Raw genomic sequence first — 1,149,079 nt, 5'->3', positions numbered from 1 at the left:
ATTATTACAATATCACATTGCTTGTGTTTAAGTAACCCTTATTTCTAACCCATATACTTTGGTGACATTTTCCAACCATAGCAATGTACTTATGCCCTTTTGCAAGTTTTAAGCATGAGAAGGTGACTTGGGGCCAGATGTGGAAATGGAAACAACTTTATTAAAGATTAGTCTAATCTCAAACTCCATAGGACACTGAATTGTGAGAATTCATTGACCTCTTTTTTCCTTTTTTGCCAGTGCCATTTAATCTTTTTTAAAAAATTGGTTCTTTTTAGTTATACATGAAAATATAATCTATTTTGATATATTTATACAAGCACGGACTATATTTTATTCTAATTAGGATTCCAGTCTTATGGATGTACGTGATGGTGAGACTCACGGTGGTGTATTCATATATGTACATAGGAGAGTTATTTTAGATTGGACTCTCTGACTTCTGATTTGCACTTTGGGGCAGCATTTGGTTTGCATCTGGACATATCTTTGTTGCACTGTCTCTTATATTCACTGATGATGAAGATGGTGGAGGCTGGTACACTGAAAGCAGAAGCAAACTGAGGTCAGCTGAACTTGGCTCTTGATTCACCCCCCACCGCACCTCCCAGATTTCCTCACTCTCCCCAGAAGACTTTTGTTCCCTCTGGTAATATTAGCTATAGATGGTGAGAAACTCAGACTTATGTGACATAGTTCCTTTCAAAGAGTATCTGAAAACACTGCAGCAGAACTCTTCAGTGGTGGTGGGCAAGTGTGCACCTAAGCACCATTTTTTTTTTTTTTTTTTTTTTTTGGTATCTCAGAAAGGACTAAAATTTTCCTTCTATTTTTGTTGTTAAAATGAAATCATCCTGAACTTTCCCTGCTTCTAGGACAGTTTTTCTCAGGTCAACTGATATTACCTGATGGTCTCTGAGTTCTCTGGACAGGAGGTATCAAGCCCCAGTTCTCTGGCAGATGTAGTAAATGAGCTTCTATTATGTAGTCCTCACCTCCTTTCACATACCTTCAGCTTCAAATTTAAGTATGGGCCTAGGGGGAAAGAGTGCAATGAATGTACAAGGGCAAGGCACAGATAACAAAATCCCACTTTCTATGGTTAGGGGGAAATTTAATATTCTGATTAAGAATAAGATGTCAAAATAACTTTTCTCACCAAATCAGTTACTTAAGTAGGTATGGAAAGCAGCAGTAAAGTAATGACAGAATATATTAAGGCCTCTTTGGAAGGTGGAAGTCCATTTAAGAAATGAGTAAATTTGAATGACTTAATGACAAGAAAGAGATGAACTTTGCAAACTTTTTTCCTTCATGAAAATAACTAGTTATTTTATGTTCAAAGTAAAAAGGTAATACCAGTGAAGATCATGTCCATAGAGAAGTTAGAACTGGCAATCTAAGGCTACATAATTAACTGAACTCAAATTATTCTGTTTCTGTGCTTCAAATGAGAGATTCTCAGATAAGAAATAGGAACTTAGTGGATCTGGAGTTAGCAAAAATTGAACAAACTTGTGTGTTGGAAGCATTGGTAAATTCAAGGTGAACAGGACCAAAGGGGCTGGTAATCCCTCTAAGTCACACTTTTTTGGAAAGAATTTATCACATGACTCTTACAAATGGAAAGAGATATGTCATTGACAATGTCTTCAAATAGATCCCTATAACAAATGTAGCATCTAATTTCATATCCCCCTATGAAAGACCTGTTCTAAAACTTATACAGAGAAAAGACATAAATTGCTAAAGGAATTTGTCAAACAACTCTGATAGAGAGATAAAAGAGGGGAAAAGTAGGAAAAGTCTTTCCACACTCATAAAAACAGCTGTTATGCTCCCAAGGACTTCTGTTGCCCAACTCCTCCTGGCTGGGGCACTAATATCCCATCTACAGTATTATCCCCAGCAAAGCAAGACTGCATTCATAATCTCAGTCCTAATTCATCTCATCAGGGTGAACTTTGACCACTCCCATGTTGCTTTCCACTTGACCACCCCTGCCAGGCCCTGGGAGCGTGTAGTCATGCTCCATCCCTTTCAGGTCAGTCTAGCCCATTAGCCAGGTGCCTTTTTGTTCCCAGGTCAAGACTCTAAGCAGATTACAGGTCCAGGAGCCAGGTTAGGAGGCTCATTGTGAACTTCAAATAGGTAAAAATATCCTGCTACCCACAGACTAATATCCTAGGTCCGACACATGACAGAATAATCCCCAGTGATGAACTTCTTCCTCCCCCTCAGCTTTCCCCACTGCCCAGAAAGACCAATTGTGAACCATGCTCAGATCATGCTTGTGTCTGCCATGTTCTTTCCATGGCTCACACACTGAAGAGAACTTCCAGGGTCCTCTTTGGGTGGTCTTCTTATATTAAGAATTTACCCACTCTTCTAATTACCACCCTGACCTATTCTGCAGGTTAGACAAAGAATTCCTCAAAGACTATAGAGAAGTCAGACCTGTTACAGATTCCACCTACATTACATTTAGTTACAGTGGCTTACCACCTGCACCAAAAGGTGGTGCAACCCTTTGCTATGTTTGTAAAATGGACTAAAAAGTACACCTGCCCATGTCATTTCTGATTCATCCAAACAGTGTATCCACTGGTATTCATTAAAACAAGGATTCCCTACTTGAGGATTGCTATTCTGTTTGGTTTCTTCATATTAAGAGAATCTGTTCACCCTTCCTCTCCTCTTCATCCATAACAAGAATATTCAGAATGGAAATGGAATGAAAAATAAGAAAATAATTCAATAGAAGTTGTTAAATTTGAAGATCCAATTTCCAAATATGTTTCCAAAGGTGAGGGGTGGGGAAGCATACAGAAGAATCAAAATTAGTTCTCTGAGAAAACATATTATTTTGGAATAAAATTAATGAGAACACTACCAAAGTCTCAGGGAAAATCAATAGTAAAAGCAACACCATGACACAGTTTCATAAAAATTCAAAACCATATGAAAGGAAAAAAATAATTCTTCAAGTTTTCAAGCAGAAAAAAAGTAGGTCATTTTCATGGAACGAAATAGCAAACTAGCTTGGGTTTTTCCATAGCAATGAGCAGTGCTGGATGAAATGTGAAGGCCTCTTCCAAGGAAAGGAGGAACTGCAAGTCAGTCAGGAAAAATGGACCACATCAAGCCATTGGCACAGGGAGGCAACAGAGAGGCAGTCTCAGACATGCCTAATCCTAAAAAATGTAGCAGGGTCCTCTTGAAAAGATGGCTCAAAGCTGCAATATGTAGAAGTGAAGGCTAAAATTAGAGAAAGAAATTTGAATAAATAATGGCTTTAAAATTAACCTGTGATAATTAGTGATACTAACTATTGTTAATGAAGGAAGGATAACTGTGGAAGGGTTATTTCTGATCCTGGAGTGATTATTTAAAATAAGACACAGAAGGCATAAAATAAATATGAAAGAGGAGAAAGTGAGAAATTCCAAGCTTAATTTTTAATGGGAAATTAAATGCAGGGATTAAGAGGTACAGAATAAAAGCATGGTATCCTTTATCTTTCATAAAGGGGAGAGCACCATGCTTTGATGAGGGAGAGAGAGAACTGAAATGTATATAGAATGTTTTAAAATATTTATGTGAGACTTTAAAAATATGTATTGTCTTCCAAAACACTTAAAAATATGAAGGGGAAAATAGTACCTTTAACCAAAGACAATAAAAATGCCTGCTATGTATTGAAATGATTAATAGCAAATGTACCAAACACTAGATTTAATATAATATACCTCTATTGTTAAAATGTAGTTTCTGCCTAAGTCAACAAACAAAATTAATATTCCAAAAGGTTGCAGTTAGAAAGGTTGACCCAACATAGGTCATGTAGAAATAGTAAATAAATAAATGCATAATAACAGGAAAAAAAATTAAAGTTGATACAAATTAATATCAAATAGAACCGGAATAGAAATTAATTAAGCATGATATAAAGGTTTAATAATGAAAATTACCAACAGTCAGCTTAAAGAGAATTGTAAAACATATTGGCTTAAAAATACAAGGAATTTTCCATTGCTGTATGATCTTTCATCTTACAAAGAACTGAACCAAGCACAGTTAAACATTCTTTTTTACACTTGTTGACATCTCAAACCTTCATGTGTATGATTCCAGGACAGGAAATGATTGTGTATAATGATGTATACACTTGGCTATTACTACTCCTGCAAACTTGCATTCTACATCAATACTATCCCAAGCATCAGGAGGCAGACATACATAGATCCTGCAGTAGGTAGTATTGACCATGGCTGGTTAATTCTGATAGTAGTAAACCATCATTGGAGTTCATTTGTCATGTATTCATAAACAAACATAGAAAAGTTATGTCCAATTCATTCTTTCCTAATCCCATTCCCCCTTCCTTCCCATCATTCCCCCTTGTCTAAAAATAACAAATAACAAATAATAATAAAAAAAACAACAACAAAAAAAAGGTCATTGAATAATGTTCACAGGCCTTTGGGGAACTCCGTATTTCCCTAAACGCTGGTATAGTTTTGGTGTGATGACAAAAGTGAACATTAAAGCTGAAAATAGATCTTTCTTATGGATAATTATATAAGTACTAATTTTCTCATTTGCATTAACATTAAAGTAATTGGAAAAACAATATCACGTTTTCACAGTTTTGTTTTTGACAGATGTGTAATATATACACATAGGACCATCTCCTTTTCATATACAGAAATTGTCAGGGAATTAGAGACTGGAAAAGAATTTGGCTCTTCTCCTTAAATAAAGAAAAGCCACTTTTAAAGAGTGGATAGCCCTGAAAGTCATTGTTTATGAAGCCCTGTGGCATGTTCTGAATGAAGGAGTGTGAAGAAAGGCCACTCTCCAAGGTTCTGTCCTGGAAAGGGTCTGTGTGAGAGCTGATGCTCCATTCAGGAAAATGTTTCTGCTCACGAATATTAACTTAGTAACTAAAGTCTCTGAAAATTAAAGTCTGTCCTTGGGCAGGGTCTATGGGGTCTATATTATGCAATGGATAATTAGGATTGAAGAGACATATGGGCCTGATAATGAGAGGATTCCCCAAGAAAAAGGAACTAGGTGAACACTCACCCTGACATTGCTACTAGACTTCTGGTTGAGGCCCTTGTGATTATTTATGTGGGCTAATCCTGCCTTTGGAAAGTGGGCTGTGGAATTAATACTGCATCTCACTGATATGGGGAAGAAGAGAGTTAAACCTTAACGTCAGTTTCTAAGACCATTCTCACTAAAATCCAGAGGCAGTAAAAGAGATCAAGAAAACAAAGTAGGGTCCTAGTATAAATGGTTGGTTCCAGTATTGGGGTAAGGGAAAATACCAAATGACCCCGAAATGACATTTGGGACCAGAAAATGGGAAAGTGCTCAAAAAGTGGAGGAAGGTAAGTTGAAAGGACACAGAAGCCACCTGGAAGGAACTCCAGTGGCCAAATTGCCATAACTTGAACAAGCATGTAAATGATGATATTAATGGATTATAATGCACGGAAATATAAATGTCCATGAGAACATAATGATATGAATAATAGAGTTAATAAATGGAGGAAAATAAAATAATGAAAGTGATAAATACAGAAAATTGTCATTAGGCAAAAACCACAGTTAAAGTTGTAGGTGATACCCTGGAGTCTGAAGAGAAACAGGACATTTCCATCAGTCTCCCTATACAAGGCATTTCTGAATTACAAAGGGAAGCATATTCTTCAGTACTGTGGGAAAATCAGGCAGACACCTCCTTAACCAAGTGATCAAGGTTAACATCACCAATAATAAGACTCACTGACACCATATCCTTTCTGCTGAGATGCACTAGTAAGGACAGACACTCTTCTGTGGTATTCTTGCTAAAATGCTTTTAACCTTAGTTAAATCATTAAAAAAACTTCAGACAAACCCAGATTGATAGATGTTCTACAAAATAACTGAATAGTGTTCTTCATAAGTATCAAGAACCAAGGAAAACTGATGAACTATTGTAAATTGGAGGATACTAAGAAGACAGGTCAGCTAAAGGTCACATGGGGTCCTGGAGCAGATCATGGTCAGAAAAAGGACTGTATTAGTCAGGGTTCTCTAGAGGAACAGAATCAACAGGAAGTATGATTATAAAAAGGGGATTTATTAGATTGATTTATACAACCAGAAGCTGGATAGCCCACAATGGCTGTCTGTAGGCTGGAGAATTGCATAGTCCAAGAGGTGAAGCCCCAGAATGAGAGGGATCAACAGTGTTACCCTCATCCGGGAGACCAAGGCATCTGGAAACTCCCAGGAGAATCACTGGCTGAGTCTGCTTTGGAAGAGTGAAGAAGCAAGAGTCCGATATCTTCAGACAATCCGAAGCATCAATCAAGAACCCGTTCAAAAAATGTCAAGCTTGCATCTGCATCTGCTTCCTTGTTCTTCCAACTTTTATTCCATCCAAACCACCATCCTCTTGGGCAGTGCTGCCCACACTTAGGGAGGGTCTCCCCTTCAGTTCACTATCCCACATTCCAATCATTCTTAACCACGCCCTCATTGACACACCCAGAGGCCTCTTAATCATAGGCATCTCTTAATCCAAGCAAGTTGACAATTCAAATTAACCATTACAAGGACATTAGTGAAAAACTGATAATATTTGAATAAGGTGTGTAATTTAGTGAACAATATTGCATCACTGTCAATTTCTTGGTCTTGATACATGTGTATGGTTTTGTAAGATGCTAAACATCAGGGAAAGTTACATGAAGGGCATATGTAAACTCTCTGCACTATTTTTATAATTTTTATAAAATATTCAAATAATTTCAAAATAAAAAATTGAAGAAATCTAAAGGAATAAACCTTCCTCTGATTGACTTTCTAAAATAATATTATTATTAATATTTAAAGGTCTTATATAAATAGGAAGAACAAGAAATTCAAAATTTTCTAAAATTCTTTTTCTACTTCTTACACTTTAAATGTGTAGTCTGTAACAATTTTGTCTTGGTCAAACAGAAATTTAAAAAAAAAGAATTTTAACTATGAATTTAATTGCCCTGGTTATTATAAGAATAAAATAGATTATAAGTAATATTTATTTCTAATATATGCTATATATTGGTACAAAAGGAAAGATCATATAATATTCCTAATCAAGGTGTCTTTTGGAGAAATTTGATTGATTTAATATTTTTTTAAGTTAAAAAAAAATTTTTAGTTGTAGATGGACACCATACCTTTATTTTATTTATTTATTTTTTATGTGGTACTGAGGATTGAATCCAGTGCCTCACACATGCTAGGCAAGCACTCTGTGACTGAGTTACAACTATAGCCCAGGATTTAATAATTTTGTCTTAAAAACAACTCTGCTTTTACCCTAACTTTTTATCATGTATAAATAACGTTAGCACATTATGAAACCCTTGATTTGTGAAATGATTGATTTATTTTATCAAGAAAAGTCTGATTTGATTTTCCTAAAATTCTTTACTAGTTTTATTGTTCAAGTACTCTGAAATCTTTTTTTTTTTTTTCCTTCACTTTTGTGTGTGTATGTGTGTGTGGTGCTTTGGATTGAACCAAGGACCTTGCACATGTTAGACAAATACTCTACCACTGATCTGCATCCCCAGCCCAAAATTATTTTAAGTTTATAAAATTGTAAAGTTACATGTTGCTTGATAATATGTAATGAATTTATAAAAAGGGAATTTTATAATTCTAAAAAGGTTTAATATTTCATTTTATGTTGTTTTTTTTTTTATTGTAAACAAATGGGATACATGTTGTTTCTCTATTTGTACACGGAGTCAAGGCATACCATTTGTGTAATCATAAATTTACATAGAGTAATGTTGTTTGATTCATTCTGTTATATTTTCCCTTCCCCCCACCCCTCCCACCCCTCTTTTCCCTCTATACAGTCCTTCCTTCCTCCATTCTTACCACCCTCCTTAACCCTAATCCTGAACCTAACCCTAACCCTAATGCTAACCCTTCCCACCCCCCATTATATGTCCTCATCCGCTTATCAGCAAGATCATTTGTCCTTTAGTTTTTTGAGATTGGCTTATCTCACTTAGCATGATATTCTCCGATTTCATCCATTTGCCTACAAATGCCATAATTTTATCATTCTTTATGGTGGAGTAATATTCCATTCTATATAGATACCACAGTTTCTTTATCCATTCATCAACTGAAGGACATCTAGGTTGGTTCCACAGTCTGGCTATTGTGAATTGAGCAGCTATGAACATTGATGTGGCTGTATCTCTGTAGTATGCTGATTTTAAGTCCTTTGGGTATAGGCCAAGGAGTGGGATAGCTGGGTCAAATGGTGGTTCCATTCCAAGCTTTCTGAGGAATCTCCACACTGCTTTCCAGAGTGGCTGCACTAATTTGCAACCCCACCAGGAATGTATGAGTGTACCTTTTTCCCCACATCCTCACCAACACCTATTGTTGCTTGTGTTCTTGATAATCGCCATTCTAATTGGGGTGAGATGAAATCTTAGGATAGTTTTGATTTGCATTTATCTTATTACTAAAGATGGTGAACATTTTTTCATATATCTGTTGATTGCTTGTAGATCTTCTTCTGTGAAGCATCTGTTCATATCCTTAGCCCACTTGTTGATTGGATTATCTGTATTCTTGGTGTAGAGTTTTTTGAATTCTTTATATATTCTGGAAATTAGCGCTCTATCTGAAGTATGAGTGGCAAAGATATTCTCCCACTCTGTAGGCTCTCTCTTCACGTTACTGATAGTTTTCTTTGCTGAGAGAAAGCTTTTTAGTTTGAATCTATCCCAGTTGTTGATTCTTGCTTTTATTTCTTGTGCTATAGGAATCCTGTTAAGGAAGTCTGATCCTAAGCCAACAAGTTGAAGATTTGGACTTACTTTTTCTTCTATAAGATGCAGGGTCTCTGGTCTGATTCCGAGGTTCTTGATCCATTTTGAGTTGAGTTTTGTGCAGGGTGAGAGATAGGGGTTTAATTTCATTCTGTTGCATATGGTTTTCCAGTTTTCCCAGCACCATTTGTTGAACAGGCTATCTTTTCTCCATTGCATATTTTTGGCACCTTTGTCTAGTATGAGAAAATTGTATTTATTTGGATTTGTGTCCATGTCCTCTATTCTGTACCATTGATCTACCTGTCTATTTTGGTACCAATACCATGCCGTTTTTGTTACTATTGCTTTGTAATAGAGTTGAAGATCTGGTATTGCGATTCACCCTGCTTCGCTCTTTCTACCGAGGATTGCCTTAGCTATTCTGGGTTTTTTATTCCTCCAGATGAATTTCGTAGTTGCTTGCTCTATTTCTGTAAGGTACATCATTGGGATTTTAATTGGAATTGCATTGAATCTGTATAGCACTTTAGGTAGTATGGCCATTTTGACAATATTAATTCTGCCTATCCAAGAACATGGAAGATCTTTCCATCTTCTGAGGTTTTCTTTAATTTCTTTCTTTAGTGTTCTGTAATTCTCATTGTAGAGGTCTTTCACCTCTTTTGTGAGACTGATTCCCAAGTATTTTATTTTTTCGATGCTATTGTGAATGGGGTAGTTTTCCTAATTTCTCTTTCTGAAGATTCACCACTGTATAAAAATGCATTGGATTTATGAGCATTGATCTTGTAACCTGCTACTTTACTGAATTCACTTATGAGTTCTAAAAGTTTTCTCGTGGAATTTCCAGGTTCCTCTAAATATATAATCATGTCATCAGCGAACAGGGATAGTTTGAGTTCTTCTTTTCCAATTTGTATCCCTTTAATTTCTTTGGTTTGTCTAATTGCTCTGGCTAGCGTTTCAAGGACGATGTTGAATAGAAGTGGTGAAAGAGGGCATCCCTGCCTTGTTCCAGTTTTTAGGGGGAATGATTTCAGTTTTTCACCATTTAGAATGATATTAGACATGGGCTTAGCGTAGATGGCCTTTACAATATTAAGGAATGTTCCCACTATCCCTACTTTTTCTAGTGTTTTGAGCATGAAGGGATGCTGTATTTTATCAAATGCTTTTTCTGCATCTATTGAAATAATCATGTGATTCTTAACTTTTAGTCTGTTGATATGGTGAATGACATTTATTGATTTCCGGATGTTGAACCAACCTTGCATCCCTGGGATGAAACCCACTTGATCGTGGTACACTATCTTTTTAATATATTTTTGTATGCAATTTGCTAAAATTTTGTTGAGAATTTTTGCGTCAATGTTCATTAAGGATATTGGTCTGAAATTTTCTTTCCTCGAAGTGTCTCTGTCTGGTTTAGGTATCAGGGTGATATTGGCTTCATAGAATGAGTTTGGGAGGGTTCCCTCCTCTTCTATTTCATGGAATACTTTGAGGAGTATTGGAATGAGCTCTTCTTTAAAGGTTTTGTAGAACTCAGCTGAGAGCCCATCTGGTCCCGGACTTTTCTTTGTTGGTAGGCTTTTGATGACCTCTTCTATTTCATTGCTTGAAATTGATTTATTTAAGTTGTGTATATCCTCCTCATTCAGTTTAGGTAATTCATATGTCTCTAGAAACTTGTTGACGTCTTTGAGGTTTTCTGTTTTGTTGGAGTATAGATTTTCAAAATAGCTTCTAATTATGTTTTGTATTTCAATCGTGTCTGTTGTGATATTTCCTTGTTCATTCCAAATTTTAGTAATTTGAGTTTTCTCCTTCTTTCTCTTTGTTAGTGTGGCTAAGGGTTTATCAATTTTATTTATTTTTTCAAAGAACCAACTATTTATTTTGTTAATTTTTCCAATTGTTTCTTTTGTTTCAATTTCGTTGATTTCAGTTCTGATTTTAACTATTTCCTGTCTTCTACTACTTTTGGTGTTGGTCTGCTCTTCTTTTTCTAGGGCTTTGAGTTATAGTGTTAAGTCGTTTATTTGTTGATTTCTACTTCTTTTGTTGAATGCACCCCATGAAATAAATCTTCCTCTAAGTACTGCTTTCATAGTGTCCCAGAGATTTTGATATGCTGTGTCTTTGTTCTCGTTTACTTCTAAGAATTTTTTTATTTCCCTCCTGATGTCTTCTATTATCCATTCATCATATAATAGTGTATTATTTAATCTCCAGGTATTGGAGAAGTTTCTGTTTTCTATTCTGTCATTTATTTCTAATTACAATCCATTATGATCTGATAGAATACAAGGTAGTATCTGTATCTTCTTGTATTTGCTAACAGTAGCTTTGTGGCATAAAATATGGTCTATTTTAGAGAAGGATCCATGTGCTGCTGAGAAGAAAGTGTATTCGCTCTTGGTTGGATGGTATATTCTATATATGTCCGTTAAGTCTAAATTGTTGATTGTGTTATTGAGATCTATGGTTTCTTTATTCAATTTGTGTTTGGAGGATCTATCCAGTGGTGAGAGAGTGTGTTAAAATTGCCTAGTATTATTGTGTTATGGTCTGTTTGGTTTCTGGAATTGAAAAGGATTTGTTTGACGTACATGGATGAGCCAATGTTCAGGGCATAGATATTTATGATTGTTATGTCTTGCTGATTTATGCTTCTCTTAAGCAGTATATAATGTCCTTCTTTGTCCCTTCTGACTAGTTTTGGCTTGAAGTCCACATTATCTGAAATGAAGATGGATACTCCAGCTTTTTTGCTGTGTCCGTGTGCATGGTATGTTTTTTCCCATCCTTTCACCTTTAGTCTATGGGTATCTCTTTCTATGAGATGAGTCTCTTGCAGGGAGCATATTGTTGGATTTTTCTTTTTAATCCAATCTGCCAGTCTGTGTCTTTTGATTGATGAGTTCAGGCCATTAACATTCAGGGTTATTGTTGTGATATGATTTGTATTCCCAGTCATTTGACTCATTTTTGTTTTTTGACATGATTTGGTTTCTCCTTTATTTGGCTATTCCTTTAGGCTAGTACCTCCCGTTGCTGATTTGCATCGTTGTTTTTCATCTCTTCCTCATAGAATATTTTGCTGAGAATGTTCTGTAATGCTGGCTTTCTTTATGTAAATTCCTTTATCTTTTGTTTATAATGGAAGGATCTTATTTCATCATCAAATCTGAAAGTAAGTTTTGCTGGGTATAAGATTCTTGGTTGTCATCCGTTTTCTTTCAGGGCTTGGTAAATGTTGTTCCAGGCCCTTCTAGCTTTTAGGGTCTGGATTGAAAAATCTTCTGATATTCTTATTGGTTTCCCCCTGAATGGAATTTGATTCTTTTCTCTCGTGGCCTTTAAAGTTCTGTCTTTATTTTGTATGGTTGGGTATTTTCATAATAATGTGCCTTGGTGTGGGTCTGTTGTAATTTTGTATATTTGGAGTCCTAGAAGCCTCTTGTACTTGGTTTTCCATTTCATTCTTCAGATTTGGGAAATTTTCTGATATTATTTCATTGAATAGATTGTTCATTCCTTTGGTTTGTTTTTCTAAGCCTTCCTCAATCCCAGTAATTCTTAAATTTGGCCTTTTCATGATATCCCATAATTCTTATAGATTCTGTTCATGATTTCTTATCATCTTTTCTGTTTGGTCAACTTTGTTTTCAAGATTAAATATTTTGTCTTCAATGTCTGAGGTTCTGTCTTCCCGGTGTTCTATCCTATTGGTTATGCTTTCTATGGAGTTTTTAACTTGGTTTATTGTTACCTTCATTTCAAGGATTTCTGGTTTTTTGTTTTTTTTTTCAGTATCTCTAACTCTTTATTGAAATGATATCTTGCTTCCTGTATTTGCTCTTTTAACTGTTGATTGGTGCGATCATTTAATGCCTGCATTTGCTCTTTCATCTCCTCGTTTGCTTCCCTGATTGTTTTAATTATGTACATTCTGAACTCCCTTTCTGATATTTCTTCTGCTGTGCTGTCATTGGGTTTTATTGATATAGTATCTAGGTTTGTTTGGGACATTTTCTTCCCTTGTTTTCTCATATTGGTCAGATGTCAGTGGGACTCTGAGATATTGCAGATTTCCTCTATTGGCTTATAATGTCCCTGTAGATTTCCAGTATATCACCTCCCAGCCTTCCGTAGCCTGAAGTCTTGGAGGAACTTGATAATGCAGTGCTTCTAAAGAAAGCTGTCCCTAGCCCACTACTGGTTCCAGGGCTTGAGCTGGCTCTGTGCGGAAAGGCTCTCACTGGGCGGTCTGCTCCGAGAAGCTGTCCGTGAAAGGAGCCTGCTGCCGGAGGGAGCAGGGCTGCTTGGGGAAGTCCCTGGCTGCCCTGTCCTGGTCCCTGAAGCTGCCTGCAGTCTGGAGCTCACCGCTGGCTCTGGGACACAGAGCTGGTTCTGTGCAGAAAGGCTCTCACTGGGGGGCCTGCTGAGAAGCTGGCCGTGTGGGAGGAGCCCACCGCCGGAGGGAGCTGAGCTACCTGGGGAAGACTCTAGCTGCCCTGCCCTTCTCTGAGAAGCCGCCCCTATCTGGGCCTGCCACCCGGGCTGAGCTTCACCCGGTGGGGGAGACTCACCCCATGGCTCTATTTTAGTCTGAGCCTCTCGATGCCTCCCCTTCTTGAATTCTGTGTTCTGGAGTGACAGGAGATGCAGTCACCCTCTAGTCCACCATCTTGGATCGCCCCGTAGAAAGAGCCATGTTGTATTTTCTAAATTCTTAGTTTTAGGTCTTTAAGACAATAAATTTGAGTTAATTTATAAATAAATATTGGACCATGTAATTTTAACATATTCATGTTTTTGCTGTTATTTTTGCTTTTTTATTTTGCAGTTCTGGAGACTGAACTCAGAAACTTGTAAATGCTAGGCAAATGCTCTACCACTATGCATATAACATACCCATGTTCTTATTTAATTCTTCACAGTTGCGTCAATGACCAGATTTCAAAGAATGTATATTTCTTTTAGGTTTTCTAATTTATCAGTGTATAGTTGTTTTTAAGTCTCTTGTGATAGCTAGAATGGAGAATTTTGAATGTTCTCCTCAAACAGAAATGAAAAGTGTTTTAGATGATGGGTAACCTAAATATCCTAGTTGATCACTATAAATGTATAAATGTACCAAGACATTACATGTACCCTATAAAGATACACAATTGTTATCTGTCAATTAAATAAAAGTATGTACTAATGCCTTTGGACTAAAAAGAGTTATTTTTCAAACAGGTATTTGTCACCCTGATAATCTTAAAAGCATATCTTCCCCTATGTCCTGCATTTATATTCCCTTCTAGAATATAAAAGTCTATGTACTTAAGATTTGATGTGTGGGGGGTGGACTTTAGAAGGACAAAGTCATGTTTAAAATAGTGCATGATGTCAGGAAATTTGTATTAATTGATTGGAGATATTCCAGAATGCAATTAGTTTGCCTGTATTTAGCTTCATAGAATGTCAGAGAAGAAATAAGGGCCCTGACATATGAACACCAGATACCTCTGCTGAACACTGGTGAGGCACACCTTGGTGGTGAGGAGGAACTAGTGAAGCATCTGTGGGGGCCACTTGGCAATATCATTCTAACTGACCTATTAAATGGGCTGGTTTTAGTGGAGTGCAAGTAGCAGGGAAAAATCCATCATTCATAACACTGCCCTTCTTTCATGCCATCTTGAATCCCTGTTTCTTACACTTTCGTGAAACCTTGGATAGATCTGTTTCAGGTCACTTTCAATTATTGATGAATAGTCATAATTTCTGGGTATTAACAAGTTGGGTCCAGTTTCATAGCAAAGTTTTAACCTCATCCAGTTTCAAGCTTCTCTTCAATCCCCTAGCTCAGTCATGACTCAGGCTCAGAAACCTGAATCCCAAAAAAGATGTCCTGCTGGTTTTTTCATTATTTCACCCTTATTCTTTTCCTCTGTTGCTGCTGTTATTTAAAAGTGTCCCTTCCAAAATTCATTTTGGAACATAAACCCCTTGTGGTGGCATTATGAGGTAGGAACTTCTCTCCCTCAGGAATGAATAGAAGGACTGGAAGAATAGAAGTGGCTGGGGCGACTTTCTGTTTTATTGTCTGTTCTGATTTGCGTATGAGATATTCCTGTATTAAAGCAAGAAAGTCCAGAGTTGAAATTATTGGATTGTGAGAGCTGTAACTTAATCAGTCCACTTAGTTTGAATGGACTGGAGGTAATCATAGGCAGGTGGGGCATGGCTGAAGGAGGCGGGCCAATTGGACTTCCTGGCAGTGTTCATCACTAAGGCTTCCCCCTTCTCTTTGCTTCCTGGCTGCCATGAATGGAGCAGTGCTTCTCCATCATTCCCCTCTGCCATGATGTACTCCCTCACCTTGGGCCCAGAGCAATGAAGTTGGCCAATCATGGACAAAACCTCTGAAATGTGAGCCAGTTGCTCTTGTCAGGCATTTTAGTCACAGTAACACAAAGCTGACTAAAACACTGTCTCTTTAACCATGTGAGAACATAGCATCTGTCCCCTCCTGAGAACACAGCAACAAGGCACCATTTTGGAAACAGAGAGCAACCCCCACCAGACATCAAACCTGCTGGGGTGCCTTGATCTTGGACTTTTCAGATTCCAGAACTGGAAGACATACATGTTGTTTATAAATTACTCAGTCTGTGGTATTTTGTTATAGTAGCAGAAACAGGCTGAGACTATTTCTTTCTTACTCACTCTGAACCTTGGAGAGGAAAAGGCTGGAAAGATCTGTGACTAGAACAACTGAAATCTGGCTTTGGTGCCCTCTAAGTAATTGTCTTTTTATGAAGTGGTTTTAGAGTTTGCTGGAGATCTCTACCTGCACTTTCCTGACCTGGCTAACACACTCTCCTGCCAACTACTTAGGACTCCCACACTCTGGCATTGACACCCCATACCTTCAGCCTGTTCTTTCAATTCTCTTCCACATGGCCCATATCAGATGCAGGAATCACACACCTGTGCTTCCTCTTTGGAGTGGTGAGCTGTATCATGTGTCTTAAAATTATGCCTGTGGGACTTTAATTGTGGCAGTGACTAAGTGCTGACATGGAAAGAGGGCAATGCCATTGAAAGAGAATTTACTACTTTCATTTCCCAAGAGAAGTAGACATGCCACACCATGTAGGACCACAGGGAAGATACTGGGTGTGGCTAGGCAGGAGCAGGAGGGGAAGGTCTTGTCCAAAGACATTTTTGGGGTTTCCAGTCGGCAGAGTAAACAGTATAGGACTGGCTAGATTGAATAATTTCAAAGGCTCTGGGAGTATAGGGACTCTCCTAGTTCTTTGGTACCTGAGATGAACTGGGTGCCCTGGGATGACATAGGACCCAGGAATCACTGGATTAGTATGTGAGTTAGAACAGAAGGTAGTTGGGGGCTAAAAACTCAGGATTGATTGATTTGCATATGAAAGATGTACTTATAGGCAAATTGTTATTTCTTTAGTAATTAGTTATCCCTGAGAAGGGGTCTGTAGGGCCCTCAAATGTTGGAGCATTGAAAACACAGAAAATAAGAAAACGGAATGAATACAACTAGTGTAATGCCAAAAAGATAAATAAGAACCCAGGAAATCACAGCACAAACATCATGCTCCTGCAGATGGAGCTTCGCCGGGCAGTGGCCTTACATGACTTTCCTAGCAGTGACATGGGTTCTAATTCTTAGAGTTCCCAAACTCTAAGGAAACAGGACAAGCTATCCAAGTGGCTATTATGAACCCCCTCACTTGTTTATGGTAAAAGAGAAGTCCTGAGAAGGGGAAATATCAATGACTGACAATTCTTGCTGGACTGGCATTAGCAAAGCACTCGCATACAAAACTGTGTGCAATCAACAGCTTGTGCCTTTGCGTGTCCATTAGTAAATGCACAGAATATCTTTGAAAAGATAAACTAGGATTAGTGCCAGCGTTTGTCATTGACAGAGGAAGCCAGGGAGTGAGTGAAAGAGATATATTCTTCACTGTACATACTTTATGTTTTGAATTTTTAACCACATACATCTATTACTCTTCCAACATATAAATTAATAGCTTTCCCCCATCCCTATGCCCTGCTTATCTGTTCCTTGTAAGGCCATGCACTATTTAGGAACCAACCTTTTTGATTACAGTCTCTGCCCTTTTTCCTACTCTGGTGTCCTGGACAGGATAAATGTAGAAGGAAACTCCAAAGTCCTCTTCTTCCTTCTGCCAAGAAGCCCAGGTTTAGGACAACTAGAATTACTCAGCTGGTGAGTCCCAGTGGCTTCTGTAGTTCTGTAAAGCTTATGTGCCTCTACATTGTCTCCCACAAGCCTTATCACTCCAGAAGGCAAAGAAAAGGAAAGAAAGTGGAGAAGGTCCTTATATTCCCTTACTCTAAGGATTTCCAACCCTCCTTTTTCCAGGTCTAGGTCATTGGCCCTTGGCGACTTGACTATGGGTTCTTGCTGCAAGGATGCTGTTCTCCTCCACCCCTCAGGAAGGGAGCTGGAGGACTGGGGGACAGAAGGCAAAACCAGCCTTTGGTTCTTGCCCTGCCTGTGCTCTGACTTAGTGGTGATACTTAATAGCAGTAGTAATAATACCACATTGGCACTGAAACTCAACGCAGGCCAGGTTACATGCCAGATGTCCTAAGTTCATGACTCATTTGACCCTCACAGGGACCCCTGAAGATTGTTACCACTATTAATACTGACTTGCCCAAAAGTAACACAGCAGAGCTATGACCCTAAATCTGACTGCCTGCATCAGGGCACTCTACCTCACTCATGTTCCCTTCCTTACTTGTGAGACTCAACAATGGAGCAAGGCCTCCCATGGTCTTTCCCAGCTCTGCTTACGCCAAGACTTCATGTTCGGACTGCGTTGAGCCCGAACTGTGCCTCCCTCCGTCATCAGGCACCTCCTAAATATTAGATCTGGGCTTCATCCTGGAAACCCCAATGGTCCAGCCAGAGACTCTGTGGCTTTGCAATTCCCTCTGTACGTCTAACTCTGTAGCCTTGACATCTCAACTCACCTTGTCAACATTGATCAGCAGTCCCCTCAAGGTCCTGGTAAGCATCTCCCCTCCTTCCCTGCGTAAACTGTGACACAAATCTATACTCTCCACAGTCCTCTATTCACCCCAGGTTGGAGGAGATACTTGAGGCAGTCCCGTGTGATCTTCATCAAGATCCTTTTCTCTTTGAACTTCTCTGTGAATTTCCTTCATTCCCAAGGCAGAATCAGGTGCTCCTTTCCTTACAACGCATATTTTGTTAAAAGTAACTTAGAGGCCATTCCTCACGTAACAATGAGTTATGACCATTTGTCTTTGTCTTCATAAGATTATGAGATAATCGATGGCACAGACAGGATCCTGTTTATCTTTCCATCACCAGAAAATTAGTGTAGAACCTGCAGCAGCAGAGTCTCCAAAGGTGTGACATTTGCAAGTTGCTGGGATGAATGTTTGCATCAGCAAGGGTTATCTTGATTCTGATGTAGGATAACTCAGAGATTATTTGTTTTAGACTACAATCGACTATCAAAGAAAATGCCCATGACCTACAGACATTTTCTTGCATGTGTAGGCAAAGATTTGTGAATTTCCAGATCTGAAAATAAGGGCATAGAATAGTCTTGGACAAACAGCCAGGTACATGATCACTTTCATTTTTACATCTATACCTATTTATCTTCCCATCCTCAACAAATGTAAGTTGGCAACTAAAAGGTAAGGATTCTGATAAGCTAAAAATTCTGGTAAAACTGTGAAATTTTGAAGAATGAAGAAATGATGAGATTATGAACTCTTTGTCATGAATCATAGATTAGCTGGCTAAAAATCAAATCACCTCTTGGAATTGTTTGTAAAAAGTTGGGAACAAAAACTAAGGAGCTTAAGCAGACAGTTTGTATGATTTACTTTCATTACTGCAGTGTCAGTAGACAAAGCAGCCATACTTGGGAGAATTCGATAAATCAGGAGATGATGACGGAGGAAAGTGAATGTAACAAATGGATATTGTTAAATTACTATGAGAGGAAATTTCACTAATGGTTCTGAACAGAATAAACAATACCTTGAAAGAGGCAAACATGGTGCTTTGGACAAATGCTCAAATTTCATTCCAAGAAATAAAGAGCCCCTGGGTTAAATCTCCAGTACTGAAAAAATATAAATAAATAAAAAAGAAAATTTTAAAAAAGGAAAAGAAATAAATTATTTTCAGTAATTAAGGTATATAATCATGTGGTAAAGTTGAAAATGCCTCTACTTTTATTTACAAAGAGATGACTTTTCTAAATTATCCCCAAAAGGAGATTCTGAAAAAATCATGTGAGCTGGTAGGTATGTAATGTTGCAAAGTGTAAAAACATTCAATTGCTTAAATTAATCTTTTTTGTAAGTAAAAGATCTGTAAAATCAAGTTATTTCACATACTAATTTTAATAATTAAGATAGAAGGGTTAAACTTTGTTAGAAGTCACATAGTAAAAGTTGAGTTTTTAAAATATTTAAAACTTTTGTTTGTCAAGAAAACATAAATAATAAAATAGTCTGCTATTGGTAGGGGAATAGAGAAGTAGAACCTTCAGAACAGATGAGAGTCAAAAAAACGGACCCACTGTATATGGGCATCTAATAAATGATTAAGGTGGGCATTTAAAACCAGGGAGGAAGAATGGATTATTTATTTGGGGAAACTGACCACCAAATGCAAAATCAGTAAAATTAGATCTCACATCATATACAAAAAGTCCAAATAGATTAAATATTTAAATTTTTAAAAAACCCAGAAAAATAAAATAGAGGTGTTAGGTCAAAACAGGAAAATTTTTCTATAATCTTAAAAACAAGCAAGGAATTTCTGGGTATAATTTGAATTCCCAGAACCACAAAAGAAAAAAAATCTGCACACTGGACTATAAAATTAAAAACTTCTGCATAGCAGACTATACACAAAGAAAAAAGACAACCAACTTGCAATGATGCATTAGTGACTACCACATAGGGAGGACAGAATATGCTCAGTAGAAGTGCTCACAGCAAGTTAAAAGGAACATGCAACAATCTTGTTCCAGTTTCCATGCCACACTATCCACAGGATGTGTGTGAGGTGCCAGCCTTGCTCCAAGGTGCTGATGATTCACACCTTGTTAGGAGTTGGACTTTATGTTGAGAGCAGCAGGACATCATCCAAAAGGATTCAGGGAAGATCATGCTCAGGTTGGAATGTTAGAACAGTTATGTTGGCTGCAAGTTAGAGAATCAGTTGGAGGAGTGGTTGGGTAAGCAGACTTGGAAAACCAGCTGGGAGACTGTGGCAATAATCCAGGTGGAGATAATGATGGTGTGATCTAACTATGGGATGTAGGACTGATGAGAAACCTAGTGAGAAGGTAAATTAAATAAGACCTGTGGATTCCATGTGGGAATGAAGTAGATGCAGGGATAAAATATGATGCACAATTTTCTGGTTTGAGAAACTAGAAGAAAGTGGAGCTGTTTCACTAAGATATGGAAGTGAGGTGGAGGAAAGGGGTATGGAAGAAGGATAATGAGTTCAGGTGTTGGCATGTTGAATTTTTGGTACTGCAGAACATCCAAGTGGAGAAGTCAAGAGCACAACTAGAGGTAGAGTGTAGAGAAGTCTGCACTAAAGAACTTTGTCTCCCAAATGTCTCAGACCTCAGCAGCCAGAGAAAATAGACATAGTCTCATTATTATTATTTTCCAAGTTTCATGTCTTCAGATTTACCACTTAAATAATTATAGGAATCCTAGAATCCTATACCAGCTCTCTCTTCAAGAATTCCCGGGCGCGGAGCAGGGCCAGGCTCTGTTCAACGGGGACATGGAGTCGGAGGCTGACGCTGTGGCCTCTTCAACTGCAGATCTGGCCATCCCCGAGGAGGGCCTATGTATTCTAGACAAGTACTCTATCACCAAGTTGTACCCCTGACTCTTTCATTGTTGTTTCTTAACTAATGGCCATTAGGAGAAACCTTACTCTTTCAATATTGATCACAAATATCTAAAAATGGGATCAGATGTTGAGAGTGACCAATCTTCTGGAAGTCATCTGATGAAGTCCAGTCACCAACAGGTGTTTGTCTCAGAAATCATAAACATAGATGGATCTCAATGGTGTCAGAAATGGGGCTTGGGAAATCAGACACCTACATCAAATTAGAAAAACTTGGAAAGGGTACATATGCAATAGTTTATAAAGGAAAAAGTAAACTGACAGAGAATTTGGTGAAAATTCTGTTTGGAACACAAAGAAGGCACACCCAGTACAGCTAAAAGAGAAGTTTCACTCTTAAAGGATTTAAAACATGCAAACATAGTAACCTTACAAGACGTCATTTACACAGATAAATCTTTGACTCTGGTCCTTGAGTATCTGATGTTTCTATACCAAATTCTCCATGGATTAACTTATTGCCACAGAGGAATGGTGTCACATTGAGACTTGAAACCACAGAACCTTCTCATTAATAAAAAAGAGAAGTCTGATCCTGGGCCGACATGTTGAAGATTTGGACCTACATTTTCTTCTATAAGATGAAGGGTCTCTGGTCTGATTCTGAGGTCCTTGATCCATTTTGAGTTGATTTTTGTTCAGGGTGAGATAGGGATTTAGGTTCATTCTGCTGCATATGGATTTCCAGTTTTCCCAGTACCATTTGTTGAAGAGGCTATCTTTTCTCCATTGCATATTTTTGGCACCTTTGTCTAGTATGAGAAAATTGTATTTACTTGGGTTTGTGTCCATGTCCTCTATTCTGTACCATTGATCTACCTGTCTATTTTGGTGCCAATACCATGCTGTTTTTGTTACTATTGTTTGTAGTATAGTTGAAGGTCTGGTATTGCGATATCCCCTGCTTCGCTGTTCCTGCTAAGGATTGCTTTATCTATTCTGGGTTTCTTATTCTTCCTGTTGAATTTCATGATTGCTTGCTCTAGTTCTGTGAGGCATGTCAATTGGGATTTTAATTGGAATTGCATTGAATCTGTATAGCACTTTTGGTAGTATGGCCATAGACTTCCTTAACAGGACTCTCATAGCACAAGAAATAAAAGCAAGAATCAATAACTGGGATAGACTCAACTAAAAAGCTTTCTCTCAGTGAAGGAAACTATCACAATGTGAAGAGAGAGCCTACAGAGTGGGAGAAAATCTTTGCCACTCATACTTCAGATAGAGCACTGACTCCAGAATCTATAAAGAACTCAAAAAACTCTACACCAAGAATACAAATAATCCAATCAACAAATGGACTAAGGAACAGACACTTCACAGAAGATCTACAAGCAATCAACAGCTATATGAAATAAATGTTCAACATCTCTAGTAATAAGAGAAATGCAAATCAAAACCACCCCAAGATTCCATCTTACCCCAATTAGAATGGTGATTATCAAGAATACAAGCAACAATAGGTGTTGGAGAGGATGTGGGGAAAAAGGTACACTCATACATTCCTGGTGGGGCTGCAAATTAGTGCAGCCACTCTGGAAAGCAGTGTGGAGATTCCTTAGAAAACTTGGAATGGAACCACCATTTGACCCAGCTATCCCACTCCTTGGCCTATACCCAAAGGACTTAAAATCAGCATACTACAGAGATACAGCCACATCAATGTTCATAGCTGCTTAATTCACAATAGCCAGATTGTGGAACCAACCTAGATGTCCTTCAATTGATGAATGGATAAAGAAACTGTGGTATCTATATAGAATGGAATATTACTCCACCATAAAGAATGATAAAATTATGGCATTTGTAGGCAAATGGACGAAATTGGAGAATATCATGCTAAGTGAGATAAACCAATCTCAAAAAACCAAAGGAAGAATGATCTCACTGATAAGTAGATGATGACCCATTATGGGGAGTGGGAGGGGGCAAGAATGGAGAAAGGAGGGACTGTATAGAGGGAAAAGAGGGGTGGGAGAGGTAAGGGAAGGGAAAAATAACAGAATGAATCAAACAACATTACCCTATGTAAATGTATGGTTACACAAATTGCATGCCTTTACTCCATGTGCAAACAGAGAAACAACATGTATTCCATTTTGTTTACAATAAAAACAAATTTTAAAAAATAAATAAAAATAAAAAAGGGGGGAAAAAAAAAGGAATTCCCAAGGATCCTCAAAGGATGCTTGTGAGCCACCAGGAATCGAGTGCATCCTTGCTTTCCAGGGTTAGAACTGTTCCCATCACTCTTGCCACATGATTGTTTAAGCTGGTCTGGGAATCTATGACATATCATGCTGGTGAAACCAGGAATAACAAGGCTGGAGTGAGTATGTAAGCATGTCTGTTTCAGCCTCCACAGCTTCTCTTCCGTGTATACATACCCTGGAAAGGTGATCAGATTCAGTGTCACCTGCTGCTCCTCACAATCCCATCCCTGCCCTCTGATCTTAGGCACTGATGCTGTTCCTGGTTCTCTTTGCTCCATACCTTACCATCAATTCTTTTCTCTCTCCTCAATGTCTGTCCCTGCAACCTGCCTCCTTCAAGGCTTCCCCAGCTAACCATTTTTCTACAGGACTGTTTTAGTCCATAGAAGCCTAGCTCCATTCCTCAGGGCTTAAGGTGAGGCAGAACTTCATGGCAGAAGAGTGTGGCAGAGGGAAGCAACTTGCATCATCAGGAAGCAGAAAGAGTCTCTGCTCTCCAGATACAAAATATATACCCCAAAACCACGCCCCAATTCCAATCTCCTCCAACCACACCCTACCACTTCAATTAATCCCATCTGCATTGTCTCACATGTGAACCTTCCTGCATTGTCTCACATGTGAACCTTCCTGCATTGTCTCACATGTGAGCTTTTGAGGGACACCTCACATCCAAACCATAACAAGAACCTTTCAGCCTTTATGGAAATAAGCTGCTAAAAATATGTAGGGGGAGATGTGTCATTCATTCTCCCTCACCTGAGCTCCAGTTGATGCCAGGATAGGATTTTCTTATATATCCAGAACTACAATGCCTCTTATCCAAGTCAAAGCCCTGCTTTAAAAGTTATGAACCTCCAAAAGTTTCATTCAAGACCCTATTCACTCTAGCAGAGGTCCAACTTTACAAACTTCCATCAATTTCTCACCCACCTGCCTCATGTTCTTTTGATGGGTCTTTGGGTATGGACAGCATCTGACTCCCATATCTGATCCTCCAAGTCTCACCTGCCTCTCAGGCACCATCTGAGATGCTACAGCAGACAACTCTATATAGGATCAAATGCTTTCATTCTAAAGACCCATAACACTTTGCTTGAATTTTTGGTATAACCCTCATTTATTATGACCACAAATATTCACTGAATAGAATTATTAAAAGGCAATATAGTATAATGGTGAAAGACACTGAAGTAACATTTTCTGGGTCCATATTCTGTATCTGTCACTTATTTTTTGTATAACTGCAAGTTACTTCATCTTTCTCTGTGCCTCAGTTTCCTGATATGCAAAAATGAGGTTAATGACAGCACCTCCCTCTTAGGATTATAATGAGAATTAATTCAATTCATTCATGCAAAGCACTTAAGGGTGCCTGCACAAGTAAGTGTGCAATAAGATTTTTTTATTGGCATATATTTTATTTTTACAATAGAGCATAGCAATTAAATTGCCTTCTGATTGCTTTCTCTAATTCACTACATAGGACAAATACAAGAGCTTAACATCTGCTTCTGATCCTACTGAATTTGACATGCTTTCTGAATGAATGCTTTGCCACCTTCATTTTTTTTCCACACTTTTTACTGGTGCATTATAGTTCTACATATTGGTGGAATTTGTGTTACATATTTGTATATCTGCACAATATAACATTATAATTTGACCTATATCACTCCACAGCACTTCCCCTTCCCTCCCTCCCTCCCTGCCCTCCACCCTTTCCCTCCACCCCTTGGTCTCTTTCCTCTGTTGATCTCTCTTTGATTTTTAGATCCACCCCACCCTCTTTTCCTTTTTCCTCTCTAGCTTCTACATATGAGATAAAACATCTGACCCTTGACCTTCTGAGTTCGACTTATTTTGGTTAACATGATGGCCTCTAGCTCCATCTTTTATCCTATAAATGTCATAATTTTATTTTTCTTTATGACTGAATAAAATTCCATTGTGTCTATATACCACATTTTCTTTAGCCATTCATCCACTGAGAGACACCTAGGCTGATCCCACAATTTGCTTATTGTGAATTGTTCTTCTATAAAGATGGGTATGCAAGTATCACTTCAGAGTTGACTTTAATTCTTCAGGATAAATACTGAGAAGTGCCATAGTTAGGACGGACACACACACACACACACACACACACACACACACACATACACACGAAGATCATGCCCAGTCTTTTGAGGAATCTCCACACTTTCCATAGTGGTTGTACTAATTTACAGTCCCACCAACAGTGTAAGAGTGTTTCTTTTTCTCCACATCTCATCCAGCATTTATTATTATTTGTATTCTTGAAGTCTGCTATTCCAGGGGTACTTAACCACTGAGTCACATCCCTAGGGTCTCACTAAGTTGCTTAGGACCTTGCTAAATCACTGTGAACTTGCCATCCTCCTGCCTCAGCCTCCAGAACCACTGAGATCACTGCAGCCCTCTCCATTTCCATTTTTAACAATTTCTGTCCAGTAGAGATTTGTCCCAGAATATAGTTGCTGAATACTTTTTTTGTTGTTGTTGTTGTTATGACTGAATCAAATTTTGCAGGCTTAATTCTCATTGTGTGATTATTAAATACCTGCTATTTGCCAGGGCTGTGCTAGGACTAGATATACCATCATAAGCAAAGCACATGTGATTGTGTACCAAATGAAACTAAAAGGGACACAGCCATTAAACAGATACAGAAATAAATGTACAAATAAATATGAAGTTATGAAACTGTGGTAAGTGCTGTGAAGAAACAGAGCAGAAAGGAAGCAAAATAAGAACCTAATTTACACTGGGAATCATTGAAGGGTCATTCAAAATAGTGATATTAGATCATAGACCTGAGGTTAGCAAGAATAACTAGATAAAGAGTGGAAGAGCTCAGGTGTGTGAAGGGTCCAGAAAGGCAGAATTTGTTGAGATCAAGGAGCTCAAAGAAGAGCAGTGTGACTCAGCCCAGGAAGGAAGAGGAAACTGAAGAGGGAGCCTGGGCCAGGTCACCTGGGGGCTCGCAGTACACACTAGTGATCTGCAACTCCATTCTAATAGTATTGGAGGGCCACTGAAGGGTTTTATGCAGTGAAGTGACAAATAATTGGATTTGTAGCTTTAAGAGATTGACTTGGCTGCAGTGTGAAGTACAGATTGGAAAGCAGTGAAAAGGGATGAATTACAGCTCTCTACAGCATGAGAGATGACTCCCAAAAGATATCACTAAGCAAAAAACAAGAACCAGGAGAATGCATTCAGATTGATTCCATTTGTATATAGGTCAACAACTGGAGACATACACACACACACACACACACACACACACACACCCACCACATACACAAAGAGAAAGAGACTGCATAGAAATGTAATGAAACAGTGATCTCAAAAATGAAGAAGAGGGGTTAATTCTCTGGGGTTACAGCAGAATTTCTGATTTGGAAAGGGACACATGGGAGACTTTAAAGACATTTGGAAACATTTTATTTCTTGAGTGGTGTGTGTATGAATATTTGATCTTTAAAGTGTTCATTTACATTATATATGCTATTGTCTATGTGTGTTATGTTCCATAATAAACATTTAAGCTACTGTTTTAGTCAGCTTTTTCATTTCTGTAACCAAAAGACCTGACAAGAACAATGTAGGCAGGAAAAGTTCATTTGGTGCTCATGGTTTTGGAGGTCTCAGTACATAGCTGGCCTTCCATCGCTCTAGGCCTAAGGTGAGGCCGAACTTCATGGTAGAACGGTGCAGAGGAGGAAAGCAGCTCAGGACATGACAACTAGGAGTGGGGGGGGGGGGGTGGAGAGAAAGAAAGAGAGAGAGAGGGAGAGAGAGAACACCCTTGAGTGCTCTGCTCACCAAGGACAAAACATAAACCCCAAAGTCACACCTCCAGTAACATTCCTCCTGCAGTCACACCCCACCTGACTATAGTTACCACCCAGTTAATCCATATTACTGGATTAACCCACTGATGGGATTAAGGCTCTCATAACCAAATCATCTCACTTCTGAAAACTCTTGCATTGTCTAACACATAAACTTTTGGGGAACACCTCATATATAAGCCATAATAATTACCTAGCTCCACAAACATTTTTTTTAAATGTTACAGTATTGAAAAGTTGGGTCATGGGGGTATATGTTATATCACTTTTTACACTTTTTCATGTACACAAATTTTCCAGAAATAATAATAAATAAAAAGGGGAAATGGATCTCAGGAGGGAGAACAGGAGGGCCTCTGGGCTGACTGGCCCTGAGGGTTCTTGTAACCTAGTGCAGGTGTATGTGGCAAGGTGTTCCAGGGCAGATTCACCTAGGCTACAGTGGAAATGTTGCCTCAGGGGGCTCTGCAACACTGTGGCCCTGCCCTCAGTAGGGAAGCGCTGCAGAAGTCTGGACTATAAATAACAATAACCTGGACTAGGATAGTGGCAGTGGGGTTGGAAGAAAATAGACACATTCAAGTTATATTTAGGAGTAGTAGAAGGGAAGACTTGCTAACAGATTGGATGTCTCACTGTATCAAAGGACTGAGAGACACAGCTGCCCTGTGTCATTTGACTTTTCACAAAATGCTATTCCAAGAGCTGGGTGTTTGCTAAGTCACAGACACATCACAGACATCAATAATGCCTCACTTAGAGATTTCCAAACTTCAGTATAATTCTCTCAGATTTGGTTGTTTTTCCAAAGTCACCCCAAAGACTTTCACATTCTGTTTTCATGCCAAGATTCCCAACAGCAACTGCCAAAAAGCTACAGAACATACATGCAGCAGAGACTCCTGTGGAGCCCCAGAATCTACACTGATTTCAGATACCTTTAGAACTGGATTGCACATCCATCCCAGTAACACTACAGATATCCTCACATACGTAAGCTCTTAAATGATGGTTTCACGCAGGGCAATAGCTGCTTATATTTACCATAATGTCCAGGTCCTAGAATGTGCACCCCATAGTCACTATGACTTGGTCCTGCTTCTCAACCTGAGCTGGCCAGCCTTCCTGATGTACCCAAGTCAGCAGGCACCACAGACAAGGTCATGCAGCCTTGCTGGCCCTCCCTGCAGGGGAGTTGCCCGTTCTGCCTCCTTCTGGAGGAGCCTGGTCCTCTTCTCACCAGTACAGTCTCCCCTTGAGGTATAGACATCATGTGCTGATTGAAAAGTGGCTTATTTGGCATTGTATTAAGCTCACTGCCTCAGGGTGGGACCATGCAGTTCTCAGTTATGTTCCTCGACCTCCAAGGCCCTGTGATTGGTTCATGAGAACTCAGGACATATTGTGTCATCCGGCAGGCCAACAGAGTATGTGAAAGTGTCCCAAACAAACACCTCTCCCTCGTCCATTCAAGAAGTACTTATTGAAGACTTCTCTGGTATAGGGCACTGGGTCAGACTTGGTTTAGAAAAATGAACAAGGCAGTCAAAATGCAAGACTTGAGGGGCTTATATCTAGTTGTACTTTATGAATATGTTTTGGATGTTCTGAGAGCTAATTTGAATAGTCATTGTCTTTCCTACTCATGTACTAAACTTTTCTACCTTGCTTAAAGGTTTTACTTGTACCAGTCTTTTATCCAATACTGAGAGATTTTTACATTCAAATTGTCTTTATTTTTAGCAATGGGCTATTATTAAGTAGATATTAATGGGATATTTTTTTATCCAGCATATATTTCTATCAGCATTTTAAAGTCTGTGATCTTTAGCTGATGCTAATGATCTAATGGTATTTCCTTTGTCTTGTCTTACCCACGGGCAAAGGAATATTAATGATGTGTGTTCTTGGGGTTCTGTAGGCAAGTGATGAACACAGTACTACATGTGAAACACCACAGCAGCAAGAATTAATCCCATGCACTGAGCAATCCATGGTGAGAAATGTCAACGTTTATATTGAGACTTTTGATACTGAGACCTGACAAAGAAAGCAAATAAAAAGAATATTAAGCTGGGCACAGTGGCACACTCTTGTAATCCCAGTGGCTTGGGAGGCTGAGGCAGAAGGATTGTGAGTTCAAAGTCAGCCTCAGCTAAGCTCAGTGTGACCCTGTCTCTAAATAAAATACAAAATAGGGCTGGGGATGTAGCTCAGTGGTTGAGTGCCCCTGAGTTCAATCCCTGGTACCAAAAAAAAAAAAAAAAAGAATATTATAGACTGAGTTTTCTTGTGAATATAGCTGGAAAAAATTAAAATGTCAGTAAGACCAGATTCAACAATATGTTGAAAGACATGACCAAGGAGTTTTTATTTCTAAACTGAAAATATAATTTACTATAAGGAAATTTATGATATTCATAAATTATGAGAAAAAGGTGAAATAATTTCCAAAGATGCCAAAAAGAAACTTAATATTTAAGTTTAATTTAATAGGTATTTCTAACTCAATAAAAGCTATTAGTGTATCAGGACAGGAAGAATATCACAAAATTCAAAGGAACTTTGAACTAATAGTGAAATACCAGAGATTATTCCATAAAAGTCAAGAACAAGGTAGTGATATGTACCATCACTGCTATGTAATAGTGTGCTGGAAATCAAGTTAATAAGGCAAGTCTAAAAGAATAAAACCCTCCAAAATATTAGAAGAGATACTTTCCAATTTTTCAAATGTTATTATCTTCTTAAAAATCCATGAAAATGAACAATAAATTATTAGAAACATAAAATATCATACAGTAACAAATTACAAAGTAAATCTTGTGAAATAAAGTAGTTTTTTCTATGTACCAGCAATGGTCAGTTAGAAATATGACAGAAGAATCTATTCACAAAGGGAACAACAAAATAGTAATATAACCTAGGAGTAACAGTACATTAAAAAGAATTACATATAATCTATATGAAGGAAGCTGTTCAATGTTATAGAAAGACAAAGAGAAAATCCTGAATGGGTAGAATGGTATACCATGTTCTTTGATGAGAAAACTCAAAGTTGTCCAGATGTCAATTTTCTTCCAACTAAATTTTTTTATTAAAATTTAAGGCCATTCCATTTAAAATATTCTACATTTGAAATTGTAAAAATTAGCTGGAGATGTAGTTCAGTAGCAGAACACTTGCCTAATGCCTTGTATACACAAAGCCCTGGATTTGATTCCTAGCATTGCAAAAAAAAAAAAAAAAAGAAAGAAGAGAAAAAAAGTTATAGAAATTTAAACTCTGCATAAAAGATAAAACATCAGTGCATAAAACATTTGTGCACCCTTCACTTCAACTTATCAATTGTTAACATCCTGCCAGTTTTACTTCATCTCACACATTTTTGTTTTCTGAATTGTTTAAATGTAACTTGTGGATATTGATGGAATTTTGCACCTAAGTACTTCAACCTACTTCTCCTAAGAATTAATGTATTTGGACACAATCATAGTGTCAGTTTCATACTTGGGACAGTTAGCAAGAGTTATATAATGCCACTGAAAACAGTGCTTGTCAGATTTCACTGCATCAAGTCACCTGGGAATCCTATTAAAACACAAGTTAGGATTCAGCAGACCTGGGATAGGAGCTGAGGTTCTACATTCTAACAAGTTCCTAGATGATGGTTATTCTACTGGTCCATAGACTATACTTTGAGTTGAAGGGTCTGCTAAATAGTTTATATGCAGTTTTCTTCAACAAGCCCCCTAAATGTCTTTTTGTAGCCATGTTTTCTGTTTTGTTTTTGTTTTCAGTTTAGGATTCCTCAAGTTTTCCATGTTGTAGTTGATTCCCATGTATCACCCATCTTTTCAAATGGTCACCCCATTTTTTTCTATTTTGAGTGGTAGCTTTGTCACAATCAACCAACATTAATACATTTTTCTTAACTGAAGTTCATAGTTTGGTTAATCAGATTTCTTTAGCTTTAATCTAATAACCTTTTTCTGCTCCAGAATTCCACCCAGGATGCCACATTACCTTTAGTCATCACTTCTCAGACTCCTTTTGGCCATGCCAATTTCTTAAATTCTCCTTGATTCTGATGGTGTTGGTAGTTCTCATGAGTACTTGTCAGGTATTTTGTGAAATGCTCTCAATTGGGATTTGTTTGACTTTTCAGACTGAGGTTATAAGGGTTTATATGGAAGACCACAGAGGAAAAGTCCCATTTTCATTACATCATAACAAGGTACATATTATCGACTTTTTTTCTTAGCAACTGTGAAGTTACTAGTTTCCCCCTTTCCATACTGTGCTGTGTGAGAAGTCACTATGCACAGCCCACACTTAACCACTGGCGAGTTCTATTCCATACTATATGCATAAATTATTTTAAATGCTTCTACATGGGAGATTTGTCTATTTTCCCCCATTAATTTACTTATTTGATCTTTTATTTATATCAATATGCAGTCTTGTATATTTATTTTATATTGTGGGTCATAATCTAATACTCTTCAAATTGACCCAGGTTTGACCAGGTGCTTATTTTTTTATGGAAAATGAAAAATATATTCCAAATTTTACATAGAATTGTAAATTGCAAGGACAGCAAACAGCAACAGCATTAAAGGAGTTACAGAAATCAAGACATTTCTACAAAGTTACAATAGTTAAACCGGTGTGGTATTGCTGCAACTATGGAAAAATATGCCAGTAGAAAAGAAGAGTCTGGAAAGAGACCCATACATGTTTTATCGCCTGATTTATAACAAAAGGTTCACAGCAAAGTGGAGTGTTTTAGTTAGCTTTTGCTGCTGCAACTGAAAGACCCAACCAACACAATAATAGAGGAGAAAAGGGTTTATTCAGGGGCTCATGGTTTCAGGGGTCTTAGTCCGTAGAAGGCTGGCTACATTCCTTGGGGCTCAAGGGACTTGAGGTGAGGCAGAACATCATGGCAGAAGAGTACAGCGGAGGGAAGCAGCTTTTGTATTGATCAAGAAGCAGAGAGGATCTCCACTCTCCAAATACAAAATAAATATACCCCAAAGCCACAACCCAAATTCCCTCCTCCAAACACACCCTACCACTTCAGTTATTACTCAGTTAATCCCTATCAGGGGATAAATCACTGATGAAGTTAAGACTCTTACAACCTAATCTTCTCTCCTCTGAACCTTCTTGCACTGTCTCACATGTGAGATTTTGGGGGACAACTCACATCCAAACCATAACACGAAGGAAGAATGGTCCTTCCAATAAATGGTCCTAGATCAACTGGATATTCAAATGAACCCATTTCAAACTATAGTCATGCATTGCTTAAGGACAGGGATACATTCTGAGAAATTCAATATTAGGCTATTTCATTGTTGGTGTTACAGTTTGGGATGTGAGGTGCCCCCCAAAAGCTCACATGTGAAACAATGCAGGAAGGTTCAGAGGAGAAATAATTGGGTTGTAAGAATCTTAACCCAATCAATGAATTAATCCCAGATGGGATTAATTGAAGTGGTAGAGTGTGGTTAGAGGAGATTGGAATTGGGGCATGGCTTTGGGGTACATATTTTGTATCTGGAGAGTGGAGACTCTCTCTCTCTCTCTGCTTCCTAATGATGCAAGCTGCTTCCCTCTGCCACGCTCTTCTGCCATGATGTTCTGCATCACCTTGAGCCCTGAGGAATGGAGCCGGGCTTCTATGGACTAAGACTTCTGAAACCGTGAGCCCTCAAATAAACTTTTCCTTCTCTATGATCTGTCTGGTCAGATCATTTAGTCACAGCAGGGAAAAGGCTGACTAAAACAGTTGGTGACCATCATAGAATGTACTTATACCTAACTAGGATGGTTACATTACTAGGCAATATAATCTTTTGGGACCATGACTGTGTGTGCTATCTGTCTTGAACTGAAGGATTGCTATACAGCACATGATTGTATATACAAAATTTAATTCCAAATGAATCAGATTAAGTGTGGAAGGTGAAACAAATAAAGCTTATTGAAGATAAAATAGAATTTTCTTGCAGCCAAGCATTCCTAAAAAGGACACCAAAAATGCAACTCCAAATGAAAATATTGATAAACAGGACTTCATTAAAATTAGAACACTATTAAAAGTGAAAAGGCAAGCTACAGAATGGGAAAAATATTTATGATACTATTATCTAAGAATGGACTTGTATTTAGAACATATGCAGAACTACACATTGAAATACTGTGTTTTGCTAACATATGTGTAAAATCAGAATATGGTTAGGAGAAAAAGCTAGAAGTATATTTGCCAAGCTAAACCACTAGTCTTGGGTCTTTCTGGGGGTTATAATTATAAACATTATCACATTTTTGTTGTTGTTTCTACAATGAAAATAGTTTTATTTTTTCTGATTATATAAATAATTCATAGTCACTCACTACAAAACAATTTGTTGAACAATATATTCAAGTATGAGGAGGAAATGAAAAAGTGCTTGAAATCCTGTTACTCCCCCACTCCTCACACTTTATCACTTCTGAACACATACACTTACATATAATTTTCATTTATGTGTGTACATGTACAGTTATTTGTTAATCGATTTCTTCTCCTTTCCTTTATTCTTATTCTTTGTTTTATTAGATCACAGTTTGTATCAGCATGTACAATTTATGAATTCTTTCATATCTACAAATAACCTTCTTTACCTTATGAAATAGTTCAAACATAAAGTATAGAAAAAAACATAATGAACATCCAGGAACAATGTATCCCAGCTTAAGAAATAAAAGCTTACACATAGAGTTGATTCCTTCTACACTTTCTTCTAGCCTCTCCCATCTGTTCCTCTAAAGAAAAAACCATTATTCTAAATTCATTGCAGATTATTCCCATGCACACCTTCATATACATATTACATACATGTATCCTTTAACTATATATAGTATGTTTTCTGCATATATAAACTTTATATATGGTATCACATTGAACATATTTTTGGGTGATGTATTGTCTTCATTCAACATTTGATATTTATCCATGTTGATATACACAGTCATCATCCTTTCATTTTAGTTTCAATAAACCTAAAAGAGAAAAAAAGGAGAGATAGTTGGGAAAAAAGAATCAATGCCCATGAAGTTGTTAGGAACTTAATATTTCAATGGGCTATGTTTGAGTTTAAATATTAATTCTTTTATTTAATGTATATTTATTGAGGGCCAGATATTGTGAAAGGCTCTGAAGACAAAATGATGAGCAAAACAGACCAAGTCCTTACAGTCTGCTTGTGAAATAAGGGTCAGACATTAATGTAGTGATAATACTCATTAGGTCTCTCTGAGTCAAGGAGACAGACCTAAAAGTTTGAGGGGACCAGGGCTGCTAGAATTTGCAAGACAGGATTGGAAAGGAGAGAGCTGCAGAAAGAGAACTTCATAGATCTGTAAAAGGTCCCTCTTATTTAAAAATACAAACCGAACTCTTAGAAATAAAAACTACAATGCTTGAGATAAAAAATACACTTAATGTGACTGACAACAGATTAAACATTGCATAAGACAAAAAATAATGACTGAAGACATAACAATAGAAATTATCTAAATGAACACAGAAAAAAGAAACATTTTTTTTTTTCCCTAGTACTGGGGACCTGAACCTAGGGCACTTCATCTTGGCCCTTAAAAAAAATTGATTTTGAGACAGAGTCTTGTTAAATTTCCAAGGCTGACCTTGAACTTGCAATCTTTCTGCCTCCGTCTCCTGAGTAGCTGGGATTACAAGTGTCTTTCACTGTGCCCAATAAGAAAAAATAATTTTTAAAAATGGACAAATCATTAGTGAACTGTGGAATAACTTCTAGTAACATAATCTACACACAATTGGAGTTTTCCAAAAGAGGAGGTGGAGGGATAAATAGGAAAAAAATACTTAAAGGAAGAGTCAAAAGATTTTCAAATTTGGTGAAAAATATACACCTTGTATCCAAGTAGCTCAAAGAACCCCAAACACATGGAACATGAAAAAAGAAAAAAAAAAAAAACAAAAAAAAACTTAAAGCACATTATAGTCAAATTTTTCAAAATCAGTGTTAAAGAAAACTTCTTAAGAGAAGCTAAGAAACAAGGACATGTTGTATACAGAACAACAAACATAAAAATGATAGCACATTTCTTACCAAACACAATGCAATCAAAAAGGCAATGGGGCAACATCTTTAAGTAACTGTGGGTATCAGCCTAGAATCACATGAACAATCAAAGTAACCTTCAAAAGCAAAAGTCTTTACTATTTCAGACAGGGCAATGATATCTCCTCCCACTACTTCTATTTAACATTGTACTTAGGGCTCTAAGCAGTACAAAAAGGTAAGAAAAAGAAGCAAAGGGAGGAAGAAATAATCTAGATTTAAAATAAAGCAGTAAAATGGTTTTATTCACTGACAACATGATTGCCTACATATAAAATACAATGAAATCTAGTATAGCTACTAGAAGCATTAAGTCAGTTTACTAAGATTTTAAGATACAAGATTGATACACAAAAGTCAACTACACTTTCACACATTAGCAATGAACAATGAGAAATAGGATTTTCAAATTTTAATTCAATCAATCAATTTTAATTAGATTTTGTGGTATTGGTGATTGAATTCAGGGGTGTACTATCATTGAGTTACACTCCTAACCCTTTTTATTTTATTTTGAGATAGGATCTCTTTAAGTTACCCAGGCTGGCCTTGAACTTGTGATCCTCCTGCCTCAGCCTCCTCGGCAGCTAGGATTACTGGTGTGCCCCACCATGTGTGGCTCAGAAACTGAAATGTAAAAAAATAAAAATAAAAAATAAAGAAAGAAAGAAAAAATGATTTAAAATAGCAATTAAATGTGAAATATGAAACAGGGATAAATCTGAAAAATTTGTATGATATCTATACATATTAATGAAATTTGTATGGGACCTATACACCCCAAATTCTAAAACTTTGCTGAGATTGAAAAATAAAGAAGATCTAAATAAATGAAAAGATACCATACTCATGGGATGGAAGATGCAATATTCTTAAAATGTCATTTTTCCACAAAGTGATTTACCAATTGAACGCAATCCAATAAAAAAAAATCTCAATTACCTTTTTTGTAGAAACTATCAAGCTGACTAATCTATATGGAAACACAAAGGAACTACAATAGCTGAAACAGCGTTATAAAAGCTCAAAGTTAGAGGAGTAATAATTGATTTTAAGACTTACATAAAGTTATAGTAATTAATCAGTGGTATTGTTATAAAGATAGACAAACAGATCACTGGTATGGAAGAGAAAGTCCAGAAAAAGACTGATGACCTGATGACTATATATATATATATATATATCATGACCATCATCTCCATATATGGAGAGAGAGACTGATTTTTGACAAAGTTATAATAGCAATACAGAAAGGCAAGGAACTGACTTTTCAAATAATGGTCTTGGGAATCAGGTAAAAAAAATAGTCTTGGAAAAATTGGATATCTTTATTAGAGAGTGAGAGAGAGAAAGAGAAGAAAGAACTTAGATCTATACTTTATACTATATACAAATATTAATTCAAAATGGATCATAGGCCTAAATGTAAAACCTAAGACTATGTAATTACAGAAGAAAATAGAAGAGAAAATCTCTAATCTTGGGCTAGGAAAAGATTTCTTAGATACAGGTTCCAAGAACCAATAATAATCATCTCTTCTGGAAACCCCAACTTTTGCTCATGAATAGTTATTTTGTGCATGCATTCTTCTTGAATACTTTATACATGATGTAAATCAAATTACACTATATCTGTTTATATTTCTCTCCTCCATTGAGCTTCCCTTAAGTACAGATCACATCCTAATCATTTTAATGTCCCAAAGTCCAATAAATGTTAATTACATAATGTCTCCAACTTAAATCAGAGAGAAAATCTTCCCTTCCAGCCTCCCACCATATTTCCCTCACCTTTCCTCGGCCAGCACTGGGCGGCAGGGTCATCCCTGAGCAAATCACTAGCAAAAGTCATGGACTCACCATGATTCACTTTGTCCAGCCCTGCTCTAGGGACAGGCCTGCCTCTCCCAAGGAGCCATGGCTGTTGTGCCATGGAGCCCACCACAGAGAACCTGAGGGAAACGTGATGGCAGAGTTGGTGACACTGATCAGGCTGTTTCATTTTCCATTGTGAAGGTATAATTTCCAAATAGCTTTATCTTATGTTTAGATTTTAGGACGAAAAACTGTTAGATAGCACTTTATTTGAAAATACAAAGACTAACACAGCCCTGCTACAATAAGGAGAGTGAAATCATTCCTCTTGAACAAGAAGACCTCACACTGAGCTTTTTATAGCTGTGTAGACAATGCGACCATAGAAAGAAATGTAGAAAGCTTTTTCTGCTGAATCATTTAGATCAATTCATACAATTTTGAATATTCATTAATTTCCACAATAGCCATTGTTTTAGAACTCATGTTATTATATCAACATCCTTCACTAGTCCTAAAACTAAATCAAACATAAGTATCTTTATTGTAAATGTCAGAAGAAAAAGAAAATCTAGCCAGTGCTGTGGGTAACCGGGAGTTTGTATTTTCTCTGTGGATATAGGAGCTTAGGGAAAATACAGTGCAAGAAAGAAATGTGTAAATGTTGAGCTTAACAAATCTGGTCAGCAAGCATTTGTCTGAGAAACTTAGTTTCTTTTCTTAAAGGAGAAATTTGTATTTCAGATTTTATGTGTTTTTGTTGACTGGTTTGTTTTATTTTATTTTATTTCATATCACTAAACATAGTCTTGTATTTTTCTTCCTCACTTTGAATATCAGGCACTACCTTGATGACTTTGGGAAATGAAGGCAGGGGAAGTAGCCCCTCAGTCCAGAGTACCTGAAAGGACAATTCAGTTCTCAGGTCTAGAGACAAGCAAATGGGGAGAAAAGGAGAATCGAGAGCTCCATTTTCACACCCTCCTCCAAACCCTAACAATACTTATGCCTTTCGAGCCCCCAAGAAACACTGCAGGTCAGCTGGACTCAGTTGCTCTTCCTCTACTCTGTATGTCAAAGGGAGCTCTCCCAAATCTACCACAACTATTTGACTACCTATTTTACCTCAGACCAGTCTAGAAACTTCCTGATGGGTCAAAACTGCCCTCACTGATCCATCAGGTTCAATTGACCGACCCCCCCCCCCCCCACTGTTTTGACCTGAGCAGGGACAATAACCAGTAGAGTTGACATCACAGTGGGGTCTGCAAGTAGCCCCAATCCTAGGGTCCTGTTCCCTTGGAGCCTAAGGGTCATCAGTAGGTAGACTTTGCAGCTTCATTTGTCTCTGGAGTTGAAGAAGGTGCAACCTAAAGAAGAGACTGCATAAGAACCTTTCCAGACTAGTGGTCATTTCTTCTGCTAAAGTTCAGAGTAGTGCCAATTGCGGTTGGAGATTGGAGTTAAAAGCTGTCTTCTGAGCCTCACACTCTTCCTTGAGTCCCAGTGTCTTGAGATTGGCAGACTATGTGCTGGACCTTTCATCTGCAGCAGTAGATCAGGAGGCAGAGTTTATCAGTTAACCAGTTCTTTTCACCAATCATCCAGGATTATGCAGTAGTAAACTGATAGTATCATATTCTCCAAGTAACTATGTTATTTCACAAAAAGCTGAGGCTTGAGTATGTAGTACTGTAGGCTCCTGAGTGGCAGAGGGAATATGAGCTGGACTATGAATCTGCAAGATCTTCAACAATGATATAAGGACAAATATAGTTGGTTATAAGTGTCATCTTTCATGTAGATGTTAACAACTGTCCCAAATCCCCTTTGGTACTCAAAGGCTTATGAAAATAATTTATAATATTTGCATAATCAAGATGTAGGATGAAATAACTACTATTTCAGAGGAAAGCAAAATTCTATTGAGGGTCATAGGTAGCATTCTGTGGAAAATCCCGTGTTTATGCCCGATCTCAGCTCCAAAAATCCCTCCTGTCTTGGGCTCACTGACACTTGGGAGGCTCTGAACTGCTGCTCCTACTCTGCTCTTGGCTTCAATCATGAGTCTTCTGAGGATGGATCTTTCTTTTTTTCTGTTTAAATGTCTTTCTTGTCCAACACCATTACCAGCTAAATACAAATGTTTCTTGCAGACTGTCTGCTGATCATGCAGAAGTCGAGGGAAAAAGTCCTGAGGAGAATTCTGAGAGTTCACCCACCAGCCCAAGGGAACTACATGAGGCAAAGATGTGCCTTTACTTTTTCGATCTCCCTCAATGCACCTCCACTTCTTCCCTCCTCATAGGAGTTCCAGTGGGTGTGGGTGTGGATCTCCTCTGTAGGTGATGAGGAAGACCACAGGTGACAACTTGGCATTCATCAGTTATTTTGAGCCAACAGTCCTTTCTCCTCTAGTTCAGGAACTTATAAAACATTTTTAAATAGTCACCAATAGCAAAAAATCTCACTTTAGAAGTGTATTGATTTTTTTCTCCCTTATTCATGGACCAACATTTTTGAAATGTTTGTTACTTTTGTCTTTTGTTTTGGGGGTGGGGCCTCACTTCTTTTTTTTTTTTTGGTAGTTGAAAATGGACAGAATGCCTTTATTTTGTTTGTTTATTTTTATGCAGCGCTGAGGGTGGAACTCAGTGCCTCACATGTGCTAGGAAAGCACTCTGCCACCGAGCTTCAGCCTCAGCCTGGGGCCTCACTTCTGGTTATACAAGTTAAGGAGAAGAAAAGAGGGGATGAGATTTCTGGGATCTCCCAGTGATTTAACTACTATTAGCACAAACCCAATTCTTAGTCTTCTCTTCAAAAAGTCAGAATCTATAATCTTCTACAATGTTATCTATAATGTAGATGTGTTATTTAGCTTTTTCCTGCTGTGAACAAAATACCTGACATGACCACACAAACATTTATTTTTAAATAAAGGTTTACTTGGCTCATGGTTTCAGAGGTTTCCACCCACTGTCAGCTCTGTTGCTTTGGGCCTGAAGCGAGGTAGAAGATCACAGCATGGCAGAAGAAAGTTGCTTAGCTCATGATAACCAGAAAGGAAAGCACACATGAGAGAGAGAGAGAGAGAGAGAGAGAGAGAGAGAGAGAGAGAGAGAGAGAGAGAGAGAGAAAGAGAGAGAGAGAGAGAGAGAGAGAGGAGAACACAAGAGATAACCTTCCAGGGTACACTCCCAGCACTCTCGGTGACCTGCTTCCTCCAAACATGTCCCACCATCTACTCCATCACTTTCCAGTAGTCCACTCAGCTACCAATGGATTAATTTACTGATGAGATCAGAGTCCCCATAATCCAATAACAATCCATTAAGTTCCTCAAAGCCCCATCTGTGACCATTGCTCCACTGGGGACCAAACTTCAATTACTAAACCTGTATTAGGGTTCTCTAGAGGAACAGAATCAACAGGAACTATGATTATAAAAGGAGGATTTATTAGACTGGCTTACACAACCAGAAGCAGCATAGTCCACAATGGCAGTCTGCAGCCGGAGAGCTGGAAGAAACAGCAGCTGCTCAGTCCAAGAGGCAGAAGCCCCAGAACAAGAAAGATCAACAGTGCTACCCTAATCCAAGACCAAGGCTTCTGGAAACTCCCTGAAGAATCACTGGCAGAGTCCGCTTTGGAAGAATGAAGAAGCAAGAGACTGAGATCCTCAGACTATGGAAGCAGTAATCAAGAACCCATTCAAGAAATGTCGAGCTTGCATCTGCTACTGCTTCCTTGTTCTTTCAGCTTTTATTCCAACCAAGCCACCATCCTATTGGGTGGTGCTTCCCATGCTTAGGGAGGGTCTCCAGTTCACTATCCCACATTCCAATCATTCCTAGACAGGCCCTCATTGACACACCCAGAAGCCTCTTAATCATCAGCATCTCTTAATACAATCAAGTTGACAATTCAAATTAACTTTTACAGAGCCTTTGGGGGATATTCCAGATACAAAACATATCAGCAGGATATATAGTAAAAAAATTACCAGATGTGTGAAGAAGCAGGAAAATGTGACCCATAATAAAAAGAAAATGTGATCATTAAAAAGAGACACACAGACAATCCAGATGATTGAGTTAGCAGAAGAGAATTTTTAAATTCTTATGAAAAATATGCTAAAGAATTTATAGTTGGGGGGGAATATAGCTCAGTCTGTAGAGTGCTTGCCTTGCATGCACAAAGCCCCAGGTTCAATTCCCAGCACCCAAAAAAAAAAAAAAAGATGAATATAATGGTGAAAACAATGGAACTCTAAAAAAGCACCTAACCAAATATTTAGAACCGAGAAAGTAAATAAAATTCATATTCTTATAAACACTGATATTACAAGGTACAGGGAAAGGAGAAAGGGAGGAAGAAACAAAATCCTCTACAAACCCTGTTAATACTGTCTCACTCAACAAGACCATAATGCTTTGTCCCATATTCAATCGCTTATATAATAAACTACAAATAAAATCTTTTCTGAAAGATACACTGCTCCTCTTTGATATGGCAGGGAAAAAGAAATGGAAGTTGGGGTAGGTGTTATTCTTTTGGCAGATCCTCTCAGTCATTGTGGATATTCCTGCGCTGTTAATAAAAACTATATATTATATATACTGTATTATATATATTATATAATGTATATGTATATCTGTATACACACACATATGTGTATATATATATATACACTTTCTCTCTAAAGAATTTTTTAAAAATTCCAGGGACAAGATGGCTGAAATCTCAAATCAAATACCACCAAATACATTGTTGTCTATTGCCTGACCTTTCCATGTGTTATTTCTTGGTTGTTTTCTGGATCAATGCCATTTTCTGTTTATGAGCTTCTGTGGTACAAGCTTTATTTGTAGGGTCATATTTCTTCAGAGCCAAATCCTAGGATCCACATGTTCCACTGGCATTTCTAGTTGTAGTTGGACATTTTTCACATCCAGAATGCTGGATTTGCGATGCCGATCAAGCTGGCAGGCTACTGTGATCACACTCTCAATTAAAATCATCAGCAATCTGCAGCAGCATCTTCTCTACATCTTCACCCAACTGCTCATTTGGATTCACTTTTCTTATTAAATTCTGTAATTTCTTCTTGGTCAATACCTGATTGTTTTGAGGGATAAAACTACCTCCTGTCTCAAGGGTGCCTGAAATTTTTATCACTATAGTGCTATTGGCCATGGAGCATTGTGGAGGGTGCTGGCTGGTTCTGGTTTTACGGATGAGAAATTGAATAGGCTGATTAAAACTGAGGAGCCAAATTGGTTCATAATCTGCTGAGCTTTGCACTTTAACTCATAGAGCTTATCAAGATCCTGTTTCTTTTTGGAGCTATGAGGGCCAAGGTCAATCAAAGGCAGCAAGCAGTATCTATCTCCCCATGATATGGAGACTGCCCCAGCAAAGCTTTCACCACCACAATAATGAATTTTTAAGAAGTCTATCAGAAGGAATTAACCGAAGATTTAAATATGTAAAGGAAGATATCAGTGATCTTGAAGACAGATCAATAGAAACCATCCCAATTGAAGTACACAAAGAAAACGATTGGGGAAAAAATGAACTGAGTCTCAATGATCTGTTGGATAGCTCCAAGTAATCTCTTAACTAGAGTTCCAGAAGAAGAAAGAATGGGGCAGAAAGTACATTTGAAGAAATAATGAACAAAAGCTTTCCAGATTTGATTTAAAACATCTACTTAAAAACCCAAGAATCACATTGAACCCCAAACAGGATAAATACGCTTAGGTAGATTATGATTCTGAAAATCAAAGATCATAAGAACATCTTAAAAGCAGCCAGAGGAAGCAGGAACATTGTGCACCGAAGAGCAATGATAAGAATGATAGCGACTTCACACAAGAAGAAAATCAAATAACCTTTTCAGAGTGCGGAAGAGAAAAACAGCAACAAAAGCATTTACTGAGAGTTCTATACTCAGCAAAATAGCCTTTAAAGTTAATTTTAAAATGAAGACATTTTGTATAATTAAAAGCTGAGTAAGTTCATCACTAGCAAATTTGTGGTACCAAAAATACAAAGGAAATTCTGCCGGAAGGCAAACAATACCAGAAGGAAACTTTGAACTTCAGAAAGAAATGAAGTGTGCTGAAAACTGTAGATATATGTACATATATATTTATCAATTTAAAGACTATTTTTTCTTACTTTTATCCAACTGTTCATAAAATAGTTGACTACTTAAAGCAAAAATAGCAATGTACTGTTGGATTTATAATTAATATACAAGTTAAAATATATGATGACAATTACACAAAGGATAGGAGTATTAGTTCAAGAGAATTATATAGTTGAAATGTTCTAATATTGCAGGAGAAGTGTTGTATTAAACAATATTGTAGACAATAGTAAACTAACAGTGCCTATGGTAATCTCTATAGCAACCAATAAAAACATAATACCAAAAGAGAGACAATCAAAAATAGTCTTAAAAAATACTTAAAGAAAAGCATTTTTTTTCCAGTATGAGGGATTGAACCCAGGGGAACTTTACTACTGAACTACATTCCCCTTATTTTTTATTTTGAGTTGGGCCTGAACTTGTGATCCTCCTGCCTCAGTCTCCCAAATAGCTGAGATTACAGCCACCATGACTGACTGATTTAAAGAAAATTTACTTAGTGTCCTTAAAAAAGTATTAATAATTTAAGAAATGAATCATAATTTCTATTAAAAGGTAATGTTATTTCTTGCCATTTTCCATCCGGATGTGACTCCAACTATAGGTTGACAATGCATTTACCTGTCAACTAAGGCCATGTAACAGACAATCCTGCAACTTGGTTGCTTAAAACAATAGGCATTTATTATTTCTTGGAAGTTGCAGCATGGACAGTTCGTTCTAGTTTGGGCTGGGCTTGGCTAATCTCAGCTAGGCTCACTCATGTATGCTGTCATTTGACAGGTCATTTGTGAACCATCCTAGGCCATTCAGCCCAGCCACATCAACACAGACCAGAGTTGCCAAGCCATCCAGCATATACAATTGTGAGATAATAAATGTTGCTGTTTGAAGACAACAAGTTTGAAATGGTTTGCTATATAGCAAAAGTTAAGAATGCACCTATTAGAAAAAAAAGCTTTCTGACTACTCCCAAGATGTATAATGAACAAGATGATCCACACATGACAGAAAATAAGCATGTCCACCCCTTAAAGAATCTTATAATCTTGTAGCAAAAATAGAAGTAAATACATAATGAGCCGTGATGTTTTACTATAGTCATTATAAAAATGCATTTGGGAAGAGAGGTGAACCAGAAATTCTCTTTGTTATTTGGAGTGTGAGTTAGATTTATAGAATCATCTATAGCCTTCCATTATATTTCATACTGGATTTCTTTGCCTTCTAATCTGAAGCTTTGTAAACTTTCTTTTAGAACAGAAAGAGCTAACCAAACTCAGGGGAGACTTAAAATCATCCATTAGAATGCAGGGAAAACTGTAACTTCTTTATATTTATTTTTATTGTATCTTCTAAAGATTTATGTTTTCCTTAAATTTTATTATAAACAAAATATATTAGTATAGTACTATAAATATAAATTTTTAAAATTTATAAATGCCCAAAATAACTTTTACTGATAGCATGATAGACACCTGGAGACTCCTCATGTAAACACACCTCTATATCTCTGTGTCAGACATCACAGCACACAGAATATGCGTCTCATTCTAACTCATCTTCAAGGAAATTTTCCTCAGTTACCACGATCATCAGGTCCTACCCTTCTCTGCTCCTTCCCAGAATGCTTTTTTGTCATGGGCCGTAGAGGTCACCCTGCAATCAGTAGCTGATTGAGCACTAACCCTGTTTCCGTGCTAGGCTCTGTGTGTATGTAAGGAATGAACAGGTCACAGCTCCTACCCTAATGGAATTTACAAGCTCTCTCTTGTCACACAACCTCATGTGACTTCCTGGGAAAAGATGACAAGTCTACCCTCATGACACAGAGGCCCATCTCCTGAACCTGAAGCTTTGATGAATCAGCAAACAGGATGTGGAAAGGGAAAAGGGAGAACCTGCTGGGTTGTTTCATGAAAAAGGAGGGCAAATGAAAACATTTCTCACTGCCTGACCCTGCATCACTCCACAGCCGGGCCCAGCCTTTCCCTGGTCATCACTGCTGAAGACAGCAGGGGAGGGAGTGCTTGGGGAGACAGAGGGACCAGAAAAGATGCCACCTTCCCCACTTTCATCCTTTTCTTCCCTCAGAGGAAGATGAAGACAGGGGTGCTCACTGCTGGTAGAGAGAGAGCTCTCCTGCCCACCATCAGGACCAAGGAAGGCAAGAAAGGAAGTAGGTCCTTTAGGAAAGGTGAAGAATAAGCAGGAGGGATGTGCCTGCTGTTTAGATGGCACCAGTTTCTCTCTGTGTCTCTTTCTAAAGGTTGCAAATCATTTCTGAACCACTATACCACTTTCTTCCTGTCTTCCATGCCTTCCCCCCATTTCTTTTCTTCTTTTTTGTTTCCCCTGAAGTCCCAAGTTGTGCCAGAGATGAAAGAAAACATCTTCTTATATCATCCTTTTACAGGATGCCTTTGGTGAGAGGTGGTAGAAAAGGGAAAAATGACTTGATTTCATTTTCTTCCTGTATTCCAAGAGTGGGGAAACAGAGCAGAGGGCCTGTGTACATTAGTTTGAAGTACTGCTAACTACATGGTATGTAATTTGGAGGATAGCGTGGAGAAGAGTGAACATCACCTGAGGACCCTGCCTTTTCTCCTGGGGATAGGGTCAGTGCATTTGCAGGGTTCCATGCAGGTATCATGTCAGGTGGAACATGCCTTGCTGTTCATGATTTAAGGAGATGTGTATGGCTGTCAGGGAATGGACAGGTCATGGGATGGACACAGGGTTAACTTGTGTTGGTTAATTTTATGTGTCAACTTGGCTTTGCCAAACAGGTGGTTTTGGGATGTGGTTAGCATTTAAATTGTTGGATTTTTCAGTAAAACAGATTACTCTCCATAATAAAACTGAACCTCATCCAATCAGCCAAAGGTCTTAACAGAACAAGTAACCTTCCCTGAGCAAAATGGAACTCTGCCAGCAGACTGCATTTGGACTCAGGCTGTAACTTTTTTGTGGCTTCCAGCCTATCAGTCTGCCTCATCAAATCCACAACAACAAAGTCAGTTCCTTAAAACGAATCTCCCTCCCTTTTGCTCTCTCATTCTCTCCCTCTCTTTCTCTCCCACTTCTGTCTCCTCTTCCTGCTACACGTAGCAAGTTTACCAAAAAACCCCACAAGAACAAAAGGGGCAGAATTTGAGGATGGGTTGAGGAGTTGGGGAAGGGAAAGAAGAAGGAGAAACTACAGAATTAAAAAAAAGAAAAAAAGGTCATAGATTGAAAATCATATCAACGAAGTGTCCAGAAAAGTTAACATCAAAATAAACTCCATGACATAACTTCTTCAACATTTTAAACTCCAGGGAAAATAAAGTGGCACATACACAAGCAGAAAAATGTAAGTCATGTTCAAAGGAGCAAGTCCTCAAATGTAGCTCTGAATTTCTCACCTCTCAGTAGCAATGCAGAAGGGGTGTGTAATATCTTCCACTGACGACTGAATGGAATTTGTGACTTAAAAGTGATCTAGCCATATCTAGTTTTCTAGTTTTCATTTAGGCAGGAAGGCAACAGAATTTTTCATACTTCCTAAACTTAGAACCTTGGTCAGCCAACTTCTTTACGCCAAACATGTTCAAAGAAGCAACTTAAGATAGTAAAGGTTGTAATTAGATAAAAATACTTTGGTAAGGTCAGTTTTATTGAAAATAATGTATAATAATTTCTAAATGCTTTCAAAAAAGTAATTGATTTTTCTATAAATTTTGAAATCAGTGAGTCCTAAAAGCAAATAATGCAATAGAGCAATCTAAAAGGGGAAAAGATGAGAAAGCAGGGAGATATTCAGGTTATTACATTACTAATGGTAAAAGTTTAATAAAAGTGGCAAGCAGTATAGACCCAAGGGACAATGTTGGTTGTCTTCTAAAAAGAGTTACCCCTAAATTGCTATTAACTCAGTAGCAATAAAATTAAGAATGATCATAAAATATTTTAAGTTATTAAACAGAATTTTTAAGAGTTTTTTTTCTTCAAATGTGTTAAAAGACTAAAGGGCAAAGAAAGCCAGTGTCCTGCCTCTAAGTTCAGTGTGTGAGGGAGACGGTGGCCTTACAGCCACTGCCATGGTTTCACTTAAGTAGAGAAGAGATGTGACCAGATTTGCATTATGAAATGTCAAAAGTGGACATGATCCTACCTATTTCTTTGTTTACACCCCTGGCCCTCACTTGAGCTAATATTGAGATTAGCCTGCAGGTTGGTGGCACGTCTCAGAGGTGCCTTCAGCCAGGACCATCAACATCCAGGCTGCGGGTCAATGGAGATCAGTTTCTTTGAGGGACAGTGGTATTCTTATTGTCACAAAAGACGCAGGTGGTTATCACCTTTAACAATGGTAGCTATTAAGGTCTGATTCCACCATCACCAAACAACCTCTAGCTCCCCACATTGATTTCTCTCTAGCAAGATGTTAAGCTGATCCAGGTCATACTTTCCATTATAAATTAAGAATTTCCCATTGTGTTTTCATTTTTAAGTGGATATTTCTATAAATCTGCAATTGGTTATCTTTTTAAAAATGTTTTGATACAAGCTGATAATCCCTTATACACTACTGTGAAACCCAAAAAGGAAGTGTGTGTGTGTGTGTGTGTGTGTGTGTGTGTGTGTGTGCGTGTGTTTTTCTCATTTGGCAGAAACACTTGACATGAACAGATGCAAGGTTATTTATAGTCTCTATCCTATTCCATGAGAATACTCGTATGTTTTGCTGCAGAAGTAAATGTGTTTGATTGTGAAGTATCCTTTATTATACCTATTGAGATATGGCTTTTGTCCTTTTCTGCATCTATTGAGATAGTGTTTTTCCTTTATTATGTTTTATAGTGGATTATACTGATTTATTTCTTCATGTAAACTGAATTTGCTTGTAATATATTATTTTTTAACATATTGCTGAACTTAGTTTCCTGATTTTTAAAAAGAATTTTACATCTACATTTATGAGAGTTAATCTAAATTTTACTTTGTAATGACCTTGTCAAATTTTGAAATAAAAGTTATCCTGGCCTCATGAGATAGGTTGGAAAGTGTTTAGTCCCTAAACAGTCTGTATAAGACTGGCATCATTTCTTTCATAAATGTTTGGTAAAATTCACATGCCTGATGTTTCCTTTATGGGATTTTATCTGTAAAAAATAGTATGGTGAGCCAGGCACACACCATATGGTATGGTGAGATACTCAGGAGTCTAAAGCAGTTCCAGGCCAGCTTGGGCAATTTAATGAGACCCTGCCTCAAAATAAAAGTAGTAAAAGGGCTGGGCATATAGTTCACTGGTAGAGCATCCTGGATTCAATCCCTAAAGCCATGAAAAAAATGTATACAGAGAATTATTTTTTAATTTAATTCTTTTAAAAATTCTTCTTATATAAATTTTGGTGGGTTGTAGTTTGCTTAGAAACTTCATCTAAAATTTTCACTTTATTGGCATAAATTAATTAAAATATTCTTTTATTATCTGCAGGATCTGTAGACATGCTTGTTTGCATCCCAAATGTTGGTTATTTGCATCTTCTCTTTTGTCTTTATCAGTAGTGACAGTCATTTAATTGTCTTAATAGCCTTTTCAGAGAGCCAGTCTGGCTTTTTTGTTCCTCTCATTATGCTCATTTTTTATTTCATAAATCTTTTTTATTTATTCTTTTCTTTCATCTACTTTCTTTGAGTTTATTTTTCTGTTGTTTTTCTAATTTCTTAAAATGGATGCTTAGTTCATTGATTTTTCAGCTGTGCTTCTTTATGAATAATTCATTCAAGACTAATAAGTGTCTTTAAGAAGCTTCATCCTTCAGGTTTTGATAAAAGTACTATTTTATTATCACTCAATTTCAAATATTTAAAAATTCCCATTATGATTTGTACTTTGACATGAGTTATTTAGAAATGTATGCCCTAATTTCTGAACATATGGACCTTCTAGTTGTTCTTGTTATTGAGTTTGGAAATAATTCTGCTACGACAGAGTGTGTGCTATATAATTTCAATCTTTTTGAGGCTTGGTTCAAGCCCCTTCATTCCAGAAATGTATTTTTCTAGGTTGGAAGTTATTTTCTTTTGCCTCCTTGAAAATACCTTTTCACTGTCTTCTGACTTCTTTTATTTCTCTTGAGAAAACCAACCAGCCATTTGGCAGCAAACTGATTACATTAGACCATTTCCATTAGGAATTCTTTCTGATGGTGATTGACATGTGTTCTGGGTATGTTTCTCTTTTCTGCTCATGGTGTCCAAGCCCACAACATTAATCAAGGCGTTCTGGAGAATCTGATTTGCCAATATGGAGTCCCCCTCCCACATATGTCCCAAAAGAAGACTTTTATGTCAACAATGTGGTGACAAGGTGACAATGTGCTCATGATCATAAGATCTACTGGTTTTACCATAGGTCATGTCACTCAGAAGCTGCTCATCCAAAAGAACACTGGGGTGGCTTTTTTGAAGGCATTGTAATGTTGCTCCCTGTCGAGCAACAAGGTCCAATGTATCTCCTCAGGGCCCGCCTGAGGAGAATATGGGGCCGAGCAGGATGATGAGTGTTGGCAGCAATGGAAACCCACCAGAGCCGGGAGGTCTGTCAGCGCAGGAAGCACAGCAGGAACTCGTTTATTGAGGAAGTTACACAGCTTTTATGTAGGGTGGGGGCTAGGCGGCAACCAATTAGCTTAAAGGTCAGCAAGTCACAGGGGAATCACACAGGGGAGAGTCCCATAGGACTAAATGGCAGGCACACGTTCACGGAATGCTGCTAACCAATCCCTGGCAGTAGGGGGTGGAGATGAGCAGGCCAATCAGGGAGTTGCTGGGTAAGAACACATTTGTTAGTTTCCGGGGGAGAGTGGCAGTACAAAGATGTCCAGGTAAACTGTTGGTGGATCAGGCAGTGCCACGTATGAGGAGGAGGTTGCCACGAGGGTGCAGCCGCCATTAGGGTGCATCCCCTACATTGTAAGGCAAAGAGATAATATGTTGCCCTTCAGGGTGCATTATCTACCTTAAACTGATGATGTTGTGTCCTGGCAGATGGAACAAATGTATACAAGAACAAAGTGGGAGTAGTTTCTCTATCATCATTCCCAAGGACCCATTAAACAAATGTGTCTTTCCTATCCCCATGACTTTAGTGTCTGCAAGTCTGGAGGTCCCAGTTCCCAGAATGGAGACTCTTCCAGCAGGAGATACAACAAATTCCAATAAAACCTAAAACCTTGGCTGTTGCCTGGTCATTTTGTTCTCCACATGCCTATAGACCAGCAGCAAGAAAAGGAACTAGAAAACTTGAAGAAAATTGACTGACCATCTTGAGGATATCAGCTGCTGTTATATAATGGGGTCAAGAGAAATATGTCTGCAATTCAGAGAATCCACTGAGCACTTGGTGCTCCCATGACCAGTTTTAACTAAGACTGGTCAATTATTATCAACCATGGCCCCATAAAGTCATGATAAGCTACCTAGGCCTTCAGAAATTTTATCTAAAAATGAAGGGGCTGTAGCATGAATTGTAGATAAACATCAGAACTAATTGCAATTGTGTACACATAAATTGTCCTGCTAACTCTCCTCATTCAGGTTTTCCACAGGGACTACCCACCATCTTGAAAAATCTGTGTTGAAATGGAGTGACATAATGTGAGGCAAGAGTGAATGTGAGAAACACAGGGGTGGACTGTTAATATCATGTTATTTGTTGCTCAAATCCCTTTGGATTTATTTTTTGTAATTTCTCTGTATGCTATTGGACTAAGTGTATTTTCATTTTCAGTAGTCAACATTTATGATTTTTCTTTTAAGGACTGCCCTTTTAACCTCAGAAAAAGCCAGAAGTATCTGAGTTTATATCCTCCCCCATCTGCTTCCCAAAGAAAACCCTAATCAAAGACTATCAGAGTCAGGATTATGAGAGCTCAACTCCATTTCCTTAGGTGGGAACAATTCTGAGGTGCAACCTTGTGGGAAAATCCTGAAGCCCACCCTCCACAGAAGTTTTGCCTAAATCATCCTTGCTTCTCTCCCCTGTCTTGCTTTTCCTTCTCAATTTATGGTCTCTTCTTGGGGCATTTCCTTGAGAGTTTGCTTGCATGTAAATCCTCATCTCAGGAATTTCTGGGTACCCTAAGCTTCAACACCTTTTTACATGTTTCCTTCTCCAATGCACATATTAGTAAATGTTTGGAGCTAATGAGGGAGGTTCATTGATGCAACCAAAACATCTTTAAATTGGATAATAAATAAGTTTGTTCTTAAAGTTCACTCAACAGGTGTAGCCCTCTTCTTCCACAGGTCACATTTCATTCATGTTACTTGACCCTTTTCTCCATCAACGTTCTCCTCACTTCTCCTTTTTCTCTGGTTTCCAGACACTCTCTTCTTAAATTCTTTCTACTTTCTGAAACCAAATCCTCTCACTTTGTTACATGGTGATTTAGGCTTCCTCTGCCTCCCCCAATCAGTTCAAATCCTACTGAAGACTCCTAAGTATGCTCTCCTCAACAGAAGTCACTATGCTCTGGTCTAGCCTTTACCAGCAAAGGAAAAACAATTGGCCAGTTGTCCTTCTCTTCACACACTTCCCTATACTTTATAATCTTCTTATAGAAGGGAATAACATAAAGCTTTACTTAGAATGCAGAAACATTTGGTTGGTTTGAATTTTAAGAAATCCTCCCTCTCATATACATCTGTATATTGCAGGATGGATTGTAATTGAAAATTACACCAACAGGTTCCAGATGGGAGTGTCTTTATAATACTTCACAGATAAAACTGTTGCCTTCTTTCCATTTTTTTTCTCTCTCTAGTTCTTATTAGTTTCCTTACCCTTTGCCCCCAAATCTGCACATAATTCTTCAGACTTTCAGCACTTTTAGCACCTTTAAATCTTTTGTCTTCTCCTCTTCTCTCTTTATCTCCCTCTCTCTTCTTCCCTTCCCTCCTGTGGGGTGTGTGTGTGTGTGTGTGTGTGTGTGTGTGTGTGTGTGTGTGTAAGCAAATGTTAAAGCTTGAAGGAAATTTGATTTTCTTTGGAACTGTGAGAATGACATATACTTGAAATAAACTTGAGCTTAGAGAGTCCAAATCATTCAGATTGGAAAACACAAGGTCACAAGCCAATTTCTTTAGAGACATCATTGCTGAACTGAACTCTTTCTTTCAACCGTCCCTACATCCATAATGACTTCCCTCTCAGTGACCAATATAATGGAGACCAGGTCACTGGTCGTAAAACTAAAGGAAATATGACATTTTAGGGTCCTGCCATGATGGTATTACACCAGCCCACACTAGTCCTAGCAATTGTTTTCAGTCATTTGACAACAGATAGCAGTCCTTGAGGAGGAGAAACTCATAAGGCAAGCCTCGGGATTACTCCGTCTTTCTGCCTGGGAACAGTGTCCCAATTCTCATGGAGTAAGCCACAGTCCAAGGAGAGCACAATCTCACTGTACTGAGAAAATGAAATCAGAATTTAAAGTTGGTTAAGTGAGCAGAATCTATTTTAAAAATACATCAAAGAGGAGAGAGAGCTGTGCAGAAGGAGGGGTTCTAGAAGAGTCTGTAGAGATTCCCCATGAGTCCTTGGCATGGGTGGGTATGTACATGGTGAGCCTGCACAAGGATTAGAAGATGGGTTGAGAGAAGAGCAGAGATACTACAGGTCAAGAAATGTTAGGAAGCTCTGGCATTGCAGCCCATCTGAAGTGGAGAGTCTTCACTATAACCCTGGACAATCTGCAGATAAACCAGAAATGCCACAGTTTAAGGAAAAGGACCATGCTTCAGTGAGGCCTACTCTAGTTCTGCCCCATGCAAGGTCTAAAATGAAACCTTAACAATGTCTCAGGGAAGTTAGTCTCTGAAGTTGGGGTCCTGCCTTGTACAGGTGGTTGGGGAATGCTTCAGGTTTTCCACAGAAGTATACTAACAAAGTAAAAAACAAATCTGCACAAGTTCAAGGTAACTAGCCAGTAATTGAACTTCCTGTTGAGACAAAGTGAAGATTCTTCCAAGGAAAATAATAAAATCCAGAGTCTTTATATGTTCATCTGCAAGATCCAATATAGAATAAAAAAACACTAGACATGCAAAGAAACAGGAACACGTGACCCATAGATGACAAAAAGAAAGCCCATCCTCCAAATAATAGAGTTAGCATCAAAGATTTTAAGGTATGTTTTGGTTATTGCTGCATGAAAAATTACCCCAAAACTTAGGGGCTTAAAAATATAACAAACATGGATAGCCTCACAGTTTCTGTTGGTCAGGAATTTGGGAGGGACTTACATGGGTAGTTCTGATTCACAGCCTTATCCTGAGGTCACAGTTAGGATCTTGACTTTTACCAGGCCTGGAGAATCAGCTTCCAAGGTGGCTTAGTACATGGCCGTTAAACAGATGCTGCTGTGAGCAGAAAATCCCAGTTCCTTGCCACACAAACTCCTACACATGGCTGCTCAAGTGTCCTCATGCCATGGCATCTGGTTTCTCCAAGAGCAAGTGATCCAAGAGCAAGCAAGATAGAAGACCTAAAGTCTAGACAAGGGTGAAGGCTGAGCTTAAAATCATTTTGCATGATAAATTTTGTTTATTCCCTGGGAAGTAAAGGAGACAGGAATTGGAGCTGGGACCTTAAGGAAAGTGATCTCTCATTTCATTTTTGCTTGTTGCCTGATCTGATCTGAGCACTCTTCCCTTTGTATGTATCCCAATCTTCATGAAAATTTCCTACATGTAAAGTTTTATGTTATTGTTAATCTGGGGAATTTAAAAGTTAGGCAATGGCCACTTGCCCTTTCGTCCTTAAAATAATCCATCTTAATTTTGAGCCTCTGAAATTCCCTATTCCCTCCCCACTCCCCACCCTATTTACCATTCTTAAGGGCATTGTTAAGAGATGTTTCACATGTATGCTGCTAATTTGAGATGGTATTCTTGGCCTCTCTCCCATAAAAAGAATCCTAGACTCTTTTCTAGAAGCATCAGTTCCTCTTCATTTATTATTTAGCTGCAACAACTTCGGGAGCTTAGCTTGCCCAACTACTGAGAGGTGATATATAAGTCTGTAAAAATCAAATAACCTTTTACTGATGCACTGAGATTTTGTTACCCCTGAAACCAAAACATTCACGTCACGTGTGTGATATGGCTTACTGTCTGCAACACTGACATTACTGAAGTCTAGCTAGCCCATATTATTGATGTTGAGAGTTATCCAAGAAAGTAGAATTTAGGTATACATTGTAAAAGGCCTATCTACGTCTGAATCTGGTGCATCATAAATTAATTTTCTGCTGTTATCTTCCATTCTTATGTTGGTTTTCTTCTTATCAATGTAATTCTTTCTTCGAAATTATTAATGATTGATGGCACCCCCCTCTTTCCTCTTCTTTATCCCTATAGTCCTACAATTGCAGGCAATCTTCCTGAATTAAAAGTACAAATGTTTCAGTCCCTGAATAAAATGTCTTTTTTGTCCAAACACAATCTTCTTCCAATGGGAGTTGAATCATCAATAAATAGGCTGTGGTTGTGATTCAGGAAGTCTAGGAAGGGTCCGGAGCATCTCACTATTCATGGTCTTGACTGGCTCCTCTAGTTGAGAGCCCTACACAAGAGAATTCCATATCTGCTTTTCCCATGGCTCTGCTCTGTTGCTCTCCTGTTACCAAATGAACACTCCCACCATGAAGGAGAGGATTGTGCAGCTGTGAAAGTGGCAACGGACTCACTGTTCCTGAGAACTGCCTTGTTCTGGGGTAAGTTCCAAACCTGATGAGAGTGTCCTTTGCAATCAAAAAGGCACAGAGAACTGGGGTTGTAGCTCAGTGGTGGAGCACCTGCCTCTCACATGTGAGGCACTGGGTTTGATCCTTAGTATCACTCAAAAATAAATAAATTAAATAATTAAAGGTGTTGTGTCCATCTACAACTAAAAATATTTTTTTAAAAATCACATACACAACACTTTAGGGTCCTGCCATGGTGATATCAAACTAGCCTATAGAAATGTACAAAATATATGAGCAATTGTTTTCAGGTGAATTATGTGCGTCAAGGTACCCGGGCATCTGGTCAAACACAAGCCTGGATATTACTGTGAAGGTATTTTTCAGATGAGATTAACATTTAAATCAGTAGATTCTCAGTAAAGCAGATAATCCTTCATAGTGGGTAAGACCCACCCAACCAAGAGAAAACAGACTAAGATGCCCCAAGAAAGAGGGAATTCTGAGAGCAAGCTGTCTTTAGACTGAACTACAACATCAACTCTTCCTTGGGTCTCCAACTTGCTGGGCTCTTACCAGCCTCCACAATTGTGTGAGTCAAGTCTTTAAATAAATCTGGTCCTCTGCCGTCGTGATAGATAGATAGATGATGATTGATGGATGATAGATCAATAGATAGATGACAAAATTTTAAAAATTTCTTTTTTTTTTCTTTCTTTTAATTGGTTCTGTTTCTCTGGAGAACTCTGACTAATCCATATGCATTTCTTGGCTTCCCACCCATGGTCATTTTAAAGTTGTTAGGCTTATCTCTGTGTTGCTGTTGACTTTTCCCTTTTGGTATAACCCAGTAGAGAAGACATTGCAGATCACTTTCCTGCACAAGATTAGATTTGGATTCTAGAGTTAACCAAGCCTGCTTTGACTCTGAAAGAGGTCAAAGTTTCTAGAGATTACAACACAGACTCAATGGAACATGACTATTATCATCTGAATGTAACCCCCACTAATTCTTCCTTTAGAAAAATAATCTCCAGTGCAACAGTGTTGGGAGGTGGGTCCAGGTGTTTTGGTACGGAGGTCTCTGCCCTCACAAATGGATTAGTGTCACTATAAGAATGTCTGGCAGGAATGGGTTTGCCCCTTTCCACTTACGTCATGTGAGGACCCAGCACTTCTCTCTGGGCCTCTCGTTGTAGCACCAAGATGCTATCTTGGAACCACAGAACAAGCCTACAAGTACCTTGATCTTAAGACTTCCCAGTCATAACTATAAAAATAAATTTCTGTTCTTGATAAATAACTCTATCTATAGTATTCTGTGGTACCAGCACAAAATGGACTAAGAACAGGGACCCGCAGGCTGGACCAGATGTTGGTGCTGACATGATGGGATAGGTTTAACACAGTGCAATGAATAACTTTGAACAGGTGTGCATAAATTTTAAAAGGCATATTATCAGTATAAGCAGTTGTTCTTGTTTTGTCTGCCTGTTTCCTTCATTCTCCCTGGGGCTTCTGGGACTCAAAGTTCTCCTGACATTTAGGTTCATGACTCTCAATAACAAATTTCTAATACAATTAGTTTTTTCCCAACTAACTTGCTCTGGAGTTCACATGAGCAAAAATTCTCATGTCTCCTGGAGTATGAGAACAAGAAACATTCCCTTTCTTATTTTTTCCTTAAGTTTTCTTGAGTATTTCTGCAGGCTCTTTTACTTATGTGGCACAGAAATGTTTCTGAACATTTGACAACCTGTGAATCAAAATGAGAAACTACTCACTTTCAATCCACTTAGTTATCCTGGGTCCTTTTCTAAAATGTACCCATCACTTCTGTGGATCCATGTTTCCACTCATTTCTCTTTATGCCTCTTTCCACCCATCAGTGCCTTAAATTCCCTACCCTGTCCACACTCAACCAAATATAAGGGAATAAGACCAAACTGATCATTTCTTTTCTTTTTTTTTCTTTTTTTTTTTTTTTTTGGTACCTGAGATTGAATTCAGGAGCACTTGTGACCACTGAGCCACATCCCCAGTCATATTTTGTATTTTATTTAGAATGAGGTTTAGTGCCTCACTATTGCTGAGGCTAGCTTTGAACTCTCAATCCTCATGTCTCAGCCTCCCAAACTGCTGGGATTACAGGCATTCGCCACCTCGCCCAGCCAAACTGATCATTTCTGATGGATTCTTGGATAAGTCATCAGTTATGCCACACAAATAAACAAGAGTCAAATGACTAATTAACTGAGAAGTGGAATGTTTGATTCATTAGCAGCTCATCTGTTTCTTTCCCTTTTTTTCTTCTTCACATCTTCCTTCACTTATCCATAACCTTAAGGAAAGCAGAAATCATTCCATTTGCTCTCATACTTTGCAGGTTCTAATGTAACCTCAAGGTTCCAGAGTGTGTGGGATTTCCTGACTCCAATATTCAGAGACTGTCTCAGGCTTCTCAGCCCAGTGAGGAGACTTGAGGGAAAAGCTGTTTAGAGGGAAGGAAGGAACCGGGACTGTCTCTGTGCTGTTTCTCACAGATCTCCCTATTGCTCCTGTGGCAGGCAATAACCCTTACCCTCAACCCTAGACTTTATTTGTCAAAGGTGCACGGAAGACAAATACTCTGCACTTTTTGATTCTGCCTGAGCAGGATCATAAATGTTTCCACTTCTAGCATTCCTAGCTGAGTACAGGAAGTTGGTGTTCTGATGATCTGGTCAGAGGCCCCTGTGGACCTAAACCAAGTCAATGATTTGATTCAAGCATCTATACCATCATACTTTTACAAGGAGAAACTGACATTTCTATGCATTCAACCATCTTGACATAGTAGTGAGGAAATTAGGACTCAGACTAAAACAACAAAAATGTTTACCTATGGGCTAGGGGTGTAGTTTAGTGGTAGGGCGCTTGCCTACATGTGCAAGGCCCTGGGTTCTGTCCTGCAAAGAAAAAGAAGAATAAGAAAATGTTTACCTTCTCTCCATTCCTGATCCCAAAATGAAACTTTAGAAGTTGATCTGTGGTCCTATGATGTCCTTTACATAGATTACTTGGAAATTCTTTTAAAAGTTCTTTGAGGAGGGGATGTGATGGGAGGTTTGAAAATCTGGGACTTCAGTATAAGGTAATAATTTTTTAAATTAAAGAAAACTGAAATGCCCAACTCCTTCACTTTCCCAAGTTTCATGGTGGGGCAGGTATTAACAGCAAGGGACCATCTCTTTCCACAGAAACCTCTTCAAAATGGAATGTGTTGCTCTTTGTACCCTGGTTTCTTTTTTTTTTTTTTTTTTTTTTAATGTTGCTTGTTCTTTACTTTCTAAATCATACTCATTTACACATTGACTCCTGAAATATACATAAACATTACTTTATGACAAGACAGAGTATCTACAGTATCTCAACTACACAAAAAGAAAACAAGTCCAAAATAATATTATGGGACTTCCTTAGTTAAAACTACAAAACTAAGGATATATATGTAAATATATATTTAAATTCCTGCATTCCCATTCCTTTTATTTTTTTCAGCTAAATTTTATACAAATAATATCTGCTCTTATAATTTCCACTCAGATTAAAGGCATCATACCCTGTCACTCAAGCCAAACCTCCTTCTCCTTTACCAGCCCCCACCTCTAATAATCAAGTGTTAACAAGACATTGTCCTAAATTTCTCTGGAACAGATCTCTTCATTAGTTTCCTTTTGCAAGTCCATTTCTTCATAAGTCTGTTATGTGAGATTTTAATTGCTCTATCACAGTTTTCTCCTCTTCAGTCAGTGGTGACAGCTCCAGGTCTGTTTGCTTTTGTAGTTCTTGTATCATGGTCATAGTCTTATTCAAAGTAGCATAAATGTGGCTCTTAGTCTCTTTCTGCTCAACAGCAACTGGTTTAAAACGTGCATATAAAGTTTGATAGCGAGATTTTATCGCAGACAAATCCTTTAAGACTGTAACTGGATTTTTCTGGCCTGCTGAATCGGGTTGATTTGTCTTGAGTTCGTATTCCAGTCTATACTGAATGTAATCCAGATCAGAGTCAGCTTTCTGGAACCCAAAACTTGTATACTTCAATGCTCACAGCCATTTCATTCATAACAGGCAAAACATGGAGACCCAAAGTCCATAATCATCAGTTTGAGCTTATCGACCTCCGCCTCCATGTTGACTAGTTGACCCCCTGGTTTCTTTTTTATATCCTTAAACTGGGTGAGAGATTTTTTTAAATCATTGAATAGATTCCTAAACATTTGCTTAGATATTTTCATATGATGATCTGCCTTTAGAATTTCCCATTCATATATTGTTTTAATGTTTTCATCAAAATTTCAATTTTGACATCCTCTTATATATGAATAAAATGTTATACAGAACTACAGGAAAATAAATGCAAATTCATAAATATAGGAAGAGATTTGAACATAACCTTTATGGCATCCAATAGACAACATCTGTAAACATATATAAAATATATATAAAATATAAAAACATAAAATATTTAGAATAAACAGCAAAATACGTGTATAGGAAAAAGTAAAATACTTTTTTGAAAGATACAGAACAAAAGGTGAATGTAAGCAAGTATTTATGTATCTGGAGGAGAAAATGCAGCCTTGTAAAGACATCAACTTCCTCTACATCCGTCTGTAAACTCAATGCAATTGAAGCCCTAACAGTATCTTCAAGAAGTTCAATTAAATTGTTCTAAAATGGCAATGGAACAATAAAGGTATGCTAACAGTTTAGATGATTTTAAGAGAACACAGGTGTGTGTGTGAGAGGAGAGGGAGATCCTTGTCCTATGAGACAAAATACATCCAAGGCTCTAGAACTTAGAACACTGTAACTGAAATTGGATAGACTCAACAGCAGAATAGTAATGACTGAAGAAAGACTGAATTTGAAGATATTTTCAGAAAGAAATGAGAAAGTTGATGGGGGTTTGGGGGAAGCCTAAATCACATTTTAACCAAATAGTGGCTAAAATTTCCCAAGTTTCACCAAGGACATAAACCTACAGATTCAGGAAGGTGAGAGAATGTGCAGTAAGAAAACAAAGAACACAAGCTACACCTGGGCACATCAAAATCCAGCTGCTACACGCTAAAGATAACGAAAGCCGTCAGAAGAAAAGAGAACATACCTACAGGGCCCCACTTGAGTGCATAGATTTCTCATCAGAAACTGTGGAGCCCGAGAAACTGACACAGCGTTTTTAAAGTGCTGAAAGAAAAGACCTGTCAACCCAGAAGTCTATATTCAGCAAAAAATATTCTTCAGGAACAAAGGTGAAATAAAGAGATCCTCTTTTAAGAAAACTGAGACTTCTGAGCCAAATGATCTGCACTAAGAAAACTGCAAAATGAAGTCCTTCCAACAGAAGAAAAATGATACAAGAAGACTCAGAACAAGAACACAGTGAGGACAGCTGAAATGATAAACACCGGGTAATTACCATAGTCTATTCTTCTCTGTTCTTTAAAATATGTTTGATGGTTGGAAGCATAAATCACAACACTGATGGGGTCTTCAAGTATATACAAGTAATGGATGACAACTATGTATGAAGTGGAGAAGATAAGGGGTGCTAGAAGGTGGGAATCTTTCTGTATTTCAACTAAGATGCTAAAATAATGATTTTAAGTAGAGAGTGCAGTTATTTTTTTTTAATCCCTAGAGCAACCACTAAAAAATTATACATGGAGTTATAATCAAAAATCACAATAAATTAAAATGCAAATTTTAAAATTATTTAAATAACTCTAAAGAAGGCATAAAAAGAGAAATATGAGCAAAATACAGAGGGAGTATATAAGAACAAACTTATAAAGTGGTATACCTAATTCTAAATATACCAATGATTACATTAGAAAAAATAGATGCATTTATATGTACTAAAGCAGAAAATTTTCTGTGGCATATTATTATGTAAAAAGTAAGTTGCAGAACAAAACTCCCATTATATATGATACCAGTTACATTTTTAAAGACATTTCTACGTGTTTGTGGACATTTGCATTTCCAATTGTGTGTGTATGCGTTGGGGAAGGTCTGGAAGTATGCTCACAGTCAAGAGTTCTTAAAAGGTCATGGGGATTAGAGAGGAGAAACAGTGTCAAGATCTTTCTTTTAATGTTTATGACAAAATTGTATTTATGTATTACTTAGTCATTAAAATTAAATAACACAAAATAATTTTTAAAAGATTATGTTGTTTGCATTGTGCTGGTGACACTACCATCTCAGAGTTAATATACAACAAGGTCCCCTGACTCAGTAGTGTAGTGTACCCAATTGTTCTTCAGCAGAATTTGTCAGAAGATGTTATTAGCATTTTGATCTATTTCCTGTACTGTTTATCTTCTACTTATACTTCTCTTTCTGAAATTTAAATCCTTAGGTCTGGAGCCCTTGAACTCTAAAGCTTGTGGATATGATTTCCTTTTCTTTCACTCACCCCTGCATCATACCACTTTTACGTTTTATGTTTTAACGTTTTCAAAACTTTTAAATGTCCCCAGTATGCCTTATATACTAAATATTTTAAGCAGTTTCTCCACTGCCACTTTAAAAGTAGCTTTGGAGTAGTGTTTTCAAATTGTAGGTGCTGGTCATTAATGGGTCATAAAACTTACGTAATAGATCTCAATTCACTTTAAAAAATATGTTCCATGCATTTGTTAAAAATAAAGTTTTTTTCTTCTAAAGAGCAGTTTTAGGTTCATAACAAAATTGAGAGGAAGATACAGTGATTTCCCATATGCCCTGACCCCCACACAAGTGCAGCTACCCACATTATCAAAATCCCTACCAGGGCAGTATAATTCCACATCATGATCAGTGGAAGCCCAGAGTTTACATTAGAGTCACTCTTTTTAAAATATATTCTTAGTTGTTGATGGACTTTTATTTATTTATATGCAATGCTGTGTATCGAACTCAGTGCCTCGCACATGCTAGGCAAGCACTCTACCACTGAGCTATAGCCCCAGTGCTAGAATCACTCTTGTTGTTACACACTTTGTGGTTTTCAAAAATGGAAATCATTTTAGTATTATACAGAGTGTTTTCATCACCCTAAAAACCCTCTGTGCTCTTCCTGTTCATCCCTCCATCCACTGTAACATCCAGCAGCCACTGATCCTTTTTTACTCTCTACATAGTTTTGCCTTTTCCAGGATCTCATACAGTTAGAATTACGGTAGGTATCATTTTCAGACTGACTTCTTTCCCTTAGTTATATGCATGTTAGTTTTCTCCATGTATTCTCATGGCTTAATACCTTACTTCTTTTTAACACTGGATAATGGTCCATTGATTGAATGTTCCCGCTTATTTATACACTCACCAACTAAAAGACATCTGGTTGCTGCCATATCTTGGCAATTATAAATAAGCATCCATGTGTAGGTGTATTAGTGGACACACATTTTTAACTCCTTTGGATGCATAACAATGACTGTTACTGCTGGATTATGTGGTAAGAGTATATTTAGTTTTGGAGGAAATAACCAAACTGTCGTTCAGAGATCTGTGTGTTTCATTTTCCTGTTAGCAGTGGCTGAGTTTCCTGCTGCCCCACAGCCTTGCCAGCATTTGGTGTTGTCAGTCCTCTTCGTTTTGACCACCATTCTACTAAGTGTGTTATGATATTTCATTGCTGGTTTAACTCGCATTTCCCCAATGATGCATAATGTGGTCCATCTTTTTGTATGCTTATTTGCCATCTGTATCTCTTTGGTGAGATATCTGTTTTGGCCCATTTTTAATTAGATTGTTTGTTTTCTTACTGTCAAGTTTTAAGAATTCTTTGTATACTTTTTTGCAAATCCTTTACCAAATGTCTGTATTGCAAATATTTTTCCCAGTTTCCGGTTTGTCTTCTACTCTTGCCACATTTGTTTTTAAAGAAATGGAATAGAATAGAAAATATTCATTATTAATCTGAAATTCAAATTTTACTGGGTTTCCTATTTTTTGTCTGCTAAATCTGATAACCCTAGCTTCCATGTCCCCTGAGTACCTCTCATCAGTAGTGGAACATGCCCTAGAGTTGTTCCCAATGATGGGTGAAGACTAGTCTAACTACCTCACATAAAGGGAGTCATACAGCATTCGCTGTTTTGTGACTGGCATAGTTCACTTAACATCAAGTCCTCAAATTCATCCATGTGGATCTATATTGAACAATGTCCTTTCTCTTTAAGAATAAATAATATCCCATTGTATGTATATAGCATATTTTGCTGACCTATCCATTAATAGACACTTGGGTTGCTTCCATATTTTAGCTATTGTGAATAATGCTGCTATGAACATGGGTGTATGAATATCTCTTTGAGACTCTTCTTTTAATTCTTTGGGGTATATAACCAGAACTGTAATTGCTGGATCATATGGTAATCTTATTTTTAATTTTTTTGGACTCACCATACTATTTTCTACATGGGGATATTTATACACCCACTCCTATCGATCACTGATTGAGGACTCCCTTGGCATTACTGGGAGAATGTCCCCTGACCAGTCAAAGTCTTTGGGCACAGTCACAAGTGCTTGCCTTTAGCATCTGTCTGTGGGAATGCTGGGTGCTAAAGGAAAGTGAATGGGACACCAGCAGAGTGGGTTACAATGATCCCCATCATATAACAAGGTTGGCATGCCCTGAGACATCCACATCCCCGTATTATCCTTAGTTTCCTTTGGTTTTGACAGTCAACTTCCCTAAGGGCTTATTAGCTCAATGTTGTGCTAAAAGCACAGGAAATGTTAGTTCATGATAACGGACAAGAGTTCCTTGTGTGACATATATACTCTAATCTGTTTTCTTGAGGAAGTAGACTCCATATGGCCCAGAGACTAAGAGGGGACATCTGTCTCTTTCATTCAGTGTCTCTCATTGCAATAATCTTAGACTACAGTTCCACCATGCATCAGCCACCTACCTTCTCTTAAGTAAAGTGCTTCAATCATTCCAAGCTCTGGAAAACAAGGTCATGAGAGGAGAGGGAATAAAAAATAACCTTATTTGAACACTCCATCAGGAATAACTATTATTGTACAGTAAAGGTCTCTGGTTACAGAGCTGGAGGACTTATCTGGAAGCTGCCTGGTCCACTATAGTAATAAAGTTGCTAGGTCTTCTCAGTCCTAGTGGTTGACCCTCACTACAAGAGAGGAGAGAAGAGGCTGCAGCAGTGTAACATCAGTCATGGTTCTCTCAGGAAAAGTGATGCATTCCTGCATTCCAAGGGGAGAGGGTTTTAATACTTGGACTCAGAAGCTTACACGGTGATTAGGAGGGTTGGGGGAAGCAACATGGGAATAAGCTACTGCTTATGTCATAAAGTCAGGAAGGACTAAATTCCAGAGAACTGCTGACTATCCCAGATGCCTATAATACCAAAGCTGGTGATTCTCAGGAAGTTGCCCAGAAGATGGGGCAAATCATATGCATCTCATATGTCCAAACAGCTGCCCAAAGGGATGCTGACGCTTCTGCCTTCTGAACATCCTATGGATGCCTTTAATTGGCAGATTCCAACCAAGTGCCATATAAGAAAGTGACACTGGGAAATGAAGTTCCAGACTTCCTTATACTGCAGAGGAGAGATGGGCAGGGATGACACCTAGGTGACAAAGACATTCTGGTACAAGAGAATTAAACCAATTACCTGTATCAAGTGTGGAAGGCACACGGGATGCCAGAGCCCTGTGACTCCTTCTGTGTTAGGGAAGAATCTTATGAACATTATTGGAATCCTTAGGGTAAATTAAATCCAAGCAGATGTCATGGCTCAATAACCCAGTTAGCTTCTTTTCCCTTCTCAAATGTCAAACTGCTTAGAAGTCTCAAATATAAATCTGACACACACATAATCCCATGTGGCAGCAACTATTTTTCCCATACAACCCAGTAGTGCCCTCAAGCATAACTACACTCTTCAAAGCTCAGACCCAAGAGAGAAAGGTCCAGAAGGGGGCAGGAGCTTCCTCTTTCTGGCATCTAAGTGCCCCTTGGGGCAGCCCTTTGCAGGGCTCAGAGCTTCCCTGATGGCTGACACAAATATCTACTGCCATCTGCTTTTGCTGACATCAGAGGGCTATGACCTGAACCTAAGGCCCCACGGGACAGTCATGTCATTGTGCAAACAAAATAAAAAATGACACTTAGTTCACCATCCAAGATATAAATACATATTAGCATCAAGAAACCATTTGTTACACTTACAGCTATCTAACTGGGGAGACTGGGGAGATGTTGGTATAACAAGTGCAGGAGGGAAAGGAGACTAAGAGGAGGAAGGTGAATACAACTGGACAAGTTATTCAAGCACTTTGTAGGACAGCCAGGCAGAAGAAGCCACAAGGCCCTGAGCCAGGATTCTGTCTGTGGGAATGCTGGGTGCTAAGGTAAAGTGGACGGGGCACCAGCAGAGTGGGCTACCATGGTCCTCATCATATAACAAGGCTGGCATGCCCTGAGACATCCGCATCCCCACACTGTTCTTAGTTTCCTTTTGTCTACAATACACAACAAAGTCAGCATGCTTAGCCCTTCTCAGATTCACTCTTGTTCCTTCATGAGCTTCCTGCCCTAAGAGCAACACAATTACAGCCACCTTCCGAATCCCCTGTAGGTCTGTTCCCTTTCCACCCACTCTCCCTTATCCCCTGCCCACCATCAACCAAAACTGTTTACAAATGTACTGTGCATGTTCTGGCCAGGGTGTAGTGACTGGGTCACCACAGAAGAATCACTTGATTAATATTTGTTGAGTTGAACTTAATTAGACTGATAGGAAAGGCTGAGAATGTTCAAATTATTACATATTCGGCTACTTACAGATTCAGATTTAAGGAGAAGCCAATCAGAGTCCAGGCTGAGCCAAAGCTAGAAGAGACCAGTTATGCCTGAGGTCCTGGCCTGGTATCTTCAAAATTCCCCTTTAATTATGCTGTCACATTCTAACCTGCCTGCTAACAAATCCTAATCCACCAGCTAACTGCTGTGATGCAGAGAGAAGAATCTAGGTAACAGGCAGACACATCAGGCAAATGTGAAGGCCTGAAGTTCTGGCTTAGAGGGAAGCAAATAACTCCATCCACTCCCCAGCCTTGCACACTGGCCTGGTTGTGCTCTCTCCAGGTCTGAGACAATATGTGCTTAAATACTGTGGTTTCCAACTTCTCTTTAATTTTCCTGCCTGATTCAGGTGTCATAACCCTCCAGTAGGGTGTGCTTTGAATGGTGAGTTGCACATATGGATTCACGCTTAAAAGAAAATGGTGCGGACAAGTGTTCTAATTAGGGGTGTTGACCAAGCACATTGGACATTCACTATTTACCTCCCAAAGACTCCAGGTTCTTGCCCTGAGACTAGCTCTAGGATATTTGGCAACTAAGTATCGTTATTATCTAATATAAATGTAAATATTTGATGTTAAGAACATAATTCATGCCATCAGTTCCAAGTACCATTGCAGTAAAAAACAAATATTCATACCCTTTTGAGCACAGGACTGTAAAAGGGACTTAGAGAAGCTGCATTTACTAAAAATCAGTTGTCATGAGAGAGGCGATAACTCTGGAAGAGAATATCAGGAAATTTCCAGAGATGGGGGGAATTTAGCTCATGACCAGCAGAATCCTTGACTTACATGATGGAAAGAACTTAAAGGACATAAGAGGAACAGAGTTTTATTTAGAAAAGAAAGGAATACACATTCAAGGGTGAATGTGGGCCATCTTGCAAGTGAGACATGTTTTGGGGGTTCCTGGCTCTTCTTTCAAAGGAAACTTGGGGAGGGGTAGGTATGCGATGGAATCTAGGACTGACATGAGTCTGGTAATCTCAACATGGTTTGTGGTGGTCTGGACATTCTTAAGATCCTTACACTGATGTGGTCTCTATTTTCTCATCAATAGATAATACAGGAAAGTCCTCTAAATTATAGGTTTCTCAAGATATTGTATCTCTCTGTGGTAGAATAGAAGAAATGAGATGTGGGTAGAAAGGTGACATGAAGGAAGGAGAAGGAAATAGAATTCTAAAGTTCCATGTGTTTTCAGGCCTGTCACTCCCAAATTCCTTGTAAATCTACTTGTGCACTGTCCCAGACAGTGGGGACTTGAAGTTCTGATGTAACCCTGCTGTCAGTCAAAAGTCAAGAGGTAGACCTGAGTAGGACTCTCTGGAAACTTCTCTGGGATCCCCAATAAAACTGGAGTGCAGAAGATGCACATGGTCACTCTCCTCTCCGAGAGGACCCACTCTCTCCCTTGAGAGCGTTCTCTTTACCTTTCCTATCCTTTCAATAAACCCATTCCTATCACTCTAAGTGACATGTCTGAAATCTTTCTGACTTGGTCACAGAATCAGGACTTGAAGGTGGAAAGTCTTCATGGTGCCTCAGTTTCTCAGAAAGCCTCAGCTCTGTAACAAAGTGATAAAGACTTCTCTAGAGCCACTTTACACAACCAGAACTGGCTGATTCACCAGACCACAGTTCAACCCAAACTGCTTAATTATGCAGATCTCTTGTCCTTAGGTTTGAACCTAAAGCTCCCATTGGTTACTCGTTCAGTGAGTTCTTGTGCTCTCCATCAGAAGAATCAGATAAAAGCACCATTGACGGAACAAGACTCTACTGAGACTTCTTGCTGGAGCAGAAGGGAAGCAGCATGGACCAAGAAAGAGTCAGGTTGGCTCTCCAGACAAACCAGAGAGCAAGTTTTATTCATGTGAAAGGGTGGCAGAGGGGGGCTGGAGTTTAGGAATGTTAAGCGGCTTTAGGTAGTTTTCACAAGTATGTTTTTTCTTTTCCTGGGTGAGTGCTTTAACCTTGAGAGAAGGGTGGTCAGCAGTTCACACTAGTGCCAAATATTCTTTCTCTCTTATCATTCCTGCATCCTGTTTAAACATCTCTGCCCTGTGGTAAGGGTGAGAGCTGTTAAGAGAACACATGGAAGAGAATGAATCATGGCAAGTAACAAGTGAAGGGCCTGATGGTTTGCTGTCTTGATGGCTTCTCAACAGATTTTATCCTTTATGCTGTTTGTCCTTGAAGAGTCACAGCGAGAGCCTCCCGTCCCTAGTGATGCTCCTGGTCTCTAAAGCTGATAAAGTTGCTTGAGGGGGATGGGAACAATACGTACCAAGCTTTTAGTAGCTAACATGCCCTGAGTTAAGGGCCAGGAATGCCTTTGCCCCTTGTTCCCTAGGTGGTCCCTGTCTCTCTGCCAGCTCCCCAAAACAGGGCTAAGAGACTGAACCTAAATTGCCTCCCCTAATGTGGCCATAATAATTAAAGTTCTTTTCCTGATTTTCTTCATTACTTTTTCTACTTGGATTTGGGGAAGAGTGTCCAGGCCTGTTTAATTGGGACCCCTGGAGTCAGACTCTGACCTAAGAGTCTGGAGACAAGACAATGAAAGACTATCTTTCAATCCTATTTATTTACCATTGTGACAGAAGAACAGAGACTCTTATTTTCTTTGAAACTAAATCTCTGTGTCTTACTCTAAGACACTTCCCTAGAAAAACTAGTACCCAGACTGGTACTGTGTCAGCCAGATGTGTTTTGTAGACCCAAAGTGTTGTTTTAAAATATGAATTAGTGGGGCTGGGGCTGTGGCTCAGTGGTAGCCTGCTCACCTAGCACACATGAGGCCCTGGGTTCGATCCTCAACACCACGTAAAAATAAAATAAAGGTATTGTGTCCACCTACAACTAAAACAAAACAACAAAAAAAAGAATTAGCCAGGTGTAGTAGCACACACCTGTAGTACCAGCTACTCAAGAGGCTGAGGTAAGAGGAGGGCTGAAGTCCAGGAGTTCAAGGCCAGTGTGGGCCACTCTGTAGACCCTCTCTTCGCATTGCTGATAGTTTCCTTTGCTGAGAGAAAGCTATTTAGTTTGAATCTATCCCAGTTATTGATTCTTGCTTTTATTTCTTGTGCTATGGGAGCCCTGTTAAGGAAGTCTGATCCTAAGCCAACAAGGTGAAGATATGGACCTACTTTTTCTTCTATAAGATGCAGGGTCTCTGGTCTGATTTCAAGGTCCTTGATCCATTTTGAGTTTAGTTTTGTGCATGGTGAGAGATAGGGGTTTAGTTTCATTCTGTTGCATATGGATTTCCAGTTTTCCCAGCACCATTTGTTGAAGAGGCTATCTTTTCTCCATTGCATATTTTTGGCACCTTTGTCTAGTATTAGAAAATTGTATTTAACAAATGCGTTTTAAAAAGAAATGAGATGTTCCTCAAGGAGAGTCAGCAGTACAACTCTTGACAGGAAATCACTGTGATCATGGGTACCGTACTGGATGATTGCCATTGCTGTAGATCCACGGGTGACAATGAACTGGGGTTGAGTTATGATTTAGGTATAAGAGTTTCCCAAAAAAACTTCATGTGTGAGACCTGCAAGAATTTTCAGAGGTGAAATGATTAATTAGATTATAAGAGGTGAAACCTAATCAGCGGATCAGTCCACTGGTATAGATTAACTGGGCGGTAACTGTAGGCAGGTAGGGTGTGGCTAGAGACAGTGGGTCATTAGAAACCACTTTGGAGTTCTATTTTGTCTCTGGTGAGCTAAGCATTCTCTCTAGATGCCATGTTCTAAGTGCTTTTCTCCACCATGCCCTTCCACCATAATGTTCTGCCTCACCTCAGGCCTACAGTGAAGGAGTTGGCCAACCATGGACTGAACCTCTGAAATTGAAAGCCAAAATAAACTTTTCCTCTAAGTTGTTCTGTTGGGTCTTTTGGTCACTGCGACACAAAACTGACTAAAACAGGCTGTTTGCTTCATCCCCTTACTCACTCCAGTACTACTAGTCCTCAAACTATCCATATAAGGAGAAAGAGCTTAGTTGCTCTGTGCTATGGAGATAATCTAAATGGCAGAGAGTGGGGGACAGGAAAACAAGGGAACGGCTGAGCCCAAGACTGAATTATTCTCTCTGCTCCACATGGCCACAGACTCAGATTCACCATCACCTGGTGTCTAGCCCACGTTGAGACCTATGTAGTCATCAGCAGTTGAAGGCAGCAGAAAGTTGACCATGCCACAGCCATGCTGCAGGGGGTGGCACTGGGCATCATTTCAGATGCTGTGTACCATGTGGAGAAGGTTGAGGACCAGGAGGGTTTGGTAGCCACAGGGGGTGTGTGGAGGGGGCCAGGGAGTTGAAGGAGGAACAAAGGTTATTTTAAACTCATAACCTGATAGAGTTCACCAGCACATGACTGAGATAAACTGTGTGTTCCACACTGATCACTCCAGAGGCCATAATTTACCTGAACAGGGTCACCGCCTAGGCAGAGAAATGTTTTGACTTTGATTCAGAAGATGGTTCTCCATCTTCACGTGGTGTCATTCTCTTCCTCTGCTCTGAATTTGACCCAGGCATGACCCCAAGGATTCCCACTTCACCCTGACCCTGGCCCTCAATGTCCCTGAATCACTGTGGGGGATGGGCTCTTCTGGGCACTTCTGTCTTTAATAGAGGGTTTCTCTGACCTCATCCAAGATATTTTGGGTATTTCAACTTTCAGGGATGTTTTGTATACATCAGTCATAGTGACAATCTCCGTTAGTGCCCAATAGCAAGTTAGTTTCATCATGTCTTAAATCTTATATATCTTACCACACTATCCAGGAATGTTCTGGTATGAAATACCAGTACTCACAGGCTTTCACAATAGCGTCAATATATATAAATAAATGTTGCACCTCCAAAATCATGCATGAGTGGGAATTCGGTGAACAAAAAGTATCAGCAGAGACACTACTTTTTGTAATTCCAACATGACCTGATTTAATTCAGGGCCTCCATTGAAATATGGTGTTCTTTTGGGTAGTTTTATGGAAAAAAGGCATCAATATTCCCAGATGTGATATGCATCTTCTGAAACCCACATAGACCAATGAAACATTGGGCTTCTTTATTTAGTTCAAGGGGTGGGTTATGAGATCAGTTTATATTTAATCATCTCCAGATGTCATGGATGGCTCGCACCCTGGTTATTCCTAAGAATTTCACCATTTGGGCCAGCTCTTGGACATTTTCTGGATTTGTCAACCAGTTTCTGTTGGTCATTTGTGTCACTCCTGCATTTAGGTCAGTTATCACATGGCCTTCATTGTCAGATATTATGATATCATTCAATATAGTGTGCCTTACATTAAGAACTTGAATCAGTCCAACTTTCTTGTACCAAATTATGACAGTAGCTGGTGAATTCAAATGATCCTACAGCAATTCAGTAAATGTAAATTGGATTCCTTCCAAAATGAAGGCAAACTGCAATTGACTATTTTCCAAGATCAAAACAGAAAAAGAAAAAAACATTGGCAACATCAATCACTGAGCACCACTCTCATTTAGCCTGCTATACTTGGCGTACTGTTGAACTACATCAGGAACTGCTAATGCAACGGGTGTTACTGTATTCAAGCCTAAATTCTCTGCTGCTGCTCTATATGAGCTCTCCCCATTTTCCACAGGTCATATAGGACTACTGTAAAAAGAACTCATTACCATCTCTTCAGCTTCTAACTTGTCATTGGTTTCTTCTTGTGCACCAGATATTCTGTACTGTTTCAGTTTAACACCTCTGTGGGCTCAAGCAACTCTAGTGGTTCTGTTTAGTGTGTCCAATAAAGACTGGTCTGAGGGCAGACTTAGATGCTTTCTGGTTTATAATACTGGAAGGGGAAGTGTTCCCCAGTTAGACCAGTGCCCATCCTAATAATCCATGCAGATGGAGGAGACATATAAAGTTCCTTCAGACATTCCAATTCTCGTCCCATTTCCACCTTAATCCCATGAACTACTGCCAATATCACTGTGGCCCCATTAGGACTTCACCAACAGATCACAGTGCATTAAATCCCTTGTCAAGGATTCCCAGAAAAGTCTCTGGGAGTTCCTAGCCATTTCATCCACACATGTGCATAATGCCTTGAGTCTTCATTTGGGACATAAACAAGAAGGCCCAGATCAGTCAACATCTTGATTAATCTGGCAGAACATTGCCACAGGTGATTTGAGTTCAGGTTCGTCATCATCTTTGCCATCCAAGTTTCTAAGTGCTTCCAGACAGGGGTAAATAAAGCAGAGTTGTATTCAACCCTTTAATAATGAGGGCTGGCAGGGTTTCCCATGGGTTCACCCATCTTCCAATATTGTTGCATTAAGACTTTTGTTTCAATATATTGAATGTCTCCTTTATTCATCCACTCCAGCAACTTTATTCATCATACAGCTGGTCTTCATAGAATATACACCAGCTGCTTGTTCTGGGGAGTTAGAGTTGGCATTTGTCTAGTTTATTCGGTTTTGCTATAGCATAACTGAAGCTGGGAACTTTGAAAAAACAAAAAGGAGGTTTATTTGGTTTGTAATCTGGTAACTGGAAAGTCCAAATAGCAAGGCATCTGGTGAGGGCCTCCTTGGCTGCAACAAAACGTGGAGAAGTAGAAAAGGAAACAGCTACATGCAGAAGGAGCATGTTTGAGAAGAATCTAGAGAGAGTGAGTGCAGAAAGGTAAATTTGCTTTGTAACAACCTATTCTGAAAGGTACTGATCTAATCCCAGGAGACCTGACATGCTCCCAAGAGGCAGAATTAACCCTTTCATAAAGGAAGCACCCCCCATAATCTAATTTCCTTCCACTAAGCCCTACACCTTAAAATTTCTACCACTTCAGCACTGTTACTCAGGGGATCAGGCTTCTAGCACATGAAACTTTGGGGGACAAACCACACACAAACCAGAGCAGCATTTATGGAGGATACCAAGAAGTTTGGGAATCACAGAACCCTTTCTGGACATGTACGGAATTCATAACACTTTTTTCCATGTTCCAAGCTAGCTGTACCCAGGGAGCAACTGCTGTGTCTGACCATGAGTGACAATCTAGAGTTGTTCAATTATGAGATGTGAATACTACAGTGACCCAAATTTGTGCTCCCATTCTGCAGTTTCAAAACCAAGGATGCTGCTCAGTAATTACTCAGGCACAATCATCTCATAAAGGCTTTACAAGAAGCTGATAATAATGATCCACAAAACAAGACAGCTCTCACACTGTACCCCTTGTTTCAGTACTTCTTGGGTTCATCCTCTCCCAGCAGAGACAAACTTCCTGCTGACCACAGGAGTTTGCTAACAGGCTGTCTCTTTTTCCACCATAATTATTCCCTTCAGTAGTGATCCCAATGCTGGAGCCATAGTTCACACTGACTGAAATCAGAGTGGCCTGGTATCAGGATCCACCTCAAGCTTTTTTCCCTTTCACTTTAGCTATCACAGATAACAAAAACCAAGGGATTGTATATTTGACTTATTCTTATTATTTTGTATTTCCTGTACATCCAGTCAGTTCAACCCTGTGGGAGTTGAGTTCAACACTTCTAAATTCCATGGTAACTCTTACCTTAAGTGACTGATTTTGTAAGGAAGCCCACTTGAATTAAAAACCCCAAATTGTGTATGTGTGTGTGTGTGTATGTGTGTGTGCGTGCATGTGCGTGTGTTTCCTTTTATGTCCTGGTAACCTGTATTTCCCCATCTTAGATTCCTCAAACCAATAATGGAAACTGAGAAGCTGCCCCTGTGAAAGCAGAATTATAATATATCTCTGGCTAGCACAGTTTGGTTAAATCTACATATGTATATATTATGGATTTTGTTTCTATAAATTGTAACATTACTATAGATTAGGTGGAGGCAGATTAGCTGCCTTTCCTGTTTCAGCAAACCTGCAATCAAATTCATTTTTCCTTTTTATATCATTTTTTTTCTTATTTCTCATGCAAGTGGGCAATCAAATCCAGTCCACTGAAATACCAGCAGGACCTCTAGCCTGAGGTGCCAGTGACAATCACAGTGCAAATACAGTCCCATAGTATAAGTGGCCAGGCAGATGCCCAGGAGTTGAAGATTCACCAATCCCTGCTTTCTCCTTCTTTCTCTTTCCAAACCACACGTTTCTGTGAATAAGTGTTGATCTACTGAATCCCACTCCCAATGTCAACTGCATAAGTTACCTAATTGTGAAGTTGGGGGAATAATTCAAAAGAACACCCTCACTTCTGACACCAACTGCAAGCTCAGAGATCCCCAAACCACCCTCACTTGACATCATTCATCAGGAGGACTCACAGAACTCAGTGAAAGCTATTATCCTCACAGCTATCATTTCTTACCTTCTTGCAAGGTCACAGATTGAGATCAGCCATGGGAAGAGATACCCAGTGCAGAGTCTAGGAAAAGAACCAGACACAGAGCTTCCCCTTGTCCTTACCCCATGGATTCAGGACAGCATTACTTTCCTGGAATAGATTCATGACAATACACACGGAGTATTGCCACCCAGGGAAGCTTACCCAATTTTTAATGTCAAGAGTCTGTATTGGGACTCCATCATACAGCATGGTTAAGATCCACAAGGCAGACCTCAGTTCCCAGTCCCTCTGGAGATTGAGCTGACACCAGGTGAGGCAGAGGCAAACCCCCCACCCTAAATCACATTGTTGGTATGGCTCACACTGGCTGTCCCCACCATAAAGCACAGTGTTACCATCTGGCTGGCACCAGGCACAAGGCACACAAAGGCGCTCCTATCAGGCAGGGCTCAGGGCAAAGCCAGGCCTCCTTGGGGACAGGTTAACTTCCTTATTATACGGAAGCCTCCAGTCTTGTTGAAAACCATCAGGAAATCTCAGATCAAAATTTAACAGTATTTTCCTTCCTTTCCACACAGCATATGGCTGGGCAAAGCATCCTGCCTTTGAATCTGGTGATCCCAAAAACTTGACTATGAGAGAAGAATTTTGTGAGTTGGAGTAAATCACATGAGATTCATTCATCTGCCCTAGAAAAGTTCTGGATTTCTGTGAATAAAAGCATCCTGTCACCCACAGGAAAACATGAACTCTCTGCTCACATTTTCAACTTTTCATATGTGTAAACACACTTTCTCTTGTTTAACAACCATCCATAACTGGTCAGGTAATGTCTCATTTCAGGTGAAAATGAATTGCATTGTGTGCTTATCACAAGTTTGACCCAGAATTTAGTATTCGTGCATTGAAATCAAGCACTAGTTTTAGATAAAAGACATGAATTTCATTTTAAATTTTTGCTTCAAAAAGAACACTTTGTATGTATATGTAGGCCAATAAAATTGATCAAGAAAGTAATAGAACGAAACAGACAGTATTACCCTATGTATATGTATGATTACATGAATGGTGTGAATCTACATTGTGTACAACCATAGAAATGAAAAGTCGTACCCCATTTGTGACAATGAATCAAAAAGTAATCTGTAAAAATAAAAAGATTTTAATAAAAATAAATAAATGAATAAATAAAAGTAATAGATATGCACAATAAATTTGTACCTGCTAGTTCTTTATTTTAGCCTGTTAAATTAAAAGCACAGGGGCTGAGATTGTGGCTCAGTGGTAGACCACTCACCTAGAAGGTGTGAGGCACTAGGTTCGACCCTCAGCACCACAAAAGAATAAAATAAAGGTATTGTGCTCACCTACAGCTAAAAATAAAATAAAGCACAGGAAGCTATTGTTTTGGACTAAGTTCCTGAACTGGGCTACTACAGAGCAGACTAAAAGTGTAACTGAAGGCACTTGTACTATAGTTCCACATCATTGCATTGAAATTAAGTTGTTATTCAATCTTCTAAGAAATCACAATGGATAATAGCCAAATTACCTAATTGGCCAGTTTCAGGGAGATGACAATAAAGTTCCCTCTGTTTTGACTTTATAGAAAAGTAACCTGCTGGGAGTGGTGGCACATGCTTGGAATCCCAGCTACTGAGGGCGCTGAGGCAAGAGGATTGAGAGTTCAAAACCAGCCTCAGCAACTTAGTAAGGTCCTAAGCAACTCAGTGAGACCCTGTCTCAAAATAAAATATGAAAAAGGGCTGGGGATGTGGCTTAGTGGTTAAGTACCCCCGGGTCAATCCCTGGTACCAAAAAAGAAAAGAAAAGAAAAGTAAGCTGCAGTAATGTGATGTTGACAAATCAATGATTCTTCTACTGTCTCCTTGTCCTCACCTTATAAGGAAGTAACTGAATGATCAATCCACCCTTTGTTGTTTGTTTCTGCTTTCTTCAGCCCTTTTCTGTCTAAAATGAACCTCTTCTGCTCAGCTAATTGGAACATTTATTGTATTTTATGAAATTCAGTATTGTCCAATGCTTAAAGCATAAATAAAGTCAATTAAGATCTTAAAATTGTAATTTTTTTCTTTTTTCATTTTGTCAGGACTAGGGTTTGAACCCAGGGATGCTTTACCACTGAGATACATCCCCAGCCTTTTCTGTTTTTTATTTTAAGAGAGGGTTTTACTAAGTTTCCAAAGCTGGCCTTGAACTTGTGATCCTCCTGTCTCAGCCTCACCAAATTGCTTGGATTACAGGTGTGTGCCACTCTGCCTGACTCTAATTTTACCTTATAATAAGCCTGATCATGCCACTCAATGAATATTTTTTCAAAGTCATTTTAATAAAATAGTGTCTTAGATTGTTTATTCATATTGCTTTCACATGTGATTAATTGCTTTACTTTCAATACTGTCAAAAATTTTCATATAGTAAATGACATTAATTAAAATAAATTTATAACCCTATTTAAATAAATCTACAAAGCTGACCTTTCAAAATTTCAATCCCTTTTTGGCTTAGCCAGGCATTTAAGGGAAATGTGTTATGCTTGACTTAAGAGTTTTTAAAATTTATGAAAAGGAAAGAAAGATTAATTTCAAGAAAGGTTACCTAATCTTTAGCTACCTGATTCTATTCAAGATAGAGTGGCTGGAACAATCCTGTCAGCTCTCAGCAGAAGGAGCTGCTCTTGCATATAGTGTGGACGCTGGGCCACGCCTCATTAGCATTTCTTAATTCATGAACGTGTGATAAAACTTTTAGGCCTACTTAGATAAGATGCTTGAAAATCAAGTAGGATATTTTTCAAGGAAAACTAAAGTCTTCTCATCCACGCTACTGACTTGAAGAAGAGATTTCCCTCATGGGGAGGGGAAGCCACACAAAAAGAGTAGACTAATAAATCAGCCACAGATCCACAGAAATATATCGTCTCTAGCCAAAAATGCCCCCACCTACTGTCATTTCTTGAACCACGGCTTTAGGTGTAATGGTGTATGTGCAGGGATTCCTTGAGAACTACTAATTACTTCAAATCTTCCTTCAAGATAGAGACTGGCAATGGCCTCCCTTGAACCTACTGCCACTGTGTCAGTGTGTCATGGCTGTCTGTGCTCTCTTGTCTGCTCACTTTCTAATTCCTGAGGACCCTGAAGGGCAAAGTTCTACGGACCACCCATTCCAGGTCCCTTAAATGGCAGAACCCTCTAAGAAATCATTTGTACAACTTGAGCACCACAGCTGCCTTGGGCACCAGCTTGATTGCAGGGTTAAAGGCTTTTGTGAATCTTCCTATGTCTCTTGAACACCCTCAGTCAAAATAGTACAGAATTGCTATAAGTAATGTAAATGTACTATATGCACTTACAGAAAGTTCTGAGACACAACTTGAAAGAAACAAGTTACAAAATGGAGCATAGCATCTGAACACCATACCTGTAGAAGTGAAGTTAAGGTTGTAGTGTTGTGATATTGTGATGTAATGAGAACATTTGGTCTTCCCAGTTTCTGGACAGAGCTCCTAAAAGTTTTGTAATTTGCTAAGCAATAAAGGTACAAGAAGGACTTTGTTTTTTTCTAATGAGGCCCTTTTGCTGGGATTCTTGATGGACCTGCTCACCAGGAAATCCCACCCACCCTTGTCAGGGAGGAGAAGGTGCCAGAGATTGAGTTGATGATTGATTATGCCTATGTATTGAAGCCTCCACTAAAATTCCTAAAAGCAAGATTCCCGGTTGGTGAACATATCCATGTGCCACAAATATGCCCAATTTCAAGGAGTCAGAGCTCCTGCATTCAGGACCCTCCTGGATCTCACTGTATATAAACTCTCTTTCCTGCTGTTCATCTGTGTCCTTGATCTCTACTTAACAGTAACATGGTAAAAGTATTTCTTCAGGCCATGACAGCAAAATTGTCAATCATGAGGAAGGATTCATGGAATCTCTCAATTTTTAGCCAATACAAACAGAAGCATTGGTAACTTGGGATACTCACTCCGAGCAACTAGCATCTAAAGTTGGAAGTAGTTTGTGAGACTGAACTTTTAATCTTCAGGGTCTGCACTGAATCCAGGTAGTTAGTGTCTGAATTGAAGTATAAGATATTCAGCTGTTTTCCAGAGTAGGAAAATTTGTTGGTGTGGGGAAAATGCCCACACATTTGGTCACAGGAATTTTGGAAGTGTTGTGTGTAGTAGAGAAAACCGTTTGTTTTTCTCTTAAGGTCATTAAGGGGCAGAGAGAGAATAGAAAAAAAAAAATGTCTCATTAAAAGTCATTGAAAGGGAAGGAATTTTAAGGAAACTTAAACTGCTAAATATAGCAACTGGAATGAAAGCATCTATATATAAAATGACAAAATTAACAAAGTAATATACCCAGCATCTGTATAGCAATTTAAAGTCATCAAAACATTTTCATATTTATGTATGTGTATGTATATGTATGTGTAGATGATATAGATGTATATGTGTATGTAAGTTTTCTACCTGAAGATAAAACAAGCTTGTTCTTTTCTAGGGCAGGAAAAATGAGTTTTAAACTGAGTCACAGTACTATTTGTTCTGAACATAATAATCAAAAAGACAAATACTTGCACTACTAGTTTCCAGTGCCAGGTACCTTGGCAGGGATGCAAATCACTCTTCCAAAGGGTAAAGATGGAATACCAAGTTCCATCTGTGGACTTATAGCTGTGAATGCTAGTTAAGAGTAGGCAAACTTCAGAAAGGAACTGCCTGGTATAGAAAAATCAATTGTTTTCATACATTGAAGTCTGACTCCAAAATGGGCAATGGAAACTTGCATCTTGCTAACAAGTCTTAGTAATGTAATATTTGAAAAGGAGTCAGTTTATCCCATACCAAGATCTCTGAAATAGAGACCAGTAAAATAGTAACCAAGGTAAACTTTACAGAGATGAAGGAAGCAATCCTGGAGGCAGAACCAGGCCAGCAGCTCTGGGGTGAACTTGATGTTTCATATTCAGCCTGCATGTAGACAACCCCCTAACTTCTATAGGCATGGTGGGTCACAGTGCAAAATTACCTGACTTCAAGTTCACAACATTTTATTCATGTCATAACTCAGTCCTACAAAATAAGGCTTAGAAGTAAAGGGGCTAGGGGCTGGGGAGATAGCTCAGTCGGTAGAGTGCTTGCTTTGTAAGCACAAGGCCCTGGGTTCGATCCCCAGCACCCAAAAAAAAAAAAAAAAAAAAAATAAAGGGGCTCAAAGACAAATCTCATTATGCTCCCTGGAACCTGCTGAATCTCAACTTGAACTCCCCAGTTCCCAACCCACAAAGCTCATGAATTCAGAAGATGCACAAGGCATCTAAAGACGACAGATATTAAGATAGAAATGTGATTTTTAAAGAGAGAACCAACAAACTCTAGATAAGAAATGATTGTCCATCATGTGTAAACTTGACTGTGGAGAAGTATAAAATATTGGCTTTGTGCTTAAGCTCTTCTCAGCATGGCTAGGAGTGGGAAAAAGGGCAGGGGAGAGACTTAGGTAAATCAAATAGGTGCATCCAATGAAACTTCCGGCAGAAGTGATTATTTCCAGAGGAGGTGATGCCTTCCCTGAGCCTTGAGGGGACAGAAGGAACAATCCAGAGGATGAAGAGATTCAGCATGAAATGCAAGACAATTCTTATGTTTTCAGTAAAAGGAGCTTGTGAAGGCAGAGGGAGATGAGGTGGGAGATGGCCAGGGACAGATCAACAAAATCCAGTGTGAGGAACCAAGGAATCAATACTTTATCCTAAAAGTCTATGAGATGAACTTGATCAGCTTTTCACCTTGGGAAGAGCACTGCAGATGACTCAGTTCAGAAGGATGAGCAGAAAAGAAGCTATAGTTACACTGCACTCGCCCACTCCAACAAACACAGCAACAGTAAGATGAGGGGTAGGATCAATGAAAAGATAGCAGATATACTGTTGACAGGAATGGTGACAACTGGCTACGGAATGTGTGAGAAGGATCTTGGCTGACTGAGGTTTCTGGCTTGAACAGATAGTGGTCCCATGTGTTAGCATAAAAAAAAATGCAAGAAAGGGAGCAGGAGTCCTGGAAACTGATCAGCTCAGTGTGTTGGTGCCATCTCATGCACCCATCTTTCCGCTGCCACTTGGCCACATAAGAATGGGTCCTGGGTTGGAACAAACACCCCCTTACCAAGAGATAAAGAGCTCCTTTTAGCATGTGAATGACATGGCACCAGGCCAACCCCCACTGCTCTATTTTCTCTCCATATTTTCCCTCTCCCTCTATGGAAGATGACAAGGTCCTTCTACTGCAGCATGAGAGGAGTGCAATAGCCAGTTGCTTTGTGCTAGCTGCCAAGTGGACCAACTGCTTACAGGGGACCAGTGCACACTATTGAGGCTGATCTGGCTCTGCCTCTTCTCTATGTAAGCAAAGTCTTGTTCTATCTGGTTACGAGGTTGTTTTCCCTAGTGACTGTGGTAAAAGGGGTAGAAGAATTTAGAGTTCTCCCTGGGAATCGGTAACAGATGCATGATATTCTGCTTCCCTGGGATTGATACTGACATATAGGATTCTGATCAACAGTTCTACTTCACACCGTCTATAGAAATTCAGAGAGATCACTGTGCACTGTGGAAATAAGCACAGTGAGATAATAAAAAGTAAAATAAGATGTTTCAAATAAGATGTAAAAGAGGTCCTATGTAATGGACAGAATGTGATTTGGATTTTGGAAGTTTTCTTTCAGTTTTGATTTGACATATAATAGTTGTACAAATGTATGGGAAACAGCATGATGTTTCAATACATGAATATATAGTATAATGATCAAATTAGGATAATCCATATATCCATCACCTTAAACATTTATCATTTCTTTGTGTTAGGCACATTCAAAATCCTCTCTTCTAACTATTTGGAAATATATAATACTTTATTTTTAACTATTGTCACCCCACTATGCAATAAAATCCAGAACCTTACTCTTCTTAATTGTAACATTATATCCATTGAAAAATCTCTCCTCTCCCTCTACTTTCCTCCCCATGTTCTGATAGTCTCAGTTTCTATGTTCTCAACTTTTTTTTGATTATATATAAGTGAGACCCTGCAGTATTTGTATTTGTGTGCCTGATTTAATTCACTTAGCATAATGTCCTCTAGGCTCATCCATTTGTGTTGTCACAAATGACATTTCATCCTTTTCATGGCTGAATATTATTCCTCTGCATGTGTGTTTGTATAAAACACATTCTTTATCCATTCATCTGTTGATGGACACCTAGGTTGATCCCATGTCTTTGTTATTGTGAATAGTTCTGCAATAAACATGGGAGTGCTGATGCTATCTTCAACAGACCGATTTCATTTCCTTTGGATATATACCCAGTAATACACAGTAGTGGGATTGCAGAATCATACGGTGGTCCTATTTTTAATTTTTGTGAGGAAACTCCATACTTTTTTCCATAATGACTATACTAATTTTTATTCCCACCAACAGTATACAATAAAGTACTCCCTTTTCTCTATGTCTTCACCAGCACTTGTTATGCTTTTTTTTTTAATACTAGTCATTCTAACTGGAGTGAGGTGGTAACTCATGCAGAAGAATGAAATTTGACCCCTATGTCCAATCATATATCAAATTTAATGGATTAAAGACTTAAATGGAAGCCTGAAACTATGCAACTACTAGAAGAAAACTAGGGGAATAGTTTCATGACATTAATCTGGGTAAATATTGTTTTTTTTTTTTTTTTTTTTTTTTAGATAAGACCTCAAAAGCACAAGTAACAAAAGCAAAAATAAACAAACAAGGTTTACATCAAATTAAAGACTTTTTCACAACAAGGGAAACAATCAACATGGCAAAGAGCCAACCTCCAGAATGTGAGAAGACATTTGCAAAGTATACATCTAGTAAAGGGTTAATATATAAAATAGATAAGGAATACCAACAACTCAATAGCAAAATAAATAATTAACTTAATTCTTAAAAAGTGGGCGATAGATCTGAAGAGACAGTTCTCAAAAGATTCACAAATAGCCAACAGGTATATTTAAAAAAAAAAATGATCAGTGTTACTAGTTATCAGGTAAATGCAAATCAAAATCACAGAATATTATTTCTTATCTTACAATAGGAACCTCAGTCCTTGATGACTCAACAACATGAAGGCTGGAAAGGGGACAGGGAATCTCATGGGTGTGTCCTGGAAGGAGGAGAAAGGGGTGACTTCCTGATTTAAGGAGCAGAGAGGAGGGGCAGCTGTCCAGACACTCAAGGACTGGCCTAATCTTGAGAACTGGTCTTATCACATGAATTCCCTCTTGACCTCAGAGGAAGTGTCTGGCGCCCTCCACCAAGGTAAGAAGGATATTCATAAATTCTTCCCAAAACCTCATATGCCTGAGATAGGTGTCCCATACCTTGGGCAAGAGAATGCTATAGAACTCTCTATATAGAATTCTACATGTATATATAGAACACGTATGTATATATGTTTGTACGAAAATTTTCCAAGAGGTAAGCAGGCATGTAGAATTTTAAGAAATCAGTTTCCTCATATATATGAAAAGCAGGAAAAATCAAATTTATGAAATTTGTAGAGACAGAAAATGAATCATGTTTCTTTGAGCAGCAGCTAGGAACAGGGATTAACTGTCAAGGGCATGAAGGATCATACTGGAGCAATGGAATGCCCTAAGGCTAACTTAATGTGTTGATTGTAGTACTTGGCGAAGTTACTAAAAAAAAAAAAATCATTGAAATCTACACTTACATTTTATGATATATAAAACAGACTAAGATAAAGTTTTCTCTTTAAAAAAGAAATCAACTTTCAGATCTTCAATGTCCACGTATGGTCTTTCCTAAAGATGATCTGCTTGAAAAAGCACCTATGTCCATTGTTATATAAATTTCCTGTCCCATCTCCCCCTTTTCTTAGGCAAGTTCAAAAAGCAAGAAGGTCACTGTCTTCTCCTGCCCTTGTTTTTGTGATTTTGTGTGTTGGCTCAGTGAAGAAAGCCCAGGTGCAAAAAAAAAGACTCTTCTAAATACCAGTGTGGGATGACTCCGTTAGTGATGGATGCCTTAGAGCTGCCTTCCTTGAACTGGCACTTAATTTGGTTAAGAGTGGAACCTGGTATTAGAAATCAAGTATTTTAGCCTGTGTTGACATGTCCTGAGTTCTGATACATTGTGAATGGAGCAGGGACGTGTTGACAGTTTTCTTTTGAGCACCTCACCTTTCCACACCTCAGCTCTTATCGAGGAACACACATGGGCTGGTGCTACAAGAGCCCAGCAACAGCAGCACTGACACAAAACATTCAGTGCTGAAACTAGCCTTCCCAGGTGTTTAGATGTATGTGATTCTTTCCAGCTCTTTCTAACACTCCTCCATAGGTTGTTATTAGCCAGAGAAAAATCATCTTTGAACAGTTGAAGCTGAACTGTTCAGTGACACTGCCTGACTTATCCAGATACACTGGATAAAAGCCATGAATAAAATTTTCACTTGATGTTGTCAAATTCAATACAGGTTCTTCAGGAAGGCAGTAAAAGTGTATTTTATCAAGTCACATCATGAAATATATAATCCAGCTCCAGGATGACCACCAAAGACACCAGGTCCATTCAGAGTCAGGTCCATTTTGAAATCTGTTATACATTTTCCCTAAACTTTCTGATGACATTTTCCAAATATTAAAAAAAAAATTACAATAAACATGTATCCTTTTTTTATAAGCATGAATATTTAAAAGAAAGAGAAAGAGAAAGAAAACCCCCACAATATTAAAAGCTCCTTTTTCCTGAGTCAACATAAACATCACCTTCCCTGAGATATTTTATCTACCCACCCTACCCCAAGGTTAAGTTAGGTGTCCTTCCCTCCCCTGTTCTCTCGAAATCCTGTGTTAATCATATTTTGCTCCTACCACATGTACTATAATCATTTATTTTTTTCTACAGGCATAACTTAGATTGAGTGCCTTAAAAACCAAAATTTGATAGAATCATCTTTGTTTTCTGAGCACTCAGAATAGTCCAGAGTAGATTCCCAATAATGTCCATTGAATGTATGAAAATATGGATGCATTCCTTGGCATTCCTAGGCTTTGTGTCTTTTTCCAAAATAAAAAAGGGAGACATGATTGGAGAAAGAGAGAGAGAGAGAGAGAGGGACTGACTGAGCTTTTGCTTCTTCCAAGCAAAATTTTTCCTTGCCAAAAAGAGAATAAGCTTTTGGAAAGGAGACAATGATTCTGTCCTTGGATAAGTTTGAAGCCCCCAGAGATTTAAGAATAAACATCCTGGAGAGAAACTGACAAAAAGTTAAGTAGGGGGAGAAGAAAACCCTGCACTCTTTTGAATCTTTGGTTACAAGGGAGGTAGGGAACCATAATGAGTGAGTAGAATTGAAGGAGTTGAATTTCTGAGAAAAAATGATTATGAATTTGTCTTTAAAAGTTTGCTTCAAAAGCACTTACCTGCTCTGATATTTGCTTAAGATTTACTGAAGTCGAAGTGCTTAAATAAGAGAATTGGTTTTATGTAAATATGATACATTCATAGCTATAGATCTGTGGAGATTGGAGCAGAAAGTCAGTAACTTAAATACCAGGAAAACACAAGTTTCCCCTGTGCCCAAAACCTGATGCCACCCAGTGCCTGAGCGCTTAAGTCACAATAAATGTCTTGAGACCAAAGCTGGATTGACACAACTGACAGCCTAGGAGAACTATCTGACCTGCCCTAAGGAGTTTCACCCAGTTCCAGTGAGGTCCCTAAGAAGCTATTGTGTCACTGCAGGCAAATCTCCTTTCATTTATTTAATCATTCATTCAACAAATGCCAAAAAGCAATTACTAGGCACTGGGCATCCTGCTGGAAGTGTTAAGCACAACACAGTCACTTAGGGTTAGTGAGATAAAAGTCAGAAGAGAAGTAAGCGCAGGGATCACAAGGTCACATGGAGAAGACAATACATCAGCATGGGGGTGGTGGTTTGAAAAGACACCCCTGTGTGCTGAAAACATGGGATGAAAAGCAGCCAGAGCAGAACCCTGCAGGCAGGAAGTGAGGTGAATCCCAAGACTTCATAAGCTCATCCCTGGAAGAAGCTGTGAGCTATTGGATATTAGCACCCTACAATTCAGAGTCCTTTCACATCTGAATCTTAACTTACTTAGTCACTTCCATAACCAACGGGTAAATTGGCTGTCCTAGGGAATCTTGATGAATAAATATTTATTGAACCTCTGTGTGTATGTTAGGATTTGATTCCAGACAACAGAAACCATTCAGTTAAAGAGATTCAAAGTCAAAAATTCTGTGTGCATAAAACCATCGGAAGGGCTAGAGACGCAGGCTCTAGGATGAACTTTTAGTGGTGATTCCTGGACCATCCCAGCTCGAGACCAACAAGCAGGATGATACTTCACTCTTTTGAATCTATTTACAGGAACCACTTATTGGAACTGTTATTGCCCTTCTAGAGGCCTCCCTCCCTGGACCAAGCTTACTAACGGAAAGACAAACAGAAATACCTATGTTTAGGCACCAGCCCCGGGGTTGGAAGAGCTTCCTGCCCACTGCAGCTCTGCTCTCCAAGAGAAGCACCAGCAGTGCAGCCAATAGTAGGCTCAAACTGGCCAACAAAGTTGCAGTGGTCACAGGATCCACAAATGGGTGAGAGCAACTCTGGGAACTCAAGAGGTATTGGGTGTCTCTGGATTTCATTCACCTCGTTGTTTTAACCTCATCCCCACAAAGCAAAGCCTACTAAGTAGGCTTAAGTGCTTGTAGGGGAGCATGGAGACAATGTGATCCTAAAGAGAAAATGACGGGAGTTAAAAAAATCTAGAAAGGAGACAAAAATCAGTGTAGGCTTTAGTACCAAGATGGCCTGCTACAGGTCAGTGGGTGATGGGTCCACAGAAAACATGAAATGTATCTCAGAGGCCCCCATCAGGGAAAGGCAGAGGTAATCCAGTCATTGCTTCTGACCCCCACCAGTCAAGAATTGTGCCACATAGGTTAGTAATCCTGTCCTTCCAAGCTGCATGACTGTGAACCCTGTGGATTCACAGGTCTGAGGTTAGGAGCTCTAGGTCGTAGCTACAAAGCAAACTAAAACCTTGAAGTACTAGGAATGGATTGTCAAAATACTAATTCCTGGAAAGGTAAGGCCAAAGTCTGATGTGGTACATAGGAGGTCCAATACACCCAGGACAGATGCAACCCCTCTTTATCTCTTTGGGTTCTCTTACTGACCACAAGAAGGCATGAAGTTAGCTTTTCTAAGTTAGTGGAGAGGATTCATTTGGAATCTGAGGATAAGAATTCAGCAAGCAAGAAAGGGCTCAGTGCCAGGGTGAATTGTCACATCCTTTCCATCTCTGCCCATAGGATTGGCTTCACTATTGCGAGGCGTCTGGCCCAGGATGGGGCCCATGTGGTCATCAGCAGCCGGAAGCAGCAAAATGTGGACCAGGCTGTGAACACACTACAAGGGGAGGGACTGAGCGTGACGGGCACTATGTGTCATGTGGGGAAGGCGGAAGACCGGGAGCGACTGGTATCCACGGTGAGGGGCATAGAAGAATTACAGTCAGGGATGCAGGGGCTGCGCTTCTCTGATCCACACTAGGAGACCAGCTACTTATTGAGGATCAGCCAGGTCCTTCTAAGAATCTGAGGGGAATAGAGAAGTTGTTGATAAGAAAGCCCTGGTTTTAAGTCAGAGATAGAGTGATTAGGAAAACAGAGGGGTGACAGAGACATTTCAGGAAATGGTGAGGATGACAGATGTGCTGGGAAATTGACAGCCCAGTGTGCCTGGCAGTAGGAGAACATAAAAGGTTATGGGGTACATGGCAGGGTAAATCTCCACCCTTTCTTTTTTTTTTTTTTTTTTTTGTTTGGTTTTGGTTTTTTATTTTTTTGTCCAGAAGTTCAGTGCCTGGTTCCTAAAAGAAAGGAAATGGTCTTCCATCCTCAGGGTTGTTCCTTTCCTGGATTTGAACCAGACACAACTCCAGAGACATTAAACAGAAAAAAGTCCCATTGTAGCAAAAGCCTTTACCCCCTGACCCTGGTCCTCAATGTTCCCGTCTCACTTGTAGGCCCTGGAACATTGTGGGGGTGTGGACTTCCTGGTGTGCACAGCAGGGGTCAATCCCTTTGTGGGAAGTACCTTGGGAAGCAGTGAACAGGTCTGGGACAAGGTGAGGTCTGGGGCAGCCAGGAAGGGTGGGTGGGACGTCATCCTCACCTTCTGAGTGAGCCTCCCTCCATCTCAGCTCACATACCCAGGGCTGGTTCTCAGTTCCCACTCATCCACCCTCCCATCGCAGGCTCACCGGCACAGAGCAAGGCCAGGTACCCAGACTCCATGAGCCTCCATTTTTTCATTTGTGACATGGAAGGAAACGTGTCTAAATTGCAGGTGCTTACCCACTCTGTTCAGGAGCTCCCAACCTTCGGGGAGTGCCCAACAAAAAACCAAATAGTCACCAAACAATGTAGGGTACAAAGAAGGGACTGACTCCCTTCCTCGCCTAGAGATGATTAGTCCTTAACACTGGCACATCTGGGCTGTAACCCTGAAATCCAGCCTTCCTGGGATTTACCTGCCGGTATCTCTCTGCTTCTGATGAAAGCTGTGCTCTTGGAGACAGGAGAGACCTGAAGACTCCAGGGTCCCCACCCTCAGAGTCCTCAGCCTGATCTCTTTACTCCTGCATCCTCAGGATGTCCCCCACTTCCATGCATGCCAGGAAGCCCAGTCCTCTGGCTGCTTCCCCTTGTCAAAGGCATCACGCCCACATTCTAACATGGTGTATTTTTCTGGTGCGGTGACATCATTAAACTGACTGTGTCTCTCCTCCCCCACCCCTAATTTGCTTTGATTTCAGATCCTGAGTGTGAATGTGAAGGCCCCAGCCCTGCTGCTGAGCCAGCTGCTGCCCCACATGGAGAACAGGGGGTGAGGGTGGGGAAGGGGAATAGAGAGGGTTTTACTTGACATCAAACAGGGATCAGGGAAGCAAGAGTGAGATTGGCCAGATTTGACTTACACCTTCCAACTTGGAAACAGGATTGGCTGAACCAATAATACAGGGACAGTGAGAGCTTGTCTTCAGATTTCTGGGTCTGAAACAAAAGAAAGCAAAGCATTCTGTGCATTACTGTGCATGGGGAATATATCTTGAGCAACCAGAGAGCTCGGCAAGGGCTCTTCTACAAGGGGGTCAAGGGATCCACAGATAGAAGGACCAGAGTCCCCTCATCTGTCCTGGAGTCAGAGAAATGGAGGTGACCTCTCTTGGGCTATAGAAGCTCAGACCATAAGTGTCCAGGTTGATAAGCCTGAGCCTCCCCAGGGCCTTCCTGAAATCAGATCAGTCATGTTTCTCAGTTCCATTCAACTCTTTCCTCTCAGACTTCTTCATTCTTGGACCAGTGATGTCCTCCCTCTCTCCCTGAAGTCCCAGCTGGTCAATTTCCAAACTACAAAGTCTTCCTCTCCACTTCTCTCCACAACCCAGGACAGCTCCAACTTCACCTGTGAGGTGGGCCTGGGGCTGTCTCTTAATGCTCTGATTTTCCACTGATCTCAGTGACATGGGATGTTTCCAGATATTTTTTCAGGAGCTCAGCATTTGTCCTGAGGCAGGAACAAGCTGACTGTTCTCCTGGGAGCTACTTTTTACCTACTGCATTGCAAACCCAACCATTGGAAGCCTCCCATTCTCTGCCTTGCCTTTCATCACATCTTCTCCTGAAGGTGCTATAGCCATTCCCAATCTGATCATCCAGCTTGGGCCACTCTTGTTCTTGTTCCAAAATAGGTCCCTCAGCCCTCTGCCCCTGCTTAGCCTTGCATCCTCTGAAAATCAAAGCTACCAGTTGTGGCTCTACCAGCATAGCCTTCACTCCCTTCTTAAAATGTCAGAGGAGGTTTTCTTAATCTGGGTAAAGTGCTCTGCAGATGTAGCTTTAACACCCCTCTTCCCAATTAGACTGCTTCCTTCCCCTACTGGCATCTTGGAGCAGTCACTGAATTCAGCAACTACATACTGAGCTCCTAGTATGAGCTGGGCTGCTTCTCTGTAAAATACAGCCAGGACTTTGAATGATGACTACCAAGGCTCCTTCCAGTTCCAACACAAGTGTGGTGTGCTATTAGACTGAACCATATTTTTAATGACACCACGTTTGTAGATTAAAAATGACTAAATAACAGTAATTAATGTAGTTCTACCTAATGCAATGGTTTTCATACTGTTTTTTACAGCACAACAGTATTCTCTACAGAAGCCCAATATTTAAAACAGACAAAAGCAGAGACAGATGCCCAGGTTGAAAGGTGGATTTGGGTCCTGGAGCTTAACCATCTTCTTTGCAACTTAATCCCCTGGTTTCTGGTCCTGGGTACCTCTGTAGAATCTGACTTCACCAACTTGTTATAAACCACTAATGCAATGAAGATAGCATGGACTTTAGAGTCACAAGGACCTACCTTTAGACCCTTGTTCTGTCAGTAGCTACATATTCTTGGCATTTAATCTCTGTGAGCCTTCATTTCCTTACTTATTAAGGGAGAATAAGGATGCTTAGAAGATATGTTTTGAATATTAGTTGACATGATAAATACCTAAATTACCAAGCAAAGTGCACAGAGTATATGTATGAATATTTACTACAATAAACACATTATTTTAAAACAAGCATTATATACAATATGGATTATTCTATAAATAGTATAATCATTTTTAATACTTAAAATAAACTATTATTACAACTATTTTTATTAATTATGGCATCTGAGCAATTGAAAGATTGTTTTCTTTAAACTTTTGGACAAAAATTCATGAAGGAAGCTCCATTTGAACTGTTTCCATTCATTCTTAATCTACTTGCTAAAATCCTGATTATCCTTCCTCATGACCCAATTTAAATGGAGCTTCCCATATGCTGGAACAAAAAAAAAAAAAAAGAACTATCACCCTAGAATTGATAGTTGCTATACCTACCAAATGCATCTTTCAAAAATTAGGGCAAAGTTATAACATTTTCAGACGACCAAAAACAGAGTTTCGACCAGAAGACATTAACTAAAGGATGTTCTAGATGATATTCTTCAGGCAGAAGGAACTAAATGATCCCATATGGAGAGTCTGAGATAAAAATAAAAAAGAAAGGCACAGAAAACAGTAACATATGAACAAACTTAACCACCTATTATAAAAAGCAATAATGATTTTCATAGGGTTGAAATAATTAAAATATGCAAAAAATAATATTCAAGTCAGGAAGGTAGAAATGGAGTTAAACTGTTGTAAGATTTTCATGTTGTTTGAGACAGGGTAAGAATATTAATTTCAAACTTTGATTAGCTAAACAAACCTGTTTGACTTTCTCAGGTAACAGTTACAAGAATGGCAACTGAATATGAAATATATTTTAAAACTATTTTTAGAGGGGGAAGTAGAAATAGAAAAAATAGTTCAAGTGAGAGAATGGACAAGAAATAAAACACAGAACTAGGGGAACTAAAAAAAATCACAAAATCAAATGTTAGATTTAATCCTGGATATTAGCAATTGCAGTTAAAATAAAAAGATTGTTCAGTTAGAAATTTAAACTAAATCAAAATTTAAAAATTGAATTAGACAACAATAGCAGGTTTTACCAAGTTTCTCATTTGGTTTTTTTAATTTTTTATTTATTTATTTTTATTTTTACAGACTGCATTTTAATTCATTGTATACAAATGTGGTACATCATTTCATTTCTATGGTTGTGCATGATGTAGATTCATACCATTCGTGTAATCATACATGTACATAGGGTAATGATGTCTGTCTCATTTCTGTTAACTGAGTTTATATTGCTAGGAAGGAATAGTTCTAGTATAGTTATAGTTCTGGGAGAAAGTAAAAATTAAGAAATCAAAATAGGACAGAAAAACCACAGCACTCTATACAAAGGTCCTCAACTCAACTGATGCATTTAAAGTACACATTTAAAATCCTGCTTTACAAAGAAGTAAAAGTATACACTTTTGGATTATAAAGAACAGTGGTTAGCAGAGTATTATGTTGTCTATGTTAAATAAAAGCCAAAACTAAAATGTGCAGGGGAGAAAGCAAAAAGGAAACAATACAGAGCAGAAATCAATGGAAAAGACAAAATTAATATATGAACCAAGGAAACAAAAAAAATTTTTTTTTAACGAATGCCTTTGACAAATTTCTGGGGGAGCTGATCAAGAAAAAAGAAGAAAATCAAATAACCAGTATCAGAACAAATAGCAGCAATAAAGACTTAAAGCACCTCTTAGAGATCTTGAGACTGTAAAAAGGAACTAAGAGAACGACAATGCCAAAGAGAAATCACTGGGCCAAAGATAAACTGAAGTTTAATAAAATTGAGAGACTTTTTTAAGTTATATGTTGTCTTACCAAAACTTACTCAAAAGAGAGAAAAAATTTGACCAGTTCTATTACCATTCAATAATTGTAATCTATAATCAAAAATGTTCCTTCAAAAACAAAATTCAAACACGGATGGCTTCCCTGAAAATATAGTTTGAGGAACATAATCAAAGACCTGCAGGAAAATGGAGGTCAGTTCCTCTACCTAGCCCAGGCTATTCTCCTCACTCACAGTCCTCTACCCTCCTCCGTTCTTGGTCACACACAAGATAACTGTCTTCAACTCACATTCTACCCTCTCTACCTTCCCAGACAAGGTTCTGTGGTCCTGGTCTCCTCAGCTGCAGCTTATGTTCCATATGCTGTAAGTATGACCATCTGTGGATCCCACTTGGGTAAGAGGAAACTCACCCCCTTTACATCTGGAAAATCAGGTGCATTGAAGTAGCCAATGTTTGACTGCTGTTCCCTCAGGACTGCTCACATGTAAACATGATCACTGTATATCACTGATCTCACCTTTTATATAAACGCCCTTAGTGGGAACATCTTGCACATCCTTCAGGCACTGTCTCCCAGACTTGGTAATCAGGAGGTGTTACTGGGGTGAATTTCCTAGGCAGAACTCAGGACACCCAAGTGACTATCCTTAGCCTCAGTTCTAGCCTATTAATCTATATCCCTTTCTGACCACAGAGACTGGGGGCCTACAATGTCAGTAAAACAGCCCTGCTGGGCCTCACCAAGACTCTGGCAGTGGAGCTTGCACCAAAGAACATTCGGGTGAACTGCCTAGTACCAGGATTCATCAAAACAGACTTCAGTCAGGTGGTGAGTACTGAGTCCCCACTGGGGGACACTAGGGTGCCTTCCACTTGCAGGCCATGCCCCACAGAGACCTAGACTCTCAGACTTTTACCTTTGTCTCTTGCTCTGTTGCTCTGGTCCACAGGCTTTGGGGTTCTTCATGAAAGTCAGAATCAGTCCTCTGTAGAGGATCAACTCAGAGTGTCCCCAGAAGTCCTTCCACAACCCATGTGACTCCATATATATGACCAACACTAACTATTTGACCTTTCCCTTAGCTCACTGAAGACCCAGACTTGGAGGAATATTTGAAGAAATTATTTGGAATTCAGAGGTAGGTGTGTTGATGCAGTGTCCCTTGTAGATCTGAATTAGCAACACCTCAGAATCTTCTCAAAGGCTAAAAGATCATAGACCATCCCTCTCCAGGTTAGACCTATTCCATTTTGGGGGATCTGACAATTTCCCTAGACCTGTCAATTCCCAACACAGTACCTGCATATCTCCCTGGGTAGCTCTTGATTTCAGTGTTGCACATGAGTCCAGGACTCCCACGAAGGTGTCACCAGCTTCAGCCCCACCTCCTCTCTCCATGCAGAGTGGGGAAGCCTGAGGATTGTGCAGGACTTGTGTCCTTCCTGTGTTCCCCAGATGCCAGCTACATCACCGGTGAGAACATCGTGGTGGCCGGTTGTTCCCCCCACCTATGAGGGGTCTAAGTTCAGAGCTTGAATTCACCTCTCCAGGCTGAAATCTCATGTGTCCCTGGGGTCAGGTGCAGCAACACTTTATTAAGGATAAGCCTGTGGTCCAAACGTGAAAACTTTGGTTCAAAAACTTCATGAACAGAAATAATAAAGGACATCAGAAAAGGGCTTGTAGTATGAAACTATCATCAAAAGAACAGCTAAAACAATGTCAGCCTTGCCAGAAAACAAAACGTATGCTTGTGAGTCTTGTCTTCAAAAAGGGAGCTAAAGTCATGTAGAGAGAGAGCTGGAAGCAAAGAAAGCGGTTTCGGCACACACTGAATGCTCTCACATGCATTTTCCCCTAACCATTCCTGTGAACCTGATGTTTTAATCTCTAATTCTACATATGAGGGAGCCAAGCCAGGGCTATTTAAGGACAATGCTCTGAGGACACACATATAATCCATGAGCAGAAACTGAACTCCAGTCCATCTGTACAACAGAGAGGGATTAGCATGGAACCCACATCTGAGGGGAAAAACCAGCCCTGGGGGTCCTCTTCTCCCTGAAGCTCCTTATCCTACTAGCCTAGTTCTGGTCCACCTGCATTCACACAACTCATCCTTCCACAGATGTGTGCCAGAACAAGAAGGATTATGACTCACAAATGAATTTCGATCCTTCTAGTCTGAAATTCAAGGAGAGTAGCAAATCCTGCGTGGGTTCCATCTAAATTCCCTTGACCCACCTTGGGGTCACAAGCATCTTCGGTGGACAGTGCTTATGCACATCAAAGGCTTCCTCCCTCAAATTCCTAGGGGCCTTCTCAGTGCAGAATGCTCCGTGCATGGGGGGAGTTAGTGCCTGCACAACACACACAATCAATGAGGGGTGGGAGATGGGAGAGTCAACACTGCAGCACTCACTCCTTGATGGGACAGTGCCAGGGTGTGCTCTGTACAACTTCTCAGAGTGCCCAGCAGTGGGCACTCACCCACAGCAATCATCTGCTTCTACACCCTTGGTTGACTTTCTTCCCTTCCCTATCTCCCTCATTGTTCTCCCTTGGTTCACCTCCCTAGGAAACATTTGCATCTGGATTTTGGTCTCAAGGTCTGATTTGAGACCAAACTAAGATAGTAACGAAACTTTTCCTATCTTTTGCTAGAAAAGACAAAAAACACAAAGTCTCACTGAGGCAACACAATGTCTAAAATTTATTCAGTCTAGAGAATAATCACTCAATTATTTGTAATAAACGCATATAGCTAGAATTGGGTCTAAAGAATGAGAAATCAGAGTGGTTGTTGCTTAAAGTTGAAGTAACTGAGCATTGTGTTTAAAAAGGAGTGAAGGAAAATGAAAATGTAGGTAAATAATCAACATCAGAGCCTATCCGAGGTTTTTTTGCTTTTTAGGCAAAAATGTGCCAAATACTTAAAAGCCATGGAAGAGGTAACCCTAGAGTACAGACCAGTAGCCTGTGGATGTGCACCATTGAGTACTACTGAGCAAGTCAGTTCTCTCTTCCTGATGACGAACCTTTAAATAGGTCATGTTTGTCTCTACCTATCCTGGTTGGCCTGGCCTTCTCTCTACTAAACATTCTCAGTTCCTTCTCAATCACTTTTGGTCATCAGACAAGTAATATTTTCCAGAGTCACTGTTTTTATTTTTCCAATTTTACATCAAGTGCCTTACAAATAGAGTGCCACACTCCTCCACCACTACCCACCCACACCAAAGCACTGTGCAGCTCCCCACCCACTCCTGAATACGAAGGACAGATCAGCCAGACTTTTCCTAGATTTTTCATACAATTATTAGAGGTAAGTTTATTGAATAAATAAACTTATACTGTGCCAGACACAGTATGACGTTGAATCTTCACTTTTACAGACAAGAAAAAAAACTGAGACTTTAACCTTTCCAAAGTCACTCACACAGCAAGCAACTAGGAGAAGATTTGAACTCAGTTCTAGTGGTCATCGCGGTCACGCTTTTGAAAAGGCTAATGGAACCCCAGGCCCTTCTACTCCCTCTTTTTAGCTTTGTGGCAGTTTGAGCAGTTTTGCTCCACCACACACTCCACTATGATGTACTCTCATACCACCAATTATGGACTAGAACCTCCAAAACTGTGAGCCAAAATAAATCCTTTCTCTTTATAATTTTATTATCTCAGGTAATTGTTACAGTGATGGAAAGCTGTCTAACACAGAATGACAGAGTCAATGCTTTCTTTGTCAAAACCCAATTTGAGAGTTCACCCTACTCCGACCACTCTCAAATGCAGAAGAATAACACCCCTACTTGTCAGAAGAAGAATGTACTGATACTTAATATACACAAAGAAAATGTAAGCTGAGGATTTTATATCTGATGATACTGACTTTTAAGCACAAAGGTTCACAAAATGACATACCCTGAAGGAATTGGGGGCTATCACTCTGATAAGCCCTTCCTGAGAAATCCCCTAGAGAGCACGCTTCGGACAATTGAAATAACCAGGACACTAATGGCAAACACTAAATTGGCTCCTTGTAGAGCTAAAGCTTAATGAGATCATCAGGAAGGCAATATTGTGATATGGTATGTAATGGCTTCTGTTCTGATGGTGCAGGTATGGCACAACTGTAAAAACCCCTTGCAATTATAGTTACTTATAAAACTAAAACTAAACGGGGATTATAAGGAGATGGAGTATGGCATGCAGTGGTTATAGGATATGATAATGTACATATTGTCCAAGTATAAAAAGATTGGAGATGGCATTTGAAAAAAATTTTAAGCTGTTTTTAAAACATTTGTGATAGAATAGTATTGCATTCCTCGGTCATTGTGGGATTCTAAATTTGACTTGGAGGTACCATTGAACCTATCACACACACAAACATACACACACACACATACACACACACACACACACACACACACACACACATACACACACAAACACACACAGAGTTTATTTGCTCTGTCCATTTAAAAAACCTAGAAACAACAACCAAACTGAATGGGTTGCATCCCTAACATCCAGATTTGCATTCAAAGGAGTACATTCTTCTTCTGACAAGTAGGGGTGTTATTCTTCTGCATATATGTTTTTGAATAATCATTTCAGATAGGATTTGGCTTTGATCTTTTCCTGTACTCTTTTGGATGCAAATTTTGTTTTCCTGAATTTTCAGAAGAAAACACATGATTCATAATAGACTTTGTAAATTCAGAATGCTCCCTATTCCATGGCTTTATGTGTTGCTTAAAAGTATGGTACTTTACCAAAATCTCCTGGTTCCATCTATATTGCCCCACTCCTACCTGGACCTCCCTTTCTTCGTTCCTGTTACCCCTGCCTGCTCCACTCCCAGCAGTTTCTCTGGATCCCTGCCTGAGAAAGAGGCCCTGGCAGATCTTTTCAAGAGCTTACAGGGACTGAATCACTGCAGCCCCTTCAGACCCTACTGAGGACCCCATGCAGTCACCCAATATTGAAGCAGACTAGATCTCTCCCAGTTTTAGCAGTTACTATTTCCAAGGTGACTCACTGTGCTTGCTAGAGAATTCTTTTCAGCTGTTTGGAGACTCCTGTTTTCTTAGATCCTTCGGATCCTATCCTGCTGCTTCCATTTTCTTCCTCCCACAAAGATGTTGATACCATGCAGATCCTGTAGCTGTTGGTCATTTGTTACCACTCTTATTTTGGGGTTTGTGGCTATACCTTGTCATGGAGATTTGTAAATGTTTTCTGTGGGGTTAAGATTTTGATATCTAGTTCCTCTGTCTGTTATAAGACAGAATTTGGGGAGTTCAAAAACTATGCTGTTGGCATTATACCTTCTTCCCATCCCTGAAAATTTTGGAGAAAGAATATTCCAGGAAAAAGGACATGACCAGAAAACACACTATTCTGGGAATGTTGGGACACATTAGTGGAGATAGCATTGTTTATGAAACTGGGCATGACATTTCTATAAGCATGTAAGTGCTGCTTGTCAAAATAAAAATGTACCTAGGGCCCCTATGCTTCCTTTATAAGCCCTGGGCACCCCCACAAAGTTACTGACAGTGAAGCCCATGCCCCTAACATGACAAAACTATAACAATAGCTTATTTGCATCAACTTCATGATTCCCTTGAGCTCAAAATTCCTACTTCAGCATCTCACCTGGAAACAGAGTGGAAAGAGGGCACTACTTGGAATTGATATTAGTGAGTTACTTATAGGCCTACTGAAGTAGACATTTCTCAAAGTTTTATTGAAATATTACAGAAAACAAATAGAAAAGTGATACAAAGAGTACGACCTCACAAAATATTAAATACGAATCATATTCATAAATTCACATAGGAATTTAAATCTGTAAATAAACAAAAATGTAAGAGAAGATACACCCCAAATAAAATGGCATGTATTCAAAGGAGACTAGTATTGATTAATAGGAGGTGGGAGGAGTGCAAAAGGAAGCTCTGAGACTTCTGAATTTTTTACACTTTTCATAATAGGAATGCATCTTTGCATTATGTATAAGATGAAAAAATTTTAATGATATTGAAAATATGGCAACCAACAAAACTATATGAGAGAAGCCAAGATTGGCCTAAAGTGCTAAGGAACTTCCATCAATTCTGCTGTCTCATCACTTTTCCCCCACACCCTTGATTTCTCCTGACTGTCCTCACTCTACCAAATGATGCCAATGGGAACTTAATACCTTACTAGGTGAGTCATTGTTTCCCTAGCACATAAGCAAATTATCAAATGATGGCATACTATCAATAAGTGAAAGGTTCAGGAAAGAATTATAGGAATTGTTAGCAGATCAAATGTTCTTTCCCCTGTCACCTTACCTGTGTCTCTGTTGTGCCTGTAGCTAACTCTGGGTGTCATGATAACAGGCCTTATGCCAATAGCAATGAATACCCTACAGACCCCAATGTTCCTTTCTAATATGATCTCATATTACTTCCCTCGCAGTTCCTGAAGCTCTGCCCCGCTAACCTGCTCACTTCCTGTGGAAGCATCCATAGTATATATCCACAACTCCATGTACCCATGTGCGTGGTTCTTTCTGCTTCCTCTTCCCTCCAGTCACCTCACTTCCAGTTCTACCCATTTTCCTCTCATCACCTTCTCCACTTTTTAGAGAGAAGCTTTATCTTTAGGCTAAAGAAACGCATTTAAGCTGGAGAGGTATCACTTGAGTGATTGAAGTTAACATGAATTTATACACCAGAAGTGCAACCAACTCCCAGGAAAAAACTCTTCCAGGGTTACTCCTGCCTCCGGTCTAGTTTGAGGATGCCTCACCAAGGAGGTTACAAGAGAGACTCTATCACAAAGACACAGCCAAATTTAGTGTAATCCTAAAAACTCATCCATAAACTTGAGGAACTTCAATGTGCAAGGAAGTTCTTTTGAAATGGATGTGGTTGAAGTTGCAATAAAAATGCAAACAGAAGCACATCCTCTGAAGTCTAGAAATAGGAAGATTAAAGCACAGGATGTGTCACTTTGTGTCAAGCAAACTACAGAGAAAGAGAACAGAAAAGCTTGATCCACTTTAAATATTCCTTAGTGAGATGGGTGACAAATAGCCAAGATATTGAATCAACCAAGGTGTTCATCACAAATCAATGGGTAAAGATAATTTGGCATGCTGTGTGTGTGTGTGTGTGTGTGTGTGTGTGCGCGCGCGTGTGTGTGTGTGTACAGTGTTATATGACCATTAAAAGTAATGAAATCTGTCATTTGCAGCAACATAGTGGAATGGAAAACATTATATTAAGTGAAATAAGCCAAGCACAGAAACACAAATACTTGATATTCTCTTTCACATGTGGAAGCTAAAAACAGCAATCTCATAGAAAAAAAGAAGGCAGAATAGTGGATTCTAGATGCTGGGAAGAGTAGGGGAGCAATGATAGTGAAGTTAAATAATAATACCAAAATACTGTTAGACAGGAGGAATTTTTTCCAGTGTTCTCTAACACAATAGGGTAATTATAGTCTATGACAATGTATTATATATTTCAAAAACTAGAAAACTCTAAAGTCCCCCAACACGTAGAAATGATAAATACCTGAGTAGATGGAAGTACTAATAACCCTGATTTGATCATTAAAGATACTAGACATGTATGGAATTATCAAACTAAACCAAATAATATGTATAGATAATATGTCTCTTAAAATTTTTAAATTATTTTAAAAGTGAATTTGAAGAAAATTTTAACATCCATCTAATATTATTATCTAACTCACGGTCCATATTCAAATCCTACTTGAATGTTTAAGTATTTGAAATATCCATTTCAATAATATTAAAATAATAATGTTTTATTACTAATCCACAATCCAACTTTACATGTGAATGGCCTGAGCACCTCAATTAATAGTTGAAGGCCATTAGATTGTATTTTCAAAAAACCAATACCCAGCTATGTGCTGCCTACAGGAAATGGATTTTAAATATAAAAGGATAAATACATTGAACAAAAAAGGATGGACAAAATGCACCACGTTATCTAATTGAAAGAGAGCTGGGACAATATTAATATCAGACAAGGAAGATTTCATAGTAAAAAATATGATAGGATAAAGAAGGTAGGTCATTTTGTGATGATAAGGGCGTCAGTTCATTAAAAGTATATAGCAATCCTAAATGTTCATGCATGTAATAACAGTGCTTCCAAACAGATGAAGTAAAATCTGATAGAAGTGCAAAGAAAAATAGACCCACAAGTTCACTCAGTGACTTAAATATCTCCACAAAAGATGCAAAAGACTTGTGCACTGAACACTTCAAAACTTTACTGAAGAAAATTAAAGATTGAGAGATACACCTTGTTCATGAGTTGTAAAACCTAGTATTGTTAAGATATCAGTCCCCGCCCCCAAATTGATTTATAAATTCAATTCAATCCCAACCAAAATCCCAAATGGCTTTTCTAGAATTAACAAACTGATTCTAAAATTCATATGGAAATATAGATGGTCTAAAATTGCCAAAAACAAATTTGAAGAACAAAGTGGATAATCAGAACTACCTGGTTTTAAAACTTGTTACAAAACAAAAAGAACCAAGACACTGTGATTTTTGTCCAAGTCTTAGAAATTTAAACATATACTTAGGATATGATCCAACCATTCATCCTGGAGACATTTACCTAGGATATTCCTGAGGTCATCTTGTAGGAAGCCAGCTCAGAACTGGACTCTTTCCAAAAGCAACACATGTGCTGTGTTCTACAGTAGTATATCTTTTCTGATTCTCAAATACTCTAAATCTCTGTTATTCTTTATTGGGACTCAAAGACATGGAAAACAGATAGGGGTATCTCTAATTTGTATGACGTCACACTTGCAGAAATGTTTATCCTCTTAAGCTTTTAAAGGGACATCTCAGTATTATAAATATATTCCTTTCTACTTTGACTAGTTTGATTCTAACAACAGTTTATTCTCAGAAGACTCATTTAGTGAGTTATCATTACACTTAAATTCAACTGAAGAGCAAACTATTTGTTTTCAGCAAAGCATATTGCCATAAATAAGCTGGTTAGAAAAATGGATGGAACTGGAGACCATTATCTTAAGTAAAATAAGCCAGACTTGGAAAGACAAGTATCATATGTTTTCTCTCATGTGTTGAAGCTAGAGAGAAAAAAGGGGAGAAAAGGAGATCTCATGAAAATAGAGAGCACACCAATCAGAAGGCCAAGCAAGGGGATTAGTGTGAGGGAGGAGGTACTGAAGATTGAAATGGGTCAAATTATGTTATGTTGTGTGTTCTCTGTGAATATGCCACAATGAAACCCACTCTTCTATATGATTATTGTGCACCAATTTACAAAAGAGAGAGGGAGAGAAGAGAATGGGGATCAGGCAGAGGATTGAGGGGAGGGTAAAGGAGAAAAGCAGGGGATAAGATATGATCCACGGATGTCATACGCATGTATGAATATGCCACAATGAATTTCATAATTTTGCGTAACTAATATGCATTAATAAAAATTTTAATTAAAAATAAAGCTGGTGAGGAATGTACGAGTCCATGTTCTTCTAATATGACTTGGCTTAGAAGCGGTGATTATTCTCATCACCAAGCATTTCACCATCCAGCCTGATCCTGGAGAGTTCTCTTGGTTTTCCTGCAAGTTCACCTTTATTTTCATCAAGACAAGAACATCATATTTTGGGGTTGGAAATATCTTCTTCTTCAATTGGCATTCAGTATTTTAATTCCCTCCACAACCTTACAGAGGTGACTTTCCATCCTATCTAAATAGTTCTAGTGCTAGGAATGTCACAGTTACTTCTGGCAGTATATTTTGTCTGTGAGTATCTCCAGGTAGCTGAAATTTTCTTCTTAAATTGAGCTGAAAAATGTCTCCCTATAGTTTCACCCTATTGATTTTATAGAAGGAACACTATCGAGTAAGTCAGTGCTCTCTTGCCCATTACAGTTTTTCAAATGATAGCAGCCCTGTTAACCCCACCCATCCCATTTCTGCATTCCGTTTTCCCTGCTAAACACCCCCAGCTCTCTTTCTAAGCATCTTTGATCATCAGCTAAATAACATTTCTAGCAACCCTCTTCTCACCAGGAGATATTGATTGTACTGTACCTAGAAGCACAAGAATATGAAACACATGAACATTATCAAAATCTTCATTCAGTCCACACATTTTTTTTCTGAGCTGCTAGTTTACATTTTATTTGTAGGACAAAACTGTTTCCAGATCTATCTAGATCACCATTTGTTCTGAAAAGCACTCAAGCATCAACAGCAAGCCTCAGTTAATGCAAAATGAAACTCAGACAGAAGAGTCAAAAGATTCATGGGTCTCAGATTTTCTTGGCATTGGGCAAAGAGGCATTCCTGAATACATTTGCATTTGGATGTAATTTGGAGCTGTACTCCAGAAAAAAAGAACGCTTGGGTCCTAAGGATGAGGAAGAAGAAGAGGAAGAGATATGCCTCCCCAGCGGGCAGACATCATAATCATGCCATCCTCTACTGTTCACCTAAAGCTGTCCTCCAAATGATAATGTCAAGCCCCCTAAAGCATTAAGCCAAAGGTCTCTTCTGTGGGATGGTGATTAATATGGCACTCTTGCCTGGTTCCCTTCCCTTCCTAGACTTACTTTCTATTAACCCTTGCAGACCCTCCCATGGAAGCACTTTCTAATAAATCATTTTCACACTGATCCTTGTCTCAAGATCAGCTTTGGAGAATCCAATTTACTCACCATTTCACCCTCACTGAGGGTCTTGATATCTGCCAGTGTCATAGAATCCCATTCTGAACTTTGGATTGCTAAGGCAACTCCTAATACTATGTATTTGGTTTGGGTTTCTTGGAAGCAGATCCTGAGATGAAGACCTGGGTACAGAGGATGTAGCTTAGTGGTAGAGTGCTTGCCTAGCATGATCAAGACCCTGGGTTTATCCCCAGCACAGAAATGAAAAATAAGGGGGTTTCAAGATGGCAGACTAGAGGGTGGCTGCATTTCATGTTGCTCCAGGACTCAGGATTCAAAAGAGGAGATATTGAGAGACTTGGGACCAATTCAAAGCAGCCGGATGAGTCTCTCCCATTGGGGAGGTGTCCCGGATGAGGCGGTAGTCCTGGAATGCAGGGAACTTTGTGAAGTAGAGCTGCCCAATGAGACACCCCTCCCCCCGCTGGAGCAGTGAACTTGGACAACTGGGAGCAGCGTAGAGGAGGCCGCTCGGCACAGCGCTTGGACTCGGAGCAACCACCCCTGAACACTGGGGCCTGCTCGGAGGAGGAGGAGGAGGAGTGTGGCGGGTCGCTTGGACTCGGAGTGACTGCACCAGAGCTACAGGCGGTTGCCAGAGGAGGAGCTGCGCGGCGAGCTGCTTGGACTCAGAGCAACCGCTCCTGAACACTGGGGCCTGCTCGGAGGAGGAGGAGGAGGAGTGTGGCGGGTCGCTTGGACTCGGAGTGACTGCACCAGAGCTACAGGCGGTTGCCAGAGGAGGAGCTGTGCAGCGAGCTGTTTGGACTCAGAGAGACTGCTTCTGAACACCGGGGGACTGCCGGAGGAGGAGGAGGAGCACGGCGGGTCACTTGGACTTGGAGTGACTGCATCAGAGCTCCAGGTGGCTGCTCAGAGGAGGAGGCAAGTGGTGAGTTGTTTGGACTCAAAGCGACCGCTCCTGAACACCAGGGGGCTGCCCGGAGGAGAAGCGTGGTGGGTTGCTTGGTCTTGGAGCGCCGCACCAGAGCTCCGGGCAGCTGCCTGGAAGAGGCGTACGGTGGGTCGCTTGGACTCAGAGCAACCGCTCCTGAACACCAGGGGGACTACTGGGAGTAGGAGGAAGAATGGGGCCAGTCACTTGGACTTGGAGAAACTGCCCAGGGCTACAGGTGGTTGGCGGGAGGAGGAGGCGCGCAGTGAGTTGCTTGGACTCCTAGTGACCGCACCGGAACACCGGGCGGCTGTCTGGAGGAAGAGGTGTGCAGCGGGTCGCTGGGACTCGGAGCGACTGTACAGGGCTCCAGGTGGCTGCTCAGAGGAGGGGCCACATAGCCAGGTGATTAGGTGCAGAGCAGGGTCCCAGGACCTAGGAGGCTTCGTGATGGAAGAGCTGCACAGAGACACGCTTAGGGGCGGAGCAAAGGTTCCAGGACTGCAGGCAGATTATCTGAGGAGAGGCAGCCTAAGGAGACTCGTCTGCAAAGGGTGAGGCTCCCAGGCCCAGGACATAGGTCCGGGTCCCTGGGAACGTTGCAGAAGAAGGCTGCCCAGCCCAGGCAGTAGTTGTAGATTGAGGGGAACCTCTAGGAGGGGAACTGACCAGCGAGACCTCCCCACCGGGTGAGTCTTCCCTGCCGGGTGAGGTTTTCCCACAAGGATGGTAAAACCAGAGACACAGGCCCAAACAGGCCTTGCCTCAGCCTGCAGCCTAGTTCCCCTTTGGATGACCATTGGTCAACAAGTGGAGGCACCTCTGCCCACTAGTAGGGAATATACCCCACCTGGAGGCCACCACCCCTAGAGAGGCAGCTTCCTTGTGGAGCACCGCATTATCAACTTCCTCCAAGACTTCAGCCTACTGAAGGCTAAGAGGGGATATACTAGAAATCTTCAGGGACATTGTAAGTCAATAGAGGAAATCTGCAATATCTTAGCAGTCCACTGATATCTGAACAATATGAGAAAACAAGGGAAGAAAATGCCCCAAACAAATCTAGATGTTACATCAATAAAATCCAATGACAGCATGGCAGAAGAAATGACAAAAAGGGAGTTCAGAATGTACATAATTAAAATGATCAGGGAAGCAAACGATGAGATGAAAGAGCAAATGCAGGCATTGAATGATGAGATGAAAGAGCAAATGCAGGCATTGAATGATCACACCAATCGACAGTTAAAACAGCAAATACAGGAAGCAAAAGATCATTTCAATAAAGAGTTAGAGATACTGAAAAAAAAACAAACAGAAATCCTTGACATGAAGGAAATAATAAACCAAATTAAGAACTCCATAGAAAGCATATCCAATAGGATAGAACACCTGGAAGACAGAACCTCAGACATTGAAGACAAAATTTTTAACCTTGAAAAAAAAGTTGACCAAGCAGAGAAGATGGTAAGAAATCATGAACAGAATCTACAAGAACTATGGGATATCATGAAAAGGCCAAATTTAAGAATTATTGGGATTGAGGAAGGCTTAGAGAAGCAAACCAAAGGAATGAACAATCGATTCAATGAAATAATATCAGAAAATTTCCCAAATCTGAAGAATGAAATGGAAAATCAAGTTCAAGAGGCTTATAGGACTCCAAATACACAAAATTACAACAGATCCACACCAAGGCACATTATAATGAAAATACCTAACATACAAAATAAAGACAGAATTTTAAAGGCTGTGAGAGAAAAGAACCAAATTACATTCAGGGGGAACCAATACGAATATCAGCAGATTTTTCAGTCCAGACCCTAAAAGCTGGAAGGACCTGGAACAACATTTTTCAAGCCCTGAAAGAAAATGGATGCCAACCAAGAATCTTGTACCCAGCAAAACTTACCTTCAAATTTGACGACGAAATAAAATCCTTCCATGATAAACAAAAGCTGAAAGAATTTACAAAAAGAAAGACAGCATTACAGAACATTCTCAGCAAAATATTCCATGAGGAAGAGATGAAAAACAAAGAAGCAAATCAGCAAAGGGAGGAATTATCCTAAAGGAATTGTCAAATAAAAGAGGAACCAAGTCGTGTCAAAAAAATAAATAAATAAATAAAATTTAAAAAATGAACCAAATGACCGGGAAACCAAATCATATCTCAATAACAACCCTGAATGTTAATGGCCTGAATTCATCAATCAAAAGACATAGACTGGCAGATTGGATTAAAAAGAAAGATCCAACAATATGTTGCCTCCAAGAGACTCACCTCATAGAAAAAGATACCCATAGACTAAAGGTGAAAGGATGGGGAAAAACATACCATGCACATGGACTCAGCAAAAAAGCTGGAGTATCCATCCTCATTTCAGATAATGTGGACTTCAAGCCAAAGTTAGTCAGAAGGGATAAAGAAGGACATTTCATACTGCTTAAGGGAAGCATAAATCAGCAAGATATAACAATCATAAACATCTGTGCCCCAAACAGTGGCTCATCCATGTATGTCAAACAAATCCTTCTCAATTTCAGAAACCAAATAGACCACAACACAATAATACTAGGTGATTTTAACACGCCGCTCTCACCACTGGACAGATCTTCCAGACAAAAATTGAACAAAGAAACTATAGATCTCAATAACACAATCAATAATTTAGACTTAACAGACATTTATAGAATACCATCCAACTAAGAGCGAATACACTTTCTTCTCAGCAGCACATGGATCCCTCTCTAAAATAGAACATATATTATGCCACAAAGCTAATGTTAGCAAATACAAGAAGATAGAAACACTACCTTGTATTCTATCCGATCATAATGGATTGAAGATAGAAATAAATGAAAGAGTAAAAATCAGAAACTACTCCAACACCTGGAGATTAAACAATATGCTATTATATGATGAATGGATAACAGAAGATATTAGGAAGGAAATTAAAAAATTCTTAGAGGTAAATGAGAACAAAGAAACATCATATCAAAATCTCTGGGACACTATGAAAGCAGTACTTAGAGGGAAATTTATTTCATGGAGCGCATTTAATAAAAGAAGTAAAACTCAACAAATAAACGACTTAACACTACAGCTCAAAGCCCTAGAAAAAGAAGAACAGACCAGCACCAAAAGCAGTAGAAGACAGGAAATAGTTAAACTCAGAGCTGAAATCAACGAAATTGAAACAAAAGAAACAATACAAAAAATTGACAAAATAAATAGTTGGTTCTTTGAAAAAATAAACAAAATTGGTAAACCTTTAGCCACACTAACAAAGAGAAGACGAGAGAAAACCCAAATCACTAAAATTCGGAATGAACAAGGAAATATCACAACAGACAGGATTGAAATACAAAACATAATTAGAAGCTATTTTGAAAATCTATACTCCAACAAAATAGAAAATTTCGAAGACATCAACAGGTTTCTAGAGACATATGAATTGCCTAATCTGAACGAGGAGGACATACACAATTTAAATAGACCAATTTGAAGTACTGAAATAGAAGAAGTCATCAAAAGCCTACCAACAAAGAAAAGTCCAGGACCAGATGGGCTCTCAGCTGAGTTCTACAAAACCTTTAAAGAAGAGCTCACTCCAACACTTCTCAAAGTATTCCATAAAATAGAAGAGGAGGGAACCCTCCCAAACTCATTCTATGAAGCCAATATTACCTGATACCTAAACCAGACAGAGAAACATCGAGGAAAGAAAAATTCAGACCAATATCCTTAATGAACATCAACACAAAAATTCTCAACAAAATTTTAGCAAATCGCATAAAAAAACATATTAAAAAGATAGTGCACCATGATCAAGTGGGTTTCATCCCAGGGATGCAAGGTTGGTTCAACATCCGGAAATCAACAAATGTCATTCACCATATCAATAGACTTAAAGTCAAGAATCACATGATTATTTCAATAGATGCAGAAAAAGCATTTGATAAAATACAGCATCCCTTCATGCTCAAAACACTAGAAAAAATAGGGATAGTGGGAACATTCCTTAACATTGTAAAGGCCATCTACGCTAAGCCCATGGCTAATATCATTCTAAATGGTGAAAAACTGAAAGCATTCCCCCTAAAAAACTGGAACAAGGCAGGGATGCCCTCTTTCACCACTTCTATTCAATATCGTCCTTGAAACTCTTGCCAGAGCAATTAGACAGACCAAAGAAATTAAAGGGATACGAATTGGAAAAGAAGAACTCAAACTATCCCTATTTGCTGATGATATGATTATATACTTAGAGAAACCAGGAAATTCCACCAGAAAACTTTTAGAACTCATAAGTGAATTCAGTAAAGTAGCGGGATATAAGATCAATGCACATAAATCTAATGCATTTTTATACATAAGTGATGAATCTATGGAAAGAATAATTAGGAAAACTACCCCATTCACAATAGCCTCGAAAGAAATAAAATACTTAGGAATCAATCTCACAAAAGAGGTGAAAGACCTCTACAATGAGAACTACAGAACACTAAAGAAAGAAATTAAAGAAAACCTTAGAAGATGGAAAGATCTCCCATGTTCTTGGATAGGCAGAATTAATATTGTCAAAATGGCCATATACCAAAAGTGCTATACAGATTCAATGCAATTCCAATTAAAATCCCAATGACGGACCTTACAGAAATAGAGCTAGCAATTATGAAATTCATCTGGAAGAATAAGAAACCCAGAATAGCTAAAGCAATCCTTAGCAGAAAGAGTGAAGCAGGGGGTATCGCAATTCCAGATCTTCAACTCTACTACAAAGCAATAGTAACAAAAACGGCATGGTATTGGTACCAAAATAGAAAGGTAGGTCAATGGTACAGAATACAGGACATGGACACAAACCCAAATAAATACAATTTTCTCATACTAGACAAAGGTGCCAAAAATATGCAATGGAGAAAAGATAGCCTCTTCAACAAATGGTGCTGGGAGAATTGGAAATCCATATGCAACAGAATGAAATTAAACCCATATCTCTGGTGAGATATGGACGAAACTAAACTCAAAATGGACCTCGGAATCAGACCAGAGACCCTGCAGATTATAGAAGAAAAAGTAGGTCCAGATCTTCAACATGTCGGCTTAGGACCAGACTTCCTCAACAGGACTCCCATAGCACAAGAAATAAAAGCAAGAATCAATAACTGGGATAGATTCAAACTAAAAAGCTTTCTCTCAGCAAAGGAAACTATCAGCAATGCGAAGAAAGAGCTTACAAAGTGGGAGAATATCTTTGCCACTCATACTTCACATAGAGCACTGATCTCCAGAATCTATAAAGAACTCAAAAAACTCTACACCAAGAATACAAATAATCCAATCGACAAATGGGCTAAGGAAATGAATAGACACTTCACAGAAGATTTACAAGCAATCAACAAACATATAGAAAAATGTTCAACATCTCTAGTAAAAAGAGAAATGCAAATCAAAACCACCCTAAGATTCCATCTCACCCAATTAGAATGGCGATTATCAAGAATACAAGCAACAATAGGTGTTGGAGAGGATGTGGGGAGAAAGATACACTCATACATTGCTGGTGGGGCTGCAAATTAGTGCAGCCACTCTGGAAAGCAGTGTGGAGATTCCTTAGAAAACTTGGAATGGAACCACCATTTGACCCAGCTATCCCACTCCTTGGCCTATACCCAAAGGACTTAAAATCAGCATACTACAGAGATACAGCCACATCAATGTTCATAGCTGCTCAATTCACAATAGCCAGACTGTGGAACCAACCTAGATGTCCTTCAGTAGATGAATGGATAAAGAAACTGTGAACACACAATGGAATATTACTCCGCCATAAAGAATGATAAAATTATGGCATTTGCAGGCAAATAGATGAAATTGGAGAATATTATGCTAAGTGAGATAAGCCAATCTCAGAAAAACCAAAGGACGAATGATATCACTAATAAGTGGATGATGACACATAATGGGGGTGGGAGGGGTTAGTGTTAGGGTTAGAGTTAGGGTTAGGGAGGGAGGCAAAAATGGAGGAAGGAAGGACTATATAGAGGGAAAATATGGGTGGGAAGGGTTGGGGGAAGGGAAAAAATAACAGAATGAATCAAACAACATTATTCTATGTAAATTTATGATTACACAAATGGTATGCCTTTACGCCATGTACAAACAGAGAAACAACATGTATCCCATTTGTTTACAATTAAAAAAAAGAAATGAAAAATAAAAAATACCTGATGCAGATAGTTTATTTGATATATGATCCCAGGAAGTAGAAAAGAAGGAATGGGAAAGGTAATATATCTTTAGTGGAATTCTTGTAGTATCCTTGGTAAAAGCATTCAACTGACTCAAAAATCAAGTTCACCAAAGATAAGAGAATAGGAAATAAAAATTCCTTAGTCAGTCATTGGGAGTGATAGTAAGGTCACTTCAAGTTTCATCCCTTGGTTTTCAGTTCTGTGTGCTATACCTATCAAGGTTCAATGCTATATGATGGCCCTTGGTTCAAAGTACATTGATTATCTTGAAGGATAACATTCCAACCATGAAAAGTGTTGTCCCTAAATTGGTCCATTATTCCAATGATTTATTAGGTTGGAAACTTGTGGTTGATGAGATTTATGATAAGACCAGTGAAGCTCATGATCATGTGCTCTTGCCATACGCTTTCATGGTGAAGTTCAATGCTTAACCCAAAGAAACATTATGTGGATCCCTTGACAGTACTTCTGAAATTCTTGAATAGTGATGCTGGTCAAGTACTGTAGGCTAGAAAGACACCCATACCCAAAACATACCTTCATCCTAGGAAGGATGAATTGCTATCCCCTTTTAAAGTACAAGAGTTTCAGTACAATAACTTGCCATTACCAAGTTAGTATCATTTTAAAGGCTCATATCAGTCTTTACTACTGAAAAATCAATATACCAATAGCTAGATCAGCCTTGTTGTAAGAATGAGCACCAGACTATTGATCACAAAGGGACTATGGGACCAGGACTGCCCATCTTAAACTGAGTACAATCAGACCCATTAAATCATTATGGCTCCGCTGTGATCTGAGTGTGGTTTATGTTGAAATTTGTTTGCTATTGCGGTGGTACTGCAAGATAGGGAACTAAGGTGATTGGGTCATTAAGGGGGATTAATGCCTTTCTCAAGAGAGTAGGTCCCTTCTTGTGAGAGTTTGTTTTAGTCAGCTCTGTATCTTTGTGACCAATACTAAACAAGAAGAGTTTAGAGGAGGAAAAGTTTATTTTGGCTCAGTTTCAGAGCTGCAGTCCATAATCAGCCAACTCCATCTCTTTGGGCTCAAGGTGAGGCAGAACATCGTGGCAGAAAGTTGTAGGAGATGAAGGCAGTCAGAACATGTTATCCAGGAACAGAGAGAGAGCTCCAATTGTCAGGCACAAAATGCAAATCACAAAGGCACACCCCGCTAACCTACTTCCTCCAGCCACACCCTGCCTACCTATAATCACTACCCAGCATAACAGTCATTTCACATTATTAATCCATCAAAGTAGATTAATCTATTCATTAGGTTACAGTTCATCTAAATTATAGCAGAACTGTTATCATAAAGTCAGTTTACCTATTGTGTTATGACCATTCCACCTTCCACATGTACCCCCTTACATTCTTTTTTTTAATATTTTTTTTAGTTGTCAATGGACATTTTATGTGTTTATTTATATGTGGTGCTGAGAATCAAACCCAGTGCCTCACACATGCTAGGCAAGGGCTTTACCACTGAGCCACAATCCCAGCCCCACTCCTTACATTCTTGCCTTCTATCCCAAGTCAAAGCAACAGGAGGCCCTAGCTTCCCAGCCTCCAGAACCATGAGCTAAAACAAACTTTATTCCTTTATAAATTACCCAGTCTCAGGTATATTGTTATAGCAACAGAAAATAGACTAAAATAGGCTTTTTCTCACCAAGGATTCCCTAATGTAAGATAACTCCAAATTCTAAAAGTTTTACTAACTGTTTTTTTTTTTTTTCCCTCTCTTTCTCAGTGGTAGGAAATTGAAGATGCAATAACTTTCCCTCTGAAGGAATATTTGACTATACCTCAGACCACTGTATACTTTAAAACTTTCCCAATTTTTTTAGCCCCCTTATTACTAGTGTTCACCCTCTGACAAGCTTGCAAATGTCACACTTAACATTTCCTGATCCACCCAGTCCAAATAACATAATATCATCAATATAGCAGACCAGTGTGATTTTCTGTGAAATGTCACAACAATTAAGTCTGTTGTAGACTCTGTTTTGACAGACAGCAGGAGAGTTACTTTAGAGCATCCTGTAAACAGAACTTTGCCTCTGTGAACGTAGAATAGGCAGATACTTCTGAGTCAGGTTTCTGGTTATCAGTTTTTTTTTTTACTTTACCTTATGGTAATTTTGCCTACCTTCGCCTCTCATAATAAAGCGTCACCAACTGTGTTCTCCTATTGTGGAATCCTATAATCCGTATTGGTTTTTTTTTTTTTTATATTGAATCCAGAGGCACATAACCACTAGGTCACTTCCCCTGTTCTTTTTATTTTTGTATTTTGTGACAGGGTTTTGCTGAGTTGCTAAGGCTGCAACTTAAACTTGAGATCCTCCTGCCTCAGCTGCTGAGGTTGCAGACTGTACCACTGCTTCTGGCCCCGGCCCAATTTCTCTACTCAGTGAAAACATTTCTGTCTAAGACTAACAAAAACCAAGTTTCAATTTCATTCAAGACCAGGTTGCTACAAAATCTATTTTTGGTTTCATAGGCAGGTCCCACCTATGGCGTTCAGTTTATCTAACTGCAGTTTTATCTTGGCTTAGGCATTTTTAGATCTTCAGAAGATAGACAACCAAGTAGACAGCATTTCCAGGCTTTTCAAATGTGTCAAAGGGGGAAAGAACCCCTAAAATGTGTCATCCCAACAATGGGGGTAGCAAGAACCAGAATGGTGACACGTGTTCCCCAGGTGCCCCATTGACCCTCGACTTACAGAACAGCACCTTGTCTGTACCAGTGCCTTCTTGGAATAGCAATGGTCATTTGGAATCCTCACCATCTGCCTATTTTATGTTTAATTTTTGTATTTGTTCTAATTGGTTATACATGATAGTAGAATGCATTTTGACACATTGTACACAAATGGAGCACAACTTCTCATTCCTCTGACTGTACATGGTGCTGAGTCACACTGGTAGTGTAATCATACATGTATATAGGGTAATAATGTCTGTCTCATCCTATCAACCTTCCCATTCCCTACTGCCCCACCCCTCCCCTCGCTCCCCTCTGCACAATCCAAAGTTCCTTCATTCTTTCCTACCCATCCCCCACTATGGATCAGCATCTGCTTATCAGAGAAAACATTTGGCCTTTGGTTTTTGGGGATTAGCTTATTTCACTTAGCATGATATTCTACAGCTCCATCCATTTACCTGCAAATGCCATAATTTCATTCTTCTATAAGGCTCAGTAATATTCCATTGTGTATATGAACCACATCTAGGTTGTTTCCATAGTTTAGGTATGGTGAATTGAGCTGTTATAAACATTGATGTGGATACATCACTGTAGTATGCTGTTTAAGGTCTTTGGGTATAAACCAAGGAGTGGGATAGCTGGGTCAAATGGTGGTTCCATCCAAGTTTTCTAAGAAATCTCAATGCTTTCCATAGTGGTTGCACTAATCTGCAATCCCACCAGCAATGTATGAGTGTATCTTTTCCCTTACATCCTCGCCAACACTTATTATTGCTTGTATTCTTGATAATTGCCATTCTGACTGGAGTGAGATGAACTCTTAGAGTAGTTTTGATTTGCATATCTCTAATTGCTAGAGATGATGAACATTTTTTCATGTTTCTGAGCGATTGTATATCTTCTTCTGTGAAGTGTCTGCTCAGTTCCTTAGCCCATTTATTGATTGGGTTATTTGTTTTTTTGGTGTTAAGTGTTTTGAGTTCTTTATATATCCTGGAGATTAGTGCTCTATCTGAGATGCATGTGGTAAAGATTTTTTTCCCATTCTGTAGGCTCTCTCTTCACATTATTGATTGTTTCCTTTGCTAAGAAGAAGTTTTTTGGTTGGTTTCATCCCATTTATTGATTCCTAATTTTATTTCTTGCGCTTTAGGAGTCTTGTTAAGGAAGTCAGGTCCTAAGACAACATGAAGATTTTGGCCTACTTTTTCTTCTATTAGGTGCAGAGTCTCTGTTCTAGTGCCTAGAACAGAGTTTTTGATTCACTTTAAGTTGATTTTTGTGCAGGGTGAGAGATAAAGGTTTAATTTCATTTTGTTACATATGGATTTCATTCCCCAGCACCTTTTGTTGAATAGGCTATCTTTTCTCCAATGCATATTTTTGGTACCTTTGTGTATTATGAGATAACCATATTTATGTGGGTTTTCTCTGTGTCTTCTGTTTTGTACCATTGGTCTATATGTCCATTTTGGTGCCAATACCATTCCATTTTTGTTACTATTGCTGTATATTATAGTTTAAGGTCTGGTATTATGATGCCTCCTGCTTCATTCTTCTTGTAAGAATTGCCTTAACTCTTCTGGGTCTCTTATTTTTCCAAATGAATTTCATGATTGCTTTTTTGTCATTGGAATTGCATTGAACCCGTATAACACTGTTGGTAGTATGACCATTTTGACAATATTAATTCTGCCTATCCAAGAGCAAGGGAGATCTTTCCATCTTCTAAGGTCTTCTTCAATTTCTTTCTTTAGTGTTCTGTAATTCTCACTGTAGAGGTCTTTGACCTCGTTAGTTAGATTGATTCCCAAGTTTTTTTTGTTTTGTTTTGTTTTGTTTTGTTTTAGGCTATTGTGAATGGGGTAGTTTTCCTCTTGCAGGGGATTCATTGCTTATGTATACAGATGCACTTGATTTATGGGTATTGATTATCCTGCTACTTTGCTGAATTTACAAGTTCTAGAAGTTTTCTGGTGGAATTTTTTGGATCTTCTAAATATAGTATCATGTCATTGGCAAGTAGTGGTATTTTGAGTTCTTCTTTTCCTATTCATATACATTTAATTCCTTTCATCTTTCTGATTGCTCTGGCTAGAGCTTCAAGGACAATGTTAAATAGAAGTAGTGAAAGAGGGCATCCCTTTCTTGTTCCAGTTTTTAGAGGGAATGCTTTAAATTTTTCTCCATTTAGAATGATACTGGCCTTGGACTTAGCATAGATGGCTTTAACAATGTTGAGGTGTGTTCCTGTTATCCCTAGTTTTTCTAGTGTTTTGAACATGAAGAGGTGCTGTATTTTGTCAAATGCCCTTTCTGCGTCTATTGAGACAATTATATGATTCTTATCATTAAACCTATTGATGAAATGTATTGCACTTATTGATTTCCATGTGTTGAACCAATCTTGCATCCCTGGGATGAACCTCACTTGATCATGGTGCATTATCTTTTTAATATGTTTTTGTATTCAATTTGCCAAACTTTATTGAGAATTTTTGTGTCTATATTCATCAGGGATATTGGTCTGAAATTTTCTTTCCTTGATGTATCTTTTTCTGGTTTTGGTATCAGGGTGATATTACCCTCACAGAGTTTGAAAGGGTTCCCTCCTTTTCTATTTCATGGAATAATTTGAGGAGTATTAGTGTTAATTCTTCTTTGGAGATCTTGTAGAACCCCACTGAGAATCCATTTGGTCCTAGGCTTTTCTTGGTTGGTAGGTTTTTGATGGCTTCTTCTATTTCATTGCTTGAAATTGATCTGTTTAAATTGTGTATGTCCTCCTACTTCAGTTTAGGAGATCATATGTCTCTAGAAATTTGTTGATATCTTTGAGTTTTTCTATTTTATTTGAGCATAAATTTTCAAAATAGTTTCTAATTATCTTCTGTATTTCAGTAGTTTCCATTGTGGTATTTCCTTTTTCATCACGAATTTTAGTAATTTGAGTTTTCTTTCTCTTTCTCTTTGTTAGTGTGGCTAAGGGTTTATCAATTTTATTTATTTTTCAAAGAACCAACTTTTTGTTTTGTCAATTTTTAAGTTTTTTCTTTTGCTTCAATTTCATTGATTTCAGCTCTTATTTCATTTTATTTCCTGTCTTCTACAGCTTTTGGTGTTGATTTGTTCTTCTTTTTCTAGGGCTTTGAGATGTAATGTTAGGTTGTTTATTTGTTGACTTTTTATTCTTTTAATTTATAAGCTCAATGCAATGAACTTTCCTCTTAGCACTGCCTTCATAGTGTCCCAGAGATTTTGATATGTTGTATGTGTTATCATTTACCTCTAAGTATGTTTTAATTACCTCCCTGATTTCTTCTGCTATCCATTCATCATCCAATAGCATGCTATTTAGTCTCCAGGTGTTAGAATAGCTTCTAATTTTTATTTTATTCCATTATGATCTGATAGAATGCAGGGTAGTATTTCTATCTTTTTTTTTTTTTTGTATTCACTGAGAGTTGGCTTATGGCATAACATATGGTCTATTTTAGAGAAGGATCCATGTGCTGCTGAGAAGAAAGTGTATTTGCTTGATGATGGAAGAAATACTCTAAATATGTCTGTTAAGTCTAAATCATTGATTGTATCATTTAATTCTATAGTTTCTTTGTTTAGTTTTTGTTTGGAAGATCTATCCACTGGTGAGAGAGGTGTGTTAAAGTCACCCAGTATGATTGTGTTTTGGTTTATTTGTTTGATGTATGTAGATGCTCCATAGTTTGGAGCATATATATTTAAGTTTATTATGTCTTCTTGGTGTATGATTCCCTTAAGCAGTATGAAATGTCCTTTTTTATCCCTTCTGACAAACTGGTTTGAAGTCCACTTTGTCTGATATGAGAATGGAAACACCTGCTTGTTTCCATGTGAGTGATATGTTTTTTCCCAGCCTTTTACCTTCAGTCTGTGGATGTCTTTTCCTAGAAGGTGAATCTCTTGAAGACAGCATATTGTTGGGTCTTTTTTTTTTTTTTTTTTTAATCCAATCTGCCAGTCTATGTCTTTTGATTGATGGTTTAAGCCATTAACATTCAGGGTTATTATTGAGATATAAGTTGCATTCCTGGTCATCTTGGTTTATTTTTGGTTTTTAATTTGACTTAATTTCTCCTTTGAATGACCTTTCCTTTAGTGTAGTTCCTCCCTTTTCTGGTTTTCACTGACTTTTTTAATTTCCTCTTCATGGAATATTTTGCTGAGATTGTTCTGTGGTGCAGGTTTTCTGGTTGTCAATTCTTTTAACTTTTGTTTATCGTGGAAGGTTTTTATTTCATCTTTATAGCTGAAGCTTAATTTGTTTCTGGATATAAAATTCTCAGTTGGCATTCATTTTCTTTCAGAACTTGATATGTTATTCCAAGACTGCCTGGCGTTGAAGGTCTGGGTTGAGAAATCAGCAGAGATCTGAATTGGTTTCCACCTATAGGTAATTTGATTTTTTTTTCTCTCATAGTCTTTAAAATTCTATCTTTACTCTATATGTTAGTAATTCTCATAATGTACCTTGGTGTGGTATGCTTTTGTACAATTTTGTACATTTGGGGTCCTATAAGTCTCTCATAGTTGATTTTCCATTTCATTCTTTAGATTTGGGAAGTTTTCTGATATTGTGTCATTGAAAAGATTGTGCATTCCTTTGGTTTGTATCTCCATGCCTTCATCTAGTCTGATAAATCTTAAATTTGGTCTTTTCATGTTATCCCATATTTCTTGAAGTTCTGTTCATGGTTTCTTATCGTCTTCTCTGTGCAGTGAACTTTATTTTCAAGAGCATATATTTTGTCTTCAATGATTGAGGTTCTGTCTTCCAAGTAGTCTAGTCTGTTAGTGAGACTTTCCATTGAATTTTTAATTTGGTTTATTGTTTCCTTAATTTTGAGAATTTCTGCTTGATTCCTTTATATAATCTCTGGCTCTTTATTGAAGTGATCTTTCATTTCCCGTATTTTCTCTCTGATACCATCCTTCATTTCAAAGATCAATCTAACTATGTATTTTCTAAACTCCATCTCTGACATTTCTTCTACTATGTTGTCTATGGGTTCTGTTGTTTGAACACCTTGGTTTGTTTGAGACACTTTGTTCCCTTGTTTTTTCATGTTGTCTGAGTGTCTTCTCATCTAGTGACATAGAGCTGGGGCAGTACATATTCTACCCTGTAGTCTTATAGTGTCCCTGAAGGCTTCCAGTACCTCACCTTTAAGGGGGAGACCAAAATTAAGAGCACCCAATACAAGTGATATACCACCTTAAACCAAATGGCTCCTATTCAGGCATTTACAGTTTTGTCACAATAAACAGAAATGAACTGTTCAATTATTGTCTACAGTATAAATATTAAGTTTGCTAAAAGGGTTTACAGTTTCAAATGATGGACAATGCGGGAACGGAAGCAGTGTGACATGTGATGATTATGAGGGAGAACAAGAGAAGATAGAAGTAAATTTATAGTAAGAGTGAGGGAAGAATTCATACAGGTTGGCTATTAGTATGAGAGAAGTAAGAAAGAGAATCCAGGGAGCCTGGTGAGAGAGAAAAATATATATAGTTTTTTTAAGTAAAAATATAAGAATACACAACAAAAACTGTAATATTCTATCTAGACATCCCATTCCTCAATAAATTGATGCATGAAAAAATTTTGATTCAAAGATGGTAGAGGTGTGAGAGAGAGAGGGTGAGAAGAAAAAAAAAAAAAAAAAAAAAAGGAAAGCCTCAGTGGAATATTGAACAATTGCTTCTGTTGGCTTTCAAAATTTTTCTCAGCTTCCCTTCTCCACCAATTGGTGGGGTTGCCTGAAGTTTGATGTTAGCTCCAGTCCAGTAGGTGCCGGACCAGGTGGGTGGGTGAGTTCATAGCAAGATACCCTCACACCCTCTTGCAGTCTTCCCACCAGTTGTAGCTGGCCCCTTCTGTCCCTGCACACTTCAGGACTCACTGAGCTAGAGAGAGCAGTTTTCTCCAATTTCTTCAACCTGCGCTGCTTCCAGGGAACTGCCCCTAATCTGTAGCTTTCCACAGGCTTGCCAGACCCAGATTGGCCCTTGCAAACCCAGCTGCAATCTGTTGGACCTGGGCTTCAACTTCCCCAGACTCTGCCTTGCTGCAGTTCCAAGATCTCAATGCCCCTTGCAGAGAGACCACCAGGGACGCACTCACCCAAAGGAGTGACCCTGCAAAGTCAGCCAGATGGCGGCCACTAGAACACCTCAGCAGAAAGACCTCAGGTGCAACCAGACCTGCAGGTACCCCAACATATCTCCAGGTCCTGACCTGTGACCCCAGACCAATGTGACTACACCCCAAAATGGAAGCAGTGGTGGTGGCAAACCTGCAGGACCTGGCCTGTATCCCAAGATGGTGGCAGCTGTGTGTAACTAAATCCGTGGGTACTGTGACAATGGACTTCCAGGCAACACCTGACAGCAGATGATCCATTAGTGGTCTGCGGGCAGGCTAATGGTGGATGATTGGTGAGTAGAAGTCCAGCAGTGGGTGATGGGCAGCGGTTGGCAGGCAAGAGGTGGGCAAACAGGCAAATGGTGGATGATAGGTAGTGGTTAGTAAGTGATCTGCACTCAAAAGGCAGGCAATATGCTGGCAAATGGCGTGTGATCCCAGCCGACAAATGAGAGGTAAGCAGCAGGAGATATGTGGGCAGTGATGACTGCCTCACCTAGATCCAGATACTCAGGCCCAAGCCTGAAGCTGGACCAGAAGCCAAGCACAAAATAACAAACTGTAATAGTCTTATACTCAGGAAGGGGAAAGAGCATTGAAAGAAAAAAAAAAAAAACAAAACACCCTGGTTTGCATAGGCAAATAGCAATGGCTAAATTCTGACGGAAATTCTCTGGTCCCATCCCTGACCTTAAGCAGATGGTAATGGTAACACAGTATTAAAGGAACTAAACTTTGTGGTACACAGAAAATAAAGAAAGCTGCAATAAAACTCAAGTCAGTTTCTAACTATAGTGACACAACTTCCCTTATCAATTGCCTAAAAAAAGAAGTATACCCATTTATATGTATGAATACTACTTACCTCAGTGTGTACTGTTATACCCTTGTTCACCATTTATTTAATCAAAATTATTAGACATAAAAATGTCAAATAAAACAACTTTTGCAAGGAGATAAAGCAATCAACAGAACAAGACTCAGAGATGACCTCGTAGTTAGAAATATTAGGTGAGGAATAACCCAAATTTCTATCAATAACAGAATGGATAAATTGTTGTGCAGACATAAAATGAAATAAATATGTATTAGTTTTCTACTGTGTACAATAAATCATCCCAACACATAGTGACTTAAAATTAACAACTTTTATTTAGCTCACAATTCTGTGGATCCAAAATTCAGGCTGAGCTCAGCTGAGAAGTTCTGGTCTCCACTGAGTTGTTTTGCACATTTGTGATCAGCTGTGAGTCAGCCACTAGTCTTGGCTAAACTCCTTCACATCCCTGAGTCCTCAGTTCAGACAACGAAGCTAACTCAGCTCTGATCCACATGCATCACTTTCCAGCAGTCTAGTCCAGGCTTGTTCACATGGCAGACAGAGGGCACAGAGGCCACTGGAGACCTAAACTCAGAACTGGCACATGCTCACTTTTGTTACATTCTATTGATCAATGCAAGCCACAATGCCAGTCCAGATTCAAGAAAAGGAGCTAGACCATATCTCTTGGTGGAAGGAGGACTAATGTTCCATTGCACAAAACTAAGTAATAGGGAGGAATAAAGGATTTTAGGCATTTATTTTATTTACCACTGGAAATTATTCTAGAACTGGAAATCAGTAACTTTCTACTACATGCACGAACATAGAATCTCATAATAATGCTGAGTGAAGTAAGTCAGGCACTAGGAATGGAACCACCATATGACCCATCTATACCACTCCTCAGTATTTATCTGGAAGAACTAAGTCAGTACACTATAGATATATGTGCACACCCATGTTTATAGTACAGCAATTTACAATAGTTCAGGTATGGTGCCAGCCTGGGTGCCTCTCAACAGATGAGTGCCTGTCAACAGTAAAGACAATGTGGTATATATACAATGGAGTTTTATGCAGCATAAAGAAAAATGAAACTGTGCCATTTGAAAGAAAACGGAACTAGATAAGATCATGTTAAGTGAAATAAGCCAGACTCAGAAAGTCAAGGATCAAATGTTTTCTCTCATATGTGGAAACTAGAGGGAAAAAATGCATTTTTTTTTATTGTAAACAAATGGGATACATGTTGTTTCTCTGTTTGTACATGGCGTAAAGGCATACCATTTGTGTAATCATAAATTTACATAGAGCAATGTTGTTTGATTCATTCTGTTATTTTTTCCCTTCCCCCCACCCCTCCCACCCCTTTTTACCCTCTATACAGTACTTCCTTCCTCCATACTTGCCCCCCTCCCTAACCCTAACTCTAACCCTAACACTAACCCTTCCCTCCCCCCCATTATGTGTCATCCTCCACTTATTAGCGATATCATTCGTCCTTTCGCTTTTTGAGATTGGCTTATCTCACTTAGCATGATATTCTCCAATTTCATCCATTTGCCTGCAAATGCCATAATTTTATCATTCTTTATGGCTGAGTAATATTCCATTGTATATATATACCACAGTTTCTTTATCCATTCATCAATTGAAGGGCATCTAGGTTGGTTCCACAGTCTGGCTATTGTGAATTGAGCAGCTATGAACATTGATGTGGCTGTATCTCTGTAGTATGCTGATTTTAAGTCCTTTGAGTATAGGCCAAGGAGTGGGATAGCTGGGTCAAATGGAGGGTCCATTCCAAGTTTTCTAAGGAATCTCCACACTGCTTTCCAGAGTGGCTGCACTAATTTGCAGCCCCACCAGCAATGTATGAGTGTACCTTTCTCCCCACATCCTCGCCAACACCTGTTGTTGCTCGTATTCTTGATAATCGCCATTCTAATTGGGGTGAGATGGAATCTTAGGGTGGTTTTGATTTGCATTTCTCTTATTACTAGAGATGTTGAACATTTTTCCATATGTTTGTTGATTACTTGTAGATCTTCTTCTGTGAAGTGTCTATTCATTTCCTTAGCCCATTTGTCGACTGGATTATTTGAATTCTTGGAGTAGAGTTTTTTGAGTTCTTTATAGATTCTGGAGATTAGTGCTCTATCTGAAGTATGATTGGCAAAGATATTCTCCCACTCTGTAGGCTCTTTCTTCGCATTGCTGATAGTTTCCTTTGCTGAGAGAAAGCTTTTTAGTTTGAATCTATCCCAGTGGTTGATTCTAGCTTTTATTTCTTGTGGTATGGGAGTCCTGTTAAGGAAGTCTGATCCTAGACCAACAAGGTGAAGATTTGGACCTACTTTTTCTTCTATAATCTGCAGGGTCTCTGGTCTGATTCTGAGGTCCTTAATCCATTTTGAGTTTAGTTTCGTGCATGGTGAGAGATATGGGTTTAGTTTCATTCTGTTGCATATGGATTTCCAATTCTCCCAGCACCATTTGTTGAAGAGGCTATCTTTTCTCCATTGCATATTTTTGGCACCTTTGTCTAGTATGAGAAAATTGTATTTATTTGGGTTTGTGTCCGTGTCCTCTATTCTGTACCATTGACCTACCTTTCTATTTTGGTACCAATACCATGCCGTTTTTGTTACTATTGCTTTGTAGTAGAGTTGAAGATCTGGTATTGCAATACCCCCTGTTTCACTCTTCCTGCTAAGGATTGCTTTAGCTATTCTGGGTTTCTTATTCTTCCAGATGAATTTCATAATTGCTAGCTCTATTTCTGTAAGGTCCGTCATTGGGATTTTAATTGGAACTGCATTGAATTTGTATAGCACTTTGGTAGTATGGCCATTTTGACAATATTAATTCTTCCTATCCAAGAACATGGAAGATCTTTCCATCTTCTAAGGTGTTCTTTAATTTCTTTCTTTAGTGTTGTATAGTTCTCATTGTAGAGATCTTTCACCTCTTTTGTGAGATTGATTCCCAAGTATTTTAGTTTTTTCGAGGCTATTGTGAATGGGGTATTTTTCCTAATTTCTCTTTCTGAAGATTCATCACTTATGTATAAAAATGTGTTGGATTTATGGGCATTGATCTTGTAACCTGCTACTTTACTGAATTCACTTATGAGTTCTAAGAGTTTTCTGGTGGAATTTCCAGGTTCCTCTAAATATATAATCATGTCATCAGCGAACAGGGATAGTTTGAGTTCTTCTTTTCCAATTTGTATCCCTTTAATTTCTTTGGTTTGTCTAATTGCTCTGGCCAGAGTCTCAAGAACGATGTTGAATAGAAGTGGTGAAAGAGGGCATCCCTGCCTTGTTCCAGTTTTTAGGGGGAATGCTTTCAGTTTTTCACCATTTAGAATGATATTAGCCATGGGCTTAGCATAAATGGCCTTTACAATGTTAAGGAATGTTCCCAATATCCCTATTTTTTCTAGTGTTTTGAGCATGAAGGGGTGCTGTATTTTATCAAATGCTTTTTCTGCATCTATTGAAATAATCATGTGATTCTTGACTTTAAGTCTATTGATATGGTGAATTACGTTTATTGATTTCCTGATGTTGAACCAATCTTGCATCCCTGGGATGAAACCCACTTGATCATGGTGCACTATCTTTTTAATATTTTTTTTATGCGATTTGCTAAAATTTTGTTGAGAATTTTTGCGTCGATGTTCATTAAGGATATTGGTCTGAAATTTTCTTTCCTTGATGAGTCTCTGTCTGGTTTAGGTATCAGTGTGATATTGGCTTCATAGAATGAGTTTGGGAGGGTTCCCTCCTCTTCTATTTTATGGAATACTTTGAGGAGTATTGGAATGAGCTCTTCTTTAAAGGTTTTGTAGAACTCGGCTGAGAACCCATCTGGTCCCGGACTTTTCTTTGTTGGTAGGCTTTTGATGACTTCTTCTATTTCAGTACTTCAAATTGGTCTATTTAAATTGTTTATGTCCTCCTCGTTCAGTTTAGGCAATTCATATGTCTCTAGAAACCTGTTGATGTCTTCGAAATTTTCTATTTTGTTGGAGTATAGATTTTCAAAATAGCTTCTAATTATGTTTTGTATTTCAATCCTGTCTGTTGTGATATTTCCTTGTTCATTCCGAATTTTAGTGATTTGGGTTTTCTCTCGTCTTCTCTTTGTTAGTGTGGCTAAAGGTTTATCAATTTTGTTTATTTTTTCGAAGAACCAACTATTTATTTTGTCAATTTTTTGTATTGTTTCTTTTGTTTCAATTTCGTTGATTTCAGCTCTGAGTTTAACTATTTCCTGTCTTCTACTGCTTTTGGTGCTGGTCTGTTCTTCTTTTTCTAGGGCTTTGAGCTGTAGTGTTAGGTCGTTTATTTGTTGAGTTTTACTTCTTTTATTAAATGCGCTCCATGAAATAAATTTTCCTCTAAGTACTGCTTTCATAGTGTCCCAGAGATTTTGATATGATGTTTCTTTGTTCTCATTTACCTCTAAGAATTTTTTAATTTCCTTCCTAATATCTTCTGTTATCCATTCATCATATAATAGCATATTGTTTAATCTCCAGATGTTGGAATAGTTTCTGTGTTTTACTCTTTCATTTATTTCTAACTTCAATCCATTATGATCTGATAGAATACATGGTAGTGTCTCTATCTTCTTGTATTTGCTACATTAGCTTTGTGGCATAATATATGGTCTATTTTAGAGAAGGATCCATGTGCTGCTGAGAAGAAAGTGTATTCGCTCTTGGTTGGATGGTATATTCTATAAATGTCCGTTAAGTCTAAATTATTGATTGTGTTATTGAGATCTATGGTTTCTTTGTTCAATTTTTGTCTGGAAGATCTGTCCAGTGGTGAGAGAGGCGTGTTAAAATCACCTAGTATTATTGTGTTATGGTCTATTTGGTTTCTGAAATTGAGAAGGATTTGTTTGACATACATGGATGAGCCACTGTTTGGGGCATAGATGTTTATGATTGTTATATCTTGCTGATTTATGCTTCCCTTAAGCAGTATGAAATGACCTTCTTTATCCCTTCTGACTAACTTTGGCTTGAAGTCCACATTATCGGAAATGAGGATGGATACTCCAGCTTTTTTGCTGAGTCCATGTGCATGGTATGCTTTTCCCCATCCTTTCACCTATAGTCTATGGGTATCTTTTTCTATGAGGTGAGTCTCTTGGAGGCAACATATTGTTGGATCTTTCTTTTTAATCCAATCTGCCAGTCTATGTCTTTTGATTGATGAATTCAGGCCATTAACATTCAGGGTTGTTATTGAGATATGATTTGGTTTCCCGGTCATTTGGTTCATTTTTTATTTATTTGTTTGACACAACTTGTTTCCTCCTTTATTTGACAATTCCTTTAGGATAATTCCTCCCTTTGCTGATTTGCTTCTTTGTTTTTCATCTCTTCCTCATGGAATATTTTGTTGAGAATGTTCTGTAATGCTGGCTTTCTTTTTGTAAATTCTTTTAGCTTTTGTTTATCATGGAAGGATTTTATTTCATCGTCAAATTTGAAGGTAAGTTTTGCTGGGTATAAGATTCTTGGTTGGCATCCATTTTCTTTCAGGGCTTGAAAAATGTTGTTCCAGGCCCTTCTAGCTTTTAGGGTCTGGATTGAAAAATCTGCTGATATGCGTATTGGTTTCCCCCTGAATGTAATTTGGTTCTTTTCTCTCACAGCCTTTAAAATTCTGTCTTTATTTTGTATGTTAGGTATTTTCATTATAATGTGCCTTGGTGTGGGTCTGTTGTAATTTTGTGTATTTGGAGTCCTATAAGCCTCTTGAACTTGATTTTCCATTTCATTCTTCAGATTTGGGAAATTTTCTGATATTATTTCATTGAATAAATTGTTCATTCCTTTGGCTTGTTTCTCTAGGCCTTCCTCAATCCCAATAATTCTTAAATTTGGCCTTTTCATGATATCCCATAGTTCTTGTAGATTCTGTTCATGATTTCTTACCATCTTCTCTGTTTGTTCAACTTTGTTTTCAAGGTTAAATATTTTGTCTTCAATGTCTGAGGTTCTGTCTTCCAGGTGTTCTATCCTATTGGATATGCTTTCTATGGAGTTCTTAATTTGGTTTATTGTTTCCTTCATGTCAAGGATTTCTGTTTGGTTTTTTTTCAATATCTCTAACTCTTTATTGAAATGATCTTTTGCTTCCTGTATTTGCTCTTTTAGCTGTCGATTGGTGCGATCATTCAATGCTTGCATTTGCTCTTTCATCTCATCGTTTGCTTCTCCGATCATTTTAATTATGAACATTCTGAACTCCTTTTCTGTCATTTCTTCTGCCATGCTGTCATTGGGTTTTATTGATGTAACATCTAGATTTGTTTGCAGCATTTTCTTTCCTTGTTTTCTCATATTGTTCAGGTATCAGTGGACCGCTGAGATATTGCAGATTTCCTCCATTGACTTACAATATCCCTGAAGATTTCTATATATATCCCCTCTTAGCCTTCAGTAGGCTGAAATCTTGGAGGAAGTTGATAATGCGGTGCTCCACAAGGAAGCTGCCTCTCTAGGAGTGGTGGCCTTCAGGTGGGGTATAATCCCTGCTAGTGGGCAGAGGTGCCTCCACTTGTTGACCAATGGTCATCCAAAGGGGACCTAGGCTGCGGGCTGAGGCAAGGCCTGTTTGGGCCTGAGTCTCTGGTTTTACCGTCCTTGTGGGGAAACCTCACCCAGCAGGGAAGACTCACCCAGTAGGGAGGTCTTGCTGGCCAGTTCCCTCCTAGAGGTTCCCCTCAATTTACAGCTACCGCCTGGGCTGGGCTGCCTTCCTCTGCAAAGTTCCCAGGGGCCCGGGAGCCTCACCCTTCGCAGATAAATCTCCTTAGGCTGCCCCTCCTCAGAGAATCTGCCCGCAGGCCTGGAACCTTCGCTCCGCCCTAAGCCTGTCTCTGTGCGGCTCTTCCACCAAGAAGCCTCCTAGATCCTGGGACCCTGCTCTGCACCTAATCGCCTGGCTATGTGGCCCCTCCTCTGAGCAGCCACCTGGGGCCCCGTACAATCGCTCTGAGTCCCAGAGACCCGCCACACGCCTCTTCCTCCAGATAGCCACCCAGTATTCCGGTGCGGTCACTAGGAGTCCAAGAAACTCACTTCGTGCCTCCATCTCCCACCAACCACCCGTAGCCCTGGGCAATCAATCACTCCGAGTCGAAGTGACCCTCCCCGTTCCTCCTCCTTCTCCAGATAACCCCCCCGGGTGTTCAGGAGCGGTCGCTCTGACTGGCTCTGAATCCACATGACCCGCTGCATGGGTCCTCTGGGCAACCGCCCGGAGCTCTGGTGCGGCCACTCAAGACCAGGCGACCCACCACACTTCTCCTCCAGGCAGCCCCCCTGTGTTCAGGAGCTGTCACTTTAAGTCCAAACAACTCACCACTCGCCTTCTCCTCTGAGCAGCCGCCTGGAGTGCTCATGCAGTCACTGCGAGTCCAAACGACCCGCCGCGCTCCTCCTCCTCCTCCTCCTAGTCCTCCGGGCAGGCCCCGGGGTTCAGAAGTGGTCTGAGTCCAAACAGCTCGCCACGCAGCCCCTCCTCTGGCAACCGCCTGAAGCTCTGGTGTAGTCACCCCGAATCCAAGCGGCCGCGTTCCTCTTCCTCCTCCTCGTCCTCAGGGCAGGCCCCGGTGTTCAGAAGCAGTCGTTCTGAGTCCAAACAGCTCGCCACGTGGCTTCTCCTCTGGCAACCGCCTATAGCTCTGGTGCAGTCACTCCGAATCCACGCGGCCACGCTCCTCCTCCTCCTCCTCAGGGCAGGCCCCGGTGTTCTGAGTCCACACAGCTCACCTCGCCACTCCTCTCCTGGGCAGCCGCCGGAGCCCCAGTGGCTGCTCCGAGTCCCAGCGCTGTGCCGAGCGGCCTCCCTCACGGCGCTCCCAGCTGTCCGAGTTCACTCCTCCAGTGGGGGGAGGGGCGTCTCGCCGGCAGCTCTACTCCACAAAGTTTTCCACGCTCCGGGACCACCGTCCCATCCAGGACGCCTTCCCAACTGGTGAGAGTCACCCGGCTGCTTTGAGTTGGTCCCAAGTGTCTCAATATCTCCTCTTTTGAATCCTGAGTCCTGGAGCAAAATGAAATGCAGCCACCCTCTAGGCCGCCATCTTGAAACTCCAAGAATAAAACTGTCATCCCAGGGGCTCAGATGGCTGAGGCAGGAGGATTGCAAGTTCAAAGCTGGCCTCAGCAACTTAGTGAGGCCCTAAGCAACCCCTTTTCCCTTTTTACTTTTGAGAACAAAGAACAATTCACTTTTCCATAAGTTATTATGACTGCAGTTGATACCGCCATTGCCCACTGACAAATTCTGCTTCCTCTAATGTTGAAGATTGAACACTAGAGAAGCACTCCAAGGCAAGCATATTAAGCAGGCTTTATTAAAAAGTAGTAATATTACCAACTTCTCCCAGGAGGGAGAAGGGGGCCATGCTGATGATGTTCTAGAATCCCCGAAAAAATGCATTTAAAAGGAAATTTCATGAAAATACAAAGGAGACCTGTACAGGAGACGGGTGGAGGAGAAGGGAAGAAAAAGGGGAGGTAGTAATCAATGAAACCAACCAAATTATATGTATGACTATATCACACTGAATCCCACTATTTTATGTAATTATAATGCAAAAAAATGTTAAATAAGTCAGGCAAAAAAAGAACGCATACCATAAAATTCTCTTATATAAAGTTCAAAATCAGGCAGAACTAAAATGTAAGATTTATAGATACATGCTTATTAAAGTTTTCTTAAGTAGGGAATTAATTATCTTAAATGTCAAGATGTAGTTGTTTGGGGAGGATGGAAAGACATTATGGTTGGGAAGCCACACATAGGCTTCTGGATGCATGCTATTTCTTAACCTGAGTGGTAGTGATGAGGTGTCATTTTAAATCATTAAGTGGTAGTTTTATATTTTATGCATTTTTGTATTATATGTAATGATAAAATTAAATGTTGTATGATATTGGCACAAGGAAAAAAATGGACAGATGGAACAGAATAAAGAACTAAGAAACAGTTCATACCCATATATGAGAATTTGGTATACAGTAAATGTTGTATCACATAATTTAATGACAAAAAAACACATGGTTTAGAACATGTGCTGGGAAAACTGTCTCATTAGAGGTAAAAATATTTTTAAACTGGATCCCTACTATCAGAGTATACAAGGAGAACTCCCGAAAGTTTTAAAAACTTACAGTAAGAGGTTATAAGTTAATACCATTTGACCCAGCTATCCCACTTCCCAGTATGTGTCCAAAGGATTTAAAATCAGCATACTAATTACATACTACAGTGATGCAGACACATCAATGTTTATAGCAGCTCAATTCACAATAGCTAAGCTATGGAACCAACCTACATGCTCACCAACAAATGACTGGATAAATAAAATGTAGTACATATACACAATGGAATATTTCTCAGCCATTAAGAAGAATGACTTTATAAAATTTGCCAGTAAATGGATGGATCTGTAGACTATTATGCTAAGTAAAATAAGCCAATCCCAAAAAACCAAATCTCACTGACATGTGAAAGCTAACCTCCATGAGGTGGGGGAGGGGAAGAATAGAAATTCAGTAGATTAGACAAAGGGGAATGAAGGGAGTAGAGGGGAATGAGAAAAAGAAAGACAGTGGAATGAAGCTGACATAATTTTCCCATGTACATATATGAATACACCATGGTGAATCCCACCGTTGTATACATCCACAAGACTGGGGTTCTAATTGGAATAAGATATATTCCATGCTTGTGCAATTATATCAAAATGGGTATGACTGTTGTGCATAACTAAGAAGAACCAATAAAAAATAAGTTAATGGCAAATATTGTAATATCTTCCTGACATATGAGGCAGGGAAAGAATTGTAAAGAACAACAAGAGAACAAATTATAAGGTCAAAGATCATTAAGTTAATTGCATAAAATTAAGGAAATCTATTCAATGAAGGACATCATTATCAAAATTTTTAAAAAATCAGAAAACAAACTGTTGTGATGAGGAAGAACTGAAGGTGACCCAGACATCTATCCAAGAAGTAGACAGGAAAAAATGTGGAATATCGTGTAGCAGTTAAAAGAAATAGTATGTGTTACTCTGAGTGAAAAGAGGAAGAAAAGGGTAAGATGGACAGTATTTGTCACTTCTGTAAATTAATACAACGTTCCCAGCAGAATTTCCTAAGAACACATGCGACTAAAAACACATACATTCAACAGAATGATTTCCTATAAGGGAAAAGGAGGGTTAAGGGGATTGCCCAAATCAATGATGGGGAGTGCCATAAACTGTACGATCCCCAGTGTCCAAAAGTCCCTGAGAAGAAAGGGAAAAAATGTAAAGAGAAGAGGAAGGTTTGAAATGGAAAAATAAAATCATCCTTTCATGGGATTTCTCTCCATGGCAACTCTGTGTGTGTGTGTGTGTGTGTGTGTGTGTGTGTGTGTGTGTGTGTTATACATTTCCTGGAAAAATGCTGAATGCATTTACCAGCATTGTTTTATGAACATAAAATATTTATTTATATCCAATTGTTCTGTACATTGTTCTCTTTGCTTCATAATATACTCTGGACATGTTTCCTTTTCAGCACTTAAAAATCTACCTCATTTTTTATCAGATATATTATTTTTATGTACTCCAACTTAATTTTCCTACCAATAAATATGTGCTTGCTTTTCAAGTTGTTTGCTATTAGACAAATTTGCTTTTTGAATTGTTTACTATTAAGCAATGTCCCTGAAAATATTCTCATATATACATTTATGGGAAGTTTTGTCAAGTATATTCACAATGTAAATCCCAAGTGCTAAAATTTCTCAGTTGAAACAGTCAAAATATGCATTCATTTAAAAATGTGATAGATACTGTCAAATTATCTTCCCAAAGATTGCAACAACATAAAATCTCATCAAAAACATCCTAAAGTATCTATTTCTCCATACTTTTGCCAGTTTGGGATATTACAAAGCTTTATTTTATTTTTTATCCATCAAGTTGAAAGATTGTATCTTACTGGTGTTTTGATCTCCATGTTTTTAAATATGAGTGAAATTGAGTATATTTCCATAATTTTCCAGTGAACTGTATGTTCTTATAACTTGCCTATTTTCTTCTGAGTTGTTTTACTTCCTCATTCATCTGTACAAGGGTTATTTTTGCAAATTAAGGCAATTAGCCATTTTATCATATGTTCTGCAATTACATTTTCACAGTCTGTCTTGTCTTTTGCCAAACAGAAGTTTTAAATTTTTACACAGTCAATTTTATCAATCTGTTCCTTTATGGCTTCTGGGGAATAGATATTTTAAATTTTATTTTGTGGGTTGAAAGTTTAAGTGCTTTTCTGAGACGAGTGATTAAAATGTCTGGGGTGAAGAGGGGAGAGGAGTAATTGAGACAACTGCCACTTACAGGCAGAACAAAGAATTTAAATGAAGAGGTGGAAAAAGTGCTGGTGCAATAGCCCAGCTAGGCCAGCGTCTGGGGTAGCAGCATCCTGGCAGGGCCTGTTATATCTTTCTACTTCAAGGGAGTTCTTAGCTACACCATTGCACAGCCCAGACTGGTCCTGAGACAGGAGGTACCATGCCTACTGCCTTCTGGACTGGCACAGAAGGGAGCTCTCCAAGGTAAGTGGACAAGGCAATTATCTGAGCTTTTGAGGATATTTCAGAATAGGATGTCTATGTTATGAAGTTGATAGAAATGAGCATACTTGTCGTATTGAATCCCACAGTCTGGTTTCCTCCACTGGGGTTCTAAAGGAGATTAAGGGTGAAAGAAATTTTTCGATTACTATTTTTATTTCTTGGTTAGTCTAAATAAGGGTTTGTCAACTCTATCTTTTCAGAGAGAAAAAAAAACCAAAACCTCACAGTTGCACTAGTCTTTTCTATAGTTTTTATATTTTTGCTTCATGCATTTCTGTTTCAATCATTTTGACTCCCTTCTGCTAACTTTGGGCTAAGTTTGCTTTTCTTTTTTCTAGTTCCTTGACATGTAAGGTTAAGTTGCTAACATGACATCTTTCCTTCATGTAGGCATTTATAGCTACAAATTTCTTTGTAGACCTGCTTTTACTGCACCCTGTAAGTTTTGGTATGTTTTGCTTTTCATTTTTGTTTCTCAAGATTTTTTTATTTCATTTTTTATTTCTTCTTTTACCCATTGGTTGTTCAGGTGTGTGTTGATTGGTCTCCATGTATTTGTGAATTTTCCTCGTTGGATAGCCTAGAAAAAAATAGACACATTCCTAGAATTATACAATATTCTAAGAGTGAATTATAAAGGAATAAAAAACCTGAACAGACCAATTACAAGTAAGCTAAATAAATCAGTAGTCTAAAACCTCCCAAGAAAGACAAGTTCAGGATCAAATGGCTTCATGGCTTCACAAGTGAATGCTAACAGGCATTTAAAGAAGAATGAATGCCAATCCTACTCAAACACTTTCAAAAAATTGAAGAGGTGGGAACACTTCCAAACTCATTTTATAAGGCCGGAATTACCTTGATACCAAAGCCAGATAAAGACACTATAAGAAAATAAAATTACAGACCAATATCCCTAGTAAAGAGATTATAAGATGCTTAAGAAAAAACTAGCAAACAAAGTTGAACAGCACACTAAAAGGACCATTCACCATGATCAAGGGAAATTTATCCTCAAATGCAAGGATGTTTTAACACATGCAAATCAATAAATGTGATACACCATATTAACAAGAATGAAGGATAAAATTCAAAGGATCACTTCAATAAATGCAGAAAAAGCATTTGACAAAATGCAACATTCTTTCGTGATAATAAAAAAAAGAACTTCTGGTAAATTAAATATAGAAGGAATGTACCTCAGCATAACAAAGGTCACACTAGCATTATAATCAACAGTAGAAAAAATTCAAGCTTTTCCTTCAAGATCAGGAAAAAAGACAAAGATGCCCACTCTTGTCATTTCATTCAACTTAGTACTAAAATTCTAGCCAGAGCAAATAGACAAAATAAATAAATAAATAGCATTGAAATAGAAAAGGAAGAAGTAAAATTATCTCTTTCGTAAACAACATAGTCTTACTTATAGAAAATCCTGAAGACTCCACCAAAAACTGTTATAACTAATCAACAAATTCAGTGAAGCTGAAGGATACAAAAATCAATGTACAAAAATTAGTTGTGGGCCGGGCTTGTGGTTCAGTGGCAGAGCACTTGCCTAGCATGTGAGAAGCACTGGGTTCGATTCTCAGCACTGCATATAAATAAATAAAAATAAAGGTCCATTGACAACTAAAAAATTTTTTAAAGAAATAAAGGCAAATAAAACAAAAATTAGAATAAAGGACACTGTGGCATAAGAACATACATTAATAAAATTTAAAACAACTTTTTTTTAAAAAGTCAGTTGCATCTCTACATACTAACAATGAACTATCTGAAAAAGAAATTTTTAAAAATTCCATTTAAATAGCACCAAATACACACATTTTTTAAATGGTCAACAACTACATGAAAATGTTCTGAATGTCACTAAACATCAGAAAAATGCAAATCAAAACCACAAAGAGGGCCAGGCACTGTGGCACACACCCATAATCCCAGGGACTCAGGAGGCTGAGGCAAGAGTATTGCAAGTTCAAGGCCAGCCTGGGCAACTTAAGGAGACCCTGACCAAAATAAAATACAAAGGGCTGGGGATGTAGCTCAATGGTAGAGCATTCATGGGTTACATCCCCAGTACCAGAAGAAAAAAAAAAGAAAGAAAGAAATGTCTACTCACACATGTCAGGATGGCTATTAGCAAAAAGACAAAAGTTAAATATTGGTTAAATATTGGTGGGAATGTAAATAGATACATCAACTATGCAAAGCAGTGTGGAGGTTCCTCAAAACATCAAAAATAGGATTACCATGTGATGCGGCAATTCAATGAAATTGGTAGCTCAAAGTGGGCACAGTGGCACACACCTGTAATCCCAGCAATTTGGGAAGCTGAAGCAGGGAGACCACTATTTAGCAAGGCCCAAGCAACTTAGCAAGACCTATCTCAAAATAAAATAAAATAAAAAAGAATAGCGGTGTAGCTCAGTGGTCAAACACCCCTGGGTTCAATCCCCAGTGATGGAGGAGGAGAAGGGACAGGGAGGGGAGAGGGAAGGAGAAAGGGAGGAGAGGGAAAAGGAAAAGGAGAAGAGGAAGAAGAAATCAGTAGCTCATGAGAGATACACTCCCATGTTCTTTGCAGCCGAGACCTGAAAACTACCTAAATGCCCATCAATGGATGAATGCATAAAGAAATTGATTTGTGGGAGTGTATTGGTAAAACATGGACAATAAAAACTTATTTTAAAGAAAAAAGGAAACCCTGCCATTTGCAACAACATGAATCTGGAGGATATTTTGCTAAGCAAATTAAACTAGACACAAAAAGCAAATACTATATAATCTCACTTATAATAGAGAACCTAAAAGATCTGAACTCATAGAGGGAATAGAATGGTGTTTGGTAGGGTGGAGAGGATGGTAGGAGAAATAGGAAGATGCTGATCAAAGAGAACAAACTTCCACTTATAAGGTAAACAAGTTCTGGGGCTGTGTTAATTAACTCAATTGTGATACGTCATAATCATTACATAGACATACCTATAGCAAATTCTCATGTTGTACACTTCAAACACATACAATCTAAGTTATCAATTAAATATTTTAAAATAGAAAGAAAGAAAAGTTGAAAAAGTCAACAGGTTTTGTTTTTGTTTTTGTTTTTGTTTTTTAACTTCACTGGTTGAGTGATGTTGAAGTTTGCCAGAAATGGGTGGTGACACAGCAACCCCATTAGTGGTTCCATTAGAGACCTTCGGCCCCGGTGTGGCAGGAGGTATAGAACTGTGTCACTGGGTTGAACCCAGCCTTGGTTTTTAATGCAAGGCAGGGGAGGACTTTGATAGCTGGTGAGCACTGCAGCGCACAGAGGGAGGGAACGCAGGCGGACAGTATCTCCATCTCCCTCCACCTTACCTCCCTGACCCTCCCTGACTGCCTGACAGGAGTGAGCACGCTCAATAAGTTTAACAGAAAACCAGAAGCAAACGTTCATGCTCCACACATAGTTGCCTCCCAGGAGCTCTGCTGTTGTAAATGTTACAGAACTTGAACTATGTAGGCTAGAAGTGAATTGCATTGTAAACTTTTTCTACTTCTTGCAATTTTCTCATTGAGTCACTGTGCCTTTCTCTTTTGTATTTTATAGGCATATGTATTTCACAGACAAACCCAATATGACAATATTTCAAGCTAAGGCGATATGGAAGAGGAGACTCCTAGGCCCACGGACAATACCAATCAGGTCATAAAGCCATGTGGACATTTTACTTTATTGTACTAATTTGGTTACCTCCCCTCTCCTTGATTCATCACTATTTGTACCTTCTAATACACTTGTGCAAAACTATTTAACATAGAAATCAACTTATGATTAGCTAAAGTCAGCCCTTCCTACCTCAAGCCAGTCATTTCCTATCAGCATCACATCTTCAGGAGTTTTGAACCAATTTCCCCGTATATTTGAACACAAATGTCAGTATTATAATCTTACCAACAGCGCCAGCATTACACGGTTCTACAGGATGGTAGTATATGTAACTCCAAAAAATAAGAGTCAAAAGATCCTCACACATTACTAGAGTTCCACTCAGTCACTAGCCATCGCTCTACTCTACCATCATTTCACATGACCAAACTGTCTCCCTGAGCAGGGCCATCCAGGTTTGCAGACTTCTATCCAAACTTATCAGGTCTCACAGGAAGGAAAGGGGGTTTTTTTGGTATTAGTTTTGTTTTGGTTTTAAGGTTTGGTTTGGTTTCGTCTTGGGTTTTTGTTTTTTGGTTTTTTTTTTGTTTTGTTTTTGTTTTTTTGGTACCAGGGATTGTACTCAGGAGCACTTAACCACTGAGCCACATCCCCAACACATTTTGTATTTTATTAAGAGATAGGGTCTCAATTAGATGTTCAGAGCCTCCCTAAATTGCTGAGACTGGCTTTGAACTTGCAATCCTCCTGCCTCAACCTCCCAAACTGCTGGGATTACAGATGTGTGCCACCCAGCCCTGCAGAAAGTTCTTGACTACATGTGGTCTCACTCTCTCAGGTATGATTGACGCAAGAGACAAGAACAACTCTTGCTTGCTTCAAGTCTCTTTTGAAGCATGAGCTTGATATTGGATTTCTTTCACTGCATAACTCACTTATTCATTCAATTAGCCTCTGCTACTATTCTTCCATCTTCTAAATTAATATTGTACCCAAACTTTTCCACCTTTAGAAGAAACATGAGGTTTGGCCACTTTTCTGGCCCAAGCTGCCAGCATCAAGACTGGCCTAGCAAGTGTCCCTACCTCAATTCACTCTCATTCATAAAAGATAGTGTTACATAGGTACCACTAGAAAATAGAGCGGCAACCCTAAATTTGCCAGCTAAGGAGAGGCATGACTTACCCCATCAGGACCCAGGAACTCTGACCTAAAGGTTTAAAAGTATGGTTCAACTTTCTTCTGTAGCGCTTCTCCCTGCCTCCAGAACCTGCAGTTGCAATGGTGGTCCTGGGATCACTGCATCAAGTAGGAAAAGAAGAAAGTTGAGGTGATTTGGCAAAAATAGAACAAAACTGAGGTGATGAAGGAAAGAACTGTAATCAACTTGTCAAGGTCCTATGTGAAGGTCCCTGGGAATCTGTTACCTGACTATGTGCAGTTTCTATTTCCTTTATAGGCAGACAGAATAGTTCCTGTTGGCATTTCATGCAAGAGGAATGTGTCTAGACTTAGTGCTCTGCATTGATCCTCAGGTCCACTCATTTCATGAACTCACATGGACATATCAGAACGCACACCAGGATATGCTCTTGCCAATTCCAATTACCTTCTGACTCTAGAAAAGAGCTCTCATGAGCATCAATATGCCTTACATTAATGCTTTCATTAGGTTCTCATAGTGATGTCCATAAAATTGTGCCCCCTTTAGTTGGAATCTCTTCAAGTCAGCCAGTGTTCCATTGGCCACCTGACCATAGAGCAAGGCCTTGGTCACTGCCTACAATTCATTTAAAACCCACACAAGGGGCTTTCATTATTATTCAACTCTCTTATCATTGCAAGTAAACAGCATACAATTCCACCCACTGAGCAGATTAATAACCTTCTTCAATCAGAGGCTTTCCATTTGTCCATTAGTGTAGTGGCCTTACAAATGAGAGACTATCCATCCACCTTAGAACTGCCATCCATAAATTAAGCACCTCTTTGTTGGTTAATATGGGTCTGTTAACAGAGCACAGTGCAGGTGGCAATAGGATCTATAAGCTCTTCAGGTGGTTCCAATGTCAGTCTTACAAGAAGAGGCTACCTACTTGTGGAAACCCCCAGTAGCATGTTCTGGTACCAATACTTCCATTTTATTCTGGAACTCTTCAGGGCACTATCATCCTTTTTAGAGTGTTTCTCTGACATGATCCAAGTCATTATGGGCTCAGGTTTAAGGAGTATTTTATGTCTTCCAGTCAGAGGGGCCATCTCTATGAATGCCAGGAGCAAGCTAGTAGTTGTCTCTCAAATGGTGTGTTTCTTACTTTACTATCCAGGAATGTTCTGGTACAAAATCCCATTGGTCACCTCTGGGTGGCACTCATAAGCTTTTGCAATAACCTCTAATCTACATACCTATGTGTACTATACAGACACTTTCAAAATAATGTATGAGTTGAATCATAAAGGCCAAAAAAATCAGGAAGGAAACTACTCTTTGCAATTTCAACATGGCTGATTTGGGGGGGAGTCCAATTCAAATACAGCCAAATTGGGGGTAGTTTTATAGATAAGAGTTAGCACTGTTCCCAGTGTGAAATATGCCTCCTTCAAAACCCAAATAGACCAACAAAACACAGGGCTTCTTGTTTAAATCTAGGGATAGGTATTGACAGCAGTTTTTTGTTGCCTGTATAATATCATCTTGTCTTTGTATTCCTATGAATTCCACCATTGGGGCCAGCCCCTGGACCTATACTGGATTTATCAGCCAGCATCTATGGGTTATATATGTCACCCATACATTTAGGTTAGTTCTCATTTGGTCTTCAGTTTCAGATATTAGCATGGTATAATCAATATAATGTCATCAATCAAAGAATCTGAATCAATCCAAATCTCCTCTAACCAAATTTTGACACCAGTTAGTGAATTCAAATAACTCCATATAGTATAAGCTAGAGCCCTTCCCATATGAAGGCAAACTGCCATTGGCTATTTTTCAAGATCAGGATAGAAAAAATATAGCCTTGGCCACATCAATCACTGAGTACTACTCTCATTTAACCTCCTGTACTTCGTGTACTATTGATCTACATCAGGGACTGATAATGCTATGGTTGGCACTACTTTATTCAAGCCTTGTTTTCTGCTACTACTCTACCTGAGCAAGCCCTGCTTTTCACAGGTCATATGGGACAATTGTACAAAAAATTCATTGATAACATCCCTTCAGCTTCTAACATATCATTGATTTCTTCTTGTGTGCCAGATATCCTGTACTGTTTCAGTTTTTTAAATTTGTTCTTGCCTTCATATTTTTATTTGTGCATTACAGTTATACACAGTGGTGGGATTCATGGTTACACATTCATACATGCACTCAATATAACAATATAATTTAGCCAATACCATTCCCCAGTATTTCCCCTATAATGTTTCAGATAAACAAATGTGTGAGCTTCAACAGCTTTAAGTGATTCTGTTTAGCGTGTCCAATCAAGACTGGCCTGAGGGCAGACTTAGATTCTTTCTGGTTTACAATTCTAGGAGGGAAAGTGTTCCCCAGTTAGACTAGTGCCCACCCCAATAATCCATTCAGGTGGAGGAGACTCATAAAGTCCCTTCAGACATTCCAATTCTCCTCCCATTTCCACCTTAATCCCATGAACCACTGCACGTCCACACCCTCCCAATCTCACTGTGGCCCCATTTGGACTTCACCAACAGATCACAGTGCATTGGATCCCTTGCCAAGGATTTCCAGAAAAACCTCTACATTCATAGCCATTTCATCCACCCAGGGATAACACCTTGGGCTAGGGGAATAGGCTGGAAGACCTAGTGTCTAGTCAGGCATTATTAATCAGGCCAGACCATTGCCAGAACTGATTCAAGTTTAGGTGTCTCATCATCTTTACCCTCCAAGTTTCTAAACAGGGGTAAATAGAGCAGAGTTGGATAAGGTCCCCAGGGCTTCCATTGGTACACCACCTCTGATATTGTTATATTAAGACTTTTGCATCAACCCACTCATGTCATGTCCCATGACTTTCCCCTTTGTCTTTCCTCACTTTCATTGAATCACTCTAATTTTCTTTGCCTCTGTAAAGATCATCAGGACAAGCTAAGATAACAAATATGATAGGGCTTCTCTTACCAATGTTCTATTTTGCAGCAGTTAGATTACAAGCAGTGCCCATGAAAAGGGGTCCCCTTAATCTCACTCTTTACCATAATAAGAACAATGGATATATTCAGTGGATAAACATATACAGCCTCTCTAGCATGGCCTACATAGAATGCACACCAGCCCCTTTACCTGGAGAGTTCCATTTGGCATTTGTCTAGTTCATTTTGCATTACTATAACAAAATAACTGAAGTTGGCTATTCTATAAAGAAATGAGATTTGTTTTGCCCACAATCTGGTGATTGGAAAGTCCAAACAACCTGGCATATGGTGAGGAAAGGGAGAGTGCAGTGTGTAGAAAAAGCACATGTTTAAGAGGAATCGAGAGACAGCAAGCTGAAAAAGCCAAACTCACTTTAAAACAAACCATTCTCAAGGGAACTACTCCAGTCCCAGGAAACCTGACACACTTCCAAGATGCAGCATTAATTCATTTGGGTAGGTGGAGCCCCCATGACCTAATTTCCTTGCACTAAGCCCTGCACCTTAAAGCTTCCATCACTTCAGTACTGTCACCAGGGGATCAAGTTTCTGGCACAGGAACCTATGGGGGGACAAGCCACACACAAACCAGAGCAGCATTTATGGAGGATACCAAGAGGTTTGGGAACAACAACACCCCTTCTGGACATAAACAGAATCCACAGCACTTTTTTCCATGTTCCGAGATTGCTGTACCTAGGGAGCAACTGCTATGTGTCTAGACCATGAGTGACAATCTACAGGTCAGTTGTGAGATGTGAATTCTACAGTGACCCAAATGTGTGCTCCCGTTCTGCAGTTTCAAAACCAAGGATGCTGCTCAGTAGTTACTCAGGCACAATCATGTCATAAAGGTTTTACAAGAAGCTGATGATAATGATCCACAAAACAAGACAGCTCTCACACTGTACCCCTGGTTTCAGTACTTTCTTGGGTTCATCCTCCCCAACATTGACAAACTTCCTACTGACCATAGGAGTTTGCACACAGGCTGTCTCTTGTTCCATCATAATTATTCTGCTTAGTAGTGGTCCCAATGTTGGGAGCAATAGTTTAGACTGGCTCAAATCAGAGTTTGGCCTAGCATCAGGATCCACCTCAACTCTCTTTCCCTTTCACTTTAGCTTTATCACAGATAACAAAAACCAAAAAAATGTATATTCATATTACTTTGCATTTCTTGTGCATCCAGTCATCAACTATGTGGGAGTTGAGTTCAACACTTCTAAATTCTATAGTAAATTTAACCTCTAGTAAGGGATTATTGAGCAAATACAGTACCAAAGCACAAGTGACCAGGCAGGCATCCAGGAGTTAAAAGTTCACCAATTCCTGCTCTTTCCTCCTTTCTCTTCCTAAATCACATATTTCTGTGAGTCAGAGTTGATCTGGTGGATCCCACTCCCAATGCCAACTGCATAAGTTACCCAAGTGTGAAGTTAGGGGAAAAATTCATAAGAACACCCTCACTTGACATCATTCATCGGGAGGACTCACAGAACTCAGTGAAAGCTATTATCCTCACAGCTATCATTTCTTACCTTCTTACAAGGTCACAGATTGAGATCAGCCATGGGAAGAGATACCCAGTGCAGAGCCTAGGAAAAGAACCAGACACAGAGCTTCCCCTTGTCCTTACTCCATGGATTCAGGACAGCATTACTTTCCTGGAATAGATTCATGACAATACACATGGAGTACTGCCACCCAGGGAGGCTCAGTCAATCTTTGGTGTATAGAGTCTGTATTGGGACCTCATCACATGCTATGATTAAGATCCTTTTGGCAGCTTAGTCAGGGTTATACACATTTGTAATTCCAGGGACTAGGGAAACTGAGGCAGGAGGATCCCAAGTTCAAATGCAGCAACTTAGTGAGATCCTGTCTCAACATTTTAAAAACTTTTTTAAAAAATTGGTCAGGGGATGTAGCTCAGTGGTTAAGCACCCACTGGGTTCAGTTCCCAGTTCAAAAACAAACATGTGGCAGACCTCAGTTCCCAGCCCCTAAAGAGGTTGAGCTGACACCAGGTGAGGCAGAGGCAAACCCCCCACCCTAAATCACATTGTTGGTGTGGCTCACACCGGCTCTCCCCACCATAAAGCACAGCGTTACCATCGGGCTGGCACCAGGCACAAGGCACACAAAGGCGCTCCTACCAGGCAGGGCTCAGGGCAAAGCCAGGCCTCCTTGGGGACAGGTTAACTTCCTTATTATACGGAAGCCTCCAGTCTTGTTGAAAACCATCAGGAAAGCTCAGATCAAAATTTAACAGTATTTTCCTTCCTTTCCACACAGCATATGGCTGGGCGAAGCATCCTGCCTCTGAATCTGGTGATCCCAAAAACTTGAAAAGTTCTGGATTTCTGCGAAAAAAGAGCATCCTGACACTCACAGGAAAACATGAACTCGCCACTCACATTTTCTTCTTTTAATATGCTAGCTTTCTCTTGTTTAACAACTATCCAGAATGGGGCAGATACTGTCCCGTTTCAAGTAAAAGCATAATCCATGTGTGCTTATCGCAAGTTTGACCCAGAATTTAGTATTTATGCATTAAAAGCAAGCACTAGTTTTAGATGAAAGACATGAATTTCATTTTAAGTTGTTTGCTTCAAAAAGAACACTTTGTATGCACATGTAGGCCAGTAAAATTGATCAAGAAATTAATATGGGCTAGGAGTATAGCTTGGTGGTAGAGCACCTGCCTTGTGTGCTTGGTGTGCTGAGTTAGATCCCCAGTCCTGCAAAAGAAGAAGAAGGAGAAGGAGAAGGAGAAGGAGAAGAAGAAGAAGAAGAAAAAGAGAGAGAGAGAGAGAGAGAAACTAATACATGTTCCTAATAATTTTGTACCTGCTAGACCTTTATTTGAGCCTCATCATGTCAAATAAATTTTTTTCAAATTTTAATAAATAATGTCTCATGAGTATACTCTTACTCATATTGCTTTAGCTTATGATTAATTATTTACTATTCAATACTGTCAACATTTTTACATAGAAAATAACATTAATTAAAATAAATGTGTAACTCTTATTGGAATAATTCTATCAGGCTGACCTTTCAAAAATTCAATTTCATTTTGGTTTAAGCAAATTATTTAAGGGAAATATATGATGCTTGACTTAAGAGTTTTTAAAATTTATGAAAAGGAAAGAAAGATTAATTTCAAGAAAGGTTACCTAATCTTTAGCTACCTGATTCTATTCAAGATAGAGTAGCTGGAACAATCCTGTCAGCTCTCAGCAGAAGGAGCTGCTCTTGCATATAGTGTGGATGCTGGGCCACGCCTCATTAGCATTTCTTAATTCATGAATGTGTGATAAAACTTTTAGGCCTACTTAGATAAGATGCTTGAAAATCAAGTAGGGTAGTTTTCAAGGAAAACTAAAGTCTTCTCATCCACACTACTGACTTGAAGAAGAGATTTCCCTCATGGGGAGGGGAAGCCACACAAAAAGAGTAGACTAATAAATCAGCCACAGATCCACAGAAATATATCGTCTCTAGCCAAAAATGCCCCCACCAACTGTCATGGCTTGAACCACGGCTTTAGGTGTAGTGGTGTATGTGCAGGGATTCCTTGAGAACTACTAATTACTTCAAGTCTTCCTTCAAGATAGAGACTGGCAATGGCCTCCCTTGAACCTACTGCCACTGTGTCAGTGTGTCATGGCTGTCTGTGCCCTCTTATCTGCTCACTTTCTAATCCCTAAGGACCCTGAAGGGCAAAGTTCTACGGACCACCCATTCCAGGTCCCTCAAATGGCAGAACCCACTATGAAATCATTTGTACAACTTGAGCACCACAGCCTCTATGGGCATTCACTGGACTGCAGGGTTGAAATATAGTTGTTGTAGTGAGCTTTCCATCACTGTGACTAAACCTGACACAGGCATCTTGAAGGAGGAAAAGTTTATCTTGGCTTATAGTTTCAGAGGGTTTAAAAGCCATTGGTCCATTGCCTCCATTGCTTTGGACCTGAGGTAAGGCTGAACATCATGGCAGAAGGACATGACAGAAGACAACTACTTACCTCTTGGCAGTGAGAAAGAAGAAAGAGAAAGGGGCCAGGGACAAAATATAGTCACCAAGGGCATGTAGCCACTGTAGGAGGTACTACCTCCTACAGTTTCTACCACCTCCCAGTGGTCCTCTCAGCTAAGAATCCATCCGTAGTTTAATCCATTGATTAGGTTAGAGCCCACAGGATCAAATCACTTCCCCAAAGTCCCATCTCTGAACATTGGGGACCAGCCTTCAACTCATGAACTTTTGTGGGACATTCCAGATTCAAACTACTATAGTGGTTACAAGTCTTCCTATATTCTCATGAGTTCCTTCAGTCAAAAGTACATAATTGCTAATATGTGCTGACTCACAAAGATCCCTAAAACATAAAATGAAAAAAACCAAGTTACAAAATAATCCAGTGTGTAGATACATTTGTATAGAATCCTAATCATATAATTATATTCAGAGATATACAGGCAAAAGTATAGTAATGATGTAATAAGAAATACATACTTTTGTCTTCTTTCCCAGGACCTGGCCATAGCTCCTAAAATCTTTTTTAATTTCCTAAGTAATAAAAATGATAGGGCCTCTTTTGTTCTGATGTTTGGTCTTTGACCAAGTACCTGGCAAAATGATCTATTGGAGGCTTTATTTATTTATTTATTTATTTATTTATTATTTAGATACTAGGAATTGAACCCAGGGGTGCTTTACCAATGAGCTACATCCACAATCCTTTTTATTTTTAATTTTGAGATGTGGTTTCACTAAGTTGCTTAGCACCTCACTAAATTGTTAAGACTTGCCTCCAACTTGCAATCCTCCTGCCTCAGACTCCTGAGTCATTGAGATTACAGATATGCACCAACATGCCTGGCTTAGAAAGATTATTTTAACAAAAAATAAACATCTGTGCATCACACACTCTTTCTCTAGTTGAATCTCAGTTTTGACTCCCCGTCTCAACCCACAATACTCATGAACACACAAGACTCAAGGCATCTACAGGGGACGGATATTAAAATAGAGGTGTGATTTCTGAGAGAAAAACAAGAAATTCTAAAGAAGAAATGACTGAATACAATGTGTAATTAGAGAAGTATAAAATGCTGAGTCTTCCCTTAAGGTGCTATCAGCCTAGTTAAGGGGAAGAGGGGGAAAGAGTGAGAGTTAGAGTTTGGCTGAAGAGAAAGGCATAAAACCAAACAGGTGCATCTAATGAAACTTCCTTAGAGTGATTATTTCCAGAGGAAATAATCTTCTCTGAATCTTGAGGGGACAGAAGGAACAATTCAGAGGATGAGGAGATGCAACATGAGATGCAAGATGATTCTTATGTGTATAGTAAAAGGAGCTTGTGAGGGCAGAGGGAGATGAGGCAGGAGATAGCCAGGGAAAAATCAACAAATCTAGGTGAGGAACCAAGAAATCAATACTTCATCATAAAAGCCAATGAGATGGATTTGATCAGCTTTTTGCCTTGGGAAGAGCATGGCAGATAGCTTAGTTCAGAAGAAAGAGGAAAAAGAAATTATAGCTACCTTCCAGGGAAAACACATGCCAACTTCATGTGTTAACATAGAAAATACATGAAAGGGATCAGGGGTCCTGGTAATTGATGAGTACAGTCAGAGGTTCAGAGAGGTTGCTGTGCACCACAATGATAATTAAAGATCTTACAAAGGCCCTAATTTGCAGGTAAATGGATGGAACCAGAGAATACCATGCTAAGTGAAATAAGCCAGTACCCCCCAAAAAAAGGCTGAATGTTCTCACCGACGTGTGGAGGCTAACCTATAACAAGGGAGGGTGGGAGGGGAAGTGTAGATGTTCTTTTGGATTAGACAAAAGGGAATGAAGGGAAGGGAGGGCAATGGGAATAGGAAAGACAGTAGGATGAATCAGACATGACTTTCCTATGCTCATATATGAACACATGACCAGTGTAACCCCACATGTTCAACTACAAGAATGGGATCAAAATTGTAATGGGTTGTAATCCATGTATGCATAATATGTCAAAATACACCCTACTGTCATGTGTATCTAAAAACAACAAATAAAAATAGATAAATAAAAGAAAAACAATAAAGAAAATGAACAAAAATAAATAAATAAACAAACAAAGGCTCTGCCTAGTGGACAGATAAGACTTGGTGACTTGCAGTAGGAACGTTTGATGACTCAACAATGTAAAAGCTGGAAAGAGGGCAGGGAGATCTCATGGGTGGGTCCTTGAGGGAGAAGAAAGGGATGCATGTCCTAATTTAAGGAGCAGAGAGGAAGAGGAGCTGCCCAGACACCTGAGGACCTGACCAATCTTGAGAACTACTCCTGTCTCTGGGATTCCCTCTTGGTCTCAGATGAGGTAACTGGGACCCTCCACCAAAGAAGGAAGAACTTACATAGAATATCTTGAAAGATATATACATATCTGTTCTTCCAAAACCCCATGTTCCTGAAAAAAGATGTACCATCCCTTGGACAAAAGAATGCTGTAGAACTGTATATATACGAAGGCTTTCCAAAAGGTAAGTAGACACCTATATTTTTAAGAAATTAATTTTCTCATTCATTCAAAATGTTCATAAAAGGGAAATTTATAAAATATATAGAGACAGATAATAGATCAAAGTTACCTGGGACTGGGAACAGGAACAGGGCTAACTGTAAAGGGAATGCAATGGAAATGTTCTAAGACTGATTATTAGTCCATTTTCTGTCCTTGATAACACAATACTGTGGACTGGGTACATTTTTAACAAAAAGGGGTTTATTTTGTCCACTGGTTCTGGAGGTCCAAGGTCAATCACAAACCTCTAGTGATGGTCTTCTTGTGGCAATCTTGAGGAAATGCAGCGCACCATGTCTGTGCATCTCTGCTGGTCTCTCTGTTCTCTAAAGCCACGAGGGCCTAATCATGGGGTATCCACTTGAGTGACCTTATCTAATGTTAATCACCTCCTGTGACCCCACCTCTAAACACCATATGATCAAGTTTCCATCCTTTTAATACTCAAAATGGAGATTAAATTTTAATACATACACTTTCAACCCCTATCCAAAACATAGCACCAACTGAATGTGCTTGTCACACCACTTGGTAAAGTTACTTAAAAAAAATTACTGAATTTTAGGCTGTGGTTGTAGCTCAGTGGTAGAGCACTTGCCTTGCACATGTGAGGCCCTGGGTTTGAACCTCAGCACCACATAAAAATAAATAAAGTAAAGGTATTGTGTTCGTCTACAATTTAAAAAAATATTATTTTTTTTAAAAATCATTGAATTTTACACTTAAATTTTATGTGTTAAATAGACTGACAATGTTTTTCTTTTAAAAAGAAAAAAAAGGAAGAAGCAGCAGCAGCAGCAGCAGCACCTGGTTTTTGTTTTGTTTTGTTTTTTCCTGAAAAAGCACCTATGTCCATTGTTATATAAATTTCCTGTCCCATCTCCCCCTTTTCTTAAGCAAGTTCAAAAAGCAAGAAGGTCACTGTCTTCTCCTGCCCTTGTTTTTGTGATTTTGTGTGTTGGCTCAGTGAAGAAAGCCCAGGTGCAAAAAAAAAAAAAAAAAAAAAGACTCTTCTAAGTACCAGTGTGGGATGACTCCGTTAGTGATGGATGGCTTAGAGCTGTTTGCCTTCCTTGAACTGGCACTTAATTTGGTTAAAAGTGGAACCTGGTATTAGAAATCAAGTATTTTAGCCTGTGTTGACATGTCCTGAGTTCTGATACATTGTGAATGGAGCAGGGACGTGTTGACCATTTTCTTTTGAGCACCTCACCTTTCCACACCTCAGCTCTTATCGAGGAAAACACATGGGCTGGTGCTACAAGAGCCCAGCAACAGCAGCACTGACACAAAACATTCAGTGCTGAAACTAGCCTTCCCAGGTGTTTAGATGTATGTGATTCTTTCCAGCTCTAACACTCCTCCATAGGTTGTGTTATTAGCCAGAGAAAAATCATCTTTGAACAGTTGAAGCTGAACTGTTCAGTGACACTGCCTGACTTATCCAGATACACTGGATAAAAGTCATGAATAAAATTTTCCCTTGATGTTGTCAGATTAGGTACAGGTTCTTCAGGAAGGTGGTGAAAGTGAATTTTATTAAGTCACATCATGAGATACATAATCCGAGATCACTGATCTTAAGTGGGCCCTTGAGGCTGCCCCTGTTGGTACCCTCTGGAAGATGGAAGCATCCCATGTCTCTGAGTTTTTGCTAGAAGAAAAGTTGCCTAGCAGTGTACTGGACTATGACATTGGACTATGACTATAATATTTGAATATTTATGAAAAATAAATTCTTATGGAGTTAAATCACTGAGATTTTGGGACTGTTTATCTCCCAGCACAGCTAGCCTGCCCTGTACCATGAGTTAGAGTAGAACCTGAAGGGTCAGGTTGCCACTGCCTTCCAGCACTTGCACCTCAATCACAAATGGATTCATCAAAGCCCAGAAAAAGGAAGACTTGGACTCCCTTAGTGGGTCTTGATCAGGAGGCAGAACCCTTCATGGCCTACAGCTTTCCTGTTGATTGTCTCTGGAATGGCCATGGCATCTATAGACATAAATACCAGCTCCATTTTAAAGGAAATAAGAAAACAACTTATTCTGAGCCAAGTATGAGTGACTATGGCCTGGGAACATAGATTTGAGTTACCATGAATGACGTGTTGCACTGTGGAAAAAGTAACATGAACTTTTACAGTCACAGAACAAAAGAAACTCAGGAATCAGTGTTTTCACAAAACATATAGGTGGGGGTCATCGAGTAGAACTACAACAAGGTGGGGAAGTCCCTTCTGTGGGATTCAGATGTCATCTTTATCAAGGCAAGGAAATCTCCTCTACAGGATTTTTGTGGCACTGGGCATGAAACCCAGGGCCTCATACATACTAGGCAACTGTTCTACCACTGAGCTATATCCCCAACATGTCTCTTGTGAGCTTTTTCATGTTTTCTTTATTGTAGTCTTAGCTTTAGGGTTGGCAGAGACTAGAAGTAAGTCAAGCTTAGCAATACATTACAAGAGTTGTATTCAGAAGTCAAGAGATGTTAGCTCAGATACAAAGGTTGATATTAAGGAGAGACGCAACATGGCGGACTAGAGGGAGGCTGCGTTCCTTGTCGTTCAGTAACTCGGGCTTCAAGCAGAGGAAATTTGTTTCTCTGTGAGGCGGTCTTTGCTGCTTACCAATCTTCTGCTGTTTACCCCATTTGCCCACCTTGGTCACACGCAGTCTGCCAGCATATCGACTACTTTTTGGTGCAGATTGCTCACTGACTGCGGCCTATCATCTGCCTTTTGCCATTTGCCTGCCTCTTGCCTGCCCATCATCTGCCTTTCACCTACCCAAAGGTTGATATAAAATGTCCAGTAAAGGGGACTAAAGACAGCCCAAGACAACTTTGGCTTTTGATCTACAACATTCTGTTTCTCCAAGAGTGTTTTAGTCATCCAAGATCAAAGTGCCCATGGTATCTTTAATATAGATGTAGCTTCTTCAACTTCAAGTCACACTTTTCCTTCAGACAAATGCTACCCTACTCAAGGGCTGGAACCTCACCTGGTTAGCATAACCAACTTCAGGAGAACAGCTTTAGGAATAAGCACATGAAGAGACTCAGATGCCTATTATGCTGTAAAGGACAGCTATCCACCTGGGCATTGCAGGTATAAATCTACTTCCAGAGGTCATGTGGGAAGTAGATTAGCTTATTTCTTCTTTTTTTTTTTTTTTTTTTACCTGTTTGTTTGGTTTTGGTACTAGGGATTGAACCCAGGAGCTCTTACCACTGAGCTACATCCCCAACCCTAATTTATTTTTTATTTTGAGAAAGGGTCTAAGTTTCTGAGGCCCTCACTAATTTGTAGAAGCTAGTCTCCAACTTGTGATGCTCCTGCATTAGCCTCCTGAGTCACTGGGATTACAGATGTGCTCTTATTCTTTTTGTTTAGAACTTTTCGTGGTCCCTTGCAGCTTCATTCTATCTGTTCTGTGGCTTCATACCTTCTAACACTGTAGCGATAAAAAGATTCTTGGATGACCCTCCCATCCCTGAACACCTTTCTGATTTTTTCCACTGCAAGAGTGTTGTTTGCCAACGGAATATATACTTTCTAAGCCTAAAGCAGTGTTGGATAATTTGGTCACTTGATAAATGTCTGTCAAATTGAATTAATATAAGAATGTTCCATAGTGCATGGATTAGAGACGTAATCTTTTTTTTTGTTGGGGGGCGGGCAGGCAGGGTACCAAGGATTGAACTCAGGGGCACTCAGTCACTAAGCCATATCCCCATCCCTGTTTTGTATTTTCATTAGGGACAGGATCTCACTGAGTTGCTTAGCGCCTCGCTTCTGCTGAGTCTGAATTTGAATTCACTATCCTTCTATCTCAGACTCCTGAGCCGCTGGAATTACAGGCCTGCGCTACCACACCTGGCTTAGAGGCATAATCTTAGCATCTTCAAAATCAAATTTGAAGAGAAGATAGTGATTTTAGTAATCTGAATACAGAGACTAGCCTGATCCCACCATGGACCAGGAGAATCACAATCACCAACTGCGAAGTCAAGAAGTTCCAGTTTAGAAGGAAGAACTCTTCAGTTCTCCAGCCCCATACACTATCCAGTTTTGTTTCCCTGAATCTGAGCCAAAATGCTGGAGATGCAGAATTATTAACCTTCCCCTGTGCCCTGAGGATTTGGCACTCCCTGGGAAGAGCTGACATTCCAGGAAAACGGAGAAACAGAGCCTGGGGGCAGCACCCAAATCCGGTAATGCTGTGGCAAACCAGTCCTGCTTACTGTGATGCCACAGGATTTAGCAGCAGAGATTCATGCCTTTGTGAATTACTTCAACAAGAGTGAAAGGATATTAAACTGATTGTGGACCTGGATGCAAATTCTGCAGGCAAACATGTCACATCCCAACTCCCCTGATGTGCCCACTGGAATATGAATTACATTTCTTGATACTACCAGGCATTCAGACACACCCAGAAATATTTCTTTCTCTTACACACTTAGATAGAAACCAAAGAACTTCTGAGAAGAAGGAATCTGAGTTGTTTGGACATATGGGGTTACTATAGCTCACCCGAGGGGCTGAACAATCCCTGAGACCAGATGGCAGAACTACTGCTGAGGCCCTGAGAGGGACTCCACAGAGAGAAAGAAAAGGAGGAGGGACCCGACAACCACATACAGGGCAGTGTGGATAGAGCTCAGACCATATGTGATATTCCGGAGGGAAACTTCCCTAACCAGCCCCAGGCTTATGTCCCACCACAAGGGCTCAGCACGGCTCTGAAGAGCAGTAAAACTGGAAGAGTGTGTCAATTTGTATGTGGTGCCCCTGAACTGAGTGTGGCCAGGGCAAGGTTGTTATTCCTCTATACCATTACAATGCACACATGTGTACACAAGCACACACATGCACACACACGTTTTGTAACTCACATAACCCTTTAAGATACAGCTCCTTCTCTTGGGAAGGTTGAGATGATGGGGTGAAGGACTGAGAAGGGGCAGGGTGATTATACTCAAATGGATTCTTCACCAGGATGCTTTGTCTTAGAATTTAATTCACGAGTGATTCAAAGCCCAAAAGCAGGGAGTAGAATATTAACCTACCCACATTTCATGTCCTGGTTTCTATAGCATTCATTCATTCTTTTCAAGCAAAAATGTTAAAGAATAAAGTTAAAATGGCTTATAAGACCCCTTCCCAAGTACTTGCTATTAACTATTTATAAATGAAAACAACATAATACATGGATATGGTTAGAAAAGTCAAATATTATGTAAAATATAAAATTTTTTCTGAAATTTAAAATCTGCCAACTTCACTCCCCAAAGGCCATCACTGCTTAAAAAATAAAAATGTATATATCCCTCAGAAAAATGCAGTCTCTGTGCACATCAACATGTATTTTTTAATGTATGTAAAGGGATATAATTTTTGCACTTACTAATGCATCTTAGAGACCAGAACATACAGCTCTACTTTATTCTTTTAATAGATGCATAGAGGTCTGTGATAAGGATAGATATGCCATACAGTTAGCCAATTCCTTATTAAAAAGTAAATATTAAGTAGTTTCCAGGTAGGCATTTTGCTTTGTTTTGTTTTTAGTTTTATAATACAAAAGATTCCAAAAACAGACTCATTTTTACATTTTGGCATATTTTTGCAAGTATATTCACAAAGTAGATGTCTACATCAAAGGCTTATATCCATTTTTATTTGAAGATAGTTCCCATATTGCCTTCTCCGTGTGTTACAGCAGTTCTTCCTGCTTAATAAGTGTCGTTCAGACCTGCCAAGAGGGTAAATAAGTAGTACACACCTGTAATCCCAGGAACTTAGGAGACTGAGACAGGAGGATCACATGTTCAAGGACAATCTCAGCAATTTAGAAAGACTGTCTCAAAATATAAATAAATAAATAATAGAACTGGGAATGTAGTTCAGTGGTAAAGTGTCCCTGGGTTCAATCCCTAGTACCAAAAAACAATTGGTGAATCTTCTATTTCTATTCTTCTATTTCTTTGTGACAAAGAATAGCAGGGAAATAGAACCCAAAATATCCAATTTGAAGCTTGTAGTTCAATAGAATCCTTGCCTATTCCCAAATGAAAGCATTTCCCCCTTTGAGATCCAAGACATCTAACTTCCTACAACCCCCCAAAGATATGAGGATGAGGGGGAAATCTCCCCTTTTGGCCACTGGGAACAATGGTTAACAGGGCCACTCCTGTTTCCTGCCCTTGATTCCTATGGCACAATGTGGGGGTGTTAAGATTCTGAGGGCATCAACTCTGATATGTTTTTTCCCACCCAGGTTCCTGACAGGCACAGCAGATCTGCCTTAGTTGGATTGACCCTTCTGTGGAACTCCCCTGCTCTTATGGTTAAGCCCTGAGCCTGATTCTCAACTGTCTCTGTCTTCTGGCTGCAGGAGGGAGGCAAGAGCTTCTTTATATGCCTCCCAGGAGGTCCTCCAGCATTGACAGCATTTACAATAAATGATTTCTTGGCTGTGTTATCCTTTTCTGAGCATTAATATAATAACTATATCCTCCATGTTTCTCAAATGCCTGCAACTTTGCACCAGTTAGTGCATTCCCTTCCACAAGAACACCATCACAGCTATAACCAGTGAGCAGTTGCACAGTCACCTTCTTCAGGTTATGGGTATCCACCTACCATCAGTGATGCCAGCTGGGTGGCTGATAATCCAGCTCTAAGACCTATCTCACCATCTCCCTTCTAAGAATGCTCCTGGCACCCATAATCCTTGCTTGGGTTTCTCAGGAAGCAAACTCTGAGGTGGAGACCAGCATGCGGGAGTGCTCTGGTATCAACAGCTGTGAAAGGGAAGGTGTTGGTGCAGGATGAAGTATAGCTGCAATGCAGCCCAGGGATGCCTCAGCCAATCCTTCAGGAAGCTCTGAAGATGCGATGGCCCTTCAGAGCCTCCTGAGTTGGGGAAGAAGGGCCAAGTTCTGTGTCATCATGAATCAATCACTGAATGGGGGCTGCTGGGAAGGGGGCATGACCATGGGCAAGACAACTCTTCAGTTTAGGAAATTTCTGGGGGTGTAATTGTTGAGGGCTTCTGCCAGCAGCACTCCAGCAAAGCTGGGGTAATAACTTTTCTAGGGCTGAAGGGCAATCTAATGCCAGCGACCACCAAATAACCCAAGCTACTGAAACAGTCAGACCTGTTATTTAAACCCTTAACTACTGCTGGGCATGGTGGCACACGCCTATAATCCCAGTGGCTCTGGAGGCTGAGGCAGAAGGATCGCAAGTTCGAAGCCAGCCTAAACAACTTAGCAAAGCCTAAGGACTTAGTGAGACCCTGTCTCAAAATAAAAAATAAAAAGCAGTGGGGATGTGGCTCAGTGGTTAGCATACCTGGGTTCAATCCCCTGGAACACACACAAAAAAAGCTTAGCTACTCTTTGTCAATATAAAAATGTGCATGGGGATTCTGTGCCTGAAAATCCTGTGTTCCTGTCATCTGGGAGCTTATACCTTCACAGGGGGCAGAACCCAGTCCAATCATTTCTTTACAGCTCACTCATGGCTGCTGGCAGGAGGCCTCCGTTCCTCAACACACAGGCCTCCCCTTAGGTCCACTTGAGTGTCCTCACAACATGGCAGCTGATTCTCCCTGAGCAGGTCCTCTGAGACAGTGGGAAAGAGGAAGAAGCCTCCACCCCATTTCTGTCCTAATTTCAGACATCATAAATCATCACTCCTGCCACTTTCTAAGTCTTAAGTAAGTGGTTAAGTACTTTCCACCCTTAAGGTGAGAGAAATTAGGTTTTGCCTTTTGAAATAAGTGTTGTCCAATAATTATTGACAAGTTTTCAAACCACTACACATAGAGAGAAAGATATTCCCCTAAATGAACAGCAGTAGGCACTTCTGAGGAAGGGGAGAAGGACAAGTGGAGTAAAGCATAAGGAGCTTTTGTTTTCCCTGTTTTTTTTAATAATAAGAATATATTTTAATATTTTGTATTGAAAATAGAAATATTATTGACAATAAATAGAATACAATTGAAAGTGTAGCAACCAAAGAAACTGGGTAAGAAGTGAGATGCTCATCCAAGGGGCACACTATGACTTGCTGCCCTTCTCCACAATTCCTTCTGCCTGACCCCACCCAACTAGACACAGCAAATGAGGAACACCATGATCATTGCTCACAACTTCTCAGAGGAGTCATCATTTTCCTAGAACATAAACAAGGAGTCAGATGACTGCACTTTATTGAGAAGTGAAAGGTTGGAAAAAAACATTAGAACCATTAGTCTGTTTCCTGCATCCCCATCCTTCATCCACAATTTCATTTAATGCAGAAATCATCTTATTAGCTTTGATGGCTTGATTGCAGGCTTTGACTGGAACACAGACATCCCAGGAATGCCCAAGAGGACAGAGCTGGAGAATTCTATACACTTGTGGCCCCTTCAATCCAGACCTGAGGGGATCCATTCCCTTCCCTGTGTCCCATGTAGACTCCCATTTTCAACAATCACCCCCCCCCACACACACACACACACACTATCTCCAGCCAAGTAGAGAACCCTTTGGGAAGAGCTGTCAATGTTCAGGCAGAGAAATCAGAAGCAGCTAGGCAGGAGCTATGCCCTGGGACCAGATGGGCTCTTGGGAATGCTTTCTCTCCTGGAGTCAAGATGTCTCCACCCTACCTGGGCTGACCCCTTCAGGCAAGGGAAGAAACTTCAGCTGTGTCCACACCTGACCTTGCTCCTATTTCCCCAAGCTCTCACACCTCCCTCTTCTGACCCTTATACTAGAGAGACAGCAGAGTCCCCAGACTCTACATTATGTTGGAGGAAATCCAGTCCATCAGGGAAGCAAGTATGAACAAATAGGATCTTCTCCCCTGCCTTTAGGAAATGCTTTGTAAATGTGGGCTATCCTCCTCAATTTACCATCTAAGAACCTTCCCATGGGTCCCAAAGCCACGGCTAGAGGCACCCAAGACTCAAGCACCAGCTCCCCAATCTACATTCAAATCTTGAGCCTCTCATTTGTTTTTGACTTCCTCTTTCGGAAGAGATCATGCACTGGAGACTACCCAATCTGGAGACAGTTTTGGATGGGACAGGGCTACATTCACAAATGGAGCCTTCTACCAGGAGGAGCCAGTCTAGACACAAGGCAGCCACCCCAGAGGGTGTGGGCAACAACAGCATCACTCTGATCCCATCTGCTGCCTCTATAGGGCTTCTTAAGAAGCAAAGTCTCCCTTCAACCTCATTCCCCAGAGTAATAAATCTTATCTCTAGCCTCCCCACTACTCTGAGAAAGATTTCCAAGGCCAGGGTCTGGGGTCAACAAAACCCAAGGGTCTATCCTCATTTTAGGAGTTAGAGACCTATCTCCAGGCTTCCCTAGAAGTGGCTCTACATGTGGCCCTGATGCTTGGGTGGTGAGAATTTCCCCAACACTGGTCAGACCAGGTTTGTGATTAATGATGAACTAATGAAGGGGGAAATTTCCAGGGAGTGATACTGGCCAAATTATATTGTTATTTTGTGTATTGTGTGCATATATAGAAATGTAACAACAAATCCCATCAGTACGTACATCTATAACACACCAATAAAAAATGTGGGGAAAAAGACATTAACACTATAATGGGGGGCTGGTGATATAACTAAGTTGGTAGAGCGCTTGCCTTGCATGCACGAGACCCTGGGTTCAATCACCAGTACCACAAAAAATAAAATTGAAAAAAAAAACTGCATTGGGTATTATGGGGGAAAAAAGATGAGCTACTGAAAGGCAGATTGAATCCTGGAAGATAAGGATTAGCTTTAGAACGAATGGCCATTCTTCCCCCTGCCCTTTCTTAAAGAAAAAGCACCATCCCTGTGAGAGTAGGCTTGAAACATTTAGGCTGCTATACTGAGTTTATTTTATAATTCTATACAAGAAGGGGCACAGCTAATGAGTTCTGCACAGTGAGTTTTTTCAGATAGTATCCAACCTGGAAGTTGTTCCCGTCTCTCCAAGAGCCAACGCTACTTACAAATACTTCAGTTCAAAGCAGAAAAAGAAATAAGCCATTCCCAGATTCTAAGCAATATGCATTTTCAGAGTGAACAATGTACCATCTGTGGTAAGCTGGCTAATGACCCCAAAGATAACCACATTAATCCCTTGAGACTGAATATTTTTTATGTGACAAAAAGGACTTTGTAGATGTGATTAAGTTAAAGATCTTGAGATGGGGAGGTTATCCCAAGTTCTCTGGGTGGGCCCTAAATGTAATCCCAAGTCTATTTATGAGAAGGAAAGGAGAGGAGGAGGTGATTTTACTAGAAGAGGAGAAAGTGATGTGCCACTGAGACTGGAACTGATGCACTTTGAAGATGAGGAAGGGGCCACAGGGCAGAAATACAGGGGGACACTAGGTGCCAACGCGGCAAGAAAATGGATTATCCCCTAAGACTCTTCCAAAGAAATCAGCCCTGTCAACACTTTGACTTTATGCCCACAAGGCTAATCCCAGACCTCTGACCTTCAGAACTGTAGGAGAACAAATTCATATTGCTCTAAGTCACTAAATGTGTGGTAGATTGTAACAGCAGCAATGAGAAACTACTATACTATCTTTAAGCCCCTCATTGAGTGTGTGTTTTTGTTTTTGTTTCTGTTTGGGGGGTACCAGGGATTGAACTCAGGGGCACTCGACCACTGAACCACATCCCCAGTCCTATTTTGTATTTTATTTAGAGACAGGGTCTCACTGAGTTGCTTAGCACCTCACTTTTGCTAAGACTGGCTTTGAACTTGTGATTCTCCTGCCTCAGCCTCCTGAGCCTCTGGGATACAGGCATGTACCACCGTGCCCAGCTTCATGTGTTATTTCTTAATGGCTTTTTTGAAGTATAACTGACATACAATAAATTATACATATTAAAAGTGAACAATTAAGTGTGCACAATTTGATTTTGGTTTGGGTTTTCCTTTTTGGTTTTGTTTGCTTGTTTGTTTGTGGTATAGGGGTTGAACCCAAGGGTACTATGAACCTTCATGTTAAGTCCTTATAGGTCAGTTTTTTTAAGTAAATACCTACAAGTGGAATGCCTGGATCTTGTAGTAGAAGTGGAGTGTGTGTGTGTGTGTGTGTGTGTGTGTGTGTGTGTTAGTTACTGTTACTGGGGATTGAAAACCAGGGTGCTTTTCCCCAGCCCTTTTTATTTATTTTCTTTATTTTTATTTTTTATTTTTTTGAGACAGTCCCACTAAGTTGCCAAGGCTGACCTTGAACTTGTGATTCTCATGCCTCAGCCTCCCAAGTAGATGGGACTATAGGTGTGCACCACCATACCCCACCTATCTATATATTTTACTTTTTAATAAATTGTCTAACTGCTTTCCAATGTGGTTGTGCCATTTTACACTCCAAGCTGCAACAATATCTTGCTTTTACATTTTTCAAAGTATTTAAGTTTTCCACTAATTGAAGCTCTTCATCATCCCTAAATATAGTAAGTAAATGCAATATTACTTTGATAAAAACATAGATATTCAGGCATGGTGGCACACACCTGTAATCCCAGCAACTCAGGAGGCTAAGACTGGAGGATCACAAGTTCAAGGCCAGCCTCAGCAATTTAGCAAGGCCCTTAGAAACTTAGTGAGACCCTGTCTCAAAATGAAAAAAAAAGGGACGTAACTCAGTGGTTAAATGCCCCAGTATCAAACAAACAAAAAAGGATATAAATGACAGAAAGGAACCAAAGCAGAGAAACACAAAAAAGTACTATTGATCAGTCCCAGCAAGAAACTGGTAGCAAGCAAACTAGGTTAGTTTAGGAGATTTCAATAAATGAACTTTTGCAAAGATGTAGGCAGGTCTTAAGAAATCAACAACAGAGAGTGCAGTCCCTTGGTTGCCCTCTCTAGGAGCCTTAAGGGACTCAGGGAAGGAAGATCTGGGCCTCAAAAACAGCAATTATAAGGAAAAGGCTACCCATTAGAAGTGGGATGCAGACCACCGTTGCTTGCTTGCTTGGTTTCTCATACTAGAAATTGAACCCAGGACCTCACACATGCTAGGCAAACACTCTGTCACTGAGCTACATCACAGCCAGCCTTTTTTAAATCGTATTTTCAGACAGGGTTTCACTAAATTGTCCAAGCTGACCTTGAACTTGCAATCCTCCAGCTTTCTTCTGCTTTTCTAGTAACTGGGATTACACACCCCAGCATCCAGTTCAGACACCCATCTTAAACTGGAAGGAACTGAGCTGTACTGATAAATACCTACTAATACCACTAATGCCTCCACCTCACTTTGCACCTTGCCCCCATCTCCCACTGTTGATTTCCTTTAGCCAAACCTAACCAGAAGCCAGAAAGCATGAGTCTGTCCATGTCTGTTCAGGCTAGCCTCACTGGCCTCTGATGGATGCATAGAAAGAGCTCTGGAGGGGCAAAGAAAAAACCCCCAGGACAGGAGCCAACAGAGGAAAGGGACACAGAGCCAAACTTCCTTATTATTTACCTCCACTCATGACATGAAAAGATTGAGAAAACACTGTATAAAGACATAGGAGCTGGTTGATGCCCCACACCCAGTAATCCCCCCTGCTCAGGAGGTTGAAGCAGGTGGATCACAAGTTCAAGGATAGCCTCCACAACTTAGTGAGATTCTGTCTCAAAATAAAAAACAAAAAGGGTTGGAGATGTAGCTCAGTAGCAAAGTGTCACTGGGTTGGATCCCCAGTACCAAAAAAAAAAAAAAAAAAAAAGACTTGAAAACATGCACAGAGAAGGTGGTGCCCAGTGGCGTACAGAGCTGTTTATTCTGTGCCCCAGAATTCAGACTCCATGTATCAGTGTGATTTCCTCAGGTTTGAGATCTGTTTTGAAGGGCTAAACCATGAAACTTGGCATAGTGGCTTTGTGCGAAGTGTGGACTAAGGAAACCTGGGTCCTTGGCAGGAAAACCTGAGACACAACACAGGATATGTTGGAAACAAAGACATGAAATGTCTTTAACCCTTGAAGGACTGCAGAAGGTTTAGCAGGACAGGTCCTCTTGGCAGATTACTGTTCTTCTTCATGGATGATCTGTTTTGGGGTTAAGCATCTCCATTTTCTTCAACTTTCAGACTGCTGAAAAAAACATGATCAAGAGAAGAACTCAGGCATCTGTCAGGTCTATTGAGGAGTTGGAAATTCTTCTGTATCCTTTCTTTTGTTTTTTTAATCTCATAAAACCCTAAAATATCTCCCTTGGCTTATACTTACTATTTTTTATGGAATCTTTGTGATGTCCACAAACAGGCCGTTCATAAGATATTTTTAGAACACCTAATCTCAGGTGGGGATAATGAGACCTTTTCTCATCCATTTTAATAAAAATGCCTGATATGGATGAATGTACCAGTCACTTTTTACAAAACAGACACTGAAGGGAAACCTTTGGAAGATTGATAGGAATTTGAACAACTGGATATGCAGTCGAGTTCCCTTTAATTGGAACTTTTGAGTGATCTGGATTCCTTGCTCTCTTTGTTCAGAACTTCTGAAGGGGAAATATAGAAAAGTCTGGCTTACTGCTGTCAATTGTTTCTTCCAGTTTCTGCAGTCCAAGAATCAAAGTGATACTAATAAGACAAGTAGTTGCTATAATTCCATACACTTTCACAGGCAGGAAAACAGTCAAGAAAATTTTCTACTCCTTTGCTCACAAATGTGATCCAATCCAAGAGAGTAGGAAGAAGAATTAGATATGAGGTATGAAGTTTTGGATTCAAATTCCAGTTATTTTACTAAGTAACTGTATGATCTAAGGTAAAATTCACTTAGGTTCTCTGTGTCTGTTTACTTTCACAGAATGATTAGACTCACCAAGATAATGTTCTCTATCGTGGAGTAGAAGGAAGAAAGCATATGCCATGTAGGATGCATACAGAGACAATGTACACACATTTTATAGTTTATGCATTTTGGCTATGTTTTGTTTCCGTGTGATTTTCAATGCTGTACTTTCTCACATAACTATCTACTTTTTTCCAAAACAACGCAAACAATGTTCAGAGATACAGGTAGCAGTTATCAGTATCCGGTGTACCCAAACTAATTAATTACAAAGTCAAAGTACTTTAACAAGCATTTAGCGTTTTCATCTATAATAAATGTTGTGTTAAATGTAACTGGTCCTAACAATTATATAAATGTAGTTATACTCAACTAGTAATGTCATTAATGAAATTTCTTGTTATTATTTGATCCCCAGTAATTGGGCCACTACAAAGCCAACCAGGATTTCTAAGTGATATTTTCATTCCCCAAAAATAGAAATGTTGAAAAAAACCCAAGATGAAACCTTCTTGGTTACAGTGAAAACCCAGAGGACTATTCTACCTGTCTCTTTGCATGAATTTCACCTCAAACATACACATACAAAAACCTACTTCAAACAAACCACTATCATTAACTCAAACCTGATCAATAAAGCCAGCAGAAGGCGGTCTCTCTCCATGCCATTACAGGGAAAAATACACCACCATTATTTAGGCAACCTGGGGAGAGAGAGAACTAATTTTTTTCCTTCAAAAATAATAAGAAAAGAAAATAGCAGTCTTTTAGATTCTGTGAATTGGACACTATGGCTGGAATTTATTATCCAAGATTTTCATAAAATCCTTGTGCTACTTTAAAATTAATATTAGAGCTTTGCTAATCTGATGGTCAAAATAATTAAAGCCCATGCATTATGAGACAAAACGGTAGATCTCCCTCTGCTAACTGAGATAGACTTCAGTGCTGCAGCCATAGGACCAAGTTTGTCGTCTCATCTTCAGAAATCAGTTGTTATTTCCCCAGCATCTAGAATAAGACTGCACAATTGTTCGTGTAAAGGGCTCAGGGCAGACACCAACAAGCATCATTTGGTACACCTAGGACTCTTGGAGACAAGGTCAACAGGGCCAAGCCCCTGCCCTCCTGGATTCCTGTTGAAACCTGTGGTGGGGGGGGCCAAAGGAGTCAAATATGCCATGGGGAACATACAGCAGAGAGACCCCATCCCTTGGTCTTCTTCCATTTGATGAGATGTGCATTGAGGTGGCCTCTCAGAAGGGAATAGATGTCTTAGACATACACACCAAGCAATCCCAACCTTAGGCATCTACTGTTTAGGGGAATTCTCTTTCAGATGTTACAGCTTCTAGAACTCGGAGACTTTGGGAGTCTTGGTCCCAGGGACACTGAATCTGAGAGTGGTCTCGTTGCCAGGCCACTTAGCAAGAGGCCTCAGGGTGGTGGCCATCACCACATACAGCAGTACACAGTTGTGTTTTTAACATTCAAATTAATCAAATTTGCTTTATACACCTTTTTAGACATGTCCCATAATAATATATACAACCTAAATATGTAAGTGAAAACTGTTACATGGCTTTTAAAAAATCCAATCTTGAAACTGTAAACATTGGTCCCCTCAAAGATTCAAGAGCACAAATCAGAAGGGTTAATGATGACAGTCTGGCTTGCCAGCAAGATTATAAAGAGGAAAACCTCATTTATACCAACTGGGTACTGCATGTTGCATTATTTTTTTTTTATTTTTTTAGATGTTGATAGACCTTTATTTTATTCATTTATTTATATGTGATGCTGAGAATCAAACCCAGTGCCTCACACATGCTAGGCAAAGTGCTCTACCACTAAGCCACAACCAGCCCTCATATTACATTATTGTCCAAGACTTGGGCACATTAGTCTTCCTCCTATTTTTTTTTTTTTTTAATTTTGAGACAGGGTCTCACTAAGTTGCTTATGGCCTCACTAAGTTGCTGAGTGGCCTTGAACTTGCCATCCTCCTGTCTTAGCCTCTCAAGATTACAGGCATGGCACCACCACACCAGCTCCCTTTAATTTTTAAGAGCTTTGCCACCATCTAGAAATCATAAAGTCATCTTTGCTTTATCTTGTTTTGTCTTCCTTCGTCTCCCATCAGTCATCAAATGCTGTGATTCTGCTCATGGAGTCTCCAGTGTCACCTCCTCTCTCACCCCTGTTGCTCCGTTCACACCCTCATTGCCCCCATTTGGGCTACTGTAACAACCCTGTGGGAGTCTCCCTAGGACCATCTGTTCTCCATGGTCACCAGCATTATCTTTCATTCCCCGACCAAATGCTTATGGATTTTTTATTAAAAGTAAAATGAGCTGGGCATAGTGGTTCATGCCTGTAATCGTATCTGCTGGCTGAGGCAGAAGGATCACAAGTTCAAGACCAGTCTCAGCAACTTAGCAAGACCCTGTCTCAAAATAAAAAAAAAAAAAAGACCAAGGATGTGGCTCGTGGTTAAGCACCTCTGGGTTCAATCCCTGGTACCAAATAAATAAATAAAAATAATGAGTAAAATGATAGATTACTTACTGAAGACACAGGATGAATAAGACAGCTCCCTGCTCTCAAGGATCTCACAATCTAAAATGCATTTTTTTAATTTTGTCCCTCACCTACCTGAAGGTTCTCAGAGGATGCTCATAGCCCATAGTTTGAAATCAAAACTTATTAACATCATAGTTTGCTGTTGCTCACACTCATGGGATATGGCCCCAATTGAATTGCTCTGTCTGATTCCTACCATTCTGCCACATACACCCAGGTTATAACCTCCCCAGCTACCTGCAGCCTGTCTCCCTTCCAAAACTCATGCAAACCATGTCTTCCATCTAAAATGCCCTCCCTCTAATAAACACCTAGGTGGCAGCTCACAGAGTCGAAGGAGGAGAAGCCAAAATGACAGGTCAGAAATTTCATGTAAGTACCACAAATATGTGTACACTACCTACCATGTGCCAGTGCTGAGGACTCTTACATGATTTAACTCATTATTCCTCACAAGTATAAGGCAGGTACTGTTAGTCATCCCCATTTTCCAGATGAGCAAACTAAGGCACGGGAAATTCAAGTAACTTGCTCAAGGTCACCACCTTGGAAGTGGCTAGCCAGAATTTGAATCTAGTTCCAAAGTTGGTACTTTTAACTATTTTAAACAATGAGAAATGATTTCTGGAAGACAGTGTGATGGTTAATCTTGTCAACCTGCATGAATTGAGAGATGCTTTTGATACCAGTAAATTACACTTCTGGGTTTATCTGTGAGTGTGTTTCCAGAAACAAATGGCATGTGTGACAGCAAACTGAGGAGGAAGAACTGCCCTGAATGTAGGGGCCCTGTCTGATAGGTTGAGGGTGGGGCAGATGGCAAAACAAACAGAAGGAGGAGTAGGCCTGCCAGCTTATGCAAGCTCAATTCTTCTCCAGCAGGTACGTCTTTTGCTGTTGCCATCACTTATAGATATCAGACTCCATCTTCTTCAGCCCTTCTGTATGGACCCTCACCAATGACCCTCCAGGGATCTTCCAGACATTCAGCTTGGACAGATGCTTCATTAGCCCCTCTTGTTCTGAGGTTCCAACTTCTTAGACTGAGCAGCTACTGGCTTCTCTGGCTCTCTAGCCTGTAGACAGTCATTGTGGGACTATTCAGCCTCTGATTGTGTAAACCAACCTAATAAATTCCCTTTTATAACACATATATATCCCATTGGTTCTATTATTCTAGAGAATGCTGTTTAAAACAGACAGCAAATTTTATCCTAAGGGGCAGACTCAGTGGGAAGCCAAATGATGCCATGAAAGGTTACATGGTAAGCATCCACTCAGAAAAGTACTATCATGACTCAAGTGTTTGGTGGGGTCATAGTAGCCTAATACATCCCTATTTTTAGTATTTAGTATTTTTAGTGGTATAAATACTACCACTGTCCCTGGACCCAGAGACACCAAGGGCTCAGGCCAGGCACCCTCACCTGAGCAGCATGGACACCTGACTCTCCTTCGGGGCCTGTGATTCCTCAGTCCTGGTTCTGATGAACAAGTTAATGTCTCGATCCAGGCTCAGGCAGATTGAAGTGGCCTAAGAGTCATTCTGCCTCTCTAAAGGAGCCAGACGCTTCTCTGCTTTGATCCTTTATGTTGGTTTTACTGTATATAGCTCAGACAGCACTATCTTCCTATTTCAAAGTTATTGCAGGTGGCCTCACTGTGGCTTTCTCATTCTTCCTCCAGAAGGCAGCTAATATTACCCATATTTGAGAATGACAAAATAGTGATGAAGGTCATAGATCTGGTCCTCAAAGAAAAACCTAGGCCTTCTGATTGCTACTTCTGTTTTTCCACCTTATCCATTATTTAAGAGAAGATCCGCAGCTACCGCAGCACTCTGGACCCAGAACGATAGGCCCACCCTAGTGAGTCTGCTTCTTCCCTAGTTCACACTGGCCTCAGCAACCCGTCCCCGTAGGATCTTCAGCTCCAAGCTTCCCTAGTGTCCCCCACCTTGTGTACCTCAAAGGTCTGGCCAGAGTGACCATCCACTGCATGAACTACATTTTGGTTTCCATCCACTTTACACCATATCAAGTGGTCTTGGTCTCCATTGACTCCACCCCATGCCTCCCTCTCCTTGCCACACTTCTCTTTCCCCACCTCCTCTGAAGTTTTTGCCACTGTCTCTGATCATCTTTTGCATCATAGCCTTCTGCTTCCTTGGTCCCCAGCTCCAAGATTCTACCTGGTCCTGCTGCTTCAGTGGGACTCCTGGAAGACCCTCTCCCTACTGTTCTTCTGTCCATGGTGTTGTCTCCACTCTCCCATCCTTCCATCTTGTGGCACAGTGACCAAATGTCCTGGATTTTCCAATACCACACTGATTCCAACTATTCTGTCTCATCATAAGACAATTTGGCCCAATTCTCAGATCAGAAATATAGTCAATGGGGCTGGGGAGATAGCTCAGTCGGTAGAGTGCTTGCCTTGCAAGCACAAGGCCCTGGGTTCAATCCCCAGCACCGCAAAAAAAAAAAAAAAAAAAGGAAAAGAAAAGAAATATAGTCAATGTAGATTTATTGCACTTAAATGTCATTCTGAAGTTGGTGCCACTTGCAGAGGATACCAAATTCAAAAGGCATCAAAGGGTATAGAGTATAAAGTGAAAATTAAGTCCCTTAATTTAACAGTCTCAGACCTGTTTCCCGGGCCCACAAGCCCAGTTCCCCTTCTCAGCAGCAGAGGCTGCAAGCAGTTTCTTACACTTCACTTCTAGAAGTAGTGCAGGAATCTCTGACCCAAGTAGGATTGCCCAAGTGTCAGCAGCAATGTTAGCAATTTCTTAACCACTTATAAATTTTACAATATTTAAAGAACTTTTTTACATTCAAGTTCAATCCCACTACCTTAAATTAATCATGTCACTTCTCTAAGTGACATTCCAATTTTTACTCCAGACACACATTTCTCATTGTTCACTCACAGGATTGCTAAAAGTTTGGTTCTATTTCTATTGCTAATTTCATATAGATATTTATTTTTTGTTATTTTTGATAGCTGCATAATAATATTAATGAGGACTAACATCCAATCCTTGGGTTTTTATTTCAAGTTTTCACGATTATAAATAACATCAGTAACACCATCTATAACTTTTTCTTCTTTGAATTATTGCTTTAGGATAAGTTCCCAGAGTGATAGTGCTGTAGTTTGGATCTTAAATGTCCCACAAAGGCCCATATGTAAAAGGCTTAGTCCCAGCTTGGTGCTATTGGAAGATGATGGAAACTTTACAAGGTGGGGTCTAGGAGGAGGTCTTCCAGACATTAGAGGCATGACCATGAAGGGAATATTGGGAATATTTGCTTCCTAGGTATGAGGTGAGCAGTTTTGTTCTGTCAGGTGCTCCCTACCATAATGTGCTGTTCCACCATAGGCCCAAAGCCACAAGGTCAACCAACCATGAACTGAAACCTCAACAACTGTGAGGCAAAATAAGCCTTTTCTCTGTGTAAACTGATTTATCTCAGGTATTTGTTATAGTATCAGAAAACTGATTAACACAGGTAGTATCAAGTCTAAGAAGTGGTTTGCGCCATATTTACCCAAATAACTCTTAGGCAAAAACAGTTTGCCATACCTCATACAGATGTGATGACATGCCTTATTTTTATTTCATCAAATACAACAATAAAACTTATTAACAAAAAATGCTTCTTTACAATGTTTTCGTCTATACACTCCTGTAATAGATAACAGGTCAACATCTTCTGCCTCAGTTAGTGTTTAATGCTAACTCATTAGAAGTCAACTTCAGGGACAGTTGGAATAAAATGAGTGCCTGATTGGATTTCTAGGACTCTGAAGTTCCTAGAGGTGCTGCATTCCACCTGAAAGGCAGTTTGTCAAGGTCAAGATTGAGGTTGTCACATCCGCCCCTTCCACGTTGTTCCATATCCACTGAGGTTTTTTTGTTACTAGAAAAGGCAATAGTCTTTCCAATTAGTCTTCCCTTACAAATCATCTTCTATTTGCATCTTATTGCAGATGCGTTTTCCTTATTATCAAAAATGTGTATAAAACTCCCCCTCCCCATACCTGGACTTGAACTTGGGCTCTTTACTTACTGGATGTATTCCTTGAACAAATCACTTAGCTTCTAGGAGTTTAAATTATCAGTGAAATGGGAGAATAGTGCTTGTCCACCTCACACCAAGGGAAAGGATGTACGAGTGTCAGAACTGTCCTGTAAATACAAAGTTGCTCCTCAGATGTTCATAATTGCTTAGAGTATATGACTCTTTATTTCAAGGTCTAACTCTTAATGGTTCTTGAAAAATGTGTTATTGCTTCTTTAATTATTGATTTAGACTCTTTTATTTGTTCAGTTCATTCAGGATATCTAACTATTTGGAAATTTCAATGCTAAACTCTCCTCCCAGATCTGCCCTCCTGAAATGTTTCATTTCTTAATTTAGTTTCTTTAAAGTCTGGATATAGTGCTCATGTCTTTTTTAACTGATTTAAGTGCCACTTCTGCTTTTTGAAGCTTAAATAATATTTTCAGTGTGTCTTTTGTACCAGTCACTACCTTCATTCTTTCTATTCTGATTTTCTCAGAATAAAACAATAAGGAATTATTATTCTTCTGTTTAAATAAAATTATTATTATTAAGATTATATAGTGTCTACTTTGTTTCTTCGAAAAGAAGTTCAAAACATTTTCTGTCTGTGTGTTGTTCCCTGGGGATTAGTTTTTTTAAAGTTTTCAGTGGGTTCACTGTTCTTTCTTGAGTCTTTCTGGGGGGCCCCCTTATTGATATTTCCATTTTAATGCATTTTCCCCTAAATTGCCTTAGTGACTGATTCTACTATGCTCCTGGAAATTCTTTAGTAATTTTTAAAATTAGCCAGGCACATGTCTACAATCTCAGCTACTCAATAAACTGAGGCAGGAGGATCTCAAGTTTGAGACCAGGCTGAGCAACTTATTGATTTAGCAGACACTGTCTCAAAATGAAAAATAAAGGCCTGAGGGACTGGAGTTGTGGCTCAGTGATGGAGCACTTGCCTAGCATGTGTGAGGCACTGGGTTCAATTCTCAGCACCACGTATAAGTAAATGAGTAAAATAAAGGTCAATAAACAATTAAAAAATATATATATATATAAATAAATAATTTAAAATAGGGGCTGGGGAGATAGCTCAGTCAGAAGAGTGCTTGCCTTGTAAGCACAAGGCCATGGGTTCGATCCCCAGCACCAAAGAAAAAATTTAAAATAAATAAAGGACTGAGGTGGTGGCTCAGTGGTAGAGCACTTGCCTAGCACATATAAGGCACTGGATCGATCCTCAGCACCACATATAAATAAATAAAATAAAGGTAATGTGCCCACCTTTAACTAAAACAAAATTTTTAAATAAAAAATAAACAGAGCTGGGGATGTAGCTTAGTGGGTTCAATCCCCAGAAATGAGAAAATAATTTTAATAGAATTTGGAATTGGGAGTTTGAGTGGGCTTCTACTCACACCAACATCTTTCTGGATAATATTCCTAACATGTCAGGTCTTTCTATCCTCTTGTTCAATAGATTTGGAAATAATTCAAAGACTACAGGTGGGATTAGAACCAGAGAGCTAAACATTTTTATAGAAAACTTATGCTGGGGATAAGTAACTCAGTGGTAGAGCATTTGTCTAGAATCACAAAACCCTGGGTTCAATTCCCACCACTGCAAAGAAAAAGAAAACTAAGGAATACCTTTTTGTGCTTTGTTACTGCTGTTCAAGTCTCAGGCGCAAGAAGAGAGAAGCAAGCTCAGAATACTGAAATAAAATCTTATCACAGACCCTTTAATCACCACTTCTTAGCTGTGTTCCTAAAGTTTCTGAACCTCAAAGGCATCTTGCAAGCACCAGAGTTTACATCAGTCTCCTAAGCTATAAATGAGAAGAATTCTAAATTATCTCCAAGGTCATTTTTCCAGCTCTGAATTTCTATAACATTAAATAACATTTAAGCTGAAGGTTTGGGCATTAATTGATGTGACCAGAATTATCCCCACTTTCTGTTACCCTACCTAAAAAACGCACATGTATGTGTTTGTGCATGAGTGTGTCCATGCACACACATAACCCTACTCTGATTTCCCCAATTTAAAATTTTTCAAACCAGCTATTATTAAGCATAAAATGAAGCAGTGAGAGAGAAAATAAGGGAATTGAATAGAAAATTCCTCCCTCATGGAATCAGGACAGTCTCTCCTCCCCCAGATCTGCTCCAACACATAAGATAACTAAGAGAGGACCCCACAAGGCAGCACTGTGAAAAGGTGTGGCTGAGGCACCAAATCTCAGCTCCGTCTGGACTGTGAGGGGAGGCCCTGTGGCCCTCTGGTGGACAGACATTGGAATTACCACCTTCTTTGCATCCAGAAAGGCACTAAGCCCATTTGGGATGGATGGAAACCTCCAGAGGCTCTAGAGTGACCTGAAACTCCCCAAGGACCAACCCACAAGGGGCAGACTGTGCCTACAGAGTGGTGCTTTTGTTACTTTGAGTAACATTATCCCTGCAAATTTAAAATGTGTGGCTTAATAAAATTGGGTTGAATCCCAAACAGAATAATGTTAAATGGTCTACATTTTTACTAGAATATTGATCACTCCTAGCAGGGGAATAATTTTTTAATTTCACACAATTCAGAATGAAGTTGATCAGAATGAAGTTGCCATCCCCGGGGCTTTGTTGCCTCCTTTGAACTTTATGTACTCCATTTACACTCAAAACACACATCTCAAAAAACCACAGTGGCAACTAGTGACAGAGAAGTTAGGGATAGAATTGTTTTGACAGATTGTAAATGGGAGGGTTGCAGCTACTTCAAATTATTGATCAGTCAAGAAAGAAAGAAAGAAAGAAAGAAAGAAAGAAAGAAAGAAAGAAAGAAAGAAAGAAAGAAAGAAAGAAAGAACGAACGAACGAACAGGATCTGGCGAAGTTGCTGAGGCTGTGATGCTCCTGCCTCAGCCTCTCAAGTAGATGGGATTACAGAAGTGCACCTCTGCACCTGATTTTAGCAGCCAATTTTTCAATGCACATCTATATACCTATTCATTCATGCAAGCAACAAATATTTACTAACTCATACTGTGTCAATCATTGCCTATTTACTCAGATCTCTTCCCCAGCCTTCTGAAAACTATTCCCCACTTATTCCTGCCAACTATCATCCAGCTAGAGTGGCGGTGGAGCGGGGAACAGGGAGGAGGGAGGCATAAGCAAGAGATTGAAGATCTAGCTGTAGGAAGTAGCCAGATAATTTTTTTTTTCCCCCCCCCCCCCCCCGTTTTCATCATCATTTTTCTGTAGTGGTTCCAGCTCCCCGTCCAATGGCTCCTCTTTCCAGAATCCTTGGCAACTCCAACCCTACACTGCAAAGGAAAACTAGTCCTCAAATGTATGGCCAATTCAAGAACCACCTGCCTTGTGGAGGGCAAAGTTTATGAGTCTTATCATTCCTCTAAGTTCATTGCCTATTTAATGTTGAGTCTCTCTCTACTTCTTGATTGTTGAGTCCTGAGCTGCTTTCCTCTGTCAAGCCCTTTTGCCTCACATTGGACCCAGAACAATGGAGTCTGACATCTTGGACTAAAATCTCTGAAACTGAGCCCCAAAATAAAATTTTCCTCTAAAAAAATAAATAAATATTAATCCTTAGTATATCTAATAACATTATAACTCATCACACTGCCCCCCACAGAGCTCTGGTCTCTCCATTAAACTCTGGTTACACTCGTCTACACTGTCAAACTCAACTCAAGAAGTCCTTATGGGGGCTGGGGAGAGAGCTCAGTTGGTAGAGTGCTTGCCTGCGTTCAATTCCCAGCACCAGGGGGAAAAAAAAGAAGAAGTCCTTGTGAGTCAGTTGTGGCAACTGAGACAGGCCAAGAAAAGGAGGCGTTGGTCAAGACTCTGGAACAAAGACCTGGAACAGCCATGCTGGATCTGTTTCCATGAGAAAATGAGGCTTACTGCCCAAAGACATTGATTGAACTAATGATTTAATTGACGTCTCTTCTGTATGTAGGCCAGTGCTAGCTATGTTAACATCTTTGGATGAACTGAGGAAATAGTCACTCAGTTAATATTGTGTAGACATTAATTCTTTTCTGTTAAGAAAGCCTAAAGCGGACTGGGATTGTGGCTCGGTGGTAGGGTGCTTGCCTAGCATATGTGAGGCACTGGGTTCGAACCTCAGCACCACATAAAAATAAATAAGTAAGTAAGAAAGTCTGACCCTATAGCAGAAGCTAGTTTCTGTAATACTTTTGTCACTCTCACAAATGATTACATTCACGTACAAATGAGGCACATTAGCAAAAGCAGAGGGGAAAATTTCTTTGAAGGATGTAGGTATAAAGATAGAGCAAGAGAACATAGAAAAGCCACTAGGCAACCAGAGGAGCCCCAAGACACCCAGGTCTCCTGATGGCCTCCCATCTTCCTTCTGCATGATGCTTACTGATTTAACAAGGCACATCTGACCCATTCAACTAGCCAGGCCCATTTCACTTAACCAAAGGTGGCCGACAAAATCAAACCAATTTCATTTAAACAGACTGCTGTGCAGGGTCCATCTTTCTGAACATATCTCTACACAAAAACAGCCCCTCCCCCTACCACCCTCACTGTCCCCTTACCCCAGCCCATTGAGCCCGGCAAGAAGGGAAAGGATTAAAGAGTGCAGAGAAACTATTTATCCACAGTGGCTAAGTTCCATGGGATAAAGAATGAGTGGGACCCTAGGGAAAGATTCATATCATCGCCTAGTGACCCCAGAATTCTGCCAACGCAGCAGAGTTGAGCCTCCCTGTGGGAGAAAAGCAATGGAAGGGTGGGAAAGAAGTGTGGATAAATCTCACTTAGTTTCACACTTTTTGGGGGGGAAGCCATTGTTTTCTAAGTGTTTCATCAATGTCTCCTATTTCCTTGGCTGGATTATAAATTCCTTGAGTGCAAGGGTGAGTTTATGCTATAAATCTTTAATCTCCGACAGTGTTAAGCACAAGGCTCCTCCTGCAAATGCCTCATCATCATATTGTCGATTAATCAGAACAAACTTTGGGTGAAGAAATGGTGTGTGCTTGCAACAAATACACTGCAAGGTTTATATGAAAGTGTAGTGTGAGGTTTTGGGGGTGGTTCGCTCTTTGGTTTTGCTGTTTGTTTTGGCAGTACTGGAGACTGAATCCAGAGCCTCCCACATGCCCGGCAAGTGCTCCACCACCGAGCTATATCCTCATCCTCCCGTATGAGTAGTAAATGGTTTTAAAAAGAATCCGGTACACCTACACCGGGAGACAAGCACCTCCCCCACACCCCTCCTCACTGCACCACATGGGAGGGAGTCATCGGTCCTGAGAGCTGGTGGCCATAGATCCTGAGCCAGAGAGCCCTCCTGGCTGCTGGAATGGAGCAGCGCTTCTCCTGGAGGTACAGATCCCAGTCTCTTTTTCACCTAACTCTTCAGGAACAGCAGCCAAGTCAGAAACGGTGGATAATACTGGTGCCCCATCACCCTCCCACCCTTTCTGCTCCCCAAAGTCAAAGTTTCTCTCATCCCTTCCCCCACCTCATACCCACTTTATTGGTTAACTCTAGACTTCACTGACATTCACTATTCCCAATCATTGGTTTGTACTGCCTGTCTCCAAGTTTCAGCTCATTTTTGGCAAGATCTACACACTCACACTCCTTGTTGGTCTTGGAGCCTGTGAGATTTGACTGCCTGTTTCAGACTGAGACTTACACAGTCCTAAATCCCTGGTATGGCTCTCAGAACTATCAGCCAGGAGCTTAGACAGACAACTCCTCGGAGAGAGTTTGGTACTGAAAACTGGCTCCCACAACCTAAATTCACAGGAAGATGACTTAGTCCCAAAAGCCAATGAGTTATCCAGGCACCATGGCACACACTGTAATCCCAGCAACTCAGGAGGCTAAGGCAGGAGTATCACAAGTTCAAGAGCAGCCTCAACAATTTAGCAAGGCCCTGTCTCAAAATGAAAAATAAAAAAGGGATGGGGATGGAGGTCAGTGATAGAGCACCCCTGGGTTTAATCACCAGTACCCAAAAAAAAAACCAATGAGTTAAGTTTCAGTGGGAAATGTGTCATTCCAGTAATGAGAAAAGGTGTTTCCATGATTCATATTGACCTAGAGTAATGATCAGAAAGTACACAGTGAACATGTACTTTTAGGAGAGAGGGTGTTGTCTTGTGTTGAAAGATCCTCAACTAAACAAAAAGATGAGTCCCCAAGAGGACTTAGCCAACTCTCTCTTGCTTGCAGTTCTCAGGCAGACTATATGAAGAATATAGCATCCTAAGATGATAAGGAAATAACCAGAACATCCTGGGCTTTGTTCTTTTCCCTCCCATACCAGGATATCTTTTGATGCTTGCCTTAGCCATCTTAAGTGTCCCCTAGAGCATAAAACCCAGAGCAGAGTGCATAGAGCTGAACTATAGTGCAAAGTGGGATTCCAAATCCACCTTTATCAGCCTTGGAAGACTGGCTCACTATGGATCCTAGGCTTCTGTTGATTCTTGCTGCCTGTAATAAAATTGCTTTACTTGACATGTGTCATTGTCTTACTGAACATACTCCGGCAGATAGGTTTGTGTAAAACCTTCTAGAACCCTACCAGCTATAGAAACTTCTGAACCCAAGAACAGCACTTTGCTTAATAGAGACTTAGCAGGTGCTGATGAACACCTGGTCCCTATACTGCATCACACAGTGTCCAGAAAGTCGTGTCTGTCAGAAAGTGTGGCTTTTCTTTAGGACAATAACAGAGACCCTATAGATTCTTAACTCATAGCCCTCTTCATCTTAACTTGTGAGCTTAGATCCCTTTCCTTTTTTCTTGATCATTCCATTAGATTTTCAACATATTTTCACTCTTTTCTAAGTACGAAGTCAATGTTATATCATGTACTGATAAATAAGGATCTTCCACTGACACCAAGACCCCCATGATTCCCTGGTGTACTAGTCAGCTATTTCACAGCTGTGACCAAAAGACCTGACTAGAACAATTAGAGGAGGAAAAATTTATTTGGGGGCTCACAGTTTCAAAGGTCTTAGTCCATAGATGGCTAACTCCATTTCTCAGGGCCAAAGTGAGGTAAAACAACATGGTGGAAGAGTGTGGTGGAGGAAGGCAGCTCAAGACATCACACCAGGAAGCAGAGAGAGAGACTTCATTGACCACATCCAAAATGCATTACCCAAAGGCACGCCCCCCAATGCCCACCTCCTCCAGTCACAACCTACCAGTCTGCATTACCACTCAGTTAACCCCTACCAGGAGATTAATTCACTGATTGGGTTAAGGCTCTCATCACCCAACTATTTCACCTGTATACCTTCTTGGGTGTCCTGGCCTTTCCTTTGCACTGCCCCCAGATTTCATCTATCCTGTACTTTTGGAGCTAATTCTCTTGGCTTTCCAGTCATGGGCCTCCTAGTAGATTCTGGCAGCCAGATCTGCTCCAGGACCCCCACAGATCTATGACAGGGACCTGCCCAACCTCTGTTAAATTGTTGTAGTGCTATCTTCCCTTCTTTTAATTGCATTGTCTTTAGGAGTGAATGCAGAGCAATTCTGAATACTGTACCTCTCTCCATGCAAGCCAAGCCAAGGGCAACAGCTCTGGGATGACTATCCTGTCCTGTGGTCAGTCATGCCTCTGGCTCTGCTGTGAAATCACCCTAGTCTTCCTTTTTTTTGGAGGTTTGCAAAAAAAAAAAAAAAAAAGGCAAACAAATCAACAATCAACTATGGTAACCTTTATAACACATTTATTAACTTTGGAAAAGGGAAACCTGAACTTTGAAAGCTATTTGGCAGGGTTGACTGACCAAAGAAGTTTAAAGACCAGCCTATTCAATTGTATCAGAGTTGATGGTGTTCCTTAGACCCACAACTAATATATTTTTATTCAGTAGATTTTAAGTTGCTGTGCTCAAATAGGCATGACCTGGAATCTGATCTGTAGTTCTTTCCCTGGGGCATCCAGAAAACTTTCCAGCTCAGTGAACTACACACAAATAGAAAGACAGTTTAACGTGGTCTAGGTATTGAAATTCCATTCTAACATTTGAAAACAGCTTTCAAACATTTTGACTCTCAATAAGAAATACAGGTTCAAGTACAAACACACACACACACACACACACACACACACACACACACGCCTACATAACTGAAACAAAATATCCTAAGAAAATGCATGTGAACATAATTTATTAGTAAATATTTCCAGGACAAATAAGTGGGTGAGTAGGATTACCAAGGGGCCAATTAAGTGTACATTATCAAGCCGAGTTCCAAAATTGAGGACAATTTTGACTCATTCTAACAGAGGGCTTGGAAGTCCTTGGAAGTCACACCTCAAGTCAATCCAATGAGAAGACAAAAGAGGTGAAGTATGTATACCCTCACTGCCATCCATCACCAGTTAAGGGTTGTGGGGTAGAAAAGGGACATCAATTCTCAAGCCCTTTTGGCTCTCTATACCTTCTATCAACATGCTGGCTTTGGGGAGGTAAGGGCACCCTAGGATTCAGCTGATATGCACAGAGATGGCAAAGGAATCCCAGGTGATGTACAGCAGGCACAGCTCCTGCTACAAACACCCCAACCATACATGGTAGACTATCATATTTTCTATTCTGTTTTTTTTTTTAATTGCTGACCGTGGACTTTAATCTCAGTCCAGCTACTTATAGCTATTTTTTAACCTGCTTGAGGTTCTTCCTTCGTTCCAAAAATGGAATTAACAGTATCAACTTTGTTCATTGTGATGAAATCAGAAATAACAGATATTCCTAGAAAATAAGACTAATAAATGTGTCCTCGAAATGCCACACAAGAGTAAGACAGAAACATGTTTCCTCTTAACGACATTCAAGACCCATGTGCATACAAACACACATGCTGCTGTGTGGGTTCCCTGGCAGAGGCACGGTGGATGCACCTCTCTCCTTGCCTTTGCTCTTTATCCCCTGCGTCTAATGTTGCTCATTGTTCGAGCTTCATCTTAAATGTGCCTCTTTCATGATGCTTTTGCAGACCACCCCAGCCAAAAATACTCTTTCTCACCTCTGAATTGCCATGCCATTTTATTTATTTTATGGCAATTTTACCACTTTCTTCTCTCCTTTTTGCAATCTCTATTAAAATATGGACTTGGAAATAGACAGACAAATCAATGGCATGAAATGGAGTCCAGAAATAGGCTCAAATAATACAGGAATGATAAAGAAATCAGGGCAACAGAAATAGAAGATTGACCATCTTTTTTTGATACTAGGGATTGAACCCAGGGACACTTTACCACTGAACTACATCCCCAGTCCTCTTTATTTTTTTCATTTGAGACAGTCTCACTAAATTGCTCAGGTTGGCCTTGAACTCGTGACTCTCCTTCCACAGCCTCCCAAGTTACTGGGATTACAGGCGTATACCATCACACCCAGTTACTTGATCATCTTTATAAAGAATTATAAATTTTCTTTCACCCAGATTGTTAATAATTAAAATGTTTGGTGAAACTAGGTGCTATGATTCCATGACTCTGAATTAAACTTCAGGAAATTTAACTGGACCTGAGGAAGCTAATACCTTCCATCAACATGTTGGCTTTGGGGAGGTAAGCTATTTTGGATGGCAATTGGAAGTTTCTAACAAATTGTCAAAGACACACACCTCTTGCCCTTGCCCCTGGGACTAGTACAAAGTTCTCTTAGCTATGTATACAAGAATGTTATTGCAACATCCTAACACCTATTGCAATAAACCTATCAAAGGTATTAAGGGGAAACTGAACAACTGAAGTATATGTAAGTTATAGTTTATCCAGATAATAAACAAAAGAATAAGAATGATAAGGTGTATAGACACCTAATCAGAAGTGACCAAGTTATACTAAGAAGCACATACGTGTGATCACACACAGACACATGCATTGACACAAGTGCTTGTAAAAATGATGAAAATTGATTAAGGTCTGTAGTCCGATGAACAGTATTATACCAACATTTATTTCCTGGTCTTGACATTACACTACAAATCTCACCACTAAAAGTTGTCACTAGAGGAGGTTGGGGGAGGTGAGGATTCTATGTTCTACTTTTGCCACTAACTGTGAGTCTATGACTACTCCAAAACAGTTTTTTTCATTCAAGGAGCAGAAAGTGTATATCAAAGTATCAAAAAGTAAGAATAACCTCTGTGTCATTAAACTGAAATGAGTAGACAGAGCATACGTAACCAGAAGGACAAATCCACCCATCCCCTTCTCTCCTCAAGGATTTTCCCTTTGCAGAGAATAAAGAGAGTGTACAGTTCTGTTCAAGAATTTGATTTGGAAAAAAAAAAAAAAAGAATTTGATTTGGCCCAACAAAGAGAGAGTCCAGAAGCAGACTTCTTTGTCCTTTGGCAAAAGGCTTATTTACTTGTACCATAGACTTCTTACACTGTTCTAAAAGCAGGAGATGGGAGCTTTGCATAATCAGTTCAAAGTTATCTCCAAGAAGGACAGGCTGGCCACCTCCAGGGCATTAGTTCTCTTTCTTAAAGTGAATTTAGATAGCACTGTCCCTGAGGATTACTGTTGGTTCTTGGAAAAGGTGTGTGTGTTCAGTTTGCCCAGAAATTTCTGGCAAGAAAATGGAATACCTCAGCAGGAGCGATGGGACGTTTCCTTGTCTCATACTGGCAGAGAGCTCTGCATGAAAACGCAAATGCAGTTCCAGAAATGGACTCAACATACTGTGCCCACCTTAGACGGCCAAAGCCCACCCTGCCATTTTCTACTAAAGCCCCTCATTGAATAACTCAAACTGGCAGGAACTATAGTGATAGGGTATTATTGCTCAGACAAACCTGAAGTTCTGAAAGAAAAGTTTGGGGGAAAAGATGTGCTGAATACCCCATGTATTAGGAGTGAGGTTTTACATTGTGAAACTCCTGAAATAAGGAGATGGAGCCTGTGAGTCCCCAGCAAAGATGACACATGTTTGGAAGCAGAAGTCCAAGAGTCTATTTGGGATAATACCTGTGAAAGGAAAAGGGAGGAATAGGATTTTTTATTAATTTTTTTTTATTTTTACAGACTGCATTTTTATTGATTGTACACAATGGGGTACAACTTTTCACGTCTGTGGTTGTACACAATGTAGATTCACACCATTCATGTAATCATACATATATATAGGGTAATACTGTCTGTTTCATTCTACTGTTTTTCCATCCCCACCCCCTCCCATCCCTTTTTCCTCTACACCATCCAAAGTTCCTTCATTCTTCTCTTCCCGTCCCCGCCACCCCTCCTTGTTATATAGCATCATCCACTTATCAGAGAAAACATTCAACCTTTGATTTTTTGGGCTTGGCCTATTTCAATTAGCATGATATTTTCCAACTTCATCCATTTACCGGCAATGCCATAATTTTATTCTTCTTTATGGCTAAGTAATATTTCATTGTGTATATATATCACAGTTTCGTTATCCATTCATCAATTGAAGGGCATCTCAGTTGGTTCCACAATCTAGCTACCGTGAATTGAGCTGCTATGAACATTGGTGTGGCTGCATCACTGTAGTATGCTGATTTTAAGTCCTTTGGGTATAGGCCAAGGAGTAGGATAGCTGGGTCAAATGATGGGTCCCTTCCAAGCTTTCTGAGGAATCTCCATACTGCTTTCCAGAGTGGCTGCACCAATGTGCAACTCCACCAGCAATGTATGAGTGTGCCTTTTCCCCCACATCCTCACCAACACTTATTATTGCTTGTTTTCTTAATAATAGCCATTCTAATTGGAGTGAGATGAAATCTTAGGGTGGTTTTAATTTGCATTTCTCTAATTACTAGGGATGATGAGCACTTTTTCATACATTTGTTAATCACCTGTATATCTTCTTCTGTGAAGTGTCTGCCCATTTCCTTAGCCCATTTATTGATTGGGTTCTTTGTATTTGGGTTGTAAAGTTTTTTAAGTTCTTTATAAACTTTGGAGATGAGTGTGTGGAAAAGATTTTCTCCCACTCTGTAGGCTCTCTTTTCACATTATTGATTATTTCCTGTGCTGAGAAAAAGCTTTTTAGTTTGGAACTATCCCATTTATTGATTCTTGCTTTTATTTTTTGCACTATGGGGATCTTGTTAAGGAAGTCTGGTCCTAAGCCAACATGATGGAGATTCAGGTCTACTTTTTCTGCTATTTGGTGAAGGGTCTCAGGTCTAATTCCTAGATCCCTGATTCATTTTGAGTTGAGTTTTGGATAGGGTGAGAGATGGGGGTTTAATTTCATTTTACTGCATATGGATTTCCAGTTTTGCCAGCACCATTTGTTGAAGAGGATATCTTTTCTCCATGGTAAGTTTTTGGCACCTTTGTCTATTATGAGATAACTGTACTTATGTGGGTATGTCTCTGTGTCTTCTATCCTGTACCATTGGTCTACCTGTCTATTTTGGTGCCAATACCACACCGTTTTTGTTACTACTGCTCTATAGTAGAGTTTAAGGTCTGGTATTGTGATACCCTGCATCACTCTTCCTGCCCAGGATTGCTTTGGCTATTTTGGGTCTTTTGTTCTTCCAGGTGAATTTCATGATTGCTTTCTCTATTTCCATGAGAAATTCATTGGGATTTTAATTGAAATTGCATTAAATCTGTATAGCATCTTTGGAAGTATGGCCATTTTGATTAATATTAATTCTGCCTACCCAATAGGATTTAAAAGAGAAGTGTTAGATGCACTAAGCACTTCTGGCAAACACCAGTCCAGCCAGGACCTCCAAAGCAAAGGAGCCCTGGTAAGCAGAAATGGCAAGGTCCCTGTAACTATTCAACTCAGTGACTTGCTGGGGCCACCCTGAGAAAAGTATGACTTCGCTTCAAAAACTGAAGTAGAGCTAGGCATGGTGGCACAAGCCTGTAAACCAAACAACTCCAGAATCTGAAACAGGAGGATCACAAGTTCGAGGCCAGTCTCAGCAACTTAATGAGACCCTGAGACCCTGTCTGAAAATTAAAAATAAAAAGGGTTGGGTATGTAGCTCAGTGATAAAGCATCCCTGGCTTCAATTCCTAGTAGAAAACAAAACAAAACAAAACAAAACAAAACCACAGACCTGAAGGAATTAACAGCTGACTGGTTCTGCTCTAATCAGACCTGTAATCTCCATGTCTGCCACAGGGACTACCTCTGAGGGCAGTTTCACAACTTAAAAAAAATAAAATAAAATAAAAGAGGAATTTGGTTGTGCCCACAGGAGACCTAGTAGGAAGTTATATTAGGCATCCTGTTGAGATGGAGGGATATTTCCCTCTAATTATAATTTATTCTACCCTAAAATCTTCAGTGAATTTCTGGTATGGTGAGGAATAAAGAAGACAGCTGGGCGGGTATGGCTGTCCCATCTCATCCCCATCCTCAAGCCTGTGGAAACCACTCAAGGACCATAATCCAGGAGTTCTCCGAAGTGGCCAGCATTAGAGAGCACTGAGGCCCAAAATAGAGCAACCTGCCTCATGAAAATAGACTGGAAAACTGCAAGAGACCACACCATTCCTCACCCACCTGGCAAAATAAGGCAACAAAAGCAATCTACAGCACAAGAGGAAAAAGAAGCCCATGACTGTTTTATAAGAACCTTCTACCTGCTGCTGCTTGCAGATCCTGAAGAGGACCTGTATGAAGACTGGATGAATGGTTTCTAAACAGTGTTCATTAACAACTGCCCGAATACAGGAAAATTGAAAATTGAAAACCCGGACATTGAATAAGCTATGCAATAGAGCTACAAAATTCTCAATAGAGCAATATCTCACAAAATTAATAACCCATCACATTTAAACAGGCAGAGACTTTGTCAGTCTCTGGAACCTACAGATTCATTCAATTTTGTTTTTTGCTTTTTGTTTTTTTAAGTAAATTACCAACATTTAAAAAACCAAATATTTCCTATTAACCTCCATATTTCTTGCTTCTGTTTCAAAATCCCAAGATCTGGCAATGTTGGGCGAGCATTCTCATGACAAACATTGTTTGAAACAATTAGGGTGAAGCAATTAGGCCTCAATCCTGCCTGTACACAGCAGTTCTGTAGGGACCACCAATCCCTGTGAGTTCCCAGCCACTGAGACTGGGGTGTATTACCTTTTATTGCTAAACTTAAGCCATCAACCAAAGTTTAAACCATAAGATATACTATGTGTAAGTGGGTAAGGTACCAGGTAAATTCACTTTAGAAAAACAAATCCATAAACTGGATAATCCTTTTGAAGGTAATTTGACCATAGCTATGGATTTAAAACATTTGACCCAGGCTGGTTGCTGTAGCACACGCTTATAATCCCTGAGATTTGGGAGCCTGATACAAGAGGATCCTAAGTTCAAGGCCAGTCTCAGCAATTTAATGAGACCCTACCCCAAAATAAAAAAAAAATAAAAGGACTGGGGACTTAGATCAGTAGTGAAGCATCCTGGGCTCAATCCCCAGTACCTAAAAACATTTGACCCAGGGTACAAATGTATTTACAACAAACACAAAATGTATATCTATTCAAAGTTGCTCATTGTAGCATTGTTTGAAATAGTACTACTGGAAGCCACTGAAATTTTCATCAGTAGGATACTGGCTCTCGCACATAATGGACACTGTACAACTATTTTTAAAGGAGAGAAAGAATGAAGTGAATCTCTTATGTACCACTCAAACATTCCCAAGAATATATTTTAAGATGTGAAAGAAAGGAAGGGGGAAAAAAGGAAGAAAGAAAAGAAGGATAACATATTATGTACATATTTTTCTCTTAAAAATCATTCATGAGAAAGAGTTTTAAGAGAAAAAATGCATATAGATGTATAAGAAACGTCTAGAAGATTACACAAGACCAAAAACTATGTGGGGAGCAGGTAAAGAAGCATAGGAAAGAGTTAATTTTTACTTTCACATAACTTTTTTCCCCTTTTTAAAATGATAAGCATGTGTCATATTTATAATGTAAAGAATATATATTTTGATGATTAGAATATAAACACACTAGTCCTAAAAGCAAAATTGTAATTCAGATAAAATTAATTTCTATGAAAACTCCAATGCTAGAAAAATCAAATGCTGCTATACAACATTGATGGTGGGTCAGATTTTCAAAACTGACTCTGATTTCATACATGAAAATAAAAATGAAAAAGAAATATATTCACTTCATTTGGTTAGAAATATTCAGTAAAATGCGTTTAAAGCACCCAACACTTGCCTGCACTTCAGAAGTCCTAAAGTAAGTAGTGCTGCTAGCATTCCTGTTATCTTCCCTGCTTGGCAGTTGTCCTGTTCCCACACCAGCCCTCCCACATTGCCCACTCTGAGTGGTATCAATCAAGCATGACTCAATGACTCATCTAGGATGGCTCCTGAAAAACACAATACTTCAATTTCATCCCAGGGGAATTCCCCTCTGGCCCCTAGTCAACCCTTAAAGAAGATGGGGGTATATTCCTCAATTACAGAGGCATTTCCTCAAGATAGGCAGAAGGTGCCCAACAAGAACACTCTCGTGGCCTATTAAAGTCCCTATCTGCCAGGTTTGCCAGTAATCCCAGAGGCTCTGGAGGCAGAGGCAGGAAGATGGTGAGTTCAAAGCCAGCCTCAGCAACTTAGTGAGGCCCTAAGCCACTCAGCGAGACCCTGTCTTTAAACAAAATATTTAAAAGGGCTGGGGATGTGGCTCAGTGGTTAAGCACCCCTGGGTTCAATCCTTGGTACCAAAAAATTTAAAAATAAAAAATAAAGTTCCCATTGCAAAGAGATACTCCTACACAGGTCTTTCTCCAACAACCAGCTTGTTGAGCAGAATTTAGAGACCCCCATATGTCTTGCCTTCTTTCTATCCTTCTCGGTTCACTACTCCTCTCCCTAATGTCCCCTGTGCTCTTCCAACAGAAATGGTACTAGAAGCTGAATATCAATGCTGCCCAGATGAAGAGTGGCCAGGTGATGATGCTCATGGAGCAAACAGGCCAGAATTCTCTTTTCCCAGAATCCTTTGCTCTTTGAAATGTGGTCTCCCTCCCACACCCCAGCCCCCAACCTCACCTGCAGGTCAGACCATCCACCTCTAGGGAGGAGGTAAAAAGAGATCACACGTGCCTACAGGCCTGTTGCTTTGAGCCAAGCCCTGAGAACTGCTGCAGTCCTTCTGTGCATCTTCCAGCAACCCCACATCAGGTACAGAGCTGGGAAGGGTTCCCACAGTACATTAGCTCCTAAGAGTGAAGGGGGAAAGGAGTGTGGCACTATTCAGCCACTGTCAATAATTCATGAGGCTCAGACTGAGGGGCGCCAGTCGGAGAGTCAGTTTTCCCCCCAACATAGAAAAAATTAGACTTAAGCTCTCCTATCTCATTGTGGTACTCATGTGCTGAGTACCACAATTTTAACTTCTTGATTGAGAAATATACCATGAATCCAGTGCATACCTGTTAAATCACTTGCTATCCATATGCCCCCTTTAGAATGCTGCAGTCCTTTCTTTAGACAATCAGCTGGTCTCCAAATGTACTAAATGAGCCTTTAGCAAGTAGGAATTCTATCAAAAAGAGAGCCCCATAAACTGGACTTCACAAATCGGGATTTTCTTCCCTCTAATTGAAGGGACTGACATAAGGTTGACAAACTGTTGATTGCACAAACTAACAACACTTTACTAAACCTATCCATCTGTTTTCATCATCTTTTCAGAAAGAAAAGACTAACTGAAAAGAAAAGGAAAAAAGAAAGAGCAAAACATATTCCAGAATAAAGGACTATCTGTTAAGTTAAATACATTTAGTTTTATGTAGCTCACTATGTTATCTCTATTTTTCTCATTTTGACTCAAACTAGGGGAAATATGGCCATGGATCAGTACTGCTTCTCAGCCTGGCATTTCGAAGTCACTGGGTTAAACTGATTCACACACTTTGGGGTCTGTTGGGGCCTTGCTGTAGTGTACCATAAGCCATCCAGATTTATTAATTCTCCCAGAAACCCAGGAGGGAGATCATTTCAAACCACTTGGCAGAAATGGAGGCTGAAGTCTTGGACCCAGAATTTATAGCTGGTGAGGAGTTTATTCATCATCTACTCCACATTCTCGTTCACAGATGAAGAGTTTGGCCTGTGGCAGCAATAATAATTACTGTGTGGTGGCAATAATTACTATGTGCTTAGCAGTTTACAGTTCAAAAGAGCCTTTACATTCAGCAAATATTTATTGAACTAGGATGAAGGCTAAGACCTGGGGACATAGTGACCAGGGAGATCTTGAGCACTCTTGAGCTCTCTGTACTCCCACCACTGGTTGTTACCACTTATTCTCTGCAAAATGGAAAATCCTCTTGGACAGAGTCAAGACTCCTACCACGTTTATCTCCTGGGCTCCTCTACCTCACGTGGTGGACTCCGTGGGGGACCACAGGCATCATCTCCACAGCCAATCTCAAAGAATTTGCCCTTCTGTAGGCTGTCACCTACGTAAACCCAGACTTTCTTGAAGGAGGAATTCCATTTTGAGGCTTTGGGGAAGAAAAAGAAATCAACCCAAAGCCTCCTCTCCCTCTTACCTTCCCACTCCCCTCAAAATATTTTTAAAAGACGTGAAAGGACGGGTGGGAGCGTGGGGAAGCCGACGGGTTTCTGCAGCTGGGTGAGCCCTAAAGCAAACCGACCGAGAGCACTTTCCTGCCCGGCCTGGGGAGTCAAGAGGGCAGAGAGTGGTAGATCGCTGACGCGGCGGCCCTGCGCCGGCAGGGGGCGTCCGCGGCCATGGCCGCTCCTGGGTTCCCAGAGTCTTCACAGAGCAGGCTCTGGCAGGAGGGAGGTGGGAGGAGACGAGGGGGAGGCGGCGCGTCCAGCGACGTGCCTCTTGCCCTACTGAGAAGTCACTTCCCGGAGCAGAGTGAAACCAGCCCCGCCGATCTGGGACATGCAGAAAGCAGGACTGCTGCTAGGCGGCTGTGCTCGAGTTTGGAAGTCTGTGAGGATGGCTAGCTCCGGTGTGACCCGCCGGAACCCGCTTGAGAATAAGGTGGCCCTCGTAACGGCTTCCACCGACGGGTGAGTGCCGAGGCAAGAGTCTCTGAGGCCCTAGCTGCCTGACGCAGCTCTTGGCCTCTTAACATTTTCCTGCTGGGTCCCCTGCCCTCAGGCCTCCCAGCCTGAAGGCTGACCCTCCACTGGCAGCCCTCGTGTCACTGCTGCCTCTGGCACAAGCGTGACAGCCCACTGTCACCCCATCGATCCAGACCCCCAGTGCTCTGGGCTGCCCCAATCAACAGCTCCACCTAGAATATGGGAAGACCAGAAACCCAAGAGTTCAGATTTCAAAACTATTTTACTGTTTCCATACACTATGGAAATGTTCTAGACACCCATTTGGGCACCAGTCTCCCAGAGTACCCCCGACCCCTTTCCTAGATAGGACACAAGACCCATGTACCCAGATTTTTGTTTAGGTCAGTACATTTTGGCCCACCCTACTTATAGCCTGTGTCTTACCCTCCTCTCTTATCCATCCGTTGCTCTTTCCCACGGGACTTTGCTAGATGCCAGCTCCTCACAAATCTGAAACACAGATGTATGTGAAACACTAATGGCTGGCAACTGTAAAATGTGTAACCCTTGCTCCCAGGGGAATATTTACATTTTTAGCCATCATTTCTCATGCACCCCAAAACATAACTAAGGATAGAATGTTTAAGAATGATGTAGTCAGCTGGGTGTGTCTCATGTGCCTGTAATCCTGCCTGTAATCCCAGTGGCTCAGGAGGCTGAGGCAGGAGATCCAAAGTTCAAAGCCAGCCTCAGCAAAAGGGAGGCACTAAGCAACTCAGTGAGACCCTGTCTCTAAATAAAATACAAAACACGGTTGGGGATGTGGTTCAGTGGCCGAGTGCCCCTGAGTTCAATCCCCAGTACACCCCCCGCCACCACCAAAGAAAAAAAAGAAAGAAACAACAAGGTTGTACAAAGAAAGACCTGGAATTCAAACCCAGGCTGTCTGACTTCAGAGCCCATCCTTTCAGCTTCCTCACCTATACAGGACTTGACAGTCTTTGTCTCTTTCTGCCCACAGGATTGGCTTTGCCATTGCCCGGCGTCTGGCCCAGGATGGGGCCCACGTGGTCATTAGCAGCCGGAAGCAGCAGAATGTGGACAAGGCTGTGAACATACTGCAGGGGGAGGGACTGAGTGTGACAGGCACCGTGTGCCATGTGGGGAAGGCCGAGGACCGGGAGCGACTGGTGGCCATGGTGAGCAGCAGGGATATGGGCACCAAGCCAGGAGATGGCAGAAGGAAGCCAGCCTGAACCTCCATTCCTGTTTTCCTAGATAGTATTGGTGAGATCCAACATAGTGCTATTAACATAACATGCATTTCATATGCCTATCCTGGTCCCCCAACACATTTTATTGTGTGCCTTTCTGTTATGTCTTATATCCTAAAGTCTGAGAACCATCCCATCCCAGTCAGAGAATCCAAAAACCACTCTAATGCTTCAACTCTACCTCATATTTGGGTAACCCCCCCCCCAAAAAAAAAATACATTGGGCCTGATTATCTAGTAGTTTCCAGTGTAATGGTACAGATGAGAAGGGTCAGTACAAATACAATCACAAAATAAATATTCCCACCCATGAGCTAATAAACAATCCCCTATTGTCCAGAGCCCCTGTAAATGTATTGGAGGCAGCCCACCATGTTTCAGCTGTCTACTGTGTACCATTTACTGTATTCAAAACCTTACAACTAACAACCTAGGCAAGGGAAGGACTATTCTTCCTGTTTACAGAGACAGATTCAGATAGCTAGAGCCGCTTCCCAAGATTCCACAGCTAGTAGGGAAAGAGCTGTGATTCAACCCTGACCTCCTTTTTTGACTGCCTATGAATTATCAGGCACTTCCTCATTGGCATAGGGCCAGGCTTTAGGTATCCATGTGGACTTTAGTCTCAAAAGAAAGTGTTAAGCCCGTGTCAGAGTTGATACTTGATGCCAACCTTCCAACTGCACAAGAAAATATGGACCATCAGGCTCCTCTCCCCTCAAGCCTCAGGGCACATGCTTTATTTCACTGAGTGAATGGGAGAACCTACCCACAAAGGGAAAGTATAGGATTGTGCTAACAGATTGGAAAGTTGACAGACATAATTTGGATAATTTTAGAAAGGGAGAATCTTAAACAAGAGTAGACAGTAGTATACACAGAACAAGGTAATTCTATTTTTAAGGAACAATCTGGCAAATGTTCAGAGGCATTACGAAGGGCCAAATGTGAATCTAAAAAGGTCACCTTGCCTGGCATAGACTACTGGACAGAGCCTGAGACTGGGACCTTGATTCTTGAAGGTAGAGGAGACTAGGTCATTAATGACCAGCCATTTGAAATATATATAGTTGTGGTATGTTAATTTGTTTGGTTTGGTTTTGAAGGACCAGGGTTCAAACCCAGGGCTTCACATGATTTCATATATTTTTTTGGTTTTTTGTTTTTACAATTTAATATTTTAATGTCAAAATCCTGTTGTGAAAACAGCCTCTGGCATCCATGAGGTCCACTTAGCAGGTCCTTCAGCCCTGACCCAGAAGTGGGGCTTAAGCTTGACCTTGATGAATGAGTGGGAATGGACAGACAGAGTAGGGGTGGGGTGTCAGATGACCCTGCAAAATGAGCAGACAGCCAAGGAGGGAATGGGGAATGCTGTCAGTACACAGCAGAGAGCACAGGCTCAGGTACCATGATAAATGGGAAGGATGGGGACAGGGGCCTCAGATGCCCAGAGGAGTTTAGATTCTGTGTAGGAAATAAGAAGCCATGTGAGACTTTGAGCAAGATGAAAATGATTATTGAGGAAGGATAATCCAATAGAGGTGGGAGGGATAAATAGAGAAGACCCTGAGCCAAGGACATTAGTGGAGGTGGGACCAGAGTGGATCATCCAAGATACACTTAGTAGGAATCAAATAAGATTTTTCTCAAACAGGTGTCAAGAAATAAGAAAAATAGGAGAGATAAATCAAAACAAACTTTCAGGGAGTTTGCATGAATATTGTCAGGATGGAGAATGATAGGATAATTGTCAGCAATTTGATACTTGTTCTGCCTGTTGCCAGCTGTTACCATGCAATGAGAAAAGCTGCTGCCCTAAGGATGGTTACTACTGGTGGCCTCCTAATTACACCACAAAGCTTTTCAATGGCGTGGTGGTAAGCAGAAACCAGATTAGTAGCTTCTCTGCTTGATTATCCTTTTTCTAAAAAAAAAAAAAAAAAAAAACCTGTCAAAATACAGACAACTCCTAACCACTTTAGAATAGTGATCACTAATGTAGAGCAGACTTAGAAGACAACCCAAGGTCATAGGTAACTTTCTCATTCATCTCATTCGTCTTCCATGTTTCTGTCTCTGTTCAATCAAAGCCCAGCCTTTTCCCTCTCTCTGTGTTGACAGGCCTAGAAGGGGAGAAAGACAGGATGCACAGTAGAGTGATTCTAGTGCAATCTACAATCCTCCCCCACCCTAGACACACACACACACACACACACACACTCTCAGACACACACACACATCACATTCCAACTTCTGTACTTTCCTTCTCACAAGTCCATCAGCAAGGCTTACACAGAGTTGAGACAGGTACTGAGGCTTTGAGCCACACCACCAAAATTTAGAGAGCACAGGAAATTGTTGGGTTTTAAAATATTATGTGACTTTAAATTTTGTTAAATCTTCATGTTAACAGCCCAGGCACTCCTTTAGCAGTGAAGAAACAACTGAGCTTAGCACCTAGTTAGCAAGAATAATTAGTTAAAAGGAGAAACTAGCAGATGGTGTACATTGTTAATAACACCCCTCGTGTGCCAAATCTGAGGCACAAAGTTGATTGAGGTCCCATTTAGTGCTACTTGCCCAAGGCATTACAATTGCCAGTACTAGGCAAATGCAAAGTCTGACTTCAGGATAGCTTAATATCAAAAACCCTTATTGGCAGGTTCTCCTTGGCCATTTGTTACTCTAGCACATGCCCCTCCACCTACTTACCACCTATTAAGAAGTGAGATTTCTCCTTTCTTGGCTTTCCCAGATTAAATCTCAATTTCTGCCTTGAATATCCCATGCCTCCAGTCCAAAAAGATGAGAAAGAAATGGCATCAAAGCTGAGCGAGGAACTCCTTTAAACCCAGGCTAGTGTCATCACCATCCTGATCCTCCTGGGCAACCAGTTTCATGATCTCGATTCACTTTCAGAGGGCTCCTATGAACAAGCTCTGTACTATAAAGTATGAGACCGGTCTTGGTTCTACCACCAAGTAGTTTTATCCCCTGAGCAAATCCTTTTACCTCTCCCAAACATGGAATGATCTGGCCTCTTGTTCTTAGCTGACCCTAATGTGTCATTACTGAGTTATATAGTCACTTGAAGAAATCTCCAGAGATCCCAGAGAGGGGGCCTCAACTCTGGGCAAATAGGGTTCTTGACAAAAGTTGCCGATGCAAATTTAAGGTCATGTCAGTTAGAAGCACAGAGATTTATTTAGTAAAGTGATGAATGCACATTCCAGGGAGAATTGCAGGCATTTTGGGAGTGAGAGATGCTTTTAGGGTTCTTGGGCTTTTCTTTTAAAGGAATTGTGTGACAGGTGGGCATGTGAGGATGGTATCAGTCTAGCGATCACAACGTAGTTTATGGTGGTCTGGCAATTTCAGAGTCCTTAGGCTGATGTGGTCTCCATTTTCTGATCAGTAGAGAACGTTGTAAAGTACCCTAGGTTATAGGTTTCTTAAAATATCCTATCTCTCTTTGCTTAATCTGTTTATTATGAAGGCTAATTAACAGTGCATAAGGTAATTTTCATAAGTGGATAAATTTATAGTAAGTCTAATACTTACAGATTTCCCAGAAATTTGGGAGTGACAGCACTGGAGAGGGAACTAAAGTGGAGAGTGACAGATCTAGGAGGAAAAGTATGGCTTTCAGATTAAAGTTATATTTTTCTTGTCCTTCCTTTGGTCTCCTTTCTACCTTTCTTTTCTAGTTCTTCTATCCTATCTTAATATGATATTAAAAATTAACTTCCCTGAATCTCAGTTACATGTGAGTTACACCTCCACACAAGGACCCTGGGCTAGATGATCAAAGCCCCTTGTAGTGATAATTTTCCACATGTCTATTTAAACAGTTTCTCCATTCAGGTAAGTACAGACAACTTAACTCTGAGATTGTGGCAGCCCATTCAAGGAGAATGGACAGCAAGCACTTGGGGAAAAGGAACTAGGACTCACTGTGAAGTGGAGAGGTCTAGAAACAGATTTTGAGGTGAGGCTTGAAGGCTCCCAAAGAGAAAGTATAAAGGATAGAGCAAAGGGTTAGGGACACTTTTAGGAGAGGACAGACAGGCTGAAAACACTGCAAAAGAAATAAGACCACCTTAACTGGTTAACAGCAGAGCGTAGGGTAACTTGGGAGAGAAAAATGTTTTGAGGAAAAGAGATCATTCTGACAAATGTCATAAGAAGAAATTTCTTATCAACATTGGTAAATTCACCTCTCTTACTAACCTGCAGCCCTGACCAGACCTTTCTCCTCTCCCTAGGCTGTGAAACTTCATGGGGGTATTGATATTCTGGTCTCCAATGCTGCTGTCAACCCTTTCTTTGGACACCTGCTGGATGCCACCGAGGAAGTATGGGACAAGGTAAGAGAGCATTAAAGCAGCAGGGGTCAGTCAAAAAACATTCAACACAAACTCGGTCTGTTTTCAGACGCCTTTATCAAGTGTCACATAAATGTGATGTGCCACACATCTAGTGTGCACCTGGTAAAGGGCAAGTAAGGGGGTGGCTTCCTCTCTCCTGCTCTTCTCTTTTATTTCTGCTTTGAGGCTTTTTGGTTGTTGTTGTTTTGTTTTTCAGTGCTGGGGATTGAACCTTGTTGCAGGGGAGGGCTCTACTCCTGAGCCACACCCCCAGCTCATCTCAGTTATCTTCTTCCATTTGCTCTGCGCTGGCTACCTTCTGTTTCCCTTCCCCAGCTCTTTCCCCACACTCTTTTTCCTGGTTTATTTCCAGCAGAGACATGGCAGCTAAAAGGCCAACAGCTAAACTTACACACCCACCCATCCCTTTTCAGCTGCCAAAAAAGAATGCTTTCTCATTAGTTGAGAAACATTAATGTTGTTAGTTAAATGAAAATACCAGTTCTGGTTAAATGACCAGACTTGCTGCTTTATAACATACAACCTTTGAGAAAGACCTGAGTTTTGCTTTTTGGGTTTTTTTTTTTTTTTTTCCCCCTTCTTAACTGCAGTATTAATAAAATCTGAGATCCAGATGTCTAAATTCAAGTGCTAGAATATTGGTTTTTATGTGAATGTGTACGACTGCAGCATGCTCATATTTGACACACCTACATCCTTTAATTATGAAACTTTAATTAAAATATTTGTTTTAGTTTACTAAGACAAATATTCCCATATGATTTGGAAATGCTAAATTTCTTGCAATCACCCCTTTTTTGCTTTTTACTCAAATGTCAATAATTTCTCAATAGTAAAGTATAAGATACTAAAATAATATAATTTATCAGCACTGGACACACAAATGCTAAAATGTTCTTCAGTGAGCCAGTTCCTGATGTTGATATTCTTTAAAGAAATATCTTTCATGAAGTCTAAATAGAAACCACATGAAAATCAGCTTTTAATCACATAATCTTTCTTTTTAGTTTATATATACTTTTTTAATATCATGGCATATCAAACCTAAATGCAATGGTGGTGAGGGTGGATCCTTGATTATTCTCTGAAATTTTTTAAGAATGAAATTTGAGGGACATTTGGGAAAACTTCATTATGGACAATGTAGTAGGTGAAATAATATTAATTATCATTGTTAAATTTCTCAAGTATGATAATAAATTGTGGTTGTGCAAAAGAGTGTTCTTATTCTTTGGAAATGTGTGTTAAAGTATTTAGGGATAGAGCATTGTCATGTCTGTACCTTACCTTCAGTGGTTTTTTGAAAACTATGGATACATAAAAAAGGAAAAACGAAGTCAAGTGTGAACAATGGGTGAATTCAGGTGAGAGACAGCTGGATATTCACTGCACTTCTATTTCAACTTTTTATAAGATTGAAAACTTTCAGAATAAGAAGTTGGCTTAGGGACATGGGAAGGAAATATCCCAAGAGTGTTTAGAACAATGTAAACAAGGTCATACATTGGTTTTTTTAAATTTGGGATGTAGGGTTTTGATTGTAGCCTATGCTTCCCCCAAAAGTGCTTCCTTGTGATCCCACTTTCTGATAAATGTCCAGCCAGACATTTCATCCTGGAGGGCCAAGAGCATTCCACTCCCTGTGCTCAGAACCCATAAGAGTGCTGGAACAACCCAAGGTGGCCCAGGTCAGGTGATGGCCCACTCTAAGGCAGATACAGGAGGTGACCCAGTTCTGCATTCTCCCTACTTGGAAGAAACATAGAAAACCCAGCTCAAATTCAAAGCAACCTTGAGAGCTTCCAGTCATTCTGAGCCAAATTACACCTGGCTAGTTAGAAAGGATTAACTCTCCATTCTTCCACATCTGAACCTAGCTGAATGAGCTGATAAGAGCTACCTTCCCCTAAACCCAAGGCCCTTCCCTTGTTTGGTCCAGATAAATGATCCCTAAGGTGTCAGCCAGCTCTAACCCACAGATCCAGATGCCCACTGTGCCTGCGCCTCCACGTCCTTCTCATGCTGTTTCCCCTTCTCTCCACTTCAGGTTCTGAATGTTAACGTGAAGGCTGCAGCCCTGTTGATAAAGACAGTGGTGCCAGAGATGGAGAAGCGAGGGTACCATGAGTGAGAGGGAGCCTGGGTGAGATGGGGCCCCGCACAACTTAAGGCAGTGGTTTCTGCCAGGAAGATGGACAGCTTTTTTTTTTTTTTTCTTCCCAGAGGTGGCTCAGTGGTGATTGTGTCTTCCATAGGAGCCTTCTGTCCATTTCCTGTAAGAACCCCTTTGTCTGCCACCTTCCTCCCACTCTCCATTCCAGTTCTTTCCACCTCTCCAGTTGCCCAAAGTATGTGTCCCCTTTCAGAATCACACCACCACACCCCTTCCCACAAAATAGCTGCCTTGCCTCCTCAAACTCTAACCTAGAGGAGGAAAAGATGGTTTCTTGCTCCCCTCCTTTACAACAGATGCCCCATTGACTGCTGCCCTTGATGTCAAATAAGAACCAAGAATGACCTGGAAACTGAGAGATCAACCTTTTCTCTTCTTTCCCCAGGGCCTGGGCCCTTACTGTGTTAGTAAAATAGCCTTGTTGGGCCTTTCCAAGAACCTGGCCATAGAGCTTGCCCCAAAGAACATTAGAGTGAACTGCCTGGCACCTGGACTCATCAGGACTAATTTCAGCAGAGCGGTGAGGAAGGGGACCCCTGCATCTCCCTGGGACCCCTTGAAGGGCATTCATCCTTTCAAATAGGGAAGCCCAGTACCTGAACCATGAGCCTACTTCCATCCCTCCTCCCTAGGCTTTTCCATATTCCCTCCTCATACCAGCCACCCTCCCCAGACCAGAGTCCCATACACTCCTTTCCTGAGTTGTAGTAATTCAGATTCTACTCACACTGTTTCATGTCTCCTGAAATTGATGAGAACTGGTGAGACCCAGCAAGATGCCTCCCTAACAACTGAAAAGAATGAAACAGAGAAGGGCAGTGGGGATTGGGAGCCAAGAAGCAACTGGAAGTGAAAGGGGCATCTCTCCATCCTTCCTGTCCACTGACATGGGAACAGTTTCTTCCCCTCACTGCCCCTCAGTTTTCTCTTCTTATACATAAAGAAAGTTCCCTTCTTCCTGCAGTTGTGGAAAGACAAGGCAACAGAGGACAGCATGAAAGAATCTATGCATATCAGAAGGTAAGTTATCAGAGAGGACTAGAATGGAAAAAGATGAAAAGGTCTGTCTCAATCACAGCCCATAGCTTACCACCTCACCCACACTGAGCATGCCTTCCTCTGCCTCCAAAACTTCACAAGTTCATAAGCACTATTTTGGCAGTGGTCTAGCCAAGGAAGCAGCTGCTTCCATTGCAAAAAATAGAGGCAGTAGGGTTTCAGCAGAGTGGAGCTCTAGGAGAGGCCCTGACCCCTCTCTTCTTTACTGTCTACTTCTACCCCTGGGCATCCATGGAGACTAGAAACCAAAACCAAAACTGTGATTATTTTAGTTCTTCTTGAATAAAGAGTCACGTTTCCAAAGCTCAGGTTGGTAATCCTACAATCCAAATAAAAGAAATGAAGAGTTTTACTAAGCCTCAAACTCCTTTTGCCTAAGGAAATTACTCTGTTCCCCAGTGGGCTGGCTAAAGTGTTCAGACACCTTGCTGGACTCCCTTTCTTCTTAAGTAACTGCCTCCCTCCACCTTTTGCGTTCTGGGCACTCTTGTCTTTAGCATCTCCAGCTTGACCCCTCAAGGACAAATGCCAGCAATATCTAATTCTTTTGGATTATTTTGGTGCTGGGGATTGAACCCAGGGCCTTGTGCATGAGAGGCAGGCACTCTACCAACCCAGCTATATCGCCAGCCCAATACCTACTTCTTTACTGGCCCAAACATTGCAGAATTCCTCAAGTCCTCCCAAAGCCATTCTGATGTCAGCCAAGAGCTGCAGACCTAGTTCACAACCCATTAATAAGCCAGTCTTATCAGGGATTTATATTATATATAAGTTTTTTCAATACTGGGAATTGAATCCAGGGGCACTTTATCACTGAGCTACACCCCCAGCCCTTTTTATTTTTATATTTTGAGAGAGGGTCTCACTACATCACCCAAGCTGGTCTCCAACTTGTGATCTTCCCACTTCAGCTTCCCAAGTTGCTGAGATTATAGGCAGACCTGGCTTACGGAGCTTTTAAAACTTCAGTGGCTCAAGCCCATTGCCCATAGATTCTTTAATTGGTCCATTCTGGAGCCTACACATCTTTTTCTTTCTTTCTTTCTTTTTTTCTTCCTTTCTTTGTTGTTACCATTGTTTTGTTGTGTTTTGTTTTGCTTTGCTTTGTCCTCCCAAATGATTATAATGTACAGGTAGCTCAGAGAACCACAATCCAAGCCTTCTAGATTTGAGTTACTTACTCTCCCCACCTCAAGAGTATTCTATGGCAGCTTAAGTGCTTCCTAACTATGGACTCACTAATAAGAACAATGAGAATTAGCACATTCTTAAAAAACAAACTGGACTTTAAGGGACAAAAATAGATTCCTGAAAAAGTCTGTACATTGAATGCATACAAATGGAATCATTTTAAATCACTGTTTACTGTCACACAGAATAGTATGTCTGTATGTGAAAAAAAATATTTTTAAGTATGAATTAATAATTCACCATTTAATCAATATAACTTTGGATTTTGGTGTCCTGAATTCTCTAAAAACCAGAATGTCATTTAAATATGTGTAATGGTTTTTTCAGAGTGTAGTTTTTATGCTTAGACTAAATCATAATGGTAATTACAATTTTATGAATTCTTATAAGTATAATATTATAATTATGAAATGGTAACCCTATTTAATAAGCAGAAAACTTGTACACTGTTCCTGAAAAATCAACTGGTAATTCTTCTTTAACCAAATTTAATTTCCCATGGACCAGGTGAGGGGGCCTGTTTGATTTTTACTTCCTTCCTTGTTTCTTCTGTTCCCCAGATTAGGCGAGCCAGAGGAGTGTGCAGGCATTGTGGCTTTCATGTGTTCTGAGGACGCTAGCTACATCACTGGGGAGACAGTGGTGGTTGGAGGAGGAACCCCATCCCGCCTCTGAGGAACATAAGACAGCCCACTAGGGCAGAGGTTAGCTCCAGTTCCTGGGGACCATTCCAGCATACTTCTGCTGACCTTTCCCACCTCTGCCCATCTTATTGCTCATTGCGCATAATCTCTTCAGTTCAGCCTTGCCTGCAATCAAGATGTGGTCTGATGAGGATTCCCACTCCTGCTGAGGCCTCGGATAAATGTTTGCCCTGAAAACACTGTGAAGCTGAGAAGGCTGTGTCTACCTTGGCAAAGACCAACAAGTATTCCCCACCCCCAACCCCACCGCGGGTCTCTAGGGAATTTGAAGGTAGATGAGGGGGAAGGAACCTGGAGTGGAAGGAGCAGGGTTGGAAATTAACAACTTGCAAATGAGGTGCAAATAAAATGCATATGATCGTGTTGCTCTGAATCAGCGTGTTCATTTCTGCGCCGGATGCTTAAGTATGGGAGCTGAGCACAAAGCAGAGGTCCAGGCAGGCTGGATCTCTGCATCCCCTCAGCCCTCCTGGTCTCCGGGACTTGAGCGTGACGCTTAAGGGTGTAGGTGTCTGCAGAGCTGCCAGCTGGGAGGAGGTGGTTTGGAACTCCCAGTTGCTACTCTGAGCCTCACACCCCAAGAGATGTGCCAAGGGCGGTACGGGGATCCCCGAGGCTGGGCGGGCAAGCAGGGAATAGGGACCAACTCCCCCAGATCCGGCCAGGTTCTCTCCCAGTATCGCCCTTGGTTTAGAGTTCCCTCCAGGGTCAGCAAGGACGAGCTGAACGGGTCCTGAGCCGCCGGGAAAAGGGAGGGGCTATGCAAGTATGGCCCGAGGAGGTGTACCCAGGCCCGTGAACAAAGAAATTGGGGGTTCTGCCCTCGGTGCCCTGTAAGTAGGTGGCACGTAGAACGGGAACGCAGCCCGGGGCCCCAGAGATACCCAAAACACCAGAAGACGTGTTTGGGGCCTCTCACGAGGTAGCCCGGAGGAGGGGTCGGCGCGAGCGCGCGCGGGGTCTCACGCGGCTCAGCAGCGCAGCGCGCATGCTCAGTCCACATCTCTCCGGGCGGGGCGGGAGACCCGGCGCTCCGAAGCGGGGGGGAGGAGCGCTCGCGCAGCCGCCCCTGACGGGAGCGGGCTCGGTCGCTGCTGCAGCGCTCAGCGCCCGGGCCCTGCCGGAGCCGGGACTAGCATGTGTCGTGGCTCCCCGGCGGCGGCGGCGGCGGCGGCGGCGGCTCCTCTGCAGCAGCAACAGCAGCAGCAGCAGCGACCGCCATGGCCAAGGCCAGCGTGGAGCTCACCCGCGAGCTGCAAGGTAGGAGGCTGCCTTGGTCTCCGGGACGCCCCGTCCGGGAGCATCCCAGACCAGTGCTTTCCTACCCGCGGTAGACCCAAGCCCGGCGCCTCCTGCCCCCTCATGCATCCTCGCTCCAAGGCAGTCCCCTACTCCTGCATCCCAGCTCTGGCATCGCTGTCCCCGGAGCATCCTCCTCTGCCCCCCTCGCCTCACCCTACCAAGGACCTTCCTGTCCTGGAGCCTCCCGTCCCGCTCTTCGGTGACAGGTGCAGTTCCCTTGCGCTTCCTGGGGCTGACGCTTAGCGTTCCCGACCCTCCCCTTGGTGAGGTGTCCAGTGTCCCCTCCTTAGAGTCCTTGCTTTCCCCCACCCCCGCCGGGCGGGGCCAGGCCCGCCCCGCCAAGCTGTGGGAGCTGCCCCTGGTCCTGACCGCGGCTCGTCTCAACGCCCTCCCTCTTCTCGGCCCCGCCCCGGAACCGGCCCTGGAGAGAGCCCCCTAGATGCCCGGCAGCGCCCAGGCTAGCCCGGCAAAGAAGGGAGTCAGGAAAGAGGCTCTGGACTGAATGAAGCTAAAATCAAAAGCAGTGTCTCTTCAGCTCACCTCCCACAGCCCCCTTCTCAGCGTGCCCTCTTCTCACTACCCACAACCGACTCTTCAAAGTCCCTTCTGCTTTCATGGTTCTCAGACTCAGCCCAAACCAAGGCCTGCCCCCACCCCCAGTACTGCCACAACCCTGACCCCCAGAGGTAGGAGCACAGGCTAGCCCAGGCAGAGAGCAGGAACTCAAGGGTGCTAAGAGCCATGATGCACTGTGGCGATTTCCCACAGATACTCTCACACACTGGAGCACAGTCATGAAATGTGTATATATACATCTTTACAGAAACTCTACCCCCACCATATACATGTACCCCCACCACATACGTAGACAAATGGGATATCTGAATGATTCTGCCAGCAGATGGGTATGTGGGTATGGGGCTCATTTAAACATTAAATCCTTCCCCCTACCACCACCACCACTACCACACACACACACACACGAACTGTCTGGCACTGTGCCCCTTTCACAGCAGCAAGCCAGCAGACTCATTCACACTTCTCTGTCCCTGCCAATGCCACACTCAGGCTCCCTGGCATTGTCAGAAGGCATACACACACTAGTAGTAAAGTCAGACTCCCACAGCCAGACCACCTAGGATACAGTCGGGGGACACCCCCACACCCCCACACACTGACTCACTGTATATGTGTTGATGGGCTGGAGAAATCCTTCACACCCTCAGAAGTGTAAGACACACTCTCCCACAGACAGTGCCACTCAGCTACTGTCCCCTGACTCAGGAATACCAGGAGCCTGAGTTTTCTCCACACCACACTCCCTGTCCAATAGGAAAAGTCACCCAAGAAGGAAGTCTCAGGCTGGGGATATAGCTCAGTTGGTAGAGTATTTGCCTCGCAAGCACAAGGCCCTGGGTTCAATCCCCAGTACCACCAAAAAAAAAAAAAAAGGAAGTCTCTGTCCCATACTTCTTTGTCCCTGTTTCTCTCCTCTCATCTGCTCCTGCCTCTATCTGAACAGCCCTGGGGGGTTGGGGGTGGCCAGGGTGAGGAGAGCTCTGAACAGGCCCCCCACCCACCTGCAGACAGCATCCGGAGGTGCCTGAGCCAAGGGGCTGTGCTCCAACAACATCGTGTGAAGCTAGAGACAAAACCCAAGAAGTTTGAGGACCGAGTGCTGGTGAGGGCATTTGTCTTGGTGGGGTGAAGGGAGTTGGTGAGAGCAACTGAGCTGTATGGAGCTAATCAGGAGAAATAGATGGGAGAAGGCTGAGGAGACAAAGCCTGGGGGAGGGACAGGACTGAGCTGGACTGATGTCTAGGAACCTAAGGTAGGGCAGGAAAAAGAAGGGAACTCCAAGTTGAGGGGGCTAAAGGAAGGCAGGGTCGCCAGGGTCCAGGCAGCTGCCATGAGCTGTTGATACTCTACTCTGCAGGCCCTGACCTCCTGGCGCCTCCATCTATTCCCTCTTAAAGTCCCTGCCAAGGTGAGTTGAGCAGAGAAGACTGGCATGCTCCCTTCTAAGCCTGGCAACCAGGTCCTTATCAGGAACTGAGCATCCCCATCCCTCCAGGTGGAGAGCTCCTTCAATGTCCTGGAGATCCGTGCCTTCAACACGCTCAGTCAGAACCAGGTGAGCACCAGGGTTCTGGGCCTCACTATTGGGCCAACTGGAGGAGGGAGTCAATATCTAAGACTCTGCCACTCCCTCGCCCCAGATCCTGGTGGAGACGGAGCGCGGCATGGTGAGCATGCGACTGCCATCAGCTGAGAGCGTGGACCAGGTGACACGACATGTGAGCTCTGCCCTCTCCAAGGTCTGCCCTGGCCCTGGGTGAGTGGCAAACAAGGGGTCTCTCATGGGATTAGACAACAATGAGACTTCTCCTTTCCCTGGACCTAGTCTCCTGGGACACAAGGAAAAGAGTTCTCATGTTCCCCTCCTGCTTTTTCCTGGGGACCCAGAAGCTATAATAGGGGAAATAATCGAGAGCCTTTTTCCACCCTTCTCTGGGATGATTCGTTCATCTTCCAGGTGTTTGATCCGACGTGGAAATGCAGACACACCAGAGGGGCCCCGAGACACATCCCCCAACTCTGAGACTTCAACATCTACCACCCATAGTGTGTGTGGTGAGCAGGGGCAAACATGAGGAATGTGGGACCCAGGTCACTCTGTCCCATGTCCAGAGTCCTTTGTGCATAGGGTTTTGCCTTGAGGAGTATTTGATGTTCCCAGACCTCAGGAGGTTCATGATGAAGCAGAAACCTAGGACACTAGCACATATGATGACCTTGAATCCCAAGCTGTTCCCCATCCCCTTGCCCTTCATGGAACCAGTCCATCTCCTCCTCACAGGTGGCTTCTCCGAGACCTATGCTGCCCTGTGTGACTACAATGGGCTGCACTGCCGTGAGGAGGTGCAATGGGTGCGTTGGGCAGGGATCTAGGAGGGAGCAGGTGGGGCCTGGAGGGAGGGGCAGATGAGGGGTGGGGAGCAGGTGTGAGCCAGTTCCACCTCTCCAAGGATGTGGATACTATCTACCATGCTGAGGATAACCGCGAGTTCAATCTTCTGGATTTCAGCCACTTAGAGAGCCGGTAAGTAGATGGGGCAGAGACTCAACACCCAAATTCCCCATCTCTGTCCTTTCCCATATTCTCACTTCTGGTCCCACCCAGTCCCTGCTCTGTCTTCCCAGCTCCACACTTCCAAATCTACTGCCATCTATCTTATCTATCTTTCCCCAATCCAATTACCCCCATCATTGGTCTCTTTTTTCCTACCCAAGCCACCTACTCACCACTTCCTGCCCTCTTCAATATCCCCACAGAGACTTGGCCCTAATGGTGGCAGCCTTGGCCTACAACCAGTGGTTTACCAAACTCTACTGCAAAGACCTGCGGCTGGTAGGATCCAGGAGCGAGGGGAGGGCCGAGGAGTGTCCTCCTTGGTTCCCAATCTTAGAAGCTTTCTGTTCTCAGGGCTCAGAAGTTCTAGAACAGGTGCTACATACCCTGAGCAAGTCCGGGAGCCTGGAAGAACTGGTGCTGGACAATGCCGGACTTAAGACGTGAGGTCAACCTCCTCTGTGGGCAGTGGTGGCCCCCTTCATGTAGTCTTAGAGTTCTAGAACCTCAGATCATGGAGTCCCTGAACCATATCATCTAGCACCTAACTTTGCAGAGAGGAAGCTGAGACTCAAAGAGGGTACAAAGCAAATTAGTGGTCAAGCTGGGACTCAGACCTCAGCCTCCCAATGCCCAAATTCCCTGGCCTTTCCCTAGTCCTTGCCATACCCTATCACATCAAATGCCAAGCAGGGTGGCAGTCTTGAGGACTCAAAACTGAGCTTTGTCCCAGCACAACTTCCTAAGGTGTGGCATGCCCTCCGGTACTCCAGAGAGGTAACAAGGTCCCTGCTGCTTCCATATTCTGGGGGCCTCAACCATTGCAGTCCCAGCCAGACAGGCAGGTAGAGGAGGAGGGGAAGCCCACGGGCTGGGACCTGGGGCTCAGCTCAGGACAAATCCTTCCTCCCCTTCCCTGAAGGGACTTTGTCCAGAAGCTGGCCGGGGTGTTTGGGGAGAACGGGAGCTGTGTGCTGCATGCCCTCACTCTGTCCCACAACCCCATCGAGGACAAGGGTGAGCCCCAACCCTGAATCCTATCCCCACCACAATGCAGACCCCTGTCCTAGCCCAGAGCCCAACCCGGGTCTGAACAGGGGCTCTTCAACCTCATGGTAGCCCCTGCCCCAGCAGTTCTATCCTTGACCCCAGGCCTGCACCTATCGAACCCTATCTGATTCTACCCCATCTGCACCTACTGCCCAGGTCTTACTGGTCCCATTCTCTCCACTCCTCAGGTTTCCTCAGTCTGAGCCAGCAGCTACTCTGCTTCCCTACTGGCCTCACCAAGCTGTGCTTGGCCAAGACTGCCATTTCCCCCCGAGGTACTCACACCAGGACCCTTGACCTCTGATCGCTGACCCTCCCCCAGTGTTCCCTGTGATGCTGAGCCCCAGAGGTGCACCCACACATTCACATACCATCCCAGGGATTGAGGGTGGAAAAGAGCCACACTTAGGAATGGGGAAGAGTCATGTATTGAGGGGAAGAGGTGGGGATGAGGGCCAACCCAGCCCAGTGCTGGCTGTGCTCAGGGCTCCAGGCATTGGGCCAGACATTTGGGGCCAACCCAGCCTTCGCCAGCTCCCTTCGATACCTGGACCTGAGCAAGAACCCTGGGCTGCTTGCCACCGACGAAGCCAATGTGAGTCCACCGAATATTAGCCTCACCTTTTGCAGAAGCATGCTCGGGATTCAGGGCCAGGGAGTTTTCACCCTGTTGCCCCTGGAGGGTAGAGAGATTCTGTCACCTCTTCTCCTGCAGCCTGTCTGTCCTTTCTTCCTAAGGCTCTCTACAGTTTCCTGGCCCAACCCAATGCCCTGGTGCACCTGGACCTGTCAGGAACTGACTGCGCTGTTGACTTGGTGAGGGGCTGGTGATGGGGAGAGCCAGGCTGAGGGGATTTGAGGAGGCTATGGTCGGTCTCCATCTCACCCCCACCCCTTCCCTGAGTACAGAGGTGGGCAGGCTACCAGGATGAGTTCAGCAGTAGCTCATACCTATGTGCACTATATCCAGATCACAAGGTTGTGCCGGCTGTGCCAAAAGTCAGCCCTCACTCCACTCCCCAGCTGTGCACCCTAGCCTAGGGCTGCATCCACTGTGGGAAAGGACATTTCCCCTAACCCAAGTAAAGACACCCTAGGAACAGTGGTGGCCCTGCTTTACACATCCACTGCTTGTGAGCCTCTCCATAGCCCAGGGAACAAGGCGGGGACCCACTTTCTACAGAGGACAAAACTGAGGCTTTAAGAAGCTGAGTGGGCATCCACGGTGGGCCCTCTCAGAAAAGGAACCTCCCTGACCTTGATAGGGAGGGAGGAGGGATCCACCACACTCCTCACCCTCCTGGCCCCTCTGAGGCTCCCCATGTCTCTCACCACAGCTTCTGGGTGCCCTGCTCCATGGCTGCTGCTCCCACCTCACCTACCTCAACCTGGCTCGCAACAGCTGTTCCCACAGGTGGGGGCAGGAGGGGCAGGGAGGGACAGGGCAAACTGTGGCCATCCCCCTCCCTGGCTGACCTTAGGGGTCTCTGCAGGAAAGGCCGGGAGGCCCCACCAGCCTTCAAGCAGTTCTTCAGCAGCACCTACACACTGAGCCACGTCAACCTGTCCGCAACAAGGCTGCCCCTGGAGGCCCTCAGGTCTGGTGGGTGCAGGGTTGGGGAGTGTCCAAGGGGATCGAAGGGATCTAGAGGAAGTTTAAAGGTGGGCCTACTGACCTTCCTCCCACAGGGCACTGCTTCAGGGCCTCTCCCTCAACAGTCACCTCAGTGATTTGCACCTGGACCTCAGCAGCTGTGAGGTGAATCCTCACCCCTCTGCAGCCCCTTACCCTCTACTTCCCCTCTCAGACTGTGGTCTGGGCCCTCTTTCCAGAGACCATTCCTGTTGTCCCCACCTAAAGCTTTGGGCGGGAGATACCAGGCTTTTCCAGCAGAGGGCAGGAGCAAGCTGTCTTAGGAATAGCCACCTTTCTGACCAGGAGGGAGAACCCTGAAAAAGGATGGGATATGGATAAAGGACCTCCCTGGTTTTATACCCACAACCTGGTGTGACCTTGGATCCCTGGCATGATTGCTTTGGTCTCTGAGGATTAAAGGGTTTCTATTCCCCCACCCCATCTCTCACCCCAACACCGGCCTTCCCTATTCTATCCTGTCCCCACAGCTCCGCTCAGCAGGAGCCCAGGCCTTGCAGGAACAGCTGGGGTCTGTCACCTGTGTGGGGAGCCTAGATCTGTCAGACAATGGTGAGTTGGGGCACCTCTTTGAACAAGGGGAAGAAACCCTAGGGAGACCCCAGTAAGCCTCAGGTCTCAAGGCCAGGCCTGCCCCATCTACTGACCAGGGTTTGACTCGGATCTCCTGACCCTGGTGCCTGCACTTGGCAAGAACAAGTCCCTCAAGCACCTGTTCCTGGGCAAGAACTTCAATGTCAAAGCCAAGTGAGGCCCCCCACCCCTACCACGCCCAGAGATCCTCATCCCATCATTCACACATCCTCTTGGCTCACTGTATTACCTCTGGCCACCTCTCTCCTCCTCCAGTAGTATGGTCCCAGCCCCTTCCCCTCCTACTCTGAGCCCCAACTCCCCACAGGACCCTGGAGGAGATCCTCCACAAGCTGGTGCAACTGATCCAGGAAGAGGACTGTGTGAGTGACTGGGCCTAGGAGGGGACTGCAGTGGCAAGGGAATGTGGGGACTGGACCCAACTCCTGCTTGCCCATTCAGTCCCTGCAGTCACTGTCAGTGGCAGACTCCCGACTGAAGCTTCGTACTAGCATCCTCATCAATGCCCTGGGCAGTAACACCTGCCTGGCCAAGGTGGATCTAAGCGGCAATGGCATGGAGGACATTGGGGCCAAGATGCTATCTAAGGCCCTGCAGATAAACTCCTCCCTCAGGTGAGATCCATACCAAAACACACACATTTGTACACATTGTTGTCTCAATGCCTTCCACCCCAACTTTTGGAAGACCCCCCATCCCAGAACCATCACTAAGTCAGAAAAGGAGGGATGACTTTAGAGGAAGGGGTGACAAACCAGTGTTCCCCTCCCCTCAGAACAATCCTATGGGATCGGAACAATACATCTGCCCTGGGCTTCCTGGATATTGCAAGGGCCCTGGAGAGGTAAGTGGACCAAGACCCCGCCCTGATCTAAGCCCCCAACCTCCCCTTGCAAGGACCAGGCCTAAACTTCCCCAGCCCCAATTAGTCTCTTCCACCAAAGTGTAAGGATCATGTAAGAGGGGAAATGTAGGCTTTGGGGATCAGGGGCCTGCCCCATCCAGCTATTCTACTATGTCCCACAGTAACCACACACTGCGCTTCATGTCCTTCCCGGTGAGTGACATCTCCCAAGCCTACCGCAGTGCCCCTGAGCGCACAGAGGATGTCTGGCAGAAGGTGAAGGATGCTATTCTAAGCAGGGTGAGAAAGCAAGGGGCAGAGGACAGCCCACATCCTTAACCCTGACCCTACCCACTTCACGGTCTCCAGATCCAATGGTGCCTGGTGAGGAACAACCACTCTCAGACATGCCCTCAGGAGCAGGCCTTCAGGCTGCAGCAGGGCCTGGTGACCAGCAGCGCCGAGCAAGTAAACGTTTCCCTCTGGGACACGTGGGGCATGCAGGGCACAGGTGGTGAAGTGCACGGGGTAGGGGGCATGAAGAGGCATCATGTAATCACATTGTACCCATAGCTGGATTGAGCATGTAGGAATGCAAAAAGATAGGAAATTCAGAATGTGGGCCCCAACAACAGGTAGCCCCAGACAAGAGATGTACAGGATTCTGGGAACTCAACTGGGCATTCAAGAAGTACATTCTAAAGAGAAAGACAGGGCTACCTAAAGACATCACTACCACCACTGCCAACGTCAGCACCAGTGCATGGAGCAAGGGTTCTGACCTGGGACCCCTGACACTCCTGCCAATGTGCTCCAGATGCTGCAGCGGCTGTGTGGACGAGTTCAGGAGGAGGTGCGGGCACTGAGGCTGTGCCCTTTGGAACCTGTGCAAGATGAGCTGCTCTACGCTCGGGATCTCATCAAGGATGCCAAAAACTCCCGGGCGGTGAGCCCTTTGCAGCCCCACCCTTCCCTGACAGTCTGGAGAACCCAAGAAGGCCAACCATGCTAACCCAGGAGTGTCCAGGCATCTGTCCACCTACTCCAGAACTCCCAGGGACTTATTAGGCCCTGATTCTAGCCTCTGAACCTAACCCCTTCCTTCCCCAGCTGTTTCCCAGCCTCTATGAGCTGGGCCACGTGCTGGCCAATGACGGGCCTGTGCGGCAGAGGCTAGAGTCAGTAGCCAGTGAGGTGTCCAAGGCTGTGGACAAGGAGCTGCAGGTAAGTCCTGGGGAAGGGAGGAGGCCACAATGGGAACCCAATGTTCACCAATGTCTAAAGCCAAGAACTGAAGTCAGAGCAGAGGGCAAGAAGAAAATGCACAGTTGAGACTACCCACAGTCCCCCTGTGCCAAAGCATTACAACAATATGGAGCTTGGATTTTCCTGCTAGCTTTGATCTGGGACTCTAAACTGTAACCTCCCCCTTTCTGAATTCTGATCCTGGGACTGTTTCCCCTGCTGTCTATGTGTGGTAGGGTAGGAGAAGCACTGACTCAGGTGGGAAAGCCTGAGCGTCCAAGGCTCTAACAGACCTGTGACCGTTGGCAGATCCCTCAGTGAAACCACGTGTGGACTAGAATAGACAGGCTAACATTTCTTCCACTGTAGTGCCAGCCCTGACTGCTCCCCTTGGGGCTCTGTCCTCCCTTTCCCCATACTAGGTGATCCTGGAATCCATGGTCAGCCTAACGCAGGAGTTATGCCCTGTAGCCATGCGGGTGGCTGAGGGGCACAATAAGATGCTGAGCAATGTAGCAGAGCGCGTCACTGTGCCCCGGAACTTCATCCGAGGGGCTCTGCTGGAGCAGGCTGGACAGGACATTCAGAACAAGCTGGAGTGAGAAAGAGCATGGGGTTGGGGGTAGGACTGGACTTGGCCCAGAGTACTTAGGGACTTGGAAACTATCAGCAATGAATAACAAATGGCATAATCTCTATTGTAAGGGATACATCTTTAACCAAATGCAACCTTGCTATTTAGGGTCTGACTGGTCTTTGCCCAGTAATCTAAGTGCTGAGCTGGAGTTTAGAACCCCCAGTGGTACACAAACAGGTGTACACAGCATGTACTCACATACACATACCAGGAATTGTTTCCTAGAAACAAAACCCAACCTCCTCAAAGATGTGAACAAAAAAAGGCACATAGATGCCATGTTCTCTTCCTCCCTGGCTTCAATTCCCCTAAAGTGCTTTCATTCTGGGTCTGGGTGCCATCACCAAAACAAAGGAAAATAAGTAAATGAACCTGTGAAACAGCCAGGCTCAAGAAATACTGGTTTCTACAATTTCAAGGTTTACTCAGCACCCCAATTCACCTACCTCTGTTCCACTGAGGCTCCTGACCTAGAGCCTTCTTGCTCCTCCTTGTCCACATACACCAGGGCTGGAACCAAACATGTGTTTGTGCAGATATAACTGGTGGACATAAGGTGACTTCTACAACAGCTATGTTCTCCATGGGCAGCCAGGCTCACTGACCCATTCTCTCAAGCATCTGGGGTAGGGAGGGACATGAAGCCAGGCAAGGGGTGACTGAGCAGCCTCACCTATGCCCACAGTGAGGTGAAGCTCTCAGTTGTCACCTACTTGACCAACTCCATAGTGGACGAGATCCTGCAGGAGCTGTACCACTCCCACAAGAGCCTGGTAAGTCCTCTGAACCTGGCCAGGCTGGGGCATGCCCTCCACCCTGTATCACCCCATCCCAACTCCCTACAGCCCTGGGAGGTGAGCAGCTTCCTTAGGATCCTATTCACACCTATCCTTTCCCAGGCCCGGCACCTGACCCAGCTAAGGACACTGTCAGATCCACCAGGAGGGTTGGGTCAAGGGCAGGATCTGTCCTCCAGAAGCCGAGGCCGAAACCATGATCAAGAGGAGACCACAGATGATGAACTTGGGACCAACATCGTGAGCCCCCACTCCTTAACCTGGGTCCTTCCTTTGAACCTGCACTACTCTTCCCCCTCCCACTTCTTTTAGACTCCACTCTCCACCTCTCTGTGCCTGGCCTCCCCTGAGCCTCAATTCAGCCCAAGAGCCTCTTCTCTGGTCCCAAAGCCTCAGCCACCTGAGCAGCAGGAGGGAGGATAAACTCTAAAGAAAAGGATTTAATGAGGAGTGAGAGGCTCCAGATGAGGGTTTGGGACTTGAACCCTGGCCCCACCCTGTGTCCATTTCTGCAGGATACCATGGCCATCAAAAAGCAGAAACGCTGCCGCAAGATCCGGCCGGTGTCTGCCTTCATCAGTGAGTCCCCAGCCTCAGATCTCATATCCTCTGGGCTCCCACACCTTCTCTAGGCCCTCTTTTCCTTTCTTCTCTGTCTCTGCAACCTCTGTTCTCCCTATCCCACCTGCTAGTTTCTCTAATACTGCTGTGCCCACAGGTGGGAGCCCTCAGGACATGGAAAGCCAACTGGGGAGCCTGGGAATCCCCCCTGGCTGGTTCTCAGGACTTGGGGGCAGCCAACCCACGGCTAGTGGCTCCTGGGAAGGTCTATCTGAGCTGCCTACTCATGGCTATAAACTAAGGCATCAAACACAAGGGAGGCCCCGGCCCCCCAGGACTACCCCACCAGGACCAGGTCGGCCCACTGTGAGTCCCAAAGACCTTGCAAAGGACTGACTTTCCTTAGCAATGCTAGAGCTAAGTATTCCAGCTTTAGGACCTCGATGCCAGGGATACTAGCTTTGGGGAACTGGGCAGGAGCCCAAGCAAACCATAAAACACTTGAGGGATTATCCGGTTTAGATGGGAGCTAGACCTTATTGCAGATAAGAAATCATCTAGCTGGGGATGGTGGCACCCACCTATTCAAGAGGCTGAGGCAGGAAGATCTCTTGAGCTCATGAGTTCAAGTCCAGCCTGACAACACAGCAAGACCCCTTATCAAAAAAGAAAGAAACAAGGAAAGAAACCTCAGTCTACCAGACCGTGACATTCTCATTTTTGTGAAGGATAAAACCAAGAGGCACCAAACTTAGGAAATGCCTAGGTGAATCAAAGTCTAAATTTCCATGGGTCCAAGTCCAAAGGGAAGGCTCTGAGAGGTTGGGAGGTGGGACTTCCAACCCAGATGAGATATCCCACAGGACTCTCCTCTCAGCAGGTACCAGTACCTGGGACTCGTCAGGAAAATGGGATGGCCAGCCGCCTAGATGAGGGGCTTGAGGACTTTTTCAGCCGAAGGGTCATGGATGAAAGTTCCAGGTATGATGCCTAGATATACTCCCATTTTCACTTCCTGTCCTCCCAACTGCCCTGAAGTCTCTCCAACAACATTGGCCCCAAGCCAATCTCTCCGGGACATTTCCCCACATTCTTATCCTTCCCCTACATCGTTTCACTCCCATGCCTCTAAGTCTCTTCATGACAGCCAGAAAGGATGGAGCCAGCATGAATTACCATAATAGGATGGTGGGGACAGAGCAGGGGTGACAGGCCCTGGGATGGGTGACCCATTGGTAGTATGAGGCCCTGAAGCCAGTGGTCTCCATTGAGGTCTTACTCAGACTCCCCAGGATCTGTCCAGGAGAAGCTAGATCACTTGGAGGAGCTTAGAAAAGTTGTTCCCAAGGCGATCGGGTAGGCAGTCTGGGAGGATAGTCTATTTAGGGGGAAAAGACTACTGGAAGTTTATGACAGGAAGACAAGGACACAGTCTCCTCTGAGAACTAAGTGGAAAGGAGCACAGGGCAGCAAGAGAGACCAGATGAGAGAGAGAAATAGGATGTTTCTTAGACTCAGGATGAACCAACACCAGCGCTACTCTGGGCTCTGCATTTGGCATTTGTCACTAACTCACCCCAACTCTGCCCAGCTATCCCCGGACTCTGAGGACTGTTCGGCCAGGCCTCTCAGAGACACCACTGCCTCCACTCCAGAAGAAGAGACGCCGAGGCCTGTTTCATTTTCGGAGGCCCCGGAGCTTCAAGGGGGACAGGGGGCCAGGGTCCCCCACTGCTGGACTCCTCCTCCCTCCACCCCCACCCCCACCCCCAACTCAGGAGAGCCCTCCCAGCCCAGATCCCCCAAGCCTCGGCAATAACTCTTCTCCCTGCTGGAGCCCAGAGGAGGAAACCAGCCTCCTCCCTGGATTTGGTGGGGGAAGAGGGCCTTCCTTCCGTAGGAAGATGGTAAGAGAAGCAGGGGGTGCTGCATCCTCCCTTTCTCCTGTCCCCCACTAGCCCATTCCCTAACCTCACCCCAACATTAATGGGAGAATGCTAGGACTCAATGTACTGAGGAACACTGGTCATTCCAATTCTCCTTTCCTTGACAATAGAATATACCTGATGACCCAAAGCATGCTGGGAGTCCTGTATGCAAATGAGGCATTGGGAAGACTCCTCCCATGGTTGAAGCAGGGCCTCCTCAGGGCCAGTGGGGCTGCTCCCCTCTGCTTCCCTACTGCCTGTGGAAACCCTTCTCTATCAGGAACTGCTTATAAACAGGACACCTTGTTCCAGGGCACCGAGGGGTCAGAGCCAGGGGAGGGGGACCCAGCCCCTGGGACAGCACAGCAGCCAAGGGCCCATGGTGTTGCCCTTCCTGGGTTGGGAAGAGCCAAGGGTTGGAGCTTCGACGGGAAACGAGAGGTGAGGGGAGCCTGGTACTACAAGCTGAGTGTTCTGTGGGTCCCTGTCCACCATCCCCCTTCCTGCTCCCTCATTGCTGGTGATTCCTTGGAGAATGCAGGTGCTTTGGAGTTGGAAGTTGTTGGCTGCCATTCTCTGCCCTCTCCACACTTGCTGTGAAATCTGGGACTAGCTACTTAACCTCTTGGAGATTGAAAAAGGGACGTGGTTGGAGGAGTCATAAAACTACTCACCTCTAGTGCTTTGCTTCCCAAACTTTGGTGACTTGATTACAGCCCATTATGAATAATTTTCACCTTATCCATGTGCCACGTGAATTACTAGTTATATAATATTTTATTTAAATCAATTCACCTTTTTTTAAACTTAGTCTGGACCTAGGCATTGTCATCTTTAAAATCACAGGTACTTTGTATAAATCATTTTTTTTCTACCATACATAGAATAAACATGTCTATGAAGATAGAAGTATGTTCATTTGTGTAAACCATTTCTTGTGCCCCCAGGATGGTATGGGTGCCACTCTGGGAAACATGGTCCAAGAATCTAGGAAGTAGTGGCATGAAAATGACACGGAATTTCAGAGCAGAAACCATTTGTCAACTGCAATCCCCCATGGAGGGGACTTTTCCCATGACCTGACCTGACTTAGTCATTCTTTCAGGGCACAGGCCCAGACCTGGATGACAGCACCCAGGCTTGGCAGAAGAGGCGCTCTTCAGATGATGCAGGTGAGATTGTTCACCCTTGCTCCCCTCCTTTGACCCTTCTGTCAGGGTCCTCTCCTAATTTGCCCTTTCTCTTTCTCCCTCTCCCTTTCACATCTCCCTCCTCTCTAGGACCTGGAGCCTGGAAGCCACCCCCACCACCCCAAAGCACCAAGCCAAGCTTCAGTGCCATGCGACGAGCAGAGGCCACATGGCACATAGGTATGGAGAGCCCCTTCCCAGGAAGCAGCACCAAAAGTCCAGGGTGTGTCCAAAGAAACAGAAGCTGTGGCCCCCATGTGGGGGAATTTCCCACCAACATGAGGCAGTGAGAAGTCAACACAATGAAAATGTTTAAGGGCATTTACAAAGCTGCATTCAAAAGAGACAAACATTTCTGTCCAAAGAAATATTCTCCAGATCAAAAGTGGCTTTACTACAGTTAACAGACAGAAACAATGCTTTTTAGATGGTTCCAGCAAATCCTCTAGGACAGGTGCCACCTTAGGCCATCATTAGCACAGCAGTGCCCTCTATAGAAAAGTTATCATTCTGCTTCTTAGCTGGGAAGAAGGTGGCAAGTCAAGCTGCTAGGGAGTGCCAGCTATGCCAGGCCTATTTCAAACACTTCAGCCTCCTATATAAAAATACCTCATTGACCCCTCCTCGGATTATTCAGAAAGATGCCCCAAAGGAGGGGCAAGAGCACTGCTTTTGAGGTCAGAAGCCCTGGGTATTGGTCCTGCTCTGCCATGTGTGACATTAAATAGGTTATTTATTTTCTGGTCTCATGACTGGAGAAATAAAAAAGAAGAGGACTATTCCATGTATGATGCTTCACTCCTGCTGGGTTCAGAGTACCTTCAGTGTAAGGAACAACTAAAGAAAAGCTGATCAGCTTGGCATCAACTTGAATTCCCAATTCCCAAGGAATATGACCTCTGACAAAATGGACATGGACAGAATCTTCCTGTAGACACAGACACCTCCTTGCCCTCCTCTACTCCTACTAGTATATATTGGACTGGAAGGAGCTAAGAGATGGGCAGGCAGCTCTGGCTTGGGCTGCCTGCTCCCCATTGTTCCATTCTGTCCCATTCGGCCCTTGCCCCTCCCTCCCCTGTAGTGCAGAGCCAAGCTGACCTGGGCTTGGCAGTGCCTGTGTGCCTTCCCCATCCTCCAAGACCAACCGTGCATTGGGGTGTCTGTGCTGATATCTCATCCTTCAGACTAGGTCATATATCCAAACCAGGACTGCATTCTCCATTTAGGAAACCACATAGTCAGAATAGACAGATGCTCCACCGCACATCCTCACAGAGACACACATAAACTCCACCTGCCACGTGTTTACCTGCAGGCTCATGCTGCTTAAAGTCAGGGTGGGGAGGCAGCAGGAGGGCAGCAATGTGCCAGTGTGCTCTCCTTGAGGCTCTCACTGTCTAAATCAGACTGGCAAACAGTTCTGGGAATGCCAGACTGCAGCATTGGCAGAGCCCTGGGGCACTGCAGCCCTTGATGGGCAGCCATGCCTGTGGGTCCAGCAGGCCCCATGTCTTGGCTGTGCCCTGGCAGGAAAGGGCCTGGGTTCTGCAGTGCAAGAGAGGCAACCAGACCAGAGCCCCCTCGAGAGGTGATGACCTCAGGGTGATCCTGGGTACCAAGAGCTAAGGAAAGGTGACCACAGAAGGGTAGAAGGGGACATCAGAGGCAGAGGTGGAACAAATGGAACTGAAGGGGGAAAGTCCTAGCTGTGGGGCTTCTCCAGAAGAGGACACAAGGGAGGACTCTTCAAGCATACCTTTTTCTGTAGCTACTCTGTTTGCCATCCCCCAGCTGAGGAGAGTGCCCCCAACCACAGCTGCCAGAGCCCCAGCCCAGCCTCCCAAGATGGAGAGGAAGAAAAGGAAGGAGCCTTATTCCCAGAGAGAATGGTTCCAGCCAGGAACGCCAAGGTGAGGGCCAGCAAGGTGAGTGGAGAGGGTGCCTGGATGGAGCAAAGAGACTGACACAGCACCTTCCTACCTCTGCCAGCTGCAGGATCCCCCTTTAGCTCCTCGGCCTCCCAAGCCAGTAGCTGTGCCCAGAGGTCGCAGGCCCCCACAGGTGCCAGGGGGCAGGGAGGAGACCGAGATTGGGAATACAGCCCCAGGAGTCAACAAGTCCCGGCTGAGGCTGGGCTCACAGCAAGACCAAGAGGAGCCTGAAGTCCAAGGTTGGCTACCCTGGCTAAGTGGGGGGCTCAGGGAACCCTCAGGGACCTTGCTGCCCACATCAGTTCCCCTCAAAAGGCATAGAATAAGCACCAACCAGGAGTCACACCCTGGATAAGCACCTCAGCCTGTGAGTCCCCATCATGTGCGAAGCTTTCTGTGAATGTCATTTCAGGACCCCCTGATCCAGGCCGCCGGACCGCCCCCCTGAAGCCCAAGAGGACACGGCGGGCACAATCCTGTGATAAACTGGAGCCTGATAGAAGACGGCCCCCTGACCCCTCAGGTGCCAGTGGTGAGAGGGGTGGACCCCTTCCCACCTATCTGCCAATCTATTCAACACAGGGTGCTGACTCCCTGCCCAGGAAACAGAGTTCCCTGAATTTATCTCCAGCAGGAACCAGTGAGCCAGGAACAGACTGATAGCTGCCACAACACCTTCCTCTCCAGCCTTCCTCTCAATATGTGCCTCATAAGGACTCAGACCCCTATCCATCCCTGTTCCCCCAGACCCCTTGCCAGCTCTGTCCTACAGGGGCAGGACTGCAGGACCAGGCATAGGGGAGCTGGAGGCCGGGGACTGGAAGGGAGGGAGCAACCTGGAGAGACGGAGGCCCTCAGTGCCTGCCTTGATGCCTCGCTCTGCAGAGCTTCAGGGTGGGGCCTGTCTCCTCCCCTGGGAGGGTAGATCTCTGTCCCTCTATCCCCAGGGGCTTCTCCCCACTTGTATAGAATAAAAAAGAAAAAAATTGTCTGCCTCCAGTCTCTGCTGTTTTCCCCATTCACTGCTCATACCCCCACCATCTGCTCCCTTCCCACAAGACTCCAGGTCTTTGCCTCAGTGGAGGAAAATGAGGAGCACCCCACAGGTATGGAGCTGAGGCTCTGAAAGGAGAAGGGGAATAACAAAGCTTCTCAGAACAGGATAGATAAGTTCCCATGCTAGGGTAGACTATTATGTGCAGAGTAAGGGCTGCAAAAAGGGACCTGCACAGCTTGTGTCCAGCTTTGGAGGATGCGATGGGATTGAAAGACCCCAGCATACCAGGGGGAGATTGGGGAACAGTGGGTGTGCATGTGTACATGCGATCACACACATGCTCACTAACAGTATCACATGTGTCATCCTATGAGCACCCTCAGTAGTCAAAAGTCTGAACAGTAGAGTGGCTTATAGGTGAACAAAGTCTATGACATGAGAAGATCAATAAATAAATTAATCCTTTCCCTTGGTATCCTTGACATTTAGAGCCTCTTAACAGCCTCTTCCTCTTTGAGATCCTCTCCATACCCTCGCATCACCTGCATCCAGCCCTTCCTCACAAGACCCCACTGCTGCCTCAGCAGGTCCGTGTTGCACCTGTCATACTCCATTGCCTTTTGTATTGGCCTGTCATCTCTGCATGTGTATCTTTGTTCCATATACTTCTGCCTCCCCAAGGGGCAGAGGTTACATCTGTATCACCTGGTTAGCCCCAACCTAGCCCCAGTGCCTAGTATAATGCCTGGCACCCAGAAAATGGTTAATATATAGTTGCTACCTTAATAAATGAGCAGCTTAAAGGAAGATGTCCTGGTGAATGCTCTTGTGTTCTTATCCCAGATCACCATGTGTCCACATGACTTCACATGAGACTTGTAGCTCCCCAGACAATTAATTGCTCACTTCCCCTGGTATCACTAAGAATGACTAATGGCTTGTTTCCTTAAGATCTGCACATGGCACGGTCACTCCCACAAGGATGTGGCCCTGCATGTGCAGTGGGGGAGAGGGGTGGTTGGGTACATTGCAGCACCAAGAAGACACCCTGGGAGTCAATCCTTTAGCACATGCCCCAACTGTGCAGCCCCATTCTCTAGGGCTTCATGCCCAGGATGTGAATCTGTGTCCTAAGCAATCATGTCCATTTCCTGTTTCTCCCTAAAAAAAAAAAAAGGTGGCTGGGGAATTGGGGAATTGGTCATCATTCTCAAAGCCATGAGGTTCTGCTTGGTACATGGTGGTTTTTAAGGAGCACATGAAGATCAACATCCTGTTGTATTCCCAGTTGATACGAGTAAACCTATATGTCTGAGTGACAAGTAAAGCCCAGTGTTCTTTTATATGTGACTGCAAATATCCTTAACAAGTGTAATACTGTTGAAAGTACTGAGACTGGGTGTGTTTCCCACTGTGTATGGGTGGGGCTGTAACTGTCATGGTGTCACAGTGAGTTTACGTACTGGCGCCTGTGTGTGTCAAGATATGTGTGAGCCGTGGGTGCACGTGTCACCATTCTTTCCGTGTGGATGTGTGTGGATATGTGTGCATGCACCACTGCGGCATGTGCATCTGTGTGATGCTGGGTGTGGGTGTGGTATGAAGGGGAAGACGGGTGTCACTGTGTCTGCAGGGGTCCTGCCTCTGAGCCACCCCCGGCCCGCCCTCCTTCCTCAGTTCTGTGGCTCCCTCTCAGGCAATGGCCCTGCCTCTCCCCTCTTCTCCCTCCCAATCGGTCTGTGCGGGGGGAGCTGGTGCTGCGGCCCCCCCATCCCTCCCCATCCAGGCCCCATAAATAGCAGCAGAGCTGGAGCCGGAGCCGGCGCCAGCGGCTGGAGCAGCAAGGGAGTCAGGGCCAAGGCTGGAGAGGAGAGCCGGAGAGAAGAGCCCCCGACTGAGAGCCCAGGTGAGCCCACCCTTTTTCCCTAGAGCAGCCCCGGCCCTGCACAACCTTGCCCCATCTCCATAACAACATCTCCTCTAGCCCCCAGAGAGGTTCCTCAACCTGCCTGATCCCTTTACCACCACATGCCCCCTACCTATCTCAGGAGACCCACAAGAGTCGGAGACTCATAACTAGAAGGCAGAAATCCCCAGCCCAGACCCTCCCTCACATACCCAGAAGGACACATTGTGAGGAGGTGGGTACCAACCAGGGAAGGGTCTCAGTTCTGAGGGAGATACAGAAACTGTCACACCCTCCTGGAGACAGACACACGACAGAAGGGGGCAGACACGGAGGGTGGGGCACTCAGACACACCAACATGCACTCGCTTGGGAAAGCACGGCATGAGATCCAACAGCCTCACCCTTGAGATCTGGACAGACACAGGTGGATGGACTGACCAGCCTTGAACTCGGGCCGGCATACCCCTGCCTGCTGCTGCCTGAGGCTTTGTAGCAGCACTGGGGGAGGATGGTGCGCATGCATCCCACGGGCAGCACGGAGGGGGCCGCGGCTCCCCCAAAATCCTGTCGCTAAGAGACAGTGCTAGTGTTGCCAAGAAGTATGAGACCAGAGGAAGGGGGAGGGCTGTGATTCTTGTCATAGTGGGATCCACTGCCAGGAGCCTGGGGGAGTCTTCAGCAGAGCTCTGGTCTTGACTCTAATTCCCAAGTCCACTGCCCCTCCTTTCCGATCAGGCAGCCAGAAGGTGAGTGGGGGTAGGGAGAAGACAGGGACGGCCCAGCAGGGCACCTTCCAACCTGTCTCCTCCTGCCTACTGCAAACTCCATTCTTTCTCTTCAGACCTCCAGGGGCCTCTCCAGCCCCTGCCCCATCCCCTTGCCCCAGTTCAGCTCACTCAGGCCAAGGATGAGTGCAGTGCTGGCTCAAACGCCAGTCAGGGAATAGCAGAAGCTGCTGAGCCAGCAGACAGCATGGATCAATCGATGGCCTAGGAGCCAAGACTGCCAGGAACCCTGCCGCGTACCCCAACACTCCAGCCTTTCCAGCCCCATCCACACATACCTAGGCTGGTAGGGCCAACAGAAGCACAGGAGTAAGAGGTCCTCTGTCCTCCCCTGCTCAGAGTTCTGGGAAAGTCAGGCAGAAGGCAGGGGAAGCAGGAAGTCCATGAGACCCCAGGCCCTCAGTAAGGAAGGCAAGGTGGCAGGGTCCAGGGTCCCCAGAGAACAGTTCTCCTCTCTTGTTTCTCCTTCCAGTGTTCAAGCCATCTGCTCATCCCCACTGAGACATGTCAGACCCTGAGATGGGATGGGTGCCTGAGCCCCCAGCCATGACACTAGGAGCCTCTCGTGTGGAGCTACGGGTGTCCTGCCATGGACTCTTGGACCGAGACACACTCACCAAGCCCCACCCCTGTGTGCTGCTCAAGCTCTACTCTGATGAGCAGTGGGTGGAGGTGAGAGTGCTTGGGTTTTTCCTTAACTAACCTCCTGGGTTAAGCTGGGAAGGAGGTAGGGTGGTTGTGGGCAATGAAAGCTTAGTAGGGAAATGCAGGGCTCGTGGGACCTTTTCTAGGCCATGTGGGTAACCTTGGAGACAAGTATGCCATCATGACAAACCCAAGCCATTTTACAGTCGAAAGCTCACAGAGTCCCAGAGGTTCTTGATATTCCCCAGAAGCAGTGGGAGAGATCACCCTTGAGAGCCCCAGGGTGCTGAGGGTTCAGCAGCACCCTGAGCTTAGAGGTCAACCTAGGAAAAGAAGAGCTTGTTGTTGGGGATGTGGTCGCTCAAGGAGAGCTGGCATGACCTGAGTAGTCCAGGGCAGGGAAAAGAAGCCTCCATTCCCAGAAAGCCCTAACCCCTCCTGCTGCAGGTGGAGCGTACAGAGGTGCTTCGCTCCTGCTCCAGTCCTGTATTCTCCCGGGTCCTGGCTCTCGAGTACTTTTTTGAAGAGAAGCAGCCCCTGCAATTCCATGTGTTTGATGCTGAAGATGGAGCCACCAGCCCCCGCAATGACACCTTCCTCGGCTCTATGGAGTGCACCTTGGGCCAGGTCTGCATTTCCTGTTCACCCCACCCGACACTTATCAGCTTCTATCTCTGGAAGTCAATTTAAGAGACAGCATAAGCTTTGGAGTTAGTTTGGTCTGGGCCTGGATCTCATCTCTGCCATTCACTGGCTGTGCAGTCTAAGGCAAGATACTTAACCTCTCTGAATCTAAATTTCCTCATCTAAGCATTCTCCCCATAGAGGAGACTATTGGAGTGCTTCCCTCTCTTTTGTTTTTTTATTTGTTTTGGTGCTGAGGATTAAATCTTTGACCTCATGCATACCAAGCAGGCACTAAAACACTGAACTATACCCCAGTCCTCTGTGTCTCTTTCCTCTTCTTTTTAGGCAGGGAAAGGGGTATTGGAGTTGAACCCTAGGGTGCTTTACCACTGAGCTACATCCCCAACCCTTTTTATTTTTATTTTAAGTAGGGTCTCACTGGGTGAGTTGCTGAGGATTTTGCTAAATTGCTAAAGCTGGCCTCAGACCTGCAATCCTCCTGCCTCCTCCTCCCAAGTCTTAAGCCTGTACCTCCCTCTAAAGGTTGCTATAGAAATTGAGTTTACCATTAACTTAGTCAAAGAGCCAACCCTTGTGGACACATAGAGAATACTAATTCTTCCACCCCTCGTACCTTGGCCAAGGCAAGTGAAGGCATTACAGCTATGTCTCCCTCCACCTCCATTCCCAGATTGTGTCACAAACCAAGGTCACTAAGCCATTACTGCTGAAGAATGGGAAGACAGCAGGCAAGTCCACTATCACGGTAGGCAAGATCACCTGTGCTCACCCTTGGGCCAAGTAGTCAATGCCCCTGCATGAACATCCATGAGGATATCATGTCCAGGAACACCTTTGCCATTAGGGAGGGTGTGGGGTGGCCCTGGTGGTGGGGGCAGAGGAGTCCCACCACTTGTGCCCCCCTTGCAGATTGTGGCAGAGGAGGTATCTGGTACCAACGACTATGTGCAACTTACCTTCAGAGCCCACAAACTGGACAACAAGGTTAGAACCCCAGAGTCCAGTCCCCCTATGTCCCCTGTTAGAGAGCCCTAGGCCTCCCACTGCAGACAAATCCCAGGGTCCCAGGCCTGTTTCCTTTTCAGTGTTAGCATCCTCCCCATCCCTCCTTGTAGACTTCACCAGCTCATGGGCCTTTCCCCTGCATCCCCAGGACCTGTTCAGCAAGTCTGACCCTTTCATGGAGATCTATAAGACCAATGGGGACCAGAGTGACCAGCTGGTCTGGAGAACTGAGGTTGGTGCCTAGAGCTGTGGAGATGGGAGGAACAGAGTAGAGGAAGGGAACCTATATGGGAGGTAACTAGCTCCCCTCCCTGGTATCTCTCCAAGGTGGTGAAAAACAACCTGAACCCCAACTGGGAGCCCTTCCGCCTGTCCCTGCACTCTCTATGCAGTTGTGATGTCCACCGGCCCCTCAAGGTGAAGCCCCAGCCAAGCAAGCACAGCCTGCTTGGAACGTCCAGCCTGCTGTCTGAGACCTTCCTCCCTGAGTGTGGAAAGCCTCCTCCCTCTCCCCCATGTGATAAGCACTTCTCACTGTGGGATAAATAACAGTTCACAGCTCAATGTTAAGCTTCCCACATGTGTGATTTTTATCAGAGGCCAAATTCCCTGCCAGATTGAGTCAAAGAACCAAGTTCAGCAGGTGGCCAGCCTCTCTGGGGAGGTCAACATCTGTATGGGCCTAGAGACTATGCAGCTCCTACCACCCTGAATCCCCCAGCCAACCTAGAGAGCACTCCAAAGCATCCTTAACCCAGATCCCACCTCTCCCCTCCCTTCTCAGTTCCTGGTGTATGACTATGACTCCAGCGGCAAGCACGACTTCATTGGCGAGTTCACCAGCACTTTCCAGGAGATGCAGGAAGGGACGGCAAACCCTGGCCAGGAGGTGCCACAGAGACCCCACCCCACCCCCAGAATCCCACCCAGATTCCTGGGAAAAACCTGAGGGTGACTGAAGAGACCACCATAGGTGACTGGAGGTGGAGATGGTGGAAAGTCCCCAGGTTCAGACGAAGGATAAAGTCACGGGTGTCTTGCTCTAGGAGGCTCTGCTGGAAGCGGGCAAGAAGGGCCACCTGACGGACTTATGACCCTGTGTTTGTGGGGTGTGTGGGGTCTAGATGCAGTGGGACTGTATCAATCCCAAGTATCGGGACAAGAAGAAGAACTACAAGAGCTCAGGGACAGTAGTGCTGGCCCAGTGTACGGTAAATCTCAGTCTTATTTCAAGCGTTGCCTCTGCCCCTTCCCCCCACACAGTCTGATTGAAGCCTTCCCTCCTTTCAAAGACTAACCATTTCTCTGCTCCTGGGAACTGGCCCTGCCCCCTGCCCCAAATGCAATGTCAAAAACTCTGGCCCCTCCACCTTCCCCACAGAAGCCCTATCCAAGCTTCTTCCTAAAAGGAACCCCCAATTTCTCTCCTCCTCCTGCCAGGTGGAGAAGGTGCACACCTTCCTGGATTACATTATGGGTGGCTGCCAGATCAGCTTCACGGTAAAGGCCCAGGGGATGGGGGCACAAACACAAAGAGGGGGGTCTAAGTCCATGGTGAACTGAAGGAGCCCATAATCCCACTACCCCTACTCAGGTTTCTCATGAGTCTTAGAAACATCAGCTTATACCCCATTGCCCACCACACAATGAGGCTACCTGTAGCTCCCCCAGACTCATCTCAGTCCTCCCTACAGTCCTACACCAGCTCTGACCTAGCATCTGTGGCAGCTCTCATAGCTGCAGCATGATCCTTTCCTCACCTTCACCAGGTGGCCATTGACTTCACTGCCTCCAATGGGGACCCCAGGAGCAGCCAGTCTCTACACTGCCTCAGTCCCCGCCAGCCCAACCACTACCTGCAGGCCCTGCGTGCAGTGGGAGGCATCTGCCAGGACTATGATAGGTAAGAGGGAGGTGGGGGAGGAACAGGAAGACCAGCCTTGCCCCATGAGCCCCACAGACTTCCTTTCTCTCCAGTGATAAGCGGTTCCCAGCTTTTGGCTTTGGAGCCCGGATCCCCCCCAACTTTGAGGTAGGCTGGGTACAGGGGAAGGGAGGAGAGGGTGAGAGTCAGACAGGAAGGACAGTCATCCCCTTATTGTGCTCACCTTATCTGCCCAGGTGTCCCATGACTTTGCCATCAACTTTGACCCGGAAAATCCTGAATGTGAAGGTAAGCTAGGAAAGTCCCACCAGCCCAACCTCCCACCTGCCACACATGCTTGCTGCACATGTCTGTACATCTCGTACAGGAGCGCAGACTCCATTCCCCCATGGGTTCAGCACCCTGTCCCTCCACCCATCCAAGACCTGTCTTCACTGGGTAAGACTCCTTCCCACATCCCAGAGTCTACCCCCACAACTCTTCCAGCCCAGGAAACTATCCAACTTTCCTCCTGCTTTAGTGAGGAAATTTGGGTGACAGGTCCCAAGATCAGATGCACCTCCAGGCCTTAGGAGTGTCAAGAAGGGTTCCTGCTGATCTCTGCTAGTTTCACCTCTTCTCTTTGCCCACAGAGATCTCAGGGGTCATTGCTTCCTACCGTCGTTGCTTGCCGCAGATCCAGCTCTATGGCCCCACCAACGTGGCCCCCATCATCAACCGCGTGGCTGGGCCTGCGCAGCGGGAGCAGAGCACCGGCCAAGCCACGGTGAGGAGACAAACCAGACAACCAGGTGCTACCCTGTGTGTCCTCAGGTGGTGCCAGGGACAGGGCCTGGACTGGGGATAGGTGTCAATGTCCTTGTGCACAGAGGCGACCCTTCTTCCCCCTCTAACTCCCCTCAGAAGTACTCGGTGCTGCTGGTTCTCACTGACGGAGTGGTGAGCGACATGGCTGAGACCCGCGCGGCGATTGTGCACGCCTCCCGCCTGCCCATGTCCATTATCATCGTTGGTGTGGGCAATGCCGACTTCTCTGACATGCGGTTACTGGACGGCGACGATGGTCCTTTGCGCTGCCCCCGAGGCATGCCCGCAGCCCGTGACATCGTCCAATTCGTGCCCTTCCGGGACTTCAAGGATGTGAGTGCTCTGTGCCCCTACCAGCGGAAGGACTCCTCAGTTCCTCTTGCCCCCAGATCTGACATCTATGTCTCACTTGATGTCCCGCGAAGTATGCTGGAGCCCGCTGACCACTCCACCGCCCGGTTCTTCACTCATCTGAGCCCGCCCCTAACCATGTCTCCGTCCCCATCCCAGGCTGCTCCGTCTGCTCTGGCTAAGTGCGTCCTGGCTGAGGTGCCCCGGCAGGTGGTGGAGTACTACGCCAGCCAGGGCATCAGTCCTGGGGCTCCCAGGCCCTGCACGCCAGCCACGACTCCCAGCCCTAGCCCATGACTGCCTCCCATCGGACCAACACACCCACCCTCCGCCTCTCAGTGAGTCCTGGGGCCCCAGAAGGGTGCACACAAAGGATGTGCAAGTGGGGTCTCTGAGGAACCTACTTTGGCTTATGACTATTCCACACCTTCCCAGGTGCCTGTCCTGACCCTTGTGACTCAAGTGACTAGTGCCTCTGCCTCCTGAACCAGCTGTACCCCCTGAGTTCTGGAAGTGAATGGTGGGCCCTGCCGCCATCTCTTCAAGCCCCATAACCCTCTAGTTTGTGGCCCTCCCTCAGTGACTTCCTTCAGTAATCCTGACTTTCCTGCCATTAATAAAGGGAACTACTCCTAGCACTTCTGTCTCTACCCATCATGTATCAAATGTCCACTGGGCAGTCCGCAGCACACACAGGGACCATAGGAATGCAGGCTAGCACCTTTCAAAATCTGAGCCAAAGCTCCCCAGGCTGGCATGGTCTCTGCAGTCTTACCCCAACCATATGCCAGTGGGCTCTATGGAGCCCCCACTCTTACCTCCCAAGTACAGGGGTCCAAATTCTGTGGGGGTTAATTATAGGAGATGGGGAGGTAATAAGAGGGTGTCAAGAAGGGGCAGGCTGATACTTTCTTACATCTGTCGACAGAAAGCAATGCTGAGTCCCTGAGGGTTGAACCCCTGCCTCCACACAGCTGTGGGGTGGGTTAAGAAAGATTGTTAGGGAGGTGACTGAAGAAGGGCAGCAGGTCCGTTAGTGAAGTAGGAGCATCTAGGTTAGTGAAGTAGAGAGGGCATCTAGGATCTGCACAACCTGACTTTCCTGGGTGTGTAAATGTATGTGTTTTCACACACCACATGTCCCTGACCCTCCATGAGTGTGGCTTCAGTGGTTCAAGAAGCCCAGCTGTGCACTATTGATGATAACTAACAATAGCAGCAAAGCTTGTTCTTTAGCATGTGTCAAACTTTGCTTCTTTAAATGTGTCATTCTCACTAGATAGTTAGCATCATTTCCCCCATTTTTCTGGCAAGCAAGTGAGATTTGATTTAAACTCACCCATGGTCAGAGAAGAACTAGTAGAACTGGAACTTGAGTCCAGGCCCATTTGACTAAAACACCCACTCTTCATCACAACAATGTGCAAACTTTGTTTGAGGTCTAGCCATCTGACCCAGCTTTATCACCTTGAGACTCGAGTGTATATATGTATGACCTAGTTGTGTGCACAGGTATCTGTGGATGGGTATCTCTGCCCTGGTGTTCCATGAAGGTAAAAAAGGTTTGCAAGAGAAGCAGAGGGTCTGGATTTAAGTTCTGAGAAGCAGACAAGGACACAGGTGAAATTCAGAGTAAGGAAGAAGAGCTGAGCTTCTGAGGGATCTTCTCCACCTAAGCTCCTCCTTTCAACAATAAGTGTGGAAGAGGATGGAGAAGAGGCTAAAGATGCCATGAACCCTCAGAGGGGTACAAGAGCAAGAGAGAATAGCCATTGGCCAAAGGTAGGGAAGGGAGAAAAGAGAAATTCTAAGGGGAATGGAGGAGAGGACTCCTGTTGCAGGCTCCTGAGTGGAGGAGGGATGAGCTGGGCTAGAGGAGGGGGAGGAGGGAACAAGAACTGTGAGGGGAAGAGAAAGACAGCTGGGGAGGGGGTGGATATAGGGGACAGAAAGGAAGAGAGACATATGGGAGCCGCTTCCCCCACACCCAACCACTTCTCCCATTTATTATATTCCTTAGAGGACAGACAACCGGCCGATGAGGTGTGATCCCAGCTCAACACCTCTGCTCTGCCCAGAGGCCCCACTGACCCTCCCCAAATGCAGCTGAACTGGAGGGCTGGATTACCATGGAAACTGTGAGACCTTGAGGATAGCCACAGGCAAGCCTAGCTAGGCCATTGCTGCTCCTGGGCTTTTGTGGTGGCAGTGGTGGAAGGGAGAGGCTCCATCTGGACCCATACCCACCCCTTTACCCCATTTTCATTAGTCCTTCAGTACTGAGATGTGCCGCTCAGTTCCAGGTGGTTCCCCCCCACCCTCTTTCTGATATACATGAATCAGGGATACAGAATGAACATTTCTTAAATTGCAAGAACATTTTAGCCAATAACATCAGAATTCCACCTGGGCTTCAAGTTTAATTCACAAAAGCTGCACTCTCTCAGCTCCTGGTCATCCTGGGAAGTCTCACCTCAGTCCTCAGAGGCAAGAGGTAGCAGGGGCACCCTTGGTAAGTCTGGAGACTGAGGCAGTTTGGAGGGAGCAGGAGAGGCCCAGTGCCTGTTTCCTGAGAAGCCATGCTTCCCCTCCTGGGTTGCTCTCCCACAGTTTAGGCTGCAATCAGGAAGCTGGGGCAGGACAAAAGGGCCTTCTGGTAAACTTGGGGGCCTCTTAGGGACACCATTGGGAGTCCCTTACTGGTGAGGTACCAATCTAAATGAGAATTAGATGAAGTGACTGAGGTCCAGGGAACAATTGATTAGCTCAAGGTGACAGCAGGATCCTATGGCAGAGCTGTGATTAGCAGCAAGGGCTCTTTCCCAGTTGACACCAAACCAGTCCCAGGGCTCACTTCTCAGACCTCTGATGCTCTGGACCCTGCAGGCCACTGAGTTGGTCAGGGAAACATATCTTGAGTACAGTTCCTAGTCTGTCTTGCTGTTGAGAATTGAAATCTTGAAAATGCAGTAGTCCTAAAATGGGGAGGTTACAGTCCTTCAAGAGAAAAAACAGCCTCATTGCTAATTACAACCTTAATGCACTGCAAGTTGAAAACCTTGAATTAATAACTACACTGAGGGGAGGACTATACCACTCCCTCTCCTTCCATTCACTGTGCCACCCAACCATCCTCCACACCTGCACTCTCAGTGCCTGGCATTGGCCAGAGTTCAGTATGCTACTCATGAGGGCTGAGGTTTCTGTTTATGGCCTGCATGAGCAGAGGAGTTATCTCTCCCAGAAAATGACCAGACTCTAACTTCGGGCATGCCTTGAGGGTCCAGAATGTTTGGGGATATTTGCGTGGCCATAAAGGGAGTGGATGAGACCAGAAGCTGCCCGGTAGCCTGGGTGCTAAACCCCCAACTCTACCACCGCCACGGCCCACGGCCCCTGCCCCAACTGCTCAGAGGAGGAGGTGGGTGTGGTCCCCTGGCCCCGGGCCAATAGAGGTTAATCGGTCACAGCGAGCCTTGTAGAGGTCGCGCTCCCGAGACAGGCGAGCTACCTCCGCCCGCAGCGCGTCCAACTGAGCAGCCAGGCGGGCGCGCTCCGCCTCCAGCCCGCGCCGCTGCTGCAGCCGCTTGGAGCGACAGGCTTGCGCGTAACCGCGGTTCTTCAGCGTGCGGCGCCTCTGCTTCAGTCGAAGTGCCTCGTCGCGCCCGCAGCCCCGCAGCTGCCGGTTTAGCTCCCGCACCGACATCGATACCAGCGCTGCATCCGAAAACCGCTCGGCCAGCTGAGGGGGAACAGTGCAGGGACCGGGTCGTGTCTGAGTCCCACCCTGCTCCATCCGCTGGTGGGAACGCCGGACTAGCCCCGCTGTAGAGAAGGCTTCGCCCCGGGTCCCCGCCTTTACCTGAATGCCCAGTCTTCTAACAGAACCCACCTCAGTCCAGATCCCACCGGTCCTAGCCACCAGACTCGCACCCCTTGGCTTACCCTGCAGTGCAGGTCCCGCCTCCCACTGTCAGGCGAGCCAATCGCTCACCTACATGCTGCGCCCCTCGCAGCATCCCGCTCCAGGTCCGGTTGTGTGCCCGAGACCTGCGCCCAGGCTGTCCCCTCCCCTCCAACAAGCCATGTTTCCCGTGTCCTGAAGGCCGCAACCCGGTGACCCTCAAAGGATTTGGATTACATCCTAATGCCCTCAACACCCCCATCTGTGTCTATAATTAATAGGATGATTTCCAATCCTTCCTGAGAAGGTTGGGCACTGGGAAAGCACGAAGCCTCGAAATGCCAACCTCAACCACGGTCTTAACCCCGCTCCATTCCACACCGGGCATCTATTTACTCCCCTGTAATCTCTTGCTGGGGTCCTCTTCTAATTTATCTTCTCCCTATTCCTCATTCTTCAGTCTAATCGTTTCCCTACCTTTTGAAAAAAAAATTTGGTTTTCTCTATTTGATTTCTTTCAGGAGTCCTTCTTCCCTTTTCCTGCCCTCTTTCCCAAGTTCAAAACCCTCTCCAGGAACTCTCCCTCTCTTGGATTGCCTCCCTCAGCCTGCCTCCCCTAAGACCAGCCTTCTGGTCACTCACCTGGGCATGTTGGGCTCCTGTTTCCTCTAGGCTCCCTGGGTAGTAGCCATGAGGCCCCTCAGCAGGGGCTGAGCCCTGACCCTGAAGCAACTCCACTGCCTCATCAGGACTCAGCCCCAGTGCCTCCCCAGAACCCAGCTGCTGCTGCAGGGTAGCCAGCCAGTACAGCTCCTCCAGGCCTGCCCGGGGGCCCTCAGTAGCCCCCACCATGCCTGGCTCACTGAAGGTCGGTGAAGGAGGCACTGAGCTGTAAGGTGTGGAGCCCAGCGAGGCTGTTGAGGCCACCGATCGCCCCTCAAGGGGCTCCCGCTTTACTTCAAACTTCATCAAGTCAAAGTCATTGACATATTCCATGGCCAGGGGACTGGGGGGCAGTGCCATTCTGGGTCTGGGCTGGGAGATGTGCACCTGCAAGAAAGAGAGGTCTGGAGTACGTGGAGGCTGCCTGTCATCCTCTTTCACCAAACCTTTTTCCTCCAAAGTCCAAATGCCCTGGAGCCACAGTTCTGGAAAACCAAATTAATGGTGCAGTCCTGTTCCTCCAGACTGGGAGGCAACATTTCAGTTGTCATGGGCTCCTAACAGTGGGCAAGCAGCTGAAGACCTGATGGAGGAAGAGGACTCTCACCCCACTGGTGCCTCTGGAATCTACGAAAAACAAGAGTAATATGCAGTTCTCCCATCCCTAGTGCAGATACATGCTGAGAGGCCCTGTCATCTCAAAAGGCACTATTCCATTTCCAAGCAATTAAAAAATTGTGCTTAATTAACTATCACTGAGTATGTGTATATTTTAGGACTGTGGGAAGTCATGTATGCGTGAATCTTAAGATATAAGGATACTGTGCTGTTACATCTCTATCTTATCTATCTCTCAAAGCACTCAGGGCAGTCTGAGGAAGACTCTTAGTGCTCATTTATTCTATAGATTAGTCAATGATTCCCTGTTATAGAATTAAGTGACTTTCTAAAAGAAAAACAAAGGTTCTAGAAAAATCTGAACTGAGTGGCCACCTTCTTTCCTCAAGGACAATCTCTCCAAGGGAGAACCCACCAAGACTGAATTTCCCCCATTTGATTCAGAATCTGCTATATTGAGCAGATTGCCTTTGCCTTTCTGACCCACTTCCTTTTTTTTTTTTTTTTCCCCAGTGGGGGCAGTTAGACTTTATAACATCTCCCAAAGAGTGTTCTGTTGAACACCAACTCTGAGAAGTACCCAAGAAGAGGTCTGTGCTCAAATAATTTTAGAATGGCTGCTTCCTATCCCTACCTCTTGCAAAATCACAAAACAGAAGAGCAATTAATCTGAGAAGTCCTTCAGCAAATCATCTGTTCAACTTCCACACAGTGTCCCAAACTTATGACACCAAAGAACTCTTTCCTGCTACCAACCGCCAAGCACATGTGCACCTGAGGAACCTCTGCCTCAATGACCTCAGAGATCCTTCCCAGCCTGAAAGTCCCAGCTCTAGCCCAGCTCCCAATTCCAACAGCTCCACCCCCACCCTTGGAAGGGGCATGGTGAGGAGTGTTCACCACTTAGACTTTGGCTCGCTCTTGATGCCCCAAGCCTCCTAGCTCCTAGATAGTCCTCTTCTCAGTCCCATCTCAGACCAGACCATGCCCAGAGAGATGGAAGGAAGGAAGGACAAGGGGACAAGGTCTTTTTTTTTTTTTTTTTTTTTTTTTTTTTGGTCTAAGGAAAGGTTTCTGTATTCTCTGTGGAGTTCTTTGCTCTTGAGAGCACAGAGAGTTTGGAAACAAAGACACAATTGAAGGAACTGGTCTTTGACTAAAAGGAGATGGTGAGAAAGTGAAGTGGTTTCCAGAGAGAACTGGATGTGCAGAGAAGAGCTAAGTGGGGAAGGTTGATTCTTTCTGATATGTTGGCAGCCAGAGCAGGGGTGGGGTATGGTGCAGAAATGTAAGGATTCTCAAAAACAGACAACAGGGATAGCAGGTGTCTGAGGAAGGGGCTACAGGTGAGAAGCTTGACACCCAAGTAGGCCCAGGCATACTTACTTTAGGGATGGCAGAGACGATGTAGTCAGTATCAGGGCCAGACAGGCACAGCTTCCCCAGAGACTGGAGGCCCCATGGAGCAGGGCTTGGTACCTCTGTGCTTAGAACTAGGGGGCTGTAGCCACAGAACCCAAAGGGCACTCTTAAAAGGTCAGCTCTCTGAGATCATCTGTGGTCCTTAGGCCTCAGCCAATGAGATAAGGGAATCATTTGCATATCTCATTGGCATGGGGTGGGGGACTGGAGAGGAGAGAAACAGAGGAGAGGACAGGCATGCCTATTCTCAAAGGAGAAGGGACCATCTACCCCTACAAAGCTGCTCACTGATGGTCCAACTCATGTGTGCTTGGTTCCCACAATGGCCCCAACCACTATCCCTCTATCTGGACACAACTCTCAGCCCTCTACCCTCAAAGCCTGGAAATGGGAAGGAGGGCCAGACAAGCTCCCAGCAGCCCAACTTCCAAGGCTCTGAGCTCCTCATCAGTGTCTGTGGGAAGGAGATTCTCCCAAGCCCATTTTCACTTGACCTGTTGGGTCTGCTTCCCCTTTTCAAGTATTCTCACATTTCTGCTCCTTGCCCTACCTTGACCCTAAATGACCTTATGCCCCTCATAGCCATTGCAACTTTCCCCATGAGGACTTGGCCTTTCCCACTCTTAATAAGCCAGCCCCAGACAGGCAGCCCAGCTTGGAAAAAGATGCAGAAGAGCGAACAGGAAACTCTGCTTTTCCTTCCAGGCCACCAAAGGACACTGAAATCTAATCACCAGCCTGTCAGCTGCACAACTGCCCTGACAAGCCCTCAGCTTCCTCTCACCTTTTCGCTGTGTGTGTCTCTGCCCCTCTCCTTCTCTCCCACTCATCATGGTTCCCAGATGGCTGGTGAGTGACCTATATTTTCAGTCTAATCCCCTAACACCTCTTAGAGCTATCATCCCCCAGTAGGAGTTGGAATAGAGATACTAGGAATTAGCAAAGGAGATGTTTAAACCTGTCCGAAGCTGTTTAAATGGGGTCCTTACTAGAATAGAACTCCAGGAGTTTAAAAGATATTCCCTGCCTTCTGAGGATGCCAAGATTTCTCTCAGCCCCAAGGGTCCTCAGTTTTGAAAATTAACTGGCCCCAGCCTTAGGTGTTAGGAAAGAGCTGGTAGATGCAGATTATTAAGACAATATTTCTCAAAGTATTGTCCCCAGGTCATCAGCACCAGCATTTCCTAGGAACTTGTTAGAGACAGTAATTCAAGTCCAGTGCAGTGGTACTTGCCTAGAGTCCTAGCACTCAGAATACTGAGATAGGAGAATCACTTAAGTCCAGGAGTTCAAGGCTAGGAAATATAGGCAAACCCAGTCTCAAATCTCCCACTTCACCTACTGAATCAGAAACTCTGGGGGTGGAACTCAGAAATCTGTTTTAACAGCCTCTGGCAATTCTGACACACACTAAAGTTTGAGAACAACTGCTTTATAGGTTTCTGCATTCAAGCCAGCTTCTCTCAGTATACACTTGCTTGTGAGCGTGTGTGTGTATATGGTCTCTCCTATCTTGCTGTGTTAGTCAGCTTTCTGTTACTACACCAAATATCTGAGGTAATAAATTTATTAAGCAAAGAAGGTTTATTTTGGCTCACAGTTTTGGAGGTTCTAGTCCATGATCAATTGGTCTTGTTGCTTTGGGTTCGTGATGAGTTAGAGCATGGTGGAATAAAGCTTCTCACCTCATGACTGGGACAAGAAAAAGAGAGGAAAGGAAAGGGGCTGGGTTCCAATCATCTCTTTCAAGAGCACATCTCCAGTGATCAGAAGACCTCCCATTAGTCCATACCTCTTAGTTTCCACCACTTCCCAAAAGCACCAAGCTGGGGACTAGGCCTTTAACACATGGGCCTTTTGCAGACATTTAAGATCCACACTACAGAGTGTACTTTCCACACGCTTATTAGAAGACCTAGATCAGATGACTTCAGTCTCTTCCCCGACCTGGGCCTCCATTTTATGAAGCAGAGTCCATCATTATCATTCAAGTTGAAAGCCTTCTCTATGATTACCTGCATCTAGAGCCATTTTCTCAGAAGAAGCAAAAAAACTCAAGGCCTAGAAACCAGTCACAAAATGGGAATAGGGATCATGGAGACAAGAAGTCCATATTCTAAGGTAGACATCCAGGAAAGAGGCTCTAGAATTTCCCTGAAGAAAGAAGGAATAGGAAGTGTTGAGTGCAGCCTCCTTTTCATGTCTGCTGTAGGCCGGCCGGACACTTGCCCCCACCTGGCAGCTGTTAGGTCTTCCCTGATCCTCTTGTTTACTGGAGGGCTCACAGGAGAGGTGGGAGAGCTAAGCTGCTCAGGGGCTAAGGGAGTTAGACTAAACAAGCTCAGGCGAGTTGAGCCACTTGGGGCTCAGACCAGGAACCACAAACCAGGGAAAGGAGTTGGGGAAATGAGGGCTGGGCCCTGGCTGGGCCCTGGCTGGGCCAGAGGAATGGACAAAGGGCACAGAAAGGAGAGGCTGTGCCAGCCAGTGGGAACCAAGGAGGCAGAGCCCATCCCAACAGGGAGCAGGGACATGGAGGCTGGGAGAGAGATACTGAGAATGAAAGGACATCTGGGGACAGGAAAATAGGGACGAAAAAGATGAAGCCAGGGTGGACACCAGGAATGACAGAACAGAGGAAGGGAAGGAGACTAGCTAAAGTGCCAGTAGGGGTAATGCTGGGATAGAAGGCAGAATAAGTCAGGGCTCCACAGGGATTTAGATTAAAGGAGACAGAAGGATGCGGGCAGATGGAAGAGATGAACAAGGGGCCATGGGGGAACTAAAAGAAAAGGGGGACAGTTTCTGGGAGAGGACTAGAAGGGAGTGAGAGAGAGAGAGATAGGAATGAGGACCCAGAAGTGGTGGGAAAAAAAAGAACACAGACAGACAGATTGTCAGGTTGCAGAGGAAGAATGGCAGCCAAAAAAACAACAAACAAAAACTAGAAAGATTATCAACAGGAAGATGCTGGACCATGGGGTAAGACAGGCAGGCAAAGGACCTGGAGAGGTCGAATAGGAAAGGAAAAGGAAGGAGAGGAAATGACACAGAGTCAGAATTCCAGGATGCCGTCCCCACCTCCTCTGCTCTGCATACACATTTTGGAACCCTGGAAGGCCAGTTTCACTCCTACTTCTGGCCCTTGCTATCTAGATCTTTAGTAATGGATCCAAGTCCTCAAATCTATTCCTGGTGTACCTCCCACATTTATTTGACAAATATTTATCAAACACCTATTCTGCTCCAGGAACTGTTAGGCACAAGGGATACCTCAAGGACTTAGACGGTCATCCCATTATCCTGGTCTACACAGAGCTTCTAGACTGATGGAGCATCAAATTACTGCCCTTAAGACCAGGCAAGAGCAGATCTGCCCTGACTCCGTGCTTTAGAAGGATCCATGCTGGCAGTCCTCTGATACAGCCCCTTCCATAGCGTGAGAAGTCCAACACTCCTTCACCTATATTCCAGCCTTCTTAGAACCATACTCCAGATAGCTAGGAATTTCCTGTTCAAAGAGCCCAAGCTCACATCTAGGACCCACGTGGATTTCTTTCCATAGCTAGACACAACTGGTACACATATCTCTAAGTCAGTCAAGGGGAGACTGCTTGCAGGAGACTGTGGACAGAGCTAGGATGGGAAGATAGGAGGTTCACATGTTTATACACAGAGTTAGGCACAGTCCACATGGTATCAGGGGCGGGTGGAAAGAGAAGTGGTTCCAGCTGAGGGCTAGTGGCTAAAAGCTCCCTCTCCCCCAAATTTTCATGCAGAACCCTGAGGATTCCAAACAAAATACAAATATGAACCTGGTCTTCCAGAACCTTATGAAGTATACATTTGTTGAGGTATAAAAATAAAACATATTTTAGCTAGGTGTGGTGGCACACACCTGTAATCCCAGTAACCTGGGATGTTGAGGCAGGAGAATCCCAAGTTTGAGGTCGAACTTGGCAAATTAGTGAGACCCTGTCTCAAAAATAAAAAGTAAAAAGGGATGGGGAAGTGACTTAGTGGTAGAGCCCCCTTGTTTCAGTCCCCAGTACCACAAAAATAAAGAGAACTCTTTTCTTCTTTTTAATATATATATATATTCGTAAATATATATGTATATATATTTAATATATATATTAGTTGTCAATGGACCTGTATTTTATTTATTTATATGTGGTGCTGAGAATCAAACTCAGTGCCTCACACATGCTAGGCAAGTGTTCTGCCACTGAGCCACAACCCCAGCTCTGAATAAAAAGAGTTTTTTTTAACAAAGTTCTTAGAGGTTTTTTTTTTTAAAAATAAACCATTTTATTTAACAGTTTGTTACCTTGCATTATACATTTTAAACATCTATTTTTAAAAAATATTTTTATCACCCTGCACAAAAATCAACTCACAATGGATCCAGTACCTTGAAATCAGACCAGAGACCCTGCATCTTATAGAAGAAAAAGTAGGTCCAAACTTTAACTTGTTGGCTTAGGATCAGATTTCCTTAACAGGACTCCCATAGCACAAGAAATAAAAGCAAGAATCAATAACTGGGATAGATTCAAACTAAATAGCTTTCTCTCAGCAAAGGAAACTATCAGCAATGCGAAGAGAGAGCTTACAGAGTGGGAGAATATCTTTGCCACTCATACTTCAGATAGAGCACTAATTTCCAGGATATAAAGAACTCAAAAAACTCTACACCAAGAATACAAATAACCCAATCAACAAATGGGCTAAGGATATGAACAGGTGCTTCACAGAAGAAGATCTACAAGCAATCAACAAACATATGAAAAAATGTTCACCATCTTTAGTAATAAGAGAAATGCAAATCAAAACTACACTAAGATTCCATCTCACCCCAATTAGAATGGCTATTATCAAGAATACAAGCAACAATAGGTGTTGGAGAGAACGTGGAGAAAAAGGTACACTCATACATTGCTGGTGGGGCTGCAAATTAGTGCAGCCATTCTGGAAAGCAGTGTGGAGATTCCTTAGAAAACTTGGAATGGACCCTCCATTTGACCCAGCTATCCCACTCCTTGGCCTATACCCACAGGACTTAAAATCAGCATACTACAGAGATACAGCCACATCAATGTTCACAGCTGCTCAATTCACAATAGCCAGACTGTGGAACCAACCTAGATGTCCTTCAATTGATGAATGGATAAAGAAACTGTGGTATATATATACAATGGAATATTACTCAGCCATAAAGAATAATAAAATTATGGCATTTGCAGGCAAATGGATGAAACTGGAGAATATCATGCTAAGTGAGATAAGCCAATCTCAAAAATCCAAAGGACGAATGATCTCACTGATAAGCAGATGATGACACATAATGGGGGGTGGGAGGGGGGCAAGAATGGAAGAAAGAGGGACTGTATAGAGGGAAAAGAGGGGTGGGAGGGGTGGGGGGGAAGGAAAAAATAACGGAATGAATCAAACCTCATTACCCTATGTGAATATATGATTACGCAAATGGTATGCTGTTACTCCATGTACAAACAGAAACAACATGTATCCCATTTGTTTACAATAAAAATAAATTTTAAAAAATATTTTTAGTTTTAGATGGACACAACATCCTTATTTTATTTATTTTTTTATGTGGTGCTGAGAATTGAAACCAGTGCCTCACACATTCTAGGTGAGTGCTCTACCACTGAGCCACAACCCCAGCCCCCATTTTAAACATTTAAACACAAGCTTCTGAGCCTTGATTTATACTCTTGCCTCAGGCCCTACATATGTTAGGAGTGTGTCTACATAAAAAAAAACTACCCCCATTTTATTTTTAGAAAAGGGGTGTCACTTTGGTACCCCAGCTGGCCTGGAATTTCTGTATTCAAGTAGTCCTCCCACCTCAGCCTCCCAAGGAGCTGGGACTGCAGGTGCAAACACACTTTAAAAGGAGATGAGTACCATGAGGGAGCAGAGCAGGCTGCTATGAGTTTTTATCTCATAATGGCCTACTCTTCTAGGACACAGTCAGAGAGGGTTGAGGGCTGTGGCAGGGACAAGTTGCCTGAGGAAGGTCACATTAACCCGAGACTTAGTCAAGTGAATAAAAGTGACCATGCCTGGAAATGTGGAAAGATGAGGATTCCTTTGTAGAAACAGCACATGCAAAAACGCTGAGTCAGGAAGGAGGTAGACATGTTCAGGAAACTATATGTCCAGTGTAGCCAGAGAGCAGAAAGTAAGGAAAGTGAAGAATGGTGGTAAATGAAATTCGAGCACTCTGCAGGGGTCAGACCAAGGATTTGGGTCTAATTAAAAGCACCAAGAAACTACTAAAGGTTTGTAAGTGAGATGTGATCAGATCTGTATTTGAAAAGATCACTTTGGCATTTCATGGAGACAGGCAAAATGGAATCAGAGAAGCTGGACATGGTGGAGCACACCTGTAATACCAGCAACTCGGGAGCTGAAGCAGGAGGATTGCAAGTTCAAACTCAGCCTTAACAACTTAGTGAGGCCCTAAGCAACTCAGCAAGACCCTATCTCTAATAAAATACAAAATATAAAAAAGAGTTGGGGATGTGACTCAGTGACTAAGTGCCCCTGGGTTCAATTGCTGGTACCAAAAAATAAAAAAAATTAAAGTCCAATTGGAGGAGACTGCGTCCAAGTTGAGTTTGGGGACATTTTATACAAGTATCTATATCAGAATGTGGTAGTGTGAGAAGAGGCAGCTTATGACCACTGATCTGCAACTGGGACCACTTCTCTTTCTAACCCTGACACCATCTTGCACTTCAAGGGGCTGTGTCTGCAAACATGTGGTCAGTCCATCTGCCCATTCCAACCTGTGTACAAGTGGCTTATTGAGGAGACTTTCAAGGGGAGTGAGAGAAGCAGGACTGGAGAGAGAAGTGTAGGACTGCACTGCAATTGCAATCAACTGATCCCATAGGAGCTCTGGAGCTGCAATAGACCTTCTTTCTTAAAAATAGTTGTATATGGACATAATACCTTTACTTATTTTTATTTTATTTAATTTACTTATTTATTTATTTATTTATTTTGTGGTGCTGGGGATTGAAACCAGGGCCTTGTGCTTGCAAGTCCAGCACTCTACCAACTGAGCTATATCCCTAGCCCCACCTTTATTTATTTTTATGTGGTGCTGAGGATCAAACCCAGTGCCTCACACATGCTAGTAGAGCGTTCTACCACTGAGCTACAATCCCAGGCCCACAGTGAACCTTCTGAGTTGTCACAAATTGAGGCAAGGGAGTAGACCTTTGTACTGCTATAACAAGCAGTCATTAGACACACACTGCCCCTGGGAAGGGGACATTGCATTTGGCAAGACAGATCTCTTTAGCCACAGGAAGTGCTCAAGGAAGTACAGTAGGTCCTCCTTATCTGCAGTTTTATTTTCCACAGCTTTGGCTACCTATGATTTACCATGGTCCAAAAATATTAAATGGCAAGCTCCTAAAATAAATAATTCATAAGTTTTAAAGTGCACACCATTCTGAGTAACATAATGAAATCTCACACCACCTGGCTCTGCTCCACCCAGGAGATGAATCATCCCCAGTCAGTGTATCCACACTGTATATGTACCTGCCCATTAGTCACTTAGTAGCCATCTCATGTATCAGATCGACTATTGTGGCATCAGAGTACATGTGCAAGAGTGCCACATAGAAGTGATGCTGGCAGATGATCCTCCTGACATATTATCAGAAGGTCAGCAGGACCCTAACACTAGGTTACAATACCTCACTTCATCTCATCACATAGGTATTGTAATATCTCACATCTTCACAAGAAGGATAAGTACAATACAATGTGATATTTTGAGAAAGACCCCATTCACATAACTTTTATTATAGTATATTATTATAATTATTCTGTTGTTATTATTATTAATCTCTTACCATGCCTAATAAATAAATTAAACTTTATCATAAGTATACATGCGTAGGAAAAACATGGTATATATAGGATTCAATACTATCTATGGCTTCAGGCATCCAGTGGTGATCTTGGAATGTATGCCCCTCAGTAAGTGGGGGTTGTGCTCAGCTGGAACTTACAGTCAATATTCAGCTGCTGTGATGTGCACCACAATCCTAAAAGGGGGTCGGTCAGTGCACCACAGTGTCCAGTACAGGGAATCTGTGAGATAGCAAAGGGATGGACCTAGATGGTATCTATCTAGGAAGCAGGAAACACCAACCAGGGCAAGTCTGGTCACACCCTGCCCTCTGGTGGTAATCCTTGGACGCTGGGCCAGCTGGTGGGCCAGGCCAGGGGTGAAGAAGGAAATAAACAAGAGTGTGGCAGATCAGGGGGCATCAGCAATACAAGGAAAGCCTCACATGAGCCCCTTGCTTGTTCTGCCCAAAACTAAAGAAGGAAGTAATGGTGGGGAAGGAGGATTTAGAAACGTGCGGCTCATTCATTCTTTTCATTCAACTAACATGAATTTTAGGCCAGATACAGCTAGAAGACAGGACACAAACAAGACTAAGATTTGGGTCTATCTCTTTATGTAGGAGAAAAGAAGGCAAGTAGGGAGGTGAAGATAATAAAAGGGTTGTTAAGCCTAAGAGATATAAACTAATTTTTATTAAATAATAAATTAAGGAGACAGTTAAGGATTATAATAGGAAGAAAGGAACCTTGATAATTAGAACCAGAAACTTGGGTTTAGATTCCATCTTTCCTGCTGATGAGATATGTGATTTTGAGAAACCCTCTCTAAGCCTCAGTGTCCATATCTGTAAAATTGATTTGTTGTTAAGTTGAATGACACAGAGTCTAGCACCTGTTGTCCACACCATAAACATTATTCCTCTCAACTTTTCAAAGTGAACTTATATGTACAGTGGGGTGGGGTAACTTAGTGTAGGGAGAGGGGAGGTGTTTGAGGGGCTGGAGGCCAAGAGATGTGTTGGAAGACATCACCTGCAACTAGGTGAGAGATAAGCCCTGGACTAAATGACTATAGGGATAGAAACAGATTTGAGAGCTAATTGTGAAAAACAAATCCAAAGGTCTCTAGTATCTGATTAGTTATAGAGGATAAAAAAAAGAAGTCTAGACTAATTTAGGTTTCTTCTGGGGCAACTGGCTAGATAGTGGTGCCATTTGCTGAGATAAGGAAAAATGGGATCAGGCACATTATGAACAAGATGATGACCTTCAGAAGGTCAACAATGCTACCACCAACATGCATAAGTTTAGACCCAATGGGTGGCTAAGAGGCCGCTGTTTGCAGCAGGGTGAGTGTGGACAGACTTTGGATTCAGGGACTAGCAGGGAGAAGTCCAAATATATACATGAGTTTGAGTGGAAGCTGGAGCCTGAGTGGGATGTGGGGACCAGCTGCAAGCCCACAGTTGGAAGCCAGCTCTTCTTATGTCACTACGTTCCAGCATAGAACTCAGAAATATGAGAATCAAGATTTTTTTCTATGGAAAGAGTCATAAATTCACTTAATATTAGTTTGAGCAAGAGAATAAATTTATTAATTCCTATAAATCAGGAATTCTTTGATCTCCATCCCTGTACTCTGCTTTCTCTACGCTGGTTTCTGTCTCAAGCAGTCTCCTGCTTTGCGATGCCAAGCTGTCTGTCATCCAGCAGATTCAGGCTTATAATTCTACCAGCTCAACAGGCACAACAGAAGGAAAGCTCGGGCTGGGGATATGGCTCAGTTGGTAAAGTGCCTGCTTTGCAAGCACAAGGCCCTGGGTTCAATCCTCAGCACCGCAAAAAAAAAAAAAAAAAAAAAAAAAAAAAAAAAAAAAAAAAAAAAGGAAGGAAAGCTCATTTCCAAAGTTTACAGAAAAAGTCCCAGAGAGGGATGTCCCAGAGAGGGATGTCATGCCAACACTTAAACATCCCTAATTACTAAGGCCTAAGGCCAGATCAAGGAATATGTAAATTGACCAAGCTGAAAGCCTACCCTTAAGAGGAGTGAGGTCATACCCACATCACCAAGCAGACTGAGGAGATTGCTCCCCAAAGGAAAATCAGGGTGCTAATATCATAAAGGGGAAAGAATACCAAGATATCTACCATGCACGTGTTGAGTTTGAAGTGTTGCTGCCTCTGCAGTGGTAGATATCCAGTGGTCTCAGGTTAAAGAGAGATGTCTGCATGGAGACATGGCTTGAGAAATCACCCAAGGATTTTATGGAAGGCTGGGTGGGAGCAAATGAGTTTTGCGGGGGAGTGTGAAAAGAATGATCCCATCAGGGAGTGTGAAAAGAAGACCAAGGAAGAGCTCCTGGGGTGAACAGGCACCACCATTTTGTAGTAAGGCAGAAAGGAACATTGACCATGAGGAAAAGAAACCGGATTTTAGGAGTTGAGGACTATAGGGACCTTCGCATTGGGGTCTTGGAAATCAGAAAAGCCTGGGGCTGGAAGTACAGGAAGGGCAATGCCCAACCCGCGAGCTTCTCCACGTCCAGTCCCCCGCCCACACACACATACGTGGGCTCCTACCTGTGGCCTCACCCCTCATCCCTAGCTTGTTTGCCAAGCTGTCATTTAGTGACCGAGTCTCTCCGTTGGTCGGTAACTCCCAGGAGCAAGAGTCCTCAGAGTTACATCATGTGCAGAGCAACGTGGCTGATCAGGGGGCGGGGCCTCGACGTAGGCGAGGCCCAGGAGCAAACCCAGTCCTCCAATGGGAGAGATGGGCTTAGGGGCTTGGATGCAAGATTGGAACCACCGCGTCGAGGACTTGGGGTCCCCAGCCCCGGAGCCCGGGACCCAGGGAATGGGCCTGCGGTAGGGGCGGAGAGAACCTGTTTGGTTCCGCCCCTGCGCCTGCCCGCCTCCTTTTTAAGCGCCTCCTGCGCAGCCTGGACTCCCGCTCGCTCCAACGCGCTCCCTCCTTCCCCGCCTTCCTTATCTCCCCGACTCGCAAGGTTCCTGTGGCCATCCCGCAGCCTCCGCCCAGGTGCCATGGCTGCTGTGTACCGCCCCGGCCTGCGGTGAGTGACCCCCAGCCCGGGGCCCACTCGCACTTCCCGCTGCTCTCACCCCCTCAGATTGCCGTCTCCTAGTTCCTCATCCTAGGAAGGAAGGCAGGGCGACTGTTTCTCGATTCAGGTCTCACGCGCAGCGCGTGCCTCCCGGAGTCAGCCGCACTGGGTCTGCTGGTTCTAGTGCGCTCCTCCCTCTCCTTGCCTCGCTTGTCTGCCCGCGCCATCTCTGTCTGACAGTCTTAGAACTTCCTCCGGCTTCTAGCTCGCCCCTGCGGAGCTCACTCTCCGCGAATCTGCCTTTCCTTCCCAGATGTAACTTTCAGACCCCTATCGGGATCCATTCCGCGCCCCAGGGTGTGGTGGAAAGCAGTAGCGCCCAGGGAACAAGGGGCATGAGCGCCATGGGGCCTGAGCTCAAAGCTCCCTAAAGAAGGTGGAAGGTAAACATCCATTACGACCTCCCTGGGATTGGAACTTGGCGGGAAGCCCAGCACTGCCAGAGGGACCCTGGACCTGGGGAGGGAGGGACGCCAGACGGGAGTATGGGGCCAAGTTGCCTTCCTTTCTTACATGGCTGGCTTCTTCCTCAGTGCAGGCCTGGAGCTCCAGGCTTGTCCTGTCTGTCCTCCCCTTACACAGCCTCCTCTCTTCTCTATGGACTCAGCTTTTGTCTGAATTGATCCCATATTTCCCCCACAGCCGTTCTACTTGACCAGCCCATGTGGGTGGTCTACGGAGGATAGGAAAAAGGTCCCTCCTTAGGGGACTGGAGGAGGATGTAGGGGGATCTCACAAGAGATAACCTGAGTCAGGCTCCAAACAAGAAAAGGTCTCTTAAAGACTGTGCCTTTAAAATCAATGTGCAGGGAAAACTCTCCCAGGCAGGAACAGACCCAGGTCCCAGGAGCCCTTCTTCCCTGCCCTTAGGCCACACTGGGCATTCATCCTGCTCTGACCCCTGGAAATCACCCCAGCTCCCACATCCATAGTCTGAGATTTTCCCTTCCCCAGGCTTATAGTCTCTGATTCTGAGCTTCCTGCCATCTGAAGTTGCACTCTATCACCAAACCCCAAAGTTCTCTAGGCATGTGGTTTCTAGGAAAGCAAGCCAGGGGTGGCACAGCCTCAGGCCATCCTAGAATGTGGTGGGTTTCTGGTGGGCTAGGTCTTGGAATATAAGAAAACAATAACTAACCCCTCTTAGCCTTTGCTCTCTGGATCACTTCACCCTAGATCCCAGGCAATCAGAACAGACCCTGCTCCTCTCTCTCCCAGGTGCATGACAGTACAGACAGTACAAGTACAGTGACCCTGCTCTCCTGTGGCAAGAACCCCAGCCAGTAACACTCATGCCCCAGTGTTTAGCCTTTCACATAGTTCAGAAATACCTACCTAGTGGGAACATTTTATGCACTTTGTTGACATAGATAGGCAGCAGCATATCTGGTTCCTAGAACCCCAACAAGCAGTCCCTGTCTCTGTATAAGACCCCCAATCTGAGAACATGGCACTAGAAAAGGCCTGTACCACCTCACAGACCAGGGCCTTTTGCTTGAGGTTTTCACAGCCTTACAGCATTCACCCAGAAGAAAAAAATTAAAACAGCTACCACTTTAACTTATAAAAACTACACTTGAGAATGGGAAGAACATACATGAGGATTCAAACACTAGTCACAGGAAACTTGTCTGGCACAATTTCTTGACACTTGGGCTAAAGGGTACCTCCTCATTTATAAACATAGATCAGACATAGTGAAATATGGGTAAGGGCTATGTATGCAACAATATCAGCATGCCTACACATATACTTCCACAGCCAAGTGTGTGCCTTTATGCTCATTTGGTCATATTTGTCATTTGCTGACTAGGAGACACCCTCTTTAAACCTCATAAAGGTCACACAGGATGCATATGGCCTGAACACATCCCACACACCAAATACAACTTGCTTTTCATGGCGCCTGCACCAAGACATGCTTTAGCACACTCCCCAGAAGCCCAAGCTTCTGCCACCCCCCAAGCATTTGTCTACCCTCTGTGAAAGCAGCTGGCTTATTGTCTCCCTGTTTCTTCCTTTGCAGGCTTAGCTGGCATGGGCTGAGCCCTTGGTGTTGGTCATCATGCCGCACCATCCAGACCTTGCATGTGCTCAGTGGAGATATGGGCCAGCTGCCTGCTAGAGTTCGAGACTTTGTGGAGCACAGTGCCCGCCTGTGCCAACCAGAGAGCATCCACATCTGTGATGGGACTGAGGCTGAGAATACTGCTACCCTAAACCTGCTGGCACAGCAGGGCCTCATCCGAAAGCTTTCCAAGTACAGTAACTGGTAAGCCCTGAGCTCAGCAACCTGCAGGATGGGGCAGCTGCTTGGATTGAGGTCACTTTTGGGTTTACCAAGACAAAATCAAATTGAACGATACCATCCTAATGGAAGGAGCAGAATGGGAACTGGGAATGATTGATGTTTTCATATTAAAGGCAGAAGTTGATACAAATAAAAGTCTTTGGGTTCCTGCCCCCCCACACCAATTCATTGGCCAGGGATAAAGGCTACCAGAGGGCTAAGGCCTTGGGAATCTCCTCTTGGATGGACAAACCTTGGAGGAAGGGATTGAGATGTGATTGGATAGTATCCGGAAAAAATAAAGTCAATAGAAGAACTGTAGACAAAATTGGACTTGAAAAAGTGGTTCTAGGAATGAAGGAGATCTGCTGGCCACCATCTTCCTAACAATCCCCTCTCCCCCAGCTGGCTGGCCCGCACAGATCCCAAGGATGTGGCACGAGTAGAGAGCAAGACGGTGATTGTAACTCCTTCTCAGCGGGACACGGTGCCCCTCCCAACTGGTGGGGCCCGTGGGCAGCTGGGCAACTGGATGTCCCCAGCTGAGTTCCAGCAAGCTGTGGATGAGAGGTTTCCGGGCTGCATGCAGGGTAACCAGGGCAGGGACACAGGCAGGGGCACTGAACGTATGACCACGTTTGGAGCCCTTTACCCAGGTGATACTTTCCTCCACAGGCCGCACCATGTACGTGCTTCCATTCAGCATGGGTCCCGTGGGTTCCCCACTGTCCCGCATTGGGGTGCAGCTCACTGACTCAGCCTATGTAGTGGCAAGCATGCGTATTATGACCCGGCTGGGGACACCCGTGCTTCAGGCCCTAGGAGATGGAGACTTTGTCAAGTGTCTGCACTCTGTGGGTCAGCCCCTGACTGCACAAGGTGAGCACCTGCCCTGCCCAGGGAGGACACAGAGGCCCTCTTGAACTCAGAACCCCAAACCCCACTCATCCACAGACCCTTAGAACCTGTCCCTCTGCAATCCAGGTAGCGTTCTTGGCAGGCAGCGAGGCTGTGTTTGGAGAGCAGTTTGCACAAAGTTGAGAAAAGTCAGTCTTCTTGTCTAGTAAAGACACAAGAGCTGATAGTATTATGAGGCAGGGGGCTTGAACCACTTGGGGCACCACCACTGCTCCCAAGTGTTTCTCCTGCCAATCCTTGATCCCTCCAGCCCCTGACTCCCCAGTTTTTGATGCCATTGCCAGCAGCCCTATGACCCCATTGTCCCCAGGGGAGCCGGTGAGCCAGTGGCCATGCAACCCAGAGAAAACCCTGATTGGTCATGTGCCTGACCAGCGGGAGATCGTCTCCTTCGGCAGCGGCTATGGTGGCAACTCCTTGCTGGGCAAGAAGTGCTTTGCCCTGCGCATCGCCTCTCGCCTGGCCAGGGACGAGGGCTGGCTGGCGGAGCACATGCTGGTGAGGGCCTGGTGAGGAACTGGGCAGTCATGGGGGGTCAGGACAGGGGCAGGGCTTGGCTAGTCTGCCTCAGCCTTGCCTCCTTCCTGCCAGGTATCAGGCTGGTGGGCAGAGACTCTACCCAAATGCTTGAAGCTTTGGCCCCAGGCTGCTGAACACTGCTACCCAAGCCTGGTGGCAGGGCAGTACACCTGTTCATGAATAAACATTGGTTCCCCCCTTTCAGCCCCTAGCTATGTTTCCCCTTGTAAACCATGCCCTAATCTTTGGTGACCTCCTGTTCCTTCTGTCCCAATGCACAGATCCTAGGCATCACCAACCCTGCAGGGAAGAAGCGATACGTGGCAGCTGCCTTCCCCAGTGCCTGTGGCAAGACAAATCTGGCCATGATGCGGCCCTCACTGCCAGGCTGGAAAGTAGAGTGTGTGGGAGATGACATTGCCTGGATGAGATTTGACAGTGAAGGTGAGGGGCACTCAGATCACACTCTCAGTTCTGGCTTTTACTGGAGGCCTCCAGTGTGAGCTTTGTCACTGAGAACCTGTTCCTGAACAGCTGACTCTGTCCCATACCTGAGGCAGACCAACCACTGACAGACACAAAACCTTTCCACACTGGATCTAGTCCAGTTCTGGGTAGAGATGGGTACAGCAGGATCTTCTTCAGCCTTGCATCTCAATTTTTCCTGGTTGGTCCTTCCTTTCTTTCACTTCTCCTCCTGACAGGTCGACTCCGGGCCATCAACCCTGAGAATGGTTTCTTCGGGGTGGCCCCTGGCACCTCTGCCACCACCAATCCCAATGCCATGGCCACAATCCAGAGTAACACTCTTTTCACCAATGTGGCTGAGACCAGTGATGGCGGTGTGTACTGGGAGGGCATTGACCAGCCTCTTCCACCTGGTGTCTCCGTGACCTCCTGGCTTGGCAAACCCTGGAAACCTGGTATGTGGGGTAGGAAGTCATGACATAGTCCAATCCCTTAATGATGCAAATCCGCCTCCACCATCCCCCATCTATCTTCTGGTCCTTTGGGAGGAAATTATGAATACTTGCAGTTTCTAATTTCAGGTAAAAATCTCAGGTCATGTCCCAACTCCACCAATCCTTGGTTTGGAATTTGGCTAAATTTACTCCCTGAAGTTTCCCCACCAGTTGAATGAGAATGTTTATTATAATACTCATCTCAAGATTGTTGGAGGATTGAATAACACACAAAAAGAGTTTATATACTGCTGAATACATAGTAAGTTTTTGATAATAAATATAAGCTGGATTTAAAAACAAAAAAAGAGGAGGAAGGAATGACTTGAAAATTGTTACAGAAAGAATTGGAGCACAATCCACAAAGTTTGACCCTTTAGGAAATTTGGAAGCCTGCCCCTTCTTCTGCCCAGCTCTCCTCCTGCCACTTAGCTCCCACTGTCCCCCTGCATAATGGCCATTGATCTTACTCTCTAAATACCAGTGTTGTTAGTCTCACCCTTCCCCTGTACTCTAACCTTTCTTCCACACTAACTCGGCCTACCACTTTGGTGTTTCCCAGAAGCTAGTTTCTCAACCCTGTTATTTCCCAGGTGCCTCCCCCAACCCTGCACTCTGGACCTTCTGCAGCTTTCTGACCTTCTGCAGTCAGAGCCCAGAGACCAAAAGGTCGAATCAGAGAAGCGTATGGCAGGAAAGGTGGCCTTGTGGTTGCTAAAACCTGTATTCAAGTTTGGCAAGCTGGTCTAGCAGGCACCCTCCTCATCTAATGGCCCTTCATTTTCCTTAACACCATCATTAAGCCCCGCTCGGCCTTCACAACCAATTGAGAAATCCAAGAAACTTTAATCTTTCCCCACAGGCTTCTTCCCCAACCCTTTCATCATCTCTGAATTTGGGGGTGTAAATATGGTATCTTGTTACCCAGCTTCAATTCTCAGAATAAATACCCTGTGCTAGGGTCCTATGCTGGCAGCTAATGAAGGATGGCTCTTATCTGAGAAAGTAGGCAGAAGCTGGGGAGAGGCAGTGGGTAGGACTGTTGGCCTTTTGGCTCTCTTGCTCCTCAGGTCTGATCAGCAACCTCCAGTAGAGAAGGCACTTTGCCCATTCAAGGTCCCCATGATGGTGCTTCACACATGTCCCTGATATGGTCCAAAGAACCTCTCCAGTGCACCTGAAGGTGCCAGGTGATCAGGGCTTCTCAGGTTATACTGCCTAGGCTATGTCTCTCTCTGAGTTACTCTAGTCCTGTGATTCTGTGAGGCTCTAAGCAGGCCCAGGGAAATCAACAAAATTATTCTGTGAGCTTTAAAATCAATTCCTGTATGCATTTTGATAGCTCAGGAAGTTCTGTCATCCCTAGTTTGCTGACAGAAAATCAATTGTCTGAAACACAGAACTGACATTTTTCCCCTGGTAAATGTAGGTTTTGCTTTAGGTCTGGGAAATAATAATTCTATAAATAAAAACTTCATAGGGGAAAAATTATTATAATCTCACATCAGTATCTAACTCCATTCCCATGAGCCCTGGTCAATGCCAAGTACCTTTAGCTTGGTATAAACATTAGTGCCCTGCAGAACCCCAATTCCTCTTCCACTCTTTTCTCTGGCAGCACCATTATGAGAAATAACCAGACCTTTTTGGGCACAAGGATGCACACCTGTAATTCCAGCAATTCAGGAAGCCAAAGCAAGATAATAGAAATTTATAGGCCAGCTTTAGCAACTTATCAAGATCCTGGCTCAAATTAAAAAAATACAAAGTTCTGGTAATGAAGCTCAGTAGTAGAGTGAGTGCTTGCCTAGCATGTGCAAGGCTCTGGGTTCAATCTCTAGTGCCAGGTGGAAAAAATATCTGCTTTTTTGGGGGAGATATCCTGGCTCCCTTCACCCTGTTTTTTACCACATAAGGCTGCAGATTACTTATGAGGCAAAAATAAATTGTGCAAGAGTGTATGCACATGTGTGTGTGTGTTGGGGGTGGACATGACTTGGAAGTGACAGTATTTGTATTTCCTCTGCCAGGTGACAAGGAACCCTGTGCACATCCCAACTCTCGCTTTTGTGCCCCAGCTCGCCAGTGCCCTATCATGGATCCAGCCTGGGAGGCCCCAGAGGGCGTTCCCATTGATGCCATCATCTTTGGAGGCCGCAGACCCAAAGGTAATACATAGGCTCTGTGCCTTCTTGGTAAAAGGCCTAGCTCTAAATTAGGGCTCACTGTCCTACACTTAAAGCTCAGGGAGCCTCAGCCTGGATCTCCACCTGTAACTGTCTGTCTCCAGAGTTTTTCCCTGGTGAATACAGACTTTGGAGGAAACACAGGGTCTGAAAATGGGATAGCTGAGGTCTTAGAAGAATGAGATTATCATTACCAGAAGGGATAGAGTGAGAATCCAAAGAAAAGGGCTGCCTGTGACCCTGTTCTTTGTTGTTCTAGGGGTACCCCTGGTATATGAGGCCTTCAACTGGCGTCATGGGGTATTCGTGGGTAGCGCCATGCGCTCTGAATCCACTGCAGCAGCTGAACACAAAGGTAAGCACATTGCTCATCGCTTCCTTTCGTGTGTGCCCACATCATCTTGTCTTTCTTTTTTTTCTGTCTCCCTTTCTGAGTCAGACCTTCTTGCCCATCCCTGAAGAAGTGACTCCACCTCTTCCCCCTTCTACCTTTCCCCCAATTCTTCCTCTTGACTTTCTCTGAGGATATTCCATAGCTGTGAACCTTTTAAACTTCCTCCAACTGGATGCAGTGTGCTCTACCCTTCCTTCCTTAAGAAAGGAAAATACTTTACCCATCCTTCTTTTGCCCTAGGGAAGATCATCATGCATGATCCATTTGCCATGCGGCCCTTTTTTGGCTACAACTTTGGGCGCTACCTGGAACACTGGCTGAGTATGGAGGAGCACAAGGGGGCCAGGCTACCCCGCATCTTCCACGTCAACTGGTTCCGACGTGATGAGTCAGGTCACTTCCTATGGCCAGGCTTTGGTGAGAATGCTCGGGTTCTAGACTGGATCTGCCGGCGATTAGAAGGGGAGGACAGTGCCCAAGAGACACCCATCGGGCTGGTGCCAAAAGAAGGAGCTCTGGATCTCAGAGGCCTTGGAGCCATAGACACCACTCAGCTGTTCTCACTCCCCAAGGACTTCTGGGAACAGGAGGTTCGAGACATTCGGAACTATCTGACAGAGCAAGTCAACGAGGATCTGCCCAAGGAGGTGTTGGCTGAGCTGGAAGCCCTGGAGGGACGTGTGCGTAGAATGTGACCTGAGGCCCCAGACTGGCAAGACAGCCCAGCACCAACATCTGGGAATAGGGAGCCCCAGGCTTGTAGAAAATATGAGTAGTTTGGTGTTAACCAACACCTGAGACCAGGCCACAGACCTTCCCCATACACTGTCCAATAATGAGAAATGCTCATTTATTTTATACAACATTTGTACTGTTTTCATTTCCCACTTATCTTCACAGGTTTCCCTCTAACACCAATCTCATCTCCAGTCACTTAAGTGGGACGGGAACTCCTGGGAAAAGGCATTGCCCTCATGTATCCTGAGGTCTTAAAAAGTTGGAGGCCTGAGTTAATTCTTCAAGGTAGTCTCCAGAACTAAAATTCTTCATCTCCCACTCAGACATGCAGAAGCTTCTGTAGCCCCATTCTCCAGTGAACGTGGTTCTGGTGTTAGTTCTCAAACCTATACTTACTGGGTATGATGCAGAGGCCTGTAATCCAGCAACTCAGGAGACTAAAGCAGAAGGATCCCAAATTCAAAGCTAGACTCAGCAACTTAGTGAGACCCTGTCTCAAAATGAAAAATTAAAAGGACTGGGAGCCAGGCATGATAGTGCATGCCTGTACTCCCAGCAGCTCAGGTGGCTAAGGCAGGAGGATTGCGAGTTCAAAGCCAGTCTCAGCAACTTAGTGAGGCCCTAGAGGGCCTAAGCAACTCAGCAAGACCCTGTCTCTAATAAAATACAAAAAGGGGCTGGAGATATGGCTCAATGGTTAAGTGTTCCTGAGTTCAATCCCTAGTACAAAAATAGTAAAAATAATTATTTTAAAATAAAAAATAATGCTGGAGATGTATCTCAGTGGCATAGCACCCCTGGATTCAATCCCTGGTACCTAAAAAAAAGAGAAAGAAAAAAAAAAAGATTTAGTTTTCTACTACCTTTCAAAAAGGTGACCAACTAGTTATAAACATATGCATACCATTATGTAATCATGAATTTAAACACATTTAATGTTTATTAAATTATTCTTATTAAAGCTTGAATCATCCTACCTTTGGCCATGTGAGGCCCCTGAGTCTTTTTGACATATCTATCCTTATAGTTCCTACCATCTAGTATGGTTAACTGTTCCACACTCGACTTGCATATTTCCTGCCCCAGACCTGGAATCACCTACTTCTCCAAGAAGCTCTGGTTTCTTTCAGTTGGGAATGGTATTTTAAGATTATAGTCTATGTGCTAAGAGTGTTTATTGCTCTTGGATTGGTGATTTTTTTCTAGACCTTTTTGGTGGCTTGAGATAGGAAAACAAAACATTCCATGAAGTCATACTGATATCTCTACTTCCTCTTCAAAATTAGGGTTAAAGAGTTTTTCTGTATTATACCTGCAGCTCCTATGCTACACACACACACAAATCTGGTCCTTAAGGACCTAAGACATGAGAGTCTTGGCATATCTCATAATTACTCAATTGCTTTCTAGCTTTCTAATCACATTTTAAGTTCCTGGGTAAATTAGCACACTTTTCCATCTACACAGAAAGTGAAACAAGAAGACAAGGTATAAATACATATTTGGGCATCAGTCACTTCAGAAGATATAACTTTGCCTTCAATTTGCCTAGATAAACTGGGAATGATGGAACACCTATAACCGTAGCTACTCAAGAGGCTGAGCCAAGACCCTGTATCAAAAACACGAAAAAAGCTTGGGATGTAGATAAGAGTGATAAAGCGCCCATGGGTACAATCCCTAGTCTTCCAGACCTGTGTGTGGTCACCAAGCTGAGGGCTGGAGTCCCAGCAGGTCAGAAAGTCCGGTCAAGCCAGGCTTCTCAGGAAGCCAAGAAAGGAGAATTGCGAGTTCAAAGCTAGCCTCAGCAATGGTGGGGTGCTAAGTAACTCAGTGAGACCCTGTCTCTAAATAAAAAATACAAAATCGGTCTAGGAATGTGGCTCAATGGTAAAGGGCCCGAGTTCAATCCCCGGTACCAAAAAAAAAAAAAAAAAAAAGTCAGGTCAGTCAGGGATTGAAAACTGCTTTCCTTCTGTCCTCTCTAGCGCAGCCCGCCCTCTAGTGGAGATGCTCAAGAGTAACTCAGACCAACAGGCCAAAGAAGCTCAGACAGGAAGTCAACTAGCAGACTGTTACTTAGTATTTACTAGAAATGATCCTAAAATGGGTGCTGAAGGTAAAAACCTTTCCGTGGTTATGACCCTAAGCCTAGCTGGGGAGAGTAGAGGCTTCTCAAATGAGAAGCACCAAGCAACAAGCCAAACATCAAAATAAAGAAAGGGAAGGTCAGTAGAGTGCACAAAAATGACTTAACTATAATTATTTTTAAAGATGTCTTTTTATTTCTTTCAACAGAACACATAGTATACCCCCAAAATATAAATGCTTTCACACATTTCAAAAATCAATTAGGACACAGGAAAATAATCAAATTCATAGGTTAAAAAATCTTTTACCATCAAAAATGAATCAATAGGGCTGGGGTATAGCTCAGTAGAGCACTTGCCCAGCATGCATGAGGCTCTGTGTTCATCCCCAGGAAAACACACACACACAAATTAAACTCAAAGGATCAGGCTGGGAATATAGCTCAGCTGGTAGAGTGCTTGCCTCACATGTACAAGGCCCTGGGTTCAATTCCCAGTACCACCAAAAAAAGAAAAAAAAAAAAAAATGGATACTTTGTTTTGATTTTTGTTTTTAGTTTTGAGACAGAGTCTAAATTGCTTAGGGCCTCACTAAGTTGCTGAGGCTGGCTTCAAACTTCCAATCCTCCTGTCTCAACATCCCAAACCAATGGAATTAGAGACATGTGCCACTGCATTGGGCAAATACTGCTTTCTTTATCATTTGCTTTGATAGTCAGAAGGATTCACTTTGGTCCTAAAACCTGATTTTTAAAAAAATATTTACTATGAATTTTAATGTTTTATTCAATAATGTACAAGTTCCACATTACAAAGGATTGTAATAAGATGCTATTCAGGTGTAAGCTACATTTGCAAATGGTAGAGAAGAAAAGGAAGGAGATCATCAAAAAATAAACCGAGACTGAGGCAAGAGAATCCCAAGTTTAAGACAAGGCTAGGCAACTTCAGGAGACCCTGTCTCAAAATAAAATAAAAAAAAAAAAAGGGGGGGGAGGGAGATTCGGGAGTGTACCTCAGTAGTGGAGCACTGCCTAGAATGTGCAAAGCCCTCTGTTCAACCCCCAACACTTACATACATACATACATACACACACACAGTTTAACAGAAATTTTGCTGTTTTCTGGGCCTCAGGTACTAGAATCATATTAATCATAAGCCTTTGTTCATAGTACACCTTTGTCACTGTTTCATGAAAAGCCTTCTCCCTTTCATTATTTGCTTAATTTATACAATTAGAAGGGTATTGATATACTTTCTAATACAAAAATAAAACCATATTGGTTTTGTAGAACCCACAATGTGACACCAGAAGGACTGAATACCACCTTTTCTTGAGTGCTGGAAACAAATCAGGGCCTGAATGTATGCACTTGACCACTGAGCTAGCTACACCCCTGGGCCCTGCCACCGTTTCAAAAACTTAATGTTGTTTGCACAATTTTCCAAGGAATAAAAATAGATTGTGACATTCCTTTTTTCTTTATTGTTTTTGCCAGATTGAGACTCAAACCCAGGACCTAGTGCATGCTAGGCAAGCACTCTTAACACTGAGTTCCATTCTCTGCTACTACATCATCATTTCAATGGTTACCTGGCACTTCTTTGTACCACGTGGCCACTATTTAATTAACCAATCCCATATTGTGAGATATTTGGGTCTTTTGTTTCCAGTGTTCCACTATTATCAATGATTGCTATGCAAAACATAAATCTTTATGCAGGTTCAAGCTAGATAAATAAGAGTGGTAACAGTCAAAATGCAAAGCTGCAAGAAAGAGAACTTGACTGGTAGAGACAAAGTTTCCCTTAGATAAGGCATTCCAGGAGGGTGCAGAAGTGGAAATAAGCAAGGATTTTATGCCTGGCAGAAATATTTCAAAAGAAAAAAACAGATTACAAAAACATAATACAACTAGGTTGGGAAAAGTTTATACTTGAAAAAAAAATTAACAACAGTGGACCACTTATGGGTTCTTAGGAACTAAATGCTGCTGGAAGAGGATTACTTCAGAGAATCAACGAGGTGGGGAGGCATGAAAAAAAATTTTTGTGGTGACTGGAAAAATAACTTCAGGTGAAATATCTACAGGACTTAAAAGAAATGAACTTAAGGGGTAAGGAAAAGATCAAAATAAGTCCAGACTTTCCCGGCTGGATAATTCAAAAACATGTTATTCTAAAGGAGCAGAACCGCCTACATAATTATGGAGCCCAGAGCACCATAAAAATGCGGGCCGCTTAAGTTATTAAGAATTTCAAAACGGTGACACCAGAACATTAGACTAACTAAGTATGGGACTTTTATAAGCGCAGAGCTCTGTTCCACCATAAAGTCGCACGCCCACAATGCAGGCGCCCGCGACTCCCTCCGGTCTATCCGTCTGGAGACCGGCGGACATCGCTCCAAGGTCTCCCAGCAAGAAAGCGCCAGCCAGAGGAACTGAAGACCCGCGATCCACTCTCCGCCTTTAAGGGGCTAGGTACGAGGAAAGCTGGCAGCACTCCGAAGGGTCTCGAACTGGTGGGGCCTAATGGCGCTCCGACTCCGGACGTTTGCACCCGCACGGCGAGGTCACGCCTCCCAAAACTCAGCCAGGGCAAGGATCCCCAAACGTGGCAGGTCCCGGCCTTGGACTCAGCCCTGTTATTCATAAACCCGCAGGAGGGTAGGCGGCGACGCGCAAGCACACCCTGGACTCGTGGCCCGGTACTGAGCCGCTCGGCGAAAACAAGAGTGTAGGGAACATTTGCAAATCCCTAGGCCAAGGGAGCGTCTGGGGGAAATGACGGAACCGGAAAGGCTGGAAGAAACCAAAGGGTGTATTAGGGAGCGTCTGCAAAGACCGCGGAGGGAAACCAGGGATCGTCTACAAAGGCTAAGAGGAAACGGGAGATCTAGTAAGCTGTCCCTACAAGAACGAGGTTTCCACAAGCAAAACTCAGAAGGAGGGTGTGGACCTGAGTCCCTCATCTGTGACGTAAAGGCACCTGACTCTCATTGGGACAGAGTCGATGGAGCTTAGGCCGGCGAAAAGAAAACGAAAGAGAACGCTGGGGAATGGGATAAAGTGGATGTTCCGGGGCAGTGTCCAAGAAGTTCAAGGCCAAAAGATCTTTAGGGACCGACAGTAAATTGCATCCCTTGCTAAAATACCTCTCAGTAGCTAACCACCAACCGATTCTTTTGTGAGCTCCGCCTCTCGGTCTTTACGTCTAGTTCCACTGTCTCCTATCCAGGAAAGCTACCAGTTTCCTTGTAGTCCTCCCCACCAAGAGTGAAGGCCCCGCCTCTATAACGCACTTTCTCCCGCCCACCTATCAATCATGGTACTCCGCTGACCAGTTAGCGGGCCAAGAGGGCGGGGCCATCAGGAACGTCGCTTGACGTAGACAGCAAGCCGGCGGGGAAGCCGGGAGATGCATGACGAAGGAGGCGCGTGACGGAGAAGCGGTTGACCGAAGCTGCGGCAGCAGTCGGTGTAAACAAGATCTTGCGCCTCTGCGGGTCCTGCGACCGCTCCTGGCTGGTGGGTGGTCCCGCGCGGGGCGGTAACCGCCGGCTTCAGTGGGAGGTGCTTCTCGGCTTCCTCTCCCCTTGGCGTACACACCCCCGGTACACCACGTGGGCGTGAGGCAAAGAAGGAGGGGGTGTTAGGCCGAATTCTAATCTCATTGGCTGTCGTTGCTGCCGGCTCCTGAAAGAAAGCGCTCTGATTGGTCGGTAAGGGGGGTTGTCGGGGGTCTCTTGAGTCCTAAGGCTTTTGATTGGTTGGACGAGATAAGCTAGTGAGGCGCTTTCTTCCGCGAGGGGTTTTGATTGGTTAACCAGAGAGGTTACCTGGGAATCCACCCCCCCAGGGGACTTTGATAGGTGAGTTTGGGGTGGGAAACTGAGAAATTCCTCCTTAAAAGATTCTTATTTGTGAGCTAGGGTTGCACCCTGGGCTTCGCTCCGCGTTCTTTGCTCACAGGATTGGGGAAGGTTTGTGTTCCCGAAGCCTTGGGAGTTGTCATAGGCTAAAGAGTCGGATCTCAGTCACTAAGAAAGGTCTCCCTCCTAGAGATAGCTATCACCATCAACTCAGGAGACCCTGGTCTTTCTAGAGCAGACTTTGCTTCACCAAACCCAAGGAGGTGACCAGAGGAGCCCCTGTACAGGACCTAAGGATGCTGTGACCAGAAGATGGGATCTCGGAACAGCAGCAGCGCAGGATCCGGGTCCGGAGACCCCTCTGAGGGCTTGTCCCGAAGAGGGGCTGGCCTGCGTCGGAGTGAGGAAGAGGAAGAGGAGGATGAAGATGTGGATCTGGCCCAGGTACTGGCCTATCTCCTTCGCAGGTAACTTACTCTCTGGTGTGGCCCCAAAGATGCCACCACAGTCCCTTGATCCCAACTCCAGGCAGGAAAATTACAGAGCATAGGGAATGAGCTTAGTCCAAGAAAGCTGTTCTGTTTAAACAGAACGGCCTTTCCCTACTCCACACCCATGGCACTCAGCTCCAAGCCCAGTAAGAGTGGTTCTTACCTGAGGCCAGTCAACAGAGGACCCACTCTTGTGTTGAAGGGACTGCTTGGGGGAACTTCTCTGGCTATAACTACAGAATGTGATGTATCTTCCAAGTAAGTAAAAGGAAAGAAAAAAGGAATAAATGGGAAAGGAGTGATATGAGAGGTAAAGAGTTGGGGAGGGGGATGTTGAAGCAATTGACATATGATATGAGGCCATGTGGATTTACTTGAAAAACAAGTTTAAATTGGCCTAACTCTAACACTGTTCTTGAGGAAAGAATGCCTTGAAGGGAGTGACCACCAGGAATTGACTAGAAAAGGGTGCAGCTGGCTTTGTTTCTTTGCTTATGGCTCCTTAGAAGATAAGTTTTAAAATGCCTCAAGAATATTGTGTTCCATGCTGGATTCCTCTGATAGAGGCTCAGAAGGAAATGTTCTCAGAATGTTTAGCTCTTGGAGAAGTCAGCTTAGTAGGTCAGCCTCCACATGTTGGGGTTCTCTGCTCTTGGTCTAAAAGTACAAATCAGTTTTCTGCTGTGTCTTATGGGAGACTGAAAATAACAGCCAAGGACTAGTAAGCCTCAACTTCAAAATGAGTACCAAATGGTTTAAGAGCTAGATAGCCATTGACTCTGAATTTAGTTGGTTTGGAGAAAGGGGTCCCCTCCTTTATAATGGGGGGGGTCTCTCCACAGAGGCCAAGTGAGGTTGGTGCAGGGAGGAGGTGCAGCAAATTTACAACTCATCCAGGCCCTCTCGGACTCGGAGGAAGAGCATGACAGTGCCTGGGATGGTCGTCTTGGAGATCGATACAATCCACCTGGTAAGAGGAAAGACAGACCAAAAACTCAATGTTAAAAGATTTTCACTAGGAATCTTTTTTTTTTAATTTTTTTATTTTTTTATTCTGGTGAAGAATAATAAGTTAAATTGAAAAAAAGAGGATAGGATAATTGAGGAAATGAGGGAGTCCTTATAGCCCCTGTATATTCAGCCATATTGGGTGGGCTTGGTCACAGTTATTCTGTCCTTGGGCTGGAAGACCTAAGATGAAACTTCTTTTTGGTACTCACAGTGGATGCAACCCCTGACACTCGGGAACTGGAATGCAACGAGATCAAGACACAGGTGGAACTGGCCACAGGGCGGCTGGGACTTAGGCAGGCAGCCCAGGAGCACAGTTTTCCTCGAATGTTACACCAGGTAGGCCTCTTCACCTCCAGCCAGCCTGGCAGCAGACCTGCTGAGTCAACCAGAAGCTGTGATAGCACTAGAGAGAAAAAGGAACCAACTTTGCAAGGAAGCCTCAAGTGCTGGGGTTGGAGAGTTAGCCAGCCCATATTGGAGTGCTGCAGGACAGACTGCTGTGTGTTGTGTCCGTTTTTGTAGCAAAAGTAATATCCTTGGAGGAGGGGGCTTGGTGTGACTGAAGTGGCCCTCTGTTTCTGCTAGCAATATTCCCCAATCCCTTCCATTTAGAGAGAACGGGGCCTCTGCCACCGGGGAAGCTTCTCCCTTGGAGAACGGTCTCGAATGATGTCTCAGTGAGTATGGGGTTTGGTGGAGAGACTCTAAGGGCCAGATAGGTCTTTTCTTCTAAACATTGAAAGGGTAGGTGCTAAAGGATCCTCAGAGATATTAAGGTTAGCTTAAAAGGGGTTGAAGCTTTGAGAGTAAACAAAATGGAAAACTACAGAAATGTAGAGGATGGTGGAATGGATGAAAGTGTCATACGTAAAGGCAAAAGGGAAGAATGTCCTTGTACTGGCGTTCCATCCTGCTAATTGAAATTCTATTCTGAGCTCCATTTACCCTTTACTTTGCTTCCCCAGCTTCTTGCCCAATGATCTGGGCTTCACTGATACCTACTCACAGAAGGCTTTCTGTGGCATCTACAGCAAAGATGGTCAAATCTTCATGTCTGCTTGCCAAGGTACCAGACCCTGCTCCTATAAACTGCCTTTCTCTGGAACAAGGAGTGAGTTGACTGAGGATAGAAAGTCATAGACCATGGAACTCAGAACCTGATTTAGTGATGCTTAGCTAGCACCTGCTTCCAAAGGGAAGAGTCTACAGACACTGAGAGAGAGGTATGATCTAGGAAGGATACAAAAAAGGTGTTCCATAATTCTGCCTGATCCTTACTTATGCAGACCAGACTATCCGACTGTATGACTGCCGATATGGCCGCTTCCATAAATTCAAGAGTATCAAGGCCCGGGACGTAGGCTGGAGTGTCCTAGATGTGGCCTTCACCCCTGATGGGAACCACTTCCTCTACTCCAGCTGGTCTGATTACAGTGAGTATACACCAGACTTCCACTGCCTCCAGCCTGGAACATGAGGGGTCTCCATGCATCCTTCTCCTCTGAGATAAGACTCCATGTCCTGTCTTGAGAAAATCACTCTCAAGGTGCTCTGATGACCTTGCCTTTTTCCCTGTGACTTCCATAGCTTCATTTCCCCACTCTCTCCACAGCCCTGAAAGATTCTTGTTTCTCTTGCTTCTCTTAGTTCATATCTGCAACATTTATGGGGAAGGAGACACACACACTGCCCTGGATCTAAGGTACTGACTTCCTTTCTCATCATATTCTCCAGAAACTTCTCAAGGAAGGCTCTCCAGGAGCAAACCTCTTGAACCGAAACTCCTACTTAGAGGGAAAAGTATACTGGTTGAAAGTTTTTCTGTGTGGATTCCTGGGAGGGAATTGCCTGTCTTTGTCACCCAGAGGACCAAGGTGAAATAGATGGTTACAGGATTTTTTCTAGGTTCTCAGTAAAGTAGTCTGCATTCTAGCATGGGTTGGCAGGCTTTCTTGTTCTTTTCTTTATAATCCTTGTCAGATTCTCTATAGATTAACAAAAACTGAAGGGACATCTACCCAACACAACTTCTTTGCTCTCTTCAGGCCAGATGAGCGTCGTTTTGCTGTCTTCTCCATTGCCGTCTCCTCAGATGGACGAGAAATACTTGGGGGGTGAGTGTTTGTGGGGGATGTCTCCCTCAATTAATGAGATAGGAGTTCTGCTAGAGATCACTTCTACTGTCACTAAGGCTGACCTCGCAGCTATGGAAAACAATCAGCCTTCTCTAAAGTCAGGGTTTATGGGCTGTTTCACTTCTTGTTCACCATTTTCCCAACGTGAGGAAATGGTTCTCAAGCCTTCTTGAAAACAAAGCTAACTCTTATAAGAACAGACAAGGGCTTGATCCTCAGTAGGACTTTTCAGCAGGACTCTCCAGAACATCCATAGAAGTTGTCCACTCAGTTGTGGCTCCAGCACCCTCCTTATCCCTTCCCTTTCAGGGCCAATGATGGTTGTCTGTATGTCTTTGACCGAGAACAAAACCGGCGCACCCTTCAGGTATGGTTCCTGAGACTTAAAACCTCTGCCTTCTGGTCTTTGACCTATTTAAGGAATCTTAAGTGTGTTAGTCTTTTCCGCTCCTAGATTGAGTCTCATGAAGATGATGTGAATGCAGTGGCCTTTGCTGATATAAGCTCCCAGATTCTGTTTTCTGGGGGAGATGATGCCATCTGCAAAGTGTGGGATCGACGCACCATGCGGGAGGATGACCCCAAGCCCGTGGGTGCACTGGCTGGACACCAGGACGGCATCACGTTCATTGACAGCAAGGTGGGCAGAGAGGCAGGGCTGCACAGCCAGGCTACTAAGGTTCTGGTTACCCAGGAGGGTGTGAAGGGTACTGGTGTGAGTACTTGACAAGTTCCTCATTAGCTGGGTTGTGCAAGAGCTGGAGTTTAGAGAAAGGGCTTAAGCCAGGAAACATGAACTCCCTCATATCTTCCAGACCTTAAGGAGGAGGCAGGGCTTTCTTTATAAGAAAAGTAAAAGACATCTAATCTAGGATAAAATAGGACATTCAATCAGTACCCTGGGCAAAGAAAGGAAAACCTAACTAGGGGGTGAGATCTGAAATAGAGCATCAAAGGTGAGCTTACCTCGATGAGGAAAGAGACAAGCAGTATCAGAAAAGGAAAGGTTCTTACCCCTCAACTAGAGCAGGGGAGCTAGAATAACAGGTAGTAACATGGCAAACTCTAATCTCTTTGGATTCATAGGGTGATGCCCGGTATCTCATCTCCAACTCCAAAGACCAGACCATCAAGCTCTGGGATATCCGACGCTTTTCCAGCCGGGAAGGCATGGAAGCCTCACGCCAGGCTGCCACCCAGCAAAACTGGGACTACCGTTGGCAGCAAGTCCCCAAAAAAGGTGAAAATGGAAGTAGAACTGAGATTTAGAATTAAAAATTGGGGTGGAAATGAAAATAGTTAATCAGTGGTAGGGTCTGGCATGGGCTCAATGGATTCATCTGTAGCCTGGGAGTCCTGGAGCCCTACCACAACCCCATTTTCTAGACATTAACCTTTAATTTACTGACTTATGAGGATATCCAGAGATTCCCAGGATTGAGGGCTAGGGATCACTTAGAGCCAACCAGTAGAAAAGTATTTTAGTATCATGACAGTCAATAGGACCATATTGGTCATTGTTGACTGCTGGGTGGGGAGTTAATATTTGATGGCTGGGGATATAGCTAAATGGTAGAGCACTTGCCTAGCATGTGTGAGGCACTGGGTTCAATCCCCACTGTTGCCAAAAAAAGTTAACAGTTGAAAACTAGAAAGACCATTGTCTCTGAATCTTTGCTAAGGACTGGTGGTATACTGGACAGTCCAGAAGCAGACTCCCTAATCTAGAGTTCTCCATGCATCTTTACCCAGCCTGGCGGAAGCTGAAGCTCCCAGGGGACAGCTCCTTGATGACCTACCGAGGCCATGGGGTGCTGCACACCCTCATCCGCTGCCGCTTCTCCCCAACTCATAGCACGGGCCAGCAGTTCATCTATAGTGGCTGCTCCACTGGCAAAGTGGTTGGTAAGGATTGTGTAAGAACAGGGGGCTTGGGAAGAGCAGGAATGTTTCTCTGGCATCCCACCTATAACCACAGCGACCACCTTGAAAAGCCAAATGACAACTCAAAGTGAAATTAAATTTGGCCTGGAGCAGGGGAGGCTTAAACAGAGAAATAGCAAACATTCTGTTTGTGAGCATTTTAAATTAAGAAAAGGAACATGGAATTCTAGTCAGTAAATATGATAGATTACCAAAAATATAGTTTGTTATGTTTTCTTAGCCAGTCAACGAAAGGGGTTACAGATGAAAGGTAGGAGGAAGCAAGCAAAAAGAATGACACAAAAAGAGAGCATCGAGTAGCAAAGGACATGCAGTCACTGAAACAGGAGGAATGCACAAAAAGAAACAAAAGCAGGGCTATAGATAGAAAAAGCTTGACAACATGCTGCACCTAGGTAGGTACTCAGAGACCCATGCAGAAATGAGGGATGCACCCTGTCCAGACAAGGACAAGTGGGTACAGGATTCATTTTTGCCACCTTCTATATCTTGCTAAGAGCATTAAGGCAACTGTGCTTTCTTAACTGTAGGGCTTTGAATTTTAGCTAAGGATCAGGGATACTCACACACCATAGCCTCAACCCAAGGTGGGGAAGGAATCCAAAATAATCTCATTCCCATGAGAAAGTGGGAAGTTCCCCAAGAGGCAGGTCATTGGTGTCTTTTGGGAAGCCAGTGAGTTCCATGAAGGTCTGTGGCAGCTCCTCTCCACTCTGGTTTTCCTGGACAGTATACGATCTCCTCAGCGGCCACATCGTGAAGAAACTGACCAACCATAAGGCCTGTGTGCGGGATGTCAGTTGGCACCCCTTTGAAGAGAAGATTGTCAGCAGTTCGGTGAGGTTGCAAGTTTTGGGGACCAGCACATGTCTGGGGCTTAGACTGGGAAGGGGCAGCACCCCCTGACTACTTGGCACCTTCTGCCCTGCAGTGGGACGGGAACCTGCGTCTGTGGCAGTATCGCCAGGCTGAGTACTTCCAGGATGACATGCCAGAGTCAGAGGAACGCTCCGGTGCCCCTACCCCGGTGTCCCGCTCCTCTACGGCCTTTTCCTCACCCCAGTAGATCTGATGTCCAGCCCCTTACTGGGTGAACCTCTCAACAGATTCTCTGCCTCTTTCTCCTCCTCTTTCCCTTCTGGGGAATGTCTGGAGGAATCTCTGGAATTGGGTGGCAAGAAACAGAAGCCCAGGCTCTGGATCCCAGCCTAGCCCTGGAAGATCCACCCCACAGGGCCAGGTGGTCTTCTCATGTATGCATACCCAGTAGGCTTGGGTTCCTATCTCTGGCCAGGGTCTGGTGGGACTACCGTTATCTGTGGTATGACTTCTTCCAGCAAGAAAACTGTCCTGAGTGTTTTTAATCATGTTTGGATGTTAGGTGTTGGCTCCTAGAGTAGATGCCTGAGAACAGGTTTAAATGGACCTGTCAGCCAATCCCATTGCCCAGGTCTTCACATTGAGGATTAGATTGGCCAGTCAGAGAGCCAGGTGTCCTGGCCTTTCTTCCTGAGGTCTAAAGGGGTGGGGAGGGCAGGATGGATAAAGGTGTCTCCTTAGCACTCTCCTGGGGTGAGGATTATGTCTTCTCTCTCATGCCTGGTTATTTGGGTTTGGACAGGCTGTGATGTGAGAGGCAGGGGTCTCCAAAAGTTCCACGTGGCCCCACATGGCATAGACCCTACCTTTCCGAGGGTCCTGTCATGTTGGCGTCAGCAGCTTCAAGGAAGGAGGTTGAAGTAGGGCTCCTCTCTCCTCTCACTGGCTTTGGCTCCCTCAATAAACCCTCTGTGGGAACCTGGCTCAGTGTCTCTGCTCACTGTCTCTTTCATATCTAGTTCTTTTGTCCTCTCACTTCAACAAAGTCTTCAGATATGCTCCTCTGTAGAAGAAAAAAATCCTTTTGACACCCTATGAGAAAAGAAAATATTAAAATTGTTTATTAACTGAGCCTTGCAACAGGCCCTTCCTACCACTCTCAGAAACTTCCCAGGAGATAGCAAAAGATAAGTACATTTTCTGTTACAGACCAGGAATACCTGTGAACAGCTCTGTTCTGGAGCTGCTCCAGTCTTCAGAAGAGGTGGTAAGTGAACACAGAGCCAGAGAACCCCATCCGGATGCCTCCCACTCAGAACCTCAGACCTCAGAGGAGGGCTAAGTGAGATTGTTTCACATCTGGCTCTGACTAGATCTTTCCTGACAGCATGTCTTGCTCTCTAAGGCAACTTTCAAACCAAGGTGCACACTTTCAAGGGTGTTCATAGCAAAGGGTGAAAGGGGTACCTATTTAAGAGCCAGATAGGTAAGGTGTTTTTGTTGTAAGGTGAGGTCTTACTACATTCCCCAAACTGATCTCAAACTCCTGGACCGAAGTAATTGTCCTACCTCAGCTTGCCCAATAGCTGGGACTATAGGAGTATGGCATCATGCCTAACCCCAAATAGGTACTATTAAAGGATAACTGTCCAGCTCCTCAGCCTCTGTATGTTCTTGTTCCTCATATTAATCTACCTAGTGTGAAGCTGTCATGATAGATCTTCTTTCCTATCTGCCCTTTTAGTCCCCCTCCATCACTTCACCCCCAGGATGCCACCCAGCTCACCTAGAATCTGTATTATTTACAGGATGCCAAATTAAGAGGCAAAATAAAATCAATATCCCCAAAGCCTCATCTGATCCAAGTCTCAGCGACCATCCATCCTCTCAGGCATTTTCAATATAATTTAATGTTATTGAAGTGTGTAAACTGTTTTTATACTAATCATATATTTTTGTAGTATTAACAATTATAATGAAAATTCAATCCAGAAAAAGTTTTAGGACTTCATGATCACAGGAAAATTTTTTTTTAAATTTTAAAGTACATACTTTTTGCAAAAAAAATGTGGCAAGTGACCAATAAAAGACTTTCCAGCATAAAAACATTAGGACAAATTCTGTGGGGGAATTTCTATAGAATAGAAATATGATCTCTAATTGAATATCTTCTCATATTTTTTACAGTGGATAATAATGAGATATTTCATCACTGTAGTGTTTAGATTACACTGGACACATTTAAAAGAGTGATATAGGGCTGGAGATGTAGCCCCAGATGTAGAGCATTTGCCTAGCATACATGAAGCCCTGGGTTCCATCCCCAGCATTGCAAGGAAAAAAAAAAGTGACAGCTTTATTTTCAAATGTCAGCAGATAAAATGCACTAAAAGATACGTCCTTTTCAACTATTCAGAATCACAATGGAACGTTTAATGTCCAACTTAAAAAATGTCTGAGAAGGTCTGTAGGTCTTCAAAACTCATAGGGTCTGAGCAAGGAGACTTGAAGGCCACTCTTTTGAGGTGTGGGATTTTAGGATTTGGAAGGTACCTGACTGATTATGTAATCTTGATCGATTTACAGATGAAGGTCCTAAGTACAGAGGAGGATTAGTAGATTTTTCCAAAGTCAAGGTCACTGTGAGGTCCACAACCTAAGGATTCTTTCTTGCTCATTTCTTTTGATGCTTCAAAGGCCTTTGCTGTGTTCTGATACCCTACCACCAGTTTGAGGAATAAGGAAGGAATACAAAAAGTGATCTTGAAATAGTTACTAAGGAACAGGAACTTCTTGGATCAGTTGCTCTCCCCGCTTGCTCCAGCCTAGTGGTGGGTTTAGGAGGCCTAGACTTGCATGAGGCAACCCTGAGGCCCAGGGTAATTGGTTGAGAACAGAACCTAAAGTTTTTATTTGTTTGTTTGATTTTGGTACTGGGGATTGAATCTAGGGGTACTCTACCACCATGCTAGATCCCCAACCCTTTTTGTTTTTAAGTTGCTGAGGGTAACCTCTAATTTAGAATCCTTCTGCCTCAATCTCCCAAATAGCTGGGATTACAGGCTAGTACTATCACATCCTATTGAACCTACAGGTTTCTTTTGTTTGTTTTGTTTGGGGCATCAGGGATTTAACCCAGGGGTGCTTTACCCCACTGAACCACATCCCCAACCCTTTTTTATTTTTGAATAAAAATACTGAATTGTTTAGGGCCTTGCTAAATTGCTGAAGCTAGCCTTGAATTGGCCATCTTCCTGCCTCAGCCTCCCGAGTCAGTTCTAGATTTATAGGTATGCACCACCATGCCTGGCTGAAACTAATGTTTTGATGGACTGTCCAGACTTGGGATTTCTTTTTTTCTAGGGTCACCTTGACTCCTGTGTCCTGAGAGTAAACCTGATCTTTGGGGCTCTGAGGGTCCAACCTGGGTCATCTCACACAAGATGCCTTTCTCAGAACATTTGAATGTCTTCTATTGGTCATCATCATAAACACAAATGGTGCCCCATCAGATGTGCTACCTTGTGCATTCATTGCACAACCACTGGTTTGCACAACAGCCTTGGGCCAAACTAGCCCTTTAGAGTCCCCCCCAGTCCAGACAGGAGCTAGAGTTTAGTCAAGCCACTGGGGTCACAGTTCACTGAAATGGACACCCCAGTTGATAGGCTTTCTTGGCCTGAAAGGGACACTGTTGTGCATATCCACCTTGCTTCTCAGAACCCCAGAAGGACCAGACCACACATTGGTGATAAGACAAACAGATTTGTTTGAATGACTTTCAAGATTTGGTTAGTTTTAACTTCATGACCTCTGATTTCCCTGTGGAGTTAGGTTGGGGGTATAGGGATTTGGGATGACCAAACAGGGTGGCACACTCAAGCAGGCTGTGGATAAGGACAGCCCTGAACAGTAGGCCTGGTCCTGAGACATGAACTAGAATGTGGTTGGAGCTAAGGACACAGGGCTCACAGGAAAGGACACAGGCTGCTGTCAGGACACACACTACCACATACCCAAGGCCAGGACCTGCTGACGTGACAGCCCTTTACCCTGGCCCCTACTGCCCCCCGCCCCTCTCCCCCGCCTGCCAGCTGCCAACAGGGCTCTGCTCTGTGTCTGCCACACCTGTCACTGCCTGTCCTTGCCCCGGGGGGAGGGGGGCCCATCAGCCCCTCCTCAGCTGCCCAGCAGAGCAGGCAGTTAGTGGGGAGGGGAGGGAACATGGAGCGGGGGCCGGTGGTGGGGGCAGGGCCGGGGGCTGGGGCCCGAATCCGGGCACTGCTGGGTTGCCTGGTGAAGGTGCTGCTCTGGGTGGCCTCTGCCTTGCTGTATTTTGGAAGTGAACAGGCCGCCCGCCTTCTGGGTAGCCCCTGCTTACGGCGCCTCTACCATGCTTGGTTGGCAGCGGTGGTCATCTTTGGGCCCCTTTTGCAGTTCCATGTCAACTCTCGGACTATCTTCGCCAGTCACGGCAACTTCTTCAACATGTGAGTCCACTTAAGGCCATGGGACCCGGCCCCCTGCACTCTGGGATCCCAGCTCCTTTCTCCAGGTTTCTGTTCTGCTGCCAGTTGGAACACTAAAAATAGTATAGAGGTTGAGGAGAAGGTCAGAGGGAGGGGGAGGGGGACAGAGTGTGGGGGTATGGGGTGGGGGCAGGAGTAGGACTGAAGAGGAAATGTGGACCCTAGAATACTCAATGGTCCTCTAAGGAGATGTGAAGTTTAAATAGCTGGGGTCTGTAAAGGACTTGGGTAAGACAACCAGTGATGATGTGTAGGACAAGGGACAGCAGTGATGGGAACATAGACCAGGATGGGGAGGTGGCGTTGGGGGTCTCAGTAGCCTTCCCTCTTTTCTACCCACAGCAAGTTTGTGAATTCAGCCTGGGGCTGGACATGCACCTTCCTGGGGGGCTTTGTGCTGCTGGTGGTATTCCTGGCTACCCGGCGCGTGGCAGTGACTGCCAGGCACCTGAGCAGACTGGTGGTAGGGGCAGCCGTGTGGAGGGGGGCCGGCCGGGCCTTCCTGCTCATTGAGGACCTGACTGGTTCCTGCTTCGAGCCTCTGCCCCAGGGCCTGCTGCTCCACGAGCTACCTGACCGCCGCAGCTGCCTAGCTGCAGGCCACCAGTGGCGAGGCTACACCGTCTCCTCCCACACCTTCTTGCTCACCTTCTGCTGCCTGCTCATGGCTGAGGAAGCAGCAGTGTTTGCCAAGTACCTGGCCCACGGTCTGCCTGCTGGCGCCCCCCTGCGCCTGGTCTTCCTGCTCAACGTGCTGCTGCTGGGCCTCTGGAACTTCTTGCTGCTCTGTACCGTCATTTATTTCCACCAGTACACTCACAAAGTGGTGGGTGCTGCTGTAGGCACCTTTGCCTGGTACCTTACCTATGGTAGCTGGTATCATCAGCCCTGGTCTCCAGGGAGCCCGGGCCATGGGCTTTTCCCCCGCCCCCGCTCCAGCCGAAAGCATAACTGAAAGAAATAAAGGCACATCAGGCTTGGCTCTGTCTCCTTTCATTGTTCCTTTGAGTCCTGGGAAGGGTAAGAAAGGGTTCTGAGAGTCACTGGGGCTCCTCAGCCATTCCTTGCTGTCATCAACCTTGAATATCCTTCTTTGTACATGACCTCCATCCCTCCTACTGTCCTTTTAGTCTGCTGATCTGCAGATTTCTGGCTCTCTGGGGCTGTGACATCAAGGAATGGTGCTCCCAAGGCAGGTGAGTGTCCTTGGGTGTGTATATCACCCTCCCTGAGCAGGTGCTCCTCTCCAGCCTAATTAATTTATTTTTCCTAACTTCTCTATTGAATTTCCTCTTGACTTTCTTCAAGAGTCTGCCTCTCCGGAGATCCCATGAAGGAACACTTCCTATCTCTCTATTCCTCACAGGGCATCTCGCTGTGTTCATTTATTTGTTTACTGAGCCAATCACAATTCTGTGTAATGTGAATAAGACAAGGTTTCTGGTGTCTTGGGGCTTATGAATTAACAGGAGGAGGCAGATAATAAAAATAATAGCAAGTCTGTTCACTGTGCTTACCTTATACCACTGTTCTAAGTGTCTACAAGTTTTTATATAAATTAATGCATTTAGTCCTCACAACAACACTATGAGGCAAGTTTAGTAGTGTTTCTTTTTTTTTTAATTTTTATTATAAAAAAATGGGGTACATCTTGTTTCTCTGTTAGCAGTGTTTCTTTTTAACAGTTGTGAAAAACCAGGCACAGAGAGGCTATATTACCTGTTCACAACTGCTAAGGAGACAGGAATAGAAACCGAGGCAATGGAGGTGCCCTAAACAAGGGATTAACCAACTGCTGCCCTCCTGTGGCCAGTTGTTATATAGCGATCAAAGAATGGTTTACTACCACACCTCCCTGAGAATTGGATTGAACCCAGGGGCCAGCTCTACCACTGAGCCACACACCCCCTTTCACTTTTTAAGACAGTCTTGCTAAGTTGCTGAGTCTATCCTCAAATTTATGATCCTCCTGCCTCATCCTAGTGGCTGAGATTGCAGAAGTGCATTAGCTGCATCTGACTGGTTATTCTATTTTTAAGTAGCTAAAAAAAAAAAAAAATCAATAACAGTTCATGTCATGTGAAAACTACATAAATTTCTAATTCCAGTGTCCATAAATCTTTATTGGAACCTAGCCACACTAATTCACTTATATAGTCTGCTTTCCTGTTACAATGGCAGAATTGAGTAAAGCAAAGCCTAGAAAGCCCAAAATATTTACCATTTGATTTCTTTTTTATTAATTTTTTAAATTATAGATGGACAAATATCCTTATTTATTTATTTGTATGTGATGCTGAAGATTGAACCCATTGCCTCACATGTGTGAGGCAAGCTCTCTATAACTCAGTGACAACCCCAGTCTCCCATTTGACTTCTTACAGAAAAGATTACTTAACCCTTTAAATTACTACATTACCTTCTTTTAAACACACCACACACAACAACAACAACAACAACAACAAACCCTGGCTAATGCCAGAGATAAGTGCTATGAAGGCATTAAAACACTGATATATAACAAATTTGGAGGGAAGTACTTTATAAGGAATGATGAGAAAGATCTCTCTTAAGAGGTAACAGCTTATCTGAGAACTGAATGTCAACACCCAGGGGAAAGGTGTTTCAGGCAAAGGGTTTCTCAAGGGCAAATTGTCTGAGGCAGAAATGAACATGAGGCCTTTGACAGACGAATGAAAAACCCAAGTATTTGTAAGTGTAATGAATGAGAAGGACAGAAAGTCCACTTGAAGGGGAGAGAAGTGTCAAGTAGGGCATAAAGGAAAGGCCTTTGGATTTCATATGAGACACGAACCCGTTGCTCTGCAAGAGTGGGTTATACAGGAATGAACCCTACAGAAGTGGTCTCGAGGGGAGCAGACAGGGGCTTGGGTAGGCATGGTGCCAATGTCTGAGTATGGATTGGTGGGACAGAGGGTGCCCATGTAGCCAGGGGACCATGCTGGAGAGGCTAGGGAAGAGATGCCAGGTTTTAGTCCATTTTAGAAAAGATGCAAGAGCACCAAATAAGGTTTATTGTTCCAGGCCAAACAGGGGAAGAAAAGAGCCGGGGAGGAAGGGAGGTGCAAGGCCCGGGCCGGGGAGAGGCGGGCGGGGCGGAGGCAGAAGGCTGGCAGTGAGGCAGGCGGATATGCGAGATTGGAAGACCGGCCTTGGGAGGCGGGAACCAGCGCAGAACGGAGAGGCAGGGCAGCGGGATGAAGCGCTCTTCTTGGGCTCTAGGGGGAGCCCGGCCTCGGCTGCCGTCTTGCGCGGCCCGCTTCCCTCCCCTGCGGGTAGTCCCCGCCTCCTCCAGTCCCTCCACTCCCCAGTACCCAGGAAGGCCGTGCGGGTTGCAAGCGAGTGGTGCTTTCGCTTTCCCTTCCCTGTGCCCACTCCCGGCTCCTCGTGCGGCGCGAGGCCCCTCGCTCGGCCATGGCCACGCTCAGGGTCCAGCCTGAAGCCCAAGCCAAGGTGAGCGCCGCGGGTTGGAGCACCGGCCACGGGGGAGGCGTGGCTCCGAGAGACTGAGGGTTCCCCTGACCCGCCCCCGGCCCCTGGCCCGCCGCCCAGCCGCTACCTGTGTGCGGGCTTCGCGCCCCAAGCACCTGAGCTCCGGGAGAGGCGAGGAGGCCATACTTCAGAAGGGTGAGGTGAAGCGGAGAACAGGACAGGAGGGGAAGTCCGCTGGCCCAGAGCCCCGGGCCACACACAGAGTGCCAGACCTGCCCTTGCCACCGTGGTCTTTCCCTTAGGAAGGGCTTCAGAGCCCACTCCGCAGGACAATCCGTCCCTGCCCACTGGCAAAGGGCTCTCTTCACACTCCTTCTTACACAGCCCAGGCGATCCCAGGGATGTTCTAACATGAACCACTCACCATTCACTGCCAGCAATGTTCTCATCCCCCAAATCCAGCTTCACGGGGATCCACTCCACCCTTCCCAGATCCAGAGATCCCTTCCTCCACTACTCCAGTTCACTCTCATAGGGACCCCTTCCACCATCTTCGGGTGTGACCTTAGAGGGATCCACCCCATCTCTCACACAACCCTAAGTAAACCCTAAGTGTCCCCAAATACACTGGCCTTAAGCCACCTTTCTGAAGTGTTGCCTGTGCCCCACAGGTGGATGTGTTTCGTGAAGACCTGTGTACCAAGGTAAGACCTGCCCCATCAGCAGCCCAACTCCTACTGCTCAGCCATCCCTTGCTGGGCAATGTCAGCCCAGCCTCATGGCCTTGGAAGGACATTTGATTCTGAACCCCATCTTCCTCCACCCCCACAGACAGAGAACCTGCTTGGGAGCTATTTTCCCAAGAAGATTTCTGAGTTGGATGCATTTTTAAAGGTACCAAGGCAGGAAACTAGAGTGGGGGCCAAGAAGAGAGTCTGGTGGGCCATGAGAGGAGGTGAGAGGGACACTCTATCTCCAGTCTTCCTCCCACCCTATATCCAGGAACCAGCTCTCAATGAAGCCAACCTGAGCAATTTGAAGGCCCCCTTAGACATCCCAGTACCTGATCCAGTCAAGGACAAAGAGAAGGAGGAGCGGAAGAAACAGCAGGAGGCAAGCTGTGATACCTGGGATGAGGGTCCTAACCATGGGGAAAATCATCAGCTTTAGTCCTAACTCCAATGAGCCCCTCTCCCCCTACAGAAGGAAGACAAGGATGAGAAGAAGAAAGGGGAAGATGAAGACAAAGGTACTTGAAATTTATGTGGTGAAGAGTTGGGTCCCACGCTGCAGAGCTCCTCCCTAAGGATTCCTTTCCACACAAGCTGTCATGTAACTGACCCCTTGCTCTTTCTAGGTCCTCCCTGTGGCCCAGTGAACTGCAATGAGAAGATTGTGGTTCTCCTGCAACGCCTGAAGCCTGAGATCAAGGATGTCATTGAGCAACTCAACCTGGTGAGCCCTCCCACTTCTACCCCCAGACTTCATGTAAAACCCTGTCCTCTCGGTCCTTGTCAGTGAGGGCCTGGCACTTGCCAGGTCTCAGCAGGAGAGGGCACAGCAAGTGAAGGAAGCAAGGAAAGATAGGAACCTGGGATTGGGTGGGGGCTGATGTGGTTTTGATGACAATCCCTCCTTCTAGGTCACTACATGGTTGCAGCTACAGATACCTCGGATTGAGGATGGGAATAATTTTGGAGTGGCTGTCCAGGTAAGAGCACCACCCCACCCCCAATCTTCCTGTGTAACCTATATTTCTTTCCACCACCACCCACACATACACACCCACACCATGCTTTCTTTCCCTAGGAGAAGGTATTTGAGCTGATGACCAGCCTTCACACCAAGCTGGAAGGCTTCCACACTCAAATCTCTAAGTAAGTAACTAGCCACCTGCACCCCTGTGCACACTTTGCCTTTGTTTTGGGACAGAGGCCTGGGCCTTCTCCTTCTTCCACTCCATATACACTACTTCTATCCACAGGTATTTCTCTGAGCGTGGTGATGCAGTTACCAAAGCAGCCAAGCAGCCCCATGTGGTAGGTGATGTCCAGGTCAGGGTGCATGGGGGAAGGACACATTTCAAATCAGGTCTGACCCTGAGTTTCCACAGGGTGATTATCGACAGCTGGTTCATGAATTGGATGAAGCAGAATACAGGGACATTCGGCTAATGGTCATGGAGATCCGCAATGCTTATGTGAGTAAGCAAGGGCTGGGCAGGGGTGGGCAGACACCTTTCCAAGGTCATCTACTCCCTGACCTTACAGGCTGAGTGTGAAGAATGACAAAAGTTCAGCCTCTCCACAAGGCTAGAAGTGGGGTGCAGAACCACTGAGGGCCTGTGACTGACACCCACTCCTTCCTGGCTCTATAGGCTGTGTTATATGACATCATCCTGAAGAATTTTGAGAAGCTCAAGAAGCCCCGAGGAGAAACAAAGGGAATGATCTATTGAGAGCCTTCTCTCTCATTCTGTGATGCGTACAGCAGAGACCTTCCTGCTTTTTACCAGGGATTCCAGACTTTCCCTTACCTACCTACTGTTGAGGTTTCTTCCTCATTTTGCCTCCCAGGCACAATAAATATAGTCATACTGTTGCCCACCAACCCAAGTCTCTTTATTGGATCCTGAATCCCCTAGTCCTAGCTCAGGCATTTCCATTTGTGGGACCAACCCACTGGGTAATTTGGGTGTTCAGCTGCTGGTTGGTCCAATCCTGCCGGATGTCATCAAGGTGGCAGTCAAAGTCCACAAGGTGCTGGTGGGCCCGGCCCTCCAGTAGTGCTCCCACCATTTGCCGTGACTCTTCCCAGTCCCTCCACATCACTCTGAAATAGAAAACCCCACTGAGGTCAAATAGCGGGGCAGTGGGGCCAGACACTGACTTAATAGAAGTTGGGTCTAGAGAAGAAGGCTTAGGGAAAGACCAAGGACAGAGGAGGTCCAGGAACCTTGGGTTTCTAAGATGAGCTGGAGGGAGTGGGGCACTCACAAGTTTTTGTCCTTGGGGACCCAGCGGAGACTTTGGTTCTCCAGGACGATGACTGGAGGCACTCGAGGCTGAGGAACCAGTTTCTGATTATCCAACTGGGTGGACAAAGAACAGCAGGTAAGAGTTTCAAAGATCCCCCTCTTGACTTTCTCTCCACCTCCCCACCTTGAAACCCAAGCCTCACCATAATGAGTACTGTATCAGGAAAGAATTCTGCAATTCGCCCAGCAATTTTCAAGGCCAGGGGCCCAGGGCTGTGTAGAGGGAAGATCAGAGTGAGGAGCCAACTGTGGGCAGACCCCATCCATTTGAGCTGGGCTTCCCAGGTCTCATAGATGTGGGCATAGTTGTGGACTTTCCCTGTAGCTGGCCTGGGGGGCTTGGGCCTGCTTGATGCTTGATGCACGACTGCTTGATGCTTGAGTGCTGTGGGAAACAGGTGCTCAGACACTGCTGGTGAGAGCAGAAATCAAGGGTGACATAACCCATCCAAATGGAAAGTGTAATATTTAGCATATGCTAACCAAGAGATTCCATTTATAAAGAATTAACTGTAGTAATAGAACAGTCTAAAAATGGAGACAACCTCAAAGTTTAATGTAAGGCATTAAATAAATTATATTCACATAATATAGCTGTTGGGTTAAAATAGGTCTTGGTGTAGAGAACAAAAGATATCAAATATTTATTAAGTGAGGGAGAAAACAGTATTTCTAACTTTATATGTGATGTATATACAGTCATATATATATATATATATATATACATACACACACACACACACACACACACACACACATATATATTTACATATATCAAGGGATTTTTTCCTTAGTTGCTGGTTAGGGTTCCTTTGTGTTCTTGCAGCACTTGGGGGGCACCTCAGTTAAAGCAAGATCAGCTCTATCTTGTTGAAACACAGTTGTCCTTCCCACCCAGCCCCTCCAGGGTAGGTCCTATTTTTTTTTTTTTTTTTTTTTGTTCTCCTCACTCTACTACCCAGCATAGTGCCTGATGTACAGACCCTGCTTCTGAGCGTTTGATAAAGATGGAAGGAATGACCTTAGTTCATTTGCATCCCACCCACAATCTCCATAATCCTTCGCCTTCTGCCTCTGACTACCCCACTCACCTCTGGTCGTCCAGAGCTGCATTGGCATGGTAGTACCCAGCCACCACGAGACCGGCCTGTGTGCCCCACACGTCCACCTGTCGTGGGAAAGGAGCCATCAGTAATTAAACCGTGCTGCTGGCTCTGTGGGTGCGCATTGCTGCCAACGGGCTGGGCATGGACTTGAGCTAAGGGTGTTAGGAGAGCAGCCTTCGGGTCGGGGGTTGGGAGTATGTATGTCCAGTGGTGGCACCTGGTTGAGGGCGACCTCCAGCATGACGGACAAGGCCAGGTGGCTGTGGAAAAGGGGCACACAATCGGTGAGGCACAGACATTCTCCAGCCCGCGGCGTTGGCGCCAGCAACAGTCCATTGACCGCAGCGTGAGGGTACCGGGCCGCATGCAGGCACATCTTCACGTAGGCCCGGGCCGAGATTTCCACCTCTCCCATGGCAAGCGGGACCTGCTGATACACAGTAAGCCGGATTAGTGCGGATTCTCCACCCGGCGCAGGCGAGGTTGGCCCTTCCCGGTGCCGGGTTAGATTTGACCGTGATGCTGACACCTCAGGAAGGCAGCGGGTTGATTCCAAGAGACCTAGGTTCAGAGCCCGCCCCCAGCGTGCGGCAGAAGGCGGTGGTGATTGCATCCCGCCACACCAAGCTCCGCCTCTCTGGACCCCTAGCGGCCGACTTAGTTCTGCGCCGGCTACTGGCTGTACTTGCTTCTGGAGTCCCACCCAAATGCAGCTCTTTGATAGGTCTAGAGGGCCTCATTTTGTCCAATCAGCGACCGCGCTCAAGTCTTGCCCCGCCTTTGCCTCCAGCGAAGCGGAAATAATTGAAAGAAAACTACGTGCTTTGTGGTTAGGCTACCCGACTTTTGCTCTTGATTGCTGGTTGACTTTTCGGATTATCTGTTCTCTCCCCAATGATCCCTTCAGAACCAGATGGATGGAGCGCTCGCCCGCAATCAGGCAACAGTGGATCTTTGAAGGTGGGGAGAAAGCGGACTGCCTTGCTCCTATTATAAATTATATGTGTGTGTGTGTGTGTGTGTGTGAGAGAGAGCGAGCGCGCGATTGATTATATACAGGTAGACTTCGATTTTATATATATATATATATATATATATATATATATATATATATGAGAGAGATTATATACAGTAGACTGTTGAATGCTATGGAGCATTCTTAATCCGTATTTTAAGACAGGACAAAGTCCTAGGTTAAAACACGATCCCGTGGAGTTTATAGCAAAGATCACAGCAGAGGATTCTTGCCTCTACCACCTTTTCAGAGCTGAAGGCAAATACAAAGACGGCAAATGGCTGAAAGGGAGCAAAAAGGACCAAAAAAAAAAAAAAAAAAAAAAACATTTTACAAATCATTCTTTCCCTAATGTTCTGTAATACATTTCCTTTACCACAACGACTATGAAGGACTTTCCCCCTCTCCCAGCCCTTAAGGAGTTCAGCTATTCGCCCTGAACCTTCCCAGGGAAACCTCATTCTCTTTTCAGGCTTGCTCTAAGCTGAGGATTGTTTTTGTCATTCCTGGACCTCAGCCACACAGCTTTCGGGTCTATCCAAAACTTGATTATTTCTATAAGGGCTCTATTCAGATGTCATCTTTACTGTGAAACACTCATAAGACCACCGGATGGAAATAACCTCGTGATATTCCAAAATGTGGAATATCTGCATGGCATATAACAATTTCCATCCGGTTCTTTAAGAAGACCTCTTCAGAAGATGAGCATCTAAGTCATTTTTGTCTTTTTGGCGCCTTTTCCCATTCCCAACACATTCACCTTCAGCACTCAATAAATGCACACCACAGGTAATCACACAGTTTAGGTCATTTATTTTCCTTCTAATCTTGGGCTTAGTACATAGATGGTTTCTCTTCACCCTTTGGGTTGACAATTTTCTCTAGGTTGCTGCTGATGATATGATAAAGCTCAGCCTGGAGGAACAGCAGAAGAGGCAGGAGTGAGGTTCTAGCCTCCAGCACCACCCCATCCATCCACCTCCCTTAGGAGTCTTTATTCCACACTCACATAGAAGGCCCTGAGGTCCAGAACCATGGCCCTGAGCTCCCCATAGGCTGCCTCATCTCGTTCATGCACTAAAGCCCGGTAGTCCATCTGGGATGTGGGAGGCAAAGCTGAGTCAGTCCCATGGGAGGCTGGATTCCTCATATAGGGAACAGGTAACTTAAACTCCTACTCAGCACCAAGGAAGGGTATCCCACAGGATAAAAGGGAAAAATGTCAAAGTTGTTGAAGCCCAAATCAGTTACTGTAGGCTTTTTCTTTTTTTCTGTATTTTTTTCCTTAAATTTTTTAGGGGCAGGGTTTTTTTCTGTTACTTTTTGTTATTACTTTTTTCTTTTTTTAAAGCAATGTTTTTTGGCTTAATATTCTCCACATTGGGCAAGTCATGAAGAAGACCTGGAGTATCTCTTCCCACCCACCTCTAGTCCCACACATAGTCAGCTAAAAGACTGGTGGATTGCACACTCACTACATGGGTCTCCTTGGAGGCCTTGGCCACAGCATCCCCACGTTCTGAGAAGTACCTGTCAGAAGCAAAGGATATAACACAGCAATCTGTGTTCAGAGAGATACATTCAGATCCACTTGCCCTTCCCAGAGTCTCCCATCACCCTGATAGGTCTGCCTAGTTTTGGCAGTGCTAAAGGGATATCCCTGCAGTCATTCATGCCGCAGCCCTCACTTGGAAATGGATGTCTGAAAGGCTTCCACTTTGGTCTTCACAGCATTCACTCTTTCCAACACCTTTTCCTGTGGTGAGTGACACAAGAGGCAAAGAAAACACTTCATCTTCTCCCTTCTTCATTATCTCCCTCTCCACCTAGTTCATTCATAGCTTCTATGTCTCATTCCCAAGTTTCCTTTCTCTCTGTGTCTCCAGTCACCCTTTTCTTACCTGGATTGCCACCCCAAAATCATTTCCATCCTCAATCTTAGGGATCAGGTGTTGGATCCAAGTGATCACCTATGTTAAGAGGAAGAATCATTCAACAAACCTACTAGGTTCTTCCTATTATGCCACTTTCTAATAATAGCTTTATTTAATTGAGCACCGATTATATGTCAGGCACTATGCTATAAATTATTTATCTCATTTAACTTTTAATTGTCACAAGTGTGTATGGTGGTGGTTGTTGCTTTCAATATTGTGGATAATACCCAAGGGCACTCTATTGCTGAGGTCTATCCCCAGCCCTTTTTACTTTTTACTTTGAGAGAGAATTTTGTTAAGTGGCCAAGGCCAGCCTCTAACTTGTGATCATCCTGCCTCAACCTCCCTAGGAGCCACTATGTGCAATCAACTTATATATTCTTATTGTACTCATTTAACACATAAAACACTGAAGTCACAGAACATCTTTTTTCTTTTTTTTTCTTCCCTGAGATACAGAACGTCTAAGTGACTTACTTAGGGTTATCAACGAGGTAACTGAGAAAATCAGGATTTGAATACAGATTCCCTCTAGGATCCATGCCTTTAAACCAATTCACTATATCCTATCATCTCCACTGTGTACCTGACACAGCAGTAGAACCTGGAGGTTTTAGAGGTAGATATAGCAGAGTCTCAGATTTCAAGGGTGACACCATAATAGCAATGAGATCAAAGGGTATCTAAACCCAAAGCACAGAAGGAAGTTTCTTTGTTTGGGACTAGGTCTCTGAATGAAGGACTTGCATCTATGAAGGAAATCAGGGTCTGACCCTGTTTATTTTCTCTTCCCACTCTCCTAATTCGCAGGCTTACCAGAATGCATTTCTCTTTGAGAGTCCAAACTTCTGGCTTAACTAGAGCAAGCAGGGCCAGGACCTTCTCATTCCCAGGGAGAAAGCCACACTTGGGAACTGCGAGAAAGAAGAGATTTGGGCCCTTTCTCCTCTAGTAGTCAGTGTCCATTTTCCCTTCCCTGGTCACCCCTTCTTCCATTACCTTCTTTCTTCTCCTGCTTATCTGTTTCCATCTAAGGCAAGAAGGGGGTAAAGAAGCTTTCTTTAGAAAAGTCACGGAGGTCAAAAAGCTATTACCTCAATTGGGTTTATAGTCTGATCCTGTACCCTGGGTACCTCACCTCATCATCCTTGGGTGGGGGGTCTGGGATGGGAATGTCCAGGGGAGCCCGGAGGGAAGTCAGGTCAGCCACATTGAGAGAGTCCTCCTACACAGAATTCAGTGTCAGTGGCTGCCCAGCCTCTTCCCTTCACCCTGAGTCACAGCCTTCCCTCTACACTTTCCATCTGCCCTTTGCTTTGCAATCTAGGTTCAGGCCTTACACCATTCTGATACTCTCAATCCACTACTCACAATTGCTCTCTGTGTGCTGAGCCCAGTTGCTAGCTAAAGAGGGTGAAGAGAAAGGAGAGGCCATAGGATGGGGCAGAAGGGACCCATACTACTCACGTGCAAAAGCTGACTCAGGTATATGATTTTCTGTGGCAAGAATCTGTAGAGGAATTCCTCAGCCTGTGGGTTGCATTGCAAGGGTGGGGAACCATAGAAAATCATCAATGAGATGTGTGAAAAGTGAGATTGGACAGGCCCTTGGAAATTATTGAGTCTGAGACTTACGAATGAGGAAACTGAAGTCTTGGAAATGAAGGGACTTGCCCATGCTTCTAAGTGGCAGAACCAAGTTTAGACTGAGGTGTTCCTGCTTTGAGGATCATACCTTTACCTCCCCATCAAAAGAGGGGAGGGAAGTGGGGGAAGAGTTCTTAGAGGGTCAGATTAAAGGTAGAAATCAATAATTAGGAGTTCATCTTGGGTGAAGACTTGGTAAGGGAAGTAGGGACTAAGACTAGGGTGGACTTGGGGGTCACTGAGATGTTGTAACCCTCAAGTATTGCTCTAAGATTCTGGATCAAATCACTTGAATTCACTTACCTCCTGGAAAAGATTTTGTCTGAAGACATCCACCTGAAGAGAGCAGTACCGGAGGTTGGTTTAAGGGTTTTCAGTTGCTAAGAGTAAGATCCCAAACCCAAAGGGGTGCCCTCCACTGTGGCTGAGGCCTTTTTCACAAGCCGGTTTTCTCTGGAAGTCCCTGCTCAGTACAAAGTGGTGAGAGGGCAGAAATCCGGGAATCCCCGTGCAGAAGTGAAAGCACTATAGAGAGGTTGGGGGAGTTCACTAGCTCGGCCTTGGTCCCCTGGAGCACCCAGCTTGGCCTCCATTAGAAGGGATCCCCGTCCCCTTCCTGGTTTCCGGCACCCCGTTACCTGTTTTCGGGCCTCCCCACTCAGGCGCACCCCACAAGGCTTGGCCATCCTGCTCCAGTTGCTAGATCTCGGTTCGCTAGCCCCAGCTTTCGCTTTCACTCCCCAGGTCCAGGCCCGCCCCCCTCAGACCCGCCCCCTTTAGGCTCCCTCCCCCTCGCCCCCGGCGGGCCGCGAACAGTAGGTAGTTCCTCAGCCATTCCCAGCCAGTTGCCACCAGGAGGGGCGGTGCTGGCTGGGTCGCAAGCCCAGGGGCTGTCCAAGGGAGGGACTAGAGTGGGAACGCGGAGACTGGAACAGGGGATGTCCCTCGGAGAGGGGCGGGGCTATGGCAAGGGCAGTCCAGGCGAGTCAGAGTTGGAGAGAGAGGGGTGGGAGGAGGGAAAGTAGGTATCCGGTGTCCGGGATCCCCCGAGAGGGTTCGACTCTGAGGGAAGAACGGAGAGGGATCCGAGCGAGTGAGCGGGATAGTTAGAGAGAGGGTCTGGGGCGGAGGCGGGCTAGCAATATATGGAAGAGAGCAGGCGCGGAGAGGACGCCTTGCCTTGAGGACAAATAGCAGAGGAGACGGGATTCGCTTGAGTGGGGGTAGGCCCGATCAGAATCGGGTCCTCGGCAGGGTGGAACTTCCCCGGTGGGAACCGTAGCATAGCAGGATGCTTGGGATAGAAGGCGGCTTTAAGCAAACAGGTTAACCCCACGCCTGGGGCTACCCGGAAGGGGCGGAGTCAGCCTGGGGAAGGCGGGGGAGGACTCTAGAATTAGAGAAAAGTGCTGGGAGGTGCTGAGGGAGGAGCCGGGCGATTTACCTCCTCATTGGTTGGGACTCTGTTGCCCTGTTGACCACGCCTCCTCGTTTCCTGACGTCACTCTTCCTCATTAAACCCCTCCTCTTCCTCTGTACCGGGTGGGAATCCCGCCCTCTTCCCTAGTACTTCCTGTTCCCGGCTAACCCTGGCGCTGGGCCGGAGACCCAAGAGTGACCGTGGCTTGAGTGATACCCGAGGCTGCGGGGAGCTAGTCAGGCCTCAAAGTCCAACGTCAGGCGGGAGGGGTGGCTCTCCGGCCGCGCGCAGACTGCGATCCTGGCGGGAGGCGAGGCTGGGGCTGATTCCTGTCTGGGGATGCCGGGGGAGGAGGAGCAAGCCTTCCTGGCTGCCCGCAAGAAGCTGGTGAGCGCCCTGAGGAGGGATTCTGGACAGACGTTTTCCCTGGAGCAGCTCCGGCCACTGCTGGCAACCTCCCTGCCGCCAGCCGCCCGCTACCTGCAGCTGGACGCCACACGCCTGGTCCGCTGCAACGCCCGTGGGGAGGTGAGACCAGGCTCTCCCAGTCTAGCTCTGGAGGAGGACGTAGGTCCTGGGACCAACTAAGTTCACAGGTCTGCTCTCTGCTCCCAGCCGCGAAAGTACCTCAACACTTTGTCCACGGCCCTGAATATCCTGGAGAAATATGGCCGCAACCTCCTCAGCCCTCAGCGGCCACGGTACTGGCGTGGGGTCAAGTTTAATAACCCTGTCTTTCGCAGCACGGTAGACGCTGTGCAGGTGAGACCCTTGGGCCTTAAGGGAGAAGGGGACTAGACCTGGACTGGGGTTGTCTAGAAAGGGCCTGAGTCTTAATGGGGAGTGGTCCAGTCCTCTTGACAACAAGGCCTGCTGGGCCGTGACTGGTTGTGAATGTGTGGCAGGGGGGCCGGGATGTGCTGCGATTGTATGGCTATACAGAGGAACGGCCAGATGGATTGAGCTTCCCAGAAGGTCAAGAGGAGCCTGATGAACACCAGGTTGCTACAGTCACACTGGAAGTACTGCTGCTTCGGACAGAACTCAACTTGCTGTTGCAGGTGAGATGTTCCTTTAGTCCTGAGATCTTAAGTACCAGGCTGGTAAGTCCAGCCTAACTGAAGTCAGTTTGAGGAACCCCATGCCGTCGAACCATGGACCTTGTGCCCACAACAGTCTCAGGGCTCCTGGTACTGTTCTTCCTGTGAATGTTAGGAAACCAGGTCTTGGAGAGTCTTGTTCTATCTAGAACTCTAGGTGGGAACCCTTTTTATCTTGTTTACAGAATACCCATCCAAGACAGAAGGCCCTGGAGCAGCTGCTAAAAGACAAAATTGAAGATGATGTAAGGAAGGCAGGAAGGGTGCTGTTGAACAAAGGGAACAGGAATTGTGGGACTCTGTATCCCCAAACCCTTGCTCATTCTGTGCTCATTCTTCTTCAGATGTTGCAACTTTCAGAATTTGACCCCCTACAGAGAGAGATTGCTCCTAGCCACCTTACTATACCCTCTGCCCCAGGTATTATTGACCCTTTGGAGGGATAGTAACTATATTGATGGAAATTTGGGTACACCTCCCCCTGTCTTTTTTGTTATCTTTGTTGTCGTTCTTGTTTTTTTAAAGAGATTAAAATTATTTCATTGGGTCCAGATGTGCTGAAAAATACTCTTATGATTTGCCTTCATCTATAACAGAATCAGATATATCCTGATCTTTTTAAAAATGACATTCTGTTCTTTGGCTCCCATTTTCCAGACTCCACTCCTGGTTCCTGCTTTCTCTGTGGTTCTGTCCCAGGCACACTGCACTGTCCAACCTGTAAGCAGGCCTCATGCCCGGCCTGTGACCGCCTGTTCCATGGACACCCATCCCGTGCTCATCACCTCCGCCAGACCCTGCCTGGGACCCTCCAGGCCACCCATCTGAGCCCTAGGTGAGAGGCTTTCTCTTCTTGGTGGAAGTGAAATTAAGAGAACTTAAGATTATTTAAATATCTATTGTGTGCAGTGTTCTGTGTTAAAGACTGTTAATAAAGGATAAGCAGCTAATTACAGCCCTCAGGGAGATTACGGACATATATATATATATCAAGCAAGTGGCAGTCATAGTAAGATAAATTATTATACTATACAGATCTAAAGGATAAGCTCAATCAGTTGGCAGTATTTTAATCACTTAGTATAGGTCAAGCCTTATGTTAAGGTATTTACCTGGGAGAAATGAGCTATAATCTGTCATTTAAATGTTGAAGAGACTATGGGTATGGGAGTGTTCAGACAGAACAGCATGTGCAAAGACCAGAGCCATTTGTCATTACCTAAGAAGTGGGAGATAACCCAGGGGTGAAGGACCCAGGTACCAGGTTCCACCTCAGCAGGTTGTAACTGCTTTTCTATTACAGTTTATCTGCCTCAGCCCAACCACAGCCCCACTCGACCTCCCTGTTAGCCCTAGGAGACAGCTCTCTTTCTTCACCTGATCCTGCAAGTGCCCATCTTCCCTGGCACTGTGTTGCTTGTGCCATGCTAAATGAGCCTTGGACAGTGCTCTGTGTAGCCTGTGATTGGCCCAGAGGCTGTAAGGTGTTGGGGTTAGGGATTGAGGATCCCCAAGGAACTGGAGGCCTAGAACCTGAGCTTTCAAGGGGTCAGTGGGCCTGCCAGAGCTGTACCTTTGAGAACGAAGCAGCAGCTGTGCTATGTGCCATATGTGAGCGACCTCGGCTGGCCCAGCCTCCCAGCTTGGTGGTAGATTCCCCTGATGCTGGAATTTGCCTGCAGCCCCTTCAGGTAACCTCTTCCTGGTCTTCTTTATTTGTACTTCCACCTCAGACCATTCTCGACTTTCCCATTCCCTGTTTCCTTCAATTCCCCTAGCTCCCTCTAGTTCCATCTTGAACCTCAGCCACCTAGTCAATAGAACAATTTTCTCTACCTTCCCAGCAGAGGGATTCTTTGCTGTCTTCTGTCCAGACTCAAGTCTGGTACTGTATTCACTGTACCTTCTGCAACTCGGGCCCTGGCTGGGTATGTGCTATGTGCAACCGGACCAGCAGCCCCATCCCTGTACAACATGCCCCCGAGCCCCATGCCAGCTCTTTGAAAACAGAACTTCCAAAGTCTGGGTCTCCACGACACCTCAGTGCCCCTCTGCCCAGTTCCTGTGGAAACCCTGAGAAACAGCGCCAAGACAAGATGCGAGAGGAAGGTCTCCAGCTGATGATCATGATCCGGGTGAGGACTGGGCCTGGAATGAAGTGGGACTGAACTGGAAGGGCAAAGAAGATGCTGTAGCTTCTTAATAGGAGTCCTTATAAAACTTCTCATTGTTAGCAGCATCTGTCTCTTATTGAACATTTCACTATACTATGCAGTAGTCACGTGACCAGTATGTCTGAGCCACTGTCAGCATCTTTGGTGAGGGTGAGGATGCTCCTGCTGATGGACCTTCTGTCTGGGTGTTACTATTCCTTAGGAAGGAGAAGCTGCAGGGGCTTGTCCAGAGGAGATCTTCTCAGCTTTGCAGTATTCAGGCACTGAGGTACCCCTACAGTGGTTGCACTCAGAGCTGCCCTATGTGCTGGAGATGGTGGCTGAGATGGCTGGACAGCAGGACGTGGGATTGGGTGCCTTTTCCTGCCAGGAAGCCCGGAAAGCCTGGCTGGATCGTCATGGCAATCTTGATGAAGCTGTGGAAGAGTGTGTGAGAACCCGAAGGAGAAAGGTACCAGCTGTGTTGGGGGTGAGATAGGGTTGAGGGTCCCAGTCTCTCTCACCTTCTCCCTTGTTTTTCCCTTTTTACTTCCTTTCTCTCCTCCTGATTTATAGGTGCAAGAGCTCCAGTCCCTGGGCTTTGGGCCTGAGGAGGGGTCTCTTCAGGCATTGTTCCAGCATGGGGGTGATGTGGCACGGGCCCTGACTGAGCTACAACGCCAGCGCCTAGAGCCCTTCCACCAGCGCCTCTGGGACAGTGGCCCTGAGGTCACCCCATCCTGGGATGGGCCAGACAAGCAGGTGCTGGAATAGATGAGGAGCCCAAGAACCCACCTAGAGGGAAGACTGAGGGAGAGGATCCCCTGCAGTCTGACTACCACTTCTCTCTTCTCCTTCTGAATCACATTACAGAGGCTGGTCAGACGGCTTTTGGCAGTCTACACACTCCCCAGCTGGGGCCGGGCAGAGCTGGCACTTTCACTGCTGCAAGAGACACCCAGGAACTATGAATTGCTGGATGTGGTAGAGGCTGTGAGACAAAGCCAGGACCGGGCCTTCCTGCGGCGCTTGCTTGCCCAGGAATGTGCTGTGTGTGGTTGGACTTTGCCCCGCAACCGAGTAAGCCACTCCCCATTATACCTGGCCTTGAAATTACTCTGTTGCCTTTGGGACCCTCACCTCATTTTTATCTGGCCTTGTCTTATTTTCTGTAGTTGCACAGATACCTCTGAAGGCTTCTGAGAAGGGGCACACAGGAAGAGGCTGCCTTCTCGCTTTCTTTAAATATTCTATTATGGCAATTTTCAGATGTAATATTAGTCAGCTTTCCATTACTATAACAAAAGCCTAAGATAATCACCTTATAAAAAGGTTTATTTTGGCTCACAGTTTTAGAGGTTTCAGCCTGTGATTGGTTGGCCTGTTGCTTTTGCCTATGTTGGCACAACATGGAGGGAGCATGTGGTTGAGCAAAAACACTCACCTCATGACAGGAAAGTCAAAAAAGAAGAGACCAGGGTCCCTACAATTGTCTTCAAGGGCAGCCCGCCCCCATGACCTTCCCATTAGACCCCACCTCCTAAACACATCACCATCTATCTCCTACTATTGCCCACCTGGAGAGCAAGTCTTTACCACATGGACCTTTGCAGGGTACTTAGGATCCAAACTTTAGCAAACATACAACTTAAAAAAAGAAAAAAGCAGAGGGACAAGGGCTATAACTCAGTGGTAGAGCACCCCTGAGTACCAAAAAAAAGCAGCAACAAAAAAGGGAAACCACCATAAAATAGTAGAGGAAACTAGAAAATTATTAATGAATTCCCTGTCCCCACAACCGCTCCACCCTCAGTGTACTCATCACCAAGCTTTTGCAATTACCAGTGTATGCTCAGTTTGTATTTCATCTATGTACACATGATTATTTTTGAAGCAAATCTCAGATGTCATATAGTTTATCTGTAAATATTTCAGTGTATGCATCTAAAAGGTAGAAATCTGGAAAACATCTACAATATCATGCCACACCTAAAAAGAGCTAACAGTAATACAATAGTTGTTTTGGTCTTGTTTTGTTTTAATTTCGAGACAAGGTCTAAGTTGCCTTGGCTCTCCTTGAACCTGAGATCCTCCTGCCTCAGCCACCAAAGAAACTGGGGTAACAGGTATGCACCATTGCGCCAAGCATTCTGTAATGTCATCAAATATCCAGTTGGTGCCAGGCATGGTATTGCATACCTATAATCCGAGTGACTTAGGAGACTGAAGCAGAAGGATTATAAGTTTAAGACCAGCTTAGCAACATGTTGAGATCTTGTCTCAAAATTTAAGAAAAGGGCTCGGGGGCTGGGGTTGTGGCTCAGTAGTAGGGCACTTGCCTAGCGTGTGTGAGGCCCTAGGTTCAGTCCTCAACACCACGTAAAAATAAAATAAAGGTATTATGTCCACCTAAAACTAAAAAATATGTGTGTGTGTGTGTGTGTGTGTGTGTGTGTGTGTGTGTGTGTAATTTTTTTTTTTTTTTAAAGGGCTGGGGTGCTGGGGATATAACTCTGTTGGTAGAGTGCTTGCCTCAAAAGCATGAGGCCCTGGGTTAATCCCCAGCACCGCAACAAAAAAAAAGGGCTGGGGATGTGGTTCAGTGATTACATGTCCTTGGGTTCAACCCCTGATACCAAAACAATAAAAACAAAAAAATATCCAGTTGGCATTGGGCCTGGTGATAGATACCTGTAATCCCAGCAACTTGGAAGGCCGAGGCAGGAAGATGACAAGTTTTGAGGCTAGGCTCAGCAATTTAGTAGGGCTCTAAGCAATTTAGCAAGATCCTATCATAAAAAAATAAAAAGCACTCCTGGGTACAATCTCCAGTATCCAAAAAAAAAAAAAAAAAAAATCCAGTTGGTAAAAACAAGCCCTTTTTATCCCCTAAGCCACTTCTTAAACTAGGTCAGAAGTGGCAGTTCTTGGGTCAGTATGATCTAATTTAGTCTTGCTCTGTGTTTTTCTTTTATTTTTTATTTGAAAATAGTTGTAGATTCATAGAAAGTTGCAAAAATAGTACTCGTCACCTACCTTCTCCTAAGGTGACATATAATTATAGTGCAATATCAAGACCAAGAAATAAGCCAGGTGTTCCAGGCTCAGTGGCACACTCCTGTAATCCCAGTGACTTGGGAGGCTGAGGCAGAGGATTGTGAGTTCAAAGCCAGCCTCAGCAATTGTGAGGTGCTAAAGCAACTCAGACCCTATCTCTAAATAAAATACAGAAAAAAAAGAAGTCATGTGTGGTGCTCACCTGTAATCTTACTTGGGAAGCAGGAGGATCCCAAGTTCAAGGCTAGCCACAGCAATTTTGTGAGATCCTCTCTCAAAAATTAAAAAGACTGGAGATGGAGCTTAGTGGAAGAGTACCCCTGGGTTTATCCTCAGTACTGAAAAAAGAGAAATATACATTGATAACATTCTTCTTGTTCATTATTTGCTTGATGTGTGTAGTTCTTTGCAGTTTTATCCCATGTATAAATTCATATAACCACCACTGTAATCAAAATACAATTGTTGAGCCAGAACAGTGGTGCATATCTATAATCCCAGCTAGTCAGGAGGTTGAGGCAGGAAGATTGCAAGTTTGAGGCCCACCCGTGCAATTCAGCAAGACCCTGTATCAAAATTAAGAAGGACTGGGGATATCGCTCAGAGGTAGACCACTCCTAGGTTCACTCCCCAGTGCTACAAAAAATTAAAAAGTAAATAAGTAAATGAAGATACTGATTGATCAATTGACTCCAAGGAACTGTCTTGTTATCCCCTATAGTCAGCCTCCAGTCTCCCAGCAACCATTAATCTGTTCTTCAGCTCTGTAGTGTTGTCATTTTAAGTTTGCTATTTGTATGTTTGCTTTTAATTGAATGAATGCCATCAGAGAAATTCCATTTACTTTAGATGTTGCCATTGCCTGTTTGCCTGCACTCAGCTGTCTTCAGACATTTGGGTTATTGAGTTGCCTACCTGGCACATGTTGGCATTTGAGGTTTCTACCCCTGCCCAGTTAATTAGACCCTAGTTTCTCAGTGAACACCTGGCAACTATCCCTTCCTTGGCCTGGCACCTGTGGCTTCTTACTCCTTCCCTTTCTTCTCCCCACTCTCCTTCTAGATGCAGGCTCTGATTTCCTGTGAGTGCACCATCTGTCCTGACTGCTTCCGCCAACACTTCACCATCGCCTTGAAGGAAAAGCATATCACAGACATGGTGTGTCCTGCCTGTGGCCGCCCCGACCTCACCGATGACACACAGTTACTCAGCTACTTCTCCACCCTTGACATCCAGGTAATGCAGCCCCTAGGGTTCAGGTGCCTATGCATCAAATAGGAATCCTCCCTACCCACTGCCTCTGCATCCTGTCCTCAGCTTCGGGATAGCTTAGAGCCAGATGCCTATGCATTGTTCCATAAGAAGCTAACTGAAGGTGTGCTGATGCGAGACCCCAAGTTCTTGTGGTGTGCCCAGGTAAGTGCCCTGCCCAGAACAACTGACTGTGGAGGGACAGGGCATAATGCCAGGTCAGTTCTCAAATAACTTTATGCTCTTGCACTCACAGTGTTCCTTTGGTTTCATATACGAGCGTGAACAGTTGGAGGCAACATGTCCCCAGTGTCACCAGACCTTCTGTGTGCGCTGCAAGCGCCAGGTGAGTTATGTGCATCCTTTCATAAATATTTACTAAGCTACTGCTAGGTACTGCGTTAGATTCAAGGAGTGTATTGGAAAGCAGAATAGACATAAGCTCTGAGCTGAAAGATGTAGGAAGCCAGGCACAAGGAGAAAAGGAAAAAGGTAGGGGTGGGAAGAAAAAAGGGAGGAAGAAGGAAAAAGCAGGAGAAAAGGAAGAAGGAAAGGAGGAAGTAAGGAAGGAAATCAAGGAAGTGAGGAATAATTGTACAAAGGGCATAAGTGCTATGAAGAAAACAAGTGGGAATCTGTGACAGGAAAAAGAGCATGGACCTATTGAAGTCAGGGAACTCAGAGAAGTCTTCTCTAAAATGGTTTGGTTTAGTTTAAGCTCAGACCTGAAAGTTAAGAAGCTAGCCACACAGAAAGTATTTGGGGAGAAAGAACAACTCAGGGAAAGGTCAGAGTTAGAAAAGTGTGTGCAGCTGGAACCTTGAGAGCAAGGGTGAGACTGGGAGGTAGGTAGAGAAGAGATAGCTGCCAGATCAGGACAGCCCTTGAGGCCAGGTGAGGCAGATATTTGCCTCTAATTCTGAGACTGAGCAAGGGGTGATACTCTTATTTATCTTTTAAGAAGTTCAGTGTTTGAGCCCAGTGTGGTGGTGCACACCTGTAATCTCACCTACATGGGAGGCTGAGACAGGAGGATTGCAAGTTCAAGGACAGCCCGGGCAACTTAGTAAGACCTATCTCAACATAAAAAATTAAAAGGGCTGGAAGTGTAGCTCAGTGGTAAAGCACCCCTGGGTTCAATCCTCAGTACCATGAAAAAAATAAAAGTTCAATGTCTGATACCTAAAAACTTGCATCTCTGTTATGAAATGTGACAATAAAATGAATACCCAAGACCCTACTTCCAGACCTCAGAACTAGCACACTACTAATACGCTTCCTGACTTACCCTTTGAAAGGTCTTTTGGCTACACTGGAGAGTGGGCTATTGGGGAGCAGAAGTAGTCACCAAGAGACTAGTAATTCAAGCAAATAATTGAGGCCAGTATCTGATGATGGCTTGGAGTAAGATGGTAGCAGTAGGGATGAAGAAAAGGGACAGGGTTGAGATAGGTTTGGATGATGAAAACAATAAGAATTATGAATGAATATGAGGTGGTGTGAGGAAATGAGGAAACCAAGATGGCTCCTCAATTTTAGGATTTGAGCAAATGGTAGATGGCAGCAACATAGACTAAGCTAGGTACCACTGGATGGATATAAGTGAAGGAGCCAGCAAGAAAGGGCAGGGATAGAGCTTCCATGCCAAGTCTACTTTCCTTCTGCCAGTGGGAAGAGCAGCACCGAGGGCGGAGCTGTGAGGATTTCCAGAACTGGAAACGCACCAATGACCCAGAATACCAGGCCCAGGGCCTTGCAATGTATCTTCAGGAAAATGGCATTGGTAAGGTTGCTTCTCTTGATTTGTCTACTGAATCGTCTGTCATTGGCAGTACTCTCTTCTTGAAGGCCTTGAGTTGCAGTGGCAGCTCCAGCCCTGATCTAGTGTCCCTTACAGACTGCCCCAAATGCAAGTTCTCATACGCACTGGCCCGAGGAGGTTGCATGCACTTTCACTGTACCCAGTGCCGCCACCAGTTCTGCAGTGGCTGCTACAATACCTTTTATGCCAAGAATGTGAGTTCAGAGAGTGGGGAAGGAAGAGAAGGGTGAAGGGTGGGTGGCTGCCATTGATTTGAGGGGCAGAGGCCATTAAGAAGTGGTCCAGGGGAAGAGGAGTTCAGTGAGATGTAAAGCACTTCTCTCTGTCCTCTTTCCCCTTTGCTTGCTCCAGACCCTCCAGTGTCTCCATCTCCCCTCACCCCTGTACCTCTCACATAGGGGTTCTTGAGAGTCAGGACCCCAACAGTCTCCAACTTCCCCTCTCCCATCTGGGTTTCCACCAGAAATGTCCAGACCCTAACTGTAGGGTGAAAAAGTCCCTGCATGGCCACCACCCACGAGACTGTCTCTTCTACCTTCGGGATTGGACTGCTGTCCGGCTTCAGAAACTGCTTCAGGTCAGAGGTCACCAGCCTTGCTGAGTTTGCAAATTACCCAGGAAGAGGAGATAGGGTCCAGGGTGGGAAAAATGGAAAGGCTCTATGCTAGGAGAGTCTACAGTAACTGGCATCAGGGGACATAATGCCATTTGTCTTTGCCCCTCCTCAGGACAATAACATCATGTTTAATACAGAGCCTCCAGCAGGAGCCCGGACAGTCCCTGGAGGTGAGTGTCAGTACAGGTCTCCGAGAAGAGAAGGTAGTGTGTTGGGTGCTGCTGTGTGATAGATAAAGGGGAGTCTTGTGTCTGGAATCACTTGTGTGTCTTTCACCAAATTAAACTCCTTATGTCTTGTTTCTTCCTCTGTAAAATGAGAGTAATAATATCCTCTATGCAACTAAGCTGTTTTACATAAGATATCATTAAAGCAGTGATCCTTAATGCTGAGTTTCTCCTCACATTCTCAAATGATAATGATTCATTAATTAACTCCATGAGTATTTAATGAGACCTGCTAGCTGCAGGGTACTGTTTTGGGTTCCATGGGGGCAACAGGAAAATGTTATATAAGATTCTAACCTACCTTACTTCTCATCATCTAAATAGAGGTAAGACCTCCACAGAATACGTTAACTAGCTATGCTGGAGCTAAATAACGACCAAGAGAGCTGTCTCAAGGGAGTATGTGATCATGGGTCAAGAGTCAGCTTGAATAGAAGAACAGCAAGGTCCCTGCTTCTGTATCAGAGTTTGCTGCTAATAGTGTCTCTGAGTATCTCCCACACCAGGGGAACAGGAGTTCCTGTTTTCAGTCCTCTCTCTGGAAGCTGCCTCCCCAGTTCTCCAGGGGCTTTGTGGTCAATGGCTTTCTCCCAACAAAAGATCCCTTCTCTTACCCTTAGGTGGCTGCCGAGTGATGGAGCAGAAAGAGGTTCCGAATGGGCTCAGGGATGAAGCTTGTGGCAAGGAAACTCCACCTGGCTATGCTGGACTCTGCCAGTGAGTGCCAGGCAGGGCACGGAGCATGGTATTGGGAATGGGGAGAGAAATGGTGAGGGTACACCCACACCGTATAATGGGAGCAGTAGATCCTGTGAAGATTGGACAAAGGCCTGGATGGATAGTAGCAGGCAGCATACACTGGTTAGCACAGCCTACTAGTAAACAGACAGTCTAATTTGCCTGAGCATTCAAGTGCCCACCAAGGTGCTAGGCACACTCAGTTAATATTAGCCAGAAGAACAAATAGTCTGCTCTTTCATCCCCCAGGGCACACTACAAAGAATATCTTGTGAGCCTCATCAATGCCCACTCATTGGACCCAGCCACCCTATATGAGGTTGGGGAGCTGGAGACAGCCACTGAGCGCTACCTGCATGTGCACCCCCAACCACTGGCTGGAGAAGATCCCCTTGCCTACCAAGCCCGCTTGTTACAGGTAAGGCCTTCACTCAACCTTATCTCTGATAACACCCTCTGGAAGTCTCCTGTCCCAACCTGTTTATATCTCCAGGCTTCTGATATCATTATCCTCTTTCTCCTGCAGAAACTGATGGAAGAAGTGCCCTTGGGAGAGAGTATTCCCCGCAGGAGGAAGTAGCCGAGGGCAAAGGTCCTGATGAGGATCCTGTGGCCCAGCTCCCTCAGGAACAGCTCCAGCACCAATAAAGAGGCATCTTATTGCCCCGGCTTCTTGGTGGTCCTTCTTCCTGGCCCCACCATCTGGGGGCACCAGGGAAAGGGGGGTGAACAGAGTTTGCTGAAAGGGCCCTCTGCAGCCTACCATCTGATTCATTGTGGACCTAGGGCCAGGAAGAAATTGACACTATGGATGGGCAAGTGAGGCCCTCCCCATCCAGCCACCCAGTCTAGGTTTCTTTCTCCCTTCATCCTTCCATCAAATTCAGCTGGTATTTGAGGTCACCAAGAGGGCACTGTGGGGGAACACAGATACAGCAACACACATCAATCCAGAGGCTCCAATCCAGACTTCAGGAAATAGCCTCACTGGCGAAGCAGCAACATCACACAGAGAAGGTTAGATATAAGCAAGGAATTTATGAGAGAAGAGGAGAGGAAGGAGCCAAACAGGAGTTGATCCGAAAAAGAGGTCCTCCTGGGCTGACAGTGAAATTCTAACAGTGAAACTCTCAGATGCTGCTTCCCCCTAGTGGTAGCCAGTTGCCCTGCAACTCAGACCATGTGATTTCTGGGAAAAGGACCTCCCAGGAGGAAACTGAAACTTAGAGGGTGGGGACTGTAGAAAGGGGTGGAGAGATAAGGAAGCTGCCTAGGCTGGAGCAGAGCTTAGGTTCCCGGATCCCTGAGACAGCCTGCACAGCAACTCAGGTAACATTAGGCAAGATGGGGATTTTACCTGGGATCTGGAGCTGGAAGAGCCAGCCATTTGGAGGAGGGGTTGGTGGCTCCTGGGATCCTTCTGCTAGACAGAGATATAGAAAGCCGGAGAGTCAGGAAGCAGGAGGTTTGGCATGAGAGTGGGAGACTGATAAGGGCCAATGTCCTAGGCCCTATAGGCAAAGGGCATAGAAGGACTATTATTTGTCTATGGAGGAAGGTTCTTGTCCCAGCTTCAGATGACCCTGTTTATTTTCTTGTCTTTTGGCCCTGCCCACCTAATGCTGAAGCTCCACCCCTGTCCCCCGTCCTCTGTCTTACATGTAGGACATAGGTGTGGAAGGATAAATTGTGGGAGTGGCAGTTACAGAGGGTTGATGGACATCTTGAGCAGATAGAGCCTCTGCAGATACTTAGGAATCTAGACAGAGCCTCTGACCAGAACATCAAGGGAATTCTCTCTGAAATAATACCTATCTGAAAAGTCTTGAAATTAAGACTAAATATCAACTTCATATGTTAAGAGGTTTGTCGGTTTTTGTGGGGTTTTTTTTTGGGGGGGTGCCAGGGCTTGAACCCAGGGGTGCTTAACTGTTGAGCCACATACCCAGCCCCTTTTTTATATTTTTAGTTTTCATTTTGAGACAGTATCTAGCCAAGTTGCTTAAGTACTCTCTTAAGTTACTGAGGCTAGTTTTGAATTTGTGATCCTCCTGCTTCAGCCTCTCAATTTGCTGGGATTATAGGCATGTGCCACCATGTCCAGTGAATTTTTAAAAAGTAATAATTGTTAGTGATGGTAGAAACAAAATAGTTCTGCCTCAGAGAATATTGAGGTATGTCTAGAGCCAAAAGAAGATGAATGGCTCTGAAGTGTTGCTAGAAGCTGACCTCAGTGGTCAGAATCTCAGTAGATGTTCTCACAGAGCGTTAGTTCTGATGCTTCTTGCTCCTCTTATCTCTCAGGATGGCAACAGGCAGGGCACGCTCTACCCGAAAGCTCCGGAAATGGGTTGTGGAGCAAGTGGAGAGTGGGAAGTTCCCAGGAGTGTGCTGGGACGACACAGCTAAGACCATGTTCCGGATTCCCTGGAAGCACGCAGGCAAACAGGACTTCCGGGAGGACCAGGATGCTGCCTTCTTCAAGGTGAAGAGCCTGGAAGTCACCATCCCCTCCAAGCAAGGGTTGGCATACTTCCCCTTGAGCACTTTTGTCTGCCTGTGTTTCAGACAAAGGGCAGAGTGGAGAGTAAAACCAACTGTGTTATTTGCAGAGTTCACATTAAACACTTATTAAGGATTTCAAGATGTCAACAGCAGAACACAAACCCATTGCAAGCCCATTTGAGTTAAGGACCTATGCAAGTGCTCAGGCTGCAAACCTGTGAAGCCAGTCCTGTTGGAGGGACAGCTGGTCTGTGTGACAAGTTGCCTCTTTGCTTCCTCTCTTTACTAGGCCTGGGCTATATTTAAGGGGAAGGACAAGGAGGGCGACATAGGAGGCCCTGCTACTTGGAAGACTCGCCTGCGTTGTGCCCTCAACAAGAGTCCTGAATTTGAAGAGGTTCCTGAGAGAGGCCGTATGGATGTTGCTGAACCCTACAAGGTATATCGGCTGCTGCCACCTGGTACCCTCCCTGGTAAGTATTCCCTTGTTGAACCCCTTCTAGAATCAACAGATTGGAGCAGAAGGATGGAGATAGGAACCTCTTGGGAAGGTGGTGGGTCTCCCCCAGGCCTCTCAGAGTCTACCCTGGGAAGCTGCTATCCAGGTTCCATTCCCAGTCCTGCCCATCCTTTCACTGCTTCAGTCCTCTCCCCTACCCACTTTCCCTTCCTTAACCTTTCTTTCCTCTCAACAATTCCACAGCCCAGCCAGAGACCCAGAAATCACCATCAAAGCGACACCACAGTTCCATGTCCTCTGAGAGGGAGGAGGATGAGGGTACCATGAACAACTGTACACTCAGTCCTACCTACCTTCAGGACCCCCTTGATAATGTGAGAGCTGAGAGTCAGGTAGTAAAGAGTGGGCCTAAGGGCAGGGCAGGAACTAGAGAGATGAGCTCATGATAGACACTGTGTCTGCAGGAGGTAAGGATCAATGGGGAAGCAATCCACTCAGACCGTAGGAGCAGCAGTAGCAGCAGCAGCAGCAGCAGCAGCAGCAGCAGCAGCAGCAGCCCTGAGCCACAGGAAGGTACCACCTCCCCAGCCTCTTGTATTGTCTCCCCGGCCACACCCTTTAGCCCTTGGATTCCCCAGTCCCACTCTGAATGACCAGTGCCTTTGCTTGCCTTCCAGGTGCAGATACCACTGAGGCTACTTTTCAAGAGGATCAGGTATCCATGGAGCATCTTCTCCCTCTGGACTCAGGTACTTGACATTTCTGACTCTTTCCTGCTCCCTTCCCCTCAGGTCTGCTTCCTTTGACCTTGCATGCATTGTCTAGTCTGCCAGTTACAGCATACTGAGCCCACCTTACTTAGAGGCATTGGTTTCTAGGCAGTGAGAATTCCACGCACTTGGCCAGACTCCACAAAACTTTTTTTCTCAAAAATGACACCATACATACTCTGCTCCCTGGCCATCCATGTTAAGACATTGATTTCTTTGTGTTCAGCAGGCCCAATTTCCAGGGACCTTCTCATAAAATGCAAGACCTTCTTATAAGCTGCATTAAGCACTGATATGGATGAACCCATATGCTAGCTATTTTTCTGAGTAACAGGAAAATCTAACAGGAAGCCCCTAATTGGCCAGTGAGGGAAAGTAGGAAGAGTGAGGATGAGGAAGGCAAGGGACCCTTTCTAACCTGAGACGTACAGTTGCTACCCCAGCCCCATAGCCTTCTTTGTCTCTCCCAGCACTTGTTGGTTTCCCTTTCTGGGTCTCATTAGCAAAATGAGGCCATAGGATGGCAAGAAGCTGCACTTCATTTTCCTAAAGCCTGTGTTGATCAGGTGTACCCCTGCGGGGAGGGACTGCTATAACCTGCATGCTCCTCCAGCACCTGGTGCAGCTGGGCTGTTCTGTCCCCAGACTACTCGCTGCTGCTCACCTTCATCTACAGTGGGCGAGTGGTAGGCAAAGCCCAGGTTCACAGCCTGGACTGCCGCCTTGTGGCTGAGCCCTCAGACTCTAGGAGCAGCATGGAACAGGTTGTATTTCCCAAGCCTGACCCATCAGAGCCCATCCAGCGCCTCCTGAGCCAGATCGAGAGAGGCATCCTGGTGGCCAGTAACTCCAGAGGTCTCTTCGTACAACGCCTTTGCCCCATCCCCATCTCCTGGAATGCACCCCATGCCCCACCTGGGCCAGGTCCGCATCTGCTGCCTAGCAATGTGTGTGTGGAGCTCTTCCGAACCACCTATTTCTGCAGAGGTAAGGCTGCTCCAGCTGGGTACTTAAGCCCTGCCCCCTGCCTCTTGGGTATTCCCTGGGTCTGATTGATGGGTCCTGTCATCAGCCTGTCCACTAGCACATCCTCACTGTAACCTGTGCATTGCACCCTGCACTTGTGTGGTGCACATCCAGTGTAGTCATACACTCTGATCCCTGGCAACTCTCCTTCCCTAGACAAGGTCATGGAAGATTAGGTTCAGGTGGAGCCTAGCATGGGGAGCATTGTCACATTGAAGTACACTGTAATTATATGAAGTTGAGGAGACAAGTCAGCCCAGAGATTTTGAACCTCGTGGCCTTCTCCTACATACACACTGGCACATACAACTCTCTGCATGTGTGGGAAAGCCAGTGCATCTTAGATGCCCTGGCCCCACTGCCCCGTCTCTACCATACTCCCATTTATTCCCTAAAGCTGTCTCTCTCTCCCATCTAGTCTTGTAATTCCAGTCTAGCCTCCACTCAACTCTAAATCTGACCTTAAGAGTGGGGCTAGGAGCACAGGAAATACAGAGTATGGGTGTTCCCATATCTGTGGGTACCCTAGTGCTAGAAGGGTGTGAGCAAGCAACAAAGGTGTTAGCAACCAGGGTTGCTGCCCTCTAGGATGCTAAACCCTCAGTGGGTAACTTTTCAGATTGAGCTGCTACCTCTAAACACTTTTTGAGGAAGGGGCTCCCTTTCCTATTTGCACATGGGTGAGTAGCAGCTTAGTTTCTGGAATTCCTCCTGACCCACAGCTCCTTCTCTGACCTTGGCCTCCATGTAGCCCTACTCCCACCTTTTATTTCTACAACATGGATTCCTTGATATTCCCTCTTTGTCTGAGGGCCCTCTTTCTCCCTGCCCCCTTTCAGTACTGGGGATTGACCCAGGGATACTCTACCATTGAGCCACATTCTCAGCCCTTTTTATTTTATTTTGAGACAGGGTCTCACTAAGTTACCAAGGCTAGCCTTGAACTTGAGATTTTCCTGCCTCAGCCTCCCAAGTCACTGGGGTTACAGGTGTGTGCCACCACACTCGGCTTTCTTTTTCCTTTTTTCTAACCTTTGCCCCTTTTTCTTTTAGACTTGGACAGGTACTTCCGGGGCCTGGGTCCCCTACCCAAGTTCCAGGTAGCACTGCATTTCTGGGAGGAGAGCCCTGACCCCACCCATACCTCACAGAATCTTATCACAGTGCAAGTGAGTTCAGAGCAGGGGCAGAATGGCCTGTCTGCTGGGGAGGGGGGGAGAAGTGTTAGAGGAGAAGGAGTCTTCTTTGTGGAGAGGGGAGCTCCTGGGGGTAGTGTCTGTTCTGCTGTGCTCCCTGAGCCCTGTTATTCATCTCTTCCCATACAGATGGAGCAGGCCTTTGCCCGACATTTACTGGAGACTCCAGAGGAGCATGCAGCCACTTTATTCCTGGTGTAGAATGGGGGACCCACCTGCTGCCTCACCTCTCTATTCCCCGTCTTCTTTGAAATACACTCATTCTTCACTCTGTTTTTCTGCTTCCCTTTGTGATGACTGCCATGGCTGCAAATTATGTCCTTGAACTTCTTGCCCACCCTGGCTCATGAAAAACTCAAGGACTGTTTTCATCCTTTTAAAAAACTTTTTGTGACATACCCTCTTTTTTCCTCTAAGGAACTGGGAAATTCCAAGTGGTGAAAACTCAGAGGGGCCTCTCCCTCTTCACCCAACCTCCAACTCAAAAGCCAAGCACTTTATATTTTCTTCTTAAGTCTACTAAGGATTTAAAATTAAAAAAAAATATTGAAAGATGAATCAGTGTCTGATTTGCTGGGAGAAGAAGTTGGAACTTGGGTTCTATTCCTCGTGACATATCTAGGCCTCTTTGCTCTAGTCTCTCCATACATCCTAGCTGGGACAGTGTCTTGAATCTGTGGTTTCTGGACCTGGCACTCTTCAGAAAGGTACCCACTGGATAACCAAGGTCAGGGAGAGGTTGGAATCAGCCACCAAGAGGGTCTGGGCCTATAAGCAAACAGCTGGACACTACAGCCACCATCTTCACATTGGTAGATCTGGACTCGTTTTTTGCTAGACATCTCTGCTTCAGGCCTGGGGTTGGGTTGAGGTCTAAGCAAGGAGGAGATACTTGAGGTTGACCTGAAACTATGGTCTAGAAGCCCTGGGACCTGGGGGTAGAGGAAGGAGAGAGAAGAGCTGCTGCACGCCCTGCGCTTGCTGCTCCTGTCTCTGAGGCCATATCAGACCCTGATGCCTTTTCCTCCAGCACAGTGTACTGTCACCCAACAGAAGGGTAGTCCCAAGCTGGAAGAGGTGGTAGATGCCTATAGTCCCAGCAACTCAGGAGGCTAAGGCAGTAGGATCAGAAGGTCAAGGCCAGCCTAGGCAATTTAATGAGACCCTGCCTCAAAAAAATTAAAAAGGGCTGGGGATGTGGCTCAGTGGTAAACTATTTGTCTAGCATGGATGGGGCCCTGGATTGCATTCCCAATACCTCCCTCCCACAAAAAAAGGTACTCCCATACTGGATTCCTTGTTCCACCTGAGACCCATAAAAGACCACCTGGCCTAGAATGTCTTGTTTCCAACACCCTCTTTGCTGAAGATTGTGGACTCTGAATTGGCTGACGCTCCTCTCCCTTATCTAATGTTCATTTTGCCACCAGACTGGAAGTTCTTCCTTTACATGGCCCCTTTTCTGTATATTCTCCTCCACTAGACTAGTTCCAATCCAGGTCACTGCTCACCTGACTTGCCACAGTCTCTAGCTCTCTCTTTCCTGCACATGATTCCAGATTGGTGTTTCAGACTTCTTTCTGCCATATTCTTATAAACCCTTAGTGGCTCACCTTCATGATCAAATCTAGATGCCTAAACGCTCTTAGGATTTCACTACCCCACTTGACCAGCTGCAGTGCTGCCTTGGTACCTCTCTGCCTCCTTGACCTCCCTCTTCCCTTCAGTCTATGCATTCTCTTCCTGGGAGGCCAAGAGGCTAAACAGACATCTGCACTAGCAGCAGAGAAAGGTACTGAGTACACAGTGCAACAAACCTTTTTGTGCCCTCAATTTGCTGAAATTACTTCCTTTACTTCCATTTTCTCTCATACACACATCCAATCCATCAGCAAATATTGTTATTCTTTGAAAATATAACCAGAATCTGACCACTTCTCTCTGCTTTCACTACCACTTTGAATCAAACCACCATGATCTCTTAAATCTCTTCTTTTTGCTTTCTTCCACATCTCTTTTTCTACTCTTGTCTGCCTTCAGCCTATTCTTGAGGCAGCAGAGATCCTCACTGGCCTATAAATCTGCTCATAACTTTCCATTGGCTCCCAGCTCCCTCAGGGTAAAAGTCCTACAACATCCTGTTTTGTGGCCTTCTGCCTTCTATTTCTCTATCTCCCTCTCCATCCACCCACTCTCTCTCATACTTGGGACTAAACACTAGGCCTTGCACATGCTATGTGCTAGCAAGTACTCCATTATTGAACTACTTTCCCACACAATTTTATTTCAGAACAGCACCTAGGTTGCTGAGGCTGGCTAGAACTTGTGATCTTCCTGCCCAGCTGGGATTATACATGTGCACCACCACACCTAGTTCCAGTTCTCCTCTCTTACCTCACCCCTTGCCATCCTTTCCCTCCATTGCTTTGCTCTAGGCAGGCTTCTTGAATCCACCAAACGCACTTCTACCTTAGGATCTTGACACTTGCTTTTTTTTTTTGTCTAAAACACTCTTCCTTTAAGCAGTCATATGACTTGCTCCCTCTTCACATATCCCTGAGGACCCTGTCCAAATAGCCATCATCCTCCTGTGTCACTTTATTTTTCCTTGTAGCACTGATCACTGGTTCATATATTTCTATTTGCCTACTGTTTATCCTCTCCTTCCCTTTCCCCTGAAAACAACGATTTGTTTGTTTCTTGCTGTATCTCCAATGACTTGAGGAATACTTGGCACATAGTAGGCATGGAATAGGCACATCGTAAATAACTGTCAAATTGAATGACTGGCTGAGTGAATGAACACATTACTCTATGTTCCTTGCTTATCTCCTAAACTAGGTTCTAAGCACCTTAAGGGTAGGTGCCCCACTTCATCTTTGAACCACAAAGTACTTATAAACATTAACAACTTGAGTACAGTAATTGAAAGAATTTGTAAATATTATGTGGAAACCAGGTTAGCCAAGTATAGTGGAATAGGGCTTAGGAACACTGGAATTCAAGAGAGCAGGATTCCCAACCAAGCTTTCACTAGGGAGCTATACAGTCTGGGAGAAATAATCAGAGTGGACTTCTGCTTTCTCATGTGTAAAGGTAGGGCTTGGACTAGATAGCTAAGGCAAGTGGTTTTTGTTGTTTTTGTTTTGTTTTGGGGGTGTGAAGATAGAAACCAGAGCCTCGTACATGCTAGACATGGACTAGTTATATAAATTCCTTTCAGCATTGACATTCTGTGATTGTAAATTCCTAAGTGCAGACATGGGATTACAGACACGTGCCAATACATTCCACTTAATGTTGCATGAATAATTGAGACAAATAACTTCTATATGCCGAAAAAATGCACTGCATTAAACAAAGCTCTGATGTCTATTTCGGCGAAGAGAACTGTTTACAGCTCAAAAAGGCCAGATGAGACATGCCCCCAACCCTTAGGTTCAACTTTAGGAAATGACTCTTGTTATTTCCTGTAAGATTGACTTCTTCCTCTTCCACCTGTAACACCTCTAAGGCCACCTCACACAGTTCCTACCTCCCTAGCATAGCATAGGCCCTAGCTGGACACAAAGTTGGACTTGGAATTTGGAGGGAAGGGCAGGGTCTATGCGTGGGTCAGGCACCTTACACCTCGGTATCCCAAGCAGAGGTAGTTGCCCCCGAAGTGACCCCACCTCGCCTACCAATCGAGACACTTTGTTACCAGGCCCGCCGCCAGCGAAAGGCTGGGTTTGCTTCCCGCTCATTGGCCAGGGAAGCGTCTTGGAGAAGCCCTTGTTACTACAGGCGAGAATGAGAGCCCATTGGCCAGGACACTTCACAATGCCCAAACGGCCTGCAGAGTTCTTCTGATTGGCTCGCTGTCGCTCTCGACGATCCTGTGGCCTGGAACCCAGGCAGGCTGCTTGGCGCCAGGAACTAGGGCTCCCCTCAGACGCCGCCTCCCCATTGGCTGTCCTGGCACCGCCCTCCCAACCAGGAGCTAGGAGCAAAACCTCAGAGCGCTCTCTGCGGCCAGACCTAGTACCGCGGGAGGGCGGCCGACCGAGTGTGAGACCCGGGAGCTCGGCCTCTCTCTCTGGGCTCGAGGGTGAAGGCCTGCCATAGAGGACGCTGTGCTCTCTGGGGACCTGCTCTGCCTCCCAGCGCCGGGCCTTCCCTCGGAGCTCCGCATCTCCAACCTGGAAGCCAACCCCGAAGGCTTCAGTAAGTTCGACTAACCAACGCCGGGTGCGAACCCACCAGGGTTCCGCGGAGTGGGGCGTCCCAACTCCTGCGTGTCTGTTGTTACCCCCTCAATAGTTTAACCAGCAGCTATTGATTGGTGGTCCAGCCCACGGTGCCACCTGTCTAAATCCTTACTTTTCTCCGACGGTGCTGGAAACTTGTGCTCTAAAGAATCCCGGTTGAGATCCTAACTGGGAAGTAGTGGAATCAGTGGAATCGAGGGTGAAACCCCAAAGGGAAGATGTTCTACTATCCCAACGTACTTCAGCGCCACACCGGCTGCTTTGCCACTATCTGGTGAGGAGACTGTTGGGCACGCCTGGAGAGGTGCCCGGGGATCCCAGACTAACGGCTTCCTCTCATACTCACCTTCCCATCGCTTCAGGCTGGCAGCTACGCGCGGCAGCCGGTTGGTGAAGCGCGAGTACCTGAAGGTGAACGTAGTGAAGACATGGTAAGGCCTAGAAAAAGGAGGAAGGATGGCCTGGTGCTGAGGCGGGAAAGATTGCGGGGCTGGTGCTGGGTGCATCGATGATTAGGGCACGTTGTTCCTCCAGCGAGGAAATCCTCAATTACGTGCTGGTACGAGTACAACCCCCGATTCCGGGCCTGCCGCGGCCGCGTTTCTCCCTTTATCTGTCCGCGCAGCTCCAGATAGGTGTGATTCGGGTCTACTCTCAACAATGCCAGTACCTCATTGGTAAGGCTGGGAATCCTAGAGATGGGGCAGAGCTGAGTGGCCCTCTGCTAAGCTGGCTCTTTATTTTGCCTTCCCTGCCCACAGAGGACATCCAGCACATCCTGGAGCGCCTGCACCGTGCCCAGCTGCAGATCCGCATTGATATGGTGGAGGCTGACCTGTGAGTGTCCCCCTGGGACTAGGATCACTGCAGCCTTCAGTGAAACAACTATTTCTGAGGTAGGCTCAGATGTTGAGCCTACCTCATCATCTATCCTTGACAGCCCACATTCTCTCTCAGACCCAGTCTGCTGCTTCCCAACCGCCTGGCCTTGATGGAGACCCTAGAAGATGCTCCAGATCCCTTTTTTGGGATGATGTCTGTGGACCCCAGACTTCCCAGCCCTTTCGATATCCCTCAGGTAGGGGATATTCTCCTGGAACACCTCAAAGTCATGAGTTTGACAGAGCAGAAGTGGAGCTGTCCCTGTGTTAGTCTAAAACTGGGTTTCAGGAAAGAGAGCCTGCCATAGCTCTCCTGCAGAGATGGGGCAGGTTCTCTTTGATGGTAGGCCCATATAGGCAAAGCCCCCTGTATTTGCCTACTCAAGGCCAACTTGCTAGGATGGTTTCCCTGTTGGACATAGCTCTGTCCCCACTCATTTCCATATTGTTCTCACTGCCAAGGCCCTAATCCAGTTCCTCGCCATCTGTGTGCACTGGTATTCCTTACCCAAATCTTCCTTCATCCATTCCCAACACTCCCACAGCTTAGATAATGTCATCCTGATCCCTGGTTCCAGTTCTCTGGTTCCAGGCTTCAAACAGTATCAGCATTTGGAATTCTCCACACCCAGTTCTGAGATAGCTATCTTCAACTTTTCTCTGAGCCACCCCTGAAGTATCCCCGACTCCAAAACATCACTTTAACCTCTGTCCCAAAGATGCCAAGTTCGCTTCTTTGCTTATGTAAAAGAAATGTTGTTAGCTCATAATGATCACTCTTCATTCTCTATTAGTTAGGTCCTACATATCCTTACAGACCCAGCTCAAATGCTACTCTTTTTTTTTTTAACCAGGGATTGAACCCATTAATGCTTAACCACTGAGCAGTACCCCAGCCTTTTGTTGTTGTTGTTTTGAGATAGGGTCTTGCTAAGTTGCTTAGGGCCTCGCTAAGTTGTTGAGGCTGGCTTTGAACTTGTGATCCTTCTGGCCCAGCCTTCTGAGCCACTGGGATTACAGGCATGTGCACCACTGCACCCAGCTTGCTTTATCCTTTGCATTGACTCTTTTTGGGCTCATATGCAAACTTGTCTCCACACCAGACCATCTGCTCAAAACCAAGAATCTTTTCTGCTCACCTCTGTCTCCCATAGCAATTGATATAAGGATGCAGTGCTTCTTGCACAACTTGACAAAGACCTGATAATCTTGGGGGTGAGGGCAGGTAGGAAAGGAAAGGAGAGCAGGTGGTGAGTGTGTTGCAAACTAATGTCAATGCCACAAATTAGGGTTGCAGCTCAGTATTTGAGCACTTGCTTAGCATGGAGGAGGCTCTGGATTCCATCTCTGGGACATGCTGCTAACTAACTCAGTATAACGGGAGATTATCAATCGCTGTCCATTGAATATTCGAGAGTGGGAAAGCACAGGGCTGAGGCTGAACTGTATCTTTTGTTCTACTCCCTCCCTAAAGATTCGACATCTCTTAGAGGCTGCAACTCCAGAGAGAGTTGGTGAGGAGACTCCTCCTGAAGTCCCTACAGAGCCCAGGAAGCCAGGTCAGCAGAGAATCTTCTTCCTGTTGAGAGGCTGAAGAAATAACCACCTTTGAGCTTTTTTTTTTTTTTTTTTTAATTTATTTTTATTGTAATCAAATGGGATACATATTGTTTCTCTGTACATGGAGTAAAGGCATAAGAGCCAAGCCCTGTGAGGAGCACTTTATGTGTGAAACCTCATCACTGTCACAAGAGTTTTATGGGGTCAGAATTCTTATCTCCATTTTAGGGATGAGGACAGTGAGGCTCACAGTGGTGAAGCAGTGTAGTCAGGGTCAGGTGAGTTGACCGACTGGCCTGGCTCTGACTAAAATCCAACTTAACTCAGCTCTGGAGTCCATTCTTTGATCACCACTGAACTTGGAAGTAGTGTGGGAACTTGAAAATAGGCAGAGGGGCTGGTGTGACTCCCCTGCCCCTCCAGACAGGATCTTGGTCACTGTGCTATCTCCTGAGGCTATCACCCTCCAGGAAGCGGAGCCCATACGTATGCTGCAGATTGAGGTGAGTCATCCCCCAGCACACAGGGCCTCAGCCTCTTGCACCTATTTCTCTCTGCTCCACAGTCCTGCCTTCTTCATCTCCATTTTTCCACTCCCCATTCTTGGAACTTGAGCATCCAGTGGGCTTCCTTGGGCCTAGGCCTGTGGCATGCTTCTTAGATCTACTCTTCTGCATCTACTCGCCTTTTTCAGAATTGGGATTGTTCCTTCCCCCTTCCCTAGCTCTTCCTCTCTTGACAGGGTGAACAGGATCTACCAGAGGTCAGCCGCCGAGACTTGGACCTGCTTATTGCAGAGGAGGATGAAGCTATCTTGTTAGATGTATCCCGGGAAGGCAGGCCTCGGAAGCGGAGGGCCCGCCTGGCTCTGGATGGTCAGACCCCTAGCACAGGCAGTCTGGGGCTTGGCACTGCTCCCACTTCTTTCCTGCCCTCTGAATTCTGATCTCCCTACAGAATCTAAGGAAGAACCCCGTGCCCTGGAGGGGGACACTGTAGTCCCCTCGCTTTCGCCTCCAGCTCCTGCACAGTAAGGGCAGGAATACCTGTGCCAGGTAAGGGGTCAGTGCTGGGAAGGATGTCCTAAATCCACCTGCCTATTTCCCTTAAGGGTAGAAGGGATAGAAGAGCCACTTCCAGGCCAGGTCCTGGGGCCTGAGGAACTGAAGCTGACAGGCTGGGAGCCTGGGCCCCTGGTCACTGGTGAGTATCCACTATTCCCATGGGCTTTTCTGGGAAGACTTCCACGGGTGTTGTAAATAAAGGCCCTGTTTCCCAACCCGATGATGGGCTGTAGCTTCTTGTCTTGGTGACGATGAAAGTGAAAGGGCTTGTGGGACAGAGCCAAGATCTTGGGTGTTGTTGCAGAGGTGACCCCTCCACAGGAGTTGCGCCTGCCGGCCCCACCCAGCCCAGAGGTGAGCAGTGTCCTTTCTAAGCCTCCTTCCTGTCTTTGGGCTTCTCCCAGAGCTGATTCCCTAAGCCCCGGGCCACTGTTAGCTTACATAGGACTTTTGTGATTAGTAAAAGATGACCCTTCCCATACCCCATTGTGTGGCTTTACTTCCCAAATGGGTACCCTCATGTAAGGTATGTGCTGCACAAGTGTATGCAAGCCTTGCCCAGGCCCCTGCCCCAGGCAGAGTATGAAGCCATCAGCAGCCCTTCAAGATGACAAGAAAAGGAGTGCTGTGTAGCAGGTTATCCATCTCCCCTCCCACTCAGCAGAGGAGGGCCCCAGCTCCTGGGAGTCCACCTGCTCGCAGACGTCGACGCCAGTTACTGTTCTGGGACAAGGAGACTCAGATTTCACGGGAGAAATTTCAGGAACAACTGCAAACCAGGGCCCACTGCTGGGAATGTGTGAGTGCAGCCCACGGAAAGGGAGGGACACAGGCCAGGTTGGGCCTTTTAAACTCCTTGGGGGAGCTCTGGGAATCCGAAGAAAACCTGCTCCGTTCCTTAGAAAGTGCATGTGGATTTGCACAAGTTTCTATGCACTTCTCGGTAAAAAGTCCTTTTAGCAATAAGGATAGGCAAGATCGTGAACCTGAAAGTAAAGGAAGTCAAGGGGCCGTGGCACAGTAGATAGAAGAGGTGAAGCGGCACTGAAGAGTGGCTCCCTCACAAGGGGCTTCTGGCCTTCCCCCACATACAGCCAATGGTGCAGCCTCCAGAGAGGACCATCGCAAGCCCAGCAGAGTTGTTCCGAACCCCAACTCTCTGTAAGAATGGCAGGAGTTGGGCACATGGGAATTTTAGAAGTAATATTCTTCATTCTTGGTGTTTCTTATGACTCAAACCCTGTCCCCTTGTCCTCAGCTGGCTGGCTACCCCCAGAACTACTAGCTTTCTGGACCCACTGTGCCCAGGTACCCCCAAGAGTGCTCAGACGAAGGCCACCCCTGGAGGCTGAAGAGGCTGAAAGGGAGGCAGCAGCAGAGGAGGAAAGAAGAAGGGCTGAAACACTGAGTGAGATCGAGGTAAGTGCACCCACACTGCTTCCTCTAAAGTCCCAAAGCTCTGCTTTGCCTAAGCCCCTATAGGCTGTCTTCTGCTGTGAGCCAACAGTGCAGGTGCACTGGACTGGTGCCTTCTATCAAAAGCCTGAACCCAGATGCTTGCGATGCTTGTGTCTCAGTTCTCATTGTTCCACCTGTAGGTCCTAAGGGAGGCCCAGGAACCCAGTGGTCCCCTCATGCTGTCTTCAGGTAAGTACCTGGAGAAGAGGGGATGGCAGAGTCCATACCCTAACCACTGTTTCAGGAGACTAGTGCCCCAAATGCTGAAGCTGTTTCCATTAGGCAAAAGAGTATGTCACACAAGAAAGCACAGATTTTCTTTAGTTTTCCTGCCTAGGTGCTTTTCACAAATCCATACATGGCTCTGGTGTCTATTCATAGAGTAGACATTTTTTGGTGGTGCTGAGGCTCAGACCCAGGACCTTACACATTTAAGCACTCTAGCACCTTTCCTTCCCACAACAGAGCTCTCCCTAGAAGCAGCAGAAGAGGAGAAGTCCCGCACCAGCCTTGCCTTGCCAGAAGAACGGTGGTAAGCAACCAGCCTTTGTGTGAGCCTGGGTTAGAGGGAGTCAGCTAGCATGGCTGTGCTGTCATCATTGTCATGGTCACCACCTTCTCTGCTCTGGCTCTGTTTTCCTAGGGCCTGGGCTGAAGCAGAGCAGCCAGAGCCCCCTGCATTGCCAGTGGTGCCTGAGCTCCCTGAGGTGCCCATGGAGATATCTTTGGAACTGCCCCCAGAGCCTGAGCTGCTCTCACTGGAGGCAGTGCACAGGTACCAGGGATAGGGTGCCTCAGTGAGCTGGACCTGGGCTGGGGTCTCAGCTAACAATTCTTGATCCCTATAGGGCAGTGGCACTGGAGCTACAGGCCAACAGGGAGCCAGACTTCAATAGCCTGGTGTCACCTCTCAGCCCCCGCCGAGTGGCTGCCCGGGTTTTCTACCTGCTCCTAGGTGAGTGCAAGTATAAGCAGAGACAGGCCAGAGGCCACTACAGACAGTCCTTGTGATATGCCATCTTCTCCTCTCTTGACCAGTGCTCTCAGCACAGCGGATCCTTCTTGTGGAACAAGAGAAGCCATATGGGCGCCTCCTGATTCATCCAGGACCCAGATTCCACTGAGGGTAGAGCCCATTTACAAGGCTTCATTAAACCATGCCCTGCTTCACTGGGCCTTGCCTACCTCATTTCTGTATATACATCTCAAGTCTTCTAGCCCTCAGAGCTATTGTCCAAGCAGAAAACAAACTGCCTTTATTATTGTATGATGTTATGGCTCAACCTGTAACAGATGCAGCCCCAGGGACACCCCTGTAAGGCAGCAAGCAGGGTTGACTCCAATGGATGAGGCCCCAAATCTTTGGTAAGGCGTGAGCAGGAACTGGGCTGAGAGGTGGTGGGCAGGCTCTACTCTCTGGCCCAGCTGCAGCCTGCAGTCTAGGTGAGGCCCAACACAGCCTGGAGCTCCTGAGCCTTGTCAGCAGGCAGCGAGCCCAGTGCCGTGTGGAAGCTGTCCGTGTGCTGTTTGGCCAGGAATGTCAGGAGCAGCAGCAGTGCAGCCTTGGTGTCTGGGTGGAGTGCAGATGGGAGAGATCCTGATGGGGGACTGTACTCCTAAATCTTAACTGTCCCACACCCGTTGAACCCTGCTACTCTGTTCTTCCCCAATCCCTGTCCAAGACTGCCACCCTCACCTGGTGGGATGTTGTTGTCAGCCAGAATGAGGCTGCAGATGCGCAAGAGTTCAGGAGCCACATCTACAACCTGTGGAAAAAGAATGGCTGACTCAGGGGCAGTAGCTGCCCTGGGCCCCAGGACTAAGTGGGTGGGTGGTTGGGACACAGGCAGTCTCCTGTCAGGGCTATTTGAGGTCGATATTGATTCATAGGCATCCAAAAGAACAGTGAACAAGGAGAAGTAAGAGTGTGGTAATAACTCTTTTTTGGAAGGGATGGGAGACGTGTGATCAAGGATAATTAAAGTCATAGCCTCAAGACTAAAAGCCAGGACACCCACAAGCTCTCCAAAAAAATAGACTCAAATTCTTTTAGACAAAGGTAACACAAGAACACTGGACACAGCCAAGCGTGGTGGTGCACGCCTGTAATCCTAGTGGCTCGGGAGGCCAGCCTCAGCAACTTAGCAAGGCCCTAAGCAACTCAGTGAGGTGAGACCCTGTCTCTATATAAAATACTTGAAAAAAGGCTGGGGATGTGGTTCAGTACCTCTGGGTTCAATTCCCAGTGACAACAAAACAAAACACTGGAACATGAATCTACACAGCTTCTTGGTACAGACAAAATGTCATTCAGAAAGCAGAGCTGCTCTGATTGAAATGACAGTGAGGTGGCCCAGAGGTACCCATGGCTCCACAGAGAGCAGTTTCCTAGCCCTGATCTAGGAAATCAGTCTAGGAAAGTTTTAACTACTGGCTCAGCCCAGAGCGTAGAAATGGAGCTAAGGAAAAATGCTACATGAATAGAGGAAACTCCTCTCCTATTGTAGGATGGCTGTCAATCCTTGTGGACAATTAAGAAAATGGGAGAGTGGCGCATAAGGACAGCTGGAACTCACCCCACACTGGATACACCTATCACTGAGACTGGAGCATCATGCTCCTGCATGGATGCTGCCTGCATCAAGGTTACCTGGTCAGGACTGTTCTGGTACAGGAAGCTGAAGAGATGCCCTATGGTGACCCACTCCTCCAAGTCTTCCCTCAGTGGCAGGGCGTGTAACAGGGCAGCCAACACCTGGACACAAAGATGCCTTAGGCCCATTTGTCTTACCCTCTGCCTGCCACCCTTGGCTTCCATGCCCTGTTTGATGTCCTCCTCCCTCACCTGGGGCTCTGGTTTCCTTGTAGGACTGGCCATTAACAGACGGGCAAGGGCCCCACAGATGTTGTCACGGACACGATCATGTCGCTCTCGTGCCAGGAGAGGCAAAAGGACGCCCAGCAGCTTGGGAAAGTGGCTGATCCATAGTCAAGGAACAGGTGCATGCACACAGGCAGGCCTTGCCCCTCCCTGAACCCTGGGGACATTCTCCCAACCCCACCCTTCTAGCCACCTACAAGCTGAGGATACTCCTGAGCAGGGCGGCCCCCATGCTCTGCCAATACTCCCAGTCCAAAGATGGCATTGCTCCGTACCTCAGGGTCTGCTTCCCGGGCAGTGCTCAATAGCACAGGGAGCAGCCGAGACACAAACTGAGCTGAGGCAGCACCCAGACCCTGAATGGATTCTGCCAGTGTCCCCACTGCAAAGGACTTTTCTGCCACTGTGCAGCCCTGCTTCTGTGGGGGAGGACAGAGGAATATAAATCAGCCTGAGACTAGGACACAGTTGGGGGAGCAGGCACTGGGTACATGGGTTGGACCAGGGTTTGAAACCAGAAGATGAAGTACTCACCGTCTTACATAGCAATAATGGCAAGAAGCCGGCAAAGAAAGGAGCAAAGTTGTCTCCCCCAGCTGCAGCAGCCAGGGCAGGGATGGCCTCTCCAGCATGCTCTAGCAACATGGCGTCGTATTCAGCCTATGGAGTCAGGTTAGAGGCTGGAGCACTAGGGCCAGCTCTGTGGCCGTTCATACCTTTCCACTCTGCCACTAGCAGCAGGTGGTTCCAGGCGTGGACTTGGTTGATGGGATCCCCCCAAACTTCCAGGCTAGCTTTTGTACAACTCTGCATCCTTCTGCCCCCATCTATTACTCCAGGTAGTCACACTGTTCTCCTCTGAACTTCACTACCTTAGTAAGATCAGGGTTAAATCATTCTGGCCATTACCAATCTCTTGGTGACCCTGGCCAAAATGAGTACACTGTATTCCTGGCCCTGTGGAGACTACTTGGACTGCCTAGCCTGTTTTCATTTGTAGCTCTCACCTGGTCATCCTCCTCTTCCTCTTCTTCATCAGTGTCTTGACAGGCTGTCTGTTGGGAGAAGTAGCTCAGCTGAGTCTGGGTTCTTCTGCACCTTCTTTTCACAGGGGTGCACGGAATTGAACTTGTAATCTCTCATTATCTACTCTTCTGGGGCCTGGCACCTCCTCTTCCCACAGCCCCACTGCCCTACTCACCTTCCTCTGTAGCACAGCCCTGAGCATGCTACAGAGCTCAGCAAGGCGCCCAGGAGGTTGCAGTGTGAGGGTTCCACAGCTGCGCAGCACCCCTGTCAGGGCCTCCAGCACAGCCATCACCACCTGACGCTCCCTTTCCCCATTCGCTGCCTGAATGTAGGATGGCACGACCCGGGCCAGGGCGGCCTGCAGAGCTGGGAACATTATTGGCTGAAACCTCAATCAGGCCCCGACCCCCATCCAGAGCCCCCAGTCCGGCCTGGTCTCCTCTTCTCACCAGCATTGTTGGGTTCTGAGGGGCAGCTTTGACAGGCTTTATGCAGTGCACAACAGAACTGACCCAGAGCCTCATGAGCTGCCTTCCGCACATTCAGATGAGGACACTGTGGAGTGAAGAGGGAGGGTCCATGCATCCCCTGTGTGTGGGTGTGTGCAGGGGGTATGCTGGGGGGTAGCACAGTCCAGCCCAAGGACCTCACCCATTCCATTCAATCGCCAACTCACCTCCAGCAGTTTGAATACTTCTTCAAAGGCACTCTCCATATATGGAAGGAAGGCCACGCTATAGACAGACACATGATTGAGGGGAAAAGGCTCCCAGAAGGTGTTCCCAGTACCAGGCAAGGACTGATGCTTACCTGGTGTTCACAGAAATCTCCCCCAGGGCAGCACAGGTGTCCTCCTTCTCATCAAAGAAGGCATTCTCCACACTGTACCTAGATGAAGGTGGGAAGGCAGGGGTGGTCAGACACTGGTAGGAGCAGGTCTGGCACTGGCCTTTGTCCAAAATCAAAATCTGGATTCCTCTGAGCAGAAAAACACCTCTCCGTACCCTGAGATCTCTGAGTCATCCTCCTCCTCCACATCCTCATCCATGAGCTCCTCCTCTTCTTCACCATCACTCTCATCATCAAACAGAAGGAAAGGGCTGCTTCCATCACACTGAGGCTGGATGGAGGAAGCACAACAGGAACTTCGGCTCACCTGGGCTTAAATCACATCATAGGGCTAGCCTTGCCTAACTGGCCCAGCCCACCTATGCTCTGCTTACCACAATGCCCTCAGTGGAACGCAGTGACAACAGCATGAGAGTGGTGATTTTCGGCAAGTGGGGTGCCAGGCCTTCACCCATTAGCCCTGATAAGGCTGCAAATAAGCTGTACCTGGTAGAGACAGACAGAAGCTGTGTGGTGCTGCTGCTGTAGCCAGGTAGGATGGGAGAGCCTAGGGAAACCTGCCTGTGGTCCAAAACCAGAGGACTGGAGTCTGGGGTGCTCTCTGTGGTTCCAGTGGGTGGGCAGGAGGGAAAGGACAGGATGAGGGGTCACTCACGTGCAGCGGCGCAAGTCAGGGTCGTCTACCTGCTCACATAGGCCCAGCCCCAGCTGACAGCATTCCTCAGCCAGGGGCCTCATGGGCTCCCCTACTGCTCGTGCCAGCACTGCCAGTGTCTCTGTGGGGAAAGGGTTTAGTTAGCACTAGGATGTGCAGCTGGGAGGAATTCAGAAATTCTACCCTACTCCTAGGTACAGAGTGGAGAATGCCTTTGAGAAACAAGATATCTTCACTACCCTGAGGGAGATGTCTGTGAACGTGGTGAGGTGACCACTGGCCCTTCCCTGGCACTAGGAATCCTGCCTAGGGGTCCCTTATTCACCTAGGCTCTGGATCTGCACAGGCTGAAGGTCTTCATGGCCCATCAACAGAAATTCCCGAAGATGTTCCATGATGGTAGGGAAGTAGGGCAGCAAGGAGGCCTGAGCAGCTGTGGCTGTAGAATGAAGGTCAAAATCAAAAATGGAACAAGGCTGGGGACCTCCTGCTATAATGTCTTTGGGTGAACCCTATGTATGCCCTTGCCTCCTGCCTTTCTCCTCACCAATGGCCCCCATAGCGCTCACAGCCAGCTCCTTGGCCCGGGGGCTGCTGGGGTTCCTCAGAGGCTGCAGCATACACTCCATAAGTTCCGGGAGGTAGGGCTGAACTTTGGGCCCTGTAAGAAAGGGCACAGGGCCTTTCTCCAAACTTCTGCAAATCCACCTCCCTCTGGGCTGACCTTTCTTGTGGCCCTTCCCTGTCCTACCCCTTTCCCCACTAGAGCAGGGATCAGGAAGATGTACATCCTGCCCCTCTAACCAAAGCTGCAGCTTCATCTCCCTCTCCTGCAAACCCCACTGCCATCACTACCTAGGTTCTCCACGAAGTTCTCTAAAGCGTAGCAGGCCTTGGCAAGGTGGTGCATGTGCCCTGGAGGCACAGACTTCAGGTAGGCAAGGAGCAGTGGCATCACCTCCCCTGAATAGCTGCTGATATGAGGCTGAGGGAAGGAGCAAGCAGGTCCAAGTCAGGTTCACCTGTAGAGCATACCCTTCAGGGCCAATGGCAGCAAGGATGTTTGAAGAGATAAAAGTTGAGGGGAAGGTGATCCCTGACCCAGGTAGGGAGCTCTCAAGTGGCTGCTGTCCACATTTAGCCTTGCTGACCTGTAGGTTCTCTGAGAACTGGCCCAGGGCAAACAGTGCAGCATTACGCACAACCTGCGAGGAGTCCTCCAGGCCCTTGCACACAATCTGCAGCAGTGGGGGCAGCAGTCTGGATGGGGTGAGATGAGAGGACAAAGACATGGTCTGAGCGTGGGAAATGCTAGGCTGGCCTGTTCTCTTCATTTACCCTACAAAAACTAAAGCTTCCTCTGTCATCTGATGGTTGTCAACATCCCCTGGTCCCTAGCTAGAAGACCAAACCAGAATACCTTTGAGATTGGGGGGAACTGCTATGGCTAATTAATGCTTTTAATAATTACATTCAAGCCAAGCATAGGGCACATGCCTATAATCTCAGTGACTTGGGAGGCTAAAGCAGAAGGATCACAAGTTCAAGCCCAGCCTCAGAAACTTAGTGAGACCTTGTCTCAAAATTAAAAAAAAAAAAAAAAAAAAAAAAAGAAAGAAAGAAAGAAAAGAAATGTGGACACAGCTCAGTGGTAAAGCGCTCCTGGATTAAATCCCTAGCACCAAATTATTTTTCTAAAAAATAAGCTCAAACAAGTATTCAAGAACTACCACGGGATGTGCAATGTTCCTCCCCATGACCCACACTCATCCTGGGACAGGAACTGAATGGATACCTCTGCCTGATGTAGTCACCGGCTCCGTCAGACAGCACAGCCAATACCAGGAGACCAGCCTTACGCTGGTAAGGGCTCTCACTCCGCAAGGCCTCTTCCAGCATGGGCATCTAAGGGAGCACATGATACTCTACTGAAACCCTGGGAAGAGCCTGCCTACCTACTCCTGTGGCAACAGGCCCATGACACCTATCAGGGCCCAAACATCCTTGACTTTAGGAGATGAGGCATATCTGGGGATAGGGACATCAGAAGGTTAGAACTACACTTACCAACTGGGGACAGAGCTTCTCAGGGGGAAGGTGTAGGGCCAGCATGTCCACAACCTGTAAAAGGTCAAGGAGGCTTTGGCTGACTTCATCTCTGCCTGCTCAACCTCCCACAGCCACTTAACACCTTGTCCCTGCCCTTGTCCCACATCCCACCTGTACAGCAAAATGCTTGGGAGTCTCCCCAACTAGCCCAGTCTCCAACTCTTCCTCTTCAGAATCCTGGTCCTCAGGATCCAATTGGCCCGGAGGGGGCTCAGCAGCCATAATGGGGAAAAGGGTGTGCAGTAAGGGAGGCAGGAGACGATTCTTCAGTAAGGCCTTGAGAGGAAGAAGGGCATAGTGTCCCTAAGAATCAGCTCCCAGGATAGACTCACATTAAAAATTCCAGTCTTCCAGGTTACAAGGGGCCCAGCAGGAGATTCCCAATCTCTCAGGCAGGAGCTGGGGTAAGGCTGGACCAAGTTTGAACTAGGGTACTTTAGATGCTCTGAGATGAACACAAAGCCCCAGCAGTGAGAATAAAGGTAGAAGTGGAGGTGGGGAGATAGACATCAGAGGGCACTCACCTTGCTCTTAACTTTGACCAAAAAAGTGAGGCAGCAGAGAATACGTACACGTATTGCATCACCCAGGGCCATATTTCTAGCCACCTGCCCAGAGATTAACAAAAATCAGAGACAAGCAAGGATACTGCCAGCAAATCAAGCAGAAGGGGTCAACACCACCCCAGGCTCACCTCCAGGCAGAATGTGAGGACCTCAGAGAGGTGGGGAGTGATGATGGGTACCTCTGATTCCAGTAGTTCATCCAGAGCCTCTAGGGCCTCACAGGCCTTAACCTGTCAGACAGACCAGACATAGGATTTCCATGCTTCTCTTCTTCAGGAGAACAGGCTGAATGTTCCCACACTTTCTTCCAAAAGAAGGAGCTCCCTCCCACCTATCCTTACCTCATCTATAGGGATCAGAGTCTTCACAGCCATGATGAGCTTGGGCACCAATGATCTTGCAAGAGGCTGGGGGACACAGGATGAGCTAAATCACAGAGAGCATGATGCAGCATAATCTCAGGTCCCAGCTTCCTCATAACCTGTACTCTGAGAAGGGGCCCAGGCACACCAGCCAGGCCCAGCAACCCCCATGACCCCTATAGCTATTAGGAAGAACGGAGACAGGATAAGAAGCTGAAACATCTTTGAGACCCACAAGGGTGAGGATCTGAAGGCCCCAAGATACGGAGTTGAGTCAGGTGAGGGCCCACATCTCACCACATCATCAGTGCGGAGGTAGGGGGCCATGGTGGTCAAAGTGCGCAGGGAGTAGAAGAGTAGCCCTGGAGAGCCCACCTCACCAAGAGTCTCATTCAGAAGTCGGAGAAGCTCCCGGTGGTGGGGTTGGAAAGCTTCTGGCTGAGAGGTCACCACCACACTCAGCAGCAAAAGCCCCATCTGTCCAGGATTAGGGAACGGGAGGGAAAAGCTTACATGGTTTATCCAGTCTTTTGGTCTCTTCCCTCCTGCCAAAAGTATGATGATACCTCTCTCTCAGGACTGTGGGGGCTCTGAGTACTGTGCTGAAGAAGCTGCATGAGCTGAGGCCAGGCCTCCAGGCCTTCTTTTCGAAAAATGGTGGCTGAGAGCTGGGCCAGGCTGAGGCTCACACAGTGTCTGCAAATAGGAGATTCCCCCCAGCAATTACCCTCCAATACCATCTCCTGTGCACGGTGGACCAGCCTCAATGGGGTGGCCAGGAAACTTTTAGGTGTGGGCACCTGCCAAGTTGGGATTCATGAGGGATCAGAAGTTCAGCAGTACTGGGAGAAGGGGGTGATCTGGGGACGTCAGCTTCAATGAGCCTGAATTTCAGTCTCAATTTTCTGACTCTAGTTTGGCAGATCATCATCGCCCATTCTCAAGACCATGTCTTTAACACAACTTTATGTGGTGCTGAGGATTGAACCTGGTGCCTCACACATGTTAGGCAAGTGTTCTACCACTGAGCCACAACCCCAGCCCCTAAAACAACTTTAGAATCCCTACTCTACCCGCGATGTGGGATTTAAGGCCCTGCCCCTCAAGTCTCATCCCGGAGCTGAAAGAGAAGGCAGAAAGCTAGAGAGGGTCTCAGCCTGAAGTCAACAGGGATCCAAAGAGAAGGTGGTAGGCACTTACTCTGTCTCTCTCTGCAGGGCCGTCAGGATCTGGGACTTGAGGCTGGAACACAAGTGGCAGGTGTTTCCTACTCATCCTGCCCAAGAACCGCCTCAGCCTAGCCTGGCTCCGCCCAACCCCGCCCCAGATCCAGCCCACCTCTCGCGTTGCTCTGTGGCCAAGCGTCGCCAGCGGGTGCTTAGTCGTCTGCGGGTCAGCACGGCCGCGAACTGGCGGATCTAAAACAAGGAGGCAGGCATGTGAGGGTTGGGGCAGGAAGATGCTGAGTGGACCGCAGGGGGTGGGAGCTAGGGCTTGACCAGGGGAAAACTGAGCATGGAGGGGCAGGGGCCCTACCTGAGGGTCGGTCGCCGAGGCCAGCAGATTGCAGAGTGCGGGCAAGGCGGCGGGGTCCCGAAGAGCGATCTGGAGCTGCTCGGTGGCCTAGAGGGAGACTGGGGGGGTCACAGTTGGGTCTTTCCCACAGCCTCCCCCTGGCCCTGGCCCTGCCCCGCCTGCGATGTACCCGGCGGATGCGCTCGGTGTCGGGCAGCAGCAGCTCTCTCAGGATCTGCTCCAGGCCGGCGGGCTCCATGGTAGCAGCCGAGCCGCCGCTACGCGGCCGGGATGGGGGAGGGACGGCACGTGGAGGCTCTGACACACACTTCCGGCGGAAAGGGCGTTGCTCCGCCTCTTCGGTCGCCTGGGTGATTCAACTTTTTTTTTTTTTTCCCCCTATGGAGAGCTCCCACTCCGCGGCTTCCGTTAGGCGGAGTGTGGGCTGGGCCGCGGAAACAGGACCCTGACTACGTAGGTTCCTCCAGCCGAGAGTTCCCACGCTGGGTTGAAGAGTTTCTCGTGCATTCAGTGGCGGACTTGGCTTTCCCAGGGACCACGCCCCTAATGGAAGGACTCGAGTTTACATAGCCAGACCAAAATCTCCAACTACAGGTTCCTTTTTCTTAATAAATTTTATTTTGATAATTGTAAAAAGAAAAATCGGGATCAAAACTAAAGGCAACTTAAAAAATTCAAATATATACTCCTTATATAATAGAGATTTATAATTTCCAGGCTCTCTCTGGGAAAGAGAGGCCCAAAGAACAAAGGGGAAGGCAACAATGCCATCACACTCACTCACGCAGAAGAGAAGCTGGCAGGAGAGATCAGTGGGGCATGAAGAAAGGAAGAGAAGATTAATAGTTCTGCTACTCAGAACTCAGTCCATCTTGAGGTTAATATATATATAACGGATGAACTTTAGGGAGGAAAAAAAGGAGATGGTGCCCAGCATGAGGAAGAAGACATAACCAGTGAGTAAGGAGTAGCCAAAGAACTCTACTGTCTGTACTGCTCCTGACATATTGGAACGGCGAGCATAGTAGAAAACTGAGTAGAGGAAGATGAAGAGGCCAGTGGAGCCAACACTCAACACAGATCGCCACCACCAGCGGTAGTCCTCCCCAGACAACTGGAAGTAGGTGAGTGCAATGGAGATGCAAGCCCCCACACTCAACAGGATGGCGAAGACGAAGAAGAGGATGCCATATAGGGTATACTGTTCTCGACCCCATACTGTGGCAAAGATGTAGTACAGCTCCACAGAGATGGCACTGTGAAGAGAAGAGACCATATACATCATTTAAGGCTATGCAGGGCACCATGGCTAAGCCAAAATTCAGCTCAAACCCTCCTATGTTGCTGGATCACTGAAAAGTGAGTCAGCTCCACTCTGCCCAGGATTTCCTGGTTTTGTGGGGATTTTGTTTTTTTGTACTGGGTAACGAACCCAGGGGTGCTTTACCACTGAGCTACATCATACCCAGCCCTTTCTGTTTTTTATTGAGACCAGATCTTGCTACGTTACTTAGGGTCTCACTAAGTTGCTGAGGCTGGCCTAAAACTTGTGACCCACCTGCCTTGGCCTCTAGAGTTGCTGTGATTACAGGCATGTGTCAACATACTTTTTAAAATTTTTATTAATTGTTGATGAAACTTTATTTGTATGTGGTGCTGAGAATCGAATCCAGTGCCTCACACATGCTAGGCAAGTGCTGTACCACTGAGCCACAATCCCAGCCCCATGTCATCATACATGGTTGTGGGGATTCTTTTGCTTAGGATTAGCTGCTCTTAAGAACATCTCTGACAGAGTGAAAGCAGGGACCTTGTCTGTTTTATTTTTCCACTGCATCATCTGCCTGGAACAAAGAGATACCCAGCAAACTGAATGAATAATCAAATGAGCTTTAAGCCCCACATGATACCTATACTAGCAACATGTGGGGTTTAAAGGCCATTTGATTACTCATTCAGTTTATAAGTAAGAGAACATTACAAATGAGACACTCATATCTGAACTGACTGAAGTTCAGTTGTGCTTGGGGATAGGAGGAACTATTTAATGAGCTCTTAGTAGTGTGGCCAAACCAGGGATTATCATTGAGTTATGATGGGGAGTATGTAGGGAAAAGCTGAAGTCAAGATCAGAGTGATGGCCATGATGAGAGAGAATACCTGAAGGGCAGGAAGCCTCCAACAGTCATGTGGATGAGAGTAGATTTGTACCAGGGCTGGGGTGGGATCTCTCGGGCGATGTTCTTGGTACGACAAGGCGCATCAAAGGAGTTAGCATTGTTCTTCCCAAAGATGCCTCCGATGACAGTGAGAGGAAAGCCTACCAGCAGCCAGACTGTCAGAAGCAGCAGGATGGTAGTGGCTGGCAGGGCCTGTGTTGAGCCATTGGCCCAATGTACTGAGTTCACCACACTCCAGGTCAGGAAGAAAGGCACTGCAGGGATGGGCCCCCGGAGGGAGGATCAGCACTAGGAGATACGTCCCTAGGGGCACCCACACAAATTGCACCTGAAGGGGAGAAGAATGGACCAGCCTGCCACTCTTAATAGCCCACCTATTTTCCTGGATGTCTGCATAGAGTTGACCGCCTTCACCTCTACCTTTTCATGTCCTGTTGTTTCACTTTTGTTTTTGCAGTGCTGGGGTTCAAACCCAGGGCTTAGTGTGTACTGGGCAAGTACTCTACCACTGAGCCACATCCCCAGCCCTCAGTGTTCTTTGTTCTTTATGTTGCCAACATTCCCTCCCCTACCCAATGTCATCAAGGATCAAGGTAATTACTACATCAAGATCTGAGACTGACAAATCCACCTGCCTTCAGGGGCCTGTCTTGCTGTGACACTGGTAATTCCTCACATGAGAAATTCCTTTGGATTAAGGCCCTGCTTTCAGAAAGCCCTACTTCAAATAAAAATGTGATGGGATATAAGTCAGACACAAAATTGGGAAGATGTAGGGATCATATTACAGACTTCTATTGCCTTTGAAAGAGCAATCTGGTTTGAAAGGTTATGATGACCATACCTTCAAAATAAAAGGAAGTATCAAAAAGTAAATTCAACAGTGTTTTATGTAAGTATAATAGTTGAGAATACAAGCTTGAGATTCAGATGCCTGCATCTGAAACCTGGCTTACTACTTTCAGGAGTATAATCTTGGCTAAATTAAGTAACTAGCTGAGGTTCAATTTAATCGTCTAAAATGGGGACAACATTACCTACTTCACACACATTATTAAGATTAAATGAGATGAAGATATATCAAATGCTCACTAAATTACTTATGACTTTTTAAAGACTTAACTTTTAACTATTCAAAAGAAATAGATTCTGGTCTTTTTGATGGTTTCCTAATTCTCTGCACCCCTATACCCCATATTCTTTCTCTTAAGGTTTCACTCTGAACTTCCCAGGTTCCATGATATGTTCTTAGTTCCCAAGTCCAAGCAGACCCACTGGGGAAGGGGAAGTCCTCACCAGAGAAGAGACTGGTGGTGAGAATGATGTTCCACACCCAGCGCTCGCCTCCAATCTGTCGGTAGAAGTGGCTGGACACATAACCAGAGATGCAGCAGGTCAGGGCATACAACAAGATGGCTGCTGAGTTAATGGCTCCATGACGGTGCACGTTGAACATGCCCAGAAGTGCCATGACAATAATGCCTACAAGGTGGTAGTGGAAAGCCTGTGTTAGGGCTCACCTATTCAGTGCCTCTTACAGTTTCAAAGGAATCAGACCCCTGCTCCCAGACCCAGGACTGCCAGCAAAACTATCTCCCCCAATTCAGTTGTCCAGAAAGTCAGCAATAGAACACACATCCTCACTACAGCCACCTTAACCCTTAGGTCTGCCCTTCACCTTGGACAGAAGAAAAGATCTACAGACCCTATTCCAATAAGCTACCTACCCCTTGAGATAAATCCCCAATTAATTCTTATCATCTCACCAGTGCCAAGGGCCAGGAACTGGGCACCCACACCAAGCACTGCACAGAGCAGACCACGGTATGGAGGGAAGCGGAAGACATCTGTATGGATAATTTTCCAGCCATTGTCACCCTGGTCAAAGTCATCACCAGAACCTCCAGAGGTGGTCTCCTCATCCAGGTTGTATCGAGCCAGGTCATTCCGAAGCACACGCATTAGAATGACAGCCACAAAACCCACCAGTAAAAACACAAGCACCATGGAGTTGATGATGGACAACCAATGGATTTCCAATGTTCGGGGAAAGAAACCACCATCATCACCACGGCGCCTGTCACTCCGTCGTTCCACTGAAGTCTCAGACCAGCGCACACTGTAAGTGTGAGTAAGACCTAGGAACTCATCAGATCGTAACCCGTCCAAGCTGTGGGGCTTCACATCCCGCACTGAAACATTGGCAAATATAATTCGATCACCATGGAATTCTAGGTGGAAGTCCAAATGGGTCCAGAGTCCTATCTTGTGGCTGTGTGGCAGGAAGCCACTCTCTTCCATGTAGCCCACAAAACCACGGATTGGCAAGTCATCTACCACAAATTCAAAGTAATACAGTTCCTCAATGGCCTGGCGCAGCTGCTCCACCTATAAAGAGCAAGTTAGGAGACAATCACACAAGGCCTTCCCAGGCATGGGGTTACAGCAGGGTTTCTTAACCTCAGCACTGCAGATATTTTGTACTGGGTAGTTCTTTGTCCGGGGTGGGGAGGGAGTGGCGGGCAGCATCCCTGGCCTCTATTCACAAAATGCTAGTAGTACCTCCCAGTTGTAACAAAAATGTCTATACAGATTTGCCAAATGTCCCTTGGGGGTCAAAACCCTGTTGAGACTCACTGTTGTTCCCCTGCTCCCTCCACAGCAGATACTACTTTGACAGGGTTAGGCTTAAAAAAAAAGAGAGGCAAGGTGTAAGAAAGACTGGAGTAGACTAAGAAGTGCCAGAATTTGCTGAAGAAATAAGGAAAAGTGGGCTGTGGTTGTGGCTCAGTGGTAGAGTGCTTGCCTAGCATGTGCGAGGCATGGGGTTCAATCCTCAGCATCACATAAAACTAAATAATTTCAATTACTTATATATAAAAAAAAGAAATACAGAAAAGTGCCAGCATTTGCTAAAGAAAAACCATGACTGGAAGGTTAGGTAGAGAGTAAAGAAGGGAATCAAGAAAGAGCTAAGAGGTAGGTATGGAAGGAAAGAGAACCACTCAGGAGTAATAATTGGGACCATATTATCAACAGAGAAGGTTGGAGCAAGGAGCTCTGGGCTCTAATAATAACAGCTTTGCAATTCACTAGCCAATCTTTAAGAAGTCACTTCTGAGCAAACAAGTCACTTCTCGGTCAATTGAATTAGAACACTATCACCTGCCCTGTCTGCCACACAGGGCTGTAGTTAGAATCGAGTCAGATAATGTTCATAAAGGTACCCTTGAAACCATAAATGCTAGGCACTATTGGTCCCTGGGAACAACTCCTGGGCTAAGTAATGACCAACGTGGAGAGGCTGACCTGTGCAGAACTGAGCTGCATGTGGCAAAGAATTCTTTTCTCCACATTCTCCCGAAAGCGGATCTCATACAAAGACTCGGCCATTCGGTCCCCATCCAGCACTTCACCCAGGCTAAGGCTTTTGTGACGAATCTTCTCAGGGCAGCAGACTGGAAGCTGATAGTAGTGGTAAGTTTCCTGAGGATTATGGTAAGGTCCCACTTTGTTGACATATAGAATGACAGGGTCTCCAGCCTTGTAGTGTGTCACACCTTCTACTCCTGGCCCACCTCCGGTGCCCAGTAGCAGTATCAGGATTGGCAACCAATGGCAGCTGCAACTTCGAGGTTGCCCCAGAACTGTCATCCTTGAAGCAGCAGAACCTGTTTGGGGGAATCATGCGGTTACAGAAACCAGGGGTCAGCTCATGACGCCCCAGGTTAGGTCCCTCGAATGGACGCCCATTGGCCTCCCAGCCCCCACACCACACTATCTCTTTTTAATCCGAAGACCCGGCTCCGCTTCTGCTCTCTAGTCCTCCTCACTAGGGGTTCATCCCTCCCGCCGCCCGCCGGGGGCCTCTATTGCGCGAGCTAGCCCGTTCCCATGGCAACGCCTCGCGGCCTCGCAGCTCGGATCCCTTCCCGCCACAGCTCTGGGGTCCTCACCACGCGGGAAGGGCTGGCCAAGGCGGCGCCAGCGGGCTTTGCGGCCCCGTAGCTGCCCTTGGGCTCCAGCCAGGGTCTCCCCCTGGGCGGCGCGGGAGCAGCAGGGTTGGAGAGGACCTGACGACCGACCTCCACGGGGTTGTCCGACGCTGCGCCTGATCATGGAGGATGCGGCCGCACCACACTGAATACCGCGCTTGGCTCTGTCAAGTGCTTCCAAATGAGTTGTGTTGTTCCCAGGGGCGTGTTCCAGCTCCGGGGATCCTAGGAAGCTCGGGTGGCCGGTGCCTGCCGGGGGGTCCTCCCGGCGTTCAGGAGAGCAGCCCAGGACACGTCAGTCTTACCACTTCCGTCCTCACGGGTGGGGACCTCAACCCGCCGGAAGGCTCCTTTCTGGAACCTAGCTGGTTCTCCGCTGCCGGGGCGGTGCGTTTGGTTAGCGAACAGCTTTCGACCGAGGCCTGGTAGCTAGCACGATAACACCCTTTCGGGACAAGAGTCGCCACCCGCCTGTCCGCAGGAAGGTTTGGCACATAATGCCCACCTTTGGCTCGAGCGGGCGGAGATGGAGCACTGGCGGCGACTGAGTCCGCGCCCAGTGGACTCCCCGAAGCGTTTGCGGGCTGAGCCAATGGGACTTGCCACCAACTGCTGAGCCCTGAGAGGCGGTTGGTGGCCCCCAACTCCAGCTGGGTGAGGCTTTGCAGGTCGCTCCCATGCAAGGGTCCTACGCCTGAATTTCCTCATTCCTTTCACTTGTCGAGAATGGCTCCGCGTAAGAAGGATAAATATTTGAAGTGCCTTCCCAAGGCTGCTGGAGGCTTCCCTTGCAGTTGACAGTTCACTGCAGATCAGAGCCGGGTCGGGTTGCAGAGGCACGCGGAAATAGGTTGTCTGCACTTCGAATCGGCGAGTTGGGCTGCTTGATAGGGTTATTAATTGGAGGTAAAGAATCTTGTTGACCTTTCGCCTCTAGATACTTTTGTGCTTATCTCTGGGTGCCTTTATTTGGAATTCTTTTAATTTTGTATTGCTTATTATCTTGAAAAACTTTGTTCTTGTGTCTCACAGCTTTTTTTCTTAGTACTGGGGATGGATCCCCCAGGGATCCATTTTATTTTGAGACAGGGTCTCGCTAGGTTGCCCATATTGGCCTAGAAATTGTGATGCTTCTGCCTCAGTCCCCGAACCGGAATTACAGGCCTGTACCATTAGGACCTGCTTGTCTCCGCTATTTTTAAAGGGGCTCTGCCGTCGGGGAGTTCTTTCTGGAAGTCAGACTTCTAGGCAGTGACTTCTGCTGGGCTACCTGGAGTCACTTGTATAGAGGTGAATTAAAGCTCTCACTCCTCGGGGAAAGAAGTACTGTGAAAAAACCTAAGTGGCGTCAGGCCTCAGAATTCCCTTGTTTACCTACTTCTGTCATTGCCCTCTCTGACCCAGCCTTTCTCCCTGTGGTCAGGTGAGATTTTAGGAAGTTGGGGGTTTGAGTTTATTAGACAATGATTTTCTTGTCATTATTATTACTATTATTTTTTCCTGAAAAGGGTCTTGCTATGTTTCCCATTCTGACCTGGAATTTGGGCTCAAGTGATCCTCTTGCCTCAGCCGCCTGAGTAACTGGGACTACAGATGTGCACCACTGGAACAGGCTTAACAATGGATGGTTTTTGTAACTACAAAAGTAATTTATAAGCTGGACCCAAACTTGAGGCCAGCCTCAGAAACTTAGCAAGACCCTGTCTCATATTAAGAAATAAAAATAAAAAGGGCTGGGTAGTGTAGCTCAGTGGAAAAGCACCAGTACACAATTTCAGTAATTTTTAAATAATTTTTTAAAAAATATTTTATTTTGCTACCGTGTCTCCGTGATTTGCTTTTAAGGCCTTGATAAATTGCTGAGGCTGGTTTTGAACCTGTGGTGCTCCTGCCTCAGCCTCCTGACCACTGAGATTATGGGTGTGCACCATGGTGCCCAGCTGAAATAATCTTTAACTGACTACTACCTGGTCTCTAAAACCAGAAATAGGACCTTGATCTCAGTTTTCCCAAATATCAGTAGAAGTTCCTTCTACTTATTGCCTATATATCTTCTAATACTCGCCTTCCACCATTTCCTTGGAAAGGGCTCCATCCTTTCTCACTTCAATTACTGTAACAGCCATCTTGCCAGTGTGGTCACCTTCCCTTGGATCATTTTTCACACTGCTACTGGAAGGATTTTTAAAAATCTGTATCTCAGGGGAGGAGATGCTATGTATCAGTTTTGTTTTGGTTTGTTTGTTTTTAAATCTTGATGCACAACAAGATTTGACCCTGAGTATATGAGATAAAGTATAAATAGCTTGACATGTGAACCCTCTCAGACCTGTATCCTAAGTTTGAGATAGATAGACAGATATATAGATTAGATAGAAAAACGAAAGTAATTTATCACAGTATATTCCCTTTCTGGAATTCTCTCTTGCAGTTGAGTCCGAATATTGCATGGGATGTTCTTTCAAGCCTGCAAGCCTCATATTGTCCTTCCTGCCTAGACTGCCCAAGCTATCATTTCCTATATACCGGCCTGGAGAATTTTTTTTTTTTTTTTTTTTTTTTTGGCCAGGGGCAGGCAGTGCAAATAACACCTTCTATAAAACCTCCTTTTCCCTCTCCTTCCAGGTTTGAACATAGCAATTCATCTCTCTGTACTGTCATTTTATTTATATATCTGTCTCCCTTGTTAATTGCTAACTCCTTACAAAGAGACTGATTTATACATTTTTGTATCTTCATGATCCAGCAATGTTTTCTTATATATTAGGCAGCTTAATACATGCTCCTTAAACAAACTGTTTTACTCCCTGTACATGTGAGAGACTACAGCTGTCACCAAGGTACCTATATATCCAGGGGCCAGTTTTGTGGGAGCAGAAGATGCACCCTGTGGTGCACCCTGTGGTCTGTTTCTGGCTTGTCTTCCTTACCTATATAGTTTAGATTCCACATTCCACCATTGCAGCCACATTCTTACCTGTGCTCTTCATGCCTCACTACCATTATTTCATTGTAGCTTCCAAAAAAACCTGTAATCTTGGGTTAAATTATCCACCAGTATTTAAGCACCTGTAGCTAAGATGCTAAAAGAATCTCAACACTATATGTTTCTGTAAGTTGTATTTTCCAACCTCACTGAACTTTCAGTTCTGACCAGTGACTCTACTCATTTTCCAAACCAGGTCCTTTCCATTCTCTACAATTCATTCTTTTCAAACCTCTGACTTCAACTTTCTTCTCATCATTGGACCTCCCTGCATAGCCTTGTAGAGATATGAACAAGAAAATCAATTTTGCATACTATATTAGGTGCTGTGGGGAAGTTGGGTACCCAGAGCTAAATTAGACTTGAGCTGTCAATAAAGGCTTCCTAAAAACAGCTCCACACTAATAGTCACAGTTACTGAGGAGGCTGAGACAGGAGTTTGAGACCCACCTGGGCAACTTAATGAAATTTTATCTCAAACATTAAGAAAGGTTGGGGGGGGTGGTCCTGCCTAGCATGCACAAGGCCCTGGATTCAACCCCCAGTATCACTAAGCAAGACAAAAAACAAATCCTAAACTAAATGAAGGAAGAATAGGATTTTCCAGGTGAATAGGGAGAACAAAGATGGAAAGCCAGTTCTGTTTGGTTGGAGTATTATGTGTGTGTTAAAAGATGAAAATTGGAGCACCAAGTGAGGTGTGCATGCCTTTAATGGAGTGACTTGGGAGACTAAGGAACGGAGATCTTAAGTTTGAGGCCAGTGCCAGCAACTTAGTGAAGCCCTAAGCAACTTAGACCCTGCCTCAGAAATAAAAAGGACTAAGAATATAACTTAGTAGTAAAGCATCCTTAGGTTTATCACCAGTACCCAGTACCAAAATTAAAAAAATAAAAGTTGGAGAGGTGGGCATGTCTATCTTAAAGCCAAATTGGGGGTCGGGGGGAGTAACAATCCTGAAGTGAATAGAAAGACACTGAATTGTTTTAAATGGGAAGAAAATCAGATTTATCCCTTGGACTTCAGTGACTAGACTGGAGAGAAGCAGAAGCTTGCTAGGACAATCAGTTAAGTGATTGAGGCTTTAAGTAAGGAAGAAATGGTGGACTTGGAGAACCTTGAGTACATTATTGATATATTTAGGGAGGTCTAAGGGACAGGATTTGGTGATGGATTGGATGTAGGGACCAAGGTAGCAGGCAAGTGGAGGACAGTCTGGGATGTGTCTAAAGACAACTAGTGTAGAATTTACAGCAAGGAAAAGTCTGAGAGAAGAAAATAAGGAATTCAATTTTGGACATGGCAAGTTTGGGGTACCCGATATCTGTGATGTCTAGTGGGGAGGTGGACACGGTATCCAAAACTGCAGAGATATCTGAGGTGCAGATGAGATTAGGAGCAGTCAGCATAAATGTGGTAATTGAAGCCTTGGGATGGGATGAGATCCTTAAGAAAAGATGTGAAGGTCTGAGATTATAAGGCTTGTGATAGAGCCCTTAGGTTATGATCAAGGGATAGATGCAAGATCTGTAGCTCAGTGGTAGATTGTTTGCCTGACATGCACAAGGCCCTGGGTGCAACTCTCAGCACTATGGGGGGCAGAAATAGATAGACGAGGCTCCAATGGAAGGAATGACCAGAAGCATGGGGAGAAAACTAGAAAATTCAGGGTTGTGAAAAGCACGAATGTGTTTCAATATTAAATTCCTGGAATGTACCAGAGGGGGTGGTGCATGCCTGTAATCCTGGCAGCTCAGGAGGCTGAGGCAGGAAGATAGGTGTTCAAAGCCAGCCTCAGCAACTAGGGAGACTTTGACTCTAAAAAAATTTAAAAAGGGGGGCTGGGGATACAGCTCAGTGGGTAAGCTACCCTGGGTACAATTCCTGATACCCCCAAAAATTTAAAAAAAAAATTTTTTTTAAATCCTGGAATGAGCTTTGACACCTTGTAGTTCTTCATAATACACTCATGTATTTCTCACTAAATTATAAAATCTAGGTACATAGAGTTGCTGTTGGCCTTATTGGCTAATATATCCTAGTGTTCAGCACGTTAGCATGTAGAAGGTGCTTAATAAAACTGAAGAAAGGGCCAGATACATGGGGGAGTCTCACCAGATTGCAGAACATACCTTTGTGAATGAATATGTTCCAAACCACACATTCTCAAGCTTTGTGGCTAGTGATCATGGATAGAAAGTGGATTGTGATGTGTTCAGAACTTGGGACCTTGGGGAGTTCCGTAACTAAGAGGAGGAAGAAGTAACAACAGCCAGTGGAGACAAAAAGAACTGCTTCTCTGTTCTTTCGCCTCTAAGTTCTTAGTGGAGGGCTGAGTCCAGCATCCCAGACTTGTGTGACTACATAGGTAAGCATTCAAAGTCTAAACTTGACTTTGGTCCCTTAGCCTTCAGTGTTGGCCTCTGAGTAGACAGAGGCATCTTAAGTAGTAAAAGTCCTTATTTTCAGCAAGCCCAACATCATGAAGGGAGATGCCATGGAGTCAGCACCAACCACCACAGCCTATCGTTCTGTCATGGAAGAGTATGGTTATGAGGTGGGCAAGGTCATTGGCAATGGCTCCTATGGGACTGTGTATGAGGCTTACTACACAAAGCAGAAGGTCATGGTGGCTGTCAAGATCATCTCAAAGAAGAAAGCCTCTGAAGACTATCTTAACAAGTTCCTGCCCCGTGAAATACAGGTCAGAAAGGGCTGGAAGCTCATATCTTAAAGTTTCTTAGAAGGGGTGGGTATGACTAGGAGCAGGTAGAGCCCCAAACCACCAATCAGAGTTGAACAATCTAAGCAGCTAGAAAAATTCCTTAATGTATATTCAGCCTCTTTCCCATCTGCCCACTTGCCTCCAGCCCCCCAATAAGTAAAAGTGAAAACCAGGATTTACCCACAGGCTACCAGTGCTCTGGAGTTGAGAGGTTGATTCTGTTAGGGAGTTCTAAGTAAGTTGCAGCAGGAGGGTAGGAGAGGGTTGGGAGTACAGGCAGGGTTCTCTTTCCCAGGTTTGATGGTTCCTCTTCTGGGGTCAGGTAATGAAAGTCTTGCGGCACAAGTACCTCATCAACTTCTATCAGGCCATTGAGACAACATCCCGAGTATACATCATTTTGGAGCTGGCTCAGGGTGGTGACGTCCTTGAATGGATCCAGCGCTTTGGGGCCTGCTCTGAACCCCTTGCTGGCAAGTGGTTCTCCCAGCTGACCCTGGGCATTGCCTATCTGCACAGCAAAGGCATTGTGCACCGGTGAGAGCACAGCCACCCAGACTGGGGCCTTTGGGATCTCAAGGGGGTTTTATGCATATCACCCATCTTCTGCTCATTTTTTTTCTTCCCTTGACCTCTGCCCTCAATATCTAGGCCCACTGAACCATTCTTATTTTAACCACTGGTCAAGGACATTTGTAAAGTACCCACCGTGTACAGATTCCCAGTGGTCCTGAGGTACCATCCTCTCTCCCCCTTTAGGCTCTGCTCACAGCTCCATGGCCTTCCTCACTACCTGTGCTCCCATAAGGGCCTCTGCCTCCCACTTTGCCTGTCCTCATCTCTAGCCTCTGACCCCTGGCCCTTCAGCTCCCGGTCTAATACTAAGCCCTCTCCCCAGCCTGACCCCCAGCCTTTCTGCTGCTGGTAGGGACTTAAAGTTGGAGAACCTGTTGCTGGACAAGCGGGAGAATGTGAAGATATCAGACTTCGGCTTCTCCAAGATGGTGCCTTCTAGCCAGCCTGTGCGTAGTAGCTCTTCTTATCGCCAAGTGAACTTATTTTCCCACCTCAGCCAGACCTACTGTGGCAGCTTTGCTTATGCCTGCCCGGAGATCTTGCTAGGCTTGCCCTACAATCCTTTCCTGTCTGACACCTGGAGCATGGGCGTCATCCTCTACACTCTAGTGGTCGCCCATCTGCCCTTTGATGACACCAATCTCAAGAAGCTGCTGAAAGAGACTCAGAAGGAGGTCACTTTCCCACCTAACTGCACCGTCTCCCAGGAGTGCAAGGTGCTGGCTCCCCCAGGAGGGCTGAGGCCTTAGGGATAACCCACAGGGAAGAGTGAACCTAGGCGTTCCAATCCCGGGGAAGGCTCTTCCAGCCGGGTTATGTCACACTCTAACTTCACCCTGTAATAGTGGGGAGGGCTTAAAGGGTCTACCACTGGGCTCCAAACAGATATGGTTGATAAAGTGGTTCCAGCTTCTATCCATTTAGGTCAGAAGGGGATTATGCAAGAGATACCCCACCCCACTCCAATTCTTCCCTTCTTAGCAGGGAATGCTTGGCATTCTAGCATAAAAGCAGGGCCACATCCCCTTTTACTGGAGTGGTGTGATGGGCTGTCCTGCTTCTTTCCTAGGTCCAGCTGCTCATTGCTTGTATGGCACAATGGGGGGTAAGCTCAGCCAAGACCTCTCTCCCTTGCCCTAGAACCTGGTCCTCCGGATACTACGCCAAGCTACCAAGCGTGCCACCATCCTGGACATCCTCAAGGATCCCTGGGTGCATAAGTTCCAGCCTGAGCAACCCACCTATGAGATGAGGCTGCTCGAGGCTATGTGTCAGTCCCCCAGCAACAGTAATCGTCACCAGTCTTTGGAAGTCACAACCTGAAAATATCTGAGGCAGGGGGCTGAGAGGAACAAAGTAGGAGGGTTTGGGGTGAAAAAAACTTTTATACCAAAAATAAATCTAATTCTGATTTAGTTTCATCAGCTAGGGTCAAAGACGGATTTTCTGGCCAGAGTCTGTAACCAGTAAATCTTTCTTTTTTTTTTTTTTTCTTGTTTTATTTTAGTTGTAGAAGGATACAATGCCTTTATTTTATTTTTATGTGGTGCTTAAGATCGAACCCAGTGCCTCAGGAACGCTAGGCAAGCACTCTACCACCAAGCCACAACCCCAGCCCTGTAACCAGTAATCTTAACATCTGTGTAAATCAAAAGTAATTCAGTGCAGTCCATGGGGAGTGGGGTGGGGCAGATACCCAGATTAACACCCAAGTAAGTATGTACTCATTATTGCACTATTTTGCATCTCAATGTTCAAGCAATGGTTGGAACAAAAGTCCTGGATATTGTACTTTGTAGTTCTGCCTATCTACAGTCCAAAGTGATAGCATTGTATATTCTTTCACAAATGAATATTAGGCTGTGTTTAGTACTTTGGCTCTTCCCTCCTTCAACTCCACATTAACTGCTATTGAAAACAATACCAGGGAGTCAGAACTCCTTGTACTGTTACTCCCAGACACAGAAGTGACAGAGTTCACACCAAGTCTTCTAGGTATGAAAGCTAAGCACTCGGAGTTCTGGATAAAGGAAAGCTACTTGTATTCTCCCTCCCTGTCCTTGAAAATGTGCTTTAAAGGAAAATGGGGAGGAGTTATGACTGACAAAAGAAATGAGTTTAAGACTAGAGATAGTTGCACATACTTCTAAGATAACACTGGAAGTTTGCTTAACCTCAACACTAAGCACCTTTAGGATATGGAGTTGTTTCCCTAGAATACAGGTGAAGATATTAAAAACACCCATTTGTTCTATGTTCCAACCCCTGCTCATGACTCAGTGTTAACTTTGTTCACTGCTTAAAATAGAGCTCCAAGAACCAGGGAAGAGTTTCAGGTATAGGCAGAACAGTATAGACACTGGGGATCCATCCACCCAATTTTATTGAGAACATGGGCACTGTAACTGCTATCAAAGAGAAGGGAGCCCAGGGCTCCTGCAGCAAGATCCTTTAGCGTTCAGCCAGGGATGGGAGGGCAACAGGTCCCTTTCTCAGACAGGCATACTACCACCTCAGCAAGACCTCCCAAAACAGCTGTGCTCCTTTAGCTCAGCATTTGGCACTTAAGGAAAAGGGACTAATGAAGGCAGCAGGAGGAGGACAAGCCCAAGACTCATCAGGATACCCATTCAGCCAACTGTTTTAATGCTTCTTCATCTTCATCCTCTTTGGGAGCTTTGAGGACAAGGATACCCAGAAAAAGAAAAGAAATATTAAATAAAGCCTCAGTAACTTCCAGCTATGCCCTGCTGCGAATCTTGGAGCCTGCTATAGTGTGTCTCCCCAGCAAAGACCTTAAAGGTGCTGTCCTGCTTACTACACTGCTGCTCATTCCCACAGCAGCTTAGCACAAATTAGAAAAAGATGCCTCTTGTCCTAGTATTTGCATCCCTAAAGCAGGGTACACAGCTTGCTGAGTGGAGCACAGGCTGCATTCTGAATTTCATCTACACTCCCTTTTAGTTAAATGCTATTACATAGTCAACAACCTGCACACATTCAATAGCAGCCCTCTGCCTGGATCCTTTTGGCAGAATGGATGGGGAATAATCTTAACCCATCTCTCTCCCCACCCTCAAGTCCTCGAGAAAACAAATAGCCCTGGGTACCTGGCCCTGCAGGCAGATGTGTAGAAGGTACACTAGGCAATTTGACTGCCGGTTCTTCCTCCTTGCTGCCCACATTTAACAACTCCTGGTCCAATTCCTCCTGCTGTAGCTCCTCTAGTTCTTCCAGTAATTCATCCTGGATATAGGATGACAAAACAAAGACCAAGAAAGGAAATTTTGACTTCCAAACTTGCCCCAAGAGCCTCTCTTGGGTATTTCTTCTGGCCAGTCTCATAGCTCCTCTAATAGTCCCTGACCTCTCACCCCCAGTTACCTCATCCACATCATCTCCAAAGCCCACAGGCCGAGAAATGGCATCTGAGATCTGCTGGGCCAATTCCTGTTGTTCTGTGATGTCAGCCATCAATTCATCCACCTTGTCAATGTCCCTGAGAACAAGATATACAGTGAAGGAATCAGGCAACACCCCTACCCCCAGACTTCCTCATCTCACATGAATGAAAAACCCTTCCTGCCTTGTGCCCTCATACTAATAAACTTATGGCAGGAAAAAGGTAGAATCAAGTCTGGGTCAAGAAGCAGCAAACAAACAAATAAAAAAAACCACATTGGAAAGTACAGGCTATTCTTCCTTCCTCTAATGATCATTAAAAACTAAAGAAATCAGCTTTCCTCCCTAGAATGCCCCAGTTAGCAAGAGGATCTGTCTTGCAGGAATCAAGGAGGCAGACAAGTCTACCTATCACAAACATACAAGTTCACATTCTGAAAGGCTTTAAAGCTGAAAGTATAGGCTGGGGATGTAGCTCAGTGGTAGAGTGCTTGTCTAGCATGTGGAAGGTCCTGAGTTCAACCCCCAGTGCCACCAAAAAAAAAAAAAAAAAAAAAAAAGTGGAAAATATAATCCCAAATCATCCTCCCCAGTGTGTGGATACTCTCCTCCTCTGCCCCGTACCCACATGTCCTGGTAGGCTTTCTTCATGCCTTGGGCAGCCAGCTCCATGGTACGAAGCACTTCTGCATTGGTGGTGGCATTCTCAATTGCCTCACGCTGAAACTCCAGGGTGGATAACGTCCCATCGGTTTGTGCCAGCTGCTGTTCCAATCTTTTCTTTCTCCGCAAAGCCTGCAGGGCGGCTGACCCAGCCCAAACCCTGAACATCATAATTAGAAACACCCAATTCCCACAGTGCCCTCCCCAGTGGCTCCTTTCTCTTACTACCTCTTTTGTTTTTGGTCCCATGCTTCTTGGCTGTTTGCAGCTCCTGTTGAATCTTCTGTTCCAGAAACTCCTGTTTCTTAATCAGTATCTTCTCAGTCTCCTTCAGTTTCTGTATTGCTTCTTCAGGGGTTGGCCCCTTCTCCTTCTTCCCTGAAGAGTCCAGTGCAACAGACCCATGTTGTGCAAAGGAAAAATATTACCCACCAGTCATTGAGTGCACAGTATGTGCCAGACACTTGACTGTGTTACAGATAATCTCTAAATGATTCTCGACAATAAGTGTACTATCTTCACTTTACAAATCTGAAAATGGGCACAAAGTGTTTTTTTTTGGGGGGGGGGATTCCAAAATTACAAGAGATTGAGCAGGATTCAAAATGTGGCACTATGACTTTCAAAGCCAATACTCTTTTTGCTCTTTCATTGTCATTTCCAGTCACCACCACCCTGTCCCCATTTTGATGGTACTGGGTGCTCTACCACTGAGCTATATCCCCAGCCCTTTTTACTTTTTATTTTTAGACAGGATTTAAGTTGTCAAAGCTAGTCTGGAACTTGCAATCTTCCTGCTTCAGCCTCTGGAGTAGCTGGGATTACTAGCCTATACCATTGTATTCGACTGACTCCAGTCACTTTTTATAACCACTATTTTCATTTGTTGTCCCAGGAGATACCAAAGGTCCTAAACGCCACAATATCAAACCAAATGAAGTACAAGAGGCTAGAGGAAAAAATCATTTCAATTTCTCTTTTCACCTTCTTTACACATTTTCCCAAACAGAAACCTGATACCTTTGCCTGTGCAAAATCCTTCCATACTCTCCATTACCTTCAGGACAAAACCCGAAACTTTCTTGATTTAGTGGTCGTTTACCTCTCCATTCATACTTCCCTTTACTTTTCTTTCCTCTTTTAATATCCCCCCCCCCTCACTCACACACACACACACACACACACGACATCCAAAACTCTTTTTTCCGTAGATATATCTCTCCTGCTTGTTTTGTGAAGGCTGTTACCACTTCTGGAGTATCTCAGTACTCCACAAGGCAAACTGCTAGCCTGTTGGAACATCAGCGACGCCTATTTCTGTTCTTCCCTAATCTTTTAGGAATATCTCTATCACTGAGTTGTTATACTACACAAATGTTTGTGTTCCCCTTAACGTGAGCTTCGAGAAGGCAGACTTCTTTCATCTTAGATCTCGGCTGCCCAGCACTAAGCATTAATGTTTTAGAAAGGACTGGATGGAGGCTGCTGGAAAAGTCTCCCCCTCCCCCCCACGCCCCCAGCCTTTACAGTGGGAACCAGCTCAGTCGCCAAGTCCTCCACTCGCTTCCCCTCTCGGATCACGAGCTCTAGGCTTTGGGAGTCAGGAAAGCAAGCTGGCGGGAGCTAGGCGCCCAGACAAGGCGGGGCCTATTGGCACCAGAGATGAGCTTGGCTCCGCCATGGGCCAGGGTTTTCGGGTCCGACGGCCCCCCGGGTCTCTTCGCCGGCCGGGCTCTACGGTCGCCCCACCCCCATTCCGGCCAGCACCTCCTGGCGGCCCAATCTCACCCCTCCCGAAGAGTCTGCCGAGCCCACTCATTGCGTCTTCGCCTCTCCAGCCTCCGCCCCTCGGCGTGCCCCGCACTTCCGCCTTGCTCTTGGAGGGTGGGTCTCAGCACACAGACCCGCCTTGGCCAATCCTTCCTTAAGGCGCTGCGGCGACATCATCAACAGGCGCAAAGGAGACCGCCGCTGTCATGTGACCAGGGCCACCAGCCCCAGGTTGACGCGCTCCTCTTAAAGCGGCCGCTTGTTTTTCTACTATCGAAAACGGCCATCCCCATTCCACAAACTGGTTTTGTTCCCCGGAAGGAAATGTACAGCGTAATAGCACCCACCATTGAGGCAGTGGGAAAATTCTAAAGGCCCCTCAGTAAATGGCGTGGGTATGGGTTCCAGAATGAAGGGTCACAGGCTGGCACAACCTATATGGCAGAACCTTCGGTCTGGCCACCTCAGGACGACAACTACACCAGAAAAATAAAAAACAACCCACACACAGATACACTTTAATAAATTGTAAATGCACCTGAAAAAATGCCTTCTCCGTTTCCTTTCCATTTTAGGCCTCAAACGAGGCTCATCCACAGGGCTGGACCTCAGCGCCCAGCTTGGGAGTTTGCAAATGTTTCTAACCCTTGGGTTAGGGTTTGAAGACTCATTCCATTCTGGATGTGAATGCAAATAACACCTATAAGAAAAAGAAGTCACATTTCATCATCTTTTCAAGACTCCCCATTATTATTCACCTTTTGTGGATGTCACCTGTCATGCAGACCATCCACCTAATCCCCTTCTAGGAACCCTTTCTCCTCGTTCCCCAAATGGCTATCCTCATTGCTCATACCCAGTTTGCCAACGTCTACAATATTTCGCTTCTCATCATCAAAGAAGATCATCTGGGAGAAAGGAACCCCAGTCTTCTGCTGCAACCTGTGCAAGAAAGAGCAGGGGTAACCAAGATGGTATCTTGGCTGACCCGGCCTCTCTAGTACTCTCCCTGCTGGCTCCTACCCTTATCTCCACCTACCTCTCAAAGTGTGTGACCTTGCTGCCCGGATAAATTTCCTGATGAGCAAAATATCTAACAAGGTCAAAGAGCTCCAGTAGTTGGTTGGCCCCTTCTATCTCACCTGTCCTGCAAAAAGGTGTAATAGATGAGATAGGCAAGTGAAAGGCCATGTGAAGGACTGCAAGCAAAGTTAAAAATAACCAGGGGGAAACCACTTTGCTGTTTTTTTCAGGAAGGATAGGCTTCCTCTGCCTTCATTCAACTCCACAGACTTCTGTCTGACCACAGCTGGCGCTTAGACCATATTTAGTAACCAAAAGTTACAGAAAGATGTATCATTAGGAAAAAAATGCAAATAATCTCAAATTTGGACTTCCTAAATTTTATTACAGGGGGTTACACGAAGTTTCCCTGTGCATGCATCTTTCAGCATTTATAGGGATTTTTGTCAGACACTCTTCTTACCGGGAAGCGGCTGCCACAGGCACCCCAAGGTTCTGTAATCGTTCTAGGACCGCTGGCACCTCTGGGTACAATCGGACGTTCTGGCCCCGACTATCCCGGACAGTTCCATCACTAGAGAGGACGAGAGAACACTCAGCTCTGGCAGCGTCGCGACTGGACCCAGTCCTCTGATACCCTGCCTCACCTGCTCTTGTGGAATGGGGGGTCGACGTGCGTATCGACCCAGAAAGGCCATAGCGTGTAATCTGCGAGAGGAAGAGCGAGGGAGGTTCAGCCTTGGGGGGTGCAGAGACTTGGCTTGCCCCTGACGAGTGGAAAAGGAGCACGCCCTATGAAACTATCCCTGCCCATTCCTCACCCAGATCAAAGACTGCGAGCTTAGGGAGCCGTGCCATGCCCTGGCCCCAGAGTCTTCGTGGCCAGTTGGAGTTTTCTCCCCGACGCCGCAGAGGCCGACGAAGCGCCGGGGTGCCACAGAGAAGGGCGACTAGAGCGTCGCCACGTTCCCGCAACCAGTCTGGTGATCGCGCAAGAGCGCCTTCTGCTGCTGCACGGGGGAAAGGCCTGCAGCCCCGCACCAAAGTGAATGGAGCTGCAGGGGTGGGATCCGTCTAAGTCTCTGGTCACAGGTCTCTGGTCCCCTTACTTCTCCACTCCACTCAGCTTCACCAGTTTTCACTAGAGAAGCCAAGGAAGGGAAACCCTTTCTTCTAGCTTCAGCCATTTTAACTTACCGAGAAATGATCCCATCCCAGCTTATCACTCCTTCCTCAACATTTCTCTACATCAGCCTCTAGATAGCGTATAACCCAGACTCTTCAGAAATATTACATGCTATAAATAATGCAGTGTCTGTAGCCAGGTGTAGTGGTGTACGCCTGTAGTTCTAGCTATTCAGGTGGCAAGGGCAAGAGGCCATCTCGGAAAAAAAAGAATGTTGGGTGTGGGGTCTGCAAAGCCCTTGAGGTTTTCTCCAGCCAGATACAAATGTCCAGCCAGAGTCACAGTGGCTTCTACCATATCAGTATGCTGACAGACGAGCAACAACCCGTTTGTGGAAAGGAACTAACTTGCCAATTTCCACCAACACCAACACAAAATCACTTAAGGTGGAGTTGGAAAGAGGTGGCAAAAGTGGTTCTCATTCATGAAGACAGGAAGAGCTGACTGCGGCACCCACGTGAGTGAGCTTTCCTAGAGTGTGATAATCCCTCTAAAAGCACAAGCTCTTCCATGGTCCTGCTCCTTAAGCCTGATGTAAATGGTTATCACTGGATCTGTTTTTATTTCAGTCACATTTGTGCAACAGAAAAAGATTACAGGAGGCCAGGAAATATTTTATTGACAACTAGGGACATAGCCATAAGAGAGGGAAGCACACAGGACTGCATATTAAAACCCAATAGCCAGCAGGGGCCCTTTGGGCCAGGAACATTGCATCCTGGGATCCTCACATTCTCCCACCACACACAAGACTGGGCATCCAGGGGAGGGGGGAGTGGCTCTGGTGTCCCAGAGAGTGAAGGATATATGATGCCTCATTATGAGCAACAGCGTAAGGAGGTGAACTGGAAGAAAGGTCTGTCACTGCCTGAGACTACCTCCTCCTCTCAGAGCCAACACCAGGTGGAGAACTGAACCACCTAGAATCTTGTAATCAGCTGCTGTCTTCTCATCATTCCTACAGAGGGAGAAAAAAAGCATTAGAAATACCATCTGGAATAGGGGTTTTCTCTTTTTCTCTTTGGGTCATGCTGGAGATCAAATCCAAGGCTTCAAGCATGCTAATCAAGTGTTTCACTGCTAAGTTACATCCTCAACATCCACAGTCTTAAAAGTGTTTTTTTGTTTGTTTGTTTTTGTTTTTATACTGGGATTGAATCCGGGGGCACTATACCACTGAGTTATATCCTCAGGCCTTTTATTTTGAGACAGGGTCTCACTGAGTTGCTTAGGGCCTCATTCAATTGCTGAGGCTAATCTCAAATTTGTGATCCTCCTGCTGCAGCCTTCTGAGTTGCTAGGATTACAGGTGTGAGCCAGTAATCACACCTGGCTGGGTGATGTATGCCCAACTAGAACAAGGATTCTTAATCTGGGTTTCATGGTTCTCTTTGGGAAGACTGTGAACTTGGATGAGAAAAAAATTCAACCTTTATTTTTACTAACCTCTAACTATGATATTTCTTTTAATTTTGAAAATAGGGGAAAAAGCACAAAAATTCACAGTAGCATTGGCAACGTAAGTAACTTGTTAACAACAGAAATTAGATATTTTCATATCATATTACAACTGTTTGCAGGTATCTTGAAAATATTTCAAAATTATAGCAGTTATTAGACCCACTAGTAGATCTTATTTATTACTAAAGAAGCACATATATTATTATACCATGTTTATTTTCATAGTTTGATAACTGTATTTCAATATAATTAGTTTCCTTTGTTATCCTATATATTTTATTCTATACTAAAAAAATACCCATGTCCTGAGAAGTACTCTATAGGTTTTACCAAATTGCCAAATGGTTCAATGTACCAAAAAAAAAAAAAAAAGAGAGACAGAGCAAGAAAGAGGCAGGCCTGATCTGATCCACCTTGAGCACTTGTCCCCTCTTCACATAACATCACTCTACCCTCACTCTCTCTCCAAACTCACATCTGTTTGCCACTGTAGATGAGCCGTTGCTGTTGTGGGGGGATTCCCTCTTTCTCCTCCACACGTTCCTTGATTCGCTCCACCTTTAGAGGGCAAGTAGTCAGAGGCTGCTTGAGGATAGAACCATGGAAATGGGAAAAACAAAAGCTATGCAGACAGCATGACAGCAAATGGACTGAGTTCGTAAGCCCACCCAAATAAAGACACAAGGCAAGGAGAAGGGTGTTGGGCATACATCACCTTGTCTGTGGGTTCAATGTCAATCTCAATTTCCTTTCCAGTTAGCGTCTGAAACAGGAAAATGTTTTATAAGTCCTACAATTCAAAATATAATTTATCTTCTAGGTAAAACAGGCTGTCCTATTCTCTAGGAATCTGGTGACTTCTGAGAGATGGACATTCTCAGCAAGTTTACTTTGGAGAATCAGAAGACTTTGACCATAACTGTATTCATCAGTTTTAGGCTGTGGATGATTTTGGTAGGGCAAGATTCTATGAACCATTTGATTCTCCTATTCCTACAAGTCATCTCTCTCTGTTCACTCCACCATCCAAATCAGTAAAAATATTGTTTTGATTTTTATGGATGATACAGCAATGAGAGGTATTCTAAGAATTCCTTCAAGTCAGAGACTGCACCAGAATAAATACCAACACTAGATATCAACTTTCAGATAATTCAAAGACTTCTCCAGGATACCAGAAAATCCTCTGACCAGTTTCTTTTTTCTTTCTTTTCTTTTCTCTCCCCCCTTCCCTCCCTCTTTTTTTTTTTTTTTTTTTTTTTTTTGTGGGTACTGGCAATTTAACCCAGGGGCAACTACCACTGAGCCACATCTCCCCCCCCCTTTTTAATTTTGAAACCAAATTACATTTTTTGATACTGGGGATTGAATTCAAGGGTGCTTTACCAACAAGCTACATTCCCAGTCCTTCTTATTTTTATTTTGAGACAGGATCTTGCTAAGTTGCTGAGGCTGATCTCAAACTTGACCCTCCTGCCTCAGCCTCCCAAGTTCATAGGATCACAGCCATGTGTCATGCATTTGGCTATGCAAAGACTCTTGAACTAAACAATTACATTTGTAGGTAACCAACTTGGAGAAAAACTTGGGCATATATCCAGAGGCATACGAAAGGTTTACTGCAGTACCATTTGTGAAAGCATACCACTAGAAATAGCCTAATAATACCCGTTAATAAGAAAACTATCAGGGAAAGGGGAAGTACTAGGGATTGAAATGGAGCAAATTATGTTTACCAATGTGTCAAACCCCACCATTATGTATAATGATAATGCACTAATAAAAACATTAAAAATTAAATGATGGTACAGCTATATCATGATATATATCAAGGAATGATCTAAAGAATGTATAATTCTTTAAAGAATGTATAATTACATATCATTTTCATTTTCTATATGCAGACACATGTATATGCACAGAAAAAAGAATTAGAAATATACACACCACTTTTAATAGTGATTATTTTTGAAAAGGGCGGTGGATTTGAGAGGGGTCTTTATCAAGGGTAACTCTTTTATCTGTTTAAATTTTTTATAAAAATATATTTTTATCACATAAATATTAGTAAATATTTGATTTACTAAAAAATTAAATAAAAAAGACTGTGTGGGAGGGGTACTAGGGATTGAACCCAGGGACACTATCACTAAGCTATATCCCTACCCCTTTTATTTATTTATTATTTTTCTGGTAATAGGGATTAAACCCAGAGGAACTTTATTACTGAGCCATACCGCCAGTCCTTTTAATTTTTTATTTTGAGACATGCTCTTGCCAAATTGTTTAGGTCCTAAGTTGGTGAGGCTGGTCTCAAACTGGCAATCCTCCTGCCTCCAACTCCCAAGTCACTGGGATTCAAGGCATGCAGCACCACACCCAGCTGTGATCCAAGTTTTTTAAAGTGAAGATTTACAGCCAAGAAACAATGAGACACAAGACAGAACAAACCAGTATACAAAGAAGTGCCATATTAAATACTATTGTCCAAATACAAGGGACAATGACAAAATGCTATGGTGAGTGAAAATTAATGATTGAAAATTAATGATCAGTGTAAACCTGAATGAGGTAACATGCCCACAAGAATGGCTAAGGAATGAATCAGTGAAAATTGGCAAGGGTACAGAGCAAGTGAAATGTTCAGATATTGCAGGCAGGAAGGCAAAATAGTGCAACCCTTTGGAGAACTGTTTGGCAGTTTCTTTTTAAAGTTTTATATACCTATCACATGGTCTAGTAATTCTATTCCAAGGTATGTATCCAAAGGAAATGAAAATGCTTGTCCACAAAAAGACTTGTATAACAATGTTTATACAAGTTATTCACAAACAATAAAAAAATGAAATAAGAAAAACAAAAACAAAAACAGAAGTCTTACTCATAATAGCCAAAAACTGGAAACAACCCAAATTACTATCAACAGAAGAATGAATAAACAAACTATGATATAATTATCTAATGGAATACTACTCTGTATTTAAAAGGAAAAAATTATAGATATACATTACAACAGATATTATGCTGAAAGAATCTAGAGACAAGAATTATATATTGGCCAGGCATGGTGATGTACACCTGTAATCCCAGCTACTTGGGAGGATGGCAGGATTGAGAGTTCCAGTCTGGCCTGGGCAATACAGTGAAACCCTGACTTGAAAAAAAAGAATTATATATTTTATTATTCTATTTATATGAAGCTCTAAAACAAGCAAAACTAAATTACAGAACTTCTGGGTTGGGGGAAGGGACGAAAATGTTTTAAAGCTTGTAGTCACATGGGTTTATATTATTATTAAAAATTCAACGAACTGAACCCTTAAAAATTGTACATTTTATTATGTTACAACAAAATGGATGAGAAATGAATGAGAAAACAGGTTCAGATAGTAAAGACAGCTGCCACAGTAATCTACAACAAGGGAATCAATGACAGTTCTGGGGTCAGGGAACAGTATGATGGAAAGAAGCTTAAAGAATACCTCTGTACACTATGGTTTTGTACACCATGCCTTGGTTTAGACTATACACTTTAAAGAAGGAATGGCAGTAGGAAAATAGAGGTTTCACAGAGAAGGACATAAGGCTTTTTTTTTTTTTTTCCTTGTATCTGAGGACTGAACCCAGGGGTACTCTACAACTGAGCTATATCCCCATCTCTTTTTAAAATTTTATTTTGAGATAGGGACTCATTAAGTTGCTGAGGTTGGCCTCAATCTTGCAATCCTTCTGTCTCAGCCTCCCAAGTAGCTGGGAGTACAAGGTTTGGACCACCATACCCACCTAAGGATATACGTTGGTGAGACCCCAGACCAGCAGGAAAGTAATGTGGATGGGAAAGAAAAATAATGCAGAAATTGGTTTCATGTGAAAAATGAGATGCTATAAAAAGGCAAACTAGTGTTGAACTGCGTTGATTATCAGGGTTTTTGTCTCTAGCTAAAGGTACAAAAGAGGAAATAAAAGGACTAACAAGGGTTAAAGACTGGTGAAGAACTACCAGAGGAGTTTTGAGTGATGGAAATGAGAGACAGCTAGTACGAAGAACTAAGGCACCGTTAATTACTTGCCTCGGTCAAGAAAGCGGTGACCGGTTCAGAAAGGCAAGAGACGACTGAACGTACTCTCAGCTCCTTACGAACAGCTTAGATTCCACATCTCAGCAACCACCAGCAAAGGCCTATAGTCTAGCCTTTGGGAGACTCCCAGTTTTCCCAAGCTAATCTTTCAGCTCTGTGCTTGGAGACAGTCTACGTTAGGGGTTGCGAGAAGATAACCAGGGCATGAAGAATGGAGGGCAGAGCTTTCCCCAAGAATCCGGGGGTAGGGGTGGCAAGCTGCTTCTAGGCCTTCTCTAGACAGCGGGGGTTCGAATGCGGCGAGACCCCAGGGTCGCCAGGCGGGGCCAGCCTCCAGCTCTCAAAGCCCACCGGGGTCCCCCTATTTCCCATCACCACTCGCGCTGAGCCCCGAGGCTGTCAGCACTCTCCAGGAGAAGGAAAGGCGTGGTTTTCCTTCCCCGCTTTTTCCGTAAGGCGCAGCGGCCAGCCCAGTACCACTGAGTCCGGCAAACGTGGAAATGCTCCCACCTTCACTTTAATTAGCATCTTCTTCCGAGATTGTAGCCGCAACCAGATAAATTGCTGCTTCTCCCGCTGCGGTCGCTTCTGTCGCTTCCCAGCACTCCGCTTGTGGGAGTCACTTCTGCTTCCGGGTCAGCCTCTGGCCACACCCCCAACCTTTCCACAGGGTTCCCGAAAGGCTCACGAATGCTCCCGCGTTTCGTTTAGTTGGGTTATAAATAAGATAACGTAGCCAGACTAGGTACAGCAGAAATGACGCCTTCCTAATTTTGAGAATCCCTAAGGAGTCAGAATTAGTGGAAAGCTGGGGCGGAATGAACTACTTCTCCCATCATGCGAGAAAGGAGCTCCGCTCTTTGCACCCTGGGAATTGTAGTCTCCTGCCTCTAGCATCCAACGGCAACCTCAGTATGTGAACTCTGTTACCCAGAAGGCCTCGCCACGGCCTCCCCCGAAGGTGGAATTCTTCGGTTAGTTGTTCTCACCCGCAGTTAGCGGAACCTGTTAGCGTGACCCGACAAGGCTCAGCTGGGCTGCATGAGGCTAGTTGCTAAGCAAGGGGAGCTTCGGTCAACTGCCACCTAGGCCAAGACAACAGGAAGTGAGTACCCCTGTGCCGGAAGTTGATTGATACCTCCTCATTCCTTCTCCCCAACTCAGTTTCTGACTCCTCTTTGCAGGGGTGGGGAAGGCAAAGTAGTTGGGTAAAGTGGACGCTAGGTTCACCCACACCCCCTTCCCAGTTCTACCTAACAGTCTGTACTTAGGATGGAAGCATCGAGGCCAGGACGAATGCTGGTGACTGGCTTCGGGGCCCACACCTTGCCCTATAACCCGACCTTCCACGATTTCCAAGGAGAGATACAACCTGTCCCAGCCCCATCTGGACATTAAGGCCCAAGGGAATATTGATTCAAATTCCTCCTGACTTCCTACCCTCCAGCACTCAGATTGGAGGCTATCCCCAGACCCCCGCCATGCCTCATATAGACAATGACGTGAAACTGGACTTCAAGGATGTACTTTTGAGGCCAAAACGCAGCACCCTTAAGTCTCGAAGTGAGGTGAGCCAATTTTTCTACTTGCACTTTTTTGACCCTAAGCTCCTTGGTCAGAAGCAGGAGCAAGAAAATTGCAAGGTCCTTGTTCTAATGTGTTTTCGGAATGAATAAAATAAATGTTTTCTATTAATCTGTGCAGGTGAATCTCACAAGATCCTTTTCATTTCGGAATTCAAAGCAGATGTACACTGGTGTCCCTATCATTGCTGCTAATATGGATACTGTGGGTACCTTTGAAATGGCCAAGGTTCTTTGTAAGGTAGGTGTCTAGTTGATTGAGCTGGCTAGAGGCGTTTGCGTCCCTATCCTCATTCCCACTTAGTTCTGGCTAGGATGCTCCATTTAGTGTTTTCTCCAGTACTAAGACCCCTTATCTGATTAGTTAAAAGGGCTATCTGAATTGGTGAGATTCAGAGTTAAATTTTGTCCCTGTTTTTCCTTTTTTTTTTTTTTTTGGTACCAGGGATTGAACCCAGGGACACATTATCACTAAGCCAGCCTTTTTTTTCATTTTGAGACAGGTCTCTCTAAATTGTTTAGGGCCTTGCTAAATTACTGAGGATGGAATCAAACTTGTAATCCTCCTGTCTCAGCCACCTGTTTCTGGGATTACAGGTGGGCACCAATGCACCTGGAAATTGTGCCCCATTATTCTGATGTATGAACAAAACTTTTTTTTTCTTGTCTAATAGTTTATACACCTTACCAACTTTCCCTACCACCCAGCTTATCCCCCCTCAATCCCTTCAGACACACCATTATTCATTAACACTCAGCATTGTTTTAGTTTAGAAACTAAATACAGTTTTAATTAAACTAAATTCCTAACTAGAATATTCCAGAAAGAAGCAGCTTATTATGTCTATTATTATTTTTTTTTTTTCTTTTCTTAAATCTTCCTTTTCTTTAAGTCCTAGGTTACTAGGAGTTTCTGGGATATTCCCCAAATGGAGTATTTTTTTTTTTTATTAAAATCTTATTTATTTTTACACATTTTGATTCATTGTACACAAATGGGGTACAACTTTTCATTTCTATAGTTGTACACAATGTAGATTCACACCATTCATGTAATCATACAAATATATAGGGTAACACTGTCTGTTTCATTCTTTCCATCCCCCACCCCCTCCCACCCCATTTTCCTCTACACCATCCAAAGTTCCTTCATTCTTCTCTTCTCCCCATTACACCCCCCCCATTATATACTGTCATGCACTTATCAGAGAAAACATTCGGCCTTTGGTTTTTTGGGCTTGTCCTATTTCACTTAGCATGATATTTTCCAACTTCATCCATTTACCAGAAAATGCCATAATTTTAATCTTCTTTATGGCTGAGTAATATTCCACTGTGTATATATACCAGTTTCTTTATCCATTCATCAATTGAAGGGCATCTCAGTTGGTTCCACAATCTAGCTATTGTGAATTGAGTTGCTATGAACATTGATGTGGCTGCATCACTGTAGTATGCTGACCTTAAGTCCTTTGGGTATAAACCAAGGAGTGGGATAGCTGGGTCAAATGGTAGGTCCATTCCAAGCTTTCTGAGGAATCTTCATACTGCTTTCCAGAGTGTCTGCACCAATTTGCAACCCCACCAGCAATGTATGAATCTTCCTTTTTCCCCACATCCACACCAACACTTATTATTGCTTGTGTTCTTGATAATAGCCATTCTAGTTGGAGTGAGATGAAATCTTAAGGTGGTTTTAATTTGCATTTCTCTAATTACTAGGGATGATGAGCACTTTTTCATATATTTGTTGATCACCTGTATATCTTCTTCTGTGAAGCATCTTCCCATTTCCTTAGCCCATTTATTGATTGGGTTCTTTGTATTTTGGTTGTAAAGTTTTTTAAGTTCTTTATAAACTTTGGAGATGGGTGCTGTGTCTGAAGTGTGTGTGGAAAAGATTTTCTCCCACTCTGTAGGCTTTCTTTTCACATTATTGATTGTTTCCTGTGCTGAGAAAAAACTTTTTAGTTTAAATCCATCCCGTTTATTGATTCTTGCTTTTATTTTTTGCACTATGGGGGTCTTGTTAAGGAATTCTGGTCCTAAGGAAACGTGAGGAGATTCGGGCTTACTTTTTCTTCTATTTGGTGAAGGGTCTCAGGTCTAATTCCTAGATACTTGATCCATTTCAAGTTGAGTTTTGTACAGGGTGAAAGATAGGGGTTTAATTTCATTTTACTGGATATGGATTTCCAGTTTTCCAAGCATCATTTGTTGAACAGACTATCTTTTCTCCATTGTAAGTATTTGCACCTATGTCTAGTATGAGGTTACTGTACTTATGTGGGTATGTCTCCGTGTCTTCTATCCTGTACCATTGATCTACCTGTCTATTTTGGTGCCAATACCATGCCATTTTTGTTACTATTGCTCTGTAGTAGAGTTTAAGGTCTGGTATAGTGATACCTCCTACATCATTCTTCCTGCCCAGTATTGCTTTGACTATTCTGGGTCTTTTGTTCTTCCAGATGGATTTCATGATTGCTTTTTCTGTTTCTATGAGAAATGTCATAGGGATTTTAATTGGAATTGCATTAAATCTGTATAGCGCCTTTGGAAGTATGGCCATTTTGATAATATTAATTCTGCCTATCCAAGAACATGGGAGATCTTTCCATCTTCTAAGGTCTTCCTCAATTTCTTTCTTCAATGTTTTGTAGCTTTCATTGTAGAGATCTTTCACCTCTTTGGTTAGATTGATTCCCAAGTATTATTTTTTTTTTCGAGGATATTGCAAATGGAGTTGTTTTTCTCATTTCCCTTTCAGATGTTTTATCGCTTATGTATAAAAGTGCTTTAGATTTATGTGTCTTGATTTTATAACCTGCTCTTTTTTTTTTTTTTTTTTTTTTTTGCAGTGCTGGGGATTGAACCCAGGGCAAGGCAAGCACTGTACCAAGTGAGCTATATCCCCAGCCCTAACCTGCTCTTTTGCTGAATTCATTTATGAGGTCTAGAAGATTTCTGGAAGAGTTTTTTGGATACTCTAAATAGAGAATTATGTCATCAGCAAATAGTGACAGCTTGAGTTCCTCTTTTCCTATTCATATCCCTTTAATTTATTTAGTCTGTCTGATTGCTCTGGCAGATATTTCAAGGATGATGTTGAACAGAACTGGTGAAAGAGGGCATCACTGTCTTGTTCCAGTTTCTAAATGGAATGCTTTCAGTTTTTCTCCATTATGAATGAGATGGGACTGATACCTAAACCAGACAGAGACAAATCCAGGAAAGAAATTTCAGACCAATATCCTTAATGAACATCGACGCAAAAATTCTCAACAAAATTTTAGCAAATCGCATACAAAAACATATTAAAAAGATAGTGCACCATGATCAAGTGAGTTTCATCCCAGGGATGCAAGGTTGGTTCAACATCAGGAAATCAATAAATGTAATTCACCATATCAATAGACTTAAAGTCAAGAATCACATGATTATTTCAATAGATGCAGAAAAAGCATTTGATAAAATACAGCACCCCTTCATGCTCAAAACACTAGAAAAAATAGGGATAGTGGGAACATTCCTTAACATTGTAAAGGCCATCTATGCTAAGCCCTTGGCTAATATCATTCTAAATGGTGAAAAACTGAAAGCATTCCCCCTAAAAACTGGAACAAGGCAGGGATGCCCTCTTTCACCACTTCTATTCAATATCATCCTTGAAACTCTAGCCAGAGCAATTAGACAAACCAAAGAAATTAAAGGGATACAAAAAGGAAAAGAAGAACTCAACCTATCCCTATTTGCTGATGATATGATTATATACTTAGAGGAACCAGGAAATTCCACCAGAAAACTTTTAGAACTCATAATTGAATTCAGTACAGTAGCAGGATATAAGATCAATGCACATAAATCTAATGCATTTTTATACATAAGTGATGAATCTTTGGAAAGAATAATTAGGAAAACTACTCCATTCACAATAGCCTCGAAAAAAATAAAATACTTAGGAATCAATCTCACAAAAGAGGTGAAAGACCTCTACAATGAGAACTACAGAACACTAAAGAAAGAAATTAAAGAACAACTTAGAAGATGGAAAGATCTCCCATGTTCTTGGATAGGAAGAATTAATATTGTCAAAATGGCCATACTACCTAAAGTGCTATATAGATTCAATGCAATTCCAATTAAAATCCCAATGACGTATCTTACAGAAATAGAGCAAGCAATTATGAAATTCATCTGGAAGAATAAGAAACCCAGAATAGCTAAAGCGATCCTTAGCAGAAAGAGTGAAGCAGGGGGTATCACAATACCAGATCTTCAACTCTACTACAAAGCAATAGTAACAAAAACAGCATGGTATTGGTACCAAAATAGAAAGGTAGATCAATGGTACAGAATAGAGGACACAGACACAAACCCAAATAAATACAATTTTCTCATACGAGACAAAGGGGCCAAAAATATGCAATGGAGAAAAGATAGCTTCTTCAACAAATGGTGCTGGGAGAATTGGAAATCCATATGCAACAGAATGAAACTAAACCCATAGCTCTCACCATGCACGAAACTAAACTCAAAATGGATTAAGGACCTTGGAATCAGACCAGAGACCCTGCAGATTATAGAAGAAAAAGTAGGTCCAGATCTTCAACATGTAGGCTTAGGACCAGACTTCCTTAACAGGACTCCCATAGCACAAGAAATAAAAGCAAGAATCAATAACTGGGATAGATTCAAACTAAAAAGCTTTCTCTCAGCAAAGGAAACTATCAGCAATACGAAGAAAGAGCCTACAGAGTGGAAGAAAATCTTTGCCAATCATACTTCAGATAGAGCACTAATCTCCAGAATCTATAAAGAACTCAAAAAACTCTACACCAAGAATACAAATAATCCAATCAACAAATGGGCTAAGGAAATGAATAGATACTTCACAGAAGAAGATCTACAAGCAATCAACAAACATGTGGAAAAATGTTTGACATCTCTAGTAATAAGAGAAATGCAAATCCAAACCACCCTAAGATTCCATCTCACCCCAATTAGAATGGTGATTATCAAGAATACAAGCAACAACAGGTGTTGGCGAGGATGTGGGGAGAAAGGTACACTCATACATTGCTGGTGGGGCTGCAAATTAGTGCAGCCACTCTGGAAAGCAGTGTGGAGATTCCTTAGAAAACTTGGAATGGAACCACCATTTGGCCCAGCTATCCCACTCCTTGGCCTATACCCAAAGGATTTAAAATCAGCATACTACAGAGATACAGCCACATCAATGTTCATAGCTGCTCAATTCACAATAGCCAGATTGTGGAACCAACCTAGATGTCCTTCAATTGATGAATGGATAAAGAAACTGTGGTATATATATACAATGGAATATTAGTCAGCCATAAAGGATGATAAAATTATGGCATTTGCAGGCAAATGGATGAAATTGGAGAATATCATGCTAAGTGAGATAAGCCAATCTCGAAAAACCAAAGAACGAATGATATCGCTAATAAGTGGATGATGACTCATAATGGGGGGAGGGAGGGGTTAGTGTTAGGGTTAGAGTTAGGGTTAGGGAGGGGGCGCAAGAAAGGAGGAAGGAAGGACTGTATAGAGGGAAAAGAGGGGTGGGAGGGATGGGGAAGGGAAAAAATAACTGAATGAATCAAACAACATTACCCTATGTAAATTTATGATTACACAAATGGTATGCCTTTACGCCATGTACAAACAGAAACAACATGTATCCCATTTTTTTACAATTAAAAAAAAAAAAAAGAATGAGATGGGATTAGTATAAATAGCCTTTACAATGTTGAGGTATGTTCCTACTATCCATATTTTTTCTAGTGTTTTGAGCATGAAGGGGTGTTGTATTTTGGCAAACGCTTTCTCTGCGTCGATTGAAATAACCATATGATTCTTATCCTTAAGTTTATTGACATGATGGATTACTTTATTGATTTATGGATGTTGAACCAACCTTGCATTCCTGGGATGAGCCACACTTGATCATGGTGCACTATCTTCTTAATATGTTTTTGGATTCAGTTTGCCAGGATTTTGTTAAGGATCTTTGCATCTATATTCATCAAGGATATTGGTCTAAAATTTTCTTTCCTTGATGTGTCTTTGTCTGGTTTTGGTATGAGGGTGATATTAGCTTCATAGAATGAGTTTGGTAGGGGTCCCTCCTTTTCTCTTTCCTGGAATACTTTGAGAAGTATTGGAATTAGTTCTTTGAAGGTCTTGCAGAACTGGGCTGAGAATTCGTCTGGTCCTGGGCTTTTCTTGGTTGGTAGGCTTTTGATGGGTTCTTCTATTTCATTGCTTGATGTTGATTTGTTTAAATTGTGTATGTCCTCCTGGTTCAGTTTGGGAGGATCATATGTCTCTAGAAATTTGTTGATGTCTTTGGTATTTTCTATTTTGTTGGAATATAGATTTTCAAAGTAACTTCTCATTATGTATTTTGGTGGTGTCTGTCGTGATATTTCCTTTTTCATCACAAATTTTAGTAGTCTGAGTTTTCTCTCTCCTCTTTGTTAGTGTGGCTAAGGGTTTGTCTATTTTGTTTACTTTTTCAAAGAACCAACTTTTCGTTTTGTCAATTTTTTGAATTGTTTCTTTTGTTTCAATTTCATTGATTTCGGCTCTGATTTTAATTATTTCTTGTCTTCTAGTACTTTTGGTGTTGTTCTGTTCTTCTTTTTCTAGGGCTTTGAGCTGTAATGTTAGGTCATTTAGTTGTTGACTTTTCTTCTCTTGAATGTGCTCCATGCAATGAATTTTCCTCTTACTACTGCTTTCATGGTGTCCCAGAGATTTTGATATGTTGTATCATCATTCTCATTTACCTCTAAGAATTTTTTTTATTTCCTCCCTGGTGTTTTCTGTTATCCATGCTTCATTCAATAGCATATTAGTCTCCAGGTGTTGGAGTAATTTCTGTTTTTTATTTTGTCATTGATTTCTCATTTCATTCCATTATGATCTAATAGAACACAAGGCAATATCTATTTTTTTGTATTTACTAAGGGCTGCTTTGTGGCATAACATATGGTCTGTTTTTGAGAAGGTTCCATGTGCTGCTGATAAGAAAGTGAATTCACTTGATGGATGGAATATTTTATATATGTCTGTTAATTTTGTTATTGATTTGTGTTATTGAGTTTTATGGTTTCTTTGTTTAGTTTTTGTTTGGAAGATCTATCCAATGGTACAGTGGTGTGGTAAAGTCACCCAGAATTATTGTGTTGTGGTCTGTTTGATTCCTAGAATTGAGAAGGATTTGTGTGATGTACATGGATGCACCATTGTTTGGAGCATAAACATTTACGATCATTATGTCTTCCCAATTTCTGGTTCCCTTAAGCAGTATGAAATGTCGTGCTTTATCCCTTCTGACTAACTTTGGCTTGAAGTCCACTTTATCTGAAATAAGGATGGAAACCCCTGCTTTTTTACTGAGTCCGTGTGCATGGTAGGTTTTTTCCCATCCTTTTACCTTTAGTCTGTGGATGTCTTTTTCTATGAGATGAGTCTCTTGAAGGCAGCATATTGTTGGGTCTTTCTTTTTAATCCATTCTGCCACTCTGTGTCTTTTGATTGATGAGTTTAGGCCATTAACGTTCAGGGATATGATTTGTATTCCCAGTCATTTGTGCTTATTTTTGGTTTTTAACTTGACTTGGTTTCTCCTTTGAATGGTTTTTCCTTTAAGGTAGTTCCTCCCTTTGCTGACCTTTACATTGTTGTTTTTCATTTCCTCCTCATGGAATATTTCTTGAGAATATTCTGTAGTGCAGGCTTTCTATTTGTAAATTCTTTTAATTTTTGTTTTTCATGGAAGGATTTTATTTCATCTTCAAATTTGAAGGTTAGTTTTGCTATGTTTAGGATTCTTGATTGGCAACCGTATTCTTTCAGAGCTTGAAATATGTTGTTCCAGGCCCTTCTAGCTTTTAGAGTCTGGGCTGAGAAATCTGCTGATATCTGTATTGGTTTCCCTCTATATGTAATCTGATGCTTTTCTCTCACAGCCTTCAAAATCCTATCATTATTTTATATCTTAGGCATTTTCATTATAATGTGCCTTGGTGTGGATCTGCTCTGATTTTGTCCATTTGGTGTTCTGTAAGCCTCTTGTATTTGATTTTCCATATCATTTTTCAGGCTTGGGAAATTTTCTATTATTTCATTGAATAGGTTGTTCATTCCTTTGGTTTGTATCTCTGTGCCTTCCTCAGTCCCAATAATTCTTCAATTTGGTCATTTCATGATGTCCACAGTTCTTGGAGGTTCTGTTCATGATTTCTTACCATCTTCTCTGTTTGGGCAACTTTATTTTCAAGATTAAATATTTTGTCTTCATTGTCTGAAGTTCTGCCTTCCAGTTGGTCTATTCTGTTGCTGATGCTTTCCATTGAGTTTTTTATTTGGTTTATTGTTTCCTTCATTTCAAGGATTTCTGTTTTTTTGTTTTTGTTTTTGAGAATCTGTCTCTTTGTTGAAATGATCTTTTGCTTCCTGCAGTTGCTCTTTCAACTGCTTATTGGTATGATCATTCATTGCCTGCATTTGCTCTCTTATCTCATCCTTTGCTTCACAAATCATTTTAATTATGTATAATTAAAGTCCTATTCTGACATTTCTTCTACCATATTGTCACTGGATTCTATTAATATGGAATCTAGGTTTGTTGGATCATTTTCTTCTCTTGTTTTTTCATGTTGTTCATGTATCTTTCCCGCTAGCAGTGCAGATCTGGGGTATTGCAGTGTCCCCCCCTATAGGCTTATAGTGATCCTATAGGTTTCCAAAACTTTTTTTTAAGTGGGAGATCAATATTTGCAGTGACCAGTTCAGATAGTATGCAACCTGAAACCAAAAAGCCCCTATGAGGACGTTAACAATATTGTCATAATAAATAGAATGAGTTCAATTATTATCTTCAGTATAACAAACAGATTTGCTATAAGGTCTGCAGTTTCTAATGGAGGACAAAGAGGATGCAGAGGGATGTAGGATGTACCTGTTAATGGGATATGAAAAGAAATATATAGAAGTTCTAGATCATAGCAAGAGTGAGAGTGTAATTAAAGGAAGTTGGTTGTTAGCATGCAAAAAGGGAGAAAGAGACTCTGAGGGAACAGATAAACAAAGTGAGAAAAGTAAAGAAATAAAAACTTAAAATTTTTCAATAAGGAAAAAAAAAAATCCACACTATAACAGTCATATAGTATTCAAACCTCCCAGTCTTCAAGTAGCCTGATGTATGAGAGGTACCTGACAATGAGCGTCAAGTGTCCAGCAGGAGTCTCAGGATGGGATTTGCCCCACCTAAAGATCGGAGATAGGGCTTCCAGGATTATCCAAGATGGCCACTCTGGCTTCCAAATGTGTTGGCAAATAGGGAACTGTGGCTGGGAGTGTGGGCGTGGTCAGCTAGAGATCCTGGAGGTGGGGTATTGTGGGTCTGGTTGTGGGATCCTGGAGGCGGGGTGCAATCAGTCAGTCTGGGGGTCCTGGTGGTAGGGCGCTGTCAGTCTGGGGGTCCTGGTGGCAGGGAGCATTCAGTTGATGTGAGGGCCCTGGAGGCAGGGAGTGATCAGTCGGGCTGAGGGATCCTGGAGACGGGACTCAGTCAGTCAGGCCAGGGGTCCTACAAGTCCTGGCTGTTGTCTCAAAATGGCTGCAGCCACATGTAACCAAACCTGCAGGTACCATGACTGAACTTCTAGGCAACAGCAGGCATCTGGTGCTCCACTGGCGGTCTGCAGTCAGTCTGCTGACTGCTGTCAGACAATTGGGAAGTGAACCTCGGGCAGTGGGTGATGGGTAGGTGAAAGGCAGGCGATGGACAGGCAAAAGGCAGGCAAATGGCAGATGATAGGCGCCAGACAGTGAGCAATCTGCACTCAAAAAGTAGTCGATATGCTGGCAGACTGCAGGTGATTGCAGTAGACAAATGGGGTAAACAGCAGGGGATCGATAAGCTGCAAAAACTGCTTCACCAAGAAACAGATATCCTCTGCTTGAAACCCGAGTTATGGAGCGACAAGGAATGCAGCCTCCCTCTAGTCCGTCATCTTCGCGTATTGTTTTCTTATATGCAGGTTGTTCACTTCAAAAACAATGGAAGACACCGCTCCTGTCAGTAATGTTACCTGCCTCTGTACTTGTTAGCTGAGATGGTAGTTACCTAGGCACTCTGAGAACGTAAGAACTCTACTTGTCAATCCATGTTACCATAGTTGATGGATTTTGTTGCTGTTTGTGGCTCTATTAGACTTTAGGAATCCATATCCATTTTTAACTACTGTGTCTTTGTGGAATGCCTTTTGCTATTTCTCTGAGGTTGATAGTTATGCAGTTTCATTACTTTATTTCTGTTTCCTTTCTAACTTAACTGCTTAGGAATCCTGCTGTTGCCAATAGTCTGCTTGCCCTGACCAGTAAATTTGGGGAATGGTAAATCTGACTGGAAATTTAACCAGCATGCTGTAATACATGAACCTTATTGGGAAATGGCTTAATACTCTATATAGAGACTGGTTTTTCAGTATTATGGATGAGTACTGAAGAAATCAGATTTGGACTCGGGAGATAGCTCAGTCAGTAGAGTGCTTGCCCTGCAAGCATGAGGCCCTGGGTTCAATCTCCGGCACCGCCAAAAAAAAAAAAAAAAAAATCAGATTTTAGAGACAGAGCCAAGAGTCCTAATTATAAAAAGGTTGCATACAAACAAACATCTTTTCTTTGGTTTGGTATATATTAGATGTTTTCATGCCACACTATGCCAGTGCACCTCCAAGACATGTTGACCTCCTAGAGCAACTTTTATTAACATATTGAAAGTGTTACTGAGAAGGCAGAATTTAATATCAACTTTTAGCTAGATAGTATTGATAATGATCTCTGAATTAGGTATAGCACGTTCTGCTACTGGCTGATATGACTTCCTTGCGTTTCTTGTCCATTGCAAGATTTGTGCTCTCATGTCTGTTTGCATGTGTGCACTTTTAAAGCACAAACACTCTTTACAGTGGCTTTGTTTTGTTTTGTTTTTCCCAGTACCTGGGATGAACCCAAGGATCATGCTCTACTACTGAAGTACATGCCCAGCCCTTTTAAAATTTTTGAGACAGGGTTTCACCAAGTTGCCTAGGCTGACCTTGCACTTGTGGTCCTCCTGCCTCAGCCTCTATAAGTAGCTGGGATTACAGGCATGAGCCTGGCCAGTGGCTTTTGAATGCCTTTCTCAAAGATTGGGATATTATCTGTAATTTGTTGAGCTAGAGAATATGAATGTGGTGAGTCATTATGTCTTACAACTTGGTTGACTCAAATAGACTTTTCATGTCTATGTCCCCATTAAAAATATTTGTCCTTACTCCTGTAGAAATAAAGGATGGGATGGCACCTTAACAGCTCCACTAACCTTAAGATCTTACCTTTTGTGGGCATCTGAACTCACTGCTGAATTATTGCTGGCAAGTGAATGAGACAATACTAAAGACAGACTTAGTACTAGATTACTTAGGAGGAGGATTTGAGTACGTGCAGACCATATCTGGCTCCATCTAGCCTCTTCATGGTTCCTGCATGTCTGCTTGTCCCCCTGCACCAAGAGCTTGTCCTTTTCATCCTTTAGGTCAGAAGCAATGTTTGTGCTGGCTGGTGAAATCCAGATGACTCAATACTTTAGTGGGAATACTAGTTCATGTTAAAAAAGCTCTATTGGGGTTTGTAGGAATAGTAATGGTTGAACTCAAATCCCAGCTCAGCCAAGAACTTCTTTAACTTGTTTTCCTTCCAAACTCCAATTGTTTCTCTCTCTCAGGAGAGTGTAAAGATGTATTTCTAGAGAAAGAGATCCTGATAATGTTTTATTTTTGAATGCTCTCTTTCTTCTTCCTAGTTCTCCCTCTTCACTGCTGTCCATAAACATTACAGCCTTCATCAGTGGCAAGAGTTTGCGGACCAGAATCCTGATTGTCTTGAGGTAACATTGGGCCTGTCTTGCTCCCTTCCTTATCCATTTTCCAGGGACATTTTTGACTGCCTGGGAACCCTCACCCTTAGCCCCTTTGGTCACTAGATCATCTCTGATACAATGCCACAGGCAGGTCTAATGCTTCTCATATCAGTGACCCTTTTTCTTCTACAGTATCTGGCTGCCAGCTCAGGGACAGGCTCTTCTGACTCTGAGCAACTGGAACAGATCCTGGAAGCTATTCCCCAGGTGAAATATATATGCCTAGATGTGGCAAATGGCTACTCTGAACACTTTGTTGAATTTGTAAAGGATGTACGGAAGCGCTTCCCTCGACACACCATCATGGTATGTTTTTATTATCCTGTAGTTGGTACCTTCCTCTCCCACTTTTTCCTAACATTTTATTTTGTTACATCAGTTCATTTTTCTGTTATATTATGCTATTCCTAGTCCATATATATTACTGGGTGATTATACCATGATTCCAAGCCTAAAATGTTTATTGTCAGTGCATTATCTCTGACCCTTGATTTAGTCTTTGTAAATCCACAGTCGTTGATATCACTCACAAAACCATAATGGAACATATATGCATTGTACATATTTGTGGTACAAATACATCTGCCCACTGAAATGAACAATCACATAAAATGCATCACATGAAATAATGTTTAATTTTTTCACAAGCTAGGGGGAGGTGACAAAAACTCATTTTTTTCACAGCATTGAAGGTCTCTGCTGTCCATCAAAAGCAAATATTAAGCCTACACTACCATGTCTTCCCCTTTCCCTGAAGCCAGAGAGTTTCTATGAAAGAATAGGGTATGTTGGAGAAAAATCTATTAAGTCAGATCTGAGTTTGGTCTAGTAGTTTCTTTTGCTTCATTAAACGCTCCTCCCCTGTGGGTCATACCACCTTGCTGCCTGAGATATTAAAGTGCATCCTGAACCTTGGCTTTGCTGTCATTTCAGTGGTGACACTGGATTCTGCTCATTGCTCCCTATCTAACTAGCTTGGTGTGGGAATCAGGGTCCTTTGAAGTAGCTAGTGTAGAAGCCCTCAGAGGTTCCAGTACAGGGGATCTAGGTATCCCTTCTTTGTAACAATGCTGGAAGGTCATGGTCCAGGCTTGCCATCTAAGAGCAAATAAGCTTGTGTCCATTTCTGACCTTAAGGATGCTCTTATTTTTATTGCTCTGTCTCAGGCAGGGAATGTGGTCACAGGAGAGATGGTGGAAGAGTTGATCCTCTCTGGAGCTGATATCATCAAAGTGGGAATTGGGCCAGGTAAGCTGGTTCATTGAGGCCATTAGCTACCCCTTCAGGGGTAAACTCATGGAGTACTTCACTCTCACCCTTGGCATGTTCTTCCTAGGCTCTGTGTGTACAACTCGGAAGAAAACTGGAGTGGGGTATCCACAGCTCAGTGCAGTGATGGAGTGTGCAGATGCTGCTCATGGCCTCAAAGGCCACATCATTTCAGTAAGGCTCAATGTCTTAGGGTATGAGGCTGCCAACAGATTTTCTGCAGGGTTTGGAGGCTCTGGTAGAGATGGGTCAGGACTCTGAATGCCTTTCAGTTTTGAAGTAGACTGTTGTGACACTGCTGAGAGAACTTGGAAAATCCATGCTGTCTCCTCACTGTGCTCTTTATTTTACAGGATGGAGGTTGCAGCTGTCCTGGGGATGTGGCCAAAGCTTTTGGTAAGGAGTTTGGGAGGGCACAGAAGGATGATCCTGTAGAAGAGGCTGTATCACCTCTCAGGATCTAGGGTCAGGGTAGGAGAAACTCAAGAAGCCATTCAAACTCTCATAATATGAAGCAGTGACCCTGAAGCCTGTGGTGTCCCTGGGACAAGATAGCAGGGGAAATCCTGAACCCCACTGACCCTGAAGAATGGGACTACAAATGTGCATTTTCAGTTTCCCAGGGGACACTTATTCACATTAAATTGAGAGACTGCTGTTCTTGGAACATACAATGTTTTACTCAGATGGGAGCAACAAAACAAAATATTCAGAAGACAATGAAAGCAGAAGGAAAGAGCAGAAGTTGGGCAGGGAATCTCCAAAGGTTATTTTAAAAGTCGTGAGGAAATCAGGCCCACAGAGGAGTAAACCAGGTCAAAGCAGGCCTTTGTGGATTGTGGGTCAGAAAGAACAATGCAGAAGATGCTGGAGACACTGTCAGGACTGAGAATTCGGCAGGAGTTGCTTTTGAAGGGGAAGTATTTGGGCATCTGGGCCAGAAGCATCTCTTTCCTACCTCCTTGATTTTGGCAGGGGCAGGGGCTGACTTTGTGATGCTGGGTGGCATGCTGGCTGGGCACAGTGAGTCAGGTGGTGAGCTCATCGAGAGGGATGGCAAGAAGTACAAACTCTTCTATGGAATGAGTTCTGAAATGGCCATGAAGAAGTATGCTGGTGGTGTGGCAGAGTACAGGTATGTGTGGAGGACCAGCCCCTGAGGGTTCTTGAAGAATGTGACTGTATAGTATGGTGACAGAGCTCATGGCTGCTGGAAATGGATGATATAATTCTCAGGAGAAAAATGGTGACATAGGATTAAATGTTAGAGACAGAAGAATCATTGGGCTTAAGGAATCTAGAATGAAAAGGTAATTTTCCCCCCCTATTTCAAGGGCCTCAGAGGGAAAGACAGTGGAAGTCCCCTTTAAAGGGGATGTGGAACATACCATCCGTGACATCCTAGGAGGGATCCGATCTACATGCACCTATGTGGGAGCAGCTAAGCTGAAGGAGTTGAGCCGGAGAACTACCTTCATCCGAGTCACCCAGCAGGTGAATCCAATCTTCAGTGATACACGCTAGACCTGAGTAGTTCTGCCCTCTTAAGGCACCAATACTTCACCACAGGGTCTCCCACATGGACTTCTCACCCATTCTAGCTACTGTGGCTGTGCATTTGCCAGTTCCTATCGCCTCCCTCCTGAGGGCTCCTGTAATAACTCTATACTTCTCTGTTTGTACATACAAGATGCCCAGAGCACTCACTGGAAAGGAAGTGAGGAAGAATACAGTCTGAATATGAAGTAAGATAATCGAATGGGTATCTGGGGACCCAGCATCCTGAAGATTAAAAGATACTGATTGATTCAGAAATGTTTTACATGGCATTGATCTGGAAGAGGCAGGCTTTTGGAATTATGTCTTATCAGCTTCATTAAATGAGATCTTCAAATATCTAAAAAGCTCAGAAGTGTTTATATATTTGAGATAACTCAATAAAAAGAGGTCTCACTGACTGTAAAGAGATGCTGGGGCTTCTGCACAAGGCTGGAATCTGGGTGCTGCTCCAAAGTAGGGAGGTAGGGTTAGCAGTGACCCAATGGGACCAAGGACAATAAGCATTATTCCCATGAAGTATTTCCATTCTAGTGCCACCATCCCCAGATAACTTGGCAGCATGAGAGATTATAAAGTATGTTCTAGCATTAGGACATGTACTTTCAGAACAATAAAAAGACATTTCTAGGCTCTCAAATTCTGGGCACATCTGAATAACACTTTCCAAGGGAAGTAAAAAGGCAAGGGGATTCTTCCAGCTGTGGAGAAGCTGGTTCTGTTTCTAAGAAATTACCTCCACTGACCTACAGAAGTCCTTCCTCACATCAAGACAGTGTTGTAACAAATCCAAGGTTTAATTACCAAGCATCACAAAGTTTTAGCAATGTAGTCAGATAATCCAAGCCTGGTCTTCCTCTTCATTCCCACTAAACTGCCTATAGAACTGAGGAGGAAGAAGGCATTCCAGTGCTATCATAGGGGTCTAGAACTGTCTAGGCAGTCACAGGAAGGGGCAGGCACCATACTGGGGCCAGAAGTGGGGAGGTATTCACAGAAGGTGGGGATCAGGGTGTCAAACTTTGTCTTCTGATAGTTTTCCAGAGACTCCTGTAGAGAAGGGAGCAGGGAGATCCTATTGTCGGAAACCATTCCCCTAGTCCTCCCTATCCTGAAGCATGTGGATTTCTCAGGCTTGTTCTGCCCATCCTTTTTCCCAGCTTTCTGTTCCTTCCTACTCACCTTTCCTTCCCTCTGGCTATTTTCTTCCTCATCAGAGTCCAAAACCAAGTCTCCTATGGTAATGACGGAGCTGCACAGAGATGGAGAACACACTGGAGGAAGGAAACCAGAATCAAAATACTCCTTCTAGGTGAACAAAGTCTCTGAAAAGTCCCCAAGAAAATAGGCTGTCTGAGCCAATCCTGACTCAAGGCTACCTACCTGGATTCTTGGCCCTAGGAGGCGATAATGATAGTCTCAGGGGATCTACATAGCAATCCAAGCAATTCCTGAGGTGGAAGCAAGCAAAGGATAGTGTGAAAGGAAAGCAAGCAAAGAATGTGCTACTATTAGGAAGAAGCAACTCTTTACCACTCACTCTTTTTGCTCTGAGGCAGACAAGTCAGCAGGGTGCTCCTTTAGAGCCCTTTCCCCCAGAATCTGGGATGGACTCTTAGACTTCTCAGTGATGGCTGTTCTTGTGCCCACAGCATCTGATGTGTCTTCTGTGTGAATTCCGTGCTCTTCTCGGCTCTCAGGTTTAGATATGACCTGGGCTGGTGTGCCCAAATTCCTGAAGGGGAACAACATGACCATGGGGCGCTCCTTATGGCCTCCCCTTGCAGATGTCCATTGGGACCGGATTTTTCGTCGACCCAGAGGGGCCAGATTGAAGTGGTGGCCAGCCAAAGGTTCTGGGTGCTTCCTTGAAGCTGGTCTCTGAAGGTCAAGCTTGGCTTTTGGTGGACTATGGAGTGCTAGTGCTGGCTGCAGAGGAGGATTTTGTTCTGTGAGATCTGTCAGGTTCACTGAATCAGAAACAGAGCACTCTGAAAAAGAAAACGAGGCTCCTTATAAAGAAAATAGGTAGCTGGGCATAGTGGCACACACCTGTAATCCCAGGAACTTGGGAGGCTGAGGCAGGAAGATCACAAGTTCAAGGTCAGCCTCAGCAACTTGGTGATGCCCTAAGCAACTTAGTGAAATCCTGTCTCAAAATTTAAAAAAGGGCTGGAGATGTGGTTCAGTGATTAAGCAACCCTGGGTTCACTCCCAGTACCAAAAAAAAAAAAAAAAAAAAAAAGAATAGGTAGTAACAGATTAATTCAGTCAGGTGTCTTATGCATCAGGCCCACCTAACTTCCAGTTGACTGACTCAAAAGGTGTCATGCTAGACACTACATCCACAAATTGCTAGTTATCCCAAGTGGTCCTAGTACCTGGAAGTGGCCACCCCATGTCCACACCGTATTGACTCAAGGCAACAGAAGAGGTGATAGAAACTCCAGGCTGAATCCAACTCAGCACATCCTGAAGCTGTGGGCAAGAAATGAGGCATAAAAACCAGTCCTGATACAACCACCCCACCCCACACTTTGCCCTTTAATGTTTTGCTTCAACAAAACCTGCTGTGTCTGTACTGTAGGCAGTGCTTTTTCCAGCTGACACATGTATTCAAAAAACAGCTTTTCCATGGCATCCAGAAAGGGTTCCCCATACTCTTGTTTAAGTTCCTATAGTGGAGAAAGACAAGCAGGTCAGAAAAGCATTTGAGAAAATAGAAACCACCACCAAACAGCCTCCAAAATACTCAGTCTCACCTGCAGCTTTGAAGCCAAATCTACAGAGGCCTCTGACAGTTGCTTCACCTGCTGGCAAAAAGTCTCCTGTGCCTCCAAAATCTTCCTCAGATCCTGCTTTGTCTGTTGATATGAAAGGCAGAGAAGTTGGGGGCACCAGGATCCAGTCGCAGGGGCAACTTTGTTAACCGAGTGCAACTGGAGTTAGGGCTTGTCCAAAGGATTTACTCACGGCTTTAGGGTCCCGCACAACAGGTCCAGACTCAGGGAAGTTTTGATTCAGGACATTCAAGACCTGGGCCCAAGGCCGGCCCTGCAGAATCAGCTCCACCACCACCTGCACGACAGTGAGCTCAGAATCCCGACTCGGGGCAAACTACCCTTTTCCAACTGGTTTTACCCCCTACCCCCAACCTTAGGCCCTCCTCAGGCTTCGCATTTCCGCCCCTTTCCAGATCCTACTCGCTCCAATACCTTGGCTTTTAGGCCCATACACAGGCGTTCGTGGTGCCGATAGCGAACCAAGCCGGGGGCAGCAGCGCGCAGGGATCGCAAAAACTCTAGTACTCTCGGAAAGTGCTCCACGCTGCGTCGGCGCAAGACTTGCCAGCAGGCTGCCGCAGCAAAGCGCAAAGTGGCGGGACCGGCCCCCGGAGGCGTGGTCATGGCCAGCGTCTCCGCCCCAGGGCGGTTCCTTCAGGCTTCTTCCACCTAAGAGAGGCTACCCGACCCTTCCTAAGGGCGGGGTTTCCGGAGGCCCTCAATGATTCGGCTCTTTCGTGGTGTGCCGGGTACGTTGCGATCTGACTCAATTCTCTTCTATAGGCTGCCAGAACTCTGGGGGCTTCTCCTAGCTCGGGATGGAGTCTGAATGGAGGAGCAGGACGTCTCCATTGGTACCAGGATCACTCAGCTTTAAACGCCACTGCAGCCTGCAACTCGAAGGTACCTCACTTCCGGCTCTGAGACTAGTTTCCCTTGCCCCGGAAAATGGTGGTAAAAGAGAACCAATGAGCGGCCAGGCAGAGGGAAGTGTGACGGCGCGTCATAAGGCCACGCCCCCTCTAAGGTCCCGGCCCCTGTGCTACCTGGTACTTGTCTGCTGAGGTAGCTGTGACCGCCCCTCGGAGTCTTCTTATCTGGTTTTCATCGCGGAACCTACTGAGAAGTCGTGTCACTTTTTGAGGCCTGACTTCCTAATCTGTAAACGGAGATCATGCTATCTCCTCTGTCCATCGTTTTCATTCATTGAAATGACAGGTCCTTAAATCGCAGTCCCCAGCCAGCGCCTGCCATACCTTCCACGGCGAACACGCTGCTTCCAGTAAGAATTTAGCCAAACAGAAGAGGGCGCTGGCCTTTAAAAAATAAAATATGAACTGGCGCGGTGGCGCTCTTCTGTAATCCCGCGACTCCACGAGGCTGCGCAGGAGAATCGCAAAATCGTGGCCAGCTTCGGCAATTTAGAGAGACCCTGTCTCAAAATAAAAGATAAAAGGGGATAGGAACGTGGCTCAGTTGTTTAGCATCCCCTAGTTCAATTCCTGGTGCCAAAAAAATAAAAAACTGAGCCGTGATTGGTGGCATGCGAGGGTAATCTCAGCTACTCTGGAGGCCAAGACCGGAGGATCGAAAGTTGGAAGCCAGCGAACATGGGCAACTTAATTAGCAAGACCTTGTCTCAAAATAAAAAGGGCTGGGCGTGTAGCACAGTAGTGGAGCACTCCTGGGTTTAATTCCTAATTCTGCAAAAGTTAAAGAGGCATTAGATTGTTAACCTGCTTTTCTCTGCATGGTAGGGCTATCTATGTAATATTTTGTGCTTTTCTGTTTTTTCTGTATCCAGTCATAAAGTTTAAAAATAATTTCCTTTCAGATATCTGTTGACCACTTAACTTGAGTCAGTCCATTAATGAATTGACTGTTTTTTTAGTCTATCATCCTTCCTGGTACCTCTCTTCATTTTCATCACCAAGCACTGAACTGGGGATACACTGTATACACTCGGTTGAATGAATTAACTACCTGCCTTGACCACTCTACCAAGATTTACTAAAACCATCCATTCTTTGACCTCTGTCTTCCTTTCCCAGATTTAATGGGTCACACATTCTTGTCTCCACCTCCTGGTAAGTCTTCTGAGCTGAGTCACACATTTAACTGTGCAGGGGACATCTAGTTCCAAAGAACTGCACATTGGACACGTGAAATTCTAGTCATCTCCCATTTTCCTTCACTTATTCCTTCTCTAAAGTTCCTTTATATTGAATTGAATTTATGACCTATAGAGTTTTCATTCTTGGGACTGGAGATATAGCTCCGTGGGTACAGTGTTTACCTTTCATGCACAGGGCCCTGGGTTCTAATACCCAGCACCACAAAAAAAAAAAAAAAAAAAGAATTTGCATTCTTTCTAATGAGTTTATTCTAACATATCTTGTAAGACAGGTCTAATGGTAATAAATTTCCTCAACTTTCTTTTTTTAAGTATTTCTTCCCTTTTAAAGGATAATGCTTTGGTTACAGAAATTGAGAGTAGTGAAGGTTTTTTTTTTCTTTTTCCCCTTCAACACTGCAATTATTTCGCTCCTTTTTTGCTTTCATGGTTTCTGAATGAAAAGTCAATGTAATTCTTATCCTTGTTCTTCTGTAGGTAAGTTTCCCCAGCCTATTCCCGTCCCTTACTCCCTACTTCTTTCCTTTTTTGTCTTTTTCTTTTTTTTCTTTTTCATCTTTGATTTTCTGCAGTTTGGATATGATATGCCTAGATGATGTTATTGGTGCTGTTTTATGTTTGTTTATTTGTTTGTTTGTTTGGTATTTATCCGGGTTGCTGTTCTGTGAGCCTCCTGAATCTGTTTTTGGTATCTATCATTAATTTTGGGAAATTCTAGTCATATTGCTTCAAACACTTTTTTTCTGTTCTTCTGTATCTGCTATTCTCATTATGTGTATGCCACACCTTTTGTAATTATCCCACAATGCATGAATATTTTGTTCTTTTTAAATTCTTTTCCCTCTGCATTTCAGCTTTGGCAATTCTGTTGACATTTTTTCAAGCTCACTGATTCTTTCCTCAGTTGTGTCCAGTCTAATAAAGAACTCATCAAAGGCATTTTTCATTTCTGTTATGGTATTTTTTATTTTTAGCATTTCCTTTTGGTTCTTTTCTAGAATTTCTGTCTCTCTGTTTACCTTTCCCAACTGTTCTTGCATGTTGTCCACTTTTTCCATGAGAGCCATGGCATATTGACCATAGTTTTAATTCTTGGTGTGATAATTCCAGTATCTCTGCTATATCTGAGTCTGATTCTGATGTTTGCTATGACTCTTCTTCAAACTGGTGTTGCTGTTGTTGTTGTTTATCTTTTAGTCTGCCATGTCATTTTTTGTTTCTTTGTTTTTGTGGAAAGTCTAGTGTTTTATGTTTATCTGCCTAAGGGTTAGGCTGTATTTGTTGTTAGTTGTAGATGTTAGGAGCTAAAATTTCCTCTGGCATCCTTGTTATTGCCTCCCCTATTGTCTTTGGTAGTCCCAAGAGACTTCCTAAATAAGGTCCAAGATATGCAGTTCTTTTGCATTCCCCTGTTATTATATACAAAAGCTCTATTGGTGTTAAAGTACTGGGGGGAACATTCTAGAATCCTACAATTAGGTTTCAGTTTCTTAGAACCTGTACCTGGAGCTTGACTTTCACAAATGCTTCTCAGTCCCTGACATCTCCCACCTCTCACTGCCATGCACAGGTCAAATAGGAAAGCTAGAGCAGGCTGAAATTGCGTGTTTCCCTTCCCCATGTGAAATGCTGGGAGGCTAGAGTAAGGATTTCCCTTTTCCCAGATCACCTGGGCTCTCTCAATGTCCTGAGTTAGAAAGACTTAGTTTCTTTGGAGGACAGGCCTTGTTAAAAACAAGTAGTTAATGCACTTTAAAATGGCCATTTTTGGCCAGGCATGGTGGCTCATGCCTACAATCCCAGCAATTTTCGAGGCTGAGGAAGGAGAATTGAAAGTTCAAGACCAGCCTCTGCAACTTAGCAAATCCTGTCTAAAAAAATAAATAAATAAAAAATAATTTTTAAAAGGCCACTTTCTCTTTCCCACTGCCAGAAGTCCAATGGGAGTTTTCTCTAGTCTTTACTGTGAGAACCTGGTAAACTTCTTGAGGCAAGACTCATAGATGCCTGGGGACCCCCTTCTTAAGAGAGTTTTTAACTCTCAAATTTGTCTGTACTAACCTCTAGTTATTTGTCAATTACAGTTTAATTTTTCCAACATGGGTACTGGTTTCCATAGAAGTTTCTGCTCCTAGGCTTTTGCTGGTAAATAGTGATTCTCTGTGTCTACCTGTTTGTCTCTATTTTAGGGGCAGTAATTTGCCTTTTGCTTGCAGTTCTCTGATAGATCCAGGAAGAATTGTGGATTTTCAGTTTGTTCAGCTTTTTCCTTCTTGTGAGAATGGGAGTGAGGACTTCCGGGTTTCTTATGTCACAGACAAAGCACTAGAAGTCATTAACTTTCCTTTTATGATCTGTTCTTTTGGGTTCTGTAATGCTGTGCAGGACAATTCCCTTCATAGCACCATGAATGAGAAACCCATCTTAACTTTGTCCTTCCTCCTCTTCAAATTGAATCCATCATCAGATCTAATCAGTTCTATTTCCTATATAACCATCAAACCACCCTCTTTTTTCATTTTTACTTCCTCTGTTCTAGTTCACTTTCTCCTGTCTTTTTCTCTGAGAGGACTCTACTCACTTCACTTCTATACCAATCCTTCCAATTTCTTTTTTTTTTTCTACCAATTTTTTCCATGTTGCTTTCACCACAATTCTGGGGAAATGCAAAACTGACTATATCGCCCCTAACTGTCATCCCCCACACTTTCAGAAGAAAGTCTAAACCCTTAAAATATGACAAAATTGTGTGTGTGTGTGTGTGTGTGTGTGGGTGGGTGGGTGGGTGGTGCTGGCAATCAAACTCCAGGTCTCAGAGGTGGTAGGCAAGATCTTTACCACTGAGCCATACCCGCAACCTGGCAAATGCGCTTTTAATGACCTGGCCCAAGCTTAATTCTTCAAGCATATCCCTTGCCCTTTGCTCTAACCATACTCTTTGCATTTTCCAAATATACTGTGTTGTTGCACCTTTCTGTGCTTGGCTCATACTGTCTGATTCCTTTGTGTTCTATCTCATGAACTTGACATCTCCTGGTTCATCTGATAATCACCTTCATGGAGCCCTTCTGGATCAGCTCAGGTAGAATTCACTATTCTCTGAGTCCCTCAACATCTCTACGTCCCTCTACCTCTAGGTTGGTTCTTATCATGCAGAACTTATTTCATAAGGTTGTCATAAGGATTAAATGAATTAATAAATATAGAATTTGGAATCTCAGAGCCAGCCTCCTAGTAAGTGCCATGTATACATTTACTGTTATCATTCTTCGATTTCTATAGGAGATTGATTCCAAGACCCCCTTGGAGCATCTGTGGATGCTCAAGTCCCTTATAAAAAAAAATCTCATAGTATTTGCATATTACCATACATTCTCCTGCATACTTTAAATTATTTCTAGATTACTTATAACATCAAACACAATTTAAATGCTATGTAAGCTGTTGTTATGCTGTATTGTTTAGGGAATAATGACAAGAAATAAAGTCTATATGTGTTCAGTGCAAACATTTTTTCCCCAAAATTTTTTGTCTTTGGTCATTTAAGTCTATGGATATAGGGCCTGCAGATGTAGAATGGTATTGACTGTAATTAGAATGTTTGTAATCTGTTGCCCCACTGGGCAGGAGCACTCCAAGGGAGGGGTTTTCTTCTTTCTTTTACATGTTGTGTAACTGGTGCCTCTTGTGACATCTTGTTTATATGTTTACTTCTAGTAGAAGCAGCTTCACTCTAGTAGATTTCTTAACTCAAAGATTCAAGAAGATTTGCAACTGGAAGTGAGACTATCAGGTACATGGTCCCATAGCTCCTGCTAACCCTAGAAGAGTGTAGGAAGGGGCAACACAGGAAATAAAACCAGCTGAGCCAGGCTTGGTGGTGCACACCTGTAATCCCAGCAACTTGATAGGCTGAGGCAGAATTGCAAGTTCAAGACCAGCCTCAGCAACTTAGCAAGACCCTGTCTCAAAACTAAGATAAAAAGGACTGGGGGATATAGCTCAGTGGTAGAGTGCCCCTGGGTTCAATCCTCAGTGCCAAAAAAAAGAAAGAAGAAAGGAAGGGAGTGAGGAAGGGAGGCAGGCAGGAAGGAAAGGGCAAGAAAAGAAAAGAAAAAAAGAAGAGCTGAGGAGAAAAATAGGAGGTTATTAGTTTCAGTCCTTAGTCAAACCCTTAGTGTTTTGGGCCTCTGCAACTGGGATTCTGATAACATGAAATCTATTTTGGGGGCCAAACAACAGAATTTTTAACTAATAATAATTTTAGATGATTGTAATTTTAGATGATTATAATGGAAGATGTTTAGAGATTACCCTGACATAAGGGAACAGTTTAAAACCAAAGCCAAAATTCTCCAAAAGTCACTGGTTTTACTTTTTTTTTTTTTTTTTTTTTTTTTTTTCTTTTTGCTGTGACAAACTGAAAAAATTAACTTAAAGTAAGAAAGATTTATTTGGGCTTATGGTTTCAGAGCTTTCAGTTCTTGATCACTTTGTCTCCTCACTTTTTGCCCTGGGCGAGGCAGAACATCAAGGTGGGGAGCATGTGTTAGAACAGAGCTGCTCACCTTATGGCAATCAAGAACCAAGGAGAGAAAGGACAGAGCCAGGAACAAGATACACCCTTCCAGGGCATGCCTCCAATGACCTACTTCCTCCAACTAGGCTTATCTCCTACAGTTTCCACTACCTTCCAATAGTCCATTTGTTTATGACCCCACCAATGGAATATCAGTTAATGAGATCAGAGCCCTCACGATTTAATCGCTTCCCCTAAAACCCCACTTCTGAACATCCTCTGCATTTAGGACCAAGCTTTCAACACGTGAACATTTGGGGACATTCCAGATTCAAACTACAACATAACCCAAAGGAAAATCTCCAGTTAGAAGAGAGCCTCACAAAGGAGTACTGGTTCTGAGACTCTGGGCTTCACCATCCCTTGCAGTTTCCTCTGGTAAGTAGTCCCTGTATTCAGTGGATGACATGATCAATCAGTCCTGCTTCACAAGACAGAATCCTGGGGGCTTGTCTTTACTATTCCCCTCTACCTTCCACCCAGCCACATCCCATCCTTCCCCAAGCCCTGTCAATTTCGCCTCCTGGGTTTTCTCCAGGCTGTCTTTCCCTGGCTTCAGCACTACCACTTTAGCCTAAACTCTAGCCCTACCTTATTCCATTCTTGACACTACAGGAAGAGTAATCTATCCAAACCACACAATCTGGTCGTGTCACTTCCAATCCCTTAAACCCTTAAAAGCCTTGCCACAGCTCTTGGGCAGACCAAATCCTTAATGTGGCCACTGCGACCCCATAGGGCTTGGACCTGCATCCCTCAGCTTCATTGCCTCCACTCTACCCTGTACTCTCTTCATTTTAGCTATGCTATCCCTTTAGCCTTGCTTAATCTTCTAGGCTCCCTTCCATCTCAGGTTCTTTGCACAAGCTATTCTGTTTGCCTGGAGTAATTTCCCTTCTTTCTGTCTATCTAATGCCCTCTTGTCCTTCGGGTTCACCTGTTAGGTAAAACTTTCCTAACTGCCACCACCACGCTAGGTCACGTGCCTTTACTGTAAACTTCAGAGCCCTACTCTCCCTGGTCTTGTGCAGTTTTTTTGTTTTTTTCTTTCTCAAACTATACACTTCATAGGAAAGGAACCAGGTTTGTCCTGTGTTCCAGCACTTAGTTCACTGCTTGGTATGTGTTACCAAATATTTGTTAAACCAGTGGAGGATGGGCCCATTATCCACCTTTATGACTGGACTTTGGCCTTTAGGGTCTCCTGCAAAACTCTGGTCTGACTGTGGACAAAAATTCCTTTCCAAGGTGGACCTTAGAACAATTAAATTAGCCATTATTTTAAAAGAAATTTTAAAAACAAAATGTAACCACTCTAGTCTAGTTTGAATCACATCTTATGAATTTATACATTTATAAATTTTTGCTTTTAAATTTATAACTAGTTCAACCTGGCTTCTTATTAGGAAGATAAAAATCTTTCTTTTGATTTTTTCATCTCTCCCAGAATTTCTTAAGAACTCCAGCCAAAGGGGTGGGCCTTTCAGCTTCCACTACACCAGGAGAGTCCTGCTGTCCACACTGTGGCTTCCATCGACTCAGAATACTCATAGAAAATCAACCTCCAGGGCCAATGTTTGAGCTCTCTGGATTCCACACCTACGATCAGACATTGGTCCTTGGGTCAAGGAGCTATAGCAGCTCCAGTATCAGTCACAGACTTTCCCAAATCAAACCCACCCACAAGAATCCCCTCTGAAGATTAAACCCAGGGAAACTTTACCACTGAGTTATATCCCCACCCCTTTTTATTTTAATTAATTGATTTATCAATTGATTATTTTTCTTTTTCTTGTTACTGGTGATTTAACCCAAGGGCATTTTACCAGAGAGCCACATCCCAGTCCTCTTTATCTTTTTTATTTTGAGACAGGGTCTCACTGAGTTGCTTAGGGCCTTGCTAAGTTGCTGATGGTAACCTGAAACTTGCAATCCTCCTGTCTCAGCCTCCAAAGTTGCTTGGATTACAGGTGTATGCCCCCATGCCTGACTGAATTGTTGCTTTTAAGTTGTAAGTAATAAATACACATTGTGCACCTGTATGTAGGTCCTGTTCTAGGTAATGGGACATGGATGTGAATAAGACAAATAAGATCTCAGTTCTTTAAAGCTCACGTTTTAGAGAAAGGGAGAGAGAATCTAATACATAACCAAATAAACAAATCAATGTTAAACAATAAGTGCTGTTTAGAGCACAAAAGAACATAGGATGATATGCTAAAGACATTGGGAAGCAGGAAAATTAATCAGATTGGATGGTCGGGGACCTCCCAAAGGAGACAAAATTTAAACTGAGATCTGAACAATAGGAAGGGATTGGTCATAGGTCTGAGGGAAGAGAGCTCCTTCAGAAGGAAGAGCAGGGACCTAGTCTTAGGCTCAAGGTTGGAGAATTTGTGAAGTTCAAGGACCACATAGCTAGAGCAGAGGGAGCCAGGAATGCATGTTGCAGGCAAGGTTGTAGAGTTCTGCCGGAGCCCAGCAAGTCAGGGCAGGACTTCAAATTATTCCAAGAGTAATGGAAAGGCATTGGGAGGCTTTTAAACAGGAAAGACTCAGGTTTTTTACTGTTTAGAAAGATCACTGACTATGTAGAAATTAGATAATATTCAGGAAAAAGGCAGAAACCCACTAGGCATGGCAATTCCATAGGGAAAGAGCTTGAAACAGTATAACTGGAGAAAATGAAGATTCAGTTATATTTTGAAGGTGGAATTAATAAGGTTTGCCAATGGATTGAAGATCAGAGGGGCAAAAGGGGTTGACTTGTAGATTTGGGATTTACACAACTGGGTCATTAGAGCAACATTGATATAGGGGAAAACTAGGGGAAGAACAATTTGAGGTGGAATTAAGTGTTATGTGGACCACTTTCAGTTTAACATAGAATATAAGCCGTGACTCCAGTCCTATTCTAGACTGCTAAATGATTTTGGACAAATCATCTAACTTTTTTGCCTCAGTTTCTTCATCTATAGAGAGTGAATAATAATACAGCTTACTTGATGAGGTTATTTTAAAGATCACATGACATATAGATTAATACCTACCTTCTTATTACTCAGCAGGTATTTAATGAGCATATCTATTACCAATGACCATAGATATAAGAGAACAAATCAGACAAAAATCACTGCTCCTGTGTAATTTACATTTAATTGGGGAATGGGAGATGAAATAAACATGCATAGTTAAAATATTTATTGTGTTGGATGGAGATAAATGCTTTGGGGGCATGGTAGTGAGGAGGGGAGGGGGTTGCATTCTAAAATGGGATGGCTAGAAAAGGCCTTACTAAGATAGCAATTTTAAAGGAAAAACCTTAGAGAGGGGAGGGCACTGGCCATACTTATATATGGGGAAGGGTGTCCGGGTAGGGGAAATGCCATGGGGTGGGAGGAGGCTTACAGGGCTCCACAAACACCAGGAGAGGTGGAGCAAGTGACAGGGATGAGATGAGATCAGAAGAGGAGTAGGGCCATCCTTGCAGGACCCTGAGGGTCACAGGGAAGTTTCTGGCTGTTATTCTGCACAAAGTGAGGAATGACTGAGGGAGGTGAGTGAATCAATGACATGACCTCCCTGATATTTAAAAGCACCCCTCTGACTGCCAAGCTGAGAATAGACAGGATAGAGGAAGGCCATGAGCAGGCTGGTGTGTTGTTCCAAGTGAGGGATGATGAAGGCTTGGAGTATGATGGGTAGATCCAGGAAAGAGAATTTGATGGACCAATAATGCAAAGAATTAAACATATAGAATGTCAATGTTAATATGAGCTATGGGGGAAGATAAAGCATGAAGATAGAGTGTGTGGAGGATGTTGCAGTTTAAAAATAGGATGTAAGGAAGACATAACCAAGATGGTGACCCTTAAGACTTAAAGGAGACGAGGAGGCAAGCCATAGACATCTGGGGAAGAACTTCTCAGGCAGAGGATATGACTACATAGGGGCCCTGAAGCAGACCTGGCACTGTAGGGAAACAAAGAGGCCAGGGGCCTGGGGTAAACTGAGCCTAGGGGAGAGAATGAGGAAACAGATTATTGTGAGGACTCTGGCTTTAAGTGAAGCCAGTAGAAGGTTTTGAACAGAGGATTGACATGATCAGACTCATCTGTTCTTTCTGGTGACTGTGTGATAAGTAGAGTATGAAAGGGCAAGTGTGGAAGCCAGAAGAATAATTGAGAAGCTGGTGCAGTGATCCATGTGAGAGATGAAGGCAGCTCTGGCAGGGTGGGTTTTGTAGGGGTGAATGGAGCAGTCAGATTCTGGGCTCATGAATGGAAGGCAGGACCATCAAGATTTGCTGACAGAATGGATGTGGGATGTAAGAGAAAGAAAGGAATCAAGAATAACTCCAAGAACTTGAGCCTGAGAAATTTTAGAAAATTGGAACTGCAGTCGCTGCAGTTCCTCCAGACATGCTGGAGGGAGGCCAGGAGTTTGATTTTGGACATGTTACACCTGGAGCGTCTATCCAGCATCCAGTAGAGATGTTGTTAAGGTAGTAGATGTATAGGTTTCAGGGGGTTTGAAGAAAAGAGTAGGGCTGGTGATACAATGGTCTTTAAAATCACTAGATGAGTCGGGCATTATGGCACATGCCTTTCATCCTGGCTGAGGCAGGAGGATTATAAATTCAAGGTCAGCCTCAGGAAATTAGTGAGACCCTATCTCAAAGTAAAAAATATAAAAAGGGCTGGAAATGTAGCTCAGTGATAAAGTGTTCCTATATTCAATTCCTGGTACCAAAAATAAAAATTCTAAAAACCTTAAGTCTGGCTGAGATCATGTAGGCAGGTGTAATTGAATAAGAGAAAGCACTGGGGGAAATGCTAAGTCACTCCAGCACCCCAAGGCTGATCAGAGGAGGAGGTAGCAGCTAAGGAGACTGAGAAAGGTTGCCATTGAGACTCAGAAGGACCAGGTGGGTGGCCTGGGAGCAAGACATTGTCCAGTCTTTAAAAATGATGTTTTCAAAGAATACTTAATACTGTGAGAAAATGCTCAATATGGGTTATGTAGGGGAAGTGATATATGAAGCAATGATGCTAAAAGTTCTCAGCAATGATTGAGGAGTATTATTATTTGTTCTTCATCTTTTTTTTTTTTTTTTTTTTTTTTTTTTTTTTTTTTTGGTGGTGGTACTGGGGATTGAACCTGGGGACACTCTACCATTGAGTTATGTTCCCAGACTTTTTTTTGTTTGTTTGTTTTTTGGGGTGCTGGGGATCGAACCTAGGGCCCTATGCTTACAAGGCAAGCACTCTACCGACTGAGCTATCTCCCCAGCCCTCTGATTTATTTTTATTTTAAATGTTGTTGGGGGGTTACCAGGTATTGAACTCAGGGGCACTCAGCCACTGAGCCACATCCCCAGTCATTTTTTGTATTTATTTAGACAGGGTCTCGCTGAGTTGCTTAGCTCCTCGCTTTTGCTGAGTCTGGCTCTGAACTTGTGGTCGTCCTGCCTCAGCCACGGGTGTCCCAGGCATGCACCACTGTGCCCAGCTTATTTTTTATTTTGAGACAGGGTCTTATTAAGTTTCTAAGGCTGGCTTCAAACTTGTGATTCTCCTGCCTCAGCCTCCAGAGAAGTTGGAATTACAAGTGAGTGCTATAATGCCCAACTATTATTATTTTCTTTATAATTTTTCTTTCTATTTTCTTTTCTTTCTTTCTTTTTTTCTCCCTCTGCCCCAGTACTGGGGATTGAACCCAGGGTCTCACACATGTTAGGCAAGTACTGTACTTCTGAGCTACATTCCAACCCTTAAAAAGAAAAAAAAAAATTTAAATTTTGAGAACGGATCTTACTAAGTTGCCAAGACTGGCTCTGAACTTAAGATCCTTCTGCTACAGCCTCCCAGGTAACTGGGATTACAGGTGTGAGCCACTGCACTCCAGCTCTATATTTTCTTAACATTCAACACTGAACATGTCTCACTTTTGCAAAAATCCTTATTTTTGAAAATAAGTGTTAGAAGGTGTATTTTGCTGCTCAGAGAGTACTCTACCCTATGTCTATCTCCAATATGTGCCTATAAAAGAGAACGCAGGTTCTTCTCTCCCACAGTGGGTACTGTGGTCAGCATCAGCCCCTTGGTGGGAGACTCAGGGAGGGTGCTTAACCCTAGGCAGGCTCTAGTCAAGGGTGGCTGAGCCAGCACTATCACCTGCCAGCCACGAGTCTCAGGACTAGGGCACATGCATCCCTTGCACACACTGTGACACCACACTCCTTGACCTGGTATGGACTGACAGATGGACAGAACAGCAGCTTCATTAAAAAAGTTTATTATCATCTGTGCCACCCAATAAAGGTGAAGACTGGCTATCTCCCCAGGTGCCCCAGCCTTCCCACCTGAGCTCCTGGGGAGCTATTTCGTGGTGGGCCCCCATCTTGGGGCAGTGTCCTTGCTCATCTCCAGTCCCATTGTTCCCGGTCCAGGGCTAAGCTCCACCTCGAGATGCCATAGGAATGGTCTCCCCTGAGCGACTGTCACCTCCAGTGTCTGAGAAATTCATGCCCCCAGAGGCTGGAGCCACATCCACCTGGATGACACCGTGCACCTGGGATAGCTGTGGGCTGTCCAAACTGGCAATGAGCTGGCGGGGGCCTGGTCGCACAGGCACAAACGTCTGGCGCAGTGTCACTGTCTCATTGCCCCCGATGTCCCTGTGGGTAGAGACAAGGTCATGGGTCTAGAGTAATTGAGGGAAGATTGGGAGATAAGGATTGATTGAAGATAGTCAGGAAGGAAGGAGTAACAGGTGGAGCCACACAGGCATTTCTGGGTTCAGCTGGAATCTCCACACCCACAACCAAGACAAAGACCAAGCCCCAGGACCGCCTCCACATAGCCAGAACAGCAGCCTCACACCCTGCTGCCTGAACTGAAAATCTCCCCATCATTGAAGACTCCTCCCTGACTGCTCCCACATCCACCTACCTGGACAAAGACTGCCAATGCCACCTCAGAGGTAGCTCCTGTCCATCCCCACACCTTCTGCCCTAACCACACCATCCCCATCTCACTAGTTTTTTTCAAACACCAAAAAAACTTCAAAATAAGACTTTGAGGTCCAACACAGTATTGCCAAATGCTTTAGGTTTTGCCAGAAAAGTATGTTAAAGAAAATTAATTGCTGGGTGTGGTAGTGCAGACCTGTAATCCCAGCTTCTTGGGAGGCTGAGGCAAGACAATAGCAAGTTGGAGGCCAGCCTGGGCTACTATTTTAAGATTGTCTCAAAATAAAAAGGGCTGGAATTTAGCTCAGTAGTGGAGTGTTTGCCTAGCATGCACAAGGCTCTGCGTTCAATACCCAGTACTGGGGGAAAAAAACGAAGAAAATTAAGGATTCTTTACCTCAATCATCTTTCCAAAGAAGAATGTTGTCTTAGAACAAAAGGAAAAGGCTATCCAAGGAGAGATAATTTGGCATCTTTAAATTGACATACTCCATCATGTCTCTGAGTTTGTGTTACCTGTGTGTGCGTGGGGGTGCATACACGCGCACACACACACACACACACATACACAATGTCTTCCCTTCTTCATGGACCTCTGAAAATCTATTACCAGACCACCTCTCTGGGAATCATGATTTCACCAATCTTCTAATGGCCTCTTGTCTCCTGTATTGCTTTTCCTTTATATTCTGCTAACACTCAGGTGTTCTAAATCCTTCAAGGCCTTGGCTTCCTTAAAGAATGAGATCCCAGTTCCTCAACCTGACACACAGCTCAGTGATTCAGCCCCTATGACCTGAACAGCCACACCATCTTGCAACATTGCTCCTGTGGCCTAGTCCAGCTGAATCTTCCCCTTCCCAGCTCACCTTCACTGCCCTGCTCTGCAGCATTGGCCTTGCCTGGCATGAGCTCCTAGCATTGGCTCCCCACTCCTGTTCTTCCTCCAAGATTCAGCTCACCCCACCTCCTCAGTGAGACTCCCCTGAGTACCTCCAGCTCCTAGGAAAGAGAACTTCACTCCTCTCTGAGCTTCTCCAGCAGTTTGCATTTTGCATTTTATACACTGAACATGTTTGCATTTATATGGCATCTGCATGTGCCTCCTAGAATTTGTCCTTCCTGCCTCTGCCTAAACCCTTACTTCTGGCCTCCTTTTAACCCAAGTCTACCTTGGGCTCCCTCTTTGGAGTCAGACCCTGTGCAGTCATCACAGTCCTCTAAGGGAATAAGCCAATATCCCTAACCCCAAAGGTGAGCTCTCTATAGGGCAAAGCTTTTTGCTTGGAGCCTGCTTCTGAGAGGTTTCCTGGGCTGGTCTGCTCCTACTACTTATTAGCTGTGTGGTTTATGATAAGTTACTTAATTTCTCTGATCTTCACTTTCTAGTCCATAAAATGGAAATGAATGTAAAATGAGGTGATGGGACCAAATGACTTTGAAGATGCCTCTGAGCTCCATGAAGGAGAAAAGCCAGAGTGTATAATATAATATAGTACAATATAATAATAGGAAGCCTAACAAATCTATAAACTAACAGATTGGTTATGTTTTGGCTAGGCATAAATTCACATTCTTAATTTTTGCTCACTTCTCCCTTGATACAAAGTTGAAGATAAATTAGGCTCAAACCAGCCTTCAAAAGTCTAACTGTGGGGCTGGGATTGTGGCTCAGTGATGGAGCGCTTGCCTAGCATACATGAAGCTGTGGATTTGATCCTCAGCATCACATACAAAACTAAATAAAGTTAAAAAAAAAAGAAGTCTAACCATGCTAGGTGTGGTGGTGCATGCCTGTAATCCCAGCAACTCGGGAGGCTGAGGCAGGAGGATCATGATTTCAAAGCCAGCTTCAGCAACTTAGCAAGGCCCTAAACAACTCAGTGAGACCCTGTTTCTAGTAAAATATAAAAAAGAGCTGGGGATGTGGGTCAGTGATTGAGCACCCCTGGGTTCAATTCCCAGTGTGATATCTATAGTCACAGCTACTTGGGAAGCTGAGGTAGAATCACTTGAGCCCAGGAGTCCCAGACCAGAATGGGCAACATACTGAGCAACATACTGAGACCCTGTCTTAAATTTTTTTTTTTCTTAAAAAAGGTCTATTTAACTATAGTTGAATTGCAATATTTCAGGAATTAACTTTTATATTCCAATAACCAACATTATTTCCAAAAGAAACTGCCTTCCAGCTTACAGCTGGGAATGTCAAAGTCCCTTCCTGCCCTGATCTTGGTGTCAGGTGAGGCCTCTGCCACACCCCTGTTTTTGAGTTTAAGCTGAGAACAAGTCAGATGCTAAAGCTGGAATGTGCTCGTAACTGCATTGAGGTAATGAGACCTAATGAGACTGACTCCCAAACAAGAGCACCAGAACTTAGAGATCCCGGAGAGAGATGTCCTTCAGCGTGAATCTGGGAAACTATGTTGCCAGGGCATTTAAACACTTTTAAAAACTCTCCTTGGACTTTTCTTTAGAGCCATTTAAAACATGCACGTGCGCATGCACACACAGCCTGTCCCTCCTTTTCTGAGTGCCTCATTTTGGAATGAAAGGGCATCATTACCCACCTTTTTTGTTTACCTTATTAGTTTTAGCTCTAAGTGACTTCAGGCTTTTCCCCAAAGTCAAATCCACCCCCCAAGAAGGGAAATTGGCCACTCTTAAGGATGTGCTATAGAGTGTTATTCAGGCTCTGGGGGGAAATTCCCAAGAAGGGCTCGGAAGAGACTTCCAGCCTCCCTGCGACTGTTTTGATGATGACAACAGTCATCTGGAGGAGGAAGTCCTGGAATGTTTATTAAGTGGCCAGTCACCACTCTGGGTGGCACACCTTCTGGTATAATGGGGTTCCATACCACAGCCTTTGATGTGTAAATGAGAGGCAAAATAACACTCATCATGGAATCTAATGTATCTGAACCAACAGCTCAGGGATGTTCCCCTCAAGGCTACCAAGTGTCCTAGTCTGGGTTCACAGCAGCCAAGGACCCATAGAAAATCCAAGGAGGGCCTGCCTTGAGAAGCCATCATCTAACTTTCTCTTTGACTGTGGGCAGGCTGGGCCCTCAAATGGCAGGGAGACACACACAAGCCCCACAGCTGAGGATGGGTGATGCTCTGCACAGTGGTGCTTTCCTTACTTGCAGGCATGGGTCAAAGGTCTGGTGGGGCTGCTGAGGGCTATCTGCCTCTGGGGACTCTCAGGACAGGGGGAACTCCCTCCATGGCTGTGTGAATGTGGGTGAGAGATGTCTCAGGGAGGACTAGCAAGGTAGGTATCAAACTTCACTGTCTGGCCTGCTAGGGACCCTTGCAGGGTAGCAAGAGGACAACACTATTTTGTGATGTATCACAGCATTCCTAAGAGACTGGCTGAGGCGAAGATCGGGAGAGTGGCCTTTCTGTTGTTGGCCTGATGGTGAAAGCAGGGGAGGAGCACAGGGGGAAAGGTGGGCAGAGTGGGCAGGGGTCCTCTGCTTCACTCCCGGCCCTCTCTCAGCACTCAGGAGCCCTCTTTCTGAAGAGGAGAATGCCTGTTCCTGTCCCCAGAAAGCCAGTCTAAAAGGTCAACCTCTGGCCTTCTCTGCTTTCCCTCTGTGGTTTTCCTGGGGAGGGACAGGGCAGCATGTATCTGTGTCAAAATGATAAACACAGAGGTCAAAGAACACATGTACTGTGTGTACTCTCCCTGGGCCCAGAGCCTCATTCAACCAGGATCAGTCTCAGCCCGGGTGAGGGCCCAAGGCATGGGGCTCTGTCCCTTGGAGCTGCTACTCCTCTCTTATGGCGCAAACCAGGCAGCAAGCTCAAGAGTTGGGGTGGTTAGCACAGGAAACAATCAATAATGTGAAAAGAAAGCCTACAGAGTGGTAGAAAATCTTTTCCACACACACTTCAGACAGAGCACTCATCTCCAAAGTTTATAAAGAACTTAAAAAACTTTACAACCAAAATACAAAGAACCCAATCAATAAATGGGCTAAGGAAATGGGCAGACACTTCACAGAAAAAGATATACAGGTGATCAACAAATGTATGAAAAAGTGCTCATCATCCCTAGTAATTAGAGAAATGCAAATTAAAACCACCCTAAGATTTCATCTCACTCCAATTAGAATGGCTATTACCAAGAACACAAGCAATAATAAGTGTTGGTGTGGATGTGGGGAAAAAGGCACACTCATACATTGCTAGTGGAGTTGCAAATTGGTGCAGCCACTCTGGAAAGCAGTATGGAGATTCCTCAGAAAGCTTGGAATGGACCCACCATTTGACCCAGCTATCCCACTCCTTGGGTTTATACCCAGAGGACTTAAAATCAGAATACTACAGTGATGCAGCCACATAAATGTTCATAGCAACTCAATTCACAATAGCTAGATTGTGGAACCAACTGAGATGCCCTTCAATTAATGAATGGATATGTGGTATATACATGCAATGAAATATTACTCAGCCATAAAGAAGATTAAAATTATGGCATTTTCTGGTAAATGGATGAAGTTGGAAAATATCATGCTAAGTGAAATAGGCCAAGCCCAAAAAACCAAAGGTTGAATGTTTTCTCTGATAAGTGCATGACAATATATAATGAGGGAGGGGTTATGGAGGGAAGAGAAGAATGAAGGAACTTTGGATGGTGTAGAGGAAAAAGGGGTGGGAGGGGATGGGGATGGAAAAACAGTAGAATGAAATAGACAGTATTACCCTATATATATGTATGATTACATGAATGGTGTGAATCTACATTGTGTACAACCACAGACATGAAAAGTTGTACCCCATTTGTGTACAATGAATCAAAATGTGTCTGTAAAGCTAAAAAATATTTTAATTAAAAAAAAAAAAAAAAGAGTTGGGGTGGTTTAGTGTTCCAAAGGAGAGAGCAGAGTCTGTCCCTTGTGAGCCTTGGCCACCCTATAAAGCAGGGTGAAGATGGCAATAATAGAAATGACTAGATGCTGAGCAGTAAGTTTGTGCCATATGTGAGTCTACACAACCCAAGGACAAAGTGCTACTGCCAGCCCATTAGATAGGCAAGAATGCTGAGGCTTAGAAGATCTGTCACCTGCCTGAGGGCATCTGGTCAGAAGTGATGGAGCTGGGACTTGAACCCAAGTGTTCAGATTTCCACAGCTTTGCTTGTAATCATGTGACAATCTCTCTTTTAAAGAGCTTCCCTAATCTCCAAATGAGATAATATCCCTACAAGTTCCTGGTCAACTTTTCAGTGCTGGGCAAACGTTAGCCATGGCTTACTAATGATTCCCACATGGAGTTTTAGCTCCCTGAGGAGATGGACAGGCCCCTGGAGTGCTGCACAAAGCACCCAGCAGATCTCCTTAAGCACTGGTTGGACTGGGCTGAACTAGAGTTGGGAGGGATTGCTGGCTAACCCCAGGGGGCCTTGTGAGGTCCTGAGAGGAAGCAAAGCTGGGGCCCAGGGTAGCCTGGGGGAAATGGAGGGCAGCAGGGGCAAGAGGAGAGGCCAGACTTACCCAACATTGAGGACCTTGGGTCTCTGTAACCCAGAGCCCTCTAGCCGGAAGACAACATTGGTGAGGGTGACAGGCAGGGGGTTCTTGAAGACAATCTGTACTTCACACTCCTGGCCAACTACTGCTGCTCCCAGTAACTGAGAAAAACAGAGGCCCATATCATATCAGAGATCCTGGCCAAATACACAGGGTCTGTATGCTACCCCACAGGGAGAAGACCCCTTAGAATCAAAACCTCCCTGTGAGTCCTTTGTTTCTGTTCCTGAGAGAAGGATCCCCAAAAGTCAGAGAGGAAACTTCCAACCCACTCCACAGCCAAGGCTACCACAGAATCAGGGATATGAGTTCCCTTTTACAGATGAGGAAACTGAGGGAGGTCCAGGAGCCCAGGGCTGGTCCTTAACCTTTTTCTCCTAGACTGACTAATTAGGTCAGCCTGCTCCTAGCTCAGCATTCTCCCCTCTTCTCCTCCAATTTCTTTTAACCCCATAGCCATCACTCCCAGACCACCCTCATGACCCCCCAAGCTGCACTCACTGTGAGGGAGAGGTCTGGGGTACGCAAACGGAAGGTGTGCTGCTTGGCCAGAACCTGCCCGCTCTCCTTGACATGGCCAGAGACATTAAGCAGCATGGCCCCTTGGTCCACAAGGTGGGGCCGGTACTCCTTGTAGGCCACGGGCATGGTCACAGAGTCCGCTGGGGAGAGAGAGTATGCATGGTGTCACTAAGGTGCGTCTCCCCAGATGTGGCCTTCCCAGGGGTGCTCCCCTTTGCTCTGGGTCTCTATGTCTACAGCCCCTGCTGTTTGGCTGTCTAGCAGGCGGGGCTGGGTAAGGAGCACTTACAGGCTCCTGGTGCCAGTGTCACTTCCTTCTTGGCCTCCTTGAAGGTGGACCCGGTGACACCGGTGTAGAAGGTGACAGAGAGGTAGAGGTGCAGCTTCACAGTGCGACTGCTGCTGCCACGATTGGTCAGCACCACGGAGACTGTCAGATCCTGCCCCATCACTGCATCCTGTGCTTCCACTTGCATGGCCACATCCTCAGCAGAGTCCCGGGTGGCATACACATTGGGTTTGCTGCCATGGGCAGCTGCTGTCTCTACTGCCTTCCGCTCTGCTGCTGATCCTGGGGGTTGAGGGTCAAGGGTGAGTTCCAGCTCTAGCTGGGGTAGTGAGCACTCAGTAGAACACTCGGCATATAGCTGACCATCTGTGGGAAACAGTACCTTCTGGGTGCTTATAGATGTGGGTGATGTCCTCCCGCATATTGGAGTTGATGGCCTTTGTGACAATGAGTGTGCCAATGGCTTTTTCTTCCACATACACAATCTTGAAGCTGCCATCGTCCTGCCGCTGCCAGTATACCTTGTCACTGTTCACCTGTTGCAGAGTGAGGGTCTGAGCAGGACTGAGTGAGCTGGAATGTCTGAGGGGAGGCCTGACCCCCAGTGCCTTCCATCAGTCCCAGGGTCTGCAGGGCGGGGTTAAGTCCAAAGAATGGGAGCTTCCTGGCAAGGCCCAACTGGGAGACTTCCCAAGCAGAGCCAGAAAAGGCCAGAGAGCAGGGAAGAAGCTGGTCTGGGAGGCTCCTTGCAGTACATTTGGACATTAATAACAGTAATCCCTTGGGCTCGTTCACTGGCTTTACAACTTAGCAAGCAGTTTCATACTTATTATCTCTTTTGATCCTAAGCACAGGAAGCAAGGCAGCCATTATTATCCCCTTTTTACAGCTAAGGAAACTAAGACTCTAGAATGAGTGACTTGCCCAAGGTCACATAGCCAGTCAGCAGTGAAATCAGAACCAGAGAACCCAGGACTGAAGCCAGTGCTCTGATCACTCTGGACTACCTGAGGAGGCACCTGGAGCCTCACCCTCACCTCTGCAAAAATGAAGGGTGTGTCATACTTCATGTAGACTAAGCCATTCTTGATGGACTCCACGGAGCAGGGGCCACAGCAGAAGATGCCTAGGAAATGAGGCAGGACAGAGTTGAGGGATCCAAGGAGGCCAAGAAGGACCTCAGACCCTGGGCAGAGGCCACACAGGGCCCCAGCCCCACCTGACAAAGCCCAGTATCCTCTGGCTGGCAACCTCTGGAAGGGGCTAGAAGTCTTCACCAAATACTTAGGGCCAGTGGATACCCAGTCAAACTGAGGGAGGGACAAAAAAGAGAGTGGCCCATCAGCTTTCCTCAACCCAGCTGCTCCACAGGAAGATAGAGGTGGGGGGCAAGCCTGAGGACAGCCTGACTTCACAACCAGGTAATCAGTATGTTCTCTGGGCTGGCCAAAACAATGCCCACTGTCTGTAATGCCCTGAGGACAGGACAATCTTCCTATCCTCCATCAAGATCCATCCAGAACCATGGTGGCTCTGCTGGGAAAGCAATGACACCACCACCACCACCATTTCAGAAGATCTAGAACAACTCCTCAGCTCTGCAGCCCACTCTGTGCTCTTTTCTGGGGAGTGGTGTGGTGGGGACCTCATGGGAAAAAAACAATCTGTCCTTATCATACTTAGGAGGGTTTCCCAGAGGATGTGGGCTGGTAGCAGAAGGCCCAGTAGGAGAAGGCCAACAGGAAGTGAGGGCCATCTAACAGGAAAGAATCTTAACAACACCTATCACTGTGGCCTCCTTTTACAGATGGGGAAACAGGCTCAGCAAGGTAGAGTAGATGCCAGGATCTCATAAGACAACTGGAAGGAGCTAACAATTTTCTGAGTGGCTACTATGTTCTAGGCATTCTGCTAGTCCTCTTGGATTCATGATTTCTCACTGAATCTTCTCAACTACCCTCTATGATATATATTATCTCCATATTACATACAGGAACATGGAAGTCCAAAGTTGAAAAGTGCTCACTCACTTACCCAAGATCACTTATCTAAGATGTGATCAAGGAAGAATCAAGCCCTGGCCTGGCTGGCCCCAGAGTCCCCACCACTTCTCAGAAGCAGGGCGGGAACTCAGGTCTTCTAGTGCCTGAGTTCTGGCTCCAGCACTGCAGGCACCAGTGGATTGTTAAACGTTGGGGGCACCATTTAAGTAGATGATTGAGAGGGAGGGATCTTGGAAAGAACCAGAAGAAAACAGCAAGGGAGAGTCTGGAAGGAAGAAGCTGGAGGGGCAGACCAGGTTCCCTGGGCTGGAATGTCAAGGTTGGAAGTGGGTGGGGATCTGTTTGGGCAATAGGTCTCATTTTTGCAGAAAATATTTGGTCCCTGGCTATATCTTAGGGCTGGGTATGAGGGCTGTTTTCTTCTTGGAAGCTATCTGAGCCCTGATTTGCTCATACTGTACATGAAGCTTATAGTGAACAATGGAGCAAACAGAGAAGAACTTGGAGAAAGTTAGAGTGTGTAATAAGAGAGAGTCAGGGACTAGATGTGTTCTCCTGGTGACCTAGTGCCCTGTGCCCCAGATAAAGTCCTTCACCTCTGGGCGCCACTGTTTTCTATGTGTTTCACAGGGCTTGGAGTGAGTTATAAACCTGGGCAATCTTCAGAATAATCAAGGAAATTTTCAAAAATATCTATTTATGGGGCTGGGGTTGCAGGTCAGTAGAGCACTTGCCTAGCATATGTGAGGCACTGGGTTCAATCCTCAGCACCACATAAAAATAAATAAAGAACCAGGAGGATGTTTTAAAATATGTATTTATATAAAATGTATACATTTATAGATTTTTTTCAAAAATTACATATAAAAGGGTCTTTTAATTATCTCCCAGATGTGTAAGTAAAAAAGCAAGCAAGAATAGTGGATTTGCCTGGGGAGGGAACCTCTCACTGACTACCTTTGAATCTTTTGGCTTTTGAGCCGTCTGAGTATATTAACCATTATAAATAAATAAAATTAGCCATTATAAATAAAACTAAAGCAAATAGTTACATAAAAGGTATAAATAAACCAACAGCTGCATGGCGATTCAGTTGATAAGAACTGATTTAAAGAACTTTGGGGCTGAAGATCTTGGCTTTCTGGCCCAGTCCTGGGCTGACACTTGAGTTTGTCACTCAGGTGGAGGAGATGGGGAGGGAACCAGGACCAGGCCTGAGAGCCAGGGAAGGCCTGCCTTACCGCTGCTGGTCTCCTGGGGTGTGGCATCCACAACCTGCCATCCATCAAATCCTGAGGGTAGATCCGGCCTCTTCATCCAGCAGTCATTCCACACATGGAAGTTCCTGGATAGATGTAGAGGGAGGGCTGGGTCTAAGACTCCAATCTAGAGCCTCCCCAACCCAGGCCCTGCCTGCCTTCCCGCATCCCATCCTCAGGTCACCATTCCTCAGCAGATATGGGCAGTCAAGTCCCAGCCCCAGTCTCACCAAACAGAATCATGGTTCAGATGCTCAAGTGGCTTCATGTTCTCATCAAAGTAGATGTCCATAGTGAGGGACGTGTCTGTGTCATGTGCAGAGTTGAAGTTGGTGACAGTACGGGTGGCTAGACCCAGGCATCGCAACACTGTGGAGGAACCAGGGTTGAGGTTCAGGGCGGAGGTGGGGGGCAGGTGAGGCATCAGGTCAGCAATATCAGGGGGAAAAGGACAACTGAGGTTGCCAAGCTGCAATTTACCACCATGGTCAGGGGTCACAGGGCCCAGGAACCTTTGGGCTATAGAGCATTTGGGGTTAAGGAAAGACAGGGCACCTGCCTGGCTCAAGCCTTGCCTATAGCTTCTTCCTTCTCTGCCTTAGGCCTCTCTCTGTTGTTAACATAATTAATGATAATTAAGGCATCTTATCATCCACCCTTGCCTGCACCCTATGCTGTAGCTATGGCTGGGCTGGGCTGGATGAAGATGGAGACTGGCTTCCCTCCCTCCTCCTGTGGGACCCAGGTCTTTCCTGTCCTGGTCCCTTCACTACCTGTGGTGGTCACACCAGCAAAGACCCAGCACTGGCCATAGGGGACAGAATAGCCAGTGCGTAGGTAGCTAAGCAGGATCTCCACGCTGCCCACCCACGCTGAGGGGTTGGTGCCTCGAGAGTAATCGCCAGACCAGTTCCCAATCAGGACTCCATTGTCATCCAGGGAGTTCACCTGCCCAAGACAAGATGGGGTGGGGCTGAGTTGGGGGAGGTGTTCAGGACCTGGCTGGGTCCCCAGCCCAGCCCCTGACCCTGCAACCACCCTTCACCCCTAAATACCTCAAGACCTAAACATTAGCCTGAACCCCACCTACCCCTTCCCTGAACTATCTGTCCCCTCCTATCCCTGTTCTGACACAGGAATGTGAATCCTGGGTGTGCCAAATTGTGGGTTTGGCCCTACATTACACAGGAGTTGGGACAGGAGCCAGGAAGGGTGTAGTTGGGGGCAGGCAAGGAGAGAAGAGGAGTGAGACCCCCTTCCTGCAATACCCTTTGCAAGGACAGGGACGGTCCTGAGGATACTAAACGAATCCAGAAAGGGCAGGACCTGGGGCAGGGTGAAGAGGAGGCAGTAGGAAGACACACAGTAAGACTCAGAGATATGAGGGTGCTCACCATGGCAGAGATGACCCGGGAGACACTGACTGGGTCCCCACGACCTCCATATGGCATTCCCCGCCGGTCCAGGATGTACAGGCAGGCATCCAGCACTCCATGGTCAAACTGGAAGGAGGGAAGGCAGAGCTGGCTACAGACCACTCTGGAGGAGTTTGGACACTGGGCCAGGCCCCTTCTCCACCCACCTCCCCTGAATGCAGGTGACTCTAACCAGTCATACCTGACCATAGTTCCAGGTCCTCTCACCGATCTGTGCTTCAGTTCCATAGTAAATTCTTCCAGACTCATTAAGCACATACTCCTGCCGCCAGTCCTCATGGTCCACATATACAATGTCCTCTGTGTTCCCAGAAAACACACCTTATTCCCTATACTCTCTCCCTGGGCCCTACCTGCCCCTAGGCCAGGTCTGCAAAACTCATGTCCACAGAAGAAAAGAGGATAACTCTAGCCTGAGAGGACTACTCTCAGGAAGGCCAGAGGGACTACGACACAGATGGTGGAAGATGGTTGGTCCTAACCAGGGTTTTCCTCAGTAGAGGTGAGACAGGTCATGTTTTTACACTGGGACCAGTTCCCCTCCACAGGACAATGGAGACTGACTTCTCCTGTGGCTAGGTACCCAGGCATCCAATCAGATCCTAGAAAAGGAAACCCTGGAATGCCCTTCCCTCCTGCCCACCTCTGCTTCTGACCCCAGTTGGCTCACCTGGGCACCAGGGGTTGAAGAGGATGTAGATCTCGTTGTGGGGGTCAAAGGGCAACTGGAACTCCCCAGCATCTGAGCGTGTGCGGACAGTGAATTGAAACTTGCCAATGATGGCATTGGGGGAGGTATGGACTCGAAGGTTCAGATTCTGCCCACTGGCCTTCGTCACCTGGGCTTTCCAGCCCCCACTGCCCCCCTTACCCACTGGGATGATCACGTGGGTGCCTTTGCCCACCTCAGGGTTGTTACCTAGAGTGGGGGGGAAATCAATAATTAGCTGGTGAGGCTTTGCTTGGATGAGGGGATGGAACCTTAGACTTCTCCCAGCCCCACCCAAATGTCTGTGAGCCAGTGTGTGTGTGCATGTTTGTGTCCCGGAGTTGGGTCATTCTGTGACAATCTCCCTCAGAGCAGCGTCCACCCAATGACTGCCCATGAGTTAGGGCAGAGCCCCAGGCCAACATCCCAAACCTGTTCCCCTGACACTGAACTGAGAGATGGGGAGGGGAGACCAGGGCTATTGTTACCCTCTGCCTGCCTGACTATCCTAGTGCCTGGGCTGGAGAAGCATAGCCACATTGACTGATGCAAATCCCCCTGTCCTGTAGGAAAGGGCAGTCCAGATACTAAAGGCCAGGCCTGACTGCTCCCCAGGGCTGCGGTTTCCAGAGCCCAGGGCATCCCTGTTGGAGGTGGTGGGGGTATCTGGGAAATTAGAGGCTGGGGTGGGCAAGGTTAGGCTCTAATCAAAGGGTAAGAAGAGTCGCCCGCCCCCGGTAGCTGCATAATCACCAGCCTAGGCAGTCAACGGTCACCAAGCAACGCGGTGAGAGAGGCACCTGCCCTGGGCCATGGGACAGAGATACAGAGAGAGTCAGAGTTGGACAGAGAGATTGAGAGATGTAGATGTAGATATAGATAGATAGAGCAAGGTGGGGGAAGAGAACCAACCACACCCTATAGAGAGAGCAGACCCAGAAAGAAGGGCACACTGAGGCTGATTCCAGAGAAGAAGTACTGTGAAACAGATAACCTAGAGGCCTGAGGAGAGAAAGCTTGGGAAAACTGCAACACCAAGACCCTCCCCAAGAAGCAGCCATGGGTACATCACCTAGACATTTGCACCTGCTTTATCTTGTAGATGTTAGGGGTGATGGGCAGGAGTCTAAAGATCTCTCTAATTCAATACCAGCCCTTCCTCCAACAAATCTATGGCCTTCACCCTTCCATCCAGGTCCCACTCACCAATAAGCAGCTCAAGGGCAATGCGATCAGAGGACTCATAGCTCCGGTTCAGGAAGAGGACCACATGGAAAGGCTGCCCACGGCGCACAATCAGCTCATCATACTCAAACTCATCTGTGTGATGCTCTCTGCGGTTCTGGTCTGAGCGTGAGCTCAGCAAATCCACACCGGTCACCACCAGCATACCCTCTGCAAGGCCATATCTCTGGGTCAGTGAAGCCCCCACAAGGAACCTAGATCTCCCTTATTAGTTTCTCAAGCCCCTAGTGATGCTGAGTCTCAGGTCTCATTAAGGCCTTTCAGCTCTCAGTCAAGGTGAATAGCTGGTCTCACCTCGGATAGTGCCATCTCCAGCTGCATTTATACCACTGCCGCGGGAGTCAGGTCTTCGGCCCCGAGAGCTGGACCCTCGACTTCTGGAGCCAGAGGGCTCAGGCCCCCAGTCATCATCTGCCCTATTCCGGCAAGAACAGCAACCACAGCAGCGAGCCCAGAAGGAACGGGCTCCTCCTCTGCGAGAGCGTCTGTCTGGCTCTGGTTCTGGCTCTGGAGAAGGTGTGGTAGGGGGCTGCAAGGGGTTCCCGCCCCAACGGCCCACGTCTGAGCGAGGACCATCCATCATGCCTGTGAAGAAGAGCCAGGGGATGCTCTCTCTGATCACCCACTCAGAGCTCCTGTACCCAGCTAGTCCACTCAGAAATCCTTCATCCAGTGAGTTGATTTAGTCATCCCAACCAGATGACTGAAACAATCTGACTTTGACCCAGAAATTCCCCTAGACCCATCTGAGACCCTCCCTAATGACTCCATTCAGACACCCAAAGAAAGCTTCCCACAATTCAGAGAAAAAAGTTTTCTCCCATCTCCTTATAGACACCCACCAAAAGACAGATGCCCAAACAGAAAACCCACTCAAGAACCCATCTGAAGAAATACACACAATTCCTTGGGTGAACACCTGTCACAGCCTCAAGATTCAGCCCCGCAGACCAGTGCACCTCAGCGTCCCTCGGCCTGGTCCCTCCACCTGCTGGCTTCTCAGTCTAGAGGTCCATGACGCTGACAGCCTTTAGAACCCATTCTTAGCAGAGATCTCCCCCCTCCAGTCTCCCGACAAGACCGGCGGGTGGCATGGGGGGAGTCTGGGGTCTTTGGCAGTCCTCATGTCGGGGCAAACCCTACAAGGGCCTGCCGGGAGGGCTGGGGCGCGGGAGGTGCTAGGAGACCCCACGGGGTCCAGCAAGAGCGGCTTCTCCCAGCCCAGCCGACAGGTACCCGCTGGCCCGCACTCCTCCTTTCTGGGGCTGGACTTCTGCGCGTGTGGCCCCCAGACAGCGCAGACCCCTGAGGCTCAGCACTTCGGTGACTGTCAGAGCCCCTCACCTGGGCAGCGGTGTTGGCGACGGCAGTACTGAGTCCCAGGGCCGGGGCGGGAACCGGTCGGGACTGATGGGACGGGATGCACGGGCTGGACGCCGCCGCGCGAATGGAAGGTGTGGGGCGGGCGGGGTAAGTGGTTTATGAGGGGAGGGAGGGCGGGGCCGAGCTGCTGGGAATCAGAGGAAGAGTGGTTGCCCCATCCCCGAGGGGAAGAGGCCTGGCCTCTGGGGGCTGTCTCAGGGTGGTAGGGCGGGAAATGGGTACGGTCACAACCCTTTCCCCTTTCTAGGAACTGAGATGTGCTAGGGAGGGAGCAGGGTCCGGTCCTTCCGGGCTGAAACTGAGGTGAAAAAGGCAAGGCTTTGGTGAGACAACAGGTTTATTCTCTTATCCTTTTTTTTTTTTTTTTTTTTTTTTTGTGGGGCTCGGGGGTTGAACCCTGGGCCTTAGTGCTGGCAAGGCAAGCACTCTACCTACTGAGCTTTATCCTCAGCCCTAACAGGCTTATTCTTTCCAGACTAGGTGTGTATAGAGCCGTGGGGCAGGGGGACTCTTCCACCCACAGCCCTGTCCGGCTGACCTTATGTTCCCAAGCTGAGGATGCCTACCTCTGCTCATGCAGGCCCCTACTGCCAAGTTCCCTTGCAGCCTAGACCAGGCTCAGCTCTGTGAAACTGCCCATGGGCCTGGTCCTGGAATTCATCCTGCTTTAGGGAGGTCCCAGCATCCTGGGCCACGGACTGGTGACATCAACAGCCAGGCCCTCAGACTGGCTCCACCAGCCAGCCCCTGACCTGCCGGCTTTACCAGATCTTCTGACACCCACCCCTCCACCCATATGTCTCTCCTTCCTCCAGCTGCTCCATAGCCCCCAGCATGAGTGAGCTGCCTCTCAGCTTCTTGTGTCACCTGTTTGCGACTGGGGTTGGGGTCAGTGTAGGAGCAACCTCTTATTTTCTCCACTGAGCCTGGGGCTCCCCAGGCTACAGAGTATTCCCTTTTCTCACTGAGAAGAGTGTCTGGTCAGCTGGAGTGGAGAATTTTGCCTCTTCTCCGTCCTGGAATTCTTCCTGGGAATCCAGACCAACCGGCTCCAGGCATCTACACTATGTGCTTCCTAGCTCCACCCCTGGCTCTGACAGAAACACCTGAGATGCCATGGAGACAACCCCAAGGCAGAGGCACTAGGTGTCTTCAGGGAGGCTCTCCTTGGGCCCTAATCGCATGCCCAGCAGCCAGGAGTCCCTTCTCTTCAACCCACTGGTGTTCCAGCTCTGCCTATGGGCCAATGAACTGAAGATAATGAAAACAGGATTGCCAAAAAAGACAAGGAAACCGACTCAAGGAGAGGCTGTTGATGTACCAGGAAAGGAGGACTGGGGACAGAGAGGCTCCAGCTGGCAGGGAGTCCTCTATATCCACACTGACTTTCTTGTCCAACAGCAAGCTCCAGCACCTGGCAGGGATCTGTAGCACCTTCCAATACTCAGCACACACACTGGTGGAAATAAAATTTCCAGGCAGTGTGAGGCAGGTCAGCCAAAGGGCTTCATTGTGGGGCTGTTTGAATACCACTTAGGGTATAGGAAGGGGTGCGGCCCTGTGTGGCTTGATGTGTGTGAGCACATGTGGGCCCAGGTAGATCCAGAGAACCAGGAAAATGCCTTTGTCACACTCTCCCTTGTTTCAATCAATCTTTCTCTTTCCCCACCCAGCCAGGTTTGACTGGGTGCCCTAACCCAGAGCCGCTCCCCTTCTCCTCCCTCCTGGAGGCCTGGTGCCTCAGGGCTTTCAAAGTCTGGACAAGGTGTGGGGGACAGGAAGAGGAAAACCACAGGAGCAACCCAACCATTTCGTGTACTTTTTTTCATTTAAAACTGATAAAGAAAACCAGGTTAGTAGATGACTTTGGCTCTAGCACCTCAGAGCTCAGCAACTTTGGGCAAGTCTTAACAGCAGTTTCCTCATTAGTACAAATGGGCATAATCACCTCATCCCTGAGAATTTGTGAGGGATCAAATGGGATCAAGTATTTCTGAAGGTTTTTCTACTATGGAACACTGTTCATGGGGACTTGAAACTATTGCTACAATAGGGTGGAGAAAGGGAATGCTGACTTGCTCCTCCTGAAACATGGAACACTGGAGACTTCTCAGTTGAGGTGAATGAGAACCACGGTAGAGAAGGCATCTGAAAGGGACAGGTGTTGTGGGAGAAACTTTTATGATCTCTTCCAGACAGAGACTTTTTTTTTTGGTAGCAGGGACTGGATTCAGGGGTGCTTACCACTGAGCCACATCCCCATCCCTTTTTAAAATATTTTATTTAGAGACAGAGTCTCTCCAAGTTGCTTATGGACTCACTAAGTTGTTGAGACTGGCTTTGAACTTGTGATCCTCCTGCCTCAGCCTCCCAAGCTACCGAGAATACAGGCCTGTGCCACTATGCCTAGCCAGTTAGAGAGATTTACAGCTGTTTTGTAGTTCTCCCAGTCCCTATCCTAGTCTGGAACCTAGGCCCTGCCTAGCCTCCAAACCAGAAGACAAGCATAAATCCAGCCCTGTTTTCTGTGCCAGACACTGGTTTTGTTCTCTGTGACAGGGAATAGCAGGGTGTAGAGCATTAAATGAAGGCAGACACACCCCAAGTCTCTTCCTTTTCTTTTCCCAAAATATGTGGCAGTGGTAATGCTGGTAGTGGCACAGAGGCAGCAGTGACAGCAGCTTGGCAGCCTGAGGGGGCCTCTCCATTCTTTATTCAGTCCCAATAAGTTAAAGGTCAAGGGTGTAGGGCAGGGCCTCTTAGGTGAGGATGCTGCTAACTGAAGGCAGCAGTTCAGCCAGGTGCTCCAAGATGTTCCCTTCTTGGCACAGTGGGTTGCCCTGCAGGTTGAGGAGGACCAGCCTAGGGCAGGAGGCAAGAGATTGGAGTGCTGCAGGCTGCTGGAGGCCTTGGGTAGAGAGTCAAGGAAAGTTCGGCAGGTTTCCCCAGATCTGTCTACTACTGGGCACCCTTGAGAGCCAGTGACTGCTGCCTGGAAGTCTGTTTCATGGGCATCTCTGATGCTTCCCTGGAGGGAGTAAGGCTCAATGCAGGGACTGCAAACACCTGCCCACAGTGGCTGGGCAGGAAGCATATGAAGCAGGCTTGGGGTGGTACCAAAGCAGTGGTAGAGACTGGCAAAGTAGAAAACTAACCTGATGCAAAGAGGCATTCACTATTCAGCAATGACCAAGGGCTGCCAAGTGGAAATATTGGTCAAATGTTGCTCTAACTTCCAATTTTTAAAAGAGGAATCAGTTTTAGATTTTTAAAAATATGCAATTTCCTGATTTTTATACTATATGGTCCCCGGGAACCACCTTCAGGTTGCCCGTTTGTGAACTCTGGCTTGAGGAAGTCACTTACCCACCGCAACACTTCACTGGTGCAAGTTAATGATAGCTCCAGACAGCCCCAGGCTATTGTCTCCCTTCAGCTCATACCGCCAGAGCCCCTATCTCCCGCCCTGTCTCAGGATGGTACCTGTCTATGTCTGCGGTCTATCCTGCCACAGTGTGCCCCTCAAGGGAGCCAAAAGAAGGATACGGTTGTTGCACAGTAATAGTTCCTGTAGCCGGGGCAGGTTGGTGATGCCATCCAGGGACTCTATGGCGTTATCGTTTGCCTGCAGCACCTGGGGAGCAGGAAGGCACAAGACTGAGTGGGCAGCTGTCAGCCTGGGGCTGGAACAAGCAACACAAGAGCCAGGGTGATCAGCTTACAGTACATGGAAGGATTCATAGGGTCAGGCTGGGTGATGGATGGGGGAGGGCAACTGGTCACCTGTAGGGATTAGGAGGTCCTGGACATCTCTGTAGGATGGGCAGACTTCTGAGTTGGAGTAATGGAAAAAGGACTGCCCAGGATAGCAAGGGAAGAATGAATGTTTTACCTCAAGGCAGCGCAGAGCAGCCAGGGCAGGGGGCAGGGCTCGGAGACGATTATGTGATAGGTCAAGATGGGTGACCAAGAGCAGCTGTTCCAGATGGCAGAGAACTGTCAGATCCTAGGGGTATGAGGGGGATGAGATACCCAGCTTGTTCCAGATGGCAAAGAACCGTCAGATTCTAGGGGTATGTGGGGGATGAGATACCCAGCAAGATTTGGGGGAGGGTCCTCAGCTCCTTGCCCTGTGTGCCTTACACAGGTCTCTGGGGAAGTTGCTGAAGAGAGGATGGTAGCAGGTGGGAAGCTTGCCTTGTAGCCTGTGGCAGCACATGCTACGTGTCAGGGACATGGAATGGACCGTGAACACTAAGGGTGGGGTGGCCAGTGGGAATGAATGGAGGAGGCAGTCTAAAGTATGGAAGGTGGGGCTGTTGGCTGTGGCTCAGGGGTACAGTGCAAGCCTAGCATGTGTGAGGCACTGGGTTTGATCCTCAGCACTGCATTAAAATAAATAAATAAAAGTATTGTGTCTGTCTATAACTAAAAATAAAGTATGGAAGGGAAAGAGGATAGTGGGGAGGTGCCAGGGTGACTGCTAAGTCAGCAGAGGCACTTGCCAAGAGGGGAGATGGATTTCTGGGTATGATAGGAAGACTAATTGGTAAGGACTAGAAACAGGAAAAGTGGAGCCTGGAAATCTCTACTAACTATTTGAACTTTTATCTTCTGGGGTTTGCTTCAGGGTGAGAAGCATGGGATACATGGCAGGGTGGGTCAAGGGTCACTCTGGAGGCAGAATGATATGACCAGACTGGTGGAAGGAGCAGCATGAGGCCCTGGTAACTCAGGATTTGAAACTGGGGGACATGAAGAAAATGGGCCAAGTGACAGAAAGCACAGCCTTGAGGAACAGATTAGAAGGATGATGGACTCAGTCTGGGTAGGGAAGATATATCCAGGAAGGCACCTGAGACTAAAGGCAAAACCAGGATATGGTGAGGCCAGCGGGAAAGGGCCTAGCAAAAAGCGCACACAGCAGCCCATACCTTGTGAGCCAGGTGCAGCACACGCACCTCAGCATACTCCATCTTGAGCACACTATTCTCCAGCAAGAACTTGCTGCGTAGGTCGTCCAGGTAGGCTGCCCGCATAGGGTCTACGGCCTGGCAGAGATAGGGCAGGCAGGTATGTAATTCAGCTGCTTTCCTCCTGCCTACTGGGCTTCCCTGGCCAGTTCCCACAGGCCCAACTTGCCTTTAGGGTCTGAAAGTACTGCAGCGTCTCCTTCTCATATAAGAGGGGGTCCAGTGCCCGCATCAACAGAATGATGGTAAGCAGGCACCCTGAGGAGAGGTCAGAGAAATGGAGGAGTTCTTCTGGATCCTCCTCTGTTCCCATTCTCTTGAGACCTTTCCTGCTTTCCCTGGGCTTCCTTAGATGGGTTCTGGGGAATAGGCTCTCAGGGAATGTGCCTCACATTTATTCTCAGGCTCCAGCTCCTGCAGCTCCTTACAGGATTCCAGCTCAGATTGTAGCACCGTGGACTTCTCCACCGACAGCTCACACCTGAGGGTGGGCAGGGTGGGGAAGGGATGATACCCATAGTCCTGGGATACTGGTCATCCCCAGCATTGAGTCTGACATCTCCCTCAGGCCTAAGACTTCTGCCCCAACTTCCAGATACCCAGAGCCCAGAGCCCCTCTCCTGTCTGTGTTCAAGTCATCACCTGAACAGTTGCTCATCAGTGGCTGAGTCCCGGCACCAGCCTTCCTGGTGGCCTGCGGGAAAGGGGAGTTAGTAGGAGAGGACACCCATGAGAGTAGAGGAGGGATGAAGGCTGCTGAAAAGGTCAGGGCTGCAGGCTGCATTACCTTTTAAAAGCACACACTCCTTCTGAGCATCGCCTGCTGTCCAAATAACACGAAATGTATGTTGGGGCAACTGATCATTGAGGGAGGCAGTGGGCAGGTCACAGAGCTGGGAGCACTGGGTCAAGGAAATGCCCTAGCCTCACCACTTTTCAGACTATCCCACCCATCCATCTCCAAGCCCTCATTCTTCCCCACCAATCCTGGGATACCCAGACATGGCTGGGTCGGTTCCTGCCATCTGGGGTCCTCCACTCCACAATCAGGGGTGACTCATCAACCATGAGTAGTAAGGTCTCTGTACTGGCGCCCACCTGGCACAAGGGACAAAAAAAGACCCATCAGCCCCAATGGCATCAGGCTCATAATCCCATGATACTCTCTAGCAATAGTCACAGAACTCACTAGGAGGGGCCTAGAGAAGGACACAGTCAGGCAGGCCTCGTCTCGGCTTACATGCAGGCAGTGTACAGCATCCTGGGGGTCAGCTGGAGAGAGAAAGCCTCAGGTCTCTGTAAATTTTCTTCTATTCCTTCCAAGTCCCAAACACCCAGTCTCTTCCCCCATTGCTCACCTCGGCCCAGAAGCCAGCGGTGGTAGAACCAAGCACTCTGGTCATTGGGGTCAGTGAAGAAGGCATTCTGTACCAGCTCCAGCTCTGTGGGGTCAGGGAGGCATGGGGCTGTGCTGGGTATGCTGGTGGGCTCCTGGCCACTCCTCAACCAACAGTCATCTTGAAGCACCTCCAGCCCTCAGTCTCACATATGCCCTGGCCATGCAAGGCATGTTAGTTTTATTTTCCCCATTGGACACCTGAACTCTTTGCAGCCAGGGATTGTGTCTTATGTACCCCCAAAGACAGGTATGAAGTAGGTGCTCAATAAAACCAAGTTTATTGAGGTTCAGGAAAGGGCCAGACAGGCATCAGGTCTGGAAGGGTAGTACTGCAGAATACTCACCAGAATCCCCAGGTCTTGCTTACCTTTGAGCAACACATCTTCAGGGAGGCGTCCCTGTGGGCCAGAGTCTGGCTGGGGGTGCAGCTGGGGCAAGAGGCAAGAGCGGTAATGCCAGGAGGAGTAATTGGAGAAATTTCGGGTGATGAGGCTGTCAGTGAAGGCGAGCTCCTCTGCAGGAGGCACAGCGGCCTGTGCAGCCACAAATCGCCGATAATCCCAGCAGTGAACTGGAGCAGGGAGGAGGTGACAGCATATCTCAGAAGCAGGGTAAAGAGGACTTATCTCACTGATACCCCCAGGGTTCCCTCAGAGACTCCTAGAAACACCTTGATGGATTCCATAGAGGATGCATTTGATTCCATCATCCTTTTCACCATCGGCAAAATCCCAACCCACTAAGGGCCTTACTGAGGCCCTAATACCAGGATATGAGATTGTGGGAACATAATCTTTAGAACGTACAGTTCCGTTCATCAACTTCAAGAAAGCGGGCACATAATTCCAGTTCACGAGCCCAGTTGGGCTCAGGCAGGCGGCCCAGCAGCCAGCAGCGGTGGTGCCAGGTGCCATAGGATTTAGGGTTCACACGCAGGCAGCTCTCCAGGAAGCCAAGTTCTGCCTTCACCAGAGCTGCCAACTCCTCAGGAGACCTGCATGCAGAGCGAAAGGGGAATCAGGGTCTTCCAACACCCAACCTCAGTTCAACGCTCACTTTCTGCATCCAGTCCCCTCTCCCCATCTCTAAACCCACCACTGTCCCGTTCCTCCTCCACCCTTGGACTCCGGCAGGGCAGGGGCAGGATTGGGGAAATCTTCCTGGGACCCTGAGCCCTGACGCACTTCTGGGTCTCCAGTTGTTGGAACACTTCTCGTCGACAGTTCCAGAGGGTGGCAAAATCAGGGTTGGCTCCCAGAATCTGGCTTGTCAGTTCCAGCACTGACTCATCTAGCTCTCCAGCCTGGCGCTGAGAAGACACGTTTTGGGGTCAGAGATTCTCCAATCACAGGGCTAAATGAGATAAACTTAGAACTACAAAATATTCTGTACTATACAACAGGTACTATGCAAAAGGCTTTCCAGGTATCCTGTCATTTAATCTACACACTTATTCTTATGCAGTGGGTGCAATTATTAGCTCCACTTTGCAGATGAGCAAACTGTGGCCCAAAGAGATTCAGCAAACTTGCCCAAGGTCACACAGTAAGTGATAGAACCTAGATTTGGATCCAAGAAGTTTGGCTCTACTCAAGGCCCAGATCTTGGCCTCTGTGATATGCTAAGGGGCGTCCTGGACTCGGGGCTATCTCTGAGAACCCCACCTTCTGGAAGACAGCTTGGGTAGCTGACTGGTAGAGTTTCAGCTTCTGCTCCCTCTCTAGCCTTTTGGCCTCCGCCTGCTCTTCTGACGTCTTCACCTTCAGGCGCCCGTGCTACAGGGATGGGAGGGTTGGAAGAATGCAGGTTGCCTTGCAGGGGCAGACCTACAGAACCCCCTAATATAGAGTCCAAAGTCCCTATGGGGCAAAGGAGGCAGAGCCATACGGGGCGAGGGTGTGGGCATGAGGAGCTGAGGGGCTGGGCTCAGGGTTCTCTCACCATGGTGCCGGCTCAGCGTTCAGGACAGGGAAGGGGTCCAGTGGTAGCACCGAAGTCTGGGGAAAGAGGTGTCAATCACGGGGCCCCGCCCCTAATAGCTCCGCCCTCAGGTGTCCGCCGGAAGCGGCACGCGGGATTGGGTAGTGACCCTCGCAGTGGAAAGGGGTCCTGGACAAGCACTGTGCATCCAGGAGGATCTCGCTAGGACTAGGGTCTCCACCCGCGCAGCCCTACCCGCAGCCCGATCTGCCGAGGCCGCAGCCCAAGTCGCGGCACCTAAGCAGTAGGGACGACTACGCGCCGGGGAAACTACTGCTGCCCGCCCGCCCCACGGCTCCCAGGCACCCCCGCCCGCCGCGGGCGGACCCACCTGCGCTGGGAGGAGACGCTGGAGACCAGGACCTGCAGCGCCCGCCACCGAGCCGGTACTCTGGCTAGAGCGGCGTCACTCCCCAGCTCACTGAGGCGCAGCGCCCTCTACAGGCCCGGGTGGGTAGCCAGGGCAGAGACAGCCAGATCGTGAGGCGCGTGCGCGGGGCTCGGCGTGGGAGGTCAAAAAACGCCAACTTCCTTTGAGCACCCTACTGTGTAAGAGTGCGCACGCGCGGCCATAGCGTACGTGTAAAATGAGCTAGGGCGGCTGTTCCAGTTGGCAACTCAAAATTAAATCTAGTTGAAGAGGTTTCTCCAACAACCTGAAACCCACACCCTTACAGCTCCACTGACCATAATTATTCTGGCCACACCGGCCACCTCCCTGTTGTCAAATCTAACGGATGGATTTCTTGCCCTTATCTTCCCTGACCTTTGACTGACACCACTCACTGCCTTCTTTATGCCTGACGCCCCTTTCCTGGCTTCTCCTGCACTTTTGCCTCTCTTCATTAGTTCACTTTTCCTAAATATTGGCGATATCCGTGTCCTATTGCTTACTGTTTTCACTGCACACGTTCCAGCGTTAACACATTCAAGTCTTGTTCAACGAGGGATAAAGTTTCAAATTCCCAGAGCTCTGTCCTTGGCCCACAGATCTTCTGATCCTACACTTTCCCTGGGTGACTTCATTAACTCTCATGGTTTTAATTACTGCTTGTTAGGTGATGACATCCAAATTTTTATAGTCAGCACAGATGTCTTCTGAACTTTAATAATTAAACATATGTATACATTATACATATTTATGTATACATAAATATTCAAAAGCCTATTGCATATCACCTGGGTGCCACAGAGGTATCTTAAACTCCAAAAGTCAAAAGGTACCATCTATCCTGTCAAAATATTGGCCTCATGTTTCCTATTGTAAACAATAATACTATTTCCTCTCCACTCGTTAATCTCTCTTAAATACTTTTTCCATTCCTGCTGGCAGTAGAACTGTTGGAAGTCTTTATTGTTCACCATCTCCACCCTGTACCCTCTATCATCAGTTCATCCTCTGTGCTACTGGAACATTCTTTTTAAAATGAATATTCAATGTCACATTTCTGTTTAAAAGCCTTCAGTGGCTCTTGACAGAATTTTCTTTTTTCTTTCTTTTTTTTTTTTTTTTTGTACCAGAGATTGAACTGAGGGGCACTTAATTACTGAGCCACATCCCCAGCCCTTTTTAATATTTTATTTAGAGACAGGGTCTCACTGAGTTGCTTAAGGCCTCGCTAAGTTGCTGAGGTTGACTTTGAACTCACATTCCTCCTGCCTCAGTGCTGGTTCTGGACAGAATTTGAATCTTCCAGCACATGGGACCTTTTGGCACTTAGTCCCCTACCCTTCCACCCCATGTCCTACCTGTTTTAGTGAACTTTTGCATTCCTGACTAAACCTGACTATTCCTGACAAGAACAACTTAGAGAAGGTAAAGTTTATTTGGGGCACATGGTTTCAGAGGTCTCAGTCCATAGATGATTGACTTCATTGCTCAGGGCCCAAGATGAGGCAGCACATCATGGGGGAAAGGCCCAGAGGAGGAAAGCTGCTCAGCTCATGGAGGGGCCAGGAAGCAGAGGGAGGGTGGGAGCCACAGGGAAGATGCACCCTTCCAGGGCACATCCCCACTGACCCAACTCCTGGAGCCATTCCTCACCTGCCTACAGTTACCTCTTAGTCAGTCCATTCAAACCAGTGTGGACTGATTAGGTTACAAGCTTTCATAATCCAATCATTTCACCTCTGAACATTCCTTTATTAACACAGCTTTTGGTGGACACCTCATATCCAAACCATAACACTCTCCCTGTTAAAATCATTTATCTTAGCTTATCGAACCTCTTGCAGTTTTCCAAATATGTTAATCTGTTTCCTCTTCTTCCCTGTCACTACTCCTTGCCCTGGTATTGGGGTTGGAACCTGGGTGCTCTACCCCTGAGCTACACCCCAGCCTTTTAACTTTTCTTTTGAGATAGGGTCTTGCTAAGTTGCTGAGTCTGGCCTCAAACTTGTGATCCTTTTGCTTCAGCTTCCCAGATCTCTGAGATTACAGGCAGAGGCCACTGTTCCCTGGGGTTCCCCACAAGACTCTTCTTCCATACCCTTCTTTTGTCAAGCAACTACTGTTCATCTTTAAAAACAAGTGTGACCTCAGGAAATTTGAAATACCCCAGTCTTATTTCATCATTATTATTTTATTCATAGTACATAAATAGGGTACAGCTTTCATTTCTCTGGTTGTACATGAATGAAGTAGAGTCATACTATTTGTGTGATCATACATATATATAGGGTAATGATGTTTGTCTCACTCCATTATCTTTCCCACACCCTCCCCAACCCTCATTTCCCTCTACACAATCCATCCTTCCTTCATTCTTCCCTTACCTCTCCCCCCCGCCAGTCTGATTTGATAGACTTTTATGTGCTGTCAAAATGCTTCTTTCCTTTTCCTAGTACAGGTTTTGGATTATGCACCAGTATCTCTAATCAGATTGATAGTTCATGGAGAACAAGAACGATACTTTTTGGTCTAGTCTCTCTCATATCTGGCCTCAGTTCTTTTTTTTTTTTTTTTTTTTTTTTTTAATACCAGGGATTAAACCCAGGGGCACTTAACCATTGAGCCACATCCCCAGCCCTTTTTATTTTTTATTTTGAGACAGAGTGTCACTAAGTGGCTGAGGTTGGCCTTGAATTTACAATCCTCCTGCTCAGCCTTCCAAGTCTCTGAGATTACAGGCATACATCACTCGGCCCAGCAATCGTGTCATACCTATAAGACAGTTTGCTCATTTATTATTAAAAATGAAGTGCAATGACTGGAAATTTGCTCCATAAATTCAAGAAACAATAATAAGTCATATACTGTGAATTGTTGCTTTTTTTTTTTTTTTAACTGGAGATTAAACCCAGGGGCACTTTACCATTGAGTTACATCCCCAGCCCTTCTTGTTTTATTTATTTATTTATTTATTTTATTTTGAGGCTGGTCTCACTAAGTTGCCTAGGGCCTTGCAAAGTTACTGAGGCTGTCTTTGAACTTGTGATCCTCCTGCCTCACACTCCTGAGCTGCTGAGATTACCTCACCAAGTCTGGCTGACCTCAGTTCTTAATTGTTTCTTGGTATTTATTTAGATGAACAAAATACCACATCGTGAAGGCTAGCTTGGCTGGGCCTAACAATGTGTGTGTTTGGCATTTAAGGATCAGGAGGACATCCATGTGGCCTCAATCAATGCAGCAGGGTTTCCTGATGGAATCTTCATGAGGTTTAAAAGGGCAGTGAGTGTGTGTGTGTGTGAATTTTTTTTTCAAACAGGGTCTTGCTATGTTGTCCAGGGTGGCCATGAACTCCTGGGCTTGTTATCCTCCTGCCTCAGTCTTCTAAGTAGTTTGGACTATGGGCATGCACCACAGCATTCAACTGTGGGATGTTTTTGTGAAAAGTGTGTGACCATGTGGTGGGTGTTTATTTCTAATTTAATCTGAATAGAAGTTTAGCTTTAAATCTTTATATATCTTACATACCTCTCTCAGGCCCTGGAAATATATGTAAAGTGTCCAGTGTAAATTTTGTCCTTTCCTAAAACCTGTAACAAGTTAAAGAGGAAAAGAGACAATTTCCCTGGCTTGATGTACTTACAGTCCTAGTGAGGAAGGACTTACTCAACTTAGATATCCTTGTGCCAGGCACCATGACGGGAGCTTTGTGATGGGAGCTGGGTGTGTTCACACATATGGGACGCATGCAGGAGGCAGCAGCAGAGTGATTAAGAACGTGGACCCTAGAGCTTACTGCCTGGTTGTAAATCCTAGCTTGTGAGTACTAGCTGTGTGACTTGGGTGGCAAGTATTCAACCTGTCTTGAGTTTTCTCTGTCTCAATTTCTTCAGCAGTGTCAAGGGAAGATATTACTTAGCTGCTTGAGTTGAAATTAAGATTAAATAAACAATCTTTAGAAAGTACTTAGAATAATAACTGTATTGAGTAACAGGCTCAGTAAATAGTAATAGTAACTACTATTATTATTTCTAATCTTCATAACAAACATGCAAGGAAACTGAGGTTCAGAAAGATTAAGTAACTTGCAGAGGGCCACCCATGTATTAAGCAGCCAAATGGGACCTGTGCCTTGTCTAGTTCAGTCCTCCCACTTCATCACCTGTTTTGAATTTTATCTACCACCTGTTCTTACTTCCTGCTGTATATACACTCATAGGTACAATGTGCATGGAACACAGATACGCACAGGTGCAGGTTTGCCAGGTACAGTGTTACATCATAGTCACTAAGGGAGGAGAAAAGGGGGTGGACAAAGACTGAGGTAAGCATGAAATGTTTCTCGGTGATTAGCAATCTTGAAACTGGAGAGGCTGAGTCAGGTAGGCTTAAGAGAGGAAGTGAGTCTCATGAAAAAAATTTGAATTCAAAAGGTAGGGCCTGGGTTTGGAAAGAGGGCAGGAAAGGCTTTCAGGCATGTAATATGAAGTGAAGGTGGGGGAGAGAAATCCAAACAGACTTAACTGGCTGGCAGAGAGATGCTGAGCCAGGTGCCTTTGGAGATAAGAACAGTGGAATTAATGACAAGACTCTTGCTTGAAGGCAAAAGGAGCTGCCAGGAGTTATATTTGGCCTCTTCTGTGAGATAAGTGGGAATCACACAGGTATCTGAGGGCCACAATCTGAATTATTTGGAGGAAGGCATTTTATTGTACTCTGTGTAGAGACAGGAACAAACTATGATTTTCAACAAGCCCCAGACTGCTTGTTTAATGCATTCACTATGAATGTGAAGCAGCTATCACTTTCCATATCCCACAGTGAGGAAACAATGCATGCAATAGTTTCACAGAGGTTACATAGCTTGCCCAAAGTCACATGGCTGGGAGGAAACAGCCAGAATTCAAACCAAAGCCTGGGTATTCACTGCATAGGTGGGAGCAGCCATTGCCAAAGGCCCAAACTTGAGCTTTTTGAGCCCTGGAACCCTGGTGTTTCTTCACATCTGCCATTCTTTTCTCTCCTTCTGCCTCCAACATGCACACACACACACACACACCACCTCTGACCCTGAGCCGTCAGAGGCCAGAGATGATTGGTAGGGAGGAAAGGGACAATGAGCCCTAGGTCAAATCCCAGTCAAAGTGGGCTAGCAGGCATGGCATGTAGGCAGCAGGAATAAGTAGGAGGCGGATACTGATGCTACCACTAGGCCCTGTGATGCTGTGGCATTATGTGTATTCATTCAGTCACTTGATTTTTAGCATCATAGTTAGGTGTCACAGTGTGCTGGGTGCCATAGATCCACTAGCAGACCAAAAAATACCATCTCCTTCCTGGAGCTTATGGTTTACTGCAGCATTGTCCTATTTTTTCTTTTTTCTTTTATGTTATACATGACAGTAGAGTGTATTTTAACATATATACATGGAGTATGACTTTCCATTCTTGTGGTTGTACATGATGTGGAGTTACATTGGTCATGTATTTATATATGAACATAGGAAAGTTATATTTGATTCATTCTACCTCTTTCCTATTCCCGTCCCCACTTCTTCATTCCTCTTTGTCTAATCCAATGTACTTCTGTTCTTCCCTCCCCCACTTATTGTGTACTAGCATCTGCATATCAGAGAGAACATTTAGCCTTTAGTCTTCTGGGATTGGCTTATTTCACTTAACATGATAGTCTCCATTTCTATTCATTTAACAGCAAATGCCATAATTTCATTCTTCTTTATAACTGAGTAATATTCTATTGTGTATATGGACCACATTTTCTTTATCTATTTATCTGTTGAAGGGCTCCTAGGTTGGTTCCATAGCTTAGCTTTTGTGAATTGTGCTGCTATGAACATTGGTGGCTGCATCACTGTAGTATGCCAATTTTAAGTCCTTTGGGTATATACAGAGAAGTGGGATAACTGGATCAAATGGTGGTTCCATTCCAAGTTTTCTGAGGAATCTCCACACTGCTTTCCAGGGTTGTTTTACCAATTTGCAGTCCCACCAGCAATGTACGAATGAACCTTTTCCCCACATGCTTGCCAACATTTGTTGTTACTTGTATTCTTGATAATCGCCATTCTGACTGGGGTGAGATGGAATCTCCATGTAGTTTTGATTTGCATTTCTCTAATTGCTAGAAATGTTGAACATTTTTATCATTTGTTGACCGATCCTATTCAATAGAACTTTTTCTGACAATTGAAAAAAATGTTCATATCTGTATGATTCAATATAATTGCCAGTAGCTTCATGTAGCTTTGAGATCATGAAAAGTGGCTCATGCAACTGAGGAATTGAATTTTTAATTTTGTTTAATTTTAATTAATTTAAATTCAAAGATCCACCTGGGGCTCATGGCAGGAATTGGACAGGTCTTATTGGTGAGTTATTCCGTCTGGAATAGGATGGAAGGAGCCCCTTGCCTGAACTCAGGTTGAATTATAAGGCCCTTGTTCTAGATCTAGTGATATGTATTGGTTTACAGTTTTCTTTTAAACTTCTCAGATGCTTATTTTATTCTTCCCATAAAGCTTATCAATGAAGAATAACACACATATATACTAAAAATGCACAAATCATAAACATACAGTTCCGATCCTCCTATTTTAAAATTCTCCTAATGACAGGGGTGGGTAAGAGGTTAGTGGGGAACTGAAAACAGTGTGGAGGTGAATGTGGGGAAGGGGCTAGAAAACCATGTCCTCATGGATATTTAGGACTTGGAATCAGAGCCAAGTCCTTGTGACCTGGAGGGGTGGGTGTGCATTGAGGACAGGGAGAGATTAGGACTATTCCTGTTTTTTTTTTTTTTTTTGTTTTTGGTACTGAGGATTGAATCCAGGGGCCCTTTACCACTGAGGTACATCCCCAGCCCCTGTTTATTTATTTAGTGGTGCTGGGAATCAAACCCAAGGCCTTCCACATACTAGGCAAGTGTTCTACTGCTGAGACATATCCCCAACCACTTATTTTTTTATTTTGAAGCAGGGTCTTGCTACATTGCTTAGGGCCTAACTAAATTGCTGAGAGTAGCTTGGATTTGAATCCTCTTGCCTCAGGCTTCCAAGTTGCTGGGATTACAGGCGTGTGCACCACACCTGGCAAAAAGGACTATTTCTGAGAACTCAGGCAGGATTGGGTAGCAGGTGGGACCAAGATGTGGGGACAAAAGCATCTCTGAGTTTGGTTGGAAAGCCGAAAGACTTGAGGATCTGTGGTTTCCACAGAAGTCTTAGAATGTGGTAGGGGGAGAAAGGGTTGTGTGAGAAGAGAAGAACCTACTTTTAACATGTTCAGTTTGATGTGTCGATGTCCTGAGGCAGCAAGAAATACTTGCCTGTAGAGAGAAGCTGAGAGGTCAGGGCAGAAGAGGTTGGCGTGGGTGTTAGGCATGCACAGGTAGTAATTACCCACCCCCCAGGCAGGGAATGGGCAGGGGGCGGGGGAAGCTTTGGTAGAGTCATTGCAAGGGCAGGGCTGAGGGTGCAGGCAGAGCAGTCTCAATGGGGGAGCAAAGGGAGAAGTGCACAGTAAAGTGAGGAAGACAGTTGCTATGTTCCCAAAGCCATTATTAAAGAGAAAGAGTAATGACTACCTGCTCCACAGCCATTATTACAGGAAACTGACACTGCCCAAGACCACGTGCTCAGAGGTAGTAATGCCTGGCGCCCAGGCTGTCAGATTCCAGAACACACCGTCTTTTCTTTTTTTTTTTTTTTTTTTTCAGTACCAGGGATTGAACTCAGGGGCACCACTGAGCCACATCTCCAGCCTTATTTTGTATTTTATTTAGAGACAGGGTCTCACTGAGTTGCTTAGCACCTCACTTTGCTGTGCTGGCTTTGAATTCACAATCCTCCTGCCTCAGCCTCCTGAGCCGCTGGAATTACAGGCGTGCGCCACCACGCCCAACCAGAACACACCGTCTTCCTCACATTCCTCACATTCTTAACAGTCTGGCCTTGCACACTGCACTCTGCCAGAGCTGGCCAAGGCAGGGAGTGTAGGAGGAAGTGAGGATGGAAGCTCAGGAGGGTGACGTGCTGGAGGACCACATCCCACCTCCCACCTCCTAGGAGAAGGACTCAACAAGGGGAGGGAAGTCTGGCCTGATGTAGCTCAGCAGGTTTCAAGGGTTTGGAGTTTAGACAAGACATTTGGATGAAGGGGAACCCTGGGGACTTGATAATCAAATGTTGTGAAGTCTGACACTTAGCACAAATCATGTTAATGGAAATGAGAGGGGAATATCTGCTGGGCAATGCTCACCTATAATTCCAGCTACTCTACAGGCTGAGACAGAAGGATCATGAATTCAAGGCCAGCCTTGGCAACTTAGCAAGATTCTTTCTCAAAATAAAAAGATAAATGCATCTGGGAAGGTAGCTAAGTGGTAGAGAACCCTGGGTCCAATTCTCAGTACTGAAAAGAAAAAAAGGTGTGTGGGATAGATCTGAGCAAGGCACTTACACATAGAAATGAGGGCAGAGTTGAAGCTTGCCCCCAGCACAGGGGAGGAAGTGCCCACTTCTTATCTCTTGCAACGGGGATCCTCCTCTAGCCCTAGCTTCCTGATTCTTCCTCTGTAACCCTGACCACCACAGAGCAGGACATCAGAGGGGAGGGCTTAATGAATCTCTAGCAGCCCAGTACTCAGTGACATAAAGCCACATACACATTGGCAGTGGAGACAGGGTTAGAAATCAGTTTTCTGAATGATAATCCCAGTGCTTTTCTAACCCATCAGCTTTATTGGGATGTGTTTAGCAGCAGGTTGGTGAACTGTTGGGGGGATGATAGTTATAACTGGTAGGAGGTCTATCCCCAAATAATATTAATCAATGTGTCTTTGTCAACCTGGAGGGAGGTCCCTGGTTGTAGTATTTTTCCAGCAACACATTGAATGACAGGTGCCATTCTTATAATTGAAGATCGTCAGTGTGTGGTGGGAGAAATACAGGTTTATGGGATCTGGCCAGATTTTTGGGACAGATTTGACCAGATGGTATTGAACAGGAATAGAATCAGATTCTTTGCTCCCCATCACCTGCACAAGAGTAAGTGTTTTGGGAGGTGGAATAACACCAATGTGTAAAGAAAGAGAGATCGTGGCTGGCACAGGGTTGGTAAGAGTAGACCCTATTATTTGCTTGCCAAAAGCACTAACTTGGTTGAGCTGCACAGAGACTTTTTAGAACCGAGAATGTTGGGGCTCTTAGGTTCCAAACTCAGTGACAGTCAGACCCTGTTGGGAGTGTGTGGCCCATTTTGAGAGGGCCAGGAAGGAGAAATCAGGATGGTGAGGAGAGCCCAAAGGGAAGACAGGGAGATGCTGAACTGGAAGAGAAGACTCAAGGGTCAGGTGATAATAGTCTTCAAACTCCTGTAACAGAAAATATACTGATTCTGTATATCTTGAAAGAAAATAACAAAGACAAGTAAATGGATATAGACTCATTATGGAGGACTTTCTAATAATTAAGGCCACCCAAATGTGGAATGGGCCTTAATGAGTGGTAGTGAGCTCACCATCAGGGGAAGCAATCATGCAAGTGTCAATCACTTTGTGAGAATGTAGTAGAGGACATTCAAGGATCAGTCTTCCTACCTTGAAGTTCTACAAGATTCTTGATCTCTGGGATGTACCAGGGAACTAGAGTGCCTCAGAGTCCAAGAAAATGCTCCATACTGTCTATTTCCCTAGGGTCCTGGGGTTCCTTGGGCACTTGGAGTATTTATGTCCTCCCTGTACCCAAATTCCTTCTGAATCAGGCTGGGAAAATTCCTCACTAGCCAGTGGTACTACTATGCACACTTCCTGACTGAGGAACGGGAGGGAAAAGGCTGGCCAGTGAGAGGGGAGGGGAGGGCCCCAGAGCTGGACCTAAAAAACAGGAGGGCCACAGAGGGAAAGTCCCCATGATAGGACATTCTATTTCACCCAGGGTGCAGTGGGTGCTGACTCAGACTGGTAACTCTGGGGAAAGAGATGAAGGAAGAGCAACGAGGAAATGGGACTGAAAAGCTGGAAAAACTTCTTGAACCAGAACTAGAGCCTCTGTTGCAGGAGCCAGGCACTGCATGGTGGTTGGTGAAGATGAGATATTGGCTTAAAATTGCCCAGAGCACTGGTGGGACTGGGACTGTGGCCAAGAAGCCTGCTACTTAGGCCACTGCACAATTCAAGAGGGTGCCATAACACTCAGTTTAGGGTGTCTGCAATGTTAATGCCAGGAAGCAGAAGCTCTGAAGTTCTGTGCCCAGTGAGAAACAGGACGGAGAATCTAATCCTTGAGGGAGTCCCATTCACCCATTCCACGATAATGAGTGAGTGCCCCTTCCTTGGACCTGCAGTAGGCACAGAGGCTATGGCAGTGAGCCAAACACAGACTCAGTACTTGGCCTCACAGAGCTTCCGGCCCAGAGCAGGGCTGTCCAATAGAAATTTCTGGATGACAGAAATAATCAGATAAGCAAATGTGATCTCAGAGAGGTGTTTTGTGCTAGGTGAGCATCTAACTGGGAGGTAGGACAGGCTTCCTAGAGGAAGTAAGCCCAGAGCCGTGCTACAGGTGAGGAGCCCTGGATTGGGGCTCTGTGGCAATTCTCTTCTGTGCCTCTCAGCACCAGTCCTGTGGTACCTGTATTCTAGCTCTACTTGGGGTACAGTATTATCCACTTTCACCCCTGCTATGAACCACCCAGGGAGCCTCACTTGACTGCATTTACCTTCACTAGAAAGGTGCCTGTGCCATGTTTGCTGCTCCATATAAACATTTATGTAATTTAGTCAGTTAATCATCAAATGACAATGGCTGGGCACCAGCACAGCTCCATGTACAGCAGTGACCAAGATAGATAAGCTTCCTGCTCTCAGAGAACTTATATTCTAGTTGGGGAGACAAACCCTGTAGACGTCAACACGGTTGATGATAATTTCATAAGCACTCTAGGGAAAATTAAGCCATGTATTGAGACAGAACTGGTGGCAGTGGTGGGAGCTGAGAAAGAATGAATGAAGGAATGATGAGCCATGGAGGCCAGAGCAAGACAGGCTGCACCCCACTGGACTGGGGTGAGGAATTAGGAGTAGGAGGTGGGGATCTCAGATCCCAGGGCAGGAAGCATGGGTTAGGTGAATCAGGCAGGGGTGGACATACTCTGATCCTCAGAGCCAGGCCTGGGGCACAGAAGGGAGTGGGTAGGGAGTGGTGCAGATGCTCAGAATTTGGTGTAAAGGAGATTGCCTGGAATTGCTGACAGGAGCAACGCTGTGCTCCCAATCATGACTCAGGCTTGACCTCTGCTTCTGGCAAATGACACGGGTGGAGGAGGATAGGAAGGATCTGCTTGTTCAAAGAGGAATCATGACTCCCATAACTGACAACCCTGTAAGGAGGTTCTCTCCAAGCCCCAAGCCCCTCAGCAAGGGGTATTAAGGTTGAGGTGTAGCATGTGGGACCCAGGCCAAAGACTAATGGATACTAGAAGTTACTGAATCTTCAGAGGATTAGTCGTCAGGCAAAGATGCTTCCACAGGCTGCCCAGCGCACCAGCCCTCAGGGAGGGAAGGTAGAGCCCTCACCAGTGGGTCCCACTGGGCCTATGAGCTCAACCACAGTCTGGTGGCTTGGCACTATTCAGTTCTATGCTACAGGGGTCAAAGGTTCTGTGTGTGGGGAAGGTGGTCACAGCATAGTGGGGGATAAAGGGTCCAAGACCAAGACCTGGCCTGGGATGGGGGTTCTTATTCTTATCTAGGGAATAGAGGACACATAGCTCTAATACTAGTCAAGGCTTAAGTGAATGTCATAGAAAGAGGTTCCCCAGAAAAGGGTAAAAGCAAGGGTACAAGGAATCAGGAGAAGCTTCTAGAAGCTTGAGATGGGCCCTGTGGGATGAATCTGGCAGATAGAAATGGGGAGGGGCCTGGGAAGGAGGAATGAGTGGCACTGCAGAGATCAAAACAACTCAAGCAAATGTGCAGAGGAAAGGAAGTGTGGTTGGATTCAGGCAATGGCAGGGCTGAATTGGCTGGCAAATCCTCAGGCTAAGTAAACTTTGGAAACTTTCACCAATTCTGCCCTTCCCCAACACTCCCTTTGCAGAAAATAAAAGGTCCTCCAAAGCCACAACCAAACTAGAGTCAAAACAGCAGAGCCAGCTGGCACAAGGGGGAAGTGTTTGTGCATATTTAGTTGAATCCAGACTCTTCTGTTGTAAGGCCCTGCAATTCTGGACATATTTCCCAACTTTTCTTAATTTACCCAAAGTTGGGACAAGTTCCTTTACTTTTCTTTAATAGATGAGCCTCAGTTTCCTTATGTATTTAAAACTACTTAATTCTGCCGGGCACAGTGGCATACACCTATAATCCCAGCGGCTCAGGAGGCTGAGGTAGGGGGATGGCAAATTCAAAGCCAGCCTCAGCAATGGCGAGGCACTGAGCAACTTAGTGAGACCCTGTCTCTAAATAAAATACAAAATAAGGCCAGGGATGTGCCAATGATTGAGTGCCTAAGTTTAATCCCCAGCAATCGTCCCCCTTCCCCCCCCCCCCCCAAAAAAAAGTACTTACTTCATAGGGTAGATGGAAAGATTAAGATCTAGGTGAGTGTTTTGGTCATTGCAGGCACTTAATAAACATAAGTTCTCTCAGCCCCTACAATATCAGGCACCTCTGGCTGCTCTGCCGTGTTAAAGTCACAGTGAGGTCAACTCCATGTTGCTGGTGCTCCCTCTTGAACAAGCCCCTCTAGGAATGCTCAGGATGTTTAGGCCATGTCTGTTCTGGCTAGGGAGTGGGGAGCCAAGACCTTCTCACTTGATGGAGCATGCATCTTGTTTTGGTACTTGCTAACAGAAATTGCACAAAGCTGCCCTCACTTCTTCTTTCGCAGCGTTCCTCACAGACTTCTCCAAGGATCTAAGGAAGAGTCTTCTTTCTAGTGATTCCCATTATCGAGTTAAGCACAGGCTACTTCCAGTTCCTCTCCACTCCTCGCCCTCAGGTACAGGCAGTCCTGTGATCGGATCCCTCTACTACATTCCAAACTAAGCCTGTTCCTGGGCCCTGACTGGAACAACTCTTCATCCCCCAGAGGATAGTGGAGAGTGGCATCACACTGAAAACTGAAGACCTCTTGGTACAAGACAGCTCTGTCCAAACACTGCACTAAGAGACTTGACCAGACTCTAGCATGGCTTCTAGCAGCATAAGGCCATGTCCCTAGGATGTCAGTACCCTCTTAGGCCACCAAAAGTGCTTGCTTGAGAAAGCTCAATGCTGCCAGGGAAATTTCCTGTGTGTTCTGCACCTGATGCTTGACCCCTAACCTTTCTTCCTTAGATCATCTGCCAAAATGGGCTTACCGTTTCTTCTCTCTCTCTCTCTCTCTCTCTCTCTCTCTCTCTTTTTTCCCTAGCAGCAATGGGGTTAAACCCAGGGATGCTCTATCACTGGGCTTTATCCTCAACCCTTTTTATAGAGTCTCACTAAATTGCTGAGGCTGGCCTTGAACTGTGATCTTTCTGCCTCAGCCTCCTGATTGACTGGGTGCCATGGAGTCAGGTATATAGTTGCAAATAAGTATCTCTTGCAAGCAGAAGCATCTCTCAAGGAGTCCTTCCTTTGAAATGTTATCATCAAAAAGGAAAAGTCCTGTTTCCCAGCCTCTGTGAGGAGAGAATCCTAATTTAGATAACTACTAACAAACACCGTTTGCCTAATCACATTGAATGACTCTACTGAGCCTCCGCTCACTTCCCACCCCAACTATCCTTTTAAATCACCCAACTCACCTCTGCACTAATCAGAATAGGGCTCAACTCTTCCTCCTACTGTCAGCAGACACTGAATCATATCTGTTTTCACTCTTTAAAACTAATATCCGACTGTTTTTATCTTTGATACCACCTGGCAGAAAATCTAGACTGGCCCTCTCCTTAACCCCTGCCCCATCCTGGGTTGAATCTTGCCTCCTCTGCAGCTCAATGTGACTCTGGGGATGACCTGTGGGTGACAGCACCCACAGGTGTGTTTGTAGGGGGCAGTCTAAGGGGGTGTCAGGCAGGGAATCAGGACAGACTGAGATGGATGAGGACACTCTTGGCTGCCTGGTTTGACAGAAAAAGGCAAGGATAAAAGCCAGGCTCAGTGGCTCACTCCTGTAATTCCAGTGACTTGGGAGGCTGAGGCAGGAGGATCATGAATTCAAAGTCAGCCTCAGCAACTTAGGAAGGCCCTAAGCAACTTGGAGAGAATCTGTCTCTAAATAAAATATTTTAAAAAGGGATGGAGATGTGGCTCAGTGGTTAAGTGCCTCCGGGTTCAATCCCCAGTACTCCCCGACCCCACCCTGCCGGGGGCCGGGGGTAAAGGCAGGGATAAGAATGTCATAACTCCATGCAGAAGGTGAATCTGATAGGAAAGGGTTGTATTCAGCCTAGGGTGGAGTCTGGGGGTGGTGATCCCTCCTGCTCCTGAGTCCCTACCCTGGATCTTGCTATGTTTGTCGTTTCCTGATGGTAACTGAAAGTTCTTGAGAACTGACATTTGTTTTACAGGCTTGCTTATACATGTCCACTCTTCTGTGCCCAGGGTTGGGCACTGGAGAGCAGCAACAAATACCAGTTGACTAAGAGATGGAAGTTTAGAGAAAAGATTCCAATGGAGGTGCCAGTTGAGAATGTTAGGTAGTAGCTAGCAATGAGCAGTGAAATTCATGGCAAGGTCAAACGTTTTCTTTAAATTACATTAGAATCTTCTTGAACTACTTTCAAAGTAGATGAGAAAGTAGAGAGTGGTAGTTAATTTGTAGAAAATAAGCAGAAGCAAAGGATCTAATGGGAAAATACATCAAAATAAAAGGATTAATGGGACTAACTCTTGACAAGTTCCATTGATGTTGATGTGAAGCTAGGAATTATGGCTATAGGTATCTCCATTTTTCTGGGAAGGAAGTGTCCTGTGGTAGTGCAGGTGCACTAAGGTACCTTCTGACCAGCTATTGACCCCAGTGCCCACATTAGCATGGGATTGACTTGTAGATGAAGTCCCCCCCTAAATAGTATGGCCACCATGACAGTTCCAGAGAGGACCAATTAAGGTAAAAAACTCCACTGCCTGATGTGAAGGAGTTGAACACCTGATTAGCAAAGAGTACAGCAAGTGGTCCCCAGTTCTCCTGATAAACTTCAAACAGTAATAAATTTGGAGACAGCATTGTCTCCTCTGTCATACTCTGCTCAGAGGTAGCTCGCTCTCTCTGTCTCTCTCTCTCTCTCTCTCTTTCTCATACTCAGCTTAAGCCTCACTTTGCTTTTTCTTCAGTTTCACTTCGCTTTCTCTTTACTTTCACTTACAATAAAGTTCTTTTGCCTGGCTTTTGGTGTCTGACTTTAAATTTTCTTTCATCAGAACACAGAGGTTTGGAGTTTCAGCTCCCTGCTTTCCTGTGACAGGAAGAGCAGGTGAGAGTCAGGAGGTACAGGAGAAGGATGGGAAACCTGAGGGCACAGGCAGAAAGTCCCAGGGAGGAGTTTTGTGGAGGAGATGGACCATCCTAGCATGAGGACCAGAGGTGATGGAGGCACCATGGCAAAGTGAGTTCTAAAGTCATGGAGGGGGTTCTCCCCAGGGATGGAAGGTTAAACAGCTGAAGGGACCAGATGCCTCATCTGTTACTCAAAAATAACTTGGAGGCCACTGGAGATTGAGGATGAGGAAGAGGAAAAAGGGCAACTCCAGCTATCAGCTATCTTGGCTTGATTTGTCTTTTGGACTCAGGCTCTGGTGGGCCCCTTATGCATGTCCCTCATCCCCTGTGCCTGAACCCTCTCTACTATGACTCACTTTACCACTTTCCTTGTTTGCCTGGGATCTTCCCTCCCATCATGGGCCAAACGGACCTTAAACAGTTGATGGAAACTCCTCCTCATCAACTTGTTCCCAAAACTAGAATCTTATATCCCTCAGTTCAGCTCTGCCTCCATCACCTTCCTGTAAGTGTAGGGAAGTTGGTCAGAGCTCATATCCATGGGGACATCCTTGGGCATAGGCTCCAGTCTGTCTCATTTGACACCCCTAACACATGGGTGGTTACTCTAGAAAAAGAATTTCACTTCAGGAGTGACCTGGTCTGCTTCAGTTGGGGAGACGAGGGCTGGGCTGAGCCCTGACTGGCCTCTTCCAGGCTTTCACAGTACCTCTCCACAGCCTGCATTCTCTCCTCCTTCAGTCATCACACACGCAAATATACAGACACATACTTTCTCGCTCACCCTCCCTGCTGGTGGAGCAGGGAAGTTTCAGGTATGGGAACAGCTGCATAGGACTGGAAGGGATGCTGTCTTTGGACCTAGGGCAGCTGCCTAGCTTAGAAGGGTGGGACACAAGGTCAGAACAGGCCTCAGAGACTACAAAACAGAACCCCTCAGCAAGAGAAAGAGAGGTCAGTTTGCATACAGTTAACTCTCTTCTCTGAATAAGTTTATAATTTGTGTGTATAGGCATGTGCTCTCTCGTTGGCTACCTGACAATGTGCTAGTACTGTCCACCTCTAGGTTGGGGACTGGGCACTAGTGGGCAGGGGATGGGAGACTTTTTATTGTACACCCTTCTAAACCTTTTGTATCTTGGGCCATGTTCATATGTTACCTCTGGAAAATGTAAATTAAAAATACAAAACAAAAATCTCTTCTTCATTCCTCATTGTCTACTTTGTGGGAGTGGTTAATCATCTTCCAGGGACCTGTGAGACACCTTAATTTGCTTGGGTAGGTTGGGCTGCATCTCAGCCAGTCCCTCAGTGTCCCAGCCTCAGGCAAGCTGTCTTCTCCTTCCTGTGCCTGCTGCAGGTCTCATGGTCTCCCATGCCAGGAATAATACTGCTGCAGTCCTGCCCTGACTCAAGACCCCAGTCTGCAGATGTTGCCTCCTACAACCTTTCCTCAGACCACATCTTCACTGATCACATCCATGGCAATATGGATATTGGGCCAACCTCCTGCTATTGCTCCTCTCGGCCTGCCTCTCTGCCCTCTGTTCCATCTACCCATACCTCAGCCCAGTGAGTTTCATCAAATACAAGTCTGATCATGCCAGTCTTCTGCTTAAATCCTCCTATAGCTGACAATGATAGTGCCTGTCCAGATCCCCCTGAAACCTCCTTTTTTCATTTTTGTGCCTGGTGTCCCCATCAGTGTGCCATCACCTGAGGTTCTTGGGGAACTGCCCTTGGCCTCCTGTGGCCTTTTTGTGTTAAACTCTTGCTAAGTTTAACTTAGCAAGAAAGATGACCCTGAAGGGTTTGTTCAATCAGTTCTGTGGGAAGCAATTCAGGTGATACTACTCCAATGAGAGTGTGTCAGTGCCTCTTTCTCTCACATGGGTTTGGGCAGTAACTTCTTCCTCATTACAGGAAATCAAGAACACCAAGAAATCTGGCCTGGTTGAATGGGACCTCACCTAGAGATCAGGCCCAGCTAGAAAGCAGCAGACATCCCTTTGGAGAGTGGAATGAAGTAATAAAAGTGGTGGGGGACTAGGTGCTTCTGAGAAGGGACCCTGTTTCCCTCCCAGCTGGGACACAGGAAATAGGCTTTGCAGGGAAGAGCAGAAATGGGTCTGGAGGAAAGGGGCCTTATCCTAGCCCTTTGAGAACTCACACATTTGTGCATCTTTGAGTCATTCTCCTAAGTCCTTGTCACTTTCTGAGCATAATCCATAGTGACAGACACATGGGTGGGGAAATGGAACTTTTATTAGCTTCCAGAGCATTTTCCAATATTGATACAAAAAGTAAAATTTAGGGATAAAGAAAACAAAGGCACAGAGTAGGATATATCAGGGCACTCAGAATTGACCATGGATGCCAAGGAGAGGCCTTCTCTTCATAACAAGGGCATGGTAGGCAAGAAAGCCCAATTATTCCACTGAGTTGGGCCCAATCACCTGAGCCCAAAAGGGAAGAGAAGCAGAGCTGTGATGTCAGGACAGGAGAGTTAGAACTTGCTGGTGTAGAGGGTGATAATCCACTTGGGCATGCGGAGGAAGCTGGGCAAGTAGGAGGCCAGCCAGCCCAGTCTGGAGACATGTGAGAAAATAGAGCTCAAAGAAAAATAGTCTTGGATGGGGCGACCTGGGGACAAAAAGAAGAATCTGACCCTGTTTCCTATTTCTCAGGCACCCCAACCCTGGCTAAAGAGACTGAGAGAAAGGAATAAGCAGGGAAACAAAAGGAATGGCAGTCAAGTCTGGCTGTTGTGTCTGGCTCTTACCATCCACATCTTGAAGGCCATAGCGTCGAGCAAGGTCACAGGATGGTAGCACCTTCCCACTCAGACTCAGGATATTGGGGTCTGTGGGCAAATGCACAGTTGGAGATACCAGGCATGGGAGTGGTGTACAGTGACAAGGTGCCCACTACAACAAGGCACTGCTGAGACAGGTTCAGGAGCCCTGGAGAACTATTTCTCTCTGTTCCTAGGAAGGCCACACCTTCCAGGAGCCAGTTGCTGAGGCTTGCAAAGCTCTTACCAGGAATTCTGACCCTTGAGCTTCCAAAAGACAGAGAAAAGATGGGCATATTCCTCAATAGCCTCCCAAACCAAAACTGGATACTGGCTGCCACTGCCCTGCAGTTCCTCCATGCTCTTTGTTGTTACCAGGTACTTCCAGTGTCTTTACCTGTTGCCAAAGCCACCACACATTTGCCACTCATTTCTGTGCTTTCTGCTGACGAGAAAACTGGTCTGAACTGAAAAATGGGTTGAAAATAAAGGGTTAATTTCCAAGAGCACTCCCCAAATCTTTCCTCCTTGAGGGCTGGAGGTGTAGCTCAGGGATAGAGAGCTTGCCAAATCTTTCCCCTTTTAACTTCTGTTCTAGGAGAAAGAGGGGTCAAAGATCTCGTGCTGGACCTACAGGACCCAGTGTCTTAGAAGGAACCAGAACCATTTCTCCCCATGTTCTGGTAAGCCCTGCATCCAGTACCACAACATGCTGCCTTTCCTGAGTAGAAGGATCTAATGGTGTCTGGACCTTCTAGGCTGGTTTAATGTAGGGGTCAAGCACATAGGCTTTGGAGCTAGACAGTCTCACTTATGACATGTATGACCTTGGAACAAGCTTTTTTTCCTTCTCTTTCTTCCTTTTCTTTTTTCGTGCTGCATACTGAACCCAGGGCTTGCACATGATAAGCACATGCTCTGTCCACTGAGCTATATATCCAGTCATGGAACAAGTTTCTTAACTCCTCTGGGTCTCAGTTTTTCCATATGTAAAATGGAGATTGTATTTTCTTTACAAGATTAAAAGAAATAATGTGTGTACAATGCTCAGCCCTATGTCTGCTCCAGTAAATACCTAGTTAGTGTGAATATTTACTCTTGTTATTATCTTGTCATTGAGGATGGAAAGGATGACTCCCCAACATTCTCCACTTCCTTTCCCCTCCCCTTACTAACCTGCTTAAAGAGGGAATCTTCAGGGCGTGCTTCCTTTGCCATATAATCCTTTAGCAATTCCGTCTGTACCAACCCTGGCCATAGAGATACATAACTGACCCCGTGGCGCCGCAGCTCCTGGGCACAGTCAGCTGCCAGTCTGTCACACTTTGGAGGGAGAGAAGGCAGAATGACAGTCAAGTACCTGATCATGTCACTTTCCTCTCCTGCCCTTCCTGCTTCTAATGGGGATGCCCCAGGTCCTTGCCCTTACCATAAGCCTACTTTCCCCCATGCAATGCCTACTCTGGCAGACCAAGGGGAGTCAAAAGGAATCATCCATGGAGCAAAGGGAGAGATGAAGGACAGCCAGAATTATCATTCTGACTCTTGGTATTGAATTTCCCAAGCTGTAAATACCATAACTGTCCTACATCTCCCCAATCCCTGTGCCACTGTTTCCTTACCGCAGCTTTGCCCACACCGTAGGGGACATTGAACATATACTGAAGACCTCCAGGCGAGGAGATAACCACGATGAGCCCCCGGCCAGCTGGTACCATCAGCCTTGCACCATATACTGAGCACAAGTAGTGGCCTCTAGAAGGTGGAGCAGGTAAGGGGAAGGAATGAATGGTGTTGATGCTGGCCTTGATACTGCAGCCCCTGGCTACCTCCTGCGCCCTCTGGTGGCTGCAGTCAGCCAGGGAGGCTGCATAGGGCTGGAGGCTACATTCTGGGAGGAAAATTGGTAAAATTAACCACTGACTGATGAGAAATGGCAATCTTTAGAAGAAAAAAAGAGAGAGAGAGAGAGAGAGAGAGAGAGAGAGAGAGAGAGAGAGAGAGAGAGAGAGAGAGAGAGAGAGAGAACCATGTTACAATGACAATTATAAACATAAAATATTTCATGTGAAATAAACTTAAGAAATATATAGGGTCTACATGAAAAAACTCTAATACTATAAAAGAACAAGTACAGACAAAATAGTGAAGAATTGACATGTAAAGCATCTATTCTATGTAAATTAATTCACAGACTTAGTCAATTTGAGTTTTATCTCAGTAAGACTTTTTTTTGGAAGAATTGACAAAAATAAGGTAAAGATCAACAGGAAGAATAAATGTGCAAGGACAGACAGGAAAATTCTGAAAAACAATAATATTATCTTGCAGGTGAAGGGGAATTGCTACCAGCGCCATCACCATATTATAATGTACAATGACATAATAATTAAAAGGATGCAGTATTGGTATAAGGTAGACAAGTAAGTCAATGAAATAAAAATAGTCAATAGTTAGATTCAGGTGTAAGTAAGAATACTACACAGTATTATGGGAACATTTCAAATTAATGGAGAAAAGATGTACAAGTGACCATTTGGGTTGGAAAGGACTGATCCTCTACCACTTTCATTTTTTCAAAATGAATTCCAAAAGGATCAAATATTAAAAAATAAAAAAATGAAAGCATGAAAGTATTGAAAGAAAACAGGATTGAAATTATAAACTTGAGGTGGGGAAGGCTTTTCTTAGCATCACACCAAGACAGAAATTATAAAACAAGATTTATACATTTGGCTGGGCACAGTGGTGCAGGCCTGTAACCCTAGCTACTCAGGAGACTGAGGCAGGAGGATCATAAGTTTGAGGCCAACCTTGGCAACTCAGTGAGACCCTGTTTCAAAATAAAAAAAATAAAATAAAAAAGGCCTGAGGGTGTAGTTCAGTGGTAGAGCAACCCTGGGTTAAACTCCTGGCACAAAACAAACAAACAAAGAAAAAACCCCAAACAACACAAAGATTTAACTTCTTAACAGGGGAGACACACACACACACACACACACACACACACACACACACACACACGCATACATTTCTGTATATGTAGAGACTAGAGAAGGATATGCATGCAAAAAATGAGTAATAAATTGGAGAATATATTAGTACATTATATGCCAAAGGCATCTGTTACAGATCTCTTGTAAATCATTGTGAAAAGTATAACTTAATAACACAAATGACAATTCACAAAAGTATAAAGAGCCAATAAACAATGGGACAAAAGGTCAACCTCAAAAACAGATAAGGGGGGCTGGGGAGATAGCTTAGTCGGTAAAGTGCTTGCCTTGCAATCACAAGGCCGTGGGTTCAATTCCCAGCACCACAAAAAAAAAAAAAAAAAAAAAAAACAACAAAAAAAAAACCAGATAAAGTAGTATCAATTAAAATCACCTTTATGACCAGACACATTGTCACAAGCCTGTAATTCCACCTATTTGGAATGGTAGAGCAGGAAGATCACAAGTTTGAGGCTAGCCGAGGCAATTTAGGGAGAACTTGTCTCAAAAAAGGGCTGGAGATGTAATATAGTGGTAGTGTGTTTCCCTAACATGTACAAGGCCCTCAATTTGAGTACTGTGCAAAAATGAAACCAAAGCAAATCTCTAATATAACTTTGGCTTATCAGAGTAGCAAAGCTGGCTTGAGTAGCCTGATATTGTCTAGTATGGCTGAGGACGTGTCAGAACAAATTATTCTACTTCAGTGTTTTGAGATTAAAAATTGGGGGAATGCCAGGTGCCATGGCTCAAGCCTGTAATTTCAGCAGCTTGGGAGTAGGATCTCAAGTTCGAAGTTAGCCTCAGTAAAAGCAAGGCTCTAAGCCAACTCAGAGAGAACCCTGCCTCTAAATAAAATACAAAATAGGGCTCAGTGGTTGAGTGCCCAAGTTCAATACCAGGTACCAAAAAAAAAAAAAAAGAAAAAAAAAAGTACATATTTATTATGGTTTGGATTTGTGATGTCTCCAAAGGCTCATGTGTTGAAGGCTTAGTTCCCAGCAGGTGGCACTATTGGGAGGTGGTGGCAACTTTGGGAGGTGGGGCCTAGTTGGAAGAAGTGGGTCACTGGGGGCATCTCCTTGAAGGTGTCTTTTTCCCCAGGCTTCCTTTCTCTCTCAGCTTCCTGGGTACCATGAAGTGAGTAGCTTTACTCCATCTCACCCTTTTGCCATGATATGCTGTCTTATCACAGGCTCAGAAATAATGGAGCCAGCTGACTATGAACTGAAACCTCTGAAACTGTGAACCAAAATAAATCTTCCTCTAAGTTGATTTTGTATCACAGTGACAGAAAGCTAACACAATTTCTTTGATTCAAAAATTCTGTTTTGGAGCTGGGATTGTGGCTCAGTGGTACAGCGCTTGCCTCTCATGTTGTGAGGCATTGGGTTCGATCTCTAGCACCATGTAAAAATAAATAAACAAAATAAAGATATTGTGTCCATCTACAACTAAAAAAAAATTTAAAAACAAAGAATTCTGGGCTGGGATTGTGTCTCAGTGGGGGAGTGCTTGTCTAGCATGTGTGAGGCAATAGGTCTGATTCTTAGCACCACATATAAATAAATGAATAAAATAAAGGTCCATCAACAACTAAAAAATATATTTAAAAACCAATTCTATTGCTGAAACAAATAATGGATTAGATAAATTATTGTACCTCTTTCCAGCATAATATTGAAAAATTTGAGACTAGCTTCAGAAAAAAAAAAATAGAAAGCTCAGTGGGAGGGTGCTTTGCTAACATGTGTGAAGCCCTGTGTTCAATTCCTGGTACTGTGGGGGTAGGGGAAGAAGTGGGAGAGAAAAAGAGAGAGAGGGGAGGGGGAGAGGGTGAGGGAGAGGAAGAGGTAGGGAGGGAATGAGAGGGGGAGGGGTGGGAGGGAGGGGGAAAGAGGGAGAGAAGGAGAGAGAGACACTTGTGTGAAAAATCTGAATATACTAGGTTATTAATAGTAGTTGTTTCAGGCAAAGGAGGAAGGGATGGTGGTTAGGGAAATGACTACTGGTTTTCAGCCTGGTGTAGTGGTGCACGCCTATAATTTCAGTAACTCAGAAGGCTGAGGCAGGAGGACCATTGGCTAATTTTAAGTTCTTTGGGTTTCGTTTTCTTGCTTCTGTCCTGACCACCTGCCCTGTCCTCACAATTTTTCTTCCATTATGGAACTCACAATCGTATTCTAATTTTGCTTCCCTGGGATTGCCACCAGAGTACCAAAATTGAAGCAGAGTGTGTTCTTAAATGCTTTAGTCACAGATTTCCAGATAATCTCTTGGTTACTCTACTGGTATCAAGTGTTACTCTATCAAGTATAGTTTAATTATCTGAGAGGGTAACACTGTTTCAATAGTAACCAACAGAGGAAATATAACTGCTTTTTGTGCTGGATTAATTCTAAATGCTGTACTTCATCTCTCTTCTATGCCAGATGTGTGTGTGACCCCATGACACACACACAACTCTGATTTGGGAATGCACTTGTCTGTGGGTCTGGAATGAAGATGTGGAAGCTAAGGATGGCTGGTGTCCCCTCTTTCTTACTAATATTCTCTTGATTAATTAATCTAACTATTTTTGAAAATACAGACTACAGGTTGTGTGCATTAATGACAGGAAGAGGCTCCCTCTGGGTCTTACATTTGGATGGGCAGAGAGTGAGGCAGAGGTGGGGACAAGGGCTTATTCAGATGAAAATGATGGATAGAAAAAAGCAAAAGTTGACATTCCCAGGTACACACTCACCTGTATGGAACTTTTCCAGACATAAGAAGGGCAACAGGAACACAGGGAGAAAAAAGAGACTGGGGGAGACCAGAGGAAAAAGGAAAGGGCATATAGGGAAAGACCTGGGCCCCTAGGCTAAGTGAGTGAGGGGAGCCCAGTCACTGCAATGGGGCATGGGAAGTACACACCTGAGACCGACATTGTTCATATCATCCCAAATGGAGGCTGGGGCTTCCCAGAATGCTTTGTTGGTACTCAGGATTGTCTAGAAGGCATAGGGAAGGTGATTGGTTGGATGATCTGAAGCCAGGAAGGTATAAAAGGCTGGGTAATGGAAGGGACAGTGGGGATGAGGACTCAGGGGTCACAGGGGGAGACCAGGAGTGTGGAGCTGGATCAAATTCAAAGGGTACCTGAACTCCAGCATAGGCATTGTTGACCAGCACATCCAGGCGTCCATGCTGCTCCCGGTCTACTTGTTCAAACAGGCTTTGCACTTCACTCTCTTGACTTGAATCACACACCACAGGCACACACCGGCCTCCAAGGGATTGTGCCTAGAGAGGAACAGGGGATATGAGCTCATAGTTGCACAGTAGTGCAAGATATAACACAATTTCCCAGACTAAAGTGGGTGTAGGAAGTGCAAAAATCAGTTCAGGCAGGCAATATTGCCCTCTGGTGTCTTTCTGAAGAGCTTTCAGTAAGGGTAGATTGGGATCTCAGATTTAAAATTTACTACTATCATGCACAAGGTGTTATATTTTGCGAACCAAGGCAAAGACAAGGCATGGAGCCCACTTCTAAAAACAAGTACCTATCCTTTCCTTGTCCTTAGTCATTTCCAACTCTCATGCCCTTAGCTCCCACCCTTCAATCTCAGCCCTCCTTCCCTCTCTCCACCGGTGCTCCTGCTTGGTCAACATAAAAACTAAAGCTATTTGGGAATTAACTATTTCCACTTCTGTTCTGCTTCACTCTCTACAATGGGTCCCCTTTCTTCAACCTCAGAGGAAGAATACCTTATTCAAGAACAACCCTCTGTTCTCCAGACCCAAGTTCCAGGACCCACACTATTACTCCCTGACGTGAACTACTTTAGTGCTTTTTTTTTTTTTTTTTTTTTTTGTGGTGCTGGGGATTGAACCCAGGGTCTTGTGCTTGCAAGGCAAGCATTCTACCAACTAAGCTATATCCCCAGCCCTACCTTAGTGCTTTCTAACTGCTCACTTGAACTTCAGTCTTTTTGCCTTAATTTTTTAGTAGGGTGTGGTGGTGCATGCCTGTAATCCCAGTGACTCAGGAGGCTGAGGCAGGAGTATCACAGGTTCAAGGCCATCTTCAACAACTTAGTGAGACTGTCTCAAAATAAATAAAATAAAATAAATAAATAAAAAGTCTGTGAATGTAGCTCAGTGGTGTAAGCCCCTGTATTCAATCTCCAGTTCTTAAAAAAAAGTAATGTATCACAATCAAGCCAGTATGAACTATCTAAAACACAGATATGTTTGAAATATTCTAACTGGATCATCTCTTAGAGAATAAAGCCTAAGTTCTTCACCAGTTTTCTTTTGCCCAGTGCTGGGGATCAAACCCAGGGTCTTGCACCTGCTAGGCAACTGCTCTACCACTGGATATCTGCAACCCTTTACCAGGGTCTTCTAAGATCCAGTGTTTTCCCAGCTTCTCACCTGCTACTCTTGACTTGCTTTACCTTACAACGTTTATAGTCTTTCACCATTTCCCCTCTGCTCACACACAGTTCCCTCTCTTGTAATGCTTTTTCTAACATTCCTTATCTAATTCTTACTTTTCAAGGTCCAGTTCAAAGATCCCCTCCTCCCAAAATTGTTTGTGTGTGATGCTAGAGATTGAACTTGGGGTCCTGCACAAAGCAGGCAAGTGCTTTACTACTAAACCAAATTCCCAATCCCTTAAATTTTTTTTTTTTTTTTGAGACAGTCTTGCTAAACTGCCCAGGTAAGCCTAGAATTTGGGATCCTCCTACTTCGGGAGTAACAGGAATTACAGACCTGTGCCACCACACCCAACTCAGAATGCTTTTCCTAACCACTCCCTAGGATCCCTTCATGCCCTTAAACATTCTGTGCATCTCTCTGTCTTAGCATTTACCATAATCACTTTACATTGAAATGCCTGATTTCTGTATTTGACTTCCTGTTGGACTCAAACTACATTTAATTAATCTTGGTAACTCCTGTGGTTTTCTCAGTGCTTAGTAAATGACAGATATTCAAATATTTACTGAAATCCAGTAGAAAATGTAAGTGAAAATGTACAGTTCAGTAACAACTTGCCTTAGAGGAAGGCACAGGTCCAAAATCCTTTAGTTCCAATTCCCAAACCCCTGCAACTCTCAAACACAAAGTTTTTCCATAAAACTTATTTGGTGGCAAAATTCAGTCTTACCTGGAGTTACTTATGTGGTTTATCTATTCTACTCTGAGTAAATATTCATGTTTTCTGAGGAATGTTACAGTGTCATACCACAAAGCTATACCTTCAGCCCTTTACCAGGGTCTTCTAAGATCAGGTAAGGGATCAAGAAGTGTGGTTAACTGGAAGGACTCCCTCAAGTGATCACTCACCTTCTGCGCAGTGGCCCGAAGGGTGTCCATATGCCGGCCAGTAATGTAAACCGTGGCACCTGCTTGGCAGAGCTGCAAGGCAATGCCACGGCCTATACCCCTGGAGGCACCAGTCACCACACACACTTGGCCCTTCATGGGAGTTACCATAACTCACAGGCAAAGGGGGATATCTGTGGAAACAAAGAGTTGCCTTGAGGGAAGCCTGCAGATTGTGGAGCGGGGATCCTGCTAGGGATGGGATGAAGAGCCAACGTTGGAATCCTCTGACGCCGAGAAAAGCTTCTGCAGAGGACAAGTAGGTGCGGGCCCCAGGCCAGGCTCACTGTCCCTTTTGAGGGACTCAGGAATTTCTTGAGAAAGAAGAGGCCGGATAGGACCCTCCAGGGGTGGGAAATTTCCAGAGGCGTTCCCTGGGGGAATGTCCACGCAGAGTCCTGGGCAACCTGGAGCGGTGGCCAACGGCGTGGACGGTGCAGCCAGCAGTGAACGGAGAGGCCCGGAGATCTTGAGACCTACGTGGGAAGAGCTTGTGAGCTTTACCTGCAGCGGGTGTTGCCTCTGGAATCCTCGCTCAGTCCAGTTCTCCAGACCTTTAACATATATAGTTCTAGAACGTTGATTCTGAACACAGGGCGGGACAAGCTTACTTCTTCGGGGTCAGAGTGAGGGAGCAGGGTCAAGTCCTGGTGCTGACTGGAGTTGAGCAGCCCTGGAGAGCGGTTCAAGGGTCGCTCCTTCGCTTTCGGGCCGATTCTGGGGTAGGAACGAGGGGGCGGGGTCCTGCGCTGGAGTTAGGATCAGCGGGTGGAGGGCCGGCGACTTGGGGCACACCCACCGCGCCCAACGAGGGCCGTCGCGGAACTATGACGCAGCACGCTGCGCCAGGAGCGCGCCGGCGCTCCTCAGCTCGGTCAGGACGGGGCCTTCACCTGGCTGCCTGAGATTCCTTCTACAGTTAAGAAAGACTTCCCAGACCAGGAGGCCCCGAAGCACACATGGGGCTGGGTCCGCGCTCCCCCAACAAGGCGGGGCGCCAGTTCCCAGCTGGTGGTAAAAGGGGGCGCGGGGCAAAAGGGTCGGGGCGGTTCCTACGAGGCCGCGAGCAGCATCCCCGGCCGCCTGCAGATAGGGGATCTGAGCGGACTCCAGATGGTCACCCACACCTGAGCCCCGAAGCTCTGGGGTACTTCCGTCGGGCTCTGTCAGCGCTGAAAGAGGCCCCTGAAGCCGGGGAAGAACGAGGTAAGGAGCAACTAAACCAAGAGCTCAAGATCCAGGACAAGCATGGAAACTTCCTGGGGTCCTCAAGGCGTGGGCACTTAGTTTTCTCTCTCATGACCTCTTCTATCCCCATTCTCCCCTTCTTGGTTAAGTGATGGACCTTATGCTTTTCTCATTGTCTTTAAAGTATTCCTGTCCTCATTTTTTTTTAGCGCTTATGGTGCACAATGTTTTGAAAGAGGTGGAGACTCAGGCTCTGGCCTTGGCTACGAACAGGACTGGCAGTGAAATGCTGCAGGAACTCTTGAGGTTCAGTCCTTTGAAACCGTTGTGTCGAGTATGGGCTGCCCTGCGCTCCAACTTGCGCTTTGTGGCTTGTCATCGGTGCGGGGTCCATGTATTGCAAAGTACTTTGCTGCAACTGCCTCGATTGCTGGGGAGTCCTGCAGAGGAGGAGAAGGAGGAGGAGGAAGAGGAAAATGGGAAGGATGGTTCCTTGGAGACCCTGGAAGAGTTGGTCCTGGGACTAGCCTCTGAGGTGTGTGATGATTTTCTTTTCTACTGCGGAGACACACATGGCAGCTTCTTGGTCAGAACTCTGCTGCAAGTGTTAGGAGGGACTCTTCTGGAGTCTGAGAGGGCCAGACCTGGTGGCTCCAAATCATCCGGTAAGTATTAGAAGAAAGGGAAGAGGACCTGGTGGGAAGGAGAGTTTAGGAAGTTCAGAAGAAGAGAGTAAGCAGAAGAGTAAGTCTTCTTGGAGGAGACTTGATCTTGAAGACTTAGCAGAGCAGTTGGGGCACAGCTTAGAAGGCCAGAGATTAGTGTGTATATTAATAGACTGTGGAACCAGCCTAGATGTCCATGAGTAGATGAAGGAATATATATATATATATATATATATATATATATATATATATGCAATGAAGTTTTTATTCAGCCATAAAGAAAAATGAAATTATGTCATTTGCAGGAAAGTGGATAGAACTAGAGACCATAATGTTAAGTGAAATAAGTCAAACTCAAAAAGTCCAGGGTCATATGTTTTCTCCCATATGTGGAAGCTAGAGAGGAAAAGGAAAAAGAAAGGTGGGGGCAGATCTCATGAAAGGCAAAGGGAAATCAGTAGAGAAAAGAAACCAAGGGGTGGGGTGGGGGAAGTGCTGGGGACTGATTGGTCAAATTATATTGTTATATTGTGTGCAGATATGAGTATGTAACAATAACATTTAACTATAATGTACCAATTAAAAATGTGGAAATATAGGCCTAGCGAAAATAATGTGCAGATATGATTAAGGGAACAGCTATTGCCATGGGGGCAGGAGAGGGATGTGATTTATATAGAGCAAAGGATTTCATACTTTGTTTTCTTTTTACCATAACCCACAAAAGTATTTTTGTAAGGATGACTTCAGCTTATATGTGTGTATACACATATTGGAATCAAGCAAATTTCAGGAAATAATACCCTTGCTATATGCAACCCACTCTGATATTTTCTTTCCTTTTTAATTTTATTCTGCTCTTATTTCATTAAAAAATATTAGTTGAGACAATTTGATTTCATGGTACAATTACAGGCTGTGACTTACATTTTGAAAAAATCTGGGAAATAAGGTTATTAAAGAGCTTAAATAAGGCCTGGATTTGGAATACCTGACTGAGGAGTTTGAACTGTCTCTTATGGATAGGGGAGCTGGTTGAAGTTTCTTAGAAAAATTAAAACAAATGTCATTTCAGTTCCGTTATCCAGAAGAGACATTTAGTTGTATGACATCTGTTCTGCATTTCCAAATTGAATTCTTGTTCATTTGTGGATTTTTTTCTCCCTCCTGGATGGCAGTTTATAATGTCACCACTGCACATGTTCTTGATCTTCATTCAGAAACCCAAAGGGTCACAACTCGGGAATCTAAGCCAACTGATTTTGAGGTCCCTGAAGTCTTCTTGAATTGCCTTCAGAACCTGAGCTCCTGCTTTCTGAAGGACATTGCTGGTAAGGAGCAAAGTAGGAAGAGAGTCTAAGATCTAATTTTATGGGGGTGATTACAGGCAAGCAAGCCCTTAGGTCAAGTCATTCTTCCTTTTTCCTTTTCTTTCCCTTTCTCCTCCCTCATTTCTTCCTTCCTTCGTTTTTTGCTTTTTTTTTTTTTTTTTTTTTTTAATTTTGTTCCACCTCTTTTAAAGCTTAAATCTAGTTTGATGTTACAAAGCATTCTGTACAGATACTTTGTGTCCATAGTCCCCTTATCTTGTTGCTTAAGTTTTGAGGTTGTACAAGTGGTCTGGGTTTTGGAAACGCTGTGTAATCATTTCTGACCTCTCACCACAGTGTTTATCACTGACAAGATCTCCAGCTTCTGCCTTCAAGTGGCCTTACAGATCTTACACCGCAAACTGCCCCAGTTTTGTGCCTATCTTTGCAATGCTGTGATTGGCTACCTGAGTACTCGTAGTTCCTCAGGAGCTGGCAGGTACGATCAAAGTTCATGGGACCATGTGAAATGAATGAGGTGATGTGCTCCAACTGCATTTTGGGTGAAGTGGAGTTAAGATTGCCTGATTCCCTTCTCATTATCCCTAGCCCCCTATTGCTGTTTCTTCGGGATCAGACGAGCTCCAGACTCCTGGAACAGGTGCTACTGGTATTGGAGCCCCTGCGGCTCCAGAGCCTCTTTGAGGATCACTTCCAGGGACATTTGCAGACCTTGGCTGCACATCCCATTGCTAACTTCCCTTTGCAGCGCTTACTGGATGCAATCAGCACCCCTGAGCTGGTGAGTTGGAAGCCTGGGCTGGGTATTTTTCTGCTATTCTTGTTCATTGGGCCTTATTTTATTATACACCTGCCTCTGTATCTCTCTGACAACGTGTTGCCCATTGTCCTTGTAAAGTTATTCCTCAGGGTTTTCCAGGATGGAGGTACCCTCCTCTCAGAGAGGATTTTTTTTAGCTTTTCAGGTGTAAGTACCAGCAGGAAACTGACTTAATTTAAGTTTGCAGCTTGAAGTTCCATTGCCCTTTCATACTCTTGAGTATGTGGCTACAAATCCCATAAGCATTGGGGTCTTTGCCTTACTTCTCTTTTCTTTTTAAATATTTTTTTAGTTGTAGATGGACACAACATCTTTATTTTATTTTTATGTGGTGCTGGAGATTGAACCCAGTGCCTCACGTGTGCTAGGCAAATGCTTTACCGCTGAGCCACAACCACAATTCTCTTCTTTTGATGCTTAGCACCAGGCTGGGCTTCTCTGTGGTCTCATGGTTTAGGAGGTGGTATGAAAGGGCAAGTTTAATTCTAGTTTTCCCTTAGCCCTAGTTCTTCCTTACACATAGGGGCCATTTAAAGCCCCTTCCTGGGGCTGGGGAGATAGCTCAGTCGGTAAAGTGCTTGCCTTATAAGCACAAGGCCCTGGGTTCGATCCCCAGCACCCCAAAAATTAAATAAAGTCCCTTCTCTATGTGAGGTGGTACCTCTAAGACTGTCCACTTGTTCTGTCTTTACTTAACCAAACCAAAGTCCTGACATTGGCAGTGCTTTTTATGTTTTATTTAGCTTTTTAGTTGTTTTCAGCAGGAAAATTTCTCTGAATAATGTAGCCCACCATTAGCAGAATGCCAAGGAATTCATCTCCCATGTTTTCCCTCAGCTATCCCCTGTGTTTGAGGAGCTGAGTCCTGCCCTGGAAGCTGTATTGGCCCAGGGCCACACAGGGGTAGTCATTGCCCTGGTTGGGGCCTGCCGCCGAGTTGGAGCTTATCAAGCCCAGGTCTTGCAACTGTTGTTGGAGGTGAGTGAGTGTTACTTGCAAACCATTATTGTCATTGGTCTAAATTCTACCAGTCAGGACTTCAGGCATTAGACCTTTGGACCAAGAGGTCTCATGCCAAGCCCTGGAGTGAAAATTCTCTCCCAGGACTGAAAGAGAAGCTTATTTAAGGGACAAGTGTTTATTCAACCCCTGTTACATGTGTGGAAGTTGGGCATACTTCAAGGCAGATAGGATCCTGCCCTCATGGAGCTCACTTAGGCCTTCTCAACTTTTCTGAATGTCTTTTCTGTCTAGAAAGTCAAGGTTAAGGATGGAGTAGTTCTCAGAGTCATCATATTTTGTCTTCTCCTCTAGGCATTCCACTGTGCAGAGCCCTCCTCCCGGCAAGTGGCCTGTGTGCCTCTCTTTGCCACTTTGATGGCTTATGAGGTGTACTATGAACTCATGGAGGAGGAGGGGGCAATGCCTGCAGAGCACCAGGTGAGGTAGGGGAGAGGCCTTGTCCCTGACTAAGTGTGCACCAGTCCTCCAGGGCTTGGGAAGCCCCTTGGGTGAGGATAGTGAGCCTTCTGATCTCATCCAAGTGAAGGTGGCAGTACCTGGGGATGAGCTCATCCACTTGGTTTTGTGGCTGCCTCCTAATTGCCTATCTCTGTGCTCTCAGGTAGAAATGGCCACAGCTAGGACCCTGGGAGAAGTGACAGTACTTGGGTCTCTACTGCTTCAGCATCTGTTGCACTTCTCCACTCCTGGTCTTATACTACGAAGTTTGGGTTCCCTGACGGGACCTCAACTTTTGGCTCTGGCCCAAAGCCCTGCTGGCTCTCATGTACTTGATGCCATTCTGACCAGCCCTTCTGTGACACGCAAACAACGCCGCCGTGTGCTGCAGGCCCTCAAGGTGAGACTTCTGGCTTTTGCTTGATTGCCCTCCATTATCCATTTAGAGGAAATGAGCTTTCTCCAGGATTCTACCTTCAGAGTCAAAGACTAGTCCTAGACTGTTTTGACTCAGCCTCTCAACTGTTCTGAAGCTTTATATCCACCCACCACTGACACAGGACATTTTGTGCACTTCTCTAGTAGGACTTGTGCTTGTCTCATTGTAGGGACAATACGTGTCTCTGGCCTGTAGTCGTCATGGCAGCCGTGTGCTAGATGCCATCTGGAATGGAGCAGCTTTGGGGACCCGAAAGGAAATTGCTTCTGAGCTGGGTGAGTTACCAGTGCTTGTCTTCAATGTTTCTAAACTTTCCCTTCTCTTATGGCAGAATGCTGGGTGACTGGAGAGTGGACTTAAATTCAGTAGAGATTTCAGTTCTCTTGGTCACAGATTCTTAGCAGTCTACTCTCACCTTCTCCTCTGTTGACAGATTGTGCAGTCCTCTGCTCCCACCCTTCCTTCTTGCTTCGGTTCTTTGGAGAGGCATTCACTCTGTCCCAGGGGCAGGCCCATTGTTGGGGAAAATATGGAGGGAACTTTACCCCAAGAAGAACCTGTCTTTGTGCATGAATGGTACTAAACATGAGTGGTTCCCTTTGCAGGTGAGCAGAACCAGGAACTGATAAGAGACCCTTTTGGCCACCATGTGGCTCGAAATGTGGCCTTGACTACCTTCCTGAAGCGGCGAGAGGCTTGGGAACAGCAGCAGAGTGCAGTGGCCAAGCGAAGGCGGGCATTGAATTCAGTACTTGAAGACTGAGGATTTGGAGTCTGGAACTGGTTGTTGATGGGGAGGGTGAAAGGAGTACCTACTATCTCCCTCTCCTGGTTTAAATTGAAGTCAAAAGTCTTTTTGGTATACATTTTTATATTTTTACTGGAAACATTTTTATTTTTTTTAGAGGAAAGATATGAAGAATTAGAGATTTCAAAGTAAAATGAGAGAGGGTTGTCATCAGTGTACTAGAGCTTAGGGAGAGAAGTCAGTAAGTATCTCAATGTAGCAGCAGTCAGGTTGAGATCAAGATGCCTGGGAACAGGATTGTGGCCTTTTAGGATAAGTGGGAGACTGGAAATGTGGGTAGGAGAGGGCAGCAATTCTTCAAGAAAGGATATAGGCTAGGGGAATAAGGTGTTATGCTCATGAATTTTGTCATGATAGGGGTGGAGGACAGTGGGGAAAGCAGGAGAGTTGTCTAGGGTACACCGTCCACAGGGCCCAAAACCTGATGCTGTCACAGTCTTCACAGCATGTCTCATGAAACAAGTGTGGGGGCAGAAGTGCTAAGTCCCTTCTTAATAATGGAGGTGACTCTGCCGCTGCCACTGCTCTGCCCCCTCCACTACATGGCGAAGGGTGGAGGAAATTCCCAGGAGCATGTGTCCCAGACCTTGCAGCAGTGAGGAAATCAAACGAAGGAACTCCCTGAAGGGCAGAGATGAGAAAATCCAGATGATTACAGGAGACTGAGAGTTGGCTCTTGAGCTGGGAGCTGGGTTTTTTTTTTTTCACAAGGGGTAGCTAACTGGGGATAAGAGCATATAGGAGATGGAATTAGGGGGACTGTCTGATGCTAGGAGATGGGCTCGTATGACATATTGGTCTCTCACCTGAGTACTTTTTTGGGACCAACTCCTTGAAAGTCACAGCTCATGGAGTAGAGTCCATAGAATGTGGCTTTGATGTTCAGGCTGCCAAAGAGGTCTCGAGGACTTTGCTTGTATACATCAAAGGTAATGCGGGCAATGTCTTTGCTGTGCTTCGGCTTCTCCCGGCCCAGGCCATATGACAGCACCCCACTCTGTAGGGTATCCTTGTTAGTGCAGTGGACACTGAATACCCCTGTCAGCACTGGGTCAGACCCACCCTCTCTTGGGCTTCTGTCCACCATGTCCTGGACAATGCCATAGTTCACCCTGCGCCTCTATACCTAAAATCAGGGTTAGCCTAGAGAAGGAGCTTAGGAAAACTATAAAGGATTGGTGGCCTGAACAGTGCAAGTAGGAAACTCTTACCCTGGTGGGACTCCAGCTCTGTCCCAACTCCAGCACCATCAGGCATGTGTCATCCTCCAACATCTGGAAGAAGTCCTCACTCTCCACAGAGGTCCCATCCTCTTCTAGCACCAGTGTTAATGTTCCATGCAGCAGCAGGGTCTCTAGTGCCTATTCAGTGGCAAGAAGCAGGAACAGCAGATGTTGTGCCTTGTCTCTCCCCTCTAGCTGCCTAACATTGACACTGGTCAGTATCCCAAGTCTGCTTTATAGCACTTTGGCCATCCCAGGTAATGGCAGCAACTCTCAATGTACTTTAGTTGTTGGGGGACCTCACTAGGGGCTTTTTTCCTTTTAAAATTTTTTTGTGGTGCTGAGTGTCCAGGGTCTCCACATGCTAGGCAAGTACTCTGCTTCTAGACTGAACCCTCAGCCCCCTTTTTTCCTTTTTGCTCCTACCATGTCATTGTCACCACCCTCCTGCTTCCCTCCAAGTCACTCCTACTGGTTTAGAATAAAAAGTTTAGTCAGGAGTTTGGCACAATAACTCATGCTTGTCCCAGCTACTTGTGAGACTGAGGTGGGAGAATTGCTTGAGCCCAGAAGTCTGACATCAGCCTGGGCACAGAACAAGAGCTTAGCTCAAAAAAATCTAGCTAGATCTTTCTGTCTTGTCTGCAATGTCTCACCTCCCTCTTCCCCCAACCTCAGTGCTTTCCACAATCATTTCCAGTAATGATGGCCTCACCATGTGCCAAGTGTCTATGAGGACATTACATACTTTATTTTATTCCTTTCAACAACCCTATGAAGTGGTTTGTTATTATTCCCTTTGAATAGATGAAGAAACAGGTTTTGATTTGATAGGTCAAATAACCTCCCAAGGTTTGATAACACGGAAGTGGTAAAATCAGAATTTGAATTTGGGTTTTCATACATATCAGCATTTCATACTGACTTCTGAATTCCATCCTCCAGCCTTTCCTATGTACTGTTTCCCCTATCCCCTCACCAAAAAAAAAAAAAAAAAAAAAAAAAAAAGCCTACAACTTGGAAAATAAATAAATTTACCCCAAACCAACAGAAGTTACTTGGCTTATGTCCTCTGCCCCCATCCACTTTTAGCCTCGGAGGGGCAGTCATGTGAACTTAGCCCTTTCTGCTGTCATTTCAAGTTGTCACTGTTGAGCCCCGTGGCTGCCCCCTGCTAAAGGAACCCAGGAACCTGGCTCACTCACCTTATCTAGCAGTTCCTGGCGGGTGGCAGCTGTCAGACCTTTGCGAATTGTCCGCTTGTGGTCACAGACCCGGAAAGGTCGCTGAGGTGGTGGAGCTGAGGCCCACACCCTACGGCCAAGCTCGGAGCTCATATTGGATACAGCCCTGGTAGTTGGGAAGAAAGGGGGAGGAGGGGAGGTGGGATGAGTGAAGAGCCAAAGAGAGAGGGTCCTAGGTTTGCAGATCAGCTAAAGTAGAGAGGCCCTGCAGTGGGGGTTGAGTCTAACAGTTCGGGAACTGGATAAACCTGTGAAGGAGGAGGCAGGAGGGGAAGTGAGTCTCCCAGGGGCTGAATGGAGTTTTGTTCCCCGCCTTCCCATATACCCAGAGTTAGAGGGTGAAGGAGACAGGAATCACCTGAGCAGGCCATTGGGGTTCAGGGGTGAGAGGTACTCCATGGTAGAGGGAAGGAGGAGGGTTGCCTTCCTGGGGCTTCTGCACTGTGGTGCTGGGGCTGAAGTGATGTTTCCTCTTACAAAGCTGGGCTCATAGTCCCATGAGGTGGGAAATGAGTCAAGTGGACTCTGGCCCCGCTTCCTGGCCAGTATGAAGGACAAAGTCCAAGGGGAGAGGAGGAGGGGCCTAGATAAGGTGATAGAAGTTGGACTTCCCAGCAAAATGCTCAGAGGTGTACATGCATGGGTGCCCATGTGTGTACATATGTGTGTCTGTGCGTGCATGTGTGGGTGTGTGGTGAAGACACATTTTGGGAGTGTAAAAAGGATGGAATGTGACCTCTGGTGTTTTTGTTTCTGTGGAAGGAATTTCTAGGAACAGTTTCTGGCTCCTAGCTGCTGAACATTGCATTATATATGAGCTGCACTGTTCCGTGCTGCCATCTACTGGAAAAGCCATAGGTTGCAACTTCCTGGAAAGATAGGGTGGAGGGTGAGGAAATGGGTTTAGGGTGGGGAAATAGGATGGGAAACGGGCTTGGGCAATGCTTGGAGAAATGAGAGGTGAGCCAGGTGTCTGGAAATAGTATGAGGAAAGGATGGATCCTGATCCATGGATCCAGGATCACCAGATCCTGCTGGGACACTGGCCTTCCTGTTGATCTGCTCCTTCCTTGTTTGGAGGTGTGATGGTGCACCCTGTGATCCCAGCAGCTCAGGCCAACACTTCCTTGGCTCATTCTCCAGAACTGCTGCTTCAGTAACATTGTAGTAGTGACCTTTCTTCTCATCTTTTTCATTTCACCAAGTAATGGGCATGAAGGAGATATGAATTGGGCAGGAGTTGTCCCTTGATGGCATTAGGACTTAAGCTTTTAGGGCCCTGGGTTCCATCTCTGATTTCAGTTGCAATATGATGGACATTGCATGGAAGCTTAGACTCACAGTAAACACCTCAAATGAGCACAATTCCTGCTCTCTTGCTTTGGAAGGAGCCTACAGGGTCCCCTGCTCCCCCAACTTTCTTTGTTCTGAGAAACATGGAGATCCTTCACTGCCCAGTGACTCAACCAGCTGCATTTTTTTTTTTTTTCTGTGCTGGGGTTTGAACCCAGGGCCTTGTGCTTCCAAGGCAAGCACTCTACCAAGTGAGCTATCTCCCCAGCCTCCAGCTGCATTTCTTATGCAAACTTGGAACTTTGAATTTTCCCAGACACAGATAAAGGTGTTTAGATTGTTGCCCAAAACACTGAAAGAAACTAGCCTCAGCCCTGAACCAAATTCTCTAAACCCTCTCATGAACTCCTCACCTCGATACCCTTACTGCCTGGGGTAGGTCGAAATCTTTTCCTTTCCCTGTCATAAAGATACACTGCAACCTGCTCTGTAAATACTTGGGACCAATCACCCTGGCATTGAATGTTTCTTTGGATTCCCAACTGGTTCCATATTGGGATGATTCGGGACACCCTGTGGGAACTCCCTTGCCACTTTTGGGGTGACTTAAGTTGTGAGTTTCGCTCAGATGGAAGAATCTTTGTCAGAGTTGTGTCAGCTTACTCAAGCCCTTCCAAGAATAGTGGCACATATAGTGGCATTAATGCTTCAGGACAATCCTCAAACAGTGGACACGCCTTGATCTCCTGTTCTGATATTCTGTACACTTCTCAGAGGTGCCCAGTGCCTACCAAAGGAATGTAATGCCATGTTCTTACTGGATTTCCTCTTCCCTATGTATTTGGGCAGGGGGTACTGGGAATTGAACCCAGGGGCACTTAACTACTGATCCACATCCCCAGACCTTTTTATTTTGAGACAAGGTCTTAACTTAGCTTCAATAGGTTAAGTTGCTAAGGTGACCTCAAACTTTAATCCTCCTGTGTTGGCCTCCTGAGCCGCTGGGATCACAGGCATGCACCCTCACACCCAGATTCTCTTCTCTATTATATCCTGCTCTCCTCCTGTTTCCTGAGTCAATCTCCCAAATACAGGATTATTTATACCTACACCCTTATCTCAGGTTCTGCTGTGGAGGAACTCAAACTAAAGAAATGCTTTTAGTTCCCAGGGAACTCCAGTTTTGGCTGTTGACTGGGAAGGACTTTCTTTTCCCCTCCTTCCACTCTATTGATCTGCCAGACCCTGTTGCTCCCCCTTCCCTGTCCCTGCCAATCTCTTCGTTTCCAATCTTTGCTTGACCTCTCGAAGCAGAGAGGACTTCTTTTCAATATGTTTCTACCACTGCACCCTTTCCTTTCTTCTCCTGGTGAAGACTGGTAGTGTGATCTTGTGGTTGTGAAATATGATTCCCAGCCAGGTTATAAGCCCCTTGTGTTAGTCAGCTTTTCATCATTGTGATCTAAGTACCTGACAAGAACAACTTAGAGAAGGAAAAGTTTATTTTGGTTCACAGTTTCGGAGGTCTCAGTCCATAATCAGCTGCCTCCATTGCTCTGGGCCTGAGATAAGGCAGAACATCATAGTGGAAGGGCTTGATGGCAGAAAGCTATGCAGCCCATGAAAACCAGCCAGAAAGGAGGACGAAGGAGAGAGAGAGAGAGAGAGAGAGAGAGGGAGAAAAAAGAGGGGAAGGGAGGAAAAAAGAGACCAGGGACAGACAGATGCAGTTCAAGGCCATGCCTCTAGTGACCTACTTCCTCCAATTACGTCCAACATCCCAGTGGTCCATTCAGCTATCAATGGCTTAATTCAGCAAATAGATTTATATAAGGTCAGAGTTCAAGTCATTGCTTAAAATTTCCATCTCTAAATCTTGCTATAATGGGACCATGCTTCCCCAACACATGAGCTTTTGGGTACATTCCAGATCCAAACCACAGCACCCCTTAAACCTCCATGCATTCCTGTCTCCTCCCCTACAGACTTAGCACCATTCCCTAAACTGAAAAGTTGTCATTGACAACCCAGCCAGAGGCCAGAGGGCCCAAAGCAAGAGATGGTTGGTACTGGACTAAGAACTGAAAAAGGGAACTCAGCAGGGTTGGGAGGCTGAAAACAGGCCAAGAGAGAGCAGCTGAGAGAGTGAGTTCTCTGCTGGATGCATGCCAGGGAGGCCAGAAAGCATAAGCACTGCAGAACGTGTACTGGAATTGGGGGCAGAGATGGAGGACAAGAACAAAAGCAGGGTGCAGGGTCAAAGTGTCAACTGAGTGCTCCTGCTCCCCTCGCCAGTCAGTATACCTTATCTGTACCCCTTCAGCTTTATCCTGTTTCCTAGGAGGGAGGCAGGCTCCCACAGGCCTGGGCCTGCTGGTGAAGGGAAAGAAGGGAGGGAGGGGCCCCAGGATAAGGCCAGGATGAGCCTCATCTTGTCCCTGCCCATTCTCATCTCACCCTCTGCAAATGTGACAGACACTGGCACCTGAACAGCTGCCTTACCTTTCGGTTTCCCCAGGTCTTTTGAAGGCCCCAACCCTGCCTGCTCCTAGCTGGGTAAGTAGATCTGCCCATGCCCTTTTGCTCCACACTGCCCACTTTTAAGGAATGGGGATGGGCAAATAATAAGGCTAGAGGGGTGGAAGTGGAGGTAGTGACAGCCTGAAGTTGGGACTAGGGGTCCGATTACCTCTGGGCTCTGGGAAGGTGCCAGGAGTGGAGGTCACCTGATTCAGAGCAAGGGATCTAGGTTCTAAGGAGTGGTGTTTGAATTGGGGGCCAGTGTCCTCCAGGTTAAGATTCCCAGAGAAGAGAGGCAGGCTGCAGGGAAGTGGAGGGAAGCACAGTTCCTTCTTACTGAGCATCAGAGCAATATGGACTTTTGCTCCACTCCTGAATGCCCTCTGTGGCCCCTTCCAACCCCGCAGGAGAAGAATGTCAGTCTGCTACCGGCCCCCTGGGAACGAGACACTGCTGAGCTGGAAGGCCTCACGGACCACAGGCACGGCCTTTCTATTGCTGGCGGCGCTACTGGGGCTGCCCGGTAATGGCTTCGTAGTGTGGAGTCTGGCTGGATGGCGGCCCGCACGGGGGCGACCACTAGCAGCCACTCTAGTGCTGCACCTGGCGCTAGCGGATGGCTCGGTCCTGCTACTCACGCCGCTCTTCGTGGCCTTCCTGACTGGGCAGGCCTGGCCGCTGGGCCAGGCGGGCTGCAAAGCCGTGTACTACGTGTGCGCACTCAGCATGTATGCCAGCGTGCTGCTCACCGGCCTGCTCAGCCTGCAGCGTTGCCTCGCAGTCACCCGCCCCTTCCTGGCGCCCCGGCTGCGCAGCCCGGCCCTGGCCCGCCGCCTGCTGCTGGCAGTCTGGCTGGCCGCCCTGTTGCTCGCTGTCCCGGCCGCGGTCTACCGCCACCTCTGGGGGGACCAAGTGTGCCAGCTGTGCCACCCATCGCCGGCCCACGCCGCCGCCCATCTGAGCCTGGAGACTCTGACCGCCTTTGTGCTGCCTTTCGGGCTTGTGCTTGGCTGTTACGGCGTGACACTAGCGCGGCTGCGGGGCGCCCGCTGGGGGTCTGGAAAGCACGGGTCGCGGGTGGGCCGGCTGGTGAGCGCCATCGTACTCACCTTTGGCTTGCTCTGGGCTCCCTACCACGCGGTCAACCTATTACAGGCGGTGGCAGCGCTCGCTCCGCCAGAAGGGGCCTTGGCGAGGCTCGGTGGTGCGGGCCAGGCAGCGCGAGCTGGAACTACAGCCTTGGCCTTCTTCAGCTCCAGTGTCAACCCCGTGCTCTACGTCTTCACTGCTGGGGATCTGCTGCCTCGGGCGGGACCCCGGTTCCTTACACGGCTCTTTGAGGGCTCTGGAGAAGCCCGAGGGACCAGCCGCTCGAGGGAGGGTACCATGGAGCTCCGAACTACTCCCCGGCTACAAGTAGTGGGGCAGAGAAAGGGCAATGGAGACCCAGGGGGTGGGATGGAGAGGGGCAGTCAGGAATGGGGTCCTTGACACCAAACCCTACATCCAGATCTGCTTTTCCCTGCCACTTTCCTTCTCCCCTGGAACTCACCCCTCTAGGACATTTGGGGATGCTTCTCTGACTAGTTTGGATCTGGCAGGGTAACATTATTATATACGTGGAGCAGGCCCAGATTCCTCCAAACGGAGGGACTCTGAGGGTAGTGATGGCCCATATTAAAAATACTGTGTGCTTGCAAGTTGGCATATACCCATGTGCCAGCATTGCTTGTTTGTTGCCAGTGGCTTTATTGTGAAATACATTGGGAAGTCATTAGATGATGACTTAAGTGTGTTCCCTTTGTTGGTTTATCCTGAGTGAGTTGTACTGAAGCCACCTAATTCCCAGCTGTACAGGCCAGGGTTGGACAGTACCAGTCTTCAGTGGTGTCTTGTGCTACTCTCCTCAGCCCAGGTGGCCTGGTTTCCCTAGGCCTACCCATTGAACTACCTGGCAAATGGAGAAAGAGCAAGGGAAGGTGTGGGAGTTTGGATGCGGGATGAGGAAGATATCCATTCTTTGGACTCTGTTAAGAGCTGCCTGGGGGAAGAAACTGGCTCTGGAAGGAGAAAGTAAATCTGTAGGATTTGAAAGGAACATGTTCCTGCCTAACCTGTTGGTACAATGGGAGAGAGACACACGGGTGGACAGTGGTGTAGGGGCTTGGGAACCTGAGACTTACGTCCATCTGACACCACCCCCAAAGCCACCTTACTTGAAAAAGAGCTCAGAAGCCCGTTCTTTCTTCACTGGGGGACATTTGGAGGTTGGGGTTAAAGGGTTATGGGGAATGACAGGAATACTTGGAAAACAGGAAGAATTTTTCAGGGAGGTAGCTCTTCCCTCTCTCCTCCTCTCTTCTTCTCTTCTCTTCCCCCCTGTTAAGTTTTACCTCCTCCCAATACTGCTAGATATTCCTAATCTCTCCTTCAATATTTCTCAGCCTTGCCTTTTGGAATCTTTCTATTGCTGGGTCTAAAAACTGTTCTGGATCTTGACACTTTTGATTTTGGGGTATAGAATGGGATTCTTTTTCAGGGAACATCCACAAGCACACATGTGACCGAGTCATTCCAGTTGATCCAGAACTTTCCCAGGTTTAGCATTGTAAATTCCTTATCCCAACCCTGTCAGTCCCCTAGCAAACTGAAATGGTTGGTCACCTGAGTGGTGACTCTACCATCAAGCTGTGGCCATCAAGGCTCTGTTTTAGACAGTGTTCACTTCCTCCAGGCAGAGGTCAAGACAGCAAAAGAAACCAGTCTGCAGGGTCATGCCAGGGTCACCAAAACTAAGGTTAGAATGAACTAGGGTGTTCAGAGCCTAGTCCTTAGTGGGGGAATAAAGACCTTCAAGGAAGATGGGGTGGGGAGTAGCTTGAGAGGGGAGGCAAAGACAGCCCAGTTTTTGTCTGAAGGGGTTTCTGGTTGAAGGGGTTTCTCAGAGCTAAGAGCTTCTTTCTTCAAACACAGGCTTCTTCCTGTCCTGGTGCTCTAGGGCAGAGGTTCCCTAACTTCCTGTTACATGTTCCCCACCTCACACACCCGGTATGGTCAGAGGGCCCTTCCTCAACTCTGCCTTCAGTTCTTGCTGTGGTTTCAGCCCACTTCTTTTCATCATATCCTTTGCCTGACAGTTACTGGGTCAACTCTGCTCTGGCTTTTCTTAATGCAGAGCAAGTGGGAGTACTGAGGTATCAGGGATCTTAATGACCACCATTACACCTTGCAACTTTCTTGAGAAGTGACAGGGTTGAAACAGAAGCAGGAAGGTATTCTTAGTTTTTATGTTCTACAGGAGATTTCAAGGAGAGAAGACATCCTTCCATTCAGGAAAAAGAAGAGGTGACATTTTGAGGGCTCTTTTTCTTTTCATATTCCTGGATTCCCCTCTGGTAGGACTGTGCCCCTGTGCCCTTTCTTTTGCTTTTCATGCTCAGCCCAGGCTTCAGCCTCTACTTTGTCTGTCACAAGTGGAACTGAACCACCTAAGACTGTGGGAATACAGGAAAGAAGTGATGCTGATCTCCTTGCCCAGCCCTTTGTTCTTAAAATCTAAACTTGGCAGGGCAGCCACATAGACAAGCACCAGGCAAGTGACTGAGGGAAGGGGAAGAAATTTGCATTCTGTGTGACACCAAGAATACCACTTAGACTGGTTTCTACCACAGAGAATGGAGAACTGGTTAACATGGAATGGAACCAATCCCTTTAAGTGAAGGGAGGGATGGGAGGTGCTGGGAGATTGCCCTCTTCCCACAAGCAGGATCATGGCTCCAACTGAAGCCAAGAACAGGATGCTGTCCCCTTGGGCTTACTGACATGCTCTCTTTAAATCATGATGTCACCTAACCCACACCCAGACCCAGAATCTCATCACAGCATCAGCCCATTCTTTCCATTAATCTAATTGTACACACAAACATTTTAATGTGAAACATAAAGGAAAAAATTTGGATACTGGCATGTTAGGCTTTCAGTCTGAGCTATTTCCCCTCGCCAGCCTCCTTCCCTCCTGCTATGATATAACTAATTACTTTGCTCAATTTTCCAGTCTAGACCTGCATATTTAGACCACACCTCAGCCAACTCATCCTGGCACCCCTATTTCCTCTCCCAATGCCCCTTCCTGGGCTCTTTTCATTTGGACCCAATCCTGAGGAATCCTCCTTCCAGCTGGGCTACCCTGGAACACAAAGACTATCCCCTCCCTCCCAGTGAAGGGAGGAGGTAGGGATTTCAGCCCCACCCTCAGGAAGATGTGTCTTCCCCCTCCCGGGGTACTTCCTCTCTGATTGACTTAGCTGACAGTGCTCACACCAGGGCCGGCACTGGGACAGATCCAGGATCAGCTATATCTTGTTCTGGCCCTGGGATTGGCATCAGCTTCCAGCCTCTACTTGGCAAAGCTTATAAGTAAGTATCCTAGAAATGCGGATGGTGGTGTAGGGGATCAGGTACAGCCATGAGAGAATGTGCAAAGGAATCTCTAAAGAAAGCCAGACCAGTGTAAAAGGAGTGGGGAGAATTTGTCTTCAAAGCCTACCCACTAACTCCTTCCTCATGCCTGTTATTTCTGGTGAACTCCTGGATGTTTCTGGGGAGAGTGGGAAGGTGACTGAAAGAAGTCTGTGGGACTGAGGGGCTAAGGTCCTGGCAGGGGACACAGGTGCTAACTAGCCTTTCAAAAAGGTATAGCATGGGTGAGGAAAATCTCCCAGTTTGTTTCTGGGTTTCAGGAAAGGAGACTGAAAAGATCTGGAAATGTCACTGGGGATAGCTGTTTATTTTGCAGTTGGGTCTGTTAACAGGAAGGGGCCCTATGGCCCAGTTAGGAAATTAGTCTTTCTACTCAACTGGATCCCCTTAAGATAGAATCAGTTACTGGTGATGGGCAGTATATTTCAGAAGTGCCTTTGATGATTCTGATCTTGGAGACTTATCAGAGTTTTCAGGCTAAGTGTGTCCAGGGAGTCAGGAAACCCTTGGGTCCCTACCCTTATGAGTGTCCATCCTCACTTCCAGGTCATTGTGATGGCCACGAACACTACATCTCCTGCAGCATCCTCTTCACGAGGTGTCATGTTCATATCTCTGTTGGCTATCATCCTACTGTCAGTGGCGCTGGCTGTGGGACTTCCTGGTAACATCTTTGTGGTGTGGAGCATTCTGAAAAGGATGCACAAGCGCTCTGTCACTGCCCTGCTGGTGTTGAACCTGGCCTTGGCTGACATGGCTGTACTGCTCACTGCTCCCTTTTTCCTGTACTCCCAGGCCCAAGGCACCTGGAGTTTTAAATTGGCTGGCTGTCGCCTGTGCCACTATATCTGTGGAGTCAGCATGTATGCTAGCGTTCTGTTTATTACAATCATGAGTCTGGACCGGTCACTGGCAGTGGCCCGACCCTTTATGTCCCAGAAGCTGCGCACCAAAGCGATTGTCCGACCCGTGTTGGCAGCTATCTGGGTGGTGTCCTTTTTGCTGGCCACGCCGGTTCTTGCATACCGCACGGTGAGTTTGGGATTGAGCAACAGGAGTCTTGTATGCTTCTCGAAGTATCCCAACGAAGGGCACAGGGCCTTCCATCTGCTCTTCGAGGCCTTCACGGGCTTCCTGCTGCCCTTCCTGGCCGTGGTGGCCAGCTACTCCGACATCGGACGCAGGCTGCAGGCGCGGCGCTTCCGCCGCAGCCGCCGCACGGGCCGCTTGGTAGCACTCATCATCCTGGCCTTCGCAGCTTTTTGGCTGCCCTACCACGTGGTGAACCTGGCCGAGGCAGGCCGCGCGTTGGCGGGCCTGCGCGCGGGGTCCGGGCCCGCCGGGGAGAGGCTGCAGCTGGCCCGCAACGTGCTCATCGCGCTCGCCTTCCTGAGCAGCAGCGTGAACCCCGTGCTTTATGCGTGCGCTGGCGGCGGCCTGCTGCGCTCCGCTGGCTTAGGCTTCGTTGCCAAGCTGCTGGAGGGTACGGGCTCTGAGATATCCAGCTCCCGCCGCGGCGGTACCGTGGGCCAGACCAAAAAGAGCGCCATTCCCCCTCCGGAGCCTGGACTCGCTGAGAGCATCACGGCCTCCTCGGAGCCTGTCCAGTGAAGCGAACTAAATGAGGTCCGGTGGAAGGAAGCCCGCTTTCCTCTTCGAAGAACCCCACGCTGACCTGACCCAGTTCTGTATTCGGGGAGAAGAACCCGCGCGCGGGAGACAGGGGTGGAGTGGAAAGAAGGAAGGGTGGGGCACGTCAGGGCTGAATGAGAGTGCATTCTTTGGCCAGGTTCCTGCAGGAAGCTTTACAATTAAAACTCAAGTCTGAAATTGGGTCAACCCTGTGAGTGGGGCATATGTGTTATGGGGTGTAGGCGTACCCTGATGGGATTCCTCTCAATTGTTCAGAGTCACATTCTTTAGTTCCCCATAATTTACAGTTGTGGAGAGAGAACAATAGGAGATTCTGAAGTAGGTAATCTGCAGATCCCACTCTGGAGTCCACAGACTCCTAAAGGAGACTGTCAAAAAAAAAAGATCACCCATGTAGGCTTCTCATGCAGACTTATGATTCAGGGGACCTTCTGAGATAACATGCTGCTTGGAAACATCTTCCCTGAAGCCCTTGGTAAGTGTCCTTGTTAACATAATTCCAGTTTCCTGCCAGGAATCTTTATCCTCTCAGCAGATGATCTAGGGGATTACCTTCCTTTTCTCCATTTCCCAAGGAGTTCTCACTTGAGACCAAGTCATCACATCTTGTCCCCTAGAATTCTGCACATCAGCATCTGCCAGCCCCACAATACACCTTGGTACAGAGTGAGCTTTGTTCTGACAGCATTTTAGGATGATGACAGCAGGAGTAGCGGTGCTGTGTTCTTTGGATCCTCCCCATAACAAAACAAACAAAAAACCATGAGCCCATGCATGAAAGAGAGAGAGAGAGAGAGAGAGAGAGAGAGAGAGAGAGAGAGAGAGAGAGAGAGAGAGAGAGAAGAGCAAAGCCAAAAGTCCATGTGCAACATCTGCAACAAATGTAGGGTATCAAGATATCTCCTATGGACTTCAAAATATGAGCAGGTGAGAACTAAGCACATGTACTATATCAGCATTTCCATAGAAGGATGCAGAAGCAAGCAAGGCAGGGGCATCTGATGGCCCTGAGAACAGAACCCCTAAATTGTCTACTGGTCTTTACTAGAAAGCATGGTGGGACAATTTGAGAACAGCAGCTGAAACTGGAAAGGAGCTAATAGATTATTTTGTAGACCTCTTGCCCATTCTGCATTTATGTTGAGTGAATAAAAGTTCAATGACATTTTCCTAGAAATTCCTTCCAGTATTTTGTGAGTAGGGGCAGAAAAGGACATATCTTTGTTTTGAATTATGTGCCTAAAATTCTTTAAGCTCCCAAGGTATACAAAATATTGGAATCAGGTTTAGGATGTAGGCAGAGAAACCAAAGTAGTCCTCTCCTGAGCTAGTGAAAACAATCATTCCCTTCCTACTTGCTCAGATGCGTGCACACACACATGCATACATACTCAGACCTAGGAAGAAACTGAGGGGTGATTCCCAGCTACATCACTAACTTCTGACATCAGTTGACTTCAGACATCCCAGAGTCTTTTGTCTAGTTGTCAATGGACCTTTATTTTATTTATTCATATGTGGTGCTGAGGATTGAACCCAGTGCTTCACACATGCCTGACAAGCATTCTACCACTGAGCTACAACCCCAGCCCTCCAGAGTCTTTTTATTGAGAATCTTAGAGGGGATGAGGGGTCTTAGCCCAGGGTGGTTGAAGGTGGTCCAGTTCGTGTCAAATCTGTATTTAGGAAATACGTGCAGAGCTGCCCTTTGCCTTTGACCTTGATGACACCCCGGCTGTAGCATGTATAGCCCAGGGATTGCAGGGCCCTGGCTGTCTCCTCAGTTACCTGCAATTGGAGAGGGGCATGAAGGAGTATGGGGGTGTGCCTATCCTTATCCCTCCACATGCCTTCATTGTGGCTCACTCACTTGGATTTTGCCGAGGACTCCTGTACTCTCCATGCGGCTGGCCACATTCACTGTGTTGCCCCAGATGTCATATTGTGGCTTCTGAGCCCCAATCACTCCTGCTACTACTGGTCCATGGTTCAGTCCTGACAAGGAATATGGCAAAGAGGGACCCTGATAGGGGGAACTCTGAAGAGGGAAAAGGGAAGAGGAAACTAAAGGAACTGATGGGGAAAATGAAGGACCTGAGGACCCCTAAAGGACAAGAGGAGTCCCTGGAGCTGGAGAATTGGGTCTGAGAGAAAGGAGAAGGCAAACCTTTTAGCTCCTGACCCAGCAGCTTTTTGCCTCATCTATAGGAGTGAGTCTGGAGAGGGTCAGGGATGAGTGGCCATGCAGCTAACAAAGGACTTGGAGTGGGGAGAGCTTGGGAAGGTGAGGAGGTGCCACATTGCCCCAGCAAGCAGGGACCCTCACCCACACGCAGGCGGAAGTTGTTGAATGAATGCTTGTTAATGACGTCCAGCTTAGATCCCAGGGCCACTGCAAATTCCACCATGGTGCCAAGGTGGCTGCAGCTTCTCTCAGCATCCTGGCAATGGGTCCGCCCACCAGGATGGGCCAGTAAGGGCACAGGAGTAAGTCCCACTTATGGGACCACCAGTGAGAGCCCAGAGGAGGGTTGGTAGTTAAGGAAGGTTTGTTGTACCTGTTGTGCCTCTTGTCCAGAGGTGGCATTTAAGCCTGTGGCTGCCATGTAGGTGCTGCCAATAGTTTTGATCTTCTCCACCCCACTGAATTTGGGCTTGGAGAGCAGCTGTATAGAGAGGAGGCCTTGTTCACAATCTCTCTTGTTTTCTCCCTCCCTTCTCCCAGAAGCTCAGCCTCAGTTCTTTAAAGGCTAAAGGACCAGGCTGTGGAGTAGGGAATGGTGGCAGGAAGAGGAGAGTGGATAGCAGGCGAGAGTGGATTTGCTGGAGAGGGTAGATATGGGGCATCAGAGGAAGAGAGGGGTTGCTGTGTGTGGTGGATGGAATAAGCCTCATGGTAAAGTAGAAGGAGGGACTAGTGGAAATTCCAGAATCCAGGACACAGGGTCTGGGGAAGCTTTGGAGTTGTCACCTCATCAAAATCAGCAATTATCTCATTGAGGAGCCGCAGACACTCTAGCCCCTCATGATTGATGTTGGATTCTGAGTAAAACTCCTTGAAGTCTGGGACTGAGGCGAAGAGCACACAAACACACTCGTAGGATTGGTGGTAGAGGTCCTGGAGGGAGTAGGAGGCTGAGGTGAGGGGTGTACATCATGTCCTTCCCCTTTCTGGGTCTGTATGGGGTCCTCCTCACTATAGCCACACTCCTTGTCCCTCTATGTAAGAAGCACTAGGAAGGAGGAAAAGGAGTAGGGCCAGATTACCCCAGGGATATGACTCAAGCGTCATAGATTTGGTGTTGTTATGATTCCAGGAAAGACAGAGATTTGGGGTCAGGATCACCTCACAGCTACATATATGAAGGGTCTGACTATTAGACTTGGGATCATGTCAATGGGAATTATTTTTATATCCCATCTTATTGGTGTTATCTTAAAAGGTGTTAAGTCAGATAAATCAGCTTACAAAAATAGCTACAATCTAGAACACAAAGTGTTCTAGATATCTAGATATCTAGATATCTCAATAGTGTGAGATTAAAGTAAGAAAAGGGTAGAACGATAATGGAATCAGATCTGCGGTTGGTTCACAAAATGGGTGCCACGAAGTCCTTGTTAATTTTAGATTCTGGTTCTGAGTGTTCTAATAGCCAATGTGAAGGAAGAAACAGGATCACAAAATTTCCTGTGTCCATAATAGAAGAAACCAGAAGTATAACTACTTCTGATTTTGAGATCAGAGAGTAGGTGGTAGGGACATAAGGTTGTGAAATAGCTCTTGAGCTGTTCTTTCAACTTCCTCCAGTATACAAGAGTACTTCCATAGTAAAGAGAGTCAGGTGATGGTGACACAAAAAAGATGGCGTAAAATGTGAGTGAGTTTCTGATGGTCTGATGGTAGTGAGATTTCTGAGTATCTAGAGCAGCATCATCCAACAGGAATTTCTGCTAGGATGTGTTGTCCAATATGGTGGCCGCTAATTATATGTGGCTGTTGAGCACCTGACCTTTAATTAATTAAAATTAAAATTTTAAGGACCACATATGGCTAATGTCTACCATATTGGAAACTAAGGCTAGAGAGATGGGTGAACTATCTCCTCCAGACAACTAACATCAATACTTGACTTAACTTCTGAAACATATGGAGTAGTTATGAGTTGGAAGAGACAATCCTCCCAAATAAGAACATGAAATACAGAAATTCTGTCCTCACCAAAGACAGTTCAAAATCTTGTGATATGGAGGCATCTGCCTGACAGGGACAGGGCTTGATGAATGTCTGATTGACTGTGGGAGAGTCCAGAGAGGATGGAACAAAGGCTCAGACTTTCATCCAAACATATTCCCTTTGGCATCTGGGGCTCAGGAACCAGGGATAAGGAGTCACCTCATTGCGCCGGTTCTGACCAATGAACTGGGGGGCCACATGTGCAGGGAGCACATTCTCCAAGAGCAGCCGGGTCAGGTTCTCCATTGTTTCTGTTTCTTCCCGCTCCTTTCTCAGCTTTCTCTTCCACAGGAAGTCCAGGCGGCAGTAATACTCGTTCTGGGGAGGGTCAGCAGGGGACCATGAGGAGACACAGTGCAGGGGAAGCCCCAGTTTCTAAGTGTTCATACCTCTATTCCAAGATACCTAAAAACATAACCACCCCCAGCTTAGAGATAAGGCTAAAGGTGCAGCTCTCCTTGGAGACTATTAGATTCAAATTAGGATATGTGGAAGTGGCAGTGGATTTTTTCTTAGGCATGGTCTTTTCCAGATTTGGGGATGGGGAAAGAGGTGCCAGAGAACTTGAGGGCACTCTCCTTGGGAAGTGAAGGAGCAAGAAAGGGAGCAGGAAGCTTCACTTAGAAGCTTCCAATGAGACACCCCTTGGGCTCAACCCTGGAGATGAGAGAGAACAAGTCACCAACATGGGGACCCCAGACTCACCATTCACAGGCAGACTCTGTAGGGCTGAGCTAAGTGACTTACCTGACGAGCCAGGACAAGGAGGGTGAAGAAGAAGATGAAGAAGGAGATAGCTCCCATCAGTTTGGGTTCCTTTAGCATTCCAGGCCTGAAGAGGCCACAGATCAGGGTTGTCCCTTGTTTTGCCCCTTTCTGATGGCCACCTCCCTGTCCCTTTTCCCCTTGCCCATGTAACCCTCAGTGCCCTCCTCCTTTGCCCTGTGGGTGGTTGGTTCAGTTCAGTGAGGCCAGGACAGCTCTGCTGTGTCCTCTCCCACCCCATCCCTGAGGGCCTGAGCACCTCTGTCCAGTGGCCATGCATACCTGAAGTCCAAGGGGCCTACATAAAGACGGGCGATGAGGCAGTCAGACATCCAGGCATGGGAGTGCAGGAAGAGGGAGCAGGAGGCTGCCAGCCACAGTAGGAGCAGCAGCAGCTTCAATTCAAAGCTCATGTGCAGAAAGAGGGAGCAGGAGAGGAAACCCAGCACACAGCAGTGCATGGAGTACTGTGGGGCCAGACAAGGTGGTCAGGAGCGGGCACATCCCATAGGATACTCAAGGGTTCCTGTCCTATTTTTCCCAGGGCCCAGGTTCTATATGGAGAACAGGAATGTCATCCACACAGACACTGGGTATGACTTATGTCAGTTCCAATCCATAGTAAGGAGTGTGCCTCAACTCTAGAGGTGGGGTTGCTGAGGAAGTCTCCGGGAAGCGAGATGCAGGGCTGTACAGAATACTCACTGGGATGCTGATTAGAGGCAGGGAACCTGGGAGCTCCCAAGAGAGGTTGAAAGCCATGGAGGATACATTGGGGGCCCAGAAAGGGCAGTTTGATGATGCTGGTAAGAAGAACTGCAGAAGAAAACGAGGAACTAAGGGGGCAGGCAGCTCCTTGGGCACAAGGTGCCTTCAGTTGAGTTCTGGCCAATCTGGGGATGAGTCAGGGCCAGAATTCCAAAAAAGGCAGATTCTGCTATTTCTGGTGGGTCAATGAGCCTCAGCCTGGGTTCTCACTGAGGGGAGGGAGTGTGGAGGTTGTCTTGAGTACAGTCTGCCATGGATGAACCTCTTTAGCTCTTCCCAGTTTCTTAACCTCTCTGGGCCTTAGCTTCCTTTTCTGTAACTTGGCTGGGAGATAATTACTGGGTGTATTCCAGGGATAGAATTCTTATAACAATGTTATAAGTTGTGTAAAAATCAGACAGGTAAACTAAGTAATAAATATCTACCTACATAGGAAAAAGATAGGAAATATGTCAATCAACATGTTATTAACAATGATTATGCCCAGATGGTAGGTTGTGGGATACTGTAATTTTTTCTTTATAATTTTACATTTTCAGCATCTCTTGGCCTTAGTCCAGCTGCCCTCCCAGATCCAGGGATCCCCTTTCAGTCCCTGATAGAGGTGGATAGGGCTTCCTTTGCCCTCACCAGGCTGGCGATGGCCATGGTGAAGACCAGCAGGATGGTGGCAGTGCCCAGGGCTACTCGAAGTCCAGGCCGTGTGGCCACCAGGTTAGAAAGTGCAGGTAGCCACTGCAGCATCTTGGGACCTTTCTGGACACACCTCTGTGGAGGGAGCACAGGTGTCTTAAGCACTGGGCTGGGTTACATTCTTCAAGCCAGGTCATGCCATGGCTTCAGCTTGCCCCTTCCACCCCATGTCCACCTTACCGTCAGGTATTCTGAGAAGCAGACGAAGAGGAGGAGAAGGAAGAGGAGGAAGGTGATGCTGTAGGTGATGGCCAGAGCAGGGGGCCTATGGGAAAACAAGAGGGTGGCCTTGAAGTGCCAGAATAGGTTCTCTGTGCTGTGTGGGTGCTGTGGCAACTGGTTGGGAGATGGTGCGGGGAGGTGGGTTAGAGGCACTCCTGGGGATATAGTTTAGTTGATGTGGTCCAGGCTGATAAAGGACATTATGTTCTGGTGTATTGAGAAAGCTGAAGGGTCTACGCCAGTGTTTGGGTGGAACAGGAATCAGTAAGGAAGGGACAACATTGAAAGGGGATGCTCACAAGAGTAGCTGAAGCTGTATCAGTCCAATCTCTGGGCCCAAGCTCTCTACCCTGGCTCTGTGTGTGTGTGTGTGTGTGTGTGTGTGTCTTTGTTTGTGTGTGCGTGTGCACACATGCAGTGTGAGTGCTAGGGATTAAATCCAGTGCCTTGTACACGCTAGGCAAGAGCTCTACCATTGAGTGACATCCCTAGCCCTTTACAAAAATTTTATTTTGAAGGCTGGGGCTATGGCTCAGCAGTGGAGCACTTCACTTAACATACTACTTAAACATAAATAAATAAAATAAAGGTATAAGAATTTTTTATTTTGAGACAGATTCTCACTAAGTTGCCCAGGCTGACCTTGAACTTGCAATCCTCTTTCCTCAGTCTCCTAAATAGCTGGGATTAAAGATGTGCCCCACTGCATCTGGCTCTGGCGAGTTTTGAACAAGACCTTACTCCTCCTAGCAGTGAACTAGGAATGAGGGTGTGCTTTCTAAACTCATTCATTTGCTGTGAGATTTGGACTTATCCATGGGAATACAACAGCTTTCACGGGGATGTTGTTAGCACCCAAAGAGGCGAGCAGGTGAAAGTGCTTGGGTTCATAATATTTAGATGAGGGCTGTGGTTGTCACTGGTTCTCAAGAACATGTGTTTCCTTAGTGAGTGCCTGAAGCTAAAGGAAGAGGTTGAAGGAAGAACATTTGGGTGGTCAGGGGTCAGGAAGGGCAAGTCAGTGTATGAAAGCCAGGGCCTCCCTTGCCTGGTGCTCTCTCACCTGTTTGTCACCAGCATTTGGATGATGAAATTGGACAGGAAAACCAGAAAGGTGCAGGCTACATAGTATTTGAAGGCAGGAAGGGCAGACAGCCGATACTGTAAGGGAAGGGGTAGGTGGGGACAAGGCATTGACAGTTGCCTACCACCTTGAAGGCAAATGGGCTCCCAGCCTCATCACTCTACCCTCCAGTTCAGTTTCATGTAGCCCCTGCCAGTTCTTAAAGGAACTGTCCCCATCCCTCCCACCACCACTCAATAATCCAATCTTTCCTTTATAAGACCAGCAAAACCCTCATCCCCACCCCAGGGTCAAAGATGTAGCAGAACTGGGGAAGGGAGGGGAGATACAAGTCCTGACCCCTCTGAAGGACCAAGGAAATAAAGTTGGGAAATCCTTTGGTGCCCCTCTCCCCAGCCCACCTGTTTCTCCATTTCCTTATCTCGGAAGTACAGTGTCAGAAGGTTGAAGTCCTTTGACTGTTTCCACTGTCTGGTGGGAGGCAGGGCAGGGGGCAGTAAGCACCAGAGAAGACCAGGCAGAGCAGGGCAGGGAGAGGGCAGGAGGAGGTGGTCAGGTGGGTCTTCCCTCTAGGACAATTCCTCACTTCACTCCAGGCCCTCAGGGGAACATCACCCCTCCTCCACCATACGACCTCTGGGCCTGCAGCCCACCAAGTCCTCTTTGCTTTCCATACTTCTGGGAGTTGAGCTGTTCGATGACCTGGAAGAACTTCGCATCCCCAGTGTCTAGCTCATCATCTAGTCCCCGGAGGGTCCGGCTCCTGCACAGTGACAAACAAGCCTATCACCATGGAGACTCTAGAAAGTATCTGAGAGGGGCTGGGGTTGTAGCTCAGTGGTAGAGCGTTTGCATGTATGAGGCCCTGGGTTTGATTCTTAGCACCACACACAAATAAATAAATATATATATATATAAAAAGGTCCATCGACAACTAAAAAAAAAAAAAAAAATGTTAAAAAAAAAGTATCTGAGCAAAAACAACAGCCCACCCCCAACTCTGGCCCAGAGAGGACGGAGACAGGTCACCCAGTCAGTTCCACTGTCAAAGAGGCTCAGGTCTCCTTACCGGTCCAGGCTCCACTGGGGGCTGAAAGAAGCCAGGGCTTTCTCCTGTTGGGAGAACATGGGGGAGCGGTGAGTGTTACCTCCACAGTAAGGGAGATCATGAACTGCACTGTATGTTCTTTATGTGTTACTGATCTTAGGGATTTGATCTGGCTTTTTCATCTGCTTCTAATGATTTTTCTCTCTTCCCCACCACATCCCATCTGCTCTGAAGGAATAGTTCAAACCATTTATTCTTTAAAGTTTTCTCCTGACTAGAGACCCCCAGGGTCGTATACTCCTTATTTCCTCATAGTTTCCATCATTTAACTCCAGCAACCCTTTATCTTCTGTGTTCATCATGGGCACTGATTCTGTTTCACCTTTCCTAAAGACTTCACAAATTCAAAGGCAAGGACTTTCCCATCACACTTGAATGCCAAAAAAGTGACAAAATCTTTGTTAATTTAAATTGAAGTGACAATGCAGAATATGCTGACTCTCTGAACTTTTGTGAGATTGGCCAGGCTGAGCTGAGAAGTGATGGGGGTCAATAACAAGGAATGGAGAAGAAAAGAGAAGAAGAAAGGAAATCAATCTGATTATAGTTACTGAAAGGAATGCACAGTGTATGCAGAAATAGGAAAATGAGCAGGCAAAGCAACTGCTCAGGGAGAGTGAAGTTCCATGGGCCACAGTCCAGTCAAGCAGTATAGTGACCATTCCTTCCTGTTCCCTTGGTTCATGTGAAGGAAGTAGGGTCGCCCGGTTACATCTTCCCCCAAACCAAAACATGGTCTATGGGACAGGGGGAGGAGGTGGGGATATTGAGAGGAAGTGGAAGGTATGGGCCCATTTATGCATTGATATCCACACCTTTTTTCAAATTACCTACCTATTCTCCAATATCTATAAGTTATTTAAAGGCAGGGAAAGCGTTTATTTTCATTTTCTCAAGAATTAGGCTGTGCCTGACACAGTAGGTGCTCAAAAAATATAGAGGGGGCCTTAGGGTATAGCTCAGTGGTAGAGTGCTTGCTTAGCATGCATGAAGCCCTGGTTCCATCCTCAGCGTGCACACACACACACACACAAATTGGAGGGAATTCAAAGATGTCTGGTACATACAAATACAAATACTGCCCCACACTTAACCAACGTTTCACCTTGTTTAAGAGCAGGCTGATAGTGACTCTCAGAACTTCAAACTTGTGTGTGTGTGTGTGTGTGTGTGTGTGTGTGTGTGTGTGTGTATGTGTGAAGTATTGGGGGCTGAACCCAGGGTTCTATCACTGAGCTACATCTCCTGCCCTTTTTTATTTAGAGATGGGGTCTCACTAGGTTCCCAGTCTGGCCTCAAACTTGCAATCCTCTGTCTCAGTCTCTTGAGCTTCTGGGATTACAGGCATGTGTCACTGTGCCTAGAAGGATTTCTAACATTTGATGGAGTTCCTGGAACTTCAGGGGCTGAGAAGTGGAATTCTTGGGCTAGTGAGGTCCTGCCTTAGGAAATATCCTTGAAGAGGGGTGCCTGCTTCTCCACTCTGATCTACCCCTGTCTGCACAACAGAGGAGAGAGGCAGTAGATCTATCATAGGTTCTACCACAGGAATCGCACCCCAGGTCATCTTGCAATCCCTGGGCTTGTGGCAACCCCTATACAACTCCACTTCTATCCTGGAGGTCTCATCCTGCAATAGTCAGTGGGACCTTGGATTCTTCCTTCCTCTGCCTTCTGCCAGCCTAACCTTTTGACCTCTTCCTTTCCCTATGCTAAGACTAAGAATTAGTCCTCCCCTGAACAAACTGCTGCCAATGCTTCCTCTCTCCCTAGTGTTCATTGATCTTTGGACTTCTTTCCTGCTGGATGGGAGAGGAGGAGGAACAGAATATAGAAAAGGTACTCTGAAGACATCCCATAAATGTAACTAGGTCTATCCAACAGAGAAGATTCCAGGGAGATCTGTAGAAAGTTGACGGGAATGCTGAACACGTTTGGGGAAGACTGAGAAAGGTGGGGGACTGCAGGCTGAGAGGACAGTGACTCTACCCTGGTGTATGCCTTTAGGAACATGACCTGGGTCCCTGTGTGAGGGGGTTCTGACAGCTCATCATGCAGCATTAACCCTAAGAGCCAGCCTCTGGGGAGACCCAGGCTCCTCCACCAGCATATGGATCACTGGTTATCTCCAGGTGCTACAGATAGGGTCAGTCTGTTACTGGCCCTGCCCTAGCTGCACCTAGACCGGGGGTGAGTGACTACCTCTCCTCCCCGACTACCCTTTCTGCTCATGGTGACTTCCTGATTCAAGGCTATGTGTGATTTTCAATTCCACCTCATTTTATCCATGTACAAGTTCTGGGGAGTTGGAACAACAACAAGTTTGACCCCATCTTCCCAATTCTAGTAGGGATTGAAAAAGAGAGCATGTAGTTATAGGAACTGTGTTAAGCAATGACATTTCCTTCTGTGATGGGTATGTAGCACCGGAATGAGACAGGAGGAAGCAGAGTGTACTTCCTTTTTGATGTCAGGGCAAGGGGAGGTTGAGGAGCAATGGACATGTTGCAACTTCTCTGCGGTGAGCTCAGAGGGCAGCAGTCTTTGCTCTTTCTATGGAAGAAAAGTGCAAGGACAGGTTGGACCAATGGCTGGGGCTATCATACAGTTCATGACTTTGGGATATCACAAATCTTCAAGTGACTCACTAGTTGGGTGGTGGAGGATGCTGGGAGTGGGGCTTGAGGACAATGGGAGTTGTTGTGCTGGGGCTCATAATGGAGGTACACATACCGGGAGAGGGGTAGAGGTGGACACAGGGCTGTCTACGTGGCTCAGGTGGGCGAAAGGTTTGGCTGCACCCCAGGACTCCAGATAACGGGTCATCAGTAGTGATGGGCGCATCTTGTGACCCTCCAGAGAGGATAGTAAGCCTCCTGCAGTTCCCTTCTCATCTTCCTCCTCAGCCTGGGGCACATGAAGACTGAGAGTAAAGATCATAGACATTTTCCCTTTTCTCTCTGCTCCCCTTAGAGGCTTTTGTCCCTGCCCCCCACTAGGACCCAGGAACTCAATCCCTGGCATAGGAGAAGAGATCAGGCCTATTGCCTGTAGGTGGTTTGCATGGTCCAGGCCATGGGCTTCAGGCTGGTCTTTTACCCGAGGATCAATGACCAGGTACGTAGGCTCCCCTAGCTCCCTAAGGTATGGATCCCGGGATTCCACAGCTGCATCCTCCACAGCGTAAGCCCCTGCCAGCAGGGCCAGGGTAGCCCCTGTGATGTGCACTCGTCTGGAAGGAAAGGGTAGTGGGAGTCATCAGGAGGGCCTCAAAACCTTCCATTTCTTTCAAAGATCATTTCTGCAAGGGTGAATTCAAGAAAGGCCCTGGGTTACAATGGGTACCTCCCCAAGCCCCAGGATCCCCCTGAGACCCACATGGGGTTATGTTCATCTTAAGGAACTATGAAAAGGGTGGCAGCATGTGGGAGGCCTGGCTGGACTCTTGCTGTGTTTGGCTGGGGCCTCAGGTCTCACCCTGGTACACCACCAGCCTCCATATGGTTGGCCAGTGTGACATCATGGGACCAGACATCATACTGCCACTTCTGCAGCCCGATGACTCCGCAGAGCACGCTGCCCGAGTGCACGCCCACACGCATGTTGATGTCCACACCAGTGGCTGCACGCAGCTTCCTGAGCAGAGTGTGTGGTATAGTCTGAGTCCTGCCTTTAGCCCTGCCCATTCCATATTCCTCTTCCTCTCAAGGAGGACTCTACCATCCTGCCTGTCCCCTCCCACATCCATCCCTTAGTATTCCTCTTGCCCACTGGCCCATGCTGACCTGATGGCCCGGCACATGTCCAGTCCCATGCGCACGCAGTTGATGGCATGGTCTGGCAGTGAGAGGGGCAGCCCAGAGACACAGTAGTAACAGTCCCCCAGGATCTTGATCCGCATGCATTCATGTTCCTGGGAGTGTGTGGGGGGGGAGTGTGTAGAGGAACCTGATTAGAGGCCAGAGGGATCAGAGGGAGTTGGGGAAAGTAGGGAGTGAGTATGGTATTCCCGAGAGTCTTCGAGGTTGGGAGTGTCTAGGTCAGATCTAGGGACTCCCTTAATTTGATATGGGGCTATAAGGTATTGCCTGTGGATTTTTTTAAAGAAGGGATTCCCAAGGTCTGGAGTACCTCTGGTTCTCCCTAGTTTGGCATGTGTTGGGTGTAACTAGATTTGGATGGAAGCAGTCTCAGCATTGAAGAGCTTGAAGGGGTGTACCAAAATAGGTTGAATCCCTGGGGTCTGAGTAAGTGCTGAGCTGAGGTTTCAGAGGGCAGAAATTTCTCTTCCTCCTGCAACTTCTCTCAACTTAGAGGACCTGAAATCTCCCTAGTCTTTTTTTTTTCTTTTTTAGAAATACACACCCCCTCCCCACCCAGTACTGGGAATTGAACCCAGGGGTGCACATTCCCAGCCCTTTTCATTTTGAAATTTTACTTTAATTTTTTAGGTACCAGGGATTAAATGGAGGGGTGCTTAACCACTGAGCCACATCCCCAGTCCTTTCTAATTAAAAAACTATATATATTTTTAGTTGTAGATGGACACAATACCTTTATTTTATTTATTTTTCAGGCGGTGCTGAGGATCAAACCCAGTACCTCACGCATGCTAGGCAAGCGCTCTACCACTGAGCTACAACCCCAGCCACTGCCCCCCTTTTAAAATTTTGAGACAGGGTCTTGCTAAGTTGCTTAGGGCCTTGCTAAGTTGCTGAGACTGGCTTTGAACTTTCGATCCTCCTGTCTGAGCCACCCAAGTCGCTGGGATTACAGGTGTGTGCCACTACACCTAGCTATTTTCAAAATTTTTTGACACAGGGTTTTGCTTAGTTGTCCATGTTGGCCTTGAACTTGCCATCCTTCTGCAACAGCTCCCTGAGAAGCCCGGATTACTGGCATTTGGAATTTGGAGTATAAAGTGCAGAGATACCTATGCTGGAGCTTTAAGCATATTTGGGGGCATTGTGGTTGGGACATCTGGAGAGATGTTGAGAGGTCTCTTCAGGTTTGAGGTGTATGGTGAACAACCTCAGACTAGGAATGTCTGAGAGGGTCTCCTAATTCCACTGGAGTATCTGGGGCCCTGAGATGGGTCTGGGATCCTAGAAGACAGAAGCTTCCCTTGGAAGGGGCTCCCCAGGATAGGGTACTTAAGGATCTCTGGGTGGGGAAGGAGGGCCCCTCTGACCTTGGCGATCTGGTCGAACTTGCCAAAGAGTTCGTTGAGCATGAGCACCAGTTCTTTAGGGGAGCACTCACTGGCCAGTCGTGTGAAGCCCACGATGTCAGCATATAGCACACTGCACAGGGTAGACTGAATCAGTGGGGCCAGGACCTCCGCCCACAGGCTCTCTCCTCTGGCCATCCTTCCTCATACCTGACTCCCTGGTGCCTCTTGACATACAGGCTGTGGAAATTGTTGGTGCTCTCTGGTCGTGACCCCTGTACAGCCTGCAGCCGTGCCATGATCTCTGCCTTCATTTCTCGGGCCAGGTAGGCAGGTAGGATGGACAAGAGAAGGTGTTCCTGGAGGAGGACACTATGAACACCAACCCTCCTACACCCTGAAACCAGAAGTCCCTGCCCCCAAGTCTACCAGAAGCCCACATACTGCTCTATCTCTACCAGGATGCTCCCCCAGGGTCCTGACAGTGCACACAGTCGTGCTCCAGCACCCCATTCTGACTGATCACCTTTAGGGACTGAACTCTCAGTACCAACATGTGAATCAGAATTTCCACTTCATAACTTTCTGAAGTTTCAGCTTATTTGAATCTAGCAACAACCTGCCAAGGTAGGCAATAGCCACATTTTATACAAAGAAGGAAATACCATAGAAGATCAAATGAGCACTTAGCTTGTGAAGAAGCCACTTGTGTAATCTAAACAACTCTTTTCTCTGAGCACAGGTTCAAACCCTCCTTCTAGGCCCAACTGACCTGGTGCTTTTTCTCTGTGTCCAGCCTCCGGCGAGAATACAGGGAACTGAGTGCCTCCCGGAATGTGGCACGCAATGCTCTCTCCATCAGTGCCTTGTGGTATGCTCCCACCACATTCCCACACAGGAAGAACACTGCATTTGCTGCCAACTGTAGGTGAGGAGCAGCCTCAGAGGGAGCAGGATCCAGGTGAAGTTGGGGGGGTCTGTAGTTGGAAAGAGTCTCCAAGACCTTCTGGGCTCTATAGTTAGTGATCTAAGCATCTCAGGAAAAGGGATGCCACACTGAGGTCCCTAGGGCCATTTCACTTTCCCTATGTTACCTGCTGTAGACTCTTGACTGTTGGTCCATCATGGTCTCTTAGGTCTAGAAACTTCTGCATATATGGACTACCACTCTACCATCCTCATCCCTGCCCACTCTAGCTGTACTGAACTACTCAAGTTCTGATTTACATTTTCTGTGATGGTTCCCTCATCTACACCTATCCCCACACTCTTAAGAGCCATGAGGTTTTTCCCTTTGGGTCCAGAGCCCTCTTCTGGTATCAGTAGGTATCTGCACTGGTGTATCAGCTCCACCAAGGAACGGTGGAGGTCTGTTTGTATCTTGCACTCAGTGGTGCACCCTATTCTGGAGTAGTTCAGCAAATGCAGCAGAGCTGGCCTGGGGCACTGCCTGTGCTGCTTGTGTTCTTACCTGTGGTAGCAGCGAAGGCTGGGAGTCTGGCTGCTGCCCAAGGTACAGTCCCAGGACCAGCAGGTGCAAGAGAGAAGAGATGAGACCAGCAGCAGCAGCATCCCTCATGCCCAAGGGTAGCATGGCATACACCGTAAAGATAATGAAGAGGAAAAAGGACACCTGGAGTGGGGTGGGGAAGGAAGAAAGTCTACTTATGCTTCACAAGGCCTGGGGGCCAGGTCCAGGCCAGGGTGGTCTTCCATCACTTGCCTGCCATCCTTCTCACCTGATCCCAGGCGCTCACTATGCCTCCAGTGAACAGAAAGCCATGGCCTAGAGCCAGCAGCGCGCCCCACACAAGGCCTGACAGGGGACGCGTCCAGCGCTGCAGTCGCTGTTCCCGGGAAGCTAGGCCAAGCAACAGCGAGAAGCCACCCAAAGCGCACAGCACAGTGATCAAGAAGCTTGGATCTGAGGTCAGCTCCTGTGGGGAAAGAGTTCATTAGGCAAGACTGGAATGAAAAGCTTCTCAAAGGTGAGAAGGAACGAACTAGAGGAAGAATAGGTAGCCCCTCAGGGCAGTTCTGAAACTACCTCAAACCCAAGTACAAAAAAGAGGCTTGACACCTGCGCTTGCCATTCATGTTAGGTTGAACCCTAATAAATTGTCGATATCCTGTTGTTTTTATCGACAAGGGTCGATAATTTCATATCACTCGACCTATTATCTCGCTTGCATGCTGCGGCAAGCATGCAACATCTACCCAATACAGGCTCCCACCCCAAATTGGCTGTTTGTGAATCCATGATCTTTCCGCGCCTCAGGTTTCTGATCTTTCAAACGGGAATTGTAGCACCCGCCTGGCGTCTGGAAAAAAGCGACCGATCCTAGCTCACAAAATGGCACTAAGGAAAGAAAGTCTCCAAAGTAGAATAATTTGTTCGGGAGAATCCCGGAGTCAGTGGTTGGAAGCCTGGGGGTTGGCGAGAAGCAGCACTTAAGCAGCAGGGGGCGCCTGGGCCCCGCCTTGGTCCCGCACCTCCATAGCGGCCACAGGCTGAGATGACGCCACCTGCTCCAGCCCCGTTGCGGTAGTCCCACCTCGGTCCCCGCTTTTTGTCCCTACCTCTTTCCGGACTTTGGGGTGGACCTGGATGAACTGGCTGCACCCAGTGACTTTCCCACCTTTCCTCCAAGGAGTGAAAAGAAAACCCGGATCAGGGTATTTCCAGAAATGCAATTGAAGACCCCTTATTCCTCAAAGAAAAACTGAAAATGGGTTTCTTTGGGGACTAAATAAGAGTGGAATGGAGGTGCTTTCTGGGAGTCTGTCCCACATTCCCAATGAAGGAAAGAAAACCAGGAATTTATTTCCTCCAGGGCCTTGAGTAGAATTAGTGGAAAACTGGAAAATCTGGTGTTGGATTATTCTAGAACCAGCAGACCACGGAAACACATAAGGCCTGTTAGAATTCTGTTAGAGTGAAATGAGAAGTATCCAGGACTCGGTTGCCTTCCTGGGCACTCAGAGACCAAGGCAAAGAGGGCGTTGTGACTTGCTTAGGGTCACCAGAGTTCATAACAAGGTTCAATGCTTCTTTTCCCACTCCCAGCAAAGAGGAGGACATTGAAAAGAAGATTCCACAAATCCAAACTCCCCAAATATTCACTAGGCAGCGACCCTTCCCCTGGCTACAGCAGAGTCATGGCTCTGGAGCATGCCCCAGAACCAGAGGCCCATCTCACCCTGCCGCTGGCCCAGGCGACGATGAGCAGCGCCACTAGCGTGCACAGGACGATCACCAGCAGCAGCAGCAGCAGCGGGTACTGCTGGCTTAGGCTGTAGTAGGTCTCATAGAAGAGGTCTTCGCTGGGGGGTGGCCGGGGGCTGAAGAGGCGCGCCATGGTATCCCTGCCCGGAGCCCAAGGCCTGGGGTGGTCCGGTCGCTAGATTACTTCGAGAGCTCAGCGGGTTCCACGGTGTCTTTCTCACCTGCCCCACCGCCCTTTCCCTCCGCGCCCCCAACCTTGAGGCAATCCGGATCTGGTTATAGGCGCTCCCTGGGTCTCCTAGTCAGTCCCCAACTGGCTCCCAGCTGGCGGTGACCGGATTCCCAGTTCTCCCCAGCCTCTCCCACAAACCCAAACTATGGAGGTGCCTTAGCAAAGTTTCATCACAGGGGAGGAGACAGGACTTAGAGTTGACGCTGAAGGGCTTTGGGTTCCCACTTGCCCCCCGAACTCACTGCGCGCCACGCTCCCGCAGCTGGGGAGCTGGTTGTTGAGTCAGGATCAGCGCTACACTAATGGCTCACAGCCTGGGGCGACAGGCGCTTCCCTCTCGGCGCCACGGCCCCCTCCCACTTCCCCGACAGGACAGCCCGGCCCCTTCCCGTGCCGGAGCTGGACTCCCCTGGCTTCCTCTCCAGTCGGATTGTGTCTCCTAACCATCGCCTTCAGCCCGCGGCCGACTCAAGAAAAGGGAATGTGGACGGTGGTAGAGACGGTGGGCTCGGCCTGATGGGATGTGTCAAAATGGGGCTGAACGTTTGGATGTGGGGAGACCAAGGAAGGATAGAGTGAAACCTGGAGAGAATGTAAGGAAGAGCGTGAGTCCTGGCGCGCCAGATCGGGGGCTGGGATCTAAGTCAGAATAGGGGCACCCAGTCCTCTCCACTTCTGGCCTCCATGGCAGCAGTTGTGGCAGAATCTGAATTGTCCCTATTCCCACCATCTCTATCTCCGGGAGGGGGCAAGTTGTGTGGAGCTTTGTGAGCTATAGATTTCCATTTCCAGACCCAACTGAGAAGCTTAGGAAGCAAGAAGTTTGTGAGCCACTGTGGTGGTGGTGGTGGTGGTGTGTGTGTGTGACAGTGATAGTAAGGGGGCTGCCCAAAAGGGCCTGAGGGGATTCCAGTAGGGTAAGAGAAGGGCTGGCATCTTTGATTTCCCAGGAACACCCCTTCCCTTAGGGCCCCAAAGCTGAGTCTCTGAAGTCCAGAAGGAAAGGGTTTAGGGTGGGGTCAATGCTGAGCTCTAGAGGAAGCACCCCACCCTGAAATACAAGCACCAGGGCAGTATTCCTTCCTGCCACTGGCTGTACCCTGACCTTGTGTGCCACAAGGTTGCCCATCCCCAACCCCCATTATCCTCCTTCCTGCTTTGGTCAAGCCAACTGCAGCACCTCCCTCCCCCTGGTTGCCAGCTCCTGCCCTGCCCCCATCCCTGTCCCTCCTGCCCATAACAGTGGACAAGTACACCTCAGACTCCCTCATCTGGCTTGGCTTATATTCCATTACATTTATTGACTTCTTGGGAAGCAGATCACAAAGTTGGTTTGGGCACAGGCTGGACTAAGGGGTGACACTGGTTGCCTCAGCCCCTGCTGGCAGCTTAGAATCTGGTGCTTTAATTCTCATTGTGATACTGGCCCCATGGCCCACTCCAGTCTTCAGGTTTTGGCAAGCCTTCTTTTGAACCTATTTGTTGGGGGGGTTCCAGCCCCTACCCATGCTGAAGGTTGTTGGGCCCTGCTTAGGCAATGTAGTTCTCTCTTGTACAATCAAGGAATTGTAGTTTCCAATCTGCACAGCAAAGCAATTGTCTAAGGTAATAGACGGTGGTCCTTTAAGAGAAAAGTGGTAGTGGTCGGAAACAAGAAGTTAATAGGAGCATTGGGGTGTTCAGCCTGGGGAAATGCAAGCACGGAGTATGAGCCGGCCAGTAGTGTGTCAAGGTGTGCCTTCCTCTCAGGCTGCCTCTCTGGAATTGATTTTGCAGAAGCTCAAGAAAATAATAACTGATATTTGGGTGTTTTTGCTGGGAGTTCTGCTGTACTGCCATATCAACAACAGAATTTAGGGCTTTTGGTGCTGGGGAAAGTTAGAAGACCTAGACCTAGGGGCAAGTCCAGGCTTTGTTGTGTGACCTCAGCAGTTTTCTCTCCTAGTGGATGTTAGTTTCTTCACTTATGAAATGAAAAGGTTGTGTTAGCTGATCTCCAGCTCTTTCTCCCAACCCTAAAAATGCCCTGGATGTATATATAAGTGTTGAGGAGGAAGGTGGTGTAAAAATTGAGTAGGGGAAAAGAGGGGGTGGGGAATGGGTACCTGTTATTGGATTTGGCTTTGGAGCCCTGGAGGACCTGGTAGCACCATATGTCTCAGCTCCCTAAAAATAACACAGAGTTCTCAGGCTTTCTGTCCTGGGCTCTGGTTCTCCCACTGCATACCCCTGCAGTCCTAAGTTTTCCCTATTAAGGGAACAGAATTCACAGGAGTACTAGAGCATCCCTTAGTCCTGCTGTCTCACCTGATTCCCTTGTGGTTCAGGACCTGGAATCCTAGTGGGGTTGCACATTTGGTTTCTGAAAGGCGAGGTCTCTGGTGTTTGTGGAGTTTGAGCCGTTGGATCTGAAGATGTTCTTGCTGTCCTGTCATGCCGAATCTGCTCTTCCTGTGTCCTGCTTCCCTCAGGGAGGCTCATGCATTTCTCAGGGACTGAGCTAGGGGACTCCTCCAGCTTCATCTTGTTCAACATCTCAGAAACTGTGGAACCAGTCCAAGAGAACTGGCTTCCCGTGGTTCCCGCAGGGCCATCCATTTCCATACCTCTTTGACTTGTTTCTGGGGCAGACAACCTCTTGTGGTTGCTCCTGTGCTTAGACAGAAATGTTTTCACCTGTAGGGGCAGGAAGAACTCGAGTTGGCAGAGCCTGAGAAAGCCTGAAGAAGTAGTTGCGTGGTCCATAGTCTGCTGCCTGAGAACTCAGGGGTAGGGTGGGAAGGTGGGGATGAGAGAACAGTGGCCAGTGGGGAGTCAATAGATGACCAAGAGAGGCAAATGTGCCATCCTTGACCAACTCCTGCTGAGAGTTGATGTTGATCACTCACGCTGGAAACAGCAGCATCCATCTTTTCCTGGACTAGGAGGACAGCTTTATTGGTGTTTGGTCGACATTCTGAAAGACAGCACAAAGGGTTGCAAGTAAGCAGAATTTCCTTGCCTGGGACAAGTCCCCTGCAGACAGACCCAAAGCTACCCCAGTTGCCAATGAAATGGCCAGCTTACCCTGGAAAGAGGGTCTGTCCTTGGGCTCAGAGCTCCAGCAGCGCTGCATTAATTCCTTCAGACCTTCCAAGCCAGGAGTCTCAGGGCTGGGCAGAGGCACCTCAGTCAATGGTGGTCGGATCTGCCCCTCACATACTACTCCTTGCAGCAGAGATATCTTGCCTGTAACTGGGGTGGGATGGGGGTGGTGATAAGAAAAGCATTCAGGGTGTGAGGCGAAACCTGCTCTATCATGGGCAGGGTCAGGGAGTGTTGCCCAAGTGGGAGGTGAGGAGGGTAGAAGCAGTTTGAGCAGGAAAGGGAGGGCTTGGGTTTCCAGGAGCACCTGGGGCTGCCTAATCTTACATTCAGCTTCTCTTCCAGCTAGCATTGCCCACATGAGGATTCCAAAGCTGCAGGAGACACAAGGTGGAAGCCTGGCCAACTACTGGCAAGATTCCTCTCCAATATACCACCCCCAGAAGAACCCAGAGGTAAAAATCTGGGATATGTGTGTGATGTGGATGCCTTACCTGTAGACATCACTGGCCATGGAGGCCTTCCGGTTTACATTAGCAAGCAGTTCTGGGGCCAAGTATGCCAGGGTACCTCCAGGTTCCTTGGACCCTGCCCCTAATTGTGATCCTCCCTGAAATGTGGACAGGCCAAAATCTGCCAACTGCAAAGAAAGGGAAGGAGAAGGTATTGGATGGAGTGAATTGGACAGTCTTGGGAATCCTCTGTCCCCAGCCCTGAGAAGGTATAGGTCCAGTTTTGTAAAAGGGGTAGGATGGGTCAGAGGAAAAGCAGAGTCAGGAGTCAGGAGATTTATGATTTGGGTAGGAGATTTATGTCCTCTATATATGGGTTTGAGTCTACGGGGCTAGGTTTGCCATGGCTCTTAGGAGGGACTGGTCGGGTGGGCCTGTGGAATTGACCAGGTGGGTCAGAGCCTTTATCACTTGATATGGAAGGGGCTTAAACTTCTGGCTTAAACCCCCCTGGGCAGTCCTGTGTTCAGAGGGAGAGGATGAGAGCATTCAATAGACAGGGCTGCCATAGGTCCTGAACCCAGTGCATGGGGTTGGAACAGCTCTGGAACACCACATTGTCCTAAGGTTGGACTGGGCTGACCTTGACATGCAGCTCTGGGTCCAGCAGGATGTTGGAGGGCTTGAGGTCCCTGTGCAGGAGTACCGGGTTCAGGCTGTGCAGATAACACATCCCCAGCACCACTTCCTGCATCAGGCGGCAGAGGAGTGGCCAGGGTCGAGGGCACTCTGGCTGCAATAGCCCAGACAGGGAGCCATTCTCCATGAATTGGGTCACCAGAGCCGGTCCGGACACGTAGCCCCACTCCAGGTTCTCGGTGACCCCCAGCAGGAGCAACACGTACTGATTACAAAGACTTGCCATGGCTTTCACCTCCCTGGATATCGCCTCCCTACACTCCGGAGAGAGAGCTGCGGTCGCGTTTGGGTCCTGGGAAGATCTCCCTCACTTCCCCATTCAGGCCGGGGTGCCACAGTGGTCCCGCCTCCTAGATCAAACCTTCGCCAGCCCGTCGCTGGGGTCACTCACGAGTTCACGATCTTGACTGCCACATCATAGCCCCACGACCTATGTTGTGCCCGGAACACCGTGCCGAAACCGCCTTCGCCGACATACTCCGGATTTATCAATTCCTCGAGAGGCAGCACGGAAGCGGAGGCACCGTTGGGCCTGAGAGAGGGGTCTTGTTCTCTAGCTAGCCATGCCTCACGACCGCGATGCTACCCTGATCCCGGTCACTGGGGGTGGTGAGAACAATCTCCAATGTCCTCCGCCCGCCCAGTCAGTCCCTGACTGTGGCACCCGGAGCAAAGGCATTCTCTAAGCGTGTCCTGTGTGGGAGTGTTAGAGGCTGCGGGGCAACATCCCAATTCCACTCACCAAAGCTTGACGCAAGACATCGCACTGCAAGGTGCTAGGGACTTCTGGAAGTTGTAAACTGCACCGATGGAGTGAATTCTGGGGCTAGGGTTTTAAGCAGAGATGAGGATGGGGTCTGAACAGAGGTCAGTCTCTAGGTTGGAGGCACGGATTCCGCTTCCCGGGTCGTTCCCGCTTGTTGGAGTGACTGCACAACTTCCTTCCTTCCCCAGTCAGCAGCTCTTCAGTCCCGCCCCACCCCGGGGGTGGGGCAGAACAGACTACTGCCTTTTTCTTGTGTCTAGTGTTTCCTGTGCACCTGTTGGGTCCACAGCCAGATTAGGTGTAGGTGGGCACTGGAGGTGCCACAGGAAGGAGTCCTCATCTTCCAGGCAACTACAATCAACCTACTCCTACAGCCATTCCTCTCCTTTCTCCAAGGGAATTCCCAGCTCAACCATCTGCCAGGACTGGGGTGAGGAGTAGTTGGTAAGAAGGGTTTTGTGGTTGTAGACCCAAGATCATGGGTAAGATGAAGCTTACCATGTGCCGGGGCCACGTATTGATTTATTTAATCTCACATCAACCTTAAGGGGATAGGTACTGCTTTTTCCTACATTTTTATCCACAAGGAGATGGGGGCTCTGAGAGTTTAAATACCTTGCCCAAGTACATATGAGACTTAGAGCCTGGCTCAAATTATCCTACTTTCACATAGGCTGCAGGGCCATTCCATTCCTCTGATCGTGAAACTGACAGGGGAAGGCGTAAAACATCCAACTGTGCAATGAGGGGATGCTACTTGTATTCCTGACCTGTCCCTGATAGCTGCTTTTGCTGAGGCAAGCCCTGCATTGAAGGGACTTTCTGTCCAGTAATCAGGAGCTCCTGGAGCTGGAAGAACCCAAGACCTTCTCTCAGGGTGTTGTGATCAGGTTAGGTGTGTTGGCTCAGCAAAAGAGTTGCTGACATTGTGGTGTATATGGCAGTAGATATTTTAGAGCTTCATGACCTCTTCTTCACATAATTCTTCTATGCAGATACCCTGATTAATTCCTGTTCTTGACGAGTATATACTCAGGATAGGTCCTTTGAAAACTCAAATCGTTGAGACTTAAGGATTTAGGATAGACAAAAGGTGTCCATATTTTATCTCCCCGAGACCTGACTGACCATGGCTGCAGGTTGTGGGAACTAGACAGAGTCAGCTCTAGGTACTCAGTCCTTCACAGGGAGACCCAACCCCATGGGTTATCAGTTGTCACTAAAAGGTACTCACTTTGGTGTATGCTTTCCATTCTGTTCAGTGGTTCATGAGCTCTAATGGTGGGAACAGAAGAGATCAGCTGTTAACCGTGGTTCCCACTATAATAGAACTCCAGGATCTGTGGATTCTGGTAGGGTTGGTCCATGCTATTATGGGGCTATTTAGAAATTTTAAGACCGTAGTCTCCTAAAAAGTCAGTACGAGGTAAGTCCTAATAATATTTTCTGAAGTGACTGAATAAAGGAACAATCAAAACATGTGAGATTTCCTAAAAATGCTTCTCACCTCAGATGGAACTTCATACACATGGGGGTTGGAGAGAGAGGAGATTGGGCTTCTTTGTGATTTAGGGGCCCTCATCCATATAACTCCATCTAAAGTAGGCTTAATTATAGACATGTGATAGTCTCCCACAGAATCCAAGAAGACAAGAAGTGCAGAGTACCCAGAAAAGCCTAGAATGAGGAACTAAAAACTATCAGAAAGGGCAACTACTCCCTTTGTGATTCTCCTTAGGGAGAAGACCCTGGGCTCAACACTTCCATTTGAAGGGAGCAAGAAGAAAGGAGTTAGAAGGGTGAACAATTTAATGGCTCCCCCACTTCCCACAGATTGGGAGAAGACCCTAAGAACAGGGATAAGACACTATGAAGCATAGATAGGGTTGGGAATGGTGTCAGAGCCTGTACTACTTTTTGACTCAAAATAAGCTGAGTTCCTTTAAAAGAAAGAGGGGCAGAGAGAAGAACCAAGAATAAGTATCTAAGACTTCTAGTTTCCAAGGAGCCTCAGGGGTGGGGAGGGGGATAGCAAAGGGGTGGTAGACCTAGGAAGAATTGATTCCTGGATTGTAGAGCTTTGACCTTTCCTGAGGCCTGGTGTCCCTGACCCCACTTGTCCCAGGCTTTTGGAGTCTGTTTGGGTGTCTCTCATTCCTAATTGTAATGAAATCTGCTCTTAATTATTTTTGAATACCTTCAGCCCATCCCTAGTAGGAGCTCTGGTTCTCTCTCTCTGGTTGTTGTGGGGTTGGGAGAGTAGGAGGCAGGTGTGTGATCTCTCTTCTTGCATATTCTAGTCCTAATTTTTACCCATTGTTTATTAAGGTATCCCAATTATATCTGGGCAGGTGGCACACACCTGTAATCTCAGTGGCAGGAGGATCATAAGTTCAAAGCCTGTCTCAGCAACTTAGTGCAGCCCTAAGAAGTTATTGAGATCCTATCTCTAAATAAAATATAAAAAAGGGCCGGGGATGTGCCTCTGTGGTTGAGCACCTTTGGGTTCAATTCCCAGTTCCAAAAAAAGAAAAGAAAAAAATCCCAATTGTAAACCTAATGATATTGAGGTGATAGTAATGAGCATTATGGAGGATTTTTATTTTCCTTAGTATTTGAATTTTTTCACATTGAGCATGTATTACTTTTATAAACAATTAAACAGGGAAGAAGAACATAATGAATGCAAAGATTTAGTTATAATGCTAAACACTGAAGTGTATTATTTGTAATGGTGAAACAATGGAATCCTAAATATCCAGTAATAGAAAAATAGATTGAATAAATTAGTAATGAAAGACTCTGCAGCCATCCAAGTGATGCTGCAGACCTATATTTTTAATATGAAAAGTTTGTATTATGTATCAAGTGAAAAGAACAGGTTTTAAAACAATATGTACCATGTAATCACATATGTACATAACAAATTTTGTATATCCATTCATCTATTGATGGACATTTAGATTGTTTTTTACCATTTGGCTATTGTGAATAATGCTGCTATAGACATTGATGTACATGTATCTATTTGAATTCCTGCTTCCATTTCTTTTAGGCACATACCCAAAGTGGAAATGCAGGTAGTATTCCTGCCTTTAAGTCAGAAACCCACCTCCTTTCATTGCTAGAGGTCTAATATGATGCTAATTGGTTTTGGTTAAACTTATTAGGAAACTAACAAACTAACATTCCTTCTTACATCTCACTGATTCCTTCTAGGACAAATTTTCTTTATCTTCTTGGTGCATATTGATTAGAAATGTATTGAGGGAACAGTCTGTTGGTGAAAATCAGTTTTCATTTATTTAACAATGTCTCTTTTTTCACCACTGTTTTTTAAAAACAATTGGGTTGGGTATACAATTCCATATTTACAAATTGTTTTCCAGTCTTTGGGCCCTTTGCTTTTCCATAGCAAACCTGAGACTGATGCCTTCATACAGAACCATGCAGTTCACCTGTCTACCTGTGCTCTCCTGTGCCAGCAAAATGGAGCAACTGCACCTCACCTGTTTCCTCACAGATGAGGAATTGTGTCTTGGAGTTGTGTACCAGACTGTCTCATTGGCAGACCCTAACTCACCTGTCCGCACCTTCTCAAGGCCAGGGTGGCTGGGAAGGATAATTTCTTTTGATTCTACAAGGATTCTACAAGGATTTTGAGCAGCCATAACTGTCAAATGTCCACACATACCCCCATAACGTACTTTCAATCAGCATAGACTTCTTCTCTCCGTGCTAATTGTGTCTAGTTAATGTTGAAGATCTGCTTTCTGCACTCTCCTAGCCTGGCCTCTCTTGTCCAAGTGGGGCAGGCCACTGCTTCAAATGGGTTCTGCAGATGGGTGTATTACTATTTTTTTTTTTTTTTTTAACAAGGAGTTGATGGTCAAGGGCACAAGCTCTGGAATCAGGCTACTTGAAATGTTATTCCATTCTGTCAGTTAGCTGTTTGTTAGCAAGTTATTCAATCTCTGAGTTTTGGTTAAATGTAATGCCTCCTGAATTAAGTTTTTGCAAGGATGAAATGAAATAAGGCTTGAAAGAACACAGTGTATTTTCAGGCATATATTACATGCTCAATAAGCTATAGGTCTTAATAAAATAAACATTATTGTATTTCCAATCTGAGGAACTTTTCTAGTTCACTATTTGTAGAGCAGAGAAAACTGATTTAACTGCTACTACTCAGTAAAACAGCCAACTCTTCCTTCTGATGAATTCCCAGCCCCACCCTTTCCTCCAGGGTTCCTTCAATGGTTCACCACTCAGGACTTTCCCTCTCCTTCCCCCAGACACCTGTCCTCAGGGAGCTACTCAGGAAGTCAGTGTTCCCTGCCTGTGGTCTTAGCAGAGGCTGGGTTGCTGCTGAGAGGCACTTGTTTACACAAAGATGCTCAGGTTTAAGAATGTTACTGCTGACCCAAGGATGGCTGTGGGCCAGAGGCAGCCCCTCGGGGTGCCTTGTGCCACACGCCTTCAGGTGACCTCTGATTTGAGCTGCATCTGTGGTCTCCTGACCCTGCCAGTGTCCCATGTACTTTATTTCTGCTTTTTCTTCCTCAGCTGACAGAAGTGCAGGGAGAAGAGAGGAAAATTAATGCTCCAAGGGCAGCCTTCAGCCCACGGAGGATTCCGATCAGTGCCCAGTCTCCTGATCCTTTTTTAAGGTGCATGCTACAGATTTTCAGAGGCTTTCTGGTGGGATTGAGTCCCACATTAGTAGCTAGCTCAACCTCTACCTTCTTATTGATATTTTCTCCTTTGTTGATACACAATTTCTGCTCCATTCCTCCTGATCCCTGGGACCACCCCCAGGAAGTTTGAAATCAAGGTTCAGGCACTGTTTGCAGAGGAACACAATCCAAGACACACCCTGAACTGTTTCCTCCCCATTGTTTCTCCTCTGAATGTCTTTATGATTAGGGTCCCATCTGTAAGGAAAGAGGAAAGGAGGGGAAAGGAAGGGAACAGAAATGAATCTGAAGATCTCACAGATGGGACCTAAGAATGTGCTAGGGACTCTCTTCGGTCATCTTATTTAAATCTTAGCAACAAACTTAAGGTAGAATATAATTAGCCCCATTTTATGGATGAAGAAACTAAGGAGATTGTGGGATTAAGTAACCTGCCCAAGTCAATATGAAAAATTTGTGGCAGATGAGGGTTTTAAACTCAAATCTATGCTCTTTCAGCTGCTTTCCTTTTTGGGTGAGGTCCTTTGATAGAATCTGAAGAGGGACTTTCAATCAAGACTATTTTTTAAAAAATTTAATAGTTTAACAGTTCTATTGAAGTAGAATTAACACTTAGTGAACTGCACATATTTAAAGTGTACTTTTTGATCAGTTTTGACATTTGTGTATACCCATGAAATCATCAAAATTAAAATGAACATATAATTTATCCCCAAAAGTTTCCTTGCCCCCTTTCAAACCTTTCCTTCGGTTTTTTGTTATTCCCTCTTTGCTGGCAACCACAATCTGCCATCCATCACTTTAGATTGGTTTGCATTTTCTATTTTATAGAAATGAAATCACACAACATGTTTTCTTTTTTGTGATGACCTCTTTCATTCAATGCAATATTTTTGAGATTCATCCATGTTGTTGTCTCAATAAATTATTCTTTTTTGTTGCTAAGTAGTATTCCATTGTATGAATACAATATGCCCAGACTTCATCCATTTACTTATTCATAAACAGTTAATAAACTTAATAAAGCCCCTATGGATATTCATGTACAAATCTATGAATATTTACCTGTCTTTCAGTCTTGAGAAAATAGGATTGGAATGGCTCAATAATATGGTATATATATGTTTATGTTTAACTCCTTAAGAAACTACCAAATCATTTTCCAGAGTGGTATACTCTTACACTCTCACAGGAATGTACAAGAGTCCCAGTTCTTCCATGTTCTTGCCAACTTTTGTTATGTTCAAGTCCTCCTAATGTAAACTGTTCTGATAAGTATGGTTTTAAATTGTATTTCCTTAATGACTAATAATACAGGCATATTTCCCCCACATGCTTACTTGCTATCCCTGTGTCTTCTTAGGTGAAGTATCTGTTCAAAAATTTTGCCTGTGTTTTATTGGATTGTAATGTTGTCTTATTAATGAATTTTGAGGGTTCTTTACTGTGGATACAAATCTTTTTTTAGATATAGTATTTTTTAAAAATGTTCTTCCTTTCTATGGCTTATTCTTTAAAATTTCTTAGGTGTTTTTTGAAGGACAAAACTTTAACTTTTGAAGAAATCCAACTTTTCAATTATTTTATTTTACTTTTTAAAAATATTTTGTTTTTCGTTGTAGGGGACACAATACCTTTTTTTAAAAACATTTTTTATTATTTAAAAAAATTTTTTAGATGTTGATAGACCTTTATTTTATTCATTTATGTATATGTGGTGCTGAAAATCGAACGCAGTGCCTCACACATACTAGGCAAGCACTCTACCACTGAACCCAACCCTAACCCCCACAATACCTTTATTTTATTTTTATGTGGTGCTGAGGATGGAACTCAGGGCCCCCGTGTGCTAGGCGAGTGCTCTACCACTAAGCCACAACCCCAGCCCAATTTTTTTATTTTATGGATCATGATTTTGGTTTCATTTGTAAGAAAACTTTGCATAATTCAAGGTCACAATGATTTCCTCTAAGTTTTAGAGTTTAGGCTGTACATTTATATTTATTAGGAATTTTAAAAAATGGATTTAAGCTAGGTATAGAGGTGCATACCTATAATCCCAGCAATTTGGAAGGCTGAGGCAGGAGGATTATAAGTTTGAGACCAGCCTCAGCAACTTAGAGAGAACCTGTCTCAAATAAAAAATAAACAGGGCTGGGAATATAACTCCATGGTAGAATACTCCTGGGTTCAATCTCCAGTACTTCCCCTTTTATCACTTTATAAGAGAACTACCAACAGGAAATTTCTGTGGCTTAGGCCATGTTTCCGGTGGAATATGGTGCCTTCCACATCTGTGAGTTTGGAATGGAGTGGAGAAGCAACCCAAATGAGTGTCAAGGATGCTTACATGACCACTGTTCTTACCCGAAGACATGTCTTCAAGAGTTCTCTACCAAAGGCTTAAAGGGTTGTGCTTTAATATTAAAAACTATGGAAAGGTTTTGAGTTAAGTTGTAACGTGTGATTTAGGAAGACCAAGCCAATGGCTGCTTGGAGTGTGATTGAGATGGGGAGGACTGAAGGCCTGGAAAACCAGGGACTGCAGATAGAGCAATTCAAGTGAGAGGCAAGAACTGGAACCAACTTAATGCCAATGGAGGATAGGGAGGAGGAAACCCAGTCTGGAGCTAAATCTGAGGCATCAATAGAAGGAGCTGGAGGGAGGAAGGGAAGGAAGGGGAGAGAAAAGTGGGGGGAGCCATGTACTGCAGGCCTAAGTGATCCCTAGCAGGCAGGAGAAAACATGAGAACATGAGATCAGATCAGGGAGAGTGGAGATGAAGTAGGATAGAAGGAATAAAAAATAGAAAGAAGATACAGAGGAAGGACAAGGAAATGTAATTTTAATTTAAAGTTTCACATATTTTTCCAGGCCTGTCACTCCCCAAACCAGTCTCTGTCCCAGGCCGGTCACTTCCAGATTTCTGGGAAATCTGCAAATTTTAAAGTTAACCAAAAATTTACTCACTTAGGATAATTGCCTTGTGCACTGTTAATTAGCCCACCAATACATAGATTAAACAGAGAGAGATATGACATTTTGAGAAACCTATAATTTAAGGAACTTTCCAGCATTATCTATTGATCAGATAATGGAGACCATGACAGCCTGAGGATCCTGAGAATGACAAGACCAGTATAAACTGTCTTGAGATCACCAGACTAATGTCATTCTTATATATCTTCTCATACCCAACACTCACCTCACCAAGTTTCCCGTAAGAGAAACGCCAGGAAGCTGGGCGCGGTGGCGCATGCTTATAACCCCAGCAGATCAGGAGTCTGAGGTAGGACTGTGAGTTCAAAGTCAGCCTCAGCAAAACCGTGGCACTAAGCAACTCAGTGAGCTCCTGTCTCTAAATAAAATACAAAATAGGGCTGGGGATGTGACTCAGTGGTTGAGTGCCCCTGAGTTCAATCCCTGGTACCCCTCCCCTCCAAAAAAAAAAAAAAAGAAACAGGAATCCTGAAAACACATTTCTCACTCTCAAGATGGTCCACATTCTCAATTGAATGTTTATAGCTTGATTTCCTAGATAAAACTCCATGCCTCTATTGACACCTGCTAAAATTCTTTTCAGTCACACATGTCAAGGATTCTGCTTGTCCTGAGTTGACCCGCCCCTGCAAACCCCCCTCCCATAACTCCTGGGATACTGTTCTGGAGATATTTTCCTCTTGTGACAGCGAGAGCTAAGCTGAAATGAATAGCATTAATCGGGAGGGCCTCTGAGGGAGAAGGTAAGAAAATGAAGGACAGACAACCTTGCATCTTCAAGGCTAGCCAGCAGAAGAGAAACTAGTAAGCTGGGTGTGGTGGCACATGCCTATTATCCCAACAGTTCAGGAGGCTGATGCAGGAGGATTACAAGTTCGAGGACAGTTTGGGCAGCTTAGTAAGAACTTGTCTCAAACTTAAAAAAAAAAAAAAAAGTCAGGGGTGGGGGATTGGGATGTAGCTCAGTGGTAGAGCACCTCTGGGTTCAATTCCCAGTAGCCCCTCTGCAAAAGAAGAAAGAAGAAAGAAGAGGAGGAGGAGGAGGAGGAGGAGAAACTAGTGAGAGAAACTGAGGACAGAGAGGCAGGAGCAAAATGAAGCAAGAAGGGAGAGAATCGTCATAGTTAGCTACTGCTGAGAAGGCATCTAAATTTGGGTTTTTCCGAAGAAGAATCTAAGTATGAATTTAAATGCAGATAATGTTCTGGAAGGGGATCCCAGGAAGCAAGAGGGAGGGACATAGGGAAGGAGGAACAGTTGACACAAAGGTTTTATTGAGATTGCTGTTGTAGCCAATGGAGGCTCCATTTAGAAGATGCTCCAAGAATCGTCCACATAAAAGATGGAAACCTGGAATGGAACATTCATCTACCAGAGTGTGTACTCACTGGTTGATTATTACATCTGGGGAACTAACTCTACTGTACTTCCTGGCTGTTTGCAACAGTGTGACTGAGGAGGAGAGCGAGCTCCTGTTGTGTGGGAGAAAATCTTCTAATGGTTAATTTAACATATCAACTTTGGAGGTATTTTTGGAAGAGATTAACAGCTGAATTGGTGAACTATAAGTAGACTGCCCTCCATAATGTGGGTGGGCCTCATCTACAGTGGAAGCCTTAAATAGAATCTCAAAGACCAGGGCTGGGGATATAGTTAATTGGTAGAGTGCTTGCCTTGCAAGTACAATGCCCTGGGTTCAATCCCCAGCACTGCAAAAAAAAAAAAAAAAAAAAAAAAAAAAAAAAAAAAAATCTCAAAGACCAGCCTCTCCTAGCAAGAGGGAATTCCCTGCCAGCCTTTGAGCCTCATGTGTGCTTTTGGATCCTGGGGTCTTAAGCCTGTAGGGCCATACTACAGATTCTGTACTTGGCAGCATCCATAATCATGTTGTCCAATTCCTTATAACAACTTGTCTCTACACACTTATTGGTTCTGTTTCTTGAATAAACCTGACTAGTATAAACTCAGAGCAGAGCAGGAAGTCAAAGTACAGTCTTGAGGTAGCATACTGGCAGTACAAGGTGAGTCTGAGCTCACAGAACTGTCCATCATGACTGTGGCTAAACTCAGAAATAGACATGAGGACCAGGGGCATTTGCTAGAGATGAAAAACAGGATGAGGACTTGCACAGCCTGTGGAGTTTTGTAGTAAAGAGGACTCTGGTGACTGTTTAATGTTTCATTTTGTGTGAGTTGATGAGTGAGTAGATCTGAGGAAGTATAAGCAGAGAGCAGATTATAGTTGAGAAGGTTGGTAGTGAAGGGAGGGAAAGAGGGGTGGATGTTAGATTAAGCACAAAGAAGGATCAAGGGAATTTTTTCTTTTTCTTCTTTTAGGAGAGATAACTTGAGGGTCTGGAGAAGGGGAAGTGGTAGTAGAGAGAGAAGTTTCACAATCTTAAGAGAGGAAGGGAGGACCCAGAGTAGTGTATCAGGCTGAGGTTTAGGGCTATAGGTAGAAGGATTAGCCTTGTATATAGGTAATGGAAATGATAGCTCAATAAAAATAAAAATTACAAAAATTTTTCTTTGATAAGCTAGGAGATAGAACAAGTCTGTCTATACTGTCTATTGAAGATACATATGTGAAGATCAATTTTGACAGTCATTGACAACTTTCCAAAAAAAAAAAAAACTTAAGACTTGAAACAGAAATTGTAATGCTATTATTTGTTCCTGTGGTGGACTAATATAGGATATATATTTAATTTTTTAAATACAAAATATATACGTATATGGGTATATCTGACATTATTACACATGTGAGGTCAATGAAAGATTTTACACTCTGCATTTCTCTATGGTCAGTGTTATCATGTTTTATATTCCTGATTAATATTTTTTCTTATAGAGAAGAAAGGCTTTAAAAATGCTATGCTACAGTTATCAAACATGTAAGGCATGCCAATGATAATGTGTGTGTGCGCGCGCGCACACACACACACACACACACATATTTTTGGTACTGGGAATTGAACTCTAGGGACACTTTACACTGATCTACATCCCCAGTTCTTTTTATATTTTGAGACAGGATCTTCCTAAATTGTTTAGAGCCTCCCTAAATTGTTTACAGCCTCCCTAAATTGCTGAGGTTGGTCTCAAACTTGCAATCCTCTTGAGTTGATGAGATTATAGATGTGTGCCACAGCTATAATGGCAATAATGTGAATGAAAATGAAGGATATACATGTTGAAGGAATAAAACTGATAGGTCTCTACAGTTATGAGGGCAAGGAATAAGGAGATGTCGAGGATGACATACACAAATATGTATATATGTGTGTGTGCGTTGTGTATATCCTGATTAAAAAATAGCTACTTTGGGGAGTTTGGCTTATAAATATATGTACTCAGTGCTTAGAGCTGAATATAGAGGTTAATATGAAATTTTCATTTGAATGAATGATCTTGAATAGGACACTTGTCTCACATACTTTTCCATCCATCTTTTTGCTCTAGCTATTGCCGTGGCAACCAACTGTTTGCAGCTGTCACTTGACAGCATTTGGTTCCACCTATAGTTCCTATCTTTTGCCTTTTGCCCAGGGGCTTCTTTGCTGCAGCCTTTTGGGAAACCTATCATGCTGACAGTTGTATAAACCTGGAAGAGCAAGGGAATTCACATCCATGGGGCAACTTTTCACCTGGGGGTGTGGGGTGGGAGCCAGAGTATGAATATTCCTCTTCTTTGTCTCTTCACATTCTTTATAGCTCCACAGAAACCATAATGAAATTATCTTCCAGGTGTTCAGAGTGGTGACCAGTTCAACAAAACACCTTCAAGTGGGCTTTCCATATTTTCCAGTTTCACTCTTTCCAGCTCTCCACTTCTGTTCTTTGTGATTGATTTCCACCATAAACTGCCTTCATCTTGGTCTTTTCTCAGGCTCATTTTTTTTTTTTTTTTTTTTTTTTTGGGTAGGTAGACCAAGACTAAGACAGATCCTATGTAAAATGTGGTGTAGTGAATTAGCATCGGAAAAGGATTTAGGAGGCTTGGGTTCCAGACCTCACTGCTACTAACTGATTTGTGAAAGTCACTTTATTTTATTAATAGGAAAGGTGGCACTTTGGTCACCATTTTCAGATGCATCTATACTAGCAGATCTACAAAACATTTATTAATTGAGGTGGAAAACAAATCACAAGTTTAGCATTATTTCATGTTCATAAAAAGAGCACGTGTGTGTACATACACGTTAGTACAAATATACAAAAGTGTGGACTATCTCAGTTTACAACATTTTTGTATGGTTGGAATCTTTACAAGGAGAATGTATCTTGTGTAATTAAAAAAGATAAGGTCTACCCCCAAAGCCACTGAATCATGCTTGACAGAGCAGAAGGCAAAGCGCGCCATAAGTTATGGTAAAAACAAGCTAACTGTACCCAGGTGTATGGCGCTAGGGAGCAGCAAGCTAAGACCAAGGCCAGGCGGCCAAAGAAACCACGAAGTCGAAGGCTGCTGGGTCTTTGTGGTCGCCAGGGGGCAGGAGTGTAGAACAGCCTAATTCTACAACTACCAGTTCTCCCCCAGGCTCCAGTGCCAACGAGGACATTTCAGAAGTCATATGTTCCATCACTCTGCCGAAACTCGAGAGATTGGAGGCTTTTCAGAGTCGCGGGACGCCCCCCGCCCTGCACCAAGAGAAGCTTGGCACTCAGCAGTCTCTGGGCTCCTTCGAACCACACTTGGGCTAAACAACTCTTCTCTCTACCCGCCCCCGTCACATCCCCCAACACCGCAGAGGGGAAATTGAGTCACCGAAGGAGAAGCCAGAGTCACCAGGGGAAAGAGGGCCGACGCCAGCCCTCGGGGCCTTCCAGATGCTAGGAGGAGGAGGCGGGTTCTCCAGGAAAACAAGGCGCAGGGCGCTGAGGGGGAGGCGGTTGGCTGGGCAGGAGCTGAGCCAGACACATGGAGAAACGCTGCCCAGGATCAAAGGAAATATGACATTTGAAAAGAATGTGCGCGTCTGCTTGTGCTGCGCTGGGGGCGGGGGTGGCAGGGGAGCGGGATCTGGGTCTTCGGGTCTCTACCACTATCTTTCAGGCCTCAGTTGCCCGCCTCCTCTGCCTCCCCCTTAGGCGCAGGTCCGTAAATTGTCTCGAGGTGTTCCTCGCGCTCCCTCCCCGTAGGTCTCTCCTTTATTTCCGCGATGAAGCTGGAAGGGAAATGTAACCTGAGAAGACCAAAGAAGAGGCGGGGGGCGGGGGAGAAAAATCAAACCAGGCCGCTATCCCGCTTGGCTTCGGAACATTCTTCTCTCCCCGCCGGCCTGGCCTCTTCTCCCGCCCCTCCTGCGTCGCAGCCCTGGGCTCGCAGCCGGGGCTGCTCCGCACGTCATTGGGGTCCCCGGGGGCCGGGGGGGGGGGTCCCCTGGGCGGGTCCGAGGGAGGACTGAGTGGAGGGAGGGGAGCCGCCTCCGCCGCTGTGGAGCTCGGGCCCGCCGGGCCAGCTCCCCCTTCCTCCTGCCCGGCGGAGCCTGTTTCTCATTAGAGTAACGGGCGCGGTCCCCGCCCGGCTCCCGAGTGTTTGTAAACGTCTGACCCGAGGGTCGTCGCTTAACCCTCCGGGTGCCGGTCTGGGGTTGCTGTTCGGGGTGTGCCTCGGAGCTGAAGGGATTTAGAGACTGGAGTCGCTCGGCCTCTGGAAGTTTGAAACAGGAGGCATGCGTAGGGGTGGGGAATGGTATATGCACTCCGCCGCCTCTCAGCGGCTCCAGTCTGAATCACGAATTTCCCAGTTCAACTCTCCCACAACCCTTGCCCCTTTATGCCTGCCCTTCCTGGTAACTCCAGTCCGGGTCTTCCTTCCTCTCCGTAGCCAGGTGACAGGTGTCCAGCCTTGGGCCCTCTAGGTTTCGAGGCCCCCGGCCTCTAGTAAACCTGGCTAGGAATTTTAGGAGAGCCGGAGCGGGATGCCACCGATTCAGAGGTTCATTCCTGACTACAGTTCTAGGGAGGAGGGAGCCGACTTCCCGTGGAGGCTAATTAATGACCCCTCTGGGTGACTGGGACAAAGGTAGCTGCAAAGCCCGGTCTGGATCTACGCCCATCAGGGGTTGTGGGTCTTTGAATAGATCTCCAAGCCTTTTTGGGCTCAGACTTCTCTGAGAGACCGCTAAAAGTTCTTCACCTCCGAGGAATTGGGAGGGATGGTGCATGGAGGTGCTGATTCAGGAGGGCAAAGGCTTCCACAAGGCCCAGGCAAAGTGATCTCAGCTAAGAGACTTGGAAGGAAAGTCCTTTTCCTCTTCAAAGCAGCTTGGAACCACACTTTACCCCAGAGCCCGCCTGACCCCAGGTTTAGAGGGAAAAGGGGAGAGGTGGTCCTTCTTTGCTCGGTGCTGGCTACACAAGTCTTAAGAACTTAGGGAAGGGTGTATCCTGGACCTTCTACACTGGGGCCCCAGGACGTGGCCCCTTTAAGACGCTCGGACCCAGAACCCCCGAACAGAGACCTATTGGGGTGGGGACTGGGCTCGCTGCGGGAAATGATTGTCACAACTGCGGGCCAATAGGCATCTTTAGGGTCCCGTGTCACGCTCGGAGGGATCGTTTCCCAATTCAGTTTTTTTTTTTTAATTGAGGGGGAGGGACTGGAGAGAGGACGAAGGGAGGGAGAGGGTGGGGGAGGACGAGGGGCGCGTGGTTTTCCCATCTCATCCTTGGAGGAGGGGCCGGAGCATCCCGGGTAGCCAATCAGGGATAGGCTGGGGGGGAGGCCGCTTTGAAGAAGTTTGGGGGAAAAAAGTTTGGAAAAGTTTCTATAATAACGAGGGGGCGTCCGGAGGGAGGCGGCAGAGACGGAGGAGGGGGCGTCTCAGAAAAAGGGAGGGAGGGAGCCACCCGCGTGAAGATACAGCAGCCTCCTGAGCTCCCCCCTCCCACCCAGGCCGGGACCTGGGGGCTCTGTCCGGATCCATGGGGGCAGCAAGCTGCGAGGATGAGGAGCTGGAATTTAAGCTGGTGTTCGGGGAGGAAAAGGAGGCCCCTCCGCTGGGCGCGGGGGGGTCGGGGGAAGGTTAGTGCTGGACTGGGAAGGGGTCTTGGGGTCAGTGAGTGAAAGGCCCTGGGATTTTGAGTCTGGAGAATTTAGGGCAGCGAGCTTGGGGTGGGGGATAAGGGGGTCAGAGATTGAGGGGAGTCGGGGGGCTCGCCAGTCTGCGAAAGTGAGGCTGGGGACCCGGACACCACTTTCTCCTTTTTAGGTCGTGACTGGGGTGGGGGTGGGGGTGCCGTTGGCTGCGCGCCGCCTCCCGGCTGGGCCGACTGTCACTGGGATGGGGGGACGGGCGGGAATGGCGGCCCCGAGAACTCCGGGCGCAGCCAGGGGAAAGGGAGGTTTGGCTTTGAAGCTTGCGCTTTTCGGACTGAACCTGGTCCTACAGACGGGACGCACGGGGCTGGGGGAGCTCTCAGGCAGCGCCAGGGCGCCCCTCCCCCTCCCCCGTCTGGCCGCAATGAGAGGCAGATGGCGGGGACCCAGCCGGGGGCGGCGGCCGCCGCTCGCACGAAACCCGCGCTGCCCTCTCCCCCCCTTCCTGGTTGGGCCCGGCACGCATCACCCCCTCGGCTGCACCCCCGCCCCCAGGTTGGGGGGAACGAGGGAGGAGTCACCTCCCCCTCGTCACCACAGCCATGCCCCCCTACCCCGCCCAGGCCACGGTTGCGATGGCAACTGGGGCTTCTGCCAGCTGCGTTTGGGGGTTTGGGAACCGCTGCTAATTGGGTTCATGTGTGAGTCGCCCCCAGTCCAGCCCCTAGCCTCGCTAAACACGCCTCCAGGCTTGGGTCCAATCCCTTTCAACCCACTTCCCTCACCTTAAGACCCGCCCCCTCTGGTACCCTAGGTCCCAGGGCCAGCGTCGCTAGAGTGAGAGGTTCTGTGACTGGGAAAAGGCCTGGCACGCATACACCTATCTTTTTTATCTTCTGACGTCGTCCAATTTTGCTTTTGTTTTGTGGCTCCGAAGGGTTCCTTAAAGACCCCTCATAGCTGAGGAGGGGGAAACATAGCAGGACTTAGAGACTGACCACTGGAAGAATATAGACATCTCACCAGCTTCTCCCTATCTGTCTCTACCCGCTTCCTATTTTGACAGAACTGGACTCTGAGGATGCCCCATCATGCTGCCGTTTGGCTCTGGGGGAGCCGCCTCCTTATGGCGCTGCCCCTATTGGCATTCCCCGACCTCCACCCCATCGGCCTGGAATGCACTCACCACCGCCCCGTCCGGCCCCTTCACCTGGCACCTGGGAGAGCCAGCCTGCCCGGTCGGTGAGGCTGGGAGGGCCAGGAGGGGGTGCTGGGGGTGCTGGGGGTGGCCGTGTTCTTGAGTGTCCCAGCATTCGCATCACCTCCATCTCTCCCACGCCTGACCCACCGGCCCCGCTAGAAGACAATCCTGATGCCTGGGGGGACAGTTCTCCCAGAGATTATCCCCCCTCAGAAGGCTTTGGGGGCTACCGAGAGGCAGGAGGCCAGGGTGGGGGGGGCTTCTTCAGCCCCAGCCCGGGCAGCAGCAGTCTGTCCTCGTGGAGCTTCTTCTCCGATGCCTCGGACGAGGCAGCCCTGTATGCCGCATGCGATGAAGTGGAGTCTGAGCTAAATGAGGCGGCCTCCCGCTTTGGCCTGGGCTCGCCACTGCCCTCGCCCCGGGCTTCCCCTAGGCCATGGACCCCTGAGGATCCCTGGAGCCTGTATGGTCCAAGCCCCGGAGGGCGGGGGCCTGAGGATAGCTGGCTACTCCTCAGCGCTCCTGGGCCCACCCCAGCCTCCCCGCGCCCTGCTTCTCCTTGTGGCAAGCGGCGCTATTCCAGCTCCGGAACCCCATCATCGGCTTCTCCAGCCCTGTCCCGCCGTGGCAGTCTGGGGGAAGAGGGGCCTGAGCCACCTCCTCCACCCCCATTGCCTCTGGCCCGGGACCCTGGCTCGCCTGGCCCCTTTGACTACGTGGGGGCCCCAACATCAGAAAGCATCCCCCAGAAGACCCGAAGGACTTCAAGCGAGCAGGCAGTGGCTCTGTCTCGGTCTGAGGAGCCTGCCCCGTGCAATGGGAAGCTGCCTTCGGGAGCAGAAGAGGCTGTGGCTCCTTCAGGGAGTTCCCGGAAGGAGGTGGCTGGCATGGACTACCTGGCAGTACCGTCTCCCCTTGCTTGGTCCAAGGCACGGATTGGGGGACACAGCCCTATCTTCAGGTGAGGGTTGCATCTGGCACTACCCCTCACTTCAACCATCCCAATTAGGGAAACAGAAGGGTCAGAGGATGAGTTTTAAGAGATTCTAGTTCTTGGTGCCTTTCACATTTCTGAAAGAATGTCTGTGACACCACCCACTTTATCTGGTTTTAGGGACAATTAAGAATATGAGCCTCTCCAGAATGACAATTTGCAGAACCTTATAGGCCAATTACAAAAAGCCCCTTCCCCATGCTGTTCTAGGAGGACCAGGCAAAATTCTAGGTAAAGGCAGAGTTCTGCTAGGATACCAACAACCCCAGCTCTGTCCTGATGTAACTGGGTGTGGAACTCAGGCTGGATTTCAGTCTTTTCTCTGGTCCTTAAGATACTTAAGTTGCTAGCCCTATGTTCTGTTACAAAAGTTTTCCCTCTCTAACTCTTAATTTGTAGGGTTTGACCTCATGGCTTCATAACTGCCAATTTGAATAAAATAGCATATGTTGGAAAGTCAACTGTTAAAACGTGCAGTTCTACCCCTTCCACTCTCAAAGAACCCTGCCTATTTCAATGATCCTAAACCCTGAAATGTTGGGCCGGACTGGTTCCATCTTGAAAAGTTTCTAGAGGAAAGAGACCTTAACATGCCCATAAGACAGGGTTTCTCAACCTCAGCACCACTTGTATTTTGAGCTGGGTAATTTGTTGTGTGGGGTTGTGCTGGACATTGTAGGATGGCTTAGCAGCCTCACTAACTTGTGCTCATGAAACACTATAAACACCCCTTCCACTAGTTGTGATGACCAAAAATGTCTCCAGGAATTACCAAATATTAGCAGTTGAGAGTGACTGGCTTAGGGTATCTGGGAGTATACTATAAGAAAAGTTGCTCAATGTGAAAGGCCTCAGCTCTCTAACTCCACCTACCAGCCTCAACTAGTGGAAAGGGAGATGACCCTGGAACAGAAAGTAGTCCTAGGACTGTCAGTAACTGCTGGCCTCCATCTTTTATTTGTAAAACAAGGGGATACATGTCGGATGCCTTTTCTGATCTGAACTGGCACTTCTGTATATTGCTCTGCTCATCTCAGCCTGGGGATTTGGGGTTCCTTTGTAAACAGGTAAAACCTCGTCACCCCAAACTCAAACCCTGTATTCAGAGCTGGGGAGAAGGACTATTGTCATCTTGCATTCCTCATCTCAAGGGACTCTCTTACCTATTTCCTCCTGTTCTCGGCTTTTGGACTTCACTGTAATTTCCTCTTTCCCCTACACCTGAATCCACTCTTCCTTCACAGACCCAGTGGGAACCTAATTGGGATCTGAGGTTGTAAATGATCAGTGCTCTTCTCTTCTACCCAGGACCTCTGCCCTACCCCCCCTGGACTGGCCTCTGCCCAGCCAGTATGAGCAGCTGGAGCTAAGGATTGAAGTACAGCCTAGAGCCCACCATAGGGCCCACTATGAGACAGAGGGCAGCCGAGGAGCTGTCAAAGCTGCTCCTGGTGGTCACCCTGTAGTCAAGGTAAGGGGCAGAGGGCAGTTCCCATATCCTTTCTCTTCTCCCATCTCAGAGCCCTGCAGATGGGCCCTAGCGGTACAGACCCATGGCACTGCCCTTTCCCACACTCCCTCTCAGTTCTGACCCTGCAGGCAGCCTGGGGGAGGGGTTGGGTTTGGGGGAGGAGGGTTGTACTTCAAGGACCCGGATATACTCTCTACTTTTCTGTCCTCCAACCCCCACTCAACTCATCCCATGGGACACTGGCCTCATGTCTTCTCTGGAAAATGGTGGCTTGCCAGATGTCGGGGAGGGGTTTAGCTGAGGTCAAAGGTCACTGGGCCTTAGGTTTTCTCTATATTGAGTTGGTCAGTCTCTCTTAGAAGCTTGTCCTCCTTTTGCCCAGCTCTGTTTAGGCCTTATTCCAAGAATAACACTGTGAACTCCAGGCCATGTTTTCTCCACAACTGGTGCCCAGTTCCCCCAGGAGATCCCTTACAGGATATCCTTTATCTTTCACTGTCCCCAACTCCTGGTGGACTAAAAATCCAGGGGTGGATAAAGGATGAGTCAGTGGACAGTGGGACCTTCAGTTAGGTGGCCTGTTTCCCTCTGCCAGCTCCTAGGCTACAGTGAGAAACCACTCACCCTTCAGATGTTCATTGGCACTGCAGATGAAAGGAACCTGCGGCCTCATGCCTTCTATCAGGTGCACCGTATTACTGGCAAGATGGTGGCCACTGCCAGCTATGAAGCTGTTGTCAGTGGTACCAAAGTATTGGAAATGACCCTGCTCCCTGAGAATAACATGGCTGCCAAGTAAGTTCCCACTCAACTTCCTGTCAATCTGCAGGATTTAGGACCAGTGAGGCCTACTTCTTCCTCTTCCCAGAAGAGATAAACATTATCCCTAAGAGCTGGTTTCTGACCTTCTCATCATCTTTCTAGATTTTGGGTCTGGGAAGCACTCAGGAGAGGACATCTCTGGGTTAGAAAATAGTCCCCCTAGACACCATTAGAGGGTCACAAGCTTTGGATGGAGGGTAGGGGCTTCCCTCCCAACTTTAGCCAGAAAGGCTTGCCATCTATCCTCTGCCCTCAGCATTGATTGTGCTGGAATACTGAAGCTTCGGAATTCAGACATTGAGCTGCGGAAGGGTGAGACAGACATCGGGCGCAAAAACACACGTGTGCGACTGGTGTTCCGGGTACACGTGCCCCAGGGCGGAGGCAAGGTCGTCTCGGTGCAGGCAGCATCTGTGCCCATTGAGTGCTGTGAGCAAAAAAATCCCTGGCCATCTCTCTGTCCCTTATGACTGTGTGTTTGTCTGTCACCTATTTCCTGTGTGCTGCCTGTCCTGGGTAACCTTTAGAGACTCAGCCCTTATTTTTACTGTGGATGTGGGAGTGGTGAGAGTGGTGTTTTAGTTTGTCTTTGCTATGGATTCTGTCTCTGGGCTGGCCCAAAGTGACCCTGCACCCCATCTACCTGTCAAATGGCCTGTGCACTTGTTTGGGTAACTCCCTAGCCTACCCTGTTCACCTCTCTTAGCTCCAGGAGTGGTCCCTTACTATGATTTGTGTGATCTCATGGATACTTTTTGTTTACTTGTGTGTCTGCCACTGAGGATGGCTCCCCCAGGTCTGGTGGCACTTGTTCCAAAGAGGGTTGGGGCAGAGGAGGCTGTCCCCTCCACACCTAGCCCAGCCAGTCCTCTTCCTTGCACTGCTCTGTAGCCCAACGCTCAGCCCAGGAGCTGCCCCAGGTGGAGGCCTACAGTCCCAGTGCTTGCTCAGTGAGAGGAGGAGAGGAACTAGTGCTGAATGGCTCCAACTTCCTGCCAGACTCCAAGGTCGTGTTCATTGAGAGGGGCCCTGGTGAGTACCTATCCGGGAGGGGAGAGTAGGCAGGAAGAGCTTGGAACTGGCAGGTGCAAGATCTCTGGCATTGTCACTAAGCTCATCACTTGAACCTTAGTTTCCTTGCCTGTGGAATTGAACAGAGGACTCCCCCAACCCCACCACTGTACTGCCTGCTTCCCACGGGAGATGGGTACAATAGCAATCTAAAACATTGAGGATGCTGAGCAAATATAAGAAATACACTTCCTGTTTATTAAAAAGGAGTCAGCTTTAAGATAATTTACCCCCATATAGATACAGTAAATAAGGAGAAAGGGTGACTTACCCTCAGAGCTTCCCCTGGGCTTTTCCTGAGTTATGGGACTTATGCAGTTATGATTATAAGAGCCTATAAGGTGCTCCAAGTGGAACTCAGCACAAAGAAAGGGAAGACTGAGGCCTTTCCCCTACCTCAATCTTGCTCACCAAGAGTCTCAGCCCCTAGACCCACATTTAGCACCCTGGGACCATGTTAGAGCATCTTCAAAGTTTCTGGTCATGAGACTTGGGGGTCTCACTGCCTTCCTTCAGGCCAGGATCCTTTCCTGTTTTGACATACCCTCTCAGCATTATCATGTTCTCAGCATTATCACTGGAGAGGATGTTTGGATTTGGATGGGAGGGTTCCAGAGTTGCTTCTGTCACTAACTTCTTCTAGTCCCTTGACTGGCCCTGCCATCTCCTCTGGTCTTAGTTTGCTTCTCTGCATCTTAGAGAAGTTTTAAACCCACCTTCTCCATTCAATTGAGTAAATACAAAGTGGACTCTGTGGCAGACCTTCTAAAGAACTTCTGGATTTGCACTTGGCTCCAGCAGAAGGGGAAATGGCAGGTGACTAGGGCAGGGGCAGGGGCCTGAAGTTTGGCTGGAGCTCTCTGTTCCCCTTGCACAGATGGAAAGCTGCAATGGGAAGAGGAGGCCACCGTGAATCGACTGCAGAGCAATGAGGTACCAGTGTCATTGGGGAACCAATGGAGGGTGTAGGGTAGGAGAAGTCAGGAAATTCTCAAGTGGGTCCCTTTGCCCATGGGAGTGGATTCCAGAACTCCTTATTCTTTCCTGGAGGAGTCTGGCCACTCTGGAAGCAGGTTCATTTCTAGGGAATGAGCGTTGCTCCTCAGCAAATGGAAAAAAACTAGGAGATGAGGTTTGGGACCTTGGAAGGGCTGGGTAGAGCCCATATCCCTGCGGGCCCCTTGCCTCATCTTCTGCTCTTCCACAGGTGACACTGACCCTGACTGTCCCCGAGTACAGCAACAAGCGTGTGTCCCGGCCAGTCCAGGTCTACTTTTATGTCTCCAATGGGCGGAGGAAGCGCAGTCCTACTCAGAGTTTCAAGTTTCTGCCTGGTACGCTCTAGAACAGCTATGGTGGGAGCTGAGGAAGGGGTAGAGGGATACTATGCCCCATCCTGAGGGGTCAAGGGATGGATGAAACCTGAGAAGGGAAGGTGAATGGAAGGTGTGCAGAGGGGACATTGACAGATTCTCACCAGCATGTCCTGCTTCCCATCTTCCCAGTGATCTTCAAGGAGGAGCCCCTACCAGACTCATCTCTCCGGGGCTTCCCTTCAGCATCGGGCCCCCCTTTTGGCACTGACATGGACTTCTCACCACCCAGGCCCCCCTACCCCTCCTATCCCCATGAAGACCCTGGTTATGAAAATCCTTACCTGTCAGAAGGTTTTGGCTATGGCACGCCCCCTTTGTACCCCCAGACCGGGCCCCCACCATCCTACAGACCAGGCCTGCGGATGTTCCCTGAAACTGGGGGTACCACAGGTTGTGCCCGCCCACCTCCAGTCTCCTTCCTTCCCCGCCCCTTCCCTAATGACCCATATGGAGCACGGGGCTCCTCTTTTCCCCTGGGGCTTCCATTCTCTCCTCCAACCCCCTTTCGGCCTCCACTACCTTCATCCCCACCACTTGAAGGCCCCTTCCCTCCCCAGAGTAGTGTTCATCCCCTACCTGCTGAGGGATACAATGAGGTAGGGCCAGGCTATGGCCCTGGGGAGGGGGCTCCGGAGCAGGAGAAATCCAGGGGTGGCTACAGCAGCGGCTTCCGAGACAGTGTCCCTATCCAGGGTATCACGCTGGAGGAAGGTGGGTGTGGGACCGGGGACTGTGAGTGTGAGTGGGTGCAAGAGATTGCTCTGCATGTTTGCTGAGGGCTGGAGCTTGGCTTTGCAGAGTTCGGGCATCCTTGGTCTCTCAGGGTCAATTGGAAGGCCCCAGGAATAAGATCTTGGTGTGTGTGACCACTTGAATTCAGTTAGCTTAATTCTGAAGGATGCATGGAGTCCCTGCCCCAGCCTTTTGTCTGCCTCTGCCCTCTGCCCAAATCACAAAATCTCAAAGCAGGAAGTATTTTCAAGGCCATTCCGTTTCTATCTCTGAATTTGCAGATCCGGGAGGTGGGGACCGTGGCTTACTGAGGTCCCAGTCAAGCATAGTTTTTCCTTGCTTCAACTTTCCCCCAGTGGTGACTGGTTGGCATTGATGATGAGGGAACCTTCCTGTTTTGTATCTTCTCTCCCTCAATGGCTATACCCTCTGATACTGATGGCCCTTACATGCCAGCAGGAATAGGCTGGGATGGGGGTCTGGGAGTTCACATGGATGGAGTTGAGCAAGATTTGGTTAGGAGCAGGTGTCAAGACACATTGGGGAAACTAAGGCTCAGTGAAAGAGAAGCCAGTGGAAAAGAGCTTAGAGATGTTCTAGACTGAGGCCTGCCTGGAATGGATTGGGGATCTTTGGAAAAGGAGGGGACCTGCCCCAGTCTAGTCTCTCAACTGCCCCTCCTTTACAGTGAGTGAGATCATTGGCCGAGACCTGAGTGGCTTCCCTGCACCTCCCGGAGAAGAGCCTCCTGCCTGAATCACCACCTGGCAACCCCAGCCCTGGCCTCATCCTGCCTGCTTCCCCTCCTTTCTGGGTGCTGGCTCCAGAAGCTTGGGGCCAACTCTGGTTTCTCTTTACCCAGCTTCTGCCTGTCTCCCCTCTTCTCCCATCAGCTGAGGTGTGGCCCCCAGGCCTGGTGCTGCCTTAAAGGACTTGGGGAGGGATTGTGTAGAGGACAGGGGATGCGGGGAGAACGAGGCTGGGTGCCAGAACTGACGGGTGGAGATGATGTCCAGATTGTGTGCAGGCTATGGTGCTGTGAGGCTGGGGACAGGTTGATGGGTAATAAACTGCTCACTGACCAGTGCTTCAGGCTCCAGAGCTCTTTAAAGAGAGGGTGGTGCAGCTTACTCCAGTCCTTGCCCAAGGAGGCCAAGAAATTGGAAAGAGATGACTGGGAACATTGCATGCCAAGGAGCTTCTGGGGGAAAAGGGGAGGAATGAAGGGGTTCCAGAGGCTCCCTGACTGGGGCTGAGATTGGGGAATAAGACTTCAGTAGGCCTCTCTATCCTCGTTTCTATGGGGATTCAGATTCCTTTCGGAGCTTTGAGATGGTGCCTAGGAATCTTTTTTTTTTTTTTTTTTTCAAGTTCTTTTGTCTTGCTGCCATTCAGATGATTCTGATTCATAGACAATGTGAGGAAACACAAGTCTAGTCATTCCTTCATTTACAGAGAGGGAATTTGGGTTCAGAGATGGAAAGGGACTTGTCCAAGGCCACACAACTAATTAATAGCATGTTGATTGCTGCATTTCTGGACTCTCTGACCTTGGAGGCACAAGCCCCTGAGGCTTATTTCTTATAGTGAGGGAGATGAGCATGAGCCTGACTGTACTTTGGGTTCTCCAAAGTATAGATCAGGCACTGCTGGATTCTGCAAAGTATAGACCAAGCACTGCCATTACTTCATTGTCAGACATTTATTGAGCAGCTACTAACTTCCAACCTATGGGGGTTTAGAGGACTTAGCTTCATGGGGAAACAGTAAGTAAACAGCATTATAATTCAACAATTCTACTCTTGGAGACTATGAATGCATTCTGAAAGATTTTTGCTTCAGGGGTAGACTACAGAAAACCAAGCACCCTCCCCAGTGGCTCTGAGTGCCACTTGCCTGGGGCTCAGGGCATCGTGTGAGGTTGTCCTGCACACACACCTTATTGGCCTTCTGCTTAGCTGGTAATCCCTCACCATGACAGGCCCAGGCAGGAAACCTGATCTGCCCCCATCTTGATGGCCTATGAGGCCAAGTTCAAGTGAGCTGGGGAAAGTCAGATTGTATCTGTTCTGCTTGCCGGAGCCTGGCACACAGCAGGCTCTGAGTACAACCAGCTAGCTTTGGCTGCAGAATGTTGTACCCAAAAGACATCCAGGGAGTTAGTGCTCAAGAAACTGGGTTCACCTCAATACTGGTGGCCCTCTACACTCAGAGGAGCCAGACAATCCTGGCAATTCCCAGGAGTGCAGAGCAGAATATGACAGAAGCTGCCTAGAGATTGGAAGACAAGAGAACCTGGGTGACCTGTCCACCCCCCATACCTGTTGCTGCTTTGTAATGAATTCCCTGAACATGAACTGCTGCAAACCAAACTGACATCAAGTGATCACTTCAGCAGGCCTTAGAAGTTATCAAAGATCCCTTCAGGCCCCATCTAGAGTCATTGCCCTATAATCTTGATGTCAGAGGGGACCATGGGGCACATGGGGCACATCCAGTATTTTTCAGCTCACCCCCAAGGCCTCTGACAGGGGCTGGGTCAGACTCCAAATGAATAAAAAACTGTCACAATGGGGACTCCCTTCTTCCCGAGGTGGACTGTTCCACTTTCGGTCTGGGCACTACCATTCCTTCATTGTCAGATGTTTATTGAGCAACTCTCAAGTTCTAGCCTATGGGGCTCAGAGGACTTAACTTCCTGGGGCAACAGTAAGTAAACAGCATTATAATTCAACAATTCAACTCAGTAGATATTTCTTGTACAGAGAGTACATCAGACCTGAGGATGGAGGTCAGAGCAATTTTTGTTTGGGGTATAGAGGGAACAAAGAACAGAGGCACTTCATTTAGTTGTGGGGGTTAGGGAACTTTAGGGTGACTTCTAAACTGTGACTGGAAATTGACCAGGCTATGAGTAGGGAAAAGATAAGCTGGGCAGAGTTACCAGAATAGGCAAAGTCCTGGAGTAGATAGGCAAACAAGGAAAGTTAACAGATCTTGAGAGCCTGACATGCTTGGTGAACTAAGAGGGGTCAGCATGGGGAAGTTGGGGCAGATGAAGTTCTGAAAGGCAGGTGTTGTAAGAAGAGACTAGAGAAGGAAGCAGGGGCTAGATTCTGAAGGGCCTTGTAGCTCACTGGGGATTTAGCTGTCCATTGCTGGTGGGAGCTCTCCTGCTAGACCTTCAGATGGGAGTGACACAACAGATTTGCCATAAAACTCTTCCTCTCATGGGCTCATATCCACTTCCTTGTGATTTCTCTGCCAGGGCCTTGACCTGCCCTCTGGAATCTCACTGTACAGGCCTGGCCCTTTTATTTAGTAGAATCCTAATGTGGGTTGGCCTCCTGGGGCCCTTGCAAGTTGTCATTCTGGGACTCCAGGGTCATAGTCTCTTCCCAGTATCCCTACAGACATTTAACTCCCTGAGGCTGTAGTTGGGAGAGGAAGAGGGAGTCTGGGTCTCAGCTGGGACCAGGAAAGCCCTTCACCAGGGTTTCTCAAAAGTGTGGTCTGAGGATTACTTGTATTGGCATTACCAAGGTTTGGTGAATTTTTTGTTTTGTCTTTTTCTTTTTAATGCAGACTCCTAGACAATCCCTGATCTATTTGGTTATATTCTTGAGGGGTAGGCCCAGGAATTTGCATTTTAAAGAGTACCCTACATGATTCTTCAGCACAGGAAAGTTTAAGAAGAGTTATCTGCCAACTAAGTGTCAGATTCTAAAATAGCTTCTCTTGTTCCCTTTTCTAAATCTTGTCTGGGCTTCCCTGTGGTAGGCTGGGGGTGGGGTTGGGTGTCACCTGGAAAACAACTTGGGCAAGGGGAGAGGAGGCACACGTTTTGTATTGCAACTCTTCTTTCCCTTCGCATGGCTCTGTCCTGGAGTCTTGGTGCAGGAGTAGCTGCTCTAGGGACTTATTGAATCTCCTTCTCTGGCTGGAACTTCTGGTCCTTCAAGGTGCTTGGGGAGTAGCACATAGGGCTGCCTTCCAGTTTTGGGCCGTCCTTGGAGTGAGTTCTGTGATGTCTGAACTCTCTGAGATATGATGGAGAAACAACATCTCATGCACATCCTGGAAATTCCAGGTGAAGAAAGTGCACAGGGGAGCTGGGCACTGTGGCACATGCCTATAATGTCAGCTACTCAGGAGGCTGAGGCAGGTTGGGCAATTGGGGCAACTTGGTGAGATCCAAAGGAAAGAAAGAAGGAAGGAAGGAAGGAAGGAAAGAAGAGCAAACACAGGGGTTTGACCATTTTTCTTTGGGAATCTGTTTTAGTGGCCTCAGTGTATGGTTGTTGACTAAACCAACTCCATACAAAATTCTGCAGGGCCCCTGCTCTGTGCCAAGTCCCATGCTAGACGATGGGGACATGAGCATCACAAGGCCTTGAACCCAAGGAGTGACCTTGGGTTCACTAGAGGGAGAGACCTTCCTGCCTGGAAATTGGGGTGAGATGCTTTGATCAGAACTGTCTGAGAGGCAGAAATGACATATTGCTATTGGAATATTGGGAACCTGGCCAGAGGGAGAGTGTTAAAGAACATCTTGCCAAGGTGGATGATTTTGAACTGGATGCTAAAGGAGGAATGGGAGTGTTTTGAGTAAACAAGACAGAGACAAGAGAGACAGAGGGTTGTGCCTGAGGGTTAAAGTGTATAAGGTCAAGGTCAGACAGGTGGGAAGGAATCAGACTTGAGATGCTTTATAATCAGCCATGTTAAGAAGTGTGGCATGTGTTCTGTGATAATAGGAAGCCATTTACTCATTTTGTAAGAGACTCTATCTACAGGTGTGTGTGTGTGTGTGTGTGTGTGAGAGAGAGAGAGAGAGAGAGAGAGAGAGAGAGAGAGAGAGAGAGGGAGAGGGAGAGGGAGAGGGAGAGGGAGAGGGAGAGGGAGAGGGGGAGGCTGGGAGGCAGGGATATGTGTGTGTGTAATTTAAGATTTAGAACCTATGTGAAGACATAGTGGCAGGGAAACCAGAAAGAAGAGTTTTATAGTAATTCAGGCAAGAGGAGTCTGCGTTCTACCCACTGCTTTGCTCACTAAGCAGGATGAGCTAAAGTGAGGATCAGAATAGGAAAGGTCTTGGGCAGAAGTCATGGCTCAGCCATCAACAGTCTGTGATTCTGTGATCTTTAATCCATCACTAGACCTAACTGGGCCCTGGCTGCCTCATCTGTAAATGCTTATTGAGATCTTCCTAGGTACCATCCTCTGTATAGTTACCAGGGATAGAACACTGGATGAGACAAACAAAATTCCATTCCTCCTGGAACTTAAAGTTTAATAGACTCTTCCAGAATAATGTGTAATACAAGGACAGCACTAGGGGCTTTGAGAGTTCAGAGAAAGGCCACATAACCTGCCCTTTCCTGCTGCTTGTGTATAATGATGGTAGATGACTATGTTTTGAGATGACTTGTTGGATCTGTCCCTTATGGGAGGAACAAGATGTTCTCTGAAAAGAATAGATATTCCCAATGTCAGCATCCTAAAATTAAGAGCATCCAGGGTCAGGAACATAGATTTGCTTCTCAGGCCTCAGGTAGAGCTGGAAGGAGCATTTCTCCATACTTCTCTCTCTTGGTCCTGAACCAGAGGGATCTAGTCAGGTCTGAGAGCAATGGAGCACCCTCTACAACAGTGAGACTGGATCCTGACCCAGCAGGAAAACAGGGCCAGGTTTGGGCAAGATGACACTTCTGTGGCTAGGAAACACTTCACTTCTATGTTCCTTTGAGTTATTTCTTACAGTCCTTCCTGAGAGTCATCATTTCCTAGGTCTATTGTAACAAAGCACCACTAACTGGGTGGCTTAAACCAAGAGAAATTTATTGTCTCATAGTTGAGGAAGCCAGAATGAGATCCAGCTGCTGGTGGGCTGGGCTTCTTCTGGAGACTCTGCAGGAGAATCTGTTCCAGGCTCCCCATCCAGTTTCTGATGGCTGTTGGCAGTCCTTGGTGTTCCTTGGCTTGTAAAAGCATCACTTTAATCTCTGCCTTCGATTTCACATGGCACCCTTCCCTGTATCTCCTCTGTGCCCAAATTTCCCTCTCCTTTCTCTTATAGACCCCAGTCATTGAATTTAGGGCTTATTCTAATCCAGCTTGATCTCATCTTAACGTGAATTATTTTTGTAAAGACAGTTTCCAAATAAAGTCACATTTGCAGGTAGTGGAGGTTAGGACTTGAACATAAGTCTTTTGGGGACAGATTCAATCCACGACACTGAGTTTCTTGCAAAATTTTATCAGTCATTCTGACCCCAGTTGTGCTGTGGAAAGTTAGGTAAAGATATCTACATTTGAGTCTGAGCAGCACAGGGAGATCTTTACCCTCTGATCCCAGCCTGGTGAATATAACCACGACTTGTGGGAGTCACAAGGGAAAGGTGACTTCAAAGGTGGAAGGGTAGGAATTTTAAGACCAAGTCTTCAGGAGATTCTCCCTCTCCTGCTGTCCTAGGACAACCTTGGTGTTATTCTTTGGGATGCTGGTCAATTGTAGGTTTATTTACAACTACACTTTCAAACTGGAAAAAGTTAGCAAGATGAAACAGAAGTAAGCCATTAAAGAGGATTCTCAGTGAGCATTTGTGTATTGGAAGTGATGAGGAAACTTCTAGCAAATAAGTACTTTGGACTATTTAATCAGTGCTTCCCAAACTTGACTTCATCATGAAGCTCTTTTCCAAAGGACAAGAGTATACTAATTATCTTCTCCTGTGCAACCTATTGCCCCAAAACTTAGTGGCTTAAAACAAGAAAAATTGTCTCTCAGTTTTTGGGAGTGAGAAATTTGAGCATGACTTGGCTGAGCAGTTTTGGTTTGGTATCTTTCATGAGGTTGCAGTCACCGACAGCTTTGCTGAAACAGGAGCATCTCTTCTCTAAGTGGCTTGTTCACGTGGCTGTCAAGTTGGTGTTGGCTATTAGCAGGGCACCTCCGCTCTTTGCAGAGCACCTCAACTCTTTACCTCCTCGACTTCTCCACAGGACTGCTTGAGTATCCTCAGGACAGAGTGGCTGGCTTTCTCTGGCATGAGACATCCAAGAAACTACAATGGAAACTTTACAACCTACACTTAGAAGTTGTGTAGTATCACCTCTACCATACCCTGTTGGTGTTGCCAGCCCAGATTCATTGTGGTAACACCGGGAAGTGAGGGTAATGTGAGGCCACCTTGAAGGCTGAGTGCCAGAGATATGACTATTCTTCATTTGTTTAGCAAATATTAACTAGCCAGGCACTGTTTTAGACACCAAGAATGCAGCAACCAGCACAATAAACACATCCCTGTCCTCATGGAGCTCATTCTAGTGATACCTTAACATTCTTTTGAGACAATTTAGAAAATCCTGCTTCATAGGGATTTAGATCAGTAAGTGAGGATTATGAATATTGAATAATAAATACTAAGATGAGAGAACTCACATTACTGCGGGAACCAGGGCTCTTGACCTAGGCTTAGGGAATGGTCAGGGATGATTTCTTAGAATAAGTAACTATAGAGCAGAAGAGGAGTAGTGATGAGGAAAGAGTGTTTCAGGCAGACTAGTCAGCATGTACTACACCCCAAAGCTTGATATATTTGGGGAACTGAAAGTACTTAAGTATGGCAGGAGCAAGGTGTGTGTGTGTGTGTGTGTGTGTGTGTGTGTGTGTGTGTGATGGGAGAAGTGTTGAAAAATGAGGCTAGATTTGGGTGATACACCATGGGAGTGAAGGGACAGAAAAAAAGTCAGTGATAGTGTCCACCATGTTTCTAGTTTAGGTAACACATGGGCAGGTAGAGGGAGGCAGTGTCAATCATAGTGATTGTGTAGAAAGAGGGGAGTGGAGGGGAGAGGAGAGGTTTATATTGGTTATAAGGTGAAAAACTTTTCACGCTGAGTATGAGCTGCTTTGGGGTTTCCATGTATCCATTACAGGTTAGCAATTCTTTAACTGCTTTAGTAGAGTTGAAAAAAAAATCAGTAAATATATTGTAGCTATTTTTCACTGTTTAGAGAAAAGCAGAGGATCTGAAGCCCAGGAAAGAGGGATGCAGATACTACACATAGAGAGAGGACAATTAAGTGCATAAGATTATCTGAGCTTACCCAGTGTGCGATCCAGAGAATGAGGAGAGTGCTCAGGGCACCACCATGAGGAAGAGACATATTGAAGGGGTGACCAGGGAGAGAAGATGCTACAGAAGAGGACAGCTCATCTAGAGAGGTAGGAGGAAAACTAGGAGAGTATGGGTTATGGGAAATTCGGGAAGAGAGTGTGCCAGGAAGGAGGGAGACATAAAGATAGTGATTAGCTAGTGGTTGTAGATTTTCTCTGGTACATGTAAAAATAGAGTGATGAACGACTGAAAAGTGAAGGATGGAGACTCCCAGAGAGAAAAATGTTTTAAGAAATTGGTTCTTGGCAACATTATCAGTTTACAGTTATTGTAACATCCTCCAGTTTTAGACATTGGGGAGTGGTTAAATAAGTTACTGTACCTTGACATGCAGGAGAATTATCCAGCTACTTAAAATGATGACACTCTCTAATGAAAAAATGACATGGTTTCTTTTAAGAAGAAAGCTTATTTCAAGAGGAAGAAGAAAATAGATGGAAAAAGAACCATTTAGATTAAGATTCTTAAGGAATATACCAATAGATTGGCCATTTTTTTCTTTTCTTTCTTTCTTTTTTCCCCTTTGGTACAGGGGGTTGAATCCAGGGGCACTTAATCACTGAACCACATCCCCAGCCCTTTTAAATACTTTATTTAGAAACAGGGTCTACACTGAGTTGCTTAGGGCCTTGCTGAGATGCTGAGGCTGGCTTTGAACTCACAATCCTCCTGCTTCAGCCTCCCTAGCTGCTCAGATTACAGGAATGAGCTACGGTGCCTGGCTAGCCATTTCTTGTAACTTAAACACGGGCTTACCAGGCAATACCATCAGCAATATCTCCTTTAGGTATTGTCCCCAGTTAATCAAGAACTTAGGTTCACAAAAAGACTGTTCTCAAAGATTTACAGAAATTTTACTTACAATCACTGGAAACTGAAAAACAACCAAGATGTTCTTCAATTAATAAGTAAAATACCTGTGGTATATTCATATAATGGAACATTACTTAGCAATAAAAATGATAGATTTTCTGGGCATGCAGGCACATAACTGTAATTCCAGCTACTTGGAAGGCTGAGGCAGGAAGATTATGGGTTTTAGGCTAGCTTCAGCAACTTAGCAGGACCATATCTGTAAATAAAATAAAATAAAAAGGGCTGGAGATGTAGCTCAGAGGTAGAATGCTCCTGGTTTCAATCCCTAGTACCACACACACACACACACACACACACACACGAATGGTCTATTGAATCATAAAAAAATAGATATATAAAATATGGAAGAAACAAGATCAAAGTGGTTACATTTTGTGTGGTTCTATTTATATGCCATTCTTGAAAAGGCAAAATGATAAAAACAGAAAATAGATCAGTGGTTTCCAGGGAAGTGGTTAGGGAACAGGAAGTGGTTGACCACAAAGGGACAGCACATGGGAATTTGTAGAGCCAATGGATTGGTTCTGTAAGGTACCACAGTAGTGAACACAAGACTAAGAAATTGTTAAAACCCACAGAACTCTATGAAGACTGAACCTAACAGTATACAAAGACAAAATCATTCAATTCTAGGATAAAATTAGCATATAATTTAACAGATGTAATATGTGAATCTAACTGTATCTCACACACACACACACACACACACACACACACACACATATGTATGTATAAAAGGTGGTAGTGGTTCGATCCTCAGCACTGCAAAAAAAAAAAAAAAAAAAAAAAAAAAAAAGGTGGTAGTGGGAGGAGGAGTTATTTCCAAATAATTTTGGAAAACAATGTTTTAACTGGATGCTGTAAGTCTAAAGGGAAAGAGACTCATAAGTAAACAATGGTAAATTTGTTCCAGGTTATGGCTAGTGATACTGAAACTACTTTATGTGAACTCTAGTGTTGAACAAGTAAGTAGATAAATTGTATATAATGGGAGACAAGTTTCTCACTGTCAGAGAAAGGAGGGAGGTTTTTGGGATGGTGGTGGAGTCTCGGGGCTAGAAGGAACCCTGTGTAGCTGGGTTTGAGTTGTAGACATCAGTATGAGCTCATGCTCCCTTTAAATACAGATATACATATATGATACTATACATGTAATAGATTTACATAGAGATCTCTATATATAGATTTATAATCCATAGAATTCTGTATATGTGGGTGTGTGTATGTATATGCACATACAAATAGATGAAGAAATATAGATACTAATGTGGGTTAGTGTGTGTGAATTTATTTTTGTTAGCTTTGTCTGATAGGAGGGCCTGATATTAAGTGTTATACTCCATTAGCATCAAGCACACATAACACTTCAGACCTTGGTTCCCAAGAAAACGAACTAAGTTTCCTTGGAAAAGTGACTAGTTCTTGCTAAGATATGGATATGGTTTAGGTGTGTTCTCCAAAGTTCATGTGTTAGAGACTTGGTCCTCAGTATAGGTGATGTGGAATCTTTAAGAAGTGGGCCCTAGTGGGAGGTTCTTGACTGGGGGCATGCCCTCTGATGGGACTGGGCAAACCAGCCTCTCTGGTTTCCTGTTTCAAGGCCTGACCTCTCCAGTGTGTTCCCACCATGAGGACTTACCAGAGGCTGAACCAGCTGATCTTGGACTTCAGACCTCCAAAACTAAATAAACTTGTTTCTTTACGAAATTATTTCAAAATAGTAACAAAAGATGGACTAATACAGGCAGAGAACATACAAGATGATCCTGGAGCAACCTGAAGTGTCATAAAGTAAGGAAATATTAAAAAAGAGCAAAAGAGAAAAAGAAAGGAGGGGGAAGCATATCAAAAGGACACATGACCCAATACGAAGGAGTTCCCAATGACCAAGCTGAAGCAATGAGAGCTGTGTAATAAATTACGATAATATTGAATTATAACGCCAAGAATAAAATAGATCTTTGTGAATCTGCATTTATATAAATAAATGATTAAATAAATAACTAAATGGGGGAGGAGGGACAAACCCTCCTTGCAAAAGAATTCTAATTAATAAGTATGGAAGGAATGAAGGAAGTAGAAAATCACTGTTAGGTCATCACAATCATGATTGCTAGAGGTGAGCTCCATCGATGAATGCTAAATCACTAAATAAGGCTTGAAGGAAGAACAGGATATTTGCAAAGCCTTCAAGGGTCTGCCTCTACATCTACTACTTACTGGGTGGTTTTAACAAACTGTCACACATTCTTTGATACCCTTTCTCCAGGAGGTGGAAATTAATTTCTCTGGCTTCTAATAAATAGAGTATGGGAAGGGAAAATATCAAATTTACAGTACAGAAACCTCACTCACAGTGCCTTCATGAGATGGTCAAAGTTTTAACATCATGGGCAATAAGTTATGCTGGCATCATGTGCCTTCCGATATGCTGTGATGAGAAGGGCACACCTCTGTTGTCCTCTTCCTCAAATCTATAACCTTAGTCTTTTCGTGAGAAAACACCAGACAAACCCCAACTGGAGGACATTCTACTAACCACCTAACCATGAATCTTGAAAAGCACTGGGATTTTATCTTTTGTTATATGGGAAGATATGAGTATACATCTATGTTGAAGGGAAGCAGCCCACAAGAGAGAGAAGCTGGAGCTCTGGCAGGGGGAAGGGCAAGTCATTCTAAAGCTGTGAATCTGTGACTTTCAGGAGACACAGTTCTGCGTCTGCTGCACGCAGACCTACGCCTGGGAGAGGTGGGGCCTTGTGTCCATTTGCATGTGTCACAGGATGTAGGGTTTTCTCTGCACAGCAATTCCCCTTGGCTTCTTCCCTTCCCTCCAGCCAGACAGTTGCTCCCCGCAGCCGGGGAATCTGGAGGAGAGAGACCCCTTCCTTCTCAGCAGGATCTGGCTCAGTGGGTCCTACTTGGTGTGTTCCCTGGGGAGGGTATTGCCCCCTCCCCCGACTGCCCCAGAGGTTATCACCCAGATAGGTGCTAGGAAGGTGACTGACACCAGGCGGCAGCAGTGACAAGGTGGAGGAGGGGTAGGCAGTGAAAGAGATCTGAGAAAGATGGGAAAAAGCAACTCCCCATTCCTGCCCGAACTTCACAGCCCATGTCCTCGTGCATTTTCTCAGACCACACATGCATTCCTCTTTCTCAGTATCGTTAGTCTTTTGGCCCTTAATAGTCATAGATTTGCATCATTAATTGTTCTTTTAGGGAACTCTCCCTGTCTCCTCTGCTACATTACAAAATCCTGAGGAGCAGAGGCAGGGCTTATGACTCTTTGTATCTCTTTGTGCAGCTAATCATAAAAGCTGCCACTGTTCTAACTCCAAGTTTGCTGCAATTACAAACCAAGGCTCAGGGAGATTCTAAGAAGGCAGTAGTGGAGAGATACTCCAGGCACCTCAACAAGCCCATTTCATCCATAGTTCATCCCATTTAATCCTCTTTTGATGATCTTGGGAAGTTGGTCCTCCCGATGAGGAAACTTTACCTAAGTAAAGTCTAGAGTCACACAGCTTGCTAAGGACAGAACTGGGATTTGAAGATCTATCTCCAAACTCCAGGTTCAATGACTTTTTCCACCACATTGCAGCTGATTCCTTATCACATGAGTGAAATCAAATTAAAAGTAAACATCCAGGGCAGCCTTCAAATGAGACAGTCAGACAGTCCAGAGAATGAACTTCAGACTTTTAATCAAAGGTCCTAGGATTCATGCTTCTGTTTGGATACTGTTTATCTTCCTTCTTAGGGTTGCCAGCTACAGGATAACCAATTCCTACAACCCAGGCCTAAAAGGATAGAGTGAGGGAAGGAGAATATGGACTGGGTGTATGTAGAATAGGGGTAGACTTTGCTTTTAGTCCCCATTGACCCCTTCCCCTAGTCCATTCTTTAAGTTTCTTTTTGTACCAGGAATTGAACTCAGGGGCACTTGACCACTGAGCCACATCCCTAGCCCTACATAGATGGACACAATACCATTTATTTATTTATATTTTTATTTGGTACTGAGGATCAAATCCAGTGTCTCACACATGCTAGGCAAGTGCTCTACCATGGAGCTACAACTGCAGCACTCCCAGCCCTATATTTTTATTTTATTTAGAGACAGGGTCTCACTGAGTTGCTTAGCACCTCGCTTTTGCTGAGGCTGGCTTTGAACTCACAATCCTCCTGCCTCAGCTTCCTGAGCTTCTGGGATTACAGGCATACACCACCACACCTGGCCATTCTTTAGGTTTTTTAAGGATATTGCTCAGCCTTGGAAAGATGTCTACTTTGCCCATTGTCTTCTCTGGTGGCAAAGGGCAGAGAAAGAGAGAGGACCACAGCCTTGACCTGCCCTGGTACATGGTCACTCCCCACGTCCAACTATGAAGATGAAACATTTTATTACTGCTAACATGAGTGATGAAATAGAGCACAAAAGGTTTTTCAAGACAGAGGAGATAAGTTTCAATTTCATTTTGGATTACTTTTGTATTATTTTCTTCATCCTGAAAATTCTAACACATCCTTAGCACCACATTAGCTATGCTCATAGTCTTGCCGGGTTTCGTAGTTTCCCAATTTGAGGTGGATCTCACTGTACTTCATTTCCTGTCTCCATCAAGAACCCCCATGGTCTCTTTGAGGCTGTATTTGGTCAGGACAACCTTTTCTTTTTCTTCCCAGATGTAGTACACTGTCGCCAAAATTACCATCAACTCAATTAGCCACCCATTTTGTCATTCAATTAGAACTACTAATTAATTGAACAGATTTTCTTTTTTATGAGAATTTGTGGTTGTTTAACTTCATGTGTCCACTTGACTGGGTCAAGGATGCCCAGATAGCTGGCAAAATGTTTCTGGGTGCCTCTGTGAGGGTATCTGGAAGAGATTGGCATTTGAATCAAGAGGCTGACTAATGAAAATCAGCTCTCATCAATGTGGGTGGGCATAATCTAATCCATGGAGGACCCGAAAAGAACAAAAGTGGGAGGCAGGGCAAATTCTCTCTCTGTCTGAGCCAGGACACCCACCTTCTTCTGCCCTCAGACATGAGGGCTCCTGGTTCTTGAGTCTTGGAACTTGGCTTGTATGACACCACTGGCTTTCCTGGTTCTCCAGCTTGCAGATGGCAGATCATGGGACTGCTTGACCTCCATAATGATGTGAGCTAATTACCATGAAAAGTTTCAGAGTCAGTAGCTCGCTTGTGCTCTCTCTCTCATCTCTCTCATATCTCTCTCTCTCTCTCTCTCTCTCTCTCTCTCTCTCTCTCTCTCTCTCTCTCATCTCTATCTCCTATTGATTCTGTTTCTTTGGAGAACTCTGACTAACACAGGAATATAGAACTGCAGGGGGAAATATTGATCTCTGTTGGCATCAAAAAGGTATGTGAGACAAACCCCTAACCTCAAGGATGTGGTGATTGTGTCCTGAGTGTCATGTGGCTACATTAGTTTGTTCACAAAGGATTTATTCAATAGTAAGTACCAGCCAGAAAGGACTGGGGATACCAAAATCAATAAAGACCATTTCCTGTCCTTGAGGAGTTCACACTTGAGAGGTAACTTGCTGGCCATGTGAGGCATTTGTTTGGTTGTCAAAGTGCTTTAATGATTTCTCTGTTATCTCTTACTGTGTAATAAATCATCTCAACTCTGTGGCCTAAAATGACAGTTGACTTTTCCTCACAGTTTTGTGGTTTTTCCTGGTGGTCCTTTGCTGGTATCACCTGGACACACTCATGTGACTGCATTCACTGGGGAGCTACTTGGTCCTACCTTCCATGTCAGTGGCCTCGGCTGACTGGGATGACTTTGCTTTTCTGTGACTATGTGACCTCTGTCCGTACAGGGTCTCATCCTCTTTCAAGCTATCCAAGCTATCTTGGGGTCCTTTACATGAGGGCAGAGAATCCCGAGAGAGTCAACACCAAAGCTGCAAGGTCTCTTGAGGTCTTCGTTCAAAGTTGCAAATATCACTCCCAATGCACCATATTAATTATTACAAGCTACAAGTCCAGGCCAGAATGGAAAGTGGAGTGTGCAGAGGATAGACTTCACCTGAGGGGAGTCAGCAATATCACATTGCAAAGGGTGTGCACACAGGGATGGAAGGAATTTATGGTCACGTTTTGCAGTTTATCATAGTTAACTTAAACACAAAATTAGTTTTCACATATATATCAGGTTTACTATGTTTTCCTTAAAAATGGGGAGAAATGGCAACAAGCCTCTAGAGCTGAGTAGATGCTGGCCTATTTAGACTGGATATTTCACCTCTAGTTCATCAACACTCTTTAAAAGAAGAAGTTGAGATTTTTAGAGTTTGGATGTAGCCTCTGGGTTGTAGATGTCAGAGCTGATAACTTTAACCACTATATTCAACTGCCATCACCAAATGGGCTCTGTCATGGCAGTTTTGGAAAATCACTTCCAGAGTTATTGAATATATTTGGGAAATACAGAGAAAGTGATGGTCTTCAATTAATCAGGGTCTGGATTTAGGGTACATGGGATGGGGAAGATGGATATTGTGGTAGCTGTCAGACCAGTTTAAATGTTGTATCACACTTGCCTGGGCAAGGGTTGTGTCTGTGGCATTTGGACCAAATAAACCTCCAAATAAACCTCCTCCTTGTCACTTTCCCCTTAGAAACTGTGTAGGCTCCCCATACTTGTCTCAGTGTTAATTCCTGTTGTATTAAAAACAAACAAACAGTGCTCGCTTCGGCAGCACATATACTAAAATTGGAACGATACAGAGAAGATTAGCATGGCCCCTGCGCAAGGATGACACGCAAATTCGTGAAGCGTTCCATATTTTTCACTCTGGAAAGCAGTGTGGAGATTCCTTAGAAAACTTGGAATGGACCCTCCATTTGACCCAGCTATCCCACTCCTTGGCCTATACCCAAAGGACTTAAAATCTGCATACTACAGAGATACAGCCACATCAATGTTCATAGCTGCTCAATTCACAATAGCCAGACTGTGGAACCAACCTAGATGCCCTTCAATTGATGAGTGGATAAAGAAACTGTGGTATATATATACAATGGAATATTACTCAGCCATAAAGAATGATAAAATGATGGCATTTGCAGGCAAATGGATGAAATTGGAGAATATCATGCTAAGTGAGATAAGCCAATCTCAAAATGCGAAAGGATGAATGATATCACTAATAAGTGGAGGATGACACATGGTGGGGGGGAGGGAGGGGTTAGTGTTAGGGTTAGAGTTAGGGTTGGGGAGGGGGGCAAGTATGGAGGAAGGAACTACTGTATGGAGGGTAAGGAAGGGTGGGAGGGGTGGGGGGAAGGGAAAAAATAACAGAATGAATCAAACAACATTACTCTATGTAAATTTATGATGACACAAATGGTATGCCTTTACGCTATGTACAAACAGAGAAACAACATGTATCCCATTTGTTTACAATAAAAAAAATAAAAAATAAAAAAAATAAAAAAAAAACAACAAACAAACAAGAAGGCCCTAATGAAAGCTGTAGACTGATTGATAAAGACTTTTTTTATTTCTGAAGACATCTTTATATTTTATTTTTAAAGACAGATTGTTACACCTATTGTAACAAAAGTATCACATTGGAACAGAATGTGAGAGTCTAGGAAGCTGCACACATGTCCTGGCAGAAGGCACATGCCACCCAACTTTGCTGTGGACATAAAACTACTCTAAAAATAAAGTCAGTGGGGCTGGGAGAGGCATTTGTGAGGTAAGTTTAGGAAACACAGGTAAACAAATTTTTTTTAACTGCAGGTCTTAACAGCACCACTTTACATTTATAACAATGCAGTTATAAATGGAATAATTACATAATCACTATCATTTCAAGTACAGATATAGGCTCTGTCAGAGCAGTGCCTACAATAGAGATTGGCACATGCTAGCGCTCAGTACATATTGGTTGAAGGACGGAGAAATCAGTCTGCAGGACTTAATGATTGATGGGATGAGAGGTGAGGGGAGAGCCTTAGTTTCAGAGTGGCTTTAATTAGTCATATTTTTGCTAGAGATGTCTGCAGAACTCCCCACTGCTTGACTTGTGATGTCTTTGACCTCTGGAGCCCTCATTTGACCAGCTTTGCCTCTCATCTACTCTCAGCAGCTTCTGGGTCACTATCAGCGTGATGCCCTGCACACAGTGTTCCCCCATTTTTCCTCTTCAGATCTCCAGCCCCCCGCAGTTACTCACCTCAAAAGTCCTTCTCTTAGCCTCAAAGCCCCAGCCCAGGACCCACAGTACTTTTACAAATTGGGCCTCTTGGTTTTCTTGCATCAATTATTCAAAGCACACTGTTGCCTCATGGTAGTAAATAGGGAGCAAATATGGAGCTATTAGGATCCTCTAGTGTCCTGGGCAGCCAGAGGTAGATCCTCATGAGCCTGACCACAGGCTTGTTCTAGGAAGGGCTAGAAATGTGCCAGGGCTGAAGCAAGGCAGAAATCACTGATTGGTGAGATGTCAGGGACAGAGACACTCATTGTCAGTGCAGGCCAAGAAAAATAGTAATTCTAAAGTTATAGGAATGGTGTCTATTTCAGAAATGAATCCTGGAGAGGTGGAAACAGTACCTTTATGTTAGTTAGAACTTTTTTTTTTTTTTTTTTTTTTGGTGCAGGTCATGTACTCTACCACTTAATTACATCCCCAGTCCTTTTTATTTTTTGTTCCGAGACAGGATCTTGTTGAGTTGTCCATGCTGCCTCAAACTTGTGATCCTCCTGCCTTAGCTTCTAAGTAGCTGGAATTATAGGCATGCAACACCATGCTCAGCTAGTTAGAACTTTATTACTAGCAAGAGACAGAGTTTCCTCTTCAAGGATTGGCATATTTGTGTTAATATTTAAAAATTATAAAGAGAGTACCTGCGTATAAAAAAAATCTAAAAAATAAAATATGGAAAGGAGTCCAAAGCAAGAAGAGGAAGTCTCCTCTTGCATTTTCTACCCACTTGCATTGTAAAATCATGCCAATATGTCTTGTTATCATCACTATTTCTATTGGCCTCATAATTTCCCACTGTATAGATGCACTGTAATGATGGAGAACAACCGAGTGTGCATAACCTCTAATGCATCAATTCTTGTAGAAACTTGTTCTCTGAAAACACTTACACTAGCATGAAAGACTGGATGTACATGAATGTGCATTATAAGATTGTCAGTGGTGAGTCATGAGATAAATCTGTTAATTTGTGATGAAGAGAGATGAAGCCAACCACTTAGGTATAGGTATTTGTAGAGGCCATTATCATATAGTGCACTTGTCTTTCCTACTTTTGTCAGGCACAGTGGCTCACACCTGTAATCTCAGCAGTTTAGGAGGCCAAGGCCAGAGGATCACAAGTTCCAGGCTAGCCGGGGAAATTTAATGAGCCCATCTCAAAATAAGAAATAAAAAGGGCAGGGGATGTAACTCCAGTGTTAGAGTACTCCTGGGTTCTGAAAAATTATTATTATTATTACCATTATGCAAACTAAAAACAACAACAAAAAGTCCCCCAAGATTGTGCACCCTACTGGGGCCCCTCCAGGACTTTGGCAGGGACTTGTGCAAGGGAGGGCTCTCCAGCTTCTTAAGTTTTCTTAGTGACACTGTAGTTATGCCTATGGGTGTGAGTATGGGGTGCTGGGTGGTGGCTGGGGTAGCCAGCAGCTAGACAGTTTCCTCCAGTCCTCCTTCCTTGCACTTGACTTCCCCAAGTTCACCTACATATGTTTTGGAGATAGTTCCATATTAGAACAAAGAGAGATGGCTGAAGCTATTCTCTACTTTTTCTGAATGATGGTATTCCATTGTATGAACATTGGCATTTAGATCACTTTCTATCCACTATAACCGTGCTGAAAGAATATTCTAGTTAAGTTTTTTTTTTTTTGTAGTAGAGAATGAACCCAGGGGCACTGTACCACTGATCTACATTCCCAGTCTTTTTTATTTTTTATTTTTAAAGGCAGTGTCTACTAAATTGCTGAGGATGTCTTGAACCTGTGATACTCCTGAGTCACTGGGACTACAGGTGTCTGGCTCAGATGTATTTTAGCACTGGTGAGAATATGTCTATAAAATAAATTCTTAGAAGTGTGATTACTGGGTCATAGAGGATGTCTACTTAAAACTTTGAAGGATATTGTCAACTGCTGTCCTTGGAGGTTGGGAGAACATGCCAGCAGGAATGAGAGTGATCAAGACTGTATTAAAAAATGTTGCTAATTCTTGCCACTCTATAGGTGAAAAATAATATTTATCTATAAATTTAACTTGTGTTTCTGTTATTAAGGGTAAAGTAAAGCAACTTTTCACATTTTAGAAGTGTGTGTGCGAGTGTGTGTGCGTGTATGTGTGTGTGTTTCCAGAGCTGGGGATCGAACCCAGAATCTTGCACACGTTAGGCAAGCACTCTGCCACTGAGCTTCATCCTCAGCATCTTACTATTGGGTTAGTCTTTTTCTTACTGATAGAGCTTTTCAGATGTTAAGAAAATTAGTCTATGATATAATTGACAAATATATTTTCCCAGTTTGTCATTTGTCTATTGATTCTGTTTATGGTGTTTATATTTCCATGGGAAAGTTCTATGTTTACATAACTAAATGTAAAATAATTTTTAAATGACTTCTGAAATGGTGTCATTCTTAGAAATGCCTGCCTTACTAAAATATAATAACATGATCTCTGACTTATGATGGCTCCACTTGCGATTTTTGACTTTATGATAGTGAAAAAATATCATGCATTCTGTAGAAATCATATTTCACATTTTGATTTTTTTTCCCCTGGCTAGTGATGTGTGGTGCAATACTCTCTCATAGTGCTGGGCAGCGACAGTGAGCAAGGTTACCAGGGCAAACAACCTACTCTCTGCCATAAACTGTGTTGCTAAGTAGGTTATGTTCAGTAGGTTAGGTGCATTCAATACATTTTTGGCTTATGATATTTTCAACTTATATGGACTTATTGGGATGTAACTGCATTATAAGTCAAGGAGCATTAGTAGCTGGGTATGGTGGTACACGGTGCAGCTCAGGAGGCTGAAGCAGGAGGATAACAAGTTCAAGGCCAGCCTCAGCAACTTAGTGAGGCCCTAAGAAGCTTAGTGATACCCTGTCTCAAAATAAAAAATAAAAAGGGCTGGGGATGTGGCTCAGTGGTTAAGCATACCTGAGTTTAATCCTCAGGATCAAAAAAAAAAAAAGCATCAGTACAAAAATTCTCTCATGGTTTGTTGTAGTACTTTTATGATTTCATTTTTAAGTATTTTCCCTTCAGGAATTTGTTTTGGTATGTCAGGTATGAATATTTTATTTTATCTCAGGAGGCTACTCCATTGTTCCAAGATCACATATTGAAAAATATATCTCCACTGATGGAAAGATTCTTTGCCATTATATGTTTAAGTCTATAGTTGGTCTTATTTTATAGATTTTTAGTCTGTTCCATTAAAATGGTTTGTCTGTTCATGTGCCAGTTGCTCACAGTAGTTCTGTAATGTTTTGATTTTGGATGTCTAGCCTCCAGAACTGTGAGAGAATAACCTTCTGTTTGTTATAAGTCACTCTGTGATAATTTGTTACAGCAGCATAACAGGAAACTGTGTCAGGAAACAGATACAGAGACAAAGCTGTGTTCTGAATGGGTGTGCAGAGATATTCATCCCTGTTCCTGAGAGTGTTTGTGAGGGGAAGTGGAGAGACTCTCGGTGTAACTCTATAGCTTGTGGGGTGTTAAGAGAGGAAGGGTGAGCTGAGTGTTCTTCTCACTCTTCACTCTCTCCACTCTCTGCATCCAGGAGGCTGACCTCACAGGACTGCTTCCACCTGACTTCTTGCCATTTGCTTCTGCTTGGGTTTGGCCAATGGTAAGCATTAGTAAGTAATTGGAAGGTGACTGCCTCCATGTGGGGCCCTAGGTTGGCAGTGGCTGCTTATCTTTACCTAAACTCACAACTCCAGTCTTGTGACCTTCTGCAGATTCAGTTCTTGCTAGTGGTTGGCAACCATTCTTGTCTTTTCCCTTTCAAGTCTCCAGGTGATAAGAGCTTCCCATTAATATTGGTCCCAGAACACTACACCAGTCAGTCTTTTACTTGTTTCCTCTAATCCTGCCCACATCCCCTTACAAGACCTATTCTTTAAACTTCCTTCAGTCCTCCCTTTTGAGCATATCATGTGTTTCTACCCTGATCTTCATCAATCTGGGGGAACTACCATTCTGAGTGACATGCAGAGCAGTAACTCCAGTTTCCTGGGCTCTTGCTTCCACCTGCTTATTTTGAATCAACTTAATGTCCTGACAGTTAAGGGAAGCCACTTCTGCTCTGATGGGAACTCCCTCCCCACCCCAGGAATGAAAGCCTTTCAGGAACTATGACAAATCTAGGAGAAGCCTGTCTTTTCTCTGGGTTACTCCCACATAAAATTCCCCGGCAGGGCTGTCTGGGTCCCAGGGCTTCCCACCCCATCCAGGAACTTATATAGGTGTGAACTAGACTGCGAAGTATTTGAGTGACAGAACTGCCCCTCCCTCTGGAGTTTCAGAGTGAGAGGATCCATCACCCCATCAAGCTCACAGTGTAGGCATCTCCTTTAATTGAGATGAGCTTTCTCCTTGAAGGCCTCTCATTTCTCATGCAAACAGATTCCTAGCAGGGTGTGCTCCCTTTTGCCAGACATGCCTAGACATATCTAATTCTACTTGTACTTTAGCGGAATCCTTCTAGATAAAGTTGGGAAAGTAGGTTTGGGCCAGGCTGCAGAAGGCCTCCAATCAAACAAGTTTTAACCTAATATCGTAGGTCAAGAATCACTGAATGGAATGTATTTGAGCTAAGTAAGGAGAGACTAAGATCAAAAATCGTTAAGATTTTAGCTTCTTGCACTTCAATACCTGTGTTCTTGCTTTCCCTCTAACTGAAATGTCCCCTTGCCAAGAGGCCCCATCAAGGCACTCTCTACCTTGTTTTATTCCCAGTAGAGTACTTATCATTCCCTAAGTCACATTGTTTTCTTTTTCTTTCTTTCCCTAATTCCATAAGGGCAAGGAGACACTCTGAGGGCCTTGCTTATAGTAGATAATCAATAAATAGGTGTTGAAATTGTTGAATCAACTTGGTGAAATGAATGAATGCAGATGAAAAAACCTGGAGCTCAAGGGATTTAGTGACCTGCTGAAGAGTTCACAACTCATTACTGGCAAACTGGGTGAAAACCAGGCTCTCTGGCTATATTCACTGCATACACATGAACAGGCAGGAGGTGGGGGGTGAGTTTGTAGAAAGGGTGAGGAAAGGAGGAGGGGATCTTTGGGAAGTTATGATGACCATGGACCAGACCTGAGATAGGAGAGAAGAGACAAGATCTGAGAAAGAAAAATTAATACTTATTGGGCACCTGCTCTATGCTAGGCACTATGCCAGGTACTTTACCTGTGTGGTCTGATTTATACTTGTGCTGTAGGTATCATTACCCGCATTTTTATGAGCTAAGGAAACAGAGGCACAAGAGTTTAATTTGCCTTCTTTTACCCATTTATGAAGTACCTAATGCTTGACCTCTTCCCATCTTCCATATGGCCTCATTGAACATAGGATTAAATCTGGGGGGGGGGGGGTTGTTTCCTTGATGATGGCCACTGTGCCTGGGGTCCACAGTCAGTGGCAAGGGGAAAACAAGAATTAAGCATTCATTCAGCGGAGCAGGGGTGTGTGGCTCTCACCTTGCTTAGGAGAGAAACTGAAACACAATAAGGACTTCTTTGATATGGAGCCACAGTTAGGGATGGGAAGGGTAGAGAGAGTTAGAGATCAACCCTGAGGTTCTTTGCCACTTGAGGGGCAGGACTAGGAGTCAATTAGCCAGAGCGCACACAGATCACCTTTTCCCTCTCTGGGTTCCAATCTGGGGACCAGAACTGGTGGTGGTAGGGGGTGGTGGGCTGAGTCTGGACTAAACTAGGAGTAGTGTAAACTCTAGACTTCTCCCCACTCCCAGTTGGGCCCTTGCCTGTACCGACAACATAGATAGCCCTGCAGCCCAGATGTTTCAGGGCAGGCCTAATTTAAAATCCATTCCCCTTTGTCCCCATAGGCACACTTGTGCCTATCAGACACTGGCTCTTGATTTTGGTTTGAAAAGTAAGGTCCCTGAGGTCCAAATGCAGACCCTGCCTCCATAGCACTGGGTTCTTTTCAGGGCACAGGTCTGTATAAGGTATTCTTTGTGCCTCTGGGACCTGGGTTTTGAAGGTGGCCCCCAGCCCAGGCCTAGTCCCAGACCACTCATGTCAATCGGCTGGCTGGCTGTAGGTCAAGGGTGGAAGGAGACCTCAGAGGTTGTGTTACCAACCAGATCCTCACTCTCACTACCCTCATAGTATAACTCACACTTGCTAAAAAGGGCTTTCATAAACAACTCAAGTCTGAAAACTCTGGCAGCTACCCCTGCCCCTCTACCCTGGGGGGCTTCAGGAGGCTCTGGGCTGTCTGCCAGCCCCAGGCTGTCCCATTCTTGAGTGGGGGTGGGGAGTCAGCGCTGTTCCCCTTTGCTTCCTGCTTGGTCTCCAGCCCAGAGTTTCCTCAGTCCCCAGCCTCCCTGGGCTCCCCACCCTGCTCTTCCTTAACCCTTTCCTCCACGGGAAGGGGTGGCTGCAGACGCTGTTCTCTTGGGATGCCTGGGTGGCCTGGGGATAGTGGGGAGGAGGCCCTGTTTCAAATCTCAAGAGAGGGTCCCCGAGACCAACTCTTCCCTCCTCTTCCCTTCTACAAGGGAAAGGGGAATGTGGAAGGAAATTAACTTTGACCCCTGGATTCTGGCTCTGGGCCCAAACTAGGGTTGAAAGCAGAGGTTTTCAGGACCCTCCCCGCCCCCTCCTTCCCGTCCGCTCTTCCTCTCCCTCCCTCTGTCTCCCGCGCCCCTTTAAGCGACCCAGCAGACAGAGAGTTTATCCAGGAGGGACTGGCTGAGTGGTGGAGGGGAGAACGGGGGGAGGAGGGAAGGGCGGCGGGAGCCCGACCGGTCCCACCCCCAGCTACAACCCCTGGCAAGGAAGAGCCTGTCGCTGGAGCAGCCGCAGAAAGGGACGGAGTTCGGGAGGGCGGGCGTCTGAGCGGTGGCGGGTGGGTCTCAGAGCCTGTAGGACCGTGGCGGTGGCGGGGGGCGCGCCGCAGGGAGGGGGCGTGGCTTAGGTTCCTCAGGCCGGGGGCTGGGGCGCCTCCCGCGCTGGGACCCTGGTGACACTGTCGTCTCCCTCTTTCTAGGGAAGGGAAGGGCAGCCATGCTCTTGTCTGGGGGTGACCCCCCGACTCAGGAATGGTTCATGGTGCAGACAAAATCGAAGCCTCGGGTGCAGAGGCAGCGGCTGCAAGTGCAGCGCATCTTCAGGGTAAAGCTGAACGCCTTCCAGAGCCGCCCGGACACCCCCTATTTCTGGCTGCAACTTGAGGGGCCCCGGGAGAACACCGGCAAAGCCAAGGTAAACAGCTTCTCTCCACACCCCACCCGTCCCTTCCAGCCAGATCCCTCCCTCCCCCACTTAGGGGAGATGTGGTCCTCAGAGGTCCCCAGACCTAGATCCGACAGTTTGGCTTGCAGGTAATGGGCCATCTTCCAGTCTCTCCAGATCTGCAGACCTGGCTCTTTCCCTATCAGCCTCTTCCCTCTAGTTCTTTCTTTCTTTTCTACCCCACCCCTCTCTTGCGTGTCACTTCTGTTCCTCAAGTGTGCTGGGAGAGTCGGCATGGTGTGTCTCCCCACAGGCCTTCCCTGACCAGGCTCCAGTATTCACTGCCCTGCTTTTCCATCTGGGGAGCAATTTAAGGCTCTGCATTTTTGTGGCCTCTGCAACACACCTCTTTGTTCTCCACCAAGACTCTGGAAGGCCTGCATTCCTCTGCCTCCTTAAATCCTTGGGGTGCTCCCTGAGTACTGGGACTAGAGGGGGCCCTTCGAGATACTTTTGAAGCATTGTTGGCATTTTACAGCTCAGGTACTGAGAATCAGGTCAAGGGGCTTGCCTGAGTCCTCAGGGTCAAGTGGGTGCAGGATGGTGGGGGTTGGACCAGAACACAGGATTCTGGGTTCCCTGGTTCACACTTTGATGCTCTAGGCAGGCTCTAGTAGGGCTCAGGGTGGGTTGTAACTGCTCTGGGACACTAAACCTTGGGGATGGGAGGGGATTGGAAGGAGAACTGTGGGCTTCTGAATGAAAGTGGCTGCTGTGTGGGCTAGATGTTGGACAGGCCAGGTCACAGCATGTCTCTCTTGCAGTCTCCCTGGATTCTCTCACAAGTTTCTCCTCCCCTTGGGCCTCTCTGTTCCTATGCTCTAATTGTGGTCAATGTCTTCCTCTTTGCTTAGATTCCCTCGCGTTATCTCATCCCGGTAGGACTGCTATCTGCTCTCTTTACTCCAGACCACCTTCCAGCAGACGCCCACACCTGCATGCAACTAGGTCTTTCCCAATAACCTAATTGGTCAAGGCCATGGGTAGGAAGGCCCCAAACAGCCAGCTGGAGGGCAGGCAGGCTGGGAAGTTCCTCCCTCAGCCCCTTGGTTGAGCTGCTGTGTCAGCAGTTCTTCCAATTTAGACAGAGGTGCTGGGGGAGGAGAGGGTTTTCCATTCTGACAGTGGTACTGGGGGAGGGGAAGGTTTTTCAAGACAGAGGTGCTGGGAAGGGGAGGGATGTTGGCTCTAACAACAGATGTGCAGGAGCCCCCAGAGTAAGAAGTTCCAGAAGCTGGGATGGGATAGGTTAACAAAAGAAGCTTGGGTTCTTAATCTTTTTGGTTACTATGAAATACACAGCTCACCCCTTTATGGGGTAGCACTTTCTGAGATGCTCTGCTCCCTTCTGCTTTCTTGAATCCTGGGTGAGCTTCTCCAGGCCTTGTCAGCTCTAGCTCTCACTGCTGCCTCAGTGTTCTTTGGGTCATAGGTTCTAACATCCCAGGCTCCCACGCCAAAGCCATGTTAAGTGAATTCAGTGGCTCCCTCAATTCTCCCTCCCCCTGCAAAGGCACTGTTGAAGGTGAGAATATAGTGTGGGTTACTCTCTCCTTTAGAAAGAAGAAACTTTGGAGGCAGGAGAATGGGGAAGATAGGGTGGATAAGATTTTGTCCTAGGGGTTAGAAGATCTGGGTTTGATGTACTGTCACCAAATTATTGCCAGAGAGAGGAGTATGATGGAGAGAGTTTGAGATTGGGGTTTGCTACCTCCTCATCGAGTTACCTGGTCAAATAATTTGCCCCTTTGAGCCTTTTTCCTTATCTGTAAGGCAAAATATAATACTCACTTTGTGCAGTAGTTGTGAGAGTCACCTGAAATAATTACAGCTAAAAACTTATGCAAAATGCAGACAGCTATGGGGACAGATGTCAGGTATTACTGTTATTAACTATTTGTATAACTGAGCAAGTCCTTTTCCTTCCCTGGGTCTGGCTCTCCTTTGTTTGTAAAGTTTATTTGTATTAAATACTATATGAATGTTTCCCAAGTGTAAGGATGTCATGTGGTTTCTACAGGGGGATGGTATGGCTGACCCCAATCCCAGCTGTAGGGATGTGAAATTTTGACTTTGATAATGACCTTCCTGTATATAGGTCAACTGGTGAAGAGGACTTGTGAGACTGGAGGTTGCAGAATGGGGGAAGGGGTGTGGGGGTGTGGATCTTGTTTGGGTTTGAGTGGAGGAGGAATCATGAAATATATAGGATCATCAGGAGAAGGGCCTGGCTAGGGCATGTTTTTACATTTTATGCACTTGTTTTTCCAGGAAAATCTCTAAACTTGAGTGCCTTTAAATTTTTTTTGTAGTAGTAGTGGGATCTAGAAAATATCAATGATGTTGCTGTGATCACATTTCCAGGCAGCAAAACACTGGGGAGGCCTGGCTTCTCTTGGGTGAAATCAGCAAGTGGAGAGGAGAGTTTTAATAATGTTTAGAAGAACCCAAGGACAAGCCCTGATCATTCCCTCTGCCCTCCTTGGCAATAATGTCAGGATGGGTTGATGGCAGAGAGGAAAAGTGACATGTTTGCCTCTTTCCTTTTCAGGAGAGAATAGTGGGAGGTGATGGGGAGCCCAAAGACCCTGACAGGAGGAGAGGTGACTTCTGGAGATGGTTCTAGAACTGCAGGACATCATGAGGCTTGCCAGCTCTGACTTTGCTGTCAGATGGTAGTTGATCTGTCCTGGTTCTGCACTGAAGCAGAACCATGGACGTTGGTTGTGGTCAGGGAAGTGCTGGACTTGGCTCCTACTAGACCCATGGTCAAAATCTCAGGAACTTGGTAAGCCAGGGGAAGAGTATTTACAGCCATGGTGGGAGTATCCAACCATGGAAACTGGCAAATGTACAAATCAGGGCTGTATTCCCCCTAGCCCCTAGCCGATTGTGAAACATATCAGCACACCTAACTGGATTGTGAGCAATTAATTCCTCTTTTTCTTTAAAGTGTATTTTTTTTTTTAATCAAGTAATATGCATTTTAAAAGCCCAATAATTTAAAACAATTTTACAAAAGAATCTAGTGGCTCCCTACCCTGTTCCTTTTTTTTTTTTTTTTGCGGCACTGGGGATCAAACTCAGGGCCTTGTGCTTGCGAGGCAAGCACTCTACCAGCTGAGCTATCGCCCCAGCCCCCCTGTTCCTCTTTGGTGCCCTTTCCCATAGACATATTTGCTCTGGCATTTATGTATCTCTACTTCTCTTAAAAAAAAAGAGATATAAACACTGTCATATTTTGATCAATTTAGATGTTTTCTTTTTTACTTCCAATTATTGCATGTGAGGATTTAGATCCCTTACTCTGTCGTCCCTCTTTCTTCCCAAAATAGTTGTGTTTCATTTTTTTCTCAAATCTGTATTTACTATTTGCCTCCTTTTGCCTATGCCCATATCATTCATATCTATGCATTAAAGTGTATTATTTTTACTTTTGGTTCACTGAAGTTAAGAACTCCTTGTTTTTCAATTTGCTTGTTTTTCTTTGTGTCTATTGCTAATTCTTATACCTCCCAATATATCACTGTGACAAAATACCTGATATAATCAACTTATAAGGAGGAAATATTTGTTTTGGCTCATAGTTTCAGAGGTTTCTGTTCATAGTTGCTTTGCCCTGTTGCTTTGGGCCTGTTGCAGTGCAGTGCATCTTGGTGGGAGCACAGGTGGAGATAGCTTGTTTGCCTCATGGTGACTGTGAAGCAAAGTTAGAGAAAGGAGAGGGCTGGGGTCCTAATGTTGCCCTCAAGGGCATACCCACGATGACTCAACTTCCTTCCACTAGGCCTCACCACCCAGAAGTTCAGCTACCTCCCAACAGCTTCCAAGCTGAGGACCAAGCCTTTAAAGCATGGGTTTTCGGGAGACATCCCCCGAAAGATCCATCTATACAGATCCAATCTATAGTAGTCAATCTAGCCATTCAAGGTATTCTTTTAGTTCCTTTTTTTGGCAAACATTCCTCCAGCTGCTTTCCAGGCAGCTGTCATCCTGAGACTTCAGTGTACTGTCCTGTTTGGTATCCCTTAGCCTTTTTTCTTTGTTAAATTTTTTGTTTACTGGACCACATGTCTTTCTCTTTTTTGGGTTGATGGAATGCATTCATCAGTAATTTCATCAGGTTCAAAAGATGGTGCACTGGCAAAGGGTATGCTGATGATTGTTTTCAACACACTTCTCTGTTGAGTCATACTCAGTCTGAACTCATTGCCCTCTGTGATGACAGTCATCATCCTGAAACAGTACTTAGTATGTGGAGAGTTGTCAGCAATAATTTGTTAAATGTATGAATAAACTCAGATTTCTCTTCACCATCATTCTGGAGATTGTCTTTGCTTCTTCCCTACATCCGATCTCCCTTCTTGGTTTTATTGGAAAATTGCTCTGCAGTGGTGCTATGGTTTGAATATCTGCTCCAAAAGTCAAGTTAAAATTTAGTTGCCATTATAACAGTATGAAGAGGTGGGCCCTTTAAGAGGTGTTTAGATCATGAGGACTGTGCTGTCTTGAGTGGATTAATGCCATTATTGTGCGAGGGGACTCGTTATCACAAGGTGAACTTGCTACAAGTTTGGCCCCCTCTTGCCCCTTTCTCTGTCTTGCCCTCCGGGTATGTTACAACACAGCACAGTGGTCCTTCCCAGATGCCAATGCCATGCTCCCAGGCTTCTCAGGCTCTAGAACCATGACCCAAATAAATTTCTGTTCGTTATAAATTACCCAGTTTGTGATATTCTGTTATGGAAGCAGAAAACAGCAAACTAAGAGAAGCGGCTTCCTAAGAAAGGTTTTATAGAGGAAAAATGTTGGGTTACTGCATGTTTGGGTTTCATATCTGAAGGTCTCTTAATTGATAATTGTTTTTGAATTATACATGGGAAATCATTTTCCTTCAGAAATGTGAAGGCATTACTCCATTGACATCTTACTTTTGAAAAGTCTGATGCTATTCTGGAGCCTGGTCATAGTACAAGATATTTTCCCTTCCCCCCCCCCTGTTTTGAGGTCTCCCAGTGAGACCCCTTTGCATGAGGGTCCGTTTTCCCCATCAACTCAGTGGGCCTCTCTATCTGGACTTCATGGTCTCAAGATCTAGAAAATTGGGGGGAACTCCTTTGCTGATTCCTCTCTGTGCCCTCCTGAGTTCTTATTCAGAGATTAATCTTACTGGAGGTCCTCTACTTTTCTATTTTTTTTTTTCCTATTTTCTAACTTTTTTCTGTTTTCTGAGGTTTTCCTCAGTTGTATCTTGAGTTTTTCATTTCTGCTATTGTACTTTTAAAAATGTTTTTAAAGATGTTGATGAACCTTTATTTTATTCATTTATTTATATGCAGCGCTGAGAATTGAGCCCAGTGGCTCACACATGCCAGGCAAGTGCTCTACCACTGAGCTACAACCCCAGCCCCTGCTATTGTATTTTTGACATCTAAAAGTTACTTGTGTTCTCTCTTTTGAAAAGTAGTATCCTCTTCTTTTTAGTGTGTACCATATTCTTTTTGGGGGGCGGCATTGGAAATTGAACCCAGGGATGCTTAACCACTGAGCCACATCCCCAGCCCCATTTTTGGAGTTTTTAAGAGGCAGGGTCTCACTGAGTTTCTTGGGGCCTCACTAAGTTGCTGAGGCTGACTTTGAACTTTCAATCCTCCTGCCTCAGCCTCCTGAGCTGCTGGATTTACAGGTGTGCACTACCGTGTCTGGCACTACCATATTCTTTAGTATCTCTCTGAGAAGAGTAGTGAGAGTAAACTTTTTGAAGTTTTCCTCTGCCTGCCTAGTTTCTCTTCTTTCAATTTGTTCTTTCTTCTTTATGTTTTGGTGTCTCTGTTTTGCATTAGAAGTTTTTGTTATATACCTGGGAATCCTTGTGTAACTAACAGTGAAGGACAAAAAGCTGATTGAGAGCTGCGCTGTGGAGGAGATTTGTTGATTTGGAGCTTAATGGAAACAACTGACTGTTGGAGAACCCCTGTCATGGTCCTTAAGTCTTTGCTCTTGGGTTGGCCAAGAATACATTGCCCAGAATGTATTCTTTTCTGCAGCCCAGAGGATGAGGGTCTGGCTACTGAATCTCTGAATGGGAAGAATGAGTTTCTCTGCATTCAGTTTTCATTCTCTATGTCATTATTTGACTCTCCTCCTCCCTCCCTGGTTTTATATGTATGCTGATCAACCTCTAATCCTAAGACCTTGTTTTAACTCTCTAGATAGCAACTCTCCAGGAAGGAGGTGGGGAGGAACTTGCCCAGCCTGTGTGTGTGTGTGTGTGTGTGTGTGTGTGTAGGGGTGATTGGACTTTTAGAGCACTCCGTTTCCTTTCTTGGTGCTGTCATTTTCTGAGTCTTTGAATATTCTTCAGTGTCAGTTGGGGTGGTGGCAAGCAGACAATGAATGACAACTGAGTTATGAGAAAGGCGAATTCTAAGTCAGATGCCAAGGGATAAAGCACCTTGACAAGTATAGAACAATATGATAAAACTTGGTGTTAATCTTTTATTCAGCTTACAAATTGACAAAGGATCTGTGGAACATTGGGTGATTTGCTAATGTACCTCTCTTTTTCTCTTCATTTGCAACATTTATCCAGTTGTTTCTATTTCTTCTCAATTTTTTCTCCTTTTGGAGGAAAAAGGTCTGGCTGAGGTCTAGGCAGGAAAGTTGTTCCAGGTATCTTTCTGGACTGTGAATGCTTATTGTTTCCTTGTGGTCTCTTGCCTTCCAGGACAGATAGCACCACTGTTAAGACCCTAGACTTTGGGGTCACAGTACTTAGTATCCTATCCTATCTGAGATCTTAGACATGTGACCTTCCTTTCTCATTTAAATGAGGATAAAGAGTGCCAGGCACTGTAGTGCACACCGTAATCCCAGTGGTTTGGGCTGAGGCAGGAGGATCACAGTCTGAGACCTACTGTACAACTTGGAGAGACCCTGTCCCAAAATAAAATAGAAAGGGCTGGGAACAGAGATCAGAATGGGGCCCTGCTGGGTTCAATCCCCAGCACAGCACACATACACCCACACACACAAATTTGTGTGTGGGTGGATAATGTGATTTTCTTGTAGGATTGAAAGAGGAATAAATGTGATAATGTATGTAAAGTACCTGGCACATAGTAAGTTCCAAATAAACGTTAGTTCACATTTATTATTTTGAAAATTATCCCAGTTCCTATATCTTTCAAATAAAATTATTGAACCATTGCTGGGCATGGTAGCACATGCCTATAATCCCAGTGGTTTGGGAGGCTGAGGCAGGAGGATTGGGAGTTCAAAGCCAGCCTCAGCCATGTACCAAGGTCCTAAGCAACTCAGCAAGACTCTGTCTCCAAATAAAATATAAAAAAATGACTGAGAATGTGGCTCAGTGGTAAAGTGCCCCTAGGTTCAATCCCTGGTATAAAATATGTATATATAATATATATATTTTTATATATCATATATAATATATGATATGAATATATATTTATATATCCTATAATATTTTATATTTTTATATATAAAGATATATATATATATATCAACCATTTTATATATGTATATATATAAAATGGTTGATGAACCAATAACTATTCTGAGCTCTTTTTGGAAAAGAGAAAGAGGCCATCTATATTATTCTTCCCCAGCACTCCTCTTCATGTTTGCATATTGTTTTCATGTCATTGGAATGTGGGGTGCACAGGATTGGGGAGCATATGTTAAAGTGAGTGTTATCTGCACCTGATCAGATTCTCCCTTGCAGGGCAGTGGGACCAGCCTGAGGTTCTGATGGGAGGGGTTGTCTTGGGATGTCCCTCAGATTTTGTGCTGGTTTTGACTTAAAAAGGGGCTATGTGTTTCAGGCCTTTTGGGGAAGGAGTGGCAGGCCATGGCCTGGGCTGTGTGCGAGAGGCAAGCGTCAGCCTGAGCAAGGAGGTTGGCCTGAATTCTGAGAAGAGGTGGTAGTGCTGGTGTCGTCTTCGGGATGGCTCTTAGAGATCCAAAATGGACCAACCGTTTCCTAATAGAACTGTCAGGGGAAAGCAGGAAGAGGGATGATTGTAACAGAATCAGGGATATGGAGGAACATGAGACTGAGTGCAGTCCACGTGGGCTGGTGGGTTAAATGGAGCCCTCACGTATCCTTGGAGCTCCTGGGGCTTTGCTGGTGGAACTCAGCCAGAGAGTGGGGATCCCAACCTCTCCCAGGCCCTTTCCCTGTGAACCTGAGGACTTGATCAGCCAGAGAGTGAGAGGCCTTCCTTCTGGTTAGATGTTGTATGTATCTGTGGGCCCCTCCCCTGGACACTGCCCAGCAACTTATCTTCTCTCTTCTCTGGAACAGAGTTACCATGGTTACGGGTACAGGTTGTGCTAGAGACGTTCTGGAGGGGGATTAAGGCAGAATCCCACAGGATTACCTGGTAGTCACTGTGCAGTCAGTCAGAGGAGATGGAAAGAGCTCTGGTTTCAGAGTCAGACAGACAGACAGACATGACTGTGATCCTGGCACAGTCACCTTTGAGCTGTGTGCCCTTGGGCAAGCTGCATAGCTCTCTAAGCTGCAAAATGGAAATGGGTTGTGCCAGTCACCATGCTGAGCGCTTCTTACGTATGAGCTCACTGAAACTTTGAGTAGTCTAGTGAGGCAGGAATCATTATTATCCCCCATTTTACAGATGGGGAAACACAGACAGATGGGGACAAACAACTTGGCCCATGTTCCTGACAAAGTGCTTGGTGGTGTGTGACCCTTTTTCCCCTTACGGTTAGACAATTTTGGAATGTCAAAGGAGGACTGGACCCACCCACAAGTATCTAGTTTAGCCTGCCATTTTGTAGGTGAGGAGACTGAGTCCTTGAGAGGATGACAGATTTCCCAGAATCCTAATCTACTGAGGCCACATTGGAACTGTAACCAGCTTCCTTGATTCCAAGTCTGGGTTCTTTCCCCTCCTCTCCTCTAGGTCTCCCTGATTCTATCCATATCCCCTGGAAAGAAATGGGTGTGCGAGGGAGCAGGATGGAGAGAAAGGATGCCCTGGGAAAGAAGGCAACAGAGGGCACATGCTTAGCAAGGGACTGGCCTGTGGGTTAGGAGGGCAGAGCCAGTAGCACACCTGTAATAGCCTGGCTTCCTTTTGTTTTCCCCACTTTGCTCAGGAGTACCTGAAGGGCCTGTGCAGCCCAGAGCTGTGGAAGGAGGTCCGCTACCCGCCGCTGCTGCACTGCGCCTTCCTGGGGGCCCAAGGCCTCTTCCTGGACTGTCTCTGCTGGAGCACCCTGGCCTACCTGGTCCCTGGCCCCCCTGGCTCCCTGATGGTGGGTGGGCTGACTGAGTCTTTCACCATGACCCAGAACTGGCTGGAGGAGTTGGTGGCACGGCTGCGCTGGGGCCCTGCCCCTCTGCTGACTCCCCGTGGTATCTGGGAGGCTGAAGTGACCCGGGCTTTTGGGGCCCTGGTGTGGATCCGTGGTGACCAGTATGCAGGGGACCTCCTTCAGCTGCCCCCAGCAGTCCAGGAGCTGCTGCTGAGCCTGGTGCGGGATGCTGCAGGCAAGGAGGACATCATTGAGTGGCTCAGCCACTTTGGCATCTCCAACACCCACTCCAACCCTGAGGTGCTGATCTGCCCTCCCCAGCAAAAGAAGGAAGGCCTGGCCATGGTGTCCATGGGAGAGAGTCCTGGGTCCTTTCTGGAAATGGGGACCCTGCAGAATGGGGGCCTGGAAAGTCCAAAGAGATTAACCAGCCTAGGAGCCACTGGGTCACTGATCCCACCCCAGAGCACACACCAGGAGACAGCAAACCAGCTGGTACGGTAAGTTCTAGAGAATGAGTCTGGCTTCTCTGACCCTACCCTTGTCCCCTTACCCCAATGAAATAGTACTAGGTAGCTTGTGATTGAATTGGCCTTCCTACCTTTTCAACAAACTTGAACTTTCTCCAGGGTCAGTTCCAACAAACAAGGTGGTAAGGACCGTGCTCAAGAGGAGGGGCCCGTGCAAGCCAGCAGCAGCCAAGACTCTGCGAACCACTCACAAACCTTGTTACAGCAAAGACAGGTCCAGAGGGTGGAAGATAAACTCCCCTTCCAGACTCCTGTGTCAGTGCTAGGAGTGTGTCCGTCCTGGAAGGCCTGGGCCCCAGGGCCAGCCTTTGGTCCCTTGTGGCCGGGGGCTATTGCTGCAACCTTCTGGAGGATCAATGAACTGCATTCTCTCCACCTGGCCTGGCTCCTGTCCCAGGCAGGCTTCAATTTCCCCTTTTGGCAGAGGCCACTGGGCCCCATTCAGCTGAAGCTGCCAGGACAGAATCCTTTGCCCTTAAATCTGGAATGGAAGCAGAAAGAGCTGACTCCTCTGCCCAGTGCGGAAAGCCCAGCTTGTAAACCAGATGGGGAGCTGGGAGGAGAGACAGCCCTACAGAATTTCCCAAGGCCAGAGACCGCCTCCAAAATCACTAGTTTATTGGTGGTCCCGGTGGGCTCTACTGTAAAGGACAAACTTAGTCCAGAACTTCCACAGATAGGGCCACCTTTGATTTCTGCACCCCAACTACAAGCTAGAGGTGAGCCTGGGAATCAAGGAAGTGTGCCATTGGACTGTAAGGTCCTGGAAAAGGGGCCCTCTCCAGTACCGCCCACAGAGCAAGGGATGCTCGCAGAGCAAAAGGTGCCCACAGCTCAAGGGAGGCCCATGACCCAAGGTCGGTTGACGGCCCAATTAGTATCTGAAGCTCAGACAGTGCCTGAAACTCTCGAAGTGCCCCTGGCTGCAGCAGTGTCCAAAGCGGAAAACCCACCCACAACCCAAGGACTGCCCGCAGCTCCCAAAGTGCCTACAGCCCCAGTGATGCGGGCGGCACACACAGAGCCTGCAGCTCCCAAAGTGCCTTCGGGTCCAACAAAGCCAGCGGTTCCTGTGGTGCCCACAGCTGAAAAAGCAGCCATGGATCAACCGGCACTGTCATCCACAGCTCGAGTACTGTCTGCCACTCCAAAGACTCCCCCGGCTCAGAAGATGCCTGCAATGAAAACATCACCTGCAGGTCTCCAGACAGCCAAAGCTCAAGCCAGGCCCATGCCTAAAACAGGGTCTACAGCTTTCAAAGCACCTGCAGCTCCTAAAACACCAGTGACACCCAAAGCACCTGCAACTTCTAAAGCCTCCAGAGCTTCCAAGACACCTGCAGCCCAGAAAGTGCCCACAGATGCAGGGCCAGCGTTGGATGTAGCCAAACTTCTAAATGAAGTCCACCCTTCATCCAGGGGTAGTGCATCCTCACCAAAGGGCCAGGCGACTGGAAGGCAGGGTTCCCAGCCCAGTAGCACCCTAGCCCTCAGCAGCAAGCATCAGTTCCAGATGGAGGGACTCCTGGGGGCTTGGGAGGGTGCCCCAAGGCAGCCATTTCGCCACCAACAGACAAGCAGCACAGTGACCAGCTTCCAGAGGTACCATGAGGCCCTGAACACACCCTTTGAGTTGAATTTGTCAGGGGAACCTGGAAACCAGGAGTTGCGGCGAGTGGTTATTGATGGCAGCAGCGTGGCCATGGTGTGAGTAGCTGTGGGGCAGAAGGTAGCCTGGGAATGCTGGGGAGCTGGGGCAGGGTATCCCTGGACAACTGAGTGTGGGCATCCTTTCCTGACTTCCATATGGGAGGCATAGGGTTCAAATGGGGAAAAGAAGGGCGCCTGCATTGGTGGGAGGTGGCGTATGTTAAGTGGCCGCTGCATGCCCAGCAGTGTGCATTGAATCCTCACAGTAACCCTGTGAGGGCAGGTTACTGTTCTTCCTTTATGGTAGATGAAGAAACAGGCTTAGAGTCCCAAGTCCCTGAGTCAGCCAGGGGCTCAGCTGTCTTTGGGTTCAGATTAGTCCGCTGCCAAGGCCCATGCTCTGCCAAGGCCAGCTTTTAAACATTTAACCCAAATGTCAAGACCCAGCACAGATCCCTTTTGAAGCTTTTCCTGACCACGCTGTTCCTTAGAGATGGCCCTCCCTGCACAGTGCCTACTGTTACAGAGATATTAGGATAAATACATGCCAGACCGCTTAGTTTGCCACATGGCAGAGTAGTGATCTGTGCTGAGCACACACTCAGCACACAGTAGGTGGTCAGGGAATTTTTGTTTGTTATGAGGTCTAAACTGAACTCTTTGAATGGAAGGGCAGCATTCTTCCTCTTCTTGTTAATGTCTGTAAATACGTGCGTGCATGCACATGTGCTTGTGCGCCCGTGTGAGCGCGCGCGCGCGCGCACACACACACACACACACACACACACACACAGAGTGTTTGGCAGTGCCCTGTACCCAGTAGTCACTCACAGAATGTTTGAGGCTGAGATAAGGGAGAAGGGAGTTGTTGGTGTCTTTGGTGCTGAAGCTGGGGTCCCCTGGCATTGCCCGATCACTGTCCCAGGGCTGGCCTTGAGGGAGGACCTGTGAGGCAGAGCCATTTCTCCTGCATTTGGGAAGCTGCTCCCTCACCTCCCACTACCCCACAGGCATGGCCTCCAGCACTTCTTCTCCTGCCGAGGCATTGCCATGGCAGTGCAGTATTTCTGGAACCGGGGACACCGAGAAGTCACTGTATTTGTGCCCACCTGGCAGCTGAAGAAGAACCGGAGGGTGAGAGGTGAGATGTCTGCTGTCCACCCAACTCTCCCAGCATCACCATGCTTTTCTTCTGCCTTTCTGCCCCTGCTCCCACCATGGCCTTTCCCACCTAGCGTCTTCTCTGATCATCTCTGTCTCTGCCTTTCATTGCCAGAGAGCCACTTTCTGACAAAGCTCCATTCACTCAAGATGCTTTCAATCACCCCCTCCCAGCTAGAGAATGGCAAGAAGATCACCACCTACGATTATAGGTACACTGCACCCCAGACCTCTGTGGGGACCCGGGGTTGGACCTGGATGGGTGTCAGGTGGAGTCCCAATCCATTTTCTCTGGGGAAATGATGGCAAATGTGTCAGGGAATCATGCCCTAGAGGATGGGCTCAAGGAGAGATGGGAGGGCTCAAGGTTTGCTCTACCCAAGCCCAAGGGTTTCTCTTGGCTTTGGACTCTGGCACTGTTTCCATGAGTTAACTGGCTTTCTCCCGCCATGGCCTGTGGGCCTATGCCCACTGCTTTGGATTGGATGAACTCTGTGCTTTGAGTGAGAGTAAGAGGTACCCTGGGTTTTTGGGTACCAGTTTGGGTTGAAGTTCATGTCTTAAGGAACTGCTTCAGTCTTTTACCTTCTCTCAGCCCTGGCACGAGGGGGAGGCATATGGCTGTACATAGATGGTGCCCTGGGCAGGGCTCTGGAAATGAAGTTAGCCTGGCCTGGTCTGTCAGAAACCCAAATGCTGGGCTGGGGATATAGCTCAGTTGGTAGAGTGCCTGCCTCGCAAGCACAAGGCCCTGGGTTCAATCCCCAGCACCGCAAAAAAACAAAAAAACAAACAAACAAAAAAAAACCCCAAATGCTTCTCTGTCTGTCAACCCTAAGCACCCACTCTCCAGAATGGCTATGGGAGCAGTGTGCCTGGGGGAGCCTGTAACCCTGTCTCTGTTGGGGTAAGGAAAGTCCTGCTCCGGGATTGAAGTTGATGCCAGGCTGACGGAGGGTCTTGGCTTCAATTAGGCACCTCCCATGTTGGGCAGGGAGAAGTTCTGTTTCTCCCCTACTTTTCCTAACCTGGCATCCACCCAGCCTTTGGTCCCAGGAAGGGCTGGGCAGGACTACTCAGGCATCCTCCTTGGGGAGTCAGCCAAAGGTGCCTCCAAATTAAATGCCTCCAAATTCAGGTCTAGATGTGAGGGAAGACGGCTGCTCTGCAGAAGGCCCCCTCTGCTGGGCACTTGTGGAATGGCATGCTTTGGGTAGTCTGAGCATTGTTGAAGTAGGTAGTCTGTTTTCTTTCCTGGGTATAGCCCTCTTTTGGGGAGAGTCTTGGAAACTTGGAAAAATAGGTTTCAGGTATGTGTTTTTATGTGTGTTAGCACATATATATATGTATATATATATGTATATATTTGCATATATGTGAATGTTGTGCATTTGAAGAATATTGGAATATTTGTGTAAGGGGGCCCTTTTCCCTGCAGGTTCATGGTAAAGCTGGCGGAGGAGACAGATGGCATCATTGTCACCAATGAGCAGATTCACATCCTGATGAATAATTCCAAGAAACTGATGGTTAAAAATCGGTGAGGCAGCTCCCTAGGGCTTTGAGACACTCAGTCTGCTTGATGTTGGGCAGCTCCTGGCAGGGAAGATGTTGGGGCAAAGACAGGGGCCTTGGAGTATGTTTGCAGCACCTGTGGGGAATGGGGGCCTCAGCCTCTGTGCCAGGCAGCAACATGGTGTGGGTAAGTCAAGGGCTCATCTCTGACCACACCCCTTTCTCTCCTGGGTTCCAGCCTTCTGCCCTTCACCTTTGCGGGGAATCTCTTCATGGTACCAGATGACCCATTGGGCCGAGATGGCCCTACTTTGGATGAGTTTCTGAAGAAGCCAAACAGGTAATAGGTGAGGCCTCCCCTGCCTCCCAGGTCCTCTCAGGACTGACCAGAACTTCCCTCTAGTATTAACCAATATTTGTCTACTGCTTAAAAATGAACAGAGTGATTTGCTTTTCGTGTCCTTACTTCTACCATATACTGATGCATCCATAAGCAATGTAAGGAAGGTTTTAATATTTTACATAGATGCTTTAATACTGTATACATCCTTCCACCACTGGCTCAATGTTTTATTAGGTATGCTAAATCATGTAGCCCATGTTAATGACCATGTAGTATTCCATTATGTAAGTCCCCATCTAGCAGATTTATTGATTCTCTGGTTGAGGGTCATTTGACTATTTCCCTTTTATGCTGTTGGTGCTGATGTGGCAATGAACAGCTTCATTCTTGTCCAAGGGAAGCTGTGTCTAAAGTATATGCTGTTTCCTTTATTATCTCCTTTGATCCTCACAATTTGAGTTAGATGCCATGACCACTCTCAATTTATAGATGAGGAATTTGAGACTTATGTGACTTTTAGGAGGTTACTTTGTTGGTGTGAACAGAATTGATTTGCAGTAACTCTGATCTTCTGGCTCCACCTGCTGAGCCACTGTGATGCCCACTTTCCAATGCCTTGGGGCCACTAGGGGACCTTAGCTTCTGGACAGGGCACTGCTTCCTGGGCCAGGCCCCTACCCTCATTTCATCAGTTTGGAAGGAGACCAAGGTTTGTCTACTGAGTGCTGGGCTGTACTTCCTGTGTTGACTTTCCCCTGGAATGCTCATCCTGGGGCAGGTTGTAAGCTACCAGTCATCTTTGGTTAAATTATTGGTTTAAAACTCGTCTGAATACATCTTGGTCCATGAGGTTTTGATTTGATGAGTCATCACAGCACAGATGAATCTTTAAAGTTGAGGTTTGGGCAGATTCAGGGGTTACAGCAAGTATTTGCTGGCAGGGCTGTGCCTGAGATCACGCTGTGTGGGAGGCTGGTGCTCAGCTTAGCCTCAGGGACACTTGGCACTGGGGTAAGGCTCTGTGGGGCATCCACAGATGTATCTTGCCCTGGATGATGTCTGGGTGGTGCTGCCTCCTTCCCCTATTTTTCTTCCTGTTTTGTATAGGTTGGACACAGACATTGGCAACTTCCTGAAGGTGTGGAAGACCCTTCCTCCCAGCTCAGCCCGCATCTCTGAGCTGAATGATGATGCTGACACTGGGCCCCTGCAGGATCCACAGAACTTGGAAGAAGTCAGGGAGGAGAAGGAAGAACAGCAGGAAGAGGAGCTGAGGGAGGAGCAGGGATGGCCAAAGCTGTCAGAGAATGAGGATGACCTTGATTCTTCCCTGGCATCAGTGTTCAGAGTCGAGTGCCCCTCCCTTTCTGAGGAAATCCTCCGGTGCCTCAGTCTCCACGACCCCCCTGACGGGGCCCTAGACATCGATCTCCTGCCAGGTGTGGCCTCTCCCTACCTGGGCATTCCCTGGGATGGGGGGGCTCCCTGCCAGCAGGTCCTCACCCAGCTGGCCCAGTTGCCCATCCCTAGCAACTTCACCGCGCTTTCCTTCTTTGTGGGGTTTATGGATTCCCACCGGGATGCCATCCCTGACTATGAAGCCCTGGTGGGCCCCCTGCACAGCCTCCTCAAGCAGAAGCCAGACTGGCAGTGGGACCGGGAGCACGAAAATGCCTTCCTGGCCCTGAAGCGAGCCCTGGTGTCCGCCCTCTGCCTGACGGCCCCCAACTCCCAGCTGCCCTTCCGCCTGGAGGTGATGGTGAGCCAAGTGGCCCTGACAGCCATCCTCCACCAGGAACACTCAGGGAGGAAGCACCCCATCGCCTATACCTCGAAACCCCTCCTCCCCGATGAGGAGAGCGAGGGCCCCCAGTCAGGAGGAGACAGCCCCTACGCGGTGGCCTGGGCCCTCAAGCATTTCTCCCGCTGCATTGGAGACACCCCAGTGGTCCTAGACCTTTGCTACGCCTCCAGGACCTCTGCAGACCCTGAGGCAAGGGAGGGCCGCAGGGTTTCCAAAGCATGGTTAATCCGATGGTCCCTCTTGGTACAGGACAAAGGCAAGAGGGCCCTAGAATTGACCCTTCTCCAGGGCCTGCTGAGGGAAAATCGGCTTCTGACACCAGCTTCCTCCATGCCCCGTTTCTTCCAGGTTCTGCCTCCATTTTCTGACCTGTCCACTTTTGTCTGCATCCACATGTCTGGTTATTGCTTTTACCGTGAGGATGAGTGGTGTGCTGGCTTTGGTCTCTATGTCCTGTCTCCCACCAGCGCCCCTGTCTCCCTCTCCTTCTCTTGCTCTCCTTACACACCAACCTATGCCCACCTGGCAGCTGTGGCCTGTGGCCTGGAGCGCTTTGGCCAGTCCCAGCTCCCGGTGGTTTTCCTCACCCACTGCAACTGGATCTTCAGTCTCCTCTGGGAGCTCTTGCCCCTCTGGAGGGCCCGGGGTTTCCTCTCCTCTGATGGGGCTCCACTACCTCACCCAAGCCTGCTCTCCTACATCATATCCCTCACCTCTGGTCTCTCATCCCTTCCATTTATCTACCGAACCTCCTATCGGGGCTCTCTGTTTGCTGTGACAGTGGATACCCTGGCCAAGCAGGGTGCCCAAGGGACTGGTCAATGGTGGAATTTACCAAAGGATGTGCCAGTCCCTGTAGTGACTCCCCATACTATGGGCAAGAAGCCTAACTTGCTGGCATTACAATTGAGTGACAGCACCCTGGCTGATATCATCGCCAGACTGCAGGCTGGGCAGAAGTTATCTGGCTCCTCCCCTTTCAGTTCTGCCTTTAACTCCCTCAGCCTTGACAAGGAGAGTGGTCTGCTGATGTTCAAGGGAGATAAAAAGCCCAGGGTCTGGGTAGTCCCAACACAACTCCGGAGGGATCTGATCTTCTCTGTGCATGACATCCCCATGGGGGCCCACCAGAGGCCAGAGGAGACCTATAAGAAGTTGAGGTTGTTGGGGTGGTGGCCCGGGATGCAGGAGCATGTAAGAGATTACTGCAGGAGCTGCTTGTTCTGCATTCCCCGCAATCTCATAGGCAGTGAGTTGAAGGTTATCGAGTCACCTTGGCCTCTTAGGTCGACGGCCCCTTGGTCAAACCTGCAGATAGAGGTGGTGGGTCCAGTCACTGTAAGCGAGGAGGGCCACAAGCATGTGCTCATTGTGGCTGACCCTAACACCAGGTGGGTGGAAGCCTTCCCACTGAGGCCATACACGCATGTGGCTGTGGCCCAGGTGTTGCTTCAGCATGTGTTTGCTAGGTGGGGTGTCCCTGTGAGGCTGGAGGCAGCACAGGGCCCTCAGTTTGCCCGGCATGTCCTGGTGAGCTGTGGGCTGGCCCTGGGAGCGCAGGTGACCACCCTGAGTAGGGACCTGCAGTTCCCCTGCCTGGTGAGCTCAGAGGTCTACTGGGAATTCAAGAGGGCCCTGAAGGAGTTCATCTTCCTACACGGCAAGAAGTGGGCAGCTTCCCTGCCCTTGCTGCACCTGGCCTTCCGGACCGCCTCCTCAGAGGCCACGCCCTTCCAGATCCTGACTGGGGGTGAGCTGAGGGTGAGTGAGCCCCTGTGGTGGGAGATGAGCAGTGCCAACATCGAAGGGCTCAAGATGGATATCTTCCTGCTACAGCTGATGGGGGAGCTGCTGGAGCTCCACTGCAAGGTGGCTGAAAAGGCAAGTGAAAAGGCTGACAACCGGCGCTTCAGACGGGAGAGCCAGGAGAAGGAGTGGAACGTGGGTGACCAGGTCCTCTTGCTGTCCCTCCCCAGGAACGGCAGCAGTGCCAAATGGGTGGGTCCTTTTTACATTGGGGATCGGCTGAGCCTGTCTCTCTATAGGGTGTGGGGCTTCCCAACCCCAGAGAAGCTGGGCTGCATCTATCCCAGCAGTTTGATGAAGGCCTTTGCTAAGAGTGGCACACCCCTGTCCTTCAAGGTCTTGGAGCAGTGAGCTGGAGCAGCTGTGGAGGCTCCTGCCCAGGGGTCCTGGGTTTCTGCTGCTAGGTCATACCCCCTTCCCTGCTCCCCCACTGCTTCAGCTGTGCTCTTGCCCTGTGGGGCTTCAGTTGTGCCTTTTGTAGAAATGTTGCTTCATAAAGCTTTGCTGAATTGCCTTGAACTAGGGCCAGTGTCCCTATGGAAGAACCCCCAATTTGGGGTATTCAGAAAATTTGCCAAAGGCTGCTCAATATGGGCCTCTGGCACTTTTACACTGGGGAGAAGAAAAGTCCCCTCACTAAAAAGTAGGCCAGGCTGTCTTGTTCCCCAAGTATCCTTTTCCCCCTTTATACACACGCAGGTGTAAAGACACCTGACTGTCTTAACCGTGAAACGGTGTGATTCTGGACCTCCCAGTTGGAACCCCAGTCCTCTCCCAAACAGAAACCTCCAATCTGGGTGCCTTTCCTCTGTCTGCATTTGGGAAGCCTTTGCCCTTGAGGTTGTTGCTGATGTAAACCCATATTGGCTATGATCAGCTTTGTAAGGCCAGGCTCAGCTTCACCAGCTGTTAAGGAGAGTCTGGCAGTCCTCCTGGGCCTTGAGGGTAGCGGCTCAGGGTAAGAAGATGGCCAGCCATGAGCCACCCATTTGTCAGTGTGGGAAAGGCAGGAGGAAAGGATGAGTGGTCTACCTCATTTGACTCCAGCTGATGGAGACAACTCCTGCCCCCTGCTTTGATGGAGTTGACCCCACAGGAATTAAGGATCTTGATGCCAAGTGTGGCATCTCTACCTGAAGAGCTGCTTCTATTGGACCAAGGGGTCCTGGCCTCTGTTTTGCAGGTGGGGGGGCGAGGTGTCTGAAGTGAGCAGTCTGGCACACAGTCAGGTGCTGACATGACTTTACTTCTCAACCCCATTCCAAAGCCCACCACTTTCCACTCCTTCTGCTTTCACTGTATCCTTAGACCCCCACATAGTGTGTGATTGCTTTGTCTGGACACCCTGCCACCGCCCTGTCCTCTGAATTTGCCTTCTGTGTAGAGTCAAACCCAAGCTCCCTCAGAGCCATTCTCAGCAAGGATCACTCTTGCAGTTAAGAATGAGTTCCTCACAGGTGGGTGTGCCTGCACTCACCTCTCTGAATTGCTGCTGCTCTGAACAACCAGTCTTTGGTGAAGGCCAGCACCATGTCTCTGGCTGGGCCTCTGAGTGGTTTCATTTCTGAGGAAGCTGGGCCAGACTTCTGGCCTCCCTCAGGTTGCCAGGACACTTGGCAGAGTGCTAGAGTCAGAAGAGAACCTGCCATTGAGTCCAATCCACTTATTTTACAGTAAAGAGGCCCGGAGAAGGAAAATAATTTGCCCAGAGTCACACAGCTTGTTGAGGGTGGAGCTTGGACCACAATTAAACTTCCCAACTCCCAGTTCACTATGAAAAGTGTTCTGGCAATAGGTTCAAGCAAGAGAATCCTTTGAAATCCTAGCCCACTTTCCTTCAAACTCCCCATTTTCCAACCTTGTAGACAAACTACCTGAATATTATCCTTAAACCAAGTTCAGCTGTTAAATCCTATCCAGGAATGAGTGATTGGATGACAACTGAGAAACTGAAAGGTTAGCTGCAGAATTTTTAGCAGATACTCCATTTCCTCGCCTCCCATCCTTGTGCCTTCTCTTCCTCTTCTTCCGATACTGTGTTCCAACCTCACATTACCCTCCCAGCTGTATGCGTTCCCTCTTAACTGCATTTTTATCTTATATCCCTTTTCAAGATTTCCCCCCATTTTATTTGTCAATAAACAGATTAAACTGGAGCCAACGTTTAGTTCTTTTTCTTAGCTTCAGACTCAGTTGGGGAGTGAGGAGGATGGCAACAGTTTTGGGGCATGGCTGCTGTTTCCCAGGTGGACTTACAGAATTCTATAGGATCTTTTTAAGATCAACTGGCTCAAGCTTTTTGTGAGATGAGGACACCAGGTACAGGGAGTAATGTGTTTAAGGCCCCCTCAACTGTTCATGGCAGAGCTGAGAGGGGGACCCTGAGCCTAGGACTCTCCCAAGTTCAACTCCCAAGTTCTCCAAGCTGGCATTCTCCCAGTTCATGTCTTGGAAATGGGCAGGGTGGAAGGAAGACACATGGCTCCTGGCATAGGAGAGTGGCGTTAGTGCCAGACCAGCTTGACTTACATTGGAAACCTGATGGACCCAGGTTTGAATATTGACTATTCTGAAACAGGATAAGTACGTGGTCTGTTTCCTGAAGTCTCAGTTTCCCCACTTGTAAAATACAGGGCAACAATTCCCAAATTAAGGAATGATGCAAGGAATACACGAAATAATCTGTGTGAATAGGATTGCATGTTGCCGGGGTATAGAGTAAGCACCTATCGTGTGCGAGTTATTGCCACTCTGCTTCCTGCTCTTGCTGTACTCCTTCCTGGGGCTTAGAGACCTTCTTGCCCTGGCCATGCTTCCTGACCTTTGGCCTCTGCTTTTTGTTGCCTTTCTACTCAGTGCTGGCACTGGCATGGACTGGCAGGAAGGAACCACCTTTCCTGAGAACTCCCCAGCTCATGTGTATACCATTATTCATTTGGTATTTACAGTGCACCTACTAAGTGCCAGGCTATGTCTAGGTGTGGGCAGATAACAGGTATTGTGATTGATGTCTTGTTAGAGCCATAGTCAGGTGAAGACAACTGAACTAACAAGTACAGTACAGGGTAGTAAGGGAAACAGTGTGGCAGGGGCCCAGGTTCTCAGCTCACACCCCATTCCAATATTCTTCCCATTCACCAAAAGTAATACATCCCTCTTGGCACAGGTCAGAGAGTAAAAGGTGCAGTACTCTTAAGTGGAAGGCTGAGTGGACAGGTGTCTCAGCAATCCCTTTATTTTCTATTCTAGATGTAGTTAAGCAATAATTAGATTTTAGCCACACTGGTTCCCAAGATTTTTCTTTGCAATTGAACATTACGAGGTCTGAGTAGACATGGGATTCCTTCTATTTTTGAAGTGGTGAATAATGAGGTCCATAGGGTTTATACCTATCAATTTTTTCTTCTCACAGGCGGAGGCACTGGCTGGTGAGCTTCTCCAGGTCTCCAACAGAGAAATCATAAAGTAGCCAGTGTGTGGACAGCCTGATAAGATAATGCAAATTATAAAGACATCTTGTTCCCATGTTAAACCATACATAAACATCTGTGAGGTTGAGATCGCTTAAGTCTGCTCTCTCTGCTTTCTCATAAACTATTTACCAAGTTTTTGTGTTCATGGATAAAAGTGAACATGACCTGGAAGATGGAAACATTTTAACAGGTAAAGGGCCACTAGTGGAAACAAACATCCTATTTGTGTTTGTTTAGATAGATCACTATGGCAATTCCCAAATGGAGAATGGGCCGAGAAGGGAAACTGGAGGCCAAGGGGCCAGTTAGGAGGCTTTTTTAGAAATCTGGCTAAAAGATTGGTAGTTTGAGCCAGGTGGATGGAAAGCAATGAATAGAACCAATGGATGTGGATGACTGGATATAGGGGTTGAGAGAGGGGGTCCACAGGGGACAAAGGGAAGTTCCAAAGACAGACAAAGAGAAAAAGAAAGGGAAAGCAGATTTAGTGACCAAAATTATAAGTTCAGGTTTTAGCATGTTGACTTTATAAGGAACAGTCAATGTGTGAGTCCAAGGTTTAGAAGGGAGATCCTGGCCAGGAACAATGAGGAAGTTGTCAGTGTATGGATGGATGCTTGTGCTATTGGGAGTGCATTAGGATTGAAGAAATTCTAGGGCAGAACTTTGAGAAAAACCAACATTTAAGAAAAGGGAAGCAGTGGCAAATTTTGAAAAAGAACTTGGGGCATGGGCATGTGGTAGAGGGAGAACCCAGGTAGGGAAGTCAGGGAGTCAGGGCAGAGAGATCTCCTATGAGGGTGTGGGCAATAGCCTCAAATGTTTGTAGGACTAGGAGGTTTCTGTGGACTTTAGGGAGATAGAAGTCGTGAGTGACTGACTGAAGGCCAACTTAGGTGGAGCAGTGGAGGCCAAAGTTTACCAATGATTAACAGATGAGTGACCAGAGAGCCCAGTTATGTGTATTAAGATATTTGGTTCAAAGGGGAGGTGAGATGACGTTAACCAGCTGTAGAAGCATACGGAACTGAGGATAACTACATCTGTATCTGCATCTACTTCCATACCTATTTCTCTTTTAGATTTAAGAGACTTGAGCTCTTAAACTGCTAAAGGGAAGGAGTGAGTGGAGAGGATAGGAGAGAGGAAAGACGGGAGTATGTTTGAAGGCAAGGGGATTCATGACTGGTGGATGAAGATAGCCGCCTTGACAGCAGGAGCGACTCAGCCTCCACTGAACCAGACAGGAAGAAGCAGGGATGGGGAGGAAGGTGAGTTTGTGGGTGTGGAGGGGGGAAAGTTCCTGCCTAGTGAGTTTGTTTTCTCAGGTGGTCAGCAGCTGACATTGGGACCAGCATTAGTAGGGCAAAAGGTCAAAGGAAAGAATGGAAGGCTGCAGGTAGATTCCAGGGAGGATGAGGAAAGAAGCTAACAAAGGCATCCAGAGGAGCACTGCCTGGAGTAATGGGGGTCAGGTGTGGTGGGAGGCTGTGCATTTAGATCTACAGTGAATTGTTCATGAGTGGGACACTCCTCTGTAGTGCTCAGCTGCATGGTGCTGGCGTAGGGAAGGTGAACGGTGGGACTCCAATTTTAGGATCTTTTAAGTCTGAGGAGCTTTTGGTACCTGGAGAGGAACACATACCTTCATCTGGGTTTTATTTATTAACTATGCACTTCATTAACCTTCTTAAGCAAAAATCATCTAAATATTTAAACACTTTATATAAGCAAGTTAAAATCTATACATGTTACAAGGCAAATTATTTAATCATTGATCACAAAAATTGTGTCTTCCTAAAATATTTCAATAGAACTTCCAGTCTAATATGTCAATTCCTCTAAAAGTTTTAAACATTTTGGCAAAGCAAACACATTACTAAGATTACACAATTTTTATCTTACACCTGAACCTATTTTAAAAATGGGTTGATAGATTCCAGAGATAGATACTGTCTCACTTCAGACCAATTTTTGAATTTAGAAAACAGAAGAACATTATCTTAATTCTGAAGAAATTTTGGATTATTAATCACTGAACTCTTGGTTGAGACCTGGGAACTGATTTACCTTCTGGGTAGAACCTGAATTTTTCAAGCCCATACATTTTCCATGCATTAAGTGTATTGTGCTGGATGCTTTTTGTTTATATCATCTTTACATTTAAAGATTATGATGCAAATGTCTTGAAGATGTCCATGCCCTGATTCCTAGAACTTGTAAGTCTGTTATGTCATATGGCAGAAGGGACTTTGCATATGCATTTCAGGTTATGAATCTTAAAATAGGGAAATTATCCTGGATAATGTGGGTGGGCCCAATCTAAGCATCTGAATCCTTAAACTAAGAGAACTTTCTCCACTGAAGGCAGAAAGATGTGGCAGAGGGTGGGCCAGAAAGATTCAAATTGAAAGAGACTTGGTTCAGTTACTGGCTGGAAAACAGAAGAGCCCAGGGAATCAGTCCTACAACTGTAAGGAACTGAATTCTAAGTGAGTTTGGAAGTAGATTCTTCCTCTCCAGTAGGAAGGCAGCAGCCCTGCATATACCTTGCTTTTGACCCTGAGTAGAGAATACAGCCTTGCTCTGCAAGACTTCTGACCTATAAAAATTGAGATAATACATAGGTGCTGTTTTAAGTCACAGAGTTTGCCGTAATTGTTGCACAGTAATAGAAAATTAGTACAGTAATTTTACTGCAATAATTAACAAAATTGATCCAGCCTATTTGCATTTTGAAAAACTTCTAGTTGTCTTCTCCAATATCTGTTCTCTTCTTCCTTAATGTAAAACTCTTGACTATGAGCTAGATATGACTACCTAGAAAAACAAGACTATTGCCTAGCTTATCTTCCTGGTTTCGTGTGGATAAGTGTGATTAAATTCTAGCCAATGAGATGCAATCAGAAATATTGGGTGTGGTCAGATGCCATAGTGTGCCTGTATTCCCAGCTATTTGGGAGCCTGAGGCAGGAGGATCGCAAGTTTGAGGCCAGCTTCAGCAATTTAGGGAGACCCTATCTCAAAATAAAAATAAAAAGGGCTGGGGGTGTTGCTCCGTGGTAGACTGCCTCTGGGTCCAATCCCTTGCTCTGCCAAAACAAAACAAACAGAAATGTTGGGTGCACCTTTCAGAAAGCTGCTTTAAAGGAAAGAGGTGTGCCCTTTCTTTCTTCCTAATTCCTGGGGGCTGTTAGACTAATATAAGGGCTGGCATTCACAGAGCCATCTTGGGTCACGAGGTGGCATGCTAAAGACAGTAGTACTGCAAGAAGGGAAGGAGGGAGAGTGGGCTTTGATGATCATAAAATAGCCATTCATCCCTGAACTCTTTATTTGCAGATTCTTCAATGTGAGACAGAAATAATCTATCTTGTTTAAACTATTCCTCCATGGTCACAAAGTATTGCCAAATGGTGAAAGAAAAAGTTGTGTGTTTATTATTTTTTTTTTTCTGGAGCTGGGGATTGAACCCAAAGCCTCACATATGCTAACCATCACTTACCACTAAGTTACACTCCAAAACCTATTTTTTTAAATAAAAACCTGTATTGCTTTTTATAACCCTATTTCTTTTAAAATCATAAATTAACATTGGCATTTCTTATTTAACTTGAATATTACTATCTTTTTAAAAATTTGATTGTATTACATAGTTTTACATTTATTTGCTCTACAACATACCACACCTATTTTTATCTTGCAATCCCTGATCCAAAATACGTCTTCTCTGTACAGGGAGAGTGATTACCATTCTGTAATTACTATATTGATAGATTCATCCATGCTGGACCAATGGGATGGTGGGATGAGAGAGAAAGACAAAGAGGGGGGTCAGGGGAGAGAGGGAGAGGGAGAGAGGGAGAGAGGGAGAGAGGGAGAGAGGGAGAGAGAGGGAGAGAGAGAGAGAGAGAGAGAGAGAGAGAGAGAGAGAAATAGAGGGGGGGAGGGAAGGAAAGAGAAGGGGGGAAGGGAAGGGAAGGGAGAAGAAGGAAGGGGGAAGGGAGGGAAAGGAAAGGGCTGGAGGAAGGAGGTGGTAGGCAGAGTATGGGGTGACTCAAGTTCAGACTTCAAAGGTAGAGTAGTTCCAGGAGATGGTCAAGCAAAAAGACACATAGTCATAGATGTGTTCCATGCTCCATGTGTGACTTTCAACCCCCATTTCCATCTCTGTACACCAGCTCCCAGCCTGCTCTCAGCCAGAACAAACATACACACCCAATCTCTGGTGGGAAGATGAGGGCCAGAGTCCATCTGGGACCTGGTACAAGTGGAGAGCCAGGATGCCTGCATGCTGGTTGTCCCAGTGTACATGCAAAACATGTACTGTGTTTAAGCTAGGCTTATGCCCCCTCCTGGCTCACCAACTACAGGCTCTGGAGTGCTGTGTGATCTTTCCCATACTTCTGCTTGTGGCTGAACCTGCCCCAGTCCATACGGTGCTGGCTGACACTCATGATGCTGGCACTCTTCATAGGAAGGAGCCTGCAGAGTACTCTGAGGCTGGTCCATCTGGGCCCCTGTTGGAGCCTGTCAAGCTTACCTGTGCCACCTGTCTCCAAATAGCACTGAGCAGGAAGCTGGGGTAGGGGAGTAGGAGGACAGAAACTGCAAAATAGTGCAGGTCTCTCTCTCTGCCAAACCTTGCCCTGATTCTAGGGCTATAGGTACATAGAGATGTAGCAGGAGACTAGGAGGGCAACCAGGGGTGAGGGGTGGATTGCGAGAAGGCCAGATCTGGAGCGGCCCAACTCTGTTCTTCTCTACTCTTAACCTTGTATTTGGCACATGCAAGGAGGTGGGATATAGACAGCCTCAGGGAACCACCCTCCGAACCACTATCCTGCCCCAAAGATGCTATTTCTGGGTCAGGGGAGGGCAGAAGGTAGTGGTCAGGGACTGGATTTCTATCTTTGAAAGGTCTGAGTCTTCAGAGTGGGAAGATGAGGAAGCCAGAGAAACTTGAATATTTCCAGCCACCCAGCAGATTCCCCCGTCGTAGGCGCAGGGACACTCGGTCCCCAGGGTCCAGGGGAAGCAGCACAGAGCTGGTGGCTGCCTCCCGGGTCACATCAGGGTCGTTGGCAAAGGCTGAGATGACAGGCCATGTGTTCAGCATCAGGCTTACCTGGAAGGGGAGCCCGGTTAGCACCTATCCCCTATCCCCTAGCTCAGGACCCTCACTTTGCCAAGGGCTTCCTTTCCAGAACCTGGGACTTAATGAACTCTCTTGGTAGTACTGAGGGGTGGCCAGTGTTTGACTCTGAAGATTATCCACACTCTGGTGGGCAGGACCTTTCCTCCCTTGCTCCTGGCCACCAGGACACAAGTCAGTGAAGGGTCTGCCCAGGGCTCAGTGGGGTTCCACTTATGCCCCCTCCCTTCCCTCAAGAGCTGGGGATGGGCCCAGCACTCAGATCACCTGGACAGTTTGGCGATTGTACACCTTCACCACATGGAACCGGAAGCTGTAGACTCCCCGGACAGGGGCCACGAAGGAGCCTGAGGCCCGGTCAAAGCCGCCACCCTCATTCACCAGGACCTGGGGGAAGTAGATCCTGCTGAGTGGGGCTCAGTGATGCTTGTGGCTCTGTGGGATAACGCTGGGATTGGGGCAGGGGCAGTGAGTATGGACAAGAAGGGGTGGCAAGCAGGAGTGTACAGGAATGTACAGATTCAAAAGAAATGTGAGAAGGGGCAAGGAAGAGTGTGTTTATGTGTGAAGGGAAGGGAAACAATCAGTGGCCACATTAGGGGAAAATGCAGGGAGTCATTTTCTTGAAGTTGGAGGGTCAGCAAAGTGGGCTTGGACAGTTGATTGCAGGTCATAGTGGTTCTCTGGACAGGGGTGCAGGGGGTGGGTGTGTGAAGGTGGGTAAAGGGGAGGTTACCTGGTCAAAGTAGATAGCCCCGCTGGTGCCGTTGCCGGTCTCCCCTGCTGGCTCATGGTGGTGGCTTCTAACTGCAGCAAATGCCACTCTTCCAGGGGGTGCCTCTCCCAGGGCTGCTCCCCCAGGCCCCCCTGCAGCAGCTCGGCCAGGCTCACAGACCACCAAGCATTCACCCTCCAGCAGGACAGGTTCTGACCCCTCCTGGGCCAGCCCTGTTCCCAGGACCAGAAACACCAGAGCTATGGGCAGCCTCAGGCTGTGTAAGGGATCTGGCAGCCAGTGTCGCCTTGCTCCCACCATGGCTGAGTGCCTCTGCGACCCACAAGTGCCCTATCTTCTACTCCCTTTCTGCTGCCCTGGGCACTCACTACCCCTCACCCTGCTCCTCTGCCCTTTCTCTGGGTCGCACTGTTGACTGGCCTCTGGACCTCCCTCTCCATACCTCTCTGTGTCCCGCAGCTCTGTCCTGCCTCCCACTCGGTTACTCCTGCTGTCACTGCAGTTCCCTCCTCCTTGGCAGAACATGCAGTGACAGCAGTTGGGTTCTGGGAGGGAAAAGAGGGATGAAGAGAGGACAGGAGGGCTACAGTCAGAGTTCCAGGTCGGCATCTTTGGATGGGATAGCACCGGAGGCTGCGCCTGGGGGAGATGCAGAACAAGGGATAGGTGCACATGTGAGATAATTTTAAAATCCCTTCCTTCCCTCCTGTCTTCAAAAACTCTCACAACAGCCCTTCTCCATTTTTGGAAGAAAGGGGTGTCCTGCCTTCCTCACAATTGTTTTGGTGGAAAGGGCTTGCACCAAGAGCATCACAAAGTCGTGACCCTGGCCCAGTCACTTTGGTCTTCCACGTGTTCATACCAAGGGACCAATTTTCAACGAATGATTTCTCTTTCCCGAGAAACAAATGCGCAGAACACGCAAGAATCCCGAAGGCCGGGAGACAGACAAACGTGAGAGCTGGCGGGGAACCTAGGAGGCAGAGGGGCCTGGAGAACTGCTTGCGACAGGGCTGGGCGGAGTCGGGGACGCGGGACTGGGCGGCGGCTGGAGGAGCCCAGGCGCGCGCGCAGGAGGAGGGAGCGCGCCTCCGGGCCGCGTGCCAAGGCAGTGCAGGCGCGGCCCGAGGAGGAGCGGGGGCTGACTCCGCCCCAGGCCAGGAAGTGACTCAAAAAATAGTTTGAGAGGTGGAGAGAAGAGGTGCTCGTTGGGTGAGGAACCCAGGAAGGCCCGCCCAGATTCGGGCCCCGTGCCCTGGTCCTCTGGGCTGGGGGCACGGGCGAAGCTGGGGCCTGGGGTACCAAGAGGCGCCAGCTGGACGTGAGGCTGGAGCCCGCGGCTTAGGCGGGTAGGCGCCCTTCCCTGGCGCCCGGGAGCCCGCAGCCGGGCCCGCGCGGCGGCGATGGGGAGCGCGGCCGGCCTAGGGCAGCGGCCGCAGTGGGCTGTGGCGGGGGCGGGCCCCGGGTGGGGCGCGTGGCGTGACGAAGCGGGGCGTGGATGGCTGGGGGAGGGGCAGGCGAAGAGGTGGGAGTGGCTAGAGCCTTGGAAATGGCAGACAAGGGGCCCCAGAGGACAGCTCAGTTCAAGCCCCAGGTGAGGATTCATTTTTGAGGATTGAAACCTGAAAATTGCAGATTACCCTGAGGAGAGGGACTCTTTCGACATCCATCGATTCCTGCTAACCTCCAGACGGAGCTGGAGCCCTCCACCCTTCCTGCTCAGGCCTTTGGTTATTTTCCAAAGGCCAGCCACCAAGATAAGCCTTGTTTACCATGACTTTCTCTTAGGGATAGAAGGCCCATGTTTGGATAATCTGACACCCTCCCTGCAGTCAAGAAGGATTCCGCAGCTGGGGTTGTTTACCAGAATTGTAACTAGGTGCTACCTGTTGATCTTTGGTGTAGATGGGGAGATCGGGTTTTGGGTTGAGGGGATGGTGAGGCTCTGAGCTGCCTTCCTCCCTCCAGGACAAAGGGAAGAAGCCATGCCTACTTGGGGGGCTGGTTTCCCAACCCCTGACCGCTTTGCGGTGTCTGCGGAGGCAGAAGATAAGGTTCGGGAACAGCAGGCCCGTTTGGAGCGCATCTTCAGAGTGGGGATGAGTGTCCTCCCCAAGGACTGCCCTGAGAATCCTCACATCTGGCTGCAACTTGAGGGCCCCAAGGAGAACATCAGCAGAGCCAAGGTGAACTCTCCCCTGATCCTTCCCAGGAAGTCCTTCTGCACAGAGGCAGAGTCCAAGGAGGGGGCAGGAGACGATCTATGTACTTCATCATCCCTCTGGCAACCTTAGTGCCCCTGAGCTTTGAGGGACTTTCCAGCTCTGTTTTGAGTTTTGGTTTCATTTCTGCTGTGACAGCCCAGGTTCTGCAAGGAATTATTTGTGTTCTTTTGGAGAACAGAGATAATCCTGCTGAGCAAGTGGGCCCTGCCAAGGAATTCACTGTATGTGGGAGGTCACTGTATGTGGGTGGGGTGGAGGTGGGGAGGTCCAGCCACATTGCTTCCTTTGGAGTCAGGCAGGGGTTCTAATCTGGCTCTACCACCTGCTAGCCTTGTGATCGGATTCTTAGTTTCCTTATTTATGAAATACATAGTTTGGGAGTGATGAGAGATAGATTCAAGCAGTTTCTTTTTCTGACATTCCCCTCCAGGAGTACCTGAAGGGTCTCTGCAGCCCAGAACTGCAAAATGAAATCCACTACCCCTCCAGACTGCACTGTATCTTCCTGGGAGCCCAGGGCTTCTTCCTTGACTGTCTGGCCTGGAGCACATCAGCCCATCTGGTACCTCAAGCACCTGGCTCACTGATGATCAGTGGCCTAACTGAGGCCTTTGTCATGGCTCAGAGCCGTGTGGAGGAGCTAGTGGAGCGACTGAGCTGGGACTTTCAGCCAGGACCATGTCCCAGAGCCTCTCAGAGTACTGGAGTGCTGAGAGACTTCTCTGCTCTGCTGCAGACCTGGGAGGATGTTCATACTGAGGCCCTGCTGCAGCTGCCCTTGGCTGTTCAGGAAGAACTCCTGAGTCTGGTGCAGGAGGCCTCCAGTGGGCAGGGGCCACAAGTATTAACCTCATGGGAGGGGAGAAGCGCAGACCTGCCGGGTACTCAGTATCAGGGAGTCAGGACTCTCCAGAGCGAAGGTGGGGAGTCCCTGCACACTGGATCTGTGGGGTGGAGAGAATCAAAGGGAGCAGTGGGAGAGAGTCATACTATAGAGAAGGATCGAGGGAAACAGGGTGGTCCCAGGGAGATGGATTTGTGGTGGAAGGAACTGCCTAGGGAAGATGCCTGGGACAGAGAAGTTTCTTTCAGGCCATATTCAGCAGGTGGAGGGACAGGGGAAGATGGGTCCCTGAAAAGAAAGGCCCTAGGAAGGGAGGGGGTGCATCAGGAAAGAGGTGGGTTCAGTGTCCAGGGTGAGCTCTCTGGTGCCCATGGCCTCTGTCAGAGGACATCTCAACCCCGGGGAGCTTCCCTTCTTCAGCGGTTGCACAATGGAAATGCCTCACCTCCAAGAGTACCTAGCCCTCCACCTGCGCCTGAACCCCCCTGGCCCTGTGGAGACCGGGGAGACCGGGGGGACAAACAGCAGGCTGTGGCTCGAGGTCGAGGGTCCCCGTGGAAACGAGGCACCCGTGGGGGCAACTTAGTGACTGGCACGCAGCGTTTCCAGGAGGCCCTGCAGGATCCTTTCACCCTGTGCCTTGCCAATGTGCCTGGCCAGCCAGACCTCCGCCATATTGTCATTGATGGCAGCAACGTGGCCATGGTGTGAGTACCTAGTGGGGCTTGATGTTGGGGAGGGAGGATGAGACAGCCATCTTTGTGTGCCCTGGGGACATGCTGAGGGGTTAACACTGCAGCAAGGCTGCCAGGCTCCTCACCTGGGCTTCCAGTGCTGACACTTTTCCTCCTACAGCCATGGGCTCCAACACTACTTCTCTAGCCGGGGCATTGCCATTGCTGTGCAGTACTTCTGGGACCGTGGCCACCGTGACATAACTGTCTTTGTGCCTCAGTGGCGTTTCAGTAAGGATGCCAAGGTTAGAGGTGAGTTGTGTTTGATCATCTGTGTCCTGGGATTGGCTCTATTTCCACCTTGAAGAGAATCCTGTTTGTTCTTTTTCTATAGAGAGTCACTTCCTACAAAAGCTGTACTCCCTCAGCTTGCTCTCCCTAACCCCCTCACGAGTCATGGATGGAAAGAGGATCTCCTCCTACGATGACAGGTACTTGCTACTCTCCTGGCCCGAGCTTTGATTATTTAAGGAATCCAGTGGGAGGTTGAGGGGGAGAGAGAAGCTCCTGACCATTTGCTCTATCTCCAAGCCTCAAGAGTGGGGCAGAAAGTTATTCCTCCATGTGCCCTTATGACTAGTAAGGTAAACCTCCCCTGTAGCTGAGATGGGATAGACTTAGACAACCATGTTTGACCATTCATCATTCCTGCTTCATTCGTCAACCTGAATGACACCTTGTATTTGTGTAGTGCCTTACAGTCTAGAAAATACTGGTTTATTGGAAAGATGGGAACACTAGTAACATGAATAGCTAACAGATGGGTTCTTCAACCTAAATTTCCAAACATGTGGAGACACTCCCCCAACATTATGGAAAAACCAGAGTAAATAAGATGAAGAAACACAATCTGTGAACAATAGGACTGTACAAAACATGGTATGGTAGAAAGATCACAGGACTTAGAATTTGAAGATCTGAACTTGAGCCTCAAGCTGTACTTCTGGTGGCTTTGTCTACGGGCCCATCTCTTAGTGAATTAATCTCTTTGGCTCATGTTCTTCCTCTATTCATTCATCTTCCTTGTGAATATCAAAAGAAGAAAAGGTATATTTTTGCCTCACTCAGCGTTGTAGACAAGAGTCCATGACATTTCCTTCTATGGACCACACTATGTGTTGCATAAAATATTATCTCTTTTTTGAAGCTGTGGAGACAAAGGGTAAGAATGGTGAACTACCTTAACAAAGGAAAAACAGACCTCAGAACTGCTAGATGGTTTAAACCCAGGGTATAGTCCAGCTGCAGTATACATGCATGGTGTGGGAAATAAGCATATTTGAAAGCTAATTAACCAATTTAGAAATTTTACAACTATAGGCTCTTTGTTCTTTAGGATATTATTTAGTTTTAAACAGTTAATTTCAAGCCACATTGATTATATATTTTGTCTTTTCAAAACTTAAGTTTTACTTCTTGCGAATAAATGTTCTACAAAAGGCAGTCCATTTCCTCCCAGTGGTATTTTGTTTTGTGCTGAGATTTCACAGTGAATTCAAGATATGGGACCTTCTTTCCACACCAGCATTGAAACAGAATTGAGACTGAAGAGTGAGTCAGCTTTAATGACTTTTAAAGGCATGTGTTTGTGCAGTTGTATAGGAACTGTTGAGCAGATAACAATATAAATTGGAAGTTTTCCCTGGTAACAGTGAATAAGCACAGTGCTACATAGCATAGGCTTACAAATGAACAACATGCCATGTAATGCAATAATAGTAAAATATGCTTAACCAGAAAATACCTTTTGTATACTGTGTGTATACCTTATACATTGATATATCATCTCCTTAATTTGCTTCCCAGCCAGAAACTCAGAACCAACATTTCTCCTGCCTAATCCTGTCGAATACTAATTGCCTGCTTGGTACTAGGTACATGGTCTGTAGAAGGAACACAGGGAACAAGACCTGACTCTTTTGACTTCAAAGAGCCAAAAGAAACTTATAAATCAGACACTACAGCAACTCAGAGGAAGGGAGCCCTTTCTGACTGGTGTTTTGCAGGAAGGGTTTGTGAATTGTTTGTTGAGAAGGATGTGGATGGGTTGGATCTCTTTTGTTTTCTAAACCTGTTAACAAGACTGCTTCCCACTACCTCATGAATCTACACAGTGGGATCAGAATTGCTAAAGTGGAACCCAGGCATTGATATTTTTTTGGTCCTAGGGATCTAGCCCAGGGGTGCTTTACCACTGACTCACATTCTCAGCATTTTTTATTTTTTGAGATAGGTCTTGCTAAGTTGCTTAGGACCTCACTAAGTTGCTGAGGCTGGCCTCGAATTTGTAATCCTCCTTCCTCAGCCTGTGAAGTCACTGGGATTACAGGTGTGTGCCACCATACCTGGCTTACTCTTTTAAAATTCCCCTGGTGATTGTCTTCATCACAAAGGTTTGGGGAGTACTTTCTAGATGGAGGGAATGGTTTGAGACACATGGAAGTCAGAGACAGTGCAGGCCATGTTTGGAGCGCAGGGTGTAATCTGATCTTTGTTTTTGCCTGGAATTGAGGGAATAATGGGAGAGAGAAGGCTGTAAGAGTGGTGTGGAATTGCATTCTAGAGGGCCTTAGCTGCCAGGCCTGGGCATGTTGACTTTACTCAGTAGATGAAGGTGAGTGTGGAAGAGCTCTGTATAAGGGAAGAGCATGTGTTCTTTGGGGAGGGTAGACGAGCCCGGAGGGTGGTGAAGGATTAGAGGTAGGTGAATGGTGAGGAGGCTATGTGGTAGCTCAGCTGTAATATCTGAATCACTAATGTGGTAAGGAAGGAAGAGGGTTTCCAGAGTGGAAGGCTTTTCAGAGGATGAACATAGTGGATTTGTAAGTGATTGTTGTGGTAGGGCAGAAGACAGAGTCAGTGCCAGATCTTACTGTCTCTTATGAAGGAGGCATAAAATGTTGGGTGAAGGGTTGTGGCTAGTGGAAGGGATGCTGTTCAGAGACTACCTAGGATTCATCTTTATTTCTGCTGTAACCCATGGCACCTGTATCTAGTAAATCACCTATATCCAGGTCAGGGTGAGGTGGGGGTATCAAATCTCCATCATCAGAAGTGAGTCACAGGGACTGGTAATACTCTGGGCCTTGAAGAATTCTGGAATGTTGCCATGGTTTTTGAGACAGGTTCATGGTGAAGCTGGCAGAAGAGACCAATGGGATCATTGTCTCCAATGACCAGTTCCGGGACTTGGCAGAGGAGTCCGACAAGTGGATGGCAATCATCAGAGAGCGGTGAGGGAGCTCTCCCTTGAGACTAGGGCACGGATTCAGACCTTTCTCTAAAGGCAGCTCTTCTCTGGCCACTGGGTGAGAACTCTGGGAAGGGGCTTGGAATTGCTTGGAAGGATGATAGCCAGCAGCTTCTGGTAGTGGTGGTCTCAGCTGTCTTGAGAGGTTGGGCAAGGGCCTCTCTGTGACCACACTTTCTCTTCTTCATTTAGCTTGCTACCTTTCACCTTCGCGGGAAACCTCTTCATGGTTCCTGATGACCCACTGGGAAGAAATGGCCCCACCCTGGATGAGTTCCTGAAGAAGCCAGCCAGGTAATGCCCCAGACTCCCTGCCAGCAGCTCCTAGCTCTGTTCTCTCTGTAGGCCTGGAGACTTGAGTGGGAGGGTGACCTCAGTTTGGCCCAGCTTAATTCTACAGTAGTTTGAATTGCTCTGCACTCAGCCTTTAAAATCTCTGTAGGGAATCCTGACATAAAAGTCCTGGTTGGGAGGGAAACTCCTGTTTTAGGAGTGTCAATGTGTTTGATAGAGTTCTTTGGAAAATGGTTTCTATACTAATAGTCAATTGTATTCACTATGCCCTCTGCTGGCCCATTAAATAAGTGGTTAATTTAGGACTAGAACTACATTCTTAGTGGCCACGTTCACCTTCTAAAGGGTCCATTTCCCTTTCAGAAGTAGATTGATACTGCCACTCAGTGGTCAGCTTAGGGAACTTCAGGATTGTTCTCCCAGAGTGAGGAACAGGCAGGCCAATTCAGAGGGAGGAGGCCCACTGAGATATGCTTTCCTTCCAGGATGCTCATCAGCTCTTTTTGTTTTTACTTCTTCCCAGAAAACAGGGATCTTCTAAGGCTCAGAATCCTTCCAGGGGATTTGCAGAACATGGTAATCAGCAGCAGGGGAGAGAAGAAGAAAAAGGTAGCAGTGGCATTCGGAAGACCCGGGAGACAGAGAGGCTCCGGCGCCAGCTGCTGGAGGTGTTCCGGGGTCAGGATCACAAGGTGGACTTCATCCTGCAGCGGGAACCATACTGTCGGGACATCAACCAACTGTCTGAGGCCTTACTCGGTCTCAACTTTTGAGCCCTACCTTCCTTCGTTACTGTTGCCCAGTTTAACCCCAGCCTCCCCCAGCTCAGCCCCTTCTGGGAGAGTCCCTCTGCTGCTCATACTCTGACCCAGTCTCACTCTGAGTTGGTAATTTGGGTCAGGGAAGCACTGGGGAGGAACATTTAAGTGAGGGATATCTCTTGCCTGTGGCCCTCTGGGGGTAGATCCACAAACTGACCCAATCTCAAGTGAGGACCTCAACCAGCTCTCAGGAGGTCTGCTCAGCCCTAACACTTCAACCTTGCTGTAGCACAGGGCTTCTGTAGGGAGTGGGGGCTGCAGGAAAGGGTAAGTCCTGGAGATTGGAGCTATGGCTGAGTTGGAGATGGGCCTGTGACCTTGATTGAGCTGCTTGGCCTTTACTGCTGCCTGGAAATCAGAAGTAAAACTGCCTGTTGGGAAGAGAAATGAGATTACAGAGGAAAGCTCCTTGGAAGAAAAGTACTTAGACAAAGTCTCAGGTGTGCCTGTCTGTGGCTGCACAGGCTCCCTAAGCAAACCTCACTTTCAGAGATGGTGGGTCTTCCACGTCCAGGGCCCATGCCCTAGATTTTAACACTGTGTCCTTGTACAACATGCCCTATAATGGCTGCATCCCTTTTGGGCAAACTTTAAAGTCCGCATTTACAAGGTAGTTCAATTAGGATGACTGTTTGTAGTACCAAAATACTCTCAGGGTTCCTATAAATGGCAGCTCTTCTGTGGCATTCCAGGGTTTGTTTACAGATTAACAATGATGTCAGAAAGTCCCTGGTTAGATCCTCTAGCTGAAATGTTGATGGCATTCACCAAATTGATGAAGCCATGCTGTGCAGTGACAACATAGATGTGATCTGACCCTAAAGTTTTCTTTACGGAAGATACAGGTTGCCTAAAGCAAGGCACTGTTCTGCTTTGTGTAGGTGTGTGGAGATGGGAGGGCTACAGAAGTTTTATTAGATGAACCAATTATCCAGAAAATGAAAACTGAAGAATCAGAATTGGAAGGATCTGATCAGCCACTGGACCAACCCCACTGTTGCATTGTAACATGCTCTTTCTATCCTGATTCTCACAGGTCAATGCTTGTATGTTTGAATTCCTCTTGTTCTGGGGAATTTTCTCCCTGCAAGGCAGCACATTCCTCCTGCGGACAGTATTAATCAGTAGTCTTTCTTCTAGGGTAGCCTAAACTATGCTTTTATGTTACTGCTCATTCCCCCAGGAAGAATAGTCAATTTTCCTAGAGTCCAAGACCAGATAAAGAGGTAGGACAGTTACCCTGAGTTCTGTTGTTTGGCCCTGCAGTCTCGCCCTGAATAAACCTTTTCAGGCTCTTACTTCTTCTTTCCCTTGAGTGGCACAGAAGTTGCATGAGGAGCAGAATGAGAGAGTCCAGTGTCTTTGCCTGTGTCCCCATTGGTGATTTATATCACTAGACTGTATTGACCCCAGGCTAGGGGCAGGTATGTTGGGAGACAGGCTATTCAGGGAGGTAACAATGACTTATACAATCCCCAGTGCTCTGGGAAGAAAGGAGATTGGTTAATATGGTCCAAACTGGGAGCTAGGAGGACTGCTTCTGGTTGGCTGTGGCAGGTGTCCTAACTTCAGATAGATTAGAAGGATCCTAGATGAACGCGTGGGATTTACTTCTTCCTGACATGGTTGAATCCGTCATTTGTGATTGTTTCTCTGTCCTTTTTACTTTCCGTGACTGGGTGTACCCAGAGGCCAGAGGTATCTTCTACCCTTTTGTGCTGAAGGCCTTGGTAGAATGAAGTGCCCCCATCAGATGAGAGGCAAATCCTAGGCTTCTTGCAGACAGGGACATTGGTTTGTCCTGCTGCAGTTTGATAAATTGGGACCAACATGTGATTGCTTTTATTAATTCACTACCCTTTGGTGACACAGGTTTAATGTTGACCTGAATGGGGCTTCATCTCTTCTGCTGGCATCCTAATGGCACTCTGAATGGGTGTGCAGGATGACCAACAAAACTCACTGGAAATGAATTATCATTTCTCTTATCTACTAACCTCTACTTTCATCATGACTATGCCCCATAACTTTGACCAGCTCTTTTGGTTACTGAGGGACCAAGAAAGGAAAAGGTGAGGAGAGATGTTGCCTATCAAAACGCTGTGTAGGGAAATGAATCATCTTGGGTGACAGTCTTTGAAATAAATTATTGGAGAATCTAGGCCAAAGAGATGAGCAAAAGCTAGTGAGATAACTTATCTTTATTGCCAAACCTGCAGAGCATTTTCTACACAGAGAACTGGGACAATAATGCAGCACAAAAACCAAACTTGGAAATTCTTTTACAAGGAGTGGAAGAAGTAGAAGTCCTAATTTGATGAGATTATAACCTTGAGACTGTGGAGAGTTTCTCAGATAAATAAGGTGGAAGAACAATGGAGAAAAAAGAGGAATGGGAAAGGAATCTCTTAAGAACCAGACTATTCTCAGTATGTAACTAGGAAGCCTCTCTGAGGGATGGGCCTCAGTCCCTGCCATGTACCTCCCTACTTAGGCTACAATTTCCTTCAAGGCGGCCCCCAGCTCTGGGAAGGAATATTGGTAGCCAGTGGCCAGTGTTCGCCGTGGAACTACCTTCTGGCCCTCCAGTAGCATGACAGCACGCTCTTGCCCAAAGACAGCTCTCACGATAGTCCTGGGGAGAGGGATGAAGGCTGGGCGGCCCAGGGCAGTGCCCAAGGCCTGGGCAAACTCAGCATTGGTAGTTGTGGAGGCTGGAGCCACTCCATTCAGGACCCCCTGCACGTGATTTGCTTCAAGGGCATGGGTCAGGATTCCTGCCAGGTCCCTGATGTGAATCCAGGGGAAGAACTGGTGGCCTGAGCCAATGGGGCCTCCCAAACCCAGGCGGAAGGGCAGTAGCATGTGGCTGATGGCACCACCTCCACGGCCTAGCACAACCCCTAGAACAGGCAAGAGAGATGGTACAGGGAGGCCCCGTCAGCCTTGAAGCAGCCTGAATGCTGCTCCCCATTTCTCATTTTCCCCTTCTTCATTGCACATGTGGACCCAGCTCTGTAATAAGAGTTGAGGGCTGTGGCTCTCCTTAGGACTTTCTATTCTCCCCTCTGCAGACTGAGAAGTGATGGCACACTGTCTTTGTAAACTTAGCTCCTTGGATATCCTCCCCACCCGTGGCCTAGAGAAGCCACTCCACCCTGTCTGGGACCCAGGTCCTTGGATCTCACCAGAGCGCACCACCACCTGGCGTGTAGAATCTCCAGGAAGCCTGGCTGCAGCTTCCCATTTGGTTACAAGGTTGGAGAAAAAGTCAAAATCCCCTCCTGGGCTGTCCTCATCATATTCTGCGGTCAAGCTGGGCCGGTAGTAAGCTGTCGGAAAGCACTTGTTTGTTCTGGGTGTTATTCCTGCCTAGTCCTATGCAGTCAAGACTCCACTTGGCCTCCCCTATTGGGCCCCATGAGAAGAAAGCCATGGATATTTTCCCTTGAGTTTCTCTGACCCGACTTGGTCCTGCTTGGAAGAACTCCTAACTTTGGTTGTGGGGTTACTCTCAGAGGCTGCTAGCATAGTGGTTAAGAACAGAAACATGGGGGCTGCCTGAGTTTGAATTCAGCTCTGACTTTTGACAAATTATTTAACCTCTCTGTATGGAATTTTTTTCATCTTTAAAATGGGAATAATAGTACCTACCTCATAGGGTTGTTGTGAGGATTAATCAATGTAATATGTATAAAACACTTAGAATTGTGGCTGGTATGTATGTTATGATTGTTTGCAATTATTTGGTTCCAAAGGTGAAATACTACAATCAGAAACTCTGTTCCTAAAGAACTGTGGTGTGAAAAGCAAGGGACTTGGGAGGAGGTGGGCTTTTCCTTAGCCTTAGGAGTGGTACCACTCCCCCATTTCTCTGACGTTCTCTATTTCTCAGTGAAAGGACATAGGTCAGGAGAAACATGCATGGATCCAGGGCCGAGAATTTACTATATCTGGAAACAAGCAGCTCTCTGGGGTGTATATAGCTACAAGGGTGGAGCTACCCTCTTCCTCTGCACCCCCTTTGCCTTGGCTAATACAAGAGGTTGATGATTTACGGGCATACCTACACCTGTGACTAAGATCCAGGCTTTGGGGGGTTGTGGGGCTTTGGTGATGGCATTAGCCAGCATTTGGGTGGTCTCCAGGCGGCTGCTAAGAACATCTTTCTGGAAGGCTTCGTTCCACCTGCAAGAAAAACAAAATAAAAAGCCACTAAATACATACACACATCTTCCCCTCTTTCAGTCCCTGGGATCTATTTTGTACCAATTTCTAGTAAAACCTTGCATTGTGGCAAAAGAAAAATGGTTCCTGTCTACTGAAGAAGGAAAAGACATGTCTTTATTGGGCATTCTGAGTTATGTGTGAGAACTTAAATCAACTGACTGCCTGGGTAGGGGAGCAGGTGGGCATAGAGAGATGGGGTGGGATGGGATGAGTAGACTGGCAGCTCCATTAGTTTCAGCTCACAGGGTTCCTTTGAGGTCGGACCCTCTCTTCTCTGCTCTGGGGGATATTTTATTTGCTTTAGGGACCCATCTGACCTTCGGAGAGGGTTAAGGATGTTCTCTCCTGCCAGGTTGACAGCAGCATCACAGCTGGGCAGCCCAGATCTAGCAAGCTCATCCTGTCAGAGAAAAGCTCATAGTGCTTGCAGGCCGCGCTCTGTGCTGATAAACTGCCTCCCCACCCAGCTTCCAGAGGATGGACATACCCACGTGAAACAATCGGGTCCGGGCTGTCGGGAGACCAATGTCACTTCGTGGCCCCTGGCTTTCAGCAGCTGGGTTAGGGCTGTTCCAATGAAGCCTGTTCCGCCACCTGATTGGAGAATACAAACTGTTTATGCATGGAGGTTAAGGCTGATGCTTGGCGTCTCCGCTTGTGTCCCCTCTTCTGGTGCCATCCCATCTGACTCTAGACTTCTCCCCTCCTTCTTTAACCCTCCCCGAGAGGCAGAGGTGACACAGGTCACAGGGGTCAGGGAAGTTCGGTTTCTCGGGCTAGGAAACCAAGGTCAGCTTGCCTGTGGAGGAAACTGTGCCCTCCTGGCAAGGCCTCCCAATCTCTCAATTTCTGAAAAAGCCCGCCCCCCACTCTTCCTTTCTTCCCTCCCTCACCCACAAGCACCCGCATAGCGATGAGGTCCTAACACGCCTGCGCAAGATTTAAAGCCCCCCCCACGCCCCGCCAACTATGACCCTATGCGCATGCGTCTTCTGGGGAGTGCGCTCCAATTGGGAACAGACAGGGTCGGGACTGGGCGTGGCCCTGCCCAGAGACCCGGAAGAATTTATAATGATAGGCAATAAGTTTCTCCGGGAGGTGTAGCAGAGGGCGGGGGAAGGAACGGAGGAAGGAAGTGCAGTCCCACCCATCTTCCAAAGAAACCAGCAAAACCCGAGCTCTAAATCTCAAAGCTACGCAAACCGTAGAATTCTGGATGTGCGGTCTGTTTGGTGGGTCAGGAGTAGGTCGGTGCTTGGGATTTCTTTCTACTCGTCCTATTTTATCTTTTTTGTTTCTTCTAAATGTAGTTGTTGAAGGACCTTTATTTTTATATGTGGTGCTGATGATCGAACCCAGTGCCTTACACATGCTAGGAAAGCACTCTACCACAACCCAGCCACCTTTTTTTCTTCTCACTGTTCTGGCCTCCTTCCTGTCAGTATTTAAAGTTCCTCTCATCTTGAGCCTCTCCAGCCTTTTCTTTTCTCTGGCCCATCTTCCGTTTCTTCACCTTCATATCTTTTCTGCTCAAAAGTGTTTTCTGCCCTGTGCGGTTGCACACACCTTTAATCCCAGAGACCAGAGAGGCTGAGGCAGGAGGATCACAAATTTGACACCAGTCTAGAAAATTAAAAAAAAAAAAAAAAAAAGAGCTGGGGACATAGGTCAGTGGTGGAGCTCCCCTGAGTTCAGTCTCTGACCATGCACAGACAGACACACACGTGTTTTCCATTTTGTACTTGGCAGTTCGGTCTGGTTTCTGCCTTTGTCATTCATTTCCCCTCTCCAAGAACACAATTTTCCCATGTGTCACCAACTCTAACGCCTAATTTTTGGTTATTTTTCTTGACATCTCAGAAACACTGGGCACTTGCCAACTTCTCTTTTTCTTGACCTCTGTGAAAACCATACTTTCTTCTGGGCCTTTTTGGTAACTCTTTTCAGACTCCATTGCTTGCTTGGTCTCCTTTAAATTATTAAAACATTGATACTCCTCAGATCTCGGTGGTAGGACTTTCTTCTCTACCCACACTGGGCTTTCCCGTAAACATCTACATCTGAGTTTAGTTACCAGTTTTTTACAGTAGACCCCCTCCTTCACAAATCTGTGCAATTCAGATCTGTCCTCTGACCTCCTGACTCCTATAAAAACTTCCCACTAGAGATCTCTTCCTGGTTGCCTGAAAACCTTTGATTTTACTAACTAAATATCTCCCAGACCAGTTTCTGTCTCTGCCACTACAACCCTCATTCCAGCTATTCTTCTTTTATAAGTTCTTCTAATACGTCTTCCTACTTAGCGTGTCTTTCCTCACCAAACTATTGCAAGCTGAGTGATAATTGAATAACGTGGAAGAAACACTACAGTGGTATGTAACATCCTGAAACATTTCCAAATATAAAATTCTTGGATATGCTGGATAGAATTTAATACACTCCATTTAAATGTATTATGAGGTTATATAGACAAATAAAGGCAATCTCTAGAAACCAAAAAGTAAAGAGTGCCTTGGGACTGAGGATATCGTGAAGATTCTTGGCTTGATCAAACTTTAGTCAGACTTTTTTTTTTTTTTTTTTTTTTTTTTTTGCGGTACTAGGGGATTGAACTCAGGGCCTTGTGCTATTGAGGCAAGCACTCTGCCAGCTGAGCTATCTCCCCAGCTCTTAGTCAGATTTTTGAATCTTCTTTTAGGCTCATTTTTGTACTTGCAAAATCGAGTTTTCACAAAAAGCTAAGTCAATTTATCAATAAAAAATCCCTTCCCCTCAATATCTAGTCATTCAAAATATTTGATTAGGTTCCTCATCATCTGCCATCCCCCAGGCGATGTCTGGTCACCCTGGCTTGTCTTCAGCAAGAATCCTGTAAGGTTGGTTTTGTTAGAATCTCCCTTACCCTGATATTTTCTTCAACTATAATGTTAAGCAAAAAGAAAACTGTACTTACCATATAATGCTATTTATTTGAAGATTAAAAATAAAAGAATGCTGTTTTTATTGTGGGGATAAATAAATTTGTAAAATAAAAAGAAATGCACGGGAATATCAGTCTTTTCTTTATAGCTACAGCCATGAAGAGCAAGCTGAGATGTGTAATTTTAGCAGGTACAGGGTACAACCTGGATAGGGGAGACTCTACACCAGGATCAACAACAGGAAGGTTTTCCACTTTCTTAATGCAAAATGCGAGTTGGCATTCCTTTCCTCGGCAGATAAACTGGGCTGTCCTCTAGAGAAGAAAGCGAACCTGAGGGCCATCAAATTCCAGAGGGCCATCACTGGTGTCTCTTGTGCTGATGTAATGACGGAGGAATCAGAAATCAGACGTTAGAAAGGCTCAACAAGAGCAGGCTATGAGGGCTGTCCTGGAAGCAAAAGGGCTAAGCAGGCTTTTAAAAAGAGAGCAATGACTGTTACTAAGGCTCCCACAAGCAAAAACAGCACCTAAGCAAAAGATTGTAAAACCTGTGAAGGATTCTGCTCCCTGAGTTAGTGGAAAATGCCAAACTGGCAGATCAGATTTTAAAATAAAAATCCATCTAAAACTTAATAAGAAAATTTCAGGATTGCATTTATCTGTGGAGAGAGTGGGAATGTGATCAGGGAGGAGTATCTAGGGGAATTGAACATCTTATTTCTTAGGCCAGGTGACAGGTACATGGAATTCATTTTTTTTTTTTTTGTATTTTTGTATGTCTGAAATATTTCATAATAAATAAACGTGTGATAGATTTAAAATTTATAGTCACATTTTGATGTGCAGGGACATAACTTTATTTTCTATAATTAAATATAACTTGCTTACAAAAGATTCTCCTTAATAGTGAATTGAACTTAAACTCACCCAACCAAGGTAACTGTCATTATAGTTTTAAACTTCTCATAGTCTCGGTTTCTTAATCTTTATAATGCTTCGTCTCTCTTCTTTCCTTCTCAAAATTAGATGCCTGGGTGTGGCAGGTCCTCTGGTCAGTCACTGTCATTTAGTCACCAGTGCCTACTCAGAAGGATCTCATCTCATTTGGCCCTTGGATGTTGCCTGCTGAGATCAAGTAAGGCATGACTGGTCAGGCCAGATCTCTTGGTATAGTGTTTTGGCTTCTGTTTCTGATACCCCCAGTTCTTGCTTTGATGTCAGTGTTTGAGAGTGTCCCCTAGAGGAAGAAAAATGCTTGTTTTGCATTTTGGCTGACAGCTTAGAATGTGTGGACCTTGAAAAAAACCAGCAGTAGTTGAGGGGTCTACTCTTCTCTTCAGGTTCATCTCTTGCCTATTTCCCATAGTCATTGCTGCCAGGCAATTTGATGTGGTCTATCAGTTAGTTATATGTTGCTGGTAAGAAATTATTTCAAAACATAGTGGCTTGAAACAATTTTATCTTGTGGTTTCTGTGGGTTAGGATTTGGGAATAGCTTAGCTAGGTGATTATGGTTCAGGGTCTCTCAAGAGGTCCTGGTCAAGATTTTGGTGAGGGCTGCAATCATTCTTCAGATCAAGTCTTCAACTTGACTGGGGCCAAAATATCCTCTTTCAGAAGGCTCACTCACATGCTGTTGGCAGGAGGTCTTGTTCCTTGCTTGTAGTTTCTTGTTGCATAGACCTCAGTATAGGGCTCCTTTAGTATCCTTATGACATAGCTGCTGACTTCCCTGGAGTGAGTGACTCAAGAGAGGGAGAGTGAGGAGAAACCATAATGTCTTTAATGATGTCCTAGTCTCAGAATTTGCATATAGTCACTTTTACCACAATCTGTTTATTGAAAGTGAGCCACTAAGTCCAAGGGAAGGGAAATTTGACTGCAACTTTTGAAAGGAGGGTAATTTGTGGGCATATTTAAAAATCACCACAAGCTCTGTGCTGCAATTAAAGCTTCTCTGAGATGCTTGCAGTCTTTCAGCTATGCCTGGGGATTGTGGTGCAATCCTTGTCTCTTTCTCTCTCCCCTCCCCTCCCCTCCGCTCCCCTCCCCTCCGCTCCCCTCCGCTCCCCTCCCCTCCCCTCCCCTCCCCTCCCCTCCCCTTCCCTTCCCTTCCCTTCCCTTCCCTTCCCTTCCCTTCCCTTCCCTCCTTCCTTCTCTCTCTCTCTTTCTCTTTTTCTCTTTCTTTCTTTCTTTTCTTTTCTACCAGGGATTGAACCCAGGGCACTTAACTACTGAGCCACATCCCCAGCCCCTTTTTTTGTATTTTATTTAGAGACTGTATCTCACTGAGTTACTAAGGACCTTACTAAATTGCTGGATTTGGACTCACTATCCTCCTGCCTCAGCCTCCCGAGCCACTGGGATTACAGGCGTGTGCCACTGTGCCTGGCCAATCCTTGTCTTTTGTATATACCCCCTCTGCCCCTCTGAGTTTTCAAGCATCTTCCCACCTCCCTAGCTGAGCTTCTTCTCAGAGAACCCAGGCAGCATTTATAATCTAGTTTTGTCCTAATTCTCTTCTAGTTCCAGCTTCAAGCTCAGGAAAAGCTTGTAATGGGCAACTGCTCTGATGTCATATCCTGTTTCTTTCCTACTCTCTGATTTATTGGACCAATTTTATGCTCATCTTCTCTGAATATTTTCTTCTCTGAACAAAACCTTGCTCTTGCATGTGAATCCCCTACTTTCTAGGATATTATTTAGATATGGAAAAAAGAAGTTAATTTTCTTTTTTTTTTTTTCCCTCTCTCCTCTGAGGGACAGGGGAGTTGAACCTGGGTCCTTGTGCATGTTAGGCAAGCGCTGTCCAACACAAGCTATTTCTTCAGCTCCAAAAGAAGTTAATTTTGAGAGTCAAAACTGAGACTTGTCTTATTTGTTCCTTTGTACTGCAGAGAGAAGGAAGTCCTGAAAGGAAAGATGCAATGGATAATATTGCAAACCATATTACTGTCATTCATGACTATATGCAAGTACTAAAATAATGTCAATAGGAATCTTCATCTTTCTTATTCTCATCTCTTCCTTTTTGTAGGTTGGCATAATTTTCAGGAATATTCCACCCTTTTAGAGCTAGAATGGATTTTGGCTTCTGTTTTCAGCACAGTGACTATTTCCCTTAATCCCAGCAAAAATCTGTCTGTCATTGGATTGATTTGGGTTACAAGCCATCTCAAACCAATCATGTGGCCAACTATGGACTGTTTTAAATGACCAGGCCTGGGTCATGTGTCTATTTTTGTCTCAGCGGGTCCCCACTGACTAGTTTTCATTGTGTAAACCCAGCTGGAGTGCTGAGGCATCAGGGGACTCCTGCCTAACTCAACCACACACACTAGTTATTGATAATCCTTTCCCATCTCCCTTAGCTTGCTCATTCCTCCACTGAACTGTAGGTGTTGTGGGGAGGATAAGGAGGGTTTCACTAAATCACATGTTTTAGATATAGATTCATGAAAGTGGAGGTCCATCAATATCCTTATGGATGTGGTATGGGAATCCTTTCCAGAGCTTTGTGCCCAATATACATAGGGAAGGAACTACTATCCCCCAAACCGCTACCACCTCTCCAGGGAGACTGACTGGGGAGCAGGCTTGGCTGAGTGTGCTCAGCTTCCTTTCCAAACTCCTTCAAGTCTTTCATCTTCTGGGATGGGTAGGTCAACTGTGTTTTCCTCCTCAACTCTTTAACCACTGAACTGTTTCAGTTAAATTATTTGCAGCTCTCACAGTTCATTTTACACTTTGTTTAAACATTCAAATTTGAATCAGACAGCAAGACACAGGATATTTCCATCTGTATGTCTTGGTGTAGGAGACAGTCAAACCTAGCAAAGAGGACTGAGGAGTGGCCTGCCCGGTAAGAGGTGGGAGGACAGAGCATGTCCTGGAAACCAAGTGAAGATAGTGTGTCCACAAATGCTGCTGAGAGGCACAGCACGTCAAGGTGTGAGAAGAGATCAATGAGTTTCGCAATGTGATGTCACCAACAGGAGCTGTTTCAGAAGAGAGAGGGGAGGCACTAAAAGGGGCCTAGCTTTCCTTCAAAAATTATTTTCCCCTTTAAAAGTTCTTCAGTATCAACAATGAAGTCCCTGTTGAATGTACAAGAACACAGTCTTATTTCTGTGTACTCTTGCATCTACCTAGATATGGAGTCTTATAAATGCTCCATTAAATGTCCTGGTTAAAAACCTTCTTCCCCACAATCCACACCAGACATCCTGAACTTGCCACCTCTACCCTCAACCCAGTGTCCCCAGGAGCCTACCTAAATCCAAATTGGACACTAAGGTCACGATTATCTCTCAATTATAGGGAATATAAGCCTGAGGATACCTGTGAGTCCTCTCCTGCCTTGGTCACCCAGCTCTCTCCCACAGTTTTTCTTTTATCCCCTCATCTTCTATCTAGTCAAGTCCTCGGTGAGATACCTCCATGGTAATAGTGACTTTCTCCCTAAATTGGCAAGAATGCCTCAGCCTCCTGTAAATGGGTCTGACCTAGGTTGATCCATGGAGGAGAAGATGGATCAATCTGCATCTTTCTCCCTAGGAAACCCCTCACCTTGCCGATGACTGTATGGTATAAGATAATGTGAGCTGAGTAGATAAAGGTGGAAGAAGACAAAGGAAAAGGTAGCTTTGGTAAGCATTGCCTCAACCCCCAGAGCCACAAAAACACTTTATCCCATGCCCTCACTACACATGCACACACACATATCTGAGGATTTCCAAGCTGCCTAGTCTCCATGTTCACTATCACAAGTATCTCATTTAATAGCACCTCACAACAATCCCCTTGCTACACTGTTATCATGACCCACGTGACATTTACTCAGTTTCCCTAAACTAGGGCAGTGAGTCAGATTAGAAATATTAAAGGTATAAGAAATTCAAGAAATAAAGACACAGAAATAAGTGAAAAACGGGGTGCACAGTGGGATGATCCAGCTCTGATGGAGACTGGATCTAACCACAAAATGGAGTCTGCGTACTTTATTTAAACAGGTAGGAGCACCAATGGGATTCAGAGTGAAGGACTTCCTGAAGAAAACAGGAAGAAGATGGCAAAGACAACTTGGTTGGGCTTTGCTAGTTAAGCCCACCTCCTGTACTTCCAGGCTGTTGCGTTTGAACCTACGGCTGTCTGAGCCAATGGGCAGGGTGTCAGCATAACCCATAATTCCTTCATGGCCCCTGACACATTGGTGTATACAGAGATAAGCAAAGCCAGCCCTCATCGTCTCTACCGTACAGAGAACTGTGAGAAGAAGTATCCTCCCTGCACCAGGATATCCAGGCTGAACTTCCCTACAGGTACCCTGGTTATGTCTCCCTGACTCGCTTCCCCAGGACCTAATCTTCTTCTACCTACCCATCTCCTCTATTCCCAGCTCATGGGGGGCTAAGAGGACTGTGGAGGAAGGACCAAAGCCACTCTGGAAGGTGGAAGAAACTTTCATCATAAATAATTTCAGAAGGCTATCCTAGGGCCAGGGGGAAAGAGATCCAGGAAAAGTCTTTTATCTTTTTTTTTTTTTTTTTTTTTTGGTACCAGGGATTGAACCCCAGGGATGCTCAACCACTGAACCACATGTTTAGTTCTTCTTATTTTTTTTTTCTTTTATTTTGAGACAAAGTGTCACAAAGTTGCTTGGGCCTCGCTAGGTTGCTGAGGCTGGCTTTGAACTTATGATCTCTTGATGGCTACTTTGCGGCCCATAACCAGAACAGTGGCAAGAGCCAGAGGTCTGTAGCCCCTCCTTAGAGTAGGAGGGAGAAGGAATGTCTCGGCTAGAAATGTCTCTGAGGTGCAAGAAGAGCTGCTCAGACTAACAGTTCCTCTCAGGTCCAGCCTAACCAAAGACCAAAGCCATTCCTTTGTTACTTGTGCAAGTGCAGGGGGTCCCAAGTCCAACTTCTCAATGTGGATGATTAAAATGCATTTAAAAATTAATATCCAGAAATTCATTCTTGATTTCCATGACTCCAAACTTGCTTCTTTGCTAATTCTCCGAGTCTAAACCAATGTCAGTAGAATTTTTCCAGTTGCTCAGGTCAAAAACTTGAAGTCACCATTAACTCCTTTCCATTCTTCTCCCACAGTCCATCTTTGAGCAGGTACTATTAGTCTCTCTCTAAAGTAAATCTGTAAGTGCAATCAATCCTTAATTAGACTTCCACCTCTGACATAGTTACCACCTGGTGCAAGTTAATGTCCTTTGCTAGGGTTATTATAAGACCTTCTAATTGGATCACCCACTCCAATTTTTGCTTCCTTACAGTTTATGATCCACATGGTAGGCAGAGTGATACTTATAAAATTTCTAATCATATCATGTTACTCCTCTGCTCTGAGTCCTCTCTGGTTTTAGAGTAAAAACCAAAGATCTTATGACCTTAAGACCTGCAGCCATCTTGTCCTCACCTGTCTCTATGATTACCTATCCCTCTCCCTTCTGCCTATCCTGCTGAAACCTGACCCTTCAGTTGAACACATTAAACCTGCTTCTGCCTCAGGGCCTGTTTGCTCCTTGCTGGAGATGCCTTTCCTCCAGATAGCCACCTGGCTGTCCCAGACCTCACTTCCTTCAGGTCCCCAATCTAATGTCTTATGAGATGTTTTTGACCAGCATATTTTAAGTCAGTGTTCTTCCTCACCTTGGAAACTTCCTTCTTTCCAATTCATACCACTTACCATCTGATGTTTCATGTATTTACTTGCTCACCGTCTGCCTCCTCTCACTAGAATGCAAACTCCATAAGAGCAGGACTTTTGTCTGTTCTTTGCTTTACCCTTGAATTTGAAAAAAATCTCCTTCATTTTGTAGATGCTTAACTAGTTTTAATTGAATAAATGAAAGAATGTTGGTTAAGAGTATAGATCCTGGAAGGAGAGGTTCTGGGTTCAAATTTGCTATCTTCCCTATAATAGTTTTGTGACTCTGGACAAGTTTCTTTCTTGCTTTTTAAAATTTGTTCTTTTTAGGACAAATAGTAGTGTATTTTGACATATTATACATGAATGTACTTATTCTAATTTGAACATGGTGTGGAGTTACACTGGTTGTGTATTCTTATATGAACATAAGAGAGTTATGTCGGATTCATTCTACTGTCATTTCTCTTCCCATCCTCCCTCCCTTCCCTTCATTCTCCTTTATCTAATTCAATGAACTTCTATTCTCCATCCCCATTGTGTGTTAGTATCTGCATATCAGAGAGAATACTTGGCCTTTGGTTTTTTTGGGATTGGCCTATTTCACTTAGCATGATAGTCTCCAGTTTCATCTGTTTACCTGCAAATGCCATAATTTCATTATTCTTTATGGCTAAGTAATATTCAATTGTGTATATATACCACATTTTCTTTTTATCCATTCATCTGTTGAAGGGCACCTAGGTTGGCTCCATAATTTACTATTGTGAATTGAGCTACTATAAACATTGATGTGTCTCCATCACTGTAGTGTTCTGATTTTAAGTCCTTTGGATATATGCTGAGGAGTGGGATAGCTGGGTCAAATGGTGGTTCCATTCCAAGTGTTCTGAGGAATCTCCACACTGCTTTTCAGAGTGGTTGCACTAATTTGCATTCCCACCAGCAATGTATGAGTGACCTTTTCCCCCACATCCTCACCAACATTTATTGTTAGTTGTGTTCTTGATAATTGCCATTCTGACAGGAGTGAGATGGAATCTCAGTATAGTTTTGATTTACTTTTCTCTAATTGCTAGAGATGTTAAATTTTTTTCATGTATTTTTGACCATTCATATTTCTTCTGTGACGTGCAAGTTTTTTAACTTCTCTCTTAGTTTTTTTATCTATAAAATGAAAATAACAGTGGTAATTGACTCATAATTTACCAATTAATTTATTTAACTCTTCTACAGCAGTTCATAGTGTGTAGATTTGATAAATGTCAACAATCATCATTATCATCATCATCACCCAAATTTAGGAGAAATTAGAGGATGCAGAACCTGAGGCTGGGGTTGGTAGAAGCTTTTTATGGCAGACTGTATTTTCCAAAGGTGGCTACAACAAGGTCTCAGTTTCACATGCTGCTGTGGAAACTTTTCATTCTCTATCAAAAAGTGGATTGCATGTCCCTTCCCTTGAGCCTGGATGGAAGCTTGTGACTGCCTTAGATAATATGAGTTCCAAGACTAGATCATACAAATGTCACACACTTCTACCTTATTATTTTGACATGCTCATTCTTAGCATCCACCCACTAAGCTATGAGGAAGTAAAAACTAGCCCATGCAGATAGACTACATGGAGAAGCTACATATAGGTGTTCCTGCTGACAACCTAACTGAGATCAGCAGGTGCTATGGGGAGGGGGGATGGGAGAGAGAGAGAAGAGAAGAGAAGAAGAGGAAGAGGAAGGAGGAGGAGGATGAGGAGGATGAGGAGGAGGAAGAAGAGAGAAGAGGGGAGGGGAGGGAGGGATACCAGATTCGTGAATGAAGGTGCTGCTGGTGATACCCCCAGCCCCTATTGAGTCACCATCAGCCTTTCAGTCTTCCAAGGTGAGGCACTAGGCTTCATGGAGCTGAAAACAGGTATCCCTGCTGTTTCCTGTATGAATTCCTGAACCATAGAATACATGAAATAATACCAAAATTGTTTTATGTCATTAAATTTTGGAGCAGTTTGTAGCACAGCAACAGAAATTGGACACTCAGAGTCAACTGTCAAAAGACCAGTCAACATTGTAACAAGTAAATACAGGCAGGAAAAGCTAGGCCAAGAACCAGGTGAAAAATGGTCCTTCTATTTCATTGCTGGACTGTAAACCAGCAATGTTTACAACCCTGTGCAACATATCTGATCAGCAGGGACTTAATGGGGAAGATGGTCAGTGGCACATAATTCCAGAGTGAAATAAGGATGTGGACAAGTGGATGCTATGTGCTGAGAAGACATGAATAGTCTTGAAGCAAAAATTTGTACAATGTCTATGGGAGGAAATCACATTCTCCCATGAGTCTCAAAAATCACTTTCTTATGTAAAAACATGTTTGTGGATTTTTTTTGGCCTTGTTGGGTAGTAGTTAGTAATGAGCAGTGAAATATGAACTAATAACAAAGCAGGGTCATGGGGTTTCATTGAATTGCCTTTAATGAACAATCAACTAACTGGTAGAACAACAACAGGTGTATAAACGTCTGAGGAATAAACATGTGGAAACAAAGGAAGCTGATTCAGAAATACGTCAAAAAGGAAAGATCAATGCGGCTCACTCCTGGCAGGGTCTACTGAGGTCATTGTAAAGTTAGGATTTATGACCATAGATTTCTCAGTGTATTTCAAAAGGGAAATTCCATTGATAGCTCAGGTGCACTAAGATGAAGTCTTCCGGGACATTGATCTCAGCGCCTGCATTAACACAGAATTGACTTGTAGCTGAAGTCTCCCTGAATAGGATGGTTTCCAGGACAGTTCCTGAGAGTCTCCTGATGTGAAGGAGGAGTTAGACATCTTATTGGTAAAGACTGCAGAAGGTGGATCCCAGTTCTTTGGGTAAATACCAAACAATAATACATTTGGAAACAATATTGTTTCCTTTGTTGTTCTCTGCTGGCATTGACTCACTCTCTCAGAGTGTTCTTTGAGTCTTACTTTACTTTTGATGCAGGAATCACACACAGAGAGAAGACACTTGGGCTTTCAGCAGGAAGCAGTATTTATGAAAGCTGGCACTGGCCCAGCAGATTCCTATCCAAAGGCTGAGCCCAGATGCAGTGGGGTGTTGCCTTATACACTCTCTGTTGGCCCCTGCTTTACATGTTAACCTTTCTTTCTCCTATATAGTACCATACATTGAAACAGTTGCAAGGAGTTGGGACATGGACTCTGACCTGCCATGTTCTGGGAGAACTCTTACCACACTTTCACTCATAATAAAATTTTCTTGCTTGATTTTTCATGTCTGATTTTAAATTTTCGTTCATTGAAACACAAAAATGGAGATTTGGAGCTTCAGCTCCCCATTCTCCTGTGACAACATAATGTACTCTTGGAATTTACTTTACAATAGAGATCATTGCCAGATGAATAAGACTTATCCATTCCTTGGCTTACTAGAACACATTTGGCATCCACTGAGTGGGTGAGGTGGTGAGAAGTGAAGTATACTTTTATTATTTGCAATTTTGTGGGAGAAACATGAATATAAAAAAGTGGAGGTACTCTCTATTGTGATCACCTGAACTGTCTGAGAAGACAGAGCAAAAAATTAGATCAGAGAAGCTGTTAACTTAATATAGACAGTACTGCTTCTTAAATAGTTAAGGGGACAAATGGTAGAAAATGTCTCATTATGATGGAAATTGAAGATGATGTTTTTAAGATCTTGGGATGTGGAGATAGACTGGGATACAAACCAGGCCAGGTGTTAGCTATAATTCCTTTAGTAGTATTTATGCCTAATTAAATTGAATATCCTTGTGGGAGAATGGAGGTAACTGAGATAAAATAGGAAATTAATTAATGAAAAATTGAAAAATAGGCTATTAAAAGGCAACAGCCCATAAGAACCCTGTAAATTACTGACACAGTGGAAGTTCAAGAAATAAAATTATCTGGATCAATGTTCCCAAGCATGTAAAATATCTTCCGTTGTGATTAACCAGCATAGTCAAAAAGACTGCTAATAGTAAAAATATATCTTCTAAACATATAGTAAAATTGGATGACAAAAAGTGAAGCCACTGAAAAGCAAGAGTTAAATGCTGATAGAAATTAAGTAGCCAAATTACTTTGAGGAATTGAAAATTCACTTAAAAAAAAAAAACAGAAAAAAACCAAATTTTTAACTGCAAAGTAATGCTAATTACTCCCCTGTGAGACATCTCGAAGTGAAGATGTGCCCATATTGGGCTGCCATGCAAGGCATGCAAGGCAGGCACTTAGGGAGAAGCTCCTGTACTTGGGGGTGGTCGTTGCGGTGTGTGTATGTGTGGGGAGGGCAGAAGCTGCTGCCACTTCAAGAGAGACTTCAGTATTCCTTCAAAGTTGTTTTTCTTTTTGTTTCAGCTAAAATTCTTCTGGAGAAACTTATAAGGAACTATCTAAAAATCACTGAGTCACTCTGACTCATTCTTATTTGGTGACTTATAATAAACTTTGCCTGTTCTAATACTAGTTCTCTGTCTAGAGGTGGTCATGTCTGCCATTTTATTTTGAGTGTGTGATTATGACTTTGACCTGAGATGCTTAGGAATGTGCTTGCCTCTGCATGTGATGGTGAATCTTCCCTCTGTGAATATGTGTAAGTTTCCCCGGATAAAAACCCCTTGCTTTCTTTGGGAAGAACATGGCTTTACAAATGAACTCCAGGGCTCTCCTTGCAGCGAGCACCCCTCTCTCCACCCCTTTATCTCCTGGTTGTGCTTATTGGTTTTGCACTCACCAAGGGTGAACTCATTGCCTTTTGTCACATAACCACCACCCCAGTCAGAAAATAGACATCTGCAAGACTCTGGAAGCACCCTCAACCACGTACCTCTTCCCAGTTCCCACCTCACAAAATGTGATTGCCATCTTGACTTTTAACACCACAGATTAGTCTGTTGTTTCTGAATTTAATATAAGTGGAATGACATGTGGTCATTTACATGTGGCTTTTTCTTCCTTCAATATTATGTTTGTGAGATTCATTTATGTAATTGTAATAATGGTTAATTTTTGTTGATGAGTAGTGTCCTGTTATATGACTACATCACAATTTTATTTATTCATTATACTATGTTGATGGAATTTTGTGTTGTCACAAATGTTAGGAACATTCTTGTTCATGCATTATGATACAGAGATTTCTTTTGGGTGTATTCCTGCTGTGGAATTGATGTCATAGAACATGTGCATTTTTGGTTTCTCAGTTGATACCATCAGAGTGGGAGATCCTCTAAGAGCTGATAGCAGCCTTCTGAGATACCCAATAAATGGTCTAGAGCAGTATTCTCAAGTGTGTTATGTCTGTCTCCAAATCCAAAGAGGTCTACTAAGCACTGATCCTCTTTGTGGATCCCATCATGATTTATAGTGGATCAGTCTGATGTTTAAAGGTCAGAGAGGTCCCTTTGGACTGCATTGGGAGAGAATATGAGGGTTAACAGTCTAAGGTGAGACCGCTTTCCATTGCAGTTGAATGTAAACTGCTCAGATCCTTCTCCCTGATGGGGACTGAAAAAACACATCTTCATAACCAAACCACACATCAAATGCTAGAGATAGTGTTGGTCTATTCTAGTAGAGATGTGACGTGCTGCAGCCTGGCATGGTGGTGTGTACCCATGATCCAAACTACTCTGAAACTGAGGCAGGAGAATTGCAAATTCAAGGCCAACATAACAACTTAGCAAGACCCTATCCAAAAAAAAAAAAAAAAAAAAAAAAAAAAAAAAAAAAAAAAAGACATGCTACATAGCAGCAGCAATTGGGCAGTTGAAGCTACCACTTGGTGATATTGATGGTGGTCTCTGCCCTGATGTTATGGTTTGGATATGAGGTTTTCCCAAAATCTCCTGTTAATGCAGGAATATTCAGAGGTAAAATGGTTAACTCATGAGAGCTGCAACCTACTCCTAGTTTTGATGTACTGACTGGATAGTAACTGTAGGCAGGTGGGGTATGACTGGAGGAGGTGGGTCATTGGGGGCTTTCCCTGAAGGGGTTGTTCTTCCTGTGACAGCTTCCTCTTCTCCCTCTCTCTATCTCTCTGTTTCTTTGCAGAGGGAAGAAGGGGAGAACCTTTTCTCTGATGGACACTTTTGCCATGATGTGCTTCCTCACCTTGGGCCCAGAGCAATGGTGTTGGCCATCTATGGACTGGGACCTCTGAAACCAAGATCCTCAAATAACTTTTCTTCCTCTAAGTTGTTCTTGGCAGATATTTTGGTCACAGTGATAAAAAATGTAACTAAAGACATGTTTAGTTTTCCATCTCCTGCATTCAGCCACTGAGGGTGCCATCATACCCTGCCATTTTACCTAGAATGTTGTGATATTTCTGATTTACTATCTTGGCCAGGGGTGGTGGGCTTGCGGTCATCCTCTCTTCTATAATGCCTCTTATTTTATAAACCAGGGAATTATAGGGTTCTGATATCTTCTAGGTAATGTATGTACATCTCACACATACACTCAGGGACCAGGGACCAAGGATTGACCATGTGATGGGTTCAAGGACTTAACTGGCCACTATGGGATGGATTTATGCTAGGGTTCGATTTATCACTTGGCATCTTTTAAATTCAACTCTAGCAAATAGGCCACGATTGCATTTTGGGTTCCCTGGTATTATTCCCTGCTCAGATCCTATACATAATAGTCCTTAAAAGTGTAGATCTCTTTAGCAAAGCACTGGAAGAATATTTCCTACAGATCAGATCAAGTGTAATGGGAGGACCCAATGTCATCTGTTCTCTCAGATGCAACTGGAGCAGTGAGGGATTAGAGAAAGCACACAATGCAGAAGAAAGAGGGCAAAACACAATGCAGAAGTGATGTCAAATTCCTTGTTCTCCTAAATCTCTTAGCTGAGCTTTGGTAAGTGTCATTCCATGTTTTCTGGCATGGATGAGCATTCCCTCTCTGCGATGGGATGGTGGAATCCAGGTTACATCACTGTTAGGGGGAATCAGGATTAGAAATTGTTACTCCTGGCCATGGTGGCACATGTTTATAATCCGTTGGCTGAGGCAGGAGGGGCACAAGTTTGGGAGATCAGCATGGGCAACTTAGTGAGACCCTGTCTTAAAACAAAAGGGCTGGTGAAGTATCTCAGTAGTTAAGTAGTAAAGCTTGCTTAGCATGTGCAAGGCCCTTGGTTAAATCCCCATACCACACAGGGGTGAAACAACAACAACAAAATGAAGCTAATTGCTTATGGAGGGATCAGATGACTCCTTGGTGCCCTCTTTTACCTCGGGACCAGAAGTCTTCCTCTTGAGGATTTGAACTCATAAAGTAGCATTTCCTGCCCCCCATGTGAAACCGGGTTACACTCTTGGCTTGCTGCCTTCCCTGTACCAAAACCTACTTAGCATGGGCTGAAAATATGGAAGTCTAAGTAATGTGATTTTTTTCTTTTTCATCTGTTCTTGAAGAGGAAGAGTTGAGGAACATCCTGTGAAAAAAATAGAGTGTATCTTGTTTTTGGAGTTTCAACCAAAGATCTCAGAAAGAGAACAGGCTAAAGAACTCCATGGAAAGGTCTCTCAGGGATTAGGCTTGGCAGGAAAGGGACCATGTTTACTTATTCTCCATTTACACTTGATATAGTTTGGATGTGGTTTACTCTCCAAAGTTCCATGTGCTGGAAGCTTGGTCCTTATAACTTAGTATTGAGAGATAGTGGACCTATAAGAGATGGGGCTTCATGGAAAGTGATTAGGTCATGGGGCCACCAATCTCAATCAGAAGTCAGTGCTTATCTTGTGACAGTGGTATGTCCCATGTGACTGCATTAAATCTTTCTCGGAGTGCTTGTTATAAAAAGGACTTCTCCCTGTGCTTGACTCTTTCTGCCTGAGGCTAGTTCCCTTCCCACTTCTCTGCTCTTCTTTAATGCAGTCAGATGACTGTACCATGCTGTTTGGACCCTTCAGTTACCAGAATTATGAGCCAAATAAACCTCTTTTCTTTATCCATACTAAGTGTCAGGCATTTTGTTATAGTAGCACAAAACAGACTAAGACACCACTCCAGGTCTACGCTCTACCCTGCTCTGGGGCTGCTTTGGAAACTATCCTTGTCCTTGTCCTGTACTTGCAAGTGGAGTTAGTCCACCAGTCAGCTGTGGGTTCTTCCTCTATCACAGACCACAGCTGCTGTTCTGTAGCTACAACTAGAGCTAGTAGAAATAGCACTTCAACTCTCTCTCCAGTTCTAGAAACCTCTCCTTCCCCAGACGGCTTCCTGCTGAAAAGGCAGTGCTAGCCAACCTTTTAGCTTTGGGGTCTGACACTTCCCATTAGTTTCCTGAACTCTGCTCCCTTTGCAAATAGTCCCTCCATTGAATTTTCTCCAAATTGTCCTGTGGATTGTGCTATCTGCTGTTGCTAGGGCCTGACAGAAAGGCCCATTGAGGATAAATGAACAAAGAACAAATCAATATCACTGCTTCACAGCCCAGAGGTGGTGATGGTGATGGAAAACATGCTGTGGGTCATGGAACACTTTTTGGAGCCCAGTAGACAGAGTAAAGATAAGGTCATGTGCTAGAGGAAAACCACAGCAGATTTTCATCAGGAAAACCATTACGAAAACCAGCAAAGATCTCAGCTCCTTGGCTATCTTGGCCTAATGATGCAGTTATTGAGGGAGAAATGAACCCCAAAGTAATGCAGACATCTCCTTTTCTGGGGGACTGTTGCATTTGTAGCTCTAAAGTCATATAACACAAACAAAAACAAACACAAACTATTCAAGTAAATTGAAAGTTCTGGAAGATTGAGGACAGGAGAATCTTGTTATATAATTGAAATCATAGACTCAGTAAATAATGACCTGAGCCACAAATCACATAATCTGGGTGGAGATCTGTAGGCTTTTCCCTCACCTTTTTCTAGCCTGACAGACTGAGAGGTGTGGGGCACAGAAGGGCAGCCATAATCAGGCAAACATAATCAGTTAGTGTGAAGAATGTTCTGTCATGGGATGTTTTACAGGGAGAAGAGAAGCCGCTTAGGGTTTTCCAGGAAAAGCCAAGCCTGCCTTAGACTTGCACTGACACCCATGTCCCCCTTTTCCATGTGCCCCCTGCTGTCTTGATGGAGCTGCATTAGCTACACTCATCTTGGTCAGTGCCTGTGCTGGCCATGCCTAGATGTCCTCTTCCCAGGAGTTGGAGGAATCCTTGTGCTGAGGAATGAACCTCGTACAACTCCCCACGCCTGGCTTTCAGCACCAACCAGGCAGGAGCCAGCAATGGGAAGTACCCCATCTTCTCAGAGTAGAGTCTCTACCTCTGGGCACTCCCATCTTTCCTGACTACAGGCCTGAAGGAGCTTGTTTATGGAGTCACTGCCATGGGCTGAATCAGGGCATTGGGCCTGGATGGCAGGGCATGGCCATGTCCAGCTTTCAGGCCTCCTTTCAACTGCTCCCGGCACTGGTCCTAGAGACTCAGGAGTCTCTCTTCTGCATTTTCTGCCCTGGGCACCCAGTTTCATAAACTTCTGGGAAGGTCCTTCTGTAATTTGTGCTGTTTCAGTTTATATTCTGGACCCCTATGAAGATGTTTCTGGAAAAGTCTCTTGATCCTTTGTGTTTTTTTTTGTTTAATCATATATGTTGGAGAAAAATCAATGTGATAACTTTGAAATTAATTTAAAAAGTACCCAATCACATATAATCTTACAAACAAGTGCACGCATTATCACACTGTTGGAGGTATGGTACATACATGTTTTTTCCTTTGCCTCTATATTGTGTTATACGTGGACCAGAGGCAAGATAATGGATCCATGTCAAAGAGGTGAAGCCTGGCCTTCATTTTGCCATGTACAGGGAAGAATCTATTTCAAGGAGAAAGGAGGGGCCATCTTCTTGTGTTAGATTTTATATCAGAAACATTTTCAAAAAGTCTTATTATGTATGAATACAAAACCAGTGTAACTCCACATCAGGTACAACCGCAAGAATGGAGAGTTATACTCTATGTATGTATGAGATGTCAAAATATGTTCTATTGTCATGTATAACGAAAAAGAACAAATAAAAAAGAATTGAATAAAAAGTCTTATTAAAGATTTCAAACAAAAACAAATAGGGAGGATTGCATAGTGCACTGTGCCTTTTACAGAGCTTTAACCATGATCAGTACATAGTCAATTTAGTTTCATTTATGATTTTCATTCCCCTTCTTATGCCTCTACTCCCCTCTTTATTCTGAAGCAAATCTCAGACATCAACACTCATCAGCTACACCATGATCCTCACACTTGAATGATTGGATCTCAGGTCAGGGGAGTGACCTGGTTCCAATTAGTGACCTTGACTTGCCCCACTCCTCCAGTGACCTCAGCAAAACTTCATCTTGTTCCCTTCTTTGTTGTGGAGGGTCAGGGTAAGGCAGGTCTCTTGCCCCTGCTCTTGTAGGTGGTATCTCACAATAACTGGATATACAAGGGACCTCTCCCAGGAAGGTGCTGGCCCCACTGTGAGGGTATTTCCAGCACAGTGAGTGAGGTGGTTGGAGGAATGAGTGCTATTAGCTAGGGAAAGATAGACCTTTAAGCACTTGGAGGGTAATCTTGGTTGGAAGTGTTAGATTCGGGTCTGTGTGAAAAGAGAATGCAGAGGTAGGCTCTCTGGGCACAAACTACCAGGAAGCAAATTTTAGGTCACAAACTTCCTAATAATCTGAGTGATCAGAAAGTGGAGTACATACCCAGGGTTGGTGGTCCCCAGGGGATGAGGTAGGAGAATTTAAACATCTGTTTAGAGTGGGACATGGTAAAATCAACCACTAAGTTCCTTTGAATGAATATTCCAGTTCCTAAAGGCTCAATGACACAGGAAAAACAACCTTGGCTAAGAGTCAGAAACTTTGTGTGACCACAGAAGTCCTTTTATATTTCTGGGTCCTGTTCATACAATTAGGATTTTGGATTAGGTGATAGCAGTTGAAGCAATGTGAAGTAACTAAGTTGAGCCTTATGTGTTTAAAGCAACAATTAGTTCATTAAATGCAGACAACTAAATGAGAGAGGTACTATAATTATCTACTTTTTCAGATATGGGGAAACTGAAGCACAAAGAGCACACAACTCTTACATGGTAGAGCTGGGGTTTGAACCCAGGTGTCCAGTTCCAGAGTTGATCACCATACTGTACCACTTTTCTAAGATAAGTTTGAGTGTTCTATCTCTAATCTTATTGTGATTCTAGGATTAAGTGAGATAATATGCTGGGGGCGTGGTGGCGCACACCTGTAATGCCAGTGGCTTGGGAGGCTGAGGCAGGAGGATCACGAGTCAAAGTCAGCCTCAGCAAAAGTGAGGCACTAAGCAACTCAGTGAGACCCTGTCTCTAAATAAAATACAAAAAATAGGGTTGGGGATGTGGCTCAGTGGTCAAGTGCCCCTGAGTTCAATCCCTAGTACTCCCTACCCAGTCCCCACAAAAAAAAAAAAAAAAAAAGCAAAGAAAAAAGAGATGATACAGGAACTCCATAGACCTGCTCTACTACTCAGTGCCCCAACTCTCAAAGGAGTTGGGAGGACTTCCCAACTCTTATCTCTCAATTTCTCATTGTTGGCACTTGTGCATGAAGTTTACTTCTAGAATTCCCAGGGCCACTTTGTTTCTTAGGGCAACAGTCCCTAAAAATTATCCCATGGCATTGAGTCCAGAGAAAGACTTCTTTAGGGACACTTCATCTGCTGAGGACAATGTTAGCTCTCCTGTTGTTCTTTCTGACTTTCAGCTACAGCACTTATTCTTGGCTGGTGCCTGTGACTGGTCCAGAGCACCTTTCCTCCCACCCCCACAGTGCTCTATCCCTCTCTTTATGTGACCCAGCTCCTGGGCTGGGTGAGCCTCAGCCTTTGCTGTCTGTTGTAGCTGGCTTGGGAAGAAAGATTCCTGCTCATCTTTAGTTCTTATCACTGGCTAGTGTTCACAGCCAGGGGAAGAATGGCTTTTCTCCACTCTCTCCCTGTTGTTAGAGCATCCATACATCTAAAGAAAGTTGTGAAGACCAGAGGAAAGCTGTTCTGCATATTGGGAGTCCTAGGATATCACAGCAGCCCTTTGGGTTTCTGGGTGTGTTTGGGCTATTTGTTCCGGGGGGATAAATGCTTGGGGGCCCTTTGGCCTCTGGACACTGGTGCTGACACCCTAGAATAAAGAGGGAAGGTGAAGTTCCCCTTCAGGTTATCCTCTGAGTGTGGCCGGACTGAGGGCAGATTTGGGAGAGTATGGGGGTGTCTTGATTCTGATGAACCAGTGATTCTGGGTCTGTGCATGGAAGCTGTTACTTCAGGAAGCCAAATTTCCTCTTGCAGTCATGAGTAATCAAGACAATGAGGATCTCGGCTCATTCCTTCCTGTGTATCAGCTGCTAGTCTACCCTGGAGCTTAGGGTTTAGAGCTAGTGTCCTGCTCCCTTGAAGGCACTGATCCCTTGTGCCTCCCTATGATTGCTGACTTTGGTTTAAGCACTACTGCAGTGGTTAAATTTTGCAGAGAAGTGGACTGATTACTCCTCTGGGACTTGGGCGGGATTCTGCTGTACCAAGACTGAGGCCCGACTGCTACCCTCCTGACTGGCACTGAGACCCCTCTTCCTTTGCTCAGGGCTGGCTTTTTAACCTCCACATATTGAGAAACTTTACTCAATGTTTTACTACAACAACAGCAACGATACATAATAATAGCGTAGTAATTGCAATATTGATGACTAACAACAGTGAGAATGATGATCTTCAGTATGATGATGATAAAAGTAATGATTTTAAGAGTAATAGTTAAGAACCTAGGAGACAACGGAGTACAGTAGAGTCCATGAGTGAATGACCAAGTGTCCTTATTGGGACTCATCAGTGGTCGACTCATCAGAGTCATGGTTTTTCACCTTAAAACTGGTACTGTGAATGTGAAACCCAAGCAGGACGAGAAAATCACTGTTTAAGCTGGGCGTGAGTGTGGGAGAGTGTCAGGGGTGAGGCCTCCAGGGAACCAAGGCCAAAGCTTGCTTGCTTACCTCTCTGCCCCCATTACCCAGCCTCTGCCCTGAGCTTGGACATCTGGCTGGAGGAGCTGGCCTTCTGGAAGAGAACTTCAAAACTTTAAAACTAAGGTCACCTCCTCGCAGCTCCCCTAGGGCTAGTCACTGTCAGTTTGGAGCTCCATGCAAAGGCCATTGGAGTTCAAAGGAGAATCTCAAGGCCAGGTAACCTTGCTGGGCCTTGATCACCTGTCCACCCTGGCCAGCCTCCTCACATGCGAACCTTTGGTTGTCTCTAGTCTGCATGCCTTCCTCTCTATGCTTCAGAGCATCCGCTCACCCAAGCCGAGTCCCTTACCAACTCTTTCGGCTGTCATTTGGAGTGAGTGCCTCATTCCATTGCCAACTACCAACTACCCAGTACCTCCAGTCTCTTATGTCACCTTGTTGTTGTCAAAGGCCTCATCTATTGATTTTCCTAAAGAATATGAAATCTTACTTTTCTTTCTTCTTATTTCTTCCTCCTTCCAATATAGGAATGGTGCTATCTGGTTAAGTAAATGTTCAATATTTATACTATCTTAACTATGTAAATACCATTTATAGATGAGCCACATAAATTAGATTTCCTTTATTTTTAATTTTTTTTTCTAATGTCTTTTTAAAAATTTAAATTTGTTTTGACTATACGTGACAGTAGAATGCACTTTGATACATCATATATAATGGAGTATAATTTCTCATTCTTCTGGTTGTACGTGCTGTAGAATCTCACTGGGCATATGTTTATATATGTACGTAGGATAATAATGTCTGATTCATTCTACTATCTTTCCTATCCCTATTCCCCTTCCTCTTCTTTCAATACCTTCTACCTAAAGTAACTTTATTCTTCCCTAGCCCCCTACATTGTGAATTAGCATCTGCATATCAGAGAAAACATTCGACTTTTGGTTTTTTGGGATTGGTTTATTTTGCTTAGTGTGACATTCTCCAGCTCCATCCATTTACAGGCAAATGCCATCATTTCATTCTTCTTTAAGGCTGAGAAATAGTCCATCAGAGATCTATCTATCTATCTATCTCACATTTTTTTACCCATTCACCTGTTGAAGGGCACCTAGGTTGTGGTTTCATAGTTTAGCTATTGTGAATTGAGCTGCTATAAACATTAATGTGTCTCCATCACTGTAGTATGCCAATTTTAAGTTCTTTGGGTATAAACGGAGAAGTGCAATCGCTGGGTCAAATGGTGGTTCCATTTCTGAGGAATCTCCATACTGCTTTCCATAATGGTTGCACCAATTTGCATTCCCACCAGCCATGTATGAGTGTACCTTTCCCCCAACATCCTGGCCAACATTTATTGTTGTTTGTGTTCTTGATAATTGCCATTCTGACTGGGGAGAGATGAAATCTTAGAGTAGTTTTGATTTGTATTTCTCTAATTGCTAAAGATGTTGAACATTTTTAAAATATTTGTTGATCCATTGTATTTCTTCTATGTAGTGTTTGCTCAGTTCCTTAGCCCATTTATTGATTCGGTTATTATTATATTTTGGTGTTACTTTTTTTGAGTTCTTTATATATCCTGGAGATTAATGTTCTATCTGAGGTACAGTTGGTAAAGATTTTCTCCCATTCTAGGCTCTCTCTTCATGTTATTGATCGTTTCCTTTGCTGAGAAGAAGCTTTTTACTTTGAATTCACCCATTCATTGATTCTTAATTTTACTTCTTGTGCTTTAGGAGTCTTGTAAAGAACCTTGGATCCTAAGCCAACATGGTGAAGATTTGGGCCTACTTTTAGATCACTGTTCTAGTGCTTAAGTCTTTGAACCACTTTGATTGAGTTTTGTGCAGGGTGAGAGATTGGAGTTTAATTTCATTTTGTTACATGTGGATTTCCAATTTTCCCAGTACCATTTATTGAAGAGGCTATTTTTTCTCCAGTGAACGTTTTGGCACCTTTGTCTAGTATAACTATTTATGTGGATTTGTCTCTGTGTCTTCTATTTTTTTACTCTTTGTTCTGTTTAGTTGTACCTGACAGCAGAATGCATTTTGATTCATTGCACACAAATTTTCATTTCTTTGGTTGTACACGATGTAGAGTTGCACCATTTGTGTAATTATACATGTACATAGGGTAATGATGTTTGTCTCATTTCACCATCTCCCCTTTCCCCTACCCCCTCCCCTCCCCTCATTTCCCTGTACAAAATCCAAAGTTCCTCCATTCTTCCCTGACCCCTCTACCCCCCATTATGTATCAGCATCCACTTACAGAGAAAACATTTGGCCTTTGGTTTATTTGGGATTGGTTGATATTCTCCAACTCCATCCATTTACCTGTAAATGCCATAATTTTATTCTTCTTTAAGGCTGAGTAATATTCCATTGTGTATATATACCACAGTTTCTTTATCCATTCATCTGTTGAAGGGCATCTAGGTTGGTTCAACAATCTAGCTATTGTGAATTGAGCTGCTATAAACATTGCTGTGGCCATGTTACTGTAGTATGTGATTTTAAGTCCTTTGGGTATATGACAAGGAGTGGGATAGCTGGGTCAAATGGTGGTCCCATTCCAGGTTTTCTGAGGAATCTCCACACTGCTTTCCAGAGTGGTTTCACTAATTTGCATTTCCACCAGCAATGTATGAGTGTACCTTTTCCCCACATCCTCGCCAACATTCATCGTTAGCTGTGTTCTTGATAATTGCCATTCTGACTGGAGTAAGATGAAATGACAGTGTAGTTTTAATTTGCATTTCTCTAATTGCAAGAGATGTTGAACCTTTTTCATATATTTGTTGATCAATCGTATTTCTTCTTCTGTGAAGTGTCTGCTCAGTTCCTTAGCCCATTTATTGATTAGGTTATTTGTTGTTGTTTTTTTTTTTTGGAGATTAATACTCCATCTGAGGTGCAGTTGACCAAGATTTTCTCCCATTTTGTAGGCTCTTTCTTCACATTCTTGAGTATTCTTGAAGTACTTATTTTTAATAGTATCCTGTTGTTGTTCCATGAGTACAGCATTGTCTTTTATCTGTCTGGGGATATACAGTTTTAAAAAATTCTCCCTGGGCTGGGGTTGTGGCTCAGTGGTAGACTGCTTGCCTAGCATGTGTAAGGCACTGGGTTCCATCCTCAGCACCACATTAAAAACCAATCAGCAAAATAAAGGCTTTGTGTCCATCTTCAATTAAAAAAATTCTCCCTGAATTTTTTCATCCTCACATTTTTTACTATTGTTTGTTTCTATTTTTCATTTTAGAGGATATCCTCAGATGGAATTCTTGATTGCCTGGTTGATAGTGGGGGAGTAAAAAGCTAAATAAAGCTCATGGATCATAAATTTCCTTGTAGGGTGTTCTGGCTAGATAGTTGGGGAGTCTACTATATAAGTAGGCTTTAGTTTTCTCCTCTGGATTAGTGGGACCCTCCAAAGAAGACACTTCTTTGGCTTTTCTGGAGGGTGAAGACAGATGCTAATATTCTGGAAGCACGGTGAGGGAGGAGGGGTGAAGAGGAGGACAGGTGGTAGGTCTCAGAATCCTCAGTTCAAAGTTGACATACTATAATATAAAGCTGCAATGACTGCTAACTCGGGTGTCTGCCGGTGGGAGGACGCAGCGCAGGGCTCTGTCCGCATGGACCCGCTGGGTGTTGTCTCTCTGCGGCAGGCGGCAGGCAGGCGCTAGGTTTGCCCCGCAGTCCAGCCCTCGCCTGGGGCCTTGGGCTGCCTAGGTCCAGCACCGTATGACCTCGCAGGACTTCCTCCTGGGCGGGCGCAGGGCACGCCTGTGGGGGAGGGCAAGTGGGGATGAGCCGCAGGTCCATGGGGCTACCCCCTCGGTGGTTACTGGGGGACAGTGAACCATAGTGCAGCCGTGGACGCTCCCCTGCCCCTTCACTGCAGCTATTCCTCCCCCTCCCATCTTACAACCCAGCTGCGATCTTAACCAGCCATTGGTCCGCTTGTCAGCCTGCGCTCCGGGGCCATCGACCTGATCCCTATTCCCTGAACTTCTCATCAGCAATTGGCCCGATCATCATCATTAGCCTGCGAAATTCGACTGCTTAACAGAAGCACCCCCTCCATCTCTCATCTCTCTCTGTCTCTCTCTTCAGGGCAGACACTGCTCGTCTGCTTAAAAAAATCTCTTTCGTGAGTTCCTGCGTCTGGAGTGGATTCTCTGGGTGCTTTTCACTTACTACTCTTGTTTTCAGGATGGTATACCAACCTTCAACTTTACTTTTTAACTCCAAATCAGATACTCTCCGTTTTATATTATCTAGCGACTAAACCTCTGAACTTCTGGCGGAGCAACAAGGAGGTAATCCAGCTCTGAGGAGTAGAGGGAGAAAACAGGGTGACAATTACATCTGGCCACTGAAGTGGGACTAGGAAGGGACATCTGTGATACCTTCACAGCAACATCTAGATTAGTGTTTGACCAAACAGATTGGCTCCATAGCGTGACCAAGTTGACATATAAAACTAACTATCACAATTACCATCTCACTAATTATTTTTAAAACATTTTTTGGGTCTGATTTATCATAATCAACTGGCAAGTGATTTTTAGGTGGGTAAATCGTCCACTGCTCTTTTAAAAACCCATGATTAAAATTTTTATGCATAAGCCACTTCTGTATAGTTATAACTTGTTTATTCCTGGAGATAGAAAAACTGTCTATGAGAATAAACAATGTATCATATATTGTGTTATGTTAGAATGGTGAAGGCTGGGAATACCTTTGCATATATTCTGGGTTAGAGTGCAAGATTTAGGAGGAGAAGGTGACACAGAAGCCATGACCTGTAAGGCCATTCAGCAAGAGTCAGAAATGTACAGTGGTGCCTGGGAGCTTGTCATAACCTTGGTCATGCAGCTCATCATGGTTCCTCTCTGCTCTGTGTCCAACTTATCTTCCCAATTGCTGGAGAATGGTGGTGGTCCCAGACCCACCTCCACCAGGTGTGTGGCTGTGCGCCTACAGAAGCAGCAGCTACACAGAGGCAGTGGGTATTTTCGAGGTGGCAGTCTCCATGGTCCTCTTCCTCCTGGCTTTCTCTTCATTGTTCCACTTCAGTGGTCAGATGCACTTGTCCCCCTCAGATTTCTCTACAAAACATTGACTTGTCCACCTGTACCAGTGCTTCAGGTGGAATGATTTCTTTTTCCTTTTGTGACCTCCTCCCTTCCAGAACCTCACTTCCCTAGCTCCTTCTTCATTTGCATAAGGTCAATCCCCATAATAAATGCCTTATTTCCATGGTACTGTGGTTCTAAATTCTTGACTGAACAGGGTCTGATACAAAGTCCCCCATGGTTGTCAGTTCAAAATGAAACCCAGAGTGAGAAAAAAGTTCAGCAGGTTCTTAGCTATAGTGCAAACAGTATTGTTATTCTGCCCTCTTGACCTAACAGACCTAGTAGAGCTTGAATTTCTGTGGTAGAGATGTCACGTGGATTCTGGAAAATCCTGAAGGAGGATTGCAATAGAGAATCCTAAGATTTTAGAGCAAAACCATTTCCTGTTTCACAAATATCTATTCTCCTTTTGAGAAACATCCTCTTGTTTACTCTTGAGTTCTTGTTGAGACTAAATATCAGAACACTGGAGGCTAGGAGGCCTTGCAACCTGAGCTAACCCTCAGTTCTCTGGCAATCTTTGACCTTTGCCCCTATGGCTGGCCAATCAAGAGAGAAAAAAATTGTGCCAGGCTTACAGGTCGTTCCACTTGGTTTGTTGGCATCAGCTGTTATGGACTGATGTAGCATTAGAGCTCCAGACAAGGGGGTCCCTGAAGGACAATTGCAGAACATCAAATGGTACACCTAGTTTATTACTTTGTCTGAAAGGGAGAGATGGCCATAGATATGCATTCACCTTGATTCAAAGGCAGAGCCCAGTCATTTGTCTACATGGTCAGCGATGGGCGAGAACCACTGTTGGAGATGGGATGTTTCTTGGATGGACATCAAGTGAGTGGATGTTGCATCACATATAAAGGTCCACAAAAGATCACCACAGAAGAGATTCCCAGTGTTCAGGTGGACAAGATAATTCATTCCGTATTTGCCTGCTAGCCTCAGCCAGCATGCGCTCACTCAATGGGCTGGTGCACAAAGTAGCTTGGTGGCAGAATGCTATGCAGACTCGAAATCTGGACCTCTCACCAAAGGTGATCTAACACTTGTGCCTGAGGGCACCCAACCGGTCAATACCAGAGACCAAAGCAGAACTTTGGCACCATCTGTAGGGTGAGGCGTCCAGGGGTCATATTAGATTCCTTTCATCATATTTTTAAGTTGACAAAAATTGTTTAAATTTATGATCTGCAACATGATTTTTGATATATGTATACATGCGGAATGACTAATTAAGCTAAATAACATATTCAGTATTTATTTTCTTTTGTGGTAAGAACATTTAAAATCTATTCTTTTAGTGATTTCAATTGTAAAATAGATTGTTCTTGACAGTAGTCACCATTTGTGTAATAAATCTCTAAAATAGATCTTTAGTTATGTTAGCTTCCTTTATTTAGTTATATTTTACTTATAAAAGTTTTCACTGTAAATAACAGGTCCCACTGTAGTCAAAAACCTGTGAAGAAAGATGGAAAAGCTCACATTTTTTGGACCTCCCCTATGCCACCAGGAAATTACAGGGACACAGTGCTGATTCCAGACTGTAGCTATGCCCTGCTCTACACAGACACTTGTTTTAATTTTTTTCTTTAATTTGGCATATGATATTTGTGGTGTATGTTGTGACAATTTGACACACACACAAGTCTGCTGAGCATTGTTGGTTTTGGTTGTCAAGTCCTAGGTAGATCCTTTTTGTCTTTTGCCTGTGATAAAAGTTGACAATTTAGTTATGAAATGGCCAGACAGTGGTAAGTGTCCACAATGGCTCTAATTTATCTCGGAGGTGGTACAGTTACTGGGATGAATCAAGTCTGGTGGGCAGTGTGTCAAGAGAGGAGTACTGGGAAGCAAGTACAGCACAATATTTTTTAAATTTGAGCATTATACAGAGTATTTGGGTTCATTTTGACAAAATCATACATGCAAGGAATCTAGAGATTGAAATCTATTCCCCTCCTTTTCTTCCCCTTCCCTCTCCCCTACTCTACTGCTTTTTCCCACTCCTTTATCTCCTTTTCTTTCTTTCTTTCTTTCTTTCTTTCTTTCTTTCTTTCTTTCTTTCTTTCTTTCTTTCTTTCTTTCTTTCCTTCTTTTATTTTTAAAAAATATTTTGTTTTAGTCATAAGTGGACTCAAAACCTTTAGTTTATTTTTATATGGTGCTGAGGATCAAACCCAGGGCCTCACACCTGCGAGGCAAGTGCTGTACCACTGAACCACAACCCTGGCCCCATACTTATTTATTTTTGATGGGTACTTTCTACATATGCATAATGGTGGAATTCCCTTTGGTACCTTTATATATGTATATAAAATGATGTTGTTAAATTCATTCCATATTTCTCCCCCTTTTTCTTCCTCCCTCTCTCTCATTCTCCTTCTACTCCCTTGATCTTCCCATAACTTTATGACATCAGATCTCCTCCCCAGTCGCCTTCTTTCCCTTATTTGGCTTTTGCTTTCACAGATGAGAGAAAACATTCAACCCTTGATTTTTCTGAATCTGGCTTGTTTCACTTAACAGTACGATATTTTGAATGAAGAATTCCTGAGCATTTTGGAGTAACACTCAATATAAACTCTTACAATAGACATACAAAAGCCATCTTTTATTCACTTTTTCAATTTTTTGTTATAATTTACATGTTATCATTTAAAAACAATTTGTAACATTGGAGGACACTTAATTCTTTAATATCCCCCTTTTTTGATATTAAAGGGGATTCTGAGGGTACACAATAGTTAGGGGGATAATGGGGTAGAGGGAGAAGCACAGCTTGTAGTGTCTTATGTGAAAGCCTAGCTCTGTGTGTGTGTGTGTGTGTGTGTGTGTCCCTGTTTGTCCTGGGTAGTTCTGTCTCTGTCTTTTCTGCAGAACGCAGGGAAGCTGGGCTGTTTGGGACCATAATTGCCTAGCGTTTGTGCTTTAGTAGTTCCCTCCCCATGGCAGGGTGAACCCCTCTTATATCTCTGCTAGTTCTCCTGCAGATGTTTTTCTCTCCCCTTATCAAAGCCCAGCATTCGTCAGCAGGAGCAATATCAATGTTCAAATCTCTGAATCAAATCTGCACTGATGGTTGATCTTGTCTTTTCTGAATGGGCTACTGAAGAGGCCAGTATGGCACCAACAGCTTTTATGCCCCCTTCCCAAGAGGAAAGACTTTGGGTTCATGCTAGGGGTAGACGTGGCCACTGACCTCAGTGCATCCTTAAAGCAATCCCTCGGCGGTTCCTTCCAGCAAAGGCTATGAATGGTCCCGAGAACATCCATCCTCCCTCCCCATGGTCTACCCTGGCAGCAGAGTACTATGTGTAGAGATTGCCTTGCTCCCTGGGGAATGTGTTCTGTATAGGAAATATGGGGAATAAGAACATTGGCTGAGCATTTAACAAATCTTTAAGCAAGCATTCCTGCTTCTTCATTTTTTTTTAACCTTTCAGTAGTTTGTAAAGATAATTTAAATAAAGGCCATTATTTTAATTACAATTATGATATAATTACTATGATTTTTGAAGGATTATTTCCAGTCCCCCGCATGTACAGTTTTCCATACTCTCAGTCAAAGCGAGTATGCATTTTTGTGCATTTTGCTTTCTTCAATTTACATTATATTAAACTTATAACTGGTATGGAGTTGGGATGTCCAAACTCTGAGACAGGAAGAGAGAGGGAGAACTAGAAGTGCTTGAGAACTAGGATGTCCTCCCAGCCCCCAGGACCTCTTCCCTGTCCTGCCCTGTCCCTCCCCAGCTCTTGGTCACCACCATTCTACTACCGTGAGTTTGACTTTTTTAACTGGCACATATAAGTGAGAGCCTGCAGTATTTGTCTTTCTGTGTCTGGCTTATTTTGTTTAGTATGAAATCCTCTAGATTCATCCTTATTGTGAGAAAATGGCTCTCCCTGGCCCCTTATAAACCATGGTGAAATCCGTTTAGTGATCTCAAAATTGTGGCCTGCAGTCACCTTTGGTTCTTGCCAGTCTCCTGAGGCTTGAGAGCATCTACACTAAAAAGTCTGCTAATCCTGGACCCAGGAACAGGTGGTAATGGGTATGAAATATTTAATGTAAAATTTTAAGAAGAGGATTTGCTGGGAGGTTTAACTCAACTTTCTAAGTTTTTGACTGGAATTCTCTAGAAATTTGGGGTCATTTTGGATTTGTGGTGCCCTCAGAGGTGGCTTTAGGGCTAGGTTTGGCTGAGGTCTGACTGAGGTCCCTTCCCTAATCCTGGTTTGGGGAGACTTTGCCTTCCTTGAACAAGGGTCTCATGTGTTGCCTCGTGCCTTTCATTCACTGTGGATGACTTAACTAGACTAGAGAGCTCCAGAGAGCCACACGTATGCTTCTCGTTTTGTCCAACGATCTTGCACTCAGGACCTGTTCCTGAGTTTTAGCTACAAATGTGGTTCTGGTATAGGTGATGGGGTAAATAACTGTGAGCAATGGGGACTGCCACAGACCACAGGACTGGGGATCACCCCTGGAGACTTTTATGATGATTGATGCTGGCTTATCTGTCACCTGGCCTTTTTTGGGGAGGGCATGTAGATGGTAGAAGAGCGGGAAAGGGGAAGAAGTTGCACAAAGAATTTGAAAAGAGGCGGGAGAAGTGAGATGGCAATTTATATGAAGCATTGCTTTTAATTATTGCCACTTCTGTAGATGGAGGGAGTAAAGTTCGAAGTCAAGTTGCTGTAATTGCTAAGAAGACATTAATTGTGTGGGAGGTAGGGAGAAAAAGTTGTGAAAATAACATTGAATCTTATTATTTAATGGACACCTCCTTTTGCAATTCAGTGATTTTCTGATGGGGTCTTTTGCGTTGAATGGTGTGTGTGTGTGTGTGTGTGTGTGTGTGTGTGTGTGTGTGTGTGTATGCAAATGTGTTTGGATGGTGTATCAGGCTATTCACTCAAAATTATTTTTTTAGACAGCATGGTGGCAAATGCCTATAATTCTAGCTACTCAGGAGGCTGAGGCAGTAGGATTGTAGGCTCAAGATGATCCTGGTAACTTAGTGAGATCATATCAGGGGAAAATAAGGCTGGTGGTGTAGGTCAGTACTATAGCACTTTCCCAGCATGTGTGAGATCCTGAATTTAATCCCCAGTACTAAAAAAAAAATCAAAATTAACAAATAAAGCTTGTATATATTTATTGTCTAAAACTCGATTTAAAAATTTTTAAATTGAAAATTTAATTTCAATTGACATATAATACTTGTATATATTTAGGGGTATAATGTTTTATTTCAATGTATATGGGGTGACTAAATCAACCAAATTAACCTACCTCATTCCTTCAAGTACTACTTTTGTTGTGATGAGAACATTTAAATCTACTCTTTAAGCAGTTTTGAATTTAACAATATGTTTTAGTTAACTATAGACATAATGCTATGTAATAGATTTCAAAATTTATTCCTTCTGTCTAACTGAAATTTTGTGTGCTTTGACTGACATCTCCTCAATATTCCTTCCTAGCTCCTTGTAATTACCATTCTACCCTCTACTTCTATGAGTTTGAGTTTTTTATATTCCGTATATAAGTGAGATCATGTAGTATTCATCTTAATATCTGGCTTATTCCACTTAGCCATATTTGCTAGGTTTATCCATGTGGTTGCAAGTGAAAGAATTTCCTCCTCCTCCTCCTCCTCCTCCTCCTTCTCCTTCTTCTTCTTCCTTCTTTCCTCCTCCTCCTCCTCCCTCTCCTCCTCCTCCTCACTCTTTCTTCTATTTTTGGTACTAGGGATTGAAACCAGGGCACTTAACCACTGAGCCACATCCCCAACCCTTTTTTATATCTATTTAGAGACAGGGTCTTGCTGAGTTGCTCATGGCCTTACTAAGTTGCTGATGCTGGCTTTGAACTCACGATCCTCTTGCCTCAGCCTCCCAGCCACTGGGATTACAGTTGTGTGCTACCACAGTTGGCATTTTCTTCATTTTTAAGCTGAATGGTTTTCTACTCTGTAAACATACCACATTTTCTTTATCCATTCATCCACTGGCAGACACTTAGATTAATTAAATTAATTTTATATTTTGATTATTGCAAATAATGCTTTAATGAACATGAGACTGCAGATATCTCTTTGACATATTGATCTTATTTCCTTTGGATATATATTCCTTAGTAGGATTTCTGGAACAAGTATATGAACAACAAAATAAAACAAAATAAAAAAACACAAAAAGCAGAAAATGGTCAACGGCATTAATCATCAAGGAAATGCAAATTAAAACCACAATGAGATATCACCTCATATCTTTTAAAATGGCTATTAAGGGAAAGAAGATAAGTTTTGGTTATTAAAATGGATATAAGATTCAAACTAAAAAGCTTTCTCTCAGCAAAGGAAACTATCAGCAATGTGAAGAAAGAGCCTACAGAGTGGGAGAATATCTTTGCCAATCATACTTCAGATAGAGCACTCATCTCCAGAATCTATAAAGAACTCAAAAAACTCTACTCCAAGAATTCAAATAATCCAGTTGACAAATGGGCTAAGGAAATGAATAGACACTTCACAGAAGAAGATCTACAAGCAATCAACAAACATATGGAAAAATGTTCAACATCTCTAGTAATAAGAGAAATGCAAATCAAAACCACCCTAAGATTCCATCTCACCCCAATTAGAATGGCGATTATCAAGAATACGAGCAACAACAGGTGTTGGCGAGGATGTGGGGAGAAAGGTACACTCATACATTGCTGGTGGGACTGCAAATTAGTGCAGCCACTCTGGAAAGCAGCGTGGAGATTCCTTAGAAAACTCGGAATGGACCCTCCATTTGACCCAGCTATCCCACTCCTTGGCCTATACCCAAAGGACTTAAAATCAGCATACTACAGAGATACAGCCACATCAATGTTCATAGCTGCTCAATTCACAATAGCCAGACTGTGGAACCAACCTAGATGCCCTTCAATTGATGAGTAGATAAAGAAACTGTGGTATATATATACAATGGAATATTACTCAGCCATAAAGAATGATAAAATGATGGCATTTGCAGGCAAATGGATGAAATTGGAGAATATCATGCTAAGTGAGATAAGCCAATCTCAAAAAGCCAAAGGACGAATGAGATCGCTAATAAGTGGAGGATGACACATAATGGGGGGGAGGGAAGGGTTAGTGTTAGGGTTGGAGTTAGGGTTAGGGAGGGGGGCAAGTATGGAGGAAGAAAGCACTGTATAGAGGGAAAAGAGGGGTGGGAGGGGTGGGGGAAGGGAAAACATAACAGAATGAATCAAACAACATTACTCTATGTAAATTTATGATTACACAAATGGTATGCCTTTGTGCCATGTACAAACAGAGAAACAACATGTATCCCATTTGTTTACAATAAAAAAAAGTGAAAAAAAATGGATATATTACGTATATATTATTATAATGATTAATATTGTAATTGGTAAAATAGATGTTATCAAAAAGACAAATGCTAACAAATATGTCTTCTATTCAGGTTCTTTGTCCATTTTTTTTAACTGGACTATTTTTCTTGTTGTTGAATTGTTTGAATTCCTTATGTATTTTGGGTATTATTAACAGCTCATTGAATGTGTGGTTTGTAAATATTTTTTCCCATTTCGTAGGTTGTTTCTTCACTCTTGTTGATTCTTTACTTGACTGTGCAGAAGCTCTTTAGTTTGATGTACTCACATTTGTCTATTTTTACTTTTTTTTCCTGTACACTTAGGGTTGTATTAGAGAATACCATTGCCTACACTAATGTCATTTTCCCCTATATTTTTTCTAGTAGCTTTGTTTTGGAGCTTATGTTTAAGTCTTTCATAGATTTAAAAAAATTTTTTTTTAAATTTATTTTTATTGTAAACAAATGGGATACATGTTGTTTCTGTTTGTACATGGAGTAACAGCATATCATTTGCATATTCATACATTTACATAGAGTAATGATGTTTGATTCATTCTGTCATTTTTTTCCTTCCCCCCCACCCCTCCCACCTCTCTTATCCCTCCATATAGTCCCTCCTTCCTCCATTCTTGTCCCCCCCCCCCATTATGTGTCATCATCCGCTTATCAGTGAGATTATTCTTCCTTTGGTTTTTTGAGATTGGCTTATCTCACTTAGCATGATATTCTCCAATTTCATCCATTTGCCAGCAAATGCCATAATTTTATTATTCTTTATGGCTGAATAATATTCCATTGTATAAATATACCACAGTTTCTTTATCCATTCATCAATTGAAAGGCATCTAGGTTGGTTCCACAATCTGGCTATGGTGAATTGAGCAGCTATGAACATTGATGTGGCTGCATCTTTGCAGTATGCTGATTTTAAGTCCTTTGGGTATAGACCAAGGAGTGGGATAGCTGGGTCAAATGATGGTTCCATTCCAAGTTTTCTAAGGAATCTCCACACTGCTTTCCAGAGTGGCTGCACTAATTTGCAGTCCCACCAGCAATGTATGAGTGTACCTTTCTCCCCACATCCTCGCCAACACCTATTGTTGCTTGTATTCTTGATAATCGCCATTCTAATTGGAGTGAGATGGAATCTTAGGGTAGTTTTGATTTGCATTTCTCTTATTACTAGAGAAGTTGAACATTTTTTCATATGTCTGTTGATTGCCTGTAGATCTTCTTCTGTGAAGTGTCTATTCATTTCCTTAGCCCATTTGTTGGTTGGATTATTTGTATTCTTGGTGTAGAGTTTTTTGAGTTCTTTATAGATTCTGGAGATGAGTGCTCTATCTGAAGTATGAGTGGCAAAGATATTCTCCCACTCTGCAGGCTCTCTCTTCACATTACTGATAGTTTCCTTTGCTGAGAGAAAGCTTTTTAGTTTGAATCTATCCCAGTTGTTGATTCTTCCTTTTATTTCTTGTGCTATGGGAGTCCTGTTAAGGAAGTCTGATCCTAAGCCAACAAGTTGAAGGTTTTGACCTACTTTTTCTTCTATAAGATGCAGGGTCTCTGGTCTGATTCTGAGGTCTTTGCTCCGTTTTGAGTTGAGTTTTGTGCAGGGTGAGAGATTTTGATTTGACTTTTTGTATATAGTGTGAGATAAAAGCCTAATTTCATTCTTAGGTATGTGAATATCCAGTTTTCCCACCATCATTTATTGATCAGACTGCTCTTTCTCCATTGTGTGTTCTTGATCAAAAAAATCAATTTGTTCATCCATTTTGGAGAGAGAACTGGCTCAGGAAAGGATATACATGAACTCGTGGACATTGGTGAATATCTTAGGAGTCACAGCAGCTGAGTACTGTGTGCATAAGGTGACACTGGGAAGGGCATCAGTGATATCTTCTAAAGTCCACCCTTTGCACTACTGAGACTCACTTGTTTATGACATTCAACTGGGCAGTTTTCATTTTCTCACTCTACTGGCATCGCTCCCTCAACTTCCTCCCTCGTTCGAATTAACACATGACATTTATGTTCATAATTAGGTCCAATACTTGATGGTATGCCCTTACCTAGGATGAGCTATTTGTCAGAAGGAAATAGGCAAATTTAGTTCATCAACATTCCCAACTAAAGCTCTGGGGAAGCTCTTAGCGTATGCACCACCCCAGATCTACTAGATCCAATTTTTGTTGACTACTTGCTTTGCTTTAAGCTTGGAGAAACTCCTAGTGACAACTCATGCTGTTTCCATATTAATAAATCCCCGATTCTTGCTGTTGCTGCCACCACAGACCAAGGACGCCTCATGCATAAGTGCTGCTTATTGCTGTGCCTGAGTGCTGTCTTGTATGGGTGCACAGAATGTTACAACCAGGTGAAGGGATAATGCACCCTGTAGATGGTGGATAGAATTTATTCTTGATTACTCCAGTGCTGGAGCAAGGAGTCATTAATAGGATAGAGTTATAATGAAGGCAGAACAGAGGCCATTCATGGGTCCAAGAATATGCAGATCATGCCTGAATCTAAGCTGCCAGGAGGAGAGACTATCACTGAGCCCACTCTTACAGAGACTAGAGGTCATTTTTGTGAGTGTTATATCAGACCCCCTTTGGAGGGGATGGGCATTCATCCTTACCAACATTCATACCTATGAGTTTTTCTTTTCTGCCTGAAGTTCTTCTGCCAGCACCATCATCCTAGGGCTTACAGATTTCTCAGTCCGTTAGTCTCCTTCTCACACAGTGTTACTTCAGTCTGAGGAACTCATTTTATGGCAAAGGAGGTACAATGATGGCTTCATTGGTTCTATCATATACCATGTCACCCAGAAGCAGTCTAATGGAATGGCAAACTGGCCTGTTGAAAGATTAGTTAAGGTCCAACTCAGAGATGACACTCTTATGATTGAAGCAATGTTGCCCAGGTTGTGGTAAATACACTGAATCAATAAGCAATCTATAGTTCAGTGTCCCTACATAACAAGAATGTGAGTCCAGGAAACAAAGGGTCAAAGTATTGACCCTTTTGGTTGTCCCTCCTAAAGACTTGTGGGATTTTTTCCTTTCAGTCCCTGTAGTTTCAAATTCTGTCAGCTTACAGGTCTAAATTTCCAGGAAGAATATGCTCTCAACAGGGTGGTTGGAAAGACTCCAGTGAACTGGAAGATCTGACGATCACCCACTTATTTTGGGCTCCTCATATCAGTAAACCAAGAAGCAAAGGAAAGAGTATATTTGGCTGGAGTAATTGGTCTTGATTCCCATGAGAAGCTAGGGTTGCTACAATGCACTGGGAGATGAGTATGACTGGAACTTAGGAGATTCACTGGGGGTGTCCCATGTAACTTTGTGCTAAGTGATGGTTGTAAATGGACAATTGTAGCAATCAAAACCTGACAAGTAGAAGATAACTAAAGGCTCAGTGCCCTAGGAGTTTAGGTCTGGGTCTGCTCTCAGACATACAGCGCAGACCAACTGAAAGTCTAGATGGTGGGGGGCATCTAGATGGGTCAAGGAGGTGAGATGAAAGATATTAATTTGAATTCTGAGAACACCTTTGGCTGTGGAGACTGTAGCTTGGTTTGCCAATCCTTAAAATCATCTCGGGGGACTGTGATTGCTATTACTTTGAAGGTTTGGACTTACACCTCCCTTTTAGGAAAGAAGGATGGGCATCTGTTCTCAGATAAGATCCAGATATTATAAGAAATTGCAAATGGATTTGGGTGGCACAGAGAAGACTCTATTAGGATCATTTTATTCACTCCCTTCGATCATCTCAATCAGCTTTCCTTCCCAGTTCACATAATTCCCATGATCATAAATCCCTGGTCACCACTATCTTTGCTAAAGAACACCCATGCATGGTGCCTGTTGACTAGGAAAGACCACCATGCTTGTGTGTGGGTCCAAGGGAACTCACAGAGCTTCAGCTTGCCTAGTAGTTTACTGAGTGGGCTGAGCTTATAAGATTGTTTACTTCCCTGGGAGCAAACCTTGACCAGTGGGGGACTGTAGATGTGTGTGTTTATCCCCTGGTGGATTAATATGTAGTGTTGAGTCTCCATAGTTGTAATACATGGGTCTCAGAACCAGTATATAAACAAAATTAAAATAGCTATTAATCTTATCCTCTAGAGATAATCACCATAATTATTTTTATATAATTACTTCCATTTTTTTCTTATGCATATGTAAAATATATAATTAAAAATTGAGATATTACTATAAGGAGATTTGCATGTTGCTTTTCAAAAGCCTTGTTATATTGAATTTTCCCATATTATTAGAGTATTTTTGAAATTAATCTTTTAATGAGTTTGAAATATTCAGTCATGTGTATTTATGACTAAAATTCTGTTTCATGGTTGGGATTCTAGTTTTTTTAATAATTAAACATGCTGAAAAAAATTTAAAAAAATGCTGAGATGAAAATATACATGAATCTTCACGAATGTCTTTGTTACTTGTTAAAGGTAAATTCCTGGAAATAATTCACATGGTCTAAGGGAATCACCACACCTCACCTGCTGTGGGTATTGCCAGGCTCCTGTTGGCATGTCCCTGACCTGCTGTTATCTCTCCTCCAGCAAGTCCTTCCCTTACCAAGTGTTTGTGCCAAGCAGGCCTAGGCTCTGGTCTTCCTGTTGGAGCCCTCTGTGGAAAGCTCTGCCCAAGCAGAACTTGTGTTACTGTCTTTTCTTGCTCCTGCTATCTGTTTTGCAGTTAGGTGTGAGAAGCCATCTCCTCTGCATCTCAGATTGAAGCTGCCTGAATGGAAGGTCTCTTATCTCATGGACTGTGAGGAGGACACTGTGTGGCACTAACTGCCTTCTTTATATTTATATCTAAGCCAGTGCTCTTTCCTGTGCACCCCAGGGACATTTATCAATGCCTGGAGACATTTTGGTTGTAATACCTTGGTGGAGAGGAGGGGGGTTGCTACTGACTCGAGTGGGGGAAGACCAGAGATAGTCTAAAGATCCCAAATCTTGTTTGTAGTACAAAATGTTTTCAGTGATGCTGCTGCAATTACTAAAGATACATCAGAGTTGATACAGGGTTGATGATTAAGATAAGGAAAGATTCTGAATAATTTCTTGCTTACACTGAAAATACAAATCCTGCCTTTCAGGGAAACTTTCTCTATTTTGCTTCCTTATTTTCTCTCTGTCTTGGTCTCTCTGTATCTGTGTCTGTCTGTTCACACACACACACACACACACACACACACACACACACACACCTTTCCAATCCTGCAGCTGTTTGGGCTGGGAGTCAGATTGCTATATTCTGGGAGAAAAGAGAAGAAGAGAGAAGAAATGCATGCCTAAATCTGGATTCTAGGTCTTTATTGTGAGTTTTGCAACCTGTAGGAAGATTTTGGATGCTCAGGGATGTGGCAGGACTTCAGCAGGAACATGGATTGGGCCAGAGCGAATGACACAGAGAACCTGCTCATCTCCAGTTCCAGATTTCCTCAGGCTGACCCAGGCTCCTGGGTTAATTCTCTTTCAAGATCTTGTTGATCCAAGGTCGGTAATGGGAGATTCGGGTGAAGACGGCAGGCGGCTTTGCATTCTGATTTACATAGGATGCAATGCCCTGGGCTATCCCAGCACACAAAAGGGGCCCCCCAAAGTCTCCCTGTGGACATAGAGGGAGGCAGGGAGAGAGGAAGAGAAAGAGGGAGAGAGAGAGAATAGGTGGTGAGCCACTCCTGTCCATGGGCCCCAGCTTGGAGTCATAGATCAAGATTCATACCAGGGCTCCTCAGGGGGTGTCTAGGTCTAATGCCCCTCCTTCCTTTCCTGGGGTGCCCCCCACTTTCTGATTACTCGGTGTGGAGCAGATTGGGATGAATGGTCAGAGATTGTCCTGGGCCATGGTAGGAGGGACACTTTCAGTTTTCTCACTCCTATTATTCCAAATCCTGTCATTGACCGACAATCTTTTCCCCCATCTCCTTCTGGAGAATTCTGACCCTTGAACAGTGATTTGTGGGGAATCTAGTTAGAGGATCACCTTGTATATAGAGTTTGTCTTCCTGGGATTGCCCACACATAGCTGGGGGTTGTGTTTAAAGCTGCTGAAGTGTTTGCAGGCCTGGGGGTCCAAGAGTCTCAGCTTCACCTCCTGCAGACTGCCAGACAAGGATTCCTCCACATTTGTTCTTCCCCAGCCAGTTGCCCGGCACATTCTCCCAGGTGGGATGAAGTTGAATTGAGATGGGAGGGGGAGAGTCCCCACGGCCAGGGTCAGGTTGGCTTTCTCCTTTAACTGTGAAAGGAATGAGGGTCTGTCAGTGCAGAAAATGAGTTAGGAGGCAGTTGGAAGCAACCAGGGACAGAAGGTCAATTGCCTTAGGCTAGAGCTAAGCCCAAATAGGGAGTAGGGAGGTGATATCATCCAGAGGCAGGCCAGGGAAGTTTCAGGGCAGTGGGGATCTGAAGGAGAAGTGCAAGGAAGTGGAAAACGGGAAGAAAAATGTTGTCACCTTTAATAACATGATGTCATGGCGAAGCGAAGTGTCATCATATTTTGGATGACGGAATTGCTTTACGACCTCAAGACTCTGCCATGTGTCTTCTTTCTCTTTTTTGTTATGAACTCCTAGCATAACTGTTATAGACCTGTTGTGAAAAAGAAGGAAGGACAAACCAAAAAGAGTGACTTCTTGGTGTTTTTCCTGGGTTATGCCTATTCTAACAAAAGGGGCTGAAACCCCTCATTGGGGCATTGGACTCTATCTATCCGTACTTTCTGGCCCACTTGTAGTTTTTGTAGGACTGAGGTTTTTTTTTTTTTTTTTAGGACTGAGGTTTTAATCAGAGAAGAACTTTCTCTGAAACAGATGCATTTTCCAGGACAGGACCCTTGGGAACTACTGGGAAATGAGCAGGCCATAGAGAACCCAGGGGAGAGGGTTAGTACTTCTTAATTCTCCTATCTAGGGGCCAGCACCTTGGAACCAGAGATAGTAGAATTAAGTAGAAAGTGTGTATCCTGTTCTCTGCCTTCAGTTAAAAGGATGGGTTCTGGAGCCTGGCAACTAACAACTAGTGTTCTTGAAAAGGACATGGAGGAACTGGGTGGACCCTGAGAAGAATCATGTGTCTTATGTGTTGAGGTTGGGGTGAGGAGTGCTACTTTAGGGGGATGACCTGGGATTGGGGTCTCCTTTTCCTCTGTAGGGGAACTGAGTGCACAGTGACTGAGGTTCAGGGAATCTACTCAATGAGACCAATTTCTTTAAGTCATGTCTTCTCTCTGCTGAAAGTTTCCAGGCCTAGGATTCCCTCTTCAGGACCCAACAGGGTGTATCCCAGGTCAGTCTGGTATTCCCCTTTGGAGATAAACAGGACTTTTTTTGTCTCACCTTCCTGCACAGTGAGCAGCTGTCAGCACAAAATTTCGTCTTATCAGGAAGCCACCACAAGTTGTCAGGTGACCTTGAGGAGTGACAATTTCCAGGTAGGCCATATAGGGGCGGGAGTGTGGTTTGCACTCTGTGCCCCCGATGATCTCCCCTGGAACAGAGAACCCCAGGGCTTAAACATAAACACTTATGCCCTCTCCAGAGAGCGTTCAGAGGGTTAAGGTTGAGAGAGGCTTTCCTTGAATCTCATCTTAGCCCTGAGTTTTGCTTATCAGTTTTTTAGGTCTCTTATACCTGCTTTTTCTGTCCATAAATTCTCCACAAATTCTCATTCCTTCTTTCAGACACAATAGCCAACCCTGAACTAGATTCCATTTAGACATTTTTTTCATCTTAAATTTCTCCCACTCCCACCCTGCCCCAGCCCATCCTTCCTCTGTCTCTGTATAGGACATGGTCTCCAGATTCTCATCCTGGTCTTCTCACAGTGCATGAGCAGTCCATGTAACAGCTAAATCACAAGGCAGTTTGTCTCCCTGGAGCTCAGAAGATGAAGAGAACATATTTTAATGGGGATCCCCCACTTGCTCTGGGCTTTACCCCCAATCAGCATAGGAATCTTTGTTTCTGGGAACTGCTGCAAGCTGCAGAGAATGGGTGGGAATACCCCAAATGGAGATGTCACTCTGGGAGTTTGAACAGAGATCTTGGGACCCTATTCAGAGTTAATCTCCCAATAGGCAGCTATATTCAGACTAAATGTCTTTGTTCTGGGAGCTGAACCTGGACATTAGAGTGAAGGAACCCGGTACTCACCGGCTTCAGCACTGGAGCATAGGAGAAAGAGCAGCAGAGGGAGAGAAAGAAGATGCATCTTCTTAGAGAGGCTGCCCATGGAAGGTGTTGGTTTTGTCTTTGGGTCTTGGGATTTATTGCTCCCAGCAGGCAAGGGAGGGGCAGGGTTGGTAACCACAGGAACTGTGTGGTCATGTTTTCTTCCCTCACTCTAAGTTGGCCATCTTTCTGATTAGAAGTTTCCCCAGAATCACAATCTGTTTTTCTAGAGATGAAGTTAAACTTCCATTTCCTGGCTCCCCAGATGAGCCCTCAATTCTTAACCATGCAACTTAGAGTATGCAGGACCTTCTCGTTCCCAATTAGGGCAGCTTCTTAAAGGCCCATCAGAAACATGGGTTGGGGAGAGTACACTGAGCATTCAGAAGCATGCACACACTTATGGCTATGGCCCACAGTAGGGAATGCATTTGTAAAAAGACCCAGTGCACATATGCCTGTATGTACAAATGCATGAGCATAAACACACAACACACACACACACACATAGACACACATAGGAAGAGAGAGAGAGAGAAGGGGGGGGGAGAGAGAGAGAGAGAGAGAGAGAGAGAGAGAGAGAGAGAGAGAGAGAGAGAGAGAGAGAGAGAGAGAGAGAGAGGAGAGAGAGAGAGAGAGAGAGAGAAAACAATCAAGCAAAAGTTTCAGGAGACAGTATTTATCCTAATTACATGCAATGATCTTTGTTAGTTTCCAGGACATTCCATTTCATTTCATTGCACTATTTGTTAAAACTTGAACAATACATCACTTACAGGATGATTACCTGCAATTTGGAAATCATTGATCTGCATCTTTCTCTCCTGAACCAATGTTCACTGACAGAGAAAGAGGGAGATCCAAGGAGAGTAGATGAAGGAAGGAAAGAGATGACTTTCACAGAATTGATGATGGTTCAGGTGTCTGGTGTTGCTTACAATGTGTGGGCCAATCAAATGGCAGCAATATCTTTGTTGAACAATCCCATCGTATAATTGGGTCATTGCTTATGGCTAGGTAGCCTCTGGGCATAATTGTATAGCATCTGCTATTTATCATGTACAAAGAAGAATTTACTAATAATCAGCTGTTACAAGATGAGTATGTGGTCAGGTTAGGTAAGCAATTTCTCCATTGCTGAAGATATTCAAGTAGAGGTTGAAAAGAGTCTTGTTTACAGTGCACAGTTTGTGAGAAAGAAAGGTGGCTTGATGTAGAAATCATTTAAATGATGGCAGTGATTCCTTAGTCACTACAATGCAGAGGGTTCAACTCTTTTTTGAGTTCTTGAAGCATTACTTCTCTGTGCCATGGTGCACTTTGGCATTTAAGGCATACAGCTAGTTTTTCAGTTAGATGGAACAAGCTCATATCCTAGTTCTTCCACTTAGCTATCTTTCTGAACTTAAGAAAGTTCCTGAAGTTCTCAGGCTAGTTACCATATCTCTAACCTATAAAGAATGATACAGCACAGGGCTTTTGTGGAGAAATAAACATGGTGCTAAATGTAGAATGCCACATCATTGGTTTTCATGATGTTGGTTTTATTCCTTAAATTGTGTTATCCGATGTTCTGACTTATAGCCATTTGAGGAGAAAGTGATGGGTATGTACTTATTGGGATGATCCATTTGCTTGGGTAAAGAATAAATCTTGTATTTAAGTTCTCCTAAACACATTGCAGATTAACATTAGGGCTACAGGCTTAGGCATGAACTGCTTTGTATAGCACCTTGTTTCTATGCATTCAAACTGAAGATGCCAGGCTGTTCTTCCAACCTAGTTATTTGAGTAATGGTATGTCTTTCTTGAATGAGTATGCATAAAAATGTTGTTTTAACCCTCAAGTTGCCAGGTAGTGATGCAACACCTGTAAGTCTCCATCAGCTTTGATGCCTCTAGTAAGGAAATACCATGGATAAGGAACAACAGGTAGAATGGCTCATGCCCTCTTGCATCAGATTGAGACAACAGTGCAATGGAACAGGCACAGTGCATGCTTTACTGTACTGGCCACATATTCCTGAAGCGCGCTCTGTGTTTGCCCTTGCTGTAATCTCTATTCATTTCTGTAGCTGATGTTTCTAAATGATCAAATTTTTCTAAATTTAAAGTGTACATTTAACTTCTGCTAGCTAATATTCAACATCAATGAAGTAAACTGACGAGGTCCTTTTTAATTTATTTATTCTACTATGCTCTTACCTTAACTCCTTTTTTTTTTGGTACTGGGGATTGAACCTGGGGCAAACTGCTGAATCATATCCCCTGTCCTTTCTGTATTTTTTAAATTTAAATTTTATTTGTTCTAATTAGTTATACATGACAACAGAATGCATTTTGATTCATTGTATGTGAATGGAGCACAACTATTCATTTCTCTAGTTGTACATGATGTCGAATCCATACCATTCCTGAGATCATACAAGTACTTAGGTTAATGATGTCACTCTCATTCCACCATCTTTACCACTCCCCAGCCTGCTTCCATGCCCTCACTCCCCTCTGCCCAAACCAATGTTCCTCCATTCATCCCTCCTCCCCCATTATGGGTCAGCATCCACATATCAGAGAAAACATTTGACCTTTGGTTTTTTGGGATTGGCTTATTTTGCTTAGCATGACATTCTCCAACTCCATTCATTTACAATGCAAATGCCATAATTTTCTTCTTCTTTAAGGCCGAGTAATATTCCATTGTGTACGTATGCCACAATTTCTTTATCCATTCATCTATTGAATGGCATCTAGGTTGGTTCCATACCTTAGCTATTGTGAATTGAGCTTCCGTAAACAATGAGGGGGCTGCATCACTGTAGTATGCAGATTTTAAGTCTTTTATCCAGTAGGATAGCTGGGTCAAATGGTGGTTCCATTCCAAGTTTTCTAAGGAATCTCCATACTGTTTTCCAGAGTAGTTACACTAATTTGCAGCCCCACCAGCAATGTACGAGTGTACCCCTTTCCCCACATCCTCACCAACACTTACTGTTGCTTGTATTCTTGATTGTTGCTATTCTGAATGGAGTGAGATGGAATCTTAGAGTAGTTTTTATTTGCATTTCTCTAATTACTAGAGATGTTGAACAGTTTTTCATATATTTGTTGATTGTATATCTTCTTCTGTGAAGTGTCTACTTAGTTCTTAGTCCATTTATTGATTGGGTTATTTGTTGTTTTGGTGTTAAGTTTTTGAGTTCTTTATATATCCTGGAGAAAAATGCTCTATCTGAAGTGTGTGTAATAAAGATTTTCTCCCACTCTGCAGGCTCTCTCTTCACATTATTGATTGTTTTCTTTGCTGAGAAGAAGCTTTTTAGTTTGAAACCATCCCATTTATTTATTCTTTTTGAAAAATATTGTTTAGATGTTGATAGACCTTTATTTTATTCATTTATTTATATGTGGTGCTGAGAATTGAACCCAGTGCCTCACACATGCTAGGTAAGTGCTCTACCACTGAGCCACAACACCAGCCCCCATTTGTTGATTCTTGATTTTATTTCTTGCATTTTAGGAGTCTTGTTAAAGAAGTCAGGTTCCAAGCTGATATGATGAAGATTTGTGCCTGCTTTTTTTTTCAACTAGGTGCAGGGTCTCTGGTCTAATTCCTAGGTCCTTTGATCCACACTGAGTTGAGTTTTGTGCAGGGTGAGAGACAGGGATTTAATTTCATTTTGCTGCATATGGATTTCCAGTTTTCCCAGCACCATTTGTTGAATAGGCTATCTTTTCTCCAATGTATGTTTTTGGTAACTTTGTCTAGTATGAGATAACCATATGTGTGTTTGTCTCTGTGTCTTCTATTTTGTACAATTGATCTATGTGTCTGTTTTGGTGCAATACCATTCTGTTTTTATTACTATAGCTCCATAGTATAGTTTGAGGTCTGTTATTGTGATGCCTCCTGCTTTACTTTTCGTGCTGCGAATTGCTTTGGTTATTCTGGATCTCTAATTTTTCCAAAAGAATTTCATAATTGCTTTCTCTATTTCCATGAGGAAAGATATTGGGATTTTAATTGGAATTGCATTGAATCTGTATAACGCTTTTGGAGGTATGGCCATTTTGACAATATTAATTCTGCCTATTCAAGAGCTTGCAAGATCTTTCCATCTTCTAAGGTCTTCTTTAATTTCTTTCTTTAGTGTTTTATACATATAGTTTTCATCGTAGAGGTCTTTCACCTCTTTTCTTAGATTGATTCCAAGTATTTTATTTTATTTTATTTTTTTTTTTGAGACTGTTGTGAATGGGGTAGTTTTCCTAATTTCTCTTTCAGAGGATTCATCACTGATGTATAGAAATGCATGAGATATATGGGTGTTGATTTTATATCTTGCTACTTTGCTGAATTCATTTATGAGTTCTAAAAGTTTTCTGGAATATTTTGTGGAATATTTTGGATCCTCTAAATAAAGAATCATGTCATCAGCAAATAGTGATAGTTTGAATTCTTCTTTTCCTATTGTATCCCTTTAATTTATTTTGTCTGTCTAATTGGCGCTGGCTGGAGTTTCAAGGATGGTGTTGAATAGAAGTGGTGAAAGAGGGTATCCCTGTCTTGTTCCAGTTTTTAGAGGGAATGCTTTAAATTTTTCTCCATTTAGAATGATGTTGGCCTTGGGCTTAGCATAGGTAGATTTTACAATGCTCCTACTTGCCCTAGTTTTTCTAGTATTTTGAACATGAAGGGTTGCTGTATTTTGTTGAATGCCTTTTCTGCATCATCTATTGAGATGATCATATGATTCTTATCTTTAAGTCTATTGATGTGATGTATTACATTTATTGATTTCCATTTGTTGAACCAACCTTGCATCCCTGGGATAAACCCCACTTGATCATGGTGAACTATCTTTTTAATATGTTTTTGTATGTGATTTGCCAGAATTTTATTAAGAATTTTTGCATCAATGTTCATCAGGGATATTGGTCTGAAATTTTCTTTCCTTGATGTTGTCTGGTTTTGGTATCAGGGTAATACTAGCTTCATAGAATGAGTTTAGAAGGGTTCCCTCCTTTTCTATTTCATGAAATTCTTTGAGGAGAATTGATATTAGTTCTTTGAAGATCTTGTAGAACTCAACTGAGAATCCCTGGTCCTGGGTTTTTCTTGGTTGGTATGCTTTTGGTGGTATCTTCTATTTCATTGTTTGAAATTGACGGGTTTAAATTGTGTATGTCCTCCTGATTCAGTTTGGGTAGTTCATATGTCTCTAGAAATATATTGATGTCTTTGAGATTTTCTATATTGTTGGAGTACAAATTTTCAAAATAGTGTCTAATTATCTTCTGTATTTCAGTCATGTCCATCATGATATTTCCTTTTTCATCATGAATTTTAGCAATTTGAGTTTTCTCTCTCCTTCTCTTCGTTAGTGTGGTTAATCAATTTTGTTGATTTTTTTTTCAAAGAACCAACTTTTTGTTTTGTCATTTTTTCCCGATTGTTTCTTTTGCTTCAATTTCATTAATCTTAGTTCTTATTTTAATTATTTCCTGTCTTCTACTACTTTGGTGTTGATTTGTTCTTCTTTTTCTAGGGCTTTGAGATGTAATGTTAGGTCATTTATTTGTTGACTTTTCATTGTATGTGTGTGTGTGTGAGTGTGTGTGTGTGTGTGTGTGTGTGTGTGTATGTGAAGCACTCTACCAACTGAGCTATATACCCAGCCCAACTTTTCATTCTTTTAATGAATGAGTTCAATGCAATGAACTTTCCTCTTAGCACTGCCTTCATGATGTCCCAGAGATTTTGATATGTTGCATTGGTATGCTCATTTACCTCTAAGAAGTTTTTAATCTCTTCCTTGATGTCTTCTGTTATCCACGGGTCATTCAATAGCATATTATTTAGTCTTCAGGTGTTGGAATACCTTCTATTTTTTATTTTATTGTTGATTTCTAGTTTCATTCCATTATGATCTGATAGAATACAGGGTAGTATCTATTTTTTTGTATTTGTTAAGAGTTGCTTTGTGGCATAACATATGGTCTATTTTAGAGAAGAATCTATGTGCTGCTGAGAAGAAAGTGTATGTGCTTGTTGATGAATGGAATATTCTATATATGTCTGTTAAGTCTAAATTATTGATTGTATTATTGAGTTCTATAGTTTCTTTGTTTAGCTTTTATAGAAGATCTATGGTGCGAGAGGTGTGTTAAAGTCACCCAGTACTATTGTGTTGTGGTCCATTTGATCCCTGAAATCGAAAAGGGTTTGTTTGAGGTATGCAGATGCTCCATTACTTGGGGCATATATATGTATGATTGTTATGTCTTGTTGATGTATGATTCCCTTAAGCAGTATGAAATGTCCTTCTTTATCTCTTCTGACTAACTTTGGCTTGAAGTCCACTTTAGTGATATAAGGATGGAAATCCCTGCATTTTTATGCAGACCATGAGAGTGATATGTTTTTTCCTGTTCTTTCACTTTCAGTCTGTGGATATCTTTTCCTATGAGATGGGTCTCTTGAAGGCAGCATGTTTTTGGGTCTTTTTTAAAAATCCAATCTGCCAGTCTATGTCTTTTGATTAATGAATTTAGACTGTTAACATTCAGGTAATTATTGACATATGATTTGTATTCCTGGTCATTTTGGTTTATTTTTGGTTTTTTACTTGACTTGGTATTTCCTTTGATTGGCTTTTCCTTTAGTATAGTTCCTCCCTTGACTGTCTTTCATTGTTGTTTTTCATTTCCTTCTTGTGTAATATTTTGCTGAGAATGTTCTGTAGTGCGGGCTTTCTAGTTGTAAATTCTTTTAAATTTTGTTTATTGTGGAAGGTTTTTAATCTCATCATCAAATCTGAAGCTTAGTTTTGCTGGATATAATTCTTGGTTGGCATCCATTATCTTTCAGAGCTTGGTATATGTTGTTCCAGGACCTCCTAGCTTTGAGGGTCTGGGTTGAGAAATCAGCTGAGATCCAAATTGACTTTCCACCATATGTAATCTGATACTTTTCTCTTGAGGCCTTTAAGATTCTCTCTTTATTTTGCATGTTAGGCATTTTCTTTATAATGTGCCTTGGTGTGGGTCTGTTGTAATTTTGTACATTTGGTGTCCTATGAGTCTCTTATCTTGGATTTTCCATTTCATTCTTCAGGTTTGGGAAATTTTCTGATATGTCATTGAAAAGATTGTGCATTCCTTTGGTTTGTTCTCTGTGCCTTACTCTATCCTGATAAATTTTAAATTTGGTCTTTTTATGTTATTCCATAATTCTTGGAGGTTCTGTTCATGGTTCCTTACCATCTTTACTGTGTGGTCAACTTTATTTTGTCTTCATTGTCTGAGGTTCTGTCTTCCAAGTGATCTAGTCTGTTGGTGATGCTTTCTATTGAGTATTTCATTTAGTTTATTGTTTTCTTCATTTCAAGGATTTCTGTTTGTTTTTTTCCCATTATCTCTATCTCTTTATTGAAGTAATCTTTTGCTTCCTACATTTGCTCTCATAGCTCTTTACTGAAGTGATTTTTGTTGCCTACATTTTCTCCCTTATATCATCCTCTGCTTCACAGATCATTTTAATTATGTACATTCTGAATTCTCTCTCTGACATTTCTTCTACTGTGTTGTCAATGAATTCTTTGATTGTGGCATCTTGGTTTGTTTGGGGCTATTTCTTTCCTTGCTTTTTCATGTTGTTCATGTTTCTTCCCCTCTAGCAGTGCAGATCCAAGGTATTCAGGTTTCTAACCTATAGATTTATAATGTCCCTGCAGGTTTCTCATACCTTGGTTTAAGGGGGAGATCAATATTAACAGCACCTGATGCAAACAATATGCAGCTTTAAAACAGACCCTAGTAAGATATTTATGGTTTTATCTCAATCAACATAATTGATGTGTTAGATTATTCTCTACAATATAAACAGTAGGTTTACAATAGTGTCTACAGTTTATAATGGTGTAAAAAAAGAGAATGGGGAATGTAGGGTGTGATATTTATGTGGTAGGAGAGAATATAGAGGTATTAGATCATAGGAAGAGTGAAAGAGGAATCAGTAGAAGTTGACTGTTAGCAAGAGAGAAGAGAGAAAGTGACTCCGGGTGTAACCAAGGCTGTAGGGACCTTGGAAGTGATCTTCCAGGTCCTGGCTGTTGTCCCTAAGTGGAAGTGCCCATCTCCCTAGTTGGTGGTGGTGGCTGCAGCTAACCTGTAGGTACCTTGATATTGGGCTTCTAGTTTCCAGCTGGTGTCCCATGATGGAAGCTGCCCCAACTAAAGATGGTGGTGGTGGCAGCACAGGTAACCTAAGATGGCCACAGAAATGACCTAGGATGGAGCTGACTGCTTTCAGAGATAGGGTTGCAAGGGCAGGCCATGTGGTGGCTTTGGGTGGCCTATTCAGATATGGAGTGCTGTGGTGGGCTTGGAGTGCAGGGCCATTGCCTCTAGGCCTTGTCTGTTGTCCTAGGGTGGATGTTACCACATGGCAGAGAGACTTTGACATTGGCTACAGTGACCCAAGATGGAGGCTGGCCTGGGGAGCCACAGGGACCTCAGCAGCAGTGCTCTCCTCTCCTCTCCTTTGTGCTGGACAGGCAGAGGGGAGCGGGCAGCAGGGGGAGGCTCTCTCCTCTCCTCTACGTGGGGCAGGCAGGTGCTCTCCTCTCCTCTATGTGGGGTGGGTGGCCGCCCCATTTTTGTATTTTATTTAGGGACAGGGTCTCACTGAGTTTCTTAATGCCTTGGTAATGAGGCTGGCTTTAAACTCACAATCCTCCTGCCTTAGCCTCTGGAGCTGCTGGGATTGTAGGTGTGCTCCACCGCACCTGGCTTCCTTTTGCCTTAACTCCTAATGCAGTATTTCCCATTTGAATTACTACAATCTGCACAACTCTGGAGTGGATAGGGGGTCCAGGATATTGATAAATGGAGATGTCCTAGGAGATGATCCCATATTTTGGGGTGGGAGTAAGATATCTCAGGGTTGTGTGTATATTTTTTCCTCAGGATTTGCAACAAGAATTCAAAACATTTCCCATTTTGAGGAGGTTATTTCTGCTATTTCTCTTACCTGTAATAGGTTAATAGTGAGGAGCTAAAATCCTAGGGTAAGTTTTCTCATGAGTCTGGAAAAACCCTTTACCTGGATGGCTTCTCCTATAGACTCCATGACATTATCATTCTTCTTGTCACTCTCAAAAGTGTTCAGTAGCTCACTCTTTGGGCCATCTTCTTCTACATCTCAGAATTTACCCTGCAGTCATGATCATCTTATCTTCTCTGTGTGTGCTATGGGGGAGGCTAATGAGAGTGAATGTTCTTCCCTTTCCTGTTATCTGCATGATGCTTGCTTAATATGTGGTGGTTGCCAGTGGTGGAGCCAAAGTTTGCAGATTGTCTCTTAAATGGTTCTATGAAGGTCTTATATTATATATTTTCTTGGGACTTCATAAGGGTATCTCTTTGGTGTAGTCTTTCCTCCCCACATTAATTCTTTGTTACCTTTATTTATTCAATGGCAGATGCAGATGCTTCCCAGGATATGTTTATGGTAAGGCAGATGGGGTAGATAGTGTGAAGCGGCAAGTTATGTGAGACTAATTAGGTAGTATCAAAATCATGTAACAACAGTCATATGGTAGGATCAATTCTCCAGGGGTCATTCAGGGAGTTTTCAATGGTTCTTTTTCCTATCAACTGATATCAACTGAAGGAAGAGCAGAGGGGAAAAATCAGCTCTGTGGACAGTTCCACGATGTTCAATTTCAGGGGTCAAAGTCAGATTGTTCAAAGAGATTGAGTTGGGAGCTGGAGATGATTGGTCAGTGGAGATGCATGTGAAGAATGGAGAGATGCAGACAAATAGATCAGGGAAAGGGTATAAAACACATGTATGTCTCTATTTTCCTTCTCAAATCTGAATTTATTTTTCCCAATTTCAAACATTTCCCTCAATGATCTTGAATATTGCCAAAGGTGAAAATACCAATACTTTGCCTTAATTCATGATTAAGGAGAGGACAGAGTCCTGGCTGCCCAGGGAATGGGTTAGTAGCAACAGAAAAGGAAGTCACACAAATAGGCTTGTGATCTGTTATCTTTATTGGGCTTCTTGGGGATGCAAGTAGCCAGGAACTCCACCTGAGGATATTCCTAGGGCTCAGGATGTAGACAGGTGTTCTGTGTGATTGAGTCAGACTAGGGTGGGCTGGACTGAGGCTATAATATTAATATTAAAAACCAAGGTTATAATATACATACTTAAAAGTAAAAAACCATATTTTTAGTTTAATGAATAATTGTAAATCAAACGTCCACATATTTGACACCTAGATCAAGGGCTAGAACATTGGCAGTGTGCCTCTCACTTAGAGATGACTTCAATTCAGGTTAATCATTTATCTGTTTTTCTTTTCTTTTTATTTGCTAAAGGACTCTATGATGAGTCCTTAATTTTGCTTAAAAAAAAGTCTGAAGCCCCAAGTCCCATACTTTGTTGAGATAGTGAAAGACTAGAGCATGTCTAGTCCATAGGAGCATGTCTCCTGGTCCAGAGGAGGACCAGGAGAGTTCATGCCATTGAAACTGTGGGTGAAGGGAGGAGGGGACTGAAGGTTGCTTGGGAGGAGAGGACCCAGAGGAGACCTCACATTTTATAGTTCTATAAGAGATGGTGCATTCTTGTACTTGGGGGTAGGGAAAACAGAGTGGCAAGGTATCTTGGGAAGCACATTGTGGATCTATGTGAGGCAGAGCTAGCAATGATGGCAAAGTTGCCTGGGTGAGTTCCCTACCACTGGAAATGGGACCAGGCTGGGCATGATGTCAAGAAGATCATTCCCTGAGGATGGGGAGTAGGATTTGACCTGGACTGGCCTACCCATCCCTTAGGATCTGACTGCAGACCTTCCCCAATTGCTTCAGTCCTTGGTATTTTCAGCAATTTTTATTTTTTATTTTTTTTGCTACAGGGAATTTGACCCAAGGACACTTAGTCATTGAGTCACAATACCAGCACTTTTTGTATTTTATTTAGAGACAGGTCTCACTAAGTTGCTTAGGGCCTTGATATATTGCTGAGGTTGGCTTTGAACTTGTAATCCTCCTGCCTCAGCCTCCTGAGTTGCTGGAATTATAAGTGTGTGCCACCGTACATGACTATTTTAGCAATTTTAATAGGTGCATTGTGGTAGTTAATTGTGGCTTTAATTTGAATTTTCTGAATGACTAATGAAGTTAAACATCTTCTCATGTATTTATTTGCCATACATAACTCTTCTTTGGTAAATTGTCTATTAATGTCTTGTCTGTATATCAACTGGTTTTAATTTTCTTATGTTGAGTTTTATCAGTATGTTATATATTTTGAGCACAAGTAATTTGTCAGACATGTCAGATTTGAAAATATTTTCTTTAGTCCTCAGCTTGTATTTTTGTACTCTTACTATCTTTCATAGTGCCAAGGTTTTAAAAATTCTGTTGAGTCCAATTTATTGATTATTTCTTTTAAGGACTGTGTTTTTGTGTCATGTATAAGAACTCTTTGCCCAGTTTCAGGTTACTAAGATGTTCTCTTCTCCTATTTTTTTCCCTAAAAGTTTTACAGTTTTACACCTAAGATCTTTTTAAAGTTCATTTTTGAATACCCAAGACTGAGATCCACTGGTTTTTTTTTTTTCTTTTTTTTTGCACATGGTGTCATGATAATTACTTGACATGCAGGTAAAGTATAAGTGGAAACTTCAAAAAATTTAGTTTTTTTTCCTTCAAATTTTCCCTTGAATTTTGCCTGCCCTGGGCTAAATGAAATCCTTTGGGGGATACAGCACTGACTCACTGACACCTTGTACCTACAAGGGCAGAGATACAGCTTACCTTACATTTCTTTTGGATTTCTTCTTCATTTTTGTTTTTTGGTACTGGGGAATTGAACGCAGGGGTACTTAACCACTATGCCATATCCCCAGCCCTTTTTTGTATTTAATTTAAGACAGTTCTCACTGAGTTGCTTAGCGCCTCGTTAAGTTGCTGAGGCTGACTTTGAACTTCCGATCCTCCTGCCTCAGCCTCCCCGAGTTGCTGGGATTACAGGCGTGTGCCTCCACGCCCAGCTTCTTTTGGATTTCTTGATTGCGTTAAAAGTCCAAAGCATAGTTATCAGCTTCACTATCTTTCTTTATATAAATGTAATTTCTTTGCACCTAAATTCTCCTTCTACAGGTTGGCTTAGGTCTCATTTATCTTGGTGTTGACAAATAGCAGTGTTCTTTAGGATGTTGACTTTGAATAAAAATTTGCTTGAGCCATGTAGAGGTCAAGTTTGAATCTGGAACTGTTTGAACCAATAAATTCTGTGGAAGACAGAATTTTCTTTGAGCAGGGTGTCACTAGCAACTGACTGGTCTTGAATTGGTGAGATCTCGCCCAGAATTTTCAGAAGAGTAAGCCTCTGCCCTGAGATGGCTCAAACAAGCCCATCATTCATTCATGGCTCCCGACACAATCCAATCAAAATATAAATGACATTATTCACAGAACTAGAAAAAAGCCATTTTAAAATTCATTTAGAAAAATACGAAACCCAGAATAGCCAAAGCAATTTTGAGCAAAAAGAATGATGCTGGAGGCATCACAATACTGGACCTCAAATTATACTGCAGAGCTATAGTAACAAAACAGCATGGTACTGGTATCAGAACAGACATGAAGACCTATGGAATAGAGTAGAAGACACAGAAACAAACCCACATAGATACAGTTATCTGATACTAGACAAAGGTGCTAGTATCAGATACTAGACATTTGTTGGAGAAAAGATAGCCTTTTAAACAAATGGTGCTGGGAAAACTGGAAATCCAGATGTAGAAGAATGAAACTTGACTCCTATCTCTCACTGTGCACAAGAGTCAACTCTAAATGGAACAAAGTCCTCAGAATTAGATCAGAAACTCTGCAACTGCTAGAAGAAAGTGTAGACCTAACACTGCAACACATTGGCACAAGAACTGACTTCCTTAACAAGAATCCTAAAGCACAAGAAATAAAACCAAAAATCAGTAAGTGGGTTGGCATCAAAATAACAAGCTTCTGAATAGCAAAGGAAGAAATTAAGAGTGTGAAGAAAGAGCTTACAGAATGGAAGAAAATCTTTGCCACTGGCTCCTGAGATAGGGCATTAATAATACCCAGAATATATGAAAAACTCAAAAAACTTAACACCAAAAAACCCAACCCCAAACAAATAACCCAATTAATAAATTGGCAAAATAACTAAACAGATACTTCTCAAAAGAAGAAATACAAATGTCCAACAAATATATGAAAAGATGTTCAATACCTCTAGCAATTAGGGAAATGCAAATCAAAACCACATTGAGATTTCATTTCACTCCAATCAGAATTATCAGGAATACAAATAACAACAAGTGTTAATGAAGATGTGGGGGGAAAAGCAGACTCGTACATTGCTGGCAGGACTGCAAATTAGTGCAACTACTCTGGAAAGCAGCATGGAGATTCCTCAAAAAACTAGGAATGGAATCATCATATAGCCCAGCTATCCCACTCATTAATATACATCCAAAGTATCCAAAAGATCTGAAATCAGCATTCTATAGGAATACAGTCACATCAATGTTTATAGCAGCACAGTTCATGATAGCCAAGTTGTGGAACAAACCTAGGTGCCCTTCAACAGATGAATGAATAACATTGGATAGTGTATGTTATATATACACACTATACATATATACATTATAAACATATGTATAACGTGTATACACACACAATGGAGTATTACTCAGCCATAAAGAAGAATGGTGCTGGGTGCAGTGGCACACACCTGTAATCCCAGCAGCTCGGGAGCTGAGGCAGGGGGATTGTGAGTTCAAAGCCAACCTGAGCAAAAGTGAGGTGCTAAGCAACTCAGTGAGAACCTGCCTTTAAATAAAATACAAAATAGGCCTAGGGATGTGGTTCAGTGGTCGAGTGCTCCTGAGTTCAATCCCCAGTACCCAAAAAACAAAAAACAAAACAAAAACAAAAAATAAAATAAAAGCAAACAAAATACCCAAAGAAGAATGGTATTTGTTGGAAAAATGAATGAAACTGGAGACTATCATGCTCAGTGAAATTAACTAGAATCAGAAAGTCAAGGGTTGAATGTTCTCCAATATGTGGGAGGTAGTCCACAATCAGTGGGGGAGAGGGGCAGAGAGAGAAAGATAGAGAAAGGGAAAAGGAGGATTTTATCAAAATAGGAGAAAGACTGGTGGACTAGATAAAGGAGATTGAGGGGGAGGGAGGAGGGATGGGACATGGGAAGAACAGTGGAATAAATCTGACCTATTTTCCTAAATATATATGTGAATATACCAAGGTGAATCTCACCATCATGTATATTCACAAGACGCTAACTAAAACAACAACAATAAAAAACTCCAAACAAACCTAAAAGTAAATTGCATAAAGATCAGTAGAGTAGAGGGGAGAGAACAGGGGAAGGGAGGAGGGTGGGAAGGGGAATATACCGGGTGGGGACTGAATTAGAGCAAATTGTATGCCATGCTTTTGTAATTATGTGAAAACAAATCCTAATCCTAATGTTATATATGGCTAAAAAAAAAAAACAATAAAAAGAAAAAAGTATAACATGAAGTCATCAATCATGAAATGCAATCAATTGTTTATTTCATTAAAAGAGTCACCTTTTTTCTTCAATAGAATCTCTGACAGGAGACACAATGATTTTTTTTAAACATATGGTCTCACACAGGCTAGACAAATGTTCTACCACTGAGCGATATCCCCAGTGCTTCTTCCTTGTGAATATGTATTCCATATACTCATCTGGAGGAAAACTGTAAGTATTTCTTTTTAAAAAATAAATTTGGATATGAATTGAAGCAAACAAAAAAAGAATGAAGAGTTCCCTGAAGTAGCGTAGAGCTACACTCAGTAAATGTGGTTATAAAGATCTCTACCTCGCTTCTCGTGGATTCTTTCTCTGATATATTTGAATGGCTAAATGTTTATGAATCTAAAGCATACTCAGTAAGAAACATTTATGAGAACAAATGGTGATTTTTAAAGAAAATATGACATTCTTCAAACTGTCTTGACTACTGAATTAGTTTCCTAAGGCCACTGCAAAAAAGTTCTACCCACCAGGTGGCTTAACCACAGGAACTCGTTCTTTCACAGTTCAGTGTCAGCAGGGTTGGTTCCTTCTGTGGGCTGTGAGGCAGGATCCGTTCCAGCCTCTCTTCTGGCTTCTCGTGGCAGCTGGGGCTCCTTGGTGTTCTTCGACTGGCAGACACTTTGCTCACCTCTGCCTCTGTCTTCACAGGGCCTCTTGCAGTGTGTTCTCCTCTTCTGTAGATGTTCTGAGACGGGTTTGCTGAGGGTGAGAACGAACGATGCCTACTTTACCTAGCACGCTTACTCAGGTGTCAGAGATTGAGCTCTGAAGGCACAGATCTAATTTCATTTAGGGTTGCACAGGATATATATAGGCACATTATCCAATCAGGTTAACACGCTTGTGAAAGTATAACAGAGTCAGCCTATAGGTGAACTATTCGTCGGTAGTGTAAACAAACAAAGCATGCCTAAGCGATTCTGCCCAGCAACAGGTCTGAGACAAAGGACTGGGGGAATGGCAAGCTCCAGCACACAGCATGAGGCAGGGCAGTGTGGGGTGAGCTCACATCACAGCTTTCTGTGATGCACGTCAGAATGAGTCCTCCCCTCAGTTCAAACTCAGCCGCAGCAACTGCAAAGACCTTCATTTCATGGCGAGTCTTTACCATTACCTCAGTTTCTCTGTTCAGACTGTTTGGCTTACTTAGACCATGGTGTCAGTGACTGCTGTCAGATAAGCTTGAGGAATGGTTCCCTACACTCTTCTTCCAATTGGGTTCAGGATCCCTCCTATTTCAGTGTGACCTTATCTTAACTAATTTCACCTGTGACAACCCTATTTCCTAAAAAAGTCACAGTCTGAGGCACTGGGCATTAGGGATTCGACATATGTTCCACATTTTTTTGTGGAGGGCATGCAACACAATAAGCCCTAAGAACTCCTTCAAACCTTACACAAGGGTGAAAGTTGCCAGGGGATTCGAGGTGCAGGATAGTCCATCCCAGACTCCCAGGGAGGCCCTAACATCGGGGTGAAGTGCAGAGCAGATATTTTCCTGTTGGGCTTTTAACTGGAGCCCCAACAACCACGAATACCCCAAGAGGAATTGGCTCTTTTGCATGTTGCTGTGTGCTACTCTGTTAACATTTGGAGATAAATTTTTCTTAAAAGGGATAAAATATAAATATCTTCAAAAGTTGATAACTGTTATGCAAGTTCTACTGATTCATGGTTTAATATCATATACCCTATATACTCAGATTTGTAATCTTTCACAGTCATTAGCAAAGGTATTGGGGAAACTGGACCACCAAGACCAAAGTTATTACGAAGTGCACACAGTTCCGACAGGGACAGCCACAAACTGGGGGTGGTTTCTTTTAGGAAATAAAACAATTCTTTCTTTTTGGGGGTGGGTACTGGAGATTGAACTCAGAGTTGCTCTGCTTATGAGCTACAGCCCCAGACCTTTTTTTATTTGAAGACAAGGCCTTACTGGGCTGCTGAGGCTGGCCTTGAACTTGAAATCCTCCATCATCTCCCGAGAAACTGAGATCACAGGAATACACTGAAGTGCCCAGCAATGATTTCTTCTTTTTTGTTTTTTAATATATTTTTTAGTTGTAGATGGACACAATACGTTTATTTTATTTATTTTATGTGGTGCTGAGGGTGGAACCCAGTGCCTCACATTTGCTAGGTAAGCGTTCTACCACTGAGCCACAAGGGCAGCCCTAATGACTCCCCCACTTTTTTTTTTTTGGCTTAATTCTTTTTATTGTACAAATTCATGAATTAGCATGTGATAAATTAATACATGTATACATTGTGTAATTATCAAATGTGTTTAGTTAGCACTTCCATTTCTCACAACATTGTAAAATATTTGTTAATATGTGATAATTGTACATATTTATGAATCACGTGATATTTGAATACATGTATATAAAATGTGATCACCATAATTAACATTTCCTTCCCTGTATAAAACAAATACCCTTAATGGGTCATGGGCTGGGGTTGTAGCTCAGGGGCAGAGCACTTGCCTAGCCCATGTGAGGCACTGAGTTCAATCCTTAGTACTGCATTAAAAAATAAATAAAATAAAAAGCATGCTGTCCATCTGCAGCTACAAAAATTTAAAAAAAAATTAGTTGGTCAATGTAACATGGGAACTATTATTGGGGTCATGCAAAATGGGAAAACGGCACATATCTGGAAACCAGAGAAAATACTACGTATCAAAACATGTTATGCAGGAAAAACTGCAGAGATGGAAGATCACAGATGAAAATAAACCTCAAGGTTTAAAAGAAATTGCACCTCCAAATCTGACCCTAGACTGCCTCCATTCTTTGGAACCCGAGAGCAGGGTGGGAGATGGCATGGGTCTTTCTTTTGCGCCCACTGCCTTGGTCACCCAGGGCAGTAGTCTGCAAGATGAATGGACGCCACATTCACCCTCAACAGGGATGGAGCAGGCTCCTCCTGATGGCTGTCCTTGCCCAGGCCCTGGCCACCTATTTCCTTCTCAGGTATTTCATGTTCCCCTGGGCCTAGCTTGAGGTGCAGCCAGGAATTCAAGGGACATCTTAGCGAATGGGCCACCACTCTTCTCCTCCTGCCTGTGGGTACCTGGTGAACTCACTGACCATAACCACCTCTGTCCTCTGCTCATGTCAAGACAGTGTTGGGGTCCTCTGACACAGGAGACAACCCTGACACGACTCTTTTCTTTTTCCACGTGGGCAACCCTTTCAGAGGTAAGTGAGCTGGCACACCCTTGCTGCCTGGTCTCCTGTGACAGCCATGGAGCAGCCATGTCTGCCCTCAGGAGCCTGAGGGCAGACATGGAACTCTTCCATTCCCATGGCTCTGCTTCAGGAACTGCTGCACAGCTTCTTGGAGTCGAGTTGTTGATGAGTTCAAAAAGACCAATGTAGCACAGTGTGTGGGTGGCCTGGTGGTTTTCATGCCTGGGTGGGAAGGGGACTGAAGGACAAGTTCACACAATGTGAATGTGAGAGGGTCTCTGAGAGGGCTGCACTGTTCCAAAGGGTGTGGCTTGTGACAATGATGGGTTCCATCCCCAGACCAAGAATGAAAAAAAAAAAAAAAAAGATGGCCCTCAGTGAGTTCTGTGGTGTAGACAGTCTGTCCAGGCCCTGGCAGGCAACAGCATTGACCCCAGGGAGGTTGTGGCCCCAGAGGGCAGTACAGGGTTTAGTGGGCAACTCACAGGCTGAGTGCCCATCCAGAAGAATCCTGGAACTCATCACTTTCTTCATTCCCATCAGCCAACAGAGTCACGTACTTGGGACAAACCCAACATAGATGGCCATTTACCTGGCTTGGCTTCCGGTCCAGTTTTGCAATATATCAGTTTTATTTTCTAACCCTAACCCTAACCCTAACCCTATCCCTAACCCTATCCCTAACCCCCTGAGCTTCTGGGATTATAGGCGTGCACCACTGCACCCTGCAATACATCAGTTTTCTTCCAAGCCAAAGGAAGTTACTCTGAGACAGAGGTGTTTTCACATGTAAAATACAGAGGCAGGCAGAGTCTGCACTGGTCAGCTATAGACATGCCAGGATCAAAGACATGTAATTACGCTGGCAAAAATGGCTGGAAGAACTCTGAAATCTCTAAGCAGAGCCTCCAACTCAGCAGCTGGTAATAGCAGATAAGCAGACTGGATGATGCTGGTAGCACAGATGTCCTGATAGGCCACACTCGCACAGCAATTATCTTTAAGGCTCATTAAGATATGGTCATTAGGATGTCTCTACTGGAATTTTGCCATTTTTCAGAAGTCCTATTCCTGGAAAATTGTGTGTGTGGTGACAGGTGGAGATGGGTTACCGGACAATTCTGCTCTTCTGGAAACACAAAAACCCCATTTATTCACATCTTCTGGTTCCTTGGCCAGGTTCTCATTTAACCCCAAACCTTGGTATTTAAGTCAGAGTAGAATTATGCTACTGTTTCTTGGCTCCACTGACCAGAGTCTTTCTTTTTTTCCTCTTCCTTCTGAGTTTGAGAAGGAGAAATAATGTCCATGTCACCTTGCTGATTGAAGTGTCCACAATCTGACTGCCATCTTGACTCACATCAGACATGTGGGTAAGCTCCCAAAGAAGCTTCCTGGGAAATGTGTGTCTCACTGATGCGCGGGTTGGTCTGCAGAGTCTCTCTGGGGGTCTAGACAACACCTGCAATGTCTTGCTGGTCAGTTTGCAGACTTCCTCCCATCATGCCTGGATGTTGGTTTCTAGCACTCCTAGTGACCGCACCGGAACACCGGGCGGCTGTCCGGAGGAAGAGGCGTGCGGCCAGGTTGCTGGGTCTCGGAGGGACCGAACGCGGCTCCAGGTGGCTGCTCAGAGGAGGGGCCACATAGCCAGGCGATTAGGTGCAGAGCAGGGTCCCAGGACCTAGGAGGCTTCTTGGTAGAAGAGCCACACAGAGACACACTTAGGGGCGAAGCGAAGGTTCCAGGACTGCGGGTAGATTCTCTGAGGAGAGGCAGCCTAAGGAGATTTGTCTGCGAAGGGTGAGGCTCCCAGGCCCAGGAGGTAGGTCTGGGCCCCTGGGAACGTTGCAGAGGAAGACAGCCCAGCCCAGGCGGTAGCTGTATTGAGGGGAACCTCTAGGAGGGGAACTGACCAGCGAGACCTCCCCACCGGGTGAGTCTTCCCTGGCAGGTGAGGTTTTCCCACAAGGACGGTAAAACCAGAGACACAGGCCCAAACAGGCCTTGCCTCAGCCCACAGCCTAGTTCCCCTTTGGATGATCATTGGTCAACAAGTGGAGGCACCTCTGTCCACTAGCAGGGAATATACCCAACAGAAGGCCACCACCCCTAGAGAGGCAGCTTCCTTGTGGAGCACCGCACTATCAACTTCCTCCAAGACTTCAGCCTACTGAAGGCTAAGAGGGGATATACTAGAAATCTTCAGGGACATTGTAAGTCAATAGAGGAAATCTGCTATATCTCAGCAGTCCACTGATACCTGAACAATATGAGAAAACAAGGTAAGAAAATGCCCCAAACAAATCTAGACGTGACATCAATAAAACCCAATGACAGCATGGCAGAAGAAATGACAGAAAAGGAGTTCAGAATGTACATAATTAAAATGATCAGGGAAGCAAATGATGAGATGAAAGAGCAAATGCAGGCACTGAATGATGAGATGAAAGAGCAAATGCAGGCATTGAATGATCACACCAATCAACAGTTAAAAGAGCAAATACAGGAAGAAAAAGATCATTTCAATAAGGAGTTAGAGATATTGAAAAAAAACCAAACAGAAATCCTTGAAATGAAGGAAACAATAAACCAAATTAAGAACTTCATAGAAAGCATATCCAGTAGGATAGAACACCTGGAAGACAGAACCTCAGACATTGAAGACAAAATATTTAACCTTGAAAACAAAGTTGAACAAACAGAGAAGATGGTAAGAAATCATGAACAGAATCTACAAGAACTATGGGATATCGTGAAAAGGCCAAATTTAAGAATTATTGGGATTGAGGAAGGCCTAGAGAAACAAGCCAAAGGAATGAACAATCTATTCAATGAAATAATATCAGAAAATTTCCCAAATCTGAAGAATGAAATGGAAAATCAAATTCAAGAGGCTTATAGGACTCCAAGTACACAAAATTACAACAGGCCCACACCAAGGCACATTATAATGAAAATACCTAACATACAAAATAAAGACAGAATTTTAAAGGCTGTGAGAGAAAAGAACCAAATTACATTCAGGGGGAAACCAATACAGATATCAGCAGATTTTTCAATCCAGACCCTAAAAGCTAGAAGGGCCTGGAACAACATTTTTCAAGCCCTGAAAGAAAATGGATGCCAACCAAGAATCTTATACCCAGCAAAACTTACCTTCAAATTTGACAATGAAATAAAATCCTTCCATGATAAACAAAAGCTAAAAGAATTTACAAAAAGAAAGCCAGCATTACAGAACATTCTCAGCAAAATATTCCATGAGGAAGAGATGAAAAACAAAGAAGCAAATCAGCAAAGGGAGGAATTATCCTAAAGGAATTGTCAAATAAAGGAGGAACCAAGTTGTGTCAAATAAATAAATAAACAAATAAAATAAAATGAACCAAATGACTGGGAATACAAATCATATCTCAATAATAACCCTGAATGTTAATGGCCTGAATTCATCAATCAAAAGACATAGACTGGTAGATTGGATTAAAAAGAAAGATCCAACAATATGTTGCCTGCAAGAGACTCACCTCATAGAAAGAGATACCCATAGACTAAACGTGAAAGGATGGGGAAAAACATACCATGCACATGGACTCAGCAAAAAAGCTGGAGTATCCATCCTCATTTCAGATAATGTGGACTTCAAGCCAAAGTTAGTCAGAAGGGATAAAGAAGGACATTTCATACTTAAGGGAAGCATAAATCAGCAAGATATAACAATCATAAACATCTATGCCCCAAACAGTGGCTCATCCATGTATGTCAAACAAATCCTTCTCAATTTCAGAAACCAAATAGACCATAACACAATAATACTAGGTGATTTTAACATGCCTCTCTCACCACTGGACAGATCTTCCAAACAAAAATTGAACAAAGAAACCATAGACCTCAATAACACAATCAATAATTTAGACTTAATAGACATTTATAGAATATACCATCCAACCAAGAGTGAATACACTTTCTTCTCAGCAGCACATGGATCCTTCTCTAAAATAGACCATATATTATGCCACAAAGCTAATGTTAGCAAATACAAGAAGATAGAGACACTACCTTGTATTCTATCAGATCATAAAGGATTGAAGTTAGAAATAAATGAAAGAGTGAAAAACAGAAACTACTCGAACACCTGGAGATTAAACAATATGCTCTTATATGATGAATGGATAACAGAAGATATTAGGAAGGAAATTAAAAAATTCTTAGAGGTAAATGAGAACAAAGAAACATCATATCAAAATCTCTGGGACACTATGAAAGCAGTACTTAGAGGAAAATTTATTTCATGGAGCGCATTCAATAAAAGAAGTAAAACTCAACAAATAAACGACCTAACAACTATGGCTCAAAGCCCTAGAAAAAGAAGAACACACCACCATCAAAAGTAGTAGAAGACAGGAAATAGTTAAAATCAGAGCTGAAATCAACGAAATTGAAACAAAAGAAACAATGCAAAAAATTGACAAAATAAATAGTTGGTTCTTCGAAAAAATAAACAAAATTGATAAACCTTTAGCCACACTAACAAAGAGAAGACGAGAGAAAACCCAAATCGCTAAAATTCGGAATGAAAAAGGAAATATCACAACAGATAGGATTGAAATACAAAACATAATTAGAAGCTATTTTGAAAATCTATACTCCAACAAAATAGAAAATTTCGAAGACATCAACAGGTTTCTGGAGACATATGAATTGCCTAAACTGAACGAGGAGGACATACACAATTTAAATAGACCAATTTCAAGTAATGAAATAGAAGAAGTCATCAAAAGCCTACCAACAAAGAAAAGTCCGGGACCAGATGGGTTCTCAGCCGAGTTCTACAAAACCTTTAAAGAAGAGCTCATTCCAATACTTCTCAAAGTATTCCATAAAATAGAAGAGGAGGGAACCCTCCCAAACTCATTCTATGAAGCCAATATCACACTGATACCTAAACCAGACAGAGACACATCAAGGAAAGAAAATTTCTACCTAAAGTGCTATACAAATTCAATGCAATTCCAATTAAAATCCCAATGACGTACCTTACAGAAATAGAGCAAGCAATTATGAAATTCATCTGGAAGAATAAGAAACCCAGAATAGCTAAAGCAATCCTTAGCAGGAAGAGTGAAACAGGGGGTATTGCAATACCAGATCTTCAACTCTACTACAAAGCAATAGTAACAAAAACGGCATGGTATTGGTACCAAAATAGAAAGGTAGATCAATGGTACAGAATAGAGGACACGGACACAAACCCAAATAAATACAATTTTCTCATACTAGACAAAGGGGCCAAAAATATGCAATGGAGAAAAGATAGCCTCTTCAACAAATGGTGCTGGGAGAATTGGAAATCCATATGCAACAGAATGAAACTAAACCCATATCTCTCACCATGCACGAAACTAAACTCAAAATGGATTAAGGACCTCGGAATCAGACCAGAGACCCTGCAGATTATAGAAGAAAAAGTAGGTCCAAATCTTCACCTTGTTGGTCTAGGATCAGACTTCCTTAACAGGACTCCCATAGCACAAGAAATAAAAGCTAGAATCAACCACTGGGATAGATTCAAACTAAAAAGCTTTCTCTCAGCAAAGGAAACTATCAGCAATGCGAGGAAAGAGCCTACAGAGTTGGAGAATATCTTTGCCAATCATACTTCAGATAGAGCACTAATCTCCAGAATCTATAAAGAACTCAAAAAACTCTACTCCAAGAATTCAAATAATCCAGTGGACAAATGGGCTAAGGAAATGAATAGACACTTCACAGAAGAAGATCTACAAGCAATCAACAAACATATGGAAAAATGTTCAACATCTCTAGTAATAAGAGAAATGCAAATCAAAACCACCCTAAGATTCCATCTCACCCCAATTAGAATGGCGATTATCAAGAATACGAGCAACAACAGGTGTTGGCGAGGATGTGGGGAGAAAGGTACACTCATACACTGCTGGTGGGGCTGCAAATTAGTGCAGCCACTCTGGAAAGCAGTGTGGAGATTCCTTAGAAAACTTGGAATGGACCCTCCATTTGACCCAGCTATCCCACTCCTTGGCCTATACCCAAAGGACTTAAAATCTGCATACTACAGAGATACAGTCACATCAATGTTCATAGCTGCTCAATTCACAATAGCCAGACTGTGGAACCAACCTAGATGCCCTTCAATTGATGAGTGGATAAAGAAACTGTGGTATATATATACAATGGAATATTACTCAGCCATAAAGAATGATAAAATGATGGCATTTGCAGGCAAATGGATGAAATTGGAGAATATCATGCTAAGTGAGATAAGCCAATCTCAAAAAGCCAAAGGACGAATGATATCGCTAATAAGTGGAGGATGACACATAATGGGGGGGAGGGAAGGGTTAGTGTTAGGGTTGGAGTTAGGGTTAGGGAGGGGGGCAAGTATGGAGGAAGGAAGTACTGTATAGAGGGTAAAGAGGGGTGGGAGGGGTGGGGGGAAGGGAAAAAATAACAGAATGAATCAAACAACATTACTCTATGTAAATTTATGATTACACAAATGGTATGCCTTTACGCCATGTACAAACAGAGAAACAACATGTATCCCATTTGTTTACAATAAAAAAAAAAGAAAATTTCAGACCAATATCCTTAATGAACATTGATGCAAAAATTCTCAATAAAATTTTAGCAAATCGCATACAAAAACATATTAAAAAGATAGTGCACCATGATCAAGTGGGTTTCATCCCAGGGATGCAAGGTTGGTTCAACATTCGGAAATCAATAAATGTCATTCACCATATCAATAGACTTAAAGTCAAGAATCACATGATTATTTCAATAGATGCAGAAAAAGCATTTGATAAAATACAGCACCCCTTCATGCTCAAAACACTAGGAAAAATAGGGATAGTGGGAACATTCCTTAACAGTGTAAAGGCCATCTATGCTAAGCCCATGGCTAATATCATTCTAAATGGTGAAAAACTGAAAGCATTCCCCCTAAAAACTGGAACAAGGCAGGGATGCCCTCTTTCACCACTTCTATTCAATATCGTCCTTGAAACTCTAGCCAGAGCAATTAGACAAACCAAAGAAATTAAAGGGATACGAATTGGAAAAGAAGAACTCAAACTATCCCTGTTCGCTGATGACATGATTATATATTTAGAGGAACCTGGAAATTCCACCAGAAAACTCTTAGAACTCATAAGTGAATTCAGTAAAGTAGCAGGTTACAAGATCAATGCCCATAAATCCAACGCATTTTTATACATAAGTGATGAATCTTCAGAAAGAGAAATTAGGAAAACTACCCCATTCACAATAGCCTCGAAAAAAATAAAATACTTGGGAATCAATCTCACAAAAGAGGTGAAAGACCTCTACAATGAGAACTATACAACACTAAAGAAAGAAATTAAAGAACACCTTAGAAGATGGAAAGATCTTCCATGTTCTTGGATAGGAAGAATTAATATTGTCAAAATGGCCATACTACCTAAAGTGCTATACAAATTCAATGCAATTCCAATTAAAATCCCAATGATGAACCTTACAGAAATAGAGCAAGCAATTATGAAATTCATCTGGAAGAATAAGAAACCCAGAATAGCTAAAGCAATCCTTAGCAGGAAGAGTGAAACAGGGGGTATTGCAATACCAGATCTTCAACTCTACTACAAAGCAATAGTAACAAAAACGGCATGGTATTGGTACCAAAATAGACAGGTAGATCAATGGTACAGAATAGAGGACACGGACACAAACCCAAATAAATACAATTTTCTCATACTAGACAAAGGGGCCAAAAATATGCAATGGAGAAAAGATAGCCTCTTCAACAAATGGTGCTGGGAGAATTGGAAATCCATATGCAACAGAATGAAACTAAACCCATATCTCTCACCATGCACGAAACTAAACTCAAAATGGATTAAGGACCTCGGAATCAGACCAGAGACCCTGCAGATTATAGAAGAAAAAGTAGGTCCAAATCTTCACCTTGTTGGTCTAGGATCAGACTTCCTTAACAGGACTCCCATAGCACAAGAAATAAAAGCTAGAATCAACCACTGGGATAGATTCAAACTAAAAAGCTTTCTCTCAGCAAAGGAAACTATCAGCAATGCGAAGAAAGAGCCTACAGAGGGGAGAAAATCTTTGCCAGTCATACTTCAGATAGAGCACTAATCTCCAGATCTATAAAGAACTCAAAAAACTCTATACTAAGAATACAAATAATCCAACCAACAAATGGGCTAAGGAAATGAACAGAGACTTCACAGAAGAAGATCTACAAGCAATCAACAAACATATGGAAAAATGTTCAACATCTCTAGTAATAAGAGAAATGCAAATCAAAACCACCCTAAGATTCCATCTCACCCCAATTAGAATGGCGATTATCAAGAATACAAGCAACAATAGGTGTTGGCGAGGATGTGGGGAGAAAGGTACACTCATACATTGCTGGTGGGGCTGCAAATTAGGGCAGCCACTCTGGAAAGCAGTGTGGAGATTCCTTAGAAAACTTGGAATGGATCCACCATTTGACCCAGCTATCCCACTCCTTGGCCTATACCCAAAGGACTTAAAATCAGCATACTACAGAGATACAGTCACATCAATGTTCATAGCTGCTCAATTCACAATAGCCAGATTGTGGAACCAACCTAGATGTCCTTCAATTGATGAATGGATAAAGAAACTGTGGTATCTATATACAATGGAATATTATTCAACCATAAAGAATGATAAAATGATGGCATTTGCAGGCAAATGGATGAAACTGGAGAATATCATGCTAAGTGAGATAAGCCAATCTCAAAAAGCCAAAGGACGAATGATATCGCTAATAAGTGGATGATGACGACACATAATGGGGGCGGGAGGGGTTAATGTTAGGGTTAGAGTTAGGGTTAGGGAGAGGGGCAAGAATGGAGGAAGGAAGTACTGTATAGAGGGAAAAGAGGGGTGGGAGGGGTGGGAGGAGGGGGAAAAACCAGAATGAATCAAACAACATTACTCTATGTAAATTTATGATTACACAAATGGTATGCCTTTATGCCATGTACAAACAGAGAAACAACATGTATCCCGTTTGTTTAGAATTAAAAAAAAAAAAAAAAAAGAACCTGTTCAGTAAGAGTCGAGCTTGCGGTTGATTGACCTCAGGACTCCTTTAGGAAACAATTCTACAATGCAGGAATAGAAGTTATTACAACTGTGGAAAACATTAAATGCATGAATGTGACTCCAAATTGCCATTTAGTAGCTTTGCATTATGGGATGAAAAACAAAAAACAAAAAAGAAAAAATACTCCTTCATTCCCAGGGAGTGAGTGTTAGGCAGACACACAGCACAGTCAGAGCCTCCTATAGTCCAACATCCTAGTATTTTCTTGTTGTACCAAAAATAAATAACCAGAGAATGACTTCACCGCTTATAAAATCATGAACACTTAAAAAATGACACATGGTGGTATTGATTCCTACTTAAATTTTTTTTGCAAACTACTAAAAAACTTGTATTTGCAAAATAGTTGATAAAAATATTTCTCTGGGTTGTATAAGAAGAGAGACAGAGACTATTGATAAGATGTGGCATATAATTAATCAGACTTGACTTCTTTCTCTCTTGCTTTACCAGAGGTTGGACTCTCCTCGTCTTTAGTTTCTGTTTTCGGAGGTAAGTTGTTAATATCTTGGTTGACTGCTTTGACCTGTTTTGCTTTCCTTTTCCCTTTTATTTGAATATTTTTTGTCTGAAGATTTATCCTTTCTTGCTTTCTGTTTTGACTTTGTTTCTCCTTTTGCAGCAGGTACGGCTGACAACCTTGCCCCTTGGCTCTTGGGCTTCTCTTGCACTATGCTTTTGACTGAACTGAGTTTCCCCTTGGGTATCTTGGCAGTGGGGAGGGGGCCTGCTGGCTAGAGCCTTCACCAAGCTGCCTAGCCTTGCTGCTCCTTCTACCCTGTGCAAAACTCTTATCTAGACCGTTTCTTCAGCTGACCTTGTGATGCTGTTATCTCTCTGTGTCTGTCAGGTGGCCCACTAATTGGGTCCCATTCATCACAACTCAGAATTAATGCCTTAGTGATAATGATGCTCTTATCTGTTTTTGGGGGGGGTGTTGACTGGGCCACCAACTGCTCTTTTCACATGAGGGGCCCATGTGATGCTCTTTTGTCTGTGGTGACGACCTTCCTGGAAGCCCTTGGTTTCCAATTCATCTTGTAGGTTCTGTCCAGTTCTCAGCAGCTTCCACTGTCCCACTACTTCTTATTGACCATGAAGGCAGGGAAGGCTCACCACTCTCTCCCCACATCCAGTTGTTCAGTTTCTTGGGAAGAAGTGTTGACCTGGGTATGTTGCTGTCCTAAGGATCTGGGGATAAAGAGGTGATGGAGCCCTAGCCGCAACTTAGTGTGCATTTGAGTCTTCTAAGGAAATTTATACTCAGTGTCTCTGCTCTTTGTATTCCACATTTAAAAACTGTTCTTTAATTATACAAGTGTAAATCAGAGTTAGGAAAATTTAAAAAAATCAACTTTTTAATTACAGTCCAACATAGAGTCTTTATTTTTTTGGTACCAGGGACTAAACCCAGAGGCGCTTAACCACTGAGCCATATCCCCAGCCCTTTTTATATTTTATTAGAGACAGGGTCTTACTGAGTTGCTTAGGGCCTCATTAAGTTGCTGAGGCTGGCTTTGAACTCAATCTTCCTGCCTCAGCCTCCCAAGGCCCTAGATTACAGGCGTGCACCACCATGCCCAGCTGGGTCTTTAATTTTTGAGATCTATTTTTGAAAATGTTTTTTCCCCCCATGTGCTTATTGTTTCACATAGAGTTAGAGGAGAGTTTATAGTCAGTCCTGTGCATTCTCTTTCTATACTTTACATCTGTACTGATCAGTGGCAAAACTGGAAGCCCAGGTCTGTGGACTGGCAGACAGTGGGGAAGGTGGAGGTGCTGGGTCCCTGGAATGGGGCTAGTGGTGGCAGCAGTTTCTCAGTGTGATTATCAGGAGTCATTCCTATTTTTTTAGGCATCTAGGGACTGTGGTGTTCCCCTGTGTGTGTCCCCTTTAATTGCAGGTGTTACATAGTTGTCTGGAGTCCATGCCCTGTTTTCTCTTTCCTTTATAGTAGGGTGGCAGGGTGGTGGCTATGGGATTCAGAGAACTACAAGTCACTTGGGGGAGGACATTTTGGAGAACTTGATCTAACTCAGGTATTCCTCTTCTGGGAGACCTGTAGACACTGTCATCTCTAAGGAAGATGATAGTTGAATTGGTTCTGGGGCTAGGCTCACCCTAATGTTCTTGGGGATCCCTCTCCTGGGCTGGCATGGGCTTTCCCTGTGTACAGCTGTGGAAAGGGCTGATCCCCTCCTTCTGCTGTGACCTCTGTAGTCAGCAACCCATCCCAAGAAGTTCTGAGGGCAGATGCTCCTCTGGTTGCAGACATAGCATTGAGGCAGTTGGTGAAGATGTGTCAAGGACACAAGGTATCAACAGCCAGGCCTAGGGTCATCTGTGGCATGGTCATGGGAAGTTTGCTGCAGCAGGCACATGAATTGCAGTGACTAAGGTATGAGGTTTGTGGAGGAGACTTGAGAGGAGGAGGAGGAAGAAGAGAGGTCAGCAGAGAAAGAAGGTAAATCTGTGCCTATCTGACTCTGGAGGTGAAATCCTCTTGTGCGGATGTACCTATTTTAGATTACCTTTAATAATTACAACACCACACCACATAATGTGCAAGGAAATTGGTAGTCACAATTATTAACTCAGCAAGAAAGGAGCCCAGCACATTTCTTCAGTCATGCTAGAGGGGGATATGGGCGAGGAAGCAAACCAGTGCTTGTCTGTGAGCACAGAATGGAGACAGGCACGCACGTTGCAGGCTGCATCTTTATTCACTGGGGACAATCATCAGCATCTCCAAGAGTCTCCCTGAGTTCAGGTTGGGACCAGGCTCCCATGAAATCCTGGGGCTACCCAGGGAGAGCTCTGGCTTGGGAACTCAGGCTGGGCAGCTTCTCTGCTAATCGCCCTTTAAGATTTTTTTAATCCAGGGCACATATGGGGAGATGTGAGTGAAGATCGCAGGTGGCTTTGCATTTCCACGTCCGTAGGACACAATACCATGGGCCACCCCAGCACACAGAAGGGGGCCCCCAGAGTCCCCCTGTGGATTAGAGAAAGCAGATCATGAGCAGATTGTTGCCCCTCCACCCCCGCTACTCTCCCCTCTCCCTGGTTCAGTGAGATCCCAGCTAGCTCCAAGGTACCCAAAGTTGGGGCTGCAGTCCTGGCCCCCCAGGGGGTCATCAGTTTGGGGTTTAAAGCCTGCATTCTTTCTCTGGCCTGGGCCCACTGCTCCGGATCCTGACCCCTCCACCCTCTTCCTTTCTCTTCTGGAACCCTGTGTGGCAGACTGATAGGAAGGTAAGAGGTAGGACTTGGATAAAGGAAGAGGGGTCCTAAAAGGAGGATTCCTGTTGCTAGAGGACGAGGAAGCCACAAACACAGACACCACTGTGTCTGGTCCTCCCTCCCAAGGATGCTGTCTCTGTATGTGGGAAGGACATGCAGGTGTGTGGTCACCTTGAATGCTGATCTCTTCTTCCTGGGGTTGCCCACACAGATTTGCAAGTTGTGATCGAAAAGCTGAAAGTGGTCACAGGCCTTTCCATTCATGATTCTCAGCTTCACCTCTCTCAGAACGTCTGACCCTGGCTTCATCACTCCTGTTTTCCCCCAGCCAGCTGTCCGGCACACTCTCCCAGGTTGAATAAAGGCAGACCGGGTGGGCAGGGGGACTGTCCCCACAGCATGGGTCAGCTTGGCTCTCCTTTGCAGCTGTGAGGGGAGGGAGAAGAGCTGGATTGCCAAGCCCCTGGAAGATGGGTGGTGTGGCAGAGCTCCCTGAGGCAGGGCCAAGAGTTTCTACCCAGCGTGGCTGTGATGATCTGGAGTGGGAGGGTGGGACCTGAGCAAATGAGAAGGGCACAGGCATGAGAAGACTGGAGGCAGGGGGAGTTGAGAAGGGCAAGAAAGATAATAGCACCTTCAGTAACATGATGTCATTGAGATTGGTAAAGGAGTTATAATTCGGGTGAACAATTTGTTCTGCAACTTTCCGCCTCTGCCATGTAGATTCTTCCTGGGTCAAGTTATGAACGCCAAGAGTGACAGTAATTTTCCTGTTGAGAGGGAAGACAGAGGCAGTAAAAGTGCCTGTCTCCTTACAAGTGCCTATTCTGAGAAAACTGACACCAGGCCCTCCTCTTTCCCTGTGCAGAGCCACTGGAGGGACTCAGGTCTCTTCAGGAGGGTGGGGCTCTGGCAGACACACTTGCACCCTGAGTGCAAGCTCTTCTCTCACGGCAATGAGAAGGGCAGTGCTGGCTTGCCTTGACCTGGCTTCCCTGTACAAAGCCCTGGCCTTTGGAGATGGAGATGACCAATGAAATGGTCCAGGTCCACCCAATAAACATTGCTGACCTGCTCGCAATGAAGAGGGCAGGGAAACCTCTCTTCAGACTACTTTAAAGTTGTCTTTAACTCTGGTTCCTCCACTTCCTCATATGAAGAAAGAACAAGCCAAAACCTCTTACCTTCCTTCACAATGAGCAGCTGTCATTACAAACTTTTGACTTATGAGAAACCCACCACAGTTGGCAGCAGAACCACTGTCAGTGATGATTTCCAGATGGGCCATGTAGGGCCGGGAGTGTGGCTTGGACTCCATACCACCGATAATCTCCTCTGAAACGAGAGCCCCAGGTCCCCAATCATAGCCTTTCAGCATAGCATCGGATGAAGAAGATGGACTGATGCTGAGGGCGTACACCTTAGCCTGGTCCTCATCTCTTGAAAGGATAGGGCTCAGCCCCTCTACGTACCTTTTCTTCTGCCTTTCCCCACCCCAGTTCACCCTGTGACTCGCCATCTTACTTTTCAGAACACAATGCCCTGTCTTGTTTCTGAGTTGTCATTTCCATTTAGACATTTCTTCAGGTCCTCACACTAACCTCCTTAATACAAGGGCAAGGCCAGAGAAGGGCCTTGAATTGTGGGTATCTTGAGGAAAGCAGGCGAATGGGAATCAGTTTTCTAATTCTTTCTCTACCCAAGACTTCTTGTCTTTGGGAAACTGCCAGTGATTTAAAGAAAGAGTTTGACTCTTCCAGGTTGAGATTTCCCTGGAAAACTTGCAAAGAGATCCTGCAGCTTTGATTTAGGGTCTTCCCTGACCCAGGTCAATATTTCTGGGGTGGGAGTTGAAGACCCAGAGAACAGGGAGGTCCAGCAAGACTCACCAGCTCCAGCTTCAGGAGCAAAGAGAATCACCAACAAGAGGATCAGGGCCTGCATTTTCCCAGTGATGCTGCCCATGGTAAGATTACTGTGTCACCGCTCCTAGGTCCCTGCTTTTATAGTCACAGAAGTAGAAGAAATGGGAGGGCTGGAAACCACAGAGCCTGCCTCATCAAGTTTTGTTTGTCACTCTGGCTTGCTTGCCCTCCTTATCAGACATTCTCATGACTCCTATCTGCTGTGCTGTAGTCGAGGCTGTGGTCAGATCCCAGGAGTGCTGGTTCCCAGGATCGGACACGCACCTTCCCCATCCAAAGCAGCTCTCCTGTAGCAGATCTGAACACAAATCTAGAGCAGGGTTCTGCAAACTGTTTCTCTAAATGGCCAAATATTATTTCTAACTTTGAGGATCTTACTGCCTTTGTGGCCACTATTCACCTCTGCTGTGGTAGCACAAAAGCAGCCACAGGCATTATGTGAACAAATGAGTGTGACTGTGTTTAAATAAATCTTTGCTTACAAAAAGAGGTGGCAGGCTGGTCTGGCCTGCAGGTCATAGTTGTGTTGACAAAGGTAGAATATCAGTCCAACTTTGTGTCCAAATAGTGAATAGAATAATAGAATGTGGCAGTGAGAGTAGAAGGAAGAGAATTTCTTGAATACAATGTGCTTGGCACTGAGAGGATTTACCTGCGAGCTCTCATTTAATCTCAGAGGTGAGCCTTTTGGATAAGTAGTGTTATACATATTATGAGCACTTGGTGGAAGTTCAGAATATTATACAGCAGTGGTAAGATCCAAAGTATAATGGTCAGTTTCTTAAACCCATAATTTTCCCATTCTATTCCACTTTGTTTTCTGTAGTTGGGATTAAACCCAAGGCCTCACACGTGCTAGACAAGTGCTCTACCACTGAGCTACAACCCAGCCCTTAAAAATTTTTTTTTTGAATACCGAGACAGTGTCTCGATAATTTGCTCAGGCTGGTCTCAAACTTGGGATCCTCCTGCCTCAGCCTCCTGAGTACCTAGGATTGCAGGTGTGCATCACTGCATCCTGCTCCTTGCTGGATTCTTCAGAGAAGACTAATGAATGGGGGTAGGAGGGAGGCAATTAGCTTGACCTCAATGGTTCCATCCATGTTGGAATTTTCCATGATTGTACACCTTCCTCAGTGATTACAGGATGCCGTGAACATTCCCTCTCCAGAAGTTCCTGGTAATGTCCAGAAGTTCAACAATTCATGTTGAATTTACACTGAATGCCAGATGATGAGAGAGTGTATTTCCAGTAATAGGGACTAGATAATTTGTTTCTTCTACACCGTAGCTGGAGTCTAGTTCTAGTTCTCTTTTATTTAACTTTACTCAAAAGTCTTTGTTTCTGATCTTTGTTGTAGTTTACCAACCTTTTCTTCTAGTGCTCTCCTTCATGCCTGAGGATCTCCCTTTCTCTTAGATTGTGCTGGAGGTAGCAAGTGCCAGTGAGTGAGGTTGCCAGGAAAGTGAAAGGTGGGAGAAGTGATTCCCTTTGTCCCCTTTCCCTGTCACTTCCTCTGAGGTGAGCTGGAGTGAGCTGATGGGGAGAGCTCCTTGTTTTGCTTTCTTACTTCTGCTGCAGGCTCACTGCAGACCTGTGACAGTTAGCCTTGTGTTGTCCCCTGCTCTGTCTCACCTCTTTCCACCAGTCTCTCCATTCATGGAGAATTCATTCTAGGTAGTCCTCAGCCATCTCTTCCTCACAGCTTTGGGTGAAGTCCCTTGCATCTGAGATGCTTCTCTTATAAATCTTGTGATGGTGGCTATCCCTCTATCAGCTCTCAGCCTTGTACAGGCCAGCAATGGACAGTTCTCTGTTCCTAGAATCGGTCTAGTGCAATCTTCTCACATCTAGTGGACCATGGAGGAAGCTTGAGTGGCGCCAAGCGTCCTTTTCATGTGCCTACAAGAAACATGGGATTTGTCTTTGCTGCCAGTAGGGAGTCAGCCAGCTGCTGAGTCAGTGTTGGAGTCAGAGAACCCAGACTTAGTGCCTCTTATGCTTTCCTCTTCTGTGATTTCAGTTAGGGTGAGTAGACTCCTCCCAACTGAGGAGTCTACTCTGGACTCTGTCATTAGCCTTCCAGCATCTGAAACCAGTGACATCCCAGATAATAATGATCTTCATTATAGTCAGTCATTCCTGAATTTATTTATGTCTTAACACAACCATCCAGAAAAAAAATTTTCTCTTTCCTAAGATGCCATGCATGATTGATGTAGTTCTGATCGTTTTGTTGGTCTATTGGTGCTGCCATAGTGAAAGGATCTAGGCACCAAGATCTCTTGTAGAGTTTGTAAGGGGAATGGTAAAAGAAGAGAACTGGATTTCCCAAAACAAATACCTCTGAATAAATGGCAAAGATCACATTGTGACGGCTTGGGAAAGGATTCATCTTTTTCTTACAGAAGCTTTATTCAGGCCATGCACTTGGGAGCTAGTTGGATTGAGTATATGGTTAGAAGCCCTTACCTGTTAACATCCCCACTCTGTGACTTTGGGCCGAATTTCTTCATCACTCTTAGTTCCTCTTTTTCCCATCTGTTAAATGGGTTTAACAATAGTGAGAATTAAATACAAGATTTTTTTGGGGGGGGAGATAAAGGATCAGGTATCAAAAATACCCTGTTAGTTATTATTATTATTATTATTATTATTATTCTTTTTACCATTATTAACCCCCAAATTCATTAACCTCTTTCAAAACTTTGTGAACTGAATTGGCTTCTTTTGATTTGCATTAGAACTCTAAGGGGCCAAGAGAAATAAAATACATCTCCTAGTACTTGTCCTGATCCAGTTACAATATATGACTGATTCTGGAACCCTCTACTCTGTTTCTAGCCCCTGTTCTGTAGAGCAGTTTTCCCTATGCCCTGGGTTTCCCCAGCCCCATGACAATGACATATTGTTCTCTGAGTCATGCTTAGGAAGTTGAAGGCTGGGGTAATTAGTTGTATCCTGTTTGTTTTGGATCAGTGTGTACCACTATTTTTGTGTCTTCTTCTAGTTACTCAACTTCCCTTTGTTTTATGGCCTCTTACGTGTGGTCTGGATTCCTTGATAATCACATGAAACAAATTGGCATTATCTCCCCTAGGTTCAACCCTCTATTGCTTTTCCTTTGTTGTCATATGAAATTTTTCAACAACAATGTTTATGTTTACTTAGCTATCAAAATTCTCCATTTCTCCCAGACTCTTGGTTTTGGGATAAAATGCCACTCACTCATGCAGTGTATCAGTCAAAACTACCTGGATGGAATTCAACTAGATGCCTGTCTCTGGTAATACAAAGGAGATCACAATCTGTAAGCCCCTGTTTGTAGCACAAATAGCATCATGCTGCAGCAGAGAGACATAATACATTGGGGGATGGTAAGACAAACTCATGGTCCATTCTAGTAAGGTGGTAACAGCTTCATTTGAATTGAGGTCTGAAGAATAGTTAGATTCCATCATTGATCAAATTAAGAGATATCATTTCCCTCACCATTATACAACAGTGGAACTGGCTGACTAGAGGGAGCTACCTTCCTGGATGGGGACGCGATGGAAAGGGCTGGGGTGCAGGGCTTTGTGGCTTTGCATTTTATGTGGCTGTGCTCAGCAGGGTTTTGGGCTGTTGATCTCCTCAGAACTGAATTTACTCCTTCTCTGGGTGATTTTTCTTTTCTTTCTCCCCCTCCCCAACTGAGACTTAGAGACAAGTTCTACATTCTTTACCGGTTATCAGCAGTCTTGGTTCTAATAAGAGAATAAAATTTGCCAAATCATATGGATATGAATATACCTTTTCCTTTTGTTAAAAAACTAGCCTGGAAATACTTAAATTAATTATAGAAACACATGAGCATGAGTGTAAACTTCTGTGTACACAGAGACACATACTAGAGAAGATATTTTTAAAGCAACAATTCAATCACTCAGTATTCTTGGTCTCATTGCTCAGAGGCAAACAATTGTTTCTAATTTTTTTGGCATGTTTGTCAAAAGTCAGTTGAGTTCCAGTTGCTCCACATTCTTTTTTTTAAATTTAAACACTGTCTTAGGTGTAAATAGAATTGTCGTAGGTATTAATTTGCATGTCCCTGATCACTGATGATGTTGAAACATCTTCTCTTGTGCTTATCAGCCATTTCTATACCTTCTTTTGTAAAATGTCTGTTAAAATTTTTGGTCCATTATAAAAAAGTCTTGTTTATTGAATTTAATTTAGATGCAGTAATATTTTACTCTTTTTAGGCACTTTTTGTAGGTTTTGATGAATGGATATAGTAATATAAAATTGGTAGAGGCAACTCTTCCACTGGATATGCAAATATCAACACAAGCACATAAGAAACATGAAAGAGCAAGGTAATATGGCCCATCCAAAGAACTCAGTAATTCTCCAGCAACAGACCCCAAAGAAAGGAAATCTATGAAATGCCTGAAAAGAAACCCAAAGTAATGATCTTAAAGTAACTCAGTGAGATGTGAAATAATACAGATAGACAATTCAGTGAAATTACAAAAACGATATGTGATTCAAATGAGAATTTCTTTTTTTTTTATTGTAAACAAATGGGATACATGTTGTTTCTCTGTTTGTACATGGCGTAAAGGCATACCATTTGTGTATTCATAAATTTACATAGAGTAATGTTGTTTGATTCATTCTGTTATTTTTTCCCTTCCCCCCACCCCTCCCACCCCTCTTTACCCACTATACAGTAGTTCCTTCCTCCATACTTGCCCCCCTCCCTAACCCTAACTCTAACCCTAACATTAACCCTTCCCTCCCCCCCATTATGTGTCATCCTCCACTTATTAGCGATATCATTCGTCCTTTGGCTTTTTGAGATTGGCTTATCTCACTTAGCATGATATTCTCCAATTTCATCCATTTGCCTGCAAATGCCATAATTTTGTCATTCTTTATGGCTGAGTAATATTCCATTGTGTATATGTACCACAGTTTCTTTATCCACTTCAAATGAGAATTTCTACCAAAAGAGATAACAAAACAAAATGGAAAATTTGGAAATAAAGGATTCAATGAATGAAGCAAAACATGCTAAGAACAGGCTAGATCTGAGGGAGAAGAGAATGTAATGGAAAACAGTGTTCAATAGAGTAGGTGCCAGTGAAACATTTGTTTCATGGATAGATTCCAAGTCCGTCATGATTTATGAAGGCCCAGGAGCCCCCTTCATCACCTTTTCTGGTTTGGGAGCAGACTGTGATGTTCTCCTCTCCACTCTTCACCTCACCTCTGAGGTCGCTGCAACTGTAGTACCCAGTTCCCAGAATACCCTCAGTAAATGGGACTATCTGAAAGGCACTGAAGTGGCTAAGTGGAAAAGTTTCTAGGTTGGCACTGAGTCCACACCAAGACTGTGGCTTGTGCTGGGCTGGAGAAGAAAGGTTGAACTGGCCCTGTTCATGTGGGAGGTGTGTGAACAGGTCTGTGAACATAGCCTGTCTGTCACATTCTCACAGGCTTTGCTCTGGGGAGAGGAGTGGCACATATGGCCTGGTTTACCCTGATCACTGTGATAAGCTGGTGGGAGCTGACAGACAGATCCTAGTTGGGACAGTGGCTCAGAGTGGAGACTGTTGGATCTGTGGCTAGAGGGAGGCCAGGGAGGAGACTGGGGGGTGGGTGGGTGGAAATGGGCCTCCTGGAACCAGTCAACTCCTTGACACTGGAGAGGGATCTCAGGTGCTTTTCTCCTCTTCCTGTGGCTGGCCTGGATTCAGGAAAGAGTAAAGGACATCTTTGAGATTCCCTAGAAATGAGCTCCATTTCTTCTCAGGGGAGAAAGCCCCTTTCCTGTTGGTCAGAGACTGTATCTGACCTAAACAGATGTTGACAGGACTGGGTCAATGCACTAGGTTTGAGTCCTTGGGTTTGTGGGAAGTGTTTGGAAGTTGGAAACCAGTAGGAGAAGAAGGTGGAGAAGGATGTGGTGCACAGAAGGTGTTGAAGAATATATTCAAGGAAGAAAGAAATCAGCTCCTCTTTACCAAGAGATAGTCTTTATTAAGAGTTAGAGGGGACTTTAGAACATCAGCCATGGTCCCTTTCTTCCTGCCAGGAGAAGTCTGTATTATTACCTTTAAATAAAACCTGCTTAATATGCTTGCCTTGGCGTGCTTCTCTAGTGTTCAATCTTCAACATTAGAAGGAGCAAAACTTGTCACCGGTAAACGGCGGTATCAGATTTGGAGTTCCCACTGGGATTTACGCCGAGAAGCACTCACCCCCAGATGACTTTACAACCTGCTATTCCCCAACCAGACTTCTACCTTGGACCCCTCGATTGACCTGATTTTTTAAAAAAGGAACTCCAAACTGCTTGTCCCTCGCTGCCCCCTTTCAGCTTTGAAGCAGCCAGAACGATCGGCGCCCCCTTTCTTTTCCTTACAGCAGTTAGGAGTACCTAAAGCTAAAGCGGGGAATGAAGCCAGAATTAAGGACAGGCAGTTAGTGTAGAAATAGGGATCGGGTCAAATCGAGGAAATGAAGCCGTGAAGCCATCTGCCTCTGGAAGTTGGAGACTGCCCCTGGAAGAATGGAATGTCAAGGGTCTCTGTAGCCCATTGATTACCAAATTTACCTGCCTTTATCAAGGACTGCAAGCAAGGAGCTGCTAATTAATGCCCCCTGGGCCCTTACCTGCCTGAATCACCTTGGCCCTCCCCCTGTCCATGGATTCTCACTTAATGCAAAACCAGGCCTAGTCACGTAGGCAGGAAGGAGAGATAAGGGGGAGAGAACTGGAGAACAAAAGAGAATTTAACCTATAAAAGATAGAGGGTGCACTCACTTCTTGGGACTTTAGAACATCAGTCATGGCCCCCTTCTTCCTGCCGGGAGAAGTCTGTATTATTACCTTTAAATAAAACCTGCTTAATATGTTTGTGAAAAAAAAAAAAAAAAAAAAAAAAGTTAGATAGTTGTCCCCCCAAAAGGGTGGACACTATCCCAGATGACAGGGCCTGTCATCTAGCTATGTCTGAAGAGTTCACTACTATCAGGCCATCAAGCTTGAGATCCTGGTAAAGACCCGAGGAAGTTTCCTAGTAGTATATTGATAGCTGACAATGCCCTGGACTACACTGTCACACACAAAGGGTCCCTGGAGTCTCCCTGTGGACAGAAAAGGGAGAAGTCTTAGCACAGGCCCCTCTGGTTTACCTGCTTTGAGGCTCATTTTCTGTGTATTCTCTTTCCTCACTAAAGGCCTATGGTTTCAGAAGGGAAAGGGAAAGTGGTCACCATTTGCCTCAGCCCTGAATGGCAGGGAGGTGAGTAGGTGCTGGGATCCACCTGACTGGGAGTCTCTGCCTAGCTGCATTCTCTTCCCAGCTCAACCCAGACCAGATCAACCTGTGTCCTCAGCATCACTCTGTCCCTTTTTAAAAAGTTCAAAGGTGGCTATGTCCTTATACTACCAGTATCTTTTTTGTCCTTAGGGTTCTCCACACATAGCTAGATGGACTTACAGTATGGGAAGATGTACCTGCATTTCTGCTCCTTCTGTATATCCAGGTCCACCTCTTGGTGTGTCAGGATTTTTGCCATCAGCCAGTTTCCCCCAGCCTGCCACATTGCACACCTGCCCAGGTCTCACCCAGTCCTGGCTCTTCTTCAGAGCAATATTCTTCACAACTGTGTTAAGCTGAGCTTTGTATTTTATCTGGTCAGAGAGAAGAGGGATGACAATTGAAGTCCCATCCTCTCAGGAAGACTCACCAGGGATGAGGTTATCTGTCCCTCCATTGCCTGAAAGGCCTCTCAACCTCCTTATATTGCACTGGGACTAGCAGATCACCTAATTAGAGGAGAGGAGAGGACTGAGACTCTGCACAAGCCGAATGGTCCCCAGAGACCTGTGCAGGTAGACCAGAAGTCAGCAAGATGTTACCTTTAGGAGCATGATGTCATTGATCACTGTTTTATTATTATATTCCTTGTGACGGATGGCTTCTAGGACAGAAATGACCTGTGGGTGTTTTCCTTTTTCTTAATGTTGTTAGCACCCCAGGTGACATTTATTTTGCTGTAAAAATCAATACGGCTAGTCATACAAGCCACAGTTCAGTCTCTGAAAGGCAGGTTGAGGTCTCAGCTTAAAGCAGAGCAATAGCTGAGTCAAATTGTTAGGAGGGATGGGCAAAAATGTGCCCCACCTTAGTCCAAATGTGGACTGTGTTGCTCTTCTTTGCAGTGAGCTGAGGCTGGGTTTTCAATAGCCTCCCTGCTGCTCAGTCCATTCTCCCACACTCTCCAATCTTGTATCCTATGCTCATTTTGGACCAGCTTGGGAAATCTCAGGTGGTTCCTCATAAGCCCTTGGTCCTATATGCTAAGGGAATTTTACAAGCTATGGTAACTTGGTTAATCCCAGGATGACAAAGACCCAGGTGCTTCTCACCTTCCATAACAGTGAGCTGCTGTAAACCACCACAGTTATTTCCTGACCAGTTTGCTATCACAGAATCTTACAAATCCCATGGAGGGCCAGGAGTGGAGTTTCACCTCTCTGTTCCATTTGATGTCCCCTGAAAGAGAAAATTTGTCCTGGATGTCAGTGTTCATAGAAATCAGAGGGCAAGCCCAGTAGCTGTAAGACAGGATAGTCATGCTGCAATACTCTGTGAACTTGGACATGGTTTGGGAAGAAAGCCCTTTGACAGACTGCCACACGCTGAGAAGGGGTCTTGGTTTCTGTGGTAGCATAGTGGGCTTGAAGTCTGACCCAATTCTTTCCCTAGTTATCAATTTCTTCTTGTAGAGATGAGAGAACTCAATTCTTTTTTCTGAATTAAATAAGCTTCATAAACATGTTAAAGGAAAAGGATCTGAATGCAGTAGATACTGTCCAGAAGAGCTGGAAAATACTTTCTGACCAAAGGTGGTTGCTTCTCTGTCTAGTGCTTCTCAGACACCTTGTGAACTGTACACTTCCATCATTGGGCTTCCTTTCTCTCTCTCTCTCTCTCCCTCCCTCCCTCCCTCCCTCCCTCCCTCCCTCTCCTTCCTCCCTCCCTCCCTCCCTCCCTCCTTCCCTCCTTCTCTCTCTCTCTCTCTCTCTCTTTCTTTCTTTCTTTCTTTCTTTCTTTCTTTCTTTCTTTCTTTCTTTCTTTCTTTCTTTCTTTCTTTCTTTCTTTCTTTCTTTCTTTCTTTCTTTCTTTCTTACCAGGGATTGAGTTCAGGGGCACGCAACCACAGAGCCACATCTCCAGCCCAATTTTGTCTTTTATTTAGAGACAGGATCTCACTGAGTTGCTTAACACCTCTCTATTGCTGAGTCTGGCTTTGAACTCATGATCTTCCTGCCTCAGCCTCCCAAGTCTCTGGGATTACAGGAGCAAGTAAACACACTGGCTGGACTGTTTTCTAAGAACTGAATGTGATGTAATCTTGGGACAGAAGACTCTGGCTTCACCCTGTGCCCACACCTGAGTCAGGTACATAATAAACACCCCACAAAAGCTTATCTGATGCACAATGAATACTCTTCAAATGTGCTATGTCCAGCAGGTGGGGAAGAGATCTGCTAATGGAATTTGAACACAGAATAGGCTCATCTTCCTAAGGTGTTGAGCCCTCAGGGTAAAGAGGGAAGAGTACAAAGGATAGGGGAGCAGAGTGAGATGGAGAAAGGCTGAGGTGGGAGAGTCCTTTGGGAGCTGTTCTTCATTTCTGTGGAGCAGCACTGAGGCCAAACTGCAGGCTCAGTTACCCTCTGGGTAACTGCCCTTGGGGAGCTTAGTGGCTCATCTGAATGGGGACAAGGTCCGAGTGACATCTAGGATTGGAATTTTAATTCCAAATGACAATTCCAATTTTAATACAGATGATGAAAACTGGCCATTCTTATATTTGGAGAATGGAAGTTTGTAGCCCTAATTTTCAGTGATTCCCCTCCACCAGTGTCAGTGCCTTTCCAATAAATCTCTTTCAAGGTGATAGAGGTATGACCCACCAGGTGTCTTTGAAAGTAGTTTTCTAGAATTTCTGCATCACTATCTAGTGATAAAGCTGGGATTCAGCAAACTTTGAGGCATGGAGTGAGTTGAGGATGATTCTTAGCACTAGCCTGATGAGGACTGTGGAGCACCCCCAGCTTCTGGGGTGGGGATGGTCACTTACCTCCTTCAGTGCCACAGGGTAGGACAGTCACCAAGAAGAGCAGGAGTGGTAGTAGCATCTTCCCCAAAAGTCTGATCAGGGCTAAAGAGGCACCTTCTTCCTCCCAACCTTTTAATTCCTGTGGTGATGAAGTGAGGACCAGGCTCAGACCACCAATTTCCTTCTGACTGTTAGTAATTTTCAAGATATGAACTTTCACTGTACCTCTTCCCTTCCCACAGAAAGAGGTGTGGCAGTGTGTTGCAGGAACCATGGTTTGGGGCAGCTGCTGGTGAGCATGACCATATTCACTGAAGGAAAACTAATCTCAGAAGAGTGGAAGAGACTACAGAAGGGATGAGGCATTAAGCAGAATGTGAGGTCCTCTTCCTCTGGGTCAGATCGTCCAGGAGCTGCAATATGGGCCCACTGCATCTTGAATTTGTGGTTAGGTAATTGTCTATTTCCTAAAACAGCATTTTCCCATCTAAATCTATCCTTTGTAGAGATTAATTTTTTCTAGAGCTCAAGAATTTCTTTTTAAATTCACAAGTGCCAAGCACTGGTCTCCCTGAAGACACATTAGCCAAGAACTCAGTCATTCATCAATTTCTTGATAGTTTTGAGCAACTGCAAATTACTAAGGAGGAGGTGAGGTGTAGAGACTAAGGGTGGAGTGGTAAGGGGATGTTGAGACAGTACTAGGAGATACGGATAGGACAGAAGAGGAGAGCCTTAATGGAGGGATTTGACAGACGCCTGGGCTTGAGTTCATTGTGTGATCCTGAACACTGATAAAGCCAATGCTATTATCAACGACTTGATATTTCAAAAGTCTAAAATGCCTCAGTGTCAAGGTAGATGGGGGATGTAAGTAGAGACCACAAGAGGAGAAAAGAAGCTCTGTCACTCATTCTGAGTTTCTTGTCTCCCCTGCCCAGGTAATCTGGTACCCCAGTGAAGGCTGTACATAGCATAATTTGATCAATTTCATTCCACATTTCCTTTCACTTCTCCCTCCCCTTGACCCATTTGCTATACTATATTGATCTTTCTTTATTATTATTATTTTAAGTAGTGCACTACAATCATAATACATGTGGAATTCATTGTGATATATTTGTGCGTGGACACAGCATATTTTGGTAGATTTTATTCCCCAGTACTTCCCCATGCCCTCCCTTCCTTTTCCCTACCCATTCCCTTTGTCTACTCTACTGGTATCCCTTCTATTTTTGTGAGATTTCTCCCTTTATTAATTTCTTTTTTTTTCTCTCTCTCTCTCTAGCTTCCACATATAAGAGAAAACATTTGATCCTTGACTTTCTGAGTCTGGCTTATGTCACTTGGCATGATGTTCTTCAGTTCCCTCCATTTACCAGAGATGAAACACACAGCAAACATTTAAAACATATGGGCAGCTCTGGTTACATGGTGTGTGGTGGATATCTTGCTTCCTTTCTTCTCTCCTAGGCAGTTGCATGATTTGAATGCCATGGAATGTAATGGAACCTGATGGGAAACAGCTGGTCTTCTAGAGCAGTCCTGAAGACCCAATGGGGATGGGAAGAACTGGAGATCTGGAAACGAAGTCCTGGAAGTCGAACAACCTGCTGTTGCTTAGAAGTAGAATCCCAAGTATTACATTGATCAGAGGATTTTTAGCATGATAACACTAGAATTAGTATATATAAGTTTGGTAATAACAGAGCTTCAAGTCAATGGGAATAAGAAGTTTGACTATCATTCATTTTACTGAATTATATTTACTGTCCCTTTACTTATGAAGAACACTTGAGATCCTAGAGTGGAAGATCTTCTTCTTATTTACATTCATATACCAGCCACAGCCCTGAGCCTCACATGAAGGGTCCTAAATTCTTCACATGAATAAGAGACAGGAAGGTTCCAGTTTAGCATATTCTAATTCCTCCTCAGCTTTCTCTCTTTCTCTCCTCTTTACTTTGCTCCTACCTTTTATTGTCTAAAAAGAAAATCACTTAGTGTGTGTGTGTGTGTGTGTGTGTGTGTGTGAGAGAGAGAGAGAGAGAGAGAGAGAGAGAGAGAGAGAGAGAGAGAGAGAGAGAGAGAGAGAGAGAGAGAGAGAGAGAGAAGATGGAAGGAGTGTAAGAGTGTGAGATATTTCAGTGTCCTGGACTTCCATCCCCAGTCCAGGTCTATATCTCCAGTTCTACCCCAGTTCTTGAGGCCCCAGAAACAAGGTCCACAGGCTGAATTAGGATCTCCTATGAACCAGGAAAAACAGTCTGTACACTGTGGGTAAGAGCTTTCCCCAGATGGCCTTAGGGCCTTCTTGTCTTGGGGACATTTGGGGACATTGCTTGTAAACTTATCTTTGTTACTGTAGGTTACTGTAGGTCTCTCCACAAGCCTGGACAGGAGCACCAGTGTACTTCTAGTTGCTCTTCCTGGAGCACGTCCAAGAAGATGCCCTGAGACAGGGATCCCAGGCAGCAGCACTGCATATGGCCATCTTTACCTCCTCTAGTCATTGGGCAAGATGAGGGGTTGTGCATCTGTGAGAAGCGTGGTCTTCACTTCAGGTGCCCAATCAGAGCAAGTGGTTCTTAGAGACTTAGATCCTGCCCTTCTGTGGCTTCCTACAACTAGGGACTGAGCTATACTTTTCTTATCTTCCGAGGGCAGTCCTAGGTCTCTGAGTGACCTGGAATTCAAGAGAGGCATTTCCATCTTCCTGCTCTCTACTTCTTGTGAGGGTCCTGGGCTTAGTGTCCCCTGAAAATGACGATGCTCAGAACATAGGAGACCAGCTTTAGTTATTTCCATTTTCTAAATGTTAGACTGTTTCTAAAGTAGTGATCCATCCTAAAGGTGCTGCTCAGAATAGCATTCTCCAAAAAGGTTTGGCAGAATCCTGTACATTATAGCACTGGGCCATAACGTAGCTGTGGTCCCCTGCGAAGGTACTGTTGAAACAGTGCTGAGAGAAGAGAATGACATGTCTCCTAATGACTCTGGGAGGCATGCTACCTAAATTTGACTCCAAACCCCCTTCATTTGACTGACTGCATAAACCATTGAGAGTCTTATTGTCTTTTTGTGACAGAGAAATTTCCCTGAGCTCTTGAGGTCATCTCTGAGCTTTCCCCTGGGCTCTACTCCCTGCCCACAGTCTTCAGGTCACCTGTTCTCAGGCAATCACTTCCCCTTGGTCTTCTCCTTTCACTCTCTCTTCTTGAGCTTCCAGAAAGGAGTGGTAGGAATTTGGAGAGTCACACTAGTAGAGGGATTCATGAGGACACCCAGGAAACTCTGACTCTCCCCCCTACAGGAGATATGCAGATGGTAGGAAGCCCCAGGGAGGCCAGTGCCAGTTCAGAGGCAGGATGTGATGGAACACCTAGGGGCATCGTTTTCAGAATGTGTGAGAGCAGCCTGCATGACCACATGGCACAGATGTTGGAAAAAAGAGTGTGAGGAGCTAAAACTCCTGAATGGAGGAGTTGTGGACTGGTGATAGAGACCAGGCAACCCTGTTTCTGTGGAGTGCTCACTGAATGACTGTGAGGGTCAGTCTCCTTTCTCAGACTTAGATCTTAAAGGAGAAGGATATTATCGTACATTACTTTGTTTCTATGCTTTTTAACAGAGGCATATTTTTCCTCCAGGTAAAATTGAACACGTGCCACATATTTAAAACCTGTGGGCAGCTGGGACTCCATACGTTGGGGTGTGGTCTAATTTCTTTCCTCTCCTCCTCTTCTGGACATAATATGATTTGACCCATGGAACATGACCTTGAACAAATGTCCATGAATTCCTGCCATTCATATTTTCTATTGTCATATGAAATAATACCAGTAGAGTATTGTGTGATAAAAATGGAAGTTGTGGTGTTTACGTTAGAACTGGATATTCTTACTTTCTATTGATTTTTCACCCCAATCTCGCTCACAGGAGACTCTGAGAACAAAACCCAAGGAATTGTGGAGTGCGGACTGAGGTCACCCCGGCACCAGGTTGTTAGGCATTTGTCACACCATTGTATCTTCGGGGTCCAACGCTGCTCAAGAAGTTGTCTGATACTACGATTCTTTGTTACTTAATGGATGGAGGAGTGGGACCTTCCATGCCATTCTCACACAAAGGGCAGCTGAGAGGCCCACATGGTCAGCATGGTTGGTGTGGCCCAGAAGGGAGGCCACCAGCTGTGAGAAGGGGTGGGCTCTTCAACAGATGGTGCTGGGAAAACTGGAAATCCATATGTGGCAAAGTGAAATTCAACCCCTATCTCTCACCCTGCTCAAAACTCAACTCAAAGTGAATCAAGGACCTAGGAATTAGACTAGAGACCCTGCACCAAAGAGAAGAAAAAGTAGTCCCAAATCTTCATCATGCTGGCTTAGGACCAGACTTCCTTAACAAGACTCCTAAGTGCAAGAGACAAAATCAAAAATTGATAAATGGGATGGATTCAAACTAAAAAGCTTTCTCTCAGCAAAGGAAACTATCAGCAATGTGAAGAGAGAGCCTACAGAGTGGGAGAAAATCTTTACCACATGCACTTCAGATAGAGCACTAATCTCCAGAATTCATAAAAAACTCAAAAAACTTAACACCAAAAATACAAATAATCCAATCAATAAGTGGGCTAAGGAACTCAGCAGACACTTCATAGAAGAAGATATACAATTGATCAAGAAATATGTGAAAAAATGTTCAACATCTCTAGTAATTAGAGAAATGCAAATCAAAACTACCCTAAGATTCATCTCATCCCAATTAGAATGTCTGTTATCAAGAACACAAGCAACAGCAGGTGTTGGCAAGGTTATGGGGAAAAAGGTACACTCATACATTGCTGGTGGGACTGCAAATTAGTGCAGCCACTCTGGAAAGCAGTATGGAGATTCCTCAGAAAACTTGGAATGGAACCACTGTTTGACCCGGTTATCCCACTCGTTCGTTTATACCCAAATGACTTAAAATCAGCATACTACATACAGTGACGCAGACACATCAATGTTCATAGCAACTTAATTCACAGTAGCTGGATTGTGGAACCAACCTAGATGTCCTTCAATAGATGAATAGATAAAGAAACTGGTATATATACACAATGGAATATTACTCAGTCATAAAGAAGAATACAGTTATGGCATTTGCAGGTAAATGGATGGAGTTGGAGAATATCATGCTAAGTGAAATAAGTTAATCCCAAAAAACCAAAGGCCAAATGTTTCCTCTGATAAGTGGATGCTGATACATAATGAGGTGGAGAAGGGGTAAGGGAAGAATGGAGGAATGTTGGATTGTGGAGAGGGAAATGAAGGGTGGGAAGGGGGCGAGGGAAGGAAAGATGGTGGAATGAGACAAACATCATTACCCTATATACATGTATGATTACATGAATGGTGTGACTCTACATTGCGTACACCCAGAAAAATGAAAAGTTGTACTCCACTTGTGTACAATGAATCAAAATGCATTCTGTCATGTACAACTAAATAGAACAAAAAATAAAAAAATACAAAAAAAAATGAAGGAGTGGACTGAAATATGGTGAAGCCAATGAGTGAGTAAGCAGTGGGAATGTTCTGAACATGGACAGATGTGCAGGACCCAGCCCAGCCTCCACACAGAGGAACTCTGCCAGTCATCATGGGAATGCAGAGATGGTTAACAGATGGCTGTGGCAAACTGCATAGGGAGGTTTGAATGAGTCCTGGTGTGGCAAGTGTATCTAGGTTTCTCAGGTGACCCTCAGCCTAGCCTGTGGCACTTGTTCACATGGGTTTGGTTACGAGGAGAGCCACATGGATCACCTGGGCTTTCCAGGTGCATTTCCCTTCAGAGGAAGATTCCTTTGGAGCCCAGACTTACCCATGTCAGAGGGTCAGGACCCTGGTGAGGCAGTGAGAGGAAAGTTCTGAGCATGTGTGTGTGTGTGTGTGTGTGTGTGTGTGTGCATGCTCACACGGGCTGGGCTGCTGGGGCATATGGAAAAGCAAGGAGAACCAAGGTGTAGTCAGAGCTGGCTCATGTCAGAAGGTATCAAGTGCCTTTGGAAGTCTGTGGAATCCTTCCTGGCAGGGTAGCCAGAGACAAAGAGCTGACTGAAAGATCTGAAATGAGATGCATCTGCCCTCAGGACAGGACTCAGGACTGAGTCTGAGCCTGGGCAATGCCTTGGGGCTCTAAGTAAATGTCAGAGAGGGAAGGGCTGAACGGGGGACTCTTGCACTACTCTCATCTCCTCCCCACTGACAAGCGTTCTTCCCATTTGCCAATGCAACCATGTAAAGCTGAGCCTGTCATCCCCTAGAGCATGCAAGTAACAGGTGATTCCTACGGGCAGTTTGCAAATATGGAGAATGACGGTGAATTGTTAAAGATGCGTTATTGATTAGAATTTGGTTGATAAATGGTTTCTATTGAATATTAGACAAGAGACTTTTTGATAAGAGTTACACATAAAATAATGACAAAATTCACAAAATTGACAAACGATCTGATTGGTAATAAGTTGATTTAAGATTATAGAAACTGCAGCAATTTAGATGGTAAATGTCATTCTGCAAGGAGTAATTAACTTTTTTTCTTTGTAAAGAAAAGACATTTGTTTTGGCTCACAGTTCTGGTGCAAGGTCTCGGGCCTTATCTGTTAGTGGCTTCCTTGTGGGCAGAGACTCAAGGTGGTACAGAGTATCACGGGGAAAGAGACAGGGAACACTTGTGTGTGTCTCTCTCCCTCTTCTTATAAAGCCTCCAGAATCCAATAAGAGGGCTCTACCCTAATGACTTTATCTGATCCCAATCATACCAAAGGGCCCACCTCTAAACACCATAGTCATATTGTTTTCACCCCCTTAAAAAACCCCACAACAGACATTAAATTTTAACCCATGAAACCTTGAAGTGGAGTGCCCAAACCAATTTCAAACAATAGCAGTCAGAAACCTGGGTCTCAAGGAGGCTTTCCCGCTGCTGTTGGTCTGTTATCTTGTGGGAGTCAGGCTGTGACTAAGGCAATGAGAAACTAGTATTTTTTTTTCACATCAGTCATCTTGACAAAATAAAAACTTATGAAAATTAAATGAATTGGTTTTATTGAATCACAAAGATATATTCTTTCTTAAAAATTTAAAAAAATTTGTTCTAATTGGATATACATGACAGTAGAATGCATTTATGCAACAGATGAATGGATAAAGAAAATGTGGCACATATATATATATATATGATGGAATATTACTCAACTTTAAAAAAGAATGAAAGTATGGCATTTGCTGGTAAATGGATGGAATCAGAGAATATCATGTTAAGTGAAATAAGCCAATCCCAAAAAATCAAAGGCTAGATGTTTTCTCTGATGCTAATTCACAAGAGGTGGGGCACTAGGAAAGAAGAATTACTTTATATTAGGTAGAGGGGAATGAAGGGAGGGGAAGGAGTATGGAGGTAGGAAGGATAGTAATTAACATTTTGATGTACCTAAAAAACCTTCACAGCTGTTTCTGTGCAGTTACTTTAAGATGCTTAAAGACTGATTTTAAATTATGTGAGTTCAGTAATCTTCTACTTAAATATAATATCGATGTAGATAGTCATGTGATAATCTTTAGGGTGAACAAATTGTTATTTTAGTAAACATTTTGTATAGAGTTTGCATTACCTCAGAGTATAAAACATGAGAAGCAAACTTAATCACAGTGAAAAAGAAAATGTTAGTTTATAGTACAGTAGGGTTGGTGTGGTATAAGGTTTTAGGTCAAGAGCTAGGGCTATTGATGCACACTTGGCTTACCTCCCTTTTTTTGGGCTATTTTGAAATGTGCACCTACGATCATGGGGATTTGTTTAAACATGCAAATCTTTTTATTTTTTCTTCTAGTACATGCATAGTTTAAATTTTTTTTTGCATTTAGATTTCTGATTCATTTGAGATTTATTTTGGAGCATAGTATGAGTAAAGGACCCAATTTTATCTGTCCCCCACCCCAAATAGCTATCTAGTTGTATCCATTTATTAAAAGTTATTTTCCCCCAGTGATTTGAGATGTTGCCTTCATCATATATTAAATTGGGCCTTTAATGGAATTTTGGTTCTGCTCCTTTGATCTGCCTGTCTTTGTGCACATTAATGGCATCCAGTTTTAATCAAGGAATGCTTCAACACAGAATAGTGGGATTCTCCCACAGAATGAAGAGTCTCACCCTAGGGAGAGATATGTTTTTCCAGTGCTTCCCAAGTTGGTGGGGAAAGTGAGATAAAGGAGAGAGGAAATGTATGGCTTAAAGGAGGGAAGAAGTTCATCCTGAGGGCCAGGGTATGTGGTTGATTTGTTCTGGGTAAGACTCATTTTCCTAGAAGAGCTCAACTGAATTCTGGTACACTCTATTGTGTATGTGCAGTCAATATGCTGAATGTTTGTGTTCCTACAAAATTTACATGTTGAAACCTAATTCCCAATGTCATGGTATCTGGAGCATGAGAGGTGATTCGATCATGATGGCAGAGCCCTAGTGAATAGGATGAGTACCCTTATAAAAGAGACCCCGTAGAACTCCCTTGCCCTTCCCACCATATGAGGACACAACGGAGGATGACGGTAGAACCAGAAAGCAGCCCTCACCAGACCTGAACCTGCTGGCTCCTTGGTCACAGACCTTCCAGCTTCCAGCATTGTGTGAAATAAATGTCTGCTTTTATAAGCTACCTGGTAGGTGGTATTTTGTTATAGCCATTCAAACAGACTAAGACAACACTAAATGATGTTTAGTAACAAATATTTACACTGTAGACGGACATTTATTAGAGCTCTGGCAATCCCTTGGAGCTGGCCTATGCCCCAAAGAAAAAAGAGTGAGTCATGGAGGGGTTTCAGTCTGATCCTCCCATTTGAAGCGCCTCATTGTTCTCTTTACCCAGGGTAGGTAGCTCAAGATCCGGGTGAAGACTGCAGGAGGGGTCCCATTGCTAGCTCCATAGGAGACAATGCCCTGGGCCACGTTGTTACATACCAGAGGGCCACCGGAGTCTCCCTGTGAGCACAGAGGGGAAAGAACACTAAGCTGGGCCACCCTGCTCCTGCTGCTCCAAAGCTGTAGCTCTCCGAGAAGGCAGGGTGGGGGCTCCTTTAGTTGCTAGTGTATGTGAGATGGGGCTTTGGGGGACAGGAGTTGAGATTCTGGACCCTCAGCTTCTGGGCTTCAGCACCATCTGAGGCTGCTCTTCCAGCTCAGTTAGAGTCTAGGTACCTTTTCCTTCCCAGGGAAATGCTGCCCATATAGTGCTGTGGGTCTTCCACCCTCATCTCTGGGGACTGGATTGATGAGGGAAAAAATCCCCACCGGACCTTGGTCTGACCCCAGGCTGAGGCTGTGGGGAAGGAGTCTGTTCTAGGAAATGTTAGCAGTGGTCCATGCCCTTACCCTGAAGGCATTCTTCCTCTCTCGAGGGACCCCCACACAAATCTGGGTCTGGCCGGTGTAGAAAGCAAAGCGTCTGCTGCACACCTGGTCCCTCTGCACTCTCAGCTGCACCTCCTGGAGTCTGTCTGGTAACCTGTTCAGGCTGACCAGGCCCCAGCCGGTCACTGTGCACAAGGTCCCAGGACTCACCCCATTCCTGGCTTGAGGCAGGGCCACAGGCCTCACCGCTCCATTCTGCCTGATTCTGCTGCTCAGCTGCCAGAGAGAGTATGGGCATTCCTTCTCAGCTGGACTCTTATAAAGCTTAGGGACTGCTGGGACAGTACTTGCCTCATCCCTGCCCCACTCCCACCAGCCCTGCTCTGGTCTCCTTCCCCATGGTCCCAGAACACAGTGAAGTCACTACATTGGAAGATTGCTGGCTAGGGCCGAGGTCCCCAGGGCCAGGCAAACAGTACCTGCAGTAACATGATGTCATTCTGGATGTTCCATGGATTGTAGTTAGGGTGGCGGATGGCTCTGCGCACAGCGATGTGTTGCTGGGTTCTTTCCTGTCTCTGGATGTTGTGAGCTCCCAGGGTGACGTTTATAAGACTGTGAAGGGAAGGTTGGCCTAGAGGAAGTATGAGCAGCAGGGGCTTGGGTCCAGCAGCTCTGCAGTGCAGATGGGCAGCCCAGCGCAGGGCAAGGCTGCAGCTGGAGAGAGTGGAGGCGATGGGAGGGGCTGGAGCCCTGCTCTCTGTTTCTCAGGGGCCCTGAACTGCAGATGGCAGGGGACCATGACCTTATGGTTTGCTCTTCCAGGTTAAACTGAGAAATAGCTTGAGTTCACATTTTGAGCCCCAGTATGTGTTTTCCATCTCCTCCTATTGTTCTTTGTGGCCATTTTTACCCTGGCCCGTTACCTCTACTGCTCCGCTCCCCAGTTCTACCTGGTCTCTTTTTTACCTTTCATTACTACAGTGTTGCTTTCAGATGGTTCCTCCAGGGAGGTCTTCTGCCCGCTCCCTGCTGCCCTCACCTGAGCTCCTCACCTTCCCCAGCAATGAGCTGCTGTCATCACAAAGTCTTCTCGCACGAGGAAGCCCCCGCAAGTGTGCTGACCTTCTGGGCCCTGGACCCGAAGATATGCCATGTAGGGGTAGGAATGGGGTCTGGCCTCCCGGCCTCCAATGATCTTCCCTGGAAGGAAGGGTTCAACACTTACCTCTGGGCTTGAGCCCCTGTAGTGTGGTTCCCAGGTTAGTGGCTTTAGAAAGACAGGAAGATGGGGAGGGCAGGAGAGATGATGCAGGACAGGGAGCAGCTGTGGTGAGGATGGATCTGTGAGGCACTAGGCGTTGGGAGAGAGCTTCAAGGCTCTGCAGGAATCACTGCTGACTTGAAGGGAGACCCACTTCCCTTCAGAACTCCGTTTGTTCCTCCACCCACCAAGGGGAGAACAAGGCTCACTGTAGGCAGGGCCAGCTTTAGCCTCAGTATGGAGGAAACCTGCTGTCGTGAGTATGAGAGCTCCTTGAAGTTCCCTAGCACTTCCTTCCTTATGGAGCTTCCCATATCCCTCTGAGCCCACTCATGGGCAGCATGAGACTGGTGTTGGAGGACCTACACAGGAGCTGCCGGAACTGCCATTGCGCATCCTTAACCTGGGCTTTGACACTTGGGTTACAGGATGAATTTACGTGACCTTATTTATATAGCACTTACTACGTGCCAGGCACAATTCTAAGACTTCTATATACCTTTACTGATTTAACTTGCATGGCAACTCTATGAGCTTGGTCTTAATATTATTTCCATTTTATAGATGAGGAAACTGAGGAAATGTGGATTCAAATACCTTGTTCAATGATACAGAATTAGGATGTGCTGAGGCAGAGTCTGGGATGGGATCAGGTCTCTCAGGTTGGGGTGGGTCACTCACCTGCTTCAGCCCCGGGCGGGAGGAGAAAGGCCAACAGAAGCAGGAGTGGCTGCATCTTGTTTGAAGGCTGCCCAGTCAGTTGGTGTGAGTGCCTCCTCCTGTCAGGCTTTTAGCCTTCAGGAGAGGAAGGAAAGGGAGGAGGGGGTTTGAGAATTCACAGCCCCGTTTTCCTGGTGGTGTGATAGGTTTCGTCATCTAGGGCTGCCCAGGAGGTTTGCCCGCAACTGACAGTGAGCCAGGCGAAGGGAGAAAAATCCAAGCCAACGTCCTGATGTCTCACATGGCTGCTGAGTCAGTGCTGATAGCAGAAATGGGGACCCAGGGCAACAAGGAGGGGTCTTTGAGCAATGTGTCCCAGAAGCCTCAATCCACTGAAGACCTCAGTATCCCCTGTAAGGCAAGGATGCTGGCAGCTGCCTGCTTCCTCCATTTTCTATCCCTCTGGGATTCCAGATTCAGTCCTTTGGAATTTCAGTTTCTCCGAATGAATGCAAATTCCCCAGATTGCTTATCCATATATAAGGTGAATAAAAGATATTGGGGTATGGTGAGGAAAGGGTGAGAACACCCAGGAAAGGTCAAAAGGGGCAGAAGAGGAAAGATGAAGCCTGCCCGTCTTTCCCTGCACCCGCTGTGCCCCCTGGAGATCCCTGTTGCTTCCACTTGAGTGGACCTCGTCAAGGTCCCTGAGTCGGCGGAGGGTACTGCTGGAGAAAGAAAAGGCGAGAACAAGGCTCTGACACTGACCATTACTTTCTCAGGTCACTTGCGTCCTGACAGGCCCTCAGTGAAAGTTATGCCATGCTTGAAGACCTCCTACTCAAATGAGGGTCTTTGTGTTCCTGAAGTTTCCACGCGTGTAGATAAGGCTTAGAAACGATTTTTTCAGGAGTTGTAAGGCTTGCCAGAAGACATCTAAAATCCCATTTCACTGATGGGATAAGAAACCAATTAACCTTGTTTCCTTTCTCTGCCCCAGAGGTGATAGCTTCAAAAAGGAGGTACATTTATTGCTATAAAGCTTATAAGACAAAAAGAGTAAATAGTCAGTATTGGGAGAAAAGCACAGGAAACCACTGCAGAGTCACACAGTGGGTCATTAAACACCATTAAAAATATTTAGAAGGTTCTGCATATTCACAGATCATTATAATCCTTTATAATTTTTGCCAAAACAGCAAAATTGAAGACAAAAACAATTCCCAACCTTTTATGAAGTGTGATAGGTCCACTTGAAAACCTTATGAAAGTTAAGAATTCTTTTCTAATGCATAGATAGCCTTCTCCACTTATTTTTAGAGTTGCACAGTTAACCCCTTCTTCAGCATATGCTCCATGAAATTTCTCTATGTGTAGGAAAAGTAATATGAAAAAGAGAAAAAGAAAAAGAGAAAATAGTGTAACAGCTTTATTAGTGCCTTAGGATTTGGGACAATTTTAATTTAATTACTTTTTCAACATTTTTTATTTTGTTCTAAAAACAATAACTTAAAATAAAGGAAAATGATAAAATATAACCTGTAGAGAAAAAAAAAAAGAGTAAAAGATCCTTGGTATTTATTCTAAAGAATTAAAGTCATCATACTGCAGTGATACAGGCATACCCATGTTTATAGCAGCACAATTCACATTAGCCAAACTATGGAACCAGCCTAGGTGTCCATCAATGGATGAATGGATAAAGAAAATGACAAGCATACACAATGGAGTTTTACTCAGTCATAAAGAAGAATGAAATTATCATTTTCAGGAAAAGGTATGGAATTAGAGACCATTATGTTAAGCAAAATAAGTCAAACTGAGAAGGTCAAGGGTTGTATGTTTCCTCTCAAATGTGGAAGTTAGAGAGGAAAGAGGAAAAAAAAGTGGGGTGGATCTCCTAAAAGTCAAAGGGACATCAGTAAAATAAAGGGATCAAGGGGGGAGAAAGTGCTGGGGAGAGATATTGGCCAAATTATATTTCTATATTGTGTGCATATATGAATATGTAACAACAAATGCTTTCATTATGTACACCCAATAAAAAATATGGGAAAAAGTAAAAGGAGTAAAGATGTGCATATCGGTCAGGTGTGGTGGCACATGCCAGTAATCCCACCCACTTGGGAGGCTGAGGCAGGAGGATCCCAAGTTTGAGGCCAGTTGGGGCAGCTTAGGGAGACCCTGTCTCAAAAAATTAAAAGGATTGGGGTATAACTCAGTGGTAGAGCACTCCTGTGTTCAGTCCCCAGTATTGAAAAAAAGAATAAGTAAATAAATAGAGAAAAAAAAAAGATGTGCACAGAAAAATTTCTAAACAGTCACCTAGGATTTAATGTCAACTGTTCCATTAAAAGCAACCAGAAACAAAACTGTTTAACATGCCTAAAAACTTTAAAAGTCTCAAAGAACTTTCAAAGCAAATGTGATTTTCAGGCCAAAATTGAAGGACATTGAGGCCAGATAGAAAGGTACTATTGCTCTGAGGGAATGTACTGCACCCATAAACTTTGAATTTTGTTTTGATAACCACATAAAGTAAAAATCTCTGGAAAATACCACAAGATTGCTATATGATTTCTCCTGGATTGTGGATTCCATCCATCTCCTTTATGGGGGCTAGCATCACCTTGATGGCAAGCCCAATGGGCCAATATCATTTTTGAATATTGATGCAATCCAAATCAATCAGCAAGCAAAAACATGGTTTATTCTGAGACCATGTAGCTGGCTTTTTATTTAAAAGTCAACCTCTATAGCACACCACATTGATTAAAGAAACACTTTAATTGAAGCAAAAATTTAGAAAAAATATTTGCTAAAATTCACCCTCATTCATTAAAAAAAATTAGTGAACTAGAAATTAAAAGAAATGTCTTTTTAAAATATTTATTTATTTATTTTTGTGTGGTGCTGAGAATTGAACCCAGTGCCTCACACGTGCTAGGCAAGCACTCTACCACTGAGCCATAACCCCAGCCCCAAAAGGGATGTCTTTAATCTGATAAAAGTTATCCACAAGAATCCCACAGCAATTAGTATAATTAATGGTGAAGTGTTGAAAGCTTTTTTTTTCAGAGCAAAACAATAGAAGAATATCTGGCACAAATTATAATCTATTCTGTTCAATATTACACTAGCAGTTTTAGCGAGTGCAGTTAGGCAGGACATAGAAATGAAAGGTATAGGAAAGGAAAGAGGAAACAACATTGAAGAAATGATAGTATATAATGAGAATCTAAAAGAATCTACAGCAAAAATTACATACTTAATAAGTGTTTAATGAAATTGGTAGATACGGAGCAAATTAAAAATTAATTATATTCCACATGTACAGCAACAGTACTAGAAAATAAAAAATTTTTAAAGTTAACACTTAAATGGCATAGAAATGATCAAAGAATAAAACATAAATCTAAAAGAATATGTGTGATACATCATTAGTGAATATTTTGAAATTGAATGATATTTAGGAAGACCTAAACATAGAGATTTCATGTTCATGAACTGGAAGACTAAATATTATAAAAATGTCAGTTTTCCCAAAATTGATCCATAAATTCATTGCACCTGAATTAACTAATTCTAAATATATTTGGAAAAAACAAATGGACAACAGTAGCCAGGAAACTTTAAAATGAGAATAATTTGCGTTAGCAAATAAACCCACAGTAATGAAGATAGTGCCATATTGGTGAGGTACAGAGACACAGATCAGTGGACCAGAAATAAAGATCCCACATACATGGACACTGACAAACATACACATATGGATACTTAATTTGTGATAAAGGTTGCATCCTCCATCACAAATAAAAAAAAAATATTTTCTTATTTCTCCCCAATAAATGGTATTCAGAAAATGGAAGTCTTTATGGTATCCTACAGAGACATATTTTTTGCTGGGGGAGGGGGACTTGATCTTTTCTTACACCATATCAAAAAGTCCATTCTAGGTAGGTTATGGATCCAAGTGTGAATAAAAATTTGAAAATGTAAAGTAACAGTATTTTCATGATAGCTAAAGATTTTAGATATTACCTAAAAAGTATTAATCATAAAGAATACAGTTAATGAATTTGATACATTAAAATTGATAAAAAAAAAGACAATTCATAGAATGGGTCTAAAGATCCTTTGAACACACATAGCTAACAAGTATTCAAATTATACGGAGAATTTCTAAAAACAGTATGAAAAAAATAACTAATTCAACAATATAATGGGCAAAAGATTTTAATACCCTTATCTGAAAACAGAAAATACAAATAACCAATAACTCCTATGGAAAGGTGTTACTCTAACCAGGCACCAGAGAAACACCAATTTATTTATTTTTAATTTGTTTTTATTTGTTCTTTTTAGTTATACATGACATATTTTGACATATCATGCATACATGGAGTGTAATTTCCCATTTTTGTGATTATACATGGTGTGGAGTTACACTGGCTATGTATCCATATATGAACATAGGAAAATAATGTTTGATTCTTTCTACTGTCTTTCCCATTCCCATCCCCCTCCCTTTCCCTGACTCCACCCTATCCAATCTGGTGAATTTCCCCTGCCCCTCTGCCTATTGTAAGTCTGCATCCGCATGTGAGAAAGAATAGCCTTTGTTTTTTGGGGGGATTGTCTTATTTCACTTAGAATGATAATTCCATCCATTTACTGACAAATGCCATAATTTCATTCTTCTTTATGGTTGAGTAATACTGAGAAGCACCAATTTAAAGCACAATGAAATACCAGTTCTTCCAATTATTACTGGGCACATACCCTAGAGAAACAAGCAAACATTCCACCAGATACATGTCCAAGAAGGTTTTAGCAGCATTATTCATGATAGCCCCCCACTAGGAATGTTCACAAGGTCCATCTGCAGCAGCATAATCATAATTTGAATAATCAAGTTATGGTAAAATCACACAATGGAATATTGTATAGCTATGAAAATGAATGAATGATTGCCTCATGCAGCTATATAAAGAGATCATGCCAACATATGTAGAAAGAACTCAAGAAGACTACTTTCAGCATGATTTTATTTATATATAGTTCAAAACAAGGCAGAGTGAAACTAAATTGGATAAAAATGCATACATGAGAAATTATAATAAATGCATGAGAATATACATGAGAAATGTATAATAAAAATGAAGAAAGTGGTTACCACTAGTCAGAATGGTAGTTAACTCTGGGATTGGAGGGCAGAGAGTCTTTTGACCAGGAGGAGAAGTATGAGAGATTTCTGGAGTGTTGATCATGCTCTACTTCTTGACACGAAACACAGGGCCTATATTATAATTATTCTTCATACAATTGTGTTTTGTGAACTTTTCATGTGTATGTATTTTTTAAAAAAGTCTACCACAGGGTATGGGTTGGAGAGAACATATGGATGGAGAAGGGAATATATGAGATAGATTCATCTCTGAATTGTAGAGTGTAACTAATTCTAAATGTATTTGGAAAAAAAACCAAGACAAAAAACATGTAGCAAGCCATTGCAGGACTTTTAAAGAATGAGAATAAGACAGGAAGTCTTGCTTTAGCAAATAAACCCACAGTAATGAACAGAGTGTTGTATGGGTGAGGTATAGAGACACATGCTTTTTAAACCTTTTGTTTATTGTTTTAATAAAAAATGTGATTTTTGAATAAGCAAGACTGATATGTTTCACAATATACATAGCTGGTTACATCTAATTTTGGCTGTTTTATTACATTTCCGTCAGTTAAGTTTTTTCTCCTCTGGGATGTTGGGACATTAAGGTCAGGTGTTTCCCACCTCCTCCCTGGGCCCCATAAGCCACCAACAATGAGGATCCTCTGGGCAGGCAGTTACCAACTGTTGCTGGATGGAATTCCCCTCTCTCCCTCTGATCCTCCTTTAGTCAGTAATCATTCTAGTTCCTCTTGGTTTTGTAAGGAGACTTGAGTTCTACTGTGGCACTCCAGATCCTCATGGCAATCTCAATGTCACTCTTCAAAGGACATTTTGGAAGCACCTTGGGAAGTGTCTACAGATGAGCTTGGGGTTGCTTCATGAAGTGCCAGTGTTGGGAGAAGGCTACGCCAGAGCCATTGTCTTTCCACCATAAGTGACTGCTGGAAGCCAGACGCTTACTTGCAAAGACCTGGCCTGTGTTGTGTCCTTGTGGGGAAGAGCAACTGCTCAAGGCAAGGCTGAATCTTGTGTTTGGGGAGTCCTGAAGTAATGATTTGCAATACCAAATTCACTGGAGCCTGCATAGAACTCTTCAGTCAGAGTAGTTCCAAGGAAAAAATTATTCCGGAAACCCTGGAGATGGCAGAGACTGATTTTCAAAAAGATTCAAGGTTCTCAGGGGTTTCTGGCAGAAAAACTTACTTCTAAGTCTGGGCAGCTGACCTTGGCACCCGGGTACAACATGAGAAAGAGGTGGAGGTGGACATTTCCCCTCTAGACTCTTGCAGAGATGCTTGGACAGTCCAAATATTTAATAATAGGAGAAGAGCAATGCGATATGCAGTATAATATATTCATGGGATGACATGCTATTTAGCCATTCAAAGCATAGTGTTTTAGAAGACTATTCAGTGGTATGGGGAAATTTGCCCCTTCTGATAGTAGTAGTGGGAAAAGTAGAAGGTAGAACTACGACAGTTCAATATTAATTCTGCAGGGAAAACAGGGTATCAACCAGAAGACAATTTTGTGCTACTTTGAGTTTCATCTTTGTATTATCTACAAAGATAATACGAAGAAAAAAATGGCCCTAGTCCATGATCCTGATAAACGGAAAACATTATTAAGCCCTGTTGTTGAGACAAGCTGGCAGTTTAGCAAGACAATTTCTTTCTCTTTCTAAAGGACATGGGTGAACTCCATCGTCAGGCCTCACTTGACGTTAGGTGTTGCTGTGTGACTGTTGTAGCAAATGGAATGTGGGTGGAAATCCCTTGGGCTCCTTCCAGACCTGGACCACCCCATCCTCCCGTGCCTGGTCATCTAGGCACTTCCCTCTCCAGATTTGTTGCAGGTAAATTTGAAGAACTGGGAAGCTCTCTTTTGGGGACTGAGCTTGGATTCTTTAATCATGGGCTGACCATGTAATTTATTGCTCAAACTGGGACACTTGAGAGTAAAAGGGGACAGCTACTTATCAGGAATGCTCATTTTGGACTGTGTGTGAGCCAGAAATAAATTATTGTGTTATTTACTGAAATTCTCAAGTTTATCTGTTATGATTGTCTTCCTGTGTTCCAGCATACTTAAGGCTACCTTTTTCTGACATGAAGTATTTTTTTTTAAATTAAGTTATTTTTAATAATTGTAGCATTTAAAATACTGAATAAATTAAAACATGAAAGAAGAAATACATCAGTCTCAATCCTACTACCTAACTGACCATTGTTATTAGAGATGTTTTTCATCTAGATTTTTTTCTTTGTGTATTTTTACATAAGGGTGATCACAACATGTTTAGTTTTGAATCCTGTATTTTAACCTAAATATTTTTCCTCATTTTATTAAAAGTCTGCTAGTGAATATTATTTTAGAAGCCCAGGTGTATTTAGTAAAGAGGCTTTTGAGTTATTTAAATAATGCACAAAATTTGTAAAGAATTAGAAAAAATGTAGGAAGAAAGAAAACTAATAGGAAAATATATGTATAAGCAAAAGTTTTTTTTGTGTGTGTGTGTGTGTGTGTGATCTTTATTTCAAATATTTGTTATAACACCATTATTATTCCTTGGAGCAAGAACAAAGATCACCTAAGCAGAAACTTAGGAACTATGTACAGAACAGAGGCAACACTTAGGCAGAGAATGAATGTTGACCAGAGAATGGTATTTAGTTGGGAAAGGTGAAGGTGCCCTCTGAATCCAACTTCAGCTGCCATCAGGGAATACCTTGTGCCAGTCACAGATTGTAGGCTGTGTTTTTTTTTTTTTTTTTTTTTTTTTTTTCGGTGCTGGGGATTGAACCCAGGGTCTGTGCTTATAAGGCAAGCACTCTACCAACTGAGCTATCTCCCCAGCCCCTGTAGGCTGTTTTCGAAGGTTTGGATGCAGGACAGGAATTCCATTTGTCTACTTGGCTAAACCTCTGGCTGAGGTGCCATTAGGTCAATGTCACTCAAGTTCTGGGCTAGCCAAACTCCTGCTGCAAAGAGTCCCAAATTCAGGATCAAATTCCTTCAGAAATCATTCCTATTGGTGACAAAGTGGTAGACTCCCTGAGCCAGTCTCCTGCGTTATCCAGAATTTAGGGGGCTTCATTTGCTGAGCTGGTAGTGCTCGCAGGAACCCCAGTGGAAGCCATTAATACTTTCCATCCCTGCACTGCACTTGCAAGACCAGCAAAAGTTTTATTGTAGTGTATACTGACCTACAATCCCCTTCTGTCTTAAATATACCTGGTGAACATTCTTCCATGTGACAAAATGTAGTTCTATAACATATGTATAAGGATTTCACAGTGTTTAAATAATATGCAATTAAAAAAAACCTGTTCCTCAAATAGTGCTGGACATTGCCATTGCTCCTAAGATTTTATTTTTGTAACAAAACTCTAAGGAATAACCTTGTTCAATTTTCTTGGTGTGGCTGATGCCTAGGTCAAAGTTGCCTTTGATTTTTTTTTTTTTTTCTTAAAGGGTCTTTGTTGGGGCTGGGGATATAGCTCAGTTGGTAGAGTGCTTGCATCGCGTGCACAAGGCCCTGATTTCCATCCCCAGCAAAGAAAAAAAAAAAAAAAAAAAAAAAAAGAGAGAAGGGTCTTTGTTGTGCTGGGAATGGAACCCTTGGTCCAGTTCATGCTAGGCAGGTGATCAATCACTGACCTCTACTCCAGCCCCCTTTTAGTTTACTTGTTTTTGAGACACTGTCTCACTTTGTTGTTTAGGCTGGTCTTGAACTCCCAGGCTCATGCCATCCTCCTACCTCAGCTTCTGGAGTAGTTGGGTTTACAGGTGCACAGACTCTTTAAGAATATTTGTGTACAAGGTGAGAAAATGCCATTTTCCAAATGTCCACACTGAATCCAATTGTTTTTTATTTTTGAAAATTCTTCCAAATAAGATAAGCATGAATTATGAATATTTTAGCTTACATTAGTTAATGAACTTTTTACTTTTTTCCAAATGTTTATTAGTATTTTAAAAAGGACAAATGATATCGCTAATAAGTGGAGGATGACACATAATGGGGGGGAGGGAAGGGTTAGTGTTAGGGTTAGAGTTAGGGTTAGGGAGGGGGGCAAGTATGGAGGAAGGAAGTACTGTATAGAGGGAAAAGAGGGGTGGGAGGGGTGGGGGAAGGGAAAAAATAACAGAATGAATCAAACAACATTACTCTATGTAAATTTATGATGACACAAATGGTATGCCTTTACGCCATGTACAAACAGAGAAACAACATGTATCCCATTTGTTTACAATAAAAAAAAATAGATCTAAAAAAAAAGAAAACTTGCCTATTAATGTTTTCAACCTAGTTTCTATAACAGTTGATAATGTAGATGTATAAGGCATAAGATGAATGTGCCTTGATCTACCATTTTCCTACTTGGACATTAGTGCTTATTCCAATTTGGAATTTAATACCACAATGAACAACTTTGTGAATAACCTCCCTACACACCCACACTTGCATGTGCACATACAATTCAGATCTTACATAAGATAAAGTCCTAGAAATGAAAGAAGAGAGAGAAATAAACATAAACTTATATGAAGATCATTTTACAGAAACATGTACTATCAAAAGCAGCCCAGTCTGCATGGTGCTATGATTATTGTAAGTATTTTTCTCTTCGCAATGCATCTCATGCTCAGTGTTTTTGTCTGGTACAGAGAGGAAGACTGACGATCGGGACTGTCCTACAAGACCATCATCCCTTAGCTCTGGTGGTAGAAACCTTGGACACTCTGCTGCTGGCTCAGGTTTATACCCTGGGACTCTGTGCTGACTCTCTGTGGTCTCTGCAGTTTTGGTGAGGAATTGCCTCCAGCTCCTGCACCCTCTAATATTCCCTTGCTCATTTCTGTGTGTGCATTTAGCTCCTCGCTCACCTGTGCTGCTGCCAGTGTTGTGATCCTCACGGGTAGACTTGGCCACGGACTGCCACATGTGAAACCTAAGCCTACATTTTTCCCCTCTATTTTTCAGTGTGCCAAACCTACTTTTCTATATCCGTGCACTTGTTTTGTTATTTTTTTCATGAAGTTGCCTTACTTTTTTTTTTTTTTTTTTTTTTTTCGGTGCTGGGTATTGAACCCAGGGCCGTGTGCTGCGAGGTGAGCACTCTACCGACTGAGCTATCTCCCCAGCCCAGCCTTACTTTTTGATGTTGTTCTCACTTGATTCATTGTCTACGTGTAACTTACCAGTGGCTCTTTTTTTTTTTTTTGTACCAGGCATTGAACTCAGGGGTTCTTTTTTTTTTTTTTTTTTTTTAATTGTAAACAAAAGGGATACATGTTGTTTCTCTGTTTGTACATGGCGTAAAGGCATACCATTTGTGTAATCATAAATTTACATAGAGTAATGTTGTTTGATTCATTCTGTTATTTTTTCCGTTCCCCCCACCCCTCCCACCCCTCTTTACCCTCTATACAGTAGTTCCTTCCTCCATACTTGTCCCCCTCCCTAACCCTAACTCTAACCCTAACACTAACCCTTCCCTCCCCCCCATTATGTGTCATCCTCCACTTATTAGTGATATCATTCGTCCTTTGGCTTTTTGAGATTGGCTTATCTCACTTAGCATGATATTCTCCAATTTCATCCATTTGCCTGCAAATGCCATAATTTTATCATTCTTTATGGCTGAGTAATATTCCATTGTATATATATACCACAGTTTCTTTATCCACTCATCAATTGAAGGGCATCTAGGTTGGTTCCACAGTCTGGCTATTGTGAATTGAGCAGCTATGAACATTGATGTGGCTGTATCTCTGTAGTATGCAGATTTTAAGTCCTTTGGGTATAGGCCAAGGAGTGGGATAGCTGGGTCAAATGGAGGGTCCATTCCAAGTTTTCTAAGGAATCTCCACACTGCTTTCCAGAGTGGCTGAACTAATTTGCAGCCCCACCAGCAGTGTATGAGTGTACCTTTCTCCCCACATCCTCGCCAACACCTGTTGTTGCTCGTATTCTTGATAATCGCCATTCTAATTGGGGTGAGATGGAATCTTAGGGTGGTTTTGATTTGCATTTCTCTTATTACTGGAGATGTTGAACATTTTTCCATATGTTTGTTGATTGCTTGTAGATCTTCTTCTGTGAAGTGTCTATTCAATTCCTTAGCCCATTTGTTGACTGGATTATTTGAATTCTTGGAGTAGAGTTTTTTGAGTTCTTTATAGATTCTGGAGATTAGTGCTCTATCTGAAGTATGATTGGCAAAGATATTCTCCCACTCTGTAGGCTCTTTCTTCGCATTGCTGATAGTTTCCTTTGCTGAGAGAAAGCTTTTTAGTTTGAATCTATCCAAGTGGTTGATTCTAGCTTTTATTTCTTGTGCTATGGGAGTCCTGTTAAGGAAGTCTGGTCCTAGACCAACAAGGTGAAGATTTGGACCTACTTTTTCTTCTATAATCTGCAGGGTCTCTGGTCTGATTCCAAGGTCCTTAATCCATTTTGAGTTTAGTTTCGTGCATGGTGAGAGATATGGGTTTAGTTTCATTCTGTTGCATATGGATTTCCAATTCTCCCAGCACCATTTGTTGAAGAGGCTATCTTTTCTCCATTGCATATTTTTGGCCCCTTTGTCTAGTATGAGAAAATTGTATTTATTTGGGTTTGTATCCGTGTCCTCTATTCTGTACCATTGATCTACCTTTCTATTTTGGTACCAATACCATGCAGTTTTTGTTACTATTGCTTTGTAGTAGAGTTGAAGATCTGGTATTGCAATACCCCCTGTTTCACTCTTCCTGCTGAGGATTGCTTTAGCTATTCTGGGTTTCTTATTCTTCCAGATGAATTTCATAATTGCTTGCTCTATTTCTGTAAGGTTCATCATTGAGATTTTAATTGGAATTGCATTGAATTTGTATAGCACTTTAGGTAGTATGGCCATTTTGACAATATTAATTCTTCCTATCCAAGAACATGGAAGATCTTTCCATCTTCTAAGGTGTTCTTTAATTTCTTTCTTTAGTGTTGTATAGTTCTCATTGTAGAGGTCTTTCACCTCTTTTGTGAGATTGATTCCCAAGTATTTTATTTTTTTCGAGGCTATTGTGAATGGGGTAGTTTTCCTAATTTCTCTTTCTGAAGATTCATCACTTATGTATAAAAATGCGTTGGATTTATGGGCATTGATCTTGTAACCTGCTACTTTACTGAAATCACTTATGAGTTCTAAGAGTTTTCTGGTGGAATTTCCAGGTTCCTCTAAATATATAATCATGTCATCAGCGAACAGGGATAGTTTGAGTTCTTCTTTTCCAATTCGTATCCCTTTAATTTCTTTGGTTTGTCTAATTGCTCTGGCCAGAGTCTCAAGAACGATGTTGAATAGAAGTGGTGAAAGAGGGCATCCCTGCCTTGTTCCAGTTTTTAGGGGGAATGCTTTCAGTTCTTCACCACTTAGAATGATATTAGCCATGGGCTTAGCATAAATGGCCTTTACAATGTTAAGGAATGTTCCCACTATCCCTATTTTTTCTAGTGTTTTGAGCATGAAGGGGTGCTGTATTTTATCAAATGCTTTTTCTGCATCTATTGAAATAATCATGTGATTCTTGACTTTAAGTCTATTAATATGGTGAATTACGTTTATTGATTTCCTGATGTTGAACCAACCTTGCATCCCTGGGATGAAACCCACTTGATCATGGTGCACTATCTTTTTAATATGTTTTTGTATGCGATTTGCTAAAATTTTGTTGAGAATTTTTGCGTCGATGTTCATTAAGGATATTGGTCTGAAATTTTCTTTCCTTGATGAGTCTCTGTCTGGTTTAGGTATCAGTGTGATATTGGCTTCATAGAATGAGTTTGGGAGGGTTCCCTCCTCTTCTATTTTATGGAATACTTTGAGAAGTATTGGATTGAGCTCTTCTTTAAAGGTTTTGTAGAACTCGGCTGAGAACCCATCTGGTCCCGGACTTTTCTTTGTTGGTAGGCTTTTGATGACTTCTTCTATTTCAGTACTTGAAATTGGTCTATTTAAATTGTTTATGTCCTCCTCGTTCAGTTTAGGCAATTCATATGTCTCTAGAAACCTGTTGATGTCTTCGAAATTTTCTATTTTGTTGGAGTATAGATTTTCAAAATAGCTTCTAATTATGTTTTGTATTTCCATCCTGTCTGTTGTGATATTTCCTTGTTCATTCCGAATTTTAGTGATTTGGGTTTTCTCTCGTCTTCTCTTTGTTAGTGTGGCTAAAGGTTTATCAATTTTGTTTATTTTTTCGAAGAACCAACTATTTATTTTGTCAATTTTTTGTCTTGTTTCTTTTGTTTCAATTTCATTGATTTCAGCTCTGAGTTTAACTATTTCCTGTCTTCTACTACTTTTGGTGCTGTTCTGTTCTTCTTTTTCTAGGGCTTTGAGCTGTAGTGTTAGGTCGTTTATTTGTTGAGTTTTACTTCTTTTATTAAATGCGCTCCATGAAATAAATTTCCCTCTAAGTACTGCTTTCATAGTGTCCCAGAGATTTTGATATGATGTTTCTTTGTTCTCATTTACCTCTAAGAATTTTTTAATTTCCTTCCTAATATCTTCTGTTATCCATTCATCATATAATAGCATATTGTTTAATCTCCAGATGTTGGAATAGTTTCTGTGTTTTACTCTTTCATTTATTTCTAACTTCAATCCATTATGATCTGATAGAATACATGCTAGTGTCTCTATCTTCTTGTATTTGCTAACATTAGCTTTGTGGCATAATATATGGTCTATTTTAGAGAAGGATCCATGTGCTGCTGAGAAGAAAGTGTATTCACTCTTGGTTGGATGGTATATTCTATAAATGTCCGTTAAGTCTAAATTATTGATTGTGTTACTGAGATCTATGGTTTCTTTGTTCAATTTTTGTCTGGAAGATCTGTCCAGTGGTGAGAGAGGCGTGTTAAAATCACCTAGTATTATTGTGTTGTGGTCTATTTGGTTTCTGAAATTGAGAAGGATTTGTTTGACATACATAGATGAGCCACTGTTTGGGGCATAGATGTTTATGATTGTTATATCTTGCTGATTTATGCTTCCCTTAAGCAGTATGAAATGACCTTCTTTATCCCTTCTGACTAACTTTGGCTTGAAGTCCACATTATCGGAAATGAGGATGGATACTCCAGCTTTTTTGCTGAGTCCATGTGCATGGTATGTTTTTCCCCATCCTTTCACCTTTAGTCTATGGATATCTTTTTCTATGAGGTGAGTCTCTTGCAGGCAACATATTGTTGGATCTTTCTTTTTAATCCAGTCTGCCAGTCTCTGTCTTTTGAATGATGAATTCAGGCCATTAACATTCAGGGTTATTATAGAGAAATGATTTGGTTTCCTGGTCATTTGGTTCATTTTTAAAATTTTGTTTATTTATTTGTTTGACACAACTTGTTTCCTCCTTTATTTGACAATTCCTTTAGGATAATTCCTCCCTTTGCTGATTTGCTTCTTTGTTTTTCATCTCTTCCTCATGGAATATTTTGTTGAGAATGTTCTGTTATGCTGGCTTTCTTTTTGTAAATTCTTTTAGCTTTTGTTTATCATGGAAGGATTTTATTTCATCGTCAAATTTGAAGGTAAGTTTTGCTGGGTATAAGATTCTTGGTTGGCATCCATTTTCTTTCAGGGCTTGAAAAACGTTGTTCCAGGCCCTTCTAGCTTTTAGGGTCTGGATTGAAAAATCTGCTGATATCCGTATTGGTTTCCCCCTGAATGTAATTTGGTTCTTTTCTCTCACAGCCTTTAAAATTCTGTCTTTATTTTGTATGTTAGGTATTTTCATTATAATGTGCCTTGGTGTGGGTCTGTTGTAATTTTGTGTATTTGGAGTCCTATAAGCCTCTTGAACTTGATTTTCCATTTCATTCTTCAGATTTGGGAAATTTTCTGATATTATTTCATTGAATAGATTGTTCATTCCTTTGGCTTGTTTCTCTAGACCTTCCTCAATCCCAATAATTCTTAAATTTGGCCTTTTCACGATATCCCATAGTTCTTGTAGATTCTGTTCATGATTTCTTACCATCTTCTCTGTTTGTTCAACTTTGTTTTCAAGGTTAAATATTTTGTCTTCAATGTCTGAGGTTCTGTCTTCCAGGTGTTCTATCCTATTGGATATGCTTTCTATGGAGTTCTTAATTTGGTTTATTGTTTCCTTCATGTCAAGGATTTCTGTTTGTTTTTTTTTCAATATCTCTAACTCTTTATTGAAATGATCTTTTGCTTCCTGTATTTGCTCTTTTAACTGTCGATTGGTGCGATCATTCAATGCTTGCATTTGCTCTTTCATCTCATCGTTTGCTTCTCTGATCATTTTAATTATGTACATTCTGAACTCCTTTTCTGTCATTTCTTCTGCCATGCTGTCATTGGGTTTTATTGATGTAACATCTAGATTTGTTTGCAGCATTTTCTTTCCTTGTTTTCTCATATTGCTCAGGTATCAGTGGACCGCTGAGATATTGCAGATTTCCTCTATTGACTTACAATATCCCTGAAGATTTCTATATATATCCCCCCTTAGCCTTCAGTAGGCTGTAGTCATGGAGGAAGTTGATAATGCGGTGCTCCACAAGGAAGCTGCCTCTCTAGGAGTGGTGGCCTTCAGGTGGGGTATAATCCCTGCTAGTGGGCAGAGATGTCTCCACTTGTTAACCAATGGTCATCCAAAGGGGACCTAGGCTGCGGGCTGAGGCAAGGCCTGTTTGGGCCTGAGTCTCTGGTTTTACCGTCCTTGTGGGGAAACCTCACCCAGCAGGGAAGACTCACCTGGTGGGGAGGTCTCGCTGGTCAGTTCCCTCCTAGAGGTTCCCCTCAATTTACAGCTACCGCCTGGGCTGGGCTGCCTTCCTCTGCAAAGTTCCCAGGGGCCCGGCCCTACCTCCTGGGCCTGGGAGCCTTACCCTTCGCAGATGAATCTCCTTAGGTTGCCCCTCCTCAGAGAATTTGCCCACAGGCCTGGAACCTTCGCTCCGCCCTAAGCCTGTCTCTGTGCGGCTCTTCCACCCAGAAGCCTCCTAGATCCTGGGATCCTGCTCTACACCTAATCGCCTGGCTGTGTGGCCCCTCCTCTGAGCAGCCACCTGTGGCCCCGAACAATCGCTCTGAGTCCCAGAGACCCGCCACAGGCCTCTTCCTCCAGATAGCCACCCAGTATTCCGGTGCGGTCACTAGGAGTCCAAGAAACTCACTTCGTGCCTCCTCCTCCCACCAACCACCCGTAGCCCGGGGAAATCAATCACTCCGAGTCGAAGTGACCCTCCCCGTTCCTCCTCCTTCTCCAGATAACCCCCGGGGTGTTCAGGAGCAGTCCCTCTGAGTGGCTCTGAGTCCACGTGACCCGCTGCACGGGTCCTCTGGGCAACCGCCCGGAGCTCTGGTGCGGCCACTCAAGACCAAGCGACCCACCACGCTTCTCCTCCAGGCAGCCCCCCTGTGTTCAGGAGCTGTCACTTTAAGACCAAACAACTCACCACTCTTCTTCTCCTCTGAGCAGCCACCTGGAGCGCTAATGCAGTCACTGCGAGTCCAAACGACCTGCCGCGCTCCTCCTCCTCCTCCTCCTACTCCTCTGGGCAGGCCCCGGGGTTCAGAAGTGGTCTGAGTCCAAACAGCTCGCCACGCAGCCCCTTCTCTGGCAACCGCCTGTAGCTCTGGTGTAGTCACCCGAATCCAAGCGGCCGCACTCCTCTTCCTCCTCCTCGTCCTCAGGGCAGGCCCCGGTATTCAGAAGCGTCGTTCTGAGTCCAAACTGCTCGCCGTGCGGCTTCTCCTCTGGCAACCGCCTGTAGCTCTGGTGCAGTCACTCCGAATCCAAGTGGCCACGCTCCTCCTCCTCCTCCTCAGGGCAGGCCTCGGTGTCCTGAGTTCACACAGCTCTCCTCGCCACTCCTCCCCTGGGCAGCCGCCGGAGCCCCAGTGGTTGCTCCGAGTCCCAGCGCTGTGCCCAGTGGCCTCCTTTACGATGCTCCCAGCTGTCCGAGTTCACTGCTCCAGCGGGGGGAGGGGCGTCTCGCCGGCAGTTCTACTTCACAAAGTTTCCTGTGTTCCGGGACCACCGTCCCATCCGGGATGCCTCCCCAGGGGGTGAGAGTCACCCGGCTGCTTTGAGTTGGTCCCAAGCGTCTCAATATCTCCTCTTTTGAATCCTGAGTCCTGGAGCAACATGAAATGCAGCCACCCTCTAGGCCGCCATCTTGAAAACCACTCAGGGGTTCTTAACCACTGAGCAACATCTCCAGCCCTTTTGTATTTTGAGACAGGGTCTCGCTAAGTTGCTTAGGGCCTCCACTAAGTTGCTGAGGTTGGCCTGGAACTTGAGATGCTCCTGCCTCAGCCTCCTGAGTTGCTGGTATTACAGGCGTGCGCCCCACGTCTGGCTAGTGGAGTTTTGTGATGCAGGATTCTGAATAAGGTCATCTTGGTCAGAATGAACTGTCTCATACTTGAATTGTAGCATTTTTGGTGGTGGTGGTGGGGGGTTGTGGATTGAGGTTCACTGTCATGAACAACACAGATAGAACACAGATAATTTAATTATTTTTGAAACGAGATTTCTTGTGGATTCCAAATACAGATCCACTTGTGCCAATCTGATCTGTCTGGTGGAAGGAAAATTTAGAGAAAAATTTTCATTAGTCTAAGCTTCCACAGGTGAAGACAGAGACTATTGTGTGCCTATTATAAAGACAAAAGAGATCAATCTGTGCTCACTGATGGAGGGCAAAGTGATAACTTCCAGCCCAGCAGCCCTGGGGCCCTCTGGCTCACAGGCTGCCATAACCCTAGGGTGCCAGCAGGGGGAATCTGGGTTCTCAGGCTGGACCAGGCTCAAAAGGGCTGAGATTGCTGAATAACTCCACAGGAAGTGAACCCTGGGCCTCTGAAAGATGGTGGACCAGCCCTGCCCAGGGAGGTGGGAGCATTGGGTGTGTTGGCCACCCAAATCTGGCAGGAACAATCAATAGAGGAGAATCCAGGGAGAACTGGGAACTCAGGGAGATGAGAGGAAGGCTGACTCAAATCAGGGTGGGCTGGAAGGAAAAGGAGCTGGTGACCAGAAGCACCTGGAAGGAAAAGAGGGGCTGGTGTGGAAAGGCCAGCTGGAGAGAAGGAAGGTTGACTGAGCTCTGTACTGGGGCCAGGGAAGGACAGGAAAATGGGGCCTGAGTGAGCCTGAGGGGCATCAGAGGGACATTTCAGCCTTCTAAGCTGCAGACAACCCTGATGGTGGGAGGAGTCTGTCGCACTGGAGAGAAAGGCCTGGGAAACAGGAAACTAGGTGTCTATGGCATGGTCCCTGATCTCCTGGGTCCTTGAAATTATCCCCTTTCCATTGCCCTGCTTCTGTTCTCTGCCAAACTGTTGGGAGCTTGATGAAGGTGGTTGACTTAGAGATCATAAGAAGGCCTAGAAAGAATTGTTTTTTGAGGGCAAAGTATGAAAGGTGTGTGATAGAGCATATGAGGACATATGCTGCAGATGCCCAACTGTGCAGTGGGGAAGCCGACCTTGTAGAGCTGAGCATAAAAGAAAAATGTGTGGTGGAAAAACTTTTGAGAAACTGTACAGCAGTAAGTTCAGGGAGGAGGGAGAGCTGGGGGAGAACAAAGGAAGGGAAAACCAGAACCTATGGCAGAGGGTTGCCTGGAGCAATGCTGTTGCAGACTGACAGAGGTTCAGTGGATAAATGAGTTCAGGCATATTCATTCTAGATTTCCATTTATTGCAATCCTGCTTGCTGCATTGGATTCTTGTTCTTCCCCAGAAAAGATAGTCAGGCACAGAGGAAGGTCAGTCATATGCCCTGCATGGTTTTCTTTATTCAAGGCAGGAAGTGGGAGACCTTGGTGAAGAGTTCTGGAGGGGTCTTGTTTTCCGTCCATAGGATGAAATGCCCTGGACAAAATCCCCATGTAGGGAGAGAGGAATACTAAACTGGTCTCCTCCTGGCCTTGCCTCCTGGCATCCACAGGGGTGGGTGGTCTCTGTTAGGGAGGTGTGTGTGTGGGATGGGGACCAGAGTCAGCCTTGTTGTCTCTCTCAATTCCAGGTCTGACCCTGAGTTTTCTCTCCAGCTCAACTCAGGCCACACCTTTCTGTAGGATCATTTTGGGATGACTGATCTTCCGCCACCTTCTTCTCCTGATCCACCCAGGCAGTGGACTGATGACTGGATTCCTGGGGAATGCAGGGAGCCCAAACTCTGGCTGGAGGCGTGAGGATTTGGGCATTCTCATACATCAGACCTACTCCAATTCCTCTTTCCCTGAGTTCTGTCTGTGTAATGCTGGAAACTCACCTTGAAGCGGGTCTCTGTTTTCTTGGGGGTCCCCCGACAAATGTTGATGGCATTGTAATGGCAGAGAGTGATTTGCACTCCAGGTCCTCCTGTGTGGTCAGCTCCACCTCCTGAAGCGTAGTCACTAAAGTGCTCATTTGGGTCATCATCCCCTGGCTGGTATAGATTCCCTGGCTTCATCCTGGCCTTGCCCCTGGGTAGCCTGAGGGGCTACACAGTTGGATTCTGCTTGGCCTTTCTCTTCAACTGTGGGGCAGAAGTAACAGAGTCCAATTCAGGCAATGGCCTCTGGGCCTGGACACCATGATGTCCAGGATGGAAGGGAGGCAAAGGAGCAGTGTCATAGTGGGAGGAGTAACACCTGAGCCAGGGAGGGCAGAAGCAGCAGGGAACAGGGCCTTACCTGCAGTAACATGATGTCACTGAAGAAGCATTTAGGATTGTAGTCTGGGTGAGGGGTGGCTCTTCTCATGGGGATGACCTGCTGGGTCTTCTCCTGCTTTGTGATGTTGTGAGCCCCCAGGGTGACATTTATTGTGCTCTTCAGAGATCAGAGTGGAGATGGGGTGTGTCAATCACAGAGCATACAGCTAGGAGTTGTAAAGAGCAGGATAGAGTAGGGGCAGGTTGGGGCTGCAGTGAGGGGAAACAGGACAGGAGACCCCAGCTGAGGGGCTGTACCCTCTGCTTTCAAGGACACTAAAGTAGGACTTCCGGGGGCCCCTTGCTTTTATTCAGAATTATGAAGTTGTTCAAGTTTGTACTGGGGTCCTAATGCATGCTTTCAACCTCCACCTCTGCTTTAATTGTCCAATGTAGTCACTGTCTTCTCAACTGTGCCAGTTGCTTTGACCTTTCACCATCTGACCCCAAAGCTTCTCTGTTCTGTTTCTCAGCCTTTCATTTCATTTCCCCAGTCCTGCTTTTGATGAGCTCTCAGAGACTTGTGTTACCAGAACCCTGGGAGTCCTTGCCATCTGTAGTGTCTAGGAGAGAGCAGGGGTCCCTGTGAGTGTCCCAGGATGTGTGGGCTTATTGCTGCTCCTCACCTTCCTTGGCAGTGAGCAGCTATCAGCACAAAGTCCTCTTGCACCAGGATACCACCGTGCCTCTTCTTACCTCCCTTATCCAGAAACTGGACAAAGGCCAGGTAGGCGTGGGGGTAGGGCTTGGCTTCATGGCCCCTGATGATCTCTTCTGAAAGAAAAAAATGGGTGAGTGGGATCAGCTGTGGTCAGGAGGAAAGACTGAGAGGTTGGTGATTGAGGGTGGAATTTACAGTGTTTGTAGACAGCAGGGCCAGGCCCTGCTGGGCTTTGTAGGCAGCACTCTTCATAGGCAAAATGACGTTTTCCTGAATCTTAAGCCTCAGAACCTTGATCTGAGACAGGGAGATGCTGTTTGTCCTCTGCCCTGCTTTTGACACATATATGGAGATAGGTTCTATCTTCATGATGGTAGAACCCCAGGGGATACTAGATAGTGTATCTTGATTCCCTCTTTCTTAGTGAGTCTCCTGGAGTTCCCTGAGCCTCTGCTAGTATCCTGATTGATGCCATCTTCTAATCTACCCATGGATTTTCTAAAATATTCATGTTCTAGGGTCTAACACATATTGGGTTCTCTGTAAATATTTATAGCTGCACGAATGAATGACCTCTGGTTAGCCTTTGACTGGGGTATGGTGGGATTGCAGATTGTCCAGTGCTTATGGGATCCAGGACTAGTGGGATGTTGGAGGAGAGTACTGCCCAAGACAAAGGGAGCAACTAAAGGCCTGGGAAGGCAGAAGGAAGAAGTGGAGAAGTCAACTAAAACTGAATTGCAAAGGCCTAGCAGGGAGCTGAGTTTATGGAAGAGTTGGATGTAGACATATTGTTACCTCTGAGACCAGTTGCCCTGGCTTTTCAGGAGTGAGGGAGAGCACTAAATAATGCAACTGGCTCTTAAGCTAGGTCCAGTGACCTCTCCCCCAACTGCAGCCTGGTGGTGCCCTTTCCTGGGTTGGAATGAGGGATTTGAATGACTTATCTTTTTTATTTTTACATCATCTGCCAAATGTCTCTCTAAGGACAACCCATTCTCTGGGTGATGGAGGAAAAAGTCTAGGGAGAGGCTAACACCTATTAAACATTCTAAGAATACCCTCCCTTCTGCCATCCTGGATGAGTCTCTAGCCAGCCTTAGACTTCTTATTCTGGGTTTGGGATGGAAACTGGGCTTCAGAAAGTCCCTGGGTTCAGGTAGAGGAAAATTCCTGACCCATGCTTGGTAGAAGAGTCAGGAGTACAGGGGATTTTGTGAGATGGGCTTGGGTTTCTGGAATAGGGATGGTGTCTCCCTACTCAGCTCCAGAGGCCAGAAGAAAGGTTAACAGGAGCAGGAGTGGCAGCATCTTTCCAGAAGGCGGCCCAGGTCGGAACTGTTCAGATCAGAGTAGACACATCCCCTGGAGGGGATGAAGGAGGTGTGGACTCGGTGGGCTCACAGATGTCTTAGATCTGTGCTTCCTTGGTTTTGAGGGGTGTCGTGGTGCAAGCTGGTTTGTGAAGGTTCTCTGGTTTGGTTTAGGTGAGAATGACACTGTTACCACATTGACAGCTCTGCTGCTGAGTCACAAGGCGAAAAGGAAGAATGAAGAACAAGGAGGTGGAGGGTGATGGGGTTGTGGCTGCAGCTACTGGAAGGGATGAGACCCTCCTCTGACTGAACGGAACCATGAACGTCCTCTTTTCTCAGCTCTTGGGTCTTTTTCCATTTTAATAAGCTAATGAATAATTGTTTAGCAGGCTAGATACATGGATAAGAAAGACATGGATCCTGCCCTTGAAACGCTGATAATTGGCTAGCACAGACTGAAAATTTGTGCTCAGAGGAAAAGATGGTCAGGCCTCTGGTGAAGTGTGCTTGGTAAGAAGAGAGAGGACTGGACTTGCCCTCGGAATATGTGGAGTTGGACACATCCAAAAAACCCAAATATTATTCCTGTCTCACCACCACCACAGCCTCATATTTTCTAAATATTTAGAATTTCCTCTTTGAACATAAATATCTCAGTTTTAAACAAAAATCCTGGATTTGATATTCATGAGGATTAAAATGAATATCGAGGCTATCGAAATCAAGTGACCTGATTGGATAGAAGGAAAAGTCCCTGAAAAACCTATAAACAGTCCAATTACACCAAAGGCAAGGTACCTGATCAACACTTTTGGAAGGAGACAGGCTTAAGCACTAATGATGATGCTCTGGGTGGTGGAAGTCCCCAAATTTTGTTTTTCTCATTCACATGTTCCATATTTAACTAGTTTTTTTTTTTTAATGATGAATATGTATTGCTTTTATACCTGGATATTTTCCCATTTTCTGAGCACACTGATCAGGATCGAACATTCAGTAAACCACTTCTTATTTCTCTTTAGTCTTTTCTCAGGTGGAAGTTTTGAGAATAAGTTTCCCTTCATAATGAAAAATGGCAGAAAATATCATCCAATAGTCTATAACATACATTTGAGGCAGATCTTCATGATTACCGTTCCCTTTGGATTAAACACATACATACCTGTGTATTTTTCTCTCTATAACATATACCTTGAATAGTTGTGGCAATATTGAATATACTCTTTGGTATGCTATATTTAGTCACAATATAAAACATAATAAGCAATTCACGATAGTATTAAAACATATTAGTAAGCAACATGAGCTATTTATTTCTGTATTTCAAAATGAAGCAACCAAAAATTGAAGTCACTAGTGACAAGTGTCATACAAAATTTGGTGTATTTTTCTGCTATGTGGAAAGTTTTCTAAGTTTTAGCTTATAATATATGGAGAACATTCTTCTCCAAGGGGAGAGCATTCCCCTCTCTGTATTATTTTTTACTTCTTAATAAATTGTTGTCTAGTGCAGTTTAGATTTACAGAACCACTGTGAAGATAATGCAAAGCTCTCATAAACTCCACATCTAATTTTGTGGTTATTAACATTTTATATTAGTATGGTATTCGTTACAATAATGAATTGCTATTGATTAATTATTGTTAATAAGGCCCCTAGTTTATTCAGATTTCTTCAGTTTTTACCTTCTCTGTTCCAGGAACCCTTCCAGGATACCACATTACAATTAGACTCCTTTTGGCTCAAACAGTTTGCAAACTCCTTGCTTTTAATGAAATTGAGAGTTTTGAGGGATGCTGGTCAGGAATTTTGCAGCATGTCCCTGTGTTGGGATCTGTCTCATGTTTCTCTCATAATTGGAGTGGAGTTATGGGGTTTGGGAGGAAGACTGCAGAGGTCAATGCCATCTTCATTTCTCCATATCAAGGTTGCGTACTATCAGCATGATTTATGAATGTTGACCATGACCTCAGTCACATGGTTGAGGTCGTATTTATCAGATTTTCACCGTACAGTTATTTTTTTTATTTCTTTCTTTCTAGACTGTGCTCTTGGAAGGAAATCATTTAAGGAATGGAGATTTAGGAAACCAACCCTGCCTGTAAGCTAGAGAACATGTTGAGATATTTAGCCAATGTTGCCTACAGTCGGGGGCACCTTACCTGGGTCAGACATTTCATTTTTAGGCTTTTTTTTTTCCCATTAAAGGAGACTCTGGGCCTCCTAATTATTTTAATACACTCTAACCACAAAATATATTCCTATAAATAAATGCATCACCTAATCTGAACATGTATGCCCTGTTTGTAATCTTTTGAAATACCTGGTTTTTCCTTTTCTCTTTGCTCTGTTACATGCAGAAAACCAAGTTCTTCTTGTGTGTCTGCTGCATCAGTTTATTTTTGTGTCAGAAAAAGAAACTGTGTGCTGTAAAAGAATTTAAGACATAGAGCGACTTGATGGGCCAAGAGATGAGGGTACAATCCTTTGAGGAGACCATGACTGCAGAGAGATGCTTTTCCCAAGGTAAGAGTGTGATGGGGCAGGAAGTGTTGATTGTTGCCAGAGCCTATGCTTCTCTCTGCTGCAGTGCCCAGCCTGGCTAAGATCTCTGAGGGACTGGGTTGTTGTGTTGTTGTCAGCCTGGCTCAGCACGCAGCAATCTAGTCTGACTTTAAGAGTGATGCCTTGAAGATTAGAGAAGCTTCCATTTTCCAAGTACATGTAAGCCTGCCATTTTGGTTCAATTGTGGGTGTGCCTGGAACTCAGTAATAACTAAGATTACATTTCTCACTGGCCCAGGCTTAAAGTCAGACCCCAGATTTCAGGAAAATGTGGGATATTATTCATATCTGAGTTTGTGTACCAAGGTTCATTTTCATGCCACAAAATCAGGACAGGTCTGCTCACACTCTGGTCCTTCTCACCACTTTCCTCTTGCCTCCTGGGAGGGAGTGCTCTTAAGCATTGATAGGACTAGAAAGCCTCTATTTCTCTAGACCCCTTAATCAGCACTTCTTAGGTCTGCTGTAATGATGCTCTCAAAAACTGTAGCATGTAACATCAGGACAATTCAAATGAGTTTTATTATCTTCACAAGAAGATGATTGTGATTCTTGTGGATCTTAAACCCAGATCCAGGCCAGGAAAGCCACCCAAGCAAAATGACATGCAAATCAGATAAACCACATAGATTCCATGATGACAGCTGCTTTGCTGGGACCCTATTGCCTGGCACACAGTACTGATGTTTGGTTGATGGCAGAATGTTGCTTCTGTCCTGCTACAGAGGCAGGTTGTTTCACACAAATGGTCATTATAGCCCAGGGTACCAATTAGGGAGTTCTATCCTAGAGGTCAGGCTATTGGGGTGCCCAAAAGGAAGAGCCTGAAAGAGATCAGGCTGCTGAGTGACCTGAGTTCAGGAGCAAGACTCCCAGGCCTGAGGAGGACTGACCTGGCCTTGATCCAGGTGAAAGCTCTATGTCTAGAGTTCTGAGAACATTCCCTGCTTCCTTGTCCTTTATGAATAGGGCAAAAGGTAGGCTAATGCTCAAGATTCACAGAGCATGAGAATTTTGGTGAGCACAGGAGAGAAAGGTCGCTCAGGTTCTCACAGGATTTTAGGAATCCTGGACAGTGGGAGGTGGAGAGAAGCTGACTCAGACTAAGATGGAAGGTCATTTGGGGTTGTGGGAGGATGGATTGCCAGGAGACCAGACACTGCACTGGGTTCTGGCCCCAAGACAGGCCTGTGACAGAAACTTAAGCTGCATCTGGTGGCATTGAAAGTCCTTGCTTCCAAGCTGCCAGTTGTGCTGATTTGGAGAGGGAGCCCTGCATGAACCATTCTTTCCAAAAGATTCTACCCATTTCTAGTAGAATGGGAAAATGGCCTCCTACCCCAAGACTTCCTAGGTGATCTCCTCTCCAAATTTGTGTTCTTTTGTGTTGTCATATTGGCACTGAAGTAGCATGGGGTAGGGATAAAATAAGGTAAGATGGCACTATAGGAAGGAGGTTTGTCTAAAGAGGGTCCTTCTTTTCCTGGGAAGCTTAAACTCAGCCTTCTGCAGGGAGTTGGCATCAGGACAGTATATTTGGAGTCAGTATCAACCCAGCATGATTTTGTATTCTACAGGTGGAAGGTGGAGTGTGTCTGAGGGGGGAGCAAGTAACAAATCAGAAATGTGAACAAATCCTGCTGGACATACAGTCAGAAACTTACAGAATGTTATGTTGATGAATAAAAGAGGAATCCATCACTTCTGTTCTAGAGATGAAGGTTTATTAAGTACCCGGCACTTTCCCCTCTACTCCTCCACCCAGTGTACTTTGGGCCTATGCTGCAGAGAAGATGAAGATCAATCCTGGAGGCATCTCAGTTTTGTCCTTGCAGTTTGACGGATCTCATTATTTTTTTAATCCAGAGCCGAAAGACTGAGATCCTGGTGTAGACACTTGGAGGTGTCCCAGACTCACTTCCAAAGGACACAATGCCCTGGGCTACATTGTTACACACAAAGGGGCCTCCAGAGTCTTTCTGTGGGCAGAGAGAGAAAGCCCTGAACTGGTCTGCTCCAAATCCTATACAGTCCCCTCCCAGGGATTAGTGGGCACTATTAGAGGGCCATGTTTGTGAAATCAGGGTCAGGGCAGGCCTTGTTGCCTCCTTCAGTCCAGGGGCTCCAGCCTGGCCCTGCCTACTCCCTCTAGTTGAGTGAGGCCTCTCTTCCCCCAATAAGATTCTGTCCATGAAGTGACCAATGGGCAGTCAGTCTCCAGTGCATGCCCCCAACCCCAGGACAAGAGACTGAATTGGTGAAAGGCTGAGTACATAGGGGTGTGACTAGTTTCCTTTGCCATGGATCTCCTCAAAGCTCTGCTGTGCCCAAGGCAGGGATGGTCAGGGAGGGTGAGCTCACCAGAAATGAATTATTCTTCTCTTTTGGGTTCCCCACACAAATCTGGATGGTGGAGTTGAATGACTTTCGGAAATGGTTGAGACATTCCTTGTCCTTTTGGATTTCAAGCTGTACCTCATGCAGTTTCGTTGTGTGTTGGTTTAAGTCAAGGAGTCCCCAACCGGCCACAGTGCACACCATCCCTGGTGTAAGCTGGGAATCTCCTGAGGGTAACTTGATGAGGTTTACCTCATCAGTCAGCTTGGCCTTCTTTTTCAACTAAAGACATAAAAGGAATTGTGATCAACCAACAGCCCACAAATCCAGACAGTCATGGGGTTGCCTTCTTCATGGCCCTGGGACAAGTGAAGTGGTCATTCTGGGAAGGAGGGATGGAAACAAGGCCATGAGGATGCAGCCCCCCAAGATTAAAGTGTGCACGATCTGTGGAATGACATGCCTTACCTGCAATAACATGATGTCATTGGATAACTTGCTGTTAAAATATGGGTGGGGGATGGCTTTTCTTTCAGAAATGATCTGCTGGGTCCTCTCTTTCTCCTTGATGTTGTGGGCCCCCAGGGTGACATTGATAGATCTGTACCAAGAGCAGACAGGGAGGTAGAGTCACAGGGGATACGGCTCAGATTCCCTGAAGGAGAATGGTTAGCCCAGAGCAGGGCAGAGTGGAGTTGGGAGGAACTGTATGGGAAGAAGGCTCTGGACTGAACATCTCTCATTTGAGTCCTGGCGGCCAGGACTGGGTGCAGTTCCTAGAGCAGATAGTGTGCTCCTCCGTGCACAGAGCTCAAATGTCTCCAGGTGAGACTTTGAATTTCTCCCATTTGCAAGCTGGGCTCCAGGGCAAAACCTGCCTCCTTCCATATGACAAGTCACCTGCACTGACCTGCTCTTCTCTCCTCAAAGCTTACCTGCCCTCCAAGGAGCTCTTTTGTTTTTAGCCCTTAGGGAGAGGATTTCCTGTAGGGTTTCTCTAGAAGGACTGGACACAGGCGAGAACTCACCTTCCCCAGCAGTGGGCTGCTGTCAGGACAAAGTCCTCACGCACGAGGAAACCCCCACAGTGTCTTATTCCCATTGTAGTCTGGAACTGAAGATATGCCATGTAGGGATGAGAATGAGGCTCAGTTACCCGACCACCGATGATTTTCCCTGAAAGAAAAGTTCTGTCCTGCCCTTGGTGCGCTTGGAGCCAAAGGTTGAAGAAGAGGAACCGGGATAAACCACAAGAAGGAAAGGACTGAGTGCTGTGGGGCTACCATCTAGGGTGCTTAGTTCCTTGTTCCCATTCAGTCAAGAATTGAACTGCAAGCAAGCAGCAATTGTATTGCAAAAGGGACAGACAAAATGCTCTGCAGAGAAGGGACCCCTGAGCTGGTATCTGGTGGGAAATTTTGGTTTGTTCTTCTTATGGTCTCTGAAATTTCCTCCTTTCCTTATCTTCTCCCCTATTCACTCTCTCTTTTCTATTATTGATTGTTGTCCCCTCTGTTCACACATCTGTTTTAGTTTTTCTGTTGGATCCCCCACTTAGGAGCATTAACACAGAAGTATCTGTCTGCTTGGATCCCCTGTTGGGTCCAAAAGCACTTTCATCAAACAGGAAGTTGACCTCACTAGAAGACCCTCTCCGAGCTCCTTTGTTTTGGCCCTGCCCCTGACCTTCTCACCTGCCATCTTGCACTGGCTTCCCTAGCCATTCTACATCTCCCTCAGTAGCAGAGTCTAAGTAGCAGCAACTACCAACATGGGACCCTGAGCATTCACTACACAGCATTGTTGGTTGAAGAGTGAACCACAAGGCTGATATGCTCCCTCTGAAGAAGCGCAGGGCAGTCCTTCTCTGTAATCCTGCTTCAGACTTTAATGATGACAGACAGAATTTGAGTTTGGAACAAGCAGCAAAGTCCCTACAGATCCTGGACAATCCTTCCTGAAGTTTCTTAGCCTTTCCCCCCACCTAGATCCCACTGAGCTCCTACTGGTTTCAGAATATAAAATCAGGATACTGAGTCGTGTTTGATCTTTATCTGCTGGAGCCAGACACCAAGTAGGTACCTAGTAAAGGTCTTGGCTTTGTGAAGGAATGGCTTCTGATTAGCCTTAGGGTGAGGGTTGGAGGGGTAGTGCCGGTGACATTATGAGTACCAGGGAAGTTGGCGGCTGACAAAGCCACTGCACCTACCTATAACTGAAAAATGACCTGAGGAAACCTGAGGCTGAACCAAGGGAAACCTAAGTGTTAAGGCGACTAGGATGCCCGTTGCTCTGAAATCAAATGGGTCCCAGGCTTTTTTCCTGGGCAATGTGAGAATGACAAAGTTTGGAGAAGCAGGTGGAGATTGAGGGTAGATTTTAAGACATTGAATTAGAAAATTAGTGGGCTTTACCTTGATTACAGAAGCCAGCCCCCTTCTGTAAGCTGCCCTTTCTAGGGGATTATTTATTTCTTCTTTACTGCTTATAAACATTTTTCATATGTCTTTGTGAAAGGGCCTGCTTTCTAGATGGAAAGGGTAGAGCTGGGGAAGGGGAAGGTGCCCACTGGCTTTTGTAGAGACCACCTTCTGACCTGCTCCTCCCGTGTGCTTCCATCCCGCATGAGACCTACCAGTCTTTGGGTGAGATTGGACTTGCTGTTCAGAAAGTTACTAAAGGCGCACTTGAGCCAGGATGTTGGATTGCAGCATCTGAGCTGGGCTGGGCTTGGGGTTGGGTTTCAGTTGTTGGGGATGGTCACTCACCTGCTTCTGCCCTTGGGCACAGAAGAAAGAACAACAGGAGCAGGAGTGGCTGCATCTTCCCAGGAAGGCCTCTCTGGTCAAAGATCTTCATGCGTCCTCCTCGTCTTTTAGCTCCCAGTGTTCTCTTCTGGTCTGGTGGGTGCTTTTTATTCTAAGATGATCTTAGCCTTGCATCACTGTCTGATCAACACCTGATGCTGAGTGAGAATTTAGCCACATAAGCACCCATCACTCTTGAGGCAGTGCTGACCACAGAAGCAGGAACCTGGAACCCATGGTCATAAGTTGGGGTGCTAGAAGTGTCACACTGGCCAGTAGTGAGTCCTGGGCCACAGGAATCTGCATCTCATTATGATAACTACAGGAAAATAATCATTTCCTTTGCTTTCATTAGACCTTCAGGATGATCATTTGTTGAAACCTTTTTCTATGTAAGACTCAGAGATATTGAAGATGAGATTCTTTGGCTGTGGCAGAGATAACAAAAACATTAGTGAATAGATTCGATGGTGCAGCCGTGATTATAGGGATTACAGATGGGGTGGGAGCCATGCTGAGACCATGTGCCTCAGTTGCCCGAGAACTCAGTGGTTCAAAATCACAATGAAATGGGGAAAACCACTAATAGGTAGGTGCCAGTTCAACTGTGGCAGCATGGAGCCTGGTAATTCTAGGACTTCTCTCTCTCTCTCTAGGGAACTAATAAGAGGTTTTAGGGTCCATGGCCAAGGAGGCTGGGAAGCCATTATAAGAAGGGGCATTATATGATCTCTGAGAAGCTGTGCAGGAGACTCTTACCTCAGATATCCTCCCTGGTAGGATTCTTCACCTGATGTGGTGACTCCAACCCTAATTCTTGAAGAGTCTTCGTGGTTTTTCCTCCTTGTGCTGCAGGTCATCTTTTGTTGACCTCATTAATTTGGAATGCTCTTTGCCTTGGAAATCTGTCCCAATCACCCAGGTACCATGGGAACTCACTTATTTGACAGTTGATTTATATCTCAGGAATTAAGACCTAGGCCAGCGAAGACCAATATTGTGGAGATCGAAACAAAAACGCTTGAGTGTGAGCCATTACACGTGATGGTAAAAGGGTCAACTCTTCCTAGCACCCCTTTGTTTCTGGAACCATGTATTCTAGCTATGGGGAAACACCATGTCTTTACTGATGGCTTAAACAACATACTACCTCCTGGAGTACAGCATTCCAATCTTGCAGGTGGTGGTCTCTCAGCTGTCATTATTACCTTCATTGGTTCATTTCACAATTTTCTCAGTCCAGCTGCTTCTTGGTTGGTAAAGAATAGTGTTGTGTGGAATACAATACAGAAAAAAAAAATCCTGTACGTTCTGTAGCTGAACCAAGATTGGTGGTGGCAGCAGTATGGTCTTGGGCTAGGAAAAAAGATTATACCAACACATATTCCCTAAACACATGAGCAGAAGGTGCATTCCTTTGTTTATATGTCCTCCAGGGACCACCTTGCAGTTTTCTCTCTGGTTGTGCTGGGATTCAACTTCCAGTGGGCCTGGAGGAAAGGAGGGACGGGAGAGTGGGGCTTGGTGAGTTGCAGAATTTCCTTTCTTAAACCATTAAGTCTCCAGTTTTCAGTTCTGTGACTATTTCAATGAAAGTGACGTGGTGCATTAAAATAGGTTGTAAATAATAATCTAGAGCTTATATATGTTCTCTATATATGTATATGTATATGCATATGTGTATGTATGTGTATTCAAATGCTCTAAGCATTTACCTGTGACTTCCCATGAAAGAATAGGCTTCTAAAAACAAAAACAATTTCAGAGTAAACATAAGTGCTATATTTTTGCTCAATTTGTTTTTTTTCTTCAATTTGTTATTTTTTTTTTATTGTAAACAAATGGGATACATGTTGTTTCTCTGTTTGTACATGGCGCAAAGGCGTACATTTGTGTCATCATAAATTTACATAGAGTAATGTTGTTTGATTCATTCTGTTATTTTTTCCCTTCCCCCAACCCTCCCACCCCTCTTTACCCTCTATACAGTACTTCCTTCCTCCATACTTGCCCCCCTCCCTAACCCTAACTCTAACCCTAACACTAACCCTTCCCTCCCCCCCATTATGTGTCATCCTCCACTTATTAGCGATATCATTCGTCCTTTGGCTTCTTGAGATTGGCTTATCTCACTTAGCATGATATTCTCCAATTTCATCCATTTGCCTGCAAATGCCATCATTTTATCATTTTTTATGGCTGAGTAATATTCCATTGTATATATATACCACAATTTCTTTATCCACTCATCAATTGAAGGGCATCTAGGTTGGTTCCACAGTCTGGCTATTGTGAATTGAGCAGCTATGAACATTGATGTGGCTGTATCTCTGTAGTATGCTGATTTTAAGTCCTTTGGGTATAGGCCAAGGAGTGGGATAGCTGGGTCAAATGGAGGGTCCATTCCAGGTTTTCTAAGGAATCTCCACACTGCTTTCCAGAGTGGCTACACTAATTTGCAGCCCCACCAGCAATGTATGAGTGTACCTTTCTCCCCACATCCTCGCCAACATCTGTTGTTGCTCGTATTCTTGATAATCGCCATTCTAATTGGGGTGAGATGGAATCTTAGGGTGGTTTGGATTTGCATTTCTCTTATTACTAGAGATGTTGAACATTTTTCCATATGTTTGTTGATTGCTTGTAGATCTTCTTCTGTGAAGTGTCTATTCATTTCCTTAGCCCATTTGTCAACTGGATTATTTGAATTCTTGGAGTAGAGTTTTTTGAGTTCTTTATAGATTCTGGAGATTAGTGCTCTATCTGAAGTATGATTGGCAAAGACATTCTCCCACTCTGTAGGCTCTTCTTCGCATTGCTGATAGTTTCCTTTGCTGAGAGAAAGCTTTTTAGTTTGAATCTATCCCAGTGGTTGATTCTAGCTTTTATTTCTAGTGCTATGGGAGTCCTGTTAAGGAAGTCTGATCCTAGACCAACAAGGTGAAGATTTGGACCTACTTTTTCTTCTATAATCTGCAGGGTCTCTGGTCTGATTCCGAGGTCCTTAATCCATTTTGAGTTTAGTTTTGTGCATGGTGAGAGATATGGGTTTAGTTTCATTCTGTTGCATATGGATTTCCAATTCTCCCAGCACCATTTGTTGAAGAGGCTATCTTTTCTCCATTGCATATTTTTGGCACCTTTGTCTAGTATGAGAAAATTGTATTTATTTGGGTTTGTGTCCATGTCCTCTATTCTGTACCATTGATCTACCTTTCTATTTTGGTACCAATACCATGCTGTTTTTGTTACTATTGCTTTGTAGTAGAGTTGAAGATCTGGTATTGCAATACCCCGTTTCACTCTTCCTGCTAAGGATTGCTTTAGCTATTCTGGGTTTCTTATTCTTCCAGATGAATTTCATAATTGCTTGCTCTATTTCTGTAAGGTACGTCATTGGGATTTTAATTGGAATTGCATTGAATTTGTATAGCACTTTTGGTAGTATGGCCATTTTGACAATATTAATTCTTCCTATCCAAGAACATGGAAGATCTTTCCATCTTCTAAGGTGTTCTTTAATTTCTTTCTTTAGTGTTGTATAGTTCTCATTGTAGAGGTCTTTCACCTCTTTTGTGAGATTGATTCCCAAGTATTTTATTTTTTTAGAGGCTATTTTGAATGGGGTAGTTTTCCTAATTTCTCTTTCTGAAGATTCATCACTTATGTATAAAAATGCGTTGGATTTATGGGCATTGATCTTGTAACCTGCTACTTTACTGAATTCACTTATGAGTTCTAAGAGTTTTCTGGTGGAATTTCCAGGTTCCTCTAAATATATAATCATGTCATCAGCGAACAGGGATAGTTTGAGTTCTTCTTTTCCAATTCGTATCCCTTTAATTTCTTTGGTTTGTCTAATTGCTCTGGCCAGAGTCTCAAGAACGATGTTGAATAGAAGTGGTGAAAGAGGGCATCCCTGCCTTGTTCCAGTTTTTAGGGAGAATGCTTTCAGTTTTTCACCATTTAGAATGATATTAGCCATGGGCTTAGCATAAATGGCCTTTACAATGTTAAGGAATGTTCCCACTATCCCTATTTTTTCTAGTGTTTTGAGCATGAAGGGGTGCTGTATTTTATCAAATGCTTTTTCTGCATCTATTGAAATAATCATGTGATTCTTGACTTTAAGTCTATTAATATGGTGAATTACGTTTATTGATTTCCTGATGTTGAACCAACCTTGCATACCTGGGATGAAACCCACTTGATCATGGTGCACTATCTTTTTAATATGTTTTTGTATGCAATTTGCTAAAATTTTGTTGAGAATTTTTGCGTCGATGTTCATTAAGGATATTGGTCTGAAATTTTCTTTCCTTGATGAGTCTCTGTCTGGTTTAGGAATCAGTGTGATATTGGCTTCATAGAATGAGTTTGGGAGGGTTCCCTCCTCTTCTATTTTATGGAATACTTTGAGAAGTATTGGATTGAGCTCTTCTTTAAAGGTTTTGTAGAACTCGGCTGAGAACCCATCTGGTCCCGGACTTTTCTTTGTTGGTAGGCTTTTGATGACTTCTTCTATTTCAGTACTTGAAATTGGTCTATTTAAATTGTTTATGTCCTCCTCGTTCAGTTTAGGCAATTCATATGTCTCTAGAAACCTGTTGATGTCTTCGAAATTTTCTATTTTGTTGGAGTATAGATTTTCAAAATAGCTTCTAATTATGTTTTGTATTTCAATCCTATCTGTTGTGATATTTCCTTGTTCATTCCGAATATTAGTGATTTGGGTTTTCTCTCGTCTTCTCTTTGTTAGTGTGGCTGAAGGTTTATCAATTTTGTTTATTTTTTCGAAGAACCAACTATTTATTTTGTCAATTTTTTGTCTTGTTTCTTTTGTTTCAATTTCATTGATTTCAGCTCTGAGTTTAACTATTTCCTGTCTTCTACTACTTTTGGTGCTGTTCTGTTCTTCTTTTTCTAGGGCTTTGAGCTGTAGTGTTAGGTCGTTTATTTGTTGAGTTTTACTTCTTTTATTAAATGCGCTCCATGAAATAAATTTCCCTCTAAGTACTGCTTTCATAGTGTCCCAGAGATTTTGATATGATGTTTCTTTGTTCTCATTTACCTCTAAGAAGTTTTTAATTTCCTTCCTAATATCTTCTGTTATCCATTCATCATATGATAGCATATTGTTTAATCTCCAGATGTTGGAATAGTTTCTGTGTTTTACTCTTTCATTTATTTCTAACTTCAATCCATTATGATCTGATAGAATACATGCTAGTGTCTCTATCTTCTTGTATTTGCTAACATTAGCTTTGTGGCATAATATATGGTCTATTTTAGAGAAGGATCTATGTGCTGCTGAGAAGAAAGTGTATTCGCTCTTGGTTGGATGGTATATTCTATAAATGTCCGTTAAGTCTAAATTATTGATTGTGTTATTGAGATCTATGGTTTCTTTGTTCAATTTTTGTCTGGAAGATCTGTCCAGTGGTGAGAGAGGCGTGTTAAAATCACCTAGTATTATTGTGTTATGGTCTATTTGGTTTCTGAAATTGAGAAGGATTTGTTTGACATACATGGATGAGCCACTGTTTGGGGCATAGATGTTTATGATTGTTATATCTTGCTGATTTATGCTTCCCTTAAGCAGTATGAAATGACCTTCTTTATCCCTTCTGACTAACTTTGGCTTGAAGTCCACATTATCGGAAATGAGGATGGATACTCCAGCTTTTTTGCTGATTCCATGTGCATGGTATGTTTTTCCCCATCCTTTCACCTTTAGTCTATGGATATCTTTTTCTATGAGGTGAGTCTCTTGCAGGCAACATATTGTTGGATCTTTCTTTTTGATCCAATCTGCCAGTCTATGTCTTTTGATTGATGAATTCAGGCCATTAACATTCAGGGTTATTATAGAGATATGATTTGGTTTCCCGGTCATTTGGTTCATTTTTCAAATTTTATTTATTTATTTGTTTGACACAACTTGTTTCCTCCTTTATTTGAATATTCCTTTAGGATAATTCCTCCCTTTGCTGATTTGCTTCTTTGTTTTTCATCTCTTCCTCATGGAATATTTTGCTGAGAATGTTCTGTAATGCTGTCTTTCTTTTTGTAAATTCTTTTAGCTTTTGTTTATCATGGAAGGATTTTATTTCATCGTCAAATTTGAAGGTAAGTTTTGCTTGGTATAAGATTCTTGGTTGGTATCCATTTTCTTTCAGGGCTTGAAAAATGTTGTTCCAGGCCCTTGTAGCTTTTAGGGTCTGGATTGAAAAGTCTGCTGATATCCGTATTGGTTTCCCCCTGAATGTAATTTGGTTCTTTTCTCTCACAGCCTTTAAAATTCTGTCTTTATTTTGTATGTTAGGTATTTTCATTATAATGTGCCTTGGTGTGGGTCTGTTGTAATTTTGTATATTTGGAGTCCTATAAGCCTCTTGTACTTGATTTTCCATTTCATTCTTCAGATTTGGGAAATTTTCTGATATTATTTCATTGAATAAATTGTTCATTCCTTTGGCTTGTTTCTCTAGGCCTTCCTCAATCCCAATAATTTTTAAATTTGGCCTTTTCATGATATCCCATAGTTCTTGTAGATTCTGTTCATGATTTCTTACCATCTTCTCTGTTTTTTCAACTTTGTTTTCAAGGTTAAATATTTTGTCTTCAATGTCTGAGGTTCTGTCTTCCAGGTGTTCTATCCTATTGGATATGCTTTCTATGGAGTTCTTAATTTGGTTTATTGTTTCCTTCATGTCAAGGATTTCTGTTTGTTTTTTTTTCAATATCTCTAACTCTTTATTGAAATGATCTTTTGCTCCTGTATTTGCTCTTTTAACTGTCGATTGGTGCGATCATTCAATGCTTGCATTTGCTCTTTCATCTCATCGTTTGCTTCTCTGATCATTTTAATTATGTACATTCTGAACTCCTTTTCTGTCATTTCTTCTGCCATGCTGTCATTGGGTTTTATTGATGTAACATCTAGATTTGTTTGCAGCATTTTCTTTCCTTGTTTTCTCATATTGTTCAGGTATCAGAGGACCGCTGAGATATTGCAGATTTCCTCTATTGACTTACAATGTCCCTGAAGATTTCTATATATATCCCCCCTTAGCCTTCAGTAGGCTGAAGTCTTGGAGGAAGTTGATAATGCGGTGCTCCACAAGGAAGCTGCCTCTCTAGGAGTGGTGGCCTTCAGGTGGGGTATAATCCCTGCTAGTGGGCAGAGGTGCCTCCACTTGTTGACCAATGGTCATCCAAAGGGGACCTAGGTTGCGGGCTGAGGCAAGGCCTGTTTGGGCCTGAGTCTCTAGTTTTACCGTCCTTGTGGGGAAACCTCACCTGCCAGGGAAGACTCACCCGGTGGGGAGGTGTCGCTGGTCAGTTCCCCTCCTAGAGGTTCCCCTCAATTTACAGCTACCGCCTGGGCTGGGCTGCCTTCCTCTGCAACGTTTCGAGGGGCCCGGCCCTACCTCCTGGGCCTGGGAGCCTCACCCTTCGCAGATGAATCTCCTTAGGCTGCCTCTCCTCAGAGAATCTGCCCGCAGGCCTGGAACCTTCGCTCCGCCCTAAGCCTGTCTCTGTGCGGCTCTTCCACCAAGAAGCCTCCTAGATCCTGGGACCCTGCTCTGCACCTAATCGCCTGGCTATGCGGCCCCTCCTCTGAGCAGCCACCTGGGGCCCCGAACAATCGCTCTGAGACCCAGAGACCCGCCACACGCCTCTTCCTCCAGACAGCCTCCCAGTATTCTGGTGCGGTCACTAGGAGTCCAAGAAACTCACTGCGTGCCTCCACCTCCCACCAACCACCCGTAGCCCTGGGCAATCAATCACTCCGAGTCGAAGTGATCCTCCCCGTTCCTCCTCCTTCTCCAGATAACCCCCCAAGTGTTCAGGAGCGGTCGCTCTGAGTGGCTCTGAATCCACGTGACCCGTAGCACGGGTCCTCTGGGCAACTGCCCGGAGCTCTGGTGCGGCCACTCAAGACCAAGCGACCCACCACGCTTCTCCTCCAGGCAGCCCCCCTGTGTTCAGGCGCTGTCACTTTAAGTCCAAACAACTCACCACTCGCCTTCTCCTCTGAGCAGCCACCTGGAGCGCTAATGCAGTCACTGTGAGTCCAAACGACCCGCCGTGCTCCTCCTCCTCCTCCTCCTCCTCCTACTCCTCCGGGCAGGCCCCGGGGTTCAGAAGTGGACTGAGTCCAAACAGCTCGCCGCGCAGCCCCTCCTCTGGCAACCGCCTGTAGCTCTGGTGTAGTCACCCCGAATCCAAGCGAACCCACTCCTCCTCCTCCTCGTCCTCAGGGCAGGCCCCAGTGTTCAGAAGCGTCGTTCTGAGTCCAAATAGCTCACCGGCGCAGCTTCTCCTCTGGCAACCGTCTGTAGCTCTGGTGCAGTCACTCCGAATCCAAGTGGCCACGTTCCTCCTCCTCCTCCTCAGGGCAGGCCCCGGTGTCCTGAGTCCACACAGCTCTCCTCGCCACTCCTCCCCTGGGCAGCCGCTGGAGCCCCAGTGGTTGCTCCGAGTCCCAGCGCTGTGCCGAGCAGCCTCCTTTACGGCGCTCCCAGTTGTCCGAGTTCACTGCTCCAGCGGGGGGAGGGGCGTCTCGCTGGCAGCTCTGCTTCACAAAGTTTCCTGCGTTCCGGGACCACCGTCCCATCCGGGACGCCTTCCCAACAGGTGAGAGTCACCCGGCTGCTTTGAGTTGGTCCCAAGTGTCTCAATATCTCCTCTTTTGAATCCTGAGTCCTGGAGCAACATGAAATGCAGCCACCCTCTAGGCCGCCATCTTGAAAACCTCTCAATTTGTTTTTTTTAAGAAAAAAATAGTTATTATTTATACCACTGAAATAGTCCCATAAGAATAATATACACCATGTTTATTTAAAAGGATCAATCTTTTCCAAATACAAGAACTGTATAAAGCAATACTGTCAACACAAAACAGTGGTCGCTGTTCAATTTCTGGGACAAAATGCATGAGACAAGGGAAGAGGTTCCCTTCAAATGGTGAGGATTGAGGGTTCTTCCTTAGGGAGAGGGGAAGGAGTGAGCCTCTTTAAGGTGTTTGTTTATCTGCCTCTGTATTCACTCACTTGTGTCTCTGGGTGATTTCCACTTAGCAGAGGAAGGTGCTGTGAAAACCTGTCACTGAGCAGCTGCAGGAGGGACCAGAAACTTTATGTTAAGGGAGGGACTTCTGAGCAGAAAGCAGCTCATCTCATGTCTGGAGATGTCATCCCAGGCTGGGTGTTAGAAGACACTTAAGGTTCACTGCTGGCATGGTGGTGAGGGGCCTGGGCTCGGTGCAGGTCTATACCAACTTTTGTGACACCTTTGGTCAGTCATTACCTTTTCCTGGAAATTTGTTTCTTCCTCCTCTTCCCAAGAAAGATGAAGGCTTACAACAATGGTTTCCAAAGTTATTTTAAACCACAAAACAATTTCCTCAAGTAGATGTCATTCCTAAATGGAATATGTAGGCATATGACCAGGCCACTTTTTAAAATACTAGTTTTTGTTTGCTTTTCCTTCTGTATTTTCTTTTTAAATTTTTTCTGGTGAAGGAGTCTGGTCCTAGCATATCTTAGATGCAGGATTTTTTTTCAACCTAAAATCAGAAGCTGTGTGACACCATTGCTCTTTGCTGGTAAAATATCATCATGAGATTGTGTGGCAGCAGGATTTGTACATAACAGGATGGAAAAGGGCATGCTTTTGTGAGTTGCATGATCCCAGAGGGAGATTTTACTCCATGTCACAGAAGAGTGTAATATGGTGTGTAATTGGGAGAAAGGGGCATTCATCTAGAGCTAGAACTTGTGCTAAACTTCCAGGCAGTTAACATAAAGTCTTGGTGCAGGACTGCTGGGTTAGCCCAACATAGGTATAACTTTATTTAAGAAAAAGCAGGAATACAAATAATCCAATCAACAAATGGGCTAAGGAAATGAACAGACACTTCACAGAAGAAGTTGTACAAGCAATCAACAGATACATGAAAAAATGTTCAACATCTCTAGTAATAAGAGAAATGCAAATCAAAACTACCCTAAGATTTCATCTCACCCCAATTAGAATGGCGATTATCAAGAACACAAGCAACTACTACAGAGATACAGCCACATCAATGTTCATAGCTGCTCAATTCACAATAGCCAGATTGTGGAACCAACCTAGATGTCCTTCAATTGATGGATGGATAAAGAAACTGTGGTATATATACAATGGAATATTACTCAGCCATAAAGAATGATAAAATTATGGCATTTGTAGGCAAATGGATGAAATTGGAGAATATCATGCTAAGTGAGATAAGCCAATCTCAAAAAACCAAAGGTTGAATGATATCGCTAATAAGTGGATGAGGACACATAAAGGGGGGAGGGAGGGGTTAGTGTTAGGGTTAGAGTTAGGGTTAGGGAGGGGGGCAAGAATGGAGGAAGGAAGGACTGTATAGAGGGAAAAGAGGGGTGGGAGGGGTGGGGGGAAGGGAAAAAATAACAGAATGAATCAAACAACATTACCCTATGTAAATTTATGATTACACAAATGGTATGCCTTTATGCCATGTACAAACAGAGAAACAACATGTATCCCATTTGTTTACAATAAAAAAAAAAAGAACACAAGCAACAATAGGTGTTGGCGAGGATGTGGGGAAAAAGGTACACTTATACATTGCTGGTGGGGTTGCAAATTAGTGCAGCCACTCTGGAAAGCAGTATGGAGATTCCTCAGAAAGCTTGGAATGGAACCACCATTTGACCCAGCTATCCCACTCCTTGGCCTATACCCAAAGGACTTAAAATCAGCATACTACAGAGATACAGCCACATCAATGTTCATTGCTGCTCAATTCACCATAGCCAGATTGTGGAACCAATCTAGATGTCCTTCAATTGATGAATGGATAAAGAAACTGTGGTATATATATATACAATGGAATATTACTCAGCCACGAAGAATGATAAAATTATGGCATTTGCAGGCAAATGGATGAAATTGGAGAATATCATGCTAAGTGAGATAAGCCAATCTCAAAAAACTAAAGGACGAATGATCTCGCTGATAAGTGGATGAGGACATATAATGGGGCGGTGGGAGGGGTTAGCGTTAGGGTTAGGGTTAGGTTTAGGGTTAGGGATAAGGAGGGTGGTAAGAATGGAGGAAGGAAGGACTGTAGAGAGGGAAAAGAGGGGTGGGAGGGGTGGGGGGGAAGGGAAAAAATAACAGAATGACTCAATATTGCCCTATGTAAATTTATGATTTTTAATTAAAATAAATAAATTTAAAAAAAAAGAAAGAAAAAGCTACACACTCTATCTGTGACATCCAAGACAAAATTTCCTAACAAAGACTCCCAGGTAACACTGGGGACATGGACATGGATGTAGCAGTAACCATGATGGCCTAAATGTTAGAGCCATTTGCCCAGGTCACAGGAGCCTCCCTGATTCATGTTGGTTCTGTATGGCAGGAGTTGCAGGAATGACAGGGATTATGTTTCTGAGCTTGTCCGACTGAACGCATGTGTCTCCTACAATGTGAATCTGTACATTGGAGTTCACATCTGCTACTTTTAAAACAAATGAAAATAAGGTTGCCCTGATTATCTTCTACCCTATCCATTGCCTTCTCTCGTAAAAAGGACTCTCTGGTGAAGTTCAGCAACTTCACATCCAGAAACTAAAAGATGAAAGTTGCTTCCAAATTTCATGCTCTTTGTCCTAGAATATCATGTGATATCATATACATATTAACTGTAACTGGAAATAAAACTAAGATATGGATTCTCAATTCTAATGGATCTCTCACATACATCTATGCCTTATAGACTGATGTGGAGGATGGGGAGGAGAATTTGGAGAGTCTCCCAAACTGTCCATTCCACTTGGATCTGTTGCTGTGTTAACTGTATATCCCCAAGTTCTGGCACTTATTAAGTGCTTAATGAATCTGATTGATGGAAAAAGCTGTGTTTCACAGTTCTTCTGCAGAGAGGAGTTCTTTCATGGAACTTAAACAACTGATGTAGTCTAGATGACCAGCAGGGAGTCTCATCCTGCAGGTCAGTAGTGATCAAGAGGGACAGGCTGAAAGAGGCTTAGGCTGATGAGTGATCAGGTGACCAGTGGGACTTGAGCACATGGGAGAACACTGAACTGAATGTGAGGGATTGCTTTAACTCTGCCCACGCGAAAGATGGACCAAGTGTTCTGGAGACAGATCCTGCCAGCCATGTCCTCCATGGGCTCTGCATGGTGCCAGCACTGGCCTGGATCTTATGACATCCCTCTCTCTACCAGGGCATGAGCTGGGCTGGCACCCCAGTGGTTAGGCCCTGATGGAAACACATAGGGATCTGGGTATTGAGGTGGAGGGATTTGAGTAGGGAAGCAGCCTCGATCATTGTGGTTTGGAGAGGCGTTGATACATTCTGGGAACTCTGAGCAGGGATGGACAAGAACAGGCAGCCATTAGTTTGGAGGTCAAGGTTGACCCTGATCTCCAAGGAGGGCAGGGAAGGATCTAATTCCAGGCGAGAATGAGGGGCTATTCAAGGACTCTACCCCTTAATGCTAAAGCTGTGGGAGAGAAATGTCCTGTTCAGGAAGGCCCTTCCCGTGCCCAACAGGGAGGTCTATGTCCCTGAGTAGTGACTTCAGCTGTGTCACCTAACACATGGAAGGAGGTAGAAATTTCACCCTGAGCCCCAGGACAAGAACCATCCACATTTTCTCCTGATGGTGCCCAGCTCCAACACTGGCAGAGGGCATGCCCTGGAGAGACTGGAGTGGGTGGGAAGGAGCTGGGTCACAGCTTTGCATGGGGTTTGGAGAGGTGGTGAGGGGAGAATGAGGAGGGGAAAGCAGAAAACAGCAGAACTGTGTCATTAGCCTGCGTGGCACATAGACCCTGTGAATGAAGGCCAATGAATAAACAAGAAACTTGTCTTCCTACATGACTAAGAGACATTTATTCAGTTTGAGGCACCTCTTCCAGGGTGATTCTAGACTCGGTTCTGTTTAGTCATAGAAGGGGCTTAGTCTGTCCCCTGCAGTTGATGACTTTTCATGGTTTCTTTTATCCACCGTAGGAAACTCGAGACTTTGGTGTAGACGCGTGGAGGTGTCCCATTGGATTTTCCATAAGAGACGATGCCTTGGACCACATTGTTACACACAAGAGGGCCTCCAGAGTCCCCCTGTGAACAGAGAATGAAAGGACTGAGCCCATGCTTCTCTTGTTTGGAGAAGCCTGCCACCTCAGGCCCCCTCTCAGACAATGGATGACCTGTAGGGTCTGCAGTCAGAGGACTAGGCAGGACCCTGGAGCCCTCAACTGCCAAGTTCTGACTGGGGACGTTGGTATTACTTCACCTCCCTCCTGGGGTCAGCCTCTGTCCTCTTCCCCAGGTCCTGGGATCCTCTCCCTGTGAAAGCGCGTGGGACCACTGTTGCCTTGTTTAAGACTGAGGAAGCTGGTGAGTGAAACAGACACCAGCATGGAGGCTGAGCCCATGGACCAGGGTGGGTGCTGGTGCTGAGGAGCCACCTAGTGAGAACTACTGCACACATAAGGGCCACAGGTCTCTAATGCCTGTGGGCTGAGGTAGCGTGCAGCATTGCAAACTCAGGTTCCCAGGCCAGCAGCATTCACCGCAGACCCTGCTCCCCTCCTCTCTGCCCAGGGAGATATCACAGCCTACTGGATGAAAGAGGTACCTGATGCCTGAGTCTCTAGGCCCCAGAACTTTTCCAAAACACCCCTCTCCACAGAGACAGAGAGACAAATGCTCGGTCTCACCTGAAAGGAAGAACATTTTTCCTTTGGATCCCCTACACACATCTCGATGGTACTGTTGTAGTACTTGCTTAAGACTTTCTCGAGCTCGCACACCCGGTCCTTCTGTACTCTCATCTTCACCTCCTGCAGTGTGTTGGAGAATCTGCCCTTGGGGGGCACCATTCTCCCCCAGCCAGCCACATGGCACACCTTCCCAGACATCACCTTGTCCTTGCTCCTGGGCAGCTTGATGGTCTGCACAGCCGGATTCAACTTGGCTTTTGTCTTTAGCTGGGGGGGAGAAGAAAAAAATGTCAGATCAGACATTGTCCTCTGGGCCTACACACCATAATGGCCAGGATGCAAGTGAGGAAAAGGTCAGGGTCATGGTGAGAGGGTAGCACATACACCAGGGAGGGCAGGAGAAGATGGGAGGGGGACCTTACCTGCAGTAACATGATGTCATTGTAAAAGTGATCAGAATTGTAGTCTGGGTGTTGGATGGCTCTTTTCACTGGGATGACCTGCTGGGTCTCCTCCTGTTCCTCAATGTTGTGTGCCCCCAGGGTGACATTTATTGAACTGCATAGAGAGAAGAGTGATCATGGGGGATGTGGAGTCATAGAGGAAACATCCAGGAGCTGTGAAGAGCGGGCTATAGCAAGGACAGGGTGGAGCTGTAACTGAGGGGAAACAGGGAGGACAGGAGGCCTTAGACTGAGTGCCAGTACCCTTTACTTCTTAGCAGTTGAGGTAGAATTCTGGAGCCATTGTCAACTGCACCAGAGGTTCTTAGTCATGCCCAGGAAAACAAATGCAAGTTCTTTAGTTTGTATTGTCATGCCAAAGCATGCTCCTAGTTCTGAATATGGCAGGCTAGAACACTCTGGTCCTTTCTACTCAGCAGTGCTTCTGGAGTCAGCCTGACTTGCTCCCCACAAAACTTGGATCAACCACTTTCTCACGTCTTCTTCACATGTTCTCCCAGAAGCCTAAGTGTCTACTAAGAAGGAGGCAGGGGTCTCTGTGTAATGTCTCCAGAAGCGTCTGGGCTGTTTCCTCCTCCTCACCTTCCCTGGCAGTGAGCAGCCGTCAGCACAAAGTCCTCTCGTATCAGGAAGCCACCACACCTCTGCTGTGAACCCTGGTCTAAGATCCGAAGATAGGCCATGTAGGGGCGGGAGTGGGGCTTGGCCTCATGTCCCCCGATGATCTCCCCTGAAGGAAAAGTCAGCCTGCTTGTGTGTATCCACTGAATCCAGCAGGTGGGCATCTGTTCAATGCCTCTAGAACTGTGGGGTATTTGGGCACCTTGGATGGCCTGGACCTGGGCAGGAACTGAGCAAAGGGGCCTCAACTTCCTCTTGTGAAAAAGGGAAGAAAAGCAGGTGTTGGTCTATGAATTCTTCTTCCTTAAATAGGTGGAGCTAAGCGTCCCTTTCTAGGGAACAATAAATCCCAGAGGAGTTTTCTGTTTCCAGAAATTTCTAAGGACCTCCTGAGTCCTGTGATGTCTAGGACAGTGACTGCTTTCTAATGGACGGGACTTCAGTTTAGCCTAGATGCTGTTATTCCCTATTTCCTAGTATCTGACATGTAGCTCATGGGCTGCACGAAGGAATGGCTCCAGTTTGTCTCTGGGTGAGGATTGGTAGGGCAGAGCTGATGGGATTCTGAGAAGCAGAGAAGTTAGTGTTTGCCACAGTGGGTCATAATAGGAAACAGGGGAGTCGCCAGAGGTCTGGGAAGAAAAACAGAGTTGATGACAGGGATGGAGTACCTTGGGACTGAACAAAGGCAGTATTCCAGGGACAGTGATTCCACCCATTCTGGGGTGAGCTGAGCTCTAGACTTCTCTGCTAAGCAGTTGGCAAGGGGTGCATCTGTCTCACTCCAGACACAGATGCCAGACCCACTCTAACCCTTTCCAGGAGAATTTAACATTTTCTCCCTTCCCACCCTTTGTGCTACACTTCTAGGGAAGTCCCACTTTCCAGATGACCAGGGTGGGGTCTGAGGAGAGGAATACATCCACTGGCTTTTCTTCAAAACAGACTTCTTCCCCCTCTGTTCCTGTTGCTAGCTTACCCAGTGTCACTCCTGGGCTTCTGCCATGGGGCTGGAACTGGGATTCAGAGTGCTCTGTGAACATGGATGGATCAGGGGTGTGCAGAAGGGACAGGAGTTCTGTGCCAGCTGTGGGTTAGGGTTGGACCTCTGAGGGAGGGGATGGTCACTCACCTGCCTTTGTCTTGGGAGGCAGAAAGAAGGCCAAGAGGAGTAGGAGCAAATGCATCTTCCTAGGAGGGCTGCCCCTGGCAGAGCTTCTGGAGCTTTGTCCTTGCTCTCTTTCAGTCCCCAGGGGAGGAAGAAGGTGGAGTGGGCGCTGTGATCTTGTGTTTCTGTCTGTTTTTATGGTGCTTCATCATAGAAGGCTTTCTATGAAAGGTCCCCACCCCCACTGCTTGGCCTGATGACGTCTTCTGAGTGGTTGTGTGAGAATCAGGCAGTGACCACATCAGTACCCGCTGCTGATGACTCAGAGTGCACCACCTGTTCCAGCTCAACAACGGGAACCCAAGAGGATAAGGTGGGGACTGTAGGATGTGGTATTGACCATTAGAGGTATTAGAGCCCCAGAATTCTGGGTTCCCAGTGATAGAACCATCAATGGCCTCCCTGCCATGCTGCTAAACTCATTAGGATAATTTCTGGAGCAAATGTGCATTTAGCAGATGTGCATCCCTCTCTTGTGCTAGTTCGGAACATGTTGGAGATGTTTCCTTCCCTTAGAGAGCTGGTCTTCTGGTAGAACAGAGAGATATACCAATTAGCAGAGCAGTTTGTGGGAGGGCCATGGTAAAGGGATGTACAGGCAATAACAGGGCATGACCACCATCCACTAATCCTACCTGGCAATCGCTCATCATCGTGGCTTCTTCCGAGGGGGATTTTAAACATCTCTTATTTAGTTACCAAAACTCAGTGTGATACAGTCCAACTCTCATTTCAATTTTTTAAGCAAAATTCTCACACTTAACATTTCTGGCCTAAATTAACAAATTGCTGAAGGCCCAGGAGTAGAACGCCCTGATTGACCTGAGCCAGGTCACTCCTACTTCTCGTGTAGGCTGGTGTAGGTCCCACCAAAGCACTTGAACTACGGATGAGAGAGGGCTGGTTTCCCAAAGGATAGTCAGGTCACTGAACTGCTATTCCACGTGACATGAGAAAGCATGCCAGGCAGCCAAAGGACAGCAATTGTCCTTTTGGTCTGCTCTATGTTTGGCCAGAGAGTCATACTTTTGACAGTAGGTTCACATTAAATGCTGCTAATGCTGATGTTTGTATTCCACCAGAAATGAAGGATTGCTTCGAGCTGAGCCCATGCTCAATTCTGTTACAAGAACAGCTAAATACGGTTGACTTTTGAAAGTATGGGTCTCACCTGGAGATGATCAGAATCATGAGGGCTTTTAAAGAGGTACAGCATGTGAGCTCGCTGCAATAGCAACAGGACATGGTTATGAAATCACTGCAGTGGTTCAGGACTACAGTTCACTTATGTAATTAAGATTTAATGCAGCCTCTTCATGATTGTTTGCATTTCTCTCCACTGTGAGTGGCATGGTGTATGATCTGTGTTTGTGTAAGTTTTGATAAATTTTAACTTTTATAATGGATTCATGCATATTTAATGGTAGCAAATGGTAAAATAGACTATTATCTACATATATTCTATGCATTTATGAAATACCCCTTTCTTTTCTTTTTTTTTTTTTTAAATTTTTGTTTTTAATGATGGAAATGACAACAAAAAAACATCTAAAACCGAAGCTTCTGGAAGAACCATTTGTTCTTGCCTGTCTTGTACCTCTCTTCAAACTTAACCTTGGCCTCCTGACGGGCCTTACATTTAAGAGCAGGGTCTCTGATGACATCCTTGTTGACAACAGTTTTGTCCAAGGGGATATCCACCGAGTACCTTGTGGGCATGAGATGATTGTAGTTATAAACTTTCACAAAAGACTTGATCTTTGACCTTTTAGCAATTTTCTTCTTGCCCATGGCAGCTGTCACTTTGTGGGGATAGCAGTCAATTCCAGCCACCAGAGCATGACTGGAGGGACGGTCTGATGTGCCATCATCAATGTTCTTCACAATGACAGCTTTGCGTCCGGAGTAGCGTCCGGCCAGGACCAACACCACCTTCCCGGGTTTCATGAACTTGCCCATTTCGACAGCAAACAGCCTAACCTACAGCAGAGAAATATCCCTTTCTTAATTTTTCTCAATATTCTAGGTTATGAGGTTCCTTTCTTGTTTTCCATATTTTCACAAATTCACCTGCTTACCAAAGTTCATGTATAAGTGGATCTATCCAGTTCAAACCAATGTTGTTCAAAGGTCAGCTATGTCTTGAAATAGTGAGATTCTGGTAATTTAAGTTTCCATCTTTGTGTTCTCTGTATTATACAATCTTTCTAGGAGGAACATTAAGTTTCAAAATGAATAATTCCAGAGGCATCCTTCTTGTCAATAGTAAACCATCTACATTTATTAAAGCTCTACTTTAAAAAAAAAAACTTAATGTGCCTGACAGTAAGCATTTTAAAGATAAATCATCTTTCTGATTGCAGTTATTATGTGTTCATGAGAAAATTTAGAAGGAGGAAAGGGAAAGTAACACATATTTTCCTGTCTTCCACAGACAGATGGTTAAATTTAAGCAGTGTATTCTAAATAATTGGGACAATACTGTACATGTAATGTAATTTCCTTTTTTCTTCAACCCTACAGCTCGAACATTATATTTATGCTTTAAAAACATCTATTAGTCCCATCTACAGAGGAGGCTGAGGCAGGAGGATTACAAATATTGAGGATAGCCTGGATAACTTAGTGAGATCCTGTCTCAAAATAAATAAACAGAGCTGGAGATGTAGCACAATGGTAGAGTCTGTGCAAATGTAGGGCCTTGAGTTCAATTCCTAGTACTTCAAAAATTTAGTTAATATTTCCATAGTATCTGTTTCATTAATGATCAATATTAACAACAATATTCATTGAATTCTTAAAGTTGTAAAATTTAAAAAATAATTTAAGCAAAAAGAATTAAAAATTACCCGATTTCTCATGACCCATTGATAACTACCTTTAATGTCTTATATGATCTAACACATTTTTTCTCATGCAATATCTGCATTTTTTAAATTAAAGAGAGATTATGCTAGGCATAGGATTATAGTCTATTTTAAAAAATTGAGGTTTGGGCCTGGAGGTGTAGCTCAGTAGTGAAGTGGTTGCCTAGCATGTGTGAAGCCATGGTTTTGATTCCCAGCACTACAGAAAAATAAATAAAAATTAAGGTGAAATTTGTTCTTTAAAGTGTACAATTTTAACCTGCAGAATACAAGCAATAATAAATGTTGGCAAGGATGTGGGGAAAGAGATACACTCCTACACTGCTTGTGGGACAGCAAATTGGTGCAACCACTATGGAAAGTGGCATGGAGATTCCTCAGAAAACTTGGAATGGGACCACCATTTGACCCAGCTGTCCCACTCCTTGGTTTATACTCAAAGGACTTAAAATCAGCATACTGCAGGGAGGCGAGCACATCAATGTTTATAGCAGCTCAACTCACAACAGCTAAACTATGAAAGGGACCTAGATGCCCTTCAACAGATGAATCAATAAAGAAAATGTGGTATGTTTACACAATGGAATATTACTTAGTCTTGAAAGAGAATGAAATGATGGTATTTGCTGGTAAATGGATGGAGCTGGAGAATATCATGTTAAGTGAAATAAGCCAGTCTCAAAAAAATAAAATCAGAATGTTTTCTTTGATATGCAGATGCTAATTCACAATTAAGGGGGGACTAGGGAAGAATAGATTTACTATTGATCAGGCAGAGTGGAGTGAAGGGAGGGAAGGGGGAGTGGGGGAAGGAAAGATAATAGAACCAGACCTTATTACCCTGTGTGCATATATGACTACAGGACTGGTGTGATTCTATATCATGTACAACCAGAAGAATGAGAAGTTATACTCAATTTATGTATGATGTGCCCAAGTGCATTCTACTGTCATATATAACTAATTAGAACAAATTAAAAAAAAAGAAAAAATGTGCACAATTTCATTGGCATTTCATGCTTTCCAAATGTGCAGCCACCACCTACCCCTCTGTAATTCCAAGGTTTTCATCACCCAGGACACTCTGTAGCCTTTCAATCACTCCACTTTCCCCTTTATTTTACCATCCCCCACACTGCCCCTGGCAACCACTATTCTTTCAGTCTTTATGTATTTGTGTATTCTGGATATTTCATAGAAATGAAATCATGTATGTACCTGTTGTATCTGACTTCTTTCACTTCGAATACTGTTGTGACATCCATCCAAGCCATGGCATGTATTAGTATTCATTCTGTTCTATGACCCTTGTATTTACACCACAATTTACTCATTCATCTGCTGATGAGCATTCCTATTGTTTCTACCTTTGGCTGTTATTGCTAATGCAGTGATAAACATTTGTTTACAAATCTCTGTGTGCCCAACATGTTTTTAGTTCTTTCTCTTGGGGTACATACCCAGGAATGGAATTTCTGGGTCATATGGTAATCCAATGTTGAACTTTTTGAGGAACAAATGCATTTTCCACAGTAGCTGGGCCATTTTGCCTTCCCACCCACAATGTATGAGGGTTTCTATTTCTCCACATGTTTACCAACATATACTTTTTTGTTATTGTTATTATACTTTTTGTAGTGGTGTGAAGTGGGGTGACGGTGTGGTTTTGATTTGTATTTCCTTAATGACTAATAATGTTGAGCATCTTTTTGAGTGCTTATTGTTCATTTGCATATCTTCTGGGAAAGATGTTAATTCAAGCTCTTTGCCCATTTAAGAAATTACGTTGTTTGCCTTTTCATTGTTGAGTTATGAGAGTTCCTCACATGTCATGGATACCAAACTCTTGTAAGATATGTGATTTTTAAACATTTTCCCCCTTTATGCTGGTTGCCTTTTTGTTTTCTCAACACTGTCATTTAATACACAAGATTTTTGTGAAGTCCAACTTATTTATTTTATCATTGGTTGTTCTTTTGGTTTCAGATCCAATAATCCATTGTCAAATCAGAAGGTCATGAAGATTTACTTTATGTTTTCTTCTAAGAGTTTTATGGTTTTAACTATTACATAGGCTGCTGATTCATTTTGAATTGATTATTGTACATGGAGCAAGGTAGAGGTCCACCACATTCTTTTGCATATGGTTGTCCAGTTGTCCCAGTTCCATTTGTTGATGGTATTATTCTTTCTTCACATAATCATTAAGATTTCCTTGACCACTTTTATAAAAAATCAATAGGCTATAAACGTTGGGTTTATTTCTGAACTCTCAAATCTGTCCTATTTGTCCATGTGTCTATCTTTATGCCATTACCACTATGTTTTGATTACTGCAATTGGTAGTAAGTTTTGAAATGGAGAAGTGGAAGTCCTTCAAATGTTTTTTCAAGGCTGTCTTTGGTTTTTGGGGATTCTTGCAATTCTATTGCATTGACTTTTCCACTTCAGAAAAAAGTAAGCTACTGGAATTTTGATAGAGAACGTACTGAATCTGGGGAGTACTGCCATTTAACAATATTGTCTCCAACTGTGAGCATGGAATGTCTTTCCATTTAATTAGGTCTTTTTTACTTTATTTCAGCAATGCTTTGTAGTTTTCAGTACACAATTTTTCACTTCCTTGGTGAAATTTAGTTCTAGGTGTTTTATTCTTTTTGATGTTCTCATAACTGGAATTGTTTTCTTAATTTCCTTTTTCTATCATACACATTGCTGGTATATAGAAACACAGCTAATCTTGCATCTTGCAAATTGCTGAATTCATTTACTAAACTGTATCTGTTTTTTGTCTGGATCTTCCATATTTTCTTTATATACAGTCTTATCTACAAATAGAAATAGTTTTACTTTTTTCTTCCTAATTGAATGCCTCTTATATCATTGTCTTGCCTACTTGCTTGTCTGAGAAATCTAGCACAATGTCGAATAACAGTGAACATCCAGTGAAAGTGGACATTGTGGACAGGGAAACTTTCAATCTTCCAACACCGATTATAATGATAGCTTTGGGTTTTTGATAAACATCCTTTATGATGGTAAGGAATTTATCTTCTCCCTAGTTTGCTGAATGTTATAAATCATGAAGGAGTTTTGAAATTTTTCAAATGTTTTTCTGCATCTATTGTGATAATCGTATGGCCTTGCTCCTCCATTCTATCAATATAGTATATCGCCTTGATTGTTTTCTTATGTTGAACCACCCTCTGCATTTCTGGAATAAATCTCACTGAGGCATGGGGGTATAATTCTTTAATTGTGCAGTCAGCTTTGATTTACTATAATTTTGTTAGAATTTTTGCATTTACATTCTTAAGGAATTTTGGTGTCTAATTTTTTTTGGACATCTTTACTTGACTTTGGTATCTGGGTATTTCTGACCTCTTTGAAGGTCGGGGAGTATTACCTCCCCTTCAATTTTTTTTTAAGAGAAGAATTTGGTGTTATTTAAATGTTTGGTAGAATTTGCCAATGAAGCTCTCTGGTTCTGAGGTTTTCTTTATTGGGAGATTTTTTTGTTTACTGACTCAAATTCTTCCCTGGTTATAGGTCTGGTCAGTTTTCTGGTTTTTCTTGAGTCAGTTGTGATAATTTCTGGATTTGTAGATTATCCAATTTTGGTGGTTACAAAATGTTCTTTTATCATCGTTTTAATTTCTCTAAGATTGGTCATAACGTCTCTACTTTCGTTTCTGCCTTTAGTAATATGAATAATTTTGTCCTGAGTTGATCTAGTTAAAAGTTTGTCAATTTTGTTTATCTTTTTTTTTTTTTTCTCCCCACCCCATGTATGATCATCCACTTATCAGGGAAAATATTTGGCCATTGGCTTTGGGGGATTGGCTTAGCATGATATTCTCCAATTCCATCTATTTATCTGCAAATGCCATAATATTATTATTCTTTATGCCTGAATAATAGTCCATTGTGTGGTATATATATATATACCACAGGTTTTTTATCCATTCATCTGTTGAAGGGCATCTAGGTTGGGTCTACAATCTAGCTATTGTGAATATAAACATTGATGTGGCTGTATCTCTGTAGTATGCTGATTTTATTTATTTATTTATTTTTTTTATTGTAAACAAATGGGATACATGTTGTTTCTCTGTTTGTACATGGTGTAAAGGCATACCATTTGTGTAATCATAAATTTACATAGAGTAATGTTGTTTGATTCATTCTGTTATTTTTTCCCTTCCCCCCACCCCTCCCACCCCTCTTTACCCTCTATACAGTCCTTCCTTCCTCCATACTTGCCCCCCTCCCTAACCCTAACTCTAACCCTAACACTAACCCTTCCCTCCCCCCCATTATGTGTCATCCTCCACTTATTAGCAATATCATTTGTCCTTTGGCTTTTTGAGGTTGGCTTATCTCACTTAGCATGATATTCTCCAATTTCATCCATTTGCCTGCAAATGCCATAATTTTATCGTTCTTTATGGCTGAGTAATAGTCCATTGTATATATATACCACAGTTTCTTTATCCACTCATCAATTGAAGGGCATCTAGGTTGGTTCCACAGTCTGGCTATTGTGAATTGAGCAGCTATGAACATTGATGTGGCTGTATCTCTGTAGTATGCTGATTTTAAGTCCTTTGGGTATAGGCCAAGGAGTGGGATAGCTGGGTCAAATGGAGGGTCCATTCCAAGTTTTCTAAGGAATCTCCACACTGCTTTCCAGAGTGGCTGCACTAATTTGCAGTCCCACCAGCAATGTATGAGTGTACCTTTCTCCCCACATCCTCGCCAACACCTGTTGTTGCTCGTATTCTTGATAATCGCCATTCTAATTGGGGTGAGATGGAATCTTAGGGTGGTTTTGATTTGCATTTCTCTTATTACTAGAGATGTTGAACATTTTTCCATATGTTTGTTGATTGCTTGTAGATCTTCTTCTGTGAAGTGTCTATTCATTTCCTTAGCCCATTTATCGACTGGATTATTTGTATTCTTGGAGTAGAGTTTTTTGAGTTCTTTATAGATTCTGGAGATGAGTGCTCTATCTGAAGTATGATTGGCAAAGATATTCTCCCACTCTGTAGGCTCTTTCTTCGCATTGCTGATAGTTTCCTTTGCTGAGAGAAAGCTTTTTAGTTTGAATCTATCCCAGTGGTTGATTCTAGCTTTTATTTCTTGTGCTATGGGAGTCCTGTTAAGGAAATCTGATCCTAGACCAACAAGGTGAAGATTTGGACCTACTTTTTCTTCTATAATCTGCAGGGTCTCTGGTCTGATTCCGAGGTCCTTAATCCATTTTGAGTTTAGTTTCGTGCAGGGTGAGAGATATGGGTTTAGTTTCATTCTGTTGCATATGGATTTCCAATTCTCCCAGCACCATTTGTTGAAGAGGCTATCTTTTCTCCATTTCATATTTTTGGTGCCTTTGTCTGGTATGAGAAAATTGTATTTATTTGGGTTTGTGTCCATGTCCTCTATTCTGTACCATTGATCTACCTTTCTATTTTGGTACCAATACCATGCCGTTTTTGTTACTATTGCTTTGTAGTAGAGTTGAAGATCTGGTATTGCAATACCCCCTGTTTCACTCTTCCTGCTGAGGATTGCTTTAGCTATTCTGGGTTTCTTATTCTTCCAGATGAATTTCATAATTGCTTGCTCTATTTCTGTAAGGTTCATCATTGGGATTTTAATTGGAATTGCATTGAATTTGTATAGCACTTTAGGTAGTATGGCCATTTTGACAATATTAATTCTTCCTATCCAAGAACATGGAAGATCTTTCCATCTTCTAAGGTGTTCTTTAATTTCTTTCTTTAGTGTTGTATAGTTCTCATTGTAGAGGTCTTTCACCTCTTTTGTGAGATTGATTCCCAAGTATTTTATTTTTTTCGAGGCTATTGTGAATGGGGTAGTTTTCCTAATTTCTCTTTCTGAAGATTCATCACTTATGTATAAAAATGCGTTGGATTTATGGGCATTGATCTTGTAACCTGCTACTTTACTGAATTCACTTATGAGTTCTAAGAGTTTTCTGGTGGAATTTCCAGGTTCCTCTAAATATATAATCATGTCATCAGCGAACAGGGATAGTTTGAGTTCTTCTTTTCCAATTCGTATCCCTTTCATTTCTTTGGTTTGTCTAATTGCTCTGGCCAGAGGCTCAAGAACGATGTTGAATAGAAGTGGTGAAAGAGGGCATCCCTGCCTTGTTCCAGTTTTTAGGGGGAATGCTTTCAGTATTTCACCATTTAGAATGATATTAGCCATGGGCTTAGCATAAATGGCCTTTACAATGTTAAGGAATGTTCCCACTATCCCTATTTTTTCTAGTGTTTTGAGCATGAAGGGGTGCTGTATTTTATCAAATGCTTTTTCTGCATCTATTGAAATAATCATGTGATTCTTGACTTTAAGTCTATTGATATGGTGAATTGCATTTATTGATTTCCTGATGTTGAACCAACCTTGCATCCCTGGGATGAAACCCACTTGATCATGGTGCACTATTTTTTTAATATGTTTTTGTATGCGATTTGCTAAAATTTTGTTGAGAATTTTTGCGTCGATGTTCATTAAGGATATTGGTCTGAAATTTTCTTTCCTTGATGAGTCTCTGTCTGGTTTAGGTATCAGTGTGATATTGGCTTCATAGAATGAGTTTGGGAGGGTTCCCTCCTCTTCTATTTTATGGAATACTTTGAGAAGTATTGGAATGAGCTCTTCTTTAAAGGTTTTGTAGAACTCGGCTGAGAACCCATCTGGTCCCGGACTTTTCTTTGTTGGTAGGCTTTTGATGACTTCTTCTATTTCAGTACTTGAAATTGGTCTATTTAAATTGTTTATGTCCTCCTTGTTCAGTTTAGGCAATTCATATGTCTCTAGAAACCTGTTGATGTCTTTGAAATTTTCTATTTTGTTGGAGTATAGATTTTCAAAATAGCTTCTAATTATGTTTTGTATTTCAATCCTGTCTGTTGTGATATTTCCTTGTTCATTCCGAATTTTAGTGATTTGGGTTTTCTCTCGTCTTCTCTTTGTTAGTGTGGCTAAAGGTTTATCAATTTTGTTTATTTTTTCGAAGAACCAACTATTTATTTTGTCAATTTTTTGTCTTGTTTCTTTTGTTTCAATTTCATTGATTTCAGCTCTGAGTTTAACTATTTCCTGTCTTCTACTACTTTTGGTGCTGTTCTGTTCTTCTTTTTCTAGGGCTTTGAGCTGTAGTGTTAGGTCGTTTATTTGTTGAGTTTTACTTCTTTTATTAAATGCGCTCCATGAAATAAATTTCCCTCTAAGTACTGCTTTCATAGTGTCCCAGAGATTTTGATATGATGTTTCTTTGTTCTCATTTACCTCGAAGAAGTTTTCAATTTCCTTCCTAATATCTTCTGTTATCCATTCATCATATAATAGCATATTGTTTAATCTCCAGATGTTGGAATAGTTTCTGTGTTTTACTCTTTCGTTTATTTCTAACTTCAATCCATTATGATCTGATAGAATACATGCTAGTGTCTCTATCTTCTTGTATTTGCTAACATTAGCTTTGTGGCATAATATGGTCTATTTTAGAGAAAGATCCATGTGCTGCTGAGAAGTGTATTCGCTCTTGGTTGGATGGTATATTCTATAAATGTCCGTTAAGTCTAAATTATTGATTGTGTTATTGAGATCTATGGTTTCTTTGTTCAATTTTTGTCTGGAAGATCTGTCCAGTGGTGAGAGAGGCGTGTTAAAATCACCTAGTATTATTGTGTTATGGTCTATTTGGTTTCTGAAATTGAGAAGGATTTGTTTGACATACATGGATGAGCCACTGTTTGGGGCATAGATGTTTATGATTGTTATATCTTGCTGATTTATGCTTCCCTTAAGTAGTATGAAATGTCCTTCTTTATCCCTTCTGACTAACTTTGGCTTGAAGTCCACATTATCGGAAATGAGGATGGATACTCCAGCTTTTTTGCTGAGTCCATGTGCATGGTATGTTTTTCCCCATCCTTTCACCTTTAGTCTATGGGTATCTTTTTCTATGAGGTGAGTCTCTTGCAGGCAACATATTGTTGGAAATTTTGTTTATCTTTTGAAGGAAACCTGTTGTGGTTTTTTCATTTCTATTTTGCTTATTTCTCTCTAAATCTATAATTTTCTTCCTTTGCCTGGGTTGAGTTATTTGATCTCTTCCCAGTTCTCTCAGGTGTCAAGAGTTGTGATGTTGACTTGAGATCTTTCCTTTTTTATGTACATCTTTACAGTTACACATTTTCATCCAAGCACTGATTTGTCTGTATCCCATCAATTTTCTTGTGTTTTATTTTCATTCATCTCAAAGAATTTTCTATTTTCTCTTTTGATTTCTTCTTCGACTCATTGATTATTTAAGTGGGTATTCCAATTTCCAAGTTTGTGAACTTTTATTTTCCTTCTGTTACTGATTTCTAGTTTTATTCTATTGTGATTAGAGAAAAGAATTTGAGTTATTTCAATCTTTTGAACATATTGAAAATTGGTTTATGGCACAACATATTGCCCATTCTGGAGACTGTTTCATATGCACTTGAGAGAAATGTGCATTCTGTTGCTGCCAGAGAGTCCAGATGGTTTATAGCGTTGTTCAAGTAGTCTGTGTCCTTCTTGGTCTTCTGTCTAGATATTCTATCCAGTATTACAGCAAGGTATTGAAGTCCCAAAGATTTTTATGGAACTGTCAATTTCTCCCTTTAGCTCTGCTGATGTTTGCTTCATCTTTCTGGAGAACTGATGTTTGGTGCCTATATGTCTGTGATTATATTGTCTTCTTGAGGTATTGATTTTTAACCAATATGTGATGTCCTTTGTGTCTTTTAGTACGTTTTCATTTATAGTCTATTTTGTATGATGTTAGCATAGCCACCCATCCCTCTTTTGATTGCTACTTTCATGGAGTATCTTTTCCTGTTCTTTCGTTTTCACCCTTTTAATATAGTAGGATCTAAGGTAAGTCTTAAAAGCAGCATATACTTAGATCATAGTTTTTATCCATTCTTTCAATCCCTGACTTTCAGTTGGTGAGTTTAGTCCATTTATACTAAAGTGATTATTGATAATGAAAAACTTATATCTGCCATTTTACTATGTGTTTTTTATTTTGTATATTTTTTGCTCAATTCATCTAATATTGCTGTATTTTGTGCTTGTTTTTTTCTAATATACTATTTTGAATCCTTTGTTTCCCTTTCTGTGTCTATTTTTAAAGTTACTTTGTTAATGGTTACTATAGGGAGTATAGTTAATATCCTAAATTTATACTGATTTTGTTTGAATTAATACCAATTTAACTTCAACAGCACACATTAACTCTGTTCCTATCCAGATCCATCCCCCTCTTTTTTATCATCACAAATTACATCTTAAGATATTGTGTGCCAATTAACATTGTTTTATGCATTTTTTTTTTAAATCATGTAGGAAACAAAAGAGGCTCTGCACACCAAATATACAATAGTAGCTTTCACAGTTATCTATGTAGTTAACTTTACCAGAGATCTTCATTTTTTCACTTGACATTTGACTTCAAGTTATCATCTAGTGTGCTCTTTTTCAGCCTAAAGAACTGCCTTCAGCATTTCTTATAAGCTGGTACCTTAACTTTTTGTTCCTTGCTCTAATCTGGAGATATCTTAATTTATCCCTCAATTTTGAATGACAGTTTTTCCAGATATTGAAATCTTAACTGACAGGTATTTTTCTTTCTACACTTTGAATATATCATCTCACTTCTTTTTGGTCTCCACAGTTTCTGATGAAAAATCAACTGTTAACCTTATTGAGGCTCACTTATCTGTTTTATGTAAATTTCCTCTTTTTGTAATTTAATTATACTTTACTATTTCTTGGGGGGATTTTTTTTTGGTATTTTTTTGTTGGTAACTGGACATTGCGGATATTGTAATGTGGTTACTTTAGCAACTGTGCCCACTAAGGCCACTTCCTTCCCCCAAATCTTTCTGTTTCCACAGGGCCTGAAGTTACATATTTTAACTTTCTAGAGTGATGGATTCTTTCTCTTATTGTATTTTGCAGGGTCTCATGCTGTGTATGTCTGCATAGGATGTGGCAAATGGTCTGGTTTGGGGTAAGTCAGAGGAAAGTTGCTGAATCATTTACCAGAACCTCCAGCATGTGAGTGCAAAACTGATTATTCTTTCTCTTTATCTAAGTCGTGCCCAATAACCTGTGTCAAATTCCTTTTCTAGTATCTAGTCTTATCCTTGTCATATTTAGTTTTTCTTTTTCAGACCAATAACTCTGGAACAACACAAGAAATATGTGAACAGAATAGGAGGTCTGGACCATTCTAGGCAATCCTTCAAGGTCTTTCCTATGAGAAATCAGGTATTGCAGAAATCTTCTGCATCCCTGAGAGCATTATACCATGGCACAGTGGCAGGGTGACTTACTGAGGAACCAACTACAACATTCCATCTGTATTCCTTACGCTGGCTCATTTATGGGAACTTCCAACTATGACTGGAAACGAGACATTTTCATGTTCCCTTGTCTCAGGTATCTGCATGGAGACTGAGGGCCATGCTACATTCACAAAGTACTGAATCTATCCTTGAGGCTTTGAGGATTCAGATACCCAGCTCCCCCTGGCATCACATGCCAAGACGTTGGCTTTGCAACTATGAGCATCTTAAAGGCCTACACATTGGTCATAAATAGTACTAACTTTTGAGAACAGAATAGGGACCAGAATCAGCAGGTTAAGTATAAGCCTGTGTCCTTTGGCTTAGCTTCTTTCTCTTCAAAGATCTCACCTTAGCCCCAGTTCTCACAGGAACAGGGAAATCATGCGTTTTACCCCTTTGTCTCCATAGCAGTTGTAACAGATAAAAGGGAGAAAAGGCTTGTCCCAAGATAATTCCCAGACTGGGCTATGCTAAGAGTCCCAGAGGAAAGGGTCTTTACCATGAAAATAACTCCTGACTGACTCATGGAGGGAAAAAAAATGAACTGAGGTAGGGGGTACACCACAGCTATCCTGAAATAGTTTGAGGATGTCATTTAATAGCAGAATTAGCTGTTTTAAGCAGGAATACAATGAAAAGGAAATTGAGGAAGAGATAAGGCAAAACACATTAAAATTAATCCACATCTTGCCATGTTTTGAAGAATGTATAAGGGGATTTATATATGTTATCTCACTGAATTCTTCACATACTGCATGGGAGTTGTCATTTATCACATTTAAAGATGAAATAGACTCAGAAATGCCACATGGTTTCAGAAAGTATAAACACACACACACACACACACACACACACACACACACAGATGCATGCTGCCACGTTGAAAACTTTCCTCTCTACCACTCTGAGAAGTAGTAGAAGCCACAGTGGGCAGATTTCAGCTCAGCAAAGGAAAGTGATCTTATGATGAGGCTTCTCTTGGGAGTGGCTGCTCTGGTGAGCCTAAGTGCTTTCCCTCCAGGGAGCTGTTACAACAGAGGCTGAAGAGCACCTTAGTGAACTGGGAAGGATAAGATCACTTCTAGGACCCCTTGTAGCTCTGAGTCTGTCTCTCGGCTAGAAGAGACTTGACCTGGGTTAGGAACCCTGGGTTCTTCTTCAGTTATGTGGCTCATTGGCCAGTTTATGGGCTTCACGATTCTCATCTATCAAAAGGTATTATGGGCTACAATAGAAGTTTTTAAATGTTTTTAACTATAGAATCCTTTCCTCACACGAATTACATATGTGTCAAGGTAGCTTTTTAAGATTATTTCTTCTATATTCATATGTATACATCTCTGTGCTTCTGTAACTCTCTTTATTTCATCTGTATTTATAGTTTTTCATAAGTACTTCCACATGTTTTAAAATAGACATAACTTTATATATTATTACATATATATGTGTGTGTTCATGTGTACAGCTGGTGTATGATTTTATTTGTTTGGATTCCTTCATTTTCCCTTTCTAAGCACGATCTTGGTACACTTTCATCTTCGAAGTAATTTCAGCACTTAAATAGAATGTCTGAAGTCAACTGCTCTCCCCTCATTACGAGGATTGCCAAAATTATTAAGATATTCTGCTACGGAGGTCTCCATGGGCCACAAGATGTGATGAGTCACTACTTTGAGAGTTATGGAAAACTAGAGGAAGATATACCCCCATGTAAAAATGAGTTTGATATTGTTGATATGTGTTTGTTTTGGTCAGGGAATATTTTTCCACAACTGTAACTAGACTCAAATTCAAAGCAGCCATCTAGATTGGCATCAAGACTGGTAGGAAATGGCTGCTGGTCATGCCTGACTAGACTGGTCCAGGGAACAAGGGGACCCAGTGTCAACAAAGAGTCTCATACTACAAGTGTGGCTTCCAAGATAAGAGTTGGCTGATTTTGATGAGTCACTGTGGGCTTGGAAACTAGGGCTGTAACAGCAGCCATGACGACCATCCGTTTTTCTGTTACCACATGCGCCTCCTTGAATCTGGTGTTATTTAAATTAGAGAAGGATATGGGGTGTCTCTTCCATGTCATGTCAAGTTTGTACTGAACTCTACACCCATAGGATAGCCTAGATGTAAACAATAAAGAAATGGCATTCCTGGTTTGTTTTCCTCCCTGCCTCACTCCTGCACCAGGGGATGGGCTCCACTGACTGCCAAATTGGAAACCTTCAAAACAGATTTCCAGCATCATTTCCAATCCCATACTCTGTGATTCTAGCTCATATTATAACACATGTAAAAACTGTAAATCTTAAAATAAATTATGTTATCCTTAAACAAGAAGGTGGCCATTTGTGTGGATTTCCGACAGACTCAGACCAGTCAGACACACCTGGACTAAGAAATAAGACTTATAGACACACCGATGAAAGTCCTATGACTTCAAACTTCGTGAAGGCATAGAAAGTGCCTACCATCCTTACTTTTGAAACTTCAGCACCTGGCACTTAGTGGATATTCAGTATCTATTTGTTTGCTGATTAATGACAAAAGTAGTGCTTTCCAGTCTTACTGCAGATAATTCCTTTCTTCCTCAACAGGTAGCTAGAGCCTGGGTGGGCAGCAAGACAAAGGTATTTGTAAGGATAAATAGGGTCATTTCCCAAGGATGAACAGTTCAATTCATCAGGAAGACATAACAATTTAAAATTTTAATGCATCTAATCACATGGCCAGAAAACATAAAATAAAAATTGAAAGAACTCCAAGGAGATAAATAAATCCCTGATCATCTCAGGAATTCAATAAAGATGATGTAACTAGAATATTTAGCACACTAGACCTAGTAGCTCTAGACCTCTGCACCCACCTGCTGCAGATGTGTATTTTGTGTATGTGTGCACAAAAAATTTGCCAAAATTGATCATATGCTGGGCCACAAATTAGATCTTGAGAAATTCCAAATATGAAATTTTAAAAAATGTTTTCTGGACACAATACAAGTAAGCTAGAAATCAATTAAATGATAACTAGAAAAATCTCTATTATATTAGAAAAGAAGAAATACCTGTAAGTCAAAATAAAATTTACAAATATATTTAATGTTTTTCATGGAATAATAATAATAATGCTTATTAAAAATTGTGAAATATAACTAAAATAGGTGTAAGCAATTTTATTCTTAAAACTCATATCACAAAAACTGAAATTATTGAGCTGATTATATATGTTAAGAAGATAGGAATTAATAAGTGAGATGAAGTAGGATGGTGAAATAAGAGGCAGCAGAATTTAATGAACTGCATAATAGAGAGATTTAATAAAGCAAAGATTAACTATTTGAAAAACTAATAAAGTTGACAAACCTCTGGAGAAACTAACCTAGGGAAAAAAGAGAAGGCACAAATATTTAATATCAGAAATTAAAAAGGGAATATTTTTACAAATATTGCAGACCTTTAAAAGAGAAGTAAAATATTATTAAAAATTTTAGGGACTGGGGCTGTAGCTCAGTGGCATAACTGCTTGCCTAGCATGTGTGGCACTGGGTTCGATCCTTAGCACCACATAAAATAAACAAATAAAATAAAGGCATTCTGCCCATCTACAACTTTAAAAAAATAAAAAATAAATAAAAAGATGTATCACTTTAAAAAAATTTAAATTTTAGACAATATAGAAATATAGCTGCCTACCACTGACTCAAGGAGAAACTGCCAACTTGAATAATACTAGAAAATCAAAGAGACTGCATCAGTAGTTAAAGCATTTATTTTTCATGTGAAGAACTGGCCTAGATGACTTTACTGTCAATTTCTGCTGAAATTCAAAGAAGAAAAACTTGAAACTACAAACTCTTCCAGAAAAATGAAGGAGAAGATGCACTATCCATCCTATGTTATAAGGCTGGCATAACCTGGATACAAAAAATGGATCAGGAAAGGAAATTTACAGGTCAGCCTCATTCATGACTCAGACATAAAACTCCCACACAAACAACTCTTAAAATTAGTCGAACAACATATAAAAAGGTCAATGCATCGTGGGAAAATTAGGCTACACCAGGACTGCAGACCTCATTTAACTTTAGATCAATTAATGTGAATTACTATACACACAGATTTAAGAGAAAATCATAAAATCATTCCAATAAACATAAAAACATTTGATAAATATCAATATCCACTCATGATAACAAAAGTAGCTTAGCAGACAAAATGAAAATTTCTGTATGCTAATTAATACTACCTGTAAAACCTACAGACTCATTTAATCAAGCTCTCATCTAGTCCAAACTTCCCATTTTTCCCACTAGGACTCCCAGCTGCTCTTCAGTCAGTGATGCTGGGACTCTCCTGCCAGCTCTCTTCCTTCAGTGGGATCCTTTCAGAGAAGTCTGTAGATACCAGAGAGGGAAAGGCAAGGAGCAGATCCAAGAGAAGAGTAGTGCTGGAGCAGAGATGGGCAGAGTTTGCAGCCCCAGGGACTCTTTTTCCCAGTTTCCTAATCCCGGTGTCCCGGACCCAATGCTTGGCTCTGATGAGTTTCTACGGCTGGGGCGTAGGGGTTGTCTTGTTGATGGGAGATCACCAGGGTACAGAGGCCATGCTCACTCTTTCCTCAGTAGGGCACTCCTGCAAAGTACTGTTATGTAGTGGGTTCCGGTGTGGTCAGTTCTGGTTGAGAGGAGCCCTTGTGATGGTCTCTCACTGAGCTGGGCAGTGAAAAGCCTTGGCATCTTCTCTGTGCTATGGGCAACGAGAAGCAGAAGTTTATGAGGGCAGTGTGGGCTCAAGTGTGCTGTTCATTTTTGAAGAAAAGCTGAGATTCCTGGTATTCCAGGATATCATGGCCTGTGGCTCAGCCCTTCCTGATCCTCTCCCTAGGAAGGGCTTGTGTCTTAGTCCTCATCACCTAGGGTGAAGCTCTCTGAGTCCCCCTCTGTCTTAATGAGAAGGCACTCTTCCTAAAACTAAACAATCTGCAAGCATGTGTGCTCTTTCATCCTTTGGCTCCTTTTCTCTTTTTCCCACTCCCACATTCTCTTTCTTTTTCTTTCTCCTCTCACTTTCCTCCTCCTCATGTTCTCTTTCTCCTTCCTTCTTCAGCTGATGTTCCACCTACACTCCGTTGCGTCTTCATGTTGGGGTTTGTGTGAAGCTGTGCACTATAAGACCTGGAACCTGGCTTCCTGAACAGAAGCTCAGGGAGAGGCTTTATTAAGCCAACCAGCTCCAGCCTCATTCCCCTGATGGTGCTTACACGGCTAAAACTCAGCCAGTCCCCAAGCAGCCTCACTTCTGAAGCCTGCTAATCTCTGGATTTTACATTTCCCAAATCCTAGAAAAGATGAGCTCTAACTTGGTTCATAGTCATTGCGTTACAAGCACAGCTTTTGCTTGCATAGAAAGCAATCAGTTTGACTTTTTGTTTCAGACACTGAATGGTATTTTCTTTCTGTGATTCTTCTGAAGTTCCAGTGCTGAGCAACCAAGCTCGCTGAGAAACACTGTCTCTCAGCAGCTTCTTAGAATTAGCACCCACCTGTGCTAAGGGGACATATCATGTAACAATGTGTCTTAATTGACTCAGTTCTTTTTTCCCCACTGTCATGGCTCCAGGTTTACATCTCCTAAATGAATTGTTACCACCTCATCTGCCTAAGCCTCTCGGCTTTCTATAAGAGCTTGACCAGGACAGAGTGGGAAAGTGCAATTTTGGGCATTTCTTCCTTTGTCCCAAGTGAGGTTCAAACTCAGAGGAAGCCCTCTCATGAATTACAAACAAGATAAATCTCCTGGATATCCTTCCATTAAAACATTTCTCCTTACATTATCCTCTCCTGGTATCTCTCTCCTGTTGAAGCAGGGTTTGTAATGGAGGACCTTTTCTTGTCTTTTATAATGAGTTTCTGGGGGACTGAGCAGGAATTTCCCCTATGTACTTCCTGTTGGTAGAGTGAAGCCAGCATTGAAGCCTTAGACAATTTGGAGATTGTTGGCCCTCCTGAGGGGAGGAAGCATGTCCTGTGTCTTCTGCAGGCAAAGCAGCTTCCCAGGAAAATGAGATGCCTGATATGGAAAATGCTTCAATAACAAATGGAGAGTTGGCACTCAATCCTCCAGAGTCACCTGAAGAAACTGCTGGCCACCAAAAAGTTGTCTTTTCTTTCACCCTTTCACAGACTTCATCCCTCCTGTTTTACAGACAGTGACAACAATAGCCAAAGATAACTAAATGGGCACTACCGTGTGCTGAATGGTGGCCTTGAAAGTGATGTACATGTGGAGCTTCTCTGTTGTCAGGGAATGATGCGATGGTAGGAAATGAGGCAGACCAGAAAAGCTGTGATATTAGGGAAGGTGTGAGAAATGAAATGATGGTTTATAAGTTACTTAGATAATCTAAAGAAGGTTGAAGGATGAGTAATAGAAAAGAGAACCTTGTAGAACCTTCTTAGCATCTCCAGGGAATCAGGCTTGGAATGATCTTTTAGAAATAATTCATTATCTCCCAAGAGTACTTTTGCATTTTTCTCAGTCATGCAACACAAATGTTCTCTCTCATGTTTTCTGTTTCTCTGTAGATTATTTGATTTCCTCCCCTTTACCTTTTTAAGTTATTTATAACCTGTGTGATGTTTGGCCCTATTTGTGCAGGTCTCTACCTTTTACCATTAAGTTTCCTATTAAGGAACCTGACATTCTAAAATTGTGTATCCTCAATGTTACCTTTTTATACAAAAATTTTTATTTTTAGGAATTCCACCAAATACTTATTTTCTATGTGATATTCACCTGACTTTTCCTTCATTATATAAAACAACTATATACCTGTTGCCTGATGTTTCATATCAATGTCATCTTGCTTCCAAACAGAACTCTGGCCAGAGTGAAGGGAGGAGGGCACAGATGATTCACAGGGAAACCTGTAACTGGCGATGATGGCTGTAGAGTGGGTGGGGTCCGTGCATGAAAATCACCTACGCTGGGGTTTCTAAATGGATGGTAAACATTTCAACATGGCCTGAATCAGTCATGATAATAAACACTGACACCTCTCTTGGTTTCTAAGTTTAATAAGACATAAAATGATTCCTTGAAAATATGTCATAGAAAAATGCAAAATACAAGGGGGTCAGTTGAGGCTGAGAATTCATTGTGATTAGTCAATAACCACAAACTTGCAATTAACTGCTCTAACCATAAATCACCCTTCTGGGTTTATTCTGTTGAAAGAACCGTTGACTCTTTACAGTCATTGCAGCCACAGCTGGAACCTCAGAAATAGAAGGTCACTGTGGGCCTTAGATCACAGATACAGATGCTATTTCGAGTAAATTTTGAAACTTTCCATTGTATAAGCTGATATGGGGGAAGCCAAAGCAACATTGGAGAATCGGTCCCTAGGGAAGGGCTTTTTTTTAATCACACAGATGGCGATACAATGTACAACTCTGGCAATTCCTTCATTCAAAAAGAATAAATTAATTTCTTCATGAGTGGTACTTTACAGAGCACTAGGAGTCAAATGGTGATCACTAACAAATTAAGTTTCTTGGGAACAGTGCATTCATGTATGATTATAAATGGTGGAAAATTCTCTGAAGGAAAAATATTATAAGAGAATATAGTAGTTTAATATGACCTTTTAATAGGAGTCAGAAAAGACCTTCCCAAGCAATTAATATTTGCCAGTAATACAAACAGTTGAAAATGAAGTGTTCTCTGATCTAGTCAAGTAATTATCTTGAGACTCACACATCAGATTTTCTGGAGTGCTCAAGTATTTTAAGAAATAATGAGGAATTATGCTAGAATTAACTTGTATTTTCCATCAAATATATGAATTCAAAGGCAATAGGCAGAAATTGATAAGTTTGAGTCTTTGAAAATTTAAATTTTCTGTTCAATGAAAGGCATCATTAAATGCAAAAGAAATTTTTCATTGGGACACAATGTATTTAATGATCTACCTCTTGAAAATTGGCATCTATTGGACTATATAAAGAAAAATCAAAATAAATCATTAAGGAAAATAGTCAACTCAAATGTAGATGAGCAAGGGCTATGACAGACACTTCCTGGAAGAACAAACTCAAATGGGTAATAAGTATTTGGAAAAATGATGAACATCACCAATAGGGAAATGGTAGTAAAAATGGCTGTACTTTACCATTACATACCTATTATACCAACAAAAATTATTACATTTTATAATACTAAACTAGTTTTTGGGACATTAATTTAAATAATAATTTTGTAAAGTCATTGAATAGTATCAGAGGCAAGTTAGGTATGTCCTCTGTAACCCAGGAATTGCACTTTAAAGATGCATGCTGGAGAGATGCTTGCACATGTACCATAGAGACATGGTAGAGAATGCTCCTTGCAATATTTTTATTAGCAAAATGGAAACAAAATTAATGTCCTAAGAATGGGTAAATAGTTATTTTCATGTATGGAGACATTATGCATAGGTTAAAATGAATAAACTGTATTTACATGTGTGGATAGGAATATATCTCAAAAATACATTATGGATTTGTTTCTCCCAGTTTTGTGAACAGGATGACTAAAAGTCAGAGGTGCGAGGAAGATTTTTACATTTTAATGCTTTGGAAACTTTCACAATGTGAACATATTTCTTGTTAAAGTGCAATTAATTATAAATATTGAGTGAAAATAATGTTTCCAAGGGCTAATGCAGGATAAAACATTTTTAGAAAGTTCAAAAACAAAGAAAAACTGTGTCACTTTTTTCACCCTTGTTTCAATGGCATTACGCTGGTTGAACTCACAGTTTAATTGGAAGTCCAATCTTCTCACTTGGTTTCCAAACATAAGCCACTGTGCTAGCTGGGAACCAAAGTTCTTGATTTTCTTTCACCATTGGCTTCTGACAATAAGAACAGCAGGGGAAAAAATGTAGCAAGGAGCAGTCAGACGTTAGAACCTCCAGGAGCTGGGAGCGGGGAGCCACAATTTCTTCTCCTTCAACCTCACACTGCCAGAGGTCTGCCCTGCAGAGCTGCCCCTCCCCTGCACAGTCCTCCTGGACAGGTCAGCTCCTCTGGCTGGTCTTGGTAGCTGTTCTTCTTCTTTCCAGGATTCTGTTTCACAGGGTCCTCGAGTGTACAGGAGTTTGTGGGCATTTGGGAACTTTGTGGCATTTCTATTAAAGACCGAATGTCATCATCTACTTCATGTCTTCTTCTCAGTCCTTTCCCTGGGCTTCTTCTCAGACATTTTTCCTCGAAGGGCGCCATCTCTTTCCCTAGAAGTCTAAGGAATCAGATGGTTTCCAAATTTATAGCTCCTAAAAAATTCTCTGCAGGGGCCCAGATATCCCCCGGTCACTAAGCATTTAAAGTACGATATGGCAGAGACGTTTGGAATTCAACGTGTAGAAACCAAGCTCATCATCTTTGCCCTTGAATCTGACCACCTCTTCTTTCTCCTTTGCATAGAGAATAGCACTACCATTCCCGCTGTAGCTCAGGCCTTTCCTTCCTCACTACTTACATAAATCCATCACTCACCCTGGCTCATCATTTCTCCTAATGATGGCCAGAATGTTCCAGCCTGCCCCTTTCCACAGTTACAGTGTTGGGGTAGGCATTCAGCAGGTCCTGACTAGACTCTCCTTGTGGGCTTCCTGGCCTCTGGTATTCTCAGCCATCTAGCTATCTTTCACAGAGCTACCAGATTCAGATTTTCATTTTAAAGTCTGAGTACGTGGATCTCCTTTTAAAAAGCTATTTAATAACTTCAAAAAGCAATTTAACAACTTCAAATTTCCTGTCAGATAAAAGTGAAGCTGCTTAAAACAACAAGTGGGGGTAAGATGACTTCTATGTGCTAAGTCTGATCCTATTACTAACCTTTCCACTTGGCATTAGAACAATGAAGTTACTAGAAAATGCTGTTTAGATTCCCCACGCTGCAATTACATGGGCTGTTTGGTGCACTCAGGATACCTTGAGCCTGTTTTTCTCTCTTGGATCACTACTCAAGAGTTACCACCTCTAGAAGCCCCCCTTCTCTCCACTTGAAGATTTAGTGACAGTTTCCTCTACCCTCTTGGGTCATTATTATCTTTTCTCACAAAACTTATCAGGCAACATTGTCAAAATTTGGTAGTAGATGGTACATCTCCTTTAGACTATAAACACTTTAAGGCAGGAAGTGTGTAGTTTAATTTTTTGATTCTGAGCCCCAAGTTGGTGTTCCAGATAGTATAAGCTGAGTCTGTTTTGGGGTCTTTGCCTCCAAGGCTGAGAATTTATAAGGTTTCCAGGAAATAGAGTGTCTCAGAATCATCTCATTACAAACCCCACTCAAACTGGAGCAGCAGGGTACTCAGGTGCTAAAGGACACACCCTAGTCCCCTAGTCCTGCAAAGAGGGCAGGAAGACACTTCTATACCAGGTCAATCAGGGAACAAGCAGTGGACAGAACCCAGGCAGGGGAAACCTAAGTGACTTAACCTTTGAAAGGAAGGATGGGCAGATCTGTCTGCAGAGAGATCGGAAACCCATGGTGGAGGTACTAACTAGTGAAGAAAAAAATTATATAAACTTTATTCCATATTTTGACATTTTATTAATTCCTCAAATTTATCAGAATCCAGAAAAGTGTTTATGCTTAGAAGAATAAAAAGCAAACTAATAAATGACAACTATTTAACATGGCCAACACGTTAGACCATGATGCACAGTAGAAAAGGCATTCGCTTCAAGACCATTTACTTTCTTTTATCAGAAAACAATCACAATATACTGGCTGAGCTAGGGCAAGGCACTTTACAGATATCTGTTGTCAACTTTGTTCTAATAAAAATAATAAAAGCAAATCAACTCACGTCTACAATGTGAATGATCACTCACTTATGTGTCTAGGTCCTAGTGTCTCTCAGTTTGGCTCTCTAGTGAGGGAGAGTGGACTTCATGGGTCCCTCCAGCTGAGGACCAAATCTAAGCTTTATGTTCACATGACAGGGTCTCAGATGACTAGCTCAGCCTCTTATCTCATTAAGTCCTTTTCCTCTGCCTCCCACTAACCTAGGGTGAACCAGTCTTCAACTTTCTTGGAGGAGCTCATGAAGAAGAAAATATTTCCTTTCTTACAGGGACCATTGAGTGTCCTGACCTGTCCCTGATGTCTCATGATTCCCAGGATCTGGCCTCTCGGACCTCCTGTGGCTTGAGCACTGCTTGGTCTGCTCACAGGGCCTCCTGCTCAGAGCCTGCTCTGGTTCTGCCAAGGCCTCTCTGCCCTAAATGGGCTGGTGTCCAAGCTTCCTGAGTGTATGAGTCTTGAGATGCTTTTGAAACTGATTCAGAGAAAGTCTAATGTTTGGGGAGGCAGGTATCCCAAACTCAACTTTTTACATGACCCCAAAGAGCCCCCTCCCATTTCTCTCCCTTGTTCCATCTGAAAGCTTTGTCATTATCACTCGTGGGGTTTGTGGCATTTGTGGTAGGTAGAATCCCAGCGATCCTATAATCCTCTTCTCTTTGAGCATGGTTGAAACCTGTGAACATAATGAGATGTTACTTCCATGATTATGTCACATTATACAGCAAAAGGAAGGTAGTCCTGGTGGGTAGAAGCTCTATGAGCCTTTGAAAGCAGAGACATTTTTCTCCAGCTGATTGCAGAAAAAAAAAAGTCATAGAGGTTCCAGGTTTGAGAAGAACTCAAGGTACACTGCTAGGTAAAGATGAGGGTACCATGTGACAAGGACAGAGGGCAGCCTCCAGAAGCTGAGCACTGTTCCCTACTAGTGGCAGCAAGAAAACAGGCCCTTGTCCTACACCTCAAGGAACTGAATCCTGTCAATGACTTGACTGAGCTTGGAAGTGACGCTTCCCCAGAACTCCTGAGGAGAGCCCGGCTAACACCTTGATTCTGGCCCTTGAGCCCAGCTGATCCCAGCCAGACCCCTGACCTAGAGAGCTATGAAACATGAGGTGTTATTTTAAACTGTCAGTTTCTGGTATTTGTTACACAGCAGTAGAAAATGACAGTATTAATTGGAAATAATCTACCTGACAGAAACTTTATATCTTTCAGGTACAGCAAGATAGAGAAAGAGGAGGAGAAACAACAACAACAACAACAATAAAACAAACAAACAAAACCAAAACCACAACCACCTCACCTGGAATGTGATCTTGAAGAAATAAAAAAGTTCTTTCTTTTCAGTTTTGCTCCTGTGTTACTTACTCTGCTTCATTGGAATATTCTCTTTTTCATTTGCCCTTTTCCATTTCCTCTTGTACCTAAGTTGAAATTTTGTGTGTGGGACTGTGTGTGGGACTGTGTGTGGAAGTGTGTGAAGGAGAGCTTGTTTGGTTGATCTGGAGCATCATCTTCTGAAGCAAATGGGATCTCCCTCCCCTTTGAGGTCCCAGAGAAGCCAGGAGGGAGTCAGCAACCCAGTGAGCTGCTGCGTGCTCCCTGCAGTAGGAATGAGAGAAGGAAAAGGCAGTATTTACCAAGTACCTCTTCTTTATTAGCTATGATTTTGAGTGCTTTATATCAATTCATTTAATACTATGAGAGTCCCAGGAGGTTGTACTCTTACTGTCAATATTTTACAGTGGAAGAATGGGGCACAGTCAGGTTAAGCAGCTTTGCCAGGGTGGATCTGGGATTCACACCAGGCAGTCTGGCTGCAGTGTGTGGACTTCACCACCACAGAGCATCCTTATCCAAGTTGAAGTTCTTTTAGGGAAAACTTAATCTATCCCATGTATCCTGCTGAATTCCACCCTCCCTAAACATTTTCTGCCCCATGTACACGGTGACTATCCCCTCCCCTGACAGGACAGTCAGATCTCCTGCACTTCTTGGGGGAGGTGAGGGAAAGGAGTCATCTTAAGTGATTTTTTTTTCCATCTGTAGTATCCCTGAGTCTCTTTTGGAGTTAAAATGAGAGGAGAAAGCCTCAGAGAAAAGATTTTATGGCTCACCCTGACCCTGGTGTTGACCAGGCTGGGTCAAGAAAGAGAAGCATCAGGTCAGGAAGTGAAGGTGAAAGTGCTGAGTTGGTAGGGTCTGAGGGTCATGAAGACTTGGGTCTGCTACCCAAGTTTCTAGAGAATTGTGTTCCCTCTTCAGTCAATGAGCTCACAGTCAGCTTTGCCCAGGCAACTACTGCACAAAGATCTCAGCCCCACCTCCCAAACCTTCCTCGTGGTCCCAGAACAGGCTTTCCATCACTGGCTTGGAGACACCAGACGACCATAGATGTTTAGAAAACTCCAGTTAAGAAGAAAAATGATAGGCTTGTGGTTTTCTCCACTAACTCTTCAGCTGCTACCACCCGAGGACTTGGTGGGGTGGGGTGGGCAGATTTCTTCCTGTGCACTACCACAGGTCTGGCTGCACAAGTCTCCTCCCTGGTAACTGAGCAACCACATCAAAATGTCTCTTACAGCCCCCGGTCCCTTTATATTTAGTTGTAAATCTGAAGCACAAAGTTTCATTACAGAATCTACGTTTGACTGCCTTACATGATTGGTTTATTAATGTCATTCCAAACAATTCTAAAGATTTCCTGTTTATGGAAAATGCTGTAAGGTTTAGTATTCTCATTTTTTAAATGGGGGTGTTATTTCTGGCTGACATTGCTACTCAGCATTCGTCTTCCCCTTTTCCTTATTAAAGAACCCTAATTCTTCTTAGAATGGAAATATGCCCAGCTAAATATACTCACCTACCCATACTCGTTTGCATGTGTGGGTTTACATGTGACATAATTCTATCCAATGAAAGTCAACATGCAGGATTTCCAGGAGAGATTTTTTTCATTTGTTCTAATTACTTATACATGACAGTAGAATGCATTTTGACTCATCATACTTAGTGGAGTATAACTTCTCATTCTTGTGGTTGTACATGATGTAGAATTACACTGGTCATGTAATCATATAGAGCATCTTCTCTTTAGGCTTTTGCGTCTTCAGATCTCTCCTTCTTGGGATTAGACTACTTTGCCTGGAGAAAGAGGAGTCTCACAGTATGACTATGAGAGGCTAAACTGAAGGCTTCTCCCTCTTCCGTTTTCTCCTCTTATTATTCTTTCTTTCTTCTCCACCACAATGTCTTGTTTCCAATCTATGGTTTCTGCCCATGAAATAGCTACCGATGCTCTTATGAAGCGCCTCTCTTGACTTTACCCCCTCATCATGCTCTTCAGAGGATGCTGCTTTCTCTACAGAAGGTTCTGTGACAATCTCGTTCCCTTAGAGGTCTCAGCTCTGGGAACCTCATGCATTGGAAGTGGAGGAGGGTAAGCTCATTACAGAGACCACAGGACCCCAACTTTGACCCTGATGGAATGTGACTTAGCAGTTCTCTGATCTCATAGAATGATCTTTCTTACTAAGGAGGAGAACTGTGAATGACAAATGCTCTTAGTATAAAACAAAAATAAAGAGAAGCAAAAAGAGAAGATAAAGGGAAAGCAGATTACAGAAATAATGGAACAAGACAAAAAAAAAGAAGGAAGTCAAGATGAAAATCTGCCAGAAGCATTAAAAATAGTGGAGGTGGGAGTTTGTGAAGGGCTTCTGGGACCCAACCAGAAATGCAAAGGCAAATCCCAGGCAGAAGAAAACGGGATCGCTTTGTCAGCTAAGGGCAGTACAACAACTGACCTCAGAGATGCCCTCAACATTACGGAGCCACATTGGAGGATACTGAACTACTTGAGCTTGCAGGGACATTTAGATGAGACAAGTTATAGAAGGCTCTTCAAAAAACCTCTGTGACTTCCTATACTGACGTATTGCTCACTAGAGACAGGTCCACTGGCTCAGCCAGCAGCTTTGGGCAAGTCTTTGGAACACGACTGAAGCTAAACCACATTACAGTAGGGTTTCTGTCCCCAGAAAGTAGTGTGATAGAAGCAGAGCACAGAACTGGATATGTTGACAAAGCCATCACATGAGACTTAACTTTGCCCCAGTTAAAGGTGGGAAAAAAAATGATCAAGTGGTCTGATAATAAAAGGAAGAAGGCAACCTTGGAGAGATAAGTATACAAAAAAATCATGTCAAGACTCAGTTCAATGTTTTGTCCTGGAGGTTATACAATAGTAAGGCCTCAGAAACATGACTGGTAAGTTCTTTGTATCTTCAGTTCGAGCACCATTAATGGAGTCAGCAGGATATGAATATTGACCATCAAGACCTGTAAAAATATGAAGACAGAGTTATTTTCTTCCCCCTTTCTCCTGACTGTGTAAAGATGAAAAGATTATTTCTTCCCATTACTCTTTATTAGGGTTTGAAAAACTAAGCTTGGGTTCTGAGCCTGGCAACTTGAGAAATGTCTATGGGGAATGGAAGAAGAAAGTGTAGAGTTTGCGGGGTGGGGAGGAATGTGACCCAAACAATCAGGAGGTGGGAATGGACTTTCCTCAGCCTAGAAAGAGATTTTCCTTACTTGGATATGGGGGGAATGTCATGAATCCTGAGACCTCTGAGACTCTCACACTCCTTGGAGGCAGAGACAGATGAGGTAATTAGATTTCATGGGAATGGAAGAAAAAAATGGGGCATCATCTCCATTGAGATTCCTGTTGTCCTAAAGAGCGTGAAGTCTGTGAAGAGACAGAGGATAGGAGGAGATCCTGCACAGAGAGAGCAGATATCTTAGCAAGAAGCCTCCTGGACTGATGTCATGTGACCAGGGAGAGATGGTATCAGCCCCTCTGCCTTGACGTTAAGACTTTGAAACTAGGACTTGATGCTAGAGTGAAGTAGGGCTCAAGAATGGCTAACCAAGCTGGTTGTGGGAGTGCACACCAGAATTGCAAGTCTGAGGACAGCCTGGGCAACTTAGTAAGACCCTGTCTCAAAAAAAAAAAAAAAAAGGACTAGGAATGTAGCTTAGTTGTAAAGTACTGCTGGGTTCAATCCCTAGCACTCCCCCCATGTGCCCCAAAAAAGAGGCTAATCAAGGTTAAATTACACACCAGTTCAAATGCATAGCATGCTGGAGTCAAAATCATAACAGTTTATAGAAAATAAGAAATGTACTCTATTTCAAATTCTAGAGTTTTAAAACTTTATATATGTATGTCAATAATTTTGAGTGTGTAGCTATGCTTTATATAAAGCTTACTAGTGAAAAAAATCACAGGACAATCTAATAGAATCTACAAACTAGTAAGAAAGTTTAAGCAAGATGCTGGATACAAGGTGAATATAGAAAAATCAGTTGGGTTCTAGATACTTACAACAAACAATTACGAAATATAGCTTTAAAAAGGAGTATATTTATAATAGGAACAAAATCTCTAAAGTGTCTAGGAATAAATAAGTAATAGGCATGTGAGGGTTTTATGGAGAAAGTTGTTTAACAAAAAGAAGCAAAAAAATGGTGAGACAAACTCTGACTTTGGAAGAGAATACGAAGATTAAAGCAAGAATCAATAAATGGGATGATTAAAACTAAAAAGCTTCTTCTAGCAAGAGAAACAATAATGTGAAAAAAGAGTCTACAGAGTGGGAGAAAAACTTTACTACATGTACCTCAGATAGAGGATTAATCTCCAGGATATATAAGGGACTCAAAAAACACCAAAAAACCAAATAACCCAATCAATAAATGGGCTAAGGAACTGAACAGACACTTCACACAAGAAGATATACAATTTATCAACAAATATATGAAAAAATGTTCAACATAACTAACAATTAGAGAAATGCAAATCAAAACTACTCTAAGATTTCATCTCACCCCAGTAAGAATGGCAATTATCAAGAATACGAACAACAATAAATGTGGGCAGGGATGTGGGGAAAAAGGTACATTCATATATTGCTGGTGCAACTGCTATGGAGATTCCTCAGAAAACTTGAAATGGAACCACCATTTGACCCAGCTATCCCATTTCTCAGTTTATACTCAAAGGACTTAAAATCAGCAAACTATAGTAACGAAGTCACATCAATGTTTATAGCAGCTCAATTCACAATAGCTAAACTATGGAACCAAACTAGATGCCCTTCAATAGATGAATGGATAAAGAAAATGTGATATATATATGTATCCACACACACGATGGAATATTACTCAGCTTTAAAGAATGAAATTATGTCATTTGCAGGTAAATGGATGAAGCTGGAGAATATCATTCTAAGCCAAATAAGCCAAACTCCAAACACCAAAGGTCAAATGTTTTCTCTGATATGTGGGTGCTAACTCACAATGGTGGGGGGCGACTAGAGAAGAATAGTTACTCTAGATTAGGGGAAGGGATATGGGGTAGGAAGGATAGTAAAGTGAAACACATAATCACCTCATGTACACATATGACTGCATGACTGATGTGATCCTACAACATGTACAATCAGAAAAATGAGAAATTATACTTCATTTATGTATGATTTATCAAAATTCATAAATCATTCTACTTTCATGTATGACTAATTAGAACAAACAAAAATGATTTAAAAAAAGAATGGAATTATGTTGTTTGCTGGTAAATGGATGGGACTGGAGGACATGGAGTTAAGTGAAATAAGGTGGACTCAGAAAGTGAAGGGTTGAATGTTTTCTGTGATATGTAGAAGCCGAAGAGAAAAAAGAAGTGAAAAAAGGCAATCTCATGAAAATAGAGGGGAGACTAGTAGAGGAGAAGAGGGGGACCAAGAGAGGGAGGGGGACAGGGAAGGAACTGGGGAATGAAGTCAGCCAGATTATTCTAGATGCATGTGTGATGACACCACAGGGCGTTCCAATTTTATGTATGACCATGATGCATTAATTTAAAAAATAAATAGAAGGCAGACTAATAGAGAGGAAGGAGATGGGGGAGGAAAGAGAGGGAAAGAAGTAGTACTGGGGATTGAAATGGAGAAAACCGTTACATGCATTTGTGAGTACGTCAAAGTGAATCCCGCTATTATGTATAACTATAACACACTAAAAATAAAAAAAGACACTTTAAATATTAGTTGTGCCCCAACATTTTACGTCAAATATTAGCAAAGATTTGGAGACGAGCATGACCTGGGTTTATTTCAGTCACAGCATCACTTCTCTTCTTGTGACACAACCTGTCAGATTGTCTCCCCCATAAGCCCACACAAACCTCATGAATGAAATTCTAGGAAAGGTAAGGGAGGCCCCTTCTTCATACTTCATCAGACACAGAGAGATGAAAGCTGGTGGGGAGGTGTCTGTGAGTGGTTTTTAGTAATATGCAAACCATAGGTGAGATATTTCCATTACAAACTCCACTTTCATTTGAAATGACGAATGTGCCAGGTGCAGTGTTGAACTCTTGTAAAACCCAGCAATTTGGGAGGCTGCAGTAGGAGGATCACAAATTTGAGGACAGCATCAGCAACTTAGTGAGGCCCTAAGCAACTTAGCAAGACCCCTGTCTCAAAATAAAATATAAAAAGGGCTGGAGATGTGGCTCAGTGGTTAAGCACTCCTGGGTTCAATCCCCAGTACCAAAGAAAGGAGAGAGAGAGAGAGAGAGAGAGAGAGAGAGAGAGAGAGAGAGAGAGAAAAATGAATGTACAATCTCACTCTGTTGAGAAGACTGCCAGGGTCAATGATAGGGTTTCTCCATCAGGGCCTGTATTCCACTCCAGTTGTGCTAAGGTGCGTTGAGGAGAACCCGCATCCACAAGGGTACGTTACACTTCCCCCAGCAGCATGATAACCTCAGGTCTTCAGCTGTGATCCCATTTTCTCTCCCCATCCTCACATTGGCAAGCTTCATTGGCTTCTGTCACCTTCACTTAGTTACCTCATGGTCACATGAAATTCAAGCACACAAAGATAAATTAATTATTTTCATTCCTTTTCCAAACAGAATCTTCTGGAAAATCCCAGTATTCTCAGATTTCTCTTTTACAAGCTCTGCATCAATAGGTGTGGTGACACACACCTGTGACCCAGCAACTAAGGAGGCTGTGGCAGTAGGATCACAAGTTCAAGGCCAACCTCAAAAACTTAGCAAGACCCTGTGTCAAAATAAAAAAATAAAAATGGCTAGGGATGTGGGGATAAAGCTCAGTGGTAAAGCATCCCTGGGTTCAAGCACAAACAAAATACAAAAAAAGAAAAAAAAAAAGAAATCAAAACAAAGAAAAAAGCCATAAGTGACCCTGGAAGTCTTTGACTTTTTTTTTTTTAATTAAAGTAAAATTCATGTGTCATAAAATTAGCCATTAATCATTTTAAAGTGCATAATTAAATGGCAGTTAGTATGTTCATGACATTTTGGAATCATCTTTTCTTTCTAGTGGCAAGACATTTCATCATACTGAAAGGAACACTGTACCTGTGAAGAAATCTCTCTCCATTCCAAACCCCCCCTGCCCCACAGACACCAGGTCCTGGAAAACACAAGTGGTTTTCTGTCTCTATGTATTTATCCTCATCTGGATGTTTAATATAAATGGAACCAAGCAACATTTAGTTTTTGTGTCTGGCTTCTTTAACCCAGCAAAATGTTTTAAAGGTTCATCCACATTGCAGCACAAATCAGTACTTCCTTCCTTTCTATGGCTGCATAATATTCCATTGCATGAACATACCATTTTGTTTCTTTTCACCAGTTGATAAATATCAGCTACTTTGGGGCTATTATGTATAGTGCTGCTATGAACATTTTATGTACAAATATGTTTAAATGCCTATTTTTAGTTATTTGGATAATATACTAGGAGTAAAATTGTTGGGTCATATAGAAATTCTGTTTAACTTGTTGAACAACTGTGAAACTGTCTTCTGAGGCAGTTACATCATTTTACACAAAACATTGTGCATTTTACATTCCATAGCAATGTGCAAGGATTCTAATTTCTTCCACTCTTATCAACACCTGATATTTACTTAAAAAAAAAATTAGCTGTAGTGGGTGTGAAATGGCATTTCGTTGTGGTTTTGATTTGAGTTTCCTGATGACTATTGATGTTGAATGTTTCTTCAGGTGCTTGTTGACCATTTGCAAGTCTTCTTTGGAGAAGAGTTTATTCAACTGTTTTCCTCATTTTTTTCATCAAGTCCCTGACTTAGTGTGAAAACATGAATTGACTCTCAGGCTGTGAGCCTAGAGTATGGGTCAGTCATTTGACTGAGTGCCAAGCAGTTACAAGAGAAAGAACTTATCTTGTGTAGTTGTTTTGTATATTCTCCTTTTAAAAAATCTTTAAAAAAATTCTAGTGCATTATATTTGTACATAATTTGTTCATTTCATAAATGCATATTACATAGTTGCATGCAATTTGGTTACTTTTTCTGTGTAACAATTTTATTTTTTAAAATGAAAGTGCTTCATTTGTTTAAAAAAAATACAAAAAAAACCCCGAAAACTTTACAAAAGCATTTAAAATAGTGATAGCCTTCCTTTCACCATTTGACTGATGATATCTGACCTTGGTGAATTGGGACACCACCATCGGTCAGGGGCGTGATGTCAGGACCCTGGTGGAAATCCAGATTCTCCAGATGCTCAAGTTCCTTGTATAAAATGGTGTAGTATTTGTATGTAATCTGCTCCCATCCTCCTGTGCTCTTTAAATCATCTCTAGATTGCTTATAATTCTTTTTTTCTTGACCTTAACATTTATTATCTAAATATCTTAAAATATATAAAAGAAAACATGCATACAAGAGGTTGATATGCATTAATTTACATTACTATAAACCTTAAGAAAGACTATAATACTGCCATAACTTTAGGTAGTTTAAATTTTACAAACTTTACAAAAGCAAAAGTTAAAGATCTGATTATATTATATAAAATTACTAAAGATGTCTTCTCATATTATCCAATCCTTGTATTTCTTCAATTTTTGTAAGAATAATCCTGAAATACTATTTCTATTTTTTTTTTTTTTTTTGTATTTGCTCAGAGTTGCTTTGTGGCATAGCATATGTTCTATTTTGGAGAAGGATTCATATGCTGCTGAGAAGAGAGTATATTCACTCGATGAAGGATGAAATACTCTATGTCCATTAAGTCTAAATCATTGATTGTATTATGTAGTTCTATAGTTTCTTTGTTTAGTTTTTGTTTGGAAGATCTATCCATTGGTGAGAGAGGTGTGTTAAAGTCACCCAGTATTATTGTGTAATGGTCTATTTGATTCTTGAAATCGAGAAGGGTTTGTTTGATGTACATAGATGCTCCATTGTTTGGGGCATAGATATTTATGATTGTTATGTCTTATTGATATATGATTCCCTTAAGCAGTATGAAATGTCCTTCTTTATCCCTTCTGACTAACTTTGGTTTGATGAATTCAGGCCATTAACATTCAGGGTTATTATTGAGATATGATTTGTTTTCCCAGTCATTTTGGTTTAGTTTTAGTTTTTAACTTGACTTAGTTTCTCCCTTGATTGGCCTTTCCTTTAGTGTGGTTCCTCCCTTTGCTGGTTTTCATTATTTTTTTTTTTTCCATTTCCTTCTCATGGAATATTTTGCTGAGAATGTTCTGTTGTGCAGGCTTTCTAGTTGCAAATTCTTTTAACTTTTTTTTTTAAATTTAATTTTATTTTTTTATTAACTTTTGTTTTTCATGGAAGGTTTTTGTTTCATCTTCAAATCTGAAGCTTAATTTTGCCAGATATAAAATTCTCAGTTGGCATCCATTTTCTTTCAGAGCTTGATATATGTTAATCCAGGACCTCCTGGTGTTGAGGGTCTGGGTTGGGAAATCAGCTGAGATCTGAATTGGTTTCCCCCATATGTAATTTAATTTTTTTCTCTCACAACCTTTAAAATTCTATCCTTATTCTGTATATTAGTCATTCTCATTATAATGTTCATTGGTGTGGTTCTGCTGTAATTTTGTACATTTGGGATCCTTAAGCCTCTTTTAGTTGATTTTCCATTATGTTCTTTAGATTTGGGGAATTTTCTGATATTATATCATTGAAAAGATTGTGCATTCCTTTGGTTTGTATCTCCACGCCTTCATCTATTCTGATATATCTTAAATTTGGTCTTTTCATGTCATCCCATATTTCTTGGAAATTCTTTTTTTAAATATTCTTTTAATTGTTGATGGACCTTTATTTTCTTCATTTTATTTATGTGTGGCACTGAGAATTGAACCCAGGACCTCACACATGTGAGGCAAGCGCTCTATCACTGAGCTACAACCTCAACCCCTTCTTGGAAGTTCTGTTCATGGTTTCTTATCACCTTTTCAGTGTAGTTGAGTTTATTTTCAAGAGTATATATTTTGTCTTCATTGTCTGAGGTACTGTCTTCTAGGTGGTCCAGTCTATTGGTGATACTTCCCACTGAATTTTAAATTTGGTTTACTGTTTCCTTCATTTTGAGGATTTCTGCTTGATTCCTTTTTATAATCTCTGCCTCTTTATTGAGGTGATCTTTTACTTCCTGTATTTTCTCTCTGACACCATCCTTCATTTCAAAGATCCATTTAACTATGTATTTTCTAAACTCCTTCTCTGACATTTCTTCTACTGTGTTGTCTATGGATTCTATTATTGGAACATCTTGGTTTGTTGGAGGCACTTTGTTCCCTTGTTTTTTCATGTTGTTTATGTGTCTTTCCATCTAGTGGTATGGATCTGAGGCAGTACAGTTTCTACTATGTAGTCTTTTAGTGTCCCTAAAGGCTTCCAGTACCTCACATTTAAGGGGGAGACCAATATTAACAGTACCCAATGCAAATGATATACCACCTTAAGCCAAATGGCTCCTATTAAGGCATCTACAGTTTTGTCACAATAAACAGAAATGATGCATTCAATTATCTTTACAATATAAACAGCAAGTTTGCTAAAAGGGTTTATCATTTCAAATGATGGAAAATAAGGGAACAGAAGTAGTATAAGTTGTGGTGTTTATGAGGGAGAGGAAAAGAAGATAGAGGTAAAAATTATAGTAAGAGCGAGGGAGGAATTAATAGAAGTTGACTGTTAGTATGAGAGAAGAGAGAAAGAGAATCCAGGGAGACAGATAAGTGAGAGAAAAAATAAATGCAGATTTCTTTAAAGTAAAAATATAAGAATACACAACAAAACTGTAATATTCTATTCAGACATTCCACTCCTCAATAAAAAATATATTTGGATATATTGATAAAATATATTTGAATTCAAAGATAGTAGAGGTGAGAGAGAGAGGGGGGAAAAAAAAGGAAAGTCTCAATAGGAAATTGAACAATTGCTTCTGTTGGCTTTCAAAAAATTTCCCAGCTTCCCTTCTCCACCAATTGGTGGGGTTGTCTGAAGTTTGATGTTAGCTCCAGTCCAGGTGCTGGACCAACTGGGTGGGCAAGCTCATAACAAGATGCCCTCACACCCTCTTCCAGTCTTCCCACCCATTGTAGCTGGCCCCTTCCATCCTTGCATACTTCCCCTTCCATCCTTGCACACTTCAGGACTCACTGAGCTGGAGAGAGTCCAGTTTTCTCCAGTTTCTCCATCCTGTGCTCCCCCTGGAGAACTGTCCCTAGTCTCCAGCTTTCCGCAGGCTTGCCAGACCCAGACTGGGCCATGCAAACCCAGCTGCAGTCTGATGGACCTGGGCTCCAGCTTCCGCAGGCTCTGCCTTGCTGCAGTGCCAAGATCTCAGTGCCCTTTCAACTTGCAGAGAGACCACCAGGGATGCACTCACATAGAGGAGTGATGCTGCAAAGAGGCAGCCAGATGGCAGCCACTACCACACCCAGCAGAAATACCTTAGGTGTAACCAGACCTGCAGGTACCCTAATATATCTCCAAGACCTGGCTGGTGTCCCCAGACTGAGGTGGCCATGTGCTGAGATGGTGGTAGGGGCAGCAAACCTGCATGCCTTGGCCGGTGTCCTAAGATGGAGGTGGGCCACGTGTAACCAGATCTGTGGGTACTGTGACAATGGGCTTCCAGGCAGCACTAGGCAGCAGGTGATCTGCTGGTGGTCTGCAGGGGGTCTGCAGGTTAAGGCAGTCCATCTCAATTGGTGGGTGGATGTTGGTCAGCAGGTGATGGGTAGGTGAAAGGCAGGCAATGGGCTGGCAAGAGGCGGGCAGATGGGCAAATGGTGGATGATAGGCAGTGGTCAACTAGTGTTCTTTGCTCAAAATGCAGGCGATATGCTGGCAGATGGCAGGTGACAAATTGGGGGTAAACAGCAGGGGATCTGTGGGCAGCAATGGCTGCCTCTCAGAGAAACAGTATTTCCTCTGCTGAATCCTGAGTCATTGAGTGACAAGGAGCGCAGCCTCCCTCCAGTCTGCCGTCTTAGATCCTTCTATTCTCCTTTTGAGTGGGGAATTATAAAGAAAATTAGCCAAGGCTCGAGGGAATCTTTTGTTTTAGTTAAGGCTGTTACACTTGAGAGTTGTTCGAGTCTCTCCCTCTCTCCATCTGCCTGTCTACCTAGTTATAATGTGACAATAAGAAGAGCCCAATTTACAGCTTGCTGTAGAAACAATACTGAAGTTTAGAGTCATATATTCTTGGATGCTAACCTTACTTCCAGCTTCATCTTATATTTTTAGCTGTATTTACTTTTTATTTCTAATTCTTCATTTTGAAATTTTATGTTATGTGGTACGAAACTTTTATAAGCTGCCTCAAGTTTGATTTCTTAAAAATTGAGCATATAAGTAAATAAAAATTCTGTATCACTTATCTCTTATAAACTTCTTCTAAAAAAACAAAACAAAGTCTTTTGTTTTCCTAAGTACACATGGAATATATACTTATTTTGGAAATATAGAAATTTCTCACAATAAGCAAACAAGAAAAATGAGTAGGATAAAAATCTTTTGTACACTCAAGAGTAACCACTGTTGAAATTTTGGCATGTATCTCTTCAGTCTTTATTGATCTATCATCTATTAAGCTACGCTATTTAAAAATGGAGTTATATTGTAGATTCTTTTCTATAACTTATTATTTTCATCTAACAAAATATCAGGATCATTTTCCCTCAAGATGAACTATACTTACATAGTTGTAAGTTTTTAAACTTCAATGTGCACTAAGTGCACTGGAGAACCTGTTCAAATAAAGATGCCAACCTTATTCCTGGAGCTTGGAATTCAGGAATTGGGAACCTTGCTTGGACATGGGTGTTTTTAACAAGCCCCTGAGGGACGCTGGTGCAGGCCATCCTCCAGCTTGTTCGAAATCTTCCTACATCCAACAAGTATGACAATTGCCCAAGTTTTCATTGAGTGGCTGTTATCACTATTTCTCACCTATTTGGCATTGTTTAGATTTTTTGCATCTTCACTATTTTATTGATACATATGCTCTAACCTTCTGAAACCTACAATTCTGCCATCATCTCTGCATCTTGACTCAGACATGTCCCGCGTGAGTGCAACTGTGCTTTATAAAGCTCCTGATATGGTCGAAGAGGGGGGAAGCGCGGAGGCTGCAGAGTGCCCTGAAGGAGAAGGCCAGAGGGTCTAGGGTGGCCTAGGGGAAAGGGAAGGGGAAGCAGTGGAGTCCACCTCCATGCTGCTGAAGCTAGAGGCCCAAAGAGGTGACACGCCTGAGGACAACCCGTAGGGTGTCTTCTTCTCTAGAAACCAGGAGAGGGACTGAACACACCCCTTTTGCTGAAAGAAACTTCAACATGGATGAGCAGTCTTGGTTAAACAAGGGAGAGAGAGGGACAAGGATAGCACACTTTCTGTCCCACATGGAGAAGAGATCATGAGCCAAAAAAAAAAAAAAAAAAAAAAAAGAAAGCTTTCTTTTCACTGAGAATTTCTAAGAGATACCAAAGCACAAATGGAATAGCTTCGCTTCTGAATGTCAGGTTTATTCCCAAGAAAGGGGAGGAGTCACACCAACCAGGCGTATGATGCAGTGAGGTGGGTGCTGTGAGAACTTAAAAGAAAACAGCATCTCTGGGGTCTCTGTGGCCTGTGACCACACAGGACATGAGAGGAGGCCATGGCTCTGTGGTGTCCACCACAGACAGTGCTGAGGGGCTTTGGTGCTGCTTCACAGGCGTGTCAGCTCCTTCTGTGTCCCTGAGAGCATTATACCATGGCACAGTGGCAGGGTGACTTACTGAGGAACCACTATGACATCCCATCTGTATTCCTTATGCTGACTCATTTATGGGAACTTCCTACTATGACTGGAAACGGGACATTTTCATGCTCCCTTGTCTCGGGTATCTATGCATGGAAGACTGAGGGCCATGCTACATTCACAAAGTACTGAATCTATCCTTGAGGCTTTGAGGATCAGATACCCAGCTCCCCCTGGCATCACATGCCAAGACTTTGGCTTCAGCTATGAGCATCTTAAAGGCCTACACATTGGTCATAAACAGCACTTGCTGACTTCTGAGGAGTACTTGCTGACTTCTGAGGACGTAAGTCTGCAGGAGTGCTGCAGACTGGCTTGTGAGCACTTGTGGGGAATCTCCTGGGGCTTTCAGGAAGTATGTGGCAGAAGAAGCAGGCTGAGGACGAGAGTGCAGTGGAACTGCCTTAGGAAGGCAGGCAGAAGGCCTGGCTTGCTCAAGCCCATGAGCTGGGTGATCACAGCAGGGGATGGGGACAGGGCTCCTGCTGAGTCACTTATCAGAAGTCCCTCATGTGTGACCAGAATTGGGAGCTCTTTCTTAGAAAGGTCAGCCTCTTTTCTCACTTTGAGGTAGATAAGTCTCCCCTACTCCCCCTCTTTCCCCTGCTCCCCACCTAAGCACACTGAGACTGGACACCTGAGCCTGAAGCAGAGCCAGCTCTAGTGAATCCCCAGCATCCTGCTCCATGTCAAATCAGAGCATGGTCATCGGGCGGGTAGGTGGGAGAAGTGTCTGGGTCTGAGGATGGACAGTCCCTGCAGTCTGCACACGTGCAAAGAAGAGCCTCAGGGGTGACTGGGGTGGAAGGAGGGGGTACATAGCGAATAAAGCATGTAACTTGTAGGTGTCTGGGTTGGTCCCCCCAAAGCCTAAGAGAGCCAAGAACAGGATGTGGTGGCTTCCTGTTTGTCATTTCATACAACCCCACAAAGAGTAGCAATATTTTCAGCCAGAACAAGATCACCACACCTGTCTACTTGAATTAATGAATTACTTTGGGCAAGGATTGCCATTTTGAAACATTCAGTATTCCTACCTACAGCATTTAGCAATATTTTAGATTAAAGTAAGAGAAACCTGACTTATAATAATGCAAACAATAAGGCTTAAATTACCCGTGACAAACGTCTGGAGGTAAGAAGTCAAGGGAGGCTGCAGTGACTACATGATGTTTCTTATCCATATCCTGAACTTCTGTTTGTACATGTTTATTTCCATCCTTATGCTTATTGCATCTTTGTTACAAAGATGGCTGCAGCTACTCCAGACATCACATCTGATTTCTATCAAGCAGAAGTAAGATGGGAGGTGATGCCTCATCCAGAAAGCAAAACAAAGAAATAAAAGAATAACAAAATAGAAACTATTTCAGACTTCTATTTGCCTCTTAGTCAGAATTTTGTCAAAATTTATTCATATCTGAAAGAAGATTTTACAAAACATATTAACTCTCCTCTCTTCCCAAATTTTGAATTTTGTTAGCAAACAAAAAGCACATGGCAAATAAATTTCATATAGGTAATTTGCAGATGTGCTATACCATCCATTGATATTATATATCGTTTCAATTTATTCAGACCTGTTTTATATTTTATAAGTTTTTATCACTTTAATTTGTACATGTTTTACATTTAAAAAAAATAGATTTGCTTCTAGGAGCAATGTACTTTTAATTTTATCTTTTTTTGAGACTGGGGATTGAACCCAGGGATGCTTTACCACTAAGCTATATCCTCAGTCATTTTTAATTTTTAAATTTTGAGACAGGCTCTTCCTAAGTTGCTGAGGCTCACCTCAAACTTGTCATCCTCCTGCCTCAGTCTCTGAAGTCACTAGGATTACAGTCACGTACTACTGTGCCCAGCAGAACCCTGTGATTTTATCGCTATCATGTTATCTTTAAAAATACATATCCTAGTTGGCTGTTACAGAGGAACTGATTTTTGTATAGTGTCTTGTGGTCTTGGCCTTGTGTAGTGTAGTTAGTTGTGATAGTCTGTATGTTCTTCAGGATCATCTATGTAGAGGTAGACAGATCATCTGTGAAAAATCACTATTTCATTCCTGTTGCCATTCCAATTGCATTTCTTTTAACATTTACTCTTTTTTCTTACGGATAGACTAGGCCTTAAATACCATGTAGATTTAAAGCAATACTCAAAAGGTAAATTTTCTAAGCTCTGGCCATTTGCTTTGTTGTTGTTGTTAGTTGTGGTTGTGGTTCATGCAAGAGGGTGGTTTGTATTAGGACAGTGGCAATGGAAACAAAAAAAGAAGTGACCATACTGTCAAAATATTTAGCAGACAGAAACACTGAAATAATAATATAACAAATTTCGGTACACCCTTCGCCGAGATTCCAAATGTCACTATTCCCCGCCCCTCCATCTCTCTCTCTCTTTCCCCTCTGTTCTTGTCTTCTGCTTTTCTGCTTTTTTTCCCCCTCTTTTCCTTTCTGCTCTTTTTTTTTTTTTTTTTTTTTTTTATGGGGGAAGGGTGGTACTGCTGGGGATTGAACCCAGGATGCTTAACCACTGAGTTACTTCCTCAGTCATTTTTCTTTTTTTGATTTTGAGACAGGGTCTCCCTGAGTTGCTGAGGCTGGCCTCAAAGTTGCCATCCTCCTACCTCAGCCTACCAAACCCCTGGGATTGCAGGTGTGCACCATCACACCCAGCTCCCTTCCTGCTCTTTCTCCTCTCTCCTCTTTTCTTTCCTATACTCTTTTCTATTATATTTGAAGATATATTGCAGATGTATTTTATGCCTAAATTCAGTGTTTTTCTCCAAAAACAAGAATTCTCTTTTAAAACCTGGCACCATTATTTAAATCAGAAATTGACATTATGATGTTAGGTGACAGAGAGATGTGAATGGTGGGAACATGAGTTTAAGAAAATAATTCTATAAAATAGGCCCACTGTGCTGACCCCCACATACCTTCTTTTCTAAGAAACAGTTTACCTGCAGCCCTGCCCAGCCTAAGTGGACTGAAGATGTCACATTCCTCAGCAAACTACCTGTTCACTGCAGGACAAATGTTTACCCTGAAGGAGGAAACTTTTGTGATCAGATCCTGAAACTCTGGGAGATAAGGATAGCTCCTCCTTGACCATAAAATCTGTAAGAATTTATGATTAAGAATCCCATTAGAACCCATCAACATGGGCCAAGGTGATGTTGAATTGCCACGACAGTGGGGACTTGAAAGTCTGATGTCACCCTGTTGACAGTTAAAAGTCAGGCAGGACTTATGGAAACGTCCCTGGGATCCCCAATAAAAGTGGAATGTAGGAGAGGCACATAGTCCCTCTCCTCTCTGAGAGGAACCACTCTTTCCCTTGAGAGTGTCTCCTTCCCCTTTTCCTATCCCTTCATTAAACTTACTCCTGTTACACTGATTGGCATGTTTGAAATCTTTCTGACTTGATCACAAGAACTGGAGTTTTAAGAGGGGGACTTCACACTGCCTCAGTTTCTTGGAAGGCCCCAGTTCTGTAACAATGATAATGCTATTATATGACCTACAGGGGACCTATTCACATTTCCCTAAGTGTTCCAATAATATCCCCTGTAGCAAAAGAGAATTCAGGATCATGCATTGCAGATAGATTGTCTATCTCCCTTTAAGCTCCAACAGTTCCTGGCCTTCATGGTTTTCAAGAGCGCAGGGCAGTTGTTTTGCAAGAAGGGCCCTCAGTCTAGGTTTGCCTGATGACTCCTCAGGATCAGGTCCAGAGGATGGACTCTTGGCAGGATCTTCTGGAAGGGATGCTGAGCCCTCTGTCTCATGTTAGGAGTCACGTGCTGTGAGAACCCCACTATGGGAGATGCTACCTGTGATCACTCAGTTAAGGTTGTACCTGCCAGGTTTCTCCAGTAAAATATTACAGTTACTATTTTATCTTTTGTAATTAGCTAAGTATCTAATGGGGAGAAACTTTGCAACTACAAAACATCCCATTACTCCTTAAACATTCTCTTACTAGTGGCAATGATTTTTGTTTAAAAGAATTACTACTAATATGGCTACAAAATGGTGATTTTCTAATTCTTTCATTCCTCCTACATTTACTATTAGTTAACTTTCTTTTGTAAAGGAAAAACCCATTCCTTCCTTCTAAATTATTTGGACATTATCTTATGTAGCTTATGAATTCTTACTTTATTTACTAGGTAATTTATTTTGATGCTCAATTTGCCCCATATTTAAGGCAGTCCAGGTGTTTGGATTATACGGCTATGAGTGGGGAGCTGCATTCAACTAAAATGTGAACCTAAGAAAGAAGAGAAAATGCTTCTCATTGTTGCTTTACTTCCCATCCCTTGATTACTTTGTGAACTATATTTTAATTTAATTATTGTGGTCTCCTTTTTGTTATTTGTTCATATCCTGTATCTGTTTCCCTTATTATAAGAACCCTTTATTGTTTAAGGATATTAACCCTTTGTCTGGCATAAATATTACAAATGGCTTATTGCCAGGATACAATGAACGAGAAAATTTACCAATGATATTTTATTTATTTTGTAACCTTCACAACAATCCCCTGACATTAAGCTGCTATTATTTTCACTTTATATATGAGAAGGCAAGAAACCCTAGAAACATTGTCATGGACCAGCAAGCGAGGAAAGCCAGCAGTGAAATTACATATGTAATACCAAACCTTCTATTCTTCATTTATAATTCTGTATGCTGGGATAACGTCTTAAATTTTATAAGAAACCTGGGAAAACTAATATAATCCCCAGAGTTCTTTTAAAGTTGCAATCACAAAGCCAATTACTGTAATTGCATCTTAAATTCAGACTTCTTGTATCCAGCACGGCAGTTAGAGGTGGCCATCACACTTAGGACACGAGGGCTGTCTGCATGTGCAACTCACACTGGGAACTCTGAAAGATAAGTAAGTAAAGGAGGTGAGCGCTCGGACTAAGGCTTGCTGAGGATAAAATATCATCCGGGAGGCGCTGATGGCGTTGCACAGCAGTCCCTTTATCCTGTGGTTTCTGTTGCCCACAGACAACCACGGTCTGAAAATATTAAAATAGAAAATATTAAATAGAAAATGCCATTAATAATTCATAAGCTTTAAATAACTTTTATTATAGGATATTGTTATAATGGTTCTATCTTATTACCTTTGGTGATCTCTTACATGCATATATTTATAAATTAAGCTTCATATTGTGTGTGTGTGTGTGTGTGTGTGTGTGTGTGTGTGTGCGCGCGTGTGTGTGTGTGAGTGTGTGTGCGCGCAGGAGAAAATCGTGTCTGCAGGGTTGGTCCGATGGGCGGGCTTCGTCCGGTGGGTGGGCTTCTGCAGATGGGCGACGTGGCACATCCTGTGAAGATGGCACAGTGTGGTCAAGAACAGAGTCTGGGGACACACCCGCCGGGAGGGTCTCTAACCTTAACCCCATAGAGCCGCCCAGACTTCTTATCTGGGAAAACTTCACGTAAGAATGGCTCCGGAGGCCCCTTGAGGTTCTGACTTTCTGGAATTCTCCTGTTCTTCATAATAGGCTTCTTTTGTTTTCCCTCATTTTGCTATTTTTTCTTTTTGCTTTTTAATCAGCACCCCAGCCCCACTTTCTTTGTGTCACTTTCCTTACTCTCCTTTTCTCTTCTGGTGTCCACTAGCCCTGCCAGAGGCCCTCCTCGGGGGGCGGGGGACCCTATGTGGCCCTGCTACTCGCTGACCCCAGTGGTCAAATGCTAGTGACTCGGAGTCGCCCTCCGTGATTCACAGGTCCAGGAACCAGGTTTCTGCACTACGGAAGGAGGAAGGCGAGGGATCCGGGACCTGTGATTGCACCGGTTTAGTTTCTGCGTCCACCGGCGTCTGCACGGCGCCCTCTAGTGTCCAGACTGCGTTCCTTCACCGTGCAGACCAGGCAGCGCAAAGCAGATGTTTTAGTTTTTTCCACGTGAGGGAGCAATTCAGGGAAAATAAAATTAGTACAAGGTTATTATTTTATTTTCAAATAATAATAGCTTTACTGATTTTCAAGAAAATATACATTCTTAAAACTTATATTATCCGATTGATTGAATAAAAGATGAATAAAAATATAGGAAGAGACAGTTTACTGAAATAGTAATAAACACGTTTGAAACAGTAGCCCAGAGGAGACATCTTTATTCCTTATGCTCACACAGTCCTTTAGAGAACTTTGAGACTATGCATATGTTTTATTTAATTCCAGCCCCAAATACCTGAAGAGAGCTAACTTTAGTCATGATCTTTCTGTGAAATACTCTTCTGTTCTCCAAATGACCAGCTCAGCTCCCCATGTAGTGCAAAAAATAGGCTTAACACATTTAACTATGCACAAAACAGGACTTTTGATTAATCATCTCCCAAACCTGTTCTGCCTTCTTCTCTCCGGCTTTGGCACCTCCACCCACCTGGTCCTATAGCCCAAAGCTTGAATCATTTTTGACCCCTCCGTTTCACATCTTGCCACCAAGTCACTGCTCTCCAGTTTATACAAGGGGAAACAGAAATTCAAATAAAGTGACTTCCCCAATTCAGATCACGAAGAATGAGAGGCAGACTGGAAGCATTTCATCTTGTTCAACGCAGCAGTGTTGACAGAACCCTTGTGTTCTAGACACTGTGCCAGGTTCAGAGGCCATTAAGATCTTGGCTTCTCTCCCAACTCAGCCTGTCTCTGTGAATATAGAATTTCCTGTCTCCTCCAGCTGGTGGGAACAGGCAGAACAGTGTGTGAGTCCAGGGCATGTCTCTGCAGGACAGCCAGTGTCAGAGTGGTGAGGATTTCTCCCCACTGTTTGGAGACTTCTGGGACCCAGGGCCATGCCTGCTGGGCCATGAGCCTGTTCCTTCTAGTTCCAGAGGAAATGTGGAACTGCCCTTCTATAGCATTGACCCCTCTATTTCCAGGTCCCTTTTCTACATTGAGAAGCTGGAAAGGCCACACACAAGTCATCCTGGGAATTGCTGACCCATCCTAAGAACACGTAGATGGAAAATCTCACTGGTCCACTACTGCTTCTATGCCCAAGACACCGGTGACGTGGAAGGGCATTGGGCAGTGGGGAAGGGGCAGGACAATCACTTTTGCCTTGACAGCAAAGGATATATGGAGTAAGGGGTCATGTTCAGGGTAATGTAAGGTATAAGAAACTTCCTCTCAGATGGCTACCTCTCTGAGTCTCAGTATGATAGAAGGAGGAGGAAAATGAAAGCGCTCTATCATTATGCCTTCCTTTTAGCCCTTCCCCAAGCTCTTAGAATTCTAGCCTCTTTCCTTGGTCATTCCCCTGTCCGATTTTTGCTTTAGAATTTAGCTGGAAAAGTTTTGTTTTGTTTTGTTTTTCCCTTCAGCATTTTGCTTATCCTGTTGTTTATTGAGCCCCAGGGAATTTATGCTCTATAAATAAATAAAACCATTATTATTATGTAGCTCTATTCAGAGCATTAGTTGAAGGAGAGAAGTGACATTTTTCTTTATTTGCTTTAGAAATATGTTGCAGTCACAACAGCTCTCCTGCCTTGGATTAATGGCATAATTATTCACACTGGGCAACAGAGATGGAATGAGTTTGAACTTGGCATGAATTAATGCACCAAATATGCCTCCTGTTCTTGCTCATTGTCTAATTAATTCTGAATTATGAAATTCTTTTGAGCTACCCCAAAATCATGGTCACTGGATTTCAGTGCAATTAATCTTTCCTTGCAATAAAAGTCAAGTAATTTGACAGTAGTAGGTTATTTGAAAGAAAGACTGTCCATGTGATCTCCTGGAAGGGAGATAGCAGACATCATAAGGAATCTTTCTGGAGGTTTTACAGCAAAGTACTTGCGCATGATGTATGGGTGAGGGTCCCCAAAGGAGCTTGAACTTTGCAGGAACCCCCTTTATCTTTAGGGACAGTGATGAGGGGTGGGTAGGAGAATTACTCCCAGTCTCTCCAAGCCCTCTGCCTTGCTGCATGAACATTTCACTCTGAAAGCCATGCCTAAGGGTTAAAACACTGTCTTCAGAGAGTCCCAGTTAAATACAAATGAGTGGTTCATGGAGAATAGTATCACATACCAACCACCAGAACTGGGTGGAAAGAACTTGCAATCCATGGCCACCTCCTCTTCTGCCACCTTGGTAGCTGCCCCTTCAAGGAAGCAGGAGTTACCAGTGTGAATTACTGGGACCTATGGCTGGGCCACAACAGCTAGTGGATGGCAGTTGTGATATGAGAAGCTCGAACAGTCCCTGCTCTCTTGCTCTATTTTCTGCTCTGTGGAGATGAGTTAGTGGCCACATTAACCTTCTTCTTGCAGCTTACTAGAGAGGATTCGGGACTTGGACAAAAAGTCTGCACCACAGGATCTTAGTCAACCATTATTAAAACTTTGGGAGCACTGGGTATCTGAACAACATTAGTAGAGTGATATTTTTATTTTATTTGTTATTCCTTGTCGTTGCTCCCCTAGGACCTTCAGGAAATTGGAGGGAAGAGAATAATCGACATGGCAGGATTTTAATATCTCTTTGGATTTCTGGAAAGGGTAGGATCTAATACTGTCAATATATAATTTCCAGTATGAAATATGGCAGCAATCACTACTCATCTGAGTATCCGTTTATCATGTTGCCTTAACATGAAGAACTTCTCCTGGATTTTTTCCTCCATTAACGAATAAACACTCTATATTATTTCTCACTTGGAAAACAAGACAATTTCCTAAACCTCCTAACTAACTTCGATTCTCTCTCCACATTTCTACCTCCATTTTGCAGAAAATTTATTAGAAGTGTTGTCTGCACTTTTCTCTCTGGGTTCTCACCTCATGGCCAATCCAATTCTTGCCAATGTGTTTTCCCACTCACTCACTGAAATTATCTTTGTTAAAGTCCTCAATGGCCTCTTTCTGGATAAATTTAATATCATTTCTGCCTTTTCTTTCCTGTGCCCTCAGCTATATTTGACATCCAATTCCTCAGAGGGCTTCTGCCTCCATTTCAGGCAGGTACCTATCCGAATGTCACTCCTCAGTGGGGACTTTTGCTCACCCAATCCTAAATAGCCAGCTCCCAATCACATCATTTTATGCTGCCTTTTTATATATAATACTGACCACTCACTCCTTGATAGAATGTGACACATTTATGTTTGGTCTTTGTCTCCCTCACCCAGGGAGTTGCATGCAAGAAGCACAGTCACAGCCCCTGCCCTCTCTGAGGGGAAAGTGCTCCCAAGAGGGTGAGCACGTGGAGTACATGGGTCATCGCTGCGAACCCACAAACCAGAATGGGAGTTAAGGCATAAGTGGTGCTCGATAAACATCGATAGACAAAATAATTCTACAAAGGCACAAGTGAATAAATGAATGTTGTGATTCAGAAGTGAGGTGTCCCCCAAAAGCTCACGTGTGAGACAATGCAACAATGTTCAGAGGTGAAATGATTGGACTTTGAATTGTGGTCTCATCAGTGGATGAATCCACTGGTGGATTAACTGGGTGATGACTGTAGGCGGGCAGAATGTGGCTAGGGAGGTAGGTCACTGGTATGCCTTTGGGGTACATATTTGGTCCCTGATTAGAAGAGCTCTCTCTCTGCTTCTTTAAAAAAATTTTTTTGTTGTTTTTACAGACTGCATTTTGATTCATTGTACGCAAATGGGGTACATCATTTTGTTTCTATGGTTGTACACGATGTAGATTCATACCATTCATGTAATCATACGTGTACATAGGGTAATGATGTCTGTCTCATTCCACCATTTTTCATATCCCCCTCCCTCTCATTTCCCTCTATGTAACCAAATTTCCTCCATTCTTTTCTTACCCCCACCCCACCCCCATTTATATATCATCACCGACTTATCAGGGAAAACATTGGGCCTTTGGTTTTTTGGGATTGCTTATTTCACTTATCATGATATTCTCCAATTCCCTCCATTTATCTGCAAATACCATAATATTATCCTTCTTTATGGCTGAATAATATTTCATTGTGTATATATACCACAGTTTCTTTATCCATTCATCTATTGAAGGGCATTTAGGTTGGTTCTACAATCTAGCTATTGTGAATTGAGCTGCTATAAACATTGATGTGACTGCATTACTGTACTATGCTAATTTTAAGTCCTTTGGGTATAGGCCGAGGAGTGGGATAGCTGGGTCAAATGGTAGGTCCATTCCAAGTTTTCTAAGGAATCTCCACACTGCTTTCCAGAGTGGTTGCACTAATTTGCAGTTCCACCAGCAATGTATGAGTGTACCTTTATCCCCCACATCCTCTCCAACACCTATTGTTGCTTGTGTTCTTCATAATCGCCATTCTAATTGGGGTGAGATGGAATCTTAGTGTAGTTTTGATTTGCATTTCTCTTATTACTAAAGATGTTGAACATTTTTTCATATATCTGTTGATTGCTTGTACATCTTCTTCTATGAAGTGTCTGTTCATATCCTAGGCCCATTTGTTGATTGGGTTATTTGTATTCTTCGTGTAGAGTATTTTGAGTTCTTTATATATTCTGGAAATTAGTGCTCTATCTGAAGTATGAGAGGCAAAGATATTCTCCCACTCTGTAGGCTCTCTCTTCGCATTGCCGATAGTTTCCTTGCTGAGAGAAAGCTATTTAGTTTGAATCTATCCCAGTTATTGATTCTTGCTTTTATTTCTTGTGCTATGGGAGTCCTGTTAAGGAAGTCTGATTCTAAGCCAACAAGTTGAAGATTTGGACCTACTTTTTCTTCTATAAGATGCAGGGTCTCTGGTCTGATTTCAAGGTCCTTGATCCATTGTGAGTTGAGTTTTGTGCAGGGTGAGAGATAGGGGTTTAGTTTCATTCTGTTGCATATGGATTTCCAGTTTTCCCAGCACCATTTGTTGAAGAGGCTATCTTTTCTCCATTGCATATTTTTGGCCCCTTTGTCTAGTATTAGAAAATTGTATTTATTTGGGTTTGTGTCCATGTCCTCTATTCTGTACCATTGATCTACCTATTTTGGTGCCAATACCATGCAGTTTTTGTTACTATTGCTTTGTAGTATAGTTGAAGTTCTGGTATTGCGATACCCCCTGTTTCATTCTTCCTGCTAAGGATTGCTTTAGCTATTCTGGGTTTCTTATTCTTCCAGATGAATTTCATGATTGCTTGCTCTATTTCTGTGAGGTACATCATTGGGATTTTAATTGGAATTGCATTGAATATGTATAGCACTTTTGGTAGTATGGCCATTTTGACAATACTAATTCTGCCTATCCAAGAACATGGGAGATCTTTCCATCTTCTAAGGTCTTCCTTAATTCCTTTCTTCAGTGTTTTGTAGTTTTCATTGTAGAGATCTTTTACCTCTTTGGTTAGAATGATACCCAAGTATTTTATTTTTTTTGAGGCTATTGCAAATGGAGTTGTTTTCCTCATTTCCCTTTCAACTGTTTCATTGCTTGCGTATAAAAATGCTGTAGATTTATGCGTGTTGATTTTATAGCCTGCTATTTTGCTGAATTCATTGATGAGGTCTAGAAGTTTTCTGGAGGAGGTTTTTGGATCCTCTAAATATAGAATCATGTCATTCGCAAATAGTGACAACTTAAGTTCCTCTTTTCCTATTCGTATCCCTTTAATTTCTTTAGTCTGCCTAATTGCTCTGGCTAGATTTTCGAGGACAATGCTGAATAGAAGTGGTGAAAGAGGACATCCCTGTCTTGTTCCCATTTTTAAAAGGAATGGTTTCAGTTTTTCTCCATTAAGAATGATGTTGGCCATGGGCTTAGCATAAATAGCCTTTACAATGTTCAGGTATGTTCCTACTATCCCTATTTTTTCTAGTGTTTTCAGCATGAAGGGGTGTTGTATATTGTCAAATGCTTTTTCTGCGTCAATTGAAATAACCATATGATTCTTATCCTTAAGTCTATTGACATGATGGATTATGTTGATTGATTTATGGATGTTAAACCATCCTTGCATTCCAGAAATGAACCCCACTTGATCGTGGTGCACAATTTTCTTAATATGTTTTTGGATATGGTTTGCCAATATTTTGTTAAGGATCTTTGCATCTATATTCATCAAGGATATTGGTCTAAAATTTTCTTTCCTTGATGTGTCTTTTCCTGGTTTGGGTATGAGAGTGATATTAGCTTCATAGAATAAGTTCGGTAGGGTACCCTACCGAACTATTTCCTGGAAAACTTTGAGAAGTATTGGAATGAGTTCTTCTTTGAAGGTCTTGTAGAACTCGGCTGAGAATCCATCTGGTCCTGGGCTTTTCTTGGATGGTAGATTTTTATTAGCTTTTTCTATTTCATTGCTTGATATTGATCTGTTTAAATCATGTATGTCCTCCTGGTTCAGTTTGGGAGGAGCATATGTCTCTAGAAATTTGTCAGTGTCTTTGGTACTTTCTATTTTGTTGGAATACAGATTTTCAAAGTAGCTTCTCATGATGTTCTGTATCTCAGTGGTGTCTGTTGTGATATTTCCTTTTGCATCATGTATTTTAGTAATTTGAGTCTTCTCTCTCCTTCTCTTTGTTAGTGTGGCTAAGGGTTTATCTATTTTGTTTACTTTCTCAAAGAACCAACTTTTTGTTATGTCAATTTTTTGAATAGTTTCTTTTGTTTCAATTTCATTGATTTCAGCTCTGATTTTAATTATTTCCTGTCTTCTACTACTTTTACTGTTATTCTGTTCTTCTTTTTCTAGGGCTTTGAGCTGTAATGTTTGGTCATTTAATTGTTGACTTTTCATTCTTTTCTGGAATGTGCTCCATGCAATGAATTTTCCCCTTAGTACCGCTTTCATAGTGTCCCAGAGATTTTGATACGTTGTATCATCATTCTCATTGACCTCTAAGAATTTTTTAATCTCCTCCCTGATGTTTTTTGTTATCCATGTTTCATTCAATAGCATATTATTTAGTCTCCAAGTGTTGGAGTAATTTCTTTTTTTTACTTTGTCATTGATTTCTACTCTCAGTCCATTATGATCTGATAGAACACAAGGCAGTATCTCTATTTTTTTGCATTTCCTAAGGGCTGCTTTGTGGCATAACATATGGTCTATTTTCAAGAAGGTTCCATGTGCTGCTGAGAAGAAAGTGAATCCACTTGTTGATGGATGGAATATTCTATATATGTCTATTAAGTCTAGGTTATTGATTGTGTTATTGAGTTCTATGGTTTCTTTGGTTGGATTTTGTTTGGAAGATCTATCTAGTGGTGACAGCGGTGCGTTAAAGTCACCCAGAATTATTGTGTTGTGGTCTATGTGATTCTTGAAATTGAGAAGAATTTGTTTGATGTACAGGGATGCACCATTGTTTGGGGCATAAATATTTACTATCGTTATGTCTTCCTGATTTATGGTTCCCTTAAGCAGTATGACTAACTTTGGCTTGAAGTCCGGCATTCATGTTCTTCAGAGCTTGAAATATATTGTTCCAGTCCCTTCTTGTTTTTAGGGTCTGGACTGAGAAATCTTTGATATCTCTATTGGCTTGTCCTTATAAGTAATCTGATGCTTTTCTCTTGTAGCCTTTAAAATCCTATCTTTATTTTGCATGTGAGGTATTTTCATTATAATGTTCCTTGTTGTGGATCTGTTGTAATTTTGTGCACCTGGTATTCCGTAAGCATCTTGTATTTGATTTTCCATTTCATTCTTCAGGTTTGGGAAATATTCAGATATTATTTTGTTGAACAGGTTGTTAATTCTTTTGATTTGTATCTCTGTGCCTTCCTAAATCCCAATAATTCTTAAGTTTGGTCTTTTCATGATATCCCATAATTCTTGGGGGTTTCATTCATGATTTCTTGCCATCTTCTCAGTTTGGTCAACTTTATTTTCAAGATTAAATATTTTGTCTTCATTGTTTGAGATTCTGTTCCACGAGATCTATTCTGTTGGTGATGCTTCCTATTGCATTTTTAATTTGATTTATTGTTTCTTTCATTTCAAGTATTTTTTTTTTCAGAACCTCTGTCTGAAGTCCTCTTTTGTTTCCTTCATTTGCTCTTTTAACTGTTTATTGGAGTGATCATGCATTGCCTGCATTTGCTCTCTTGTGTCATCTTTTGCTTCATGGATAATTTTAATTATGTAGATTCTAAACTCTTTTTCTGTCATTTCTACTGCCATGCTATCATTGGCTTCTATCAAAATAGCATCTTGGTTTGTTAGGGACAGTTTCTTTCCCTGTTTTTTTGTACTGTTTGTGTATATTCCCCTCTAGCAGTGAAGATCGGAGGTATTGCAGCTTCCCCCCTATAGGCTTATTGTGACCCTCCTTTGAGGGAGAGATCAATAATAGCAGCACACAATACAAACAATATGCAGCCCTAAACCAGATAGCCCCTAAAAAGACTTTAACAGTATTGTAATAAACAGGATGAGTTTGATTAGTATCTACATTATAGCCAATAGGCTTGCAATGAGCTCTAAAACTTCTAGTGGTGGATGAAGAGGATGGGGAAGGGTGTAGGATGTAGCCATTAATAGGAAAAGAAGTAAATAGAGATATCTGACCAAGGGAAGAGTGAAAGCAGGATCAAAAGAAGTTGGTCTTTAGCATAAGAAAAGAGAGAAAGAGACTCCAAGGGAATAGGTAAAAGGAAAATAGAGTGAGAAAAAAAAGAAAAAAAAAAAAAAAAACCCAAAACCCAATGACCCACAGTCATCCACCATTCAAACCTCCCAGTCCTCAGTATTTCGATGCGAGTGTGGTACCTGTCAGAGGACCTCCAGTCTCCTGTAGGAGTCTCAGGAAAGGAGTTGCCCCTCTAATGATGGTGGTCGTCCCCTCAGGGATAATTCAAAATGTCTGCACCAGCCTCCAAAGAAGCTGGGGAACCACAGCACATGTGTGGGCTGAGGCCAGTCTGTGGTGGGGCTCGGGTGGGTGCAGTCTCCCTCTCTCTGCTTCTTGGTGGCCATATCCTGAGCTGCTTTCCTCTGCTACACCCTTCTGCCATGATGTTCTGCCTCACCTCAGTCCCAGAGCTATGGAGTCAGCCAACTGTGCACTGAACCTTTGAAATTGTGAACCAAAATAAACTTTTCCTTCTCCACATTGCTATTGTCAGATATTTTGGTCACTGCAACAAAAAAACTGACTAAATTTTGAAGAAGAAAAAGGAAAATGTCTAGAAGATGAAGAGTTATGATAACACCACAAGGAAATAAATTGTCTTATAGAGAAGAAAATTGGGGTTTAGCTATTCGTCCACAAGTGATAAGGGGGTGGTAGAGTGTAAGGCTTGTTTCAAAATCAGTCTGATGCCAATGCCACAAATATAAACCTTATGTCATGTGTGCAACCAGCGGGACCTGAGATGAAATTCTGGGGAATGGCAAGAAAGTTAAAATATCTATTTTTACTCTTATAAGCATAAGATTTTTGTCTAGGTTTTATAACATAAGCAATTATTTAATGTGCCACTACTGCATGACATATTTGGTGTTACATAGATATTCAAAGACAGGGAATGTATGCTCCCCAAAAGTTCAGGGGCTGCTTATCTGGATTGTCATCCACTTCTGGGAAGTTCTGAGCTAGTTGGGATACTGGGTGTTGGTTGGGGATATGGGACAGGAAAGGAGTGAGAGTGAAATTGCATTCAACGTGATAGCCTGAATATGTGGATGGGGCAAATATGTAGGGGTGACTGAAAGGGTCAGTCTTCTCAGATGTGTGCCTGTTGAGACCCTCCCACCAGACACCACCCCAGAAAATAGTGGCCTGAGTTAGTTTTAGAATAGGATTGGGCACATAACCAGAGGAGGCTAAGGCCTTGAAGGATGCTCTTATCCATTCAAATTCAAGAGAAGTTGTTTTGGAACTCTCCCCAATTCCTCCCTCTCACCTAAATCTTTCCATCTATTTGCCATTGTGGCTCATGCACACACAGCACAGATACACACTTCCATACTTAGAACTCCCTGTCAGCTGGGATGAAGACCTGGCTTGAAATGCAGAACTTGAGAGATTAAAGGAACTCAGGAAATGATTCAGTCATATAGAATCGGAGAGCGTGTTTGCTAAGTTTCTGGCACCATAATAAAAATACCTGAGTTATGAAACTTATAAATATTAAAGATTTATTCTGGCCTGAGGTTTTGGAGGTCCAGTTTGCAGTGAGTCAACCTGGTTGGTTTGGTTGAGTGATGAGGTAGCTCACCTAATGGCCAGGAACACAAAAGGAAGAGAAAGGGGCTAAGTTCCCAAACCCCTTCAAAGGCACCCTCCCCATGACCTAACCATGTTCTATGAATGAATTCCCACCTCCTAAAGTTTCCATAGTCTTCCAACATCTCCACCCTGGGAATCAAGTCTTTAACATACAGGCCTTCAGGGGACATCTAAAATCTGAAGTACTCCAGACATCAAGCTTCTAGATATGAAACAGAGCTAGTTTCTGGCAGAACCAGGACTAGGTTCCCCAGTCTCCTTCTTCCATCCTGTGGGCTTCCCACCTTTCCATGGAAGCCATTTCACCTCACTCCTGGCCATTTTCTCACAGGGCAGCTTTTCTCTGAATACTGGCCACATTCCCAGTCCCATCCTCAGTAAGGAGGATGCACATGAATGTGTCACCCCCTTCCCCTTGCTTCAGAATGATGTGATCCTCGAAGGGTGAAGCCTGTGAAACTTTCCCACCTGCACCCACTGGCTCTGCCATCTTTATTTCCAGACCTTCTCAGTGAGTCCTGCCAGTCCCCGTACCCTCTGAAGCAATTCCTCACTGCCACACAGAGCAGGGACCCGAGCAAGTACTTGAAGCTTAATTGATCTGGATGTTTAGAATCAAACTTCATTAGCTCAAATTACTTCAGTTTGCCTAATTTGTTTCTCTATGTGAGCTCTGATAAGCTTGGTTTAACATCTTCCAAACTGAGGTGTTTATCATCATCAATGCCTACTCAAATCGCCCCTGCAGAGTAATGGACCAGGAGAAAAATGGTTTAAAAGGTGCAGTTATTTCCTGTGCATATGTCTGTGCACTTCACAGCAATACGTGGGTCCAAGGCACAGCAGAAATACATTTATTTCCATACGACGACTCCACTTTAAAAAAATGAGACACAGCCAGAAAAAAATCCTTTGGTCATTAGTCTTCAAACATGTTTAGGTACTAGGAATTCCATAAACTTTGAGTTTTTTTTAAATGAACAGGGATAAATTCATTGTTTTGTTATTGTTCCAATCTGTTAGAGAATTTTGACTAAGCTTTGTGTGTATATATTTTAAAAAAATATACTTACTTGTGTTTGTGAACAAAATATCTACCTGCAAAGAGATGTGTCTCTAAGAATGGTCCTTCTGACCCATCCAAGGGCAAATAAACTCTTAGCATTACTGAAAGTCATACTGTGTCTCTAGAAGGAACTGGTAGCAAAGAGGGGTACCAAGGGGGGTGTTCTGTTTTATCCATGTTTTATCCATGTTTAATTGCACACATTGCCTTTTCCAAAAATTAAAAACAAAAAATGCATCATCAGTAATGATAATCCCAAATAACCAATTTCCCTGTAGTATTTGGAGCTTGTTAGCTGTTCTACATGTATAGCTTCTGGTTTTGTGTAATTCCAAATACCTTCATTCAGGTGCATTAGGGCAATAGCCGGACAGGTTTCAAAGTTGTGTTGATGGTCAGTCTGTTGATTATAATTCTAACATGGAAATCTGATGTGAGAAAGCATGGACAACACTGAGAGTATGGTGGCCTATTTTAACACCACTGCATCAGCCTGCCTCAGTCTCCCTCTCATGTTTGGTCTTTGCTGGATGCAGCCCTGAGGAGGCTGGGCTTTAGCACAAATCCTCGATGGATTTCAAGGGGCTGTAGTTGGAGTTCTGAAAGGCACAATTCCATTGAGACGATTAAGTGGGGTGTGTGGAGACCCTAGAATGAGTCTTGGGAGATTTATGAGAACGACATTGTGCTGAGAGGCTCTCTCACCATATCCTGGTAGAGGCCCTCTCTCCTGATGGCACTCTAGAACATTCACACTGTGTCACATTTGCCTATCCTGGCTGCGTGGCTGCCCCCCTTCCACAGTGCCTGGGGCCTGAGAGCAGTTGTGTATGTACTTTCTCCACCAAGATGAGCTCCGATGATCTGCTTAAACAAAGCATCACTGGGCACAGAGGTTTCTGAGCTCCTCTGACTTTGCCGGGGTTTTGACTATTATGAACACACTCCATTTGGATTAATTCTGTTGCCAAATAGGTGACGTGGGCCAGAATTGGAAACTGACTCTCCTGATTCCCAATCCAGTGCGTCACTCAGCATCTGTGGATGATTTTTACTTTCCCCTTAAGTTCTTGTTGTTGGGGAAGGTTTGCATCCTGAAGACTTTTTCTTGGATTGCACTCTCACTCTGGGACCTGTGAGCACATAAGAGCTTCTTCCCTGTGTGGTGGGATGATACCATCTCAACTTGTTTCTGGTGCCTTCCTTTCCCCATGCCTGTTGAAGTCCTCAGCCAGTTCTCCTTGGTCTCCCAGTGTTTTTTTTCTCAGTTCTAATCATGAACCTTGGCCGTGTCTTCCCTGCTGTACCAGGCTCTCCTTCCATGACCCAGAGTCCCATTAGACAGATTGGTCAGGAGCACATGGGCACAGCTAAGGGCCTCTGCATCCTGTTCTAGGGGACCCCACTTAGGAAGGTGGCAACCTGTGGTAGGGTTGTGTAGCAAGGAGAAAATTACCAATGTGCATGGAAAAGGCTTTTGGGTTCAATGGCCTTAGAAACCCTCTGGACCCTCAGAATCAATAGAATTTCAGAACTCAGGAATGTACCTTTTCATGTGGCACTGAACTAAGTAAGAGAATATGCACTGACTGTGGACAGGTCCGGAGTGGTTTGATTAATTAGGGGCCCACATCATGCATCATGGCATGCCTTCAGTGCACCTGCTGTTGCTGCACATTAGCATTCAGCTGTTGCCGAGCTTTAAATAGTTCCTGTTCCCCTGCAAGACTTCAGGGGCCATTCATTTACTGAAGGTTATTTTTTTTCCCCCAGGGGCTCAAGTGCTAGGCTATCAGACCCAGGGTCTGTGCTCATGCAGAACAAGGAGAGCCCAGGGAAGGTTCTTCACTCCTGCTTTCTCTGCATGCTTTTAGGGAGGGAATCTTATGCTTCCTACACTGCTTGTCTTTGGTGGGAATAGACTTTGTTATCTGGGAAAACATTCTTTTACATTTAAGCAAATGGGACAGACAGCTCACCTCCCACTTTCTCTTGTTTAAAAAAAAAATCGAGACTACTGCAATTTTTCAGCAAACAAGATAAGGCTTAAGGTTGAAGAATGCAAATGGCAATGGCAGACCTCCACATTTTTAGAGTTAATACAAGTTGAAAAGCCTTTCACAACCAGTAACTGATTTCATCTTAAATGCATCTTGAGTGATTGGCAGAACAACTACTGTTATCTCCGTTTTATACAAAACATTCATTCTTTCAGCAAATGAGTATTCAGTACTCACTAAGGTTTCCTAGATAATATTTATTGAATGCTTATTATATGCCAGGTGTGGGTCACTTGCTCTCTAATCTAATGTCCCAGCCATGCCATGAAATAGATGCTATTACTAACGTCATTTGGCAGATGAAGAAGCAGAAGCATAGAGAAGTATGTGGTTTACCTAGAATATTAGAGGGTGGGAGAGCTAGGACATAACTCCAGAACCCATGTTCTGGACTGTTCAGCAGAACCAAGCCGTCTATTAAACACAGGAAGAAATAATGATTCAGTTACAACTGTTGGGTGCTAGGAGGAAAAGTACTAGTTGCCAAGAGAAAATATAATTAGGGTCCTGACAGTCTGGGGAGTCAGAAAAGCCTTCTCCAAGGAATAACACTTAATTTGAGGCCTGAAGGAGTGGTAGAGTCAAGAGGGGAGTGGGGTGAGGGAAGAAGATCATGCTAGATGAATAGAACAGCACAGGCAGTTGGGAGCAGGGAGGCTGCACCTTGAAGGACCCAAAAGAGCTTTGTATTTGTGCTGCGTGGACAGCACAGGGGAGCAGAGAGAGATGCCCTGGAGAGTTGGGCAGGGGCTTTATAGCTCATTTAAGATTTGCTTTGCCCTAAGAGGACTGGGAACCCACTGACAGGAAGGTTTGGGTTGCTGTGAGGAGAGAGAATTAAAGGAGAAGCAGAAATAGGAGAGTGGCTAGGAGACTATTACAGGAGGTGGGAATGGAGAGGAATGAGCAGGTTAGAGGACATTTACAGGGTGGCCTGGTGCTAATGCGGCAGGAAGGAAGGGAAAGCAGATGACATCCAATCTGTGGCAAACCTTCTCTGCTGATGGTGGTACTATTTCTTCAGAGCGAACACCAAAGAAAAAGCAGGTTGGTAGCTGGGGGAGCGAATATGGCACAGATCCAGTTTGGGACAGGTTGACTTTCAGAGATGGGGGAGGCATGCTGAGGAAGGAGTGAGGCTGGAGCCCACAATGGAGGTCTGAGCTATATAGGCACATTGTGAGACCACTGACTGTTGACGTCCTAGGGAAGAGTTAAGATGAGAAGAGGCCCACGTATAACCCAGGGTACCACGACATTCAGAGGACCCACACAGAAAGAAGGAAGAGCAGCCAAAGGAGAAAGAGGAGAAATAATCGGCGAGAAAACAGTAACAACAACCAAACCAGAACAATGAAGTGGAGGAGATTAAGAAAGCGAAGAGGGGTTGTTGTAAAAGGAGAGAAAGGAGAGCGTGAGGAGCCGCCGCCGCCTCCAGCTCAGCAGTGCCGGACAGTGAGCACCTGGCCGCCCGCCCGGACCAGTCCGCCGCGGCCTCGGACTTGTTCCAGCAATCTGTTAAAACACGGTGGATTACTATGAAGTTCTAGGGGTGCAGACACATGCCTCCCCCAGGATATCAAAAAGGCATATCGGAAACTGGCACTAAAGTGGTATCCAGATAAAAATCCCGAGAATAAAGAAGAAACAGAAAATTCAAGCAAGTAGCTGAGGCATATGAGGTATCAGATGCTAAAAAACGGGACATGTATGGCAAGTATGGCAAAGAAGGCTTAAATGGTGGAGGTGGAGGTGGAGGTGGAAGTCATTTTGACAGTCATTGTGAGTTTGGCTTCACGTTCTGGAGCCCAGATGATGTCTTCAGGAAATTTTTTGGTGGAAGGGACCCATTTTCGTTTGACTTCTTTGAAGATCCATTTGAAGACTTTTTTGGGAACCAAAGGGGTCCCGGAGGAAGCAGAATCCGAGGTGCAAGCTCGTTTTTCTCTGCTTTCAGTGAATTACCATCATTTGGAGGTGGATTTTCTTCATTTGATACAGGATTTTACATTTGGCTCACTAGGTCACGGTGGTCGTACTTCATTCTCTTCTACATCTTTGGTGGCAGTGGGATGGGTAAATTCAAATCTGTATCAATTTCTACCAAAATAGTAAATGGCAGAACAATCACTACAAAAAGAATTGTTGAGAATGGTCAAGAAAGAGTAGAAGTTGAAGAAGATGGCCAGTTAAAGTCCTTAATGATAAATGGTAAGGAGCAGCTGCTATGCTTGGATAACAAGTAATTCAACGCCCACATTTAACAGAAATGTTAAATGTTAAAAGTATAAGAAGCACCATTTGAGGATTAGCAGGAACATTTTTATTTAGATTTCAGACGTACTCAACTTTCAGTATAATTGTACCTAAAGTATTTATAAACAGCTCATCGGAGTCCCTATTTGTCATAGACTTTTCAGTTTATTGTTGGGACCACACAATAGGACCACTTTTTGTCTTTAAAATTGTCGTAATCTCTGTATGTACTTGGTTTTTTTCATTAAATGTAATTCGAGGTGAGTCTTGACTTTGAGTACTGCTAGGACAAGATTGTATTCTAAAACCAGCATGGATCTGCTTTCCATTGTGTTTGACATGAGAGCCAAGTAGTGTCAGCCTGCTGTGAGCTAACATTGCCAGGATGAGTCTCCTAAAGAAGTAATTTGGCTTTTTTTGGGTCAGTATTTAGTAATGAAAGATATTAATGCACTAATGATATTACATTTCTGGTTTATTATAAATTTAAGGATGTTTTCTAGTTGTGAATGAATGCTGGCACTTAGTAAAGTTTTGACAATTGTTTAAATATGTAATGTTAAGCTTAGGTTTAAAAAAGCTGGTAAACTGGGTCTTTGTCATTTGCTTTAAAAAAAGAAAAGAAAAGAAATGTGAATGTGTTTGGTGCATTTTTTCCTTGGGGGGAAAAAAAAGAAAGCAAGGAAAAGGGAGTCTGTGACTACCATGGAGACATCAGGTAAAAAGAGGACTGAAGATGTGCCCTGGTGTAGGTATTTGGAGGTCACAGATCTCCTTAGCAAGAACCACTGTGGTGACACAGTGGGTGGAGATGGAGTTTTAGAGTGAGTGGAGGCAAGAGAAAGCCGAGGAGAAATCATAGCATTTCTCTCCATTGTGAGGAGGAAGTATGTGCTCAAGAAGTTGGTGTGGCTTGGAGGCTGCACAGGAAGCCGTGGTCTTGGAGCCTGCATGCAGCTGTGCTCAGTTTGACTAGTGGTTCCCTAGCCACCAGTGGGGTTGATCCCTCCATTTCAGAACCCTGCTTCTGACTCTAGCAGTGAAAGACTTGTATCTCCCTTTCTTTTACAGGTCTTCTGATCCACTAGATTGAATGTCTTAGATCAGAGTAATGAAGCCCACACTCAAGTTATGAGTGCATTGGGGGAAGAGATAGATAGAGAGAGAGAGAGAGAGAGAGAGAGAGAGAGAGAGAGAGAGAGAGAGAGAGAGAGGGAGGGGGAGAGATATTGCTTAAAGGGGCAGGGTCTCTAGAATACCTAAGTCCATAGCTGTGGCTTTGACAAAGCCCTCACCTATATTTGGGGTCAAACTCAAGTCAAAGTGAGAAGTAGACAGTAACTTTTTGAGTGTCAGCCATGAAGCCTATGAACCCAGGGGGACATTTCATCAGGACTCACTCTCGAAGACTCTCAACAAATGCCAGGGAGAAGCCCAGGTATAGCACAATGTTTATATAAAGTGTTCCTTCACCAATTAATTCAGTCCTGGAGTCATTGTTTTTTTTTAATTTTGGAATGATATTAAATTATGACCCAATAAATTCTTACCCCTTGTATCATTATTTCTTTGGAAAAAAAGAAAAAAAAAAAGTTCTTCCATACTTATGGAGGCCCCATGGAAGTCTGGAGGACAAAGCCTTTTTGCTTGGTCTCAGCTGATGGTGGTACCATTTCTCCAGAGCAAACACCAATGAAAAAGCAGGTTGGTAGCTGGGGGAGCGAATATGGCACAGGTCCAGTTTGGGACAGGTCGACTTTCAGAGATGGGAGAGGTATGCTGAGGAAGGAGTGAGGCTGGAGCCCACGATGGAGGTCTGAGCTACATGTGCATAAGTGTGTTGGCCTGTGTGTTCTGAAAGTGTGGATGTGAACGTGATAAAGCCAGTTCGTAAGTTCGGCTTTCAATACTTCTGAAGAAGTTCCAAGGCAGTGTTTCTAGATACTGCAACAATTCGTTTGAAAGGAATAAAATTTGACTATTTACTTGGACTTAAAGAGGGTGCTTAAAAAGATTTACTAGTTGTTTTGTCATTGGTAGATGTCATCTGGTGTAAACGTTGTTCTAACTTGAGTCTCAGAGATTGCTTTGGCCTCCAGCTTTTCTTATATGCTGGCTAATGATAAAATGGATGATTATTTATAATCTTCTAGCCATCTCATGTTTGAAGTTGTTTTGAACATTTCCTGCTATGTGGTTGGAGGTCCTAGCTATTCTTCTTCCCTCTTCTTCTTGTCATAACAATGGCATATCCTGCTACGACATGCCACCACATTCAAATGAAACCCACCTAAGTTTGGGGCTTTTGAGCCTTCAAAGTAAGTATTTGATAAATCAGGAAATAAGGCAATCCTTTGACATAAGAGAAAGTACAAATAAGTTTCAGGGGTTTTGCCTGAATGTCAAAGCTATGCTGCTTGAATTGTCCCCATGCCTGGAGAGCAGCTGACCCATGAGACATGTGGAGTTTTCCTCAAACCTCGCTGAATTCTATACACCATTATATAGAAACTGATTGAACCCAAAGATGAGGAAACTCAAAGGGAACTCCTTGAAAAACTTATTGAAAAAAACACTTAGTTGCAAAATTTCTCCAAGAAATTTAATCTACTCACTTCCTTAATAAATATCTTTGCAGTTTCTCAGTGGACCATGCAGATGATATTTACTTGATTTGAATAAATGACTAGCTTTAAAGTTTCTCCTTAAAGTGTGTCAGCTGATTAATGACTTGGGCAAGATTCACTTTATGGCTTTTGGTAGCATGATTAGTCATTCTTAGTAATGGGGTTTTGTCATTTAAATTCCTCTCTCTTTATGGAAACCAGTTACAGTCACCTATGTTTGGAAAGGTTAGCCAGTGAGCACATGACCATACTCCTTCCATCACCGTTTCATGACTTTTGCTTTGCTGGAAAAATTCACTAAGCATTTTGACAGTGAATTCTTAAAGCCCACTGCCCAATAATATGTAGAATCATAGGTCTGGAAAGACCCTTAGGTCTCTTCCAGCCATAGCCCTTGATTTACAGAGGTGACAACAGGTTACCTGTTAGGCTGTTCACCCTAAATCAACCTAAATCAAAGTTTCTCAGATACTTCTGTCAGCCTTGTACTATACTAGGAACTGAGGGAAACTCATGGTTTCATCCTCAATTTACCCTTTATATAGGGAGGTGACATAGGCACTCGTAAGTATTTAAAGATAGCCACGGAAATACATCAAGTATGATCAAATATGGTTCATACTTAATGTGATAGGCTGCATTTTATATAACTTAATGATGCACGTGAGGATCAACTCAAAGTCAGGGTTGGAAAATGAAGCAACCCTTAAGGCAGATCTGAGCAGTGATAACTCCATTCTGTTGTATGGGATGGAGCTTAGCCATGTGTGCGTCATGTGTGGGGAGCAGAGGGTGGGGCTGCAGCATGCAGAGAACCTAGCTTAGAACCACTACAACAGAAAGATCAGGAAAGATAGAAACTCTTGCCCCATGGGATTTTCTTCCTCCTTATTTTGAGAGAATCTTTCCAAACATGAGGTCAGTACGGTATAATAGCTAATAGCCCAGAGTCTGGAGTCAGCTGTACCCAGGTGAGAGTCCTAGCCCTGCTACTCTGTTGCATTTGCACAAGTTATTTTACTTGTTTAATTTTTCCTCTGTAAAAAGAGGATAATATTTAATTCCTGCCTAATATAATTCTGTGAAGATCCATTGAAAGAATTCATGCATGTAAAGCACCCTGCACAGTATCTGACATGGAGCAATGCTTATTATAAGAATCTATTATTGATAGACCTGAATCAGCTACAATATTAGCATTGTTACTGGAGAGAGGTGGGGCGGGGGACTAATTCTGTGAGTATGTGTATATGTATTTATGTTTCCATATACCAAGTTCTAGCTGTTTCAGCCATCAAGGGAGTGTTTGGTATATGGGATCCTATTGTTTGCACAATGAATAGCTCTGTAACAACTGAAGGCAACAAATGGTGTTATGGTAGAAACATGAAGTGCAGCTCATTTGTAAGTGGTCCTGCCAGTAAGGTGTTAACCAATAAGTTTCTTTTTTATGGGCACAAAGGAAGGTTATGTTCCCCAGGCTCCCTCACAGGTTCAGACTATGACTGCATTGTGGCCAAGATATGAGAAGTCCATGTTGAACATAAAACCACTGCCTCCACTTTCTTCTCCTTCCATGGTTGCTCTCCAGAGGGTGTAACTACTAAATGGAAAGAATCATATATCCCTAGTTTGTAGTCGAGACAAGAAGTGGAGTTATCTGTACTATTAAACACAAGCAAGAAGTTAATTCTTATAGTGGTAAACCTCTGATGTTCGGGGATTATTATAGAAGCTTGCATAATTAGCCTAACTTTCAACTTCCTTGCAAACTGGCCACCTGGAACTATTCACATGCAAAAACAAACAAACAAACAAAAGCAACCACCACAACAAAACAAAACAAAAAACCCCAAAAATAGAACACAAAAAACTCATGTCCATATAATTCAAGGATCATGTTTAATAGCAACAAGTTGTATTAATAAAATATATAAGACATTTTTAACTTCACCAAAAATTGTGTTTTCCTTTTGAATGTATTCTTAACAAAATAGATAGATTATTTTTATAGTTTGCTTTTTTGGGGGTTTACTTTTTTATATTATTAGTTATACAGGACAGTAGAATGCATTTTGATACATCATACATAAATGGAATATAACTTCTCATTCTTCTAGCTGTACATGATGTAGAATCACATCAGTCATGTAGTCATATATGTACATAGGGCATTAATGTCCAAATCATTTTACTATCCTTCCTGTCCCCAAACCCCTTCCCCTTCCTTTATATCTTCTGCCTAATCCAGAGTACCTCTGTCCTTCCCTATCCAGACTTCTTATTGAGAATTAGCATCCACATATCAGAGAACATTCAGCCTTTGTGTTTTTGGGATTGGCTTATTTCACTTAGCATGATATTCTCCAGTTTGATCCATTTATCAGCAAATGCCACCATTTCATCCTTCTTTAAGGCTAACATTCCATTGTGTATTTATACCACATTTTCTTTATCCATTCATCTGTTTAAGGGCACATAGGTTGATTCCATAGTTTATCTATTTTGAGTTGAGCCTTTGTTGAGGACGCCCCAAGAGGAGACATTCTGACTCAGGACTGAGCAGGGCGCGTGTTCTGTTGTCAGAAAATGCCTCTGGCCCCATCTTGATGAGCAGAATAAAAAGTCTCAAAAGAGAACACATTGGCCCCATTTTTAAAAACCTTACACTATCAATAGTGATGTCCCTCATGGTGTTGGGATTATGGTCAACTGATCTTCAACAAGGGTGCCAGTAATTCATCATGGGAAAAGGAGAGGATGTAACAAATGGTGCTGGAAAAACTGGATAGCCACACTCACATGCACCTATTTGTGTCTGCCAGTGAGCATCCAAATTCCTCAAGAGTAAGAATTTTATCTTCTACTTTTTTCTCTTATCTTCTATAGTGACCCAGAATTGTTTCAAGGTAGATGCTGAGTAAATATTTTTAGCGGGGTTAAATAGTGAACTGCTGCTGCTGTTTATTTCTTAACTCAGTTTAGGTTTAGAAATGATTAGAGTTGATGCTAAAGACCATTTGATCCTATCTCCCAAACCCACTTTCCCAGCATTGCATAAATGAGAAAATTGAAATGGTTGTGAGCATCCTGGGCTAACACAGCTCATTAGTGGGAGCATTAGAACATGACTTTTCAGTTCAGCACTCCTTCCACCACAAAATGTTGCCTCCAATCATCTAATGGGGTCAGCAGAAAATGGGACATAAAATAAAGAAGTTCTGTAAGGAAAAAAGTATCAGGAAATGTTAGGAGAGTGAGATTGGAGATGGGGCTAGGAAAGAGAAGCTACCAGAGACCACTGTGGAATACATGAGCCCTAGGAAACAAACAGGAGGAAAGCCATGGGACTGATCTGCAGAAGGGGAGGGACAAAATTCATCTAACTTTGCTCTTGCTAAAGTCTGAACCAGCTGTGGTAGATAGTATGTTCCAAACACAGCTGCTACAATGTCACGTGTCCCAGCTCTTCTACCATAGTTTTACAAGGCTCCCAGCAATAGGTGTGTCTGATTCCCTCCCTTGAATCTGAATGGCCTATGACTTTCTAGTAGCCAGTAGAATGGGTTGACTGGACATGTGTGACTTCTAAAACTAAGTACAAAAATGCCAGACAGCTTTTGTTTGGTTCTCTTGGAACACTTGCCATAGGAGGTGAAGGGACCTCCTGTCACTATGTAACAAGTTGGACTACCCTGAGACTTCCATGCTGAAGGCATGCCAGTGGACAGTCCCAACTGAGCCCATGTTTCCAGACAACCCTGTTGTTTTAGTCTATTTTTATTATCATTATGAAATACTTGAGGTGGGCTACTTTAAAAAGAAAAGAGATTTATTAGCTCATAGTCTTGGAGACAAAAATCTCAGGATTGGGGAGAGACATTCATTTGATCTCTGGTGGGTACTTAATGGCAGATGACATCTTCCCAGATGGGAAGCCAGAGAGAGATTCAGGGGTTGGGCTCATTCTTATTACAAATCATCCTTTTAGGAGCTCAGGGGTCTCATCAGAGCTACCTTAATCCTTTCTGAGGATAGTGCTCCAGTGAGCTAAGGACCTCACTAGGCACCATCTCTTAAAGGTTCCACCACATCCCAGTACTATCACCCTGAATACCAAACTTCCAACATGGACCCTTGGGCGGACAATCCACCCGGCTTGAGCTCTGAGACTCTGTGGGTGTCAGTCAGCCGGGGAGCTTCTGTTTGCAAGTGGATGTAAATGGTGTTATGAGTCATGCACAGTTCAGTGTGCAGACAGAACTTGATTTTATTGAAAAGGGAAATTTAAAATACCCCACATGGTGCCAGAGTGCAAAGGAGAAAGCTAATTGTGGGAGAGAGATGGTGCCAAAGAAACAGACCCAGAAGGCACAGCCTAGAGACACAAAGAATTGCACTACTTCATATCATTTTCATTAACAAGTCTACCAGGCAGCATAGTGTCTACTGAAGCAAAATTGTCTGTCCAAAATCCCTTCTGGGTATAGGAAGGACCATGGCTCCTGATTTTGTGCTGGGGTTCTGCAAGGTAGGGCTGGGTGTGGGAAAGGCATGGGTGTGAGGGTGTGTGTTGAATATGACATTTCCAAAGACAGTTGCAACAACCTCTCCTGTAACACAAGTCACTCCCTCATCAGGAGGGGAGTCTACTTTGCCTCCCCTTGAATCTATATCTCTTTTCACCAATAAAAGTGGTGGAAGAGATGTTTTAGGATTTCTAAACTTAGGCACTCAGAAGGCAGGGCAGCTCCCATGTTTGCTCTTTGGAGGATGCCAGCGTCCAGGTAAGAAGTCCAACTATCCTGAGGTCCAGACCATGAGAAACCTCATGGCAAACCTCAGCTTGCCATGTGGGGAGGGGAGAGAACATGTGGAGAACTTAAGTTCCTAGCCAACAGCCCCACCCGAGTCCCTGATGCCAGCCTACACCAACCTGACTGACAGCTACACAGTGAGGCCATCTTGGTAACAGGTCCTCCAGCTTGAGTCAAGCTGCCCTGGCTGACGGTTCATGGAAGGGGATGAGCCACACCTGCTGAGATGTGCTTGAATTTCAGAATCATAAACAAATAGCTGAAGTTTGAGGTAGTTTGTTATGTAGAGATAAATAACCAAAATAGTAGACAGGGGCCTGGGGTTGGCCTTTGGCTTGAGAATATGGAACAATGGGGTTTAAAAAGAAAGTTCCAGGGCCAAGGTTTGTGAATTCAGGGACAGGCCACAGCCCTGGTTTCAGAAGGGGTGGCTGAGAGTATTCAGACAGATCCCAAAGAGAGCATCTGCATCAGAAATTTGACAAAGTGGAAGGATGGGGGACAGAGCTAAGGAGAAGACACCAAGGGAGGCAGATTTTCTTTTCTTTCTTTCTTTCTTTTTTTTTATTAAGTGTAGACCAACACTGATTTTTTTTTTTTTTTTTTTGGTACCAGGGATTGAACCTAGTGGTGATTAACCACTGAGCCATATCCCCAGTTCTTATTGCTTTTTATTTTGAGACAGGGTCTCACTAAGTTGCTTTGGGTCTTGCCAAAATGCTGAGGCTGGCTTTGAACCTGTGATCTTACTGCCTCAACCTCCTGAGTCACTGGTATTACAGGTTTGTGCCACTGTGCCTATCCCAAGATGGATTTTAAGTGGTTTTCCATAAACCGTTTTTGTAGAAATTGCTTAAAGAATACAACTAAAGCAAAAAAAAATATTTTGAAATATCTGATTTTTATAGGGGCTGGAAAGAAGTATGCATCCCCTGCCCCAGGGTAAGTTCAGGAGCTGCATGAGATTCAGCAGTGTAGTCCCAATGGGTGAAGCAAAGGGATGATCAGGGTGCACTGTAGCAAATTTTATATGGGTCTCAATTCTTGCAAGTGCCCAGACATCGGCATCCAATTCTTTTGTTATTTTCATAAAGGTTTGAGGGAAAAGAATCCCTCTCAGTACTATTGTATGAATAAATACTCAGGAGGGACCTACTAATGTGAAGACTCTAGTTCTCAGAATCTGTGAGTATCACTTTTCCAAAATTCTGCCTCTTTTGTGTCCATTTCCAATTGTATTTACTATGTGATACATTAATGTTGATCACAGTCCATGTACCATCACCTTAAAGAAATTGAATTTATTATTCTACACATCTCCTGCTTCAATCATGTTCAGAATGTTTTAAGTTTCTAGTGTAGCAGCAAAAGCTATGCTGAGGAAAATGTCTTCCCCAGTCCTTAACAGACCTCAACTTGAGCTACGTTATGGAATTTTCCTGTTTCTATACCCTCTTTATAAAACATTACTCCTTTCCCAGGGGAGACGGGAACACTGTTATCCTCCTAGGCCCTCTGAGTCTTGCCCTCTCTCAAATTTGTCATTTTCCTGATCCAAACCAAAAACCACTGACTCATCCTGATAATGAAATATGATGGGGCATAACATTTTTGAGTAAGTTGTATTGATGTGATAAAATGCATACAATATCACTTATTTTTAAAAAGAATACAAAATAATACAATATTTTAAAAAGAATACAAAATCACACAATATCTATAGTACTAAAATGTAATAGGAATGAACTTTTCATTGTTTGAACTATTGGCACTAATATTCATTTAAGGGGGCGCTCTTCTTGCTTTAGAAAATAGTATCTGAGTTAGAATGGAAGACCTGCGGGTAGGAGAGTTGGTAGGAGCCTAAAGGAACTTTGGGAAGTGGCTGAACTGCTCCACAGAAGCTGGGACCAGGGAGAGAGCCTGGAGGTGTTCCCAGGCTGAGCTGCAGGGCCCATGTGGCTGGTAGGAATTTCTGGCAGTGGGAATGGTGGAAAATCATCATCAAGAAGGCAGGTTGGATGTTCTATTTGAAGTTCATGCTGCAAGGTACACTTCTTACCACAGGCAGAAATGGGAGTGTGTAAGTGTGTGAGTGTGTGTGTGTGTGTGTGTGTGTGTGTGTGTGTGCACTCACCAATGAATGTAAGTGTGACGGGATGTGGAAGATCTGGTGATGAGCAAGAGCATCTGGGGAGAAAGAAACTAGAGACAAGAACAGACTAAGGAAAACTCATCTATCTACAGAAATTTGAGGGAGGACTCTGGGTTTCTACAAGGAAAGGAATAGGGTTTGTGTCATTATTATCCTGACTTCCAGATCCGAGCCTTTCCAGCTGACTCACTGGCTACAGATAAATCTATAATTGTGTAGCTGGAAAGAAGAATTTAATTTTAAGATTTATTATCGCATGGTGGTGGGGATAATTCTCTAGAGTTTTCTCTATTATTTATCCTTTCTATGATGAGCATTTATTATTTTTAAAATTAGAAAAAGTTGTTTTTAAAAAATGTCATTATTTTGAGCCTCCCAGTGTTAACCATGAAATTAAGTAGGATTTAACAAATCAATAACATACCTAGTGTTAAAGACTAATAATGTGTAATGAATGAATAATAGTAGTGAATAGTAGGATGATGTATGGTTTAGCAGAGGACTCCTGGAAACTAATTCTGTGAGACAAAGGACTATAATTTCAACCAGATGAAGACAAGCCTGGCTCAAATCAGGTAGCTCCACAGTTGACCCACCAGAAGACTAATCTTGCCCTTTAGCTACAGATGTGGATCAGCCCTGGAAATGGGAGGACAGTCCTATCTCGTGAATGTTGTTTGAGAAATGAAGAGCTCTCCAAAGCATCCAGAGACTCACTGGTGGAAATTCTGGCTGTGTTTGGAAAAACTGGTGCTACTATTTTCTAGGGGGTTCTTTTTATAATGCTTTGAGAGATTTACTCTTCTTTTCCCTTGAGTGTGGATTAAGTTCTAAATAGCTTGACACTCAGGATTTGTGAATGTAAGTTCATGAAACAGGGACCATGTCTCTCTTCTCCAGCTGCATCCCTAGGATCTCAAGCAAAGCCTGAGACATAAGAAAAGGCATAATAATGACTAAGCATAGCTCCTATTATTATTTACAGTGTGGCAGTTCTTGTTCTCAGTACTGAGAATGTACTGTGAAGATCTCACGCACCCTTAGGGCCTGTCTATGAGATAGATACAACTTTTATCACTGTTTTACAGGTTTACAAAGCTGAGGCACAGGGAGCTAAGCAATGGGCCCAAGTTTGCACAAATGGCAAGTTGTGGAGCCAGACAGTTAACCAGACTGCCAGATTCCAGAGCCCATGTTCTGTCTGCTTTGTTATGGTAGTTGCTTTATAAATGGAAGAAAGGAATGAAGAAATAAGGGGAAGAGAGTGCAGAAGGAGGTGACCAAGGAAGAAATTAGTTGGTTCTCTTCTCTCTTGATGAGAGGATGCTGCAGAAGTAAAAAATTTCTCTGAATTCAATTAGGGATCCCTTGATCCCTTGAAAAGGAGCAACAGAGAAGTTTACTCATGTGTTTATCACATGAATAGGGATTTGATTCCAGCATCCTCATCCCAACTCCTTACATTAGATGAGCCATTTGAGGTCCACCTTGAATTTAGCTTTTTCTTCTGAGGATACGGAATGAGAAGCCGGGTCAGCGGAGTTGTTTCCCAGAGAGGTTGCTGCCATCCCGAAACACAAGAGGGCAGTATTTCAACAGGCCTGAGGATTTCAAAAGCATCATAAAGTATGCTTCCATTATTTAAAAAAAAAAAAAAAAAAAAAAAAAAAAAAAAAAGACTGTTGGACTGATTATTTCAGCTCAAGAATTTTAGAGTCCAGGGGAGGATGCATTTTAATGACTCCAGGGAACGGATCAAATTAAACACATTATCCAGGATTTTCTTGCCGAGCCTCCTCTCACCCGCCTTCTCAGCGCTTCTGTCTGCACTGCGTGAGTTCCAGCCCCATGGCCTGAATCACCCCCTTTGTGGAGGCAGCCCTTGCTGAAGAACTGAGGGCCAGAAAAGAACTCAGCAGCTTGTCTTGGAACAGATCCTCCAAGGTCACCTTCTAGTAGGATAAACTTTGCAACCTCTGGAAGTAGCGTGCCTAGCCAGCAGGTCTGCCGCTAGACTGAAGGGCCCTGGAAGGGAAAACTAAACCCAGATGGGGCAGCTGCCATATCTTCATGACTTACTGAGAGCAGCATGCTCATCTAAGAACTTTACATTTATGTCCTCTGGACTTCACAAAAGCCTTGCAAGAAAACTAGTCTTACCATTATGCAGATGAGGAAACACACAGAGTGATTAGAACTGTGCTCAAGGTCACTGAGCTAGTAGGTATGTAGCCAAGATTCATACCAGAATGTCCAGCCCAGGGCCTGGAATACATGGAATCTTCCTAGAGCCAAGCCTTACTTCTCTTACTCATGCATGTGTCCCAGGACACTTGGCCAGAACATTAAGAGGACACATTAAGTGATTTTCTGGGGTGGGTGGGGGGGAGATAGGGTGGAGGCAGGGGCAGAGGCACAGGCTTCCTTAGGCTTCCTAAGTTTAAACTTCAAAATTCTATTCATCTTCTAGTGCCCACAGTTCCTGGAATGGTCTAGCATTCAGTAAGCGCTCAGTACTGCACAGATGAACCTAATTGCATTTAATGAATCTCTGTGACTTCCTGGATATATGACAGAATTACTCATGATTATAAAGAAATTTGTTTCTACCTCACTTTTATGTAGGGGTTGTTTCTGCCCAACTTTGTGTTAAAACACCTTCAGGAGCTCACAAGCAAATGTTGTAATGGGTTTCTAAGCTTTACGCTCACAGATAGGAGACATAAGTGATTTTTTAAAAGGCAGAACTAACTAATCAATCAAAACAAGCAGCTGTAATCTGATTTTAGAGCAATCTGCATGATAAGCATTGGCCAAGGAGAAATAATTTCCTATCACAGTAGGATAACATGCAAATGAAATTTAAACTCCAGGCTTCCTCACCTCACAGAATGTCAGAGAGGTGCCAAACAGAATGTGTTTAGGAATGGGAGTGCCAATGGTGTTATATTTTCTTTTAGGTTATTCTCAATCTTGTTTTCATAAGGGACAAACTAAGTCTAAACATTTCTAAATATTTTACTCCATATGGTCCAAATGCCAAACTTAAAAATATCCACCAACTTCTCAGAGAATTAAAAAAATAAGGAATCAATTTTATTGGAAAATAGCCTAGGAAAAGTTTTCCCAGGGGCCAAAATATTGGCTGCCTACCCTGTAGTTTCATTGAATCTATTCTAGCAAAGGCTGGATAATTGTTCATTAATCCTGTCAAGCAAAGTGCATACATGGTGAAATGTTGAACTAGGTGACCTGGGGGAGGTTTTCATTAATTCAAAAATTCTTGTCATAAGCACATGAATAGTGATTGCCTTGATCTTAAGAAATCCACCACATTGTCTTGCAAAGAACCAGGACCAGTAAGCTTATCTCCCATGGTTCAACTTCCCCCAGACCCATCCTTCAACTCTTGCAACAAGTACAGGTCATAGGTTGTGAATGATCCTTCAAAGAAAAGGAGAGAAACTACAGTTGTTCAAATTGGGTCACCACTGAGAGAAATAGGTTAGGAAACGGCCCCTGTACCTGAAATGAGAAAGCTCTATGACTCTTCCCACAGTTTTGACAGATACAACTTTCAATACAAACCCAAGACCTAGCAAGCTGTGTTGGTGCCCGGATGCACTCCCTGGAGGCCTGCAGGACACTTGCAAGTGTGTGGGCTCCTCTGGACGAGTGGAACAGCTGGCCTCCCACATGGGCAGCACTGGGTACTTCATCCTATCATCCTTTCCCTCACTTATTTAGCATTTCTCCAGTGTCTGCTATGTGTCAGGCACTGGTGTAGGTGCTTGGGGGCAGCAGACAACGAAGGTAAGGTTCCTGTTTTCATGGGGTGTGTAGTTTCTAATGGGGGAGAATAAAAGAAAGAATAAATTAGAAATAATAGTAATCACTGCTTTGAAGAAAATATTACACGTGGGTGGGGAGGAGAGGTTCTGGCACATAGCCTGGGCCAGGGAGGCCACCCTGAGGAGCAGCCTGAATGATAAGAAAAAGCCAGATCTGGCAAGAGCAGTCCAGACAGAGCAAAGAGTGCAGTTCAAGGCTCAAAGGTGGTAAAGACCTGGGTAACTACAATGTGAATGGGTCAGGTGAGAAGTGACTGTGCTGTCCCTGGAAAGTGACCGCATCAGAACTGTACTTTGGGCTTTGTAGACCCAGCCTCAGTTGCGGTGCAAAAGATGTTTCTGGACAACCATAGATGCTGAGCCTGCTGTTCTATTTGAAGCTTATTCAGGGTACCAGCTAGAATCTAGCCATAATTACAGTTGGCAGGGATGGCTAAAATTCCTTCAGAATGACCCCTTTTGAAACTTGAATCCTCAAAGTCAGCTGGCAAAAGAAAACCAGACCAAAAACCACTCTTGTCCTTCATCAACTTTGGAAACCCTATCAAGCACCCTTTTTCTCCAGATTTAATATTTCATATCCTACCAAGCACCAGGGATTTTTCCCATTGTATCTCTGACTCACCCAAATAAAAATTGACCTCAGAGTCTTATCACAACAATACTCTCTCTGCTGATGTGAATAATTTTAAAAACATCATATTATTGTAGCAATTAAAGAATGGCCCAGAAGGGATGCAACATCGATGACTGAAATTCTAGCACATACTGCAGCCTGGAGCTCTGCTGCACCCAGCTCCACCTCCCTTGAGTATGTATTCCTCCTCCCTGAATTTTCTATATTACACTTAAATTCTGTTTATAAAGGCCGGTGGAAAATTCTTAGAAAATAGCTTTGATCAAGAAACAATCAAAAGGCATCTGAAGAGAGCCCGCTGGGGTTTGGTTTTCTGGGAGAAGGGTGTGCAGACACCAGCTCGCCAATGCTGAGAGCCTGTCAGGATTCTCCTACTCCTGCTCTTCCTCTCCCGTCTTTCCCTGTGCAGGTTCAAAGTAGAAGCAAGCAGCCTCTGTAGGTTGGCCTCTGCCTTGTGGCTCAGACTTGCTCTGGGCTAGCCGTCAACCACTCCCATGGAGTCACCCCAGATTGTGTTTCTGTACAAAGGACTAGGCATCAGCAGCTTTGCTTCTTACCACGTGTCTTGGCATGCTACTTAACCTTCCAGCCACAGCTCAGTTCCTTCATTTATAATCCTCCACCCCCAACTAACTAAACTATCAGGACTATCATTTGACTAGACTTAGATGGTTAATTTTTTTCCATGTGAGATGACTCTTTTTTTGTTTCATTTTTATCTTTAGGTATAGAGAATTGAAACCAGGAGAGCTTTACCAGTCCTTTCTTTTTTTATTTTTATTTTTAATTTTGAGACGGGGTCTCACTAAGTTGCTGAGGCTGGCCTCAAACTTGCAGTCCTCCTGCCTCAGCCTCCTGAGTTGCTGGGATTACAGAAATGGGCCACCACTCAGCCTATATTGGGCTTCTGAAGGAAGGAGCACCTTTGGAAGGACTCTGAGACCCTCTTGGTGCAGTGTGTGCAAACCTGTGTACTGACCTAGAATCCTGAAATGTTAATCTCTATGCTCTCTGTACTTTCCTGCATGTCTGGACTTTTCTCCAGTCAGAGTATCCCGATGAAAAGAGAAAGAAACAGGAAACATTGAGTTTTATTTTCCTTGGTTTGCCCTCCAGACAAGGTCCTTGAGGATCAAAAGAGATGCCCCTAAAGGGAGAAAAACCTAAAGATTAATAAGAGACAGTGGGGAGGCTGATGGTTGCTCCTTCCGCCCCAGGAGAGAGTTTAAGGGTCCTTGAGGCTGAAGGTGGGGGAGCAGAAGGTGATCCCAGGCACAACTGTGGAGGCAGCCAGAGGCCATATGAAGGAGGAACTGGCTCGGGTGGGGAACCAGGGATGAGGGAAGTCAGTACCAAGAGAGGCAGGCATGACACAGCCAGCAGAGGATGTCTGCTGGGGTCCTAGATGTGGCTGATCCTCCACTGAACCTGCTCAGTGTGGGACCTTGTCACCACCCCAGGATACTGTTTTCCTTTGTAAAACAGAGCAAGGGACAAGGGTAGATGGTATAGGAAAAAACCAAAACACAACTCAAGCCCTAAGACATGTGTGGGGCTGGATGAGGGGAAAACAAGCCTTATTACACACTCCTTGTGATCGGTTATGATGATTGGCATCAGCACGGGAGAGTGATGGAGTTTGAGGGAGCCAATAAATGGCATTTCCCCCTCCCCCAAACATTGGAGCACTATTCAGGAAACTTGAAAGACAAACAAGCAGTCCCATCTGTAGAGCCCAAAACACAAGGGTTTGACTAAGTGGTTAAGCCTAAGGTGGAAGAGGCATGGGTCATGGGATTTTTTTTTTTTTTTACTTTGTGGATTGTAGGGATTTGTAGTGCCACATGACTGATTTTTACAGTTGTATAATTGACTTTTGTCTGATGGGACCTGGGCTGGCAGCTTTGGGCCTTCCATATCAGTAAGCATAGGCCAAAGAGATTTTGACCTTGCAGCTAATGACAACTTTATCCATAGGCAAGTAGCTGTTTTCACACAGGCAAGGCAGCAAGGGGCAGCCTTGCAAATGTGCAAGAGCTGCACTGGTCTCAGTAAATAGGGAGCTGAACTGAGGCTTTGGTTAGAGGGTCAGAGAATGGTTCCATATGTCAGTCTTCAAGGTACAGGAGATGGAACAACTTACTGCTTGGCTGCAGAACTATTGTCCAAGGCCTTAAAAAGCAAAAGAAGAAACATTTCATGCATCATATGAGTAATTTATGTATGATATTATTATAACTTTAAAATTACATGCCTAGCATAAATAGGCAGGACCAGATCAGCCTGCCAGCTTCCGGTCCTCTTTTATAAAATTTTTGAAGACTTAACAAAGACTATTACTAGGTGTGAACAGCGATTTCTGTGGTTTGGATATGGTGGAGTGTTTGCCAGAGGTTCATGGGCTGGAGGTTGGATCCTCAGTGTGGCAATATTCAGAGGTGGTGAGACCCTTAAAAGGTGGGACCTAGAGGATGGTAATTAAGTCATGGGGGCCCCTCCTTGGAAGAGATTAATACTGGTCTCCTAGAGGGGATTAGTTCCCATGAGAAAGGGTTGTTATAAGGAAACCTGGAACCTCCCTTGACTCCTTTTTCCACAGGTGCTACTTGCCACTCTCCCATTGTGCTTTCACCATTGTGATGTCATCTGCCTTGAGATCTTTACCAGGAGCTGAAAAGATGGGGCTACCTGATCTTGAACTTTCAGCCTCTAAAACTGAAGTCTAAATAAACCTCTTTTCTTTATGAAGTACCCAGTCTCAGGCATCCTGTTAAGGAAACAAACAACAACGACAAAAGACTAATAAAGTAATGGAGTGGTTGATTCCTCAAGAGGACATAACGATCCTAAGTGGATATGAACCTAGTAACAGAACTTCAAAATCTATGAAGCAAAAACTTACAGAGCCAAAAGAAGAAAAAGTCAAATCCACAATTATAGTTGAAGATTTCAAAACATTTCTCTCGGTAATTGGTAGAAAAATAGAAAATAAGTAAAGACATACAAGTTATGACCATTATGAGCCAAGTTGGTCTAATTGATATTTATGATACTTCACTCTAAAACAGAAGAAAACATATTCATATTCAGCAGATGCACACACATAAAACTGAGTCATAAAACAAGTTTCAATAAATTTAAAAGGGTCAAAACATACAAGGAAATTAAACTAGCACATAATTGAATTAATTAGGAATTAAAAGAAATATATCTAGCAAACCACAAATTAGAAACACATTTTTACATAATACAAGAGTCAAACATGATTTCACCAAATTAAATTTTTTGTACTGAATAAAATTGAAAATATAATATATAAAAATCATTGGGATTCATCTTAAATAGTATTTAGAGGGAAGTTTATAGCATGAATGCTTTTATTAAAAAGGAAGACCTATTTCAATGCAAAGACATAAACTTCCATCAAAAGAAACAAGAGAAAGAGAGTAAATTAAAACCAAAGGAAAGAAGGAAAAAATGAAGACCACAGTGGAAATCAGTAAAACAGAAAATGGGTAAGCAATGTAGAAAAATAATGAAATCAAAAGCTGACAGTTGTAGTCTAAACAGTGGTCCTCCAAAGATGATCTTGTCCTAATTTTGGGGGCCTGAGAATATATTACTTTATGTAGCAAATGAGACTTTGCAAGTGTGAATAGTCATGGGTTTTACCCAGGTGGGTCCTCCAAGGTTCTTAGAGCAACCTTATCAGAGGGAGGTAGGGCCGTTAGAGCTAGGGGCTGGAATGTGATGGTAGAAGCAGAAAGGTGGAAGCGCAGGAAGGTAACAGGCCCAAGAGTGCAGCTGTCCTCTGGAAACTAAAAAAGCCGAGAGAAAGAGGCTGCCTTCAGAGCCTCGGAGGGACCAGCCCTGTGACTGGCTGACCTTGACCCCAACCCCAGGAGACTCGTTTCAGATTCCTAACCTTCAGAAGTGTAAAGTAACAAATTTGTTTTGATTTAAGTCACTAAGTTTGTGGTAACTTATTACAGCAACAGTAGAGAACTAAAACATTGGTCCTTTGAAGAGATCAATAAACTAGATAAATCTCTAGAAATATCAGAAAAATAAGAAAGAAAATACAAATTATCAATATGAAAAAGAAAGGTGGAATTGCTTCAGATATTCCAGATAGTAAAGGATAATAAAAGAAAATTATGAACATTGTTTGGATAAAATCTACAGCTTAAATAAAATGGACAAATGCATTAAATCATACAAATTACCACAGTTCAATCTAAAAGAAAATAGAAAACTAAAGGATACTTCACTGCCCTTTTTAAAGGACAGAAATCTAAAGAATAGGAGGATGGATAAATAAGCTATATCCATTAAAGGAATTAAATTCACAATTGAACAAGCCTCCAGGAAACCCCAGGTTCAGATGGATTTACAGTGAACAACCCTAAACATTTAAAGAAGGAACACACCAACTCTAGAGAAATGCTTCCTGAAAATAAAAGAGGAAATAATATTTCCAGTTAATTTGATGAGGTTAGCATTACCTTGGTACCAAAACCAGAGAAAAAAACATCACAGGAGAAGAAAACTACAGATCAATATTTTTCATGAACATAGATGTAAAAATATTCTCAGTACAACTTTGGCAAATCGAATCCTGCATGTATAGTAAGGATAACACCTAACGATCAAGTGGGGCTCATGGCAAGAATGCCAGATTGATTTAATATTAGAAATCCAGTACTACAACTCGCCATATCATTCACAGATGAAAAAAGAAAAATCCCCACTCATAGATGCAGATGAATAATTGAAAACTGACAATTTAAAGTACCATAATAACACTGAAAACATGAAAAACTTAAGACAAATTAAGCAAAATATGTGAGACCCGTACACTGAACTGCAAAATACTTCTGAGAAAGAAGTTTAAAGACCTAAATTAATAAAGAGATATACCATGCTCATAGGTTAGAACACTCAATGTGTTTCTTTTCAAATTAATGTATAGGTTCCAGCAATTTCAATATAAATTTCTTTGGGTATTTTCTAGAAATTGGCAAATTCTAAAACTCCTATGATAATGCAAAGGCATAAAATAGACAAAAAAATTTGAATATGAAGAACAGAGTTAGAGGATGCACCATAATTTTAAGACTTTTTATAAAGTCGTATGGACTGATAGTGGCGTATTGTCACAAGAAGAGACATATATATTCATGAATCAGAATAGAGTTCAGAAAGAGACACACACACATATGACCACTTGATGTTTTACAAAAGCACCAAGGTAATTCAATAAAGTAGGGATAAATATTTAAGCAAATGGTGATAGAATAATCTGTATGGGGGGAAGAAAATACTTTGAATTTTTTCTCACAGCATATGCAAAAAATTAACTTGAAACAAATCTAAGAGGTAAACTAAACAATTTTAGGGGGGAAAAAAGCACTTTGTGACCTGTGGGTAGGCAAAAATCCTTAGATTAGGAACTTGAACATCAGAATTTAAAACTTCTACTCTTTAGCCAGGTGTGGTGGTGCACGCCTGTAATCCCAGTGGCTTGGGAGGCTGAAGCAGAAGGATCTTGAGTTCAAAGCCAGTCTCAGCAAAAGTGAGGGGCTAAGCAACTCAGTGAGACCCTGTCTTTAATAAAACACAAAATAAGGCTTGGGGTGTGGCTCAGTGTTTGGGTGCCCCAATCCCTAGCACCACCCTCCCCCAAAAAACTCCATAAAACTTCTACTCTTTAAACAGTATTGTTAAGAAAACGCAAAGGCAACTTACAGCCCGGGAGAAAATGTTTATAAAACATACGAAAGGTTTTGTCTTCATAATACGCAAAGAACTCTCACAATTCAATAATAGAAAGAGACAATTTGATTTTTAAAAAATAGGCAAAAGATATACACAGGTACTTTACTAAAGAAGATAGATGTAGAAATAAGTGCATGAAAATTGCTCAGCACCCTGAGTCATTAGGAAATTGCAAATGAGAGAGCATGACAATTATAGGGTGGCTAACATGAGAAGACTGCCAGAATCTTAAAAAAAAAAAAAAAAAAAAAAAAAACTATTTAAAATTTTAACATTTAAAAATACCAAATGCTGAGATGATTATGGAGCAACTAGAACCTCATGCATGGCATATGGTCATGTAAAACAGCACAGACCTTCAGGGACAGTTTGCACTTTATTATTAAATAGCTGAATATGCACCTACAATATGGCCCAGCAATCTCACACTTAGATATTTATCTAAGAGAGTTAAAAACTATGTTCACAGAAAAGCGTGTACATGTATGTTCATAGTAGTCTCATTCATAATTTCTAAAAACTAGAAACTACCTAGATGTACACTAACTGGTAATTGGACAAACAAATTTTGTCATATTCAAGTTACCCAGTGATAAAAATGTACAACTGCAAACATGCAAGAGCATGCATGCATCTGGAAAGCAAAGGGTAGGAGAGAACCTCCCGAGAGGCAGGCTTCCCGGGCCCAGTAATCTCAGCAGGAAACAATGACTACTAGCACTGTGCCACAGGACTGGAGGTGCCGCTTCACAAGAGATGGGGGGACTGAGTCACTAGGCAGAATCCCATTCACTTCATGCCACAAACAATTTTCAAAGACAAATGGAATTAGGATGTTTTCAACCTGCTGGGTTGGAAATATAATTACTACAAAAAGACCCGGTGACTGGGCTGGTTACCATTGCAAATATCTACATTTTGTCACAAGGAAACTGTGCCTCAAATTCCACCCTCTATTTATATAGTATGCATAGATAGCCTTCCTGTCCCCTACCCCTAACATGTTGAAAATGGTACATAATTAGCTTCTATGTGGGACATGTTATTCAAATTTTGAGTTCAAATTCATGGAATGACTCAACAAAGACATGGAATGAGCAGCATCCTGGCATGACTAAAACCAAGATTCTGTCTTTATTTATTTATTTCTGTACCAGCGATTGAACCCATGGGCCACTTAACTACTGAGCCACATTGCTAGCCCTTTTTATGTTTTATTTTGAGACAGGGTCTCACTAAATTGCTTAGGGCTCTTCTATGTTGCTGAGGCTGGCTTTGAACTCCCAGTCCTCTGGTCTCAGCACCTCTAGTCTCTTGGTTTACAGGTGTGCACCACTGTACACAGCCAATCTCATTTTATCAGTCCCCTTCTCAGATATCACTGGGTCTCTACTATGGTCTTTGACAATCCTAAATTAAGGGTTCTGGGAATGAAACTTTGCCTGGATTATATGCTGACTGCTAAGGGTTGATGTGTTTTCTAAAACAAGTGGATGTGAGACTGGTACTGCAGTAGTATTCAAAGTTCTCTTTGATTTCTTCCAGAGGGAGACACATATGAGTGCAGTGGAATTTTTAGGGTCCTAGGAGAACTATACTTGTTCCAGTGGAAAAGAACTTAACTACAGCTGGTGAAAAACCATAATTCTACCTAGATTTGGAGGACTCAGAAACTGGGGAGAATGGAATTTGGGTCTTTGATTTCTTTTGGTGTTCGACACCAGATAATTTGATTTTAGATGTTAATATTCAAGGGATTTCATTTTGGAGTTGTAAATTTTAATCTGGGAAATTCATAATGAAAGAAGGTGTATACTCAAACTTGTAACTTTTTTAAAATTAATTTTTTATTTGTTCTAATTTGTCATACATGACAGTAGAATGCATTTATACATTTTGGTAGATCATACATAAATGGAGTGTAATTTCTCACTTTTCTGGTTGTACATATTGTAGGATCACATTGGTCATGCAGTCATATATGTACATGAGGTAATAATGTCTATTTCATTTTATTGACATTTTTGTGGAATATCTTAGTGCTGTCTTTTAATTTCACTGTAGAATCTCTAATGAGCTATTGTGGACAATGTTAGTGGATATAATGTAGGATGGGCAATAGAGTAGGGAGTGATTGAATCCAGTCCAGCCTTTGCATTGATTTATGTTCTAATCCATTTCATAGCTTTCTGGGGACAAAAATCATCACTGTATATTAGCAGTCCCAAGAGGGAATTATGGTTACTATTGAGGGAGAAACTTGGTGAAGTGGGAACTGTGCTATTTTAATGAACTTCTCCTGAGAACAAGCCACATTCCTGCTAGACTATAGGATTAAGTGCTCAGTCTCATGAGTTCAAAAGGAAAAGGAAAGAGCTGAGGAGTGAAAACAGGAAACACTCCTCTCTCCTAGTGGTTACAATATTTGTCCATGGGGAGAAGCATTGCATTAGAGCAGTGATTGGGTATCACAGAGGAGCTTGTTAGAAATGCAGATTCTCAGATCTCACCCAGACCTACTGGATCAGAGACTCTGCCTAGTTACCTGAGTTAATAACAAGACCTCCAAGAGATTCTGGTATAGGTTGAAGTTTGAGAACCTCTGCAATAGTGCAACTCTGCTGGTCTCTCACCACCCTCTTCTGGCTTAGTCTTGGTGAGCAGAGAGAAGGTGGGTGAGGCTGATCACATTAATAAGGATGGGAGAGGAAATAGAGCATGTGGGAGTCACTGCCAGCACTCCTTTATTTAGTCCTTTCCAGTTTCTCATTCTTTGGGAACTGCCTGCATACAGAGCATATGCTATGTTGGCCTACTGTCTCCACTGTGACAAGACTAAAGGAAAAGCACTGTCCCTAACTAGACAGTCTGCGAGTCTGGGAGGATTAATTCAGGCAACAGTACTAAGTCTGCTTGCTTATCATACCCGGCCAGCTTTCCCTAGAGCTGTATCATTAATAGTCGATTTCCATCTGTCTGATCCTTCTATTCATCCTCTGTTGGTTCTGAACTTGGGTCTTCCTGACACTAACCTGGGGAAGAGGTTGTGGAACATGGGAGCTGGTCAGTTGGGATACTCTGAATCCCACTAATCACCCTACTCTGTGAAGGTTCTTTAGTGTATGGATAAGAAATGAGAAACAAATAGAAATTGTTCACTAGGTTCTGCTGTCTGGAGACTCAGAGCCTTCTGAAACACCTCTAGTTCATCTGATTTTTAAGAAACAGAATAAGGAGAATATCATTTAAATAGGTTGAGGTCTCTTCATCAGAAATTACTCAAAAATGGTAAGGAATAAAGATTGAAGTTAGTTCATTATGTTGTCTATTAGATCCAGAAGTACTTTCAAAAGTAATGACTGTTGTCAACTTTTGGATTCCTTATGGAATGTATATGTTTGGTTTACCCTTATCCATTCAAGATCATCAACAATTAAAAGACAAACTCGAGGGAGACCTAATATGGAAGGCACTTCCAGAATTGGAGGAATCAAACAGCTAGGAAACTTCTTCAACCTGATTTTCAAATTTTATGGCTATAAACATGTATATGTTTCCTCCTATGACAACATTTTGTGATTAACTATGCAATTTCTTTGCTTTTTATAGCCTCTGGGTCTCCAAGATTAAATTAGCTGCATGTCAATATACTCTACATTTTCATTATTTCAACAAAACTGTGCCACTTCCTAAGATTAATTGTTGAAGTTCAGAAAAGGACACAGCCATAGGGAGGAAGATTAAATATGATGGTAGTTAAGTGTAAGCTTTTGTATCTCATGAGCTTTTTCCTAGTGGATTGGTCTCCTAACTTTTTTTCCTCAAGTGAGGATTTAGTCAGAATCAGATATTATAATTATTCATGTGCAGAACCTGGAAATACAAATAATCAAGCATGATTGCCTACTGGATTTTGTGCATCTTGGCCCAGCACTGAGGCCCACCTTTGGGATAGATTAAATAAAGGAAGAGGGTCAAATATGATAGCAAGATCCATCAAAGACTGGCACCAACAAAGAAAATAAGATGAGAATTATACTAAAGTCTATCCTTGACTTATAAACAGGTTATATTTATTGTGTTCCAAAAATTTCATTAGTTGTCAGTTGTTCAGAACTTAAAATGCTTGAAATTCAATTTATTGACAAAGGTCAGTTCCCCCATCTAATCTATCAGTAAATTTAATCCATAATTTGACCACGCATTTACAACAAAATACTTTATATTTGCAATAAAAAGCTGTGTTCTTCTGGTAGCACTGGCAATTCAGCCAAGCAAAAGAACAATGAATATCAAATAGCTGTTGTTTGTTTTGAATGTTGTAGAGGATAAAGGGATAGAGGAAATTTTTTTTGATAAAATTTCAGACAGGCTTTCTATGCACTTTAAAGTGTTCTAGAACTTTTGGATTCCTTATGAATGTATATATTTGGTTTACCCTTATCCATTCAAGATCATCAACAATTAAAAGACAAACTCCAGGGAGACCTAATATGGAAGGCACTTCCAGAATTGGAGGAATCATACAGCTAGAAAACTACCTTCAGCGTAGTTTTCTTTTACCTAAGTTTCTAGGGAGTTTTGAGTTATTGCTTACTATTTTAAGGGGCTGGAAGGGAAGGCATTTCCAAAGGTAAATGGGCCAGAGTTAAAAGAGCGAGTAGAATGAGGGATGGGGTTAACGTGCATGTGTGTGTGTGTGTGTGTGTGTGTGTGTGTGTGTGTGTGTGTTTAAGGACAGCTACTTAGATAGAATCAACTGAGCTTGGAAAGCTGGAAAATTTGAAGGAAACTAGGGAAAGTGATACCAGAGCCCCCCCACCCCGAAGAAATTCACAAGAGAAAGTACATTTATTTGAATGAGATAGATACATAGTTTCTTAAAGTGCTCTAGATGGTGTTCACCCAGAACTTCATTACTTCTTGACTTGTGGGAGGACCTAAGTAGTCCCCAGGAGGTTGGTGGAAGGTGCTTTATAAATATCCACTTGTATGTATTGAGGCTTATAAGGTGAGTGCTCATAACTACAGGTCTTGTGTGTTAATTGACTTGCATATCAGCGCGCCTAGCTAAATTTTGGTCATGCCAGTTCTGTGTACTCTGGGTATATTTCAGAGGCAAGTCAGAGGCTTCTGGATCCTTATGGTGCCTCGGAATCACTACTGAATCTTGGCTTGGTTTGATTTCCCCTCTTTGTATGAGCTCAGCCAGCATCTTAGTGGCAGGGCAGTTCAAGCACTGAGGGGAAGGACTCCTGCCTCTTTACAAATTGCTCATGAATTTTCAAGTGTGCCTGTTGGCCGCTGATAGTGGCAGCTTCCTTAGACCTCCTACTGGATAATGCTCTTGGACATGGTTGCCGGAGAGACAGTAAATGAACTGAACTCCTTGTCCAGCATGTCAGATCAAAAGCAAACAGGCAGGGCCATGCCAAGTTTAATTCAGAAAAATGGCCCCAAGGAAATGAATGTAAGTGTGAGCTGGACTGCTCTCTACAAGGATAGGCCATCCCTATCTTTGTGAGCCTGCATCTGTTGCAGAGCAAATCACTCCTGAGCTGAAAACCAATTTGAGAAAAGGGAGATATGAAGGGGTCAAGTGCTCAGGTAGTAGCTCTCTGCTGTAGCAATGTGTCAGAAGGGACCTCAGCTGACAGGGGACCAGAACTACTATAGGACTCATTTCTGAATTGCAAAGAGATAAGTATGAAATGCATATATAGTTCTTGAAGGCTTCATAATTTTCTTTTTGTAAACAGAACATTGCATTCGTCTTTGCTTTGATAACCAAGTCTCATAGAGTGGGTTAATTCTGAGTCACTCCTGGCAAATGAGTTTCCTGAGACATTCAGAGGAAAGCCCGAATCCAACAGAAAGAGGGATGAGCACATTTAAATGAAAAATCTGATCCTCTTGTCTGATAGCATCTGGCATTTCCACTTTGGCTTACTTATTTGCAAATTAAACTTTCTACAAAAATCTTATGGGAAAGATCAGTGATAAGCTTTTGTTCTTTTCCTGTGAATACCAGCAGTGGTAAAGAGTCTTATTCCCAGAGGAGCTGTCTTGATTAATAACTTTTAAGTAGCCACAAACCCCCAAACAAGTTTAGGAAATTTCATGAAAAAATGCAAATGTATACATGCTGAATGCACATTTTGCTACATTCTGGTTGTAACCTGCTCTGTGGGAACTGTAGTCTCCAGAAGGCTGGTGGTAGGTACTTCACAAATGTGCACCTGTGCATATAGAAGTTCCTAGGGTGCATGTTCATAAAACTAGAGTCCTGTGGTCCAATTAGTTATATCAACCAGTTTAATTTGCCATTCTTTTTTATTTTTTTTAGTTGGAAGATGGACACAATACCTTTATTTTATTTTTATGTGGTGCGGAGGATTGAACTCAGGACCTCACGAGTGCCAGGTCAGTGCTCTACCACTGAGCCACAACCCCGACCCCCTAATTTGCCATTCTTTATGAGAGTAAATTGCTTGCAGTGCCGTGGCATCATGGGTATCATCCTTTTGGATCTTTTTCCTTGTCTCCCCCTTGTCCTATGCCTTCTGTATTGTGATTCTGCCTTCCTTCCTCAACCTGAGGAAGCAGGTTGTCAGATCACGCCAGTGATGTGTTAACGATTGGTGGGACCTATTCCTTTGAAGGTTGTCATCCTTTTCATGAAGTTCCCTTAGGCTCCAAATCATAGACCTAGGGAAAATTTCCTCACTCTCTGTTCTTCACCTTCTCTGAACATCTCTGGCATCTGGCTTTGCACAAAAGCTAACCATCACTTTGTGAAGCCGTTTGGCAGTATTTGTGGAAGCTGATCATATACACAACCCCTGAATCACCCACTGCACTGCGTGGTGTATACCTCACAAAAATGGGCATTTATGTACACAAGAGCATGTGAACTCTCACACCAACATTATCTGGAATAGTAAAAAGCTGCAATCAATTCATCATAAGTGATCAATTAAAATTATGATGTGTTTATAAACAAAATACTGCAATGGGGGTGAACAAACTGCAAATAACAAGAATTACACATAAAAAATAAGGTGTTGGGCAAAAGTAGCTAAATACAAAAGAATTTATGCTGTGCAAGTATGTGTGTTTCAAAACGAGGCAAAACCCATGTATGGTGCTAGAGGTCAGGATGGTGGAGGGTGGAGTGGGAGAGGGCTGCTGGGTGTTGAAATGACCTTGATTTGGGTGCGAGTTACGTGATACGTGGTTGTGTTCCCTTTATGCACTTTTCCATTTGCACGTTGTAGTAAACTTGCACTTTAAGAAAAAAATAAATAAAACAGTGAAAATCACTCTGAGACACATTCATTTTTTAAAAAATATATAATCTTTTCTGCACAAAGTCTTTTCTTCACCACCGAGCAAGCCCAGTTCCACCATGAGCAAGCTGCCGGTGGCAGTCATCTTAGCAGTCATAGTTATTAGTGACAGAGAAGAAGCTCTGCATCTAGCTGAAAACTTCCCTGGAATAGGTAAGTAGATACTTACAAAATTCACCAAATATTTGCAGGCCTAATGTGTGTCAGGGGTGGAGTGAGGACAATGATCCCTGTCCCCAAAGACCTCCTTGACTATGTTTGGACTTTCCTATTCCCCTGCCTTGCTCCACCTCTTCTCATCCCATGTACTCTGCTGGGGGCACCATGTTTTGCCCTCTTCTCCTTGAATTCATTAACTTTCTATTTGTAAAATCATTCTGTAATGAAGTAGGAACTTGAAGGGCACCAGGGCAAGATGCCAACCGAGACCCAGACTTCGGGCATCAATAGTAATGTGCCTGTCCCACCCCCAGGTCATGGATCAACACCATCACAATCCTTGCTTGGCTGCTTGTCACAGACAGTAATCTGGCACTTGAAAATTCAGCTTCAATATTTGCAACTCTGGAATATCTGTTAACTTTTGCCACAATATAACCAGTTTACATATCAAAATAATTTGAAGACTTGCATCCCAGTGACAGAAAGCATTTAGCAATCACCCGTAAGTGCTTAGTAGTAAAACATATTTCAGAAACATGCTTGTTAATTAGGTATTGAGATAGATATTCTAATTTTATGTTTTCAAACCTGGGTCCCTGGATTACTAAATGGGAACCAGGTCCTTAAGTTATTTGCAGTATGTTAAAAAGCATGGCAAAAATTGCACATCAAACCACAATAAGGTTTTGTTTTGTTTTATTTTTTGGTACTGGGGATTGAACCAGGTACACTTAACCACTGAGTCACATCCCCAGCCCTTTTTATATTTTATTTTGAGACAGGGTCTCACTAAGTTGCTTAGGGCCTTGCTAAGTTGCTGAGGCTGGCTTTGAACTCACAGTCCTCCTGCCTCAGGTTCCTCAGTCACTTGGGTTACAGGTGTGTGCCACTGCACCCAGCCATAATAAGGTTTAATAGGCTAGGTAAAAAACAACTTTTTATGTTTGACTAAAAATAAGTAGTCTATATGTAGTAAACTTGTTTATTACATATTGATCCTAAGTTCTGATTGTTTGTTTTCTATGACTGATAAATGCACATTGGTAGGCTAATAATTACTTAATAGGTAGAGTGTTATTAAAAAGATAAATTGCAAAATGTGAGGTCCTGGGGCTAATGAAATAATAAAATGACTTCCTGGTAGCAAAAAGTTTGGTAAGCACATAATGTAGTTTCAGGAGCCTTCTACAGAAACAGCAGAGGGCGCTGGAACTAAATTATTCCCTGGAATCATCTCAAGGGCACAAGACAGAAGCGAAGATGATAATAGAGGTAGAGTCTCCTATAGATTGAAGGCTGACCACGTTGGGATAGTGAGTTCAGTGCGTATAAGAGCTTTTAAGGAGTAAGAATAGTTTTTTTTTTTTTTTTTTTTTTTTTATGAGAGCACTGTTTTTATTATAGTCTGTAATTGCCCACAACTGTACAGACAGTGTGTATTCATTCAGGGCAGAGCGGAGTGGATGAGCCTCCTCTGCCTTGCTAAAAGGTCATTCTCACCAAAGGAAGCAAGTCTGAGTCTATTACAATGGTGAAGTCATCTTGCATTTGTGGGCTTGGTTCCTTCTCTTCCTCCCCATCTCCTTGCTGTTCCTCCCACAAGGCTGACCCTGGAAGAACTATTTCGGGCATTAGTAAGGAGGTTCTTTTGGTGAGGGTTACAAATCTCCCCTTTCTTCTTGCCTAAAAGATATAAGAAAGGTGCAAGCTGCCCTGCTAGCCTGGAGGGAGGCTGTGCCTCAAGAATTGGACATGGTCAGGACAGCCTGGACTCTTGTCATTTCATTCTTCCATATGACTAATTATCTGTTTCTAGAGAAACTGAACGTGGGTCATCTTGTCTTACTGCTTTTTATAAGTACACATTCAACTGATTACAGTTTTGACAGATTCACATCAAGTTTCATTAGGCACTTAGAATTCTTAATAATAAGAATTCTTGTACTCATAATTTCTTCACATCTCAAATGTTCCTATCGTTTTCAAACTTGTTTGCTCAAGCTGGATACATGACTTAAAAATTCATTTTATTTATTTGAACTTTTGAACATATGTTTTTATTCTCTATGATTTTGAGTAAATACTTATGTGTCTAGAATTGTAACCCTGTGTTTGGAGTCCATGTAGGAGAACTCCAGAGTGAGTAAAGTCTTTGGAGATAACCCAGTCCCCTTTTACAGTATTACTAAGAGTCCAATTCTTTCCCTCACACTTAAGTCCTTCTAATGATGTGGAAAAGGTGCTCTAAGGGGCGGAATTTCTGACCAATTTTGATGTTCGATAGATCTGCTTCTTTAAATTGTCCAACAGTAGATTCATGTTCTCATCTTCCTCTCATCGGTCCTTCTAAATTTTGAAAGCCATATCCAGTTTCTCCTCTACTTTCTTTTCCCCAAAGATTGAATATCTCCAAGAATGTCTAATAAAGCATGAGTTTCCTTCATTATTGTTATCAAAAGTTCTCTATTTGTCAGTGCCTTTCTCAGAGAAGCAGATGCCTAGATTCTTGGGGATTCCTGGAGCTTTGTGTAGCATGAAGGTGAATCTGGAAGGGTCATGGGATTGCATGCAAGCCTGGCAGTCATGAGTGAGCCAAGAGGCAGCAGCCTCAGGACACAAGGTCAAATGATAATTCAAATATAGCACCTGAATCTAAAGTAACTGGGCCCAGAAACAGAAACCAACTGAGAGGCAGATGTGGAGCAGAGGGTTGTCTCCCTGAGGCACTAGGATGGTCCTGTTGCAGTGCCCTGGCAGGAGGAAAGAACTCTCCCTGCCTCTTTTTACCACTCTGTCCACATCAGTTGATCAGCCTTTCTTACCTCCAACTGACAGCATCTTCTCAAGCCATGACCAATAATTCCTTAATGGTGGTGCACCATGTAAAGTTTGCTTTTTATAGTGAGATATTTGTTGAGCTCAGTAAAGGTTTTATGACTTTTCTTAAAGGTATAAATATGGTGGTTTTTCTGATACCACATTTCAAACCAAACTCATGAGTTTTTTTTCATACCAGTTCTCCAATTCTCTGACATCAATTTGGGTCCAATAATTAAATTCCGTTCTGACACTACCAGGAGTTGGTGCAGACCTCAAATTATTAAGGGCTCAGTTCCATAAACTGTCCCCATCACTTCAGATATCTATAAATGAGGTGCTCAGATTATCCACATTTCTGCCCAAATGGTTTCCCATAACCCCATTTTTGGTAATTTGCTAGAATGACTCACAGAACTCAGGAAAACACTTTACTTAATGGCTTATTATGAAAGATTCAGCTCAAAAACAGCAAAATGAAAGAGATGGACATGTCAAGGTATGGGGGAAGAATGTTGGTGGTGACCAGCTTCCATGCCTTCTCTGGACATGCCACCTTCCAAGCACATCCATGTGTCCACCAACCCAGAAACTCTCTGGGTGTCATTGTCACAGATTTTCATAACCCAACCTCTAACCCTCTTCCTCTCCAGAGGTTTGGGTGGTGTGGGGCTGAAAATCCCTATCCTCTAATCACACATTTGGCATTTCTGGTGAGCAGTCTTCATCCTAAAGCTATCCAGAGCTCCTTCACTCTGAGCTACCTCGTTAGCAAAAAATTAGATATGATCAAAAGTGGTTCATTATAAAAATGAAAGATATCCGGGAAATTCAAAGACTTTTAGAAACTGTACCAGGTACCAAGGACAAAGACCAAACTTTTTATTACTATTATTACTATACAACAGAGCGATAGCAAGATAGCTTGCAATTCTGAAGTTCAGTTTTTCTTTCTGAGAATGAAATTAGGGCATCAGATTAGATTAGATCTGATTACAAAAGTCAGATTGGCTCTCTAGACTTTAGGGGAATAATCTGGGAATGTATGATGGGTAGTTTTCAAGAATATTTGAGCTCTAAAATTGTTAACCTAGGTTTAGTCTCTGGAATATGTCAATATGTACCAGTCTGAAGCTGTAACCTCATTGATTTATGTATCCAGATTGAAAAATGTAAACTCTGCTTTAAAATAAAGGATTTGGTCATCCTGGGGATAGAATAAAAGTAGGTGTATGGCAGTTTGCTCAATGCAGACAAGTGAGAGAGGAAAGCCTGGGTGTATTATCCTGGGTGAGAGAGGAAAGCCTGGGAGGTGAATTATCCTGGAGTTGGTCTCCACTGTGGAGTGAGGTTGACTCATCAGATCTTTGCATTTTTGAATGAACTCTTTCTCCTGGTTCTATTTCCCTGAGGCTGGATTCTTTGCTTACTGAGCAAGATACTTGCTCAGTTTTTCAGCTTTTGGTGTTTCTTAATTCTAAGAAAGCACCATGGGCAGTAGATGAAGTAAGTCTGGCCATTGGAAAGGAATATCAACTTGCTAAGTTAGTGTATTTTCACTCTCATATGTAGAAATTTATAGTTGATGTGTCAGCCACACATGTGGTTCCTTTCATAACTACTTACAGACTGTTGGTTCCTTAATCTGGCATCTCTGACCAGCACAGTCTCCCCACACCCCCTCATTTATTTATTTATTGGTACTGGAGATTTAATCTGGGGGTTCTTTACCACTGAGCCACATCCCCAGCCTTTTTTATTTTGAATTTTGAAACAGGGTCTCACTAAGTTGTTGAGGCTGACCTTGAACTTACTATCCTCCTGTCTCAGCCTCTGATTTTCTGGGATTATAAGCATGCACCACCAGGTCCAGCTTGGCCAGCCCTCTCATGATAGAAACAGCAAACTGCTTAGTGCAGTATCATTAGGTCACATGAACAACTTAAATTCAACAAGAATTTTCTCACACCAATCTACTTGAATGTCCCTACATCATCCACCTGTTGCTGTCCATGTCAGAAGACTGGGAGGTGTCTTTGCCCATCCCCACATCCTGCCTCACATTTTAGAATTAAGTACCAAGTGCAATCCATTCCATCTCCTTCTCTCAAGTCTGTCCCTTCTTTGCAAGATCACCACCTTAGCTCTGGCTAAAATTCAGAATCAGGTCTTTAAGACTCAGGATGGTTTTCCATGTTCTCTTGTGCCCCCACCGCCAGAAGGTTGGTACTAAAATGTACATAGGCTCTTGTCAATTTTATGCTTAAAATTTCAGGATCCAGACCCTTCAGCCCCAGAGCACTCCATGATTTGATGCTACCTTTGTCTCAAGTCCCTTTCCAAAAGATATCCAGTATTCCAGATAGCCTGATCTTCTTATAGTTCCATAAATATACTATGCAGTATCATACCTAGATTGTCTAATACAAGTTACTTCCTTTTCCTTGTATCTTCTCATTCTCATTTTCTGGGCAAGCCCTCCCTTCTTGCGCTAACTAACATCAACTGTCTGCCTCTAGAAAGCCTTCCCTACCATCTTCCTTCAACCCAACCTTCTCTATGTGGAGACTGGATTTTTCCCACAGTGACAGTAGGGGAATACCTATTCCATACCCCATGCCACAAGGTACTGTATCTTAAATCCAAGATCTGTTTGGGGCAGGAATCTAACATAGCTAAATGGGTAAATAAATTAACATTATACCTTTCTTCAAATGTTTGAAGATATTTTACTTATTCAACAAATTAATGACTTATCCTAAGATGCTGAGGAATGAATGAATTCTAAACAGCTGAAGTTACAGGTAAGTCAACTTTGTTTATTTTTAAGGATTTTTGTTTCTAACAAAGAGAGCTCCCTTCAAATTAAATCAGCTGTTTATGGAGTGGGAGAAGTTTGGAGACTTTTTTGGGTCTGTCTTTGGAGAGACTCAAGCATCAGATGGAAACTAGACTCCATGGTTGTCATTAGGTTGGTTGCCAGTATTCTACTTCTGCCAGGCACACAGTAGGGAGCATACCTCCCACCTATTTAAAGTTAAGCTCCATTGGATATTTGGTTTTGGCCAAGGGAACATGTATGGAACTGATGTGTGTCACTTCTGAGCAGATTACCAGTGCTCTAGCCATTGTGGAGCAGGGTTGAAGCGATGCTTCTGTCAGTCTGAGGTCCCAAGTGACCCTGGGAGACCCCTCTGCTGAGCTGCATCTGACCTGTGTGTGAGTAAAAGTTAAGTTTGGTTGTGTTTAGCCACTGAGATTTGGAGTTTATTTCCAGAGGATAACGTAGTCTATCTTGACTGATACTACTAGTATGTTTCCATCCACACCTATCATTTGGTGCCTTGATAAGCAGTAATAAGGGATTGAGGGGCACTCATGGTCTGGGAAAGGTGGATGGATTCTTGGCATGAGAGTTCTGGGAAGGCAATTGCATATGAAGGTCTTGGGGGAACACCGTGGAGAGGAAGGCCAAGCTATGGTTTTGTTGGGGATCAGGCCTCTGTGCTTATAACTGTCACATATTCTCCTCCTTGGTAAAGAGATCTCTTTCTGAACTTGAGACCAATGGACCATGCTCAGCCAGGCACTATTGCCAAAGGCAGTAGTGATGGAGATGGAGGAAAGTGCAGGTTCCTGGCTCTCAGAGTCAATGGGGTATTCACTGCTGGCTGTAGCAGGAGAAGAGAGGGACTCTGCAGGTGACTGTAGTCCAAATTGTAACTTAAGGATAAATGTGAACCACCTTAGGGTCACACATCTGCCTCTGAGGCTGTTTGTGTGACTTTAGGCTGGTCGTTTACCTTAGCTAAACCTCAGCTTCCTCAGAAACAAAGAAGAAATAAGAAAAACATCTCTCCTGCCTCATGGGAATTTCATGGCAGTCAGAAGATAATGTGCTGGGAAGTGCTTTGTAAATTGAAAATCAGATATCAGAAACTACTGCTGTTGCTATTCTATTAATATTCTTCAGCTTGGTTGCTTTACCTGATTTTCCTTTTCTTAAATGCCTTAGGTGATGTTCTTTAGATACCTGGTAAAAATTGTATTGGTATGCGCTTTCATTTTATAGAGCTAGCGTGCATACAGGCCTATTCTGAATATCCCAGTTACCAATTTCCCTGTAGAAATTTCTCTCTTGAATTTACTATCCAAACTTTGAAAACCACATATTTATTAATAGTTTTTTAACTGATGTTTACATGTTAAATACTTAAATCAAATAACAAATTCCACCATTTAAGTATAATCATAATTCACGAATACATTTTTTTAAATACAGAGACTTAAATAAAATGCACCATGTTTAAGACATGAAGGAGAAGTGTTGAGTTAACGTTTTGAACATCCTTGGTAGGACACTGGGATCCCAAGTGCAGATGCTTAGAGAGCTCCCCCATATCCATAATGGCTTTGTGGGCACTGAGAGGACAAGTCACTGTTACACAAAACACCAAAGTTAACCACCTTGTTGGTGGATTGAAGATATAATTACCTATCCTACTGATTTCTGGGAGTGCTGTTTTAAGTATTTCCCATTCTAACCTGGGGGTTTGTTACTTACAATATGGAAGTTTCAATCATGTTTTAGGGAAGTGAATATTTATCTTGGTTTTGGGTAGAAAGTATTATGATAAATTTTTTATTTAAAATGATAAGAAAGAGTCATTGAATTGGAATTTCCTTGCTGAATATATGATTTTCAGGGAAGGATTATAGACTTTAAGCATGAGAAATATGCAATATTATTTAATTTTGGTCTTTCCCTCTTATAAAGATGAAAAACTTGAGAGTTAAAATTTTCTCAACTCTGCAGAACCAACCTCCTCATCCCCCACAGCTCTGGAAGAACTCAGGTGCCTGGGGGTGACCTCTCCAGGGTCATGGACATAACATCCTGCGTATTAGTCAGTGTGGGCTGCTGTAACAGGTTTCCATAGACTGGGTGGCTAAAACAACTTGTTTTCCATAAGTTCTGAAGGTAAAGAAGCCCCAAATCAGGTCGCCATCATGGTCAGGCTGTTGGTGAGAAAAATCAGAGACTCAGAAATAGTGAGATGATTGAATACACAAAGACCATAGATTTGCTTATCAAATATCCTATAGAATTTGGAGGAAAACCTGAATATAATGGGGAAAATGTATAAGGTATAAAAGAGTCAAATGAAAACTCTAGGAGATGAAAATAGAATATCCCAAATTAAAAAAAAAAAATCCATGGATGGGATTACCACAGGTATTTTTCTGGCCCTGACTCCCTAGAACCTTAGCAAAGTTACTTCCTTTCCCACCAGTTTCTGTTGTCTGCTCTATACCCAACTGGCTCAGGCATGATTCTCTCCTTGAAATGCAGGACATCAGGACCAGAGAAGTTTGGGCTGCCATAAATCCCACTGTCTATAGTGCTCTGTGTGATCACCTTTTGTTCTAGAACATTTAGGAATACTCCCCATGCTACAGTGGGGAGGGAAGAGGAAGAGAAGTTACTCAAGTGATCATTTGTATAACCTGTTCAATGCATTTGCATAACTTGTTTAATGCTTTTTCTTGATATTTAATAACAGCAATTTCCAAGGTCATTAAGGGGCTACTTCAAAGTTCTCAGCTATTTCTCCTCTAGAATATATGTGATAGACTTAATAACAGGACCTTTGGGAAGACTTCTGGTCTTTAGTTGGGGGCTGCTCAAATCCTCTTTATGCATAGATTCTTATGTAAAATAAAATCATTTGACCTGTATGTAAAATATAATCATTTGTCCTCTGCTTTTAGAACTGGTACATTAATGATTCTGATTACAGAGACAACAGTTGAAAATGATCTTAGAATATCCCACTGTTACAGGCATATATGGGGGATGAAAATTGGACCTAAAATTTATTTCCCAATTTTCTAAAAAGTTCTTCCAGCATCTCTGCAAAGAGCTTGTGTGACTAATAGGCTATAAATAAATGTAACTTCGATGCATTATGCAGCATGTAGTCTGACTGGAACTGAGACAAATGAGGCAAATAGATGCTCTATTCAGAATCATCAGAATATTTAATGATAAAGTTCAACTACAGCACATGTGATTTTATCCAAAGAAATACTTACAGATGATCTTTAAGAGCAGATGTTAGAGTTCATGAATTTTATTTCTTCCTTTTGTAAGATATGATAAAATGGCAAATTCATAAAATCACTAAGAAAATTAGCGAGCATTCCCTCAAACATGTTATTGGTGGGTGTTGTGGTTTGAGTATGAGGTGTTCCCCCAAAGCTCCAGTGTTGATGTAGGAATATTTGAAGTTTACCTCATATGATTGAACTGTGAGAGCTATAACCTAATCAGTCCATCCTAGTTTGAATTGACTGAGTGACTAGAAACTGTAGGTAGGTGGAGTATGTCTAGAGGAGATGGGTCACTGGGGGTGTGCCCTAGAAGTTTCTTCTCTGTGATCCCTTCCCTTTCTCTCTCTGCTTCCAGGTTGCCATGTCCCAAGCAGCTTCCCTCTGCTATGTCCTCTGCCATGATGTGCTATCTCACCTTGGGCCCAGAGCAATGGTGTCAACTGACCATGGACTAAATTTCTGAACCATGATCTCCAAATAAATTCCTCTCCTCTAAGTTGTTCTTGCTGAGTATTTTTGTCACAGTGATGCAAACAAAACTGACTAAGACAGGGAGTTCCCCATATCTGTCCTATTTTCCTTTTCACTATTATTTTAATAGAAAATTATGGTTAATTTTGTGCATCAACTTGATCAGGATTAGGGATGCCCATGGCAAAATATTATCGCTGGGTGTGACCATTGGGGTGTTTGGGGAAAAGCTCAGCATTCAAACGGGTGGACTGAGTGACGAGAGTGGACCTTGTTCAACCTGTTGAGGGCCTGAATAGAACAAAAAGAGAAAGGAAGGTTGAATTTGCTCTGTCTCTTGAGCTGGGACATCCCTCTTCTCCTGTCCCCTTGGGCATCAATGCTTCTGTTTCTGGGGCCTTCAGATTCCAACCTGGACTTAGACCATTGACTTTTCTGTTTGTCAGGTCTTCCAACTTGAACTGGAACTACACCACCAGCTTTGCTGGATCTCCAACTTGCAGCCTCCATAATTGAGTCAATTCTTCAGAATAAGTTTATTGTTCTACTTCTCTGTTGAACTCTGACAAATATGATAATACAGTATATGATTTAAAATTATATATATATATGTTTATATATGTAAGCACATGTGCACGTGTATAAAATGTCTCTAGTTCCTCTTCCTCAGCTCAGAACCATGCTACTACCTGATCCACTATTATTTGTTGCTCATTTATCTACACAGCATATCTTTATTCAATCTGACACCAATATATATTCTTAATTTTATTTCAGTTTGACCCAATGATTACATGAGGATATATAGCATGCACACTGCTGTGTCTCAGGTATGCCAAGGGCATCCTATTGGCTCTGTTTCTCTGAAGAATCTTGACTAGAATATAATGTGTTCTTCTTTTAATTGTGCACTAGATCTGTTTACAAATATTGTTTTGGGAATCTGGCAATTGATATTCGTAAGTGAAACCATACTTTTTTCCCCTGACCATTGTCAGATATGAATATCAAGATTATACTCAGGCTGGGGAGATAGCTCAGTCAGTAGAGTGCTTGCCTTGCAAGCACAAGGCCCTGGGTTAGATCCCCAGCACCGCTAAAAAAAAAAAAAAAGAAGATTATACTCAAATCATAAACATACTTAGAAAGTTTTCTCTTTTGTTTTGATGTTCTGGAATAATTGTAATAGCATTAAGATTATCTGTTATTTTTTGTTTGACTTGTTTTTTTTGTTTTCAAGGACTGAGTAGAATTCTCCTGTGAAGCTATTTGGGACTGATGCCATTTGGGGAATGCTTTTTCTGATCTTCTGGGTAAGTTTTATTTTCTTAGAGAATAAACCATCTCATCCAAGTTTTAACATTTATTTGCACAGAATTTAGCAAAGTAGTCCATATGATTCTCATTTTTCTCCTTTCAGGAAGATGTACCCATTTGTTACCCTTTTTTCATGCATTCCCCACTGGCTGCTGTATACCCCTTTGTGCTTCTGTTCTTTACTTCTTGCTGAGCAGCTCCCTCATTTATTATTTTGAAGGATGCTAGAAGATTAATTCATTATTATGATAAATGGAAATAAAAGGAAGAATCGGGCATTTATCTTGCTTTTCTCCTATGAATTCAGCCTACCTCATGGTAACTAAGTACTTGCCGAAGAGAAATTTTTCTTTATGGAAGTATGGCAGTTAATAAATAGAAAAGGAATGATAGAATATCACCTTCTGCAAGTCCTAATGAATTAATAACTCTAGGCACTGATAGTCAATGGCTGCTAACATTACAAAACAGGACAAATCTACATTATTTGTTACTTATTAGAAATACAAAAATCACTTATGAAGTGGTTTTGGCAAACAGTGAATCTGAATCTGACCCAACCTGTAGATCTAACTATCAATTTATTTGAAATGCAGAGAAGAGTAAAGGATGAACAACAGCATTTCTTCTCCCCTTTGTAAGACTGGATCTTGTTTTAGCTGTTTCTTTGAAAAATGGACCTTGCTTACATAGAACTGAGTCTTCACTGGTGAACTTCATCTGGACAGGGAGGACTATAAATAGACTGTTCACAGCTATGGGCTTTCCTGAATGTGGCAATTTTGGTAATAGATGCCTTACCAATCCTTAGGAGCTATGTCTGTTGATGCTGGAAGAGATATTGGTTCCTGTGGGGACACGGAGTTTCTAGGCCAGGGATGTCTCCCACACTTCCCATCTGATCTCACTCTCCTGCACATGAGCTGCCCTTTGAGGGGTCAAAGATTAATCTGTGGCTAGCTGCTAGGACTCCCACTCAAGAAAAATGCCCTGTGGTGGCATGTGGCAATTCTTGCCCTTGTATCTTTCTAAGTGATTTTCAATCCTAAGTGTGCCCTTTTTGGAGTTGAGTGAGGCTGTATGTCACGTTGAGACCAAAAAGAGCCCCAGAATAGGAAGTGACAGAGGAAGCCAGTGTGGGGTAAATGGCACCATGGGGATGCAACCAGCAAACCAACACTAAGAAAACCTGTATGGGACAAATGATCCAGGGTTCCTCAACATATAAATTGGAGGGAAAAGAAAGAGATGGAAGAAAACTTACACCTTAAGAACAACTTGAAATATATGTGAACCACTGCAATATATGGGGCTTTTTTGGATTTGGAATCAAATGCACATGAAAAGTAATATGACACAATGTAGGTAATTTGAACACTGGATATTTCATTATATTCTGGTAATATTGCTATCATTTTAGTTACAATAATTTTGCTATTTTTTAAATAAGTCCTTATATTCAGAAAATATGTTAAATTATGTGTGGGGGAAATGATCATAGCCTGGAATTTGCATCTAAGTCATAAAGTGAGGGTAAGAGGAATTTACCAGCATTTACCAACACAAGATGGCTATGCCATAGCTCATCAAGATTTCACTCTATTTTCACATATGCTTGAGATTCCTCCTAATAGAGATATTCTTTTTTTTTTAATTTTGTATTTGTTCTAATTTGTTGTACATGGCAGTAGAATGCATTTCTATCTTTCCTTTTTATGTGAGGCTTAGAAAATTTAATAGTTATGTACTTATATTTCTATTGATAACATTACTTTATATCTATTTTCTAGTTTAGAAGAAACAGAGGCTAGAACTACAGGTTAAGTGACTATCTGAGGAGACTTTTAGCCAAACCCTCAGACAGGATTTCAACTGGACTGGGCCTTCTAAAAGTTATTGTTATTATAGAAAAACAAATAAGAAAACTATTGTTTTCCTATTCCCATTCCTACTGAAAGGTCCAAAAGGAGGTAGCAACCAAATGCAATATGGGAAATTGACAAGACGCTGAATAGCAGGAAAAAAAGGAGTTATAAAAGCTATTTTGAGGACAATTCAGAAATATCAATATGAACTGAAAAGGTTTCAGGTGATATTAGACATTTTGTCATCTGAAATTTTCTTAGCTAGAATAATAATATTATGGTTTTATAAGATACTTTTCTTATTAAAACACATGAGCTGAAATATTTAAAGTTCATGAGGACTGCAACTTACTTTTAAAGGGTTCAGCACCAAGAAAATTAAAGCAAAAGAATCAAAATGTTACCAATCTTTGCTGGTATTTGGAAGTTCATTATATTATTCTTTAAACTTTTCTGTATCTCTGAAAATTTTCAAAGTAAATAGTTATGGATAAAATCACACAGAAATCAATTTGAGGCTCCTACTGGTCTAGGATGAAATAATTTGAGCATCAAAAAGAATAATGAATACAATTGTTTGGAACACTCTCCAATACATAAAAATTCATGAATTTATGATAATACTCTCAAATAAACATCTTATCAGTCACCATTGGATTTTGCTATTATATTAACTTATTATTCTGGGAATTGATAGATTAAAGAAAAGATTAAATATTTCTTCTGTGTGTGTAAACAGTTTAAACGTATAAAACGGGAAATTGTATTTCAGGGCACCAGATATTGGTTAGGGGAAAGTGCTTTATAGAATAACTGCAGTAATAAATGCAGAAGGAAGCATGGAACGGAACATCAGGCATTTGCAACCTCAAATTAAATAAAGGACCTGAATGACGGCCCTTGTGTCTGCTAAGTCATGATGATAAATAAAACTTGATGGGGAATTTTATAATGAGAATCGAAATTGGATCAATCTTTATATCACTTACAACAAGATGATAAGGATGCAATGTACTAGTAAGACCCAGTATCACTTATGATGTTTTCTTGCTAGATATATTTTACTTGAATCTTACCAGGTTTCTAGAGTATACCAGTGTGTAGGAAATACAAGATGGAGATACAAATTAGACAATACCAAGAGGAAGTGATCTATGAAATCTAGAATGTGGACTATTCCATGGGACAAAAAGAGGGATGGATTAAGAGACAGACATGATATAACAAACGCAATATGTGACCTCATTAGGATGATGATTCAAACACAAAGATATTTTTGAGACAGTCAAAAAATTGTTATGCCAGCTCCAAAAAGATCTAAAACTTTTCTGAATCCATTTTCTCTGTGATATAGAAAATCATTCAATATTCTAAATTTAAAGAAAATTTATTTGCTTTATTGTACATGCAGTCATTGAAAAGGTCTGTTCTGAGTCTATGCTATTTACAAAGCACTGTGGAGAAAGAAGGGTAAGACAGGGGCCGGCTCTGCAGGAGCATGCTGTGCAGGCGGGATGCAATGGACGTCCATACATCAGTTCAGTGTAATGCTTTCTGGAAGAGGTGAATTGAGGGAGGAATATGCTTGTGGAAGCCAGGGTTGGGAAAATTCTTTTGGTTGCAGGGAGCAGTGAAGGCTTCTGAGAAAAGTTTCGAGCTGAGCCTTAAATTTGGGTGGTCTCATTGTGTAGAGATAAGGGAAAGTCTTTACTTTTATCACCAAATTGTCTTGCTTTGCTTCTTGGTCATATGGAAACAAGATAAAAAAATTTTTTTGTCCCATTTTTCATTTCTTTGCCCCATGCTTTCTTTCATTTTCAACTGACAGAATAAAAACCTTTCTTTTCTTAACTTCCCGTTCTTTCTCTAGCAATTATATTATTTTGCAGAATGCCTAGAAAAACAAGTTCTTACCTTGACTTATTTATGCTTTACGTAGATATTCATGGAGCATTCACTAAGCCTAACTGAATAGTCTTTCTTGCTTTTCTCCCGCCCTTAGTCTGAGAGGACAGATCTTAAGCTAACTGTATCCTGAAAAGATCAGATTGGTCAATTGTTGGATTTTCAGAACATTTTCTTTCTTTCTGGTTAATAACAAGCTGAGGCCCTATTACTCCCATGGGGATAAGGGGCATCCATTTCCAAGGACTACTGGGAAAACGTCATCTACTGGAATTGCATGGGCCCTATAAGCTTAAGTCTTTTTCTGAAAGCTTTTCCCTCTGTGCCCATAAAGTCTGCAGAGTAAATCCTTATTAAACTGATAGCTATTATTCAAAACAGCTCACATTTCAGAGCAATTAGTATTCCCCAGTCAACTAAATGCCCAATTAGTCTTTAATAAAAACAGCACCTAGCACATTGCCCAGTGGAGAAAGGTATTTAACAAATCCTTTATTGCCCAATTCATTTAACTTGAGTGACCTAAATAAAATGTATGCAGTTTCCTCCCCCTAAAAGAAATACTACCCAGAGGTTGACCAAAAAGGAATTATTTTGACTAACTCCGTTGTTATAAAGAATACCCGGAGGGTTATGCATCACTCCTATGTAAGTATGATCCTTACACCCTCTCTGTCAAGAACAAGAGAACTGGTCATCATGATTCTTTAACATAGACTCCATCTAGGGAAATCATCACAAAGGTTTTCCTTCCTTGCTCCAACTCCTAATCTTCTGTCTGAGGTGTGTGGCAGTGCAGACGGGCAGGGATAATGGTCCTCTCTGTGCATTGCAAGCAACCCCTGATTGGCAAACTCCACCAGAGTACATGACCCTAACACTATTGTATTGGGATTCTTAAAATTAAACCAAGATTTTTTAAAAAGTGAACTATCAAAGTGGATAATCTGAAATGGAATTATTGGATTACACAGATCAGTATTTCAACTATTTTGAGCTTAATTTTGACTACCAACCCCTCCCAACAGAAAGCAGGCAATAGCTCTTTAACTGGAGTATCCAGATAAAGCATCTGGGTCTTGCTTCCTTACCACCTTACCTTTATGTGTTGATGTGTCATCCTTTTTTTTTTTTTTTTTTAACAGAAGTTTAGCTCTTCAAAAGATTCAGTGTTGGCTGGGCATGATGGCATAAGTCTGTATTCCCAGTGTTTTGGGAGGCTGAGGCAAGAGGATCACAAGTTCAAAGCCAACCTCAGCAACTTAGCAAGACCCTAAGCAACTTATTGAGATCCTGTCTCAAAATAAAAAATAAAAAGGTCTGGAGATGTGGTTCAGTGGTTAAGTGCCCTGGATTCAGTCCTGGGTACAAAAAAAAAAAAAAAAAAAAAAAAAAAAAAATTTTCAGTGTACAATTCTTTAATTAAAAGAGATTTACTATGTTTGCTGCAAATTCTGATGGGGCATTTTTTTTTTTCCTACACAAGGTGGTAACCTCAGCTGCCTTCCTTTCATTTCAGTTGTTTGCTTTGCTTTGAGTCTGGGCATAATGCTCTTGCCCTGCAGATCTCTTGCTCAAGTGCTGGCTGTCTGTGTGTGCATTTGCATCAGAACAGTCTGAAATTCTGTTGTTCATTTTGAGCTCTCCCTGCCTGGGAGCGAGTGATCTATCTTTTCTTTCTTTCTCTCTTTCTTTCTTTCTTTCTTTCTTTCTTTCTTTCTTTCTTTCTTTCTTTCTTTCTTTCTTTCTTTCTTTTCTTTCTTTCTTTCTCTCTTTCTTTCTTTCTTTCTTTCTCTTCTTTCTCTCTTTCTCTCTTTCTTTCTTCCTCTCCTTCCTTCCTTCCTTCCTTCCTTCCTTCCTTCCTTCCTTCCTTGAGAAGTAGGATGATCTTTTGAAAGAACATGAAATTTGGGGTTCAAAGACTTGAGTTCAAATCCCAGTTCTGTTTCTTGCCAAACATGTAACTTTACACAAGTTGATTGATGCCTGTGATTCTCACTTCTCTAATCTATTAAATGAGAACAATAATATTACTGAACTTGTAGAATGATTGAGACAATAGGTAATACTCCTAATACTTAGTCTGTGTTCAATACTGTGCTTCACTGACCCTGAGGTACCATTGCTTGTGTAGCAGCATTACAGGTTAATGATATTTCTGGGAGCGGGACTTAATATCAGGACAGGCACCAGAAGATCCTATGCACTGGGGAAACCTGGTGATGTGAAGAGTGGACAAGGACAAGAATAGGGAGATGGAGGATTCTGAGGGAAACTTCATACCTATTTTTGTTTGGTCTAGCTATAAACCTACCAATAGAAGAAGGATAAAAATTTATGATTCTTTTGAACCATGTTATGGTCTCCTGAAATGCCTGGATATATTAGATAGCACTATTTCAAATGCAAGTAAAAGAGGGGGAAAAGAACTCTTAAATATGTCACAATGTCCCAGGTAAAAATCTGATAATCTGAGGTTGCTGCCCTGCCTGAACACCTCTGTAAGTGACCTCCTGCCATCTCTGCTCTAGACATGGAAAGGAAAGTACAGTGCCTTCTCTCTCTTGTAGATGCTGCTTCTGGCTTGTGAGTAGGAAAGGTGGGATAAAGAGGGTCAGGAGAGACAAATTCACATGGAGACAGTCATCTGATCCTTGACAAAGGTGACAAAAACATGCACAGAGAAAAGATAGCTTTCTGAACCCATGGTGCTGGGACACTGAATATTCCTATTTAGAATAAAAGTAGATTCCTTTCTCTTACCCTCCACAAAAATCGACTCGAAGTGGGTCAAAGACCTAGGAATTAGACCAGAAACACTGCAACTGCTAAAAGAAAACACAAGGTCAACACTCCAGTATACTGGCACAGGAACTGACTACCTTTAGTAAGACTCCCAAAGTTCCAGAAATAAAACCAAGAATCAATAAGTAGATAGCATCAAATTAAAAGGCTTCTGCACAGCAAAAGAAACAATTAAGAGACAGCTTAAAAAATGGGAGAAAAATTATTGCCAGCAACTCTCTGACAAGAGATTAATGTCTAGGATATATAAAGAACTTAAGAAACTTAATATTCACCTCAAAATGATAAAATTATGGCATTTGCAGGCAAATGGATGAAATTGGAGAATATCATGCTAAGTGAGATAAGCCAATCTCAAAAAGCCAAAGGACGAATGATATCGCTAATAAGTGGAGGATGACACATAATGGGGGGAGGGAAGGGTTAGTGTTAGGGTTAGGGAAGGGGGCAAGTATGGAGGAAGGAAGGACTGTATAGAGGGAAAAGAGGGGTGGGAGGGGTGGTGGGAAGGAAAAAATAACAGAATGAATCAAACAACATTGTTCTATGTAAATTTATGATTACACAAATGGTATGCCTTTATGCCATGTACAGAGAAACAACATGTATCCCATTTGTTTACAATTAAAAAAAAAAACAACCCAATACAAATGGTCAACAAATACATGAAGAAACAGTCAACTTCCTTAGCAATAAGGAAAATGCAAATTAAAACTGCACTGATATTTTTTCTCACCCCATTAATAATGGCAGTCATCTAGAATGCAAATAACAATAAATGCTGGTGAGGATGTGAGGAAAAGGTACACTTATACATTGTTAGTGGGATGGCAAATAATATAATAATCACTTTGGAAAGCAGTGTTGAGATTTCTCAAAAGACTCGGAATGGAACTACCATATGACTCAACTATTCCATTCCTTGGTATTTATCCAAAAAACCCTAAAATCAGCATACTATTATGATACATGTATACCAATGCTTATAGCAGCACAATTCACAATAGTCAAATAATGGAACTAGCCTAGGTACCTGTCAAAAGATGAATGGAAAAAGATGTGGCGTATACACACAATGGAGTATTACTCACCATAAAGAAGAATAAAGTTGTGCCATTTGCTTGTAAATGGATGGAGCTAGAGAAAATCATGCTAAGTGAAATGAGCCAGACTCAGAAAGTCAAAGGTTGAATGTTTTCTCTCCTATGTAGAAGCAGGGGAGGACACATGGAGAGAGAAAGAAGGTGAAAAAAGTATCTCACAAAATAGAAGGGAGACCAAGGAGGAAAGGGATTGAGAGGGAGGGAGAGAGGGAGAGAGGGCGTGGGGAAGTATTGGAGAGTGAAATCTAGCAGATCATGCAGTGCCCATGTATGAGCATTCTACAAAGAACTGTTTACATAGACATAATTATGATGCGCTAAAATAATAATAATAGTAGCAATAATAGTAAAAGGGAGATAAATAGAGTAGAGCAAACAGATCGGGCGAGGGAGCAGGGCGAGGGAAGGTACTGGGGAATGAGAGTGATCAAATTGTTATGTTCTTTTATAAATGGGGCATAGTGAATCCCACTACTACATTTAATTGTAATGTATCAATGAAAGTATTTTAAAAGAAAAAAAGAGGTCTGAGATTTAGGTGTGGCCCTAAAAGGAAGGAACAGGGTAAAGCTTTGTTCTTCTGCTTTGCTTCAGGCTCTAGATCTCTAATCTAGACAAAGGAACCTCTGGCCACAAAGGGACAGCATGGGGTTGGAGGCAGCCCACTGAATACAGGATTCAGGATTCAGGAGCCTGCTTCTGACCTTTATGTCTTTACATTTGCAACGACTGGTGTACCTACTGGGAAAAAAGAGACAGAACAGAGCAAATCAAAGAGTCAAGTTAGGAACTTCAGTAGTTGAAAGGGACAGAAACAAAATCCAATTCTGAGGCCTCTAGAAGATCTGAAATAAATAGGGGCTGTCCTTTAGTCGAAGATAACACTGGACATGCTCTCTCCAAGTCCCTCCTCCACCATTACTTTAGCAATTCTTCTCTTAATTCCAATTCCTTAAATTATTCCAAAGAACTTTCAGATTGTCTAAAAGAGATGCTAAGCATAATTTCTTTTCCAGCCTTGGTAGAATAAGTCTCCTCTGGAGGTTGCCAAGAGAACCTTTGGGGTAAACATCCATCAAGCTATTTATATCCATCAAACAAACCTCAGACTATTTCCACATCCATCAAACTGCTTACCATGAAGCAGCCTGTGGCTTTCCTCACCATGGTGACACAAGTCAAGAAAAGGGAAGAGGATGGGAATCAGGGCCAGGGGCTGGTATGGTCTTGCTTCACAGAGCAGTTCTGAAGAAAGAAGTAGCAGTTTCTTGCCTCACGAGGAAGGCCTGGCTGTCCTGTGGTTGCGGGGCTGCATTCAGGTGGGAAAGTCAGGGGGCACCGTGTGTGTGCCTTGAATGCATGGGCTCAGGCACGGGCAGAAGGCTTCACATCTTAGAGGTCACCATGACACCAAAATATGGTCTTCCCTTTATAAGGTCACGCTCAAGAACTATATCTGGAAGCAGAGGAATTCCAATGGGCATGAGATTCTTTGGGCAGAAATAAAATTATTTCTCTACTTTTTGCTCTACCCTCTGAAAGCTCTAGCTTGCTCACCAAACTGCTGCACTGTGTTTGCTGACGCAGAAGAATAGCACTTCCCTATAGCACACCACCAGATGGTAATTGGATTCTAATAATAGAACAAAATACAGAGAAATCCCACTGCTTGACTGGGTTTTAACTGATGTGACAGCAGAGAGTCAGTCCCTCCACCAGGTCCTGCATGGGAGTAAGCTGTGAGGATTTTGACCTGAAATCTCCCTTAGAAGCCCCAGGTCAGGGGAGAAGTCACACAGTTACTGGTTGGGGTGACCCTGGGCCTCCAACTTTCTTTTTGGCTAACTTCAAACAACCAGCTGTTCCTTGTCACAGCATTTTCAGAAACCCACAGGGGGATCTGGGCTTCTGTATTTGAAGCTGCTTCACTTCTCTGCAGAATTCAGCAGGAGTCAGTCCTCTGAGGCCAGAGTGCCAACCTCAGTGGGGAGCCAGTTTTTGCCTTTACCACCCCCACCTCATTCACATTCAAGCATGGGATAACTCCCAGAAAGACCCCTGGCATAAGACAAGGCATATCTTAAATGGAATTGATTTTTTTTTTTTTTTTTTTTTTTTTTAGTGTCTTAACTCCAATTTTTGGAAAACAGGAATTATGTAATTCAGATATGGGGAACACAACCTACAGCGTATCCAGATTAATCTACTATAGCTACCTGGAGGCTGAAAGGGACAGAAACAAAACCCAATTCTGAGGCCTCTGGAGGATCTGAGAGAAAAATGTGCTGTCCCTTGATTGAAAGACACACTGGACCTGCTTTCTCTCCCAGCACTTCTCAAGGGAGCACAAAAGAGTCATTGGAAACTTGAGCTCTCCTTAAAAAGAATAGGGCCAGCTAAGTAATGTAGCTTCTGTTTCCAGAGATCCTTTCTGAAAATGCCCATGATGTCAATCCAATGGGATTGGGGTTCACCTATCGAGCAAATAAGACTACAAAATCATCTAAGATAATCACTGATTCCTAAATTAGCCCAACAGTACTAAGCAACAATATTTGCTCACAGTGATGTAGGAGCCACAAATAAATGTATAGGTAGATAGATGAATAAAAAATCAAGATATGGGGGCTCAGACCTAAAGATATTTACAATCTGAGTAATATATAGATGGAGCCTTAAAAGTCACCTAGTCCAGGCCCCTTCCTTTTAGGTAAGGAAAATAGGAATCAGAGAAACAAATTAACTGGTTCAAAGTCATGAAACTAAATGGTAAAAGACCCAGGATTGGCACATATAACTCATGTCTGTAACTCTGTGGAAAAGTTTATTTTTATATCTAAACTATTACATATACAAGAATAAATTGGAAAAGTAAGAGGATGTCTGTAGAGTAGGAGGAAAATCAGAAGGCAAATGTCTTGACCTCTGGCCTTGGGTTAGGGTTGCTAGGGACTATAGGTAGACAACTTAGAGAACCTGAATGCCGACACAGAAAAAAGGAGAACAAACCCTACATGTGAGGCCTTTGTAGTCTCTATGCAAAGTTTAGAGAGATTCCCTTGGGCTGAGCAATGAGGGAAGACTTCCTGGAGGAAAGAGCATTTGAACCAAACTTAGAAGGATGGCTGCAATTCAGGTAAGGAGTGAGAATGAGAGCAGTAGGCCTATCCTGGCCCCTAAGGGCATGTGTAGAAGGACCGTTATTAATACGAAGTTTGGTGCTCTATTAAAGGTGGCTAGAAAGAGATCTAGAAGCCTGCATTATTTAGGAAAAAACAATAAAAATGGTTAAATATCAGTGGTTAACCAGCAGAAAGTCAGCAATCTGGTGCAGTGGTAGAAAGACTCAGACGTGTCGCCCATCATAAAGTTAAGTTTAGCTTTGAATTATGTATTTGTGAATGTGTGTTGAGATCAACTTTGGCAGCATGCCAACACATTTTAAAGACTGATAAAATAATAGAAACTCCTGTGTTGAGTTTGGAAATTGAATATGAGCCAGAAGGAAATATCTGGCAAAGAGCAGGGGTTAGCACTCACGGACCTAGATGTTCTTTGGGGTTTCAGTTAGTGAAACCTGGAAGTTACTTATGCAGATGTTTCCTGCCTTGGTGATGACCTAATGAGAGGCAAGCTCCCTCCTTTGGGCCAAGCCAAAAGATTTCACACAAAAAATTTGATATATCTAATATCATGGCAAAAATATAAAAAGATCTTGGAGAGGCAGAAGGTGATGGGTACCAGAATGTAGGGGTGTGTGTGTGTGTCTGTGTGTGTGTGTTGGGAAGGAGGGTAAGAGCTAGAGAGGGCTGGTTCCAGAACTAGAAAAACTAGAGCAGAGTTTTATAGCTATATTCTGCTCATTCTCTAACATTGTTATGGGTAAAACAATTACTCACCAGGTCTAAAATCAGCCCTGCTACCCCATTACGGTAGAAGCATCAGGGTAACACCTGGGCCGTGCTGGAGCCCACTGGGATGGAGAAGTGGAACAGGCAGAAAGGCTGACTGTGAGGTTCCCTCTTTCCCAGGCCACCGTGGTCCATAGTACAAAGGTTACAGGAGTGGGCTGTCAAGTCAAACTGCCTAGATTTTTATCCTGCCCCCACTATCTACTTCTCAGGGACTTTGGGGAAGTTACTTACTTTCTCTGTCTCTGTTTTCTCATCTTTAAAATAGATACTGTAATACTACCTACCTCTCGGGTGGTTTAAAAGCCATATTATTTAGGAGTGCTTACAACTGGGACTGATACATAAAGTGCTCAAGAAATCTTAGCTATTATTTTGAAAACTGGAAAAAGTAGTCTCAAAGGGTAGTGTCAGTTATTTGGGAGTTAGAGAGCAAATAGAGAATGGTGGAGCCTGAGTCACATTCTTTACATACTGCCCACTCCCTAAACTCACCAGGGGAGGCAGAGCCAGGACTTGAGATGTCACCCTTTCCTCCACATACCCACTGTTGGCCAGGACAGTTGATCTCCCAGGGCAAGATGAGTCATACAGAAAAGGTGACAATATACCTGCACTCTCAAAGTAAAATGACAAAGAGAAACTGTGTAGCAAAGGGTATACCAGACAGAATCAGGTCTAAAATAAGCCCAGGAAATACCCTTAATAGGATAGCAAGGATAGAGAAACATGAAATGAGGACAAAAAAGAAAAAAAAAAATGAAGGTTCTAGCAATGAAAAATATAATTGTTAACATACAGAACTCAACGGATTATTTGGATCCCAGAATGGACAGAGTCACCATAAACAAACAAACAAACAAACAAATAAGTAAATAAACAAAATTAAAAAGAAAGAAAGAAAGGTCAGGTCAAGAACTCCCCAGAAGTATTTTCATAAAGATGAAAATAGTATGAAAGTAAAAGCTAAGAGAGATGAGAGATGGGGATAAAAATAGAAGTTAACATCTGTATGTTAGGAATCTCAGGAGAGAGCAAAAGTAAGTGTGGGGGAGGAGATACTTGAACAAGGCAATCAAGAATTTTCTAGAATTAAAGGAGGTTGCAGTGGAGTGTACAGTAACAGGCTCCAGTTGTTTCAAAGCGCTGAATCCATTTGGTAGTCCCCTCTCACGTTGAATTTGGGATGTGCCCATGTGACTCATTTTAGCCAATGAACGAGAGCACACCTGATCAGCGTGGAGGCTTGGGAAGTGCTGCACACTGGAGCCTACTATCTTTTGTTGCTTTTTGAAGCCTGGGCCACCATATGAATAAGCCCAAGCCAGCCAGATGGATGATGAGGAACGTGGCCCACTTGCCCTCATTCTGCAGCTGACTGCCAGTCCACATCCAGAAGCAGAATCATTTAGCTGATTAGTTGCTGACAGCAGAAGAACCATGAGCAGAACCAAGCCCAAACTACCAAGAATTAATAAGAATTGCCTTTTAGGGCTGGGGCTGTAGCTCAGTGATAGAGCACTTGCCTTGCATGTGTGAGGTGCTAGGTTTGATCCTCAGCATGACATAAAAATAAAGAAACTATGTCCATCTACAACTATAAAATAGTTTTAAAGTTTTGGTATATTTATTACATAGTAATGGACAGCTCATACAGAGTTATGTTCCTATCTTAGGCTAAAAGTATTGAGAGAGTACAAAACAGCATAGGTTTTTAAAATACTCATACATTTTGGATAAGAACACAAAGGAGAGAAAATTCTAAAAGCTTTGGGTAGAAAAAAAGCCTATCATCTTCAAATGAAAATGAATCAGATTGGCATCAGGTTTCTCAACAATCTGGATATAACATGTTTGCTGTACTTTCCAAGTATTAAAGGAAACTTCAAATCTGAAATTTTGTATGTAACCAAACAATTGTTTAAATATAACGGCAAAATAAAGATAATCTAATGCATACCAGACCCCAGGAAGTTTAACATATGAAATACTTCTTGAAAAAATATATTAAAAGGATTACTTTAACAAGAGGAGAAATTAAAACCAAAGGCTATGGATGCAAAGATGAGAAAACAAGTTAGTAAATTTAAGTTTTGTCAGAATAGGCACCGAAGAAAGGAAGAAAGAGTGAAGAGAGAAAAGGAAGGGGGTGTGTGTGCATACTTTCAATAATCCAGAACTAAAATCCTGTAGGATGTTAGCAGGAGAAACCTAATTTCCACTGTAGGACTTTTCTGCACTTGGACTCTGCAGGCAAATGCTCTGGGTCTAAATTCAATAGTAGTCATTCCAGCTGGATGACTTTTGATGGAATCACCTCACTGGACCTCAGTTGCATCAGTCACAAAACAAAATTGATTATATAAACCCTGCATCATGGAATGGTTGTCAGAACTAAAGGAGTCTGGTTGTAAAGCCATTGGATTCATACCTGATTTGTACTCAGTGCTCAATAAATGTGTGATGTTATTATTAATATGGGCAGAGGTCAGAGGGAGGAGGAGTTAGACAATAAGATAAATGAACCACATTAGTTTAGACAAAAATGAATACTTTGAAGATAATGCATGGTGGTGGAGACAGAGACCTTGTGTTAGATATTCAGAGGTTTTGAGTTGTGATTCAAATGATCATAATGCAAATTTCCAAGGACAGAGCCCCGCTTCATTAAAGCATCCCAGGGAGGAAGCAGGTGAGACCTCAGTGAGGAATGGATCCTGCTTTCCAGAGAGGTACATCCTAGAAGCAGGACCCACTGATACAACAATTCCTGTGTCCATGAGTGGTATAGCCAAAGCAGAGCGACCCATTTCAAAGAGCTATGTGAGCTTAAAAGATGACCCAGGGTCCAATTGCCAGAGGGGCCTTTCTGACCTGCTCTGCAAAGGAGCTTCAGAACTGGTATGTTTGGGGCCAAGGGCAGAGAGGAGAGAGAACTTTAGCAAAGAGTGACGTCGAACTTTCCACCAGTTCGGAGGGATGGGAATCTCAAAGTCAGCTTTATTTTAAAAATGTGATATTTCTTTTTACATTCTACTTTGTGCAGTAAGTTACATGCTTGCTATAAAAGTGATTCTTTAATTTCTTGTTTCTTCTATGTTCCTTCCTCTTCCTTCAACCCAATTTTCTAAAACTCATATTTGAAATCCTTCCAGAAGGAATACATACTGATTTGGCTGGATTCAGCAAATAGTGTCAATTTCTGAGACAGCTGTAATTATAGCCAGATCTTTTCATCAAAGCAGTGTCCCCTCAAGAAGCTCAAACCAAGTCTCTTTGGAGGGAAGAGACTTTTCTGGATCCAAAATTTGAAGTCAGACAAGAGGGGAAAGTTCACGGTAATCAGAATGCAAGACCCTCTTCCATATCTTCTTGAAGAGGTGAGCATCATTGCCACCAGCATTCTGCTGGCCCCCTGGGACTCAAACCATTTCTGATTTTTTTTAACAATGCCTACCAGCACCAACTGTGTGCCTCCTGTATTTTGGATTTTACCAGTAACTTCAGGTCTCTGATCACTCTGACTTCCTTCGTGGTTTTTGGAGCCCAGCTCTGCTGGAATGGCCAAGGTTTAGGGGAGCTGCTAATGCACTCCAATGTCCCACTGGATTTTCAAAGTATATTATCATGGGAAAATATTAGTCAACTTGTCAATTTCATAAGAATATTAAAGTTCTAAAAGTCTATGACTGTGTATTTTGTTGTTTGACCTTGGGTGAGTTACTTAACTTCTCCAAGCCTCAGTTTCCTTTGTATAAGGTGGAGAAAATGAATGATTGAGCTTAAGGCTATGATAAAGATGAGATAATATGTAATGCACTTACTAAAGTGAATGGCTCATTGTAGCTTGCAGGAGGTGCTGGACAAATTTTTACTTGACAATTTTTGCTATACATGGCATTGATGGAAAGGGAGAGGTTTATATGAGACAGGGTCTGGTCAGGATTATAGAAGTCATGCTTTGTCTCCCCAGAGTTACAAGTCTTAATATAGAGAACCAGGGGCTTAGAGCTGGGAAGACCTAACGTCAAGAGGACCATCTCCCAAATCTTAGTCTGAAGCACTCAAGTGGGTGCTTCTTAGGAACTCACCAGAAATCATTGCAATTCTTAACCATTGCTGGGCTCCCTCCAGCAATGATGAAGTGTTGAAGAAAGTACAACGCATCAAAAGCTGGCTGGGAAGATGCCACTGTCCCTCCCCACCTTCCCTCAAAAGTAAGGAGCAACATCTTTCCTGTCTGTGAGTCTCAGGTGGGTGTTCCACAGTGGTAGATACAGTCTAGAACCACACAGGATGGGGCTTGGCCGCTCCCAGTTCCTTGCTTGCATCTCCTCCTTCTACCAAAGCTTTAATGAGACTCTCAGATCAGGTTGCAAACTGAACTGGTTAGATTTTCTCATCTGATTTCCACTCTAGTTTGAGATACTAATGAGCACAGAACTAGTTCAGAGATTAAAACATAAAAAGTGACCTGGGTAACTGAGCCAGTGATCCTGGAATACTGAGGTTTTGCTGTAATCATTTTAGACATTTTTTCAGAAAGAATTCTTTACATCAGCTGGGGATACATCTATTATTAAAATAATGAGGGCTTGTATGTATATAGTGTCCTTCAGTTTGTAAAGACTTCCATGATCATTATTTTCATTTTTACCCTCCTAATACCCCTAATAATAAATGAGGCATATATTGTCATTCCAGGGTCACAAGGGTGAAAGCTAAGGCTCAGACACTCTGTCAGCCAAGATCCTCAACCTGCCCTACCCCTGTCTTCTATAGTGTGATGCACAAGTAAATAAATAAGTAAATTAGTAAGTAACCAAGCATCTGGACAGCCTATTTGTGCTAAAAGTAAAAATAATCCAAACACAAAATTTTAAAAGTATGTTATTATGTTATTATGTTTCAAATGTATAATACAAGGCACAGGTTCTTTTCTAAATTACAATTGGACTGTCAGGATATTAAATTTAGACAGACCCACAGACAAATCTCCTTGGTCCAGGACCAAGGGAGACATATGGTTTGATACTAATGGATTTAGAACCTAAATTCCAGTTGCTGGACTCCAAGACTCACTGTCAATATGGACTTGGTACATTGCAATATCAGTTTTAGTTTCTGAGATTACCTCTAATTTCCAGTACTATTCTTTCCCAATTGTTCATAGGAATTATGGATATCCCTAGCTTTTATTCTAGACAGTAAGTCTTTGATTAAACTTGGGAGGCCCAAGCACAAACTTCTGACTGACAATAATGTAATCCAGGGCAGGAAGTGAGCTTGAAATGGGTTCTCAGGAAGATAGTTCCAATATGCCTCAAACATGCTGAAAACAGCTGCACCAATTAAAAGGCAATTAAATGTGTAATAAATGGAAATGCTACAAAATTGTTCTGTAAAAAAAAAAAAAAAATCCAAATGGGAATTGCCGGGGTGTACTCGCTGAGGGAGAAATATGTGCCAAGACGCAGGTTACCCATTTTTTTTTAAGCTGATGTGCTGCTCGGCAATACCGGTGAGGCATCTTTAAAAGCAACAGCTCAGAAGCAGTTCTTTTCAGAGTTGCACTCCTGCATGTGAGAATGGGTAATTTTTATTGTCCCCCCTACTCCCCGGCCCCTGCAAGGGAGGAAAAGGAATGCAAAGCACACAAATGAAGGTTGGAGGGAGCTAGAGGGAGACAGGAGGCAGGGAGAGGGACACTGCTTGGCAGACTGCCACGGCTTGGAGGCTGTGAATCTGAGCCTTAAATGGTGTGAGGGGCAGGACGGAAGCAGCAGAACAGGAAAATGATGTTTTGAGCTAGCAAAATGAGCTAATAAGGAGCTTTATGGACTATAACAGTCAATATTCCCCTTTTGGAGAAGGGCCATTCCATCTATTCTGCCTGATTTCATAGCACTCCATAATCAGAAAAGAAAGTTACCCCAGTTGAATCTTAATATATCAAGTATTTATTACTCAGGTCTATATGACAGGCCTTTCTTGGGCACTAGATAATGAGTGAATCAGTCATCGTCAATCTGGCAAATAGGACCATATTCATGTGGTTCAGGGTCATTAAAGGACTTTGACCTAACTCAGTTAGGACAGGAGCTGGAGAGGTAAAGGTCCAAGAAGGAAGTTGGAAGACCAGAGAGTCAACATGCCATTTGTCTGAGAGGTCGAGCGTGTCTGAGGGCAGCTGTGCCTCTCTGGTCTGCCAGCAAATGGGTTGGACTGGAGCTATTCTTGGTCAACAGGATCAATGATCAGGAAGAATTGCTGGACACAGAGGAGAGGAGACTGAGGATAAACTGGAACCCACTGGCAACTTGGAATCTTTCAGTCACTGCATCTGACCTTGATGACCTTCATCCACTAACCATTGTTGCTGTACTTCTGAATTCCAAATCCCATGTGAGTTCCATTTTTGGCCATCTCTCAAGCAGAACCATATAAGGAAGGGGATTTTAGGAGATAACTGAATGAGGTTGGGTAGGACAGACTACTTTGTAGGGTGAGTAGTGTGACTAGGATGATCTAGTTTGGGGCTGAAATTTCAGGTTAGTATGCAGGGTATGGGAAGGCAGGAAGAAGAAGGGACATGGGGACCCATGGTCGGGTCAAGAATTAAATGGGGCAGCATTTGGAAAAGTTGCATGATCTGAACAAATACATTTTGGAAAAAACAGAACTGGTTTTATTTCACAGTGTGTGCTGAAGTCTTGCTCGTCTTGGGCATTCCATTGTGTTGACTTGACGGTGGGCATGAGGCTTACATTAAAAGGGTCTGTATAATGAAGATTGCTCTTTTATCAAAGCAGCAACACCAGGACCAACATAAAGATTTGGCTTAGCCTCCAGAATTCAAGTATGTCTTCATAACGGGGACATTTCCTCCGCATTAAATTTTAGAATAACAAATAGAACAGCTTGAGAGAGACTCAATTATGTATGGATGAATTTTGTATAAGCCTGCTTACGTAGGTTGGTAGAGAGATGTAGAGTTACAGGTACATGAAAGAAGCACTCTACACAAAACTTCCTTGTGCTCCTCAGCTGCCATTTCCTCCTTCAGGTGGTATTCACTGCTCACTTAGGATTCAACTCAGGGTTGGGGTACACTTACCCAAAAATGGACAAGGAAATATTTCTGTAGGGGTTTCCTGGATCTTACAGGTAGTAAATAAGAATGATAAACCCACAGGAAGTTAGGTTTAGGGCTATAAACTCAGATAGGAGAGTTGGGGAGATAGCTCAGTTGGTAGAATGTTTGCCTTGCAAGCACAAGGCCCTGGGTTCAATCCCCAGCACCACAAAACAAACAAACAAACAAAAAACCAAACAAACAAAAAAAACAACTTGGACAGGAAACTTTTATAAAATTTTCATCTGGAACACATGTCAAGACAAGCCAGCTTCCTTTGCTGGTGAGTTTTTATTTCTCTTCCTAATGCATCTTTCCCTAGTGTAGAGGCCTTTGAGGCACCTGGATTCATATGGAGTCCCCCACTCCCTACTTGGTATGAGTCAAGGCCTTGTCTCCTGCCTCAGCATGGCCATTAATACTCAAGTCTTTTTGTTCCTGAAATTAGTTCCTAGTTTGGCATACAGGTCTGCTTATGGTACCCTCTTCATCTCTGTCTCCTTGCAATTTCCCTACTTTCTTCTAAACTCAACCATTCCTTCATAAACTACCTGTATGTTTCATGCTGTATTTCCAATGTCTTGTATCAGAGTTGTTCAGTGGTTTTAGAATTAGTCCAGATTTTCAGAAAATAAAGTTGCCAAGATGATGACTAAAATTCCTCCTGGGCTGCACTGCAGCGCTGTCTGACTGGGATCCTAAGCCTTACTCAGAATCTGAGGAAAGCAGGCCTGCCCAGAAGAGGTTTCCTTGAGTGCTATACTCTAGGAGTCTGTGGTGGTGGGACTGTGCGCATCACCCTATGCTCAATATAGTGAGAGATAGCTTTTCCTTCTTAGACTTCGATTGTTTAAGTTTATGGATGGTGAGAATCCTAATCATTACCAATCTCTGAGGGCAAAACTGGCTTAGCAGTCAGATGTGGTTTTGAAGTTCCAAATTAATGATCTGTTGAGTAATGGAGATAAACTCTTGGGAATTTCTACATCTAGTAAACCATCTGCTCTTCTCTCCAGCGCACTGAAGATAACCAGAGCCCACAAGTCAACGTGTCTTTTTAGATTAAGCACAAGTTGGTACTGGGAATAAAGGAAAAGGAATGGAAAATAACTTTTTCCACTCTAGGCTAGAACATTAAAATGCAGACTTTGACTTTTTCTTTCTTTTTGATTAGTTGTATTCTTCTCCAATGAGGGAAATAAGGATCTCTTACCTAAGGGAGTATGGAAGTGAAAATAAAATCCATTCATTGTGCTGCTTCTACGCCAGTATTAGGCAGGAAAAGGAAAGGCCTCCCAAGACAGGTCAGAGAGTCAGACAGACTCAAGGTGTGGGCTGCTGCAACCTACAAATCTCCCTCAACAGAAACTGGACAAATGGCATCTTTTGTTACAGGAAGCTGGCATATGACAGGCTGCTCTTGGCCTCTCTTTGCTAAGTAGAGTAGATGTGGTTCAAAAGCAGGACTGAGCACCACAGGTAATGTACTCTTGCATCTGTGCAGCATCAGGGTGAAGGAGGCAAGTGGTATACAGAAAGAAGATAAATGTGTTCCCCCAAAGATGACCCTCAGTCAAAGTGGAAAGTACACACTATCAATGTGTAAAATAAAAGTCATAATCCTATGAGTTCCACCACACAGAAAGGGATTGAGTCTTAATGAGGAAGTGACTGCCAAGAAAGATGGCAAATAATTAAATTTAAGTCATAAATTTAATTATTATTTTTAATTATTCCCACTTTACTTTTTATACGCATGATTGGTGGGTTTATATAGACTCCTCAGTTCCCTTCATTCTTTGACACTAGCTGATATGTCCCTGCTATCCTGGCAACATCATCCGTTTTCCTTTTTAACTCCATCATCTTTGCTTCCATTGATGTTTAGCCAGTGGGAGGTATTAAAATTCTTGGAGCACAGCCTTTTCATATAGAAAGAGCACTGTGTTCTTTCTTGTGGGAAAAAGTACTTGTGAGCTGGTGCAAGAGGTGATTAGCATAGTGAATAGAGAACGAACTTCCAAAGACAGGGACAGAGTATCTTCCTCACTTCCATATCTCCAGAACTATATTTTCAAGTGTCGGAAAAGTAATCAAGCTATTGAGAACTGAGCTGCTATAAACATTGATGTGGCTGTGTTACTGTAGTATGCTAATTTTAAGTCCTTTGGGTAAAAACAGAGGAGTGGGATAACTGGGTCAAAAGGTGGGTCCATTCCAAATTTTCTGAGTATTCTCCACACTGCTAAATGAGAGGTGGGGTATGAAAAATGGTGGAATGAGACGGAGATCATTACCCTATGTACATGTATGATTACACAAATGGTATGAATCTACATCATGTACAACCATAGAAATGAAACGATGTACCCCATTTGTGTACAATGAATCAAAATGCAGTTCGTAAAAAAAAAAAAAAAAAAGAGGACTGGAGATGCGACTCAATGGTTAAGTGCCCAGGAGTAATTCAATTCCTGGTATCAAAAAAGAAAAAGAAGGGTGTCAGTGCATCCTCTTTCTGCAATGTTACCAGCATCATCAGGGGTCTGTCTGCAGCAGTACTAACAGGAAAATTGAATGGGGAGTTTATATATTGGATTGTTGTGCTGAAACCTGCATAGAGGAAAGTGACAGACACAGTCTTCTTCCACAAGCTCAGAGAGCCTACCTGTGGTTCCACTTAATCTGGACCACCATCATCAGCAGGTGTCTATGTTCTTTCTCTTCCCCATTAAGAGATATTCCCACCCTCCTTTCCAAGATCACAATTAAATTGTAAGTTGATTCTGGCTGAAATTAATAACAGGTAAATAAATGTAATTTGCACAAATAAAAACAATGTAATCATACAAACACAAAGAGATAAGCATAAATATATATAGCTTTGTATCCAGACAATCTGAAGTATTTTTCAGCTGCCGAGATGGGAGGGATGGGTGATTTGGAGACAGCGGGGTTGGAAATGAAAAAGGGCTCTAATAGAGTAAGTTAGGAAACCCAGCACTGAATGAAACTTGCCCAGTCATAAAATTTCCTTAAGCTGGGCTCTTTGAAATATCCCCATTAACAAAAATAAAGAGCCTACAGATGTTCAGCCAGTCTAAGCAGTTGATTAGCAGAACATCTAAATGCTTCCATTATGAAAAGTGATACTTTCTCATTCAGAAGCAATAATGAGCTGTTTCTCATGGATTCCATTGGGAGGAAGTCTAGAGGACTTCAATATTTTTTCTTTCTGTGATGCTACAGTAATATTAAAGTTAAATGCTAAATGTTAATATTAAAGAGAAATCCACTCCACTCACAGCTGAGTCTGTCTTGGAACCTGTTCCTTGCCAAAGGGAGGTGGCTTCTGAAGGGTTCTGCGGTCTTCCATGGGATCATCCTATACCTAGTGAGTGATCGATGTATCTATTTCGATTTAGAACATCTCAGAAGGGCCATCCTTGTGGAATTGGCTGGCCCATATTACAGTTCAACTTCTCCTTTTACTCAATCCCACTTCTTTCACTCCCTTAAAGAGTCATAGTCTCAGCTTATTCTAATCCCCTGTAAACCACCTTCATGCAGATCTCTGTCTCATAATCTATTTTCCATGGAACTCTATCCAAGACAAGCACTGAACTGCTTGCATGACACCTATATGCGTCAGTGCTTTCCTTCCTGTAGAAAACCTTTCCCTCTTGTGGTACATGCTGTGATCTAGAACCCAGATCCCCTTCAGGATAAAGGGCAACTGGAATTTCTGCTGGGAAACAACTCTCAGTTGTCAGCCCTCATTTGAAGAAAATGACACTCGAAACCACCTCCTTTTGGGGGAAGGATCTCATTCAGTGACTGGCTTGCTAATAACCAGCTGGATCAAGATTCAAACTCCAGTCAGTCTCCAAGCTCTGCCAGTTCCCTCACAATAGAAGGATCTAGAGGCTCAACTTCAGAGCACAGCGCTTTCCTGAGGTTCTGAAGCTCTCTGTTCAGAAGCTCCTCAGTCCTTCTCCAACTAAATCCTGTTAACTAAAAATAGGAAGCCAAGCTCAGCCAGGGGCTCTCCATCACTCACTTTATTTGGGTTCAACTCTTGCCAAAAAGAAAAGTCAAGCGGTGAAACTGTTAGAGAAAAATGTGAGACAAAGACAATTTGATTCGTGTTTGGTATCCACGAATAAACGCAAAGGAGGAAATGAATAAACCATTAGTTCCCAAATGCTTTGAGGAGCCCCACTGGACAGCTCTTTTACTTGGCAGTTAGAAGAAGGACCCCGTGGAAGCATTAATCGACACCATCTAATTACAAGAGACGGAGTTTAATCTCTGGGCCAAGTGTCCATCTGCTTCCCATTTCCAATCAGTTAGCACAATTAAAAGTGAACACAACATAAACTCAGAGCAACCTCTGATGCATTACATTTCCAAGGCAGGAGTAACAGGAGCGATGAACGTCAAGGGAGAGAGCAGCAGAAGGGGCCAAGTGCCTGGCTCCATTTGGCAAGGATTACAGTCAGATATTGAGAAAATGGCCTTCAGTGAATAAGTCTGTTTTTTATTGCATGGGACTCTACCCTGGCTATGATGACATCTCAACCCTCAGGCAATATTTAATAACTTTGCATATTCCTCTTGTGTGTATTTCATAGTCCTTTTCTTTGCATATCAATTTCATATTAAGGTTCTAATTAATTCTTTGGGGATAGAGACCATATCTATAATGTCTTTATAATAATAAGTTGGGTGCTTTTGGCATAATAAATATACCATAAGATTGAACTGCTTCTGCCAGTGACTGTGTCAGACTGGCAGAGTGACCCTTCCGAGCCATTCCTCCATTTTCACAAGGTGACAAAATTCCCCACAGCCGGGGGCTCTGCGCTTGTGTACTTTGTTTCAGAGTAAGCAGGGCAAGGGTGGAGGTGGGTATGGCACAGAGCATGTTCTCCCCATGCCCCACATGGAAACCACTACCTGTCCCCCCGAAAAGTTCATTCCTTTTTCAGTCAGTCAAGGGTGTGTGCAATCAGCTACCAGGATCAACCAGGCCAAAAGGCAAACCTTGAAAGAAGGCAGAGGAAGGCTCTCTTTACAGTAACCAAGGAAAGTACAGCCAAGAGGAACATTGTCTTTGGTGATTAACAGTGAGCACATTACCCAGAGTAGTGCCACCAGGATTTTGGAAAAGCATGGGCTCTAGGGTGACATAGAAAACAACTTAGCTCTCTGCTCCCCAAATTCACATTTCCTCTGTGATAGTTTCTCCTCACCTTTCAGATGAAATCTAGAGTAGATACCATGTTTTCCAGATCGTACTCAGACAATGAAAAGTCTTGTAGCCACCATACAAAATATACTATCTCAGTAACTAAAATGCCCAGATTTGTGCAGAAGTCAAAAATCCAAACCTCCTTTAAAAGACAAGTTTGAAACTCCTACTACCCCAACATAAGATAGGAAGACAGCAATGGAAAGACAGGACACCATGGGATGGGGGGTGGGGAAGGGAAGAGTGGTTGGTTTCTTCTTTTTTGATTCTGTCAACTATTTCCCTCACTCCACTCCCAATTTGCTAGTTGGGACTTCTGTTCCCCTCCAGTGCTGGAGTGGAGGGGGAGATTAGAGACCATAGGGCTGCACAGTCTTGGCTGACTGGCACTGCCTTTTCTGGGCGTGGCAGATATTTAGAGCGTTCTTGTTTATTGCAGTGGTGAGAACCTCCAGGAGTACAATACTGATTAATTCTGATCCTGGGGCCTTTTGTTGTTTTGTAGGTCCTATTGAACTTATCATAGTGTGCTAGAAGTTCATATTATAAATGATATTACATTTTTTTATATTGTTTTTTAGTTATCAATGGACCTTCATTTTATTTATATGTGGTGCTGAGAATCAACCCAGTAAGTCATGCATGCTAGGGAAACGCTCTACCACTGAGCTACAACACTAGCCCACAAATGATGATTACATTTTATAAAAAACTTTCTGGATTCATTGTATGATCATATGATCTCTTTTCCTTTATTCTGTTATTAGGTGAATTGCACTAGTTGATTTTTCAAATGTTAACTTTTATGTTTCTGGGCTGGATTAAATTCCACTCCATTGCATTGTTGTTATGGTTTGGATGTGAGGTGTCCCCCAGAAGCTCATGTGTGAGACAGTGCAAGAAGGTTCAGATAAGAAATGATTGGGCTATGAGAGCCTTAACCCAACCAGTGAATTGATTACCTGATGGGTTTGAGTGGTAACTGGAGGCAGGTGGGGTGTGGCTGGAGGAGGTGGTTCACTGGGGTTGTGGCTTTGGGATGTATATTTTGTATCTGGTGAGCAGAGTCTCTCTGCTTTCTGACCATCATGTGAGCTGCTTCCCTCTGCCACACTCTTCCACTACGATGTCCTGCCTCACCTTGAGCCCTCAGGAATGGAGCTGGCTGTCTATGAACTGAAACCTCTGAAACTGGAGCCCCCCAAAACAACTTTTCCTCCTCTATATGGTTCTGGTCAGATCTTTTAGTCACAGCACCAAAAAAGCTGACTAAAACACTTGCCCTTTCCCAAACCATTGAATTCAACTTACTAATATCATGTTTAAGATTTTATGTTTTTGAGACAGACTAGTTTAAAAATTTTCTTTCTTGCGATGTCTCTATTTTTTAAAAAAATCAGGTTTATGCAGTCCTCATACAATTATTTGAGAAGTATACCCTCTTTTTCTATTCTCTGTTGAAGTTATGTGATTGGTACTTCCTTAAATGTTTGGTAGGATTTGCCAGTGAAAACACTAGTCCTGGAGATTCTTTGTAGAAAAATGGATAAATCTACTTCTTTGGATGCTCTGTGATTCTTTGGAGATTCCCCATCACCAGGGACCATTCTCCCATAAATCTCTGCTTCAGTGGATGCACTTTTTAGCTGGCATGCTGCTGTCTAAAACTTTGTTTCTCTGCAACTACCTCACATAGGTACCTCCCCCGTTCTTGTCACCTTTTCCTTCAGGTGACCTCATGGATGAAGTCCCTTTGAGATGGCTCTTTCTTCCACCCACCCCCATTTCCTTCTTCTTCCCTGTCTCCCATCCTATTCCCTTTCCTCTCTGCTTAGCTCTGGTGCACAGAAAATATCTTCATCTTAAATCCTTCCACAGAGGAAGTGCATATTGCTCTCCAAGCAGGGATCTCTGTTGCATCAGCTACAAACCCCTTTAGATTTCTTAACTGTGAGTCAGACAGAGAACTGCTGCCTGGGGTTCACTTGCAGTCCTCTGCAGGGACTCCTTGAGGCATCAGTCTCTTTCATGGAGGGTGAAGAGGCTTTAGTCCACTTACCTCTGATTAAAAGCCTCTCTCTAATCTCCATCCTTTTTTCTAGTCTCTTCAACATCTTTTATAGGGTGGATCTGAGTAATGGACTAAGAATCACAAAAACTGGCTTTCAGATGCTCCCTTACCAAATCCTGTTTGCTTAAGTAATCTAGTTGGCCAGATAAGTGGTCCACAGTCTTGAAGTCTCTGCTGAAATTGAGACTCACCCCTTGTAACATCCTTCTCCATTAGCTAGCATACCACAAGATATCTCTTTGGTATCTATAACAAATTGTATAGAAAAAGCATAGAAATTGATGCTCTTTTTTTTTTTTTTTTTTTTTTTTTTTTTTTGGTGCTGGGGATCCAACCCAGAGCCTTGTGCTTACAAGGCAAGCACTCTACCGACTGAGCTATCTCCCCAAATTAATGCATTTTATACTAAGACAATTCCCTAAGTAGCCCATGATAACAATTTAAAAATTTTACTCTGACCAGGTGTGGTGGTGCACACCTGTGACTCTGGAGGCTAAGGCAGAAGAATTGCCAAGTTGTCCCAAAATAAAAAATGAAAAGGACTGGTGGGTAACTCAGCAGTAAAGCACTCCTGTGTTCAATCCTAGTACCAAAAAACAAAACACGAAACTAAAATCAAACTACACTACAAAATTTAAGTCTATCATTCTTATTTCTTAATTGCCCCAACTTGTCTTAGAACTTAAAATGCAACAGCATTTGATGTAGATGATTTTGTGTTTCATGGTACCATCCTCTCTTGGGCCCTGTTCCACTCTCCCTTTGAGAGTTAGGGTCGAGGAAACCACATTCCTTCTACAGCATCTCTATCTCAAGATCCCAGGTCCAACTAGTATTAGAGAAAGAGACCTTGGTTTTCTACCAGGCCCTTTGCTCATGGGTATCAGGAAGGATTTGACCAATAAGCAGAGGAAGTAGATGACAACTACAGAGAAGTGAATGGAGTAAGAAACTTACTTAGTCAAGAAACAGAAATGAGGCTTTAACCTGAGGTTAGAAGGCTGTCTTGGCCAGATGGGGAGCTGTGGATGCGACTGTCCTCGCTGAGTGATGCCTGGCACAGGGGAGTGCTTTTGACTGTCAGCAAAGATACAAAATCGATGGTGTAGAAATTGGCAATTATCATTTTTTAAACTTTGATCTACCCAATTTTGAGACCGCTTTGCAGATGGATTTCAGAAGACTGTTATGGACAAGTTGATTCTGAAATTGTGGAATTCTTTGGTATGCCAGAGTGGTCTGGAATTGGAGGAGTTGTTTATAGACACTGAAAATGTAAAAATTCCAATTTAGTGACAGTAAGATCTGTGGCTGATGAGTACTCCCAGTTCCATGTAGAAGCAACAGCAGTGGATGTAGAATGTACATGAAAATGCTATTTTGAAGGACTCCAAAATATTAAGGGTTCCATTGCCAGTCACTAACTCCCTTTTACCTTAAAATGATCTCAGGGCCTCCCACATACCTTTTCCTCATTTGGAATCCAGGTGGTTCACCACAATGACTACTATGGGTGAGGTATTTTGAGATTCCTCTGCTTATGGGAAGGACACCACCCACCATCAAAAGGAACAGTTGAAATAATTTAAATAATTTGAATAATTGCAAGCATACTTTTTCTAAATGAATTTTGTATTGGTCTTCCCTTTTCAAACCCACTTGTGCTTCAGACTCTAGCTTAAAAGAAGGCATGACATAGACTACATTTTCTTTATCCATTAATCTGTTGATGGGTATCTGGGCTGAATCCATAACTTGGCTATTGTGAATTGTGCTACTATAAACATTGGTATACATATATCACTATAGTATGCTGACTTTAGTTCTTTAGGATAAATACCAGGAAGTGAGTAGGTGGTTCCATCCGAGTCTTTTGAAGAATCTCCATATTGCTTTCCCGAGCGGCTCTACCACATTGAATTTTACACCTTTATGTATATCTATAAAGTATCAACTAAAAAAATAAATAAATAGAAAGAAGACCAGTAGAGGAAGTGGGACAGAAGAGGGGAAGTGGAAGTACTAGGGATTGAATTGGAGCGAATTATGTTCCTTGCATGTATGAATGTCAAAAGGAACCCCACGATTATGAATAACCATCATGTACTAATAAGAACATTAAAAAAAAGAAAACAATCATGACAAGGAAGCACACTATTCTGTCCAGAACTAAAAAGGATACATCCAATGTTTATGTGGTAATGGTGGTGAATATTTTAGTAAATAGCATTTATGAACTAAAAAAAAAAATTAAAAAACAAAAGAATCACAGCCTTGGTGGTTCCTGGGAAGGTGGTTGTGAGGTTACTGGGCCATGGGAAAAGCGGGGATCCTTTGACTTTTCCAGGGAGGTGGATTAGAGTGAGGGGAGTAAGAAATCAGGAAAGAAAGAGGTTAAAGGAGTCATTGAAGGAGGACAATTTCCTCACACCCATTTTTACCTGTACTTTTTCTAATTCTATTGAGAGAAGTTGCTCTGAAATGAAAGATTAGTAGATAATTTTCTTGCTGTATCAGTTTGCTAAGGCCACTGTAACAAAAGCACCACAGACTGGGTGGCTTAAATAACAGAAATCTATTGTCTCACAGTTGTGGAGGCTGATGTCTGAGATCAAGGGGTCAACAGGGTTGATTTTTTTTCTGAGGGCTAAGAGGAAAATCTGTTGCAGGCCTCTCTCCTTGGCTTGTAGATGGCTGGCCATCTTCTCGCCACATCTCACATTATCTTCCCATTTACCTCTGTTCGGTTTTCTCCTTCTTATGGGGACAGCATGTATATTGGATTAGGGCCTACACTAAATGACCTCCTTTAACTTGACTACCTCTGCAAAGTACTTCAAATAAGGTCATTCCGAGGTATTGGGTGTTAAGACTTCAACAGATAAAGTTTTCTTGGAGAGGGCCAGACCCAGTTCATCCCCAAACAGATGCTAACAGTGAAGGCTGCTGGCTCATCCCCAGAGCTCCAGCCTCAGATCAGATAGATACCTTAACTCTGTTCACATAAGAAGGGCAGTGGGAAAAGTGAGTTATGTCCCATGGCTGCAGTTCCAGTTCTGTCCTTAATGGCTCACATGGCCTTTGACAAGTTCCTTCTCCTCTCTCAGCCTCTGATGTGACATATAGAAAGTGAAGGACTTGAACTAAAGTCCCTGAAATTCTGACCTGCTCTGTCACTGCAGGAGAGAGCCGAGATGGTGGGAGCTGCAGCACTCAGTGGGACAGACCCACTTTGGGTGTGTGGGGAGTATAGTGCTTGGTGTCAAGCAAGGCAAGGCAGACCATCAACACAGGGCTTGGGTTGATTGGTGTTTTACTTTTAAAAATTTTTTGTTTTGCTTTGTTTGAGTGCTAAGTAGATTGTTAGCTGGTCGAGCTCTCTTGGAATACAAACTGTGTATTTTCTTTGGTTGCCTTTCTTCCTCTTGTAAGCCAATGAGAGGATTATCAACAAGAAGCTTTATTTCTGACCTTTGAGAGGGCAAAGGAAAGTTAAATAAGAGCAGTGGATCAATGCAGCATTGTTTCTGCTCACAAGGACTTAAAATTACAGGACATTAAATCTGGGACCCTTCCATGATACCTAGACCAAATACTACATTTTATAGCTAGAAGTAGAAAGGGTCACTCACACTGCTAGTTAGAGACAGCCTCAGGATTAGAATCAAACCACTTTTTTGGTCTGATTCTGTGCTTCTGTGGATAGAAAGGGAACATCCTCAGATATGTGGAAATAAAAAACTGAAAGTCATTTCTGCTTTTAGAATGAACAACTTTTGGGGCATCTGCCCTGCTGAAGAACCAGTTCTTCCCCTCCCCTGAGAGAAGCAGTATGGTGGTGGGGTGGGAGGTGGGACAACTATGTTAACTAATTCAACCGGCTAATCTCTGGTGATCAGAAATCCGAACTAAGAAATTCCAGTTCAGCCTGGGCTTCCTTTTTACCCTTGAGTTATGCTGCAGTCATTTTTATCTGCTATGTGGCTTAACTGGCTCATAAGGATGATCTTCAGGGGAAGAAGAGATGAGAGATAGAGAGGTCATACTGTCTGGTCTCAGGGACTTTTCATAACCTTCTTGTCTTTAGAGTCTGTGAAATACCTGCAACTTAATATGCAGAATCCTCCTGTCAAACAGGTTGGTGCTGTTTCTTGCAGCCAACAATTTTAACTAATGTGGTTCCTTCATATCTTAGGAGGAGAGTCATCCTCAAGAGTTGGACAAGTTTTATTTCCATTAAGTTTGATGGAGACAGGTCACAGAGGACCACTGTTATCTTCAACTCTTCAAAAGCCCAACGCAATGGAGCAGCCTCTCTCCCATCCAATCAGTTGCCAAATCTGGATACTGATTTTTCTTATAAGGATTCTCAAATTTATTACTCTTACCCATATCTACTGCCATCAAATTTAGGACTTTATTTCTTTATGTTGGTTATTTGTAATAGTTTCCCAATTGGTGGACTTGACTCACTTCTCATTTTCAACCTATTATCCCTTCAGATCCAGCCCCTGAAATTTGCTTTGTTATGATCCGAAGTGCTGAAGTGTCAGGATTTGAACTACAGAACAGGAGAGTACTGAGAAGGAGTGAAAGGAGTATATTCTTTTTCTCTTACTGCATAACAAATTACCATAAATTTAGCATCTTTAAAAACAACATCCACTACAGACTGACAGTTCTGTAGTCACATGTCTAGCAGACATGGCTGGGTTCTATGTCAAGGTGTTGGAAGGCAAAATCAAGGTCCTGATCAGAATAGGCCCTTATCTGGAGGCTCTAGAGAAGAATCTTCTAAGCCATTCACTTTTTTTTTTTTTTTTTTTCAGGTAAAATAAATTTTCCTTTTTATTGCATTAGATAGTGTTTTCCTACAAAAAAGACAATTACTACTTTTTTGGTGTGATTCAATGGCTTGCAGCCACAGGACTGAAGTCTCAGCTTTCTTGCTGGCTGTCAGCTGGGGTCAGTCTCTGCTCTGAGTCACCTGCATTCCTTCTCATGTGGTCCTCTCTGTCTTCAAAGCAGCATCAGCCAGTTCTCATGCTTTAATCTCTCTGACTTGCCTTCTGCCACACTGAAAAGGCTCTCTGCTGTTGAAGGGCTTGGGCGATTAGAACCAGCCACCCTGATTGATCTGTAGCCTTATGTACATCGGTGGGACCCCTAGAGTCATATGACATAGCATCGTCACGAGAATGGGGGTTCATCATATTCACAGATTCTACCCACAAAATGAGAGTCATTGGTTCATTCTTGGAATCGCGCCTGCCTCAGTCACAGGTGACATTGTTCACCTACACAATTTATAAGTGGTGAGAGGCATGAATTCAGGCTTGTTAAATGTCATGAGCTGCACAGTTGTGACTTGAACCCTAGGGAGGTCAAGGAAGCAGCAGGACCAAAACTGGGGCAGCAGGAGGACTTCTCCACTGTGTGTGTTGGGCGTGGGCGGGATGGGTGAGGTCACGAGAAGAGGAAGAGTGGTGGGCCAGGGCCATGCCACAAGGGGAAGGCCGTGGTGAGTTATTTGTTATTATGAAGAAGCAGCCAGATGGGTCTACAAAGAGTATTTCCTTTCTCGGGGCAGCCCCGGCTCCTCCTGTGGCTCTCCCACTTCAGGTACTCAGCAGCTTCCCCATTCTCCGGTCTGGCATTTGATCCTCCCCATGTTCAGGCTCCCACTTGCATGGTAACCCTGTTTCTCACAAGCATTCCCTCCAGTGCTCCATGGCCGAGGTTTCAGGATAATTGATACACAGAGAAACTGGTGTCACAGTAAAGGGATCGATGCCAGCAATTGTTTCCCAAGTCATATCCTAGGTGGTGCTGACACCATAAACAATTCATGGTGATCCGGGGTCTGCCTCGTCTTCAGGCTCCTGGAAACCCTTTTATCAGTACATTAGAAGTGGGCCCCTGCCTGGGGCAGAACTCAACAGACACAACATTTGATGTCTCAGTTTCCCTGATTACGTGGGTTGATCTTTGCTACTCCCCACTTGCTGACCTCTCTTACCCCTGAGGGTTTCCAGGCTCTCAGCTTGGGCTCAGAAGGCATTTCTTCATGAACCTTGACCAGTTCTATGCCTTTTCCAACAATTGTAGCAGAACTAGTCTCTAATTTGTGAGGCTTGGTGAAAATGAAAATGAGGAACTCTTGTTCAAAAATGAATTCAAGAATTTTTTTTTGGGGGGGGGAGGAGTCTTGAGGATTGAACCCAGGGCCTTGTGCTTGTGAGGCAATGAAGCTATACCCCCAGCCCTGGATTTAAGAATGTTGAATTTTGAAATTCAAGATGGTGACTGCAGAATATAAAAGTGGATGTAGGGCCCTGCGCCACTGCTCAGGTAAATGCTTGTAAAATTGACTCTCCCTTGTAGACTTCCTAGTTTTTCCCTGTTCTCACTCCTGTTCACACCCACATAGTGAATTCCTGAAAATCCCTGTTGAATGAAAACTAAGGATCTCAGAAGTACCAAAATGATATGGAGCTTTTAAATGTTCTCTAAATCCTTAAACATTGCATTGAAAGGAAGTATTTAGCTTAATGCAGGCTATTAAAATGCTAATAGAAGTGTCTGGACTTTTAAGTAGAAAATGGCAACTCAGTGCAGTACAGGAAAAGTTGTTCAATCTTTGAAATATGCAAAACACAAAAGCAGCAAATAGTAAAGAAGGCAAGCAACTCCTTTTTGGAGCTGCAAGAAGGAAAGAGAACAGAGTGAAAAAACGTAAAAACAAAAACCAACTAGAGGACCCATAAAGGCTTTTAGGATTTTTTTAAAAATTATTTATTTATTTTGGTTCATTGTACACAAATGGGGTACAACCGTTGTTTCTCTGTATATGAAGTAGAGTCACACCATTTGTATAATCATACATGTATGTATGGTGATGATTGCCTCATTCTGTTATTTTTCCTTGCCCCCACCCCCTCCCCAACCCTCTTTTTCCTCTATACAATCCATCCTTCTTCCATTCTTGCCTCCTTCCCACCCCTGTTATGTATCATCATCCGCTTATCAGAGAGATCATCCGGGTTTTTAAGCTTTTGACACCTGTTTTTCTGAAGGTGCTGAGGGCGTTCATGGAAGGGCCTTGGATAGGGGTTGGCACTGGGGCTGGGACGGAGGAGCAGGACAGGGGTGGTGGACACCGTCTTTAAAAGAACCCCCATCTAATGAGCTTGAATAATTAACAGGGCTGCGTCCGCCTTCTACCCTGACCTGACAGAACGGTGAGAATTATGAAATGGCTGCAGGCAGATGAATGGGGTTGCCTCTGCCATCTGTCTTCCAAATGATTCTGTAGGTACGGCTATTATTTCAGTCAGACCCTGGCAGGCGGGCAATTGTTCACAGGCTCTGTGAAGAATAGCGGCTGTCAAGGGTTTGGTGAGTGTTACGACTTTCCACAGACCTGTTTTCGGCTTGTCTGAGACATTTAACACAGAGCAGGCTCAGGGCCTGGGACTGACCTGCAGCACTTGGTGGTCTCCTCCTCACCTGGCCGCTCCACGCCCGTCTCTTCTTAACCTCCTCTCCTCCTGACCCTGCTCCCCTCATCCCCCTGCCCCTCACCTCAGTCTTCCTCTCCTCCTCCTCTCTCCTTCTTTCCATTTTTTCTCTTCCCACACAAAACTATGTAAATATCTTGGGAGACAAGTCACTCTTGCACTGAGGCCTGAAGTGTGGGGGAAGGGAAGGAGACAGGCACCTGAGTAGGGAGACAGACTAAAACCAACTGCAAAACCCACCAGCGGGTGGCTTGGGGAGTCCTAGTGGTGTTATCTCAGGGAAGTGGGGGATACAAAGAGGACCCAAAAAAACAAAACCAAAAAATCAAATCCAAACCAAACCTAAACCAAAACCAAAAAAAGAGGTGCCCCCAAAAGGTTCCCAGTATTCCATGTGTTAATCCTGGTTAATAAATTTGTTGTTAGATAAGAGAAAAGCTGCTGGAAGGCAGTCTCATTAAAATCCCCCAAAGGTAGAAGTGAACTTGAGCTCATTAAACAGCTTCCTATAATTTGATGTGCTCATTTTGTTAGCAGTTTAATTTTCATTCCTTCATGGACCCACGAGTGACGTGATTTGGCCCACACCTGGTTTGACGTGACAGATCAGAAGCAGCACACCTGGCTCTCACCTTTATAATCCTCGGGACCCTACTAACACAGACCCAGGGTGGAATGGCACCTCACTCTCCAATCACACATCTGGAGCAGGATGTGTCTTTGAAAGGACAGCACCTGGAGAATCAAGTTCAGGAGTAGAATTGAAAGATTGCTCTTCAAGCCTGGAGGATATGGCAATACATCTAGAACTCACTGTCCTTTCCCTTCAACCTTGCTTATGTTGTTAGGTTCCTTCCCTTCAATTCTTTCTCCTTTTCCCTTCCTGAACCCGAGTCCTCTGCCCCGCCACCAACCTGCTTGTAAGCATGACTTAAAAACAAAACAACACAAACACCTTCTCCCCAGCTGCTGCAGCTGCAGGAGCTGTCATCTCATTAGGTAACGTAATTTAAGTTTCTTCACTTCAACTTTGCCAGGAAGGGAATCAAATATTATTGAAATGTCTGTGTTACTCACAATGAACCCAAAATGTTCTCTACTAAGATTTCAGTGGCATAAAACCTTGGGAGTCATTCTTGGTACTGCATTGAGATTTAAGTTCAAAGCCATTCTTACAGGGCACGGCTTCCTGTCTAAGGCCCCATCGGAGTGACCATGCAGTTTATCATGAAGCAGGCACTTCTGAGGATGAAAAGAATCCCTCTTCATGATGACCCCAAGACAACAGATATAGACGTGTACTATCCTGGATCAGCCTGGACACATGGCCCCATTCCCATCATGGAAAGGCTGAACAAGAGGAGTGTGTGCTCGCAAGCAAGGTGATTACCTCCTCTGAATGTCTAATGTGTAGCTGACCTTTCTACATTTTTGTCAATTAACATCATCTAACTTAAAATCTTATTTTCCTTCATGTGGTCTGTCCTTGAGGTTAGGTTCTGGGTTCACAGTCCCATTTCCTCGCAGAGATTCACAAGTCCTCAATAAATACTTATTGACCATGACCACTGCTGACCTGGGAGGATCTATTAGCTTCCTGGGGCTGGGGGAATATTACTTCCCTTGCCCCGTGGGAGATTCTTCCCAAGAACTTAAACACACTTCACCTTGGGGGTTAAGGACTGTATCAGTTGCCTATTAAGTCAACATAGATTTATTACCATATATTCTTGAGGATTGAAGTCCTAAAAGCAAGATGTTGGCAGGGCTGCTTTCCTTCTGAAAGTCTAGGGGAGAGCCTGGTTCCTTGCCTTTCCTAGCTCCTAGAGGCCATTTTCATTCCTTGGATTGTCGTCTCTTCCTTGGTCTTCAAAGCCAGCAGTTTAGCATCTTTCAATTTTTCTCTGTCTCTTTCATCATACCTTTGTGTTTTCTGATTCTGACCCTCTTGCCTCCCTCTCATAAGGACCTTTGTGATTCCACTGGACCCACCTGGTTATTCCAGGATCATCTCCTTGTTTCAAGATCTTTAATTCCATCACATCTGCGATGTCCTTTTGCCATGTAAGCAACATACTCCAGGTTCCAAGGATTAGGATGTGGGCATGGGGCAGGGGCATTATCCAACCTACTACAAGGACTCTCTCAAACCAGATTCTTAAGTTGTCCTCATACTTTACTATCTAAAGGTCACAGCCATCCATGGTTTTTCTCATAGGTCTGCTGCAAGTCCCTCTGAACAGAGGAAATACATCCTTCATACTAAACCGAGAGAAGTGAGCTTAGTGCCTTTCTGAGGTAGCCACGGGAGTGAAGATATCCAGTGTGTGAGTAGGGTACCAGAACAGTCATTGAGTTGGAAAAAGAAGAGAAGAGAAATTCTTCCCAAATGACATAGACATCTACCTATTGGGGTTTGGTATTTCCTCTCAAGGTCTCTTCTGGCCTTGCTTTGCAGCCTTGGCAGGGCTGCATGCATGGTCTCCATTTGTCCTTCTCCAGAGAGGAGTGTAGGAGGGGACCTTCAGCAGGCAGTGGAGATAACTGGAATATAAGAGTTCATCACCAGTACCCTCTCCCCAGGCCTAAGGACCTGGCCTGCTCTGGCAACTTTCTGTCCCACTCTCACCCCCAGCTCCACCCTGCTCAATAGGAAGCAACAGATGTGCTGCTGTCACCTGTATTTTGTGTAAAACAATCAGCCACATCACCAGAATCATTGCCATACAGTTTCATTGGTCAAGATGGTTGATGTCACCTCTGTCCTAGCCTTTCACCCTTCTGTTCCAGAGATATAATACAGGCACCCTCCTTTTGGATGACCAGTTAAAGGGTTATAATTCTCTGCACAATGTGCATTGGCATAGTTCTTGTGTACCTGTACTCTCAATTGTCTTTAAGATCTATTTTACTGTGAAAACAAGGACTTCAGCTGTCTCACAGCCAAACATGTGTATAACTAAAACCATGACAAGGTTAACATGTGTTGAATGCCTACAGTATGTAAGTCATCATGCTAAGTAGTTAACATATGTCAGGTGTAATTCTTACAATAATCCTATGAAGTGAGTTTTACTTTCTAATATTATAAATGAGGGCATTAAGTTTGAGAGCAATGGCTTGTCTAATGTGTGTGTACACTCATGTACACACACACATACATTTCTCAGCAGAGTTTAGAATCATGAGAAAAATATCCCAAAGTTAATCTATATATAAACAGTAAAAGCATGTTAAGGATAAAAAATACTCTATCTTTTCCTGGGCTGAGAATAAGAAATAACAGAGCATTTTGGTAGCTTGTTGCCATTCATAAATTCATCCAATACATGAACACACATTTATTAAGTGTCTACTTGTGTGTGTTCTTAGACACATTAGATACGACCAAGATTTACTTTCAGTTCTCTAGGAGCCACTGGGGTAGGAAGTGGACAAATTGCATCTATGATATACAGCTGAATGTTCCAGAGGACCAAGAAAAGCAACAAGAATGTGCAAGAAGTGGTTACTTCAGCTTGGCAGAAAATCAGGAGGAATTTTGGGAGCAGAGGGGTGTTGTGTAAATCCATGGAAGATGGGCAGAGTGGGAAGGCAAGGGTAGGGAAGAGCATCCCAGGCCACCACTACTTCGGTGTGATCAAAGGCATGAGGTGGAAACTGGTGGTCTCACATAGAACTATGACTGAGACATCAGGTGTGAAAGTGAGGAGTGGGTTAGGAAGGTGGTTGGGGTTAGATCATGAGGACCCTGCATACTGGACTGTAGATTCAGATTTTATTTGCAGATTCAGATTTTATTTGCAGATTATGAGGATGGATGTCCTAATGTTTTTTGAGTAGGACAGCAATACAAACTGGCCACCAAAGTTCCAGATATTATCTACTGATGTGCTTTGCTTGGCCCAAATGGGAGGTTTTGCATAGAAATGCCTAATCCTTGCTTCTCTTTGAAAAGGCTGGAGGATCTGGCCTGCTTCCCATGTTGCCACAATGGGGAACTGAAGTTGCAGCACCTCCTTAGGACCCATGCATATACCACTCCTTACTGTCCTCTACGACCTATTTCATTGAATTTTACATCTGGCTCCTATTGACATACCACTTTGTGAATTCTGACATAAATGATCAGATTTGTCATCCTAAAGATGAACCTGACCTACTTTCCAGGGAGTCTGGAGGGGAGGAAGAAGAACTCTATTGCCTTCTTTGATCTGGTGCAGTCCTTATTTTACTTTGGGTGTATTCCGTTCATATGGTTCCCTTTCTCACCAGAGGAGAAAGTAGAATTATTTGAGACTGGAATAAATTATCTTAGGATCACTCTTCCCTGGGAACATTCCCACATCAGCATGTACAAAGCACATGTATATAGTAGACTATTGATAAATGTCAACCAACTTGACCAGTTAAGAATTAGAGCTAGATCGGGGAAATGATGGAAGAATCGTGAGTAAGACGGACTATGTATGAGAGGCGGAATTGACAGGCTTGCATCTATTCAAATGGTTGATACTAGTTAAATAGTCGTCGGACACAATGGCTACTGTTGTTGATGGAACGTGGTCCTTGGAGCAGTGGGAAGAGATGGGAATGAAGGGCTCCAGAAGAGGGGTCCTCCTTAAACAGGTGGAGGATCACTAAAGGTGGGAGTCAAAAGAACTTAGACAAGGTGGGGATTATTTTTAGTAGGATCTTAGCAAAGTAGGAAATTAGACCATTTTCCAAAAGTAAGGAACATTTATTTAAGTAAAAGCAACTTGGGGAGAGTGGTACAGTTCTGGAACAGGAACTAAGTCACATTGTCTGAGAATCTACTGATACATCAGGCAGGGCCCAGGAAACTGGGCCGGTAATGCGAACAGGACAAATATAATGTAAGGGATTGTTAATCAGTGAAAAGCAGCTAACTATCCAAGAGTTCAGAAGGAGTAGGTACAATGTTCAGATTTCAGCTCCAGGATCACAATGCAGGACAAAAAATGCTGAATTTGAAACAGAGACGATAAATTGATAATTGGTCAAGCTGAGTAAAAGAATTTCCCCATACAGCAGATAAATAATTTTGCAGCTTAGTCATCCAATGTTCCTTCTTTCCCTTCCAGTTTCAGAATCCCGGAGAAAGGGAAAGTACTGAAGAGACAGGGAAAATATTTGGCTGTAGAAGTTGGATGGGAACCACAGAAGAACCTGCCAACGTGGAGTATCAAACAGGACAATAACAAGTGTGAATTATTTGAATTGTTTTGGGGACTTTATGTTCTCTGAAACTTCTTTCTGCCTCCCAGAGGCTGTAGTGCAGCTGCTTCAAGGAGGGTGAGCTAAGCAACAGCATCCTTTATGGGAGACACAGTGCTGAGTCATCTAAAGCACTGGTGGCTAGAGACTCCCAGAGCAGTCCTGGGATGGAGCTGAGTTGGCATGGTAGGTACAAGTAATTTAAATCCTGAAAAATGTTGACAATTTGTCTTCTAAGATGTGGTCTCAATTTATACTCCCATTCAACAAGTATTTGGTTATCACATGCAATCAAGCTTTTTCAAATGCCATCTTTTAAAAAATTTGCATTTTTCTATGAGTGAGGCTGAATATCTTTTCAAATGTTTAGCCATTTGGACTCTTTTCTGCACACTCCCATTCATGTCCGTCTGCATGGAGCTTTGAGCAGGGGGCAGGCTCATTCAATTTCCAACAATATACTAAGTGTGTGTTGAATCTTAGGCCCTGATGAAGCCTGGTGAACAAAACAAACAAGATTTCTGGCTTCTCAGAATTAAGAAGTAAGCAAATGTAGAGCACACACATTTCCATAGGCTTTATAAGGTAGGAAGAGAATGCAGTGAGAGGCAACCTATAGGAATCTGCTTTGGATGTGATTGTCAGGGCAGGTCTTTCTGAGGACACATTGAATTGAAGACCTGTTAGATGAGAAATGATCAGCCCATAATATGCTGGGGAAGAAAGTGTTCTGGATAGTAGAAGCAGCATATGTGAATGTTTCAGTAGCAAAAGAGTCTGACAGTGGCCATGCCGGTTAAAGGTAGTAAGTAATGAGTTCATGGTCCTGACTGAATCCAGGGGTCTCATCTCTCTTGGCCTAAGCAGAGCTGGCAACTACTTTTGTGGCTTTCTTTTATTAAACAAAACTCTACAATGAAGTTTTTAAGACAACATCTTTGGTGGCTTGCTCATGGAACTGAGGTTTGAGGGCATTGCTAGAAGTTGTCCTCAGTTGATAGGCAAGACCAGCCCTACTGACTGGGTTGGCATGGCCTTCTGCCCCTTTCTGTGAACCACACTTCGTAAGGATAATATTCATTAGAGTTCACCTCTTCTTCTGTGGCCACAGCTGTCTCTGTTTACCTTTTGTCCACCATGATGGTCCCTCAGAGCAGGAACTAAGAGGAACTATAGAGTGGGGCCTGCAGGAGCCCACGTGGAGTGTGGGCCATACTCCTTCCTCCTAGAGATACCCTCAGACTCTCCTAGCATAGCTGGTGCAGAAGGAGCCTGATGTGAGGGAGGGTGGCTCACATACCCTGGGGAATCCCGAGGAGCCCTTGGGAGCAGAAGCTTTGACAGTTAGTGTCAGGCTCCAGGGGAAACAGTACTGCCTTCTTCCAGTCCTTTCGCCTGCAGTTTCCTAAGGGCAAATGAGGTTTTGCCCTAAGGAAACCTCATTTGGGTTCAGCTGGCTGCTGGCCTCCTCTAGCCTGGGCAACAGGCTGCTCCCAGCGAGTGCTGTTGCAGAGGACCCTGCCTGTCCTCTGGCTGGAAGGACATCCTTGGATCATCCTTTCGCCCCATCCTGTCTCTCATGGATAACTGTGTAGTCACCATTCCTTTCACTTTCACCCAGTGAATTCTCAAGACCTTGGCCTCTTCTGTGGCCCTTTCTATCTCACTCTTATGTTAGGATGACCAAATCCAGTGGGTCCCAAGGTACCCCTTTATTTACTCCTGTACAATGGGAGGTCTGACCTCCCTGAGAGTTTCTGAAATGTTCTGTTTGTTTCCAAGTCTTCCCCAGTAGGTCGTTTTCTCCAAGAGCATGTGACTCTTTCAGGAGTCACAAGTGGTCGTGTGATGAGTAGCAGCCAGGGCGACCTGTCTGCTCTGAGCGTTTCCCTGGAGGGTTGCCATTAAGTCCAATTGTCTCCTTCCCAGACTGTCCCCTACTATTGCCTTTGTTCCACTTCTTCTAATGGCAAGTAGAGTTGCAGAGTCTGGGGGGATTTCTTTTTTCCTTTGATGGGGACGGGGAGAAAGTCATGACACCATGTAGTGGCTCAGGGGTGGGCCTATTGAACCTACCTTTGTAGGGGAAGGTGTGGTAGATAAAGGAATCCCATGGGCTTTGGGTAGGAACAGTGGAAGATCAAGGCTTGGGTGAGAAACCCTCACCTTCTTTGATCGTCACACTTTCCAGGGTTCTGTCAGGTTCCGCATCTCCCTTCACTCGCCAGCCCTGAGACAGGCTGGATGGGGATTATTTTCCTCTGAGACATAAAAACTGGATACAGAAAAAGAATACAATTTGCCTATGTACACAAAACTAGTGATGGAGTCAGGAGACTCTCAACTAATTTACTTTTTCATAATGCATTTTGCATGACAATACATACATATATAAACAAATATAATTGTATTGCAATATTTTGAGGGACAGAATTTGGGATTTTGGTTGGGGCAGACCCACTATTATAACTGACCTGAGTCCTTTTGCCTGGACAGTACTTTACAAATGACTGAATAATAATTTTGGGTTTACCAGGATTTCATAAATGACAGCACCATGACATCTATGTGGACAGCAGAGTTTTTCTGAGACTTCCTTCTCTTTGCTGAGTGTATCAAGATCCTTCCAGAAAAGGTATGTTATCACCAATTTACATTTTAGTGAGATACTAGTTACTTCACTTTTTTCTCTTAGAGCTGTTTTCATTCTAGGCCCGAGTTCAATTTGTGGAGTAAATGGTTCTTTTCAAATTACATTTGGGAGTCGGGCATAGAGGTGTACATAATCTTAGCTACTTGGGAAGCTGAAACAGAAGGATTTCAAGTTAGAGGCTAGCTTGGACAACTTAGTGAGATCATGATCTCAAAATAAAAAGGGCTGTAGATGTAGCTCAGTAGAGTGCCTTTGGGTTTAATCCCTAACACTACATACACACAAATCATAACTGCAAATGGTTTATTTTTGAGAAGGGCCATTTTACCTTTTCAACATCCTTGGAATCATACTGATACATCAGCAGAACCACCTTGAACTTCTTTAAAGAGGAATATGAATTACTGTCCAAAAGACATGTCAAATAACCTCCCAGGCCATGAACCATTTACTTCCATTCCCATTACTGATTACAGATACTGAGGTCAATTTCTCTCACTTCTCTTTCTTGTGAATTTAACCTTCCTGGAAATATCTTCCATAATGTGGTTACTATGGTGTGCTTGTAGAATGGAAGTTTATCCTTTCTTCTGAGCTGTCATCTATGGAATGTTGAGGGTGCTGTCCTTGGAACATAAAAATGGCCAGGAGGTGTGGAGAACATCCTCCCCATGTGCCCTGTGCCAGCAAGATTTTAAGGAAAGCATGTCCATTTTACCAGCCAGTACCATGGTCTGGCAGGCACCACAAGCCTGTAAAACTCCTCTTGTTTTGGATCCAGCATAGAAAAGCCCGCTGCAAGCTGATCTATCTTGAGCATGAACAAGGCAGGCATGAAGCCAAAAGCTTTACATTAACTGTTTGATTCAATTCTTATAAGAACCACCCCATTTTAAAGCTAAGAAAACTGAGAGAGTCAGTAACTTGCCCAAGGCAGGATTTCAAAGTCCGGAAGATGATCCAGGGACCACTTTCTCAAGCACCATGCAACGCTGACTCCAGTAAATCACCACAAGGGGGCGCCCTGCCATCACCCACTCCAGTTAAAAGATGTTTTTTTCCGCTCTGGGGATGTCGGGTAGGGCACAATGCATGCATAAGACCTAGTTATTTGCTTTTTGTATAATTCCAAGGCTCCCTCAATATTGAAAAGTTTCAGACCAGTATAAAACTGTCGGTCATTGTAATCCAAGTCTAAAGAACAGAACTCTCAGAAAGATGCCACAGTACTATGAATAAAAAGACTCAGTAGTAAGTAGGAACTGTATTTTCCTTCCTTGAATGGTAACAGAGAGGATTGGTTTTAAGGAAAACCAACAGAGACTGTGAGGCTTCAATCACCAAGGATGCAGTGTATAATTAAACAGATCATTTGGCATACATGATCAGAGCCTACGACAGGAATTTTCTTAGGAAATTTTGGATCCTCTAAGCCTGTTTTAAAGCTATGAGGAAAAGCTCAGCGAATCCATGGGCTCATTTTTCTTCTTTCAGTGTCTTCTGACAAATGATCAAAGTGACAAAGCAATTGTGATACAATGTCACAGGACAAAGGCTCCATGTCTAATATTGACAAGAGACACCTGGGACTCTCAGGGCTGGAAATTCCTGTACAACCCCTGACACATCTAAGTCTGGATATGTGATGAGGCCAGGCCCTATTTAAATAGGCATCCTTGGGCAGGTGGAGCACATGAAAGACAGGAAAAAAAAATGTATGCACTATGAAAAAAAAAAAAAAATCTTCCCTCCACCCAAGAGAATCAAGAGCACTTAAAATATCTAATGGACAAAACATGAGAGTAGTGACAATACACATGAACAACCAACTCAGAGTCACGTATCCTGACGGTCCCTGTGAGCTGGGATTGGCGAGCAGCTGTGTTTCACAGAACTCTGTCAGCAGTGCCCCAGGGATGGGCCACTGCACAGACACCCTGAAGACCTCTGGGCTCAGCCATGACTCAAGAGCAGAAAGACCACGTGGCAGAAAACTTCAGGGGAGGGAGTGAGACAGAAAGTGAAAACACCACTCAGGAAATACGGAGGCTCCAGATGAGACTTAAGGGAGAAAAAGTGGGGTCAAGGCAGGAGGTTGCACCATAGCTATAATAGAGCTTAAATGCACATCACATTGAATTTCATTGACAGCCTTCATCTTTTAAATGTAGTAAGCATCTGAGGAAGACAGGTGCCCCACAGTCTTGGACCTGCAGGAGTCTTTTTTTTTTTTTTCATTTACAGAAGACCAGATGACCAGAGATACCAAAAAGGCAATTGGGATGTGGCGGAACCTTAAAGAATCGGGAACTAGTGGGTGGTCTTCAGGTCACTGGGAATGTCTCTGAAGGGGAATGTGGGTGGGACCCCAGTTCCTTCCTTTGTTCGTCACTTTCTAGTCATGAGGTAAGCTGTTTTGCTTCATTATGTGCTCCTGCTAACATGTGCTCCTCCCCAGCCAGAGGTCTAGCAGCAATGGGGCTTTCCCAATCATAGACTGGTAACTCTAAAACTGTGAGCCAAAATAAACCTTTTCTCTTTATAAGTTGATTACCTCAGTTATTTGTTATAGTGTTGGAAGGCTAACACAGATCTAATTTCTGAATTTTTAAAAAGTAAACCAAAAGAAAATTCCTCCTTTGCATCATCTCATTAAAGAGGACGGTTGGCACATTTACATTTGGAGAAATAAGGGGGGATGTGTCCTTTTCCCATGTCTCTTAGTATCTCTTAGTCCAGCTCTTTTCTCAGTGCCAGCTGTGCAAGTGTATGTGAGTTTGCACACAGACCCAGGCTAGCCCATGCTGGGGAGGGGCACATACCAGTACCAATAGGAAACCATGCTTTGACATTTACACTGTGCTTGGAAATGTGTTTGATATTTTCTGCCACCCTTCCTCTTTTTCTCTCTGCCCACCTTCATGAACTACTTATTTAGGCAGATAATGATTGTGACAGACCAAGTGTTCCTTAATCACGTTCCCAATGACAGCAGGGAAAAGATACCGTCAATTAAAAAAAAATATTTTTCTTATTAATCCTCCCATAAAATTTGAGAGTTTCATGGTATAATTGCTAACAAAACATATTAAGAAGAAAAGATCACCTTTGTAAGGCAATTGGTTTAGAGTTTAGTTCATAAGAGCAGGTGTCTTTATATGCATGATTAACTTAAATGTAGGTCCTCATCTGGTCCAACTATATATGTCGTCTTCTCTGAGCAGTGGAGAATGCAGCCTGTTCCTTCCACAATGCAAAGTTGTATTTGCATTTCCATAAAAATAAATGGATGTAAGATGATCAAGTTTTCTTTGTAGTTTAACAGGTGAACAAGGGCACACACTATAAGAACTTGAGCTGAGCACATCACTAGTATCAGTAGAAAGGTGATTTAATTAGTCAGCTTAATTGCTTCATCCATGAGAAGGAGAAAACAAAAAAACAAAACAACTCTTGATGGATAGATGTCCATTGCCCAAACTGAGGCTAGCTCTTTAGTCTTTTTAAAACATTTCAAGTTTTTCCATTAGAAAACAGAGTAAACCTTCATCATCATGCTAATCCTAGTTCTGAGGTTTCCTGTAGGCACATAAGATTTTCAAATTAGCATAAAAATGTGGCAGTGTGCATCTGTTTGGTAGTGTTAATAGATTCCACAAATAACTGAGAGAAACAAACTTTCACCACAGAGTTAAAATATTTAATGACAAAATTAGAGTTTGCCGTAATAGTGAATCAACAAAGCAGGTGTTACTTGTCTCTGAATAAAACAAAAATTACGTTTGACATCTTGGGGAACTTCTGAAGAATTAATAACTGTACAACAGACATTAGCAGTGTTACAATTCTGAAAATTAAGAGTGAAGCCTATCTTAAATATCCCTTATTTAGGGCATCCTGTAAATATTTTTACATAAATGCACAACACCTTTGCTAGCCACAATAGTATTAAAACAGATTTCACTATAAGTCTAACACATAATCTTAATTTTTTTCAGAGCTTAAAAAAAAGTCAACTACTAATTGTTACATTTTACAAATACATTCTTTAAAATGAAACATTAACCTGAATAACTGCATACTTCCTGTACACAGATATCTAATAACTAGTGAAGATACTATAACTACATTCCAGGAAGAAATGGTAATACTGGAGAGTTTTTCTTTAAGCGTTGTCAGTATAATTTGAGAAGTCCTTCACAGAAATGTAGTATCTCCCAAATTCATAGTGAAGTGCAGAAATGAAAAAAATGAATTAAATATTCTTTAGCAAGCTCAACCAAATGAGCTGGTCCCAAACGATTTATATTTAGCAATTTTCTCTTGGTTAGATGGTATTCATATTTTGTATCACAGCACCTTCTACAAAAGGATAGCAAAGAACTTTAAATGTAGTTAAGTCCACGGGCTCCTCTGCAAGGGACTGGAAGGTAGAGGAGGAATGAGAAGTGTTGTGTGGCCTCTCTGATTGGCAGAGGTCAAGTAGGACTTTGACACAGGGAGGTCAAGGGCATGACCGTGGCTTGGAAGCTGATCAATAGAGGAAGCTAATAAAGATTCAGATGGGCTTTCTTCTAATTAGGCTATTTCCAAAAAGACTTAGGTCTAAATGGATCACCAGAGTGAGGAAAGAGGGCAAGATGAGGAATTCTTACATTTATGAAGGGTAACTATCAGAATTCTACCAGAGAGGAGGAATCTCAGATTTCACAGTCTGCTTATGACCTCATCCTTTGCCACTTTAGAAGCAGCTTCCCAAACACTGTTGTTAGATAGCTGGCAACCAATTTTATTTTTGAACTTGGCTGATTGTCAAGGGTTTTAGGTTTATTCTTTCAATTATTTATACCAACTATCTTTGAAACCAAAGTCCAGTTTGGGAAGTTGAATATATAACTGTGTGCACATGTGGTGTGCGTGTGTGTTTTCTGAACCAAAGTCTGCAAACAAAAGCTATTTGGAGTGATATTTGGGCTTTTTCTTAGAAACTATAAATATTCCTAATGGTGGTCACCAAATGGCAGGCTCCTTGCTTCTTTAACCTTTTAAGACATTAAAAGTACAAAGTATTATTGTAAACTATAGAAGTTTACTATATACATTTTATAGAGTTTTCTTGAATTGGATCATCTCTCTAAGAGAATTCAAAATTTTGTCTCCAGCAAATCCCATCTTTTTGACATGTACTGCCTATGATTTTTATTTTCCAATAGATATACTTTCTGTCTCCCTGGGAGTGCTTTATCAGGAGAACTTAAGCTATTTAAATCAGCATTAGTAATCCAAAAGTTATCTTATGCTGCTTAGTAAGAGGCTACTGTACACATAGACTCATTTGGCTCAATGGATGCAAAGGGGCAAAAAGGGGTGCCCGACACTCAGGTAGCCTGATCCCTGCCTGGAGAGCTGACGGTGCATCTTCTCATGAAGAACAAGCACAGCTTTTTTATGTTTAACATTTTGACCCTCAGGAAGCAAAACTTCCAGACTTTAAACCCCACGTTACCTTGAGAAATATGCAATCAAAAGGTGTGTGACGTTTATTCAATATGACATCAGTTTAACGGCTTGGTGACCATGCTGTCTTATGTCAGACCAGGCCAGCTGCAATTGCCATGATATGCAATTCGTCAAGAAATACACATGTTAAGTTACATTAAATAAATAGACAGCAATAACAACATCGAACCTCCAAAACTAGATACCAGAAAAACTAAAGGCTCTTTCTCAAGGACATTGTGAGGGTGTTTTTAAGATGGGCATGGCTTTGTTTAAAAAAAAAAAAGAAAAAAAGAAAAAATACTTCTAAATGTAGTTACCTTTTTACATTATCATTTATGTAGACTTTTTGTTTGGGCAAATGAATTTCTGATAAAAATTCCAGTTCTTTTCAATATCAGCTACTGTAATTTGGGACAATACAAAAGAGAAACACCCATGAAGATACAGAGGTTTTTAAAGAAGGCTTTTCCTTAGCTCTTTACTCTCAAATTTTTATCCTTCATATGATAATTCCAAATAATCAGCCTGGAAAGAAGTAGCAGAAGTATTTAAGCTGCAGCTCACAAAGTAGATTTCTATTTGTGATTCTGATTTGGTTTTTTTGAATGCTGGTGATGGTTCATGAAAAAGATTAATATGCAAAGAGCAAAATCTAAGACTGCTATTTCCCCTGATAAATCCAAGTGTTTTCCATAATACAGACTATGTCTCAGGATACAGAATTTTAATTTTACTCTTCAAATTAAAAGTACTAGGAGAATGAGTGAAACCATTTGCTGTTCCACTTTTATTTCATCCCAGAACAATGACATCTGGTATCAACCCATTGAACTTGCTTAATATCAGGGTGGAAAAAAAATACACGTTGTCTGTTGAGACCCAGCTTGGTTTATCATTTGGTCCAAACTTTATATTCAAACTACAAAAGAAATTATTCTTAAAAAGAAAACCACATATGAACAACCCCCCACACCACCACGCACACTGGGAAAAATCAAAAGGAAACTAATGCTATTGTAGCATTTCTTAGCAAGATCATTAGGGAAAGGTATAAACACAACACATTTTCATTCATATTAACATCTGAAAAGGAAAACCAAAAAACCTAAATGTTCATATATCGGAAAAAAAGAAGCAAGTGGAGGTCCGGAATTCTTGTAAAAACTGCTGAACGTTCTCTTCTCTTGCTCTCAAGAGGGTCACCAGGATGGCAGTTTCTCAACATTTGTGCTTCATGGCAAGCTAAGGAGAGAGAAGGACAAGAAAAGTGAGACCTCAGTAGTAGGTAGATCCCTCTGCTGCCTCCTCCCACATCTATAGCGAGAAGCAGCACCAAGATTTCACACTCTGTACACATCACCATGAATAGTCACAGTGGCACCTGGTAGATGTGAACACTTTCCAAATAGTTCAGTGGGCACTGGGCTTACTACTCTTCCCGTGTTAATGTAGGTGGTATATGTGGTCCAGTGGGGGAGAGTGAAGTGTAGTATCCTATCAGCCCACTGAAGGAAATACTGGAAAGATTGATGCACAAGCAGAATGAGAGACTCACCCTAGAACAGTTGGGGTTCCCAGGTTACTAATTATCCGGGAAAAGCAGTACTCCCATAGTGTACATATTTACTGACATCTCATGAAGTAGAAACTTAACAGCCTGTAGTAGGACAGTATGCAATCACATACTCAGTATCCAGTCTGGACCTCAACCAAGACCAGAGATCTTAACAATTATATTGTGTTGCTGACTTGGGCTGAACAACTGACCAAACTTAGACCTTGACTTACTACTTCTCCAACTGGTATTTGAGAAAGGTGATCTATTGAAATGTTAGATCTTTATAAATGGGAACACCAAAAACCCCACTTTGGAGTCAAGGATGATGTATTTAAGGAAATGCTATGCAGCTGCAGCATGTAAATTAAATCAAGTCTTTCTTATCTAGATCTTTTCCCAAGGGACCCAGAGAAGGCAGAGCAGAGACTGAATTAATTCTTCATGTGTCCAGAACCTGACACTGGGGATGAATCCCTGTGGTTGGGCTGGGAATAACTAGGAGGAGGGTTCTGTGGTGCAGAACTCCTTTGAGCAAAGAACAGATGATGCTCTGAGGCTTTAGCTTTGTGGAAAACCCTACCATCGCATCATGATCAAGTTCTCTGTCTTTTAAAAATCAGGAGTGGCCCTGCCCTCATGTTTCGAGGTTAACCTCTGTGTTGTGCAGACAAAGAGCATGTGAAGCTGAGTATGCACAGGCTGCTAGGCTGAGCACCGTGGGGTTCTGCCAAGAAGTACGGAGGGGGCCGATAACACCTGATCTCAAAGAGCTTAGAGTGTAGGATAGTAAGAAGCCAGAGCCAGCCCTCTACCTCAGATGGGTTCCACTCCATGGCCACCCTCTGGGTCCCTTTACTGTAAGGCCTCCACTTCTTGCTCTGCCTCTATTCCTCATACATTATTTAGCAATAAGGACCATCAAAAAAACACAGAATTGTTAAGTGTTGTGCATAATGAATACCAAGCATGAATATGTGCCGCTGTCCTGATATTCATTGAGCTGTTAACTTTCCACTAAGGCATCTGTGCCAATTCACACACAGCCATTAATCTTCAATGGTGATTGTGCTGCTGCTCAAACCAGATCCCAGTTCCCAGGACAGCACATCTGGAATGGAGCTCAGGGGAGCACCCAGGTTGTGACCAGCTGTGCTTTGCAGAAATACAAACCCATTTGCTACTGGAGGTACCTTTATGGTCTGAATGTTTGTGTCCCCACCATACCTGCCATTCATATGCTAAAACTTAACCTGCTATGAGATGGTATTAGCAGTTGGGGCCTTTGGGAAGTGAGTAGGTCATGAGGGTGGAGTCCTTATGAATGGGATTATGTCCTTATGAAAAGGGTAGAGAGAGACCCCTAGCCTTTTCCACCATGAGAGGACACTCTGAAAAGTTGTCATCTATGAATAAGAAAACTGGCCTTCACCAGACATGGAATCTTCTAGCACCTTGATCTTAGATTTCTCAGTCTCCAGAACTGTAAGAAGCAAAGTTCTGTTGTTTTATCAGTTTTATGACATTTTGTTATAGTAGCCCGAATGGACTACAATAGACATTTTTGTGGAAAGTGGTGTCATTGGACTTTTTAAGAGAAATCCCTTGGGAATTGGGAACTTCAGAATGGAAGGCAGGATGGTAAGAGCAGGCAAAGCACTAGACTAAACAAGGTCAGGACACCTGGTCACAAATTTGCTGTGTGACCTTGAGCTCTAAGTTCACAGCTGTTCCATACCTTGGCTTCCTCATGTGTCTATTAAAACATATCCAACTCCATGGATTAATTTAGGTGTCAGAGTTTCCAAATAAGTTTAAAATTTCCTTTTGATCTTCTCTGTTTTCTTAATTTCTCATGGAAAATCCTCTCTTTCAATGCTATGTTATCTACTCCATCTAAATAATGATATTTAAGAAATCCTCACTGATACTTGGTAGACACTTTTAGGAGGCCTGAGACCCTTCTCTTGGCCCAGAGGCCCAAGGGAAACAGCTGGCTGTAGTACCTGGAGAGTCAGTCATTCCCTCCCAGTGAGACTAGCACCACTTGTCCTTCCTTCTCCCAGGATGTGGGCTTCTACAGAATGGGGCAGATTGAAATGGTCCTTCCTGGGAGAAGTGTCATCTGAGGATGCCTAGGTGTGGGTAACACTTGCTCGCTGACTCATGGCCCGTGGCGGGCTTCAGAGCACTGCTTACACTGTAGCACTCTGCTTTTTGGGGCAGGGTGAGTGCACAGGGCTGCTCTGTGGCAGAGCTGTTCTTTCCTAACAGCTGGGACTGTGCCCATTTCACTGCTCAGGAAGGAACTGCACTTCCTGAAGCCAGGCTAACCAGGGTGGGGGAACTCAGTAGGGAGAGGGGGTGCAAGGAGTGGGGAGAAGGATCATTCTGATCATTTTCCATTTGCTCTGCAGGGGACAAACACTCACACATCTTAAGGGCAGGGTTGTGCAAAAGTGATTCCTTCACTCCTACACCTGGGTCACTGCAGGGATTCTGGGAAAGTTAGAAGGTCGAAGATCAAAGTCTACTGCAATCTAAACAGGTGTTGGCATACCTTCCCATGTGGGGTGGTGTCCTTATTCAACTGGGAGCTGGGAGGAACTGTCACCTGGAATCACTGTTCTCTGCTCGGGGCTCTGCCATGTGTGCTGTGCTTCCACTTGTAAACACAGCCCACTCTTTATGAGTCAACAAAGCCACACATGCCTGGGGGTGGAAGGCCTGGCTCCCATCTCTGAACTCTCTCCTCACCAGCAGGTCCTGCTGGGGCCTGGCCAGTGAAATGACATCTTCTTGGTGAGCCTACACTAGCAGGGCCAAATCAGCAGTTCTCATCCCTGGGAAAATAGCTACACCTTATCCAAAGAGGTCAATCTGCTCGTTAGGAATACTGCCAATGCCAGTGATTCATAAGCATATATCCCAGTTTCAGAAAATGCAAGTCTGGCTTTGACACTGTCTCACACTCCTGCATACATGCTAACAGACTCCAGTGGCCTCTCTCCCTGCAGAATACTGCAGGAGGGGAACCTGGGCCCAACACCAACTGCCCCTGGCTCATTCCTCTCTACTGAGAGCAGGTAACTGCCTGGCACCGACCCTTCCTGTGGTCAAAGTCAGAGCGTCCTTGGGTGGCTTCGCCAGGTTGTGCTCTGGCAGGTCCCGTTTCAAGAGATGCTGTCTATGTAGACAGTATGAACTTGTAGAAGGAGGCCCTCCCACCACAATGTTCCTTTGAGTTTGGAAAGCAAAAAATCTTCACCTCCATTCCTTCTTTGTTGCTGTGTTAAGGAGCCTCTATCACTAGTAACACTTCTGCAGCCCCCGTGTAGTGCTCATCATGTCTGAAAGGGCAGGTTCAGCAGAAACTATTTTTATGCAAGCAATTTTAAATAATAATAATTCAGATTTATATGTGTTACATACTATGCTGATAGCTTCAAACTCATTCAATTCTCTAACACCCTGGAAGTAGTACTATTATTAATTAGCTCTATTTTACTGATGAGGAAATTGGGGCTAAGAGAACTTTAGCACTTGCCCAAGATCACCCAGATGGTAAATAACAGGTCTGAAATTCAAACAAGATGTTAACTACCATACAAAATTGCTTCTCGGTCACCTAGCCAACTTGGCCGTGATATTAGGGAAACACAGTTGCCAAGGCCAAGAATTCAGGTCATCTGGTTAAGTTATCCTCTTGGGTGTTTGTACAACCCCCTCTGATAGGGACACCTTCATGGAAGGTAACCAGGTATTGTCTATGCCATTTTAGGAAGAGCAATTTCATAGTATCCCCTGATAACCTAGTTCATGGTTTAATCATTACCCTAAACTCTTGTTTTAGCAGAATTTTATCAGTGCCCTATTGATTGCTCCATTCTGTGTGGGAAGACATGAAAGATAACTGCTGCACTTCACCCTTCCCAGACGTGGGGAAGTTAGGAAGTCATTCCCTTCAGCCTTCTCTTTTCCAGTTCAACACTTTAAATGTTTTTCCAAATTTCCACTGACCATCCCCATTTGAATTATTTAAGTTGCTGCTATATTGAATGTGGGACTGAAATTCCAGCATTTCCATCTTATCATTACTTCTGTACAGAAAGGCTGGAGAAGGGAGGGAGAGACTAGGGACATCTTAAATCTGAATTCACTTCCTTGGCAACAGCAGCAACATCTGACACCCTGGCCTCCAGGAGGGCTGTTACATTTTCAGACAGATCAGGCCAGTTCTCCAAGGATCTCCAAAGGATCCCATGGGTAGCAGTGCAGTAAGACCCCGTGGCGATAGAGAATCAACGGCATTCCCAGACAGATCTGTGCAAAGTTGATGCAGGGAAGAACAACAAGAGGCATCTACCTGGAGTCAGATCTCCAGCTGGGCATGAGTGTGAGCCTGGGGGAGGTCACTCAGCTCTGCTGCTTTTATTTTTCTTGTTGCCTTTTAGGTTGCCCATTTTTGTTTCCTCAGTAGCAATAGGACTTTCTGTTGATGCAAATTAATTTTTTTCCCCATAAATCACCTGAAAAGCATATCTGAAGGTCCAGATTATGAGTCTGACAGACCATCATCAGCAGAAGTTGTTTCTGGAAACCTAAATTCCAATCCCTAGCCAGAAAAAGAATTGCCCTTTGATCCGAAGCATAGAGACAACATAAATCCTCTTTATCACCTGACCAATGGGGCCCCTCATCTTCGGTTTGTGACTGCCTTAGGTAATGACTACCAATAAAAACTCCCACTTCACCTTCTGAAAGGCGCTGTTCTTAGCAAGGGTATGGAGGCACATGGGTGCACCCAGTCACGTGCGGAATGCTAGTCTCTGGACTCAGAAGCAGGAGGCATCTTGCAGCTCCATACCATCAAGTTCTGAGCCCAGAATCCAGGCACTGAAATAATACCTGACCCCTGTCAGTGGGGACAGGAGACTAGAGCTTGCTTTGTGCCTGGGGAAAAGATAAGGACACAAGATGTCAGATGCAGGACAGGAAAGAGATAGGATAGAACAGTAAGCCCAAGCAGCTTAAAGCCCATCAGAGATTCTTTCAGGGCTTGGCCAGGCATGGGGATATATTCTGACCTGATCTCATTTCTGCCTCATCCTGTGCCCTGAAACTTGAGTCCTAACCTTCTGGGCATCAACTAAAAATTGTCCAGGTTTCCCAAAGTGTCAAGGTTGGAAGGTTAGAGATTGGGATGAGATGAGGACATCAGAAAGACCATCAGAAAGAAACCAGGTACAGAAGAAATTTTTCATGACTCTGGTACTTAGTAATTAGCACATGGGAATTATCAAAGAGGAATAAAAACGAAAGCTGCTTTCTATCTTGCATCACAGGAAACATGGCTGAAATAAAGTTCCTTGGTACTATAACTTCCTGTCAGCCCAGAGCTAAGACCCCTGCCCTCAATTAGCCCACCTTATGTGCAGTTTCTGCAAACTGCTGGGCGCTATTCTTCATGTCTTCTGTTTTTTCCTCCGCTCGGCCTAACCGCTCCCCACGCTCATTCAAGGCCTGGCTCGCCTTCTGGACTGCGCTGGTAACACTATCAGCAGCAGAGTGGAGGATGCTGTTTCCTGGAAGAAGAAGAGCAAGAGCATCAGGAGCTAGCTCAGTCGACCCTCAGTGAACAGAATCCATGCTATGGAGAAGCCGCCAGTGTCCAGGAAGCAAGTTGACATTTCTTCTGATTCTGTCTCACTCATTGAAGAAGAATACCCACAGAGAGACAGCAGGACCTAGGCAGATCCTGGATACTTCTTTCCACACCCATCCATTCTGCCAGTGTTCTGTCTGCTGAGGCTCAAAACGATGGGGCCCATCTGGATTTAAGGCTTGGCTTGCAAAAGTAAATGAGAATCCTGACAAGTTCACAGAATTAGGCAAGTTCAATGAGTCATGTCTGGACCTTATGTGCATTTCCTTTTGGTTTGCAATTTAGGAGACTAATCACAGGAAAAATGGGACCACAGGAGTTTTCCAGATATTCCTTTAGTTCTTCCCCTTCATTTTCCCCCTTCATCCAGTAAGTAAGAGATACCCTCAAACATATGGCTTACCATCCTGGTAAGACATGCAAGGTCAGAATGTTCTCAGTGGGCAAACCACCCAGGAGCTATGAGTTAGTCTCGAAGTTTAAAGTAGATGTATTGGTTTCCAGCCTTGAATCCTGTGCCATGGCTAGGACCACTGGGCCTCCTTGCCTCTGATAGACAATATATGGAATAGGGCATCTCAGTGAGAGCAGGTAGAAAACTATTACACAAAACAGCCCTAGAGGGAATTTGACATTCCCAAATTCAGGAGTGATGATAATGAGAAAATGAAAGCATCACATCTCAGAGGGTCATGCATTCTTGATATCCTATTTGCCAAAGACGGGTCAGCAAAAGTTGATGGTGAAGAAGTTCCAGGTGCATAAACCACTGAGAAGTAGCAACTTGCAAAATGACAACTAAAGGAAATTTACAGCTGTATTTTGTTAACACTGAGTGGAAGATATTTAATGGCATTTCATGTAATAGCTTTATGTCTTTGAATAAGTTTATGACATCATTTAACTTTGTACCTAGGATAGATGCACCTAGCCACAGACAGTTTTTAATAGAAATGTAATTTCTACTGGTCTTGGCTGCAAAGACTTCCTAATTCTTCCCCTGTGGGAACAGTCTGTGGTTTGTGGAAAAGGAACTCCGGCAAAGAAAGTACCTGGTCCAGAGGAAGCACTTAGTAAATTGTTTTCTATTTTTCTTCTTTAGGAGTGGATTTCAAGGGCTTCAAACATACACTAAGGGAAGGAGAATGGGATTAACTTAGTGTTACCAGTTGCAGCAAGCATCATATGAACCAAGATAAAAAAAAATATGTACAAAAGAGCAGGGAGTAGAGGAGATATAACTCTGGAGAAATTTGGTGGAACACAGACTTGGAATGAAAGGTCTGGGACTTTGGAACAGATTTAGGAGGAGAAATCTTGGTCCCTTTTGTTTTCGTGTTATTCTCATGACTATGATGAAAGCCTATTATCCAACCTAACATTGTCATAGCATTTTGCAATCAAAAGGACCTTCACAAATATTACCTCACTTGAGAATCCAAAAATTCTACTGAGAAGACAGACTGGAGAGGCAAAGAGGCCTGCCCAAGATCATATCACGGCAGCGCTGGTGCCTGCTTTCTCCAGTGATTTTTCTTTATTCTGTACCCTGTCTTTGCAGATAGGGTGTGGGTCTGGGGAAGCAATTGCAATGACAGCCTTGTGAGCAGAATAGCATAAGGACAGGTTTTCACAAGTTATTTCCCAAGGTAATGCCTGACCATTCTATCTTCAAAGTATTCCACTTGGTAAATTAAGAGTTATTGCCCATGCCACGTTGCAAGTCCTGTGATCTGAAGATGGAAGAGGCCAATGGTGTGCAATGAGAAGATGGATCAAAGCCTGGAAGGTGCAGGGGAGGGGAGTGGCACATGGAAACCTCCCTTTCTTGTTACCCTTCATATGCCAACAGTTTAGCCACATGAGGACTGGGAAAGGGCAGGCAATATTGTGGCTAGGAATAGCTGTGTTAAATCAAAGGGATTTTAGAATCAGTTGCTATACATTTAAGAGGGTTTGTAAACAAGATTTGCCTTTCCCATTGGAAGTGACCCACATGATCTAAAAGTTATATACATCTGTGTTTCTGGAACGAATGTGCTATACATAAGCCATAATGTTTTCTTATCATGACTTCCTTGAAATTAGTCTGGTACAGGATGTCAGATGATGAGACACCCAGTTTTATATGAAACCAACAGTTGTTATAAAAAAGAGAGCCAAATGGTATAACTGAAAGGGAACCAAATGCTGCCTTCACTCTTCAAAGATGACACTGTGGACCACTACCAATAAGAAATCTACCTTCAGTGATTTTCACACGCAAGAATGAATTTGGACAAATCTCATTCTCCTAGCTGAAATGATCTCTCCCAGTTTCAATTCTATGCACATTTCAGGCCCAGTGAAGTGCCATCACTTTTATCAAGTTCTATATCAATTGCATTCTCTTCTCCTCAACTCTAAGTGTTATCTCTGTCCTCCTTGGGTGCTTCGTCAAGAACAATCAGGGGCAACCTTTCTACTGCCTTACTTCTTCACCCGTAAACACAGTGACATCCAGCTGGACTAAAAATCCCCTGAAGTCACCATTTCATTCTGTTGACCATTCTTTAAATCTTCAAATGTTCCCCTCTTTTGACTTAGATCTTATGTTCACTTACTTTCTTCTCTCTGGGATTCCTTGCTCATATTATAATTCTAGGATCTGTCCTTCACCCTCTTCAGAGTTTCTATGGAACAATCTTATCCAGTTCATGACTTCTGTTTCCAAATCTATCTTTCACAAGCACAGCCCATATATGTTTTGTCCTGGACAACTTCAACTACATGACACAAGGTCATCTCAAATTCAGCAGGTCTAAACCTGACCCCATTATCTTTCCCTTTGTGCCTGCTTTTCTTTGGGGTCCTTGTTTCAGCAAAGAACCCCAATATCTGCTCAGGTCTTCAATCCAGCCAAAAATCTGGGATCTACTCTAGATTCCTCCCTCATTTTTATCTGATATGATGCACTTGGAAGTTTGTCTCTCTACCTACCTTAAAAGCACATCTGCTCTTTAGGGAATGTAGGAATAATGGAACAATCCCACTTGATTCAATTCAGTGTGAAATTCATGGAAGACACTCCTCAGATATCTTGGTGTGTATCACAGTGTGTTGCTCACAGTATCGAGACATATTTATTCAATCAAGGCACGCTTTGTAAATAGGATGCCTTACTCAAAAGTTAGGGCCCATCATACTGTGCTGAGTTAAATCTGGAAATGAGGCAGTCTCTTGAGGCAGATAGAACTGTAATTCTCTCTAAATAGACAGGAAGCATATTAATACCCAAATTTATTCAAGCAATCTGAGAAGAAGCTGTCAACCACAGCAAATAAAGTCAACTTCTTTTTGAATTATAGACTCTAGAGAGTACAGCAGAGACTGGTCTTGCTTCGTTGACATTGTATTCAAATCGGTTCCACTCAATGTGTGTTTTTAAAAACATATATGCTGGTATCTTTTATATTAAGTGATTTAGAAGATTTTGTTGAAAAAGAAACTCGAAATAAAGCTATAGCATCGTACTCAGTCACTGTTAGAAAACACAATTAAAATAAATTGGAAAAGAATAAAGTATATTGAAAAGTGATAGTAGAAGAGAAAGAAGAGGAGGAAAGTGTTTTGGAAGCACACAGAATACATCAACAGCTCAAATATCCATATAATTTCATTTGGTTCTCCTGGAATTCACACTACATCTTGGTAACTAAAGTTTCTAATTCTATGGCTAGTAAAGAGGCAATTTAAACAGAATTTTTGGGAGCTACTTTTTATATAAAATACATAAAGTAGATATTTCAAATGTAAAATACTCCTCCTGTTTAGAAAGTAAGGCAGGAGAAAAATTGTCTTAAAAAAATGACCACTAGATACATGCCCATATACACCCAGTGCTGAGCAAACATAGTCATCTAAGAACAATCTTCTAAAACAGAAATGTCTTAAGGGCTTTAGTTGGGCTATTTCTATTTCATAATCTATTTAACCACTTGGTAATAATCACACAATAAATTATCCGAATAATCCAAACAAATTTAGAGGACTGCCAATTTGAATTATGGGGAAACACACACACACACACACACACACACACACACACACACACACACACACACTCATGAGTGCATGCATGCAATGGATTTGGGTTCTAATAAACACAAAAATTGGCAAGGAGAATTATTATCTTAAATCTGTTAACAGACCAGGAACACTAATAATCTCATATTGTATGCCCAAAATGTTCAATAATGATATGTTCTCTGAGTAGATTAAATGGGTCCTATTCTGTTTTCATTGCTGGTACTTTTTAGCAATACCACTTTCTTGAGTAGGACATAAGGCACACTTAAGCCTGGTTCAATACTAGTAACATTTGAATTAATTTCTTGGGATACTAATATGTGGGATTCGCCTCAGATGTTTTTTTCTTCCTTTCTCTACTTTTAGTCTAAGGCATTCCATTGCTCAGCACCTCTTCCAGAACACGTTAGCAAAATAAAATTACACAAAGGCCCGGTTCCTCGAAAGCTTGGTCTCTTAGTCCTAACAGCCCCTCAGTACTGCTTATATGCTACTCCATTTCCTGTGAAATGCCCCATTCCTTCCCCATCAGTGATAACTGAGTTGCATGATAGTCATGATGCTTCAAAGGAAATTGAGTCCACTTAGCACTGTGCCTTGGAATAAATATTTTATAAATGAATAACATTTAAATAATAAGGATGGTACTAGATGGTACTAGCTTTTACTTTTATAAACAGAGTGATTAAATGCAAAGTACCAGTGAAACAAGATGGCTCTTAATTCATGGACTCCATTAATTATCAAAGATTAATACAAGATTAAGAGCATCACCAAGCTCTTTCAACATCACACTGACTAATCAATACTAAGTCATGCCACTGCATTTCAATGCTAGACAACCTCTAGAATCCTTTTTAAGATAAGGAGTCTTCCAAAAGGTTAAATTTTACTTGTACCTCTGTGGTAATGACTAATCAGAAACATTCTTTTTTTAAAAAATTATTTATTTTTTAAATTTTTACGGACTGCATTTTGATTCATTGTACACAAACGGAGTACATCATCTCATTTCTATGGTTGTACATGATGTAGATTCATACCATTCGTGTAATCATGTACATAGGGTAATGATTCTGTCTTCTTCCACCATTTTTTATACCCCCCTTCCCTCTCATTTCCTTCTACATAATCTAAAGTTCCTCCATCCTTCTCTCACTCCCCACCCCCCACCCCCATTATATATCATCCTCCACTTATCAGACAGACGCCAGAAACATTCTTTTTAAAGTCCTGTTTACATCAAGACTTTCTAAAGGAAGGGCATTGAGGCAGTGTGAACATCAGCTGTCACATCGCAGAAAAGCGACCATTCACCAAGGCTGACCAGGTGGCAGGTGTTGTGATAAACTGCTACTTTCCTTAAAGCAAGATTTCTTACCCTTACCTTACAGTTAAGAAAACGTGTGTTCAGGGAGGTAAAGGACTTACTCAAGATCATTTGGGTTATTGACCCCAAAGCTCTCAACAGCTACGTCAGCATTTCCCAAAGTGGCTTTGTGGGTTAAAATAGTGCCACAAGGTAAAGTCAATTCTATGGTAAAATGACTTTGGAAATATGACCTATCCTGGCTTTTTCTAGCAGACATTTGGAAAACTTTGAAGGGACTAATGTAAACTGAAGGTAAAGGAGGTGGAGGTGGCATCAGGTGAGAGAGGTATGCAGGGTTTCCCAAACACAGGGCCCCCTCGCACAGAAAATTTGTGTTGGGAAATTCTACAATAAACTATACTGACTCCCAAGTTAAAGGAGAAAAAAAAAATAAATCCAGGCTGTCCTCATCTGTTTAATAATAGACAAGTCATGCAATTACATTAAAAAGGCCTGCTTTATAGAGACAGTGGAACAGATATAGCATGCTGAATGGCAGTTCCAGAATTATCTTTTGTTTTAAGTTGGTGGCTAATTTCAGGGACCATGAAACTTGCTTGTTGCCTGGAGCCAGATGACAAAGAAAAATGGACTCAGCATTCAAGAATACTTTTTAAGTCCATAAACACCAAACCTTCCTTGAAGGAGACCTTGGAGTTATCTATTTTTGGAGTTACCAAAGGAAGAAGAATGGGCCATTCTGTCAGGTAAATGGCTTCCACTGGTTATGTTAAGGTAATTTAGTGGAGCCCTAAAGACTCAAGAAAAAGCCCAGTGTTTCCTCCCTATCTTATATAAAACTATGAGTTCATATTCTCTCAGTGCACTGTTCCAATATCCCCAATGACAAGAGCCAAATATTTAGTATTTTATTCATGTTCCTTTCAACATTTAAATTCAGGATATGCAGGGAAATTCATCAGTATGTTTAGTATTCATTTAACCTTGGTTCTTATGAACATGCTCTTATAAGAGTTATGTGGTATCATAATAATGAATTCAAGGACATATCATTTGGTTGTTTTGTTCAGAGAATCTCAGGCTCTCAGAAGGGTGGCTCAAGTGCAGTTTCAAAGAGAGAACCCTCATTTTGAAGTTAAAACCCTTAAGTGGCTGTAAATTTGGTAAAATAGATTTTGTTCCTTATCTCTTTGGTTTATGTGGCAGCAAACCAGCTATGACCTGCAGGTCTCTGCTTTTATTACAGTTGAGATGCTGGTGGATTTTATTTTAAGAACCATAATTTCCAGTCTTGATATATGCAATTTGAAAATCCTCTACAAGATTCTACAGGCTGAAGATGAATTCTCTTCAATATGTGGAGGCTGCTATTTACTAGCTATACAACTCCAAGCAAATTACTTTTCTTCTTTGTGCTTTGGTTTCCTCACTAGTCATAAGGTTTGGTCTAGAGCCTACCTAATGAGGGAGCCATGAGGAAGAGCTGAGGTGATGCACAAGTGGGGAACTCAGAATAGTGGGGCATACAGCAGACACTTGACCTTGGACACTGCTCAAGAGAAAAACTTAAGGTACTGGCATTCAAGAGTCTCTCTGCTAAGCTTCTGCCTTAGTTCACCTTTATCCCCCTGCTCTTAACACCTTGAACATTCTTTTTTTGTTTGTTTGTTTTTTTGGGTGCTGGAGATTGAACCCTTTACTATATCCCAAACCTTTTTATTTATTCATTTATTTGTTTTTTATTTTGAGCAGGGTCTCACTACATTGCTTAGGGACTCACTAAGTTGCAGATACTGGCCTTGAATCTGCCATCCACCTGCATCAACCTCCCAAGTCTCTGGGATTATAGGTGTGCACCACTGTGAACATTCTTGAAGGATCCTACTGCCATCTCTCATACTTCCTGTTAGCTGAATGTTCAGTGGCATGCTTCCAACCCTCTCAACCAAGACTTTTCTCTTAAACTAACCAGTGTCCTGGCCACTGGGCCACAAGTTGATGGACTACTGCTTCTGAAGGCTGCTCTTTCTTTTGGCTTCTAGAATATGCTATTTACTGATTCCCCCAATCGCTTTGTTTACTCTCTCTTCTTTTTCAGGTTGGAAGTACAAGAGAGGTCTGGGCTTCAGTTGCCTCTTGCCAAGTACCAGCTATACAGCCTTACATAAGTTACTCTGTATGGGTCTATGGTTTCTCCCCATATAATGGTAATAAAAATATCATCTATCTTTCATAGGGTCTATTGGGAGAAATGAATGAAATATATACTTAGCATTGTGCCAGTAATACACACTCAGTGAATCAGTAATGATTCATTTCAGTACATTATTACAGAACATCCATGCACTTGACACTCTCTCCCTCTGCTTTACAAATTATACCTTATTAACCCAGTCCCTCTCCTTACCCTCTATCTGTCCTGTTCTTCCTGAATTCCCAGTGCATTCACCCATCTCCCATACACATGCTCAGTTCACCTTTGACTCTGATTTATCCATCACATCCCACACTCCAATGTTCATGGAGGTACATTTCAGTAAGGGTACCTTGCCCTCTATTTCCAGTCACCATGGTACTTTAGGTTCTGTTCAAGTCCTACTGGACAGCCACAGCAGCCTACATGATTTTCCTGCCACTGGTCCCTAGACCTTCCAGAACCTTCTCATTTCGATACTTTGCTGGCTCACCCATAACATGACACAGTCAAGTACAGCGGGCCCTTCTTGCCCTAGCTCCAGGCTCACTGTAACTCTACATTGCTTCTGAACTTCATCTGTATCCGTGTTTCTTGCAAATTTTAGAAAATCTTTAAAGTTTTGTCAATTTCTTACTGCAAGTAAGGTAGACTATATAATGAATTTGGAAAAAAATGAATGTGAGTTAAAAACTTAACAGGGAACACTGTGTGCATCTTCGTCCCTGAGGGTGTCTCAACATTTACGGTGGAACTTTGTTTTGTTCAGCATCAGTACTCAAATGCAAAGCTAGCACTTAAGAGTTTGGTGTCTAGCAATATTTAATATTTTTCCCTAGAAGAAAGCAAAGTTCTTTGGAAAGTAGTGGATTCTATACCTCAGGGCAGGAAAAAAACTCAGACCTGAAATGTCTTACTACTGCCAGACAGAAATAATACCTTAAAAAATGGTAGGAATAGTGCTAAAAGACAAAAGAAGCCAGTTTAAAGTGGATCCCACTGGGCAAGCTGTGATATTTAGAACATCAATAGTAATAAACGCTACAAAATTGAAGATAATAATTATAGTAATTTTACATAGCATTGTGGGAGCCATAACTTCCTAGTGATGAGTTAATATAAAATGTATGAAATGAAGTTTAAATACAAACCAAAATGATAATGATTAGATACTTAATTCGTTTTATTGATTTCAATTAGTAAGAAATACTAAAATATCTGGTTATTTCATTTTTTCTAAATATTTGTCCATATCCAAAGTTGTGCATTTGTCTCTCTCTGTGTAGCACTGGGTAAACCCAGGAAAATGAGTAAGCCAAAGAATTTCAGAAAGAGCAAGAAATTGTCACAGAAAAGGCTGATGAGCAATAATGGTGAAATATAACCATTAATCAGAAAGAGTGACAGTGAGGTACTCCAAAGCTGTGAGTGCACTCTCTTTAGAAATTTGACTGTTGAAAACAGATTGCAAGTCCTAGAGGAAGAGACAGGTAGGTAGCTTAACAAATTGCAATAAGAAATACATAAGGCATCTGTATATTTCCATTAATGCTAGTATACCAAATCAAGGTATGATAATCATGCAATGGAAGATTATGTAATGCTGGACAAACAAAGCAGAAGATGCAGTTCTGGGAGAAAACCCATCGGGCTACAAGTATGGGATGCTTTTGTAAAGCAAGGGCTTAAACAGTGCTTCTGATGTGAAATGATAAGTTCAATGATAAAAAGGGACTCGGTAAGATATCCAGGACTCGTTTGAATTACTTCAGGAGAAGGAGAAGGCAGGTTCTGTGCCGCCTCTAAAATCAACTGACAACCAAATACCTCTAAAGTCAGAAAATATGAAAAAAGAGGAAAAAAAAAAGCACTTCGATTAAATTTGGAAGTTCTGTGAAGAAGTTAAGAAATAGTGGAGACATAAACTCATGGTGCTGTTTACAACAGGTTTAAATATGATATTTCTTTAAGTATTGTAATTGTTAATTTGGCATATGTTTTTCTGTTTACAGTATCTATAGCATCAAAATAATCAGTCTTATTAAATCATAACTGCAGCTTAAATTGTTTAAGAGAATTCAAGAGCTAAGTTTCATAAATAGAGCTTAAAAGTTTAAGAAAGTTTGATATATCAAGTAGTGTTTGGTAGAAACACTTGAAAAATTGAGCATGAAACCAAGTGAAAAATAAAAGTGCTTCTTCTCCATGCACAAAATTCTATTGGCCTTAAAGGAATATAATCACTATTCATGCACACATCTCTTTTCTTGCCTCTGAGACTTTGTACATTCTGGTTACTCAACCAGTGATGACTTTTCTCCCTTTCTCACCTGGTAATTCATATGCATCATATGCTGTTCCACCTTTGTAAACTTCCTGCTGGTTTGTGAATTTATTGAATTATTTTTGGGCCACCTATTATTGGAAGGGTACAGGAGTGGGCTTGGAACACAGTCAAAGGCAAAATAAATGCACACTCACACACCCCACGCCCACCCCAAGCCAGGCAAGGAGCTTCCAGTACAGAAACAGGGGCAGAGTATGTATAGGTTAAAAAAAGATGTGTGGAGGGTGTGTGTTTGTGTGTGTATGTGTAGGTTATAATTGAAAATAAAATTATTAAAACACCACTAAAATTTGCCAGGCAGTTAAACAATTAACACATTAAAACTTTTGCCAGGCAGTTAACAATTAAAGAATTGCCAGGCTGTTAGCAAACAATTTGCTGTGCGAGTGTATTCAAGGGGAGGTGCACCAAGGGGGTCAGTCAGGAAGACCCTTCCAAGGAGGTAATGTGTAAGATGTGACGTGGAAGAGATGAGCTGGGACGAAGTCCACATATAAAGGCTTGAAAGGGGAAAAAACCTATGTGTTCTAGGAACTGAAAGGGTAATTGATGTGGCTGTAGAAGGAGAATGTGGCATGAGAAAGAGTAGAGGGATAAATGGGAGCTGGGTTATGTAGGGGTTTAGAGATAGACCTTAAGTGCATCCAGAAGTCACTGTAGCATTTTAAACAGGGGTAACCTGGCCTGAGATCATTTCTGAAATGATTACTCTGCCTTTGTTTGTGAAAGGAGCAAGAAAGGAAACAGAAGGAATGATCAAGAAGCTATTGCATTAATTCAAGTACGAGATAATGGTGGCCTGGACTAGGATGAGGTTGGGGAGATAAGTAGAAAGGTTTAAGGTATGTACTGATGCACTGATGATAGAAATGACGGAAAAGGAAGAATGTTGACTGAATCCCAGGCTTCTCGCTTGAGATATTGGACAGTAGTGCAATTTATAAGAAGAAGAAAAAAAAAAACTGTCAAGAAAAGAAATTTCCTTGGAGATTGGACAGATGCAAGAATCAGGTATTTCATTTTTGGTAATGTTATGCTTGAGTTGCTCATGAGATAGCCAAGTGGAGTCAATAAAGCAAATACTGATTCCTGTATGAAGTTTTGTGGAAAAGCCTTGGATAGACACAAAATTTGCAAGTCATCAGCACAAGGAGAGGATAGAAATGGCCAAGTGTACCTAGGGATCAATACCAAAGAGAACAGGGGAGGGCTGGTAAGCCATACCTTTAAAGATTTTAACACTTAAGAGTAAGGTGAAGGTAAGAGGGCCTGCTGAAGAAACTGAGAAGAAATAGTCTGAGAAGCAGAAGAAATCCAAGGTAACTTTGGCACAATGGAAGTTAAGTCAGGACAATTTAACCAAGGGGCAGCCACAGAGTGCCAGGCAGTTCAATAGGGAAAATGGCCTTTCAACAGTAGTACTGGGGCAACCGGATATCTACATGCAAACGCATGAAGTCGGATCCCTACATTACACATACTCACATTTAACTCAAAATAGATTAAACACCTAAACATAACAGCCATACTCTTAAGCTCTTAGGACAACACCTAGATGTAAGTATTTATACTTTTAGTAAATAAATAAATATTTATTTATGTGGTGCTGATGATTGAACCCAGTGCCTCACGCATGCCAGGCAAGTGCTCTACCACTGACCACAACCCCAGTCCAAAAGATGTAAATATTTATGGTCTTAATTGAGATAGTCGTTTCTTAGATACTACACCAAAAGCACAAGCAACAAAAGCAGAGACTGAACTCCATCAAAATTTAAAAAAGAAGGTTATGCTTCCTCTTCTACTCATCCTTGGCACTTTCCTCATGGGCTTTGCTACTGGATTTAATGTCACATTGTAGTCACCAGTGTGCCTGCTTAGTCCATCAGACTGTGAATTTCTTAAATCTCCTTGACTGTGTCTTGTTCCCATTTGCAAACTTGGTGGCAAGCAGAGAACCAGGACCATGCATCACATGCAGTATGTGGCTGTGGCTAATGTATGAGAAGAAGCAATTCTTTAAAAATTGGGAAAACATTAACAGGGAGAATATAGAATAGAGTGTTTACCCAGGCTAATTTATTAACACAGGGTGGGGAATTAAGTGGTCTTAGATTATGACAACAAAAGTTTAAATTGTCTGAGGCTCCTAGAAGATTTGAGATTGAATCTCTCTCACATTAAGCAAAATTAATTTATTTTGTGCTATTTGACTTAGAAAATCTGTAGGGAGCATTTGGGATGTATCCAGCCCCAGTGGGCTCTTAGAGAAGATTGACTTAAAGGTAACTCATTGTATCTTGATCTACTGTCACAAAGTGACGAGGTTCTCTGGGAATTTAGCGTGACTTTCTCTGGTGAAATACGCAAACACTCGCATTACTTCAGGGACCATCGAGCTCTTCCCAAAATGGGGTCAGGTGGTTAAGGGAAAGGAGTCATCAACGTCAAACCCCAGGTAATGGCAGAGTTGGCCCTAGTCAGAAGCCAGGTTTGCTCCCTTGGAGCTTAGTCAGGATTTTACTTCACTTGTGGTCTTTAAGATTTTTACTTGACTAGTTTTTAAAATTTAAGAAACAAAACAAAACAAAACAAAACAGTAATGGAAGCCAAAAAATCTCAAAAGTGATTTTCTCAAACCAGTGGATATTTTTGTCCCCTTTGGAAAGTGTTACCTTTTTGTTTTGGACAAGCTTACCCCAATGAGCATGTACATATACACTAGTTTATAATTTCAGTAGGTAATGCAACCGAGTTTTGATTTCATGATCATAAAGTCCAAGGGAGAAGAGGCAGACATTTCAATAAGAAACGTATACTTAACACTAGGGATATTCTTCACAGCCAACTTGTGTGGTTTTAAAATGAAGGATTATGAAGAAAAATTTCAATTCACTAAATGGTTTTCAGTCTAATAGTACTGTCCTTAAACTGGCAACGTGGTTAGCATCAAACTATACTTGGGAAACCTTAACCTAAAGGAGAAATGAGGTAGACGAATTTACACAGAAACACGATAATGCTGATGCTAAATTTTATGAGGAATTTGCTTAGTATAAATAACATGAGAATCTTTTATAGCCACCAAGGTCAATATTACTATCGGATTAGGTCATTATTACTATAGTTAAATCCTATTATTTAGAAGAATAATGGGAACCAAGTCAGTCTGTAGCCTTGACCTGTTTTCTTTTGATACTGGCAACTGAACATTTCAAAGTTTGGGTTGAATATGCTTCAGACATTGTTGTCAAGGGTAACAGAATTCAGCACATAGTTCACTGAACTACAGCTTTTCTTTCTAACTTTTTCCCATGCTGGCACTCTTGTGAACTTGAGAACTACTTAATTTCTTATTTTAATTTGGAGAAATGTAAAATTGAGAACCTCACCTCATTGACAGACTTGGCATATGATAATGAACAAGTTGGTATGCTGACAAAAGTCAAGTCCAATTTCTGTTCAGGTTGATAACCTGTAGGGGTATTTTTACTATCTTTCTGGAATCATATTAACAATTTTGAAATTGCTATGAAATTCCAACAGGTTTTGTGACTATTCATTAGTCTGGGGTCTTGATGTATTTTGTTTGATTACTAATGAATTCCAGTGACACATTTTACTTCCTAAGAAGGATGCTGTCACTGGCCATTAAAATCCACTACCATCTTATCAATGGAATCAAATTACTATCAATTAACAAAGAGGGATATGGGTTTAGTTTCATTCTGTTGCATATGGATTTCCAATTCTCCCAGCACCATTTGTTAAAGAGGCTATCTTTTCTCCATTGCATATTTTTGGCACCTTTGTCTAGTATTAGAAAGTTGTATTTATTTGGGTTTGTGTCTGTGTCCTCTATTCTGTACCATTGATCTACCTGTCTATTTTGGTACCAATACCATGCCGTCTTTGTTACTATTGCTTTGTAATAAAGTTGAAGTTCGGGTATTGCGATACCCCCTGCTTCATTTTTCCTGCGAAGGATTGCTTTAGCTATTCTGGGTTTCTTATTCTTCCAGATGAATTTCATGATTGCTTGCTCTATTTCTGTAAGGTACATCATTGGGATTTTAATTGGAATTGCATTGAATCTGTATAGCACTTTTGGTAGTATGGCCATTTTGACAATATTAATTCTGCCTATCCAAGAACATGGGAGATCTTTCCATCTTCTAAGGTTTTCTTTAATTTCTTTCTTTAGTGTTCTGTAGTTCTCATTGTAGAGGTCTTTCACCTCTTTTGTGAGATTGATTCCCAAGTATTTTATTTTTTTTTGATGCTATCGTGAATGGGGTAGTTTTCATAATTTCTCTTTCTGAGGATTCATCACTTATGTATAAAAATACATTGGATTTATGAGCATTGATCTTGTAACCTGCTTATGAGCATTGATCTTGTAACCTGCTACTATACTGAATTCACTTATGAGTTCTAAAAGTTTTCTGGTGGAATTTCCTGGTTCTTCTAAGTATATAATCATATCATCCGCAAATAGGGATAGTTTGAGTTCTTCTTTTCCTATTCGTATTCCTTTAATTTCCTTGGTCTGTCTAATTGCTCTGGCTAGAGTCTCAACGAAGAAAAAGTAGGTCCCGATCTTCAACATGTCGGCCTAGGACCAGACTTCCTCAACAGGACTCCCATAGCACAAGAAATAAAAGCAAGAATCAATAACTGGGATAGATTCAAACTAAAAAGTTTTCTCTCAGCAAAGGAAACTATCAGCAATGTGAAGAAAGAGCCTACAGAGTGGGAGAATATCTTTGCCAATCATACTTCAGATAGAGCACTAATCTCCAGAATCTATAAAGAACTCAAAAAACTCTACACCAAGAATACAAATAATCCAATCGACAAATGGGCTAAGTAAATGAACAGACACTTCACAGAAGAAGATCTACAAGCAATCAACAAACATATGGAAAAATGTTCAACATCTCTAGTAATAAGAGAAATGCAAATCAAAACCACCCTAAGATTCCATCTCACCCCAATTAGAATGGCGATTATCAAAAATACAAGCAACAGGTGTTGGCGAGGATGTGGGGAGAAAGGTACACTCATACATTGCTGGTGGGGCTGCAAATTAGTGCAGCCACTCTGGAAAGCAGTGTGGAGATTCCTTAGAAAACTTGGAATGGAACCACCATTTGACCCAGCTATCCCACTCCTTGGCCTATACCCAAAGGACTTAAAATCAGCATACTACAGAGATACAGCCACATCAATGTTCATAGCTGCTCAATTCACAATAGCCAGATTGTGGAACCAACCTAGATGTCCTTCAATTGATGAGTGGATAAAGAAACTGTGGTATATATATATACAATGGAATATTACTCTGCCATAAAGAACGATAAAATTATGGCATTTACAGGCAAATGGATGAAATTGGAGACCATCATGCTAAGTGAAATAAGCCAATCTCAAAAAATTAAAGGACGAATGATCTTGCTGATAAGTAGATGATGACACATAAGGGGAAGGGTGGTGGGAGTTAGTGTTAGGGTTAGGGTTAGGGTTAGAGTTAGAGAGGGGGACAAGAATGGAGGAAGAAAGGACTGTTTAGAGGGAAAAGAAGGGTGGGAGGGGTGGGGGGAAGGGAAAAAATAATAGAATGAATCAAACAACATTACCATATGTAAATTTATGATTATACAAATGGTATGCCTTTAACCCATGTACAAACAGACAAACAACATGTATCCCATTTGTTTACAATAAATAAAAAAAGAAAAAAAAACCAAGAAAACAAAGAGGGGTTAATTTACATTACACTGTTTCAAACACGTTTTCAGTTCATATGAACAACACAGACACTGAAGGAGGGAATGCCCACCAACCATAGACCTGGATGTCTCTTATTAAAGTTACAAATGGTACCCATTTCTACCTGTATTATTATTATTAGATACCATGGTTTGCTAAATGCCCAATATATGCCATGAACCATTCTCAGGGCTTTGCGCCCATTATTAATCCTAGTGGCTATTGTTCAGGATAAATACTATTATGCCCTTCTGAAAACTGATGAAGTGCAGAAACTCACCCTAAGTTAGACTTCTGATCAGTGATAAAACCTTGATTTGATCAAGTATGGTTGACTCCAAAATCACTATTCTTTTTTTATATTGTGAGATTCTGGTTTCTTAAAGGCATATCTTGTAAGGTGGAATCTAAGTGTCAAGGGTGAATTTCACTTGTCCCAGCATCATGATGTTAGAGTTATCCCTTATCATTAGCATGGCCACCTCAGCCACAGCTCTTCTAGGAATCTGATCCCCTGAGGCTGAGAGGCATATTGTGCTCCTATGGCACCCTGTACATTTATCATAAGGCACCAAACTGTTGGTCTACTTGTTTACCTCTTCAAACTAGGAGTCTCTTGAACATAGGGGTTGCTCCTTCATTTTTTGGCATCTCCAGGTACAATGTCTATTATAGATGTTCAAAAGATACTTCATGTTGCAAAGTACATTTAAAAAGAATGGAAGACATTCTGGTTTTATAAAGATGTGATAGGGTTACTATTTATATCTAAATCCTTATTTTCCTTGACATTCATTTTGGACTATGCTATTCTAATTAGTACATGGAAAAGTTCAATTTTTAGATGTAGAGAAATAAAATTGCAATTTGATTTCATTTTTCTAAGTTGTTAGGAACTTTCTTATTCTGTAAAGATGTAATCACATATAAAATATATCAAATTCAGGATATTTGATGAATATGGAAAAATTATTTTCAATAGAAAACAGTACTGCTTCTAAAATTGTCATTGTGGTTCTGATGGTAAGAAGATGACATCCCAAGTGAGGGAAAACCAAAACAGATTTTACTTCTTCCTGTGTTTATTCCATTTTAAAAAATGAAGGAAGGCATGTTTTTCACACCTCCTCTGTATAAATATCATGCTTTTTAAAAAAGAATTAAGCAATGAAAACTCAATTTAGAAGATCAAACTTTTAGTATATTCCATCCCTAGCCATAAAGGTTAAAATGTGAACAGAATCTATGGGGTGTGGTGGCACATGCTTATATACCCAGCTATCTGGAAGGTTGAGACAGGAAAATCACAAGTTTGAGCAGATTGGTCAACTTAGTGAGACTCTGTCTTAAAATAAAATTAAAAGGGCTGGAGATATAGCTCAGTGGTGGAGCACCCTGGGTTCAATCTCCAGTATCACAATAAAATAAAATAAAATAAAATGTTAATAAAATCACATCTAAAAGAAAGTTTTCTCACACTTTAAAAATATTTCATATTTCATCCATTGGTTTTCAAGCCATTTATAATCCGTGAGGAAAAAATCCTTATATCCTAAGGAATGAATAATCTTCATCCTTTGAAGGTATGTGACTTTTAACACTCCATTTAAGTAATATGGCCACTAACGCTCCTTGAATTTTCAAGGTGGAGAGACCACACAGTGTTAAAGAGATGATGCTCTGTCTGGGGTTGGGGTTATAATAATGAGAGGAAGGGAGGTGACCAGTGATAACATTATTGCAAATATTCAAGAAAAAGACGTGAAGGGCCTGAACTATAATGGTAAAGATGGGAAGAAAAATGCAGCTTTTTAAGAGACAATGAGGAAGAAGGGCCTATTAATGACAACTTGTTGGCAGAGAATGGATCATGGATTTCTAAAGGAAGAAAAGCAGAGTCTTGCTATAAGATCAATTCACATTACCTAATTAGAAATTAAGAATTTTAAAAAGTGCTTCTTGGAGATTTCCTCCATGCTATGCATAAAATATTTGGCAGAAATAATGCTAAGTGTCTGCAAAATTGTGTTTCATTTTTCTTCTTTCTGAATATATATATTTTAAAGTCTGTATTTTCCAGGCTTCCTTGCAGTTAGATTGGTAAGATGGTCAGTGGGTTGCAAGAAGAAGCATACATAGCATTACTTCTGGGCTGAGGCAGCCTGCAGGCAGCCCTCCAGCTCTTTCTGCTGAAAATTTGATTATGGAATATATTTGGTGTAGAGATGATGGAATGCCAAAGACATGAGCAAACTTGACCCTTGAATTGCAACTACGAAGTTGCCTAGAGAATCACAGAAGTCACGGGCCTGGTTGGAGTGAGGATAACTTGTATTTGTTAAGCAACTGAGATTGCACGGTATGATTTTTTTTTGTTTTTTTATTTTTATTTTTACAGACTGCATTTTGATTCATTGTACACAAATGGGGTACAACTTTTTGTTTCTATGGTTATACATGATGTAGATTCAAACCATATTCACATGTTCTGTGTACTCATACGTGTACATAGGATAATGATGTCTCTCTCATTCTACCATCTTTCATACCCCCACCCCTACCCCCTCTCATTTCCCTCTATGTAATTCAAAGTTCCTCCATTCTTCTCTTAACTCCCCAACCCCATCCCCATTATGTATCATCAACCACTTATCAGAGGAAATATTTGGACTTTTTTTTTTTTTTTGGGACTGGTTTATTTCACTTAGCATGCTGTTCTCCAATTCCATCCATTTACCTGCAAATGTCATAATTTTATTCTTTATGGCTGAATAATATTCCATTGTGTATATACACCACAGTTTCCTTATCCATTCATCTACTGAAGGGCACCAAGTTCCCAAAAATTCCACCAGAAAACTTCTAGAACTAATAAATGAATTCAGCAAAGTAGCAGGATATAAAATCAGTACAAATAAATCTAAGGCATTTCTATTCATAAGTGATACATCCTCTGAAAGAAAAATTAGGTAACTACTCCATTCACAATAGCCTCAAAAAAAAAAAATCAAATACTTGGGAATTAATCTAACAAAAGAGGTGAAAGACCTCTACAATGAAAACCACAAAACATTAAAGAAAGAAATTAACAAAAACCTTGGAAGATGGAAAGATCTCCCATGTTCTTGGATAGGCAGAATTAATATTGTCAAAATGGTCATTTACCAAAGGCACTTACAGATTCAATGCAATTCCAATTAAATCCCAATGACATTCCTCCTAGAAACAGAGAAAGCAATCATGAAAGTAATCATGAAGAATAAGAAAACTCAAATAGCCAAAGCAATCCTGAGCAGGAAGAGTGAGGCAGGAGAACTTAAACTATACTACAGAACTTAAACTATACTACAGAGCAACAGTAACAAAAACATCATGGTATTGGCACCAAAATAGACAGGTAGACCAATGGTACAGAATAGAAGACACAGAGACAAACCCACATAAGTACAGTTATCTCATACTAGACAAAGGATCCAAAAACATACAATGGAGAGAAAAGATAGCCTGTTCAACAAATGGTGCTGGGAAAACTGGAAATCTATAGGAATGATTGTTATTTTAACATTATTGAATATTGTTCTGACCAATAAATAAAAGGGGTGATATTTCCAATTTCAACATAGTCTGGAGAGAGTACCCAGATTTAGAAGACTGTCTTGAAAATGTTACATTTATCTAAAACAAATTGAGTCAATGATATTATTTCTGTATATGGGAACAGGAGGGGTAAAATTGATGAATGCATACTTTAGGCCTGTAGTGAATGAAGTTAGTTACTTAAAGATTTTTCAAGCATCTAGAATAGAAATAGATTAGCTAATTAAAAAAAATTAACATGTAGTTTTTAGAAAGTTTTCCTTCATCTCTTTAAGGATAAAAATGTAGACATGCTATTAGAAAATAAGCATTGGTAAACCAATTTTATGGTTTAAAATATAAAAATATTGGGCTGAGGATGTGGCTCAATGGTAGAGTACTTGTCTAGCATGCATGAGGCTCTGAGTTCAATCCCCAGCATGACAAAATATAAATAAAATAAAAAATACTTTACAGATTAATATAATATAAATATGCCATTTTCTGCTTTGAACTTGTAAACAATAGCAACGCTGGTAACAACACCCATAATGCCATTTTCTCTCTTGCACAGTGTGGCTATAGACACAATTTTCCATTTCCTTTCTTATTAAAAATGTATCTATGAGTAAACTTAAAGAAGAGCATGGCAATAATGTAAAATGACATTAGATCACACACGTGTGACTGTACATTGCACCCACCATGGCTTTTAGAAACAGCACAGAGGAGAAAGGACACAGTAGCTCTTTCACTGCCACTCCAGAGAGCCAGCACCAACATGCTTGTCAGCTAGCAATAACACACCTATAAATGTGTGCATAAAGTCATGTACTTTGATGCTTGATGATATTTGACAAGATGACTGGCAATTTGTCTTTAAAACTGATACTATTCACTTTAGGACAGAAAGAAACTTTGTAAGTTTAAAGTATTTATTTTGCATTCAAGATCTAGTCAAAATACCAAATATTAAAGATAAGTAACATTTAGAAAGTCACAACTTAGAAGTGAAAACCAATAACCAGTCAAAAAGGCAGACTAGACTAGTAAATTGCTTGACTAAATTGTTAATTCTTGTAATAGGGAGAAAGCAGGGTGGAAGGATGCCTAAAGGTCAACAAAAGAAGATGAATGGGAAAATAAATTCTTTTCTTAATTCCTTAAGTCTCCAGGAAAAAAAATCTTGCTTCAAGTGAAATCTTACATGAGTCTAATTAAGCATTTCTGCTGCAGGATGGAGCTATAATTAAGGCCTTACCTTAGATGGCTTACTAACTTGCAGCTGCAAGCTGAATGTTTTAACATATCATCATATTGGCATTAGTTTGACAAATGTAGTAATCATTTCCTTTTGTGGACTAGAAGATATCAAGAACATGCATATTTTAATTCGTATGTTAGCTGATCCAGACATAATTATTAGAGGTTATGGGTATATATGGCACTACAATTTTTTCTAGTCTCCCTTTCTTTTAGGTAATTGAATGCTTTGCTTATTTTGAATAAATGTAACTTGACACAAATGATCTAAAGCAAGGGGTGAAAACAACAGGGAAGATGAAAGAAAGTAGGACAAGTTTCTAAGCTCTGTAAAACGTGAAAATTTAGTACTTTTAAAGATAGAAGTGGCCTGAGAACTAGGCAAACTTGAGTGTCCACCAGTTATTTCAATCAAAATATGTAAATTCATACCCTGATAAGATGCTGGTGGCATCTTTCTCTGCCTCAGTGCAGGAGTAGAAGCATATTCATCACTTGAAATCTGAAATCTTATTGCCACCTAACTATACTCTCAAATCTCATAATCACGTTAATTTCTTCCTGTGGACTTGTGAGACTAGTCAGCAAAGTGTTGTTCTGTGGTTTTGGGGGTAGTGGACGGGTTGGGAGATCGCGTGAGCAAGTGGAACCCCCAGGTCCCAGGACCTTGGAGCTGAGTGCATGCAGAACAGTTCAAGCCACAGTCAGCTAGCCCTCTGCTCTGCTGGGGTCTGTGCTCATTTCAGGAAGGCTAGGACAGCACTGATCTTTATAAGATTAAGAATAAACAAGGTGACAAATGTGTAAGGCATATAATTCTGCTATTAATCCAAGAGGTCTGGGATAAGGCTTTAATAGGACTCACTGTAGATAAGTGCCTTTATTTTTGACTCTCCCATATAAGGTGAGTCTGCCAGAGAGACTGAGTTATCTTTAGGCAGGGTGTTAGAGATGCTCTGCCTAGTTGCGGGTGGCTAGAAATTGTAACTAGAAAGAAAGAACAACAACTAATGATCTCTAGGGGTCTGGCAACCAAAAAGCATCTTTTCCTTTTTCGTTGAAATTTGATCAAAGATCTGAATTGTTTCTCAGCTGAGAGTGTCCCTAGTTTTGAATGAGCATCAACATATTTGTGGTCTGTAGTGGTAGAACTGAAGGAAATGTGGACATTTTAAAAAAAATAGCCAATATACTTAAGGGCTCTTCCATGTCTTATTAAGTACCTACTGTATAATTCCTTTTAGAAGTATGCCAAAGGGGAAGTAAGCAACTTTAAACATAGATACCTTCATGCATGGATAACTCAACCACCCTTCTGTATTTAAGTCCAGCTACTTTTTACTGATTTAAACATTCCCAATGTTTAACAGTGGTGTTTTTCCAGGCTGAGATTAAAAAGTCAATCAAGTTTTAAAAAAGAAACCAAAAAACAAAACAAAATGAGAAAAGAAACAACAAAGTATGGCCATTAAAAAAGAAAAGACAAGAAAGAGCTCATAGCATCCACAATCCAATAGGCCTGGAAAATGAAGACCAAAAACATTACAAAGATCTCCCCTTTCAACTGGGAACCTGGCCAGGCAAATCCACAGGGAGCCGGGTTCTGTGATTATGAGTGAAAGTTGCATTGTCTGTCCCTGTCTGCCCTCCTTCTGCTCTGTTCTCTAATTTTAGACATATTGGCCTTGACAGCATCCCTTAACAAAAAGATCAACAGCAAGCAGTCCTAAATCTGACATTTCCCACACTAAGAAAGGAGTGGAATTCCACACCATCTTCTTGTAGGTTAATAGCTTTTATATAATCACAAAAACATCACAGGGTATTGGAAACATATAACTACCAATTTCTTCTAATTTTGTTACCCTTTACTTTTTCAAAGAACACTAAACATCTTATTAAATGTATCCATAAACTGCTGTTTCTGACTAAAGGCCTGTTGGAAGTCTTTTGGGTAGAAGTCAGCAAACTTCTGTACAGAGCCAAAGAAAATGTTTTGGCTTTTTGAGCCACAGTGCGTCTGGTGCAACTGCTGTTGCAGCATGAAGGGGCCACAGACAATATATAAAGAATGGGTTTCAATAAAACTTTATTTACAAAAATAGGTTAGATTTGACCCAAGGCCTATAGTTTGTGGCACTCTGCTCTAGGATCCCTAATTATAAGTTATCACAATTGGCTGGCATGTAAACAACTTATACAACCAAAGATGTTGGTCTAGCTTTAAAAACAATGAATCATGGTTGAAAGAGAATTTGGATCATTATCTATAGACATAATGTCCCATATTCTCTCAACCAGAATTTAGAATACATGACTAAGAAATAGAGTAATATATCCTATGCCTGATGGGGACACGGTGTTTGGGTTTATGTTTAAAGGATCACATTTCCTAAGAAGGTAACGGTACCTAAAAACCTATTAAGTAAGGTAACCATATCTGTGGCAGAACTTGTCATTCTTGGAAAATTAAAGCATTAACAATTAATGCTTTAATTAATGAATATTTACTCCTCTCAAGGCACTGTTTAAAGTGGGCTCTAAGAATTAACTTGCTGGACATGGTGGCTTACACTTGAAATCCCAGCAACTCAGCAGGCTGAGGCAGGAAGATCACAAGTTCAAGGCCAGCCTCAGCAACTTAGTGAAATATAAAAAATAAAAAGGACTGGGATGTAGGTCAGCGGTAGAGTGCACCTGCGTTTAATCCCTGATACCAAAACAAAAAGACAAAATCAAAAACCAAAAACAAACAAACAAAAACCTTTATAAGTTGGGTACTGTAAGCTCATGGCCCACAAATGACAGAGGCAGGAGATGGGAAGCAAACCTCGGATCAGCAAGCTTTCCTTTATTCTGCTGCGAGGTCCATTGATCAGGCACGGGAGGGACCATTTTCTGGGTATGAAGATGGCTCCCTGGGTATAGGAGTCTGGGTTTTATAGTTTCATTGGAGACTGTGGACGTGCAGTTTGGATAGTCAGGGGATAGTTGTGCAGGTTAAAACTTTAACTCAGGAAGGCAGTTGTAAAAAGTTTCAAACTCATTGGGGACAGCTCACAACTTGGTGTTCACTGCCTATCTTCCTTCCTCTGGACCCACTGTATCTAGAGCTTCACTATCTGCTTTTCTCCTTCCAGGACTCATCTGCAATGGGAAAGGGTAAAAGTCCAGGGCCCAGAGTTTCAGTATTTGCCTCCTTCCTTCAAGACGCACTGGGGTTGGGAATGGGTAAATGGTGGAGATGCTGGGGATGAACCCGGGAAGGGATGAAAGTTTGCTTTCTCCCCCAGGGCCCACTGTTATTGGGAAAGGATGTTCTGGGAGAGGTTTAATGTTTGGATAATTTCCCTCTCTCCTCCCAGGCCACACTGTCCCTCCATTTTTCTTGGGGAGCTGTCTTGTAGGAATATTATTTTCCATGACCCTTCAGATACTACCTTCCAAATGGGAAAACTGTGGACCAGATAAATAATTCGACTGAGATAATAAGACTAGTAGGGGAAGAGGTAGGATTCGAAAACTGGCATTCTTTCTACTGGATCTGTATCCTTAATCACTAGTCTCTAGAGAGGAAGAGGAAAAGGAAGGCCAGTCAGTGTTCAGCCCTGGTAATTCCACCTGTTGGTCTTTGTTGATCAGGGAATATTTACTGATTCTTATCATGTGATGGGCAGCACACTTGATGTTTTACCTATGTTATTTTGTCCTACCCACAGCTCTATATGGGAAGCAGTATTATCCTATTTTATAAAAACAAAAACCGTGGCTTCAGAGGCTTGTGGAAGTTGCCCAAGGACATACACTTGGTAAATATGGAACCACCAAGGCTGGTTCTACCGGGATTACTGTTCACTTGAGAATAAGGTGATTATTTTCTAAATAGCTACAAGCTGGAGATTCTTGTCACCAGAGAAGGAAGACCACATTCTAGGCTGGTAGGCAGGGGATATTATTCTCCTTATCATTCAGGGCTATGTATGTCACAGAGGTCTCTTGAGACTTTATTTGCCAAAAGGGGTCTGGTATCATAGAAAGGCTGGGAACTGAGTTTTTTCCCTCCACCTCGCCCCATTAACAGACTGAGACCTGCAAACATGGTTTGGTTGTGAGTCTACATTCAGTCCTTCTTTCCTTGTTTGTCCAGGCATCAGATCGTTCTGGGTCCATCAAACTCCCAGAGCTTTGCAGGCATCTGCTCCATTGTTCCAAAGAAGGCGTTACTGGCACACACCTGCAGACTTTTGGCCTTGTCTGAGACTACAGCTATGGCAGTTACCTCTTAGAGTCCACTTTGACCTTTACTTAGTTTTCCAGCCTTTCCCAATATAGGAGTTTGTAATTAGAGATAGCAAGTCTCTTAATTAGAAATAGAATTTGCATTCATCTATTCTCCTACTTGATTTTGGGAATATTCAAGAAAAGAAGGGAATGTCCTTTTATTTTTTTCATTCTGTCATTTTAAAGCCAGAAAGCTAACAAATGTCACCAGCAATTTTTTCTTCTATCAGAGTACAATTCACTCAATAAATATGCTTCTTGGAAAAGACATTAATGTGGATTGACTATTCACTGAGCACACAGCATTTCTTCTTTATTGCTTCTGCCTATAACTTTAGCTTCAGTTATTTAAGGAAACATTCAAAAAATTTTTAAATAATCGTTAAGCAATTAAGTTTGGCAATGTGTTTTTACTGTATTTGTGACCACTATTGTTCCTTACATCCCACTGCTGCCCTTTGGGTTCATTTTGCTTCATGTTGAAATACATCAAGAAGAATTTCCTTCAGCAAGATCTAGCAGTAGTTAATAATCAATCTTTATATAAAACTATCTTGGTGTTTCTCTTAGATCTGCTTTATAGTATAGCTGGATATGGAATTCTAGGTTGACAGCTGTTTTGGAACTTTGGAGATATCAATTTATTGACTTTTAGCATCTCTTGTGGATGATGACAAGTTAGCAGTTTGTCCTACTTAGGAAAACTGTCTTTCATTTTTAGAGGTTTATAAGTTTTTCTCTTTGTTCTGAATGATTTCCTGCTATTATCTAGAGAACTAGGTAAAGCTCTATTTTCAAGTGTAGTACTTGGTACTACTCTTACTCTGAACCTTCACTTCTGGAAAGGTTTTAGCCACTGTATTTTGGAATATTGGTTTTCTACCTGCTTCTAACCTCTTCTTCAGAAACTCCTATGATTGAATAGTAGAGCCTCTCATTCAATTATCTATGTCCAAATGCATTCTTCATTGCTCTGTATTACAGGTGAATTTCTCATTATTATCTTTCAATTAATTAATTGTATCTTTGACTATATCTAGAGTTTATTCTATCAAATGAGTATATATCAAAAACTACTTTTCATTTCTAGAATTATTTTCTCCCCTACTACCTCATCTTCTCATTTGCTTATGTTTTATAATATCTGTTTTTTCCTAATTCCTTCATTTTTGATTTTTAATTTTTTGGGGGTACCTCTGGGGATTGAACCCAGAGGTGCTTTATCACTGAGTTACATCCCCAGTCTTTTCTATTTTTTTTAAATTTTAAGACAGGGTCTCACTAAGTTATTTAGGGACTAAGTTGCTGAGGCTGACCTTGAACTTTTAATCCTCCTCCCTTAGCCTCCCCAGCAGCTGGGATTAGCACCACCACACCTGACTTCCTTTATCTTTTGAGTATCCTAAATATACTTAAGGTCATTTTATGATTTCTCTACCTCCCCATTTCATTTGGGGTGAATTCAACTTGCATTTGTTCTTTCTAGTAGCTTTCTCTTGTACTATAGAATTTTGTTGCAAACATTCTTCATGAGATTTTATTTTTTTCCCCTCTTCTCAATACTTTGGCCCATTCTCCCCATGGAATAGTTGATCATTACTTCCTGTACTGGCCCCTGAACTTAAAAGTGTTGGTTTGAGGCTCTTTTCCTGGTTGGCACTCTGGATAAGTCAGAGTGGCCAGTAGATCCATGTTTTGGGTGAAAGACTATATCTACTATCTCTGGCCTCCCTGGAATGCAGATTCTTATAAGTCACTGCTCCCGGGAGCAGCTGGTCATAGTATATTATAGTACATTTTAGGGGGCTCAGAAGATGTGCTTCCAAGCAGGGAATCTGGCTCCTGTCTCCTGTTTGCATGGGATAGTCTTCATTATAGCCTAGAATATAACCTTCTTCCTTCCCCACCTGGAGCTCAGTGGATGAGCAAGCTTCATTGTTACTAGTGCTTCATGATTCTGTTATGTTTCTGGTTTATGGGTATACTTATTTTCTTTTTGCCAAAAGTGTCTATTGCTTTTTGATTTTCTTAATTTTGCACATGGTAATGCTGAAGGAGCCTCAAAATACAAATTTATAATGCCAAGCTGCTCCAATATTCAATTTCTAAAACATTCATTTTTATCATTACAATGATCCAAATATTCTACATTGTTCAGCAGTGATATTGCTTATTTTTTCCCTCTTGTTTTCATCAACAAATAAAGAAAAAGCTGATTATGTCTTACTGATAGATTTTTCTTAATTCATTGGAGGTAGACGGCCCCAAATGGTAAATTTCAATTTACTTTTCTTAACAGGAAAAAAAGAAAAAAGAAAAAGGTTAAGAAACAGTAGCAATTCAGTTATTCAGTTGTCCTATCTGTTGTTATTTGCATTACAGTTTAAAGCTTCTGTGGTTTTATCTAATCTTAACTCTTTTTTTTTGGGCGGGGAGCAGGGGACTGAATCCAGCACATTACACATGCTAAGCATTTACTAAACCACGGAGCTATACTCCTTGTCCCTTACGCAATTTTAATCAGAGAGAAGTCCAACTATCTGTTCGTATATTTACTTAGCTTTTAAGGAATGAAGCTGAGATGCAGAATAGGCCTAAAAGAGGGGAGTCATAATTTTGGAATTATTTTCTTAATAATAGAAGAAAGCCTTATCATTTTAATCCATATCTTTTATTCTTGAAAAAAGATTTATATTCTATTTCAGAAATTACCCATTATCTAGTAATTACCCATGCATGTTGCTGGCCTGTCAATGTTTATTATGCATGAGAATTGAGGAATATAACTGTGCCACCCTTCATATATGTATTCCTGAAAATCTGTGTATATATCACATTTCAGTAAATCAAACTGTATTTTCCTTTTGAATTATAATATAGTTTCAAATATATGTTTCTAAGGGCAAAGGAAGAGCAGCATTAGAAAAATGAATTTACCAGTCGAGAACTGAATTGGAAAATGACTTCATAATGATAAAGCAGTATATCAGTGACTCAAATGTTACACCAAGAAGAGATCAACCAATGCCAAGAATAATATTAAATGGGCCTGGTGCAGTGATGCATACCTGTAATCCCAATGGCATGGGAAGCGGAGGTAGGAGGATCATAAGTTCAAAGCCAGCCTCAGCAAAAGTGAGGTGCTAAGCAACTCAGCGAGCCCCTGTCTCTAAATAAAATACAAAATAGGGCCGGGGATGCGGCTCGTGTTTTAGTGCCCCTGAGTTCAATCCCTGTTCACCCTGCCCCCCCCCCAAACAAAAAAAAGACTACTACTAATTGACAAGAATAATAGTGATGAGAACAGAACACAATTCTGTGGAGGAGCATGTGAAACTTTTAGACAAAAACATGGGTCAATGGTAACTGCTTTGAAGAGGTCTTCTATTTTTCTGTCTGTTATTGTTTAGATATTGGGTATCCCCCAAAACCTGGTGTGTGAGACATTGCAGAGAGTTTAGAGGAGAAATGATAGAGTTATGAGTTTTAACCTAATCAGTGCATTGATGACCTGAGAGGGATTAACTGGGTAGTTAACTATAGGCAGGTAGGGTGTGGCTGCAGGTGGGTCATTGGGGTATACATTTTGCCCCTGGTGAGTGGAGTTCTCTAGCTCCGCTTTCCAAACACCATGTCCTGAGCTGCTTTCCTCTGTCACACCCTTTTTCTGTGATGTTCTGCCTTACCTTGGGTCCAGAGCAATGAAGCTGACAATCTATAGGCCTTTGAAACTGTGAACCCCAAATAACATTTTCCTCCTCTAAAATTGTTCCTGTTAAGTCTTTTGGTCACAGTGATAAAAAGGCTGATTGAAACACTATCTAATGGGGTTGAATGAATGAACAGATTTTAGAGACAGATTGGATTCAAGTCTCCATTGCTCTTTATTATCTGTGTGTCTGCAGGGCAAACCTTTCAGAGGCTCAATTTCTTCACCCATAAAATGGGAATAATAATAACTACTTTTAGGAGTTAATGTGAGCTAAAAAAATTGTCTGGCATATATAGTAGAAATTCTACATGATAACTATCAGTATTAACATTACTCGCAGGGCTGTTTTCTTTGAAAGATAAAAATGCAAATATATATGACTTGTACTATATCTGATGCACAGGATGCTTTGAAAGCTCTATTTCTCTATCTTTACTTCCTCCTGTGTTTGACTAGAAATCAGATGCCATGCTAATTTCCACTAACAGAAGGGAAGGCAGGGTAAGAACAGGAAGATAGGATTAAAAGAAAACATTAATTATAACAGCTTCCAATGAGTACTCACTGTGATCCATGGCACCCCCTACCTAACATGCTAAATGTTTCACTTATTATCTTGCTTAATCCTTACCACAACCCTGTCCCAAGCATTAGCATTCCTTCTAAGAAGAGGAAGTCAAATGTAGAGTGTAAGTAACTCATCCAGAGATTGGTTCAAACCCAGATCTGTGTATTCAAAGTCTTTTTCCTATTAATAACAGCATATCATATTCCATTAGGAAGACAAGATTTAAGAAATGTGACAGAAGAATATATACTAGGTCACTGCCTTCAGTTTCTCGCATAGACCTCCCAAGCCCTTGGAATTTTCTAAATGACAGGAAGAGAGGAGTATGATTCATTATTTAAAAGTCCCTTTCAATCATATGTGAGTTTATGCTAATAATGTGACTCTTGGAGGAAGGGGTTGGTTGCTAGAGAAACCAACCAAATGATTAGAAGGCTGGAACTTTCAGTCCTCTGACCCCTAACCTCCAGGGAAGAGAGAGGGGTTAGAGATGAGCTAATCACTCATGGTCAATTATTTAATCAATGGTCCTTATGTAATGAGACCTCAGTACAAACCCTTAAATGACAGGGTTTGCAAAGACTTGGAGCTGGTGAGTATACACATGCCAGGAGGGTGGCATACCCCAAATTAACTTGGGACAAAAGCTCCTGTGCTCAGGGCCCTTTCACACCTTGTGCTATGTGTGTCTTCATCTGGCTGCTCATTTATACCCTTTTAAACATAAAATAAATGGGAAAAGGTAAGTGAGTTCTGTGAGTAGTTATAGCCAATAACCAAACCTGAGGAAAAAGTCCTGCAACCCCCAATTAGTGTGGACAGAAGTGTGAGTAACCTAGGGACTTGCTACCTGTGATTGACATCTGAAAAGGGGCAGCATTTGGGGACCAAGGACTTAACCTGTAAATTCTACACTAAGTCTGGGTAGTGTCAGAATTATAGGACACCCAGTTGATGCCTGTAGAGAAGTGGACAATTGGTTGGTGTGAAAGACCTACAATCTGGTGTTTGAAGTGTTCGGTAAGTAGAAACAGTGGTGGTGTTTTCATAGTAGTAATTACAGCAGTGATTACATACCTATGCAATACTGAAAACTGTTGAATTAATGTGGTCACTGCACTTCAGGTGCTCAGGTACAATCGTTTTTAAATGTATGTTGAATTAAAGAGATAAACCTAACCAGCTAAGGGGAATTCATCTGTTAGAGATTATGTGTTAAAAAACTTAACCTTGATTTTTTATATCAGAGCTAAAAAGGAAATTTTCAGTTTCTCATAAGGAACCCTGTCAAGTTATTTCTACACAGGGCCTTGTGACGATTTTTCTGAGGGCGCAGGGAGGGGACATGTCAAGGAAAAGGATGGTTTTTTTTAACACAATTAAATGGCCTACAATACCTTCATCATCAAAAGCTTTAAATATCAAGTATCCTAAGACTTCCTAGAAACATGTAAAGAACTTGATATCTGAATACAGTTCAACCTAATAAACCGCCAAGAGTACAAGAGTATCAATGTGTGTGTGTGTGTGTTTTTTGTTTTTCAGTGTTGGGGATTGAACTCAGGATCTCACACATGCTAGAAGGACTGGTAAAATTAGCAATGAAAAATAAATCCTAAAGGATTTAAAGAGAATATAAAGAGATATAAAGAGAAAGGTCAATGTATAAACATAGTGGCTGGTAAGTAAGAAAATTCTTGCCATGGTAGAACCTGGCAATTTTAGCCATTTAAGTATTGAATCTTCATAAAAAATATAGGTGCTTCTAAATTTAATGTCTTAAATTATAACAGATTAGCACAAGTGTATAGGATTAAATAAAGTTTATAAAATAGTTTTTTATATACTTATAAAGTCTATAAAATAAATAAAAGTGTATCTTATTCCTTTTAATATACTATTTCATAAGCTATATAATATATATTATAAAACATACTGTTACATGAAGTAAAATGAGTATAAACACAAAAAATTAAATGTATGACAGTATTATACAATAGTATGTTAAATAAAAGTTATAGGAGGTCATTGTTTTGGACTAAGCTCCAATGACCAGACTAAAAATCAAAATGGAGTCAACCCACATTGAAGTTCCATATCGCCAAACCGAAACTGAGTTAACAAACTTTATAAGAAATTACAAAAATGAGAGTCAAATTTCACAAACAGGTCAGTTAGTATGACAATGAAGTTCCCTCTGCTTTAAACCTTATAAAAAGTAATGTGATATAATCAGATGTTAACCAATAAGTTATTTTTATATTGGTCTGTCTCCCTGTCCTGCTTTATAAGGAAAGTGACTATGAAATAGCCAATCCTCTATTGGTTCTCTATTTTCTGCTTTTCCCTAGCCCTTCTCTGTTTATAAAACCAACCTCTTCTGTTCTGATCACTGGAACATTTATTCTACTATGGAATGAAGTGTTGCCTGATTCTAGAATTAAACATATCTTTAAATTGTTGCAATTTTGTACATTGACAGCATATAATAAAGCTTTTAGAACTGTTTATGAAAATGGTATGATAGGTAGAATAATGGCTTCCCAAACATGCCCATGTCCTCGTCCTTAGAACTTGTGAATGGTAAGAGGGACTCTGTAGAGGTGACTAAGTTATGGATCTTCAGATCGGAAGATTATACCGAAGTATCTGGGTGAACCCAATATAAACACAAGGGTCCTTCTAAGAGGGAGGCAGGAATGCCAGAGACCAGGAGAGAGATTTGACTATACTGGAGACTTTGAAAATGTAGGAAAGGATCATAAGCCAAGGATTGCAAGCAACTTCCAGAAAGTAGGAAGGAAATTCTTCCTTAGGAACTTCAGAAGGAATTCCACCCTCCTGACCCAGTTTAAACTTCTGACCTCTAGATCTATAAGATTAAAAATTTGTGTTATTTTAGGTCACTAAGTTTGTGATAATTTCTTATTGTGGCAATAGGAAATTAGGAGAGATAGCCACAAAGGTAATTCTACCATGGCTAGCAAACTTAAAATACAAACCAATTCTGAGGGGAATATTTACTTCTAAATAATGTAAAATCTAAAAAATACATCATAAAGTCAATCTCGTTCAAGTTTAAAAGTGAACTGCTGAAAGAAATTATAGGAATACATCTTGGTACCATAAAAACTTTCTTACAATTGCAAAAAATACAATTGTTATTCCCTTAAACTGATCCCCAGCTTTCCCAAGAAAAATCTGACATTCCTAGAAACCAACCATCAGGGCAAGCTTTGGCTTTTATGACAGATGTGTGAATCTACCTTGACCTTGTGAGAAACAACCCCCTGCCCCTGCCCAAGGTATCAACCTTTTATAATGGAAACTGAGAAGAAGATCAATAAAATCAACCAGCTGTGAAAATAAGGACCATGGGGTAGAGTAAAATATTGATACAGGGAGGAATATATAATAATAGATAGGAATAACCACAAGGAGATTGGACCTTTGTGCAATACTATCCATGAATCACGGAATGCCCCTTTATCCTCCTGGTGTAAAGTCGAACCTCACCAGAATGTTCTTAATTAGGTTCAAAGGGGGAGATACTGATTCTACTTGAAAAATCTTTTCCTCAAGGCATAGAACTATGGATAATTATGACAATTACATTTAGATTTTCAAATAACCAGTTTATACTTAGACATTTAAACTAAAAAAATAGTCTGAGTCTTTCTCACTATTGTCTTTTTGGTGAACTATTAATTAAAATTAATAAAAAACCAAACAGTTGCTTTCCCATTAATAGCACCCAGAGTTTCAAAGGCAGTGCACCCGCATACATGCTCAAGACATGTATTGGCCATCTTACAATTGAACTACTCAAAATCTGGGTAAATAAATCCCTAAGCCAATAAAGATTTGTCCTTATACTTCTTTATGCTAAAACTTGGTATTTTTACCCCAATATAATGATATACTTAACTTTCTTGCCTTCTGCCACTCCTGTGTTGCTCTTGAATTGTTGATGCTTAATGTGCTTTCATGGTTAGAACTGACAAAACAGATCTTCTTCCAGATCAGGGGTATGACTCACTGAATCATTTGCAGAACCTACACCAGTGACATGGCTTCACCTGTGAGTGCCACTCTCATACAGAGCTACCACCAAACCAAACCAGACCTACTAAATGAAGAGGGCAAGCCAGGACCATGTTCCATGCCTGTTGACCTGACAGAGGGCTGCATGATGGATAAAGGGGAGCATGACATATGGGCAAGCCATAGGTCTGTCAAGGGAGCCCAGGGGGACCATCACTTTTGTCTCCAAGAAAACCATTAGTCTAGTTGGGGAGGAAGCCACATTTTTCAAGCGGCAGCTTCCTGTTTAACTTCTTTATTCTTTTAGTTCTTCAGATTGTAGGCTTCTTACTTTCCCTCCATGAATGGAAACCTTTGCTTTGTTAGTGTCCCCAAAAATCTATGGCAAGCTCCTTTTACTGTTCCTTTTTTAAAATTTTTAGTTGTTGATGGACTTTTATTTTTAATTTATTTATATGCGGTGCTGAGAATCAAATCCTGAGTCTCACACCTGCTAGGCATGTGCTCTACCACTGAGCCACAACCCCAGCCCCTCTTTTATTGTTCTTGACAGTAAACTAACTCCTAAAACCAAGCCAGACATTCAGACAACTCAGGATTGAACTGGCTTCCCTATGAAAAATTAATCTGGAACCTGATATTCCTTTAAAAACTGCTTTAGTGGAATTCATATACTTACTAGTACTTAAAATTTGCACTTTATAGCATTATCCTATATAGGACAGCCACAACAAGACATTACTCCTCTATATTCTTTGAACTTTCCTTCTTTAGCCGCTCGTCTCGTATTTTCTATGTCTCTCTGTATCTTTGAATGATTGACCCATATGCCCTTGACATCTCCATCTGAAGTTCTCTTAAGGTTCTAGTAATTATTTGGCCATTATAAGGCTTATTGTCTACATAACAATATTCTTAGTTTGTTTTCCATATTTGGTATGGCTGAAAGAGAGGATGCCCACAAATGTTGCCAGACAAAAACATATCAAGTAAAACCTGAACTCCAGAAAAGCAATGGATAATTTAACTTGTACTTTCAGTAACTTTTATTTTTTGTATAAATGTCTCCCATGTAATATGTCCTATATTTTTAATAGCAAAATCTGGCAACCCTAATGCTCTTGCTTAATGCAATGAACCCAATTCTGAGCAAGCATACTGTATATAGTTGGAAGGAAAGGGAATATTTGGTTTTACAAATTTGAAGAAGGCTCCAATTTAGATTTATACCAATATTCAAATTTATGCTAAATCTAGTGATTTAGGCTTACTTTAATGATCTGAAATAAAAAAAGAAGAAAATACCCCTTTATTCACACTTTCACTACAGGTTTATGAATCTCAGGCCCTGTGTAGTTTATCAGGTCTTATATTCAAGTTTCTTACCTGAAGATTATAATCTGATCTGCTGTTCAAAAAGTTTTGCTCTGAGTGTTTTATCCAGAGGTGGGGATGCTTTTGCTAAAGCACTAAATGACCACTTTTAGAACAGCTTCTCTTCATTAAAATTCAGTTTTAGTTTCTATGTTACAGCAGAGCAACAATTATTAAATGCCAACTGATGGTAGTGTTTATTGGTCTGTGCAAATGTGCAAAATAAGAAAAATAAGGACAATGAAGTAAGTTTTTCAGAAAACCAAGTGTTTCAAATTTAAGGAAACTTTATTATCAGAGATTACCTCAATTTTTTATCCTGTTAAACTGTGTAACTAAATTATGAATGTAAATTTTAAAAATGCTCTCCTGTAGAAAATTAATTAGCACTAGGTACAGTGGTGCACACCTGTAATCCCAGTGGCCTGGGAGGCTGAGGCAGGAGGTTCATGGATTTAAAGCCAGCTTTGGCACTTGGTGAGGCCCTGTGAAACTTAGTGAGACCCTGTCTCAAAATAAAATAAAAAAGGGTTGAGGATAAAAAAGGTTGGCTCAGTGATTAAGTAATCCTGGGTTCAACCCCCAAGTACCAAAACCAAAAAACAAACAAGCAAGCAAAAAAGCAAATTCATGATTCCAAGATTCTTTAAGAAATTCTGTGTGCCTGCAAATCTACAAGTATGGATATAATGAAGGATGTCTTTTATATCTGTTTCAGAAATGACCACTTCATGTCTCATAATATTAAACCATTTTACTTTTGATGCATGTCTCTCCACTTTTGGCAGTGGAAAGCAAATTAGACTCAAGGAAATATGCTAGGCTAAAGACATGATGGTGGAAAAAGAATACATCTGTTCCTTCGTAAAGTTCAGAAAACATGCTTTAGTTTTTTTCCTTCCTACTACACGATTTGAATTATGTGTCTTGAACTTTGGCACAGTGTCACTCAATATATTTTGAACACTGTTGTTTTGGTAAGTCAGCAGTAACATATGCACTCTATAAATGTCAAACATAAAGTGCAACACATTCAGCATTCTACACAACCATGGCAAACGACTCAGCATCCCAGATATCTGAGATGTCTACAACACAGCTCGGCTCATTCCCATATGGAACAAAGAAACTATTTTCCTCCCTCCCTCATTTCCTTCCTTCTTTCTTTCTTTTTGCAATCCTTCTGGCCAACATGAACTTGTAAAGCTCAAGAATATTTTTTTGCTTCTTTCATAAGAAAAGGCTTTTGATAAATATTGTGGAAGAAATCCTGTAATATTATGAATATGCAGGTTATAATTTCCAGGTTTTTAAAAAAATAGAATATTCAGGCATACACTGATACTTGTAATATTTACTTTAGTCTTCATTCCTTCTCTTCAAGGTTATATATTACTGCCCACAATTCAGAAAAACAGGAAGAGAGGAATGTAAGCAGCTTAGAGAAGCTTAATGAGTGATACCATCAAAGGCAGGGATAAGTGAATGGAATCTGGCCTCTTGTCACTACAAGTCCTCCTGTTGATCCTAAAAGTAGGAATGGCTCTCATCTACTGCAGATGATTTAACCATCGGATAGCCAAAATATGTTCATAATTCTTGTCAGGCCAACAAATGATACTTTGGAAGTACCCTTATGTAGCTCGCCTTGGCTTGGCTTGAGATTTTTGATGGAGAGATATGATTCAAAAGCATTTGATTTGTGGAGTCACTCCTGGATCAGGATGATGAGCAACACCCCACCAGCTGTTTCACAGCAAGCATTTCAGTGTAGTTTACAGTCAACCAATAAGCAATGTAAAAGCAAAAAACCACATCTGTGACCCAATTTTTCCTTAGTTAACTGTCATTTATATCATGCACCAAACTGGGTGAAACCTATGAAAGAAGTCCTTGGTTACCTCAATTTTCTCACTAAAAATAAAAGCATTTGCCTTTTATTCATCTCATGGGATGGTGGATTGCATGGATGTATCAGAAAGTATGAAAATGTACATACATACTAAAAATATGACCACTAATGTCATCCAAAATTAAAAAATATAAATGTATAAACGATTCATATCTAAAAACATCTCATAGTTTCTGCTAGAACAGCATCTTCCTAGCAAGTCTTGGTCAATGCAGATGGTTATGTCAATGAAACACATTCTTGTCTTTGACTCAGTGGTTATGCTGGTGGGACCCTAACAACAGAAACAGAAACAAAAATCCCCCAAACTGGGCTTTTCTAATTGTATACTTTAAATGTTTTTAGTATTATTTTGATGCATTTTTTGTTTCTATTCTTAATTTTTTTCCCCCTCTGGAAGGTCTTTATAAGGCAAGTTTTTTTTTTTTTTTTTTTTTTTTTGTTTGTTTTTTTCCTAATGCTGGGTATTGAACCCAGAATGCTATACAGACTAGGCAAGTCTTCTACTACTGAACTCTATCCCCAACCCTATGAGGCAAGTCTTAAATGAAATTATGCTGCCTAGGAAAAGATGTATTGGCAATAGTAAGGAAGATGGAGTTATGGAAGAAGGAACATTAAATTTCTATGATTTTGTGATTAATATAATTAAATGTCATTTATGAACCTTCAAACATAATTTTTAATTCAACTCTCACAGAGAATTTGTTAAATTGGTGTCACATCCTCTTTTGCTGAGCTGAATCAACTTAAGGAAAAGAAGCCTTGTGCCCATTAAGGTAACTTGGAAGTCATGATTTCCATTTAATAGACAGCTAATAAGTGGTGGATCTAGACTGAAACGCCAACTCTATTCCTTAATAGCTGTAGGATTTGGGGCAATTACCTATGAATCATTTTCTTCATTTGTACCTAGGTGGAAAATAACTGGAGTTTGTTATTTTGCTCTTTTCTTCAAGGGCAACAAAAATAGTCAGTAGAAGAACTATGACATGGATTCCTCTTGCTTTAAAGAAGTGAAGAGACATTTCACTGCTCTGTCACAACAGGGGCTTGGCTAAGAAGCCTGGTCTCTCCGCTGCTTTGTATATACACACAAGTACCCACAAGCAACAATATGATAGCTTAAATACAACTTAAATCTTTCTGTGAATTACAATCTCATGTGTGTGTGGAACTGTGCATGCCCAAGCATAATGAGTTTGAGCCGTAGGGGCAAAATTACATGTGACTTTATTCTTGAAGAATAAGCAATCCATTTTATGTGCTCCTAGTTAGAGCATGAGATTCATGCCCATTTAATAGACATTTACTAACAGTAAGCCTATTTACTAACAGAAAACACTAAAACAAAAAGAAGGAATATAGAAATTATGTCAAACGTTATAGGTTTCCTTAAAGCACTCTTCTAATAAATTGGGATTAAGGATGACCATAGCCATCACCTTTAAAAATAACATAAGAGCCTGTTAGAAAACTTAACACTGTGTGTGTGTGTGTGTGTGTGTGTGTGTGTGTGTTTTAAATAATTCATTACCTCACTTTACACTACCCAGGTCTGGGTATCCTCAAGGTGACTTACTTGCGCACCTCACTAAAGGATGATCTTGCTCTGTTTGGAAGAAAAGTACAATGTGAAGTCACTCTGTGATTGAATCTTTAGATTCTGCACTCCCCAGGGGAATCCAGAATAAAGCCATTCGGGTTTCTTTTCTAGCATACCAATTAGTAGGGGCAAAGGAGGGCCAGCCTGGGATGAAGGAGACATCAGAGACATTCATGTCCCTAAAATTTTAACAGTGCTCAGAAGCCTGGGCTTTATACTATCATCTGAAGAGCTGTGAGACCAAGGGCAATGCTTGTAAAACACTCTTTGCTGTTGATGAAAATATATGGCACTTCAAAATAGCCTGCTTCATGGAAAAACAATCTGCTGCATTTCAAATTCTGAATACAGCTAACATTAAAATAAAAACTGTCTGGATTAACTGTTGGAATAAGAGAGCTAATTTCATCCTACCCCTGCCTGTCTGGCAACTGGTAACAACCCTTTAAGGTGCAGCTCAGCCATTACCTTGCTGTTATGCAATATTTTATATCTGTTTACATCTGATGTCCACCCAGGAAGGTTAATTAAGTTGGCAAAGGTACCTACTTTGTGGTTGGATCTGTACAGATAACTCCATGCTGGACATGCGGGCCTAAGTAAATGCTTGTGGAATTAATAAGAATGTGAATAGGGCCTCAAACAACAGTAGGGGGACTTGCTGAAGGATGACATATGTAACAGGCAAAAGATAAAGAGATAGCTGATTGAGTTAGCAAGGGTGTTTAAGCATGGAGTTCAAGAAAAATGCCAGGGTATGCTTCAGTTTATGCTTGCCTTGAAGAATAAAATCATTTCCCCCATACATCTAATTTATACCCCAGGTGTGCAAAAAACCTACTTTGTGGGTCTGACATGGAACTTGCCAGTAACTACAAAGACTACTATAGTTCAGAGTATGGGTTGAGTATCCCTACTCTGAAAATTTACAATTCAGTATGCAAAACTTTTTGAGTGGTGCATGATACCACAAATGAAAAATCCTAAACCTGACCTCATGTGAAGGATTGTTGTTAAAATGCAGGGGCATGACACAGTGCTCCCTAGAGAAAAAAGACTTTCCTGGCTCCTTCAGCATGCTACAAAAACTCTGTTTCATGCACAATATTATTAAAAATATTGTACAAAATTATCTTCAGACTATGTGTATAAGGTGCACATGAAACATAAATAACTGTTTAGACGTGGGTTCCATCTCAAGATACCATATATATATATATATATATATATATATATATGCAAATATTCCAAAATCCAGAAACCGAAATCCAAAAATCTTGTTTCAAGCATTTCAGATAAGGGACATAGAAATATGGGACATATTAGACACAGAAATATAAGGCCAACATTAATCATTACAAAAGGTCAGTGACTGAAGTAAAATAGCAATGTGGGAGCCATGTGGGAATTGGTCACATTTTGCTAAGAACAATGAAGTAAGAAAAACAATGGTGTTCCTTGGGACCTCGAATTAATATGAAATATTCATTACCTAAACTGATGATCTGTTTGGGGCAGACAATGTTTCTTTGAAATGACTTAGCTGAAAGCAAGCCTCTTGTGTGGAGTCTCAGGTTCAAGTACAAATGCATCATCACACATATAACAGTATAACATCACCTCTGTTTATAATAAACAGAAAAAATAAAAGCTTTCATTTCAGAAGAAGTAAATTCAATCCATGCAAACTTCAATTTCAGGACCTCCTGTCATTCAAGATATCATATTTCATTTCGGTAGCTAGGACTGGTTTCACACACCTCTGTCTCCAACTCTGCAGATCAGTAGGTAGCTTAAGGACCCAGCAAACTAAATGAATGGCTTCATATTTTTTCAACTGATCTTTAATGAATTAAAGGAGAGGGAGAGTAGAGGTTAGATGAGCTGAGGACCCATCCTAGCTTACTGATCCTCAAGCCAAGAAGAGGAGAGGAGAGGAGAGGAGAGGAGAGAAAGGAGAGAGCTGCAAAGGTGCTGACGAGGCAGGAGAAGAGGTCAGCCCTTTCCCATCATACATCCTGCCCTCTCTAAGCTTCCGAGGGCTTCAATGAGCTCTAAAGACTTTACTTGTGTCTTCACTGGCTCCTGAACTAGCATGAGAAGATTCCTAGTTTGTCCTCTGGAGATAAGAAAATATCATTTTGGAGGAAAGAATTTCATTTCTGAAATGGATTTAAATGACCCTTCGCAAAGAATAAAAAATATTATCATAAGGGATAGGCACAATCAATCAACAAGAGCAGCACTGCATGGGATCATGGATGTTTAAATGATAATCTTATACTGAAATTGGTATTAAAGAAAGTAGTGTTTAGTGAGAGTCAGACATATTTGCCCCTAGTCCTTTGACCTTGATGAAGTCATTAAAAATTGCTGGGCCTCAGTTTTTCCACTGACATAGCTAGACCAGAGACCCAGCCCCATGCATGGCCAGGATGCATCTCTTCTCCATCTTTCATCTGCCTGATCTACTGAAGTTCTAGTGAACAAAAATAGAAAACAAAAAGCAAAATGATTTTAAGGGTCCTTGATGACTCTATGGTAATTAGGACAAAAAGAAAAAGAATTATTGTAATTATGTGCCTGTGACATAACAAGGAAAAAATTAGAACTAGTATAATCTCTAGTGCTTTCCTCCTGTCCCTATCCACTCTTTCAAATACAGGAATGGGCTGGCTAAAATATTTCTAACAATTACTGCACAACTCCAGGGGGCACTATTCATACCAAAGAGCTTTCCTGGCATATGCCACTCAGAGACCCTGAGGAAGAAACTTTTAGAGCTCAGTGAGCCTGTGTTGGACTCTTATCTCCACTACTCACTGGTGATATGACCCTTGGCAAGCTATTTAATAATCTCTCTGATCCTGTTTCCTTCTCTGTAAAATGGAGATAATACATTGTATTTCCAAAGGCTGCTTTAAAAACTAAGTAAGATAACATATGTAAAGAGTCTGGTGGAGGGCAGTATACCAACACTAACATTAGTTCTCTAAAATCACAAAACATGTTTCTAAGTACAATAAACATTTGTATCTAGGACTTGCGGCTTAACTACAAGCAGATATCAAAATATTTTGTGAAATAAGGAACAGACTTCATCTGCCTAAGATGGGGCAGGTAATGCAAGTTAAAGGGTCAGAATATAGTGATCCCAGAAATACATCAGTTTTAACTCTCAGAATTGTGATAAGTGGCAGAAAGGAAGACTAATCAGCATACTAATTTATTAGGGTGTGTAGATACAACTGTTATCAAGGATAAGCAACTGTTTAAATAAGACAGACTGCATTCATTAAGGACATATGTGCTGCCAACAAATTACAATGGACTTACTGCAAACTTTTTTCTGGCACTTGATCTCATTAACTTATTCTTTCTCAAGACTATAGGAAAGCAATCTTGAGCTTTATCCAATACACATACAAACAATGTAACTTTAGGTATATGGGTTCCCATCTCAACTCTGCATCATTTGGTGTTCATAAAGCAATGGAAGACATCTGAAGGACTGGGTCAATGATTGACAGAAACAGCTGGTTGAACTTATGGGAAAGTTGAGATATTCAAGAAGAGAATATCTTAGAAATGCAGGTGTTCCCATGGCACTGGGCTTGCCTCTGGCCACTCATGGTGAAGTGGAATGCTCTGGGGGAGTCTTTCTCCAAGAGCCACAGCAATTTCAAATCCATACAGGCATGCTATTTTTAGGGTTGCTAGCCATACAAGCTACTGACCATACTGACTGACGAGGAAAATGTTGCATAGCAGGGACTGAAGATCAAGAAAATAATCTGATCTTAGGCTATAACAGATCTAACTTAAAATCTAATAAAGAATGAGAGAAAGCTGGGTATTCTGTCCAACTTTCCGTTAAGAAAAAACAAAAACAAAAAACAACAATAAATAGACATAAGTGGTCCTAAACCCAGGGTACGTCAACCTTTTACCAAATCAGTTAAGGTTGAATTTGCAAAGCAGGGCTCATTTGAAAATTACTGTTGGCACAGGCATGAGAGACAATTGTATCTCATCATATTTTCCAAAGAGGTTGGTGATATTTCCTTTAAATATCTAACTTTGCTTTTGTCCAACAGAAAGTGGCCACTTTGAAGAAAATGTGCACCACACATCCACCTCTTAAATTTTTCTAGGACTAAACAGAGAAGCTATAATAAAAAACTATCAATGCTTAAGAAAGACTTTTAAGGTTTTTAGGATTCGAGTGTCTTTCAGTTTAAGAGGAATAAAAACACTTTCATGGGTAATAATAAAAATTGGACATTGTCTTCGCCATATGACATTTTGCAGATTAATGTAAAGTGACAGTGTGTGCCTCAGTTGCCGGGACAAAATAGTGGATTCCATCCCAAATTCATATGAAGAATATATGAAGTCCAAGGAGAAGAGGCAGATTCTCTAATGTAATCTTCATTTAACATTTAAGGCAAAGTTGGTGCATTTTTAAAAAAACATATCTTGCAAAACCAAGAAAACAGGTCAGTAAAAAGACCAATGATATAAAATAACTTTTCCCCAACTCACAGAGTGATTGGCAAATCTTTTATATTTTTAGCACAGTTTGAATTCCCTAAAAAGAATTGCCACCTAAAAGAAATGTGTGATCACCCTCTAAATGTGTCTCACTAAGCTAGTTCTCACCCTGTAACCCTGGCTTATGGCCCTGATCCTAACTCTTCTTTGTGTGCCATTCAAGGAATAAACATGAGACTGGCTATTATTTCAAAGAGAGGCACAGCATCTGTTGGAATTTTTACACGTATTTGTAAGTATTCGTGATATCTTGAGAAATGACAGGAAAAAGCAACCCAGGAAACAGTGTTTTGCAGTGAAATCATAGAAAAGGGAGTAAAGAAGAAAAATTGGAAGGTGGCTAAATTGTTCTAAAAGACCAGCTTTTGTGTAAGAGTGAAAACACACCACTGTGTTTAGATTTAACATAGGATACACTCTCTAGGATAATTTAGTGCTGTCTACTTCTGAGTATTTTGATTTTTTGTATGCTTTTAATTATGTTGCTGAATACCTTTTTATATAAAAGCAAGTCTAAGGAAATAGGATGACTAAAGTCACACAGATGCCCACTCACCTCCCATAATTTTGGATTGGCAGTTAATAAACTCCGGCTTCCTGTCTGTGAGGTACCTCTGGCAGGTGTGGTGGAGGATCTGGAAGAACGTGCATTTTTCTGAGGCTGTGCTGGCTACCCACTGGTCAAAAGCATTTTCAAACAACAAATCAAACTCTGCAGAATCCTGGAAAAGACAGTGAGATAACTACTGATGTCAATCTATAAAGACTGCTGTTTGCAGATTTCCCTTGTCAAAAGACTCAGAAAGGCTAAAACAAATAAGGTTCAGCTTTATTAGGACACAAGTGTGTGGAGGGTTCACATTTTTATATATATCTAGCAAAACCCAAATCTTACAGTATTTCTAGATGTCCCTAGAATGTTAGTAACACAGAAGTAATGACAGTCTACATGCTGATGGGTCAGAACTCCAAAGTGTTATTTTCCCAGTTACTTGGAAGATGGATGCCCTCAGGTTCTCTGCAAACCACCTCTCTTAATCTTGCCCCTAAACTTTGGTAGGAAGAGAATCTCCCTTATTATTTTACAGATAGTAGCAATTTACATTTTATTATTCTTCATTATTGATGTTTTGGGGTGGTGTGTGTGTGTGTGCATGCACATATATGCAAAAGGAATGGTATTTTGAACAGATAACTATATCATAAAATGTTTCCCATATTAAATCCAAAGGAATACTAATACATAATTTTTAAAGTGTCATTAATGGATTTGATTTTTCGTAGATAATTCTTGTACTTGGTGGCACTGGGAGATAAATGGAGCTTTGATGAGCTTTGCTCTTTGCTATGAACATCACTGGAGGAAGCATCTATGCAACACGCCTCCCTTTGGGTACCTCCATCAAACAAAAGAACTAGATCTGTAATTTCCCATGGGAAGGGAAGAGACATTGAAAGTTTTAGTCCCATGATGAAATAGAGAAATAGTCTTATTTGGGATGATTCAACCACCCTCACCACTACCAAGGTCAATCAGAGTCATCTCGTGAAGATAATTCTTTTGGCCAGCATTGAGCTACTCACTCACCCGATTAGGATCGATACCATTAACCTGGCGAAGCTGCTCGAGCATCCACTGTGATCTCCGCACGAACGACGTGGAGCCTTCAAACTGTTTGACCTTTGTGATAGACGCCTGTGTAGGTTTCTTGTTTGTCACTGCCAAGAAAAGACCAGGGAGATTAGTGGGCCTGCAGGCTGGTTTATTTCCTCATTCAGCACTGTTTCTGTGGAATCTACTGTGTGCATGCACGAGGGAGTCTGAATGAACGTGTGCTTTTGGTGGGGGTGGTGAATGCAAAAGAAATAGAAGTTACAGTGTACCCTCTCAAGCTGTTTATACTTTAGCTGCAAAAGCTGCTTCCTTTATGTCTTCATCCAATCAAACTGAAAACAGCTTAACTGAATAACACCACAAACCATTAATGGAAGCTACAAGTGCACAATTACTGCTTGCAGGGAAAGAGGTATGTGGGGCTGACAGGTATCAGGCAGGGTCAGGAGGGTTGAATTTTAAAGGAAGTGAAGGTTATGGGCTCCCTGGGGAACTGTAATGCTTATTTATAGTTTGGTAGTCCAGTGTCAATATCTGAGGTTTTGGTGATTAGGAGTAATATCTCAACACCCAAGTAAATTAATAAATAAAACACAAAAGAAATATTTGGTTTTATAATATCATCCAGTGTGTATATAGTTTGCATCTAATTATGACTATCTGGTTTTCTGGGCACAGCTCCCACCTAAGAAATCCTGAAGTCACTACATACATAGGACCAGGACCATCCCTCCTCAGCCTCAGGCAGTTCTTCCCCTTCTAAGCTGTAGACAGACTTCATCAACTCTCAGACCGATGTCAAAGTCACCCTGAGCATTTCTACATCTGCTTACTTGGTGATTTAGAGACTAAGGATGGTGGGAGAGGTAATTAAGGGTCTTAAAAGTGCTTTCCTAAAAGCTCCTCCTGAGTCCTGGATGTGGAAGTTAGTAAGATTAAACAGAAATGATGTCACAGAGGAATTAGGGAATGTGGTAAGCGCCACTGGCTACAAAGAATTCGATCCTAATCACTGCCTCCAGAAGACTGTGCCTCTGTGATAGAAGAAAATACATATTCTTTTTTTCCTTTTCCAGCAACTCTGCAGATGCTTGACAGATGGCAAAAAGGATTCTTGAGGGACAAGGGACAGAAAGCACTTGCTCCAAAGTTGGTGATTAAAAGTCTATGGTTCATGCATTCAAAAGCCCTTTGCAGTATCTGGGGTCACTGAAGTAGGAGGGCAGAGACCATAGCAGAGTGTGGAAGGAAGCCACTCTGCTTTCAGATATGGTGAGCACACACAAGACCCGTTCTGAAGACTGTATGGCCTCAGTACAATCTTCTCCCTTTGCTCCTAGTCAGTATTTAGCACACTTTTTTTTTGAACTTCAAATAATGCTTTGGTTTATTACCCATTATTTCAGCTATATTTGTCTAAAAGCTTCTGAACATTTTACACCAATTAAATTTACTTTTGTGGTTAAAAAGTCATCATCCCCTAAATATTCATGATCAGAGGAAATTTTATAGTCTTCTATCACAAATGGCCTTGCTTAACAGGCTCCATCCCATTAGGAATAACTATTCTCTAAGTAAATTCAGGCAATATGACCAGTGTGCCCAGGGCTCTGTCCATCCGTTTATTTCAATTTATTTATTTTGTTGCATCTCCTATGATACAAATGGGAGTCCTAACAGGTTCCTCTGATAGTTGTACTCTGCTCTTATATTTTAATGTTAAAGAAAACACACACCTGGAATATATGCAGGCCCAAAATGTGCTTAAAAGATTAAAGAAAGAATGCTTTTCAATAACAGGAAAACACGGGTTCCTGTATTAGACGCACACCCCTAAACACACAAAGAGGATTTCCTCCCTTGTTTATGTAAATCATAGGACATTTAAGCGTCTTGGGAAACTTGAAGGCTTTCCTTCTAACTTCAGTTAAAGTTGTTATGAACTCCTATTTTTATTTCTGGTCCATTTGTTTCCACTTAGTTTATAGCATTATAAAAACTCAAACACAATGCAGGATCACTGTATAGTCCCAGCATGTTTAAGATTCACATTTTAGGAAGGCAAGTTCCATTGGAAGTCTGTCATTGAAATGAGGACAGGAACCCCACCCACAATGACAAATTTCCCAGCAGAATTCCTCAGTTGTGATCAGACTGGACAGTGGTCATTTTTGATGGAAACAGTTACAATTCTATCCATTCTTGCCGTCTTTCTCTATTAGTTTATTCCTTGCCCAGTTCTTGGAGTTTGGCTAGTTTTCCTGGGCACTGAGCCCGGTTTGGTTTAATTTCTGTTGATTATTATTTTCCCTAACATCCCAGTTTCTATTTTGAAGCAGGTGCCTTAAAATTAAATTATTATATACACATTATATAGAATTAAATACAGAATTTCCCCTTCTAAAATCAAAACACTTGGCGAAACATACCACAACCATACTTTTTGAGTACTTTACTTGAAGAAACGATGGTTTAAATTCTTCCCTGTTTTAGTATTTTTGGGGTCCATGGATCATAAAAAGGAAGTAAGTTACCCACATTTTAGATGTCTATTTCACCATTTTAGTGAAAAGTAGTAATTCACCTTCTTCTTACAAAAGAAAGTTAATTAAAGCACACCTGGAAAATGCAGTCAAATTACCTATATCAGTATATCATGGGCTGTATCCAACCACCCCTCTATGATACACTCCAATATGAATTATTTTTAATAACTTTAAAGTCCCGATAACCAGGACACTTACATTATGATTTCAACAATCATGAGGAAAAGAAGCTATATAGGCATTTAAAGGGGCATGGAGGCATGACACACTGGATAATATTGCAGAGCACCCAGAATTAGCCCATTCCTCCTGTCTCCACTCTGAATATCAGAATCACCTGGGAGCTCTTACAACCCACACCCTGAATTGGGCGAGCTGGAACACCTTGGGTGGAGTTCTGACACCAGTATTTTAATTCTCCCAAGTGATCTAAGGCACATTGATTGCTGGGAACCAATAAACTTATGTATTAATTTGTTCAACAAGTATTTATGGAACATTTAGTTTCTGTGAGTAATTTGAAGATTGAACAAGATAAGATTTTGAATCACGAATTTGGATGCAATTAGGGCATAAGAATTATGTAAAAGAAGCCAGGCGAGCTGGGGAGAGCCTGTCTCAAAATAAAAAAGGCTGGGGTTGTAGCTTAGTGGTAGAGTGTCCCTGAGTTCTATTTCCAGTGTGGCAAAGGGGGTAAAACGAATTATGCAGAAGAGTTCTAAAATACAATGGCAGGATATACCAGTCATTTGAGGATCTGGGGTGTTTGGGTGGGGGCTTTAAGGACCAAGATAGAGTTGAGGGAAGTCAGGGAGGCTTCGAGAAGAGCTGCATCTCAGGCAAGACACAGTCATCCCTGTGAGGGACTTCTATGATTCTCCAAACTTGTCCATTCCAACTTAAATAGAGGACTGAACTACCTTCTGAAAACTGGGAGGCTGAGGCAGGAGGATGGCAGGTTCAAGGCTAGCCTCAGCAACTTAGTAAGGCTGTAAGCAACCTAGTGAGACCTTGCCTCAAAATAAGGAAATAAATAGAAAGGGCTGAGGATGTGGCTCAGTGGTTAAGTAACCCTGGGACAAATCCCTGGCACAAATCAATCAATCAATCAAAACCAAAAAATCCAAACAAAACAAAACAAAACAAAACCCCAAAACTCAGTGATATCCCAAAGTGTTCAGAATAAATGCAGGTCCCTTATCATGACCTGCAAAGCCTGGAGGACCTGGCTCATCTCATTGCCCCTTCTGTTTTGTCCTTCAGTTTACTTTTGTGATCACTTCATCCAGGTAGGTTCCCCTAGCATGTTATTTCATTCACCTCACATTCAATATTCATTAAAAAATGGGTTCATTTCAAGCTTGCATTAAATATTCAATGTTTGCGTCTCTGAGACATTTGTGAGGAACAAAATCCAGACGGCTATTGTGTCTCCCAGTCCTAAAACATATACAATATAGATAAATCCCCAGGAGGATATTCTAAGCTACTTTCTACCAGTTTGTGTTGTAGGATTATAAATTGACATAGTGCTTTTTAAAAATAGCATTTGATTTTTTTACAAAATTCTATTTTATATAGCTTCTAGTTTTGCTCTTGAAATTGAGAATACCTGTGATAATCATTGCCATTATCCTACCATTATTTTATAGATAAGGAAACTGAAGCACAGAAAAAGCTGACTTTCTAAAGTCATCTATTAATAATTGGAAAAAGTGAAACTTAGACAATGAACTTTGATGCTCTTCCTATTATAAATTTTTGCTGCAATGTCAAATGTCATATTTTATTGGGTACAGGATGCTCATTAAGTAAGAATTAATTGAATCATTGCTTTCCAATAATACTACTACTTGTTGGGATTTTTATAGTTTCCTGAAATGTTATTTCTTTAATATTTCCCTTTAAATAAACCTTCCTTTTTATTTAAATGAATTAATGAAAAATAATATATTAAAGTCATAAATGGATATACAGTATTGCCTGCCTTAGAGAGAAAACTCTTTGAGAAGAAGTGTGAGTAGCAAGTGGAGACAGGAGTTAAGGGCCACACCATCGATGCCCTCCTACAAACAATAAGACAACCAGAATGGCTTCTCTGGGACCACTGAGTTGTACATTTGGGACCCTCTTAGGAAACCCAGTTTTGGGTTTCCCAAGCTAATGCTCCTGCTCATTCACTCCCACTTCCTGCAGCTACTACCTTCTCACTGGCATCAGAGGCAGGAGAAGCACAGAGGCAACCAAAGCCAGGTTGTTTTGCTCTTAGCTCTGAACAAAGAATGTGATCTTTATGGCTTTGTGTCTCTTCTTTGACCTTTATGTAGACTTGGTCCCACATCTCAGCTAGAGTTAAGAAGCAGTGATACAAATCATTCTGTTTAGAATATCCTTATCATCAACACGCACTTTTCCATTTCACAAACTAATGGTCTAACAAGGTCTTTTGAAAAGTGGCCCATCCATGAGACATTTTACGAAAATAAAATCAGACTCCTGGCTCTAATCGCAGGGTGGAGACCACTGGCCTCAACTGTGCCAATCAGAAAATTCTATTTCATTAAAAGCCACTAAGCTGGCCAACAACAAAGTACAATCTAATCTTATTAAACAAGTCTTGCAACAAGGAGGAATTGGTGAACAGATAAGGAAGGGGAAGACAGAAATACATATGACTTGCATATTAAGCAAATAGGAGAATAGCTCACATTCTGCAGGTGATTCTGAGACAGATCCTCCACTTCAAGGTCCAGTGGTGATCTCATTTTTCACAGCATCATGTCTCAACTATTCCAAAAAGGAAAGTCAATTTTGCCTAAGATACAAATTACTATCTCAGCCTTAAAGCACAATTTTAAAGGAAACAATCATCTTATAAACAAAATCATAACTCACCACCTTTAAATCTTTTCTATCTCATATGTCATAGGTATTGTAAAACATTTACCAACATTTGCACAAACATTTGCTTTACACATTGAACTTAAATTGAATCATCTTATAACTTTATGTGACCATTTCTATAAATTAAAAACAAGAAGTATAGGTGCCAAAAAAAAAAAAAATCCACAATAAAGTTTGATGTTAAAGCTAGGTGGTTAAAATGCAGAATTTGCAGTTCCTACATACCCAAGATATCTTCAGGATTCACCGACATAGTCCTATCATGAACTCGTCATTTAGGGAGGGCCAGGTTGGTGGTGTGCCTCAGCTCCCAGCTCAGCTGAAATCTAATGGGCAGACACTTTGATTTTAAGACTGCTCAAGGGAAATAAACAATCTGAGCAAGAAAAGAGCATGCTTCACATACAATCTCACCAGAGCTACTCTTAGGCTGTGTCAGAGGTGACTGGCAAAAAGAAGAAAAAAATACTCTGAAATGTGGGTCTGGGAAGTAAAGCAGATTAAGTATGTGAATTCCAGGAGCTGGTGTGAGGGAATGAGCCCAGGTTAGAAATGATCTCTTGGGTTGGGCATGGTGGCACACACCTGTAATCCCAGAATCTCAAGAGGTTGAGGCAGGAGGATCTCAAGTTCGCAGCTAGCCTCATAACTTACTGAGGCCCTAAGCAACTTAGTGAGACCCTATCTCAAAAGAAAAAAAATCAAAAGGGCTGGGGATGCGGCTCAATGGTAAGGTGCTCCTGGATTTAATCCCTGGTACTAAAAAGAGAGTTGATGAAACTGGTTTCCTTACTGTTCTAAAATGCTAACGTCTGATAATTCCAGGTAGATATTCATAATATGCATCAGGTCTCAGGCTGCATCAGCAATTTTATCAAGTGAGACAGTTGAATGTTTACAAAGCACAGGGAAATACCCTCCCTCCTCTGGCTAGCGGGAAGTGGAGCATGGCACTCTCTACCCAGAAATGATTTTTTGCTTTTCAAACTTTCTCAAAGTTTGTTATAATTTAGGGACATAGTACATGTTTAGATCCATAGGCTATATAATCCAGAGTTCTAAAACCAGACCAGTTCTTGAAATTGCCAGTTTTGTCTTTGAGGTCTGCCCCTCTTTTTCTGTTATTTCCTTCCTATTTTAAGTACTTCTTGAGTCAACTTTTTTGTTGCTGTGACTAAAATATCTGACAAGAAGAATTTGAAAGGATGAAAAGTTTATTTGGGGCTCACTATTTCAGAGGTCTCAGTCCACAGACAGTTGGCTCCATTGCTCTGGGCCTGACATCATGGCAGGAGGGTGTGGCAGAGGAAAGCAGCTCAGGGCATCACACCAGGAAGCAGAGAGCAAGAGAGCTCCCCCCACCACAGACAAAATATACTCCAGCGCATGCCCCCAGTAACCCACCTCCTCTAGTCACACCCTACCTGACTACAGTTACCCCATCAGTTACAGTTAATCCCTATCAGTGGATTGATACATTGATTAGATACATTAAACCAACTATTTCACCTCTGAAATTTTTTGCATTATCTCACACATGAGCTTTTGGGGGACAACTAAACCATAACAGTACTGGAGGCTCTCTGGACAGATTCCTGGGCCCATATGGGTCTGACATGGTACTCTTTTGTTTTTTTAATTTTTAAATTTTTAAAAATTTATTTATTCTTTTTAGCTATACATGGCAGTAGAGTATATTTTGACATATTATAGATACATGGAGTTAGGATCCCATTCTTATGGTTGTACATGATGTAGTTTCACTGGCTATGAACGTAGGAGAGTCATGTCTGATTCATTCTACTGTCTTTCCTATTGCCATTCCTTCTCTTCATTCCCCTTTGTCTAATCCAATGAACTTCTAGTATTTCCTCCCTCACCCATTATTGTATGTGAGCATCTACATATCAGAGAGAACACCTGTGCTTTGGTTTTCTTGGGATTGGCTTATTTCACTTAGCACGATAGTCTCCAGTTCCATCCATTTACTGGCAAAAGCCATAATTCATTCTTTATGGCTGAGTAATATTTCAAATTTTCCTTATCAATTCATCTGTTGAAGGGTACCTAAGCTGGTTCTATAGTTAAACTGTTGTCAATTGAGCTGCTATAAACATTGATATGACAGAATATTCTTGAATCTGCACATTTGAAGGAAAAATAATAAAAATGGTAACATTTCAGTCAGGAGCACAGAGCCACTGGGAATGAATGTAGGATGGCCCTAAACAGTCCCTATTCCCTTAGTTCTTAAGGGGAAGGAATGTGTAGAATGAGTGCAGAGTGCTCTGAGGAAGATGAGCTGACTTTCTCAGTCTCCTGAAGGGCTAATCACAGAGAAAGAAGTTTTCCGTAACAAAGAGACCTTACTAGTTTCTCGGTCTCCAACTACATTACATTCTCATTTCCAGACAAGAGGAGGGAGAAGATGAGTTGAAGATGATGATGATGATGTCTAGGAAATGTCTTCAAAGTGATACCAAAAAAAAAAAAAAAAAAAAAAAAGGGAAACATCTGTGTAGAAAAATCCATTTTAAAGTTTATTTATTTTGATTCATTATATACAAATGGGGGTCAACCGTTGTTTCTCTGGTTGTACATGAAGTAGAGTTGCACCATTTGTGTAATCATACATTTACATAGGGTACAGATGTTTGTTTCATTTTGTTATTTTATCTTCCCCCCACCCCCTCCCATCCCTCTTTTTCTCTATATAATCCATCCTTCCTCCATTCTTGCCTCCCTCCTAGCCCCTGTTATGTATCATCATCTGCTTATCAAAGAGATCATTCGTCCTTTGGATTTTTGGGATTGGCTTATCTCACTTAGCATGATATTCTCCAACTGCATCCACTTACCTGCAAATGCCATAGTTATATTCTTCTTTATGGCTGAGTAATAGTTCATTGTGTATCTACCATCGTTTCTTTACCTATTCATCAATTGAAGGGCATCTAGGTGGGTTCCACAATCTGGCTATTGTGAATTGAGCAGCTATGAACATTGATTTGGCTGCATCACTATAGTATGCTGATTTTAAGTCCTTTGGGTATAGGCCAAGGAGTGGGATAGCTGGGTCAAATGGTGGTTCCATTCCAAGTTTCTAAGGAATCTCCTTTCCAGGAATCACTGCTTTCTAGAGTGGCTGCACCAATTTGCAATTCCACCAGCAATGTATGAGTGTACCTTTTTCCCCACATCCTCACCAACACCTATTGTTGCCTGTTTTCTTGATAATCGCCATTCTAATTGAGTGAGATGGAATCTTAGGGTAGTTTTGATTTGCATTTCTCTTAGTACTAGAGATGTTGAACACTTTTTCATATGTCTGTTGATTGTAGATCTTCTGTGAAGTGTCTGCTCATTTCCTTGGCCCATTTATTGATTGGATTATGTGTAAAGTTTTTTGAGTTCTTTATAGATTCTGGAAATCAGTGTTCTTTCTGAAGTATGTGTGCAAAGATTTTCTCCCACTCTGTAGGCTCTCTCTTCACATTGTTGATAGTTTCCTTTGCTAAGAGAAAGCTTTTTAGTTTGAATCTATCCCAATTATTGATTCCTGCTTTTATTTCTTGTGCTTTGGGAGTCATGGTAAGGAAGTCTGGTCCTATGCCAACATGATGAAGATTTGGACCTATTTTTCCTTCTATAAGGTGCAGGGTCTCTCGTCTAATTCTGAGGTCCTTGATTCATTTTGAGTTGAGTTTTGTGCAGGGTGAGAGACAGGGGTTAGTTTCATTTCGCTGCATATGAATTTCCAGTTTTCTCAGTACCATTTGTTGAAGAGGCTATCTTTTCTCCATTGTATGTTTTTGGCACCTTTGTCTAGTACGAGAAAACTGTATTTATGTGGGTTTGTCCCTGTGTCCTCTATTCTGTACCACTGATCTACATATTTTGGTTCCAATACCATGTCATTTTTGTTATTATTGCTCTGTAGTATAGATGAAAGTCTGGTATTGTGATACCCCCAGCTTCACTCTTCCTGCTAAGGATTGCTTTAGCTATTCTGGGTCTCTTATTCTTCCAAATGAATTTCATAATTGCTTGCTCTATTTCTGTAAGGTACATCATTGGGATTTTAATTGGAATTGCATTGAATCTGTATAGCACTTTTGGTAGTATGGTCATTTTGACAATATTAATTCTTCCTATCCAAGAACATGGGAGATCTTTCCATCTTCTAAGGTTTTCTTTAATTTCTTTCTTTAGTGTTCTGTAGTTCTCATTGTAGAGGTCTTTCACCTCTTTCGTTAGATTGATTTCCAAGTATTTTTTTTTTTTTGAGGCTATTGTGATTGGGGTAGTTTTCCTAATTTCTTTTTGAGAGGATTCATCACTTATGAATAAAAATGTATAAGATTTATGAGCATCGATTTTATATCCTTCTACTTTACTGAATTCATTTATGAGTTCTAGACATTTTCTGGTGGAATTTTTTTCAGCTCCACTAAACTTAGAATCATGTCATTGGCAAATAGGCATAGTTTGAGTTCTTCTTTTCCTATTTGTATTCTTTTAATTCTTTGGTCTGTCTAATTTATCTGGCTAGATATTGAATGGAAGTGGTGAAAGAGACATCCCTGCCTTATTCCAGTTTTTAGGGGGAATGCCTTGGTTTGTATCTATTGTCATTTTGTACATTTGGTGTCCCGTATTTGATTTTCCATTTCATTCTTCAGATTTGGAAAATTTTCTGATATTATTTCATTGAATAGATTGTTCATTCCTTTGGTTTGTTTCTCTGTGCGTTCCTCAATACCAATAATTCTTAAATTTGGTCTTTTCATGATATCCCATAATTCTTGGAGGTTCTGTTCTTACCATCTTCTTACCATCTTAATTTCTTACCATCTTCTTTGTTTGATCAACTTTGTTTTCAAGATTAAATATTTTGTCTTCAACATTCTGTCTTCCAGGTGTTCTAGCCAATTGGTTATGCTTTCTATGGAATCTTTAATTTGGTTTATTGTTTCTTTCATTTCAAGAATTTCTGTTTGGTTCTTTTCAGAATCTCTATCTCTTTATTGAAATGATCCTTTGCTTCCTGCATTTGCTCTTTTAACTGTTGATTGGTGCGATCATTTAATGCCTGCATTTGCTCTTATCTCATTGTTTGCTTCTCTGATCATTTTAATTATGTACATTCTGAACTCCCTTTCTGACATTTCTTCTGCCATGCTGTCATTGGATTTTACTGATGTAACATCTAGGTTTGTTTGGGACACTTTCTTCCCTTGTTTTCTCATATTGTTCATCTTCCCCTCTAGCAGTACAAATCTGAGGTATTACAGTTCCCCCCTATAGACTTAGTAGTGTCCCTGTAGGTTTCCAATACCTCACCCTGAAGTGAGGGATCAATATTAGCAGCACACCATACAAACAATATGCATCCTTAACTCAAATAGTCCCTTTTAAGATATTAACAATATTGTCTTAATAAACAGAGATTATGAGGTTGATTATTATCTACAACCTAGCCAATAGGTTTGGAATAAGGACCACGATTTCCAAAGGTGGACAAAGAGGATGGGGAGGGGTGTAGGATACAATGTTAATGAGATAAGAAGAGTGTCTATAGAGATACTATGTCATAGGAGTAGTGAAAGTGGAATTAGAAGAAATTGGTTGTTAGCATGTGAAAAGAGAGACAGGGTCTCCAAGGAGACAGATAGATAAGAGAAAAATAGAGAGGATGAGAAAAATATTAATAAAAGAAAAGTAGGAATAATAGTGGTATAATAGGAATAATTGTAATATTACTACTAATAAAAAACCTACAATAAAACTATACAGTACTTTTCAAACCTCCTTGTCTTCAGTAGCCTGATGTCTGGGGAGGAAGTTGATAATGCAGTGACCCAAAAAGGATTCTGCCCCTCTAGGGATGATGGCCTCCAGGGGGGTATATAATCCCTGCTAGTGGGCAGAGGTGCCTCCACGTGTTGACAGATGGTCAACCACAGCGGCTGGGCTGGTGCTGGCCTGGGTCTCTGGGCCTGGCTCCTCCCGTGTGGAAGTCTCTAAAAAAATCCTTCTTTTATAAAGAAGTTTGGATAAGTCCTTGATAGGAGAGGAATAAGAAATATTTTACATCAAGCACTCTTAGGAAAGTTGCCTTTACTATGAATATACAGCACTGTTCCAGAATAGTTAATGACCTACACATTAATAGAGCAAGCGAACATCCTATGTCAACTCTGCTTGAAGTACTAGGTTGTTTCAATAGTTTTAAATTACCAATAGGGAGGCATTATTAGCTTTGGAATAGGTATTATTACCTTTGTCATAGGCCCACATGAGTTCTAATTGATACTTTGAATATCTATCCCCTTCTAATTTTAATCTTCTTTATCTAATTTATAATTATACTTTTAAAAAAACTTACAAAATATGTAGATTGTTATTTTGAAGGATATTCTATTTTTCAAGTCAATGGTAGGTTCAGGTATAGTGAAACAGTCTTAATTAAATTTTAAGCCTGAAATATTCCTGGATGCTTAACCTCAGAAGGCCTGAATTCTCCAGTGCCCTCCCTAGATTAAGACCACAATGTCATCTATATTATTAATTGAGACACAGTGCTAATTGATGGATGTATGAATAAATGAATGAGTGAAAAAATGGCTGGCTCCTCAACTAAAGGAAGAACTGTTCTTGGGTCTACCAGAAAGCATGAACAAACCAAAAACTTATTTCAGGTTAAATTTATTAGTTTCAAAATCAGGCCACAGGTTTAAGGGACCTGAACATTTTCTTACTGGAAATGAGGGAGATCCTAAGAACAAGTAAGTGGGGGAAAAAAGTGCAAGAACCAAGAAATTATAGAAATATCAGAGCCCAAAAGGAGAGAAATTTGGAGGTTACAACCTATTGCAACTATCTCTTTTCTTCCAATTTAATTCTAACAGCATCTCTCTCAATTAATTCTGTTTGTTTCAGACTCTCTGAAAGTATGATTTTTGGTTTGCGATTCAGCCAATCAAGATTTTCCATCATATTTGAATTTTTTAAGTATCCTCAGACAATCCCCCCATTAACGGACAGAGAAAGTCAATCTGCGTTCACTTGGGGTAAAAGGGAAATGAAATACACAATGAATTATAAAGTCTGGTTAATATTAATTATTGCAACTTTACATTTGATATGGAAAGGACATAACAGGTCCTATTCATGTAATGTAACCATGAAACAAACAAACAAGCTTCAACTGAGGGAGTAAATGCCCAGAATTTTGACGATTGTGATGGTTTCTGAAGGAGACTAAATTCAATACCAATGACTGTAATATACAATGGAGTTATCAAAAGGGGTTAACTACAGTCAAAATCTTATTTTCTTCTTGCTTCCTCAATTCTGGAAAATGATGTAAATGTTGTTTTTGATCTATTCTTAGGAGATTTACAAACAGATTATCAAAAAACAAAGGCATCAAAGAATCAGCTACCTGACTCAAGAACAAATTAAATTTCTCCACCAAAACCTCAAAGACTGGGAATAAAAATGTGAGACAGAGCCCCTTAATGTTCTTCTTTCTTTTAGCATTATCACTATAAACTGAAAAATATAGGTTAAGCAGTAACTCTCTTCAGGGAAATGTCCTACTTGGTAGAAATTCAGCACATATTTCACCTGAGAGAACAGAGCAGCAGCATTCTTAGAGTTCAGATACCCTTTACAATGAGAGGAGATGGAAGCTTCACTCACCTGAAGCTATGGAAGAGGACACTCACTCACCCCTGTGCAAGGAAGGGCCTGCTACTGTGCTGTCATACCAGGAGGCCTGGTCCCCCACTGCTGAGCAGAAGCTTTCAAAATAGTGTAAAGGAACCATGGAAGGATGTTATGTGGATATGGAACTCCTTATGTGAGAAGACTGCTAGAGGGGGCAGGGAGAGGGTGGGAAGGGGAAAGAGAGACACCAAAACTTGAAGGAGACAGAGGAAGATGGATAATTTTCTAATGGACCAGGTACTAAACATATACTATCAGTAGGATTTTGGAAAAAATCAAAGCTGTTATTACTTTGCAAGCACAAACTGTCAAATATAATTATGATTATCAGTCAAGTCAAGACAGATTTATCAGTTTTCTCCACCACTACCACTCACTCAATACTTTTAATCATACATTTTAAATGAGGGTGGGTGTACATCACTGATATTCTGAAAGAAAGTGAATGATGTCACTAGGAGCCTGTCGCCTTCACTCTTTACTGTGCTAAAATGGGGAATAAAATCTAGCAAAATGATCTGGTTAAAACAAAGTTCAACTATGTTAGTGAAAATTATCTGAAGTTAAAATTAGCTGAGTTTGCCCTGGCAAACTGTAGGTGATATCTACTAAAGATAAATGTGCATGTGCTTTATGACTTGAGAATTCCAATCTTGGAATATATTGATCCAGTATTAGTGCTATGTCCACTCTCCTGCCTAAAGCAACCCCAAATGGACAAAGCACATGAAACAATGGCTTCAAGGCACTGTGTATCAGGCAATGGGGGACAGTGACTCCTTGAAAGATAGAAAATAAATGAGAGGAGTCCTACAATTGCCCAGTTTACTGCTTTAATAAAGTTTCCAGCCTGTGGTGCTGGGAAAAGGAGCCAGTTAGAGACTGGGAGACTCCCGAGCTGATAGGACAGTCTCAAGAGCCCAGGGAAACCGAGAACTATACAGAAAGAAAATGCCAGAGACATGCAGAGATTTGCCACTGAGTGCTCAGCTGAGTATTTTTCACCATGTGTATGTGAGGAAACTACCTGAGGTCAGAGAAACAACTACTTCAAATGAAGAGAGGATAGAACCTTGCATGCTCACACAGGGCCAGGAAGAATGCCTGTCTCACCAGTCAGAATGGAGAGCCTCAAGATTCATGAAATACTGGATAGAACACACAGAAGAATCTTATCTCGTTAGTAACAAATAACCAGCCCCAGACTGAACAATGCTCTAGTCTCTCCTGCCAAATGACCATGTAGCACAGAGTTTATAACACACAAAAAAGCAAGAATGTATGACAAGACAGCAAAACTTGGGATGGAAGAAATGGAGGTGAACTCTTGTGAGGTTCTTAACTGATACATGAAATAGTATAATACCAAGTGAAGGCACAGTGTGCTAAGCCTGAAGCAACTACTAAAATAACAAAACAAAGAGTCATGGCTATAATGGATATGTTAACTTGGCTGGCCCACAGTGCTCAGATATATAGTGAAACACTCTTCTGGATGTTTTAGTGGGGATTTTCGGAGGAGATTAACATTTAAATTGGTGGACTTTGAATAAGGCAGAGTGCCCTCCTAGACACAGGTGGGCCTTATCCATTCGGTTGAAGGCCCAAAGAGTGGGAGACTGAGATCCCCAGAGCAGGAAGGCGCTCTGCCAGCAGATGGCCTTGCCACTTGTGTTGCAACAACAGCTCTTCCTTGGGCCTCTGACCTGCAAATTTTGGATTTGCCAATCTCCATAGTCATATGAGCCAGTTCCTTAAAATATGTTTGTGTGTGTGTGTGTAGATGCTCCTTGATTCACAATTGGGTTATGTTAGAATGATCTCATTGTAAGGCAAAAATATAGTAAGTCAGAAATGCCTGTAATAAACTAAAGAGAAAAGAGAAGAAAGAAGAAAAAAGAAATGCCAGAGTAACTACATGTTTGTTGTAAGAAAAAAAAAAAAAAAGAAAAAAAAAAAAAAAAAAAAAAAAAGAAAAGAAAAGAAATGCCTGTAACATACCTAACCTATTAGACATCAAAGTTTAGTCTACTTACCTCACACACGCTTAGGATCAACAGTTAGGCAAAATCATCTAACAGAAAACCTATTTTACAATGAAGGACTAATATCTCATATAATTTACCGAACACTGTATTGAAAGTGAAAAACAGAATGGCTGTGTAAGTTCACTTTTGTGTCATCACATAATTGAAAAAATCGTAAGTCAAGCCATGTAAATTTGGAACTGTCTGCATACTTGGCCTATTGGTTCTGTTTCTCTGGATAACCCTCACTATCAATATAGCTATTAAACAACAAAGAAAAAATTCCATTCATAATAGCACTAAAAAGATAAAATACTTAGGGGAAAACATACTTAATCAAAGAAGTACTAGATGGACACTGAAAATTAAAAAAACACCATTGAAAGACAGTAACAATTTAAATAAATGTAAAAACATCTCATGTTCAAGGACTGGAGGAATCAATGTTGTTAAGTGGCCCAAAATTCCCAAATGAATCTTGAGTTGAAATGAAGAGATACAGTGGTCATGGGTCAGAAAACTCAGTACTATTAAGATACCAATTTTCCCCAATTTGATTGATAGATCTGATGATATTTAAACCAAAATTCTAGCAGGTTTTAAAATTTTTGTAGAACACAGAAAATTCTTATAACAATTCACATGGAAATGCAAAAGGCTGGAAGAACAAAAACAACTTTGAAAAAAGAAAACAATGTTGACTTACCTGATCTGATTAAAAGATTTATTTAAAAAAAATAAACTCATGAAGACAATGTGCTGCTGGCATTGAAACACACATAGATCTGTGGTATAGAAGAGAGGCCAGAAAAAGATTCTGCACATACATGGAAAACTGGGTTTCAGTAAAAGTCCACAGTGGGGAAAGGATAGCTTTTTCAACAGGTGATACTAGAACAACCAAATAGACACATGCAAAGAAAGGAACTTGTTTGTACTTTGTACCCTACATTAAAAAGTAAAGGATGATAGACATAAAGGTAAAGATCTCAAACAATACAACTTTTAGAAGACAATCTTTATGACCTTTAGTTAGGCAGATATATATATATATATATATATATATCTATATATATATCTCATATATATATATGAGATATCTATCTGTCTATCTATCTATCTATCTATCTATCTATCTATCTATCTATATCAACCCAGTGTACAATTCATGAAAGAATTCATTAAGGAGTAGAATTTCATGAAAATAAAAAAACTTTTGTCCTGAAAAGACTGAAAAGAGAAGTTATAAATTAGGAAAAAATGTCTGCGAATCATTTTTCTGATAAAGTACTTGTATTGAGAGTATTAGTTTGAAACTCAAAACTCAATAAAGTGTAAAACAAACAAACAAACAAACAAACAACCCAACTTAAAGATGCAGAACATTTGAATGAACTCAAGGTGTGGGGCTCATTCAGGTGTAGAGCACTTGCCCAGAGTGGGAGAGGCCCTGGGTTTGATCTCCAACACTGTCTCTTCTGGAACACTTCTCTCTTAATTACCCTGAAGTTGAAGCTTCCATTTCCCCTTTTCGGACTTCTTCCACTGTGCCTGAGTACAGGCTTGATTCTTGCTTTTTAATGAGAAGTTTTCATTATAAAGGCTAGTGCTCAAACCCTGTTCATTCTTCTGAGAAACGTGGGGTGAAGATCGTGACGTGCTTTGTCACCCACCTGCTCCTTGACCCATCACTCCTCAGCCCCCTATTTACTCTTCAGAAACTCCTGTCAGTTAAAATCCCTCCTAATGATGACCTCCTGGCCTTTTCTGTTTTCATCTTCTTTGCTTCATTGCACTACTCCCTAAATCTAGATAAAGTTTCTTTTTAAATTTAATTATTTATTTATTTTTAAATTTTTTATAGACTGCATTTTGATTCATTGTACACAAATAGGATGAATCTAGATAAAGTTTTTGATGATTAATTTTAACTTGATGAGTCAAAAGGGGTTCAGATTAAACATTGCTTCTGCTTATGTCCATAAGGTTGTTTCCAGATGAAATTAGCATTTGAATTAGCAGACTCAGTAAAGAAGATATCTGTCTGTCCATCCATCCATCCATCCATCCATCCATCTAGCTTACACATATGAGTAGGTTTTGTTTCTCTGGAGAACCCTAATACAAACCCCAAGACATTTTTCAGGCACAAAGAAAACTTTTGGGCACAACAGTCAGAATCCAGGAGAACCTGCTACAGTCTAGGGGAGAGGAGACCACAGTGACTCAGACTAGGGCAGTGGTGAAGACATAGAGAAAAGGTGCTGGTCTTCCTCACTCTCTAGAGCTATCAACCCTCCAGACAGACATCCTCAATGTCAGTCACCATGTTCCAGTCATCTTTGTACTCTGATGCCTCGTATATTGAAGGCCATTGTCAATATAACACTCACATAACTCCACATCCATTACAAATAAGCAAGTATCTGCTGTATGTACTGATGACTGTGGTTAGAAAGATCTCATCCATACTATTCTTTTTTTTTTTTTTTCCACACTATTCCTGTTTGGTCATATCTCTGGTTTTCTATTTTATAAAGTCTAGGGTCATTTAAGGGAAGGGGTGGTGGAGATAAGAAGCAGGCACACCTGACTACCAGGCTCTTCTGTGTGGTGAAGAGCTGCCTCTCCCACACAGAAATCCAGCCTCTCAGCATCTCTACATCTCTGTGACTTTTGCTGCAAATTCCAAGGTGGAACACATTGTTATGCATGTCATTAGTATTTATGCAGCAGCCTACGAATCGTTTCTGAAATAAATGATGCCACTTGTGTTAAATGATTTCTTCATAAGAAAAATCCCTGGGGTCTTTTCCAAAGCACAGCCTTGATGAAGATTCAGAATAAAAGGAGTAAAACAACTGACCCTCCAGTGCTGGATCAGCAGTGATGTGCTCAGCTTTCTCTATTCAATTCCCCACTGACAATTCCTACATAAATTGCAACATAATTGGAGGACAAACTGTCTTAAGGAGATGAGGTGCAACTATCACTGCATTAGCTCTTCTGAAAACGCAGCTGGTCATGAGGCCTGCAAGCCTCCATTTGCTTGCCTCACAGTATCTTTCTTCTCCCTCAGATGGGTAGCCCAAACCAGAAACTATTCTGATAAACCCAATCTGAATAAGAGAATGGTCCCTATACTAAGTCACTTCTTCACGATATAGAGAGGGTGTGGCTCTCAGTAAACACCGAAGGCAATCACTAAACTTTGTTTCCACCATGTTCAGAAATGTAGCTAAGTGCTTCTATAACTTTTTGGTGTCTATACCATAAAGTGAGTTCCTCAATCTCACTGGCTGTCACTGTGTATCTTCTGTTGGAAAGGTAAAGGTATTATATTTAAAAAAATGAATAGCAGTAATGAGCATTATGGATAGGTATGGCTTATGATAGGCAGAGAACAAATTTTTTAAAGCATCATGCAGTTGAGTAGTAGGTCAGTAAGTAGCTCTACCAACTTTGAATTCTCAAACTTTTTCATGATATTGATTTAGTATCAAAACTTTAGTTTATTTGGACTGAAATTTGGGGCAGAAATCACCACCTTTGCCCTGTAAGGTAACACATACCAGTTTTAAAGCTAAACTTAATGAGGGGACAAATATGGACGTCTATAGATCAACAAAACACCAAAAACTGTAACTTCTATTGGCTCCTTTAGAAGGAATATTTTGCATTCTGTTAAGGTACAAGCTAAAGTTGTTTCAGCTTATTATACCAATTTGACATAATTAAAGTTCACTTAACCGATTTTACACGTATGGTTAATACTTCTGCCTACACAATCAATGCATTACGGAATTAGAGATATCTCATGAGGTTTCTCTTGATTCCATGTCTTTTCTTTGGGCGTATACTTTGAAGGCTACATTAAATGCCTATTTCTTCTACTTCTTTTATTCTCATGAAAGTGATTTATAACTTATTCCAATAGTTAAAAAGCTTCTTGACAAGAGACCCTCCTTTCAGGACAAGATTGCAGCCATTTCCATTTTGTTATTTTCACATCCTTGACAACTGTCATTTAAACAGTCTCCAGTTCTGTCTATATTGTAGCCTTCCTGGTCCACTCAGCCTCTCCCTAGGGAACTTTCTTCCTCAGTCACCACCACTTGTGTGGTCCTCCAGGTCTAGAGCAGAGTGCTTCGTGTTTCCCTTTCAGATAGGAGGCAGACTCAGGTACAGCAGGTGAAAGGCATCATGACAGAGCCACACCTAACACCCACTTAGCAACAAGCTTGTGTTCAGCATGAGATCAGTTGGAACTCCTATTTGAGTACAGCGTTATTTTTAAGAACTGTGATGCTACCTGCTTATGGTCATCTTATTATCTACCACGATGATTTATAGGCCCATTCTTTGTTCACATTCTCAAAGAGATTAGAGGAAAAGTTTAATGGACATTGTAAACTTATTTTCTTCTAAGTCATGCCAACATTTTGTATCCCACCATGTTCTTTGGCCACTATTTTCATAAAGCAGGAAAGCCCACTTTGGACTCCTTGAGGGAGAGAAGCCATTTTTTAATTCTCACTGAGTAGTTTTGTACGACACAGGCAAGGTTTCTGCTCCTCTGCTTCCTCTACCCCCACTCCCAGACAGCGCATTCGTAGTCAGCGTCCACTGAATGAACACAATGAATACCGGGGATGGTTGCTGTAAGTGGGAGGCTGGCACTGGGGACAAAAGATAAGGAATGAAAGGCCTCGCACAAAGTCTGTCCCTGTCGGTGAACGGGTGGGCTGTCATGGTTTGAGCCACTTACACTGTGGAGGTGAATACAGGCTAAAGGTCTTGTTCTGTCAAGCTGTATGTTGGATTTGCCCAATGATGCTGTCAGCAGGTCTGAAGGCCACAAAAACTCTCACGGTTCAGCAGCCAGTTGAATATTTGCTATCTGCAGGGACACATGATAAAATATCTCCTCTCCAGAGCGTGCACTGTGCTGCTGCTTCCCAGCCAAGCCCCACTATTGCATGGTACCTGGAGGACTTGTCGTAAGAATGCATCAAATTTTCCTAATGTTAGGATCAGTAACTCAGAAACTCTGGTGTTTCCCTTAACTAAAATTGCAGTTCACTCAATTATCTTTGCTTAGGACCATGGATTCAAAAACTCACCTCACTTATCAGAGAATTTAATAAGAATGTGTCAAAAATAGTGTGTCTCTGTGGAACAAGTGAGGCAAGAAAGGTATTGCATCTGCCAGAAAGTTGTCACCAACAGTCTGGTGGCTCATCCTTGCTCCATTAAAGGCTACATGTATCAAATTCTTAATTAACTCTTCAGATGTCCTTTATGGAGAATTTCCTGCACAGTATAAATTTATACCACTTTTTCTCCATGTGACTTCTCATGCCCAAGATCTCTAGGACTAACAAAATAATTTCTTAATTAGCTTTTGGTGAGCCTTCAGCATATCTTAGCACCGAGGGCTGCTAGTGCTTCTGTGAAGAAAAATTCTCCAGAAAGTAGCAATATTAAACAAACAAAGAATTATGCCAACATTACCAAGAAGACTTGCTTCTTCAAATTTTAGCCTGTCAGTAGACTCCTAGATCCTCTAGCATGAACAGAAGCCCAGTGGGTCTTAGAGTGGATTCATTCATGAATAAAATGCAAAATAAAAATTTTTTAAAAAAGGAGGAAAGACAAATGCAATCATACCTGAAAATACAAACCTATTTTGGCAAGTCAAGAAATACAGGTAAAGTAACAAGCCACAGTTATCATAGTGTCTCTTTATTGCACCTTTTTTCAGTTACTGTGAATTCTTCCCTGGAGTCAGTGATGACTTGTGATGCCGGGCATATACATTTTGAAGTGAAAGACACTTGTGACCCTGGATAGCACAGGAGACACAAGCCATCACAAAACCTTAAGCACTGACAAAACTGTGCCAATTCTAAGCAGATTTGGAGGAAATGACTAACACAGCAGATGACAAAGGCTACTTTAGGGTCTGATATTGTTACAAGGATAGAATTAATGCCTCTCTCCTATGTGCTTCTTCTGCTAAGGAGGTCAAGAATGTCATTGAGAGTTTTACAGGGAGAAGCCACTGTTTGCCCCAGACATATTGAAAAGCTGCCCTGTTGATGACAAGCCATCACCTCCAGAACTCACAGTCAGACAAAGTCCTCGCCCCTGCTGTCCAGTGTCTTATTGTCACATGTAGAAGATACTATCCTGGTGGGTAAAACCACTCAGAAGCCCTGATAATTTAAGACAAAATTACTGGACTTATTTCTAGAAAAACGAAATAGTGCATCATTGCTGTCTCTGGGGACTAGATTCCCAGCTGATGTCCCCAGCTTCATTTTCTACTCCACACTCCCATGACCTGCTCCACCAAGTGCCAGGCCCTTCCTAGGGCACATGTTAGTTCATCCCATCTGAGTGCTGTTGCTCTTGTGCCTTCTCACCTTGGAACACTTTCAAGTCACCTTCTGCAAATCTAAAGCACACCCATCCTTTGCACACCAACTCTAGACTTTCTTTGAAAATCCACCTTGCGCTTCCTCCTTTTCCCAAAATGTCTATGGGATTTCTCTGTCACACTCATTTTGGGATTTTGTTGAATCAAATTCACGAACATAGAGGAAACTCTCTTTGCAAGCAAATGATTGGTCCTAAATGCTCAGGTTCTTGCTTTTTTATTTTTAATTTGATAAGATAACCCTTTTTTGTACATCTTACTTATTTTGTTCATTTGCCTGGGAAACATTTTAAATCCACAGATAGTACAATGAGAACCTGCATCAAAACTTGTTAATGAATTACCAGAAATTCTAAGTTCAGAATGCATAAGGCTCCCTCAAGTGAAAACGTATACTCTGATGATATTGCAGAAGGATCTTGTTGTTTATTGTTCCTTTAGACAAAATAGAAGACAGTCCCTCCTTCACAAGGGTTTTCAAGTTACATTGAAAAGGGGGAAAGAAATCAAGTGAGAAGTGGTAGTTAGGGTTCACTTCCAGCAAAGCATTCGACACGCCAGAAGAGCCTGGACAAATGTCTGAGGGAGGAAGTTCCAAAGGGAGTCTTCAGGCAGAAAGGAAACCCAACCCCTCAGAAAGGAGGAGGAACACTTTGGATGGCTACTCTCCCAAAGATAAGAATGAATGGCAAAATAGCCACATTCCCAGACAGAGGAGAGAAAAGGTAGAAATGGCCATGGTATATTTGGGTTGAGATTCTAATAAAATGGACAGTGCAAACAGTGACTTCCATTTCGCGACCCATATCATTGTGGTGTCCCTACAGAAGGAAGTACAGGAAAGGTCACTGCCTTTCTGCTTGGGGCATTTGTTTTTCCTTTGCGCTGGACTACATCCATTAACTTTCTCCCTTCCCCAGAGGACTCTTTGAAAGGAGATTCATTTTGCAGATGCAAGTCTACCCTCTGGTTCATTTCTCTGACTGATAAGAACAATGAGGGTGTGGAGGAAGAACACAGGGACAGCATCCAAACATCACAACCCTGGCTGTGTCTGCCTGAACTCCTGTGCACACTCTGTTCCCAAGACAAGATGTCTAATGACCCTCAGACCACCACACCCTCCTCAGGGAGACAGTGTGCCCAATTTTGCTGATGGACAGGTGCAGAAGCCCTCCACTGTCAATTCTTCTGCCCAATAAAATAGATAAGGGAAGCATTTGTAGCCTGACAAACTAAAAATAGCATCCACTGAGCATTCTACACGGGAGCCTCCAAGTCTTAAGTAATGACAATTTTTTTTTAAGAGACTTAAGAAAAACCACTTGCTTTGTCCTTAGTAAATTGCTTACTCCCTCTGTCTTCATTCTGAGTGCGAGGAAGGTTTTCTGGCCAGTGGTCTGAATGGAGGGCAGAAGGTGGGGAGAAAGGCACCCAGGCTATAAATAAAAGTTAGGGGAAAGGGATGATGAGAGGGATGCTCAGATTCTGATGTCCTGTGCTTATGCCCTGCTTTCAGACTTTTTAATAATGGAATTCATTACACTCTCAGTTTCCATTTGTAGTCAACATTTCCATAGGGTATTGTTAAGATAAGTTTAAAAGAAGAGTGTCTAAAGCCACTTGCTCCATGTCTACCTACAGAAACAGATGCCACAGACTCCATCCCGTGCACATCTTCTCAGCCACCAAGCATGAAAGGATCTGGAGAAAACAGCCAGAATCCAAATTACCTCCTGATGTATATAAACTGTGTTCACCAAAGCGTGTGCCAAGCGAAAAGCTAGTATGGTTCATACACTGTGATGAGTGGTAGGTCATCTTAATTCAGAGTAAAGCCAATTAAGCAGCTATTTTTTAGATATGAGGGGACAAAAACCCTGTTTGGTGAGACAACAAAGTAAAGGGAAATTTATGAGAATGTATATTTCCTGCTGGGAGTCTCAGAAAGGTCCCTTTGCACGGAGTACCAGCACTATACAGTGACCCTTTCAAAGAATTACAGTTCAACCTACTGTCTCCCCAGGGAAAGCTAATGTTCCTTCCTGACTCCCTGTCAACAGGACGTATTCATTAAAATGGTTCTCCAGTGGAGCCCGTGTTTCTGTTATCAAATCACCCTGCAGTTTCTCTGCTCCATTCAGTACCAAAACAGCTTTTAAGGCACAGGGTTTGGCCTAGAAACCAAGGAATCCTTTCTGTAAAGGAAGTTGCTCTACATGGGGAATGAACCTTGCACCCATCAGCACTGGACTGTGGCTAACTGAATAACAGCAACGACCCTGAAGAAGGGGAGACATCAGGGAGTCAGCGAGAGTACTGGACTGGAGCCGCTGTGGTGCTAAGCTAGGTTCTTAGGTCTGTTCTGCCTACCTGTTTCTCGGCATTTCAGACTTGTGCTTTTTCCTGTCTGGGTCTTAATTTCATCATTTGTAAGATAAAATGAGACCAGAGGGACACTCTGAGACCCATCTGGTTTTAATACTCTACAAATCACATAAATGCATGCTGTGGTGCACATTCTCTCAAGTTGACATATCTCCCTAATACAGTGACAAACACATAACAGCCAATCACTTTACAGATAAAAATAGTAAAGTCCAGCTTCCAAAAAAACAGCAGAACATATGAAATATCTATGCATTTAAAAATGTCCAATACGCAAAGGGTATCTTTCTCTCAGAAGTGCCACTCCTGCCAGGGAGGGGAGGTGTCTTGGCAGAAGAGAGCTTCACGGTATGAGAAAGTTATTCTGTTGGGAGTGGCAGAATGTTATGCTCATAACTTTCCTAAATTCCCCTAGAGGGAATCACAGCTGAATATGAGAAGTTTATGTAAATTTTCTGTCTCACTTAAGAGGAATTTAACTGTCAACACTTGCATCATAAAGCAGTGTGACTACTCTTTTCTTCTGGAAAAATCTGAAGGCACAAATAACACTGATTCGACAAACATTTATGATGTGCACACTGCAGGAAAAGTGATGTGCTGGGGTGGTGGTGGAGAAGAGAGGGGAGACGATGTGAAATAAGAACAAGGTGACTGAGGCACAACCCTACTCCTTGGGAAATGTGTATTCCAGAAGAGGATAGATAGGTTCCTCAGTAATGAAATAGAGGCAGGACATGACGAACACCACAACACATACTTCTCAGCACCAGCAGGCATGTGATTATGTGCTGGGAGGAGAGAAAGGACACATTGAGTGGGATGGGGAGGTGGGTGAGAGGTGAGGTTTTGGTGGATGCAGGACGACTTATTTATGAAGTATCATTTCAGCCTGAGGTTGAATGTGGCTTATCAAGATCAAGGAAAGAGATGCAAAGCAGATCTGGTTCATCCCTCAAGCCACCTTTGTGCCTCCACAACTAAAATGATGGGCCCTACTAACTGGAAAGGACCAGTTTATAGGGACAGAAATGGGGCCAACCAGAGAGCTGCTGATTTCTTTTAGATTGCCTTGACCTGGGATGAATCTGAAGACAACTCACATCCTGGCCAAGAATCCTGGATACTCCTCTATGTTCAAACTCAATGTTTAGGAAGTAATCTTGTTAAATATATATTTATATTCAAAAGCAGAATGCCAAGCTTCCTAGTCTTGTTTCCTGGCCTTAATACAAAGGCACTATTATTTTTCTTGAAAAGGAAATTATTTCAGTATCCCTGCCCAGGCTCCAGTGACTCCTGTTTGCCCTCAATCTTCTTTCTCCTATTAACAGGACATCCAGAGTTATAACTCACACTCGTGCAGGACTGCACATGGGGTGTGAGGTCAGAGGAGAAATGGTGCTCTTTTGCTTAAGCCAGGGTAATGATGTTTCTGAGTGAGAACAATTAGCATCACTTCCCTTGAGATATGCTATCCATTAACAATGCAGCTGCAGGGCTGGGTTCATTTCATTTTAAAATGTAAGTCAAGAGCCTAAAATTGGTAATTGGGCATTTAATCGGGTATGCAAAGGCACTTACTGGATTTTAACAACTTCAACAGGTAATGTTTAAGAACATTAAAAATTAGAGCAATGATGAATGAGATGCAAATGGAAAGTGAATGGATTTTTGGCATTATAATTTAACATACCACTAACTAGTATTCTGAGCTGAAGACTTTGAACTAGTTTGGTTTTCTTAATATGCCAGAGGTTATAAAAATATTTTACTTTTTAAGCTTAACTTCTCCTCTTCCAACACTACACCTTAAAAGTGTTCCATCCAATTCAGCAGGTACATACTTGGCTTAATAAGCAAAATGTATTGCATAAGCCTATAAGGACTACCAAGAAGTATGAGCTTTATTCACATAACATACTTAAACAGCAGAGTGCATCTGTGAGTGTTTTAGAAATCTGGCCACTCACCGGGGCATCTAGAAGATAGTCAGCTGGATGTCTATCAATTGAATGGAATAGTTCTTTTACGATGGACCACAGCCAAAGACCTCAAAGTCATTTATGAATACTTCCAGTGCCTGCTGACTACTGATTCTTTTTTAACTCTTATTTTAAACAAGTAGTACATTCACATAATTCAAAAATAAACATGAAAACATCTTACTCCCACTTCGGTGCCTGTCTACTCCATTCCTTTCCTTCTCTCCTGCTTTCTTGTATATTTTTTACAGAATTTCCTTATGTAGAAACAACAACTATGAATAGATATTCTTATTTTCTCCCTTTATTATACAAAAGGTAGCATACTATATATATTTTCTTTCTTTTTTTAAAATTTAACATTACTTGGCAGAGTGATCCAAATAAATAGAAAAATTCTTTCTTCTTTGTGAATTCTTACTCCATCCTGAGGATGCATTGAGCACTATTTAACTACTACTTCCTCCCCCTTAGATGAAGAGTACTTTCCAATCTTTTACAATTGCCAACAATGCTGCATTGAACAATCTTGCAAGTACATCTTGAGAATAAAGTTCCATAAGTGAAATGGATTATAGGGTTAAGAAGAAATGAACCTATAATTGTAATAAATATCGCCATCAGCCTTCAATAGGCAATGTCACATCGTGTCCTCCCATCAGAAATCTATATCTATTTCTTTACACATATATGCCAAGATAGTGTCTATGGTCTAGTTACATTTTCGTAAACCTAAGGTGAGAAATTATATTTGTGTCTTTTCAATTTGCATTTGTCTTACTATTAGTGAAGTTTCTACATATTTAATGTCTATTTGTATTTATTTTCTTAAATCATCTGTTCATATTTTTTGCCCATTTTTCTTACTGGTTTCTAGTAGCTTTGTGATATGAGTATTCTCCCAGTTTGTCATTTGTCTTTTGTCTCATGGTGACCTGCACCAGGATATTTGGACAGTTTTATTTTGTTATACTCTTTTAAAAATAGTCATTCATTAATCTTTTCTTCTTGGTTTGAGGATTTTCAGTCATATTTAGGAAGTCCTTCCTTACTCCAAACAAACTTACCCTCGTTTAAGTATTTTTCTGATTTCATTTTTTACAGTTAAATATTTCATCTATTTGGAATTTATGAAGGAATATGGTATCAGGCATACATCCAACTTTATTTTTTCCAGATGGTGATTCAACTTGTTGCAACACCATTTAACAGTTCAGCTCTTCCTCGCTGATTTGAGGAACTACCTTTATCATATGCCATGTTCTCCATGCACTTGTCATACACACTCTGTGAAGTCTTCAAGCTCCCAGGACACCTATTACAGGATTGGGAGAAGACCTAAACTCAAGTATCCCTGCCCTTTTCTTAAACAGTTTTCTTGGAAGACATGATGGGACTTTCATCACCAAGACACATTTTGTCCTCATCAGTTGGTCTTCTTGCTGACTCAAATTCAGTAATTGCTTTCCTCTTCAGATGGACCTGGTCTCTGTTGAACAACTTATGTGAGCAATGCAAACTAGTAAGGGGCTATTATGCATATGCTTATTCTTATTGCAGTAAAACTGTGTATAAGAAAGAATGACTAGAAAAGTACATGGTATTTAAAGTTCTTACGCAGCGTTTGACCTGAAAAACCATGTGCCTCACATGCATTTAATTTGGTAAACATAAGAAAGACTACCAAAATTCTATAAAAGAAAAAAATCATGAATTTAAAGAAAAAGAAAAAAAAGCAACAAAAAACCAAGTAAATTTAAACTATTGGAGCCATGCCATGGAGGAAGGGAAGAAAACAGTTTCCTTTTCACAAAAGGGAAGGAAATTTCCATCTATTCAGTTCATCATTCCCATTAAATAATTAATAATTAATAATACATAGAAAACAATATGAAAGATTGATTTTGCTATGGCCATTTGGATTTTCTCTATGGTCCTACATATAACGTGTGTTCATGTTGAAAGAAGGAAACCAGAATCAGAATTTCCTTCTTTAGAAAAAAAGAACAAGAAAGGAACAAAATAAGAGTACAGAGTTCTGTGCCCTAATGCTTTTCCTGTAATCCATTTGATACTGGAAGAAATACTTAGTATCAAAATATTATCGATCCAAGAAAAAAAATCAAAACTCTTGCCTCTTCTGCCCCAGGCTGGCTTTTGGCGGTGGATCAATATTTCTTTTCATTCAGACTCCATGATCTCATTTGGTACACTTTTGCTTTCTTGCTTGCACCGAAGATAACCAACTCTTGGGGTTTGTTTGACGGCAATTCTATTATAGTCCTAAACCAATTATTTTAAAAGAGATGAGGAAGAAAAAGGAGAGGAACTGTACAAACAATTTGACAGAATCCATTTTCTTCCTCTCCTTTTAATGTTTCCTGCCTCCCCACACGGCCTTTCATTCCCTGAGCTCCGGGCACTGTTTTAACAAAACAGAAACAGGATCTTGGTTGGCAGGAGCTGCCCTCTGTGAACAATAGAAAGCCAGGCAGAGATGAAGATTTTCAAACAACTGTAGCTCCTGAGGGGCCATGGAGGGCAGCAACCCCCCAGTAGGGGTGTCTGGCCACCTGCTCCCCACCTGCCACTTACATGGGAACAACCCTTGGGTGATTTGTTCCTTGTTGCTTTTTATCCTCTTGGTGCAAACTCTTTCCTCCCCTATAAAATGGTGAATCTGTTTCTGCCAATAGGCTTGCCATCCATGTGCTCTGAGAGGGATCTGGTTGCACCTGTGAGTGAAAGGCTAAGATCTTATGGGAGGGACACTTTGTCTTCTCTCCTGGTCATATCCTAACTTGTCTTGTGCTAACGGGTCCTGGGAAAACACTTTAAAAGACTACATTATTTACTACATTGTTCACAATATTCCCCAGAGAAACCAGTGGAAAGTTTCCCTAGCTAGCCTTTACCAAGAATTTGCTCCTGGTATTGGGGGTTTGGGGAAATACAAAGACCAGAAACAGGAACAGAGATTTTGAAAAATTTCCCAGACAATTTAAAATCTACTGCAACCCCTCAGGGGCACACTGATGTCTAGTTCACATCCTCACAATTACCACATCATGGGTATGACTGAGGCTTGTCCTACCGAAGACTTTGTGCTCCATATGCACAGAGGGAAGGACCTCAGAAGACAGGGGGTGTAAATGGGAAAAGTGCAGGAAGTTGTAATGGGACTACATTCCTGGGGCAGGACCTGCAGTCTAGGTGCATGACTCACTGCACCCCGCCATCTGATGCTGGGAACCTGGGCTCTGAAGTGAAAATGAAAGTTAAAGGGCCTCAGGAGCAAAAATCTAGAAACAGTTCAATACCCATTAATGGAAGACATATTTATTAAAAATGACCAAATATAAAAAAGTGGGTCATGATGGCTCAGTGATGAGAACATGTTGTGAAACAATGGTTATGGTGAATCTAATTCTGCACACTGCAGTCCTAAAAAGAAGAGGAGGAGCACAGACAGCCAGAGGGCAGAGAGGAGGACTCAGGCGAAGAGCATTGTAGGGCAGCTCCAATTTCTGAAAGGTTAGATGACTCACATTTCACAAGGTTTTCTACATTCATTCACTGACAGGGTGTCTTCTCACTGCTTTGAAATTCCCCAAAGCAAAGATGCTGTTCAGAGACTACTCCATTATTTAGAGAACATTGTTTTTACACTCTCTTCCCCCCTGCCCCGTATTACCTAGGACTTTTCCCACACACTGTATTTAACAGATGCTTTAACTATGAAAGAGCTATCAAAAGACTGGATCACCTGGGTTTTCTGTGAATCTGAACAGAATAGAATGGTGGGAACACAGGGGAGAGGTTCAGGCTGCATTCAGAGTTCATAGGCCACTAACTTCAGGGTAAAGCTCAGAGGCAGCTCTCTGGACACCTTTCTTGGAGCTTGAGGACTTCCTGAATCTCCACATGTTCCAAAGACCATGGTGGGTGGCCAGAGCTCCAGCCAGCTGATGTCGTTTACATTGGAATAATCCTCAAGTTATGGCAGAAAAGCAAATCCCTATCTAGGGAATAGACTTCAGGAAAGAACTCAAGTCAACAGTTGAGCCTCATACAAAACATCATGAAAAAGGCACTTAAACTTCATAGCAGGAAAACACTTGAAACAAGACAAAATGTTAAGAATGACAAGTGGACAACAGAGATGACATTCACAAATTCAGCATATCTGAAGATGGAAACACAGTTTCCTACTGAGGTATATTTATAACCACCCATGACAGAGGCAGCTGGGTTGGAATGGAGTTTACCTAAACTCCCCGAAAGCAGGGGGACTGGATTAGTTAAATATATTCTGCAATATTTTCCTATAACTGAATAGTATGCACCAATTATAATGCAATAAAATATTTGGTGACATGGAAAGATGTTCACTTGGTAAGGGAAATTATGAAACAATGTGTGTATATGTCTCATAAAATTGTACATGCTTGGCTATATATGAATATCCCCCAAAATACTGTGTTCCTTTGGACAACTATTTACTTTGCCAAACTTCCCAAGGAAATCACTTGAGGACTGTTCCCAGCAATGACGTGGATGCATTTTTAGAAGCTGATAATCTGGATGGGCACACTTGGGTGGATAACTGCAATGGTTGGAGCAGGTACCCCTCTTGTCATCACTCTGGAGTGTAGAGATGCAGAGGGTGGTAAGGAGGAAGGAAGTGTACCTCACAGGCTAGTGACTGGCTGGAGGGACTATGAACAGGGCAGACATATGGGTTTCCACATGGGAAAATCTACTCCAGTTTGCTCTAAATTGAATGCCAGTGACTTATGGGCTGAGTGGCGAAAATCAAGATATTAGCAAGATATAGCTTTCTCCATTCTATACCTTGGCGGGGTCCACCCCTCATTGACACAACCTATCAAGGCAGGTTCCTATCCAGAGGTGCCATTGCCCACAATGCCCACCCTTCTTCCGGGTGAATGGGCATTGGTGGGTGGTAGGGTGGGTGGAGCTTCCCATACTCAGGGGACCTGCTCCTAAGTGTACTAGCCTTGAGATGCCTAAGTTTTGGCAGAACTGCCTTTGCCTCCTCCTTGGATCCAGCAGAAGGAGATGAGCCCACCACAGCCTTCCTGACCTGTCTCTAGATCTCTCCTCCTTGCCAAGCCTGCACTGGCTTGCATCTACTCAGCCTTCTTCTGCATGCCTCAATGTGGCTATATTTACTTAGGAATGTTCTTCCAGTTCCCTACCCTACCCCTAGTCATTCTCAGCAAAGCTTCAAAAATAAGTAAATAAACAGAAGCTTTAAATTAGATCTCCCTTAACTTCCTGATTAGTTCTAGAATACCACTTTTCCATTATAAATTCATTTGTTCATTTAATCCCTCATGCAGAATTGGCTCCACTTGATATATTATTCAAATTTATGTACCAAAAACTATCAACATTTTGAAACTGTGCATATTCCCTGAGTTAGTAATGCCATTTCTAGAAACTGCTCTTGAGGAAGGAACAGTGAATATGAACAAAGCTTTAATTATATGACTAAGTCATGGCACTGTTTACAATAATGAAATATGAGTAATGAGAAGGACTGGTTAAATATATTATGCAATATTTTCCTATAACTGAATATTATGCAACAATTAAAATGCAATAAAATATTTGGTGACATGGAAAGATGTTCACTTGGAAAAGGAAATTATAAAATAATATGTGTATATATCTCATAAAGTCATACATACTTGGCTATATATGAACATCCCCCAAAATACTGTTTCTTTGAACAACTGTTTACTTCTCTGAACTTCCCAAGTTTCTATAGCATGTATTTAAAAAAATTAAAGTCTATTTACAATAGTTTGGGGCATATGGAAAAGTTGTAAAGAGAACACAGAAATTCCTCTGTACCTCTTACAAAGTCTCCCCTATGGTTAACATCCTGCATTAGGTGGGGACATTTGTCACAACTACTTAATCCATACCAGTACAATATTGTTAAGTTAAACCCATGCTTTATTCAGATTTCCTTAGTCTTTACCTAATATTCTCTTCTTATTGAGGATCCACTCAAGGATACCACCATTATTTTGGTAATAAAAATTATATTGCTAAACATTGTGGTCAAGAAACCACAAAAGTTTATGTCATAAACCATGGAGACAGTGTTCAAACATTGAATCTGTAACTTCTGAGGGTCTATTGAAATATCTACACATGGGAACATTTTATAACGTTTCCACATTGAATACTTTCAAATAAAGATTTTAGATGTGGAAAAACTCCCCAAATAATCAGTTTATTACAGAGAAAATGATCCACTGAACCTGCTTGGCCTGGAATTGGTTGGTGGAGTCTCCACTATGCTGTTTTGGTTCTGACAAGTTAGTTGTTCTTCCACAGTGTATAAATCCCTCTGGGATCTTTCTGTAAAAGGTAATGGAAATGTCAAGACTATCCTTAAAAGAATGCTTTTAAAATATGTTTTGAATTAGAACTTTCCAACAGCATAAGCACTTAATTGGCAAACAAAAGAACAAAATAATAAATTGTATTTACATGGGGAGGGAGTAACAAAAACAAAACTAAAACTCTCCATCTCTTTTAAAAGAAATCTCACTCTCACTTTTTAGCATGCAACTGTCTAGCTATCTTTGCAAAATGGACATATCTTATTCAGAAGAAGAAGGAAAAAGAAGGCTTCAATAAGTCATTGAGATTCAATGGATTCATCAGTCACTTTATTCTGTGTAGTGGGGCAAGCTACATACTAATCTAATCCTTAAAAAGTATAATAGAAAAAGAACAATTGCCTATGGCAAAACATACTTGTCTTTGAACACAATTTTAATGCATTTTGGTTAAAATGACCTGAAGAACAGCTGCAAACAGTTTCTACCTTCCATTCATAATGGAAATTCAGGAATAGAAGGTACTAGTATCTTGTTTCTGAATTGACAAATTTTCAGTTTAAATTTCAATGACACACTGAAGGAATTCTATTTTGACTTGTTTCCCAAAGGACAATAATTCTAATATAGCTCTTCTTTCCAAAAGCAATAAAACCCCCAAAGCTTTGCCCCGCTGAGCCAAGAGTCAATAAGAGATAGGCAGCACTTGCTGATATGGCATTTCAAAGACAGTCCCTTTATACGCCCCCCAGGTATCCACTGAATGCCTTTGCATCAGAGGAGTGCTCCTGGCAAATCAATCTTCAGTGCTGACTTCCCAAAACTATGAGTGTATTTGGTAAAGCATGCATCTGTAATACTTGTTATTAATACTACTTATAAACCCTCCATTGCCCTATGAGAAATACACTCAAAATGAAATACTGAATACTGTGCCTTGACACAGCTTTTGCCTTTACATCTACATTCATGCTATGAGTAAAGAAAGGGTCTTTCCTGAATTTTCCAGATCCAACTCCACTGCTTGCCCTGATAGTGTTCTGCTTTGGCCTAGCCTTGGGAAATCAAGAACCAGGGATAAAGTATGACTTTAGAAAGAGTCTCAAGGCTTCAACCTCCCTACCTCAGGGTAAAATAAAACTTGGTATGATATCTTTAAAAATCTGGGAGGACTAGGAAATTTTTATGATATTTCTAATCTTTACTTTAAGAGCAATGCTTTAAAAAATACATCTGATGTCTTAGAATTGGGAGATTTTGGGAGATGTTTGCCACCTCTTCCAGGTGTGCCACTTCTCTCAGGTTTCATACTCTGGTGAGTTTTCCCATTATGTCCTGAGCAGAGAGTCTGTTTTCCTATACTCAAGATTTGACAAATCTAAAGGCAATAGGACAAACTACTGAGCCTGATGGTCTTGCTAAAGACAGGTGCCTCAGGACCCTAAAGATGTTTGGAATGGTTGAGCCTTCGACCATCACACTCAGTTAAGTCTCTTGCCTTCACAGGGGTGACCACCAAGGGCAGAGAAGGGCAGACCTGCCCAAGAGCATGAGCTCCGGTACAACTCTTGGTTCCTCTTCTAGCAAGAGCAGTTTGATTTGTTAGCCTACAAATGAATGACAGTAATCTCAGGTATGAGGTCCATGTTTGGGGTTGCCTTCCCCCTGAAAGTTCTCCTTTTCATTCAAACTCATCTTCACTAAATGTCTTTGACTTCTAAGTATTTTCAGTTTAAAAGATCTCTATGGAAATGTAAATACAAACTACACTGAGATTCTATCTCATCCCAGTTAGAATGGCTATTATTTAACAAAATAAAATAAAATAAAAATCAAATGCAGATAAGGATATAAAGAAAAAGGAACCCTTACGTATTCCCTTAGTGAGAATGTATATTAGGACAACTACTATGAAAACAGTATGGAGATTCCTCAAAAAACTCAAAATAGATCTACCATATGATCCTGCTACACCACTCCTGGGTATTTATCCAAAGGAAATTAAATCAGCATACAAGAGAGATTCCTGTACTTCCATGTTTATTGTGGCAAGTCACAATAGCTAAGATAAGGAATTCGCTAGGTGCCAGTCAACAGAATGGATATAGAACATATGGTGTTATGTACACCATGGAGTAATATTCAGCCCCAAAGGAGAATGAAATCCTGTCACTTTCAGGACACTGGATGGAACTGAAGAACATCATGTTAAGAAAAATAAGCCAGACACGTATTGCATATTTTCTTTCATATATACAAAACTTAAAAAAAAATGACCTGAAAGTAAGACTATGAGGGAAGGGGAAGAGGACCAGGGGAGGTAGACAGAGAGTAAGACAAGAGAGGGAGGGCAGAAGGGAACGTGGACATGATCAAGGCACAACATAGGCATGTATGCAAATGTTGCAGCAAAACTCATTAATTTGTACAATTAATATATTGATATTATAATAATGATGAAAATAGGACACTTTTTAATGATAAAAAGAGGGTAAAATGGAGAATTATTGTTGAATGGTAGAGTTTCATCTCTCACTTAGAATACTATTTCCTTTACTTATCTCTCTGCTTTACTTCTGTCTTCTTTTAAATCTTTTTTTTTAGTTGTAGATGGACACAATACCTTTATTTTATTTATTTCTATGTGGTGCCGAGGCTGGTAGAGTTTCAGTTTGGGATGATGTAAAAATTCTGGAGATGGATGGATTGTCCAACAATGGGAATGTACTAAAGGCTGATGAACTACTTATGTGAAAATGACTTAAATGTTAATAACAATAGCAGTGGCAGCAAAAAAGAACACTATATCATTCATGTCACTTGACTTTACATAGAAACAGGAAATGAGCTACTGCTTGTGGACCCAAGAAAAGATGCCCATTTATTTCATATACAGAAATGTTTGAATATGGTTCTTGGGTTCCATAAAATAAATCTGGTTTGCCTTTCATTTACAATTCTCAGATATTTGAACTTAGTCTTCATGAATTTGCTCTTACTCAGGGTACATGCACCTATCTTTTTCCCCTACTGCCTTGTCTCTTTAATTGCTCAAACACCCTTCAGGTAGACCAGTATCTCCTTCAGGGCAAGGCTGTCTAATGAACACTAGATATAACTTGCTGAATCTTCTACTTGCCCCAGTGGCTTAGGTTTCTTAAGAGAGAGAAAGAAAGAATTAGCTATTTTTTATGTTTTACCCTATGATACAAATCCCGTTTCCAATTTTGGAAACACTATAGCATGGCAGCTAAAATCATCATGTTTTGGAGTTAAATAGATGTGGCTATGATTGATTTTGCTACCTCTTATCTATGCAACTGTAGTTCAGGTATTTGTATACCACCATGTTTTCATCTATATATTAGGAGTGATAATAGTATCTGTAAGTACAAGTTGTTACTAAGATCATAAATAAGATAATATACTTAATGATTTTTAGTGTGAGACATGACATTAAGCACTCAATGAATGTTGTTTATCTTAAACCCTGTAAAATCTTTGATATCTAGAACTCATCAATATTTTGATTATATGTTCTTGCTAGTTTATTCAGAAATTTGATGGTATCAATTGTTCTGTGGTTTGCCAACAATTTCATTGCCAATAATTCCACTCATCTATATGATTTGTCAATTCACATTAGCTTTAAAAATTTATTCCTTCTCCATGCAGTCTGAACTTACATCTGACTTTCAAAGTAAAATTATCATTCTATCACTTTATTTTTGTTCCAGTGCTTTTTAACTATCTTAGATTTAAAAAAATAGCAATTAAGAAGGATTTTGCAATTAATGAGTAGATAAATGTCAATCACAATCCAGGTTTACCAACACCTAATCAAGCTCTCTAGAATACTTTGCTGTTCCTTCCTTGACTCCAATCCATAGGTAAAGATATCCTCAGTATTTGAAGGAGATGGTCCTAGGACCCCTCAGATAACCAAAATCCATAGATGCTGAAATCTCTTCCATAAAATGGAAAAGTATTTTCATATATCCTATGCAAATCCTCCCTTATGCTTTAAATCATATCTAGATGGCTTATAATACCCAGTACAATGTAAATGCTATGTATTGTTTAGGGAACGAGAAGAAAAATCTGTATGTGTTCAGTACAGATGTAACATCAACATCCTTTTTTACAAATATTTTCAATCTGAGGTTGGTAGAATCACAGACATGAAGCTGAGGAATGGGGGGCCAACTGTTCTGAGCTGTGCCTTCTCCCTGAGCCCTTTCAAAGAGGCGGTCAAATATGTGAGCAAGAACATGAACCCCCTTTTGCTGTGTTTCTAAACAACCAACATGGAACTCTAGAATTTCATCTAGTTTCTACCCCACCCTAAGTGATGTCAGAACTCAAAGCATGAATGAGAACAGATTTTGGCAGGAGAGGTACGTATTTTTCACCCACAAGTTTATGAGCTCTTGACAGTTAAGGCTTTGGTGAAAAACCACCTCAACTATTACACTACATATACCATATACTCTTTTCCCATTCTTTGTTACTTTATTTTAGAACAGCTATTTTTTAAGTGTATCTTCTTTTAAAAGGTAAGTTATGTAATACTTCCTGATTTTTTTCTCAAAATCAGTAGAATTCTAAACCCATCAATTTATAATGACTAGAAACTATGTAATCTCAAATAAAAGTAAAACATTATACTAAGAACGCATTGTCACTGTTATTTTTTCTCATTTTCATAATTGAGTTTAATTTCTCCTATTGCAAAAATTGGTTCTGTCTTAGAGGAAATTCACTCTCTTCATCCCTTTTTTCTAAAATCTATATTTGGACTCAAAAGTCAGTGGTCTGAAGCACAACAGGGCTTTCGAGGAGCCATTACCCTTTTCTCTTTTTGTTTTGCAAACAGGGTTTATTAAATCTTTGCTGTAGGCGCCGGGTATGAAGAACAGTGCAAATGTGCTGATGTGAAAGGTTTCACTGAAATCAAGCAAATCATTTCTGATTTGCCACAACTCTGCAATAGTAAATGCTCAAAAACCATACAGATGGGGTAGCAAATACAAATTCCCATCACATTAAACATAATAAAGGAAAACCAAAGACCCACCTGTCCCCCTACACTTGGGGTTTAGGGCAGAGAGGTTGGCTACAGATGTTTCTCACAAAGTATATTCCAATCAGTGTGAAGGACAGATTTTTGGTGCTGGTACAGCTTAAAGCAATCCTACTAACAGTGTCAGGAATAAAGTGGTGCATATTTTAGGACATCCAGAACTTCTTTCTTTCAGCTATTCTCCATTCTATTTTAAGCTTACACACACACACACACACACACATGCACACACACACTCACACATACACACCTAAGTTTAATAACACAGTTTAGACATACACTATACTATTAAGCTTAATAACTAATTAAGTGACAATATGTAAGCAAAGTCAATATAATAGCCTTCTATTAATCACATCATAGGAAAGTTTATCAATTCCAGTTGAGGCTGTAGTCTTCACACACACCTATACTTGCAGTCTGACTATAATGACAGTAGGGAGATTGTGTTTCAAAGGTACAGATCCAACAAATACAAAATATGGAAGAATGCAATATCAATAAAACCTTGCAAGCTAGGGCTCAAGTGGTTAGATCGTTAATGACCCAAGCAGGACCAGGAAAGCGGAAACCTAAGTGGGCAGAAGGGAAAAGATGCAAAGTAACCCAATGTACAGCAATGTACTCCCTAAAGACAAGCATCTTCTGGCATCAGGTACCTTTGGAAGCAGGAATGAAGATGGAGATAAATTCAAAGAATGGTTGAAAATCTGTTCAAGAAGCATTAAGATGCCCCAGTTCCCTTTTCTACTCTTACAGGTAGGTGCCTGCCTTTTCTAACCCTTTCTGTACTATATACATTTTAGGATAGGGGCAATGTACTAAAAATCATTGTGATTTTTTTTTTTTTTTTTTTTGTCAAAGAGAATATTCACATACTTATGCTTAGATTTTATACTCGGCTCCCAGGATTCAGGCAGCTAGTCCATACTTTACACACGTGGAACATTAGGAAATCCCTTCCTGGGGAATCTAACTTACAAAGAAGAAAGTAAAAAAGATCCTTGCATCCAGGTTCCCCCATGAACCAGCATAGCTGGACCTTCTTACAGTCTTTATCTCTGCCTATTTTTTTTTTTTTTTCTTCTTTGTAGTGCTGGAGATGGAACCCAGGACCTCCTACATGCTAGGCAAGCACTTTACCACTGAGCAGCATACCCAGTCCTGGACCTCCTTATAATGAAACTTGACAGTAATAATACCCAACACACAATTGGGGCTTCTAATCAGCTTTTAAGATGCTCTTCTTAAATATGAGCAGAACAACCATGGATCACTAAGCCAACTCTGTAGTAAAAAGTTAGAGACCTAAATAGAAAGTGAAAAGCAACTTGGAGAAAAGAGGAACAAGGCAGTAAGAAGAAAAATTTTAAACAATCATCATTAGTATCCTCAGAAAGAAAACAGAAGATGATCTATTCATAAAATAAGACGGTCTATTCATAAAATAAGATGTATAAAATAAGAACATCCAGAGGAAAAAAGTATACTTTAATTAATTATATAGTATATATATATATAAATATGAATTTTAAAAACTCAATCTTGATCAAATTTAAGGAAATCTCCCAAACTAAAGTTGGAAGATAGAAAAAAGTAAAATTGGAGGAATAAATCCAAGAGGTCATATAGATCAGGGTCTTCTGGAAAGAAAAGAATACATATTATTTATTTTTAGCAGAAATTATTTCTTATAATACATTAAATGACATAATCTCTGCAAGGACTAAACAAACAGAAATGGGGTTGAGTTTTCAGTATAAATCCCAAACTGTACCAACAAACTAACCTGTAAGGAGACTCTAGCATTGGGAGACTGCCTCCTGAAGTGGCCAGGTGCTACTATTGCTGCCAGCTCCGGAAGTTTAATGTTGCCAAGAGCAGGGAGTCACAGCTCCTGCTGCTGGCAGCGAAGCTGGGCTTTACCTGCCACCATCCAAATGAGCAAAAGAATGGCAAGCAGCCTGCTTCTTGCCTCCCACAGAGCTAGTGGCCCTACAGTGGGATGCCTGCTAATGCTGTCCCAGGAAAAGTCTCTATGGCCAGACTTGACAACAGGTAAAAGAGAAGCAAAGCTGAATTTAAATTATGTCTAGAACTCTAGGTGCAAAAAAGCCTAGAAAATACAGTGTTTAGCTTCCAGTCTGTGTAGTACCCAAAGGTAAACTAGAAGAAAGTTGCAATGTTTGTGAGGCAACTGACCATATCCATCATAAGATCACCAACATCTGAATAATGAAGTATCAGAAAGAATATCATATATATATATCATATATATATATGTGGAGAGAGAGAAAGGTGGGGACATGTGGTTTGGTGGAAGTGGGTCATGCATGAAATCGATTCAAGAAAATTTGAAATAAGTGAATTTCAGTACTTAAGGGACTACTGAGTCACAGTACAACAGATGAAACAATTCACAGATATGTTACTATGAAATTGCAAACACTGCGGATTTCAAGATCTTACACATTTCAAAGAGGGAAATGAAGTAAAAAAGAAAAGATCAGGAATTACAAACTTTTGAGCTTTTCAACAGTAATACTGGAATCTAGACTGCAAAAGAGCAGCACTTCCAAAATTTCACAGGAAAAGGAAATTTGTTTCAATATATTCCTCTGAAATAAAGTGAAACAGGCTACTAAGAGGGTATTCAAAGTATAGTAGGCTGCTTGTTTGGTCCTTCCAGAGATCATGTTACTTAATGTATTATAAGTAGCCCAAAGTGTAGTTTATTCCCCAGAAGGAGGAATCTTGTGCAGAGATGGTCTCAAACTCCTGGTTGATTGCTCTATTCTTCATTTAAGTGTGGTGCATTTATTTCTTTATAATTCTATACCCAGCCAAGCTATCAGTCAAGTATCAAAGTAGAAGTACAGGCAAGTTGTTCATGCCAGTGTGTTACTTTCAACCTGGGCTCTATTTTGACTGTCTCCTTAGGATTTCTTTTTGCCTCTCTCCTATGTTGAATATATGTTTCTTGTATCTCATGTTTTCTTCTTGCTCAGTTATACCCTTGTTGTTCTCCAGGGATTTCCTAAGGGAGGACTCATAACACCGGTGTACAGACACCTTTGCACAGTGTGTTAATTGTAGGTACAGATAAGGCCTAAAAACCAATTAGGACAAGAGTTTGCCTCCACCAGGGATGAAGTCCTTCCAACCAGCTTATGGATATTCCATTTTCAGGAAAAAAATATGTCAAATACAAATAAAAGAACAATTAACTGGGAGATTGAGTTTATCTCTCCTCAGTGCTCCTACCCCTGTAGGATATGTAGGGGCCAACTTGAATACCCTACTTATCTTGTATATGTTTAGTTTGAATGTCAAAAGACAAACGCTATAGTTCAAATTATGAATGTTTCCCAGAGACCCATGCGTTAAAGGCCTGATTGTGAGCATGTGAGAGGAGATAGAACCTTTAGGAGGTAGGGCCTTATGGGAGGAAGTTAGGTCTGAGGGTATGCCCTTGAAGAAGACATTAGGACCCTGGCCCATCTTCTCTTTTGCTTCCTGGTCACCATAAAGTGAGAAGCTTCTGTCACACATTCCTACCCTGATGTGCTTCTTTCCACAGCCCCAAAAGCAACAGGCAAATTGACCATGGATTGAAACCTTTGAAACCATCAGCTGAAATATGCTTTTCCCCCTTCTAAGTTGATTGTCCCAGGCATTTTTTTCATAGTGATGGAAAGTTCACTAACACAACAAGGAAAATGTTATTCAAAAGTTAGTAAAAGACCACAGTCTCCATGTGGATCTAATATAGAATATTTCTATTGATAAACTCTTATGAAAAATAAAAAAAAAAGTTAGTAAAAGACCACAGTCTCATTTTGCACTAGAATTTCACCATTAATTAATACCCGCTCCATTCTGTAAGGAAAGGAAAATGTCAGGAGCCCCTCTAGGGTATTTACTTAGAATTCCTTTTAAATACCATAATCTATCTCATTTGAATAGATAGAGAAAAACTGATACTCTCTACACTCACAACTGGAATTAGCCTTGAGGGCATTCATATGTTCTTGAAAACTCAGAAAACATCATGTAGAAAAATATTTATGTAAAACTGATTTGTTCAATATATACATAACATATGCTACATCATCTATTTACTTTGCTTTAAAAATTAGAGGTAGCCAGAGGACCTGGCAAACAGCCAGATGTTTCTGTGCTCTTCTAAGGGGGTAATAATTCTAAGAAGGAAGTCTTGGGGATGCATTTTCAGAAGGTAATCCTAATCCACACCCCTTGGATTGAGAATCTCTCTTTCCAGAAAGCAGAGCTGCTGCCCCTCTCCATGCTGTCTCCTCATGGACCTCTGGAGCAGACTCCTGAGCAGGCATCTGGATCTCAGTGCTTGTACCTTGGGTGTCACACTAAGAGAACTCCAGATGTGATACTCTGTGCTCTGCTGTCCACAATGACTCCAGCTGGACTACAGACAGAGAGGGCTGCTGAGCTACGGTGGGTCATATGGGAGAATATAAAATGTGAGGTATGCTGCCAAGATGCCACTAAGTAGGGGTTTGAGGAGAAACAGAAGAGAGTCTACTGTATCCACACATTCTCAACTAGCAACTACTGTAAATAAAATTTCAGTGGTTCTGAAAGGGAATATAACATAAATTACTTTTCTACATTCCACTGCTCCAAAGAGCTCTGCAGGGAGACATTGGGCAAGGAGGAGAGCCAAAAATGGCACTCCCAATAGCCAAGCTACAAGGGGGACACCTGAACTCTTATGTTCCAGGCATGGTGCAGTAAACACAACCTGTGCACTCAGAGGCAGAAGCAGTTCCCAGACTCTCAAAAGTCCATGGACACAGATGGTTCAAAAATTATACATTTTTATCTTCACCAAAAAACCACACTTAAATCAATTTTACAAATGGAGAGACCAAGGCACATAGAAGCTAAGGAACTTGTCAAGGTCTTGTAGCTAGTGAGCAGCAGAACACAGATTAGAATTTAGGCTGTCTAGTTTCAGAGTCTGTTCTTACTCACTGAGCAGTGCTGCCTTGCTAGGTTGGGAACCCCAAGCACTGAGAGAATTAGGTAATAATGTATATTAAAAAGCCCCCAAATGTGCAAAACATGGATATTAAAGATGGATCTAGGACTTCCAATTCTGACTAATATCTTGTGAGTAACACAGAACAAAGAATCACATCAAAGAGCAAGTGGGGCTATTAGGTATATACTCAATGGGCAGCTATTCCATTGTCCTACCTTCAAATAGGAATAAAAATATGTGCCCCTCCCTTTAGTATTTTCCAGGCCCAAAGCTAGAAAACAGACTTCTTAAGTAATTCAACTTCACGATCACAAATAGAACATGTAAGGAACAGCTAGTTTTGCAGTAAAATAATTCTGGGCTTAAACTCCAGTTCAGTCATTTAATCTTTTGGACAAGTGGTACTTTACAAAAGACCACATGATAAAATACTGATAAAATATAAATATGAATGAAATTAGAGCCAAAGATCATAAAAAATAGGCATATAGCATCAAGTCAAAGGAAAGGAAAAAAGCATGTGGGACACAGGGTATGATAAAAGCGGAATGGGATGGGGCAAGTCACATTAGGAGATGTGAATGGCTTTAGAAATTAAACAGGACTATTATGATTAGGTTTGCAGTTTAGAAATAAAACGTTCTGGGAGAGCTGAGGAGTCCTTGAATGGAAAAGGATAATAAAGACAAAGATCACTGTGGAAAGTACCTTAGTGTTTCCTAAGAGAGGAGATGAAGTCCCGAAGTTAACTGGTGTAAAATGACCAGGACTTAGAACTGACCTGAATGTCAGTTACTTGAATATGTAAAAGAACTGGGAAACCAAATCCAATCTAAGACTTAGGGAAGTGATACAGAAGATGTCACTAACCATGAAGGGATATTCAAAAGGGAAAGATGGCAGGAGGAATTGAATTGGCCTAGATTTACTTCAGGTGGAAATATTTACTAGGCAGCCAGGGCAGGGTAGACTAGAGACAGTCTAGTTAACTGGTGGAGAGTCAAGACAGGCAAGTCTCCCAGGAACGGGGCACAATGCTAGGTAGAAGAGCTCCAACAGACTCCATAGCACCCAGCTCACAGAACACACTGTACCCTCTTTTGGCTGTGGAGTTTGCTTTGCTCATACGCTCATTTGCTCTTTACCTGTCATATATCAGTTTTGGTCTCTGAAATAAGTTCTTTCTAAGTAAATAATGCCAAGATAACATCTCTATGTTTATTTCAATCACTAACTATGTTCCATGTGTTAAGCACCTAACTGTTCCCAAGAATAATCTAATTAATAGCTGGTCAAAATGGTGGTATTTTCCAATATCTATAGCAAAGGAGCAAGGTACATATTGCTCCATGTGAAGTGACCCATCCGACTGACTGCAGCCATGAAACAGATTAAAAACCACAAGCAATTCTTAACTCATGAGCTGTTTATTCTTTTTAGTTTGTCCCATTTTGGGAGAATGATTTGGAGTGATTTAAATGCAATGTGCTTACATTCTATCCAACGTCCATTCTACAGCTCTGCCACAAACAACAGGCCTAGGCCAACTGGCATTCAGGCCAATGAAAGGAAAGGGGTTGTTATGAGTTGTACTTAATTTCTTTTCAGAGCTGTGGTACACCAGCCACTCCTGGTGGTGCAACTTTATGTTGGGTAAGCAGTCCATATGTCACTACTGCCTGTTAGCAGTTCAGGCACACAAAATTGAAGTTACTCTCATTCTCATATGATATACCCAAAGATACAATTGAAAAAAATAAGTCCTCTTATACGCACAGAAGATAGAGCAAAGCTTCAGTGTTTTTTTTTTTTTTTTTTTTTTTAAATCCATGGGTCACACTATATTAGTATAAGGCTTTAAAAAGCAATTTGACAATAATTCTTGTGTACAAATGTACATGGATTTCTACTTGGAACTTTTTCTTCAATGAATCTATTCTAAGGGCATAATACACTATTTTCAAGCATTTTTTTGGCAACGTTTTTGTAATAACAAAACCCAAAGACAAAAAAGGAACATTAAAATTGATCAAAATGCTAAGTCTTGAGGATTCAAGATGGCGGACTAGAGGGTGGCTGCGTTTCGTGTTGCTCCAGGACTCAGGACTCAAGAAGAGGAGATATAGAGAGACTTGGGACCAACTCAAAGCAGCCGGGTGAGTCTCTCCCATTGGGGAGGCGTCCCGGATGGGGCGGTAGCCCCAACACAGGGATCTTTGTGAAGTAGAGCTGCCCGGCGAGACACCCCTCCCCCCGCTGGAGCAGTGAACTCGAACAACTGGGAGCATCGGAGAGGTGGCTGCTCAGCACAGCAGTGGGACTCGGAGCAACCCACCCGGGCTCTGGGAGGCTGCCCAAAGGAGAGGGTGTGCGGTGAGCTGTTTGGACTGAAAGCGACCACCCCTGAACACAGGGGGCTGCCCAGAGAAGAAGGAGAAGCACAGGCTCGGCACGTCGCTTGGACTTGGAGCAGCTGCGCCAGGGCTCTGGGCGGCTATCCGGTGGAGCAGCGTGGTGAGTGGTTTGGACTCAGAGCAAGCGCTCCTAAACAGAGGGGGGTTGTCTGGAGAAGGAGGAGGAGCGCGGTGGGGTGCTTGGGCTCGAAGTGACTGCACCAGGGCTACGGGTGGCAGTCGAAACGAGGAGGTGCACAGTGAGTTCCTGGGACCCGTGACAAACGCACCAGATCTCTGGGTGACTGCCTGGTGGAGAACGAGGTGCATGGTGGGTCACTCGGACTTAGAGCGACCGCACGGAACACCAGGTGGCTGCCGGAGGAAAAGGCGTGTGGCGGGTCACCTGGGACTCGGAGCAACTGTAAGGGGCTCCAGGTGGCTGCTCAGAGGAGGGGCCACATAGCCAGGCGATTAGGTGCAGAGCAGGGTCCCAGGGCCTAGGCGGCTTCTTGGTGGAAGAGCCGCACAGACAAACTGAGGGGCGAAGCAAAGGCTCCAGGACTGCAGGCAGCTTCTCTGAGGAGAGGCAGCCTAAGGAGATTCGTCTGTGAAGGGTGAGGCTTCCAGGCCCAGGAGGTAGGTCCGGGTCCCTGGGAACATTGCAGAAGAAGGCTGCCCAGCCCAGGCGGTAGTTGTGAATTGAATGGAACCTCTAGGAGGGGAACTGACCAGCGAGACGTCCCCATCAGGTGAGTCCTCCTTGCCGGGTGAGGTTCTCCCAAAAGGACTATAAAACCAGAGACACAGGCCCAAACTGGCCTTGCATCAGCCCACATCCTACTTCCCCTTTGGATGACCATTCGTCAGCAAGTGAAGTGAATTCCACTAGCAGGGAATATACCCCACCGGAAGTCCACCACCCCTAGGGAGTCAGCTTCCTTGTGGAGCACCGCATTATCAACTTCCTCCAAGACTTCAGGCTACTGAAGGCTAAGAGGGGATATACTAGAAATCTTCAGGGACATTATAAGTCAATAGAGGAAATCTGCAATATCACAACGGTCAACTGATACCTGAACAATATGAGAAAACAAGGAATGAAAATGCTGCAAACAAATCTAGATGTTACATCAATGAAACCCAACACATTTCTTCTGCATGGCAGAAGAAATGACAGAAAGGGAGTTCAGAATGTACATAATTAAAATGATCAGAGAAGGAAATGATGAGATGCAAGAGCAAATGCAGGCACTGAATGATCACACCAATCGACAGTTAAAAGAGCAAATACAGGAAGCAAAAGATCATTTCAATAAAGAGTTAGAGATATTGAAAAAAAACAAACAGAAATCCTTGAAATGAAGGAAACAATAAACCAAATTAAGAACTCCATAGAAAGCATAACCAATAGGATAGAACACCTGGAAGACAGAACCTCAGATATGGAAGACAAAATATTTAACCTTGAAAACAAAGTGGACCAAACAGAGAAGATGGTAAGAAATCATGAACAGAATCTACAAGAACTATGGGATATCATGAAAAGGCCAAATTTAAGAATTATTGGGATTGAGGAAGGCTTAGAGAAACAGACCAACAAAATGAACAATCTATTCAATGAAATACTATCAGAAAATTTCCCAGATCTGAAGAATGAAATGGAAGATCAAGTACAAGAGGCTTATAGGACTCCAAATATACAAAATTACAATAGACCCACACCAAGGCACATTATAATGAAAATACCTAACATACAAAATAAAGACAGAATTTTAAAGGCCGCAAGAGAGAGGAATCAAATTACATTCAGGGGGAAACCAATACGGATATCAGCAGATTTTTCAATCCAGACCCTAAAAGCTAGAAGGGCCTGGAACAACGTTTTTCAAGCCCTGAAAGAAAATGGATGCCAACCAAGAATCTTATACCCAGCAAAACTTACCTTCAAATTTGATGATGAAATAAAATCCTTCCATGATAAACAAAAGCTAAAAGAATTTACAAAAAGAAAGCCAGCATTACAGAACATTCTCAGCAAAATATTCCATGAGGAAGAGATGAAAAACAAAGAAGCAAATCAGCAATGGGAGGAACTATCCTAAAGGAATTGTCAAATAAAGGAAGAACCAAGTCGTGTCAAAATAAATGAATAAATAAATAAATAAAATGAACCAAATGACCGGGAATACTAATCATATCTGAATAATAACCCTGAATATTAATGGCCTGAACTCATCAATCAAAAGACATAGACTGGCAGATTGGATCAAAAAGAAAGATCCAACAATATGTAGCCTGCAAGAGACTCACCTCATAGAAAGAGATACCCATAGACTAAAGGTGAAAGGATGGGGAAAAACATACCATGCACATGGACTCAGCAAAAAAGCTGGAGTATCCATCCTCATTTCAGATAATGTGGACTTCAAGTCAAAGTTAGTCAGAAGGGACAAAGAAGGACATTACATATTGCTTAAGGGAACCATAAATCAGCAAGACATAACAATCATAAACATCTATGCCCCAGACAGTGGCTCATCCATGTATGTCAAACAAATCCTTCTCAATTTCAGAAACCAAATAGACCATAACACAATAATACTAAGTGATTTTAACACACCTCTCTCACCACTGGACAGATCTTCCAAACAAAAATTGAACAAAGAAACCATAGACCTCAATAACACAATCAATAATTTAGACTTAACGGACATTTATAGAATATACCATCCAACCAAGAGCGAATACACTTTCTTCTCAGCAGCACATGGATCCTTCTCTAAAATAGACCATGTATTATGCCACAAAGCTAATGTTAGCAAATACAAGAAGATAGAGACACTACCTTGTATTCTATCAGATCATAATGGATTGAAATTAGAAATAAATGAAAGAGTAAAAAACAGAAGCTACTCCAACACCTGGAGATTAAACAATATGCTATTACATGATGAATGGATAACAGAAGATATTAGGGAGGAAAATAAAATTCTTAGAGGTAAATGAGAAAAAGAAACATCATATCAAAATCTTTGGGACACTATGAAAGCAGTACGTAGAGGAAAATTTATTTCATGGAGCGCATTCAATAAAAGAAGTAAAAATCAACAAATAAACGACCTAACAATACAGCTCAAAGCCCTAGAAAAAGAAGAACAGACCAACACCAAAAGTAGTAGAAGACAGGAAATAGTTAAACTCAGAGCTGAAATCAATGAAATTGAAACAAAAGAAACAATACAAAAAATTGACAAAATAAATAGTTGGTTCTTTGAAAAAATAAGCAAAATTGATAAACCCTTAGCCACTCTAACAAAGAGAAGATGAGAGAAAACCCAAATCACTAAAATTCGGAATGAACAAGGAAATATCAGAACAGACACGATTGAAATACAAAACATAATTAGAAACTATTTTGAAAATCTATATTCCAACAAAACAGAAAACCTGGAAGACATCAACAAGTTTCTAGAGACATATGAATTGCCTAAATTGAACGAGGAGGACATACACAATTTAAATAGAACAATTTCAAGTAATGAAGTAGAAGAGGTCATCAAAAGCCTACCAACAAAGAAAAGTCCAGGACCAGATGGGTTCTCAGCCCAGTTCTACAAAACCTTTAAAGAAGAGCTCATTCCAATACTTCTCAAAGTATTCCATGAAATAGAAGAGGAGGGAACCCTCCCAAACTCATTCTATGAAGCCAATATTACCCTGATACCCAAACCAGACAGAGACACATCGAGGAAAGAAAATTTCAGACCGATATCATTAATGAACATTGATGCAAAAATTCTCAATAAAATTTTAGCAAATCGCATACAAAAATATATTAAAAAGATAGTGTACCATGATCAAGTGGGTTTCATCCCAGGGATGCAAGGTTGGTTCAACATCCGGAAATCAATAAATGTAATTCACCATATCAATAGAGTTAAAGTCAAGAATCACATGATTATTTCAATAGACGTAGAAAAAGCATTTGAGAAAATACAGCACCCCTTCATGCTCAAAACACTAGAAAAAATAGGGATAGTGGGAACATTCCTTAACATTATAAAGGCCATCTATGCTAAGCCCATGGCTAATATCATTCTAAATGGTGAAAAACTGAAAGCATTCCCCCTAAAAACTGGAACAAGACAGGGATGCCCTCTTTCACCACTTCTATTCAATATTGTTCTTGAGACTCTAGCCAGAGCAATTAGACAGACCAAGGAAATTAAAGGAATACGAATAGGAAAAGAACTCAAACTGTCCCTATTTGCGGATGATATGATTATATACTTAGAGGAACCAGAAAATTCCACCAGAAAACTTTTAGAACTCATAAGTGAATTCAGTAAAGTAGCAGGTTACAAGATCAATGCTCATAAATCCAATGCATTTTTATACATGTGATGAATCCTCAGAAAGAGAAATTATGAAAACTACCCCATTCATGATAGCATCGAAAAAAATAAAATACTTGGGAATCAATCTCACAAAAGAGGTGAAAGACCTCTACAATGAGAACTACAGAACACTAAAGAAAGAAATTAAAGAAAACCTTAGAAGATGGAAAGATCTCCCATGTTCTTGGATAAGCCGAATTAATATTGTCAAAATGGCCATACTACCTAAAGTGCTATACAGATTCAATGCAATTCCAATTAAAATCCCAATGATGTACCTTACAGAAATAGAGCAAGCAATCATGAAATTCATCTGGAAGAATAAGAAACCCAGAATAGCTAAAGCAATCCTTTGTAGGAAAAATGAAGCAGGGGGTATCACAATACCCGAACTTCAACTTTATTACAAAGCAATAGTAACAAAGACGGCATGGTATTGGTACCAAGATAGACAGGTAGATCAATGGTACAGAATAGAGGACACAGACACAAACCCAAATAAATACAACTTTCTAATACTAGACAAAGGTGCCAAAAATATGCAATGGAGAAAAGATAGCCTCTTCAACAAATGGTGCTGGGAGAATTGGAAATCCATATGCAACAGAATGAAACTAAACCCATATCTCTCACCATGCACAAAACTCAACTCAAAATGGATTAAGGACCTCGGAATCAGACCAGAGACTCTGAAGATTATAGAAGAAAAAGTAGGTCCCGATCTTCAACATGTCCGCCTAGGACCAGACTTCCTCAACAGGACTCCCATAGCACAAGAAATAAAAGCAAGAATCAATAACTGGGATAGATTCAAACTAAAAAGCTTTCTCTCAGCAAAGGAAACTATCAGTAATGTGAAGAAAGAGCCTACAGAGTGGGAGAATATCTTTGCCAATCATACTTCAGATAGAGCACTAATCTCCAGAATCTATAAAGAACTCAAAAAACTCTACACCAAGAATACAAATAATCCAATCGACAAATGGGCTAAGGAAATGAACAGACACTTCACAGAAGAAGATGTACAAGCAATCAACAAACATATGAAAAAATGTTCAACATCTCTAGTAATAAGAGAAATGCAAATCAAAACCACCCTAAGATTCCATCTCACCCCAATTGGAATGGCGATTATCAAAAATACAAGCAACAGGTGTTGGCGAGGATGTGGGGAGAAAGGTACACTCATACATTGCTGGTGGGGCTGCAAATTAGTGCAGCCACTCTGGAAAGCAGTGTGGAGATTCCTTAGAAAACTTGGAATGGAACCACCATTTGACCCAGCTATCCCACTCCTTGGTCTATACCCAAAGGACTTAAAATCAGCATACTACAGAGATACAGCCACATCAATGTTCATAGCTGCTCAATTCACAATATCCAGATTGTGGAACCAACCTAGATGTCCTTCAATTGATGAGTGGATAAAGAAACTGTGGTATATATATACAATGGAATATTACTCTGTTGTAAAGAACGATAAAATTATGGTATTTGCAGGCAAATGAATGAAATTGGAGAATATCATGCTAAGTGAGATAAGCCAATCTCAAAAAACTAAAGGACAAATGATCTCGCTGATAAGTGGATGATGACACAGAAGGGGGAGGGTGGGGGGAGTTAGTGTTAGGGTTAGGGTTAGGGTTAGGGTTAGAGTTAGTTAGGGGGACAAGAATGGAGGAAGAAAGGACTGTTTAGAGGGAAAAGAAGGGTGGGAGGGGTGGGGGGAAAGGGAAAAATAATAGAATGAATCAAACAACATTATCATATGTAAATTTATGATTACACAAATGGTATGCCTTTAACCCATGTACAAACAGACAAACAACATGTATCCCATTTGTTTACAATAAAAAAAAAGTCCTTTTAAACCACAAAAAAAAAAAAATGCTAAGTCTTCCAAAAGGGTATTTGTTAATTAAATTATAGCACCAAAGTATTTATTTGTAACATTAAGTTATAACACTAAATTGTGAATAATAACTCTTTCAAAAACATAGCAAATTAAATTGGGATAAAACTTTCTTTTACAGAGCTTGAGTTTAAACAGTAAGTCAGGACACTGAAAACCTCACACGTGGCAACTGGAGCATCGTGGGAGCACTTTGGGTTCTGGAGATGGCCCACTTGGACTGACATCCCTGCCCCACTCCCTCCTTCCTCAGTTCTGTTGGCACGGACAGGCTGCCTAACTTCTCTGCACATCCTGCTCCTCATTCGCAAATGATGCGAAAATGAGACTTTCTCCCAGGGTTGTCTTGAGGAGCAAATGAGGTAATTTATGTAACATGATTAACGCAGTTCCAGCACACAGAGCTCACCGGACATTAACTTCATGGATCATTATGCTCATCAAGGTCATCATTATTAGAAACCTAAAAGAAGAGTGTGGGGTATCTTTGGTGGAGTTGAAGTATGGACCACAACTAGGCTGTCTTCACCCAAAAAAATCTAAATCCATAACAGGCGGCAGCATTTCTGAAATGCATGTCCCTGGTGGAGGATGTGACCAGGTGAAGTATTCAGCCTTTAAAAACTCACAGTCCAGAGCTAGGTGTGATGTCCCATTCCTATAGTACCAGTTACTCAGGAGGCTGAGGCAGGAGGATCACTTTAGGCCAGGAGTTCAAGGCCAGCCTGGGTAAAAGAACAGGATCCCACCTGTTTGTTTTTGTTTTGTTTTTTTTTTTTTTTTAAATCCACTCTCCAATACTCTCAGGCTGTGTATTGACCCATCAGTCTGTTAGCACTTGGCTGTCTTTGCACTGGCCAGGACTTTTTTCCACACTCTGGTATTACTAAAGACACAATTGACTCACGTCTGCTCTCCCAAGAAATCTCCTACACAAATGTTACTAGAAACTATATGATAGCATCATCCCTATCACCTGTTAATGACTTCGCTTCCAATACAGTTATGTGAAGAAGAAATGAGGTGACAAAAATAAAGGCAGCACTGTTGTGTGGACTGATTTTGAGTGACAATTCAGTTTTAGGTTCAGATTTCAGAGTCCCAGGGTAGCTTCTTGTTTCAGTAAGAGAACCTGCCACTGAGTTCCTCACAGTCAAGGAAGTGTGACAGAAGTTTAAATAATCGGAGATTTGCTGGCATGCAGTTAACCTGGGTCCCAGGTATAAACGTAGTGGAAATGAATCTCTCAGGAGAGAAGACAGGAGAACCCAGGAAACTGTATTAAAACAGGAGTGCTTCAAATTTACTAAGATTTCAGAATCACTACTCTAGGGGTTCATAAGTTAGTAGAGAACACACATATAAATTATTCTAATCTAGACAGACTTCGATAGTTTCCTCAATAAAGATATGGCAGATGGAAACTGTTAAGATTGGGACATAAGGTGTCCCCAAAAAGCTCCTATGTGAATGCAGAAATATCTAGAGATGAAATGATTTTATTATGAAGGCTGTGACCTAATCAATGGATTAATCCATTTGATGAATTAATGATTAGAAAGGACTACTGTGCTGGGTGAAAACTGTAGGCAGGTAAGATGTGGTTAGATAAGGTAGGTGACTGGAGACATGCTCTTGGGGACTGTATTTTGTCCCTGTGACTTCCCCTTTCTCTCCTCCCTGGCTGCCATGTCCTGAGAAGCTCCCGAGAAGCTCCCCTCTGCCATGCCCTTTCTGCCATGATGTACTACCTCACCTTGGGCTCAGAGCAATGCAGCCAGCTTATCATGGACTGGTCCTCTGAAATAATGAGTTAAAATAAACTCTTCTTCAAAGTCTTCTTGTGAGGTATTTTAGTCACAGTGACAAATAAAGGAGACCAATAAAGGATAACAAAGGAGAGAAAGGCAGATGGTTAAGATTAATAGAGAATATAGGTAGGCTAGGAATGAGGAGAAATGGGACACAGAGTTGTCACAGGTACAGGAAACTAGATCAACAGAATCATCAGGAGTAAGCAAGTAAGTGTGGTTGGAGCCCAGGTGAATGGGCTTGTGAGGAAGGGTTGCTGCTTCAGTCAGGAAAGAGAAAGGCTTCCAGCTGAATCAGACGCAAGATGGAGGGCCTGTAACACTAGGTGGAGGCTGGGTCCTAATGTCTCTTTGCTATTAATGACTGTGAGGGATTTCTATGGGGGCCATGACCAGATTTGGTCTTTGAGAAGGTAATTGTAGTACGGTGAATTGCCGGTATCCACAATCCCCATCTACTTTGCAAAATCCCAAATGGTATGAAAACCAAATTCTCTCTGTCTCTGACTCTCTTTTTAAATTTAATCTCATGTGTTGGCAAAACCTGCCATGAAATTAAGTGGGGTTACTTACAGTCATTATTTATCTAACATATTGTGAATATTATGCATTTGGTTACAGAAGTATAATGTGTTTGATTAAGAGTGCTGCCCCAAATGCCACTGGGGATATTACATGAAATTTAGTCCATGTATTATATGTCATTTCTGAACCCAGAGGAATTCTGAATTCCAAAACACACATCAAACTTAGGTTTTGCAAAGGGGTTATAGACTTTCACAAACAACTAGAGAGGTTTAGTAGACGCTTGGTGCTTTGAAAGACCCAGGAAACCTTGAGAGGTGATATCTAAATGTGGGTAATCAATACCATTGTTCCTAGTGGCCAATTTTCTCTGACCACTTAACTACTGTGGAGGTTTATCTAAAAGAGAAGATGGCTATGAACTAAATAGTTTGTCTCATAATTCTTCTCCACTGCTATTATCAGCCCACAAGTGTGAATGAGCAAAGCTTATGATTGGAAAGTAGGTGGAAAATAGGTGGTAGGTAAGTGAAGACAGGCTTCTATGCCTTTGCATAGTGGTATGTGCACATGTGCTTCTGTACACCAAATCCAGCAACATCAGAGCTGCAGAACTCCTTAGAAATCAGCTCGTTCAATTCATTCAACTCACAGATGAGGAGTCTGAGGGCAGAAAAGGAAAGGTGTTTTCCAGAGAACTCACCTCTGAGGTTCTCAGAGCTAACATTTACTGAATGCCCCAAGTTTCCATACCAAATATGATAGTCTCTTACAGGAAAAGGGGTCATCTGTTGTGACTGGACATTCAGCCATATAAGGAGTTTTTAATAAATACTCTGATCATTTAATAAATACTCTTTGATTCTGATTCTCATAAGAATAACTGTACCACTGGGGAATATTACTGAACCTCACTAAATGTCATGCTTTTCCAACCAAGTATTGAAATGGAAAGGGATTTAGGTTTGAGTTCGACCTATGTCAATAATTCAGTGAAGAAAAGCAAAGAAAATCTGGTTTTCTTTAAAGGCATTTAAGTTTATATAAAGGTATTAAAATATATATATGTATGTATATATATATGTGTGTATACGCAAACTTCTAGAAAAACCACAGGAAAACAGAACTAAGATTACAAAAATCTCTATAGCATAAATAACTAGTAAACTTAGAAACTATAGAAAAATTGATAGTGGAAAAGTGTACAAAGTTAGCTTTATGCTCTCATTTTTGTATGATTTTAAAAGAACTTAACTAAAATAAGCAAACACATTGGGGAAATATTCTTAGCAAATGTTTCATGTACAGGTTCAGTGTTATTTCTCTACAAATAACTCACAAAAATTAGTGAACAAACAAACAAGAAAACACCAAGATTTCTATCAGGTTAAAGACATAAGCAGACATTTTCTAAAAGAACAAATACCTTTAAATAAGCAAATCCATGAGAAAATGTTTGCAAATCCCATAATAAAACAGATTTAAAAAAAGCAATATCATAAATGCCTATAAATTGGCATAAATTAGAAAAATGATCATCGGGTCTGGGGGAATGCAATGAAACAGACATGCCCATATATTACTAGTAAGAAGCTTTGGAAGTTCCTTTGCAAACAAACTCAAGTTCCACAAACTATTCATATTTCTTGAACTAGTAATTCTACCTTTGGGAATCTATCCAAAAGAAATAATGAACACTGTAAACCTAGGTCTGAGAAAGAATACTTATTGAACCATGTTTATTTATAGCACTGAATAATCATAAACAACCACCATGTTCAACAATCTGGCAATGATAAATCAAAAAGAAGCTATTCAAAATGATATTATGCAACCACTGGGGTGATGCTTTAATTAATCCTATGTAATAACAAAAACACTTATGAATTAATAGTAAATGAAAAAATTATGAATCAAAATGATTTATACAGAATGATTATAGCTTGGAAAATAGTTAATCTATGTATGAATTTAAAAAATTGAAGGATGATTTGAAATAAAACAAAATGGTTATATCTGAGAGGTAAACATGAGTCATTTATTTTCTTCTTTTTATTAATTTGAATTTTCTAAAATAGCTTTAGAAATTACACATAAATTCGATTTAGAAATTTCAATGAAATTAAAGCATTACATTAAATATAAAATCAATACTAATTTGTCCTCCTCCTTATTCTTTTAAGAATGTTGGAAGATACTTCCAAGGAAATAAGAAAATTCAAATCAGAACAGACATTATAGGGATACCTCATATATTAAACTTTTCAGAGGAACTCTCCTGTGCCAGGAGAAATAAGAAGCACTTCTCTACCTTAATGAATTGTGATTATGATCCTGTGAGGTGGGTGATCTAATTGTCACCATTTGGCACAGCGTACCAAGAAAGGAAGACACATGCTCAGATGTCAAGAGTGGTAGGAATTTGAACCCAGCTGACCAGCTCCTGAGCAGTGTTCTTAGAAACCATGCTATTTAGCCTCTCTTTGACCTCTAAAGTAAAAGGGTCCTTGCATATCATTAGTACCAACACTTGTAAAGAAAGAAGTAGGAGAGGTTGTGACTTGTTAAATCCCACACAGAAAGTTATGCAATAGGTAAAACAGTGATATCCTTTACAGATTGCAACTTACAAAACCCTAAAGATTAAAATAAATGCAAACAATCCTAGCTTGTCTGCTTAATTTTGTCCCTAATATTCAATTTTTCTTTTTCCATCTTCTTAGGACCTATATAAGGGAAAGGCACATTTCTGCAGTCTGTAGGGAGAACTTGCATCCCTGAAATCCAAGGACTAGCATATTTTAAGTTCTTTCTTCTTGGTTCCATTAGAGAGCTACATTTTAACCCAGGTAAGGCAGAGTGTATTTATCAAAGCACCTACCAGATGTGGCACTATTCCAGGCTTTGTAGAACAGCAGACTCCAACAGAACTCTCTGCACTATAGGGGAGCAGTGTTAACAGTCAAAACAAAACACACCCACTTGCCAATATTGGGAAAGAAGCTCTGTGTGTGCTTATCTTCTAATCTATCATGAAGTCCAAAATAAACTCCAGGCTTCCTCCTCACATCTGATGTAGATTCCAAGAGTCAGATCTCTGTTGGGAGAGAAATATTGGAAAAGTGCTACACCAAATAACTGGGCTAAATGACAAGAGAAGATTCCACAAAACTATTCCCCTGAGCTACTGTGGCTTAGTCATGCCTAATTTTTCAGTGTGCTATTTAGAGGTTTCTGGATCCATCTTCATGCACTCAAAAGGGAAGGAAATAAGGTCCCTGTCAAACTGTGAAAATGACAGGACCCAGTGAAGTTGCCCTAAGAATCATGAAGATGAATTACCTCCCACCTGGCACTGAAGCATCAGCCTGTTATAAAAGGGCAGCAAGATGTCTGTCTTCTCTAAAGGAACCAGATTCCCAATGGCCCAGTTCTGATTAAACATCAGAAATAAATGACGACCAACAAAATCTAAAGCAGAGATGAAGGCAATAAAACCTGGGATGCATGCAGAGTTGGGATGAGGAGAAAACTTCTGCCTGTAGCTACACGAACTGTATCACCCCAGGAAAGACGAGGTCATGAAATTTGGAACTTAAAGCAAGAAACATGTACTTAAAAGCCTAATCTCAAAACCGAGAGTTGAATTACTGATTTCAATTTAAGTAAATAGAAGGAAAATAAGTGATTTATTTAAAGCATACAGACAAGATTTTTGTTTGCTTGTTTGTTTTGGCTTTTTAACCTATTCAAAATAGGTATAGGGTATAGGAATATTTTCTTTAATTATTTAAAATAAAAATGTTCTCAGATACAACTATTTAGACTCATTTTAGATACACTTTATTGAGGTTGAAAAAAAGAAGGGGATGATTTACTACAACATAATCAGGATGGCAAAAAAACAAAAACAAACAAGCAAAAACCAAAAATGATTGGCAGTACCAAGCAAAGGCTAGAATGTGAGACAGCCAGAACATTTACACATGGCAAATGGAGTGTAAAATGTTACAACTACTTGGAAAGTGGTTGGCAGTTTCTGATAAAATTAAGCATTACATTCCTATGACCCAGCAATTCCTCTGTGTATCCAAGAGAAGTGACTGCAGGTGTCCACAGAGACTTAGACACAAATGTGCAAAGCATCTTTATTCATAATAACCCCAAGTTGGAAGCTACTCAAATGTACAGCAACAAGAGACGGGATCAATAAACTACAACATACCCATACAACAGGAGACCTGCCAGCAATTATGAAGAAAATGACTCAAATCAATACATAAAATAACATAGAAGAAAATCTCATAAATATATCACATGGAAGAAACTACAACTTAAAAGAATTAATATACACTATATGATTCCACTTATGTGAAGCTCAAGAACAGATGTAATTAACCCTGGTGATAAGAATCAGGAAAGTGTTTATCTCTGAGGATGGGGGCTTCTGACTGGAAGGGGTAGTAAGAGTGCTTTCTGGGATGATGGAAATATTCTATAGCTTGATCTGGGTGGTGGTCAAATAGGCACTGTGTACGTACGCTATCATCAAACTGAACACTTAAGGTGTGTGCTTTTTACTGCATGTACATTATTCCTCAATAAAATAATGAATACTGAAAGTATTCATTTTTCTTAGTACCTTACATTTTTACCATTAAACAATTTGATATTTATGCATCTAAAGGGTAGTAAAAATCTATTTATAAGAAATATAACAAATAGCTAATATTTTTTGCTAATGAAAGGATGAGTATTATGGATGTAGCTGCAACAGTATTCACTGTAGCTGTATGTGGTTGTGCATGCCTATAATCCCAGCTACTTGGGAGGCTAAAGCAGAAGGATGGCAAGTTCAAGGTCTGCCTTAGCAACTTAGTGAAACCTTGTTCAAAATAAAACAGAAAGGGCTGGGCAGTAGAACACTTCTGACTTTAGTCCCCAGTAACTAATATACACACATGCACAAGAATGTTCATTGTAAGTTTATTACAGGTAATAAGTAGAAAAATAGATTTATATATTCAATGCCAGAGGACGAGGGACATATTTATGTTACAACTCTATACCTCAAATAAATTAAAATGTTGTAGTAATATTTCCCATAGACATGAAAAGGTAAGATCTAGCAAAAGAAAAGGCTAGGCATAAAAACATATTGACTGTTATGGACTAAATGTTCATGCCTCTCCCCCAAATTTCTATGTTGAAACCCTAATCCCCAGTATGGCTTGGAGATGGGGCATTATTCTTCCTACCACAGATGCTTCCATAAGCACCCCAAGAGGGGAGGACCACTTCATTATCCTTTAGGTAACTTCACTTTGTTATGGAGAGACAGCTGATGACTGATTATGAAATGTTCACTAACACAGTATAGTTTGATGATGTACTGAATTACATATACTATTTGCCTCACTTCCACTAGTTTTATAGGAACACAAGTTGAGATCAGTTGGGTCTATTTCTTAACTTTAGAGAAAAATATGAGAAAGTTAATAAAGAAATAAGATAGCATAATATCTCCTAAAGTAAGGGAGACTAATGAAATTGGTATAGCAGTTTCTAGAGATACTACTTCATCTAACCTCTTTTGTCTAAAGGTCTAACCTTTTCTGTTTATAGTAATTCTATGGGCTCTTTGTACAAATATCAGGTAGTAGCAGGTCTTGAGTTAAATATCTATAACAGATGAATTTGTAATATTTTTATCTTTAAATATATTTCATACTTCATTTGAACTTTCGTGGACCTATGAAGCATGGCTAATGATCACGCTGAAGGTGGCTCAAAGCAACTTGTAACCATTCAGCTCAGGTTTAAACAATCTTACTTTTCTTTATTAAATTCCTCTGAATTATCACATGTGTTTGAGGCCCTCTAGGTTACAGCTGCCATTTTTGGTATTCACATTTTATTTTTCTCTGCTTTTGTTTTCTTGTTGGAACAGTGTTGGGCATGGATTGGATTATCTACTCTGTGAACCAGGGTAACACAACCATGCTTAGGTTATCTGGACTCCTGTCTAAAAGCCACCTCTCTTTTGAACACCCAAGTACCTGGACATTGCCACTCTGATGGCCCTATTCACTTTCTGCATTCCATTACATGTACTTAACTTTATATCTTCTTTCTTCTATACCATAAGCTACTTACAGAGTATTCATCTTGATTTTCTAGTTTCTAGTAGAGTCCCTTAAACAAAGAAGGTTCTTTGTAAACATGTATGGTATGAGTTATAATTGGTACATAAACAAAACTCCAAAGATTAAATGTCTAAAAGTTCATATACAGACTATCAGAACATCCAGTGTGAGATCTCTTTACTGCTAAAAAAAAAAAAAAGTAATCTACAAGATAAGAAAGCTATGTTTTGTTTTTTGTACCTAGGGATTTAACATGGTTGGATAAAAATAATATACACTGGAAAAAAATCCTCAAGTTTAAAGCAAAATTTCACAATTCATTTATAAACTCATATGAACTATATAAAACCACTGAGTTTCAATTTTTCTCATTTATAAAAATAGGGATGTTACTCTACAGAGTATCTGCTAGGATTAAGAGAGATTGTTTATGAAAGGGACTATACATGTATATACTAATTTAAGATTTGTAATTCTGCCTCTCCTTCCAATCCTAAATCTTTGTGCATGAAGATAGTTTGGAAGAGAAAACATAAATAGGTTTTTGATATAGTCCCTTTGGAGCAAAAATAATGACACCTCGTCACACAACTCAAGGGCTGGCTTTGAGATATAGGCAATGCATGTCTGAGGTTTGGCACTGCCAACATCATTCTTATGAGTGTCCTTGTAACTAGCTCATATTAGAGTCAACAGAATTAAGAAATTGAAATAAAATATCTTTTCCAAATTTCACACCTCTAATCTAAACACAGACCCAAAATCATTTTACAGGTTTAATTAGAATAATATAGGTGACTACATCTAACTGCAACTTCATACCTAAATGGTTGGATTAAGAATCTACCTAAGTTCCTAAAAGACCACTGTTTACTATTCCCTTTACACATCTGTTGTGTGCTGAACTGCATTCCCTCAAAATTCAGATGTTGAAGCCTTAACCACCAATGTAACTATATTTGGAAGCAGGGTTCACTGAAGGAGGTAGCTGAGGTTAATTGAGCTCTTAAAGATGTGACTGATATCCTTATAAGAAAAGGAAGAAACCAGGAGTATGAGAATACACAGGAAAGCCTTTATGAGGACACAACAGGAGGCTGCAGTCTACAAACCAGGAAGAGAGACCTTGAGCTCCTTGATCTTGAACTTTCAGCCTCCAGAACTGACTGTGAAAAAATTAGTTTCTGTGGCATTCTATTACAGCAGTCCTAAACAATGAAAGTATACAGCATCTAAAGCAGTTCTATTTGACTATAGCTAGTCCTGGAAAATTACCATCCTATTCAAATACTGGTTATTAGAGCTGGATATAGTAGCACACGGCTATAATCCCAGCAACTCAGGGAGGCTGAGGCAGGAGGATGGCCAGTTTGAGGCCAGCCTCAACAACTTAGTGAGACCCTGTTTCATAATAAAGAAACAAAAAGGGCTGTGGCTATAGCTCATGGGTAGAGTACTTCTGGGTTCAATTCTGGTACCACAAAAATACATACACCCATACTGATTATTACAGAGGACTTTTTTTCTAAGTTTTTGAAACAAATATTTGATTAACATTAATAATTGTCTATATTTATAGGGTACAGTGTGGTACTTTAATACACATATACGATATATTATTTCCATCTCCAGCTGGATGTAGTGGTGCATGCCTGTGATCCCAACTACTTAGAAGGCTGTGTCAAAGAACTGCAAGTCTGAAGCCATCCTTTACAACTTCATGAAAGCTTTATCTAAAAATAAAATACAGAAATGGTCTAGAGGTGTTGCTCAGTGTTAGAGGGCTCATAGGTTCAATCCCCAATACTGCAAAAAATTATATATATTAATATATATAATCCATATACATAATAGGTTATTTTGAAAAACAGTTGTCCCATTGTGCTGAGGAACACTAGTTCTTATTACTTCCATCTGTGTTTGGGTAGCAATATGTGACCTCTCACTATCCCCCTCTCCTCCTAACCCTTCTCAGACTCCAGGGATCACTACCATACATTCCAATCAACTTTTTTAAAAAAAATTCATATGCTAGAGTGAAAATGCAGAATTCTCTTTCAGAGACTCATTATTTCACTTAACATAATATCTTCCAGTTCTATCCATTTTGCTACAAATAATAGGATATCACCCATTTTTTTTTCCCATTGGGCATATAAATCACATTTTCCACTGGGCATATTTTCTTTATCCATTCATACTCTGATCTGCATCTAGGTTGATTCACCCCAGTTAGAACAGCTATTATCAAAAAGACAAAAAACAACAAATGCAAAGTTCGGATGTGGAGAAAGGGAACTCTTATACACTGTTGGCGGGAATGTAAATTAGCATAGCCACTGTGGAGAACAGTGTGGAGGCTCCTCAAGAAACTAAAATTAGATCTACTATTTGATCCAGCTAACCCTCTTCTGGATATATATATATATATATATATATATATATATATATATACATATATATCATGCTCATGTCTGTTGCTGTACTATTCACAATAGCTAAAAGAGAGAAAGAGGATGTTAAAAGATCACAGCCTGAGAGTTTAGGTCCTGGCTTTGCCACTAGTAGCAATGTGGCCTTTGATAAGTCATTTAACTTCTTTGTGTCTCAGTCTCTTATATACAGGTGTCCCTTCCAAATAGAAAATTCTGTGATTTATTTAAATCTGCTATGATGGTATGAATATTTTTATTGGAGATCAGCAAAAGGACAGGTCACAGCCATCTCACATTGGATTGACTCAGACTTCCCATCTACTCTTTTGCATGATTTATTCCGAAGTCCTTTTGGTGCCTTCAGTGTCAGGAAGCTTCAGTGCAAGCTTCAGGACTTCTTTTACCCAAGACACCCTTGGGTCAGGTTATGTACGTTTTCTAAACTTCAGTGTGTTCATCAGCAAAACAGGCTAGTGATATCTAGGCACAGGAGTGATATGTGAGGAGCAGGAGAGGAACTGCAGAGTCCCCAAAATACAGGAGACATTCAATGCGTGGCTGTCGAATCTGTATCTTTCTGTGTATTCCCACCTTGAGATTCTGGTCCTTTGCTTTCCTCTCCTCATCTGTCTAATGATGAAAACCTTGAGACTCTGCAGGAATCCTACTATTCTGACCTGTAAACAACATGGAACCTATGGTTCTGTGACCTGTGGAGCTAAACCACCAGAGGAGGAAGAGAACCATGAGAGTAGTTGTCTCAGTCCAGTTCTGTGTGTTGTGCAATCCTCTCCAAGCTGGAATTACCTTGGCATCTCTAGTACTTTCTTTTACTTCAACAAATGAATATGTAAGACTTTTTAATGCATCAGTTCCTAAACAAACGTTTAAGGGGTATCCAGTGTCAGACCAAGATAGGATGTGCCTGTAATCGAAGCTCAGGCAGCTGTTCCTCCCACACCTGTGCACACGCAGGCACACCTATTGCAGAATATGATGCCAAGATATAACGGGAGATGAATTATGGGCCACAAAAAATCACCTTATCTATTTGGACTAAGAAGTTGTTACAGAAACCTGAGAGTAAAAACTTTGAATAGACATGCAGGCATACACAGAGCCCCTAATCAGCCATCCCTAATTGTCATCACCTCTTAGCAATAGAATCTTCCTAGAAGGTGAATGCACTTTGATTAAAGATATATTTCATTTGTCCCATATAATTATATGTTTTTAAAAATGCCTATGAAAGACAATTTTATTCCTTTATTTTGAAGGGTCTCAGAATGGTCTGTATTTTTCTCCGTTCAAACCTTACTACTATTAAATGAATGGTATGTGCTACTTTTCAATGTGTAGACAGATTGTTCTTTAAGCTAAAAATATGCAGGGTTAAAGACATTCTACAATACATAAAAAACTTCAAAATCAAATTGGCTTTTTAGGGATATGGTTTATGTTTTACTTAGTGGTTTTTTTTAACATGAGGACAGTTAAATGATTTTTTATATAGTACTATTCAATCAGCAGCTCAACAGCAGCCATTGTCTCAATTGGTATTATGATCTTTTGTGTACAGAAAATATATTTAGCTTTCTCTGCTTGGAGAATTTCATATTCAGAGAACTGTATATTTCATTAATGTTCTTTTTTTTTTTGTCTGTCATCTTATTTTTAAAGTCATTTGATTTAGATATTTTAAAAGATTGTTTTATTATGAAATCTAACCTGAGAAAGGAACATTGACAACAAATTTTCATTTTAAAGCTAAAGGAAAATGAAGTATAGCGCTGAATTGCAAAGTTTCCATATCAAGTGGGTCCTCACTATAGGCAATTGCCAAGACAAATTTCTAAGCTGGCAGTTTGACAAACTTTTTACTTTTCTTGTGCATAAGCTGTTGTAGTAGGGAAGTATCAGTTCAAGGAGATGAGTTGAACACTTCACTATATCCTCTGAGAGGAAAAACAAAGAAAGCAGGAAATACTCAAAAAATAGTAAAAGGTACAGATTAAGCATTTAAAAATAAGTTTTTTAAAAATACCGCCGGGCACAGCAGTGAATGCCTGTAATCCCAGTGTCTGGGCAGGCTGAGGCAGGCAGATCAAAAGTTCAAAGTCAGCCTCAGCAACAATGAGGCGCTAAGCAACTCAGTGAGACCCTGGTTCTAAATAAAATACAAAAAAATGGCTGGGGATGTGGCTCAGTTGTTAAGTGCTCCTGAGTTCAATCCCTAGTACCCGCCCTGCCTCAAACAAACAAACAAAAAAACAAAAAAACAAAACAAAAAAAAAACTTATGCAAGTAGTACAATTTTATTTAAAAAAAAATTAACATGGGAAATTGCTTCCATTATAATGTAGAGTATGAAAAGAACTGTGCACAGTTGTCAATATCCATATATTATCACCTCAATAACACAAAAAGTCTTGGAGGCATTAGGGAAGATTGAGAAAACACACTAAAATAGATTTCCCATCTACTAGATTGGACTATTTTAAAATAGAACTGCCATTAAATCTTAAGTGACTTTCTCTATATTTTACATTTTTAATTTTTTAAGAATGAAAATGTATTGTTTTAAAATAATCGTTAAAACGTTAAGATAGTCATCCTGAATTATAGTACTTAAAGCAACAATATTGATAATACCTCACCTACAAATGAGACATTGATATTATGCACTTTTTAAAAAATATTAGCAAATCCTTGTTTTCCATTTTGTGTAGGGTATGTTCCCTCTTCTCTCTCTTCTGACTCTCCTTCCTCTGTCAGTTCTATCACAACAATTCTCTCTGTCTTGGCTACAGCCTCTTTGTGGGTGATCTCAACCCACCAATACTTTGCTTCAAATACCACTGGAGATCTTAGGAATTTCAAGTCTGTATCTCTAGTCCAAACCAACTTCCTGATCTCCATGTTATATCTTTTTTTTTTAATTTGTTCTAAATAGTTACACATGATAGTAGAATGCATTTTGATACATCATAAATAAATGAAGCATAACTTCTCATTCTTCTGGTTGTATATGATGTAGTATTACACCAGTTGTGTAATCATACATGCACATAAGTCATAATGTCCAATTCATTCTACCATTCCTGACCCCTACCCACTCCCCTCTGCACACTCCACACTCCCCCCACCCAATCCAAAGTACCTCTTTTCTTCTCTAGCCCACCCCTCCTTATTGTGAATTAGTATCTGAATATCAGAGAAAACATTCAGCCTTTGGTTCTTTGGGATTGGTTTATTTTGCTTAGCATGATATTCTCTAGTTTCATCTGTTTAACGGGAAATGCTATAATCTCATTGTTACTTAAGGTTGAATAATATTCCACTGTGCATATGTACTACAATTTCTTTATCCATTCATCTGTTGAAGGTCACCAAGGTTGGTTCCATAGTTTATCTATTGCAAATTGAGCTGCTACAAACATTGATGTGTCTGTGTCACTGTAGAATGCTGATTTTAAGTCCTTTGGGTGTAAACCAAGGAGTGGGATAGCTGAGTTAAATGGTGGTTCCATTCCAAGTTTCCTGAGGAATCTCCATTCTGCTTTCCAGAGTGGTTGCACCAATCTGCAGTCCCACCAGCAATGTATGAGTGTACATTTTCCCCCACATCCTCACCAACGTCCATGTTGCATCTTCTAACCAGCAGTACCACTTGCGTGTCCATGACAGGCCTCTCACACTGAATGTGGCCACACAAGATCACTGATTTCCTACCTTCTCCCTCTCATAGTCCTTCCTAATCTACATTTAAAGTCTTTCACCTTTACAGTAAATGATACCACTAATTTACTCAGTTGATTATGTTGAAAACTATTGAAATATCCTTGATTCCATCTTTTTTCATAACCATCTCACCCAACTCAGTCCATCAGCAAGAATTGTTAATGCCACTGCTACATACACCCTGAACTCAACACTTACCTGGCTCCCACTTTTACAAGACACCATCATATCATATTGCAAGTACATCTCTGCAAAACTGTCTATGTGTTGTATTCTCTGACCCCATTTGTCCTCATGGTAGACAGAATGTTACCCTCAATATGTCATGTCTTTGCTTAAAACCTGTTCTCTGTGTCCCACTATGTGCATGACAAAATCTAAGCCCCAGGCCAGGTGCAGTGGCACAGCCTTGTAATCTCAACTACTTGGTAGGCTGAAGCAGGATTGTGAGTTCAAAGCCAATCTCAACAACTTAGTGAGGCCCTAAGCAACACAGTGAGACCCTGTCTCTAAATAAAATACAATAAAAGGGCTGGGATGTGGCTCAGTGGCTGTCATGCCCTTACAGGATCAGACTCCTCTGCCTCCTCAATCTCATCTATTGCACTCCCACTGTGCTTCAAATTCATTGACCTTCCTTGCTTCCTCTGCTACATCAAACTATTTGGACTTTTGTTCCTTCTGCCTGCAAAGTTCTGTCTGAGGTATGCCTCCACCAATGATCCTTCATCTACTACTCAGATCAAGCCAGACCTAGAACTTGTCCCAATTTCTTCATTATGCTTACCTTGCACCAGGACAGCCAGACTAGCAACCACTTTCAGATCCAACACAGGGGTCAGCCTGAGCTGCAGCACTTACAAAAGGAGTTGGCTACTCCCTATAGTCAGGTCTTCCTTTAGGCATACCCCATCACCCACCAGTAGCTAAGCTGTAGATTACACAGCTCAAGGACAAGTTAATGGGATTTGGCAGAACATAAAAGGAAACAAGAACATACAAAGGAAAATGTACTTAAAATAGTAATAGGTAAAATACACAGTAGTAGGATATGTGCCAGTTAAATAAATCAAATTATATTTACATTTCTGTGTTATCTTTAAGGACAAGCAGGAAGAAGATGCAGTCATTGAAGTACTTCTAAATTTGTTTGAAACTGCATTTAACTTTACTTCTATGATTCTTGAAACATCAGGATATGGGCATCTATGGAATCAAAAGTGCTGCCCATTGGTATGTCAGCTCAGCCTTGGATAAGGTTGATTAACAACCTCCAGGCTGGCCAATCAGGGTCCGGTTACAGGAGCAGCCTAGCCCTAGCAACATATAGGTGTGGGGTGCTTTCCGTTCTCAGGGCCCAGTCCACATTGTCCTCTTGGTTCTCACAGCAAGCCCAGATAAAAATCTCCTGTTTTATACATAAGGGAACTGGTATGTAAGAATTTTATTCAATTCCATCAAAGATTCAGTTATAAAAGTAAGACCAGACCATGTTCTTTGAATCTTAGTACATTAAAAAAAAAAAAAAAAAATCACAGTATCTGAAAAAGACAATGTTCTGTAATCCAGGAGACATGCTAGTCCTGGTTTTGTTACCAGCTAGCAAGTGTGACCTTGAGGGAATTACCCTATTTTGCCTCACCTTCCTTGAGTTAAAAGGAAACTCATTAGCTGTGCCATAGAATTGTTTTAAGGATCAGTGTGTGGCCCTATATGAGGCATGCTCCCTTTCAAGACTTGCTGGGTCTGAGAATGCTCTTCCCTTGATAGCTGTAGCTTGTCCCCATTTCCTTCAGGCAACCATTCATATATTTTCATATAAGAAGACTTTCACAACTACCCCAAATAAAACAGTGACTGTACTCTCAATCCACTCCTTATCATCTACCCTGACTATAGTTAAAGTGTTTCTTCTTCATCTGACATATTTACTTGTTTGATTTCTTCCCACCAATATTGTAAGTTTCATGAAAGCAGGTTCTTTTTTTTTTATACTCCACGGTTGGCCCTCCAGAATCCTAACACAATGGCTTGCCCACAGTATGTCCTTTAAACACTGACCTAGTAAATGGATGAAAGAACTGAATAAAAAAATTATATGCATGAATGCATTTTGATTATCATCATCTACTCCTGTTTGGTCTGCTTATTATATGAGCCAAGTTATACATAGAATTCTTGGCATTAAAATAATGTGTCTTCAATCAGGGTAAACAGTACAATTTTATATAAGCTAGGAGATGGCAAGACTGGAAAACATATAAATGATAGTTACTAGTGCTTAAGTTTATAACAACTTAAAACCTAGCAAAGTCCTCAAACCTTCTACTTGTATCTCAATTGCTAATGTCAGAGATGTTAAAACAACTACCACCACTTAGAGTTTCCATGAGTGTGAGAAAAAAATGTAAAAATAAAATTTTCCACAAAAAAAGGGACCTCAGAACAGACAGAAGAGAGTTCCTAAGCAACTCAGTGGCCACCTTTGGGAAGGAAAGAAGGGAAAAGGATGGGATGGTGGTGGTAAGCCTTTAGGTATATCTGTAACATTAAATGTGTGTGTGTGTGTGTGTGTGTGTGCGCGTGCGTGAGAGAGAGAGAGAGAGAGAGAGAGAGAGAGAGAGAGAGAGAGAGAGAGAGAGAGAGAGAGAAGCAGAATTGGGTGTGCTTTTCTATAGGTTTAGGCTATTTCGTAATTAAGAAGAAAAAAAAAAAAAAAAAACAGTAAAATGTCTCCATTACAGATACCAGAACTGCCACTTCACCTTCTCAAAGCTGGGAAACAACTTCACAATCATACAGACCAATCCGCCTCCAAAGCACAAATACTCTCCAGTAGCACCACAGTTCATCACCTGCCTGGCAGTACTGCTTGGTAATCCCTGCACCCAACCACAGGGGCTGCCTCCTCCATTTCTGGTTATTCCAATCAGTTTTTTTTTTTTTTTTTTTTTTTTTTCCTATTATCATCTTCAGGAGCTTCACCTGCATCAGAATAGTAAAGAAAAATTAGGAGAGTTCTGCAGTTCCTCCTTGTCATCCTCTAAATGTGCATGCACATGTTTGTATTCATGTTTGGAAACCCTTCATTGAATTGAAATCAGCCTCTCTCTTGATTTCCATCCACTGGTCTGTGTGGTCTCTAGTCAGTTACTCAACCTTCTGATTTCACATGGTAGCTCAACAAATTCTGTGAGATAGCAAGAGTGCCCCACAGGTCCTTTCCACCTTAAACATAACCACCTTGTTCAACTTGTGCACGAGAAGAGAGAAGCTAACATAACCACCAATGGCAGATGGCATCTATTTGATATAGGCTCCCATCAAGCCGGTATTCTACATAACTAACACTGTATTTCTTAGTACCCCATCTTAACAAGAAATTCATGAACTCAAAAGGTTTTAACTACTTAAGATCTGAGAGAGAGTAAAATAGAACATGATTATTTTCCTATAGTCTTTAAAGTAACCTCTTCCTTTCAATTTTAAACAAAGCCAAGGTCCCAGATTAGCTTTAATAATTAAATAATTCAAACACCATTTGGTCTTGAGATGGAGAGGGGGCTGGGTGAGGTTTTATAATGGGTTTATAGAAAATTAGTGCCCCAAAATATGAAATACAGCAAATATTGTTCAATGAATAATTGTTAAAATCTCTTATGACCATTTAACAATGTGTAGGAGTTCAAAATTTAGATGAACTTCTATCAATTTAAAAATCACATGTCTTATTTTAAGTGCAGAGTTTACCCAAAGGCATAAACAACAATTTATTAAAAGCATAAGATGACTTGGAATGGCCCCAGGTACAAGTGAATAAATGTGAGCACAATAGGTTAATGGCACTCAAAGTGTGGGCCATAGACCATGCTAACGGGTATTGCTCTTCACATAAAATTGAGATGAAACATTAAAAACTTCTATGGAATGTGGAAAAAGTAATTTTATGTTAGTTGAATCTGATAACTATTTTTAAAAATATGGACTTGTTTTATTTCATTTTATTTAGCAATTCATTTTTATCCTATTTCACTATAGCATTGGTCTAAACAGATTAAAAACAGGTCCATCACTACAGATTTTTCCAGAAGACAATATTAGATGGATTGAGATTTGAGCTCTTTTTTTTTTTTTTTTTTTTTTTTTTTGGTACTAGGGATTGAACCCAGGGGTGCTTAACCACTGAGCCACATCCCACCCCATTTTTGTATTTTGTTTACAGAAAGAGTCTCATTGAGTTGCTTAGGCCTCAATAAATTGCTGAGGCTGGGTTTCAACTTGCAATCCTCCTGCCTCGGCCTCCTGAGCCAATGGAATTATAGGCATGCACCACTGCGGGCAGCAAGATTGTCGAGATTTGAGCTCTTTTAATTTACATAATATTTTCTTTGCAATCCTAAGATATATGCCCAATTTTAATACTGCAAGCACCTATAATGCCAGGAGATTGAGTATAATTCCAAAATCATTAAATGGTTTGGAAGTCATGCTATTTTAAAAGAAGCTGAACGAGACAACTTCCATTAAGTGGATTTTAACAAAAGGTAGCAGTTTAATTGTTACATCATTTATTTCTTCACTGGCCAAAAAGCAATTATTCCCTCTTTGCTGAGGGTCCACAGCCCTAGAAACATCAGCAAGGACCACTTAAAGAATGGGTTATCTTTGTGAGTGTCCAGGATCAACACTGAAAACAGTGTCTACAACCCTATTGAGAACTGAAATTCAGGTATGCCAAAAGGAGGGGGAGGAAATTGGCAATTCAATTACAAGGGGAATTTTTTAAACAGTCAATTTGAAAAGTAAATTGCTTTGCTATTATATGTAATTTCCATGTTTAACCTCATGTTTTAAAGACATCAATTAAAAACAATGAGAGATGAAATCTTTACAGTCTTTGGAAAAACCCCACTGCTACCTTGCTTCACATTCGAATAACCTCAAGAAACCATGACCAAGGAAGAGGAAATGGGGTAAAGAGGTCACCAGGGGAGGGTGGGAAGGTTTGAGGATGTGGGGAAGGATTTGAAAGGCAGGGTGGCCCCTCCCTTTCCTCTGTTATACCTTTTTGATGTCCCTGTGTCATTCTTTAGCAATTCAGGCTTTCTGAGTCTTAAACAAATCATACATCATTTGTCACTGTCATTAGGTGATAGATACTAAAGTTGGTATCAGAAAATATGCCACATGATATGAGAAATGAAGTTATTTAAAATTAATTTCTCATGGATTTTATCTTACAGGTACTTTCATCTCTGGTGGCTGAGGTCGACATATTTCTAATTAATCATCTGTCATCCCGGGATTATCCTCCAAGGTTGGTCTGAAAATACATTTTAAAGTGGTTGTTGGTTGTGCTTATTTTTTAGTATGACAGGTTAGTACCACTCTGTTATTAATATGCATGGCACCATCTTACGTACTATCAATCACAAGCCTGAGATGTGATATTTGAATCTTAAGGGAATAGCTTTGGTTTTCTTTTTTTAAAAGGAACTTCAAAACAGTACTAATGCAGTGATTTCTGCACTGTCCTTAATAAGTCAAAGGAAAAAAAATCAATGATCTTGTGACAATAACAAACCTTCAAAAACGGGCTGACTTTATTGCCCTCCCCCTTCCTACCTCATTTAGGAGACCACATGTGACTATCCTGTGTGCCAGGGTCACAGCCCGCCCCCCCATGTCCCTGCTGTGGACACTGTTGGCTCTCTTCAGAGGGTTATGCTTTCCCTTGCATATCTATTGTTACAAAGACTCTTCCCTTTTTAAACTTCTGCATTTAAAATTCATATTAGAAGAGTGATGTATGAGTAATTTTCTGATGGAGGTTTGTAATGATGGATCAAGATTCATGAGCTAGCATGACAGCATTTCAGTATTTCACTCATGTGTTTCAAAGGATGTAGCTCTTAGCTTAACAGGTTTTGCTCATTTTCAGCAAATTATTTTCTTGACTGTTTCAAATATACAAGTGCCAGGCAGCAGAATTTCTGTGAAGCAAAACATTAGTCTCCCTCAGCTTTCACCACTATTATCCAAAGTTATTTATCATGAAGTTTGGGTCAACACTGTCTTTTTCAAGGAGGCAAGAGAGGCATCACAGATGAGGATAATTTTTCATGTTTTCACAGAGCTTGACAAAAATGCACAATTGCTTTTCACATTGTTACTGTCTACAGGGGTCAGACTTGGAGCTCTTGGTGTCCCTGTAACAACCTCAACATAGAGATAGAACAAAAATTATTACACTGAGATAAAAGTACAAAGGAGATGACTTTGTAAATTCTTTCATTTCAACTATGGTTCAGAACTATACTCTGATCTAATTCCTCCTGGTGATAGTAGAAGTGAGGTTTCCAAGAACCATTGCTTTTGATGGTATGCTGAGTTACACAGATTACACACATACTAAAGAGTTCAGATTCCTTTACTACTAAAATAAAAGACAACTAGTACTATTACCATTACCATTATGACTACTGTTACTATTGTATTTCATCTTTAGCTGACCATCATAGGGCACTACCAAGCGTAAGACATTAGGTAAATCATTTGAATTTTTAAAAATACAGTCCAGTAACAGGCCTATACAACCATCCTTAAAGAAATAAGGTCTCTGGGGATCTTGGATCCTGGGGGTAATCTGGGAAGTGCTTAATTTTGGTAACATTCTAAATCAGACCTATGTTACTTCCCAGGGTCATCCTGTCATAGATAAATGGGTTGATATAGAGCCATCCCTGATTTAAGAACAAATGAGAAAGGGTCTTCTCAGGAAGTACAGCATAAGGACACTAGAGAAGGAGAAAGAAAATGCAATGTGACCCTGGTATGCTCAATCATTTCCGGGGAGTTAAGGAGTTGAATAGAGAGTAGGGAGGAAAGTTAATACCAAAATCTTTGTTTAGCATTATTCCTAATCATAGCAACTCTTATATAAAGATTTTGTAGAAAAACACTGTACCATCAGAAATAAAAGGAAAAGATGACAAAGTGGCTCAGGTAAAAGTATGCTTGGTTCCTATATTTTGCAAACTTTTTAAAAAGGTACTGGCAACACACATGGAAACAGAGGCTTATGACATATTCTTCACTGCAGAGGACTGTGATAAAAGGCTGTCACCAACACAGCAGGTTCCAGACATGCAGCAGGGCTTCTGCAACAGCCTGCCCAGGCCCAGAAGCATCCTAAGCACCTGAATATAATCTCTTTAGAGGGGTTCAAATTTTCAATTAGAAACTAATTGCATTTCCATAAAGCTGGACACATAAAGCTGCACAAGGTATGGGAAAAGCAACATCACAGCATATCATGCTTGAGTCTTGGTTGCAAATAACTGCTCTAAACATGTGGCTTCAATTTAAAAAAATTGTTTACTTATTCTCTTTAGATATACATGACAGTAGAGTATACATGGGGTATAGCTTATTCTAGCAACTTCAATTTTATTCTAAATTAAGTTCAAGGAACTCTTCCCTGAGTGCACTGTGAAATAATGAATGCTTTCCAACATTTCATTATGTAAGAAGTATATTGAACTATGAATCTACTTTTTATCTCTATGGATTTACCTATTCTTGGCATTTCATAGATATGGAATCATTTAGTCTTTTGTGATTGGCCTCTTTCACATAGTATAGTGTCCTAAAAGGCCATCCATGCAGATAAATGTATCAGTACTTCATTCCTTTTTATTGAAGAACAACAGAAGATTAATTATATAAATAGACTACTTTTTGTTTATTCCTCAGTTGATGGACATATGAGTTTGTGGTAGGCAAAATAATGATTACCAAAAATGTTTGAGGTATGAGCTTCAATGCTGGGGAGGCACAAGAAAAGCAGGTGCTTTGAATCTAAGAGTGTGTTCAAGATTAAAAATATATGGTTGTCATGATAGAGGCTCTGGGAAATAGGGCTGTCACCCACCTGCGCCTGACTTCCTCCTTCCCCAGGCACCCAGTGCTCAGAGTGAGATGTGTCAGAGCTGCCCTAGTTGCCTGTCTTATGCAACAGGCACAACATGGAGTTCAGCACACTCAGAAATCAGGTACTTTCAGGGCAATTTCTGTCTAAGATGCTTAAAATAATCTCATTACCAGATCTCATTCTGGCATGGGTAATATGATACAGTCACTGGAAGGTAGTTTAAAAGAGATGGAGGAAAAGTTTCTAAGAACAATTTCCATACAAAAAAAATACTCTGGTAGGGGCTGGGGATGTGGCTCAGTGGAAGAGTACTCATCTAGCATGTGCAAGACCCTGAGTTCCATCACTAGCACTGCAATTAAAAAAAAAAAAAAGTAACAGAAGAAATGTGTAGTGTTTCATTTCCTAATTCTTCACAAAAATAGTTTGGATTTTTGTGTGTGTGTGTGTGTGTATGTGGGGTACTGGGGATTGGACCCAGGGGTGCTCTACTACTGAGCTACATCCCCAGTCTTTCTTTAAGACAGGATATTGCTAAGTTGCTGAGGTTGGCCTCAAACTTGCAATCCTCCTATGCCAGCCTCCCAAGTTGCTGGGATCATAGGTGCGTACTACCATGCCTGGCTAAAATATTTTGGATATTTTCATAAATGAAGAATAAATGCAAATTTTTTTTTAATTTAAAAAAAATGCAATTTTTTAAAAATTTTTTTCATGGGATTCTTTTAGAGAAAAATCCTTTCTCTTTAGAAAGATTTAAGGAGGTCTTTTAAAAATCAAATACTCTAGTAGTCCTTTAGTACCTCAGATTTAATTCTCCCACTTGGGATCTTGGGATCTAGCAGGAATGATTTTATTCAATCTACAATTTTAACACACCTTTGAATATTCTTCACACCTGTGATTCTGCCTCATACTCTTAATTTTCTTTTGTGAAAATAGTGATTTTGGTAATTAAATACTTGTTAACAGAAACAGCACCTGGAGAAGGTGAGGCACATGGGTAAGCGTGTTTCCATGTGTACTTACCTAGGATGGTGTGGGTGGCTGATAGGAGTTAATTTCTTATACAACTTTATTGCTTAAGGAACCAAGAGTGCTTTGACAAAATGTTAGTGATGCAGGAGAAATAGCTACCTAGGAGACAAGATCTTAGAGAAGCAAGTGAGGTCAAATTGAAAACTATAGAAGCTTCATTTGCACTCTACTAAAGAATTTAAAGTCAAATAAGAGGAAAAGTTTAGTTTTTCAGAATTTTTCATATCTAGAAACCTTAAAATGCTATTGTGATTCCTGCATGGAGCTTTCCATCTTTAAAAGAACAGAACATCAAATAGTATCTAATTGTATCAAATGCACCACAAAACAAACTGATCTTTTTTCCCCCTTCCTTTTCATTTTTATTATGTTTAGACTCTCTCAGACACAGGGTAGCTTCTCCGACTCTCCTTTTTCATAAAATGGTTGTGAAGCTCATCTGGGTACTTGGTTGGTCCCATCATTCAGAAAACAAAGCAAGAATTGGAGCTCAAAACTCAAAAACTCCATTTGGAGGAAGGTATGCGAACATACTCATGTTTGCATTAAATTATTTTTATTATTTTTTGAGGTGCTGGGGATGGAACCCAGGGCCTTGTGCATGTGAGGCAAGCACTCTACCAACTGAGCTATATCCCCAGCCCCGCATTAAATTACTTTTTAAAAGATGTCTAAGATGGGGTCATTTTCAAAAATAATCAGAGTATCATTCATACTTCATTTTTAATCATTCTTTTCTGTTGATTTAAAAAGAAAATCTTCAACCATTTTAATGTCTGATCAATACTACTTAACATTTTCTCTTTCTCACTTCCTAAAAGTTGAGGGTATTCCCCAGGAGGCCTGGTGGGCCTCATGCTGGTAATGATTTAACTATCCTTTTTCTAGTTTGATGAAAATGAGGATCAAGGCTCATGAGCAACTGCACCTGTTTGGCTAGTCTCAACAAGACTCAGCACACTTTACTTGAATCAGAATAATTCTGCTAGCCAGCAAGGCCTCTGCCCTGTGGAGCCTCAGGACCCCCAGCAAACCTTAATAATTCTGGCTTCAATCTTCATCTGCTCCCATCTCCAACACCTCCTCCAAGGCATGTTCTTCAAGACCCTAAACCACTTTGCAGTCTCTTGCCTTTCATATTAATTGTCCAGACATCTACCTTTCCCAACAAATGATGAAGGTTTGCCAAGCAACTCCTGGTCCCAGCTGGAAACTGTCTTTCCCCATAAATTGCAGTGTGTTTCACTTGTTTTTGGGAAACAGGGAAACGTGTTCAGGTATTGGCATCACATGCCACGACCACCTGAGATGATGCAAACAAGGTCCAGCATGTGCCAGGATGGCTGACTGTGTGATAGACACAAACGTCCAACGCAAGGGTTTGATATCCAATTAGTTGGGCTTTGGAGGCAGGTGTGACTTTTAGTAACTGCTACTTAGTACACAAGTTGTGCAATCTTTTCAAGTCTTATTTGTGTCATCTGTAAAATAGAAATAGCACCCTACTTTATAGAAGAATTTGTAAAATTTTAATTAATACAATATCATGTTATCATTTTCCCATTTATAGATAAATAAGTTCAAGTTTTCACTGTTACAAATAATACTATCCTGAACATTCTTTTTCACTTTTCCTTAAGAACATGTCAATTCCTCTGGAGTATAAGTAATAACCAAACCCTATCAGCACATCTTAGACCTTTAGATGCTATTGACAAATGTTTCTTCAAAGCACATTGCAAATAAGTGAATGCACAGATTCTAGGTACTGAGGATCAGAACGTTTCCTGCCATTGCTAGGGAAATTTAATTCCATTTAGGACACAAGCAATTGCAGAGACAAAAGCTAACAACAATGGCCAGAAAATACATGTAAGGCAATGTCTCAGAAGTTCATGAAGTTATCTCCAGTTACCTCCAGTAACAATGCCTCCACAAGTTCATGAAGTTACCTCCAGCAGAGGAAGGGAAGCTCTGATTTGTCCAGTCGGGCAGCTGCCCTGTCCAGGGAGGTACCTGTAGGAAGAGCCCTGGCATCTCTCCAGTCAGATGCTTCTCAACTCCATGGGCTGAAGCATTTCTCAGAAACCAACAATTTCACTTTTAAGGATTAATAAGAGCATAAATATGCATCAACCAAAAGAGTAGCAATTGCTTAATTAATTGACTTTGGAAAAATACTGAATAAGCTTGCATAACAGCTTTTGAAGTATTTTACAATATGTAAATATCCTCTAGAAATAAATTTTATAATCTCTACCCCTCCCCTACATTAATATGGGAAGGAAGAAGAATTCAACTAAAAGTCAAATTTTCTGATTTGCTTGGAAATTATCTCACAACACAAAGAAGAAAGCATTTCACGTTGACTGCTGAAAATCCCTAAAATATGTTACCTAGAAAACTAGAAAGGGGCAAGTGTTTGAGTGATTTGTAAATGTAAAACAAAGATGGGACAGTATTGTTAAAATGAAAATGTTTATGCAGTGAGGACTCTGACATGTTTCCAAATATTTCTGCTCTGTTGGCTGCCTAGTTTTATTTAATTTTTGGCCAGGGGATTCATGCTTGGATCATTCTTTTTACTTTTATTCTTTGTATAAACAAATGAGTATTTATCTGATTTCCAACCAGTCTAGCAAAGTCCTGGTGGAAAAGGGAGAAGGATCTTGCTAAAGAGAGCAGAATACTAGGGAAATCACAGGAAGGCAATAAAAATGAGGATGAGAAGTATAGGTCTATTAGGAGAGATGAAAACACTTTCCAAAACTGCTTCTCTGGATATCTCTGGGCTTGCCACATTGCTCTGACTAATCATATGGAGGGTTTTGTACTATGTGGAAATGGCATATGGGGTTAAGTCGATATCAGAGTCTTTAATTTTGGGCAAATAACAATTTTTCATAAGGAATCATGATTTCACATATTTATTCCCTGTGATTACTGAGAAAGACAGGCCCGCCACCTCCGTCAGCACACTGCTATCATTGTTTTGTGTTTGCTGAAACATTTGCATCTATAGCTGGACAGTACATTTATAAATACATAAGTCAGGAACTATGATTTTTAAATATTTCTAATGCGGAGGCTGGTAATTTTTCAACTAGGAGAGTTCAGCATAGTGGTTAAGAACAATCATGAAGCCAGGCTGCTCAGGTCCCATGCCCAGCCTGCAGCTCATGCCTGTGTGAATTCCTGCAAGTTCCTCACCCTCTGTAAGCCTGGCTGCTCATCTATGAGGCACTTGTGACGAACTCATCAAAGGAGACGTTTTTGAATGCAGTACTCATGTGTTGTGAGGGAGGGAGGCTTCTTTGTGGCTTCCACACTGACCCATCCTGTACCACCTTCCCTCAGATGTTAACCCTGGGACCTAAGGGGCTGAGGTTGTTTCCTCCTTGGCTCTGGGCTCGGCTAACATCCTTCTGAAATAGAGTCAAGTGGAACAAGCAACATTATTTTTTTTTATGTTATCTATAATTGCCAAAGGCCGAGCATATTTATTCTGAAAAGCCTTTAAGAACCCTAGGAGTGATATTGCCCAAATCTTGATTTGCTAAGAGAGTTTTTGTAACTATCATACTTTGCAATAACCTTTTTTCTAAAGGCATCTTCAAAGAGCAGTTTATTTATTTTCTAAATCACTTCTGATGCTGTCCTATTCCCTGATTTTGTGCTGCAATGGACTCCTAGTCTTTATGTCCTTCGTCCAAGGGATGGATTGCAGCCTGTTCCTTTGGGTGACATTAGCAGAAATGTCAACCAGATATGTCAGGGGCTTATTTTTCTTTATTATAGTTCTCCTTTCTCTTCAGTGGGTTACGTTAACATTTGAAGGGAAATGCTCTCAAACCTTTGTGCCTGCAACTTTAATGAAAAGGTGTTCTTCTTAGTTTTGGAGAGCATACAATCAGTCAGAGATTTAATTCTCATTAATCTTAGTTTACTGCACAGACAGCCTTTGAATTACTCTCTGGTGTTGTTACACCTCTGCACTCAGAGGCAACTGAGTTGAGGGAAGGATGAGGAGACAATAGGAAATTGAAACACAGAGGTGCCCTCAGGTGCCCTATCACAAAATAGTCCTCCAGAATTTAGAATAAAAAATCCCTAATTGGATTGATCTGTCAGACTTCATCTTTTCACTTTCCTTAGAAAACCAAGCTTAATCTATTTATCTATCTATCTATACTATTAAAAACTGGAAATGGAAAAAAAGTGTGTACAGTTATATAGGGGGACAAAGGAGTCCAGCCTACAGCACAACTATGGTAAGAACTGGAAAACAGAAAGAGAATATTCTAGAATATAGAAAGATTTTAATTCACCTCTCACTAAACTTACTTTCTGTCTATGTTTCTAAGCAAATCAGCCATCCTCCCCATTTGCTTTGTTGTTTTCTTCTTTCAATTTTTGTAATTCTCATCGTAGACATATGCTAAGCCGTTTATTTACAATTTTAATAGTGTCTCCACATCCTAAACCCATTATTTCTTCTCCTACTAGCTTATTAGTCTATTAACAACCTCACACTGTGAAAACAAATTAGAATTGGATAACCTACCCAGTCTTTGACACTACTTTCCAGCTCTTTAGCAATCACTTCAGATACTGATAAACCTAAATATAGAAGCAAGAAACACATAGCTAAAATAATTTAGTATCTCAGTGATTAAAGCAGAAGCATGCAATCACGAGCTCAGAGCCTCTGAGCTAGCCTCGCAGCCGTCACATCTGATCATTGTTTATTTTGATTTATTCGTTCCAAAGGTACTTGAGACCATGCACCTCCGGAATTTAAGTTTTTCTAGTATTCTGTTACATGGATATTAAGAAGAAAATATAGTTTTTAGTTTCTTAAAATTACTGAAAAATGCAAAGATTCTGAATATCAATCCAGGTGGGTACCTTGGATTGGAAATTTCCATTAAGACTCAACACAAGCATTAGATTTAAAAAAAGAAAAGTGTGACCTTGCATAAGACCAAGAGATGACAGAAGATATCAGTTTAAAGTTTAAGAGAATAACTAAGGGAAACACACCCTTTATGTTTTCAAGCCTATAGCAGAACCAGAGAGAAAAGAAGAGTTAGTTCTCAAAAAGCCACATTCTTAGGAGCCTTTCAATCTTCCAGTGCCACCGACACTTAACACTGGGATGGCAAGCACTTTCCATTCCATCTTCCCACACACAACACAGAGCCAGAGCTGCTTTACTCCTAAACTGCTTCAAGATATGAAACACTCCAGCAAAAGGCCACATTTCTGAAAGTCTCCATAAGCTTAAGGCAATATACAGTCCAAACCATTCCCTTTCTGATACAGTGAATTATTTTGTCTTTTACTAGAGACTGCGGACATTTAAAGTAGTAGTTTGCAGTTCTAAAAAGCATTCATGCCCACGTCGGCAGTTTCAGGATGTTTTATTGTCGAACTTCCAAAGAAGCTAATAAACATTTGTCTGGTTTCCCATTTAGATTTTCAGTACCAAAAGAATACACAGCACAAGCGGAAATTCTTCAAATTAGATATTTATATCAGCCACAAAATTTTACAGTCTGCATCAGCTTTAAAGGGCCTAAGTAGAGAAATGATGTTCTTCCAAGCATGGGCAAGTGACCTCTATTTCACCCTGGGTATCGTTCAATGGACCAGAGTGACAACTCTCAGGAAAACATGTGCCATTTAACTTCTTTCCCTTCCTGCCCTATGATCCTGGCCCTTTGAAAAGTGTAGTCTGGTAGAAGGGGTAGCAGTGACAAACAAATGGGCTTCTAGAGAATCTCGAAAATATGTAGCCTCTTAATCACAAAGGAACACTTCATTGTATTTAAAAAAGAACATGGAGGTGTCTCCTAGATGCCAGGCAGAGATTTTTACAGGCACTTCAGCAGACAAATATTCCCCAGGCCACAGGTACAGGAATGTTTTATTTCATTAGATTTCTTCAAGACTTGCTGTGCTTCTGTGAGCACAGAACTAATCCACTTTGGGAAGTGAAATCCACTTTAGGCTGTGACGTTTTCCTCAGATGGCTAATCACCATTCTGGAAAATCACACCGATGACTTGTCGGATCTCACTGTGTCTGCATTTTCCTAAAAACGTGTAGAGGATTTTAATACATTTTTAATTTGTTCCCTGAACTTTTTAGTTTTGGAAGAAAAGTCACATTTCCTTAGAAAAACAAAGTCTCTTACAATAATCTTTACCACACAGTCCTGTGACTGTGGCATTGTGCTATTTCTGACACAGCCTTTATGAACAAAAGTTTTAACTGCACATCATATTCCTGAAAAGAAATTTTTTTCATGTGACCTGTTAGGGGGAGGAATGCTCTCTGCTTTTTTTTCTATGAACTAAGTCACTAAATAAGAACTAATATGAGCCAGGCTTGGTGGCACATGCCTATAATCCCAGTGGCTTGGGAGGCTGAGGCAGGAGGGTTGCCAGTTCAAAGCCAGCCTCAGCAAAAGCAAGGCATGAAACAACTCAGTGAGACCCCGTCTCTAAATAAAATATACAAAATAGGGTTGGTGATGTGGCACATTGGTCAAGGGCCCCTGAGTTCAATCCCTAGTACCCACCCCAAAAGAGAACTAATATGAACTAAATATAAATGAAAGAATTAATATGGACTAAAGAAGTCATTTCATTACTCTAGTGGTCAGGCCTAGTGCAGACTGAAGCACTAACCATCACCATTACTCATGGTTAGCATCAGTCTACCATCATGGACTGAAAACACCAGCCAGAAACTTCCTGCAGTGTTCTACTGGGATACAGGGTACAGAAGGATTTATAAAATTACAAGTTTTAAAGAACGTGAACAAGGGTTGAGACATGTATATGCAGGTAACAAGATCAGAGAAGCTGGTTCTTTGATAAGAAAAATTTAAAGCAGTTATTCCACTACTATTTTAATAAAAGTAACTGAAAGGAATTATCTGGAAGTATAAAAATTAATACCTTCTTATTTAAGTTATTCTGTATCTTTAGCCTAACCCTACCAAGATGAAAAGTTAAATATTAAGAGTTATTACCCATTTTCTGCCTCATTCCTCTGAGCTTCCACAAACCTCCCTGGTAGAGTTAGTCTTCTTTCTTTCTTAAAAAAACAAAAACATGTTTTAAAGATTTATTATTTCTCAATTAGTTTCTTCATATTTAGAGAGCACCTAATGTGTTTCAGGTTCTAGAATGGAGCTGAGCAGGAACAAAGAATCTGAGGCACAGGTGATTCTGAAAGTCCCACAACTGGAAAGGTCCTAAGGAGCACATGTAAATAGAGAGCAAAAGTTGTAGGAGTTGAAACATACATTCAAAGGTCAAGAGAAATACAAAAGAACAAAGGAGACAGAAGAAATGGTCAATTCAAATATAGTTTCTGTGTGTACTGAGAAGCTGATCCCTCACCAAAAAGCTTTGGTATTTTCAGGACTATTTTTGTTGCTATTATTATCATGTTTTATTTTATTTATTCATTTATTTTTGCAGTCTATATACCTTCACATTTGGGATTACTTTGCCCATCTAAGAAAAATGTTCATCTAGCCTCACCACAATGTGTTATCTATACTAGAATATCTAGTTTCACTGAATACTGTAGAATACATGCTCATATGAAAAAATTTTAAAGATAGGTTTACTTAGAAATTTGAAACTATGTCTTATATTTTATTAAAATTGGTCATATTCTTTTAATGAAATTATTTAAAAAAAAACAAAATGTGCAGAGTCCAAGTAAAAGAAAATCCTCAGTTCTATGTTGCAATTTATATTCTGGGGAAAATTAAGTGATTCTCCCAAGGTTACAAAGCAACTTAGGAACCAGAAAATTTATAACTATTCAACACCTAGATGAAGTAAACACAAAAAGACTAGGATAATAGTAAATGCAAGGGGAAAAGAGACCAAAACTGAAGCAATGAGCCAGAAGATAGCAATGGAATACAAACAGTCACACAAAAGACAGAGACAGTGGATGTCTAAAGAAAAAAAAACCAATGGAAGCATAAAAAAATAAGTTATAGGAGGAAACTTCACTGAAATAAAAAAAGCAAAGGTACACATTTGAGTGTCTAGGTTAATATAAAGGCATATTCTGGTTAAGTTGCTGAACCTAAAATGTAAAGAAATATATTTCTAACATTCAGAATGAATAAAAGTGAATCATTTACCAATGGGGTATGGGGAATCAGACTGGCTCCAAGCTTCTCTCTGAGAGAATTCAATGACAGAAGTCAATGAAAGAACGAGAAAGGTGCAGGAGGAAGAAAATACAAATGCACACTTAAGTTGCTGACAGTTTCATATGTGAGAGAACACAGGGATTACATGGAGCATCCTCGTCACTTCTTGACAATGGCACTGGAAATTCCAGAATGAAATCCAGCCTAGCACAAAGACTGAAGATCCGAATCAGACAGGCTGTGGTTAGAGGATCTGGAACAAGCATCAAATCCATTAACTTTCAGAACTAAGACTCAACAATTGGAGGAGGCATGTTCGAAGAACAGAATGTACATATTATAGCCCCTGACAAATTACAAATAATACAAGTAATAAAAGCCAAGAGGTACAGGAGGAAAAGCGGGAAGGAGTGTAATTATTTGTTTATAAAAATCAATAAAGTCATTCTGTAAGACAAAATTCTTAAGGCAGCCTTTCTGAATCTTGACAAAGAACACAAAAAGTTGCTCCTAAGAACCTTACTCAACACTGAGATGCTTCTTTTTAATAAAAGAATCTCAAAAATATTTATTTTCCTTATATAAAATACATTTCACACAGTTCTTAGCTCTCTTGGGGCAATTGGATGGGTGGGAAAAGGGTACAGAAAACCTCTACAGGAAACTGATTTTCCCACAGAGAAACTGGCACCATCTAGAGATGTCTATTATAAAAGCTGGTATTATTCTAATATAGTACTGAATTAGTAAATGAGAAACTGAAAGGCCAGATGTAGGATCATTAAGCATACTCAGCTTCTCACAGCAACAAACCATTTTACCACAACGTATCCTGCAGGGCCTTCTAATTGGAGAAGGATTTTGTTGGGCAACATTTATAATATAGGATTCTCCAAATTACAAAGAAATGAATTTAGAGTAGTGGAGAAACAAAGCAGAAAAGAAAGGTGGGAATGAATTGAAGATGAACTGTCAAAACAAACAGAAACAGATGAAAAGCAAGATCCAGGAAAAATAAATTCATGTATTTGGTTCATGTGTAAGACCTCCTAAAATTAAAAGCCAAACTAAGGCAAAAATCAGTAATAATACGAATTTAAACAGAGAAATAAAAAAGTTGTGGCAACATATGTGATGAAAGAGTTGGGAGATGAAGTGAAATTAAAGTCGAGTTAAAAGGACTTCGCATACAAAATAAATATACTTTCTAAAAATATGTGAGTAAAAATGTTCACAAAGAGTATAAAATTTCTACTTTAAGAATATACAATTAACTTGGAATTGAAGAATTATAATAAACTAAAATAGAATTATACTAGATTGCTTTTGCTTTGATGTCTTGAAACCAGAGATTAGCCTCAAAAGTTTTTCTTCTCAGATGTAGTATTGCTCTTGGAAATGGTCATCTTTTCCTGATGAATGCACACCCCAAACAATGTAACATCCACACATAGGGCAGACAGAAATAATTTGGCAACTCTCATTCTATCTACTTTCACAGGAGAGATTTAGCCTGAGAGTCCAGAACAAACAGAAGAAACATGAGAAAGTGTGTAGAATCACAAAGCACATATGACCTTCCTTTGGTTTAAAAGTATAACTTTAAGTTGGCTAGGAACAGAAGTCTTTGAACTTAGCTTCACTTCTGTGTCTGAAGCTGGGGAGCTCCATTGCCTAGAACCTTGTGTTAGGTCAGAGTCAAAACTCTGAATCTAGTGGCTTTTCCCATTCCACTAGGCCCAGACTGCTTCAGTGCTGACCATTTGTCTTTTCAATGCTGTTGTTCTTCCCCTCCCCGACCCCACACACCAAATGTGGCTCACAGGCAAAAGAACATGGGTGGATTGCTACTTAGGCACTAAGGGCATTCACTGGATGCACAAGTTCTTTGTATGCTAAGTCACCACTGCTACTTTCTAATAGAAGAGATTCCAACTTAGTTTGTAGGAAGATGAAGAAATGGAAAATATACCCACAGGGAGAGGGTGAAGGACAAAATGTCTATTCACTTTGGGAAGGTCCTGATCTTATAAATTAGATGTCATCATACTCAAGCCACCAATGATTACTAAAATGTACTATTATTTATGTAACACTATATAAGTAAAGAGACTATCAATTAAATGGTGACACGCTGCTGCTTTTTTATCCTACGCTTTCATTTTATACTTACTGAAAGAGCTCATTTTAGACTTAGACTTATAGATCATGCTGCTCTCTTTCTAAGCCTTTTTACATACACTGAACAGCATAATCTTTTTGAAGGCCATTTACAGGGCAATAACACTCCACCTATCTCAACTGAAGTGATGATACCATGAGCAGTCATGCACAATCCGCACAGGCAATCACAATTATGTCATGACCACCACCTGGCAAATAACAATTTAAGGATTCCACAGATGATAAGACACATCCCAATTTCAGAGGTAGTAAAATGTAATAAACAAAACAAAACAAAACTTTTGAGTTAGTAATTTATGTTACCATTTTTTATCATAGCTGATATACTTTTTAAATGTATTGTGCACACTTAGAAACATGAAAAAAGAACTTTAAGCAAATATTTTCTTGCCTGTGCTCTTTTTAAATATTACTGTTTCTGACATGAAGCTTTATGGTTTGTGTGTGCATGTGAAGGGAGACATTTGGTTGAGATAAAAGAAAACTACTTAGTACACTGAAGTTTTCAAAGATTTTGGTAATTTCTTTGTTCCCAGTATTCTAAGCCTTGTATTTGGAAGGCATTTTAGAACTGCCCATCAGAAGTCACTTAATACTTTGCCACTTTGTAAATGCAGCAAGCAACATGCTAATTGGGTGCAAAATTATACACATAAGTTCTGCCTGGCTTTATGTGGGGAAGAAAACAATTCATCTTGTTTATCTATTAATGTACACATTGTACAAGACAACAGAAATCACATAAAACATAAGGAAAAAAACCAGATCCTGGTATTCGGCTGTTTGAACTGAAAATGTAGAATATACCAGGATCACACCAATTCCATTAGTATATTTGTTTTTTCTGAGGTTCTGGAGATTGAACCCAGGGACATCCTACCACCGAGCTACATCTGCAGTCCTTTTTATTTTGAGACAGGGTCTTGTTAAGGTGCTTAGGCTGCCATCAAACTTGTGATCCTCCTGCTTCAGTCTCTCAGGCTGCTGGGATAGTAGGTATTTGCCACGGTGCCTGGCCTACCACTGTTGTTTAATACAAGAGCAGTGTTAACTCAAATGGATGAGTAGATGAATTCCAGGGCAGCTGCCCATCAGATGCTGTCCCCTGCCCACATAAGCTTAGGATTGTTTATCTCCTGATATTTTCTTAATGACTAACCTACATTCATGCAAGGATTTTGCTTTTCATGAGATTCTACTTCTCCCTTCTTCAATAATTTATAATACTTGGCTATACTTCATACTTTATTCATGCTAAAAAAATAAAACCCCACCCCAAGGTCCCTGTATGTTGTACAGTAGACACTGCTCCTCTAATAAATTCTAAGTCTTATAAATCGGTATCTAGATCAAATCCCTGTCCAGATCTGAGGCCCAGAAAAAGTCATTCTTTTGAATTTTAATAACACATGCACATTACCAAGACCAGAATGCATTATAAAGAGTGATGTTTGAATATTAAAATATTTGCTCTAATGGGGGCAAGTCCAGTCTGATCATGCTGGAACAGAGCAGAAAGTGTCTCCATGATGACCCACCCCCGAAGCTTTCCCAAGGATCCTAAACATCAAGTCCTGTTCCCACTGACTGGGCATTCTCAACTGAAAACTCACTTTGCTGGTTTAAGGCACTAAACACATGTTCATAATGCTCAAATAAACCCTGTCAGTGGAGATTGAAGATGGAGGATTGATGTCCATGGGAGAAAAAGAGCACTTAAGTGGCCAATTCCAGGGAACCAAACGTTTCCCAAAATCCAGAACTATACAAGAAATTACATCAGTAAAAAGGATCAAAAAGCAGAAAAGAAACTATCTTGATGTTCCATAAACAGAAACTAATCATATTGCCTTTATCAGCCTTCATCTAAGGGGGTACAGTTTTGATAAAGTCAAATACCAAGAGATTTTGCTGCAGTTACTGAGTAACACTTATATTCTCTTGGGGTGCACTGGTGGCCGAGGCAACTGATATTGCAGTCACAAACCAGATGGGCCCAGGAAGTAACCACAGCTCCTAGTGTCTGGGTAACTTACTGACTTCTATTCTTGTTTGGAAAGTCTTGATTCCAACCCTATATGTTCAGTTAGGCTAGCTGAAAGGCAAAAAGGTTCCTCTGAAAACGACAGAGATAAATGAAAGATTTCAGCAAAAAATTCAATTAGATGTGGTTACACAATATTTTTCCCAGAATATCTACTGAGTTACTTTTCCCCTTGGAGTTCTAGTTTTGTTAGGCTAATCTGAGAGTAAAAACTGGGGATTTTCTGCTGTTTCATTGATGGTGATGGTCATCTTCTCTAAACTGAGCTATCATGATATGATTATTAATTGCTACTGTTAGTATTTCATGTGTACTATATCACCACGTTGACACTCTGGGAAATTCCAATAGAAACAAAATGTGGACAACACTCATTTTCTAATAGTCACAATAACGTTAGAAAGAAACAGGTGATATAATCATATTTTATTTATCCCAACATGTAATAAACATAAAAAGGTGATTGCATTATTTTGCATTCTTTTTGTCATAGAAAAGGTTCAATATCTGGTGTATATTTTAGACTTACAGCACAATTTAATTGAGATTAGTTTTAATTACAAGTGTTCCCTAACCACATATAGCTAGTGGCTACCATACTGAATAGCAGAGTTCTAGACCTTCCTAGAAAATAACAAAAAGAGTCCCAGTCCACATCCTTTAGAAAGAGGGGTTCCATTGCCTATTTGCCCAATATCTTATAAAGAGGTTTCATCACTGACCTCCTGCTCTCAACTCCCCAAATCTTTTTTAAAGAAAACATATATTCACATGGGTATAAAGCCAAAAAAATGATGTAAATTCTACAGACTGACTCTGCAGAGTGGACTGCCTACCCATCCTGTTGGTGCCTAAAGCAGATGTTATGGTTTACATGTGAGGTGTCCCCCAAAAGCTCACATGTGAGACAATTCAGGAAGGTTCAGAGGAGAAATGATTGGGTTGTAAGAGTCTTAACCCAATCAGTGAATTAATCCCTGATGGGATTAATTGAAGTGGTAGGGTGTAGCTGGAGGAGACTGGAATTGGGAAGTGGCTTTGGGGTATATATTTTGTATCTGGAGAGTGAAAACTACGAGCTGCTTTCCTCTGCTACACTCTTTCGCCATGATGTTCAACCTCACCCTGAGCCCGGAGGAATGGAGACAGCCTTCTATGGACTATGACTTCTGAAACCATGGGTCCTCAAATAAACCTTTCCTGTTCTATAATTGTGCTGGTCAGATCATTTAGTCACAGCAGTGAAATAGCTGGCTAAAACAGCAGAACACCCAGTTGAGATGAAAAGAATGACCTTTATTAGATAGTTCCCCGTATAAGATATAATGACAGATCTGATAATTTGAAAGAATGAAGAGAGTTTCAGTTCCAAAACTCTTACTTTTCTATGGGTGCAGGTAACTTTAGTTGGGAGTATGATTACTGAAAGGGACAGGGTAAAAAATGCAGCTCAGAATTGACTATGCATATTCCACAGCCCCACTGAGAGCACTCAGCCAGATGGCAGTTCCACAGGCAAGAAAACCAGGAAGGTGAGTGCATGGTCTTCAGCTGCCTTTTATCCTCAGTCTATCATCTGAAGATCCTCATTACTACTCAGCTGGCTTGATGCTGGGAGAATCTTCTTTGACCAGTAAATAGGCTGACTATAGACTGATAAAAGCTGCAGGTCTATCTGTGAGCTGGTGCATGTCAGAGACCTGTTGACTTGACTGCAAACCTTTCAAAAATCATTCTTCCTTCCTGTTGCCAAAGCAACTTTCCCTCTCCTCTCTAACTCATCCATCCCCAACCCCAACAACAGACCTTTGAGGGGGTCTATTATGGCAATTGAAAAGATGGAAAATTCAGCTATAAAGTTTGACAAGAGTCAGTTTCTTCTGGTTTTGTCCATGAATCCACCTACTAGTACTGAGCAACTACGCTGTGCCAGATGCCATGCTAGATACTGTGTTTAAGAAGGTAAGATGTGGTCACTAACTTCAAACTCCTGCCATCCAGTAGGAGAGAAGACAAGCCTAAACTGCAGGGCATGTGATAAGGGCAATGATCAGAGGCTCAAGACACCTTGGGAGTACAGAGGTGGGGTATCACCTCAGACCAAGGGCCTCATGCAGGCACCTGGGAAAAACAACATGTGAAATGAGGTTGGAAACTCATCAGATTCAGCAGGGTGAAGCCAGGCATGGTAGCTCATGCCTGTAATCCCAGATACTCAAGTGACTGAAGCAGGAGGATCACAAGTTTGAGATTAGCCTAAGCAAATCAGCAAGACCCTTTCTCAGAATAAAATATAAAAAGGACGGAGGATGTAGCTCAGTGAGAGTTGCCCCTGGGTCAATTCCAAATACCCTGCTCCAAAAAATTCAGCAGGGTAAGGAAAAAGAAAATGTAATTATAGAAAACGAAAGAATATGACAGTTTGTTAATCAAGATGGCTGGCACTGTGTGTGGGGATAAGGGAGAGAAAGCCTAGAAATGTGGGTTGGGGCAGGAGTAATAAAGAAGCCGGAAGAGACCAGATCACTAGGGGCTTAAAACTCTAGCCAAAGAATTTTCACTTCTGCCCTGGGGCCAAGAAGCAGCAGACCCTGTATCTAACTAGCTCTATCAGACTCCCTGGCATGCATTGCATTATCTACCCCCAGAGCCCAGCCTTTGTTCTCACTTAGGCTCCTCCTCCCTCTCAGGGTTGGGTCAGGCAGCCCTCCCCCACACCTACTCCTAGGTGTCTGCTCTTCTCTGCTCCATTCCCCCTCTTCCTCAGTTCCCTCCACTTGAGAGAGTACCTCCGTATGTACTTAACTCCAGGACCACCAGTAAGAAGTGCCCCAGACACTCATACAAGTGAGGCTTCCTTCAGTTTCTGAGGGCCTATGAGTAAATGGTACAGGGTCTTACACAGGAGTTGCTGGCTGAGTGCCCACAGGATGCCTTGAGGTGCATCTGTACAAGTTCCTCCTTGGCAAGTCTTTCTGGTTGATGTGTTTGCTTCAATCCATTTTGTGTTTGAGAAACTTGAGATTTGAAGAGACCATCTATCTACTGTTGCTAGGGACACAGTCAACTTGTTAAGAGCAATGATTTAATGAGAATGCTGGATGGAGTTTGAGAGAAAATGAAGGGAAAGTAAACAGAGGAAAATTTGAATTCTCTTTACTAATAGAGCTTATACCTTTTTTCTTTTTTCTTTTTTTTTTTTTTTTTTTTTTTTTTTTTGAGTATCAGGTATTGAACTCAGGGGCACTCAATCACTGAGTCACATCTTCAGCCCTATTTTCTATTTTATTTACAGACAGGGTCTCACTGAGTTGCTTAGCACATAGCTTTTACTGAGGCTGGATTTGAACTCAAGATCCTCCTGCCTCAGCCTCTCAAACTACTGGGATTACAGGCATGCACCACCATGCCCAGCAAGCTTATACCATTTTTGAGCCCATCAGTGGAGGTCTCAACATGAGCAGCAGAAATGAGAGCAAAGGTCAAGTGCTGTCAAAACACACCTATGATCCCAGCTGCACAGAAGGCTGAGATAGGATGATTGCAAATTTGAGGCCAGCCTAGGCAACTTAGCAAGACCCGTCTCACAATAAAAATTTCAAAAGCCTGGTAATCTAGCTCAGAGGTAGAAGACCATTAGGTTAAATTCCCAGTACAGAGAGAGAAAGAGAAAGAGAACAAAGGCATAAAATTGTGACATTTGAGCCTCATTTTTATCTGGGGAAATCAGAACCACATTTCAAAGCAGACTGGATTGCCAAATCCATGCTGACAACAATTGTATCTTGAGGTGGCAGAGAACACTGCGCTCAGCATAGCTGGGTAGGGTTCACACACAGTGGGGGAGGTGGGAAGGAGGTTTGTGGTGTGGTTCACCACATTCGTCCCCACCACCTTCACAACTTCAGGGGCCACACTGGGTGGGAGAGAGTGTGTTGTTCAGAAAACTGCCAACATGAAGCATAAATGGCAATCTCTTGTGTTCCTCTCAAGGATAATGAAATGGCCACAATCAAATGGCCAATTCTTTTGTCTCCATGCTTTGCCCGCTGACAATTTGACTTTGTATTCGATATTTATTGAACACAACCACCTTTGATCTGAGGGCAGGTAGTGCTGTGAAGACCACAAAAAGAGCAAATCAATTACTCATAAGTGGCAGGCATCCTCACAAGAGATAATGGGGTGATTCATGCCCTTGGGCCCATTCCCAATGCCACAGACAATATCTAAGCACATATTGATTCCCAAATAGATTGCAATGTAGTGGAAAAATCAAGATAGGTCCACTTACTGGTAGGCATAAAGGTACCACAGCCCAGAGGAGAAAACAAATGAAAAGAGGAGCCACAAAAAAATCTCAAGTCAATCAGAATCAGTTCTGGAAGGTGAAATTTCTTTCAGAAAACTTGCATGCTCAGTCTCCATTGGCTAGCAGGGTTAGTAATGTGAACCTTGCCCAATATACATTCTCCTTTTCTTAACAGAACCTTGATTTTGGTGGCAGTGAGGAGGACCTCATCTCTATCACAACAAGGGGTGGCTGTCTGACAGAGTATGGGCCATGAAATGGCTCAGAAGTTACCTAGGTTTGTGGGAGAACTCACTGGGAAGCAGGCGGCTCCTTTAGCCCTCTGCCTGTCTCTTCCTTCCTGAATAGCAGGTGTGACCTGCAGGTGGTCTACTCCTCTTGCTACCACAGGTAATCAGAGGGCTGAAAGGCAGAGGATAAACCACCCTAGACTCCTATGGGGTGAAGACATACTCCTGATTTATTTAAGCCACCATTTATTCAGGTTTTTCATTAGGTGTAGCTGAACAGAATACTAGTTGATAAATGATTTATTCTAAATGTTCCTTGAGAATCAGATCCTTAATTTTTTACATCTTTCAATTTTATATTCTTTGTGATATTTAGTAATTAAATTCTGAATTCTTCACTAAATGGTAAACTCAATGAAAACTGTCAGGTTTAGACTAAAGTAAAGAAGAACATTTAAAAACTTAGGGATATTGGAATTTTTTTTTTTTCTTCAGTTCTGAACTTAACATATTTAATAAAGTGTACTGCTATGTAATTGGATTATAACATTCAAAAAGGAATAAAACTTGGTCTCGCTGGTTAGAAAAATGCCCACGTCTGACCTTTAAATAAATCATTACAAATCTCCCACAGTAGGAGCTCTAGCTTTGACTCTGAAGTACCAAAGAACTGAAAATGAATACACATTTTCTTATATAAAGAGAATATTTTGGTGATTCAAAATAGTTACTTACTTATACAGTCATTAAAATTCTTCTGTTGCTTTTTTGTGTTAAGCAAGACAAATGTTGCTCAATGCTTTCCTTTCCCACCCAAACAGATTTGAAACAGAAATTAGGATTTGAGGGGTAGTTTGTTGTTGTTTTGTTTTTGCCCTGGCCTTTCTCCATCTTTCTTCTGCCAATCAAAATTTAGCTTTCTCCTAATGTCCATAGTGTGCAAAGGCAAGAGGCTGTCAATTCAAGAAATCAAGGTGTGGAAACAGGTTGATGATTTGTTTTTTGACATGCAAAGGTGAGGAATTCTGTTGAGCTCTGCCATGATGCAGGTCTCAACACTCTTTCCAGTATGGGCATGAGGGACGCCAAGGAGAGCAGTAAATACTAAATCTCCAACTGAGGTAGGACAGGCTGGGATCTCAGACAGAGGCAGAGAAACAGTCAATATTCTTCATGTTTTAAAACCTCCAAGGAATAAAGTTCTAATTAAAATTACTTTCAAAAAAAAAAAAAAAAAAAAAAATTACTTTCAGCCACATGAGGGTCCCACAGCCCTCACCCGTCAGCAGCTGCACACACAGCCAGCGCTTTGTTGGGAGCACATGGGAAGGAGGAGGGTTTCCTTTGAAGGACACAGTGATCCCCCAGTGAAAATGAGAGTGCCTCAAACAGACCTCCCTGCACTGGGCATTTTGTCACATTCAGATCTAAGCAGAAGACGCTGGTACTAGGTGGGCTTTGGGATCTTTTTGTGTATTATTATGTGTTTACCTAGTTAAGTTGTTAAACAGTTAAACCAAGACATCTGATCCAAGACTCTCTTTGTTACACCAGACTATGAACACTTACAGCATGAACAAATACTATGTTCCTCTCCTACTTTCTCCTCCTTTGCTTTCTTCTGTCCTTTGCTTTTTTCCTCTTCTCTTGTGTTCCCACAGCTTCCAACCTGGAAGCCTATGCTCCTCTTCTTACTACATCTCTTCCTCTTGGGTGATCTTTTTCATCCCTTAATCATGGTTTCCTTTCACTCTCTTCTCCATTGTTTTGCATTAGGACACCCCTCCATTGCTTCTTGGAGACAAACGGGAAAGCCTGTATGGGCACAGGGAGTTGAAAGTGTGGAAAGATTACTGAGCCAAGGAGTGAGCATCTTAGACCTGACTGAGCCACAAGTAAAGGACATGGCCTTGGAGAAGGAGGCTCTTCTAGCTGGGCTCCCATCTCCTCCTGGCAACATGAGGGCAGGTGACGCAATGCTCTCTAGAGTCTGTAGTTCAATGAACCACTTACTAAGCAACCACTTCATGTAGGAAAGATATGCCTCCAAAGGCTCACAAAATATTGAGGACCAAAATAATCCTCGAACTTTAGCACTTACAGGAACAAACCAAAAAAATTGTTTAAAAGCAAATTCCTGGCTCCCATTCCCACAGATGGTGGCGTGGCAAGTTTTATGGTAGACCTGAAGAATCTGCTATTTTCTGAACACCTCACATTTTTCTAACTGGCCAGCCTGCACACCACAACTGAAAACAAGATCCCACAGAGAGGGCAGGTCAGGTCATCACTGCTGCTATGCCCATAAACAGATGAATGGACTCTTCCTTGAAGGAGTTTCCTATGTTGTGAAATGATAATTTAAAACACAAATGCAATAACTAACATTTGCCAAACATTAGCTTTAAGCTAGGTGTTATTCTAAGAGCTTTATGTATATTAAAAACATACTAACTCACTGAATCCTTCATAAAAGCAACTTAATTAGAAGCATAATCCAACAACTTCTCCCTAGAATTAGTAACTAGGTGATTTTCAGAGATACACACTGGATTTTGAAATAATTAAAACAGCTGAAATCAAGAGTAGAACAATGATGTAGATGGGTCAAAAATATGATCTTAAAATATTTATACCAATATTGGGTATGTTGAGACATACCTTCTTAGAGGGAGCATGTTGCAATTAATACTTAGTAGAAAACCAAGATGTTTAATGTCTGAAACCAAAGAAAAATAAATTCAACTGTTCTTTTTCTCAACAAATATTTGAGTCTAATTTTATATAAATATATGAGAAAAACATATAATATATAACATTAGCACCATTTGTGGAATTTTTTGGTATTCTGGGCAGTTTGTGTGAGCTCTTGATCTGGAACGTCCCCCTAAACTCATGAGTTGAAAGCATAGTCCTCAATGCAGCAAGGGTCAGGCAAAGATTGAATCTTGAGAGCTCTGGCTTCATCAGTGAATTAATCCACTTAATGGATTAATCCATTGATAACTGAAGGGACTACTGGAAGGTGGGACCTAGTTGGAAGAAGTAGGTCCCTGGGGGTGTGCCCTGGAAGGGTTTAACTTTCCTTGGTTCCTTTCTCTTCCTTTATTCTACTTCCTGGCTATCATCAACTGAGCTGCTTTCCTCTACCCTGCCCTTCCACCATGATGTTCCTGTCTTGGAGCCAGCCAACCATGGACTGAATCTTGGAACCCATAAGCCAATATAAACTTTTACTTCTCTAAATTGTTCTTGTCAGGTATTTTGGTCACAGCAACAAAAAAACTGACACACTGCCATACATGTTACTAGAAATAATCACCCCCAAACACTTTTTTTATGTCAGCACTAAGAATGTAGGAAAAGAGAAAGTGTGAAAGAAGTCCCAGGACAGAGTCCTTAGAGTCTCCAACATTAAGAATTAAGGCACAGGAGTTCTGCAATGAGACAAAAACAAAAACAAGTGACAGGGTAAAAATATAACTGGGAGAGAATATGGTATGTCTGATGCCAAAGGAGATACAATTTAAGGCAGAGAGTGTTGACTGTGTTGAGTGCTCCTGACAGATGGAGGAAAGGAGGATGGGAAAGGCAGCCATTTGGTTACATTGCATGGGAACTTCCAGTGATCACTTCAGAAGCAGGAGTTGAGTAGGGGTGGGGAAGGGGGTCCTCAGCCAGATGGAAGTGGGCCTACAGTGGAGGGACTAGTGATGCCCACAGCAAGTGCAGGCATCTCCCAGACAAAGGCAGGCTAAAGAGAGGTTGGTGGGGGGCGGGGGGCATCTATCAGTAAAAGTCTCCCCAAATAAATTAATCTTGATTGACAAGGTGAGACAGGTCTTCTGAAACAGAAAGCAAAGGAGAGGAATAATACTAAGAAAGAGCTCCATGTGTGATTTGCTGTTTTCAGCTTTGCTGGGACCAAACTCGTTAGAATAAGAAGCTGTGGCTTTTCTCAAACAGCTCTGACAGCCATGACAGGGACAGCCCACAGAAGGGGCCACAGATGGCTTTTTGAAGAAAATAAGGACCAAGGAGCACAATGTGGTGACAGAGACTACGATGGAGAAGTAAATGAGAAAACCCAGAACAATTTCAACAGAATGCCAGGAGGCATAGTGTACATATTCCCAAGAATGACATGCAAAGACCAATTACCAGCAAGAACAGTCACTGCCAATGACAGTGGAGGAAGCCCAGAATGGAAGGAAGAGCATCATTCACACATCAGCCACACAAAAGAGACACTTCTGCAAACAAAACTTCCATTCCTAGACACTGAGCTTTCTTTACACCTGGAGGAACCAAACGCAAATAAAGGCTAGGGAATGGGCTGTTCAACCAAATGGAAGTAGGCAGTGATTGGATAAGAATGTATAATATTATAGCTAAAGCCCAAATCCTCACATTTTCCATCACCACTTCCAGTCTAAGAAAACACCTTCTCACTACATGCCACTTCTCAAGATGTACTTTAAAATGTATAAAAATCCATACTCAGAAGTATCATCTTGTTCACAGATTGATTTCTGCCTTCAAGAACATCTCCCAGATTTTCATTAGCAATGAATGGCTTCTTAAGTCTGATCAGTTTCCAGTATGAAAACAAACATGAATACAAAAAATTAAATTTCCATATACAATCTCCTTTGCCCTAGAAATTACTTGGATGGCACCAAGAATTATACCCATGAAAATCAGAGTGAGAAAATGCCCCAGATCCTAAATCCCCAAGGAGAAAGCAAAATACCTAAAAAGGACCCACTCTTTGAAATAGCCATAACATTTGTAAAGTGTTCGTTTGTTTTTGGTCCTGGGGGTTGAAACCAGAGGCCCTCTACCACTGAGCTACATCCCCAATCATTTTTTTTTTTTTTTTAAGATTTGAGACAAGGTCTTGCTGAGTTGTGTAGGGCTTTGCTAAATTGCTGAGGCTGGCCTGGCCTTGAACTTGTGATCATCTTGTCTCCTCCTCCCAAGTCACTGGGATTACAGATGTACCACTATGCCTGGCAAGATAGATTTTTCAACTCATGGTGGGGACAGTTGAAAAGCAAGGGCTTTAGCCAGGTGCCATGGGGCATGCCTGTAATCCCACATCTTAGGAGACCGAGGCAGGAGGATCCCAAGTTCAAAGCCAGTCTTAGCAACTTAGTAAGGCCCTACACAACTCAGTAAGACCCTGTCTCTAAATATAAATATATATATATATATATATATATACACATGTGTATATTGGGATGGTAATGTTGTTCAGTGATTAAGCCTCTGGGTTCAATCCCTGGTACCCAAAAAATAAAAATAAAAACAAAAGTAACGGCTTTGTTGAAACTCCTAAACTTTGGAATTACCCTGCACCTGGACCCAAAGAACTTTCAGGGCACATTACAAAAGGCCTTGACTTTATGTCTTAAGGCCTTTATGAAAGATCTTGACTTCATAAAAAATTTCACCTGCCTTTCAAAGACCAGCATCTGATGCTTCACACAAAGAATATTTGGGAAGTGCCAGGAGCTTAGGTTCTAAGGCAGCGCCTTCAGTAGCCCTGTGTCATGGAGGTGTCTCACACTCAGAAACATTCTCTGGTCCCAGTCCAAAACAAGACCAACTAACAGTAAACTCACACAGGTGATTTTCTGAGCTTAGGGAAGTCTCTTGAAATGGAAAATACAAGTGAGAACTGTCTTTTGACTAGGAACAGGAGACAACATCTTTAACAATTTTTAACCTAACACCTTCATAAGAGCTCTCCTGGATTAATCTAAGGGAATAAACTGTAGCAGTTATCCTTAACAAGACTCAAAAATCAACAGCAGATGTTAGAGTAAGAGACTATCCTGTCTCAGAGTATAATAAAAAAGAATTGTCATTGATTCTGTTACACCTAATTAAGAAAGAGCTATTGTGATTGGTTATTAATTATACCCAAACAACACACGGAATCTATGTACTGAAGGAGCTGGGTTTTTCCCATTTTACAGAATCCTATTCCACACTGTGAAATTGAGAATAAGATCTAGAAGTCATCTAAAAGGATACTAATTTCTTGGTGCATGTGCTGACTTTCAAGCGTTCACAGCTGATAACATCAGTGGGTGACAGGAGGGCAGAGAGTAGCTGGAAAGATGAAGGAAGAACTAAAAGTAACGATGAGGAAAAAGGCATGAATACAACAGAATTGTTAACTCAATTAAACAGAAAAGAGGCTAGAGTAAGCATCATTAGGGTACAGGTATTTTATCCTTCATACAAGAGTTGGTTATACCTGGATACCTAGTCACACAATTGCATCATTTTAACATCTAATACCTTTTATTTAAAAACACTAGAAGTAGTGTAAAATGCATGGGTCAGAGGTCAGCTTTTTCTCTAATTTGAACAATGATTATCTCTTCAAAAGTTGAGCATTTCCTTCAGTCTTCATAGTTTCTGAGACATGCAGAAACTAAAGAGGTTTTCATGGAAGAGTACCAAAGACAACTAAAGAGAGAGAGTGCTACTTGAGTTAAACACTAATTGGTCTTGAAAAGAAAGGAGGCACCTTAACAATAATGTTCTAAATGGCTAAGAGTTTTTCCAAAGGAATTAAGGCAAACCATTGCAATATTCCTCACAGTGATAGACAGTTGTACACAGAAGATAGTTATTAATAGAGGGATATAGTTTATTATGAGAAATATTTCTCAGATAGAAACTGAATGAGAAAATTGCCTTTAGTCTGGCTCAAATCTTTTCACTAGCATTTCAGATTAAAAGAAAGAGTAATACCTGTCACATTTCAATTGCAAAGATTCATTCAACAACCCTCTCCACTAAATAATTTCAAATTAAAAATGACCACATGTGTGGAGTTACTGGCACGCCACACAATGCTGGTAAGACAGATAATTGGTACCACCTTTTGGAAATCTATTTGGTAGTATTTACTGAAGCTGAAGAAGTACACACTCCTCAACCTAGTTATTCTATTCCTAACACAGACCTAACAAATGTGTAGGTATAATCACCAAAAGATGATTATATGTATGCCCCAGAATGCTCATAGCAGAACTTTTTGTAAAGACTAAACCCTGGAAAATGTCTAAGTGTCAATCAACATTGGAATGAAATATGGTAGTACCTTTTTAAAATGGAATCCCATTCTGCAATAGGAATGACAAACAATAGCTATATGCAACAACACAGGTGAATGAATCTCATGAACAAGTCTGTGAGGAAGAAGACAAGAACTAAATCATATGTACCCTAGGATTCCTTTTATGGAAAGTTCATGAACAGGCATATTTAAAGTATGGCACTAGAAATCAAAATAATGGTATCCTTTATCAATATACGCCAGGAAATTTCCCTCAATATCAGAGGATTAGTTCCAGAACCCCCTGATGATACCAAAATCTAGGAATGCTCAAGACCCTTGCATAAAATGGCACAGTATTTGCATATAATTCTTGTACATCCTCCCTACTTCCCAAATCATCTCTACATTGCTTATATTACCTAATACAATGTAAATGCTACATAAATAGTTGTTATAGTTAGTTTTTAGGGAATGAAAATGACAAGGAAAAAATCTTCTTCATGCTTAATACAGATGCAATTTTTTTCCCTGAACATTTTCAACCTGCAATTGATTGAATCTGTGGATATTGTAGCCAACTGTGTATCTTTAGCCTTCATATTAGGACATATTTAATTTTTTTAGACATGTGAGATTTTTTTTAGTGGAATTTAACTTGAACAATATATTCTCTTTCATAGTCCTAAAATGTCCAGCATCTATTACATCACATTTCTTTACTCTGAAATTTTTGCTCATTCCATCTTTAAAATATTTTGTCATCATCTGATAGAAAGATGTGAAGGTACATAATCATATATTTCTGGGTTTTTTTGCCCATTTGCTGAATTGATGGGGCCATAATTTATTTTCTATATTTTAATTCTTTGCTGTTATTAAATGGGTTTCATTCTTGGGAAATAAAACATACTGTATATCTGGAAACAAAACTTTTACACTTCTTTTGAATTCATATACATAAGACATGGGGGTAGTTTGGAAAGCTGAACACTGATTCAGTATATGACATCAAGGAATTGGATGTTGGTATTTTAAAAGTCTTGTCTTTTAAAGAGATACAGATGGAAATATGAAGAAATGAAATAATATGATTTACACAAAAATAATCCAATGTTGCAAGAGTGGATGGGAAATAAATGTCATGTGTCTGGCCAGTAGAGTTAACTATAGAAACAACAGGACGAGCACATGGCATTCATCATGTGACGACTCTACCATTGCACATTTGTAATTTTCCATAACAAAAGATTAAAAAATAATAATCACTTAGAAAATCCCACCAAAATAAGCAATAAGCTTATTTCAGGCTTGTAGAGTTTGAAGGGGCTTATTTAAATAAATGTACATAAATAATTTTATGTCACCATAGACATACTTACCATATATTCACCTACTAATAGCATAGGTTTCCCCCCTAAACCTCCATAAAATTTAATGCTAATTTTGCCCAAAGCAAAAAACCTGAAGAATGTTAATCCAACATATCATTTCATATTTCTCTTTTAAGTTCTTCTAGATCAAACCACATTTTTGAAGTGACAGGATTGTAACTCTTCATGCTCTGCAACCAGCATTTAATGCTTTGAATCATAAAAATTTAATTCCAACCCCACAATTAAAACTCTTATCATCAGAACAAATATTCTGAATTGAAAGATTTTAAGCTATTGTTATTCATGGAAAAAATAATGCACTAAGTAGCAGATAAGTACCTCATTTCACTAAGCACAGGAGAAAAAATAGATGTTTTCTCTCAGTTTGTTTAATGCTGTCAGCAAATGTCCAACAAGGAAAATTGGAAAAGATGTGACCAAAGGGCATTCCAGACCAGAAATGAAAACCCTATCAGGAAGTTCTGAGAATAAAGAGATGCTCCAGTATACTCTCCTTCTCCTGGCATTTATGAGCATATCGAAATGCTTAAAACACAAGCATATTCCTGCTTAAATTTCTGTTACATTTGTGGTGGATGGGAATACCATCTTCTGTGCCTCCCACAGCCTCCCAAGATGTCTAAAGGAAAGGCCCTGATATGAATGTCAAAATCCTGGGTCTTAGAGGGGAGCAGCCTATGGCTGCTAGAACAAAGTACCATAAACCGGGTGGCTTAAAATACCATAAGTTTGTTTTCTCACAGTCTTGGAGGCCAGAAGTTAAAAACCAAGGTGTGAGCAGGCCACACTCCCTCCAGAGGCTCTAGCAGGGAATCTGTTCTCTACCCTTCTGGCTTCTGACAGCTGCCAGCACTCCTTGGCCTGTGGCTACATCACCCCAGCCTTTGCCTCCAACTTTACCTCTCCTCTGTGTGCGTCTCCTCCCCCTTTACTTTTCTTTTACAAAAACATGTGATGGCAATTAAGGCCCTGATAATCTTTTATCTCAAAATTCTTAACTATATCTGCAAAGGTCACTTTTCCAAAACTGGTAAAATTCACAGGTTCTTGGGACAAGGACGCAAACATAACTTAGAAGGCTGACATCAGCCTCCCACAACGTCCATCACTCCCTCTTTGTCCACTGTGTGTTTTTCATGCTGTGCAAGCTGTCATGCTCTGCCTGTAGGACCCCTGGGATACACCTTCCTGCTGCTCCGCTCCTTCCCAGTACCCCTGGCAACTCATTTTGAACCCTCATATCCCAGTTGATCACTCACTTCAACATCACAATCTTCTGGCCTGTTTTCCTTAGTAGAAATCAACACGGCATTTTATATCTCATTACTCATGTCTCTCTTCCCCTTGAAATTCCATGAAAATAACTGGTCATGTTTGTTTTGTCCATAGTTTAGAACTGTTGACACTAATAGCTGAGGTTAGCATCTCCTTCGAAATGGACATAGATGGGACTGAGGGTAAGAAAGTAGGGAGTACATCTGGAATATTACTTGCTGTTCTTGAGTGGGGTGGAGGTGATGGTGGAAAGGGTTGGAAGAAAAGAATGAGCTCCCAGGATGGGCTGAGATCCCTGCTAGGGCCACCAATTTATAGGAAGAATGAGGATTGTTGGGGGCTGTGCCATGTTGATCACATCGGCAGCGAGGAGGTTGATTGACATAAGCACACTCAGGTGATTTTATCGTCCACGCACACAATGTATGCGCATGTGTTCTCGAGCACTAATTGCCTGCTCGGAGCGTCTTGCCTAATCTTTGCGTAAGAGGCGTGGCCCTGCTCTCCGCCTCCTGGAGGTGATATAAGCGTAGGCGGAGCAAGACAGACACAGCAGCCATTACCAGAAAAGCAGTAGAAGAAGACACACGCGCAGCAACAGCCAGAAGAAAGGGACACGCGCGGCAGCAGCGAGTAGGGGCAGCGGCGGAAGTCAGATCGCAGAATAGAGAACTGAGACGCATCACTAGGGCACCTTAGGTAGACGTACCCTTAGTTCACAGGATGCAGGACTTTAAGGCATAGCAAGTCTCTCTTCCTCTAAGCTCTAAGCAAAGCTTGTCCTTCTCTCAAAGTCTCTCTTAAGCAAAGTCTCTTTCTCTCTGATAAGCAAAGTCTCTCTCTCTCTCCTCTCAAAGCAAGTAAACCTCATTTCCTCTATCCTCTACAAACAAACAAGCAAGAAAGTGCACTAAAGAGAAAGATAGAAGTGCCTCAGTTTCCACTCCACCACCCATAAGACCCGTGCAAGTTGTTGCTGCAAGCGGTGACAAATATCCACGGATTTGGAACCGCAAAGAGCCAGCGACAGAGGATAGGGAATTGGTCACTGGCTCTTCAAGATGAAAATGACTAGTACTTTTCCAAGGAAAACAAGCCCATCTATCATTTTTGGCATATGTTTCAGGGTTACCAACCCCAGATCAGAAAAAGGATCACAGATCCTTAACTAAGGTAAAAACAGGACAAATAAAAATGTTTCAAACCCTAACTGCCTTCTAAAGAGGATAGGTCCCAATGACAGGAAGAGAGTACCTTCCTTAGGGAGGATGCCGGACAGGATCGCCACCTTCGAAATGGCCAAACAGCTGGTGGGATGCCAGGCAGAAGATGTTAAAGTGACTGCCTTCTTATGGGGTTTCGTCCACTTGAGCAGGCAGTCTGAGGTCTCCCGCCTGAGCATGCATAAGCCGCTCATCCCAGTCCTCTGCTTCTGTTGCCACTGAGTCCCTGACCTGCTGCTGCAGCTTCTTCACCTTCACTCTGCTGAAGGGGACAGCTCAAAGCATCTTATCTTTTTTGGTTGGCCCATGGGGTCCTGTCTGCCCTCCTTGCTGAAAAGGACAAAGAGCCCGGAATGTAAATGCCCTGCCCATTGAGTGCTCTAGGCATGACTGCAGGGTGAATTGGTGGCAGGGAACTGTCATCACCAGCAATAATAAGGGATATTCAATCCCAAGTGGCAAAGTGAGGTTGTAGCCAAAGCCCTAGTGAAACTAGCCTGAGCATAAGGCCAGTGATGACCAGTGGACAGCTATGGGGAGGATGTGAGGGTGACCCTTAGGGTACAGAGTGTCTCAGCCTGTGGGTGGTTAGGGGAAGGGCTCTCCTTCCCTCAGCAAGTTCTCCACAGAGACCACTGCCAGGGCACTGAACCAACTGGGCAGACAGCCACAAGAGGGGCAGCTTTCTCTTCAATAGTCCCTACGTACCATGAAATAAGCCAGATGAGTCAACTATGTCCCCTCTCATCTTTACCACCATAACTAACAATCAGTTTCAGAGCTGAGGAAACACACACTGAGCATGGCAATAACTTGCCCAAGATCACACAGCTGGTGTTCATGTAAGATTCTAATCCAAATCTGTTTGACCCAGAAGCCCAAACTCTTTTCTCTATTGCAGGGCACAGCTTCTGACTACTGATCCTCATACATATCCAAAAGCCCAAGAGCTAATTGTCAACTAGCAGGCAACTGGGTAATGGAACATGACAACACTGCCTACTACATATTTGGTATGTGAATCAATAAAATTAAAGGGAAAAATAACACTGCACCTTTGAATAGATTGGAGTTCCACAGAAAAGAATATGCCCTGTGTCAGGAATTCAACACCAGGTTACAGAAGCAGTTATACCAACAGCAGAAGGCTTTGCCACTGCCTATGGAAATGCAAGAATGGGTATTCAGTCAGAGACATGGCTGAGATACTACAGGGTAAGTCCTCAGATGAAGGTTTTGCTTTGTGAAGCTTTTAATGGTAGAAGAACATCCAAGTGACTGGCATTAGCTTGCATAAAGAAGAACATAAGGAAAATAAAATGATAACCAAGAAATTTGTTTTCAGAAGTTTCTTTTATATCCCGAAAGCATGTTATCAAGGGACTCAAGGGACTCAAGCTCCTTGGAGACAGGGTGCAGGCCTAAGCCATCCTGTGTACAGACTAGCGAGAGGGGCCCACTGCTATAGGCACCTAACACTCAACATTCCACAAAGATGTTTTAAGAACAAGAATCGAAGGCATATTAGCTTTTAAAAACAGAAGACAAAAGCATACTCAATAACAAAGCAGGTGTTCGTGTGGTTGTTTTGTTTCTGGAACACACTGATTGAAAGTGACTTCAAACCAAAACCTCCACCTGTACGCTCACACTGAGGCTGGGGCCAGAACACCGGGTGTCAACAGGAACACAGCCACAGGGCATTGGGCTGTGGTTCCCACTGTGTTCTTCACTCACGCATACTGCTTTTTAAGTGTTCAGTTCACTCTTGCTGTTCCTAAGCTCCCCAAGGATGGAGCCACATTTTTCAGGATTCTGCACTGCTTTCCCCCGCCCACTCTAGTCAGTTACTGAGATCAGGAGTGGGCCAAGCCCTGAACCAGGCTGTTTGCTGGTGGCCTTCTTTAGCTTCCACACCAAGCCCAAGAGGTCTGAGTTGTCTTCATGCTGAGGTAAGGAAAGCAGTTCAGGGGGTTAGGCACAGCCCATGACTGAGAGGAGAGCAGTGCCACGTGGGACTCTAGTCATGCTCTCATAGCACACAACCTTCTAGCATACCTAGCAACATTCACAAGCACCTGGCCTTGCTTTAAATTTCAACTCCACCAGTTTGTCACTGATCACCCCTCAGGAAAGCTGGATAATTTCCATCTTCAGAACAGATAATTTCACATTGGCCAATACGACAAGAGACAAAACTGTGGTCAGGAGCCTCATGGTGTCCAGCTTCTAAGACTAGAAACCCTCTTTGGTACCCTGACAGGCTTTGGTTCCTGTTTGAGGAATGTGCAGTGGCCAAAATACTTTTGTCTTTCCATCTCTGACAGATGACTGAGGACTACCACCAAGAGAAGGACGCTATCAAATGCTTCATGATGAAGAAACTACCATGTTAAGCATTGGTTATATTCTGGAGCCAAGCAAGGCAGTTTATGTACATCTCTTCTGATACAATTTTTTTAAGCCCTTGAAACAGTTCTCCAAGACAGCAATTTTAAATCAGCATTTTATGTAAGTGGAAATTGGGGCTTGAAAAGGCCAAGTGACTCTCTGTGGGCTACACAGATTACACAGGTAGAAGCAGAAACAGGATTCATATCTATGCTTTTCTCTCTCCAAAGCCTTTGCTGTTACAGAGTTACTTCTGCTGAGTTACTTTGAGCCTACAAATTGAAGAAACACAGATTGTGCACACAGAACTCTCTCTTGATAGCTATTACAGGGCCACAGGTTCCCCTCACTTGGTACTCTATGATAACAAAGTCTCAGGTTAGAAGGGGCTTCTGCACCACTATAGCACACCTGCTTTGCCAGTGTACAGAAAACTGCTTTCAAGATCCATTCAAAACTTAGGAAAATGATGTTTTATCACTCATAAAAAATAAAACTTGGAAGTTCTAGTTGGATTCAATATGCTTCTATTAAAAAAAGAGTCATCCAAGTCATAAATCTAATTACTTCAACTCTCATTTTTAATACTATGTAGACTGAAGTATTTATAATGCTAACTACACTGTGTAACATCAGTGCTGTCTTCTTGAAAGGTTTTAAGTACCATCATTCTATTCCTCCCTTTAGGCGATAGTTAAGGTAGTCATAGGAAAATTTAAACTCATTCCTGCAACACTCTCCCCTTGCTTGTGAACTGCAAGTTATTTCCAGTACAGATTCAAAAAGCTCATTTGATGGGGTAGAGGTTTCCTTGCTTCCTTTGACCTCAACATTCACAGAACTATAATGTAGCTGAAAATAAAATCGGATTTTAGAAGGAAGAGAGTTTGAAATATTACATAGAAAAACCTTGGCAATAAGATTCCTATCATATCATAGCCTAAAAGCCTTTCATCTGGAAGGCTGGCTACATTGTGATTTTTTAAAAATCACATACATTTTGAAAGCGAAGGAGGCATTCATAATGCTAAGTGTCCTTGGTGTTAATCAATTTATGGAAACAAGTAGTGCATTTTTTTCAGCAACACTCTATTTTTTAAATTTTTATAAAGACTACATTTTGATTGATTGTACATTCTTTTTGCTTCTATGGTTGTGCATGATGTAGATTCATACCATTTGTATAATCATACGTGTGCATAGGGTAATGGTGTCTGTCTCATTCCACTATTTTTCATACCTCCATCCCCTTCTCCCTCTTACTTCCCTCTATTCTATTAAAATACAAAAGTCATAAGAAGTTAAATGGAATCAAAGTTCATTTAATAGGCTATTATCTAAATTCCAGGTTAAAAAATACCATACAAAGAGGTTCCAAGCAAGAGTTCTTCAGTATCAATGATGAGCAAATAAATGTGTCCAACAGATACACAAGGAAATCAACACAAAGAACCATTATCAAAACAGGAAATCCAGACATTTGCCATAAGGTATATACCAACCCCAGATATATTCATCTGGGAGGGTACAAAATAGGTGATAATTGTTGCTCAATAAATTCTCTCAGGATTACCATCACCAGGGTACAGGGGCTGGTACTTCCTCCAAGTACAAATCCCCCAGGACAGGTGTTCAAATAGCATGCCAGGTCTTAAAGAGTTTTTGTAAACTATTATTTCTTTAATATCATCTCAGATCAGTCACTCGGAGGAACTATGCTTTGAAGAGTGGAGAGGAAAGAAAAAGACAGTTTTCTTAGTGAGGGGACAGTGGCTGGTCATGAGGGCAAGCAGAGGGCATCGGTAGCTTGTGGAGGTTGGTCAGGACACCTGGAGTCAGAGCAACACAGACAGGCATGACAGGGTAGTCCCTCTTTCCACCTCTGAAATAGAGACTCAAACTCCAGGTTCAATCTCAGAACATACTATTTCTGGGGAATAAAAGGGGGGGGTATTTTTAGAAGTTCCAATTTTCATGGAAGAGGGAATATTGTGACTTCTGTCTATCTTTATGTGAGTTGTGGCACATTTGAATGCCTTTTGAAGACAGTACAGCAGTCTCCTCTTACCTGCATTTTAGCTTCACTTGGTTTTAGTTATCTATAGTTGAATATCTGCAGTCTGAAAATATTAAATGGAAATTCCAGAATTATACAATTTATAAGTATTAAATGAAATTTATTATAGTAAATTATAATTGTTCTAATTATTATTAATCATGGGTATGAATACCTTACCATGCCTAATTTATAAATTAAATTGTAGTATGTAGGGGTTCAGTACTCTCCAGTTTCAGAAACCCACAAGGCATCTTGGACCATAACCACCATGGATAAGGGAACTTACTTTATTTGAATTTAAATTCAAAAGTATTTCTTTCCTGAAACAGGTTGGAATAGCAGTACTGTAAGTAAGTGGTCTACCTAGTCCCTACATATAAAGTATAACAACTGATGAAGAGAAATAACTTGGTACAAAAAGGAAAGGCACTAACTCAAATAGAACAGCTCATTCGGGAACAAAGGACTTTGCCATATCAGCAAAGAATGAGGCTCCCCTAGATAAATCGATAAATGTCAGGTCCAGAAAGGAAATGTGGGTTTCCCTTTCTTAAATAGTACAAAAGACCAAGAAGCTTCAGAACTAAAAAAACAAGGCCTGACCTGATGACGGGTACTAAGCAAAGTTGTAGATGTTTACATGCAGTCCGAGTCAAACCTAAAATTAGAACTGAAACAAATGACTGTCCTAGCCTGATTTCAGGCTCCCAAAGGAGAGAACACAAGCCTTGAAAGGAGGGACATAAAGTGTGACAACTGACAAATCACTTTCAACTACTAAATGCTAAGCACTGGGACAGGCCCCTCACCTGTTCACAGCAACTTCCAGAAAGCCATGGGATTTGGGGAAAGATTTGGGGGTAGGGAGTGAAATTGAGGCTGATTCCAGGGGCAGTTGTATGCTCAATGCAACTGTCTTTATTATTTTATTTTATTTTAATTTTTGGTTCCAGGGATTGAACCCAGGCACACTTACCACTGAGCCACATCCCTAGCCCTTTTTATTTTATTTTTTTAAATTTTGAGACAGGGTCTCACTAAGTTGCTTAGAGCCTTTCTAAGTTTCTAAGGGTAGCTTTGAACTTGCAATCCTCTTGCCTCAGCCTCCAAAGCCCCTGGGATTATAGGCATGCACCACCATACCCAGTGAGCAACTGACTTGTACACTAGAGATTTTACTAGTCAATTACTATCCAATGGCTGAAGTTATTAGTACTATGGTGAAGACTTTCACCTCTCTAGGGTCTATTCCAGGGGTCCCTACTAATTTTGTGCATTTCCTCATTTAAAATGTTTGAGTACTAATTCCTAATACATGCAAATTTATAATTTAGTGTTCATAATACATTAGCACTCTAATTTTTAATTAGTGTTCCAATTTTTAATTAGTGTTCTAATGTATTATGTTGATTATAAAGCATATATGAAATATGTAAATTAAATAACAATTACATTTTAAATTTGAAATTGAAGTCATAATGTTTTCTTCCTTTAACCCAGTGGATCAGGTGGTGCACCACATCATTTTTGTCTTTCCCTACAAAACACGTCCACTGGATACTTCCCACTTCATGCATCCCCAAGTCTAGGAGAAAGTGATAAGAAGACAGATAGGCCTGCACACACTTGGCCTCTATGGCTGAACTCATATCCTTACAATAATTAAACCTTCCAAGAGACAGCCACTTCCTCAATTGACAACCAACAGAGTCTTCCAAAGCATGGTGGCACAAACTGCTCTTGCATGCTGAATATAAGATGGAATGTTACAGAGAAATACCCTGAAACTCACCTGAGCACTAACCCATCTCTTCCTCATCTAACCAGAGTTAACCAGAGTCAGAAACCAAGTTGGGAGGAAGAAGAAACACTTTTGTTTTTTCCTTCTTTTGCCTGACTATAGTGGTTCTATAATGTTAAGCAAGCAGCTCAATCTCTGGGGGCCTCATTTTTCATATAAATATTGCTATTAGTTTTGAGAATGACTATGGATTCTCCGACACATGTAAGTATAGATTTGGGAAAAAAATTTCTAAGAAGTTATTTTCCCTCACCCTGGTTGCTCTGTAGGTTCAGATAGTGAATCTGATATCATGTTAAATGTGAATCATTAATTAAATGCACTGACCTAGAAAAAAAGTGTGACTATGTTTGGTTGACATTTACCACTTCCCCCACACCTACTGATACAAGAGAAGATGTCCAATGAGCTCATTATTCAACCAGACCAGGAAGGTGAGGTAAAGTGCTACCTATTCTGAGGAACATTAGGGCTAACTCTAGGTAAGACATATTCTTCCCTTTCTCTGCAAACACAGACACCGTCACACATGCACGGCACACTTACATACACCTGCAAATGTGTATGGAAATCAAAGAAAGGCATGACCCTAAAGGGAACAAGTATCAAAGAGAACTTGGTGTAGAACAATATTAAATATGGAAATTGTCAACTGGTTGTTAAACACAGAACATGATAGAATATTTTACTTCTAAGGAATTCTGGCAGACTTGGATTTTGAAATACTCATTTTGGTGCATGGCAGAACACTAAGAAAGCACAGAGAACTAAGGTTCCAGTCTCATCCTAGCACTCCCTGGCAGTGTAGATGTTTCTTCTAACGAGTTATCCACGTGCTCCTCAGTTTATTCATCTATAAGAGAGTTTTGTTAGGAAAAAATGTAAGACCAACAACATTATTTCTCATGGAAAAAATGCTGAAAAAGAATCCAGCAATAGATGAATGGTTAAATATTCTACAGCACTCAAGAAGCCATTTAAAATTACTTTCATAAAAAGTGTATAAAAATAAATTCTTGTTACCATGTTGAATGAACCAAGGAGAACAGAATTAAACCTAGAATATTCTAATGGGGAAGAAGCATTAAAAAGTGTGGAGTCTGAAAAGCCAAAACCATGAATGTCCTTTCCTTTCTTTTTTTTTTTTTTTTTTGTTGTTTTCTTGGAGGTACTTTACATGTTTTTTACATGAAGAATATATACATATGTATGGAAAATATAACCTAAAAATCCATGGATCCAAAAACCATAGTTAACTCTTACCTATCCATGAGAGAGAAATAATTCTGAGCAAATTTAAAATGGTGCTTATGTGCATTAGCCAGAAAGTAGATGAGGGCTCCTTTCAATTCCAATGCTTTTATGAAAACAGAAACTTGGGTCTAAAGGAATTAAGGTTAGGTATAATCTCACCATTGCAAATCCACCTGCCAAGTCCCTTTAGGCTTCTCAAAGCTATGCACTTTGTTAAACTGTTATAAAAATCAAAATGCAGTCTTGCATGAGGTCTATAACCTAAGCTGCATGGGATCCTCATATATTGTATGAAAGATCATTTGTGTTAAAAGGTGAGGTGAGAGAGACAGCACGAATATATTCAGAGAGGATAATACCAAAACAAACAAACAAACAAAAAAATAGAGTTTCCGTTTTTCCTTTGAAAGAGCTCCTTAAGGCAATGTAGAACTGCAAACAATGACAGGGAAGAAAGAACATTTGGTGAAGTTTTGATGTATTGGGTGCCATTAAGGATCATTTATTCCTCTAGAATATGGACTCTTTCTTCAGGAAAATCACTTAGGTACTTCAAAATATTGAGATAACAGCTTCCTACTGTAGGCCACAATTTATAAATTGCTTATTTTGGATAATTCTGAGGGCATCAGAGAAATCTGCACCTTCTTCTTGCTAACTGGGCCATCTTTCTGTAGAATAAAATCTGCTCAGTAATCTGATGAATTTTAAGGGAATTAGACCTCCCAACAGTAGGACAGTATAAATGACAGCAAGTTTTTAAAAAGCCAAATCGAGCACCAACTGGTACAATCCAGAGTGAAGTTGTGAGATCACAGCCCAGAATTCAGTCCAGAAAGAAAGCCCAGCTCAAGCCTTCTCTTCCCTTTCAGGGACACAGAGACCCAGAAGGAGTGGGATTATACCCATTCCCTTCTACTGCATCTGTTCCTCAGGGGCACTGTGTTCAGGGTCCTGGAGACAGTGGGGGTATCTACCTCACAGACCCTACCTCTAGAGATAGATCATCTAGGGAGGAAACAGAAAGCCAACTGACAAACCCAGACAATAGATAGAGATGATGAGGGAAGTTGCAAGAATGTGTTCACACTCTGAGCAGCAACCAACTGGCCATCTGTTCTTAAGGGTCCTGGAAAACCTGGTGACTTCATGGTGCTCATGGTTATTTGTACTTTCCTTTGGAAAACTTGGAATATGGTTTAGCATGGCTAACTGGAGTATAAATGTCATTCATTCATATTCTAGTACACACACACACACACACACACACACACACACACACACACACACACAGAGGAAGGGTAACAGGAAAGAGCTGGGGAAACAAAAACAAGAACCTGAGCTGGGTCCACAGGCATCTGTGTCGGCCTCTCCCACTTCTGCTGTTTGCTTGACCGTGCACTGGACTGACACCAAAGAATGTTTTGTTTTATTTTGTTTTAACGTTTCTTTTGATTCAGCAAAGATAGGTGTAGGAAAATAGCATCTCCCATTTCAGGGACAGGAACCTGACTGACTAAGCTAGTTCTTACTCCCCATGAAGTTGAATAAAGAGGCCTGAACTCAGCACTTCCACACCCAATATACCTAGCAAGGAGAATTAAGAGAAGACTGATCTAGAAACTGGGGATCAGAGTACCTTGAGATTGCTGTCAGGGGTGGTACATGGTGGAGAGAAGCAGTAAACGTGAAAAGGAAAGAGGAAAGAAGTATGGGGTGGGAGGCAGAAAACCCACAAGACCAAGTCTGGGCTCTGCATGATGCTGCCTCACAGGACATGGGTCACAGGTGTCTGTCACATGTAAATCAGTATGTTTGTAAAACACTGCAGATGAATTACCTCTGTATGGCAGTGGGTGTTCCACTAGTGACAGGATAAACATTGCTCATAAAGCTGAGTACCTTCTGTGTATCAGGCATTATACAGACACATGTATAGTTAGTTCAGTTCAAAATGCCCTTGGGATATAGATATTGTTCCTATTTTAAAGATGAGAAATTAGCCTCAAAGTCTTGACAGTCCTGGCAGTCAGAATTTTACCATGAATCAGTCTTACCCCTAAGTCTGTGTTCTGCAATAGCAAGAGTGGCACAGAGGGAGCGTAGGGACCTAGATGCCCAGGTGCCTCTGACTTCTACCCACTGATAAATGGAAGAGGATGATATCAAACTCCCAATATCTCCACAAAGCACACTAACTCACTCAAGAGGAGGGTGTGGTGGCACACACCCATAAACCTTCTACTCCGGGGCTGCAGCTGGGGAATCCTGAGTTTGAGGTCAGCCTGGGCAACACCATGAGACTGTCTCAGAAAAAAATAAAACAGGAAAAAAAAATCACCCAAAACAAAGAATGGCCTGTAGGTGCAGCACACTATCATCTTGGCCGGCCACTGGTGGGATGTGTGCTAGGTGCTTGGTACCTCGCCAGCTACATTCCAGAAGGAGTACTGCCCAAGTTGACATCTCCCCGATCGCCACTGGCTCTGCCTTTGCAGTTGGTCAGAACTCATCAAGAGGAAGACGGGTGAGTCAGCCCGAGACTCCTGCTCTGCACAGCGGGCTGCATGGAGGGAAAGCGCACAGATGGAGTCTCCTTTTTAAATGAAATATTTTGGCACCAGCCTCTGTGGAGAGCTTTCCCTTGTTTCCATCTGGTTTCAGCACTGGAACGCATATATGAGAGAATGGAAAAAGAAAGCTCCGTTGGCGTGCTAAACCACTAGAAAAGCTGAAGTGGCCCACAGCACAGCCTCTGAATCCTTACAGATTAGAACACTCGCTGCTCAAGGAATGTGATCGCATTGTTTTAGGGAAGGGAGAGTTCTGTTCCTCACACCTAGTCCTGTCCTGGAAAAAGTATCACACAGCGTGTATACTAGCCAGGCACGGTGGTGCAAGCCTGCAATTCCAGTGAGTGACTCAGGAGGCTGACGCAGGAGGTTCATAAGTTCAAAAGCCCACCTCAGCAACTTAGTGAGGTCCTAAGCAACTTAGTGAGACCCTCTCCCAAAATGAAAAAAAAAAAAAAAGAGTCGGGGATGTGGCTCAGTGGTTAAGTCCCCATGAGTTCAAATTCCTAGTTTGAAAAAAAGAAAGTGTGTACACTTTGGAGGGAGAGGGGCCTGGGTATAGGTCAGCTCTGCTGCTCTCCAGGCACCTCATCTGGGCAGGGCACTCAATGACTGAAAGCCTTGGCTATTTCATCTGTAAAGCAGAAACAGTCATGGAGGCTGCCATGAGGATTAAATGAGATGATATATGGTAACAACCTGGTTATCTAATGTTAGACGTCTACTCGCAAGGCTTTAAAAAGATAATTATTACAACCAGTTTTCCCAGGAAGAGATCTAGAACCACAAGGAAACTTAAAAAAAAATTTTAAGGCATCTACTTTTTCAATTACACAACTGAACAAAGAGTTTATATGTGTGGACACAGTGGTGCACGCCTATAATCCCAGCAGCTCAGGATGCTGAGGCAGGAGGACTGTGAGTCAAAGCCAGCCTCCACAACTTAGCAAGGCCCTAAGCAACTCAGTGAGACCCTGTCTCTAAATAAAATATTAAAAAGGGCTGGTATGTGGGTTAATGGTTAAGCACCCCTGGATTCAATTCCTAGTACCCATCCCCCCCAAAGAAATTCATATGTGGCCAGGGGTGGCCAGGTTGCTGTCAGAAGACACCATAACTCTCCCTGGAGAATTAGTTTTCTAAGTCTCAAATACATCCACTAATAGTGTCTCCTAATGTGTTGATTTAATAGCCTGGTTATTAGTGTGTAAGACTGTCACTACCCAGCCAAAACCAACCAAAGCTTCAAACCGCAGGAGACCAAAGTCACACCTAGACATGGTTATCGCTACAGCTATGTGAGGCACTGAGCAAAGACACTGGTCTGCCAAGTCTTCTCTCACAGAATTTCTGTGCCTACAAGGGGAGAGCAGGAACCGTGGCTAAGGGAACAGGATCTAGAATCGGATTACGTGGGTTCAAACTCTTGTTTCATTACAACCAATGATGGGCAATGGGCAAGCTAATTCACACTTGTGCTCAGTTTCCTCCTCTACAAAATGGGAACAGGACTAGTATCTACTTTGTAGTATTAGTATAAGGTTTAAATGAATTAATATTTGGAAATGGTATAGAATCATGCTTGATAACAGAACTCAGCAAGGCGGGATGAGGTCACCCTGAGTGTGCTGGGTGCTGAGGCATGTAAAGAACACATTCTGGGTGCTACATTGAAGGCAACTTATAAGTGACACTTGACCAATTCCACTAGGACAGAAAACATCACAGAAGAAAACCCCCTTCTTTGAACTCCATGACACCAGTGGTTTTTGTTCTTATAAATGTCTTAATCAAAAGTTCTTATGTACATATCACAGAAGAGACAAATTCTCAATAAGCAGTATAATAGAATATTGCATTTTTATAAAATTGAAAATAAAGTAGGAAAGCTCACAGAAATAAGGCGCTGGGAACAACTTTGTTTTATACTGCATTAACTTCTAAAGTTAGGCCTGTGGCTGGCCTAACACATCACATCTCTATCATAAAGATTTATTTATGATGAATATTCCAAATGTAAGAAAGCCTATTAATCAACAACCTTAGAAATGAGATAGGAAAACAGTATAGGTGGAAAGTGTTCCATGACTACCAACTGTTAAGGGGCACAGTGGAATCTGCCCCTTAAACACCACCTCCCTGACCCCCAGTGAGGTCAGAAGAGTGAGGTCCTGCAGCAGTGCAAGCACAGCCAAGGGGTCAGAGACTGGGAGGATTTTTAAGTCTGCCACATCCAAAATGGTGAGCCCTGGAGGTTACAACCTGTCATCAACACCAGATCCTCTAGCTCCAAAATGAACGCACTACCTAAGTGATAGAGACTCTATAGGGGTTAAAACTAACAAAATATCATATGCAAGATGAAGGCTTATTTTCTTCCATATAATCTTCTAAAACAGTTCATATTTCCAGCAATGTTTACTACTTCTATAAAAAGAATAATAAACAAATGTCACTGCTGTGCTTGTTTTATATTTCTTCTTTGCTGCTAATACTTTGTAACTCTGATTTCGGTGTGAATTTCTTTATTTTTTCTGGATAAAATACTTAGATGTCAACTCACCAATGCTGAATAAACCATTTTTATCAAGGCCAAATTCCATCTGTCTTGTATGCTTCCCTTTTCTCCCTTCTAATATTTATAGACTTTCGAGATGAGAAACAGCCTGAATTAGAAAGAAGATAAAAGGAATTTCTTTCTTATGCCTGATTGCTGACAATTAAATTTGACTACCCTCATTCCGCTAGCAACCTCTAAAGAATTTTCTCAAACGCTCATAAATGTTTTAAGTGACCATTTTTGTATTAACAATCTAAATTTCCTAATATGATATGCATGGAATAAGTATAATTTTTGATACAAAACAGAATGACAGAATGTTCAGTAAGTACCCTATTCTAATAATAAACTGTTTAACTTAGCATGTTTCTAATTTGATTTATAGACTCAAACTATCGTAGAGGAGACAAGTGACCATTGTGGGTGTTGGCTTTACACTTTGAATGCATTAACAATTTTAAGTTGTAAATAAAGATTTCACTATAATCAGGTACATAGTAAGAGTATATAATCAGGTATGCAATAAAATATAATCAGGTATGTGGTAAGCCATAAATCCAAATAGCATCCTCCATTAAGCCTCTATTGTATTCATACCCAGCAATATGCCAGGTGCTATGGAAACCGAGAACACATAACTCCAGTCTTCAAGCAACCTAATTATGTTTCTTGCAGACAACATAATTCTGTTGAGATTTATCTATGTCTGTGTATGTATTGGCAGTCATTTCATTATTAGGTAGTATTCCACTACATAGATATAAAATAATTTGTTTATTTAATCACACATAGATAAAAATTTATTTCTGATGTTATTATAAGTAAAACTTAGAAACACTTGTGTACAAGTTTTTATTTCTCTTGGGTGTACAACTAGAAATGGAGTATGTTTGACTTTATTAAAAAACTACTGCCAATTTTTTTTTAAACTAAAGTAGTTATGGAATTTTTATATTTCCAACAGTATGAGAGCTCATTGCTCTACATGGCTTGCCAGTACTTGGTATTGTCAGTGATTTTAATATTTTTTGATCAGTGTTCTTATTTTTATCCTGGAAACCAATGCCTTAAGAATGCTAATCACAGAGCCACTTCAGTACACAAGCAAGTTGAGAAGACAACTGGGGAGTCCAATGAGAAACACTCAAATCCTATCCCAAGACACCATGAATGAAGCAGAAAGGTTACTTTATCTCTTCACAGAATTACAGTTAAGAAACCCCAAAAAGATCATCTCATTTCCCCCACTTCAGCACCTTTTTGGATCTCTCCAGAGATCCAAACCTACTCTGACAACAGTAAATTTTAAGATTACAAACCTCTATCTCTCAGATTACAGATTATACCAGATACTAGGGAAAAAAAAAATCCACACAAAGAAATATAAGCAAAAGATAATTTAGAAATATATGTAATACAGTCATTCATATATTGACCAACTTTTAAAATCATGATATCATCCCCAGCCCCCTTTTTTCTCTTTAATTTAATGTTTCATGCTGCTTGGAGAACAGTTAAAATTATTTGCAGAACTTGACCTAATTGGACAAAGTTTGCCTGTTCATAATAGGTGGTTTTCATCAACCAAACCACAGTTGTTGAAGGGCCTGGCTAACATGAACAGCAGTAAGGAGACTGTCATTGCAGGGCTCAGCTAAAACTTCACAGACTCCTGTATGAGGTGAGCTATAAAGAGGTCATTCCTTGGGTAAACAGGAGAGGAGAGTGCAGAATCCTGCTTGGTCAGCTAATGAAGCTGCCATTTCCTCTGCCTGGATTGCCTGCTCACCCCTACATGCTCCTTTAAAACCACCAAAGGCCTACTAAAATTTTCTAGACGCTCTTGCTTCCTCCATCTAGGCCAAATTCTCTTCATACATGCTTATCTGTTATTTTTCCCTTTTTTGCCTTTTCATAGCTTATAATTATGTTTATTTTAATATATAGCTTATTAATATCTACTGCTTCTTTCCCACCAAACTAGGTTAATTGCATGAATTTTTCTTTAAACTGTACCCTTGGCACCTAGAATGCTCAGCACATAAAAAGCACTTAAAAATATTTGAATGACTAATTTATGGTTAACTAAAACATTACCTTTTCAGGACTGGTAATATCATATTAACAGGATTGACATGCCTCTAGGTTTTACATAAGTTGGAAAATAAAGGTGGTTACTTCTTCATCATTTTTTAGGAAAAAAAATCAAGCTGCAAATAATAGTGTCTGGGTTGCCTGGCCTTTTCCTGCCCCAATTTCCTTAGACTGTCCTCTGCAGTGTCTGATCTACTTTATCTATCCATACTCTCGAAATTCAAAACTATGAAAAGGATAGAGGTTTGCAGAACAAAAGATTTTCCTCCATTAGAATGCAACAAATAAGCAATCCCCATCATTTCAGGCTTTAAGCTTGAAGGTCTTGGAAATCTGTAATGGAAATGCAGTTATCCAGTAAGACCTAGGTCATCATCTTCTATGGCAGGGAAAATGGTTATGCTATTTCACTGAGATGAGGTTGAGATGAGGTTGTCAGAGTCCCCATATCACGCTCATGGACTTTATGATCAGAAATAGGCAGATGATTGCATACACCTAAAGTCCAAATAAAACTACTCCCTTTAAGTTATAGGTATGTACTATGCCAAACTCAAGTGGCTCCTTCACCATTCACCTTTTCTTCAACTACCTGTCTACTGGAAATCTCAATGAAATATTGAGCAAATGCAGCTTAATAAAATTAGAATCATTATGTACTGGGCCCTTGATGTTCAGTTCAGCTCAAATATAAAACAAAATTGGTTGGCATGTGTACATTATTAGTATAAGCAGTAGGATCTAAATTTAAGACTATGAAAGTATTTTTAAGATTTGAATCTTATTAACAAAATACTAGAAAGGTCCTGGGAAAGTCTACTACTTTCTTTTAGTCATTAGATATTGAGACCCTACCATATGCCAGGCACTGCTTAACACATTAAAGAAATGCAAATATCTCCTTAAAAATAACCAGATTTTATTAGCCTACTGTTTATTTGGGGAGATATTTCAAGGTTCATTTCCTCACACTCATTTAAATAAAATCTTTCTTGTAACAATTAGAAAAAAATCATTCTTACTGAAGTGCTATGTTCTTATTTCACTTTAACCTGTCTTACAAATTTACATATTTTTTCTGATTAAAAAGTTACTTCCATCCTGATATGAATTCCGATAAATAATTGGAGGCTTAATTTTTAAAAAAAACTAAAAAAAGGTCAAAAACAGGTTTATTCTCAAACCACAATTGAAAGAATTTTTTAAAAAAGATGAATTAAGGTAAGCTTAATTCTTCTATTACCCTTCTACAAGAAATATTAGGAATATTACAAATGCTTCTGGTGCTCAGATTAGTATCACTCATAACTCCATGGAAATTTATCCAAATTTTATCTCAGAAAATTCAATATGAATCCACAATAAATCCCACAGATCTCCCATAATCACAAATAGAAAGAAAAATAATCCAACAAAATCTATGCTTAATAAAACAGATGCCTCTTTCTGACAAGGCAATGGCTGTCAGGCAAAGCAATGATTTGTGAACCGAATCTTCTTTCTCACTTTACAGAATGTGCCAATGTTTATCTCAAGACAAACTGTTACTAATTATTGGCAATGGTCTAGAAAAAGGAAGTCAATGAAACTCAAGCTACTAGTAATGACAATTATCCAAATACTAAAAATTGTTCTAAAACAAAAATGCCCAGAGGACAGAGCCTTCCTACCAAGAAAGGTCTGAACAAACAAATGTGTCCACCAGACCCTCTGCAGAAACTCCTAATGATCTGGAAATGCATTGAGATTAAACTCCACCACCTTTCTACCAGAAAGCACCCTGAGTTAATAAGGATCAGAGGATGACAACTGAGGAAACAGGAAAGAAGACTAAGAGCAGAGCTCTGCAAAATGATTACAACCCTCCTGGAACCCAAGAATCAACTGTTTTAAAAAGGTTGTTGTAATAATAATATGAATATTTGGTTTTCATTACCTGACAGGCAGATATAAGTTAAATATTCGCCTTGACCTCCAGTTGCCAAAAAAGGAATCTTTTTCTTTGTCCTCCTTTTGACTTGGACAGCTCCCAGCATCCTTTCATCAAGAGGTGCAAAAATTTCCTTGCTGATGGCAGATTTGGCACTCATTGTAGAATAAGTGAGGAGGGCAAGGAGTCAATTTTCTAAAGAAGGAAAAGAAAAGGAAAAGTTGTAAATGACAATATTGTAGGGGCTCATAAAATAACGAGTACTACACTGATTCACAGGAGAAGTACTTTCATAATGCAGTTTAACCTCTTACTTGCATGAAATGCATTTCAGAAACATTAAAAGCAAGGTCTTCGTATTTGTAATAGCCATGGGAAAATACAAACAAAAAGAGGATACCTATTTACTCCCTGAAAATGTCAAACACAATATGAGAGGAGCCGCATGGAATGGGATCTCAGCAGTTAGTTGATTTCTACCCTGACTGCATCTCACTCTAACTGGCAATTGGCATCCACCTTACATGCATTCTGCAAGGAACATGATTTCACACTTCCTGTTGAGAAGGCTTTCCACTGACCAACAACCCGTAAAGCAAGTAGTTCTTTATGCCCCTTCCACATCTCCTTTAACTCAAATAATGTAAATCTATTTCCCTAATTCCATTTATAGTGGAAATAATTGTATCATCTCCTACATAATAATCATGTATGCAACAAAAGATGATTAATTTAATCACTCATCAGCTGTCATTGATCAGGCCAAGTAATGAATTTATTTATTAGCCTCGTGCACCAGGCCCTATTTTCCAGCGCTCCTCTGCCTCTTGTCACCATGCTCTGGAGCCTTGCCAAGTTCTCCACATTTTTCTTCAAACAAAGTGGACATAGAATTCTAAAAAAGTATCTGACTAACCCTAAGTATTTTGGAAATGTTACCAGGCAGTTCCCACATGTTCTACTCCTATGGTTAACTGGCAGTGGGCGCCCAATAATTAAGAAAATATAGCAGTATGTTGCTGACTCACATAAACCCCCTGCTACTGCCCAACTTACACACACAGTTATATTTAGTTTTCCAGAAGTGGTACTTCCCTGATGATCTTAATTCTGCTTGTGTCTATTATGTTCAAGGTCAATTTGAACACTAACTCTCATTCTAGCAACTTAGAAAAATTTTTTTATTCCATCTGTCTACCCATAAATGATCTATTTCATCACTCAACACCCAATATGTGTTTGGGCAATTAAAAAATCATAATTAAAGGTGCAAAGAGAGCCTTTGGGTTGGTCATGCAGGTGGTATTGAGTACTCAGAGATCCTCCATATAGATCAGTACATACTAAGAGAAGCTCAAAGAGCTGATCAGAAAGCTGAAAAATTGAGTCAATTGGTAAACAAACATCTATTATTGGCACTTTATGCTCAGTATTAGAGATATAAGAAAAAAATGTGTGGTTTCTGTCCTCCAAGAGTTGACTACTGATCATATCGAAGGCTTCATGTAAATACTAATGATTTATCTGAGGAAGACATGAGAGGATTCTTCCCATTACAAGATTAGCAAATGCTACCAACACAGCTGGCCTACTGTAACTTGTTCACATCTATAACTTCTTGGTGGAAAAAAAGGTATTAAAAAAAGAATGTCCCTCTAGTTAAAGAAATTTTTCCTAGTCTTAATGCTATAATAGAGCATGTTTACCTCGTGGCACAAAGAAAATATGTCAACTTAAAACACCAAAAATACATATCTAAAGATCTAGACATTAAAGATCTACCCAGATCTCCTTGTGCTCTGGTCACAACATTTTTATCATTACCATCAGGTTCTTCATGCTGGCTGAGAGAAAAATGACAACAGCACTGGAGGGCCTTGTTTTCAATGTACTGACCACTAACTGACATGCTGTCATTTCCTAAAGGTTAGCAAACAGAACTTCCCCCATGATTTATGTGTTCTTAGAAGTATTACAATTTAAAAAAAAAATTTTTTATAAAGAGGAACATATTTGAAAAAAAAAAAAAAAGAAAGAAAGAAAAGAAAAAGAAACACTCTAGCTCCAGGTCTCTCATGTCTCACCATTTAGGGACATGTTTAAAAAAAAAAAAAAAGAGCAGTAAGAACAGTACTCATGCAGTGGCTTCAAACCATTCTGTGAACAAGGAAAATAGATATTGCCAAATGCATCAGGCATTTCCTAATCAGTATCTCCCATTTGGAATAGTTTTTACTTTCCCATCTCGGATTGATTTTTAAATTATAGTCAAAAGAAATAAAAAAGAACATTTTACTGTGTAAAATCCATCAGAAAAATTAGAAAAAAAACAAACATGCATAATTTTACCAAATTTTTAAGAAATTTTTTTTTTAACTATTGAGAAATGGAAATGACCTTTTGTTGTTTTTCATACTGATATTCAATGGCCAAGAACAAATGGAAAAAGAAAGGGGAGGGGGAGATAAAATCAGTAACTTCACTGAGTTTTGAAATCAAGCTCAGGTTAAAAATTTAGCTGCAACCCATAAGACCTGTGTGATTTGTGTGTAAATCTCAAAACCCCGGATCCTCAGTTTACTTATTACAACATGAAGATATCTTCACCTATTTCCTAGAACTGAAGAATTAAAAGAATGTGTCCAACCACCAATTCCAGTTCCTGATTAATAAAAAAATGCTTAATTGTGGCAATTTTTTTTATTAACTCTGCTACTATAATAGAATACTAAAAGAGTCTCTGAACTTAGAGAAACTGAACAAATGTAACCACCCTCACCAGAAGGCATTTATAAAAGTGAAACCCAACTTTATTCACTAAAGCCTCACTTTTCTCACTCATGGGTACAAAATTCTGTACGTATGGATAAATGGTCTCTTATATGGCAAGCTGTGTACTAAATGTTAGGAGAATGAAGAATTTACAGACTTCATCAGGAAATTCACTAGTAGATTATCAGATTCATTCTATGGAAAATTATCAAAAGCTTTTTCTTAGGACAATGATATTAATGGGCCTGTGTAGAGCACATATGTGTTGAGTATATTTTTAATGTCGTGCTGGGAATGTATCATGGATAAGAAGGGAAAGAATCAGAATGTAAAAGTGTGACTGTTATAGTTTTTATTTTATATAATTTTTAATTTGTCCTAATTAGTTGTACATGACAGTAGAAGACATTTATATATTTTGATAGATCATACATAAATGGAGTCTAATTTCTCATTTTTCTGATTATACATATTGTAAGATCACATCAGTGTGTAGTCATATGTGTACATGAGGTAATAATGTCTGTTTCACTCTACTATCATTCCTATCCCATGCCCCTTCCCCTCCCTTCACTCCTCTCTACCTAATATAAAGTAACTCTATTCTTCCCTAGGTACCCCTCCATTGTGAATTAGCATCTGCCTATCAGAGAAAACATTTGGCCTTTGTTTTTTGGGGTTTCGCTTATTTTGCTTAGTGTGATATTCTCTAACTCCACCCATTTACTTTAACCCATCCATTCGTGACAGCTTTGAAGAGCGTCTATAAAAGAGTCCCAAATCTGGTTGAGCCTCTGAGTGCAGCATGGAGAGCTTTTAAAATCCACAGACTCCTGTACCCTCCTTTATAACCACCAAATCGGAATCTTGGAATTTATATTTCAAAACAACTCTGATTCTCAGATTTCCATGTGGTCATCCTGCCACCTAATTTAAAATCCATTACCCTAAAGAGAAACTTTGAGCCTGGACTAGTAAGGGGGAAATAGGAATGAAAAGGAAGAATCATTTCAGGAGAGAATACAGGCAGACAATGCACAGGATTTCTTTTTTCTTTTCATTTCACCAATCGGCTTTAGCAGTTCTTACATCTTTATTGGTAAATCAATGTCCAAGACCAGGACCCCATTTTAAGGAAGCAAGATAAATACAAAAGCAATGAAGCACCAGTGACCGCTTGTTACTCCAACCTACATGACCCACAGAAACCTTTTCTTTCCCAGGTCCACAGCTTCTACAGAACACAATTACAAAGCTTTTTCATCCAATAATCCAACCTATGATTGATTTGCAAGTCATAGCAACTGGCTGCCTTGAGAGGTAGCTGTAGAAACTAATCACAGTTCTGATCTTCCTCAAGGTCTTTTTCATCCATTCTTTTCATACTTGAAGCCATCTAATTCCTACATATCCGCTTAATTAGTGCATGACTACTGTAGTGGGATGGTTTCCCGCCACCCAAATAATGAGAAAATAAGATATCATTATTTGGAAAAGATTAAGAAACTGAAGAGAACTTGGGAATAGGACAGGTGAAATACATAAATCAGGGGCATAGGTATAAGGTTTTGTATTCAAATACTAACACTCTTCGTTTCCAGTAGAACTGATATTTTTCCTCCAGTGGCAAAAGACTAGGAAAAGGAGTAGGAACCTCCAGCAAATCAAAAACCGCCATTGGCAAGACATTCATTATCATGCAGGGAGTTCTAGGGGAGTAGAGCCTACAGGCCTTAAATATTTCTCAACTGAGAGGAAAGAACAGTGCCATCTATTCAGCTTAATACTATCAGATACTTGATTTATCTAACTTCATTAGCTTCTCTATCTCACATCGTTTGCTTCTCTCTTCTAATCCCATGTTTAACATACAATCTTTCAATCATATTTTGGCCCTGGTTGTGCCAACACAGGCATTCTGAACTGTGTGCCAGCTAAACTCTCCACCGTAAATTAGTAACCAGAATTCTTGGTTTTGCATATCAGCCTCATGAGGCAGTTAATGTGATTTGATTCTGAGGAAGATGCACTTGATGTGCTGAGAGTATGTGTTAAGAGTCCCTGAAGTTAAGAGCCAAGGTGGTGTCATTCTGGAAGACTGGTCTTCCCTAGTGGATGGGAACACCAGTGAGATGAACCCAAACAACTCAGAAATGAGAGAAATAAGGTTACTGTCTAAAAGTGGACTTCTCTGCATTGCCACTTTGATTTTGAAACTCTCTAAGTATAACTTCAACCCCTCACCCATAACCTGATGAGATTAGTCATGCCTCCAGCTTCTGATGATGCCTTCCTGACTTTGAAGATGTGTATCTATCTGCAGACTGAGCATTTCCACCAATACTTAACCTTGATTCTTTTCCCTCAAACCCTTTGGTCTCCCATAACAACCATTCGATCACCAAGTCCTGTGCATTTTATTTAATATTTCTGGACTCCACCAGTTTTTTTCATTCTTACTTCTTCTGCCTAAGTTGCAGTCTCACCATCCTGGGCCTGAATGATTTTGATGGATCCTCTGAATGAACTCCCATTTTGCTCCAACTTCAATGCAATCAGCCCTGCACATTGTCCAATGTCATATTCTACAAGAGGAATATGATTGAAACATAACTGTATTTAATTGTAACTGTATTTAATTGTTCCTTCTCCATGCCTTAGTTCTTGACCTTGATGAAGAAAGGACCAATGTTGTAAATGTTGAAACCAAAGTAACGTTAAATTACTTTCCTTAATCTCCACAGTATATATGGTGTATAAATACTAAATATTAGGAATTAGATAAAATACAATCATTAAATCTAAAAATTACCTAAAAATATTAATTTTGTTCCCAAGTCCATAAACATCACCTGGTGTTTAGAAAATATAAACTTTTTATGAAAAGAAAATTTTACTTTTTTATTTCATATAGTAAGATCAAGGAGATAATCTGAGACCACATTAGTCACTTTACAAAAGTTTACTTGAGAGGGTTACTGACTTTAAATATGCAAAAAAATTTTACTTAGACATTTCTTTCTGATAAGACAGTTCTCAAGATGAAAACAAACTTATAGCATGCAAGCATGTGGATAAATAATAAATAAAAATTTTAATTCCAGTCAATTTTTCCATGTGTTTCCACCAGGACTCTCAACTAATAGTTTTTGTAAATAGAAATTAAAAGGAAAGTCAGATAAGCCACTAGAACAGATAGGTAATGTTAATATGGAATACCATTTGACATAATCACTCTAAGTCCAAGACAAACCACAAGAGCTGCCAAGTGGCCTTGCCATGGTGAGATAGCAGATAGAAAAATAGATGGAGAAACCATGTTTAAGGTTTCACAACCCTTACAAAATCAAGACTGAGTTCATAAGGCATACAGAAACTCCTCTGACAACATTCTTAAAGGAGACAAACTTCTCAACGGGAAAAATAAAAAATTATAGGGATATAAGGAAAAGCTAAAAATATTCTCTATCGTGTTAGAAAAATATTTGAAGATAGGCAAAGACATGTGGTAGAAGAGGAATTTTAAACAAAGATTGCAGATCAACATCACCTGGGGTGCCCAGGTACTCATCACAGAGATTCAGGGGCCAGGGGCCAGGACCTGAGACTTGTTTACCTGATGACCTCTTTGGTTTATTCTGATGTATAACTAGGTTCAGAACCATTGTCTTGGGGATTTCTACTCCCCAGTATTTCATGAATCATTTATTTAAAAAAAAAATTAAAAAGATGCCATGAACAAGAGTACATGGCAGGAACTCTATAAAGCCCTAGTAAAGAATCACTGAAGTTTGTATGGCACTCATGAATTTACAGAGTATTTCAACATTCAATTCCAAATGTAGAATCAAGAGAGTTGCTAAATGTATCTTCCAAAGTTTGCTTCAAGACTGTAAATTAGAATCTTTTAATATGTTTCAACAAATAGTACCCCTATTAGTCTAAGTATTATGAAAAAATGGTATAATTTGGCTCTCACAGAGATTAAAATTTGAATTGAAACCCTTTGAACCAGTAACTCCACTATTAGAGAAAATGTGTGAACAAGCACATGTGAGTACTGCATAGACACATGCTTAATTCAGATTCACTTTTAAGAGCAAAACATTATAAATAACTTAAATACCCATCCATCTTGATTGGCTGAATATAGTATAGCCCATCCCTGTGATGGAATGTTCATATTCTTCTAAAATCATGACACAGAAAGCCCTTTTCCACACCCACACCACATATTGTAGACACTGACTTGGAAAAATAACTATGGAATAATACAGAGTGAAAACAAGGAGGTTACAAAACAGAAAGTAAGCTCATTAATGTAAAACTATACGTATACAATTATATGCATAAAGAGATGTCTAGAAAAATGTTTGCCACCATGTTAATATGACTATCTCTGGATTTTGAAACAAGAAAACATGTCAGAGAATCTGCACTCCTTATTCCACCATAACCAGAGTAGAGTGCTCCTTCAAACATTTTGGTTTTGAAATACACTCTTTCCCAAACCTAGAAGCTGTATAAAATACATTGTATTGACATTCAATAATCAATAGTCTCTTTCTGACTTCAGTCCAGGCATGGTTTGGAGAGTCCCAAAAATAAGATTAGAAATTCTCACCCTCAAAGAGTTGAGAGAGAAAGAACAGCAAATGCTGTGAATGATCACAAGGCCTGGAAGACATTTTCGTGAGAAGAAAATGGCACCCTTCCTCTGAGCAAACTATAGCCCATGCCAGGGTCCACAGCTTGGTGAACAGATTGTTAGCTAAGTGTTAGTCTATGCTTTCTTCCATAGACACACACCTGTGTATGTGCAAAAACAACATCACCATACACAAAAGCCATGATCATAATTAATTCTTTAAGAAAGGGAAAGAAGATTCTGTTTTCTACCATCAGGCTACTATGTACTACGAAACTTGGTTGGCTTTCTTTTCCCTATATATACAAACTCTCCTTGTATAGGAGACATCATGTTCACAAGGTTCTCTGAGCCAGTGACTCATGTCTGCTTCAATTATAAACCTAGACTATTTTCATCTCTTCTTTCCTTGTTTATATGTTCAGTAAGCACATTCTTCTTGTAGGTTTAATATTCAAAGAACAAACACTGTTCTACACCCAGACCACAAGATCTGGGTTTACACATGTTTATTTGCAATATGGTTGTACTTTTTAAACTTGTCAATCACTACATCCTAACTTTAACTAATGATATGAGGAAGCCAAAAAATAAAATAAAATAAAATAAAAATAACAACAAAGCTCCACACACAGGATCTGCTATTTGGATGATTTTTAAAGGTGTTAGTCAGCTTTCTGTTGCTGTTACAAATACAAGATGAACAACTTGAAGGAGGAAAGGTCTATCTGGCTCATATCTCAGTTTGAGAGGTTTTAGGCCATATTTCTTGGTGCTGTTGCCTTTGTGCCTGTGGTAAAGCAGTAAGTACATCACCATGGGGAGCACATAGCAGAGACAACTGCTCACCTCGTGATAGGCAGGCAGAAAGCAAAAAAAAAAAAAAAAAAAAAAAAAAAAAGGGTGGGTCCCATTATCCCCTCCAATGGCACTCCCTCATGATCCAACTTCCTCCAACCAGGCCCCACCTCTTAAAGGTCCCACCACTTCCCAAAGAGCACCACAGGATGGCAGCCAAGCCCTTAAGGCATATTTTGGGGGATACTTGAAATTCAAACCATAACACATAAGCTATATCATTTAGAAAATTATTTAAGGTGAGATAAAGATTTCATAAACATCCTTCATTATGATACTAGAATTTTCACATTCACAAGTTTAAATTCCAAGAAGCAGGCAGGTAAGTAGGTTTTACTCATGCCAAAGAGAAGACAGAAAAGGGTAAAAGCACTAAAACTATACATAAGGAAGGAAAATGCTTACAGAGTGGTTCTGATGTTTTCTCTTAGAAGATGGTTTGATTTATAACAGAAGCTATGGTTTACAAAAACAAATAATAATCTACCACTAAAAATAAAGGAAAAATTAAAAACAATAATGCTCTGGCAAGTTTAGGGTCAGCTTTTCATAGTGGATATTTGTTGAAGCAATTCTCAGGTAAATTTTAAGCATTCTTGATGATGCAAATTCTATTTGAAACAGACCTGGAACACTAAAAAGACAATGAGGCTTCAGAGAGAACCTCCAATTTTTAAGTGTATAAAACTCATAAAAATCTAAATTGATTGAAGCAAACACTTTCTAAAATTTCAAATCAGAGCAAAACTTTTCAAAATACTCTGTAAATCTAACATCTATTTAAAAACATTCCTTGCCTTTATCCCTGACTTTGAGAGTGTCACCACTTTACAGAGCTGGGAAGAGTTCTATATAATCAACGTGTCACCAGTGTGATGCTCCGCCATGAAGCCTCTCACAGCACAGAAGACATGTGATACTTCTAGGGTCTATGTTACACATCCTTAACTTGTTGGTTTAAAAGGAAAGATACTATGCCACTCAATTCCCCAATTTCACAACTAAAACTGCTTATGGGTTCACTGGCACTTCTCATAGAAAGATCTGGCCAAGGACTATCAACTTCAATTGCTTTCCCCAGAGATCAACTTCATGAATTATACCTGTGTTATATAATCACAATAGTGACAGAAAGGCTTACTCCCAGCCACCAAAAGTACTTTCCCCTATCCATCACTACCTCACATTGTGACATAAGAGAGGCATATGCTTAGATATGTGACTCTGATATTCAAAAATCTTTATTAATACATTTATGTCATGGAAGGAGAAACTGTTTTACAGATGAGGAAACTAAAGCTGAGAGTGGTTAAGTATATCACACAGCTTTTGAAGGGCACAGCAGAGATTTGAAATTAGGAAGCAGGACTCCAGAAGTCTCTGCTCTTCCTTACTATCTTGTGTGGAAGAAATAAAAAAAAAAAAGTAAAGAAAGGCAAGATAGAAATGCATTCTAGGTAAATCAAGACGAATTCAACTGCTTCACAATTTTGCCTCTGATCAGTCCTGCTTTCTGGTGGACACAATACTGTTATCATCCTTGCCCAGAAGCTACAAAGATAATGGATTGGGCTATAGTCTGAATTCATTCTTTCTGCATATCTGCTTATCTTGGGTGGGCATGGCTTGCTATTTAGTTGGCAAAGTTATTCACATCGTCTTGTTTGGACGGAGCTTGTTTTGATTAAAGAAATTGGAGAGTTAACAATGCATTAGAGAGAGAGTCTACGCTGGATCTCTGCTTCCATGAGACCAGTGACCACTGAAGTCTCATCACAAAGGCTCACCACCCTCCTTTCCATCCTAGAAGTTTGCAACTTGAGTTAACCCCTGAGATCTTGGACAGCTGCCATAAGGCAGTTTTATGAACCCTGTAGGCTATTTTCCCAACCAGAAAAGGCTTAAATATGAAAGGCACTCATTTCAAAGGTTTCTGCTAGTTCTCAAGGGAAACTCCTCTTTCCACTTCCTTTACTGTATTACCAGTCCCTCTGGCATTTCAAAAGCACAACGTGGACCTTCTTTGTTCCTTTCCCCTCACACTTTCTGTACCTTCTGTCTTTTGCTGCCAGTGCTTCTGGAAACCTTAGATTACCTTATAGCTGTGCCCAAAGCTTCACACAGTTAAAAGGCTCTCCACAGGGAATTTCACCCATTAATGTTAATGAGAAGGAGCTCAGAAAGACCTTAACAGATGAGTCAACCAAAAACCATTCTGACATCTTTTTGGATCCTACCCACCAGCAGCTTACAACCAACTGGAAAAACACAGACAAGGCATTCAAGCCTAAAATTTTAATAGATGCAAGAGATCTTGGTGATTGTCTATCATATCCAGTTCTCTCACTTAACTCATATCAAAGCTGAAGTCCAAGGGTAATTCCAAAGTCATACCACTAAAGAGTAGCAGAGCCAAGATTGGAACTAGACATTGCACTCCACCTTACTACAATGTTTTTTCAAGTAAAAATTAGTCAAGCATGAAATGATAATATAAAATAGTACCTCAGTCCCAAGTCGGTATAAGGTGAGAACAGGTGGCAAATTGGGAGGGCAGGGAGAAAAGAGAAAGAGAAAACATGACTAATCGCAGTAAGAAGTCTTCTTATATTCATTTTTTTTTTTCTTGAGAATTGGCACAAAATTAAATTCTGAACTGGAATACATCTAGCCCATTGATATCTAAACCTTAGTTTTTGGCTTTCACCTTTTTTCTCCTTGAATTTTCACAGCTTATGTTTTTTCATATGGCTGTTGAGGCCAAAAGCAATGATGGTCTGCCCAAGTGGAACAGCCTTGGGTAGTCCAAGAAACACAAATAATTTCGGCCGCTTCAACCCACAGGCCTCCATGTTAACCCCAACTAACAGAAGCCCCTTTGGTGCTCTGAGCCACTGGCAGGAAAACTCATCCTGGACAAAGTCACATGTACATAATCAGCCTAAGAATGAACACTCTGGCACTGGTGGTCTCCTGAAAGCACACACTAACCACCCAGGGCCTGACTCAGCTGTTGTAAGGGTTTCTCAGTACCTATTCCAGGCCCTGGCAGACAACAGGGTAGAAAAATAGGGACTTGTCAAGCCCAGTTCTTGTCTTTGGAACTGCACCCTTTAGCCTCAATACAAAAACAGCACCAGGTGCCTGCAATCTGTAATCAGTGCTCTATTAAAATGCTCTCAGAAATGCCAGAATTATTCTGATTTCCACAGGCAGCTGCATGAGGTCCTGCTGGGTAACTGAGGAATCTGTACAGGTTGACTTGAGACTCCACATAAGCAAGAAACCAGAAGGCCTTGGTTAGGATCCAGCATCTGAAAATGGTGAAATCTCCATGTGAATGGAATGAGTGGTGGGTGGGCATCCCTATTCTGTCTTGGATGTCACAAAATAACCTACAAATCCAGGTCAGATTCCAGGTCCATATATGAATGCAGTCTCTGCCCCATTCAATCAGCTCCTCTATCATTCAATGTCAACCCCTTTTTAATCAGTATGTTCCAGAAAATAACTAACTTCTGACCTAACTAGCTATGCAGTGTTTGATAGGGAAGGAAAAGAACTATCAATTGAGCACTACTCTAATATAAACTCAATTAACACTAGTACAAATTTTTAATGGCACCACACATTACCAATTTACAAAGACAGGCAAACCCACATAATCAAGATCACTACCTGGAAGCTAGGGGCCAAGGCACAGTGGTCACTTCTCCTCTGCCCCAACCAGAGAGATGGTAGATGCCAAAAAGAAGTCTGCATTTGTCATCAGAGGATCTAAATAGGAGTCTGTCTTTGCCTTTACTTAGAGAACAAATACTCCGGAAAAATTCCACATCTCTGAGACACGCATCTCCATCTTTAAAATGGGATAATGCGCCTGTTTCACAGGGCTTTCATGAAGGATGACAAAGGATGGAAATCTGCTCCCTGAATCTGACTATTCCCACCTGAGGTGTCCCGGTCCTTGAAAAGCAGATAAGCACATCAAGATATCAGATTATGTTTGCAAAAGCATGTATATTACAATGCAGAGTCTTTTCTCAAATGGCATCCTACTTCGTCTTCCAAACTTGTGAGGGAGGTAGGGAGGTACTGTCAACTCTTCTCGACTGGGAAAGAGAAGGAATGGGTCTTCCTCCTCTGATTCTGTCCTATATCCATTGCTCCCCTCTGCTTCAGCATGTGGAACTGCCAGGCTGAACAAGACAAATAATGACAGGAGCCCAGTGCAGTCCACCCCACTGTGGATGAAGTGTTATGATCCAAGAGAGATGCAGAGTGGTGTGGAAAGGAAAGAAAGAAGATAAAACAAAAAGAGCAGAGCAAAGCTGGGATGAGACACACACATATTCATTCAAAGTAGAAGCCCAGTCCAAGACATTCAGGATACTGAGAAGACCAAGATAAACAAAGTCCTTTCCTACATGGAACTTACATTCTAGTGGGGGAAGAAGAACAGTCAACAAGCTAGCAAACCAATGAAGCAATGGAGAAGAAATCAATTTAGACAAGTCTTTGGGGGTTCAGCAATTAGACAAAGATATAAACCACCACTAACCATCAGACAGGGAAATCAAATACAATGGAGTAAAGTGCTCCCAACCTTCTAAGAGGACATGCACCTGGCCTTGAGGAATATTTCTGTTCCTAGCATATGGTAGTCCTTTTTAATAGAGGCAACAAAGAAATTTTATCTAGGGACAGGCTGTATCTTCCTTCATTCAACATTTATTGAGATTACTATGACCTGGATTCTACATGAGGGTTGGAGATCACAAACAAATCAGATGTACTCTGGGGGCAGGGCGAGGGGGACTGTCTGACAGGGAAGAAAGGCAGGGAAAACAGGCAACAAACTAAATTTAAAACGTATAGTTGCTGCTCCACAGAAGAGGCAAGTATACCTTAATCCTTCAGAGACTAGTGATCAGGAAATGCTTTTATTCTATTAAGCCTATCCTTGAAATGTAATTAAAGAATTTAATTAGGCCTGCCTGCATGAATTACATAGGTAGATCCACCTCAATGGGAAGCCATGGAGCGTGTTTTGGGAAGTTGCTAGTTCTGAGTGACCTACAACAGATGTCTATTCCACCCTCTGCTTCCACCCGTGATCTGTGTAATGGGTGTGCCCTGAGAGAGAGACTCAGTGGAAGGTAGAATGCAAAGAACACTGGAGGAAACCATTTCTGCGCAGAATTCACACGTTCAGAACTGCAAGAAAAAAAAAAAAGAAATGGTCACAGAGAAGTGACCACAGGAAAAGGATGCCCAAGACAAGTATGAACCCTGTTCATTTTGTACTAAGTAGTGGGGGAGGGGAAATGGAAACAAAACAACTTTAAAATATTCATTCTCTATCGTGCATAAGACTCTGTTCAAATCCCAGCACAAACAAATAAATAAATACCTCATCCCTACCTGCAGAGAGAAGTTCACTGAAGTGGATAGGGATAGAACTGAGGTCATAAATGGATAGATTTGTAAGAATAAGTTTTCTTGGGTCATGCACATGTTAAAATACATATATTTTATGTAAAATAAATTTCTAGTTTTTCTTGAAAGTTGGAAGAACCTGGAAACACTGTACCTGTGTCCCTCTACACATCTACAATCTCAAATTTACAGATCCCCACCACCACCTTTTTATTTGAACTGAGGCTTTAATGTCAGCTGGCCTTCATTCAAGTTCCTCTGTTTTTCCAATAACTAGCCTATTCACAAGTTCATTCCTATCTGGTTACTGAGGATGCACAACCTGGCATAAATATTAAATCAATTAACACAATTTGGGGAGTTCTAAGAATACATTTTCAGAAAGGTACAGCAGAGTTTAATAACAACAACAAAGGTACTGTCAAACGGGAGAGTAAAACAGGACCAAGAAATCATTTTATGGAGCCAGGCAAGGTGGCACACACCTGTAATCCCAGATACTCAAAGTGGCTAAGGCAGGAGGATGGCAAGTTCAAGGTCAGTCTGGACAACTTGGTGAGACCCTGGGGGTGTGGGTCAGTATAAGAGTACCCCTGAGTTCAATCCCTAGTACTGCAAAAAGAAAAGAAAAATAATAAAGAAAAGAAACCATGGCATCAGTTTGGGGGAACTAAACCAAAAGCATTAAAATAAAACAAAAACCAAGACAAACATTTTTATCTTACAGTCAGGTTCGAAGTTTGAGAAAAACTTCATGTTTTCTTTCTCTTCCAGCATGCCAACTGCTCTGATGAAGTGTCACAGAGCAGGGTCTGGAGTGACAAATACAAACACTATGAAATTTTTGAGGGGCTGGGGGTAGAATGCTGGTACTCTCATATAAAGTCAACTGCTATCAACCTCTGGAGGACACATCAATCACATTTCTCAAAAGCTCTGAGTTGGGTGCAGTGGCGCACACCTATAATCCCAGCAATCTGGGAGGCGAAGGAAGGAGGATTGCAAGTTAAAGGATAGCCTCAGCAATTTAGCAAGACCCTCAGCAAATTAGTGAGATTTTGTGTCAAAATAAATAAAATAAATAATTAAAGGACTGGGAATGTAGCTCAGAGGTAAAGAACCTCTGGGTTCAATTCTTGATAGTAAAACAAATATAAAAATTCTCTGAAAGTAGAGTAGAATGCAGCAGCAATTCTAATCCTGCAAATTTTCCCAAAGGAAATCATTGAACAAGTGGGCAAAGATGCATATTCAAGGATGTTCATCTACTTAACTGGTATTCTTAAAAATACCAGACTGGTAGTTCTCTTCCACTGAGATCCTATTTAATATCCATATATAAATGTAAACAACTAATGTTCCATGGAAACTTGAGAGTCAGGCCCTTATCCTGTTTTTACCCCTCCAGTCAAGCATTTTATTGAGTTCCTATTATCTTCCAAATTTGTGCAAGGAGTCTCAGAGATGAGTAAGATAATCCAGTAGGAAAAGCACAGCAGGACTGGCACTGTTTAGAGACAGATGGAGCTCTGAGTTCAAATGGGGTTCCGCTGCTTCAAACTGAGGGCTTACCTATGTAGCATCTGCATTTTGTTTTTCAAAAGAATTTTTGTATTCAACCTTTCTCCCATAGCCCTATGCAGTGAACTTGGATTTGTGTTTGCCTCATAAATAACTACAGAAACCAATTACATGGAAAAAATATTCCATTATAATAAATCCCACATAGACCCCAACACAATAATACTTGGTGATTTCAATATACTCTTATCACCAATAGGTCATCAAAACATAAAATCAATAAAGATATCTCCAAAGTAAACAACCATAAATCCAATGGACCTAATGGTCATCTACAAAACAGTTCACTCCAAAACAGATGAATTTATGTTCTTCTCAGCTGTGCATGGAACTTATTCCAAAAATAGATCAGATTCTAGGCCACAAAGCAAATATTAGCAAATACAAGGAAATGAATATAATCCCATGTATCCTATTAGAATCATAATGGATGAAACTAGAAACTGACAGCAAGAAAAACAAGAGAAACCACATAAACACAAGGAGATAGAAAAATACTCAGATGAAGAATGGATCAAAGAAAAAGTTAGAATAGAAATCAAGCAATTCTTAGAAATTAACAAAAATAGAAATACAACAGATCAAAATCTCTGGGCCAGTATAATGCAATTCTAAGAGGAAATTTTATAGCACTGAGTGCCTACATTAAAAAATAAGAGATCCCAAATAAATAAGCTTATGCTCCACCTCAAGGCCTTAAAAAAAAAAATCAACTAACCCCAAAACCATTAAAAGACAGGAAATAATTAAAATCAGAGCTGAAATCAATGAAATTGAGAATAAGAAAACAATACACAGAAACAATGCAATGAGAAATTTTTCTTTGAAAACATAAATAAGATCGATAAACCTTTAACCAAACTAACCAAAGAGTGAGTGAGAAGAGGCAAATCAGCAAAATCAGAGATTAAAAAGGAGCTACCACCACAGATCCTTCTGAAATCCAGAGGATTATTCAGAACCTATTTTGAAAATTTATACTATAATAAACTGAAAAATCTGGAAGACATCGAATGTTTCTAGAGACATATGTCCTGCCTAAATTGAATCAGGAAGATATAGAAAACCTAAACAGAACAATACCAAGTAATGAAATCAAAAGAGCAAGTAAAAGCTTTCCAAAAAACAAAAGTCCAGGACTTGATGGAATCTGACCTTTACAGAAGAACTAACACCAGTCTTTTTAAAATTATTCAATGAAATTTAAAGAGAGGAAACACCCCCAAATACTTTCTATAAAGCTAGTACAATCCTTATAACAAGACCAGACAAAGATGTATCAAGGAAAGAAAACTACAGACCAATATTTCTGATGAACATAGATACAAAAACCTTTAATAAAATATTAGCAAACCACATTCAAAAGCACATCAAAAAGATGGGCTGGGGTTGTGGCTCAGTGGTAGAGAGCTTGCCTAGTACATGTGAGGCACTGGGTTCAATCCTCAGCACAAACAAATAAAATAAAGGTATTGTGTACATCTATAAATTTAAAAAAATTTTTAAAGCACATTGAAAAAGATAATCAAGTGTGTTTCATTACAGGAATGAAAAGTTGGTTAAACATGTGCAAATTAAGAAATATAATTCATTGCTTAAATAGAATTAAGGGCAAAAATTTCATGATCATCTCAATAGGTGCATAAAAAGCCTTTGATGAAATCCAACACCCATTCATGTTAAAAATGTTGGAGAAACTAGGGATTGAAGGAACTTACCTCCACATGGTAAAGGCCATTTAGGACAAATCCAAAGTAAATATCATACTAAATGGAAAAAAAACTAAAAGTATTTCCTTGAAAATCAGGAACAAGACAAGGCTGTCCACTCTCACCACTCCTATTCAATACAGTCTTCAAAATATTAGCCAGAGCAATCAGGCAAGAAAAGAAAATCAAAGGAATACAAATAGGAAAAGAAGTAGTTGAACTATCTGTTTGCCAATGATATAATCCTAAATGAGAAGATCCAAAAAACTCATTTAGATGACTTCTAGAACTTAGAAATGAGTTTAGCAAGTATCAGGATACAAGATTGACACCTATAATCAACAGCTTTCCTCTACTCCAATAGTGATTCAGCTGAGGAAGAAATCAGAAAAACCACCACATTCATAATAACCTCCAAAAAAAGTAAATGCTCTGGAATTAATCAAACTAAAGAGGTAAAAGAACTCTACAATGAAAATTACAGAAAAGTGGAAAAGAGATTGAAGATGACCTTGGAAGATAGAAATACATTCTTGGATAGGCAGAATCAATATTGTCAAAAAGGCCATACTACCAAAAGCACTGTACAGATTCAATGCAATCTCCATCAGAATGCCAGTGATATTCTTCACAGAATTAGAAAACACAATTCTTAAATTCATTTGGAAGAATCAGAGATCCAGAATAGTCAAAGCAACATTAAGCAAGAAAAGTGAAGTAGGAGGCATCACAATACCTGATCTGAAATTATACTACAGAACCAAACAGCACAGTATTGACATAAAAATAAACAGGAAGGCCAACGGAACAGTAGAAGACATGGAGACAAATCCACATACTTAAACAGTCCTCAGTTATTTGACAAAGGCAACAAAATACATATCTTGGAGAAAAGACAACCTTTTAAACAAATGGTGCTAGGAAAACTGTATACCTATATGTAGAAAAATGAAATTAGACCCCGCTCTCTCTCTCTCCCTCTCACCCTGAACAAAAATCAAATTGAAATGTATCAAGGAATTGGGAATTAGACCAGAAACTTTAAAACTGCTAGAAGAAAACAGAATCAACACTCCATCATATAGGTGCAGGCACCAAATTTCTTAACATGAACCCCAAAATACAAAGGGTAAAACCAAGAATCAGTAAATGGGATCTTAAAACTAAAAAGCTTCTGCACAGAAAAGGAAATGGAGCATGAAGAGAGAGCCTACAGAATGGGAGAAAATCTTTCTTGGCCAGCTACTTACTCCTGTGATCGGGGATTAATATCCAGAATATACAAAGAACTCAAAAAATTTAACACCAAAAATAATAAACCAATCAATAAATGGCAAAAGAACTAAACAGAAACCTCTCAAAAGAAGAAATAAAAATTGCTAGCAAATATATTTAAAAATATTCTCTCTTTCTAGCAATCAGGGAAATGCATATCCAAACTATACCATGATTCCATCTCATTCCAGTCAGAATGGCAATCATCAAAAATAAGAACAATAAATGCTGTCGAGGTTGTGGGATAAAAGGTACATTTGTTGGTGCGGCTACAGAATAGCACAACCATTCTGGAGGACAGCATGGAAATTCCTCCAAAAACTAGGGATGGAACCATCATATGACCCAGTTATCCCACTCCTTGATATTTTCCCAAAAGATCTAAAAGAGGCATACTACAGCAACACAGTCACATCAGTGTTTATAGCAGCACAATTCACAATAGATAAATTACGAAATCAACCCAGATGCCCATCAATAGATGAATGGATAAACACACACACACACACATATATAAAATAGAGTTCTACTCAGACATAAAAAGGAATGAAATTATGGCATTTGCCAGTAAGTAGATGGGGAATAGCATGCTAATTGAAATAAGCCAAACTCAAACTCAAAGCTCAAATTTTCTCTCTCATATGTGGAAGCTAAAGTAAAATAAAAGGAGAGGGAAGGATAGGATAAAATAAAGAACCAATTAAATATGAATAGATGAGTGAAAGGAAGTCTAGTAGAGGAAGGAGAATGGGAGAGGGAGGGAAAATGGGAGGGATAAGGGGTAGGGAAAAGTGGGGGGATCATGAATTGAAATTGACTTCCACACATGTATGAGTTTGTAAGGAAGAACCCAACTACTATATATAACTATAAAGCTCTAATAAAATTTTAAAAATGACTGCAGAGCAATAAACTGTGCAATGCACTTTACTCCCTATATGAGGCACCTTATACTACACATTATTACACAGCTGCTCTGCTAATTCTGTGTCTTCCTGCAGCACAGAAATCCCCTTATGGTTCTGGGTAAGCATATCAATGGAATAGTTCATGGAACAATTTCCCATCCGACAGGCCTAATTCAACTTAGCCAGAGTGGGAAGACCTAAAAAAGAAAAGGTAGAGGGTTACAAATCAGGAACTTTCATTAGCCAGATTAAGATAAATAAACTAAAACAAATTAAGACAGATAAGTAGCATATCTTTTTTTTTAAGTGCCAATGCCTTAATTAGTTTGAAGTTATTTAGTATTGGCTGATGACTTGGGAGCTTCTTGGCTGTAGTGTTCCTTGATGAGGATTTATTTATGAGAAGACTATGCTAATTTCCACTATTCCAGTTCTACCCCTCATTTCTCATATACTTCTCAATGGTATGTAAATATAAAAGCAGCTCACTGTACTTTGTGAGATAAAGAAAGCAAATGATTAAATGCAAATGCAAAAAGTCATGTCAATTCAGTGCTAATTTTTTTATTTTTTCCCTGTGCAATTAACTTAGAAATCACATGGAAATTAGCCAAAAAAGAATGCTCAGAAATAAGCAACCTTGATTACAGAATCCAAGTCCCATAGATACCTACTCTATCTATTACAAAATCAGGATGCTCTAATTTCTTAACAGGGATTGAAGGGGAAAATTCTAAAAGAGCAGTTTGAGACAACCACTGAGCTGAGATTTCTACTCTGTGGAATGGGTTAAATATTGAAGAGCTCATTAAAAATACAAAAAACAAAACAAAATAAACAAACAAAAAACCCCTCTAAACTAGATTTTTAACAAGGAAAGGCACAAAGAAGAAAAAGGGACAGGAAGAAAAGATTTCATGTTATTTTCAAAGATCCAGTCCAATCAACAACCCAGAGATAGTAATTCTAAAGTAGCTGTTTACAGATCAGGGAACTCATTTCATGGGAGAAAAGACAAGGCAACAAGCCAAGGGCCTAAGAGCCAGGGTTCTCAAAATACAATTTGCCATTTCCAAGCATTTGTTCCCAGAATGCCAGCAAGGTGGCTGCTCATCACTAGATGTGGGCTCTATTCTTCTAGTCAGAGCATAACTGAGCCAATGACTAATGTATGATGTCCCTTTCACAGTTAGAGGTGGAGATTTCTTCTCCCTTTTGTTCAAAGAACATGAAGAGAGACCTAATAGTCACCAGCATACCTGGGCATGTACGTTGGATACATGTACCATTTAATCCCCAGGTTGCAGAATGGCTGGACCAGATCATGAGAGACCTACAGTTGTAACAAATATCACTGAGAATTGGATTCAGCCTGAGATGATGCTTTCTAAGTGGCCCCATAGCTGCTTCTTAATTTAACCAGCTATCTGGGATTTTCAGGTGCTTCCTCCTAGGGAAAGGGTAAGTGAATGTGTGTTTCTTACCTATGAGGATTAGATTACATTAGAAAAGCGGATCTTTGGGACTATGTGTAGAAACTGAGTTAGGAACTAGGCAGGGGAGAATCACCCTCAGGGCTGCTGTGCTTCTCACTTTGTGCTTCTTATGGAAGTTGCCAAACTTCCTGGTTTTCAAAGCCAAATGGGCATTGGCTTCCTGTCCAGGCTGAGTGAAACAGGTGAGGGCTCCTAATTCATGAAGACTCAGTCCAGTACAATATGGCCTCACCTGGAAAGAAAAACTCAGCCAATCAGATCCTAAAAACAAACTTTAAGAAAATAGCATTAATACCCAATTGGCAGGGGGAGTTGAAGCTTTAAGATGAGTTATGATGCAGAGAGGCTGAGAGAAGACTGATCAAACACGAGCAAAACAACAGAGAAAATTAATCTGTAGACTGAAAAAAGGGTAGTCCAGATATGCAGAGAAGGAGAGAGGCGGGAGAGAGACAAGAGAGAAAAGGAAAAAAGAAAGAAGAGAGGGAAGCATACAAAACTTCCTGGGCTCATCCACCCCTGCACTTCACATACAAACTTATAAAAAAATTTCCTTTTTCCCCAAAGCAATTGGAATGAACTGCTGTTACCTGCAACCTAAAGAAAGAACCTAACAAAAACAATAAATGTCAGAAAATGAAAAAATTAAAATTTGCATCTGTGTCTCATTGTCTTTATTCATAGGGTAAAGGCCTAAAAGCTGCCCCAATCAGCTCCTACGGGCCACTGGGAGGACAGAGAGTGACGTGAAGGTGCAGTTTGTTATGATTAAGGGGTGTGGATAGTAAAATGACAGCCAGTTCGGAGTTTTAAATACACAGAGAACTTTCACTCTATGATAGATGCTCAGCTCACTGAGCTTTTATCATCCCCAAAGGCAAAATGAATCCAGTCAAAAGACATATTAATGCAAGATGACTTTTGTAACTTTACATAAGGGGAAATTCAACCAATTCAAGGTTATGATTGCCACAAACTCAAAACACACTTAATACGTCAGAGAGAGAGAGAGAGAGGGGGGGGGAGAGAGAGAGAGAGAGAGAGAGAGAGAGAGAGAGAGAGAGAGAGAGAGAGAGAGAGAGAGAGAGAGAGAAGAAAGAAAGAAAAAGAAAGAAAAGAAAGAATGTCTGGAAGATAAACTTCTGTGACAGAAATCTCTCAGAATTGCCTTTATCCATGACTGCACAACCTCAAGGGCTCTGCTTCTCACCAGGATGTTCGATTACAGAGCTGGAGATAGTCCCACCTTCTGGATCTGGGTCCCCTGGTGGCTTTCCTCTTCCTGCTCTTCCCCAGGCTAAGCTAGGTGCCACTCTTCTGCACCATATGCCCATAGCTCTGACCCAGTGCCAAGCATGTTGCAGGGGATGTAACTTTCTGCTTAAGGGTTTTCATTTCCAACTAGATTCAGAGCTATTGAAGAAATCCTAGCAGGTAGCAAAGTACCTGGCATATCACCGAGCTGGAAAAGTACACCCTAAACCCACGGATCCATTTATTCCTGTCTTGTGCCACCTTTCTGGCCCTGGCAGTTGTCCTTACTACATAGCCACAGGGTCATGAGAGATGGTTGCTAAAACCATTCACTAGCTTTACTTCCCTTAGCTCTGTTGCCTCTGCCCAGATGCAAGACTATGATCAAGCTTGGGAAAATAAAGTCTACACCCCACATCTCCACCAGACATGTTCAACAACATTTTTAAAAATGGAGAAAGAAAGAAAAGGAAAAAAGTCAAAGACAATCTTACCAGCTTATATAAAACACCCACTACAAGACATAATCCAGGGTCAGCAAACATATAGGGCCACATAATAGATATTTTAAGCCTTGCAGATCATATGGTCTCTGGTGCAAAACACCCAACTTTGCTGTTGCAGTAGGAAAGCAGTCAGAGACAACATATAAATGAATGGACATGACTGTGTTCTAATAGAACTGTATTTATAAAAACAAGTGGCTGACTTACAAGCTTAAGTGAGCTGCCTACTGATTAATTGAATATAAAAAGCAGAGAAGAATCAGTCATAAGCAACTATGAAAAACAGGCAGAACTGCTGAGTCTGACAGAACAACAAACAACATGGAACAGTCAGCCTCAGAGGACTGTTGGTCATACCTCTTCTTCCAATAGTCTTTCTTGGCTTCCAGGACACCACACACTTGGTTGGTGTCCAATCTCTCAGACCACTCTTTCACAGTCTCCTTCACTAACTTTTCTCCACACTTTGTGTTGTTTTCCTAAAATGTTATTCCTCCATGTTTTGTCCTATGCTCTCTTTTCTCTGCACTCTAAGAGTTTATTTTGGTGACCTTATTTACTCCTAAGTCTTCAAGAATCACCTGTAGGCTGAAGATACACATCTGTTCTTCTGCCCACATGTCCACAATGAACTTCCACCTAGCTAAACACAGGCACATCGACTTGGCAAGTTCAAAACTGAATAAATCATCTTCCCCTGAACAGTTTCTAGTCCTGTGTTCCTATCTCAGTAAACAATACCCCATCTACCTTAGTCAGAAATGCAAGTGTCCCCCTTAACTCCTTTCTCTCCTTTATTCTTGCAAGTCCCGAACCCTTATAATAAACTGCCAAATTCGGTTCAACTCTACTTTCTAAATCTTTCTATATCTACTCACTTCTCTTGTCATTTCTCTAAGTCAAGATACCATCATTTCTTGCTTCGATTTCTTCCTACATTCTCTGAACTGATTGACCAATACCTAGTTTACCTTTTCTCCAACCCACTTCACACAGTATAGAGCTAGAGTCAGTGTTCTAAAATAATTTACATCTGTGTTTCAGCCCACATCTTTGCATTCTCCTCTGTAATGCTGGATCTAGAGTCTACAAACCACATTTCCCAGACTCTCTTGCAACTGGCTTCTTATTAGACTCTGTTGGTTGGAGCCACTGGCAGGAGACTGGCAGGCAGAAGTGGAGAGAATAAATTTTCTTCCTGTTTTCCAGTTCCTTTCAGCCTCTACAGCAGTAACAGCTCCAGATACCCATGCATTTAGTACTCAGGATACCAGCCACAGGCCCTCCCTTGGTGGTCTGAGTACTGGCCAGAAGGCAATCCATCCCCAGAGGTCCAAGTACCTTCACAGAAGTCAGCATATCCAAGTTATGGTAGTTCCTATTCTGAGTTTCTAAGTTTAAATAACTCCTATTCCCTTTTGTCTCCCAGGGGACCCAGGGATGACAGCTACTTCTTGAAGTTACTAGTTTCTAGATTATCTCACTTTCCACTGTTAACTTTCATTGGGGAATTATCCCCAATTCCCTATGTTAAAAATCACCTCTATCTAAAATACTAACTTTGCATCTATTTTCTGACTGGCTCATTACTAATGTAGCACTTGGTACCAGGAATGGTTTCCAGGAAATAATATTTAAAATGGGGTTGTTTTTGTAACCTTTGACCTTTAACAACAATGACCTCCTTGCCTTCCCACAATACATTTACCACGTGGTACCCTCCTTTGATTTTTCTAGAATGTCTATAATCACCTCAATGGCTCTACTTACCTTAGCTAGCACTTTCAGCAAAATGTCTTCCCAGATCTGCAAGCAGATCCATTATAGCAATGATGACTCTGCCTATTAACTCTGTGAACTAACTCTGTATTCTCCCCATGGAATCAGGCACTCTAGAAGGCAGGTGTCTTAGTCAATAAGATGCCATAGATTGGGTTTTAAAGAACAGAAATTTATTTCTCATAGTTCTAGAGGCACCAGCATATCTAGTGTCTGGTGAGAGCCCACTCCCTGGTTCAAAGATGACACCTTCTAGCTGTGTTCTCTCATGTGGTAGAAGGGACAGAGGAGCTCTCTAGGGCATCTTTTATAAGGGTACTGACTGACTCCAAAAGGCCTCAGCACCTAAGACCATCCCATTACTAATTAGTTTCACCATATGAATTTGGGGGAAATATGAACATTCAGATCATAACAGCAGGTACCATGTTTACCTAATCACAGCTTTAATTCCATATAGTAGTTGTTCAATAATAGTGTATTGAATGAATACAGAAATCCATGAATGAGAAAGTATAGATTAATACCTACTGGGGACATTAGGGAATACTTTCTCAAGAAGTAGTATTTTACAATGGATCACTAGACCCAATCTCTACCACTATGCGAATTTTAAAGAAAATGACATTATCCTCAGTTTCTATCCATTTCTAACAAATAGGTAAAAAGATTTCATTTCCTTTTAGGAGTATCTCAATGATAAAGTAGCTCTTAGAAAATGAACTTCTTGGGGGAAAAACTTGTATCTTTAGGAATTATCAACTGGCCAACCACATAAACTACCTTGGAACTACAGTAACTGAATTCCCTTAGATAGATAAGCCCATACTCTTCTTTTTAAAAGGACTAGTCTGATTCCAACTTCTCTTCTAAAAGTAAAAGGTGCACTAAGATCCCAGTAAATTTACTTTATTACTTTCCTTTCATGAATTTTACACACTAGAGTTTAGAAACTGTTTTAAACCGGTATGTTATAAATCTGAACATTACTTTCAATTCAATAAATGGAAAGAAATGTGCTTCAATGAGGTAAAAAGCTTTCTATTGATCTTTATATATAGATTTACTAGATATTCTTCCCCTTACCTCAGATAGTTGAAGTAATAAAATAACTAAATTTTTCTGTAGTTTAATTTTGAGGGCAAAAGTAACAAACTTACATAAATTTTACTTCTTAAAACTTTCCATATTTTATGATCAAATAGTTGAACAGTGGTCAAAAGCACCTAGGTTAATTTTTTTCTAATGTGTCCTGGCTAGTTGGAAGACATGTTGCTGAATAAACATGGTTAACATTATGTAGTAAAAACATTTTAACCTTTAAGAATTTGGTGAGTCACTTAATTTTTCCTTGATTTCTGGGTATCAACAATGTACTTAGAAGAAACCAATGTTAGCACATACTCTTCTCCCTTATTTACTTTCTAGATATTACAACTATCTCTGGCACCAGATTAAAATGGCATAATAGCACAAAATCATTTTCCAAGGTTATTTAGCTTCTTAAAACAGAAAATGTTTCCCACTTTCCACTGTCACCTTATTATCTCTTGACTTTGACAACGGGTCAAATATCTGGCCCTGGTCCTTTTCTCCCTGCCTTCTTCCCCACACCAAATTCCTTGGTAAACCTGCAAATGCCAACCTAAGTGAAACTCCTGTAACTGAATCTCTCAGTCTCATTTCCCTCTCCTACATCCCTAGAAATTAATTCAAAACAGGAATCCCTAAATCTCTTCTATTTTGAGTCAACTATCTCATCCTTGGGTAGAAATGAAGGGGAGGGGACAAATATTGGAAGCAGAGACATACCTCAAGGGCATGCAAAAACAATTAAATGAATGGGAATATGTTCTTGCTGAGAACAGAAAGAGTGAAAAAGTGACAACTAAGATAGGAAAGTGAAAAAAGGTCAGGCTGCAGTTCAGTGGCACCTCCCCTGAGCTGGTTGGCCTATGTTTGAATCACAGTTCTGATAACTGCTCATCTTAGAATTCCATCACAGCATCTGCCTCTTGGTGCCTGCCTCAGTTTTCTCATCTATAAAGTAATAATGATGTTAACACTACCTCAGGTGATTGTCATGAGGTGGCATTAATATAATTTATATAAAATGTTTAGAATGGTAACCAGGTGGGCTCTCAACATGTTACCTATTACAATTTTCTTTTCCATCCTAAAAAGGTTAGTCTGTTCACACAGATTAATGTGGGAAAATTAATAGGAAATGACATATGAAAGAGTAAAACTGTCAAGAAGATGGGCATAAGGTGGAGGACCACTTCTGGTACAATGAGAAGTGACACTGAAGGGATGTGCAGCAGAACCTCAGGAAGGGAAGGAACAGGCAAAATGGGACAAATCTAAATGTGAAGGAAGCAAGGTCATCAGAACAGCTCAGTAACACAGCAGAGAATCTCCAGCCCTGAAGGGACTCTCCTGTTCTACCAGGCCAGGGTTTTCCACTAGAGCGCCCCCAAAGCTCTGGGGAGGGGGCTGTCTCACCATCCCCCTCCCACCCGTCATCTGGAAGAGTTCAAGTACAACAGCTCCATTTCCACCTGGTCTGTTTGTTCCCCATGCTAGGGGTAATTCCTTTGCTTGAAAGATTCTATTTCTAAAGAAGGAAATACAAAAGCACAGGAGGCCTCTAAGCAGTCCAATGTCTTGTTTAACAGATTAAGAAACTGAGGCCCAGAGAGAAGTGACTATCTAAATCTGCACAGCATCTCTGTGTCAGAAGCAAGAAGGAACAATTTTCCAATTCACAGGTCACAGTCCTAACCCACCTTTCTCTTCATATCCAGTCGTCACGCCTCCCCATGACACTCATAGGCCCCCATGCACCACAGCCAGGCCAGCCTTCCCACACTTCCCAGACTCAAACTGGACACCTTCATCCATGCCTTTACTCTCTTGTGATCCCTCTGTTATCTATTTATCTATCAAATACCACAACTGCCAAGATTCAGTTCAAATTCTTTCTATGGCTGCTTTCTCATTCCCTTTCAAACCCAATTTCTACTCTGTGTTCAAATGAACAATTAATACTACTGAATTCTATCAGAGTAGCCACAAAATATTACTGTATATATGTTTTCTTATATCCACTGACTAGAAAAACTCCTCGTGATCAGTATCAAGTTCCATTATTATGAGTCTTTGCATCCCCAATTCATAAAACCCCACTCCTAAGAAGAAATGTCATGTTTCCACATTTTTATAATTATTTTGATTGCAAAAGCATTACAAAAATGCAGAGTAGAAAATAAAAGGCCACTATAGACTCAACCTTCAGAGATAACTACTTTAAGCAGCACATTGTATAATCTCCTAGACTTCTTTCTATGAATAAAAATTCACACAGAGAGAAAAAAAATAACTATTTTCAGTGGGATGCTATGAAGTTCCACACATACTTTTATCACTGAAAAAAAAATATATGTGAGCACATATCTATGGGGACAGAACCTAAGTAATTTTTAAAGTGTAATATGTTACTTCTTTATACAAATGTCATTTTATCTGACCATTTTCTTATTAATGGATATTCATACTTTTTCTACTTTTTCAAAGATAAAAATACAAGATATCCATTCTGTATTTGTGTAGAAATTGATAAACTGTCGATAGTTTTGGCCACTGTTACCAAATGATTGTACAAGTTTTAGTTAACCCTCTACCCCTAATGCCTCTAGATCACCCTTTTCCTAAAAATACTGAATATTATCAGTTGCAGTCTTGGCTAAAATGGCATGATACCAAAAATGCCATATCTTGAGTTATAAGAAATTGATTAGCTTTGTACACTGTTGTCCAGGAAGTAAAAAGGGGCTCTATAAAGCAAAAATTAATTTTCAATAATGCCTTTTTCCTTCCAATATCTTCTTATACATGAGCTAGAGATGCAAAGTGAAAAGGAAGTATTTTTGTTTAGTGGTTGAGCCAAGGATCACATAAATATTAATAAAAAGAAAGCTCCCTGATTGCTGTAGAAATCTCAGTTCCAGATTATTTAAGGGAAAAAATATTTTTTCAACCAAGTTTTATGTTACTAGAGAATGACCACTACTTCGGTAGAGTCTGTGAACTCTTGTCTAAAACTGAAAAATAAACAAAGCTCAGCATCTTTATCTCATCTGTTAACTCTCACAAATTCATACAAATCAATCTGAATTTACTGAACATCTGCTGCAAGCTTGGCAGATAGCAAAGATATAAATACTGCTAAGATCTAGGCCCTGACCTTCAAGAGCTATATTTTTGTTGTTATATGTTTAATAGAAAACCATTTTGGATTAATATCATACTATAGTATATTATGAATGGCCTTCAGAATATCAATATTCTGAGTTCTATATTAAAGAGAACACTCTTGTACCTTCCCTTTCTGAGGAATGAGCTTGATCAAATTATTATATTTGATCAATGCACATACAAATATGGCATAATGAATCCCATTATGTATAGTTACTATGCATCAATAATATGAGATTAAAAATCTATTTAGCTATTTCCCCAAACTGAAAAACAAAACATCACTGCCTAAAGGAGGAAACATAGAAAGTTTCAGTCTTAGTTACATATGCTCCTTATTCTCACACTAATGAGCATATGCCCCTTTATTATTTGAAAAATAGGCTGATTATTTTTGCAATTAATATACTCCCTAATTTGTATGGCCAGAATACCCTGTATGTGTGAATCTTTCACAGTCTAATGTATCAGGGGGTGATTTACCCAGTACATTAACTAATCACTAAGTCCTTCTTGAGATGGATCTAGTTATCGAAGGCAGAAGAGACAGATAATTCAAATATTTGTTGTAACAAGACAGAAAAAGAACCTTTGCTTTCACATTCTTCCTCGTGGTGACCACATCACCATGAACTGACACAGTCTCACCTGAATTTATGCTACTAGGGTGACTCTTTGGGGTGAAGCTAAATAGCTTCAGGATGGGAACTGGCCCCCATAAAGACCAAGGCATGAGTGGAGGTTAGAACGTTCAGTGCCAATACCAGGCAGTCTTCATTTCTGTTATTGTTTTCTAGCATTTTCCTTTGATTGTTTGAGTTTCTCTGCTTACATTTGTCATCTGTACTTGCACACTATCTACTTCCACAGCCCTTAATATATCATAGTCCTTTGAAATTCCTTGTTCGATGAATTCAACATCTATATCATAACAGAATCTGGTTTTTGATTATTATTTTGTCTCATGTTTTTTTTCTTGACTTTGGGATCATCTTTAAATTCTTTTGATGAATGTGGGACATGTATCAGTTAATATAAAGTAAGGTAAATGAGGCCTGTAGTATGATAATACACTTTTCCATCAAGAAAATTATAACCAAGGCAAAGGGTAGAATTGATTTCCACAATAAAGTATATTTTTGAACTTAAATGTTGATACTCTCTGTTCAAACAGGCACTTCTATTATGTCTTTGATCTAAAAGGCACATGTAGTCACTAGGCTGTTTTCTCAGGTTACCATCTGCAGTAACATCGTGGAACCCACTATGAAAGGTAGATTCAAACCCCTCTTCAGGGTCAGAGACAGCACCAATAATCGAAGCAGAAAACAAACTCTGTGCTTTCTTATAACCCAACATACTTCAAGAGGACATTCTTGAAACTGTTTCCTGAAGCTAGATGAGGCTGCACCAATACTGTAAGGCTTCTATATCATAAGATACAAGAAAAATTTAACTCCTTCACTATTAATCATCACAGACTATTTTAAGAGATAACAATAAGCTCCCTGTTTCTAACAGAAATGCTTACTTGAAGTAATTTAGACAAGCAATCTCATACTATTGAATTCTTTAAGGTATTCTCAGTTCTGTTATAGAAACTGTCATTTGCCCGTCTTCACAGAGCTTGTCAGAGCAACAAGTCAGCACTGAAAAGTCCATCAGATTGTTACATGTAAAGGTCAAGGAATCAAAGATGTGAAGATGATCTTCCACTTCACTGACTTTTGCCAAAAGAACCTTAAACTGACAAAAGAATAAGAAGAGCAAGATCAGAGGAAAGGTCTGACCAGCTTCTTTCATATTCAGCTCTCAGCTGGAGGGGAGGGGAACATCAGTTGTCAAACCTAAAAAAGAAGGAACACATCGGTAACAGCCCCACCATAGCACAAAGGAACCCCAACGTACACAGAAGAGTGGCAGCTCGTCTGTAAAATACCTTCTCTCCTTGCCTGTGGTGTCTTCAATCCTGTTAAGTCACCATTCTGTTCCATTATCACTGTTAAAATGTGCTTTTAGGAAGGAACATAATAAGTTCCCAAGGGAAGGATTTCAGCTATAATTTTATTAGGAAAACAAGCCTAATTATGGATGTGCATGCATCCCTTTTCAGAAAATTCTCTAGAACCTTCAGTGAGTCAAGCAGAAACTATGATACAAACCTAGCTACCAGGCAGGAAAAGATTAATCTGTTGTTCTTTTATGAGATTGAACAACATTGTACATGTAACATGAAATGATTCTTTTGCCAAGAGCATAGGAATGTGGATTAGTGTCATCCACCAGATATGAGCTAGTGTATCACATGGTGGATCAGATGAAGACATGCTACTACAATCATAAAGAAACCCTTTAGCGTGTCACCAGTCTCCCTTCTTAAACCTCATGCTAGGTGACTCCCATTACAGGATAAGGCCAGGTCAGTGTCACAAAGGTGAATGAGAAGACAAGACATCACATGAATTGACAGCACACAATGGCAACAGGAAGTAATGTTCAACACTGAAAGAACAACTAACCAAGAATGAAACTAGCTCAAGAAGTCCTACCACTGTAAGAAATTTTAGTCATCAATTAATTCATCATTTACTAACCCATACATAATACATAAAATACTGTGTTATGCTCTGGAGTAAGAGACTAGAGAAAAGCATACAAAGATAGCTGAGATATGGTGTCTACCTCCAGGGGATATATCATCTCAGAAGGAAGACAGATAAGCCAAAAGTATTAATGACAAATGGGAGTATCAGAGCAAACTGAAGAGGGAGATTCATAAGGGGTGAAGAACAGAGAAAGTGAGAGTTGATAAGCAAGCTAAACGAAAGGAGTCACTAACCTAATGAAATTAACAACTAAAACACAGCTGAGTAGGATTTTCTCATGCTAATTCTCTCATCTGACTATTTACCATTCACAATTCTCAGCAAGGTAACATTATTTCACTGTGGGTCCAGCTCCATGGAATTCAAAGACAAAAAAGGTCACTTAATCAATTCTGGACAATGTCACACCTGCTAAATTGTCCATATGAGAATTGTAAACTCAGGCACAGAAGGCAATACTAAACAGAGCTGTGTACTAGACTCTGTGGCTGACCACAAAAAGAAAGTTTCAGGGGCTAACATGATTGGATTAAGAACCACAGAGAAATAGTACCTCAAGCTAAAGTGTCTCTCAACTCTTGATAAAATCACTAATTTTTTAAAGCAATTTGAATTGAATGTTACTTCCAGTTGAGAGTCCCACTTGTGGTGGTCTGGTCAACTACAGTTGTCAGTCCTTTGCAGACAGAAGTCACGTTTCTCTCATTTCTAGGTATTCCCAGTAGCACCTAGCACAAGCTAAGCACTAAAATAATCAAGAGGGGGAAAATCGAGGATTGGTTCACATTCCTTACATTCTCCCTATCCTGGGGGTGAGGGCAGGCAGAGGAGGAGTAGTGAGGAACTAATGGTGGGGGCCATCAAACACATGACCTGAGCCCAGCAGCACCATAACCACCCTCACCCACCAGCCCTGACACCACCAGTCAAGTGGAATCCACTAGCCTGAGGAAGTAAGACGAGGGTGCCTCTCAGTGACCACCCATTGTCACAATACTACTTAGGAAAGACTAGTCACTGCAGAAAGAAATCCAGAAACTCCTCAGAACTGTGTCTCCTGCTCCTATGGCAGGGACCTGGTTATGAGATGTTCCTTTTCCTCACACTGAACCAAGGATTTGGGCTGAAAGTCTCTGGTGTCTCCATCACGCTCATTCACTGGCAGCTCATGTCATTCAGTTATGTGGTTGCAACTAGCTGCAAGGGAGGTGTTTTAGTCAGCATTTTTTGCTGCTGTGACTAAAAGATCTGACCAGAACAATTTCAGGAGGAAAAGTTTATTAGGGAGCTCACGGTTTCAGAGGTCTCAATCCACAGGCAGCATGCTCCATTCCTTGAGGCTCAATGTGAGGCTGAACATCACGACAGAAGAGTGTGGTAGAAAGAAGCAACTCATATGATGATCAGAAAACAGAGAGAGACTCCAGATACAAAATATATACCCACAGCCACACCCCCAATGAACCACTCCCCCCAGCCACACCCTACCTGCCTCCAGTTACCACTCAGTTAATCCCATCAGGTGACAAATTGACTGATTAGGTTAAGGATACAACCCAATCATTTCTCCTCTAAAACTTCTTGCATTGTCTCACACTTGAGCTTTTGGGAGACACCACATCTAAATCATAACAGGAGGCCAAGTGCATTCTTGCTGGGGACTAAGAAAGAGAAAAACATGGATTTTTGGTGAGATGTCAACAGTCTTTCCACTATACTTTATGACTTTCCCTTCCCCTTCCAAGCTCTCCTCTGCCTGTTCCTGTGTATGTGTATATGTACGTGTGTGTGTGTGTGTGTGTGAGAAAATACAAATATGAAAATCCATATTTCTATAATAATAAGCCTTGGATCCATCTATATAATAAATAGCAGGAACCCTCACACAAATATGCTGGTGTTCTACCTCAGAAGGAAAGGAATGAGCTGAAATTAGGGACAGGGGAAGCAGCTCATGAACAAGCTGTTTCAAGCAAGGGGGACCAATTCACCTGCTTCTACAGTCACCTTACAGCCATTACCAGGATGTACCATGTACTACACTCGTACTCGTGAGGGGTTCAGGTCCCAGCTGGAGGATGTTAGTAGAGCACGTAATTCCCCTCATAAGAGCAGCAACTTGCTAAGTGATGCCCTGTGACCGTCAGTGGTTCCACTATCTGCTCAAGAACCATCACGTCTTGACTCAGCTCTGTCCTCATCAACACTAGACTCTGGTTTTCCTCTCAGAGCAGATTTTTTAAAGCATATTTCACTTTGAAGACATTTTAGATCTTAAACATGGGTAGAAACAAGGCTGCACTGAAATGTGGACAGCAGGCAATCAGTTAAAGGCGCTCCTAGATGAGGTGTTCCACACTCCCCTCCCAAAGCACCTGACTCAAAACCACCAAAACGAGAAATCAGTGTATGTCCTGAACTTTCATAGTCTATCTCAAATGTTAAATCAATTACATGCAAATGATCTACGTGATGAATACACTAGACTACACGCCCCTCCGGTAAGGTATGGATGTGATTTACCTTGCTACCCTCCACAACACCTTGCATCTGCCATCATTCAGTAAAGGTGTGGTGAATGAATATAGTCAGGTGATGTCTATTCATCATTAGTAAGTCCTCACACGTGTCCACATGAGGATTGTCTTGAGGACAAATGCGTAGCTGTATGACTCACTCTGCATACCACTTGGCCAACAGGTGTACAGTAGATGCTTTCCAACTACAGCTGTGAGAACAGTAGTGGTGACTGTGACAGAAAATTAGCCATGATTATGCAAAGGACTGTGCTACTTCATGCCTGTGAGTCCAGTCAGTCACCCTGAGTAGTTTAAGACTCCAGGTTCTATCATGGGTCCCTCGCTCCTCAGCAATTTGTATCCCATTCCCTGTTGTCATTGTCCCACAGCTCATGTCACCATCTGACACTTTTAAACTGGTTTGTGTCTGTCTCCCCGACTCAAAACTCTGTCCGTGTTGTCCAGCATGCCAAATAGTGCCAGGTACGTAATGAATACTCAATAAACATTTGTGAAAATAATAGAAGAAATAAATAAGATATGTGGATTTTTTTCTCTGAAATCTGAAGATTTTAGTCACAAAGAAATGATTCCTATAATGCCCCAGCATATTCACATTCTTCTAACACCTCGAAAGGAGATCATGCAGACAAAGCCACTTCTTACATCACCAAAGTAGGGTTTATAGAAACCCAGGTTATTGTCCTGCCATCTCAAGATACTCAAATAAACTGAGGAGGAACAGAATCTCAGCTTGGATATACTTTGGGTTCCTTTTCACCAAATAATAACCACATGTGCAGGACTGGCTCACTTCCCAGCTAACTCCCGCTCCTCTCCAGAGGTTGGCATGTGGCACTCTGAGCTCACACCCAGCACCCTGTGCAAGAAGCCAGGCAAGGACTGGGAATTCCTGCACTTCAGAAAAATCTGCCTAAACCCCACATGAACCAACAGGTCAGATCTCAGACCCACCTCAATTCATGGAAAGTACCCAGGATGCATTTAAAGAAGAAAAACAAAGTTCAAGTTCAGCTTTCCAAACATGAGTTTCTACTGGTAATATAAATGGCTCTAGGCTGTTAAGGAATCACAAGATGTTATAATTAATTCAACAAGCTGTTGCTTGACAGAGCTCTATCCAGTTTTACTGAGTTTTTGGCATATGGAAAAGAGTATTTTTTGGCAATAATAATCCTTATTTATTCACTCTTCTGTTGACTCTCAGAGAGTAATTAAATAATACTCCCAAAGAAATGAGAAAAAAAGAGACTACCAGCTCAAGAATGTGTAACACAAAGGCATTGTACACATCAAAAATTTTTATATATCCAGAACATTTGACACTTCAGAAATCTTTAGAAGAGTAAATATTAGTGTCCAGCAATTCACAAAAGAATGACTAAGTTTTTAAATCCCAGAAAGAGTTGCTTTAACATCTTCCACCGTAGTTCTCAAACTTTTCACCAACACTTTCTTCAAATACACTCTGATAAAAAGGTTGTTTCAAGCTTTATTAGTTAGTACTAACTAGTCAAAACACCTATCCAGCCCACCCGCCAGCCATTGTGGATTATGTGCTAAACCCAGAGAAACCACAGAGAATGCCCAGGATAAGATATCCCCAGACTAGCTTTTTTCACTAGTTTTTTTCATGAGTGATGGGATTCATTAGTAAAATAAAAGGAAGAGACTAGATAATAAATAATTATCTAAACAACTAAATAATTTTAGTTGATTTGATTTGTTTTGATTTTCGAAGATTCTCACACAACTTGTAAAGAATATTACAAAACATGAAGTAAAGGCAAAAAGTAAAAATGAAATTTCAGAAGAGTTCAATAAGTGGAGAATTCTTATCACTTCTAATATTTTATCTTCTAAGATTTAAACATAAAGCTTCAGATCTTATCTCATTTCCTAGGGACTTCTCACCTCTTAATCTCATTTGTAGATTACCTGATTCTTTGCTTTCCTTCTTTCTTAGGATTAAAAGCATTAAGTTTTGGTTTTTAAATTTTTTTCCCATATTCTTCATTGGTGCATTATGGTTGTACCTAATGGTGGGATTTGTTGTTAAATATTCATACGTACACACAATATAACAATAAAATTTGGGCAATATCACTTCCCAATACCTCTTCTTACCCTTCCTCCTTCCCCCTGGTTTCCTCCCTCTACTGTTTCCCATTTTCTTACTTGCTTCTCAAAGTGAAAGAGGTAAAAATAATACAAATTATTTTTTTTTTTTTTAGTTATACAATAAACTTTACACATGTCCTTTACACAGCCTCAAAATGCTGGGGTTAATAGTATCATTTAGCATAATCACATACACAGAAAAGCTTCCCTCCCTTAGTAACACAAACGCCCATCTGGCCTAATCCAACCAACTGGGGAACATGGCAGGGCCATGGTGTTAGCCACTCTCCAAGATCACACTCCAACTTGCTGCTGACCACCTTCTAGAAGGTGCAGTTTTCTACTCCTATAGGTTTCTGTTAATGGACTTAAAAGCACCAACACACAACCTCTTCAAACAAAATCACAAAACACGCAAAAGACTTTTATTTAGAATCAACCCCAAATGCTACATATTTGGACAGGACATGTGGCCAAATTTTCAGCAACAGTGACAGCTACCATATGAACTGCAAATCATTCAGAGCAATTAGTTATCTTTTCTAGAACAAGTGGCACTCTATACAGAGAAGTGCTATTCTACCAGCTTTATTAAGATATAATTCACATTTCATATAATTTGCCCATTTAAAATGTACAATCTAATGGTCTTTAGTATGCTCACATTCAACCATCACCACAGTCAATTTTAGGCTGTTTTCCTCTGCTGAGACACTCCATAACTAACTATTAGCTGTCATTCCCATTGTCTCCCCGCACTGGGTTTCCCAGGACCACTGATTTCAGCCATTTCTTAATTCTGAAACACCTGCAGAATACCAGACATGACTGCTACCAACAGTGGCTCACTGAGATTTTTGGGGAAAGGGGAATGGTCTTCAGAGTCTCAAAAACACACTTGGAGATTCTGACATGGCCTCCTTCCCTCTTGGGAATCACTGCTGTAATAGATTCCACCTCCAGACACATTCCTGGAATTCTGAGTTCTCACCATACATACTCAGCCAAGGCCATCGTCACGAAGAGTTGCTAATTTATGGCTCATTTTATGATGGATCTCCCACTCAAAAGAGACTTATGGACTACTCCAAAATTGTCTCTAATTAGATACAAAGCAAGAACAAAAATAATCTGGCCCTCATTCCCCCTTCAATAAAACTTTTTCTCCAGGAAACCTATTCAAGCAATTAAAATAAGTTCCAATTTCTACTTGCCAAGCCTTTCTGTTCTTTTTCTAAAGAGAAAGATAAGAAGTAAGCAAAACCTGAGTTTTAAATCTGAATTCAAACTGCCTGGGGCTACTTCATACTTCAGTAAACAAATGCATGACCTAAACTAATAAATGTTTCATATATATTCAAAACATGAACACCTACCTTTAGCCCAGCTTTCTGGTTAGACTGCACTTCATGGATAACTCTACAAAGCACCTTTCCTCCTAGTACTTCCAGATCCTTACAAAGAAGCAGAACTTTCTAAACAGGAAACACAAATGCAGAAAGGCAGGGCCATTGTCCTGGGTGACACCAGAGCCCCAAATTCCTGGCATTCCCAGATGTAAATTCAAGGCTCCTGTTGTCACACAGCACACGCTCTCCATGTGGAGACAGGTCCGTTCAAAGGGTATAACATAAAACTGAAAAACTTATTATTTATTTATTTATTTATTTTTTTGCAATTTGGTCAAAGTGACAAATACAAAATAAAATTTTGACAAAACCAACAGTAGTGCATTGGAATTTCACAGTCCTTCCCTACAAAAGACTACCTTTCCAATTATACTCTTTCAGATATTCTAAAACTATCTGTAGCAAAGTCAATGAGAAGACTTGCTAGAGAAGCCCAGGCAGGTGACATTCCAAGTGCAGACATCTAAATGCAACAGGTCACTTAAAGCAGATATTTCAATTATTTGACTGTGACAGATTTAATGTCAAGAAAAATAATAGGACTGAAGGTGTAGCTCAGTGGTAAAGTGCTTGCCTTGCATGCACAAGGCCCTGAGTTTGATCCCCAGCACAGCAACAAAAAAGAAAGTAAAGGGGAAAACAAAACAAAATAAAACAAAACCTGAGGCTCTGCTTAAAAGTAAATTTATTCATAAAAATAAAAATACAATTAGTGTTTAAAATCTTTCTAACAAAGAAATCTATATTCCACTAAAATCCCTGCAAACTTTGTCATAGTCTTTGCTTCTCTCCCCATCTGAACCATAAAGTAATTAGGAAGCACTGGAAAGGTAATGTGGGCTCTGATCCAAGCTTCCTATGTGACATTATTCCAGATGGCACCTGAGGCTACCAGGTGTAGTTAGTTATTTCTTACATTGAAAAATACTCAAGGTCATTTCATAAGACTGTCCTCTCCTCTGCATGCACTTAATTCAGAAAGCTACAGCCAGCTATTCTGGAAGACACCTACTGTTCTTATGACAGAAACTCTTCCTTGTGACAGAAACTCTTCCTTGTACCTAGGAAATTAGAATTAATATTGTACATTAGCCAAGAGAAGCTACAGTTATTGGGATTGGTGATGAGATGACAAATTACTGTGTTCAATCCAACAGAATAAGACAAAATAAAGATTCCTCTGAGGCCCCAGCGACTACAAAAACCAGTAGTCTTAAGTTTCCATATTTTAGAGACTTGCATACTGTACAGTGATGGAAGAATCAGAGTCCAAGATTTAAGGCACTAATATTCAGCTTTTAAAACTGCATCAAGTTGCAGAATATTTTCTTGCAGAATTTTGTTCAACTAATAAAATTAAAAAAAAAAAAAAGTGTTTCTGAGCTATGTGGTTGAGCAATCAATTGTATCCTGGGTTTAGAAATTAGTGGAAAATCCATGAGCCATTACCAAATTCCACAGCCAAAGCAGGCTTTTCTCTGGATGACTGAAATCTTCAAAAGTTAACACTCTAATGAGGTATTACTACATCTTGAATAATCCTGCTATAACTAGAAAAATAACATATTCAGAGTATTGTTTTTATCATACCATGAAGCTAGAGAAAACACACATTCTGCCTCTATATTTGTTTTTCCCTTTTTGAGGGACATTCCATTTGAGAAAAAGAACATCTAATTTTACTTGGTGGCCCCTAAAATGTTCATGTCTGGCACAGTGGGCAGTGTTTACATCCTCTAAGCCTTAATTAATCATAAACTTTTGGACAGCAGTGATTCTGTTTTATGAGGAAAAAAAAAAACTACTGCATAAACATCTAGCTTCAAATTCTGGTTTTGTCACTTACTAGCTGTGAGACTTGGAACAGATCACTCACACACACACACACACAAGGGAGTTGGAAAAAATAAGGAGCCCACGTATAAGGCCATGATTATATGTATGTGGCAGGACACGTGAAAGATGAGCCTAGAACAGCATTTCTCAAGATTTTTGGTCCTAAGACCACTTTAGAGTCTCAGCAATTATCCAAGCATTCAAAGAGTGTACCTTAGAAAATTCTAGAAAACACAAGAATACATATGCACACATTCTAATAGCTAATATGTGGCCTCTAGAAAAACTCTTCCATAAGCATGTGAGAAGATGAGAATAAAAGAGGTAAATTATGTCTCAGAATCATGAAAACTGTTTTGACTTCACAGCCTCCCTAATAAGGTGATAGGAACCCTTGCATTCTCAGACCACACTCTGAGAACCTAGCATACAGAGAGCAGGGAAGCTGACCAAGACTACCGGGGTTATATCAAAAGGCACCAGGAGCCAACACAGGGGCTCCTGCTGGCCAAAGATGGGACAACTTAGTAAGAACAAATGTGATGGATGGAAACGATATTTTAAATCTACAAATTCTTAATGAGCTATCCTGCCAACTGGTTATCTTTGAATGATAAGGAGTCCACTATTTTTAAAACTGGTAAGTAAAGGGAAAGAAGAATTAAGAGGGTTTTCTGACCATTCCTTCCTAAACTGTTAACTGAAGATAGCTGATTAGCAGGAGTTTCTCTTTATAGAATTAGTCTAGTTAATAAACAAAGAAATGATTGGCAGGAAATAACATTTTGAAACTCTTAAGAATTAATGGATTTAAGAAGCAACAATCACCACCGGCTATCGACATCCATCTTGTGAATGCACTGGTTCATTCTCTCTCTCTCTCTCTCTCTCTCTCTCTCTCTCTCTCTCTCTCTCTCTCTCTCTCTCACACACACACACACACACACACACACACACACACACACACACACAACTGATGTTAAGTGTCTCATGATGGGGATACAGAACACCACTCATATAGTATTCTTGACAAAAAATTAAACCAGCATTCAATCCAGGCTCTGGAAACAACTGCCAGTTCATAAGAAATACAGTAGTTAAAGGGATATGCTAAATAGAACATTTCACATTTAACTCCCTGGGATGTAATCAGCCAAATCCAGAATATGGAAAACTTTACAGAATAGTCTGGTTTAGAAAAACAATAAAATCACAAGGATAAGATGATAAAAGGTGAATCTATAGATTAGAAGGGACCAAAGAGCCATGTCAACCACTTACATTGTGGGGACCTTTATCTGGCCACTGATACAAACAAACCAAAAAAGAAAAATAATGAGAAAAACAGATACATTTGAATACTGACAGAATTCTACATCCAATTACTGAATTTTTAAAAAATCTGATAACTGTATTGCAATATTAAAAGAAAAGAGTCTTATCTAAAATATTTGTAAAGAAAACACTAATGAAAAAGTAAGATGTTAGAGATTTGCTTCTAAGTAATCTGGAACAGGAAGAGGAGCTGCAGTCTAAATGAAATAGAACTGGCAACAAATTGAGAAAGGCACACTGGATATAGTATTATATTCTCATTACTGTGTACATGTTTAAAATTTTCTGTACAAAAATAAATGTTTTGCAAAATTAAAAGTAACCACAAAAGGGCCTGCTTGACTTCTTCCGCTACCCTGTAGGCTACCCAGAGGAAGGACTGCACACTCGCCTGTTCGGCCTGCAGCACTGTGTGGGGCACAGGGTAGGAGCTCACCTGGGACTTGATGAACGAGGCTGCCACCACAGAACTGCAAGGTTGAACTGTGACAGAGCATGTTCAGCAAAGAAGTTCTGAGCCAGTGGTCTCTACACCTTAGACACCCTTCCAACAAGATGGGAAAATAAAATCATATTTATACTGTGATCACTATAAAAAAGAAATACCCAGAAAAAGGTGAGGAAAAAAAAAAAAACCCATAAAATAGAAAAGAAAAAGAAACATTAAGGTTTTGTTTTTCTTTCTTCTTGGCTATAGAAATGATAGGAATTTGTTCTTCTATTTCTTTGAATTTCTCAAACTTTCTGTGATTACTACATTATGCTTAATGTTGGAGGAAACTAATAAATCTTACTTTTAAGTTGCTTACAATATCAAAGATCTAGTGATGGCTCTTTTTTACATGAACTGATATTCTATTTCTAAGACCCTATTCTGTTCCAAGACCCTATTCTTTTCTATTTCTAAGATCCTTTCTATAGCTTAAAGAAAATAGAATCTAGAAAACAGTAAAAACTATCACAGTAGATTTTTAAATCTAACTACAAAAGCAATATAAGAAGATCCTTATTTGTATCTGGGAAGGGGAGGATATCCATTATCTTATCCTCTTCAAGACTAAAGAGAAGTGCTATTTAAAAAAAAATCATATTTGGACAACCCAAAGCAGGAGACCTCTTTGGATTCCTCTAAAGCCTCAGTGGGGAGGAAGCTGGGGGCAAGGAGGAAGATCTGGGGCTAATGGAAGGGTCTCCTGCTGTGCCTCCTGCTGTGCCTCCTGCTGTGCCCTCCTCTGCACTTGCTCTTCCAGATATACACTCTGTCCACCTCCACTTGTCCCTTCCACCAGCTCAAGAAGGAAGAAGGAAAAGGAGAGTTTAGTTTAATGCCAAGATTCCACACCTGGCAATGCCCTATTCTCCAAAAGAAGATGTGTCCCACAAATAGGAATGGATTTGCTGTTTTCTTGGATAAAAAATTCCTTTTAGATAAACATTCTTAAAGAACTCAGTAGACTCTATGCCCACTTCAATTTTGCCACTTAGAAAATAAATGAAAGAATATATACATTCGTGACTATTAATAATTGAACATGCAAAAAGAAAAATGTTCAAAATTTGGCATGGATAATTGTTATGTTTTCCACATGGGTCTAATTAAACTTGATTTAGACTACATAGTGCCTTCTTTCTTAACCCTGCTATTAAATAAACAAACAACAACAAGAGAGAAAAAGTACCCTGGAATTGCCACTTTTCCTGTGCCTTAGATATATGGTGGGAGGCTACACTAAACGTGAAGAAAAAAGTCAAAATGACTCAAAATATGGCAGTGTGACCTTGCAGTTGAGTATGAGCTCTGAATCAGCTCATCAAGGTTAAGACTGTTGATCTGTCATTTATTAGGTGTGTGACCTTGGTGAAATTGTTGAACCTGCCTATCATGGGTTCCTCATCTATAAAATAAAAATAAGAGTGGGAGGACAATAGGGTTGTTAAAATAACTAAACGAAAAACAGAAAACAAACAGTACTTAATACATATGTACTCAATAAATCCTGTTTTTATGACCTATTACATTTTTTACTCTACTTTTGTTTCTTTTTTTATCCAAGGAACACCAATAAAGTTCTATTTAGCTTCATCAGTAAGTACTGTATTCTATTTTAAACCTTAACTCTATTTTTCCCAAAGTAGAAACTAACTTTTTCTCTAGGAAAAAATAATAAAGATGGAGTTAGAGTCCCCTTTGCTTTTTATAATCATGAATGGCAGCAGATTCTCAACTCTTTGGACCTAGGAAGAATCATACCAACTCTGAAGTTCTAGAAAATTCTGAGAACTGGATACTAAATGACCTCCTGACCCTCTCAAAGGTTCTTTATACTGGGAATATATTTTCCAATAATACCAAATTCCCCATGACCCTTTCTAAAGAAAAGAAATTCAAAAAATCTATGCCAAAAAGGATTATCAGGAAATGCTCATGAGATCCTAAAGGAACCTAAGTCTTATACAACCATATACAACTTAAAAGAAAATGTCAGGCATGTTTATACTATCAAATAGATTCCTGGTTTGTGAACTTATTAACAGGACAAGAAAAGAACTGCTGAAGACATAAAACAAGCCAAGAAAAGCATAAAACTTTAAAAAAAAAAATCAATACTTTCCATGCTGCAAGAAACTAAGAGAGAAGGAATGAGATTTACTCAATACTCTGATAATATAGGAACTGGCATGAGAACTAAAAGCAAAGTTATAAAGCTTACATCAAAGAAAAGAAGTTGGCAGTCAGAAGAGATGAAAGAAATTTGAGGGGAATGTTGTTGAGATATATAAAGTATGGTGCTGAATCTGCAATAAAATGTTTATTAGGAGTTAATACAAATGATCCAATAGAATAATCAATGGCCTAGGTAATTAGACATTAGGTGCAAAGTAGTATCTCTGGCTTTATATATCTGCACCAAACAAAAGTGCATGTAATGAGAAAATTTCCATTCACCAGAATTCTAGGAAGATAAGCAGTATTTCGTATCTTAACTTTTGTAGTTGTTAAGATATGAAAGCAAGAAATCCTTCCTATCCCGAGGTTTCCCCAATCTGGGTACAACTTTGATCAATATTCAAGGGAGAAAGAATATTAAACATGAATAGAATCAGCAAAGACAGTAAAAGCTCACCCACTTCTAGTCTTCACTAAAGCCTATCAGATGAGACTAGAAGATCAAGGTGGGAGAAATGCTGCATTCAGAATCCATGTAAGGGATGCAGGAAGCAGAAGTTCAGAGGCCAAAGGAACATCAGGAAGTAAGACACAAGAACATGTACAATAACCAGAAGCTTTGGGCTGATCCAAAGGGCAGGGAATACCTGTTGATGCTCAGTTACCAAGACAAGAGGTTGTCAGTCCAAGGTAAGGATACAATGTATTCAAAGATCAGAAATCCCATGGAAACCAACAAATCATAATTTGATTAAGGGTGGCCTAGGGTCAAATGCATACCAAAGTTTATTTTGATTTAAGAATTCCAGGAGGACACCAGAGAACAGGAGTCCTTCCAAGAAAGTTTGCTGCTAACTCTCAGATCTAACATACATGGGTAGAAGACAGGACTTGGAACAGCAAGGACTTACTCAACTGGGTGTTTCTCCTAGGCCATGGATCATGGTAGGCATCTCAGCAGAGCAGACAAGTAGCACCATGGTTGAGCTCTCCAGCCTGATTTGAATCTGTCTAAGTTCAAATCCCAGTTTGCCACCTCTAGCTCAAATTCAGATTTGTTTTTTCTGCTCAAATTTTCCATCTGTCCAAAGGTTCTTTGTTGTGGATCACTCACAGATCTTCTTCCCAAAGCAAGGAAATACAGAACTTCTCTGTAGCATATGACACAATTGTACACCACCTCCAACTCAGCAAACCCAGAAAACATTCTTAACCTGATCTTCATGTCCTCCTTTCTGTTTTATCACCACTTTACTATACCACTTCTTAATTTTTTCATCCTTTCTACAAGGTAAACAGGACTCCCAGTAATTTTTAATACACTCTGACCCCAGTAAAATACTGAGCACCTATCCAAGGCCTGGGCAGCAATGCATTAGAACCCCACAGTTCCTCCCAAAGATCACTCTTTGCTAGATGCTGCTAAATCAATGAAACTTGGGTATTATGAAAGGTTACAATTATCCTTAAGAATCCAAACTCCCCTGGTTTTCCAAGGTAATGAACAAGAATGTACTAAAGCAAACCAGAGGTAGAAGCCAACCATCAGAGTGATGTGAAAAAACAACAGGGGACCAACCTTCTATGCTTTATGCTATTCTTTGGAATTACCACCCAAGGTACCCTTAGTACACCCTCCCAATAATTCTTTCCTCCAAGTTTTCCACACTCCTTCCTTGGGAGTGACTTTTCAGAGTCTTGCATGCTGGAGTAGTAGGAAAATCTTGGTTTCAGAACTCAGAGAGCTTAGCCCTGGTCCCAATCTGCCAAAATAAATGGCATGACCTGGGTATAGTCACAAATCCCTCAGGCCACAACTTCCTTCCCTGTAACATTTTAGAGATGTTTCTAGTCCCAAAGATAATAGATTCTTAATTTATAAAATTTTTCAAAGTAGGATTTTCTTGTTCAGCTAAAAAGACTCAACATCTACCATAAGACAGGCATGGTGGTGCACACCCATAATCCCAGTGGCTCGGGAGGCTCAGGCAGGAGGATTGTAGTTCAAAGCCAGCTTCAACAACTTAGTGAGGTCCTAAGCAACTCAGCAAGACCTTGTCTCAAATAAAATACAAAAAAGGATTGGGAATGTGGCTCAGTTGTTAAATGTCCTTGGATGTAATCCCCAGTACCAAAAACAACAACAAAAGAATATCTACCATAAATTAATATCCTACTATGTGTTAGGCATTATTCCTGACATTTTGCAATCCCAACTGGACTTCTGAGGGGATCTGAAGGAAGCCAGGGCTCCTTGATTGCAATGTCCACTTGATGCCCTCTGCTCCTTGAGTCCAAGAAGAAATGCTAAAGTGGCCTTATACCTCACCTCCCACATTTACAGGCTTTAAAATGCTTAGGGAGGATGTACACAAAAGCACAGGAGAATAAACAGCCACAGGAAGACTTGTGACCAAATGAACTAAGCATGTGTCCTTAGAAAAATGCTAAGAACAAAGCAGATGGTTTCCCTATTTGAAGAGCAAGAAAAAACTATTACTTGGCTACATACAATAAAATAGTAGATGATAAAGAGAGCCAATGCTCACAAACGATGCTCTCTTTTCCTTGTTAGAGAAAACTGAAGCAATTCTTAAAGACCTAAAGTCCCAGACAGGAAAACCCAAGTCTTATGACCCTTGAACACCTCGGGGTCTAAAGGAACTGGTGCCTTGAGTTTAGTAGAGAAATGATTCTTAATTTGGAACTAGTTTGAAAAGAAAAAAAAATCTAAGTTTTCTCACAACCTAGCAACCTATGAATCTATCAATGACCTAACTTAGTAAGTTACAAAGATGAACAATAAATGTAAAGGAAAATTTAGCACCACATTTGATTTGGTTTTGGCTCCATGGAGCTTAAAAAAAGAAAAAAATGGATGAGATAGATGAGAAAAGGAGAAAGAGGGAGAAAGGTGTTAGTATTGGAAAAAGCAAAGGCAAAATCAGGATGGTGGGTTCCTGGGACAGAATAAGGAGGAAGCCCTAGAGAAAGCAGAGGGAACCGCCGAGTTGGCAGCAAAGCATCTCTAGGCCATAAAACACTCCATTGTGTGGCAGGTATCCTGGGTGCTGAGGAACGGGCAATCTTTCCTAGTCATCCTCAGCCTGGAAGCATAGGCACTCCTGCCCCGTGCTCTGTCATTCACTAATCTTTTTCAGAATCAGTAACAAGTAGAGTATCAGTAACAAGCAGCTGTATCTAAAAGACTACATGCTTAAATTCCTTTTTTCTTCTTCTTTTTGATTGTAGATTTCTGCCTCCAGATTACTTAGTGAAGATTTTTATCACAACCTTCAGATGTTTTGAGATGATTAGATTTAGTATCTTATTATAAAACCCAAGTGGTTCCCCCCCACCTTGGTGAATCTCCCTCTCAAGTATAAGAAATGCTGGCTTGAATGCCTTGCCATTCAGAGAAGTATTTTTTGAGCCCAGATTATTGCATATAAACTACAGACTGGTAGGGGCTTATTTGGCTTCAGTTGCTGCCAAGCCCAATACGCACTGCACATGACAACAGATGTCTGTAACAGAGCTTCCTACTTACTCTTCTTCCAAAGCTCATCACAGTGAGAGCCACCAGGGAGTCAGTTAAACTTGGCCTGTTCTTGAAGGTTTTGATTGCACTGTCAGCTACCTTCACAAGCAATATGCCCATGTAAGGCAAAAATGAGGACCAAATTATTCCAGCAACTGAAGATTCTATGAACTCAAGAAGCTTAAGTGAATTACATTTTCTGCAGCACTATAAAGTGATTAAAGAAATACTTTTCCAGATTAAAAAAATTATTACACCTAGTATATATTTCAGAAGCAGAGAGGTGGGCCTGAAGCCATTTACATGTACTCTTCCAAGTGAATTTCCATTGAAATCAAAGGTAAGGTTTAGAGGAAATGGAAAAATCTGGTCTCAGATAACAGCCAACCCAAACACCTCACCTGAACCCTGGCCAAAATCTTCCTCTCCTCCCCAATCCTGCAATCAGCGTGGGTGATCTCAATAACCAAATCCACTGACACTCTGATCTCTGGTCTCCACTACCTCATATGCAAGGACCCTCTCCTCCCCTCCACCAGAGCCACCCATCACCCAGCCAAACATCCCAACCCTCCACTCAAAACCTCAGCTTCGGCTTCCCTCTTGAAATCCGCTTCACTGTGAGCAACCATGTGGGCCTCATCAGAAGTTCCATTTCACGTCCATTCCTCCTTACCTTCCTTTCTAAAGGCCATCACTCTGATAACCCACTTTCCATGACATCGTTACCAAGGGCCCTAGACTTACTTGCTCACCTTCTTTTTGTCCTCCCACTTCTGCCCAAACTCCAGTCTTAGGTGATGCCACCTGCAGCTGTCTGTACCGACAGTGGAGCACCTGGGCACTGGAGAAAGTCACACACAGGCAGTAGCGAGCGTCACTCAACATTCATGAGTAACAACTGTAAATGAGTCCTCAGTAATGCAGGCAAGCCCACCACATTTCTCTCACCAACACGTTCTCTCACCCTCCTCCACTGTTATGTCACTTTCAAGCCTCTGCAGCCCAGCTGACATCCATGCCACCACCCACATTCTCAGATGGCTTTGCCACCTAGAAGAGAAATGGAAGCCGCCATGCAGAGCAACTTCCTGTTATCAACTGCCTGACATTTGTGCCAACCTTCATCCTCTTCCCTCCCTTTGCATCCTGCTCCCTCCTCGCATCTAAACAGCTCCACTTGGCCTTGAGATTCCACTGTATCCTTCTCTGGTTCATGTGAACAATTGTCCTTTTTGTCTCCTTTTTTAATTTAATTAACTTCTCCTTTTCAGCCAGATCCTTCCCGTGGGCACTTTAAGTATTCAAGTCCTGCTTCACAGCACTCCAGCTCTCCCTCACGTGTGTCCAGCTACTTCGCTGTGTTTCTTCTTCCCTTTGGAGGAAAAACAAACATTGTTCTCCTTGGGTGTCTCCATTTTTTTACCTCCTATTCGTTTTTGACCCATCCTCACCTGGCATGGCCCCATCACTCTCTGAAATAGCTCCAGTTTAGGTCTATAATGACCTCTTTGTTGCCAAATTAAAAACAGATTTTTTTTTTCCATTTTTTAAATATTTTCTACCTCAACAGTACAGCAATGCTTTTGATTCCTCCCTGAAACACACCTTATCTTGGCCTCCACCAACATTTTCCTTCCTGTGGTCATGGCTCCCTTCTTTTAACAAATTTGTCCTCCTCCCTATTCTTTGGGAGTCAGACTCCTCTATGCATGAGCCCAGGCTCTCTTATCTTTTCACTCTAGACAAGGGATCAAAAAGCCCAACTATCAATAGCAGCAAGCAAATAATACAATTGAGTGACACAAAGTTGACTCTCATTTTCCTCTCAGCTCCACAATTTAAAACAGCAGAATCAGCAGGATAACTGACATCAGAACCTGGGCATCAGGCAAGGTGACAATAGAGAGTGGTATTAGCTACAATAAATAGGCACCAATACTCCTACTAAAACAACAATTAATTACTTAGCTCTAGTCCAAAGTCCTCCTTTCTATGTGAAAAATCCCAATTTGTAAATCTTGGCAATTGCACTCATTCTAGTGCAAGTGAAAGAACTTCTGGTTCAAACTGGGTAATACAAAAGGAGAATTTACTGGCTTCTTTAACTGAAGGGCCTACAGTGTAGCTTGGGTTTAATCAGTGGGATCAGGACCAGTTCTCTATCTGTGTTCTACTTCCTTGTCCCCATTCTCAGATAAGCTCTGTCTCCCCTGGGGTGGAAGTTGCTGTGCCTCTAGTCCACATTCGCTAGCTTTAAGCATAAACCAATAAATTTTCTCTTCCTGGAGCCCCCAGTACTCTCAAAATTCTCATTGGACCAACACTGATGATAAGCTCACTGTTGAACCCAACACTGTGGTTCCGTGACTTAGGGTGGGGGTGATCAGGCACTCCTGGGTCACCTACTGCATTTGTAATCAGAGATGGAACTTTCCCTGAGGCATAATGTCTGAGACTGGAGGAGAACGGATTTCTCAAAAGAAAACTAGGGTGCTGCTACCAGAAGAGAAAATATATTCTGGGCAGCCAAAAAGCCATAAACATAAGCTACAGCAACTCATTCAAATATTTTAAAAACATTACATAGGCCAAACAAAACAGGTTTTCTGGCTGAAGGTGGCTTGTCAACCTCTAGTTCTAAGCCTCTTGTTTCCCAGGTGATTCTCACCCAAGATCGGACCTTCATCTACCATCTCTACACCAAATATGCCACATTTTTATCTCTGACTCACAAATTCAGCTGCCTCCTCAACATCTTCACTTGGATGCTTCAAACTCATCTCAAATTCAAGTTGTCCAAAATAAAATTCAGATCTTCCCATCCTCCCGCCTCCTACCGGAAGCTGGCCTTCCTCAGAGTTCTTATTGCAAGGGGAGAGGGAAAGGGGATTAAATTTTCTCTGCATTAAATTCTCTCTGAAAAAGCAGTTTTAAACAGGGAGTCATAAAACACAATCCTAACCTGAATGCTGGCACTACAAGTTGCCAAAAAGTATTTTAAGACCTTCAGCAAGGAAACTGGAAACTTTTGACAAAATACCAAGAAGGCAAATAACTATTTCACTTATAAACAAGTGGGGAACCATTAAGATATTCTCTTCTATAATTATTAACTATGGTTTCAACTTGGTGAAATTACAACCTACTCAATGTAATATCAAATGAGGAGGCATTTTACTATGACTGTACCATGAACCACAGACAGGTTTTCACCTACCCTTTGGAGTAGGACCAGTATTACTCAGGTATTGTTTGAAAAGAAAAGAAAAAATCTTTCAGGAAGTCAACTGTAAAACTCTATTGAAATATTTGTTACTTTAAATATTCAAGAAAGATATTTGGAATCTGAATTCATGTAACCTTGCAATTTCCATTTTCCATTTCTTTCCCATTTATTTTTAAGACACGTAAAGTTTTACCATAACAAATTCAAATGAGAGAAAGATTGTCAAAAGATGTGCAAAGGTACTTTTGCTTGTATGGCAGTACAGCAAGTTTACTAGCAAACATGTAATTTAATCCTGACAACAACCTGGAAAATTCGCAAATATAACCATATTTCAGCAAACCTAAGAAATCACAGCTGTAAGATACACCATTATTTTATGCACCACTACATTGGGGGGAAAAACATCAGAGATTAAACCATAACAAACAATGTACTATGAAACACATGTTATTGGCACATACCTATAATCCCAGTTACGTAGAAGCTAAGGCAGGAGGATCACAAGTTCAAGTTCAACCTTGGCAATATAAGGAGACTCTGCCTTGAAATTTAAAAACAAAACAAAACAAACAAAAAAACCCCCTTATTTTAAGATACGTTAAAACAAACAAAAACATACATCTCAGAATCTGTGAAAAACATTATCTGAAGCCTCCCTTCACAGAGAAAGAACCAGAGGCTCATGGGTTTACCCAAAGTTAGAGTTAATAAATTTGAAGAGTGGACTTGAATCTATGCAATCTGCATTCTGATCCATTTCTCCTCAGTCCAGCTACGAAGTCTGCATGGTCTCTAGAGCACCTTCTGGGCCCCAGAAGCTCTTCTGATACAAAGGTTGAAAAGGAAAATCATAAATTTCAATAAATGCTTTTAAATTGTCATGGATTCTAAGACTGAGATAACTTAGAACTTGACTTTTCTCTAACTAGCGCAAATACTCTACCAGGTGTGTAAGAAAACAACTGCATCATTAAATTCACTGCTAACTCAGAAGGGGACAGGTTGACACAAAAACTTAGAGTTGACTGTTAGTTTTAAATGTGAGTCACAAGATGATTTGTACTTATGAATTGCCATTACCAAGCCTCTCATCAAGGGACAAGTTTCTTCTGCAATAAACTATGTCCATTTAATGATTTTTTTTGGTTGTTTTTTTGTTTCAAAAATACCCATTTGGAAAGGTGCCATGTTATACCTAATTGCTACATAAATTAAGGCAAAGCAAATGTGTAAGGCTAATAGTTCTAATCAGTACATGCAGGCAGCCTTTTGATTTCAACATCCAACATTCATTTAAAAAAAAAAAAAAATCTGTTGCAAAAGCCAAGAAACATACTGTATGGAATCTGAACCAGACTGATAGGCCTGATTATTTAAAACTAATTGGTAATAAGTACATGTGAGATATTTAATAATGAAAATAATATTCCCTTTGTGTTTTCAAAGGTTCCTTTTTCCTAGACTTTCATAGATGGCTCTGGAGGAGAAATGGTCTAGCAAATTCTCAGTGATACCTAATGTTGAATCTGCCTTTGTCAAAGGCACATCAAATGGAATACCCTAAGTCTTCGTGAGGCTGGCAGTCTGTCTAATCAATGGGTATACAGGTGAAAGATGTGCAGGTGATTACTTATAAGCATTCTTAGTAACTGAGCAACTTATTAAAACCTTTTGACATCATGTCCAAGCAGCAATGAATGTAGAATTAGGACACCTACTACAGCCAGTTTCTCAATATGACCTTAAGGAAGTCACATCTCTGAACTTGTTTCCTTACTTGTTGTCTACGCAGGGCTATCACAAAAGAAATTAAGGCAAGAGAAAGTCATTTACAAGCTCAGAAGTCCTACATAAAGTAAAGGATCACTAGAACTACTAGCAAAAACACTTGTTGCTTAAAATATTGAAATGATTTCCTTTTGGGGTCCCTGAAGATGAAGTCAGAAGACTCTTTCTAAAATGCAAATCCAATTGGTCCAAGCCCAGGCCAAGACTCCTTATTGCAAGGATTAATCCTCAACTATTAGAATGGTAGATAGATATAGGTCTGAGAAACTGGCTCCTCTGTAGCCTTATCTCCAACTTCACTTTTAAAAGACCATTGCAAATATATAGTTGCACCCTGATCACATTCTCTTCCACACTTCTTTGCCCCTGCAATTTTTTTTGTTTTTGTTTTTACACAGTTTCTGGCTGTGGTTATCTTACCACACTCAGGATGCCACAGACTACTATTAAAGCACTTTTATGTTATCATAAGGTTTTGAACTTCTGCAGGAAAAGGAGAGCCAATGTTTTGGTTTCATCACTAGTGCAAATCCCAACCTACAGCAATTCAATAAATGTTCCTGGAATGACAGGCAAGGGAGATCTTTATTTGTACACCACTAGGAGATGGTGCCAAGCAGAGAAGCCCAAGGAAAAGTTTTCACATGTAAAATGGCTTAGAGGCCCTAATAAATATACTATTGGTCTACATCACTTATTCAAGTCCCTTAAAGCCAGATGTGTTTTGGAATTCAGAATTTTTGACATTTTAGAAAGTAATATGGTACAAACACCTTTTGCTGCTAGTAAAGCGTAAGTCAGCATCCCATACTTAAACACAGCGATAATGCTACAGGAAATTTAAAAATAATGCCACTAAATGAGATAAGTGAAGAATATAAACAGACTCACATTTCATTCACATCAGATATTACTACCAAATGAGTTATCAGAGCTTTCCAAGTCTTTTAGGTTTGGGAATTAGAGACTCGATGGTGCATCCATACCACCCAATTTGAGTGTACAGCTATTTCATGCCCCTTTTCTTTTTTTGCTGAGGAAGTCACTACAGCAGGACTGACCCATGTTTAGGCAGCAAATAAAAAGTAACTGCACATCCCAAAAGCAACAGGTTATAAAGTACTCCAAAAAGATGGGGTTCAGAGGCACAAATAAATGGTCATCAACATTGGCAGTTACAGTAACCTCTTAGAAGAGTAAAGAAAATATTTTTTAAAATTTCTAGGACTTAACACTGTAGAACTAGGCAAGAAAAGCAGTGAGACACAGAGCAGAAAAGAAAGAAAGAAAGAAAGAATGAATGACTACACGCATGCATAAATATTGTTAGGAACTAACTCCCATCACTGATCTCTAAATGGCTCTCCACTGGTGGGGAAAGAATTGTACATATACAAACAAGAGCACTCATAAACTAAAATGAGCTGTCCCAGACCAACCTGACTTGCTTCTACATCAAAATAGAACTAGCTATGCATAGATATTAAATATATTATTTTAAACAAACAGGACTCCTATGTGATACCTCGTGTGAAAATTTTCTTTTAAAATCACATGCTAGCAGGTGGAAAGTTTTTCCTAAGAAACTGGTAGGTGTTCTCCTTTCTGAAAACAAGCATAGCACTATCTAATTAGGGAGAGGAAAGAGAAGACAGAATTCCATTTCCAATGAATCCCAACACCTGGACACCCCACGAATCTACATGGAAGAATTCTGTCTCTGAACATGTATGACTGGTACCACAAGGTTCTATGACACACTGCAAGCCAGTAACATCAATAGCTACCATTTACCCTACTGAGCCCTCACTGCACACAAGTCAGGAGCTGAGCGCTTATTAAGTCTCAATGTATCCTCACATTAATAACAGAACCTACCTCATAAGGTTATCATTCTGTTTTACATATAAGGAATGGATCTTTCCATTAAGACCCAGAACTTTTAAAAGGAAAGCCAAATGACTAAAACATCTCTTGCCATCTACTTGATTTCTACCCTGGAAAAAACTAAAAAAGGAAACAGCTTGGCTCCTGCTCATTCTCCCTAACAACACTCTCATCCCCTGTTATACATCTTCTTCAGTAAGTGCATGGCAGAAACAACTCTCTTGTCCACCCTTAAAGCCTCCCCCCATAGCTTAGCTACTACATGTGTTCTCCGCCCCCACCCCAGTCCTTCTGTGGGCCCCACACTTCCATCCCCTTTTGGATACTAAAGCATATATCAGGTACCACACAAGAGATCCAGAATGTCCAAGTCACTGTCTCATTCCTCAGATTTTCAGTTTGGAAATGTGAGCAAACAATCATACTTGAGAATAAGTACAGAAGTAGCACTGTTCAATTCTGTCCCAGGCGGAAGTTCAATGATCACAGATGACCAAGAGGTGATGACCCTTCGCTGGGTCTGAAGAGTCTGAAGAATGCTGAAAAGGTAGAAAGTGGATGAGGAGGTTACTTCACAGCCTCCAGAATCCTATCAAACGGCCACAGGGAGATGAAGCTGAGAAAGGGATGGAGCAGGTGGATAAGCTGGAGTAGGAAAGGTGAACAGCCCCAGTCTCCAAAGTCCAGTCCTCCATGCCCATCTGACTGCAGCACCCAGGACAGCACCCTGCCCTGCCAGCTGGGGAGAAGCCAGCTGGGCTGCCAAGGTGCTCCTGAACTCAGAGAGAGAGTCTGGTCACTGCTTTCCCACCACAGTTTCCAACTCTGCTCCTGACACTCTTATTCTTACTACGAGTCCAGTGGACTTAATAACTAGTCTCTTGCCCTTTTGAGGAAGCCGATATCTGCCAAATTAATTTGGACTCTAAGACCTTGAGTTGAGGGCAGGACACCATTCCCAAGGGTTCTTCGTTCTAGAGGTTGGTATAGAAAACAGCACGATTGCTGAACTGGGCAAGCGAGTAAGAGAACTGATTTTTAAGCAGACCGCTTTTCACGGAGACAGCTAGATCACAGATCACATTCCACACAGCTTCTAAAGCCACCTCAACACCCGCACAGTCAAGACCGACACAGCTGCTGGATCCTCCTTCCTCCTGCTAGGCTATGGTCTACGTGTAGCTGACTCACAGACTCCCACCTCCTCTTTAAAAGAAAGAACAAAATCCTGTTGCTGTATAACATGATCTTTACTTTTAATTAAGGAGGATTGAAATTAACTGTTATGAGAATTTCCTGACACCCCAGATGACAATTAATTAGACACATCCTGATTTCCTACACAAACCCAGAATGAAAAATTGTGAGTTCAAGGACTCACCCCTCATAAAGACCAAGCTGACAGAGAAAGAACAGTACATTTCAACACAAATTCAATCTCCTCCTGTTGGAAGTTGGGCCAAACCAGACATTAAATATTGGGACACGTCAATACTATTTAGTCATACATACAAATAACACTGCCAGATCCAACAAATACTATTTATAGAGCTACAAATTTTTATATTAGTTTCAGAACAAGATAAAACCATTGTTTGGTTCTCCCCTCATACTGAACTAATTAAAGCTCTGGTTATCAGAAAGCAAGGAATCAACATCTCAGAGAGTGACCTGAAACTGATTGGATTTTAGAATGAAGAGTCTTAGAAACATTTTAAACTTCTAGAAAATCATAGTGAGCTGAAGAATGAAGAGATGGCAGTTGAGTCCTGAGTTTACTAATGAGTCATGGTAGAAACCGTACAGCTTCAGTTTCCTCCTCTCTGAAACAGAGATGGGAAGAAAGGTGGGAGGCTGGGAGAAAGAGGAAACAAAGGGTTAACTGGATATATAAGGACTTTCCTGTTCAAAAACAATGAACTTGACACACCAAATGGATCCTTTCCAGAAAGGGACAAATTCCTTATTTCAATTTTAAAAATACAAGCTTTTTTAAAATCAAAGGAAAAAGATAGAGGGCAATAAATCTGTTTTAGTCATCTTAGTACAAGCTTCTATCTTTATGCAAAAGTCAGTTCACGAAATAAGAATGACTAAGCATACAAAATATTTTGAAACATACCTATGTGTATCTCCCAAGCCTTTTTTTAAACTTAGCTCTAGACATCCTAATACACAGGACATACAAGAATATTTGGCATGTGCTATTATTTCCCATTATCTCTAGTTAATTTTAGAGGGTAACCTATTTATCATTAACATGCTTATGACAACAGACCAGCACAATAGAATGAAATATCTCAAGGTCACTCCTGGACTCTAAGAAAGAACCTAAAAAATGTCCTGCTTCCAACTAAGGGATGAAATGGACAATGGTATGTATCACTGAGTTCAAGATAACGTGAAGAATGGAAAAGACAGAATAAATACAATGCTTGTTTGCTGTTGTTGTTGTTTTGTTTTGTTCTTATGAAACAGGCCTTTGCTAAGTTGCCCAGGCTGGCCTTGAACTTGCCATCCTCTTGCCTCTGCCTCCGGAGTAGCTGGAATTACAGTTATGCCTCCACACCGGCTTAGAATAAATACAGTGCTAAAGACAGAAATGCATTATCACTTCAGAATATTTGAAGTGACAGAGATGGAGAAAAATAAACAGGACTAATATGTAGAAACGCTTAAGACAACAAAGGCGAATTAGAGGAAAACAGACCATCCACAGGCAAATCATTTTGAACAAGGTCCCTACCACGCAAAAGCATTCTGGAAGCACTGTTGGAGCAGACCAAGGTTAGGAAATCCTTTGTCCTCAGCACACTCTAACTCTGAGGCCCTGAAATCTGAACACCCCAGGACCTGAAATCTAAAACAATCTTGATAAAAAAGAAACTGGATCTCACCTCCCTTTCACTTGCCTCTCCCTCAGCCTTCAGAGTGACATCAACTAAAACTCACCCACTGGCTCATTTACAGAAGGAAGAAACAACAAATATTTATAAATGTAAAATAAATAATGATCTTTACTGCATGTGGTCAAAAAAAAAGGAATACAGACATTTACTTATGTATGCAATTACCTGTGCAGGACAGCAACCTCATTTGCCAAGAGCCAACTGTCATCCTGGGGCCTGTGCCCTCTGAGCAACAGCTCCCACTAGTGGTGAGGAGGACTCCAGGGGGGCAGGGGAGGAAGCACAGATTGACAGACTCCAAATAAAACCCTTCACATTTCACAAAGTTACCAAATAGAATCCTCCAAGCTACCCCAGAAGGCTGGTGTTACCAGGATCACCTACAGATGGAGACACTAAGGATCAGAAGGACCAAGTCTAGAATGAATGGAAAAATAAAGATTCCAAGTGCTGAGAGGTTCACACTGACTCAGAAATGCTCCCTGAACAGAAGGCACAACTCTCTAAGGCTAAATGCCTTTGGGCCTGGACTCCCACTCTAGCACTTTTCTCCAGCCACATTAACTGGCACACAGCTGCTCTGCCCGCAAGCACACATGGCATCTTTCTATAGAAACCCCTCCTGCTCAAACATTAAACAAAGGCTGAGCACTACCATGGGTTAACTGAGGGAGTACACGTGAATGAGAGAAACACCCTATCAAACAGCCTCTGGATTATTTGCGGAGACACGCCCACGTCCATGGAACAGCACTGCGTTGTGCCATCACACAAACTAGAAGCCAGGGAGCCATCTCTGGTGCCTCCCTCCCTCTCACCCCAGATTTCTAACCTACCACCACATCCGGTCACATCACTTCTCTTTCTCTCCATCTTACCATCTTGATCAGGCTATCATCATTTCTTCCTAACTACTAGATAAATTCTAAGCTGACCCATTCATATCTCCTTTCAGACCCCCTGCAATTCATGCATCCATTCACTGTAATGCAACAAAAGTGGAACATGTCAATCTGACCACTTCAAATTCGTGACAGAAACACTTGTGACTTTCAAGGAAAGACTCTCTCTCATACCCATTATACTCTCCACTCCCAGCCACAAGTGCCTGCTCATATCCCCCATTCATACCAAGGTCCCTTCCACCACAGGGCCTTTGCATATTCTGCCACTTTTGGAAAATCATCTCCTCTTTCTTTAACTCCTACTTATATTTCAGATCTCAGCTCATCATCATCTCTAAGAAAGCCACCCATATTTCCCTGACCAAGCCAAAGCTCCTCAAACATGTACTAACATGGAGCATTTACAACAATGATCATGTAACATTCTGTGTAATTATTTCTATATTTCTAAATATAGTTCCTTTCTAAAAGGAGCTATAAAAGCAGAAATCTTGCCTGGCTGTGGTCATACACAATAGGCACTTTTGCTGAGTGAATTAAATAACAGACAAAAATTTGATATAAAAAATTGTTTAAAGCACCCTGAGAAATATGCAGATTAAATGGTCCTGCAGGATATCATATTGATTGATTGATTGACATTCTAGGGATTGAACCCAGGGCCTCTTCCACTGAGCTATATCCCCAGCCCCCCACGGGATTTTAAACCAGACTTCTTGCCTTACACAGAGGTGCTTCCTGAGGGCTCTCAGGGTCTCTTCCCCCAGCTTGGCACTGTGACATGTGCCAAGTGCACAAGGTGAGGGGAATTATAATATCCATATCTGTCCTTCCTCCTTTCCCAAGCAGGGACAGGAAATAGAATAGAAAAGAAGTGGGGCTCTACATATGATCTTGGCCCTGTATGTTTTACTTTTGATAAAGGCAGGGGGAAGAGGTGCTGGGAATACTCACAAACTTACCAGGAAAGTTGTTCCAAGTAAAATTGCTCCCTAGAACCTTCTAAAACTTCACAATACCATCTCTCTCCATGAAAGCCTTAGAAGGATATATATAGGTCAGAACCTTATATGAGATCAAATTATCTTTCCCTCCTCCTTTAAATGTCAATGGAAGTCTTTCTTCTTCAAAAGCTTGTTTCTTCTCAAAATCTACCATGATTAATTTCCCTATTCCTTGCTGAGTATATCTTAAACGCAGGAGTTACCCATATTGACATACTTCCTATGAATAAGTGTCTGATCTTCACTCTTTTGATATCAAATTTGTCAGGGATAGCCCCAGATTCTGAGCACACTCTCCATTTGCTCACTGCTTCCACACAGCACAGTGTGGTAGTCAGGAACTTGAATTTGGGAGTCACATGATGGGTTGTGTAACTCTGGGACCAAGGGACAACCTCTCTGAGGCTTGACTTCTTATTCTGTAAAAAGAGACTAATTAGATCACATAAATGAGAGAATCAAAAGAACCCACAAAGTGTCCTTAGTGCAGTGCCAAGCACACCATATGTGCACAACTATTTGCTATTAATAAAACTAATACTACATTGAGGAAAACTCAGGTATTGACTGGAATGAGTTCCTTATTCCCAAACTAAGAGGCCTATTAAAAGTTTAGAAAACTCCTCAGGAAAAAGAACCATAGACAGAGTACCTGTAAGGTAGCCCGACTGATCTACAGGAAAACAGTGTGTGCACTGTACCTCTGCCAAAGCCGATGGAGGAACCTGACCTACATCCTGGTTACATATTCAGGAACTAGTCATTAGTTACACCCACTCAAAAAATAAGGACATGGGCGGTCCTTTACTACTTCCAACACAACGTATAGCTTGTGTTTACTCAGTGCACCGTAAAATTCAAAACACTAAGCGCTATTTACACGTTACTTTCTTTTGGCAGGAGTTGAGTAATAAAGGCAGAATGTCCACCAGCCAAGTCCAACCTGACATGCACAGTCTGCATTCACATATAGGATAATATAATCTGAGAGGACAAAGAGTTTAGATGACCTCACCAGATACTCACATCATGGAGACTGCTCCTCCTAAGTAACACCCAGCTCTTCACACCTGTTCTGGAAACCTGCACAGGAATTAAACATGGCATGAAAATTAAACATGGCCAGGGGAAGTTTTCATAAAAGTGTCCTTGCATTTTTTTTTTCTTAGGTGCCTCACTTTATCCAGTGAAAATGAATGAAATCCATAGGAATTGTGGATATCTGGTCACCCAGGACCCAGTATTCTGCTCTGACCACCAATGTTGGGCAGGATTAAAGGTGCTAAAAATAGAGGAACCACCATTTGAATAAGCTATTCTATTGCAAAACCTCGACAGAAGTCCAGAGGCTTCTTTGCTAACACTCTTAGTCAGAAACACAGCTTGTAGCTCTGCATCCTATGGACTCGGAATTTAGACAACATTCCCAGACTCACTGAAAAGGTCAGACCGCTGGAGTCCCTGATCCAGGCAGGGAGAGAAGAGCTCAGGATGGTCAAGGGTCCTCACTTGTCTTTCCTGGGGCCTTCCCATCTCTGGGGCACAAGGACCATGGCTACCTGAAAGCCATCTGTCCACAGCATTCTTTTCATGAATAATTTCTGAAAGTCTTCACTACATACCAATGACATTAACCCCCTGTGTCTCAGGGAAGAGTAACTAGTGATTTGCTTTGAAGATAAAAATTCAGCAGTACTCTGCTTCTATCGTCAGATTTTATATAACTACCCATCCAGAAAAAGACAATTTTCTACACAGAATACAATTTCTAACAGTGACATTATTCATCAACATCACCTGAAGGTTTTCAGGGTGGCTATTTGCCAGTCAGGAAGAAAAAGAAGCAAATAAAGCAAGACGAACAAGTCGGCCCACAGGTTGGCCGGAGATTGAAACACCCTAAGGAGCACCCACAAACAACCGGGCACAGGAATCGTGCCTGGGAAGAATCAGTGTGTCCTGAGGCTGGACGCAGGCCATGGAGCACTGGTCCAGGGGAGCCCCAGTCAGCACTGGCCTGGAGAGTTCTAGGACTCTGTAACAGGAGAGGGTGGAAACCAGATTTCACTGTCCAATCTTCTGACTGCAACAGAGTTTGGCAATTCCTTTAACATTTGTCAGAGAAGGGACAGTGTTACAGTTTGGATATTAAATGTTCCTCAAAAGCTCATGTGAAGGGTTGGAACCCCGCTGAGGACACTATTGAGAAGCTTTAAGATGTGGGGCCTAGCTGGAGCAAGTTAGGTCACTGGGGTAATGGCCTTGAAGGGTACCCCAAGCTCTTCCTTTCTCTCTTTTCTCCTTCTTGTTCTTCATGCAGTGAGCAGCTTTGCTCCACCATGACCTCTCCACCATCAGATCTGCCCTACCACAGGCCCTAAGCAATGGAGCCAAGCAGTCATGGACTGAAATCTCTGAAATCATGAGTTGAAATCAATCTTTCCTCCTGCAAAGTTGTTTCTTTCCTCCTGCAAAGTTGTTTATCACAGGTATTTTGTCACAGTATAGAATGCTGACCAACACAGGCAAGATGGGGAAAAGGAACAGGTAATAACATCTTGGTTCAATTCCTAAACCTTATTCTCTTTCTTTTTCTAAACCTCTAACTTTGCATCATAAAAGGAGAATACTCCAAATGGTAAACACATCATAGGTTATTGTACAGATTAAAAGAGACCATAAAACAGTGCCTTATTCTGCCCTGTTTGTCTTCACCCCCAAAAAGGAAGTTCTCTCTCTTTATTGACTAGTGTTACAAAAAAAAAAAAAAAAAAAAAATGCTCTGTTTTCTTTTTAAGTCACTTATGAAGTATCTTCCTTATTCATAGGGCTGGGCTCTGAGAGGTGTTTTGCTATTTCCCCTAAATCATATATAGGCTTAATGGTCATTTTGGAACCAAATAAAAGAATTCAAAAGAATACACACCCAAAGTGATTCCAAAGATGTTTTCAGTATTATTTTTGCTATCTTCCAGAAGTTATTCTGGAAGAATAACTTACCTATAGATTTAAAAATTTTAAGCTTTTGAGTCATCTTATAACTTGACAATTTCCCAGGCCACATGCCCTGGCTCCAACTTTTCCAGAAGTTTCTTTGACAAAGGGTTTTATGATGCTACATATCATTCACTGTCCTCCTCCCCCAGAACATTTGAGACTATAGTAGGTTTGGTGACGGTAACTCCCTTGATCGTAGATTTTAACATTTTTCATAAATGTCCCACGGAACTCCCAATTAAAAAAAAAAAAAAAAAAAGTAGTACCAAGGAAGGAAGGAAAGAAGAGTGGAAAGAAAACACATCACAAAAGAGATCCAAATTGCCATTATACACATGCCAAGATGCTAAACGTCAACTGGTGATAAGAGAAATGTAAACCAAAACCATAATGATATGCCCCTGTACAAACATCAGGATGACTAAAATTAAAAGGCTCATCAACTATGTGTTGGCAAGAATGTGGAGCAAAGGATCTCTAACAGAAATCTAGTAGGAGTATGAGCGACCATACTGGAAAATGGGCTGGAGCTACTAAAGCTGAACTTGTTCACATCTTGGGATGTGGCAGCTGCATGCACACACACACACAATTTCACAGTAGCATTATTCTACTGGACTTGGAAATAATTCAGACATCAACTATCAGTGATTGTGGTATATTCAAATGCAGGGATATTATCCAACAATGAAAATACACAAACTGCTGCCTGCACAATGTAGATGAAACTCACAGACAAAATCAGGGGAGGGCGTCAGACATTCAAATGCCAAGAAGTAGAAAATAAAGCTGTGGGTAGGAAGGTCTGGGGTGGGGATGAGGGAGCCAGTGGCTAAAGGAAACAAAACTTCAGTTAGATACAAGAAGTAAGTTTAGAAGATTTATTGCATGCACCACATGGTGATTATAGTTACTAACAATTTATTGTACACCTGAAAATTGTTACTGAGTAGATGCCAAGTGTTCTCACCACAAATAGATGTGAAGTAATACGTGTTAATTAGCTTGATTTAGTCATTTCTCAATGTATACAATGTATATAAAAATATCAGGCATACATACAATAAATATACGCTATTTTTACTTGCCAATTAAACACAAAATTAAGAAGTCAGACATAAAGGATACAAGAGTATAAATTCATTTACATAAATACTCCATATTAGCCAAAGTGATTTGTGGTATGAGAAGCCAGTACAGTGGCCTACATGGAAGAGCAAGTGACTAAAAGGGGGCACAGGGAAGGTTCTGCTGCTTTCTTGCTTGATCTGCATTAAGAGTAAATAGCTCTGCTTATTGAATGGAAACTCAATGAACTGTACCCATGTAATCTGTATCTGTTTTTGTATGCATGCTTTAATTTTAAAAATCTTTTTAAAGCATATCCATCTAGGTGCAAACTTAGCACACTATTTAAATTGTCCACAGGCATACACTGATTTCAACAAGTGGGCCTCATATAAAGAGCAGAAGATACCAAGTCATGCTCCAACCCTCAGGCCTGCTCTCAACTCTGTCACTTGCAGCCTTGATTCTGAGAGAGTTTGACACATCTATTTAAAAAAGAAAAAGAAAAAAATGCCTGGGTGATTATAAGAATCAAAGGAGGTACTAGGAAAGTACTCTGTAAACCATAAACTGGTATCCCGGTATTTGTTCTGCAAGGTCGACACAAAGCTCAGCTGATGGAGTGAAGAGGAAGGAGAACCTAAGGAGGCCCAGGAGAGTTTGAGGAGCTCTGGGGTTACTGCTGAGGGTCTGCAGGTCAGTAGCACAGGTTGTGAAATCTCATTTAAACTCAAACAGGAAGTTGTAATACTTTTTGCTCTTAACAGCTTTAACCACCAGAGCCCCCTATAATAAGCTTTTCCATCATAAGGAGTAAGACTTTCAGGCACACTCCTTATCTTTGAAGTACCAAATTTCCTTTACTCTCAGCTCTCTCTCATTCAGTCTTTGGCTTCTTTTTTATTGTCTTCATGCAATTTCCACTTTCTTGGTGTATGTCTCTCTGAAAGTCCTGTGTTTCTCTCTGGATTCCAGGTGAGGAACTAGGCCTTATTCAGACAAGAGGGAACTTGGAATACCAGGCCTATCTCTCCACAAACTCAGGGCTCCTCCAACCTTAAGTGCTAAAGGCTAACACTTAACATTTACTGGACAACTTTTATAACACGAAATCCCAGGCACCACCCCAGACCCAGGGAATCAAAATCTGCATCTTAACTAGTTATCCAGGTGATTCATGGATACATAAAAGTCTGAGAGACACAGACCTGGGATCACAGCCTTGCCTAGGTAATGGAATTCATTCTAAAAGCCCCTGTCCTAACTCCAAGCTTGGGGTATATGAATGAACCATGATCTTATGCTTGCTACTCTTTTTTAAAAACTCAAGTTACATTTTCCTGGAACTTGGGAGTCCACAGAAAGCAGGCAGGGGACAAGAGAGATAGAAGGGAAGATGGAAAGACATATTTGGTATCATTTCTTTGTCTCATTTCTTCTCTCAAGAAGCAGGTTCGATAGTATTAGAGAGGTGAAGTAGGGGGAAGTGGGAATCTACTGAGGCTGCTCACAGTACTGTGGGAACTTAGATCACAGAATCAATAGTTATGAGGTGCTTAGCATGTACCATGTTAGCATATAATCTATAATTTAAATGTTAAATAATAAAAACAATATTCGAATGGAAAGAGCAATAGACTAGATGGTAAAGAGGAATTCCAGGAGACAAGCAACTGTCTAGCTCAACATACTTTTATTGATTCTCTACCCTATGCCATTAGTGTATAGCTTGTATTCTCAGGGATTTAAAAAAAAAAAGAAAAACAATGAAGACCCCCGTTTTTGAAGGAGTTCACAGTTCAGTGGTATTGGAGAACAAAAGCTGTTCCTAGAGAAGGTGTCTGATGCCTGGTGTGGTGGTACACACCTACAATCTCAGTGGCTCAGGAGGCTGAGGCTGGAGGATCACAAGTTCAAAGCCAGACTCAGCAACTTAGAGAGGACCTAAGCAACTCAGTGAGACCCTGTCTCTAAATAAAAATGGTGGGGGGAAGGCTGGAGATGTGACTCAGTGGTTGAGTGCTCCTGGATTCAATCCCTGGTACCAAAAATAAAATAGTGTCTCAGTTTAGGATTCCTTGCTTCTTTTATAAAAAATCAAGTGTTAGACCAGTGCATGGCTGGCAATGTCAGAAAAGAATCTGAAAGTCTCATTTCTCATTTTCCAGTAAATGAAATTGGGAGAAATGTCCACATTATTAGCTTTGAGCTCTTTATATAAGTACCAATCTCTCCTCAAGGTAGACCATTTTTTAAATTATTATTATAGTTGTATGAGGATTTAATTTTTAAAGAACTTACTTCAGGAACAACCAAGTTTATACTCCTGGCTCCTTGACAGCAGCAGGACAGCTTCCTTATTGCTATTTCATGATAGGGTAGATTAAATTCTTCAAGAATAACATTAACTTCACAACCACTAGGTACTGCTGGCTTTCACCTTAGCTTGCGAGGCAACAAATTCCCAAGCAGTCTAAAAACAAAGGCATCTCACCAACATATATACGTCTGACCGACTGTGGTCCCCAGTGGTTATGGAGGTGAATAGACTAAAGCACACATCACCACCCATTCAGAATCGGGAATTCCCACCTCCAAAGGATTTCTCCCATCCCAGTGATGCCCAATATATTAGGCTTCATCCCAAATATCATACTTCAATTATTTCATGTTGGTGTACCATTGGTTTAAATGCTCAGCCCTGGCATGGTAACACAGTGAAAACCCCTTTTCTTCAAGTCATCAGGCATTAAAGACCCAAATCCACCAATCCTTAACAGAGTCGAACAAGAACCTGGAATGGCTGAGCATGCTGGTGCATACCAGCTACTCAGGAGGCTGACTAAGGAAAGGGAATTGCAAGTTCAAGACCAGCCTGGGCAGTTTAGTGAGACCATGTCTCAAAATAAAAAGGGGGAGGTGTAGCTTGACAGGTGTTAGAGGGCATGCCTAACATACGTGAAATCCCAGGCTCACTCCCTAGGACTGCACTGGGGTGGGATTGCAGGGGAGGTGAGCATGGTACAGGAACTCACAGGGTAGATTTAACATCTTTAGGAAAGCAAGGAATTTCAGGCTGTGAAGACTGGAAACTAGTGTACTTACTGCATCTGTGGCTTTATTAGTTTGAGTCTTAAAAACTATTCATATATATTGGTTCCCAAAAGAAAGTGAAAGGGATCTGTCAACTTAATTGAAACGTAAACACAATCTTTTACTTCCTCCCACTTCAAATTACAAAGCAGAGAGAAACAGAACAAAAGTTAACAAATCACCAACTCACCTGTGTAACCTCATGAGGGCATAATTATCTTACCCAGTACTATGGAGTCATAATGCATCCTCTCAGTGCCAGTAATGCCCTGATGCCAACCCCAAAAGGCTGGCTGGCCAGTTGGGAGGCAGCATTAATAGTCCCAAACAGTCACAGAGGAAGTTGAAGTTCCTGAGGACAAGTAGTACAGGTTCAAGGTAGGCGACTCACATGCAATGCCAAGTATTAGTTCCCAGTTCTTCCTCTTCATTGCTCTCCATTGACCTAAATCAATTTAACCTTTCCGGAGCGAATGGACTCAATAAGGAAGGTAAACTAAAAACTTCTCAGATTTTTAGAAGACAATAGTAAACTATATGCAAACTCAATCCTAGTAACTTTCACTGGAATTGCTAATGAAGCTCAATGGTTTGCATTTTAGCTCCCTTTAATTCCTCTCACCCTGGTGAGAGAGAAATGTCAGTGAGTGAGGGCCACAGCAGAACGGGCAAGGATGGACAAACACTACCACACCAGGAACTGTGGCACCAACCGAGCTGCTCATGGATGGCCTCTGATCCAAAGAAACCACTCCATGGAAGCAGACTAGAGATGCAACACCTTGGCTAAAAATGCTCCCGACTCAGCTGAGACTAGCACCAAGACTTCACCAAAATGCTGGTGATTTGAAGACCAATAAGCAAATTAATTTTGCCCTTAGGACTAGGATTCATATCCCCTTCTTCTGTACCTCTCCCCACACCAACCCCACCCACAGAAACTGAAAACCTCTTTCCCTTGGCAGTCTTCCATGTATATTTTCCTGTTCCTCTCATCATGGAATTCTGGGCCCTTGTGGCAGGGAGAAGCCTGACCATTCCAGGCATATCATGCTAGGAACATATTTATAAACTCAGGTTTTCTCTGATCTTCCAAAAAAGAAAACTATGGCCCAGATATTAACTTGCCAAGACCCCAAAGCAAATTTATTCACCAGGCATATAATTTGCTATAATCCCAGCAATTTGGGAGGCTGAAGCAGGAGGATCACAAGTTCAAGGCCAGCCTCAGCAACTTAGTGAGGCTCTTAGCATTGTAGTGAGACCCTATCTCAAAATAAAAAACAAAAAGGGTTGGGGATGTGGTTCAGTGGTTAAGCCCCCCCTGGGTTCAATCCCCAGGACCAAAAATAAATAAATAGCAAACCAAAGCAAATTAGTGGTGGAGCCATGTTCCTATTCAGCTCTGTCCCACTAAAAACCCTTCTTCTCTATGCTGGATTAGCCTCCACTAAAAGTGTGACCCATGAGTGGCAGCATCAACATTAATGGAGGTTTATTAGAACTGCAGAATCTCAGGACCCATCCCAGTCTACTGAAAGTGATTCAGCATTCTAACAAGATCCTCCATGATTTCTATAAATGGGCTGGAGAAGCACTGCCACAGGGCACAGCTAACGAGAGAAGACGGGGCCATCACCCTCCGGGGGCCCCTGTCTGGGCTTCAGCAGTGCTACGCCTCACTCCGCATCCCGACTCTTACACCCGATACAACGATGCTCACATAGTGCTAGCACCTGTGGACCCTGTGTGAATGTGGTCAGAGATTTTAAAATCCAGGAGGAGGGCAATCCTGACAGAGTTCCACAAACAAATTAGTAAATGACACTAAAATGTCTACCACAGTCAAATCTTAAGGGAGAAGCTAAGCATAAACTGCCCAGTCAGCATGCCCTCTGGTGGCTTATAACAAGGAAGCCTAAATATGGAATTAGTTTCCGGAGGGAAATCCAGAAACATGCGAATCTGAAGATCACAAGGCATTTGCCATGAAAACTATCCCACTGACTCAGGAACAAACAGGAACAAAACCCTTTTAATTCAGAGAAAAGACTTTTGGGTTAGAGTCACAGGCGAACCCTAGAGCTCCCAAAGACAGAGAGAAAGGAATAAGCCAGATAGCCCCCTTCCAGGGAGCAGAAACCAACCCAAAACTGACACTGTCCATGGACTTCTCTCGTCACTTTGCTTTTACTCTCCCTTGGCCCCAGCCACGGATTTCATCCTATATTTTTTACTGAGATAAAATTCATACATCATGAAATTCACCTTTTTAATGTGTGCAACTCAGTAGTTTTTAGCCTATTCACAAAATTGTGCAACCATGACCACCTAATTCTAGAACATTTTTGTCACCCAAAATGAAATCCCATACCCATCTATGGTCACTCTCCATTTCTCCTTCTCCTCAACTCCTGCCAACCAACACTATAGCTTTCCTATTCTGGGCATTTTATAATGTAATAAGACAATATGTGGCCTTTTGTGTCTGGCTGATTTCAGGCTTCATGCATGTTATAGCATAAATTCAAACCTCACTTCTTTTTATGACTAATTGGTTTCCCATTGTATGGATTTCCCACATTTTGTTTATTCATTGGTTGATGGACATTTGAGTCATTTCCATCTTTTTCCTATTAAGACCAATGTTCCTATGAGTATTCATTTACAAGTGTTCAATATGAATATGTTTTCAGTTCTCTTGAGTATATACATAGGAGTGGAATTGGTCTTTGTGAATCAAATGTTTTCACATTTTGAGGAATTGCTGACCTGTTTTCCAAAGTAGTTACACATTTTACATTTACATCATCAACATACTATATAGGTTTTCCAATTTTTCCTATATCTTTTCTTTTTTTTTCCAGTACTAGGTATTGAACCCAGGGACCTTACCCATGCTAGGCAAGTGCCCTACCACTCCACTACATCCCAGCCCTTTTAATTTTGAGACAGGATATCGCTAAGCTGCCCAGGCAGGCCTCAAACTTGCAACCTCCTGCCTCAGTCTCAAGAGTAGCTGGGACTCTGGCCTGAGCCTCCACGTGACACCACGTACCTTGTTGCTCCTGTGTCTTTTAAGCTCATAACCCTCCGGGTGGATGTGATATGCTATCTCATTGTGGTTTTGATTTGCATTTCCCTGATGACTAAGGGTGCTGAGCATATTTTCACATGCTTCTTCAAAGAAATATCTATGCAAATCCTTTGCCTACTTTAAAATTGGGTTATTTGCCTTTTTATTGTTGAGTCGTAAGAGTTCTTTTTGCTCTTTTTTGAAACTCCAGTCAAGAGCCCTCTTCTTGGAAAGCTCTTCCCTCATCATCCAATATTCTTCAACTGAGCCTACCTTGTTAGGAATCCCTCTTTACTGGCTCCCTGTCATCTAAAAGGCCAGGAACACTGGCACTCTCCCTTTTGGAACCAGGCACCCACTGCTATCATCCAAGTGCTGTGCCTACAACCCTACTTATCCCTGAATGGCTGACCTGTCATCATGAGAACTCATCTGCTATTGCAGTGAATTTCCAGAATCTAGAAAGAACTTAACAATAGGTGCTCTGACCACCACCACAGAGTCACTAAGACACCCTGCTGGGCACAACTCTTTGTCTTGCATGCTTTGAAAATTATTTATATGCAATCAAAACTACAAATATGCATATTCTGGCTCCATGAAACCACCAACCTAAAATGTCCTTTCTCTAGAAAAGTGAGACCCCATCACTTATGTTATCAGCGTCCAGTCCCTTCATGGAAACTTTTCTGGCTACTACCGTTTAAAATGTTTTTCTCTATTCTGGAAAAAAATCGCTATAGAGGTCATTAATCAACTATTATCTACAAACTGTCCCTATGTTTGAGGGATATACTAAGTGAAACTGGTTATTAACATAATAGAATTGTTGAGATGTGCTAATTCAATGATGAAGTCCTAAGATATACATATAACCACAAAAATGTTCTGTGTACTGGGAAACATGGACTTAAATAAATATAACCAAGTTTTTATTGTTGATATTGTTAAGTGTGGTACTTCTCAGTCTTTGATACAATGATGTACATTTGAGAATCTCTGTAAGAGGGAAAAATAATACGCAGTGCTTCTCAAATTGATTTGCCCTTTACAAGAGCACGCCTATTAGCACATATCCCAACAGCATTCTTCCAACATACTCTGGGAACTGCTGAGCTAATTCAATTGCTAGTCAATTCTATCAGCTGGGCAGCACTGAGTAGAAAACCATATTTTCTACTAGGGTAAGGAAATAAACTTACTTTAAGATTCCATCATTCAGCAGATACTCTAAAACCCTAGGTTACAGAAAAAAAAAATGTACCTGTGATCAGAGTGTTTAAGACACATCTGAATTTCTGAAATTGGAAAATACTGAAATGTGGGGGGGAAATGTATCTCAGAACCAAGCTACAGTAGCATACCCAAGGTATTTGTTTAAAAGCAGCCTCTAGGAAGTTTGAGAATAGTGTGCCAGGAATGGGCCTTGACTCTCTGTGAGCCGGTAACAACAGTCCAAAGTGACCAAAGAGAAATAAAATATCACAATGACTGTCCCACAACAGACTTATTACAGGAGCAAAGATATCAGGGGATCACTGCTAATAAAAGTAAACAAAAGTGATAAGGAAAAAGGCTTCTCTCACACTGGAAAAAATCCCAGGAGCAAAAGTAGGGGTAACACCCAAAATATAAACATCAAGTTATGGGAAGGAATTTTAAAACAGAAATGTTCCCTACTTAGGTTAAGTGGGAGAAACCATTTAAATGAGCTATGAGATCTGAAGAATTACGACCCAAAGGCTGTCCCTTCACTCAGTGCTGATTACTGTCAGGAAGGCAGGTTTGGCCTTGCAGTTTTATCTACTAAAACACTAAGTGGTACACTTGAATTTTTGAATAGGTTTCTGATTTACTGATAGGTTTCTCTAGTGCTAATCATTCCAACACTAAAACAAAGCACAAATGGAAAGTTGTGATAAAGCATGTTAAAGTGCTGACTGACCTCCCCATTCACCTAGTTCATTTGGGTGCCACATGACATAAACCTTATTTCTTCCTTGGGATATTATCTCCTGACTCAAGCAGGCTCCCGAAGCCTTTCTGATGCAAAGCAGTTAAAACTCAAGGCTACAATCTAGGTCATAGCAAGTCCTGGCAACCCTGGATGGTTTTGGGGACAAGAAGATGTACTTGCAACTGGGTGGAATCCAAACAGTGTTTGAGTATAAGCTAATTTACCCACGGCATCCTACTGACACTGCACAGCTGCCCCTGAATGCTTGCCTTCCTTCCCCTTGGAGAGAAAGAGGGTCTCAGTCACTATCAATCAATGCTACCATCCTCCAGCCAAGGCATGGAAGGCTTTTGCCAGGTTTGACCACTATGGGGCAACTGTAATGGAGTGCACTTCACACTCCCCAGGAGGCCTTCATTCAGGGAAGATACCACTAAGAATTCTTTCTAAATTTGCTCTCAAGTGATTTTACCTGGCCTTCAATCATAGGTTCAAACTGTCAGAACTGTATGCAACCTTCTCTCCACAAATCTGAGAGTCTCAAAGAAAAAGGGAGTAGTTGTTGGATTTATCAATATAAGGGTCACCAATTTTGGTCTGACCCAAAAATGATCCAGAAACCATAAGTATTTTAAAGTATTAAAAGAATGAGTAATCCTAGTTTTCTGTAAAATTCATTTTGTTTCAAGAGCAATCAGAATCATCAAAATCGGACAATGGTAAGTGACACAGGTACTGGAATACAACATTCTTAAAGCAACTTTCTAAAGAAAACCTATCTCTATACATAAGAACTAAAATAATGAATTTCAGAACCATCTTCACCCCTATATGTGATTCTAAAGGCATGGTCTCTGCCCTGGGAGCATTAGCATCATCTGAAACTTGTTAGAAAGGCAAACTGTCAGACCTTCATCCCAGACCTAGAGAATCAGAGACTCTGGGGGAGTATATAGCACAATAATCAGCAATCTAACAAGCCATCTAGAATATTCTGATACTCATCTGGAATCAGGGAAAATGCACATCTGGAGTGCCTCAGGAATTTGATTAAACCCGTATTAACTGAGGGACAATCTTTCCTGTCCTTGCCTCCAACAGGCATTGGCTTTAAATTTTACAGACTGATTTCACCAATGAGGAGTTGAATCCTTAGTTCCAGGCCACTATGAAATACCAAGTCAGAGCTCTAGCCCAGGGTCTGCTGTCTTCTTTAGCAACCTTGACTCTCAAAGCAAGGCCTTGGTGACGGGACAATTCTGGGACTCAGGACCATGAAGGGTTTATAAGGCAATCCAGGTGGTCTCCTAATGTTATCTATACCATGCTGCCTCCCTCAGAGAAATATGAGATCTTAAGTTCCCAGCCTTAAAATCAAGAGAGGTGGAGTTGAGGAAAGGCAGGGAGTAAATAGCTACTTCCAAAGACATGAGCAACCAAGTCCTTTTGTGAAGAGTGGTAGAGGGAGAAGACTTAGGTGTTTTGTTATAATTAAGGATTAATTAATTCAAAAAACCGAGTAAAGAGCTCAGAGGCAATACCTAAGACACGAATGGTGCTTTAAAGTTTTCTTAGCACTTCTCATTTTCATTATCTCACCCAACTCTCACAATAACCCTGCAAAGGACCGGAATAAGGCCATGATTATCCTCGTTTGACAGAAGAGAAAACTGAAGTTCAGAGTGGCTAATAATTTGTTCACCAGTCCTGACATCAGCTGTAAAGTTGCAACTTGACCTCACTTCTATCAGATTCTAGAACCTGTTTAGTATATCCACCCTATGTGATTTCCACATCTGGAAATTCTACCCAAAGTGGACTGCCTCCAAGGAAAAAGCAAAGGAAAAAATCATTCAGCAGAAATGGTGGGCCTCTAAAACATGGCACTTGAGCAGTGTGTGGGTGCCCCTTTAAGAACTTAACACACAAACCCAACAGCCAAGGTGTTCAGCCAAAAAAGAAGGGGAAAAAAGAGGCATATTTCTAGCCTGCATAATCATTTCTGGACGGATTCCCACTAGCAGCCTCCGAGGCAACAGCGGCTCTCAGCTGAGCTGAAGCTCCTCCACGGTCCCCGCCCCCCCCCCCCCCCCCCCCAGGGTTATGACAGCGTAGCTCTGACTCGTGCGCAGGCAAAACCCCAAAACTCAAAAACAAGAAGTGAAAAGAGTGGAGCCAGGAGAAATAGTGGGCATCCTCCACACCCTTGCAAACCGCCCAAATGCCAGTTCTAGAGTCCTCCGGGCGCCTAGAACTGGACCTTAATAGAAGATAGATTCAGTGAGATGTTCTGTGGACCCGCTGGCCCTTTTTTCACACCCAGTCCCTGAGGAAGGCCAGCAACGGGAAAGGGTTCGTTATGAAGTCCTGGGCCAGAATCAAAGGCAGATACACCCCACACACCCTCTTCTAAGAACAGTATGTTTTTCTGAATTCTCTACCTGGTCCTCCAGTCCTATCCTCTGCGATGATGAACGGGGTGGGGCGGTGGGTTGTTGTAAACCCAAGTTAAGGCAGGAGGAAAAATCCAGCCATCCAACTACTCCAGCCACGCTGCCCCGCCATGTGTGTGAGGCTAGATTCCGGTGCGCGCCGCAAGAGCGAATTCGGAACCCGGCGCCCTTGACTAGGTCTGAGGTTGGGAATGGGGCATCACCTGGTACTTAGCGCCCTGGGGGCAGAGAGCTGTGCCTATCAAAGGAGCCCGTCTCAGTTTGGGCAGCAATGATTTTCCTAGAAGACGCCACGGTTCTCAACGATCTGATTTTAGCCTGGGGTAAGAGGGCTCGCCCGAGGGGCGCAGTGACCCACGGAGTTCCCCACACTGGGAGCCTCCAGGCGGCAACCTCAGGGATCATACTACCTTGGGGACAGTAAGGAAATAAAAGCTCCATCCTCAACTTTCTCGGAGGGAACTGCTCCGCTCCGGGGGTTTGCCCAATCTTGCCCACACCCCGAGTCCCAGGTTGGGAGAGAATCAGGAATCAAGTCCCTTTCCAGGCTCAGAAAGCCCCTCTCCCGATGCCCGCCAACTTAAAAGCATCTCTCTGGTGCCTACCTACTCCTCCCGCCCGCAGCCAAGCCCCTGCCCTGCCCGCCCGCATCCTACCGAGCGCCAGGCTCCCCAACAGTAGCTGCGGCTGCAACCGCATCCCCCCGGGCCTGGCCTCCGAATCGCCCTACCGTGCAGCCTGGTTAGTGCCCTGGCGGTGCCAGCGCGCCGCACGCGTCTCAGCGGGCAAGACTCCTCCCCGGGGGCTGCCCCTCGCGGGGCTCCGGGCTCCGGACAAGGCTCGGCCGGCCCTGGCACTGGTTCGCCGCTGCTCGCGGCTCCCGCGCGGGCTCCTGCTGCTGCGCGCGAAGAGGGAGGGGTAGGGGGGAAACTCCCGGCAACTCCAACTCCGGGCACTGGAGCTCCAGCTGCAGCCGAGCGCCCGCCCGCCGCCGAGTGCGAGCGCCTGCGAAGCAAACCTGCCCCCGCGGTCGCCTCTGAGCATGCCCAGTGCCGCCGTGGGCGAGCCCGAGCGCCCTGGCCCGGGGCAAAGAGCAGCGGCGGGGGCCCAGGAACCCGCCCCAGGCTCCACAGCTCAGGGGGAAAGGGGAGGAAGGGAGGATCAAGAGCGCCGGCCAGAGCGAAGGACCGGGAACAAACTGGTCAGTGTGTGGAAGATTGTGAGTTTCACCGGTTGTGGGAAGTTTGTGGGCTAGAAAGGTGGATTGCTTCTGTGAGCCTCGCTGGAAGACTATATTCGAAAGAACAACTAGAAAACATTTATTCTCCGCGAAAGGAGTGGGCCGAAGATGGGTTTTTATCCAGTCTGCTCCTTACCTCATGCCTAGGGTAGCAAACTCAAAGAGCTAAGGGACCTGGCACGAAATGTAAATTAGTGAAATGAGTGGGAGGAGGCAACTGGAGAGAGCTTTAAGGACAAGGCCATTGTGCTGTTCTAGATGTCCATTGCTGTCATGCAAGTATTCAGAATTCAGCTAGTTTTTCTGGATTTCTGATTTTTCAAGAAATAGCAGAGTTTTCGATTTTTTTGCCATGTAAAATATTATTATTAAATCTTGATAATGCATTTTTCCCCCAAAACTAAACCGTACATAGCTGTGTCCCTCCCTGCTCAACCAATTTGAGGCAATGAATTCTGCATTTTTGTACTGAAGAGGTGCTGAGTGCCCACTGTGGTTGGGAAGGTGCTGGAAAAGATCCAAGATGATTCAGACTGCTTTCAAAGTACTAGGGGAAATAGGTTTTCCTGACAGAGGGCTACTGATAAATGCTGGAACATTCAAGGAGAGGTAGGTAATGTAGAAAAGGGTTTTGAGTACTAAGTTTGAGGAAGCATCATCAGTAAAAGTGCCTGTGTGTGAAGTCACTGCAAGATAAGTAACAAAGCCTCTTGGAGGCATTTTAGAGTCTGAACCAAAAGATAATATCGGTGAACACTAATCCTGTCTTTATTTGAAATTCTGATATTTTTCATCATTCATTTTTGCGTTAGTTTAGAATTTTTTAAATGTTGCATTAAAATATTAACCTTCATTACTGAGTTCTTCGGCAAACCCTCAAATGTGTGTGTCCTACTTCACCCTAGACTGGCCCTGGTTGGTTGGAGTAAAAGGCGCAAGAATTAGCATACCAAAATAAGAAAGAAGGTTGCAGGAATGTATGGGTCTCAAGTAGAGGACCTGACTGCCAGTCTATGCAGCCTAGACTTTACTTTGTAGGTTCTGTGGAGAAGAGAGTGGGAGAAGAAAGTGGCATAATCCAAACTGAACTCTGGGTAGATGAGCCCAACAGTAGAGCTAAGAAGATGATTTGGAGGGGAAAATGGGAGAAATGGGGATGCCTAAGGCACATTCATTGTTTCATGAAAATCAGAGGGATTTCCCTGATAGAGTCATGTAGGCTTTGCCAATCTCTGAAGGACACACGTAGGAGCTATCTTAGTACCACCAGGAAGAACTTCCAGGTCCTGATCCAACCTCAGCCATTTACCCATCAGGTTTAGAGGTGGATGAGTGACTTCACTTGTGCTTTCCTCATCTGCAAAATGGAAAATAATTCTCATGGTGTTTATGTGAGGATTTAGAGAAATAGTGTATGTCTAATGGTTTTAGAATATTGAGAGTTTAAGCAAATAGAAGGCATCGTTCTTATCTACACATCATCTATATCAAATCCGAATTGAAGTAAAAAATTCCTATGTTACAAAAGTTGTCTTGATGTAGCAAGCATTGATTCAATAAGCTATTTTAATGTGTTGAGATGCTGTTTATAATACTTTGGAATCAGCTTTTGGGTAATTGAACAATTTTGTCAATTAAGACATTCCTATACTATAATAATTCCCTTTGCCAGTCACCCCTTCCTTCCTCACCATCTTTTTTTTTTTTCTTTCCTTTCTCAATATTGAAGGTCTCATTAAGTTCACCCCCTGCATACGAAGTGCCCTCTAACTCATATGCAGGCTAGCACTGTCTGCCTCAACCAGACACCAGGGACCTGCCTCAGTGCTGTGCTGTGAGTGATTTTTTTCCCTGCAGGTGAGCACATCAGTTGCTGCATTCATGGGGAACAGACCAGACTGCCACTTATCTATGGGAAGCATTTTAAGCATGCCAAACTCTCAAAGGAAAAAAAAAAAAAAAAAAAAAAAAAAAAAGAATGCTTGGGTGTTTACACAAGAATCCTTCCAGAAGTTATGGAAAGGAGGAAGTACCTAGCCCAGAACCTATCACATAACAGGTAGTTACAGATATTTGCAAAATAAATAGCAATTTCCATCATCAAAATCTTCTTTGTCTCTGTTCTACCTCCCACAGTTCCTAAGAATTATTATTTTTAAAAATCACAATAATGGTAAGGTCATCAAAAAGAACAAGAACAGGATGTAAACATTTATGTAGGGAGGGGTTCTGTGCTTTTACAAGTAAAATACTTTGTTTACCTTTTATGTGTTTTGTTTTGTTTGGGTGCTGGGGATAACCATGGTCTCATGCATGCTAAGCATGTATTCTACCACTGAGCTACAGCCCTCTCTGCTTAAATTTTAAGTTAATTGTATTTTTAATTAATATTAATAAATAATACATGGTATTAAAGGAAATACAGTGCAAAAATAGACTCACTACAGAAGAAACAAAGTTTCCCTCCCCAAGACTACTATTGTTGCCTATTTCTTACAGTTATAGAAATACCCCATGCATGTTACTGCAAGCATAGTTGTTTTTATTTTTAAAGTTCAATCATGAAATGATAGAACTGATTAAAAAAACCTTATAGTTCATCTAGATGCCAAGTTAGAGACTTTCAAGATGCCCTTGTATTGTGGGAAAGAAAAGGAAAACACAAAAGTGATCTTCCCTGTGGCACTAGTAAACTGTAAGGACGGCCACATGGCAAACCCTCCTGGAAGCATGTAGTGATGCAAGAAAAAATTGAATTCATCTAGAGTCACCCTGAACCCCCAGATGCCCACTGTGAACCTCAACCTAAAACACCTATGAATTTAGATATCTCAGGTCGCCTAGGGCTATGGACGGACATGCTGTCGAAATAGCAAATGGAATGAATTGAGATGGACACAGAAAGCTTGATCCAGGGCACTGGGCATTATAACATAACTATTTTTAACAGCATCACTTATAATATAGCATCATCAATCACAGTATATCTTCAAGATTAGTAAAGTCTATATATTATTTTTAAACTCCAGTACTACCCAGCATAGCTAGTAGCTTTTCAATGTTTTTATTTTTGTGATGTCACTTCAGATAAGGAAAATCAGAAATTCATCAACTTATCAACTTCTAGGTTGAACCATATCAAACTGTATTTTTTGTTGGTCACAGTATCTTGAATATTTGGAATTTCATATGGTTCAACCTTCATTATGTTCCCTCAAGGTAGTTATTGCTTTTAGAGCCAGAAGAGTCCTTTCTTTAAGTTCCTTGGAATAATATTCATTATCTTACAAAAGCTATGTCACTAGGGTAGTGCTGAAAAATCTATTTGATGTCTGAGGTATATAATGGAACCTGATCAGATTCTGGTTGCTGGGATGATTCTGTGAAGAACCCCAACAAAGAGGAAGAAATTTCTCTCCCTCTCTTGAGGGGAACAACACCAGCCTTGTTGGTCTTGAAATGGGTAGAAATAATGTCGGCCTCTATTTGTTGCTTTTGCACCTTACTTCCCCAGAATTCTCCAGAAACCCTTTTCCATGTATCTGTTCTCTTCATTCTGTCCTAAATTTTCCTAACTTGGCTTGTCTGTTACTTCCTATTTTTAAGAATCAACATTCTTTTAGTATACCTCAAGTGAGAACTAAGTAAAATAACGCAAATTAATTCATGTTCATGTGTGGAAGCTTATCAACCTTTCCAAAGATATGTGCAATTTAAAGAGTATTTTGTGGTCTCAAAGGAATTTAGGGCTAGGGGTGTAGCTCAATGTAGAGCGATTTCCTAACATGCATGAGGCCCTGGTTTTCTGCCCAGCAAAACACACACACACACACACACAGAGAGAGAGAGAGAGAGAGAGAGAGAGAGAGAGAGAGAGAGAAACAGAAAAAGAAAGAAATATGACAAAGAATTCTGGAATTAAGTGGTAGAAAGAACATATTGAGGAAGGGAAGAAACAGAGCCCATCCTCCTTCTTCAAAACAATGAATTCTTTTAAAGTTTTAGGTTTTGTTTAGTTTTTCATAATAGCTCCCTTGGTTTTAGCAGTAAGTGTCCTCAGGCTAGTGATAGCTATTGAATGTATATGTCATCTGTAAGTTGGGAATGAAATCTGTCACTTTTAGTGACATTGATATGGTGAGGTATGGGAGATCTGCAGAATTCAGATGGGCTCCTGGAGCTTATGCTTCAGATTCTATTCTGTTTCCCATGCAGTTAGCCTTGATTTGTGGTTTTATCATAACTTTAAGGATGCTAGTTAGTTTATAACTGGAGTCCACCTTCTTTTATTACTGAATTGCCATACAATATTCTGTAACTAATTTACTAAATGCAAAGCTTGTTTCTCTTCTTTGCTTTTGAGAGCCAGCATAGACCGGCCTTGTGGCTCATGCCTTTAATCCCAGCTACTCAGGAGGATGAGGCAGGAAGATCACCAAGGTTGGAGGCAAGCCTGAGCAACTTAGCAAGATGCTGTCACAAAAATAAAATTTAAAAAGGGCTGGGAATGGTACAGAATAGAAGACACAGAGACAAACCCACATAAATACAGTTATCTCATACTAGACAAAGGTGCAAAAAACATACAATGGAGAAAAGATAGGCTCTTCAACAAATGGTGCTGGGAAAGTTGGAAATCTATATGCAGCAAAATCAATTAAACCCCTGTCTATCACCCTGCACAAAACTCAAATCAGGATGGATCAGGGACTTAGGAATTAGACCAAAGACCCTGCACCAAACAGAAGAAAAAGTAGGCCCAAATCTTTATCATGTCAGTTTATGACCAGACTTCCTTAACAAGACTTCCATAGTGCAAGAAATAAAATCAAGAATCAATAAATGGGATGGATTCAAACTAAAAAGCTTTTTCTCAGCAAAGGAAACAATAATATGAAGAGAGAGGAAGAGAGAGCCTACAGAGTGGGAGAAAAACTTCACCATACCCAATCAGATAGAGCACTAATCTCCGGAATTTATAAAGAACTCAAAAAACTTAACATCCAAAACACAAAAAATCCAGTCAATAAATGGGCTAAGGAATTGAGCAGACACTTCACAGAAGATATACAATTGATCAACAAATATATTAAAAACTGTCTAACATCTCTAGTAGTTAGAGAAATGCAAGTCTAAACTAAGATTTCATTTCATTCCAATTAGAATGACTATTTTCAAGAATACAAGCAACAATAAATGTTGGCAAGGATGTAGGGAAATAAGTACACTCACATATTGCTGGTGGGATTACAAATTGGAGCAACCATTCTGGAAAGCAGTATGGAGATTTCTTAGAAAACTTGGAATGGAACCATCATTTGATTCAGCCATCCCACTCCTTGGCATATACCCAAAGGACTTAAAATCAGTCTACTACAGTAACGAAGCCACATCAATGTTTATAGCAGCCCAATTTGCAATAGCTAAATTGTGGAACCAACCTAGATAACCTTTAATAGATGGAAGGATAAAAAAACTTTAGTATATATATACACCCAATGGAATATTACTCAGCCTTAATAAAATTATGGCATTTGCAGGTAAAAGGATGGAGTTGGAGAATATCGTGATAAGCGAGATGAACCAATCTCAAAAAATAAAGGTCAAATGTTTTCTCTGATAAGTGTATGCTGATACATAATGGTGGGGTGGGGTATGGGTGAAGGAACAATGGAGAATTTTGGATTGTGTAGAGGGGAATGAGGGGAAGGGAGAGGGGAGGGGTGCGAAAGATGGTGGAATGAGACAGACATCATTACCCTATATACATGTATGATTGCACAAATGGTGTGGCTCTATATCATTCACAACCACAGAAATGCAAAATTGCACTCCATTTGTGTACAATGAATCTAAATGCATTCTGCTGCCATGCGTAACTAAATAGAACAAATAATAAAAAATAAAATAAAAATAAAAAGGACAGGGGAGAAGCTCAGTGACAGAGCACCCCTGAGTTCAATTCCCAATACTGAAGGAAGAAAAAAAGAGCCAGCATAAGTATTGACTATTGACGGCAAATCTGATTACCTCAGCCCACTACCATATACTTGAAAATGAAATATTTCTGAAAGTCATGGCAGATTTCAGACTTTGTTTCTTCCCTGTCACCTTTGACAGTCTTCTACTGACCTCCAACTTCTTTCTGCTTCTCTAATTATATCATTTTATCCCCTAAGCTGATTCAGATTTCATATATCAAAAGATAGATAAAACAAAGACTAGGAAGGGAGATGTTTCCTTAAGAAAAAAAATAAAACCAAAGGAAGTTTTGTTATTGAACTTCGTTACTACTTGCTACTGAACTTGATTATTCTGTAAGAGTTTTAGATTTCTTAGCCACTTGTTTCCAAGTAGATGGTGAGTTTCTTGATGCTGGGAACAAGTCTTAGGGGTCTTCTATCTCTTCCACCCAATGCCTAGCACAGAGGCAGAAGCCCATCAGCAAATCACAGTATAAGCTGTCTCCATTTGGGCGAGTCATCAGGACAGGAGACAAAGAGTTCTTTTTAGAGATAAGGAATCTGATATTTAGGGCACACATATAAATGTTAAATTGTATCTGCAATGAATTTTACAATCAAAAGGCACATTGTGCTATTAAAAGCTCAGAGCAAAAATAGTGGTCAAAGGGAAGAAAAATTTATTTGAAGAAATAATGATTAAGCTGAAGTCTGCAGAATAAATCTAAAGTAGTTATATAGCAAAAAAGAAGTAAAGAAAGAATTTCAGGCAGAGAAACAGCATGTCCAAGGGTGCTGCATTGGAAGGGTATATGAAAGTTTGAAAGGGATCTTAAAGGTCTTTAGGTTTAACCTGTCACCCCACGAATTTTCCAATGCAACTCAATATCTCATAAGAACTGCTACCATAAAGAGATACACTGTCCTCAGCAAGAAACATTAAACAATTGGGCGTGAAGAAGCAGCGTGTCACAGGAAAAAGAGCATGGATTTCATGATAGACAGATTTGGGTTTGAAACCCTCTTTCAACTCCTACTTTAGAATCTTGGGCAAAATTCACAACTTATTTAACCATTAGATTTGATATCTCTAAATGCGTATATTTACATTAGATTTGATAATTCTAAATGCATGGTTTTAAATGCAGGAATAAAAGGGAGAACACATATAATATACTTAGCACAATACCTGGCCCACAAGAAAACACTGAATAAATATTGCTACTTTCATCCCATTACCACCAATCTAGGGAACCTCAAGAAAAGTTGCAAGGGAAAACCAAGACTGTTTTGAACTTCCAGCCCAAGTTGTTGCTTAGAAGCACTACCTCTGCCACAGGCAATCATATTTTATCTCCACAGATGCAGAATAGCATCACTGTTTTTACAAAAACAACTTTATATACATAGAAAGTGCTTTTTTAAAAATTTCCAGCTTTTTCTGTCCAAAGTCCTCGTGTTTCCACCTGTTACTATAGTTGCAAAGATAATGTAGATTAACAGTTTAGAGATTGAGGCATTTGTGTTTATGACTCAATGAAGACTAAGAATTTCTTTCTATACCAAACATTCGTCTTTTATAGTGACTAGTTTTGAAATTTTGGTCTGAAAGAGCTAAATATAGCTCTTTTCCCTTCATTTCTTGAATTACTTGAATTAGAAGTATTATACCATTTAGCATAAAAATTTAAAAAAATGTATATACAAAGGTTGTTTGAACCCCCCTCTGCAGCAGCAGGGCCTCTATCTTAACATGGATGTGACTCCTATTCAGTTCAAAGTTTGGAAGACTGAGCATCTTAATCACTGCTTCTTTTGATTTCAGTAATATTTTTGAAAGACCTATTTTGATTTAAAATGACTCTGTCTCTACCAAGATCCAGAAAAGCTGCTAGGCTTTGAACTAACAAAGAATCCCTTATTCTTCCAGGACACAAGTGAGTCAGTGACCACACAAAGCTACTATCTCACCCAGAATTTTTAAGCTGCTGTTTTATAGAAGAGAGAAGGATGTAATCCATCCACAGCCTGAGATGGAGAGGTCTCCTGTGTTACATAGGCAGCTCTTTCTCTTCTTTGTTATGGTGTCTGACCACGAGACAGCCCAAGAGACCAAAAATGACAGAGGCTCCTGCTGCTCGGTCCCCAGGAGCTCTCCGGGCCTGAAGGACCTGCTCAGCCCTGTCACTTCTCACTGCTCCTGCCTCATTGTGGAAACATAAGCCCTAGGATGTTACTACTCAAAGCACACTTCTCAGACTAGCCCCTTCAGCATTACCTGGGAGCATGTTTAAAGATGCAGACTCTCCTGCACACCCCAGACCTGCAGACCTGGTGATTCAGAACCTGTGCTTTAACAAGATCTCCAGGTAATTCGTTTATACGTGAAAGTTTAAGAAGCACTGCCTGAGGACACCCAGCGAAGAAAAACCTGAGAAAAACAAAAAGCACTTTAAAAGTACAATCAATTTTCTTTGCCCCCGATGCCCTTTCTTACTCTAATCTCTAAGCCCCATCTCTGTATTTCTAAATCCTACTCTGTCTTTCTTTGCAGTCTGAAATGCCTCCTCTGTGAAAATCTGCGCTGACTGTGGCAGCCCGAGTCATCTCCCTCTCCTTTACCTGAATCTTTCCTTTCCATGTATCTTTCCATGATCTGCTTGTAATGTACATGTATGTATACTTGGGGCTAATCTGTCCTGTTGAGGCCTTGCTAGACCTGTCCTTAAATCTTTTATAGGATTTGGGAGGTAGAGCTGGAATAAAAGAAGGAAGATTGGGGAGAGAGAATTCCACTGATGAAGTAAACGGTTCTGGAAAACTGAGTTCAGCCTTGGGGTGGACTGGAGCCTATTTGATATGGGCCCCTGGGAACTGTGTTACTTCCATTCCAGAAGAGCCTGATACGTTGTGGACCTGGAACTCCTGGGGCTTTCCAGAAACTTCCTGGATTGGAGCAGATTCAAATCACCCCTGTTACAATACTTACCACGCAGACGTGGCCCAAGACAGATGGCTTTCTAAAAATATAACCATAGTTCTTTTTGCTAGGGCCTTGACCCCTGGTAGTTAAGCATGCTGTGGGCTATGAAAAGGCCATCTTCTCGACCACTTTTTGTCCTATGTCTACTCCTACTGAGAGTTAATTTAGTCATTTTATTTTCCTAGAAAAAGAAAGGTAATTTTGAAAACTTTTGTCAGCATCTAACATCTCTGTAAGGAAATATTTGTGAAAACTACATTGTGTTCATAATTCAAGTATTTGCAACGCATCCTTGAATAAAGGCAATGAGTTTCTGTTTGCAATTTACATGTAAAAAGAACAAATCATTTTATTATTTTTAATTGATAGCTGAATCGGTAACAATTTTGGCTCTAGACCAGATTTTTGATGTCATATTCACAAGAAACATATCTTTCCAACAGACATCCTGGTGTCCCTATAGTTTTACTACACATAAAATATAATGGTAGGCATTCCAAGGACTTATAAGAAATTAGACTTTCAGTAGTGCCAATGCTATTGCAACTTATAAAATGAGTATTTGGCCCAATGGAGAGGCGGACGTGGAGTTCACAGGCAATAGACGTATTTTTTTATATAAGCATTAACAGATATGGCCAAGCCAGGTGAAGGCACATGTACCTGTAGTCCCAGAACTCAGGAGGCTGGGTCAAGAGGATCACTTGAGCCCTGGAGTTCAAAGCCAACCTGAGCAATATAGCAAGGCTGTGTCTCAGGAATAAATACATTAATAAAATAAAACAAACAAGTATTATTAAAAGATTAGTCATGGGAGGGTTGTAATTCACTCTAATACTTTCAAAAAGAAATTGGTGGTCCTCTCAGGAAAAATATTGAGAAACTATGATCCTGTGATTTCTACTTCTGTACATTTCTCACAAGGAGACAGCTCTACTATATCAGCATTGATTATAATGGTAAAAATGGGTAACACTTTTGAGTAAATGGGGACATAATTAAGAACATTTTATCTTTTTTATTTGATGGAATATTATGTACCTTTTATGAACAACAAATGGGATACTTTTTTAGTCAACTTTTTTGCTGCTATGACTAAAAGATTTGACCAGAACATTTTAAAGGCGGAAAAGCTTATTTGGGGGCTCACAGTTTCAGAGGTCTTAGTCCAAAGAAGACCAGCTCCATTTCTTGGAGCTTGAGGTGAGGCTGAGCATCATGGCAGAATAGTGTGGCAGAGGGAAACAGCTCACATGATCAGGAAGCAGAGAGAGATTCCATCCACTCTCCAGATAGAAAATATGTACCCTATAGCCATGTCCCCAATGAACCACTTCCTCCAGACATACCCCTGCCTCCAGTTACCACTCAGTTAATTCCACCAAGGATTAATTCACTGATTAGGTTAAGACTATAACCCAATCATTTCTCCTACAAACCTTGCATTGTCTCACATGTGAGTTTTGGTGAACACCTCACATCCAAACCGTAACAGATATCTAATGAGAGTATTTATGAAACCAGCTCAACCGAAAAAAGTCAGAACATAAAATCATATGAAAGTATTATTGCAACTAATCATGTATTTAATATTAAACATTTACTGTATGCTCGGCACTGTGCTAGGGACTAGGGATACAGAACTAAAGATGATGAATATGATATTTTACATATGAACCTCACAGTTTAAAAAAGATATTAAACAAGTAAATATACAGTTCTAACTGTGACTCATGCTGTGGGGTAAGGGTGTTGATACATAAGAGGGGAACTAAGCTGGTTGTTAAGGAAACCTTTCTGAGGAAGTGAAGGGAAAAGCAGTTAGCCAAGGGAAGACTGGGAAAGAGTGTTCCAGCTGGAAACAACAGGCACGGAAGCACAAAGACAGAAAGCAGTTGAAGCCATCACAGATGTTTTAGTTAGCTTTTTCACTTCTGTGACTAAAAGATCTGACCAGAAAAATTGTAGAGGAGAAAAAAGTTCATTTGAGGACTCATAGTTCCATAGAAGACTGACTCCATTCCGCGGGGTTGGAGGTGAGGCTGAATATCATGGTAGGAGAGAGTGGCAGAGGGAAGCAGCTCACATCATGGTGATCAGAAAGCATAAAGAGACTTCACTCTCCGGATACAAAATATGCACCTTATAGCCACGCCCCAATTCCCACCTCCTGCAGTCACAGCAGACCACTTCAATTAATCCCATTAGGGATTAATTCACTGATTCGGTTAAGACTTTTACAACCCAATCATTTCTCCTCTGAACTTTCCTGCATTGTCTCACATGTGCATTTTTGGGGGACACCTCACATCCAAATCATAATAATAGATGTAGAAGGACCAGTGTGGTTGAAGTATAAGGAGAAGAGAATGGTGAAGGCTGAGGGGTCGGATCATACAATGTCTCAGGATGTATCTTTCTAATTCTATGGCAGACCATTGAAGATTTATGAGCAGAGGAGTGGCAGAGATCTACATGTGAAGACCACTTTGGGGCTGAATGGTTAAATGGACTGAAATAAATCAAGAGTAGAGGAAGAGAAACCACTTTGGAGATCATTGTAGCAATCAAGGAGAGACAGATGAAGGTGGTTTAGACTAGATCTGAAACTGGGTAAATGAGGAAAAGTACACATATTGAGCTATATCCTATAGATAGGAAAGTCAAATTTCAAATATACCCACAGATTGGGACTAGGGATGGAAATGTTAATTACACTCTCCATATTACTTTCTTTTTCTTTTATTCAGTGCTGGGATCAAACCCAGGACCTTGTGCATGCTAGGCAAGCACTTTACCACTATATCCCCAGCTCACCATATTACATTCTTAAAACACAGGTAGATGATGATGTCTTTCACTTTGGTATGCTTAGAAACTTAGGAAGGAAGATGTAAAACTACATTTTGGCCACAAAGTTGAGATTTTGTGAGAGAAAAATGAAATAGTCAAATATTTAGTATACAAGTATGGAAATTCAGAAAATATGTCTGTTTGAAAATTATATTAATATTAGATGAATAGCTATTAGAGTGATTAGAAAAAGGTTCATTTTTCAACCCCCAGGAATAACAAACAACGTTAAGGGGCCTTATTGGGCTGGGCACTGAGACAGGAATGATCACATTTTCCCAGAGGAACACTTGATTTCAAGATTCACCTAGATAGAACTTAATGTTTAACTTCTGATTTTCTTTTCAGCTACTGGAGGAGGCTTCCAAGATCACGGAGGGAAAACACATCTTTCTATGACACCTCTTATCACCAACCAGTTTCTCTTTATAGAGAAATATCAACCGATTTTGATTGTTTTTGGAGGTAGACCAGCAGCAAAGTTGTCCAATTATGTTCAGAACAAATATTATTCATCCTACCAAGAGCTACTGTTTTAGTGAGTTCAGGCTGCTATTAAGAAAGAGCAAGAGATATTTATTTCTCATGATTCTGGAGACTGGAAGTCTGGGATATGGGTGCCAGCCTGGCAGGTTCTAGTGAGGGTCCTCTTCTGGCTTACAGTCTGCTGTCTTGTATCCTCACATGCCAGAAAACAAAACAAAACAGAGCAAAACACCTGCCAGAGGCTCTGCCTCTTGGCACCTTTGAAATGGGGATTAGGATTCTGACATATAAAATCTGGGCTTATGCAAACATTCAGTCCTTAGTAGCTGTATTGATACTAATGAATACCTATGACCCCACTCTAGTACTAACTTCACATACAGGCAAATGGTTTGCTTGAAGTTTAAGTGGGATAGGAAAGAAAAACAAAGTAGATGGAAAATTAAAGCAAAAACCGGAAGTGGAAAACACTCACTGTGAGAACTGGCTTAAAGTCTCTCTCAATCCTCAATTTAAAGTCTCCTTTTACATTGGCAGCCTATGTGATAGCTTATAAGTCACTTCCCAGTTATTGACTTCATTTACTACGGTAGTTAAGAGTGCTGTTTAGCTGGTATTCACTCACTTTACTTTCCCTGTGAGACAGGATACACTTCCCTGACCTATTGACTTTAAGTTTGGCCATGTAACTGGCTTTGGCACTGGAAGTGAGACCAGACTATAAACACGTTTGTGTGACTTGGCTTGAGTTTTGTACACTGGTGATCTTCCTAAGAAGAGCATGCCCCAGAGAGCTGCTCCTGCTTCATCCTGGACCCCAGAAAAAAACACAGATGGAGCATACCTGAATTCTGTCCAAAGCCCAGGACCAAGTTTGGCCATCCTACATCCTGAAGCATAAATTCCCAGCCAGACCAGCCCAGATCAACCAGGCTATATCACCTGCAGCTCCATGAGTGTTTTATGTGTTTTCTTTCTATAACCACTATAATTTCCTGGCTTAACCCCTAAAGGGGATAGCATGATCACTTCATCATGTCATTTAATTGAAAAAGAATTGGGCTGTCATGGTTTAAATGTTTGTGTCCCTTGAAATTAATTCATATGGTGAAATTCTTACCTTCAAGGTGATACTGTTCAGATGTAGGGCTTTGAGGAGATAGTTAGGTCTCGAGAATGAAGCCCTCACAAATGGGATTAGTGACCTCATAAAATAGGTCCAAGGGAGCTCATTTTCCCCTCCTACAATGTGAAAACACAGAAGATACCAACTATTAACCAGGAAATGGGCCTTCACCAGACACTGAATCTCCTGACCCCTTGATCTTGGACTTCCCAGGCTCCAGAAATTGAGAATGAATTTCCGTTGTTTATAAGCTACCCAGTTTAAGGCACTTTTGGTATAGCAGCCCTAGAATACTGATATGGTCACACTTTGTTTATATAAACACACATAGAACACATTGAATTTAAAAATAAGGTCATTCGAAATTAATACTCATTTCATTTTCAAATATTTTGACAAGAGTTTCCCGAAAAGAAATCTTCTTAAATAAAGTGGGGTTGCATGAAGAGTAGGGTTGCAACATGCTGTTATTTGGGAACAATTCTCCATCGGGCTCATCCATACACATTTATCACTTTTCCTGTTTATGTAGTCATCTAGAAATGATGTGGTAGGTTTTAGGTAATTCTCATATAAATTTAGAATTAGAAAGAGACTATTTAAAATTTCAGCATCCAAATTACTTAAGAAATCCATAATCATTGTAGCAAAACTAAAGAATATAGAAAGCAAGCAGGTAGCAAAGTCCAGAAATGCACCATCTAGAGATGATCTTTGTTAAAATTTCATTATTTATTTATCTTTACAAAAACTCATATGGTGCATACTATTCTGTAAATGGTTTTTTATCACTAAGTATTATGTTACAGTCTTTCTCCATGACAATAAGATGGGGCTAGATAATCATTGTTAATGGCTGTCACCCACTGCATAACTCCTTCTTTGGATTTTCAAGTTTGTTTTAAAGTTCATTTTTCTCCCATTATGAATAACAACGAATGAGCATTGCTGTTCACACATTTTTGTCACTTCTCCAATTATTTCTTTGGGATAAAGTCCTCAAAGTGATATTGCTAATGAACAGTATATACATGTTTGAAACCCTTGTTGGGTGCAGTGACACACACCTGTAATCCTAGTGACTCGAGAGGCTTAGGCAGGAGGACTGTATGTTTGAGGCCAACCTCAGCAAGACCCTGACTCAAAATAAAAGATAAAAAGGACAGGAATGCATTTTAGTGAAACCCTGGATTTAATCCCCAATACCAAAAAAACAAAAACAAACAAACAAACAAAAAACCCAAATAAACAAAACAAAGGTATTTTGTGCATCTACAACTCTGAATTTTTTTTTTTAAGAGGTAGGGTCCATTTACATCCCATGTAGCAATGTGATTTCCAACTCGGTTTCCAATCAACATGCAGTTTCTTTCAGGAATCTTTCCCCACTCACTAGTTCCCTGTTATATTTTTAACATCTACTCTACTTCCACTTATGACAATGGGAGAGATTTCCTTATTCTGTTTTTCACTGTCATACACAAAGAAACAAAAATGCGATTTAAGAAATATCTTGAATGCTAGGGAATAAGTATCAATCATGACAGCAAAGCATCTTCTTTCTCAGAAAAAAAAAATCCTCTTAATTTTGCTTTCAAGATTGTGTGGTATAATATCTATGTCATAGCCCTTTACAGTTTCATGATATTAAAAAGGGCTTGTTGGAAATGAGTCATTTTGTACACATTGGGAGTTTTATGGTTAGTTTAATGTCCCTGAATTTAATTAACTTAAATTGTCACTTGCACACATTAGTACTTTAGTGAACTCTCTTTAGTCAGAGGGGAATGCAAAAAGTGTATAGTTCCTCTTAGTTACAGGACCTCTTGGAATAATGTCCTTGGTGGAGAAATTGAGGTTCAAAGCAATAGTTCTAGCAACAGGAGAAATAAATATCATAAAATTATGAAAGTATTGATGCTACCTACCATGGAGTAAAAGAATTAACATAAAGGAATATTTTCATGTGTCAAACTCAGTCTTTTGAAATAATGTAATTTCAAAAACCCAGTCTTTTTGAAATAACGTAATTATGTAATTAAATCATTAATAAATTAAATTGTAAACCAGTGGCAGAATTTTAAAAGGATTATTGCTTGAAAATGAGAACTGGCTTAGGAGCTCACCCCGGTATTCCCCATTTTTTAGAAATCACAAAAATACCTACAACAGAAATCCTGAATGGTTTGATTTTAAGAAGCCACAATCAGAAACAAAAATATTTTAGCTATTACAAGCTTAGCTATTGCAGTGAAGAATATAAGGAAAACCTGATATTTCTTCAAGTGCAATTCCTAAATTTTTTTTTATCCCTTAATTGTTCATGTGTATTTTGAGGGAAACTAGAAGTTCTAATTGCAAAATTAGACTTTAGAAGACTTTCATCCAATGTACCTTTCCTTTGTACCTTTACACATCTAATTTCCAATTTGTTTTTATGACATTTTAAAAAAGACTTATATAGAACTTTATACTTCAAAGTACTCACTTGGCAATCACATTTTTCTACAGGATGTTAAGCTCAGAAACAGTATCCTTTTAAAATCACTTACACTTTAAGCAATTGGTCTCTTTTGGCCTTTTTCATCATGTGAATTTTCTGACAGTACCTGTTCATTCGGATTCAGTTTAACAAATATTTACCAAATAAGCACTTGGTAAAGACATTGGTCAGAGCTGCAAATGAACTAGGAGAGAACTAGGGAGTGGAGGAAAGGATGCCTGGGATCGGGGGTGGGGTGTGAGGAGGAGTGACTTCCTTTTGGATGAAGAAAAAGTTCAGGAATTAGATAATGGTGATGGTTGTACAATATTGTGAATGTACTTAATACCACTCTATTGCATGCTTTAAATGATAAATATAATGCATTTTACTACAATAAAAAAAATCAGACAGAAAGAAATAAAACTAGTAAGGTCCATGAAGGAGAGGTGTAAGTGTTCTGCTTCAGAAATGTATTTAGTCAGAAAATATATTTAAATTATTCTTCCAGTATCACTATTGATTTTATGCAGCAACTGTGTCAAATCCAATTTAATCAACATGTATTATTAGGGCAGTCACAGGCAATCATTGTACTTAAAACTGCACAGGATGCTGAAATGTGAAATCTATGGTCCTTGCCTTCAAGTAGCTTTCAATTTCATAATGAATAAAGAGAGCTATAAAAATGGGAAATACGAGATGGAATATCATAAAAGCTATACCAGAGATGAACATAGTGCTGAGAGTAACGAGTATAATTAGATTAATTATTGGAGAAAGTCTCAGGAATGTCAGTGCAGTGTATTTGGTCTTCAAGGATAGGTATGATTTTGCAAATTTCATAAAAATGACAAAGGTCATTCCAAGTGAAAATAAGAAGATGAGGAAAGACACAGAACCAAGAAGTGAAAGGTATAGAGAATACTGAGTATATGTGCTTGGCTGACTGGCATAGTTCAGTAGGCAAACAGAGGACGTAAAGGCTGAAGATTTAGCAGTGTATCGTAGGATAGGATTGAAGTCGTTCAGAGTTTGAAGGTGAGTAGAAGTAATTTATTCCAATTCTTCATCCAATTCCAAATGGATCTTCTCTATAGTGTCTGATAAGTGACCATTCAGCTTCTTTTGGAATTCCTCTAGTGACCTAGAAGTCACCATTTTCTAAGAAAGCCTGGATTGCTGTTACATGACTGACATTGTGAGAATTCATTCATTGATGAAAAATCTGCCACCCCACAATTTCTGTTCATTTATTTTAGTTCTGCTTTTGGAAACTACCTAAGATTAAATGAAAACATTTTAGTCAGGAAATATGGGAATACAGCCTCTTTTTCTCTTTTTCAAGTGAGATACTCTTTGGTCTTTTTTTTTTTTTTTTTTTTTTTTAAGATGGGGGTTTTCCCTCTCTTGATGGGCTGGCCTCAAACTTCTGATCCTCCAGCCTCAGCCTTCTGAGTAGCTGAGATTATAGATGTGCACATGACACCTGGCTCTTAGGTCCTTTAAGTTTTTTCTTTTTAGACATGCTTTCCAAGACTCCTGTGATTCTCATTAATCTGTGCTCTAATTTCCTGTATCCTTATTTCAATGGGTCAACCAGTATTGAATTTTGTTTCTCAGGGTTTGGACTGGGTAGCATCACTTCTGCTTCTAATATGGTCATATCTTCTATTCAAGGTTTGGCAGGCACAACCCTCAACAAATATGAAGTGTACTAATGCTTGCCTAAACTTGTTTTTTGTAAGTGCAAATAATAATTCATTCTCTTTCAATTTAGTCTTCGAGGACTGAACTTCTAAATGTATCATGTAAAAATTTCATTGAGTTAAATTTACCTTATAATTATATACTATGAGAACCTCTAGGATCTTGATTTTTTCATCTGTTATATTAGATACTTTTCTCCCTTCTTGCCACTCATTAATTTGGTATGTGTGCCTTTAATATTGATATTTGTAGCATTAGTAGACTGTTTTAGAGAAAATCATAAATGATAGAATTTTATCCAAACACTAGAAATTTCCTTCCAGGTAGATTTTGAAATATTCATTAATCAGTGATCTCTGGAAATGATCATTGAACTAATTATGAATTCACCCAGTTATATTTTCATTTTCATTTGCTAGTATTTTATTATTTTTCTCACAGATTTTATTATGAAGCATATTTTTCAGAGCTTTGCTAAAATTAACACAGTTGCTAGGAGCTCAAGCTTCAGAGTAAATATTTTAGGATTGGCATTTCAAAGTTAGCCACTAGCCATGAACTTGGGCAAATTATTTACTTTCTCTGAGCTTCAGGGTCCTCATCTATAAAATGTGTGCAAAACTACTACCTACTTCAGAGGGTTGTTATTTGATGAAATAAGGCAATAGTAAGATAGGAAAACATTAACTATTACTATTATAATGATTTTTTATGATGTCCACATATTCTTTGATACTCTTCTCTGTAAAAGGTGAGCTTAATTTCTCTCCCTGGATGTGTGGGCTGGGCTTAGTGACTTGGTGACTTCTAACAGATAGAATGTGGTATTATTTTTCTACAGAAAATTTTTTATGGTCACCTCCTTGTTAGCTGTTTGATTCCTCGCTTGTGGAAGTTAACTGCCATGGCATGAAGACTGTGTTTGTCATCTATTTCTGTGTAACAAATTGCCACACATTTAGCAGCTTAAACCAGCACCCATTTATTAGCTCAAAGTTCTGTGGGTCAGGAGTCCAGCATAGTATGGCTGTGTTCTCAGGGTATCATAAGACTGAAACCCCCATGTCAGGAAGGCTGCACTCATACCTGGGGCTCCAGGAAAAAAAAAAACAGCTTTCAAACACCTTCTTGGTGTTGAAGGAATTCAGTCCCTGGGAGCTGTAAGTCTGAGGTCCCTGCTTCCTGCTGACTTTCACTCTGGGTTCCTGGAAGCTGCCCACACTCCTTGCCATGTGGTCTCCATCCTCAAGGCAACACTATCATGAAAAATTCTTTTCACGCTTTCAATCTCGGGCTTGCCCTTCTATTGCAGTCAGAGCAGACTCTAATCTTTTAAAGGGTTCATTTGATTACATCAGGCCTATTTGGATGATCTCACTATCTTGAGGTTGACTGATTTGGTTGACCTCAAATACATCTACAAAAGTCCCTGCCTAGCAATACCTAGATTACTGTTCGATTATTCAATCAAATATCAATGGGAAAGTGTGTTTGCACCAGAGTTCCAGGACTCTTGGGGCTATGTTAGAATTTTACCATCAAAGATACTAACCAGTTTCAAGTAGGTTTCAAGCTCAAGGAGTGAAACTTCAGAGTATATACACTTAACCAATATGCTAAACTGGCCTATTATAGTCTTAGGTTATGTCTCCATTATGGATGGAAGGTCATACCAAAAGGAATTAGAGCTATCTTCTATATTTAAACGAGGATTCTATATGCTCAGAAAAAACTTGAAGAAACCTACTGGAGCAAAAAAGAAAAAAAGGAAAATTGAAAGCAAGGAGGTATTCCAGTTGTTAGCCAGCAGCCCAGGATTAAAATAATGATTGCCCAAATTGCCGACCTGACAGGAGGACTAGATAAAGAGATTGAGTGAGAAAATCACTGAGGAAATAGACTCTACTGGATATAGCAACTTGATTTACTATTGGCTGTTGATGGAGATTCCTGATGTTTTAGGGGTCAAGAGGTATCAATGGGAGAGATATAGAGATACACATTAGGGAGTTACTCAATGGTTCTAAGCTATGTGGATGACATCCTATGGAAGAGTTTAAAGGAAAAAAAGACTGAGTGAAGAATGTTGAGGGACATTTAAATTTAGAAGTGTTGCAAGTCTAAAGTCAGGGAGGAAAACAAAAGCAGCAATTTCAAAAGTAAGGGAGAGAAGAGTTAAGAGGGAGAAGAGAGTTTCAAGAAAGAAGCGGGTAATACCAATTTAAAATCTATCTTAAGGTTAGTGAGGGTGAGGACAAAGAAGTTAGATTACAATAAATTTAAAAGTATATTGTAAAAAGGAAGGCAAGAGCTAGTATGTTTCTTAGTTCAGTAATCTGGGGAAGCTGACATGGAAAATATATCAAATGTGTTTCTCCAAAAGTCAGGGAGAATGACCTGGTCTCCAAAAACCTTTGCAGTTCTATTATTCTTCTTCTTTGGAGCTAGAGAAAACCAGGAGATTTCAAAGGACAGTTAGTGGAGAATTTCTCTCAGTGGAGATTGCTCATTTAATTCTTTGCCAAAAATAACAATGTTGCATCTTAAGTGCTTCCTGAATTTAAAACTCTGGACTCATAATTTGAGCATTGGTCATTCACTGCTCCAAGAGCCACCTGGAGGCTACTCTGGCATCAGATACACCTATCATCTATCCATGGATCACCTGTCTCCCATCCATCTCCATTATCACCACCCAGCAACCAAACCACCCTGGACCAACTGAACTTCTGGAGACCTGGGGGTAAGGGGTCACTACGTCATCCAAACACTGTACACAAGATTACAGTAAATGGGAGCAGTGGGCACCCGGCAGAACCACAATGAATGGGTTTGAGTAAGTATGGGTCATGCTCTTGTCTCTTCCCTCCATCCTGCGTGTCAACCAGTTTTCCTGAAGACAGTGTTTTTCTGTTTCACAAGACTACACATGCCATTGTTAATCTCATTCTCTTCCTTTTCTTCTAACTTTTGCTAATTACAGCAGGAAAATGAAAAATCAAACACTCTCTTTCTCTGCCCACTTCCTCGTTTTTTCATTTGCTCAATAACCAGCCTTAATCAATTGTGATAAAAAGTGAGAGAGCACTGATTTTATACCTTCTGAAGAAAATTAAATTTATATACTTTGAAGTTAAATTAGGCATTGTGAAGAACTAACGCCATTACTTCTAAAATTCCATCAAAATTAGAAGCTATTTCATTGAAAACTCATGCAGAATTACCCTATACACTGTCACAGCCCTGTAGAACACATATTTTCTTAAAAAGCAATATTCTGATTCTCTCTGTGCATTGACGTTATAGAACTTTGTTCTTTTTTTAAACTGACTTTCATTGTAAATGTCTAATGAATCAGTTATAAGAAAAATAAAATTCCATTTGATCCTGAGATTCAGATACAGTTATTTTTATTCCTAGTGCCAGAGGAAAATGAAATCTAGATTTCTAAGAAGCAATGTTCAAGTTTAAAGCACAAACTATTTGGATGTTGAAGACTATGCATAGATGATCAAAATACAATTAAACATCTTTTCCACAAGTTAACCAATCTGAATGTTCTGCTGTTATCTGCTGGTGTTGTTTTGCAGTGAGATATCACCACAATCCCTCTGTCCTGTATTTGGAAAAGTGGCAGCTCAGCATGGCCAGGATTATGTCTTTGCAGCCAGACTGGGCTGCCTTCCAGTCCTTATTCAACCCCTTACAACTCTGTGGTTCTGGGGGAATGATTTAACTTCAGTTTCCTATTTTATGAACTAGGAATAATATGATTATCTCATATCAATAGAATTAGGTATGATCATGTATAATAAACTCCTGGAACATAGAAGGCACTCAATATTACTATTTCCTAATAGTAGGATGATAGTCTTTTTTTTTTTAAACCATGCACCTGTATCGGAAAAATATTTTCATCATATAACTCTTATTAAATTTTTTGGTGATACTAAGGATCAAACCCAGGTCCTTGTACTTGCTATGTTAAGTACTCGACCACTGCAGTTCTTAGATAAATTTTATACATGTTGCTTCTAGACTAACATGGCATAAAACATAAAAGAAAAATCTACAAAAGAATGCAGCAAAAATAAAACATTACTTAAAAATTTCTTAAAGTATATAAAGTAAAATGAAACACTGTTGCATTTAGAAATTTTCTAACAATTCCAAACTCTAATGCAACTTTTTATTAAAAATATTAGAAACTTTCATTACCAAGTGTTTTTCATATAGAATCAAAAACATTAGTGGGTGATATCACACATTTTTCACGCAAAATCACATAGTGATATATACATTTCTAAACACTTATTTTTCAATACACTGTTTCCACAACACTTAAAAAAGAAGCAATTTTTTTTAACTCCTTACTAAAGTATCACCTTTACCTTGAGGGGACATGTTGTGTGTGTGTGTGTGTGTGTGTGTTTGTGTTAATAACCGTAGGAGGCTTACTTCTGACAACTTGTCAAAGCGAGTGTCATCAAATTTTCATTTTCTTTTTTTTTATGTTTGCCAGGATGCTCAATTTTAGTAGCCATTTTGCATCAGAGAAAAGATCACTGAATTTGGAGCATGCCTTTTCTGTAGAAGAAAATTACACAATTCATCTTTAATTTGACAAGAGTTTGAAATATTTTGCCACTAGATAACCAGTGAACCTCTCCACAGCACAAAATATTTTCAGAGACATTCCTCATGAATACGTATTTTATTTAACAGAGATTTGTATGCTTCTTACTATTTGCCGGGCATTGAGTTAAGCACTTTACAAATGTTAATTCATTTAATTTCATAACATCAGTCTGAGTTTGGTTTCATTTTCATTTTACAGATGAGATAACCAAGGAAGGGGGATGTTAAATACATAGCAAGAAATTTGTTCAAAAGTTGTTGAAGATTTGGATCCAGTCATTTTGAGTTTACTCCCTTCACTTAAAAAAAAATTTTTTTTTAGTTGTAGATGGACACAATACCTTTATTTTATTTACTTATTTATCTGTGGTGCTGAGGATCGAACCCAGTGCCTCACACATGCTAGGCAAGCACTCTGACCATTGAGCCCAGTCCCATCCCCTTCACTTTTAACAACTAGATCCAGTTCTTGGGATTTTATTGATGAAGAAAAAATAACCTTTACACTTCGCAGACCATGTAAATTACAATTTATTGCAGTATTCCAGAAACAAAGATTGAGTGAAGTTGGTTTCAGTGCCCTGGTGTCATGGAACACCCATTTCCTGCAGAGACATCTTGGGTTGTACACACCTGCCATCATCTAACATGTGGGCCAAGTGAGGCCTGGAGGAAGATAGGATAACCTTAATCTGTGTCTCACTTTTTACACAAGTGCAAGTAGATGTTCTAATATTTTTTTCCTGGATTCTAATCAATATTCTTTTATCCCCCACTCTTGTGCACCCTGTTGTGGAGAATACTGTTGTGGAGAATAGAACATCAACATATGTGGAAGAGGGGCCTCAAAGATTGGTCTGTGTCTGCTTCCAAGGCTGGAGTTACATGTTTAATGGGTACATGTATAATATAAGAAATGGTCCTTCTGCACAGATGGCTCTCCATATTTTTATATTTTGGGATGCATCACAAAAGTTTGGAGAAAACATTCTAAGGATTTTTACAAGGATAATTTATACATTAACGTTATTTGTTAACTGTTCTCTACCTCCAGGTAGAAAAGGAACTTCTCAGTGAAAAGGCCTACTTATAGTCCACATTATTGAACTGACTGGAGGAAGCAAGAGTCAAGAATATTTAACAAATCTTCCATTCATGTTTTATGTAGGACACTATCTATTCCACACAAAAATATTAAAACGAATTTAATAATCTTTTTTTCTAGTGAGTATCTCTGTCTCTGGTTGTGGAACTATTCTGGATGCATTGGATATTGCATTGATCTCCTCCAACCCAAAAACAAAAGAGAAAAAGAAAGATAATCTGATGCTTGTTTTTCACATGATTTCTTAATTTTCTAGATGTTTAAGAGTAACTTCTACATATTTAGTTTTCATTATAAAAACACAATTTCATCCAGTTCATTATCATTTTTATTATTGCTGTGGATATGTTACTTTTAATTATTTTGCTTTTTTTCAGTACTCAAATAATATTAAAATACTTAAATGAATTAGAACTTCTGGAACATTTTGATGCAATGTACCACCCTAAAAAAGAGAGTATTGCCCAATGCTAAGATAAATTTGATTTTTTTTCACCTTCGGCTTAGATAAGGCCTGGCAAAGGAGTCTTGCTGAATAGCTTGTTATCCCTGGAAGGTAGGAGCAGTGGTTATGCATGTCTGTATTCATATATTTTTGATGAGGCTGCTAAGGGAAACCCTGATGCACATTGTTGACTGAATTAATAGGTAAATGATTTTCTGTCTGAGAAATCTGATTCTCTTAAGAACGTCACAAACAGAGCTGGACTTAAGTATGTTTGGAGAGGGCTACATTGCTTTAATGTCTTTCTCTTGTGCACTGTGTGGCATTCTTGTTGACACCTCTCACTTATCCTGTTTCCTCTACTTTGTTTCCTCCCTGATTTCATGTGTAGTGATCAAAAAGGATTTTGTGAATTGGCTATTGTGAATTGCACTGCTATAAATATTGATGTACCTATATCATGATAGTATGCTGATTTTACATCTTTTAGATAAATACAAGGAGTAGGAGAGTTGAGTTATATGGTGGGTCCATTTCTAGTCTTCTGAGAAACCTCCATATTGCTCTCCAAGTGGCTGTAACAATTTGCGGTTCCACCAACAATGTATGCATGTACCTTTTCTGCCACATCCTCACTAGCATTTATTATTATTTATATTCTTTTATTTTTTTGTGGTGCTGGGGATTTGAACCCAGGGCAAGCATTCTACCAACTGAGCTATATCCCCAGCCCTATTATTTATATTCTTGATGATTACCATTCTAATTGGGGTAAGATAAAATCTCTGTGGTTTTGATTTGCATTTCCCTGGTTGCTAGGAATGTTGAACATTTTTTCATATTTTGTTGAGTATTTTTATTTCCTCTTTTGAGACATGTCTATTTAGTTCTTTTGCCCATTTATGGATTGGGCAATATCCAAGTTATGGAACCAGCCCAGGTGTCCATTAATAGATGAATGGATAAAGAAAATGTGGTAGATATACACAATGGAGTTTTGCTCAGTCATAAAGAAGAAATAAATTATGGCATTTTCTGGTAAATGGATGGAACTGGAGAACATCAAGGATCTGGTGTTTCAAATGTGGAAGCTACCGTAAAATAAGGGGGGGGGGGAGAGTGACCCCATGAAAATAGAAGGAAGATCAGTGGAGTAGAGGAAGAGGTTAGAGCAGAAGAGGGGAGAACAGGATAAAAAAAAAAAAAGGGAGGAAGTGTGAAATGAAATTGACCAAATGATCCTATGTACATGTATGAATATGCTATAGTGAATTTCATCTGTATGTGTATTTATAAAGTACCAATTAAAAAGCAATAAATAAACAGAAGGAATACCAGTAAAGGAAGGAAGAAGGAGATAGGGAGAGAATGAGGAAGTACTAGGGATTGAAATGGAGCAAATAATATTACATGTATGCTTGATTATGTCAAAATGAACTCTACTAGCATGTGTAATTATAATGGACTGATAAAAACATTTAATAAAAAGGCTTTCATCATGCAGAAGATTATATCTTAGAAGGATGAGAAAACTCATCTCAATGTAGACATCAATGCATTTTAATACCCAATCCAGGTAAACATCATATATCTGATTCTTGCATGTCTTTTCTGCTTATTAACTTATTTAGATTCTATAAACTATGAACCAAATGGGAAGAACCCAGCAGCAGAGTTCAAACTGAGTTAAATTCCTCTTGACAGAGGGATTCTCAAAGTGTGATGGTCTTTTGTGAGCTGTAGATCTAAGTCGATGCACGTCCCCCCTCCCAGATCAGGACAGTGTTGTACAATTTACATGAATAGCAAATTTGTATTCAATTTAACTGCCCTCTTAAATGCAGTCTAAAATTTAGTGTTTATAAACTAAAATTGAGTCTATAGTCTGCTAAGAAGTCAGGCTGCCACACATTGGCAAAGTAGCAGACTCCTGTTGACATGTGAGTGAGCGATAGTTGTTTTGTAGATGGATCATCAGTGTTAACAGGACTGGTGTGGCTGTCAGTCACCTCTGTCTTTTTTTAAAAAACTATAAATTGTGATTAGGTTAGTGTCTTCATTATGCCCTTATTCTCAATTAAGATCATGTGGTCAGTCCTACAGTTCTTGTGATATGTATTTGCTTCAATGGTATTGTGACCATTTTTTTTCTGAAACTAAATTTTAAAGACACATATGTAATCAGTGTGAATTCTCTACCCTTGTACTGTTTAAATGGTTACATACATATGATCTCCCACAATTTTCTTGTATAATCTCACTTCAGTGTTAACCACCAAATCATTTTCTAGGGAAGAGCAAGGTGGTTACCCAAAGTCAGTTATCTAGGTCATTCTGACTTTATATTGTTGGAGATTTTGCAACAAAAAAGAGGCAGTCATGAAGGTCTTTGTCAACGTCTGTCAATGAACTTTAAAAAAGAAAAAACAAAACAACAACAACAAAAAAAACAAAACTGCCGGGTGCAGTGGGGCATGCCTGTAAGCCCAGCAACTCGGGAGGCTGAGGCAGGAGGATCGAGAGTTCAAAACCAACCTCAGCAAAAGTGAGGTGCTAAGCAACTCAGTGAGACCCTGACTCTAAATAAAATATAAAACAGGGCTGGGAATGTGACTCAGTGATCCAGTGCTCCTGAGTTCAATCCCCAGTACTCAAAAACAAAAACAAGAAAACAACAGGAAATGACCCAATCCAGATGTTAGGGATAGTAATATTTTGAGTGAAGAGAGATAGGAAAGAATATTGGGGGTTATTTAAGCTTGAGACCTGCACTAGCCACTAGCCATATATGACTATTTAGATTTCAATTTAGGTTATTATAATTAAACTTAAATAAAATGAAAAATTCATACCACAGTGGCACTAGCCACATTTTAAGGGCTTCATAGTTTCCTGTGGCCAGCAGCTTCTGATCAAACACACAGATATAGAACGTTTCTATCATCCTAAGAAAAAGCTGCTAGAAGCACTGGATTAGACTATAAAACATTTGAGCAAATTTTATTCAAGAACTAGCAGTGGTAACTGACAAAATGATACACAGCACTTCCAAACTGTTCAATTTGGAGGAGGAAGAGGAAAACAGACTATTATTCAATCCAAGATAAATAATGGAAGTCACTAAATGGAAGAAATTGTCAGCCAACTTAGTAAGGTTGGAGAGAGACTGTCTTTTGTGATGGGCCTAACCATTCATTTGAAACAATGCCACACATTAGTCGAAATCAAAACTTGTGAGAATACTTTGCTTGCAGCAGGGAAGAGTCACACTTTTTAAAAGTGTGTTTTAAGACAAGGACCATCCCTTTTTCATTTCGAACTGTCTGCCTGGTCTTTTTGAAATAGGCATTTAAATCAAGTATTTGCTCAAATGACAAGATGAGTGAAGTTCTAAACATTATCTGCATGACTGACTGTCATAGCCTGAACACTTTTCATATTTATGAAATTTCCCCATTGAAAACCCCACAAATGTTGAAACTGAAACTCAAATTCTTCACTTTCTCCTGCAGCTGAGATTCAGGCAAGTGACCCCGGCTCCACCAAATCAGACATACCTATCAGATTTGATGCCAGAAGTCAGCAACCTAAGGAAACAGGCTCCATGGGGGATGTTAGCCCTGCTATGGTGGGTGGCAGCAAGAGTGTCCAGTCTTGATAGTGGTGACAAGGCCAATGCCTTCTGTGGACGTGGCCATGGTGCTGGCCACAGAGACATTTAATCAGGTTGCTGGCACTTATCCTTAGTTGGGGAGGCACCAGCAGCTCCCTAGTCACAGAGTTCCGTGGTTTGTTGTTTACCATTATCCCTGAAAACTAACCTCCAGCCTGTTTCTCTGACTCTCCCATTTTCTGTAAGCTAGTGAATACCCTTTAATAAGTCCTTTTTCTGTTAGAACTAGCCAGAGTGGATTTTGTGGTTGAGTTGAGAACTCTGATGACACAGGCAATGATGTCAACATGTGTTTTTGACTCAGTTATCAGTTTACTCAATGTGTATTTATCACATGCATTCCAAGCTCTGGGGTAGGGTCTCAATGAGGTATGCAATTAGAGAATATAGGAGTGGTGATGTTAGGGAGAAATAAAATACAGGAAGTGAGACAGGGGTTGGACATGTTGAGATGGAGAAGATTCTTCTTTTCAGTCACCTCAAATCCAATGTCACTAAATTCTCACAATTGTATCTCTTATGTGTCTTTCCCATAATGCCTTTCTCCTTTCACAGACTTTCATTTATGTGACCAACAGTTAAACTCCAGTTCTTATTATTTCTATTTAAATTATTGAAATAGCCATTTGCTACAACTAAGCCCATCCATGTAGTTCCTTCCCCAGCATGCTGTTACCTGCCAAGGCTTATACTATTCTGAGAACCTAGAAAAAATTGCTTTTCCCTTATTCACTTAGACAACTCCTATTTATATTTTAAAATGTAGATTGTCTTTTCCAACTTATTCTATTGTCTGCTAATTGTGAGATTATTTATTTGACTTATCCACCTGATATTATTTATCCAACTAGAGCACATTATCATGTTTATTTACTGTTATGTTTCCAGCACTTGTACAAGGTCCTGGTGTGCAATAGACATACAACTAATACTTGTTGAATGAACAAATGACTTGCAATTATTTATTTTATGTTCAGTCTCTGAACTTCGTCAGAATAGTACAGTGTTGGTGTATAATAGGAATTCAGTAATAACACTGTACATAATAAGTGAATTCATATGTGGTATCTGTTGAAATAGTTGGTGGCAATTAAAATTATGATCTAATTCTTAGAATAGAAGTGAGGACTGAAAGCTAGGACTTGGGGATTGCCAGGCAGTGGCTTGTTGTAGTCATACAATGTTTTCTCATATCACTGGCTGTGGGAAGCATAAGTAACCTACAGCCTCATCTGCTGCAGTTTGCAATCCTTTTCCTGCTTGCAATGGTGTCAACCTTCTCCTGGGTTGTTCCCAGACAATACCTTGACGTAGAAGGTATGCTAGGGAAGGCCTATTGCTCAGAAATGGGGGACTTCTATGATAAGAGACTTTGGCATACGGACTCTCTGGGGACCTTGCTGAACACTCCTTAGAACCTCATAGCAGTACATCCTTCCTTTCCTCCTCCACTTGGGGTCAGAATGGCACTGCAACTTCTAGGATGTCCCAGTCTTTACAAGCTTCCTTCCCATTTTCTCTCATAGGCATTTCTTGAAATAAATTTCTTGAACATACAATCTTGTCCCAGCTTCTGCTTCTCAAAGAATGCAGAGTAACACATGGATGAAGCCATAGGGGTAGACTGTCATTTGAGCAGAGTCATGTAATGAGAAGAGGTAAAAACTAAAGAGAGATGATTATAGGCCATTAATACTTAGGTAATGGGAAAAAGTACCTTGCAGATCCCTTAAGAAGAGTAATAAGTTCAACAAGAGGTGTTCCAGAACAGGCTGGCACCAAGTACTTTATTCCAGAGCTGCTTCTAGGCACAGCAAAAGTTAAATATTTACAAGGAGAAGCAAGAAACCTTCTAAAATTAGAATGATGATAAAAAAGAGAACAGCTGAGGTCAAGAATTATTTGTCTTTTTAGAAATTTAATACTAGAAGAAAAGATAAACAATTCAAATAAAAGCAATAGGAAAAGTATATGTTTACTGTTTAAATTCATAGAAATCAACATTTAAGAAACCAATTCTTAATAATAATAATAATAATAATAACAATAATAATAATAACCTGAAAGTAGAAGAAGGACTACTAGGGGAAAAGGAGGGGACAGGGAGAAGGAGAGGGGAGGAAGGGGAGGACAAGACAGTATAGAAAAGAAGTTGGACATGGTCAAAGAATCATATATGCATATATGGAAATGTCATGGTGAAACCCACGAATCTGTATAATTAAGATGCATTTGATAATAAAAAAATATAAAAACCTGATTTGCAACTAGGGAAGGCTACATCTATGTTTCACATGAATTACTTCCTCTGTTTTCTATATGTGTTTTCCTTGTTATCCCCTGTGACATCATTTGTTGGGCAGTATGCCAGATAGAAGTAGTGTGGGCAGATGAAAAATGCTTTCTCTAGTCATGGGAACCAATGGAGAGATAGTTAACTTGAAGAAATTCTATGCAACATGGGTAAGAACAGGGCTATTGTAAATCACTTTTAAGGGAAAAAAGGTTTTGAAGGGGAGCTTCCTTTTGGGAGGGGTAAATAGTGGGTGTAACTCAGTGGCAGAGCACTTGCCTAATGTACTTGAGGTCCTGGGTTCAATCCCCAATACTACAAACTGAGAGAGAGAGAGAGAGAGAGAGAGAGAGAGAGAGAGAGAGAGAGAGAGAGGGAGAGAGAGAGAGAGAGAAACTAGACCCTTAAAGGAAAAATGTACCAAAGGAAGTTAGCAATGGCAGCTGAAAAAGAACTTCACAGAAAGCACAGGGGTCTTTGCTAAAGACCCAGAGGGTAAGCTCCATGTGGGCAGAGTTTCATGTTTGCTGTTTTCAATGCTGGGTCCTCAGTGACAAAAAGAATACTTGTCATGTGGGAGGCATTCAGTAAACACTTTTCACACAAATAGGTCCATGACTTTGTGTATAATATGCCAAAATCATATCATTGTGCAGGTGGTAGCTTCAAAGTCTCCTAGATGTTGCTACACATGAATAAAAGTGTCAATTTTGTGAATATCATTCATTATTCTCATTCTATAATCTCTAACATAATCTGATTATAATTGACATTTTAAATGGATCTGACTATGAAGAAGGAATGCACTGCTCATATCAACTCAAGAAATTTGGTCCATGTGATATTTATGTTTCATAAGGCAAATTAATATATTGGCATTCTGGTTTTACACATTGAACTCATACAATATGAGTTTAGTCTTCAGAAATTGATCTATACCTTGTTTTCTAAATTATGCATAGGCCAACTATGTTAGTCAACTTTCTGTTACTATAACAAATACCTGAGATAACCAACTTATAAAGAGAAAAGTTTTATTTTAAGTCATCATTTTGGAGGGTTCAGTTCATGATTGATTGATCAGTTCTGTTGTTTTGGGATTGCAGTGAGGCAGGCCATCATGGCAGAACTTGATAGAACAAAACCAATCCCTCACCTCATGGTCAGAGTGCAAAAGAGAAGAAGAGGAAGGGACCAGGATCACACTATCCCCTTTGAGGGTATTCCCCCAATGACTTAAATGCTCCTGGTAGGCCCTACCTCTTTAAGTTTTTACCAACTCCTAATAAAGCTGTGGGCTGGGGACTAAGCCTTTAACACATGGACATTTGGTAGACACTTACTCAAACCATGGCACCCACAAAGCCTTATATGAAATGTTTATGCCACTTTCTCCCTCACCGTGTTCTCTTTCCTTCTAGTAGGCTGTATCAGCTTGCTTGTATGGCACTGTTCCAAGGTGCAAGAATGAAAATTGCAATACTTCTTCAGGTCTAAGCTGCAAAACTGGCACATCATTGCTTGGTCAAAGCAAATTATAAGTTCATCCCAGCCTAAATGAGTGGAGAAAAAGCCTCTATCATCTAATGAGGGTAGGCTAGTTGCCGTAGCCTACCCTGTGGTCACAGTTATTTACATCTTTCTGCATGCAAAATATGCTCATTCTTCCCTAAAAGTCCTCATCCCATTCTGACTCAGGCTCAAAATTTAAAAATATTATGATCTAAATGTAGATTACATGCAGATGAGGATCCCTGGTCTAACTCTTGGGTATGAATCCTGTTCCAGAGATTTGTGAATTAAAAAAACCAAGTTATCTACACTTCACAACCCAAAAAGATAATTGCAATGGATGCTCCCATTCACAAGGGAAAGGAACAGGAAACAGAGCAATAACTAGATATAGGAATTCAGAAGTAGAGTCACGTACACTTTCAGTTTCCCTCTGTTTCAGGACAGATACATTCTTGATTAGAGCACACTCTGCTTTCCAACTGGTCCCCTAGGCCACCTTTATCCATCACTTCATGCACTGATCCATTGAGAAATCTGTGATTCTGCCTCCTAAATATTTCTTAAAAGAATGAAATATGTTATTTGCTGGTAAATGGATGGAAATGGAGACTATCATGCTAAGTGAAATAAGCCAGATTCAGAAAGACAAGAGTCAAATACCTTCTCAAAAGGTTGGGGGAATCTCACAATAATAGGAGGGAAACCATTAGAGTAGAGTAAGGGGATGGGGGAGTGTAAGAGTGAGTAAGAGATGGAGGAGGGGAGGACAAGGGGAGTACTTAAAACAGAAATCTATCAAATTATGCTATGATCATATATGAATATACCACAATGAGCCCATATATGTAATTATAATGTACTAATTAAAATAATAACAATAGAAGGGAGATCAGTAGAGTACAGCAGGTAGGTGAGGGGAGAGGTGAAGGGAGGGAAAGGAAGGTACTGGGGAATGAGATTGATCAGATTATGTAATGTGCATATATGAATATGGCATAATGGATCCCACTATTATGTATAATTATAATGCACCAATAAAAACCCTTCCAATCTGTTTACAATGCCACTACTTTAAGGCCTTTATGTTTTTTTTTTTTTTGCCTTTATAATTGAAATGAACTCCCTACCTGTTTCTTCCTTCAGTGCACCAGAAAGGTCTTTTGAAACCCAAGTCTGATAATCTATTTCCATTGCTTAAGATCTTTCCATTGGTTCTGATAGTATTCTTTTTCTTAATGTAGGTGTTGATTACACAGCTGTATTTGTTTTGTGAAAATTTATTGAACTGTAAACATATGAATTATGTACTTTCTGCATATATGACTTAAATGAAAAGGTTACATTTAATAATTCCTTCATAGTTTCCATTGTCTCCAGGATAGAGTCAAAACTCTTAGCTCAATACATAAAGCTTGTCATGAATCCTACGTTTCCAAATTCCCGTTACTGCCCCTAATCTACTCATGACTAATAACTTGTCTTCCACAAATAAACTATTTTTCCTGGACTATTTACCTTTGTTCTATCTGGAAAGCCTTTTCACCATTGTTTGCCTTTTAACTTATTCCTTCCTTTAAGAAAAAATACCTGTGACATCTTTTGGTACAACTTAAAATTCCCTTAAGGCTTTTTTTTCCCTTTGTGTGTCCAAAGCACACTGCACATACCTCTAACACAACACTCATTACATTGCTGTACATACTGGGTTTCTTTCTGATTCTTCTGTAAGATGGCAAATTCCTCCATGACCAGTGGCAGGTCATATATATCTTTTTCTATTATATAACACTGTGTTGGGCATACTAGTACAGTCAGGTGCTACATAATGGTGTTTTGGTCAATGATGGACCATGCACATATAGATTGGTGGTCCTATGAGAACGTATGGCTTAGTGATGTTATAGACCCTTTATGTTGTGTCAAGAGCATGTATGATGTTCACACAAGGACAAAATTCTCTAACAATGAATTTCTCAGAATGCATTCCCATTGTTAAGTACTGTGTGACTGTATTGCTATGAACTGAATGCTTGCATAGCCCTAAAATTTCTATATTGAAGTTCTGATCTCCAAGGTAGTAGGAAGGGGGCTTTAGGAAGTGATTAGGTAATAAGGGAACTCCTCATGAATATGATTAGTGTCTTTATAAAAAAGATACCAGAGAGCTTCTTCACTCTTTCTGCCATGCAAGGCTAATGTAAAAAGATAGCCATCTATGAACTAGGAAGTGGATCCTCACCATACACCAAATCCACCAGAACTTTGTTCTTGGACTTCAGAAGCCTCTAGAACTATGAGAAATAATTTTTTGTTATTTATAAGTTACCCATTATATAATATTTTGTCATAGCAGCCTTAACAGGCTAAGACAAGGACATACCCTACAAACATGCTTTTAATACATGAATGAGGGATGAGGATTGAGGAATTGTAATCTATGAGCAATGCTTTTGAAAAACTTGCCATCTAATTGAGCAAATAAAATATGAACACATGACAATTAAATGAAAATATGCAAAAAATAAATAAGTCACAAGTAAGAGTTTGCTAAACGCTAATGAAAAAATGCATGAGGCTGGGGGTGTAGTGCTGTAGTATAGCACTTGTCTAGCATGCACAAGGCACTGAATTGGAGCTCCAACACTGGAAAAAAGAAGAAAAGAAAAGGAATGGATAATAAATGAGGTAGAAGTCAGAGGAGAGAAGTGATGAGGCCTTGGGACTTGGCTTCCAGATCTGAAAGGTTATCAAGTATTTTCAGTGTTGGAAAGAAAGAAGAAATATATTCCAATAACGAAGATAACATAAAATATCTAGAAAGCAATTGTTGCACTGTTTGGGGACATTAAATGGAACAGCCCTACTATATTCTATTTTACTATGGAAGAAAATTGATGAAAGAGGAAATTCAGGTAAGGAAAAGTTTACAGAGAAGGTGGTAAGCTACATTTTGTATATGTCAAGTGTGAGGTTCTTGCAAAATACCCAATAGAGCTGTTTGGGAAGTAGCTAGAAATTTGGTCTGCATTTCAAAAGAAAAGGAAGAGATACCCATTTGCTAGCCTGTAGTATGTGAGCCATGAAACTGACCTGAGGGAATATAGAGGAGGGAAAGGTTAACAATGGGACTTCGGGGAAACTCTTTATTTAAGTGATAGAATAAGGCATGAGAAAACAGGAAAACTGACAGGTGTCCAGAAAATAGAATGGAGCTCAGGGGATTGAAGAGTCTCAGGAACCAAGGGATGAGAGAATTTTGAGAATCAGGAGGTTGTTGGAAATGTTAAATGTATCAGGGATGCTGAGAAGGCTAAGAATTGTATTGAGGCTACTGGAGTGACAATGGTAAAGACTGCTGTTTCAGTACAGTGCTCAAGACAACAAACAGTATAGAGGGTCAAGAAGACAGGAAGGGAGGTAGAGCTAGCTCAAGTGTAGTGTGTTGTGAGGGACAGGCAGAAAGTCTAGCAGAGCTTGAGAGATCAGCAGGGCAAAAGAAGGTCTTTGTTCTCAGAGGAAGTTGTTGACAGTGTTGTAGGTAGACAGGAAGAAGTAGGTTTTGGGGTTTTCTTTTTACCCCCAGAAATAGGCAGATGATACCACAGAAGGAGGGAGGATAATTGACTAAGAATCAAGATCCAGGAACAGATATAAAGGCAAAGAAAGAATCAAGGTCATGAGAAAAGCATGAAGGAAGGAAGAATATCTGAGGAGTCTGTGAAATGTTGAGGTTTTTAGGAATGGTAGTGGGGAGAACCACATTGGAAGGCTTCAATCTTCTTAGCCAAGTAGGGAGTTAAGTGGTGTACTGTAAATGAATAGGATCGAAACAGGAGATGGAGGACACCTGGGATGAGATAAGGACTCAAGTAACGATGAATACAAAGTTTAACACAGAACTGCAAACAAGACAGATGCAGTATGTGGGCAGATAGGTAAATGCATTGTGTATGTATATATTTGTCTATGTTTTGGAGACAGAGCTTGCAAGTGTGCCTCAATAATTAATGCATACTTATCACAAAATCTCATTGCTCAAAAATCTCATTTCTAGGAGATAGTATGATGGATAAATCCAGAGGGACTGGTGTCCAGCTGAATACGTACATGTGAGTTGACCAGCTCCTGGGTCAAGTCTGAGTGACAGGAAGAATACACACATGTCCCTTTGCCAGAAGAAAAAAGGTCAGGAGGGACATTGGGTTTTGGAAAGAAGATGCTGTGTATGGTAGGTATTAGATTTGACATAGAAAATTGTAAAATAGATAAATTCCCATGTTCTTATTTAGTTGAGACTTTGATGGTGGATTAAGATTAGAGGGGGCTGGAGGTCATAGTGATGAGGGAATTAACACTGGTGGAGAGGAAGGAAAGGACAGGCAAGTGCTGAGACCCAAGGCTAAGTGGGCAAAGGCTTTAACCATATTCAGCAGTGCAAAGAAGTCAGGAGAAAAGAGAACAAGGAATACACCAGTTGTGTGATTGACAGGAAAACTGTCCACTGAATTTTAAAAAAATATGGCCTTGCTTCCACATTACTTTTAAGATAGATCATTCCACATTTCACAATCTATGGCTCAAATTTTCCTATGAAGCTTTCATTATAAAAAAGCAAGACTCCCTCTGCCCTTTGCCCCAGCTTTAAGGAGTAGGATCCCGGCAGGAATCAAAATTAAAAAAAATAAAATAGAACTTCAAATTCCTTCAAAAGGTTTTGTAAAATATGTCTTTACTTTCATTGTCTTAGTTTGCCACATTGGGTTTATTTCATAATTTTTTTTTCTTTTTTTTTATTGTAAACAAATGGAATACATGTTGTTTCTGTTTGTACATGGCGTAAAGGCATACCATTTGTGTAATCATAAATTTACATAGAGTAATGTTGTTTGATTCATTCTGTTTTTTCCCTTCCCCCCACCCCTCCCACCCCTCTTTACCCTCTATACAGTACTTCCTTCCTCCATACTTGCCCCCCTCCCTAACCCTAACTCTAACCCTAACACTAACCCTTCCCTCCCCCCCATTATGTGTCATCCTCCACTTATTAGCGATATCATTCGTCCTTTGGCTTTTTGAGATTGGCTTATCTCACTTAGCATGATATTCTCCAATTTCATCCATTTGCCTGCAAATGCCATAATTTTATCATTCTTTATGGCTGAGTAATATTCCATTGTATATATATACCACAGTTTCTTTATCCACTCATCAATTGAAGGGCATCTAGGTTGGTTCCACAGTCTGGCTATTGTGAATTGAGCAACTATGAACATTGATGTTACTGTGTCTCTGTAGTATGCTGATTTTAAGTCCTTTGGGTATAGGCCAAGGAGTGGGATAGCTGGGTCAAATGGCGGGTCCATTCCAAGTTTTCTAAGGAATCTCCACACTGCTTTCCAGAGTGGCTGCACTAATTTGCAGCCCCACCAGCAATGTATGAGTGTACCTTTCTCTCCACATCCTCGCCAACACCTGTTGTTGCTCGTATTCTTGATAATCGCCATTCTAATTGGGGTGAGATGGAATCTTAGGGTGGTTTTGATTTGCATTTCTCTTATTCCTAGAGATGTTGAACATTTTTCCATATGTTTGTTGATTGCTTGTAGATCTTCTTCTGTGAAGTGTCTATTCATTTCCTTAGCCCATTTGTCGACTGGATTATTTGAATTCTTGGAGTAAAGTTTTTTGAGTTCTTTATAGATTCTGGAGATTAGTGCTCTATCTGAAGTATGATTGGCAAAGATATTCTCCCATTCTGTAGGCTCTTTCTTCGCATTGCTGATAGTTTCCTTTGCTGAGAGAAAGCTTTTTAGTTTGAATCTATCCCAGTGGTTGATTCTAACTTTTATTTCTTGTGCTATGGGAGTCCTGTTAAGGAAGTCTGATCCTAGACCAACAAGGTGAAGATTTGGACCTACTTTTTCTTCTATAATCTGCAGGGTCTCTGGTCTGATTCTGAGGTCCTTAATCCATTTTGAGTTTAGTTTCGTGCATGGTGAGAGATATGGGTTTAGTTTCATTCTGTTGCATATGGATTTCCAATTCTCCCAGCACCATTTGTTGAAGAGGCTATCTTTTCTCCATTGCATATTTTTGGCCCCTTTGTCTAGTATGAGAAAATTGTATTTATTTGGGTTTGTGTCCGTGTCCTCTATTCTGTACCATTGATCTACCTGTCTATTTTGGTACCAATACCATGCCGTTTTTGTTACTATTGCTTTGTAGTAGAGTTGAAGATCTGGTATTGCAATACCCCCTGTTTCACTCTTCCTGCTAAGGATTGCTTTAGCTATTCTGGGTTTCTTATTCTTCCAGATGAATTTCATAATTGCTTGCCCTATTTCTGTAGGGTACATCATTGGGATTTTAATTGGAATTGCATTGAATTTATATAGCACTTTAGGTAGTATGGCCATTTTGACAATATTAATTCTTCCTATCCAAGAACATGGAAGATCTTTCCATCTTCTAAGGTGTTCTTTAATTTCTTTCTTTAGTGTTGTATAGTTCTCATTGTAGAGGTCTTTCACCTCTTTTGTGAGATTGATTCCCAAGTATTTTATTTTTTTCGAGGCTATTGTGAATGGGGTAGTTTTCCTAATTTCTCTTTCTGAAGATTCATCACTTATGTATAAAAATGCGTTGGATTTATGGGCATTGATCTTGTAACCTGCTACTTTACTGAAATCACTTATGAGTTCTAAGAGTTTTCTGGTGGAATTTCCAGGTTCCTCTAAATATATAATCATGTCATCAGCGAACAGGGATAGTTTGAGTTCTTCTTTCCCAATTCGTATCCCTTTAATCTCTTTGGTTTGTCTAATTGCTCTGGCCAGAGTCTCAAGAACGATGTTGAATAGAAGTGGTGAAAGAGGGCATCCCTGCCTTGTTCCAGTTTTTAGGGGGAATGCTTTCAGTTTTTCACCATTTAGAATGATATTAGCCATGGGCTTAGCATAAATGGCCTTTACAATGTTAAGGAATGTTCCCACTATCCCTATTTTTTCTAGTGTTTTGAGCATTGACAATTTCTGTAGGCTTCTGGGACAACATGATATTCCTTCCCAAACACTGCTTCCTGCCAATATATATGGAAGCAATATTTTTCAGTGTAATATTCTCTGAAACTATCTTGGCATTTTTGCTGAAAGGCAGATTCAACCAAAGAGAGGCTGACCAACAGCCCAGGAGACCAATATCCTTGAATAGGTTGTAGCTAAGTCTTGGTTTTTGATTTTGAACTGCATCTTTTTCATGGAGGCTCTTAATTTTCTTGCCATCAAGGAGCAAAACAACCTACTAAGAGAAATAATTATAGCAACTTTTATGCATAAATTAAATGTCTTAGGGTCATTATTAGAGTACATTGTCAAAGGATGCTTTCCTGGGCTTTGTCTAGCACTGAGTGATAAGATAATAAGCAACACCATTGTAAAATACTCTTATGTGAGTTATATTTACAAAATAATACGGGCAAATAGACCAGGATTCTTCAAATGCAACCAAAATATGTAGTAATCAGAGCCGTTAGGTATGATTAGCAATATACCATCAAGTATGAAAGCAACATTTTAGTATTTTGTTCCACACATTAATCCTGCTAAAATTAAATTCCCTATCAGTCTTATCTAAAATTATTCTTATAACCACTTAGAGACAGCTTTCTTTCTCTGAAATATTTTTTCTGCCTCTCAGTCATGCATAACAGAAAATTATTCTGCATCTCATCCAAGCTTAAAAAAAAATCTGTTTTTAAGTACATGCTAAAATGGTGCCAAGAGAAAACTCAAAATAGAAGCCTCAGGACAGAGACAGATCATTTTGTTCAGTGTGTTTTAATGGAGTACTAGAGGTTAACATGAACCAAATTGATCATCCAGGCTATTATTTGAAATTCCCAGTTGAAACTTTCAACAGATGGGTAAAAGAATGGAGTAGACAATACCTGGAGGAAGTCTTTTCCTGGATCCACACCTGCTGGAGATCTCCAAATATATATAGCCTAGGCATGGCAGCAGGCAGCATTGCTAGGTATTGTCGACTCAAATTTATTCATTTTTAAAAAATATGGACTTGTTTTTGCCTACATTTAGCAAACTAAAAATACTAGAACTGCTACTATGTACATGGTATTGTGTTTAAATGTAGCTAGTGGCTCAGACATGAGGTCCAAGTTTGTTTCATGAGACACCGGGAGTGGAGGTTTTGGGGTGCTGGAGGGAGCAGGACATAGGCTCAGGAAGCGTGCAGTTAATGAGATCTTGCCAAAGACTGTCTCTTGCAAGCACAGGTTGTAAGCAGCTGCTGTCACCATAGAGTAATCCTGATCAGCCCAGACCCCAAACCAACCTACCTATCTCTGCTAGGATGAAAGAATCATAGCGTGCTTATCAAACATCAAGAAGTCATTTACATATTTATCCAAAAACAGTTTTAAGTGTGCAGCCTCAAGGAATTTGAAAGTTAAGACTATTCTTTAATCTTGTTTTGCCAGTGATGGTAGACTAGGGTAGATGTTCTTAACACACTGGTTATCTATTGGTTGTTGGTTAATTGTATGTATCTGTGAGTTAAGATAGAAAGGGCCAAGTTGAATTATCTTATTCTTATAATGTTGAAACTCACATCTTTGAAGGATATATTTCCTATCTCTTTCTTATTTCATCACTATTAACGAAAATGATTTCTGTACCATGATTCAGAAAAAACCCTTTTGAGTCAGAATTAAAAGTAAATTCATTCTGAGCTTTTATATAAAGACTTTTCCAGTTTGGTAGAGTGAAAAAATTTTCTTCTTGCCCTACTTTCTGTGTCCATGTAACTCACAAGTCTATTTTTTTCCCCCGTGGTATAATTGCTTCTGAACTATCTTCTCTGGACATCTCAAAGTTACCTGAAGTTCAGTGCTCTAGAGTTGAGCTCATTACTCTTCCTTTCCAAACAAGATCTACTGCAGTGAACATCTGAGGGTAATGGTTTACCTCTTATCCTTCATATCCCAGTCTAAATTCCACTTCCTTTTCTGTGCCTTCCTGATCTTCCCAATGAAGTTAGCTTGATGCAAACTTTTCATAGTTTTACTCTTTTGTTCCCATTTCAAGATTCCCCAACTCTTCTAAAGCAAAGACTCTGCCTTGTCTCCTCACAGCTACTGCAATGCTTGGCATAGATAAGACATTGAAATGCTTGTTAGATGAGCTTATACACATCTATTACTATTTTTCTGTCCTTTGACTTACTGTTTTTCTCTCTTGAGGGCAAGGGCAGCCAGACTTGCTGAGTACTGAATGTCATTAAAAAGCTGTTTGGTCTTTGTTATGACTGTAGTCATAACAAATTTAGTTTCTTCATTTACAAAACATAAAAGGGATGTTATTTATTTCCTTAATTAATAATAGTATAACTATAAATGTATTTAATTTCAAGTTTTCCCCTCCTCTTCATAGGTTTTATTTTTCTCCTAGCAGGCTCTATTTGAGGTTTGGTTCAAAAGGAGAGTTGAAGACAATAAGATTTCTACTTCTAAAAAGACCTTAGAGGGGACAGAGGCACTGCTTTCAACTATAGAAAAGACCTAGTTTAGAAAAAGAAAACTAAGTCTATGTGACTACAGGATTTGGAACTAGAATAATGGATAAAAGTTATTAAGAAACATTTGGTCATCAGAATTTGATACATGCTTTCTAGGTCTTACATCCCAGAATTTCAAGACTCAGAAATAAATAAATGCCACCCACAAATAGAAACGACACAATAAAGGTTTTGGGAGCAAGGATAGTGGCAACTATCCTATATGGGATATCATACACACACACACACACACACACACACATTGTGTATGTGCATTTCATCCCCTCCCCCATTTTAGATCTTATAAACAAAAACATTGAGGTCAATATATACGTGTGCTGTGTGTGTGTGTGTGTGTGTGTGTGTGTGTGTGTGTGTGGTCTAGAGTTTATATAGGTCTAAAGACATTTTCCCACAAACATTTTGTAACTTGATATACAGTCATATTGCTTTGACTTACTTTTTGTCATTAGAATTAAATTTTGAACAAATTCCTTGATTTTGCCGCATCTTTCTGTAGCATGTTTTTCTTTCGATCTCTATAACAAATCAGTGTTTGTTGGTCTGGCATTTTGGACATAATTACAATGCTGAGTTCTTGGTATGATTCAAACTGTATCTTTGCAAAAAGTTTACTAAAAAAGATTAAGACAAAAAAAAAAAAAAAGATTAAGACATGATAGGCCAGGAGACCATTTTTTGGTTATGGTTTTGGTTCTTTCTCTCTCTCTCTCTCTCTCTACTCTTTCTCTGGCTGGTACTGGTTTCCTGTGTAACATCATGCTGCTCCTGTTCTGAATCAGGGTCCAGGATGAAAGTCACAGCAGCATAGCCACCCTAAGGGCGGGGTGGTGAGTGTAGGTTGGATTGTCTGGGGTGACCTGAGAAGAGCAACTGAAGGGAGAGCCCATTTCTTAAGACATGGGCAAAGCCACTGCTTAGATGAGGTCTTCCTTTGAAGGTCAAAAAGCAAGAGTTCAAACACTGCACATTTTTAGGTTAAGACTCATTGTGGTAAATTATAACAAAGTTTGAACTTCCAGGTTTATGAGACTTGGTGGGGAATGTGAGAACTTCCAGGAACCTCCCATGGCTTCTGGAATAGTAGCATAAGTAGGTATAAAGCTTGTACTGTCACATTTTTTCAATTTCTCCTGAACATAAGAAACTTTAACAGAAGGTGCTTCTAGAAGGAGCATTAGTTTTCCTGTAGACAATTAGGTTATACTGAGGAAGTTGCATATAACATCTTGTAGTCATAAATATAGAGCTCTGACTGACTTCAATTCTACTGTAAAAGTGTAAGATAAAGGGTTTAAAATTAAAATCCTTAATAGATATTATACATTATTAAAATGAATCACTCTACGGAGATACTGAGGTTGTCATGCTCTATGATATACTTGAGTTCTAGAAACAATTGAGGGTAAATTAGTCTTATGAATTGAGAAGTGTAGGCTTCCAGATAGATGCATCAAATGTCTGAAAAACTAGGACTGGAGATTCATTTCTGGAATCAGAGAACAAAATATAGCAGCTTAATCATTTCCTTTTTGCCCCCTCTACATAATACTGAAATTGCATGTGCTAAATTAGTGAGTGTATCACCCTTTCATCCTACCTATTGGCTTGAGAAGAACTTTTATAAACTCCAGAAATTAAAATAATAACCACAAAACAATCCTCCAAAGCTCTAAGTCTGAGGCATTGCAATTTATTGAGATTCTGATGTATACATCCTGGCAGTGCAGCCACAGGGCTAAGCTGTAATACTTTGCAAAAGTCACTCAGGAATCCCTGGATTCAGGCTGACACTCTAGAGACACTGGACACTAGGGGAAGAGACACTTTCTGGAAAACTGAGTCTTCACTCCTTAGCTAACCAGTCATATGGGTCTTGTGACCCTTTGAAATTCCATTTGGGTGAACATAGCATGATAAGGTGTAGTATTCAGAAATTAAATACTACAGGCAAGATGCAATTTGAGTTCTATTATCTCGTTCCCTAAAGAAAAGAATATATGTCCTTACTGAGGCTATCCCTACACATGTAAAATAAGGATTTTTAAGGGAACTAATGGGTAAGTCAGGCAGTCAAAATTCTCCTTATTAGTGAAATATTCAGTTCAGTGAAAATAAGTGTTGGTGTGTGTGCATTGTTTTCCTTTTCTGTGGCAAGTAACTGTTTGATAATTGCCTCCTTGCCCTGCCTCTGTGTACAAACAGCCTGTGCCCCTGGCTATCTTATCAGGATGTGTTTCCGTCTCTTCTTAAGAATTCCTTGAACTATCTTGTAAGATTTGCTCCTAGTACTCCTTTTGGATATAGGAACAGCCTGTCAACAGTTTTGAAGATGGAGCAGCTACCTAGAGGGTGATTATGTTATCCTCACTGGTGGAGCCAGGGCCAGGCTTGGGTTTTGTGACTCATAGCCGGGTTCTCTCCCTGCTCCATCACACTGTGGAATGTGTTCCTTGTTGCCTAAAATGATGGCCAAACCCACAAGAAGGCAGCATGACCAGTTCTTCTGGTTAAAGCATCCAGTCTTACTGATGAAAGTCTAAAAAACCCAAGATAAAAATTATGCCAACTTCAAAGCTGGCCATTGAGAGGTCTGGAGTGGGCCAGCTGGCAGATCAGCTTACTGCAGGAGCACTTAGGAACATAGTTCCTCTGTACCTACTGGTGGCAGGATATGCTACTCCCAAAATACCCCTTTGGCATAAGGATCATTTTCTAACGAAAGGCACTTAAAAGCCAGCAGTTGCAAAAAGGGTGTTCTCACCCTTCCCTTTTGCTTCCTGAAAGCAGGACATAAACTCCACATGGAAGATGTGCCCCTTTGTTAGAAGAAAATTAATGTTCTTATCATGGGGATGGGAAGTTGAAACAAAGAATTTGTACAAATTTTGTTAAAATCTTATTTTCCTTTGGTCTCCTTAAATAGTTTAGATACTTTTCGACAACTGCTGCTTTGTTCAAATTAGTATAAAATATTTGGATTTTGTTATTTTTTGGGGTCTTTACATCCTTAATGAGGGCTCTTGTGTTATGTGAAATTGACATTAGATAAATTTGTATGCTTTTCTCCTGTTAATACATTTTATGTCAGTTTAATTCTCAGGCCCAGCTGAAAAAAACCCTAAGAAGGTAGCGGTAAAATTCCGCTTCCCCTGTTATTGTTTTCTAAAGCAACCTTTTCCCAGTGTCATGATTAGAATCATTTGTAAAGCACTGGAACAATTTCCTCTGCCTTTTCAACCAGCTTCTCAAACTGGCTGAACTGTACTCATCAGAGGCTGCCTTGGTCACCGTGTAAAGTAATGGATTAAGCCACTAGGCTAGAGTGGGAAAAATGTCTGTTGGCTTCTCCCTGCTGTGTACCCAGAGGGAGGCCATGTCCTGGCAGGTAATCAATACCTATTAGGGCAGAAATCAATATGCCCCATCAGGTAATTCCCTGATTGGATTTTCTTGTAGCAGAGTGAAGATTTGCCCATAGGAATCATTGTGTGGTAGGTTCTTCGTCAAAGGTGAGGGCATTTCTATAGGGACATGCCAACAGAAATCCTTGTCACCTTAATCCTTGGGGCAACCTGGTGTGAGAACTTCTATTCTTCTGCACACACTGTCATGGAATTAGATTTTGAACCACATCTGCAGAGGTCCTAAATTTTCACTCTCATTTTGTTTGTATGGTCAGTCTGAGGTCACACATCAAGTGGAGTGGAGTGCCAATCAATCACTAGGTAGATAAGGATGAATTGACCATATTATTTTGCAAATTAACAGTGGCATTTATGATTCTGAACTAACTGACTTAGTGGAGGCTGCACAGACTTCACCCAAGATCATAAAAATGTGCACTGGTCATCAGAGCTGTTGTGACATAGATCATGAATACTTACTTGGTACATTCTAAATACAAAGCAGCTGGCTGAGCTCCAGGGACTGTTTCATTTCTGAAGCATTTCACTCCATGTAGGGATTTTGGGGTTTTGTAATCAACATTTACTAAAAAAAACATGATTTGGTTTTAACTTTGCTGGGTTGAACTCATTGGTATTTCATGAATCTCTTTTAAAATTTACTGTTATCTGTTGTGCTATAAATCAACTTAGAAAATAATATATAGCAGTGGTGGCTTTTTTTTTTTTTTTAATCTGTGATGTTTTATCTAAGTGATGTCTCTCCTTTGAACAAATAAGAGGTCTTTCAAAAACAAATACAACTTGTCAATGAAAAACTAAATGGATGGGGCGATTGAAGTACTTTGCTGTGGCACATGGATTCTGTCTAGGAAGGAGCTCCAGAACCCTACAGCTTCGGCAGCAACCCCAATTCTAGACTTTGCCATCTTCACTTCTGTAGTCTCTGGAGAATTTATGACCCCATCTTCTGGTTCGACAAGCTCTGGGCTGACAAGAATTTCAGAGGTCAGGCAAGGATTGCTTTGTCATGGGGATTAGGTAAAAGCAAATGAACTCCTGTGACTGACGGTGAATGTTAGGTAGGGTTGGGGAAAATTTATGACCAGCCCCCTTTCCCCTCTGAAATGATAAATATTCTTCCCTGAGTAAAAACCCTGTGCGTTCAAAGTATTCTCTGTGATGCTTCAAACTTGACTGCAGTTGGTGGAAATTTTTTTCTGTAATGAGACTGATTTTTCCTTCTCAGAGGAGAGCAAAAGGGTTCACTTTTTTTTTTTTTTTTTTTTTTTGCGGTGCTGGGGATCAAACCCAGGGTCTTGTGCATGCAAGGCAAGCACTCTACCAACTGAGCTATCTCCCCAACCCAAGGGTTCACTTTTTATTTTCATTTTTTAATTGTTAATTTTAATTTTTATCTGTACTGAATGAAAATCCTAGGTTCTCACCCTTTAAAATCCTTTGGCAGTTTATTCATGGGTCTCTCCTTTTGGTCTATGCAGCTTGGTTATAAGGCTTATGAGCCTCGACCTTCTGTGATCAGATAGAATTAGGATCTAGATCTTCAAAAGTGGATAAGGTCACTTCCAACCTTGGCAGACCTGTCCCAGTGCTGGGGGATCAATGTGTCCTCCTGAGGACTGATATCTCAGTGATGGACCAGGTCCTGGAGATATTAACTACGAACATCTATCTACACAGTCACTTCCATGAGGCTCCACATTCAGGGTGAAGGGCAGTGAAATGGAAGGAACTTCTAAATGTTTTCACCAAATCCAAGGACACAGAAGTGATACCAGAGTCCAAAATCAATCTAGAACATAAAAATATACTAATGGTAGCCTTTACTATGAGGGGCACCTAAAGCTTTAATATCCTATAAAGAAAAACTAAACAATTATTAACCAACTGAGCAAAGTTTTACCAAAAATTCATCACATTTATTATATCAGTAAGGAAATGCATTCAACTGCATTTTTGCATCATGTTGGTGATTTCTTTTTTAAAAACAAAACTAGTTGCACTTTTTTTTTAAACTGTATTATTCCTTTGAGTTTCCAATTCTCATACTGGGAGATTTTTAACTCTTTTTTTCCTGGCCATACTCAAGGTAGGGTCATATTCAAGAAGGCTGGAGTGGTTCTCCAGGGTTGAAGAAATCACCAGGCCATGTGTTTAATCTACACCACAGACTGAATTAGCCTAATGATGTCCAGAGAGAGGTAATATACTTATTCCCTCCTTTCAGGTGAAATTCTGTTGCTTGTCCTGCTAACTTGCCAGCTTAGCACTGCATCCTCTTTGAGGAAAATGTGATACTGCCTAAGAGTGTAAGTGCCTGACTCCACTATTAGAGTGCACTCTCTTGGGGTCATTGGTGGTGTCTATGTGGCCACCAGACAGCAGCTTCCCTCACCCACCCTCACCATCTCTGCCTGGTCTGCAATGGTGCTCCTGTCCTGATTTCCCCTGCTTGGACTTGAGCTCAGAACAACGCTACCTCTCTTGGGGGGTCCCTAAACATCCTACCTTGCCCACTGTTCTATCTGGTCAGCTCTCCCATTGCCCTCTATTCTGACTGGAGTCTCCTCATAGCAAGACATGGTCATTCAGGTTGTTCTTTAAATCCTTTTTAATTTGCCTGGTTGTAACTGGATTCCCCAGCCCCAGACTCCATACAGCAAATTTCCTGTCTGTCTTTGCTTCTTCCAGTGGACTGACACTTGGGGTTCCACCCGTAATGTTTTGGATCTCAGCACGATTTTTGCATTTCCTTGCTTTTTCAGTACTGATATGTCCTTTTTCAGGAGCAGATCTAGACTTTTTAGTGCCCATAGCTTCTTCAATTTGGGAAACTTTCTTAATATAACACAAAATTATCAATACTAACTTAGGTACATGTGTAAATACTTATTTGGAATGAGAAAATAAACCATAACATAGCTCCTTGGAGATCCTCATCCCTTTCTTCAGAGATCTCTTCAGGTTGTTACGGGAAATACAATGAAATACACTGGTCGAGAAGCAGCAAGCAGCACTGGAGAGGAGAACTCCAAACTTTATTTATGCCTGGCGGGACCAGAGGAAAAGGAAGACTCCAAATTCTAAGCCCTGATCCACAGTTTCAAACAATATTTTAGATTATTTAGCATCATCTTAGACCCATCCTATCATTGGGGCTTTTTCCCCTTTTATAAAAAAATTCCTAATCTATGCGGCTGGAGGCCTGTGCAGGGTCTCTAACATAAAGCATGCTCACAGAACCAATGAGAAGAAACAGCTCTTTTCACAGGCATCTGTTACATTTCAGGAGGGAGCAGTCAGACTCTTAGGGCAGTTATTGAAAATGCAAAAGATAGGGACCCATGGTTAACTAGGCTTCCTGGAGAAAGGCTGAGAGAGGGGAGCAGAACTGACCCCTTCCCCAGGTGTTGGCCTCTTACCATAATGTTTTTTGTAATTTCACTTCACAAGCAGGTCTGGTTTTGCCATCACAAGGTGATTTATCACAAATGCTCACACGCAATGCTCCATGTCGTATCCAGGCTTCTCTTAACATGGCACACCCTGCAGCGTTCAATACTTACAGAAGTCAGTGCCAACTAGAAGGTCCTAAAGTTTAGGAATCATTACTCAGTTCCTTCTCTGTGGTTTGGGTGAGGATTGCTTGCTCTGGCATTTAGTTCCCAGAGAAAAGTGGGATAGTGTGCACATGTGTGTACATAGGAGTGTGTGAAAAAAAGAGACATTGATTCAGACCACTCCCTCCAGCCTGCCAGTTCTCTCTCCTCTGGTGTGGCACTCCTTTCCTGTGTGACATTTTATATCTGCAATTATTTATTGACAGACTGCCCAAAGATTGAATGAATTTATGGTACTTCCTGTTAACCTGGGGGTGTGGCCAGGTGTGAGTTGATTAACCACCTTGGGATGGGACAAGGACCTGGAACACACCCAGCCAGGCCTAAGAGGCCTAAGAGGCAGCTAGGCAAACTTGTTTCCAGAGGGCAGGAAGACAGGTGACTGGGGTCATCATGTGAAGCCAGGAGCATCAGGGCGGTCACCACCGGAAAAACAGGGGATCCCAAAAGTCCAGTAGAGTTCAGCACTGTGACTTTCTCCTTGAACAAGGCCCAGAAAGAGGAGAGCCCAGAGCCCAACAGCAGGACGCTGGCAGGCACTGCCTCAAGTGGCAGAGTGCCACCTGGAGTTTGGAAGAAGAATTTCAGCCCCTAGGGAATTCCCATCTACTTTCACCCACACAGCTGAAATACATTTTTAGGTGTTGCCTAAAAATGGAAACCTAGAGCTGCCCTCTACCCATGGAGGAAGTGTGGGTTAGTTCAGCTCTGAGTGACAGACAGCTTGGGTGAACAGCAGAGAGCATGAATTCTGGAAGGTTTATTGGGAGAGGAATCAGGCAAGGCCATTAGTTGAATTGCTACAAACAGGATCAAAATTGGAGACTAGATCTTGGGAAGACTCACAGGCAGACCATCAAGTCTAGAAGTGTTTGTAATTTGGGGACAGAGATATCCACCACTTATTCTCTATTCTTAAACAAGTTATTTAATTTTTCCACATGTTCTTGGTCTCCTTCAAAATTCTGTTCAAAATAACTATATTACAGAGTTACTTTGAGGGTTAAATGAGGTAACAACTAGGGGCATGCTATTCACTATAAACTATTTTGGGGCAGAACCAGATCCTATTCTGATTTTATTGCTAGTATTTAATTACAAGAACTGGCATATAGTGGGCCCTGTGTTTGTGTGTTGTATAGGGGACCAAAACCAGATTCTTGAGCATGCTAGCAAGTGTTCTACCACTAAGCTATGTGCCCAGACCCTTTTACTTTATTTTGATGCAGGTCCTCACTAAGTTGCCCAGGCTGGCCTCAAACTTGTCATCTTCCTGCTTCAGCCTCTTGAGTACCTGGGATTATAAGCATGTTCTGTTGCAGCTAAATATTTGTTAAAGTGTACCAAATCACCTACCAGGTGACCAACACATAGCTCTATCTAGATAGATGGATAACTCTGTAATATGATATAGATATATGGGATCTAGCATATATGTAATAACTTTCTATTATCTCTTAATTTTTGAAATTGAGTGTATGATCAGGCCAGAGTAGATATCATGACAAGCGACTGCAATCCCCAAAGAGTGGGTGGCTAGGGCTTCTAAGTTGCCCCCAGCTAAAAACCCAAGGGGGTCAAGAATGGGAATGCAGGAACAAAGAGAAGACAGATACAGAGAGGAGAATTGGGGGCTGACTAACTTGTTCACCCTAAAATACCCTTTCCACTTAAAATAGTGTTAAAAAACCAAGTTAGAGTGATGTAGTGATGTTCCCAAAGCATTTATTACTATTTGTTTTCATGCTACTAATTGTTAAAAAAAAAAAAAAAAAAAGAGGCCTGGATAATGTCTTCCAGGGAAAAGACAAGTTATGTATTCAGTGAGTTTCACTGTTTTCCCGTCTGCCCTGAAGGCACCTTTTGCAAGGGATAATGAAGTGCTCTCACTGATTCTGTATTTGGTTTCCAGACTTTGATGTGCTTAAATAAATTTTGTGGTGTTGCCTTTGATCCACTGGAGCCTAGAGCTGCCCTCTACCTCATGGAGAGAGTGGGGGTTAGTTCCTCTTTGAGTGACAGGCAGCTTGGGTCAGCAGCAGAGAGTACGTGTGTGGGGACTCATAGAAAGAAGGATTTGGGGCACAGGTAAACCTGAGACCAAGTCATGGCTCTGCCCTTTACTAAATGTATCATCTAATACATGCTCTCTCTTCTTTAAAGTTTCAGTTTACTTATTGGTAAAAGGGCTAAACTAATAGTAGCTGCCTCTCAGGGTGATTATGGCCCTTGAAAGAAATAATGCCAATAAAATGCCCTGTTCAGTGTCTAGTACGAGTATGGGCTGCATACAGGTTTAACTGTTTATATGAGGAAGGAGGAAGGGCAGGATGTACAGGTGAGGGTGGGAAAGGAGCTGATGCGCCTCTGAGTTCATTTGCACTAGAGTACAGGGCTCTGAGCAGTGGGGAGAAGTGCGTTTGGGTGGAGAGGGTGAATGGGTAATAGAGGGCTTAGAAAGTTGGTAGGGAAGTTAGCCAGACACAGAAAGCCATGGTAGGTTTTTGAACATATCATACTGCAAAACAGTAAGACATAAGTTTAGAATTTCCTTTTAGAAACTATGAAATTTCTTTTTGACATTACTATATGCCAGGGTCCATACTTTTAAACTCTGTGGAGGATGAATTATTCGCCCATTTAAAAAAATGACAGGAAGATAAAAATTAGCATATGTTCACCTTTTAAGTTTGCATACTCTGCTGGCCTGCCTATCTGGCTGGAACTTTACATGCTGCCATGCCCCAGCCCCTGGCTGGGATGCCTAGTGTGTTAGACGGTTTTTCTCTGCTGTGCCAAAAGACCCAATAAGAGCAACCTAATGATTTCAGAGATTCAGTCCATGGTCAGCAGAATCCATTGCTTTGAGCCTAAGGTGAAGTAGAACATCATAGTGGAAGGACCCAGCTTCTCAGGTCATGGCAGGCAAGAAGGAGAGAGGGAGAGAGGGAGAGAGGAGGAGGAGGAGGATGAGGAGGGGGATTGGAGGGGGAGAAAGAGGAGGGGGGGGAAGAAGAGACACTGCAGGGAAGATGCACCCTTCCAGGTCATGTCCCCAATGACCTACCTTTTCTAGCCCAGCCCTACCTACTGTAGTTACCACCTAGTTAGTCCATTCAAACTAGGATTGACTGATTACAGCTTTCATAGTCAAATCATTTCACTTTTGAACATTCTTGCATTAACATAGGAACTTTTTGGGGCCACCTCATATCCAAACCATAACACCTAGTCTGATGACTCTTTGACAGGGCTTCCTGCCTGAAATATTGCCCATTGCCCATCAATTACATGCAGGCAGGCAGCAGGTGGGCCAGTTTTCTGAGTTCTGAGTTTGATCAGTCTGATCTGTCCCTTTCTTTCAGAGTTGCTTTTCCAATAGGGGAGTGTGTTAAAAATAGAAATTCTTGGGCCTAATTCTAGATTTACTGAGTCAGAAGCCCCCAGGGCATGGCCTGGCGTTCTGTTTTATAATATTATTTCTCCAGCTGAATTCTGATATAGCTGTTGGGAAAACTGGCCTTTGAAATCACTGGTGTGGGAATCTAGATTGTGGACACTAAAGTCTGTTGCACCTCAGTGAGTTCATGGTTTGTTCACAGGTTGGGTTCGAAGATTCAATTTAGGTCATTTTACTTCCTTTCCTAGAGGTTTCTAAAACTTGTTCTTTAAGAGAAGAATTATTTAGGGTCCCTTCTGCACCTCATCTGGATGAACTCATCTTGGTGATCTCTATGTTGTGATAGGAGTCTTGCAAGATAACTTGGAAGTTCATCTGCCTCTGCAGCTTGCTCAGCATTTTCAACTTGCGCTCATCCTAGGGAGCCCACGTGGTAGCCTCTGGGCACGTCTGAAGCATGACTGTCATCAAGTGGCATATATGGCCTGTGACAGGAGCACAAGTAGGAGTTACTTCTGTCCACTTCATCTTGGCACTGAACTTACCAAGGAAAATACAACCCAATCAAGTCCCAGATAGAGTAGCACTCTATTCACATGGAGAAGAAACTGAGCAGGACCCACTTCAGCAGTGGGTGTCAGTCTCCTAGGCCAGCAGGTCACTGGTGGCAGCTGACCCCAAGGCAATTGGTCTTCAAGCACAGCTCTCGTGCTATAGCAGAAGGACCTCATTCCCCACAAGGGACAGATATGGTAGTGGGGTTGGCTAGGTGCTCTAACACCCCACCCCAGCAGAACAAAGAGGCATGCACTGAGTTTGAAACAGGGAAAAATATTCCCACATAGGTGGCACAGAGCAGGCTGTGGACTCTGTATCTCTCAGTGAGGACATGTTCCAGTCTCAGGACCCATTCCTGTGCAGATGAGAGGGCCTGAAAGCTGCTCCCTGAGCTCCCTGCCCACGCTGACTTGCTGACAGGCTCGGGGACCACATTTGCCCTTTGTGGTCACTGCCTCAACCTCATTTCAGATTTCCTCTTGGAAATGAAGATCTGCCCATGTTCAAAGTCATCACTATCAAAGCCATTTCTTTGAACTCTTCTGAATAATAATCTGAGAACATCTGAGATTTAATGTCTTTTCAAATATTATGGAAAAAAAAATAGATAGTTCTGTCTATACTGAATCCTTTGGATTCATTAGTTACTGACTGGATCTCACCAATGCTCACTTTTGTTGATGGACTAAGGCTTAAAAAGATTGTTTTAAACCAAGCATCTTAGAAACTCTTCAACATCCTCCTGGATGGCTGTATCATAATGCTGTATATTTGTATTCCATTTTACTTTCCTTCTTTATATATGCCGGGGGTGCTGTTTATCAATGTGAGTGATTCTCTTCCTTCTGAGCCTCTGTATTTGTGTTCTGCAGAGTTCCTGCACTAAAAAAAAGATGTTTTTCAATTTTCCCTTGACTGACAGTTTCTATGCTACCCAGGGCAAGAGGGGTTTTATAAGTCCTGTTTCACAGACATGCAAGTTCTTAACATTTTCTGTATTGTAAAAATCAATATCCTTGAAAGCATGATGATAACAAAAAATGCCTTAGATCCTTGGTATAGTCAAGAATATCGTGGCATTAAGTATTAGGCCACCAATTTGTGGAGTGTCTTGAAGCACTGAGGTGAAATTAGCTGTAATCAAATGAAAAAAGCACTCGAGGGCTTGGAGGGGGCTACAGTTTGTCATGACTAGGGATGTTTTGGTTAGACTGCCATGGCAGTGGCTTCTTAATCACAGTAAATATCCTTCCCTGTCTAATTATCCTCAGACTGCTATATCCTTGTTCCCAATAAATCAATGCCAAACACTATTTGGAAGAGATGGAAGAAACAAATAAGCCTGCCTCAATTGTGGGTGGGCTGGATGTTTCCATGAAGGAGATCCTTGCTGAATGAGCACTGGACATGATCCTATGAAGGGCACACATAGAGGCTTGATTATCTGCCAACAGCTTCTTCCCTTACCAGGCAATCTCTATGCCAGAAGTGCGACTGGTGTGACTCTAAACTAACATGCAGCCTGCCTGTGAATTCCTACGGCCTTTTAAATGGAACAATGAGAAAAAAGGGTATTTTCTCATTCCAAGATGGAGAGACCTGAGGTTGAGGGTGGTCAGGATATGGGTTTGAAGGTTTACTGAAGTGGACTTCCATTCAAGTCATAAAGGAGCTAAGTAGACATGAGAAGAGAATCACGTTGACAGACTCAGGAACTGGGAGAACTAGGAGTACATCAAGCACCACGGTGACTTCAGAAAGATGGTTCCTATTTACACTAGGGCTATATTTAGCATAAATTACAACACAATTCATATGTTGTTCTTGCTTTTAATTTGTCAGAGAAATTCTGAAACTTAATTACTTATTAGGTTTCAAAACTAGTTACTCTTATACAATGAGTTATAAAGTGGAATTAATTTCAAAATATAAAAACACATTTGAAAACATGCATAATAATTCTGAAATAAAAATAGGACACATATTAAGAAAAAATGTACAATACTTTTACTAGGCTCGACTTTCAGACTAGCTGGAAATACTGCAATGTCCTCTTTTGACAGTTCATGAAAATTCCTCTTGAAATGCATGAGAATTGTTTTATTTTGTTTTTATCGCAGCATCTCTGATAAACAGGATACAGAAAGATTATATCCTAGATTTGGGGAGGACTTGTAGAAACTGCCACATCTGTGGTGTGGCCCGAGATGCACAGTCATGCACACAAGCCCTATTTGCTCCACCCCTGGTTTGGAAAAGTCTACATCATCTGGCCGAAGATATGAAAAAGCTCTCTGTTACCAACACAGTCTGTTGCTAGCTCAGGATTCCAACCAGAAAGTCAGGCAACTGCATTCCTTTCTGCAGAGGACAATATTCTGTTGGCAGCCAGATCAGGGCTCTCTTCCACTTCTCTTTCTTCTCCTTTTTCTTCACTGGAGACTATACATCTTAGTAGAAACTGGGCCAGAGGTGTGATACAGTGCAGTGGACTGTCAAGGGGTAATCACTGATGGCTTCTGGAGCTGGGACTGTAAGCGTGACACATAGAGGCAGAAAAAAGAAGATCCTGGAAGCCTGGGTGAGTGGGAGTGCACAGATGTGGGAGGGTGGGTGTGGGGATGTCATGGCTTGTCTTTGGAGAAGGGTTTGTTGCAGATGGTAACTAAGTTTCTAACAGTCAAGAGAATCTGGCAGTGAGAAGAGGAGGTTCATTTATGTATCCTAAAAAGTATTAAATGAGCATATACTATGTGCCAGATGTTATTTTGGTGGTAGAAAAACACCAGGAAAGAAGAGAGACTAAAGCCTTGTTTCAGTGGGAGAGGCAGATACTATGGAAAGATATGAGTTTTGATAATCATCAGTGTTGTGAAGAAGGTAAGATGGGGTGGTATGACAGAGTGAGTGTGGCTCCGCAGACCACTCCACTGTAGCCATGACACACACTGGGTCCAAAGCCACGGGGCTTGTCCAGGAGACACTGGAACAGACGGGAAGAATGAGCAAAGTTGTTGGTACTCACTTTCTTGTTTGATCCTCATCATAACCTATTGTGTGGGTACTTTTTTTTTTATCCTGTTTTACAGATGAAAAAAACCTAGTAATAGTAATAAATGGGCAAAGGGAAGCAATACATATAATTAATAGACATTTGAAACTTGTTAAAATTCACAATCAAAATAAATACACTAATTAAAAAGTGAAATTTAAAATTATAACTAGATATCATTTTCAATTGATCAAATATGAAAAGATACAAAAACTGTATTATTTCTAGTAATGGTGGTGCAAATTTGATGCACTCACTTGTTTCTGAGGAGAAGGTTAATTGGTATAAATTCTCATTGAATAATCTCACCTGTAGGGACAGCTGCTAAAGAAATAACCAGAAGAGCAAATAATCATTAATATAACAGATGTTAACTGCAGTACTATTTATAAAATCCCTAACTGGAAACAACCTACATGCTTGGAAGTAAGGAAATACTTTCATCTATAGAGCCATCATGTAGTTCTTAAAGATGATGTCCATGAATATTTATTTATTAATGGCATGGGAAATGATTGCTAAAATACCAAATGCAAAGTAAACTAAAATTGTACATGTGGTATGACTTCAGTAAAAGAACCACCCGAGGTTGAAGTGGACACATATTTATTCAATTAGAAATTACATGTTCCAGTATCCCCTCACAAAATGTGGCCACACCTCCATGATCTGGAAAATGGCATATGAGCAGAAACAATGTCGACAACTTCCAAACACCATGTCTTCTTCCCTCTTTCTGTAGGTTGATATGTGGAAGTGGCAGGGTGTAAGCTGGTTCTCACCTGAGAATAAGAACTGCACCCAAAGCAATATCAGAACAAGAGAGAAAGAGACTCGATCCCCGAGTTACTGTGTGGAATAGTTACTGTGTGTGCTAAACCTGTTCAATGGAACTTCAACTACAGAAATAACTTTGTCTTGTTTTCAGCCACGGTGATTTGGTTTCTGGTTGGTTGAGTAACTGAACTAAATAATACCTCACTGTGGAAAATATATAAAGCTTTTCTTTCCTTATCATCATGATTATGTAATACTTAAAGACACTAATGGTCTTAGTGATAAGACAGGCAAGTTCCCATAGGACATGTGTTAATGAAAGCAGAATGCCGTTTGGCAATCACATGTACTTACAGTTCAGAGAGAACTTAGATAACCGAAGAAGCAGAAGGATCAGCCACAAAAGTAAAAAGGCAAAAGCTCTGGTTAGTTTCTGTAACTCACTTGACCTTAGACCCGGGGAGTTTGAGCAGTGCCCTTTGCTTTAACTCCTGCCCCTTGAGAGGTGTCTTGTGTATACCATGGTCATTGTTCAGGTGGATCTGGCACAGATTTATCCCTGTAGACTAATTTATTGTTCCAGTTTGGGGAAAGGGGGAACTCTTGTACCATGAGTGTTTAGTAGGCAAGAAAGACAGAGAGGAGTGAAAAATATGCCTTTCAACTTCAGCCCCTTCCCTAAACAGAATCATTTACAAGAAGAGCAGTCAGGGTGAGCTCCTGGAAACCATTTAAACTGCACTGTGGTGTCCCCTTGTTCTAGCAAAGGAAAACTATGACAGATCTAGGAGGACCAGATTGGAAGGTGGGGACACAGAAATCTAAATGGAGACGGAGTTATGGTGGTGTTGGGGAATGATGCACAAGAGAAAGTCGGATCCAAATCCAAGCTTGGGAAGGGCATTTCGGGTCTAGTGTCAAGCAGGCTTTAGCATCTTAGAGGAAGAGGAGAGGTTTCTAAATCAGGAAAAAGATGATGGGACAATCAGGATAAGAAGTATCCTTCAAGAAACTCTTTCTAAATATAGGGCAGAGAAAGAACAAGGACAACACTCAACCTTCATAAAAACAGAAGACTGGACAGACACCAAAAAGCAAGTCCTGGTTCACAAATCAAACAGGGGCAAGACTGTGCCAGCTGGCATCGATGGCCTGTGGGTACACAGAGAAGTGCCAGGCACTTAGGGGAATCAAACAGAAGCAGTGAAGGAAAGGAAAGGCACTCTTACAGTTACTGAGTATCTAATATTTCGTATACTCAATTTAATTCTTGTTACAATCTGGGAGCACCCTTAACAGAAACATTTAGTGACTTTGATCAATATCTTGAATTGTATTGGTGGCAAATTTAGTTTTCTTTATTTTAACTGAAGTTTAAACCCAGGGGAATTTAACCATTGAGCCATATCTGCAGCCCTTTTTTTGTATTTTATTTAGAGACTGAGCCTCACTAAATTGCTGAGTCTGGCTTTGAAGCTGCGATTCTCCCGCCTTAGCCTCCTGAGCCACTGGGATCACAGGTGTGTGCCACCACGCCTGGTATGAATTTAGGTTTAACTGACTAAAATTCACAGTCTTGGTTATTTATAGCATTTGGGGGATTCTGCCCAATTCTTCCAGAAGGTGAGGGTTAGAGAAACCTAAGATGTTTTCCAAACTTGATGACACTCAGGGTGAGAACTACTGATTTACTTTCCATGAGTCTCTTGTTAGTTGATAGAGAAGAAGACGCCTATAGAAAGATAGGGAGAAGATTCCTAAGGAGACTGATGGATGATTTGTCCCCCACTTCTCTGAATCTCAACCTGCCTTATCTCTGATTAGCTCCAGGTGGCCTAATACTGTCTATCAATGACCACAGCAATCTTCCAAAGAATTCTCAGAAGGCTGGTGGCCTTTCATAGAAGCATTATGATGAAATACGAGCTGTCCAATCTTGTAACTAATAAAGTAAAAGCAAACCAAATTAACCATTAGACACTATTTTGGGGCCATCAGATATAGAAAAATTATATTTTTTTCACATTTAATATCTTTAAGGGAGAAAATGTAATTCTAATTTGCTGTTAGGAGATATGTAAGTTGGCAACTCCTATTTAATGTACTCAGTTTACCCAGAAATTTTACCTTTGGCATCTCTTACAGAAATAATCATGCAAGTGTGCAAGGATATGAGCACAATGATAGCTATTGCAATACTGCTTTTTGAAAAACCCAAGTAAAAATTTGTACCTAAAAAGAGTTAAAATTTAGGACTTTTCCGAGGATTGCTATGAAGCCAATTAAAACTGTGGTCAAACTAAACATATTTCAAAGGAAGGGCAACCAGTATATATTGAGTACAAAAGACAAATTAACTAGAACAATAAAAAAAGGATATACCTGTGTGTCCATATGTCCACTGAGAAAGGTCTGGAAGAATACACATCCGTCAGTGGTTTTTGGTGAGGAGAGAAAGTAGACTGGGGAAGGGATGGATAGAGGCAGTAACCCCTGACTTGAATCTTGGGAGGATAGATTAAGTATTTATTACTGCTGTAATTTAAAATAAACTCAAAGTAAAAGTGAGGAACAGTCAGTAGTAGCAAACTATCTTTCTGGCCTGGAGGCAGAGAACAGTGACTCGAGGTCATGGGCAATTCTGCATCAGCGTCTCCCACAAAAATATAGACACAGGCTGAAATCTGCTCCACTTAGGAGAGTCGAAGAACTGCTCCAGGCAGATCTGCCGCTGGTAGAACAAGAATCCAGTTCTTCTGTCTCTCAGCAGACTCTAGCCAGGGCTCCTCATGTGTTAGTACCTCTTCCTCAGCAATTGCTTTGACTCCGAACTTCAGATTGACCTCTTGTTTTTTCCCTGAGCAATTTTTGTTATATGTTTCCCTTCTTTTCAATTTACATTTTAATGCTTACTGGGTTCATGACACTGTAAGGTTCTTTACAATAGGCGCTTAAATCCCTCTTGCAAAAATTTTCATAGATGAGTAAGAGGCAATGCCCCAGAGGAGGTTCTAATCCAACCAGATGTCTCTGGTGTGGTTATGTGTAAGGTGAAACTCAGAAGATAATGTCAAGTTTAATTTTCTGCTCATCATACATGATTTCCTTTTATTTATCTCTGAAGAAAAATGATTTAAAGGAAGATATGGGGGAAATTGGAGGATAGAAGAAAAAGAGGATGATGATGATGAGAAATGATGGTGACAGGTTTGATATTTTGTCTGGAATTACATGCTTTAAGCTCATGGATGGTGCCACAATACAAATGGCACTCCGCAAAAGCAAGCCTTCAACTCTGCTCCAATGCTTTCTGCCTAGGTCCTGGGCTACCTCACCTGGCCTTTCCCTCATCTGCAACTTGCTTTGTCCCCATCCCTCACGATTCTGAACATGAGTCTTTCCTATTTATAGCCTCATAGCCTTACCTCAAATCTCAAAACTGACATGTGACATTTATAACATCTGCTTTCATCCTTGACCAGGATTCAGAGTTCTCCTGGGTAGCAGGGGGAATACCCCCCCCCCCCTCCGCAAATCTCTGGAACCTGAGTTACTTTCCATGAGGCAAAGGGGAATTAAGATTTCACATGGAGTTGAGGATGCTGATCAACTGACCCTAGAATGGGGAGATTGTGTTTAGTTATCTGCTCTTGAAGGTCCTTTTGAGTGGAAAAGTGAGTTACAAGAGTTCAGAATGATGTGATTTGTGCGGGGCTGGTCTTGCCTTTGTGGCTTTGAAGATGGAGGAAGGGGGTCATGAGCCAAGAACTGTTGCCAACTTCTCCAAGTTGGAAAAGGCAAGGAAACGCCCAGCCAGAGCCTACAGAGTGGAACGTAGCTTTGCCAATGCCTCGATTTCAGCCTGGTGAGATCTGTGTCCAATTTTTAACAGGCAGAACTGTAAAACAACAAATCTGTGTTGTTTTCAGTACAGATTAAAATTTGTAGTAAATGACTCTAGCAGCAATAAGAAATGAATATACTCTGTTTTACAGTCAGTAGTCCTTCTGGTCTGACCCAAGCCCTTTGTACTCTCCAACTTTATGGAGTCTCCAATGGGCACTAACGGAGGTTTCAAATGCAGCCAAGAAATGGGCTCTTTGTTCAGTGAGACATTTTGACCTACTCTTACAGGTCCTCTTGCACTCCAAGCACTCCTTCAATCTTCCTTTTTGCAGAGAGCTCCTTTACACCTTTGTCTCAAGAGCTGGAAACCAAATGGAGGGGGCAATACATATCATGGCAAGGCTGTACTGGAGATATGATTGGTTTTAGGGCAGCATCAGAATTAGATGCTTGATCCTATGTAAGTTCACTGGGAACTGCTTAGTAAAAGCTCATGGCTGGTTATTTATGGCCAGTGGAAGTTAGATTGCTCTTCTGTGCTTTCCAATTAAGGAGAACTATATTATGCTGTATAAATGACATTGGGGACTCACTCTCTATTCTCTAAATTAAAAAGAAGTCATAAGCAGATAAACTAGATTAGTAAATATCCATTATATATATGACTTACCTGAGCTGATTAGTCATTCACAAACTTTAGAATACAAAAAATCACCTGGGGACCTTGTTAAAAAATGTAAATTTCCAGCTCTGCTCCTAGGAATTTTGATGGAATAGACCTGTGATATGTTTTTGACATTTGCCCCAAGTGATCCTTGTGCAGGCAGTGAGAGCAGCAATGAGCAAGGCCCCAAAGAGCAGGCACTGATGGGGACAGAGAGGGATATCATTCAGAAGTCTAATGCTTAAAGGGCGAACTGTACTTCCTAGCTTTCTTCTTCCACTTTGATAGTCTTCACATATTTACACTCTTTTACTGTCACCTCATTAGGCGGAAACTTGCAAGAGATGGAGGTGGTCAGAGAGTACCTGCTCCTGTGGGGGGGTCATGCCTCAGAGTCTCCAGGTGGGCCTGGGAAGCTCTCCCAAATTTTGAAACTATTCCCCTATTCCCCACTGCATTCACCAGTAGGTGATTATCAGTTTGGAGAATAGCAGGTGTTTCTGCTATTCTCCAAACTAATATCTGGGAATGAGGAGATCTTTGCCAATATTCAAAGTGCCATCGAGCTTGCATGTGGACAGGTGAGTAGTAAACAAGCCCTCGCATGTGGAAAATGTCCTTTCCTTTCAAAGGTAAGGGGAGACAATCTGGTCCCTTCACCCTGAGGGCTTACTTCCTTTGGTCTGGGTGGGAGGACAGGGTAAAGATAAGGATCCTGCTATGGGTGTGCATGTTGCCCATGTATTTCCAAAGGGTGAGCATGGCTGGAATCCATGGGTGCTGGAGCAAACACAAGGACAAGGACTGTATTTCACTAGAAGAAAGAACTCCTTTTTAAAAATCCACACAATGTCTTTGCCAGTTTGGCCCTGTTAGGTGACATGCCCAAAGTGGTCTCTCTGTCTCAACCCCCCCTAGACTTCAGTAAATTGAGTCCTAGGGTGACAGAAAAAGGGAAAATGATGGAATTTAGGAAGAACTCTCTACTACTGCATTTTTCAGTAGTTGGAAATTCTTTTTTTTTCCTAACAATAATTGGGCCTTATGAAGGGCCTACCCCTAGGACTCTCTGCTGAGTTCATCTACCTACTGGAAAAACAAATTCCTGAGTGAATGACACATTATACCCTGGTGTCCTGTCAATCCTCTTTTTGCCAATTGTGGTCATATCAGCTAGTCTTGCTTAATGCCTGAGGTGGAGGTACTGCAGTATTTCTTAATTAACTAGTTGCAGACAGCTAATTACATTCCTGCAGTATCTCACTGGTATACAAAGGATATTGACTCCACGTTGGAAAATACATCCGAAAATTTTCAAAGCAGTACAAAACTTCTATTAGAAGAAGTTATCTTTTTTTGGTCAGGTGGTACTGGGGATTGAACCCAGGAGTGCTTTACCATTGAGCTACATCCTCAGCCCTTTTTATTTTGAGAGGAGGTATTTTTTTAAATAAGGCAGATAAGGAAGGAGCATATAGAAACAAACTTGAAGGAATTATGTTACACTTATCATCTCAGCCCCTTCACCTATTTATTTTCTATGTCAAATGATCTCTCAAGAGATTCTGTGGAAACACTGGCCTCTTCACAACCTACTCAGATCCCCTGGGGAGGAGACAAACCTTGAAATGCTGGGGCACAGCCCTTCTGAGTGGGTTCCCGTCTTGAGTTCTGTGACTGTAGTAAGATTTGCAGAACTGCCTTCTTCTTGTTGGGCAGTCCCTTGAGGCTGCCAGATTTCTTGCTGTGGGACAATTTCAATTGATTTTCAAGCACTTGCTGACCAGCCTCTTTGGTCTGGATCCAGTCCTGCCTCCAACCATGCTGGCTGAAGATTCTGAGGCTTTCTGAAGAGGGCTGGACACACCCTCTTTCCTAAAGTGAGATTAGCAAGTGCTAAGGAGGACATTAGAGATCATTAGCTACCTAATCACTAAAGTCCCTAATTGAGGAATTCTTTCAAGTGGACCACTTAAGGTTCTCATTAGATGGCTGAGCATACACTGGACCCTTCCTATGGAATTCCATTCAGCCTTCACACAAGAAACTAGAGATTATTCTTGAGTTTTAGTTGAGGTACAAAGAAGTGGAATAACTTGTCTAAAGCCACATATCTAATTAAAATATAAACAAGGTAGTGGGAAAGTGTTTTAGAAGAAAAGGGGGCAGTAGTGAAGCACTTCACATTGAGACCAAATATCCATTTGAAGCGTATGTTTTTCTGTCTGATTCCTCTGCTACATCTGCAGATTGGTGCTACTGTAATATTTGCTGGGTTTAGAAATGATTTTACTTGTTGATCTCATTTTATTCTTCAACCTCTTGTAGCTGAAGCCTGTCTTGACAAAAGTGGACTTCTCAGACATGTTATTTTCACTCTTTCTCCTCTTCTGTCAGTTTAATAAATGTGACAGTTCCAGTTGTTTTCCTTCTACATATCTTGTAAATTGGTGTGGGGTAAGAGAAACTGTCAGTGGATCCCCTGGTGGTCTGGAGCTCTCAACTCCAGCTGCACATTAGAATTGCCCAAAGAGATCTGAAAAATCCCCATGCCCTGACCACACACCCAACCTGCTTAATTAGTATCTTGGAGGAAAGGGGCAGGCACCAAACTCAGCATCTCCAGGTGGAGGCCATGCATTATGTTTTTTGAAGTTTTCTGGTATTTCTACCAGTGTTTTTCTAAGAGTAATGAGCAAACGAAGCACCTGGAGGTCTTGTTTAATTGCAGTAAGCCTTGTGGGGACAGAGCCCCTGTATTCCCAATAAGCTCACAGGTGTGGCTTCTGCTTTTGGTGCTCTCCACATGTGGGATGATGAGGCTCTGGATCAGCTGTTCTCAAATGTGGTCCCTGGATTTATAACATCAGTATCACATGCAAATTCTTGGGCCTTATGGCAATTATGGTGAATCAGCAACTCTGGGGACAGAGCCCAGAAATCTGTTTTAACAAAAACCTCCAAGGAATTCCGATGTACACCAAAATTTGAAAACCCCACTGGATCACTGTTGGGCTTCTACCTCAGTATTAAGATTTTGAGGAGCAAGAGTAAACCCAGTTTATCTAAAGTACTGGAGAGGGTGTATTACAAGGATACTCATAGGAATGAAAGATCAGGTTTCACAGGAACCCAGGAAAAGTCAGACAGTCAGGATATATGTGAGGAACCACTGAGACGCAGCGAGGCAGCCCAGAACTGAGATGTATCTGGTAGCATGAAGTGTCATTTAGCATCCAGAGCGACTGCTTACTCAGATGCAGGAGCTGACATTTCTTCTCTTATCAGGATTCAACATTCTCCCCACTCTGCTTACAGCATGGTGGCTTAGTTGCGGTCCTGGAATAAGGCTACTTGAGTTAGAATTCTGACCTATTATCTGTGTGAAAAGGCACTTGGCCTCAGTTTTGTCTTGAAAACTGGTCTATTGTCCTAACTGTACCTACCTCATCGACTTGATATAGGATTAAATGGAATAATGGATGTAACATGTTTAGAGCATTTCCTGGGACTCAGTAACTGTCCTAAAATTTAAGCTGTCATTAGTGTATTTTTGCATGTTTGTTTCTAGTTACATCTACCACTAACTGCCTCTCAATCTGAACCTTCACTTCAAATGGTTTAGAAAGAGACATGCTTTGCTGTAATGAGTCACTGTACGGTTACTGGGCCAACTCTCCCACCAAGCATCTGCAGACACCCATGTGCTCCTGTTAGATGCCCTCCTCCAGTCCACAATACTCCACAATACTCCACAAGCTCCAATCCTGTTGTAAGGGAGGAGGAAAGCACGCATGATGGTGTGCCACCTACAGGACACCCAGGCTGTCCAAGGCAGTGAGCCCTTCCAGCTGCCTTATTCTCTTAACCTGTATGCTGATGGCCTCTTGCGTCTGACTCTACAATTTAGAAGCCTGGGACTAGGTTTTTGACTTGGCACATACGTTACAAAAGTAGGGACCCTGTTTTACTATTACTGACACTTCTGCCCCTTCCTCTGAAACCCTATGGATTACCAAAGGAATGAATATAAATGAAAGGAGAAGTTGCTCTTTACTATAGGTGAAGAGGATGACAACTTGGGACCCAATACTATATATTTTAAAAGTCCCCTGCAAAAAATAAAATAAAATAAAATAAAACTTCCCCACTTTCCACCCTTCCTGGAAGTTTGAATGTTTTTGTCATTGTTTTAGACTTGGAGAAAACAGGAGCTGTTATCAGTCAGTTGGAATCAGGTGTTAGCTGGTTTCCTGCAACAAGCCTCAGGGTTAATCTTCTCAGATGTGTGGACTTGTAGTTCAAAAATGTTAAGGGCAGTTTGCAAAGAATCCTCCATGGATGACAGTCCTTATTTAAGCAGTAACCATGAGCTCTTTTCCTATGGACTGACTTCCATGTAATGAGACACAGTCATGCAAAGTGTGAGATGCTTTTCTTTATAGTTTGAATTTGCATGAGAGCATTCCATTCTTTATCATCTACAACGTCTCTGCTATCTTTTCATTCTTCTCATAGGAAAGCAGAGAGAAAAATCGTGTGATGCTTATAATGAAAAATCTTACAATGATCTGAGGTCACCCATGGTTCCCATCTCTCCTGTCCATGTCCTGCAGTCATTAGTCTCCACATCAGAGGATTTTAGACACTGGTTCAATGTCTAACTTGAGTTGTCTTAGGTATATCCAGATCTCTTTTGAAGGAAATAAATTTTTGTACACCTCTTGCATTACATACCATTTTTTTAAATTCTAAAATTCCTTAAACATGTAAAATTACAAAGCTAGATATGTTATCTATTATAAAAACAAATTTACAAATTAATATAAACAAAACTACAGCCAATAATATTCAAATTAATTACAGTTTAAAGAGCAGATTTTAGTTAAACTTAAATTGTCCATGTTTGGTATATTAGTAGTATATGTGAGTATTATGTGTTGGGCATGATTAGGTTTTCCATTGCCAATCATTTAAATTGTAGTCAGTTCCGTTATAATCATTTTGCTATTTTAATAATAAAGTCTATTTAAACTACTAAAGGTTGGTCAGTTTAGAATGCATATTCTCCACACTGAAAAATGCAAAGTATCATTGGACAAAAGAGTGTCTGAGGATCTTCAGAAGTCCTAGGATGCCAAATTAAGAAACATTGGTCAAGTTACCACCTATATTTCATCCCGTTTAATTCTCACAGAAACCCTACGAGGTAGACACTAGTA

The 1,149,079-nt window shown here is 42.4% G+C and overlaps 42 protein-coding genes, 4 long non-coding RNA genes and 3 pseudogenes across 110 annotated transcripts; 23 read left to right on the top strand and 26 right to left on the bottom strand.

Moving 5' to 3' along the window:
• Window positions 1–29,784: 29,784 nt before the first annotated feature.
• Window positions 29,785–59,250, bottom strand: LOC306651980. 3 transcript variants are annotated; one of them, XR_013761279.1, is made up of 5 exons: window positions 58,995–59,250; window positions 57,695–58,078; window positions 36,955–38,656; window positions 35,593–35,721; window positions 29,785–33,991 (listed from the first exon to the last, which is right to left on the bottom strand). It is a non-coding gene; the product is annotated as an uncharacterized lncRNA (long non-coding RNA). The 3 variants fall into 3 exon arrangements; XR_013761280.1 differs by having other exon boundaries at window positions 35,633–35,721; window positions 58,995–59,249; XR_013761281.1 differs by lacking the exon at window positions 29,785–33,991 and having other exon boundaries at window positions 33,999–35,721; window positions 58,995–59,246.
• LOC306651974 (transcription initiation factor TFIID subunit 12-like) lies at window positions 41,176–47,676 on the bottom strand (annotated as a pseudogene). The gene has a single exon. The product of its transcript is annotated as a transcription initiation factor TFIID subunit 12-like (transcript).
• A 179-nt stretch (window positions 59,251–59,429) lies between the features above and the next one.
• LOC306651935 (dehydrogenase/reductase SDR family member 2, mitochondrial-like) lies at window positions 59,430–135,671 on the top strand. Of its 6 annotated transcripts, XM_079124932.1 has the most exons (13): window positions 60,138–60,272; window positions 67,378–67,530; window positions 75,641–75,741; window positions 82,186–82,409; window positions 85,513–85,739; window positions 86,460–86,637; window positions 87,176–87,277; window positions 87,968–88,038; window positions 91,805–91,856; window positions 92,189–92,323; window positions 92,578–92,633; window positions 92,898–92,968; window positions 118,174–118,832. In XM_079124932.1, the coding sequence occupies exons 5-13, from the start codon at window positions 85,600–85,602 to the stop codon at window positions 118,353–118,355; spliced, it is 987 nt and encodes a 328-aa protein (XP_078981058.1). In that variant the 5' UTR covers window positions 60,138–60,272; window positions 67,378–67,530; window positions 75,641–75,741; window positions 82,186–82,409; window positions 85,513–85,599; the 3' UTR covers window positions 118,356–118,832. The 6 variants fall into 6 exon arrangements, 5 of the variants coding, with proteins under 5 accessions (XP_078981059.1, XP_078981058.1, XP_078981060.1 ...); XM_079124934.1 differs by lacking the exons at window positions 75,641–75,741; window positions 118,174–118,832 and adding an exon at window positions 134,420–135,671; XM_079124931.1 differs by lacking the exon at window positions 75,641–75,741.
• A 16,946-nt stretch (window positions 135,672–152,617) lies between these two features.
• LOC306651992 lies at window positions 152,618–158,054 on the top strand. Its single transcript, XR_013761287.1, has 2 exons — window positions 152,618–155,938; window positions 157,791–158,054. It is a non-coding gene; the product is annotated as an uncharacterized lncRNA (long non-coding RNA).
• A 25,523-nt stretch (window positions 158,055–183,577) lies between these two features.
• On the top strand, window positions 183,578–194,937 carry LOC306651962 (dehydrogenase/reductase SDR family member 4-like). The gene is made up of 9 exons (XM_079124977.1): window positions 183,578–183,772; window positions 184,791–184,968; window positions 189,312–189,413; window positions 191,482–191,552; window positions 191,658–191,709; window positions 191,993–192,127; window positions 192,572–192,627; window positions 194,421–194,564; window positions 194,659–194,937. Exons 1-8 carry the CDS (start codon window positions 183,642–183,644, stop codon window positions 194,533–194,535), a joined length of 840 nt encoding a protein of 279 aa, XP_078981103.1. The 5' UTR covers window positions 183,578–183,641; the 3' UTR covers window positions 194,536–194,564; window positions 194,659–194,937.
• Window positions 194,938–195,686: 749 nt separating this feature from the next.
• Window positions 195,687–212,434, top strand: CARMIL3 (capping protein regulator and myosin 1 linker 3). 9 transcript variants are annotated; one of them, XM_079124838.1, is made up of 40 exons: window positions 195,687–195,824; window positions 197,453–197,547; window positions 197,804–197,854; window positions 197,942–198,001; window positions 198,087–198,202; window positions 198,404–198,501; window positions 198,728–198,798; window positions 198,897–198,970; window positions 199,204–199,279; window positions 199,355–199,443; window positions 199,923–200,017; window positions 200,239–200,325; window positions 200,536–200,645; window positions 200,789–200,866; window positions 201,388–201,464; window positions 201,544–201,648; window positions 201,740–201,809; window positions 202,175–202,256; window positions 202,355–202,451; window positions 202,606–202,660; window positions 202,740–202,912; window positions 203,074–203,142; window positions 203,325–203,418; window positions 203,512–203,610; window positions 203,960–204,088; window positions 204,253–204,366; window positions 204,810–204,985; window positions 205,710–205,797; window positions 205,924–206,061; window positions 206,337–206,400; window positions 206,540–206,748; window positions 207,263–207,363; window positions 207,974–208,289; window positions 208,623–208,751; window positions 209,416–209,482; window positions 209,591–209,680; window positions 211,295–211,413; window positions 211,493–211,673; window positions 211,847–211,957; window positions 212,069–212,430. In XM_079124838.1, exons 1-40 carry the CDS (start codon window positions 195,785–195,787, stop codon window positions 212,092–212,094), a joined length of 4,119 nt encoding a protein of 1,372 aa, XP_078980964.1. In that variant the 5' UTR covers window positions 195,687–195,784; the 3' UTR covers window positions 212,095–212,430. The 9 variants fall into 9 exon arrangements, with proteins under 9 accessions (XP_078980964.1, XP_078980963.1, XP_078980962.1 ...); XM_079124837.1 differs by having other exon boundaries at window positions 207,260–207,363; XM_079124836.1 differs by having other exon boundaries at window positions 207,260–207,363; window positions 212,066–212,429.
• Window positions 212,435–214,232: 1,798 nt separating this feature from the next.
• Window positions 214,233–220,763, top strand: CPNE6 (copine 6; the record flags this gene model as incomplete). 2 transcript variants are annotated; one of them, XM_079126252.1, is made up of 16 exons in its annotated part: window positions 214,233–214,337; window positions 215,598–215,797; window positions 216,218–216,397; window positions 217,089–217,163; window positions 217,328–217,402; window positions 217,572–217,655; window positions 217,751–217,840; window positions 218,208–218,312; window positions 218,548–218,634; window positions 218,864–218,923; window positions 219,193–219,326; window positions 219,401–219,455; window positions 219,545–219,596; window positions 219,941–220,074; window positions 220,212–220,448; window positions 220,626–220,763. In XM_079126252.1, exons 2-16 carry the CDS (start codon window positions 215,630–215,632, stop codon window positions 220,761–220,763), a joined length of 1,674 nt encoding a protein of 557 aa, XP_078982378.1. In that variant the 5' UTR covers window positions 214,233–214,337; window positions 215,598–215,629. The 2 variants fall into 2 exon arrangements, with proteins under 2 accessions (XP_078982378.1, XP_078982379.1); XM_079126253.1 differs by lacking the exon at window positions 217,328–217,402.
• Window positions 220,764–222,731: 1,968 nt separating this feature from the next.
• On the bottom strand, window positions 222,732–240,118 carry NRL (neural retina leucine zipper). The gene is made up of 4 exons (XM_079127715.1): window positions 238,099–240,118; window positions 229,089–229,227; window positions 225,013–225,420; window positions 222,732–224,208 (listed from the first exon to the last, which is right to left on the bottom strand). Exons 2-4 carry the CDS (start codon window positions 229,092–229,094, stop codon window positions 223,876–223,878), a joined length of 747 nt encoding a protein of 248 aa, XP_078983841.1. The 5' UTR covers window positions 229,095–229,227; window positions 238,099–240,118; the 3' UTR covers window positions 222,732–223,875.
• PCK2 (phosphoenolpyruvate carboxykinase 2, mitochondrial) lies at window positions 237,774–246,232 on the top strand. Of its 2 annotated transcripts, XM_079127703.1 has the most exons (10): window positions 237,778–238,049; window positions 240,127–240,372; window positions 240,796–240,980; window positions 241,066–241,269; window positions 241,619–241,806; window positions 242,109–242,271; window positions 242,532–242,750; window positions 244,820–244,957; window positions 245,235–245,330; window positions 245,610–246,232. In XM_079127703.1, the coding sequence occupies exons 1-10, from the start codon at window positions 238,021–238,023 to the stop codon at window positions 246,062–246,064; spliced, it is 1,923 nt and encodes a 640-aa protein (XP_078983829.1). In that variant the 5' UTR covers window positions 237,778–238,020; the 3' UTR covers window positions 246,065–246,232. The 2 variants fall into 2 exon arrangements, with proteins under 2 accessions (XP_078983830.1, XP_078983829.1); XM_079127704.1 differs by lacking the exon at window positions 242,532–242,750 and having other exon boundaries at window positions 237,774–238,049.
• Window positions 246,233–251,576: 5,344 nt separating this feature from the next.
• On the top strand, window positions 251,577–259,458 carry DCAF11 (DDB1 and CUL4 associated factor 11). Of its 9 annotated transcripts, none has more exons than XM_079127705.1 (15): window positions 251,577–251,728; window positions 252,306–252,516; window positions 253,406–253,533; window positions 253,786–253,913; window positions 254,190–254,254; window positions 254,543–254,643; window positions 254,864–255,010; window positions 255,225–255,279; window positions 255,623–255,691; window positions 256,022–256,079; window positions 256,167–256,352; window positions 256,799–256,952; window positions 257,465–257,617; window positions 258,387–258,493; window positions 258,588–259,458. In XM_079127705.1, the coding sequence occupies exons 1-15, from the start codon at window positions 251,623–251,625 to the stop codon at window positions 258,720–258,722; spliced, it is 1,803 nt and encodes a 600-aa protein (XP_078983831.1). In that variant the 5' UTR covers window positions 251,577–251,622; the 3' UTR covers window positions 258,723–259,458. The 9 variants fall into 9 exon arrangements, with proteins under 9 accessions (XP_078983831.1, XP_078983833.1, XP_078983832.1 ...); XM_079127707.1 differs by having other exon boundaries at window positions 251,593–251,728; window positions 252,311–252,539; XM_079127706.1 differs by having other exon boundaries at window positions 251,601–251,728; window positions 252,306–252,539.
• Window positions 259,459–259,592: 134 nt separating this feature from the next.
• On the top strand, window positions 259,593–263,984 carry FITM1 (fat storage inducing transmembrane protein 1). The gene is made up of 2 exons (XM_079127714.1): window positions 259,593–262,965; window positions 263,347–263,984. The coding sequence occupies exons 1-2, from the start codon at window positions 262,700–262,702 to the stop codon at window positions 263,957–263,959; spliced, it is 879 nt and encodes a 292-aa protein (XP_078983840.1). The 5' UTR covers window positions 259,593–262,699; the 3' UTR covers window positions 263,960–263,984.
• Window positions 263,985–266,313: 2,329 nt separating this feature from the next.
• PSME1 (proteasome activator subunit 1) lies at window positions 266,314–269,067 on the top strand. Its single transcript, XM_079127310.1, has 11 exons — window positions 266,314–266,478; window positions 267,129–267,161; window positions 267,289–267,351; window positions 267,460–267,570; window positions 267,661–267,706; window positions 267,815–267,912; window positions 268,100–268,168; window positions 268,267–268,334; window positions 268,442–268,496; window positions 268,571–268,657; window positions 268,835–269,067. Exons 1-11 carry the CDS (start codon window positions 266,440–266,442, stop codon window positions 268,913–268,915), a joined length of 750 nt encoding a protein of 249 aa, XP_078983436.1. The 5' UTR covers window positions 266,314–266,439; the 3' UTR covers window positions 268,916–269,067.
• EMC9 (ER membrane protein complex subunit 9) lies at window positions 269,057–271,256 on the bottom strand. 6 transcript variants are annotated; one of them, XM_079127304.1, is made up of 5 exons: window positions 270,818–271,256; window positions 270,586–270,662; window positions 269,638–269,707; window positions 269,454–269,521; window positions 269,057–269,289 (listed from the first exon to the last, which is right to left on the bottom strand). In XM_079127304.1, the coding sequence occupies exons 1-5, from the start codon at window positions 271,211–271,213 to the stop codon at window positions 269,109–269,111; spliced, it is 792 nt and encodes a 263-aa protein (XP_078983430.1). In that variant the 5' UTR covers window positions 271,214–271,256; the 3' UTR covers window positions 269,057–269,108. The 6 variants fall into 6 exon arrangements, with proteins under 6 accessions (XP_078983430.1, XP_078983429.1, XP_078983431.1 ...); XM_079127303.1 differs by having other exon boundaries at window positions 269,454–269,548; window positions 270,818–271,251; XM_079127305.1 differs by having other exon boundaries at window positions 269,454–269,548; window positions 269,638–269,906; window positions 270,818–271,113.
• A 1,152-nt stretch (window positions 271,257–272,408) lies between these two features.
• Window positions 272,409–275,963, bottom strand: PSME2 (proteasome activator subunit 2). Its single transcript, XM_079127311.1, has 11 exons — window positions 275,841–275,963; window positions 275,506–275,538; window positions 275,023–275,085; window positions 274,694–274,780; window positions 274,555–274,585; window positions 274,372–274,469; window positions 273,520–273,588; window positions 273,307–273,374; window positions 273,094–273,148; window positions 272,628–272,714; window positions 272,409–272,533 (listed from the first exon to the last, which is right to left on the bottom strand). The coding sequence occupies exons 1-11, from the start codon at window positions 275,886–275,888 to the stop codon at window positions 272,453–272,455; spliced, it is 720 nt and encodes a 239-aa protein (XP_078983437.1). The 5' UTR covers window positions 275,889–275,963; the 3' UTR covers window positions 272,409–272,452.
• A 142-nt stretch (window positions 275,964–276,105) lies between these two features.
• Window positions 276,106–288,256, top strand: RNF31 (ring finger protein 31). Of its 2 annotated transcripts, none has more exons than XM_079127288.1 (21): window positions 276,106–277,150; window positions 277,238–277,384; window positions 277,528–277,683; window positions 277,908–277,967; window positions 278,067–278,142; window positions 278,380–278,557; window positions 279,026–279,413; window positions 279,570–279,857; window positions 280,099–280,347; window positions 280,452–280,637; window positions 280,749–280,955; window positions 283,995–284,168; window positions 284,250–284,348; window positions 284,440–284,529; window positions 285,852–285,966; window positions 286,081–286,199; window positions 286,469–286,582; window positions 286,734–286,791; window positions 287,469–287,565; window positions 287,836–288,004; window positions 288,113–288,256. In XM_079127288.1, the coding sequence occupies exons 1-21, from the start codon at window positions 276,962–276,964 to the stop codon at window positions 288,164–288,166; spliced, it is 3,213 nt and encodes a 1,070-aa protein (XP_078983414.1). In that variant the 5' UTR covers window positions 276,106–276,961; the 3' UTR covers window positions 288,167–288,256. The 2 variants fall into 2 exon arrangements, with proteins under 2 accessions (XP_078983414.1, XP_078983413.1); XM_079127287.1 differs by having other exon boundaries at window positions 279,567–279,857.
• On the top strand, window positions 288,252–293,818 carry IRF9 (interferon regulatory factor 9). Its single transcript, XM_079127294.1, has 9 exons — window positions 288,252–288,405; window positions 289,891–290,071; window positions 290,381–290,564; window positions 290,795–290,925; window positions 291,016–291,124; window positions 291,229–291,300; window positions 291,967–292,308; window positions 293,401–293,516; window positions 293,673–293,818. The coding sequence occupies exons 1-9, from the start codon at window positions 288,398–288,400 to the stop codon at window positions 293,742–293,744; spliced, it is 1,215 nt and encodes a 404-aa protein (XP_078983420.1). The 5' UTR covers window positions 288,252–288,397; the 3' UTR covers window positions 293,745–293,818.
• Window positions 293,819–296,050: 2,232 nt separating this feature from the next.
• Window positions 296,051–303,926, top strand: REC8 (REC8 meiotic recombination protein). 2 transcript variants are annotated; one of them, XM_079127291.1, is made up of 19 exons: window positions 296,052–298,067; window positions 298,156–298,224; window positions 298,328–298,470; window positions 298,555–298,630; window positions 298,751–298,871; window positions 300,149–300,233; window positions 300,658–300,737; window positions 300,977–301,109; window positions 301,192–301,264; window positions 301,346–301,437; window positions 301,603–301,652; window positions 301,963–302,097; window positions 302,393–302,459; window positions 302,557–302,717; window positions 302,897–302,945; window positions 303,222–303,288; window positions 303,400–303,531; window positions 303,605–303,711; window positions 303,795–303,926. In XM_079127291.1, exons 1-19 carry the CDS (start codon window positions 298,012–298,014, stop codon window positions 303,878–303,880), a joined length of 1,782 nt encoding a protein of 593 aa, XP_078983417.1. In that variant the 5' UTR covers window positions 296,052–298,011; the 3' UTR covers window positions 303,881–303,926. The 2 variants fall into 2 exon arrangements, with proteins under 2 accessions (XP_078983416.1, XP_078983417.1); XM_079127290.1 differs by having other exon boundaries at window positions 296,051–298,067; window positions 298,328–298,630.
• Window positions 303,927–303,984: 58 nt separating this feature from the next.
• Window positions 303,985–313,111, bottom strand: IPO4 (importin 4). Its single transcript, XM_079127286.1, has 30 exons — window positions 312,913–313,111; window positions 312,744–312,830; window positions 312,546–312,625; window positions 312,408–312,449; window positions 311,774–311,903; window positions 311,505–311,684; window positions 311,187–311,252; window positions 310,974–311,075; window positions 310,804–310,887; window positions 310,391–310,555; window positions 310,238–310,291; window positions 309,966–310,075; window positions 309,322–309,430; window positions 309,026–309,155; window positions 308,718–308,831; window positions 308,496–308,609; window positions 308,171–308,291; window positions 307,890–308,001; window positions 307,671–307,786; window positions 307,477–307,554; window positions 307,343–307,400; window positions 307,116–307,221; window positions 306,839–307,032; window positions 306,645–306,692; window positions 306,172–306,297; window positions 305,848–306,056; window positions 305,602–305,734; window positions 305,407–305,511; window positions 304,453–304,522; window positions 303,985–304,326 (listed from the first exon to the last, which is right to left on the bottom strand). The coding sequence occupies exons 1-30, from the start codon at window positions 312,979–312,981 to the stop codon at window positions 304,196–304,198; spliced, it is 3,243 nt and encodes a 1,080-aa protein (XP_078983412.1). The 5' UTR covers window positions 312,982–313,111; the 3' UTR covers window positions 303,985–304,195.
• A 227-nt stretch (window positions 313,112–313,338) lies between these two features.
• On the bottom strand, window positions 313,339–319,042 carry TM9SF1 (transmembrane 9 superfamily member 1; the record flags this gene model as incomplete). Its single annotated transcript, XM_079127289.1, has 6 exons — window positions 313,339–313,999; window positions 314,904–315,177; window positions 316,220–316,405; window positions 316,690–317,311; window positions 318,233–318,594; window positions 318,880–319,042. The coding sequence occupies 6 exons, from the start codon at window positions 319,040–319,042 to the stop codon at window positions 313,606–313,608; spliced, it is 2,001 nt and encodes a 666-aa protein (XP_078983415.1). The 3' UTR covers window positions 313,339–313,605.
• A 404-nt stretch (window positions 319,043–319,446) lies between these two features.
• On the top strand, window positions 319,447–327,421 carry TSSK4 (testis specific serine kinase 4). Of its 4 annotated transcripts, none has more exons than XM_079127300.1 (4): window positions 319,447–319,572; window positions 324,374–324,608; window positions 324,952–325,166; window positions 325,528–326,487. In XM_079127300.1, the coding sequence occupies exons 2-4, from the start codon at window positions 324,387–324,389 to the stop codon at window positions 325,952–325,954; spliced, it is 864 nt and encodes a 287-aa protein (XP_078983426.1). In that variant the 5' UTR covers window positions 319,447–319,572; window positions 324,374–324,386; the 3' UTR covers window positions 325,955–326,487. The 4 variants fall into 4 exon arrangements, with proteins under 4 accessions (XP_078983426.1, XP_078983425.1, XP_078983428.1 ...); XM_079127299.1 differs by lacking the exon at window positions 319,447–319,572 and adding an exon at window positions 319,726–319,824; XM_079127302.1 differs by lacking the exon at window positions 319,447–319,572 and having other exon boundaries at window positions 323,793–324,608; window positions 325,558–325,921; window positions 326,346–327,421.
• A 150-nt stretch (window positions 327,422–327,571) lies between these two features.
• On the bottom strand, window positions 327,572–331,512 carry CHMP4A (charged multivesicular body protein 4A). The gene is made up of 6 exons (XM_079127312.1): window positions 331,059–331,512; window positions 329,499–329,648; window positions 329,236–329,413; window positions 328,590–328,704; window positions 328,316–328,451; window positions 327,572–327,881 (listed from the first exon to the last, which is right to left on the bottom strand). Exons 1-6 carry the CDS (start codon window positions 331,087–331,089, stop codon window positions 327,823–327,825), a joined length of 669 nt encoding a protein of 222 aa, XP_078983438.1. The 5' UTR covers window positions 331,090–331,512; the 3' UTR covers window positions 327,572–327,822.
• An 86-nt stretch (window positions 331,513–331,598) lies between these two features.
• MDP1 (magnesium dependent phosphatase 1) lies at window positions 331,599–333,061 on the bottom strand. The gene is made up of 6 exons (XM_079127313.1): window positions 332,885–333,061; window positions 332,711–332,771; window positions 332,527–332,637; window positions 332,080–332,187; window positions 331,897–331,982; window positions 331,599–331,740 (listed from the first exon to the last, which is right to left on the bottom strand). Exons 1-6 carry the CDS (start codon window positions 332,919–332,921, stop codon window positions 331,649–331,651), a joined length of 495 nt encoding a protein of 164 aa, XP_078983439.1. The 5' UTR covers window positions 332,922–333,061; the 3' UTR covers window positions 331,599–331,648.
• Window positions 333,062–333,842: 781 nt separating this feature from the next.
• NEDD8 (NEDD8 ubiquitin like modifier) lies at window positions 333,843–339,440 on the bottom strand. The gene is made up of 4 exons (XM_079127314.1): window positions 339,300–339,440; window positions 335,426–335,473; window positions 335,186–335,268; window positions 333,843–334,207 (listed from the first exon to the last, which is right to left on the bottom strand). Exons 1-4 carry the CDS (start codon window positions 339,315–339,317, stop codon window positions 334,111–334,113), a joined length of 246 nt encoding a protein of 81 aa, XP_078983440.1. The 5' UTR covers window positions 339,318–339,440; the 3' UTR covers window positions 333,843–334,110.
• Window positions 339,441–339,707: 267 nt separating this feature from the next.
• On the top strand, window positions 339,708–356,714 carry GMPR2 (guanosine monophosphate reductase 2). 4 transcript variants are annotated; one of them, XM_079127296.1, is made up of 11 exons: window positions 339,713–339,894; window positions 340,150–340,357; window positions 340,494–340,613; window positions 352,254–352,337; window positions 352,503–352,676; window positions 353,538–353,619; window positions 353,708–353,814; window positions 353,994–354,036; window positions 354,616–354,775; window positions 354,975–355,134; window positions 356,415–356,714. In XM_079127296.1, exons 2-11 carry the CDS (start codon window positions 340,271–340,273, stop codon window positions 356,439–356,441), a joined length of 1,044 nt encoding a protein of 347 aa, XP_078983422.1. In that variant the 5' UTR covers window positions 339,713–339,894; window positions 340,150–340,270; the 3' UTR covers window positions 356,442–356,714. The 4 variants fall into 4 exon arrangements, with proteins under 4 accessions (XP_078983423.1, XP_078983422.1, XP_078983421.1 ...); XM_079127295.1 differs by lacking the exon at window positions 356,415–356,714 and adding an exon at window positions 355,331–355,598; XM_079127297.1 differs by lacking the exons at window positions 352,254–352,337; window positions 356,415–356,714 and adding an exon at window positions 355,331–355,598 and having other exon boundaries at window positions 339,708–339,894.
• On the bottom strand, window positions 353,848–358,995 carry TINF2 (TERF1 interacting nuclear factor 2). Of its 2 annotated transcripts, none has more exons than XM_079127293.1 (9): window positions 358,413–358,995; window positions 358,171–358,275; window positions 357,960–358,061; window positions 357,765–357,872; window positions 357,579–357,675; window positions 356,738–357,188; window positions 356,581–356,648; window positions 356,380–356,471; window positions 353,848–354,012 (listed from the first exon to the last, which is right to left on the bottom strand). In XM_079127293.1, the coding sequence occupies exons 1-9, from the start codon at window positions 358,602–358,604 to the stop codon at window positions 353,983–353,985; spliced, it is 1,245 nt and encodes a 414-aa protein (XP_078983419.1). In that variant the 5' UTR covers window positions 358,605–358,995; the 3' UTR covers window positions 353,848–353,982. The 2 variants fall into 2 exon arrangements, with proteins under 2 accessions (XP_078983419.1, XP_078983418.1); XM_079127292.1 differs by lacking the exon at window positions 353,848–354,012 and adding an exon at window positions 355,740–356,247.
• On the top strand, window positions 358,754–366,260 carry LOC306654081. The gene is made up of 3 exons (XR_013761877.1): window positions 358,754–358,883; window positions 363,832–363,907; window positions 364,923–366,260. It is a non-coding gene; the product is annotated as an uncharacterized lncRNA (long non-coding RNA).
• A 4,537-nt stretch (window positions 366,261–370,797) lies between these two features.
• TGM1 (transglutaminase 1) lies at window positions 370,798–386,137 on the bottom strand. Of its 2 annotated transcripts, none has more exons than XM_079124818.1 (15): window positions 385,586–385,992; window positions 384,961–385,251; window positions 384,628–384,816; window positions 383,383–383,631; window positions 382,894–383,012; window positions 382,671–382,778; window positions 382,050–382,224; window positions 381,507–381,645; window positions 381,259–381,362; window positions 379,052–379,140; window positions 378,397–378,550; window positions 378,015–378,296; window positions 377,705–377,865; window positions 377,168–377,304; window positions 370,798–371,372 (listed from the first exon to the last, which is right to left on the bottom strand). In XM_079124818.1, exons 2-15 carry the CDS (start codon window positions 385,247–385,249, stop codon window positions 371,147–371,149), a joined length of 2,421 nt encoding a protein of 806 aa, XP_078980944.1. In that variant the 5' UTR covers window positions 385,250–385,251; window positions 385,586–385,992; the 3' UTR covers window positions 370,798–371,146. The 2 variants fall into 2 exon arrangements, with proteins under 2 accessions (XP_078980944.1, XP_078980943.1); XM_079124817.1 differs by lacking the exon at window positions 385,586–385,992 and adding an exon at window positions 386,011–386,137 and having other exon boundaries at window positions 370,799–371,372.
• A 2,594-nt stretch (window positions 386,138–388,731) lies between these two features.
• On the bottom strand, window positions 388,732–394,837 carry RABGGTA (Rab geranylgeranyltransferase subunit alpha). Its single transcript, XM_079129561.1, has 17 exons — window positions 394,733–394,837; window positions 394,363–394,418; window positions 394,086–394,196; window positions 393,606–393,730; window positions 393,228–393,415; window positions 392,789–392,992; window positions 392,381–392,464; window positions 392,212–392,294; window positions 392,019–392,120; window positions 391,810–391,915; window positions 391,665–391,716; window positions 391,415–391,503; window positions 391,192–391,280; window positions 390,984–391,100; window positions 389,942–390,055; window positions 389,596–389,683; window positions 388,732–388,957 (listed from the first exon to the last, which is right to left on the bottom strand). Exons 2-17 carry the CDS (start codon window positions 394,363–394,365, stop codon window positions 388,809–388,811), a joined length of 1,704 nt encoding a protein of 567 aa, XP_078985687.1. The 5' UTR covers window positions 394,366–394,418; window positions 394,733–394,837; the 3' UTR covers window positions 388,732–388,808.
• Window positions 394,838–412,541: 17,704 nt separating this feature from the next.
• DHRS1 (dehydrogenase/reductase 1) lies at window positions 412,542–422,251 on the bottom strand. The gene is made up of 9 exons (XM_079125608.1): window positions 421,969–422,251; window positions 421,426–421,598; window positions 419,230–419,373; window positions 419,005–419,081; window positions 414,715–414,847; window positions 414,269–414,415; window positions 413,490–413,559; window positions 413,081–413,161; window positions 412,542–412,941 (listed from the first exon to the last, which is right to left on the bottom strand). Exons 2-9 carry the CDS (start codon window positions 421,573–421,575, stop codon window positions 412,805–412,807), a joined length of 939 nt encoding a protein of 312 aa, XP_078981734.1. The 5' UTR covers window positions 421,576–421,598; window positions 421,969–422,251; the 3' UTR covers window positions 412,542–412,804.
• A 39-nt stretch (window positions 422,252–422,290) lies between these two features.
• Window positions 422,291–428,221, top strand: NOP9 (NOP9 nucleolar protein). Its single transcript, XM_079125604.1, has 10 exons — window positions 422,291–422,670; window positions 422,862–423,317; window positions 424,538–424,648; window positions 424,985–425,126; window positions 425,237–425,429; window positions 426,306–426,446; window positions 426,783–426,908; window positions 427,093–427,329; window positions 427,538–427,643; window positions 427,974–428,221. The coding sequence occupies exons 1-10, from the start codon at window positions 422,424–422,426 to the stop codon at window positions 428,129–428,131; spliced, it is 1,917 nt and encodes a 638-aa protein (XP_078981730.1). The 5' UTR covers window positions 422,291–422,423; the 3' UTR covers window positions 428,132–428,221.
• Window positions 428,222–428,276: 55 nt separating this feature from the next.
• CIDEB (cell death inducing DFFA like effector b) lies at window positions 428,277–431,158 on the bottom strand. Of its 3 annotated transcripts, none has more exons than XM_079125605.1 (5): window positions 431,002–431,158; window positions 430,605–430,749; window positions 429,388–429,537; window positions 428,983–429,185; window positions 428,527–428,797 (listed from the first exon to the last, which is right to left on the bottom strand). In XM_079125605.1, the coding sequence occupies exons 1-5, from the start codon at window positions 431,040–431,042 to the stop codon at window positions 428,668–428,670; spliced, it is 669 nt and encodes a 222-aa protein (XP_078981731.1). In that variant the 5' UTR covers window positions 431,043–431,158; the 3' UTR covers window positions 428,527–428,667. The 3 variants fall into 3 exon arrangements, with proteins under 3 accessions (XP_078981733.1, XP_078981731.1, XP_078981732.1); XM_079125606.1 differs by having other exon boundaries at window positions 428,983–429,173; XM_079125607.1 differs by lacking the exon at window positions 428,983–429,185 and having other exon boundaries at window positions 428,277–428,797.
• Window positions 431,159–434,387: 3,229 nt separating this feature from the next.
• On the top strand, window positions 434,388–436,711 carry LTB4R2 (leukotriene B4 receptor 2). Its single transcript, XM_079128682.1, has 2 exons — window positions 434,388–434,492; window positions 434,864–436,711. The coding sequence occupies exon 2, from the start codon at window positions 434,871–434,873 to the stop codon at window positions 435,945–435,947; it is 1,077 nt and encodes a 358-aa protein (XP_078984808.1). The 5' UTR covers window positions 434,388–434,492; window positions 434,864–434,870; the 3' UTR covers window positions 435,948–436,711.
• Window positions 436,712–437,354: 643 nt separating this feature from the next.
• Window positions 437,355–441,351, top strand: LTB4R (leukotriene B4 receptor). The gene is made up of 2 exons (XM_079128681.1): window positions 437,355–438,872; window positions 439,482–441,351. Exon 2 carries the CDS (start codon window positions 439,491–439,493, stop codon window positions 440,544–440,546), a length of 1,056 nt encoding a protein of 351 aa, XP_078984807.1. The 5' UTR covers window positions 437,355–438,872; window positions 439,482–439,490; the 3' UTR covers window positions 440,547–441,351.
• Window positions 441,352–441,392: 41 nt separating this feature from the next.
• ADCY4 (adenylate cyclase 4) lies at window positions 441,393–458,396 on the bottom strand. Of its 3 annotated transcripts, XM_079128667.1 has the most exons (25): window positions 457,833–458,395; window positions 456,372–456,569; window positions 456,104–456,265; window positions 455,405–455,554; window positions 454,843–454,991; window positions 454,654–454,765; window positions 453,248–453,375; window positions 452,940–453,098; window positions 452,562–452,694; window positions 452,196–452,369; window positions 449,424–449,467; window positions 449,031–449,117; window positions 448,756–448,825; window positions 448,334–448,431; window positions 447,229–447,313; window positions 446,986–447,123; window positions 446,293–446,403; window positions 445,870–446,054; window positions 445,570–445,654; window positions 444,982–445,140; window positions 443,560–443,706; window positions 443,147–443,254; window positions 442,915–443,029; window positions 442,459–442,583; window positions 441,393–442,376 (listed from the first exon to the last, which is right to left on the bottom strand). In XM_079128667.1, exons 1-25 carry the CDS (start codon window positions 457,989–457,991, stop codon window positions 442,224–442,226), a joined length of 3,234 nt encoding a protein of 1,077 aa, XP_078984793.1. In that variant the 5' UTR covers window positions 457,992–458,395; the 3' UTR covers window positions 441,393–442,223. The 3 variants fall into 3 exon arrangements, with proteins under 3 accessions (XP_078984793.1, XP_078984792.1, XP_078984794.1); XM_079128666.1 differs by having other exon boundaries at window positions 452,196–452,694; window positions 457,833–458,396; XM_079128668.1 differs by lacking the exons at window positions 452,562–452,694; window positions 452,940–453,098; window positions 453,248–453,375.
• An 88-nt stretch (window positions 458,397–458,484) lies between these two features.
• NFATC4 (nuclear factor of activated T cells 4) lies at window positions 458,485–486,588 on the top strand (the record flags this gene model as incomplete). 9 transcript variants are annotated; one of them, XM_079128673.1, is made up of 12 exons in its annotated part: window positions 458,537–458,683; window positions 461,015–461,072; window positions 461,520–461,629; window positions 478,901–479,996; window positions 481,338–481,500; window positions 482,096–482,295; window positions 482,579–482,751; window positions 483,214–483,354; window positions 484,271–484,326; window positions 484,601–484,727; window positions 484,899–485,480; window positions 486,190–486,588. In XM_079128673.1, the coding sequence occupies 9 exons, from the start codon at window positions 479,011–479,013 to the stop codon at window positions 486,255–486,257; spliced, it is 2,496 nt and encodes an 831-aa protein (XP_078984799.1). In that variant the 3' UTR covers window positions 486,258–486,588. The 9 variants fall into 9 exon arrangements, with proteins under 9 accessions (XP_078984801.1, XP_078984798.1, XP_078984800.1 ...); XM_079128675.1 differs by lacking the exon at window positions 461,015–461,072 and having other exon boundaries at window positions 458,485–458,592; XM_079128672.1 differs by lacking the exon at window positions 461,015–461,072 and having other exon boundaries at window positions 458,530–458,683.
• Window positions 458,702–463,197, bottom strand: RIPK3 (receptor interacting serine/threonine kinase 3). 2 transcript variants are annotated; one of them, XM_079128680.1, is made up of 10 exons: window positions 463,068–463,197; window positions 462,717–462,857; window positions 462,270–462,579; window positions 461,669–461,814; window positions 461,502–461,548; window positions 461,157–461,324; window positions 460,979–461,046; window positions 460,398–460,766; window positions 460,196–460,256; window positions 458,702–459,711 (listed from the first exon to the last, which is right to left on the bottom strand). In XM_079128680.1, exons 1-10 carry the CDS (start codon window positions 463,085–463,087, stop codon window positions 459,566–459,568), a joined length of 1,476 nt encoding a protein of 491 aa, XP_078984806.1. In that variant the 5' UTR covers window positions 463,088–463,197; the 3' UTR covers window positions 458,702–459,565. The 2 variants fall into 2 exon arrangements, with proteins under 2 accessions (XP_078984806.1, XP_078984805.1); XM_079128679.1 differs by lacking the exon at window positions 458,702–459,711 and having other exon boundaries at window positions 459,772–460,256.
• Window positions 486,589–509,573: 22,985 nt separating the features above from the next.
• NYNRIN (NYN domain and retroviral integrase containing) lies at window positions 509,574–530,364 on the top strand. 2 transcript variants are annotated; one of them, XM_079127273.1, is made up of 10 exons: window positions 509,574–509,707; window positions 509,849–510,063; window positions 519,241–519,899; window positions 520,029–521,636; window positions 522,590–522,720; window positions 522,856–522,952; window positions 524,179–524,280; window positions 524,494–524,595; window positions 525,706–528,152; window positions 528,239–528,414. In XM_079127273.1, exons 2-10 carry the CDS (start codon window positions 509,866–509,868, stop codon window positions 528,277–528,279), a joined length of 5,385 nt encoding a protein of 1,794 aa, XP_078983399.1. In that variant the 5' UTR covers window positions 509,574–509,707; window positions 509,849–509,865; the 3' UTR covers window positions 528,280–528,414. The 2 variants fall into 2 exon arrangements, with proteins under 2 accessions (XP_078983399.1, XP_078983398.1); XM_079127272.1 differs by having other exon boundaries at window positions 525,706–530,364.
• A 3,018-nt stretch (window positions 530,365–533,382) lies between these two features.
• On the bottom strand, window positions 533,383–538,102 carry CBLN3 (cerebellin 3 precursor). The gene is made up of 3 exons (XM_079127283.1): window positions 537,573–538,102; window positions 537,104–537,223; window positions 533,383–536,809 (listed from the first exon to the last, which is right to left on the bottom strand). The coding sequence occupies exons 1-3, from the start codon at window positions 537,870–537,872 to the stop codon at window positions 536,612–536,614; spliced, it is 618 nt and encodes a 205-aa protein (XP_078983409.1). The 5' UTR covers window positions 537,873–538,102; the 3' UTR covers window positions 533,383–536,611.
• Window positions 538,103–538,737: 635 nt separating this feature from the next.
• On the top strand, window positions 538,738–546,713 carry KHNYN (KH and NYN domain containing). Of its 4 annotated transcripts, none has more exons than XM_079127275.1 (8): window positions 538,738–538,921; window positions 539,541–539,758; window positions 540,228–541,348; window positions 541,497–541,627; window positions 541,683–541,806; window positions 544,501–544,608; window positions 544,818–544,919; window positions 545,443–546,713. In XM_079127275.1, exons 2-8 carry the CDS (start codon window positions 539,558–539,560, stop codon window positions 545,690–545,692), a joined length of 2,037 nt encoding a protein of 678 aa, XP_078983401.1. In that variant the 5' UTR covers window positions 538,738–538,921; window positions 539,541–539,557; the 3' UTR covers window positions 545,693–546,713. The 4 variants fall into 4 exon arrangements, 3 of the variants coding, with proteins under 3 accessions (XP_078983401.1, XP_078983402.1, XP_078983400.1); XM_079127276.1 differs by lacking the exon at window positions 538,738–538,921 and adding an exon at window positions 539,084–539,166; XM_079127274.1 differs by lacking the exon at window positions 538,738–538,921 and having other exon boundaries at window positions 541,710–541,806.
• Window positions 546,714–547,923: 1,210 nt separating this feature from the next.
• SDR39U1 (short chain dehydrogenase/reductase family 39U member 1) lies at window positions 547,924–550,938 on the bottom strand. Its single transcript, XM_079127277.1, has 6 exons — window positions 550,864–550,938; window positions 550,458–550,564; window positions 550,288–550,370; window positions 549,807–549,928; window positions 548,929–549,072; window positions 547,924–548,643 (listed from the first exon to the last, which is right to left on the bottom strand). The coding sequence occupies exons 1-6, from the start codon at window positions 550,877–550,879 to the stop codon at window positions 548,231–548,233; spliced, it is 885 nt and encodes a 294-aa protein (XP_078983403.1). The 5' UTR covers window positions 550,880–550,938; the 3' UTR covers window positions 547,924–548,230.
• A 5,996-nt stretch (window positions 550,939–556,934) lies between these two features.
• LOC306654064 lies at window positions 556,935–1,006,670 on the top strand. Its single transcript, XR_013761876.1, has 2 exons — window positions 556,935–556,986; window positions 996,638–1,006,670. It is a non-coding gene; the product is annotated as an uncharacterized lncRNA (long non-coding RNA).
• Window positions 590,501–625,675, bottom strand: CMA1 (chymase 1). Its single transcript, XM_079126655.1, has 10 exons — window positions 625,547–625,675; window positions 624,842–624,992; window positions 624,292–624,427; window positions 623,829–624,083; window positions 623,267–623,409; window positions 593,359–593,477; window positions 592,543–592,693; window positions 591,661–591,796; window positions 591,189–591,443; window positions 590,501–590,810 (listed from the first exon to the last, which is right to left on the bottom strand). Exons 1-10 carry the CDS (start codon window positions 625,620–625,622, stop codon window positions 590,667–590,669), a joined length of 1,566 nt encoding a protein of 521 aa, XP_078982781.1. The 5' UTR covers window positions 625,623–625,675; the 3' UTR covers window positions 590,501–590,666.
• Window positions 632,605–647,104, bottom strand: LOC306653645 (cathepsin G-like; the record flags this gene model as incomplete). Its single annotated transcript, XM_079126654.1, has 7 exons — window positions 632,605–632,720; window positions 633,129–633,270; window positions 644,619–644,735; window positions 645,126–645,380; window positions 645,584–645,719; window positions 646,160–646,307; window positions 647,050–647,104. 7 exons carry the CDS (start codon window positions 647,102–647,104, stop codon window positions 632,605–632,607), a joined length of 969 nt encoding a protein of 322 aa, XP_078982780.1.
• Window positions 644,464–692,782, bottom strand: LOC306653644 (uncharacterized protein). Its single transcript, XM_079126653.1, has 12 exons — window positions 692,609–692,782; window positions 691,438–691,585; window positions 690,814–690,949; window positions 690,389–690,658; window positions 689,633–689,786; window positions 667,555–667,702; window positions 666,506–666,698; window positions 647,050–647,116; window positions 646,160–646,307; window positions 645,584–645,719; window positions 645,126–645,380; window positions 644,464–644,735 (listed from the first exon to the last, which is right to left on the bottom strand). Exons 1-12 carry the CDS (start codon window positions 692,661–692,663, stop codon window positions 644,562–644,564), a joined length of 1,884 nt encoding a protein of 627 aa, XP_078982779.1. The 5' UTR covers window positions 692,664–692,782; the 3' UTR covers window positions 644,464–644,561.
• Window positions 655,077–655,341, bottom strand: LOC306654062 (mitochondrial import receptor subunit TOM6 homolog; annotated as a pseudogene). Its single transcript has one exon. The product of its transcript is annotated as a mitochondrial import receptor subunit TOM6 homolog (transcript).
• On the bottom strand, window positions 673,198–676,702 carry LOC306654060 (granzyme B-like). Its single transcript, XM_079127284.1, has 5 exons — window positions 676,577–676,702; window positions 674,837–674,984; window positions 674,277–674,409; window positions 673,833–674,090; window positions 673,198–673,450 (listed from the first exon to the last, which is right to left on the bottom strand). Exons 1-5 carry the CDS (start codon window positions 676,665–676,667, stop codon window positions 673,289–673,291), a joined length of 792 nt encoding a protein of 263 aa, XP_078983410.1. The 5' UTR covers window positions 676,668–676,702; the 3' UTR covers window positions 673,198–673,288.
• Window positions 694,128–694,623, bottom strand: LOC306655569 (large ribosomal subunit protein eL27-like). The gene has a single exon (XM_079130142.1). The coding sequence runs from the start codon at window positions 694,601–694,603 to the stop codon at window positions 694,193–694,195; it is 411 nt and encodes a 136-aa protein (XP_078986268.1). The 5' UTR covers window positions 694,604–694,623; the 3' UTR covers window positions 694,128–694,192.
• LOC306653643 (dnaJ homolog subfamily B member 6-like) lies at window positions 752,659–753,551 on the top strand (annotated as a pseudogene). Its single transcript has 2 exons — window positions 752,659–752,760; window positions 752,828–753,551. The product of its transcript is annotated as a dnaJ homolog subfamily B member 6-like (transcript).
• Window positions 839,387–1,083,471, bottom strand: STXBP6 (syntaxin binding protein 6). 5 transcript variants are annotated; one of them, XM_079127279.1, is made up of 7 exons: window positions 1,083,140–1,083,471; window positions 1,059,734–1,059,813; window positions 1,009,509–1,009,697; window positions 890,031–890,161; window positions 888,999–889,164; window positions 845,601–845,758; window positions 839,387–839,860 (listed from the first exon to the last, which is right to left on the bottom strand). In XM_079127279.1, exons 3-7 carry the CDS (start codon window positions 1,009,660–1,009,662, stop codon window positions 839,837–839,839), a joined length of 633 nt encoding a protein of 210 aa, XP_078983405.1. In that variant the 5' UTR covers window positions 1,009,663–1,009,697; window positions 1,059,734–1,059,813; window positions 1,083,140–1,083,471; the 3' UTR covers window positions 839,387–839,836. The 5 variants fall into 5 exon arrangements, with proteins under 5 accessions (XP_078983405.1, XP_078983404.1, XP_078983406.1 ...); XM_079127278.1 differs by lacking the exon at window positions 1,059,734–1,059,813 and having other exon boundaries at window positions 1,083,140–1,083,467; XM_079127280.1 differs by lacking the exons at window positions 1,059,734–1,059,813; window positions 1,083,140–1,083,471 and adding an exon at window positions 1,041,884–1,044,810.
• Between the last annotated feature and the right edge of the window lie 65,608 nt (window positions 1,083,472–1,149,079).

This window comes from Sciurus vulgaris (assembly GCF_902686455.1).
Source record: "Sciurus vulgaris genome assembly, chromosome: 2".
Classification (NCBI taxonomy): domain Eukaryota; kingdom Metazoa; phylum Chordata; class Mammalia; order Rodentia; family Sciuridae; genus Sciurus; species Sciurus vulgaris.
Note: the sequence above shows the minus strand (reverse complement) of the source record. Positions and strands in the feature narration are given on the sequence as shown.

Bases quoted from the DNA above. Each gene is read 5' to 3' on its own strand.
- LOC306651935 (XM_079124933.1), top strand. From the start codon at position 85,600: ATGTTTAGGCACCAGCCCCGGGGTTGGAAGAGCTTCCTGCCCACTGCA. The intron at 91,857-92,188 runs GTAAGTATGACC...TTCTGACCACAG, and splicing joins CAGCTTATGTTCCATATGCT to AGACTGGGGGCCTACAATGT. The intron at 92,634-92,897 runs GTAGGTGTGTTG...CTCTCCATGCAG, and splicing joins AAATTATTTGGAATTCAGAG to AGTGGGGAAGCCTGAGGATT.
- LOC306651962 (XM_079124977.1), top strand. From the start codon at position 183,642: ATGCAGAAAGCAGGACTGCTGCTAGGCGGCTGTGCTCGAGTTTGGAAG. The intron at 184,969-189,311 runs GTGAGCAGCAGG...TCCTCTCCCTAG, and splicing joins GGGAGCGACTGGTGGCCATG to GCTGTGAAACTTCATGGGGG. The intron at 192,628-194,420 runs GTAAGTTATCAG...TCTGTTCCCCAG, and splicing joins GAATCTATGCATATCAGAAG to ATTAGGCGAGCCAGAGGAGT.
- CARMIL3 (XM_079124833.1), top strand. From the start codon at position 195,785: ATGGCCAAGGCCAGCGTGGAGCTCACCCGCGAGCTGCAAG. The intron at 204,089-204,252 runs GTGAGCCCTTTG...TTCCTTCCCCAG, and splicing joins ATGCCAAAAACTCCCGGGCG to CTGTTTCCCAGCCTCTATGA. The intron at 209,681-211,294 runs GTATGGAGAGCC...GCCATCCCCCAG, and splicing joins AGAGGCCACATGGCACATAG to CTGAGGAGAGTGCCCCCAAC.
- NRL (XM_079127715.1), bottom strand. The intron at 224,209-225,012 runs GTGAGTGACCAG...GTTCCCCCTCAG, and splicing joins CAGGAGCCCAACATGCCCAG to CTGGCCGAGCGGTTTTCGGA.
- PCK2 (XM_079127703.1), top strand. From the start codon at position 238,021: ATGGCTGCTGTGTACCGCCCCGGCCTGCG. The intron at 238,050-240,126 runs GTGAGTGACCCC...CTTCCTTTGCAG, and splicing joins GTGTACCGCCCCGGCCTGCG to GCTTAGCTGGCATGGGCTGA. The intron at 245,331-245,609 runs GTAAGCACATTG...CTTTTGCCCTAG, and splicing joins TGCAGCAGCTGAACACAAAG to GGAAGATCATCATGCATGAT.
- DCAF11 (XM_079127705.1), top strand. From the start codon at position 251,623: ATGACGAAGGAGGCGCGTGACGGAGAAGCGGTTGACCGAAGCTGCGGC. The intron at 255,011-255,224 runs GTGAGTATACAC...TGCTTCTCTTAG, and splicing joins CTCCAGCTGGTCTGATTACA to TTCATATCTGCAACATTTAT. The intron at 256,953-257,464 runs GTGAAAATGGAA...ATCTTTACCCAG, and splicing joins GCAGCAAGTCCCCAAAAAAG to CCTGGCGGAAGCTGAAGCTC.
- FITM1 (XM_079127714.1), top strand. From the start codon at position 262,700: ATGGAGCGGGGGCCGGTGGTGGGGGCAGGGCCGGGGGCTGGGGCCCGA. The intron at 262,966-263,346 runs GTGAGTCCACTT...TTCTACCCACAG, and splicing joins CACGGCAACTTCTTCAACAT to CAAGTTTGTGAATTCAGCCT.
- PSME1 (XM_079127310.1), top strand. From the start codon at position 266,440: ATGGCCACGCTCAGGGTCCAGCCTGAAGCCCAAGCCAAG. The intron at 267,352-267,459 runs GTACCAAGGCAG...CCCTATATCCAG, and splicing joins AGTTGGATGCATTTTTAAAG to GAACCAGCTCTCAATGAAGC. The intron at 267,707-267,814 runs GTACTTGAAATT...TGCTCTTTCTAG, and splicing joins AGGGGAAGATGAAGACAAAG to GTCCTCCCTGTGGCCCAGTG.
- EMC9 (XM_079127303.1), bottom strand. From the start codon at position 271,213: ATGCAATCACCACCGCCTTCTGCCGCACGCTGGGGGCGGGCTCTGAAC. The intron at 269,708-270,585 runs GTGAGTGGGGTA...CCCTCTACACAG, and splicing joins GCAGCTCTGGACGACCAGAG to CCCTGGGCCCCTGGCCTTGA. The intron at 269,290-269,453 runs GTGAGTGCCCCA...TTTCTATTTCAG, and splicing joins GTCCCCAAGGACAAAAACTT to AGTGATGTGGAGGGACTGGG.
- PSME2 (XM_079127311.1), bottom strand. From the start codon at position 275,888: ATGGCCAAGCCTTGTGGGGTGCGCCTGAGTGGGGAGGCCCGAAAACAG. The intron at 275,086-275,505 runs GTAAGTGAATTC...TGCAACCCACAG, and splicing joins GACAAAATCTTTTCCAGGAG to GCTGAGGAATTCCTCTACAG. The intron at 274,781-275,022 runs GTGAGTAGTATG...AATTCTGTGTAG, and splicing joins ACCTGAGTCAGCTTTTGCAC to GAGGACTCTCTCAATGTGGC.
- RNF31 (XM_079127287.1), top strand. From the start codon at position 276,962: ATGCCGGGGGAGGAGGAGCAAGCCTTCCTGGCTGCCCGCAAGAAGCTG. The intron at 277,968-278,066 runs GTAAGGAAGGCA...ATTCTTCTTCAG, and splicing joins AAGACAAAATTGAAGATGAT to ATGTTGCAACTTTCAGAATT. The intron at 286,200-286,468 runs GTGAGTTCAGAG...GGTTTCCACCAG, and splicing joins ATACCTTTTATGCCAAGAAT to AAATGTCCAGACCCTAACTG.
- IRF9 (XM_079127294.1), top strand. The intron at 291,125-291,228 runs GTACCACCTCCC...CTTGCCTTCCAG, and splicing joins CAGCCCTGAGCCACAGGAAG to GTGCAGATACCACTGAGGCT. The intron at 293,517-293,672 runs GTGAGTTCAGAG...CTTCCCATACAG, and splicing joins AGAATCTTATCACAGTGCAA to ATGGAGCAGGCCTTTGCCCG.
- REC8 (XM_079127290.1), top strand. From the start codon at position 298,012: ATGTTCTACTATCCCAACGTACTTCAGCGCCACACCGGCTGCTTTGCC. The intron at 298,225-298,327 runs GTAAGGCCTAGA...TTGTTCCTCCAG, and splicing joins GTGAACGTAGTGAAGACATG to CGAGGAAATCCTCAATTACG. The intron at 300,234-300,657 runs GTCAGCAGAGAA...CTGCCCCTCCAG, and splicing joins TACAGAGCCCAGGAAGCCAG to ACAGGATCTTGGTCACTGTG.
- IPO4 (XM_079127286.1), bottom strand. From the start codon at position 312,981: ATGGAGCCCGCCGGCCTGGAGCAGATCCTGAGAGAGCTGCTGCTGCCC. The intron at 312,831-312,912 runs GTACATCGCAGG...GTCTCCCTCTAG, and splicing joins ACACCGAGCGCATCCGCCGG to GCCACCGAGCAGCTCCAGAT. The intron at 307,222-307,342 runs GTGAGTTGGCGA...TTCACTCCACAG, and splicing joins AAGTATTCAAACTGCTGGAG to TGTCCTCATCTGAATGTGCG.
- TSSK4 (XM_079127301.1), top strand. From the start codon at position 324,387: ATGAAGGGAGATGCCATGGAGTCAGCACCAACCACCACAGCCTATCGT. The intron at 324,609-324,951 runs GTCAGAAAGGGC...TTCTGGGGTCAG, and splicing joins TCCTGCCCCGTGAAATACAG to GTAATGAAAGTCTTGCGGCA. The intron at 325,922-326,345 runs GTGCTGGCTCCC...CCCTTGCCCTAG, and splicing joins CCGTCTCCCAGGAGTGCAAG to AACCTGGTCCTCCGGATACT.
- CHMP4A (XM_079127312.1), bottom strand. From the start codon at position 331,089: ATGAGTGGGCTCGGCAGACTCTTCGGGAGGG. The intron at 328,705-329,235 runs GTGGGTACGGGG...TCTTGTTCTCAG, and splicing joins AAGAAAGCCTACCAGGACAT to GGACATTGACAAGGTGGATG. The intron at 327,882-328,315 runs GTACCCAGGGCT...TTGTCCTCAAAG, and splicing joins ACATCTGCCTGCAGGGCCAG to CTCCCAAAGAGGATGAAGAT.
- MDP1 (XM_079127313.1), bottom strand. From the start codon at position 332,921: ATGGCACGGCTCCCTAAGCTCGCAGTCTTTGATCTGG. The intron at 332,638-332,710 runs GTGAGGCAGGGT...CGTCCTCTCTAG, and splicing joins CCCCCATTCCACAAGAGCAG to TGATGGAACTGTCCGGGATA. The intron at 331,983-332,079 runs GTAGGTGGAGAT...TTTCTTGCACAG, and splicing joins AAGGTCACACACTTTGAGAG to GTTGCAGCAGAAGACTGGGG.
- NEDD8 (XM_079127314.1), bottom strand. The intron at 335,269-335,425 runs GTGATGTATGCC...TGCCCTCTAAAG, and splicing joins ACATTGAACCCACAGACAAG to GTGGAGCGAATCAAGGAACG. The intron at 334,208-335,185 runs GTGAGTTTGGAG...CTCCCTCTGTAG, and splicing joins ATCTACAGTGGCAAACAGAT to GAATGATGAGAAGACAGCAG.
- GMPR2 (XM_079127295.1), top strand. From the start codon at position 340,271: ATGCCTCATATAGACAATGACGTGAAACTGGACTTCAAGGATGTACTT. The intron at 352,677-353,537 runs GTATGTTTTTAT...GCTCTGTCTCAG, and splicing joins TCCCTCGACACACCATCATG to GCAGGGAATGTGGTCACAGG. The intron at 354,037-354,615 runs GTAAGGAGTTTG...TGATTTTGGCAG, and splicing joins GGATGTGGCCAAAGCTTTTG to GGGCAGGGGCTGACTTTGTG.
- TINF2 (XM_079127292.1), bottom strand. From the start codon at position 358,604: ATGACCACGCCTCCGGGGGCCGGTCCCGCCACTTTGCGCTTTGCTGCG. The intron at 357,189-357,578 runs GTACTAGGACCA...TTTCTTTTTCAG, and splicing joins CATGGGGTGGCCACTTCCAG to AGTGCTCTGTTTCTGATTCA. The intron at 356,472-356,580 runs GTAGGTAGCCTT...TCCTTCCTCCAG, and splicing joins TCCTAGGGCCAAGAATCCAG to TGTGTTCTCCATCTCTGTGC.
- TGM1 (XM_079124817.1), bottom strand. From the start codon at position 385,249: ATGATGGATGGTCCTCGCTCAGACGTGGGCCGTTGGGGCGGGAACCCC. The intron at 384,817-384,960 runs GTGAGACCAGCT...ATGGCCTTGCAG, and splicing joins TGGAGATGGCACTATCCGAG to AGGGTATGCTGGTGGTGACC. The intron at 378,551-379,051 runs GTGAGGGTGAGG...ACTCTGCAACAG, and splicing joins CACCCTTCATTTTTGCAGAG to GTGAACAGTGACAAGGTATA.
- RABGGTA (XM_079129561.1), bottom strand. The intron at 391,504-391,664 runs GTGATGACTTGA...GCCCACCCTCAG, and splicing joins ACTGATGAGCAACTGTTCAG to GTGTGAGCTGTCGGTGGAGA. The intron at 391,281-391,414 runs GTGAGGCACATT...ACCTCTCCTCAG, and splicing joins GCTGGAGCCTGAGAATAAAT to GGTGCCTGCTTACCATCATT.
- DHRS1 (XM_079125608.1), bottom strand. From the start codon at position 421,575: ATGGTAACTCCCATGAAGGGCCAAGTGTGTGTGGTGACTGGTGCCTCC. The intron at 419,082-419,229 runs GTACCCTTTGAA...TATGCCTTCTAG, and splicing joins ATGCCTATGCTGGAGTTCAG to ACAATCCTGAGTACCAACAA. The intron at 414,848-419,004 runs GTGTGTACTTCC...TCCACCTTCTAG, and splicing joins ATGAACAATGTCGGTCTCAG to AGGCCACTACTTGTGCTCAG.
- NOP9 (XM_079125604.1), top strand. From the start codon at position 422,424: ATGGGGCTGGGTCCGCGCTCCCCCAACAAGGCGGGGCGCCAGTTCCCA. The intron at 426,909-427,092 runs GTGAGGTAGGGG...CTGTGCTCTCAG, and splicing joins CAATGCCTGCAGAGCACCAG to GTAGAAATGGCCACAGCTAG. The intron at 427,644-427,973 runs GTGAGTTACCAG...TTCCCTTTGCAG, and splicing joins GGAAATTGCTTCTGAGCTGG to GTGAGCAGAACCAGGAACTG.
- CIDEB (XM_079125605.1), bottom strand. From the start codon at position 431,042: ATGGAGTACCTCTCACCCCTGAACCCCAATGGCCTGCTCAG. The intron at 430,750-431,001 runs GTGATTCCTGTC...CCCAACTACCAG, and splicing joins AACCCCAATGGCCTGCTCAG to GGCTGTATCCAATATGAGCT. The intron at 428,798-428,982 runs GTGAGAGACCAA...TCTGCCCTTCAG, and splicing joins GGTCCCAAAAAAGTACTCAG to GGAGTTCCTTCGTTTGATTT.
- LTB4R2 (XM_079128682.1), top strand. From the start codon at position 434,871: ATGTCAGTCTGCTACCGGCCCCCTGGGAACGAGACACTGCTGAGCTGG.
- LTB4R (XM_079128681.1), top strand. From the start codon at position 439,491: ATGGCCACGAACACTACATCTCCTGCAGCATCCTCTTCACGAGGTGTC.
- ADCY4 (XM_079128666.1), bottom strand. From the start codon at position 457,991: ATGGCGCGCCTCTTCAGCCCCCGGCCACCCCCCAGCGAAGACCTCTTC. The intron at 454,992-455,404 runs GTCAGTTGGGCC...GTCCTCCTCCAG, and splicing joins ACACAGAGAAAAAGCACCAG to GAACACCTTCTCTTGTCCAT. The intron at 453,099-453,247 runs GTCAGCATGGGC...CACTCTGCTCAG, and splicing joins GACATGTGCCGGGCCATCAG to GAAGCTGCGTGCAGCCACTG.
- RIPK3 (XM_079128679.1), bottom strand. From the start codon at position 463,087: ATGTCTTGCGTCAAGCTTTG. The intron at 462,580-462,716 runs GTGAGTGACCCC...TCCGGAGTGTAG, and splicing joins GCAGTCAAGATCGTGAACTC to GGAGGCGATATCCAGGGAGG. The intron at 460,257-460,397 runs GTGAGACAGCAG...TGTTATTTTTAG, and splicing joins CTGAACCACAAGGGAATCAG to GGAGCTGAGACATATGGTGC.
- NYNRIN (XM_079127272.1), top strand. From the start codon at position 509,866: ATGCTCTTGTCTGGGGGTGACCCCCCGACTCAGGAATGGTTCATGGTG. The intron at 521,637-522,589 runs GTGAGTAGCTGT...ACTACCCCACAG, and splicing joins GGCAGCAGCGTGGCCATGGT to GCATGGCCTCCAGCACTTCT. The intron at 524,281-524,493 runs GTGAGGCAGCTC...CCTGGGTTCCAG, and splicing joins AAACTGATGGTTAAAAATCG to CCTTCTGCCCTTCACCTTTG.
- CBLN3 (XM_079127283.1), bottom strand. From the start codon at position 537,872: ATGGTGGGAGCAAGGCGACACTGGCTGCCAGATCCCTTACACAGCCTG. The intron at 537,224-537,572 runs GTAACCTCCCCT...TACTTCCCCCAG, and splicing joins GGGCTATCTACTTTGACCAG to GTCCTGGTGAATGAGGGTGG. The intron at 536,810-537,103 runs GTGATCTGAGTG...CTCCCCTTCCAG, and splicing joins ACAATCGCCAAACTGTCCAG to GTAAGCCTGATGCTGAACAC.
- KHNYN (XM_079127275.1), top strand. From the start codon at position 539,558: ATGCCTACTTGGGGGGCTGGTTTCCCAACCCCTGACCGCTTTGCGGTG. The intron at 541,628-541,682 runs GTGAGTTGTGTT...TCCACCTTGAAG, and splicing joins TAAGGATGCCAAGGTTAGAG to AGAATCCTGTTTGTTCTTTT. The intron at 541,807-544,500 runs GTACTTGCTACT...TTTTTGAGACAG, and splicing joins ATCTCCTCCTACGATGACAG to GTTCATGGTGAAGCTGGCAG.
- SDR39U1 (XM_079127277.1), bottom strand. The intron at 550,371-550,457 runs GTATGTCCATCC...TTTCTCTGACAG, and splicing joins GACCCGATTGTTTCACGTGG to GATGAGCTTGCTAGATCTGG. The intron at 549,929-550,287 runs GTCAGATGGGTC...TTTTTCTTGCAG, and splicing joins ATCCTTAACCCTCTCCGAAG to GTGGAACGAAGCCTTCCAGA.
- CMA1 (XM_079126655.1), bottom strand. From the start codon at position 625,622: ATGGGCAGCATCACTGGGAAAATGCAGGCCCTGATCCTCTTGTTGGTG. The intron at 623,410-623,828 runs GTGACCACACAC...TCTAATCCACAG, and splicing joins AGAAGAGATCAGCATTCAAG to GGGGACTCTGGGGGCCCCCT. The intron at 591,797-592,542 runs GTGAGACAAAAA...TTTTCACAACAG, and splicing joins GCTGCTCACTGTGCAGGAAG to GTCTATAACAGTTATGCTAG.
- LOC306654060 (XM_079127284.1), bottom strand. From the start codon at position 676,667: ATGAAGATCTTTGACCAGAGAGGCCTTCCTGGGAAGATGCAGCCACTC. The intron at 674,091-674,276 runs GTAAGGCATGTC...TTATGTCTTTAG, and splicing joins ATGACATCATGTTATTGCAG to TTGAAAAAGAAGGCCAAGCT. The intron at 673,451-673,832 runs GTGAGCTCACCC...CTCTGCCCACAG, and splicing joins AGAAGAATAATTCATTTCTG to AAAGACTCTGGAGGCCCCTT.
- LOC306653644 (XM_079126653.1), bottom strand. From the start codon at position 692,663: ATGCATTTGCTCCTACTCCTCTTGGCCTTCTTTCTGCCTCCCAAGACA. The intron at 691,586-692,608 runs GTGAGTGACCAT...CTTTTCCTTCAG, and splicing joins GCCTCCCAAGACAAAGGCAG to GGGAGATCATCGGGGGACAT. The intron at 646,308-647,049 runs GTGAGTGACCCA...CCTTCCTTCCAG, and splicing joins CCCGCCCGGGGCTGAAGCAG to GGAAGATCATTGGAGGCCGG.
- LOC306655569 (XM_079130142.1), bottom strand. From the start codon at position 694,603: ATGGGCAAGTTCATGAAACCCGGGAAGGTGGTGTTGGTCCTGGCCGGA.
- STXBP6 (XM_079127279.1), bottom strand. From the start codon at position 1,009,662: ATGAGTGCCAAATCTGCCATCAGCAAGGAAATTTTTGCACCTCTTGAT. The intron at 889,165-890,030 runs GTGAGTGAGTAG...TGTCTTTTCCAG, and splicing joins ATGGTATCGATCCTAATCGG to GATTCTGCAGAGTTTGATTT. The intron at 839,861-845,600 runs GTGGGCTAATTG...CTCTCTCCTTAG, and splicing joins TTGCAGAAACTGCACATAAG to CTTGCCATGAAGCACAAATG.